The sequence below is a fragment of the Melospiza georgiana genome, unplaced genomic scaffold, assembly GCF_028018845.1.
Source record: "Melospiza georgiana isolate bMelGeo1 unplaced genomic scaffold, bMelGeo1.pri scaffold_29, whole genome shotgun sequence".
NCBI lineage: Eukaryota > Metazoa > Chordata > Aves > Passeriformes > Passerellidae > Melospiza > Melospiza georgiana.
The window spans coordinates 4662074-5800687 of record NW_026652215.1 but is presented as its reverse complement, the minus strand read 5'-3'; the positions used below and the strand labels follow the sequence as shown (position 1 = coordinate 5800687).

Genomic DNA, 1138614 nt, shown 5'->3' with positions numbered 1-1138614 from the left:
GGGGTCTCCCTCCCTCTCACCTTGTACCAGGGGTGCTCGGGGCAGTCTCTGTCCCTCTCAGCCCAGGGGATGCTCGGGGCAGTCTCTGTCCCCTCCCTCTGGGGGATGCTCGGGGGGTCTTCATCCCTCTGGCCTCAGGCAATGCCTGTGCAGGGCTGGGGACCAGGGGCTCTGTGTCCCTCTCACCGCTGAGGGTGCTCGGGGCTGGGGGGCTCTCCGACGTTCTCACGCCTGAGTGAAGGTGCAAATGACACCGTGAGAACGCAACCTGTCGATCTGCTCGAACTCGGATTGTACTGAACAAGAAATGGAAAGGAGCGAGGGAGAGAAAGAAATCAGAAATATTCTCAGAGCGAAAGGAAGAGGAAAAAGCCCCAACCCGGACTCCGCAGATCTCGGGGACACCCGCAGGGCGCAGCGCCTTTCAAAATTCCAGCCAATCAGAAGAGGCGCTAACCAATTTCCAGCCAACCAGAGCATTTCTCGCCGATGACTCACCGGTTGCCAGGCGGGCCCGCAGAGCCCGGCGGCCCCGGAGCGGAATTTGGGGCTCGGGCCGGGGGACGGATCCGCCCCGGGGGGGTCCCCGAGCCCCTGCCCAGCCCTGGGGCCGATCGGGGGCTCCCCCAGCCAGCAGCCGGTGCTGCGGGGCCGCGGGGCAGAGCGGTGGGAAAGGGGGGTCCGGGCTGGCAGCGGAGGAACTGCGGGAGGAAGAGGAGGGAGAGGAGGAGCGGGAGCGGGAGCGGGAGAATCGCGGCGCTCGCAGCGCCCGCACGCCGAGCCTGCAGCACCCCCTGCCCCGGGAGCATCGCCCCCAGCCCCGAGCCGCAGGGGAGGGCGGAGGCCGAGCTCGCCCCGGCTCCAGCCAGGGGTCTCCAGGAGGATTTTTTGGAGAGTGTTCGGAGCCGGCAGATCCCGGACTCGAGCCCCGGATATCCCCGGGCTCCCTAAGAGGAGCTTTTTCGGGGGCAGAGAAGCCGCGATCGCCCCTCGGGAGGGTTCCAGGGGTCCACGTGGGGATGGCCCGGTACCGACAGGGCGGGACATTGGTTTTGGGGATTCCCGTGAGAGCCGGGGCTGTGGAACGGGGGACCCCCGGGGCGGGGAGAGGCGATACCGGAGCTGGGGGACCCCCGGCAGCCCGGAGATGAGGCGGGGACGGGACCCCCTGACCCTGAGAGGGGTGTCCTGGGGTGACTTCATGATGCTCGTACCCCATGGGTCTGTTTAGCCCAGAAATGAGTTCTGCACCTTTAAGGCTGGTTCTGAGAGCGAAGGGGAGAAGGGAGAAGCAGCAGTTTGTTTTCATACACTGCACTCACTCCTCCACATTCCTGCTCCTGGACTGTTGTGATGCCTTAAGGAGCTGGAACAGTGGCCAGATGGAGCTGATAGGAATAAAGTGGATTTTTACTGAAATGCTTTCAAAGGCCACACCCTGGCAGTACCGGAGGCACAGCTGTGGCTCTTCCTGGATGGCTCCAAGATGGGAGCAAAAGAGGGCTTGGTCATGAGATCTCACATTTTTATGAGTTTTAGTCTATTTGCATATAGGAGTTAACTGCCCAATTAATAGCTTCAAATTATGAAGTTTAATCCTCCTTGCTTGCTTGCCCGCCCTCCTCTTTTCATGTTGTTTATGCTTTGGGCCTGAAGTTTGAAGAGATTGTCCTTGAGTCTCCAGCTAGAAGATGATTGTTTTGTCTTCAACACTCTGTGAAAAGATCCCAGTAACACTTAATATAAAGCTAAAAGCTGCACACCAAAACAGAACAGAAAAACTTAAAACCTAAGGTATCAGTTGTCTGCTGACAGACAGCAGGACAGAGCTCTCCTTTGCTTTTCATTAGTTTTAACTCTCTGAGGCAGAGAAGTTCCCTGGAGTATGGTTTTTCTTTTTCTTTGGAGCTGTTTAAACCTGCTCTGGACTGAACACCCAGAACACCGCTGGCAGCTCCCACCTGTGGCCCACCAGGCTGAGCCTGGGCCGCAGCATTTCCAGCAGTGGAAGGACTGACATGAGACTGATTAGAGACTGAGTGAGCAGAGCTACAGCCCACAGAAGGACTTTCTGAGATTGTCATCTCTTTTGTAGCGGCAAGAGGTTTTATTGTTTAATGTTGTTCATTTTTTGTGCTGATGAATGCTTTGCCTGTTAAATAAAGAGGTTTTTTCCCCTTTTCTCCGAGGAAGTCTTTTCCTGATCTGGTTGGGGGAGTGGCTGCTTGAATTTGCTTTTTAGAGAAAACCCCTTTGGAGGTTTTCTCCCAAATTTGCCCTAATCCAGGACAGGGTTGCGGGAAGAGAGAGGACCCCCAAGTGACTGGACTGGGGGGAGGCTGGAGTGGGGGACCCTGAAATCCCCCAGCATCCCTAAGCAGGACCCTGGAGAGAGGGATCCCCAGGACCCATGGGATCCCCAGCAGCCCTGAGACAGGGGACCACCAGAACCCCAGAGGGATGAGACTGGAAATGGGATGCTCCTGGTGGCTTTTTTTAATTCACTCTTGATTTTTGGAAATTTTTATGGGCACCAGATAACTTCTGGAGATGGATTTGGTTGGGAGGAATTCCCAATCCAAGGATTCACACCTTGTTTTACCCCAAACCAGGATTTCCCATTCCCAAACCTTCACCTGATGGAGGAGAAGGCTGCGAGGAAGAGGAAGATGCCCTGGGACAGCCAGGCAGGTGAGGAGGAAGTCAGTGCCCCTTTCCCCCTTTCTCCTGCTCCATCTCCCAGCCCAGCATGGCCCCCAGCTGCAGGACAACCCTGCTGCCAACGCCGTCCTGCCAGGGATGCACTGGGGGGATCTCCTTCCCCTTCCCTCTGGCATGGAGGCAAATCCCATCCTCTCCTTGTCCTTCCTTCCCCAGAGAAGGAGCTGAGGATGGAGACCAGGGAGGACAAATCCCTGCAGCAGAACCTCGTGGAAGAGGCTGTTTTTAGTGGTGCCACAGTGCAGAATTACAATGGGGAGGGAAAGTTCCACAGATCCCACAAGAGGAGGGGCTGCAAACCCAGCCCAGGCTGCTCTGAGAAGGAAAGAACCGCATTGAGCCAGGAAGGTGGACAGAGCTTCAGCCAGAGCTTGGAGCTGGTGGCTCATGAGCAACTTCATGATGGGGAGAAGCCCTACAAGTGCTTGGAGTGTGGGAAGAGCTTCAGGCGGAGCTCCCACCTGATCAGCCACCAGATAATCCACACCGGGGAATGGCCCCACAAGTGTGGGGAGTGTGGGAAGGGCTTCAGCTGCAGCTCCGCCCTCGTCACCCACCAACGCATCCACACTGGGGACAGGCCCTACGAGTGTCCCCAGTGTCAGAAGAGGTTTCACACCAGCTCCGATCTCCTCTGCCACCAGCAGATTCACACTGAGGAGAGGCCCTTCCTCTGCCCTGAGTGGAAGGGTTTCAAGCACAACTCCAACCTTGTTAGGCACCAGCGCATCCACACTGGGGAGAGGCTCTACGAGTGTCCCCAATGTGGGAAGAAGTTTCAGACCAGCTCCAATCTCCTCCTGCACCACCGCATTCACACAGAGGAGAGGCCCTTCTGCTGTCCTGACTGTGGGAAGGGCTTCAAGCACAACTTTACCCTCATCAGCCACCGGCGCATCCACACCGGGGAGAGGCCCTACAGTGCATCCAATGTTGGAAGAGCTTCTCAGACCGCTCGTTCTTTACCCGACACCAATGGAGTCATCGGTAAGGGCAGCCCTGTGAGTGCCCTAACTGCAGGAAGAGCTTTGTGCATTGCTCCAGCTTCATCCCCCATAGGAGCACCCATGTTGGTCAGAGCCCTGGCCATCTACTTTCCCTGTGATCCATGTTGGGAAGACACTGGGCTGGCTATTCTTTTGTTTTGGCCCTAATTTTCTTTGGATTCATCTTCATCCCTTTAAAACAGACAAAATTGTGGTAAAAAACAATAAATTCATCAAAGGCATGTAAAGCCTCACTTTTTACTTTTGTTTTGGGGGAATCTGGGATTCAGGGAGATAATTAGGAGAATTTGGGGGTTTCGGGGGTATTTGGTGTACTTGTTTCCCTTTCTTGGCACTGAAAGAGACAAGAGGGTTCAAGCTGTCACCTCAATGCCACTGAAAACTACTCAATCCCACCCCAAAATTCCTCGATTCCACAACTCTTTGGTGTGGAATGGGGTTGGAAGGGGATTGATCAAAGCGGGCTTCAAATCAGGTGGGTTGAGATGGGCATTAGGTGGGGCAGGATGGGTGGGATGGGGTTTGGGAGGTGGGAAATGGGGAAACATATGGTTTGGGAAGGGGGTCTTGATGTCCAGGAGAGGTGGGATGGGTTGAGGTTGGGACTGGGGAGGTGGGTTGGGGTCTGGAATGAGACAGCCAAAGTTTGGGGATGATGAAGGGAGGGGGAGCCCATTACGGAGTGAATTTTGTAAGAATCCACATTCCTGAAGAGAATTTGAGGCATCTCATGTTTCTGAGGCAGTTTTGGGGCACTCCCCAGCTCTTGGGGGTTTCCTGAGAGTAGCTCCATGGAGCCCCATTGCCAGGGGTGGTTGCCTTGGGCATGAGCTCAGAGCTGTAGCCAGAGTCCATTGCCTCAGCGCTGGAGAGTAGAGAAATGATGAATGGCCCCAGACATCTCCAGTGTGTGTTTGGGGCAGGGAGAGTTCTGCATAGGTGGGGTGGTCACTGCCCCACCCCAGCCACTGCAGCCTCTGGTGCAGCCCCAAAGTGGTTGCCAAGCTCCTGGCACCCCAAAAACCCCAATTGTTAGAGGGACCAGAGCAGGTCAGGCTGTGACACGGGTGTGACACTGACACGTCCCATGGCCCCGGAGCTCACAGCAGCTGAGATCCAAGACTGACTGTGGATCTCTGTCTCCCTCTCTCTCTTCTCCTGACTTCGTCTTCTCAAAATCTGGATAACTTCAAGTTGGACAGGTTAGAATTTGCTCAGTGAATGCTTTATGAAGTGATGTACTGTAATTCCGCATTGTTTCACATGTCCCAAGTACCTTATTCTCTTTGCAACTAAGTCTGCAACTAAAAGTTTGTTCTCCACCCTCCTGAGAAGTTTTTTGTTTTCTCCCCCTGGCCATCTGTCCTGCAGGCTGTGCCCCCTGTGCGTGCTGCTCCTCTGCCCTGGCCGGCTGCACTCGCCCATCTCGCTCTGCCCCAGCATTTCTCACCCAGCGTTTCTGTGCCCTCCCTGGGCTCCCTGCACCCAGCGCTGCTGGCTCCTGGCACACAGAGCCAGGGCAGGAGCCCACCCTGCCAAGGGGCTCTGGGGCAGGGCGGGGGCTGCGATGGCTTCTGAGCTCAGCAGCTGCTCCTGGCATGGTTCCATGGAGACCGAGCACAGCAGCGCTGCTGAGCATTGTCCCTGCTGAGGGTCACACACTGCCGGGGCACATTCCCTGCCTGCAGGATTGCTGAGCATTGTCCCTGCTGAGGGTCACACACTGCCGGGGCACATTCCCTGCCTGCAGGATTGCTGAGCATTGTCCCTGCTGAGGGTCACACACTGCCGGGGCACATTCCCTGCCTGCAGGATTGCTGAGCATTGTCCCTGCTGAGGGTCACACACTGCCAGGGCACATTCCCTGCCTGCAGGATTGCTGAGCATTGTCCCTGCTGAGGGTCACACACTGCCGGGGCACATTCCCTGCCTGCAGGATTCGTGCCCGACACAAGCGCTGCACTGATGGCTCCAGCATTGCTTTCCAACAAAAACAGGGGAAGACAAACTGTGCAGGTCATGGTATTTTAGTGTGTCTAAAACTCACTAAGTCATTGATCTTAGAGGTGAGATGCATTTAGAACTCATGGCATGGAGAAGTAGTGCAAGATTGAACAGGGGAGCATAGAAATAAACTGAGGAAAACATTTCAGATGGTTTCTTTCCATTTTCATTTCACTTCTAGAAAGCTGGTTCCGTTTTCCAGGAATCTTCTCCACAGTCCTGTCTGCTCTTCTCAAAAACCTTTCCTGGAAAACGAGGTCGAGCTCCTGTCACAAGATGTGCTACCTACTGCAGCTTCTCTTGGCTTTCCACACTGTGCATGCAGCAGGACTCTTGCAGCAAAGCAGACAAAGGTTTGGAGAACTTGACAACTTGTCCTTTCTTTTCCTGGTGGACTGGGGAGTTGTGCTATGGGTAAGCTTTTCATTGTTCCTGTTCCAGGCTAAGAAAACAGGAGGTGATACAAAGAATTGTTAGGGAATACAAGCCTGGCTGACTGCAGAGAAAGAATCTCCAGAGCCTGCAGCCACAAGTGCAGAGTTGCGTGATGATCATTCCAACCTGTTACTGGACATCTTGAAAATTATCTGGAATGTGAAAATGCTCTGACAGGGGGAGTTTGTTTCTGAATTCAGTGTGGATGATTCCACATCTGGTGCCTTGGTGCATAAATCAAGAGCACAATCAGTTCATGATAAGCACCAGAACAAGATGGACCTCTCAGAGTAGCTGACTGAAACAATCTGAAAAGGAGAAATGCAGGGAATGACCGGGTGAACCTTGCCTGGAAGAAGGGTAAATTTTTCTAATAATTACTAATCCATTCCCTCGTCTTTTGGCTTTCTTAGCAAGACCATTTGCATCCCAGATTCCCTATAAAATGAGAAGCGTGAGCTTGTGGAAGTGGCTGAAAGATGCCCTGTTCCTCTGCAGGGACACTCAGGCTGGAACAGGAGCTGGAGCCCTCTCTGGGGCAGCCTCCTCTGAGCTGGAATTTGTGCTGTGCTGGAAGAGGAGGAGGGGGAGAAGGCTGGCGCTGTGTGGCAGGAGCAGGAGGTTTAGGCCGCAGGACATTCCATCTGCGTCGCTGCCCCGCAATGGGCGGCCGTGCCCGGGGCTCTGGGCCTGGCCCCGTGTGCGCTGAGCTCCCTGGGCTGGGCTCAGGTTCCCGCTGGGACTGGGCAGAGCCTGGGCTCAAACTGGGGGCAGCAGCAGTGCAAAACGTCTCTGGGCATCTGCATTTCCTGCTGCTGGGAAGGAGCAATGAAGCAAGTCAAGAAGTTCTGGTTTCTGTTTCTCCTGGTGGATTTTTTGATTTAATTCCACATTGCGGAGGCAAATTCTGGGACAGCCTCTGTCAGCTTATTCTATTTCAACAACGCCAGCAACAGGGCTGTGTTTGAGCGCTGCAAATGTGGCCTGTGTGGCTTTAATTCCCCTCATCTTAGTGTTCAGGGGCTGGTGAGCATTCCAGTATCTGCTGATCTTTATGCCTGTGACAAAAATACTGACTTCACTGTCATGAAAGCACCGTGGGTAGCACCAACTGAAAGAGGCACTTGCATTTTTATGGATAAAATTCAGGTGGCAAGCAGAAGAGGGCCAAGAGCAGCCATGATCTACAATTCCCAAGGCAAAGGCACCAGCAGCCTCCTCCTGTCACCTCAGGGTGGAGAGGTGGAAACAGCGCTGGAATCCGATCCTTTCTTCCTCTGAGGGCTGGCTCAGGGCAGCACAGGCGGGCCCTGAGCAGTCAGGGCTGTGTGTGGGTGCTGGCTGCTCTGCTCCAGAACTGAGCTGGAAAAAGCCCTCGGGAGCCGAGGCAGGAGCAGGCGGGAAGGGGCCGGCGCTGCTGCTGCTCCTGGCCGGGAGCCCCGGCTGGGCCGGGCCGGCGCCCCCTGCGCTGCGGCTGCTGCTGCTGCCAGAGCCGGGCGGGACTCGGGGACAGGGAACGGACACGGGGGGACAGCAAAGGCCTGGCGGCTGCAGGGATGGTGGCGCTTGGGCCAACACCAGCACAGAGCTTCAGCCTGCAGTTAACCCTGAGGGAAACGCCGGGGAAAGGTTCCCTTTCAGCCTTTCTGCACTTGTGGCTGTGAAGGGACTGAAATGAAAGCAGAACAAGTAGGGCCCAACCTGTTCTCCTGCCTTGGGTGGAGCCCCAGGCCTGAGGCTGAGAGGGGCTGTGAGGGGCTGTGAGGGGCCATCAGTCGCGAGGTGCCATGAAGGGCCTTGAGAGGCCATGAGGGGCAATGGGGAACTCGGAGATGCCTTAAGGCCCTGTGAGGGGCTGTGGGAGCCCAGGCCCCTCATGGAACCAAGGGTCCATCATGTCCCAACAGGGCCTTGTGTAACCAAATGGACCATGGTGACACTATGGAGCCTCATGGTATCACAGGTCCATTGTTACACAGCAGCCACAGCAGGAATGCAGAACCAAGGAGATCATTGTGACACTGCACAACTGTGCAAACCTGTGAGCCTACCAGGGAAAAGCCAGCAGAAATGCCCTGGAGAGACACACTGTAGGCTCTGGGCATTCCTCACAACTCAGGGCGAGGAAAGAGGCTTCCCCATGGTGCTCTGCAGCACTATGTTAATTTGTCCCAGTTCTGTACTCTCCCTTGGCCTTCTCTACCCCTTTAACTCTTATATGTTCATGTTCTGGTGAGTTCTCCCTTCCCTGTTTTCCCACTGGTGTGTAACCCTGCCCATCCACACTGGCATTTACTATTGGTCCCTTCCATGTGTACCGCCCCTGAGCCCTCAGAGCATTGGATCCCCGGTGCTCTACTCTGCACCCTCTTTCCCTGTATTTGTACCCTGGACTCTCCTTTGTTTTTGTCTTTGGCCCCTGGACACTTTCAGCATTTCTCTGTGTGTGTGTGTCTGTGTGTATGTGTGTCTGTGTGTGTGTCTGTCTGTGTCTATGTGCTGGTGCTCTCGTGGTTCCTACCCATTGGCACAAGAAACTCTGGGGGAAGGTTGTGTGCAGACCACCTCAGACTGTAACAAAAACTCCCTTTTTTCATTTACTTTGTGGTGGGAATGAACCATTCTGTCTAATAATGATCAGAAAAAATCAGAGCTGTATTTATATAAATTTATCTGGTATTCAATCTTTAACCCTGGGGGGAAAATTGCATTAAAGTTCAATTCCACGTGTCTAATCTTTAACACCTTTGACAAAGTCTGGAGATGGGATTGGATGCAACTGCTCCCAGTCTCCTCTCTTAGAAGGAATTTTAGAAGTCTAGGGGCCCTGCAGGGGTTTGAGGATCCATGGTGGCTGCAGTATGTAATTTCTGCATCTCATGTCTCAGCAGGAGTTTCTCCAAAAAAGAATTAAAGGTTTTGCCTGAAGCTCCCACTGTGCCCATGACAGGAACCCCTGTGAGTTTCTGGGACACCCCAGCTCTTTGGCAGCCTGGAGACTCCTGGGATGTCACCGTGGAGCCCCCGTGAACGCCTGTGACAGATCGATGCCTTTGCATCACAAGGTCCCCTGGGATGTCACCATGGAATGGCTGTGACTGCCTCTGACCACAAGGCTCTTTACCATCCCAAGAAAGCCCAGGGAGGTCTCCATGGAGCCCCTGTCTGTGCCTGTGACATTCAAGCTCTGGAAGAGCCTGGAGACTCTTGGAAAGTCCCCACGGAACCCCTCTGAGTGCCTGTGACAAATGTGATCCTTAGCAGGCAACCATCACCAGCCCCCTGTTGCTATGGTCAGTTTCCATGGCAACCATCCCCACCCCCTGTTGCTATGATCAGTTTCCATGGCAACCATCACCAGCCCCCTGTTGCTATGGTCAGTCCCTTGGCAGCTCCATGGAGACCCCATGCCGGGGTGGTTGCCATGGATACCAGCTCAGGCCTGCAGCCAGAGCCCGTTGCCATGGCAACCACTGGCAGCCCCATCCCCAGGCTCATGGGATCCCAGAACCACAGAATTGGCTGAGCTGGGAGGGACCCATCAGGATCCTCCAGTCCAACTGCTGGCCCTGCACAGGACACCCCAACAATGCCAGCCTGGGCCTGGCAGCGCTGTCCAAACGCTGCTGGAGCTCAGAGAGCCCTGGAGCTGGGACCCTTCCCTGGGGAGCCTGGGCAGGGCCCCAGCAGCCTCTGGGCAAAAACCTTTTCCTGACATCCAACCTGAGCCTGCCCGGACTCAACTGCAGCCGTTCCCTCCACTCCTGTCCCTGGGTCCCAGAGGGAAGAGGTTCCCACAGCCCCAACCAGGGACCCGCTCCCAAGGCTGCTGCCATAGCCACCAGGGCTGGGACCAGCTGGGATGCTCGGTTTCCAGGGGCCAGGGTTCAGGAATGGGATTCCCCAATTTCCTGCTCTTGCTAAAACCGCGCTGCCCTCACTGCCCTCCCACCTCCCATGGAAACCACAAAGGCAAAGATCCCGGTCTGGGATAAGAACAATTTTTTGGGAACAACAATGATATAAGGAACGAATGGAACAGAAACAATATTGATAACAGAGTGTATAAATAAAACTGTTTACAGGGAAAACTAAAACACAACTTACTGGGTCTGCCTTGCCACGTATTTCCTCCTGCCTGGAAAGCACACCCTTCTCCTCAGGGACAGAGAGAGAGAGAGAGAGAGTGTCCCTTTCCTGTCCCTGGCAATTCTCTGAGGTGGGAGTGAATGTAATGACACAGTCATGGCAAGACCCTCATGTTCTTCCATCCCACATCATGTCATTGGCAGAGGCAGGAAAAGGGACAGGTGTCTTCCTAGCATGGATCCGAAGGAAAAATGGATCACCAGGGCTCTTCCCAACATGGATCCTCCAACTATGGATGAAGTTGGGGCAGTGCACAAAAGTCCTCCTGCATTGGGGCATTGGCAGAGCTTCCCTTCCAGGTGCCTCCGTTGGTGTCTGGTTAAGACAGAGATCTGGGTGAAGCTTTTCCCACACTGGGGACACTCGTAGGGCCTCTCCCCAGTGTGGATGTGCCGGTGCCTGATGAGGTTGGAGTTGTGCTTGAAGCCCTTCCCGCACTCAGGGCAGTGCAAGGGCCTCTCATCCGTGTGAATCCGCTTGTGCCGGAGAAGACTGGAGCTGCTCTGAAACCTCTTCTGACACTGGGGACACTCGTAGGGCCTCTCCCCAGTGTGGATGCGCCGGTGGCTGACAAGGGCAGAGCTGGAGCTGAAGCCCTTCCCACATTCCCCACACTCATAGGGCCATTCCCCAGCGTGGATCCTCTGGCTGATCAGGGTGCTGCTCTGCCTGAAGCTCTTCCCACACTCCAAGCACTTGTGGAGCATGTGCCCATCATGAAGCTGCCCCTGGACTACCAGCTCCGCGTTCTGGCTGAAGCTCTGTCCACCTTCCTGGCTCAGGGTGGGTCTTTCCTCCTCAGAGAACCCTGAGTTGGGTTTGGAGCACCTCCTCCTCATGGGGGATCTCCAGGGCTTTTCCTCCCCATTGGATTCTTTTCCCATGGAGCCACTCAAACCGGTCTCTTCCATGTGGTTCTGCTGTGGGGATTTGTCGTCCCTGATCTTGATCCTCAGCTCCTTCTCTGGTAGAGTAAGGACAAGCACAGGATGGGATTTCCCTCCGTGAAGAGGGATGGGGAAGGAGATCCCCACAGTGCATTCCCAGCAGGATGGCATTGGCAGCGGGGTTGTCCTACATAGAGGGGATTTTCTGGGCTGGGAGATGGAGCAGGAGAGAGGGGGAAAGGGGCACTGACTTCCTCCTCACCTGCCTGGGTGTCCTGGGGCATCCTCATCTGCCTTGAGATGTCTTCTGCCATCTGGCCAAGTTTTAGGAATGGGATATTCCTAAAACAAGGGAGGAAAACAAGGGATGAGCACAATGAGCTTTGTACTGGTTTAAAGGCAAACCGGAGGAAGAGTCTAAGCCAGAATTCAAATTCAGTAACAAAATAAGGATCAAGGCAATGATACAGAAACACTGCCTTAAACTGACAGAGTCAGGATATAACCTGACACCCTGTTGTTCAGGGTGGTGGCAGCAGTCCCAGTAAATGGTTGTGCAGTCCTGTTGGAGAGATGAACACGATTCTGTTGAAGCAGTGATCCTGTAGAAGGGTCTGGTCTTCCTCTGGAGGTCCAGTGGTGGTTAGGGAGTTCTTGTCCTCTGGGAATTAAGTAGGCAAGCTGCTCCTGGTGTAGCAAAGTGTCAGCTTATATCCAGGTAGGAATGCTTGGATCCTCCCCCTGGGTGGAGCATCCCACAATGGGAGGATGGAATTTTATCAGTCCTGCAGTGACACTCAATGGCCCATTCACAGGAGATATCTCCCCTGGATGGCGTTATCAGGGCTGAGTCATGGAAGAGATAAAGAACACTGCCCCACCTGTTTATAACAGTTGCTGAAGGTGGGGATTGAAAACATGCATTTGGTTACATCTTGCATGGCAACCTGAAACAGTGGGGTAATCCCTGCTCAGGGGGTGAACACCACCCCCCTTACCCAAACTGGCTCAGCTGTAAAACCCCCACCCCAAAAAGGCCACACACACAGGGGACAATGACACACTTGGCCCCCTCCAGGGGAGGTCTGTTTCACAGGCTGGGGGACTTTGCCAAATGTTAGAATAATTTTTCTCTTTGTCCCTGTCACCTTTGTGACAGCTACGCATAGCTTCCCCTTCCTTTTCATAATCCGTATTGGGCCTATTTTCCACTTTTCTTTTTTTAGAATGTGCCAGCAGCTGAGCTGGAGCTGTACAAGACCAAAGGAATTTGGATTTGCCACAAAACAGCTTCTATTATAAGCTTATAAAATTTTGGGATTTATTTGCCTTTCCATCACAAGTGACTTGTGGGAAAAATAAATTCAAGGCATTTTATCTACGGTCAATTTTGATTTCTGACAAGAAAAAACATTACTTTGTCTGGTGCCCAGAGGATGCTTGTGAAGCCTCTGTTTTTCTTGCCCTGGGAGATGCTTGGGGGGGGTTTTTCCCTGTCCCTGTCACCCCAGGCCATTCCCCAGAGGGTCTCCATCATTCTCACCCCAGAGAATGCCTGGGGGGTCTCCCTCCCTCTCACCCCTGTGCCAGGGGGTGCTCGGGGCAGTCTCTGTCCCTCTCAGCCCAGAGGATGCTCGGGGGTCTCTGTCCCCTCACCCTGGGGGATGCTCGGGGGGTCTCCATCCCTCTGGCCTCAGGCAATGCCTGTGCAGGGCTGGGGACCAGGGGCTCTGTGTCCCTCTCTCCGCTGAGGGTGCTCGGGGCTGGGGGGGCTCTCCGACCTTCTCACACCTGGGGAGGCCGGGGGGGGTCTCTGTCCCTCTCAGCCCTGCTGTGACCCCACCCAAACATCATCGGGCTCAGAGGGACAGAGACACCCCCAAACCCCCAGAAGGGCTGAACCTGGGATTTGGTTTGGGGCTGAGGATTTAGGAAGGGGCTGGAATTGGGGCTGGGATTGGAGTTGGGGTTGAGATTTGGATTTGTGCTGGGATTGGGGTTAAGGCTAGACATGGGATTGGCTTTAGGGCTGGGGTTGGGGTTGGGTCTTGGGATAGATGAGTCTGAAACTGGGATGAGAATAAATACAGAACTGTGAGTGTGTCTAAATGTGGAGTGAGACTGAGACCAGGATCAGGGTTTGGGATTGAGCTCACCCAGAGCCCAATGATGTTTGGGTGGGGTCACACCAGGGCTAAAAGGGACAGAGACCCCCCCGGCCTCCCCAGGTGTGAGAAGGTCGGAGAGCCCCCCCAGCCCCGAGCACTCTCAGCGGTGAGAGGGACACAGAGCCCCTGGTCCCCAGCCCTGCACAGGCATTGCCTGAGGCCAGAGGGATGGAGACCCCCCGAGCATCCCCCAGGGTGAGGGGACAGAGACCCCCGAGCATCCCCTGGGCTGAGAGGGACAGAGACTGCCCTGAGTACCCCCTGGCACAGGGGTGAGAGGGAGGGAGACCCTCCAGGCATTCTCTGGGGTGAGAATGATGGAGACCCCCTGGGGAATGGCCTGGGGTGACAGGGACAGGGACAACCCCCCCAAACCCCTGCCAAATATCCCCCATGGCGAGAGGCACAGGGACCCCTCGAGCATACCCTGGGCACTGGACAAAATAATTTGGCAGAAATCAAACTTGACTCTGCATAAATCACTTTGATGAATATTTGATTTTCCCACAAGTCAGATGTGATGAAAATGCAAACAAATCCCAAACATTAATAAACTGACAGTACAAGCCATTTTGTGGCAATTCCAAGTTCCACTGGTTCCTGCACAGCTCCAGCTCAGCTGCTAGCACGTTCTGATAAAAGTGTAAATTCAGCCCAATACAGATATCATTAAAAGGAAAGGAAACTCTTTGTAGCTGTCACAAAGGCGACAGGGATGAAGAGAAAAATGATTCTCACATTTCGCAAAGCACTCAAACCTGGGAATTCAGGAGTTATTTTGGAATTTAGCTACTTGAGCTGAGCTTCTTGTAGGACTTTTAGCAGCCTTGTGTTCCTCACCATGGGGTGAATGAACCTTGTCAGTCTCGCTGGTATCATTTGCTCCCTTTCCTCCTGTGATTTTAAAAAAACATTTCAAGGAAGGATGTCACAGACATTTTTTCATAAAATCCTCTCTTTTAGGATTTGTCCTTTCTGTGAAGCTGGGGCCCCAGAAGAAAAATGCAAACAATAATTATCTGCTGATTTGGAATGTAACAGGAGCATCTGTGATTGGTCTTCTGTGAGTGTTTGGATTTGCTGACCACTCACGGGAGAGTTGGTCCTTGCTTTCTGCTGGACACAGAACTTTGTTATTCATTCTCTTCTTTCTATTCTTAGCTTAGCAAGCCTCTGCAACTTTTCTCTTTATTCCTTTTAGTATAGTTATAATGTATTATATATCATATATCAATAAATCCAGCCTTCTGATCATGAACCAAGATTCTCATCCACTTCTCTCACCCTGAAGACCTTCATCAGGTCGCTGTAATAGAAGGACAACAAAATATTTTCTTTACTCTCCAGGCCCACAAAGGCGATTTACCTCATTGGTTCTCCCATAAGTCACTCAGAGAAATCTGCAGCCCAGTTTCAAAGAGTTCCTCCAGAGAGAACCACAACTTCCTCAGAGGAGGGAACCATGCTGTTGTCAAAGGCACTTGGGGTTAGAGAACAGTGCCTAAACTCACTGTGCAAAAATAATTTCACAGTCTGGTGAGTCTGGTTAAGAAAAGTGTTAGAGAGATTCCTCTGCCCCAATTAAGGTGATAATGAGACCAAACCCAAAATGAATTTTATTGAAAAGTAAATGGGATAGAAAAGGGGGGACAGGAAGGGAATGACAGGAAAAAGAGCCCTCCCCTCCCAAGTGTGACATTGTCCCCTGTATGCGTGGCATTCCCAGGGTGAGGGTTTTACAGCTGAGCCAGTTTGGGTAAGGGGGGTGGTGTTCACCCCCTGAGCAGGGATTACCCCACTGTTTCAGGTTGCCATGCAAGATGTAACCAAATGCATGTTTTCAATCCCCACCTTCAGCAACTGCTATAAACAGGTGGGGCAGTGTTCTTTATCTCTTCCATGACTCAGCCCTGATAACGCCATCCAGGGGAGATATCTCCTGTGAATGGGCCATTGAGTGTCACTGCAGGACTGATAAAATTCCATCCTCCCATTGTGGGATGCTCCACCCAGGGGGAGGATCCAAGCATTCCTACCTGGATATAAGCTGACACTTTGCTACACCAGGAGCAGTTTGCCTACTGGATTGCCAGAGGACAAGAACTCCCTAACCACCATTGGACCTCCATAGGAAGACCAGACCCTTCTACAGGATCACTGCTTCAACAGAATCACCTTCGTCTCTCCAACAGGACTGCACCACTATTTACTGGGACTGCTGCCACCACCCTGAACAACAGGGTGTCAGGTTATATCCTGACTCTGTCAGTTTAAGGCAGTGTTTCTGTATCATTGCCTTGATCTTCATTTTCTTTTAAATTGTAATTCTGGTTTTGACCCTCCCCAGGTTTGCCTTCAAACCAGTACAAAAGACAATGTGTGCACCCTTTGTTTTCTTCCCAGAACAGGATTTCCCATTCCCAAACCTTGATTGGATGGAGAAGGAGGCTGTGAGGAAGAGGAAGGATCCCCAGGACACCCAGAAAGGTGAGGAGGAAGTCAGTTCCTATTTCCCTCTCTCTCCTGCTCTATCTCCCAGCCCAGCACAGCCCCTGGCTGCAGGACAACCCTGCTGCCAACGCCATCCTGCCGGGGATGCACTGGGGGAATCTCCTTCCCCTTCCCTCTGGCATGGAGGCGAATCCCATCCTGTCCTTGTCCTTCCTTCCCCAGGGAAGGAACTGAGGATGGAGACCAGGGAGGAAAAATCTGCATGGCAGAACCTTGTGAAAGAGGCCGTTTTGAGTGATTCTAACGCACAGGAATCCAACAGGGAAGAAAAACCTCAGACATCCCCCATGAGGAGGGGCTCCAAACCCAGCCCAGGGTGCTCTGAAGAAGAAAGAGCCACCCTGAGCCAGGAAGGCGGGCAGAGCTTCAGCCAGAGTTCAGAGCTGGTGGTCCATGAGCAGCTTCATGATGGGGAGAAGCCCCACAAGTGCTTGGAGTGTGGGAAGAGCTTTAGGTGGAGCTCCCACCTGATCAGCCACCAGATGATCCACACCGGGGAATGGCCCTACGAGTGTGGGGAGTGTGGGAAGGGCTTCAGCTACAGATCCAACCTTGTGACCCACCAACGCATCCACACTGGGGAGAAGCTGTACGAGTGTCCCCAGTGTCAGAAGAGGTTTCCGAGCAGCTCCAATCTCCTCCAGCACCAGCGGATTCACACTGAGGAGAGGCCCTTCCTCTGCCCTGAGTGCGGGAAGGGCTTCAAGTGCAACTCCGACCTCATCAAGCACCGGCGCATCCACACTGGGGAGAGGCCCTACGAGTGTCCCCAGTGTGGGAAGAGCTTCACCACCAGCTCTGACTTGACCAGACACCAACGGAGCCACCAGTAAGGGATCCCTGCAAATGCCACAAATGCAGGAACAACTTCATCCACCACTCCAGCTTCATCCCCCATGGGAGAACCCACATTGGGAAGAGCCGTGTTGATCCATGTTCCCCATGATCCATGCTGGGAAGACACCTGTCCCTTTCCCTGCCCCTACCAGTGTCATGATGCAGCATTGAAAAACATGAGGGTCTTGCCATGGCTGTGTCATTACATTCACTCCCACCTCAGAGAATTTCCAGGTGCAGAACAGGGACTCTCTCTCTCCCTGAGAAGAAGGGTGTCCTTTCCAAACAGGGGAAATTGTGGCCAGGAAGACCCAGTGAGTTGTGTTTTAGTTTTCCCAGTATACTGTTTAATTTATCCCTTCTGTTATCAATATTGTTTCAGTTCTGTTTGTCCCTTATCTTGTTCCTGTTCCTAATAAATTGTTCTTATCCCAGACCGGGATCTTTGCCTTTGCGCTTTCCATGGGAGGCGGGAGGGCAGTGAGGGCAGCGCGGTTTTAGCAAGAGCAGGAAATTGGGGAATCCCATTCCTGAACCCCGGCCCCTGGAAACCGAGCATCCCAGCTGGTCCCAGCCCTGGTGGCCATGGCAACAGCCTTGGGAGCGGGTCCCTGGCTGGGGCTGTGGGAACCTCTTCCCTCTGGTGCCCAGGGACAGGAGTGGAGGGAACGGCTGCAGCTGAGTCGGGGCGGGCTCCGGTTGGATGTCAGGAAAAGGTTTTTGCCCAGAGGCTGCTGGGGCCCTGCCCAGGCTCCCCAGGGAAGGCTCCCAGCTCCAGGGCTCTCTGAGCTCCAGCAGCATTTGGACAGCGCTGCCAGGCCCAGGCTGGCATTGTTGGGGTGTTCTGGGCAGGGCCAGCAGTTGGACTGGAGGATCCTGATGGGTCCCTCCCAGCTCAGCCAATTCTGTGGTTCTGGGATCCCATGAGCCTGGGGATGGGGCTGCCAATGGTTGCCATGGCAACGGGCTGTGGCTGCAGGCCTGAGCTTGTGTCCATGGCAACCACCCCGGCATGGGGTCTCCATGGAGCTGCCAAGGGACTGACCATAGCAACAGGGGGCTGGTGATGGTTGCCATGGAAACTGATCACAGCAACAGGGGGCTGGTGATGGTTGCCACGGAAACATCCCATAGCAACAGGGGTCTGGTGATGGTTGCCATGGAAACTGACCATAGCAACAGGGGGCTGGTGATGGTTGCCACGGAAACATCCCATAGCAACAGGGGTCTGGTGATGGTTGCCATGGAAACTGACCATAGCAACAGGGGTCTGGTGATGGTTGCCACAAAATCTGCCCATAGCAACAGGGGGCTGGTGATCGTTTCCTGCTTAGGATCAGATTTGTCACAGGCCCTCAGAGGGGTTCCTTGGAGACCTTCCAAGAGTCTCCAGGCTGTTCCAGAGCTGGAATGTCACAGGCACAGACAGGGGCCCCATGGAGACTTCCCAGGGCTTTCTGGGGATGGTAAAGAGCCCTGTGGTCAGAGGCAGTCACAGCCATTCCATGGTGACATCCCAGGGGACCTTGTGCTGCAAAGGCAACGATCTGTCACAGGCACTCACAGGGACTCCACAGTGACTTCCCAGGAGTCCCCAGGATGCCAAAGAGCCGGGATGTCCCAGACACTCACAGGGGTTCCTGTCATGGGCAGATATATTTATATAAATATGTATTCTCTATTATGGTAATGATTAGACAAAATTTCCTTAATCAGAAATATTCATGCCAGGATGCAAGAGACGTAAAATATATTATACAGAGCACTAGGAAATTATTTCAAAGCAACTGTATTAAGGAAAATCTGTAATTAAGCAGAGATTCATGTCACTCCCCCAGACCAATGACCATGGGCAATTCCCTTTGGCTCAGCCTGGAGCAGTGACCTTCAGGGTGTCCCCACCACTGGGAGGAATCCCCACACCCCTCAAGAAGGGAAATGTCAGGAGATGCTGCCATTAAAATTTGGGATGGGGTTTTTCTCATCTGAGGTGCTGCCCTGTCAGTCAGATGTGCCCAGGCTGGGCCAGCTCAGCAGTGCTGCAGAAGCTCTCAGTGGTGTCACTTGGTTGTTCCTTTCTCTGGGGATTTTTCCAGCTCTTCCACAGCTTCAGCTCCCTCTGAGGATGTTGAACTTTGAGATGGAGGAGTCAGGCTGGTTTCAGCATTATTCACCCCCAAAGCAGTGTGACTCCCCTCCTTCATTGCTTACTGGGGGCTTTGCAAACAGGACCTTGCTGGAGTTGTTGGAGCCCATTGCAGGCAGAGCCTCCTGCTCCAGCAGGAACTGCCTTTCCTGTGCCATCAGCAGGGCAGGTCCCGCTGCAGGAAAAGCCCCAGGCCAGCCCCAGCATAGGGAAGGGCTCGGGCACAAGGGCAGAGTGCCGTGCTGGGAGCTGTGCCAGGGAGAGCCTGAGGCACCAAAGGCACCTTGGCAGCAGCAGCTGCTTGCAGGCCATGGCCAGAAGCCTCCCTTGGCAGCCCGACCTGGTGGCCACCACTGCAGAGCTGCTGCCTCAGGGCTCATTCCTGGCTGGACTCTGAAAAGCCACTTCTGCCCCAGGAGCCTGACTGGGAAGCCATTGGCCCCAGCACCTTGGGGACAAGATATTAATGACAAAACTCTTCATGGCAGCAGAGCCAAGGCAGGGGCAGAGGAAAGGGCAGAGCCAGGCCCAGGGGACAGGGCTACCATGGTGATGGCTTTGAGGTCACTGCCCCAGCAGCAGCCTGGCTGCCCTCAGCAGACATTCTGGCCAGAATCCTTGTGAGGGCACCCAGCACATCAGAGAACCCACAATGCAGGAATTCTGTCACTGGGGATGAGCGGGTTTCAATGGGAGAGGTTGCACAAAGCTCCTGCTCTTGGACAATTCCAGGGATGGGGAATCCACTTCTCTGGAAAAACAGCTGCAGTTTCCTGCCACTTTCTTAATTGTAAAATATTTCCTCCTTCTAACAAATGTTATTTTGTCCCCATTCAGTTTAAAGATACTGACCCATTTTCTGTCACGGTAGGATTTAGGAGAAAATAACTAAAAATGCTATTTTTCCCTTTTCACAGACCTTGGAGAGGACTCAAAAATCTCCCAGAATGGGGTTTGGAGGCCTCATCACAAAACCAGCAGGGAGAGTCTGCGGCCTCTGTGGTCAGTGGTGTAGAGACTGAGGATTGAAAGGGAATAGCCTGGGAGGGATGGATGGGTGGTTTCAGAGAGGCTGGAGCTTTTCTTCATAGTAGGAATAAGACTGAAGAAGACCTAATAGCACCAAGTGCAGCTTGGGAGGTCCAGACTGAACACCAGCAGAAAGGAATTTCCCTGTCAGGGCAGGGCTGTGGTGCAGCATGTCCCCAGCAGGAGCCTGGAGCAGCCCCAGGCTTTGTGTGGGCAGGCAGAGGCAGGCAGGAGGCAGAGCTGTGAGCAAAGGAAGGGCCCAGCCAGGTGGGGCAGCCGGGGATACCGACAGCCTGCAGGGACAGAGGCGAAGGTTTGCTCAGCAGCAGAGACACCTTTCCCTTGCTTGTCCCCTGCTGTCATCACTGCCACCAGTGTTCTTCTCTACCTGGAACCTGGGGACATTTTCTCAGTCCTGTCTCTCAGATGGATCTATTTAAAGTATGAGAAACTTCAGTGTTTCACCCTCTTTTTGAGTCCCTGAGAAGGTTTTTGGAGCACACTTTGAGGGACTGAGTCTGATGCAAAGAGCACCAAAGCCCCAGAGGCTCAATAAAGTCCCTGTGCTGTGTCTGTGCTGCTGAGCTGGGCCGGGCTCCTGGCCCAGAGGCAGCTCCTGGCAAGGGCAGCGCTGCAGAGAGACAGCTCTGGCCAGGAGCAGCTCCTGTGCACAGCCCAGCAGGGCTGGGGCACTGCCAGGGCCCCTCAGGGACACCAGCAGGGCACAGACAGAGCTGACAGGGGCTCAGCACTGGCAGGGGCTGTGGGATGGCCCAGATGGGGCTGTGTCACAGCAGCACCTCTGTGGCTGTGTCATAGAGGCACAGAGCAGCTGCGATGTCAGCAAGGGGCTGAGTGACAGCACAGAGTGGGCTGTGTGAGGTCACAGATTGGGCTGTGACATCACAGAATTTGTTGTGTGAGGTCACTGAGCAGCTACAGCGTCATAGAGGGGACTTTGTGACATCACAGAACAGGCTGTGAGATCATGGCATGGCTGCATGACATCATAGAGCTGGCATTGAGGTCAAAGTATGTGCTGTGACCTTACAGAGTGTCAGTATGACATCACAGAGAGGGTTTTGTGACATCACTGAGGGGGGTTGTTACATCACAGAGCTGGCTGTGACATAATAGAGTGTGAGGCCATAGAGCAGATCCTGCCATCATAGAAGGTGGCTCTGTGACATCAGGGAGTGGGCTGTGACAACACTGGGTGGCTGTGTAACATCACAGAGCAGGCTGTGACATCACAGTAGAGATTGTGAAATCATAGAGTGACTTTCTGACATCACAGAGACTTCTGTGACATCACAGAGCAGCTGTATCACATCATAGCGTGGAGTCTCAGAGTTGGCTCTGGGATATCACAGGGGCAGTGTGACATCACAGGGGCTGTGTGACATCACAGGGGCAGTGTGACATCACGGGGGCAGTGTGACATCACAGGGGCAGTGTGACATCACGGGGGTAGTGTGACATCACGGGGGTAGTGTGACATCCCAGGGGCTGTGTGACATCACAGGGGCTGTGTGATGTCCCTGGGGAGGTCACTCTGCCCCAGCCCCCCTCACAGTTCCCCCCAGAGCAGTCCAACCCTGTTCGTGCACAGCAGGGTCCCCTGTCCCCCCGGGTCCCCCCGCCCCCAGCCCCACAGCCTCCCCCAGAGGATGTTCCACGAGATCGACCCCAGAGCCTGACACTGGGACGGGGGGCCGGGGCCCTGGGGTGGAATGGAGGGACAGGGACCCCCCGGCAGCGTCCCCGTGTCCCCCAGGGCCAGAGCCTGGGCCAGGGCTCCTTCACCCTGTTACCAACGAGGCCTTGAGAGCGCTGAAAAAAACCCCAGCAAGGGAGCAGCAAAAACCAGACTGAATATTAAGGGACAGCAGCACAAAGTTCCTTGGCAAGAGTCACTCTGCTGGTGACTGGACACTTCAGGCACAACAAGGAAACAAAGCAACAACAAAACCAAACAGAATCCAAACAATCAAACCAGAAATTTACTGAGAACTGGGGCTTTCATTCCTAAGGAAAAGAACTGTCCTTCTTATCTAGGTGCCCATGGCCAGAATTGGGATTTCACCTCCAGTATTCCCTATTGTGACAGAGTGGAGGAGTTTCTTGGCTCAAGACATTTCCTGTGTGGGGAGTGTTGCAGTGTGTTGCAATTTCCTGTTTTAAACTTCCCAGCCCCTTCCCAGGTGTGGCGATATCTCTCTTCCCCTTCCCCCTCGCCCCCTGCGGGGCTGTCAATCAGTCTTAACATTCCAGCAAGGTGGTTGCTCAGGTTCAAAAGATGCCCCTGTGCCCAGAGGTCATTGGTCTGTCTGGGTGTCATCGTTGCCTGAGACCCTGCCCCTCCCCCCTGGTTGGTGGCTCACCTGTCCCTTCCCTCCCCCTTCCCCCGGAGCCTAAAAAGTCACTCAGGCCATGCGGTGAGGATTCTGTTGGAGATGTTACCTAAGATTCAGACGTCTGTGACCATGGAATAAACTCTTGATATTAACCCTCCGGCAGAATCTGTCTCCTTTCCTCCTCACCTTAGCCTGAAGCCTTCCTACCTGAGGCAAACTGAGTTTCTACAAGCCTGGACTTGTTTCGGTGCTCAGCTGCACCATCCAGCCAGCCAAAAGTGTCTCTGAGGTGAAACACCACAGTTGCCGCCTTTGGCCCAGGAGCAGGGGTCAGAGGAGCCCAGGCACAATCTACCTGGTAATATTGGATCTTATTCCAATAGGGGAGGAAGGGGCAGGTCCAGCCCTCCCCTGCCCTGGAACCCCAGCCCTGCCCTGCCCTGGAACCCCAATCCCCCCAGAGCCTCTATCCCAGCCCACCAGTGTCTGCCAGTCCCTGGCACAGCACAGGCAATGCTCCACAGCCACCTCTGCAGCCCCAGCCCAGCTCCTGAGGGACCAAATGAGCCCAAGGCCCACCTGGGGGAAGGGCCCAGCAAAACCAAGGGGTATTGAAGGCTGACCACAAGGCAAGCACACATCTTGACCCTACCTCCTCTTGGAATTTCCATCTGAACGCTACTGGAATCCAGGAGTTGGTACCTCTGTGTATGCTCCTCTGTATCCTTTTTGCCTCTCTCTGTCCTTTTCTTCTATTTTGTTCCTTTTGCAAATTTGAGAATTGTAAAATTCAAATAGCTCAGAGTTTGTGAAGTTGAAAGGGCCAAGTCATTGCTTTAAGAAGTGTTCTGTGTTGATTGAATGTCATATTAAATATTTTGCCAAAAATTCTCTGATTTTCCAAAGTTACCAGTAAAGACTGTTTTGTTGTTTTGAGCTCCTGAGGATCTCTTGTTGGTATTTCTCCAGGAAGTCCAATTCAGAATACAGAAACAATTGTAATTCCTTTTAAATATCTCCTTGACAGAGTTTTCTACTGGATGGAATTCAAGGCTTTTGTGCCCTGCTTGGCCCAACCCAGGCAGTGCTTTCCCAGCCCCATTCCACACTCCATTTCCCAGCTGGAGCCGCTGGTGCCTCTGAGTTGTGCTGCCCCAGCCCCAGGGACGCTCTCCTTGTCTGCCCATTCCCCCACGGTCTCTGGGCAGGGATGGCTTCAGTGGGGGCTGCTGACATCCTCAGCAACTTGAAGGCTGCTGCTGAATTTTCCTGCTCGAGAGGCTTGTTCAGCCTTCAGCTCTTCAGTGCAGGAATTCAGTGTCCCAGGGCTCATTAACATTCAGAACAGCTAAACAAGCTAAGCTTCTCGGAATAATTTGATTTCATTAATAATTTGTTCAAATCAAATGTGTGGTTAATTAGTCAGATTTCAGAAGCCAATTCAATGTGAATACCCTGAATTTAAAAAAACAGCAAGAAAATATTTTTTAGGTCCTGTAATTTTTTTTTTACTAGTAATTCATTGAAATGTGCAATCTCCAATTGACATTGAATCCAAGTACCTCCTCATGCAGTTTGACTGGGTATGAAAATCAGGACCTTTCATGGCTGACAATCAATCAGACTCTGTCCCTACCCCCACCCCACCATTTTCCCCATCCAAGGCTGGCACTCAGAGCAGCCTTGTGCAAATCTGAGCTCCCTCCAGCCCACACTGGACCTAGCCAACAGACCACAGCTGAACAGGATATAACTTAGTAAAAATTACTATATTAAAATAACAATCACACAATTACAAACTCTTCCCTGAACTATGTGCAATGTCCCAGCATGTCTGATGAGTCCACTGTTCACAACTGATTTGCATACTAAAATTAATTTTTGACTATTGTGGTTCTGTGATAGATATAAACACAATTAAGTTCTTGTATCAGGATTCTTGCCCTGGACTGAGGACAGAACAGCTCAAACAATTCCTGATTTGCAAATCTATCAGTGGTGGATGGAGAAGGGAGGTCAGGCTGCTCTTGGTGTTGAGGAAATGCTGAAAGCAGCCTGACTCATTTCATCTGCTCATGCCCTGGCTGATCTCCCCTCTTTCCCCTTCCACCCATTGGCTTTTGTCTCCCCCCAGCCCCCTGTGAAGAGCCTGGCTCTGTGTTCTCCATCCCCTCCTTGCTGGCACTGCCAGGCTGGGATGAGGAGCCCCTCAGCCTTCCCTGCTCTGGGCTGCACAAGCCCAGCTCCCTCAGCCTCTGCTCACAGCACAAGGGCTCCAGCCCCACCATGGAGGCCCTTCCCAGACCCTGCTCCAGCTGCCAGACAGCTTTCCTGTCCTGGGGAGCCCCACACAGGCCACAGTGACCTGGATAATCCACGTCCTTGATGTCCTGGTCACACAGCCCTGGCCCCTTGTCCCCTGTCAGGCTCTGGGGTGGATCCTGTGGAACATCCTTTGGTGGAGGCTGTGGCTCCAGGTGGGCCGGGGGGATCCCGGGGGACAGGGACCCTGCTGGGCATGAACAGCATTGGAGTTGTTGGGAGATATTGTGAGGGGGAGCTGGGGCAGAGTGACCAACCCAGTGACCTGACACAGCCCTGCTGGGATGTCACACAGCCCCTCTGCGAGGTCACAGCCTCCTCTGTGATGTCACAGCCCATTCTCCAATGTCACACAGCTGGTCTATGATGTCACACCAGAGTCTGTGATGTCATTGTCTGCACTGTGATGTCAGACCTCTGCCCTGTGATGTCAGAGCTGGATCTCTGATGTCACAGAGGCAGACTATGATGCCATGGCTGCTCGATGACCTCACATAACCCACTCTGTGATGTCATAGCCCACTCTGTGACCACATGGTACCAGATGATAAATTGTCTTCACCAGGTGAGCTCACACCTGGAGCTTGTTCTCCACAACCCCAGGCCTGTGGAAACCACACAGTGCCCATTGTGTGAGAAGGGGAACTGGAAGTTCAGCAGCCTCAGTGTCCTGCCAGCTCAGCCAGGCCCATGGGAACATTGGGGTCCACGACCACCAGGGACCACCAGGGAGACCCCCAGTACAGGAGAATGCCTGGGTAAAGGGGAGGGGAAATATATTAATGATTTCAGGGAAATGATTATCATATGTATTTTTAGTCCAGGACAATCAATGAATATGTATGCAAAATACAGAATATAAACAGAAACTTTCCTGTACTCAGCATGCACAGCTTTGGGAGGAGCTCTCCCCCATGCATCCAGCTGAATAAAGAATGCTGCTTCTTAATGCTACATTGGGGTTAAGGAATTTTCTGTTTTACTAAATTTTTGGTAACACTCCCACTGCCAAGGAAAGCTCTGTCTGCTGCTGTTCACAAACAGAGAAGGGCTGGTGGCAGATGTGTGGCTCAGAGTCTGCCTGGGGCACAGTGACCATGAAATAATGAAGTGTTCAATGTTCTGTGAAAGAGGGAGGGGCAGCAGCAAAACTTCTGCACTGGAAATAGGAAGGGCAGACTTTGGCCTGTTTAGGCTGCAGATTTGGGGAATACCTAATCAGGTACTGATTGCTTTAAGGGAAACAGCCCTTAAAAACAAAGGGATCCAGGAAGAATGGACACATTTCAAGAAAGTAATCATAAGGGGGAAGAAGCAGCCTGTCCCAGTGTGGCAGAAGATGAGCTAGTGAGGAAAATGACTGGCCTGGCTGCCCATGGAGCTTTTCTGGAGACTCAGGGGTGGAAAAAGGACCAGCAACTCAGGAAGTCTTTAAGGGTGTTGCTGGGTCATACAGAAAGAAAAGCTGAGAGTTGAAAACTCTAATAAAACTTAACCTGGAGGGTTCAGCAAAAAGAATAAAAATGTTTTCATAAAAAAAATAACAGCAAAAAGGAGGAGTAGGAGAACCTCTACTCTTTATTGGTTGCAGTAAAGAATATAGTAACAAAAGATAAGGAAAAGGCTGAGCTACTTTACCCCTAGTTTGTTTCAATTTTCAATATTAGGAAAGGATATCCTCAGGACAAGTGTTCTCCTGAGCTGGTAGATGGGCACAGGGAGCAGAACAGCCCCTGGAATCCAGGAGGAAGCAGTGGGTGACCTGCTGAGCCACTCAGATGCTCACAGGTGAATGGGAGCAGACAAGATCCATCCAAGGGCAATGTGGGAGCTGTGGATGATCTCCCCAAGCTGCTCTCCATCATTTACCATCAGTGCTGGCTCAGCAGGGAGCTCCCAGAGGACTGGAGGTGCCAGTGTGAGCCCATTCCCAAGAAGGGCTGGAAGGAGGATCTGGGGACCTCCAGGCCTGTCAGCCTGACCTGGGTGCCCAGCAAGGTTATGGAACAGATCACCTTGAGTGCCATCACAGGGCACCCACAGGATGGCACTTACAGGGCTCTCCCAGCTGATGGGAACAAACTTTCTGGCTGAGTGCAGAGGCCAGGACAAACCTGGGTGGTTTCCCTGCTATCCCCCAGCCCTTGCTGGCCCCAGGGGCTGATGGCATTTGTGCTCCCTCAGGTTCATGTCCCCACACCAACAGCATGGGGGTGCTCCCCCTGCTCTGTGCAATGCAAACAGGGGCTGCTGAGCCAGTGCTGCCGTGTCTGTGCCTGCAAGGATGGGGCACCTGTGTGAGCTGGGGGAGAGGCCAGGGCTGCAGAGGGGGGATGTTGTTGGCAGCTCCATCAGGACGCTCTGGGACACTGCCCTGGGCTGTCCAGCGCACTGGGGATGGATCAGCCCCTGCTCTGCTGCTCCTTCCCATCTCAACCAGGGCCCTTGCAGAGCACCAGCTGCTGCTGTGCTCAGATGCCAATGCAACCCTCAGGACAAAGCAGTGCCAGGGCTGTTCAAGGTACAATTGCAGTGACACTCGTTGGTGCCACCAGGTGCCATGGCAACGGCCACAGGGACCCGTTCCTTGGTTTGGTGCCATGGCAACCAGTGCCCGGAGCCATTGTGGTGGTTGGTGGCCATGGGAAGCTGCCCTGGGCCCTTGCTCAGGGCTGGTGTCAGTGCCCAGAGCCAGAGGGGATCCCTTGCTGGGGGCTGTGCCATGGCCACCTGCCCTGTGCCGCGCTGGCCGCTCAGGCACCAGGAACCAGCAGCCACCGGCACTGCCAGGGCCAAAGGCCAGGTCAGCCAGACAGAAAGGGGCAGGGCTGGGCACTGTTCCCATGGCAACCGGCACTGGGGGGGACACCTGGGTCACCTGGCCTGGCAGTTGCCATGGAAACCCCCGGCAGGGACTGAGGGCACAGCCCCTGGCACTGAGACACTGCTGGGCCGGGTGCTGAGCACAGGGCTGGGCACGCAGAGATGGTTTTGTTCTTGCTGAGCTGCAGCACAGCCAAGGCCTGTCCTGCCCCTCGTCAGCCACGCTGGGGAGGGGCTGGGGCTGCAGGGGAGCTGGGCAAGGGACACAGCCAGGACAGGGGACCCCAACTGACCCCGGGCATAGCCCAGACCAGAGCACATCATGCACAGGGTGTGAAGGGGGGAATTTTGGAGGGAGGGCTTTTGCCTTGCCAGGTAACACTTAAGCAAGAGGGCCCCTGTGTCCCCAGTGGGCAGGGTCACTGCCAAAGACACAGCCACCAACTGAAGGAAATGTGTCATTTATATCATGCACAGCTGCAAAGAATTACAAAAGGATAAGCTCAGAAAAGCACATCATCATTAGCAAAGATTTACAAAAGAATAAGTCAGCAATTCATCATAACCCATCATTACATTTTGATGACCAATCCCTTGGTGAAACACCAGAGGTGTTTGTGGCAGACAAAGATTCTGGCTGACTATCAAGGTACACCTTACAGACATCAGTAGTACTTTAGTGACACCGTTCTTCATTCTTTTTTCTCAATCCCATTGGAGTTAGGAACAAGAATTCTGTTGTCCATGGAGCTGGCACCTTTTTAATTCCAGAATCATGCCCCCAGGCCCTTTGCTATTCAGCTTTCCCATGCTGTCTGTGGCTAACAAGGCTTGGGGGGCCCTTTCCCCTCTGGCTGGAAGGGGCCGGGTCCCAGTCCCTGAGGGGCACCCAGGCTCCTGGATGGAATTCCTGTGCAAGTCCCTCAGTGTCACAGCAGCCTTCACATGGAGCCCCGTGGATCAGAGCATTTTCCACAGGGGCCCTTGGGGCAATCAGGGAGATTTGGTCTGGAAGGATGTGTAAAACAATCTCCTGTCAAATCTCCTTGTTCTCACACAGAATCCTTGGCTGCAGGGACACATTCCCATTGTTCCTGCCCAGGGTTCAGGACTCAGAGTTGTCTTTCCTAGGAGCTGCTCCTTCAGCTGCCTCGGGAGGGCCATTTGGCCTCTGGACCCACACTCTGGCTCCATTATTGGGACTGCTGCATCCAAACCCTTTATCTCCACAAACGGTGGTGATTGGAGCGGAATCTCCTTTTTTCAAAATTGTTCTTAAAATTGCAAGATCAGTAATTGTGCTACCCTGTCATGGGGTTGAATAATCCAATCCTGGTCACTATAGTTTAACAGAATTACTGTAATTTCTCCTTGATATTCTGCATCAGTTCCTCCTGCCATGACAGGAACACTTTGCAAGGCCAAGCTCCAAGGGAGCAGTCACTTAAGCAAAGTGTCCTGGAGGAATCTGAATTCCTGTTTCAGTGTTGATAGCTCTCATTTGCTTTGAATTTCTCCTCATTAATTCCAATACATGAAGGCCCAGCCCTGCAGCCTCTGGGCTGGCCCTGCCAGGGGCCATCACAGCCAGAACAATTTCCCAGGCAGCCCAAGTCTCACTGCCCATGGCTGGATTTGCAAACTGGGGGCAGCCGTGCACAGCCAGGGGGTTTCATTTCCCCAGTGGGCCATTGTGAAGGGCATGGAGCACATCTGGGAGATGGGTTCTCCATGGGCAAAGGTTCCATCTCCTCATTTTTTACACTGCTCTTTTAACAACCCATTCAACCAGTCCTGCAGCTTGTGCATAGTCTGGTACATGAAAAACCCTGCAGGCTTAATCACTGTATTTTTCATAGGAACAAACAAAGCACTCTGCATCACAGAATCAGCAAACCCTGTAAAAATAGCCAATTTCCTCCCTTCCTCCTTTTTCATTGTATACAATCTCACAAAGTTGGCCACTGACATGAGGGTCCTGGCCAATCCTGTTCTGTAGGGTATTTAGTGTTACATCCCTCAGCACCCAAAGCTACCAAATTAGCATTGTCAGCACTACTTCACATTATGATAATTTTACATGTAGACAGTGATAGAGAAATATAGATATAGATTGATATGGACATATATAAAAGATGAATATATATATTAAGGTGTTATTATCCTATAAATATATATATATAGTTATTTATTATATTAATATTTCACTTGCACAAATGCATCTGAGCTCCAGATTAGAACCTTCTTCTGTTGCTCCATGTGGGAGCATTCCAACAATCATTGTTCCTTCTGAAGGTGCTGTTTCCAATGGACTCTTAACAAATTCATCTTTGTCTGCCCAAACCCACAAGGTCTTTTCCTTTTCCATTTGCAATTTTTGGATGCATTTGAAGCCATCCAGGGGTGCAGCCTCTTTTACCCGACTGCCCCACTGCCCACACAGGGATCCAACCTCAGCCCACTCCAGAGCCAGGGAACTCCAGGGAAGGGCTTCCCAGCTGGCAATTTCTGATGGGACTGATTCCTCACACTGACACTGAACAAGTGACATTTTGTTGGGATCTGGCCAGACTGGGCCAGTTTTGTTTTACCAGTGGGCAAAGTCAGCACCAAAGACACAGACTCCAGCTGAAGGAATCAGTGTCATTCACTGCAGCTCAGAGCAGCAAAGAATCACAAAAGGAGCAGCTCAGCAATGCACCCAACCATCCCCACCACAGATTGCAGCAGTGATTAAGAAAGATCCAGCAGCATTTACCCTCAGCCTTTACCATCCCCAGACCCACACAGCAGCTGGGGAAGCTGTCACAGCCAAGGGCTGCAGAGCCACTCCTGGGCACTGGGAATTCCTGCAGGTGCCTCCAGCCCCAGGTGAGGCTCCAACCCCGCTGGGAGAGGGCCCAGCTCTGACAGTGCTGAATGAACAAACTGACAGCACTGCTAGGGTGGCAACATCTGCTTTCATCCTCCTCTTGGGTCCCTCCCAAAGCCTGGCCACAGCTCAAGGAGGAACCAAGGGAGGTGACTTTGACCATACAGCCTCAAATAAGGTCAGATGTCAGATTTCATGGCCTTGTCTGGCTTCTAAATACACAAAGGTTTCACTAATGAGTGGCTACATCTATCACAGTGCTAATCACCATGCATATTTCATCAGGGAGCAGATACAAAGATAACCTTTGCTTGGAAGGTTCATCCAGAGGCCACCTTTGGCTTAGGGCCTGCTGTCCAGGCCTCACTCAGGGCTGGTGTCCAGGCCTTGGCACTTCAGGGACGTGGTTTAGTGCTGGGCTTGGCACTGCTGGGTGAGCGGCTGCACTGGGTGAGCTCAGAGGGCTTTTCCAACAGAAAGGATTCTGTGATTCCATGATTCTATCCACTGCATTTAGCTGGGTCTATTTTAGCAGCATTCCTTTGCTCCAAAAGTTCCCTCTTGCCCAGCTCCTGTGGCCTGAGGCTTCAGCTCCTTCAGCTCCTGGTGCTGAGCTGCTCATGCTGAACGAGATGGCTCGGAGAGAAGAACACAGTCCATGCAATTCCTTCTGGGACACGGAGAGGGGAGGCTGTGCAAGCAGGAGCATTGTTTGCTGTGGCCTCCTCTCTGCCCTTCACGCCTTTCAGCGCTTTGAACCAGCCAAGAGTTTTCTCCAAGAGTGCAATGGAGCAGCTGTTCCTGCTCCCAGGCCTGGCTCTCTCCAGTCTCTGCCCTTGCCTGGTTCTGTCCCTCGTGCTGTGCCCTCTGTTCCCCCAGGGCTCGCTGGCTGCTGCCCAGGACTGTGGCACTGGCACAGATCCAGTGCTCCAGAGCCTCCTTTCTGTGCCCTTGCAGCTGCCTGGGCACAGCAGCCTTTTCCATCAGGAAGCTCCCCATGCACAGGGAGTGCCCAGCTCCGTTCCTTGCACAGCCTCCAGGAGCCCAGGGCTGCCATCTCCAGTTCCTGCTGGCACTGGGGGCTCCCAGGTGCCTCAGGCTGCTGTGACACCGCTGCACACGGGAGGGAAGAGGGGCAGGGGCTGTGCTCAAAGTCAGCTCCATCTGCTGCTGCTGCTGCTGCTGCTGCCGCCGCCGCCGTGGGGTCATTTGTGCAGCCCTGGCCCAGAGTCAGGGATCCGATCCTGCCAGTCTCTTCCAGCCCTGGCTGCTCAGAGTTTGGGCCTTGGAGCCTCAGGTGGCCAAAGGCAGCTGCTGCTGGTCCCTCTGTGTGCCCGAGTTCAGCAGTGCTGCTCCATCAGTCTGTGCCCAGCAACGGGGAAAAGCCTCAGCCCTGCAGGGCCAGGAGCTGCCGGGCTGTGCCTGAGCAGCTCAGCCAGCAGGAAGGGAGCTGCTCCACACAGGAACCAGGAGCAAAGCACATTGCTTTGACAGGACATGTTTTCTATTGAAAGGAAAAAAAATAAAAAGCAATAAAAAACTTTATAAAATGTGGAAGATAACAACAAAACCCAAGTCTGCAGTGGAAAATCTTCTCTAACTTTGATTTAAGAGGTAACTGATCTTTTGAAACAGTACTCAGTTATTTATTTTGTAAATGTGCTGATGGCATGGATCCATCTTTCTTACCTCAGCAATCATTATAAAAAGTTTTTGGGGATTGTTTCCAATATTGTTATTTTAAATTGTGGTCGAAGAAAGAGGAAATTGCTTTGTGCCATTCCAGCTCCAAGCAGGACTGAGAATGGAAACTGTGTCGAAGCACAAATCCTTTCCAAGATGATCTTCCTTCTCAGCCTGGGAATGAGCTACACATTCCTTTTGAAACTGTCATGGATTTCTTAGAGACACAAAGTCCCACTTACAGCTTTTTGCTCTTGTTTGGCAGTGCAGAAGGGCAATTCTCCATCCACCAGCTCCAGACTGCACTGCCTCAGGAGCACGGCCCACTCGCCAGCTTTGGCCCACTCGTGGCAGTTCTAGAGGAGGAAGAAAGTGCAATTGCACAATTCCAGCCAATCAAGAAGGAAGAATGGGACACACAAAACACCCTGTACAGATCCAGGAATTCAGCTGGGACTGTTGAGAGTTTGGGTCCTTGCCAATTGGATGTGTGTCCCCAGCTGCAATCTCTGGGCCTGCAGCACAGTCTCACTCACCTGCCAAAGCAGAAAGCTCAGGCGCTGTGCTCGCAAGGGGCTCGTCTGATGCAAAGCTGTCAGAGCAATGTGAGGGCAGAGCTAGCCCAGCAGGGCCCAGGGCTGAGCCCAGCAGAGCCCTGGCAGAGCCCAGAGCAGCCTCAGCACCTGCAGAGCCCGGCTGCAAGGAGAGAAAGCAGAAACCGCCCGTCAGCTGAGGGCTCCTGTGCCCTTGTGCCAAGGCCTGCGGTGCCCAGGCCATGCTGGCTGTGCCCAGAGCTGTGCCCAGAGCTGCCCATCCCTGCTGCCTTTGGCACAGAGCAGGAGGGCAGCACATGTGCCCAGCCTGCAGCCAGCCACGGCACATCCAGCCCTCAGCAGCTGCCCAGAGCAGGATGCTCCTGTGCTCGCTGCCAGCTCCCAAAAGCTCTGATCCCACCCTGCCAAGCACACAGGGACCCACCTCACGCCAGCCACGGCTGCAAGAAAAGCTGCTCCCAAACCATGGCCTCAGCCTTCTCCAAGGGCACGGCTCATCCACGCCACAGCTGCTCCCAAGCACTTCCCCATTCACACTGGACCACCTGGAACATTTCCTCTGGAAAAATAAACAACACATTCTTGAAAAGAGATTAGAGACAAAAAGGGAAAACAAGAAAAATAGTAAAAAGTCTTATCTCTGTCAGAGCCTTGAGGAAGGCTCCCTCTTGGGTGAGGGAAGCCCACACTTTCTCTCTTCCCCCCTGCACTGTCCCCCAAAATCACGGTGATCCCAAAGCAAACAAGGGCAGTGGAGCAGCCCAAGCCCTTCCTTGCCTGCACAGCAAAGCAGCTGTGCACAGGTTCTGAAGTCCCACCTCTGCTCCCACCATGGGGCTTTGTTTGTGTCGGGCTGGCTGCCCCAGCCCCAGCCCCAGCCCGGGGCACGGTGGGTGCTGGGGGCTGTTGGCAGGGCCAGGAGCCCACTCCCATTTTGTACCCACCCCAGCCCATCCTCCCAGCCCTGCCAAAAGCATCTGGGCAGCCACTGAAGAATGAGCTGCATCTGCCCCAACAAAGGGGGAGCCTTTGGTTCCCAGCCAGGCTGGGCCATGCCCAAATCTGGCAGAATTTCCTCAGGTGGGTACTCATCTGCAAATTCCCTGTGGAGTTTAGCTTTGAAGAAGGTGCCAAAATCAAAGTGCATCACCTTCAGCCTCCAGTGGCCAGGCTGAGGAAGAGCTTCTCATCCTTGGTGTCATCCTCACTCTCTCCAGCAGCAGCAGCAGCAGCAGCAGCAGCAGCAGCAGCATCCCCACCTGGTACAGCTTCTCCAGGGGCTCCTTCTCCTTCCCTGGGAGCAGACCAGGCTCTCAGGGCTCTGCCCAGGGCCCCAGCTGTCAGGGAACCAGGACAAGCAAAACCAGCTTGGATGGCGGCCACCAGTGCTGGGCAGAGCAGCTCAGCTCCAGCACAAGGGCTGTGTGTTCCCATCCCATGACCCCGGTGCAGTGACACAGGCAGCACAAAAAGCTCTGGGTTCCTTTGCTTCTCATTGCCAAGGCATGTGTGGAGCAGGAACTTACCAGGGCCCTGGATACTCCAGGGACCTGGAGAACCATTCCCAGCAATTGGGAAAATCCTAGGTGCTCCATCCACTCATAGATGAGGTCTCCGAAATTGCCCCAAAATTGGGTCCAGCTTTTAGAGGCCAAAAAGAGCAAGTCCAAGTGTCTTGATGATATTTTTAGCCCAGAAAGCCCTGCAGCTGATGGCACACTTCACAATCAGCAGGGGACACAGCTAGGCCAAAGCCCAGACCTCTGCTGGGAGCCTTTCTCCTCAAATACCCTTCAGGCAAACGTCCATGCAAGTCAGTTGGGAAAGTTTCTTCCAATGATCCGTTTCTGGCACATAACTGCACAAGGTTATGGGAAAGATTCTAAAGCAGCTGCTCTGGAGTCAAGAGCCAGCACTAAGAGTAGTCCTTGTCATCTCTTTGTAGCTAAATCCTACTTTGGGGGAGTCGAAGGACTTTGGAATGAGCTAGAAAACGGACCTCTGAGTTTTTTAGATGATGCCATTGCTTTTTCTTCTCTTCTACATAGACAGGAAGGGTGAGTTTGGCTCACATCTCCACCGCATGGCTCACAAGGCCACAAGACTTGTAGTTAAAAGAGCTTTGAAGGATTTCTTGGCCAAGAAGACACAGCCAACAAGGATACTTGTGTTTTGGAGCCTACCCTTCAATATTTCATCTTATGGACTCATGCTACAGTGTAAGCTTCCTTAGCCAATCATGTTATGACACACAAACTCACAGCACTGCATCCTAAACTTCTTGTTTACAATTGTAACTACTTTTAGTTTTTCTAGATCTTGGACTCTAAAACTCTAAACTTTCTTCCCCGTGTCTCTGCTATAATAAACTAGAAATCCTCGTTCTCGCTTCTAGCACCTAAGTTTGGAAGCCCTTTCCAAGGTCTCAGATCAAATCCTGTGTTTAATTCTAAGCTTTGCTGACAAGACCAAAGGTCTGAGATTTCCCCGCGTTTGGGTTTCCAACAACACTGATGCTGTTAGTTCCAGAGTGCCCAGGATCCCTCTTGCAAGTCAGCTCTGGCAGGAACAAGGCGGCTGCCAGGGGGCTGCTTGTGGCCTCTGACAGCCCATTGCTCAGGGCTTGCCAGCGCCCCAGCCCCTCAGGGGCTGCCCCAGCCCGGCCAAGCTGCCCGGCAGCAGCACCGCAGCCCCACAGCAGCTCCAGAGCAGCCCCATCCAGAGGCACCTGGGAGCCCTCAGCAAGGCAGCCAGCACCACACGGGCAGGAGGATACAGAGGGTGGTTCCTTCCTGGCACAGGGCTTGTGGCCATCTCCGGGCACCGCTCTCACAGGGATCCCCGCAGCCCCGGGCCCTGTCCAGCCACTCTGTGGGCAGCACAAAGGCTTCAGCAGAACCACCAAAGGCCAAGGGGCTTCTGGCCATTTCCCCTTGCCCGCTGCACGCCTGGGCAGCTGCCTGAGCACAAGCACCCTTCTCCCCCTTCAGGGCCTCAGGACCCCTCAGCCTGCTGTGCTGCTGAGCACAAGCTCCCTTTTCTCCCTTTCCTGCCTCTTGCCCTGCAGACCCTGAACAGCAAAGAAAAGCTCCTGGCAGTCTGTGTATCATAACACATTCTAAAATTATTTATAGTAATCTATAATATATAGCAATATATGTAATTATAATATACTCTAGAATTTATTTATTTACAATATAGATAAAAAATGGAAAGGAAGAAAAATCTTCAAGAAAAGGAAAATTACCCCTGGCTCAGGTTGCCCCAGCGAAGACAGCCTCCCAGATCAGCTCTCCTCCTCAGTCATCTGGCAGTGCAGCAGCCAAGCCCTGGCAGGCGAGGCCGAGTCCTCCATGCCCTGCGCAGCTGATCGTGCAGCCTCTGGATGGTGGAATATCGCCCACGTTGTAATGCCCGGAGGACATGCAGTGTTTCAAGTGCCAGCTGTGACACGGCAATGCTCCTGTCCTCCGTCAGGCGTTCCAGGGCTGCAAGAGAGAGGAAGAGAGGCACGGTCAGAGCCAGATCTGCGGGGACACCAGGACAGCCCCTTGCAAGGGCCATCCCAGCTGGCTCTTGCCATGGCCAGGAGGGAGCAGGGAGGAAGGGGATCAGCCCGAAGCTGCTGGCCACCAATGGCCCACGTGCCCTGAAATATCTGTGTGCTCTGCCCACAGGAGCAGAGCCCTCCGCAGCCGGGGCAGGGCTTGCAGCTGCCCCGGCAGCCCCCGCTGCCAGCCCGCTGCCCTCACTCACCAGTGCAGATCAGCTGCAGCTCTTGCTGCTGCCCCCTCAGGCGCCGCCCGGCCATGCCTGTGAACACAGAGCCTGTCACGGCCCCAGCGGCACAGCTCCCTGCCAGCGGCGCTGCCGGCGCTGTGGCCACACGGGCTGCTGGCCCGGCAGGGCTCAGCCCGGCCCTTGCCGCACGCTGCCGCCCCAGGGCACGGCTGCCAGAGGGCGGCAGCAGCAATGCCCAGGCCAGGCGGGGCTCCACGGCGCCCGAGGGCACGGCTGGCGCTGCCGGGGCAGCAGGCGGGGCTGGGGCCGAGCTGCGGCGGGCCGGGAAGGGGAGGGGCAGCTCGGGCACGTGGCTCACCCATGAACCTGATGGCCGCCTCTCGCAGGGGCTCCTGTGGGCTCTCCAGGTAGTGCAGGGCCCGGCACAGGTGCTCGGCCACTCGGCTCCTGTCCTCTGCCAGCTGCAGAGAGCGGCAGGAGGGAAGGGTTGGCGCGGGCTCAGCCCCTGGGCCCGGCGCTGCCTGCGCCCAGCCCCGGCCTCCCCTGCCCGCACAGCCCTGAGGCGCGGCCAGCAGCCGCTAGCCAAGGGCTCCCGAGAGGAGGGGGCAGAGGGCCGGCTGCTGCCCGCAGAACCGTGTTGCCGCGCCACAGCCCCGCCGGGCTGGGGCTCCATGGGCACCCGACTCAGGCCCACGGGAGCCTGGAGAAGAGCCTGCGCGGCCTCTGGGTGCAGCTGCGGGCACAGCTGCCAGCCCCGCACACCCCTGAGAGCACCTCCCTCAGGGGCCTTCTCCAGGCTGAGGCTGGGGCTTGCAGGCCCTCCTTACCAGGAACTCAGCGAACTTCCACACCTTCTTGTTCTTCAGCAGTCTTTCAAGATCCCTCCTCTTCAGGAACTCAGCCACACAAAGCAGCGTTTCCTGAGAAGCCTGGAGAGCAGTAGAGACATGGAGATGGCTCCACAGTGCAGGACACAGCACCCGCGTCCCTGTGCCAAGGCCTTGAGGAGGCTGCAGCCCGGCAGGCGCCAGGGCAGGATGCAGCCGAGTCCCCTGCCAGGGGAACAGCAGCAGCCCGCGAGTCCTCACCTCTGCCACACGCTGATTCTCATCATGGCAGTGGAAGAACAGTGGCAGCAGGCTCTTGCGCAGGGGTGTCTTCAGGTCCTTTTTTGCCTTTTCCTCTGGATGAGTCACCAATGTTTGGAAGAGCAGTATGGAGATCACCTGCACCTGGCTATTGTCCTGTATGAAAGGAAGAAAAAAAGATTTCAGCATTGGCTGCACGGAGCTCAGCTTGGCACAAGCCTGTAAATCCACAGGGCATAAAGTGTCTGGGCAGCACCCAGTGGCTGTGACTGGGAGCAGTGAGCCTTACGTGGTCAAAGAGTGGCAGCAGCGCCTCAAGGAGCTGCAGTGTGATGGGGCTGGGCAGCAGCATGTCACTGTCCAAGATGATAGAGTTGAGTAGCATGACTGTCATGATAACTATCTCTCCATCCCACAGGAGCTCCACAAGACTTTCAGTCAGGCTCTGCATGTTTTTGGTCTGTGCAGAACACAAGTTTATGAAATGCCATCCTGCTGCCGCAGGGCCTGGAGGCCAAAGGCCTGTCCTAAAGCACTTGGGCAGCTGAACCAGGAGGCAGGAGAGCTGGGAGCAGCTGCCCCAGCACCCAAAGCCCTGCCAAGCCCAAATGACCACATTCCCCAGCTCAGCCTCAGCTGCTGACCCCTTCTCACCATGCAGGGATCATCAGTGAGCTTGAGAAGGGCCCTGAGCGCCAGGCGATGCCTCTCCCTGCATTCACTCTGCAGCTGCCTTGACAAAATTTGCAGGACTCTGTTAACGCCGCGTTCACTTAAGTCCAGCCACTTGAGGACCTGAAAGGCACAGGGCAGTGACAGGGACCCGGCCGGCAGGAGCCCGGAGCCGCACAGGGCCGGGCCCAGGCAGCAGCACAGGCCGCGGGCACCGTGCCAGGCAGCTGCGGCTCCGAGAGGGCAGAGAGCTGGGAGGCAGCTCAGCCAGGTAGCGCTGGCCATCAGGCTCACCTCCACAAGGAACGCCAGGGCGGGCAGCTCCCAGCGTGGCTCCTGTGTTCTGAGCAGCCGGAGCAGGTAGCGAGCGATCCGGGAACACAAGGGGATGGAGACACAGCACATCTTCCTGGCAGGAGATAAAGTAACCAAGACTGTGGGACAGGGGGACCAACCTCTGCCAGGACTTACACACACAGGTCTGGTCTTTCCCCAGCATCCTGCAAGGGGCCCTGGGCTATTTGGGAGGCAGCTCCTGGTGGGCACCCTCTTCTCCCAGCCTTTTCCAATCTGCTTGGCCATCCCTCAGTGACAAGGCCCTCTGGCCCACGACCTCGGGGACCGTGTGGTGCTCCCTGGGCACAGAGCACAAATGTCAGAGGCAGTGGGGAGAAGAGGGTCTCACCTGGCCAGCAGACCCACGGCATAGTGGTGGGTGTCTGCACACAGCAGCGTGTCCCAGCCACGCTTGCCTTCCATTGACACCACCACATCCTCGTGCTGCATTCGGCAGAGCAGGGACTTCAGAGTCTGCACTGCAAACCTGCGTGCACAGCAAAGCCCAGGTCATGCTGGGAACACTGGCTCCTGCCCAGGGACGTGGCAGGGACAGGAGGAGTGGGATGGAGCACCTGTTGGGGCTGGTGGCAAGGCCATGCTCTTCCTGGCATCCCTTCCAGAAGGTATCCACCTCCTCTGCCATCTCTTCTGTGCTGAAGAACACTTGGAAGAGCAGATGCACAAATAGGCGAGGGAAATACAGCCTCACTACACGTGGGACACAGGGTACCTGGAGGATCTTCCACATCACCACAGTTGCCTGCAAAGGACAAAGCCCCCCGAGACAGCGCTCAGTGCCGAGGTGTCCCTGTGGCAGGGCCCAAGTGTGGCAGGGAGAGGCCCGGAGAGACCCTGGCAGGGGGAGCACGGGGCCTGGTGGGCCTGAAGCTGCCCCTGGGCCAGGTTTCAGGCCAGCGCCAGAGGCAGGGAGATGCAGTGGGGGAAGGAGGATGGAGAGCTGCTGGAGAGGCGGCCGGCCTTGGGGCCAGCAAAGGCCAGTGTCAGAAACTCACAGTCAGGCCAAAGACACCCGTTCTGTCCCCATCAGAGGTGCACGTGCTGTGCTCTGGCCAGCTCCCCAGCACATCCAGGAGTATTAGCAGCACTGGCTCTGCAGTCCGGGGCGAGCACATGATGCTCTTCCACATGGTCAAAGCAGCTCTGTGGGGTTAGAGCTCTGTCTCAGGGGGGTCTCAGACACAGCACTATGGCCTGGGCTGCAGCGGGGAACTGAGCTGACTGCCAGCTCTGCCTCTGCCCACTGGCCCTCAGCACACAGGCAGCCCAGCCCGTGGGGACTGGCCCCTGAGAAGCAGGGAGGGACTATGGCAGCATGCTGGGGGCTGGCAAAGGGGGGAGCATGAGGACCCTGGAATTCTCTGTGTGTCAGACCACTGGGACAGGCTGTACAGGGTGATGGGCTGCTGAGCCCTGAGCCTTGTGGGCACATGGGCCCTGTACCTGTCACATGATGGGGCCACACGCAGGAGAGCCATCACCACATCAGCGGGCTGTGCCTCTGTCAGATCCAGAAGGGGCCTGTGCAGGTTGTACTCAGGAAACTCACTGGCCACAAGCCACTGGTGGATGTACCTGACAATGGCAGGCACCTGGAGAAGGGAGAGGAGACTTGGAAAGCTGCCAGAGGGAGTCATGTGCCCAGCTGCCCCAGAAAAGTGCTTCCCTTGCCACCACACTGCCATGGCCTCAAGGCTTACAGTGAGCAGCAAGCGTGGTTTAGGAGGCCAAGCAATTGCTGGGAGGATGGATGCCAGGCCACAGGCTGCTTACTTGCTTTGGACTGGAAGGACCCTCCTCCACAAGCATATCCAGCAGGGCAGCACTGCTCTTGGTTTTGAAGATGGGAGGGTATGCTCTGACCACAGTGCCCATGACGCTGGTCTCTTCCTCTTGAATCCTCTTCATGAATTTGCCAGCCATCTGTAGCAGAAGGGCAAGAAGCCGGGGATGTTGCATGGAGTGCTGCACACACAGTGCTGGGCTGAGCAGGGACAGCAGGCCCAGGTCGGGGGGGCTGCAGGTACCTGCCCTGTACAGCGGAAACGGCCACGGCTGGACTCCTGCTCTTGTGTGCACTCCAGCGCTGCATCTGGCAAAGAGCGAGCGCAGCCAGAGCTGAGGGGCTGCAGGAGAGGCCGGAGAGCACAGCCCAGCCCTGCGCTCCCCAGGCAGGGACAGCCCCGGGATGCTCCAGGGGGATGGAGCACGGCCACTGCGGGGTGTCTGCCAGGCCCCTCTTCCGTCCTGTCCATGGGCATTTCCCCAGGGGATGGGATGGGATGGGATGGGATGGGATGGGATGGGATGGGATGGGATGGGATGGGATGGGATGGGGCCAAGTTGGCTACAGGCTCCAGCCCTGCAGCCCAGCTCTGCCACTCACCCTCCTGCGGTGGTTGGAACGGCACCACCTCTTCAGTCTCCTCTACTGGGGCAGCTCCAGGGCCTTCTTCCTCCTCCTCCTCCACCCAGGCCAGCTTGGGCACTCTCGGGGGTCTCTGCTCCATGGCTGTGCCTGGAGCGCGCCCCAGCAGCGATCCCAGCCGGTGCCGCTCCTGCAGGGCCTCCTGCGCCTCACCTGCGGGCGGGACGCGGCGGTCAGCGCTCGGCCCGGGGCCAGCAACGGCCCCCGAGCGCCCCTCACCCGCCCCGGGCCGGCCATGCCCCGGCGTTCCATCTTCGGAACGCGGCACGGGAGGCTCGGGGCCGGCGGCCGCGCTGCCGAGGGGGGGAGCTCGGGCCGGGGAAGCCGCAGCGGAGGCGGCGGGAGCGGCCGCGCCGCGTGTGTCCTCCGTGGGCCCCGGGAGGAGCTGGGGCCGGGACCGGGGCCGGGACTGGGGCCTGCCTCGGGGCCGGAGCCGGGCTCGGGCCAGGCGGAGCCGAAGGGCGGCGGTGCCGCCCCGGCCCCCGGCACCGATGCTCGCCCAGCAGCGCCACCGCCAGCACGGCCAGAGCCGGGCGGAGGCGAGACCGCGGCGGGACGGCCGGGGCCGGGCACGGGGCAGCCCCGCCCGGGGCCGGGGGCGGGCCGGGGGCATGGCCCGACCCGGCAGGGGAGAGGGAGGCGGGGAGAGGGGAGGGACGCCGGGCAAGTGACCCCGAGAAAAGGGTGCCGGACAGAGGCAAAGGGAGAGAAAGAGAAAGAAAGAGAATAAGAGAAAGAAAGAGAGAAAACTAATCTGGTTTTGCTGCTTCTTCCGCTGCTGCTGCCGCCGCTGCTGCTGCTGCTGCTGCTGCTGCCGCCGCTGCCGCTGCTGCAACTGAAGCACCGGGGCCGTTCGTCCCCGTGTCCGTTCCCCGCTCGCCCCACGAGCCCCACGTTCGAGCCCCGCGCGCCCCGGGGACAGCCCCTCCGTCTGCCCAAACACGGGAACTTTGCAGTGCTGAGCCCAGATGCAGAGCCCTGACTCCTGCACACTGGCACAGTGATCCCCTCGCTTGCTGCTGTGCATTGTCCTTGCTGAGCGTCAAACACTGTCGGGCCACCTTCCCTTGGGGTAGGATTCCTACCTGAGCCCAGCACTGCACTTACACCTCCAGTGTTGCTTTCCAGTAAAAACAGGGGAAGGAAAACTGTGTGTGGCTCATGGTATTTTAGAGTGCCTAAAAATCACTAAGTCACAGATCTTACAGGTGCTATGCATCTGGAATTACTGGGATGGAGAAGTAGTGCAACATGGAAAAGGGGAGCATAGAAATTAATAGAGGAAAACATCTTGGATTGTTTGTTTCATTTTCATTTCCCTTCTGGAAAGCTGTTTCAGTTTTCCAGGAATCTTCCCCTGTCTGCTCTTCCCAAGAATCTCTCATGGAGAGCAAGGTCGAGCTTCAGTCACAAGATTTTCCATCAGGAAATTATGCCACTGGTGAAATTTTCATTGTGACTGTTTGTGCTGGCTTAGGGCAAATTTTGGGAGGAAACCTCCAAAAGGGGTCCGCCTAGAAAGCAAGTTCAAGCGGCCTCTCCCCCTACTAGTTCAGGAAAAGACTTCCCTTGAGAAAAGTGAAAAAACCCCAGTTTATTTCACAAGTAAAGTATTCACAAGCATGAAAAATGAATAATATTAAATAAAACCTCGGACAGTGCTGAAGAGATGGCCAATTCAGAAAGTCCTTTTTGTGGGTTTTAGTTGGCTCACTCGGTCTCTCCTGAGTCCCTCTGGTGCTGGAATGCAGTGTCCCAGATCTCGGGGGGCCACAGGTGTGAGCTGCTGCCAGTGTTTGTCTGGGTTTTCAGTCCAGAGAAAGTTTAAACAATTTCAAGAAAAAGGAAAGTCACAGTCCGAGGGACTTCTCTGCCTAAGCTAGCTAAAACCAAATTGCTAGACCTGGGCTGTGAAGGCATCAGGAAATTTCCAAATCTGGGCACTGGCAGTCCCAGCAAACACCAGAGCTGGATGGTGCTGGAGCCAGAACGTGCAAATTTCAAAATTATGGCTTTCTGTGCCAGCAAATCACTGGACTTGGGCTCTGCTGGCACCAGGTATTTTCCAAATCTGGGTACTGGGGCAGCAAACACAAGATGTGGTCGGTGCCAGAGCCAGTAGCAGAAAGTTGCCGGGTTTTGGCTTTCTGTGCCAGCAAATTGCTGCACTTGGGCAATTTCCCAGCACTGGGAAATTTCCAGATCTGGGCACTTGCGCAGCAAACACCAGATCTGGGTGGTGCTGGTGGCAGCACTGGGAAGCTTCTGGGTTCTGGCTTTCTTTGCCAGAAAATTGCTGCATTTGGGTTGTGCTGGCACTGAGAAATTGCCAAATATTAACTTTCTGTGCCAGGAAATTGCTGGAATTATGCTGTGCAGGCATTTGAAAAATTCCGGATCTGGGCACTGACCGTGCCAGCAAACACAAGATCGGAGTAGTGTAGGCACCAGGTATTTGCCTGGTTTTGCTTTCTTTGCCAGCAAATTGCTGCACTTGGGCTGTGGCGGCACAGGGAAATATCAAGATCTGGGCATGGGCGGTGCCATCAAACACCAGGTCTGGGTGGTGACAGTCTTGGCACCAGGAAACTGCTGCCTTTTGTCTTCTTTTTCCAAAAAATTGTTGCACTTGGGCTGTGTTGGAATAAGAAATGTCCAGACTGGGGTACGGGCAGTGGCAGCAAACACCAGATCTTGGCATTGCCGGTGCCGGCAGCAGAAATTGCCAGATTTTGGCTTTCTTTACCAGAAAATTGCTAGACTTGGCTCTGCCAGAACAAGGGAATTTCCAGATCTGGGCACTGGTGGTGGCAGCAAACACCAGATCTGGGCGGTGCCAGGCCCAGTAATGTTGGAAATGAATTTGTAGAGAATTTTTAAGGTTTGATAGAAGGTTTCTATAGTATGTATACAAGTGTCACGATCCGTCCTTACAAACGCGTTTTGTGGTAGCTTGTGGGTTGATCTCACAGTGCAAAAAACACCGACACGGTAGAGAGAGTTGCTGCTATAACCAAAACTAATGTACCTTTATTGAATAACCACAGCAAAATGCATTGAGGAGGAACTGGGGGAAAAAGGAAAAATAAGGAAAAAGAGGGAGGAAGAGAAAGGAAGGTATAGAGCTACCAACTGTTTTACTAGGCCAGGACTAGACCCAGAGCTAAGCAAACACAGGCAGCCAGGTGACATTCTGTAACATCAGAAGCTGGCAACCTTGAGGACTTGGCTGCCAAAGGGTGACAGTTTGCACTGGGCCCAGAAGTGTTTTTCCCTAAGGCAAAGCAAATTGAAATGTGAAGTTTAAAAGCTTCAAATGACTATGAAAGGAAACTGCAGAATAATTTCTGGAAGGGCAGCATTGTCAATGATCATGCTGCCCACCAACAGCTGGAGCTGAATCCAGAATTGCTTCTTCCAGCTGTGCAGGAATTCATTCCACTGGCAAGCACTGGTCCATGGGAACAAATGATCCCCTAGCTCTGGGCTGAATGGTGCCCAGGCTGCAGTGCAGATTGGAGGAACCCTTGTCACTTGTTATTGGCCTCCCAGTGCACTCATCCTTCTGCAAACAAGGTGCAAACAACACAGCTGGACTGCTGTCCCGGGTAAATATACGTACAGGTGACTTTGCCAAAGCAGTGTATCATTTCCCAGTGAAATACACGACCTCTTCTTACCTATGGAATTGTGATTGAAGGCACCTGTGAGCCAGATCTGTGGGAGATTGCAAAAGAGCAAAGCTTTGGGATTTGGGCACACTTCTCTTGGTTTCTTTGCTCAGGCCTTTGGTGAGCACAGAACACACCTAGGTAAAAAACCTTTGACTAGACAGGATCTTTTGGATCTATTGTCCCCCAAACATGTCAATGTGTGGCCCTGTTACAATGACAAGTTGAAAACAGCAGCACAAATGACACAAAGAAACCATGGCCAAAGAGGAAGAGGAGAGGCCCAATGAGGAAAGGATGTGGTGAGACACTAGCACATGGAGTGAGCTGCACTTCCATAATCTCTAGGCTAGCAGGTCATGGTCTCACATTCTCCTCCTGATTTATTTGTTATTTATTTATTTTTGTTTTTCATCATCAAAATAAAATATATACCATTAAAAATATGTCATCAAAACTTAAAGACAGAATCAAAAGACATTAATTCAAAACTACATCTAAAGATCAGAACATATGTACAGCTGTAACTATCAAGCCTAACACATCAATCCTCTTCTTCAAACACTGTTCACACAGGCGGCAGCTTCTTCCTGAGCTTGGAGGAAAGAGAGCTCTTCTGGACGGGAGGCGAGGACTTTGTGGGTGAGGGAACATCGGAAGTGTCCGGAGAAAACTTCTCGGTAGGACTGTAACCAGCCAGATCTGCAAAATGGAGACACAAAGTTTAACAGAGGCCACCATGCAAACCTAAAGCATCTGAAGCTCCATATTTCATGGGACATATTTCCTGGAAATGTCCAAACAGGTGCACAGGGAAACATGCTCCTGCTGGCAGACACTGAGGCAGGCCAGGGCAAACCCTGAGCCACTTGCCCAGAGCTGGCACAGGCACAGCCTGGCCTCTGGGCTGCCCTGGGTCAGCAGGGAGCCCAGAGCCCTGTGCTCCCCAGGAATGGCTCAGCTCCACACGCACCCTCCTGCTCCTCTGCCTGCCCCACAGCTCAGCAGCCCCACAGCTCCAGGGGCACTGGCAGCAGCACAGCTCATTGCAGGGGCACGTGCAGGGCACAGCTGTTCCCTGGCAATGTGCACAGCCTCTCTGGGCTGCCACAAGACCCTTCCTGCCAGCAGAGATTGGCCCAGCTCCCCCCTCACCTCTGTGTGAGGCTCAGCCATGACTGCCCTTCATCTTGTCCTCCATCTGGAGTTGCTTCAGGCCCCCCATTACATGACTAGAAAATGTGATGGGGAGAGTGGGGACTAATGCACAACCATCCGTAGGATTTTGTCATTTTTGGCACAGCACAAAAGGCAAATCCAGAGGTGTCCAACTCAGCGCTTCCTCAGCTTTCTGGAGAACATCTCGCCTTCACCAGCCCAGCATTCTGGAGAGGTTTTCCCACACATGTGGAGGCTCGCTGGCAGCACATTCCTTCAGCTGGGTGCCCATCACCTTGCAGAGGGCAGAGGCGAGCTTGGTGGCCACGGTGCGGACGTTGGCGCTCCACACAGGCAGCGCCTTGTTCCCCAGGCAGGGCCAGAGCACGGGCAGGGCGTCGCGCTGGGTGACTTAAGGGCTCCTGGCATGAACCCCCTGCACAAGCACTGCCGGGACAGAGACACAGCTCCTTACCCACCAGCCTCAATGCAAACAAGGATCTGCCTCTGCTTCTGCTTCTTGCCAGCCTCTCTGGCCAAAAGCAGCAAAATAGCACCCAGAGCCCCTTGGCCCAGAAACGGGCAAAGCAGCTGAGCATCCTGGAAACAGAACCACCAACCCCTCAGCACTAATTGCTCCAACCAGAGCCCTTGTCTCTGTGGCAGACTTCCTACCTTTACTAAATTATTTCACAATGAACAAAATGTCCAACTGCCTTTGATTTCCATTAAGAAGTTGTCTAAACCCACACTCAAGATCTGGAAATGCACCATAGAGAGGAAATGGAGAGATTTCTAATAAAAGGGATGATTCCATTTTTGTAACTTTGATGTCAAGTGCCACATGTCTAATCTGGCTCTTCCCTTTGCTCAGTGGCCCACAGCAAAGGGCAGGATTAGAACACACCTCAAAACTCCAGCCCACCAGAGATGGCTGCTGCCTGACAGCTGGATGAGAAACATCAGTGACCAGCTGGGGTCTTTGGCAGAATGCTTTAGGGGCTTCCAACAAAGAGCTGTTTCAAACCTCAGGGCGTCTTAGATAATTACCCAGACCCCATTGCCCTGGCATTTGGGCATCTCCACATTTTAATGCCACTTCCCCTCTCAATGTTAATGGCATTTTTTCTTATAATGTCCACTTGAATAGGGGCATAGAGAAAGAAAAATGCTACACATGGAACTGAAATGTAACCAAAATTCGAGTCTTTTCTCATATTTTCTCTGAAACCTCTCTATCCATTTTCTGAACTGAATTTTATCAAACACAGACAAATATTTACTACCAACAGGCTTCTTTCATGGCAGATTTGGCTGAGAGATCAAAACCTGAAATGCTTTGGAAACCATTCTTATTTTCTGATCACACAAAATGTTATCTAGCAGCCATTTAATATCCTCTGGTGGAAGAGACTTCATTTTCTCTATGCTGTTAATCCACCAGCAGTCATCAACATTGAAAGAGCTCCTGCAAGTACCCAAAACCAATTCTGCTAAGCAAGAAAGGGTTATGGTACCCATTTTAAAATGGGAATGTATTTGAGTTTAAATGCAATTAAAGACATTGGTGACTACTGAACGTGAGGAACAGCTGTCTGTTCCTACTAGAGAGAACATCTGCTCTTTCTAAAGTACTCATAATTTATGGTTAATTCCTATATTTGAAAAAGAGATCAAAAGAACTGCTAAACTAAATTCCCTATTGCTGGAGATCTACTTTATTCAAATGGTCTTTAAGGCCCTTTGACATTCCCAATTGCTAAACATGCCCTTTTGAGATTCCTAATGAAGAGACAAAGTGTATTAAACCTTGCATTTAAAGATGTTGGCATAATTAGCAGTGGATTTAGCCCCAGTTAAAGCAAGGCTATCAGTAATCTTCTCCATTATATATTGAGATTATCCTTTTTCCATTCCTTGGCTATTGCTGACATAGCAAGCTCCGCTGAGGAATCAATTATCAGCTGCATTTGTAGCATTTTGGGCAGCGCTGACACAGGCAGACACTGTTTGCACCCCCTGAAAGGCTCAGTCCAAGGCCACTGTGACAGCACAGACAGGGAGCCTCAGCACTCTGCTTCTGTCCCTGTGCCCCAGAGGCTGCCTTGCACTAAACCTGTGCCTCTGGTACCTCTGTTGAGTTCTGACCTAAGCTGTGACCCCCAGGCTCTGCACGGTTCAGCCTCAAAACTTTCCAAGAGAAAAACAAGAATTCTGTGAGGACAAAACAAACTGATGCCCTGAAACAGCATTTGCCACCATTTCCCCTCAAAGATCACAGATGTCCCTGAGCTCCCCAGAGAGGAGCCAGCTGGGGCATTTTTAGCCCTCCCTTTGCTGGAGGTGGTTCTGAGATGCCCCAGTGAGAGCTCAGCCCCAGGCCGAGCGCTGCCCCCATCTCAGGTGCTGCCCAGCTCTGCAGCAGCCAGGGAAAACCTGCCAAACCCACCTGCCTTGGCCATGGGGCAGCAGGGACAAGCTCAGCACCTCCTGGTTTGGAGGAGCTGCTCTGCTGTCTGCTCACAGGCATTCCCTGAAAATGCTCCCTGGGAAGAGCTCTGGGCTCAGAAGGGGAGGCCATGCCTGTGATACGCTCGGTGACATCCAGCAGGGCTTGGCCACTCAGGTGATTCCATTGGTAGCTGAACTCTTTCAGCAGGGACACTTTATCTACAAGGGAAACACACGTTTCTGCTCACTTTTCTCTGGTCATAGGAGAAAGGGCAGGGCCAACCCCATTTTATAAAATCAAGCACATTTCCGCAGATGTTTGAATCCTATTCTTCTTTCCTTCCAGCATACTTGGCAGGGTTTTAAATTCCAAAAGAAAAGCTCTCCTTTCACATTTGTAAATCCAAACTTGTCTGCTGTAGCAGGAGCTGTGTTAAAACATTTCACATCAGGGACCTCAAGAGTTCAGTCACATGGAAGCAGTGAAAAGGTTTTGCATCTCAGAGCAAAAAGGAAGAGCCCCATACTTGGGACACAGAAAGGCACTGAGCCAGTGTGAGAGTCTGTCCGAATTTTCCCTCATCTCCGAATTTTCCTCAATTTTAAGAAAATTCAGTATTTATAGTTCAAATTCACCCCAAACCCCCAAAAAACACCCAAAAATCACCCAAAACAGCCCAAAAATCCCCCAAAACTCCCCCAAAACGGGGTCCCGGCACTTGTGGAGCCCCTTGGGGCAGCCCGATGCCAGGCTGGGGTGAAAAACGGTGATTTTGGGAAAATTCAGTATTTATAGTTCAAATTCACCCCAAAACCCCCAAAAAACACCCAAAAATCACCCAAAACATCCCCAAAATCCCCCAAAACTCCTCCTAAATGGGGTCCTGGCACTCCCGCAGCCCCTCGGGGCAGCCTGAGGCCAGGCTGGGGTGAAAAATGGTGATTTTGGGAAAATTCAGTATTTATAGTTCAAATTCACCCAAAACCCCCCAAAAAACTGCCCCAAAATCACCCAAAACAGCCCAAAAATCCCCCAAAACTCCCCCAAAACGGGGGTCCCGGCGCTTGCGGAGTCCCTCGGGGCAGCCCGACGCCAGGCTCGGGTGAAAAGCAGTGATTTTGGGAAAATTCAGTATTTATAGTACAAAATAACCCAAAAATCCCCCAAAAAACTGCCCCAAAATCACCCAAAACAGCCCAAAAATCACCCCAAAATCCCCTCAAAACCTTCCCCAAAATTCCCTCCAAAATCACCCAAAACTCCCCCAAAAATCTGCCCCAAAAACACCCAAAAATGACCCAAAAAATCACCCAAAAATCCCCCAAAAATGCCCAAAAATCACCTGAAAATTTCCCAAAATCTGCCCCAAAACCCACCCATTAAACCACCAAAAATCCCCCAGAAATTGCCCAAAATTCACCCAAAATCACCCAAAACCTCCCCAAACCATCACAAGACCCCCCAAATTTCGGGATTTCCCCCTGAATTTTGGGGGTTTTTTATGGGATTTTTTGGATTTTTGGGGTTTTTGTTAATTTGGGGAGGGGTCCCCACCCCCTCCCCTTTTTTTCCTCCTAAATTTTGATGTTTTTCCCCAGAATTTTTTTGTATTTTCCCTCCAAATTTTGATGCTTTTTCTCCAGGATTTTGGGGTATTTTTCCCCAAACTTCAGTTTCTTTGGGATTTTTTGATTTTTATGGTTTTTGGTAATTAGGGGAGGGGTCTCCGCCCTCCTTTACTGCCCTATCTGCTCCCCTTTCCTGAGTGTTTCCCCTCCATTTTTGATATTTTTCTTCAGAATTTTTTTATTTTCTCCGGGTTTTTCCCCCAAATTTCCGTTTTTTGGGTTTTTAGGGTTTTTGTTAATTTGGGGAGGGGTCTCTCCCCCCCTTTTACCTGCAGAGGATCCCCAGGCCGTGCTCGTGGGGCCCTCCCCTTTGCCCTTTCCTGCTCATTCTCCACCCAAATTTTGATGATTTTTCCCTGTTTTTTTTTTTTTTGTTTTTTTCCCCAAATTTCAGGTTTTTGGTATTTTTGGGTTTTTTGGGTTTTTGTTAATTTGAGGAGGGGTCTCTCCCCCCCTTTTACCTGCAGAGGACCCCCAGGCCGTGCTCGTGGGCCCCGTTGTGCTCGAAGCGCAGCAGCGCCGCCGCCCGCAGCACCAGGCCCTGCTGCACCAGGGGGGCTGCGGAAATTGGGGTGAAAAATGGGAAAATTGGGCAAATCCTGGAAACTGGGGGGAAATCTGGGGAGATTGGGGGGAAATTAAGGGGGATTTGGGGTGAAACCCAGGAAAATTGGGGTGAAATGTGGGGAACCCCGCGGCACCAGGCCCTGCTGCACCAGGGGGCTGTGGGAAAATTGGGGTGAAAAACGGGAAAATTGGGAAGTTCTGGGGAATTGGGGTGAAATTTGGGGATTTTGGGGCCATTTTGGGGGATTTTGGGGTAAAGTTTGGGATGATTTTTTTGGGAATTTATGGGATCTTTGGGGTTTCCCTGCTGGGCTGGTGCTAAGGGGATTACAGGGCTGGTTTTGGGGTGAGTTTTGGGCTTTTGGAGCTGGCTTTGGGGTGAATTTGGGGGTTTTTGGGGCTCTCACTGCTGGGCTGGTACCGAGGGCATTCCATGGCATTTTTTGGGGTGAATTTGGGGTTTTCTGGGGGGGATTTTGGGGTTATTTTGGGTATTTTTGGGGTCTCACTGCTGTGCTGGTACTGAGGGGATCCCAGGGCATTTTTTGGGGTGAATCTGGGTGATTCTGGGGGGATTTTTGTGGGAACTTTGGGGTTATTTCGGGGATTTTTGGGGTTTCCCTACCGGGGTGTTACTGAGGGGGTCCCAGGGCAGTTTTTGGGGTGAATCTGAGTGATTTTGGGGGGATTTTTTGTGGGAATTTCGGGGATTTTTGGGGTTTCCCTACCGGGGTGTTACTGAGGGGGTCCCAGGGCATTTTTGGGGGTGAATCTGGGCGATTTTGAAGAGATTTTTGTGGGAATTTCGGGGATTTTTGGGGTTTCCCTGCCGGGGTGTTACCGAGGGGTTCCCAGCGCAGTTTTTGGGGTGAATCTGGGCGGTTTTGGGCTGACCTTTGAGGCGGGGGTGCTCCCTGAGCAGGCAGTGCAGCAGGAAGGTGGCGTGAGCCCTCGGGGGGGGGGGTGGGGGCTCTGCAGGGCTCCCCCCAGCACCTCCAGCCCCCCCAGGGCCTTGAGCTGCTGCAAACCCTCGGGCTGGGCCCACACCAGGCCTGGGGAGGGGGAAAAACGGGGTTAAAACAATGAAAAATGGGCAAAATAGCACCAAAATTGATAAAAAAACCACCCCAAAAGCCCCTAAAAACTTCCCAAACCTCCCCCCAAAAACATCCCAAAAAACCTCCAAAAAATGCCCCAAAATCCCCTAAAATTTCCCCCAAAAAACCCAAAATCCCCCCAAAATCCCTAAAAAATCAAAAAACTAAAGAAAAAAAATCCAAAAAAGTCTCCCAAAAAATTCCTTAAAAAAATCTCCCCTCAAAAAAATCCCAAAATCCCCTAAAAATCCCCCAAAATCTCAAAAAATCCCTAAAAAATCCCTAAAAAGTCCCCCAAAAATCAAAAAAAAAATCACAAATAAATCACAAAAAAAAAAAATCTCAAAAAAATCTTCCTAAAAATCCCTAAAAAACCTAAAAAAATCCCCCAAAAATCCCAAATAAATCACAAAAAATCTCAAATAAATCTTCCTAAAATCCCTAAAGAATAATAAAAAAGTCCCTAAAAAATGAAAAAGATCCCCAAAAAAATCTCAAAAAAACACATAAGAAATCACAAAAAATTCACAAGAAAACCTGAAACAACCCTAAAAAATGGCAAAAAATCAGAAAAAAAAATTTAAAAATCCCAGAAAAACCCTAAAAAATCCCTAAAAAATCAGAAAAATTCCCTAAAAAATGCCTAAAAGATCCCAAAAAATACCCAAAAAATACCCCAAAAAAACCCCTAAAAATCAGAAAAATTCCCTAAAAAAATGCCTAAAAGATCCCAAAAAATACCCAAAAAATACCCAAAAAAAACCCTTTAAAAATCCCCCAAAAAATCTTTAAACCCCTCCCCAAAAAAACCCCTTAAAATCCTCCCCTAGAAAACCCAAAAAATCCTCAAAAAATCACAAATAAGTCACAAAAATTCACAAAAATATCACAAAAAAAGGCAAAAAAACCCGAAAAAAATCCCAAAAAAATCCCCAAATCCCTAAAAGATCCCTAAAAGACCTGAAAGTTCAGTGTTAAGCTATTGTTTTCACAGGAGTGTTTGCTTTATGCTAAGAAGAGGGCACCGTGCCCCGTTAGCAACAATAGCAGCTCTGGAAGCTGTCCCACCTCTCGGCCTGGCTGGACTTCTCCTGAGTTTCAGGTGGTCTCCCACCAAAGACCCTCACCTGTTTTACAACCACCGTGACAGACAGACTGAGATGTGAGAAGATTCTCCACCAAGGACTGAGACATGAAACTCCTAAAAGGCCCCTCTGCTCCTTCCAAGGATTGGGACTGAAACCCCCAGCCCGGGGGAGGTGTGTGGGGGAGGCAAGCTGACCAAAGCGAGATGTTTGCCTGCAGATTGTGACCACTGGGGAAAGAAAACAATGGCTCTCATTTACTGCTGAGAACATGGACTACCTGTTACATCTGTTCCCTATTGTATCTGTTCCCCCTCCCCTCGCAATTTTCAGTAATAAAATCCTCTGAGTTAGCTAGAGCCTTTGAGATCTCCCCAGCGTAGCAGGCGGATCCTCAGCTGGACTGGACCAAAGGACTTCGTCTCTGCGTTGGTAGCTATATCCCCTCTCTCTCTCTCTCTCACCCCCTCTTTCTCTCTTTCTCTATCTTTTTCTCTCCCTTAATCCCTCTATCGCATTTTTGCTGTGGTTATGTCAATAAAACTGCATTTGATTTGATTATCACTGCAAACCCTCTTGTACCGTGTTGGTGTTTTGCACTCTGAGATCATTCCTACGAACCATCAGGTCATCTGTCTACTAGGACAGACCCTGACATTGGAGAGACATTTCTATGAGTTTTTTCGATGGACAAAGTTCTTTGGGTTTTTCACAAATGTGCTCTTTGCCCTTGATACGTTCGTATGGGAATGCATGGAACCCATTTTCCAAGCCATTTTGAACCTTGGATTCGGGTACCCCCGCATTGATCCAGTGTTCAGGGCACTCTTTCCGGTTTTGAAAGAGAGAGCGGCTGCCTTTCCCTGGATTGCTGACTGCAGGAGGCAAGCCCTATTCCCCCGAATTCTCATGGGAGAAGTTCCTTTTGGGGGAGATGATCTGCTGCTTCCCAGCCTCCCTGGCTCGCAGCAGAGGGGTGAAGTCTTGCCCGCAGCCAAAGAAGTTTTTCCCCTGCATTTTCGGAGCATGCTCAAATGGAGCCACTTTTTCCCTCCTCCGTTGCTCTCAGAGGGGTTTGAGTGGGCTGAGCCGCCCCTGGAAGCTCTGCAGGCATCGCCCCGTCCGGCCTCTTGGACCCCGCATCGCTCAGACCTGGGGGTGGCATCGGTGCCCGAGGTCCCGCCTCCCGAGTTTGTGGGGCTTCCCCAACCCTCCCCACGGGTGCGGGCGCTTCCCCATGTGGCCTCTCCCGCGGCCGTCCCTCCTGCAGAGCCTGTGGGTGCAGCGGCCCCGCCTGGGCTTGCGAGCTCAGAAACACCGCTTCCCGCGGCTGCACCGGTGTTGCAAGGCAGCAGCGATCAGGCACCGCTTCCGCCGCTTCCCGCAGCTGCGCTGGTGTTGCCAGGCGATGCACTCAGTGACAATGGCGGTTGCCGCCAGCGTGTGTCCGAGGCTGCGCCGCCTGTGGATGCACCAAGAGCTGACCCCATGTGGGTCCCTGTAGCCCCGCTCGCGGTGGCCCTGCTTTCACCCTCAGTGCCGATGCCGGAGGTGTCATTTGAGACCAGCGACCCAGTGCTGCCGCTGTCAACCCCCTGCAGCCTGCTGCAACTGCATTCTCTCTGGCCTCGCCCCCGCCACCAGCCACCCCAGCAGTTCTGCCGCCTTCGGGGACTCCGTCCTCCATGTCTGCGTCAGAGGCTGCCCGGGAACTGGCAGCATATCCGAGCTCAGACTGTCCCATGCCGTTTGCCCTTGCAACAGCGGTTTCAGCAGCTGGCCTCTCCTTCCGTGGAGGAGGCATGGCTCAACAGCTGAGTGCGGGAGCAGCCCGGCCGCCTTCTTTCAAGCTCAGCGTTCTTGGCGGGTTGGGGGGTGTTTGGTCAGTTGTTTCCCCTTGGGGGGTGCGAATCTCCCTGCCGTCCCTCATGCGCCCCAGCCGCAAGGGGGAGGTGGGTCCTGAAAGTTCTGCCTTTGGTCCCCAGCCCAGAGGGGGTGGGGGTGGTACTGGGAGGCAGATGGGGGGAACACCTTTTGCATTTGCATTGCAGAGGCAGAGGGAATGGCGGAAAGCAATCATCGCTTGTTTTCTGTGGGGAACAAACATTCCCAGACCCGAGATGTACATTCTCAGGACAGCTTCTGTCCCCTCACTGCCACCATGCATCAGTGATTTTGGGGGGAAGGAAGCGTTTGGTCACTTGTTCTGCCATTGCACTGGCAGTGTGGAGCTGGGCTGTGACAACACAGAGCCCGCCTCGCAGACCGGGCCTGGGCTGTTTGGCTCGGTTCCCTGGGCCAGGGCCACCGCCCGGCCGGCTGCTGGGTTTGGGGGCTTTGCTTCTCCCATCAGGACCTGGACCACTGTTCTGTGGGGCAGGTCTGGGGTTCTTGATCCTTCCACGTGGGCCAGGGCCCACTCAGGGCCTCTCAGGCTCCTCTCTGCTGCTGCTGCTCTTTCCAGAAAAAAAAAAAAAAAAAAAAGTTGAAAGAGCTAGCAGCACCTCAAAAGCATTGAAGAGCCAAAAATTACAAGTAGTTCAATAAAGGAGTGTGGCCAAGGCATTAAAAATTTTTTCTCAAAATTGTTTTGTCGGCGGAAGGGAACCAGGACATCAATTTGATCATCACAGGCTCGATTTTATTGATCAGTACGGCGGGTTAAATACAGTTAATAATGAGCTTCATACATATTGCAAAAGTTGAGCTCAGGATTGGTCAGCTTACATATCAGCACCTACGCCTACTTCTACATTCCTATGGTTCTACTTTTGATACTTTCTACATATTCTTAGGATATATTCAGGACTAATCTCAACTCCCTATCCTCATGTTGCAGCAAGGTCGCTGCTGACTCTTCCTTTCAGCTTGCTGACTGCTGACTTTTCTCCTTCAGCTTAACCAGTGGCATTATATCAGTGTGGCCTTTCTCAGCTAACCAATTATTAATAATACTCTCCACATTTCCCCCGTTTTCTTCTTGAGCAAGGAGATTAGTTTGCCATGCTTTTGCTATTGTACGGCTGACCATGTTTTGAATACAGTTGAAGATACAAGGCAAAAAAAGCAAAAACAGTAAAATTACACCCAGCGGTCCTATAGCATAAATCACAAGGTTCCTCAGCCACGGTCAAAGTCCTAAGCCTTTAAGCCATTCGTCAATTCCTAAACCGTCTTCTTCCTTAAGTTTGTGAAGTCCCTGTTGCAGTTCTTTTATCTTAGTGTGAATGGACACTGAATGATCAGACAGATTCATGCAACACATTCCCTCGAACTCTTCACATCCATGCCCTTGTGCTAAGAGCAAAAAATCTACAGCAGCTCTATTTTGCAAAACAGCATGGTTAACACTTTGCACATCTGCAGTTAGCATGTCTAGAATTTGTGATGTCTTGTTCAGCTCATCCCTTGCCCAGCATCCTAATTGTTTTGCTAAATTCATGGCTTTATTGGCAGATCCTCCTGGTAAGATAGTTGAAACCACCACCTGTTTGAATGTGCCCCAAAACCGTGGATCTCCTATCTTGCTGCAGTCTAAGTCATGTATGCTACGTTTTCTCCTGTTTGAATTTTGACTCAGCTGCATTAGCAAGGACACATTAGGATGAAACAGTGACAATTTTCCCAAAAAACAGGGTCCACCCTGTGGTTTAGCTGGTATACCATTCCATGCCCTGTCTCCACAAATCAAAAATATTCCTGTGGGTAATTTCATTGGTGCTGTGATATTTGTGCCGTTACATTGACTGTAATGCTGTGGAGAGAATTCACTCACATTCAGGGATGAATCTAGGGTGGCCCATGTTTCTTTAGGTTGGTTTAAATTCTGAGCACCCAAAAGTTTGAAGCTAAACCATCCACCAGCTGTAGTGTTAGATATGCTGGCATTTGTACTTCCAAAAAGATCCAATTCTTCAGGAGGAGAATGCAAAGAGGTGTTAAGCGATTGGATTAGTAAGCATTGACGATAGCCATCACTCTGACCTGCGGTATACCCTTGTTGCACCGGCAATGTGATGTTTGACATGTTAGACATACATAAGGTTTGATTGTTTATCAAACTGCAAAATACTCCAGGAGACCACACCGGAAGTCCCACCAGGCATGTTCGAAATGGGTTAGTTACTCCTCCAAGACTAAGACAAAGTGATGATTGGTTAGTTTGATTAGCAAGTGTTACCCATAAATTTTCCCTTGGTTGACTAAAGTGTGTTACTCCTACTGCTTCACTTGCTACAGCATTGAGCAGTATTACAAAAACAAACCTCATTTTTCTTTCTGCTTGCTTTGCTTCTCCTTTTCTTCCTTCTGCTTACGTTGTTTTTCCTTTCTTCGCTGTCTTTTCCCTGGTTTGCTAGATTGTCTATTGTAAGGCTGAGTCAATTTTTGAATATACTGATCTAATTCTAAATCAACATCCTTGCTCACAGGTATAGCATGAGGTAAGTTTGAAGGCAAATCAGCTTTACAGCGAGCTGCTATGATGCGTGAGGCTTTAGTAATTTCAAATATTCTAAGGTTTTCCTGTAACTTCCACCTAAGATATGCTATAATCACTTGTTCTGCACTCTCAAAGAGCTGTAATCCTGTCCGTCCTGGCAGGCCAGTACTTTGTTCAAGAGCTCTAACCCAGATATGATTTCGAATCCACTTTCCAAAACAAGATGTACACCATAAATATCCCAATGACCTCTGTGAATACCAATAAACCTGATTACAATCTGCACAATGCAAAGCTACCCATGCATAGCATTTATCTTTATCCTTTTTGCAAACATAACAAGGAAGCGAATGTAAGTAAGGACCAGTATAAAATTCTGGTTCTTCAACCCAAAGCAACCAATTCAATGGTGGTGATCGCAAAGCCTCTTCAGCCTTTTTACTATATGAGGCTAACAGCTCAAGGTCTTTCTTTAACACAAGGTGTATCTTATTTCGTAATCGTAGTTCTTGTTCGTTATCCTCCTCAACAACTATATCCTCCCGAGGGTCTCACAACAGTAAAATTGTTCTAATCATAGAAAATTAATTAGCAATCACTGATACCCCTATTCAAATGAGACCGTTCCCTTTTTTGCCTTCTTTTTCTTATCTGTCTTCAGTCTTGCTGCTCCTAATCTCACTGGTCCTGCCACTTTCAAACTTAATTTTTGCAACTTATCAATGCAGCAATCTAATGCTCTATCAGGATCCCCTTGGAAGGGTCCTACAACTGAATGCTGTGTTAAAGGCACTAATTTCCTACACCTTATAGAAACTATATGTGATTTACTTTGAACCTTAATTCTATTTACAATACATTGTATTTCCCATCGATAATAAGCAAGAACCTTCTGTTCAGGAGACTCATAAAGATTTAGAGCTATATATGCGTTTTGCCCCGTTTGTTTCCTTAATTCATCTTGCCAGCTTTTTCCCCACGTGTGCTCGTGTTCACAAGTATGACACCACAAATCCTGTAATAATGATTGTTCTATCCAAAAAGTTCTTTTACAACCCCCACAACGTAGAGCTATCCAGGCAGCACAATGTGGATTGTGACAAGTCAAGGCAATGTAGTTTCGCTGGATCTGTTAAGTGAAAAGTTGATAATGAGTCAATGAAACCAATCAACTCCTGGACCGTCCGGTAGTGACGTGTCAGTGCTCTGTCCACTGCTTCCGAGTACCCCTTCAATTGTAACAGTAGTGGTTGTAGGACTAGAAGCAGTTTCTTCCCCAGTCGCTCCCTGTCCTCCTCCGTAAGGCGATCCACCAGAGGCTGCATCAAAAACAGGTTTAGTCCACTTAGCAGGCACCCACAAAGGCCCTGTAGGTGAGGAAACGCAAAGATACCCCCGACCCCAATATAATACTTTTGCAGGTTTTTCCCATAATCCTGTACTCGGGTTCTTATACTTAACCCAGACCTCTGTTTCCTTAGTATTTTCCTGACCTGACCTCGGATGATGTTTCATTGCAGGGGGGGTATCATCTTCCCCAAAAATGCATAAATGATTAATCACATACAAAACCTTAGCCAAACATGCTTGTGGATCTGTCAAATCTTGATGTTTTTCAATATACTGCTTAAGGGTACCGTTTGCTCTTTCCACTATTGCCTGTCCAGTAGAAGAGTGTGGAATACCTGTCACATGCTTAACAGACCACTGATTCAAAAATTTCCGGACCCTAGCACTTACATAACCTCGACCATTATCCGTTTTGATACTCTTTGGAACTCCCATAACAGCGAAACAACTTAACAGATGTCTGATAACCTGTATAGCTTTCTGTCCTGCCTGAGCCGTAGCCCATATGTAATGACTGTATGTATCTATGGTGACATGCACATGCTTGACTTTACCGAATATAGCTATGTGTGTAACATCCATTTGCCATATCTCATTTATTTTTAAACCTCGAGGATTAACTCCAATGCCTAGACCTATCCCACCATTATGATAACTACATGTTGGACATGCTCTGACAATGGCCTTGGCTTGTGACAAACTCAGCTCAAAGTGTTTTGCTAAACCTCTTGCGTTTTGATGATATCTACTATGTGCTTCTCTGGCCAATGTGTGCTTGTCAATAGGACAAGAATTATCAATGGGTAGGGTAACCAATTTATCTGCACATTCATTCCCTTCTCCTAAACCTTAAGTCTATTTATGGCTCCTAATATGAATCACAGAATATGCTGCATTTCTTTCTCGTAAAGCCTTCCTTAACTGTATCAGTAACTCATACAATCGTTTATTATTCACTTCCTTAATTGCTGCTTCCTCTATTCGTTTGACTACTCCTGCAACATACATAGAGTCTGTGACCACATTTAAAGGCTCCTGTAAGTTGGACACCGCCCATACTACTGCTAACAATTCCAAAGTTTGTAAGCTATCTGCAGGTGTGCTGTGAGGAGTTGATGCTTCCATTGTCCTTTTTCTTGCCAGGTAACAGCAGCACGCCTTGATTTCTTTCCTGCATCTGTAAAAACTGTAATAGCTCCTTCTATGGGGTTTTCTTCTCTCAAAGGTCGAGTAATCCAGTTCCATTCTGTCATCCATTGCAAAACTCTAAGCACTAATTTACTAGTCTCTGCTTTAGCAGGTGACATCAATAATGCTTCTTGTAAATTCTTTGAATTTATCAAGTACCAGTCCAAGGTTTCTTTTTCCATAGGCAATCTAATAGTAGCAGGTTCTCTACCATCCACTTCAAGAATTCTGAGACGCCCCTTTTTGATTAATGCAGCCAATTGTTCAATTTTTGAAGATATTGTTTTCTTATGCTGTAGTGGTGGTGATAACCATTCCAACACCCGTATCTCCCCCGTTTTCTTTTGCAACTGAGAGAGACCACCAAGCAAGTGGCAAGGGCTATTCCAGATAGTAAGGTCAATGGGGTGGTCGAGTTGTCGACGAGACACATACCCTTGCTGTACACAGTTACTAATTTGCTGCAAGGCAAGACGATGCTCCTTTGTCAGGTGTACAGGAGTAGTAGGGTCCACACCTTTTAACAAAGGCCGTAGGGCTTCTAATAAGTGATTTGGTATTCCCACAATAGGCTTCAGCCACTGTAAGTCTCCCAGCAACTTCTGTGCATCATGTAGAGTGTTAATGTCCAATTGTAATTCCAATTTTTGTGGTATCACTATTTGATCCGTCAAAGTCCATCCCAAATATTTCCAGGGCTTTGTAGTCTGAATTTTCTCTGCAGCAATAACAAGTGAATATGCAGCAAGAGTATTTATAATGGTGTTAATCTGTAAAGAGGAGAATGGCTGTTGCTGTGCAAACAAAATATCGTCCATGTAATGATATACTATAGTTGCTGGCCATTTACGACGTAGTGGCTGTAATGCAGCATCAACATAAAGCTGACATAAAGTGGGGGATTTGCGCATGCCCTGTGGAAGAGATGTCCATTCAAATCTTTTATCTGGTTCCCCACGATTTATTGCTGGTAAAGTAAAAGCAAATCTCTTCATGTCATCAGGATGCAGGCCAATAGTGAAAAAACAATCCTTTAGGTCAATAATTAAAAGTGGCCAGTGTTCTGGAATCATAGCTGGATTTGGAAGACCAGGCTGTAAGGCCCCCATTGGTTCCATTTGGTCATTTACAGCCCTCAAATCATGTATCAAACGATATTTCCCTGATTTCTTTTTGATTACAAAAATAGGTGTATTCCAAGGGCTTGTGGACAGTCGCAGGTGTCCCTTTTGCATATTGTTCCTGTACCAATTCATGGGCATGCATAAGACTCTCCCCTTTTAATGGCTATTGCTTAACCATCACCGGTGTATCCGTTTTCCAGGTGAGTGGAATGGGGAAAGTCCAAGCAATGGCAATTACCCCAAAGGGTGCTGATTAGTTAACTCCACTCCCAATTGTGTTAAAATGTCCCTTCCAATTAAACAGGAAACTGTAGGAGGCAGTTGAACAACTGAAAACACAGCAGATATTTGTTGATTCTCAATGCACACAGACAAAGACGGCGACCTGCTTGCCAATGTAAATCCTCCCACTCCTGTGAGCATGTTTGATGAGGGAAATAGAGGCCAATGTTGTGGCCATGCTTCTGGAGAAATGATGCTAGTATCTGCTCCTGTATCCATTACTCCATAAAGGGTTATGCTTTGATGCCCATAGGTAATTTCAACCTTTTGCTTTGGTCTATTTTGTAAATCCACAGTTAAAAGTGTAACACCAGTAGAGCCAAAACCTTTTTCATCCCGTGTTTGACCAGTAAATGATTGTATTCCTGATGTCATTTGTGACAGTGGTACCAATTGTGCAATGCGTTGTCCTTTTGTAATTTTAATCGGAGGATAAAGGATGTAAGCCATAATTTGTATTTCCCCTGTAAAGTCCGCATCGATAACACCAGGCAAAACAAATAATCCCAACATAGTTATAGAGGAACGTCCCAGCAATAATGCTCCACATGTTTGTCCATTTAATATAAGAGGACCCTTTACTCCAGTGGGTATCCTCTCAGGCCGGTTCGTCATTAGTGTGACGTCTACTGCTGCTGATAAGTCCAAGCCGAGGCTCCCGGTTGTTGCGGGTTGCAGACAGGTGGTGGCAGCGATGTCACGGCAGCAGCTGGTGTCTCCGATGTCACGGCGGCAACTTGTGTCTGAGCACGGCGCCCGAGATGCGCGCTCTGCGGATAGTTTCCCGACCGGCGCCTACAAGCCGTAGTGTTGTGGGAGCTGGATCGGCAGTGTTGGCACCATACGCCAGTTGCTCGGCACGTTCGGCGTGTATGTCCTTCGTTGCCGCATCGGTAACACTTGAGGAATGGCTTCGAACCTCCTTGAGTGAATGCCAGAGAGCCGTTTCGGAGAGGAGCAAGAGCAGCTAGCACCTGATTTTGAGTGGACTCTGCTTGCTTTTGCAACCCCAATCCTAATTCCTTTAAGGCTTCTGCTATAAATGCCTGTGAAGCTGTTGGCATTAATGCCATTCGCTCTAATGCTTCCTCAATAGTCCAATTTGCCCCTAAAGTAGCTAACACTCTCTGGGTTGCTGGATTGCTATTTTGCAAGGCACACTGCTTCAATAGCGCCCCCTTCATGTAGTCTGCCACACCAGCCCGATCTATAGCAGTAGCTGCTCTATCAATAAAATTTCCAAATGATTCTTCCCTTCCTTGCTTAATACCCATATAAGCCGGTAACCCTCCTGGCTCTTTAACCATGTCTATTGCAGCACGCACTAACCTCATAGACTCTCTAAGTTTATCAGCTCCTGATATCATCTGTGCCTCTGTACGCAAATATGCCCCTAAGCCCATCAGCTCCTCTACTGTCACCCCATGTAATGGGTCTCCCTGGGCTCGTTGTACAGCAACCGATTCATTTACCAACGCGTGCCAATGGGCGTTAAATAATAACTGCTGATGCTGAGTGAATATCAACCGAACTATTCCTCTTAAATCATTAGGACATAAAACCTGAGTATTAAAAAGATAATCTAACATTTGCTTAACAGGTTCACTTTTTACTCCAAACTGACTAACCGTAGAATGTAGCTGAGTTAACAGCTTCCAATCTAAGGGAGTATATTCTGCTATATTATGCGTAAGGTTCCCCTGTGCATCATACTGTGGTGTGTATGTAACTGGACATGCAAGACTAGAAGCTATTTCCACCGCCTCACCATCCCCCATTTGCATTACTTCTTTCGCCAAAGCAGCCCAAGCTTCCCTCCTCTGTTTAGCCATCTCCCCCCATGGATCACGGTGTGCCCCTGGGATGGGATCTGACTCTTTAAGGGTGCTATGCTGCTGGCGCTTCGGTACAGACACCGAGTTTTCACACGGGGAAGGCAGTGAAGCAGAAGCTGGCTCACGTGGGGGAAGCAGGGGCCCCCCCTCCCCGGCTGGAGCTGACAGTGAAACCGGAGCCGGCTCACACGGAGCCAGCCTGCGGGGAACAATCAGCCCCCCCGCTGGAGCCGGCTCGGGCAGGGGAAGTGACCCCCCCACCGAGGCTGTAACCGGAGCCGGCTCATTGAGGGGTAGCGGCGGAGGCAAGGCTGGCGGCGGAGGCGACGCTGGCTTGCTCCCACCCCCACCATCCGACCCGCCTGAAGCTGGTGGCGGAGGCAAAACTGGTTTGCTCTTACCTCCACCATCCGACTCACCCTCCCCCTCTGACAGGAAAGGTGCAGACGGTTCCACTGTGCCTGTAGGAAAATCCTCCACACCACTTTGCTGGGGACCCTTAGGCATAAGTACCTTAGTTACAGAAGGTGCCAGGGGATCATCCTCACGACCATACCCTATATTCCTCTTATGAGCTTCTGTTGCCCTTTCTGCTGCCTTTCTCTCAGAGACCTGCTGAAGTAACGTGTTATACACCACCCGCCATAACTTCCCGAATTTCTTTGCTGACTTATCATCCTCTAACACTGTATCCCACAGTATTTCCCCAAACTTCTTCCACTCTGCTAGCTCATGAACTGTATGAGGGTTAGAAAAGATACCTTTAGCATGGCCATAGGCTAATAACCCTGGTAATTACTTTTTTAAATCTATCCCTTTTATTCCTCGTCGCTCTAAATAGGCGGTAAATAAATCATATGCCGCTTGCCTATCCATACCTATTAATCAGCGCACCCTGTTGCAGCTCTCCAGGCTCCGGCGGCACGAATTGGCTTGAGTCACCTTTGTGATCCTCAAGGGTGCTTCAAATTCCGGCACCGTCCCAGCTGCAAGGACCCAAACCCAACTTCCGGACCGTGGCGTAATCCCTTTTTCTTTTAATCCGAGAAAAAAGGGCAGAGATTCGGCTCTGCCTGCATTCTCCACCATTTGTCAACGGAAGGAGACCAGGACATCAATTAGATCATCACAGGCCCAATTTTATTGATCAGTACGGCGGGTTAAATACAGTTCATAATGAGCTTCATACATATTGCAAAAGTTGAGCTCAGGATTGGTCAGTTACATATCAGCACCTACGCCTACTTCTGCATTCCTATGGTTCTACTTTTGATACTTTCTACATATTCTCAAGATATATTCAGGAATAATCTCTACTCCCTATCCTCATGTTGCAGCAAGGTCACTGCTGACCTCTCCTTTCAGCTTGCTGATTGCTGACTTTCCTCCTTCAGCTTAACCAGCGGCATTATGTCAGTATGGCCTTTCTCAGCTAACCAATTATTAATAAATGTCTCCACATATTACAATTTACTCATTTCAATAAAACCCACCCCAAGTTCCCAGATTCAGTCCTTCAATTTTCTGTCGATACGTTTTTGAGCCAGATGTCTTCTCTTCCAACCATCCTTGCTGGGAAAGCAGCCCCTGCATGCCTTGTTCCTGTACTGAAAGTTCACAGGAAGGGGAAAAATGGAATGAACCCTTTTGGTATCAGCCCCAGGCTTGTGTGGGCAGGCAGAGGCACGCAGGAAGCAGAGCTGCCAGCAAAGGAAGGGCCCAGCCAGGTGGGGCAGCCGGGGCATGCCGACAGCCTGCAGAGACAGAGGCGCAGGGCAGGGACACCGTGGGACAGCCTGGGCTGCACAGGGCACAGGGATGGGCAGCAGCTGCCAGACAGCCCTGCCAGAGCCAACTTGGGCAGCACTTTGGCCATGGCTGCTGGGCCTGGGCCTGAGGCCATGAGGGGACAAGTGACCCTTGCAGGCCTGGGGCCTCATTGCCCCCTGCTCAGCAGCCTGGCAGGGGCTGCCCCATGCTCCTGCCCTTGCCATTGCACATCCCCACATGGCAGTGCCCATCGCTGGGACTGGGCAGAACCTGGGCTCAAACTGGGGGAAGCAGCAAAACACCTCTGGGCATCTGCCTTTCCTGCTGCTGGGAAGGAGCAATGAAGTGAGTCGAGAAGTTTAGGTTTCTGTTTCTCCTGGTGGATTTTTCAATTTAATTCCACACTGCGGAGGCAATTTCTGTGATGGCTTCTGTCAGTTTATTCTATTTTAACAATGCCAGCAACAGGGCTCTGTTGGAGCACTGCAAATGTGGCCTGTGTGGCTTTAATTCCCCTCACTTTAGTGCTCAGGGCTGGTGGACATTCCAGTATCTGCTGATCTTTATGGCCGAGACAAAAATACTGACTTCACTGTCATGAAAGCACTGTGGGTAGCACCAACTGAAAGAGGCACTTGCATTTTTATGGATAAAATTCAGGTGGCAAGCAGAAGAGGGCCAAGAGCAGCCGTTATCTCCAATTGCGAAGGCAAAGGCACCAGCAGCCTCGTGCTGTCACCTCAGGGTGAGTCAAACAGAACTGAAAACAGCGCTGGAACCTGATCCTTTCTTCCTCTGAGGGCTGGCTCAGGGCAGCACAGGCAGGCCCTGAGCAGTCAGGGCTGTGTGTGGGTGCTGGCTGCTCTGCTCCAGAATTGAGCTGGAAAAAGCCCTTGGGAGCCGAGGCAGGAGCAGGCGGGAAGGGGCCGGCGCTGCTGCTGCTCCTGGCCGGGAGCACCGGCCGGGCCGGGCCGGCGCCCCCTGCGCTGCGGCTGCTGCTGCTGCCAGAGCCGGGCGGGACTCGGGGACAGGGAACAGACACGGGGGGACAGCAAAGGCCTGGCGGCTGCAGGGATGGTGGCGCTGGGGCCGGGGCCAGCACAGAGCTTCAGCCTACAGTTAACCCCGAGGGAAACGCCGGGGAAAGGCTCCATTTCAGCCTTTCTGCACTTGTGGCTGTGAAGGGACTGAAATGAAAGCAGAACAAGTAGGGCCCAACCTGTTCTCCTGCCTTGGGTGGAGCCCCAAGCCTGAGGCTGAGAGGGGCTGTGAGGGGCTGTGAGGGGCCATCAGTCATGAGGGGCCATGAAGGGCCTTGAGAGGCCATGAGGGGCAATGGGGAACTCGGAGAGGCCTGAGGGCCCTGTGAGGGGCTGTGGGAGCCCAGGCCCCTCATGGAACCAAGGGTCCATCATGTCCCAACAGGGCCTTGTGTAACCAAATGGACCATGGTGACACTGTGGAGCCTCATGGTATCACAGGTCCATTGTTACACAGCAGCCACAGCAGGAATGCAGAACCAAGGAGATCATTGTGACACTGCACAACTGTGCAAACCTGTGAGCCTACCAGGGAAAAGCCAGCAGAAGTGCCCTGGAGAGACACACTGTAGGCTCTGGGCATTCCTCACAACTCAGGGCGAGGAAAGAGGCTTCCCCATGGTGCTCTGCAGCACTATGTTAATTTGTCCCAGTTCTGTACTCTCCCTTGGCCTTCTCTACCCCTTTAACTCTTATATGTTCATGTTCTGGTGAGTTCTCCCTTCCCTGTTTTCCCACTGGTGTGTAACCCTGCCCATCCACACTGGCATTTACTATTGGTCCCTTCCATGTGTACCGCCCCTGAACCCTCAGAGCATTGGATCCCCGGTGCTCTACTCTGCACCCTCTTTCCCTGTATTTGTACCCTGGACTCTCCTTTGTTTTTGTCTTTGGCCCCTGGACACTTTCAGCATTTCTCTGTGTGTGTGTGTCTGTGTGTATGTGTGTCTGTGTGTGTGTCTGTCTGTGTCTATGTGCTGGTGCTCTCGTGGTTCCTACCCATTGGCACAAGAAACTCTGGGGGAAGGTTGTGTGCAGACCACCTCAGACTGTAACAAAAACTCCCTTTTTTCATTTACTTTGTGGTGGGAATGAACCATTCTGTCTAATAATGATCAGAAAAAATCAGAGCTGTATTTATATAAATTTATCTGGTATTCAATCTTTAACCCTGGGGGGGAAATTGCATTAAAGTTCAATTCCACGTGTCTAATCTTTAACACCTTTGACAAAGTCTGGAGATGGGATTGGATGCAACTGCTCCCAGTCTCCTCTCTTAGAAGGAATTTTAGAAGTCTAGGGGCCCTGCAGGGGTTTGAGGATCCATGGTGGCTGCAGTATGTAATTTCTCCATCTCATGTCTCAGCAGGAGTTTCTCCAAAAAAGAAATAAAGGTTTTGCCTGAAGCTCCCACTGTGCCCATGACAGGAACCCCTGTGAGTGTCTGGCACATCCCAGCTCTTTGGCAGCCTGGGGACTCCTGGGATGTCACCGTGGAGCCCCCGTGAACGCCTGTGACAGATCGATGCCTTTGCATCACAAGGTCCCCTGGGATGTCACCATGGAATGGCTGTGACTGCCTCTGACCACAAGGCTCTTTACCATCCCAAGAAAGCCCAGGGAGGTCTCCATGGAGCCCCTGTCTGTGCCTGTGACATTCCAGCTCTGGAACAGCCTGGAGACTCTTGGAAAGTCCCCACGGAACCCCTCTGAGTGCCTGTGACAAATGTGATCCTTAGCAGGCAACCATCACCAGGACCCTGTTGTTATGGTCAGTTTCCATGGCAACCATCCCCAGCCCCCTGTTGCTATGATCAGTTTCCGTGGCAACCATCCCCAGCCCCCTGTTGCTATGGTCAGTTTGCGTGGCAACCATCCCCAGCCCCCTGTTGCTATGCTCAGTCCCTTGGCAGTTCCATGGAGACCCCATGCTGGGGTGGTTGCCATGGACACCAGCTCAGGCCTGCAGCCAGAGCCCGTTGCCATGGCAACCATTGGCAGCCCCATCCCCAGGCTCATGGGATCCCAGAACCACAGAATTGGCTGAGCTGGGAGGGACCCATCAGGATCCTCCAGTCCAACTGCTGGCCCTGCACAGGACACCCCAACAATGCCAGCCTGGGCCTGGCAGCGCTGTCCAAACGCTGCTGCAGCTCAGAGAGCCCTGGAGCTGGGACCCTTCCCTGGGGAGCCTGGGCAGGGCCCCAGCAGCCTCTGGGCAAAAACCTTTTCCTGACATCCAACCTGAGCCTGCCCCGACTCAGCTGCAGCCGTTCCCTCCACTCCTGTCCCTGGGCACCAGAGGGAAGAGGTTCCCACAGCCCCAGCCAGGGACCCGCTCCTAAGGCTGTTGCCATGGCCACCAGGGCTGGGACCAGCTGGGATGCTCGGTTTCCAGGGGCCAGGGTTCAGGAATGGGATTCCCCAATTTCCTGCTCTTGCTAAAACCGCGCTGCCCTCACTGCCCTCCCACCTCCCATGGAAACCACAAAGGCAAAGAACCCGGTCTGGGATAAGAACAATTTTTTGGGAACAACAATGATATAAGGAACGAATGGAACAGAAACAATATTGATAACAGAGTGTATAAATAAAACTGTTTACAGGGAAAACTAAAACACAACTTACTGGGTCTGCCTTGCCACGTATTTCCTCCTGCCTGGAAAGCACACCCTTCTCCTCAGGGACAGAGAGAGAGAGAGAGAGTGTCCCTTACCTATCCCTGGCAATTCTCTGAGGTGGGAGTGAATGTAATGACACAGTCATGGCAAGACCCTCATGTTCTTCCATCCCAAATCATGTCATTGGCAGAGGCAGGAAAAGGGACAGGTGTCTTCCTAGCATGGATCCGAAGGAAAAATGGATCACCAGGGCTCTTCCCAACATGGATCCTCCAACTATGGATGAAGTTGGGGCAGTGCACAAAAGTCCTCCTGCATTGGGGCATTGGCAGAGCTTCCCTTCCAGGTGCCTCCGTTGGTGTCTGGTTAAGACAGAGATCTGGGTGAAGCTTTTCCCACACTGGGGACACTCGTAGGGCCTCTCCCTCTCCCCAGTGTGGATGTGCCGGTGCCTGATGAGGTTGGAGTTGTGCTTGAAGCCCTTCCCGCACTCAGGGCAGCGCAAGGGCCTCTCATCCGTGTGAATCCGCTTGTGCCGGAGAAGACTGGAGCTGCTCTGAAACCTCTTCTGACACTGGGGACACTCGTAGGGCCCCTTCCCAGTGTGGATGCGTTGATGTATGACAAGGGCAGAGCTGGAGCTGAAGCCCTTCCCACATTCCCCACACTCATAGGGCCATTCCCCAGCGTGGATCCTCTGGCTGATCAGAGTGCTGCTCTGCCTGAAGCTCTTCCCACACTCGAAGCACTTGTGGAGCTTGTGCCCATCATGAAGCTGCCCCTGGACTACCAGCTCCAAGTTCTGGCTGAAGCTCTGCCCACCTTCCTGGCTCAGGGTGGGTCTTTCCTCCTCAGAGAACCCTGGGTTGGGTTTGGAGCACCTCCTCCTCATGGGGGATCTCCAGGGCTTTTCCTCCCCATTGGATTCTTTTCCCATGGAGCCACTCAAACCGGTCTCTTCCATGTGGTTCTGCTGTGGGGATTTGTCGTCCCTGATCTTGATCCTCAGCTCCTTCTCTGGTAGAGGAAGGACAAGCACAGGATGGGATTTCCCTCCGTGAAGAGGGAAGGGGAAGGAGATCCCCACAGTGCATCCCCAGCAGGATGGCGTTGGCAGCGGGGTTGTCCTACATAGAGGGGATTTTCTGGGCTGGGAGATGGAGCAGGAGAGAGGGGGAAAGGGGCACTGACTTCCTCCTCACCTGCCTGGGTGTCCTGGGGCATCCTCATCTTCCTTGAGGTGTCTTCCGCCATCTGGCCAAGTTTTAGGAACGGGATATTCCTAAAACAAGGGAGGAAAACAAGGGATGAGTACAATCAGTTTTGTACTGATTTAAAGGCAAACCTGAGGAAGAGTCTAAGCCAGAATTACAATTCAGTAACAAAATAAGGATCAAGGCAATGATACAGAAACACTGCCTTAAACTGACAGAGTCAGGATATAACCTGACACCCTGTTGTTCAGGGTGGTGGCAGCAGTCCCAGTAAATGGTGGTTGCAGTCCTGTTGGAGAGATGAACACGATTCTGTCAAAGCAGTGATCCTGTAGAAGGGTCTGGTCTTCCTCTGGAGGTCCAGTGGTGGTTAGGGAGTTCTTGTCCTCTGGCAATCCAGTAGGCGAGCTGCTCCTGGTGTAGCAAAGTGTCAGCTTATATCCAGGTAGGAATGCTTGGATCCTCCCCCTGGGTGGAGCATCCCACAATGGGAGGATGGAATTTTATCAGTCCTGCAGTGACACTCAATGGCCCATTCACAGGAGATATCTCCCCTGGAGGGCGTTATCAGGGCTGAGTCATGGAAGAGATAAAGAACACTGCCCCACCTGTTTATAACAGTTGCTGAAGGTGGGGATTGAAAACATGCATTTGGTTACATCATGCATGGCAACCTGAAGCAGTGGGGTAATCCCTGCTCAGGGGGTGAACACCACCCCCCTTACCCAAACTGGCTTAGCTGTAAAATTCCCACCCTGGGAATGCCACGCATACAGGGGACAATGTCACACTTGGCCCCCTCCAGGGGAAGTCTGTTTCACAGGCTGGGGGACTTTTCCAAATGTTAGAATAATTTTTTCTCTTTGTCCCTGTCACCTTTGCGACAGCTACAGATAGCTTCCCCTTCCTTTTCATAATCCATATTGGGCCTATTTTCCACTTTTCTTTTTTTAGAATGTGCCAGCAGCTGAGCTGGAGCTGTGCAGGACCAAAGGAATTTGGATTTGCCACAAAATAGCTTCTATTGTAAGTTTATAAAATTTTGGGATTTATTTGCCTTTCCATCACAAGTGACTTGTGGGAAGAGTAAATTCAAGGCATTTTATCTACGGTCAATTTTGATTTCTGACAAGAAACAACATTACTTTGTCTGGTGCCCAGGGGATGCTTGTGAAGCCTCTGTTCCTCTCGCCCTGGGAGATGCCTGGGGGGGTTTTTCCCTGTCCCTGTCACCCTAGGCCATTCCCCAGGGGGTCTCCATCATTCTCACCCCAGGGAATGCCTGGAGGGTCTCCCTCCCTCTCACCCCTGTGCCAGGGGGTGCTCGGGGCAGTCTCTGTCCCTCTCAGCCCAGGGGATGCTCGGGGGTCTCTGTCCCCTCACCCTGGGGGATGCTCGGGGGGTCTCCATCCCTCTGGCCTCAGGCAATGCCTGTGCAGGGCTGGGGACCAGGGGCTCTGTGTCCCTCTCACCGCTGAGGGTGCTCGGGGCTGGGGGGGCTCTCCGACCTTCTCACACCTGGGGAGGCCGGGGGGGTCTCTGTCCCTCTCAGCCCTGCTGTGACCCCACCCGAACATCATCGGGCTCAGAGGGACAGAGACACCCCCAAACCCCCAGAAGGGCTGAACCTGGGATTTGGTTTGGGACTGAGGATTTAGCAAGGGGCTGGAATTGGGGCTGGGATTGGAGTTGGGGCTGAGATTTGGATTAGAGCTGGGATTGGGGTTAAAGCTGGACATGGGATTGGCTTTAGGGCTGGGGTTGGGATTGGGTCTTGGGATAGACGAGTCTGAAACTGGGATGAGATTAAATACAGAACTATAAGTGTGTCTAAATGTGGAGTGAGACTGAGACCAGGATCAGGTTTGGGTTTGAGCTCACCGAGAGTGGGACAGAGGGGATGTTAAGGTGGGAAGGTTTGGGGAAAATCCTGGTTTGGGGAAAGATAAGGTGTGAATGCCTTTGGTTGGGGATTCCTCCCACCCACGTCCATTTCTATAAGTCACCTGATGTCCCAAAATAAAGAGTAAATAAAAAAAGCCACCAGGAATTTCCCATTTCCAGTCTCATCCCTCTTGGGTTATGGTTGGTCCCCCATCTCAGGGCTTCTGGGGATCCCATGGGTCCTGGGGATCCCCCCTCTCCAGGGTCCTGCTTTTGGATTCTGGGAGGTTCTGGGGTCCCAAGGTTCCCCTCTCCAGCCTCCCCTCAGTCCAGCCACTTGGGGTTCCCCCTTCTTTCTACCACCCTGTCCTGGTTTAGGGCAAATTTGGTTGAAACCCTCCAAAAGGAGTTTCCTCTAGAATGCCGATTCAGCAGCCCCACCCTCAGCCAGTTTGGGAAAATATTTCCTTAGAGGAAAGTGGAAAAAAAAGTTACTTTACAGGCAAAGCATTTACCAGCACAAAAATTGAACAATATTAAGCAAAAAAAACTCTTGCTGCTCCAAAATATATGACAAACTCTGAAAGTTCCTCCTTGGGTGGTAGCTCCGCACACTCAGTGTCTTATCAGTGTCTTATCAGTCTGTTATCAGTCCTTCCAACACTGGAAATGCTGTGGCCCAGGCTCAGCCAGGTGGGCCACAGGTGCAAGCTGCCCGTGGTGTTCTGGCTGTTCAGTGCAGAGCAGATTTAAACAGCTCCAAAGAAAAAGAAAAACCACAGTCCAGGGAACTTCTCTGCCTCAGCGAGCTAAAAACTAACTAAAAGCAAAGGACAGCTCTGTCCTGCTGTCTGTCCATCCAGCAGCTGGAATGTAGAGGAATGCAGTGTATGAAAACAAACTGCTGCTTCTTCCTCCTCCCCTTCGCTCTCAGAACCAGCCTTAAAGGTGCAGAACTCATTTCTGGGCTAAACAGACCGATGGGGTACGAGCATCATGAAGTCACCCCAGGACACGCCCCTGTCAGGGTCAGGGGGTCCCGTCCCCGCCTCATCTCCGGGCTGCCGGGGGTCCCCCAGCTCCGGTATCGCCCCTTCCCCTCTCCCCGCCCCGGGGGTCCCCCGTTCCACAGCCCCGGCTCTCACGGGAATCCCCAAAACCAATGTCCCGCCCCGTCGGTACCGGGCCATCCCCACGTGGACCCCCGGGACCCTCTGAGGGGCGATCGCGGCTCCTCTCCCCCCGAAAAAGCTCCTCTTAGGGAGCCCGGAGATATCCGGGGCTCGAGTCCGGGATCTGCCGGCTCCGAACACTCTCCAAAAAATCCTCCTGGAGACCCCTGGCTGGAGCCGGGGCGAGCTCGGCCTCCGCCCTCCCCTGCGGCTCGGGGCTGGGGCGATGCTCCCGGGGCAGGGGGTGCTGCAGGCTCGGCGTGCGGGCGCTGCGAGCGCCGCGATTCTCCCGCTCCCGCTCCTCCTCTCCCTCCTCTTCCTCCCGCAGTTCCTCCGCTGCCAGCCCGGACCCCCCTTTCCCACCGCTCTGCCCCGCGGCCCCGAAGCACCGGCTGCTGGCTGGGGGAGCCCCCGATCGGCCCCAGGGCTGGGCAGGGGCTCGGGGACCCCCCCGGGGCGGATCCGTCCCCCGGCCCGAGCCCCAAATTCCGCTCCGGGGCCGCGGGGCTCTGGGTATTGAGGGGCAGCGTGGGAGCATGTTATGGTTTGACACTGGCACAATGCCAGTGCCCCCATGAAAATTCCCTCTCCCTGGCATCTGCTGTGAGGTGGTACCCGGGAATAAGCAAAGCAGGCTCCTGCTTAGGGAAAAAAAAGGGGGAAAAAAACTTTATTAACTAAACTACAAAAAACTAAACCACAAAAGAAAAAAAAAAAAAAAAACAGAAAACACAAGGCAAATGAAAACTACACAGAAACACTTCCCCCTCCTCCTCCAGATCCCCAGTAGAATTCCATTTCCCAAAATTATCCACACTCGGTCTGGCACCACCCTTTAGAAAATCAAATCTTCAGCTCATGAAGAGTAGACGGAGTCCTTCCTTGTGCCACGGACTTCTTGTCACAATTAGCACCGCCCGGAGTCCCGCTATCTCGTGACATCTTCTTTCAATGCCAGGGTGCTCTCACCACCAGGCATGGGATGGGGCAGAGGCCTGCTTTCAGGGTGGACCATTTAAGGATGCCTCGTCTCGTTCCAAGCAGAGCACACTCTCATCTCTGGGACCTTTGTGCCCCCCATTTCTTCTATACCCCCTGGGGCCGAGGGGTCTCCACACCAAACTCTCCTGGCTCCGAGCCTCTGCTTCCCCCTGCAATGCAGCCTCTGTATCACCAGGAGACAGTCCATGGATCTACAACAAAAGAGTCCAGCAAAATTGCCACTCCATCTTCCCCCATTCCTTCAACATCTCTCTTTCTCTTTGCCAGACCCCCTTACTGGCCAATTTCTTCCTTCATCCTCCACTCTTATCCCTTTTCTAGGAAAGGTAATGTTCTGTGAAGTTTTCATTATCCACAAGGGTTAAAAGCTCTCCCAAGCGGCTGGGCTGCTCGCTGCCCCCCCCTTCTCCTCCCAGCTGTGCTGCCAGCAAATGATATCAAGTTTCAAGGTAACAGTTCCAGCACAGGCTGCATTCTCTCTCCGTCTCCAAAAGGGGGGGGGGGATGTAAACAGGTCGCTCGGTGCCCCTCCACCCTTCCACCGAATCCGGGCCTACCGTAGATGGGCCACGTGGCTTTCCCCTCCCCCAGCCCAGCCAGCAACTGGGCCGGGGGAGAGACCCAACTCCTTCCTGCTGGAAATCCCAAGAGGGCTCTGAAGGACAAGAGCCCTGCTTTTAACTCCTTGGGTTTGTGGTCTCAAGAGGCGGATCCAATGCCCCACTGGTCAAACCAGGTGCTCATCTAAAAATCCAAACACCCATTGGTGACCACAGCAAAAACAACATATCCCAGATGTCCCATTTCCGGTCAAACCACGACAGAGTACCTGGATCTTGGGGCACCTAGCTGCTCCCCATGTTTGGAGGTGCCTGAGGAGGGCTGTGACAACGCCAGGGACATCCTGCAGTGACATCCCCCCTGTCCTGCCCTGGGTGAGCTCAGTCCCAAACCTGACCCTGATCCTGGTCTCAATCTCACTCCATGTTTAGACACACTCACAGTTCTGTATTTAATCTCATCCCAGTGCCAGACTTGTTTAGCCGCAGACCCAATCCCAACCCCAGCCCTAAAGCCAATCCCATGTCCAGCTTTAACCCCAATCCCAGCTCTAATCCAAATCTCAGCCCCAACTCCAATCCCAGCCCCAATTCCAGCCCCTTCCTAAATCCTCAGCCCCAAACCAAATCCCAGGTTCAGCCCTTCTGGGGGTTTGGGGGTGTCTCTGTCCCTCTGAGCCCAATGATGTTTGGGCGGGGTCACAGCAGGGCTGAGAGGGACAGAGACCCCCCCGGCCTCCCCAGGTGTGAGAAGGTCGGAGAGCCCCCCCAGCCCCGAGCACCCTCAGCGGTGAGAGGGACACAGAGCCCCTGGTCCCCAGCCCTGCACAGGCATTGCCTGAGGCCAGAGGGATGGAGACCCCCCGAGCATCCCCCAGGGTGAGGGGACAGAGACCCCCGAGCATCCCCTGGGCTGAGAGGGACAGAGACTGCCCTGAGTACCCCCTGGCACAGGGTGAGAGGGAGGGAGACCCTCCAGGGATTCTCTGGGGTGAGAATGATGGAGACCCCCTGGGGAATGGCCTGGGGTGACAGGGACAGGAAAAACCCCCCCAAACCCCTGCCAAGCCTCCTCCAGGGTGAGAGGCACAGAGACCCCTCAAACATCCCTTGGGCACTGGACAAAATAATTTGGCAGAAATCAAACTTGACTGTGCATAAATCACTTTGATGAATATTTGATTTTCCCACAAGTCAGATGTGATGAAAATGCAAACAAATCCCAAACATTAATAAACTGACAGTACAAGCCATTTTGTGGCAATTCCAAGTTCCACTGGTTCCTGCACAGCTCCAGCTCAGCTGCTAGCACGTTCTGATAAAAGTGTAAATTCAGCCCAATACAGATGTCATTAAAAGGAAAGTAAACTCTTTGTAGCTGTCACAAAGGCGACAGGGATGAAGAGAAAAATGATTCTCACATTTCGCAAAGCACTCAAGCCTGGGAATTCAGGAGTTATTTGGGAATTTAGCTACTTGAGCTGAGCTTCTTGTAGGACTTTTAGCATCCTTGTGTTCCTCACCATGGGGTGAATGAACCTTGTCAGTCTCGCTGGTATCATTTGCTCCCTTTCCTCCTGTGATTTAAAAAACATTTCAAGGAAAGATGTCGCAGACATTTTTTTCATAAAATCCTCTCTTTTAGGATTTGTCCTGTCTGGGAAGCTGGGGCCCCAGAAGAAAAATGCAAACAATAATTATCTGCTGATGTGGAATGTAACAGGAGCATCTGTGATTGGTCTTCTGTGAGTGTTTGGATTTGCTGACCACTCATGGGAGAGTTGGTCCTTGCTTTCTGCTGGACACAGAACTTTGTTATTCATTCTCTTCTTTCTATTCTTAGCTTAGCAAGCCTCTGCAACTTTTCTCTTTATTCCTTTTAGTATAGTTATAATGTATTATATATCATATATCAATAAATCCAGCCTTCTGATCATGAACCAAGATTCTCGTCCACTTCTCTCACCCTGAAGACCTTCATCAGGTCGCTGTAATAGAAGGACAACAAAATATTTTCTTTACACTCTGGACCCACAAAGGCGATTTACCTCATCGGTTCTCCCATAAGTCACTCAGAGGAATCTGCAGCCCAGTTTCAAAGAGTTCCTCAAGAGAGAACCACAACCTCCTCAGAGGAGGGCACCATGCTGTTGTCAAAGGAACTTGGGGTCAGAGAACAGTGCCTAAACTCACTGTGCCAAAATAATTTCACAGTCTGGTGAGTCTGGTTAAGAAAAGTGTTAGAGAGATTCCTCTGCCCCAATTAAGGTGATAATGAGACCAAATCCAAAATGAATTTTATTGAAAAGTAAATGGGATAGAAAAGGGGGGACAGGAAGGGAATGACAGGAAAAAGAGCCCTCCCCTGGGGCAGGGCAAGTGTGACATTGTCCTCTGTGTGTGCCCTTCCCAGGGTGGGGGTTTTACAGCTGAGCCAGTTTGGGTAAGGGGGGTGGTGTTCACCCCCTGAGCAGGGATTGCCCCACTGCTTCAGGTTGCCATGCAAGATGTAACCAAATGCATGTTTTCAATCACCATCTTCATCAACTGTTATAAACAGGTGGGGCAGTGTTCTTTATCTCTTCCATGACTCAGCCCTGATAACGCCCTCCAGGGGAGATATCTCCTGTGAATGGGCCATTGAGTGTCACTGCAGGACTGATAAAATTCCATCCTCCCATTGTGGGATGCTCCGCCCAGGGGGAGGATCCAAGCATTTCTACCTTGATATAAGCTGACACTTTGCTACACCAGGAGCAGTTTGCCTACTGAATTCCCAGAGGACAAGAACTCCCTAACCACCACTGGACATCCAGAGGAAGACCAGACCCTTCTACAGTATCACTGCTTTGACAGAATCGTGTTCATCTCTCCAACAGGACTGCACCACCATTTACTGTGACTGCTGCCACCACCCTGAACAACAGGCTGTCAGGTTATGTCCTGACTCTGTCAGTTTAAGGCAGTGTTTCTGTATCATCGCCTTGATCTTCATTTTCTTTTAAATTGTAATTCTGGTTTAGACCCTCCCCAGGTTTGCCTTCAAACCAGTACAAAAGACAATGTGCGCACCCTTTGTTTTCTTCCCAGAACAGGATTTCCCATTCCCAAACTTTGATTGGATGGAGAAGGAGGCTGTGAGGAAGAGGAAGGATCCCCAGGACACCCAGATAGGTGAGGAGGAAGTCAAATCCTATATCACTCTCTCTCCTGCTCCATCTCCCAGCCCAGCACAGCCCCTGGCTGCAGGACAACCCTGCTGCCAACGCCATCCTGCCGGGGATGCACTGGGGGAATCTCCTTCCCCTTCCCTCTGGCATGGAGGCAAATCCCATCCTGTCCTTGTCCTTCCTTCCCCAGGGAAGGAACTGAGGATGGAGACCAGGGAGGAAAAATCTGCAAGGCAGAACCTCGTGAAAGAGGCCGTTTTGAGTGATTCTAGCGCACAGGAATCCAACAGGGAAGAAAAACCTCAGACATCCCCCATGAGGAGGGGCTCCAAACCCAGCCCAGGGTGCTCTGAAGAAGAAAGACCCACCCTGAGCCAGGAAGGTGGGCAGAGCTTCAGCCAGAGTTCAGAGCTGGTGGTCCATGAGCAGCTTCATGATGGGGAGAAGCCCCACAAGTGCTTGGAGTGTGGGAAGAGCTTTAGGCGGAGCTCCCACCTGATCAGCCACCAGATGATCCACACCGGGGAATGGCCCCACAAGTGTGGGGAGTGTGGGAAGGGCTTCAGCTACAGATCCAACCTTGTGACCCACCAACGCATCCACACTGGGGAGAAGCCCTACGAGTGTCCCCAGTGTCAGAAGAGGTTTCCGAGCAGCTCCAATCTCCTCCTGCACCAGCGGATTCACACAGAGGAGAGGCCCTTCCGCTGCCCTGAGTGTGGGAAGGGCTTCAAGCACAACTTTACCCTCATCAGGCACCGACGCATCCACACTGGGGAGAGGCCCTACGAGTGTCCCCAGTGTGGCAAGAGCTTCACCACCAGCTCTCACTTGACCAGACACCAACGGAGCCACCAGTAAGGGATCCCTGCAAATGCCACAAATGCAGGAACAGCTTCATCCACCACTCCAGCTTCATCCCCCATGGGAGAACCCACATTGGGAAGAACCCTGGTGATCCATGTTCCCCATGATCCATGCTGGGAAGACACCTGTCCCTTTCCCTGCCCCTACCAGTGTCATGATGTGGCCTTGAAAAACATGAGGGTCTTGCCATGGCTGTGTCATTACATTCACTCCCACCTCAGAGAATTTCCAGATGCAGAAAAGGGACACTCTCTCTCTCTCTCCCTGAGAAGAAGGGTGTCATTTCCAAACAGGGGAAATTGTGGCTAGGAAGACCCAGTTAGTTGTGTTTTGGTTTTCCCAGTAAACTGTTTAATTTATCCCTTCTGTTATCAATATTGTTTCAGTTCTGTTTGTCCATTATCTTGTTTGTGTTCCTAATAAATTGTTCTTATCCTAGCCCGGACCTTTGCCTTTGTGCTTTCCATGGGAGGGCAGCGAGGGCAGCGCGGTTTTAGCAAGAGCAGAAAATTGGGGAATCCCATTCCTGAACCCCGGCCCCTGGAAACCGAGCATCCCAGCTGGTCCCAGCCCTGGTGGCCGTGGCAACAGCCTTGGGAGCGGGTCCCTGGCTGGGGCTGTGGGAACCTCTTCCCTCTGGGACCCAGGGACAGGAGTGGAGGGAACGGCTGCAGCTGAGACGGGGCAGGCTCCGGTTGGATGTCAGAACAAGGTTTTTGGCCAGAGGCTGCTGGGGCCCTGCCCAAACTCCCCAGGGAAGGGTCCCAGCTCCAGGGCTCTCTGAGCTGCAGCAGTGTTTGGACAGCGCTGCCAGGCCCAGGCTGGCATTGTTGGGGTGTCCTGTGCAGGGCCAGCAGTTGGACTGGAGGATCCTGATGGGTCCCTCCCAGCTCAGCCAATTCTGGGGTTCTGGGATCCCATGAGCCTGGGGATGGGGCTGCCAATGGTTGCCATGGCAACGGGCTGTGGCTGCAGGCCTGAGCTGGTGTCCATGGCAACCACCCCTGGCATGGGGTCTCCATGGAGCTGCCAAGGGACCGACCATAGCAACAGGGGGCTGTGAAGGTCCGCCCGAAATAAACGGGTGACGAATGATTTTTGGGTGCAAAAATAACCAACAAGAGGCACAGGGGTTTTGCAGTAACAAATCAACAAGGTGCAATTTATTGATTATAACCACAGCTAAATATGCATTTGGTTAAGGGATCCGGGGAAGAGAAGGGTAAGACAAGGAAAAAAAAAGGGAGGAAAGAAGGTCAGGGAATGGGGTATAGCTACCAAGACGTGATGTCTTCGGGGTCCCGCCGCCGAAACTCGCTGGTACATGTCTTGGGGAGATCTCAAAGGACAGTCGGGCCGAACCCCAATATATATACTGTTCTTGGTTGGGGGAAGGTAACTGAAATTAGGTTTCCATGGAGGGGAGAAGTCCATTGTTTTCATGGCTGAATGCTCACATGTACGTTAAGTTTTCCCCCTCCCTGAGTTGGGAGGGAGTACAGTCCCAGTCTCTGGAAGGAGGTTGCCAGGGGGGTGCCATGGGGGTGTCAATAGGGTGCCAGAGGGGTTCTTGGTTCCTTGATGAGGAGATTCGCATCTCTGTTGGTCCATCACGGTGGTTGAAGACAGGCAAGAGGGGTCTTCTCATGGAGCGGGGGGGAGCCACCCCAGAGCTCAGTCCAGCCAGGTCAGGAGTTTGGAAGAAAGTCCAGTTCAATTGTCCAGAAAAGGGCAGCATGCCCCCTTCGAGTACAGCATGGCGTGTTCTGCAAGCATCACTTGTGAGCACACTAGATAAGCAGGAGACTTTCTTTCCCAACCGGCTCAGCACTTTTAACTCTTCGGTAGTCTTTTCTCATGACAATTGTGAGGCAAAAAATGAAGGATTTTCGGATGGACTTCTACACGACTCCGTGACTCACGATTGTCTTGAGGAATCTTCATCAGCAGAGCTCTAGAGTGTCTTCGAAACTCGTTGCACGTTGGTAGCATAACCCCGGAAAAGTAGGGATGACAGGAGAGAGGGGATAAAAGGGGAAGAGAAGGAAAAGAAAAAGGGAAAAGGGGAACCAACAAACATAAACATAATTATTATTGATCATCATAACAACTTCACACATGGTTATTTTTTATAACGATTTCAAAAAATTATGATTAATTTTAACAATTTCAAAAAATATTCATCACTGAAAGCAATATCATTTGTTTAACAATTTCAAAATGATTAAAACAAATCACAAATAATCAAAACAACAAACAAATCATAATATTATCATCGTCTTTTAAAATTATTTTCTAAAAATTAAAGTAACTTTCTGCAAATCATACTTGATATTTAAGAAGTTGTTCTAAAGCACATATGCTTGATTCATAACCGTTTCGTATCAAGTGTTTTGGGAACATCTATTGTATTGAGTACATCAGCTAAGCGGTGTGCATTGACTACAGCTGACAGTCTCTTAAGCTTTTTCATCATTCTCCAATTCAAAATGAATAGGGCTGCTGACAAGATAAAGCCAAGCGTAACTAGGATCAAAAGAACAACAATTGGATGGCACACACTGTTCAGAATGCCTGTGGCAGTAGGTGACCACCCAAAGAGAGTATCCCACCACCTATGCTCAGCATCTTGCTTTACCCTCTCCATAACCCGGTGTATTTGTCTCACGTTGTGATGAACAGTCACCAGGTTCTTCTGTCCGCTCTCCTTGATTTTCTCGAGGATGTCAATCAGGTCTTGATGGAGCAATAGTTGTCTCACGAGGGTGAGGTTCATTCTAATAGGAGTGGGCATCAGCTTCTGGATCAGTGTGTAGTTCGATTGCAGTAGGTGGTGAGAAGTAACTGGAGCTTCATAAGAGAAATCGCATCCTACTATCTTAGTAAAGTTACAAGCACAAAAATTTGAATGATTCTTTGCATCTACTACAACATCTTCTACAAAGACAGAATCACATGTGGTTCTAAAGCATGCACAGCCATTGCCTATGTATATAAGAGCTGTCTGGGTATCCTCATGTGGACGAATTTTGAAATGACAGATATTTTGCTCTACGTCTAAACAAATATTTGATCTATGATCGCATTGCTTTCACAGATGAACTCTTGTTGTTCTCGGACAACACAAGTTTCCAGGTTAACAGTTTGCCATTTGTCATCAACCTGACGGGCCCATCCCCTATGTTCAGTAGGATAGAGATCAGCTCCATTATGGTTTAATCCTAATGCAATAACAGGGAAGACCAAATGTACAGAGGCATTGCGTGTAGTTAGGACAAAAGCAGTGGCTGTGTTTGAAATGGGATCATAGGTAAAGTTCACCAGGTTCCACCAGGATTGGAATTCTCTTTCAAATTCAGTGGCACTGTCCCAGATTATTTTCCGAATTTCTGTGGGGAAGGTGCCTTCCTCGCCCTCTCTTATAATTGCAGCAGAGACAGATTGCATCCACAATTGTGCCTGGATACAGCTGAGGGCTAAGGAAACATTGTTCTGTGTAGCACTAAGTGCATCAATTACCAATTTGTGATCATCCACATTCACTCTTTCCCAATTTGGTAATATGCTTGATAGCAGTCTCTGGTGTGTTCGCAAAAGCCAATAAGAATGACTGCAGTAGTTGCTGTAATTTGGTCAAATCTCTAATTGTGGCAGCCAATTTATTCAAGTTCAATTAATTTACATGTTATGTATAATATCATCACCTGGTGTTACCATAAGGGGAAGGAAAAACATTATTTCTGTTGTTCATCACTAGTGTTATCATGGTTTGTCAGGTCTTCATGTCCCTCGGAGTTCTTCTGAAAAAGTAAACACAACAGACTCTGCCACGAAGAGGCAGAAAAGGTTAGAACAATGGAATTGCCAGAGAGGTTTTGAACAGCAGTGGTACTTCCCCTACAGCAGCAGGGGGTCCACCAAAAACAGGTTGTCCAGGGTAATGCCCTGGGTTCTTGAAATCATCTGCTCCCTGTAGTGAAGGAATTGTGCTTGGAGCTGTCTGGCAAAAAGCAGTGATTTTGGAACACTCATTTACCCTCCATCTATAGTAAGAGGTATGAGAAGTCCATTTAATCTTTTCACCTTCTGCCCTATCCTGCACACTTTTGACAGTAAAGTGAGAAACATTACCAGATTGAATTTCCTGTGGGTTTAGGAAAATCCCAAACCATCCTTGCACTGCTTTAACAGTATTATCTCCTGTAGCTCTTTTAAAAGCATCAGCCTGGAGCAACCCAAATATAAACATAGCATAGGACTTGGTGTTAATACAGACAAGAAAGTAATTCTGTCCCTCACTTTGGAAAATACTCCAAACAGTTAACAGTTCCCCAATCTGGGCATTGTCCTGTTCCTCTCTGTTAGCAGAAGTGGGGGAGAGAGGAGGGGTAGCTTTAGTCACAGAGGCAGGTTTATTTTGGCTGCTACCCAAGCTCCCAGTTTCTTGGATTGCCCAGTTCTCCTTCACCTCCCTGGAAGCCAAGCCAACCACAAACACCCCTTCCCAGGTAGTGTACCTATTCTCAGCATCTTTGAAACCATAGGAATAAAACCCAACAGGCTTTGTCCGACCCTCGGGACCCTGCTGCCAAATGTCTACTGAAAGTTGTGAGGAGGCAAATCCCCACTCCACCTGAAAGGGGTCTGTAGGATAGATAGGGTCCAGTGCTTGGTGAGCTGTCACTTCAAGAATCAGCAATTGCAATGTTTCCTTCTGAGAAGAAGTCCAATCCCATTTTATTCTTTTTCTCAGCAAGTCATAAAGGGGAACAAAAGGGTCATTCTGGTTACTAAGAAGTTTATCTGGTCTTTCTATAGGAGACAGAGCTACTATGGTTTTCTGAAGGAGAATTGCTGTAGGTTTAAGTGTTCCCGGAAGCCTTTGAGTTAAAGAGGTCATAATTTCAGGCTTTACAGGTGATTGGATTGGAGATTCAAAACCAGGAATTAATTTCTTTTCATGAATCAATTGCAGGCAGCCGGATTTGTGAATGTTTTCCAGGAGTTGGTCAAGGGTACCAACCAAAAGGTCTCTCCTTTCCAAGGGGTTAAGCCCCTCAGCCCAATGAGCTGTGTGCTGATTTGGGGACCATGGGATGCGTCTGTCTGCTGTTGTTAGGAACACCCCATGTCTCCAGCACCCGCCGGCTTTTTGATCTGACAAAAGAATCTGATCTCCCCCAATGAGAGACATTTGACAAATCTGTTCTGTTTCAGATTTTTGAGGGAGAAGCCTGTACTGCTTTGCAAGTTTCGTTAATTCAGTAGTAGTGTACGGGATTTCTTTAGTGGTTTTGTGCGGGCTAAAATCTTCATTATTGATATAGTTGTATTCTGTTTTAATTAGAGGTTTTATGTTGTTACAGCAGTGTTTCCCACAATTTTTCATCAGGGTTAATTCTGTTTGAGAACAATTTTGACTAGTGTGAGGAGTTTCTTTCTCCTCTGTTTCTTTTGAGGAATCAGAGTTCTGTGAATTTTTAACATGTTCCTCTCTCAGGGCAGTCCGTAACAAGTTATTTACATTTCTTTCTTCATCCAATTGTTTTTGCAAAACTTCAACTAAGTTTTGGAGGGAGTCTATGATAGCATTTTCCTCACTTTTTCGCTTAAAGCGAGTTTCTATGGCTGCTGTGAGACAGGCACCCAAGACTGAGCAGAGGATGGTTTTATTTTTGCCCAGTTTAAATTTTGTTTCATGTTGCAAAGAAGATATTCTATCAATAACATTTTCTAAGTTAAACCAATTGCAGTTTGCCCATCCTTCTCCCTCCGGAGAAGGTGTGGCATTGTATTTAGCAAGCAGAGCATAAAATTCAGCTTTACCTTTTGCACTGAAGTTTTTAGTCATTTTGTGAGGGGACCAAAGCTACACCAGGGAGTTAACTTAAGTTACACAAATCACACAGCCTTTCCACTGTCCCCTTGCTTCCCTGGGTAGTTGAAGAGACAGAATCAGTCTGGGAGGCCCTGTGAGGTTGCTTCAAATTTGTCTCTTCCTTCCCAGACAGTACAGATACGCACTCACATGAACACATACACACAGAAATGTTTTCTTTGTGAGGGGACCAGAACCTAGAACAGGGAAAAAGCCACTCAGCCTTCGCTGGGCCACCCCTCGCTCCCTGTGTAGGTGAAGGGACAATATCTGTCTAAAAGGCACTGCTTAATTACTTCAAGTCTGCCCCTTCCCTTTTAGACAGTCCAGGTACAAAAAATACAGCAGTAAAAAACAGTAACAGGTTCAAATTCACCTCAAAAACAACAGTAACAGGTTCAGATTCAATTCAAATACAACAACAACAACAACAACATTATCAATATCAGTAACAGCATCAATATCAGGACCAGTAGATGTATCAGTGTCAGTGTCCGTGCCGGTAAAATCAGTAACAGAAGTGACAGTGACAATTTCCCCTGCTTTTGCACCGAAAAAATCTTTTGTGTCAATTCTGGAGCCTGTGTGCTCAATCGAGCGTGAGATTTGGCTTTGGCATGTGTAGTCTGCGAGAGGTTACAAACTACACAAAACCTGCAAAATCTCACTGGCTGCTGGAATCCTTGTCCGTGACGCCAATTATGTGAAGGTCCGCCCGAAATGAACGGGTGACGAATGATTTTTGGGTGCAAAAATAACCAACAAGAGGCACAGGGATTTTGCAGTAACAAATCAACAATGTACAATTTATTGATTATAACCACAGCTAAATATGCGTTTGGTTAAGGGATCCGGGGAAGAGAAGGGTAAGACAAGGAAAAAGGGAGGAAAGGAGGTCAGGGAATGGGGTATAGCTACCAAGACGTGATGTCTTCGGGGTCCCGCCGCCGAAACTCGCTGGTACACGTCTTGGGGAGTACTCAAAGGACCGAACCCCAATATATATACTGTTCTTGGTTGGGGGAAGGTAACTGAAATTAGGTTTCCATGGAGGGGAGAAGTCCATTGTTTTCATGGCCAAATGCTCACAGGCACGTTAGGTTTTTCCCCCTCCCTGAGTTGGGAGGGAGAACAGTCCCAGTCTCTGGAAGGAGGTTGCCATGGGGGTGCCATGGGGGTGTCAATAGGGTGACACCCAGCCAGAGGGGTTCTTGGTTCCTTGACGAGGGGATTCGCATCTCTGTTGGTCCATCACAGTGGTTGAAGACAGGCAAGAGGGGTCTTGCCTGAAGACAGGCAAGAGGGGTCTTCTCATGGAGCGGGGGGAGCCACCCCAGAGCTCAGTCCAGCCAGGTCAGGAGTTTGGAAGAAAGTCCAGTTCAATTGTCTAGAAAAGGGCAGCATGCCCCCTTCGAGTACAGCATGGCGTGTTCTGCAAGCATCACTTGTGAGCACACTAGATAAGCAGGAGACTTTCTTTCCCAACCGGCTCAGCAGCTTTAACCCTTCGGTAGTCTTTTCTCATGACAATTGTGAGGCAAAAAATGAAGGATTTTCTGATGGACTTCTACAACTGGGAACTTCACACCCCATACCGCCCCCAATCAAGCGGCCAGGTGGAGAAAATGAATCATTTGATTAAGCAGCAAATCATAAGACTGGGGCAGGAAGCTAATCTACTCTGGCCCCAAGCTCTTCCACTAGCACTATTGCGAATTCAAACAAAACCTCGAGCTAAAGAAAAGTTGAGCCCTTTTGAAATACTCTATAGAAGACCATATGGAATACAAAAGGGACTGTCCACCCATATTGGAGAGGTAACACTAGCCACCTACATGGTGGCCTTAAACCAACAGCTCAAGAAAATTGAGAAACATGTGGCTGGAACTCGGAGCCGGGGGTTAGATGGGCCAGTACATAACATACAACCTGGAGATTATGTATATCTTAAGTCTCTTACAGAAAAGACCTTGGAACCACAGTGGGAGGGACCATTCCAAGTGCTCCTCACCACCTTCACTGCAATCAGAATCAAGGAGCAGAACGCCTGGATTCATCGCTCTCGGGACAAGAAGGCCCAGAAACCCCTTGAGGAGTGACGCCAGGAGACAATGAACTGAGACTAAAACTTACTTGGGCAAAATGAGTATATTGCGGTCGGGAGTAGCTCATATTTTAGTTTGTAGAATTGTTTTGTGTGTAATCATAGCTGAAGTTTTAGAACTTGAGAGTACCTTTATTCAGAGCAATGCTGAATGGCCTTGGTCCCAGACGTCTAATCAGTATACTGGATCCATGGGAAAACCTTCTGAGATAAAGGATTTAAACCTATCCACTGTGGTAATTCATGGAGATCAGGTATATGAGGAGCAGGAATGGCAGGAACAGAAACTGTGGACACTTCAAGGGATAAGAGGGTAATTAATCAAGGTAGGGTGCCGGATGATAAATGGGACGGCTTATGAGAGACCAAATGAAATTAGTGTCTCAGCCTCTCCTGGTGCATATGAACACCAGGAAATCTGTGATAGCCTAAATGAATCAGACTGCTGGTGTAATTTCACCTTAATACAGCCTGTAGAAATAACTTGCCTTTGGGCACAAGATGATATCGGGCTTTCATTTAAATTCAAAGTAGACACTACACCTTTTACCACAGCAAGACCCTATACAGCCCACAGCAAGACTCAAATAGTTCAGACTCAACCCAAACTTGAACCTGAGGTGTATGGAATAGGCCCCTATGTAGTAAGGAATGTGGGTGAGCAACAACTATTATTCAATCCAGAATGGTCTCTCAAACGTGTGAAGTTGATAATGCAAATTAACATCTCAAAAATCCAACCAGCCTGCTCCTTCTTCCTAAAAACTTCCTTTGAGGGCTGGACAACATGGTGACAAAAACAGGCATATCTCAGGAGCAGAACAAGAAAGGATCTAACTGGCATATTAGGGACAGGATTAGGAGTTTTAAATGGAATTGATTCAGAAATACTGATGAATAAACTGGCTGCTGCAGCAGGTAGCCTAACAAAATTGAAGCAACCCTTGCAGTCATCTCTATTGGCATTAGGAACTAGCCAGTGGCAGATTTCAAAAGTACTGTCAAAGTGGGAAACGGCCGGGGACCAAGACCACAAGCTGATAGTAGAAGCACTTAGTACAGTTCAAGATAATGTGTCTTTAGCTTTCAGTTGTATACAAGCACAGTTATGGGTGCAGGCAACAGCAGCTTTGATCATACGGGAAGGGAGTGAAGGTAATTTTCCAGCTGAAATTCGGAAGGTTGTGTGGGATAATGCAATTGATTTTGAAAGGAAGTTTCAATCTTGGTGGACTATGGTGAATTTCACCTATGATCCTGCTTCTGATGTAGCAACTGCCTTTGTGCTTACCATACGTAATGCCACTGTTTATGTTATCCATCCCACCATTGCCCTAGGATTAAACCATGAAAAAACAATACTCTATCCCTCAGAACATAGAGTGTGGGCACGAAAGATGAATGGAAAGTGGCAGACAGTAAACTTGGAATCCTGCATTACTAGAGAACAGATGGGATTCATTTGCGAAAGCAATACTATTAATGCTCAGGATGTGTGTTTGGACACTGAACAGAGTATTTGTCACTTTGAAGTTCATCCAGTCACTGACCAGAAAACTGTGCTCGTATATACTGGAAAAGGGTGTGTGTCTGAGGACTGCCTGTGCTGCAGTAAAAATTGATAGCAATGATGTTATTCTGTCTAGTAGAAATCATTCTAACTTCTGTATTTGTAATTTTGTTAAGATTATTGGGTGTGGTTTTTCATACTTGGCCCCAGTGACATCCCACCAGCTGATTAAAGCTAATTACACGATGTATCACAGACTACCACCTACCCCTATTAGGATGAACCTTACATTAGGGAAAGAGTTAATTGAGCACCAAGACTTATTGGAAATCTTGAAGGAAATCCAAGAAAATGGAAAGAAAACCTTAATTACTGTCCAACACAATACAAAGGAGATAACCAGGGTTCTACAAAGAATGAAACAAAATACAGATCATCACTGGTGGGATGTGATCTTTGGGCAGTCACCAACTGCGAATGGAATCTTTAATAAGTTATGCCACCCCACTGTAGTTTTACTAATATTAGTTGGGATAAATTTAGGATTATCTATTACATGGTTAATTTGGAACTGTAGAATGCTACAACGAATAGCTGTACTAACCTCTTTGTCAAACGTACATGGTGAAGTGTTAAAAGACACTTATTGTCGTGGAGGTTTTCCTTAAGTAAAAGAACTTACTTATTTCCTAGGAAAGGGGGGAATGAGACAGAGTAGAGATCCATTCTGAATTAGGTGAAATGTCTGGAAAAGGTGAAAAGTCTGTGAGGCCAAAGCTGAAGGAAAAGCCACATTCCAGAGACAACAAGGAGACAGAGAAAGAAAAACAGAAAAGACCACAAGGTCAATTTGCCCCCGACCTAGAAATTCTTTGATAAAGAAGAGCTGGTGCTAAATGTCACACGGAATGAATCTGTATGAACTTATTGTGAAACTGTATGCATATGCATTTGGAAGGGGGATAAAAGAAGACCCGGGGTCTTCAGAGGCACGCATGCCTTGTTGGGGGGCTTGCGTCCGGCGCGCGTCGTAATAAAAGCACACTGAGCTTTACAACTTTTATAAAGTTGCGAAGTTTCTTCTTTTCTCCGCAAAACAGCTCCCTCTGTGGGAGACACGTCCCGAAACCTGGGAGCGGTTGCACGGGGTGCCCATGGTGGGGAAAGGACAGAGGGGGGCAGCTTCTTGGGCAGTTGCTGCTTGGAGGGACACGGGCCACACCCATCCCTGAGCAGCCACTGCCAGCCCTGACCCTCCCTGCCCCGTGACAGCTCCCCCAGCCCCAGGGCACAGAGTCAGGCCCTGTCAGGACCCAGTGCAGCCCCTGCCCAGTCGGGAGCCAAGGCTGGCTCTGGCCCTGGGCTCGCGGCAGGGCTCCCGCGCGGGGCTGCTCCTGTGCCTTGGGCCTCTGGGCACTCAGGGCCAGCTCCGGAGCAGCTGCAGCGGGAGGGACGTTGGTGCATGAGTCCACTTTCCCCGGGGCTGTGAACGAGCTCCAGATGCCTCAAGGCCTCCAGAGGTGCCTCCAGCTTTGGCTGCTGCTGGGCCGTGCAAGGGCAGGCCCTGGGGGAAGAGCTGCAGCCACACAGCCCTGCCAAGGGCTGAGCCCTGCTGAGCCCGGCACTGCAATTACCTTCTGAGCCTGTGCCCGTGCCTGTGTCTGTGTTTGGCTTGACCTTCCTTCCTGCAGCCGGGGCTGCCAATTGGCCTCTGCTTCGTTGGGAAAACACCTCCTTCTGTCCTGCCTTTTGGCCCATCACTTGAGAAACAAAAAGTACACCTTTAAAGACGGAACTGTTCTCCTTTACTTTGATGGCATTTTCAGGACGTCATGCTTATGCAAAAACGGTTGTAATCAACAAATCATCTGGTCTTTTTCAGCTGGGCCAGGGCCCACCTTCCTCCAAACAGCTGCCAGTGCTGAGCAGAAGTTGTGAGTGGATCGTGCAGGGCGTGGGCACACACATGCATGGCTCTGTTCTGGCACCTGCCACGATGCCCCCCGGCCGAGCTTTGGGCTCTGAGCTGGCAGCTCTCCCAGGGGAAAGGCCTTGACCTACCCTCACCATCTCCCAGAGGCTCAGTCCTGAACGTGGGCTGGGAGGCCAGATCACCTTTAGAAACAGGCTCAGCTGCAAAGAAAGGCAGGACACAACCGCTCCAATGGCACTGCTGAAGATTCTCCTTCAGGCCCGAGTGGCAGTGAGGGCACCTGGGTGATTGGTGCCCTCCAAGGCATTCCCTGGGCTCTGCCTTCCACTCAGGAGCAGGGCCTGGGGGATCTTGTGCCTGCAGTGGCCCCACACTGGGATGGAAGGAGCCCCATGCGGGGAAGTCGGGGCAGAAAGGACTCCCTGGAGCTGCCAGCAGCTCCAAACCCAGCCCCAGGCAGGGCCAGGGCTGGGCAGTGGCAGCAGGAGCAGCTCAGGCTCCCTGGGGGCAGCAAAGGAGCTGAGAAAGGCTCAGCCCCCAGGCACAGCCCTGGGCCCAGCCCCTTCCCTCTCTGCTCTTCTCTGTGGCTGCACAGAGCACACAGGAGGACACAGTCCCATTGCACACGGGAGGAGATTAGACAGCCAAATGCCCTTTTCTCCCGCTTACAGCGATCCTGTGGGATCCCTCAGGGCTCCAGAAGGGAGCAGGGCAAGGTTTCCAGAACTGATCAACCTTCAGAGGAACTTAAGGGAACTGGCTCATGAGTAAGCTCTTGCCACACTGACACGGATTAGTCTGTCAGGAAAGGTACATTCAAAACATGCCTACAACATCTGGCAAGGTCTTCAAAGCACCATTCACCAGCAGTTCCAACTAATCCAAGTCATGATCCCAGTCGAGAAGGGAGTACAGATGCTACAGAACCATTGCCATGGTGTGCTGGGATCCCCTTCTGCCTTGGGGAATTGGGCACTGCAGGGGGGTAGGGTAAGGCTGTGGGAGCCTGTGCCTCCTGGTCACTCTCCACGCCCTTTACAGGTGCTGTGCAACATGCCTGGAGGGGCAGCTGGAGCAGCCCAGGGCCCTGGGGCTCTCTCCCTCCCACACAGGAAACCCTCTCTAAATGCTTGGGGAAATCTGCAGGGCCACAGCTCTCACTCCCAACCTCCGTCCCTCCCTCCTGCTTGCCCACCTGCCCATGGAACAGGTCCCACAGCCCACGGGCACATAGCCAGGCCCTCTCAGGACACACTGGAGCCTTGCTCTCCCCCTCTGCCCTTTCCTCACCATGGGCACCCCGTGCAGCTGCTCCCAGGTTTCGGGACGTGTCTCCCACAGAGGGAGCCCAGCAGGACAGCTCAGTACCTGAGTGCCCTGAGCCTGCTCAGGATAATTCCTCTGGGCTGTGCCCATCTTGTCCGGGCTGTGCCCCAGTGCCAAGCAGCAGAGAGGGCAGCTCAAGCCTCAGCAGGGCTCAGGCCCAGAAGCAGAGCAATTACCTCCTGTGACTGTGCCTGGCATCGCCACCCTTCCTGCAGGAAATGCCACCTTCCATAGAGCCTCTCTGTCCATCCCTTGAGAAAGGAAGAGGCACAGCTGGATCAGATGGAATCATTGCACATCCAGGAGGTGGCCTCTTCAGGAGGCAATGCTTCTCCAAAACATGGATAAAGATCAGGAAAATCCTGATCCCCCCAGGCCTTTGGGGCTGGCTATGGCCCTCCCTCCTCCAAGCAGCCACACCTCAGGATGTGCCTGGGGACTGAGAAAATGCAGGGGATCCTTGGTGAGTTTGGGCTGTGTGGCAGCTGATGCCCAATGCCTTCCTGCAGAGGCTGGGGAGAAGCTGCAGCCAGGCCAGGCTGGGACACAGCCCTGCAGGGCATGGAAGCAGCAGCGGGGCAGCGAGGCTGCCATGGATCCCTTCCCACTGTTCCGGGCATGGTGTGTCCAGACGTGCAGCCAGAGCCCTTGGCTGCTGAGTCCCAGGACAAGGCTGAGGGAAATGCACCCACCATTCCCTTTGAGCAGTTCTCTCACAATGTGCTTCAGGATGTTGTTTGGCCCATGGTGGGGAAAGGGCAGAGGGGGTGTGAGGCTGCCATGGATCCCTTCATGATGTTCCAGGCTCTGCTCTGACATGGGGGACCCTGGCTCACTCTAGGATCTCTCCCAGGTCTCCTCCCAGAGCTTCATCCCACAGCTCAGCCCCAAGGGCCAGACAGGTATAAGGAATTTCACAGCCTACCATTGGTGACTCATAGTCAGAATGCACAGGAAATCTCTAGGTGTGTTTCAAAATACCAGATGCTGTGTGGTTTCCTTCCCACTGCAGGTTTTCCATTGCCCCAGGCTCAGCCCCTGGCAGCCTGCCTGGATGTTCTCCCCGTGCCGCTTCTGCAATCCCACTCATCCAGGTCCTCCTGGTTCTGTGGGCAGCTCTTCGGGCCACTGAGGCCCTGTTCCTCCTTTGTTTGTGAGCATGTCCGAGTGAGAGATGATTCAGGGGCTCAGCACCAAGGCCTCCAGCAGCAGTGGTCAGTTCCTGAGCGCGCTCGGGGGCTACAGGCAGCTGCCCATGGCTCTGGCAGGGATGTGAAGGGGAGGCCGTGCAGGGGAGCAGCCCCCACGGCACCGCCCTGCCCATGGGGGCCTGCAGCCCGTGGGGATGGAGCAGCAGTTTCTGGGGTGACAGAGCCAGCAGCTGGGCAGTGCAGCACACACTGCACACATCTACTGCAGGGATATGTTAGCAATATTGTGTATACATACACTCCAAATTGACAAAAATCAGGCTAAGCGTAGTTTAATTTCAGAGGCATTAGGGAAGAATTATTACCACTGCTTTCCTGGCTGAGTTTTGGAACATTGTACTTTTTTTTTAATACTTTATAAAAACAATCTCTGAGTCTGGAAAGGAAGTTTTTCAATCACAAGGGTTCTTGCTTCGCTCCAGGAAAAGTGTAATTCAGTGTACCAGGGAGATTTTCTCTTAACATATTGCTGAGTTCTCATGCTGCCACTCATTAGTAGAGATGAAATAATTTCTCACTGTTTATGTTTGATTTTTGTTTGGAAACAGTAGGGAAAAAATGTACCCACTTTCAAGATTTCATTCATGTGGATCAGTTATTATTTCAGCTGCCTAAGTTGAGGGAGGAATTCACAGAGGTTATCCCAGGCAGAATCTGGTGCTGATGCTTGTGCCATTGGAGTCTGGAGTGGGCTCTTTCCTAGCACAACTCACCACACTGAGCTGCTGGGCATATCTCATTTGTTTTCTGGTTTTTACTACTAAGAACAGCCAGCATCATTTAACAGTACCTAAAACAGATTTGTTGGTTCCTCTGAATCAACTGAAACTGTGAGTTTGAGTTTCTCCAGGTTTCAGCCTGGAGAAAAGGAGGCTCAGTGGGAGCCTCGTGGCTCTCCACGAGTCCCTGACAGGAGAGTGGAGCCAGGTGGGGCTCTGCTCCCATGGGAACAGGGACAGGACAAAAGGAAAAGGTCTCAACTTGCACCAGGAGAGGTTTAGATTGGAAATTAGGGAACATTTCTTCTTGGAAAAGGTTGTAAAGCATTGGAACAGGTTGCCCAGGGCACTGGTAGAATCACCATCCCTGGAAGAGCTCAAAAGACATGTTGATGCGGGACTTGGGATGTGGTTTAGTGGTGAACATAGTGATGGTGGTGCTTGATGGTTGGAATTGATTTTTGTGAAGGTCTTTCCCAACTTTAGGGATTCTCTGATTTTATGATTCTAAACAACCCAGTGATAACATAATCAAATCTCTCTTGGTGTAAATGACTTGGTTCACTCTCTGATGTTTTCTCCACATCCATGTACCAATGCATCTTCCAGCACATGGAAGGAACAAACCAGGTGTGAAGACTGGAGAAGGAAAAGGAGCCCACATCACTTCCTTGGGAAGAGAATATCCGGCAACTTCCAGAGGGGAGGAGAAATTGAAAAAAAAGGTTTGAAAAGCTGAAGTAGTGGCAGAGGTACCAGGGAGAAGAAATAAGAGGTGAGAGAAATGGTGGCTATGAACTGCAGGGCAGGCAGAGTGTCGACGGAAGGGAACCAGGACATCAGTTTGATCATCACAGGCTCAATTTTATTGATCAGTACGGCGGGTTAAATACAGTTAATAATGAGCTTCATACATATTGCAAAAGTTGAGCTCAGGATTGGTCAGCTTACATATCAGCACCTACGCCTACTTCTACATTCCTATGGTTCTACTTTTGATACTTTCTACATATTTTTAGGATGTATTCAGGACTAATCTCTACTCCCTATCCTCATGTCACTGCTGACTCTTCCTTTCAGCTTGCTGACTGCTGACTTTTCTCCTTCAGCTTAACCAGTGGCATTATATCAGTGTGGCCTTTCTCAGCTAACCAATTATTAATAATGCTCTCCACATTTCCCCCGTTTTCTTCTTGTGCAAGGAGATTAGTTTGCCATGTTTTTGCTATTGTACGGCTGACCATGTTTTGGATACAGTTAAAGATACAAGGCAAAATAAGCAAAAACAGTAAAATTACACCCAGCAATCCTATAGCATAGATCACAAGGTTCCTCAGCCACGGTCCGAGTCCCAAGCCTTTAAGCCATTCGTCAATTCCTAAACCGTCTTCTTCCTTAAGTTTGTGAAGTCCCTGTTGTAATTCTTTTATCTTAGTGTGAATGGACACTGAATGATCAGACAGATTCATGCAACACATTCCCTCGAACTCTTCACATCCATGTCCTTGTGCTAAGAGCAAAAAATCTACAGCAGCTCTATTTTGCAAATCAGCATGGTTAACACTTTGCACATCTGCAGTTAACATGTCTAGAATTTGTGATGTCTTGTTCAGCTCATTCTTTGCCCAGCATCCTAATTGTTTTGCTAAATTCATGGCTTTATTGGCAGATCCTCCTGGTAAGATAGTTGAAACCACCACCTGTTTGAATGTGCCCCAAAACCGTGGATCTCCTATCTTGCTGCAGTCTAAGTCATGTATGCTACGTTTTCTCCTGTTTGAATTTTGACTCAGCTGCATTAGCAAGGACACATTAGGATGAAACAGTGATAATTTTCCCAAAAAACAGGGTCCACCCTGTGGTTTAGCTGGTATACCATTCCATGCCCTGTCTCCACAAATCAAAAATATTCCTGTGGGTAACTTCATTGGTGCTGTGATATTTGTGCCATTACATTGACTGTAATGCTGTGGAGAGAATTCACTCACATTCAGGGATGAATCTAGGGTGGCCCATGTTTCTTTAGGTTGGTTTAAATTCTGAGCACCCAAAAGTTTGAAGCTAAACCATCTGCCAGCTGTAGTGTTAGATATGCTGGCATTTGTACTTCCAAAAAGATCCAATTCTTCAGGAGGAGAATGCAAAGAGGTGTTAAGTGATTGGATTAGTAAGCATTGACGATAGCCATCACTGACCTGCGGTATACCCTTGTTGCACCTGCAATGTGATGTTTGACATGTTAGACATACATAAGGTTTGATTGTTTATCAAACTGCAAAATTCTCCAGGAGACCACACCGGAAGTCCCACTAGGCATGTTCGAAATGCGTTAGTGACTCCTCCAAGACTAAGACAAAGTGATGATTGGTTAGTTTGATTAGCAAGTGTTACCCATAAATTTTCCCTTGGTTGACTAAAGTGTGTTACTCCTACTGCTTCACTTGCTACAGCATTGAGCAGTATAACAAAAACAAACCTCATTTTTCTTTCTGCTTGCTTTGCTTCTCCTTTTCTTCCTTCTGCTTATGTTGTTTTTCCTTTCTTCGCTGTCTTTTCCCTGGTTTTCTAGATTGTCTATTGTAAGGCTGAGTCAATTCTTGAATATACTGATCTAATTCTAAATCAGCATCCTTGCTCACAAGTATAGCACGAGGTAAGTTTGAAGGCAAATCAGCTTTGCAGCGAGCTGCTATGATGCGTGAGGCTTTAGTAATTTCAAATATTCTAAGGTTTTCCTGTAACTTCCACCTAAGATATGCTATAACCACTAGTTCTGCACTCTCAAAGAGCTGTAATCCTGTCCGTCCTGGCAGGCCAGTACTTTGTTCAAGAGCTCTAACCCAGATATGATTTCGAATCCACTTTCCAAAACAAGATGTACACCATAAATATCCCAATGACTTCTGTGAATACCAATAAACCTGATTACAATCTGCACAATGCAAAGCTACCCATATGATATGCATAGCATTTATCTTTATCCTTTTTGCAAACATAACAAGGAAGCGAATGTAAGTAAGGACCAGTATAAAATTGTGTATCTTCAACCCAATGCAACCAATTCAATGGTGGTGATTGCAAAGCCTCTTCAGCCTTTTTACTATATGAGGCTAACAGCTCAAGGTCTTTCTTTAACACAAGGCGTATCTTATTTCGTAATCGTAGTTCTTGTTCGTTATCCTCCTCAACAACTATATCCTCCCGAGGGTCCCACAACAGTAAAATTGTTCTAATCATATAAAATTAATTAGCAATCACTGATACCCCTATTCAAATGAGACCGTTCCCTTTTTGCCTTCCTTTTCTTATCTGTCTTCAATCTTGCTGCTCCTAATTTCACTGGTCCTGCCACTTTCAAACTTAATTTTTTCAACTTATCAATGCAGCAATCTAATGCTCTATCAGGATCCCCTTGGAAGGGTCCTACAACTGAATGCTGTGTTAAAGGCACTAATTTCCTACACCTTATAGAAACTATATGTGATTTACTTTGAACCTTAATTCTATTTACAATACATTGTATTTCCCATCGATAATAAGCAAGAACCTTCTGTTCAGGAGACTCATAAAGATTTAAAGCTATATATGCGTTTTGCCCCGTTTGTCTCCTTAATTCATCTTGCCAGCTTTTTCCCCACGTATGCTCGTGTTCACAAGTATGACACCACAAATCCCGTAATAATGATTGTTCTATCCAAAAAGTTCTTTTACAACCCCCACAACGTAGGGCTATCCAGGCAGCACAATGTGGATTGTGACAGTCAAGGCAATGTAGTTTCGCTGGATCTGTTAAATGAAAAGTTGATAATGAGTCAATAAAACCAATCAACTCCTGGGCCGTCCAGTAGTGCTGTGTCAGTGCTCTGTCCACCGCTTCCGAGTACCCCTTCAATTGAAACAGTAGTGGTTGTAGGACTAGAAGCAGTTTCTTCCCCAGTCGCTCCTTGTCCTCCTCCGTAAGGCAATCCACCAGAGGCTGCATCAAAAACAGGTTTAGTCCACTTAGCAGGCACCCACAAAGGCCCTGTAGGTGAGGAAACACAAAGATACCCCCGACCCCAATGTAATACTTTTGCAGGTTTTTCCCATAATCCTGTACTTGGGTTCTTTTACTTAACCCAGACCTCTGTTTCCTTAGTATTTTCCTGACCTGACCTCGGATGATGTTTCATTGCAGGGGGGGTATCATCTTCCCCAAAAATGCATAAATGATTAATCACATACAAAACCTTAGCCAAACATGCTTGTGGATCTGTCAAATCTTGATGTTTTTCAATATACTGCTTAAGGGTACCGTTTGCTCTTTCCACTATTGCCTGTCCAGTAGAAGAGTGTGGAATACCTGTCACGTGCTTAACAGACCACTGATTCAAAAACTTCCGGACCCTAGCACTTACATAACCTCGACCATTATCCGTTTTGATACTCTTTGGAACTCCCATAACAGCGAAACAACTTAACAGATATCTGATAACCTGTATAGCTTTCTGTCCTGCCTGAGCCGTAGCCCATATGTAATGACTGTATGTATCTATGGTGACGTGCACATGCTTGACTTTACCGAATCTAGCTATGTGTGTAACATCCATTTGCCATATCTCATTTATTTTTAAACCTCAAGGATTAACTCCAATGCCTAGACCTATCCCACCATTATGATAACTACATGTTGGACATGCTCTGACAATGGCCTTGGCTTCTGACAAACTCAGCTCAAAGTATTTTGCTAAACCTCTTGCATTTTGATGATATCTACTATGTGCTTCTCTGGCCAATGTGTGCTTGTCAATAGGACAAGAATTATCAATGGGTAGGGTAACCAATTTATCTGCACATTCATTCCCTTCTCCTAAACCTTCAGACCACTTATGGCTCCTAATATGAATCACAGAATATGCTGCCTTTCTTTCTCGTAAAGCCTTCCTTAACTGTATCAGTAACTCATACAATCGTCTATTATTCACTTCCTTAATTGCTGCTTCCTCTATTCGTTTGACTACTCCTGCAACATACATAGAGTCTGTGACCACATTTAAAGGCTCCTGTAAGTTGGACACCGCCCATACTACTGCTAACAATTCCAAAGTTTGTAAGCTATCTGCAGGGTCTGCTGTGAGGAGTTGATGCTTCCATTGTCCTTTTTCTTGCTAGGTAACAGCAGCACGCCTTGATTTCTTTCCTGCATCTTTAAAAACTGTAATAGCTCCTTCTATGGGGTTGTCTTCTCTCAAAGGTTGAGTAATCCAGTTCCATTCTGTCATCCATTGCAAAACTCTAGGCACTAATTTACTAGTCTCTACTTTAGCAGGTGACATCAATAATGCTTCTTGTAAATTCTTTGAATTTATCAAGTACCAGTCCAAGGTTTCTTTTTCCATAGGCAATCTAATAGTAGCAGGTTCTCTACCATCCACTTCAAGAATTCTGAGACGCCCCTTTTTGATTAATGCAGCCAATTGTTCAATTTTTGAAGATATTGTTTTCTTATGCTGTAGTGGTGGTGACAACCATTCCAACACCCGTATCTCCCCCGTTTTCTTTTGCAGCTGAGAGAGAGCACCAAGCAAGTGGCAAGGGCTATTCCAAATAGTAAGGTCAATGGGGTGGTCGAGTTGTCGACGAGACACATACACTTGCTGTATACAGTTACTAATTTGCTGCAAGGCAAGATGATGCTCCTTTGTCAGGTGTACAGGAGTAGTAGGGTCCACACCTTTTAACAAAGGCCGTAGGGCTTCTAATAAGTGATTTGGTATTCCCACAATAGGCTTCAGCCACTGTAAGTCTCCCAGCAACTTCTGTGCATCATGTAGAGTTTTAATGTCCAATTGTAATTCCAATTTTTGTGGTATCACTATTTGATCCGTCAAAGTCCATCCCAAATATTTCCAGGGCTTTGTAGTCTGAATTTTCTCTGCAGCAATAACAAGTGAATATGCAGCAAGAGTATTTATAATGGTGTTAATCTGTAAAGAGGAGAATGGCTGTTGCTGTGCAAACAAAATATCGTCCATGTAATGATATATTATAGTTGCTGGCCATTTACGACGTAGTGGCTGTAATGCAGCATCAACATAAAGCTGACATAAAGTGGGAGAGTTGCGCATGCCCTGCGGAAGAGATGTCCATTCAAATCTTTTATCTGGTTCCCCACGATTTATTGCTGGTAAAGTAAAAGCAAATCTCTTCATGTCATCAGGATGCAGGCCAATAGTGAAAAAACAATCCTTTAGGTCAATAATTAAAAGTGGCCAGTGTTCTGGAATCATAGCTGGATTTGGAAGACCAGGCTGTAAGGCCCCCATTGGTTCCATTTGGTCATTTACAGCCCTCAAATCATGTATCAAACGATATTTCCCTGATTTCTTTTTGATTACAAAAATAGGTGTATTCCAAGGGCTTGTGGACAGTCGCAGGTGTCCCTTTGTATATTGTTCCTGTACCAATTCATGGGCATGCATAAGACTCTCCCCTTTTAATGGCCATTGCTTAACCATCACTGGTGTATCCGTTTTCCAGGTGAGTGGAATGGGGAAAGTCCAAGCAATGGCAATTACCCCAAAGGGTGCTGATTAGTTAACACCACTCCCAATTGTGTTAAAATGTCCCTTCCAATTAAGCAGGAAACTGTAGGAGGCAGTTGAACAATTGAAAACACAGCAGATATTTGTTGATTCTCAATGCACACAGACAAAGACGGCGACCTGCTTGCCAATGTAAATCCTCCCACTCCTGTGACCATGTTTGATGAGGGAAATAGAGGCCAATGTTGTGGCCACGCTTCTGGAGAAGTGATGCTAGTATCTGCTCCTGTATCCAATAATCCATAAAGGGTTATGCTTTGATGCCCATAGGTAATTTCAACCTTTTGTTTTGGTCTATTTTGTAAATCCACAGTTAACAGTGTAACACCAGTAGAGCCAAAACCTTTTTCATCCCGTGCTTGCCCAGTAAATGATTGTATTCCTGATGTCATTTGTGACAGTGGTACCAATTGTGCAATGCGTTGTCCTTTTGTAATTTTAATCGGAGGATAAAGGGTGTAAGCCATAATTTGTATTTCCCCTGTAAAGTCCGCATCGATAACACCAGGCAAAACAAATAATCCCAACATAGTTATAGAGGAACGTCCCAGCAATAATGCTCCACATGTTTGTCCATTTAGTATAAGAGGACCCTTTATTCCAGTGGGTATCCTCTCAGGCCGGTTCGTCATTAGTGTGACGTCTACTGCTGCTGATAAGTCCAAGCCAAGGCTCCCGGTTGTTGCGGGTTGCAGACAGGAGGTGGCAGCGATGTCACGGCAGCTGCTGGTGTCTCCGATGTCACGGCGGCAACTTGTGTCTGGGCGCGGCCCCCGAGATGCGCGCTCTGCAAATGGTTTCCCGACCGGCGCCTACAAGCCGTAGTGTTGTGGGAGCTGGATCGGCAGTGTTGACACCATACGCCAGTTGCTCGGCACGTTCGGCGTGTATGGCCTTCGTTGCCGCATCGGTAACACTTGAGGAATGGCTTCGAACCTCCTTGAGTGAATGCCAGAGAGCCGTTTCGGAGAGGAGCAAGAGCAGCTAGCACCTGATTTTGAGTGGACTCTGCTTGCTTTTGCAACCCCAATCCTAATTCCTTTAAGGCTTCTGCTATAAATGCCTGTGAAGCTGTTGGCATTAATGCCATTCGCTCTAATGCTTCCTCAATAGTCCAATTTGCCCCTAAAGTAGCAAACATTCTCTGGGTTGCTGGATTGCTTTTTTGCAAGGCACACTGCTTCAATAGCGCCCCCTTCATGTAATCTGCCACACCAGCCCGATCTATAGCAGTAGCTGTTCTATCGATAAAATTTCCAAATGATTCTTCCCTTCCTTGCTTAATACCCATATAAGCCGGTAACCCTCCTGGCTCTTTAACCATATCTATTGCAGCACGCACTAACCACATAGACTCTCTAAGTTTATCAGCTCCCGATATCATCTGTGCCTCTGTACGCAAATATGCCCCTAAGCCCATCAGCTCCTCTACTGTCACCCCATGTAATGGGTCTCCCTGGGCTCGTTGTACAGCAACCGATTCATTTACCAACGCGTGCCAATGGGCATTAAATAATAACTGCTGATGCTGAGTGAATATCAACCGAACTATTCCTCTTAAATCATTAGGACATAAAACCTGAGTATTAAAAAGATAATCTAACATTTGCTTAACAGGTTCACTTTTTACTCCAAACTGACTAACCGTAGAACGTAGCTGAGTTAACAGCTTCCAATCTAAGGGAGTATATTCTGCTATATTATGCGTAAGGTTCCCCTGTCCATCATACTGTGGTGTGTATATAACTGGACATGCAAGACTAGAAGCTATTTCCACCGCCTCACCATCCCCCATTTGCATTACTTCTTTCGCCAAAGCAGCCCAAGCTTCCCTCCTCTGTTTAGCCATCTCCCCCCATGGATCACAGTGCGCCCCTGGGATGGGATCTGGCTCTTTAAGGGTGCTATGCTGCTGGCGCTTCGGTGCAGACACCGAGGTTTCGTGTGGGGGGGGCAGTGAGGCAGAGGCTGGCTCGTGCAGCAGGAAGCAGGAGCCCCCCCTCCCCCGCTGGAGCTGACAGTGAAACCGGAGCCGACTCAAGCGGAGCCGGCCTGCGGGGGGCAATCCGCCCCCCCGCTGGAGCCGGCTCTGGCGGGGAAATGGACCCTTCCCCCACCGAAGCTGTAACCGGAGCCGGCTCATTGAGGGGTAGCGGCGGAGGCAAGGCTGGCGGCGGAGGCGAAGCTGGCTTGCCCCTACCCCCACCATCCGACCCGCCTGAAGCTGGTGGCGGAGGCAAAGCTGGCTTGCTCCTACCCCCACCATCCGACTCACCCTCCCCCTCTGACAGGAAAGGTGCAGACGGTTCCACTGCACCTATAGAGAAATCCTCCACACCACTTTGCTGGGGACTCTTAGGCATAAGTACCTTAGTTACAGAAGGTGCCAGGGGATCATCTTCATGACCATACCCTATATTCCTCTTATGAGCTTCTGTTGCCCTTTCTGCTGCCTTTCTCTCAGAGACCTGCTGAAGTAACGTGTTATACACCACCCACCATAACTTCCCGAATTTCTTTGCTGACTTATCATCGTCTAGTACTGTATCCCACAATATTTCCCCAAACTTTCTCCACTCTGATAACTCATGAACTGTATGAGGATTAGAAAAGATACCCTTAGCATGGCCATAAGCTAATAACCCTGGTAACTCCTTTTTTAAATCTATACCTTTTATCCCACGCCGCTCTAAATAGGCGGTAAATAAATCATATGCCGCTTGCCTATCCATACCTATTAATCAGCGCGCGCTGTTGCAGCTCTCCTGGCTCCTGCGACACGTATTGGCTTAAGTCACAATTGTGAACCTTAAGGGTGCTTCAAATTCCGGCACCGTCCCGGCTGCTGGGACCCAAACCCAACTTCCGGACCGTGGCGTAATCCCTTTTTCTTTTAATCCGAGAAAAAGGGCAGAGATTCGGTTATGCCCGCATTCTCCACCATTTGTCGACGGAAGGGAACCAGGACATCAGTTTGATCATCACAGGCTCAATTTTATTGATCAGTACGGCGGGTTAAATACAGTTAATAATGAGCTTCATACATATTGCAAAAGTTGAGCTCAGGATTGGTCAGCTTACATATCAGCACCTACGCCTACTTCTACATTCCTATGGTTCTACTTTTGATACTTTCTACATATTCTTAGGATGTATTCAGGACTAATCTCAACTCCCTATCCTCATCATGCAGCAAGGTCACTGCTGACTCTTCCTTTCAGCTTGCTGACTGCTGACTTTTCTCCTTCAGCTTAACCAGTGGCATTATATCAGTGTGGCCTTTCTCAGCTAACCAATTATTAATAATGCTCTCCACAGCAGAGGACACCAGTGACCCAAACATTTTGGCACCTCCTGGCCATTAGGCAGCTGACCCCAAAAGTTCATCTCTGCTCAAAGGGCATGCACAGCCTCGCCCACCCAGTACAGGTGCAGGAACAGCATGAGGAAATGGGAGGGGAGTGTCATAAACAACCTAAATACTGTCATGCATTTCCAGCAGTTTTGCATCCTGTACTGCGCATCTCAGTCCTGGCTGCACTGTTCCCAGACACCAACACCATTAGATCAGAGGAAGCTGATTTAATCAGTTGTTAAAATTTCAATTTGAAGTCAAGTCATTTGACTGATAAGGACCATTTAAACCTTGCTACTCAGAAGGCAGAAGATTGGGCTGAAGCCCGAGCTTTGAGGAGCAGCCAGACAGGGACAGGTAGAGCCAGGCAATGATAACATGGCACCCACCTCAGTTTGGGAAGAATCATTTGCCCAGCAGGAGCCCAGCTCCACAGCAACATCCCTGGAAACTCTGCATCATAAATAGCAGGGAGTTCATTCATACAGCAAATGATTTCCTTATTTACCCTTCCACATTTGCTGCAGCTCTCCATTTCAAAAGCCATGTGAGTACCCTGTGCTGGAAGGCTTGTCCTTCCTTCCTTCCCCTGCTCCTGGCTCTGCACCAAGATGTTCCCTGTTCTGCTGCTGACCAATGCATCTCCTGGCTCCCTACCACTGAAGGAAAAGAAATCTATTTACAAGACACAAACAGCTTTGTGTAAATCACAGCCATGGGCTGCCAATTGTGTGCTCTCCCAGCCCAGCAGTGCCTCCTTCTCCCAGCACAGAGTGCTGCACTAGCGCAGCTCCAGGCACGTGCTGCTATTAGGTCATGTCACCAGAGACTGGAAAGCACCAGACTATGCTCTGTGTCTTAAAAATCCAGATGTGTGATGATTATCTCATGATAGCCATCATAGATCCTGTGGTAATGCTATTTCTAATAATTTAGCCTTCAGGAGTTCTTAGGCTGGGATGAGCCCATGCTCCGAGCTGGAGCAAACTGTGTGCTCCGGTCTACTGTGTGAAACAATCACTGTGGTCCTAGTGCTGCCTCCTCCCTGAAAAGATGGAGCTGTTACATTCTCCTGAGTCCACATGGTGGAACCAGATAATTTCTAGTTGGGAGGATGTACAGCAATGCTCAAACCACTAATATCGCTAAATATAGTTGCATGAAATTAAAGAAGAATACCCTTACTTTCAATTACACTCCCCTTTTTTACCACCTGATTACATGATAATATGTTGTTATCGTTCTTTCCCTATATCTCTTCTTTCTATATGTGGACCATCTCAGGGCTGCAGCAGGAGTGGAAGCACCCGGGCAAATGACTCATCTCCCTCAGGCCAGACGTGGATTTTGACCCAGCAAACAAGAGCAACACTGACATAAAGGTGGAGTTTTGTGTTATTCAGGGAACAAAACATCACAGCAAATGACTGCCTGGAGTTTGGTGTGTTTCCTAGAAGATTTGCAAAGTAAGTATGAAGGAAATGTCCTTACTGTTTATCACAAAAGGTCAAGTGTACAAACACCTGCAGCTGCAGACATCACAAAGATGCTGAGTTTACAGCAGGCACTGCCCCATTCTGCTTCTGGGAGTCTCTAGCCCCAAAGAGAGCTTGTTCAGGCTGGGGGAGATTTCAAGAGACAGTAGGAGGCTCCCTTTTTCTCTAAGTTCCCCTTTTCTTTATGCTCTTAAAAATCCCGCCCCTCTTCCCACTAACTGTGCAGGCACTGTTGGATGCAGCTTCCTGCAGCAGATTTCTTCTTCCTGTGATTGTGCCAAGCTCGCAGGGCCCTGCAGGAGGGACCTCTGTGAGCAGTGGGATTTACACTCTTTAACAGCAGCCATGTCCCAGTGAAGCGGTCAAGCTGGGCAAGGACTGTCCTTCTCGGACGGCCCGGCCAGCTATCCAGCACCGCTCGCAGCAGGGCAGCACTGTCCCGATCTCCGTGGCTCGGGACAGCGCCTGAGGCAAACACCCTGTGCTGTGACAGCAGCCACACCTTGCGGTGGGACGTGGCACGGCTTATGGCTGCAGCCAGCAGAAAAAAGAGAGCGCTGTCCAGCTGTGGGGAATCCAGGTTCACTGGGTCCCAGGGGAACCGACAGCCGGACAGGGAACGGGGGAGACGCTCGCAACAGCTTCTAAGGAGGGAGGGAGACAGGGGAGGAGTCGACCCTCTGGCGAATAGAGTTTCAGAGGGGAGCGGGATACAAAAGATTGACTTAGGGAGAAGCCCAATGGGGATAACTTGAGGGTGGGGCCCTGGTCCCTGAACCAATCACTCAACGCTCTAGCTGGAAGTTTCTAGAGAGAAGGGTGCGAGCACCGAGTGACGGACAGGGCACTGGGGAGGGATTTGAGAAAGGATACATTAGTGACCAAGGCAACTGGGAAGGAGTTGGGATAACTGGCATCACAAGGGAAGGAGAAGATAACCAGCGCAGAACCATTACATGATAGGGGGAACAGAAAAGTCCAACTTCTACAGAAACAACACAACATCCCGGGACAGTCCTGGCACTGCAAACATGTTTTCCCTCTGCAGTTTGCAGTAACAGTCAAGGAGCACCCAAACTCTTGCAAAGCAAAGCTTGTTTAAAGGATGGGTTTAGTGCCGGTGAGCTTCCAAGGACTCCTCCTTTGAAGCAGCCTATGCAGGGGGACTCTGAAGTGTCCCTGTACCCTCCGAGTTTCTCACAGAGCTGGGAAAACATGTGACCCTCCGCTCACCGTCCCCAAGAGCAGACAAGATGCCGTCCCCCTTTTCCCGGAGCTGGGCGATGGAAAGGATGCTGGAATGGCAGGGATGGGTGGGTTTGTGGCCGTCCCATTTCCAGCAGTCTCTGCCTTCCCCCACTGGCCTCGCGGGTGCTCTGCAGCTTCTCCCCGTGAGAATACCCTCTGCCTCTGTGCAGAATTCAGGAGTAATGCACAGTCTCTCCCCTTCCCAGAAATCAGGCTGTGTGAGTGTGTTTGCATATGGGGACATGCCAAGTTTTAGCCCAAAGAGAGTTTTAGAGCTGACTTACAACCCACTGAAATAATTTTATTATGGAAGCAGTGACATACCTTGATAGTAATGCACACGCACCACTCCAGTGCCGGGATTTATAGGGCATTTACGAGGTGTGTGTGCAGGAGGTGATGTCCCCAGCACACGCAGAGCTGGCAGTACCTGGCTGGAACCCTTCCAGCGAGGGGCTGGTGGCCCCAGGGTGTCTGGCAGCACTGTGGAGGTGGCTCCTCACACAGCAGACCTGGGAAAGGGACAAGGACATGAGTTCAAATAGCTCACGGCAATGGTTGGCAGGAGCTCCTGAGAAATTCTTCTCCTTAGTTCTGATGGGCAACAACAAAACAAATTTGGTGGTGCAGCTCTTGATCATCTTCAGGTGAGCTCAAAGCAGAACTCTTCCTCCAACCCCTGCTGGAGATTATCTGCTCTGTAGTGCGGCCCACTGGTCTCAGAGCCTTGTAGCAGTGTGTTTCTGCTGCCACGGGCCATGAAATGAGATGTCCTGGCTGATGCAGTTGTGTTTGGGGGAGCTGGGACACCTCTGAACAGCCAGCATACCCAGGAGCATCACTGGGGACCAAGTATTAATTAGAATGTAAAATTTCATCTGCAGTCATCTTGCATTAGTGCTGTTAAGAGGACAAATCTTCCATTGCCCTGTGATTTCTGAGGGTGCAGAGTCATGGCTAAAGCTGGGCTGGAGACAAGAAAGAGAAGTTTTGGCCAATTGGCCACTAATTCATGCCTGAGTGGTATTCAACACCCAATTGGCTTTGCAGAACCGGTAAAGGTGAGAGGCTATTGTAAACCTGAGAAAACATGTTTGTGCTACAGCACTTGATTCCAAAATTGTCCTAGAAAAGAACAAATACACCTTTGTAAAAAACATTGTGTGGTTTCTATTGCCCATCCCTCTACTGTGTCAGAAGCTGCCTGGAGAGCAATACTTGTTCAGCTGATGTTCTGAAGGGATTGATTCAGAAGCCATGACAAGAATGCAGAATGAGCAAAACACCAGCTTCAGTTTATAGAGTCAGGCATCACAAAAGCTGGAAAGAATCTCCAAGGCAAGTGAGTCCAGTCTTTGACCTGATATCTGCACTTAGCTAATCCGCAGGGATCTCTGTGATGCCATTTTTAGTGAGTTCACCTATGGAGTTTATGGGGTGAGCACAGGAAACAGAGCCCAGATTTGACACATGAACAAAATATGTGGGATTTCCAACTCCCCACAGACCTCGGGTCACCTGTGCAGCTGCTCACCTCTTGCCTGGCACCAGCTGCTGTGAGCACCACAGAGACACAGGATTTTAGCCTCCAAAGGCCTCTGTGGTTTGACTCCCTCGTCTGTGTGTCACAGGGCCCAGAAGATCAGCTCTCTGCTGCAGGGAGCTGGCAATTCATCTATTTAGCACTTTCCTGGCAGTGCAAGCGGTAAGAATGGGAGAGGTGGACAGCAAAGTACAGCTTCATCATTTCTGGTAAGATCAGATGAAAATACTGAGGAGTCATTTTAATGTGAGAATAGGGAATAGTCTTAATATTCAATATGATTAATTTACAACAAATTCTAAGTAGATTAGCTGTACATACACCATGTTTCTTTCCCCAGATGATCATTTATCCACATAACATTGCAAAACAACAATTAGAGCAGCATTCCCTGTGCTCTGATAATACTCTCTGGTGTTCCCAGGCTCAGGCTGCTCAAGTGAACAATGTGTGGGCTGTGCAGCAGCTGAGCGTGGCTGTAACAGCATCGTGGAGTCACGAAGCATCATGCAGGAAAGCCTGGGGCTCCTGTGCCAATGGAGTTTCAGGGCAAAACTTATAGTAAGCTGGTGTTTTCTTGCTTCCAGTCTTTTCCTCCTGGCTCTTAAATAGTGGCCAGAGGCTGAGGTTGGTTGTGGCCTGGCTTATCTGCAGTTGCAAAGCAATGCATCACTCTGCAGTCCTGTGAGGGAAGCCTTTGGTATCTTTCCAATCTTTAGTTTTCCTCAATTATTCATCTGAGGGTTGCTTAATTGCTAAGTCTCCTACTTTTAGATAATATGGGGAGGCGTGAAGGAATGCTGTTCAGACACAAACTGGTCCCTTCTCAGCTTCAAAGGGCAAATAGAAATTCTCTCCCTGATCTGTCTCTCGGGCTGCGGTGACACCGATGGCTCTTGCTGAGCTCTTGCCAAGGCTGTAGCCAGGGCACAGCCCTTTCCCATCTCCTCCTGGGCAGCAGGAGCACTCTGGGACTGGTTGTGAGAGCTGTGTCCTGAGAGGAGTGCAGGCAATGCGTGCAGGCGGAACCTGGGGTGGATTCTGTGCATCATATTTCAGCAGACATTGACTACAGCCTGCTGCAGAGCGAGACAGTTCCTGGTGTCTGTGTAACCAGGTACTTGGTCAGATGTTGAGAAGAAATTCCTCCCTGTGAGGGTGGGCAGGCCCTGGCACAGGGTGCCCAGAGCAGCTGTGGCTGCCCCTGGATCCCTGGCGGTGCCCAAGGCCAGGCTGGACACCGGGGCTTGGAGCAGCCTGGGACAGTGGGAGGTGTCCCTGCCATGACAGGGGTGGCACTGGGTGGGCTTTGAGGTCCCTCCAGCCCAAACCAGCCTGGGATTCTGTGATTATTCTGTCTTTATTTTCACTTGTGAATCGATTCCAAGTTTACAGTGGTTTCAATGCCTGAAACCACTCACTGGGGCTGCTGCTCCGTCCCTGTGTGCACCTGGAGGAGGAGACGGTGAGCACGCAGCTTACAGTCCTGCTGCCCTTTCTCCCAAAACTATAAACACCAGGCCTTTCTCAAGTTTTCTGTTTTCATTCCACTCTCACCCCTCAAAGTCTTGCCTATTTGTCAGTCCTTGAATAAGCCCCATTTCTCTTTGGCATGGTGGGAATGTGCAGGATTTCTGCTGGCTGCCTTGATGCCTGTAGGTTTTGGGGTCAATGAGCTTATGCAGAGCTGTGCTCATGCTGGAAGTTAAACCTTGTCTTTAAAGAGTCTGGAAGAGCAGTAAGGAGGATTTTAAGTTCCTCACAGCAGAAGCTGTGTCCACTTGGCACCTACAGCCATTCCAAGGCAGACTGTGCAGTCTCCAGAACAGTTTGATGATGCAGTGTTAAAACAACTTTCTGCCAGTGCTGGTAAACTGCCATGGCTTGGCTGAACTACCTATAGCTAAAGAAGCACATATGAATTTGCATTTTCAGAGGGAATTTCCCGTGAAGTTTGAATGCGCTTTTTTAGTGACAGCAGCCTATTCAACACTGCCTTGGCTCACCTGAAGCACTCTTGGCTTTCACTGAGTGTCCATGTTCACATTGTGGCTGTTGAATGATCAGAGAAGCTGTTCCTTGTTTTCCAAGAAACTGTTCTGAATTCTCCACTAAATGCTAAGCAGAGCTCTCTTGTGCTGCCATTTTTGGTGAGGTTTCAAATGGTTTATTTTTGTGCTATGATGAATTTTGATAATTGCTATAAGTATGCTATTAGTCAAAATGAGGGAGAAAGAAATGCAATTATTAAACTAGACTGCTGTGACTGGAATCTACAGCTGATACATTAAAGCCCAACTGTCATGCTTAATAAATAACTCAACCCGCGGGCAATACTGGAAGAGAAAATTAACATTAATAATGAGATAACTGATCATTATTTCTTTCTCCTCCTACCATTCGAAAAATATGTTGCAGTATATCAATAAAACAATAATTTTACATCATATACACTGCGTGCTTTCAGCAGTGCTTTGCTATCTCCTGCTTTCCCAACACCACTTTTATGGAATTAATGCTTTTTTCCAAGTCTTCCTTTGCTGCCTCGGGCTTTGTAAGGCCTGAGAGAGCCAGTGCAGGCTGCAAATGTTACTCAAAATGCCCTGTTTGCACCTGAACCCAAGAGGAATGATCCATATCCCCACTGAAAGGTACCTATTTGTGAGGACTTTCTGAGCACTCTGAAGCTTCTGATTCAGCTTCTCACTCAGCACAGCTCCTCCTCCTGCTGCAGCCGAAATCTTGGCATTGTGGTAGAGTAAATGCCCCTCAGGCCCAGTGGGTTGGGAGACAGTTCTCTGCACAGTAAGGCACCTGCCCGCCCTGAAAGGTGTGCTGATATCACCTGGAAAGCCCCACCTTTGGTGGAGAAGCTTCATGACCAAGCTTCTCTCCAAATTATTTCAGAAAATGGTGTCTTTCAGTGACAAATGTTTTTGCAGACAGGATGGATAGGTTCTGCTTAAGCAGTGCCCTCAGTCACATGTGGGAGCAACGTCACAGGCTGTGCCACCCAACCAAGCCCAGCAGGCCGGGAGGAGAGCCCGGGGGCAGCAGGAAGCTGAGAGAAGGCCCTGCTCTAGAACTGAGGGAGTTCCACCAGAAGCAAACAAAGATGGTAACTTAATAGGATTCCCTCTGTGCTCAAAGTTTGTCTGAGAAGACTAAGATGTGAGCTTGTCAAAAATCCCAGGAAATATCTGGGAAAGGGTTTTATGTATGTTGGTTGTGACTAGGTACAAAGCTGCTGCGGGAAAAGAGCCTCTGCAGCAGGCTGGCTGGCTGAAGGGGTCTTGCTTCTTCCTAGAATAAAGATTACCACTGAAATGCAATTTTATTTTTTATTGTAAAAGGGGGAAATATTTTTCAGAACTCTAAAACTAGCTTCAAAAATAGAGATGTGTTGTGGAAACATAAACGAAACATTTGGGGATTTCTCTCTACAAAAGATATTTCTAAATATTTCTAAGAATGAAAAGTGAAGACAAAATGTGGTCACTTGTTCTCTCAGTTCTAAAACTACTTACAAAAATCTTTCAACACTATAGTAATTGGGAAGATATATTTGGGGATGTCTCTCTACAGAAAATATATTTTGAAATATTTCTACAAATTTCTAATCTCTAAAACTGAAAAACTAAGCAAATGGGGTTTCTTTTTCTTGGGGGTCCCATGCTGCTGCCTGCCCCCTGGGCTCCCCCAGCCCTCGGGACCCCGCCTCTGGTCACAGCAGCCCCTGCCTGGCTCCTGCCTGCCCACACCATGGGCCTCCATGGCTGCTCCTGGCCATGGAGCTCAGCCCGTGCTGCTGCCAGCTGGGCTTTGCTGCTGCTGCCACCCAAACACTGGGGTGACGGCACCTTCCCTGTAGTGCAACTAAAGAAAGGGCCATCACCTAGCCTGGCAGAGAGCAGGGTTAACTTCAGTGTTTTTTAGAGGGCAGGACCAGGGGGTTCAGGGGCAGAGGAAACAACATGTTAGTCTCAGAAGGGGCTGTAGGGTGCTGGGCTGCTCCTGGGGTCTATAGAAGAAGTCGGGACGGGACAGAAGAGGATTAAAAAGGAGATGGAAGTAGCTTGGGGATATACATGGAGAGAGGAGGTGTCAGTGGGATCTCCAGGAGAATAGGAGATTTCCTTGTCGATGGCTGTTCTGCAGTCTTCTTCTCAGAACTCTTGACAGGGCTGCGCAGGCCCTTCTAACTGCTGGAGGAGCTGCTCCTGCTGTTTGGGTGTGAGGTGCAGCCACTGTCTGACAACTCTTCTCCAGAGGTGGAACTGTGGGAAGAGGAGGTGGCTGAGGCCCCAGCTGCCAGTGGCACACAGGGAGCCTCCTGCACAGCCGGGCCCAGAGCTGGCAAGGCTCCCCAGCATGGCTGGAGCTGCTGGCACAGCTTGGCCCAGCTGCACAGCTGTCCCTCAAGGCCCCGGCGAGCAGGGCACAGCTCTGGGCAGGCTCCCTGGCCAGGAGCGGGCCCCAGAGCGCCTCTGCCTTTCAAGGGCAATCTGGTCCCTGCTCTTTCTCCTCCCCACCATGCTTTGCCTCTGCCCTGTGCCCCTGGGGCTGCTCTTGGCCAGGCAGCCTCAGTGGGAGCCAGCACTGGCTGCAGCCCCAGCGGGCCCCCCAGGACAAGGCCCAGCAATTAGGAGGCCAATGAAAGCTCTGGGCAGCAGCAGAACCCTCAGCAGAGTTCTTTGGACAATCAAGGACTGGCCACCCCTACACTGCAGCCTCCCTGGCAATGTTTGCTATGTACAGTAGACTTTCAAAAGAAGCTGTTTGAGAGAAAGGTCAACTAAACACTCACCCTTTTCTCTTCCAGCAAGTCCATATTCGGACACAGCACAAGATGAAGATCAGCTCCAAGAGAAGCAGGCCTGCCAGTAACCCTAACCAGAAGCCTGTTCCCTCACAGAAACCCTTTCCAAGGCTCTTCTAGGCATCAGGAACAAGTGCTGTGGTTCCAGCTGCACCTGTGGGAGCAATGGGGAATGTCAGCCCGTGCTGTGCTGCACTGCTGAGCTGGCAGCACGGTGGATGCGGGCAGGACGTTCTCCGTTTCCCCCAGAGCTGGGGCCTGCAGGCACCTTGCGCCCCTTGGCACAGGCTGTGCCACCCAACAAAGCCCAGCAGGCTGGGAGGAGGGAGGAGAGCCCGGGGGCAGCGCAGCTTCTTGGGCAGTCGCTGCTTGGAGGGACACGGGCCACACCCATCCCTGAGCAGCCCCTGCCAGCCCTGGCCCTCCCTGCCCCATGACAGCTCCCTCAGCCCCGGGGCACAGTCAGGCCCTGTCAGGACCCAGTGCAGCCCCTGCCCAGTTGGGAGCCAAGGCTGGCTCTGGCCCTGGGCTCGCGGCAGGGCTCCTGCGCGGGGCTGCTCCTGTGCCTTGGGCCTCTGGGCACTCAGGGCCAGCTCCGGAGCAGCTGCAGCAGGAGGGACGTTGGTGCATGAGTCCCCTTTCCCCGGGGCTGTGAACAAGCTCCAAAGGCACCTCCAGCTTTGGCTGCTGCTGGGCCATGCAAGGGCAGGCCCTGGGGGAAGAGCTGCAGCCACGCAGCCCTGCCAAGGGCTGAGCCCTGCTGAGCCCGGCACTGCAATTACCTTCTGAGCCTGTGCCCATGCCCATGCCTGTGTTTGGCTTGGCCTTCCATCCTGCAGCAGGAGCTGCCAATCGGCCTCTGCTTCTTTGGGGAAACACCTCCTTCTGTCCTGCCTTTTGGCCCATCACTTGAGAAACAAAAAGTACAACTTAACAGAATGAAAAATTCTCAATTTCTTTAATGGCATATTCAGGATGTCATGCTTCTGCAAAATCGGGTGAAATCAAAAAATCATCTGGACTTTTTCAGCTGGGCCAGGGCCCACCTTCCTCCAAACAGCTGCCAGTGCTTAGCAGAAGTTGTGAGTGGATCGTGCAGGGCATGGGCACACACATGCATGGCTCTGTTCTGGCACCTGCCACGATGCCCCCCGGCCGAGCTTTGGGCTCTGAGCTGGCAGCTCTCCCAGGGGAAAGGCCTTGACCTACCCTCACCATCTCCCAGAGGCTCAATCCTGAACGTGGGCTGGGAAGCCAGATCATCTTTAGAAACAGGCTCAGCTGCAAAGAAAGGCAGGACACAACAGCTCCAATGGCACTGCTGAAGATTCTCCTTCAGGCCTGAGTGGCAGTGAGGGCACCTGGGTGATTGGTGCCCTCCAAGGCATTCCCTGGGCTCTGCCTTCCACTCAGGAGCAGGGCCAGGGGGACCTCCTGCCTGAAGTGGCCCCACACTGGGATGGAAGGAGCCCCATGCGGGGCAGTCAGGGCAGAAAGGACTCCCTGGAGCTGCCAGCAGATCCAAACCCAGCCCCAGGCAGGGCCAGGGCTGGGCAGTGGCCACAGAAGCAGCTCAGGCTCCCTGGGGGCAGCAAAGGAGCTGAGAAAGGCTCCGCCCCGGGGCACAGCCCTGGGCCCAGCCCCTTCCCTCTCTGCTCTTCTCTGTGGCTGCACAGAGCACACAGAAGGACACAGTCCCATTGCACACGGGAGGAGATTAGACAGCCAAATGCCCCTTCCTCCCACTGACAGCGATCCTGTGGGATCCCTCAGGGCTCCAGAAGGGAGCAGGGCAAGGTTTCCAGAACTGATCAACCTTCAGTGAAATTTAAGGGAAATGGCACAAGTGAGATCTTGCCACACTGACACGGATTATTCTGGCAGGAAAGGTACATTGCAAACGTGCATTCAACATCTGGCAAGGTCTTCAAAGTACCATTCACCAGCATTTCCAACTACTCCAAGTCACATGCCAGTCGAAAAGGGAGCACAGATGCTACAGAACCATTGCCATGGTGTGCTGGGATCCCCTTCTGCCTTGGGGAATTGGGCACTGCAGGGGGGTAGGGTAAGGCTGTGGGAGCCTGTGCTGTGCTTCCTGGTCACTCTCCACGCTCTTTGCAGGTGCTGTGCAACATGCCTGGAGGGGCAGCTGGAGCAGCCCAGGGCCCTGGGGCTCTCTCCCTCCCACACAGGAAACCCTCTCTAAATGCTTGGGGAAATCTGCAGTGCCACAGCAGTCGCTCCCAACCTTCGTCCCTCCCTCCTGCTTGCCCACCTGCCCATGGAACAGCTTCCACAGCCCACAGGCACATAGCCAGGCCCTCTCAGGACACACTGGAGCCTTGCTCTCCCCCTCTGCCCTTTCCCCACCATGGGCACCCCGTGCAGCCACTCCCAGGTTTCGGGACGTGTCTCCCACAGAGGGAGCCCAGCAGGACAGCTCAGTACCCGCATGCCCTGAGCCTGCTCGGGACAATTCCTCTGGGCCGTGCTGATCTTGTGTGGGCTGTGCCCGCAGTGCCAAGCAGCGGAGAGGGCAGCTCAAGCCTCAGCAGGGCTCAGGCCCAGAGGCAGAGCAATAACCTCCTGTGGCTGTGCCTGGCATCGCCTCCCTTCCTGCAGGAAATGCCACCTTCAATAGAGCCCCTCTGTCCACCCCTTGAGAAAGGAAGAGGCACAGCTGGATCAGATGGAATCATTGCACATCCAGGAGGTGGCCTCTTCAGGAGGCAATACTTGTCCAAAACATGGATACGGATCAGGAAAATTGATCTTGGAAGGGCATTAAACCAAGAAACAAGTACTTCAAAACCCCTGGAGGTGGCTGCCATGGTGAGTTCCCTGAGGTGTCAAAGGCCAAGCCACACCCATGGCTGCTTTCCCTGAGGTGTCACAGCCGCAGCCCCAGCCCCATTGCTGGTTTCCTGAGGTGTCACAGCCCCAGTCCCACTCCATGGCCGGTTTCCCTGAGGGCTGACAGCCCCAGTCCCGCTCCATGGCCGGTTTCCCTGAGGTGTCACAGCCCCAGTCCCACTCCATTGCCAGTTTCCCTGAGGTGTCACAGCCCCAGTCCCGCTCCATGGCCGGTTTCCTGAGGTGTCACAGCCCCAGCCCCACTCCATGGCCGCTTTCCCTGAGGTGTCTCAGCCTCAGCCCCGTTCCATTGCCAGTTTCCCTGAGGGCTGACAGCCCCAGTCCCGCTCCGTGTCCGGTTTCCCTGAGGTGTCACAGCCCCAGCCTCGCTCTGTGGCCGGGTTTCCTGGTCGCTTTGAGGTGCTGTTCCTCTCTCTCTGTGGAGAAAGTAGAGGCCAAGGAGCTTGCAGAGCAAGCCCAGAGCCACGAGGGCTCTACTGCCTGCTCAGCCCTGTGTGAGCTCTGCTCCTTCATGCCTTCTCCTCCCGTTGTCAGGTCACACTGACACTCGGCCTGAGCCCAGTGTTCCCTTTTGGGGTCAAGGGAAATCTCTGCTCCTGCCTCTGGCACAGGGTGCTCTGCCAGCAGGTCAGGGAAGGAGACAGCCCTGGAGAGAGACATGAGCAGTGGAGGAAAGACAACATCACTGCAGTCTTGCAAAAGGGCACCAAGAAAGAGCCAGGAAACGGCAGGGCCATCAGCCTCAGCTCCATCCCCAGAAAAGTGACAGAACAGCTCCTCTTGGATGCCATCTCTAAGCCTGTGGAATAACAGGAATGGAAACCATGCTTGACCAATCCCATAGCCACCTGTGCTGCAGTGACTGGCTGGGCTTGTGAGGGGAGAGCAGTGGTTGTTGCCAGCTGGGACTTCAGCAAGGCTTTGTCCCTGCCTCCCATAACAGGCCCCTGAGGCAGCTCAGGGACAGTGGGGCAGAGAAGTGGACAGGGGAGCTCCAAACTCAGGTAGCTGTGAGCTCAGGGCGCCGTGCTGGGCCCAGCCCTGTTTGCCTTATTCCCCAGTGACCTGGCAGAAGGGACAGAGTGTTCCCTCAGTGTTTGCTGATGGGACAGAACTGGGAGCAGGGCCTGAAGCACCACAAGGCTCTGCTGCCCTTCAGTGAGACCTGGAGAGGCTCGAGAGTTGGGCAGAGAGGAACCTAATGAAGTTGCACTGGGAAAAGCCTCTAGAAGAGCTTCAGGCTTTGTAATTACCAGGCAACAGAAGTGTTTTAGTATAGTGGAATCTATAACGTTGTCTTGTAATGTCCAGTCAGGGAAACCACTGCGTCTCTGTATGTCATAGGACCAGTCACTTGTATGTATGTCAAGAAAGTCTTTGGGAGAAACATGAATGAATTCAGAAACTTCCCCTGATATTATTTTGGATTTTCACGATTTTCTGGAATGCTGGATGAAGTGTAAGGATGCCAAAAGGAAAGTGAAAGCAAACCAATAAATCTTTAAAAACTCAGAAGCCTCTCCTGTCTGTTCCTTGAAGAAGTTGCCAAACAATGTCACTTTTGCAATCCTTTGAAAGATCTTATAGGAAAAAGCATTGGCCAAAAGTGCTGCCCTGTGTTTCTGAACAGCAACATGCATTTTGTGTTGATGCAAGGTTTGTACCAGGGTTTGGGGTTTTTGTGTGTGCTTTGAATGTGAGTCTTTGCAGGACTATTAATAATTAGACCATGTACTGAAGAGAACATGTTACTGTGTTGTGCTGTTCAGTGCTGAAGAGGGTTGAGACAGAGCAGGTAGCTCTGTGTCTGTGTGTAACTTGCATGAGCAGCACGGGAGCAGTGCCCAGGGCCTGGAGAAGCAAACGGGTTCCCGGTGCTGAGGACAAGGTGTCCAGAGCTCGGGATTGTCCGGCCAAGCTCTTCTGGCTCCTTGTGCTTCGAGACCTAGCCGGGAGCCCTGCAGAGCCCCAGGTTCAGCTTCCTAACTTCCCCCCTCTTCCTCTGCCTCCTCCCTGCCTCCAGGGTAAAGGCACTCCCTGGCATTGCACTGGCTGTGCCTCCCTCCTAGACCAGTGAAGGGATCGTTTCCCAGCCAAGGTGGCTCTCCCATGGAGACAGGAAAATGGGCAAACTCCTGCTGCCCCAGCATCAGGCAGGTGCAGTGTGTCCTTGCCTGTCAGTCCCTGCCCTGCTTCCCAGAGATGCCACTGATTGTTCCAGAAGTCATGGATCTGCATTTCCAGGAGCATGTTTGCAAAGACACGAAAGAGAAAAATTGACAAGAATTGTTTGTGCTTCTCTTCCTAATTTTTTCCTATGTATTTTCTAGTAGGAAAGCATGGACCAAACTGGCAAAGTTCCTATAATGTAGGAAAAGCATCCTCCTCTATTTGACTTGAGTTGAGGACAGTTGCAAGCTCTCCTGTCAAATGTACACAGAAAATTCTCAGTGAATTTTCTGTCTTTCTGCTGAGTCAGTATAAAAGATGACGTTTCTCAGAAGCTTAATACTAATTTTTCCATTTATATGGAAAGTCAAAGTTGTTAGTTCATATGATGGCAGGATAACGGAGGCAGCTGTGGTGGTGTCCAGGTTTATCTCCTGTACCCAATGGTGATCAGCAGCAGCATCAAATCAGGTTCATCTTAGTTTTCTGCAGACAGGTCTTGATGAAAACATCAGTTCACCTAGAGCAGGGTTTGAATCCCTGTAGTGCAGTTGACTCCGCACGGGCTCTATGGGCCACCACCTGCCAGGGGCAGGAGCAGAAATTTCCCTTGGCCGGGGCCGGAGCCCTAGTGTGGCAGTGCCTGAACAGCACCTCCCTGCCTACAGTGCCACCCTGGATGGCTGCCCCAGGGCCTGGCATTTGACCCTGCACTTGCTGCAGGAGTCCTGGCCCTGCTTCCACCCTGAGCAAACGCTCGGACCATTTTAGAAGCCCGGGCCGCCACAAGTGGTTGCCAGGGACCTGGGGCCATGGCTGCCCCGATTCTGGGTACACGGTGCTGATGTCAGAGTGGCCATTGTGACCTGTGCCACCAAGGCCACAAAAGGGAACGCGGGGCTCAAGCCGAGTGTCAGTGCGACCTGACAACGGGAGGAGAAGGTAGGGCGGGGATGTGGCTGCCCAGGGACCAGAGGGGCCCCACACCACGGGGCTCTGGGCCTGTGCTGCAGGCTCACCTGCCTCTCCCTTCCCAAAATCACAGAATCAGCAGAGGAACAGCCGGAGGACACTGCAGTGTTACTCAAGGCGACGACGGGAGGAGAAAGCGGACAGGAGCAGGGCTCACGCAGGGCTGAGCAGGGAGTAGAGCCTCGTGGCTCTGGGCCTGTTCTGCAAACTCCCCCCCCCCCCTTCTTTCTCCCATAGACAGAGAGGAACAGCACCTCGAAGTGACCACATCCCTCGAGGAGATAGACTCAGCGTAGACAGCCGCCATGTCTGACAGAAAGCAGGAGGGTCCTGGTGGCAGGGAGCCAGGTGAGGGCAAAGCAGCTCTCTGATAGCTTGGCCCAGGGGCTCTTGTGGTAGCAGGCAGCGTGGGGATCAGAGCAGAAGCAGGGGGAAGGAGGAGCTTCTCGGCCATGCCAGGACTGGGAGCCTCCTTCCTGCCCAAGTGGGGCCCAGCTGGGCCAGGGGGCAGCTCCTGGGACAGCCGTGCCCACAATGGCCCCTGCTCTGCAAGGCCTCCAGCACTGCCCATCAGCCAGGCAGGGACAGAGCAGCCTTGGGGCCGATGCTGCTGCAGGCTCAGAGCCCCGCAGAGCTGCTCATGCCCGGTGCCATTGGCTCTGTCCCCTGCAGCCTGCATGCTGTGTCGCCGTGCCGAGGCTGACCCGGACATGTGCGGTGACAAACTGCAGAAGGGTGGGCTCTGTGCCCACGTGTTCTGCATGGTGAGTGGCTCCGGGCGCTCCCTCCACCTTTGCAATGGGCAGCTCCTCCTGCCCTCTCCTCATCAGCTTCTCCCCTTGGCTGCAGTTCTTCGCCACTCTACTATTTCAGCAAGAGACGGACCGCAGGGGACTCATGGACTTTGTCCCTCGAGATCTCCTAATTGCAGTGCGGCGGGCGGCACAGAAGGTGAGAGCCTGACAAGAGCAGGGAGATTTGTGCCAGGCGAGGTTTGCCAGAGCTTAGCCCAGATTGCAGGAAAGAAAGGCCGGCCCAACAGTCGGGACAAAGTCTGGCTCCCCGCAGCTGTGGCACAGAGGCCCTGGCACAGCAGCCTCCCTCCTCCAGCTGGCGGCTCCGTGGGCTGGGAGCCGGCAGCGGCCACATCCTGCGCCCTGCCCTTAGCCCTGGGGCTGCCTGGGGAGGCCTCGAGGCTGCTGCTGCTGATGCTGCTGCTGCTGATGGGGCTGCTTGGCTCTTTCCAGCGCTGCTGCGTCTGCGGCCAGAGCGGGGCAACCATCATGTGCTGCATGGAGAACTGTGACAGATGGTTCCACTTGCCCTGTTCCAAGGAGGGCGGCTGTGTCAATCTATACGTTACTCCGTTCAGGTACCTCATCTCTCTTTATAGCCACCCCTGGGGAATGATCCAGCATTTCTCACTTTCCTCATCCCTTTGCCCCCAGCTCTTTCTGCCCTGAGCACCGTCCAGAGCAGGAGGTGGAGGCGACTCCTGAGCCGGACACCATTTGCCCCATCTGCATGGAACCTGTGGAGGACAGAAAGACCTTCACAACATTGGTGTGCCCAACGTGCAAAAAGGCCTGGTTCCACAGGGACTGCATCCAGGTAGGAGCCCTCCCCTGAGCCCTGGGGCACAGCAGATGCTCAGCAGCAGCAGCAGCAGCAGCAGGGCCTCGCTCACCCTGCCTGTGTTTGCCCTGCAGGGACAGGCCTTGCGCACTGGTGCTTTCTATTTCCAGTGCCCCCTGTGCAGAGACAGTGGGGAATTCCCTGTTGAAATGTTCATCTTGGGGATCCGAGTCCCCTTCAGGTTGGTGTCCTTCTGCCTGGCCCACCAGCCAGGAGGGTGCAAGTGCTGTGCTGTGCCAGGCCCTGCCCCAGGAGCCCTGGCCCTGTCCTGTCCTGTGAGTCTGGGCTTCAGCTTCACCCCCAACTTGGAAAAGCGCTGGAGAAAGAGCTGGGACACCCTGGACCTCCGTGAGGGAGAGCAGCAGAAATTCATCATCTCTTCCTTTCTCCATCAGACAGCCAACGTGGGAGGACAACGATGCCTTCGCAGATCTAGGAGTGAGGCACGGCCAATGCAATGCCAGGGATTGCCTTTACCCTGGGGGCAGGGAGGAGGCAGAGGAACAGGGGTAAGTTGGGAAGCTGCACCTGGGGCTCTGCAGGGAACCTGTGTCTCGACAAGGGCTCAAAGCAGGAAGAAGCAGAAACGCTTGGCTAGACAACCACGTGCTGGTACACTTTTTGTTCTCAGTGCTATGAGCTTGTTTGCCTCCCCAGGCCCTGGCAATTGCTCCTGTGCTCCTCCTGTGCTGCTGAGGGCACCCACAGGCGCTGCTCTGGCCTGAGGAACAGCACACAGAGATGGGAGTGTGACAGCTGTGCTGGGCTCGGAACATGTATGAGTCAAAGTCCCCAGTGTCCCTGGGCTGGGGGCAGTGCCCAGGCCGGGCTTGGCAGAGCGCAGCATCCACTGCTGGAGGGCTGGAGGCACTGCTCTGGCCTGGCCTGGCTGGGGCCTGGGTGATCTTTGACATTCCTGCTTGCCCTTACAGCCTCCAGGGATGAGACAGAGCTCAATGGCCCCAGGCCGGCCAGACAGTCAGGACTACAATCTGCTCGTGGCTGGTCAGAATCTGAGGCCATCAGCCCCAGCTCCCACAGCCCTGTGCCATTGGTGCTGGTTTTCCCACCTCCATCTCCGGAGACGGGCAGCCACAGCAGGCCCCAACACGCAGCATGGCAGCAGGCGCTGCCATCTTCCTCACTGGACACCAGCAGCATCAGCAGATCAAGGGCAACACGCAGCACATCCCCTGACCCTGAGGACAGGGTCCATTCCAGACGTGCTGGGCCCAGCCGCAGGCGAAGCTACTCTCGCCAGCAAAGTCACGCCCAGAGTCCACCTGTCCGGTCCAGGAGTCGCCGTGACAGGAACAGTAGGACAGGGCCAAGGGCTGAGAGGCCCAAGCAAAGGGAGACACCATCACGGACATCCCCCAGACGCAGGTGCTCCCGCCAGCAAGGTCGCGCCCAGAGTCCACCTGTCCGCTCCAGGAGTTGCCATGACAGGAACAGAGGGACAGGGCCAAGGACTGAGAGGCCCAGGCGAAGGGAGACATGGTCAGGGCCATCCCCCAGACGCAGGCGCTCCCGCCAGCAAGGCTGGGCCCGGAGTCCACCTGTCCGCTCCAGGAGCTGCTATGACAGGAGCAGTGGGACAGGGACAAGGGCTGAGAGGCCCAGGCGAAGGGAGACATGGTCAGGGCCATCCCCCAGACGCAGGCGCTCCCGCCAGCAAGGCTGGGCCCAGAGTCCACCTGTCTGCTCCAGGAGTCGCCGTGGCAGCAGCAGTGGGACAAGGCCAAGGGCTGAGAGGCCCAGGCGAAGGGAGACATGGTCAGGGCCATTCCCCAGACGCAGCCACTCCCGCCAGCAGCGCCGGGCCTCGACTCAAACTGTGCGGTCCAGGAGTTGCCAGGACAGGAGCAGGAGGACAGCAGCGAGTGCTGAGAGGCCCAGGCGTAGGGGGACATGGTCGGGGACATCCCGCAGGAGCAGCCGCTCCCACCAGCGACGTCGGACCTCAACTGGGACCTCCAACAGCAGCACGTAGCGCCGTCATCTTTTCTTTCTAGGCCATGTGTTCCTTGCCGGAAGTGAAGGTGAGAACGGTCAGTGCAGGGACCCTGAGATGTGCAGCTCTGTGGGCAAACCCTATTAGCTCTTGATGTTTCTACTGGCAGGAAGAAGTCTGGGCTAAATACCTTGATTTCTGTGTAACTGTGTATTCAGTGAAAAGTCACTTAAGGATGTGGCTAATTAAAAAGGATTCTTGTTCCTGCCTTTAGACTTCAACCTCAGATGTTTCCCCACTGCTTACCCTTGATAATGAACCACTCCTTAATGGGCTTGGATATGCTTAGGGAGACATTCAGAGCAAGGTGGCTCTTAGGGAAGCTGTGTCCGAAAAGGACGTGTGCTGTGTTGCTATCCTTGAACAATCTCATTTCAGTAAAGCCAAAAAAGGAAGAAGGAGAGTGAGACACTGCCTCACTGTCTGAAGACAACTCCTACACCATTGCTGCGGATTTGAAAGAGGCCTTTCAAAGAACAAACCAGAATAGACGGTATTTCCTCTGTCTATTCTGGTTTATTCTTTGAAAGACCTTCAAAGAGCAAACCAGAATAGACTGAGGAAATACCCTGGGACAAAGAGGATGCACAGGACTCTGCCCCAGATGACCATTTGGGACCTTTGCCTGAGGATGATGCAGCTCAGGAGACGAGTTACTTCAAGTTTTCTTTCTTTGGAGGCACAGAGGAGTTGGGCATCAAAGAAGGTAACAGCAGAACCCTTCTAACAGTGCCATTGCTAAGGAAGAGCTTCTGGCAGGCACTGTAGGGCAATATGGTGTAAAAAAGGTCAGGATGCAGGGGATTTTCAGCAACAGAAGTCAGTAATTAGGCAGAAGCATTTTGATCTTCATTTCTGCTTGCTAGGGTTGTGGTAGATTATTGAGAGGTGCCTCATGCTTGCATCTCAGGAATTCTGAAAGGCATGCTTTGAGAAGGCATTGGGGGTTTTTGCTGAGTGGTGGAAAAGCTTGTTCTCATGCCCTGAATTCCTCAAACAGGGAAAAAGGTGACACACCAGTCATATCAAGTTTCATAGGAACTCACAATGCTTTTAAGGAAATGTGCATTAATGTAGAGGGAGGAGCAAAGTCCGAGAGCTGGCCCCAAGATCCATGAACATTCTGTTTGTTACTGAATTCTACTCTTGGACCTTTAGAAAAAGGAAATGGAATGACACATGATCATTGGGGTGTCCTAACCTTAGATAAAATGAGGCCATCTGAAATGAAGATGAAACAACATTAACTCAAGTCCCAGTCATGTAGGAGAGAAAAGAAACCCCATGAAGTTATCCCAAATATTAAAAAACCCAATGCAACAGCACAAAGCAATGAGCCCCCCAGACTTGTGCTGAACTGAAAAGGTATTCAGTGTCTTCTGAATGCAATGAGAAATGTTTAAGAATACATAAGGGATCCCTGGAACAAAGTGGAAAATACTGGAGCAGAAATGTAGCTTAGAAAATCTGGCAGGGGCAGACTCTGTCCTTCCTAAATCTCTCTTCTCCACTGTAAGTATTTCACTTGAAAGGAGGAATTTTTCCTGATGATTAGAGGAATAATCTGGTTTTGGCTTTTTTTCTCTATTGGTGCTGTCATTGCAGAGCCTCACGCGCTTGGGACAATAAAGCCAGTAAAAGCCACATGGCAAGAGGATCCACGTTTCCAGGACAGCAGTTCTGAGGGTGACGATGAGCCTGAGATGACAGAAATGGAACAGGACCAAGAAATGCAAGTTGCATTTCTCTTTGTTGTCTACTTGGCTGTAGTAGTTGGATGCTGTGGGAATATTAATAGCAGCACTCAGGGAATGGGAAACTGACATTGCACACCTCTGAGCAATGAAAGTCATCTTAGAAAACCGTTTGTGCTGCACAGAGTCAAAACTCCCAGCAGCCCATTGGATGTGAATGTGAATATGGAAAGAAAGAGCAGAGCACAGGAAATTAACTAGGTCATTTTGGTTTGACCAACTCCAAACTGAGTTTGGCCAAAAGCCAAAGACACAGTCAGTTTTCTCTTTAAAAGAGGATTTGGAAAATAAAAAGATTTATTTGGTTTCTAGGGAATAAAGCTTTTCAATGTATGGCATTTCTCTGAAGCACTACAGGATTAACTTGTGTTCATGAAATTTGATAGTACAATTTAGGATGCTCAAATCCCTTTGTCCTTTTCTAGGTTTCTTTCTTTACCATGCACAGGAAGTGCTAGAGTTTGTTTTTTTTTTTGTTCTCCAAAGATGATTAATGCCTAAGAGGTATGATCGAATTTCTTTACGCTCTTTTATTTTTTTTTTCCTTTTAAACCCTTCCTGTAATTCAGTGAGGAGGAAAAAATGCTGCCTAGTTATCAAAGTTTTCTAGTCAAAATTTGCCACCCTCACTTGTGATCCAAGTTGTGGTAGAATCCCGTGAGAAAGTCCTGGCAAAATAAAGGTTAACCAGATTTTCTGGCTTTCTTTTCTTTCAGACAATTACCAAAAAGGAATCTGGACTTTTAGAGTTTACCAAAAACTTAGTCACTTGACAGCTTATGTAGACATTTCGGATCCTTTCAGGTATTTAAATCATCTTTATCTTTTTCCTCTCTTTCTGGTGTTACCGTTAGAAATGAGGAGTGTTCTTGTCAGCCACATATGTCCCTGTGGTTCTTTGTTCTAATGAATCTGGGGTTTCGCTTCTGAATCCAGTGAATTTTGTATTTAGAAACAAAGAAAACAACATCCAAAGGAAACATGCAGAGTCCCCAGAACCTGCACAGGCCACCAAAACAATTGCTGGCTAGATTTTGTAGAATAGAGTCTTAAGCTTAAAGGATGTGCCTTCCATGAGACTGATTCCATAACTCTGCTGAAATGCACTGCTGTGTTCACACAGTTACCGGCCTGCAATCTTCCAGGCAGCCTGATTTACAGGGTGTGTTGAAATGGAGAGCTCAGGCCTCAGCAGGCCTCAGTTCTGGGGGAAGATGTGGGGTGCTGGTGCTGAGCTTCTAATGCAACAGCTGCAATTTCACTGCAATTCAGATTGCAGCATGTTGAGGAAAAGTGCTGCTGCCTTTGATTGTTCTTAGCACACCAGGCTGCAGTAGGGAACATTTCTGCTGGAGCCAAGGCGTGGTGGGGGCAGGAGAACAGGAAGGATGTGAAGAATTGATTTCTGATTTTAGTGCTGTGGTGGTCAAGATTGTTAGAAGTAGCAGCACAATCACAAGTGTTTAAGGCTATTAATTGGATGTTTCTTTTGTGCAGAGGGTCCACAGTTATTTTGTAGATTAGTAGAAGTCAGTGAAGAAAAAGAGGGTTAGGAAGACAGACGTAGATTATTGCTTGAGGTGAGTATGGAACATCTGTTCCCTGGTAAGTCTAGGTGAAAACTGAGCATGGGGAGGGATTGCAGGTATGAATGTGCATGCAAAATTAAGTCAGGACCTCGAGAGGAGCTTTAAATTTGTGATGAACAGGGAAGAGAAGTTTTTTAGTGTAGCGGTGTGTATAACATCCTGTTGTGTGGTCCAGTCAGGTAAACCACTACATCTTTGTGTGTTACAGGAGCAGCTACTTAAGTGTATGTAAGGATAGTGAATGTAGAGACTTCTCCTCATAGTGGATTCAAGAACTTCTCTTTAGAATTTGTTAGATTTTCATTATTTTCTGGAACGCCAAAGGAAGCATTAGGATACCCTATAGGAAGTGCAAGCAAACCAATAAAGTTTTTACTGATTAGAAGCGAATCACGTTTGTTCCTTGAAGGAGTTGCCAAACAAGGTTACTTTCAAAATGCTTTCAAAGCTCTGACAGGGATCAATATCATCAAACCCTGTTAGGCCATGTTTGGGAGCTGGGGCTGAGGCTCTCGTGCCCTGGGGAGCCATGGGAAGGCTCCAGGCCTGAGTCTGCGGCCAGGCCAGGGCCATTGAGCTGCAGCCCATCCCTGGTGGATGCAAGGGCAAGCAGGAATGCCAAGGGACCCCAGGGCCGGGCCAGGCCAGGCCAGAGCAGTGCCCCCAGCCCTCCAGGAGCGGATGGGCTCTGCCAAGCCCAGCCTGGGCACTGCCCCCAGCCCAGGGACAGGTGGGTGCTTTGCCCAAGGGCTGGGCCCAGAGCAGCAGAGCTGTCACAGCCCCAGCTGGTTCTGGTCTGCGTGCGGCCCAAGCAGGGCCCGTGGGTGCCCTGGGCAGTGCAAGAGCAGCACAGGAACAGTTCCCAGGGCCAGGGGAGGCACAGGGCTCAGCCTCTGCACGGTGACACAGCATGCAGGCTGCAGGGGACAGAGCCAATTGCACCGGGCATGAGCAGCTGTGCGGGGCTCTGAGCCTGCAGCAGCATCGGCCCCAAGGCTGCTCTGTCCCTGCCTGGCTGATGGGCAGCGCTGGAGGCCTTGCAGAGCAGGGGCCATTGCAGGCACGGCTGTCCCAGGAGCTGTCCCCTGGCCCAGCTGGGCCCCACTTGGGCAGGAAGGAGGCTCTCAGCCCTGGCATGGCCGAGCAGCTCCTGCCTCCCCCTGCCTCTGTTCTGATCCCCACGCTGCCTGCTACCACAAGAGCCCCTGGGCCAGGCTGTCACAGGGCTGCTTTGCCCTCACTTGGCTCCCTGGCACCAGCGCCGTCCTGCTTGCTGCCAGACATTGCAACTGTAAGCAGATAGCCCCTTTCCAGGAATGACGCAGTCACCTCCAGGTGCTGATCCTCTCTTTCTGTGGGATAAACAAGAGCTTGGGGCGCTGCCATGGCAGGGCTTCCCTCAGCTGTCGGCACTTCCAGCCCGGCTCTGCCAGGGCCTCTGGCAGTGCCACGGCACACGGCAGCTCTGGCATAGCAGCTCTGCACTGCAGCCTCGGCCAGCAGCCAGATCTGCGGGCTGGGACTCCGCAGCGGCCGCACGCTTCTCCCAGAGCCCGAGCAGCGGCGGCTCGCTCCCAACACCGAGCCGGGAAGGCGCCGAGGTACAGCGCGGGCTCGGCTCTAGGCACGAACCGCCCCGCCCCTCACACCCGCCCGCCCTTTCCCGCCCTCTGGCCCCGCCGCGCGGCGCCCGCGCTGTCGAGGCGACTCTTGCCCACAAGGAGGCGCCCTGAGCCCTGCAATGGCGCCGCGAACCTTCTGGCGCTCTGGAAGGCGCAGGCCTGGACCTGTGTTGCAAGCTGGGCCCTACGTCCCATTTCCTGAAGAAAACATATCCTGTCATGCCTGGGCTGTCCACACTTCCAAGCCTGATCAACAGGAAGAGACATTTAACCTGTGACACACATAGCAGCCTACAAGCTCGAAGTGATGGCCAGGTATTAGAAAAGCAAAGTAGTTGTTGCTAGAATTGTCTTTAAGACTCAGGGCTGGGCCCGTTTCACTGATCTCAGACCCAGAGGGAGGTTGACAAAGCTTGGGAAGAAGGATGCCCATTGATAGTGGACACAAAGGATGCAGAATTTAGGGGCCATAAGGACATCTGCTAGAACTGCCAAGTTAAGGAAAACAGTCCTAAAGTCGTCTCAGCAAATATGCTGAGCTGAGCACCAGCTGGGTAAAAAAGTGTGATGTTTGCAGGCAATGGGACTTTGGCACCCAAATTATCCTGGGCCTGGCCATGGGATGGTTCTGGTCACCAGAACACATGAAAAGACAGCATAATGCAAGCACTGGGCATTGTGCTTCATAGAACCCAGACAAAAAAGCTGGGAAGACTCTGCTGGATTCTTGTGTGGTATCTACCCCTTCTGTTCCTTCTTCTTCTCAAAATATATTGTAAGCCTGATTAAAAAAACTTACTTAGAGCCATGGTCAGTGCCATATTCTGAAAACTTACAGCTGACTTACAGGTTTAGTATCTCACAGAGCAGGTTTGAGGCCCTGGAATTGGAGGGACAGACAAGTGATGAAGTGGGCAAAAGTCCTTCTGGAATAGAGGAGCACCTAGGGCAGGTCAGGCAACACCATGCATGGTGACCACCTCTGTTCCAAGGAAAGGCAGGGTCCCTTCAGGCCTTCCTAAAAGCATCTCAAGGGAAGGTTTCCATCTCCCCTGCCCTCTTTCCTTGACTTTAGCTGAATCTTTCTCTCACTGAAAGACAGGAAGCTCAAGTGTGTTAGGAGAATACTGTGAGCATTGGAAGCGGTGAACAGTCAGTGTGAAAAACGCCAATCACTTGTTTTTAAAATTTTAAAAAGTTTCATAGTAATAAAATATTTATAAAAATAGTAACACAATTAGAGTAATAACAATTTGGATAAATTGAATTAAGACAATATGAGACAATAAAAACAAAGAGTTACGGATGTCCGGGTACCTTTTTCTGGGCATCAGGAGCCTGAAAAAGGACACCCATTAACAAAGGATTAACCCTTAAGAACAATAGCCTGTTGCATATTCATATACTTCATACATGATGCATAAATTCCATTCAAATACAGGATTCTGTCTGGTCATTGTCAACTTCTTTCCTTCTAATCCTAAAAGTGCCTCCAAGGTGAGAAGAAGTTCATTTTTTCTGATAAGAAGGCAATAAATTCCCTTTCTCTGAAAGATTTAGATGTCCTGTGGCTGCTATCTCACTGCAAGCCCTTTCTGTTAAACAAAGCATCTTACATAGCATAGTTTCTGTTTTTATAACCTAAAACTATATTTAACACAGTGCTTAAGAAAATAAATACAGCATTGCTTTCTAACACAACACATATAATATTCATTTTAATATTTGCGAAAAGCCAATCATAAAATACATGCATTTTTCACAATCCCCACTCTTATTCTTTGTAAATCATTTGGCTTGAGCAATATTTTTTTTCTGCTTATATCTTCTGGACTATGCTAGTAAAATAAAACATGGGATTACACAAGAAAGAAATATAAAAACAGTTGTAACACAAATGAAAGATCTTAATTTCTTCTAATACATTACCCCACCAGCTAGATTTTAACATTGTTTTCTAATTTTTGGACTGGTACCTGGGTTGTTATATGCATATATATTTTTCTTTTTGATTTCTTTTGCTTTTGCTAGAATGACTTTTCTGTGGTCATCAATTTTCAACGATCTGATATATTGAACTTTCCACAAACACCCCCTTCTTTGGCCAATAAATAGTCTAAAGCGAACCTTTCTGATACCCTACAGTTTTTGTTTGGCTTAGCTGACTTAATATTAACTCTAATGCCTGGGCAGCCTTATTTGCTATCATTTCTATAAGTGCTTGGAGTCTTGTAATACAATTCAACAGATAATTTGGAGTCAATACAGAGTTAGATTGTTGTGCTGGTTTTACCTTTTCCTTTATTATTTGGGGTTTTTTTTCCAAATCTTGAACCGCATCTTCAAGATTAAATTTAAAACAAATCCATCTCTCTCCTTTTGGACATTCAGTTCTAAATCTATTGCCACTTTTTCTTAAGTTTCTTGTAATCTAATAATTTACTCTGTTTTGCCTTCAAGTTCTTAATTTGGATGGGTTATAACAGTGGCTGTTGACATAGGTGTGTGTAATAAAGGAGGAACTTTGGTTTCTTTCTATGTGATGCTTTCTGTAGCATTTGTGACACAATCCTGCAGGTATCCCGAAAGGGAAAAGACAACAAATGAGTGCCAGAAACAGGAATAACAGAGGTCCAGTATGGCTTATACTCCCACCTCCCATGCCTGTGAGGTTGCAACCCACAGCAGGTTTATTTGATCTTCTTGGTGGTGAAATACAGAGGCCAATCTGGTCTTGCCCTCTATTTTCTTGTCACTTTCTCTTAACTAATTGCTAGGCAAATTGTTTTTGACACTCTTTAACTGTGGTCTCTTACTGTTCCTCAGGTATCTCTCATTTAACAGGCACTAATAATTCCCATCCACAAAACCAAGTCAGTACTTTAACACTTTTTGCAATAAGAGCATAAATTTTGCGAATCACAACACTAATTACTCTTACAATTTAAGCATTTACTTATAACCCACCTAGCATGTCCAGTATTGGAATGAATCAAGTAAAGTTTACTAATGGAAATAGTAATTCCCCTTCTCCCTTGTACAATTCTAGGGCTAAGGTCAGAATACAAAAACGTTCTTGATCTTTCTATCTGAGGTATTCCTCCCCCAAGGAGATGTTTTATTCAGGCAGTGCTCAAATCCAGTGATATAAGCATTATCTTATTTCTTAATTCAGTGTTATTCTTTGTACATTTCTTGGATCATTTGGGTTTTCTCAAACCATTACCACTCAGTCCCCATTGGAAAGTCAGTTCAGTATCACCCGGTTTAAATATGATAGTCCGTTCCTCAAGTTTCTTCACAAGTCCTTTGATTCTGCTGGCATGAATTCACTCTCTCTCCATGATTTTGATTGTTGCTTCAGTAGTACCTGGAAAGGACTTCTTAATAGCATAGATAATAAAAGAAAGATAATACTGCATTAACTTTTACGATTCGCTTTCCTTCTAAACTTTCTGGGTTTAGCTAAAAGCTTTCTCTACAGCAGCCTCTTCTTCAGGAAAAAAGCCTTCTCGTTAACGGCAAACAAAACACACAAAAGAAAAAAAAAACCAAAAAACTTCTTACTTAAGAAAAACAAACCGCTTTGTGAGGTTTGGAGAGTCAGCAATCTCTGCTTTGATTTTATCTTTTAGTGCTAGTCCCCCCTGCCCCTCTTTTCACAGCCCTGCTGTCAGTGCTGTTCTTGGCCCTTCCCCCGGTGCTGCCCCTTGGCTGCAGGGCCGGAGCAGGGGAGAGCAGCCCCGGGCATGGGGACCCTGGGGGCTGCCCTGGGTCTCTTTTGCCCTCTCCCTCTCTCTCTCTCTCTCTCTCTCCCCTTCTCTCTCTCGGCCTACTTCCCAGGCTGACGCTGCCATCCTGGGCTCCGCACCCCGACAGTCTGGGAGCTCCCCGGCAGCTCTGCCCCGGAGCCAGCCCGCTCCTGGCCGCAAACCTGAGTCCTCTGCTGCCAGCACCGCCCGGGGCACCTCCATGGATCGGTCCCTGCCGCAGCCCCCGAGACCCCGCCGCTCGTAGGGAGCGCTCAGACACTTCCCAGCCTTGACAACTCCAAACCTGGCGTGCCCAGGTGCTCCTGATATTCTTTCTCTTTCTCTCATCAACTTATCCTCTTTTCTCTTCAAGGAGGGCCCGTTCTGCTAAGGCTTTTCTGGACCCCAGTGTGGCATTGAATAACCTCCTAACAACCATGTGTTAAGATACTTCTCTGCCTTTCATGCAAAAAACTTGCATTCACACTTCTGCTCTCTTCTAGCACCAAGATGTCATCACTTCACATTCTAACATGTCAGAGTTTCCTAACTACTTCTCTACTTCAACTTCTCTCTTTCTCCTCTCTCAGTTGTAACCCTTATGGGGTCGATATTTATTCTTCCCCTATTTCTTTCTCCAGCCCAAACTTCTTTGTTGATTTTTTTTTCTTCATCCTCTTGGCTTAATTTCAAAACTCTACCTGTCATTTTCTTATTTTCTGATATAACTCTTACTCTTAATTGCACTTGTAAGACTCTTCCCAATAAATTGCTACCTGCCCCTGGGACCAATAACACATCTCCCATCTAAATTTTAGTTTCCTTAATTACCACATCTTTAATGACCAGAAATGTAAAACTTCCTCTTTTTGCCCCTGTTACTTTCACTATATGTTTGCTCACACTATAACCTTTTGGAACGTTTAACAGGCAGGTTTTCTCTGCCCCTGTGTCTATAACAAATTCCAATTCTTCTTCTTGGGGACCCACTTTTAAAGTTATCACAGGCTCCTGATGGTATTTGTTTGTTCCCCCCCAAAAAAATTAAAGCCTATGACTTTTTTTTTTTTTTATGGGCCCATTTCTTTAAAGATTTTCAGATCTTCTGCTTACTTAGGACCATTTTCCTTTTTCTCTAAAGTTTGTTTATCTATTTAGTTGGAGTTTTTTCTTTCCCCTCTAAAAGCTGTCTCTCAAAAATCTTTTGTTTTCACATTTCGCCTTTGATATGCTGTCTGATTTATTCTCTTGGTTATGTAATTACAATAACTGTTCATGTGTTTACTCCCCTCCTCATTATTTTAACCCCATTCAGGAGGTACAGTTGGCATTTTGTCTTCTCTGGGGGTCCCTGCAGATTATCTTTTTCTTAAGCTTTTATTTCAGTTGCTCTGATTAATTGCTTTTCTTCCTGAGAAAAATATTATTTTCATTACCAACCTCATCTGTTCTCAAGTATACATGTTTGAACCTAAAAGTTGGTCTAATTGTTCAGCTATGCCTATGGGATTCTCCAAATATCTCTTTTATTTATTTCTTAAAATTTCAGACCTCAGACAAAGTCAAAGAAGCATTTACAAACTCTGATCCATCACCCCCTTTGAGAACCTCTCTTAATGGAAATAGACCAATCTCTTTATCCCAGTCTTTTTGGATTTTTATCTTCTACAGCCTTTCTCACGTATTTTTAGGAAGAATCAGGAGAGGGCTTTCTTCTAACTGATTTTTTAGTGTTTCAATAAAGCGATTCCTTTAGAGAGTTTCCTTAAGCAGCCGGAGCTGTGGTTACCAAGGGAATGGAGCTCAGGGCAGGACGGGGAGGCTCGGCACAGCTCAGGGTCTGGGTGCTCCAAAGGCGGGGTCTGCAGCCGGGATGGCCCGAGGGGATCGGCACAGCTCAGGGTCTGGGTGCTCCAAAGGCGGGGTCTGCAGCCGGGATGGCCCGAGGGGATCGGCACAGCTCAGGGTCTGGATGCTCCAAAGGCGGGGTCTGCAGCCGGGATGGCCCGAGGGGATCGGCACAGCTCAGGGTCTGTGTGCTCCAGAGGCGGGGTCTGTGGTTGGGATGGCCCGAGGGGATCGGCACAGCTCAGGGTCTGGGGGCTCCAAAGGCGGGGTCTGTGGCTGGGATCGCCCGAGGGGATCGGCACAGCTCAGGGTCTGGGTGCTCCAAAGGCGGGGTCTGCAGCCGGGATGGCCCAAGGGGATCGGCACAGCTCAGGGTCTGGGGGCTCCAAAGGCGGGGTCTGCAGCCGGGATGGCCCGAGGGGATCGGCACAGCTCAGGGTCTGGGGGCTCCAAAGGCGGGGTCTGCAGCCGGGATGGCCCAAGGGGATCGGCACAGCTCAGGATCTGGGGGCTCCAAAGGCGGGGTCTGTGGCTGGGATCGCCCGAGGGGCTGTTCCGGTGCAGGCCGAGCTGGAGCGGGGATCGCCCTCACTCGGCTCACGGTGGCTGATCCGGCACAGACAAAGCCGGGACTGACCCCGGCTGCAGCGGCGGGAGCCGACAGAGTCAGGGCAAACGGGGATGGGACAGACGGGACCCCCCCTCGGTGCGATCAGCGCGGTGACCACGGTGCACACGGCAGGACAGACCCCCACCCCCGGCAAGAACGCGGGCCAGGCGGCCCGACTGGGACAGACGGACCGGGACAGACGGACCGGGACAGACGGACTGTGCCGGAGCCGGCACAGGGGCTGGGAGGGCTGGTGCGAACGAGTGGGGGAACGAACGGGAATGGATGAGGTAATTTGTTCTCAGCTCTATACTTTCCCCGTTTTGCTTTTTGGATGCTTTGAAATGGTCGACGATCTAACTGACGACCTTCTCATATTGTTTTTCTCATCACCCTTTTATTTATCTTTTGGCAAATTATACATGTTTCAGGTACTTGTTTTTTTACTCTAAAAGTCTCAATGCACCCATAGTTCTTTTAAAAAAATGATCACACCTAGCCTGTGTATCCCACCGGGCTTTTTGATACACGTCCTCTGCTATTCCCTCGTAAGCGTTTTATTATCTAATTGTCTTCCATATCAAGATGTTTCTATTTCCCCGATTTATCTTGTTCGCCACAATCTTGTTTTAATTCCCCCCCCCCTTTTTTTTTCTTCATTTGGAGTTAATATTAACTCTTTCAGCTCTATTTTCTGCTGCATCTTTAGCTTCTTGATCTGCCAATTATTTATTTTATTTCTTCTTATTTCTAGGTCTTTACCTTTTGGTGTCCTTTAATATGTACTATTGCTATCTCTCTTAGGTAATTGTAATGCCTCTAAAACCTCGAAAATAAGTTTCTCATGTACTAATCTTTTTCTTCTTTAATTAAGCAATCTCCCTTTTAAAATTTTTCTTAAGGTATGTGCTACTCTAAAGGCATACCTTGAATCAATATATAACTCTTTTGTGTTAAATTTTCTAATGCTGTTTTTAAGTATATAATTCACAAGTTTGCATGTTTTTTCTCATCAACTTCTGCATACCCTGTATTTTGCAATGAGTTGTATTTCTGTTTATTAACATAACTCCCAAAGTGCTGTCTTGGGGTATTTCTGTTGGTATTTTTTTTCTGCTTTTCTTTTCCTGTATCCACCTTACTGAATTTCTGTCTCATTTTTCAGTTTTCTATCTATTCGTCCCCTGCTTCTGTTTTTCACTTTTTACTAACAACTTAAATACCACTTTTCTTTCAACTACTTACACCCAAAAAAAACCCTTTTTCTCACACTGCTTTTCAATACAATCCAACTCCCTCCAAGGAGATATGGTAAGGCTTAAAATGCACAATCGACATTACCTATACTTTCATTCATCTACATTCACTCACTTTTATTTCTCATTCACTTTCACACATTCCTTCACACTCTCAAGACACAAAGTGAATCCTTATTGCTAGGAAATCACAGGTCTTTGTGGCCCCCTCTTTCGCTTTGGGGTTTACAAACTCCAGGTCTCAGTGTCACCAGGCCCCCTAGAAGGGCCCTGACTCTGGCTGCCTCTGGTGTCCGTTCACCTGTGAGGCTGTCTGCGTGTCTTTCACACTCTTCAGCTACGGCCCTCACACGCCCAGGGAACGCTAGCTTGGTTCGCAGGTCACTCACTCCTCTTCGGCCCAGAAGCCCCCACCCACCCGGGAGCTGCAGCCTGGTGTGCAGGTCACTCGCTCTTTCCACACCTCCCCCTTCCCACCTGCCCGGGAAGTTGAGGCTGGCTCTGTGTGTGTCTCACTCTCACACATCACAAAACAACAATAAGGTACCTTTTACTTTCACATCACCTATTACAAGTTTAGGTGTTACTGGCCAGTCCCGGTGCTATTGGATATCCCTCAACCCAGCTGTGTTATCCAACCCCAAATGCTCTTGGGCAATTTTTCCCTCAATCCTGTCGTGTTGTCCAACCCCAGATGCTCTCGGGTAATTTTCCTTCAATCCAGCTGTGTTGTTCAACTTCAGATGCTCTTGGGCATTTTCTGTCCCTCAACCCAGCGGTGTGGTACAACTACAGATGCTCTTTGGCATTTAATTTGTTCTGCTGTGTTGTCCAACCCTGGATGTTCTTGGGCATTTTTTTATCCCCCAATCTAGCTGTGTTGTCCCACCCTGAGTGTTCCCGGGCATATCCTCACTCGGACAGAATTCTGCTCAACCCTGCTCTTGGATGCTCTTGGAATATAAATCCCTCAACCCAGCAGGTTTTAGGAGCCCCTCCTGTCCTGTTTCCTAGTGGATTGGGCTAGGAAACCTTGCTCCCCACCACCGAGGGGTCCAACTCCTCCCTGAGACCCAGTCCCAGTCACCCCGGGGGATTCTTTCACTGTCTTATCACTCGCTTTGTCTCTTTACTGGCCGCTTTTCCAGCGAAAAGTCGGAAATGCAGCGTGGGAGAGTCCGCACTCACTTGGCAGGTCTGGGACAACCAGCCCGCCTCTCATTCACACGCATTCATCCCCCCATACCTGCCCCCCGAGAAATACTTACCAATCCTTTTTCCTTCCCGGGTTCTTCGTGCGCACTACTACTCTTAGGGGGCAAATTACAGCAGTTGTAAGGACCCTTTTCCCGTTCTCTTTGTTTTATTGTCTCCTTTTGTCCACAGATCATAACCTGTGTCTGTCAGTCACTTCAGGGGAAGCAGAGCGAGGCTGCCAAAGAGGGCAGGGCGCGCCTTCCCCACTCTGACTCTCCCAAAGCACCGGCAGCGAGGAGTTAGTAACCATCCTCTGCTACCAAATTGTGAAAAACGCCAATCACTTGTTTTTAAAATTTTTAAAGTTTAATAGTAATAAGATGGTTATATAGTAACACAATTAGAGTAATAACAATTTGGACAACTTGAATTAAGACAATATGAGACAATAAAAACAAAGAGTTATGGACGTCCAGGTACCTTTTTCTGGGCATCACGGGCCCAAAAAAGGAGCCCTGGTAACAAAGGATTAACCCTTAAAAACAACAGCCCGTTGCATATTCATACACTTCATACATGATGCATAAATTCCATTCAAACACAGGATTCTGTCTGACCAGTGTCAACTTCTTCCCTCTAATCCTAATAGCACCTCCAAGGTGGGAAGAAGTTTGTTTCTTCTGATAAGAAGGCCATAAATTCTTTTTCTCTGAAAGATCTAGGTGTCCTGTGGCTGCAAGTTATCTCGCTGCAAGTCCTTTCTTTTAAACAAAGCATCTTACATAGCATAGTTCTATTTAACAATTTTTATAACCTAAAACTATATTTAACACAGTACTTAAGAAAATTAATACAGCATTGCTTTCTAATACAACACATATAATATTCATTTTAATATTTGTGAAAAGCCAATCATAAAATACATGCATTTTTCACACCCCATTCCTGGACATCAGGGCTCTCTGCTCCCCTTTTCCCAACCATCCCATGGCTCCCAGCCTCCAGACTGGCCATTGGCTTGACCCTGGGATGCCCTGGAATGCCTTGGTCCCCCATTCCTGCCTTTCCCAGTCCCCAGCCCCAGCTGTGTGCAAAACCAGAGACCCCCTGAACTCCTCGTTCTCGAACATCCCTGGTGTCCCCACCCTTGTCCCCCCTTTTTGGGAAACCCTGGACCCCCCTTTCCTGGGCTCAAGGACCCCCTGGAACTCCCTTCTACCTCTCCACCTCCCTGCCCCTGTCTCCTGTCCCTTGGTTCTGTGGGGCCCAGGGTGGCAGCAGGAGCCAGGGCAGCCCTGGGGGAGAACAACCCTGAGCCCCAGCCGGGCCAGTTCCCCCCAGGTCACTCCCAGCATGGGCCCTGTGGCTCCCAGTCACCCCCAGGATGGTCCTAGTCACTTCCAGTTACACTCAGTGTGATCCCAGTATCATCCCAGTCACTCCCAGTATGATCCCAGGTGTTCCCATTCAGCCCTACTATAGTTCCAGACACTCCCAGTATGGTTCCAGTCCTTCCCAGTATGATTCCAGGATGAACCCAGTCACTCTCAGTACAGTGCCATTTGCCCCCAGTATGGTTCCAGTCACTCCAAGTCACCCAGTAGGATTCCAGTCACGCCCAGTAGGATTCCAGTCAATCCCAGATACTCCCAGTATTATTCCAGTGACTTCCTTTATGGTTCTTTTGTGATTCCAGTCACTCCTGGTCTCTCCCAGTACATCCCAGTTGTCCCTAATGTGTTTCCACTCACTCCCAGTTGCTCCCAGTAGCTTCCGGTATGATTCCATTTGCTCACAGCCACTCCCAGTCACCTCCAGCATGATTCCTGTCATTTCCTGTATATCCCAGTTGCCCCAACATGGTCCCAATTGCCCTCAGCCTGCCCCTAGTCACTTCCAGTATGATTCCAGAAGGATCCCAGTCACCCTCAGTGTGGTGCCAGTTGCTCCCAGTATGATCCCATTGGTCCCCAGCATGTTTCCATTTCCTCCCAATGTGATCCCAGTTGCCTCTAGCACAGACCCAGTCCCTCCCAGTATGATCCTACTCTGATGCCATGATGATCCCAGTTGCTCCCAGCTTGGTCCTAGCTGCTCCCAGTTGCTCCCAGTCTGATCCCAGTTGTTCCCAGTGGCCCCTGTGTTATGTTTGGGAATGGGAGGAAATGTAGGGAAGTGATGCAAAGTTTTTTGTGTATCTGACAGTCTGTTGAGCTGCTGAAAAGCTCGACACGCTTTTGTGAAACACACATGGTAAAGACCAAAAAATTCAGAAACTTTTCTTTTCTTTGTTGGTCGGCAGGGAGGTGCTGGGTTTCGGTTTGGGCTTCAGCTCTGTGTCTGGGCTGGGCTGGCAGTCTTGCTGCAGGCTGTGCAGTCTTGCTGCAGGCTGGGCTTCTTTTCTATTTTCTGGGCTGCTTGCTGGCTTCTCTCTCCATGGGCTCTGGTTTGGCCAGGCTGGGCTTCAGTAGCTGCTGGGCAAGGAGACAGGGGAGGCTGCGGAGCTTTAGCCAGAGCAGGGCTGGCTGTGGCTGTGAAGATCTCGCTGTCAGGCTGCTGCTTCTTCTTCTTCTTCTTAGTGTGGCTGAGACCAGAGACTTCTGTGGCTGGTGTAGAAAACTAAACACTAACTATAAAGATGATCTGAACACAACTGAGCCACAGCTTTCTGTTAGTAGTTATTGGTGGATTAGGTAGGCTTCAGGCGTGGTGTTAACTTTTTCAGTGCTTCAGTCTTCTTCTGAGTGAGAGAAAAGAACAACATGCAAGTATATTAAAAACAAGATGAAGATATTAAAGGTAATAAAGAAGAAGGTAAGTAAGTCCCAGATGGGAGGGGGAGAAGATGCTTTGTTTTTAGAGCTGAAATCCTCTTGTAAGCTATAAAGAAAAGACTCTTTTCCCTTATAACACATAAAACTATAAGGAAATGAAAGTGTTTGAATTGATATTAGGTAAAGGCTTCTATGGTACAGTAAGCAGATGTTGAAATAGCTGTAATCTCATGAGAAGTTTGCACAAAGAAAGAGCACAGTCTTGTGCTTCTAAAAATGAAGATCTGTGCTCCCAGAGATGAAGATGATTTTAGAGATAGATAATGAGAACTTTTGCCTTTGAACAGCTCATCTTTAAAACAATACCCCATCAATCAACATAGCCCATCTCCAAGCTGTGGGAAGGTTTGTAGAAATAAGAAAGATTTTACGATAGCAAGGTTCCCCTGGCAGTTGTTATTCATGACAAAATTGAGAACCACGAGAAAACTGGTTTTTTTCCTTTTGTAGAAAAGTCTCCATAACTTTATCAAGAGGGACTTCTCTCCCTAAGTGAACTAAAAAAAGACTCTTTGAGAGGTAGTAAACTGACTAGAAATCTTAAGTTTAGTTTCTTTACATTGTCAGTGAGAAAGAAAAAGTTGTGGGTAGAAGTATTCTAAAAAGTTTGCTTTGATTCTTACTACCTTTTTTTTTTCTTTTTACTTACTATTATTAAAATTTTTCTTTCTACCCTTTTAAAGTTTTGAGCCTGCTTTACCTTTCTCCTAATCCTATCTCACAACCAAAAATAAGTGTATTAGTAATTAACCAACACCAAGCCCACCACATTCTTTAGTGCATTAGCCAAAAAAAATCTCAAAATTAAAGAGATCTTATATTAGCAAACCAAAACCACGACACCCTAGCACAGACCCAGTCACTCCCAGTATGATCCCAGTATGAATCCTTTGAGATCCCAGTCTTCCCCAGCATAGTCCCAGTCAATCCCAGTTGCCCCCAATGTAGCCTCAGTTACTCCAGTCGCTCTCAGTGTGTTCCCAGTCATCCCCAGTATGGTTGCAGTCACTCCCAGTATATCCCAGTGGGTCCCACTATGATCCCTGTTGCCCCAGTTCTGGCCCTGCTGAGTCCCAGTGTGCTCTGATCCTGCATCCAGTGGGTCCTAGTGCTGGGCGCGGTGTATCCCAGTGTATCCTTGTGTATCCTGCTGTATCCCAGTATGACCCGGTGTATCCCAGTGTGACCCGGTGTATCTCAGTTTATCCTGGTGTATCCCAGCCTGTCCCAGTCTGTCCCGGTCCCCTCCCTTCACTGGGAGTGACTGGGATCATACTGGTGGAAAGTGGAACCTTACTGGGCCAAGCGGATGTGACTGGGAATGACTGTGAGTATGCTGAAGGCAACTGGGACATACTGGGAGTGTCTGTAACCATGCTGGGGGTGTCTGGGAATACACTGAGAGTCTCAGCAGGTCCAAGGACACCGTGGTGACACTATGGAACCTCATGGAACCAAGGGGATCATGGTGGCACCACTGGAGCCCATGGAACCGAGGGGCCGTGGTGACACAGCAGGGCTTCATGGAATCCAGAGACCATTATGGTTCTGTGGGGCCTGATGGAACCATGGAGACCATTGGGACCCTTCAGGGCCTGGTGTCACCAAGGGGGCATTATGACACCTCAGGGACACATGGAAGCAAGGGACCATTGGGTCTCATGGAACTGAGGGAACATGGAACAGGCCTGGCTGGCTTGTCCTCCCAGGGGCACCGGACAGCTCTGGCTGATGTTGGGATGTCAAAGGCTGCCTTTCATCAGCTCCTGGAGCACTGCGGCTCTGTGCTTTCCTTGCTAGGAAAGGAACTGTCAATCTCTTCTAATTACTCATGGCCAGAACTGGGATTTCAACTCCAAATTTTTCCCATAGGAATATTGCCAGGACAAGTGTGGCAGGCAATGGTTTCAGGAGAGTCACCTCCCATCTGTCCCCAAAACACTGGGGAAGGCTCCGTGCTTTCCTCCCTATGAGAAAGAACTGTCCTACTTCTCCAGGCACGCATGGCTGAGATTGGTCTTCCACCTCCAGAATTCCCTAAATCCAAAGACTGCTCCCAAAAAAAATCTGCCATTCCTGACAAGTCTGGCTGGCCTTGGCCTAGTGAGACTCTCACCTGCCTTCCAAACACTGAGGCTCTGTGCTTTCCTTCCTATGGAACAAAACTGTCCTTCTCAGCCAGGTGCCCATGGCCACAACTGGGATTTCACTTCCAGCATTGCCTGTTGTGACAGACTGGAGGAGATTGTTGGCTGGAAACATTTTGTGTGGGGGGGAGGAAGGGGCAGGTCCAGCCCTGCCCTGTGAGCCCAGCACTGCCATGCCCTGGAACCCCAATCCCCCCAGAGCCTCTATCCCAGCCCAGCAGTGTCTGCCAGTCCCTGGCACAGCACAGGCAATGCTCCACAGCCACCTCTGCAGCCCCAGCCCAGCTCCTGAGGGACCAAATGAGCCCAAGGCCCACCTGGGGGAAGGGCCCAGCAAGACCAAGGGGTATTGAAGGCTGACCACAAGGCAAGCACACATCTTGACCCTACCTCCTGTTGTAATTTCTATCTGAACACTGCTGGAATCTAGGAGTTGGTAACTCTGTGTGTGCTCCTCTGTATCTTTTCAGCCAACAAACCCAAGGGAAGGCACAGCTCCATCAAATGCAAAAGTCATTCCTCTGCTGGATATTAAATCCACTTTCCACAGCAGACAGTCTCAGAGCAATGGAAAACACCTTCTGTGCCCAGCACAGATCCCAAGGTCTCCCCAAACCCTCCCTGCCCCGATTCTGCCCAGATTTGCTCTTTGCACACACGAGTCACACACTGAAGTCAGGAGCTCCCTCCATGCCCAGAAGGAGGAAAAGAGAGAAAGGGGATGAAGAGCTCTCCTGTGCAGAGCCAAGGTCCAAGTGCTCTGGGATGTCCCAGCAGAATCTGACATGTCCACCATCCCCCAGAGATTTCCGTACAGCAACAGTTTTAGACAAAGGCAAAAGAAAAGGCAATTCTGTGAGATATAAACACAATTAAGATGTTGACTAATATGATATTTATTTCAGCTTCAGAAAGATTGGGCAATTCCCTGAAGCTCAAAGCATGAAACCAGTCAGCTGAAGGGCACTTCAATGACCAGAAAGCACCGGGAGGAGTGCTGAGGGTTTTTTGGAGGACAATGGACATATGTAACATGTTCACAATCCAGCCTTCATAGAAACTGCCTAAGGTCACCATGCCCTTGAAGGACACAAAAGAAGGAGAACACGCTCAGCAGCAGATGGTTCAGGATGCAAAGCCAGACAAGAAAACCACAGCGAGATGCATGAAGAAGAAAGACTAACTAAAATTAACTGAAATATCAAAATGCGTGCGTAAAAAGTATTTAACCAATCATGTATTAGCTTGAGGTGTGAACAAGAGAGAACAGTATAAATATGGCTTGCTTTTTGTAATAAATTGGTTTCCCTTATCATATTAATCATGGTGTGATGTCCCATTAATGATCCTCTGCACCTAGGGACCAGAAATGCATGCAAGCCTCCACCCCAAGAGACATTATGAATTCAAAAAACATGGCCATTAACTGCTTTATACCAACACATAGTAATGGCAACCAAAATGCAGTCAGACCAGGGTTTTTTCCACTCTCTCTCAAGCCCCACACGTTGGGCACCAAATTTTGTCCTGGTTTAGGGCAAATTTGGGAGAAAACCTCCAAAGGGGCTCCTCCAGAAAGCAAACCCACATTGCCCCTCCCCACAACTGGGTCAGGAAGGATTCCCCGGAGAGAAGTGGAAAGAACCTGTTCATTTAACAGGCAAAACACTCCCCAGCACACAAAATGAACAATACCAGGTGGCAACACTCTTTCACCACTCTGAAAAAGATGACAAGTTCAGAAAGTCTCTCTTGGGAGTGGTCGCTCTGTTATCAGTCCCTCCGGTGCTGGGGCAGCTGCTGCAGCCACAAGGTGCAAACTCTCAGTGTTTCCCAGGTCCCAGTCCAGAGCAGGTTTGAGTGGTTCCAAAAAAGAGAAAGGAAAAACAGTCCAGGGAAAAATTCGGAGTGCTTAGCTAAACTAAGTAATGAGCAGAAAAAAAAGCAAGAGCAAAGCAAAAAGCCAAGCAAAAAGCAAAAGCAGCACCATGTACTGCCCTGTCTCTGTGTCCCGCCAGCCGTGGGGGAGCGGCTGATAACAAAACCAAAACAAAACTTTGCTCTTCAGAGCCAGTCTTGAAGGCACAGAACATAATATCCAGCATAAACAGAACACATGGATGGAGATACAGGCATCATAACGTCACCATAGGACAGTCCTGCACCCAAAATTCTGTCCTGCACCCACTGCTGCATCCTGAGTCCTGTCCTGCACCCCGAGCCCCGTCCTGTACCCAAATTCTGTACTGTCCCATACCCCAAACTCAAAGCTGCCCCCAAACCCCAACCCCACCCCTCATTTATCACCACATTCCTGTTCCACACCTTCTCTTCAACTCCTCCCCCTCTCCCACCCCTGTCCCACCCCCAAATTTATCCCCTGTCCCTGATCCCCTCCCTGTTCCCTCCCCAACCCAGCCCTTCCCCGCAGGCCAAGTGGGCGGCAGCAGCAGTGGCAGCTGGTGGGGGCTGGTGGGGGCCGATGGAGTTGGAGGTGCTGCAGCCCCTGAGCCTCCTCACCCTGGACACGCTCCAGAAGTGCATCTTCAGCTATGAGACCCACGGCCAGGAGTGATTGACACCTGTCCCCGCTGATCATCTGTAAGAGACACTCTGAGGTTTCCCTCAGCTGCCTCACGACCGCTGTGACGGAGACTGAAGCCCCCTCCCAAGGGCTGAGACTGAGACCCCTATAACTCTAACACAGGGGGCTGGCCGAACTGAAGCCAGATGTTTGCCAAGTGTTGCCTGCAGGTGTGCTCCCTGGACCAAGAAAACAATTGGTCTCACTCACTGCTGAGAACATGGACTGTCTGTAAACTTACCTGTTCCCTCTCGGTGGTTCCAATAGACTTACCTGTTCCCCCCCTTGGTGGAGGACTATAACAGAACCAAGACTTTGAGATTCTCCCTGACGTGACAAGACGGATCTATTGGCTGGACCGTGAGGGTTTCATCTCTCCATTGGCAGCTATTCCTCCCCTCTTTCTCTCTCTCTCTCTCTCTCTCTCTCCTTTATTCTCCTTTCTAATCCTTCCATCACATCTGCTGTGGGCACTCAACAAGAGGTGCATTTGTTTTGATTAATATCAAAATCCCTTTCCGTGTTGCTTTTGCACTCAGATCAGTTAACAAACCATCATGACCCTCACTTGTACGAGCGGATCATGACACCATCCTGGTGGCCCTACCATTGTCCCTGCTGGCCATCCTGGTGGCTGTGCTGGCTCTGCCATGGTCCCCACTGGCCATCCTGTCCAATCACTGTCCCTGTTGGCCATTCTGGTGGCCCCAATGGTCCTGCTATCATCCATGCTGGTGGCCACAGTGTCCCCACATCGTCCCTGGTACAGGCAGCCCAGCAAGTAAATCCTGCTGCTCACCAAGGTGGGGCTGGGGTGGTGGCCATTACACATGGAAGTGATCAAGAGGGTGGTGGTAGCCATGGGGAGATGATGGTGACCATTAGAGGAAGGTGGTCAAGGGGATCGTAGTTGCCATGGAAGGGTTGGCCATAGAGGCCAGTACCATGGTGGTGGCCGTGGGGGGTTGGGCATAGACAGGTGGCCACAGGGGAACAGTGGTGGCTATGGGCAGCATTGACCATAGAGCTGGTGGCCAGTGGGATGGTGGTGCCATAGGGTGGTGGCCATGGATGGGATTTGGCCCCAGGTGGCCCACAGACTGGTGGCCCCAGTGGCCCATGGCTCATCTTGCCTCTGCAGGACGAGAATGGCCACACCCTGTCGGACAAGGACATCACAGCTGAGGCTGACACCTTCATGTTTGAGGGTGAGCACGAGCTCCCAGGTGCCATTGGGGAGGAGCCACTCCAGTGTCCCCTCACTCACCCAGTGTCCCCACAGGCCATGACACCACGGCCTGGCATGGCTCTTCTACAACCTGGCTGGCCACCCTGAGCACCAGGAGCGATGCCGCCAGCAGGTACAGGAGCTCCTGGCTGGCCGGGACACTGCAGACATTGAATGGTGAGATGTCCCCAGGGCCACCCCGGTCATGTGGCTCGGGGACATAGTGCCACCCCCACTTGTCCCCAGGGAGGACCTGTCCCAGCTGCCCTTCACCACCATGTGCATCAAGGAGAGCCTGTGGCTGCACCCTCCTGTCACTGCTGTGTCCTGGCGCTGCACCGAGGACATCCCCCTGTGTGATGGCCGTGTCATCCCCAAGGGTATGGCATGGCCAGGTGTCCCCAGTGTCACCACCCACCCTCATCTGCTGTCCCTAAAGTGGCCATTCCCATCCCACCAGGGGTCATCTTCCTGATGAGCATCTATGGGACCCACCACAACCCAGACCTCTGGCCCAAGCCTGAGGTAGGGCTATTCTATGAGGCGTCCCTGTCACCATGGTGGTGACAGCTGTGTCCCCTCGGTGTGACTGTGTCGGTGTCACCCCAGGTGTTCAGTCCTCTGAGGTTCAGTCTGGAGAACAGCAAGGGACGGTCCCCGTCGTCCTTCATCCCCTTCTCTGCTGGCCCCAGGTATGTGCTGGAGTGGGAACAGGAGTGTTCCCAAGTGCCACCCCTGTCCCTGGCTGGTTCACAGTAGGGTGACAGTGGGGAGGAGCAGGGAATAAATGGTAGCATGAAAGGGACAGTATCGTGGTGGTGGTGGGGATGTGTTGTCCTTGGCCATGGGACACCACATGGCATGGACATGTCAACCCATGGACTTGTCTTCTTGTGTCACCATCCATGGCCACGTCCCCAGTGTCCTCATCCATGGCCATATAGCCCCATGTCACCATCTCTATCTGTGACACCCCCCATGCCCAATATCGCCATCCACACCCATGTCCTTGTCCCCATCCCCACCCAGGTCCTTGTCCCCATCCCCACCATGTCCCCACCCATGTCCCACAATGTCACCATCTGTGTGTTAATTAAATGTCTTTATATTTACCCCAATGTTGGGTGAAGGATAATGAAAAATGAAAGAAAATAAAGGCCAAAATAAAAGCATTTACGTGTCCATGCTGGCTAAGTATCCATGTGCTTGGGTGGGTAGAAAGGACCTTTTTTAAGAGGAGTGTCCACTCCATTGTCTCCAAAATCCTGGTTTTTTGCCCCACTCCATCACCATTTGGCTGTGGAAGATGCCGGTGGGCCAGAGAGAATTAGAATCATGGAATGATTCAGGTTGGAAAAGACCTCCAACACCATTTGGAGTTCCTGGATGCCACCCGAAGAATGATAGGATGCAAAAGGTGAGACTTTTTTGGTGTCAAAAGTAAAAAACTGTGCTGTCCCCTATGAAATTCTGATGTTGGTTTGCATTCCAATGAATTTTTATCTGGCTGCGTCAAAGTGCCCAAGGGGAGCCAGGAAGATGTGGGGACCACCAGTCAGGTGTCTTCCCAACATGGATCACCAGGACCATGGATGACCAAGTCTCTGTCCAGCGAGGGTCACTGTGGACCATCCAGTGGGGGTCCCCAATGGGGGATGGAGTTGAAGCAGCGCTCAAAGCTCTTCCTGTCACTGTAGGACACAAAACAACATGAGCGCACGCACTGCTGCTCTCAAGGGGAAGAAAAGGGAAGTTTATTTCCTGACTCCAACATTTGTAATTTTCTAAAAGTGACAGTGGATTGGAGGGTGAAAGTGCCACCTCTCCAATGACACTGAACAAACTAACAGTCCATCAAATTTTTCTTCTTCTATAAAAGAATGCAAAACAAGAAGTTACTTACAGAAAGTGTTTGAGAAAGTTTGCTACAAGAATGTAGACATCAGAAGGCTCAAAAGAGCTTAAAAAATAAAGGCAACACTCTTCCTGCACACAGGACACTTGTAGGGTATCCCTTACTGCTGCCTCCCTTGGTGTTGGGTCACGGCAGAGTTCTGGGAGAAGTTCTTCCCACACTTGGGACACTGTCAGGGCCTCTCCCCAGTGTGGATCCGCCGATGGGTGACGAGGGTGGAGTTTTTCTTAAAGCCCTTCCTGCAGTCAGGGCAGCAGAAGGGCCTCTATTCTGTGTGAATCTGCTGATGCTTGAGGAGATGGTATTGGCTCTGAAACCTCTCCCCACACTCAGAACACTCATAGGGTCTCTCCCCAGTGTGGATCCTCTGGTTGGCAATCAGCCTAGAGTTCTGCCTGAAGCATTTCCCACATTCCCCACACCTGTAAGGCCTCTCCCTGGTGTGGATCGTCTGGTGCAGAATCAGCCTAGAGTTCTGCCTGAAGCTTTTCCCACATTCCCCACACTTGTAGGGCCTCTCCCTGGTGTGGATCTCCTGGTGCAGAATCAGCCTAGTGCTCTGACTGAAGCTTTTCTCACATTCCCCGCACTTGTAGGGCCTCTCCCCAGTGTGGATCTTCTGGTGGACACTCAGGCCGGAGGGGTCGATGAAGCTTTTCCCACACTCCCTGCACTTGTAGGGCCTCTCCCCAGTGTGGATCCTCTGGTGCAGAATCAGGCTGGAGTTCTCAATGAAGCTTTTCCCACACTCTGAGCACGTGTAGGGGCATTCCCCAGTGTGCATTGTCTGGTGGATGATCAGGCGGGAGCTGTCACGGAAGCCCTTCCCACATTCCCCACACACAAAGGGTCGTATCCCAGTGTGGATCATCTGGTGGAGTTTCAGGCTGGAGCTCCTCCTGAAGCCCTTCCCACATTCTCCACATTTATAAGGCCGTTCATTGGTGTGGATCCTCTGGTGGACAATGAGGTGGAAGCTGAACTTGAAGCTCTTCCCACATTCCCCACACTCATAGGGCCGTTCCCCGGTGTGGGTCCTCTGGTGGATGAGCAGGTGGTGGCTCCTGCCGAAACTCTTCCCACATTCCAAGCACTGGTGGGGCTTCTTGCCATCATCAAGCTGCTCATGGACCACCACTTCAGCGCTCTGGCCAGATCTCTGGCTGCCTTCCAGGCACAGGCTGAGTCTCTCCTCCTCGGAGCACCCTGGGCTGGGTTTGCAGCCCCTCCTCTCCAGGGCTTTTCCTCCTCGGTGGATTCCTGTGCCCTGGAGCCGCTCAAAATGGCCTCTTCCACCAGGTTCTGCTGTGAGGATTTGTCCTCCCTGGTCTCCATCCTCAGCTCCTTCCCTGGGGGAGGAAGGACAAGGAGAGGCTGGGATTTGCCTCCGTGCCACAGGGAAGGGGAAGGAGATCCCCCAGAGCATCCCTGGCTGGACAGCATCAGCAGTGGGGCTGTGCTGCAGCTGGAGCCGTGCTGGGCTGGGAGACGGAGCAGGACAGAGGGGAAAGGGGCACTGACTTCCTCCTCACCTGCCTGAGTGCCCTGGGGCATCTTCCTCTTCCTCACAGCCTTCTCCATCCAGATGAGGTTTGGGAATGGGAAATCCTGATTTGGGGGAAAAACAAGATGTGAGTGCATTGCCTTCGGAGGTCCCACTGGCCAAGTCCATCTCTAGAAGTCACCGGACGTCTGGTGGCCAGAAATACCTCCAAAAATCAAGGAGTCCAAAAACCTCTCCCAGGAGTTCCCTGTTTCCAGTGTCCTCACTTTGGGCTTATGGGGGTCCCTCTTCTCAGAGCTGCTGGGGGGGCTGTGGGGCCTGGGCATTCCCCCTCTCCCGGGTCCTGCTTACACAGGCTGAGGGTCTTTTGGGGGTCCCAGGGGTGAAATTATGATGCTCGTATCCCCATTTGTCTGAAATAAGCTTTGCACCTTTAACACTGGTTCTGAGAGCAGAGAGGGAGGAAGAAGAAGCACGGAGTTTGTTTTCAGAACCTCTCTCACTCTTCCACATTCCTGCTCCTCTCTTGTCTGCAGATGGACAGACAGCGGGACAGAGCCCTCCTTTGCTGTTAGTCAGTTTGAGCTAGCAGAGGAAGAGAAGCTCCCTGGACTGTGGTTTTTGGTTTATCCTTTTCTTTGGACCTGTCTAAACCTGCTCTGGATTGAACACCCAGAAGAGCACCAGGTGCTCACACCTGTGCCCCACCGGGGCTGGGCCACGGCATTTCCAGCACCAGAGAGACTGATAAGAGACTGATAAGAGACTGAGCAAGCCATGCTACAGCTCACGGAGGGACTTTGTGAGTTTGTCATCTCTTTTGGAGCAGCAAGAGATTTTATTGTTTAATACTGTTCATTTTTGGGGCTGGTGAGTGCTTTGCCTGTTCAATAAACAGTTTTTTCCACTTCTCTCAAAAAAAAAGCTTTTCCAGAACCAGCTGGAGGAGGGGCCACTTGACTTTGCTCTTCTACAGGAAACACCTTTAGAGTTTTTCCTCCCAAAATTGCCCTAAGCCAGGACATTGGCTTTGAAGGTCCCACTGGCCAAGTCCATCTCTAGAAGTCACTGAGTGTCTGGTGGCCAGAAATACCTCCAAAAATCAGGAATTCCAAAAACCTCTCCCAGGAGTGCCCCGTTTCCAGTGTCCTTATTTTGGGCTTATGGGGGGTCCCTCTTCTCACAGCTGATGGGGGGCCTGTGGATCCTGGGCATTTCCCCTCTCCCGGGTCCTGCTCAGGCATGCTGAGGGGGTTTTGGGGGTCCCAGGGCTCACCCTCCCCTGATTCTGTGGAAATTGTGTTTGTGACACGTGCCGATTGGGAATGGAATCAGCAAATGCTTCTATCTGCTGTGTCCAAAACAAGACACAAAGAAAGGTTTTGAAACTTTCTGACCAAATAGACAAATAAAGCATCAAAATCAAAGAAGTATAGTAGAGCAAAAGAGATGAGGCAGCAAGACGACTGATGCTTAGAATAAAATAGAGGAAGTTGGGGTAAAGCTAAGAGATATTGCAACAAAGCAATTAAAAGCTTATGTATAATAAAAAGCTTGATGCACTTGACAAATCATGTAGCAGACACCAGTGCAAGGCCTCCCTCCAGACAATCACAAGAAGGATAGCAATCAATGACCACCTAGAAATATTGTGAAATTACTGCTCCCAGCTTATTGATATTTGCTAATTTGGACTAACCAAGCACATTGGAAAATGCTTTGTAGGCTTAAAAACAGTATATTTACTTTACTGAACTGTGTGTGTTGTGAATGGAGCAGTGACTCCCCAGCCACCCAGCGCTGCGTGCTTGCTTTAAAATAAAAGATATAGAAGTAAAATTCATATTCGCTACTGAAATTTTACATCAGGTGTTCCAGGGTCCCCTTTCTCCAGCATCCCCCCACTCTAGGCACTCAGCGCTTCCCCTGCTCCCCTTTGCACTCCTGAGAGATCCAAAAGTATCCCCTTCATCAAATAAATTAAAAATACCTCTCTCAGCGACACCAAAATATATTTGGGACTCAACTCCTGTGAAAAACGCCAATCACTTGTTTTTAAAATTTTAAAAGTTTAATAGTAATAAAATGTTTCTAAAAACAGTAATACAATTAGAGTAATAATAATTTGGACAATTTGAATTAGGACAATACGAGACAACAAATACAAAGAATTATGGATGTCCGGGTACCTTTTTCTGGGCAGCACGAGCCTGAAAAAGGGCACCAGTTAACAAAGATTAACCCTTAAAAACAATAACCCGTTGCACATTCATACACCTCATACATGATGCATAAATTCCATTCAAACACAGGATTCTGGCTGGCCATCATCAACTTCTTCCTTCTAATCCTAACAGCCCCTTTGAGGCGGGAAGAAGTTAGTTTCTTCTGGTAAGAGAGCAAAAAATTCTTTTTTCTGAAAGATTCAGGTGTCCTGTGGCTGCTATCTGATGCGAGTGCCTCATTCCTTTCTTTAAAAAAACCTCACTGACATAGTTCTTCTTTTAACTACAAAAGTTACCTTTTAATTACAAGACTACATTTATTATTAAACTGTTAATACAGCACTACTAATCAATACACCAAAATACATATGGTATACATATGGTAAATGTGAAAATGCCTGTATTTTATGATTGGCTTTTCGCAAATATTAAATGAATATTATATGTGTTGTGTTAGAAAGTAATGCTGTATTAATTCTCTTAAGTACCATGTTAAATATAGTTTTAGGTTATAAAAATTGTTAAAATAGAAACGATGCCACGTAGGATACTTTTTTAAAGAAAGGACTTCCAGCGAGATAGCAGCCACAGGACACCTGAATCTTTCAGAGAAAAATAATTTATTGCTCTCTTACCAGAAGAAACGAACTTTTTCCTGCCTCGAAGGTGCTGTTAGGATTCAGAAGAAGAAGCTGACACTGACCAGACAGAATCCTGTGTTTGAATGGAATTTATGCATCATGTATGAAGTGCATGAATATGCAATGGGCTATTGTTTTTAAGGGTTAATCTTTGTTAGCGGGGGTCCTTTTTCGGGCTCATGCTGCCCAGAAAAAGGTACCCAGAGGTCCGTAACTCTTTGTATTTGTTGTCTCGTATTTTCCTAATTCAAATTGTCCAAATTATTATTACTCTAATTGTATTACTATTTTTAGAACCATTTTATTACTACTAAACTTTTACAATTTTTCACACACCATAAGCACACGTACCTTTGCTTAAAACAATGCTTGCTTATTTCGAATACAATACCTGCTTGTAAGCCTTAAAACACAACACACAGAGCTCCATTCTTAAGCTTTAACCTTCCTAATATCTTGCTAGATAAACTTCCTGCAGCTTAGAGAGCTATTCAGACAAGCATTAATACACAGGCCATTGTTCTATTTGCCCTTGCTTTTTCTACAGTTTAAACAATTTTTCTGATGACCTATCTCATGGCTGCGCTCTACCCACAGTTCTGCTGTCTCTGAGGCCTACCTTTTGCAGCTTTCCCAAACCCCTCTGATTCTATGGATTCCCACAGTAAATATCTGCATAGAGCCATATAATACGCACTTTTCATAACTCCGGAATCGGCAAGGTCCAAATCCCAGCCAAATCCCCCTCTTCCCCCCAAAAACCCTCCCGGAGCTGCCGCTTCCCCTCGGCGCTCACCTGCGGGACGCGGGGCAATGCGACGCTGCCGGGCCCAGCCGAGCTGCGGGCTCGCCGTGGAACCCCCCAACGCTCCTTCCCCGGCTGCTGCTCCTCCTCGGGCTGCTCCCTCCGTGCTGCTCCTGTTCCTGCTCCTCCGCTTCTCCTCTCCCTCCCCTTCCTCCCGCTCCAAGGCCGGATCCCCCTTTCGCACCCCCTCTGCCCCACAGCCGCAGCGGCGCCAGCTCTGGGGTGTTGGGGAAGATGAAACAGGAAAGCCTTACAAATATGATTGTCTGGCAAAAGATTTTGAGAATATGGAAACTATAAGTGAGATTGAAATGAAAGCAAGCTATGAGATCCCTTAGTTACTGAACAACGGGAAAATAATGGTGAGGCCGCTGAAAGTAATCCCCTTTTGATGGAACAATTCCTTCTGCCTGCAGGCAGGTCCCAGGGTCAGAGCAGCCCCTACTGAAGGGGACCACAGAGGAGTTTTTAGGGTTTAAAATGTAGCACAGTATGGTAATGTAATGATTCTTATAGGTGGTATGAAAATGCTGTAGGATTTGTATCTTGTACTAGATTGGTTAGTGAGAATCAGAATATTCAACACAGAAGAAGATTTATTATATTGTAATGGGAACTTTGCTGTTTTAGCTCTTACCTCTCTTACTCTTGCTCTTACCTCTTGTCTCCTAGCTTTTGCCTTTGATGCTCTTACCCCTTTTACACTCTTACGCTTTTACTCTCTTACCTTCTCATCCTCTCTCCCCCTCTCTTCTCTCGGGCCTGCTCCGAGCTGTGGCTGCAGCTCCAAGCAGGGCCCTGCACCCAGGCCTTTGCAATAAACCCCAATCCCAGCAGGGCCCTGCAGCCAGGCCCTCTGGAATAAACCCCAAATCCCAGTAGGGCCCTGCAGCCAGGCCCTTTGCAATAAACCCCAAGTTCCACGACCTGGCTGCAGAGATCTCTCATCTCCGTCCATCCCGACCGTGCTACCCCCATCAATCCTGCACTGGGGCACGGGGGGAAACCCCCAGAGTCCCCAGCGATGGGCAGGGGGCTCAGGGCTCGGGGATTAAGATGTACTTGTGTGATAAATAGGTATGATTCGTGCTGATAAAAATTGAAACAGTAGTCAATATTGATACAGTAATTAATATTTGAGAATAATAAAATAGTTAATAGCTAAAAGTTGTAATGCCGAAGAAGAGAGGGAAAGGAGGGGCTCCACCCACCCCCCCTTTCCCAGCAGATGTTCTCAAGGACCACAGGAAAGAAGCTGAAGATACAGTTGCTAAAAATGACCAAGAACCTGGTTGGGTCCAAGAAAATGCTAATTATAAGGGACTTATTTCTTTGATATGTAGATGCAGTGATACGTTAGTCTTGGCTTACATTGTACTGGCTTGGTGCGCATGTGTAACCCAAAGGTGAATTAAAGGAAAACATAGAAGACTACAGGGCCTTCATCAGTGACGACCCCCAAAGACTTGTGCGACCACCAAACCGAGTGGTGGCGCATGCGTGGTAAAGGTGGTAATGAAGGCGGAGATAGAGATATGATGAACCGAAAATAAGAGGAGATGGCATTGACACATGGCATATAAGGGGTGACTTTCACTTGGCAAGCTTGTACGTGAAGTGGCAAGGGTCATTGAACCCTGCCCTCCGTACCCCGTGGTTGTTTTTGCTTATGCGCTATTATTTGAACCAAATTATCCCTTGTTTATACATTTTTTAAACTATTTAATTAAAATTGTTACTATTTTTCATATTTTTTGGCCTTTTTATGATGGGATAATTGGGCAAACATAACACTTGTAATTTTGTTGTTATGTCTAGGCTCTGAAGCAGGATTTGTCATTGTTGTGGAACCAAGATTAGTCAGGACCCAGGACATCCCTCTGGCTGTCCTGAGCAGCCCAGACCCCTGCCAGGGGGCTCAGAGACCTTGACACAGAGCCCAAAATGCCCCTGTGGTTTTGATTATGACCCATGGAGCATATTACCAATCCGGTATGAAGATCAGCAAGCCACAACACTTTAGGTAGCATATTGGTGAAGTTATTACAGGATGGAAAAGTAGATTTTAGGGTTTTTGGTATGGGGGTTCAGTAGGGAAGATGGTGGGAACTGGATGTGTCCAGCTTTCTCCTTCTTCTTCTTGGCCTTCATCTTCTGCTGTGGTGTTGGCACTTACAGATTGGTTTAGAGTAGAAGCTCACTGTCTAACATAGGTGATAGATATTGGAAAGTAATTGTAAACATTGTATGTGTCGTTTTTAGTATAAAGACATAACACAGCCCTGGGGGAGGCAGAGTGCCTGGAACTGTCTTGCTGAGCTCACCTTGGCAGGACAGGAGAAAATTTTTTATAGATAAGATAAAATAAACAACCTTGAGACTGAGAAATGAAGAGCCCTGACTCCTTCTTCAAGCACCAGACTGCGAAAAGAGACTTTGGAACTTTTCTCAGGGTCACTCTGACCAGCCAGAGATCCTGACAAAGATTAACCAAGGATTAATACAGAAATAGATGTTCTAATCTATCCTTGCAGTTCTGCTGGTCCCTAGGAAGGCTGGTGGGTGATTTATGTCCGTGTTCAAATATTTAAAGCAACAACAAATAGTCCCACACTTTATATTTCAGATAAACAATTTAATGGCATCTTAACATTGGTTTCACAATCTTATAACGTGCATATTTTACTCCTTGTGAAGCTGAAATCTTTTTAAATACAAGTAATTCTACTGAAATTTTAACATACTGAAAACAAAACAGTCTAAAAAGACAGGTCTAACAGCCATTAAAATGCAGGAAAAAGCAAGAGGACTTCAGGTAAAAGAACATTCATTTAACAGCTACATTTCTTCCACTAAGTAGTTATATGTTAAGGAAAACAGAGTAAATGTAAAAGAACAGAAGTTCTTTGAAACCAGAATTTCTAATTTCTAAGCCAGAAACAGCTTTGAAACAACTTTCTATGTAGTTCTATTTATTTCCAAATTTAAAATTGGCTAATTTGTGTCCCAACATTTTGAAGCACAAGGGAGGAAAGGTGGAAGATGCTCTGCAGGGGTTGCAGTTATAGATCTATAAAGTTTATATGTGTAAAGGAATGAACACAGTATTAAATACACTGAGTATGACAGAAAAATGCAACAAAGCACCAACTCTGAGAGAAAAACAACCCTGCAAGCAATGCCAGGGCACTGGGCATTTCTGGATTTTAAGCAAAGAGCATCTTTACAGCATCTTTAATTTTCCTTTTCCTATCCATTTTGGAGAGCACAGTCCAGCCCGCCTCGCGCATCCTCCTCATGGTTCTGAGTTTCAGAGCAGAGCCTGGAGATTTCACACTGCATGGAGCTGGGCTCTAGGAAGGAAAATAAAGCCATCCTTTAGTTTCTGTAAACAATCTGATTAACTGCTTGGTTTAATCTTAGGAAAGGCTAACATACCTTTTTTGGTGCTGTGGAATGTAACTGTGAAGCTTGTGGAAAATCTTTGTACAAATTTTTAAACATTTCTTCTTCCGAGACTATGCTCTAATAAATTAAAAAGTTACTTAGTCACACTATATTAAAAATACTTTTTCTTTCCCCCTAAGGATATTAGACTATGAAAAAAAAGATGTAATTATGAGGCATAACAGTTCAATAAAAAGAATGTTAATTATACACATACAATGACAATTCCAGAAAGAACCAATAAATTAAAAATATACACATAAATATTGGCTGGAATGTGGAAGCCCAAACTCTTTATTTCCATTCTCAGCCCCAGCAGTGAGAGCTGCTCAGAGCTGCTCAGCACATGATTTGTTCTCTGGCTCTTGCCAGGAGGTCAGTGTGCTCAGAGCTGTCTGACTCAGTGTCCAGCTGCACAAGCACTTTCTGCTTTTTCCTGCTGCTCTGCCCTGCAGGCAGGTTTGTGCTTCTTCCACTCTGCATTTTATCCATTGGAGGAGTCTTTATAACACATGTCTGGGAAAGAAAATGTTTCTCTTTTTAGATTATATTTTATGGGGTAAGTATGGAATCTAAAGCCAAACTCAGGACCCAGTTTACAGTCTGAGTGTCCCAGAATTCACCTGAGAGAAATGGTGGAACTCTGATCTTTCCATCCAAACATGAAGCAAAGACCCAAACAAAGTGGGGTGGGGTGGAAATATCATTTTTTATATTATTTTTGTTGCCAAATGAGGAGAATGAAGGGGAAGCTATGGAAGAGCTGAGTTTCATGGCACATACTATTTAAGTTCTCCGTGCTTATCTGCAGAAATTCAGGTTATTCTGAACTGTAGCCACTACGTTGGACTCTATCAAACATCAAAGAAAATGGGAACAAACAAAACTGCAGGAAAAGGCTTCCAGAGAAAGCTTGACAGCTACATCAAGATTGGTGTTATTTAAAATAGTCTTTTCACTAGAAGTGAAACAGAGAAGCATTGAATGGTCCAGTGCAGTCCTTTTTTAGACAGATAACATCAAAATGGTGCTGGATTCCATTGTTCCAATATGAAAACCACAAGTGAACTCCTGACAGGGAAGAAGGGTGAGTTCTGCAGTCAGGACTACTTTGATACTTTGACCATTTTTACAGCTGTATCAGCTTTTTTCTCTTTCATAGAGGAAAAGTGCCTTTACAAATGGACACTTTTAAGACTAAGTAAATCAGTTCTAGAGACATTAAAAAATCAACAACTGAGCAAGAAAAATTACACACTGGGACAGCCCTTCCAGAAACTGCTGTCTAATATCTCCATGGAATGGTGTGACCCTTTAAAATCCCTTCTTATCCCAGGGGGAAAAAAATCATCTACAGAGAAGTAAGAAATATAGGCAGAAAAATGCAACAAGAAAAACTCACTGTTAGGAGTTACAAAACTTCAATGTTGGACTGCCCAAGAGGCTTCCTGTACTGAAGAAGGCATTTTTTTTTTTTTTTTTTTTTTTTTTTAATTTCAGGAATATAATTTGGAGATTTTCTATTTTTACACGAATAGATTCACTGTAAAGATCTAAACAAGGTTTAGGAGTCAGGAACATAAATTTGTATTTTCTATAATTTTAAAAGACTGAAGTCAAAAGCATTCCAATGTCTTTTGTTGAATGCAAATAAATTCTCATGGCACTTCAATTGATTCTACAAATATAAATATTACCAAATTGTAGAAGCAATTAAAAAGTTAAAGTTACCTTGTGTTTCTTTTCACTGTCAGGAATCACACTGCCAGAGTGCTCTTTTACAAGATTCTCCTACAAAAGAGTTATGTGACAGCAAGGAAATATTGATTTGAATTCAGTTGTTAAAAATCTTCTTGGTGTAATTACAGAGCACAGTCTACAATCGCAGACTGCTACAAAGTTCACACAAAAATATGACCAGGTTTGGTACAACCCCAGCAATCAAAAGTCACTGAAAAACTTTACAGTTTAGGGAACGTTTTTGCTTTAGCTAGTTAAAATTAACTAAAAGAGAGTTTTGCTTTGTTGTTTGTTTATTTGTATGTAATCTATAATCACAGACTGTTACAAAGTTCACACAAATACATGACCAGATTTAGCACAACCCCAGCATTCCAAAGTCACTGTTTTTCCGTTCAGTTTCATTTCTCACCCAACTCCTCCCACAGCACAAGCCCAGGCCACACCTCTCACCCCCACTGCTCAGTGAAAAAAAAACTCCACCTTTTCTTCCATTTCTGCTCTCAGTTGTTCCTTAAGGGAGGACAGTTCCCGTTTCAAACATGACAGCTCATTTTCCTACAAACCATTAAATAAAGGACAGGGTTAACTCTGCACAGCCCAGAAAAAGGAAAACAGTCCCAAGTGAGGCAGTAATTAACAGGGACACTCATTAGATACACAAGGTAATTCTATTTGCTTTTCAGCCCTATACTTGAAGCTTTGCTTTAGCTTGTTTAACAAAGACTGAAGCACTGTAAGAAACAGGTACTTGATCAGAAGTGTTCAAGGTAATACCTTAAAACCCTTGGGAGAGCAGGGGTGAGAGGGCACAATCTAAATATTTAAAATAAAAGTTTCCTATTCAAAGTGGGAAGTCAGAACATGACACACTACCTGGAGGAGCAGACAAAACCACACTGCTACTGCAGTTTATTTTTAGAAACATTTTGAGTTTTTAGTGCCCAGAATAAGATCTGTTGCAGCAGGTTGGGTGGCACTGCTACTGGTAAAAATTAAAAGCACACTGGAAGAGTTCCCAGAGAATGTCTCTGGTGGGAAGACCCCAGAGCACAGCAGGAAAAAGAAACTCTCTAAGCAAACTGAAAAAAGATTTTTAGAAGTCACAAACTGACTGAAGATCATATCTTTTGTCTCTCTGTGCTGTTGGTGGGCAAGAGGGAGGGATTGGAAAAAAAGGTGTTTTAAGGATTTTTTAAAATTCTTATTACTCACTTTTAATTCTATTAATAATTTTTATACTATTTATTTTGAATCTGCTTTACGTTCAAAGTGTTTTTCTTCTAATCCTTATCTCAACTCAGTCCTTGAATTTTTCTTTCCCCTCCTCTGCTCAACAATAGCAGAGAAAAATGAGTAAATGTTTTTTGTGTGTGTGCCTGCACTTAGCCAGTATAAAACCCCTACACAAGGACATCAGCCCCTTCACTGAATTATTGACTGTTATAAATGGAACTCTGCAACGAGTTAAGTTGCCCGATTGGAATTTATTAATTACAGCAAGCATAGGTAATAAGCAAAGCAGCGCTGGGCAACAGGGGAGTTGTGGGGAGTCCAACTCCACCAACTGCCGCACCCAGTATCTCACAAGTTCCCTTTTTATATTAGTCCATTTCCATAGACGTGTTCTTCCCTTGGCGCATGCTCCAATTGTTGCTAGGGGGTCGTCTTCTACCCTCTGGTGGTCGCTGGATGAAGGCTTGAAGTCTTCCTCAGGCCTGTACTCTTGACCTCGGAGCTCTTGCCTTCCTTATATGGGGTGGTGTTTGGCTGGTTTCTGTTTCTCGGCTAGCTCTTCTTAGTTCCTAAAACCTTAGCCTTTCGCATGGTTAGTATTTGCGCAATACATGGTTGAATTTAGCAAACAATAGTAACTTGATATATATTATTTTTAGGTTATGCGGTTATGCATTTCTTAATCATATGGTTGACCATGTATCTCTTAATCACAATCTTATGGGGCTGACCATGTATTTCTCAATCACATGATTGTCTATATCGGGGTTTAGTGAACAGGGCTATCTGTTACAATCCCCCCTTTTTCTATTTATCATTCTGTTCACTAAACCTTTGAAGTTGTTTCCTATTTAAGTCCAAATAGTCCTCTCCTTCTACGGCACCTAGAGATTTATACTCTGTTTTCATCATCTTCAAATGGGCTGCTTCAGATTGGGAGTTCACTAAGCTAACTATTTTATTGAATATTCATGGCCCAAAGGGCAACCCTAACAACAGAAAGATTACCAGTCTGGCAATGGTGGACAACAAGGTGGTAAGCCATGGAGAATAGTTGAATAAAGATTAATACCTAATTTTGTTGCGATTTTCTCTCTTTCTCTCTCTTTTCTATTTGTTTGCGTAATTCGGCCATAGTGTCTACTGCTATTCCAGTAGTATCTACATATGTGCAGCATTCCTCCCGAAGGGCTACACAAAGGCCACCTTGTTGTAAAAACAGTAAATCTAACCCCCTTCGGTTTTGTAAAACTACTTCCGAAAGTGATCGGAGCGAGTTTACCAATTCATTAATAGATTTATCAATTTTCTCAAGATCCTCATCTACAGCGGCTCTTAAAGCCTTAAACCCCTGTTGTTGATGTATAAGAGTTGCCGCGCCTGTTCCTATCCCAGCTCCCCCAATGGTTAATAATGCCGCAACCGTGAGGGCTGTAAAGGGTTCTCGTTTTTGCAAATGATGTTTTGAAATATGGCTTTGGGAGTACACGTATTCCCTGGGATGATAGATAATCCGGGGGACTATTATTATCTGTATGCAAAATTCATGGCTTTCATTAAAGGCTGTTATAGAGATACAGGGGGTCACGCCTAGGGTATTATATACCCATTTGGTATTAGCTGCCAGAATTAACCACTCAGCTGGTCTTAAGGTATCCTGCACCAATTTAGTTATTTGACACAAATGTTTCTTATTCCCTGGAACAGTTCCAATACATCTCCCTTTTCCGGTTACTTGTGATAGGGTAATTCCCGGAGTCTTATCCTGCCCTTTTTCCACAAACATCGTGCAAGATTAATCTCATTTTCAAAGTATGTTACCTCCCTCGTCAGCTGAAGTCACTTCTACCTGTTCTACCTGCGTCTTGTTATTTTCTATTTCATTCTCTACCCTTCCTAAGCTATTACCTGAGTTTGCTATCACATGGTTGGGTCCAACAGGTTCGGGGTCATAGGGAACAACTTCCTTTTTAATGAGTATCATCCCTCCTTGATCTCTTCCTGGTTGCCATATTTGGATTCCCCAGGTTTTTCCTATTAGCCAGCCTGGGTCATCTGACTGAGTGACATTCATATATATATATATAAACTTGCACGATCCTGAGTATCCCCTCCCAAAATTGATCTGTCATATGCATATTGTGGAGGGGCACACCCCGGAGGGCCTCTTCCAACCTGTAAAAATCTGTCAGGTCCTTCCCCTGGGGTGAATCCCTGAGCTATTGTTTCACAGCCCCAATACTTGCAATAATTATACCCTGGGTAATTGCAATAGGCTTTACCAGGGTTAGAGGCTGGGCACGTGTAAAAACTGATGTAGGAACCGACACTTGGGAGCGTAGTTCCCCAGGAGATGATTAACTGCGTTAGGTTTACTTTAAATGAAGGGGGTCCCGTTAGTGTGATGTTACTGATCACAACCTGATCTTCCCACATAATTAATGACCATTTAAAGGGCTCGTGTGTTTGAGAGTTACAATTCCCAATCGTTAACATTATTAAAAGTATTCTAAAAATTCCAAGGTAGTTTTTCCAATTGTCATAGTGGCTGCCATAATTTCCCTGTTCCAAATTTTGTTGTTTCCAATATTGTTGCTTTTGCTTAGAGTGGTCCCGAGTTTGTTCAGGTCTTATTCTAGGGCCCTCTCCCCCACAGTTATCAACCCCTCTGCCTCGCCCATCAACTCGGTTGCTGCGAGCTATGGGGTGATCTATCTTCTCGGCAGCAAGGGTAGTCTTCAGGAGGATTTTTGTGCCCCTTTCTCCTAGTTCGTTGGAGGTATCTAGATCACTTTGTGTCTTTCACCTGAGGAGCTAGACAGCTCAGATCAGGGATCCACCTCAGGCAAACCCCTGCAACAATTCTCGTTACGAATGGTGTTGGTTCGTTTGAGTGGTAACAATAATACTGGGGGTTTATTCCCTTAGCATAAATGTTCCATCAATTTTTAGAGCCCACTTTAAGTGTCTCAGATATTACTCAAAGTGCCAATGTCTGTTCAGTTAATTTTTGCTGTGTATAATAACAATTATAACATGTTACCCTAGGGGGATAGCTGCTGTGACAATGGGTCCACCACCTTTCGTTACATATTACGCAAACAATACAGACAAATGGATTACAATTTCCCAACACCCTTGAGCATTACATATAACCCTTATTTTTGAGTTCGGTGATCCTTCCCCTTCTTCAATTATTTTTCCCGACTTCCTATCTATCAACAGAAAAGTCCGATACACCCAATCCCAACATTCATACATACACCCAAGGTCACTTATTACTTTTGAATTTGTTACAGGTATTCCTCCTTCTCATCACAGGGATCGTCTTTCTTGACTTCTGTACAATCTGTATTGCTTAAAAGGGGAATTTGTATCAGAGTCTCCATTCTCATGTTTTCCATTTACCAGTTTCACTTCAGTTATCCTCAACAGCTCCTCTTTAACCTTATAGACAGCTTTAAGTTGTTGCCGATCACTTACTCTCATGGTTTTTCGTGCTTTAAAGACTTTTTTCTGAGGTTCCTCTGTGCTATCCATCTTAGCCCTTGAGGTCTCCCGGTACTTCACTCACTTCCCTCTCAGAGTTTTTTGTGTTTTGGCCCACTGGTCGGGGTGGTTCTATTGATCCTTTTATTTGGCTTGCATGGATCCAGCCTTTTTTTGTGGTTCTAATTGCAGTGTCTGTTGTTAGTAAGGCTTGGTGGGGTCCCTCCCACTTTGATGTGAGGGGGCTCTTTTTCCAGCTGCGGACCAGGACCCAATCTCTATGTTCTACCTGATGTAATGCAAGATCCAAAGGAGGTCTTTGAGCAATCATTCCCTTTTCCCATAGGGCTCTCCTGAATTTCATTAATGTTATTATTATGAGTTGCTCCTTCTTTTATTTGTGCTATAGCCAATATAGCAGGAACCAATTGATCTAAATTCCCTATTAATCCAATTGCTGCTGGAAGGGTCCTGTCTCCCAATCTCAAAAAGTATCCAAAAAAAATCACTAGCAATATGTTCTATAATTAGCTGAGTAAATACATAACCATAGCAAAACAAACAAATTAATTGTCTCTCCTTCTCTTCTCCCTGAGTTACTCTCCACCATGAATTAAAGCAAAGTGTACAAACAATACATATCCATAGATGACACCCTAAACCGTGTTTACCGCACTCCCAACATTTTACTTGTCTCTGAGCTCTTTTAACAACAAGTGTTATCAATTCCAGTTTCTGGAATTGCAGTTTTGTAATCAGTTGCTGGTGGGTGACCCTGGAGGAGATCTTCGATCTTTTTAGGCTGTTCCCACCGATTTAGAAAGTCCTTTATTCTTTTTCCACTAGCATTCTTCTGTTTCCGAGCTCAAGGGAATTGCGGTCCACAGCCACTCCAGGATGCTTAGTTCCTTCTTAATAAATCAGGGTTAATATAAATCATGTTTCAACAATATTTTAGCTACTGTTTGAACTGTACCTCAAGCTGCTGGAAATGCTTTTAACTCACTGAGTAATTGATTTATTATAACTAATAAATATTTCTACCGACCCACTTTAAACAATTCTATAAAATCAACCTGGATCTTTTCAAATAGCCGGTAGGCTGTTTTGCATCCTCCAAAGGGAGAGCTTCTTAACACCTTCTTAGTTACCTTTAACAGGTAAGACACCCCTGGGTAATTTATTTTCCAATTCCAAATATCCCTATACACCCATGAAATTTTTAAAAAGTGATCACAAAACGCCCTTGTTTCCCAGTGTGTCTGTCTATACAAGTTATCTAAAATCTAATGTGACACTGGTTTTTGGCATCATAATCCTGCCATCAGGAAAACTCACTTTTCTTCCTTAAATGTTGCTCTTCATTTCCTTGTAGCTGCCAATTAAGGTCACTCTTTTTGCTTCTTTATCAGCCAAATTATTTCTCTGACTCTAATATCCCTCCCTCTCTGGTGTTCCTTTACATGAACTACTGCTATTTTCTTTAAGCCTTTTAAAGCTTCAAGTATCTGAATTATTAATCTCCCGTGTATTAACTCTTTCCTTTGAATGTTTATAAGTCCCCTTCCAAGTTTTTCTAAAAATATGTACTACACTAAAAGCATATTTGGAGTCTGTATAAATAGTCCCTTCTTGCCTTTTTAGTATTAATAATGCACAGAATGATATATAAAATTCACAGGCTTGTGCTGGCCAGGAGGGACTAAGGGGGCCAGACTCCTTAATCCTAAATTTTTCCCACTTCACCTGAATGCCCACCTGTGTCATTAATTTCAGGATTATCTTCTTCAGTTAAAGAATGAATTTTAAGTTTTCCTTCACAGGGTTTTATCTGTAATTTTAAGGCTATTATTAGATCTCTGCCTAACATATTATTCTCAGCCTCTGGTATTACCAACAAATAATTTACTTCAAATTTGTTATCTATTTCAATTTGCACTCCTTTTATTACAGGAACAGGGAAAGCCTCTCCCGTAATCCCGATTACTGAAACTCGCTCACTACTTATCTCACATCCCTGGGGTAATTTTGCCACTGACGACTGAGAAACTCCTGTATTTACCAAGAATGCAAGTTTTTCGCTCTAAGGACCTACTCTTAGCTTTATTATCAAGGCCTCTTCTGGGTGTAATTCGGTCCTCTTCGTTAGCTCCCGCCCTCTCGGATTCTCCTGAGAAGTTTTCTCATCCCGGATCCTGACCCTACACACTCGTTTAAAATGTCCCTTCCTTCCGCAGTAAAAGCAGGCTTTAGGCTCCTTCATCTCAGCGTCCTGACTATTCCCTTTCATCTCAGTGTCCTGACTATTCCCTTATCTTCGCTTTCCAAACTCATTCCTTTCTAACTCCTTGTTTGTTTCCCTTACGGTTGCAACCATAAGTTGTTGCTTCTGGGCGACCTTATCTCTCCGTACAAACACGCACTGTACCTCCCACAGCAATTTATTCTCCGTCTTGCCAATTATCTACCATCTCTAACCTTCGTCTACTTTCTCTAACTTTCGTCTAATATCTTCCCATGCCTGTGCTACAGAATGCGTTTGCAGCAGTGCCTGCCCAAGCTGTGAGTCTGGGTCTTATTAAGGGGTCCTCCTCAGGAGAGTCCCTCTTCTTCCTCTTCTTCTCATGTTTCTTTTGTTCTACCAATTTAAACACCAATGTACCTGGCTGCTTGACCCATATTGCTGCATAATCACTTTCTTCTTGACTAAAGGGAATTTTACTGATTACTCAAGTGTCAAGATCCTGACGAACCCAGTCCTCACTGGATCCCTTCTCCTTAGTGCCCGGAAAATGTCTCCAATTTTCTAACATAAACCCCAACAAACTATCTTTTGGCACTGGAGGATACCTAATGGAAATAAGGTTGCTTGCTTTTTCCCTATCCCATTCTTCTGGAGTGCCTTTCACACAAATCACCACTCGCTTCCCCTTGTTTGTGGCCCACGTCCTCGCGGACTAGTGGGAACCGCACTACTGAGGGTCCACATTCACTTGGGGAATCCGACTGTCAGTTCCCCTCTCATACACACTTCACTTGCTCGCACTCCAGGATCTCCACCCTCCACGGGCTCATCTGGAGCATCTTTCTCCAGGATCTCAACCCCAACCAGATGGATCTCGTTTCTTCCAGAGTGCCTTTGCACTTCGGGACCCCAAACTTACGTGTCCTGCGTCTTCGTCCGGACCCTGTGCACAGAAGATTAAGGGGTTCACCCTTTGCTTATTACCTAAAGTTTTAGGTTCATCGGTGGACGTATGGCAGGAAGGTCGGATGTTGGGCCACCCGAAAATGGGGTGGGGCGCCTCCCAAACACCGTCGCTTCCTCACCTATGACCATCCGAGTCACGGCACCAATTTGTTATAAATGGAACTCCGCAACGAGTTAAGTTGCCCGATTGGAATTTATTAATTACAGCAAGCATAGGTAATAAGCAAAGCAGCGCTGGGCGACAGGGGAGTTGTGGGGAGTCCAACTCTGCCAACTGCCGCACCCAGTATCTCACAAGTTCCCTTTTTATACTAGTCCATTTCCATAGACGTGTTCTTCCCTTGGCGCATGCTCCAATTGTTGCTAGGGGGTCGTCTTCTACCCTCTGGTGGTCGCTGGATGAAGGCTTGAAGTCTTCCTCAGGCCTGTACTCTTGACCTCGGAGCTCTTGCCTTCCTTATATGGGGTGGTGTTTGGCTGGTTTCTGTTTCTCGGCTGGCTCTTCTTAGTTCCTAAAACCTTAGCCTTTCACATGGTTAGTATTTGCGCAATACATGGTTGAATTTAGCAAACAATAGTAACTTGATATATATTATTTTTAGGTTATGCGGTTATGCATTTCTTAATCATATGGTTGACCATGTATCTCTTAATCACAATCTTATGGGGCTGACCATGTATTTCTCAATCACATGATTGTCTATATCGGGGTTTAGTGAACAGGGCTATCCGTTACATTGACCATTACAAAGTGCTCTTTACCAGTGCTCTTTCTGATGATAACTGCTTTTGCTGTTTCATTTTATATACTTTTAACTCTGCATCTTTTTCTTCAACCATTTTATCATATTCATTCTGTGGTAAAAAAAAACCAAACCAACAACAAACTCAAAACATGTGACTAAATATTGCAATTATAGAGTTATCCAGTCTTTAAACATCATTTTTTCAAACCAGGCCCTTAAGATTCAGAAAGAAAAGATTCATTGATGCTTCTGCAGAAACTGTAAAACAGGAAATGCTCAATTCAAGTATTATTTTGTGGACTGGCAGAGAGTGCTTTATTTCTGTGCAGCAATATGTGCTCAACACTAAGCCAGCTGTGCTATCTTTATTAATGTATCTGCTAAAGATATTGCAAAATGAGGAATAGAAAGGTAAAGTAAAATGTGCCAGGCTAAACTGCTGACGGTCACTAAGTAATCTCAGAGAGAGCCAAACTAATACTGAAAAATATTGCATTCACATGGTATCAAAGGAAGCCTGAATTTTAAAAAATCTAAAAATCCCAGAAGTTTAGATGAATGGAATTTATCTGCCCATAGGAATGTGTTCATAATCTTCAAATGAATTTGATTTTAGATGATGCAAAGTGCAGCATGTGTTCAGCGTCCTTTTCCCAGACTCAGACCTGTTTCTGCTTTTGAAAGGTCATTAACATGGTGTCACAAGTTATAAACATGGTATTGACATGGTATCACCCATTGCAAACCACACCAAGCAGGAAAATCTCTGACCTTGTGCTTTTCCATCAGTGCCACCATCTCAGTTATCTTGTGCTGACAAGATATCTGGCATCAGTTTCTCTCTGTATCATTGCAGTTTCATCACAAAGCAACCTCATCTTTTCTACCTGTCAGTAATAAATTGCATCTCATTCATCAACATAACAATATAAATTTTTTTAAATCTTAATTTCTTCTTCCCCCTGTGGGTGCAAAGTTTGCAGTCCCACTTGGGCTTCATTTGCTTTTAAGATCCCTTTCAAATCCCTCATCTTTTCTGCAGATTGTTAACATGGGCAAGATCAAAGGTACAGCCATGGCAGGCAAGCTCACTGCAAACCAAAAGTACATTTCAACCCCTCTGCCCTAAACTTTTCTTAGCATTGCCATCAAAAAAGTGTGAGCGGAAAAGTCCTAATGTGGGAGACGTTATAATCTAATTTAATTGTGCTGACTTTATACCAAGGGTGGAATTTCTTTGCACTATATCTTGAAAGAAAGAATTTTTAATGGAGTTCTTATTTTAAAGATATTTTCAAATACTCCAACATAAGAACCAAATGTACTAAAGCTTTGCTCACAGCCCAACACAACAAGTTCCATTTATATCTGAAATGTAAGAACAAGGACTCCTGCCAATAAAGCTTCATAAAAACATTTTAAATTTAAAAAAAATTAGATTGTAAAAATTAACACCTCTCACCTCTTCACGAAGTTTATTTTAATTTACTTTTCTTGTTTCTATGTCTTTTTGATAGATGTCAACTTCTTCTTCATGTTGCTTGTTCATATTTTCCTTGTCTAACTGCAATTTATTCACCTTTTGAGAATGCAGAATTGCTGCTGTTATTTGTTTAGGAATTACTATGTTGATGATTTTTCTTACCTCTTATTTTTCAGCACAAACACTCTGTTATTTTTCAGGCATATGATTAAAGTGTTTGCTATTTAGAAGTTCACCTTTTTTTTTAATAAAGAGTTGAACTTTGGCCTGAAGTGAGTTAGAAAATACTCAAAGGAACAATGGCAACAGCACATTGGGGAAGACTGCCCTAAGCAGTCACCCTAAATGCTGTGAATGCCTCAGAAAAAAACAAATACAGATGGAGATTTTATTCCCTCTCTTGTAAATCTGTATCAGATTTTCACAGGTTTTATGGTACATTTTCTCCCAGCTGTGCATTTTGATTACAGTTTTTCCCTTTTAAGTTTATCATATGAATATCCTCAAAAAAGTCCACTTTTCTTCAAGTGCAGTACCCAAAGCTGGACACAATATTCCCATCAGAGGGATTGCCACTGCAGAACACATTTAAAGAACAGACTAAAAAGAGTAATATATATATATATATGTCTTTTAAATGCTTTTCTGTTACAATGAGGTTGCTAAACCCTGTTCAGTCCACTATCAACAAAAGAAAAAAAAAGGAACAGATTGGAAACATCATTAATTGCAATGTGAATCCATCTCTTAAATGTCCAATAGTCAGTGTCCAATGATTACAAATGGAAGCATCTTCTAAAAACTATGAGCTCATTCCTGCAAAGTCTGTATCCCAGATCCAAAAACCAGCTCAGAATGTATTTAACAAGTATTATCATTATTTACAGTGGGACTTAAAAACACTCACCTCATCTTCTACATGATGTTATTTAAACCTACCTTCTCTTCATAAGTATTGCTTTTCTTGCTTTCTGCAATAATTTTCTTCTTCAGCACCTTATTCTGTTGAAATAAAACAAAACAAGCATTATACCTTAATAAATTAATAGAATTATGTCATGGTTTAACTGCATCAAGAAATTCCAGCTTTCATCAGGCAAATAACTCTCTGTTGTGCAGCTCAGGTTCCAGAACAATTCTTCAAACAAATGAATGTTCAGCTAATTTCTGTGATAATTACTGTTTCTTCATGACCTTAAGAAAGGCTCCTCCTGAGCAACAGCAGGGAATAACAAATGAGGTGCAGAATGGGAATTAAAACTAAGATGCTGCTGACAGAAGGTATGAAGAAGTCATGACCAAAAATACAAGTTATTTATTTTTACAATGAAGTTACTACAGTTTGTGCCAGTGCAGAATTCTTTTCTACTAGTGGTAACTGAGATACTCATACAAGTACATAAATAACACTATGCACTAAATGAAAAAGAGTAGAAGTTTATTAAAGATATTATTTTTGTAATTGCTCTTTTCAAATTAAGGCTCATTTAACAAATCAAGTGATTCCAAAGCTGACTCCCTAGTTTGCTCAGGGTTAGGATAAGAAAGGAGAATTTTTAAATTAATATGGTGTATCTAAAGACATCACAGCAGACACAAACCTGCTGAAAAGGCAACCCAAAGTATAATGTATTTATGTATTTGTGACATTTAAAATCTCTACACACCTCCTGCTGCAACTCTTCAATGCATTTGGTTTTATTTTCCATCTGTGTCTTTAAAGTATTCATCTGAAAGAGATATTTCAGACATGAATTAGTAAGCTCTACAAATGACTCCCTATGTGAGCAATTCCTGTAAATGTTCTCAAACCTGCCCTTGCACCAGTCTGGTTTGTTCCAATGGGACTGAAACACCAGCTGACATGTTAGAATAATCAGAGTTTTAGCCATAAAGTACCACAAGATGTTAATTAATAGCAGTGAACCAGTTCCTTAGTGGTTATAGAGTTAAGAAAGAAGAAAAAAAACCCAGTATCTTCACAATTTAATAAATGCACTTGTATGAAGTTCCCTACATCCATGAAAAAATGAATTTTACCAATTATTCTCTAGAATCTTCAATGGCTTTTCCTCTCTTGAACTTTCATTTTCAATACTCTTAACCTGAAATGACAATTGTAAATCTTTTGACTTTTACAATGAAATTGACTTTTACAATGAAATTTTGAAATTTGCTAAAAACCCCATGTTGCTTTGAACCAATAGAAAGAAAAGTAAAAATGTTTGAATCTATTTAAGCTCAAACTCACACTACATATAAAAAGCTAATCCAGAGCCCATCCATCACTGAGTGGGTATATGAAAAAACAGAAAAGCGTTTGTCTGAAAACAAACAAATCTTTAATATTAAACTTCCAGCACAGAGTGAACATCCCAGTGACTGTGCTTGTCTTTTGAAATACCAGGGCTCACATGGGGACACACAAGGGCACAGCTGGCAGCAGCTGGGAAAGAAGAAACCTCTGGCAGAGATCACATCCCCCAGGCAGGACTTTGCAGGAAAAAACCCAACAAAGATCTTACATTGAATGCTGTCCTCCAGGTTCTGTAAGATATTTTCATGACACAGGACATACATTTTCTTCTCTTTCATCCAGTGTACTTTTCATCTCTTCACCTGTCTTTGCCATTTTCTCCTGCAAAGACTCCAGTTCATTTCTAAGTGCCAAATTAACAAGCATTAGTAAATATTTATTTATTGTCTTTAACTTATTTTCAGTACTTTTAATAAACCCATATTTTATTTTCTAAAAAGAGCTGCTAATGTTGATGGGAACTTCATAAGCTGCTCAATGAAAATGTTCTTAAAATGCAGCAACATGCCCAGTAAGTCAATATGTGAACTGTCCATACTTCTTTTAAGTAGGAAAAGATGTTCCAGGAACCCAAGGAAAATACATCCTGACCTGGAATATTGCAATGCAGCTGTGAAACATGGGAGCTGCCTATTGAACTGGGGATACAGAGAGTAACTCTGATCCAGTTTTGCCTTGTCACATTTAATCCATAACCTTCAGCTTCCATTTCAATTTCCTTCTCACCTGAGATGTCTAATGCAAAACAAGACAGCTCCTACCGTGTAATACAAAATGATGGCAAACATTGTTCCTGTAGCAATTGGTATTTCTAATCTCAGAAAATTTCTACTTGGCCAACAGCAATTCTGAATAGTTTCTGTTTAGCTATGTAATCTAGAAAAACATTAATCAAAAAATCCCAGAAAGCAGCATATGAACACAACCAATTATTTGAGTCTACTTCCTTTAACAATATCAAATATTATTAATATTTGTTTTTACTTGCCTTAGCTGGCTATTTGCCTCTTCTAGGTTTTCAACTAACTGCTTTGTATTTTCTTCTTTTTTCTTACTATCCTAAATAAAGACCCATGTGTCAGCAAAGAAATAAAATTCAAAGTGACTTCTTAAAAACCTCAAAGACATCCAAAGCACACTGACCTGCCTTGTTCACAAGTGTAAATACGCTTCCTTTCCAATTCAAACACAAAAAATAGCTCAGGTACTCTACAGACCCAAGTCACGTTGCAGCTCATCATCTAATTTGTAAAACTTAGTAATTTGTCAAATTGAGTGTTGTCCTTTCAAGAAAGCTGGAAGTTTACAACTGGCCTCTTGTTGTTCTTGCAGCTTCTGGAGTTCTGCAGCCACAGCATTTTTCTCTTGTGCTGTTTGTTCTTTCTCTAGTGAAAGCTTACTGAGATACACTGTTAGCTGTTCATTCTTTAACCTAATTTCAAACAAATGGCCAAGAGGAATAAGAAGATGCATTTTGAAATTTCCTTTTAAATTAAACATACACATTATCAAGTGTTGTTCCATGATGAAAGAAGTTCAGACCTTTATCTACAAATATAAGCTTTGCAGCATAGTCAGAGAGATGTAAAAAGGTGGCAGAAGAAGGAAAGAGAATCAGAGTCAACTTTTATATAAATATAATGGTTAGTGAAGGTGATGTAGTTCAAAGCAAGATTAAGAATGAATTCAGAAACTTGCTCTTCTTGTTAAGTAAGTCAGAGAGATATGGAACAACTACATATGCCATAGAATATATACAAATAGAGAAAGTGGAATTTAGAAATGTAAGTATATAATTAATGTCACATATATGGTTCAAAACTTTCATTAGAAAACAATCATAGTTCATTTCACTGTGGATTAAAGCAACTTCTATATTACACCAAAACTAATTCAATATTATATTTTCAAAATGGTCATACCCCTCTTGTTCAAGATCTGTTTTCAGAGTCACAAGCTGCTTTAAACATTCTTGCTCCTTTTCAGCTGTACTTGTCAGCTGTGCTTTCAAATCCTGGAATTCTTTCTGCAAAATGAAAAGGAAGAGTTCTGAGTATCCATGTGCAAACTCCAACTGCTGGAGGTTTTTAGACGTGAGCTAAGAGCACAAGGCTTTCAGAAGAACCAAACAACATCCATGCCATGGATTATCCAGATTGGATCTTTCCAGTCTCTGCTGGGATCTGGAAGTGGTGTGAGACAGTGAACTGCGACACCAGTGCTGTTCATGTCTGTCCCCTGCTGTGAGTTTCATTACCTGGGCTGCAAAATTAGGGTGGGACCCTGCTCTGGGTGCTGTTTCTTATGTATAAACTTGAATCCAAGTCATGATGTGTACCTTCACTGTTTCTAAAAACAAGTTACTATTGCCCTGCTTCAGACCTCTCTCATTTGGAGAGCATTCTCATTTCCACATTTTTCTCTCTCTGCATATTTTCTACAGTAGCCTCAAGATTCTTGTTCAGTAAAAGTCCTCCAATTTGCCCATTTTAGAAAATGAGTGAAACTCAGTTCAGAACACTCAATGCACAGATTATAACAAGCAGACACAGTAAAACGCACACCTGATTTCACACTCTCTTAACTTTAGTTGATATGGATTCTTGTTAGGTTTGTAAATGTAAGATCATAATGAAAATAAATCTCTGTTAAGAGTGTATTTCATATAGCTTAGATTTCTGTGACAGAAAATGGGCCTGTGTCACAGCACAGCAGGGTTCACAGAGGGAGTGGCATTTATATCCAGAGGGAGTGGCATTTGAATGGGCATGTACAAAGAAGGAAATAACCAAAAACCTTGAGAAGGAAAAACAAAACATGGGAGACAAGAAAAACCAAAAGCACAGGAGACAAGAAAAAACAGAGGCAATAAAGAAGTTCTTAAAAGAAAACACTGAAATTGTGTGTGAGAAGGTTTAATAGAAATGTTAAGGTAGAGTAGATGGAGTTTATTTATGGCATTTAAGATAATTACAAAGCAAGAGGAATTTCATATGAAGAGCATGCCATGAGATGATTAAAATGAACATTTACCAGAGTTTCTGACAGCTCTTCAAGTTGCACTTCTTTATCACATTTTACTTTAGTCATCTCTTCTACAGCACATGGAATGTAAAATGAATGGAACAGAAATGATTTTTCATATTTAGCAGGCAGTATAAAACATTTACCCTTTTGCAATACCCAGTTCTCAAAACTTGTTGGATTAAGTTAAGAAACTGAAAAGCTCATTTATGACCTAATCTAAATGTAGACTTGAAAAAATGATTCAGACATTAGCAAATCTATATCTGAAGAGAAACTAAATATTTATCTTAAATAAAATTTACAGCCTATTATGTTTTCCACAATTATAACTTCAAATAAACCATGGACTGTAAGACCAGAGTATTCTCCAAGTATTGATGCACCTGCATTGTTCCAGTAAAAAACCCTGAACTGCTGAAGGTATCAGATGGATATGCTGAGAAGGGAAACTAGTTGTTACTAACTTCCACATGGTTTCTATGTGCACTTGTACAATTCTGGGATTTTTTACAAGTTCTCAACAGCAAGGCAGAGCGCTTACTCTGGGGACTAAGGAGCACATCCCTAGAAACCACAGGATATCAAATTGATGATATTTAAAGACAACCCCTGCCAGCATCATTCCACTTCCAGCATGGGGAGGGTCACAGAAACCTCCATGGGAGGGTTTTATCTCTGCTGCAGAAGTCACTCTTGGCACCTGCAGTGCTGCTGCTCTGAGCTGCAAACCAAAATTACCTCCAGAGGAATTTATGCATGAATGGTCTGACTATTGGAGCTGTGCACAGCACTGCCCTGTGGCTGCTGCCAGCACCTATGAGCCCCAAAGAAAAGGGATCAGCTGAGTAAAAATAAATCCAGGCATTCCTGACAGGTGCAGGCACTGTAAAATCATTTCTCCAACTACCAGAGACAGTCAATTTCCAGAAAAGAGCAGAAAACATTTTTATTACTGCCCAGCTCATTTTCTGGCTTTCTACAAGCCTTACCCAGTTCAGCAGATTTATTCTGGAGCTCCAAGGTAAGCAGCTTTGAATCATCTTCAGATTTCTTTAATCTAAGGAAATGGTAAATTAAAAACCCCAAATGTAGAGTACAAAGCACTGCATTTGAAACTTCAAGGACAATAAGACAAAGTCTTAGCACAAGCACTTTAAGAACATTTGCCTTTCAACAGACAGGTGATAGATCTGCCTGCAACACACATCAAATTTCACTTGTACAACCTCAGAACAGCAGACATAAAAGTAAACAAATATATACGTACAGAAATCTGTATTTCTTAAAGAGAGAATTGTGAAAATTGGAGGGGGCAAAAATTTACTTTTTATACAGTATCAACTATCACAAACAAAAAAAAATTACATTAAACTCTCTGCATTTAGACCACTGTGGGGAAAAAACCTCCAAATTTCAGCTTCATTTCCAATTGTTCTTGGTTTTGTCATAGACTGCAACCTGTAAGATCGCTCTTGGAATTTAAACTCAATCATTTACCTGTTTTGCTCTTCTTGCAGCAAGCTTTTCAAATTGGCAACAGAAGTCTCAAACTCCTCTGTCAGGGCTGCAAGCAAAGCCTTCAGTTTTTTACATTCTTCCTCCTGCTCTTCCTTTTCTCCAGTGACCTGAATTAATGTTTTCACTGTAGTCTGGAATTCAGTTTCCAAGTTCTTCTGAGCAACCTTCAAGACATGATATCGTTTCTAAACATGCTTTGCAACAAACAGCTACAGCTGTTTCATGTCTAAAGTATCCATAATTATTTATGCAAATACTCATCCAATCTATTTCTACTGTAAAACTATAAGCAAGGGGTACCTCTGCCTTTTGCAATGAAATTTTACCCTCTTCCAGCTCTGCCCTCAAATGTTCTTTTCTGCCCTGGGATTCCTTTAACATTTCTTCATTATGTACTAAACAAAAAAAGATGTTTATATTTTTAAAATAGGATATTTACTAAAAAATGCTGCTAAAAATGGAAAATTACATACATTTAAAGAATTTAACAGAGACCAATGGTACTGACATCATATACTATGAAGTAATATATCAAATTTGAATATGGATGGCTTAAAAATATTGAAAATCAAGTTCTGAAAAGTAAGTTTCCTCAGTGACATCTGCCTGACTGTACATTTGCAAAACTGAAGCAACATATTTTCCCCTTGCAATTTTCAAAAGCTCTCACTGCTTGACTCCCCCTAAAAACTGCCCTGCCAGTCCTGCTCCCACATGAGCAGCTCCTGCTCCAAACAAAAATAAGGCCTTCAAGGCCCCAAAATTCTGCTGCCAATCAGCAACAGAATAAGACTATCATGGCCCTGTTTCCTATGCTTCTATAAACAATCACGTATAATAAATAAACAATCATAAACAATTACATTTCAATTCTAGAAACAATTCCATTTAAACACAGCAGGCAGAACTCTTACATTTTGCTTCCATTAAGTCAGCAATCTTATTTTGTGACGTCTGCAGCTGAGCTTTGATGTCTTTTATGACATCATCTTTTTCATCTCTCTGTATGGTAAGAGCTGAAATCTAGAAAAATGCAAGAAATATCATAATGAAGTCTGGAAAATGGACAGATATTAATTTTCATTTGTACTCTAGGTATGGTAAGCAGCCATTTTGCTGTCATTCAAGTTAGATTAGATAGATAGATTAGATTAGATAGGTAGATAGATAGATAGATAGATAGATAGATAGATAGATAGATAGATAGATAGATAGATAGATAGATAATATTTGGCTAGATATAATCTTAGCCAAATATTGATCAAGTCACATAACTCTAAACAAAAAAGTTCTCCAATTCAAAATCAAACCATAAATTCCAGGAGACTAAAGGTACTGAAACACCACTAAACTTAGCAGAATTTGACTTAAATGCAGCTTCAGATGTTATTTTGTCTTTTTTACTAATACCCAGAAACACTTCTTGGCTCTTGCATTGCCCCTTTAGGCACAAATAAAGCTCTACATCTTAGATGGTAAAATGAGCAAACTTGCTTTTCCTTTTGACTGACTTCCAGTTTGCATTCTTTCTCAAACTTGTCCACTTTTTCTGCTTCTTCTTTTACTTTGGAGATACATAACATCCATAGTTAACATTCTAGCTGAAATATACTCCAAGTTCAATATAACTTCCACTTTAAGACTGCTTGGAATTGTACAGCTGTACCATTTGTTTCCCAAGAGTAATTGCTGAGGCAATGTTTGATTTTATAATCAAAATACAAACAGAAAAGAGCATGTGAGAATGAAACAGGAACATACCAGACTATACATACAGAGAGAGAGCATTTAGCTAAAGTTTCTGTAGCTATACACTAGTGCATTGTCATTTAAATAAACAAACTATGGGAAGTAAGTATTGATCTTTAGACTGTACTTCACAGACAAAACTTCAATTTTGAGTGACTGTTTGAGAAATAAAGTTCCAGCTTTGGCCCAGTGGAACAGCAAGAGAAAGGGCCAGGCAGTGACCAAAGGCAGCATGAATAAAAGAAGGGTCCCAGTGTCTCAGTGTGAGCTGCTCACCATTCCAGCACTTCACATCCTGCTGCCCTGACACTGCATGTGTAACACAAGCTATGAAGTACAAAACTGAGCCAGCTGCATAAACACAATAAACAGAATTCTCACATTTGAAACTCATTTCCAATCTGTCGTTCTCTGCTTGCACACGAAGCTCTTCAAATGCCACTGTCATTCTCTAAAAACAAAATTTAATATTTGAAATTCAATACTGGAAACCCTGGAACTTCCCCAGGGGATGCTGCCCACCTCAGCCATTCTGAGGAACCAGCAGGGAGATGAAACAGAGCCCAGAAAGAAGCCAGAAGTTGTGGCAGTGACCCAGCACTAAGCACACATCACCCAGATCACAGGATCTACATCCCACACACTGCTGCACCTTCTCCATTGAATGTGTTTGATAGAACACAAAAATAATTCTTGAAAAGGGATTGAAAACCCAACTTCCTGCATCACACATGACATGATACCCACACAGGATGGATAAAAACAGTATCCCAACATAAACATGGAACTCAGCTCAGCTCACATAACTCACATTCCTTTCATCGAGCTTGGTAACTTACTTCTGTGTTGCTGTGAAGTTCCTCATACAATTGTATTGTTGCTTCCTTTTCCTGTTCATCTATCAAAGCAAGAACATATGAGAAAGTTTTTCTTTTGAACGAGAATGCCAGCTGCCCAAGTCATTATACTTAATCAGCAAAATGAATTCAAAATGGAATTCTCAGCTCCATTCTTATTAAATAAGTCATTATGAAACATGGTGCCAGAAGTTACAGAATCTAGGGAAAATGTGTATTTCATTGAAACACTGAGCAAGCTCAGCTTTTAAATTTCCTTCCTAAGATATTTTTTTCTGTGAAAAGTGTAATTCTAGATCAGTTTACGTGACCATATTAATTATTATAGTATTAATGCTGTTTAATAATAATGTATCATAACTGTTAGTATTGATAAACTGTAATCTAGGGTTTAGCACTGAATTTCTTCCTATCAGCAGATACCTATAACCACAGAGCTGTCATTATAAAATTGCAACAACACTCCAGGTCCATATTTTCCTTCTTTCCTTTCACTTTTGTAATTGATACTATTTTTTCCTAAGAAAACAATTAAAAAGAGAACAGTAACAGAAACAGCTATCAAAAAAGAACAATACATCTATATACAAGTGTTTCTAGAATTAAGGCTAAAAAGAAACAGACATTTAAGTATCCAGGATCAAGTTAGTAAAATTCTAATTATTATAATAACGATTCTAAATTGCATATAAAGTAGGATTTCCAATCAAGAACATATTTTAAAACCTCAAGAATTTAAACTTCAATAAGTTATCCAACTGTCTTGGCTTGTTCAGTTTCATGAGAAGAATTCCAGTTACTCATTACACCTTGGGGTTCAGACCTTTTTTGCCCATAAATGTGTGATGGCTGAAAACAGGAAATGTCAGCTCTGGAAATTTGTTCCAGAGTGCTGGGAATTCAGAGTAGATTCTACTGCCTAAAACCAGGCATGAAGTGTCACTTCTCATGTCTGAATACATTCGCAGAGTGTGGCTGGGACTGCAAAGCTTCAATGGGCTGAGCAGCCTTGGGGAGCCCTGCCCTGCCCTGCAGTGGCTCCAGTGCCAGTCGGGGCTATGGGCACTGCCTCAAACCTGGAGCACTGTTTGGGCACCCAAAGAGCTCCCAGGCTGGCAACCTTGCAGCAAACAGTTTCACAGCCTTCAAAAGCCCTCTGCATTTAGCACTACAAACCACAAGTCTGTTAGACCTGGGGCTTCACTTCCAATTTTGTGAGCCACTTAAAATTCACTTCTCATTCTGAGAGCCACATCCAGTCGATCTCAGCTGGAGAACTTTTCTGAACAGCACGAGAAGTTTCTTCTTCTTTCTTCTGTTTGTGAATTTAGAGCAAGCTAGAAGTACATTTACTCTGATAAATAAAAGCTAAAAAAGCATTTACATTTGCTGGTCTTCTCTGTGAAGCAAGTACAGGTTTCCTTGAGCAGATTACACAGATGCCTTGAAGCAGCAGCTCTAAGGGAGGGAAAAATATCATGTTTGCACAGGAGTGCACAGTGCTTTGTGCACCTAAGGAGTAACAATGGAAATGACCTTCAAAATTTAACAGCTACATAAAACTGCCCACATGGAAACTGATTATTTCCACCACAAATGTATATACTTGGTGCTATTACTTACTCTTTCAAGAGATCTTTATTTTCACATATCTCACCTTCCAGTTTCAAATGGAGTTTCTCATTTTCAAACTGATTTCATAGGGAACAAATGCAAAAAGACACTGTTATTGAAAAATATATTAGAAATGCACTTGAACTTCTCAAATCCCTCATGAAAAATCATTTGGGGCATCAGTAGACAGAAGTCTGCTTTATCTGTATTACACGCTGAGTCATCTTTTGCATGAAAGATGTAATAATTAATGAACAATAATTTACCAGCAACTGAGACATTTACAGGTGTATTCTTCATACACACCCTCACACAGGACAGGTGCCTGCAACTTCTCAAAATAATCATTTTCTCAAGGCACAAACCAAACTGCAACAGTCTTTAATATTTAATTGTATCAATAATAGTGTCATACTGAATCAGGAAGCACTGAACTTCATTTATTCAATGTACTCTATACAATACTGGCCTGCAGTTCTTGAATGGCTTTCTTCTGTGCTCCAAAAATCTTTCTATTCTCTTGGAGTTTTCTTTCTTTCTGGTTTAGTTCAGTTTCCACAGTCAGTTTCCACTGCTTGATCTTTTCAGCCTCTTTGTAGAGTTTTGAGAACAATTCATTCATTGTTTCTGGATTTTATTAAAACAGGTTCACCAATTTAATCTCCAATATTATCCAATTAATAGTATATAATATCTAATTAATACTGTTGTAGATAATGTATTTATCTCTTAGAAACATCACAAGAGTTTATATATGATCAGGAGCCCAAGTTTAAATCTTTGTGCATCCTCTGTGTATGTATCAAAAGGCATTACAGAGCACACAGGAGAAACAAATACAATGAAATATCCCAAACCCCCTTCAGACATCACCAAATAGAAGGGTTTAAAGACATGGATAACTGCAGTCCACCAAAATCAATAAAAGCTTTGCCAGAATTATCAGTGAAGCCAAAATTCCTTCTAGCAGGTTCTTCACCCCATTTCTGTCCTCTCCTTCTGACAGACACTGCTGAGTTAAGTAAAAGTTCAGAGACTTTGCCCAGGAGTACCTGTGATATTGCCATGGACACGAATCACAGAATCACAGAATCACAGAATAATGAGGTTGGAAGAGACCTCTCAGATCATCGAGTCCAACCTATGCCCTGACACCTCAACTACAGCACCAAGTGCCGTGTCCAGGCTTTTTAAATCACATCCAGAGATGGTGATTCTACCACCTCCCTGGGAAGAGCATTCCAGTGCTTCATTATTCTTTTGCTGAAAATTTTTTCCTAATATCCAACCTATCCCTTCCCTGCTGTAGCTTGAGACTGTGTCCTCTGGTTCTGTCAGTGCTGCCCTGTGGAAGAGACCAACCCCACCTGGCTCCAACCTCCCTGCAGGAAGCTGCAGAGAGCCATAAGGTCACCCCTGAGCCTCCTCTTCTCCAGGCTAAACAGCCCCAGCTCCTTCAAACGTTCCTCACAGGGCTTGTGTTCCAAACCCCTTACCAGCCTTGCTGCCCTCCTCTGGATGTGCTCCAGCATCTCAACGCCCTTCCTAAACTGAGGGCCCAGAACTGGACACAGCACTCAAGGTGCAGCCTCAGCAGTGCCCATACAGGGGCAGAATGAGCTCCCTGCTCCTGCTGGCCACACCATTCCTGATCCAGGCTAGGATGCCATTGGCCTTCTTGGCCACCAGGGCACACTGCTGGCTCATGTTCAACCGGCTGTCCCCAGCACCCCCAGGGCCCTTTCTGCCTGAGCACTGCCCAGCCACACTGTCCCCAGCTTGGAACGTTGTAGGGGACTTCTGTGGCCAAAATGTGGAACTCAGCACTTGGACTGATTAAACTTCATGCTGCTGGACTCTGCCCATCCATCCAACTGATCTAAGTCTGTCTGCAGAGCCCTCCTTCCTTCCAATAGATCAACACAAGCTCCCTGCTTAGTGTCCTCTGCAAATTTACTGATGAAGGACTCGATGCTCTCATCCATGTCGTCTGTAAAAATATTGAACAGAACTGGTCCCAGTACAGCCCTGAGGGACAGCACTGGTGCCTGGCTGCCAGCTGGATGCAGCACCATTCACCATCACTCTCTGGCCCAGCCATGCAGCCAGTTCTGAGCCCAGCACAGAGTGCTCCTGTACCAGCCATGGCTGCAGCTCCAGGAGTGTGCTGTGGGAGACAGTGACAAAGGCCTTGCTGGAGCCCAGATACACAACACCCACAGCCTTTCCTGCATGCACCAGGCAGTCACCTGTTCACAGAAGGAGCCCAGATTGGTCAGACATGACCCACCCTTGGTAAAGCCCTGCTGCCTAGGTCTGATAGCCTGGCCATGCTGGGAGTGCTGTGTGATAGCACTCAGTATGAACTGCTCCATTATCTCACCTGCTACTGAGGCCAGGCTGACTGGCCTGGAATTACCAGGATCCTCCTTCCTACCTTTTCTGTACATGGGTGTCACACTGGCCAGTGTCCAATCATCTGGAACCTCACAGTGAGCCACAACTCCTGATAAATGATGGAGAGAGGCTTGGCAAGCTCATCTGCCAGCTCCCTCATCACCCTGGCATGGATCCCATCTGGACCCAGTAGATTTATAAATATCCAAGTGTCCCAGCAGTTCTTTGCTCACACACGGAGCAGGGAGGAAAACTACCACCCCTGTGCCCTTAGAACACCCTGAAAGTGCCCTACAAGCAGTGCTGGGCCAGTGGTCGAGGCAGGGAGAGCAACACAGGAGCCCCAAGGGCCCTTTGGTTCACTTACAACAGCCCCAAACAACATCTTTGTTTTGGCTGCATCACAGTTTTGTTACAGTCCTGATGGTACTTTAATAGCTTAGGATTAAAAAAGTCTAAAAAGTTGACAGGGATATGAAAATCAGCAGGGAGAGCACAAGAAATGTGCTTTATTTTGTGGTAGCAAACAGTGTTCTGTAGCTGCAAAGTACAGAAGCTATTGCAAAAAAAATGAGCTGTACTGAATTGTGTTACAGCAGAGATCTGCTGGTAAATACACTGTGAAAAGAATCCAGTATTTGAGGAAACCACTGAATTCATTGTTTTACAGATAAAATAAAGCCAGAATAAAGGCAATTGGGATAATCCACTTCAGTTTTCCAAAGAATACTCTGACTTCAACCCTTCTGCCCCTCAACAGAATATTCAGAACCAGTTCCACAAGGATAGTTAAGTGTTTAAATCTTACTCTAATTAAAGCTCATAGGCTTTGCAGACACTTCAAACAAAGAAAAAAACAACAACAATATTGCAATCACCTTAATTTTTAAAGATTAATTTCCAGGCATGATCACTAAATCACAAGTATCTCCTCTAAGTGATTCAGCTTTAAACAGGAGACAGAAAACATTATTCCCTTCTGACTACTTCCTTTAGCCCTCAAATATCTACTGAATAATGCTTTAGGCACTGTTTGGGAACAAATTCAAAAGACCCCAAGGAATGAGATGTGCAGAGCTGATACTTAGCTGATCTCTTCATCTACTTCAGAGCAAAATTTCACTTCCTGTGAAATTGTATCTGAAACATGAAGAGATTTTGATCACTGTATTTCTAAAAAAAGTAACAGTGAAACTGTATTTAACAGTTACAGATAGGAAACTGTGGGACTACTCATGAAAATTAAAACTTGACAATATATACAAATCTAAAGAAGGTGCATGGCAAATATTCCAATCGTACTTGAATCAGTGATTTCGCCACGGCTCAACACATCGAATGGCAATTTAAAGTCATCATCTGAGCGCCTGTTAAAACCCTGCACAAATTTAAGAATTTTTAGTTTCTTAGTTTCTTATGGGTAAATTTGTAAAGAGGAATTATAAAATCCTGGGGAAAAAAATCCCTACAGATGATGTGAAAATAGAATTGTCGTTAATAAAACAGCTGCCTACAATTTTCAAAGCCCAAGGGATTGGTAATGGCTTTGGAACTCACTTCTTACTTCCCAGTGGTTGATCAAACTGTTGGTGTCCTGCAGTTTGATTTACAGACTGTGGCCAAAGGGGAGCTTTCAATGCAGGGAACTCAGCAGCTCCTGCCTGTCTGGGCACTGCTGCATGGCAAAGGACTCAAGGAGACAAATTACTTTTCTGAAGACCAGTAGTTGATATTTCTTTGCTTTACTTCCAAGGGCACTTCTAAACCATATCTGATTATGTTTCAGCATGAAAATACCCTTTTACAAGGTTTTTAAGTCACAGAAGTTCATCCTGTAAACAGCTAACTCATCTGCTGTCAGAATATCTCATCCCTAATCTCAAAATATTTCATTAGGAGCTTTGACATGAAAAAATAACTTGTTGAATTCCCATAACTCAGCATGGGGACAGAACATTTTAACTGCACACCTGATCCGATGAGACCAAGACACCAATGCCAGTGCGAGCATCTGAGTGGGGCCTGTGGGAATCCATAAAATCAGAAGGGTTTGGGAAAGCTGCAAAGGGCAGGCCTCAGAGAGAGCAGAACTGTGATTAGAGCCAAGCAGCAGCCATGAGATAGGTCAGCAGAAAAATTATGTAAAAAGTAGAAAAGCAAGGACAAATAGAACAATGGTCTGTGTATTAACGCTTGGCTAGAACAACTCCCTAAGTTACGGAAAAGTTCATCTAGCAAGGTATTAGGAAGTTCTAAGCTTAATAATGGAGCTCTGTGCATTGTGTTTTAAGGCTTACAAGCAGGTATTGTATTCAAAATAAGCAAGCATTGTTTTAACCAAAGGTATGTGTGCTTATTGTGGTTGGATAGAACTACTGTCAGTGTGCTTTTGCTTTGTGTGATTGGTCAAAAAACTTTTCAAGTAAGTTGTACCATTAAGTTCTTGGTCGGCTGCCTGGGATGTGAGCTGCTGGCATCTTCCCATTGTCATAACCATGTAATAAGACTGATGCTGGAAAATAAAACAGCTCAAGGCAGTTCCTCAGCAGTCCTGTCCCGTTGGTGATTTGTTAAGAGACCCCGGCCAGCGATAGAGCCCTGCTCGCTCTCTGGGCTGAATTACCCACAGCAAACGTAGACTTACAGCACAGAGCAGATGCTCCAGAAGATTATTCCCTTCAGTTTTGATAGAAAACAACAACAAAAGTCTTTAAAATTCAAACCGAAGATGTCTGTGCATGTGCCACTCTAGGCACACGCAGAGAAATGAGTCCAGTGCAGGAGCCGTCCCAACCCATGCAGGGGCAGGTGTGTGCTGATGCCCGGGGCAAGGGGCAGGTGTGTGTGTTGTGGTAGCTAGGGAAGAGGCGCTGCGGAAGATTTCGCGATGTCACGGGAAGCTAGGACCTTCGGTTCCCCATAGATAAGACCCTCAGGTACTCGTAGATAAGAAATTAACATAGGAATGTGGTCCCACTAACAATAGGAATGTTGCCCCACTGAAGCCAGTAACTTTCCATCCCTTACCCAGTACTTTTCCATCCCCTACTAACCATAGGTAAGAAGGACAAACCCCTTTTTGACGTAGAGACCCCTAAGACTATAAGACCCCATGAGAAGAAGTAATAAAGGCCTTTGACCGTCCACCACATTGGTGTCTGCGTATGTCATTGGCCCGAACGGCCCTAGAGAGAGGGCTGTCGAGCTGTACCTCAGAACCAGGTCGCCTGCCTTGATCCAAAAGGCAACATTTGGTGCCGGAACCCGGGACAGCGGCTTGCGCCCGGGGAACGGGGAACACTCCTGGAAAGAGGACGGCGGCTGCGACAGCAGGACTGATCGCAGCGGGGGGGGACGCCTCCCGGACCAGCTTGGACCATGGAATCCACAGCGAAGGTCGTAAGTCAGGCTCATGAGCAATGGGGAATTAGAGGTGAGCTCAGGAACTCTACTCTTGCTATTGCAAGGCTCCTAGAGCTGGGGACGATCGAACGTCCGGTAAATATATTATATTGGGAAGCGCGGGAGAAGTGCACTGCCGCCTCAGCAGAGGACTCAAAGTCCGCAGGCAGTGGTAAAAACCTGAAAGCGTGGAGGAAAGTAGAAAAGGCCCTACGCAAGACGTTAGAAGAACAGGAGACGCGGGAAGCCGTGCGTATACGTTTATTAGCTACACCAAAGCCGGGGGTGGGGGCCGCGACGCAAACCGCCTCTGAGAGCAATCGGATTGAAGGCGGGAATACTCGGGGGCCGGGCGCGTTCCACCCCTTCCCGAGCCCGAGCCCAGACCCCCCAGAGCCCCCAGGAGACCCCCCGGAACCCCCAGGGGACCCCCCGACCTTCCCGCGGAGCCCGCCGGGTCCTAGCCCCCCCGCGGAACCGTCCGAAAAAGCCGCGGTTTCTCTATCCGTCTCTTCCCCGCCGGCCGCCGGTCCGGCGCAAGAAGCAGAGCAGCGCGCGCGATGCTTCTGGCAGGGACTCGCGGAGGAGGCGCGGAACGAGGCCGGATTGTCGGACCCCGCTGGGATCGGTAAAAACTCGCCCCCGCCATGTGCGTTTAAAAATGGCGCCGAACCACATGGCGAGGGCGGAAGGGAGGAGGCGGGGGGCGGAAACGGAGTCAGCCTGCTTAACAACGCATGCGCGGGCGAGCGGGGAGACGGGGCGGCCCCCGCGGAGGAGCGGAAGACCAATCAGAGCGCTTTATTCAAATTAGGTCCTTATGGGGTAAGGACCTCCCCCGGCAGGAGGCGGGGGGACCCCAGGGGGAGGGAGCAGCACCACCCCCGAAGGGAGGAGCGAGGTCGAAGCCGCACAAAACGGCACGGAGCGCCGGAAGTGTACCGGCAGTCAGCTTCCGGCTCAGAGTCAAGTAACAGCTGCTCAGACAGCTTGGAAGAGCCGACCGAGTCCGACTGGGACTCGGAAACCGAGAGAGTAGAATTAATGCGGTTTCGAGCGAAACCGAATAAAGATTTAAACAATATCGAGAAACAATTGCAACACAAACTCAGCGATTGGGGAAAAATAAAAGCAGCCTGTGGGGACCGGGCACCGGCAGCCTCCATGCACACTTTCCCGGGGGGGGGTTGCCGGAGCGCGGGGGAACCAACAAAGGGCATATACTCCGGTTAACCCAAAAGAAGCCAAAGCGATTTCAGAAATAGGGATCAACTCAGCTGTAGTACCCACTCTCGAGGATGACCTTTCTAGCAATAACGATCTGCTCACTTTTGATACTATGCAAATAAGCCGCATGCTTTTTGATGGGGCGGGGCGGACTGTATTTAAGCAGGAATGGCAGGACGACCGCGTTAGCCCAGGCTTCCGAGGAAGGGCAGCAACTCAGCGAGCTGTCCCCAGCCGGCACAGCTTTCCCTGCCAGCACCCTCACTCCAAGCATCCCGGCCCCGGGGAAACGGGACGTCCTTTCCATGCTCGGATTTCGGATTACAAACCTATCCTGAAGGCCACTGCCGTGCACCCCCTGCTGCCAATCAAATTGACTTGGAAATCATCAGACCCTGTATGGGTTGAGCAGTGGCCCCTGACAGAGCCTCGAATGGCAGCCTTGCTGGAACTGGTCGACCGCGAACTGCAAAAGGGTCACATAGAACCCTCCACCAGCCCATGGAACACCCCTGTATTCGTGATCCCCAAGAGGTCCGGACAAGGCTATCGTCTCGTCCACGACCTGAGAGAGGTGAACAAGACAATCCGACCCCTGGGTCCAGTCCAGACACTGCTACCCGCGAATTCAGCCATCCCCGAAGGGCAGCCGTGCGCAGTACTGGACATCAAGGACTGCTTCTTTTCAATACCCCTGCACCCTGAGGACAGAGAACGATTTGCCTTTTCCGTGGCGTTTCGGAACGGCGAGCGACCCAACGTTCGCTTCCAATGGAGAGTGCTTCCACAAGGCCTAGTCGACAGCCCGACCATATGCCAGATCACCGTGGACAAAGCACTGACGCCGGTCCGACACTCCAATCCCACCGCAACCATCATCCAGTACATGGACGACATCCTAGTTGCAGCACCATCAACAAGCCAAGTAGATGACCTGGTGACCACAATCACAGAGACCCTTCAGGCCAACGGCTTCGAGATCGCGAGCGCAAAGATCAAGAGAGGACCCTGCGTGACCTTCCTGGGAGTAGGAATCACAAGCTCCTACGTGACACCCCCCGAGATGAAGGTCAACCGAGACGTCAAGACGCTCCACGACGTGCAACGCCTGGTGGGATCGCTGCAGTGGCTTCGCAACGTTGTCCTGATTCCTCCCGAGGTCATGGACCCTCTGTACGAACTCCTGAAAGGGAAGAACCCCTGGGATCCCAAGGAGCTGACACCACAAGCAACGAGCTCCCTCGACTTCATCGAAAACCAGATGTCCACTGGCACGCTTGCCAGGTGGAACCCAGCCATGCCACTGGACCTGTACGTCCACTTTACACCGAAGGGGGGAGTGGGAGCACTGGCCCAAGGACTTGCTGAAAAAGCCCGACCAATCCAATGGGTGGTCCTCGGAAGACCCGCTCGTGCATTTTCCCCGGGAATCGAATGCATCGCCAGTCTCATCATGAAAGGCAGGAGACTCGCCTTGAAACACCTAGGGACAGAGCCGACAAGCATCCACCTTCCGTTTCGCAAGCAGCCGACCTCGGAGTCAGCCACAATATCAGAGTACCCAGTCAAAGGCTACTTCCAGACCGGCAACGATAAAGCGGACGCCGCAGCGAAAGGCGTTTGGACCCTGCAAAGAGCTCGTCAACTGCACGAGTCGCTCCACATCGGAGTCAAAGCACTGGCGAAGAGATGCGGAATCCCGACAGCGGACGCGAAACATGTGGTAGCCACTTGCCCTTACTGCCAGAAGTCACCCCTTTGGACCTACGGAGTCAACCCGAGAGGTCTCAAGCCCTCAGAAATCTGGCAGTCAGACTTCACCTGGTGCGAACTGATGAAGCCCCGAGCATGGCTTGCAGTGACAGTAGACACTTATAGCAGAACGATCATAGCCACACAGCACCCCAAAACCAACTCCAAAAACACAATTCAGCACTGGCTGATAGCCATGGCCTGGCTTGGTATCCCCAAGCAGATCAAAACGGACAATGGCTCCAATTTCATCTCTAAACAAGTACAGGAATTCGCTGCAAAATGGGGCATCACGTTAGTGCAAGGCATCCCATATAACAGTACCAGGCAGGCCATAGTTGAGAGAGCAAACCAGACCCTGAAAACCAAGATAGAAGTATTGGCAAAAGCAGAGGGCTTTGCCAATGCCATTCCCCCAGGAGATCAGGCACGTATGCTGGCAACTGCTTTGCTGGCACTGAATCAATTCCCTAGGGGAGATGAAACAAACAGTCCCGTCCAAAAACACTGGGCCACTCGAGTGCTAGAAGAGGGCCCACAGGTGGTAATCAGAAACGAACTAGGCGAGTGGGAACGGGGTTGGAGGCTGATGCTCACGGGGAGAGGGTACGCAGCTGTCAAAAAGGACGGCAAAATCAGGTGGTGTCCACTTAAGTCGATTAAACCGGACCTTCATAGCGAGCAGAATGAGACTGACAAGAATTGCGAGTCTTTGTTTACAGGACCTGCTCGTGGGACGTCCTCGTGACGCGTACATCCCGGTTCCAGACGAAAGTGACAGACCACCAAGCCGTCAGGCAGCACCCGAGAGACCTGCACGGGTGAGACCCAAGCACCAAGGGTGTTTCTGTGTGATTTTGCTGTTGGGGCTTGTCACCAGAGGGCAAGCCAGCCCAGACCACTACCCCCATCAGCCCTTCAGGTGGGTCATGCGACACCTTGGTAGTGGCAAAGCACTCAGAGAAATCACCACACCGAACACTCCATCCTTCGTGCTCCGCATCACCGACCTGTTTCCAGGACAGCCAAGGGCAAACCCCTATTCCCTACACGCCAAACACTCGTACCTATCCTACTGGTGCCCAGCTTCAAACCCTGGGAAAAGCTACTGCAATCACCCAGGGTGGGGATATTGTGGGCACTGGGGCTGCGAAACCATAGTTACAGATGCCAGACCGTCGGGGCCTGGGTGGGATCCACAAGAGCCAGACAAATTCTTACAGTTCACCTGGGCACCCATCGGCTGCAAAATACCCTTCTTCTTTCGCGAAAACCCCCATCGAAACCAAATTAAAATCCCTAACTTTCGGGCATGCACTGATTACAACATGACGGTCCTGCAGCCAGACCACCCTAGCTGGGCCACAGGCAGAACGTGGACAGTGGTCCTTCAAGGGTCAAAAGAGAGGGTGAACGTGCAAATTATCAGGCTCCAGCCGTCAGCACCCCGAGCAGTCGGACCCAACAAAGCGATTAAAAGCGTGCCGAAAGGAAGAAACATAACCTACCCCAAAACCTTACCCACAGGAGTCAGCAATGTCCCGACCGGTCAAGCGGAAACCTTCCAGATGAGTCGCTTAACCGGGTCAGACGCAGACCCAATCCTTCGTATGTTAGAGGCTACCTTTGTATCCCTGAACGAATCCAACCCTAACCTAACCGAATCCTGCTGGCTTTGTTACGATGTCGAACCCCCCTTTTACGAGGGAGTCGCTTTAGACACTCCCTTCAGTTATTCCACAGCCGACGCCCCTCACCAGTGCAGATGGGACACCCCTCGCAAAGGAATCACCCTGAGTCAAGTCACAGGCCGAGGCAGATGCTTTGGCAATTCAACCCTAGCTAAGCGGGGAGGTAACATCTGCACCAAAATTGGCAGGCTGAACAGGAAAAACAATAAGTGGGCAATCCCATCCGCATCGGGGATGTGGGTTTGCCAGCGATCCGGAGTGAGTCCTTGTGTGTTCCTTCCCAAATTCAATGATTCTAACGACTTCTGTGTCCAAGTTCTGATTGTTCCTAGGGTCTTGTACCACTCAGACGAAGAGATGTACCATCTTCTTGAGGGACCCAGCCGGATCCACAAAAGAGAAATAATGACAGGTATAACTATTGCAATGCTGCTCGGCCTGGGAGCAGCAGTAACGGCCACGGGTGTCTCAGCCCTAGCGACACAGCACCAAGGACTGTCACAACTGCAGGCAACGATTGACGAAGACCTGCAGAGGATTGAGAAATCCATCTCCTATCTAGAGAAGTCAGTCTCCTCACTCTCAGAAGTGGTCTTGCAGAACAGGCGAGGCCTGGACCTCCTGTTCATGCAGCAAGGGGGCCTGTGTGCCGCCTTGAAAGAAGAGTGCTGTTTCTATGCAGACCACACGGGAGTCGTGAGAGACTCCATGGCAGAACTCCGGAACCGACCGGCCCAGAGGCAGAAAGACAGGGAGGCCCAACAGAGCTGGTACGAGTCCTGGTTCAATCAATCACCTTGGCTAACCACTCTGATTTCTGCCCTGATAGGTCCATTGGCGATGCTGTTTCTAACAGTCACCTTCGGACCATGCCTGCTGAACAAGCTGGTCTCATTCGTTCAGAGCCGCCTGGAACGGACCAACATCCTGTTCATAGGGCGACGACAAATGCTGTGAATTCAACCAGGGAATTCAACCAAAGAACACTGCCAGTCACAAGATTTTCAAAACTTGTCTGGCAAAAGCTTACTCAGGTTTCCCAAAATCCCTTTCCCTTGTCAAGTCACAACTTTATACCTCAATTCAGTATCCATGTACACGACTACCTCATTCATTTGTGAAAAGGGAGGGGGAGATGTGGTAGCTAGGGAAGAGGCGCTGCGGAAGATTTCGCGATGTCACGGGAAGCTAGGACCTTCGGTTCCCCATAGATAAGACCCTCAGGTACTCGTAGATAAGAAATTAACATAGGAATGTGGTCCCACTAACAATAGGAATGTTGCCCCACTGAAGCCAGTAACTTTCCATCCCTTACCCAGTACTTTTCCATCCCCTACTAACCATAGGTAAGAAGGACAAACCCCTTTTTGACGTAGAGACCCCTAAGACTATAAGACCCCATGAGAAGAAGTAATAAAGGCCTTTGACCATCCACCACATTGGTGTCTGCGTATGTCATTGGCCCGAACGGCCCTAGAGAGAGGGCTGTCGAGCTGTACCTCAGAACCAGGTCGCCTGCCTTGATCCAAAAGGCAACAGTGTGTGCTCCAGCCCGGGGCTGTGCCCATGCAAGGGGCAGGTGTGTGTGTGCTCCAGCTCGGGACAAGGGGCAGGTGTGTGTGTGCTCCAGCTCGGGAGAAGGGGCAGGTGTGTGTGTGCTCCAGCTCGGGGCTGTGCCGGGACAAGGGGCAGGTGTGTGTGTGTGCTCCAGCCCGGGGCTGGGCCATGCAAGGGGCAGGTGTGTGTGTGCTCCAGCCCGGGGCTCTGCCGGGGCACTCCCCGGGCCCAGCACTGTCCCCGTGTCCCCGGGGAAGGGCCCCTGCCCTTTCCCCCCGTCCCCTCCTCAGCCGCGGCCTCCAGAGCAGCACAGCCCGAGGGGGCGGCCGGGGGGGAGGGTGTGGTATGGGCCGCCCTCAGCGGCCCCGCGGCAGAGCACTCACCTGGGATCTGCCCGCAGACACCTGCCCAGCACTCAGGTGCGGCGGCATGAACAATTGAAAGTGGTTTTCCTTCTCCATGGCTCCGATAAAAGAGCGGGCGGGGCGGCCCCAGCGCCCGGCGGCCGCTGAGGGCGGGCGCGAAGGGCGGGAAGCGGCAGCGGCCCCTCAGCGCGGGAGAGCTCTGAGGGGAAGGGGGGTCCCGCCTGCACAGGGAATAACTGGGGGAGCCCAGTCCTGCTGTGGGAAAAATGCGCGTTTTATGATTGCCTTTTCGCAAATATTAAAATGAATATTACATGTATTACATGTGTTGTGTCAGAAAGTTATGCTGTATAACTGTATAAAATAATTTTCTTAAGTAGTGTGTTAAATCTAGTTTTAGGGTCTAACATAATGTTAAAATCGAAACTAGAGATACTTTTTTTAAAGAAAGGACTTGCAGCGAGATAGCCGCCACAGGACATCAAAAACAGGCTATTGTTTTTAAGGGTTAATCCTCTGTAAAGTGTGTCCTTTTTCAGGCTTATGCTGCCCAGAAGAAGTTATCCAGACGTCCATAACTCTTTGTTTCTATTATCTCCTATTGTCCTTATCCATATTGTCCAAATTATTAATACTCTAATTATAAAAGTATCTTACATTGCATAGTTTCTATTTTAACATTATGGTATAACCTAAAACTAGATTTAACGCACTACTTAAGAAAATTGGTACAACACAACTTTCTGACACAACACATATAATATTCATTTTAATATTTGTGAAAAGCCAGTCATACAATATGCATTTTTCACAAAGGTCATGCAGGCCCTGGAGGCATCTCCTGAAGCTGGCACAGCCCCAGCAGACGGCATTGGTGAGGAGGGGCTGCTGGGTGGCAGTTTGGAATAACTTTGCTGTCCTAGGGTGACGTTATGATGCTTGTATCCCCATTCATGTGTTCTCTTTATGCTGGATATTTTTTTCTGTGCCTTCAAGACTGGCTCTGAAGAGCAAAGTTTTGTTTTGGTTTTGTTACCAGCCACTCCCCCAGGGCTGGCAGGACACAGAGGCGGGGCAGTACATGGTGCTGCTTTTGCTTTTTGCTTGACTTTTTGCTTTGTTTTTGCTCTTGCTTCTGCTTTGCTCCAGCTTTGCTCTTGCTTTTGCTTCTGCTCATTAGTTAGTTTAGCTAAGCAGTCCGACTTTTTCCTGGAATGTTTTTCCTTCCCCTTTTTTGGAACCACTCAAACCTGCTCCGAACTGGGACCTGGGAAACACTGAGAGTTTGCACCTTGTGGCTGCAGCAGCTGCCCCAGCACCGGAGGGACTGATAACAGAGCGACCACCCCCAAGAGAGCCTTTCTGAATTTGTCATCTTTTTCAGAGTGGTGAAAGAGTGTTGTCACCTGGTGTTGTTCATTTTGTGTTCTAGGGGATGTTTTCCCTGTTAAATAAACAGGTTCTTTCCACTCCTCTCCGAGGAATCCTTCCCAAACTGGCTGGGGGGAGAGGCCATGTGGGTTTGCTTTCTGGAGGGGCCCCTTTGGAGGTTTTCTCCCAAATTTGCCCTAAACCAGGACAAAATTTGGTGCCCAACGCATGGGGCTTGAGAGAGAGTGGAAAAAACCCTGGTCTGAGTGCATTTTGGTTGCCATTACTCTGTGTTGGTATAAAGCAGTTAATGGCCATGTTTTTGAATTCATAATGTCTCTTGGGGTGGAGGCTTGCATGCATTTCTGGTCCCTAGGTGCGGAGGCTCATTAATGGGACATCACACCATGATCAATATGATCAAGCCAATTTATTACATAGAGCAAGCCATTTTTATACTGTTCTCTATTGTTCACACTTCAAGCTAATACATGATTGGTAAATACTTTTTACACACACATTTTGATATTTTAGTTAGTCTTTCTTCTTCATGCATCTCGCTACAGTTTTCTTATCTGCCTTTGCATCCTGAACCATCTGCTGCTGAGCGTGTTCTTCTTCTTTTGTGTCCTTCAAGGGCATGGTGACCTTACTCAGTTTCTATGAAGGCTGGATTGTGCATATGTTGCATATGTCCATTGTCCTGCAAAAAACCCTCAACACTCCTCTCAATGCTTTCTGGTCATTCAAGTGCCCTTCAGCTGACTGGTTTCATGCTTTGAGCTTCAGGGAATTGCTCAATATTTCTGAAGCTCAAATAGATATCATATTAGTCAGCATCTTAATTGTGTTTATATCTCACAGAATTGCCTTTTCTTTTGTCTTTGTCTAAAACTGTTACTGTACAGAAATCTCTGGGGGATGGTGGACATGTCAGACGCTGCTGGGACTTCCCAGAGCACTTGGACCTTGGCTCTGCACAGGAGAGCTCTTCATCCCCTTTCTCTCTTTTCCTCCCTCTGGGCATGGAGGGAGCTCCTGGCTTCAGTGTGTGACTCGTGTGTGCAAAGAGCAAATCTGGGCAGAATTGGGGCAGGGAGGGTTTGGGGTGATCTTGGGATCTGTGCTGGGCACAGAAGGTGTTTTCCATTGCTCTGAGGCTGTCTGCTGTGGAAAGTGGATTTAATATCCAGCAGAGGAATGACTTTTGCATTTGATGGAGCTGTGCCTTCCCTTGGGTTTGTTGGCTGAAAAGATACAGAGCAGCACACACAGAGCTACCAACTCCTAGATTCCAGCAGTGTTCAGATAGAAATTCCAAGAGGAGGTAGGGTGAAGATGAGTGCTTGTCTTGTGGTCAGCCTTCAATACCCCTTGGTCTTGCTGGGCCCTTCCCCCAGGTGGGCCTTGGGCTCATTTGGTCCCTCAGGAGCTGGGCTGGGGCTGCAGAGGTGGCTGTGGAGCATTGCCTGTGCTGTGCCAGGGACTGGCAGCCACTGCTGGGCTGGGATAGAGGCTCTGGGGGGATTGGGGTCACAGGGCAGGGCAAGGCTGGGCTCACAGGGCAGGGCTGGACCTGCCCCTTCCACTCCCCCACAAAATGTTTAGAGCCAACAATCTCCTCCAGTCTGTCACAACAGGCAATGCTGGAAGTGAAATCCCAATTGTGGCCGTGGGCACCTGGCTGAGAAGGACAATTCTTTTCCATAGGAAGGAAAGCACAGAGCCTCAGTGTTTGGGAGGCAGGTGAGAGTCTCACTAGGCCAAGGCCAGCCAGACTTTTCAGGAATGGCAGATTTTGTCTGGGAGCAGTCTTTGGATATAGGGAATTCTGGAGGTGGAAGTCCAATCTCAGCCATGCGTGCCTGGAGAAGTAGGACAGTTCTTTCTCATAGGGAGGAAAGCACGGAGCCTTCCCCAGTGTTTTGGGGACAGATGGGAGGCGACTCTCCTGAAACCACTGCCAGCCACACTTGTCCTGGCAATATTCCTATGGGAAAAATTTGGAGTTGAAATCCCAGTTCTGGCCATGGGTATTTAGAAGAGATTGACAGTTCCTTTCCTAGCAAGGAAAGCACAGAGCCGCAGTGCTCCAGGAGCTGATGAGAGACAGCCCTTGACATCCCAACATCAGCCAGAGCTGTCCAGTGGCCCCTGGGAGGCCAAGCCAGCCAGGCCTGTTCCATGTTCCCTCAGTTCCATGGGACCCAATGGTCCCTTGCTTCCATGTGTCCCTGAGGTGCCATAATGCCCCCTTGGTGACATGAGGCCTTGAAGGGTGCCAATAGTCTCCATGGTTCCATCAGGCCCCACAGAGCCATAATGGTCTCTGGGTCCATGAAGCCCTTCTATGTCACCAAGGCCCCTTGGTTCCTTGGGCTCCAGTGGTGCCACAATGATTCCCTTGGTTCCATGGGCTCCAGTGGTGCCACAATGATCCCCTTGGTTCCATGGGCTCCAGTGGTGCCACCGTGATCCCCTTGGTTCCATGAGGTTCCATAGTGTCACCACGGTGTCCTTGGACCCTCTGGGACTCTCAGTGTGTTCCCAGTCACCCCCAGCATGGTTACAGACACTCCTAGTATATCCCAGTTGCCCTCAGCACACTCACAGTCATTCCCAGTCACATCCACTTGGCTCAGTAAGGTTCCACTTTCCACCAGTATGATCCCAGTCACTCCCAGTGAAGGGAAGGGATTGGGACAGGCTGGGATGGACTGGGACACTGGGATACACCAGGATACACCGGGACACACTGGGATACACCGGGATACACTGGGACACTCTGGGATACACTGGGACACTCTGGGATACACTGCGCCCAGCACTGGGAGCCACTGGGAGCAGGATCAGAGCACACTGGGACTCAGCAGGGCCAGAACTGGGGCAACAGGGATCATAGTGGGATATACTGGGAGTGACTGTAACCGTACTGGGGGTGACTGGGAACACACTGAGAGTGACTAAGTCACTGAGTCTACATTGGGGGCAACTGGGATTGACTGGGACGGTGCTGGGGTAGACTGGGATCACAGTGGACTCATAATGGGATCATACTGGGAGTGACTGGGTCTGTGCTAGGGTGTCGTGGTTTTGGTTTGCTAATTTAGGATCTCTTTAATTTTGAGATTTTTTTGGCTAATGCACTAAAGAATGTGGTGGGTTTGGTGTTGGTTAATTACTAATACACTTATTTTTTGTTGTGAGTTAGGATTAGGAGAGAAGTAAAGCAGTCTCAAAACTTTAAAAGTGTATAAAGAAAAATTTTATTAATAGTAACTAAAAGGGAAAAAAAAATGTAGTAAGAATCAAAGCAAACTTTTTAGATTACTTCTCCCCACAACTTTTTCTTTCTCACTGACAATGTAAAGAAACTAAACTTAAGATTTCTAGTCAGTTTACTACCTATAAAAGAGTCTTTTTTTAGTTCACTTAGGGAGAGAAGTCCCTCTTGTTAAAGTTATGGAGACTTTTCTACAAAAGGAAAAAACAGTTTTCTCGTGGTTCTCAATTTTGTCATGAATAACAACCGCCAGGGGAACCTGGCTATTGTAAAATCTTTCTTATTTCTACAAGCCTTTCCCACAGCTTGGCGATGGGATATATTGGTTTATGGGGTATTATTTTAAAGATGAGCTGTTTAAAGGCAAAAGTTCTCATTATCTATCTCTAAAATCACCTTCATCTCTGGGAGCAGAGATCTTCATTTTTAGAAGCACAAGACTGTGCTCTTTCTTTGTACAAACTTCTCATGAGATTACAGCTATTTCGACATCTGCTTACTTTACCATAGAAGCCTTTACCTAATATCAATTCAAACACTTTCATTTCCTTATAGTTTTATGTGTTATAAGGGAAAAAAGTCTATTCTTTATAGTTTACAAGAGGATTTCAGCTCTAAAAACAAATCATTTTCTCACCCGTCCCATCTGGGACTTACTTACCTTCTTCTTTATTACCTTGAATGTCATCATCTTGTTTTTAATAGACTTGCATTTTGTTCTTTTCTCTCACTCAAAAGAAGATTGAAGTACTGAAAAAGTTAATATCACGCCTGAAGCCTACCTAAGCCACCAATAACTTGTAACAGAAAGCTGTGGCTCAGTTGTGTTCAGATCAGCCTTATAGTTAGTGTTTAGTTTTCTACACCAGCCACAGAAGTCTCTGTAAATGAGCCTTGCTTGGTCTTATCCTATGCAAGCTGTTACAGCTCCAGAGCTCAGTCCCCAAGGGGACTGGGTGCCAGAAGCCAGCTCGCTCTCAGACCAAGGCCGCAGGACAGCCTTAGCAAGCAGGGAATATTCAGCTCTTAGTGATTAGGCAGCTCTTATGATTTCAAGCTCTTTGCTTGCTAGGCAGCTTTTCCCTTGGCCTAAGGCTCCAGCAGACGGTAGAGAGAGGAGAAGTAGAAGACACCGGCTGTTCCACGTGTATGGCTTTATTGCAGGGCTCCGTGAAGGGTCTCAGCTCTTCTTCTTCCGAGTTAGTAGGGGTACAGTATGCTACTTTTATACCCTTGGCCCGGATCCAATACTGACCAATGGCAAAGGTGTTAGAGTGACCATAAGTGACCAATAGTAGAGTTAACACAATATTGCCTTACATGGTATAGGGATAAGGTGGATATCCCTGGAGACAGGAAGCTTCTTTGCCGCTGTGTCAGCATTCTATTCTCCAAGGGGCCCTGGCTAAACCTGAGGGGTTTACTACATCTCTGGTCTCAGCCACGCTAAGAAGAAGCAGCAGCCTGACAGCGAGATCTTCACAGCCACAGCCAGCCCTGCTCTGGCTAAAGCTCCGCAGCCTCCCCTGTCTCCTTGCCCAGCAGCTGCTGAAGCCCAGCCTGGCCAAACCAGAGCCCATGGAGAGAGAAGCCAGCAAGCAGCCTAGGAAATAGAAAAGAAGCCCAGCCGGCAGCAAGACGGCCCAGCCCAGCCCAGACACAGAGCTGAAGCCCAAACCGAAACCCAGCACCTCCCTGCCGACCAACAAAGAAAAGTTTCTGAATTTTTTGGTCTTTACCATGTGGGTTTCACAAAAGCGTGTCTAGCTTTTCAGCAGCTCAACAGACTGTCAGATACACAAAAAACTTTGCATCGCTTCCCTACATTTCCTCCCATTCCCAAACATAACACAGGGGCCACTGGGAACAACTGGGATCAGACTGGGAGCAACTGGGAGCAGCTAGGACCAAGCTGGGAGCAACTGGGATCATCATGGCATCAGAGTAGGATCATACTGGGAGGGACTGGGTCTGTGCTAGAGGCAACTGGGATCACACTGGGAGGAAATGGAAACATGCTGGGGACCAATGGGATCATACTGGGAGCAACTGGCACCACACTGAGGGTGACTGGGATCCTTCTGGAATCATACTGGAAGTGACTAGGGGCAGGCTGAGGGCAATTGGGACCATGTTGGGGCAACTGGGATATACAGGAAATGACAGGAATCATGCTGGAGGTGACTGGGAGTGGCTGTGAGCAAATGGAATCATACCGGAAGCTACTGGGAGCAACTGGGAGTGAGTGGAAACACATTAGGGACAACTGGGATGTACTGGGAGAGACCAGGAGTGACTGGAATCACAAAAGAACCATAAAGGAAGTCACTGGAATAATACTGGGAGTATCTGGGATTGACTGGAATCCTACTGGGCGTGACTGGAATCCTACTGGGTGACTTGGAGTGACTGGGACCATACTGGGGGCAAATGGCACTGTACTGAGAGTCACTGGGTTCATACTGGAATTATACTGGGAAGGACTGGAACCATACTGGGAGTGTCTGGAACTATAGTAGGGGTGAATGGGAACACCTGGGATCATACTGGGAGTGACTGGGATGATACTGGGATCACACTGAGTGTAACTGGAAGTGACTGGGACCATCCTGGGGGTGACTGGGAGCCACAGAGCCCATGCTGGGAGTGACTTGGGGGAAACTGGGGGAACTGGCCTGGCTGGGGCTCAGGGTTGTTCTCCCCCAGGGCTGCCCCGGGTCCTGCTGCCACCCTGGGCCCCACAGAACCAAGGGACAGGGGACAGGGACAGGGGACAGCTGAGGGACAGGAGACAGGGGCAGGGACGTGGAGAGGTAGAAGGGAGTGCCAGGGGGTCCTTGAGCCCAGGAAATAGGAGTCCAGGGTTTCCCAAAAAGGGGGGACCAGGGTGGGGACACTCGGGATGTTCGGGAAGGGAGAGTTCAGGGGGTCTCTGGTTTTGCACACAGCTGGGGCTGGGGACTGGGAAAGGCAGGAATGGGGGACCAAGGCATTCCAGGGCATCCCAGGGTCAAGCCAATGGCCAGTCTGGAGGCTGGGAGCCATGGGATGGCCGGGAAAAGGGGAGCAGAGAGCCCTGATGTCCAGGAATGGGGTGTGAAAAATGCATGTATTTTATGATTGGCTTTTCACAAATATTAAAATGAATATTATATGTGTTGTATTAGAAAGCAATGCTGTATTAATTTTCTTAAGTACTGTGTTAAATATAGTTTTAGGTTATAAAAATTGTTAAAATAGAACTATGCTATGTAAGATGCTTTGTTTGAAAGAAAGGACTTGCAGCGAGATAACTTGCAGCCACAGGACACCTAGATCTTTCAGAGAAAAAGAATTTATGGCCTTCTTATCAGAAGAAACAAACTTCTTCCCACCTTGGAGGTGCTATTAGGATTAGAGGGAAGAAGTTGACACTGGTCAGACAGAATCCTGTGTTTGAATGGAATTTATGCATCATGTATGAAGTGTATGAATATGCAACGGGCTGTTGTTTTTAAGGGTTAATCCTTTGTTACCAGGGGTCCTTTTTTGGGCCCGTGATGCCCAGAAAAAGGTACCTGGACGTCCATAACTCTTTGTTTTTATTGTCTCATATTGTCTTAATTCAATTTGTCCAAATTGTTATTACTCTAATTGTGTTACTATATAACCATCTTATTACTATTAAACTTTAAAAATTTTAAAAACAAGTGATTGGCGTTTTTCACAATTTGGTAGCAGAGGATGGTTACTAACTCCTCACTGCCGGTGTTTTAGGAGAGTCAGAGTGGGGAAGGCGCGCCCTGCCCTCTTTGGCAGCCTCGCTCTGCTTCCCCTGAAGTGACCGACAGACACAGGTTACGATCTGTGGACAAAAGGAGACAATAAAACAAAGAGAACAGGAAAAGGCTCCCTACAACTGCTGTAATTTGCCCCCTAAGAGTAGTAGTGCACACGAAGAACCCGGGAAGGAAAAAGGATTGGTAAGTATTTCTCGGGGGGCAGGTACGGGGGGATGAATGCGTGTGAATGAGAGGCGGGCTGGTTGTCCCAGACCTGCCAAGTGAGTGCGGAGTCTCCCACGCTGCGTTTCCGACTTTTCGCTGGAAAAGCGGCCAGTAAAGAGACAAAGTGACTCATAAGAGAGTGAAAGAATCCCCGGGGGTGACTGGGACTGGGTCTCAGAGAGGGGTTGGACCCATCGGTGGTGGGGAGCAAGGTGTCCTTGCCCAATCCACTAGGAAACAGGACAGGAGGGGCTCCTAAAACCTGCTGGGTTGAGGGATTTTATTCCAAGAGCATCCAAGAGCAGGGTTGAGCAGAATTCTGTCCGAGTGAGGATATGCCCGAGAACACTCAGGGTGGGACAACACAGCTAGATTGGGGGATAAAAAAATGCCCAAGAACATCCAGGGTTGGACAACACAGCAGAACAAATTAAATGCCAAAGAGCATCTGTAGTTGTACCACACCGCTGGGTTGAGGGACAGAAAATGATCAAGAGCATCTGAGGTTGAACAACACAGCTGGATTGAAGGAAAATTACCCGAGAGCATCTGGGGTTGGACAACACGACAGGATTGAGGGAAAAATTGCCCAAGAGCATTTGGGGTTGGATAACACAGCTGGGTTGAGGGATATCCAATAGCACCGGGACTGGCCAGTAACACCTAAACTTGTAATAGGTGATGTGAAAGTAAAAGGTACCTTATTGTTGTTTTGTGGTGTGTGAGAGTGACACACACACAGAGCCAGCCTCAACTTCCTGGGCAGGTGGGAAGGGGGAGGTGTGGAAAGAGCGAGTGACCTGCACACCAGGCTGCAGCTCCCGGGTGGGTGGGGGCTTCTGGGCCGAAGAGGAGTGAGTGACCTGCGAACCAAGCTAGCGTTCCCTGGGCGTGTGAGGGCCGTAGCTGAAGAGTGTGAAAGACACGCAGACAGCCTCACAGGGGAACGGACACCAGAGGCAGCCAGAGTCAGGGCCCTTCTAGGGGGCCTGGTGACACTGAGACCTGGAGTTTGTAAACCCCAAAGCGAAAGAGGGGGCCACAAGGACCTGTGATTTCCTAGCAATAAGGATCCACTCTGTGTCTTGAGAGTGTGAAGGAATGTGTGAAAGTGAATGAGAAATAAAAGTGAGTGAATGTAGATGAATGAAAGTATAGGTAATGTCAATTGTGCATTTTAAGCCTTACCATATCTCCTTGGAGGGAGTTGGATTGTATTGAAAAGCAGTGTGAGAAAAAGGGGGTTTTTTGGGTGTAAGTAGTTGAAAGAAAAGTGGTATTTAAGTTGTTAGTAAAAAGTGAAAAACGGAAGCAGGGGACGAATAGATAGAATATTGAAAAATGAGACAGAAATCCAGTAATGTGAATACAGGAAAAGAAAAACAGGAAAAAAATTACCAACAGAAATACCCCAAGATAGCACTTTGGGAGTTATGTTAACAAACAGAAATACAACTCCTTGCAAAATACAGGGTATGCAGAAGTTGATGAGAAAAAACATGCAAACTTGTGAATTATATACTTAAAAAGAGCATTAGAAAATTTAACACAAAAGAAAGGAGTTATATATTGATTCAAGGTGTGCCTTTATAGTAGCACATACCTTAAGAAAAATTTTAAAAGGGAGATTACCTTATTAAAGAAGAAAAAGATTAGTACATGAGAAACTTTTTTTCGAGGTTTTAGAGGCATTAAAACTATCTAAGGGAGATAGCAATAGTACATAATAAAGGACACCAAAAGGTAAAGAACCAGAAATAAGAAGAAATAATTTGGCAGATCAGGAAGCTAAAGATGCAGCAGAAAATAGAGCTGAAAGAGTTAATATCTACTCCAAATGAAGAAAAACTGGAAATTCCAAAGTTTAGAGAAGCAAAAAAAGGGAATTAAAACAAGATAGGTGGCGAACAATATGAATCGGGGAAATTGAAGCATCTTGATGGAAGACAATTAGATAATAAAACGCTCACTAGGGAATAACAGAGGACATGTATCAAAAAAAGCCCGGTGGGATACTCAGGCTTTGTGTGTTCATTTTTTTAAAGAACTATGGGTGCACTGAGACTTTTAGAGTAGAAAAACAAGTACCTGAAACATGTATAATTTGCCAAAAGATAAATAAAAGGGTGATAAGAAAAACAATATGAGAAGGTCGTGAGTTAGCTCGTCGACCATTTCAAAGTATCCAAGCAGAAGTTTAGATTTGTTAAGCTCTGGATTTATTAGTAAAAACCGTTTAATCCAGAAGAAAAAGAGTACACCACATGCTGGGGAGGGGGGAGGCTGTAAGAAAATAACATTTTTGAAAGTCAATAAAAGCAAAACGGGGAAAGTATAGAGCTGAGAACAAATTACCTCATCCATTCCCATTCGTTCCCCCACTCATTCGCACCAGCCCTCCCAGCCCCTGTGCCGGCTCCGGCACACTCCGTGTGTCCCAGTCCGTGTGTCCCAGTCCGTCTGTCCCAGTCCCACTCCGCAATTCGTGCCGGGGCTGGGGGTCTGTCTGCCCTGTGCACCATGGTCACCGCGCTGACCGCACCGAGGGGAGTCCCGTCTGTCCCATCCCCGGCTGCCTTGACTCTGTCGGCTCCCGGGGTCAGTCCTGGCTTTTTCTGTGCCGGATCAGCCACCGTGAGCCGTGTGGGAGCGATCCATGCTCCAGCTCGGCCTGCATCACCCTCGGGCGATCCAAACCATAGACCCGGCCTTTGGAGCCCCCAGACCCTGAGCTGGGCCGATCCCCTCGGGCCATCCCGGCTGCAGACCCCGCCTTTGGAGCCCCCAGACCCTGAGCTGTGCCGAGTTCCCCCGTCCTGCCCTGAGCTCCGTTCCCTTGGTAACCACAGCTCCGGCTGCTTAGGGGATCTTTCTAAAAGAATCACTTTATCGAAACACTAAAAGTTCAGTTAGAAGAAAGCCCTCTCCTGATTCTTCCTAAAAATACGGGAGAAAGGCTATAGAAGATAAAAATCCAAAAAGAATGAGATAAAGAGATTGGTCTATTTCCATTAAAAGAGGCTCTCATAGGAGGGGACGGATCAGAGTTTGTAAATGCTCCTGTGACTTCATCTGAGGTCTGAAATTTTAAGAAATAAATAAAAGGGATATTTGGAGAATCCCATAGGCATAGCTGAACAATTAGACCAACTTTTAGGTCCAAACATTTATCCTTGAGAAGAGATGCGGTTGGTAATGAAAATAATATTTTTCTCAGGAAGAAAAGCAATCAGAGCAACTGAAATAAAAGCTTAAGAAAAAAATAATCTGCGGAGACCCCCAGAGAAGACAAAATGCCAACTGTACCTCCTGAGTGGGGTTAAAATAATGAGGAGGGGAGTAAACACATGAATTGTTATCGTAATTACATAACCAAGAGAATAAATGAGACAGCATATCAAAGGCGAAATGCCAAAAGAAAAGGTTTTTGAAGGGCAGCATTTAAAGGGGAAAGAAGAAACTCCAACTAAATAGATAAACAAACCTGAGAGAAAAAGGAAAATGGTCCTAAGTAAGTGGAAGATCTGAAAATCTTTAAAGAAATGTGCACATAAAAAAAATAAAGTAATAGGTTCTAATTTTTTTTTTGAGACAAATACCATCTGGAGCCTGTGATAACTTTAAAAGTTGGAGAACTGGAATTTGTAATAGACACAGGGGCAAAGAGAACCTGCCTGTTAAATGTCTCAAAAGGTTATAGTGTAAGCAAACATATAGTGAAAGTAACAGGGGCAAAAAGAGAAAGTTTTAAATTTCTAGTCATTAAAGATGTGGTAATTGAAGGAAGAAACTAAAATTTAGATGGGAGATGTGTTATTGGTCCCAGGGGCAGGTAGCAATTTATTGGGAAGAGTCTTACAAGTGCAATTAAGAATAATAGTTATATCAGAAAATAGGAAAATGACAGCTAGAGTTTTGAAATTAGGCCAAAAGGATGAAGAAAAAAAAAAACAACAAAGAAGTTTGGGCAGAAGAAAGAAATAGGGGAAGATAAAAAATATCGACCCCATAAGGGTTACAATTGAGAGAGAAGAGAGAAGTTGAAGTAGAGAGGTAGTTGAGAAACTCTGAGATGTTAGAATGAAGTGATGACATCTTGGTGCTAGAAGAGAGTAGAAGTGTGAATGAAGGTTTTTGCATGAAAGGCAGAGAAGTATCTTAACACATGGTTGTTAGGAGGTTATTCAATGCCACACTGGGGTCCGGAAAAGCCTTAGCAGAACGGGCCCTGCTTGAAAGGATGTCGACGGAAGGGAACCAGGACATCATTTTGATCATCACAGGCTCGATTTTATTGATCAGTACGGCGGGTTAAATACAGTTAATAATGAGCTTCATACATATTGCAAAAGTTGAGCTCAGGATTGGTCAGCTTGCATATCAGCACCTACGCCTACTTCTGCATTCCTATGGTTCTACTTTTGATACTTTCTACATATTCTTAGGATGTATTCAGGACTAATCTCAACTCCCTATCCTCATGTTGCAGCAAGGTCACTGCTGACTTTTCCTTTCAGCTTGCTGACTGCTGACTTTTCTCCTTCAGTTTAAGCAGTGGCATTATATCAGTGTGGCCTTTCTCAGCTAACCAATTATTAATAATGCTCTCCACATTTCCCCCGTTTTCTTCTTGTGCAAGGAGATTAGTTTGCCATGTTTTTGCTATTGTACGGCTGACCATGTTTTGGATACAGTTAAAGATACAAGGCAAAATAAGCAAAAACAGTAAAATTACACCCAGCAATCCTATAGCATAGATCACAAGGTTCCTCAGCCACGGTCCGAGTCCCAGGCCTTTAAGCCATTCGTCAATTCCTAAACCGTCTTCTTCTTTAAGTTTGTGAAGTCCCTGTTGTAACTCTTTTATCTTAGTGTGAATGGACACTGAATGATCAGACAGATTCATGCAACACATTCCCTCGAACTCTTCCCATCCATGCCCTTGTGCTAAGAGCAAAAAATCTACAGCAGCTCTATTTTGCAAAACAGCATGGTTAACACTTTGCACATCTGCAGTTAACATGTCTAGAATTTGTGATGTCTTGTTCAGCTCATCCCTTGCCCAGCATCCTAATTGTTTTGCCAAATTCATGGCTTTATTGGCAGATCCTCCTGGTAAGATAGTTGAAACCACCACCTGTTTGAACGTGCCCCAAAATCGTGGATCTCCTATCTTGCTGCAGTCTAAGTCATGTATGCTACGTTTTCTCCTGTTTGAATTTTGACTCAGCTGCATTAGCAAGGACACGTTAGGGTGAAACAGCGACAATTTTCCCAAAAAACAGGGTCCACCCTGTGGTTTAGCTGGTATACCATTCCACGCCCTGTCTCCACAAATCAAAAATATTCCTGTGGGTAATTTCATTGGTGCTGTGATATTTGTGCCGTTACATTGACTGTAATGCTGTGGAGAGAATTCACTCACATTCAGGGATGAATCTAGGGTGGCCCATGTTTCTTTAGGTTGGTTTAAATTCTGAGCACCCGAAAGTTTGAAGCTAAACCATCCACCAGCTGTAGTGTTAGATATGCTGGCATTTGTACTTCCAAAAAGATCCAATTCCTCAGGAGGAGAGTGCAAAGAGGTGTTAAGTGATTGGATTAGTAAGCATTGACGATAGCCATCACTCTGACCTGCAGTATACCCTTGTTGCACCGGCAATGTGATGTTTGACATGTTAGACATACATAAGGTTTGATTGTTTATCAAACTGCAAAATTCTCCAGGAGACCACACCGGAAGTCCCACCAGGCATGTTCGAAATGGGTTAGTGACTCCTCCAAGACTAAGACAAAGTGATGATTGGTTAGTTTGATTAGCAAGTGTTACCCATAAATTTTCCCTTGGTTGACTAAAGTGTGTTACTCCTACTGCTTCACTTGCTACAGCATTGAGCAGTATTACAAAAACTAACCTCATTTCTCATTTTTCTTTCTGCTTACTTTGCTTCTCCTTTTCTTCCTTCTGCTTACGTTGTTTTTCCTTTCTTCACTGTCTTTTCCCTGGTTTGCTAGATTGTCTATTGTAAGGCTGAGTCAATTCTTGAATATACTGATCTAATTCTAAATCAGCATCCTTGCTCACAAGTATAGCACGAGGTAAGTTTGAAGGCAAATCAGCTTTGCAGCGAGCTGCTATGATACGTGAGGCTTTAGTAATTTCAAATATTCTAAGGTTTTCCTGTAACTTCCACCTAAGATATGCTATAACCACTTGTTCTGCACTCTCAAAGAGCTGTAATCCTGTCCGTCCTGGCAGGCCAGTACTTTGTTCAAGAGCTCTAACCCAGATATGATTTCGAATCCACTTTCCAAAACAAGATGTACACCATAAATATCCCAATGACTTCTGTGAATACCAATAAACCTGATTACAATCTGCACAATGCAAAGCTACCCATGCATAGCATTTATCTTTATCCTTTTTGCAAACATAACAAGGAAGCGAATGTAAGTAAGGACCAGTATAAAATTCTGTATCTTCAACCCAAAGCAACCAATTCAATGGTGGTGATCGCAAAGCCTCTTCAGCCTTTTTACTATATGAGGCTAACAGCTCAAGGTCCTTCTTTAACACAAGGTGTATCTTATTTCGTAATCGTAGTTCTTGTTCGTTATCCTCCTCAACAACTATATCCTCCCGAGGGTCCCACAACAGTAAAATTGTTCTAATCATAGAAAATTAATTAGCAATCACTGATACCCCTATTCAAATGAGTTCCCTTTTTTGCCTTCTTTTTCTTATCTGTCTTCAATCTTGCTGCTCCTAATTTCACTGGTCCTGCCACTTTCAAACTTAATTTTTGCAACTTATCAATGCAGTAATCTAATGCTCTATCAGGATCCCCTTGGAAGGGTCCTACAACTGAATGCTGTGTTAAAGGCACTAATTTCCTACACCTTATAGAAACTATACGTGATTTACTTTGAACCTTAATTCTATTTACAATACATTGTATTTCGCATCGATAATAAGCAAGAACCTTCTGTTCAGGAGACTCATAAAGATTTAAAGCTATATATGCGTTTTGCCCCGTTTGTCTCCTTAATTCATCTTGCCAGCTTTTTCCCACGTATGCTCGTGTTCACAAGTATGACACCACAAATCCCGTAATAATGATTGTTCTATCCAAAAAGTTCTTTTACAACCCCCACAACGTAGAGCTATCCAGGCAGCACAATGTGGATTGTGACAGTCAAGGCAATGTAGTTTCGCTGGATCTGTTAAATGAAAAGTTGATAATGAGTCAATGAAACCAATCAACTCCTGGGCCGTCCGATAGTGACGTGTCAGTGCTCTGTCCACCGCTTCCAAGTACCCCTTCAATTGTTACAGTAGTGGTTGTAGGACTAGAAGCAGTTTCTTCCCCAGTCGCTCCCTGTCCTCCTCCGTAAGGCGATCCACCAGAGGCTGCATCAAAAACAGGTTTAGTCCACTTAGCAGGCACCCACAAAGGCCCTGTAGGTGAGGAAACACAAAGATACCCCCGACCCCAATATAATACTTTTGCAGGTTTTTCCCATAATCCTGTACTTGGGTTCTTATACTTAACCCAGACCTCTGTTTCCTTAGTATTTTCCTGACCTGACCTTGGATGATGTTTCATTGCAGGGGGGGTATCATCTTCCCCAAAAATGCATAAATGATTAATCACATACAAAACCTTAGCCAAACATGCTTGTGGATCTGTCAAATCTTGATGTTTTTCAATATACTGCTTAAGGGTACCGTTTGCTCTTTCCCATAAAGCTTTCCCTAACTGTATCAGTAACTCTTACAGTCGTTTATTATTCACTTCCTTAATTGCTGCTTCCTCTATTCGTTTGACTACTCCTGCAACATACATAGAGTCTGTGACCACATTTAAAGGCTCCTGTAAGTTGGACACCGCCCATACTACTGCTAATAATTCCAAAGTTTGTAAGCTATCTGCAGGGTCTGCTGTGAGGAGTTGATGCTTCCATTGTCCTTTTTCTTGCCAGGTAACAACAGCACGCCTTGATTTCTTTCCTGCATCTGTAAAAAACTGTAATAGCTCCTTCTATGGGGTTTTCTTCTCTTAAAGGTCGAGTAATCCAGTTCCATTCTGTCATCCATTGCAAAACTCTAGGCACTAATTTACTAGTCTCTACTTTAGCAGGTGACATCAATAATGCTTCTTGTAAATTCTTTGAATTTATCAAGTACCAGTCCAAGGTTTCTTTTTCCATAGGCAATCTAATAGTAGCAGGTTCTCTACCATCCACTTCAAGAATTCTGAGACGCCCCTTTTTGATTAATGCAGCCAATTGTTCAATTTTTGAAAATATTGTTTTCTTATGCTGTAGTGGCGGTGATAACCATTCCAACACCCGTATCTCCCCCGTTTTCTTTTGCAACTCAGAGAGAGCACCAAGCAAGTGGCAAGGGCTATTCCAAATAGTAAGGTCAATGGGGTGGTCGAGTTGTCGACGAGACACATACCCTTGCTGTACACAGTTACTAATTTGCTGCAAGGCAAGATGATGCTCCTTTGTCAGGTGTACAGGAGTAGTAGGGTCCACACCTTTTAACAAAGGCCGTAGGGCTTCTAATAAATGATTTGGTATTCCCACAATAGGCTTCAGCCACTGTAAGTCTCCCAGCAACTTCTGTGCATCATGTAGAGTTTTAATGTCCAATTGTAAGTCCAATTTTTGTGGTATCACTATTTGATCCGTCAGAGTCCATCCCAAATATTTCCAGGGCTTTGTAGTCTGAATTTTCTCTGCAGCAATAACAAGTGAATATGCAGCAAGAGTATTTATAATGGTGTTAATCTGTAAAGAGGAGAATGGCTGTTGCTGTGCAAACAAAATATCGTCCATGTAATGATATATTATAGTTGCTGGCCATTTACGACGTAGTGGCTGTAATGCTGCATCAACATAAAGCTGACATAAAGTGGGAGAGTTGCGCATGCCCTGCGGAAGAGATGTCCATTCAAATCTTTTATCTGGTTCCCCACGATTTATTGCTGGTAAAGTAAAAGCAAATCTCTTCATGTCATCAGGATGCAGGCCAATAGTGAAAAAACAATCCTTTAGGTCAATAATTAAAAGTGGCCAGTGTTCTGGAATCATAGCTGGATTTGGAAGACCAGGCTGTAAGGCCCCCATTGGTTCCATTTGGTCATTTACAGCCCTCAAATCATGTATCAAACGATATTTCCCTGATTTCTTTTTGATTACAAAAATAGGTGTATTCCAAGGGCTTGTGGACAGTCGCAGGTGTCCCTTTGTATATTGTTCCTGTACCAATTCATGGGCATGCATAAGACTCTCCCCTTTTAATGGCCATTGCTTAACCATCACCGGTGTATCCGTTTTCCAGGTGAGTGGAATGGGGAAAGTCCAAGCAATGGCAATTACCCCAAAGGGTGCTGATTAGTTAACACCACTCCCAATTGTGTTAAAATGTCCCTTCCAATTAAGCAGGAAACTGTAGGAGGCAGTTGAACAATTGAAAACACAGCAGATATTTGTTGATTCTCAATGCACACAGACAAAGACGGCGACCTGCTTGCCAATGTAAATCCTCCCACTCCTGTGAGCATGTTTGATGAGGGAAATAGAGGCCAATGTTGTGGCCATGCTTCTGGAGAAATGATGCTAGTATCTGCTCCTGTATCCAATAATCCATAAAGGGTTATGCTTTGATGCCCATAGGTAATTTCAACCTTTTGTTTTGGTCTATTTTGTAAATCCACAGTTAAAAGTGTAACACCAGTAGAGCCAAAACCTTTTTCATCCCGTGCTTGACCAGTAAATGATTGTATTCCTGATGTCATTTGTGACAGTGGTACAAATTGTGCAATGCGTTGTCCTTTTGTAATTTTAATCGGAGGATAAAGGGTGTAAGCCATAATTTGTATTTCCCCTGTAAAGTCCGCATCGATAACACCAGGCAAAACAAATAATCCCAACATAGTTATAGAGGAACGTCCCAGCAATAATGCTCCACATGTTTGTCCATTTAATATAAGAGGACCCTTTACTCCAGTTGGTATCCTCTCAGGCCGGTTCGTCATTAGTGTGACGTCTACTGCTGCTGATAAGTCCAAGCCGAGGCTCCGTGTTGTTGCGGGTTGCAGACAGGAGGTAGCAGCGATGTCACGGCAGCAGCTGGTGTCTCCGATGTCACGGCAGTAACTTGTGTCTGTCCCTCATTGCCGCATCGGGAGCACTTGATGAATGGTCTCCAGCCTCTTTACATGACTGCCAGTGAGCCGCTTTGGAGAGGAGCAAGAGCAGCTAACACCTGATTTTGAGTAGACTATGCTTTTGCAACCCTAGTCCTAATTCCTTTAAGGCTTCTGCTATAAATGTCTGTGAAGCTGTTGGCATTAATGCCATTCGCTCTAATGCTTCCTCAATAGTCTAATTTGGCCCTAAAGTAGCTAACACTCTTTGGGTTGCTGGATTGCTATTTTGCAAGGCACACTGCTTCAATAGCGCCCTGCAACACCAGCCCGATCTATAGCAGTAGCTGTTCTATCGATAAAATTTCCAGATAATTCTTCTCTACCTTGTTTAATGCCCATATAAGCCGGTAACCCTCCTGGCTCTTTAACCATGTCTATTGCAGCACGCACTAACCACATAGACTCTGTAAGTTTATCTTCTCCCGATATCATCTGTGCCTCTGTACGTAAAAATGCCTCTAAGCCCGTCAGCTCCTTTACTATTACTCCATGTAATGGGTCATGTGCATTAAACAATAACTGCTGATGCTGAGTGAATATCAACCAAACTATTCCTCTTAAATCATTAGGACATAAAACCTGAGTATTAAATAGATAATCTAACTTTTGCTTAACAGGTTCACTTTTTACTCCAAACTGACTAACCGTAGAACGTAGCTGAGTTAACAGCTTCCAATCTAAGGGAGTATATTCTGCTATATTATGCGTAAGGTTCCCCTGTGCATCATACTGTGGTGTGTATGTAACTGGACATGCAAGACTAGAAGCTATTTCCACCGCCTCACCATCCCCCATTTGCATTACTTCTTTCGCCAAAGCAGCCCAAGCTTCCCTCCTCTGTTTAGCCATCTCCCCCCATGGATCACTGTGTGCCCCTGGGATGGGATCTGGCCCTTTAAGGGTGCTATGCTGCTGGCGCTTCGGTGCAGACACCGAGTTTTCGCGCGGGGGGGGCAGTGAAGCAGGGGCTGGCTTGCGCGGGGGAAGCCCCGCTGGAGCTGACAGTGAAACCGGAGCCGACTCATGCGGAGCCGGCCTGCAGGGGGCAATCCACCCCCCCGCTGGAGCCGGCTCGGGCGGGTGAGGTGACCCCCCCACCGAAGCTGTAACCGGAGCCGGCTCACTGAGGGGAAGCGGCGGAGGCAAGGCCGGCGGCGGAGGCGAAGCTGGCTTGCCCCTACTCCCACCATCCGACCCGCCTGAAGCTGGTGGCGGAGGCAAAGCTGGCTTGCTCCTACCCCCACCATCCGACTCGCCCTCCCCCTCTGACAGGAAAGGTGCAGACGGTTCCACTGCGCCTATAGAGAAATCCTCCACACCACTTTGCTGGGGACTCTTAGGCATAAGTACCTTAGTTACAGAAGGTGCCAGGGGATCATCTTCACGACCATACCCTATATTCCTCTTATGAGCTTCTGTCGCCCTTTCTGCTGCCTTTCTCTCAGAGACCTGCTGAAGTAACGTGTTATACACCACCCGCCATAACTTCCCGAATTTCTTTGCTGACTTATCATCGTCTAGTACTGTATCCCACAATATTTCCCCAAACTTTCTCCACTCTGATAACTCATGAACTGTTTGAGGATTAGAAAAGATACCCTTAGCATGGCCATAAGCTAATAACCCTGGTAACTCCTTTTTTAAATCTATCCCTTTTATCCCACGCCTCCTTAAATAGGCGGTAAATAAATCATATGCCGCTTGCCTATCCATACCTATTTATCAGCGCGCGCTGTTGCAGCTCTCCAGGCTCCGGCGGACACGTATTGGCTTAAGTCACAGTTGTGAACCTTAAGGGTGCTTCAAATTCCGGCACCGTCCCGGCTGCTGGAACCCAAACCCAACTTCCAGACCGTGGCGTAATACCTTTTTCTTTTAATTCGAGAAAAAGGGCAGAGATTCGGTTATGCCCGCATTCTCCACCATTTGTCGACGGAAGGGAACCAGGACATCAGTTTGATCATCACAGGCTCAATTTTATTGATCAGTACGGCGGGTTAAATACAGTTAATAATGAGCTTCATACATATTGCAAAAGTTGAGCTCAGGATTGGTCAGCTTACATATCAGCACCTACGCCTACTTCTACATTCCTATGGTTATACTTTTGATACTTTCTACATATTCTTAGGATGTATTCAGGACTAATCTCAACTCCCTATCCTCATGTTGCAGCAAGGTCGCTGCTGACTCTTCCTTTTAGCTTGCTGACTGCTGACTTTTCTCCTTCAGTTTAACCAGTGGCATTATATCAGTGTGGCCTTTCTCAGCTAACCAATTATTAATAATGCTCTCCACACCAAGGTATCTCTGGGGTGATACACCGCAGTTGCTGCCTTTGGCCCTAGCAGCGAGGGTCAGACTGGCCCATTCTACTTTCAGTAAAAGCCAAAAAGAAGCTCTGAAGGGCTTCTTCGTAGATACAGATAAAATGCTCTGGTGATCTTATCACACCCTGTTCTCAAACTTTTTGGCACCAGCTTCTACTCTGGAACACCATGACTTCCTTGTAATCTGAAAGAGGGAACAAATCAAACCTCAAGAACAAGTCCTACCTTTAAAACCAGTGTCCCTCCCACCAGAAACTTCTTTTCCTGTGATAGATGAGTCATATGATGATTGACTCTCACAATTAATAGACAAATATAATGTATGTGAAAAGCGCATATTATATGGCTCTATGCAGATATTTACCGTATGTATTTTGATGTATTGAGTAGTAGTGCTGTATTAACATTTTAATAATATGAAAAATGTAGTCTTGTAATTGAAAGGTAACTTTTGTAGTTAAAATAAGAACTATGTCAGTGGGATTTTTTTAAGAAAGGAATGAGGCACTCGCACCAGATAGCAGCCACAGGACACCTGAATCATTCAGAGAAAAAGAATTTATTGCTCTCTTATCAGAAGAAACGAACTTCTTCCTGCCTCGAAGGCACTGTTAGGATTAGAAGGAAGAAGTTGATGATGACCAGACAGAATCCTGTGTTTGAATGGAATTTATGCATCATGTATGAAGTGTATGAATATGCAATGGGCTATTTTTAAGGGTTAATCCTTCGTTAATGGGTGTCCTTTTTCAGGCTTGTGCTGCCCAGAAAAAGGTACCTGGACATCCGTAACTCTTTGTATTTGTTGTCTTATATTGTCCTAATTCAACTTGTCCAAATTATTCTAATTGCATTACTGTGTTTATAACCATTTTATTACTATTAAACTTTTAAAATTTTTAAAACAAGTGATTGGCGTTTTTCATCATGTATATAGGTTAAGAAAAGTTTATAGATTTATAGTTGTGCTGTACCGCTCACGTGGTTATCAAGGGACAGCTGGGGTTGGGACATCTGGGAGGGCTGGCTTGGCACTATGGCCACACCTGACCCCCAATCAGGATTTGAGGAAGAGATCTCCACCAGTGGACAGTCAAGAAAGGGTTGATGGACAGAACTTCGGGAGAGGTTAAATGGGTAAAAAGGGAAAACCTCCATTGTGAGGGGGCTGAGCACATGGTGAGGAAAATCTTTTGCTCCTGGTGCTGTAATCTTTCTTCTTCATTCAATCTTTCTGTTGTATTTTTGATAAGGTTTAATAGACCTTCCTAAACTATGAAAAGTGGGTAGCTATTTCTCACACTGTGGTCTGCAACCCTCACTCTTTATTACAATAAAATGCTTCTTTTTTTAGGTTTACATCAGTTCCATATGCTTTTATGAGTTTTTATGCCTTTTTATCTATATATGTTTAATACCACTTTCTGCTTATTGCAACATTCCAGGAATCCCTTTTGACTCTTCCTGCAGAAGGTCAGGTCACTGTGGGTTTTACACCAATAAAAATCCAGGTTGTTCAGATCCTAGGTGTGACGCAGGCAGGCACAATTTGCCTGCTGACATAGGGACTGAAGACAAACCCCTCTGTTGTCACTGAAAACAAAAGAAAGGAGGAAGTTTCTGCCCATTGGAAAGTCCCCATTTGCCCTGAAGGACTCTGCCTCTTCTTTCTCAGCAGCAGCTCAGCAGCCGGACGTCGAGGACAAGAGAGGGAGGGGTGGTTGATTTGTGTGACAATTTAACAGCCCTTGCAAACAAGAGCTGAGTCTGTCAGTAACATCTCTGCAGAGGCAAGTCCTTGCTGAGGATGCAGAGCTGTGTCACTTGTGTTTAGTTTGCACTGAGTTAGTGGCACAGTGGGTTTTCATGCTGCAGATGTGGCCCCTGTGACAGCAGCCTGTTCATCCTTCAGGGGGTTTGCACCCACAGGCACAGTGCTGCTCCTGCCAGCACACCACAGTTTGTCCTCATGCCAAAAAGTCTGGGCAGAACTTCTTAAAGGAACATTTTCCTTTTGCTCTCAAACCAAAGATTTAGATGTAATGGTATAATAGAAACAAATCTTTTCCCCTGTTGTCTGTTGGGACAGGAGGAAAATCCTATCACATCCAGATAGCAAGGCACTGATTTCACTTCTACGCTGGAAATGACTTGCAGGAGCAAGTAAAGTAAATTCTCTGCTAGAACATTGAAGTCCTGCCACTCTAAATCAGTGTGGTGCCTGAAGGGTTTTGTAGCAGGGTTGCACCTAAGTTGATGCTCAAGAAGTTTATGAGGTCCAACACAGACCTAAGGTTTGCACAGCAGAGTTTAGGCTGACAGCTAAGGGAGTGTAAATTAAATGGTCTTTCCAACCCAGAAGGCTGATGAGAATTGTTGGTATTTGTGCTGTCCTTCCTTGTTTAAAGGATAGCAACATATTTGATGAGATTTTGGAATTGCAGCTAAAAGCCATGGCCAGATAAAGTCACGGCCAGATAAAGTCACCTAAGCGGTTGTTGTGCATTTCTACTTGTGGAGGTCAATATCAGTGTAACTGCTTCTGGAAATACAAAAAGCCCTTTCAAGACACTTCTTAAGAGAAATGTCTTTTTCCTTTTCACTCTTAACTGCAAAGCCCCTCCAGGATGTACAGCAAAGAGGTTATCTAGATTGTCCTTTCACAATAACATAAAACTTCCCCTTTAATCAGCCTGAATTGCACAATTCTCATCTGTATGAAGGAATTTCATTTAGTCTCTGCTGTAAAGAAGTGATTTCGATGCAACAGGGCTGATAAAGGGCAGACCCAAATTAACAAGAGGGGTATTTGTAAGAGCTGCCATTACTCATCACACACTTTAAACAACCCATACCACCAAGCCCAAAGCTAATATGGCTCCATGTTAAACATTTCTGATGGATTACACATCCTTGTGTGAAGATGGAATTAGGATGTAAAGCCAGTATTTTTGTATATACAAGCATTGTGCAAGAACATTGCATCTTCAAAATGGAAACCAAATATCACCTGTACAGGGTAAATGCTGCAATAACATGAATACACTTCTCCCATCAGTTTCACAGGCAGCTTAACCAATTCTGTGCTTGCAGATAATCTGTTCTGGCATCTTTTGGGGCCCTGAACCAGGAAAGTCACACTGAAATACTGTGAGACCATGAAAATGTCTCCAGATCCAAACCAGTCTCCAGGTGACACAAGTGACTGCAGCAACCTCCAATAATGCAGTGGAGGCCAGGTTTGCTGTGTTCTCTTTGTCATTGTGGGTTTGTAATTCAGACTCACAGAAAGGCTTGAGTTGGAAGGGGCCTTAAAGACCCTCTAGATCCAACCCCTCTGCCATGGGCAGGGACACCTTCCACTAGACCAGGTGGCTCAGTGCCCCTGCGAGGTTTGGCAAATACCCAAGGACACCTTTTCCTCTGTTTTGCAAGGTCAGATTTCCATGCTCACTTTCACAGATGGCTCCAGTCTGACACAGAACATTGCTGGTTGGTCACTCTTATCTCCACAGCCCAGCAGAGATCCTGTTTTGGATGGCTCTCACTGCTCCCAAGTCTCCAGGGACCAGCCACTGCCTCTCCTCCTTCTGCTTTCCCTTCCAGGATCAGAGATTTCCTGCTGCTTCCTTCACATCTGAGACAACTGGAGGAGATGAGGGGCTGAGGATGTGGCTTCTGACAGAGAGTTGATAACACTCAGCTGAGTATTTTATTCTCCTGCCACTAAGCTGTCAGGCCGCTGCTGAAATTCCTCCTGCTTGGAAAGGGCTGGTGTGAGCAGCAGGAATTGTTGCTGGCTGGAACTTTTCCAAGAGCTGGACAAAAGAAGCATTTTGTGGAAGGCCACCAGCTGCCCTTGGTCAGCAGCACAAGGTGTGAGGTCCCCTTTGAAGGCCATCCCTGCACAAGGACAGCCTGGCCTTCTCCAGTGCCCAGAGCACCTTCCAGGCTTTCGGGCTGGCCTCGTCCCTCACCCCGGAGAAGCAGGTTGCTGTTGGAACTCTCATATCCACAGTTTCTGGCTGGATTGCCATGTCTTACCACAGACAGCCCTGGACACACCAGCACAGGCTCCATCTGCAATACAAGGGGACTTTGTTCCAGCTTTTCCCTTGGACCAGCGTGCAGCAAGCCCACCTGGGCCTCATTCAGGTCTGTGTGGGCTGGTAGTCAGCTTCTGCTGGGAATTTAAAGCTTTTACCCTACTTTCCACAGCAAATAGTGGAGCAAACCCAGCTGCACCAACCCCCAAATTTCACTCTAAAAACCACAATTTTCATTTTCCTCTATTCAAGCCTTGAAGAAAACAAACTTTACTTGAGTGAGCTGGAGGCACAGTGTCCTCCAAGATCATTCTTGAATAGGACAATATTGCAGGGGAAGACTGGCAAACCCAGAGTTTACTGGGGCTTAGGAAGCTTTGCAAAACCTTCCCACGTGCAGTGCTCTTGCACCTCCTGAGCTCCTGGAGCCCTCACTCAGCTCAGGCACAGTTTGGACAGAAGGAGATGGTTCCGTCTGTCACATGTGGGGACAGGAGGAGGGAAGACTTTGCAAACACTGCCACGAGGGCAGGGCTGTTTTCATTGATGGTGCCAAGTGGTAGTACATCATCTGTGATTAAATGTGAGGTGCTGAAGGGCAAAAATTCTCAGTGATGAGGAGAGAGTGTCTCCACTCACACAGCAAGGTAAGTGAAGGGGAAAGAGCAATCTGTATTTTATGGGAGGTGTTCAGTTTTTAATAAAACCTTTTTGCAGAAGACGTGCCTAGGCAGGGGTGATTCAGAGCATTTTATCAGCCTCACAGAGTATCCCCACATCTGCTTTGCCACATTTTCTCTCTTTTTTTCATTGTGAATGATTTCTCCTGCCAGGGTTGCTCCTGCTTGGAGTTCTACTCTCAGTGGAGCCCCGGAGTTTTCTCAGCTGCCTCTGCAGCGAGTTCTGAGCCAACGTGGGGCTCTGCTGCCAGCCCAAATCTGCCCTTCCGCTGCCCAGCCTGAGTGCAGGTGGGGCATGTGCTGGGCATGGCAGGAGATTTGCATGGCCAAAATCCTCCAGCATTTACATCTGCCCATGGCTTTGGGTAGCACAAATCAGAGAACACCCATCGCAGCTGACAAATGGCATTTCTTGCAGATTGCTACACTAGCACTGCTGATCCACAAATACACGAGAATCAATTTCAGTTGCAAAATGTCATTTATTACAAAGTGCTACACCCACACCGACAATGCAGAACTATACAAATCTCAATTTAGGTTAAAAACAGGAATTTATTATATTATTACAACCTATCTATGTAATAATATATAAATACCAACTTCAGTTAATTTATTGCCAACCTCCACAACAACTCACTATACACAAATATCAATAAGGTGTTTAACAACTTAATTTATTACCTATTACTACAAGGATTAGGCCCATCGAGGAATACAAAAATATCTCCATAGATATGTAAATAGAATTATATCTAGAAACAGATAAATATACATATAAAAATAGACATATACCTATACAAATACCAATATTCCTATTTTAAAAGCCATATAACAAAAATTATATCAAAAGAGATACCTACACAAGTTTACCCACAGGAAATAGGAATTAACACAGATATAACAATATCCATGTATACACAGATAAATTTATAAACATATATGTAATTTCAAAACAAATATATATACATAGCATACATTAATAACAAAAAAATATACATAAATACAAGAATATACACATGGAAATAAATCCATACAAATAGCAACCCATATACAGAAATACAGATGTAATAATCCCTGTCTATGTTCAAGTCCATCTATCTGTAAAAAACACTCAAAGCAGAGGGATCCCAGCTGCCCCATCCTCAAAGCCTCTCGCTCGGTCTCCTCCTCCCGTGCAGAGCAGCTCTCCTGGACAGGGACAGGGACAGCAGATGGAATATCTGGGAAGCAAAGGGAACACTGAGTGAGTATGGGGACGTTTCCCTTGGCAGCAGCTGCACTTCCATCAGGGCAGAGGAAATGTCAGAGCCTCCCCAGGGGGTCAGAAAGAGAAAGCAGCTGGGCGGGCTGGGCTGTGGTGAGCGCAGCCGCGGCGGGACTGTCCCGCAGCCCCGGCAGCCCGGCAGAGCCGGCACAGCTCCCGGGCCCTGCGGCACAGCTGCCTTGCCCAAGGACAGCCCCTGTGCCAGCCGGGGCAGCTGCGCTGAGCAGCCCCAGCACGGGCAGGGCCCGCTCCTGCCCTGCCGGGCAGTGCCCACGGCCACAGCCCACGGCAGCCTCAGCCCCACCTGCCTCCCCGGGCCTGTGGCCTCAGCCGGGCTCTCTCCAGGCTGGCAGCAGCAGGGCCCCGTTCACTGCTCTCACTGCTGGCCTTCAGATCCTCCCTGCTGGCTCCCGTCAGTCTCCGGCTGTCCTCAAGGTCTTCATGGCAGCTGTGGCAAAAGCAGAGCCTCTGGAATTGCTTCCAAGGCCTGGCAGAGCTGCAGCCCTGGAGCCCTCTGTGCTCCCTGCTGGCCCCCTCCATCCCCTCAGCCCCGCCATGCTCTCGGTGAAGCCCCATCCCCCTTCAGTTTCTTCAGCCCCTCACAGTCCTCTCACGCCCCTCAGTCCCTTCTGAGCCATCCCGTCCCCTGAGACCCACCACCCTGCCAGCCTGTGCCACTTCCCTGTCCCCTCAGTGCCACCATGGCCCTCGGCTGCCCTACAGCCCTCAGCCCCAGCAGCAGCTCAGGGTCACTGTCCCTTCAGCGCCACAGCCCCCTCAGCCCCCTCAGTCTCACCGTCCTTCAGCAGCTCCTCAGGGACAGTGCCTGGGGCCAGCGGCAGCTCCCACCGCTCCAGGGACAGCCGGGGCTGGAAGTGCTGCTCCGCCCGGCCCGGGCGCCAGCTCGGACCCAGCACAGGGACAGGGGACACAGGGGGCACCGGGGGAAAAGCAAGAGGTGAAAAAGGCAGCCGAGGAGGGAAAGAGCTACAAATGCAGCCTAGGCTTGCACAAACAGCAATCCTTCCATCAATGTCTCCATCTAAACATTCCTATTCCTCTTACTATACAACTATACACACTTATAAATCCAACTTCATACATATATATATTTTTTACTCTACACATATAAAAATCTAACTCTGAAAATCTATAAATGTAAATATATAATAAAATATAATTATATCACATCTATAACTATATACACATCAATATATGCCCATATAAATCAAACACTATCATCTATAAATGGAATTATAACCACTAATAAATAGAACCACAGAAATTTATAAACATATCTACAAACAGAGGAGCTCTACCTGCCCGATGGTCACAGGCTCTCCCCTGTCTCTTCCTGCCATGCAGGGCAGCCCTCCTGGAGATGTTGGTCAGATGGCATCTGGGAAGCAAAGGGAATGCTCAGTCAATATTGGCCCTGTCCTTCTACCAGGGGCTGTCAAAGATGGCCTGACAGGCAGACTCTCACTTGGCAATTCGAAGCAATCTGTCCTTAAAAGAACAGGGACCATTCCAAGGGTTCAAAAGTGTGTTTCAAAACACTGAAGTATCTTGATAAAGTCTCAGCCCCCACAGTGCAAAGGGCACCCAGGAGAGCTTGAAACACAGACAGTCCCAGCTGCCACAAGGAAGCCCAGCCTTGTTCTTTCTCTGAGCTGACAGAGAGACCTCAGTCCTCACTGAAATGGCTGAAGCTGAAGCTGCTGGGAGCTGAGTCCTGAACCAGCTCCATTACCTGCCATCTACAAACTGCCCTCTGCAGGGAGCAGCAGCTGCTCCAACTCGACCATCAGCTCTGGCAGCAAGGGCTGGGAGGGACAGAGCTCCCTACGAGGCCTGCAGGCTGCACCAGCTTGGCTAAGGGATGGATGCAAAGTGCTCCCTCTCTCCTCTTAGGCCTCCCTAATCAGGGGTCATTCAAGCTTTTCCTTCTGATACTGGAGTTACCGTGATTTTTCAATTGGTTGGCCTCTGATGTTGCACTCCTTGTTTTTCGTGTGGGTCAGGACCAATACCAGCAGACTGGTACTACATTTAGTCAGTGATTTGGACTTCTACCCTGACTTTTTGCTCTTTTTTTCCCCTGTTCCTTCAAGAGTCGCTCAGCCTAGCCTCCCCTGGCACCCTGCAGTAAATTTAACCACCAGCTTCAGCACAAAACTGGGACACCCGGCTTGGTGACACAGTTCCCACAAGGTCAGGTTTATTCCCTGCTCTCTGCCCCAGCAGAGGACTCCGTGTCAGAGCCTCTGGAGAAGCGTGGAGGGCAGGGCTCAGGGAGGTTGTGCCAGCGCAGGATTTGAACTCAAGGCACCAGGAAGCACCAACCCTGCTCAGAGCACCAGGAAGCACCAACCCTCCTCAGGGCAGCCATCTCACAGCTCTCTAAACCAGTGGGGGCTCTGTCCTTACCAGGCTCCTCGGGCTCCTGGGAACTGTTCCTGCAGCTCTCGGTGCCAGATGAAGCTTCCTCTGCTGCAGCTCTGTTCACAGGCTCCCCTCCTGAAGAATCAGGGGCAACACCAACATTGTCCTGAGCAGAAAAACAGAAAGAAAGGAACCCAAAGATCACTCACTATTTTGCTGGAATCATATCAGGGATACAATAACTGTCCTTCTCTACTCCCAAAGGACATGGAGCACAGAGGAGGGAACACTGCCCACACGGTTCACATGACAAGCCTTTTAAACTCAGGATTTAGGGGGCCAAGGTGAAACTGAAGCTCTTACAAAAAACGACCTTTGAGACAAAACACAGAAGAACACAGAAAACCAGAAGACACCAAGTAAGGGGACGTGCCCCCACGCTCTGACCCTGCCTTATCCCAGAGCTGTGAGAGATCAGCCAGCACAAAGCCAGGGGCTCTCCTTGCTGCCAGCATGGCTCCCAGCCCTGCTCAGGGCTGTGTGCTGCAAACCCACAGGCAAAGCACACATTTCTGCCTGGCAGTCTCAGCACCCCCAGCCAAGCGCTCACACAGCCCATCACAAGGTGCTGCTTCTCCGAGCCCTCTGCTGCTGCCCCGCGTGTGTCATCCAGGCAAACATTGATGCACCCAGGCTATTTCCAGGATCACATTTGTGATCAGTGGCAAAAATTGGTAAATCATTAGGGTAGGGAAAAAAACCAACCCAAAAGACAGGAAAAGCCAGACAACCAAGTAGTGTTTCTATTCCACTGAGGAAGCAAATGTCCACAATTAAGCAAATTACCTCTGGACACAAAGATATTCTCCCTATGACCAGTTTCAGAACATTCATCTCTTCTGCCATAGCCCGTCCATCAGAACCCTAAAGATTCTAAAGATGGTTCCAAGCCTGCAATGTTTCCTTTTATTATGGAATAAAATGCTTCTGTAAACTGCTATGTGTGACTTTACAGAAGACAAAAGTCATGCCACTTGAGAATAAGGTATTGGTAAATCCAAAAAATCCCACTCTCCCCCTTGAGTCATAATCACAAATGTACTGCAGGCAATGGGTCAGCACATCAACAGAAAGACAGACATTCTTTGGCCAACAGTGTAATAATCTGCAAAGGACAGAGAGGTGCAGCTGCAGCCCAGCCCCAGCCACGGCTCTGGGAGCGCCCACACGCTCGGCAGGGCTCACACAGCAGCAGCAGCTGCAGCCCAGCCCTTGCTTTGCCTTGGCCTTCCCACCCAAAAGAGGCACAGCCCACATCTGCTGCAGCTGCAACAGAGGCATCTCTGGCATGCCCCTCCCTGCACGGGACACTTGGCCTTCAGTGCCACTTTTCCAAACACTCTTCTTCTCTTTCCCAGCAAGTAAAACCTCTTCTTCATTTCTTCTTCATCCCCTCTTTTAGAAAGCTTTATTTACCAAGAATAATTCAATAACTAAATAATAATGAAATAAGTTCAATTCAAGAAGCCTTTGCTTCTCAACCGTGTAACAAGGTTCAAAAGCTCTCAGTCCAGCCCTTTTATCCCTATCCAATGGAATTACCTGCACAGAGGGAGATCTTTCAGACAGGGACCTCCTGATCTCCCGAATCATTTTCTCTACGGCAAGGCCCAGATCTGCTGGTGGCCATTTCTTCTCCCCAGGTGCGTTCTGTGCTGAGCTGGAGGCCGTCCATGCTGCACAGGCTGCGCTGCCGGGTGGAGCGCTGGGCTCTGAAGTGCCCGGGGTGGCTGCAAGAATCCAAACACATTGGTCAGGCTCCACAACGTGGCTGTGGGACACAGAGCTCTAGTGCTGCTGTGGAGCAAACATCACGGGAAGCACACAGCAAAACCAGGCAGAGAATCTTTTGGCCTCCTAGGTGCCCCTTCCTAGTAGGCTTGACAGCTTCTGGCCGAGAATGACAGAGCCTTGTGGGAAAATACTTCAAACGGTCACTTTTCAGGACCTTTTGGAAAAACAAGGCTACAACTCTTTTTCTACCTCGTGCGTCGTCAGCTGGGGGCTGCTGCTCCCTGTGGAGCTGCTGGAAGCTGCAGGGCTGGATGGCGAGCACCTCCCGCTCGGCCGGAGGCAGCTGTTCCCCGTAGAGCTCCTGCGAGCGGCTGCGGGGCCCCTCCCGCCCGAGCGGCAGCGGCCGCTCCCCGTGGAGCCCGAGCAAGTGGCAGGGCGGGATGCCGAGCACCGCCCGCTCGGCGGGCGGCGGCCGCTCCCCGTAGAGCTCCTGGAAGCGGCTCGGCCCCTCCCGCCGGGCCGGCAGCGGCCGCTCCCTGTGCAGCAGGTGGAAGCCGCAGGGCGGGCGCCGGGCGAGCAGCGGCCGCTCCCCGGGGTGCTGCTGGAGGCGGCCGGGCCGGGGGCTGCGCAGCTCCCGCCCGTCCGGCAGCGCCCGCTCCCTGTGCAGCAGGAGGAAGCCGCTGGGCGGGCGCCCGGCCGGCAGCGGCGGCCGCTCCCTGGGCAGCGGCGTGAAGCGACCGCGCCCGTGCCGCCCGTCCGGCAGCGGCCGCGCCCCAGGGAGCTGCTGGGAGCCGCGGGGGAGGCGCCTGCGGCCATCCCGGCCCGCCGCCGGCCGCTGCCTGTTGGCCGCGCTCCGGCGCTTGATGCGGAGCAGGAGGTCGGGGCGGTCGCGGCGAAAGCAGGGGTTGCTGTAGTGGAGCCAGGCCCCGGCATCGCCCGGCGCAGCCGAGCCGAGCCAGCCCGGCACCTTGCGGAAGCCGTAGCGGTAGAGCTGCCGCACGAAGCTGCGGAACTGCGTGGCCCTGAAGGTGAGCGGCACCGGGGCCGGCCCATGGCCACGGCCCCTGTGGGCGCGGCCCGAGCTGAGCAGCTCTCGCTCCAAGAGGGAGCGGTCGATGAGCAGCCCCTGGGCGCGGCTGTCCCAGCGCACGGAGCGGACGCGGGGGCTGTTCACCAGGCGCCACAGCTTGGCGGGGAAGGTGCGGGCGCTGAGCCCGGCGGGCAGCGGCAGCTCCGCCATGGCATCGATCGCCGACTGTGGCCACAACGCCCGCAGCGCAACGGCCGCGGCTGCGCCGGCGGCGCGCGGCCTGAGGGGAGCACTGCGCTCGGGCCCGCGGGGACGCGCGCGGCAGAGCCGGGGCTGCGGGCACAGCGCGGGCGGGGCGGCTCCGGGGCTGGCCGGGCTCGGCTCGGCTCGGCTCGGCTCGGCTCGGCACGGCACGGCATGGCATCGCACGGCACAGCAGGTTATCCCCACTCTGCATCCCGTGCCTGGGTCACCATCGGTGACAGAGAGGAAGGACATTGCTCTGTTTTGGCTGGGAAAAGGATGAAAAGGGGTGATTAGAAAACATTCATTTGGTCTCCTTTTCCACAGACTAGCTGGTTTTATTTCACTATGTCTGCCTGTCTTTGGCAGAGTTGGCACATTTCTCGTGATTCAGAGTCAGCTACAGCAGCAGGAATGGGAAGCAATTTTGTTAGCATTGATATCAAAGCCAAAGTGCTGCCCCATGGATGGATGTTGCTTTCTTCAAGGGATTTTTGGCCTAGAGCTGTAGCAAACTCATATTGGTGTCTTCCCAAGCAGCGTTGCCTTTGTATTTCCACAGGAATCACCTCTTCCTTTTTTTCCCCCCATTTGGGGAGAGCTCCAATGCAAATGCCTCCTGCAGCCAACTCTTGTCACTGTAGACTGACAAAGGAGATCTTGCAATGGAGAGACTCCCTAGAGCTGCTGTGGAGAGCTGAAGGGGGAAGCTTGTCCCTTAGTCTTGAAGTCTTGTTGGGGAGCTGCTCGTGCTCTGGGGGATGGACACCAGTGGTGTTTATCCAAGCCTTGCAAGTTCATTCCTGTAAAGAAAGAAAGTATACGGATGCCAGATAGAGAAACAAGGTGTATGGGAGAGAGACGGGGAAAAGGAGAGGGGTAATAGAGAAAGGAGCCCTCCGCAGGCAGAGATCAAACTTCATGGAGGTAATGATCAATGCTCAGTTTATTGCAAATCTAAGGGTAAATTTATATGCAATGCAGGGTTCAGCAACGGGAGAATACTTATAAGTGGTTACAAAGTGTTACGTGTAGGACAAAGAGCTAACATATCTTTGGTCAGGTACACAGATTGGCAAAAGTGTCAGCAGAACATTCTGCCCCATATCTTCTCTTCACATCCCTAGAACATCTTGCTTCACATCTCTTTTCCTGGGGTACATCTTGGCAAACTTCTTTATATTGTTTGCCCAAGGGCAGCATGCTTCTGGTCTAAGGCAACCTATGCAGGGTTGTGCACCTTGCTTCTATCCAGTGTCTGCTGAAAATGCTCTCTACATTCCTGAGCTTCCTGACGCACCACAGAGACTTTGGGGTTGGTGTATTAGCAAACAAATTTCAGTCTGGGAACTTTTTGAAGTTCCCAGTTCTTTTTATTTTTTTCCCTTTCCTCCAGAAATACTGTCACAATCTAATGCTTCCAGAGAATCTTTTCCTACTTTTTGGGGAATTCCTTTTGCTGCCCTCCCAGACCAAGCCAATTCCCAGGGCTCCTTCCCAAAGTGAGGTGCAGCCCGTGGCCTCCACTCTCCAGCTGGAACAGAAGGAAGCACAGAGTTTGCTGTTGTGGGAGAGGAGCTTCTCTTTCCTGCCTGCTTTCCCTTTGGGACAGGTTGGTGTGTGCTCATTTGATAAAGGCAGGTTTAAACTCTGAAGCAGCTGTGTTTCAAACTGCTCCCTTCTCCAGCTCTTCTGTGGGTATCCTTGGACAAAAGGCCTTTTGGTGGGAGCTCTCTGTGGCAGGTTAAGGAAGGAGGTTGATACTTCAGGGTTGTGACTGCTGAAAGCAGCTGGTTTCTGGAGGTGTCCAGAACTGGGAGTGGCTCCTTTTCTCACCTGCCTGAAGAAAAGGAAGTTGCAAAGTGGGAATTTCATTTGTGGAGATGGCCACCAGGGGTGTTTGCCAAGAGATGGGCTGGCAGAGAGTTAGATCTCATGCTAAACCTATCGAGACTGTGGCCCCCAAATCAATCAGCATTTATGTCTCCAGCTGCTTGCACCAATGACAGGGAATGTCCTCTAACAGTGCTGGGGCACAAAGTTACCTTGCACAGGTCATCTGACAGGGCCTTGTTCTTTCTCTGCTTCCTGTGTTTCTCCCTACCTTCCACTTGGAATTGTTACAGCATTTCTTTTCCTTTCCCCTTGATCCCTGCTGAAATGCGTGTTTCTCTTCCAAGTTTCAGTTTGTTCAGTGATCCTGTCAAGCTTTTTCTCAGAAGCTTTTATCATGGAATTGTGTGTTAATTTCAGAAATGTTGGTGATTTTCTGTGAGATTTATGCAAGTGTCCTGTTCACTGGGCACCATTTAGGAAGGTACAAAAGAGAAAAAGGATGCTCTGTAGGTCAGTTCACTAGTGGAACATTCATGGACAGAGAGAGTGATTGGCTGAATTTTACATCTACTCCTAACCTGAAAGTGCAACAGGTAATTTGGGGAGAAATTTAAGCCCGATTTCTGCTTCTACCAGCCTGTATTCAAATGTAAAGTAAATAGAGCAGGGTGAGAATGTCAGTGTTCAGTTCCTGAAGTGCCTTATTAAGGTGTTCTTAAAGTAATGGAGATAAAATCTGGGTGGGCATTCCTAATTTCCAACCACTCATTGTCAATTTCACTGACTCTGAAAACAGCAGAGATGTGCACATCATACCTGATCAATCCATTTGGGGATGTTGTAGGTTCAGATTCTCTGAGGCTTTAGATTTTTAGGTCTCTAGACAATGCTTCCAGCAGTCTAAATTTTCAGAAATTAAACTTTCAGAAATCTAAGCTTTCAGAAATTAAGCTTTTCTCCTTTTTTTCTCAGTCTTTGCACTCATGTGCACCAGAGACCTTCAGTGAATGGATTCCACTCTAATCCATCTCCAAGCTGGATCTCCCAGCTGTGTTCACACTGGTGGTTCGTGTGTCTCTTCTGCACAGTGCAATTTTAAAATCTTCGTTCCTTATTATCTCTGCCCTTCTTTTTCTGTTTTAGCTTGCAAATGCATGCAGATGTATCAGAAATGATACATCTAATTTCTGATGCATCAGTTCCTGTCTAGCAATTTCATTTTATCCTGTTCTGATGTTCTGCTAGCCTTATATGTTTTATTCTAAGTGGACTCCTGTTTTCTTGCATGTGGAAGTTTTACAATGCAATGGTCTCATTCACCTGCTTTCATGAAACCCTTCATTAACTTTAGCACAAGTAACTGTGTGATTCCCTTCTGCTTTGTAGAAGATTTGGGAAACTCAAGTCCTGCTCAGCTACAGAAAAACATACATGGTGCTTGGTCATTCCTTTAAGAGCTTAAGCTAATGGTAAACAACTGCAGCTTATTCATTTCACAGAAATTGGGAGAAAAGACATTGCAAATATTGAGGAATGTATGCAATATTGATGGGCATCCCTCAGTTATCCAGACAGACTGATGTCACTGGCAAAATTCCCTCATTTCCAAAGGTTTTCATTTGCTTTGGCTGTGCTTCGTATGGCTGCAGGTCACATTTCCCTTGGTTTAAGAAAGTACCTTGGCAGTTACTCTTGGTGATATATCTTGCTAATTCTGCCCTTGAAGGAATTACTCAGTTCTGCAGTCCTTATTACACGCCCTGTTCTAAAAGATTTTTATGCTCTTTTCCCTCTCTCTGTGTTTTCACACTTGTACAACAAGGTTTTCTTTCTAAGAATTTTAATCACAATATCCCAAAGGATTAAAAAATGCTTAGGTATTTTTCCCTAAGTATTTACTAAAGAAAAATAATAATTAAAAAAACCTGTATGCATGCTGGATGTAAAATCCAAACAGAAATAAACTTGAGAGTTCTCCCAAAAACCTTAAGAAAAAAACCCCATGTATTCTATAAAACCCAGAGTATTCATTTACAGCATACAAAAATGGGCATGTTCTAGAAGAGAAAATTTGTGCAACAGTTCTGCACAGAATTCTCTGCTTTCAAGCTTTTTGCCCTTCAGGGGCAGTGCCATTCTCTGAACTGTAATGCTCCGAGCATGTTCTGCTCACCATGGCAGCTTTCTGCTCTGCCCTGGTACAGATCATCCTCCCAGCAAAGGGGGAGTGCAGCCACCACAACTCGCAGCACCTTCCCACACAGCAAGAACCGGAAGGAGAGAGATGGCTTTCACCAGCTGCTGCGGGTTCTAACACTGCCACCTCTCAGCTGCTGAAAGCCTGAATTTCTGTGTTGCAGTGTGTTAGTTTATTGAGTCAAATGTTCTGTTATATAGTGGTATGTTCAAGTGTTCCCCGAGTTATTACAGTTAGTTTCTCCCCTATGTTGTGCCCTCCTACCCAAGTGTCCCTCAAGGAATCCCCTCCCTCCTCACCAGATTTTTCCCTGTCTATCAAGACAACCCAGCCCCTTTGCCCCATCCATCAGCCCAAACCCTTCCCTTTGTTCCAGAAAGTTCCCTGTCCCTCACCCTAAGATCCAATCCCTATCCCAACGCTCTCTCTTCCCCTTGTTCTGATTTGTTGTAGCCCTCAAAACCACACCCCAAGAGTCGTTTATTGGTTACTATATGGTGTCCACCCCCTGTTTTGAAAGATTTTAAAAACCCATGCACAGAGGTGCTGGGGCTGCTTTGAACGTCTGTTCCCGTTGGGCATTTTCACCTGTGAAACTACCCCCCGCCTCTCCTGATGAATTTGCTGCACTTTACACCGCAGAAGAGCTTCCTCTGCTTCCTTCACTCGGCCCTCCAGGGGTCTCTACTGCTGGTATTTGGCCTAGAGGTTCTGGCTCAGGCAAAACTGTTACCTAGCCAGTTCCCCACTCTTGCCATTGTCCCTGGAGCATCACAGAGCTAGCCAGGGCTGTGGAGGGCAGTGACAGTGACCCATGCCCTGGCATGTCACAGCCCCCAGAGCCACACCTGCCAGGCCACAAGCCCCAGCCCTGGTCCCCACTGCGGCCTCAGGGGCTCGTGGGCATCCTCACCCTGAGTGCAAAGGCAGCCTCAGGAGCCCCCAGGGCACTCTGGATCCAGGCTGCAGACACCCTAAAGCCAGCACTGAAAGGGACATGGATGGGGACTGCAGCTGGATCTTCCAGTGCTCACCAGCCCTGACTACTCTCTAAGTGAACCCAAACCTCATTGGCATCACCTTGAGCACATTGACCCTGCTCGCCTCTCCTGGAACGTGGTGTTCCCACATCATACAGCAGCCCTTTGCAAGGAGTGACCAGCTCCCAGCTGCTCTGCTACCCTGGCCTTACTTTCTGTTTGCCAGCAATGAACTTAACAGATACACTCCTGAGAAACCTAGCACAACATTTGCTTCTCAGGAGCTCTTTGGCAAAAAAACTCCACTAATCCCTAGTTTATGCACAGAGAAGGAGGTCCTGACAAAGCGTAAGGCACAGGCAGGGGTCTGGCATACGAATTCCTGAGCCGCAGGATACTACCCATTGTTGTTCCTAGCTGCTTTGCTGATATTTTATAGCCAGTTCTAAAATATCAGGGGCTGCTGCTGACAGGGTAGGAGAATTTGGAGAAAAAAAGGTGCAGAAGACAACCAAAAAAAAACCAAGGGGGAAAACCCTTAGAAATACAGAGCACAACAGAAGTCCTTGGAGGTGGGTCAATAGAAAATGCCACCAGCAGTGAGCAGAGCCCGAGGTTGCTCACTGCCACCCCAGGGGCTCCTCAGTCCCCGGCTGGTTTGTGTCTGATGCAGCCCTGCCTGGAAAGGGCTCCAGGCTCTGGTGATCCCAGCTCGCTCCAGGCTACATTCTTAGCAGCACTGAAAGAAGAGGTGAAACACAGAGCCATGTTCTGTGCTGCCTGCAAACTCTTCTCCTTCAGTGCCACTGCCAGAGATCATCCCTCTGTCAGCTTGGCACTGTGCCTGCTGCATCCTCTTCCCTGTCCCTTGCATCAGCTCCTGCACCTCATCAGGACTCACTGTCCCACATCATGAACAGAGAGAGCTATGTCAGAAGAGCAATGAGTGCATTTTCTTGGCTGTGAGATGCAAAGTTGTGTTTCGTGTCAGGTACAAACAGGCGATGTCTGTATTTGTGAATGCAAAATGTGTGGACCCCGACAATGGGAGAGCTGTGAATTCTAATAATAACTGCAGAAATTAAAGCATGGGAAAAGGCCTTTGAACCTATCTTTTGTTTGCAAATTAACCTTAGTTGATTTAGGAGCATTGGAATTAAAGTGTTAAAGATGTTGCTTTTTACTTGCATTTAATCCATAAAAAGCTCTGCAATAAGAACCTTTTGAAGTATAATTTTAGATTATTACTTGTATCCTTGAAACTGTAGCTTTGGAATATATATAAAGGAAATATTCTTATCTCACACCTTATTGAAGCAGAGAAAAACAGCTTGAGAAAGGAAGACGAACATCACCTCAAGGATTTATGGTTTCAACCAAAGGGAAGCTGGACATCACTGTTACGAGATTTAGAGTCTCTGCAATTAAAAGGTGGACCCACATCTGGAGAGCTGGACCCCACCAGATGGGAGTCGTCTTTCTTCTTTCGGAAACTGGACCGTCACCATCTGGGGATACTCCTTTGAGATACATCCTGAGAAATTAAAATCACAGTAGTGTATAGAATTGTGATGTAATAATTTGGAATAAAAATTGCTGATGAGTAAAAGATTGGAAATAGAAACTGCTGAAAAAAACTGCTGAGTACCCCTATAAATAACTGTAACCCTCAATTATCAGTGTGCAGTTGGAGGGAAAACTTCCCCCACTGTACCCAGCGCTGTATTGCTCATACTTTACCACATTAAATAATAAATTGATTGCTGCTTGAATATTGGCCTAGTCAAGCTTCTTATTCATAACACTGTTAGCTGGGCTCTTCTATGGGCTGGCCATGGCACTTGGTAATTAATATGCTGTCATGCTGTGAACTGAATTCACACCTTATAGGGCTGTGTTTACTGGGCCTGCTGGATCAGTGCCCACTTCCTTCCTCTGCTCCTCCTCACTCCAGGACTGTGAGAGACCAGCATGGGGCCAAAGACCCTGCAGTATCATTACCCTCTGGTAATGCTCAGAGGTCCTCTAAGGGCTGGGTAATGCACAGCATCTGGGTGTGGGGCCTGTGCTAAGGCAAAAGAAAGAGTCTGTGAGAAAGCTGAGCTGCTCGTACATGGGACTGAAAAAACGACAGGAACTTTTGGCATATAAAGCTTTCCTTCCAGGCCAGGGACCAGGGAAGGCCTAATCAGCTGTGGCCCTACAGGGCAAGTCTGAGCTAACTCCCAGCACCAAGTGGGAGTTGGCTGTGGGACAGGGCTCCTACAACAACAGCACAGCTCTGTGGAAGAGCCCAGCCTTGCATCTGGGTTCCTGCCTGCTTCCCCTTTAGAGACAGCTGTGGCCCGAGGATTTGTGTCTGAGGGAGAGCTCCATCCTTGGACCTCCTGATCTTTCCCAAGTGGCCAAATGGGGATGCACCAGCAGCACTGCTGGGAAGGTGCTGGCTCAGTGGCTGTTTGTTGAGACTGTGCCCCCCATATCAGCTTTATGTGTGTGTGTGGGGGGGTGCTCTGGTGGGTGTGGTTACACACTCACTGGCCTTGGCAGAGCACAAGTCAGAACCTTTGAAGGTTCCAGCTGCTGTAAGGCTCAGGAGGCAGAGCTGGTGCTAGGCACAGTGTGGTACTGTGCTGAGGGAAAGGTGAAAATAGTTAATAATCCACCCTTGGCTAATCACTGAGGGCTGATGGGAGGCACAGGCTTGGTGGAGCTGCTTTGTACAGGCCAAGGTGCTTATCAGCTGTGCAGTGTCCCCAGCAGCCCCTGGCAATGCTGGTGCAGCTGAAGGACAGGCTTGATGGGTCTGGTGCAGCCCCACAGCCTCAGACACTGCAGCTCCACCGTGCAAAGCATCATGGCTGAGCTGGTTGTTGGTCAGGTGAGGGCTCAAATATATTTCCTGCAACTTGTTCCAGCACAGTTCAGCCTGGAAAAAAGGCATTTTTCCAAGTGTAGGGGAGTCAAGCTCCAATAAATGTCAGCTGAGCCCTGGTGCTTGCTCCCCTGCATGAAGCCTCAGTGAGGCACCAGGGCCTCCTGTCAGCAGGAGGGGAAGGGAGATCAGAGTTGTTGGAGGAATACGTGACTGAAGGCTGAGCACAGTGTTGGTGGTGCTTTGCGTGGCTCTTGCATGACACCCAGGCTGGCTGTGGCAGTGTAAGCCAACCTTTTGTTTTGCAGTAGGCTTTATGCCAGAGCCAGCCCCTTTCCAGCCCTTGGGGTGATTACAGCTGTTGCTCTATATTTCCCTCCCTCCTTTTTTTTCCAACAGCTATTCTACTCCAGCACCATAGGCAGGCAGTGATGGCTGCCTGTAGCTAACAAGACAAACTGAGATCTGCCTGCAGAGCCATAGGAAGGTGTCCCTGGGCTTGTGAGACAGGCCAGGACAACACAAACTGAGGCCACAGCCATGCTGTGCTTTCAGTTGAGCCTGTGGTGGAGCTGCTGTGCTTGTAGTCAGCATCTAGATGGGGCAGGTGACATATCTATCTTAGCTGGGACAGAAACAGAAGTACAGCCCTTGCACAGCATCCTTCTGCTAGGCTGTGCTAAGCTCAGGGGCCTGTAAACTGGCCCTTAAGACCTAGGTCTCCACTCCTTGCCCAGATCCCCAGCCTCAGGGAGAAGGACTTGGGTTTAGGAGCCATGGCTTTTTCTTCCATCAGACTCCATTAAGAAAAAGTCAAGTTAAGCAGTTCATTAACATTTAAAATACTGCACAGTGTGTAAACCAAATATCCCCCTCCCCACAACAATCCCGTGCTCTCAGCGGACGCTCTGGTGAAGAATACTGCTTTTGGCACTGTTTGCCTTCTGTTTCTCCTTCTTCTTTATGGAATCCATCTCAAAACAGCTCCAGACCTGCACTGTTTCATCAGCAGCTGCTGAGGTCACTGCTGTACCATTAGGGCTCATGGTCAGGTTCAAGATTGTATCAGTATCACCTGAGGAGGAGAAGGAATGTGCAATCAGGGCTGAGCTGATCAGCACATGCACATTTACTCCTGTATGTTCCCATGAGCCCTGCCAGCTTGCATAGCTGTCTCCCCAGTGGCTGTGGCAGCATGATTTCAGACCCCAAGCATACACTTGGATCAATGGTATCTCTTCCACAGCCCCGTGGGCATGCTTTACTCCTAGCAGCATGGCCCCAGATACTGTCCTGTATCAGTGATGCTGCAGGCTCAAACCAAGGAGTGCAGCTGTCTTCAACCTCTAACAGCCCCCCCACCCAGGCCCTGTCCACCTACCTTGCAGCTCTGCAACCTTGTTCATTCTTGGATACTTCCATATAACCAGCTGATTCTGTGCAAAGCCATGGCCTGAAATGAGCTCCTTGTAGTTTGTGGACCATAGGATAGAAGAGACCTGCAAAGAGGCAGTGACACAGGTGAGACAAGGTGCTTGTGCTGATGCTCACCACTCGGAGGCGAGCATGGTCCCCCTCCTTCCCCGTGCCTCTGGGCCTGAGGAGCCAGCAGCTCTGTGTAGGTGTGCTGCCAGAAGGTGTTTGTCTCCAAGCTGATGTTCATCTCTCACCTGGGAAAGGGTATCAACAGCACTGAGGCGGGTGCCAGAACACACGTTCCAGATGCGGATATGTCTGTCTCTAGTGCCACCTCCAGTGGCTAGAACATTCATCTGCCATGGGCACCACGCCACAGCCTGAGAGAGGAGAGTTCATTTTAAAACATACAAGAGGCAACCTGCACCCAGCCCGTGTTGCATGCCTGCCTTGCACACACATATCCACCCATGGCAGCTCTGTGCTCACCTTGACAGCATCCTGGTGCTGAGTGAAGGTCTGTAGAGGAGCAAAGTTACCACCCCCACATTGGGTGCATGGCCAGACATTCGCCAGATTGTCACTGCCACCACTGGCCAGGTAGCGGCCATCCAGAGACCATCTGAGTCCGCACACCTCGTGTGTGTGGCCAGCAAGGGTGGCCACGTGATGCTCAGCCACTCGGACATTGTGGTGATGGATGTGCCCAGTCCGTGCACCACTGCGGAGAGAAGAGAAGAGAAGAGAAGAGAAGAGAAGAGAAGAGAAGAGAAGAGAAGAGAAGAGAAGAGAAGAGAAGAGAAGAGAAGAGAAGAGAAGAGAAGAGAAGAGAAGAGAAGAGAAGAGAAGAGAAGAGAGAAGAGAAGAGAAGAGAAGAGAAGAGAAGAGAAGAGAAGAGAAGAGAGAAGAGAAGAGAAGAGAAGAGAAGAGAAGAGAAGAGAAGAGAAGAGAAGAGAAGAGAAGAGAAGAGAAGAGAAGAGAAGAGAAGAGAAGAGAAGAGAAGAGAAGAGAAGAGAAGAGAAGAGAAGAGAAGAGAAGAGAAGAGAAGAGAAGAGAAGAGAAGAGAAGAGAAGAGAAGGCTTGCAGGGTCAGGCTGCACATTTTCACCTAAATCCATTTTTGTTTTTGCAAGACTGCTATACCTGCCACTGGGTTTCAACCAGTGTTACCAGCAACACAGGTCTGTTGGTGTGAGTGAAACGCCCACACAAGCTCTTTACAACTTCAGCACAAATTGCAATACAGGAAAGAGGCCTTCTCCTCACAGCCCCAACAGATAAGGCTGAGTAAGAATCCCAAGCCAGGACAAACTTCTCTCTGCCATCCGTAACCCATGCCACACATAGACTGATGGATAGGAGTTTGCAACAACTGGAAACTGCCCTTGACCCACTGCTTTACCTGGAGAGGATGCAGCTGCTCCAGCTGAGGGTTCCCACACAGACACAATGGCTGGTCATGGTTTGGAGATGTTTCTGCTGCTCAGCGTCCCATAGCTGGAGAGGCAAAGCAAAAAGTTCTTCAGAAGAAACCCAATCCTGTTTCTATGCCCTAGGAAACTCACTGCACAGGCTCTGGCATTCAGCTTTCTCAGTAAGGGAACAGAGAAAATGTGTATCTCATGACTATAGCACAGAAGGTAACGCTGCTTATCAGAAAACCCCCAAACCAAACCCTGCCTTGCACACTGGGCAGTTCCACCCCACACCAGGGAAGACAAGTCAGGTGCATGGCATCCTTCCTCTGCCAGCCAAGGTTTTGTCCCCAGTTCTGTCAATCCCTAGAAAACACCTCTAGTTTTACTCTTGCATTCACCTGAACCTCAGCACTACTTGTGCCAACAGCAAGGTAGTCTCCATCTTTAATCCATGACACAGAGGAAATGTAAACATCTGGGTGCTCTGTCTGCAGCAGGGGGATAATCTCCCTAGTACCGTAATTCCACAGATAAACAGTGTCATCCAGAACCACTGCCAGGAAGTTCTGGGAGCTCCAGTCTATGAGATTCAGATCTACAATTTGAAAGAGCAATGCAGGTCACACCATGCTTGGCTAGAGAGCCCTGCCCTTCACCCGTGCTGCTGCAGCAGGTGTGGGTGCACATGTGCACACACACACGTGCAGGTGAGGGACAGCCTTCTGAGTGTCACTATGCCCAGCTGCTGGGGCCAGGTACCCTGCTCCAAGGAACCTACACAGTGCCCTAGACCACTGTCCCGGTAAGGCCACACAGGGACACTCCAGAAGGGGTCTGTGCTAGCCTGGCTACACCAAATAATACAGACAGCCCAGTTACACTGTCCTAGGAACAGCAATCCAGTGCAGAATGTTCTGGATGCCCAGCACTCAACCCTGTAGCCTACTTACAGTAGTCGTTGAACATCTCTGGTGCATCCAAGACCCGTTCTGGCTTTGAGGGAATATTTCTGCTATTCTTCCTGCTGAATCCAGGTGCCATTTTCTGACTGTAGAGCACTTTCAGGTTATTCTGATAGCCTGTGTGCAGGGGAACAGGTTTCTTAACCTGAGTTAGTTTCCTCCCAGCTGAGTGCTGCTCACCCAACTAGGAATCCCTTGGAGTGAAAATGAAGTATAAGAGAAACACTCACAAGCCTGAAGTGCACTAAAATTACTGGCAGAATGAACTGCTGAACAGGAGTGAGCTACAGTTTCCTCATTCATGGAAACAAATTTAACAAACACTCGGGTTTTTGAATCCCATTATATTTAGTTGCAGTTTAAGCTAGAAAGTGCACAGCAGAGGGTTTGATGCTCTTACAGACTTCATGAAGGTTTGGAACCTGCAGTATAGGTGAAATGTCACTGACATCTTTTCATAAAAGTCCTTTCTTTAGGATTTTTCTCCCTTCTGAGAAGCTGTGGCCTCAGCAACAAAATGTAAACAATGGTTATCTGCTGCTGTGGAATGCAACAGGTGGATGTGTGATTGGTCTCGGGTGGATGTTTGGATTTACTGACCACTCACGGAAGAGCTGGGTCTCACCCTCTGCTGAGACACAGCCCTTTGTTTATTCATTCATTTTCTATTCTTAGCTTAGCTAGCTTCTGAGAACTTTCCTTCTATTTCTTTTAGTATAGTAATAATGTAATATATATCATAAAATAATAAATCCAGCCTTCTGAACATGAGGTCAAGATTCTCATCTCTCTCTTCACCCTGAAGACCCTTGCAAGCCCTGTAACAGGTGACCAACTGGCAGTCATAGCAACTCTCCTAAATAAATTCACTGTAACTGTTATGCCCTCTCTCGACCTCAGGAACCTTAAGAAAGGAGACTCCAGCCTGTACAGCTCTCAGAAACCAGTTGATTTCTCCTGTGACCACACACAGAGCCTCTGTGTTGCTGTTCCCCTGACCTGATCTCTCCTGCTGATTCAGCTCACACAGAGCCTGTATCACACCTTCTGGAGCATTCTGTGATTTTCCTCTGAGGTGGAGGATCTTTGCCTCTTCTACATCAAAACCATTCAGATTCACTGCACAGGCTTTCTGTTGCTCCTACAGAGACAAATCACCCTCAGTGCAATGCATTGAAAACAATTCCCACACTGCAATTTAAACAGACACCTAAGTCCCCTTTTCTTAGAATCTGAAGATGTTTGCCTGTGCTGCAAGGGTCAGTCACACAGAGGCAGGTCAAAGCAGTTTTTCCTCAGACTTTCATACATCATCCTGCTCACATTTTCACACAATGGCAAATTCAGTGTCATTGCCAGTGGGAAAAGCCACAGCCACAAAGCGACCAAATGCTTCACAAACAGATTTCAGAAGACAGTGTAAAACATTCCAGAAGTGTTCCCTGTGGAGACATTGTCCTAGAATAGCTACCACCAGCAGTTCCACTTTGCATAGGCTTACAACTTTGTGTTTGTGTTGCCTGCTACATTTTAAAGCCTCATTAGTCAAAAGCTAAATTTTGCTTCCAGAAGCAGCATAGGCTTAGAGTGCATGGCAGTCTCTACAGCTTCAGTCTCATCCTAGGCTCCTGAAGCCCAGAGCTGCAAGTAGTGATGGCTGGGACTTGTCAGTCCCGTCTGCCCACTTGATAGAACCTATTGTTCACTGCTCTGTAAAGGGGCAGGAAGGAGTAGCGGTTGTTGAAGCAATTGTAACTTAGCAACATGCTCACCTTCTTGGTAGGGGAATCCTCAGCAGGGTCATACTCTTTGGTTAGGAGGAAATTTGCCATCTCCATCTGCAAGGTGCTGCGTTTGGGAATGTAGCGATCTCCCCCGGCCTTTGTGGGGTAGCTTTGAATTTTGGATCCAGATTTACCTGCATTCACGTATGAAAATATTGTCTTACAGCTATTTAACAGCCTGTATTAGAGCTTTCACGGGAGCAAACCCAACACTCTTCCACATCACACCCACCAGAGAAGTAGGACTCTGAGGTCTCATGCCACACAGTCACAACTAACTTATATTTTCCTCCCTGCCACCAAGTTGGTTAGGGACAGTGTGGTGCACCTCCTTGGGTCTAGTGCAACAATTCCAGAGTCCAGAGATAAGGGGAAGATACAGAAACGCTCACAGGATGTAAAGCTGTCAGCTGACAGTCCCGCCCACACTCATCCTAGCATACAGCTGTGTGCCAGCAAGGCTCAGCTGGGCGAACAGCAGCTCGCCAGCCCCAGTGCTCAGAGCTCTGCCCCTCATGCTGGCAAGGAGGTGGGTGGCTGTCAGGAGCACAGCCCACCTCCTCCTGCCTGAGCAGCAGACGGTAGGGCAGCGTGGCAGGGAGCCCAGAGCCCCATGGCTATGGACAAGCAGCCTGGGCAAGGCTCCCGCACTCAACCTCTGCCACTGGTGGCCGGCGCTCACTGGGTATCTTGGACGGCGTCTTGCTGGGGCTGTGGGAGCGATTGGCCGGCTTCATGGGCGACACGCTGACGGGGCTGGGCCCGGGGCCGCTCTCCTTGGCCTTGAGCTGCCATCGCGCAGGCGGCGCGTTCGGGATCAGCGTGTCCAGCTTCAGCAGCCCGTGCAGGTCTGCCTCCAACAGGAACTCCGCCGTGGTCCTGCGGGCGGGCGGCGTTGGCCGTGCCCACCGGCCGGGCTGAGCCTACTCCGACAGCCCCGCCGGCCTCCCCACCACCGGACCGTGCAAGCGCTCCGGCCGCTCCTCCCCGCCAACGCACACCCCCACTCTCCCCAGCCGCTCCTCGGGACACTCCGTCAGCCGATACGCCCTCCCTCCGCTCCTCGGGGGTCCTTTATTAGCCAGCACCCCTTCCAGCCGCTCTTTGGGGCTCCCTCTGATAAGCGACATTCTCCCTTCCCCTACCGTTCAAGGGCAATCTCGTCCCTGCTCTTTCTCCTCCCCACCGTGCTTTGCCTCTGCCCTGAGCCCCTGGGGCTGCTCTTGGCCAGGCAGCCTCAGTGGGAGCCAGCACTGGCTGCAGCCCCAGCGGGCCCCCAGGACAAGGCCCAGCAATTAGGAGGCCAATGAAAGCTCTGGGCAGCAGCAGAACCCTCAGCAGAGTTCTTTGGACAATCATGGACTGGCCACACCTACACTGCAGCCTCACTGGGAATGTTTCCTATATAAAGTAGACTTTCAAAAGAAGCTGTTTGAGGGAAAGGTGAACTAAACACTCACTGTCTCCTCTTCAAGTAAGTCCAAATTCGGACAGAGCATAGGATGAAGATCAGCTCCAAAACAAGCAGGCCTGCCAGTAACCCTACCAGCAGCCTGTTCCCTTACAGAAACCCCGTCCAAGGCCCTTCTGGGCATCAGGAACATGTGCTGTGGTTCCAGCTGCACCTGTGGGAGCAATGGGGAGCGTCAGCCCATGCTGTGCTGCACTGCTGACCTGGCAGCACGGTGGATGCGGGCAGGATGTTCTCCTTTCCCCCAGAGCTGGGGCCAGCAGGCACCTTGCTGCCCCTTGGCACAGGCTGTGCCACCCAAAAAAGCCCCGCAGCCTGGGAGGAGAGCCCAAGGCTGTTCAGCTTCTTGGGCAGTCGCTGCTTGGAGGGACATGGGCCAAACCCGTGGCATTGCACACGGGAGGAGGATGGAGAGCTAAATGCTCCTTCCTCCCACTGACAGTGATCCTGTGGGATCCCTCAGGGCTCCAGAAGGGAGCAGGGCAAGGTTTCCAGAACTGATCAACCTTCAGAGGAACTTAAGGGAACTGGCTCATGAGTAAGCTCCTGCCACACCAACACGGATTATTCTGTCAGGAAAGGTACATTCAAAACATGCCTCCAACATCTGGCAAGGTCTTCAAAGTACCTTTCACCAGCATTTCCAACTAATCCAAGTCATGATCCCAGTCGAGAAGGGAGCACAGATGCTACAGAACCATTTCCATGATGTGCTGGGATCCCCTTCTGCCTTGGGGAATTGGGCACTGCAAGGGGGTGGGGTAAGGCTGTGGGAGCCTGTGCCTCCTGGTCACTCTCCACGCTCTTTGCAGGTGCTGTGCAACATGCCTGGAGGGGCAGCTGGAGCAGCCCAGGGCCCTGGGGCTCTCTCCCTCCCACACAGGAAACCCTGACTAAATGCTTGGGGAAATCTGCAGTGCCACAGCTGTCACTCCCAACCTCCGTCCCTCCCTCCTGCTTGCCCACCTGCCCATGGAACAGCTCCCACAGCCCACGGGCACATATCCAGGCCCTCTCAGGACACACTGGAGCCTTGCTCTCCCCCTCTGCCCTTTCCCCACCATGGGCACCCCGTGCAGCTGCTCCCAGGTTTCGGGACGTGTCTCCCACGGAGGGAGCCCAGCAGGACAGCTCAGTACCTGAGTGCCCTGAGCCTGCTCGGGATAATTCCTCTGAGCTGTGCCCGTCTTGTCTGGGCTGTGCCCGCAGTGCCAAGCAGCGGAGAGGGCAGCTCAAGCCTCAGCAGGGCTCAGGCCCAGAGGCAGAGCAATAACCTCCTGTGGCTGTGCCTGGCATCGCCTCCCTTCCTGCAGGAAATGCCACCTTCCATAGAGCCTCTCTGTCCATCCCTTGAGAAAGGAGGAGGCACAGCTGGATCAGATGGAATCATTGCACATCCACGAGGTGGCTTCTTCAGGACACAATACTTGTCCAAGACATGGGTAAGGATCAGGAAAATCCTGCTCCCCTCCTAACCCCCCTAACCATTGGGGCTGGCTATGGCCCTCCCTCATCGACGCAGCCACACCTCAGGATGTGCCTGGGGACTGGGAAAATGCAGGGGATCCTTGGTGAGTTTGGGCTATGTGTCAGCTGATGCCCAATGCCTTCCTGCAGAGGCTGGGGAGAAGCTGCAGCCAGGCCAGGCTGGGAAACAGCCCTGCAGGGCATGGAAGCAGCAGCGGGGCAGCGAGGCTGCCATGGATCCCTTCCCACTGTTCCGGACACGGCGTGTCTAGACATGCAGCCAGAGCCCTCGGCTGCTGAGCCCCAGGACAAGGCTGTGGGAATGCACCCACCATTCCCTTTGAGCAGTTCTCTCACAATGTGCTTCAGGATGTATTTTGGCCAATTTTGGGGAAAGGGCAGAGGGGGAGCGAGGCTGCCATGGATCCCTTCCCGCTGTTCTGGGCTCTGCTCTGACATGGGGGACCCTGGCTCACTCTAGGATCTCTCCCAGGTCTCCCTCCAGAGCTTCATCCCACAGCTCAGCCCCAAGGGCCAGACAGGTATTAGGAATTTCACAGCCTACCATTGGTGACTCATAGTCAGAATGCACAGGAAAACTCTAGCTGTGTTTCAAAATACCAGATGCTGTGTGGTTTCCTTCCCACTGCAGATTTCCCATTGCCCCAGGCTCAGCCCCTGGCAGCCTGCCTGGATGTTCTCCCCGTGCCGCTTCTGCAATCCCACTCGTCCAGGTCCTCCTGGTTCTGTGGGCAGCTCTTCGGGCCACTGAGGTCCTGTTCCTCCTTTGTTTGTGAGCATGTCCGAGTGAGAGATGATTCAGGGGCTCAGCACCAAGGCCTCCAGCAGCAGTGGTCAGTTCCTGAGCGCGCTCGGGGGCTACAGGCAGCTGCCCATGGCTCTGGCAGGGATGTGAAGGGGAGGCCGTGCAGGGGAGCAGCCCCCACGGCACCGCCCTGCCCATGGGGGCCCGCAGCCCATGGGGATGGAGCAGCAGTTTCTGGGGTGACAGAGCCAGCAGCTGGGCACTGCAGCACACACTGCACACATCTACTGCAGGGATATGTTAGCAATATTGTGTATACATACACTCCAAATTGACAAAAATCAAGCTAAGTGTAGCTTAATTTCAGAGGCATTAGGGAAGAATTATTACAGCTGCTTTCCTGGCTGAATTTTGGAACATTATACTTTTTTTTTAATACTTTGTAAAAACAGTCTCTGAGTGTGGAAAGTGAGGTTTTCAATCACAGGGGTTCTTGCTTCGCTCCAGGAAAAGTGTAATTCAGTGTACCAGGGAGATTTTCTCTTAACATATTGCTGAGTTCTCATGCTGCCACTCATTAGGAGAGATGAAATAATTTCTCACTGTTTATGTTTGATTTTTGTTTGGAAACAGTAGGGAAAAAATGCACCCGCTGTCAAGATTTGGTTCATGTGGATCAGGTATTATTTCAGCTGCATAAGTTGAGGGAGGAATTCACAGAGGTTATCCCAGGCAGAATCTGGTGCTGATGCTTTTGCCATTGGAGTCTGGAGTGGGCTCTTTCCTAGCAAAACTCACCACACTGAGCTGCTGGGCATATCTCATTTGTTTTCTGGTTTTTGCTACTAAGAGCAGCCAGCATCATTTAACAGTACTTAAAACAGATTTGTTGGTTCCTCTGAATCAACTCAAACTGTGAGTTTGAGTTTCTCCAGGTTTCAGCCTGGAGAAAAGGAGGCTCAGGAGGAGCCTCGTGGCTCTCCACAAGTCCCTGACATGAGGGTAGAGCCAGCTGGGGCTCTGCTCCCATGGGAACAGGGACAGGACAAAAGGAAAAGGTCTCAACTTGCAGCAGGAGAGGTTTAGATTGGAAATTAGGGAACGTTTCTTCTTGGAAAAGGTTGTAAAGCATTGGAACAGGTTGCCCAGGGCACTGGTAGAATCACCATCCCTGGAAGAGCTCAAAAGACATATTGATGCGGGACTTGGGATGTGGTTTAGTGGTGAACATAGTGATGGTGGTGCTTGATGGTTGGAATTGATTTTTGTGAAGGTCTTTCCCAACTTTAAGGATTCTCTGATTCCATGATTGTAAACAACCCAGTGATAACATAATCTAATCTCTCTTGGTGTAAATGACTTGGTTCACTCTCTGATGTTTTCTCCACATCCATCTGCCAGCACATGGAAGGAACATACCAGGTGTGAAGACTGGAGAAGGAAAATGAGCCCACATCACTTCCCTGGGAAGAGAAGAGAAGACCCAACAACTTCCAGAGGGGAGGAGAAACAGAAATAAAGGTTTGAGAAGCTGAAGTAGTGGCAGAGGTACCAGGGAGAAGAAGTAAGAGGTGAGAGAAATGGTGGCTATGAATTGCAGGGCAGGCAGAGGACACCAGCGACCCAAACAGTTTGGCACCTCCTGGCAATTAGGCAGCTGACCCCAAAAGTTCATCTCTGCTCAAAGGGCATGCACAGCCTCGCCCACCCAGTACAGGGCAGGAACAGCATGAGGAAATGGGAGGGGAGTGTCATAAACAACCTAAATACTGTCATGCATTTCCAGCAGGTTTTGCAGCCTGTACTGAGCATCTCAGTCCTGTCTGCACGGTTCCCAGACACCAACACCATTAGATCAGAGGGAGCTGATTTAATCAGTTGTTAAAATTTCAATTTGAAGTCAAGTCTTTTGAATGATAAGGACCATTTAAATTTTGCTGCTGAGAAGGCAGAAGATTGGGCTGAAGCCAGAGCTTTGAGGAGCAGCCAGATAGGGACAGGTAGAGCCAGGGAATGATAACATGGCACCCATCTCATTTTGGAAAGAATAATTTGCCCAGCAGGAGCCCAGCTCCAAAGCAACATCCCTGGAAACTCTGCATCATAAATAGCAGGGAGTTCATTCATACAGCAAAAGATTTCCTGGCCTTATTTACCCTTCCACATTTGCTGCAGCTCTCCATTTCAAAAGCCATGTGAGTACCCTGTGCTGGAAGGCTTGTCCTTCCCCTGCTCCTGGCTCTGCACCAAGACGTTCTCTGTTCTGCTGCTGACCAATGCATCTCCTGGCTCCCTACCACTGAAGGAAAAGAAATCTATTTACAAGACACAAACAGCTTTGTGTAAAATCACAGCCATGGGCTGCCAATTGTGTGCTCTCCCAGCCCAGCAGTGCCTCCTTCCCCCAGCACAGAGTGCTGCACTAGTGCAGCTCCAGGCGCTTGTTGCTATTAGGTCATGTCACCAGGGACTGGAAAGCACCGGACTATGCTCTGTGTCTTAAAAATCCAGATGTGCGATGATTATCTCATGATAGCCATCGTAGATCCTGTGGTAATGCTATTTCTAATCATTTAGCCTTCAGGAGTTCTTAGGCTGGGATGAGCCCATGCTCCGAGCTGGAGCAAACTGTGTGCTCAGGTCTACTGTGTGAAACAATCACTGTGGTCCTACTGCTGCCTCCTCCCTGAAAAGATGGAGCTGTTACATTCTCCTGAGTCCACATGGTGGAACCAGATAATTTCTAGTTGGGAGGATGTACAGCAATGCTCAAACCACTAATATCACTAAATATAGTTGCATGAAATTAAAGAATACGCTTACTTTCAATTACACTCCCCTTTTTTTACCACCTGAATACATGATAATATGTTGTTACAGTTCTTTCCCAGAACTGTAGCAGTTCTCAGTTCTCAGGGATGCAGCAGGAGTGGAAGCACCCAGGCAAATGACTCATCTCCCTCAGGCCAGAGATGGATTTTGACCCAGCAAACCCGAGCAACACTGACATAAAGGTGGAGTTTAGTGTCATTCAGGGAACAAAACATCACAGCAAATGACTGCCTGGAGTTTGGTGTGTTTCCTAGAAGACTTGCAAAGTAAGTAGGAAGGAAATGTCCTTACTGTTTATCACAAAAGGTCAAGTGTACAAACACCTGCAGCTGCAGACATCACAAGGATGCTGTGTTTACAGCAGGCACTGCCCCATTCTGCTTCTGGGAGTCTCTAGCCCCAAAGAGAGCTTGTTCAGGCTGGGGGAGATTTCAAGAGACAGCAGGAGGCTCCCTTTTTCTCTATGCTCCCCTTTTCTTTATGCTTCTTAAAAATCCCTCCCCTCTTCCCACTAACTGTGCACGCACTGTTGGATGCAGCTTCCTGCAGCAGATTTCTTCTTGCTGTGACCGTGCCAAGCTCGCAGGGCCCTGCAGGAGGGACCTCTGTGAGCAGTGGGATTTACACTCTTTAACAGCAGCCATGTCCCAGTGAAGCAGTCAAGCTGGGCAAGGATTGTCCTTCTCGGACGGCCCGGCCAGCTATCCAGCACCGCCAGCAGCAGGGCAGCACTGTCCCGATCTCCGTGCCTGGGGACAGCGCCTGAGGCAAACGCCCTGTGCTGTGACAGCAGCCACACCTTGCGGCGGGACGTGGCACGGCTTATGGCTGCAGCCAGCAGAAAAAAGAGAGCGCTGTCCAACTGTGGGGAATCCAGGCTCACTGGGTCCCAGTGGAATCGACAGCCGGACAGGGAAAAGGAGAGACGCTTGCAACAGCTTCTAAGGAGGGAGGGAGACAGGGGAGGAGTCGATCCTCTGGCGAATAGAGTTTCAGAGGGGAGCGGGATACAAAAGATTGACTTAGGGAGAAGCCCAATGGGGATAACTTGAGGGTGGGGCCCTGGTCCCTGAACCAATCACTCAATGCTCTGGCTGGAAGTTTCTAGAGAGAAGGGTGCAAGCGCCGAGTGACGGACAGGGCACCGGGGAGGGATTTGAGAAAGGATACATTAGTGACCAAGGCAACTGGGAAGGAGTTGGGATAACTGGCAGCACAAGGGAAGGAGAATTTAACCAGCGCAGAACCATTACATGTTAGGGGGAACAGAAAGTCCAACTTCTACAGAAACAACACAACATCCCGGGACAGTCCTGGCACTGCAAACATGTTTTCCCTCTGCAGTTTGCAGTAACAGTCAAGGACCATCCAAACTCTTGCAAAGCAAAGCTTGTTTAAAGGATGGGTTTAGTGCCGGTGAGCTTCCAAGGACTCCTCCTTTGAAGCAGCCTATGCAGGGGGACTCTGAAGTGTCCCTGTACCCTCTGAGTTTCTCACAGAGCTGGGAAAACATGTGACCCTCCGCTCACCGTCCCCAAGAGCAGACAAGATGCCGTCCCCCTTTCCCGGAGCTGGGCGATGGAAAGGAGGCTGGAATGGCAGGGATGGGTGGGTTTGTGGCCGTCCCATTTCCAGCAGTCTCTGCCTTCCCCCACTGGCCTCGCGGGTGCTCTGCAGCTTCTCCCCGTGAGAATACCCTCTGCCCCTGTGCAGAATTCAGGAGTAATGCACAGTCTCTCCCCTTCCCAGAAATCAGGCTGTGTGAGTGTGTTTGCATATGTGGACATGCCAAGTTTTAGCCCAAAGAGAATTTTATAGCTGACTTACAACCCCCTGAAATAATTTTATTATGGAAGCAGTGACATACCTTGATAGTAATGCACACGCACCACTCCAGTGCCGGGGGTTTATGGGGCGTTTACGAGGTGTGTGTGCAGGAGGTGACATCCCCAGCACACGCAGAGCTGGCAGTACCTGGCTGGAACCCTTCCAGCGAGGGGCTGGTGGCCCCAGGGTGTCTGGCAGCACTGTGGAGGTGGCTCCTCACACAGCAGACCTGGGAAAGGGACAAGGACATGAGTTCAAATAGCTCACGGCAATGGTTGGCAGGAGCTCCTGAGAAATTCTTCTCCTTAGTTCTGATGGGCAACAACAAAACAAATTTGGTGGGTGCAGCTATTGATCATCTTCAGGTGAGCTCAAAGCAGAACTCTTCCTCCAACCCCTGCTGGAGATTATCTGCTCTGTAGTGCGGCCCACTGGTCTCAGAGCCTTGTAGCAGTGCATTTCTGCTGCCACGGGCCATGAAATGAGATGTCCTGGCTGGTGCAGTTGTGTTTGGGGGAGCTGGGACACCTCTGAACAGCCAGGACACTCAGGAGCATCACTGGAGACCAAGTATTAATTAGAATGTAAAATTTCATCTGCAGTCATCTTGCATTACTGCTGTTAAGAGGACAAATCTTCCATTGCCCTGTGATTTCTGAGTGTGCAGAGTCATGGCTAAAGCTGGGCTGGAGACAAGAAAGAGAAGTTTTGGCCAATTGGCCACTAATTCATGTGTGAGTGGTATTCAGCCCCCAATTGGCTTTGCAGAACCAGTAAAGGTGAGAGGCTATTGTAAACCTTAAAAAACATGTTTGTGCTACAGCACTTGATTCCAAAATTGTCCTAGAAAAGAACAAATACACCTTTGTGAAAAACATTGTGTGGTTTCTATTGCCCATCCCTCTACTGTGTCAGAAGCTGCCTGGAGAGCAATACTTGTTCAGCTGATGTTCTGAAGGGATTGATTCAGAAGCTATGACAAAAATGCAGAATGAGCAAAAGACCAGCTTCACTTTATAGAGTCAGGCATCACGAAAGCTGGAAAGAATCTCCAAGGTAAGTGAGTCCAGTCTTTGACCTGATATCTGCACTTAGCTGATCCGCAGGGATCTCTGTGATGCCATTTTTAGTGAGTTCACCTATGGAGTTTATGGGGTAAGCACAGGAAACAGAGCCCAGATTTGACACATGAACAAAATATGTGGGACTTCCAACTCCCCACAGACCTCGGGTCACCTGTGCAACTGCTCACCTCTTGCCTGGCACCAGCTGCTGTGAGCACCACAGAGACACAGGATTTTAGCCTCCAAAGGCCTCTGTGGTTTGACTCCCTCGTCTGTGTGTCACAGGGCCCAGAAGATCAGCTCTCTGCTGCAGGGAGCTGGCAATTCATCTATTTAGCACTTTCCTGGCAGTGCAAGCGGTAAGAATGGGAGAGGTGGACAGCAAAGTACAGCTTCATCGTTTCTGGTAAGATCAGATGAAAATACTGAGGAGTCATTTTAACGTGAGAATAGGGAATAGTCTTAATATTCAATATGATTAATTTACAACAAATTCTAAGTAGATTAGCTGTACATACACCATGTTTCTTTCCCCAGATGATCATTTATCCACATAACATTGCAAAACAACAATTAGAGCAGCATTCCCTGTGCTCTGATAATACTCTCTGGTGTTCCCAGGCTCAGGCTGCTCAAGTGAACGATGCATGGGCTGTGCAGCAGCTGAGCGTGGCTGTAACAGCATCGTGGAGTCACGAAGCATCATGCAGGAAAGCCTGGGGCTCCTGTGCCAATAGAGTTTCAGGGCAAAACTTGTAGTAAGCTGGTGTTTTCTTGCTTCCAGTCTTTTCCTCCTGGCTCTTAAATAGTGGCCAGAGGCTGAGGTTGGTTGTGGCCTGGCTTATCTGCAGTTGCAAAGCAATGCATCACTCTGCAGTCCTGTGAGGGAAGCCTTTGGTATCTTTCCAATCTTTAGTTTTCCTCAATTGTTCATCTGAGGGTTGCTTAATTGCTAAGTCTCCTACTTTTAGATAATATGGGGAGGCGTGAAGGAATGCTGTTCAGACACAAACTGGTCCCTTCTCAGCTTCAAAGGGCAAATAGAAATTCTCTCCCTGATCTGTCTCTCGGGCTGCGGTGACACCAATGGCTCTTGCTGAGCTCTTGCCAAGGCTGTAGCCAGAACACAGCCCTTTCCCATCTCCTCCTGGGCAGCAGGAGCACTCTGGGACTGGTTGTGAGAGCTGTGTCCTGAGAGGAGTGCAGGCAATGCGTGCAGGCGGAACCTGGGGTGGATTCTGTGCATCATATTTCAGCAGACATTGACTACAGCCTGCTGCAGAGTGAGACAGTTCCTGGTGTCTGTGTAACCAGGTACTTGGTCAGATGTTAAGAAGAAATTCCTCCCTGTGAGGGTGGGCAGGCCCTGGCACAGGGTGCCCAGAGCAGCTGTGGCTGCCCCTGGATCCCTGGCGGTGCCCCAGGCCAGGCTGGACACCGGAGCTTGGAGCAGCCTGGGACAGTGGGAGGTGTCCCTGCAATGGCAGGGGTGGCACTGGGTGGGCTTTGAGGTCCCTCCAGCCCAAACCAGTCTGGGATTCTGTGATTATTCTGTCTTTATTTTCACTTGTGAATCAATTCCAAGTTTACAGTGGTTTCAATGCCTGAAACCACTCACTGGGGCTGCTCCGTCCCTGTGTGCACCTGGAGGAGGAGATGGTGAGCACGCAGCTAACAGTCCTGCTGCCCTTTCTCCCAAAACTGTAAACACCAGGCTTTTCTCAAGTTTTCTATTTTCATTCCACTCTCACCCCTCAAAGTCTTGCCTATTTGTCAGTCCTTGAATAAGCCCCATTTCTCTTTGGCATGGTGGGAATGTGCAGGATTTCTGCTGGCTGCCTTGATGCCTATAGGTTTTGGGGTAAATGAGCTTATGCAGAGCTGTGCTCATGCTGGAAGTTAAACCTTGTCTTTAAAGAGTCTGGAAGAGCAGTAAGGAGGATTTTAAGTTCCTCACAGCAGAAGCTGTGTCCACTTGGCACCTACAGCCATTCCAAGGCAGACTGTGAAATCTCCAGAACAGTTTGATGATGCAGTGTTAAAACAACTTTCTGCCAGTGCTGGTAAACTGCCATGGCTTGGCTGAACTACCTATAGCTAAAGAACCACATAGGAATGTGCATTTTCAGAGGGAATTTCCCGTGAAGTCTGAATGCGCGTTTTTAGTGACAGCAGCCTATTCAACACTGCCTTGGCTCACCTGAAGCACTCTTGGCTTTCACTGAGTGTCCATGTTCACATTGTGGCTGTTGAATGATCAGAGAAGCTGTTCCTTGTTTTCCAAGAAACTGTTCTGAATTCTCCACTAAATGCTAAGCAGAGCTCTCTTGTGCTGCCATTTTTGGTGAGGTTTCAAATGGTTTATTTTTGTGCTATGATGAATTTTGGTAATTGCTATAAGCATGCTATTAGTCAAAATGAGGGAGAAAGAAATGCAATTATTAAACTAGACTGCTGTGACTGGAATCTACAGCTGATACATTAAAGCCCAACTGTCATGCTTAATAAATAACTCAACCCGCGGGCAATACTGGAAGAGAAAATTAACATTAATAATGAGATAACTGATCATTATTTCTTTCTCCTCCTATCATTCGAAAAATATGTTGCAGTATATCAATAAAACAATAATTTTACATCATATCCACTGCGTGCTTTCAGCAGTGCTTTGCTATCTCCTGCTTTCCCAACACCACTTTTATGGAATTAATGCTTTTTTCCAAGTCTTCCTTTGCTGCCTCGGGCTGTGTAAGGCCTGAGAGAGCCAGTACAGGCTGCAAATGTTACTCAAAATGCCCTGTTTGCACCTGAACCCAAGAGGAATGATCCACATCCCCACTGACAGGTACGTATTTGTGAGGACTTTCTGAGCACTCTGAAGCTTCTGATTCAGCTTCTCACTCAGCACAGCTCCTCCTCCTGCTGCAGCCGAAATCTTGGAATTGTGGTAGAGTAAATGCCCCTCAGGCCCAGTGGGTTGGGAGACAGTTCTCTGCGCAGTAAGGCACCTGCCCACCCTGAAAGGTGTGCTGATATCACCTGGAAAGCCCCACCTTTGGTGGAGAAGCTTCATGACCAAGCTTTTCCCCAAATTATTTCAGAAAATGGTGTCTTTCAGTGATAAATGTTTTTGCAGAGGATGGATAGGTTCTGCTTAAGCAGTGCCCTCAGTCACATGTGGGAGCAACGTCACAGGCTGTGCCACCCAACCAAGCCCAGCAGGCCGGGAGGAGAGCCCGGGGTCAGCAGGAAGCTGAGAGAAGGCCCTGCTCTAGAACTGAGGGAGTTCCACCAGAAGCAAAGAAAGATGGTAACTTGAAGGGATTCCCACTGTGCTCAAAGTTTGTCTGAGAAGACTAAGATGTGAGCTTGTCAAAAATCCCAGGAAATATCTGGGAAAGGGTTTTATGTATGTTGGTTATGACTAGGTACAAAGCTGCTGCGGGAAAAGAGCCTCTGCAGCAGGCTGGCTGGCTGAAGGGGTCTTACTTCTTTCTAGAATAAAGATTACCACTGAAATGCAATTTTATTTTTTATTGTAAAAGGGGGAAATATTTTCCAGAACTCTAAAACTAGTTTCAAAAATAGAGATGTGTTGTGGAAACATAAACGAAACATTTGAGGATTTCTCTCTACAAAAGATATTTCTAAATATTTCTAAGAATGAAAAGTGAAGACAAAATGTGGTCACTTGTTCTCTCAATTCTAAAACTACTTACAAAAATCTTTCAACACTATAGTAATTGGGAAGATATATTTGGGGATGTCTCTCTACAGAAAATATATTTTGAAATATTTCTACAAATTTCTAATTTCTAAAACTGAAAAACTAAGCAAATGGGGTTGCTTTTTCTCGGGAGCCCCATGCTGCTGCCTGCCCCCTGGGCTCCCCCAGCCCTCGGGACCCCGCCGCTGGTCACAGCAGCCCCTGCCTGGCTCCTGCCTGCCCACACCGTGGGCATCCACGGCTGCTTCTGGCCATGGAGCTCAGCCAGTGCTGCTGCCAGCTGGGCTTTGCTGCTGCTGCCACCCAAACACTGGGGTGATGGCACCTTCCCTGTAGTGCAACTAAAGAAAGGGCCATCACCCAGACTGGCAGTGAGCGGGGATAACTTCAGTGTTTTTTAGAGGGCAGGACCAGGGGGTTCAGGGGCAGAGGAAACAACATGTTAGTCTCAGAAGGGGCTGTAGGGTGCTGGGCTGCTCCTGGGGTCTATAGAAGAAGTCGGGACGGGACAGAAGAGGATTAAAAAGGAGATGGAAGTAGCTTGGGGATATACATGGAGAGAGGAGGTGTCAGTGGGATCTCCAGGAGAATAGGAGATTTCCTTGTCGATGGCTGTTCTGCAGTCTTCTCCTCAGAACTCTTGACAGGGCTGCGCAGGCCCTTCTAACTGCTGGAGGAGCTGCTCCTGCTGTTTGGGTGTGAGGTGCAGCCACTGTCTTACAACTCTTCTCCAGAGGTGGAACTGTGGAAAGAGGAGGTGGCTGAGGCCTCAGCTGCCAGTGGCACACAGGGACCCTCCTGCACAGCTGGCCCAGAGCTGGCAAGGCTCCCCAGCATGGCTGGAGCTGCTGGCACAGCTTGGCCCAGCTGCACAGCTGTCCCTCAAGGCCCCGGCCAGCAGGGCACGGCTCTGGGCAGGCTCCCGGGCCAGAAGTGGGCCCCAGAGCGCCTCTGCCTTTCAAGGGCAATCTGGTCCCTGCTCTTTCTCCTCCCCACCATGCTTTGCCTCTGCCCTGTGCCCCTGGGGCTGCTCTTGGCCAGGCAGCCTCAGTGGGAGCCAGCACTGGCTGAAGCCCCAGCGGGCCCCCCAGAACAAGGCCCAGCAATTAGGAGGCCAATGAAAGCTTTGAGCAGCAGCAGAACCCTCAGCAGAGTTCTTTGGACAATCATGGACTGGCCACACCTAGGCTGCAGCCTCACTGGGAATGTTTTCTGTCTGAAGTAAAATTTCAAAAGAAGTTGTTTGAGGGAAAGGTGAACTAAGCACTCACCCATTTCTCTTCCAGCAAGTCCATATTCGGACACAGCATAAGATGAAGATCAGCTCCAAAACAAGCAGGCCTGCCAGTAACCCTAACCAGAAGCCTGTTCCCTTACAGAAACCCTTTCCAAGGCTCTTCTGGGCATCAGGAACATGTTCTGTGGTTCCAGCTGCACCTGTGGGAGCAATGGGGAATGTCAGCCCGTGCTGTGCTGCACTGCTGAGCTGGCAGCACGGTGGATGCGGGCAGGACGTTCTCCGTTTCCCCCAGAGCTGGGGCCTGCAGGCACCTTGCGCCCCTTGGCACAGGCTGTGCCACCCAACAAAGCCCCGCAGCCTGGGAGGAGAGCCCGGGGCCAGCGCAGCTTCTTGGGCAGTCGCTGCTTGGAGGGACACGGGCCAAACCCATCCCTGGGCAGCCACTGCCAGCCCTGACCCTCCCTGCCCCGTGACAGCTCCCCCAGCCCCAGGGCACAGAGTCAGGCCCTGTCAGGACCCAGTGCAGCCCCTGCCCAGTCGGGAGCCAAGGCTGGCTCTGGCCCTGGGCTCGCGGCAGGGCTCCCGCTCGGGGCTGCTCCTGTGCCTTGGGCCTCTGGGCACTCAGGGCCAGCTCCGGAGCAGCTGCAGTGGGAGGGACGTTGGTGCACGAGTCCACTTTCCCCAGGGCTGTGAACAAGCTCCAGATGCCTCAAGGCCTCCAGAGGTGCCTCCAGCTTTGGCTGCTGCCGGGCCGTGCAAGGGCAGGCCCTGGGGGAAGAGCTGCTGTCACACAGCCCTGCCAAGGGCTGAGCCCTGCTGAGCCCTGCACAGCAATTACCTTCTGAGCCTGTGCCCATGCCCATGTCTGTGTTTGGCTTGGCCTTCTGTCCTGCAGAAGGGGCTGCCAATCGGCCTCTGCTTCGTTGGGAAAACACCTCCTTCTGTCCTGCCTTTTGGCCCATCACTTGAGAAACAAAAAGTACACCTTAAAAGATGGAAGTGTTCTCCATTACTTTGATGGCATGTTCAGGACGTCATGCGTATGCAAAATCTGGTAAAATCAACAAATCATCTAGGCTTTTTCAGCTGGGCCAGGGCCCACCTTCCTCCAAACAGCTGCCAGTGCTGAGCAGAAGTTGTGAGTGGATCGTGCAGGGGGAGGGCACACACAGCCATGGCTCTGTCCTGGCACCCGCAGCGATGCCCCCCTGGCCGAGCTTTGGGCTCTCAGCTGGCAGCTCTCCCAGGGGAAAGGCCTTGACCTACCCTCACCATCTCCCAGAGGCTCAATCCTGAACACAGGCTGGGAAGCCAGATCATCTTTAGAAACAGGCTCAGCTGCAAAGAAAGGCAGGACAGAACAGCTCCAATGGCACTGCTGAAGATTCTCCTTCAGGCCCGAGTGGCAGTGAGGGCACCTGGGTGATTGGTGCCCTCCAAGGCATTCCCTTGTCTCTGCCTTCCACTCAGGAGCAGGGCCAGGGGGACCTCCTGCCTGAAGTGGCCCCACACTGGGATGGAAGGAGCCCCTTGCGGGGCAGAAAGGACTCCCTGGAGCAGCCAGCAGCTTGAAACCCAGCCCCAGGCAGGGCCAGGGCTTGGCAGTGGCCACAGAAGCAGCTCGGGCTCCCTGGGGGCTGCAAAGGAGCTGAGAAAGGCTCAGCCCCCAGGCACAGCCCTGGGCCCAGCCCCTTCCCTCTCTGCTCTTCTCTGTGGCTGCACAGAGCACACGGAAGGACACAGTGGCATTGCACATGGGAGGAGGATGGACAGCTAAACGCTCCTTCCTCCCACTGACAGTGATCCTGTGGGTTCCCTCAAGGCTCCAGAAGGGAGCAGGGTAAGGTTTCCAGAACTGATCTACCTTCAGTGAAATTTAAGGGAACTGGCTCATGGTAAGCTCTTGGCATACTGACACAGATTATTCTGTCAGGAAAGGTACATTCAGAACATGCCTCCAACATCTGACAAGGTCTTCAAAGCACCATTCACCAGCATTTCCAACTAATCCAAGTCATGATCCCAGTCGAGGAGGGATCACAGATGCTACAGAACCATTTCCATGGTGTGTTGGGATCCCCTTCTCCCTTGGGGAATTGGGGACTGCAAGGGGGTGGGGTAAGGCTGTGGAAGCCTGTGGCTCCTGGTCGCTCTCCACGCTCTTTGCCAGTGCTGTGCAACATGCCTGGAGGGGCAGCTGGAGCAGCCCAGGGCCCTGGGGCTCTTTCCCTCCCACACAGGAAACCCTCACTAAATGCTTGGGGAAATCTGCAGTGCCACAGCTGTCACTCCCAACCTCCGTCCCTCCCTCCTGCTTGCCCACCTGCCCATGGAACAGCTCCCACATCACATGGGCACATAGCCAGGCCCTCTCAGGACACACTGGAGCCTTGCTCTCCCCCTCTGCCCTTTCCCCACCACGGGCACCCCGTGCAGCCGCTCCCAGGTTTTGGGACATGTCTCCCACGGAAGGAAGCCCAGCAGGACAGCTCAGTACCCGTGTGCCCTGAGCCTGCTCGGGACAATTCCTCTGGGCTGTGCCCATCTTATCCGGGCTGTGCCCGCAGTGCCAAGCAGCAGAGAGGGCAGCTCAAGCCTCAGCAGGGCTCAGGCCCAGAAGCAGAGCAATTACCTCCTGTGGCTGTGTCTGGCATCGCCTCCCTTCCTGCAGGAAATGCCACCTTCAATAGAGCCCCTCTGTCCATCCCTTGAGAAAGGAAGAGGCACAGCTGGATCAGATGGAATCATTGCACATCCAGGAGGTGGCCTGTTCAGGAGGCAATACTTGTCCAAAACATGGATAATGATCAGGAAAATTGATCTTGGAAGGGCATTAAACCAAGAAACAAGTACTTCAAAACCCCTGGAGGTGGCTGCCATGGTGAGTTCCCTGAGGTGTCAAAGGCCAAGCCACACCCATGGCTGCTTTCCCTGAGGTGTCACAGCCGCAGCCCCAGCCCCATGGCCGGGTTTCCTTAGGGCTGGCAGTCCCAGTCTTGCTCCATGGCCGGTTTCCTGAGGTGTCACAGCCCCAGTCCCACTCCATGGCCGGTTTCCCTGAGGGCTGACAGCCCCAGTCCCGCTCCATGGCCAGTTTCCCTGAGGTGTCACAGTCTCAGTCCCGCTCCATGGCCGGTTTCCTGAGGTGTCACAGCCCCAGCCCCGCTCCATGGCCGCTTTCCCTGAGGTGTCTCAGCCCCAGCCCCACTCCATGGCCTGTTTCCCTGAGGTGTCTCAGCCCCAGCCCCACTCCATGGCCCATTTCCCTGAGGTGTCTCAGCCCCAGCCCCACTCCATTGCCAGTTTCCCTGAGGGCTGACAGCCCCAGTCCCGCTCCGTGTCCGGTTTCCCTGAGGTGTCACAGCCCCAGCCTCGCTCCATGGCAGGGTTTTCTGGTCGCTTTGAGGTGCTGTTCCTCTCTCTCTGTGGAGAAAGTAGAGGCCAAGGAGCTTGCAGAGCAAGCCCAGAGCCACGAGGGCTCTACCGCCTGCTCAGCCCTGTGTGAGCTCTGCTCCTTCATGCCTTCTCCTCCCGTTGTCAGGTCACACTGACACTCGGCCTGAGCCCAGTGTTCCCTTTTGGGGTCAAGGGAAATCTCTGCTCCTGCCTCTGGCACAGGGTGCTCTGCCAGCAGGTCAGGGAAGGAGACAGCCCTGGAGAGTGGCATGAGCAGTGGAGGAAAGCCAACATCACTTTGCAGTCTTGCAAAAGGGCACCAAGAAAGAGCCAGGAAACTGCAGGGCCATCAGCCTCAGCTCCATCCCCAGAAAGGTGACAGAACAGCTCCTCTTGGATGCCATCTCTAAGCCTGTGGAATAACAGGAATGGAAACCATGCTTGACCAATCCCATAGCCACCTGTGCTGCAGTGACTGGCTGGGCTTGTGAGGGGAGAGCAGTGGTTGTTGCCAGCTGGGACTTCAGCAAGGCTTTGTCCCTGCCTCCCATAACAGGCCCCTGAGGCAGCTCAGGGACAGTGGGGCAGAGAAGTGGACAGGGGAGCTCCAAACTCAGGTAGCTGCGAGCTCAGGGTGCCGTGCTGGGCCCAGCCTTGTTTGCCTTATTCCCCAGTGACCTGGCAGAAGGGACAGAGTGTTCCCTCAGTGTTTGCTGATGGGACAGAATTGGGAGCAGGGCCTGAGGCACCACAAGGCTCTGCTGCCCTTCAGTGAGACCTGGAGAGGCTCGAGAGTTGGGCAGAGAGGAACCTAATTGAAGTTGCACTGGGAAAAGCCTCTAGAAGAGCTTCAGGCTTTGGAATTACCAGGCAACAGAAGTGTTTTAGTATAGTGGAGTCTATAACGTTGTCTTGTAATGTCCAGTCAGGGAAACCACTGTGTCTCTGTATGTCATAGGACCAGTCACTTGTATGTATGTCAAGAAAGTCTTTGGGAGAAACATGAATGAATTCAGAAACTTCCCCTGATATTATTTTGGATTTTCACGATTTTCTGGAATGCTGGGTGAAGTGTAAGGATGCCAAAAGGAAAGTGAAAGCAAACCAATAAATCTTTAAAAACTCAGAAGCCTCTCCTGTCTGTTCCTTGAAGAAGTTGCCAAACAATGTCACTTTTGCAATCCTTTGAAAGATCTTATAAAGCATTGGCCAAAAGTGCTGCCCTGTGTTTCTGAACAGCAACATGCATTTTGTGTTGATGCAAGGTTTGTACCAGGGTTTGGGGTTTTTGTGTGTGCTTTGAATGTGAGTCTTTGCAGGACTATTAATAATTAGACCATGTACTGAAGAGAACATGTTACTGTGTTGTGCTGTTCAGTGCTGAAGAGGGTTGAGACAGAGCAGGTAGCTCTGTGTCTGTGTGTAACTTGCATGAGCAGCACGGGAGCAGTGCCCAGGGCCTGGAGAAGCAAACGGGTTCCCGGTGCTGAGGACAAGGTGTCCAGAGCTCGGGATTGTCCGGCCAAGCTCTTCTGGCTCCTTGTGCTTCGAGACCTAGCCGGGAGCCCTGCAGAGCCCCGGGTGCAGCTTCCTAACTTCCCCCCTCTTCCTCTGCCTCCTCCCTGCCTCCAGGGTAAAGGCACTCCCTGGCATTGCACTGGCTGTGCCTCCCTCCTAGACCAGTGAAGGGATCGTTTCCCAGCCAAGGTGGCTCTCCCATGGAGACAGGAAAATGGGCAAACTCCTGCTGCCCCAGCATCAGGCAGGTGCAGTGTGTCCTTGCCTGTCAGTCCCTGCCCTGCTTCCCAGAGATGCCACTGATTGTTCCAGAAGTCATGGATCTGCATTTCCAGGAGCATGTTTGCAAAGACACGAAAGAGAAAAATTGACAAGAATTGTTTGTGCTTCTCTTCCTAATTTTTCCAATGTATTTTCTAGTAGGAAAGCATGGACCAAACTGGCAAAGTTCCTATAATGTAGGAAAAGCATCCTCCTGTATTTGACTTGAGTTGAGGACAGTTGCAAGCTCTCCTGTCAAATGTACACAGAAAATTCTCAGTGAATTTTCTGTCTTTCTGCTGAGTCAGTATAAAAGATGACGTTTCTCAGAAGCTTAATACTAATTTTTCCATTTATATGGAAAGTCAAAGTTGTTAGTTCATATGATGGCAGGATAATGGAGGCAGCTGTGGTGGTGTCCAGGTTTATCTCCTGTACCCAATGGTGATCAGCAGCAGCATCAAATCAGGTTCATCTTAGTTTTCTGCAGACAGGTCTTGATGAAAACATCAGTTCACCTAGAGCAGGGTTTGAATCCCTGTAGTGCAGTTGACTCCGCACGGGCTCTATGGGCCACCACCTGCCAGGGGCAGGAGCAGAAATTTCCCTTGGCCGGGGCCGGAGCCCTAGTGTGGCAGTGCCTGAACAGCACCTCCCTGCCTACAGTGCCACCCTGGATGGCTGCCCCAGGGCCTGGCATTTGACCCTGCACTTGCTGCAGGAGTTCTGGCCCTGCTTCCACCCTGAGCAAACGCTCGGACCATTTTAGAAGCTCGGTGCCCAAGGGGGCCGCCACAAGTGGTTGCCAGGGACCTGGGGCCATGGCTGCCCCGATTCTGGGTACACGGTGCTGATGTCAGAGTGGCCATTGTGACCTGTGCCACCAAGGCCACAAAAGGGAACGCGGGGCTCAAGCCGAGTGTCAGTGCGACCTGACAACGGGAGGAGAAGGTAGGGCGGGGATATGGCTGCCCAGGGACCAGAGGGGCCCCACACCTCAGGGCTCTGGGCCTGTGCTGCAGGCTCACCTGCCTCTCCCTTCCCAAAATCACAGAATCAGCAGAGGAACAGCCGGAGGACACTGCAGTGTTACTCAAGGCGACGACGGGAGGAGAAACAGACAGGAGCAGGGCTCACGCAGGGCTGAGCAGGGAGTAGAGCCTCGTGGCTCTGGGCCTGTTCTGCAAACTCCCCCCCCCCCCCCCTTCTTTCTCCCATAGACAGAGAGGAACAGCACCTCGAAGTGACCACGTCCCTCGAGGAGATAGACTCAGCGTAGACAGCCGCCATGTCTGACAGAAAGCAGGAGGGTCCTGGTGGCAGGGAGCCAGGTGAGGGCAAAGCAGCTCTCTGATAGCTTGGCCCAGGGGCTCTTGTGGCAGCAGGCAGCGTGGGGATCAGAGCAGAAGCAGGGGGAAGGAGGAGCTTCTCGGCCATGCCAGGGCTGGGAGCCTCCTTCCTGCCCAAGTGGGGCCCAGCTGGGCCAGGGGGCAGCTCCTGGGACAGCCGTGCCCACAATGGCCCCTGCTCTGCAAGGCCTCCAGCACTGCCCATCAGCCAGGCAGGGACAGAGCAGCCTTGGGGCCGATGCTGCTGCAGGCTCAGAGCCCCGCAGAGCTGCTCATGCCCGGTGCCATTGGCTCTGTCCCCTGCAGCCTGCATGTTGTGTCGCCGTGCCGAGGCTGACCCGGACATGTGCGGTGACAAACTGCAGAAGGGTGGGCTCTGTTCCCACGTGTTCTGCATGGTGAGTGGCTCCGGGCGCTCCCTCCACCTTTGCAATGGGCAGCTCCTCCTGCCCTCTCCTCATCAGCTTCTCCCCTTGGCTGCAGTTCTTCGCCAGTCTACTATTTCAGCAAGAGACAGACCACGGGGGACTCATGAACTTTCTCCCTCGAGATCTCCTAATTGCAGTGCGGCGGGCGGCACAGAAGGTGAGAGCCTGACAAGAGCAGGGAGATTTGTGCCAGGCGAGGTTTGCCAGAGCTTAGCCCAGATTGCAGGAAAGAAAGGCCGGCCCAACAGTCGGGACAAAGTCTGGCTCCCCGCAGCTCTGGCACAGAGGCCCTGGCACAGCAGCCTCCCTCCTCCAGCTGGCGGCTCTGTGGGCTGGGAGCCGGCAGCGGCCACGTCCTGCGCCCTGCCCTTAGCCCTGGGGCTGCCTGGGGAGGCCTCGAGGCTGCTGCTGCTGATGCTGCTGCTGCTGATGGGGCTGCTTGGCTCTTTCCAGCGCTGCTGTGTCTGCGGCCAGAGCGGGGCAACCATCATGTGCTGCATGGAGAACTGTGACAGATGGTTCCACTTGCCCTGTTCCAAGGAGGGCGGCTGTGTCAATCTATACGTTACTCCGTTCAGGTACCTCATCTCTCTTTATAGCCACCCCTGGGGAATGATCCAGCATTTTTCACTTTCCCCATCCCTTTGCCCCCAGCTCTTTCTGCCCTGAGCACCGTCCAGAGCAGGAGGTGGAGGCGACTCCTGAGCCGGACACCATTTGCCCCATCTGCATGGAACCTGTGGAGGACAGAAAGACCTTCACAACATTGGTGTGCCCAACGTGCAAAAAGGCCTGGTTCCACAGGGACTGCATCCAGGTAGGAGCCCTGCCCTGAGCCCTGGGGCACAGCAGGTGCTCAGCAGCAGCAGCAGCAGCAGCAGGGCCTCGCTCACCCTGCCTGTGTTTGCCCTGCAGGGACAGGCCTTGCGCACTGGTGCTTTCTATTTCCAGTGCCCCCTGTGCAGAGACAGTGGGGAATTCCCTGTTGAAATGTTCATCTTGGGGATCCGAGTCCCCTTCAGGTTGGTGTCCTTCTGCCTGGCCCACCAGCCAGGAGGGTGCAAGTGCTGTGCTGTGCCAGGCCCTGCCCCAGGAGCCCTGGCCCTGCCCTGTCCTGTGAGTCTGGGCTTCAGCTTCGCCCCCAACTTGAAAAAGCGCTGGAGAAAGAGCTGGGACACCCTGGACCTCCGTGAGGGAGAGCAGCAGAAATTCATCATCTCTTCCTTTCTCCATCAGACAGCCAACGTGGGAGGACAACGATGCCTTCGCAGATCTAGGAGTGAGGCATGGCCAATGCAATGCCAGGGATTGCCTTTACCCTGGGGGCAGGGAGGAGGCAGAGGAACAGGGGTAAGTTGGGAAGCTGAACCTGGGACTCTGCAGGGAACCTGTGTCTCGACAAGGGCTCAAAGCAGGAAGAAGCAGAAGCGCTTGGCTAGACAACCACGTGCTGGTACACTTTTTGTTCTCAGTGCTATGAGCTTGTTTGCCTCCCCAGGCCCTGGCAATTGCTCCTGTGCTCCTCCTGTGCTGCTGAGGGCACCCACAGGCGCTGCTCTGGCCTGAGGAACAGCACACAGAGATGGGAGTGTGACAGCTGTGCTGGGCTCGGAACATGTATGAGTCAAAGTCCCCGGTGTCCCTGGGCTGGGGACAGTGCCCAGGCCGGGCTTGGCAGAGCGCAGCATCCACTGCTGGAGGGCTGGAGGCACTGCTCTGGCCTGGCCTGGCCGGGGCCTGGGTGATCTTTGACATTCCTGCTTGCCCTTACAGCCTCCAGGGATGAGACAGAGCTCAATGGCCCCAGGCCGGCCAGACAGTCAGGACTACAATCTGCTCGTGGCTGGTCAGAATCTGAGGCCATCAGCCCCAGCTCCCACAGCCCTGTGCCATTGGTGCTGGTTTCCCCACCTCCATCTCCGGAGACGGGCAGCCACAGCAGGCCCCAACACGCAGCATGGCAGCAGGCGCTGCCATCTTCCTCACTGGACACCAGCAGCATCAGCAGATCAAGGGCAACACGCAGCACGTCCCCTGACCCTGAGGACAGGGTCTATTCCAGACGTGCTGGGCCCAGCCGCAGGCGAAGCTACTCTCGCCGGCAAAGTCGCGCCCAGAGTCCACCTGTCCGGTCCAGGAGTCGCCGTGACAGGAACAGTAGGACAGGGCCAAGGGCTGAGAGGCCCAAGCAAAGGGAGACACCATCACGGACATCCCCCAGACGCAGGTGCTCCCGCCAGCAAGGTCGTGCCCAGAGTCCACCTGTCCGCTCCAGGAGTCGCCGTGGCAGCAGCAGTGGGACAGGGCCAAGGACTGAGAGGCCCAGGCGAAGGGAGACATGGTCAGGGCCATCCACCAGACGCAGGCGCTTCCGCCAGCAAGGCTGGGCCCGGAGTCCACCTGTCCGCTCCAGGAGCTGCTGTGACAGGAGCAGTGGGACAGGGACAAGGGCTGAGAGGCCCAGGCGAAGGGAGACATGGTCAGGGCCATCCCCCAGACGCAGGCGCTCCCACCAGCAAGGCTGGGCCCGGAGTCCACCTGTCCGCTCCAGGAGCTGCTATGACAGGAGCAGTGGGACAGGGACAAGGGCTGAGAGGCCCAGGCGAAGGGAGACATGGTCAGGGCCATTCCCCAGACGCAGCCGCTCCCGCCAGCAGCGCTGGGCCTCGACTCAAACTGTGCGGTCCAGGAGTTGCCAGGACAGGAGCAGGAGGACAGCAGCGAGTGCTGAGAGGCCCAGGCATAGGGGGACATGGTCGGGGACATCCCGCAGGAGCAGCCGCTCCCACCAGTGACGTCGGACCTCAACTGGGACCTCCAACAGCAGCATGTAGCGCCGTCATCTTTTCTTTCTAGGCCATGTGTTCCTTGCCGGAAGTGAAGGTGAGAACGGTCAGTGCAGGGACCCTGAGATGTGCAGCTCTGTGGGCAAACCCTATTAGCTCTTGATGTTTCTACTGGCAGGAAGAAGTCTGGGCTAAATACCTTGATTTCTGTGTAACTGTGTATTCAGTGAAAAGTCACTTAAGGATGTGGCTAATTAAAAAGGACTCTTGTTCCTGCCTTTAGACTTCAACCTCAGATGTTTCCCCACTGCTTACCCTTGATAATGAACCACTCCTTAATGGGCTTGGATATGCTTAGGGAGACATTCAGAGCAAGGTGGCTCTTAGGGAAGCTGTGTCTGAAAAGGACGTGTGCTGTGTTGCTATCCTTGAACAATCTCATTTCAGTAAAGCCAAAAAAGGAAGAAGGAGAGTGAGACACTGCCTCACTGTCTGAAGACAACTCCTACACCATTGCTGCGGATTTGAAAGAGGCCTTTCAAAGAACAAACCAGAATAGACGGTATTTCCTCTGTCTATTCTGGTTTATTCTTTGAAAGACCTTCAAAGAGCAAACCAGAATAGACTGAGGAAATACCCTGGGACAAAGAAGATGCACAGGACTCTGCCCCAGATGACCATTTGGGACCTTTGCCTGAGGATGATGCAGCTCAGGAGACGAGTTACTTCAAGTTTTCTTTCTTTGGAGGCACAGAGGAGTTGGGTATCAAAGAAGGTAACAGCAGAACCCTTCTAACAGTGCCATTGCTAAGGAAGAGCTTCTGGCAGGCACTGTAGGGCAATATGGTGTAAAAAAGGTCAGGATGCAGGGGATTTTCAGCAACAGAAGTCAGTAATTAGGCAGAAGCATTTTGATCTTCATTTCTGCTTGCTAGGGTTGTGGTAGATTATTGAGAGGTGCCTCATGCTTGCATCTCAGGAATTCTGAAAGGCATGCTTTGAGAAGGCATTGGGGGTTTTTGCTGAGTGGTGGAAAAGCTTGTTCTCATGCCCTGAATTCCTCAAACAGGGAAAAAGGTGACACACCAGTCATATCAAGTTTCATAGGAACTCACAATGCTTTTAAGGAAATGTGCATTAATGTAGAGGGAGGAGCAAAGTCCGAGAGCTGGCCCCAAGATCCATGAACATTCTGTTTGTTACTGAATTCTACTCTTGGACCTTTAGAAAAAGGAAATGGAATGACACATGATCATTGGGGTGTCCTAACCTTAGATAAAATTAGACCATCTGAAATGAAGATGAAACAACATTAACTCAAGTCCCAGTCATGTAGGAGAGAAAAGAAACCCCATGAAGTTATCCCAAATATTAAAAAACCCAATGCAACAGCACAAAGCAATGAGCCCCCCAGACTTGTGCTGAACTGAAAAGGTATTCAGTGTCTTCTGAATGCAATGAGAAATGTTTAAGAATACATAAGGGATCCATGGAACAAAGTGGAAAATACTGGAGCAGAAATGTAGCTTAGAAAATCTGGCAGGGGCAGACTCTGTCCTTCCTAAATCTCTCTTCTCCACTGTAAGTATTTCACTTGAAAGGAGGAATTTTTCCTGATGATTAGAGGAATAATCTGGTTTTGGCTTTTTTTCTCTATTGGTGCTGTCATTGCAGAGCCTCACGCGCTTGGGACAATAAAGCCAGTAAAAGCCACATGGCAAGAGGATCCACGTTTCCAGGACAGCAGTTCTGAGGGTGACGATGAGCCTGAGATGACAGAAATGGAACAGGACCAAGAAATGCAAGTTGCATTTCTCTTTGTTGTCTACTTGGCTGTAGTAGTTGGATGCTGTGGGAATATTAATAGCAGCACTCAGGGAATGGGAAACTGACATTGCACACCTCTGAGCAATGAAAGTCATCTTAGAAAACCATTTGTGCTGCACAGAGTCAAAACTCCCAGCAGCCCATTGGACGTGAATGTGAATATGGAACGAAAGAGCAGAGCACAGGAAATTAACTGGGTCATTTTGGTTTGACCAACTCCAAACTGAGTTTGGCCAAAAGCCAAAGACACAGTCAGTTTTCTCTTTAAAAGAGGATTTGGAAAATAAAAAGATTTATTTGGTTTCTAGGGAATAAAGCTTTTCAATGTATGGCATTTCTCTGAAGCACTACAGGATTAACTTGTGTTCATGAAATTTGATAGTACAATTTAGGATGCTCAAATCCCTTTGTCCTTTTCTAGGTTTCTTTCTTTACCATGCACAGGAAGTGCTAGAGTTTTTTTTTTTTTTTTTTTGTTCTCCAAAGATGATGAATGCCTAAGAGGTATGATAGAATTTCTTTACGCTCTTTTATTTTTTTTTTTCCTTTTAAACCCTTCCTGTAATTCAGTGAGGAGGAAAAAATGCTGCCTAGTTATCAAAGTTTTCTAGTCAAAATTTGCCACCCTCACTTGTGATCCAAGTTGTGGTAGAATCCCGTGAGAAAGTCCTGGCAAAATAAAGGTCAACCAGATTTCTGGCTTTCTTTTCTTTCAGACAATTACCGAATAGGAATCTGGACTTTTAGAGTTTACCAAAAACTTTGTCACTTGACAGCTTATGTAGACATTTCGGATCCTTTCAGGTATTTAAATCATCTTTATCTTTTTCCTCTCTTTCTGGTGTTACCGTTAGAAATGAGGAGTGTTCTTGTCAGCCACATATGTCCCTGTGGTTCTTTGTTCTAATGAATCTGGGGTTTCGCTTCTGAATGCAGTGAATTTTGTATTTAGAAACAAAGAAAACAACATCCAAAGGAAACATGCACAGTCCCCAAAACCTGCACAGGCCACCAAAACAATTGCTGGCTAGATTTTGTAGAATAGAGTCTTAAGCTTAAAGGATGTGCCTTCCATGAGACTGATTCCATAACTCTGCTGAAATGCACTGCTGTGTTCACACAGTTACCAGCCTGCAATCTTCCAGGCAGCCTGATTTACAGGGTGTGTTGAAATGGAGAGCTCAGGCCTCAGCAGGCCTCAGTTCTGGGGGAAGATGTGGGGTGCTGGTGCTGAGCTTCTAATGCAACAGCTGCAATTTCACTGCAATTCAGATTGCAGCATGTTGAGGAAAAGTGCTGCTGCCTTTGATTGTTCTTAGCACACCAGGCTGCAGTAGGGAACATTTCTGCTGGAGCCAAGGCGTGGTGGGGGCAGGAGAACAGGAAGGATGTGAAGAATTGATTTCTGATTTTAGTGCTGTGGTGGTCAAGATTGTTAGAAGTAGCAGCACAATCACAAGTGTTTAAGGCTATTAATTGGATGTTTCTTTTGTGCAGAGGGTCCACAGTTATTTTGTAGATTAGTAGAAGTCAGTGAAGAAAAAGAGGGTTAGGAAGACAGACGTAGATTATTGCTTGAGGTGAGTATGGAACATCTGTTCCCCGGTAAGTCTAGGTGAAAACTGAGCATGGGGAGGGATTGCAGGTATGAATGTGCATGCAAAATTAAGTCAGGACCTCGAGAAGGGCTTTAAATTTGTGATGAACAGGGAAGAGAAGTTTTTTAGTGTAGCGGTGTGTATAACATCCTGTTGTGTGGTCCAGTCAGGTAAACCACTACATCTTTGTGTGTTACAGGAGCAGCTACTTAAGTGTATGTAAGGATAGTGAATGTAGAGACTTCTCCTCATAGTGGATTCAAGAACTTCTCTTTAGAATTTGTTAGATTTTCATTATTTTCTGGAACGCCAAAGGAAGCATTAGGATACCCTATAGGAAGTGCAAGCAAACCAATAAAGTTTTTACTGATTAGAAGCGAATCACGTTTGTTCCTTGAAGGAGTTGCCAAACAAGGTTACTTTCAAAATGCTTTCAAAGGTCTAACAGGGATCAATATCATCAAACCCTGTTAGGCCGTGTTTGGGAGCTGGGGCTGAGGCTCTCGTGCCCTGGGGAGCCATGGGAAGGCTCCAGGCCTGAGTGTGCGGCCAGGCCGGGGCCATTGAGCTGCAGCCAATCCCTGGTGGATGCAAGGGCAAGCAGGAATGCCAAGGGACCCCAGGGCCGGGCCAGGCCAGGCCAGAGCAGTGCCCCCAGCCCTCCAGGAGCGGATGGGCTCTGCCAAGCCCAGCCTGGGCACTGCCCCCAGCCCAGGGACAGGCGGGTGCTTTGCCCAAGGGCTGGGCCCAGAGCAGCAGAGCTGTCACAGCCCCAGCTGGTTCTGGTCTGCGTGCGGCCCAAGCAGGGCCCGTGGGTGCCCTGGGCAGTGCAGGAGCAGCACAGGAACAGTTGCCAGGGCCAGGGGAGGCACAGGGCTCAGCCTCTGCACGGTGACACAGCATGCAGGCTGCAGGGGACAGAGCCAATTGCACTGGGCATGAGCAGCTCTGCGGGGCTCTGAGCCTGCAGCAGCATCGGCCCCAAGGCTGCTCTGTCCCTGCCTGGCTGATGGGCAGGGCTGGAGGCCTTGCAGAGCAGGGGCCATTGCGGGCACGGCTGTCCCAGGAGCTGCCCCCTGGCCCAGCTGGGCCCCACTTGGGCAGGAAGGAGGCTCCCAGCCCTGGCATGGCCGAGCAGCTCCTGCCTCCCCCTGCCTCTGTTCTGATCCCCACGCTGCCTGCTACCACAAGAGCCCCTGGGCCAGGCTGTCACAGGGCTGCTTTGCCCTCACTTGGCTCCCTGGCACCAGCGCCATCCTGCTTGCTGCCAGACAGCGCAACTGTAAGCAGATAGTCCCTTTCCAGGAATGACGCAGTCACCTCCAGGTGCTGATCCTCTCTTTCTGTGGGATAAACAAGAGCTTGGGGCGCTGCCATGGCAGGGCTTCCCTCAGCTGTCGGCACTTCCAGCCCGGCTCTGCCAGGGGCTCTGGCAGTGCCACGGCGCACGGCAGCTCTGGCATGGCAGCTCTGCACTGCAGCCTCGGCCAGCAGCCAGATCTGCGGGCTGGGACTCCGCAGCGGTCGCACGCTTCTCCCAGAGCCCGAGCAGCGGCGGCTCGCTCCCAACACCGAGCCGGGAAGGCGCCGAGGTACAGCGCGGGCTCGGCTCTAGGCACGAACCGCCCCGCCCCTCACACCCGCCCGCCCTTTCCCGCCCTCTGGCCCCGCCGCGCGCCGCCCGCGCTGTCGAGGCGACTCTTGCCCACAAGGAGGCGCCCTGAGCCCTGCAATGGCGCCGCGAACCTTCTGGCGCTCTGGAAGGCGCGAGCCTGGACCTGTGTTGCAAGCTGGGCCCTACGTCCCATTTCCTGAAGAAAACATATCCTGTCATGCCTGGGCTGTCCACGCTTCCAAGCCTGATCAACAGGAAGAGACATTTAACCTGTGACACACATAGCAGCCTACAAGCTCGAAGTGATGGCCAGGTATTAGAAAAGCAAAGTAGTTGTTGCTAGAATTGTCTTTAAGACTCAGGGCTGGGCCCGTTTCACTGATCTCAGACCCAGAGGGAGGTTGACAAAGCTTGGGAAGAAGGATGCCCATTGATAGTGGACACAAAGGATGCAGAATTTAGGGGCCATAAGGACATCTGCTAGAACTGCCAAGTTAAGGAAAACAGTCCTAAAGTCGTCTCAGCAAATATGCTGAGCTGAGCACCAGCTGGGTAAAAGAGTGTGATGTTTGCAGGCAATGGGACTTTGGCACCCAAATTATCCTGGGCCTGGCCATGGGATGGTTCTGGTCACCAGAACACATGAAAAGACAGCATAATGCAAGCACTGGGCATAGTGCTTCATAGAACCCAGACAAAAAAGCTGGGAAGACTCTGCTGGATTCTTGTGTGGTATCTACCCCTTCTGTTCCTTCTTCTTCTCAAAATATATTGTAAGCCTGATTAAAAAAACTTACTTAGAGCCATGGTCAGTGCCATATTCTGAAAACTTACAGCTGACTTACAGGTTTAGTATCTCACAGAGCAGGTTTGAGGCCCTGGAATTGGAGGGACAGACAAGTGATGAAGTGAGCAAAAGTCCTTCTGGAATAGAGGAGCACCTAGGGCAGGTCAGGCAACACCATGCATGGTGACCACCTCTGTTCCAAGGGAAGGCAGGGTCCCTTCAGGCCTTCCTAAAAGCATCTCAAGGGAAGGTTTCCATCTCCCCTGCCCTCTTTCCTTGACTTTAGCTGAATCTTTCTCTCACTGAAAGACAGGAAGCTCAAGTGTGTTAGGAGAATACTGTGAGCATTGGCAGCGGTGAACAGTCAGTGTGAAAAACGCCAATCACTTGTTTTTAAAATTTTAAAAAGTTTCATAGTAATAAAATAGTTATAAAAATAGTAACACAATTAGAATAATAACAATTTGGATAAATTGAATTAAGACAATATGAGACAATAAAAACAAAGAGTTACGGATGTCCGGGTACCTTTTTCTGGGCATCAGGAGCCTGAAAAAGGACACCCATTAACAAAGGATTAACCCTTAAGAACAATAGCCTGTTGCATATTCATATACTTCATACATGATGCATAAATTCCATTCAAATACAGGATTCTGTCTGGTCAACTTCTTTCCTTCTAATCCTAACAGTGCCTCCAAGGTGAGAAGAAGTTCATTTTTTCTGATAAGAAGGCAATAAATTTTCTTTCTCTGAAAGATTTAGATGTCCTGTGGCTGCTATCTCGCTGCAAGCCCTTTCTGTTAAACAAAGCATCTTACATAGCATAGTTTCTATTTTAACAATTTTTATAACCTAAAACTATATTTAACGCAGTACTTAAGAAAATTAATTCAGCATTGCTTTCTAACACAACACATATAACATTCATTTTAATATTTGCAAAAAGCCAGTCATAAAATACATGCATTTTTCACAATTCCCACTCTTATTCTTTGTAAATCATTTGGCTTGAGCAATATTTCTTATCTATTTGTATCTTCTGGACTATGGCAAAATAAAACAGGGGATTACACAAGGAAGAAATACAAAAACAGTTGTAACACAAAATGAAAGATCTTAATTTCTTCTAATACATTACCCCACCAGCTACATTTTAACATTGTTTTCTAATTTTTGGACTGGTACCTGGAATAATATATGCATATATATTTTTCTTCTTTGATTTCTTTTGCTTTTTCTAGAATGACTTTTCTGTGGTCATCAATTTTCAACAATCTGATATATTGAACTTTCCACAAACACCCCCTTCTTTGGCCAATAAATAGTCCAAAGCCAACCTATTTTGATACCCTACAATTTTTGTTTCGCTTAGCTGACTTAATATTAACTCTAATGCTTGGGCAGCCTTATTTGCTACCATTTCTGTAACTGCTTGGAGTCTTGTAATACGACTCAACAGATAATTTGGAGTCAATACAGAGTTAGATTGTTGTGCTGATTTTACCTTTTTGTTTATTATTTGTTTTTTTACCAAATCTTGAACCGTATCTTCAAGATTAAATTTAAAACAAACCCATCTCTCTCCTTTTGGACATTCAGTTCTAAATCTATTACCAATTTTTCTTAAATTTCTTGTAATCCAATAATTTACTCTGTTTTGCCTACAGGTTTCTAATTTGGATGGGTTAGAACAGTCGCTGTTGACATAGGTGTGTGTAATAAAAGAGGAACTTTGATTACTTTCCATGTGATGCTTTCTGTAGCATTTTTGACACAATCTTGCTCGTATCCCAAAAGGGAAAAGACAACAAATGAGTGCCAGAAACAGGAATAACAGAGGTCCAGTATGGCTTATACTCCCACCTCCCATGCCTGTGAGGTTGCAACCCACAGCAGGTGTATTTGATCTTCTCAGTGGCAAAATACAGAGGCCAATCTGGTCTTGCCCTCTCTTTCCTTATCACTTTGTCTTAACTAATTTCTAAGCAAATTTTTTTGACACTCTTTAACTTTTGTCTGAAATAAACAGGGCCAGGAGACTTCTTCTCCTTTTTAATGCCTTTGTTAAAAGTGATCAGCTCAGGATTGGGCAGCTCGGTGGGGCTGCAGTCTCCCGTCCTCTCTCCCAGGGCAACTCAGAGGAGGAAGATAAGCACACCTCTGTCCTCTAGGGGCAGAGCTGGGGAATCACGTCCTTTAGGATTTAGGGCGTGGTGATCCCATCCAATGTCAGTTTTCTCTGTTCCTTCCTCCCTGCTCCTGGTTTCAGGATGACTCCCGTGCTCAGGGCGAGAGGGGCTCCGAAGGTGTTCAGCATCTCTGCATGCTCAGCACTCGGCTCCTCACGTCCAGACATCGCTCCAGTCTCTCAACTCTTATTTGGCTCATTGTTTTTGGGTTTTTCTCTATGCGTTTGGAGCCGTAGTCCCCCACAGCATGCTGGTCCTGGAGTCACTTTGCATAAACCACCCCCCCCCCCCCCCAGGTCTCTTCTCCTCACTGTTTGGGAAGGTCCCCACCCGTTGCTGTCTCGGAGAAGGGCCATTACCTCGCCCCAGCCAGGGCTTTTACTAATACAAAAACAACCATTAACAACAACGACCCGTAATTACCATACACAGGCAGCAGCCCAGCAGTAGTGGTAACTTTTTTTCTCACAGAAAAAAATCAACTGAATTTTTGTTCATAACAGTCCCCCCTCTTTTTCTTTGATCGAGCTTAAATTTTAAGCTCACATCAACTCACAATTTTTTTGTTTTGAATCTACTATAAATTTCTTGTGCACTTTGGTAATCATGGTTACTTAACCTTGTTACTTTCCTTGGTTTCTTTAGGTTGGTCTGCACGGCAAATACTATTTTACTGAAACAGATGAATAAACATAGTAAAAAGAGCAATCTTCCAAGTACACACACAGCGAGAAAAACTACCTTTTCCCATACATCTTTTCTGAAAATCTCCAGGTTCTCCCACCCACTGGGATCAAGTGTAGGAGTTTGATCTCGATTATTTACACATGCTAATCTTTTTATTTCGTTTGGTTCCTAATAATTGAATTCTTTATTTTTAATACTGCCTGGAGCCAGATTACTTTGTTTAACACAGATATTGGGATCTGAACTTGGCTTTTACAATTTTGGATTTTCTCAATTTCTATTTCACTTTCCCTGTTCTGTTTAATTTCTCCCAAAACATTATATATAGGAACTCCCAAACTCAATCCAGTTTCTTTGGGTAATAAGAAGAAAATTGGTTTTATCACTCTAGCAATGCAGCTGCCAGACCAGTCTCCTGACAATTTGGTGTGTGTTGCGTTATCAGAGATCAAACCTAGGGGTTTAGAGCTCCCTTGAAATGTGTTCCAAAAGGGGTTTATCTCTTTTTCAGTACACTCATAACATTCATAAACTTCATGGTGAGTACACTTGTCTCTTTCTTTTTTCTCAACAGACTCTAATTTGTTTGGATCTCTTGGGATCCACTGGGTGACTGAATACTCCACTGCTAAATACTTGTTACAAACAATTATTACCATTTTCATCATTTCTTTTCTTTTTACTAGATCTGCTGAGCTTGTTTCAGCAGCATCACATTCAAAACACAACCAGGCTTCTCCTATAGGGCACTCTCCTAGGAGTGGCTGCCTAAAAGTGGCAGTATTGTGTGCTATCCAATACATTATCTTATTTTTCTGATAAAGGACCAATTGGAAGAGGTTAACACAATCAGGGTTAGAACTGATGTGGACTCTCGACAAGGAGCTCACTTCCTCCTCATAGAGGGGTTGGTAGCATTCATTGCACGGCTCAGCTGGGCTTCCCAGAGCACCACCAGCAATCAGAGCCATCATTACTACCCTTCCCAAGCGTCTGGTATGGGTCATCTTTCACAGCCTGCCCACCCGGCCTTGCCTCTTGGGGAATTTTACTGAGAAGAAGCTTCCAAGCTCTTTAGAGTCCCTTCCACCCACTTCTCTGGTTAAACCTCTCTTGGTCTGTTCCCTGCCAATTTTGGTTTCTCCTAGGGGAGTGTTCTGTAGAGGATTAACCTGGAGTCTTTAGAATTAAATTGGGGAACTTAATCAGAATTACTTATTTACAGTCTTAAACTTTTTACCAACATAGTTTACACAGAACAGTCTTGAAACATTTTAATCAATGTTAGAACTCTTGATACCAATTTTTTCCCACAAAGTTCAGTCTTTTTGACTCTTCCTTCTGAGAGTCAACTTTAAATCACAGTATACTCAGGTGAATTGACTTCTGATGTGGATGAATCCTTATCCAGTGCCCGGAGGTGAGAGTGGTATGGACTCTGGCCCAATGCCAGAGGGAAAAACTGGGAGTTTGGCCCAATGCCAGATGGAGAATGGGGTGGAGTCTGGTGCAATGCCAGAATGCCAGAGGAAAAAAAACTGGTGTTGAATCCTGGTCCAATGCCATGGGGTGAGAGTGATGTGAGTCCAACCTTTTTCCTTTGATCTGCACAATTGAATTAGTAATGAAGGGTACCTGAAATGGGCTTTCAAACACAGGCATTAATGGTCTTCTATTTAATGATTTTATCAAAACTCAGTTTCTCTGTTTAATGTTATTGGTTAATTTCTCTTTTTCCATAGCTTGCATGTTTCTCTCATCAACTTCTACATACTCTGTATCTTTCAAGGAGTTGTATTTCTGTTAGCTAACTTAACTCCAAAAGTACTTTTATTCCCCTATTTTTCTGTGTATTTAATTCACTGGTTTTCTGTTCTATTTTTCAAGATCTTATCTATTTATCTCTTGCTTCTGTTTCTTACTTTCACTTAGAGCCTAAATACTTCTTTCAACCCCTTACACTTAAATTTTTTTTTTCTTTTTTTCTTACACCATTCTTCTACACAATACACTTCCCTCTAAGGAGATGTGGTAAAACTTGTAATGCACAATCTACATTACCTCTATTCTAATTTGTCTATATTCACTCTCACACATTCCTTCAGACCCTCAAGACACAAACTGAATCCTTATTGCTAGAAAATCACGGGTCCCTATAGCCCACCCCTCACCTTGGGGTTGGCCCACAGGTCTCAGCATCTCTGGGCCTCCTGGAAGGGCCCTGGCTCTGGTTGCCTCTGGTGCACATTCACCTGTGAGGCTGTCTGCGTGTCACTCACGCTCTTACAGCTACAGCTCCCTCACACACCTGAGGAGCACTAGTCTCGTTTGCAGGTCACACACACTCTTTGGCCACAGCCCCCACCCGCCTGGGGGACACAAGCCTGGTTTGCAGGTCACACACACACTTCCACTGCCCCCTTCCCACCTGCCCGGGAAGCTGAGGCTGACTTTGCTTGTGACTCACTCTCACACACACAACAAGACAACAAAAAGGTACCTTTTACTTTCACATCACTTATTACAAGTTTAGTTTTACTGGCCAGTTTTGGTGCTATTGGATATCCTTTCTACCTAGCTGTTTGTCTAACTTCAGATGTTTTTTCACTATACTATACTTTTTAGTACTTCGTTGAGACAGGACTTATCTGCTCCTGTATCAACCAAAATTTCTGCCTGATGCTCAGGACTTTATACTGACACAACTGCCCAATCTCTTGATTGCCCAACTTTCCCAACGTCAGGTCTTACATCTATCGAGACTTGAACACATGAAACCTCGGCCTAAGAATCCGGGTCGTGCCTGACTCCCTAAGTCAGGAAAAACAACTGCCTGATTTTAGTTTGCCTAACCCACCAATTTTTAGGCTTCACCATATCAGGACTTAAAAGCAAACCACAGCCTCCTTCACTGGGGTTTGTGCCTGACTCCTTTGTCAGGACTTACGTTGCCTGCAGGGCTTGTGAGCTACCCGAATCCTTCTTGGGACTGACAAATCTGCCTGACTTCCCTCTGTCAGGACTTACTTTGGGTGCGTGCCATTCATACAAATATTCTCTCTGCACGCCCGGCGGGGTTGGGGGGGCCTTTTTTCCCCCTTAGGAGACGACTCACTCACACTAATTCCAAGCACCCAAGCACTGCCCCATGTTCCTGGCCGGCTTTCTCGCGAAAGACCGAAAACGCAGCACTAAGGGGCCCACTCTCAGGTCGAAGGTCCGGCTGCCGGCCCTCGTCTCATTCACACACACCCGTGCTCATCTCCCACTCCCGCCACCAGATTTCTCACCAGTCCAGTGCTCCGGTGCTCCTCTGCGTCGCTGCTCCTGAGCTGATCCCTCTGGTCCTTGTAGCCAGCTGTCCTTGAGGTCCAAGATGGCCAGTCTTGAGTCCTCTTGCAGCGTGGCTATCCCGGACGAGCTCCCAGCTGAAATAAACAGGGCCAGGAGACTTCTTCTCCTTTTTAATGCCTTTGTTAAAAGTGATCAGCTCAGGATTGGGCAGCTCGGCGGGGCTGCAGTCTCCTCTCCTCTCTCCCAGGGCAACTCAGAGGAGGAGGATAAGCACAGCTCTATCCACTAGGGGCAGAGCTGAGGAATCACGTCCTCGTGGGAGCCTTTAGGGCGTGGTGATCCCGTCCAATGTCAGTTTTCTCTGTTCCTTCCTGCCTGCTCCCGGTTTCGGGACGACTCCCGTGCTCAGGGCGAGAGGGGCTCCGAAGGTGTTCAGCATCTCTGCATGCTCAGCACTCGGCTCCTCACGTCCAGACATCACTCCAGTCTCAACACTCTTATTTGGCTCGTTGTTTTTGGGTTTATCTCTATGTGTTTGGAGCCGTAGTCCCCCACAGCATGCTGATCCTGGAGTCACTTTGCATAAACCACCCCCCCAGGTCTCTTCTCCTCACTGTTTGGGAAGGTCCCCACCCGTTGCTGTCTCGGAGAAGGGCCATTACCTCGCCCCAGCCAGGGCTTTTACTAATACAAAAACAACCATTAACAACAACGACCTGTAATTACCATAACACAGGCAGCAGCCCAGCAGTAGTGGTAACTTTTTTTCTCACAGAAAAAAATCAACTGAATTTTTGTTCATAACATGGTCTCTTACTGTTCTTCAGGTATCTCTCATTCAACAGGCACTAATAATTCCCATCCACAAAACCAAGTCAGTTCTTTAACACTTTTTGCAATAAGAGCATAAATTTTGTGAACTACAACACTAATTACTCTCACAATTTTTACTTATAACCCAGCTAGCATGTCTAGTATTGGAATGAATCAAATAAAGTTTACTAATGGAAATGGTAATTCCCCTTCTCCTCTGTACAATTTTCAGGCTAAGGTCAGAATACAAAAACATTCTTGATCCTTCTATCTGAAGTTTTCCTCCCCCAAGGAGATGTTTTATTCACGTAGTGCTCAAAACTAGTGATATAAGCGTTATCTTATTTCTTAATTCAGTGTTATTCTTTGAACATTTCTTGGATCATTTGGGTTTTCTCAAACTCTTGCCACTCAGTCCCCATTGGAAAGTCAGTTCGGTATCACACAGTCTAAATGCGATAGTCTGTTCCTCAGGTTTCTTCACAAGTCCTTTGATTCTGCTGGCATGAATTCACTCTCTTTCCATGATTTTGATTGTTGCTTCAGTAGTACGTGGAAAGGACTTCTTAATAGCATAGTAATAAAAGAAAGATAATACTGCATTAACTTTTACTATTCGCTTTCCTTCTAAACTTTCTGGGTTTAGCTAAAAGCTTTCTCTACAGCAGCCTCTTCTTCAGGAAAAAATCCTTCTCGTTAACAACAAACAAAACAACCACAAAAAAAAAAAGAAACCAAAAAACGTTCTTACTTAAGAAAAACAAACCGCTTTGTGAGGTTTGGAGAGTCATCAATCTCTGCTTTGATTTTATCTTTTAGTGCTAGTCCCCCTCCCCCTCTCTTTCTCTTCACGGCCTTGCTATCAGTGCTGTTCTTGGCCCTTCCCCTGCTGCTGCCATTTCGCTGCAGAGCAGGAGCAGGGGAGAGCAGCCCCGGGCATGGGGACCCTGGGGGCATGCCTTGGATCTCTTTTACCCTCTCTCTCTCTTCTCTCCTTTTCTCTTCTCTCTCTCAGCCCACTTCCTGGGCAAATGCTGCCATCCTGGACTCGGGACCCCGACAGTCTGGGAGCCCCCCCGGCAGTTCTGCCACAGAGCCAGCCTGCTCCTAGCCGGCAAAACATCCTCTGCTACCAAATTGTGAAAAACGCCAATCACTTGTTTTTAAAATTTTTAAAAGTTTAATAGTAATAAAATGGTTAAAAAGAATAGTGACACAATTAGAGTAATAAAAATTTAGACAAATTAAATTAGGACAATATGAGATAATAAAAGCAAAGAGTTACGGGTGTTCGGGTACCTTTTTCTGGGCAGCACGAGCCCGAAAAAGGACACCTGTTAACAAAGGACTAACCCTTAAAAACAATAGCCCGTTGCATATTCATACATGATGCATAAATTCCATTCAAACACAGGATTCTGTCTGGTCAGTGTCAACTTCTTCCCTCTAATCCTAACCATGCCTTCGAGGTGGGAAGAAGTTTGTTTCTTCTGATAAGAAGGCAATAAATTCTTCTTCTCTGAAAGACTTCAGTGTCCTGTGGCTGCTATCTCACTGCAAGTCCTTTCTTTAAAAAAAGTATCTCACATAGCATAGTTTCTATTTTAACAATTTTTATAACCTAAAACTATATGTAACGCAGTACTTAAGAAAATTAATTCAGCATTGCTTTCTAACACAACACATATAATATTGATTTTAATATTTGCAAAAAGCCAATCATAAAATACATCTATTTTTCACACCATGTGAGCAGGGACACCAGAGATGCCATGCCCGGGATGTTGTGCCCATGTGAGCAGACACACCAGAGATGCCGTGACTGGGATGTTGTGCCCATGTGAGCAGAGATAACAGAGATGCCATGACCTTAATGTTGTGCCTGGCTGGAGCCCGCAGTGCCCGACTGGAGGGAGCTGCGCTGGAGCCGCAGGTTGTGCCGGGGGCGGGCAGGGGCCGCAGCCCTGGGCAGGGCCCGGCCATGGACACTGACCCTGGGCTGGGCAGGGGCTCGGGGCCCTGTGGCACCGGGCGCTCGGGGCCTGCTCCCAGTAGGGCCGTGGGGGAGCTGGAGCAGTGAGAGAGCCCAGGCCGAGCATCAGCCCCGGGGCGGGCATGGCTGGGAGGGGGCCCGGCCCGGGGGTCCCGCAGAGCCTCCCTGCTCCAGAGCCGCGGCTGCGGCAGCACCGGGGGCAGCACCGGCAGCTTTGGGGCGCGGAGGAGCCACGGGCGGGCTTTCCAAGGTCTCCTTCAGGCGGGTTTTTGTCCCGGTGCGGGGCAATGCCCGGGCCTGGGCAGGCTGGGGCCGCTGCCGAGCGCCGCTGCCTTTGCCCGGAGCCCCCAGGCAGAGCTCTCTGCTCGGGGCTGGGAGAAACACGGTAACTCTACTGGGAAAATTCAGAGTTTAATAAAGGACACGGGGAGACAAGGAGCATGGAGCAAAGGTTATTACGGCCGGGTGCATCTTGGCACTGAACCAAGACCACCCTGTTATCTTCGGGATATCCCTTAAATACCTTTTCCTTCCATCAGCCTGTTGCATATTCATGGACCCTCATGCATAGTAAACTTTTTTCCCAAACTAGTTTCCATATTCCAAGAACTGTTTAGCATGGCTCCTCCTCGGTTCCACCTTTTTAGAGCATGCACATGCCTTGGTTGTGGTTTTGGTCCTTTTTTGTCATCATCTTCAGTTTTGGCCAATGCCCACACTGCCTTCAGACAGTGAGTGCTGATGGCTGGCACATCTGCACCAGGTGTCTTCATCTCATGTTCATTGGATGTTATCCCATTCGAGCAGGCAACTAAAGACAAGCATAATTATATCAGCTATTTCACGATTATGTCTAAGCTTATAATTAACAACAGAAATAAAAACTGTATCTTTATAACAAATGTTGTAATGCATTTTATACTTTGTAATACTTGGAAGTAGTTTTGTTTTGTATCCCCATATTTTTCCCAAATGGTTTATTCCAGACTGTACCCCCCTCCCTTTACCTGTGTAATCCCTTCCCCTTGCTGAGATCATCCCCAAATCCCCACCCTGGCTCTCTGTCAATCACTCAGCATCCCATCCCCTCCATCTAGAAGCTTTAGTCCAGGATGTCGAGTGATCAGCCAGAGGCCAGGGGTCAGCCCCCAAGCCTTGCCCCATATGCTGTCCTAAATGTCCATCCCTCAGTACCCATCCCTTAGGGTCACTTATTGGTCAGTAAAATGTTATCTACTTTGGGTTTCCACCTCCCTTTAAATGTAACCTTGGCACATCTCCCGGGGCTCTTAGCAGGAGCCCCCTGAGGTGTAGGGGCTTCTTTGGGACTCCTAGAATAAAACCTTGGATTAACCCCTGCTAAGAGTTGGTCATTTATCTCCTACCAATGTCTCTGGTGTCTCTTGTGCTGCAAAGCCACCCAGCCCAGGTGCCCTCAGTACCCTCGGGGCACAGAGAGCGTCTCCCCGCTGTCGGCCATGCCGGGGTTGCCCCCTGGTGTCTGCGGACTCGAGACTGGCCGGGGATCCTGAGGGGCTCCCAGAGAGACACAGACAGTGCTGCTGGTGGCAGCACCAGGAAGCTGCTGGGCTTGGGCTTTCCTTGCCAGCAAATTGCGGCACTTGGGCTGTGGTGGCACAGGGAAATTTCCAGATCTGGGCATGGGCGGTACCATCAAACACCAGGTCTGAGTGGTGACAGTCTTGGCACCAGGAAATTGCTGCATTTTGTCCTCTTTTTCCAAAAAATTGCTGCACTTGGCTGTGTTGGAACTGAGAAATGTCCAGATTGGGGTACGGGCAGTGGCAGCAAACACCAGATCTTGGCATTGCCAATGCCGGAAGCGGAAATTGCCAGATTTTGTCCTTCTTTACCAGAAAATTGCTGGACTTGGCTCTGCTGGAACAAGGGAATTTCCAGATCTGGGCACTAGTGGTGGCAGCAAACACCAGATCTGGGCAGTGCCAGACCCAGTAATGTTGGAAATGAATTTGTAGAGAATTTTTAAGGCTTGACAGAAGGGTTCTATAGTATGTATGCAAGTGTCGTGATCTGTCCTTACGAATGGGTTTCGTGATGGTTTGTGGGTTGATCTCAGAGTGCAAAAAACACTGACACGGTATGGGGGGTTGCAGTGATAATCAAAACAAATGTACCATTATTGAATAACCACAACAAAATGCGTTGGGGAGGAACTGGCGAAAAGGGAAAAAGAGGGAGGAAGGGAAAGGAAGGTATAGAGCTACCAAACATAGAAACTGTGAAGTTCTTCAATGTCCAGCCAATGGAGTTCACCAGGTCACGTCCGGGAAGATCTCAGGGTTGCAGTTCATCCGAACTCTATTATACTCTTTTTTTTTGATGGGGGAAGGGGTAAAACTTGAAACCAAATCAAAGGTAGTCTATTGTATTTTGGGGGGAAAAAATGGTATTTAGAGAAAGGTACACACAATCCATGTTCTCAGCAGTGGGCGAGAGCCATTGTCTTCTTGGTCCACTGCTCACACCTGCAACATCCATCTTGCTTTGGTCAGCTTGCCTCCCCCACACACCTCCCCCAGGTAAGGGGCCTCAGTCCCAGTCCTTGGAAAGAGTTGGGGGGGGGCCTTTTCATGTAGGGATTTCATGTCTCGGTCTTTGATGGAGAGGCTTCTTACATCTCAGTCTGTCTGTCACGGCAGTTGTAAGACAAGTGAGGGGTTTTCTGTGGGGACCACCCAAAACTCAGAAGTCCAGCCAGGCTGAGAGGTGGGACAACTTCCAAGGTTATTGTTGCAAAAAGGCAAGGTGCCCCCTTCTTCCTTTCATTGGGTTTGGTGTAGCATACAGCAAACATACCTGTGAACAATAGCTTAGCAATGCCAGGAGCTGTGCTCAGGTCTCGGGGCCCTTGGCATGTAACTTTCTCCAACAGGGCCAGAAACTTCAGACAAGGGTCTTTTCTTCAGTGGTCCCCAATGACGATCATGAGGCAGATGAGAGAAACTTCGGACAAAGTCTCAAACCTACATTGTATGGACGATGTACGAATCTGTGCTTCCACCAAGTCTCACTTAGACACAGCACTTTCCAAGAGTGTCGCAGCTGTTGAAAGCGCTGGGTTTCAGATAGCTCAGGAAAAAATCCAGCTATTGAACCCACAGAAGTACCTCGGCTTTTTATTCACAGGAAGGACCATTGTGCCTCAAACTCTATCCATCAATGAGCACTCCCAGACATTAAGAGACATGCAACAGCTGTGCGGCGTCATCACATGGATCTGACCTCTCCTGGGCCTCACCACAGAAGAACTGGTACCGCTCTTCAACCTTCTACGAGGAAACAGCGACCTGACTTCCCCACGCTCGTTAACACCAGAAGCCTGTGAGACTTTGGAGAGAGTCGCCAACGCCATCAAACACCGCCAGGCACATCGGACAGACCGGCCCCTTCCCCTCAGCCTCGGTATTTTTGGTAAGTGCCCAAACTCCCATGCATTGCTCTTTCAGTGGGATGATACTGCAAAAAAGCCACTCATCATCATCGAGTGGCTTTTTCTGCAGCACCAACCACAACAAACAGTTACCACCCCACCAGAACTTGTAGCCAAACATATTATTAAAGGCCGACAATGCCTCTGGACCCTCGCGGCTTGCGATCTGGCATGCATTTCCCTCTTTTATACTTTGGAACAATTGGATTCTCTATTACAAACAAATGAACATCCGCAAATTTCATTAGACAGATATCCCAGAAAAATTTCAATTCATTATCCTAAACACAGACTTTTTAAAGATTCACTGATTTTGTCCTCAAAATCATATAAAAGTAAAACTCCACTCAAAAACGCTATCACAGAGTTCACTGACGGCTCAGGCAAATCTCACAAGTCAGTGTTCACCTTGAGGGACCCTGACACTCAGAAGGAGGAGTCTGATATCCAGGTTGTTGAAGGTTCCTCCCAGACTGCAGAACTTGCTGCAGCAGTGAGGGCATTTTGAACATTCCAACAGCCCTTCAATTTAATCACAGATTCTGCATTTGTCACTGGGATAGCAGAGCAGGCAGAGTGTGCCCTGCTCAAGAAAGTCCAAAATAAAAAATTATACAGCTTGCTCTCTGAATTAATTTGGTTCATTTCCCACAGAGAGCAACCTTATCACATCCTGCACATCCGGTCGCACACAGAGCTGCCAAGATACATCACTGAGGGCAACCAGAGAGCACACTTGTTAGCAATGGCAGCAAGTGCCACCCACATTTCCTCTGCTGCACCGCGTCTTTCAACAGGCTCGTCTAAGCCATGCAATCTTCCATCAGAATGCTCACGCTTTGGTATGTCAATTTAAGATTTCCAGAGACCAAGCCATGGCAATTGTCTCCACCTGCCCCAATTGCCAATCCCTCGCCCTCCCTTCCATAGGGACAAAACAAAGAAAATTACAGTGACAACTGACTTTACCATTCATGTTTTTATCAGTGCTCGAACAGTTGATAACTGATTCACTTGAGGACCAGATGGCCACTCCCAGGACACCCCGAAATACCTTAACAGCTGCTGCCACTGTCATTGTTTCCATCTTTCTACCATGGGTTGCAGCTGCGAAGGCCCTCAGTGAGCTTTCTCACCTTGGGTGCTGGCTTAGTAAGCCAACCAATGCTACATCCGCTGCCTTATCAGACCTTCTAGCGAACGAGGAAACCACCAGACATGCCACCCTTCAGAACAGAGCGGCCATCGCCTTCCTGCTGCTCTCCCATGGCCATGGTTGTGAAGATTTCAAAGGACTTTGTTATTTTAACCTGCCATAGAAAAGCACATCGATCCAGGCCAACATCAAACAAATGCAAGAGCAAATAAAAACTCTTCTTACTGAAAACAAAGTTGTGGACATGATGGACAAAACGCTCATGCAGTGGGGCATTCCTGTGTGGGTGGCCCCATTCTTAACAGTTTGTTGTGGGTCCTTCTCATAGTTATTATCCTTCCAGCAGCACTGATGTGTTTTAAGAAAACAATTGACAAAACACTGGGAAATGTTTATTTAATAAATAAAAAAGGGGGAGATGTGGAAGACAGCCACGGAGAAGAGGAACCTGGAATGCCATGGGAGGACACCACTGTTTCAGTTAAGGTGAGGGACTGGTGCAATTCCCCATGGTTCTTTGCCTGTTAATGTTAATGTGCTGCTGTCAATCGACTGCTGTTCGGCCCCCAGTTCCAGAAAGTTCTGTACTCCCTGTTCCTCCATTGGCTTTCCCTGAGAGACCCCTCCCACTCTGCTCCCCCATTGGTGAGTCCCGTGTCACCCCACCTTAACTCCACCCCTGGCTCCCTCCCCCATTGGAAAATTTGTGCCCTGACCCCTCCTGCCTTCTTCCAATTATATACCCTGGCCCCAGCCCTGCTCCTGGCTGTTCGTCTCTGGTTCCCTTCAGTAGAGGTTGCGTTCCTGCTTGCTCCTGTTTCCCTCTTCACCCTCACTTCACCTGGACCCTTGGATTTTCCCTTAATAAACCTGGCTGGATCTGCTCTGCGAGGAGTCCTCTCGTCCCTCTGCTGAGGCTTTGATTGCACCATCTGGGTTCAGGGTCTGCTGGGCTGGGGGAGTTGTCAAGGCAGCCCCAAGTGGAGACACTTTTGGTGCTGCAGGCACCTGACAGCACCTGCCTGGGGAAGCTGCTCTGGCCACCTGCTCAACCAATTCCTTTTCCCAAGCAGCAGCTCCCAGCGTCCTCCTCCGAAGCCCAGAGATGGAGGGAGCAGCTGCTCTCAGCCCTGTCCTTTACCGCATCCCCATTCTCATGGAATGTCCCCCCTCGGAAAGAAACTCCCAGAGAAGAGAAGTGTGATCAGATCCCCTCCTCCCCTGAGCTTGATCACTTCTTTTGTTTCTTAAGGACCCAGTCCATCAGAGCAGTGGTATTGCACTGACAGCTGGGACACCAGCAGGGGATCACCCCACACTGCCCAGTGTGCACCAGGCTCAACAAGGTCTGCTTCCCCCCTGATTCCACCAGGCCTCTTCCCTGGGCTGTGGTTTTGCTGGATAGTGGGTCAGGACAGTGAGAATCTCCTTCATCCATTCATTCACCATTTAGGACCCTGCAGACACTTCCTTAAATTTCTCTCCAAGGTGACCTCAGCCCACCAATGATGTCACAGCTCTTGTCCATCTGGTCAAGAATCTCCCATGAGGACACTCTGGTCTCTCCTCCAATGGCACAAAGCACCAAACCCCTGAGAAAAATCTTCTCCCTTGGGCCCTGTGCCTCCTTGGGTGAGTTCCAGAGCAAACAGTCAAGGCAGTGGCCTGAAATGCTTTCCCAGCTGGGTCATAACACTTCTCTGATGGATCCACTTTGTGCCTGGGGAAAGAGATGTGCAGAACCCTTCACTAATGCCCTGGAATGTCAAACAGGAATCACAGCCTTGGACAGCTTTCAGGAACCACCTCACTGTGGATTTTCCTTCCTGGAGGCCCAGGATGTCTAAATGTCCTCCTGGTGCCTCAGGGCCTGGGTAAATAGGCCCAGAGATGTCAGAGATGCTGGCAGGGCACCAACACCCCTCCTCCTCACAGGGCACCTCTGTTACCCCAGTTAGCTCTGAGTGGCTACCTGGGGACAGGTGCCCACTTCCCCATGTCCCTGGGATGGGCACATCCTGCTCAGGGCCAGTGCTGGCCTGGGCCCAGAGCCAGGGCCATGACCCAGGTGCTCTGGGAGGGCTCTGTGGCTGCAGGTGTGACTGGATGAGGGGCAGGGCAGGGCATATTCCCCTCTGGACAATGCTCTGGGCATGGAGCTTGGTCAGGTTTGGCATCTGCAGGGAAAGGGATATCGGGTTGTGTGGATGTGGGAATTGTCACTGCTGAGCCATTCCCCAGCCCTCAGCCTTGTCTGCAGGTGATCAGCATTGCCCAGTACTCCCCAGGGTCTGCAGTGCCTGAGATGCCCATCAGCCACCTGATCACATGTCCCTTGTTCCCCTTGTTCTCCCACATGTTGGGTTTGGGGCCAGGCTCAGCTCTGGGGTATCCCCCAGGGAAAGCTCTGGGAGGGGAGGGGCAGCAGGAGATGGGGGATCTGGCACTGGGGCTGTTGGAGGATGGATTGTGTTGGATTGTCCCCACAGGGTCCCCAAGGGCTGTTGTCTCCCTGGCTGCCCCCCTTGGCCCCCCAGGTGCCTGGGCCCTTCCAGGGGCAGCTGCCCCGTGCAGGAAGCTGGGGGGATGCCGGGCAAGGGGGCTGGATCTGTGCCTCAGATGGGGTGGGATGGACTCTGTGCCAGGGCTGGGCTTGTGGCCAGGGCTGGGGCTGTGCCAAGCCGGGCTCTGGCCTGGGGGCTGGCAGGGAGGGTGCGGGGAGGAGTCCCGGCAGGGATAAAGGTGCTTCTCGCCTGCTGCAGCCTCAGGCAGTGCTGCCCAGAGCCAGAGGAATATGAATGTGGTTGTGCTCAGCGTGGCCCTGCTCTTCTCCATCCTGCTGTGCCCCCCCGCACAGGCCAAGGTGAGGCACCAGCCAAACACTGTCCCCACATCCTGCCCTTTCTGGCCTCCCATCCCACCCTTTTGGTCCCTCCCCTGTGTCCCATTCAGGGTGCCCAGGTGCCTTCCCACTGACCATTCCTGAGGCCTTTCTTTCCATGTCCCCTCTTAATCCTTTGCCTTTTTTCCTGGCCATGCAGAGGGGTCTCCCTGTACAATTCCCTGACTCACCCCCCACTCCCAGAGCATCTCCCAGTACTGTTGGTTTTGTCTCCACCCGTCCTCGTCCTTGCTCTTCTGTCCCCACGAAGCCCATCCCTTGCCCACCCATGTCCCTACACCTCAATTCCTTTCTCCTCCCCCATACCTCACACCCTGCTCCTTCCATACCCCCAGCCCTGTCCCCTGGACTCTCCATTGACCCCAGATCAGTGTCTTTGGGTCTCCCCCCACCTCAAACAGATCTCCTTGGAGGCCCTGAATGCCCATCCCTCTGCCTGTTCCCTGCTCCCTGCACCCGTGTCCCCTCACAGCCCCACAAGGTCCAGTCCAGACCCAGCCTTTGTTCTCCTTTCCAGGCACTCCTGGAAGGAACCCAAGATGATCTCCAAGAGGTGAGTGGGCTGCTGGCATTGCAGGGCATCCCCTCAGGGAATTGGGGGGGCAGTGGTGTTCCTCCATCCTTTGCTGGCACTGGGGACATCCCAGTGACCAGTGAGGTCTCCTGGTCTCTCTGCAGTTGGATTTAGAATTGGATTTAGACAATGTCGCGGTCCTGGAGATGCCTCTGGTAGGTACCACGAGTTCTGCTGGTGTCAGACCCTCCCCTTGCATGGCTACCACAGCCCAGGCCATCCCAGTGTGTCCCAGCACAGCCCTCCTGACAGCCCAGACAATGGCCTGCCCCAGGGCTCCTCCCCAGGGAATCCTTTGCCCAGGGCCCTGCTGCATTCCAGCCCTGTCACCCCAGGGCCCCCTGGATGAGCCAGGACGCAGCCCCTGCCCCAGCTGTGGCTCATGGCCAGGAGCCCAGTGCTTCTGGGCAGCAGCACAGCAGCTCCTGCACCCCATTGCTGCCACAGCCCCTTCCCCAAGGCCCCCCTGCTCTCCCCTGCCTCCCAGTGCAGCCCGGTGCCCCCAGTGTGTCTCTAACGCTGCCTTTGTCCCCAGCCCCCTGTGGCTGAAGAGCTGCGGGCTCTCCTGCAGCAGAAGCGCCTGGCTGCCTCTCTGGATGCCTAGGTGAGCCGTGCCTGCAGGGACAGGGCTGGAGACAAAGCCCAGCCACGGCCCAGTGGGCTCCAGAGGTCACCTTCTGGGGTTGGTCTTTTAGGGTTGGAAGGACCAGTGTACTTTTTCCTCTCCAGTGGCATGAGGAGATGATCATCACTGGAAGAAACCCCTGAACCCTTTGAGCCCTGGGCCATTTCCCCTGAAGAATCAGTCATACAAATCAATAAACCCTTTGAACAAAGCTTTACTCTGTGTCCATGTGTGTCCATGGATCTGGATTTCCTCCTTTCCAGTGGTCCAGGGAAGTCAGGCCAGGTCTGGGCTTTGCTGCCTTTACACAGTCTGTGCCTTCCCCCAGACAAATGGTGTGTTGGGAGTTGTTGGAGCAGATTCCAGGGGGAGTGGGTTGACTGGAGGGTGGGTGTCCAAGTGGTGAGAAAGGTGGTGGTTCACTGTCAGCGTGGTAGGAATGGCCTGGGTTTAAAAGAAAAAGGAATAATTTCAAAGAAACTTTCTTTTACAACTTTTTCTGCCTGTGAGAAATCACCGTTTACTTCTCAATATTTTGAAAGGTCTGTTAAAAACTTAATAAAACTTACAACAAAAGGACTAAATAAGGAAAAAATTATGGCGCTGGGAGCCTCCCCCACTTTGTGGCTGGTAACCACGTGGCTGGCTCATCCACACAATGGCTGCTCTCCCTTTTATATCCTTGCTGTTTCAACAGGCAGCCCTAGCTCCTCCCAAAGGCTGTCTGTTGACTCTCGGTCACTGTCCATTGGTGTAGACTGCTTTCTTGGAACTGGATTGGAGGACAGCTGGTGCTAAGCCTTGCCCCTTAGGAACAATTTGCCCCTCCCCAAATGCTGGACTACCAAGATCATCCTGGGATAACAATGCTGGGCGGGGGGGACACATTGCAGTAACAGAACTATACATCTGTACAACTTTTCTTAACATACTTATCATGTTCACCCTTTAGTTGGGAGAGCCAAACATCTCATTACTCATCTCTAACACTGTGGCATTCACATTCTCTGAAAAAATCCCTTTGCCCAGGATTTTTCTCCTGGGAAGCTGAGACACCTCAGAGAAAAAGGAAAACAAATCTTATCTCATTTGCTTCTCCTGTGTTGTGCTCATGTGCAGAATGTGTTTGGAGATTGTTTACCCACAGGTGATTTGTTTGATTGGATTCTGGTGTGAGTTATTTTGACTCATTGGCCAATTATGGCCAAGCTGTGTCGAGACTCTGGAAAGAGTCAGGAGTTTTCATTATTATCTTTTGAACATTCACTAAGTATCCTTTCTGCATTCTTTAGTATAGTATAATATAGTATAGTGTTCTTTAATAAAATATAATATTGTAAAGTAATAATTTAGCCTTCTGAGAACATGGAGTCAAATGCAATATTGCTGCCTTCGTTGGGCATCCCTGCAAATACAATATAACACCCCCAAAATTCTTGATTTAATCAAAAAAATTTAAATGCCAGAAAAAATCTTCATATGTCAAAAGTATGTTGAAATTATTTATTGGTCTGGAAATTTGGTACCCTGGCAGGATGGGACTGCTGGGTCTACCTGTCTACAGGGCCTTGTGGGGCTGTGGGGTTTCCTGGGTGAGGGGCCCTACACGGTCGCCTGTAATGCCTGGCCATGGTGGGGTAGAGCCACCACGGTGTCCTGGGAAAGGGTGAGTGGTTCTACCTGGCTCTGGGGTTGTTCTTGGCCGCTGGGTCCATCGGCTCCAGCAGGACTTGGGTGAATTTTGGGGTGGGCCAGGTGGATCAGTTGTCCCCGGCCATCCTGAGAGCTCACCAGGGCTCAGTCATGTTGGCTGACTCCAGTTCCAATACTGAAGGAACCACTGGTGCTGGCACTGCCCCAGGGAAGCCTCACAGCAGAGCTGGCACAGGGCATTGCCCTGGCAGAAGGGCAGGGAAATTGTCTTGGCCATGAGCAGCAGAATGGCGAGAAAGCCGCTGGTGCAGGAGTTTCCCACCCCAGCAGGTTGAAGGCAGGTTTGGGTTGCATTCCTGCTGTCCTGGCAGTGAAATTCTGAGCAGAGGGCACAGAGGTGTCTTCTCCACGGGGCTCACAGGTGACACCAAGATGCTGTGGGGGAGTTGAGCCCTGCCTGAGGGCAGACTCAGCCCAGCAGGAGCCCCGGGCTGACACTGCACTGGAGTCCACAGCTGGCTCAGGGGCACCGCGGTGCCATGAGCGGGGAACAGCTTCCCCTGAAACAGCGAGAGCTGAACCTTGGAGCCACCTGCTCCACAGCTGGAATGGTGTCAGCATCAGGGAGCAGACTAAAGAGGAGTGGGAGGCCTTCGGTGTGAGATTCTGAGAAAGACTTACTCTTCAAAGGAAACAGGCACCAAAGATTCCCGAGCACCAGTGTGCTCAGGATTTTATACAGCACTAGAACTGCAGGTGGGCACGATCGCTGAGCCAATAGGGAACCAGGGAGGGAGGAGCAAAAGGAGGGGAATACATCTCAGGGACCAATGGGATAAGGGGGGTGGAGAGGGAAGGTCACATGGGCCAATGGGGCATCATCCATGAGGGGAATTCCTGAGGGGCGGAACCTGCAGGGGAGGGGTTTACAGGAGACTGACAGGGAAGGGTCCAGAACAGGGGCAGAGTTTACAGGGATGGATAGGGAAGGCACTGGAATACAGGGTGGGGATTATAATGATTGAAGGGTAAAAGGGGAGGGATATAACCTGGGAATAATCCAGCTTGGGGAAAGACAACATACCGGGGGTGAACTGGAACAGACCCTCCAAAAAGCTATGAAGTAAAAGGGCACTGCAACAGCACCCGATAAAGAGGGATGCAGGACATATTTTATGGTGCAAAAAGAAAGGACCAATCCTGTGCTATTTTTATACGGTCTTTTTATAGGCCTTTTTGTCGGGTTTTTTAAGAACATCCCCTGTCTATCCCCAGTTGGTCAGCAACAAGTTGTTACCCTGTATTGTTTGGTTACTCAAACCCCTGGTGTGTATGTGCAGCAAAAGTTGTTTGTGAGATAGTCGTCATTTTTCTATCTAAGAGGGAAAATACAGTTTATACAGGTGGCTGGTGTTTATCACAGTCTTACAGCTCTTTTTCAGGGAAAGTAGGTTGTTTTCCACAGTCCTAGAGCTCTGTCTCAGTAAAAACAAGTTGTTTTTCACTGCTCCACAACTCTGTTCTCACAAAGAGTTGTCAGCTTTCTCATGGCTTCTGCCTCTTGCTGGGATTTATTAAAAGGCCTTCAAAGGATTCACCTTGAGCAGGTCAAGAGCCCAGCCGAGGCTACACTCAAAATGGATGGCTGGTCAGGAGTTTTCACACTTTCATAAGGTTTGGTCGGTTTAAATATTGGGGTTAGTTGTCCAATTACAGCCTCAGGTTATGCAGTCCCATCCTCCCGGTTTGCTCTCCTCAATTCGCTGTTGTTTGCACTTTATGTGCCTGAAGCTGCAACAGTGTCCGGTTCTGGGGCTGGAAAAGGATTTTTTTGTCTGACTACACTGTGAAGAGAACTTGCTAACACTGTGTATGAAGTCCAGAGTTACAGACTAATGCAGTAGAGAATCTGGAAATATGACAGCTAAAACTGAAGGCATCAGCCTGTTCCATGTTCCTTTGGTTCCATGGGGATCCACAGCATCATAAGGGCCACTTGTTCCCACGAGGTTCCCTTATGTCACCGTGGTGTCCTTGGACCCACCTGGTCACAACTGACCCATGGTTCCATGAAGTTCCCCAGTGTCACCATAGTCGCTATCAGAGGATGGATGAGATCAGTGTCCTGAGACAGCCTGGGATGAGCTGTCAATCAGTCACACAGTGGGGACAGTGCTAACCCAGCCCTGATTGCCTGAGCAATCAGAAATCCCACCTGGGGGGAGGCCCACAAAGGCCCGGAGGCTTGAAAACACGGAGCGCAGGGTCAGCCCCTGGTATGGACTCTGCCCTCTCCTGGGGTTTGTGTCTCACCCACACTGGAACCCTAGGAGCTGTTAGTCATATGTGTGTCTTTCTATAGAGCTTCTGTTTTTCTGTCTCTCTCTCTTTCTTCTCCTTCTAATGCTCTTTATATGGAACATTTTTGGGTACCTCAACAGCTTACATGTTCAATGATTTCTACGTCAAATGAACTAGTTAATGAAGTTACTGCTATGATAAGTATTTTCTTTGTAATTGGATGTTGCATGAAATCTTCTTCCAAAGTTTCTTGGTTTTTTGTACTTTGCCTGTAAAATTTTGTGTAATTCCTGACCTCTTGCAGATATCTGGCTGGTGTTTTTCCTGTGCACCAAACTCGAGTAAAGGTGGCAGATGAATTGGTGAGTTGGCACGCAAACCCCGAACGGAGCTCCGGGTGCGTGGAGGATCGGGGCAGTGTGAGTCGCGCACAATCCCTGCAGTGGGGGGACACGGGTCCCTAGCGGGGTTTAGGGTGCCCCGAGTACAGCAGCAGCACTGAGTAGAGCCAAGAGGGCCCCAGTGCCCTGGGTGGAACAGCGGTGCTGGGGGTTCAGTGTGCCGCGGTTCAGGTAGAAACCATAAACCCACTGGAGGCCCCTGGGGGGACTGGGGTCACAGGGCAGGGCAAGGCTGGACCTGCCCCTTCCTCCCCCACACACAAAATGTTTAGAGCCAACAATCTCCTCTGGTCTGTCACAACAGGCAATGCTGGAGGTTAAATCCCAATTCTGGCCAGGGGCACCTGGCTGAGAAGGACGGTTCTTTTCCATAGGAAGGAAAGCACAGAGCCTCAAGGTTTGGAAGGCAGGTGAGAGCCTCAGTAGGCCAAGGCCAGCCTTGGATAGCTGAGTCAGTCAGGCCTGTAGGGAAGGTTAAATCACATGTCAGTAATAGCAGATTTTGGATTTAGGGAATTTTGGAGGTGGAAACCCAATCTCGGCCATGGGCACCTGGAGAAGCAGGACCGTTCTTTCCCATGGGAAGGAGAGCATGGAGCCTCCCCCAGTGTTTTGGGGACAGATGAGAGGTGACCCTTGTGAAACTACTGCCAGCCAGACTTGTCCTGGCAATATTTCTATGGGAACAATCCCTGGATATAAGGAACTTTGGAGGTGAAATCCCAATTGTGGCCATGGGTGTCTGGAGCAGAAGGACAGTTCTTTTCCATTGGGAAGGAAAGCACAGAGCCCCAGTGTTTCAGCAGCAGATGAGAAGTGACCCTGAACATGCAAAGGTCAATTGGACCAGTCAGGCAGTCTATGGGAAGCCAAACCAGCCAGACCTGTTCTGTTTTCCCCTGGTTTTATGGGGCTCCATAGTGTCACAATGGTGCCTTGGATCCATGGAGCCCCGCAGTGTCATCATGGTGATTTGATTCCATGGGTTCCAGCAATGTCACAATGGCCACTTGATTACAAGAAGACCTGCAGTGTCGCTGGCCCCCAGGTTCAATGGAGTCCCACAATGTCACAGTGGCCCCCAGGTGTCATAGGGCCCTGCAGTGTCACAATGGTCCCAAGGATTCCATGAGCCCTTGCAGTGTCACAATGGTCTCCGTGGTTCCCCAGGCCCCAAAATGTCACGTGACTCCTCTGTTCCATGAGCACTGCAATGTCTCAATGGACCTTTGGACCCTGGGGGTTTGCAGTGTCACAATGCTCTCCTTTGACTCCACATTGTCACAATGGACCATTGATTACAGGAGGCCACTCTGTGTCGCCCTGGAGCTTTGGTTCCATGCAGCCCTGGAGTGTCAAAAAGGCCTCTTGGTTTCATGAGGCCCCACAATATCACAATGGTCCTCCCAGGGTCACAATGGTCTCACTGGTTCCATGAGGCGTCACAGTCTCACAATGCTTTCCTTATTCCATGGGACCTCATAGTGTCACAATGGTCTCCATGAGTCCCCTGAGTGCCACAATGGTCTCTGTGATTCCATGGGCCCCTCAGTGTCACAATAGCCCTTTGGTTCTATGAGGCTGTAAAGTGTCTCAATTGTCTTTCCATGGTTCCACGAGGCCTTACAATGTCACAAGGAACCTTTGGTTCCATGGAGTCCCACAGTGTCACAATGGTCGCTTGGTTCCATCACACCCCAAAGTGTCATAATGGTCTCCATGGTTCCATGAGGCCCTGTGGTGTCATAATGGACCCTTGGTTCGATGGGGCCTCACAGTGTCACAATGATCCCTACATTCCATGGAGCCACACAGTGTCAGTACAGTCCCCTTGGTTCCATGAGGCCCAGCAATGTCACAGTGCTCTCCATGATTCCATGAGGCCCCACAGTGTCACAATGTTCCCTTGGTCTCACAGGGCCCCACAGTGTCACAATAGTCCCTTTTGGTTCCATGGGCTCTGTGCTGTTGCATTCCCCCCTCCCCTTCTCAGGCCGCCCTGCCAGCTGAGAAATGCTCCTTGGGCCTCGGCCTTGGCCAACAGCCCCTGGGCTCAGCTCCTCTGCAGCTCATCACAAACACTGTCTGCTCCAGGCACTGCTGCTGCCCAACCAGCTCCTGGTTCCTTTAGCAACAGTCCTGGGAACAGTTTCTGTTCCCTCAGTGGCACAACATCCCTGTTCTCACACTGCCAAAGAAAGCTGCTGATGCCAAGTGCGGCCAGGATGAACCATTGCTGGGACTGAAGCCCCTCTCTTGGGGCCCTGCAAACAGCGCTCCAAAAGGAGCCCTTGGAGCTCTCCTGGGCCAGCGACTCCCTCTGAGTGGGGCCTCTCCCAGCTGGGAACTCTCCCGTTTGCTGCACTCGGGGATCCTGAACAACGACGGAACCTAGGCCGATCCCCCCACTCCTCCAGGCTCAACCCTTCACCCGCTGGGGAGATGCCAAAGAATCAGCACTGAGCATTCCCTGCCCTCAGGGGAATTGCTCACAGGTGCCTTGCACTGACTCTTGGTGTCTGTGTGCACACAGGAGTGCCTGTGCTGGGGAAATGTGGCAGAAATGCTGCTCTCTGAGGGGTTTGAGTGCCTTGGATAGCTGAGTCAGTCAGGCCTGTAGGGAAGGTTAAATCACAAGGCCTAAGTGAAGTTAAATGCTGCTGAGAGGTTTTCTTTTGCTAAGCGGTTACCTTTAGTATAAGTTATATGTTAAGTTCAATATTGTTAAGTGTTATTCCTCTGTTAAATTGCGAAGTCATAGGTTTAAGTTAGGTTACATGCTGTTATAATCTGCTCTTTTGCTAAATTGTGACGTTGAAAGTATCAGTTAAGGTTAATGTATAAGTATAGTCCTGTTAAGTTTGAGCTCTGTTAAGCTTTCAGGCCATGTTCTTTTTATCCTTGCCCTTGCTGTCCTTGTGTCACACACACACACACATACACACACACACAGAGGGACAGTTCTAGGTTAATTTCTGGTTTTATTGCCTGGATTCTGTTTGGTTTTCTTGATGCTTTGTTTCCTTGGAGTGCCTGAAGTGCCCAGTCAGGAGCAGAGTGACTCTTGCCAAGGAACTTTGTGCTGCTGTCCCTTAATATTAAATCTGGCTTTGGCTGATCCCTTGCTGGGGATTTTTTCAGCACTCTCAAGCCCTCGTTTGTAACAGGGTGAAGGAGCCCTGACCCAGGCTCTGGCCCTGGGGGACACGGGGACGCTGCTGCCGGGGGGTCCCTGTCCCCCTGTGCCACCCCCAGGGCCCCGGCCCCCCGTCCCTGTGTCAGGCTCTGGGGTCAATCTCGTGGAACATCCTCTGGGGGAGGCTGCAGGGCCGGGGGCGGGGGGACCCGGGGGGACAGGGGACCCCGCTGTGCACGAGCAGGGTTGGACTGCTCTGGGGGGAGCTGTGAGGGGGGCCGGGGCAGAGTGACCTCCCCAGTGACCTCACACTGCCCCTGTGATGTCACACAGCCATCTGTGATGTCACTCTGCCCATGTGATGTCACACAGCCTCTGTGATGTCACACTGACCCTGTGATATCACACTGACCCTGTGATGTCACAGAGCCAACTCTATGTCACCCTGTGATTTCATACAGCAGGGCTGTGACATCACAGAAGACTGATGTCACAAAGTCACCCTGTGATGTCACAATCTGTTCTGTGATGTCACAGCTTCCTCTATGATGTTACACAGCCACCAGGTGGTGTCACAACCCTCTCTCTGATGCCTCAGAGCCACCCGCTATGATGGCAGACACTGCTCTATGACCTTACACCCTGCTCTGTGATGTCACAGCGAGCTCTGTGATGTCACAGCCAGCTCTGTGATGTCACACAACCCTCAAGAACTCAGTTCTATTGAAACACTGAAGTTTCTTGTACTTTGAAGAGATCCCTGTTAGGGACACGACAGAGAAAGTTTCCCCAGGCCCCAGAAAGAGCAGAGAGCTGCAGGCCCTGATGGCAGCTGGGGACAATGAGAAGCCAGTTCTTGGTGCCCTGGAGCACAGCAGCAGGGTCTGTGCCACCAAGGGCTGTGAGGAGACACCTTTTCCTGAGGCCCTGGGGCCTCCTGGCACAGCCCCAGCCAGGCTGGGCACTGTCAGCCCCTTGTCCTGCCCTCAGCATCCCCCCCTAGCCCACATCCCAGTGGCCTCAAGGATCTGCTGGAAGGAGTCCCTGGGGAGCCTTGCTCAGGAATGGCCCTGGGGGCTCCTCAATGCTCCCAGGGCCTGCCGGTTTTTCAAAGGACTTTTGGTTTTGCTTTTGCCTTGGAGTCTCTGAGAGCTTTGTGCAGTCATGGCCTCCAATTATGTGTTGTAATTAGTCCCTGCAGAGGCCTTCTCAGTAATACCACTCAGTGGGGCTCATTAATGCTTCAAGTTACTTCAGTTCTTTTAAGGTACTTGGTGTTTCCCTTTGGATACAGACTCTGTGACAGGTTTGTGCAATCATGGCCCCAATTATCTGCATTAATTAGTCCCTGGAGAGCTTTGTACTGACACAAAATGGGGCTCATTAATGCTTTGAGACTCAAGGTGTTGAAGGTGCTTTGGATTTTCCTTTCCACACTGTCTGAGAGGTTTTTGTGCCATCCTGGCCACCAATTCTCTCCTCCAAGGAGTCCATGAGGAGCCTGTTTTGGAGAGGGACCTCAAGGGAGCCATGAATGCCTGGAGACACTTTGGGTGTTTCCTCTGCCTTTGACTCCTGGCAAGGTTTGTGCAATCTCCTCCCAGGCCCTGAGGTTCAAGGGCTCAGCTCCAAATGCACAGTGAGGCTCATGAGGATCAAGCAAGTCCTGACAAACCCTGGCTCTGCCTTGATTTCCCTCTGCTCCAGTGTAGTTCATTAGGAGGTTTTCCTTTGACAGTTATGGACTAATAGTTCAAAGAGCTTCCAGGAAATATGTAGTCCTATTTTAAAGGGTGTCTTTTATTGCTGTTCCTATTACACAAGAGGTGATTGCAGCATTCAGTGACTGATATTGATGCAGGGACTCTCCTAAGGAGGTCTGGCCTGCTCAGAGAAGCAGTGCCTTGAGCTCTGAGCCAGTGTGGACAACCTTGCTCCACTTTCCCCAAGCCCATTGTGTCTCTCCTCACTCACCTGGAACCTGCTTTGCTTGGAGAAGTGGCTGCACACAGCCAAAGAGGGATTTGCCTTCTTTGATTTTTGAAGCAATCTAAAACTCCTGAGTTTCCCCATTGCAAACAGACATCCTCCTCAAGTGTGGGCCAAGCCCGAGGTGCCACCCAGAGCACTCCAGGCCTGCCCTGGGCCAGCTGTGAGGGTGGATCATCATCCCAACACACAGTGGTGCCATTGCAAGGGACTGTTGCCATGGACACTGCAATGACCCCACTGCTGGGTTTGGGTCCCATGGCAACCCCTATCAGTTCAGGTTTCCCTGGAAACCAGCCCAAGGAGCCATTTCTGAAGCCAGGTTCCATGGCCAATTGCCTGCCGAGCTGTTGCTGTCCTCAGCGGCCATGGCAACCCTGGGACAAAGCGGTGCCAGGGCTGTTCCAGGTACAATTGCTGTGACACTCGTTGGTGCCACCAGGTGCCATGGCAACGGCCACTGGGACCCGGTCCTTGGTTTGGTGCCATGGCAACCAATGCCCGGCCCTGTTGTGATGGTTGGTGGCCATGGGAAGCTGCCCTGGGCCCTTGCTCAGGGCTGGTGTCAGTGCCCAGAGCCAGAGGGGATCCCTTGCTGGGGGCTGTGCCATGGCCACCTGCCCTGTGCCGCGCTGGCTGCTCTGGCACCAGGAACCAGCAGCCACCGGCACTGCCAGGGCCAAAGGCCAGGTCAGCCAGACAGAAAGGGGCGGGGCTGGGCACTGTTTCCATGGCAACCAGCACTGGGGGGACACCTGGGTCACCTGGCCTGGCAGTTGCCATGGAAACCCCTGGCAGGGACTGAGGGCACAGCCCCTGGCACTGAGACACTGCTGGGCCGGGTGCTGAGCACAGGGCTGGGCACGCAGAGATGGTTTTGTTCTTGCTGAGCTGCAGCACAGCCAAGGCCTGTCCTGCCCCTCGTCCAGCCACGCTGGGGAGGGGCTGGGGCTGCGGGGGAGCTGGGCAGGGGACACAGCCAGGACAGGGGACCCCAACTGACCCCGGGCATAGCCCAGACCAGAGCACATCATGCTCAGGGTGTGAAGGGGGGAACAAGGAGGAAGGGGGGAATTTTGGAGAGAGGGCTTTTGCCTTCCCAGGGAACACTTAGGCAAGAAGGGGCCCTGTTTCTCCAGTGGGCAGGGTCACGACCAAAGACACAGACATCAGCTTAAGGAATTGTGTCATTTATATCATGCACAGCTGCAGAGATTTACAAAAGGATAAGCTCAGCAAAGTACATCATCATTAGCAAAGAATTACAAAAGAGGCTCAGCAATCCATCATAACCCATCATTACATTTTGATGACCAATCCCTTGGTCAAACACTAGAGGTGTTTGTGGCAGACAAAGATTCTGGCTGACTATCAAGGTACACCTTATAGACATCAGTAGTACTTTAGTGACACTGTTCTTCATTCTTTTTTTTTCAATCTCATTCCAATTAGGAACAAGAATTCTGTTGTGCATGGAGCTGGCACCTTTTTAATTCCAGAATCATGCCCCCAGGCCCTTTGCTCTTCAGCTTTACCATGCTGTCTGTGGCTAACAAGGCTTGGGGGGCCCTTTCCCCTCTGGCTGGAAGGGGCTGGGTCCCAGTCCCTGAGGGGCACCCAGGCTCCTGGATGGAATTCCTGTGCAAGTCCCTCAGTGTCACAGCAGCCTTCACATGGAGCCCTGTGGATCAGAGCATGTTCCAAAGGGGCCCTTGGGGCAATCAGGGAGATCTGATCTGGAAGGATGTGTAAAACAATCTCCTGTCAGATCTGCTTGTTCTCACACAGAATCCTTGGCTGCAGGGACACATTCCCATTGTTCCTGCCCAGGGTTCAGGACTCTGAGTTGTCTCTCCTAGGAGCTGCTCCTTCAGCTGCCTCAGGAGGGCCTTTTGGCCTCCGGACCCACACTCTGGCTCCATTATTAGGGCTGCTGGATCCAAACCCTTTATCTCCACAAACTGTGGTGACTGGAGGTGGATCTCCTGTTTTCACAATCGTTCTTAAAATTGCAAAATCAATAATTGTGCTACCCTGTCATGGGGTTGAATAATCCAATCTTGTTTGTTATTGTTTACAGAATTACTGTAATTTCTCCTTGATATTCTGCATCATTTCCTCCTGCCATGACAGGAACACTTTGCAAGGCCAAGCTCCAAGGGAGCAGTTACCAAAGCAAAGTGTCCTGGAGGAATCTGAATTCCTGTTTCAGTACTGATAGCTCTCATTTGCCTTGAATTTCTCCACATTAATTCCAATGCATGAAGGCCCAGCCCTGCAGCCTCTGGGCTGGCCCTGCCAGGGGCCATCGCAGCCAGAACAATTTCCCAGGCAGCCCAAGTCTCACTGCCCATGGCTGGATTTGCAAACTGGGGGCAGCCGTGCACAGCCAGGGGGTTCCATTTCCCCAGTGGGCCATTGTGAAGGGCATGGAGCACATCTGGGAGATGGGTTCTCCATGGACAAAGGTTCCCATCTCCTCATTTTTCCAGCTGCTCTTTTAACAACCCTTTCACCCGTGCAACCAATCCTGCAGCTTGTGCATAATCTTGTACGTGAAAAACCCTGCAGGCAAGATCACTGTATTTTTCACAGGAACAGACAAAGCACTCTGCATCACAGTATCAGCAAACCCTGCAAAAATAGCCAATTTCCTCCCTTTCGCCCTTTTTCATTGTATACAATCTCACAAAGTTGACCACTGACATGAGGGTCCTGGCCAATCCTGTTCTGTAGGGTATTTAGTGTTACATCCCTGAGCAGGCAAAGCTACAAAATTAGTATTGTTAGCACTATTTCACATTATTATATAATTTTATACATAGATAGTGATATAGAAATATAGATAGATACAGACATAAATAAATATATATAAATAGATATATTGAGGTCTTATTATACTATAAATACATATATAATTGTTATGTATATAGATATTTCAGTTGCACAAATGCATTTGAGCTCAGGATTAAAACGTTGTTCTCTTGCTCCATGTGGAAGCATTCCAACCATAATTGTTTCTTCTGAAGGTGCTGTTCCCAATGTACTCTCAACAAATTCATCTTTGTCTGCCCAAACCCACAAGGTCTTTTCCTTTTCCATTAGCAATTTTTGGATGCATTTGAAGCCATCCAGGGGTGCAGCTTCTTTTACCCGACTGCCCCACTGCTCACACAGGGATCCAACCTCAGCCCACTCCAGAGCCAGGGAACTCCAGGGAAGGGCTTCCCAGCTGGGAATTTCTGATGGCACTGATTCCTCACACTGACACTGAACAAGTGACATTTTGTTGGCATCTGGCCAGACTGTGCCAGTTTTGTTTTACCAGTGGGCAGGGTCAGCACCAAAGACACAGACTCCAACTGAAGGAATCAGTGTCATTTCCTGCAGTTCAGGGAAGCAAAGAATCACAAAAGGAGCAGCTCAGCAATGCACCCAACCATCCCCACCAAAGATTGCCTGCAGTGATTAAGAAAGATCCTGCAGCATTTACCCTCAGCCTTTACCATCCCCCAGACCCACACAGCAGCTGGGGAAGCTGTCACAGCCAAGGGCTGCAGAGCCACTCCTGGGCACTGGGAATTCCTGCAGGTGCCTCCAGCCCCAGGTGAGGCTCCAACCCGGCTGGGAGAGGGCCCAGTTCTGACAGTGCTGAATGAACAAACTGACAGCACTGCTAGGGTGGCAACATCTGCTTTCACCCTCCTCTTGGGTCCCTCCCAAAGCCTGGCCAGGGCTCAAGGAGGAACCAAGGGAGGTGACTTTGATCCTTCAGCCCCAAACAAGGCCAGATGTCAGATTTCATGGCCTTGTCTGGCTTCTAAATACACAAAGGTCAATACATGTTTCACTAAAGAGTGGCTACATCTATCACACTGCTAATGACCATGCATATTTCATCAGGGAGCAGATACAAAGATAACCTTTGCTTGGAAGGTTCATCCAGAGGCCACCTTTGGCTCAGGGCCTGCTGTCCAGGCCTCACTCAGGGCTGGTGTCCAGGCCTTGGCACTTCAGGGACGTGGTTTAGTGCTGGGCTTGGCACTGCTGGGTGACCGGCTGCGCTGGGTGAGCTCAGAGGGCTTTTCCAACAGAAAGGATTCTGTGATTCCATGATTCTATCCACTGCATTCAGCTGGGGCTATTTTAGCAGCATTCCTTTGCTCCAAAAGTTCCCTCTTGCCCAGCTCCTGTGGCCTGAGGCTTCAGCTCCTTCAGCTCCTGGTGCTGAGCTGCTCATGCTGAACGAGACGGCTCAGAGAGAAGAACACAGTCCATGCAATCCCTTCTGGAACACGGAGAGGGGAGGCTGTGCAAACAGGAGCATTGTTTGCTGTGGCCTCCTCTCTGCCCTTCACACCTTTCAGCGCTTTGAACCAGCCAAGAGCTTTCTCCAAGAGTGCAACGGAGCAGCTGTTCCTGCTCCCGGGCCTGGCTCTCTCCAGTCTCTGCCCGTGCCTGGTTCTGTCCCTCCTGCTGTGCCCTCTGTTCCCCCAGGGCTCGCTGGCTGCTGCCCAGGACTGTGGCACTGGCACAGATCCAGTGCTCCAGAGCCTCCTTTCTGTGCCCTTGCAGCTGCCTGGGCACAGCAGCCTTTTCCATCTGGAACCTCCCCATGGACAGGGAGTGCCCAGCTCCGTTCCTTGCACAGCCTCCAGGAGCCCAGGGCTGCCATCTCCAGTCCCTGCTGGCACTGGGGGCTCCCAGGTGCCTCAGGCTGCTGTGACACCGCTGCACACGGGAGGGAAGAGGGGCAGGGGCTGTGCTCAAAGTCAGCTCCATCTGCTGCTGCTGCTGCTGCTGCTGCTGTGGGGTCATTTGTGCAGCCCTGGCCCAGAGTCAGGGATCCGATCCTGCCAGTCTCTTCCAGCCCTGGCTGCTCAGAGTTTGGGCCTTGGAGCCTCAGGTGGCCAAAGGCAGCTGCTGCTGGTCCCTCTGTGTGCCCGTGTTCAGCAGTGCTGCTCCATCAGTCTGTGCCCAGCAACGGGGAAAAGCCTCAGCCCTGCAGGGCCAGGAGCTGCCGGGCTCTGCCTGAGCAGCTCAGCCAGCAGGAAGGGAGCTGCTCCACACGGGAACCAGGAGCAAAGAACATTCCTTCTGTAGGACATGTTTTCTATTTAGAGGGGAAAAAAAGGAAAAAGGAAGAAAATAGGTAAATTGTAAAAGATAAGAATAAAATCCAAGTGTTAGTGAAAAAACATAACACAATGTTAGTGAAAAAACCAAAACATAAATGAAAATATACATTCTTTCCATTAAGAGGTAAATGATCTTTTTCAAAAGAGAACTCAGTTCTTTACATTGTAAATGTGCTGATGGCATGGATCCATCTTACTGACCTCAGCAACCTCTTAAAAGATTTTGGGCTTTGCTCCCAACACTGGTATTTGAAATTGTGCTCGAAGCAAGAGGAAATTGCTTTGTGCCCTTCCAGCTCCAAGCAGGACTGGGAATGGAAACTCTGTCAAAGCCCAAATCCTTTAGAAGATGACCTTCCTTCTCACCCTGCTAATGAGCTGCACATTCCCTTTGAAACTGCCAAGAGTTTCTTAGAGTCACAAAGTCCCACTTACGGCTTTTTGCTCTGGCTTGGCACTGCAGAAGGGTAATTCTCCATCCACCAGCTCCAGACTGCACTGCCTCAGGAGCACGGCCCACTCGCCAGCTTTGGCCCACTCGTGGCACTGCTAGAGGAGGAACAAAGTGCAATTGCACAATTCCAGCCAGTCAAGAAGGAAGAATGGGACAGACAAAACACCCTGTACAGATCCAGGCACTCAGCTGGGACTGTGGAGAGTTTGGGTCCTTGCCAGTTGGATGTGTGTCCCCAGCTGCAATCTCTGGGCTTGCAGCAGAGTCTCACTCACCTGCCAAAGCAGAAAGCTCAGGCGCTGTGCTCGAATTGGGCTCGTCTGATGCAGAGCTGTGAGAGCAATGTGAGGGCAGAGCCAGCCCAGCTGGGCCCAGGGCTGAGCCCAGCAGAGCCCTGGCAGAGCCCAGAGCAGCCTCAGCACCCGCAGAGCCCGGCTGCAAGGAGAGAAAGCAGAAACCGCCCGTCAGCTGAGGGCTCCTGTGCCCTTGTGCCAAGGCCTGTGGTGCCCAGGCCATGCCAGCTGTGCCCAGAGCTGTGCCCAGAGCTGCCCATCCCTGCTGCCTTTGGCACAGAGCAGGAGGGCAGCACATGTGCCCAGCCTGCAGCCAGCCACGGCCCATCCAGCCCTCAGCAGCTGCCCAGAGCAGGATGCTCCTGTGCTTGCTGCCAGCTCCCAAAAGCTCTGATCCCACCCTGCCAAGCACACAGGGACCCACCTCACGCCAGCCACGGCTGCAAGAAAAGCTGCTCCCAAACCATGGCCTCAGCCTTCTCCAAGGGCACGGCCCATCCACGCCACAGCTGCTCCCAAGCACTTCCCTATCCACACTGGACCACCTCGAATGCTTCCTCTGGAAAAACAAACAACACATTATTGAAAAGAGATTAGAGACAAAAAGGGAAAACAAGAAAAATGCTATAAACTCTTATCTCTGTCAGGGCCTTGAGGAAGGCCCAACCCCTACATGGTAGGGAAAAACCCAGCCATGGCTGTGAGAAACCCACGCTTTCTCTCTTCCCCCTGCACTGTCCCCCAAAATCACGGTGATCCCAAAGCAAACAAGGGCAGTGGAGCAGCCCAGCCCTTCCTTGCCTGCACAGCAAAGCAGCTGTGCACAGGTTCTGAAGTCCCACCTCTGCTCCCACCATGGTGCTTTGTTTGTGTTGGGCTGGCTGCCCCAGCCCCAGCCCCAGCCCGGGGCACGGTGGGTGCTGGGGGCTGTTGGCAGAGCCAGGAGCCCACTCCCATTTCGTACCCACCCCAGCCCATCCTCCCAGCCCTGCCAAAAGCAGCTGAGCAGCCACTGAAGAATGAGTTGCATCTGCCCCAGAAAAGGGGGAGCCTTTGGCTCCCAGCCAGGCTGGGCAATGCCCAAATCTGGCAGAATTTCCCTGGGTGGGGACTCATCTGCAAATTCCCTGTGGAGTTTGGCTTTGAAGAAGGTGCCAGAATCAAAGTGCATCACCTTCAGCCTCCCCTGGCCAGGCTGAGGAAGAGCTTGTCATCCCTGATGTCACCCTCGCTGTCTCCAGCAGCAGCAGCAGCAGCAGCAGCAGCAGCATCCCCACCCGGTACAGCTTCTCCAGGGGCTCCTTCTCCTTCCCTGGGTGCAGACCAGGCTCTCAGGGCTCTGCCCAGGGCCCCAGCTGTCAGGGAACCAGGACAAGCAAAATCAGCTGGGATGGCAGCCACCAGTGCTGGGCAGAGCAGCTCAGCTCCAGCACAAGGGCTGTGTGTTCCCATCCCATGAGCCCGGTGCAGTGACACTGGCAGCACAAAAAGGGCTGGGTTCCTTTGCTTCTCATTGCCAAGGCATATGTGGAGCAGGAACTTACCAGGGCTCTGGATCAAAGTGTGCCTGTGGCTCTCTCCCTTCTTCTATGGCAGAGGAATATCCTGCATCCAAGGATCACAGAACAGGTCTTCCAGTGCGGGTCTGTCCAAGGAGTTCACAGATAAACACCACCTGATCAGGTCTTTGCACTCTGGGGAGAGAAAGCAGAAAGTGACGGTCAGCCAGAGAAGGCTCCTGTCTGATTTAGCCCACTATTCCCATGCCCAGGCCGTGCTGGATGTGCTCAGAGCTGGGCCTAAACTTTCCCATCAATTCCCTGTTTTGGAGGAGAGCAGGACATGTGCCACCCCCTCAGCAGCTGCCAGAGCGGGATGCCCACGACCCCGCTGCTGTCTCCCAGCACTGGGATTCCCCCCGTGCCCAGAGAAGAGGATCCACCTTGAGAGAGCCGTTGTGGCAGTGGGAGCTGGCCCCAGCTGAGGTTCCGGCCCCTCTTGAATGGGTGCTCCCCGCAGACCATCTGGTGCAGCAGGATGCCCAGGGACCAGACCGTTGCTGCCTCGCCATGGTACCAGCCAAAGTCGTTCCATTCCGGGGGGCTGTAGGACAGTGTTCCTATGGAATACAGATGGAGTTCATCAGGGGGATGCTGCTGCTCCCAGAGCCTGGCCCCAGCATCCCTGCGCCTGCAGGGGCTGCATCAGGGGCACACAGGGTGACCACTGCCCTCTCGCCAGCACCTGGGACTTGTGCACGAAGTTAGAGTTGGAAAAGAAGCCTCTGGTGCTGGAAGAGGGCAGCCCTGGCTAGGCCCGACCATGACATGCAAAGGAAAAATCCATGCTGGGGAAAAAACATGCCCATATCCTCCCTGCCTGCATTTCCCCAAAAATATTATGAAGCCAAGGGAAACAGGGTGAGTGGAGCATCCCAAGCCCTTCCTCTCATCTGCACAACAAAGTGGCTGGGGCACAGGTTCCACCCTCCCTCTCTGCTACCCCACCCACGGGGGTTTTGGTCGGGCTGGCTGCCCCAGCACAGCCCCAGTCCTGGGCAGAGTGGCTGGCAAAAGCTGCCAGCAGGGCTGGAAGATCGCTGCCCACCCAGCCCCGCTCTAAAGCAACTCAGCTGAAGACTCAGTGCCCTGACTGGCAGCAAAAGGGAGAATCCCCGCTGCCACAGCCAGCTTGGACTGGGAGATGTTGGGCCATGAGATGTCAGCAGCAGGAGCACAGCCCTGGGTAGGCTCACCTGCAAAGTGAGTGTAGACTGTGTCCTGCAGGTAGGCGCCACAGCCAAAGTCGATGAGTTTGGCCTGCCCGGTGTCCAGGTCAACCAGGATGTTCTCTGGTTTGATGTCCCGGTGCAGGACCCCGCAGCTGGTGCAGTGCCACACGGCCTCCAGCACCTGGCGGAACAGCTCCCGCGCCTCCTCCTCGGGCAGGAACCGCCGTGCCCGAATGAAACGCTGCAGGTCCTGACACTGCTCTGGCCGCTCCAGCACCATCACGATGCAGCTGGGGAGCTCGAGCCACTCCAGCAGCTGGACCACACCGGGGAAGCCAGTGGACACCTTGGCCAGCAGCACGACCTCCAGGGGTGCGCTGGTGCCGTCGGGCTGCGGGAGGAGCACGATGCCGTCAGTGGGGCCGATGCCGTGCCAGGCCTGGGGAAGCCCTCAGCCAGCCCGGGATGCTCTGAGCCCTGCGCTGGCCCCACGCCCGCTCTCCCTCGGGGCATCCTGGCGGCTCCCACCGTGCCGGGCCCCGGCTCATCCCCGGCCGGCAGCCCCGGCTGCTGGCCCCGCTCACTCACCAGCTCGCCCCAGTGCCGGACGCGGTTCCGTGGCACCCTTTTGATGGCCACCTGCAAGCCAAGGGCAGCAGCGGGGTGAGCTCGCCGCCCGCACTGCGAGCCCCATCCTCCGCCCTCCGCCCTCCTCCTCCTTCATCCCCTCCTCCTGCGCCCGCCGCCGGCCCCGCCGCTCACCGGGGCGCCGTCCGAGATCCTCGTGGCCGCGAAGACTCTGCCGAAGCCGCCGCGCCCCAGCAGCGATCCCAGCCGGTACCGCTCCAGCAGGGCCTCCTGCGCCGTCCCTGCGGGCGGGACGCGGCTGTCAGCGCTTGGCCCGGGGCCAGCAACGACCCCCGAGTGCCCCTCACCCGCCCTGGGCCGGCCATGCCCAGGCGTTCGCTCCCGGGAACGCGGCACGGGAGGCTCGGGGCCGGCGGCCGCGCTGCCGAGCGGCGGAGCTCGGGCCGGGGAAGCCGCAGCGGAGGCGGCGGGAGCGGCCGCGCCGCCTGTGTCCTCCACGGGCCCCGGGAGGAGCCGGGGCCGGGACCGGGGCCGAGGCCGGGGCCGGGGCCGGGGCCGGGGCCGGGGCCGGGGCCGGGGCCGGGGCCGGGGCCGGAGACGGGACCGGGGCCGGGGCCGGAGACGGGACTGGAGCCTGCGTCGGGTCGGGAGCCAGGCTCGGGCCAGGCGGAGCCGAAGGGCGGCGATGCCGCCCCCGCCCCAGGCACTGATGCCCGCCCAGCAGCGCCACCGCCAGCACGGCCAGAGCCGGGCGGAGGCGAGACCGCGGCGGGACGGCCGGGGCCGGGCACGGGGCAGCCCCGCCCGGGGCCGGGGGCGGGCCGGGGGCATGGCCCGGCCCGGCAGGGGAGAGGGAGGCGGGGAGAGGAGAGGGACGCCGGGCAAGGGACCGCGGGAGAAGGGTGCCCGACAGTGGGAAAGGGAGAGAAAGAGAAAGAAAGGAGAGAAGAGAAAGAAAGAGAGTATTCAAAATATCTCTTTTCTGCCGCCGCTGCTGCTGCCGCCGCTGCTGCTGCCGCCGCTGCCGCCGCTGCAACTGAGGCACCGGGGCCGTTCGTCCCCGTGTCCGTTCCCCGCTCGCCCCACGAGCCCCACGTTCGAGCCCCGCGCGCCCCGGGGACAGCCCCTCTGTCTGTCCAAACACGGGAACTTTGCAATGCTGAGCCCGGATGCAGAGCCCTGACTCCTGCACTCTGGCAAAGCGATGCCCTTGCTTGGTGCTGTGCATTGTCCTTGCTGAGCGTCAAATACTGTCGGGCCACCTTTCCTTGGGGTAGGATTCCTACCTGAGCCCAGCACTGCACTGCACTTACATCTCCAGTGTTGCTTTCCTGTAAAAACAGGGGAAGGAAAATTCTGTGTGGCTCATGGTATTTTAGTGCCTAAAAATCACTAAGTCACCGATCTTAGAGGTGCTGTGCATCTGGAATTACTGGGATGCAACATAGAAAAGGGGAACATAGAAATAAATAGAGGAAAAGATCTTGGATTGTTTCTTTTATTTTCATTTCACTTCTGGAAAGCTGTTTCAGTTTTCCAGGAATCTTCTCCTGTCTGCTCTTCCCAAGAATCTCTCATGGAGAACAAGGTCAAGCTTCTGTCACAAGATTTGCCTCCGGGAAATTATGCCACTGGTGAAATTTTCATTGTGACTGTTTGTGCTGGCTTAGGGCAAATTTTGGGAGGAAATCTCCAGAAGGGGTCCGTCTAGAAAGCAAGTTCAAATGGCCCCTCCCCCTACTAGTTCAGGAAAAGACTTCCCTTGAGAAAAGTGAAAAAAAACCCAGTTTTTTTAACGAGTAAAGTATTCACAAACATGAAAAATGAATAATATTAAATCAAACCTCTGACAGTGGTGAAGAGATGGCAAATTCAGGAAGTCCTTTTTGTGGGTTGTAGTTTGCTCACTCGGTCTCTTCTAAGTCCCTCTGGCGCTGGAATGCAGCATCCCAGAGCTTGGTGGACCACAGGTGTGAGCTGCCGGTGTTTGTCTGGGCTTTCAGTCCAGAACAGGTTTAAACAGTTCCAAGAAAAAGGAAAGCCACAGTCCAAGGAACTTCGCTTCCTAAGCTAGCTAAAACCAAATTGCTAGACCTGGGCTGTGAAGGCATCGGGAAATTTCCAAATCTGGGCACTGGCGGTCCCAGCAAACACATGAGCTGGATGATGCTGGTGCCAGAACCTGCAGATTTCCAAATTTTGGCTTTCTGTGCCAGCAAATCCCCAGACTTGGGCTGTGCCAGCACCAGGAAGTTTTCAGATCTGGGCGCTGGCACTGCCAGCCAACACCAGATCTGGGTGGTGTCATTTCCAACGACAGAAATCTGCCAGATGTGGGCTCTGCTGGCACTGAGAAATTTCCAAATCTGGGTTCTGGTTACATGAAACACAAGATGTGGGGGCAGTGCCAGACCTAGTAGCAGGAAGCTGCCACAGGTTTTGGATTTCTGTGCCAGCAAATTGCTGCACTTGGGCTGTGTCAGAATAGGGAAATTTCCAGATCTGGGCACTGGCAGTGGCAGCAAACACCAGGTCTGGGCACCTGTATTGGCATCAGGAAATTGCCAGATTTTGGCTTTCTGTGCCAGCAAATTGCTGGACTTGGGCTGTGCCAGCACTGGGAAATTTCCAGATCTGGGCACTTGCCCAGCAAACACCAGACCTGGGCGGTGCTGGTGGCAGGGCCGGGAAGCTTCTGGGTTCTGGCTTTCTTTCCAGAAAATTGCTGCATTTTTTTCAGCCAGGTTTTGCTGGCACTGAGAAATTGCCAGATTCTAATTTCCTGTGCCAGCAAACTGCTGGAATTAGGCTGTGCAGGCATCTGAAACATTCCCGATCTGGGTACTGGCAGTGTCACCAAACATGAGATCGGGTTGCTGTAGGTACCAGGTCTTTGCTTGGTTTTGACTTTCTTTGCCAGCAAGTTGCTACACTTGGGCTGTGCCAGAATAGGGAAATATCAAAATCTGGGAACTGGCAGTGCCAGCAAACACCACATTTCAGGAAGGACTGGATCTGGACCTGTTCCCTCCCTGCCCACCTCCCTCAACAAGGTGCCAGAGGGGCTGGAGAGCAGCCAGGCAGAAAGGGACCTGCAGGGACTGATGGACAGCAGGCTGGGCATGAGCCAGCAGTGTGCCCAGGTGGCCAAGGAGGCCAATGGCTCCTGGCCTGCATCAGGAATGGTGTGGCCAGCAGGATCAGGGCAGGGATTCTTCCCCTGCACTCAGCACTGCTTGGGCAGCGCCTCAAGTGCTGTTTGTAGTTCTGGTGCCCCCAATTTAGGAAGGACATGGAAGGGCTGGAGCGTGTCCAGAGAAGGGCAACAAGGCTGGAGAGGGGTCTGGAGCACAAGGGCTTTGAGGAGTGGCTGAGGGAGCTGCTGAGGTTGTTTATCCTGGAGGAGAGGAGGCTCAGGGGAGACAAGGTGGTGTCAGGGCACAGGTTGGACTTGATGATCTCCATGGCCTGTTCCACCCTTGCTGATTCTGGGATTCTCTGAAACCACCCTTGGAGCAGTTGCAGGAGGAGCCCTGGGCCTCCTCTTCAGAAGCTCCAGCAGCCCAGGTCCCTCAGCTTCTCCTGCCAGCCCCAAAGCCCCTCCTGTCAGTCCTGCAGAGCCTCTGCAGCTCCTCCTCACTGCCCAGAACAGGGAGCCCCAGAGCCAGACACAGGAGCCCAGATGTGTCCCCCTGGCCTGGGGTGCCGCTGGCAAGGGAGCACCAGGAGGCACTGCAGGAGCCTGCAGACAATTGATCTGAAGGCCAAACCTCCTTAGCTCCTTCTGAAAGAGCAGGAACAGTTCCTCATTGCAATGAGGTGGAATGCTGGGCACCACAGCTCCAGGTGAGGACTGGACACAAGTTTGCTCCCACTGAGTGCTGGGATGGGTTCTGCAGGAGCTCTGGGCTCCTGTGCTTGCCAGCCACAATGAGGAGAGAAGGAGCCAAGTGCACTGATGTGGGAAATGGATATCTAGAAATCTTTTAGGGCCTAGTAGAATGCCCACAGAGTATGAATCTGTATATAAACCTTGAGACAAGAAATGCTAACTTAAAAATGCCATGGAATAGGACAGATATTGTTGAGAGAGAAATGGACGTGAAAAAAAGTTCCAAAAGATGGCCTTGCAAATAAGATTTTGGAAAAACAGAGCTATGAAAGATGCATTGTAGTGAGACCCACGAGGGGCAGTTTTAATAATTGGCTTTAAGGCATTCACAACGTGGCATGGCAAAAGGCTGATAGACCAAAAAAACTAATTATAATGTATTATAATTAGGAAATAGTTGGCTTCTGATTGTGATGGCGTGAATTATAACATCTGTATTGTCTCACCCTTCTCATAAGACTGAAAATTGAATAAAAGTTTTTAAAACACCTCTCAGTGTCCCCATCTCTAGGTCAAGAAAAGAGTATTATCCAACACACTGAAACACATTTGCCTCGAGCATAACCCAGCCTGGATCAAACACACTGCAAGGTTTCCCCTGTGGCCCATGTCTCGAAACATCAGGTCTGCTGTTTGACAGCTCAGGTTGGTTTGGTGTCAAGGAGTTCCCTCAGAAATACTGGGTTTGTCTTCCTCTGTGCCTTCCCCTCAGCAGCCTTGGGGATGCTCCTGTGTGAAGCCATCTGTCTCACACAGTCTCAGACAACTTCAAACAGGATATTGTGCAATAAATCATTTCCTCTGAAGTGTTCCAACAACCCCTTTCCAGCAATAGGAAATTATTACTGATAGATGAAAGTGGAAAACCCCCAACAGTTTATTAACAAACAGAATCCCCCCATGACATGCATTCCAAGAAGGCGCCGGGGTCTCTCTCGGAAGAACAGGAGCTGTCACGGAGCAGTTCCAGCAGCTGATGGAAGCTCGGGGACTCATCCGGCGTCGGCTTTCTCCCATGGCAGAGCTCCATGGAGCGGGCAGGGCAGTGAAGCAGCTGGGCTGGAGCCCCTCGCTGCCTTTTCTCCCCGGCATGGCTCAGCTCACAGACTCTCGGGCTGGGAGCGGGGCCGCTCCGCTCCTGCCGGCACTGTGTCCCTGGGCTGGGACAAACAGTTTCCTGCCAGGAGAGCCCTGCACACTGCTCCACAGATCTTTCATAAAGGCCCAAACCAACTCCAAACACTCTGTCAGCTGCAGCTTTTCACAAAGGGCTGCAGCAATCCAGGACAGCTGCAAGTGAGTGTCGGAAGGCTCTTGTCTTGTTCCTGACAGCAGAATTCTTGATGATCTTGTGCAGTTTTATTCAGTAGTAACATGAGAGCTGAGGTTTTTTTGTTAAAATATTTAATGCTGAGTAACAAGCCTTGGGAGCATGAGGTACAGGACTGATGTGTGAAAGCATGAGCATATCCTCCAAAGTGGCCAGTTAATTTGTCCATTTTATTACTCTTGTATTTACTCCACACTAATAAGGAAAACCAAGCTCTGCTTGGAGGTAAAACAGGCATGGGATACACTCTGGTCCCTCGCAGGCTCCGCAGGGCTGGCAGTGACACAGCAGGCAGTCTGCTTCATTGTGAACCACTACAGAGCTGCATCCCAATCTGGTTTAAGTAGTGTGGTATTATTAAGAGCTCCTTTTCTGCATGAGATACAAAAAGGAGATCCCAAATGATCTTCATGCAAGCATGCAGTAAAGAACTGCTCCTGCTATCCTAATGAAGCTTTTGCTTTGGCAATTACACTCTTCCCATTCATCTTTTGATGCAGACACCTCAGGTTTTCCCCTACACCCTTGCAGGGCTGGCAGTCGCTGTTTCCCAGTTCCTGTTCTTCCCTAGAGATGGTGCAGTGGCTGCTTTGAAACAAAAAGCCCTGGGATCTGGGCAGCTTGAAGGAGCATGAAATGCTAACTAAGTGCTCATATTGGTAACACCCAGGTCTGCACTGCCCAGTCCTCTGCAGCAGCAGCAGCAGGACCATGCATCATTCCTGTTGGTGGATGTTCATGTTTCTCATGTGAAAGAGCAATGACTTTGAGGAGGGACAAAAATGCCCCTCTCCAAACAGTGGGTGTGCAAGGAGATGTGAAGTTTCACAGCCTTTTCTAGGATATTTTAGAAAGATCTAAGAGAATATTGTGGCATGGGGTAGGTCCCTAATTTTGTCTCCAGAGGAATCCCCACAGGGCACATTCACTCTGCTGCTGATGGCAACCCCAGAAGCTCCTGGACCAGTTTTCCCTGCACTGTGCCACCCTGCCTGGGCTTTACTAGGCCGGGACTAGATCCAGAGCCAAGCAAGCACGGGCAGCCGGGTGATATTGTGTAACATCAGAAGCTGGCAACCACGAGGACTTTGCTGCCAAAAGGTTACAGTTTGCACCGGGCCCAGAAGTCTTTTTCCCTAAGGCAAAGCAAATTGAAATGTGACGTTTCAAAGCTTCCAATGACTATGAAAGGAAACTGCAGAATAATTTCTGGAAGGGCAGCATTGTCAATGATCATGCCACCCACCAATAGCTGGAGCTGAATCCAGAATTGCTTCTTCCAGCTGTGCAGGAATTCATTCCACTGGCAAGCACTGGTCCATGGGAACAAATGATCCCCTAGCTCTGGGCTGAATGGCAGCCAGGCTGCAGTGCAGATCTGAGGAACCCTTGTCACTTGTTATTGGCATCCCAGTGCACTCATCCTTCTGCAACCAAGGGGCAAACAACACAGCTGCACTGCTGTCCCGGGTAAATATATATACGGGTGATTTTGCGAAAACAGTGCATCATTTACCAGTGAAATACATGACCTCTTCTTTCTTCTTACCTATGGAATTGTGATTGAAGGCACCTGTGAGCCAGATCTGTGGGAGATTGCAAAGGAGCAAAGCTTTGGGATTTGGGCACACTTCTCTTGGTTTCTTTGCTCGAGCCTTTGGTGAGCACGGAACACACCATGGTAGAAAACCTTTGACTAGACAGGATCTTTTGGATCCATTGTCCCCCAGACAGGTCAATGTGTGGCCCTGTTACAATGACAAGTTGAAAACAGCAGCACAAATGACACAAAGAAAAGATGGCCAAAGAGGAAGAGGAGAGGCCCATTGAGGAAAGGATGTGGTGAGACACTGGCACACCGAGTGAGCTGCACTCCCATAATCTCTAGGCTGGCAGGTCCTGGTCTCACATTCTCCTCTTGGTTTTTTCAATTTTGTTTATTTATTTACTTTTTTTCATCATCAAAATGAAATATATAGAATTAAAAACATGTCATCAAAACTTACAGACAGAATCAAAACACATTAGTTCAAAACTACATCTAAAGATCAGAACATATGTACATCTGTAACTATCAAGCCTAACGCATCAATCCTATTCTTCAAACACTCTCCATACAGGCGGCAACTTCTTCTTGAGCTTGGAGGAAAGAGAGCTCTTCTGGATGGGAGGCGAGGACTTTGTGGGTGAGAGAAGTGTCCCAAGGAAACTTCTCGGTAAGACAGTAACCAGTCAGATCTGCAAAATGGAGACACAAAGTTTAACAGAGGCCACCATGCAAACCTAAAGCATCTGAAGCTCCATATTTCATGGGACACATTTCCTGGAGATGTGTAAACAGCTGCACAGGGAAACATGCTCCTGCTGGCAGACACTGAGGCAGGCCGGGGCAAACCCTGAGCCACTTGCCCAGAGCTGGCACAGGCCCAGCCTGGCCTCGGGGCTGCCCTGGGACAGCAGGGAGCCCAGAGCCCTGTGCTCCCCAGGAATGGCTCAGCTGCACATGCACCCTCCTGCTCCTCTGCCTGCCCCACAGCTCAGCAGCCCCACAGCTCCAGGGGCACTGGCAGCAGCACAGCTCATTGCAGGGGCACGTGCAGGGCACAGCTGTTCCCTGGCAATGTGCACAGCCTCTCTGGGCTGCCACAAGACCCTTCCTGCCAGCAGAGATTGGCCCAGCTCCCCCCTCACCTCTGCGTGAGGCTGAGCCATGATTGCCTTCACCTTGTCCTCAACCTGGAGCTGCTTCAGGCCCCCCATGCCATGAGTAGGAAGGGCAATGGAGAGACCAGGGGCAGATGCACACCACAGAGACCTGCAGCAGGATTGAGGCTCTTTTCACCCATGTATCCCCAAATCTGCAGAACTTTGGAAAACAACAAATGCAGGGAAAACACGTTGTGGGCTATGAAATTGCAGAATATCCAGCAATGCAGCCTGTTTCTTCTGTGGGGCTTGGCAATGGATCCATCTGAATGTTTTACCCTATTGCAAAGCTGAGGAAAGGGTGGCAGGCAGTTTAGCCAGGCTGTCCTGTTCTAGAGAGTGTCTCTTGGGAACTATCAGGCCCAGCACCAACATTTAAGGCAGCATTTGCTTCAACTGTCCCATGGCAGTCAGCCTGTGAAGGTGCCTGTAAAGTGATTCATCATCTCAAGGCTAAGATGAAACATCAGTTTGGATAGAAAGTAGAGCTCTAAGGCCATGACAGTCATACAAGACTCCTTTGGCAGGAGCTGCACCTGCTGTGCAGGCTGTGCCACACCCAGCAGATTGTCCCCCATGTGCTCCATGGGGGCAAGGGCCCTCTTCATTTCTCAAGTTAGTGGCATCATGAGGAGACGTGGTTTTCCCAGGGCCTCTGTGGTTAGCACTGTGAAATACCAAACACTGCTCACAGCTGCAATTGCAATTGTCCCTCTGCCCACAAAACACAAGGCTCTATCCTTGGCCTTTGCAGGCACTTTCCCTTCCCCATCAGTCACCACATCCAGGAAAATCTGAGAGACTGGGAGAACTCCAGGGAGCAGCAGGAAGCTGAGTGAGAGGAGCTTTAGTTTGGATATCAGGAAAAAGGGTTTTTCACCCAGAGGGTGGTTGGGCACTGGAACAGGCTTCCCAGGGCAGTGGTCACAGCACCAAGCCTGACAGGGCTGAAGGAGCATTTGGACAGCAATCTCAGGCACTTGGTGTGACCCTTGGGCTGTTCTGGGCAAGGCCAGGAGCTGGACTCGATGGTCCTGATGGGCCCCTTCCAACTCCCCATATTCTGCACTTCTGTGATTCTGAGAAGTAATGGGCTGCAGGAGGGCAGAAATAGGTGACAAGAGGACAGAAGTGAGGTTGGTTGGAGAATCAAGTCACTGAGTTCAGAGAAGATGCAGGATACAGGACCCTTCCCTCCCAGCATTCCCATTCTCTCTCTCATCCCTTCTCCCTCCCACACACACAAAGGTGAAGAACATCACTAAAAGAAGAAGAACCTACTTGACTCCCATGTCCATGAGAGCAGTCACTGCTCCTGCAGGAGTCACATTCTCCACCATGATCCCCAGGCTCTGACTGGCTGCTTTCTGAACAAATTCTGGGGAGTTGGACACCATCTGGAGAAGGACCCGAGCGACCTCATCCACCTCAGAGTCCATGTCCTTCTTCAAGGTCACAGAGAGCTCTCCCAGAGTGACAATGGCAGAGCAGGACACCTTGGAACCGAGGTTGGTCACCTGGGGAAGCCATGAGGGGAAACATAAGAATCACCTTGAAAAGAAAACCAGTTGCCTTCAACAGAAGTCCCAGGAAATGACAACACATCCCACTGTGTCCAGAGGAGCATACAAGGACAGGAAGAGCAGGAGAGCACAAGCACAGAAAGGCACTTACTCTGGCACCAATTTCTGGCTTCAGACCTGCTCACTGCAGGCGTAAATAAAAATTTCATTAAGTGTTCTACTTAACCCTTCTTAAATGTCCACATCTTTGTTTTTAGGCCCTTTTACTAGAAAATAAATAAAGAGCTGCTTCCAAATCATGAAGGCAAAAGTCATAAAGATAAAAGAGTCAGGTGCTCCTGTTCAAAAAAGCAACACCAGCAGCTGAAGCACTATGCCAGGAAACAGAAAACACAGGCTCAGGTCTACAGAATAATTTGCAGTGTTGAATTATAGCTTGGGCAGAGACTGGGACTCTGACAAATAACATCATTGGTATCTCAGTTTCTGCATTTGCACATTGCATTATGAAGGCACCACACTCAAAGATGAGTGTCAGATACCCGACCTGCCAGCAAATACAGCTGCATGTGCCCACAGATCCTACAGACAGCTGACAGACATTGGAAATATCAGGTCTAAAACCAGAAATGAAGGCAGACCCTGAGCACACATGGAGATGAACAAGCACATACCTACTCTACACACTGTGTATGAAGTATGGGGGACAATTCAGAACAATGTTCTCACCTCGCTGGTAACTGCCAAGCAAACCTCACCAAGTCTACAAAGCAGGACCTCTGAATGGGACCCAGCCAGGTGTTGGATGGTGAAGAGTCCCTCCTCCTTCAGCTCCCTGAAAGGCAGAAGACTGATTTTTCTCTCCACCGAGGCAGCACCCTCTGAAATGACCAGGCTGGCAGCTCAGTTGAACAATGGGAGGTGCTTTTCAAGAAGTGCTTAATGAAATCGTGGAACGCGTTGCCCCAGGATGCTGTGGCTGTCAAAAGCATTCACAAACCCAAGAGGCAAAGAGAGGGGTTTGCCAGACAAGCTCATGTACATCCCATCCAGCTATATTGGTAATTATTTCAGTGGTAAATATAGTTTTAGGTTATAACATTGTGTAAAACAGGAGCTATGTGATGTAAGATACTTTTTTAACTAGCTCAAGAAAGGGATGGGGTAATCAAGAAATTCTTTGCCCAGAGATGACAGCAACAGGACACCTAAAGCCACAAGAGAAGAATTCTTGCATCCTTATTGGAAAAGACCAACTTTCTTCCACCTCCTTCCCAGCTTTGAGGAGCCAACAGGATTAACGGGGAGAACTTGACAATAGGCAGAGAACACCCTTTTTTGAAAAGAATTTATGCATCATGTGTGAGATATATGAATATGCAACAGGCTATTGCTTTTAAGGGCTAATCCTTTGCTAGCCTGTGTGCTTTCGGGGCATAATTGCGCAGGAGGCACCAGGACTGTCCATATGCGTTTGTTTTTATTGTCCTTTACTGTTCTGACTCTGATTGTCCAAATTCTTATTATTCTAACTTCTATTACTATCTTAATAACCATTTTATTGCTACTAAACTGTTCAAATTTAAAAAGAAGGGATTGTTGTTTTTCTCAATGTGCTTTGAAAGTTGGGAAGACTCTTCATTCATCATCTCCAGAGCACACTGCCTTTGGCCAGCACACTGGCCCGTTTTGGTACATCTGTGACACTTCTAGTTGAGGCAGAAAGGGCAATGGCATTTGAAGGCAAAACCAAAGGAAGAATGAGGCAGCCCAAACATCTTGCGCAGATGCAGGCCTTCAGCTGTGACTGGAGAGCATTGGGGTTCCTACCACTTGGATTTTTATCCCTAGGTGCAATGTCTTTGCCTGGAGGAGAGCCTTGCTCAAGTGAGAAAGCAGAAAGGTCAGAGAGGGTGCTTGGGAAGGTCTCCTGTGGTGCAGACCTGTCAGCGCCTCTGAGGTGAGAGCGGGCCCGGCCTTGCCCAGGCTGGAGCCCCAGCAGAGCCCTGGCAGAGGCCGGAGCAGCCTGAGCCCCGGCAGAGGCAGGCTGGAAGGAGGCCCTTGGAGCTGCAAGAGGCAGCAGCCGGGCCCTGGGTGCCTCTTGCTGGGAGCGGGCGAATCCTCCGCCCTCAGAGCCCAGGTGGCAGCTGGCTGCTGCCGAGGGGAAGCGCAGCCGTGCTGGGCACAGCCCAGCCTGGAGGCCATGGCCGTCTGGAGTGTGCCCAGGAGCAGGGAAAGGCCAAGGGCAGCCGCGGGCCGCTGGGCTGGCTCAGGATTCCTCCTCTTCTGCCGGCTGCCCTGCACCTCCTGGCAAAGGCCTGCAGTGTGTGCAGCACTCTGGGCACCGGGGCAGGGAGCCGGGCTGCTCGGCAGGCTGGAGCACAGGGCAGCTCCTTCAGGCCCGGCACTTGTGCCAGGGGAAGCGAGGCCAGCGTGAGGCAGGGACAGCTTGGCAGGGCCCATCTGCAGGAGCCAGCGCCTCACGCAGCTCTGGGAGGAAGCGCCTGCAATCCTGCAGTTCTGCACTGAGCCAGAGCAAAGGTTTGAGGTGCAGAGTGTTTGGCAAAAATATTCAGGCCCACCAGGCCAGCCTGCTTTGTGCTCTGTGGTGCACAGCAAGCGCTGTGCAATGCAGCTCTGAGCTGCTGGGAGAGAGGCAGTCGGGGATGTGCCTGAGGTGAGTCTAGGAGTTAGCTGAAAATGGAATTAGGATAATTGAAAAGCACAGATGAGTCAAGGGGCCACCTGGGAATAGAATTGGGATAGTAGGAGACTGCATGTTTTAGTTAAGATTTTAAAATGAGGTAAGAAGCTAAGTTAGTAATACAGCTAGCAGCAATCATGCCCCTTAGTTAAAGAGTACCAAATATATTAGGAACGTAAAGCTAGGAGTGACAGGGATAGAGGAAGCAATTGTGAAGAAGCAGAGATCATAGAAATACCTTGCCTTAAGAATAATTGAACTGTTAGGAGAGGCTTGGACCATGAGCAGCAGGTCAAAAGGTCTTGCCAACTGGCCATGGGAGAAGAGTTCACCATGAGGAAGACTGCTTTCTTCCTCCCATACAACCACTCCCTCATTTCAAAATCCCACCGATCCAGTTAAGGGAATACAATTGCACAGCTGTAATAGATATTCAGCTGAAAAAAATGTGAAGCAGGCAGATAAGAATTATGTATTATGGGTCCTTAGAAACCCAATGTAAAACCTTTTCTGTAGAAATAGAGAGCAGGAGTCTGCAACTCCTTGCACGTGTCTTTGGAAACTAGTTCACATGTGTCCAGGGCTGAGATAAATACCCTTCTTTTCTACTATAATTAGTTGAAGAGTTGTTTGTCCATGCTTCAAGGGTTATGGTAGAGTAGTGAACTGATTTGGAAGGGAGCAGAAGAGTTTCAGCAGGCAATTTTTGGAAGAGATGGAAGGCTCTTGTGACTGAAGGGAAAGCTATTTGGAATGGAGTAATGATCCCAAAGTCCATACAATTGTATCTTTGTGTCTGAATTTAAATCAGAATGCTTATAGATAGCTTCATGCAATTTGTCTACAAATTTATCAAAGTCTTCATTCTTCTTTGGTGAATTTGTGTAAAAGACATAGTGTGTAACCCTTCTGGAAGTGCAAGAATAGCATTATATGCTAGTTGTTGGCTCATCTGCAAGACTTGATCAATGCTCTTAGCCTGGGCAGTGGCAGTAGCCCAGGGCCCTTTGCCAAGTAACTGTTGTGTTGTTAAACCATACAGAGGATCACCCTGCACTCTAGGTCTTGCTGCTTCTTGAGCACACTTTTCCTCCCAGCTTTTATGAAACATCACCTGCTGATAGGGTGGCATTATAAGTCATATCATGGTATGCACATCAGCTGGAATTAATGTGTTAGATGGAAAAATATACTGCAGAAGTGACTGTGCAAGTTGAGATTTTCAACCAAATTGTGAAATTACAGCTCTCAACTTTTCTAAAATCTTCCAATCAAAAGGTTTTCAAACTCTACTTGCAGCATTAGTTACTACAGGAAAGCTTTCTACATCATTTGAGGGAAAAGTCCCTTCTACAATAGCTTCTGGAATAACTTTTTTCTACTTTATTTTCTGAGCTGCTTCTATTTCAGGGTCACATTCCAACTCTAATTCCACATTCTTTACAGTGTGAGAGGGAGGATTTTGTTTAACTGTCTCGAATGTTGGCTCAGAGACAGAATGGAGGAGTTTTTGCAAGAGAGTGGCCATATTCAGCCAATGCACAATCCAGCCTGCTTGTAATAATGGACAATGAACACATTCACAAAGAATGAATTATGGACATATTCAGAAATGGGCTCAGTATATCCTTGAAAAAGATACAAGAAGAAGAGTCATCAGGACTCAGCAAGTTTGTCAGCAAGTTTAGGAAAGTGAGCCATCGGTGGGCCAGACAACCCCAGCCAGACGTGTGAAAAATTAGATGATCCAATCAGCAATCTATTTTAGACGTGTGAACAGCTAGGATTAACCAATCGTGTATTAGCTAGAGACACGTGGACAGTAAAGATTTATTATAAATAGAGTCTTTTTAGGAATAATAAATTTAGCTTCACTGGATCATATTGGTTATGTTGTGATGTCCCTGAACCTCCGCACCACGCACTTAAGGGTGGGTTGGTGTTGCCCATGAAATGTACACACCTGGGGAAGTGCCCCTGGCAGAGAGGGGCTGGATTGCCAAGGGAACTGCTTCCCCAGGAGCCCCCACTGAGACAGGTGCAAATGTCTCCATTTGACTCCCTGTGTTTCCTTCAGTCCTTGAGGCCCCTTGCCCTTGGCAGAGGGGCATGCAAAGGGAGAAGGCTGTGAAAAAGTACGAATTATGTTCTCTTGATGCAGAGTGTGATTTTATACACTCTCTCCTATGGTGCAGGCATTCTTCCCATAGAAAAGCTTTCCTTGTGTATTTGATTTATGTCTGCAAATGTTGATACGTAACTTTAGGTACCTGAATTTAGCCCATTTCTCCTATCACTTTAATTTCAGAAAATGTCAGAATTACAGATGTACGCATTAAAGTTTCCAAGATTTCTGTGCAACAGAAAGATGAGTAAGCAGTAGTACAGCTTAATCTACATTACCTTTAGCAGTTACCAAAGCAAGAAGGTATTTAGAAAAGTGTGCCTTCTTTCGGCAATATTACAAATAGATTCTTATATAAAAATTATAATATTAGAATACTGGCTTTACAGAAATATTAAAATGGATTCTATATGTGTGATGTTAAAGTTGTGATCTTTACAACTTTGTTATAAAGATATAGTTTTTATTTCTGTTGTTAATTAAGCTTAGAGAGCTCCCAAGGCCTTGAACATACTTGAGACTGATTTTGTAATAAACTATCTTTCAAAACTCTCTTTGGAAAGCAGAAGGTAGGAACATCAGTCATCTGTTGTGTTTGACTTTATTGTTATTTGAGATTGTAGTAAATACTGAGCATGAGCTGGGATGCAGATTGTAATTGCTCATCTTTCCAAAGATAGATATGGATACTATTAACATGTGCCCTGTTTATTGTTCCTAACTGACTAATTTACTGCAGTAGTTTTATAGAGCATTTTTATTGTTGTAATGTCTAAATGTAGTGGGACAATATATATTTGACTTGGGGTACTTTGGCTTTTGTTTTTCAAATAATAAAACCACTCTCTTCAGCCTGGTGAAGAAGAAATCTGCTTCTGTCCTTGTGTACAGCTATGGGTTTGTTTACATAGCTTCTCCTTCCCTTTTCTGCCTAGGCTTTCTCACCTGCAATTTTCAGTAGAAAAGCAACAAACCTTTGAAAGGCTAAACCTCAACATAACTGTGACCTTCAATCAATACTTCCTTCTTCCAATTTCTTAAGATCTCTTTGTCCTGGGCACTCAGTATGGCCTTTTTCCTCAAAGTTCTTTAGCTGTCTTGAATGCTTACAGCGTAAAAGGTAAGCCCTGATCTATTTTCAACTCCCTGCTCAGATGCACACTGCTGGAAGGGAGCTAGGACTGGTACTGGAGACCTGGCAGCTTGTCCAGGAAGGAAAATTTTTGAAATAATGAAAATGTAGAGAAGCATGCAAGTCCAGGTGGTGAACTCAAATATGCAAGTACTTGCAGTTTCCTGACAGCACTTTACAGTTCAAGGGTATGGTCTCTTCTTATTTCTGTCCCTTAATGCTCAATCCTTGCCACATTTCTTCAACTTCTTTTGCATTGTCATCTTCTCTGTTTTCTTCCTCTCTTCTTCTCTCTGTGACTTTCTATGCAGGACAGATAACCTGTCATACAGTGTCAGCTTGCTCAGTGACCTGAATAGTGATATGATGGTGTAGAAATTGTAGGTGCACAGTAGGCAGATGTGTCATGCTTCTGTGTGCCCTCTGCCGGCAGACCTGCTTCCCAAACCTTCAGTCAGACTTGGAAAAAAGGCTTGTCACCACTATTTTGTTGTGGTTTATGCATTGATGAAGAAACATTTCCATCTCAGCCCACTTAAGCCACTGCAGAGCAGGAGTTGTTGCTTTGGTAGCAGATGTGCTGGCAGGGTCCTTACAGCTCCACAAGATGTGCCTCTTCTAGAACAGATTTTTGCATTTTTGCACAATAAAAGCTATGCTTTAAATTGCACCAGTGTAAGTCATGCACTCCTGTAGATGTGCTTTCAGACATAGATATTTACATATATATGCCTAGTGAATGGCCTCCTGGGGAGCAGGAACAAATGAGGAAGGAAACTGGGCTGATAAAACATGCTTCTGCTTCAAGAAAAAACCCCCAGTCTTCCCTTTCCAGAGAAGGCTATAAACTTTTTCTTGATTGGCCTAAAGGGGATAAACAAGTCCCTCCATGTCCTGATCTTTTACTAGTCTCAAATTATTTAGAAAAGTTTTAATTTCTTTATTTGGTGGGGGAGTGGTGGTGTTGGGGTCTGCACTTCAGACCTGTTCTCCCAGCAGCCAGGGACCTACAGCTGCTGTGGGTGGGGCAGGTGCTCAGGTAATTACCAACAGGTGCTTGGTAATTGCTAACAGCATGTGAGGTGAGAAGTTGGCTTGTGCCTGGCTGAGGGCTTGAGGACTGTGCTGAGAGGAGAGATAGGGAGTGGAGTGGAAAATATCAGTTACACAAGCAAATCTGAGGTGTAGGTGGGATTTAACTGGATTAGGTACTGCATTTCATGGACTTGATCACATGAAGAACTGAACATTTAACTATGAGATAGGACTATTTAGTTGTTATTCTAAATGCTGCATTTACTAATATGTAATGTAGTTTCTTTGTATTTGTTCAGAAGCTGTCCCAAAAACATTGAAGTTCAACTAAAGTCTTCATAAACACAAGTTAATAGCTTACTTTTGTTAAAAACAGAAGCTGAAAGGGCCAATGGCTCTTGCATTCAGTAATTCACACATTTTAAAGGAAGTGGCTCTCTCTTGTTCCTGTGGCTAGCTTGTCTCTTCAGGCTAGAAAACATTTCTGGGAGCATTTCCTTGCTGCTCCTATATCTCTATGCCCTTGGAATCTGATGCTAATACTATATTTTTCTAAAATTAGAAAATTTTAAATGTCCGTAGGCCCTTTCATTTTGTAATCTGCACCTGTCACTCGGAGGGGAAAAAAGTCTGGTAAGTTTTTTTTCTTGTAGGCCCCTCAAATTGCAGCCCATTGCATTTAGCTGCAAAATCCTAAGTCATGCTAACAGGATGCCTGAAATGGACACTGGTAGAGAGTAAAAAAAATTGCCTGATACAGATGCTATCAACTATTTTTAGCTCCTGACAGTCCAGTATTTCCCTTACCCAAGGACTGTTCATATTTCTTTCTCTTTTTCTTGCAGCTCTCAGTTCTGTGATGACTGAGAAACAAAAATACAAAGTAAGCATATGCAGAGTAGATGGACTTTATGAGAATTAGGGGGCAATTTGACCATACACTGATCTGTATGATTGCCTTCTTCTGTGAGATTGTAGAGGTGTTGTAATATATGTTGGGAAATAATCAATGCTATGAAAGCATGTATTTCATATAAAGATTGCAAAATCCAACCAAGTCTCTGATCACAAGCAACCTGAGAGGCGGGCATCTATTCAAATTCCGAAATTCCTGAAGGTGGTCGGATAACGATCGGAACTTTAGCCCAAGAATAGACACACCCAGCGCAATGATCACCGTTATCCCGAGTCATGGGAAGACCCCTAAAAGCGATCATTGCCCTGTTGATAACATCGATCAAGATAGCCAAAGTCGCCAGAAAGATACCTGTGAATACCTGACTTCCCTGAATCTGACCAGCACTGGCTATCAACAAGGAAATGGCGATTGTCCAGCTCTGCACACTGAAAGATCCAACTATGAATATGCAGAGTTACAAAAGAAACTGGGACTTCTTAGCTCAGGCATAATAAACTATATAAAGCATCCCTACAAGAAGCAGCTCTCGTGAATGGTGGAGGCTCCGATGCAATAGAGGTGGGATCCAGGTTCACCCAGCACCGAACCTGGGCTCGATACTGTCTCTTTGGCTGTGGTGGTTTTGAAGACCATATTTTAGTCGCGGAAAAAGATAAAGAAATCTTTTCGCGTGTTTTATAATTTGGCTTTCGACTGATCATTCATAACACTTCCATATAGATGATTCCACATTTGGTGTCTTGCTGCGTAAATCAAGAGCACAATCAGTCCATGATAAGCACCAGTACAAGCTGGACTTCCCAGAGTAGCCAACTGAAAGAATCTGAAAAGAAGAAATGCAGGAAATGACTTGGTAAACCTTGCCTGAAAGATGGGTGACTTTTTTTTCAGTAATCTATAATCCATTCCCTTGGCTTTTGGCTTTCTTAGCAAGGCCATCTGCATCCCAGATTCCCAATGAAGTGAGAAGCCTGAGCTTGTGCAAGTGCCTGAAAGATGCCCTGTTCCTCTGCAGGGACATTCAGGCTGGAACAGGAGCTGAAGCCCTCTCTGGTGCAGCCTCCTCCAAGCTGGAATTTGTGCCGTGCTGGGAGAGGAGGAGGAGGGGAAGAAGGCTGGTGCTGTGTGGCAGGAGCAGGAGGTTTGGCCGCAGGACATTCCGTCTGCGCCGCTGCCCCACAATGGGCGGCCGTGCCCGGGGCTCTGGGCCTGGCCCCACGTGCGCTGAGCTCCCTGGGCTGGGCTCAGGTTCCCGCTGGGACTGGGCAGAGCCTGGGCTCAAACTGGGGGCAGCAGCAGTGCAAAACACCTCTGGGCATCTGCATTTCCTGCTGCTGGGAAGGAGCAATGAAGTGAGTCAAGAAATTCTGGTTTCTGTTTCTCCTGGTGGATTTTTCAATTTAATTCCACACTGCGGAGGCAATTTCTGTGATGGCCTCTGTCAGTTTATTCTGTTTCAGCAGTGCCAGCAACAGGACTCTGTTTGAGCACTGCAAATGTGGCCTGTGTGGCTTTAATTCCCCTCACTTTAGTGCTCAGGGGCTGGTGGACATTCCAGTATCTGCTGATCTTTATGCCTGTGACAAAAATACTGACTTCACTGTCATGAAAGCACCATGGGTAGCACCAACTGAAAGAGGCACTTGCAGTTTTATGGATAAAATTCAGGTGGCAAGCAGAAGAGGGCCAAGAGCAGTCATGATCCCCAATTCCCAAGGCAAAGGCGCCAGCAGCCTCCTGCTGTCACCTCAGGGTGAGTCAAACAGAGCTGAAAACAGCGCTGGAACCCAATCCTTTCTTCCTCTGAGGGCTGGCTCAGGGCAGCACAGGTGGGCCCTGAGCAGTCAGGGCTGTGTGTGGGTGCTGGTTGCTCTGCTCCAGAGTTCAGCTGGGAAAAGCCCTTGGGAGCCGAGGCAGGAGCAGGCGGGAAGGGGCCGGCGCTGCTGCTGCTCCTGGCCGGGAGCCCCGGCTGGGCCGGGCCGGCGCCCCCTGCGCTGCGGCTGCTGCTGCTGCCAGAGCCGGGCGGGACTCGGGGACAGGGAACGGACACGGGGGGACAGCAAAGGCCTGGCGGCTGCAGGGATGGTGGCGCTGGGGCCGGGGCCAGCACAGAGCTTCAGCCTGCAGTTAACCCTGAGGGAAACGCTGGGGAAAGGCTCCATTTCAGCCCTTCTGCACTCGCGGCTGTGAAGGGACTGAAATGAAAGGAGAACAAGCAGGGCCCGACCCCTTCTCCTTTTGGAGGAGCCCTGCGCCTGGGGCTGTGAAGGGCCATGAGGGGCTCTGAGGGGCCATCAGTCATGAAGCACCATTAAGGGCCTTGAGAGGCCATGAGGGGCCATGGGGAACTCTGAGAGGCCATAGGGGTCTGTGAGGGGCTGTGGGAGCCCAGGCACCTCATGCAACCAAGGGTCCATCATGTCCCAGCAGGGCCTTGTGCAACCAAAGGGACCATGGTGACACTATGGAGCCTCATGGTATCACAGGCACATTGTTACACAGCAGCCACAGCAGGGCCTGCAGAACCAAGGAGATCATTGTGACACTGCACAACTGTGCAAACCTGTGAGCCTACCAGGGAAAAGGCAGTAGCAATGCCCTGGAAAGACACACCAGAGGCTCCGGGCACTCCTCACAGCTCAAGGTGAGAAAAAAGGCTTCCCCATGGTGCTCTGCAGCATTATGTTAATTTGTCCCAGTTCTGTCCTCTCCATTGGCCTTCTCTACCCCTTTTACACTTACATGTTCATGTTCTGACGAGTTCTCCCTTCCCATTGGTGTGTAACCCTGTCCATCTACCCTGGCATTCCCTACTGGTCCCTTCCCAGTGTACCACCCCTGAGCCCTCAGACCATTGGATACCTGGTGCCCTCCATTGCACCCTCTTTCCCTCCATTTATGCCCTGGAAAATCCTTTGTCTTTGGCCTCTGGACACTTACAGCGTTTCTCTTTCTTTCTCTCTCTGTATGTGTGTGTGTGTGTGTGTGTGTGTGTGTGTGTGTATCTGTGTGTCTGTGTGCTGGTGCTCTCGTGGTTCCTACCCATTTCCACAAGACACTCTCGGGGAAGATTTTGTCCTGACCACCTAAGACTACAGCAATAACTCATTTTTTTCATTTAATCTGTGGTGTAAATAAACCATTCTGTCTAATCATGATCAGAAAAAAAATCAGAACTGTATTTATATAAATTTATCTGCTATTCTATGATTAATCCTGTGGGACAAATAGCATTAAAGTCCAATTCCAATGTCCAATCTTTTACACCTTTGAGAATTTTCTGGGGCTGGGTCTGGATCCAGCCACTCCCAGTCTCCTCTCTTAGAAGGAATTTTAGAAGTCTAGGGGCCCTGCACAAGTTTGAGGAACCATGGTGGCTATTGAATGTAATTTTTCCACCTCACGTCGTGGCAGGAGTTTCTCCAATAAAGAAATAAAGCTTTTGCCTGAAGCTCCCCATGTGCCCATGACAGGAACCCCTGTGAGTGTCTGGGACATCCTGGCCCTTTGGCAGCCTGGGGACTCCTGGGATGTCCCCATGGAGCCCCTGTGAGTGCCTGTGACAGATCGGTGCCTTTGCAGCCCAAGGTCCCCTGGGATGTCACCATGGAATGGCTGAGACTGCCTCTGACCACAGGGCTCTTTACCATTCCCAGAAAGCCGTGGGAGGTCTCCATGGGGCCCCTGTCTGTGCCTGTGACATTCCAGCTCTGGAACAGCCTGGAGACTGCTGGAAAGTCCCCATGGAACCCCTCTGAGGGCCTGTGAAAAACCTGATCCTTAGCAGGAAACCATCAGAAGCCCCCTGTTGCTATGGGCAGTTTCCGTGGCAACCATCACCAGCTCCCTGTTGCTATGGGCAGTTTCCATGGCAACCATCACCAGCTCCCTGCTGCTATGGTCAGTTTCCATGGTAACCATCACCAGCCCCCCTGTTGCTATGCTCAGTCCCTTGGCAGCTCCATGGAGACCCCATGCCAGGGATGGTTGCCATGGACACCAGCTCAGGCCTGCAGCCACAGCCCGTTGCCATGGCAACCATTGGCAGCCCCATCCCCAGGCTCATGGGATCCCAGAACCACAGAATTGGCTGAGCTGGGAGGGACCCATCAGGATCCTCCAGTCCAACTGCTGGCCCTGCACAGGACACCCCAACAATGCCAGCCTGGGCCTGGCAGTGCTGTCCAAACACTGCTGGAGCTCAGAGAGCCCTGGAGCTGGGACCCTTCCCTGGGGAGCCTGGGCAGGGCCCCAGCAGCCTCTGGGCAAAAACCTTTTCCTGACATCCAACCTGAGCCTGCCCCAACTCAGCTGCAGCCGTTCCCTTCACTCCTGTCCCTGGGCACCAGAGGGAAGAGGTTCCCACAGCCCCAGCCAGGGACCTGCTCCCAATGCTGTTGCCATGTGTTGTATTCATATTGTTGCATAATTATATTTCCTGAGTCTCATAGTTTCTTGGTGGTTTTCTCATGGCAGATCTTCACAGCAGTGGTGTTGTTGCTTCTCGGTCAGGACTCCTCTCCCAGGCTCTCCCTGACCACCCCGCCCCCTTTTATCTCAGCTACCTCCATGGGCTACAGCTGCTGCCCAATCAAGGACATCACAGCTGCAGCCCATTTACAATAACTAGAATCAGGGCAGGGTCACTAATACAATACAAAGATCTTTCACTGCCATACATATATTTACAATACATAAGTTAACTCAGGCCCCTACATTTCCCCCTTTTCTTTTAGCAACTTTACAATTACAATATACATATCTGTCCCAGCTCTCAGGCTGCCACAGCTCTCAGCTGTCTAGTCCCAGCTCTCAGGCTGCCACAGCTCTCAGCTGTCTTTTCTTCTATAGTCCCAGCTCTCAGGCTGCCACAGCTCTCGGCTGTCTTTAAACACACACACAAATCCCTAGATGTTCCCAGGCTCTTCTCCTCAAAGGCCATAATCTTACAGCTCTCTGAAAAGCCATAATCCTATAGCTTTCTGCTGTTACAGCTCCTTGATTTAAAGGCCTTACTATATTCCAGAGTCCCAGCTCTCAGCTGCCACAGCTCTCAGCTGTCTAGTCCCAGCTCTCAGGCTGCCACAGCTCTCAGCTGTCCTTTCTTCTAGAGTCCCAGCTCTCAGGCTGCCACAGCTCTCAGCTGTCCTATCTTCTGTCCCAGCTCTCTGGCTGCCACAGCTCTCGGCTGTCCTATCTTCTGTCCCAGCTCTCTGGCTGCCACAGCTCTCGGCTGTCCGGGGGATTCCATACCTTCTTTAGATGTTCGTTGTGGCTGCAGATCTTTATCACGTCGGGGTCACCAGATGTTGTATTCATATTGTTGCATAATTATATTTCCTGAGTCTCATAGCTTCTTGGTGGTTTTCTCATGGCAGATCTTCACAGCAGTGGTGTTGTTGCTTCTCGGTCAGGACTCCTCTCCCAGGCTCTCCCTGACCACCCCGCCCCCTTTTATCTCAGCTACCTCCATGGGCTACAGCTGCTGCCCAATCAAGGACATCACAGCTGCAGCCCATTTACAATAACTAGAATCAGGGCAGGGTCACTAATACAATACAAAGATCTTTCACTGCCATACATATATTTACAATACATAAGTTAACTCAGGCCCCTACAGCCATGGCCACCAGGGCTGGGACCAGCTGGGATGCTCGGTTTCCACCGGCTGAGGTTCAGGAATGGGATTCCTCAATTTCCTGCTCCTGCTAAATCCGCACTGCCCTCGCTGCCCTCCTGCCTCCCATGGAAAGCACGAAAGGCAAAGATCCTGGGCTGGGATAAGAACAATTTATTGGGAACAACAATGAGATAAGGAAGGAATGGAACAGAAACAATATTGATAACAGAGTGTATAAATAAAACTGTTTACAGGGAAAACTAAAACACAACTTACTGGGTCTGCCTGGCCGCGTATTTCCTCCTGCCTGGAAAGGACACCCTTCTCCTCAGGGACAGAGAGAGAGAGAGAGAGAGAGTCCCTTTCCTGTCCCTGGCAATGACCTGAGGTGGGAGTGAATGTAATGACACAGTCATTGCCAGACCCTCATGTTCTTCCATCGCACATCATGTCATTGGCAGAGGCAGGAAAAGGGACAGGTGTCTTCCTAGCATGGATCAGAAGGAAAAATGGATCACCAGGGCTCTTCCCAACATGGATCCTCCAACTATGGATGAAGTTGGGGCAGTGCACAAAAGTCCACCTACATTGGGGCATTGGCAGAGCTTCCCTTACAGGTGCCTCCATTGGTGTCTGGTTAAGACAGAGATCTGGGATCTGGGTGAAGCTTTTCCCACTCTGGGGACACTCGTAGGGCCTCTCCCCCATGTGGATGCGTTAGTGTATGACAAGGGCAGAGCTGGAGCTGAAGCCCTTCCCACATTCCCCACACTCATAGGTCCATTCCCCAACGTGGATCCTCTGGTGGCTGATCAGGGTGCTGCTCTGCCTGAAGCTCTTCCCACACTCCAAGCACTTGTGGGGCTTCTGCCCATCATGAAGCTGCCCATGGACTACCAGCTCCAAGTTCTGGCTGAAGCTCTGTCCACCTTCCTGGCTCAGGGTGGGTCTTTCCTCCGCAGAGAACCCTGGGTTTGGTTTTGGAGCCCCTCCTCCTCCTGCGGGATCTCCGGGCTTTTCCTCCCCATTGGATCCTTTTCCCATGGAGCCACTCAAACCGGCCTCTTCCATGTAGTTCTGCTGTGGGGATTTGTCGTCCCTGATCTTGATCCTCAGCTCCTTCTCTGGTAGAGGAAGGACAAGCACAGGATGGGATTTCCCTCCATGCCAGAGGGAAGGGGAAGGAGATCCCCCCAGTGCATCCCCAGCAGGATGGTGTTGGCAGCAGGGTTGTCCTGCAGCGAGGGGATTTTCTGGGCTGGGAGATGGAGCAGGAGAGAGGGGGAAAGGGGCACTGACTTCCTCCTCACCTGCCTGGGTGTCCTGGGGCATCCTCATCTTCCTTGAGGTGTCTTCCGCCATCTGACCAAGTTTTAGGAATGGGCTATTCCTAAAACAAGGGAGGAAAACAAGGGTTGAGCACAATGAGCTTTGTACTGGTTTTAAGGCAAACCTGAGGAAGAGTCTAAGCCAAAATTCCAATTCAGTAACAAAATAAGGATCCAGGAAATGATACAGAAACACTGCCTTAAACTGACAGAGTCAGGATATAACCTGACACCCTGTTGTTCAGGGTGGTGGCAGCAGTCCCAGTAAATGGTGGCTGCAGTCCTGTTGGAGTGATGAAGGTGATTCTGTCCAAGCGGTGATGCTGTAGAAGGGTCTGGTCTTCCTCTGGAGGTCCAGTGGTGGTTCTGGAGTTCTTGTCCTTTGGCAATCCAGTAGGTAAGCTGCTCCTGGTGTGGCAAGTCTCAGCTTATATCCAGGTAGGAATGCTTGGATCCTCCCCCTGGGCGGAGCATCCCACAATGGGAGGATGGAATTTTATCAGTCCTGCAGTGACACTCAATGGCCCATTCACAGGAGATATCTCCCCTGGAGGGCGTTATCAGGGCTGAGTCATGGAAGAGATAAAGAACACTGCCCCACCTGTTTATAACAGTTGATGAAGATGGGGATTGAAAACATGCATTTGGTTAGATCTTCCATGGCAACCTGAAACAGTGGGGTAATCTCTGCTCAGGGGGTGAACACCACCCCCCTTACCCAAACTGGCTCAGCTGTAAAACCCCCACCCCAAAAAGGCCACACACACAGGGGACAATGACACACTTGGCCCCCTCCAGGGGAGGTCTGTTTCACAGGCTGGGGGCTTTGCCAAATGTTAGAATAATTTTTCTCTTTGTCCCTGTCACCTTTGTGACAGCTACGCATAGCTTCCCCTTCCTTTTCATAATCCATATTGGGCCTATTTTCCACTTTTCTTTTTTTAGAATGTGCCAGCAGCTGAGCTGGAGCTGTGCAGGACCAAAGGAATTTGGATTTGCCACAAAATAGCTTCTATTGTAAGTTTATAAAATTTTGGGATTTATTTGCCTTTCCATCACAAGTGACTTGTGGGAAGAATAAATTCAAGGCATTTTATCTACGGTCAATTTTGATTTCTGACAAGAAACAACATTACTTTGTCTGGTGCCCAGGGGATTCTTGGGGAGGATTTTCCCTGTCCCTCTCACCCCAGGCCATTCCCCAGGGGGTCTCCATCATTCTCATCCCAGACAATGCCTGGAGGGTCTCCCTCCCTCTCATACCCTGTGCCAGGGGGTGTTCGGGGCAGTCTCTGTCCCTCTCAGCCCAGGGGATGCTCGGGGGTCTCTGTCCCCTCACCCTGGGGGATGCTCAGGGGGTCTCCATCCCTCTGGCCTCAGGCAATGCCTGTGCAGGGCTGGGCACCAGGGGCTCTGTGTCCCTCTCTCCGCTGAGGGTGCTCGGGCCTGGGGGGGCTCTCCGACCTTCTCACACCTGGGGAGGCCAGGGGGGTCTCTGTCCCTCTCAGCCCTGCTGTGACCCCACCCAAACATCATCGGGCTCAGAGGGACAGAGACACCCCCAAAGCCCCAGAAGGGCTGAACCTGGGATTTGGTTTGGGGCTGAGGATTTAGGAAGGGGCTGGAATTGGGGCTGGGATTGGAGTTGGGGCTGAGATTTGGATTAGAGCTGGGATTGGGGTTAAGGCTGGACATGGGATTGGCATTAGGGCTGGGGTTGGGATTGGGTATTGGGCTAGACAAGTCCGGCACTGGGATGAGAATAAATACAGAACTGTGAGTGTGTCTAAACGTGGAGTGAGATTGAGACCAGGATCAGGGTTTGGGTTTGAGCTCACCCAGAGTGGGACAGAGGGGATGTTATGGTGGGAAGGTTTGGGGAAAATCCTGGTTTGGGGAAAAACAAGGTGTGAATGCCTTTGGTTGGGGATTCCTCCCACCCACGTCCATTTCTATAAGTCACCTGATGTCCCAAAATAAAGAGTAAATAAAAAAAAGCCACCAGGAGTTTCCCATTTCCAGTCTCATCCCTCTTGGGTTATGGTTGGTCCCCCATCTCAGGGCTTGTGGGGATCCCATGGGGCCTGGGGATCCCTCCTCTCCAGGGTCCTGCTTTTGGATTCTGGGAGGTTCTGGGGTCCCAAGGTTCCCCTCTCCAGCCTCCCCTCAGTCCAGCCACTTGGGGTTCCCCCTTCTTTCTACCACCTTGTCCTGCTTTAGGGCAAAATCGGTTGAAACCCTCCAAAAGGAGTTTCCTCTAGAATGCTGATTCAGCAGCCCCACCCTCAGCCAGTTTGGGAAAATATTTCCTTAGAGGAAAGTGGAAAAAAAAGTTACTTTACAGGCAAAGCATTTACCAGCACAAAAATTGAACAATATTAAGCAAAAAAACCTCTTGCTGCTCCAAAATATATGACAAACTCTGAAAGTCCCTCCTTGGGTTGTAGCTCAGCGCACTCAGTGTCTTACCAGTGCCTTATCAGTCTCTTATCAGTCTATTATCCGTCTCTTATTAGTCCGTCCAGCGCTGGAAATGCCTCCTCGGCCCTTGCCCATCCCAGTGGGCCACAGGTGCGAGCTGCCAGTGGTATTGTGGCTTTTCAGTCCAGAGAAGGTTTAAACAGCTCCATGAAAAAGAAAAACCACAGTCCAGGGAACTTCTCTGCCTCAGCGAGCTAAAAACTAACTAAAAGCAAAGGAGAGCTCTGTCCTGCTGTCTGTCCATCCAGCAGCTGGAATGTGGAGGAGTGAGTGCAGTGTATGAAAACAAACTGCAGCTTCTTCCTCCTCCCCTTCGCTCTCAGAACCAGCCTTAAAGGTGCAGAACTCATTTCTGGGCTAAACAGACCGATGGGGGTACGAGCATCATGAAGTCACCCCAGGACACCCCTCTCAGGGTCAGGGGGTCCCGTCCCCGCCTCATCTCCGGGCTGCCGGGGGTCCCCCAGCTCCGGTATCGCCCCTTCCCCTCTCCCCACCCCGGGGGTCCCCCGTTCCACAGCCCCGGCTCTCATGGGGATCCCCAAAACCAATGTCCCGCCCCGTCGGTACCGGGCCATCCCCACGTGGACCCCCGGGACCCTCCGAGGGGCGATCGCGGCTCCTCTCCCCCCGAAAAAGCTCCTCTTAGGGAGCCCGGAGGTATCCGGGGCTCGAGTCCGGGATCTGCCGGCTCCGAACACTCTCCAAAAAATCCTCCCTGAGACCCCTGGCTGGAGCCGGGGCGAGCTCGGCCTCCGCCCTCACCTGCGGCTCGGGGCTGGGGGCGCTGCTCCCGGGGCAGGGGGTGCTGCAGGCTCGGCGTGCGGGCGCTGCGAGCGCCGCGATTCTCCCGCTCCTGCTCCTCCTCTCCCTCCTCTTCCTCCCGCAGTTCCTCCGCTGCCAGCCCGGACCCCCCTTTCCCACCGCTCTGCCCCGCGGCCCCGCAGCACCGGCTGCTGGCTGGGGGAGCCCCCGATCGGCCCCAGGGCTGGGCAGGGGCTCGGGGACCCCCCCGGGGCGGATCCGTTCCCCGGCCCGAGCCCCAAATTCCGCTCCGGGGCCGCGGAGCTCTGCGGGCCCGCCTGGCAACCGGTGAGTCATCGGCGAGAAAAGCTCTGGTTGGCTGGAAATTGTTTACCGCGTCCTCTGATTGGCTGGAATTGTAAAAGGCGCTACGCCCTGCGGGTGTTCCTGGGAGCTGCGGAGTCCGGGCGGGAGCCTTTTCCTGTTTCTTTCTGTTCTCTGAGACCTCTTTCCTTTTTCTTTCTCTCTTTGAGACCTCTTCCTGATTTCTTTCTCTCCCTTTCTCCTCCCCATTTCTTGTTCCGTTCAGTCCACGCTCAGTAATCGTCGGTTGCTTTCCCACGCTCTCATTCCCTCCTTCAGTGCGGCAGAGGCGTCTCTCCCTCGCGGGGTCGTAATCCATGGACAGGGTCCCTTCCCACCCCAGTCCCTGGAAAATGTCCTTCAAAGCCACCTTTGCAGTGTGCTCTGGGAGCCCACAGAGCTGCTGAATCTACTCCCCTTGGGAGGCACGGCAGGAGCAGCACCCTGGGAGCCTCGGGAATGCCCCTCTGGGATCCACGGCACACACTGCCAGGGTCTGGAATTCCAGTTCTCAGTTATGAAAAGATGTTCCTGCCCTTGAGGGCAAAGCTGCCAAGAAGGAGCCAAAAGCCAAGTGGAACAAGATCTTACAGTGGCATTTCACTGCGAGCCTTCATAACTTCCCCCATGGTTGTTGTAGCTTTTGAATTGGGAATTAAATCTGGGCACGGTCTTTGGTGTGAGCTGCCCTGGGTCAAGGGAGACACTGAGAGAGAAACAGAGCAGGCAAAGAGAGGCAGGAGAGAAAAGAGGGCACGAACACAGTCAGCTGAGAAGGTGGCACTCTGAAAACAGACCAGAACTGACTGAAAAGGAATATAACAGAAAGCAATAATTTTGCACCTTTTATTTACTATCAAAATACAATTTCTTCCCATTCTCACAAACCTCTTGCCAGTGTCATTCAGCAGGGCTGTCAGAAAGTCCTTCATTCTGGGTGGATGTTCCAGGCTGCAGCCACAAGCAAACAGGGAATGGGGATTTTCCTGCTCCTGGGGAGTTTGACATCCTCAGCTGAGGAGAGGAGGAGGCACCAGAAGAAAAGGGCAGCTGGGCTTCACCCTTCCACAGGAAAAACGGGGTGGGGGAATCTCTCATCCTGTCTGCTGCTGCTCCCACAGGGATGTGAGGGCTGATCCCAGAGCCCCAGTGGTCACAGTCAGGGCTGCCCTCAGGGAATGCTCGCCTGGTACTGAGGGGCAGTGTGGGAGCACCTGGATCTTGGAGCACCCAGCTGCTCCCCATGTTTGGAGGTGCCTGAGGAGGGCTGGGACAACGCCAGGGACATCCTGCAGCGACATCCCCCCTGTCCTGCCCTGGGTGATCTCAGTCCCAAACCTGGCCCTGATCCTGGTCTCAATCTCACTCCATGTTTAGACACACTCACAGTTCTGTATTTAATCACATCCCAGTGCCAGACTTGTCTAGCCCCAGACCCAATCCCAACCCCAGCCCTAAAGCCAATCCCATGTCCAGCCTTAACCCCAAGGCCAGCTCTAATCCAAACCTCAGCCCCAACTCCAATCCCAGCCCCAATTCCAGCCCCTTCCTAAACCCTCAGCCCCAAACCAAATCCCAGGTTCAGCCCTTCTGGGGGTTTGGGGGTGTCTCTGTCCCTCTGACCCCGATGATGTTTGGGTGGGGTCACAGCAGGGCTGAGAGGGACAGAGACCCCCCCGGCCTCCCCAGGTGTGAGAAGGTCGGAGAGCCCCCCCAGCCCCGAGCACCCTCAGCGGTGAGAGGGACACAGAGCCCTTGGTCCCCAGCCCTGCACAGGCATTGCCTGAGGCCAGAGGGATGGAGACCCCCTGAGCATCCCCCAGGGTGAGGGGACAGAGACCCCCGAGCATCCCCTGGGCTGAGAGGGACAGAGACTGCCCTGGGTACCCCCTGGCACAGGGGTGAGAGGGAGGGAGACCCTCCAGGCATTCTCTGGGGTGAGAATGATGGAGACCCCCTGGGGAATGGCCTGGGGTGACAGGGACAGGAAAAACCCCCCCAAACCCCTGCCAAGCATCCTCCAGGGTGAGAGGCACAGAGACCCCTCAAACATCCCTTGGGCACTGGACAAAATAATTTGGCAGAAATCAAACTTGACTGTGCATAAATCACTTTGATGAATATTTGATTTTCCCACAAGTCAGATGTGATGAAAACGCAAACAAATCCCAAACATTAATAAACTGACAGTACAAACCATTTTGTGGCAATTCCAAGTTCCACTGGTTCCTGCACAGCTCCAGCTCAGCTTCTAGCACATTCTGATAAAAGTGTAAATTCAGCCCAATACAGATATCATAAAAAGGAAAGGAAACTCTTTGTAGCTGTCACAAAGGTGACAGGGATGAAGAGAAAAATGATTCTCACATTTCGCAAAGCACTCAAGCCTGGGAATTCAGGAGTTATTTGGGAATTTAGCTACTTGAGCTGAGCTTCTTGTAGGACTTTTAGCAGCCTTGTGTTCCTCACCATGGGGTGAATGAACCTTGTCAGTCTCGCTGGTATCATTTGCTCCCTTTCCTCCTGTGATTTTAAAAAACATTTCAAGGAAGGATGTCGCAGACATTTTTTTCATAAAATCCTCTCTTTTAGGATTTGTCCTTTCTGGGAAGCTGGGGCCCCAGAAGAAAAATGCAAACAATAATTATCTGCTGATTTGGAATGTAACAGGAGCATCTGTGATTGGCCTTCTGTGAGTGTTTGGATTTGCTGACCACTCACGGGAGAGTTGGTCCTTGCTTTCTGCTGGACACAGAACTTTGTTATTCATTCTCTTCTTTCTATTCTTAGCTTAGCAAGCCTTTGCAACTTTTCTCTTTATTCCTTTTAGTATAGTTATAATGTATTATATATCATATATCAATAAATCCAGCCTTCTGATCATGAACCAAGATTCTCGTCCACTTCTCTCACCCTGAAGACCTTCATCAGGTCGCTGTAATAGAAGGACAACAAAATATTTTCTTTACACTCCGGGCCCACAAAGGCGATTTACCTCATTGGTTCTCCCATAAGTCACTCAGAGGAAGCTGCAGCCCAGTTTCAAAGAGTTCCTCCAGAGAGAACCACAACTTCCTCAGAGGAGGGAACCATGCTGTTGTCAAAGGAACTTGGAGTCAGAGAACAGCGCCTAAACTCACTGTGCCAAAATAATTTCTCAGTCTGGTGAGTCCGGTTAAGAAAAGTGTTAGAGAGATTCCTCTGCCCCAATTAAGGTGATAATGAGACCAAACCCAAAATGAATTTTCTTGAAAAGCAAATGGGATAGAAAAGGGGTGAAGCCCCAAAACAGATAGCGTTCAAGAAATAATGAGTTAAAACATAGAATGTGAGGCATTTGAAGAAAGCATAGCATTTAGGAAACACATAGAGCAATAAATCGGCTAAAGCATGGAACACAATGACAAGAAAGAGAGATAGGGATAGGGGAACTGATGGGCTAAGCATGTTCAGAGCCAACAATGTCAAACTGACCCTAGGAGCCTTGCCAAGCCATGGGGACCAAGCCAAGTACACCGGGAAATGGCCAAATTAGGAAAGGAGTTCAAAAGTTTAAGGAGGAAGACTCATCAGGAGACCCCAGCCCATGATGAAGGCAACCGGAAGGACCACCAAGATGATCCTCGAAAGAGGGGTCCCCGCCCACGCTCCGCCTACACCACGCCCCATATGAATATTCATGCAAAGATATGATTATGTATATGATCTGATGTAATCCTATATCTAAAAACTGTATAAAAGGCTTGCCTTTGTTACGGGAAACTCAGAAATCCATTTTGTGATTTCTCCGACGCGTCGCAATAAAATACCTCCTGCTTATTTGACTTAAGCTGAGTCTCTTAAGCAGTTATTCTTGCCTTTTGGGGCAAAATTCGGCATCAGGGGGGACAGGAAGGGAATGTCAGGAAAAAGAGCCCAACCCCTGGGGCAGGGTTAAGTGTGACATTGTCCCCTGTGTGTGTGGCATTTCCAGGGTGGGGGTTTTACAGCTGAGCCAGTTTGGGTAAGGGGGGTGGTGTTCACCCCCTGAGCAGGGATTACCCCACTGCTTCAGGTTGCCATGCAAGATGTAACCAAATGCATGTTTTCAATCCCCACCTTCAGCAACTGCTATAAACAGGTGGGGCAGTGTTCTTTATCTCTTCCATTACTCAGCCCTGATAACGCCCTCCAGGGGAGATATCTTCTGTGAATGGGCCATTGAGTGTCACTGCAGGACTGATAAAATTCCATCCTCCCATTGTGGGATGCTCCGCCCAGGGGGAGGATCCAAGCATTCCTACCTGGATATAAGCTGACACTTTGCTACACCAGGAGCAGCTTGCTTACTGGATTGCCAGAGGACAAGAACTCCCTAACCACCACTGGACATCCAGAGGAAGACCAGACCCTTCTACAGTATCACTGCTTTGACAGAATCGTGTTCATTTCTCCAACAGGACTGCAACCACCATTTACTGTGACTGCTGCCACCACCCTGAATAACAGGGTGTCAGGTTATATCCTGACTCTGTCCGTTTAAGGCAGTGTTTCTGTATCATTGCCTTGATCTTCATTTTCTTTTAAATTGTAATTCTGGTTTAGACCCTCCCCAGGTTTGCCTTCAAACCAGTACAAAAGACAATGTGCGCACCCTTTGTTTTCTTCCCAGAACAGGATTTCCCATTCCCAAACTTTGATTGGATGGAGAAGGAGGCTGTGAGGAAGAGGAAGGATCCCCAGGACACCCAGATAGATGAGGAGGAAGTCAAATCCTATATCACTCTCTCTCCTGCTCCATCTCCCAGCCCAGCACAGCCCCTGGCTGCAGGACAACCCTGCTGCCAACACCATCCTGCCAGGGATGCACTGGGGGAATCTCCTTCCCCTTCCCTCTGGCATGGAGGCAAATCCCATCCTGTCCTTGTCCTTCCTTCCCCAGGGAAGGAACTGAGGATGGAGACCAGGGAGGAAAAATCTGCATGGCAGAACCTCGTGAAAGAGGCCGTTTTGAGTGATTCTAGCGCACAGGAATCCAACAGGGAAGAAAAACCTCAGACATCCCCCATGAGGAGGGGCTCCAAACCCAGCCCAGGGTGCTCTGAAGAAGAAAGAGCCACCCTGAGCCAGGAAGGTGGGCAGAGCTACAGCCAGAGTTCAGAGCTGGTGGTCCATGAGCAGCTTCATGATGGGGAGAAGCCCCACAAGTGCTTGCAGTGTGGGAAGAGCTTTAGGCGGAGCTCCCACCTGATCAGGCACCAGAGGATCCACACCAGGGAACGGCCCTACGAGTGTGGGGAGTGTGGGAAGGGCTTCAGCTACAGATCCAACCTTGTGACCCACCAACGCATCCACACTGGGGAGAAGCCCTACGAGTGTCCCCAGTGTCAGAAGAGGTTTCCGAGCAGCTCCAATCTCCTCCAGCACCAGCGGATGCACACTGAGGAGAGGCCCTTCCTCTGCCCTGAGTGCGGGAAGGGCTTCAAGCACAACTTTGACCTCATCAAGCACCGGCGCATCCACACAGGGGAGAGGCCCTACGAGTGTCCCCAGTGTGGGAAGAGCTTCACCACCAGCTCTAACTTGACCAGACACCAACGGAGCCACCAGTAAGGGATCCCTGCAAATGCCACAAATGCAGGAACAGCTTCATCCACCACTCCAGCTTCATCCCCCATGGGAGAACCCACATTGGGAAGAACCCTGGTGATCCATGTTCCCTATGATCCATGCTGGGAAGACACCTGTCCCTTTCCCTGCCCCTACCAGTGTCATGATGTGGCATTGAAAAACATGAGGGTCTTGCCATGGCTGTGTCATTACATTCACTCCCACCTCAGAGAATTTCCAGATGCAGAAAAGGGACACTCTCTCTCTCTCTCCCTGAGAAGAATGGTGTCATTTCCAAACAGGGGAAATTGTGGCCAGGAAGACCCAGTTAGTTGTGTTTTGGTTTTCCCAGTAAACTGTTTAATTTATCCCTTCTGTTATCAATATTGTTTCAGTTCTGTTTGTCCCTTATCTTGTTTGTGTTCCTAATAAATTGTTCTTATCCTAGCCCGGACCTTTGCCTTTGTGCTTTCCATGGGAGGGCAGCGAGGGCAGCGCGGTTTTAGCAAGAGCAGGAAATTGCGGAATCCCATTCTGGACCCCAGGCCCTGGAAACTGAGCATCCCAGCTGGTCCCAGCCCTGGTGGCCATGGCAACAGCCTTGGGAGCGGGTCCCTGGCTGGGGCTGTGGGAACCTCTTCCCTCTGGTGCCCAGGGACAGGAGTGGAGGGAACGGCTGCAGTTGAGTCGGGGCAGGCTCAGGTTGGATGTCAGGAAAAGGTTTTTGCCCAGAGGCTGCTGGGGCCCTGCCCAGGCTCCCCAGGGAAGGGTCCCAGCTCCAGGGCTCTCTGAGCTCCAGCAGCGTTTGGCCAGCGCTGCCAGGCCCAGGCTGGCATTGTTGGGGTGTCCTGTGCAGGGCCAGCAGTTGGACTGGAGGATCCTGATGGGTCCCTCCCAGCTCAGCCAATTCTGTGGTTCTGGGATCCCATGAGCCTGGGGATGGGGCTGCCAATGGTTGCCATGGCAACGGGCTGTGGCTGCAGGCCTGAGCTGGTGTCCATGGCAACCACCCCGGCATGGGGTCTCCATGGAGCTGCCAAGGGACCGACCATAGCAACAGGGGGCTGTGAAGGTCCGCCCGAAATAAACGGGTGACGAATGATTTTTGGGTGCAAAAATAACCAACAAGAGGCACAGGGGTTTTGCAGTAACAAATCAACAAGGTGCAATTTATTGATTATAACCACAGCTAAATATGCGTTTGGTTAAGGGATCCGGGGAAGAGAAGGGTAAGACAAGGAAAAAAAAAGGGAGGAAAGAAGGTCAGGGAATGGGGTATAGCTACCAAGACGTGATGTCTTCGGGGTCCCGCCGCCGAAACTCGCTGGTACACGTCTTGGGGAGATCTCAAAGGACAGTCGGGCCAAACCCCAATATATATACTGTTCTTGGTTGGGGGAAGGTAACTGAAATTAGGTTTCCATGGAGGGGAGAAGTCCATTGTTTTCATGGCTGAATGCTCACATGTACGTTAAGTTTTCCCCCTCCCTGAGTTGGGAGGGAGTACAGTCCCAGTCTCTGGAAGGAGGTTGCCAGGGGGGTGCCATGGGGGTGCCATGGGGGTGTCAATAGGGTGCCAGAGGGGTTCTTGGTTCCTTGATGAGGAGATTCGCATCTCTGTTGGTCTGTCACGGTGGTTGAAGACAGGCAAGAGGGGTCTTCTCATGGAGCGGGGGGGAGCCACCCCAGAGCTCAGTCCAGCCAGGTCAGGAGTTTGGAAGAAAGTCCAGTTCAATTGTCCAGAAAAGGGCAGCATGCCCCCTTCGAGTACAGCATGGCGTGTTCTGCAAGCATCACTTGTGAACACACTAGATAAGCAGGAGACTTTCTTTCCCAACCGGCTCAGCACTTTTAACTCTTCGGTAGTCTTTTCTCATGACAATTGTGAGGCAAAAAATGAAGGATTTTCGGATGGACTTCTACACGACCCCGTGACTTACGATTGTCTTGAGGAATCTTCATCAGCAGAGCTCTAGTGTGTCTTCGAAACTCGTTGCACGTTGGTAGCATAACCCCGGAAAAGTAGGGATGACAGGGGAGAGGGGATAAAAGGGGAAGAGAAGGAAAAGAAAAAGGGAAAAGGGGAACCAACAAACATAAACATAATTATTATTGATCATCATAACAACTTCACACGTGGTTATTTTTTATAATGATTTCAAAAAATTATGATTAATTTTAACAATTTCAAAAAATATTCATCACTGAAAGCAATATCATTTGTTTAACAATTTCAAAATGATTAAAACAAATCACAAATAATCAAAACAACAAACAAATCATAATATTATCATCGTCTTTTAAAATTATTTTCTAAAAATTAAAGTAACTTTCTGCAAATCATACTTGATATTTAAGAAGTTGTTCTAAAGCACATATGCTTGATTCATAACCGTTTCGTATCAAGTGTTTTGGGGACATCTATTGTATTGAGTACATCAGCTAAGCGGTGTGCATTGACTACAGCTGACAGTCTCTTAAGCTTTTTCATCATTCTCCAATTCAAAATGAATAGGGCTGCTGACAAGATAAAGCCAAGCGTAACTAGGATCAAAAGAACAACAATTGGATGGCACACACTGTTCAGAACACCTGTGGCAGTAGGTGACCACCCAAAGAGAGTATCCCACTACCTATGCTCAGCATCTTGCTTTACCCTCTCCATAACCCGGTGTATTTGTTTCACGTTGTGATGAACAGTCACCAGGTTCTTCTGTCCGCTCTCCTTGATTTTCTCGAGGATGTCAATCAGGTCTTGATGGAGCAATAGTTGTCTCACGAGGGTGAGGTTCATTCTAATAGGAGTGGGCATCAGCTTCTGGATCAGTGTGTAGTTCGATTGCAGTAGGTGGTGAGAAGTAACTGGAGCTTCATAAGAGAAATCGCATCCTACTATCTTAGTAAAGTTACAAGCACAAAAATTTGAATGATTCTTTGCATCTACTACAACATCTTCTACAAAGACAGAATCACATGTGGTTCTAAAGCATGCACAGCCATTGCCTATGTATCTAAGAGCTGTCTGGGTATCCTCATGTGGACGAATCTTGAAATGACAGATATTTTGCTCTACGTCTAAACAAATATTTGATCTATGATTGCATTGCTTTCACAGATGAACTCTTGTTGTTCTCGGACAACACAAGTTTCCAGGTTAACAGTTTGCCATTTGTCATCAACCTGACGGGCCCATCCCCTATGTTCAGCAGGATAGAGAACAGCTCCATCATGGTTTAATCCTAATGCAATAACAGGGAAGACCAAATGTACAGAGGCATTGCGTGTAGTTAGGACAAAAGCAGTGGCTGTGTTTGAAATGGGATCATAGGTAAAGTTCACCAGGTTCCACCAGGATTGGAATTCTCTTTCAAATTCAGTGGCATTGTCCCAGATTATTTTCCGAATTTCTGTGGGGAAGGTGCCTTCCTCGCCCTCTCTTATAATTGCAGCAGAGACAGATTGCATCCACAATTGTGCCTGGATACAGCTGAGGGCTAAGGAAACATTGTTCTGTGTAGCACTAAGTGCATCAATTACCAATTTGTGATCATCCACATTCACTCTTTCCCAATTTGGTAATATGCTTGATAGCAGTCTCTGGTGTGTTCGCAAAAGCCAATAAGAATGACTGCAGTAGTTGCTGTAATTTGGTCAAATCTCTAATTGTGACAGCCAATTTATTCAAGTTCAATTAATTTACATGTTATGTATAATATCATCACCTGGTGTTACCATAAGGGGAAGGAAAAACATTATTTCTGTTGTTCATCACTAGTGTTATCATGGTTTGTCAGGTCTTCATGTCCCTCGGAGTTCTTCTGAAAAAGTAAACACAACAGACTCTGCCACGAAGAGGCAGAAAAGGTTAGAACAATGGAATTGCCAGAGAGGTTTTGAACAGCAGTGGTACTTCCCCTACAGCAGCAGGGGGTCCACCAAAAACAGGTTGTCCAGGGTAATGCCCTGGGTTCTTGAAATCATCTGCTCCCTGTAGTGAAGGAATTGTGCTTGGAGCTGTCTGGCAAAAAGCAGTGATTTTGGAACACTCATTTACCCCCCATCTATAGTAAGAGGTGTGAGAAGTCCATTTAATCTTTTCACCTTCTGCCCTATCCTGCACACTTTTGACAGTAAAGTGAGAAACATTACCAGATTGAATTTCCTGTGGGTTTAGGAAAATCCCAAACCATCCCTGCATTGCTTTAACAGTATTATCTCCTGTAGCTCTTTTAAAAGCATCAGCCTGGAGCAACCCAAATATAAACATAGCATAGGACTTGGCGTTAATACAGACAAGAAAGCAATTCTGTCCCTCACTTTGGAAAATGCTCCAAACAGTTAACAGTTCCCCAACCTGGGCATTGTCCTGTTCCTCTCTGTTAGCAGAAGCGGTGGAGAGAGGAGGGGTTGCTTTAGTCACAGAGGCAGGTTTATTTTGTCTGCTACCCAAGCTCCCAGTTTCTTGGATTGCCCAGTTCTCCTCCATCTCCCTGGGAGCCAAGCCAACCACAAACAACCCCCCTTCCCAGGCAGTGTACCTTTTCTCAGCATCTTTGAAACCACAGGAATAAAAACCAACAGGCTTTGTCCGACCCTCGGGACCCTGCTGCCAAATGTGTACTGAAAGTTGTGAGGAGGCAAATCCCCACTCCACCTGAAAGGGGTCTGTAGGATGGATAGGGTCCAGTGCTTGGTGAGCTGTCGCTTCAAGAATCAGCAATTGCAATGTTTCCTTCTGTCCTTCTGAGAAGTCCATTCCCATTTTATTCTTTTTCTCAGCAAGTCATAAAGGGGAACAAAAGGGTCATTCTGGTTACTAAGAAGTTTATCTGGTCTTTCTATAGGAGACAGAGCTACTATGGTTTTCTGAAGGAGAATTGCTGTAGGTTTAAGTGTTCCCAGAAGCCTTTGAGTTAAAGAGGTCATAATTTCAGGCTTTACAGGTGATTGGATTGGAGATTCAAAACCAGGAATTAATTTCTTTTCATGAATCAATTGCAGGCAGCCGGATTTGTGAATGTTTTCCAGGAGTTGGTCGGGGGTACCAAACAAAGGGTCTCTCCTTTCCAAGGGGTTAAGCCCCCCTGCCCAATGAGCTGTGTGCTGATTTGGGGACCATGGGATGCATCTGTCTACTGTTGTTAGGAACACCCCATGTCGCCAGCACCCACCAGCTTCTTGTTCTGACAAAAGAATCTGATCTTCCCCAGTGAGAGACACTTGACAAATGTGTTCTGTTTCAGATTTTTGAGGGAGAAGCCCGTACTGCTTTGCAAGTTTTGTAAATTCAGTAGCAGTGTACAGGATTTCTTTAGTGGTTTTGTGCGGGTTAAGATCTTCGTTATTGATATAGTTGCATTCTGTTTTAATTAGAGGTTTTATGTTGTTACAGCAGTGTTTCCTGCAATTTTTCATCAGGGTTAATTCTGTTTGAGAACAATTTTGACTAGTGTGAGGAGTTTCTTTCTCCTCTGTTTCTTTTGAGGAGTCAAAGTTCTGTGAATTTTTAACATGTTCCTCTCTCAGGGCAGTCCATAACAAGTTATTTACATTTCTTTCTTCATCCAATTGTTTTTGCAAAACTTCAACTAGGTTTTGGAGGGAGTCTATGATAGCATTTTCCTCAATTTTTCACCTAAAGCGAGTTTCTATGGCTGCTGTTAGGCAGGCACCCAAGACTGAGCAGAGGATGGTTTTATTTTTGCCCAGTTTAAATTTTGTTTCATGTTGCAAAGAAAATATTCTACCAATAACATTTTCTAAGTTAAACCAATTGGAGTTTGCCCATTCTTCTCCCCCCGGAGAAGGTGTGCAAGCAGAGCATAAAATTCAGCTTTACCTTTTGCACTGAAGTTTTTAGTCATTTTGTGAGGGGACCAAAGCTACACCAGGGAGTTAACTAAGTTACACAAATCACACAGCCTTTCCACTGTCCCCTTGCTTCCCTGGGTAGTTGAAGAGACAGAATCAGTCTGGGAGGCTCTCTGAGGTTGCTTCAAATTTGTCTCTTCCTTCCCAGACAGTACAGATACGCACTCACATGAACACATACACACAGAAATGTTTTCTTTGTGAGGGGACCAGAAACCTAGAACAGGGAAAAAGCCACTCAGCCTTCGCTGGGCCACCCCTCGCTCCCTGTGTAGGTGAAGGGACAATATCTGTCTAAAAGGCACTGCTTAATTACTTCAAGTCTGCCCCTTCCCTTTTAGACAGTCCAGGTACACAAAATACAGCAGTAAAAAACAATAACAGGTTCAAACTCACCTCAAAAACAACAGTAACAGGTTCAGATTCAATTCAAATACAACAACAACAACAACAACAGTATCAATATCAGTATGAGCATCAATATCAGGACCAGTAGAAGTATCAGTGTCAGTGTCCGTGCCGGTAAAATCAGTAACAGAAGTGACAGTAACAATTTCCCCCGCTTTTGCACCGAAGAATCTTTTGTGTCAATTAAACCATGAAAAAACAATACTCTATCCTTCAGAACATAGAGTGTGGGCACGAAAGATGAATGGAAAGTGGCAGACAGTAAACTTGGAATCCTGCATTACTAGAGAACAGATGGGATTCATTTGCGAAAGCAATACTATTAATGCTCAGGATGTGTGTTTGGACACTGAACAGAGTATTTGTCACTTTGAAGTTCATCCAGTCACTGACCAGAAAACTGTGCTCGTATATACTGGAAAAGGGTGTGTGTGTCTGAGGACTGCTTGTGCTGCAGTAAAAATTGATAGCAATGATGTTATTCTGACTAGTAGAAATCATTCTAACTTCTGTATTTGTAATTTTGTTAAGATTATTGGGTGTGGTTTTTCATACTTGGCCCCAGTGACATCCCACCAGCTGATTAAAGCTAATTACACGATGTATCACAGACTACCACCTACCCCTATTGGGATGAACCTTACATTAGTGAAACAATTAATTAAGCACCAAGACCTACTGGAAATCCTGAAGGAAATCCAAGAAAGTGGAAAGAAAACCTTAATTACCGTCCAACACGATACAAAGGAGATAACCAGGGTTCTACAAAGAATGAAACAAAATACAGATCATCACTGGTGGGATGTGATCTTTGGGCAGTCACCAACTGCGAATGGAATCTTTCATAAGTTGTGCCACCCCATTGTAGTTTCACTAATATTAGTTGGGATAAATTTAGGATTATCTATTACATGGTTAATTTGGAACTGTAGAATACTACAACGAATAGCTGTACTAACCGCTTTGTCAAACGTACATGGTGAAGTGTTAAAAGACACTTATTGTCATGGAGGTTTTCCTTAAGTAAAAGAATTTACTTATTTCCTAGGAAAGGGGGGAATGAGACAGAGTAGGGATCCATTCTGAATTAGGTGAAATGTCTGGAAAGGGTGAAAAGTCTGTGAGGCCAAAGCTGAAGGAAAAGCCACATTCCAGAGACAACAAGGAGACAGAGAAAGAAAAACAGAAAAGACCACAAGGTCAATTTGCCCCCGACCTAGAAATTCTTTGATAAAGAAGAGCTGGTGCTAAATGTCACACGGAATGAATCTGTATGAACTTATTGCGAAACTGTATGCATATGCATTTGGAAGGGGGATAAAAGAAGACCCGGGGTCTTCAGAGGTACGCATGCCTTGTTGGGGGACTTGCGTCCGGCGCGCGTCGTAATAAAAGCATACTAAGCTTTACAACTTTTATAAAGTTGCGAGGTTTCTTCTTTTCTCCGCAAAACAGCTCCCTCTGTGGGAGACACGTCCCGAAACCTGGGAGCGGTTGCACGGGGTGCCCATGGTGGGGAAAGGGCAGAGGGGGGCAGCTTCTTGGGCAGTTGCTGCTTGGAGGGACACGGGCCAAAGCCATCCCTGAGCAGCCACTGCCAGCCCTGGCCCTCCCTGCCCCGTGACAGCTCCCCCAGCCCCAGGGCACAGAGTCAGGCCCTGTCAGGACCCAGTGCAGCCCCTGCCCAGTCGGGAGCCAAGGCTGGCTCTGGCCCTGGGCTCGCGGCAGGGCTCCCGCTCGGGGCTGCTCCTGTGCCTTGGGCCTCTGGGCACTCAGGGCCAGCTCCGGAGCAGCTGCAGTGGGAGGGACGGTGGTGCATGAGTCCCCCTTCCCCGGGGCTGTGAACGAGCTCCAAAGGCACCTCCAGCTTTGGCTGCTGCCGGGCCATGCAAGGGCAGGCCCCAGTGGAAGAGCTGCAGCCACGCAGCCCTGCCAATGGCTGAGCCCTGCTGAGCCCTGCACAGCAATTACCTTCTGAGCCTGTGCCCGTGCCCATGTCTGTGTTTGGCTTGGCCTTCCATCCTGCAGCAGGAGCTGCCAATTGGCCTCTGCTTCTTTGGGGAAACACCTCCTTCTGTCCTGCCTTTTGGCCCATCACTTGAGAAACAAAAAGTACACCTTTAAAGACGGAACTGTTCTCCTTTACATTGATGGCATTTTCAGGACGTCATGCTTATGCAAAAACGGTTGTAATCAACAAATCATCTGGTCTTTTTCAGCTGGGCCAGGGCCCAGCTGCCTTCAAAAACCTGCCACTGCTGAGCAGAAGTTGTGAGTGGATCGTGCAGGGCGTGGGCACACACGGCCATGGCTCTGTTCTGGCACCTGCTACGATGCCCCCCGGCCGAGCTATGGGCTCTCAGCTGGCAGCTGTCCCAGGGGAAAGGCCTTGACCTACCCTCACCATCTCCCAGAGGCTCAATCCTGAACGTGGGCTGGGAAGCCAGATCACCTTTAGAAACAGGCTCAGCTGCAAAGAAAGGCAGGACAGAACAGCTCCAATGGCACTGCTGAAGATTCTCCTTCAGGCCCGAGTGGCAGTGAGGGCACCTGGGTGATTGGTGCCCTCCAAGGCACTCCCTTGGCTCTGCCTTCCACTCAGGAGCAGGGCCAGGGGTACCTCCTGCCTGAAGTGGCCCCACACTGGGATGGAAGGAGCCCCATGCGGGGCAGTCAGGGCAGAATGGACTCCCTGGAGCTGCCAGCAGCTCCAAACCCAGCCCCAGGCAGGGCCAGGGCTGGGCAGTGGCAGCAGGAGCAGCTCGGGCTCCCTGGGGGTGGCAAAGGAGCTGAGAAAGGCTCAGCCCCGGGGCACATCCCTGGGCCCAGCCCCTTCCCTCTCTGCTCTTCTCTGTGGCTGCACAGAGCACACAGAAGGACACAGTGGCATTGCACACAGGAGGAGAATGGACAGCTAAATGCCCCTTCCTCCCACTGACAGTGATCCTGTGGGATCCCTCAGGGCTCCAGAAGGGAGCAGGGCAAGGTTTCCAGAACTGATCAACCTTCAGAGGAACTTAAGGGAACTGGCTCATGAGTAAGCTCTTGCCACACCGACACGGATTATTCTGTCAGGAAAGGTACATTCAAAACATGCCTACAACATCTGGCAAGGTCTTCAAAGCACCTTACACCAGCATTTCCAACTAATCCAAGTCATGATCCCAGTCGAGAGGGGAGCACAGATGCTACAGAACCATTTCCGTGGTGTGCTGGGATCCCCTTCTGCCTTGGGGAATTGGGCACTGCAGGGGGGTAGGGTAAGGCTGTGGGAGCCTGTGGCTCCTGGTCACTCTGCACGCTCTTTGCAGGTCCTGTGCAACATGCCTGGAGGGGCAGCTGGAGCAGCCCAGGGCCCTGGGGCTCTCTCCCTCCCACACAGGAAACCCTCTCTAAATGCTTGGGGAAATCTGCAGTGCCACAGCTGTCGCTCCCAACCTCCGTCCCTCCCTCCTGCTTGCCCACCTGCCCATGGAACAGCTCCCACAGCCCATGGGCACATAGCCAGGCCCTCTCAGGACACACTGGAGCCTTGATCTCCCCCTCTGCCCTTTCCCCACCACGGGCACCCTGTGCAGCCACTCCCAGGTTTCGGGACGTGTCTCCCACAGAGGGAGCCCAGCAGGACAGCTCAGTACCCGAGGGCCCTGAGCCTGCTCGGGACAATTCCTCTGGGCTGTGCCCATCTTGTCCGGGCTGTGCCCGCAGTGCCAAGCAGCGGAGAGGGCAGCTCAAGCCTCAGCAGGGCTCAGGCCCAGAGGCACAGCAATTACCTCCTGTGGCTTTGTCTGGCATCGCCTCCCTTCCTGCAGGAAATGCCACCTTCCATAGAGCCCCTCTGTCCATCCCTTGAGAAAGGAGGAGGCACAGCTGGATCAGATGGAATCATTGCACATCCAGGAAGTGGCCTCTTCAGGAGGCGATGCTTCTCCAAAACATGGATAAGGATCAGGAAAATCCTGATCCCCCCAGGCCTTTGGGGTTGGCTATGGCCCTCCCTCCTCCAAGCAGCCACACCTCAGGATGTGCCTGGGGACTGAGAAAATGCAGGGGATCCTTGGTGAGTTTGGGCTGTGTGGCAGCTGATGCCCAATGCCTTCCTGCAGAGGCTGGGGAGAAGCTGCATCCAGGCCAGGCTGGGACACAGCCCTGCAGGGCATGGAAGCAGCAGCGGGGCAGCGAGGCTGCCATGGATCCCTTCCCGCTGTTCCGGGCATGGTGTGTCCAGACATGCAGCCAGAGCCCTTGGCTGCTGAGTCCCAGGACAAGGCTGAGGGAAATGCACCCACCATTCCCTTTGAGCAGTTCTCTCACAATGTGCTTCAGGATGTTGTTTGGCCCATGGTGGGGAAAGGGCAGAGGGGGTGTGAGGCTGCCATGGATCCCTTCATGATGTTCCAGGCTCTGCTCTGACATGGGGGACCCTGGCTCACTCTAGGATCTCTCCCAGGTCTCCTCCCAGAGCTTCATCCCACAGCTCAGCCCCAAGGGCCAGACAGGTATAAGGAATTTCACAGCCTACCATTGGTGACCCATAGTCAGAATGCACAGGAAATCTCTCGCTGTGTTTCAAAATACCAGATGCTGTGTTGTTTCCATCCCACTGCAGGTTTTCCATTGCCCCAGGCTCAGCCCCTGGCAGCCTGCCTGGATGTTCTCCCCGTGCCGCTTCTGCAATCCCACTCGTCCAGGTCCTCCTGGTTCTGTGGGCAGCTCTTCGGGCCACTGAGGCCCTGTTCCTCCTTTGTTTGTGAGCATGTCCGAGTGAGAGATGATTCAGGGGCTCAGCACCAAGGCCTCCAGCAGCAGTGGTCAGTTCCTGAGCGCGCTCGGGGGCTACAGGCAGCTGCCCATGGCTCTGGCAGGGATGTGAAGGGGAGGCCGTGCAGGGGAGCAGCCCCCACGGCACCGCCCTGCCCATGGGGGCCTGCAGCCCGTGGGGATGGAGCAGCAGTTTCTGGGGTGACAGAGCCAGCAGCTGGGCAGTGCAGCACACACTGCACACATCTACTGCAGGGATATGTTAGCAATATTGTGTATACATACACTCCAAATTGACAAAAATCAGGCTAAGCGTAGTTTAATTTCAGAGGCATTAGGGAAGAATTATTACCACTGCTTTCCTGGCTGAGTTTTGGAACATTGTACTTTTTTTTTAATACTTTATAAAAACAATCTCTGAGTCTGGAAAGGAAGTTTTTCAATCACAAGGATTCTTGCTTCGCTCCAGGAAAAGTGTAATTCAGTGTACCAGGGAGATTTTCTCTTAACATATTGCTGAGTTCTCATGCTGCCACTCATTAGTAGAGATGAAATAATTTCTCACTGTTTATGTTTGATTTTTGTTTGGAAACAGTAGGGAAAAAATGTACCCACTTTCAAGATTTCATTCATGTGGATCAGTTATTATTTCAGCTGCCTAAGTTGAGGGAGGAATTCACAGAGGTTATCCCAGGCAGAATCTGGTGCTGATGCTTGTGCCATTGGAGTCTGGAGTGGGCTCTTTCCTAGCACAACTCACCACACTGAGCTGCTGGGCATATCTCATTTGTTTTCTGGTTTTTACTACTAAGAACAGCCAGCATCATTTAACAGTACCTAAAACAGATTTGTTGGTTCCTCTGAATCAACTGAAACTGTGAGTTTGAGTTTCTCCAGGTTTCAGCCTGGAGAAAAGGAGGCTCAGTGGGAGCCTCGTGGCTCTCCACGAGTCCCTGACAGGAGAGTGGAGCCAGGTGGGGCTCTGCTCCCATGGGAACAGGGACAGGACAAAAGGAAAAGGTCTCAACTTGCACCAGGAGAGGTTTAGATTGGAAATTAGGGAACATTTCTTCTTGGAAAAGGTTGTAAAGCATTGGAACAGGTTGCCCAGGGCACTGGTAGAATCACCATCCCTGGAAGAGCTCAAAAGACATGTTGATGCGGGACTTGGGATGTGGTTTAGTGGTGAACATAGTGATGGTGGTGCTTGATGGTTGGAATTGATTTTTGTGAAGGTCTTTCCCAACTTTAGGGATTCTCTGATTCCATGATTCTAAACAACCCAGTGATAACATAATCAAATCTCTCTTGGTGTAAATGACTTGGTTCACTCTCTGATGTTTTCTCCACATCCATGTACCAATGCATCTTCCAGCACATGGAAGGAACAAACCAGGTGTGAAGACTGGAGAAGGAAAAGGAGCCCACATCACTTCCTTGGGAAGAGAATATCCGGCAACTTCCAGAGGGGAGGAGAAATTGAAAAAAAAGGTTTGAAAAGCTGAAGTAGTGGCAGAGGTACCAGGGAGAAGAAATAAGAGGTGAGAGAAATGGTGGCTATGAACTGCAGGGCAGGCAGAGTGTCGACGGAAGGGAACCAGGACATCATTTTGATCATCACAGGCTCAATTTTATTGATCAGTATGGCGGGTTAAATACAGTTAATAATGAGCTTCATACATATTGCAAAAGTTGAGCTCAGGATTGGTCAGCTTACATATCAGCACCTACGCCTACTTCTACATTCCTATAGTTCTACTTTTGATACTTTCTACATATTCTTAGGATGTATTCAGGACTAATCTCAACTCCCTATCCTCATGTTGCAGCAAGGTCGCTGCTGACTCTTCCTTTTAGCTTGCTGACTGCTGACTTTTCTCCTTCAGTTTAACCAGTGGCATTATATCAGTGTGGCCTTTCTCAGCTAACCAATTATTAATAATGCTCTCCACAACTAGGTTCCACCAGGATTGGAATTCTATTTCAAAGTCAGTGGCACTGTCCCAAATTATTTTCCGAATTTCAGTGAGAAAAGTGCCTTCTTCACCTTCGCTTATAATTGAAGCAAAAATTGACTGCACCCACAATTGTGCCTGGATACAGCTGAGAGCCAAAGAAACATTGTTTTGTGTAGCACAAAGTGCATCAATTATCAATTTCTGATCATTTAATATGTTTGATAGAAGCCCCTGCTGTGTTCACAAAGCCAATAAGAACGACTGCAGTGGTTGCTGTAATTTGATCAAATCTCTAATTGTGACAGCCAATTCATTCAAATTCAGTTAATTTACATGTTATGTGTAATATCATCACCTGGTGTTACCATAAGGGGAAGGGAAAACATTATTTCTGTTGTCCATCACTAGTGTTATCATGATTTATCAGGTCTTCATGTCCCTCGGAGTTCTTCTGAAAAAGTAAACACAACAGACTCTGCCACGAATAGGCAGAAAAGGTTAGAACAATGGAATTGTCAGAGAGGTTTTGAACAGCAGTGGTACTTCCCCTACAGCAGCGGGGGGTCCACCAAAAACAGGTTGTCCAGGGTAATGTGCTGGGTTCTTGAAATCATCACCTGGTCTCTGTAGTGAAGGAATTATGCTTGGAGCTGTTGGGCAAAAAGCAGTGATTTTGGAACACTCATTTACCCCCCATCCATAGTGAGAGTTGTGAGAAATCCATTTAATCTTTTCACCTTCTGCCCAATCCTGCACACCTTTGACAGTAGAGTGAGAAATATTATCAGATTGAATTTCCTGTGGCTTTAGGAAAATTCCAAACCATCCCTGCATTGCTTTAACAGTATTATCTCCTGTATCTCTTTTAAAAGCATCAGCCTGGAGCAACCCAAATATAAACATAGCATAGGACTTGGTGTTATAACAAACAAGAAAGCAATTCTGTCCCTCACTTTGGAAAATGCTCCAAACAGTTAACAATTCCCCAGCCTGGGCATTGTCCTGTTCCTCTCTGTTAGCAGAAGCGGGGGAGAGAGGAGGGGTTGCTTTAGTCACAGAGGCAGGTTTATTTTGGCTGCTGCCCAAGCTCCCAGTTTCTTGGATTGCCCAGTTCTCCTCCACCTCCCTGGGAGCCAAGCCAACCACAAACACTCCCCCTTCCCAGGTAGTGTACCTTTTCTCAGCATCTTTGAAACCACAGGAATAAAAACCAACAGGCTTTTTCCAACCCTCAGGACCCTGCTGCCACATAGGAATGGAAAGCCGTGAGGAGGGCAATCCCCACTCCACCTGAAAGGGGTCTGTGGGATTGATAAGGTCCAGTGCTTGATGAGCTGTCACTTCAAGAATCAGTGATTGCAATGTTTCCTTCTGAGAAGTCCAATCCCATTTTATTCTTTTTCTCAGCAAGTCATAAAGGGGAACAAAAGGGTCATTCTGGTTACTAAGAAGTTTCTCTGGTCTTTCTATAGGAGACATAGCTACTATGGTTTTCTGGAGGAGAATTGCTGTAGGTTTAAGTGTTTCTGGAAGCCCTGGAGTTAAAGAGGTCATAATTTCAGGCTTTATAGGTGATAGGATTGGAGATTCAAAACCAGGAATTAATTTCTTTTCATGGATTGTTTGCAGGCAGCCGGCTTTGTGAATGTTTTCCCAGAGTTGGTCGGGGGTACCGACCAAAGGGTCTCTCCTTTCCAAGGGGTTGAGCCCTCCTGCCCAATGAGCTGTGTGCTGAGTTGGGGACCATGGGATGCGTCTGTCTGCTGTTGTTAGGAACACCCCATGTCCCCAGCACCCACCGGCTCCTTGTTCTGACAAAAGAATCTGATCTCCCACAGTGAGAGACACTTGACAAATGTGTTCTGTTTCAGATTTTTGAGGGGGAAGCCCGTACTGCTTTGCAAGTTTTGTTAATTCAGTAGCAGTGTACAGGATTTCTTTAGTGGTTTTGTGCGGGTTAAGATCTTCATTATTAATATAGTTGCATTCTGTTTTAATTAGAGGTTTTATGTTGTTACAGCAGTGTTTCCTGCAATTTATCATCAGGGTTAATTCTGTTTGAGAACAATTTTGACTAGTGTGAGGAGTTTCTTTCTCCTCTGTTTCTTTTGAGGAATCAGAGTTCTGTGAATTTTTAACATGTTCCTCTCTCAGGGCAGCCCGTAACAAGTTATTTACATTTCTTTCTTCATCCAATTGTTTTTGCAAAACTTCAACTAAGTTTTGGAGGGAGTCTATGATAGCATTTTCCTCACTTTTTCGCTTAAAGCGAGTTTCTATGGCTGCTGTGAGACAGGCACCCAAGACTGAGCAGAGGATGGTTTTATTTGTGCCCAGTTTAAATTTTGTTTCATGTTGCAAAGAAAATATTCTATCAATAACATTTTCTAAGTTAAACCAATTGCAGTTTGCCCATTCTTCTCCCCCCGGAGAAGGTGTAGCATTGTATTTAGCAAGCAGAGCAAAAATTCAGCTTTACCTTTTGCACTGAAGTTTTTAGTCATTTTGTGAGGGGACCAAAGCTACACCAGGGAGTTAACTTAAGTTACACAAATCACACAGCCTTTCCACTGTCCCCTTGCTTCCCTGGGTAGTTGAAGAGACAGAATCAGTCTGGGAGGCTCTGTGAGGTTGCTTCAAATTTGTCTCTTCCTTCCCAGACAGTACAGATACGCACTCACATGAACACACACACACACAAATGTTTTCTTTGTGAGGGGACCTGAACCTAGAACAGGGAAAAAACCACTCAGCCTTTGCTGGGCCGCCCCTCACTCCCCTGTGTAGGTGAAGGGACAATATCTGTCTAAAAGGCACAGCTTAATTTCTTCAGGTCTGTCCCTTCCTTTTTAGACAGTCCAGGTACACAAAATACAGCAGTAAAAAACAGTAACAGGTTCAAATTCAGCTCAAAAACAACAGTAACAGGTTCAGATTCAATTCAAATACAACAACAACAGTATAAATATCAGTATCAATATCAGTAACAGCATCAATATCAGGATTAGGAGAAGTATCAGTGTCAGTGTCCCTGCCGGTAAAATCAGTAACAGAAGTGACAGTAACAATTTTCCCTGCTTTTGCACCGAAAAATCTTTTGTGCCAATTCCGGAGCCTGTGTGCTCAATCGAGCGTGAGATTTGGCTTTGGCATGTGTAGTCTGCGAGAGGTTACAAACTACAAAAAACCTGCAAAATCTCACTGGCTGCTGGAATCCTTGTCCGTGACGCCAATTATGTGAAGGTCCGCCTGAAATAAACGGGTGACGAATGATTTTTGGGTGCAAAAATAACCAACAAGAGGCACAGGGGTTTTGCAGTAACAAATCAACAAGGTGCAATTTTATTGATTATAACCACAGCTAAATATGCGTTTGGTTAAGGGATCTGGGGAAGAGAAGGGTAAGACAAGGAAAAAAGGGAGGAAAGAAGGTCAGGGAATGGGGTATAGCTACCAAAACGTGATGTCTTTGGGGTCCCGCCGCCGAAACTCGCTGGTACATGTCTTGGGGAGTACTCAAAGGACAGTCGGGCCAAACCCCAATATATATACACTGTTCTTGGTTGGGGGAAGGTGACTGAAATTAGGTTTCCATGGAGGGGAGAAGTCCATTGTTTTCATGGCCGAATGCTCACAGGTACGTTAAGTTTTCCCCCTCCCTGAGTTGGGAGGGAGAACAGTCCCAGTCTCTGGAAGGAGGTTGCTGGGGGGGTGCCATGGGGGTGTCAATAGGGTGCCAGAGGGGTTCTTGGTTCCTTGATGAGGGGATTCGCATCTCAGTTGGTCCGTCACGGTGGTTGAAGACAGGCAAGAGGGGTCTTCTCATGGAGCGGGGGGGAGCCACCCCAGAGCTCAGTCCAGCCAGATCAGGAGTTTGGAAGTCCAGTTCAATTGTCCAGAAAATGGCAGCATGCCCCCTTCGAGTACAGCATGGCATGTTCTGCAATCACTTGTAAACACAGTAGATAAGCAGGAGACTTTCTTTCCCAACTGGTTCAGCAGTTTTAACCCTTCGGTAGTCTTTTCTCATGACAATTGTGAGGCAAAAAATGAAGGATTTTCGGATGGACTTCTACAGAGAGCAAGGGACCATTGTCACACTGTGGGGCCCTGTGAGAGCAAGGGACCATTGTGACACTCTGGGACCTCATGGAACCATGGAGACCACGGTGACATTGCTGGGCCCCATGGAACCAAGGGGACAGTACTGACACTCTGTGACTCCATGGAATGTAGGGATCATTGTGCCACTGAGGGGCCCCATCAAACCAAGGGTCTATTGTGACACCAAAGTGCCTCATGGAACGTGGAGACCATTATGGCACTTTGGGGTGTCATGGAAACAAGGGGCCATTGTGACACTGTGAGACCCCATGGAACCAAATGTCCACTGTGACATTGCAAGGCCTCATGCAACCATGGAACCATGGAAAGATCATTAAGTCACTTCACAGCCTCATGGAACCAGGGAGCCATTATGACACTGAGGGGACTCTTGGAATCCTGGAGACCATTGTGACACTACGAGGCCTCATGGAATAAGCAAAGCATTGTGACACTGTGGGGCACCACAGAACCAAGGAGACTATTGTGACACTGTGGGGTACCATGAAACAAGAGGCCTTTGTAACACTGCAGGGCTGCAGGGAACCAAGGGGCCATTGTGACATTGTCAGGCCTTCTGTCATCAGTGTTCCTGGGTCCCTGTGGTTCCATGAGGCCCCATGATGTCTCAAGGATCACTGGATACCACAAGGCCCTGAGGTATCCCAAAGGATCCTTGTTTCTAACTGGTCTCACTGAGTCAAAAGGGCCTCTGGATTCCATGAGAACCCACAGTGTCACAATGTCCCTTTGGTTCCATTTCGTCCTGTAGTGTCACGAGGATTCCTGGGAACCAGGAGGCCCTGAGGTATCACAATGGATGGCTCCATGAAGCCCCAGAGTTTCACAGTCTCCTCTTGGTTCCATGGAGGCCCATGGTCCCAAAGGAGTCTCTGGATTCTACAAGACCCTGGAGTGTCACACGGCCGCTATAGTCCCATGAGGGTTTGCAGTGTGACAATGTCCCCAGGAGACACTGCAGTGTGACAATGTCCCCAGGAGGCCCTGCAGTGTCACAGAGGAGCAGCACTGGAGTGGGCAAAGCACCAGGGGAGGTTTGGCAGTGTTCCCGTGTCTGTGACACAACAGTGGTGGCAACATCAACGTTCCCCTCTCTATGATACCACAGCGGTTCAAGACCGAGCATTGCCCTGTCTGTGACACCACAGGGGTGGCAGCCACAGTGTTCCCCACTCTGTGACACCACGGCTCTGGCAGGACCATGTCTCCCTCTATGTGACACCACAGAAGTGACAATTCCAACGGTCCCCTCTCTGTCCCACCACAAGGGACAATTCCTATGTTCTCCTCTCTGTGACACCATAGCTGTGGTAGCTCTAAAATTCCACTCTCTGTGACACCACAGCAGTGGCTGCCCTAAATTCCTTCTCTGTGACACCACAATAGTGAGAGCCACAATATTCTCCTCTCTGTGACACCACAGTGGTTGCAGCCCCTGTGTTCCTGTCTCTGTGACAACACAGCTGTGCCACCCCTCTTGCCCCTCTCTGTGACACCACAGAGGTGGCACCCCCAGCGTTCCCCTCTGTATGACACCAACACAGTGACAGATCAAATATTCCCCTCTCTATGAGAAAACAGTGCTGGCTGCACCAATGTTCCAATCTCTCTGACACCACATCGGTGGCACACCCAACATTGCCCTGTCTATGAAAACACAGTAGTAGCAGCCCCAACGTTCCCCTCTCTGTGACACCACAGCAGTTGAAGCCACAACTTCCTCCTCTTTGTGACACTGCAGCTGTGGAAGCCCCACGTCCCTCTCTCTCTGACACCACAGCAGTGGCTGCCCCAACTTTCCCCTGTCTGTGATACCTCAGTGGTGTCAGCCCCAAAGTTCTCCCAGTGACACCACCACTGTGGCAGTCCCAATGTCCCCTTCTCTCTGGCACCGCAGCAGTGGAAGCCCCAAAGTTCCCCTCTCTATGACACTGCAGGGATGGCTGTCCAAAGTTCTACTCTCTATGGCAGCGCCACACTGGCAGTTCCAACATTCCCCTCTCTGTGACTCCTCAACATTTGCAGCCCCAGTGTTTCCCTGTCAGTGACACCCCAGTGGTGGCAACCTCAAAGTTCCCCTGTTTGTGACATGACAGCAGTGGCAATACCAATGTCCCCCTGTCTATGACAGCAAAGCAATTGCAACCCCAGTGTTTCCCTAACAGTGACACCACAGAGGTGGCACCCACAGCATTCTCCTCTCTATGACAGCACCACAGTGGCAGCCCCAACATTCCCCTCTCTATGACACTGCAGGGGTGGCAGCCCCAAATGCTCCCCTGTCTGTGACACCACAGCGGTGATTCCCCCAACATTCCCCTCTCTGTGATACCACTGAGTTGGCAGTCCCAACATTGACTTCTGTATGACACCACAGCGGTGGCAGCCCCAAGATTACCCTCTCTATGTAAAACAGGGATATGACAAAACAGGGGTAGCAGCCCCAAGGTTCCCCTGTCTTTGAGCCCACACGGATGGCAACCCAAACACTCCCCTCTCTATGATACCACAGCAGTGGGAGCCCCAGCATCCCCTGCCTGTGACACCACAGCTTTGACAGCCCCAACATTGCCCTGTCTGTGATATCACAGTGGTGGGAGCTCCAGCATCCCCTGTCTGTGACACCTCAGCTTTGGCAGCCCCAACATTCTCCTCTCTATGACTCCACAGCAGAGGCAGCACCAATATTCTCCTCTCAATGACAAGACAGCACTGGAAGCCCCAGCGTTCCCATGTGTATGATACCACTGTGGTGTCAGCCATAAAGATCCCCTCACTATGGCACCACAGCAGTGGCAGCCCCAGTGTTCCCCTCTCTAAGAAACCACAGCTGTGCCAGTCCCATTTTCCCAATCTCTGTGACACCACAGTGGTGCTGCCCGAATGTTCCCCACTCTGTGACTCTGCAGCTGTGGCAGCAGCACTAGAACAGAAGCAGCATCTGTGGAACACCAGGGGTGCAGGGGAGGAGCAGAGAAGGAGCAGTGGAACAGTGGGAGATGAGCAGTGTTGGAGCAGCAGTGGAGCAGCCATGAAAGAGCAGAGGAACCGTGCTGAAACAGCACAGCACAGCTTCTGAGCAGCAGTGGAGTGAGCATAGAAAAGGAAGAACAGTGGTGGCACAGGAACTCCAGCCATGGAACAGTGGTGGCACAGGAACTGCAGCCATGGAACAGTGGTGGCACAGGAGCTACAGCCATGGAACAGTGGTGGCACAGGAGCTACAGCCATGGAATAGTGGTGGCACAGGAACTCCAGCCATGGAACAGTGGTGGCACAGCCCCACAGCTGTGGAGCGGCGCCTGAGATGCTGAAGCTGCGGGACACAGAGCGGCTCCCAGCGCTGTGTCCTGCAGGAGCCGGCCCCGCACACACCAGAGCGATGCCCCTCAGGCTGAGCCAGAGCTGGGGGCACAGGCAGGAATTGATGCCAGGCTGTGGAAGGCGTGGATCGAGTGCATTTAATGGTAACATGGGGATTTGATCCTGCTCATTGCAGCTGCTTTTGTGCTGTCGTGGCTGTTCCTGATCATCTGAAGTCATGAACTCAGGAGAAACTTGGGACAAAAGGAATCAAAGTGCCTTCTGTCCTGCTGTCTTGGTTTGGAAAGACAGGAGCCTGCTAAGGAAGGCAGGAGCCTCCCCTGAAATGGAGAATGTAAAATCCCCACCACCACCAAATTGCTAGAAAATTTAAATTAAGGGGAGCTCTCAGGCAAAAAATATGGGAAGAGGAAATAACAGTTCTTTCATAGAGAAGAAAATAAAAGGATAAAATAAACAACACAGTAAACTAAAACAGCACTTAGAGAGTCAGAACACAACCTGACACCCTGTTGGTCAGGGTGTTGGTAGCAATCCAATTGGAAATGTGGCTGCAGTCCTCCTGGAGTGTCAGGTTCTGTTGGAGCAGGGGGTCCTATAGAAAAGGGTGTAGATTTTTTCTGAGGATCCAGTGGAAGAAGAGGCAGCCGCTGTTCCTCTGGGAAATCCAGTGGAGAAGTTGTGCTGCTATTCCAGAATCTCCAGATTCTAGCTGGCTAGAATGCTTGGCTCTTCCCTTTCGGCAGAGCATCTCCCAATGGGATGCTGTAGTTCTTATCAGTCATGCAGTGACATTCAATAGCCTGTTAACAGCAGATGTCCCCCCAGGAGGGAGGAGTGGTTGTGGAAGAGATAAGGAAAACTGCCATACAGATGGCAAATAGAATGCATCTTGCCTTGCAATCCAGGACACCTGCAGAGAAAGACATCTTGGTAGAATTTGAATGATTTCTGATTTGGGAAATCATTAAAAAAAAAAGTGGGTCAGTTATTGGCCTGTGGTTTGTTCTCATCCAGAAAGATGTTCCAAAGTACTGCAATTTGGCATTAAAAACCAGGAACGTGCCTCTTCATCTGGATATTGCACATGGACTACAGAGCTATTTGTCATCATTATGATAGGAAAACAATTGGAGATCTTTTCCCAATTTAACTCTTTCTTCCTGTCTCTGGGATTAGGCCTCCAACACCCGCTGTTGGAGTCTTCTTTCCATAATCTGCTCCTTTGGAGTTGGGATGTGACAAATCAGTGGGAGGAGGGAGAGACCATTAAAACTGCAAATTCTGTTTTTATAGTCTCTGGATTTCCAGTGCTTAGAAATTGTCATGTTTTCAACTGTCTGAACAAATCCCACATTGCTTACTTTTTCTGTGGCAGGAAACCTTCCTTTGGCCCCATTTAGGAACTGACCCTGGGAAACACCTCATTGCAGATGCTTTTTTGTTGGTTTTGCTAAGAGATGACAAGAAAATCAGCACACAGGGCAGGGATGAGAGAAAGGGAAGAAACAATTCCTTTCTTTATCTTCCTTGTGGGAACTCTCCTCTAGAGATTGTGCTCCAGCCAGAGACTTCCCAGGCCAAGGGCTGAGGGGATCAATTCAGCTGAGGCAGTTGAGGCATCTCCTCCCTGGTCTGTAGCCCTGGGGCTGGCAGGGGACACGGGTGCCTCCCTTGCACCCCCTGGAATGGGGGATTCCTCCTGCCTCTGCCAGGTGCTTCTGATCCTGGCATTAGCCCTGGCCTGGCTGCTCCTGCTCTGAGCTCCCTGCCATGATCATTGCTGGTGCTGGAGGGCAGGAGGGAGAGATTCAGTGCAAACCTGGGAGGCGCCAGTGGGCTCAGAGATGTGTGGAGGTGACAGTGACAGAGTGACATAGGGAGGTGCAGATGGACACAGGGACAAGACAACACCCCTGGGAAAACTTCTTGGAAATTTGGGGGACTTTGAGTGTAAAATACACACGAACACAGAGACACAGACACAGAGTGCTGCTAAGCATTTCCCAGCTATCTTAAGTTGGACATGGGGCGTGTATTCTATTCCTATCTGATGGGGCAGTTACCTTCTGTTAATTGGGCAGTTTTCTTTATCTCTTCCAAAACCCATCCTCCCTCCCAGGAGATATCTTCTGTTAATGGGCCATTGAGTGCCACTGCATGACTGATAAAATTCCATCATCCCATTGTGAGAAGCTCTGCCCAGAGGGAGGAGCCTAGCGTTCCTACCTGGATATAATCAGAGGGCTGGAAGACCAGAGTCAGCCTTTTCCACAGGATTCCCATAGGAAGACCAGGCCAAACACCACCACCACTGGATCTTCAGAGGAAAACACCACCCTCCTACAGGATCCCTGCTTCAACAGAGCCACACCTGTCACTGCAGGCGGACTGTAGCCACCGTTTATTGGGACTGCCACCGCCACTGTGACCCACAAGGTGTCAGGTGTATTCTGAATCTGTCGGTGCTTTTTCTCTGTAGTATTGCATTTATATTTTAATTTTCTGGCTATATAACTGTTATTCCTAGTCCCATATCTGTTGCCTTAGAGCCCCATAATTTCAAAATTATGACAGTTTGGAAGGAGGTTGTTTAATTTTTTGCATTTCAAGGGAGGCTCTTGCCTTCCTTAGCAGACACCTGTCTATTTAAACTGAGACAATGCCCCCGGACACCCAGGCAGGTGAGGAGGAAGTCAGTGCCCCTTTCCCCCTCTCTCCTGCTCCACCTCCCGGCCCAGCATGGCCCCCGGCTGCAGGACAATGCCGCTGCCAATGCCATCCTGCCGGGAAAGCACTGGGGACATCTCCTTCTCCTTCCCTGTGGCACAGAGACAAATCCCATCCTGTCCTTGTCCTTCCTCCTGCAGGCAAGAAGCAGAGGATGGAGACCAGGGAGGACAAATCCCCACATCAGAACCTCATGGAAGAGGCCACTTTGAGCGGCTCTACTGCGCAGGAATCCAATGGAGAGGAAAAGTCCCAGAGGTCTGACAGGACGAGGGGCACCAAACCCAGCCTGGGTTGCTCTGAGGAGGAAAGACCCACCCTGGGCCAGAAGGTGGACAGAGCTTCAGCCAGGGCTCGGAGCTGGTGGCCCAGGAGCAGCTTCATGATGGGGAGAAGCCCTACAAGTGCTTGGAGTGTGGGAAGGGCTTCAGGTGCAGCTCTGAGCTCATCACCTACCAACACATCCACACCGGGGAACGGCCCTACGAGTACCTCGAGTGTCCAAAAATGTTTCACACCACTTCCACTCTCGTCAGGCACCAGCGGATTCACACAGAGGAGAGGCCCTTCCGCTGCCCTGAGTGCGGGAAGGGCTTTAGAGAAAACATCAGCCTTGTTACCCACTGGTGCATCCAAACCAGGGAGAGGCCCTACGAGTGTCCCAAGTGCGGGAAGAGCTTCACCCAGAGCTCTCATTTGACCAAACACCAACAGAGGCACCGGTAAGGGAAGCCCTGCAAATGCCCCCACTGCAGGAAAAGCTTCTTGCACTGCTCCAGCTTCATCCCCCATTGGAAGATCCCCTTTGGGAAGAGCCCTGGTGATCCATGTTCCCTGTCATCAATGCTGGGAAGACAGCTGTCCCTTTTCCTGTCCCTGCCAATGACATGATACGGGTCCAAGAACATGAGGGTCTGGCCATGGTTGTGTCATTATATTCACTCCCACATCAGGTTATTGCTAGGGGCAGGAAAGGGACTGTCTCTCTCCCTCCCCTGAGGAGAAGGGCATCCTTTCCAGGCAGGAGTGAATATGTGGCTGGAAAGAGACAGTCAGTGGTGTTGTAGTTTTCCCTGTAAATAGTTTTTCTGATCCTTTCTGTTACCAGTGTTGTTGCTGTTCCAGTATGTTCCTTATATGGTTACTGTTCCCAATAAATTGTTCTTATTCCATGCTGGGATCTTTGCCTTTTGTGCTTTCCATGGGAGGCGGGAGGGCAGCAAGGGCAGCGTGGTTTTAGCAGGAGCAGAAAATTGGGGAATCCCATTCCTGAACCCCGGCCCATGGAAATCGAGCATCCCAGCCGGTCCCAGCCCTGGTGGCCATGGCAACAGCCTTGGGAGCGGGTCCCTGGCTGGGGCTGTGGGAAATTCTTCCCTCTGGTGCCCAGGGACAGGAGTGGAGGGAACGGCTGCAGCTGAGTCGGGGCAGGCTCAGGTTGGATGTCAGGAAAAGGTTTTTGCCCAGAGGCTGCTGGGGCCCTGCCCAGGCTCCCCAGGGAAGGGTCCCAGCTCCAGGGCTCTCTGAGCTGCAGCAGCGTTTGGACAGTGCTGCCAGGCCCAGGCTGGCATTGTTGGGGTGTCCTGTGCAGGGCCAGCAGTTGGACTGGAGGATCCTGATGGGTCCCTCCCAGCTCAGCCAATTCTGTGGTTCTGGGATCCCATGAGCCTGGGGATGGGGCTGCCAATGGTTGCCATGGCAACGGGCTCTGGCTGCAGGCCTGAGCTGGTGTCCATGGCAACCACCCCAGCATGGGGTCTCCATGGAGCTGCCAAGGGACTGAGCATAGCAACAGGGGGCTGGTGATGGTTGCCATAGAAACTGACCATAGCAACACGGGGCTGGGGAGGGTTGCCATAGAAACTGTCCAGAGCAACAGGGGGCTGGGGAGGGTTGCCGTGGAAACTGTCCCGAGCAATGGATTCTGGTGATGGGTGCCTGCTAAGAACTGAGTTGCCACAGGCACTCAGAGCGGTTCCATGGGAGGTGCCCTGATTTTTTAAGATTTTCTAAGATATTGACATTCTTGTAGTGAACTTTCTCACACACTTGCTGTAAATAACTCATTGTTTTGCATTCCTTTATGGAGGAGGAGAAAGTTGATGGATTCTTAGTTTGTCCAGTGTCATTGGAGAGGTGGCACTGTCACCCTCCAATCCACTGTCACTCTTGGGAAACTATAAATGTTGGAGTCAGAAAATAAACTTCATTTTTTTTTCACCATGAGAACAGCGGTGTGCACTTGTGTTCTTTTGTGTCCTATAGCAACACATGGGGACATTCCAAGAGTCTCCAGCCTGTTTCAGAGCTGGAATGTCACACACAGAGACAGGGGCTCCATGGAGACCTCCCAGGGCTTTCTGGGGATGGTAAAGAGCCCTGTGGTCAGAGGCAGTCACAGCCATTCCATGGTGACATCCCAGGGGACCTTGTGCTGCAAAGGCACCGATCTGTCACAGGCACTCACGGGGGCTCCACGGTGACATCCCAGGAGTCCCGAGGCTGCCAAAGAGCTGGGATGTCCCAGAACACTCACAGGGGTTCCTGTCATGGGCCGAGTGGGAGATTCACGCAAAAGCTTTGTTTGTTCCTTGGAGAAACTCCTGCTGATTCATGGGGTGGAGAAATGGCACACAGCAGCCACCATAGAACTCATAAAACCCTCCAGAACCCCATGACTTTGATGCCGAATTTTGCCCCAAACAGGAAGAGTGACTGCCTAATCAGACTCAGCTTAAGTCAATTAAGCAGGAGGTATTTTTATTAGCGACGCGTTGGAGAAATCACAAAATGGATTTCTGAGTTCACATAGCAAAAGCAAGCCTTATATACATTTTTGGGTATAGGATTACATCAGATCAGATACATAATCATGCATATTCATATGGGGCGTGGTGTAGGCGGAGCGTGGGCGGAGCGTAGGTGGAGACATCTCTTTTGGGGAATTTTCAGGTGGTCGTTCCTGTTGCCTTCATCATAGACGGGGTCTTTCCGATGAGTCTTCCTCTTTAAACTTTTGAACTCCTTTCCTAATCTGGTCAATTCCCGGTGTACTTGGCTTAGATCCCGTGGCTTGGCAAAACCCTTAGGGTCGTTTCGACATTGCTGGCTCTAAACCTGCTTAGCCCATTAGTTTCTCCTATACTTATCTCTTCCCCTGTCATGATGCTCTACCTCTTATCTAATTTATTGCTCTGTTTTCCTAGTGCTGTGCTTTCTCCGTGTGTTCTAGTGCTAGGCCCTGCTTTACATGCCTCACATTCCATGTTTTAACCCATTACTTCTGGAAGGCTATCTGCTTTAGGGCTTCATTTCCCCCCTTTTCTTGTAACTTACGAATTCTTTCGTCAAGTTCTGGTCTCACAGGACGCTGATAGGCTCGTACCATTGCCCAAATCATTTGGGTCCTTTTCATTATGCTCCTTAGTCTCCACCACAAACAAATGTTTGTAAGAGTTAGTAATAACAAAGCTACAATTACTACTAGCATTGGGTGCACCAGGTAATGGAAGACCTGTGTAGCTGTTGGGGAATATCCTGTAAAGATGTCCCACCAGTGATGCTGGCCTACTTGTTCTACTTCGGTCAGGACATTCTTTATTCTTTCTGAATTGTGTTCTATCTGCCATACCATTCGTTTAGTTGTTTGATTCACCTTTTGCACCAATTTCTTTACTTCAGGGTGTGCAAGCATTGCTTTGAGAATCTTGACGTCCATCCCTATTTGTAATTTCGGTATCTCTTGGTATAGGTTGAAATTTGCGTTAATTAGCTGTTGGGTAGTTATTGGGACAGTGTAATGAAAATCACAACCTACGATCTTGGTAAAGTTGCATACACAAAAGTTAGTATTGTTAGTCTCTTCTTGGCAATTATCTATAGTGACGTTGTCACAAGCTGTCCTTACGCAAGCACACCCATTTCCTATATAGTAAACTTGTGATTGTGTTCTATCATGCGGAAGCATTTCTAAGGTACATACACTATTTTCAGCATCTAAGCATAAATCTTCGGCTTCTACCACAGCATTTTCGCAAACATAGCCTAATTGTCTTCTAGGGATACATGCTTCTGTGCTAACCGATTGCCACCTATTTTTGGTGTAATCATAACTGGCCCAGACGTTATGGTCTATTGGCCTGACAATGACATCTTGGTGTATTGTCCCTAGAGTGAGGATGGGAAAGATAGCTCTTTCCTCAGCCGCACTAATGGTGAGGACATAAGCTTCAATGTGTTCTTGTTGAGGCTCATAAGTGAAGTTCACTAATTGCCACCAAGCCTGATGGTCCCTCTCAAATTGTGTAGTATGATTGTCCTTTAATATTGTTTCCCTTATTTCTTGAGGTAATATACCTGACGTTCCTTCTCTCATTATTCCTGCCGCTACTGATTGTACCCATTGTTGCATCTGAGAGCATTGGATAGCGAGTGCAATGTCTCTGCTAAGTTCCCCTGTGTAGTCAGTGAGTTTTACAAAATCCTCTGCAGTATGGTTTGCTACCATGGTTAGTAATTTCACCACTAGCGATTGTGTTTCAGCTAATGTAAGCATGGATGAACTGAGGGGCATCTTAAGCTTTCCTAAGCTCGACGTGACGGTACTTAATTTGTTTACTAATACCTCTTGATCTATTGTGTTTACTATGCCAAATCCGGTGCCAATCCACCCACTTAGATCTCTTTTTGTTCTTCTGTGATGAGACCTTGTCGCTAGCCATGCATTCTATCCCTTAAGGCTTTGCTGTATAAATGGTCGGCAATCCTTTTGCAAATAAGTAATATCGGTGTGAATGTTCATTTGCACCTTCTTCAGGGAATAAGTGGGGTCTAACAATAATTTTAGTTCGTTAGATTTTCTTATCACCTGAGGCCCTATAAAGGTTAGGTTATGTACTGCTTTACATTCCACTGGTAGGGTGGTTTCTTGGGGCAAGTCTAGATCTGGATACAATGGGATCACGTCTCCTGGTAATTCTATCATATATTCGACAGCACGCCCGGGGAAGCTAAAACCCTGTCCCAGTGTTTTCAACTCCCTTTCACATGTGAATGTCATTGACTGATCCAATCTAAATGCCATCTCACACTGTGCTTTTCCTTCCTCAGGACCACTAGATGCTACAATTTCTCCCGGAGAATGGAGAAGGGGGTGAGGGTTATAGGTTATGTTTTGAGGGTGTAGCTCCCCAAGTGAATCTTCTCTATAAATCACCGAGTTTCGGGGTTGTGATCCAGGTGGATCTTCCCTGAAGTCGCTCCACTGACATGAAATTGGGCCCTTTTGCTGAGTCCAGGCAATAGGCTTGCCCATTTTCACTAGACTAAAGGTAATTAGGTTATGTTCAGAGGCTGGCATCGAGGGTTGAATTGTTAATACCAGCCGCCTTGTTTTTCCTTCTCTTCCTTCTGCTGGGTCAAGCTCTCGGCACCCAATTTGGATTTGGTCTCCCTTGTATGCTATCATGGAGGGCTGATCCCATACTTCACTTGCATATGGCTGATTATTACGTAAGGCATAAACCTCGAAATAGGGTCCGCTCATTCCCAATTCCGGGTGGATACACTGATGTGCATGAGACCATGGGTCTATTGGGGAAGAGTCTTGGGGAAGAGCTATACTTATCGAGAGTCCAATGATCAGAGTTGTAAAGGTTTGAGGTGGAGTCGGGGTCATGATGTCTGGCTGTCAATTTTGTTTCTTTTGGCGCTCTCGTTGCTTGATGTCAATTTGTTTTACCCGTAAAATAACTCTTTCTAGTTCAGTGTCTAAACCTCTTTGTTTTTTTAAAAGGTCCAATTTGGTCACTTGTTAGTGGATGTCGTGGGACAGAAGAATAGCAACGGGTCGATAAAACCTTAGAACGACTAAGTTTCAAACAATATTGTAACCAGCGGTGTACTTTCCAATGGCACCACTCTAATACAATTTGTTCGGGAGCTTCAAACAATTCCCTAGCCTCTAAAATGGGTCTGTTGGCGAATTTTTCTAAGGCCAAATAGTGGTCGTTTTCCCTTACTTCTTTGCAGCTACACTCATAGCATTGGAGGTCCTGTAAACAACTTTGTACGTTCCAAAATTTTCTATCACAACCTCCACAAAGAAATCCAATTAGTCTCACACAATTTCTTTCCCCACACCCAAAACACGGCTGATCGTGAATAGGGTCCTGTGGGTCAGGTCCTTGTTGACTGTATGTTCCAACCCACTCTGTCCACTCTATTGGCGTGCTACGCAATGCAGCTCTAGCTTCGGCATTAAATTCTGCTATGAGAGATAAAGGTTTTGGCAAAGTCAATGTTAGTTTATGTTGGATTCTCACGTGATCCTGCGGAGACAGCTGACTCAGAAGTCTGTACATCTAGGGCAGGTTTAAGCTCCTCTTGTTTGTTTTCCGGAGCTTTCTTGACCCGTGAATAGTGGATCCACGTAGGTCGTTCCTTGATCCGAACCGCGGTGAAGGTAGTCAGCAGCACTTGGAAAGGTCCCTCCCACTTTTCTTGTAGGGGTTTTCCTAAAAGATTCTTAACATACACCCAATCACCGGGGTTAAACGGATGCAATTTACAATCAGGTTGCTTAGGTTGGTGCTCGATCATCACAGTAGCATTCTTATCAAACTGTTTCCCCACCGCAATTACATAATCGTAAATGTATTGATTACCGATCTGGTCTATGACATCCCCATTTACAACTTGCATAGCATAAGGTCTACCATAGAGAATTTCAAAAGGACTTAACTTTTCCTTCGATCTTGGCTTGACTCTCAGTCTCAGCAGAGCAATAGGCAAAGCTTGATACTACTGCAAATTAGTCTCTTGGCATATTTTAGCAATTTGCTGTTTGATAAGATGATTCATCTTTTCCACTTGCCCACTGGCCTGTGGACGGTAGGGCGTGTGCAATTGCCATTTGATTTGTAATGCTTTGCTTATTGCTCTCACTACTTTTGCACAGAAATGTGTACCTCTATCCGAAGAAATGCTCTTCGGTACCCCAAACCGTGGAATAATTTCATTCAACAGTACTCTAGTTACCTCTCTTTCTTTATTTCTCCTACAGGGGAATGCTTCAGGCCACCCAGAAAATGTGTCAGTTAATACCAACAAGTACCGAAACCCCCCTTTTCTTGGGAGTTCAGAAAAATCAATTTGCCATACCTCACCTGGGAATTTACCTCGGTTTATGGCTCCTTGGTGTACTTTGGTTCCTGTATTCGGGTTGTTCTTCAGACACCGTTCACACTGGGACATAACGTGTTTTATAGTAGTAAATAATTTTGGTCCTGCTATTCTGGTCTGCAAATATTGGTAAAGCGAATCTAGGCCCCAATGGGCCTTCTCATGTTCTGCCTTCACAAACTGCCACATCACGTTTCCTGGTATCACTAACTGTCCTGTTTCTAATTGACCCCAACCATTTTCTAGTATTTTGCCCTTATTCCTTTGAATCCACCTATGATCTGATTCTTGGTAATCTGGCTGGATATTGATATCCAGCTCCCCTGGTATTAGGGCCGCTATTTCCGCTTCCCTATTTCTTGCGGCCGCCAATTTAGCTTCTGTATCTGCCTTCCTGTTCCCTATTTCTGGAATAGTATTGCCTTTCAAATGCCCCTTGCAATGCATTATGGCCACCTGTGTTGGGAGTTGGACCGCCTCCAGCAGTCGCAGAACCTCTTCTGCATGTTTGACTGTTTTTCCTTGTGTAGTCAGCAGTCCTCTTTCTCTCCAGATGGCTCCATGAGCATGTACGACAGAAAAGGCATATTTAGAGTCTGTCTGTATATTAATTTGCATGTTCTCTGCTAATTCCAGGGCTCGGGTCAGAGCTATCAGCTCTGCCTTTTGAGCTGAAGTCCCTGCAGGCAGGGGGTTTGACTCAATTACCCTTTCTGTACTGGTGACTGCATAGCCAGCCATTCTTACCCCTTGCTTCATGAAGCTGCTGCCATCCGAAAACCAGTTGTCCGCGTCTTCGAACGGCTCTTCTTTGAGATCTGGGCGACTGGAGTAGACGGCTTCAATTGTTTCCAGGCAGTCATGTTCGATGGGTTCTGCTGGGGCTCTTCCTTCTAAGAATGAAGCTGGGTTCACAATATTAGTTACCTGAATGGTTACATCATCTGATTCAGCCAGGATGGCCTGGTACTTTAAGAATCTGGAAGGCGACAACCAATGGTTGCCTTTCTGTTCCAGCACAGCTGACACAGTGTGGGATACTAACACAGTCACCTTTTGGCCCAGCGTGAGCTTCCTGGCCTCTTCTATGTTAATTATCACTGTGGCCACTGCCCTCAGACAGCCTGGCCATCCTTTACTTACTTCATCCAATCGCTTGGAGAAGTAGGCCACAGCTCTCTTGTGTGGTCCCAACTGCTGTGCTAGGACTCCTAGGGCCATTCATGGGAAAATAGCCAGAATGGTTTTGACACATCTGGGAGACCTAAGGCTGGTACTCTCATCAGCTCCCGCTTCAGCCTCTTGAAGGCCCCTTCCGCCTCGGGAGTCCAAACTAGGACATTCTTGGTTTCCTTCAGCAAATCATACAGTGGTTTAGCGAGTATCCCATACTGATAGATCCATAGCCGACACCAACATGTCATCCCCAGAAAGGCGCGCAGGGCAAAATACTAGAAAATGGTTGGGGTCAATTAGAAACAGGACAGTTAGTGATACCAGGAAATGTGATGTGGCAGTTTGTGAAGGCAGAACATGAGAAGGCCCATTGGGGCCTAGATTCGCTTTACCAATATTTGCAGACCAGAATAGCAGGACCAAAATTATTTACTACTATAAAACACGTTACGTCCCAGTGTGAACGGTGTCTGAAGAACAACCCAAATACAGGAACCAAAGTACACCAAGGAGCCATAAACCGAGGTAAATTCCCAGGTGAGGTATGGCAAATTGATTTTTCTGAACTCCCAAGAAAAGGGGGGTTTCGGTACTTGTTGGTATTAACTGACACATTTTCTGGGTGGCCTGAAGCATTCCCCTGTAGGACAAATAAGGAAAGAGAGGTAACTAGAGTACTGTTGAATGAAATTATTCCACGGTTTGGGGTACCGAAGAGTATTTCTTCGGATCGAGGTACACATTTCTGTGCAAAAGTAGTGAGAGCAATAAGCAAAGCATTACAAATCAAATGGCAATTGCACACGCCCTACCGTCCACAGGCCAGTGGGCAAGTGGAAAAGATGAATCATCTTATCAAACAGCAAATTGCTAAAATATGCCAAGAGACTAATTTGCAGGGGTATCAAGCTTTGCCTATTGCTCTGCTGAGACTGAGAGTCAAGCCAAGATCGAAGGAAAAGTTAAGTCCTTTTGAAATTCTCTATGGTAGACCTTATGCTATGCAAGTTGTAAATGGGGATGTCATAGACCAGATCGGTAATCAATACATTTACGATTATGTAATTGCGGTGGGGAAACAGTTTGATAAGAATGCTACTGTGATGATCGAGCACCAACCTAAGCAACCTGATTGTAAATTGCATCCGTTTAACCCCGGTGATTGGGTGTATGTTAAGAATCTTTTAGGAAAACCCCTACAAGAAAAGTGGGAGGGACCTTTCCAAGTGCTGCTGACTACCTTCACCGCGGTTCGGATCAAGGAACGACCTACGTGGATCCACTATTCACGGGTCAAAAGAGCTCCGTGAAACAAACAAGAGGAGCTTAAACCTGCCCTAGATGTACAGACTTCTGAGTCAGCTGTCTCCGCAGGATCACGTGAGAATCCAACATAAACTAACATTGACTTTGCCAAAACCTTTATCTCTCATAGCAGAATTTAATGCCGAAGCTAGAGCTGCATTGCGTAGCACGCCAATACAGTGGATAGGGTGGGTTGGAACATACAGTCAACAAGGACCTGACCCACAGGACCCTATTCACGATCAGCCGTGTTTTGGGTGTGGGGAAAGAAATTGTGTGGGACTAATTGGATTTCTTTGTGGAGGTTGTGATAGAAAATTTTGGAACGTACAAAGTTGTTTACTGGACCTCCAATGTTATGAGTGTAGCTGCAAAGAAGCAAGGGAAAATGAAGACTATTTAGCCTTAGAGAAATTCGCCAACAGACCCATTTTAGAGGCTAGGGAATTGTTTGAAGCTCCCGAACAAATTGTATTAGGGTGGTGCCATTGGAAAGTACACCGCTGGTTACAATATTGTTTGAAACTTAGTCGTTCTAAGGTTTTATCGACCCGTTGCTATTCTTCTGTCCAACGACATCCACTAACAAGTGACCAAATTGGACCCTTTAAAAAACAAAGAGGTTTAGACACTGAACTAGAAAAGGTTATTTTACGGGTAGAACAAATTCACATCAAGCAACGAGAGCGCCAAAAGAAACAAAATTGACAGCCAGACATCATGACCCCGACTCCACCTCAAACCTTTACAACTCTGACCATTGGACTCTCGATAAGTATAGCTCTTCCCCAAGACCCTTCCCCAACAGACCCATGGTCTCAGGCACACCAGTGTATCCATCCAGAATTGGGAATGAGGAAACTCTATTTCGAGGTTTATGCCTTACGTAACAACCAGCCATTTCCAAGTGAAACATGGGAGCGGCTCTCCATGGTAGCGAACAAGGGAGACCAGATTCAGGTTGGGTGTCAAGAGCTTGACCCGGTAGAAGGACCGGTAGAAGGAAAAACGAGGCGACTAGTATTAACCATTCAACCCTCGAACCCAGACTCTGAAAATGACATAATCACCTATAGTCCAGTGAAGATGGGCAAGCCCACTATTTGGACTCAGCATAAGGGCCCAATTTCATGTCAGTGGGCCGATTTCAGGGGAGATCCACCCGGGTCCCAACCCCGGACCTCGGTAATTTATAGAGAGGATTCGCTTGGGGAACTACGTCCCCAAAACATAACCTATAACCCTCACCCCCTTCTCCATCTTCTGGGAGAAATTGTAGCATCTAGTGGCCCGAAGGAAGGGAAAGCACAGTGTGAGATGGCATTCAGATTAGATCAGGCAATGATGTTCACGTGTGAAAGGGAATCGAAGACACTGAAACAGGGTTCTTTCTTCCCTAAGCGTAATGGTGCATATGAGGTGGGCGTGATCCCATCGGATCCGGATGTAAACTCGACCCAAGAAACCACCCTACCAGTGGAATGTAAAGCAGTACATAACCTAACCTTTATAGGGCCTCAGGTGATAAGAAAATCTAATGAACTAAAATTATTGTTAGACCCCACTTATTCCCTGAAAAAGGTGCAAATGAACATTCACGCCAATATTACTTATTTGCAAAAGGATTGCCGACCATTTATACAGCAAAGCCTTAAGGGATGGAATGCATGGCTAGTGACAAGGTCTCATCACAAAAGAACAAAAAGAGATCTAAGTGGGTGGATTGGCACCGGATTTGGCATAGTAAACACAATAGATCAAGAGGTATTAGTAAACAAATTAAGTACCGTCACATCAAGCTTAGGAAAGCTTAAGATGCCCCTCAGTTCATCCATGCTTACATTAGCTGAAACACAATCACTAGTGGTGAAATTACTAACCATGGTAGCAAACCATACTGCAGAGGATTTTGTAAAGCTCGCTGACTACACAGGGGAACTTAGCAGAGACATTGCACTCGCTATCCAATGCTCTCAGACGCAACAATGGGTGCAATCAGTAGCGGCAGGAATAATGAGAGAAGGAACGTCAGGTATATTACCTCAAGAAATAAGGGAAACAATATTAAAGGACAATCATACTACACAATTTGAGAGGGACCATCAGGCTTGGTGGCAATTAGTGAACTTCACTTATGAGCCTCAACAAGAACACATTGAAGCTTATGTCCTCACCATTAGTGCGGCTGAGGAAAGAGCTATCTTTCCCATCCTCACCCTAGAGACAATACACCAAGATGTCATTGTCAGGCCAATAGACCATAACGTCTGGGCCAGTTATGATTACACCAAAAATAGGTGGCAATCGGTTAGCACAGAAGCATGTATCCCTAGAGGACAATTAGGCTATGTTTGCGAAAATGCTGTGGTAGAAGCCGAAGATTTATTCTTAGATGCTGAAAATAGTGTATGTACCTTAGAAATGCTTCCGCATGATAGAACACAATCACAAGTTTACTATATAGGAAATGGGTGTGCTTGCGTAAGGACGGCTTGTGACATCGTCACTATAGATAATTGCCAAGAAGAGACTAACTTTTGTGTATGCAACTTTGCCAAGATCGTAGGTTGTGATTTTCATTACACTGTCCCAATAACTACCCAACAGCTAATTAACGCAAATTTCAACCTATATCAAGAGATACCGAAATTACAAATAGGGATGGACGTCAAGATTCTCAAAGCAATGCTTGCACACCCTGAAGTAAAGAAATTGGTGCAAAAGGTGAATCAAACAACTAAACGAATGGTATGGCAGATCGAACACAATTCAGAGAGAATAAAGAATGTCCTGACCGAAGTAGAACAAGTAGGCCAGCATCACTGGTGGGACATCTTTACAGGATATTCCCCAACAGCTACACAGGTCTTCCATTACCTGGTGCACCCAATGCTAGTAGTAATTGTAGCTTTGTTATTACTAACTCTTATAAACATTTGTTTGTGGTGGAGACTCAGGAGCATAATGGAAAGGACCCAAATGATTTGGGCAATGGTACGAGCCTATCAACGTCCTGTGGGACCAGAACTTGACGAAAGAATTCGTAAGTTACAAGAAAAAGGGGGGAAATGAAGCCCTAAAGCAGATAGCCTTCCAGAAGTAATGGGTTAAAACATGGAATGAGAGGCATGTAAAGAAGGGCCTAGCAGTAGAACACACGGAGAAAGCACAGCACTAGGAAAACAGAGCAACAAATTAGATAAGAGGTAGAGCATCATGACAGGGGAAGAGATAGGTATAGGAGAAACTAATGGGCTAAGCAGGTTTAGAGCCAGCAATGTCGAAACGACCCTAAGGGTTTTGCCAAGCCACGGGATCTAGGCCAAATACACCGGGAATTGACCAAATTAGGAAAGGAGTTCAAAAGTTTAAAGAGGAAGACTCATCGGAAAGACCCCGTCTATGATGAAGGCAACAGGAACGACCACCTGAAAATTCCCCAAAAGAGATGTCTCCACCTACGCTCCGCCCACACTCCGCCTACACCACGCCCCATATGAATATGCATGATTATGTATCTGATCTGATGTAATCCTATACCCAAAAATGTATATAAGGCTTGCTTTTGCTATGTGAACTCAGAAATCCATTTTGTGATTTCTCCAACACGTCGCTAATAAAAATACCTCCTGCTTAATTGACTTAAGCTGAGTCTGATTAGGCAGTCACTCTGCCTGTTTGGGGCAAAATTTGGCATCAATGGAAAAGAGCAGCAGACCTGTGGAGCTGGCCAGAGCAAGCTGGACTCTTTCAGAAGGTACTGTTCATTTTTCTATCCCTGAGGATTCAGCCCTTCGTAGTCTGTGGCTGTTCGTATGGCAGACACATGCCTTGCCAGAAGAGATTCAATTCTCCCCTTCAGAGGAGAAACTTATTGCCCTCTGGAAACACTGGTGTAGAGAAGATGGGTTTTTTTTGTCAGAAACAGATCTCTATGGGTTCTTTAGATGGGCAAAGCTTTTTGGTTTCTTTACCAATATCCTGTATGCTTTAGATGCTTTTGTCTGGGAGTGCATGGACTCCATTTTCCAGTTTGTCTGGAGGCAGGGACGTGTCCTGCCTTCTATCTACCCAGCATTTATAAAGCTTTTCCCAGTTCTGAAACGCAGAGCAGCTCTTTTTCCATGGATTTCTAACTGTTATGGGCAACTCCGTTTCCACCATCCCTGGCAGAAGACCCGGTGGGGGAGGACATTCTGCTTCCCAGCCCCTCCTGCTTCACGGCGGGGGGGGGGGTGAAACTTCGCCGGGCGAAGAAGTTTTTTTTACTCTTTCTCCGGAGCATGCTCAGATGGAGCCTTCTCCTTCCCCCCCTTCTCCCCTGCAGGGGGGATGGGAGTGGACGCCGCTCAAGCCAGCGCCGGCCTCTCAGACTCCGCCTCCTTCACACATGGGGGCGGCACCGGTCTCTGAGGCTTCCTCCACGCCCCTGCCAGCGTCGTCACTCCAGGAGATCCCATCTCTGCCTCTCCAGGCGGTCCCACCCGCGGTTTCACCGGCCTCCCTGTCCCTGCCAGTGCCTGTGTCCGAGACTGAAGAAGAGACAGCACTTCCGGTCCCGGTTGAGCTGTTGCTAAGCAACAGCGATGCTCCACCGTCGCTTCTCCCGGCTCCGCTGCTGCCTTTGTGCGCTGCGACGGAGACTGCGACTGCACCTCCGCAGTGGACCCCAGAGTCAGCGGCAGAAAACGGTGCTGAACCCGCGGGACCCTCGGAGCAGCCCGCAGCTGCGCCTACACTCAGCGTGATTCCCTCCCCAGTTCCGGCTCCCCCCCCCGCTGCTTCCGCTGGCCGTCCCAGCGTCTCTGCCGTTGTCGGGGGCTCAGCCCTCTGTGTCGGCGTCAGAGACTGCCTTGGAACCGGCGGTTTGTTCGAGCCCGGACCATCCCGGACCGGCTGCCCCAGCAGCTGCCCTGGTGGGGGGTCTCTCCTTCTGTGGAGCGGGGGCTGCCCGCCAGCTGACTCTGGGGGCAGCCTGCCTGCTTGCGTTCAAGATCAGCATTCTCGGCGGGTTGGGGAGTGTTTGGTCGGTTGCTGTCCCATGGGGGCTGGCATCTCTGCCGCCCCTCTTGTGCCCTAGTGGCGAGGGGCAGGTGGGTTCTGCCGAGAGCCCTGCCTCTGATCCCCAGCCCGAAAGGGGTGTGGATGATGAAGCCATGGGGCGGATGGAAAATAAATCCGATGCACTGCAGAGGGAGATGGCACAGCTGGAGGAGACAGCTGGTTTGCTGTGGGAAACAAACATTTCCAGACCCCAGATGGGATTGCTGGGGAAGACTTCTATTTCCTCACTGCTGGCATGCCTCAGTGGTTTTGTGGAAAGGAAGCATCTCACTACCTGTGCTGCCATTGTGCTGGCAGCAGGGTTCAGGCCTGTGGGAATGCAGAGCCTTCCTTATTGGTTTGGCCTGGGCCGTTGGGCTCAGATAGTTCCTGGCCTGGCCCCACTGCGTGGCCTCCTTATGTATTTGGGGATTCTGGTTTGTCCTACTGGACCTGGTCCCCCTTTCCCCCTTTGTGATCCAGTTTTGGGGTTCCTGGTCCAGCATGGGCCAGGGCCCCCAGGGCTTTTCCTTCGCTGGCACTGCTCTGCTCGGCTGCTGCTCTTTTGTTTTTCAATTTAAAAAAAAAAAAATTTAAATTAAATAAAAAAGATTGAAAATAGCAGGCAGCAGCTCTGAAGCATTGAAGGGCCAGAAAGGACATTCCAAAGTTGTCCAAATTGTTTGAAATTGTTTGAAAATTGTGTTAAGATTGTCAATGGTTTTTTGAAAACTATTGATGGAACTCTTGCAGAAGTTTGTTTTCAGGGCCAAAAAGGACTCTCAGATATTCCAAGGGAACAACTTCGGCTCTTGGACTGTTCCTGAAACTCAGCTGCATGAACTTGAATTTTCTTTGCATTGGTTTTTTGCATTTTTCTTAGACTGTAGGATTGTTGTAGTGATTTGTTAGTTATTGTATATTCTACAGGTGAAGAAATTTCCTGTTCATTCCACATCAGCATTTTTCTTTTATTTTATACAATTTAGAAAGGTGGGATGTCACAGACATTTCTTTACAGAAATCCTTTCTTTCAGATTTCTGTGTCTTCTGGAGGCCAGAGGCCTCAGAAGACAAGGTAAACAATTATTATCAGATGCTGTGGAATGTAACAGGGGTTTCTTGATTGGCTCATTTTCTATGTTTATAATTAAGGGCCAATCACCAGTGCAAGCTAGGGGACTGAGATCTTGGGCAAAACTTTGTTATAGATTCTTTTTCTATCTATTCTTAGCCTAGCCTAGCAGCTCTGCAAACCTCTCTCTTTATTCTCTTTATTTAGCATAGTCATAATGTATTATATATGATATATAAATAAATTCAGCCTTCTTATCAAGAAACAAGATTCACCGCCTCTCTCTCACCACCAGCGACCCACTCAGGCGCTGTAATAATGGGGAGTGATGGGGATAATACAAGAGACAATTGGGTTCAACTGGGATCACACTAGAAGGAACAGGGATCAACTGGAACCATGCTGGGTCATACTTGGAGCAACTGAGATTGCACTGAGGGTGACTAGGAGTGGCCGTGAGTAACTGGGATCAGGCTGGAAGCAACTGAGGACAACTGGGACTAACTGGGAACTTGCTGGGAGTAACTGGAATACGCTGGGACTGATTGAAACCCAGTGATTTATTCCCAACGTAGTGGGGATAAATTGGAGCAACTGGAACCACACTGGATGATAATGGGAGCAGCAGTGCCCATGCTGGCATCTTACTAGAACTGACTGCCATCATTCTGGGAGTGACTGGAAAAGTATTAGGAGTATCTGAGAATGACTGCCATCCTACTGGAACCAGACTGAGAGTGACTGGAAAGGTGCTGGCTGTGACTGGAACCATGCTGGAGGTGACTGGGGTCCACACAGGAAGTGACAGGGAGTCACTCTGGGCAGGAATGGAATCCTACTGGGAGTGACTGGGTGGAACTGGGACTATTCTGGGAGCCACTGGGATTACAGCAGATGAGAATGGATCCTGACTGGGGGGTACTGGGAGCTACTGGGCCCATGCTGGGAGGAAAATGTGGACACATTGGGAGCAACTGGGATCAACTGGAGGATACTGCAACCATGCTAAGAGGACTAAGAACACAACTGGGGTAACTGGGACCACACTTTGGGCCACTGCCAGAATCTGGGATCATGCTGGAGGCAAGTGGGAGTAAGTGGGAAAGACTGGGATCATTCTCAGGTAACCAGAACCTCACTGGGGCAACTGGGATATGCTGGGAGTGTCTGTGACCATACTAGGGGCACTGGAACCACACAGCAAACAGCTGGGACCATGCTGGGGCCAACTGGAAGTGAGTGGGACAATGCTAAGAGGGACTGGGACTATTCTAGAGAAAACTGGGATCATACTGGGAGGAACTGGGAACAACTGGAACTATTCTGGCAGCAGCTGGGATCATAAGTGGGAGCAGCTGGGTCCATGCTGGCTGAGACTGGGATAACACTGTGGGTGACTGGAATCATACTGGGATTGACTGGGAGGTGCTATGGGCAACTGGAATTATGCTGAAAGCAACTGGGAGGAAGTGGGAGTCACTGGGAGCATGCTGGGGGCAACAGGGATGTACTGGGAGAGACTCGGAGTCATGAGGATCATACTGGGCACTACTGGGGTCCTGCTGGCATTGACAGGGAGCAACTGAGATCACACTGGGGGCCGCTGGCATCATACTGGGAGTGACTGGGATCCTCCTGGGATTATAGTGGGTGTCAATAGACCCTGACTGGGGGTTACTGGGAGCTACTAGGCCCATGCTGGGAGCTCCCTGAACACACACTGGGAGGAACTGGGAGCAACTGGGAATGACAGGATGCGTGCTGGTGACAACTGGGATGTCCTGGCAGTGACTGGGATAAAACTGGGGGCAGCTGAACCACACTGAGGTAACTGGGAGTGCCTGACAATGACTATGAGAATGTTCAAGGCCACTGGGATATTCTGGGAGTGCCTGAGACCATGCAGGTGTTGACTGGAACCACACCGGGAGCCACTGGGAATGTGCCGGGAGCCACCGGGAGCTGGGGGAACTGGGACCATGCTGGGGATACTGGGGGCAAGTGTGAGTGACTGGGGCCCTGCTGGGAGAAACTGGCATCATACTGGGAGTTACTGGGACTATACTATGGGCAACTGGTAGAACAGGGAACACACTGGATGAAAGTGGGAGCAGGTGGGAGCAACTGGGACCATGTTGGGGACAAATTGCATCATCATAGGGAATGTCTGGGAGTGCCTGGCCTCATACTGGGAAGAAGAGGGATCCTGCCAGGAGTGAGGGGAAGTGGACCAGGATCATACTGGGAGTGGCAAGGAAACTAGAAGCACATAGGGGCAGCAACTGAGCTCATGCTGAGAGCAGGGCTCCTGGACTATATAGATGCAGGGGCCAAACCCAAAAACGTGAGGTTTAATAAGTCCAAGTGCCAGGTCCTGCACTTTGGCCACAACATCACCTGCAGCTCTACAGGCTGGGGACAGAGTGGGTGGACAGCAGCCAGGCAGAAAGGGACCTGCAGGGACTGATGGACGGCAGGCTGGGCATGAGCCAGCAGTGTGCCCAGGTGGGCAAGAAGGCCAATGGCTCCTGGCCTGGATCAGGAATGCTGTGGCCAGCAGAGGCAGGGCAGGGAATGTTTCCCTGTGCTCAGCACTGCTTGGGTAGCACCTCGAGTGCTGTGTCCAGTTCTGGGCCCCCAATTTAGGAAGGCCATGGAGGGGCTGGAGTGTGTCAAGAGAAAGGGCAACAAGGCTGAGGAGGGGTCTGGAACAAAACTGCTCTGAGGAGTGGCTGAGGGAGCTGAGGTTGTTTGTCCTGGAGAAGAGGAGGCTCAGAGGACAAAAGGCAGTGCCAGGGCACAGGTTAGACATGATGATCTCCATGGCCTGTTCCACCCTTGCTGATTCTGGGATTCTCTGGAACCACCCTTAGAGCAGCTGCAGGATGAGTCCTGGGCCTCCTCTTCAGGAGCTCCAGCAGCCCAGGTCCCTCAGCTTCTCCTGCCGGCCCCAAAGCCCATCCTGTCAGTCCTGCCGAGCCTCTGCAGCTCCTCCTCACTGCCCAGAACAGGGAGCCCCAGAGCCAGACACAGCAGCCCAGATGTGTCCCCCTGGCCTGGGGTGCCTCTGGCAAGGGAGCAGCACAAGGCACTGCAGGAGCCTGCAGACAATTCCTGCAGCACCTGTAGGATGATCCTGCTGCCCAAGGGACGTTCCCATGGGGCCAAGTCAGGAACTGCCATGGGGAGTGGAGCCAGAGAGGAAGGAGCAAACAGGGTTGGGCTGTTTGCAGGAGAGGGAACAGGGCTGGGCAACAGAAAGAAATTTCTAGCAGGGCAAAGTAAAGAAAGCAAAGGTGAAGCCAAGGAAATGCTCAGGGCAGTTTTGGGGTGGCTGCCAGGCAGCCCTGGCTCTGAGCAACAGTGTCTGCAGTGGCACAGGAAACTCCCAGCTGATGGGAACAAACTTTCTGGCTGACTGCAGAGGCCAGGACAAAGCTGAGTGGTTTCCCTGGTGTCCCCCAGTCCTTGCTGGCCCCAGGGGCTGATGGCATTTGTGCTCACTCAAGTTCATGTCCCCACAGCAACAGCATGGGGGTGATCCTGCCTGCTGTGTGCAATGCAAACAGGGGCTGCTGAGCCAGTGCTGCTGTGTCTGTGCCTGCAAGGATGGGGCACCTGTGTGAGCTGGGGGAGAGGCCAGGGCTGCAGAGGGAGGATGTTGTTGGCAGCTCCATGAGGACGCTCTGGGACCCTGCCCTGGGCTGTCCAGTGCACTGGGGATGGATCAGCCCCTGCTCTGCTGCTCCTTCCCATCTGCCCCAGGGCCCTTGCAGAGCCCCAGCCCTGCTGTTTGCTCCCAGCCTGCCCATGGCCAGCCTGGGGCTGCTCATGGGGCTTTTCTGTGCTGAGCAGTGGCCTGGGCGTGTTCTTGAGATAGCCTGGGCAAGAAGCCTGGAGCTCCTAGGGTCTGGCCTGAGGGGTCAGCGCTGCCCCAGCAGTGCCCATGGCCTGTCCCTGCTGCAGCCCCGGCACTGCCACCCCCAGGACTGTGCCAGGCCACGAGAGCACTCAGGCCCTGCAGCAACACCAGGGCCACCAGGGCAGCAGGGCACGGCCACAGCAGCAGCACTGGCAAGACCAAGTGCTGCTGCTGCTGCTGGGCCCAGCTGCTGGGCCAGCACTGATCTGCCCCCAGCTCTGCACACAGACATTGCTGCTGCAGATCCAGAGAAGGCAACAAAAGGGCATCACTGCAGAAGACTCGGCTGGAACATCCTTTAGTTCCTTTAAGGCCACCGGGAGCGCAGCCCCTCATTGACACAGTGTGTGGCCACAAGGAAGTTGGAGAGAAATAAAATGAGAAATGGCAGAAAAAATGACATTTCTCTGTGGAAAATATGAAAAAAACACAAAGAATAATAACCTCCAAAATGAAACCAAGAAGAAGTTTCAAAGATTACTTTTATTACAAGTGATTTGCAAAGACTGGCCAGCAGTTTAATGTTCCTGAAAGCATTCAGTCATCAGTCTCCACACTGCAGCCTTGAGCTCCTGGTTCCTCAGGCTGTAGATGAGGGGGTTCAGGGCTGGAGGCACCACTGAGTACAGAACTGACAGGGCCAGATCCAGGGATGGGGAGGACATGGAGGGGGGCTTCAGATAGGAAAATGTACCAGTGCTTATGAACAAGGAGACCACGGCCAGGTGAGGGAGGCAGGTGGAAAAGGCTTTGAGCCGACCCTGCTCAGAGGGGATCCTCAGCACGGCCCTCAAGATCTGCACATAAGAGAAAACAATGAACACAAAACAGCCAAAAAACAGGAAAGCACTACCCATAAGAGGACCAAATTCCCTGAGGTATGATTTTGAGCAGGAGAGCTTGAGGATGTGTGGGATTTCACAGAAGAACTGGCCCAGGGCATTGCCGTGGCACAGGGACAGGGAAAATGTATTGGCTGTTTGCAGCAGAGCATTGAGAAAGCCACTGGCCCAGGCAGCTGCTGCCATGTGGGCACAAGCTCTGCTGTCCAGAAGGGTCCCGTAGTGCAGGGGTTTGCAGATGGATATGAAGCGGTCGTAGCACATGATGGTCAGGAGGGAAAACTCTGTTGTTGCACAAGAAACAAACAAAAAGACCTGCGCAGCCCATCCTGTGTAGGAGATGTCCCTGGTGTCCCAGAGGGAATTGTGCATGGCTTTGGGGACAGTGGTGCAGATGGAGCCCAGTTCAGTGAGGGCCAGGTTGAGCAGGAAGAAGAACATGGGCATGTGCAGCTGGTGGCCGCAGGCTACGGCGCTGATGATGAGGCTGTTGCCCAGGAGGGCAGCCAGGGAGATGCCCAGCAAGAGGCAGAAGTGCAGGAGCTGCAGCTGCCGCGTGTCTGCCAATGGCAGCAGGAGGAAGTGGCTGATGGAGCTGCTGTTGGACATTTGCTCTGGCTGCACTTGGGGACCTGTTCATGGATAAAGGACAGGGAAGGGTTAGAGGACATACCTGTAACCAAAATCAAAGCTATTTCCCATGTACCCTCCTCTGTAATACACTGACACGACCTTTACTGTTTAACAGTTCTGAGATTTTCTTTATAAGCTCCCCCATCTCTTTGCTGGTATTCATGGATCTCAAACCCTCTGCAATGCTTCTGCACTCAGGGAGATCAGAACAAGTTCTATGAGGCGAGATGATGACTGAGGGAAGATGGTCTGATGTTCTGACCTATTCAGAGTTTCTCTGGGGTTTAACCTTTCTCAGGTGGATTGTGATCTCCTTCTTGTGCCTCCTCTAAAATGTCACCAGGCACTGCTGACAGCAGTTAGATTCACCACAGCCCAGATCCACATTTGTAGCCAAAGGACTCATGTTGCTCATTTCACCTGCCCAGCAGCATTTTTAGTGTCAGAACACCTCTGCCTTTCCCCATCAATCTTATAACTCAGAGATGCTCGAGGACAGGTTTTCACCCTATATTGAAGCTCCCAGCTTGGACTGAAATCTCAGGGACATTTCCAAGTGTCCTTATGATGGCACTGGATTGAGGGAGATGCAGTTCCTTCCCTGGCTGCATTGACAGCATTGCCCAGAGCCAGGCACTGGGGCCAGCGTCACCCTGAGCCAGTTGTGCCCCCTGCCAAACCTCCCAGTGCCGGGCAGCTGCTCCCAGCCCTGTGCTCTTCAGAGGGAACTGGGCCCGGGGCTGCAGAGCTGCCCCACGGCTCTGCTGCAGCTCTGCCTGCACAGGAGGGGCTGCACACCTTGGAGCCCCGGCCCTGAGGGCAGAGGCTTGGCTGGGGGCACAGGAGGGAGGGGGCTTGTTCAGAGAGAGGGGATGCACGGGAGGGGCTCCCGTGGACATATCTAAACTCTCCCTGCCACAGCATTTCTGGGTTTTGTTTTCTCTCATTGCCAGATTTTCTCTCTGCTTCCTGGAGATTTTCCTCCTGCAGGTGTTTCCCAGTGCCTGATGTCTCCCTGCCAGCACTCACAGACCCCAAATCTCTGTGCACTCTCCTTGGCCTGACAGAACCCCACCTGTTTGCAGGGCACTGGCTGGGGGCATGTTCTGTTTGCAACTTGGAGAAAGGATAACTCAGAGTGAACCTGATGGTTCCAGCAAAGCTGATGCTGGTGCTGTCCATGGGCAGAGTGGCTGAAAACACATTAGGGATCTCCTGTGAACCTATTGATCACTAAAAGTAACAGTTTGGATGCCTCAGACACTTGTCATAATTCATAATTATTATTCAACCTTTAATATTTATCCCCTTCTCCCTGCCATTCTCCACTAGTAAGAAACAGAATATTATGCTTTTGTAAAATTCATTGTTTTGGAAATATTCTATGACTGATCTGAACCCCTCACCATGCCAGACCTTAAGGAGCATTTCACCTTCCCTGCACCAGAAATACTCAAAGTTGTACTCACGGACTCTGTAGGCATTGGGATGTTCCAGCTTTAGGAGATCACTCCAGGAGCTGCAGCTGCATTGTCCTGCAGCCAGAGGTTCCTGTGCCAAGGGCTGGCAGTGATTCTGCCCCAGGCACTTCTCAGCACCTTCCCAGCCCTGACTGATTGAAGCTCTCTGTGCCTCTGTGCTGTGCCCAGGGTGGCTGCAGGCAGTGCCCCAGCCCTGCTGGGCTGGCAGAAGAGCTGCTCATCAAGAGAAATGTGCTTTTGAAGCTCTTCTTGGTTACCAGGAGCTGCCTCTGGGCCAGGAGCCCAGCCCAGCTCAGCAGCACAGACACAGCACCAGGACTTTAATGAGCCTCTGGGGCTTTGTGCTCAGGCCCTGAACATCAGTCCCTGAGAGGGAGCTGAAGAAACATCTCCAGAACTCCAAGGCAGAATCCAACTCCAAAGTTTCTTGGACTTTTAATGGGTCCCACTGAGGGACACAACTGAGAAAGTGTCCCCAGGCCCCAGGCAGAGCAGAGAACTGGAGGCAGTGATGACAGGTGGGGACAAAGAGAAGACAAGTCTTGGTGCCCTGGGGCACAGCAGGGTCTGTGCCACCAAGGGCTGTGAGGAGGCACCTTGTCCTGAGGCCCTGGGGCCTCCTGGCACAGCCCCAACCAGGCTGGGCACTGTCAGCCCCTTGTGCTGCCCTCAGCATCCCCCCCTAGCCCACATCCCTGGCCAGGAATTGCCCTGGGGGTTCCTTAATTCTCCCAGGGACTTCACGCTTTTCAAGGGACTTGGGGTTTGGTTTTGCCTTGGAGTCTCTGAGAGTTTTGTGCAATCATGGCCTCCAATTATCTGCTGAAATGAGTCCCTAGAGAGGCTTTGTCAGTAACAACACTCAGTGGGGTTCAATACTACAGGGTACTTCAGTTATTTGAAGGTACTTGGTGTTTCCCTTTTGATACTGACTCTGTGAGAAGTTTGTGCAATCATGGCCCCAGTTACCTGATTTAATGAGTCCCTTGAGAGTTTTGTACTGACACTCAGTGGGACTCATTAATACTTTGAGATACTCAAGGTTTTAAGGTACTCTATGTATTTAGGAATACTTTTAGGTACTTTTAAGTATTTTCCTGCCTACACTGAGTCTCTGAGAGGTTTTTGTTCCATCCTGGCCTCCAATTCTCTCTTCCAAGGAGTCCATGAGGATTCTGTGTTGGGTATCTTCCCCCTTTGTGTTTTACAACAAAGATAAATCTGAAAGAATGTTGTAAGTCTTTCTAAAAGTATCCAAACAAACATGGGACAATTCACAATGAACAACAACCACTAAGAGAATTAATAGTCTTTTTTTAGCTAGACATCATCCAACCCTTTTTTCCCCTGAATTGGAAGAGTTTATTGAACCAGTCTTTTTTTTCCACTTGAAGCTTCTTGAACCCTTCCTTAAGTACCTGAATGCTCTTGTGGATTGACTCGCTGTGGCTGAAGAGGTTCATGCAACATATTCCATAGAGTCTGCACAGCCATGCCAAGAGTAAAACTCTATCACTGTTCTGCAAGGTGGCATGCCTGATGGTCTCTACGTCTGAGAGCAGGCCACTCAATTTGAGGGAGGTAGCATTGGTTTGCTTGCTTACAGGCACCCAAGATGGTCTAATTGTCCTAAAGCTTTAGCTGCAGCCACCCAAGGTAGTCCAAATTGGAGGTGCTACCATCCGATACCTGGATTCAAGCTTCCAAAGCCATCTCTTTGATATCATCCCATACTTCTCAGGGATACCTGCTGCTTGATCAGCTGGTAGGCTGTGTTGTCCTTCTCCAACTAGATGGTTGATTGTCAATTCCGCCCTTGCCTCATTATTAGCATAGTCTGCTATTAATTGATTTAATAAACACTTCCATCTCCCTTCCCACAGGGTATATTCTGTAGGTGAGAATAACATGTTCATAATATATTTTAAATCATAGGAGGTTAAGACATGTGGTGTAAACATGGCCCTCATTAGGCCATTAAAACAAGGTGAGTCCTTTCCATGGTCTTTATCTGCCTTACAAAGATCCTTGATTTCCCCGTAAACCAATGGCTGATACCTGAGATTTTGCCCCCTTCTTTCATATGGGGCCAACAAGGACTTTCGAGAGTATTTGCAAGTCTCCTTCCTTAAGTGCTTCTTTCTGGATCCTTTCCTAGGGATCTTCTGGAGTTGAGGGGCAAGGTGGATCTGGGGAATCCAAACTGAGGAGGACGACTAACTTGGAGCAGAAACATTTTGATTACAAATAGTGTGACAATATAACCTCTTGATCAAAGATACTAAGCCCAAATATTTGGGCTTAGTATCTTTGATCATGGGGTTATATTGTTGCCAGAGGGTGAGGCAAAGGGCACTGCCATTTTGTCAGGTGTTGGGGAGGAAGTGCCTTGATTTAGGATGGCAGACATGTGGGGTGGAGTTCTGGAGGCATGGTCAAGGATGAGAGTGGAATGATTGACAGTGGGGCATGACCCGCAGTTGTGGGGGTGGAGTCTGGGGATTCATTCAGGGTGGAAGAAAAAGTTGTGGTAGCCAGAACTGGAGGAGCCAAGATGGAGGGAGGATGGTCAGGCTCAGGGGCATCTGGAAAATTTTTAATGATCCACCTCATGATTGATTTTAATTTGTTCTTTGAAGATATTTGGTCATGATCAGTGAGAATTAACTTAAAGCATCCATATACACAATTTTCTACTCTGGACATCCGGCTGCCCATTTTTCTCTTTCTCCCCCTTACATGGAACAGCCACTGGAACACCCAAAATCAGTTATGGGACGTGGGTGCGTATTGTAAAAACACAGTAGCAGAATGGGCAATAATTGTCCTGCATTTCCCCAAACCCACCTGCAATCCTATGCAGGTGAAACTGTCGTTGTCCCTGTGGATCCTGGCCGAGGTTCCTCGAAGCAATGATTAATCTGCCAGCCCGGCACAATCCAAAATCCCAGGGAACACTGGCCTATCCATCAGCTAACCCCAGATGACATGACTGAATGTCAGGGTCCGTGTTAGGGGGCAAAGGTTACAGTGAGTGTGGCTGTGACAAACCTTTCTGGTTCCCCAACTTCAGGGCAAGGTTGGTGAAAATGAAAAGGAGCAGATTCTGGAGAAGATGAAACAGGAAAGCCTTATAAATATGATTGCCTGGCAAAAGATTTTGAGAATATAGAAACTATAAGTGAGATTGAAATGAAAGCAATCTTTGAGACACCAAGCCTTAGTTACTGAACAACTGGAAAACAATGGTATGCCCAGCTGAAGGTAATCTTCTTTTGATGAAACAATACCCTCTGCTTGCAGACAGGTCCAAGGGTCAAAGCAGACCCTACTAACTAGGCAGAAGGGGTCCAAAGAAAATTTTTTAGGGTTTAAAATGCAACACAGTATGGTAATGTAATGATTCCTATAGGTTGTATGTAAATGCTATAGGGCTTGAATCTTGTATTAGATTGGTCAGTGAAAATTAGAATATGCAGCACAGAAGAAGATTTATTGTATTGTAATGGGGACTCCTCTCCTCTTTTGAGCATTCATTTTGGGCGCTTCTTTAAAGCTCCTCTTCTGGACCTGCTCTAAGCTGTGGCTGGCAGCTCCAAACAAGGCCCCTGCACCCACACCCTTTGCAATAAACCACAAGTTCCAAGACCTGGCTTCAGAAATCTGTCGTCTCTGTCCATCCCAACTGTCCTACTCCCCGATGCTCCTACAAGCAGGATCATTGGAGTTGCACAAAAAGAACTTTAGTAACAGGGTGAAAAGCAATAAACATGGAGAAGTCGAGCACAGTACAAGGAGTGGGATTCAAAGACCTGAAATAAAGGTGAAACAACAATATATACACTTGAGGGTAGAACACTCTGAAAGAATACCCACATAGGTGAAACAAGTAACCAATAGGGAAGGAGAACTTGGACAACTTAGCATAACAGCACTAAAGGCTTGTGAGGGAACTCTCAAACTTACCCTAAGTTAAACAAATCATTCCCAGGGCTTGAAACTCGTTCCCGGTTCTTCTGGGGTAAAATCTGTCTGACTCTGAGTTACAGCTGGACTAACTCCCATACTGCTGCTTTGCACTGGCCCCTTGGGACCATGTGGCCCAACAGAGCCACAATGATGTCCTTGGCTCAATGAGGCTCCACAGTGTCACAATGGTGCCTTGGATCCATGGTGCTCTGCAGAGTCATAATGTTCTGCTTTGTTCCTCAAGTTTCTACAGTGTACCAGGTTCCACAAGGGCCTGCAGTGTCATCGTGGTCCGTTGGTTCCACAATGCCCTGCAGTGTCACAATGGTCTCCATAAGAAAGGAAATAAGCACGCCCCAGTGGTACAGGGGCAGATGAGAAGCAGTCACCAGAGGCCAAGTCTAGCCAGACTTGACTGTACGGGCAGATTTTGTCTGGGAGTAACCCTTGAGTATAGAGAATTTTAGATGCAGAATCCTAATTTTGGCCCTGGGCAACTAGACAAGAAAGACAGTTCTTTCCCATAGGAATAAAAGCTCAGAGCCCCAGTGCTTCACGATCAGATGGGAAGTGGCCCTTGACATGACAAATTCAGGGGGACCTGTCAGACAGCCCCAAGTAGGCCAAACCAGGCAGACCTGTTCCATGTTCCATTGACTTCATGGGTTCTAACACTGTCACAATAGTCTCCTTGATTCCATGAGGTCTGGCAATGTCACAATGGCTTCTTGGTTTCACGAGCCCCAACAGAGGGTCCATTGGCCCCATGCATGCCCACTGTGAAACAATGGCTCCTTGTTTCTATTTTAAATCAATCACAGTCAATCCACAGTTTGATCATTGATCCTTGCTTCCATAGTGCCCATGATTTGCACAGTGGTCTCCTTGATTCCATGATTCCTAGATTCTACAGTCTCACCATCGTTTCCTTGGATCTCCATTGTCACAACTGACCCATGTTTCCATGAGGTTCCGTAGTGCCACCATCGCTGTCAGAGGCTGGATGAGATCAATGTCCCAAGACACCTTGGGATGCTCGGAATGCCCGTGTGGGGCCAGGGCCAGGTCAGGCCTTGGTTTGTGGTGGGACAGAGCCCTGCCCCCAGCCCTGGCCTGGCAGAGCTGTCAGTCACACAGCAGGGGGTGATGTTAACCCAGCTCTGATTAGCGAGGCTGTTAATCAATCAATCACACACTAGCAGCTGGTGCTGCTCTGGCTCTGATTGGACAAACAACCGGCAGTCCTACCCCAGGCGCGTGCCCATGAGTGCCCAGGGGGTTAAATGCTGGAGCACGAAGCCAGCCCAGTGTCTGGGTCCTGCCTTCTACTGGGGTTGCTCTGTTGGCAGTGCTGGGACACGAGCAGTTGGTACCCATGTGTGTGTCCTTCTATGGATCTTCTGTCTTTCTGTTGTTCTCGATTTCTTTCCTTTGAATCCTATTTACCTGGAACATTTTTGGGTAACTTCACTTGTTAAGGGTTAAAGGATTTTAGGTTGAAAATGCTGGAACCCAGGGCACAGGGAATATTTCTCTGTCTGCTCTGAGGGGGCCTGACCCCTGGAGAAGCACTGCCTTTAACCTTTGCCCATGGAGAGGACTTCCAGGACTTTCAGACAGATTAGAATTTAGCAAAGTGTGAAATAGGTAATAGAGAGTACTATACTATGTCCCTTGGGTGAGAAATTTAGGTTTTGGGATTTTTAGTATGGTGTAGATAGGAAGCAAGATGGAGGAATTTGGGTGTAGTCCCTGTCTTCTTCATCTACTCCATTTTCTGCGGTGTTGGTAGCACAGAGTGATTGTTCAAGGAAAGCACAGTGCAGAGGTTATGTGGACAGTCAAAGGATGAGTTAGTGGTAGATAAGTAGAAATAATGTATGTTTTAAGACTTTATTGGATGAGACAACTTTAAAAGACCTTGAAAACGTACATTTTAAGGCCATTTTGCAGTGCTTTTCCAGCGTGCTGAGCCTGGGGTGCACAGCAATGCAAAACTTTAGATAAGATAACAATAAACAAGAAGCTGAAGACTGAACAAGTCCCATGCATCTCCTTTTACCTGGCACAGAACTGCTACAGGAGGGTTCCCCCATCCAGGGAGCCCCCAGAAGGGCTCAAAATAAAACAAACATCAATAACTGGTGCCCTGACAATTTTGTAATAGGTTGGCTCTTTTCCATAAAGTAATTTGCTGAAGGGTGTTGTCTTAATTAGCCAATCATGCGAAATGTGTTGATTAAATGACCAATGAGGTCCACCTCCACATCTTGGGAGCAAACCAAGATATAAAAGAAAAGGATTGAAAAAACAGATGGCTTTTAGCCCTTAACCTTTTGATCTGAGTCTGTGTCATTTCTGATTCAACTGTGACATTTGGGGATCTGTGCGGGCTATTGGGGATCCTTTCTGCACCTCGTGACCCAAGAGGAGCTTCTGTAAGAAACTTGTCCTGAAGCTCCCACTGTGCCCATGACAGGAACCCCTGTGAGTATCTGGGACATCCCTGTTCTTTGGCAGCCTGGGGACTCCTGGGATGTCACCGTGGAGCCCCCATGAGTGCCTGTGACAGATCGGTGCCTTTGCAGCCCAAGGTGCCCTGGGATGTCACCATGGAATGGCTGAGACTGCCTCTGACCACAAGGCTCTTTACCATCCCCAGAAAGCCCAGGGAGGTCTCCATGGAGCCCCTGTCTGTGCCTGTGACATTCCAGCTCTGGAACAGCCTGGAGATTCTCGGAAAGTCCCCATGGAACACCTCTGAGGGCCTGTGAAAAATCTGATCCTTAGCAGGCAACCATCCGCAGCCCCCTGTTGCTATGGTCCGTTTCCATGGCAACCATCACCAGGCCCCTGTTGCTATGGTCAGTCCCTTGGCAGCTCCATGGAGACCCCATGCCAGAGGTGGTTGCCATGGACACCAGCTCAGGCCTGCAGCCAGAGCCGTTGCCATGGCAACCATTGGCAGCCCCATCCCCAGGCTCATGGGATCCCAGAACCACAGAATTGGCTGAGCTGGGAGGGACCCATCAGGATCCTCCAGTCCAACTGCTGGCCCTGCCCAGAACACCCCAACAATGCCAGCCTGGGCCTGGCAGCGCTGTCCAAACGCTGCTGGAGCTCAGAGAGCCCTGGAGCTGGGACCCTTCCCTGGGGAGCCTGGGCAGGGCCCCAGCAGCCTCTGGCAAAAACCTTTTCCTGACATCCAACCTGAGCCTGCCCCGACTCAGCTGCAGCCGTTCCCTCCACTCCTGTCCCTGGGCACCAGAGGGAAGAGGTTCCCACAGCCCCAGTCAGGGACCCGCTCCCAAGGCTGTTGCCATGGCCACCAGGGCTGGAACCAGCTGGGATGCTCGGTTTCCGTGAGCCAGGGTTCAGGAATGGGATTCCCCAATTTCCAGCTCCTGCTAAAACCGCGCTGCTCTCACTGCCCTCCCACCTCCCATGGAAAGCACAAAGGGCAAAGATCTCGGGCTGGGATGAGAACAATTTATGAGGAACAGCAACGAGATAAGGAACAAACAGGAACTGAGACAATATTGACAACAGAAGGGATAAGTAAAACAGTAAAACTATTTACAGAGAAAACTACAACATCAACGAGTGGCTCTTCCTGGCAATGCTAAAATCGCACTGCCCTTGCTGCCCTCCCGCCTCCCATGGAAAGCACAAAAGGCAAAGAGCCCGGGCTGGGATGAGAACAATTTATGGGGAACAGCAACGAGATAAGGAACAAACAGGAACTGAGACAATATTGACAACAGAAGAGATAAGTAAAACAGTAAAACTATTTACAGAGAAAACTACAACATCATCGAGTGGCTCTTCCTGGCAATGTATTTCCTCCTGTCTGGAAAGTACACACTTCTCCCTGGGGAGAGAGAGAGAGTCCCTTTCCTGCCCCTGGCAATGACCTGAGGTGAGAATGAATGTAATGACAGGGCCATGGCCAGACCCTCAAGTTCTTCAATGCCACATCACGTCATGGAGGAAGGAGGAGAAGCAATCAGATAATTATTATTTACATTTTTCTCTAAGGCTTCTTAACTTCTTCCCAGGAGAAATCCTGGCAAAAGAATTTTTCAGAAAATATCACAGTGACACTGTCCCAGCTGCAGGATCTGCTTCCCATCAGCACTGAGTCCAGCCTGGTGCTGAGCAAAGGGGCTGGGCTGGGGTCATCCCCTGATGGGGGCTGTGCACCCCCTCTGCCCCCTCCCCAAATTCCCTCTGGGGAGCAGGAGCTGGGGCAGGAGCCCTGTGGGGAGGGACAAGGGGGTGACACCCACATGGGGGGACACACAGAGCCCCTGGGGACCCCCCTCACCTTCTCCTGCAGCACCAGGAGGATGAACCCCAACACAGAGCCACAGGGCCCTGGCAGCATCTTGGGGAGTGGGGTCTGGTGGCTGCTTTGGGGGGTCACATCTGCCCTAAAACCCCACCCAGATCCCCCAAACTACCCCACAGCTCCTGGCCAGGACTCCCCTAAAGCACTCCCTCTGTGGTGGTGTTTGAGGGTCCCCAGGACGAGGGAAGAGATGAGAATCTTGACTCCATCTTTCAGAAGGATGATTTATTATTTTATGATATATATTACAAGAAAATGATATATTAAAGCTACACTAAAGAAAGAAAAAGGAGACATCAGAAGGCTAGCAAAGAAAGGAATAAAATCTTGTGACTGCTCAGAGTCCTGACACAGCTGGACCTATGATTGGTCATTAATTAAAAACAACCACATGAGACCAATCAAAGATGCACCTGTTGGTAAATCATCTCCAGATCACATTCCACAGCCATCAGATAGTTATTGTTTACATTTCTTTTCTGAGGCTTCTCAGCTCCTCAGGAGAAAAATCCTAGCAAAAGGATTTTTTAGAAAATATGTCCGTGACACTCCCTGCAATGTAAATGGCCCTAAGAGCCACCAAAGCCCCTTCCCATCTGCCCCAAAACCCACCCAAATTCTCTCCAAGCCACACAGCCCGGCCAGGACCTCAAACCCCCATCACAGTCTGCCACAAAAGCCTCCAACCCCCCCCCTCCAGCACCACAAACACCCCAAGAGCCACAGAAGCCTCTCCCCATTCCCCCAGGACCCCCCAAACCCCCTCCCACCCCCCTGGCACTGACCAGGAGAGGTTGGTGGGCAGGAACATCCCCAGCCAGGATCAGCCCAGGCACCTCAGCAGAGATTTGGGCACTTTGGGGGGACACCCCAAACGGGGAGAGCCAGGCCAGAGACTGGGACAGAACCAGAATTCCTGGAGAACAGACGGGCTCAGGGGGACAAACTCTGCCAGCACAGCTACAAGATTGTGGCCCCACAGCCCTACAACACCCACATCCTCCAGGATATTGCTCTGAACCCCAAATTCACCTCCAAATCCCAGTGAAATGGTGCAGCTTTAGATTTCTTTGTTTAATTTCTTTATTTTTACCTCAATTCTGGGTGTTTTGATGGGATAAAAATGGAAATTATTTAGGTTGGAAAAGACCTCCAAGGATCATCCAGCTATGCTCAATGGCACCAGAAGAAACAAATGGACAGAGCAGAATTTTTAGGCTGCAAAGATATGTTGGGGGTTCCTTTTATTCCTTTTTACTCAGAGAATTGCTAGGAAACACTAAGAACTGGATACTTAAGAAAACAAAAATGTCATCAAGCTCCAGGAGGAGGGCATCTGGCTGCACTTCTCTTATCTGGGAGCCCAGGCCAGAGCTGCTTCTCCAATTGTGGGTTGGAAATTTAACTCGGGTAGAAACCAATTTTAGATTTAGCTGAAGTCTGCTGTTTAATCTCCTGTAGTCTGTTAACTTGTGTGCTCCCAAAAAAGCCTGCAGAGAAAACAAAGGAGGTTCAAGGCTACCTAGAAAGGAATGCAAACATCCAAGCTGAAGAGAGATAAGGAGAGGGGGGCCCCCACCAACCTTGGGGCTGAAGCAGATGGAAAAACTGAATCTGGGTTACAACTACGTGACTGAACAACTGGCAGGCTCATAAAATTTTTAAGACAGTTTAATACGTGTGTGCCAGGAAAATGAATGCACAAACATCAGACGTTTATGTCCAAAAAGGAGACAGAGGAGTCCTTTGATTATATTTGAAAAAAGGGAGAGACCATGGGGCATTCCCCTGGGGTCTCTCAAAATTTTGAAGGATGCAGTGTCTTTTTTATCCCACTTTCCCTTCACTCTTTCCCCATTTCTAAGGTACTTGAGAGGTACAGATTTCCAAAAATGCCGGATACCAAAGATTTCCCTCTAACGTATAACCCCCCCCCTTTTAATTTTTAAATCTTATGGAATTTAGGCATTTCCCCCATTGTTTCTTTCATCTTTCAATGTACAGTTCAATTTATCAGCAATCCTAAAGTTTATTTGTAAAAGCAGATAACTTTTTCCATTGATCAGTGGAATACTTCCTGGTATGAACAAATATTCGGTTAATATTTTTTGTGAGAAAAAGTTACAAAAAGGCAGCCAGATCACTGTAGCTGCCAAAGTTCTGCGTGTTTTCTTATTGTAATCACGGGTTGTTGTGGCTAATCGCTCCTTTTGTATTAGCAGAGCCTTGCCCGAGGCTAAGTTGTACCTTTCCCAGAATAGTGAAGACACCTGAGAAGGTGGGGGGTTATGCAAAGTGACTCCAAGACCAGAATGCTGTGTGGGTCCCCTGCTCCGAATGTACTGAGAAGACCCCAAAAACAACGAGCCAAATAAGAGTTGAGAGACTGGAGTGATGTCTGGATGTGAGGAGCAGAGTGCTGGGCCTGCAGAGATGCTGGAAGCCTTCATCGTTCCTCACCCTGTCTTCGAGAGCCCCCGGGCCAGGTCTGGGAGGGAGCGAGACTCAGACCGAACCAACATCTGACGGGGACACCACGCCCTAAAGGCTCCCACGAGGACTGGATCCCCCAGCTCTGCCCTTAGTGGACAGAGCTGTGCATATCCTCCTCCTCCTCTGAGTCACGCTGGGAGGCACAATGGGAGACTGCAGCCCTGCCGAGCTGCCCAACCCTGAGCTGATCACTTTTAATAAAGGCATTACAAAGGAGAAGAAGTCTCCTGGCCCTGTTTATTTCAGCTGGGGCGCTCGTCAGGAATAGCCACGCCGCAAGAGGACTCAGGACAGGCCATCTTGGACCTCAAGGACAGCTGGCTATCAGGACCAGAGGGATCGGCTCAGGAGCAGCAACGCAGAGGAGCACCAGAGCACCGGACTGGTGAGAAATCCGGTGGTGGGAGTGGGAGACGTGCGCATGTGTGTGTGAGTGAGATGAAGGCCGGCAGCCGGACCCTCGACCTGAGAGTAGACCCCTTAGTACCGCGTTTCCGGACTCCTGCAAAGGGGCAGGCCGGAAACAGAGGGCGGTGCTTGGAATTTGTGTGAGTGAAGTCGTCTCCCAAGGGGGAATAAAGGGCCCCCCCCTCCGGGCGTGTGGAGGGAATATTTGTATGAGTGGTGCGCAGCCAAAGTAAGTCCTGACAGAGGGAAGTCAGGCAGATTTGTAAGTCCCGAGAAGGATTCGGGTAGCATTTGTAAGTCTCGAGAAGGATTCGAGTAAGATTTGTAAGTCCCGAGAAGGATTCGGGTAGCTCACAAGCCCTGCAGGCAAAGGAAGTCCTGACAAAGGAGTCAGGCACAAACCCCAGCGAAGGAGGCTGCGGTTTGCTTTTAAGTCCTGATACGGTGAGGCCTAAAAGTTGGCGGGTTAGGCAGACTAAAAATCAGGCAGTTGTTTTTCCTGACTGAGGGAGTCAGGCACGACCCAGATTCTTAGGCCGAGGCTTCGTGTGTTCAAGTCCTGATAGATGTAAGACCTGACGTTGGGAAAGTTGGGCAATCAAGAGATCGGACAGTTGTTTCAGTATAAAGTCCTGAGCATCAGGCAGTAAATTTGAAGTTCAGTGGAGGAGGCTGAAGCTCCTCAAACAAGGTTTTTTTGAAATTCCCAGTCAGTAGAGGCACCTTTGGGACTTTTTATTGAGACCTGAAAAATGGGAGGGTAAAAAGACCAGCAAGAGACTGAGGTATATACATCCCAATAGTCCCTTAGGAGAACTGTTAGTAAAATGGGATTCTATAGAGGCCACGGAGGGATTAGATAAAGTGAAAATGATCCATTATTGTATGGAAGTGTGGCCAGAATTAGAGGTGCAAGGAGGATGGCCTTGGTGTGGGACAAAGGACAAGTGGATGTGCCAACAACTAAATAATTATCTGACAGCTCGAGGAGATACTGATCCTGAGCAATTACTGTATGTATCTTGCTGGGTAAAGAGCGCTATTGAAGATGAAGGGCTGCGAATTTGTAAGGTACAGAAGAAGAAGGAGGGAAATGAAGGAGGGGATGATGGAACTAGTAAAAGATGGGACCCCTGGATTATTTGCCTCCTTCTGCCCCTCCACTTTATAATCCTCTTCTTCAAGCACCTCAAATGGCAGGTCTGGTTGTTCCCCCGGCTGCCATCTCATTACCACCTGCTCAAATTCCTCCTTCTACCTCTTCAGCTTCTGCTATGATAAACCCAGTATCTCCTCCAGTTCCTTCTGCATCACCACAAGTGCCTACTCCACCTGCTGCATTCTCCATCCCTTCTCCAGCTCCACTTAATATTCACTCAAGCTCTTCTCCCCCTCCTATTGCTGTCCCTTTACCTCCTCCTAGTTGGGACACAAATGCCTCCTCGCCCAGTAAACAGCTATCAGCAAAAACACCTGCTGATGGGCAGAACATTCAGGGTAACCCAGTGTAGAAGTCCATCCGAAAATCCTTCACTTTTTGCCTCACAATTGTCATGAGAAAAGACTACCGAAGAGTTAAAAGTGCTGAGCCGGTTGGGAAAGAAAGTCTCCTGCTTATCTACTGTGTTCACAAGTGATGTTTGTAGAACACGCCATGCTGTACTCGAAGGGGGCATGCTGCCCTTTTCTGGACAATTGAACTGGACTTTCTTCCAAACTCCTGGCCTGGCTGGACTGAGCTCTGGGGTGGCTCCCCCCCGCTCCATGAGAAGACCCCCTCTTGCCTGTCTTCAACCACCGTGACAGACCAACAGAGATGCGAATCCCCTCATCAAGGAACCAAGAACCCCTCTGGCACCCTATTGACACCCCCATGGCACCCCCATGGCACCCCCCTGGCAACCTCCTTCCAGAGACTGGGACTGTACTCCCTCCCAACTCAGGGAGGGGGAAAATTTAACGTACATGCGAGCATTCGGCCATGAAAACAATGGACTTCTCCCCTCCATGGAAACCTAATTTCAGTTACCTTCCCCCAACCAAGAACAGTATATATATTGGGGTTTGGCCCGACTGTCCTTCGAGTACTCCCCAAGACGTGTACCTGCGAGTTTCGGCGGTGGGACCCCAAAGACATCACGTTTTGGTAGCTATACCCCATTCCCTGACCTTCTTTCCTCCCTTTTTCCTTGTCTTACCCTTCTCTTCCCCGGATCCCTTAACCAAACGCATATTTAGCTGTGGTTATAATCAATAAATTGCACCTTGTTGATTTGTTACTGCAAAACCCCTGTGCCTCTTGTTGGTTATTTTTGCACCCAAAAATCATTCGTCACCCGTTCATTTCAGGCGGACCTTCACACCCAGATATCCCTCAAAGTAGTTTGGCATCTGAAGATGGGCCATACTGTAGCACCAAATCCAAGACCTCCAAGGCGGAGAGACTCTTTCCCCTCAGAGAGGTTCCTATGGGAGGAGTGGCGGGAGGTGTTGGCTTTGTGAATGCTCCCCTAACTGCTTCTGAGGTGAGAGGATTCAAGAAAGAGTTGGGGCATTTAGTTGAGGGCCCAGTGGGCATAGCCAACCAAGTGGATCAATTTCTAGGTCCAAATACCTACACTTGGGGGGGAGATTAATTCCATCCTGAGTATATTATTTTCCCCAGAAGAGGTCCAGATGATTAGGGCAGCTGGCATAAGAATTTGGGAGAAAGATAACAGTCCAGGACCCCAAGTGCCAACAGGTGAACAGAAATTGCCACTAATGGATCCCAGCTGGAACCCTAACCAGGAGGAGGGGAGGAAGGCCATGATGGAATATAGGTTTTTGAAAATACGGGGGATTAAAGAGTCAGTTCCCAAAGGAACTAATACCCAATTGGCATTTGAGGGTACACAGGAGAAAGATGAAGCTCCTGCTGCCTGGCCTAATCGCCTAAGGCAGAACTTCCAGTTGTACTCTAGAATAGACTCAGACACCCCAGAAGGTCAAATGCTACTAAAAGTTCAATTTGTTACCAAATCTTGGCCTGATATAAGGAGAAAATTGGAAAAGATTGAAGACTGGCAAGAGAAGTACATAAATGAGTTATTAGGAGAGGCATTGAAGGTGTATTTAAGGAGGAAGGAAGAAAAAGCAAAGGCCAAGGCTAAGATCATGGTTGCTGTAGCTAGAGAAAGTGCAGGGTGGGCGAGTCCACCACCAGGTGGAGGCAGAGGTAGGCCAGTACTGACCGGCGCACGAAGGATTGAGAGACCTAAAGTCCCTTTGAGAGGAAGACAGTGTTATTACTGTGGGGAGGCAGGACACATCAGGAGGTTTTGTAGAAAGCTCAGTCTTGATGAGGCAATAGCCAAGGAACAGGACAATTTAGGAAGGATTCTTAAGGGGGAGGACTAGGGGTGTCGGGGACTTTTTACTATAGGGGACCCGATAAAACATCTAGAAGAGCCCTTGGTAAATTTTGAAGTGGGACCCCTAAATGAAGAATTTGAATTTTTGGTTGATACAGGGGCAGATAAGTCCTGTCTCAACAAAATACCACAAGGTATGGAAATTGGGAGACAATTTTGTGAAGTATTGGGTGCGGAGGGGAAACCATTTAGAGCATCAGTGATTGAAGAAGAAGTGAAAATAATTGGAAACTCAAGGCAATGTAAAGCTAATTTTCTTTATCTGCCTAACTTAAAAAAACGTTTGTTAGGAATGGATCTGCAAGTTCATTTGGGGGTTGGGATTGTTCCAAGGGAAGGGAGGATGGTAGTACAAGTGATGAAGCTGTCTCAAGGAGATGTTGCAGAAATAAACCCTGAGGTATGGGCTGAGGGGGGAAAGAGAGGCTTATTAGACATTCCAGCGATAACAATAAAAATACAGGATGATACCTCACCCATATGGGTTAAACAGTATCCGATTTCCCTAGAAGGAAAGAAGGGGCTTGCTATAGTCATTGAGCAACTGTTGTAAGAGGGAATTTTAGAACCCTGCATGTCACCACATAATACCCCTATACTGGCAGTTAAAAAAGCTGAAAGGAAATATAGGCTGGTACAAGATTTGAGGGAAGTCAACAAAAGAACCATTGCCAGACATCCAGTTGTGCCCAACCCATATAGTCTCCTAAGCAGAATTCCAAGAGAACATGCTTGGTTCACTGTCATAGATTTGAAGGATGCTTTCTGGGCGTGTCCTCCGGCAACAGAATGTAGGGATTGGTTTGCCTTTGAATGGGAGGACCTGAGTACAAAAAGGAGACAACAGCTAAGGTGGACCTGATTACCACAGGGGTTCACTGAATCCCCCAATCTCTTTGGTCAAGCTTTAGAGAGTTTGTTGGAACAATTTGTCCCTGAAAAAGAAGTGCAGATCCTGCAGTATGTTGATGACCTGATGGTATCAGGAAAGGAAAAAGATCAGGTCAGACAAACTAGTATTAAGCTTTTGAATTTTCTGGGGGAGAAAGGACTAAAGGTTTCCCAAGAGAAACTACAATTTGTGCAATCAGAAGTAACATACTTGGGGCACATAATAGGGGGGGTGGGTATAAGAAACTAAGCCCTGACAGAATTTCAGGTATTTTAGCTCTCCCGGCCCCAAAAACGAAAAGAGATGTGAGAAAACTCCTGGGCTTGTTCGGGTATTGTAAGTTATGGTTAGATCAAGATGCACAGAGTGTGAAATTTCTGTACAATAAACTAGTGGATCCAGAACCCCTAATTTGGACAGCTGAAGATGATCAACAATTGGAAAACTTAAAAAACAAATTGTCTTCTGCCCCGGTCCTAAGCTTACCAGACCTCAGGAAGGGCTTTGACCTGTTTGTGAGTGCAGAAGGAGGTATAGCCTATGGAGTATTAACTCAAGAGTGGGGAGAGCGCAGGAAACCTGTGGCGTACATATCCAAATTGTTAGATCCAGTGGCTAGAGGCTGGCCAGTTTGTATACAGGCAGTAGCAGCAACCGCAATCCTGATAGAGGAGACTCAAAAATTGACCTTACAAGGAAAAATTAAAGTGCATACTCCTCATGATCTTAAGGCAGTACTGAGACAGAGGGCTCTGCAGTGGTTAACCGATGCTAGAATATTAAAATATGAGATAATACTAATGAATCCAGAGGACTTAGAGTTTATCACATCAAATGCCCTCAATCCAGCACAATTCCTAATGGGAGAGCCTATAGAGAATTTAGAACATGATTGTCTAGAATTGGTTTATCTCCAAACAAAAGTAAGAGAAGATTTGGAAGATCAGCCTCTAGCAACTGGAAGAAGCTTATTCATAGATGGCTCTTCGAGGGTAGTAAATGGAAAAAGAGCTTCAGGTTATGCCATTATAGATGGAGAAACATTACAAATTGCAGAAAAAGGAAAACTATCCCCAAACTGGTCAGCCCAAAGTTGCGAAATATATGCCCTGAAAAGGGGACTGGATTTACTGGAGAGGGACCGGGGAACCATTTATACGGACTCCCAATATGCATATGGGACAGTTCATACATTTGGGAAAATATGGGAGGAACGTGGGTATTTAAGTTCAAAGGGAAAGAGCTTAGCCCATGAGAACCTAGTTAGATCAGTATTAGAAGCTCTACAGAAACCTACAGAAATAGCAGTGGTCCATATAAAGGGGCACCAAAGAGGAGACAGTTTAGAAGTTAGAGGAAACCGACTGGCTGATCAGATAGCCAAAGAAGCAGCTCTAGAACCAGGGGACCCAGTAAAGATTTTAAAAGCAAAAATGACACCCGAAAAAGGGGAAGAACCTGTATTTAGTGAAGAAGAATTAGAAGCTATAAAAGATTTAAAGTTATATCAAGGACAACAGGGAAAGTGGTTAACCTCAGATGGACGGGGTTTTTGAATAAAGCACTGGCTCGGACAGTGCTAACAGAACTACATAAATTAACTCACTGGGGAGTCCAAGGACTATGTGATAATTTCTTAAGAAATAACCTATGCATCAGTGTCTATAGCCTGGCTAAAGCTGTTACAAGAGGGTGTGTCATTTGTCAAAAAGCGAAACAGAAAGTTATGAGAGGACCTGGAGGAAGGGAATTAGCCTTGAGACCCTTCCAAAGCATACAGATAGATTTCACTGAGATGCCCCCAGTGCAAGGGTACAGATATTTACTGGTTATAGTTAATCATCTCATACACTGGGTAGAAGCCTTCCCAACCAGAAGGGAAAGAGCTCAAGTCGTAGCAATCCTAGAGAACATTATCACCAGATATGGAATGGTGAACACCATAGACTCAGACCAAGGTCCACATTTTGTGTCCCAAACATTACAAAATATAGTTGGGGCTTTAGGAATGAAATGGAGGTTGCATACTCCGTGGCACCCCCAGAGTTCTGAGAGGGTGGAGCGAATTAACAAAACTCTCAAAAATGTGTTAACCAAATTGATTGAAGAAACAAAAATGAATTGGCTGAAGTGTTTACCCCTAGCGCTATTGCGCATCAGAACAAGACCTTGGTCTGACATAAGAATTTCACCTTATGAAATGATGTTTGGGCTGCCATTCTTGTTAACACCTTATAGCACAGGAGACTATCTGGAAGAGGAAGAAGCTACCAGAAAGTATTCAGAAATAATTGGAAGAACTCTGGAAGGACTTAGAAAGAAAGGATACCTTCCTCAAACTTCCCCTCTCGACACAAAAGTTCACAACATTAGTCCAGGAGATTGGGTTTTGATAAAATCATGGAATACGGGAACATTAATGCCTAAATTTGAAGGCCCCTTCCAGGTGCTCCTGATCACTAATTCAGCTGTGCGGACCAAAGAAAAAGGTTGGACTCATATTACAAGAATAAAAGGGCCAGTCTCATCCCCAGGTACGGGACCAGATCCAACATCAGCTTCCCCCTCTGGCATTGGACCAGAATCCACACCACTCTCACCCCCCGGCGCTGGACATGATTCATCTGCTTCACAAGCTAAATCACCTGAGTATACTGTGATAAAAGGACCAAAGGATTTAAAGTTGACTCTCCGAAGGAAGAGTCAAAAAGACTGAACTGTGTGGGAAAAAATTGGTATCAAGAGTTCTAATATTGCTTAAAATGTTTCAAAACTGTTCTGTGTAAACTATGTTGGTAAAAATTTAAGACTGTAAATAAGCAATTCTGGTTAAGTTCCCCAATTTAATTCTAAAGACTCCAGGTTAATCCTCTACAGAGCACTCCCCTGGGGGAAGCCAAAATTGGTAGGGAACAGACCAAGAGAGGTATAACCAGAGAAGCGGGTGGAAGGGACTCTAAAGAGCTTGGAAGCTTCTCCTCAGTAAAATTCCCCAAGAGGCAAGGCCGGGTGGGCAGGCTGTGCAAGATGACCCATACCGGACTCTTGGGAAGGGTAGTATTGATGGCTCTGATTGCTGGTGGTGCTCTGGGGAGCTCAGCTGAGCCGTGCAGTGAGTGCTACCAACCCCGCTATGAGGAGGAAGAAGTGAGCTCCTTGTCGAGAGCCCACATCAGTTCTAACCCTGATTGTGTTAACCTCTTCCAATTGGTCCTTCATCAGAGAAATAAGAGAGTGTATTGGATAGCATACAATACTGCCACTTTTAGGCAGCCACTCCTAGGAGAGTGCCCTATAGGGGAAGCCTGGTTGTGCTTTGAATGGGATACTGCTGAAACAAGCTCAGCAGATCTAGTAAAAAGCAAAGAAATGGTGAAAATGGTAAGAAAATTTGTTTGTTACAAGTATTTATATGAGTGTACTGGAAAAGAGATAAACCCCTTTTGGAACGCATTTCAGGGGAGCTCTAAACCCCTAGGTTTGATCTCTGATACCACAACACACACTGAATTGTTGGGAGACTGGCCTGGCAGCTGCATTGCTAGAGTGATAAAACCAATTTTCTTATTACCCAAAGAAACTGGATCAAGTTTGGGAGTTCCTATATATAATGATTTGGGAATTAAACAAAACAGGCAAAGTGAAATAGAAATTGAGAAAATCCAAAATTGTAAAAGCCAAATTCGGATCCCAATATCTATGTTAAACAAAGTTATCCGGCTCCAGGCAGTATTAAAAATAAAGAATTCAATTATTAGAAACATTTCAAATGAAATAAAAGCATTAGCATGTGTAAATAATGAAGATCAAACTCCTACACTTGATCCCAGTGGGTGGGAGAACCTGAAGATTTTCAAAAAGGATGTATGGGAAAAGGTAGTTCTTCTCGCTGTGTGTGTACTTGGAGGATTGCTCTTTTTACTATGCTTTTTTATCTGTTTTAGTAAAATAGTATTTGCTGTGCAGACCAACCTGAAGAAACCAAGGAAAGTAACAAGGTTAAGTAACCATGATTACCAAAGTGCACAAGAACTTTATAGTAGACTCAAAACAAAAAAATTGTGAGTTGATGCAAGCTTAAAATTTAAGCTCGATCGATGTAAAAGAGGGGGGACTGTTATGAACAAAAATTCGGTTAATATTTTTTTGTGAGAAAAAGTTACAAAGAGGCAGCCAGATCACTGTAGCTGCCAAAGTTCTGCGTGTTTTCTTATTGTAATCACGGGTTGTTGTGGCTAATCGCTCCTTTTGTATTAGCAGAGCCTTGCCCGAGGCTAAGTTGTACCTTTCCCAGAATAGTGAAGACACCTGAGAAGGTGGGGGGTTATGCAAAGTGACTCCAAGACCAGAATGCTGTGTGGGTCCCCTGCTCCGAATGTACTGAGAAGACCCCAAAAACAACGAGCCAAATAAGAGTTGAGAGACTGGAGTGATGTCTGGATGTGAGGAGCAGAGTGCTGGGCCTGCAGAGATGCTGGAAGCCTTCATTGTTCCTCACCCTGTCTTCGAGAGCCCCCGGGCCAGGTCTGGGAGGGAGCGAGACTCAGACCGAACCAACATCTGACATGGACACCACGCCCTAAAGGCTCCCACGAGGACCGGATCCCCCAGCTCTGCCTTTTGTGGACAGAGCTGTGCATATCCTCCTCCTCCTCTGAGTCACCCTGGGAGGCACAATGGGAGACTGCAGACCTGTCGAGCCGCCCAATCCCGAGCTGATCACTTTTAATAAAGGCATTAAAAAGGAGAAGTCTCCTGGCCCTGTTTATTTCACTTCCCATTGTTTCTTTCAGCTCTCAGTGCTAGTTTTATCTAGCAGCAGACCCACAGCTGGTTTGTAAAGACAAATCCCACATTCCTCTCATATGCATATGCAAGAAGTTAAGAGGTAAAATAGACTTGGGAATTTTCGGGGGTGCCCATGTCCTTAGGGCAGCACTGAAATAAATCATACTGGCTTTACAGCTTCTACAAATTGTGGGGTTTTTTCTGCAAATCAGGGTGAGCCTCTGCTTGTGAAACTGCACTGGGACCTTATTGTGAAAAATGCATGTATTTTATGATTGGCTTTCCACAAATATTCCAATGAATATTATATGTGTTGTGTTAGAAAGTAATGCTGTATTAATTTTCTTAAGTACTGTGTTAAATATAGTTTTAGGTTATAAAAAATGTTTAAATAGAAACTATGCTATGTAGGATACTCTTTTTAAAGAAAGGACTCACAGTGAGATAGCAGACACCTAAATCTTTCAGAGAAAAAGAATTTATTGCCTTATTATCAGAAGAATCTTCTTCCCACCTCCAAGGATTCAGAGGAAGAAGTTGACAATGACCAGACAAAATCCTCTGTTTGAATGGAATTTATGCATCATGTATGACGTGTATGAATATGCAACAGGCTGTTGTTTTTAAGGGTTAATCCTTTGTTATCCGGTGTCCTTTTTTGGGCTTGTGCTGCCCAGAAAAAGGTACCCGGACATCCGTAACTCTTTGTCTCTATGGTCTCATATTGTCCTAATTCAAATTGTCCAAATTGTTATTACTATAACCGTATTACTATTTTTTATAACCATTTTATTACAATTAAACTTTAAAAATTTTAAAAACAAGTGATTGGTGTTTTTCACACTTATTAACACCCACCTCCATAAAAGAGGAGCCCATCGCAGTCTTCCTGGCACCCTGAGCTCAGCTCTCCCTGCCCTGCAGCCACTCTTATAGATACATATTATAACACTGGCTTTTCACAAATGTAAAAATGGATTTTATATCTGTGGTGTTAAAATAACTTTGCTAAAAAGTTTCTATTTCTGTTGTTAATTAAGGTTAGACATAGTAGTGAAATAGCTGATATAATTATGCTTGTGCTAAAATACTTGCTTTGGTTGGGATAACATCCATTTGAGAGGAATAGCACATTTGTCTTTACAAACCAGCTGTGGGTCTGCTGGTAAATAAAACCAGCACTGAAAGATTACAGAAACAATGGGAAGGATTCCACTGATTGATAAATGGGTTAGGTTTGCTGATAAATGAAATTGGACATTAAAAGATGAAAGAAACAATGGGGGAACCCTTGAATTCTGTAAGAATTAAAAATTAAAAGGGAGGGTTATACATTAGAGGGAAATCTTTGGTATCAGGTATTTTGGGGAGTACATCTCAAGTACCTCAGCCAATGGGGAAAGAGAGAAGGGAAATACAGCTGGGAAATTGGGATAAAAAGGAGGCTGCATCCTCCAAAATTTTGAGAGACCCCAGGGGAATGCCCCACGGCCTCTCCCTTTATTCAAATGAGTAAAAGGACTCCTCTGTCTCCTTTCTGGACATAAATCTCTGATGTTTGTGGATTAATTTTCCTAACACAATGAACACAGGAAGAGGACTCCTGTGTTCTCTCTAGATCTGCCAACTATCAGCAACCACTGTCTGAAGGCAGAGTGGACCAGGCCCAAAACTGAAGATGATGATAAAAAAAGGACTAAAACCACAACCCAGGAATACTCATGCTCTAAAAAGGCAGATCCAAGGACAAGATATGCTAAACAGTTCTTGGAATATGTAAACTGGTTTGGGGGAAAAGTTTACTATGCATAAGGGTCTATAAATATGCAAAAGGTTGATGTAAGGGAAAAGGTATTTAAGGGGTATCCCCAGCTGAGTGCCAAGATGCACTTGGCTGTAATAACCTTTGCTCTATGGTCCTTGTTTCCTATTGTTCTTTTTTAAACTTTTTAAATTTTCACAGGAGACTGAAGGTGTTTTCACACCCCACACCCCCTGCCTGCTGATACATCTTGCCAGCCCAGCCTGGTGCTCCCCAAGCCCTGCTGGGGCACCATGATCATCAAACCCACCCCTGTGGGTTTGTGCAGCAGAGCCTCTGTCAATGCTGTAGTTGTTCTTTGTTTGCTTTATTATACACACCAGCGAAGAACTGTTATTCCTATGCCCATATCTTTGCCTGAGAGCCCCTTAATTTCACAATTCTAATAATTCAGAGGAAGGGGGTTTACATTTTCCATTCCAAGGAGGGTCCTGCCTTCCTTAGCAGACACCTGTCTTTCAAACCAAGACAAGGTAAAAAATCAGCTCTTTCCAAGGAGTTTCCAATATGGAGCTGAGACCCAATGGGTGTTCCTGCCCCAGCATTGAGTCAGGTGCTTACAGGGATCCAGGATGATGTGGAGACCACCAGCCAGGCGTCTTCCCAACTTGGGTTATTTGGAATGTGGATCAGCAGGGTTTTTCCAACTTGGATTATTGGGAATGCCCTCCCTGGGCACCTGCAGCTCTCTGCAGCAAGGGTTCTCTGATGGGGGAGGAAGTTGGAGCAGTGCATGAAGCCCCTCCTGCAGCAGGGGCACTTGCAGGGCTTCCCTTAGCGGTGCCTCCACTGGTGTTTTTTCAAGACTGAGCTGGTCCTGAACCTCTTCCCACACTCTGGGCACTCGTGGGGCCTCTCCCCGGTGTGGATGCGCCGGTGCCTGGTGAGGTGGGAATTGTGCTTGAAGCCCTTCCTGCAGACGGGGCCCTCCCTGTATGGTCCCAGTTGAACCCAGTTGTCCCTGCTCTACTCCCAATCACTCCCCATATGATCCCAGTCCCTCCCAGCATGGTCCCACTCACTCCCAGTTGCCCCCAGCGTGGTCCTGGTTGCTCCCAGTGTAGTTCCAGTCCCCCCAGTATGGTTCCAGACACTCCCAGTATATCCCAGTTGCCCCCAGCATGTCTGTAGTCATTTCCAGGCACTGCCAGTAGCCCCAGTAAGGTGTTAGTTATCCCAGTATGATCCCTCAGTTATGCCCAGTATATCCCAGTTGCCTCCAGCATGCAACCAGTCCTTCCCAGTTCCTCCAGTTTGCTTGCAACATCAAGGAGGAGGGAGGGAAGGGCAGGGATGGAAGAGGAGAAGGAGGAGGGGTTAGAGGGGAGGAGGAGGGGGGATGGTAGAGGAGGGGGAGGAAGAGGAGGGACAAAGGAGCATCAAGGAAAGAAGAGAACCACACGGTCGACCCTTCCCTGAATTCGCGGGCCCCACCCATGGGATCATTGACCCTGCAGGTAAACCGGGAGAGGGAGCTCAGCTGAGATATCCTGGGGGGTCCCTGGGTTGGGTTTTTCTGGGGGGATGTTTGGAGAATGAAGAAGTCCAAGGCTGAGCGGAAAAGGCCCCTCGGGGGGACCTCACGGGGTGCCGGTGGCGGCTGCCGGCAGAGGCAGCCTGGAGGAGCAGAGCCCTGTGTCCCCCAGGAGCCCAAAGTGCGGAGCCCAGAGAGGGGGGAGCGCTGCCATGGGCGGGAGCCTCAAGAGCCTGGAGAGGGGCAGGGAGGACTCCTTGGAGCCGCTGCAGCCCAGAGCAGAGAATGAGGGGAGAAGGGAGCCCGGGAGCCCAAACAGCCCCGGCATCCCGAAATGGGGAGAGAGAAAAAGGGGGAGCTTTTGACATTGCTGGGACTGCCAGCAGCCTGGGCAGGGCAGGCACCGAGGAGAAGGGGCACCCCCAATCCAAGCGTGACTCCAGCAGCTTGGACAGGGGGGAACCCCTGAACACCAGAGGGGAGGGACCAGGGACGGGGAACTCCTGGGAGGCTTTTTCAGGGCTGAATCTTGGTGTTTGGGAGGGTTTTCTGGAGCCCAGGTGGCTGGTGACTTGTAGAGATGGACTTGGGCAGAGGAATCTTCAAACTCAACGTGCTCATCCCTTGTTTTCCCCAGACCAGGATTTCCCATTGCCAACCCCTGGGAGGCTGTGAGGAAGAGGAAGAGGAAGATGCCCAGGGACACTGAGGCAGGTGAGGAGGAAGTCAGTGCCCCTTTCCCCTCTGTGATGCTCCATCTCCCAGCCCAGCACGTCCCCCGGCTGCAGCACAGCCCTGGGGGGATCTCCTTGCCCTTGCCTGTGGCACGGAGGCAAATCCCACCTTCTCCTTGTCCTTCCTCCCTCAGAGCAGGAGCTGAGCATGGAGAGCAGGGACGACAAATGCCCGTGGCAGAACCTGGGGGAAGAGGCCGTTTTGAGCGGCTCCATGGCACAGGAAGCCAATAGGGAGGAAAAGACCCGGAGATGCCACACAAGGAGGGGCTGCAAATGCAGCTGGCGGGGATCTGAGGGGGAAAGGGCCAGCCTGGGCCAGGAAGGCGGCCAGAGATGGAGCCAGAGCTTGGAGCTGGTGCTCCATGGGCAGGTTCATGATGGGAAGAAGCCTCACATATGCATGGAGTGTGGGAAGAGCTTCAGGAGGAGCTCCCACCTGATCCAGCACCAGAGGACCCACACTGGGCAATGGCCCTATGAGTGTGATCAATGCAGGAAGAGGTTGCAGACCAGCTCAAATCTCCTCCAGCACCAGCGCACACACACAGAGGAGAGGCCCTTCCACTGCCCCAAGTGCGGGCAGGGCTTCAGGTACAGCTCCTGTCTTGTTGTGCACCGACAAACCCATACTGGGGAGAGGCCTCACGAGTGTGAGGAATGTGGGAAGAGCTTCAGCCATAGCTCCTACTGATCCGCCACCAAAAGATCCACACGGGCGAGAGGCCCTACGAGTGTTCCAAGTGTGGGAAGGGTTTCGGATCAAGTCAGATCTCCTCCGGCACAATTGGATTCACACAGAGGAGAGGCCTTTCCAATGCCCCTGTTGTGGGAAGGGATTCCAGCACAACTACACAACTACACCCTCATCAAGCATCGGCACATCCACACTGGGGAGAGGCCCTGCGAGTGTCCCCAGTGTGGGAAGAGCTTCTCCAGCAGCTCTAACTTGACCCAACACCAATGGAGGCACCGGTAAGGGAAGCCCTGTGAGTGTCCTGAGTGCGAGAAGAGCTTCGTGCACTAATCCAGCTCCATCCCCCACTGAAGGAGGCACTTTGTGCACAGTCCTGGTCACTCACATTCCCTGTGATCTGTTTTGGGAACACACCTGGCTGCTTCTCCTTTTGGTTTGGCTTAAATTTTTTTCTCTTCTCCATGTCTTTGCACTCCAAAAGCCAAGAGGGATCAATCTGTCACCTCAAAACCACTCAAATCCCAATGAAAACAACTGCATTTTAACCCAACAGGGCTCAATCTCACCTCAAATTGCTGGTTCCCGCCTCACAAAAACTCAATCCTGTGCCAGACTCACTCCATTCCACAGCCACCAGGGTGAGTTGGGGTTGGGAGGTGATTGGTAGAAGTGGGATCCAAATTTGGAGCAGTGGGATGGGGATTGTGTGGGGGGGCTGGGTGGGATGTATTTGACAGCAAATAAAACTTTCAGAGTTACTGATTTCTGTCCCATTCATTTTCAGTCACTTCTGTGTGCAGAGTGCTGCCTTCTCAGCTGTTTCAATTCCTATAAAAATCTCATTTTTTAAATCATCTAACCCAAACAATTCAAAAACCAATATCCAAATAAAACCACGCACACGAAATTAGAATTTTGAAAAAAAAATTAATTTTTTAGAGTACTTAAGGATGTTGATAAAGTTTAATTGTTTGGTTCAAATGTGTGAGAAATTATAGTGGTGTTTGGTTTTGTTTTTAGTATATTTGTAATAGGAATCTTTTTTACTAAGGTGTGTTAGATTCTATGATAGTTTTTTAGATATTTTTTATCTAAAGTATATTGGCTACTGAGTTAGAACTTACAAAAGGTATTTCTTTGTATATAATTTGTTTATTTATATTTTTTGGTAATGTTATATTAATAGTTTACTGTTGTTTTGACTTGAGTCATTATTGGAGTATTGTAAGGAAGAGCTGAAATTATATTTCATTTTTATATTTCATTTTTATTCTGATGTATTTCATTTTAATTATACTTTCTTGATTTTTAATTTATTATAGTTTGCTGAGAGAATAGGAAGGAAGTTCAAGGGCAGGAACATTTTTTCCTGGCTGGGAACTGGAATTGCAGACCCTGGGATTGTGTGCTGGACCACACACACTGCAATCAAATATGGACTGGGATCAAATATGGACTGGGATCAAATATGGACTGGGATCCTATAGGTCAGGACAGCACAGAATGGGACCATAGGGATCAGGACCACACAACTTGGGATAAACTGGACTGGGATCAAATATGGGCTGGGACCATATGGAATGGGACCATAGAGATCAGGATGAGACAGACTGGGATAAGCTGGGTTGAGATTATACGGACTGGGCCATATGAACTGGGATTGCACAGCCTGGGATTGCACAGACTGGAATCACACGGACTGGGAAAAAGCTTTGGCTACCATAGGCTACCTTTGGCTGCCATGCAGGTCGGAAGGCAGCCACATCAAGTTGGCCATATCCTGTTTGGGGGTCCCATCCCTCTCTTTCCCCCGCTCTCCCGCCCCTTCCCCATCGTTCCCCCAGTCCCCAATCCCCTCCCCCGTGCTTGGTTTTGCGGGTTCCAGGCGCCTCCTGCTCCCTTTGGGGGTCCCGACCCCCCTTTGGGTTAATTTGGGGCCCTGCCCCCTTCTCACCGCGCCCTCCCCTCCCCCCGCGGCCGGGGGGGCTCCGAGCACCCCCAGTGCCACCAGTGCGGCCCCGGCTGCCCCCGCACGCCCCATCCCCATCGCCGGGGTCACCTCCCCCCGCCCCAAATCCCGCTCCTGGCAACTGATGAGTCATCAGCGACAAACGCTCTGATTGGCTGGAAATGGCCCCTGGAGCAGCGGGACAGGCGCCTTTGCAGCCTGAGCTGCCCTTGTTCCTCTCTGTCCGTGCCCGGAACACAGCAGGCAGGAGAAGAGGAGAAGGGCAGCAGGGCCCTGCGTGTCCCCGGGCTCAGGATTTGCGCCGCTTCAGCTCTACGGAGACGCGGGTCAAACGAAAAACACAAACAGTTTATTAAGGGAAAGCGAAGGTAAGGGGTGAGCTGGGAGGCAGAAAAGGGGATGGGCAGGGCCTGAGAGCTGCAGGGAGGGAGGTGCCAACAGGGAGAGAGATGGCAGGAGCTGCTGGAGCTTCGCACAGGCTCAGCTGTGAGCAGCCAGAGCCGTGCGTGGAGCTCCAGCTGGTCACTTCTGCTCTGCAGGTGCTCCCATCTGTAGTTTGCTCATGCATGATGGATTCTCATCTTCCTTCAGGGCTTGAGGAGCTGGAAGAGTGGAACAGAGCCAAGGTCAGAGGCCAGATTGAGGGAATCCAAGGAAAGCTTCCTGCCAGGGCCATCCCAGCCAGCTCTTGCCATGGCCAGGAGGGAGGAGGAGACAAGGGCTTCGGCCGGAAGGTGCTGGCCACGGATCCCCCATGTGTCCCCGAAAGCTCTCCGGTCTGTGCCCCTGCCACCCCTGGTCCGCACAGGCAGCAGAGCCCTGCGCAGCCCGGGCACGGATTGTAGCTGCAGGGCCAGCATTTGCAGCGGGCGTGGGCGGCCTCCCAGGCGGCTGCAGGTACCAGAGGCCCGAGAGCTGGGAGGCAGCTCAGCCAGGCAGCGCTGGCCCTCCGGCTCACCTCCACAAAGAACGCCAGGGCAGGCAGATGCCAGCGGGGCTGCTCCTGACGACCAGGCTGAGCAGGTGCGAGGCCATGAAGGGACACAAGGGGGTCAAGCCACAGCGCATCTCCCTGCCACGGGAAAAAGGCACCAAGGCCCTGAGCCGGGCGGGCAGACCTCTCCCAGGTGTGATCTCACAGAGGTCTGATCTTTCCCCAGCACTCTGCAAGGGCACATGGGCCCCTTGGGAGGTGGCTTCTGCTGGGCATCCTCCTCTCCCAGCCTGTTGCAGTCTGCTTGGCCCTCCCTCGCTGACAAGGCCCTCTTGCTTACAGCCCCAGGGACTGTGTGGGTCACTCTGGGCAGGGGGCACAAATGCTGGTGGTGGCAGCGGGGACTAGGAGATCTCACCTGGCCAGCAGACCCGCTGCATAGTGCTGGGTGTCAGCACAGAGCAGGCTGTCCCAGAGCTGCTTGTGCTCCAGAGCCACCAGCTTCTTGTCAAAGCCCAGGCCGGAGAGCGGAGCAGAGGTCTGCGCTGCAAACCTGTGTACCGAGCCAAGGCCAGGTCACTCTGGGAGCACTGGCCCTGGCCGCAAGGGCGTGGGAAGGACAGGGTGACTGGCACCTGTTGGGCTTGCTGGGAAGGTCGTGTTCCTCCCGGCACACTCTCCAGAAGCACTGGGTCTCCACGTCCTCTGGTCTCTGCTCCGTGGTGGTAAAAATTTGCAAGAACAGAGCCACGAGCAGGTGGGGAGAATGAAGGAGGATTGCGTAGTGCCACTAGGGCATGCTTGCAATCTTCCACAGCACCAGAGCTGCCTGCAAGAGACAAAGCAGCCCGAGGCAGGACTCAGTGCCGAGGTGTCCATGAGGCAGGGCCTGAGAGAAGAGGCAAGGGGAGCACCCGGCCTGCTGCCCCTAGCCCAGCTTTCAGCCCAGGCAGGGAGCTGCAGGCTAGGGAGAGCATGGAGAGCTTCTGAGAAGGTGACCTGGAGGGCGAGCATAGGCCAGCTCCAGAAACTCACAGCCAGGGCAAGGATGGCCTTCTTGTCCCCGCTGCAGAGGAAGCCGCCGTACGGTGGCTGCTCCTCTATCGCAGAAAGCAGCACTAGAAGCACCTCCTCCATGGCTGCTTCTGAGGTCCCCATGGCTCTCCAGATCAGTGCAGCAGCTCTGTGGGACCAGAGCTGTGCGTCAGTACCAAGCCCTGTGCAGCTGCATGGGGCCGCGAGGGAGCATGGCAGCAGGCTCAGCAAACAGAGGGGCCCAAGGGTGCCGGTGCTCTCCGCCTGTCTGGCAGAGCCCGCTGGACAGGCTGTACAGGGCGAGGGGCCCTATGGGCCGGTGAGCTCCGAGCTCTCGAGGCAGTTGTGCCCTGTACCTGTCACACGTTGGGGCACAGTGCAGGAGGCTCATCACCACGGGGGCAGGGTGCTCTTCAGTCAGGCTGACAATGGCCATTTGCAGCCCGGCATCCACAGACTCACGGGACGTGAGTCTCTGCAGCATGGCACTCACCACAGATGCACCTGGAGGAAGCAGCATGGGGAAGACTTGGAGTGCTGTCCAAGGCAGCAACTTGCCCAGCTTCCCCCAAGAAGTGCTTGCCTTCCCAGCACACTGGGATGGGGCTGAGGGGGCCCAGCGGACATGGCTTGAGGGGCCACGTTATCCTGGGAGGCCTTCAGCCCTGGCCCCAGGCTGCTGCAGAGAATAAAAACCCTTCTGGAATAACTCCAGGGGTCCAGCACTCACAGTGAGTGTGGGCATGGCCTCAGTCTCTGGGATGCCCTGTGGGATGGTGTTGGTGGTGGCCATGCCCTCCGTCAGGGCCATGTCAGACTCCTCCCAGCCCTCATCAGTTTCCCAGTCGGAGCTGGTAGCCAGGTCAGAGGAGGCTGTGCTGGCAGCAGCCTCTGCCTGCAGCTCGCTGGGCCTGGGGTCGGGCTCGGCCTTGCCCTTGGGTGCGGAGCCGCTGGCCTTTGTGTGCCGAAGGCGCAGGAGCCTCTGCAGTGTCTGCAGCAGAAGGAAGGGCGGGAAGAAAGGGATGTTCCATGGCCTGCTCCAAGCACGGGGCCCGGCCGAGCAGTGCCAGCAGGCCCAGCCCAGGGGGGATGGCTGCAGGTACCTGTGCTGCTCTGTGGAAGAGGCCACGGCTGGGCTCCTGCTCTTGAGTTGGGTCCCTGGCTGCATCTGTTAAAGAGCAAGCGCATCCAGAGCTAAGGGGCTGTGGGAGAGGCTGGAGAACACAGCCCAGCCCTGCGCTGCCCAGGCAGGGAGAGCTCCATGGGAGCCCAGGGGATGGAGCACGGCCATTCGGAGGAGCAGCCCCAGCTACTGTCCCATCCCATCCATGGGCATGTCCACAGGGATGGGATGGGATGGGATGGGATGGGATGGGATGGGATGGGATGGGATGGGATGGGATGGGATGGGATGGGATGGGATGGGATGGGATGGGATGGGATGAGATGGGATGGGATGAGATGGGATGGGGCAGGGCCAGGCCAGCTGCAGGCACCAGCCCAGCAGCCCAGCTCCACCACTCACCATCCTGCAGCATCTGCAACTGCTCTGGCTCTGCAGGCTTCTGCGCTGGGGCAGCTGCAGGGCCTTTGCTTTTCTTGCCCCCAAACCCCTTGAACAGACTGAGCAGTCTGCCCGCTATCCTGCTGTCTAACCTTTCAAATGCCTTGGCAAAGGCCCGAGTAACCAGGGGCTGCAGTCTTGCCTTGAAGGCATCTGCAACAGAGGAGCCTCAGGAAGGCTACAGGACAGCAAGTCCTGCACTCGAGGGCTCCTGCCACAATGATAGGAGACTTCTGGTGAACGATGGAGGTCACCAAGTCCCACGGCCTGGCCACGAGGGCACCAGCCGCAGGGACGGGAGATGCCTCGGAAAAGCTCCGAGTCACCAAATGCCGAGGTCTGGCCGTGAGGCCAGCCGCAGGAGGAATGCCTTGGAAAAGCTCCGGGTCAGCAGCCAACGAGCCGGCTGGGCGGGGACACCTCACAGCACCACTCTGTCACCTCCTGTCCCGTCGCGTGCACTGAGCACTGTGGCGTGGCCGTGTGGCTGCCAGCCCCTGTGTCAGCACGTGCCACAAAGGGCTGCTCAGACACGCTGTCCCTTTCGGTTCCACAGGGAACCTGCTACACCGTGTCACAAAGGGACATGCTGCCACGTGCCCCGGGGCCACCCCCTCCCCACCCAAAGTGCCCCCGCTTGGAAGGAATCCATGGCCCCGAGTGTCTAACACAGCCCTGGACACACCACAACCCGCCAAGTGCTCGGGGAAGGACTCTCCACGGTGCCCGCACAGCCCAGCTCGCTGCCGGCCCTGCAGCAGAGCAGCTTCCAGCAAGCAAGGGGCAAACGCATCTTGCCAAGAGTTAAAACACAGCAGATAGGAAAGATGGCATGAATGTGTGCATAACGGCCTTTGAATTCACAGCTCTCTGAGAGGCATTTCAGGCTCTCGGCTGGACAGAGATGATCCCTCTCTGTCCTGTGCTCAAAGCAGGGGACACACCCTGCCGCTGGTGCTTGCCTTGGGCTCTGCAGGCCCAGGCAGATGCCAAAGCTGTTCTTCACAGCCTTCTCCCTTGCCACGCCCCTCTGCCAAGTGCAAGGGGCCTCAAGGACAGAAAGGAGAGCAGGGAGCCAAAGGGAGACAGCTGCACCTACCTCACTGGGGGCTCCTGGGGAAGCACTTTGCTTGAGAAGCAAGCCCCTCTCTTCCAAAGGCATTTCCCCAAATGTGTCCATTTACCGGGGAACACCAACGCACACTTAAGAAACCCTGGCAAGGCTCTATTACTTCTGCACCTTGTAGCACAGGCACTCCAGCTCGAGCTCATCTTCCTTCTCCCGAGCCTGTTTCCTCGTGTCCATTGTGGCACGCAGCCATGGGCCCCCTAAAAACAAGAACTGCCCGCTGCCCCTTCAAGTGCCCAAGCTCCTGCCCATGCTCACGGCAGCAAAACCAGGCTGTTCCCAGGCAGGGAGTGGAGCCCTGTTCCCGCAGGAAGCTCTTGTGAGCCCCTTCCCCACTGTGCACGCAGCACTTCTGCCTGCCTGCCTGCCCAGAACGCTCTTGGCACAGCAGAGCACAAGCTGGCTGGCTCTGGGCTCAGCACAGCCCAAACACAGGCACAGGAAGACACAGCTGCGGCTGTTTTGCAGCCATGCCCCAGAGGGATGGGAAGGGGCCCCTGCCTCTGGTCTCACTGCCCTATTCCTGTCCCTGTGTAGGGATGGAGCATTGCTGTGCTTTCAGGAAGCTCTTTGTGGAAACTTCCACCATTGCAAGCTCCTTTGCCCTCCGTGGATGCCTGCACTGGAATCCCTCGTGGCTGGGTTCAGAGCACACTCAGTTGGCTCTTCTACAACTCAGGGTCCTTGTCCCCTTCAGCGTGCTCAGCACGCCCTTTAACTCCACGCTGCTGCGCAACTGGAGCAGCGAGACAGGCACCTTTGCAGCCTGAGCTGCCCTTGTTCCTCTCTGTCCGTGCCCGGAACACAGCAGGCAGGAGAAGGGCAGCAGGGCCCTGCGTGTCCCCGGGCTCAGGTTTTGCGCCGCTCCAGCTCCACGGAGACGCGGGTCAAGTGAAAAACACAAACTTGGGTTTATTAAGGGGAAGCAAAGGGAAGGGGCGAGCTGGGAGGTAAAATAGTGCATGGGCAGGGCCTGAGGGCTGCAGGGAAGGAGCTGCCAACAGGGAGAGAGATGGCAGGAGCTGCTGGAGCTTCACACAGGCTCAGCTGTGAGCAGCGAGAGCTGTGCCTGGAGCTGCAGCTGGTCCCTTCTGCTCTGTAGATTCTCCCATCTTCGATGGGAACTGGAAATCATCGAAGGAGGCTGATACAGGTATATCTGATGCAGGAGACAAATGAAGTTCTGCAGATCTTCCTTCGAATTTCATCTGAATCCATGTGTTCATGCAGGATGGGCTCTCGTCTTCCCTGAGGGCTTGAAGAGCTGGAAGAGAGAGGAACAGAGCCACGGTCAGAGGCCAGATTGAGGGAATCCAAGGAAAGCCTCCTGCCAGGGCCATCCCAGCCAGCTCTTGCCATGGCCAGGAGGGAGCAGGAGACAAGGGCTTCAGCCGGAAGGTGCTGGCCACGGATCCCCCATGTGTCCCCGAAAGCTCTCCGGGCTGTGCCCCTGCCAGCCCTGGTCCACACAGGCAGCAGAGCCCTGCGCAGCCCGGGCACGGATTGTAGCTGCGGAGCCAGGATGTGCAGCTGCCCCCGGCGGTGCTCGCTGCCACGCGGCTGCCCTGACTCACCCTCAGTGAGGACCCGGAGCTCCTCCTGCTGCCCCATCACGAGCACTCCGGCCACCCCTGGCAAGACAGAGCATGTGGCGGCGCCAGGCGGCACAGCTGCCCGACACGGGCTCTGCCAGCCCTGCAGCCGCACGCCCTCCTGGCGGGCAGGGCTGCTGCCGGGCCCTGCCGCGCGCTGCCGCCCCATCCAGAGGGCACGGCTGCGGGAGGGCGGCGGCAGCAATGCCCAGGGCGGGCGGGGCTGCAGCGGCCCGGGCGCAGCTCCCGCTGTAGCCGGGGCAGCAGCCGGGCCGGGGGCAGCGAGGGGCGCGGGGCTGCCGGCTCACCCATGGACCTGACGGCCGCCTCTCGTAGGGGCCTCTGTGGGCTCTGCAGGTGCGGCAGGGCCCAGCGCAGGTGCTCGGCCGCTCGGCTCTCATCCTGCAGCACTGCGGGGAGCGCCGGCAGGGCAGGCTCGGCGCGAGCTCTGCCCCTGGGCAGAGTACTATACAGTAAACAGTACTATAATGTTAGAAATGAGAAGCATGACTAGGTCATTATTCAAGCAGCAATCAATTTATTAATTATTTTGGTAAAGTATGAGCAATACAGCGCTGAGTACAGTGGGGGAAGTTTTCCCTCCAACTGCACACGGATAGTTGAGGCTTACCAGTATTTATAGGGTCACTCCTAAGCATTCTCAGCAGATTCTAGTCCAAATTTTTTGTCATCAGTAGTTTCTCTTCCCAATTTTTACATCACAATTCTATACAGTATTGTGATTATTTTTTCTCAGGATGTATCCCAGAAAAGGAACATCCCAGGTGGTGAGGGGTCCAACTTCTGAACGTAGAAAGAAGTCTCCCAGCTGTTCGGGGTCCAGATTCCAGACATGGCTTTACCTTTTGATTGCAAGGACTATAAATCTCACAACAGTGAAGTCCAGCTTCCCTTGGTCAAAATTGTTAGTCCTTGCATTGATATTCATATTCATTTCTCAAGCTGCTTTTCACTGTTTTGTCAAGGCGTAAGATAGGCATATTTCCTTTTCATATATTCTAAAGCTATAGTTTCAAAGATCCTTACTACAAGCAATATTCTGAAATTATACTTCAAAAGGTTATTATTGCAAAACTCTTTAAGGCTTAGCTACAAGCAGAAAATTCCTGTCAAAACGCAACATCCTCCAAGCTTTAATTCAAATGCTTCTAAATCAACTTAAGACTTATAAAAGCTAATTAGGAACAAAGGATAGGTTCAAAGGTCTTCTTGCATGCTTTACTTTCCTCAGTTATATTAGAATTCGTTTTTATAAGTGTCCCGTGGTTGGTTTCCACACATATCAAAATCACAAATACACACGTTGCCGGCATGTACCTGACACAAAATACAGCTTTGTATTTGACAAAAGGAGAGAAAGGAGAGCGATTTAGAAAGATGCATCACCAATTGCCTAAATTGTTTATCATCTTGCAGATCTGCACTTGCTTGGGAGCCTGATTTTACACCAAGGACCTGGGGAACCATTCCCAGCAATTGGGAAAATCCGAGGTCGTGCACCCACTCATAGATGAGGTCTCCAAATGTGCCCCGAAAGTGGGTCCAGCTTTTATAGGCCAAAAAGAGGAAGTACAAATGACTCAATTATATTTTCAGCCCAGAAAGCCCTGCAGCTGATGGCACACTTCACAATCAGCAGGGGACACAGCTAGGCCAAAGCCCAGACCTGTGCTGGGAGCCTTTCTCCTCAAACACCCTTCAGACAAACCTCCATGCAAGTCAATTGGGAAAGTTTCTTCCAATGATCCATTTCTGGCACATGACTACACAGGGTTATGGGAAAGATTCTAAAGCAGCCGCTCTGGAGTCAAAGAGCCAGCACTAAGAGTCCTTGTCATCTCTTTGTAGCTAAATCACAATTTCGGGAGTTGAAGGAGTTTTGAACAAGCTAGAAAGTGGACCTCTGAGTGTTTTAGATTATGCCGTTTATGTTTCTTGTCTTCTACACAGACAGGAAGGGTGAGTTTGGCTCACATCTCCACTGCATGGCTCAGAAGGTAACAAGACTTCAAGTTACAAGATCTTTAAATGATTTCTTAGCCAATAAACATTGCAACAAAGATATGTATGTTTCTGACCCAATCCTTCAGTATTTCAACCTATGGACTCATGCTACAGTGTAAGCTTTTTCAGCCAATCATGTTCTGACAAACAAACCTACAGCACTGCAGTCTAAACTAGGTGTTTATGGTTACAACTACTTTTATTTTCTCTATACCTTAAACTCTAAAATGCTAAACTTTCCTCCACTTAGCTTAAGGTGTCTCTGTTTTATACTATGAATCTGCATTCTCGCTTCTAGCACCTAAGTTTGGAAGCCCTTTCCAAGGTCTCCGATCAAATCCTGTGTTTCATTCTAAGCTTTGCTGACAAGACCAAAGGTCTGAGATTTCCCTGCATTTGGGTTTCCAACAACACTGATGCTGTTAGTTCCAGAGTGCCCAGGATCCCTCTTGCAAGTCAACTCTGGCAGGAACAAGGCGGCTGCCGGGGGGCTGCTTGTGGCCTCTGACAGCCCATTGCTCAGGGCTTGCCAGTGCCCCAGCCCCTCAGGGGCTGCCCCAGCCCGGCCAAGCCGCCCGGCAGCAGCGCCGCAGCCCCACAGCAGCTCCAGAGCAGCCCCATCCAGAGGCACCTGGGAGCCCTCAGCAAGGCAGCCAGCAGCACACGGGCAGGAGGATACAGAGGGTGGTTCCTGCCTGGCACAGGGCTTGTGGCCATCTCCAGGCACCGCTCTCACAGGGATCCCCGCAGCCCCGGGCCCTGCCCACCCGCTCTGTCACCAGCACAAAGGCTTCAGCAGTACCACCACAGGACAAGGGGCTTCTGGCCATTTTCCCTGCAGCACTGCACGCCTGGGCAGCTGGCTGAGCCAGGGTACCTTTCTCCCCCTCTTCCCCTATGCCCTGCAGATCCTGGGTAGCAAAAGAAAGCTCCTGGGAGTCTGTGTATTATAACACACTCTATATTCATATACTAAAGAAAAAAAACAAAAAGAAGAAAAGAACAATCTTGAAGAAATGGAAAATTCCCGCTGGCTCAGGTGGCCCCAGCAGACAGAGCCTCTGGCATCAGCTCTCTGCAGAGCTGCAGCAGCGCAGCCAGCCGAGCCCCGACAGACGAGGCCGTGTCCTCCATGTCCTGCGGAGCTGATCTTGCAGCCTCTGGAAGAGGGAATATCGCTCACTCTGCAGTGCCTGGAGGCCATACAGTGTTTCTAGTGCCACGTCCGACACGGCACTGCTGATGTCCTTGGTCAGAAGTTCAAGGGCTGCAAGAGAGGGGGACAGAGCCACGGTCAGATCCCGGATCTGCGGGGAGCCGAGGAGAGCCCCCTGCCAGGGCCATCCCAGCCGGCTCTAGCCACGGCCAGGAGGGACCAGGGACCAAGGGCACCGGCCCAAAGCTGCTGGCCACGGATCCCCAAGGTGGCCCTGAAATCTCTGTGTGCTCTGCCCACGCCGCCCCATGTCCGCACATGGGAGCAGAGCCCTCTGCAGCCGGGGCAGGGCTTGCAGCTCCCCCGGCAGCCCCCGCTGTCAGCCCGCTGCCCTCACTCACCAGTGCAGATCAGCTGCAGCTCTTGCTGCTGTCCCCTCAGGCGCCGCCCGGCCATGCCTGTGAACACAGAGCCTGTCACGGCCCCAGCGGCACAGCTCCCTGCCAGCGGCGCTGCCGGCGCTGTGGCCACACAGGCTGCTGGCCCGGCAGGGCTCAGCCTGGCCCTTGCCGCACGCTGCCGCCCCAGGGCACGGCTGCCAGAGGGCAGCAGCAGCAATGCCCAGGCCAGGCGGGGCTCCACGGACATTACAGAGTGGCAGTATGACATCACAGAGAGGGTTCTGTGATATTACTGAGGGGTTGTGACATCACAGAGGTTGCTGTGACATCACAGAGTAGGGTATTAGGCCATACTGCAGACTCTACTATCATGGAGGGTGGCTCTGCGACATCAGAGAGTGGGTTGTGACATCACTGCGTGTCTGAGTGACATCACAGAACAGGCTGTGACATCCCAGGACAGTGACATCATTGTGTTCCTTTGTGATATCACAGAGCTTTCTGTGACATCACAGCACGGCTGTATGACATCAAAGAGGGATATGCCAGTGTTGGCTCTGTGACACAGGATGGCTTTGTGACATTCCACAGTGGGCTGTGGACATCACAGGAGGCTGTGTGACATCACAGGGGCTGTGTGACATCACATATGGCTGTGTGACATCACAAGGGCAGTGTGACATCACAGGGCAGCTCTGCAACATCACAGGGGCAGTGTGACATCACAGGGGCAGTGTGACATCACAGGGGCAGTGTGAGGTCCCTGGGGAGGTCACTCTGCCCTGGCCCCCCTCACAGCTTCCCCCAGAGCAGTCCAACCCTGCTCGTGCAGCCTCCCCCAGAGGATGTTCCATGAGATCGACCCCAGAGCCTGACACGGGGACGGGGGGCCGGGGCCCTGGGGGTGGCACAGGGGGACAGGGACCCCCCGGCAGCATCCCCGTGTCCACCAGGGCCAGAGCCTGGGCCAGGGCTCCTTCACCCTGTTACCAACGAGGCCTTGAGAGTGATGAAAAAATCCCCAGCAAGGGAGCAGCAAAAACCAGACTGAATATTAAGGGACAGCAGCAAAGAGTTCCGTGGCAAGAATCACTCTGCTGGTGACTGGACACTTCAGGCACACCAAGGAAACAAAGCAACAACAAAACCAATCGAAATCCAGGCAATCAAACCAGAAATTCGAACTAAGAACTGTTGAAATTTGTGCACCTGAATGTGTGCCTAAAGGACAGTGAGGGCAAGGATAAAATGAATGCAGCCTAAAAGCTAAGCAGAACTCAAATTTAACAGGCCTTGATTGATACCTTAGACTTCAGTATTTAGCAAAATAACAGTACTTGACAGTACTTAACCTTACTTATAACCTAGGACTTAATGATTTTACAGTGGAAAAACACTTAACAATATTCAGCTTAGCTTATAACTTATGTTAAACTTCACTACTTAGCAAAAGAAAAACTCTTAGCAGCATTTAACTTAGCTTACAGTTTGTGACTCACCCTTACCTACAGGCCTGACTGGCTCAGCCATCCAAGGCACTCAGACCCCTCAGAGAGCAGCATTTCTGCCACATTTCCCCAGCACAGGCACTCCTGTGTGCACACAGACACCAAGAGTCAGTGCAAGGCACCTGTGAGCAATTCCCCTGAGGGCAAGCAATGCTCCCTGTGGATCCTTTGGAATCTCCCCAGCAAAGGGCAAAGGGCTGAGCATGGAGGAGTGGGGGGATTGGCCCAGGCTCCGAGAGTTCCCGGCTGGGAGAGGCCCCACTCAGAGGGAGTCGCTGGCCCAGGAGAGCTCCAAGGGCTCCTTTTGGAGCGCTGTTTGCAGGGCCCCAAGAGAGGGGCTTCAGTCCCAGCAATGGTTCATCCTGGCCACACTTGGCACCAACAGCTTTCTTTGGCACTGTGAGAACAGGGTGTGTTGTGCCACTGAGGGAACACAAACAGTTCCCAGGGCTGCTGCTAAAGGACCCAGGAGCTGGTTGGGCAGCAGCAGTGCCTTGGGCAGACAGTGTTTGTGATGAGCTGCAGAGGAGCTGAGCCCAGGGGCTGTTGGCCAAGGCTGAGGCCCAAGGAGCATTTCTCAGCTGGCAGGGCAGCCTGAGAAGGGGAGGGGGGAATGCAGCAGTACAGGGCCATGGAACCAAGGGACCATTGTGACACTGTGGGGCCCTGTGAGAACAAAGGACCATTGTGACACTCTGGGACCTCATGGAACCATGGAGACCACGGTGACATTGCTGGGCCCCATGGAACCAAGGGGACAGTACTGACACTGTGTGACTCCATGGAATGTAGGGATCATTGTGCCACTGAGGGGCCCCATAAACCAAGGGTCCATTGTGACACCAAGGGGCCTCATGGCACTGTGGAGACCATTATGGCACTTTGGGGTGTCATGGAAACAAGGGGCCATTGTGACACTGTGAGACCCCATGGAACCAAATGTCCACTGTGACATTGCAAGGCCTCATGCAACCATGGAACCATGGAAAGAACATTAAGTCACTTCACATTCTCATGGAACCAGGGAGCCATTATGACACTGAGGGGACTCTTGGAATCCTGGAGACCATTGTGACACTACGAGGCCTCATGGAATAAGCAAAGCATTGTGACACTGTGGGGCACCACAGAACCAAGGAGACTATTGTGACACTGTGGGGTACCATGAAACAAGAGGCCTTTGTGACACTGCAGGGCTGCATGGAACCAAGGGGCCATTGTGACATAGTCAGGCCTTCTGTCATCAGTGTTCCTGGGTCCCTGTGGTTCCATGAGGCCCCATGATGTCTCAAGGATCACTGGATACCACAAGGCCCTGAGGTATCCCAAAGGATCCTTGTTTCCAACTGGTCTCACTGAGTCAAAAGGGCCTCTGGATTCCATGAGAACCCACAGTGTCACAGTGTCCCTTTGGTTCCATTTCATCCTGTAGTGTCACGAGGATTCCTGGGAACCATGAGGCCCTGAAGTATCACAATGGATGGTTCCATGAAGCCCCAGAGTTTCATAGTCTCCTCTTGGTTCCATGGAGGCCAATGGTCCCAAAGGAGTCTCTGGATTCTACAAGACCCTGGAGTGTCACACGGCCACTATAGTCCCATGAGGGTTTGCAGTGTGACAATGTCCCCAGGAGACACTGCAGTGTGACAATGACCCCAGGAGGCCCTGCAGTGTCACAGAGGAGCAGCACTGGAGTGGGCAAAGCACCAGGGGAGGTTTGGCAGTGTTCCCGTGTCTGTGACACAACAGTGGTGGCAACATCAACGTTCCCCTCTCTATGATACCACAGCGGTTCAAGACCGAGCATTGCCCTGTCTGTGACACCACAGGGGTGGCAGCCACAGTGTTCCCCACTCTGTGACACCACGGCTCGGGCAGGACCATGTCCCCCTCTATGTGACACCACAGCAGTGACAATTGCAATGGTCCCCTCTCTGTCCCACCACAAGGGTGGCAATTCCTATGTTCTCCTCTCTGTGACCGTAGCTGTGGTAGCTCTAAAATTCCACTCTTTGTGACACCACAGCAGTGGCTGCCCTAAACTCCTTCTCTGTGACACCACAATAGTGAGAGCCACAATATTCTCCTCTCTATGACACCACAGTGGTTGCAGCCCCTGTGTTCCTGTCTCTGTGACAACACAGCTGTGCCACCCCTCTTGCCCCTCTCTGTGACACCACAGAGGTGGCACCCCCAGCGTTCCCCTCTGTATGACACCAACACAGTGACAGATCAAATATTCCCCTCTCTATGAGAAAACAGTGCTGGCAGCACCAATGTTCCCATCTCTCTGACACCACATCGGTGGCACACCCAACATTGCCCTGTCTATGAAAACACAGTAGTAGCAGCCCCAACGTTCCCCTCTCTGTGACACCACAGCAGCTGAAGCCACAACTTTCTCCTCTTTGTGACACTGCAGCTGTGGAAGCCCCACGTCCCTCTCTCTCTGACACCACAGCAGTGGCTGCCCCAACCTTCCCCTGTCTGTGATACCACAGTGGTGGCAGCCCCAAAGTTCTCCCAGTGACACCACTGCTGTGGCAGTCCCAATGTCCCCTTCTCTGTGGCACCACAGCAGTGGAAGCCCCAAAGTTCCCCTCTCTATGACACTGCAGGGATGGCCGTCCAAAGTTCTACTCTCTATGGCAGCGCCACAGTGGCAGTTCCAACATTCCCCTCTCTGTGACTCCTCAACATTTGCAGCCCCAGTGTTTCCCTGTCAATGACACCCCAGTGGTGGCAACCTCAAAGTTCCCCTGTTTGTGACATGACAGCAGTGGCAATACCAATGTCCCCCTGTCTATGACAGCAAAGCAATTGCAACCCCAGTGTTTCCCTGACAGTGACACCACAGAGGTGGCACCCACAGTGTTCTCGTGTCTATGACAGCACCACAGTGGCAGCCCCAACATTCCCCTCTCTAAGACACTGCAGGGGTGGCAGCCCAAAATGCTCCCCTGTCTGCGACACCACAGCGGTGACTCCCCCAAAATTCCCCTCTGTGATACCACTGAGTTGGCAGTCCCAACATTGACTTCTGTATGACACCACAGCAGTGGCAGCCCCAAGATTACCCTCTCTATGTAAAACAGGGATATGACAAAACAGGGGTAGCAGCCCAAAGGTTCCCCTGTCTTTGAGCCCACAAGGATGGCAGCCCAAACACTCCCCTCTCTATGATACCACAGCAGTGGGAGCCCCAGCATCCCCTGCCTGTGACACCACAGCTTTGACAGCCCCAACATTGCCCTGTCTGTGATATCACAGTGGTGGGAGCTCCAGCATCCCCTGTCTGTGACACCTCAGCTTTGGCAGCCCCAACATTCTCCTCTCTATGACTCCACAGCAGAGGCAGCACCAATATTCTCCTCTCAATGACAAGACAGCCCTGGAAGCCCCAGCGTTCCCATGTGTATGATACCACTGTGGTGTCAGCCATAAAGATCCCCTCACTATGGCACCACAGCAGTGGCAGCCCCAGTGTTCCCCTCTCTAAGAAACCACAGCTGTGCCAGTCCCATTTTCCCGGTCTCTGTGACACCACAGTGGTGCTGCCCGAATGTTCCCCACTCTGTGACTCTGCAGCTGTGGCAGCAGCACTAGAACAGAAGCAGCATCTGTGGAACACCAGGGGTGCAGGGGAGGAGCAGAGAAGGAGCAGTGGAACAGTGGGAGATGAGCAGTGTTGGAGCAGCAGTGGAGCAGCCGTGAAAGAGCAGAGGAACCGTGCTGAAACAGCACAGCACAGCTTCTGAGCAGCAGTGGAGTGAGCATAGAAAAGGAAGAACAGTGGTGGCACAGGAACTACAGCCATGGAACAGTGGTGGCACAGGAACTGCAGCCATGGAACAGTGGTGGCACAGGAGCTACAGCCATGGAACAGTGGTGGCACAGGAACTGCAGCTATGGAACAGTGGTGGAACAGGAGCTACAGCCATGGAATAGTGGTGGCACAGGAACTCCAGCCATGGAACAGTGGTGGCATAGGAACTCCAGCCATGGAACAGTGGTGGCACAGCCCCACAGCTGTGGAGCGGCGCCTGAGATGCCGAAGCTGCGGGACACAGAGCAGCTCCCAGCGCTGTGTCCTGCAGGGGCCGGCCCCGCACACACCAGAGCGATGCCCCTCAGGCTGAGCCAGAGCTGGGGGCACAGGCAGGAATTGCTGCTGGGCTGTGCAAGGTGTGGATCGAGTGCATTTAATGGTGACCTGGGGATTTGATCCTGCTCATTGCAGCTGCTTTTGTGCTGTCGTGGTTGTTCCTGATCATCTGAAGTCATGAACTCAGGAGAAACTTGGGACAAAAGGAATCAAAGTGCCTTCTGTCCTGCTGTCTTGGTTTGGAAAGATAGGTGCCTGCTAAGGAAGGCAGGAGCCTCCTCTGAAATGGAGAATGTAAAATCCCCACCACCACTGAATTGCTAGAAATTTTAAATTAAGGGGAGCTCTCAGGCAAAAAAATATGGGAGCAGGAAATAACAGTTCTTTCATAGAGAAGAAAATAAAAGGATAAAATAAACAATGCAGTAAACTAAAACAGCACTTAGAGAGTCAGAACACAACCTTGTGGAGAGTTTAGTTCAAGCATGGCTTAAAGAAAAAGGCCATGAAGCCATGCAATTGAGAGAAAAGTAAAAGGTAGTTGCAAAGCAGTTGCAAAGCAGTTCCAAAAGCAGTTCCCAGCCTGATTTCTATAAACAATTAGATTCTCTCAGGCATCACTTTATAAACAATAAGGTTCTCAGACAGTCTTCCCATAACAAGCGAATCACCCTCTCTGGGAAAAGATGGCACCCTGGGAACAGATGTGGAAGTTTTGGGAACCTTTCATATCACAGTGGGAACACTGGTTTTGTTTTCTATAAACAATTAATGGTATTGTAAAACAAAAGGAGTGGTTAGAGTTTTCTCTGTTAGCCTGTCATGAACCTTGATTTTGGAATATGCATGAAGTTCGTTAACACTATCATTTAAACTGGCTGATCGATCAATAAACTCGAGTTCGATGCATTATAGGATGGTCGTTCTCCCCTCCCTTCAACACAACCTGACACCCTGTTGGTTAGGGTGTTGGTAGCAATCCAATTGGAAATGTGGCTGCAGTCCTCCTGGAGTGTCAGGTTCTGTTGGAGCAGGGGGTCCTGTAGAAAAGGGTGTAGTCTTTCTCTGAGGATCCAGTGGAAGAAGAGGCAGCTGCTGTTCCTCTGGGAAATCCGGTGGAGAAGTTGTGCTGCTATTCCAGAATCTCCAGATTCTAGCTGGCTAGAATGCTTGGCTCTTCCCTTTCGGCAGAGCATCTCCCAATGGGATGCTGTAGTTCTTATCAGTCACGCAGGGACATTCAATAGCCTGTTATCAGAAGATGTCCCCCCAGGAGGGAGGAGTGGTTGTGGAATAGATAAGGAAAACTGCCATATAGATGGCAAATAGAATGCATTTTGCCTTGCAATCTGGGACACCTGCAGAGAAAGACATCTTGGTAGAATTTGAATGATTTCTGATTTGGGAAATCATTAAAAAAAAAGTGGGTCAGTTATTGGCCTGTGGTTTGTTCTCATCCAGAAAGATGTTCCAAAGTACTGGAATTTGGCATTAAAAACCAGGAACGTGCCTCTTCATCTGGATATTGCACATGGACTACAGAGCTATTTGTCGTCATTATGATAGGAAAACAATTGGAGATCTTTTCCCAATTTAACTCTTTCTTCCTGTCTCTGGGATTAGGCCTCCAACACCCGCTGTTGGAGACTGCTTTCCATAATCTGCTTCTTTGGAGTTGGGATGTGACAAATCAGTGGGAGGAGGGAGAGACCATTAAAACTGCAAACTCTGTTTTTATAGTCTCTGGATTTCCAGTGCTTAGAAATTGTCATGTTTTCAACTGTCTGAACAAATCCCACATTGCTTACTTTTTCTGTGGCAGGAAACCTTCCTTTGGCCCCATTTAGGAACTGACCCTGGGAAACACCTCATTGCAGATGCTTTTTTGTTGGTTTTGCTAAGAGATGACAAGAAAATCAGCACACGGGGCAGGGATGAGAGAAAGGGAAGAAACAATTCCTTTCTTTATCTTCCTTGTGGGAACTCTCCTCTAGAGATTGTGCTCCAGCCAGAGACTTCCCAGGCCAAGGGCTGAGGGGATCAATTCAGCTGAGGCAGTTGAGGCATCTCCTCCCTGGTCTGTAGCCCTGGGGCTGGCAGGGGACACGGGTGCCTCCCTTGCACCCCCTGGAATGGGGGATTCCTCCTGCCTCTGCCAGGTGCTCCTGATCCTGGCATTAGCCCTGGCCTGTGTGCTCCTGCTCTGAGCTCCCTGCCATGGTCATTGCTGGTGCTGGAGGGCAGGAGGGAGGGATTCAGTGCAAACCTGGGAGGCGCCAGTGGGCTCAGAGATGTGTGGAGGTGACAGTGACAGAGTGACATAGGGAGGTGCAGATGGACACAGGGACAACACCCCTGGGAAAACTTCTTGGAAATTTGGGGGACTTTGAGTGTAAAATACACACGAACACAGAGACACAGACACAGAATACTGCAAAGCATTTCCCAGCTGTCTTAAGTTGAACATGGGGCGTGTATTCTATTCCTATCTGATGGGGCAGTTACCTTCTGTTAATTGGGCAGTTTTCTTTATCTCTTCCAAAACCCATCCTCCCTCCCAGGGATACCTTCTGTTAATGGGCCATTGAGTGCCACTGCATGACTGATAAAATTCCATCATCCCATTGTGAGAAGCTCTGCCCAGAGGGAGGAGCCAAGCATTCCTACCTGGATATAATCAGAGGGCTGGAAGACCAGGGTCAGGCTTTTCCATAGGATTCCCATAGGAAGACCAGGCCAAACACCACCACCACTGGATCTTCAGAGGAAAACGCCACCCTCCTACAGGATCCCTGCTTCAACAGAGCCACACCTGTCACTGCAGGTGGACTGTAGCCACCGTTCATTGGGACTGCCACCGCCACTGTGACCCACAGGGTGTCAGGTCGTATTCTGAATCTCTCGGTGTTTTTTCTTTGTACTATTGCATTTATATTTTAATTTTCCGGCTACATAACTGTTATTCCTAGTCCCATATCTGTTGCCTTAGAGCCCCATAATTTCAAAATTATAACAGTTCGGAAGGAGGTTGTTTACTTTTTTCCATTTCAAGGGAGGCTCTTGCCTTCCTTAGCAGACACCTGTCTATTTAAACTGAGACAATGCCCCCGGACACCCAGGCAGGTGAGGAGGAAGTCAGTGCCTCTTTCCCCCTCTCTCCTGCTCCATCTCCTGGCCCAGCACGGCCCCCGGCTGCAGGACAACCCTGCTGCCAATGCCATCCTGCCGGGGAAGCACTGGGGACTTCTCCTCCCCTGTGACACAGAGGCAAATCCCATCCTGTCCTTGTCCTTCCTCCTGCAGGCAAGAAGCAGAGGATGGAGACCAGGGAGGGCAAATCCCCACATCAGAACCTCATGGAAGAGGCCACTTTGAGCGGCTCTACTGCGCAGGAATGCAATGGAGAGGAAAAGTCCCAGAGGTCCCACAGGATGAGGGGCACCAAACCCAGCCTGGGTTGCTCTGAGGAGGAAAGACCTACCCTGGGCCAGGAAGGTGGACAGGGCTTCAGCCAGGGCTCGGAGCTGGTGGCCCAGGAGCAGCTTCATGATGGGGAGAAGCCCTACAAGTGCTTGGAGTGTGGGAAGGGCTTCAGGTGCAGCTCTGAGCTCGTCACCTACCAACACATCCACACCAGGGAACGGCCCTACGAGTGCCTCGAGTGCCCAAAAATGTTTCACACCACTTCCACTCTCGTCAGGCACCAGCGGATTCACACAGAGGAGAGGCCCTTCCGCTGCCCTGAGTGCGGGAAGGGCTTTAGAGAAAACATCAGCCTTGTTACCCACTGGTGCATCCAAACCAGGGAGAGGCCCTACGAGTGTCCCAAGTGTGGGAAGAGCTTCACCCAGAGCTCTCATTTGACCAAACACCAAAAGAGGCACCGGTAAGGGAAGCCCTGCAAATGCCCCCACTGCAGGAAAAGCTTCTTGCACTGCTCCAGCTTCATCCCCCATTGGAAGATCCCCTTTAGGAAGAGCCCTGGTGATCCATGTTCCCTGTCATCAATGCTGGGAAGACAGCTGTCCCTTTTCCTGTCCCTGCCAATGACATGATATGGGTCCAAGAACATGAGGGTCTGGCCATGGTTGTGTCATTATATTCACTCCCACATCAGGTTATTGCTAGGGGCAGGAAAGGGACTGTCTCTCTCCCTCCCCTGAGGAGAAGGGCATCCTTTCCAGGCAGGAGTGAATATGTGGCTGGAAAGAGACAGTCAGTGGTGTTGTAGTTTTCCCTGTAAATAGTTTTTCTGATCCTTTCTGTTACCAGTGTTGTTGCTGTTCCAGTTTGTTCCTTATCTGGTTGCTGTTCCCAATAAATTGTTCTTATCCCATGCTGGGATCTTTGCCTTCTGCACTTTCCATGGGAGGCGGGAGGGCAGCGAGGGCAGCACAGTTTTAGCAAGAGCAGGAAATTGGGGAATCCCATTCCTGAACCCCAGCCCCTGGAAACCGAGCATCCCAGCTGGTCCCAGCCCTGGTGGCCATGGCAACAGCCTTGGGAGCGGGTCCCTGGCTGGGGCTGTGGGAACCTCTTCCCTCTGGTGCCCAGGGACAGCAGTGGAGGGAACGGCTGCAGCTGAGTCGGGGCAGGCTCAGGTTGGATGTCAGAAAAGGTTTTTGCCCAGAGGCTGCTGGGGCCCTGCCCAGGCTCCCCAGGGAAGGGTCCCAGCTCCAGGGCTCTCTGAGCTGCAGCAGCGTTAGGGCAGCGCTGCCAGGCCCAGGCTGGCATTGTTGGGGTGTCCTGTGCAGGGTCAGCAGTTGGACTGGAGGATCCTGATGGGTCCCTCCCAGCTCAGCCAATTCTGTGGTTCTGGGATCCCATGAGCCTGGGGATGGGGCTGCCAGTGGTTGCCATGGCAACGGGCTGTGGCTGCAGGCCTGAGCTGGTGTCCATGGCAACCACCCCAGCATGGGGTCTCCATGGAGCTGCCATGGGACTGAGCACAGCAACAGGGGGCTGGTGATGGTTGCCATGGAAACTGACCATAGCAACAGGGGGCTGGTGATTGTTGCCATGGAAACTGACCATAGCAACAGCAGACTAGTGATGGTTGCCATAGAAACTGACCATAGCAACAGGGGGCTGGGGAGGGTTGCCATAGAAACTGTCCAGAGCAACAGGGGGCTGGGGAGGGTTGCCGTGGAAACTGTCCAGAGCAATGGGTTCTGGTGATGGGTGCCTGCTAAGAACTGAGTTGCCACAGGCACTCAGAACGGTTCCATCGGAGGTGCCCTGATTTTTTAAGATTTTCTAAGATATTGACATTCTTGTAGTGAACTTTCTCACACACTTGCTGTAAATAACTCATTGTTTTGCATTTCTTTATGGAGGAGGAGAAAGTTGACGGATTCTTAGTTTGTCCAGTGTCATTGGAGAGGCGGCACTGTCACCCTCCAATCCACTGTCACTCTTGGGTAGCTATAAATGTTGGAGTCAGAAAATAAACTTCATTTTTTTTTTCACCGTGAGAACAGCGGTGTGCGCTTGTGTTCTTTTGTGTCCTACAGCAACACATGGGGACATTCCAAGAGTCTCCAGGCTGTTCCAGAGCTTGAATGTCACACACAGAGACAGGGGCTCCATGGAGACCTCCCAGGGCTTTCTGGGGATGGTAAAGAGCCCTGTGGTCAGAGGCAGTCACAGCCATTCCATGGTGACATCCCAGGGGACCTTGTGCTGCAAAGGCACCGATCTGTCACAGGCACTCACAGGGGCTCCATGGTGACATCCCAGGAGTCCCCAGGCTGCCAAAGAGCCGGGATGTCCCAGACACTCACAGGGGTTCCTGTCATGGGCACAGTGGGAGATTCAGGCAAAAGCTTTGTTTCTTCCTTGGAGAAACTCCTGCTGAGTCATGGGGTGGAGAAATGGCACACAGCAACTACCATAGAACCCATAAAACCCTCCAGAACCCCATGACTTCTAAAATTCCATCTCAGAGAGGAGACTGGGAGTGGCTGGATCCAATCCCAGCCCCAGACATTGACAAAGGTGGAAAAGATTGGACAGGGGGAATTGAACTTGTCCCACAGGATTAATGATGGTATACCAGACAGATTTCTAGAAATTCTAATCATGCTTAGACAGAAAGATTTTGATCAGAGTTATTTCCTCCACAGCACTGGAGCTCTAACAATTAGAATATTCTTCCCTGGAAAGAAATTTTGAAGTGAACAGGGCCTGTCTGGAGTTGTTGGAGCCCATGGCAGGCAGAGCCTCCTGCTCCAGCAGGAACTGCCTTTCCTGTGCCATCAGCAGGGCAGGTCCCGCTGCAGGAAAAGCCCCAGGCCAGCCCCAGCACAGGGAAGGGCTCGGGCACAAGGGCAGAGTGCTGTGCTGGGAGCTGTGCCAGGGAGAGCCTGAGGCACCAAAGGCACCTTGGCAGCAGCAGCTGCTTGCAGGCCATGGCCAGAAGCCTCCCTTGGCAGCCCAGCCTGGTGGCCACCACTGCAGAGCTGCTGCCTCAGGGCTCATTCCTGGCTGGGCTCTGAAAAGCCACTTCTGCCCCAGGAGCCTGACTGGGAAGCCACTGGCCCCAGCACCTTGGGGACAAGACATTAATGACAAAACTCTTCATGGCAGCAGAGCCAAGGCAGGGGCAGAGGAAAGGGCAGAGCCAGGCCCAGGGGACAGGGCTGCCATGGTGATGGCTGTGAGGTCACTGCCCCTGCAGCAGCCTGGCTGCCCTCAGCAGACATTCTGGCCAGAAGCCTTGTGAGGGCACCCAGCACATCAGAGAACCCACAATGCAGGAATACTGTCACTGGAGATGAGAGCGTTTCGATGGGCAAGGCTACACAAATCTCCTGCTCTTGGACAATTCCTGGGATGGGGAATCCACTTGTCTGAAAAAACGGTTGCCATGTTGTGCCACTCTCATAATTATAAAATATTTCCTCTTTCTAACAAATGTAAATCTACCCTCATTAAATTTAGAGATATTGAGCCTGTCACTGCAAGATTTGGGAGAAAATGCCTTTGACAACATTTTTCCGTTTTCACAGTCCATGGAGAGGAACCAAAAATCTCCCAAGATGGGATTTGGAGGCCTCATCACATAACCAGCAGAGATGGGCTGATGGCTCTGGGGTTGTTCCAGATTACAAGGCAAGATGTACTTTATTGCCATCTCTATGGCAGTTGTCTTGTCAAGTGGGCAGTTTTCCTTCTCTCTCTGACTGGACATCTGCTTATAATGGGCTATTGAATGTCACTGCATGACTGATAAGAACTACAGCATCCCATTGTGAGATGTGAGCCCAGAGGGAGGAGCCAAGCATTGCTACCCAGATATAATCTGGAGATTCTGGAATACCAGAACAGCTTTCTCCACTGGATTCCCCAGAGGAAGAGCAGCTGTCGCTTCTTCCACTGGATTTTCAGAGGAAGAATACATCCTTTTCTACAGGACCGCCTGCTCCAACAGAACCACACCTGACACTGCAGGAGGGCTGCAGCCACATTTACAATTGGACTGCCGCCAACACCCTGACCCTCAGGGTGTCAGGTTGAGTTGTGACTCTGTCAATGTTGTTCCAATGTACTGCATTGTTTATTTGTTTAATTTTCTTCCCTAATAAAGAACTGTTATTTCCTGCTCCCATATCTGTGCCTGAGAGCCCCCTTTATTTCAAAATTATAACAATGTGGAGGGAAGAGGGCTTACATTTTCCATTTCAGGGGAGGCTCCTGCCTTCATTAGCTGACACCTGTCTTTTCAAACATTAACAAGGGGAAAGTTTCAAAGCCTCAGTTATACAGCAAACAAAGTTTGGAGGAACAAATAAAATGGGAATTCGGGATGTTCTATTAGTTCCAGAAGCAGGATGAATTTTATTAGGACAGGATTTACAGGTGCATTTTGACATTCTCTGGAGTGCTCCCAGAGAAAGGGAAAATGGTAGTTAAGCTTCTCCAATTAAGGGAAGAAGTCAAGGAGAAAATTCAAGAGATGATTTGGGCAAAACCAAAAAACTGAGGTAAATTGAACATGAAACCTATAGTAATAAAAATAGTTAATGTGAACCATCCAGTTCAGCTATGACAATATCCACTCTCCCTGGAGGGGAGATAGGGACTGCAGCCACTGGTCCAAGACCTACTTGAGGACAGGATCTTAGAACCATGTATGTCCCCACATAATACACCCATATTACCAGTAAAGAAGTCAGATGGGACTTACAGGCTTGTCTAAGGTTGGAGAGAAGTGAACAAAAGAACAGTGAATCGGTACCCAGTAGTGCCTAAGCCCTATACACTCCTAAGTAACATCCCAGTGGTTTAGCGTGATAGACCTAAAAGATGCTTTTTGGGCATACCCACTGGCAGAGGAAAGTGGGTTGTATTTGCTTTTGAATGGGAGGACCCCGATTCTGGGAGAAAGCAACAGCTTCAGTGGACTGGGTTACTCCAAGGGTTTTCTCAACCCCCAAACTGTTGTTATCTTGTTGTATTTCATATTTCTAAAGTCCCATATTGTCACAAACATATTTCTAAAGTCTCGTACCTTCTCGGTGATATTTCTTGGGGGCAGTTCTTCACATCACAGACTTCATCTTCTTCTTGTTGCTGCTTCTTAGTCAGGGCTCCTTCCAGGCTCTCCCTGACTGGCCAAGCCCAGCCCCTTTTATCCCAGTTTTCTTCACTAGCTACAGCTGCAGCCCAATTAAGGACATCACAGCTGCAGCCCATCAAGAACAACTGGGGCTTATCGGGGCAAGGCCTATATACAGATATTCAAATACAATACAGATATTTTACTAGGCCTCCTACTATACCAAACCTCTTTGGTCAAGCCCTAGGAGAAGTAACGCAACTCTTCTCCATTAAACCTGAGATAAAGCTCATCCAATATGTAAATTATTTGCTTCTCTCAGGACGGGAAGAAAAAGAAGCTTGGGAATCCACCATAGTGTTGTTAAATTTTCTGGGGCGCCAAGGACTTCAGGTATCAAAAGGGAAACTCGAATTTGTAGAAAGGGAAGTGAAATATCCAGGACACATGATTTGTCAAGGGAGCTGGGGGCTGAACCCTGAGAGAATTACAGGAATAGTCTCACTCCCACGGCCAAAAACTAAGAAAGAGCTCAGAAGGTTTTAGGCCTGTTGGGATATTGTAGGCTATGGATTGGAGGATACATGCAGGCCATCCGGTTCTTGTGTGAAAAGTTAATTGGAGAGATTAGGTGGGAAAAAGACAATGAACAAACGTTTGAAGCTGTGAAGCAAAAATTAGTCAGTGCACCAGCCCTGAGTCTTCCTGCCTTAGACAAACCCTTCTATCTGTCTGTGGATATAGAAAAAGAGGTAACACATGAAGTGTTAGCCTAGGACTGAGGAGGATCCAGGAAACCAGTGGCCTATTTATCAAAATTACTAGAGCCTGTCAGCCAGGGGTGGCCAACCTGCATTCAGGTGCGGCAGTGACTTCCCTACTCATAGCAGAAAGCAAAAAATTAACCATTTAATTGAAAATTGAAGATATATGTCCCAGACTCAGTAACGAGTATCCTGAGGAATGGCTCACTGATTCCCAAATGCTAAAGTATGAAGCCATCTTAATAGATAATGTTTTAGAGCTAATCGTCAGTAACTAACTCAACCCTGCCCCGTTTTTGTATGGAGAACCAGATGAGGCACTAATACATAATTGCCTAGAGGTTATAAACTGTCAAACTAGAGTAAGAGAGGATGTAACAAATCAACCACTCCAAACTGAAAAACAATTGTACATCGATGGATCTTCACAAGTAATAAAGGGGCACAGGGTATTGGGGTACGCTATAGTGCATGAAGGGTTGGTAGCCATAGAAAAGATAAAGTTACTTTCCAACTGGTCAGCCCAGGCATTGAGTTGTATGCCCTAAAACAAGCTCTGGATATATTAGCACAGAAAAGGGGAACGATATATACAGACTGAAAATACACTTTTGGAATAGTGCATATATTTGGAAAAATTTGGGAAGATAGGGGGCTATTAAACTCAAAGGGAAAGGGATTGATTCACAAAAAATTTATTTTAGAAGAGTTAGAAACCTTACAATTACCAGAGGAAGTAGCAGTGGTGTATGTTAAAGGACATAAAAAAGGGGTAACTCAGGAGGAGCGAGGGAACAATTAGGCTGATCTAGAGGCTAAAAATGCAATTGAATCAGAGACAAAAACACTAATAATAGTATTAACACCCATGAGAGAAATGCAAAAAGTCCCTGTATTCAGTGGGACAGAAGAGGAAGAACTCCTTAAAAGAGGAGCCAAGAAAGATAGAAAAGAGAAGTGGAGATTAGCAGATGGAAGGCAAATGTTGAATAAACTCCTGGCCAGGAAAATGCTAGAAGGCATACATGGAACAACACATTTGGGTACACAAGCGCTAAGTGATCAATTTCTAATGGATTTGGGATGCAAAGGAATTTTCAGAATAGCTAAGCAAGTAACTGGAGGGTGTGTGATATGCCAACAAGTGAATAAGAAAATCATGAGGAAAACACCCAGAAGAGGGTGACAACTAGCCTTAGAGCCCTTCCAAAACATCCAAGTAGACTTTACTGAGCTTCCCCAGGTACAATGGTGGAAATTTTTGCCACTGATAGTAGATCACGTGACTCATTGGGTAGAGGTGGTACCCACTGTGAAAGCCAATGCCAATGTTGTGAGTAAAACGCTTCTAGAATCAATCATTCCCTGATATGGGATGGCAAACAGGATTGATTCAGACTGGGGAACTCATTTCACATTAAAGATATTGCAGAAAGTTGTTCAGGCCCTGGGAGTAAAATGGGAATTACACACTCCATGGCATCCACAGAGTTCTGGTCAGGTTGAGAGAATTAATCAAACTCTTAAAAGAGCTCTATTTAAGCTAATAATTGAAACCCAAGTGTCATGGATAAAATGTCTCCCTTTGGCCTTATTAAGAATTATTAAGAATTATTAAGAATTAGAACCCAACCCCAGTCAGATCTGGGGGTGTCACCCTATGAAATGATGTTTGAGTTTCCCTTTTGGACCTCACCCCAGAAGGCTGCCACCTATGAGGAAGGGGAAACCAATGCCAAGAAATTTGTTATGTCCATAGCACAAACCTTAGAAGGGCTAAGACATAAAGGGGCAATTACTTAATCTACCAGCCTGGATTGCAGAATCCATAATATTAATCCTGGGGATTGGGTGATGATCAAGCCACAGGGAGATCAGCCTCTAACTCCCCAGTGGGAAGGTCCCTTTCAGGAACTGCTCACCACCAAATGGGCCGTGTGAACTGCAGAGCAGGGATGGATTCATGGCAACAGAGTTAAAGGCCCAGTAGAAGAGCCCAAAGAGTGGACTGTAACATCCAGGCCAGGTGAAACAAGATTGACTCTCAAGCAGAGACTGAAAGACAACCAGAAAAACACCAAGACACCCAAAAAGTGGAGTCAAGCTTCCATCAACCAGCTTGAGAACTCTTCCTGTTTTAATGGATGAGAAATACCAGCATTTGTTGAGGAGAAGTACACAAGGGACTGTAAAAGGTAATGGGACAGCTTCTTTAAGAAAATAAGACAAAAGAAGGGAAGCAAGACTGGGTTGGCCCCTTTGTTTGCTACCAAGAAGGCTCCATACCCTTGCTGTGGGTAACAACCCCGTAGGCATGGTAAGGTAGGGACAAAAGGCCATACCAGACCTCTGTAATTCCTCAGTTGTCTTTTAATTCAACAGGGACTGGAGGGCAGGACTGAGTTGGCCTCTGTACTGACCTCTAAAATACACTGACTATTGATAGCAGCCACATAGGCACGGTAGATGGGAGTCAAAGCCATACAGGACCTCTGGGATGCCATTTTGTGCATTCCAAATAAATGTGTCTTAGGTAAACTGGAGATTTTTTTTCTCCTGTTCCCACTGTCCTTGGCCACATCAACAGATGCTGGTGTGACTCATTCAAGAGAGACAGAAATTTTTTTACTTAAATTGTTCGTGCAAAATGACTTCTACAAAAAGAAAAGGAGGTTTGTTATAGATGAGTAATTCTATGGTTGACTCTCACAGTTAAGGGGTGAATATTAAATATATGTTAAGAGAAGTTTTGTAGATGTATAGTTAACCTTCCCCTCCCCCTTGCATTGTTATCACAGGATGGCCTCAGTAGTTGGGGCATTTGGGAGGGTCAGCTTGTTACTATGGCAGCACCTGACCTCCAATCAAGGTGTAAGACAGTGATCTCCACCACTAGACAGAGAAAAAGGAGTCGGTTGACAAGACTTTGGGAGGGGCTAGAGGTGTAAAAGACAGAGCATCCATTTTGTAGATGAGCACATGGTGGCTGAATTCTTTGCTTCCGGCACTGTATTCTTTTCTTTATTCAGTCTTCTGTTGTATTTGAAAAGATATGAAAATCAAGAACCTTCTGTTGTATTTTGATAAGGACTTAATAAACCATTGAAAATATTGAAAGTGAAAATCATGTCTCACATGGGGTTGGGGAATCTGAGGCATGGCTGTCCACAATGGACTCCAGTTCCAATGTATAACTCTTCTGACATGGCCAGACCTCCTTAGGAGCAGCACTACAGCAATATCAGGAACGGAATGCTGCAATCACCTCTTCTCAAAAGAGAAAAGTAATAAAATACAGTCTTTAAAATAGGATTACATATTTCTTAGAAGCTCATTGAAACATTTCTCTGTAACTGTAAAGGGAAATCCTCCTGATGAACTGCTCCAGACCAGAGGGAAATCAAGGCAGAGCCATGGTTTGGCAGGACTTGCCTGATCCTAATGAGTTCTGAGGTGCATTTGAAGCTGAGCCCTTGAACCTCAGGGCCTGAGAGGAGATTGCACAAACCCTTCCAGGAGTCAAAGTCAGAGGAAAGACCCAAAGTGTCTCAAAGCATGAATGGGTCCCACTGAGGTCCCTCTCCAACACAGGATCCTCATGGACTCCTTGCAGGAGAGAATTGGAGGCCAGGATGGCACAAAAACCTCTCAGAGATGGAGAGTGGAGAAAGAAAAATCCAAAGTACCTTAAAACCTTGAGTACCTCAAAGCATTAATAAGCCCTACTGAATGTCAGTACAAAGCTCTCAAGGGACTCATTAAAATAGATAATTGGGGCCATGATTGCACAAACCTCTCACAGAGTCTGTATCCAAAGGGCAACACCAAGTACCTTAAAATAACTGAAGTACCTTGAAGCATTAATGACCCCCACTGAGTGTTGTTACTGACAAAGCCTCTCCAGGGACTTTAGTAGATAATTGGAAGCCATGAGTACACAAACCTCTCAGAGACTCCAAGGCAAAAGCCAAACCCAAAGTCCTTTGAAAAACCTGCAGTCCCTGCAGGGAGCATGAAGGAGGCCCTAGGGCCATTCCTGAGCAAGGCTCCCCAGGGACTCCCAGCAGATCCTTGAGGCCACTGGGATATGGGCTAGGGGGGATGCTGAGGGCAGGACAAGGGGCTGACAGTGCCCAGCCTGGCTGGGGCTGTGCCAGGGAGCCCCAGTGCCTCAGGACAAGGTGTCTCCTCACAGCCCTTGGTGGCACGGACCCTGCTGCGCCCCAGGGCACCAAAACTTGGCTTCTCTTTGTCCCCACCTGTCATCACTGCCTCCAGTTCTCTGCTCTGCCTGGGGCCTGGGGACACTTTCTCAGTCATGTCCCTCACTGGGACCCATTAAAAGTCTAAGACACTTTGGAGTTGGATTCTGACTTGGAGTTCTGGAGAGGTTTCTTCAGCTCCCTCTCAGGGACTGATATTCAGGGCCTGAGCACAAAGCCCCAGAGGCTCATTAAAGTCCTTGGGCTGTATCTGTGCTGCTGAGCTGGGCTGGGCTCCTGGCCCAGAGGCAGCTCCTGGTAACCAAGCAGAGCTTCAAAAGCACATTTCTCTTGATGAGCAGCTCTTCTGCCAGCCCAGCAGGGCTGGGGCACTGCCTGCAGCCACCCCAAGCACAGCTCAGAGGCACAGAGAGCTTCAATCAGTCAGGTCTGGGAAGGTGCTGAGAAGTGCCTGGGGCAGAATCACTGCCAGCCCTTGGCACAGGAACCTCTGGCTGCAAGACAATGCAGCTGCAGCTCCTTGAGCCATCCCCTCAAGCTGGAACATCCCAATGCCTAAAGACCCTGTGAGTACTTTCTCTGATTGTCTCTTGTGCAGAGCAGCCAGGGGTGCCCAGGGCTGTCCTGCAGAGCAGGGTCCTGCAGCCCAGGGCGCTGTGCTGGGGCAGGGACTCTGCTGCCAGCCAGGGAACGCTCTCAGCCAGCCCAGGCAGCTGCTCCCAGTGCTGGGGGATAAGATCTGGGTGGGAGGAGACTGCTGGTAAGGCTTGGAAGTGTTCTCCTTGTGTGGGGAGGATGCTGCATTGCTCAGGACTGCTCTTAGCATGGCATTTCACTGCAGCACATTTCCAAGTATATTATACAGGGAGCATAGCAAGGCAGGGGCTGCATAAAAGCGAAAATCCTGCTTTTTTAATGTGCTGCTCTGGGTTGCCTGGATGGAGCCTTTAGATTTTAATCTCTCAGTTCAGAATGGAATAATAAAAACATTTTGTCTCAGATCTGAATAAAGCAGGCAGTGACAGGTATCTGCACAGGGCCCCTTTGAGGCAGCATCAGTGTCTCTTTTCCAGCCTGCTCAAGGTTGCTCTGACATTCCTATCAGAGCCTGCAGAGCCAGAGCATCCCCTGGGCAGTGCCTGAGCTGGGAGGGGTCTTCAGGGCAGAGCTGAGCCCCCAGGGCTGGGCTGGGCTCTGGCAGCACTGGCAGGGCCCAGCCCTGGGCACAGGGAAGCAGCTGCTAGCAGGGACTGCTCCAGGCAGCAGAGCCCTAGGCAGGCAGTGGGGAGAAAGTGCCCCCAGGATGTGTTGGGATATTTAAAGTCCTCTCCAAACCCAACTATTCCATGATTATTTTCTTACAGATCCCCATGCCAAGACAGTTCAAATGTCCAACAGCAGCTCCATCAGCCACTTCCTCCTGCTGGCACTGGCAGACACGCGGCAGCTGCAGCTCCTTCACTTCTGCCTCTTGCTGGGCATCTCCCTGGCTGCCCTCCTGGGCAACGGCCTCATCATCAGCGCCGTAGCCTGCGGCCACCACCTGCACACACCCATGTTCTTCTTCCTGCTCAACCTGGCCCTCACTGACCTGGGCTGCATCTGCACCACTGTCCCCAAAGCCATGCACAATTCCCTCTGGGACACCAGGGACATCTCCTACACAGGATGTGCTACACAGCTCTTTTTCTTTCTCTTCTTTATTGTGGCAGAGTTTTATCTCCTGACCATCATGTGCTACGACCGCTATGTGTCCATTTGCAAACCCCTGCACTACGGGACCCTCCTGGGCAGGAGAGCTTGTGCCCACATGGCAGCAGCTGCCTGGGCCACTGCCTTTCTCTATTCGCTGCTGCAAACAGCCAATACATTTTCCCTGCCCCTGTGCCATGGCAATGTCCTGGGCCAGTTCTTCTGTGAAATCCCACAGATCCTCAAACTCTCCTGCTCAAATTCCTCACTCAGGGAACTGGGGCTGCTTGCAGTTAGTGCCTGCTTGCTATTTGGTTGTTTTGTTTTCATTGTTTTCTCCTATGTGCAGATCTTCAGGGTCGTGCTGAGGATCCCCTCTGAGCAGGGACGGCACAAAGCCTTTTCCACCTGCCTCCCTCACCTGGCTGTGGTCTCCCTGTTCCTCAGCACTGGTACATTTGCCTACCTGAAGCCCCCCTCCCTCTCCTCCCCATCCCTGGATCTGGCCCTGTCAGTTCTGTACTCAGTGGTGCCTCCAGCCCTGAACCCCCTCATCTACAGCCTGAGGAACCAGGAGCTCAAGGCTGCTGTGAGGAGACTGATGACTGGATGCTTTCAGGAACATTAAACTGCTGGTCAATTTCTGCAAATCACTTGTAATAAAACTAGTTTTCGATACTTCTTGTTGGTTTCATTTTGGAGATTTCTTTCCTTTGTTTTAGTTTTTCCATTCTGTCCACAAAGAAACATCATTGCTTGTGCCATTTCTCATTTTGTTTCTCTCCACCTTCCCTGTGGCCACAGACTGTGTCAATGGGGGACTGCACTCTTGGTGTATTTAAAGGAAGTAAAGGATGTCCCAGCAAAGTTTTCTGCAGAGATGCCCTTGTGTTGCCTTCTCTGGAGCTGCAGCAGCAATGTCTGTGTGCAGAGCTGGGGGCAGATCAGTGCTGGCCAAGCAGCCCTGCTCCTGCTGGCCACACCATTCCTGAGCCAGGCCAGGAGCCATTGGCCTTCTTGGCCACCTGGTCACACTGATGGCTCATGTCCAGCCTGCTGTCCATCAGTCCCTGCAGGTCCCTTTCTGCCTGGCTGCTGTTCAGCCACTCCATCCCCAGCCTACAGCACTGGGGCCAAATTGCAGGGCCTGGTACTTGGATTTTTTAAACCTGAAATTGCTGGATTCAGCCCCTCAATCCAGCCTGTCCAGGTCTCTCTGCAAAGCCCTTCTATGCTCCCACAGATCAACACTCACATCCAGCTTGGTGTCATCTGCAAAGATGTCCTAGGTTCCAGGGGGCCCCTCAGTGTCACAATGGCCTCTTGGTTACACAAGGCCCTGCACTGTCACACTGTTCTCCTTGGGTCCATGAGACCATGCAGAGCAACAATGGTCTCCTTGGTTCCGTGGGGCCCCAAAATGTGACAATGGACTCCTTGGTTCCATGGGGCTTCACATGTTCTTGTTTGTGCTGCAGTTTGACAGTGGCCCCTTGGTTCCATGAGGCCCCAGAGTGTCACAATGGCCCCATGGGTACATGAGGTCCCACACTGTCACCATGGTCTCTGTAGTTCCACAGTTACCCTCAGTGTCACAATGGACTCCTTGTTTCCACGAGGCCACACAGTGTCACAACATTCTTCCAGATCTCCTGAGGCCCCCTCGTGTCACAGTGGCCCCTTGGTGACACAGGATCCTGCACTGTCACAATGTCCCCTTAGTTCCATGAGGCCCTGCAGTGTCAGAATGGCCCCTTGGTTCCACTGGGCCCTGGAGTCTCCCAATGGTCTCCTTGGTGTTCTAGTGTCAAAATGGTGAAACCCCTTGGTTACACAAGGCCCTGCAGTATCACAATGGCCTCTGTGGTTCCACAAGGACCCAGAGTGTCACGGCGCACTGCCTGGTTCCATTTGGCCCCAGAGCACCACAGTGGACCCCTGGTTCTGTGGTGCCGCATGGTGTCACCATGGTCCTCTTAGTTCCATGAGGCCCTGCAGTGTCCCAATGGCCCCAGAGTGTCCCTATCATCACGGAATGACAGAATCAAATAGGCTAGAAAAGACCTTTGGGATCATCAAGTCCAACCAATGCCCTAATACTGCCTTGTCACACAGACCATGGCGCTAAGTGCCACTGAAGAGGGACAGGGGCTCTGCCACCTCCCCCTGGCCAGCCATTCCAATTCTCACTCACCCTTTCTGTGAAGAACTCCTTCCTATTTTCCAGCCTGAACCTCCCCTGGTGCCGCTTAAGGTTGTGTCTTCTTGTCCTGCTCTCCAGGAGATCCACACTCACACCCAGCTTGGTGCCATCTGCAATTTTTGAATGGTGGACTCGATCCCCTCACCCAGATCACCAGTGAAGATATTAAACAGGACTGGGCCCAACACAGATCCCTGGGGGACAGCACCAGTGCCTGGACACCAGCTGGGTGCAGCACCATCCCCACCACTCTCTGGGCCAAGCCTCCAGCCAGTTCTTAAATCTCCCAGCAAGGAGGGAACCTGCCCAAGCCGTGGCCTGCAGCTTTTCCAGGGACTGCTGTCAGAGACAGTGTCAAAGGCTTTGCTGAATTCCAGGCACACAACATCCACAGCCTTTCCTGCATCCACAGATGGGTCACCTGGTCATAAAAGGAGATCAGATCACTCAGGCAGGACCTGCCACTCCTAAATCCACGCTGGCTGGCTCTGACCCCTCGGCCATCCTGTGGGTGCCCTGTGATGGCACTCAGGGTGATCTGTTCCATAACCTTGCTGGGCACCCAGGTCAGGCTGACAGGCCTGGAGGTCCCCAGATCCTCCTTCCAGCCCTTCTTGGGGATGGGCTCACACTGGCACCTCCAGTCCTCTGGGTGCTCCCTGCTGAGCCAGCACTGATGGTAAATGATGGAGCGCAGCCTGGGGAGCTCATCCACAGCTCCCTCATTGCCCTGGGATGGATCCTGTCTGATCCCATACACCTGTGAGCATCTGAGTGGCTCAGCTGGTCACCCACTACTTCTTCCTGGATTCCAGGGGCTGTTCTGCCTGTGCCCATCTACCAGCTCAGGAGAACACTTGTCCTGAGGGCAACCTGTCTTAATATTGAAAATTGAGACAAACAAGGTATTAAGTAGTGTAGCCTTTTCCTTATCTTTGGTTACTATATTCTCCACTGCATCCAATAAAGAGTAGAGGTTCGCCTTATCCCATGTTTTGCTATTAGTTCATTTATAGAAACATTTCCTATTATTTTTCACACAAGTGGCCAGCTTAAGTTCTAATTGAGCTTTCACATCTCAGCTTTTCATTCTGCATGACCTTACAACACCCTTAAACACTTCCTAAGTTTCCTGAGCTTCTATCCAATGTTGATGCTTCCCGCTTAACATTACTTTCTTGAAATGTGTCCATCCTTCCTGGGCCCCATTTGTTTTTAAGGGCTGTTTCCCTTAAAAAAATCAGTACCTGATTTGGTATTCCCCAAATCTGCCTCCTAAACAGGCCAAAGTCTGCCCTTCCTAATTCCAATGTAGAAGTTTTGTTACTGCCCCTCCTTCTTTCATAGAATATTAAAAACTTCATTATTTCATGGTCACTCTGCCCCAGGCTGCCTCTGAGCCCCACATCTGCCACCAGCCCTTCTCTGTTTGTGAACAGCAGCAGACAGAGCTGTCCTTGGCAGTGGGAGTGTTACCAAAAATTCAGTAAAACAGAAAACTCCTTAACCCCAGTGTAGCATTAAGAAGCGGCATTCTTTATTCAGCTGGATGAACAGCGGATAGCTCCTCCCAAAGCCATGCATGCTGAGTACAGGAGAGTTTTTCTTTATTTTCTGTATTTTGCATACGTATTCATTGATTGTCCTGGACTAAACACACATGTGACAATTATTTCCCGAATATCATTACATATTTCCCCTCCCCTTCACCCATGTCCTGGGGTCTCTCTGCTGGTCCCTGGTGGTCGTGGACCCCAATGTTCCCGTGGGCCTGGCTGAGCTGACAGGACACTGAGGCTGCTGAACTTCCAGTTCCCCTTCTCACACAATGAGCGTTGTGTAGTTTCCATAGGCCTGGATTTTTGAGAACAAGCTCCAGGTGTCAGCTCAGCTGGCGGAGATAATTTATCATCTGGTAACAAGAGGTCACAGAGTGGGTTGTGACATCACAGAGTGGATTATGTGAGGTCATTGAGAGCTATGAAATCATACACTGCCTCTGTGACATAACAGAGCCAGCTGTGACATCACATGGCAGAGGTCTGACATCACAGTGCAGACTATGGAATCACAGACTCTGGTGTGACATCAGAGACCAGCTGTGTGACATTGGAGAATGGGCTGTGACATCCCAGCGCAGGCTGTGACATCCCAGAGGGGCTGTGTGACATCCCAGCAGGCTGTGTCAGGTCACTGGGTTGGTCACTCTGCCCCAGCTCCCCCTCACAGTTTCTCCCAACAACTCCAATGCTGTTCATGCCCAGCAGGGTCCCTGTCCCCCAGGATGCCCCTGGCCCACCTCGAGCCACAGCCTCCACCCAAGGATGTTCCACAGGATCCACCCCAGAGCCTGACAGGGGACAAGGGGCCAGGGCTGTGTGACCAGGACATCAAGGACTGGGATTATCCAGGTCATTGTGGCCTGGGTTGGGTTCCCCAGGGCAGGAAAGATGTCTGGCAGCTGGAGCAGGGTCTGGGAAGGGCCTCCATGGTGGGGCTGGAGCCCTTGGGCTGTGAGCAGAGGCTGAGGGAGCTGGGCTGGTCCAGCCTGGAGCAGGGAAGGCTGAGGGGCTCCTCATGCCAGCCTGGCAGTGCCAGCGAGGAGGGGATGGAGAACACAGAGCCAGGCTCTTCACCAGGGGCCTGGGGGGAGACAAAAGCCGATGGGTGGAAGGGGAAAGAGGGGAGATCAGCCAGGGCATGAGCAGATGAAATGAGTCAGGCTGCTTTCAGCATTTCCTTAACACCAAGAGCAGCCTGACCTCCCTTCTCCATCCACCACTGACAGATTTGCAAATCAGGAATTGTTTGAGCTGTTCTGTCCTCAGTCCAGGACAAGAATCCTGATACAAGAACTCAATTGTGTTTATATCTATCACAGAACCACATTAGTCAAAAATTAATTTTAGTATGCAAATCAGTTGTGAACAGTGGATTCATTAGACATGCTGGGACATTGCACATAGCTCAGGGGAGATTTTGTAATTGTGTGATTGTTATTTTAATGGTGTAATTTTTATTAAGTTATATCCTGTTCAACTGTGGTCTGTTGGCTAGGTCCAGTGTGGGCTGGAGGGAGCTCAGATTTGCGCAAGGCTGCTCTGAGTGCCAGCCTTGGATGGGGTGGGGGTAGGGACAGAGTCTGATTGATTGTCAGCCATGAAAGGTCTTGAGTTTCATATCCATTCAAACTGCATGAGGATGTACTTGGATTCAATGTCAACTGGAAATTGCACATATCAATTTATGAACAGGGGAAAAAAAATTAAAGAGGACTTAAAAGATGTTTTCTCACTGTCTTTTTAAATTGAACATATTCAGTTGAATGCACTTCTGAAATCTCTCTTATTAACCACACAAGATTTGGAAACTGAAATCAAATTATCCCCAGAGATTTGGCTTGTTAAGGTGTTCTGAATGTTAATGAGCCCTGGGACACTGAATTCCTGCACTGAAGAGCTGAAGGCTGAACAAGCCTCTGGAGCAGGAAAATTCAGCAGCAGCCTCCAAGTTGCTGAGGATGTCAGCAGCCCCCACTGAGGCCATCCCTGCCCAGAGACCCTGGGGGAATGGGCAGACAAGGAGAGCGTCCCTGGGGCTGGGGCAGCACAACTCAGAGGCACCAGCGGCTCCAGCTGGGAAATGGAGTGTGGAATGGGGCTGGGAAAGCACTGCCTGGGTTGGGCCAAGCAGGACACACAAGCCCTGACTTCCATCAAGTAGAAAAATCTGTCAAGGAGATATTTAAAAGGAATTACAATTGTTTCTGTATTCTGAATTGGACTTCCTGGAGAAATACCAACAAGAGATACTCAGGAGCTCAAAACAACAAAACAGTCTTTACTGGGAACTTCAGAAAATCAGAGTATTTTTGGCAAAAGATTTAATATGACATTCAATCAACACAGAACACTTCTTAAAGCACTGACCTGGCCCATTCAATTTAACAAACTCTAAGCTATTTGAATTTTACATTACTCAAATTTGCAAAAGGACTGAAATAGAAGAAAAGGACAGAGAGAGGCAAAAAGGATACAGAGGAGCATACACAGAGGTACCAACTCCTGGATTCCAGTAACGTTCAGATAGAAATTCCAGGAGGAGGTAGGGTCAAGATGTGTGCTTGCCTTGTGGTCAGCCTTCAATACCCCTTGGTCTTCCTGGGCCCTTCCCCCAGGTGGGACTTGGGCTCATTTGGGCCCTCAGGAGCTGGGCTGGGGCTGCAGAGGTGGCTGTGGAGCATTGCCTGTGCTGTGCCAGGGACTGGCAGACACTGCTGGGCTGGGATAGAGGCTCTGGGGGGATTGGGGTCACAGGGCAGGGCAGGGCTGGACCTGCCCCTTCCTCCCCTATTGGAATAAGATCCCAATATTACCAGGTAGATTGTGCCTGGGCTCCTCTGACCCCTGCTCCTGGGCCAAAGGCGGCAACTGTGGTGTTTCACCTCAGAGACACTTTTGGCTGGCTGGATGGGGCAGCTGAGTGCCGAAACAAGTCCAGGCTTGTGGAAACTCAGTTTGCCTCAGGTGGGAAGGCTTCAGGCTAAGGTGAGGAGGAAAAGGAGACAGATTCTGCCGGAGGGTTAATATCAAGAGTTTATTCCATGGTCACAGACGTCTGAATCTTAGGTAACATCTCCAACAGAATCCCGACCGCATGGCCTGAGTGACTTTTTAAGCTCCAGGGGGAGAGGGAGGGAAAGGACAGGTGAGCCACCAACCAGGTGGGAGGGGCAGGGTCTCAGTCAACGATGACACCCAGACAGACCAATGACCTCTGAGCACAGGGGCATCTTTTGAACCTGACCAACCAGACAATGGCCTTGCTGGAATGTTAAGACTGATTGACAGCCCAGCAGGGAGAGAGGGGGAAGGGGAAGAGAGATATTGCCACACCTGGGAAGGGGCTGGGAAGTTTAAAACTGGAAATTGCAACACACTGCAACACTCCCCACACATGAAATGTCTTGAGCCAAGAAACTCCTCCACTCTGTCACAATAGGGAATACTGGAGGTGAAATCCCAATTCTGGCCATGGGCACCTAGATAAGAAGGACAGTTCTTTCCTTAGGAACGAAAGCCCCATTTCTCAGTAAATTTCTGGTTTGATTGTTTGGATTCTGTTTGATTTTGTTGTTGCTTTGTTTCCTTGTTGTGCCTGAAGTGTCCAGTCACCAGCAGAGTGACTCTTGCCAAGGAACTTTGTGCTGCTGTCCCTTAATATTCAGTCTGGTTTTTGCTGCTCCCTTGCTGGGGATTTCTTCAGCGCTCTCAAGGCCTCGTTGGCAGCAGGGTGAAGGAGCCCTGGCCCAGGCTCTGGCCCTGGGGGACACGGAGACGCTGCTGGGGGGTCCCTGTCCCCCTGTGCCACCCCCAGGGCCCCGGCCCCCCGTCCCCGTGTCAGGCTCTGGGGTCGATCTCGTGGAACATCCTCTGGGGGAGGCTGCGGGGCTGGGGGCGGGGGGACCCGGGGGGACAGGGGACCCCACTGTGCACGAGCAGGGTTGGACTGCTCTGGGGGGAGCTGTGAGGGGGGCCGGGGCAGAGTGACCTCCCCAGGGACCTCACACTGCCCCTGTGATGTCACACAGCTCCTGTGATGTCACACAGCTCCTGTGATGTCACACAGTCCCTGTGATGTCACACTCCCCCTGTGATGTCCCAGAGCCAACTCTGAGACGCCACGCTATGCTGTGATACAGCTGCTCTGTGATGTCACAGAAGTCTCTGTGATGTCAGAAAGTCACTCTATGATTTCACAATCTCTACTGTGATGTCACAGCCTGCTATATGAGGTTACACAGCCACCCAGTGTTGTCACAGCCCACTCCCTGATGTCACAGAGCCACCTTCTATGATGGCAGGATCTGCTCTATGGCCTCACACCCTACTCTATGATGTCACAGCCAGCTCTGTGATGTAAGAGCCCCCCTGAGTGATGTCACAAAACCCTCTCTGTGATGTCATACTGACACTCTGTAAGGTCACAGCACATACTTTGACCTCACTGCCAGCTCTATGATATCATGCAGCCATGCCATGATCTCACAGCCTGTTCTGTGATGTCACAAAGTCCCCTCTATGACGCTGTACCTGCTCAGTGACCTCACACAACAAACTCTGTGATGTCACAACCCAATCTGTGACCTCACACAGCCCACTCTGTGCTGTCACTCAGCCCCTTGCTGACATCGCAGCTGCTCTGTGCCTCTATGACACAGCCACAGAGGTGCTGCTGTGACACAGCCCCCTCGGAGACATGCCACAGCCCCTGCCAGTGCTGAGCCCCTGTCAGCTCTGTCTGTGCCCTGCTGGTGTCCCTGAGGGGCCCTGGCAGTGCCCCAGCCCTGCTGGGCTGTGCACAGGAGCTGCTCCTGGCCATAGTTGTCTCTCTGCAGCGCTGCCCTTGCCAGGAGCTGCCTCTGGGCCAGGAGCCCGGCCCACCTCAGCAGCACAGACACAGCACAGGGACTTTAATGAGCCTCTGGGGCTTTGGTGCTCTTTGCATCAGACTCAGTCCCTCAAAGTGTGCTCAAAAAACCTTCTCAAGGACTCAAATAGAGGGTGAAACACTGAAGTTTCTCATACTTTAAATAGATCCATCTGAGGGACAGGACTGAGAAATTTTCCCCAGGTTCCAGGTAGAGCAGAACACTGATGGCAGTGATGACAGCTGGGGACAAGCGAGGGAAAGGTGTTTCTGCTGCTGAGCAAACCTGCGCCTCTGTCCCTGCAGGCTGTTGGCATCCCCGGCTGGCCCACCTGGCTGGGCCCTTCCTTTGCTGACAGTTCTGCCTCCTGCCTGCCTCTGCCTGCCCACACAAAGCCTGGGGCTGCTCCAGGCTCCTGCTGGGGACGTGCTGCACCACAGCCCTTCCCTGACAGGGAAATTCCTTTCTGCTGGTGTTCAGTCTGGACCTCCCAAGCTGCACTTGGTGCTATTAGGTCTTCTTCAGTCTTATTCCTACTATGAAGAAAAGCTCCAGCCTCTCTGAAACCACCCATCCATCCCTCCCAGGCTATTCCCTTTCAGTCCTCAGTCTCCACACCACTAACCACAGAGGCTGCAGACGCTCCCTGCTGGTTTTGTGATGAGGCCTCCAAACCCCATTCTGGGAGATTTTTGAGTCCTCTCCAAGGTCTGTGAAAAGGGAAAAATAGCATTCGAAGTTATTTTCTCCTAAATCCTACAGTGACAGAAAACGAGTCAGTATGTTTAAACTGAATGGGGACAAATTAACATTTGTTAGAAGAAGGAAATATTTTACAATTAAGAAAGTGGCAGGAAACTGCAGCTGTTTTTCCAGAGAAGTGGATTCCCCATCCCTGGAATTGTCCAAGAGCAGGAGATTTGTGTAGCCTTGCCCATTGAAACGCTCTCATCCCCAGTTACAGAATTCCTGCATTGTGGGTTCTCTGATGTGCTGGGTGCCCTCCCAACGCTTCTGGCCAGAATGTCTGCTGAGGGCAGCCAGGCTGCTGCAGGGGCAGTGACCTCAAAGCCATCACCATGGCAGCCCTGTCCCCTGGGCCTGGCTCTGCCCTTTCCTCTGCCCCTGCCTTGGCTCTGCTGCCATGAAGAGTCTTGTCATTAATATCTTGTCCCCAAGGTGCTGGGGCCAGTGGCTTCCCAGTCAGGCTCCTGGGGCAGAAGTGGCTTTTCAGAGCCCAGCCAGGAATGAGCCCTGAGGCAGCAGCTCTGCAGTGGTGGCCACCAGGCCGGGCTGCCAAGGGAGGCTTCTGGCCATGGCCTGCAAGCAGCTGCTGCTGCCAAGGTGCCTTTGGTGCCTCAGGCTCTCCCTGGCACAGCTCCCAGCACGGCACTCTGCCCTTGTGCCCGAGCCCTTCCCTGTGCTGGGGCTGGCCTGGGGCTTTTCCTGCAGCAGGACCTGCCCTGCTGATGGCACAGGAAAGGCAGTTCCTGCTGGAGCAGGAGGCTCTGCCTGCAATGGGCTCCAACAACTCCAGCAAGGTCCTGTTTGCAAAGCCCCCAGTGGGAAACGAAGGAGGGGAGTCACACTGCTTTGGGGGTGAATAATGCTGAAACCAGCCTGACTCCTCCATCTCAAAGTTCAACATCCTCAGAGGGAGCTGAAGCTGTGGCAGAGCTGGAAAAATCCCCAGAGAAAGGAACAACCAAGTGACACCACTGAGAGCTTCTGCAGAGCTGCTGAGCTGGCCCAGCCTGGGCACATCTGACTGACAGGGCAGCACCTCAGACGAGAAAAGCCCCATCCCAAATTTTAATGGCAGCATCTCCTGACATTTCCCTTCTTGAGGGGTGTGGGGATTCCTCCCAGCGCTGGGGACACCTCAAGGTCACTGCTCCAGGCTGAGCAAAAGGGAATTGCCCATGCTCATTGGTCTGGGGGAGTGATACCAATCTCTGCTTAATTACAAGTTTTGCTTAATACAGTTACTTTGAAATAATTTCCTAGTGCTCTGTATAATATATTTTACGTCTCTTACAACCTGGCATAAATATTTCTGATTAAGGCAATTTTGTCTAATCATTACCATAGTAGAGAATACATATTTATATAAATATATCTGCCAATGACAGGAACCCCTGTGAGTCTCTGGGACATCCCGGCTCTTTGGCAGCCTTAGGACTCCTGGGATGTCACCATGGAGCCCCCGTGAGTGTCTGTGACAGATCGGTGCCTTTGCAGCACAAGCTCCCCTGGGATGTCACCATGGAATGGCTGTGACTGCCTCTGACCACAGGGCTCTTTACCATCCCCAGAAATCCCTGGGAGGTCTCCATGGAGCCCCTGTCTGTGCCTGTGACATTCCACCTCTGGAACAGCCTGGAGACTCTTGGAAAGTCCCCAAGGAACCCCTCTGAGGGCCTGTGACAAATCTGATCTTAAGCAGGCAACCATCACCAGCCCCCTGTTGCTATGGTCAGTTTCTATGGTAACCATCAGCAGCCCCCTGTTGCTATGGTCAGTCCCTTGGCAGCTCCATGGAGACCCCATGCCAGGGGTAGTTGCCATGGACACCAGCTCAGGCCTGCAGCCACAGCCCGTTGCCATGGCAACCACTGGCAGCCCCATCCCCAGGCTCATGGGATCCCAGAACCACAGAATTGGCTGAGCTGGGAGGGACCCATCAGGATCCTCCAGTCCAACTGCTGGCCCTGCACAGGACACCCCAACAATGCCAGCCTGGGCCTGGCAGCGCTGTCCAAACACTGCTGGAGCTCAGAGAGCCCTGGAGCTGGGACCCTTCCCTGGGGAGCCTGGGCAGGGCCCCAACAGCCTCTGGGCAAAAACCTTTTCCTGACATCCAACCTGAGCCTGCCCCGACTCAGCTGTAGCCATTCCCTCCACTCCTGTCCCTGGGTACCAGAGGGAAGAGGTTCCCACAGCCCCAGCCAGGGACCCGCTCCCAAGGCTGTTGCCATGGCCACCAGGGCTGGGACCAGCTGGGATGCTCGGTTTCCATGGGCCAGGGTTCAAGAATGGGATTCCCAAATTTTCTGCTCTTGCTAAAACCGCGCTGCCCTTGCTGCCCTCCCGCCTCCCATGGAAAGCACAAAAGGCAAAGATCCCGGGCTGGGATAAGAACAATTTATTGGGAACAGGAACAAGATAAGGGACAAACAGAACTCAAACAATATTGATAACAGAAGGGATAAATGAAACAGTTTACTGGGAAAACTAAAACACAACTCACTGGGTCTTCCTGGCCACAATTTCCCCTGTCTGGAAAGGACACCCTTCTTCTCAGGGAGAGAGAGAGAGAGTGTCCCTTTTCTGCACCTGGAAATTCTCTGAGGTGGGAGTGAATGTAATGACACAGCCATGGCAAGACCCTCATGTTTTTCAATGCCTCATCATGACACTGGTAGGGGCAGGAAAAGGGACAGGTGTCTTCCCAGCATGGATCATGGGGAACATGGATCACCAGGGTTCTTCCCAATGTGGGTTCTCCCATGGGGGATGAAGCTGGAGTGGTGGATGAAGCTGTTCCTGCATTTGTGGCATTTGCAGGGATCCCTTACTGGTGGCTCCGTTGGTGTCTGGTCAAGTGAGAGCTGGTGGTGAAGCTCTTCCCACACTGGGGACACTCGTAGGGCCTCTCCCCTGTGTGGATGCGCCGGTGGATGATGAGGTTGGAGTTGTGCTTGAAGCCCTTCCCGCACTCAGGGCAGCTCCAGTCTCCTCAGTGTGCATCCGCTGGTGCTGGAGGAGACTGGAGCTGCTCTGAAACCTCTTCTGACACCTGTGCCCTGGAGTCACTCATAATGGCCTCTTCCAGGAGGTTCTGCTGTGGGGATTTGTTCTCCCTGGTTCCAATCCTCAGCTTCCTGTCTGGGGCAGGAAAGACAAGCAGAGGATGGGATTTGGCTCCGTGCCAGAGGGAAGGGGAAGGAGATCCCCCCAGTGCATCCCCAGCAGGATGGTGTTGGCAGCGGGGTTTTCTGGAAGCTGGGGGCCGTGCTGGGCTGGGAGATGGAGCAGGAGAGAGGGGGAAAGGGGCACTCACTTCCTCCTCACCTGCCTGGGTGTCCCAGGGATCCCTCCTGTTCCTCCCAGCCTCCTTATCCATCTGGCAAAGGCTTGGGACTGGGAAATTCTCTTTTGGGAGGAAAACAAGGAATGAGTACATTGAGTTATTTGTACTGGTTTTAAGGCAAACCTGGGGAGGGTCTTAACCAGAATTACAATTTAAAAGAAAACTAAGATCAAGGCAACGATATAGAAACACTACCTTAAACTGACAGAGTCAGGATATAACCTGTCACCCTATTGTTCAGGGTGGTGGCAGCAGTCCCAATAAATGGTGGTGCAGTCCTGTTGGAGTGATGAAGGTGATTCTGTCCAAGCAGTGATGCTGTAGAAGGGTCTGGTCTTCCTCTGGAGGTCCAGTGGTGGCTAGGGAGTTCTTGTCCTCTGGCAATCCAGTAGGTAAGCTGCTCCTGGTGTGGCAAGTCTCAGCTTATATCCAGGTAGGAATGCTTGGATCCTCCCCCTGGGCGGAGCATCCCACAATGGGAGGATGGAATTTTATCAGTCCTGCAGTGACACTCAATGGCCCATTCACAGAAGATATCTCCCCTGGAGGGCGTTATCAGGGCTGAGTCATGGAAGAGATAAAGAACATTGTCCCACCTGTTTATAGCAGTTGGTGAAGGTGAGGATTGAAAACATGCATTTGGTTACATCTTGCATTGCAACCTGAAACAGTGGGGCAATCCCTGCTCAGGGGGTGAACACCACCCCCCTTTCCCAAACTGGCTCAGGTGTAAAACCCCCACCCCGGGAAGGCCACACACACAGGGGACAATGTCACACTTGCCCTGCTCCAGGGGAGGTCTCTGTCCCTTGTCACTCCCTTGCTCTCTCATCTTTTCTCTTTCTTTCCATCTCTCTCTCTACCTCCCATTTACTGTTCAATAAAATCCATTTTGGATTTGGTCGCGTTAGCACCTTAATTGGGGCAGAGACACCTCTATAACAATTTTCTTGACCATATTGCCATATTATTTTGGCACAGTGAGTTTAGGCACTGTTCTCTGACCCCAAGTGCCTTTGACAACAGCATGGTTCCCTCCACTGAGGAGGTTGTGGCTCTTTCTGGAAGAACTCTTGCCAACTTGGACACAGTCCCTCCTTCCTCCTGGGGAGCTTATGGAGCTTATAAAAGCTTTATTTCTTTATGGGAGAAATGATGACGAAAATGGCTTTTATGGGTGGCCAGTGCAAAGAAAATACTTTGCTGTCTTTCCTTATAAAGTTGTTAAAATCACTGGAGGAAACGGAGTAAATGTTACCAGTGAGACTGACAAGGTTCATTCACCCCATGGTGAAGAACACAAGGTGGCTGAAAGTCCCACAAGAAGCCCAGCTCAAGTAGTTAAATTTCTGAATAAGTCCAGAATTCCCAGGCTTGGGGGCTTTACCAAATGTGACAATCATTTTTCTCCGTATCCCTGTCACCTTTGTGACAGCATCACAGAGCTTTCCCTTCCTTTTCATAATCTGTATTGGGCCAAATTTTCACTTTCCTTTTATCGGAACCTGCCAGCAGCTGAGCTGGAGCTGTGCAGGAAGCAATGAATATTGGAATTGCCACATCACTGCTTGGATTGCCAGTTTATTCATGTTTGGGATTTGTTTGCGCTTTCATCACAAGTTACTTGTTGGAAGAGGATATATTCATCAAAGTGATTTATGCAGAGTCAAGTTTGATTTCTGCCAAGTTTATTTTGTCCAGTGCCCAGAGGATGCTCAAGGGGTCTCTGTGCCTCTCGCCCTGGGGGATGCTTGGGAGGGTTGTCCCTGTCCCTGTCACCCCAGGCCATTCCCCAAGGGGTCTCCATCATTTTCATCCAGGGAATGCTTGGGGGTTCTCCCTCCCTCTCATACCCTGTGCCAGGGGATGTCTGGGGCAGTCTCTGTCCCTCTCAGCCCAGGGGATGCTCAGGGGTCTCTGTCCCCTCACTCTGGGGGATGCTCAGGGGGTCTCCATCCCTCTGGCCTCAGGCAATGCCTGTCCAGGGCTGGGGACCAGGGGCTCTGTGTCCCTCTCTCCGCTGAGGGTGCTCGGGCCTGGGGGGGGTCTCCGACCTTCTCACACCTGTGGAGGACAGGGGGGTCTCTGTCCCTCTCAGCCCTGCTGTGACCCCACCCAAACATCATCGGGCTCAGAGGGACAGACACACCCCTAAACCCCCAGAAGGGCTGAACCTGGGATTTGGTTTGGGGCTGAGGATTTAGGAAGGGGCTGGAATTGGGGCTGGGCTTGGAGTTGGGGCTGAGATTCGGATTAGAGCTGGGATTGGGGTTAAGGCTGGACATAGGATTGGCTTTAGGGCTGGGGTTGGGATTGGGTCTAGGGCTAGACAAGTCTGGCACTGGAATGAGATTAAATACAGAACTGTGAGTGTGTCTAAACATGGAGTGAGATTGAGACCAGGATCAGGGTGAGGTTTTGGACTGAGCTCACCCAGGGCAGGACAGGGGGGATGTCACTGCAGGATGTCCCTGGCATCATCCCAGCCCTCCTCAGGCACCTCCAAGCATGGGGGGCAGCTGGCTGCCCCAAGATCCAGGTGCTCCCATGCTGCCCCTCAATACCAGGCGAGCATTCCCTGAGGGCAGCCCTGACTGTGACCCTTGGGGCTCTGGGATCAGCCCTCACATCCCTGTGGAGCAGCAGCAGACAGGATGAGAGATTCCCCCGCCCAGTTTTTCCTGTGGAAGGGTGAAGCCCAGCTGCCCTTTTCTTCTGGTGCCTCCTCCTCTCCTCAGCTGAGGATGTCAAACTCCCCAGGAGCAGGAAAATCCCCATTCCCTCTTTCCTTGTGGCTGCAGCCTGGAACATCCACCCAGAATGAAGGATTTTCTGACAGCCCTGCTGAGTGACACTGGCAAGAGGTTTGTGAGAAGGGGAAGAAATTGTATTTTGATAGTAAATAAAAGGTGCAAAATTATTCCTTTCTGTTATATTCCTTTTCAGTCAGTTCTGGTCTGTTTTCAGAGTGCCACCTTCTCAGCTGACTGTGTTTGTGCCCTCTTTTCTCTCCTGCCTCTCTTTCCCTGCTCTGTTTCTCTCTCAGTGTCTCCCTTGACCCAGGGCAGCTCACACCAATGACCGTGCCCAGATTTAATTCCCAATTCAGGAGCTACAACAACCATGGGGGAAGTTATGAAGGCTCGCAGTGAAATGCCACTGTAAGATCCTGCTCCACTTTTGGCTCCTTCTTGACAGCTTTGCCCTCAAGGGCAGGAACATCTTTTCATAGCTGAGAACTGGAATTCCAGACCCTGGCAGTGTGTGCCGTGGATCCCAGAGGGGCATTCCCGAGGCTCCCAGGGTGGTGCTCCTGCCGTGCCTCCCAAGGAGCTTCTCTCCCAAGGGGAGTAGATTCAGCAGCTCTGTGGGCTCCCAGAGCACACAGCAAAGGTGGCTTTGATGGACATTTTCCAGCACCTTCCCCTCTGGAAGCAGAGGGAGGCAGGAAATAGAAGCGAGTCCTGGAAGGACTGGGGTGGGAAGGGACCCTGTCCATGGATTACGACCGCGCGAGGGAGAGACGCCTCTGCTCCAGTGAAGGAGCGAATGAGAGCGTGGGAAAGCAACCGGCGATTATTGAGCGTGGACTGAACGGAACAAGAAATGGGGAGGAGGAAGGGAGAGAAAGAAAGCGGGAAGAGGTCTCAAAGAGAGAAAGAAAAAGGAAAGAGGTCTCAGAGAACAGAAAGAAACAGGAAAAGGCTCCCGCCCGGCCTCCGCAGCTCCCAGCAACACCCGCAGGGCGTAGCGCCTTTTACAATTCCAGCCAATCAGAGGACGCGGTAAACAATTTCCAGCCAACCAGAGCCTTTCTCGCCGATGACTCACCGGTTGCCAGGCGGGCCCGCAGAGCCCGGCGGCCCCGGAGCGGAATTTGGGGCTCGGGCCGGGGGACGGATCCGCCCCGGGGGGGTCCCCGAGCCCCTGCCCAGCCCTGGGGCCGATCGGGGGCTCCCCCACCCAGCAGCCGGTGCTGCGGGGCCGCGGGGCAGAGCGGTGGGAAAGGGGGGTCCGGGCTGGGAGCGGAGGAAATGCGGGAGGGAGAGGAGGAGCAGGAGCGGGAGAATCGCGGCGCTCGCAGCGCCCGCACGCCGAGCCTGCAGCACCCCCTGCCCCGGGAGCATCGCCCCCAGCCCCGAGCCGCAGGGGAGGGCGGAGGCCGAGCTCGCCCCGGCTCCAGCCAGGGGTCTCAGGGAGGATTTTTTGGAGAGTGTTCGGAGCCGGCAGATCCCGGACTCGAGCCCCGGATATCTCCGGGCTCCCCAAGAGGAGCTTTTTCGGGGGGAGAGGAGCCGCGATCGCCCCTCGGGAGGGTCCCAGGGGTCCACGTGGGGATGGCCCGGTACCAACGGGGCGGGACATTGGTTTTGGGGATCCCCGTGAGAGCCGGGGCTGTGGAACGGGAGACCCCCGGGGCGGGGAGAGGGGAAGGGGCGATACCGGAGCTGGGGAACCCCCGGCAGCCCGGAGATGAGGCGGGGACGGGACCCCCTGACCCTTACAGGGGCGTGTCCTGGGGCGCCTTCATGATGCTCGTACCCCATCGGTCTGTTTAGCCCAGAAATGAGTTCTGCACCTTTAAGGCTGGTTCTGAGAGCGAAGGGGAGGAGGAAGTGCAGTAGTTTGTTTTCATACACTGCACTCACTCCTCTACATTCCAGCTGCTGGATGGACAGACAGCAGGACAGAGCTGTCCTTTGCTTTTAGTTAGTTTCTAGCTCGCTGAGGCAGAGAAGTTCCCTGGACTGTGGTTTTTCTTTTTCTTTGGAGCTGTTTAAATCTGCTCTGCACTGAACAGCCAGAACACCACCAGCAGCTCGCACCTGTGGCCCACCTGGCTGAGCGTGGGCCGAGGCAGTTCCAGTGCTGGAGGGACTGAAAAGAGACTGATAAGAGACTGATAAGACACTGAGTGCACGGAGCTACAACCCAAGGAGGGACTTTCGGAGTTTGTCATCTATTTTGGAGCAGCAGGAGATTTTATTGCTTAATATTGTTCAATTTTTGTGCTGGTGAATGCTTTGCCTGTAGAATAAAGTTTTTTTCCACTTTTCTCCCCGGAAATATTTTCCCAGACTGGCTGAGGGTGGGGCTGCTGAATCGGCATTCTAGAGGAAACTCCTTTTGGAGGGTTTCAACCGATTTTGCCTTAAACAAGGACAGGGTGGTGGAAAGAAAGGGGAACCCCAAGTGGCTGGATTGAGAGGAGGCTGGAGAGGGGGACCTTGGGACTCCAGAACCTCCCAAAATCCAAAAGCAGGACCCTGGAGAGGGGGGATCCCCAGGACCCATGGGATCCCCACTAGCCCTGAGATGGAGGACCAACCATAACCCAAGAGGGATGAGACTGGAAATGGGAAACTCCTGCTGGGTTTTTTGATTCACTCTTGATTTTTTACATCAGGTGACTTCTAGAAATTGACATGGGTGGGAGGAATCCCCAACGCAAGGCATTCACAGCTTGTTTTTCCCCAAACCAGGATTTTCCCCAAACCTTCCCACCGTAACATTCTCCCTGTCCCGCTCTGGGTGAGCTCAGTCCCAAACCTGACCCTGATCCTGGTCTCAATCTCAGACCATGTTTAGACACACTCATAGTTCTGTATTTAATCTCATTCCAGTGCCAGTCTCTCTAGCCCCAGACCCAATCCCAACCCCAGCCCTAAAGCCAAGCCCATGTCTCGCCTTAACCCCAATCCCATCGCTTATCCAAATCTCAGCCCCAACTCCAAGCCCAGCCCCAATTCCAGCCCCTTCCTAAATCCTCAACCCCAAACCAAATCCCAGGTTCAGCCCTTCTGGGGCTTTGGGGGTGTCTCTGTCCCTCTGAGCCCGATGATGTTTGGGTGGGGTCACAGCAGGGCTGAGAGGGACAGAGACCCCCCCGGCCTCCCCAGGTGTGAGAAGGTCGGAGAGCCCCCCCAGGCCCGAGCACCCTCAGCGGTGAGAGGGACACAGAGCCCCTGGTCCCCAGCCCTGGACAGGCATTGCCTGAGGCCAGAGGGATGGAGACCCCCCGAGCATCCCCCAGAGTGAGGGGACAGAGACCCCCGAGCATCCCCTGGGCTGAGAGGGACAGAGACTGCCCTGAGTACCCCCTGGCACAGGGTATGAGAGGGAGGGAGACCCCCCAGGCATTCCCTGGATGAAAATGATGGAGACCCCCTGGGGAATGCCCTGGGGTGACAGGGACAGGGACACTCCTGGGGGAATTCCCTGGGGTGACAGGGACAGGGACAAGCCCCCCAAACCCCTGCCAAGCATCCCCCAGGGCGAGAGGCACAGAGACCCCTCAAGCATCCCCTGGGCACTGGACAAAATAATTTCGCAGACATCAAACTTGACTCTGCATAAATCACTTTGATGAATATTTGATTTTCCCACAAGTCAGATGTGATGAAAATGCAAACAAATCCCACACATTAATAAACTGACTGTACAAGCAAGTTTTGACAATTCCAAGTTCCACTGGTTCCTGCACAGCTCCAGCTCAGCTGCTAGCACATTCTGATAAAAGTGTGAATTCAGCCCAATACAGATATCATAAAAAGGAAAGGAAACTCTTTGTAGCTGTCACAAAGGCGACAGGGATGAAGAGAAAAATGATTTTCACATTTCGCAAAGCACTCAAGCATGGGAATTCAGGAGTTATTTGCGAATTTAGCTACTTGATCTGAACTTCTTGTAGGACTTTTGGAGCGTTATGTTCCTCACCATGGGGTGAATGAACCTTGTCAGTCTCGCTGGTATCATTTGCTCCCTTTCCTCCTGTGATTTTAAAAAACATTTCAAGGAAGGATGTCGCAGACATTTTTTCATAAAATCCTCCCTTTTAGGATTTGTCCTTTCTGGGAAGCTGAGGCCCCAGAAGAAAAATGCAAACAATAATTATCTGCTGATGTGGAATGTAACAGGAGCATCTGTGATTGGTCTTCTGTGAGTGTTTGGATTTGCTGACCACTCACGGGAGAGTTGGTCCTTGCTTTCTGCTGGACACAGAACTTTGTTATTCATTCTTTTCTTTCTATTCTTAGCTTAGCAAGCCTCTGCAACTTTTCTCTTTATTCCTTTTAGTATAGTTATAATGTATTATATATCATATATCAATAAATCCAGCCTTCTGATCATGAACCAAGATTCTCGTCCACTTCTCTCACCCTGAAGACCTTCATCAGGTCGCTGTAATAGAAGGACAACAAAATATTTTCTTTACACTCCAGGCCCACAAAGGCGATTTACCTCATCAGTTCTCCCATAAGTCACTCAGAGGAAGCTGCAGCCCAGTTTCAAAGAGTTCCTCAAGAGAGAACCACAACCTCCTCAGAGGAGGGAACCATGCTGTTGTGAAAGGCACTTGGGATCAGAGAACAGTGCCTAAACTCACTGTGCCAAAATAATTTCACAGTCTGGTGAGTCTGGTTAAGAAAAGTGTTAGAGAGATTCCTCTGCCCCAATTAAGGTGATAATGAGACCAAACCCAAAATGAATTTTATTGAAAAGTAAATGGGAAGAAAAGGGGGGACAGGAAGGGAATGACATGAAAAAGAGCCCTCCCCTCCCAAGTGTGACATTGTCCCCTGTATGCGTGGCCTTCCCAGGGTGAAGGTTTTACAGCTGAGCCAGTTTGGGTAAGGGGGGTGGTGTTCACCCCCTGAGCAGGGATTACCCCACTGTTTCAGGTTGCCATGCAAGATGTAACCAAATGCATGTTTTCAATCCCCACCTTCAGCAACTGTTATAAACAGGTGGGGCAGTGTTCTTTATCTCTTCCATGACTCAGCCCTGATAACGCCCTCCAGGGGAGATATCTCCTGTGAATGTGCCATTGAGTGTCACTGCAGAATTGATAAAATTCCATCCTCCCATTGTGGGATGCTCCGCCCAGGGGGAGGAACCAAGCATTCCTATCTGGATATAAGCTGACACTTTGCTACACCAGGAGCAGTTTGCCTACTGGATTGCCAGAGGACAAGAACTCCCTAACCACCATTGGACCTCCATAGGAAGACCAGACCCTTCTACAGGATCACTGCTTCGACAGAATCACCTTCATCTCTCCAACAGGACTGCACAACCATTTACTGGGACTGCTGCCACCACCCTGAACAACAGGGTGTCAGGTTATATCCTGACTCTGTCCGTTTAAGGCAGTGTTTCTGTATCATTGCCTTGATCTTCATTTTCTTTTAAATTGTAATTCTGGTTTAGACCCTCCCCAGGTTTGCCTTCAAACCAGTACAAAAGACAATGTGCGCACCCTTTGTTTTCTTCCCAGAACAGGATTTCCCATTCCCAAACCTTGATTGGATGGAGAAGGAGGCTGTGAGGAAGAGGAAGGATCTCCAGGAAACCCAGATAGGTGAGGTGGAAGTCAGTTCCTATATCCCTCTCTCTCCTGCTCTATCTCCTAGCCCAGCACAGCCCCTGGCTGCAGGACAACCCTGCTGCCAACGCCATCCTGCCGGGGATGCACTGGGGGAATCTCCTTCCCCTTCCCTCTGGCATGGAGGCAAATCCCATCCTGTCCTTGTCCTTCCTTCCCCAGGGAAGGAACTGAGGATGGAGACCAGGGAGGAAAAATCTGCATGGAAGAACCTCGTGAAAGAGGCCGTTTTGAGTGATTCTAACGCACAGGAATCCAACAGGGAAGAAAAACCTTAGACATCCCCCATGAGGAGGGGCTCCAACCCAGCCCAGGGTGCTCTGAAGAAGAAAGAGCCACCCTGAGCCAGGAAGGTGGGCAGAGCTTCAGCCAGAGTTCAGAGCTGGTGGTCCATGAGCAGCTTCATGATGGGGAGAAGCCCCACAAGTGCTTGGAGTGTGGGAAGTGCTTTAGTCGGAGCTCCCACCTGATCAGCCACCAGATGATCCACACCGGCGAATGGCCCTACGAGTGTGGGGAGTGTGGGAAGGGCTTCAGCTACAGATCCAGCCTTGTGACCCACCAACGCATCCACACTGGGGAGAAGCCCTACGAGTGTCCCCAGTGTCAGAAGAGGTTTCAGACCAGCTTCAATCTCCTCCAGCACCAGCGGATTCACAATGAGGAGAGGCCCTTCCACTGCTCTGAGTGCGGGAAGGGCTTCAAGCACAACTTCACCCTCATCATCCACCATCGCATCCACACAGGGGAGAGGCCCTACGAATGTCCCCAGTGTGGGAAGAGCTTCACCACCAGCTCTCACTTGACCAGTCACCAACGGAGCCACCAGTAAGGGATCCCTGCAAATGCCACAAATGCAGGAACAGCTTCATCCACCACTCCAGCTTCATCCCCCATGGGAGAACCCACATTGGGAAGAGCCGTGGTGATCCATGTTCCCCATGATCCATGCTGGGAAGACACCAGTCCCTTTCCCTGCCCCTACCAGTGTCATGATGAGGCATTGAAAAACATGAGGGTCTTGCCATGGCTGTGTCATTACATTCACTCCGACCTCAGAGAATTTCCAGGTGCAGAACAGGGACACTCTCTCTTTCTCCCTGAGAAGAAGGGTGTCCTTTCCAAACAGGGGAAATTGTGGCCAGGAAGACCCAGTGAGTTGTGTTTTAGTTTTCCCAGTATACTATTTAATTTATCGCTTCTATTATCAATATTGTTTCAGTTCTGTTTGTCCCTCATCTTGTTCCTGTTCCCAATAAATTGTTCTTATCCCAGACCAGGATCTTTGCCTTTGTGCTTTCCATGGGAGGTGGGAGGGCAGTGAGGGCAGTGCAGTTTTAGCGGGGGCAGGAAATTGGGGAATCCCATTCCTGAACCCTGGCCCATGGAAACCGAGCATCCCAGCTGGTCCCAGCCCTGGTGGCCATGGCAACAGCCTTGGGAGCGGGTCCCTGGCTGGGGCTGTGGGAACCTCTTCCCTCTGGTGCCCAGGGACAGGAGTGGAGGGAATGGCTACAGCTGAGTCGGGGCAGGCTCAGGTTGGATGTCAGGAAAAGGTTTTTGCCCAGAGGCTGCTGGGGCCCTGCCCAGGCTCCCCAGGGAAGGGTCCCAGCTCCAGGGCTCTCTGAGCTCCAGCAGCGTTTGGACAGCGCTGCCAGGCCAAGGCTGGCATTGTTGGGGTGTCCTGTGCAGGGCCAGCAGTTGGACTGGAGGATCCTGATGGGTCCCTCCCAGCTCAGCCAATTCTGTGGTTCTGGGATCCCATGAGCCTGGGGATGGGGCTGCCAATGGTTGCCATGGCAACGGGCTGTGGCTGCAGGCCTGAGCTGGTGTCCATGGCAACCACCCCTGGCATGGGGTCTCCATGGAGCTGCCAAGGGACTGACCATAGCAACAGGGGGCTGCTGATGGTTGCCATAGAAACTGACCATAGCAACAGGGGGCTGGTGATGGTTGCCTGCTTAAGATCAGATTTGTCACAGGCCCTCAGAGGGGTTCCTTGGGGACTTTCCAAGAGTCTCCAGGCTGTTCCAGAGGTGGAATGTCACAGGCACAGACAGGGGCTCCATGGAGACCTCCCAGGGCTTTCTGGGGATGGTAAAGAGCTCTGTGGTCAGAGGCAGTCACAGCCATTCCATGGTGACACCCCAGGGGACCTTGGGCTGCAAAGGCACCGATCTGTCACAGACACTCATGGGGGCTCCATGGTGGCATCCCAGGTGTCCCCAGGTTGCCAAAGACCCAGGATGTCCCAGACACTCACAGGATTCCTGTCATGGGCAGATATATTTATATAAATATTTATTCTCTATTATGGTAATGATTAGACAAAACTGCCTTAATCAGAAATATTTATGCCAGGTTGTAAGAGACGTAAAATATATTATACAGAGCACTAGGAAATTATTTCAAAGTAACTGTATTAAGCAAAACTTGTAATTAAGCAGAGATTGGTATCACTCCCCCAGACCAATGATCATGGGCAATTCCCTTTGGCTCAGCCTGGAGCAGTGACCTTCAGGGTGTCCCCACCACTGGGAGGAATCCCCACACCACTCAAGAAGGGAAATGTCAGGAGATGCTGCCATTAAAATTTGGGATGGGGCTTTTCTCATCTGAGGTGCTGCCCTGTCAGTCAGATGTGCCCAGGCTGGGCCAGCTCAGCAGCGCTGCACAAGCTCTCAGTGGTGTCACTTGGTTGTTCCTTTCTCTGGGGATTTTTCCAGCTCTGCCACAGCTTCAGCTCCCTCTGAGGATGTTGAACTTTGAGATGGAGGAGTCAGGCCGGTTTCAGCATTATTCACCCCCAAAGCAGTGTGACTGCCCTCCTTCATTGCTTACTGGGGGCTTTGCAAACAGGACCTTGCTGGAGTTGTTGGAGCCCATTGCAGGCAGAGCCTCCTGCTCCAGCAGGAACTGCCTTTCCTGTGCCATCAGCAGGGCAGGTCCCGCTGCAGGAAAAGCCCCAGGCCAGCCCCAGCACAGGGAAGGGCTCGGGCACAAGGGCAGAGTGCCGTGCTGGGAGCTGTGCCAGGGAGAGCCTGAGGCACCAAAGGCACCTTGGCAGCAGCAGCTGCTTGCAGGCCATGGCCAGAAGCCTCCCTTGGCAGCCCGACCTGGTGGCCACCACTGCAGAGCTGCTGCCTCAGGGCTCATTCCTGGCTGGGCTTGAAAAGCCACTTCTGCTCCAGGAGCCTGACTGGGAAGCCATTGGCCCCAGCACCTTGGGGACAAGATATTAATGACAAAACTCTTCATGGCAGCAGAGCCAAGGCAGGGGCAGAGGAAGGGGCAGAGCCAGGCCAAGGGGACAGGGCTGCCATGGTGATGGCTGTGAGGTCACTGCCCCAGCAGCAGCCTGGCTGCCCTCAGCAGACATTCTGGCCAGAAGCCTTGTGAGGGCACCCAGCAAATCAGAGAACCCACAATGCAGGAATTCTGTCACTGGGCATGAGCGGGTTTCAATGGGAGAGGTTGCACAAAGCTCCTGCTCTTGGACAATTCCAGGGATGGGGAATCCAGTTCTCTGGAAAAACAGCTGCAGTTTCCTGCCACTTTCTTAATTGTAAAATATTTCCTCCTTCTAACAAATGTTATTTTGTCCCCATTCAGTTTAAAGATACTGACCCATTTTCTGTCACAGTAGGATTTAGGAGAAAATAACTTCGAATGCTATTTTTCCCTTTTCACAGACCTTGGAGAGGACTCAAAAATCTCCCAGAATGGGGTTTGGAGGCCTCATCACAAAACCAGCAGGGAGAGTCTGCGGCCTCTGTGGTCAGTGGTGTAGAGACTGAGGACTGAAAGGGAATAGCCTGGGAGGGATGGATGGGTGGTTTCAGAGAGGCTGGAGCTTTTCTTCATAGTAGGAATAAGACTGAAGAAGACCTAATAGCACCAAGTGCAGCTTGGGAGGTCCAGACTGAACACCAGCAGAAAGGAATTTCCCTGTCAGAGCAGGGCTGTGGTGCAGCACGTCCCCAGCAGGAGCCTGGAGCAGCCCCAGGCTTTGTGTGGGCAGGCAGAGGCAGGCAGGAGGCAAAGCTGTCAGCAAAGGAAGGGCCCAGCCAGGTGGGGCAGCCGGGGATACCGACAGCCTGCAGGGACAGAGGCGAAGGTTTGCTCAGCAGCAGAGACACCTTTCCCTTGCTTGTCCCCTGCTGTCATCACTGCCACCAGTGTTCTTCTCTACCTGGAACCTGGGGACATTTTCTCAGTCCTGTCTCTCAGATGGATATATTTAAAGTATGAGAAACTTCAGTGTTTCACCCTCTTTTTGAGTTCCTGAGAAGGTTTTTGGAGCACACTTTGAGGGACTGAGTCTGATGCAAAGAGCACCAAAGCCCCAGAGGCTAATTAAAGTCCCTGTGCTGTGTCTGTGCTGCTGAGCTGGGCCGGGCTCCTGGCCCAGAGGCAGCTCCTGGCAAGGGCAGCGCTGCAGAGAGACAACTCTGGCCAGGAGCAGCTCCTGAGCACAGCCCAGCAGGGCTGGGGCACTGCCAGGGCCCCTCAGGGACACCAGCAGGGCACAGACAGAGCTGACAGGGGCTCAGCACTGGCAGGGGCTGTGGGATGGTCCAGAGGGGGCTGTGTCACAGCAGCGCCTCTGTGGCTGTGTCATAGAGGCACAGAGCAGCTGTGGTGTCAGCAAGGGGCTGTGTGACAGCACAGAGTGCGCTGTGTAAGGTCACAGATTGGGCTGTGACATCACAGAGTTTGTTGTGTGAGGTCACTGAGCAGCTACAGCATCATAGAGGGGACTTTGTGATATCACAGAACAGGCTGTGAGATCATGGCATGGCTGCATGATGTCATAGAGCTGGCAGTGAGGTCAAAGTATGTGCTGTGACCTTACAGAGTGTCAGTATGACATCACAGAGAGGGTTTTGTGACATCACTGAGGGGGGTTTTTACATCACAGAGCTGGCAGTGACATCATAGAGTAGGGTGTGATGCCATAGAGCAGATCCTGCCATCATAGAAGGTGGCTCTATGACATCAGGGAGTGGGCTGTGACAACACTGGGTGGCTGTGTAACATCATAGAACAGGCTGTGACATCACAGTAGAGATTGTGAAATCATAAAGTGACTTTCTTACATCACAGAGACTTCTGTGACATCACAGAGCAGCTGTATCACATCATAGCGTGGCGTCTCAGAGTTGGCTCTGGAACATCACAGGGGCAGTGTGACATCACAGGGGATGTGTGACATCACAGGGATCTGTGTGACATCACAGGGGCAGTGTGACATCACAGGGGATGTGTGACATCACAGGGGCACTGTGACATCACTGGGGCTGTGTGACATCACGGGGGCAGTGTGATGTCCCTGGGGAGGTCACTCTGCCCCGGCCCTCCTCACAGCTCCCCCCAGAGCAGCTCCCCCCAGAGCACGTGCACAGCGGGGTCCCCTGTCCCCCTGGGTCCCTCCGCTCCCAGCCCCGCAGCCTCCCCCAGAGGATGTTCCACGAGATCGACCCCAGAGCCTGACATGGGGACGGGGGGCCAGGGCCCTGGGGGTGGCACAGGGGGACAGGGACCCCCCGGCAGCATCCCCGTGTCCCTCAGGGCCAGAGCCTGGGCCAGGGCTCCTTCATCCTGTTATGAACGAGGCCTTGAGAGCGCTGAAAAAATCCCCAGCAAGGGAGCAGCAAAAACCAGACTGAATATTAAGGGACAGCAGCACAAAGTTCCTTGGTAAGAGTCACTCTGCTCCTGACTGGACACTTCAGGCACAACAAGGAAACAAAGCAACAACAAAACCAAACAGAATCCAAACAATCAAACCAGAAATTTACTGAGAACTGGGGCTTTCATTCCTATGGAAAAGAACCGTCCTTCTTATCTAGGTGCCCATGGTCAGAATTGGGATTTCACCTCCAGTATTCCCTATTGTGACAGAGTGGAGGAGTTTCTTGGCTCAAGACATTTCATGTGTGGGGAGTGTTGCAGTGTGTTGCAATTTCCAGTTTTAAACTTCCCAGCCCCTTCCCAGGTGTGGTGATATCTCTCTTCCCCTTCCCCCTCGCCCCCTGCGGGGCTGTCAATCAGTCTTAACATTCCAGCAAGGCCATTGTGTGGTTGGTGAGGTTCAAAAGATGCCCCTGTGCCCAGAGGTCATTGGTCTGTCTGGGTGTCATCGTTGCCTGAGACCCTGCCCCTCCCACCTGGTTGGTGGCTCACCTGTCCCTTCCCTCCCCCTCCCCCTGGAGCTTAAAAAGTCACTCAGGCCATGCGGTCGGGATTCTGTTGGAGCTGTTACCTAAGATTCAGATGTCTGTGACCATGGAATAAACTCTTGATATTAACCCTCCGGCAGAATCTGTCTCCTTTTCCTCCTCACCTTAGCCTGAAGCCTTCCTACCTGAGGCAAACTGAGTTTCCACAAGCCTGGACTTGTTTTGGCGCTCAGCTGCACCCTCCAGCCAGCCAAAAGTGTCTCTGAGGTGAAACACCACAGTTGCCGCCTTTGGCCCAGGAGCAGGGGTCAGACGAGCCCAGGCACAATCTACCTGGTAATATTGGGATCTTATTCCAATAGGGGAGGAAGGGGCAGGTCCAGCCCTCCCCTGCCCTGGAACCCCAGCCTTGCCGTGCCCTGGAACCTCAATCCCCCCAGAGCCTCTATCCCAGCCCAGCAGTGGCTGCCAGTCCCTGGCACAGCACAGGCAATGCTCCTCAGCCACCTCTGCAGCCCCAGCCCAGCTCCTGAGGGACCAAATGACCCACAGTCCCACCTGGGGGAAGGGCCCAGGAAGACCAAGGGGTATTGAAGGCTGACCACAAGGCAAGCACACACCTTGACCCTACCTCCTCTTGGAATTTCCATCTGAACGCTACTGGAATCCAGGAGTTGGTACGTCTGTGTATGCTCCTCTGTATCCTTTTTGCCTCTCTCTCTTTCTGTCCTTTTCTTCTATTTCAGTCCTTTTGCAAATTTGAGTAATGTAAAATTCAAATAGCTTAGCGTTTGTGAAGTTGAATGGGCCAAGTCAGTGCTTTAAGAAGTGTTCTTTGTTGATTGAATGTCATATTAAAGCTTTTGCCAAAAATTCTCTGATTTTCCAAAGTTACCAGTAAAGACTGTTTTGTTGTTTTGAGCTCCTGAGGATCTCTTGTTGGTATTTCTCCAGGAAGTCCAATTCAGAATACAGAAACAATTGTAATTCCTTTTAAATATCTCCTTGACAGAGTTTTCTACTGGATGGAAGTCAGGGCTTGTGTGTCCTGCTTGGCCCAGCCCAGGCAGGGCTTTCCCAGCCCCATTCCACACTCCATTTCCCAGCTGGAGCCGCTGCTGCCTCTGAGTTGTGCTGCCCCAGCCCCAGGGACGCTCTCCTTGTCTGCCCATTCCCCCACGGTCTCTGGGCAGGGATGGCCTCAGTGGGGGCTGCTGACATCCTCAGCAACTTGGAGGCTGCTGCTGAATTTTCCTGCTGCAGAGGCTTGTTCAGCCTTCAGCTCTTCAGTGCAGGAATTCAGTGTCCCAGGGCTCATTAACATTCAGAACAGCTAAACAAGCTAAGCTTCTGGGAATAATTTGATTTAAGCGTTCAAATCAAATGTGTGGTTAATTAGTCAGATTTCAGAAGCCAATTCAATGTGAATTCCCTGAATTTAAAAAAACAGCAAGAAAATATTTTTTTAGGTCCTTTAATTTTTTTTTACTAGTAATTCATTGAAATGTGCAATCTCCAATTGACATTGAATCCAAGTACCTCCTCATGCAGTTTGACTGGGTATGAAAATCAGGACCTTTCATGGCTGACAATCAATCAGACTCTGTCCCTACCCCAACCCCACCATTTTCCCCATCCAAGGCTGGCACTCAGAGCAGCCTTGTTCAAATCTGAGCTCCCTCCAGCCCACACTGGACCTAGCCAACAGACCACAGCTGAACAGGATATAACTTAACAAAAATTACACCATTAAAATAACAATTACACAATTACAACCTCTTCCCTGAGCTATGTGCAATGTCCCAGTATGTCTAATGAGTCCACTGTTCACAACTGATTTGCATACTAAAATTAATTTTTGACTAATGTGGTTCTGTGATAGATATAAACACAATTACGTTCTTGTATCAGGATTCTTGTCCTGGACTGAGGACAGAACAGCTCAAACAATTCCTGATTTGCAAATCTATCAGTGGTGGATGGAGAAGGGAGGTCAGGCTGCTCTTGGTGTTGAGGAAATGCTGAAAGCAGCCTGACTCATTTCATCTGCTCATGCCCTGGCTGATCTCCCCTCTTTCCCCTTCCACCCATCGGCTTTTGTCTCCCCCCAGCCCCCTGTGAAGAGCCTGGCTCTGTGTTCTCCATCCCCTCCTCGCTGGCACTGCCAGGCTGGCATGAGGAGCCCCTCAGCCTTCCCTGCTCCAGGCTGGACAAGCCCAGCTCCCTCAGCCTCTGCTCACAGCCCAAGGGCTCCAGCCCCACCTTGGAGGCCCTTCCCAGACCCTGCTCCAGCTGCCAGACATCTTTCCTGCCCTGGGGAACCCAACCCAGGTCACAGTGATCTGGATAATCCTTGTCCTTGATGTCCTGGTCACACAGCCCTGGCCCCTTGTCCCCATGTCAGGCTCTGGGGTGGATCCTGTGGAACATCCTTTGGTGGAGGCTGTGGCTCCAGGTGGGCCAGGGGATCCCGGGGGACAGGGACCCTGCTGGGCATGAACAGCATTGGAGTTGTTGGGAGAAACTGTGAGGGGGAGCTGGGGCAGAGTGACCAACCCAGTGACCTGACACAGCCCTGCTGGGATGTCACACAGCCCTGCTGGGATGTCACACAGCCCCTCTGGGATGTCACAGCCCATTCTCCAGTGTCACAAAGCTGGTCTCTGATGTCACACCAGAGTCTGTGATGAAATAGTCTGCACTGTGATGTCAGACCTCTGCCCTGTGATGTCACAGCTGGATCTCTGATGTCACAAAGGCAGACTATGATGCCATGGCTGCTCGATGACCTCACCTAACCCACTCTGTGATGTCATAGCCCACTCTGTGACCTCATGTTATCAGATGATCAATTGTCTTCACCAGGTGAGCACACACAATGCTGGTTCTCCACAACCCCAGCCCTATGGAAACCACACAATGCCCATTGTGTGAGAAGGGAACTGGAAGTTCAGCAGCCTCACTGTCCTGCCAGCTCAGCCAGGCCCACTGGAACATTGGGGTCCACGACCACCAGGGACCACCAGAGAGACCCCCAGGACAGAAGAGCACATGGGTAAAGGGGAGGAGAAATATGTTAATGATTTTGGGGAAATTATTATCATATGCATATTTAGTCCAGGGCAATCAATGAATATGTGTGCAAAATACAGAATATAAACAGAAACTTTACTGTACTCAGCATGCACGGCTTTGAGAGGAGCTGTTCCCCGTGCATCCAGCTGAATAAATAATGGTGTTTCTAAATGCTACACTAGGGTTAAGGAATTTTCTGTTTTACAGAATTTAACATTCCCACTGCCAAGGAAAGCTCTGTCTGCTGCTGTTCACAAACAGAGAAGGGCTGGTGGCAGATGTGGGGCTCAGAGGCTGCCTGGGGCACAGTGACCATGAAATAATCAAGTTTTCAATGTTCTGTGAAAGAAGGAGGGGCAGCAACAAGACTTCTGCACTGGAATTAGGAAGGGCAGACTTTGGCCTATTTAGGATGCTGATTTGGGGAGTACCAAATCAGGTACTGATTCTTTAAAGGAAACAGCCCTTAAAAACCAAGGGATCCAGGAAGGATGGACACATTTCAATAAAGTAATCCTAAGTGGGAAGGAGCAGCCTCTGTCAGTGTGGCAAAAGATGACCTAGTGAGGAAAATGTTTAGCTTGGCTGCCCATTCAGGTTTTGTGGGAACTCCGGTGTAAAAAAGGACCAGCAACTCAGGAAGTGTTTAAGGATGTCATTATGTTATCCAAAAGAAAATTAGATACGTGAAGCTCAATCAGAACGTAACCTAAAAAAAAATTTTAAAAAAACTTTGTATAAAAAAGTGTATAGCAAAAGTGGGAACAAGGGAATGTCTACTCATTATTGGATGTAGTGGAGAATATAGAAACTAAAGAGAAAAAAAGCTGAGCTACTTAATACCTTGTTTGTCTCAATTTTCAATATTAGGACAGGCTGTTCTCAGGACAAGTGCTCTTCTGAGCTGGTAAATGGGCATAGGGAGCAGAACAGCCCCTGTAATCCAGGAGGAAGCAGCTGCTGACCTGCTGAGACACTCAGAATGCTCTCAGGTGCATGGGATTGAATGGGATCCATCCTAGGAGGATGAGGGAGCTGGGGCATGAGCTCCCCAAGCTGCTCTCCATCATTTACCATCAGTCCTGGCTCAGTGGAGATGTCCCAGAGGATTGGAGGTGCCAGTGTGAGCCCATCCCCAAGAAGGGCTGGAAGGAGGAGCTGGGGAACTCCAGGCCTGTCAGCCTGACCTGGGTGCCCAGCAAGGTTATGGTACAGATCACCTTGAGTGCCATAACAGGGCACCCACAGGATGGCTGAGGGATCAGAGCCAGCCAGCGTGGATTTAGGGGTGGCAGGTCCTGCCTGACCAACCTTGTCTCCTTTTATGACCAGGTGACCCACCTATGGATACAGGAAATGCTGTGGATGTTGTGTGCTTTGATTTCAGCAAAGCCTTTGACACTGTCTCTGACAGCATTCCCTGGAAAAGCTGCAGCCCACAGCTTGGGCAGGTTCCCTCCTCGCTGGGAGATTTAAGAGCTGGCTGGAGGCTCTTAAATCTCACAGCAGAGAGTGGTGGGGATGGTGCTGCACCCAGCTGGTGTCCAGGCACTGGTGCTGTCCCTCAGGGATCTGTGCTGGGCCCAGTCCTGTTTAATATCTTCACTGATGATCTGGCTGAGGGGATCGAGTCTACCGTGCACAAATTGCAGACGAACCAAGCTGGATGTGAGTGTGGATCTGCTGGAGGGCAGGACAAGAAGACACAGCCTTAAGCTACACCAGGCGAGGTTGGGGCTGGACAATAAGAAGTTCTTCACAGAAAGGGTGAGTGGGCATTGGAATGGGCTGGCCAGGGAGGGGGTGGCAGTGTCACTGTCCCTCTCCAGTGGCACTTAGTGGCATGGTCTGGGTGACAAGGCAGTATTATGGCATTGGTGGTATTGAATGATCCCAAAGGTCTTTTCCAGCCTATTTGGTTCTGTCATTCTGTGATGACTGGGGGACACTGGGGCCATTGTGACACTGCAGGGCCTTGTGGAACTAATAGGACCATGGTGACACCGTGCAGGCCCACAGAACCAGGGGTCCACTGTGGTGCTGTAGGGCCAAATGGAACCAGGGAGTGCACCGTGACACTCTGGGTCCTCATGGAACAACAGAGACCATTGTGACACTGCAGAGCCTTGTGTAACCAAGGAGTTTCACCATTTTGACACTGCAAAACCAAAGAGACCATTGGGGGACTCCAAAGCCCAGCAGAACCAAGGGGACATTGTGACACTGCAGGGCCTCATGAAACCAAGGGGATATTGTGACACTGCAGAATCCTGTGTAACCAAGGGACCACTGTGACACGATGGAGCCTCAAGGAATCTGCAAGAACATTGTGACACTGTGTGGCCTCGTGGAAACAACGAGTCCATTGTGACACTGAGGAGAGTTGTAGAACCACAGAGACCATGGTGACAGTGTGGGACCTCATGTGACCATGGGACCATTGTGACACTCTGGGGCCCCATGGAACCAAGGGGCCACTGTGAAATTGCAACACCAATGAGAACATTGTGACACTGTGAAGCCCCATGGAACCAAGGAGTCCATTGTCACATTTTGCACCCCCATGAAACCAAGGAGACCATTGTTTCTCTGCATGGTCTCATGGATCCAAGGAGACCAGTGTTACAGTGCAGGACCTGGGATAATCAAGAGGCCATTGTGACAATGAGGGGCCCCATGGAACCAAGGATATCTTTGCAGATTACACCAAGCTGGATGTGAGTGTTGATCTGCTGGAGGGTAGGATGGCTCTGCACAGGGCTCTGGACAGGCTGGATCCAGGGCCCAAATCAAACAAGGTGAGGTTGAACAAGACCAAGTGCTGGGTTCTGCACTTTGGCTACAACAACCCCTGCAGTGCTACAGGCTGGGGACAGAATGGCTGGAGAGGGGCCAGGCAGAAAGGGGCCTGCAGGGACTGATGGACAGCAGGCTGGGCATGAGCCAGCAGTGTGCCCAGGTGGCCAAGAAGGCCAATGGCTCCTGGCCTGGATCAGGAATGGTGTGGCCAGCAGGAGCAGGGCTGCTGTACTCAGCATTAATATGTCCCCAGCTCTGTACACAGACATTTCTGCTGCAGCTCCAGAGAAGGCAACAAAAGGGCATCTCTGCAGAAAACTCTGCTGGGAGATCCTTTAGTTGTACTAAAGCCATCAACAGTGCAGCTCCTCATTGACACAATCGGTGGCTCGAGGGAAGGTGGAGAAAAAAAAATGAGAGATGGAAAAACAATGCTTTTATTTTATGGACAATATTGAAAAACTAAAACACAGGGGAAAAAAAGAACAAAGCCAAAAGAACTATCAGAGATTATTTATATTACAAATTATTTATATTATGAAATAATTATATTACTTGGCCTGTCCCTGCTGCAGCCCCGGCACTGCCACCCCCAGGGCTGTGCCCGGCCCCGAGAGCACTCAGGCCCTGCAGCAACACCAGGGCCAGCAGGGCAGCAGGGCAGGGCCATGGCAGCAGCACTGGCAACACCAAGTGCTGCTGCTGCTGCTGGGCACAGCTGCTGGGCCAGCACTGATCTGCCCCCAGCTCTGCACACAGACATTGCTGCTGCAGCTCCAGAGAAGGCAACAAAAGGGCATGTCTGCAGAAAACTTTGCTGGGAGATCCTTTAGTTCATTTAAAGCCACCAACAGTACAGCCCCTCATTGACACAGTCTGTGGCCACAGGGAAAGTGGAGAGAAACAAAATGAGAAATGGCACAAGGAATGGCTTTACTTTGTTGACAATATGAAAATATTAAAACAAAGGAAACGGATCTCCAAAATGAAACCAACAAGAAGTATCAAAAATGAGTTTTATTACAAGTTATTTGCAGAAATTGACCAACAGTTAAATGTTTCTGAAAGCATCCAGTCATCAGTGTCCACACTGCAGCCTTGAGCTCCTGGTTCCTCAGGCTGTAGATGAGGGGGTTCAGGGCTGGAGGCATCACTGAGTACAGAACTGACAGGGCCAGATTAAGGGATGGGGAAGAGATGGAGGGGGGCTTCAGGTAAGCAAATGTGGAAGTGCTGACAAACAGGGAAACAACAGCCAAGTGAGGGAGGCAGGTGGAAAAAGCTTTGTACCGTCCCTGCTCAGAGGGGATCCTCAGCACAGCCCTGAAGATCTGCACATAGGAGAAAACCATGAACACAAAACAACCAAATACCAAACAAACACTAAATGCAATGAGCCCAAGTTCCCTGAGGTAGGATTTGGAGCAGGAGAGCTTGAGGATCTGTGGGATTTCACAGAAGAACTGGCCCAGGGCATTGCCATGGCACAGGGGCAGGGAAAATGTATTGGCCGTGTGCATGAGGGCATTGAGAAAGCCACTGGCCCAGGCAGCTGCTGCCATGTGGGCACAAGCTCTGCTGCCCAGGAGAGTCCCGTAGTGCAGGGGTTTGCAGATGGACACGTAGCGGTCATAGCACATGATGGTCAGGAGGGAAAGCTCTGCTGAGATGAAGAACACAAAGAAAAAGAGCTGTGCAGCACATCCTGAGTAGGAGATGTTCCTGGTGTCCCAGAGGGAATTGTGCATGGCTTTGGGGACAGTAGTGCAGATGGAGCCAAGGTCAGTGAGGGCCAGGTTGAGCAGGAAGAAGAACATGGGCGTGTGCAGGTGGTGGCTGCAGGCTACGGCGCTGATGATGAGGCCGTTGCCCAGGAGGGCAGCCAGGGAGATGCCCAGTAAGAGGCAGAAGTGCAGGAGCTGCAGCTGCTGCGTGTCTGCCAATGCCAGCAGGAGGAAGTGGCTGATGGAGCTGCTGTTGGACATTTTCTGTGTCTTGGCATGGGGATCTGTAAAAAAGTAATCATGGAATAATTGGGTTTGGAGAGCACTTTAAATATCCCAGCACAGCCTGTGGGCACTTTTCCTCCACTGCCTGCCCAGGGCTCTGCTGCCTGGAGCTGTGCCTGCCAGCAGCTGCTCCCTGTGCCAAGGGCTGGGCCCTGCCAGTGCTGCCAGAGCCCAGCCCAGCCCTGGGGGCTCAGCTCTGCCCTGCAGACCCCTCCCAGCTCTGGCAATGCCCAGGGTCAGCTCTGGTTCTCCAGGCTCTGATGGCTCTGTCAGAGCAACCCTGAGGAGGCAGAAAAAGCAAAACTGATGCAGCTTCTAGGGGGCCCTGTGCAGGTTTCTGTCACTGCCTGGCTTAGTACGATCTGAGAAAAAGCTATTTTCTTTTTCTGAACCTTAACTGAGAGATGAATATCAATGTGCAATTTTTCATCCTGGCAACAGAAAGCAGTAGATTAAGCAAGCAAGATTTTCCAATTTATGCAGCCCCAGCCTTGCTGTGCTCCCTGTAAAACCTACTTGGAAATATTCTACAATTAAATGTCATGCTGGGAGCAGTCCTGAACAATGCAGCATCCTCAACAGACAAAGAAAACATTTCCAAGCCTGACCAGCTGTCTCCTCCCACCCAGACCTTCCCCCCCCGTGCTGGGAGCAGCTGCCAGGGCTGGCTGAGAGCTGTCCCTGGCAGGCAGCAGAGTCCCTGCCCCAGCACAGCGCCCAGGGCTGCAGGACCCTGCTCTGCATGACAGCCCTGGCCAACCCTGGCTGCTCTGCACAAGAGACAATCAGAGAATGTACTCACAGGGTCTGCAGGCACTGCAATGTTCTAGCTTTGGGAGATGGGTCCAGGAGCTGCAGCTGCATTGTCCTGCAGCCAGAGGTTCCTGTGCCAAGGGCTGGCAGTGCTTCTGCCCCAGGCACTTCTCAGCACCTTCCCAGTCCTGACTGATTGAAGCTCTCTGTGCCTCTGTGCTGGGCCCAGCGTGGCTGCAGGCAGTGCCCCAGCCCTGCTGGGCTGGAGAAAAGCTGCTCATCGAGAGAAATGTGCTTTTTAAGCTCTTCTTGGTTACCAAGACCTGCCACTGTGCTACGAGCCCAGCCCAGCTCAGCAGCACAGACACAGCACAAGAACCTTAATGAGCCTCTGGGGCTTTGTGTTCAGGCCCTGAACATCATTCCCTAAAAGGGAGCTGAAGAAACCTCTCCAGATCTCCAAGTCAGAATCCAACTCCAAACTTTCTTGGACTTTTAATGCGTCCCACTGAGGGACACAACTGAGAAAGTGTCCCCAGGCCCCAGGCAGAGCAGAGAACTGGAGGCAGTGATGACAGGTGGGGACAAAGAGAAGCAAAGCCTTGGTGCCCTGGGGCACAGCAGGGTCTGTGCCATCAAGGGCTGTGAGGAGACACCTTGTCCCGAGGCCCTGGGGCCTCCTGGCACAGCCCCAGCCAGGCTGGACACTGTCAGCCCCTTGTCCTGCCCTCAGCATCCCCCCCCCACCACACATCCCAGTGGCCTCAAGGATTCGCTGGAAGGAGTCCCTGGGGAGCCTTGCTCAACAATGGCCCTGGGGAATCCTTAATGCTCCCTGTAGGGACTGCATGTTTTTGAAAGGACTTTGGGTTTGGCTTTTGCTTTGGAGTCTCTGAGAGGTTTGTGCAATCATGGCCTCCAATTATCTGCTTTAATTAGTCCCTGGAGAGGCTTTGTCAGTAACAACACTCATTGGGGCTCATCATTACTTTAGCCTACTTCAGTTCTTTTAAGGTACTTGGTGTTTCCCTTTTGATACAGACTCTGTGAGAGGTTTGTGCAATCATGGCCCCAATTATCTGCTTTAACAAGTCCCTGGAGAGCTTTGTATTGACACTCAGCGGGGCACATAATGGCTTTAAATACTTAAGGTTTTTAATGTACTTTATGGATTTAAGAATACTTTTAGGTAATTTTACGAAGTTCCTTGCCCACACTGAGTCTCTGAGAGGTTTTTGTGCCATCCTGACCTCCAGTTCTCTCATCCAAGGAGTCCATGAGGAGCCTGTGTTGGGTATCTTCCCCCTTTCTGTTTTACTACCAAGATGGAACTGAAAGAATTTTGTAAGGCTTTCTCAAAGCATCCAAACAAACATGAGACAATTTACAATTCAACAACAGCTAAGAAAATAAATGTCCTGTTTTAGATAGACATCATCCAACCCTTTAGTCCCTTAGATTGGAAGAGTTCCTTGACCCAGTCTTTGTTTTCCACTTGAAGCTTCTTGAACTCTTCATTCAGTACTTGAATGCTCTTGTGGATTGACTCGCTGTGGCTGGAGGGGTTCTTGCAACACATGCCCTCAGAGTCTACACAGCCACGCCCATGTGCCCAGAATAAAAATTCTATCGCTGTTCTGCAAGGTGGCATGTCTGATCGTCTCTATGTCTGAGAGCAGGCCACTCAGTGTGAGGGAGTAGCATTGGTTTGCTTACTTAACAGGATCGCAAGATGGTCTGATTTTCCTGAAGCTTTAGCTGCAGCCACCCAAGGTAGTCCAAATTGGGAGTACTACGATGCGATACCTGGATTAAAGCTTGCAAAACCATCTCTTTGATATCATCCAATACTTCTCTGGGGATACCTGCTGCTTGATCATCTGGTGGCTTTGCTGTCCTTCTCCAGCTAGATAGTTGATTGCCAATTCTGCCCTTGCCTCATTATTAGCATAGTCTGCTATTAATTATTTAGTAAACACTTCCATCCCCCTTTCCACAGGTTGTATTCTGTAGGTGACAACAACATGGTCCTAATACATTTTAAATCATAGGGAGTTATGATGTGCTGTAAACATGGGCCTCATTAGGCCATTAAAAAAAAGTAAGTCCTTCCTATGGTCTTTAGCTGCCCTACACAGATCCTTGATTTCCCTGTAAACCAATGGCTGATAGCTGGGATTCTGCCCCCTTCTTTCATAACATATGGGGGCAATGAGGGGTTTCGAGACTATTTGCCAGTCTCCTTCCTTAACTGCTTCTTTCCGAATCCTTTCCTAGGGACCTTCTGGGGCTGAGGGGAAAGGTGGCTCTGGGGAATCCCAACTGTCTTCCGGGGAGGAAGAATAACTTGGAGGAGAAACATTTGGATTAGAAATAGTGTGACAGTTGGGCTTAGTATCTGTGGCCATGGGGTTATATTGTTGCCGGAGGGTGAGGCAAAGGGCACTGCTATTTTGTCAGGTGTTGGGGAGGAAGGGCCTAGATTTACGATGGCAGACTTCTGGGGTAGAGTTCTGGAGGCATTGCCCAGGGTGAAAGTGGAATGATTGACAGTAGGGACATGACCCACAGTTGTGGGGATGGAGTCTGGAGGTTTGTTCAGGACGGAAGAGAAGGTTGTGGTAGCAGGAAGTGGAGGAGCCAAGATGGAGGGAGGATGATCTGGCTCCTAAGTCACATTCAGGCTCCTTCCATCTTGAGTCTCAAGGACATGATATTCCAAGACCACGTGGCGATTGCCATCTTGGACGTTTGTGGAAGGTCTGAGAAAGGCATGTTTGCGGGGAGGTCCTGAGTTAGGAGCGACCAACGGATTGAGTTTTTGAGACACTGCTTGCTGGTGAAGGGTCTCAGGGATGGTATGGAAGATGGGGAGCATGTGGGCTGCAATGGGCTCCCTTTTGATCGAAAGGTTGTACAGTTTAAGTCCCACTGAGTCCAAAAATTCAGTGGTATGGATTTCATCAGCAGAGGCATCTATGAAATTTTTAATGATCCACCTCATGATTGATTTTAATTTGTTCTTTGAAAATATTTTGTCACAATCTGTTAGAATTAACTTAAATCATCCATATATGCTCCTTTCTACTTTGGACATCTGGCTGCCCATTTTTCTCCTTCTCCACCTTAGGGGCAACAGCCAGCAGAGCACACCAAATAAATAATGGGACTTGGGTGCATATTGTAAAAACACAGTGGCAAAATGGGCAATAAATGTCTTGCATTTCCCCAAACCCATCTGCAATCCTATGCAGGTGAAACCGTTTTTTCCCCTGCCGATCCTGGGCCGAGGTCCCTCGAAGCAACAATGAATCCGCCAGGCCTGGCACAATCCAAAATCCCGGGGAGCACTGACCTATCCATCAGCTAACCCCAGCTGACGTGACTGACACAGGGAGCCCTGAATGTCATGGTGCCTTTTCGGGTGCCAAATGTCACAATGAGGGTGGCTGCGCCAAACCTCTCTGAGTCCCTGACTTCAGCAGGGCGAGGGTGGCAAAAATGAAAAGGAGTGGGTTCGATGGAGTTTCCCAAAAAGAACTTTAATTACAGGGTGAAAAACAATAAACATGAAGAAGTTGAGCACGGTACGAGGGGCAGTATCCTAAAACCTGAGACAAAGAGGAAGACACAACATAGACACTTGGGGCTAGAAAACTAGAACAATAACCATATAGAAGAAACAAGTAACCAATAAACCAATACAGGAGTAGAACTTGGAGAACTTAGCATAACAATACTAAAGGCTTATGGGAAAAGTCTCAAGCTCACCCTAAGTAAATGGAATGATTCCTAGAACTTGAAACTCACACCCAGTTCTTCCAGGGTAAAATCTGTCTGACTCTGAGTTACAGCTGGGCTAACTCCCACACCACTGCTTTGCTCTGGCCCCTGGGGACCATGCGGCCAAACAGAGCCACAATGCTGTCCTTGGTTCCACAAGGCTCTGCAGTGTCACAATGGCCCCTTCATTTCATAAGGCTCTCAAATGTCACATTGGTTTCCATAGGAAGGAAACCACAGAGCCCCAACGTTTCAGGAGCTGATGAACGGCAGCCATCAGGAGCCAAGGCAAGCCTGACTGGTCTGTCCTGTCAGGTTTGCTTGGAGCAACCCTTGGATATTTTAAATTACGAATGCGGAGTCCTAATTTAGAACATTTGTGCCTGGAAAAGAGGGATTTTTTTTTTCCATACAAATAAAAGTACAGAGGCCTTTCCAGTGTTTGGAAAATAGATGAGTGCTGCCACCCAGGAGTCAATGACCAGCCAGACTTGTCTGTCCTGGCAACTTTAGTCTGGCAGCAATCCTTGAATACACAGATATTTGGAGGTGGAATCGTAATTTTGGCCATGGATGTCTGGAAAAAATGGACAGTTCTTTTCCATAAAAAGAAAAGCCCAGAGCCCCAATGTTTAAGGGGCAGATGGGAATGGCCTTCACCATTCCAAGGTCAGGCAGACCTGTCAGGTGACCCCTGGGAAGCCAAGGCACCCACACCTATTTCATGTTCCCTTGGTTCCACAGGGCCCTGCAGTGTCACAATGGCTCCTTGCTTCCATGGTGCCCTCAGGTGTCATAACGGTCACTTGATTACACAAGTCCTTAAGGATCTTAATGGTCTCCATGGTTCCACAAGGCCCCACAGTGCCATAATGGTCTATAGGTTCCATGAAGTCCCGCTGTGTCCAATGGCCCCTTGTTTCCATTGGGGCCCAGTAGTGGAACAATGATTCCCTTGGTTCCACAACTTCCCATAGTGTCACAATGGCCCCTTCCTTCCATGAGACCCTGAAGGGTCACAATTGTCTCCCTGATTCCATGGGGCCTTGCAATGCCACAATGCTCTCCATAGATCCACAGTGCCCTGCAGGATCACAATGGCCCTTTGGCTCCACAAGGCCCTGAAATGCAGCAATAGCCTCTTGCTTCCACAAAGCCCTGCTGCTTCACACTGGCCCCTTGGGACTGTGAGGGCCAACTGGGCCACATGTTCTTGGTTCGAAGAGAACAGAATGATGTTCTTGCTTCCACGAGGCCCCAGAGTGTCACAGTAGCCCCTGGGATCCATGGTACCCTGCGGGGTCACAATGTTCCTCTTGGTTCCACAAGTCCCTAAGTGTCACCATGGCCCATTGGTTCCATAATGCTCCGCAGTGTCACAATGGTCTTCATAGGAAGGACACAAGTGAGCCTCAGTTGTGCAGGGGCAGTCACCAGAGAAGCAGTCACCAGAGGTCAAGTTTAGCCCAACTTGTGTCATCCTGGTTTTTTAAGATTTTCTAAGCCTTCTGATTTTGACATTCTTGTAGTGAACTTTCTCACACACTTTCTGTAAATAACTCGTTGTTTCGCATTCCTTTATGGAGGAGGAGAGGGCTGTTGGTTTGATCAGTGTCATTGGAGAGGTGGCACTGTCACCCTCTAATCCGCTGTCACTTTTGGAAAACTGTAAATGTTGGAGTCAGAATATAAACTTCACATTTTTTCTTCACCTTGAGAACAGCCATGTGTGCTTCTGTTCTTTCCTGTCCTCTAGTGACATCAGGGGAGTGCCAAAGTGTACTGCAGCTTAGGCTGAGACAAAGTCCGGATTGCTGGTGAGGTTTTATTGTCACCCCTCTTTGGTGCTTTGCCTGCTGTTCTTGGGGTAATGGCAACCACTGTGGGTTTCAAGGAGGATTCCCTCATTTTGGATTTCTGCAGGGGGGGCCCTGGAATGGAAACAGGTTTCTATTTCCTGGAATGAATTTGAATGATTGCTTCTGTGAGCCCGAGAGCGAGGGCTGTTTTTGGACTCTGCAAAGCCGTTCTCCAAGGAGGAGTGGTCTCTTGTGGGGGTACACCTCATGGAGGCCCTCTTTGATGATTGCACCGTAGACGTGGGATCACTGCTGGTGCAGTGGAAAAAGTGTGAGGATCTTTGGCGGGGGTCTGGTTCTTGTACCCCTCGGAGCTCCCAGTGGAGCCCTTCTGTCTCGGACACGGACGAGGGGAAGTTTGAGTTTCTGTGCAATGTGGAGCTCTCTCCCCACCCTGGGACGGTGTGCTGGGGGACGGGTCCAACACGGGGGATGGCGATGGTTCCCCTGGGGTGGATTTGGCTGTGCCAGGCTCCCTTGTGCTACTCTGCAGTGATGCGGCTCCACAGGCTGCACCTCTCTTGGCACCCCTCCCCTCCTCCATGTCGGAGACAGGGCCCTGTGCCGGTCTCGTCCTGTCACAGGCATCTTTTCATTAAAATCCTTTCATTAGGAGTTTTCCTCCCGAAGCTGAGACCTTTCAGCAACAAAGTGTAAACAATGGTTATCTGCTGCTGTGGAATGCAACAGGTGGATCCGTGATTGGACTCCTGTGGATGTTTGGATTTACTGACCACTCACGGCAGAGCTGCTCTTGCTCTCTGACAAGACACAGATCTTTGTTATTCATTCTTTTCGATTCTATTCTTAGCTTAGCATTACGAGAAACCTTTTCCTTTATATTACATTTTAGTACAGTTAAAATGTAGTATATATATATATAATAAAATAATAAATCAAACCTTCTGATCATGGAGTTAACATTCTTGTCTCTCTCTCACCCTGAAAACTCTTGTGACCACCATCACATCCTCCCAGTCCACACTGGGTTTGCAGGCCGTGCTGGCACCTGTGCCCGCCAAGGCGCCCCCTGCCAGAGCTGTGGCACGACAGGGCGCTGAGGTATTTACCTTTAGTGTGAATGCCAACACGGCTGGCGGGAGGCTGGTGGATGCCCGGGGCCGTGGCGCTTCCTCACAGAATTTGTGGACACTTTCCTCGTGCCAAGTGACCATGCGTCCGAGAAACCCCGAACGTTTATGGCAAGAAGCCACAACCAAGTCGGATGAGATGTCTGAGCCTGCCTCCTCCCGGCATCTGCTGGGTCATGGAGGGGGCTCCTCGGGCTGCAAGGGGTGCAGGGGCGAGTGGTGTTGACCTGGCTCCCAGTCAATCATCTCCTCTTGTCCCTGTGGGGCTCAAGGACTGGGACACAGCAGGTGCTGTGGCTTTGTCGAAAGGTCACCAGGCTTTCCCTATGCTCAGGGGTGTTACTCATAACACCCATGAACCGCTTTTGTATAAGCTGGAGAGGGAAGTCCATGATGCGGTTGCTCAGCATGGTTTGGGGTCTGCTGAGGTTACGCAGACTCTCGGGAGGGTTGTTATGCATGTGCTGACACCTCATGACCTCTGTCGTGTAGCACATTTGCTTTTTGACTTTGTGCAGTTTGATGTTTTTGAGACCAAGTGGGCTCGTTTGGCGGCCCAAGCGGTGGTGCAGAATGCTGCGCTGGCGCCGCAGGACCCCAGGCGTGTGGATGTCACTGACATGCTGCTGGGCACAGGGCTTTATGAAAATGCTCAGGGGCACGTTGGCTTTGATCCCCTTATGCTTGACCAGAGCCCCATACTGGGCATGGCAGCGATTGTTCAGACCCTGGAAATGGCTGCTCCGAGGCAGCCGTTTGTGACCATTGTCCAGGGGGATGATGAGCCTTTCATGGCATTTGCGGCAAGGCTGACTGCATCTGTGGAGAGGCAGGTGCCTGATCCTGTGGCAAAGAGGATTGTGATTGCAAACCATGTGAGGTGTAATTGGAATGATGCTTGTAGGAGGGTCATAGTGGCTCTGCCTGGTTTTCCTACTGTCTCTCAGATGGCGGAGACCTGTGCGGACATCATCCCCTCGGGTCAGAAGTTGGCTGCCGTGGCTGCCGCTGTGCAGCCAGTCTGGGCAGCACCGCAGGGCGGGCGGCCACAGCAGGGGACTGCGCAGGCTGGCAAGAAGCAGGGGAAGAAAGCACAGAAGGTCAAATTTCCCATGTTCTTATGTGGTCGGTGTGGAAGGTTGAATCACGTGTCCAATATCTGCAAGGGGACTGTTCATGTTAATGGCCAGGCTTTACCAGGCTCGGCAAATGTGAAGCGGAGCGCGCAGCAGGGACGTGCCCTCCAGATCTCCAGATCCCGGAGACGATGGAGGTCTTTTTGCCGGCTTGCAGCCAGCACCCGTGGATCAGCAGGTGTGGATGTCTGCACCACAGCAACAGTTGTCTTAGAATCTTGTAAAATACACAAAGTTCCGCTGGATTCCTTTGATCCCTTGGGGTGGGGGCATGAGTGCTCTCCTGATGGGGAGATCTAGTGCCACCCTTCAGGGCATCATTGTGCCCCTGGGGCTCATTGATGCAGATTTCACAGGGCAGATTTGTGCCATGGTCTCCACACCCACCCCCTCCCGTCACGATCCAGAAAGGGACGCGACTTGCTCAACTTGTGCCTTTTAAGTCCTCTGTTGGCAGGACAGCTGACCGGTTGCGTGTAGCTGGTGGCTTTGGATACACTGGACCGCCTCAAGTTCGCTGGACTGCTGTCCTGACCAAGGACTGTCCCGAGATGCTGTGTACCCTGTCTGTTCCTGGTGCGACGCCATTGGAAATCCACCTCTGCCGGCTTCTTGACAGCGGTGCTGACGTCATGGTTCTCTCCCTTTCAGCCTGGCCTCCAGAGTGGCCCCTGGATCCAGTGGGGACGTCTGTCGCGGGTCTGGGAGGGACAGCGCAATGCTACTTGAGCATGTGGCCCATGCTGGTGGTGAACCCACAGGGGCAGACAGCCTGGGTTAGGCCTCATGTTACTTCAACTCCTCCCGACCTCTGGGGGAGGGATCTTCTTCTGTCTGGGGGTGTCGTAGGAAGGGGACCAGGACACCAGGTGGTTCATCACAGGTCCAGTTTATTGAAGAAAGCATCAAACACTTATACAGCAAATAATAAGCTTATGAATATTCTGTAAGCCAAGCAATCTATTGGGTAAACTATACCATGAACTTTTCCTCATTCCTTAGGGGTTACATCTCTCTTTTCTCATGTCTCTTTTACTATTTGTTATCCTACTACAGCTAGGCCCAAGGACACACTATCTCACAGGTGCAGGACTTGGAATTAGCCACAGCTTTGTAATTTTCCAGTCTCTAGCAGCTAAATTCCCAACATCTCCCCTGTTTTTATTTTTTATGAAAAGCAAAATTCTATGGGCTAACTGTGTCACACTCTTTGCAACACAAAAATAGGCAATTCTAACAACTAAACAATATTCTCAACTAGCAAGGTTTCTCCCTTACAAGGGATCTAAGCCAGGGAAACAAACAGAAAAGGCTATCACTATTTATACGATATGCTATATAACAGATACAAAAAGGATTCTATGTGCTACAAGGCTCAAACAAAACTCAGGTGTGCTATTACAACCTACAAAAATAAGCTAAAGGAGTAACATGTGCGCAGGTTTCACCTGCATTGATTGTCTCATAAGTTTGCTTTCTATTCTCAAACAGCAGATATACTTCAAACAGGAACAGCTTTACTCTCAAATGCTTCTGATTGTCTCTTTCAACTGAAGTTTCTCTGATGTTCACACAAGAACACTTTGCACACAATTCATAAAATAAACATCTATTGTAAAAGCATAAATTGATCTAACATCACTTAAACTTTATAGTACCTAGAATTAAAATAATTAAAACATTTAAACTTAACAAAACTAAACCTTAACAATATTTACATTTAACGGCACTTAATAGATAATTTAACTTAAACTACTTAGTAACAAATAAAACTTACTATAGAAAGAGAATATAGCATTTACTATAACTTACTTACAGGCCTGATTCTAAAATACTAAACTAAAACAAGTTTCTTCACATATTTGCTGCAGCATTTTTATACTTAAAAGCACTTAAACATAAAAAGTTTTTTTTCAAGGTATACCTGTGGAGAAATTCGTTTGAATTCAGTGCTTGCTTTTACCTTTATCACATCTAAACAAAGCTTAAAAAATACAAAAGCACACTCATTACATCTTACTTCTACAACCACTTTAACCCATTTTTAACATTTTTAAATTTTTAAAAATATAATTTCAGAGTTTGATGTTCCACCGATTAAAGTCTGTGATTCTGATGTTTAAAGTCTCTGTTAATACAGGTGATTTTAAGACAGCATAACGGATGCTGAGCCAATTCGGCCCAAATTTGACTCCCGCATTCACTTCGCTGATTTGTCTTTCACAGTCTCTGCTAGGAAAAACAAAAGGGTTTTTCTAACTTAGGTGAGAAATGCTGGCGCAATGGTCCTTGGTGTCGTTTGTTTATTATCACTGGTCTCTTAATTGTAGTAGGAATCTTTCTTTTGTTGACAAGAGTCAGATTCATTACAGCTGTTAGATCTCAAACTGTAGCTTTTTCCCGCTGCGAGGCGGAGGGAGAAGCGCTCCCGCTTGAAAAAGCGCTCCAGTCCCGCGGCGGGTGTGTCGGAGAGGGCAAACCCCCCCAGCTGGGCTCTTTGTTTACTCGCCAGCAGGCTGACTCCGCTGCAGCCACCGCTGGTCGGGTCGTTCCCCCCGCGCCTGCCGCCGCTACCGCCGCTGCGACCATGCCGAGTTCGGAGCGGCACAGCCCTGCAGCCGCCCTGAGCCGCAGCTGCTGCTTTGCACTCAGAAACCTGCTGAAGTGTATTGTATATCACCCGCCATGGCTTGCTCGGTTTCTTTGCTGACTTATCATCTTCTAACACTGCTTCCCATAGTATATCCCCAAATTTTCTCAATTCCGAGAGTTCATAGACCGTATGTGGGTTAAGGAAATTTCTTCAGTGTATCCGTAGGCTAATAACAAATCTATCCCCTTTACCCCTCGCCATTCTACATACCCGGCGAATAACTTATATGCTGCTTGCCTTTTCGTACCTCTTTCGTGAGTGCTCTTGCAGCTTTCCAGGCTCCGGCAGCACGTAAATGGCTTGAGTCACCGATGTGAACCCCAAGGGTGCTTCAAAATTCCGGCACCGTCCCGGCTGTGAACAGGACCCAGCTCCAACTTCCTCGACCGTGGGACCTTTCCCCCTTTTTCTTTTAGTCGAGACGAGGGGTCAGCGTTAGGGGTCACCATGTGTCGTAGGAAGGAGACCAGGACACCAGCTGGTTCATCACTGGTCCAGTTTATTGAAGAAAGCATCAAACACTTATACAGCAAATAATAAGCTTATGAATATTCTGTAAGCCAAGCAATCTATTGGGTAAACTATACCATGAACTCCTCCTCATTCCTTAGGGGTTACATCCCTCTTTTCTCATGTCTCTTTCACTATTTGTTATCCTACTACAGCCAGGCCCAAGGACACACTATCTCACAGGTGCAGGACTTGGAATTAGCCACAGCTTTGTAATTTTCCAATCTCTAGCAGCTAAATTCCCAACACACCCCAAAATTACCCCCAAAAAATCCAAATTTCACCCCAAAATTTACCCCAAAATTATCTCCAAAAATCTCAAATTTACCCCAAAATTCACCCCAAAAATCCCAAATTCACCTCCCAGCGCTGACCATGCTGTGAGTGACCCAAAACCCCCAAAATTCACCCCAAAAACCTCCAAATTCACCCAAAAATGTCCCAAATTCACCCCCATAAAACCCCAAAATTTACCCAAAAATTCACCCCAAAAATGTCATAAAACATCCCAAAATTCACCCCAAAATATCTTAAAATTCACCCCAAAATTTACCCCAAAATATCCCAAATTCACCCCAAAATATCTGAAAATTCACCCCAAAATATCCCAAATTCACCCCCAATTCACCTCCTGATGCTGAACCTGCAGGGAGTGACCCAAAAATGTCCCCAAATGACCCCCAAAGCCCCAAGATTTACCCCAAAAAGTCCCAGAAATTCCCCCAAAATCCCAAATTGAACTCCTGGCACTGACCCTGCTGTGTGTGAACCCAAAAAAATCCCAAAATTCCCCCAAAAATCCCAAATGTCCCAAAATGACCCAAACTCACCCAAATTGCTCCAAATGACCCCAAAATGCCCCCAAGTTTCCCCAAAATCAACCCCAAAATGTCCCCAATGGACCCCAAAATATCCCAAAATTGCCCCTCAAATGTCCTCAGTTGTCCCCAAATGCCCCCAAATCCCCAAAACTGTCCCCAAAATTTCCCCAAATGTCCCCAAAATGACCCAAATTTGTCCCAAAATTGCCTCAAATTGACCCTCAATTGTCCCCAAATGTCCCAAAATGCCCCCAAAGTTGACCCCAGAATTGACCCCAAAATGTCCCAATTTTCCCCTAAATTTTACCCCAAAATTGACCCCAAATGTCCCCAAGTGTCCCAAAATTGTCCCCAGATGTCCCCAAAATGTCCAAAATGTCCCAAATTTGCCCCAAAAATGCCCCAAATTGACCCCAACAGTCCCAGAATTGGCCCCAAATTTTCCCCCAAATGGCCCCAAAATGCCCCAAATTTGTCCCCAGAATTGACCCCAAAATGTCCCAAAATTGTCCCCAAATGTCCCCAAATATTCTGAAAACTGACCCCAAATTTTCCCCCAAATAACCAAGAATTGTCCCCAAAATTGTCCCCAAATTTGCTAAAAATTCAACTCCAAAATTTTCCCCAAAATGTCCCCAAATATCCTGAAAATGTCCCCAAATTGTCCCCAAAATTGTCCCTAAAACGTCCCCAAATTGTCCCCAAAGGGCCCCAAAATTTCCTCAATTCGTTCCCAGAATTGTTCCTGAAATATCCCAAAAATGTCCCCAAAATTCGGACCCCAAAATTGTCCCCAAAGTGTCCCCAAACCCCCCAAATTTCCCCCAAATTTTACCCAAAAATGTCCCAAAAATGTCCCAAAATTGTCCCCAAATGTCCCCGGATTGTCCTCAAATGTTCCCCCAAATTTCCCCAATTTGTCCCCAAAATTGTCCCCAAAATTGTCCCTAAAATGTCCCAAAATTGTCCCCAAATTTTCCTCAAATTCCCCCAATTTGTCCCCAAAATGTCCCAAAAATTGTCCCCAAACGTCCCCAAATCCCCCAACTTATACCGCAAAATGTCACAAAACATCCCCAAATGTCCCCAAAGTGTCTGAAATTGTCCCCAAATTTGCCCCAAAATTTCACTCCCGAATGCCCAAAATTTGCCTCAAATTGACCCCAAAATGTCCCAAAATTGTCCCCAAAATGTCCCGAACTGTCCCAAAATTGTCCCAAAATTGTCCCCAAAATGTCCCAAATTGTCCCTAAAATGTCCCAAACTGTCCCCAAATTTTCCCCAATAAAACCAAGAATTGTCCCCAAAATTGTCCCCAAATTGTCCCCAAATTCTGCTCCAAAACTGTCCCCAAAATGTCCGCAAATATCCTGAAAATGTCCCCAAATTGTCCCTAAAATTTGGCGGCCATTTTGGGACATTTGGGGACACATTGGGGACATTGGGGGGACATTGGGGGGACATTGGGGACATTGGGGGGTTGGTGCCACTCTGGTGCCACCTGGTGCCACTTTTTGTCACTTTTGTGCCACTTGGTGCCACTTAGTGCCACTTGGGTGCCATTTGGTGCCATTTTTTGGCACTCTGATGCCATTTGGTGCCACTTTGATGCCATCTGGCACCCCCGGGTGACACTTTGGTGACATTTGGTGCCACTTTTTGCTGATTTGATGCCAATGGGTGCCACTTCAATGCAAATTTTTGCCACTTTGGTGCCACTTTGGCGCCCCCTGGTGACATTTGGTGCCACTTGATGTCCCTTTAGTGCCACCTGATGCCATTTGGTGCCATTTTTGTCACTTTGGTGCCACTCAGTGCCACTCTGGTGCCATTTGGTGCCACCTGGTGCCACTTGACGCCCGTTCAGTGCCACTTTTGGCCACTTTGGTGTCACTTGGTTCCACTTTTTGCTGATTTGATGCCAATCGGTGCCACTTTAATGCCACTTTTTGCCACTTTGGTGCCACCTGGTGCCCCCTGGTGCCATTTGGTGCCACTTTGGCGCCATTTTGGTGCCATTTGATGCCACTCAGTGCCATTCTGATGCCATTTGATGCCACCTGGTGCCACTTCATGTCCCTTTAGTGCCACTTTTGGCCACTTTGGTGCCATTTGGTGCCACTTTTTTGTCACTCTGGTGCCACTCAGTGCCACTTTAATGCCATGCAGTGACACCTGGTGCCACTTTTGTGCCACCTGGTGCCATTTTTTGTCACTTTGATGCCATTTGGTGCCACTTTGGTGCCACCTGGTGCCATTTGATGCCCCTTTAGTGCCACTTTGGTGCCATTTTGATGCCATTTTTTGTCACTTTAGTGCCACTTTGGTGCCACCTGGTGCCATCTGGTGCCATTTTTTTCACTTTGGTGCCACTCTGGTGCCACCTGGTGCCATTTTTGCCCCTTTAGTGCCACTCAGCGCCACCTGGCGCCACTTTGGTGCTACTCTGGTGCCATTTGGTGCCACTCTCTGCCATTTTTTGTCACTTAGTGCCCCTCTGGTGCCACTTAATGCCACTTTGGTGCCATTTGGTGCCACTTTGGTGCCACTTTGGTGCCATTTGGTGCCATGTCGCCCCCGTTTGGTGCCCCTCCCCCAGCTGGGTGTGGCCCTGGGGAGGCCCCGCCCCCCCGCGGCTCCAGTGCGCAGGCGCGGGGACTGGGAGTGACTGGGAGGGACTGGGATGGACTGGGGGGAAAAAATCCGGGGATTTTTGGAAAATAAAAATGGGAATTTCAGGGTTAAAAATGGCGATTTTAGGGTAAAATGGGGATTTTGGGGTTAATAATTGGGGCCTTAGATGGGAAAACGGGACTGGGTTATACTGGTTTATACTGGGAGGGACTGGGACAAACTGGGAGGGACTGGGGGGAAAAATCTGGGGATTTTTGGGAAAAAAACCGGGAATTTAAGGGTTAAAAGTGGGAATTTCAGTTTTAAAAATGGCATTTTTTTCGGGTTAATATTGTGGATTTAGGGGTTAAAAATGGGACTGGTTTGTACTGGGAGGCACTGGGAGGGACTGGGTTATACTGGTTTGTACTGGGAGGGACTCGGGGAAATAACCCAGGGATTTAAGGGTTAAAAAATGGGGATTTTAGGGTTAATAATGGAGATTTAGGGGTTAAAAATCGGGGGTTTAGAGGGGAAAACGGGACTGGGTTGTACTGGGAGGGACTGGGACAAACTGGGATGGGCTGGGAGGGAAAAAATCCGGGGTTTTAAGGGTTAAAAATTGGGCATTTTAGGGTTAAAAATGGGGATTTTAGAGGGGAAAAAATTGGGATTGAAGGGTTAAAAATGGGGATTTTTTAGGGGAAAATGGGACTGGGTTATACTGGGAGTGACTGGGACAAACTGGGAGGTGAAAATTTGGTGGTTTTAGGAAAAAACTGGGGATTTAAGGGTTAAAAATTCGGGGTTTTATAGGGGAAAATGGGCCTGGGAGGGAACTGGGTTATACTGGGACAAACTGGGATGGACTGGGATGGACTGGGAGGGACTGGGAGAGACTAAAGGGAAAAAATCCGGGGATTTTGGGGTTAAAAATGGGGATTTTAGAGGGGAAAATGGGACTGGGATGGAACTGGGTTATACTGGGAGGGAACTGGGAAATGAAAATTTGGTGGTTTTAGGTCAAAAAATGGGGAAAATGGGACTGGGTTATACTGGTTTGTACTGGGAGGGACTGGGGGGAAAAAACCGGGGATTTTAGGGCTAAAAATGGGGATTTAAGGGTTAAAATGGGGATTTTATAGAGGAAAACGGGACTGGGTTGTACTGGGAGATACTGGGACACACTGGGAGGGACTGGGAAAATTTGGTGCTTTTAGGTCAAAATTTGGGGATTTTTGGGTTAAAAATGGGGATTTTATAGGGGAAAATAAGACTGGGGTTATACTGGTTTGTACTGGGAGGGACTGGGGGGAAAAATCCGGGCATTTTAGGGTTAAAAATTGGGGATTTTAGGGTTAATAATGGAGATTTAAGGGTCAATTATCGGGGCCTTAGAGGGGAAAACGGGACTGGGTTATACTGGCAGGGACTGGCACAAACTGGGACAAACTGGGATGGACTGGTTTGGACTGGGAGGCACTGGGAGGGACTGGGTTATACTGGGTTATACTGGGAGGGACTGGGGGGAGAATATCCGGGCATTTTAGGGTTAAAAATTGGGGATTTTCGGGTTAAAAATGGAGATTTAAGGGTTAAAAATTGGGGCCTTAGAGGGGAAAATGGGACTGGGTTATACTGGGAGGGACTGGGGCAAACTGGGAGGGGCTGGGGGGAAAAAATCCAGGGATTTTAGGGTTTAAATTTGGGCATTTTAGGGTTAAAAATGGGGATTTTACAGGGAAACAAATGGGGATTGAATGGTTAAAAATGGGGATTTTATAGGGGGAATAGGACTGGGTTATACTGGTTTGTACTGGGAGGGACTGAGGGGAAAAACCGGGTATTTAAGGGTTAAAATTGGGCATTTTAGGGTTAAAAACGGGGATTTTATGGGGAAAATGGAGATTTAAGGGTTAAAAATTGGGGTTTCAGAGGGGAAAACGGGACTGGGTTGTACTGGGAGGGACTGGGAGGTGAAAATTTGGTGGTTTTAGGTCAAAATTGGGGGATTTAAGGGTTAAAAATTGGTGTTTTAGGGGTGGAAACGGGACTGGGTTATACTGGGAGGGACTGGGACAAACTGGGAGGGACTTGGAGGTGAAAATTTGGTGGTTTTAGGAAAAAACTGGGGGACTTAAGGGTTAAAAATTGGGATTTTAGAGGGGAAAATGGGCCTGGGAGGGAACTGGGTTATACTGGGAGAAACTGGGTTATACTGGTTTGTACTGGGAGGGACTAAAGGGAAAAAATCCGGGGATTTTAGGGTTAAAAATTGGAGATTTTAGGGTTAAAAATCGGGGCTTTAGAGGGGAAAATGGGATTGGTTTGTACTGGGATGGACTGGGGAATGAAAATTTGGTGGTTTTAGGTCAAAAAATGGGGATTTTCGGGTTAAAAATTGGGGATTTTAGAGGGGAAAATGGGCCTGGGAGGTAACGGGATTATACTGGGACAAACTGGTTTGTACTGGGATGGACTGGGAGGGACTGGGAGGGACTAAAGGGAAAAAATCCGGGGATTTTGGGGTTAAAAATGGGGAATTTAGGGGGAAAATGGGACTGGGAGGGAATTGGGTTATACTGGGAGGGAACTGGGAGGTGAAAATTTGGTGGTTTTAGGTCAAAAAATGGGGATTTTAGGGTTAAAAATGGGGATTGAAGGGTTAAAATGGGACTGGGTTATACTGGGATGGACTGGGGGGAACTGGGAGGGACTAAAGGGAAAAAATCCGGGGATTTTGGGGGTAAAAATGGGGATTTAAGGATTAAAATTGGGGATTTAAGGGTTAAAAATCAGGGTGATAGAGGGGAAAACGGGACTGGGTTATACTGGGAGGGACTGGGACAAACTGGGACAAACTGGGATGGACTGGGGTGGACTGGGATGGACTGGGGGGAAAAATCCGGGGATTTTTGGGGAAAAAACCGGGAATTTAAGGGTTAAAAGGGGGAATTTTAGGGTTAAAAATGGCGATTTTAGGGTTAAGATGGGGATTTTGGGGTTAATAATTGGGGCCTTAGAGGGGAAAACGGGACTGGGTTTTACTGGTTTATACTGGGACAAACTTGGATGGACTGGGAGGGACTGGGGGAAAAAATCCGGGGATTTTTGGGAAAAAAAAGGGAATTTAAGGGTTAAAAGTGGGAATTTTGGGATTAAAAATGGCGGGGGATTTTATAGGGTTAATAACGTGGATTTGGGGGTTAAAAATGGGACTGGTTTGGACTGGGAGGCACTGGGAGGGACTGGGTTATACTGGTTTGTACTGGGGGGGAAAAATCCGGGGATTGAAGGGATAAAAATGGGGATTTTACAGGGATAAAAATGGGGATTTTATTAGGGGGAAAAATGGGACTGGGAGGGACTGGGTTATACTGGTTTATACTGGAAGGGACTGGGAGGGACTGGGGGGAGAAAATCCGGGGATTTAAGGGTTAAAAATTGGGGATTTTAGGGTTAAAATGGGGATTTTGGGGTTAATAATCGGGGCCTTAGAAGGGAAAGAGGGACTGGGTTATACTGGTTTATACTGGGAGGGACTGGGACAAACTGGGAGGAACTAAAGGGAAAAAAATCCGGGGATTTTAGGGTTAAAATTTGGGGATTTTACGGGGAAAAAAATGGGGATTTTCGGGTTAAAAATGGGGATTTTATAGGGGAAAATAGGACTGGGTTATACTGGTTTGTACTGGGAGTGACTGGGGGAAAAAATCCGGGGATTTAAGGGTTAAAAAATGGGGATTTTTAAGGCTAATAATGGAGATTTAAGGGTTAAAAATTGGGGTTTTAGAGGGGAAAACGGGACTGGGACAAACTGGGAGGGACTGGGAGGGAAAAACTCCGGGGATTTTAGGGTTAAAATGGGGATTTTAGAGGGGGAAAAATGGGGATTGAAGGGTTAAAAATGGGGATTTTAGGGGTGGAAATGGGACTGGTTTGTACTGGTTTGTACTGGGAGGGACTGGGGGGAAAATCCGGAGATTTTAGGGTTAAAAAATGGGGATTGAAGGGTTAAAAATGGGGATTTTATAGGGGAAAATAGGACTGGGTTATACTGGGAGGGACTGGGACGGACTGGGGGGGGAAACCCCGGGGATTTTAGGGTTAAAAATTGGGATTTCAGAGGGGGAAATGGGACTGGGTTATACTGGGACAAACTGGTTTGTACGGGGTTGGGCTGGGAGGGACTGGGAGGGACTGAAGGGAAAATGTCCGGGGATTTTAGGGTTAAAAATTGGAGATTTAAGGGTCAAAAATGGGGATTTTAGAGGGGAAATGGGAGGAAAAAACAGGAAAAAATGTAGGAAAAATGGGGGGAAATAGGGAAAAAATAGGAAAAACCCAGGGAATAGTGGGGAAAAAATAGGAAAAAACCGAGGGAAAATGTGGGGAAAATGTGAGGAAAAAATGTGAGGAAATGTGGGAAAAATGTGGGAAAAAAATAGGAAAAAATGGGGGAAAAATAGGAAAAATATGGGAAAAATGGGGGGAAAATGGGGAAAAATAGGAAAGAAAACAGGAAAAAATGTGGGGAAAATGGGGAAAAAATAGGAAAAAATGTGGGGAAAATGGGGTGGAAATGGGGAAAAATAGGAAAAATGTGGGAAAAATGGGAAAAATAGGAAAAAACAGGGACAAATGGGAGGAAAAATAGGAAAAAAACAGGAAAAATGTGGGGAAAAATGGGGGGGGAAATGGGGAAAAAAAGGAAAAAACCAGGGAAAAATGGAAGGGAAAATAGGAAAAAAGCAGGAAAAATTGTGGGAAAATGGGCAGAAATGGGAAAAAAAAAAAAAAAAGAAAAAAAACAGGGGAAAATGGAGGGAAATGGGGAAAAAATGGAAAAAAGAGAGGGAAAAATGGGGGGAAAATGGGAGGGAAAAACAGGAAAAAATGTGGGAAAAATGAGGAAAAAATAGGAAAAACCCAGGGAAAAATGGGGGAAAATGGAGGGAAATTGGAAAAAATGGTGAAGAAATGGAAAGAACTGCAGAAAAATGGGGAAATTGGGGGAAACAGGGAAAAATGGGGGAAACCAGGGAAAATCCGGGGGGGAAATGGAAAAATTGGGGAAATGGGAAGAAATAGGGAGAAATGAGAAAAAAAATTAGGGGAAAAAATGGGGGAAAAAGGGAGGGGAAAAGAGGGGAAAATAGGAAAAAATGGTGAAAATGGAAAAATAGTGAAAAAATGGGGAAAATTGGGTGGAAAGTGGTGAAAATATTGGGGGGAAATGGTGAAAAATGGGTTAAAAATGGTGAAAATGGGTGGAAATGGTGAAAAATGGGTGGGAAATGGTGAAAATGGGTGAAAAATGGGTTAAAATGGTGAAAATTGGGTTAAAAATGGTGAAAAATGGGTGAAAATGGGTTAAAAATGGTGAAAATGGGTGAGGGACATCAAGATGGAGCCCGAGGACACCGAGGGTGACAATGCCAGCCCAGGAACGGCCTTGGGGACACCAGGATGGGCTGAGGGACACCAAAGTGGCCTCGGGGAGAACGATGGCCCCGAGGTCTCCTCAGATGTCCCCAAGGTCTGCAAGGTCCCCAATGTCCCCAGATGTCCCCAAGGTCCTCAGATTTCCCCAAGGTCCCATCACCGCAACATCTCCAATGTCCCCAAGGTGCCCTCACCCCAACATCTCCAATGTCCCCAGTGTCCAATCACCCCAACATCTCCAGGGTCCCCGATGTCCCCAATGTCCAAACATCTCCAATGCCCCCAGGTTTTCCAATGTCCCCAGTATCCCATCACCCCAACGACTCCAATGTCCCCAACGGCCCCATCACCCCAACATCTCCAATGTCCAAACATCTCCAAGGTCCCCAAGGTTTCCAATGTCCCCAAGGTCCCCATCACCCCAACATCTCCAAGGTCCCCAATGTCCCCAACGGCCCCAACACCCTCCATGTTCACAAGGTCCCCAAGGTCTCCAAGGTCCCAAACATCTCCAATGTCCCCAAGGTCTCCAAGGTCCCCAACATCTCCAATGTCCCCAAGGTCTCCAATGTCCCCAGTATCCCCAAGGTCCCATCACCCCAACATCTCCAGTGTCCCCAACGTTCTCCAATGTCCCCAAGGTCCCCAAGGCCCCATCACCCCAGTGCACCTGATGTCCCCAGTGCCCCCAATGTCCCCAAGGTCCCAAAGGTCTCCAACATCTCCAATGTCCCCAAGGTCCCAAAGGTCTCCAACATCTCCAATGTCCCCAGTGTTTTCCAATGGCTCCAATGTCCCATCACCCCAACATCTCCAGTGTGCCCAAGGTCCCCATCATCCCAATGTCCCCAAGGTCTCCAATGTCCCCATCACCCCAACATCTCCAATGTCCCCAACATCTCCAATGTCCCCAAGGTCCCAAAGGTCCCCAACATCTCCAATGTGCCCAACAACCTCCATATTCCCAAAGTCCCCAACGTCCTCAAGATTCCCAAGGTCTCCAACATCTCCAACATCTCCAAGGTCCCCAGTGTCCCCAGTGTCCCCAAGGTCCCCAAGATCCCCATCACCCCAACATCTCCAACATCTCCAAGGTCTCCAAGGTCTCCTCACTCGTGTCCCCTCTCCCCCAGGCTCGTCCCCGGTGTCCTGCTACCCCGTCCTGGCAGGTGACGCACTGCTCCTGGTGGTGGCCCAGCTGCCCCGGGTGTTCCTGTGGGGGGCCGGTGGCTTCGCACCGCACGCAGACATCCCGCACAGGGACATCCCACACAGGGACATCCCACACAGGGACATCCCGCACAGGGACATCCCGCACACGGACATCCCGCACAGGGACATCCCGCACATCCCACATGGGGACATCCCGCACAGGGACATGTGGTTATGGGGGTCCATCAGGGTTATGGGGTCATGTGGTTATGGGGGTCCATCAAGATCATGGCAGTAACCAGGGTCATGGTGTTATGGGGTTCCATCAGGGCCATGGGGTCATGGAGCTCCATCAAGGTCATGTGGTTATGAAGGTCTATCAGGGTCATGGGGTTATGGGGGTCCATCATGGTTATGGGCTTATGGACGTCCATCAAAGTAATGGGGTTACGGACGTCCATCAAGGCCATGTGGTTATGGGGGTCCATCATGGTTATGGGGTTATGAAGGTCTTTCAGGGTCATGTGGTTATGGAGGTCCATCAAGGTCATGGGGATTTATTGTGGTTATGGGGGTCCATCATGATTATGGGGTTATGGAGTTCCATCACGGTCATGTGGTTATGAAGGTCTATCAGGGTCATGGGGTTCCATCATGGTTATGGGATGGATCATGGGGTTATGGAGGTCCATCAAGGTCATGGGGATTTATTGGGGTTATGGGGGTCCATCATGATTATGGGGTTATGGAGTTCCATCACGGTCATGTGGTTATGAAGGTCTATCAGGGTCTTGGGGTTCCATCATGGTTGTGGGATGGATCATGGGGTTATGGGGGTCCATCAGGGTTATGAGGTTATGGAGGCCCATCAAGGCTATGGGGTTATGGGGGTCCATCAGGGTCATGGGGGTCCATCAGGGTCATGAGGGTCCATCAAGATCATGGTGGGTCAGCAGGATCATGGGGTTATGGAGTTCCATCAGGGTCATGGGGTTATGGGGATCCATCAAGGTTATGTGGTTATGGGGGTCAATCAGGGTCATGGGGGTCCATCAAGGTCCTCGGGGTCCATCAAGGTCATGGGGTTATGGGGTTCCATCAAGGCCATGTGGTTATGGGGGTCCATCAGGGTGATGTGGTTATGGAGGTCCATCAAGGTTATGGGGTTATGGAGGTCCATCACGGTCATGTAGTTATGGGGTTCTGTTGTAGGAAGGAGACCAGGACACCAGATGGTTCATCACTGGTCCAGTTTAATGAAAAAAGCATCAAACACTTACAAAGCAAATAATAAGCTTATGAATATTCTGTAAGCCAGGCAATCTATTGGTTAAACTGTACCATGAACTCCTCCTCATTCCTTAGGGGTTACATCTCTCTTTTCTCATGTCTCTTTCACTATTTGTTATCCTACTGCAGCTAGGCCCAAGGACACGCTATCTCACAGGTGCAGGACTTGGAATTAGCCACGGTTTTGTACTTTTCCATTCTCCAGCCTCCTAAATCTCCCAACACTTCCCCTGTTTTTATTTTTTATGAAAAGCAAAATTCTATGGGCTAACTGTGTCACACTCTTTGCAACACAAAAACAGGCAATTCTAACAACTAAACAGTATTTCAAACAGTATTCTCAGCTAGCAAGGTTTCTCCCTTACAAGGGATCTAAGCCAGGGAAACAAACCAAAAAGGCTGTCACTTTTTATAGGATATGCTATATAACAGATACAAAAAGAATTCTATGTGCTACAAGGCTCAAACCAAACTCAGGTGTGCCAATACAACCTACAAAAATAAGCTAAAGGAGTAACATGTGTGCAGGTTTCACCCATGTCAGTTGTCTGGTCAGTTTGCTTTCTATTCTCAAACAGCAGATATACTTCAAACAGGAATGGCTCTACTCACAAATGCTTCTGATTGTCCTTTTTTAACTAGAGTTTCTCTGATGTTCACAACAACACTTTACACACAAGTCATAAAATAAACGCCTATCATAAAAGGATAAATCTATCTAACATCACTTAAACTTAATAGTACCTAGACTTAAAATACTTAAACTTAAAACATTTAAACTTAATAGAACTTAACATTACTTAAACTTATCTTTACTTAAACTTAACAGATTTTTAAATCAACAGAACTTACATGTAAAATCACTTAAATCTAACAAAACTTTAACAAAACTTAACTGACTTTAAATTCTACATAACTTAAACCTAATATAATTTAAACAGAATCTAGCTTTACTTAAACTTAACAGGAGATAAACTTAACAAAACTAAACCTTAACAGTATTTAACATTTAATGGCACTTAATAGATAATTTAACTTAAACTACTTAGCAACAGATAATACTTACTATAGAAATAAAATATAGCATTTACTATAACTTACTTACAGGCCTGATTCTAAAACACTAAACTAAAACAAGTTTCTTCACGTATTTGCTGCAGCATTTTTATACTTGAATGCACTTAAACATAAGAAGTTTGTTCAAGGTATACCTGTGGAAAAATTCTTTTAAATTCAGTGCTTGCTTTTACTTTTATCACATCTAAACAAAGCTTAAAAAAAACAAAAAACACACTCATTACATCTTACTTCTACAACCACTTTAATACATTTTTAACATTTTTAAATTTTTTCAAAATATAATTTCAGAGTTTAATGTCCTACTGACTGAGTTAGTTTGGCTTCTGATATTTAAAGTCTCTTTTACAGTCTCTGCTAGGAAAACCAAAAAGTCCTTTAACTTAGGTGAAAAACGTCTTGACCGTAATGGTCCTCGGTGTCCTTTGTTTATTATCACTGGCTTCTTAATTGCAGTAGAAAACTTTCTTTTGTTGACAAGAGTCACATTTATTATGCTGTGAGGTCTCACACTGAAGCTTTTGCCGGCTGCGGGGCAGAGGGAGAGCGCTCCCGCTGGAAGAAGCGCTCCGGTCCCGCGGCGCTTGTGTCGGAGGGGGCAACCCCCCGCGGCTGCCGCCGCTGCCACCACTACAGCGCAGCATTTCAGGCGGCCGCTCACCGCGGCTGCTCCCCATGGCGGAGCGCCCATGCCGAATTCGGAGCAGCACAGCCTCGCAGGCGTCCCGAGCCGCAGCTGCTGCTGTGCACTCAGAGACATGCTGAAGTGTATTGTATATCACCCGCCATGGCTTGCTCGGTTTCTTTGCTGACTTATCATCTTCTAACACTGCTTCCCACAGTATATCCCCAGATTTTCTCCATTCCAAAAGTTCATGTGGGTTAAGGAAAGTTTCTTCGGCGTATCCGTAGGCTAATAACAAATCTATCCCCTTTATCCCTCGCCATTCTAGATACGTGGCAGATAACTTATATGCTGCTTGCCTTTTCATACCTCTTTCGTGAGCGCTCTTGCAGCTTTTCAGGCTTCCGGCAGCACGTATGGCTCAGGTCACCGATGTGAACCCCGAGGGTGCCTCAAAATTCTGGCACCTATGATTTAAAATATATTATGTTGTTGTCATTTACAGAATACACCCTGTGGAAAGAGGGATGGAAGTGTTTATTATGCTAATAGCAATGAGTATGCTAATAATGAGGCAAGGGCGGAACAGACAATCAACCATCTAGCTGGAGAAGGACAACACAGCCTACCAGATGACCAAGCAGCAGGTATCCTCACAGAAGTATTGGATGATATCAAACAGATTGCTTTGAAAGCTTTAATCCAGGTATTGGATGGTAAAACCCCCCATTTGGACTACCTTGGGTGGCTGCAGCTAAAGCTTTAGGACAATGAGACCATCTTGGGTGCCTGTTAAGTAAGCAAACCAATGCTACTCCCTCACACTGAGTGGCCTGCTCTCAGACATAGAGACCATCAGACATGCTACCTTGCAGAACAGCGATAGAGTTTTTATTCTGCGCACATGGGCATGGCTGTGTAGACTCTGAGGGCATGTGTTGCATGAACCTCTCCAGCTGCAGCGAGTCAATCCACAAGAGCATTCAAGTACTGAATGAAGAGTTCAAGAAGCTTCAAGTGGAAAGCAAAGACTGGTTCAATAAACTCTTCCAATCCAAGGGACAAAAGGGTTGGATGATGTCTAGCTAAAACAGGACATTTAATTTTCCTAGTTGTTGTTGTATTGTTAATTGTCTCATGTTTGTTTAGATGCTTTTAGAAATTCTTACAAAATTCTTTCAGTTTTGTCTTTGTTGTAAAACAGAAAGAGGGAAGATACCCAACACAGGCTCCTCATGGACTCCTTGGAGGAGAGAACTGGAGGTCCGGAAGGCACAAAAACCTCTCAGACACTCAATTTTGGAAGGAAATTCCTTATAATTACCTAAAAGTATTCTTAAATCCATAAAGTACCTTAAAAACCTTGAGTATCTCAAGGCATTAATGAGCCCCACTGAGTGTCAGTACAAAGGTCCCCAGGGACTCATTAAAGCAGATAATTGGGGCCATGATTGTAAAACCTCTCACACAGTGTGTATCAAACGGGAAACACCAAGTACCTTAAAATAACTGAAGTACCCTGTAGTATTAATGAGCCCACTGAGTGTTGTTACTGACAAAGCCTCTCCAGGGAATAATTACTGCAGATAATTGGAGGCCATGCTTGCACAAACCTCTCAGAGACTCCAAGGCAAAAGCCAAACCCAAAGTTCTTTCAAAAACCTGCAGACCCTACAGGGAGCATGAAGGATTCCCCAGGGCCATTCCTGAGCAAGGCTCCCCAGGGACTCCTTGAGGCCACTGGGATATGGGCTAGGGGAGCCTGCTGAGGGCAGGACAAGGGGCTGACAGTGCCCAGCCTGGCTGGGGCTGTGGCAGGAGGCCCCACTGCCTCAGGACAAGGTGTCTCCTCACAGCCCTTGGTGGCACAGACTCTGCTGTGCCCCAGGGCACCAAGACTTGGCATCTCTTTGTCCCCTCCTGTCATCACTGCCTCCAGTTCTCTGCTCTGCCTGGGGCCTGGGGACACTTTCTCAGTTCTGTCCCTCAGTGGGACCCATTAAAAGTCCAAGAAACTTTGCAGTTGGATTCTGCCTTGGATTTCTGGAGAGGTTTCTTCAGCTCCCTCTCAGGGACTGATGTTCAGGGCCTGAGCACAAAGCCCCAGAGGCTCATTAAGGTTCTTGTGCTGTGTCTGTGCTGCTGAGTTGGGCTGGGCTCCTGGCACAGAGGCAGCTCCTGGTAACCAAGAAGAGCTTCAAAAGCACATTTCTCTTGATGAGCAGCTCTTCTGCCAGCCCAGCAGGGCTGGGGCACTGCCTGCAGCCCCCCCCCGGGCACAGCACAGAGGCAGAGAGAGCTTCAATCAGTCAGGGCTGGGAAGGTGCTGAGAAGTGCCTGGGGCAGAATCACTGCCAGCCCTTGGCACAGGAACCTCTGACTGCAGGACAATGCAGCTGCAGCTCCTGGAGCCATCTCCCAAAGCTGGAACATCACAATGCCTACAGACTCTGTGAGTACATTCTCTGATTGTCTCTTGTGCAGAGCAGCCTGGGGTGCCCAGGGCTGTCCTGCGGAGCAGGGTCCTGCAGCCCAGGGCGCTGTGCTGGGGCAGGGACTCTGCTGCCTGCCAGCACAGCAGAGTGCTGTGAGCCCCTGGCAGTTGCTCCCAGCGCTGGGGGACAAGATATAGGGGCAGGAGACAGCTGGTCAGGCTTGGAAGTTTTCTCCTTGTGTGGGGTGGATGCTGCATTGTTCAGGACTGCTTCCAGGATGGCATTTAATGTCAGAACAAATAGATTATACAGGGAGCACAGCAAGGCAGGGGCTGCATGAAAGGGAATTTCCTGCTTTTTGAATATACTGTTCTGGGTTGCCTGGATAGGAAAGTGCACATAGATATTCATCTCAGGGTTCAGGTTGAGAAAAAAAAAACCCCAAAAAACCCCCAAAATACTTTCAGATGTTAATAAACCAGGCAGTGACAGAAATCCTTGCAGGGCCCCTTAGAGGCAGCATTAGTGTTGCTTTCCCAGTCTCCTCAGGGTTCCTGTGATGTTGCCATCAGAGCCTGCAGAGCCAGAGCTGCCCCTGGGCAGTGTCAGAGCTGGGAGGGGTCTGCAAGGCAGAGCTAAGCCCCCAGAGCTGGGCTGGGCTCTGACAGCTCTGGCAGGGCCCATCCCTGGGCACAGGGAAGCAGCTGCTGGCAGGGAAAAGTCCAGGCAGCGGAGCCCTGGGCAGGCAGTGGGGGGAAAGTGCCCCCAGGCTGTGCTGGGATATTTGAAGTCCTCTCTTAAACCCAACTATTCCATGATTACCTTTTTACAGATCCCCATGCCAAGGCACAGCAAATATCCAACAGCAGCTCCATCAGGCACTTCCTCCTGCTGGCATTGGCAGACACGCGGCAGCTGCAGCTCCTGCACTTCTGCCTCTTGCTGGCCATCTCCCTGGCTGCCCTCCTGGGCAACGGCCTCATCATCAGCGCTGTAGCCTGCGGCCACCACCTGCACACGCCCATGTTCTTCTTCCTGCTCAACCTGGCCCTCAGCGACCTGGGCTGCATCTGCACCACTGTCCCCAAAGCCATGCACAATTCCCTCTGGGACACCAGGGACATCTCCTACACTGGATGTGCTGAACAGGTGTTTTTCTTTGTGTTCTTCATCTCAGCAGAGCATTTCCTCCTGACCATCATGTGCTACGACCGCTACGTGTCCATCTGCAAACCCCTGCACTACGGGACCCTCCTGGGCAGCAGAGCTTGTGCCCACATGGCAGCAGCTGCCTGGGCCAGTGGCTTTCTCAATGCTCTCATGCACACAGCCAATACGTTTTCCCTGCCCCTCTGCAAGGGCAATGCTATGGGCAGGTTCTTCTGTGAAATCCCACAGATCCTCAAGCTCTCCTGCTCACACTCAAACCTCAGGGAACTGGGACTTCTTGCTGTTGGTGCCTGTTTAAGTTTTGGCTGTTTTGTGTTCATGGTTTTCTCCTATGTGCAGATCTTCAGGGCTGTGCTGAGGATCCCCTCTGAGCAGGGACGGCACAAAGCCTTTTCCACCTGCCTCCCTCACCTGGCTGTGATCTCCCTGTTCATCAGCACAGCCACATTTGCCTACCTGAAGCCCCCCTCCATGTCCTCCCCATCCCTGGATCTGGCCCTGTCAGTTCTGTACTCGGTGGTGCCTCCAGTCCTTAACCCTCTCATCTACAGCCTGAGGAACCAGGAGCTCAAGGCTGCAGTGTGGAGACTGATGACTGCATGCTTTCAGGAACATTAAACTGCTGAGTAATTTATGCAAAGTGCTTGTAATAAAACTAATCTTTGATACTTCTTGTTGGTTTCCTTCTGGAGGTTCTGTTTCTTTCTTTTAACTTTTTCGTATTGTCTACAAAAAATGCCATTTTTTATACCATTTCTCATTTTGTTTCTCTATTCCTTCACTGTAACCACAGACTGTGTCAATGAGGGGCTGCACTCTCTGTGGCTTTAAAAGAACTAAAGGATCTCCCAGAAAAGTTTTCTGCAGAGATGACCTTTTGTTGCCTCTCTGGAGCTGCAACAGCAATGTGTGTGCAGAGATGGGGCAGATCAGGGCTGGCCCAGCAGCTGTGCCCAGCAGCAGCAGCACTTGGTGTTGCCAGTGCTGCTGCCGTGGCCCTGCCCCGCTGCCCTGGTGGCCCTGGTGTTGCTGCAGGGCCTGAGTGCTCTCGGGGCCGGGCACAGCCCTGGGGGTGGCAGTGCCGGGGCTGCAGCAGGGACAGGCTATGGGCACTGCTGGGGCAGCGCTGACGCCTCAGCCCAGGGCCTGGGGGCTCCAGGCTCCTTGCCCAGGCTCTCTCAAGAACACACCCAGGCCAGTGCTCAGCACAGAAAAGCCCCGTGAGCAGCCCCAGGCTGGCCGTGGGCAGGCTGGGGGCAAACAGCATGGCTGGGGCTCTGCAAGGGCCATGGGGCAGACGGGAAGGAGCAGCAGAGCAGGGACTGATCCATCCCCAGTGTGCTGGACAGCCCAGGGCAGCGTCCCAGAGCATCCTCATGGAGCTGCCAACAACATCCCCCCTCTGCAGCCCTGGCCTCTCACCCAGCTCACACAGGTGCCCCATCCTTGCAGGCACAGACACAGCAGCACTGGCTCAGGAGCCCCTGTTTGCATTGCACAGAGCAGGGGAGGCACCCCCATGCTGTAGCTATGGGGACATGAACCTGAGAGAGCACAAATGCCATCAGCCCCTGGGGCCAGCAAGGCCTGGGGGACACCAAGGAAACCACTCAGCTTTTTCCTGGCCTCTGCAGTCAGCCAGAAAGTTTGTTCCCATCAGCTGGGAGTTTGCTGTCCCACAGCAGATGCTGTTGCTCAGAGCCAGAGCCACCCCTAAACTGCCCTCAGCCTTTCCTTTGCTTCATCTTTGGTTTCTCTACTCTTCCTGATTCAAATTTCTTCCTATTGCCCACCCCTGTTCCCTGCCCTGCAAACATCCCATCCCTGTTTGCCCTTTCCTCTCTGGCCCCACTCCCCATTGCAGTTCCTGACTTGGCACCATGGGAACGTCCCTTGGGCAGCAGGATCATCCTACAAGTGCTGCAGGAATTGTCTGCAGGCTCCTGCAGTGCCTGGTGCTGCTCCCTTGCCAGAGGCACCCCAGGCCAGGGGGGCACATCTGGGCTGCTGTGTCTGGCTCTGGGGCTCCCTGCTCTGGGCAGTGAGGAGGAGCTGCAGAGGCTCTGCAGGACTGACAGGATGGGCTTTGGGGCTGGCAGGAGAAGCTGAGGGACCTGGGCTGCTGGAGCTGCTGAAGAGGAGGCCCAGGGCTCCTCCTGCAACTACTCCAAGTGCTCTTTCAGAGAATCCCAGAATCAGCGAGGTTGGAACAGGCCATGGAGATCATCAAATTTAACCTGTGCCCTGGCACTGCCTTGTGGTACCTCTGAGCCTTCTCTTCTCCTGGATAAATAACCCCAGCTCCCTCAGCCACTCCTCACAGGACTTATGTTCCAGACCCCTCACCAGCCTTGTTGCCCTTCTCTGGACACACTCCAGCCCCTCCATGTCCTTCCTAAACTGATGGCCCAGAACTGCAAACAGCACTTGAGGTGCTGCCCAGCCAATGCTGAGCACAGGGGAAGAATCCCTGCCCTGGCTCCTGCTGGCCACACCATTCCTGATCTGGGCCAGGAGCCATTGGCCTTCTTGCCCACCTGGGCACATTGCTGGCTCATGTCCAGCCTGCTGTCCATCAGTCCCTGCAGGTCCCTTTCTGCCTGGCTGCTCTCCAGCCACTCTGTCCCCAGCCTGTAGCACTGCAGGTGTTGTTGTGGCCAAAGTACAGGACCTGGCACTTGGAGTTGTTAAACCTCACTATGTTGAGTTTGGCCCCTGCCTCTATCCTGTCCAGGAGCCCTGCTCCCAGCATGAGCCCAGGTGCTGCCCCTGTGTCCTTCCAGTTTCCTTGTCACTCCCAGGATGTTCCTGGTCACTTCCCCTCACTCCTGGCAGGATCCCTCCTCTTCCCAGTATGAGCCCAGGCACTCACAGTCATTCCCCTTTATGCAATTTGTCCCCAACATGGTCCCAGTTGCTCCCAGTTGCTCCCACTTTCATCCAGTGTGTTCCCAGTTCCACCAGTTGCCCCTAGTATAGTCCCAGTACCTCCCAGTATGATCCCAGTCTCTCCCAGCAGGGCCCCAGTCACTCACACTTGCCCCCAGTTGCCCCCAGCATGGTCCCAGTTCCCCCAGCACATTCCCAGTGGCTCCTAGTGTGGTTCCAGTCACCACCTGCATGGTCGCAGACACTCCCAGTATATCCCAGTTGCCCTGAACATTCTCGTACTCATAGCCAGGCACTCCCAGTTACCTGAGTGTGGTTCAGCTGCCCCCAGTTTTATCCCAGTCACTGCCAGGACATCCCAGTTGTCACCAGCATGCATCCTGTCATTCCCAGTTGTTCCCAGTTCCTCCCAGTGTGTGTGCAGGCAGCTCCCAGCATGGGCCTGGTAGGTCCCAGTAACCCCAGTCGGGGTCTATTGACACCCACTATAGTCCCAGTAGGATCCCAGTCACTCCCAGTATAATGCCAGTGGCCCCCAGTGGGATCCCAGTTGCTCCCTGTCAATGCCAGCAGGACCCCAGTAGTGTCCAGTATGATCATCATGCCTCCCAGTGTCTCCCAGTATATCCCAGTCACCCCCAGCATGCTCCCAGTCACTCCCACTTCCTCCCAGTTGCCTTCAGCCTGATTCCAGTTGCCCACAGCCCCTCCCAGTCAATCCCAGTATAATTCCAGTCACCCACAGTGTGATCCCAGTCTCAGCCAGCATGGACCCAGCTGCTCCCACTGTGATCCCAGTATGACCCCAGCTGCTGCCAGAATAGTTCCAGTTGTTCCCAGTTCCTGCCAGTATGATCCCAGTTGTCCCTAGAATAGTCCCAGTCCCTCTCAGCATGGTCCCACTCACTCCCAGTTGGCCCCAGCATGGTCCCAGCTGTTTGCTGTGTGGTTCCAGTGCCCCCAGTATGGTCACAGACACTCCCAGCATATCCCAGTTGCCCCAGTGAGGTTCTGGTTTCCTGAAAATGATCCCAGTCTTTCCCACTTACTCCCACTTGCCTCTAGCATGATCCCAGTTTCTGGCACTTGCCCAAAGTGTGGTCCCAGTTACCCCAGTTGTGTCCTTAGGTCCCCTTAGCATGGTTGCAGTATCCTCCAGTTGATCCCAGTTGCTCCCAATGTGTCCACATTTTCCTGCCAGCATGGGCCCAGTAGCTCCCAGTAACCCCCAGTCAGGATCCATTCTCATCTGCTGTAATCCCAGTGGCTCCCAGGATGATCCCAGTTGCACCCAGTCACTCCCAGTATGGTTACAACCACCCCCAGTATGATCCCAGTCACTCGCAGATCCTCCCAGTATGATTCCAGTCATGCTCAGAGTGACTCCCTGTCACTCCCAGTGTGGGCCCAGTTGCTCCCAGTCACCTCCAGCATGGTTCCAGTCAGAGCCAGCACCTTTCCAGTAACTCCCACTCTGGTTCCAGTAGGATCCCAGTCACTCTCAGATACTCCCAGTACTATTCCTGTCAATCCCAGTATGATGCCAACCAGTTCCAGTATGACCCCAGCATGGGCACAGCTGCCCCCACTATCATCCAGAGGGGTTCCAGTTGCTCCCATTTACCCCCACTGTGGTTTCAATCGCTCCCAGCATATTCCAATTACTCCCAGCATGTTCCCAGTTAGTCCCAGTTGTCCTCAGTTGCTTCCAGCCTGATCCCAGTTGCTCACATCCACTCCCAGTCACCCTCAGTGCAGTCCCAGTTGCTCCAAGTATGACCCAGTATGATCCCAGTTGCCCCCAGCATGGTTCCAGTTGCTCCCTGTTCCTCCCAGTGTGATCCCAGTTGAACCCTGTTGTCCCTTCTATAGACCCAGTCACTCCCCATTTGACCCAGTCCCTGTCAGCATGATCCCAGTCATGCCCAGTTGCCCCCAGTGTAGACCCAGTCACTCCCACTCACTCCCAGTTGCCCCTACCATGGTCCCAGTTCTCCCTAGCATGGTCCCTCTTGTTCCCAGTCATTCCCAGTAGGATTACAAACACTCCCAGTACATCCCAGTTTCCCTCAGCATGTCCATGGTTCTTCCCAGACACTCACAGTGATCCCAGTAAGGTGCTTGTTATCCCAGTATGTTCTCAGTCATGCCCAGCATATCCCAGTTGCCTCCAGCCTGCATCCAGTAATTCCCAGTTCCTCCAGTTTGCTTGCAGCATGATCCCAGTTTCTCTCAGTTGCTCCCAGTGGCCCAAAGTGTGATCCCAGTTGCTCCCTTTCAATACCAATAGGAGCCTAGGAAGCTCCAGTATGATCCTTGTCACATGCCAGCACTCCCAGTATGGTCCCAGTATAATCCCAGTAACTTCCAATCACTCCCAGTATGGTCCCAGTTGCCTCCAGCTAGATCAATTCAGTCAGTCCCAGTATGATGCCGTTTGCTCCCAGTTGCTCCCAGTTGCTCCCAGTCGCCCCCAGTATGAGGGATGATGTGCATGGTGTGTTCCCAGTCACTCTCAGACACTCCCAGTATTAGTCCAGTCCCTCCCAGTATGACCCAAAGATGAGCCCAGTGTGCTCCCAGTCCCTGCCATTATGAACCAGTTGTGCTCCACATGGTTCCAGTTGCTCTCTTTCACCCTCACTTTTGTTCCAGTCTCTCCCAGTGTACCCCAGTTCGTTCCAGCACATTCCCAGTCACTCCCAGTTCCTTCCAGCATGATCCCATTTGCTCACAACCACTCCCAGTCAGCCTCAGTGTAGTGGCACTCACTGCCAGTATGATCCCAGTCACCTCCAGCATGACCCCAGTTCATCCCAGTATAAACCCAGTGGCCCAGCACGCACCCAGTCGCTACCAGTTCCTCCTTGCATGATCCCTGTTGCTCGGAGCTGCTCCTGGTAACCCTCAGAATGATCCCAGTCACTCCCAGTATATCCCATCTGTCCCCAATATGGTCTCAATTGCCCCCTGCAGGCTCCTACTCCATCTCAGTGTGATCCCAGTGTGATACCAGTCTTCCTCAGTGTGATCGCAGTCTACACCAGCATGGGCCCAGCTGCTCCCAGTATGATCCCCATAGTATCCCAGTACAATCCCAGTCATTGGAGATGTTGATCTTTGACATCCCTGAATGATCCCTTTTGGTCCTGAAACAGTCTTGCAGAATCCTGAAACAAAGAACTGCTAAAGAAAAATCACTAATAACTATTTTTAAAAATCCATTGATAATTATCAAACAATATTGAGAAAATTTCTGGAATGCTCTGGCCAGGGTCCTTAATTGAATCACTTGGGCTGACTCTGACTCGTGGCTTTCCAGTACTTTGAGCTGGTAGCTCTGTTCACCTTTTTTTTTTTTTATTTTTCCCCAGAAAGATCAGCAACAGCAGCAGGAGAGGGTTTTTTGGACCTGCACCACTGGGTGGGACAGAGTCCCTGGCCCCAGTCCGAGTGGGCGGACCAAGGACCCCAGACCTGGCCCACAGAACGGTGCCCCGGGCCCGGGTAGTGGGATCACAGCCTCAAAACTTGGCGGTGGGCAGGCCAAACAGCCCAGACCTGGCCTGCAGGGCAGGGTCTTTGTTCTCACAGCCCACCCTCACCGTGCTGCCAGTGCTTCGGCAGCAGGAGTGACCGAACGCTTTTTCCCCTCTCCCCGCAGAACCACCAGTGCACGCCGGCAGCTGGGAAGGAGAAGCTTTCCCAGGGATCTCCATCCCAGATCTGCAGGTCTTCTTTCCCTAGAAAAAGTGAGCGATGCTCGCTGTCCACCCCCCCACCAAACCCAACGATTCAAATTCCCGTGTTCCTGTTTTCTGTTCCTCAATATCACCCCCATCCCCTCCGGGCTTGTGGACAGAGGCAGCGCCTCTGGGAGCCACATCCTCCACGCCGCTGGTGCACGTGAGGGGAGTCAGGCACCCCAAATCCCAGCGAAAAGCCCCTGACCAAACGTGAATCAGCCTGTGAAAAATGTTGTGTCCCAGAAAAACACTGAGTTTGAAAGTTTTCAGCTAGGAGGCACGGGCAGTTAGAAAATGAGCCGCGCCTCCCCTGAGGGACAGGCCAGCATCCCCTTCTTCTCTCCCAGCTCCCACAACAGGGGTGTTATGAGAAGCTTGACTAGGCCAATATTCAAGCAGCAATTAATTAATTAATTAATAATTAATTAATTAATATGGTAAAGTAAGAGCAGTACAGCACTGGGTACAGTAGGGGATGTTTTCCCTCCAACTGCACACTGATAGTTGAGGCTTACAGGTATTTATAGGGGTACTCAGCTTTCTCAGCAATTTCTATTCCCAATTTTTATGTCACAATTCTATACCTATTGTGATGTATTTTTTCTCAGGATGTATCCCAGAAAGGAGTATCCCCAGATGGTGGTGGTTCGATTTCCAAAAGAAGGAACAGATCTCCCAGATGGTGAGGTCCAGCTCTCCAGATGTGGGCCCACCTTTTAATTGCAGAGACTATAAATCTCAAAACAGTGATGTCCAGCTTCCCTTGGTCGAAACTATAAATCCTTGAGTTGATGTTCATCTTCCTTTCTCAAGCTGCTTTTCACTGTTTTGTTAAGATGTGAGATAAGCATGTTTCCTTTCATATATTCTAAAGCTATAGTTTCAAAGACCCTTACTACAAGCAATATTCTAAAATTATACTTCAAAAGGTTATTATTGTAAAACTCTTAAAGCCTTAGCTACAAGCAGAAAGTTTCTGTCAAAAAGCAACATCCTTAACACTTTAATTCAAACGCTCTTAAATCAACTTAAGACTTATAAAGGCTAATTACGAACAAAAGATAGGCTCAAAGGCCTTCTTCCATGCTTTATTTTCCTCAGTAATTATTAGAATTTGTCTTTATAACTGTCCCATGGTCGGTTTCCACCCATATTACAATCACAAATACCATGTTGCCTGTATGTACCTGACACGAAACACAGCTTTGTATTTCACAGGGGGGGCACAGGGATGGCTCCTGTGAGAAGCTTCTGGAAGCTTCCACCGTGCCTGGCACAGCCAATTCCTGATGGCTTCAAAGATGGAGTTGCTGCTGGCAAAGGCTGGGCCAGTTACAAATGGTGGCAATGCCTCCATTTGTGATAACAGATTTAAAAAGAAATCAAAATAGAGATTGTGGCACAGTTTTAATTCCAGTCAGAGGAGAGCAGAGGGAGAACCTGTGAGAAGAACAACTCTGCAGGCATCCAGGTCAGTGCAGAAGGAGGGGCAGGAGGTGCTCCAGGCACTGCAGACCCAGGCACCCTTCAGGAGAGCCATGGAGAGAGGGGCCCTGCTCCCAGGCTGGAGCAGCCTGTCCCTGGAGGAATGCACCCCCTGGAAGAGTGACCCATGCTGCAGCAGTTTGGGAAGGACTGTTGTCCCTGGCATGGACTCACACTGCAGCAGTTTGCAGAGGGCTGTTGCCCCTGAAATGGACTCACATGGGAGAAGCTCCTGCAGAATTGTCTCCCTTGGGAGGGACCCACGGTGCAGCAGGGGAACCACTCCTCTCCCTGAGCAGGGGCAGAAGCCATGGGTGATGAACTGACCATAACCCCCATTCCCTGTCTCCCTGCACTGCTGGGGTAGGAGGCAGAGCTGGAGGGAGGGAGGTGAGGGGCTTGTTTTATTTCCCCTTTTCCTGCTCTGACTTTGTTAGTAATAAATGAATTTCACATCTCTAAGCTAAGCCTGTTTTTCCCAGGACATTATTTGATGAGTTATCTCGCTCAGTCCTTATCTCAACCCAAGAACCCTTTATTAAATTCTCTTTGTCCAGCTGCAGAAGGGAGTGAGTGAGAAGCCCACATGGATGCCTGGCATTTGGCCTGGGTCAACCCACGACACCTTGGTACCACAGGGTCACAATGGACCCTTGGTTCTATGGGGTCTCATTGGCTCCATCAGGCCCTGCAGGGCCACTTAATTCAACAAGGCCCCAAAGTTTCAAAGTGGTCTCCAGGATTCCATGAGGCCCTGCAATGTCAAAATGGACCTTTGGATCCATGGGGGCCCACAGTGTCACAATGGGCTCTTTTGGTTCTACAGCTTCACAGTGGCCCCTCCGTTCCATGTGTCCTGCACTGTTCCATGAATCCTTAGTTCCATGGGGTCCTGTAGGGTCGCAGTGGTCTCCGTGGTTTCACGGTGCCACAGTTGCCATGATTTCCATGGTATCACAACTGCCTTTGGATCCCAAGAGGCCCTAGAGTGTGACAATGGCCCCTTGCTTCCATGTCGCCCTGTAGTGTCACAATGGTACCCATGATTCCATCAGGCCCTGCAGTGTCACCATGGGCAGTTGGTTCAATGACATTCCACAATGTCACCATGGCCCCATGGTTCCACAGAGCCCCACTGTGTCACTGTGGTCCCTTTGCCTCCAAGGCTCAGAAGTGCCAGAGTGACCCTTTGGTTCCACCAAGCCTTGAAGTTTCAAAATGGTCTCCATGGTTTCATGAGTACCCCCTGTGTCACAAGAGACCCTTCGTTCCCTGAAGTTCTTCAGTGTCACAATGTGCCCTTGGTTCCATGAGGTTTGGTAGAATCCCAATTGACTCCTTGGTTCCATGAAGCTCTGCTGTGTCACAATGCCCATGGTTCCATGAGTGTCCATGGTGTCACCACGGTCTCCTTGGACCCCCAGTATCACCATGGTCTCCTTGGCACCATCCAGGCCTTGTAACAAGAGACAGTGAGCCATTTAGTGCCTTAGATGAAAGGTTGCAGAACCCATGGTTGTGAGGCTGTGTCACTGATACGAAACAAAAACCACCTGAATCTGAACACCAAAGATCGTCTCAAGTACCTTGAATCCCATCCTCGACAGAGGTAGAAAATTCAGAGATCCCACAGTAAATCAAAAACAGGGACCATATTTTGAATGCAGGCAAAATGCATTCAAGTGCATTCAAATGCACTCGCTATGATGGGGAGGTGATAATCCCCTATTCCAACAGTGAACTTAGGAAGGGCTGACTATTGAAGGAACTGCAGGGAACCACAATATAAGAAAATTTCGCAGGTGGCATAGGTGATTCTGGGATAGGGACACCAGAAAGCAAGAGCAGATGAACCAGCGCAGTCGCCACCAAGAAGATCACGTTCACATGCTGTGGGCAGCCACCCCATCAGGCCGTGCCACCATCCCCTGGTACAAGGGGGGTCACGATGGTTCGTTTCACTGATCTCAGGGTGCAGAGACACACAGCAGGGGACTTTCAGTATTACCAAAACAAATGCACTTTTTATTGAGTGCCCACAGCAGATGCAACACAAGGATTAGAAAGGAGATAAGGATAGAGACGGAGAAAAGGAGGGGGGGGGAATAGCTGCCAACAGAGAGATGAAATCCTTGTGGTCTGTCCAATAGATCTGTCTGGTCATGTCGGGGAGAGTCTCAAAGCCTTTTGTTAACTCAGGGCTCTTTTATAATCTACCGCCGGGAGGGGAACAGGACGGCACATGGAGGGAACAGTGGAGAATAAATCCATTGGGAACAGTGTGGTAGATAGGGACAGGCGATTGGAAGATCACGTGATGTGTGACAGACAGCGGCAAGATTCCTTTTCCCCTAATCCCCTGAGATAAGAGATCACCCTAGGAATGTAACTAGGAATGTAGCCCCCCTAATGACAGTAATGCTGGTAACTTTCCACTCCTTACTAACCATAGATAGTACTGCAGAACCCCTCTGACGTAGAGAAGCCCCTTAGACTATAAAACCCCACGAGATGAGACAAAAAAGGCCTTTGAACGTCTACCACATTGGTATCTGCATGCTCTTTGGCCCGAGCGACCCTGGTGAGTTTGGGTCGCCGTGCTGCTCCTTGAAACCAGGTCGCTTTGCTTTATATCAGAAGGCAACAACTGGTGCCGCACCCAGGAGGCAGCTCGGGTAACGGGATTCGCCTGGATGAGAGAAAGCGGCTGCAGCGCCGGGACCATCTGCAGTGGGGGGGATGCCCCTGGACCCGTGTGGACCGTGGAAGCCATAGCGAAGGTCGGAAGTCAGATGCATGCGCAATGGGGTATTGAGTGTCAACTTAAAGATCTATGTCTTGCATTACCGAGACTGATTAAGCTTGGGGCCACAGAAAGCCCAATAGACATCCTCCATCCAGAGGCTTGGGATAATTGTACAAAGGCTCTGGCCAAGGAAACCATGTCCTCAGGCTCAGGGAAAGCCCTAAAATCGTGGGGCAGAGTTATCCAGGCTCTGCAAAAAGCTCGACAAGAGCAAGAAACCTGGAAAGCTGCGCAAACTTGTTTATTAGCCACGCCGCAGCTGAGGGTAGGCGTGGCAACGCAGACCGCGGAAGATTTTGATCAGATCGGCGGCGCGGAACCGTGAACGCCGGATTCCCCCGAGCAGACCGACTTACCATCGGGGGGGGGGACACGCGTGGGCATTTTGGCAGGGGCTCGTGGAGGAGGCACGAGAAGCGTCCAGACTCTCGGACCCTGTAAGGATCGATAAAAAAGCCCCCCCACCCTATGCATTTGAAAATGGTGCCGAACCGCGTGTTCAGGGCGGAAAGGAAGACGCGGAGGGCAGAAATGCAGACAGCCTGCTTAACAACGCATGCGTGGGCGAGCAGGGAGAAGGGGCGGCCCTCGCAGAGGAGCGTAAGACCAATCAGAGCGCTCAGTTCACATTAGGTCCTTATAAGGCAAGGACCTCCCCCAGCAGGAGGTGGTGGGACCCCAGGGGGAGGGAACGGCCAGACCCCCGCAAGAAGGGGCGGGGTCGGAGTCCGAGAAAACGGCAGAGCAGCCCGGAAACGTCCGGCCAGTCGACTTCCGGCTCGGACTCGGACTCGAGTTCCGAGCTCGAGAGGGGATCGGGGGGGTACCGACTCGGATTCTAGTTTTAACAGAAAGAGAGCAGCGGCATATAAGGTCACTAGCCACAGCGCTCCCACATGGGTGAAGGGGTTATCAGAGAAAGACCGAACCCCGCTTACAGACTGGTGGAAAATAAAAATAGCGTGTGCAGAATGGGCTCTGTCGGCGACAATGGTGTTCCCGGTCTGGGTGGGGGGAGCAGGCGGAAACCAAGGGACCTATTCCCTGGTAAACCCGAGAGATGTACAGGCAATTATTAAAGCGATTGCAGACAGGGGAATCAATTCTGCCATGGTTTCCACACTCATTGACAGCGTTTTTTGGAGGGGATGACATGCTACCTTTTGATATTAAGCAGACTTGCAGGATGATTTTCGATGGGGCAGGGATGATTGTTTTTAAACAGGAATGGGAGGACAACTGTATAAAGCAGCTAGCCTTGGTAATGGGAGCAGACCTGCACTGCAGCGGCAGTATGGCAGTCAGGAGAACAGTGGCAATGTGTCAAGGCAACCGACCCCATGCTTTCAGTCCAACAGCTTGAAGCAGCAGCCATAGTGCTAGCGTGCGGACTGTTCCCAGAAGAACACCTTAACATTGTGACTGACTCCATATTTGTGGCCAAGCTCTGCCTAGCCATGTCCGGACCAGGTGTGTCAGTGTCTACAGTGGCAACGATGCTGGAGGAAGCACTCTATTCACGGAAAGGCACCATATCAGTCATCCACGTCAACAGCCATGACCTAATCAAAGGATTCTACCAAATAGGCAATGACAAGGCTGCCGCCGCCGCAAAGGGTGTATGGACACTGAAAGAAGCTCGTCAGTTGCACGAATCCCTTCACATCGAAGCTAAAGCACTTGAGAAAAGGTGCGGGATTTCTACCACAGACGCAAAGCACGTCATTGCCAAGTGCCCTCACTGCCAGAAGTTGCCACTGTGGTCGAGTGGCGTCAACCCCAGAGGCCTCAAAGCCTCAGAAATATGGCAAACAGACTTTACACAATGCCAGCTGTTGAAACCCCGAGCGTGGCTTGCAGTTACCGTAGATACGTACAGCGGCATGATCGTGGCCACACAGCATCTCAAGACTGATTCCAAAGCGACCATCCAACATTGGCTAACAGCCATGGCATGGATTGGAGTTCCAAAACAAATCAAAACAGACAACGGCACAAACTTCGTCTCAAAGATGGTCCAAGCATTCGTCTCAAAATGGAACATTGCCTTGGTACATGGCATCCCATACAACAGCACCGGACAAGCCATCGTCGAAAGAGCAAACCAGACTCTGAAAACTAAGCTGGAAGTACTAGCAAAGACAGAAGGCTTCACCAATGCCATTCCCCCGAGTGACCAGGTGCGCATACTAGCAACCGCGCTGCTAGCGTTAAATCAATTCCCTAGGGGGGATGAAACAAACAGTCCAGCCCAGAGACACTGGGCCACTCGAGCACTAGAGAAAGGCCCACGGGTTGTGATCAAAAACGAACTAGGGGAGTGGGAACAGGGCTGGAGACTAGTGCTCACAGGACGGGGGTATGCGGCCATTAAAAAGGATGTGGACATTAAATGGTGTCCACTCAAATCTATTAAACCAAACCTTCAAAGAGAAACTCATGAGAATTGTGAGACTTTGTTTGCAGGACTGGATCTTTGGACGCCCCCGCAACCCATATGCCGCGCCCCACTACCGGGAAAGAGAGAGAGGCCATCGAGCCACCAGACATCCCCTGAGAAGCACGCACCATCAAAATCAAAGCAGTAACGGTATCTCTGTGTGATCTTGTTTCTAGGGTTAGTAGGTGGAGGACAGGCAGACACAAAATATTACCCTCACCGGCCTTTCAGGTGGGTCCTACGCCATCTTTCAGGTGAGGGGGCCATCAAAGAAACTGTTACAGCCGACAGGGAACCCCAGATTTCAGGTCAGACAATCCAGGCCAATGCAGATGGGACACCCCCCAGAGAGGCATTACCCTAAGTCAGGTTACGGGCCAGGGCAGATGCTTTGGCAATGCAACCCTAGCTAGGCGGAAAGGCAACATCTTCACCAAAGTTGTCAAGCCTGACAGGAACAACAATAAGTGGGTAGTCCCATCCGCATCTGGGATGTGGGTTTGCCAGCGATCTGGAGTGAGTCCCTGTGTGTTCCTTGCCAAATTCAGTGACTCTAACGACTTTTGTGTCCAAGTTCTGATTGTTCCTATGGTCCTGTACCACTCAGACGAAGAAGTGTACCACCTTTTTGAGGAACCCAGCCGGCTCCACAAAAGAGAAATAATAACAGGTATAACTATCGCAATGCTACTCGGCCTAGGAGCAGCCGGAATGGCCATGGGTGTCTCAGCCCTAGCGACCCAACACCAAGGACTGTCCCAGCTGGAAATGACCATCGATGAGGACCTGCAAAGGATTGAGAAATCCATTTCCTTTCTAGAGAAGTCAGTCTCCTCACTCTCAGAAGTGGTCTTGCAGAACCGGCGAGGACTGGACCTCCTGTTCATGCAGCAAGGGGGCCTGTGTGCCGCCTTGAAAGAGGAATGCTGCTTTTATGCGGACCACATCAGAGTCGTTGAAGACTCCATGGCCGAACTGAGAAATCGGCTAAACCTAAGAAAAGTGGATAGAGAAGCTCAACAGGGCCGGTTCGAGTCGTGGTTCAACCGGTCCCCATGGCTCACCACCCTGATTTCTACCCTAATAGGCCCACTCACTATAATCTTACTAACCCTAATCTTCGGGTCTTGCATATTAAACAAACTGGTGCTATTCATTAAATGGCATTTAGAAACGGCTAACATTTTGTTTCTCGAGCGCTGACAATTACTTTAAGGCGTGCCAGTTACTAACACACTTGCAAATTTACACTAATTCTACTAACACATGAAATTTTGTAGCCTCTACATTTTATAACTTTATACGATTTTTACTAATCATGGGGGGGTGGGGGGGGGAATGTGGAGAGTCAGGGACAAGCGTGCGGAAGAATTCGGGCTGTGTGGTTAGATAGGACACCCCCCACCCTGAAGTCAGACCCTTGCTCCGTACCTGGCGGCACCCAGCCGGACGTGAGCAGAAGGAAATGACACTGACTGCCCAAGCTATAAAAACCCTTGTGACCCCTCAATAAACGCCATTTGCTGTCCACCACATTGGTGTCAGGAGCATATGGACCGAGTGACCCTGGGCTTTGGGCCACCATGCCGGACTTAAAACCAGGTCGCCACACCTTGAAGGCAACACAGCTGGAGAAGGACAACATAGCCTACCAGATGATCAAGCAGCAGGTATGCCCAGAGAAGTATCGGATGATATCAAAGAGATGGCTTGGCAAGCTTTACTCCAGGTATCGGATGGTAGCACCCCCAATTTGTACTACCCTGAGTGGCTGCAGCTAAAGCTTTAGGACAATTAGACCATCTTGGGTGCCAGTTAAGTAAGCAAACCAATGCTACCTCCCTCACACTGAGTGGCCTGCTCCCAGATATAGAGACCATCAGACATGCCACCTTGCTGAACAGCGATAGAGTTTTTACTCTGGGTACATGGTCATGGCTGTGTAGACTCTGAGGGCACGTGTTGCATGAACCTCTAGAGCCACAGAAAGTCAATCCACAAGAACATTCACGTACTGAAGGAAGGTTTCAAGAAGCTTCAAGTGGAAAAAAAAGACTGGGTCAATGGGCTCTTCCAATCTAAGGGACTAAAGGGTTGTATGATGTTGAGCTAAAACAGGACTATGAATTCCCTTACCGGTTGTTGTTGTATTGTTAATATTTCCATGGTTGTTTGGATGCTTTTAGAAAATCTTACAAAATTCTTTCGGTGCCATCTTTGTTGTAAAACAGAAGGGGGAACATACTCAACACAGGATCCTCATGGACTCCTTGGAGGAGAGAATTGGAGGCTGGGATGGCACAAAATCCTCTCAGAGACTCAGTGTGGGAAGGAAAATCCTTAAAAGTACCTAAAAGTATTCTTAAATCCATAAAGTACCTTGAAAACCTTGAGTAGCTCAAGGTGTTAATGAGCCCTACTGAGTGTCAGTACAAAGTTCTCCAGGGATTCATTAAAGCAGATAATTCGGGCAATGATTGTACAAACTTCTCACAGAGTCTCTATCAAAAGGGAAATACTAAGTACCTTAAAATAACTGAAGTACCTTGAAGTAGTAATGAGCCCTACTGAGTGTTGTTACTGACAAAGCCTCTCCAGGGACTAATTACAGCAGATAATTGGAGGCCATCATTGCAGAAAGCTCTCAGAGACTCCAAGGCCAAAGCCAAACCCAAAGTCCTTTGAAAAACCTGCAGTCCCTACAGGGAGCATGAAGGAGCCCCAGGGCCATTCCTGAGCAAGGTTCCCCAGGGACTCCTTCCAGCAGATCCTTGATTCCACTGGGATGTGGGCTAGGGGGGGATGCTGAGGGCAGGACAAGGGGCTGACAGTGCCCAGCCTGGCTGGGGCTGTGCCAGGAGGCCCCAGTGCCTCAGGACAAGGTGTCTCATCACAGCCCTTATTGGCACAGACACTGCTGTGCCCCAGGGCACCAAGACTTGCCTTCTCTTTGTCCCCATCTGTCATCACTGCCTCCAGTTCTCTGCTCTGCCTGGGGCCTGGGGACACTTTCTCACTTGTGCTCCTCAGTGGGACCCATTAAAAGTCCAAGAAACTTTGGATTTGGATTCTGACTTGGAGTTCTGGAGAAGTTTCTTCAGCTTCCTCTCAGGGACTGATATTCAGGGCCTTAGCACAAAGCCTCAAAGGCTCATTAAAGTCCTTGTGCTGTGTCTGTGCTGCTGAGCTAGGCTGGGCTCCTGGCACAGAGGAAGGTCCTGGTAACCAAGAAGAGCTTCAAAAGCACATTTCTTTTGATGAGCAGCTCTTCTGCCAGCCCAGCAGGGCTGGGGCACTGCCTGCAGCCACCCTGGGCACAGCACAGAGGCACAGAGAGCTTCAATCAGTCAGGGCTGGGAAGGTGCTGAGAAATTCCTGGGGCACAGTCACTGCCAGCCCTTGGCACAGGAACCTCTGGCTGCAGGACAATGCAGCTGCAGCTCCTGGAATGATCTCCTAAAGCTGGAACATCACAATGCCTACAGACGCTGTGAGTACAACTCTGAGTATTTCTGGTGCAGGGGAGGTGAAATGCTCATTAAGGTCTGATATGCTGAGGGGTTCTCATCAGTCATAGAATATTTCCAAAATAATGAATTTTATAAAAAGGAGGACATTTACAATAACTAAGTATGTATTCAGTTTCCTACTATTGGAGAATGGCAGCCAAGAGAAGATAAATATTAAAGCTTGCTTATGAATTATTATTATTAATTTTGAAAACTGTCAGAAGCATCTGAAGTGTTACTTTTACTGATCAATAGGTTCACAGGAGATCCCTAATGTGCTTTCAGCCACTGTGCCCGTGGACAGCATCAGCATCACCTTTGATGGAGTCATCAGGCTCAGTCTGAGCTGTCCTTTCTCCAAGCTGCAAACAGAACCTGCCCAGGCAGTGCCCTGCAAACAGGCAGGGTTCCGTACGGCCAAGGAGAGGGCACAGAGAATTGGGGTCTGTGAGTGCTGGCATGGAGAGATCAGGCACTGGGAAACACCTGCAGGAGGAAAATCTGCAGGAGGCAGAGAGACGATCAGGCAATGAGGGAGGCAAAAGAAAGCCCAGAGATGCTGTGGCAGGGAGAGTTTAGAGATGCCCACAGGATCCCCTCCAGTGCAGCCCCTCCCTCTGAACAAGCCCCCTCCCTCCTGTGCCCTCAGCCCAGCCTCTGCCCTCAGGGCCTGGGGCTTCAAGGCGTGCAGCCCCTCCTGTGCAGGCAGAGCTGCAGCAGAGCCGTGGGGCAGCTCTGCAGCCCTAGGCCCAGTTCCCTCTGCAGAGCACAGGGCTGGGAGCAGCTGCCCAGCACTGGGGGCTCTGGCAGGGGGCACAGTTGGCTCAGGGTGACGCTGCCCCAAAGGCCCGGCTCTGAGCAATGCTGTCAGTGCAGCCAGGGAAGGACCTGCATCTCCCTTCATCCAATGCCATCATAAGGACACTTGGGAGTCTCCCTGAGATTTCAGGCCAAGCCGGGAGATTCAATCCTGGGTGCAAACCTGTCCTAGAGCATCTCTGAGTTGTAAGATTGATGGGGAAAGGCAGAGGTGCTCTGACATTGAAAATATTGCTGGGTTGGTGAAATGAGCAAAGTGAGTCTTTGGCTACAGATGTAGAGGTGGGCTGTGGTGGATCCATCTGCTCTCAGTAGCTGGGGCTTTCTAAGGAAAACATGGGAGGGTGAACATCTTACATTTGAGAAAAGAGAAAGCCCAGAGAAACTCCAAACCGAATGAAGGGAAAAACCATCTCCCGTCAGTCACCACTCGTCATCTTGTCTCAGGGAACTCTCTAAATTCTACCAGAGGGCAAGAAAAATTCTGTGGGTTTCTGATATCCAGCAGCAACAGTTGAGATATGGGGGAACTTTATAAAGAAAACCTCAAAACCCAAAAAAACTGAAGACCATGTACCATGTCTGTGTGTTACAGAGGAGGGTGTATGGGAAATGTTTTCGGTTACAGGTCTAACACTTCACCGTCCTTTCCTCGATGAACAGGGCCCCATGCCCAGATGCAGCAAATGTCCCACAGCAGCTCCATCAGCCACTTCCTCCTGCTGGCATTGGCAGACACGCGGCAGCTGCAGCTCCTGCACTTCTGCCTCTTGCTGGCCATCTCCCTGGCTGCCCTCCTGGGCAACGGCCTCATCATCAGCGCCGTAGCCTGCGGCCACCACCTGCACACGCCCATGTTCTTCTTCCTGCTCAACCTGGCCCTCACTGACCTGGGCTCCATCTGCACCACTGTCCCCAAAGCCATGCACAATTCCCTCTGGGACACCAGAACCATCTCCTACTCAGGATGTGCAGCCCAAGTCTTTCTGATTTTCTTCTTTCTTACAACAGAGATTTATCTCCTTACCATCATCTGCTACGACCGCTACGTGTCCATCTGCAAACCCCTTCACTACGGGACCCTCCTGGGCAGCAGAGCTTGTGCCCACATGGCAGCAGCTGCCTGGGCCAGTGCCTTTCTCCATGCTCTCATGCACACAGCCAATACATTTTCCCTGCCCCTGTGCCATGGCAATGCCCTGGGCCAGTTCTTCTGTGAGGTGCCCCAGATCCTCAAGCTCTCCTGCTCACACTTAAACATCAGGGAACTTGGGCTTATTGTTATTAGTGCCTTTTTAGCATTTGGCTGTTTTGTGTTCATTGTTTTCTCCTATGTGCAGATCTTCAGGGCCGTGCTGAGGATCCCCTCTGAGCAGGGACGGCACAAAGCCTTTTCCACCTGCCTCCCTCACCTGGCCGTGCTCTCCCTGTTTGTCAGCACTGGGTTTTTTGCCTACCTGAAGCCCTCCTCCATGTCCACCCCATCCCTTGATCTGGCAGTTTCAATTCTGTACTCGGTGGTGCCTCCAGACCTGAACCCCCTCATCTACAGCCAGAGGAACCAGGAGCTCAAGGCTGCAGTTTGCAGACTGACAACTGGATGCTTTCAGGAACATTAAACTGATGGCCACTTTCTGAAAATTTATTGTAATAAAAGTAATCTTTATTACTTATTCCTGGTTTCATTGATGAGGTTTTATGCCTTTGTTTTACGTTGTTCATATTTTCCACAAAGAAATGTCATTGTTTGAGCCATTTCTCATTTTGATTCTTTCTACCTTCCTTATGACCACAGACTCTGTCAATGAGAGGCTGCGCACTTGGTGGCATTAAAGGAACTAAAGGATCACCCAGCAAAGTTTTCTGCAGAGATGCCCTTTTGTTGCCTTCTTTGGAGCTGCAGCAGCAATGTCTGTGTGCAGAGATATGGCAGATCAGGGCTGGCACAGCAGCTGTGCCCAGCAGCAGCAGCACTTGGTGTTGCCAGTGCTGCTGCCGTGGCCCTGCCCCACTGCCCTGGTGGCCCTGGTGTTGCTGCAGGGCCTGAGTGCTCTCAGGGCCGGGCACAGCCCTGGGGGTGGGAGTGCTGGGGCTGCAGCAGGGACAGGCCATGGGCACTGCTGGGGCAGCGCTGACGCCTCAGCCCAGGGCCTGAGGGCTCCAGGCTCCTTGCCCAGGCTCTCTCAAGAACACAGCCAGGCCAATTCTCAGCACAGAAAAGCCCTGTGAGCACCTGGCCGTGGGCAGGCTGGGGGCAAACAGCATGGCTGGGGCTCTGCAAGGGCCCTGGGGCAGATGGGAAGGAGCAGCAGAGCAGGGGCTGATCCATCCCCAGTGCGCTGCACAGCCCAGGGCAGCGTCCCAGAGCGTCCTCATGGAGCTGCCAAAAACATCCCCCCTCTGCAGCCCTGGCCTCTCCCCCAGCTCAGACAGGTGCCCCATCCTTGCAGGCACAGACACAGCAGCACTGGCTCAGCAGCCCCTGTTTGCATTGCACACAGCAGAGGGAGCACCCCCATGCTGTTGGTGTGGGGACATGAACCTGAGGGAGCACAAATGCCATCAGCCCCTGGGGCCAGCAAGGGCTGGGGGACACCAGGGAAACCACTCAGCTTTGTCCTGGCCTCTGCACTCAGCCAGAAAGTTTGTTCCCATCAGCAGGGAACTTCCTGTCCCACTGCAGACGCTGTTGCTGAGAACCCGGGCTGCCTGGCAGCCACCCCCAAACAGCCCCAAACATCTCCTTGGCTTCATCTTTGCTTTATTTCCTCTTTCTTGTTCCACATTTCTTCCTCTTGCCCCTCCCTGTTTGCCCTTTCCTCTCTGGCCCCACTCCTCATTGCAGTTCCTTACTTGGCCCCATGGGATCGTCCCTTGGGCAGCAGGATCATCCTACAAGTGCTGCAGGAATTGTCTGCAGGCTCCTGCAGTGCCTCCTGGTGCTCCCTTGCCAGAGGCACCCCAGGCCAGGGGGGCACATCTGGGCTGCTGTGTCTGGTTCTGGGGCTCCCTGTTCTGGGCAGTGAGGAGGAGCTGCAGAGGCTCTGCAGGACTGACAGGATGGGCTTCAGGGCTGGGAGGAGACGTTGAGGGACCTGGGCTGCTGGAGCTTCTGAAGAGGAGGCCCAGGGCTCATCCTGCAACTGCTCTTAGGGTGGTTTCAGAGAATCCCAGAATCAGGAAGGATGGAAAAGACCTTTGAGATCATCAAGTCCAACCTGTGTCCCGACACTGCTTGTCTTTCCTGAGCCTCTTCTTCTCCAGGAAAAACAACCCCAGCTGCCTCAGCCACTCCTCAAAGCTCTTGTGTTCCAGACCCCTCCACAACCTTGTTGCCCTTCCCTGGAAATGCTGCAGCCCCTCCATGTCCTTCCTAAATTGGGGAGCCCAGAACTGGACACAGCACTCAAGGTGCTGCCCAAGCAGTGCTGAGTGCAGGGGAAGAATTCCTGCCCTGCTCCTCTGGCCACACCATTCCTGAACCAGGCCAGGAGCCATTGGCCCTCTTGCCCACCTAGGCACATTGCTGCCTCATGTCCAGCCTGCTGTCCATCACTCCCTGAAGGTCCCTTTCTGCCTGGCTGCTGTCCAGCCACTCTGTCCCCAGCCTGTAATGCTACAGGGGTTGTTGTGGCCAAAGTGCAGGACCCAGCACTTGGACTTGTTAAACCTCACCTTGTTGGATTTGGGCCCTGGATCCAGCCTGTCCAGGCCCCTGTGCAGAGCCCTCCTACCCTCCAGCAGATCCACATTCCCAGCCAACTTGGTGTCACCACGGTTCCATGAGGCCCGAGAGTGTCCCAATGCTCTCCATGATTCCATGAGGCCTCCCAGTGTCACAATGTTCCTTTTGGTTCCCTGGCATCCCTTGGTGTCACAATTTCACCATGTCCCCCGAGGCCCTGCAGTGTCACAATGGACCCTTGGTTCCACGACGTCTGGCAGTGCAGCAATGCTCTCCTTGGTTCCACAGTGTCACAATGGCCTCTTGGTCCCAAGGGCCACCACGGTGTCAAACATGTTTCCTTCATTGCAGGAGTCCCTGAGGAGCTGCACTGGCCCCTTGGTTCCATGGGGCCCTGCAGTTTCACAATGGCCCCATCATGACACCAGGTCCTGCTCTGTCACAAAGCTCTGCATGGTTCCACAAGGCCCTGCAGGGTAACATCACAGTGGCCTCTTGGTTCCATGAGGCCTCAGAGTGCCACAATGAATTCCTTAGTGCTGCAGTGTCGAGATGGAGCCCTAGCGACACAAGATCCTGCAGTATCACCAGGGACGCTTTCGTTCCACGGGGCACCACAGTGTCACAATTGTTCCCTCAGTTCCCAGAGTCCTTGCAATGCTGCAATGCCCACTTGATTCCATTGTCCCCACGCTCTCCCAAAGGTCTCCTTGGTTCCACAGTGGCACAATGGCCCCTTGGTTCCACAAGGCCCCGCAGGATCACAGTGGTCTCTGTGGTTCCAGCAGGACCCAGACTGTCTTTCACCATGGACTCCTTGCTTCCATTCAGCCCCACACTGTCACAGTGGCCCCTTGGCTCTGTGCTGCCATGTCACACACAGTGTCACCATTGTTCCCTTAGTGCTACCAGGCCCCTTGCTTAGTGTCACAATGGCCCCTTGCTTCCCCAGGGCCTTGCAGTGTCACAATCATCAGAGAATCAACCAGGCTGCAAAAGACCTTGGAGAGCATCAAGTCCAACCTGGAACCCAACATCATCTTGTCACCCAGACCATGGCACTGAGTGCCACATCCAGTCTTTCCTTAAACACTTCCAGGGATGGTGTCTTACCTGTTCCTGATCCATAGGGTTCCCAGGGTTTGGATGAGGGAAATGGTGGGTAAGTTGTGGGGACAAAGCGTTACTGATCATCAGCTTTAAAGCTCTTGATTTTAATATTTATTCAGACTGCATTAGAAGGTGCTAGGGTCAATATCAATTGGATATTGCTGATATCAGTCCATAAACAGGAAAAGAAAACTTAACAGGATAAATCAATTCTCTCTTCATTGTTTTCAATACAGTATGTTCAGTTTGAATATACTTCAGAAATGTGTCTAATTAACCACGAAAGAATTGAAAACCTAAAGTATTCCCTGTGGCTTTTCTTTTTCAGGTGTTGTGAAAAAATGTTTATGAGCCTTTTCCCATGAATTCCTGAACTGAAGAGCTCAAGAAAGAAGAGGCCTCTGCAGTAGGAAAATTCATCATCAAACGCCAAGAAGCTGAGAACCAATCCCCATCAGAGCAGCAATGAAAAGAAATGGGCACAGCTTTGTGGCTCCCCCAGCTTTGGCATGGGCCCTGGGCCTGGAGCAGGAGCAGCTCTTGGGGGCCCCAAGGCCGCGGCTCTTGTGCTGCCTTGGGCAGATGGGATGGCAGCAGGGGCTGCACAGCTCTCAGCACCTCAGGCAGAGGGGAGCAGGGGCAGCCAGGGAGCCTCCTTTGGCCTTGGCCAAGCACCTTTCCTCATGGCTGGGGCTGAGTCCTGTGGCAGCTGCAGCTGCTGCTGTGCCCTTGCCAGGGCCTGAGGCCGTGGGGCAGTGCCCAGAGCAGCCTGGCCTGAGCAGAGCTGTGAGGCCAGAGCTGGCTGGGCTGGGCTGGGGAGAGGCCCTTGGTGCTGTCCAGAGCTCAGGGCAGCAGGCAGAGCTTGCAGGGAGCTGGGCCGGGCTCAGAGAGCCTGGCCCAGAAACCATCAGTGTCCATCTCAGCCTGGCTGAGCGTGCAGGGGCAGGACTCAGGCCAGGCCTTGTGGGGCAGGGCCAGCGCCTGTGCAAGGCATTGCAAACAGGCAAGTGGCCCAGAGAGGAGGCTGCTCTGTGCCCTTGGTGGCATGGACAGAGCAGGGAGGGGGCCCAGGATATTTGCCAGCACCAGCCTCTGTGCCCATGCATTGGCAGGCCTGGCTGCTGAGCCCAGCTTTGGCCTAGGCTGAGTTTGGCTGTGGCCCAGCTCCATACTCCTGCGGGGCTCAGGGCCTGTTCCCAGCCATGGCCAGCCCTGGCTGCCTCTCTGCTGGCCCAGAGGCTGGCAGAGCCCAGGGCAGGGCTGTCTGTGCAGCCTCACATCACAGGTGCCAGGGTCTGTGCAAGAGCTGGCAGAGGCTGCCCAGCAGGGAGGCCATGGGGCACAGAGCCCCAAGGCTGCTGTGGGCACCACGGCACAGGGGCCGTTCCCAGCCGCAATGCTCCTGGCCTGGGCTGGGCCTGTACAGGGGCTGGGCCACCATGGCTGGGCCAGCACAGGGCCACAAAGGGGCTACGCAGCCGCTGCCAGGGCTGACAGCAAGGCCCACACAAGCAATTGCTGAGCATGGCCTGCGCTGGCCAGGCCTGACTGTGCCAGAGGCAGAGCTCAGCTGCCCTTGGGGCTGCAGCAACAGTCCAGATCCCAAAGAGCCTCCATGGCTGTGCTGGAGACCAAGGCTGCAGGAGGGAAATGCAGGGCTGCTGCAGGATGGGGAGGGCATTGAATTCCAGCACACACCTCAGCTCTCTGATGATCCCAGCACCATGCTGGGCCCTGTTTCAGACTGGAGCAGAGCAGATGTTGATGGGCCAGTGTGGAGAGCATTATTAATAATTGGTGTGGAGAGCATTATTAATAATTGGTTAGCTGAGAAAGGCCACACTGATATAATGCCACTGGTTAAACTGAAGGAGAAAAGTCAGCAGTCAGCAAGCTAAAAGGAAGAGTCAGCAGCGACCTTGCTGCAACATGAGGATAGGGAGTTGAGATTAGTCCTGAATACATCCTAAGAATATGTAGAAAGTATCAAAAGTAGAACCATAGGAATGTAGAAGTAGGCGTAGGTGCTGATATGCAAGCTGACCAATCCTGAGCTCAACTTTTGCAATATGTATGAAGCTCATTATTAACTGTATTTAACCCGCCGTACTGATCAATAAAATTGAGCCTGTGATGATCAAACTGATGTCCTGGTTCCCTTCCGTCGACAAATGGTGGAGAATGCGGGCATAACCGAATCTCTGCCCTTTTTCTCGGATTAAAAGTAAAAGGGATTACGCCACGGTCCAGAAGTTGGGTTTGGGTCCCAGCAGCCGGGACGGTGCCGGAATTTGAAGCACCCTAAAGGTTCACAACTGTGACTTAAGCCAATACGTGTCCGCCGGAGCCTGGAGAGCTGCAACAGCGCGCGGTGATTAATAGGTATGGATAGGCAAGCGGCATATGATTTATTTACCGCCTATTTAGAGCGGCGTGGGATAAAAGGGATAGATTTAAAAAAGGAGTTACCAGGGTTATTAGCTTATGGCCATGCTAAGGGTATCTTTTCTAATCCTCATACAGTTCATGAGTTATCAGAGTGGAGAAAGTTTGGGGAAATATTGTGGGATACAGTACTAGACGATGATAAGTCAGCAAAGAAATTCGGGAAGTTATGGCGGGTGGTGTATAACACGTTACTTCAGCAGGTCTCTGAGAGAAAGGCAGCAGAAAGGGCGACAGAAGCTCATAAGAGGAATATAGGGTATGGTCGTGAAGATGATCCCCTGGCACCTTCTGTAACTAAGGTACTTATGCCTAAGAGTCCCCAGCAAAGTGGTGTGGAGGATTTCTCTATAGGCGCAGTGGAACCGTCTGCACCTTTCCTGTCAGAGGGGGAGGGCGAGTCGGATGGTGGGGGTAAGAGCTTCTAGTCTTGCATGTCCAGTCACATACACACCACAGTATGATGCACAGGGGAACCTTACGCATAATATAGCAGAATATACTCCCTTAGACTGGAAGCTGTTAACTCAGCTACGTTCTACGGTTAGTCAGTTTGGAGTAAAAAGTGAACCTGTTAAGCAAATGTTAGATTATCTTTTTAATACTCAGGTTTTATGTCCTAATGATTTAAGAGGAATAGTTCGGTTGATATTCACTCAGCATCAGCAGTTATTATTTAATGCCCATTGGCAGGCGTTGGTAAATGAATCGGTTGCTGTACAACGAGCCCAGGGAGACCCATTACATGGGGTGACGGTAGAGGAGCTGATGGGCTTAGGGGCATATTTACGAACAGAGGCACAGATGATATCGGGAGCTGATAAACTTAGAGAGTCTATGTGGTTAGTGCGTGCTGCAATAGACATGGTTAAAGAGCCAGGAGGGTTACCGGCTTATATGGGTATTAAGCAAGGAAGGGAAGAATCATTTGGAAATTTTATTGATAGAGCAGCTATTGCTATAGATCGGGCTGGTGTTGCAGGGCGCTATTGAAGCAGGTGTGCCTTGCAAAATAGCAATCCAGCAACCCAAAGAGTGTTAGCTACTTTAGGGGCAAACTGGACTATTGAGGAAGCATTAGAGTGAATGGCATTAATGCCAACAGCTTCACAGACATTTATAGCAGAAGCCTTAAAGGAATTAGGATTAGGGTTGCAAAAGCATAGTCTACTCAAAATCAGGTGTTAGTTGCTCTTGCTCCTCTCCAAAGCGGCTCACTGGCAGTCACGTAAAGAGGCTCGAGACCATTCATCAAGTGCTACCGATGCGGCAATGAGGGACAGACACAAGTTACTGCCGTGACATCGGAGACACCAGCAGCTGCCGTGACATCGCTGCTACCTCCTGTCTGCAACCCGCAACAACCGGGAGCCTCGGCTTGGACTTATCAGCAGCAGTAGACGTCACACTAATGACAACCCAGCCTGAGAGGATACCCACTGGAGTAAAGGGTCCTCTTATACTAAATGGACAAACATGTGGAGCATTATTGCTGGGACGTTCCTCTATAACTATGTTGGGATTATTTGTTTTGCCTGGTGTTATCGATGCGGACTTTACAGGGGAAATACAAATTATGGCTTACACCCTTTATCCTCCGATTAAAATTACAAAAGGACAACGCATTGCACAATTGGTACCACTGTCACAAATGACATCAGGAATACAATCATTTACTGGGCAAGCACGGGATGAAAAAGGTTTTGGCTCTACTGGTGTTACACTTTTAACTGTGGATTTACAAAATAGACCAAAACAAAAAGTTGAAATTACCTATGGGCATCAAAGCATAACCCTTTATGGATTATTGGATACAGGAGCAGATACTAGCATCATTTCTCCAGAAGCCTGGCCACAACATTGGCCTCTATTTCCTTCATCAAACATGCTCACAGGAGTGGGAGGATTTACATTGGCAAGCAGGTCGCCGTCTTTGTCTGTGTGCATTGAGAATCAACAAATATCTGCTGTGTTTTCAATTGTTCAACTGCCTCCTACAGTTTCCTGCTTAATTGGAAGGGACATTTTAACACAATTGGGAGTGGTGTTAACTAATCAGCACCCTTTGGGGTAATTGCCATTGCTTGGACTTTCCCCATTCCACTCACCTGGAAAACGGATACACCGGTGATGGTTAAGCAATGGCCATTAAAAGGGGAGAGTCTTATGCATGCCCATGAATTGGTACAGGAACAATATACAAAAGGGCACCTACGACTGTCCACAAGCCCTTGGAATACACCTATTTTTGTAATCAAAAAGAAATCAGGGAAATATCGTTTGATACATGATTTGAGGGCTGTAAATGACCAAATGGAACCTATGGGGGCCTTACAGCCTGGTCTTCCAAATCCAGCTATGATTCCAGAACACTGGCCACTTTTAATTATTGACCTAAAGGATTGTTTTTTCACTATTGGCCTGCATCCTGATGACATGAAGAGATTTGCTTTTACTTTACCAGCAATAAACCGTGGGGAACCAGATTAAATATTTGAATGGACATCTCTTCCGCAGGGCATGCGCAACTCTCCCACTTTATGTCAGCTTTATGTTGATGCAGCATTACAGCCACTACGTCGAAAATGGCCAGCAACTATAATATATCATTACATGGATGATATTTTGTTTGCACAGCAACAGCCATTCTCCTCTTTACAGATTAACACCATTAAAAATACTCTTGCTGCATATTCACTTGTTATTGCTGCAGAGAAAATTCAGACTACAAAGCCCTGGAAATATTTGGGATGGACTTTGATGGATCAAATAGTGATACCACAAAAATTGGAATTACAATTGGACATTAAAACTCTACATGATGCACAGAAGTTGCTGGGAGACTTACAGTGGCTGAAGCCTATTGTGGGAATACCAAATCACTTATTAGAAGCCCTACGGCCTTTGTTAAAAGGTGTGGACCCTACTACTCCTGTACACCTGACAAAGGAGCATCATCTTGCCTTGCAGCAAATTAGTAACTGTGTACAGCAAGGGTATGTGTCTCGTCGACAACTCGACCACCCCATTGACCTTACTATTTGGAATAGCCCTTGCCACTTGCTTGGTGCTCTCTCTCAGTTGCAAAAGAAAACGGGGGAGATACAGGTGTTGGAATGGTTGTCACCACCACTACAGCATAAGAAAACAATATCTTCAAAAATTGAACAATTGGCTGCATTAATCAAAAAGGGGCGTCTCAGAATTCTTGAAGTGGATGGTAGAGAACCTGCTACTATTAGATTACCTATGGAAAAAGAAACTTTGGACTGGTACTTGATAAATTCAAAGAATTTACAAGAAGCATTATTGATGTCACCTGCTAAAGTAGAGACTAGTAAATTAGTGCCTAGAGTTTTGCAATGGATGACAGAATGGAACTGGATTACTCGACCTTTGAGAGAAGAAAACCCCATAGAAGGAGCTATTACAGTTTTTAAAGATGCAGGAAAGAAATCAAGGCGTGCTGCTGTTACCTAGCAAGAAAAAGGACAATGGAAGCATCAACTCCTCACAGCAGACCCTGCAGATAGCTTACAAACTTTGGAATTGTTAGCAGTAGTATGGGCGGTGTCCAACTTACAGGAGCCTTTAAATGTGGTCACAGACTCTATGTATGTTGAAGGAGTAGTCAAACGAATAGAGGAAGCAACAATTAAGGAAGTGAATAATAAACGATTGTATGAGTTACTGATACAGTTAAGGAAAGCTTTACGGGAAAGAGCAAACGGTACCCTTAAGCAGTATATTGAAAAACATCAAGATTTGACAGATCCACAAGCATGTTTGGCTAAGGTTTTGTATGTGATTAATCATTTATGCATTTTTGGGGAAGATGATACCCCCCCTGCAATGAAACATCATCCAAGGTCAGGTCAGGAAAATACTAAGGAAACAGAGGTCTGGGTTAAGTATAAGAACCCAAGCACAGGATTATGGGAAAAACCTGCAAAAGTATTATATTGGGGTCGGGGGTATCTTTGTGTTTCCTCACCTACAGGGCCTTTGTGGGTGCCTGCTAAGTGGACTAAACCTGTTTTTGATGCCGCCTCTGGTGGATCGCCTTACGGAGGAGGACAAGGAGCGACTGGGGAAGAAACTGCTTCTAGTCCTACAACCACTACTGTTTCAATTGAAGGGGTACTCGGAAGCGGTGGACAGAGCACTGACACGTCACTATCGGACGGTCCAGGAGTTGATTGGTTTCATTGACTCATTACCAACTTTTCATTTAACAGATCCAGCGAAACTACATTGCCTTGACTGTCACAATTCACATTGTGCTGCCTGGATAGCTCTACGTTGTGGGGGTTGTAAAAGAACTTTTTGGATAGAACAATCATTATTACGGGATTTGTGGTGTCATACTTGTGAACACGAGCACACGTGGGGAAAAAGCTGGCAAGATGAATTAAGGAGACAAACGGGGCAAAACGCCTATATAGCTTTAAATCTTTATGAGTCTCCTGAACAGAAGGTTCTTGCTTATTATCGATGGGAAATACAATGTATTGTAAATAGAATTAAGGTTCAAAGTAAATCACGTATAGTTTCTATAAGGTGTAGGAAATTAGTGCCTTTAACACAGCATTCAGTTGTAGGACCCTTCCAAGGGGATCCTGATAGAGCATTAGATTGCTGCATTGATAAGTTGCAAAAATTAAGTTTGAAAGAGGCAGGACCAGTGAAATTAGGAGCAGCAAGATTGAAGACAGATAAGAGAAAGAAGGCAAAAAAGGGAACGGTCTCATTTGAATAGGGGTATCAGTGATTGCTAATTAATTTTCTATGATTAGAACAATTTTACTGTTGTGGGACCCTCGGGAGGATATAGTTGTTGAGGAGGATAACGAACAAGAACTACGATTACGAAATAAGATACACCTTGTGTTAAAGAAAGACCTTGAGCTGTTAGCCTCATATAGTAAAAAGGCTGAAGAGGCTTTGCGATCACCACCATTGAATTGGTTGCTTTGGGTTGAAGATACAGAATTTTATACTGGTCCTTACTTACATTCGCTTCCTTGTTATGTTTGCAAAAAGGATAAAGATAAATGCTATGCATGGGTAGCTTTGCATTGTGCAGATTGTAATCAGGTTTATTGGTACTCACAGAAGTCATTGGGATATTTATGGTGTACATCTTGTTTTGGAAAGTGGATTCGAAATCATATCTGGGTTAGAGCTCTTGAACAAAGTACTGGCTTGCCAGGACGGACAGGATTACAGCTCTTTGAGAGTGCAGAACAAGTGGTTATAGCATATCTTAGGTGGAAGTTACAGGAAAACCTTAGAATATTTGAAATTACTAAAGCCTCACGCATCATAGCAGCTCGCTGCAAAGCTGATTTGCCTTCAAACTTATCTTGTGCTATACCTGTGAGCAAGGATGCTGATTTAGAATTAGATCAGTATATCCAAGAATTGACTCAGCCTTACAATAGACAATCTAGCAAACCAGGGAAAAGACAGCGAAGAAAGGAAAAACAACGTAAGCAGAGGGAAGAAAAGGAGAAGCAAAGCAAGCAGAAAGAAAAATGAGGTTTGTTTTTGTAATACTGCTCAATGCTGTAGCAAGTGAAGCAGTAGGAGTAACACACTTTAGTCAACCAAGGGAAAATTTATGGGTAACGCTTGCTAATCAAACTAACCAATCATCACTTTGTCTTAGTCTTGGAGGAGTCACTAACCCATTTCGAACATGCCTGGTGGGACTTCCGGTGTGGTCTCCTGGAGAATTTTGTAGTTTGATAAACAATCAAACCTTATGTATGTCTAACATGTCAAACATCACATTGCCGGTGCAACAAGGGTATACTGCAGGTCAGAGTGATGGCTATCGTCAATGCTTACTAATCCAATCACTTAACACCTCTTTGCATTCTCCTCCTGAAGAGTTGGATCTTTTTGGAAGTACAAATGCCAGCATATCTAACACTACAGCTGGTGGATGGTTTAGCTTCAAACTTTCAGGTGCTCAGAATTTAAACCAACCTAAAGAAACATGGGCTACCCTAGATTCATCCCTGAATGTGAGTGAATTCTCTCCACAGCATTACAGTCAATGTAACGGCACAAATATCACAGCACCAATGAAATTACCCACAGGAATATTTTTGATTTGTGGAGACAGGGCATGGAATGGTATACCAGCTAAACCACAAGGTAGACCCTGTTTTTTGGGAAAATTGTCACTGTTTCATCCTAATGTCTCCTTGCTAATGCAGCTGAGTCAAAATTCAAACAGGAGAAAATGTAGCATACATGACTTAGACTGCAGCAAGATAGGAGATCCACGATTTTGGGGCACATTCAAACAGGTGGTGGTTTCAACTATCTTACCAGGAGGATCTGCCAATAAAGCCATGAATTTGGCAAAACAATTAGGATGCTGGGCAAAGAATGAGCTGAACAAGACATCACAAATTCTAGACATGCTAACTGCAGATGTGCAAAGTGTTAACCATGCTGTTTTGCAAAATAGAGCTGCTGTAGATTTTTTGCTCTTAGCACAAGGGCATGGAGGTGAAGAGTTCGAGGGAATGTGTTGCATGAATCTCTCTGATCATTCAGTGTCCATTCACACTAAGATAAAAGAGTTACAACAGGGACTTCACAAACTTAAGGAAGAAGACGGTTTAGGAATTGACGAATGGCTTAAAGGCTTAGGACTCGGACCGTGGCTGAGGAACCTTGTGATCTATGCTATAGGACTGCTGGGTGTAATTTTACTGTTTTTGCTTATTTTGCCTTGTATCTTTAACTGTATCCAAAACATGGTCAGCCGTACAATAGCAAAAACATGGCAAACTAATCTCCTTGCACAAGAAGAAAACGGGGGAAATGTGGAGAGCATTATTAATAATTGGTGTGGAGAGCATTATTAATAATTGGTTAGCTGAGAAAGGCCACACTGATATAATGCCACTGGTTAAACTGAAGGAGAAAAGTCAGCAGTCAGCAAGCTAAAAGGAAGAGTCAGCAGCGACCTTGCTGCAACATGAGGATAGGGAGTTGAGATTAGTCCTGAATACATCCTAAGAATATGTAGAAAGTAGTCCTGAATACATCCTAAAAATATGTAGAAAGTATCAAAAGTAGAACCATAGGAATGTAGAAGTAGGCGTAGGTGCTGATATGCAAGCTGACCAATCCTGAGCTCAACTTTTGCAATATGTATGAAGCTCATTATTAACTGTATTTAACCCGCCGTACTGATCAATAAAATTGAGCCTGTGATGATCAAAATTATGTCCTGGTTCCCTTCCGTCGACAGGCCAGGAGCCCTGTGTGGCTGTCAGGGATCTGCAGCCTGCAAGGTGCTCTGCTCTCCCTCAGGTGCTCTCAGAGAGATCCAGTTCCAGCTGGGCACCTCAGGGCACAAGTGGCGCTGCGTGTTCATGGGCACACAGCTGATGTCTGCCTGGAAAGTGGCGCAGGTTTTAATACCTGTTAGTTTCCTAATATACAAATGGATCTTTGTTACCTGGGTCATTTGAGTACTTTTAAGCCATGACAAATTTTTCCCACCAGGAACAGGAACTTCCTGGAAGTGTAATGATGGCAGAAGAACAAGTACTGATCTTCCTGTGGACTTGTGTCACCAATATCCAGTGTATTACTTCCTCTCAATCTTCCTTCATGTGTTTCCAGCTCTCCTGGTTAGATGGCCATGTCTAAGGATGCCCCTTCACTAGAGCAGCTGGACCGATGTCCACCTTGTTGTTTTTTGATTTCCTCCTCCAGATGCTCTCTGGTCTTTCAAGTGCCTGTCAAATGACTGGTTTCATGCTTTTAGGTGCAGAGAGTTGCCCCATATTTCTGAAGTTCAAATAAATATCATGTTAGTCAACATCTTAATTGTGTTTATATCTATCACTTAATTTTTCCTATGTCTTTGCCTAAAACTGTTATGTACAGAAATCCCTTGGGGATGGGGGACATTTCAGATGCTGCTGGTACATCACAGAGAGCTGAGGAAAGAGCTGTGAGGAATATTAAACTGTTCAAATGTTCAACTGTATCATTGTGTGTGTTTTATATGGGTTTATTGTAAAGTTGGTTCTTTTTTATAAGTTAATAATTTGATTTGACCCTCTGTTCCCTCCATGTTCTCCCTCCTAATGGTTTGTTCCTCCCACCTGTTGCCTGTCAATCATTGTAACCGTCACCTCTCATGTCGAGAATCTTCTATGTCAATCATCCCTTACCTAGAATATGATTTTTCCCTTCAGCCTTTTCTCTCCCCTGGGCCCTTCCTATTGGTTCAGTTGTGTCCCTCGCTGCTCCCCTGGGTTTTGCTCATTGGCCCCTCGTGTCTCTTCTGTTGCCCCCATCCCCTTTTTAAGTGCCTCCCTAACGGTTTTTACCTGACACCGTCACTGGCCCCACCCGGGCTAAAAAAGCGCCTTGGCATCCACACACTTGTCCACTCCTTCATTCCATTACCTCAGTTCTTCACAGTCCTGCTCTCGCCTGCATCACCACACCGCAGACGGAGTCACTACTCAGGGGTTCTTGCCGAGAACCTGGGAGTGGTGGGATTCATAGTCTCCACCGGTCACTCCAGGAGCGGCTAGCCAGCCGGTCAGCTCCAGTGGCTGTGGAAGTGAGACTGCATTCAACGTGTGTTTGTTGGCAAGAAACCTTTCTGTGCCTCTGAGTGCCACCACTCCCTGAGCCCAAAGGACACAAACCTGATGAGTTGTGGTTCCCACTGCAGGGGCTGCACGTGGACCTTGGCTCTGCACAGGAGAGCTCTTCATCCCCTTTCTCTCTTTTCCTCCCTCTGGGCATGGAGGGAGCTCCTGGCTTCAGTGTGTGACTCGTGTGTGCAAAGAGCAAATCTGGGCAGAATCGGGGCAGGGGGGGTTTGGGGGGACCTTGGGATCTGTGCTGGGTTCGGAAGGTTTTCCATTGCTCTGAGACTGTCTGCTGTGGAAAGTGGATTCAATATCCCACAGAGTAATGACTTTTGCATTGATGGAGCTGTGCTTTCCCTTGGCTTTGTTGGTTGACAATTAATGAACATCCCTCTGTGTCTCGGGCAGCTCCTTCTCCAAGGAAAGCAGGTGGGAGCTGGAGCCAAGGAGCTGAAAGCTGCAGGTGCAGCCTGGGCTGGAGGGAGCTCAGATTTGCACAAGGCTGCTCTGAGTGCCAGGGCTTGGATGGGGAAATGGTGGGGTGGGGGTAGGGACAGAGTCTGATTGATTGTCAGCCGTGGAGGGTCTTGATTTTCATATCCATTCAAACTGCATGAGGAGGTACTTGGATTCAATGTCAATTGGAGATTGCACATATCAATGAATTAACAGGAAAACAAATCTAAACAGGACCTAAAAAATGTTTTCTCACTGTCTTTTTAAATATCATGTATTCACTTTGAATACACTACTGGGATCTACGTAACTACAAATTATTTGGAAACTGAAATCAAATTATTTCGCAGAGGCTTGGCTTGTAAGGTGTTGGAGTGTTATTGAGCCCTGGGACACTGAATTTCTGCACTGAAGACCTGAAGGCTGAACAAGCCCCTGGAGCAGTGAAATTCAGCAGCAGCCTCCAGGTTGCTGAGGATGTCAGCAGCCCCCACTGAGGCCATCCTGCCCAGAGACCGTGGGGGAATGGGCAGACAAGGAGAGCGTCCCTGGGGCTGGGGCAGCACAACTCAGAGGCAGCAGCGGCTCCAGCTGGGAAATGGAGTGTGGAATGTGGCTGGGAAAGCCCTGCCTGGGCTGGGCCAAGCAGGACACACAAGCCCTGACTCCCCCCAAAAAGCTCACTCAAAGAGACATTTAAAAGGAATTACAATTGTTTGTGTCCTCTGAGTTAAACTGGAGAAATACCAGCAAGAGATTCTCAGGGGCTCAAAACAAAAAAACAGCCTTTACTGAGAACTTTAGACAATGAGAGAAAATTTGGCAAATGGTTTATTATGACATTATAGTGATTTTGTTTTGGTTAATTTAACATTTTTCTAATCTTGAGATTTCTTAATTAATGTACTGATGAATGTAATGGGTTTTAGTGTCAGTTTGTTATTTATGTATTTATTTTGTTGTGAGATAGGATTAGGAGAAAGGTAAAGTAGGCCTAACATTTTAAAAGGCTATCAAGAAATTTTTCTTAAAAGTAAATTCAAAAAGAAATAAGTAGTAAAAATTTAAATAAATTCTTTAGAACACTGTTTTTTCTTTTTAAAGTTTTCTTTTTACTGCCAATGTAAAGTAAACTTAAAATTTCTAGGTATTTACTATTTCTAGAATAGTCTTTTTTAAATTTACTTTGGGAGAGAAGTTTTTCTTGCAAATGTTATTGAGATTTTTTTACAAGAAGAAAAAATTTTTTTTTTTTTTGATTCTTAATTCTGACATGGATAACATTTGTCTGAGAACTCTGTTATTGTGAAGTTTTTCTTGCTACAAGCCTTTTTACAGCTTATAGATGGGCCATGTTGACTTATGGGGTATTTTTTTAAAGATGAGTTCTTTAAGTGTAAAAGTTTTTATTTTTTACTTTTTAAATTATTTTTATCTCTGCAAATAGAGATCTTCTCTTGGGGATACTGGATAACTTTTTTTTTGTTTTCCCCCCTGTTTAAATGTACTATGAAAATACTGCTATTTTAACATTTGTTTAATTTTAGCATGCAGGTTTCTGATTGATATTAAATTTTTTAATGGTTTTTTGTACTAGAAAAAAAAGTTGTTTTTCTTTATAGTTTATAAAAGGATTTTAGTTTTATGATTAAGGTATTTTTTTCTCCTTTTTTATTTGGGATTTAATTTCTTCATTACTGACTTGGATGGTTTTTTATTGTTTTTTTTTTAATATGCATGTATTTTGTTGTTTTTTTTTTTCTTTTACTTGAAGGAGGATTGAAGCACTGAAAGGACTAACACCTGACCTGCCGGTAACTTGTGGTGGAAGTTGTGGTTGGGTTGTGTTAGGATTGGTTTTATGGTTGGTTTTTGGCTTTTTTTATGTTTAAGTTTTTAGTTGTAAGGTTATTTTGTATGGGTTGTAGGTTCTAGGGGTTTTTTGTTTTAGTTGTATTGGGGGGAGGGGACTTGGTAAGATTTCAATGGCTGTGTCTTGCTTTGTTCTGGTTGGGGTTTTGTAGCCTCTTGTTTTCCTATTTGGTAGTTGTTGGGGTTTGATTTGGTTAGAATGGGGCCAATGTGGAGAGGGGCAGCCTGGGGAGGGGATAAGGGGCTCAGCCCACAGCAGGGTTGCTTGGTTTGGTTGGTTTGGTTTGGTTTGGTTTGGTTTGGTTTGGTTTGGTTTGGTTGAGATGGGGGCAGGGGCCAGGGCCAGGGCTTCTTTGTTGACTGGAAAAGAAAGAGGAGGTTCCTGGACTTTTTCATCTTTAACATTTGTGTTTCACAGAGACGTGTTCAGTATCTCAGTGGTATAACAGATTGTCACTTACACGAAAATGTTTTACTTTTAAAAATTCTTCTCATCTCAAATCACAACAGACATTAAGTCAACATAAAACACTTCTCAAAGCATAGACTTGAGCCATTCAACTTCACAAATTCTAAGCCTGTTCCATTTAATATTAATCAAAATTTGCAGGAGCACAGAAACAGAAGAAGACACAGAAAGAGAGCAAGGCAAAAAGATGCAGAGAAGCACACACACAGTTACCAACTCCTGGGTTCCAGCACTGTTCAGGTGGAAATTCCAAGAAGAGGTAGGGTCAAGATGTGTCCTTGCCTTGTGGTCAGTCTTCAATACCCCTTGGTTTCCCTGGGCCCTTCCTCCAGGTGGGCCTTGGGCTCATTTGGTCCCTCAGGAGCTGGGCTGGGGCTGCAGAGGTGGCTGTGGAGCATTGCCTGTGCTGTGCCAGGGACTGGCAGACACTGCTGGGCTGGGATAGAGGCTCTGGGGGGATTGGGGTTCCAGGGCAGGGCAAGGCTGGACCTGCCCCTTCCTCCCTCACACATGAAATGTTTTGAGCCAAAAATCTCCTCCAGTCTGTCACAACAGGCAATGTTGGAGGTGGAACCCCAGTTCTGGCCATGGGCGCCTGAAAGAGAACGGCAGTTCTTTTCCATAGGAAGGAAAGCACAGAGCCCCAGTGTTTGGAAGGCTGGCGAGAGCCTCACTGGGCCAAGGCCAGCCAGACTTGTCAGCAATGGTAGATTTTGTCTGGGAGCAGTCTTTGGATTTAGGGAATTTTGGAGGTCAAAACACAATCTCGGCCATGGACACCTGGAGAAGCAGGACAATCCTTTCCCAGAGCAAGGGAAGCGCAGAGATTTCCCCAATGTTTTGGGGACTGATGGGAAGTGAGCCTTGTGAAACCACTGCCAGATTTGTACTGGCAATGTTCCTAAGGGAACAATCCCTGGATATAAGGAAATTCGGAGGAGAAATCCCAAATCTGACCATGGGTTCCTGGAGGAGAAGGAGAGTTCTTTTCCATAGGAAGGAAAGCATGGAGTCCCTGTGCTTCAGCAGCAGATGAGAAGAGATCCTCAACATGCCAGGGTCAGCTGGACCAGTCAGGTGGCCCTTGGAAGGCCAAACCAACTAGACCTGTTCTTTGTTCCTTTGGTTTTATGGGGTCCCACAATGTTACAATGGTGCCTTGGATCTATGAGGCCCCACAGTGCCATAATGTTGACCTGTTTCTATGGGGTCCAGCAGTGTCACAATGGTCCCTTGATTACAAGAAGACCTGCAGTGTCACAATAGACCCTTGGTTCAATGGAGTCCCACAGTGTCACAATGGCCGCTAGGTTCCAGAAGGCCCCACAGTGTCACAATGGTCCCACTGATTCCATCAGCCCTTGCAGTGTCACAATGGTCTCCGTGGTTCCCCAGGTCCCACAATGTCATGTGACTCTTCTTTTCCATGAGCCTTGCAATGTCACAAAGGACCTTTGGACCCTGGGGGTTTGCAGTGTCACAATGGTCTCTTTGGTTCCACTGTGTCACAATGGACCATTGATGACAGGAGGCCACTCTGTGTCACCCTGGAGCTTTGGTTCCATGCAGCCCTGCAGTGTCACAATGAACCCTTGGTTCAATAGAGTTCCACAATGTCACCATGGCCTCGAGGTTCCGTGAAGCCCTGCAGTGTCACAATGGTCCCCTTTGGTGGCCCAGTGTCACAATGGACCACTGATGACACGAGGCCCTGCAATGTCACAATGGACCTTTGGTTCCATGCATCCCTGCAGTGTCACAAAGGACGTTTGGTTTCACAAGGCCCCACAGTATCACAGTGGTGCTCTTGGTTTATGGGGACCCCCAGGGTCACAATGGTCTCACTGCTTCCATGAGGCTTCATAGTGTCACAATGCTTTCCTTATTCCATGGGGCCTCAGAGTGTCACAATGATCTCCATGATTTCATGAGTCCCCTCAGTGTCACAATGGCCCCTTGGTTCCATGAGGCTGTCAAGTGTCTAAGTGAAGTTAAATGCTGCTAAGAGTTGGTTTCTTGCTAAGTTTTTAAGTTTAATAGAAGTTATAAGCGAAGTTAAATATTGTTAAGTGTTAGTACTCTTTTAAATTGCTAAGTCATAGGTTATAATTGAAGTTAAATACTATTTAGCAGCATTTAACTTCACTTAGACCTTGTGACTTAACCTTACCTACAGGCCTGACTGATTCAGCTATCCAAGGCACTCCAACCCCTCAGAGAGCAGCATTTCTGCCACATTTCCCCAGCACAGGCACTCCTGTGTGCACACAGACACAAAGAGTCAGTGCAAGGCACCTGTGAGCAATTCCCCTGAGGGCAGGGAATGCTCCCTGTGGATCCTTTGCCATCTCCCCAGGGGGTGAAGGGCTGAGCCTGGAGGAGTGAGGGGATCAGCCCAGGCTCTGTTGTTGTTCGGGATCCCTGAGTGCAGCAAATGGGAGAGTTCCCGGCTGGGAGAGGCCCCACTCAGAGGGAGTCGCTGCCCCAGGAGTGTCATTATAGGACACAAAAGAACACAAGCTCACATCGTTGTTCTCAAGGTGAAGAAAAAAGGGGAAGTTTATTTTCTGACTCCAACATTTACAGTTTTCCAAAAGTGACAGTGGATTGGAGGGTGACAGTGACACCTCTCCAATGACACTGAACAAACCAACAGTCCATCAACTGTCTCCTCCTCCATAAAGGAATGCAAAACAATGAGTTATTTATAGAAAGTGTGTGAGAAAGTTCACTACAAGAATGTCAACATCAGAAGGCTTAGAAAATCTCAAAAAACCAGGGCAACATCTCACTGTTTTCCTTTAAAAAAGAAAAGAAAGAAAATGAACAATATGGTAAAGAAAACATGAACACTGTTCAGTGTCCACTTGCAGAGGAATCATCAGAGTGATCACTCTCATCATCTGCATCCGAATCATCACTCAATGATTCCCCCGCTTGATGCCTTCCAGGTTGGTCATGGTTTCCATCTTGCTCATCAGCTGGATTCTGTCTCTGCGGTTGCAGGTCAGGGTGAACACACGTCAAAGGTACCCAGCGTACCCCAGTGTGTGTGGATACACAAGCATACCCGTGCCCCGAAGCGATAAGGTCATAAGGACATTCCCACTGTTTGGTGACTAAATTCTGTACCCAAACCTTCACTCAAGGCTGATGTGCCTTGTCCGCAGCCTGCAATGAGAGATGGTGATTCAAAATGACAGGGTTATTTGAGTTCTGCGGCACAGTGAGATGATTGATTGTGCACAAAGCTTTTGCCAACCGACTGTGCGTGGTTTCACCCTGCATTCCCCGTTTTTGTTTTTGAGGAACCCGCTCCAGAGTACCATGAGCGCCTTCTACAATATCTTGACCAGTCGGAGAATGAGGGATACCAAACTTGTGCGAGACACCCCACAACTGCAGGAACTGCCGCACTTTTGCAATGCGTAAGCAGGAGCATGGTCGGTTTTCACAGCAGAAGGTATGCCCAGAACGGCAAAGGCCTGCCTCAAGTGGGCAAGGACATCACGGGCCTTCTCCCAAACGTGTGAGCCAAAGCCCACATCGCAGAGGAGAACGTGTTCACCGTGACATGCACATACTTCAGCCGGCCAAACTCAGCAATCTGGGTGACATAGGTCCGCCAAAGCTCCAAGGCCCTAAGGCCTCTGGGGTTTACCCCTGCCGGCAAAGGCGGAGCAAGTGCGTGGCAGTCATCACATGACTCAACAATGTCATGAGACTTAGTTGGCGTCAGCTGAAACTGCTTCTGCAAGGTATGTGCGTTTTGGTGGAAAAACCCATGCAATGCCTCGGCCTGCGCGAGTGTATCAGGCTGAGGCGCTACCCACGCTGGGTTAGCCAACTTGTCAGCCCTCGTGTTACCTTCCACTATAAAGCCTGGCAAATTGGTGTGACTCCTCACATGCAGAACATAGACTGGATGATTCCGGGCCTGAATGGCACACCACAAGGTCTTCAGTAAGTGAAACAAGGCAGGATTACTGACCTCCTTCAAAATGGAATGACCCAAACTTTGTGCGGTATTGGCCACATAGGCGGAATCCATGACCAAGTTGAAAGGTTCCTGGGAAAATTTCCCAGATGCCATGACAGCAGCCCTCAGTTACAACCAATTAGGCTGACCCATCCTCATGAGCTTCCAGAACCTGCCACTCAGATCGATCCCTCCAAGTAACAATGGCCTTTCCTGTTTTCCCTGAACCATCAGTGAAGACGGCGGGTCCTTGCACAGGTTCCTTGGTAGTTTTGGGCTGCAAAGGGATTTGTGTGAATTTTGCCATATGCAGTAACCTAAGACTGGGCAGATGATAAATGATCTGCCCTGAAAAATTTTCCAGAGCACTCTGCAGGGACACACTGTTTGCAAAGCTCCAGTCAAAATCCCCTGTTGCACCGGGAGTATGATCTTTGCGGGATCCACACCCATCAATTGCAAACACCATTGCCGGCATTTGATTATCAAACGAGCAATCAGCTCAAACAATGCAGTTGCCATCTTCTGTGGCAGATGGGGCAGGAAAACCCATTCCAACACATGCAAGGAATCGGACCATTTGTCACTCCATTGGCCAATGATGCCTGTGGGATACAATCTGGAGTGCTGATGAACACAGTGACATCAACGGAGGGATCAATGCGATAAACTTGGCAAGCCGAAACAGCTTGCTGAACCACCTGCAACGCCTTACGTGCCGCAGGGGTCAGTGTGCGAGGTGACTTTAGATCAGAGTCTTGTTTCAACAGATCATACAGAAGAGATGGCTGTGCATCGGTTAGCCCCAAGTACGGACGTAACCAAGTGATGACACCTAACAATTTCTGAGCATCGTTCAGTGTCTTCACAGAATGCACAAATTGCACCTCCTGGTGACAGATCATCCCTTCCAGAATTTTGACCCCCAAGTACTTCCAAGGTGGTTGTTGTTGAACCTTTTCTGGAGCCACCTGCAGTCCATGAGCATGCAAAGCATTGAGCAACCGAGGCTGAATCCTCAGCAGCTCATCCTGGGTGGGCATAGCCACCAGAATGTTCTCCATATAATGATACAGACATGCATCAGGAAACTTCTTGTGAACTCCAGACAAGGCAGGAGAATTCTGCATGCCTCGGGCAACGTCCTCCATTGATATCTCTGTGCGGGCTCAGCCTCGATAATCGCTGGCACTGAGAAGGCAAACTTCGGTCTGTCATCGGGATGCAAAGGAATCGTAAAGAAACAATCCTTCAGATCCACAATGAGGACCGGCCAGTCTGAGGGAAGCATGGTAGGCGATGGTATGCCCACCTGCAATGTCCCCATGCTTTCCATCACGGCATTAACCTTTCGGGGGTCTTGCAACAACCTCCACTTCCCAGATTTCTTTTTGATGCAGAAGACAGGAGTATTCCAGAGACTGGTAGAAGGCTCCAGATGACCCTGTGTGGGAATCCACAAAATTAGAGAATTTTGGGAAAGCTTCAAGATGCAGGCCTCAGACACAGCAGAACTGTGAGCAGAGTTATGCAGCAGCCATGAGATAGGTCAGCAGAAAAATTATTTAAACTGTAGAAAAGCAAGTGCAAATAGAACAATGGTCTGTGTATTAACACTTGTCTAGAATAGCTCTGTAAGCTACAGAAAGTTTATCTAGCAAGATATTAGGAAGATTAAAGCTTTATAATGGAGCTCTGTGCATTGTGTTTTAAGGCTTACAAGCAGGTATTTTATTCCAAATAAGAAAGCATTGTTTTAGCCAAAGGTATGTGTGCTTATGGTGATTGGCTAGAACTGCTGTAAATGTGCTTTTGCTTTGTGTGATTGGTCTAGAAACTTATAAAGTAAGTTGTACCATTAAGTTCCTTGTCTGCTGCCTGGAATGTGAGCTGCTGGCATCTTCCCATTGTCATAACCATGTAATGAGACTGATGCTGAAAATTAAAGCAGCTCGAGGCACGTTCTACAGCAGCCCTGTCTGGTTCGTGGTTTGTACAAAGCCCCCCTGCCAGCTTCACCCTGATCCAAGTGCTGCTGCACCAGGTTCTGAAGGGCGACCAATTTGTCCTGAGGAGAAGTCACTGCTTCTCCCAGACAGATTTGTCCACCAGACACCGAATAGGAGGCGTAAGACACTCTGCGCCCTTCACTGCAGTGGGCCCCATAAAAATCCGTCCCGATGTGCACCCCCAGACAGAAGAAGATCCCTCCCCCAGAGGTTGGGAGGAGCTGAAGTAACATGAGGCCTAACCCAGGCTGTCTGTCCCTCTGGGTTCGCAAGCAGCATGGGCCGCAGGCTCAAGTAGCATTGCGCTGTCCCTCCCAGACCTGCGTCAGACTTCCACATGGGATCCAGGGGCCACTCTCCGGGCCAGGCAGCAAGGGAGAGAACCATGATGTCAGCACCACTGTCGAGAAGCCCACGGAGGTGGATTTCCGATGGCATCGCACCAGGAACAGACAGGGTACACAGCATCTCGGGACGGTCCTTGGTCAGGACAGCAGTCCAGCGAACTTGAGGCGGCCCAGTGGATCCAAAGCCACCAGCTACACGCAACCGGTCAGCTGTCCTGCTAACAGAAGTCTTAAAAGGCACAAGTTGAGCAAGTTGCGTCCCTTTCGGGATCGTGACGGGACGGGGTGGGTGTGGAGACCATGGCACAAATCTGCCCTGTGAAATCTGCATCAATGAGCCCCAGGTGCACAATGATGCCCTGAAGGGTGGCACTAGACCTCCCCATCAGGAGAGCACTCATGCCCCCACCCAAGGGATCAAAGGCATCCAGGGGAACTTTGTGTATTTTACAAGATTCTAAGACAACTGTTGCTGTGGTGCAGACATCCACACCTGCTGATCCGCGGGTGCTGGCTGCAAGCCAGCAAAGGAGACCTCCATCGGTTCCTGGGTATGGAGAGAAGCTTGTGTCTGGGCACGTCCCTTCTGCGTGCTCCGCTTCACGTTTCCCGAGCCCGGTAAAGCCTGGCCATTAACATGAACAGTCGCCTTGCAGATATTGGACATGTGATTCAGCCTACCACACTGACCACATAAGAACATGGGAAATCTGAACTTCTGATTTTTATTCCTCTGCTTCTTGCCAGCCTGCACAGTCCCCTGCTGTGGCCACCCGCCCTGTGGTGCTGCCCAGACAGGCTGCACAGCGGCAGCTACGGCAGCCAACTTCCAACCAAGGGGATGATGTCCGCACAGGCCTCCGCCATCTGAGAAACAGTAGGAAAACCAGGCAGAGCCACTATGACCCTCCTACAAGCATCATTCCAATTACACCTCACATGGTTTGCAATCACAATCCTCTTTGCCACAGGATCAGGCACCTGCCTCTCCACAAACGCAGTCAGCATTGCTGCAAATGCCATGAAAGGCTCATCATCCCCCCGGCCAATGGTCACAAACGGCTGCCTCGGAGCAGCCATTTCCAGGGTCTGAACAATCACTGCCATGCCCAGTGTGTGGCACTGGTCAAGCACAAAGGGATCGAAGCCAATGTGCCCCTGAGCATTTTCATAAAGCCCTGTGCCCAGCAGCATGTCAGTGACATCCACGCGCCTGGGGTCCTGCGGCGCCAGCGCAGCATTCTGCACCACCGCTTGGGCCGCCAAACGAGCCCACTTGGTCTCAAAAACATCAAACTGCACAAAGTCAAAAAGCGAACGTGCTACACGACAGAAGTCATGAGATGTCAGCACATCCATAACAACCTTCGAGAGAGTCTGCATAACCTCAGCAGACTCCAAACCATGCGGAACAACCGCATCATGGACTTCCCTCTCCAGCTTATACAAAAGCGGTTCATGGGTGTTATGAGTAACACACCTGAGCATAGGGAAAGCCTGGGGACCTTCCGACAAAGCCACAGCACCTGCTGTGTCCCAGTCCTTGAGCCCCACAGGGACAAGAGGAGATGATTGACTGGGAGCCAACTCAACACCACTCGCCCCTCCACCCCTTGCAGCCGGAGGAGCCCCCTCAATGACCCTGCAGATGCCGTGAGGAGGCAGGCTCAGACATCTCATCACACTTGGTTTTGGCTTCTTGCCAGAAATGCTCAGGGTTCCTCAGACGCACGGTCACCTGGCACGAGGAAAGTGTCCACAAATTCGGTGAGGAAGCATCACGGCCCCCGGCACCCAACGGCCTCCTGCTGGCTGTGTCGGCATTCACACTAAAGGTAAATACCTCAGCGCCCTGTTGTGCCACAGCCCTGGCAGGGGGCGCCTTGGCGGGCACAGGTGCCAGCACGGCCTGCAAACTCAGTGTGGACTGGGAGGATGTGATGGTGGTCACAAGGGTTTTCAGGATGAGAGAGAGACAAGAATGTTGACTCCATGATCAGAAGGTTTGATTTATTATTTTTTATATATATATATACTACATTTTAACTGTACCAAAAAGTAATATAAAGGAAAAGGTTTCTCGGAAGGCTAAGCTAAGAATAGAATCAAAAGAATGAATAACAAAGATCTGTGTCTCATCAGAGAGCAAGAGCAGCTCTGCCGTGAGTGGTCAGTAAATCCAAACATCCACAGGAGACTAATCACGGATCCACCTGTTGCATTGCACAGCAGCAGATAACCATTGTTTACACTTTGTTGCTGAAAGGTCTCAGCTTCAGGAGGAAAAATCCTAATGAAAGGATTTTAATGAAAAGATGCCTGTGACAGGACGAGACCGGCGCGGGGCCCTGTCCCCAACATGGAGGAGGGGAGGGGTGCCAAGAGAGGTGCAGCCTGTGGAGCCGCATCACTGCAGAGCAGCACAAGGGAGCCTGGCACAGCCAAATCCACCCCAGGGAAACCATCGCCGTCCCCCGTGTTGGACCCATCCCCCAGCACACCGTCCCAGGGTGGGGAGAGAGCTCCACATCGCACAGAAACTCAAACTTCCCCTCGTCCATGTCCGAGACAGAAGGGCTCCACTGGGAACTCCGAGGGACCAGACCCCTGCCAAAGATCCTCACACTTTTTCCACTGCACCAGCAGTGATCCCACGTCTACGGTGCAATCATCAAAGAGGGCCTCCATGAGGTGTACCCCCACAAGTGACCACTTCTCTTTGGAGAACGGCTTTGCAGAGTCTGAAAAGAGCCCTCGCTCTCAGACCCACAGAAGCAATCGCTCAAAATCATTCCAGGAAATAGAAACCTGTTTCCACTCCAGGACCCCCCCTCCAGAGATCCAAAATGAGGGAATCCTCCTTGAAACCCACAGTGGTTGCCATTACCCCAAGAACAGCAGGCAAAGCACCAAAGAGAGGTGACAATAAAACCTCACTGGCAATCCAGACTTTGTCTCAGCCTAGGCTGCAGTACACTTTGGCACTCCCCTGATGTCACTAGAGGACAGGAAAGAACAGAAGCACACATGGCTGTTCTCAAGGTGAAGAAAAAATGTGAAGTCTATATTCTGACTCCAGCATTTATAGTTTTCCAAAAGTGACAGCGGATTGGAGGGTGACAGTGCCACCTCTCCAATGACACTGATCAAACCAACAGCCCTTCAACTCTCTCCTCCTCCATAAAAGGAATGCGAAACAATGAGTTATTTACAGAAAGTGTGTGAGAAAGTTCACTACAAGAATGTCAACATCAGAAGACTTAGAAAATCTTAAAAATCCAGGATGACACAAGTTGGGCTAAACTTGACCTCTGGTGACTGCTTCTCTGGTGACTGCCCCTGCACCACTGGGGCTCACTTGTTTCCTTCCTATGGAGACCATTGTGACACTGCGGAGCATAGTGGAACCAATGGGCCATGGTGACACTTAGGGACTTGTGGAACCAAGAGGAACATTGTGACCCCGCAGGGTACCATGGATCCCAGGGGCCACTGTGACACTCTGGGACCTTGTGGAACCAAGAACATCTTTCTGTTCTCTTCGAACCAAGAACATGTGGCCCAGTTGGGCCTCACGGTCCCAAGGGGCCAGTGTGAAGCAGCAGGACTTTGTGGAACCAAGAGGCTATTGCTGCATTTCAGGGCCTTGTGGAGCCAAAGGCCCGTTGTGATCCTGCAGGGCACTGTGGATCCATGGAGAGCATTGTGGCATTGCAAGGCCCCATGGAATCAGGGAGACAATTGTAACCCTGCAGGGGCTCATGGAAGGAAGGGGCCATTGTGACACTATGGGAAGTTGTGGAACCAAGGGAATCATTGTTGCACTACTGGGCCTCAATGGAACCAAGGGGCCATTGGACACAGCGGGACTTCATGGAACCTATAGACCATTATGGCACTGTGGGGCCTTGTGGAACCATGGAGACCATTAAGATCCTTAAGGACTTGTGTAATCAAGTGACCGTTATGACACCTGAGGGCACCATGTAAGCAAGGAGCCATTGTGACACTGCAGGGCCCTGTGGAATGAAGGGAACATGAAATAGGTGTGGCTGCCTTGGCTTCCCAGGGGTCTCCTGACAGGTCTGCCTGACCTTGGAATGCTGAAGGCCATTCCCATCTGCCCTGAAACATTTGGGCTCTGGGCTTTTTTTTTATGGAAAAGAACTGTCCATGTTTTCCAGGCATCCATGGCCAAAATTACGATTCCACCTCCCAATGTTTGTCTATCCAAGGATTGCTCCCAGACAGAAGCTGCCAGGACAAACAGGTCTGGCTTGTCTTTGACTTCTGTGTGGCAGCACTCATCTATTTTCCAAACACTGGAAAGGGCTCTGTGCTTTTCTTTGTATGGAAAAAAAAAAATCCCTCTTTTCCAGGCACAAATGTTCTAAATTAGGACTCCACATTCTTAATTTAAAATATCCAAGGGTTGCTCCAAGCAAACCTGCAAGGACAGACAGGTCAGGCTTGCCTTGGCTGCTGATGGCTGCTGCTCATCCGCTCCTGAAACATTGGGGCTCTGTGGTTTCCTTCCTATGGAGACCAATGTGACATTTGAGAGTCTTGTGAAATGAAGGGGCCATTGTGACACTGCAGAGCCTTGTGGAAACAAGGATAGCATTGTGGCTCTGTTTGGCCGCATGGTCCCAAGGGGTCAGTGCAAAGCAGCGGTGTGGGAGTTAGCCCAGATATAACTCAGAGTCAGACAGATTTTACCCTGGAAGAACTGGGCATGAGTTTCAAGTCCTAGGAATCATTCAATTTACTTAGGGTGAGCTTGAGACATTTCCCATAAGCCTTTAGTGTTGTTATGCTAAGTTGTCCAAGTTCTACTCCTGTATTGGTTTATTGGTTACTTATTTCTTCTACATGATTGTTGTTCTAGTTTTCTAGCCCCAAGTTGTTGCTGCTTGCCCTTTGTCTCAGGTTTTAGCATCCTGCCCCTTGTACTGTGCTGGATTTCTCCATGTTTATTATTTTTCACCCTGTTATTAAAGTTCCTTTTAAACAACTCCATTGATCCTGCTCCTTTTCATTTTCGCCACACTCACCCTGAACTCAGGGAGCCAGAGATGTTTGTCAGAGCCACCCTCATTGGGACATTTGGTGCCCAAACAGGGACCATGACATTCAGTCCATGACCTGTGTCAGTCACGTCAGCTGGGGTTAGCTGATGGATAGGCCAGTGCTCCCTGGGATTTTAGATTGTGCCGGGCCTGGCGGATTCATCGTTGCTTCAAGGGACCTTGCCCAGGATCGGCAGGGACAACGATGGTTTCACCTGCATAGGATTGCAGGTGGGTTTGGGGAAATGCAAGATATTTATTGCCCATTTTGCCATTGTGTTTTTACAGTATGCACCCATAATAATTTGAGGCGTTGCGGTGGCTCTTCTCCATAAGGAAAAGAAAGAAAAATGGCCAGCCAGATGTCCACAGTAGAAAGGAGTGTATATGAATGCTTTAATTGTCACTGGTCATGATGAAATATTTTCAAAGAACGAGTAAAAATCAATCACGAGGTGGATCATTAAAAAATTTCCAGACACCTCTGGTGTCAAAATCCATACCACTGAATTTTGAGACTAAGTGGAAGTTAAATTGTACAACCTTTTGATCAAAAGGGACTCCATTGCATCCCACATACTCCCCATCATCCACACCACCCTTGAGACCCTTCACCAGCCAGCAGTGTGTTGAAAACTCAATCCATTGGTCACTCCTAACTTGGGACCTCGCCCCAAACCTGCCTTTCTCAGACCTTCCACGATGGTCCAAGATGGTGATGGCCATGCTCTCTTGGAGTATCATGCCCTGGAGAGTTAAGATGGAAGGAGCCTGAACGTGGCTCGAGAGGCCAATCATCCTCCCTCCATCTTGGCTCCTCCATTTTCTGCTACCACAACCTTCTCTTCCGCCCTGAACGCACCTCCAGACACCACCCCCACAATTGTGGGTCACACCCCCACTGTCAATCATTCCACCTCCACCCTGGGACATGCCTCCAGAATGCCAGCCCAGTTGTTTGCCATCCTAAATCAAGGCCCTTCCTCCCCAACACCTGACAAAATGGCAGTGCCCTTTGCCTCAACCTCCAGCAACAATATAACCCCATGGTCAAAGATACTAAGGCCAACTGTCACACTATTTCTAATCCGAATGTTTCTCCTCCAAGTTATTCTTCCTCCTTAGAAAATAGTTTGGATTCCCCAGAGCCACCTCACCCCTTTAACCCCAGAAGATCCCTGGGAAATGATCTGGAAATAAGCAGGTAAGGAAAGAGATTGGCAAACAGTCTCAAAACCCCTCATTGCCCCCGTATGTTATGAAAGAACGTGCCAGAATCCCATGTATCAGCCATTGGTTTGAGGGGAAATCAAGGATCTGTGTAGGGCAGCTAAAGACCATAGGAGAGACTTCCCTTGTTTTAATGGCCTAATGAGGGCCATGTTTACAGCACATGTCTTAACTCCCTATGATTTAAAATATATTATGACCATGTTGTTGTCACCCACAGAATACACCCTGTGGGAAGGGGGATGGAAGTGTTTACTAAATTGTTTAATAGCGACTATGCTAATAATGACGCAAGAGTGGAATCAACCATCTAGCTGGAGAAGGACAACACAGCCTACCAGATGACCAAGCAGCAGCTATCCCTAGAGAAGTACTGGATGATATCAAAGAGATGGCTTTGCAAGCTTTAATCCAGGTATTGGATGGTAGCATCCCCAGTGTGGACTACCTTGGGTGGCTGCAGCTAAAACTTTAGGACAATGAGACCATCTTGGGTGCCTGTTAAGTAAGCAAACCAGTGCTACCTCCCTCACACTGAGTGGCCTGCTCTCAGACATAGAGACCATCAAACATGCCACCTTGCAGAACAGCGATAGAGTTTTTACTCTGGGCACATGGGCATGGCTGTGTAGACTCTGAGGGCATGTGTTGCATGGACCTCTCCATCCACAGCGAGTCAATCCACAAGAGCATTCAGGTACTTGAAGGATTCAAGAAGCTTCAAGTGGAAAAAAAAGACTGGTTCAATAAACTCTTCCAGTCCAAGGGACTAAAGGGTTGGATGATGTCTAGCTAAAGCAGGACTATTAATTCTCTTGGTGGTTGTTGTTGTATTGTTAATGTTCCCATGATTGTTTGAATGCTTTTAGAAAGTCTTACAAAATTTTTTAAGTTCCATCTTTGTTGTAAAACAGAAAGGGGAAAGATACACAACATAGGCTCCTCATGGACTCCTTGGAGGAGAGAATTGGAGGCCAGGATGGCACAAAAACCTCTCAGAGACTCAGTGAGGAAAGGAAAATCCGTAAAAGTACCTAAAAGGATTCTTAAATCCAGAAAGTACCTTAAAACCTTGAGTATCTCAAAGCATTAATGAGCCCTGCTAAGTTTCAGTACAAAGCTCTCAAGGGACTCGTTAAAGCAGATAATTGGGGCCATGATTGCACAAACCTCTCACAGATTCTGTATCAAAAGGGAAACATCAAGTACTTTGAAAAAACTCAAGTACCCTGAAGCATAAACGAGCTCCACTGAGTGTTGTTACTGACAAAGCCTCTTCAGGGACTAATTACAGCAGTAATTGGAGGCCATGATTGCACAAACCTTTCAGAGACTCCAAGGCAAAAGCCAAACCGAAAGTCCTTTCAAAAACCTGCAGAGAGGCTCCCGGCACAGAGGCAGCTCCTGGCAAGGGCAGCGCTGCAGAGAGACAGCTCTGGCCAGGAGCAGCTCCTGTGCACAGCCCAGCAGGGCTGGGCACTGCCTGCAGCCACGCCGGGCACAGCACAGGGCACAGAGGGGTTAAACTCAGCCTGGGCTGGGAGCACAGAGCAGAGCTCACTCGGGGCTCACTAGAGCAGAAATCAGCCCAGGTTTGAAACAGTCATTCCCTGGCTTTGGGAAGAGAAGCTGCCGTTCCTGCAGGGATCTCCTGGAGCTGGCACATCCCACAGCTTTGAGGACCTTTCAGGAGGACTCTCAGAGCTGCTCCAGGGCAGGGCTGTGGCCCTAGGGCAGGGCTGGCTTTCCCTGCTGCCCCAGCCCAGGCACAGCCCAAGGCAGCTCCTGTTGCCAGGCTCTGCTGCAGGGCTGAGCAGCCGGGGCTGCAGCCAGGGGTGCCCAGGGCTGTCCTGCAGAGCAGGGTCCTGCAGCCCAGGGCGCTGTGCTGGGGCAGGGACTCTGCTGCCTGCCAGGGACAGCTCTCAGCCGGCCCTGGCAGCTGCTCCCAGCGCTGGGGAGAAGCTGTGGGGGGAAGGAGCCACCCTGAGCAGGGCAGGGGCTGCTGCAGAGAGGGGCTGGGTGGGGCAGGGCTGCTCCCAGCTTCAGACCTGCCTGGGCACAGCTCCGGAGTACACTTCCCAAAGAAGGTAAGCCAGGGATTGCTGTAAAGGTCAGGAGCTTTCCTGAGAGTGTTTTCAATTTCCTACTTGGAGAAGGGGGAAAGGTGGGGTGATGACAAAAAGGTTTATACATTTTATACTTTTTTATATACTCAAAGCTCTGTTAATTATTACCATTATATAGTTATAAATCTACAATCCTTACATAACACTACTACATTTTTAATTAACAGTATTAAATTACTATTATATACTTACATAATTATAATCCTTATTTACCTCTAGTACAGTTCCTAACCTTTCTCTTAGATTTTAGAACAATAATCTCACTGTCTAAATACATTTCTGAAATACTGTCATATCAGTCTTACTATCCAATAATCTTATTATGAGGAAGAGAACCTACAAAAACATTTTTTTAATTGACCACGATGTGAACAATCAGAACAAAAAGTGAAGGTAAAGAAGCCTTTGGACCTACTCCAATTGGTTGTCCCAGGGGTGTGTAACCAGGGCAACTGAATCTCATATTGGATGCTCCTGTTAAATATCCTAATTTATCAACCTTGATAAATTGCTGAAATCAGGGGCCAGGATGTACTACATCCTCAAAGGGACACCTGAAAGCTTCCTATAAGTGTCTCTTTTCTTACTTTACTGTTCTAACATAGTTGGAAGGGTTTTTTTTTCTCTCTTGATTATAGACAACAGGGGGATGACAGAAGCAGAACAGGAATTGTAATCCCAGAATCACAGAATATTCTGAGTTGAAAGGGACACACAGGATCTTACAACGAATGTTTGAACATTTACAGGGACTGCAGAACTGTAAATTAAGCTGGTCAGTCTCTCTGCTGGGAGCCTCCCAAAGGGCCCTCAGCCACTCCTCAGCCGTGGACAGCAGCAGCATCAACTCTGCAGGGCCCAGCAGGGCTCTCCTGAGCTGCCCTTGCCCAGCTGCACACAGAGCCTGCCCCAGCCAGGGCCCTGCACACAGGCAGGTTTCTGTAGGGCCCCGGCCAGGGCACACAGGCTGGGATGGGCTCTGTGAGCACGGGCAGGGACAAGGCTCCTCTCAGGAGGGAATGTCCAGGCCCAGGGAGATGCTCAGGGAAGGAGAGGGGGCTGAAGAGAGCAGAGCTGGGGGCAGGATGAGGGCACTGTTGGTGTGTGGGAGGTGCCAGGCACAGGTGGGCATGGGAACATTGTCCTGAGTGCCCGGCTGTCTCTGCCCTGCCCTCTCAGGCACACAACATCTTCTCTTGGTTCTGCTGTGCCCTGATATTGTCACTGTTATCTGCTGCTCTCAGGGAGGCTCTGGCATTTGCAGCAGCTGAGTCAGGCACTGCCCTTGGCATTCCTGCCAGGCAGGGGTGTGTCCATGGGAATGAGGTGTCCAAGCTTCCCTGGCACCTGTGGGGCTGTGGGCAAAGCAGTCCATGGGAAAGGGGAATGAGCTGAGCCCCCTCCCTGAGATCTCATCATGGGCACAGCCAGGGATCTCCTTGCTGTGCCCTTCCAAGCTCTGAGCTGCCCTCCTGGGTGCAAATCTGTGCCAGAGCCTCTGGGAGTTTCCTGAATGTCACACGGGGAAGGGCAGAGTTGCCACAGCTGAGGAAATGCTGTTGGGTTTGCCCAGGGAGCCGTGAGTGTCCTTGGTACAAGGGGGGGCTGAGACCTTACCCAGACACCTTTAGAGAGGGTGAGACATTCAGGGATCCTCTGATCTGGGAAGGGTCTGGTTTATCCCAGGGTGACCTGGGAGTGTGACTGTGCTCTGATTGCAGACAAAGGTTCCCCCCAGAGCAGGAAGGGGGGTGAGTGAGTCCCAGCTATAGGGACTGTCTACAGGGAATGGACCAGGTTTGGCTCCAAGCAGCCTCTCCTGACTTGTCACTGTCCTTTCTCCATGAACAGGTCCCCAGAAGCCTCAGCAAATGTCCAACAGCAGCTCCATCAGCCACTTCCTCCTGCTGGCATTGGCAGACACCCAGCAGCTGCAGCTCCTGCACTTCTGCCTCTTGCTGGGCATCTCCCTGGCTGCCATCCTGGGTAACAGCCTCATCATCAGCGCCGTAGCCTGCGGCCACCACCTGCACACGCCCATGTTCTTCTTCCTGCTCAACCTGGCCCTCAGCGACCTGGGCATGATCTGCACCACTGTCCCCAAAGCCATGCACAATTCCCTCTGGGACACCAGGGACATCTCCTACACTGGATGTGCTGTACAGCTCTTTTTTTTTCTGTTCTTCATCTCAGCAGAGTTTTTCCTCCTTACCATCATGTGCTATGACCGCTACGTGTCCATCTGCAAACCCCTGCACTACGGGACCCTCCTGGGCAGCAGAGCTTGTGCCCACATGGCAGCAGCTGCCTGGGCCAGTGGCTTTCTCAATGCTCTGCTGCATACAGCCAATACATTTTCCCTGCCCCTGTGCCATGGCAATGCCCTGGGCCAGTTCTTCTGTGAAATCCCACAGATCCTCAAGCTCTCCTGCTCACAGTCTAAACTGAGGAAACTGGGGCTCATTGTTGGTAGTTCCTGTTTAGGTTTGGGTTGTTTTGTGTTCATTGTTTTCTCCTATGTGCAGATCTTCAGGGTTGTGCTGAGGATCCCCTCTGAGCAGGGACGGCACAAAGCCTTTTCCACCTGCCTCCCTCACCTGGCTGTGATCTCCATGTTCCTCAGCACTATTGTCTTTGCTCACCTGAAGCCCCCCTCAGTCTTGTCTCCATCCCTGGATCTGGCCCTGTCATTTCTGTACTCGGTGGTGCCTCCAGCCCTGAACCCCCTCATCTACAGCCTGAGGAACCAGGAGCTCAAGGCTGCAGTGTGGAGGCTGATGGCTGGATGCATTCAGGAACATTAAAACGCTGGCCAATTTCTGCCAATCACTTCTACTAAAAGACATCTTTCATACTTCTTGTTGCTTTGGTTGTGGTTTGTTCTTTTTTTCCTTTGTATTAGTTTTTCATATTGCCCACAAAGAAATGTCATTGTTTTTGCCATTTCTCATTTTGTTTCTCTCCAACTTCCCTGTGGCCAGAGACTGTGTCAATGAGGGGCCACGCACTTGTGGCTTTAAAGGAACTAAAGGATCTCCCAGCCAAGTTGTTTTGCATAGATGCCCTTTTGTTCCCTTCTCTGGAGCTGCAGCAGCAATGTCTGTGTGCAGAGCTGTGGGCAGATCAGTGTTGGCACAGCAGCTGTGCTGCTGCTGGCCCCACCATTCCTGATCCAGGCCAGGAGCCATTGGCCTTCTTGCCCACCTGGGCACACTGCTGCCTCATGCCCAGCCTGCTGTCCATCAGTCCCTGCAGGTCCCTTTCTGCCTGGCTACTGTCCAGCCATTCTGTCCCCAGCCTGTAGTGCTGCAGGTGTTGTTGTGGCCAAAGTGCAGGACTCGGCACTTGGTCTTCCTAAACCTCACCTTGTTGGATTCACCCCCTAGATCCACCTGTCCAGGTCCCTGTGCAGAGCCCTCCTATGCTCCCACAGAATCAACACTCACACTCAGCTTGGTGTCATCTGCAAAGATGTCCTTGGTTCCATGAGGCCTCTCATTGTCACAATGGCCTCCTTGTTACACCAGGCCCTGCACTGTCACACTGGTCTCCTGGGTTCCATAGGGCCCCAATATTTGACAGTGGACTCCTTGGTTCCATGGGGCTTCACAGTGTCACAATGTTTTCATTGGTGCCACAGTTTCACAGTGGCCCCTTGGTTCCATGGGGCCCCAGAGTGTCACAATGGCCCCATGGTTGTTTTGCAGAGAAAAGAAGAAACCTCACAACTTTGTAAAAGCTGTAAAGCCCGGAATGCTTTTATTACGACGGGTGCCGGACGCAAGTCCCCCAAAAAGGCATGCATACCTCTGAAGACTTTGGGTCTTCTTTTATCCCCCTTCCAAATGCATATGAATACAGTTTCTCAATAAGTTTATACATATTCATTCCGTGTGACATTTAGCACCAGTTCTTCTTTATCATAGGAATTTCTAAGTCGAGGGCAAATTGACCTTGTGGTGTTTTCTGTTTTTCTTTCTCTGTCTCCTTGCTGTCTCGGCATGCGAGTTTTTCCTTCAGCTTTGGCCTCACAGACTTTTCACCTTTCTTAGACACTTCACCTAATTCAGAATGGATCTTTACTCTGTCTCATTCCCCCCCCTTTCCTAGGAAATAAGTAAATTCTTTTACTTAATGAAAACCTTCACGACAGTAAGTGTCTTTTAGTGCTTCACCATGTACATTTGACACAGAGGTTAGTACAGCCATTCGTTGTAGCATTCTCCAGTTCCAAATTAACAATATAATAGATAATCCTAATCTTATCCCAACTAATATTAGTAAAACTACAATGGGGTGGCACAAGTTATTAAAGATTCCATTTGCAGTTGGTGACCACCCAAAGATCACATCTCACCAGTGATGATCTATATTTTGTTTTATTCTTTGTAGAACTCTGGTTATCTCCTTTGTATCATGTTGGACAGTAATTAAGGTTTTCTTTCCGCTTCCTTGGATTCCTTTCAAGCGTTCCAATAGGTCTTGGTGCTTAATTAATTGTTTTACCAATGTAAGGTTCATCCCACTAGGGGTAGGTGGTAGTCTGTGATACATTGTGTAATTGCCTTAAATCAGCTGGTGGGATATTACTGGTACCAAATACGAAAAATAACACCAAATAATCTTAACAAAATTACAAATACAGAGATTAGAATGGTTTCTACTAGACAGAATAACATCATTGCTATCAATTTGTACAGCAGCACAAGCAGTTCTCAAGCATTCACCCTTTTCCAGTATATACGAGCACAGTTCTCTGGTCAGTGACTGGATGAATTTCAAAGTGACAAATACTCTGTTCAGTGTCCAAACACACATCCTGAGCATTAATAGTATTGCTTTCACAAATGAATCCCATCTGTTCTCTAGTAATGCAGGATTCCAAGTTTACTGTCTGCCACTTTCCATTCATCTTTCGTGCCCACACTCTATGTTCTGGAGGATAGAGTATTGTTTTTTCATGGTTTAATCCTAGAGCAACGATGGGATGGATAACATAAACAGTGGCATTATGTACGGTAAGCACAAAGGCAGTTGCCTCATTAGAAACAGGATCATAGGTGAAATTCACCAAAGTCCACCAGGATTGAAACTTCCTTTCAATATCAATTGCATTATCCCACACAATTTCTTGAATTTCAGCTGGAAAATTACCTTCACCCCTTTCCCATATGATCAGAGCTGCTGTTGCTTGTATCCACAACTGTTATTGTATACAACTGAAAGCTAAAGACACATTATCTTGAACTATACTAAGTGCTTCTGCTATCAACTTGTGGTCTTGGTCCCTGGCCTTTTCATACTTCCTTACTTTGGCAGTACTTTTGAAATCTGTCACTGGCTAGTTCCTAATGCCAATAGAGATGACTATAAAGGCTGCTTCAATTTTGTTAGGCTACCTGCTGCAGTGGCCAGTTTATTCACCAGTATTTCTGAATCAATTCCATTTAAAACTCCTAATCTTGTCCCTAATATGCCAGTTAGATGTTTGTTATGGGGAACAGGAACTGCTTTCTGTCCATGACCATCCCTCCCTGCCAGAGGGATGTGCTGGGCTCACACTGCAAATTCAGACACACTTCACAAGTGTATCTGACAGAGGTTTAGGTCATACTTGAGGCAGATGTTTGTTCTGAAATGTAGAGACCTCAAGGAATCTCTTTCCCCTCCAAAGCACCTGATTTCCCAGATGTGTGGCAAGCAGGAATGTCTCTCCTGGTCTACAAAACCTCACCCACCTTGCCCCTAGCTTCAGGTCCAAGCCTCAAGTAAATAATGAAGGGTAAGTCTGAGAGAAGAGCCTAAATTCATTGCAGTGCCTCAGAAGAAACTGGGATCAGGTTTCTGCTACTTGAAACACTCCCCACAAAAGTGATGCACAAAATCCTACAGCCTGCTGCTGAGCTCTGAGGGGAGGGGGTCTCTCTCCACCTCTTTTAAGCAGAATCCAACTGCCTCAGACTGGGACAATCACTGATCCAGATCTCAGTAGGAAAAGGGATAGCTATAAATAAAGAAAATCACCTTCCTTGCTTGGGTTAATTTACCACCTGCAGTTCAGCACCCTTTACCAGCCATTGCCTGAATGTTCAGCCAACCAGCTTGGAAAATGACCTAGGGAAACTGATTTCTTGGTGTTCCTGGTTTTAGGCACCAGGAGAGCTGGCTCCTTCCTTTCTTGTCCTGAGATATGCCTGTTTTTGTAACCATGTTGTCCAGCCCTCAAAGGAAGTTTTTAGGGAGGAGGAGCAGGCTGGTTGGATTTTTGAGATGCTAATTTGCATTATCAACTCCACACATTTGAGAGACCATTCTGGATTGAATAATAGCTGTTGTTCAGTCGCATTCTTTACTACGTTAGGTTCTAGTTTGGAGTTTGGGTAGAGTCTGAACTAGTATGGGGTGTATAAGGCCCTGCTGTGGTAAAAAGTGCAGTGTCCACTTTGAATTCAAATGAAAGTCTGATAGTAATTCAAGCTCAAAGGCAGGTCACTTCTACAGGCTGTATCAAGGTGAAATTACACCAACAGTCTGATTCACTTAGGTTATCACAGACTTCCTGGTGTTCATATACACCAGGGGAGGTTCAGACACTAATTACATCTGGTCTCTCATAAGCTGCCCTATTGATGACCTGGCACCCTACTTTGATTTCTTCTCCTCTGATTCCTTGAAGTGTCCACAGTTCCTGTTCCTGCCATTCTTGCTCCTCATATACCTGATTCTCGTGGATGACTACAGTAGATATGTTTAAATCTTTTATCTCAGAAGGTTTTCCTATGGATCCAGTATACTGATTAAATGCCAGGGACCAAGGCCATTTAGCATTACTTTGAACAGAGGTACTCTCAAGTTCTAAAACTTCAGTTATGATTATACACAAAACAATTCTACAAACTAAAATATGAGCTACTCCCGACCGCAATATACTCATTTTGCCCGAGTAAGTTTTAGTCTCAGTTCATTGTCTCCTGGCGTCACTCCTCAAGGGGTTTCTGGGCCTTCTTCACCCGAGAGGGATGAATCCAGGTGTTCTGCTCCTTGATTTTGATTGCAGTGAAGGTGGTGAGAAGCACTTGGAATGGTCCCTCCCACTGTGGTTCCAAGGTCTTTTCTGCAAGAGACTTAACATATACATAATCTCCAGGTTGTATGTTATGTACTGGCCCATCTAACTCCCGGCTCTGAGTTCCAGCCACATGTTTCTCAATTTCCTTGAGCTGTTTGTTTAAGGCCACCATGTAGGTGGCTAGTGTTACCTCTCCAATGTGGGTGGACACTCCCTTTTGTATTCCATATGGTCTTCTATAGAGTATTTCAAAAGGGCTCAACTTTTCTTTAGCTCTAGGTTTCGTTCGAATTCGCAATAGTGCTAGTGGAAGACCTTGGGGCCAAGGTAGATTAGCTTCCTGCCCCAGTCTTATGATTTGCTGTTTAATCAAATGATTCATTTTCTCCACCTGGCCGCTTGATTGGGGGCAGTATGGGGTGTGAAGTTCCCAGTCTATGCCCAGGTGGCTACTAATCTGTTGCACTATTTTGGAAATGAAATGTGATCCTCTATCTGAGGATATTGTGGCTGGAACTCTGAAGTGTGGTATTATTTCTTGTAATAATACTCTGGTCACTTCTCTAGCTTTGACAGTTCTGGTGGGGAACACTTCTGGCAACCCTGAAAATGTATCTGTCAATACCAGCAAATATCGATACCCCCCTTTCCTTGGGAGTTCTGAAAAGTCAATTAATTTGCCACTGTTGTCCAGGCCCATGGCCTCTCCCAGTCTGACCGAGTTTCGGTCTGGGGTATTTTTGGAGTTAGTCTGGAGGCAAAGATCACACTGTCGGGTCACCTGAGTAATAGTGGCATATAAATTCCTAGCAACAATTCTTTCAATCAGGTATGTGTATAGGGCATTTATTCCCCAGTGCATTTTCTGGTGTTCTTCCCTTACTAGTGACCACAATAGATGGGAAGGGATTACCAGTTTCTTTTCAATGGTAGCCCACCCTTCTTGGTTATATGTCCCTTTTTGATCTTCAATTAATTTCCTATCTCTCTTGTATTCTGGTTTACCTTCAAGGGAGATTTGTCCATCTGGAATAGGGACTCCTTCAGTAGCTACCTCACCTTTTGCTGCTTCTTTTGCCTCTCTATCTGCCAGCTCATTTCCTTCTTCCAATTCTGAGCTCACATTTTGGTGTGCCTTAATGTGCATAATTGCTACCTTTTCAGGCAGCTGAACTGCTTCCAGCAGCTGTATTATCTCTTGAGCATGTTTGATGTTCTTTCCCTGTGAGGTAAGCAGTCCCCTCTCCTTCCAGATGGCCCCATGTGCATGTACAACTCCGAATGCATACCTCGAGTCTGTGTAGATGTTTATTCTCCTCCCTTTTGCCCTTTTCAAGGCATGGGTCAGGGCAATTATCTCAGCCTTCTGCACGGAGGTACCTGTTGGTAAGGGTCCAGACTCGATTACCTCTCTGCAGGTGGTCACTGCATACCCAGCATGTCGCTTCCCATTGGCAACGTAGCTGCTCCCGTCAGTGAACCAGGTCTCTGCGTCATCCAGAGGGGTATCCTTTAAGTCTGGGCGGCTGGAGTAGGTAGCTTCAATGGTCTCCAGGCAATCATGGTGTACTGCTTCTCCTTGATTTCCACTGAGAAAGGAAGCTGGGTTGACAATATTAGTCACCACGATCTCTACATCATCTTGCTCTACCCTGATGGCCTGGTATTTCAGAAATCTCTGTGGTGAAAGCCAGTAGTCACCCTTTACTTCCAGTACTGCAGATACTGTGTGGGACACTAGCACAGTCAATTTTTGTCCCAGGGTAAACTTGCATGCCTCTTGAATATTCAGCACAACTGCTGCTACAGCTCTAAGGCAACCTGGCCATCTTTTGGCTGTTGCATCTAGCTGCTTAGAGAGGTAAGCAACTGCCCTCCGGTATGGACCCAAGTCCTGAGCCAGTATTCCCAGGGCAATTCCCTGTTTCTCATGGGAAAACAGGAAGAATGGTTTACTCACATCTGGAAGTCCCAAAGCTGGAGCTGACATGAGAGCATTCTTCAGCTGGTGAAAGGCCCGTGTTGCTTCTTTTGTCCACTGGAGATCTCTGCTTCCATCGGCAATAAGAGCATAGAGGGGTCTGACAAGCAGTCCATAATTATAAACCCACAGCCGGCACCATCCTGCCATGCCTAAGAAGGTTCGGAGCTCTTTTATTGTCTGGGGTTTTGGGGTTTGGCATATGGCTTCCTTGCGAGCCTGCCCTAAAGTCCGTTGCCCAGCACTCACCTCGTACCCCAGGTAGATAACTTTCTGTTTCACTACCTGTGCCTTTTTCTTTGATACTCTGTATCCTTGGAGTCCTAGGAAATTCAAAAGGCTTACCGTCCAGGCCACACATGCTTCCCTCGTCCGAGTGGCCACTAGAAGGTCATCCACATACTGCAAAAGCCTCCCTCCTTCCTGTGGAGCTTCCCAGGACTCCAGATCCTTTGCAAGTTGCTCTCCGAACAAAGTAGGGGAATTTTTCCAGCCTTGGAGTAGTCTGGTCCATGTGAGCTGGGTTTTGCGCCCACTTTTAGGGCTTTCCCATTCGAATGCAAAGATTTTTTGCCTGGCTTCATGGATGGGGAGGCAAAAGAAGGCATCCTTTAAATCTAAAACAGTAAACCAGGTTAGATCAGGTGTTAGGCAAATTAATAAAGTGTATGGATTGGCTACCACCGGATACAGATCTTCTATTACTTTATTGACAGCCCTCAAATCCTGTACTATCCGGTATGACCCATCAGATTTCTGAACAGGTAAAATGGGAGTATTGAAATCAGATTGGCATTCTTTCAGTAATCCTAACCGCAGAAAATTTTCGATTATTGGGCTGATTCCTTCCCTTCCTTCCCTATCCTCTTTCTTTAGGAGGTACTGCTTGATTCTCACTGGTTGCGCCCCCTCCTTGAGTTTGATTACTATGGGGGAGGCATTTTTTGCCCTCCCTGGCACATCAGAGGCCCACACCCCAGGAAATACCTGACCTAGTATTTCTTCATCAGTTTCTTCCTTAATGCCAATAGCTGCCAGAGTTAAACTTAATACCTCTATGTACTTTTGATCATTCACCTCCATAGTAATTTCCCCATTTCTGAATGTAATGGTTGCTTGTAATTGTTCCATTAAATCTCTCCCTAAAAGTGCTTTTGGTGAATTAGGCATGTACAAGAATTTATGAATACTTTATTGTTTTCTCAATGTATACTTCAAAGGTTTACAAAAATATGCCCTTTCAGACTGGCTAGTTGCTCTTTGCATTACAACATAATCATTTTCTACATGTACTAAAGCTTTATTTAAGACTGAATATGTAGCTCATGTGTCAACTAAAAATCCTACTCTTTTCTTTTCTTCTCTTAGCTTCATTGTCATGGATCTACTGGGGTAGAATCCCCCAGTCCTCTTCAGTTGTTTTGTACGTGTGCAGCTATCTGTTGGTCACTCCTTCTTCATTCTGGGCATTGGCTTTTCTAGTGACTAATTCTTTTGCAGATTGCACACTGGTTCTTGCTCAGCTGAGGTGGTCTTTGTCTTGGCGGTCTCTGGTTGTATTTCTTCTGCTTTTCTTCTTGTACTACCGCCACTAACTTTTTCATTCTTTCTTTTTATCTTTCTTCTTGGTTACTAAATACTCTCCAGGTTTCTTCTAACAAGGCTTCAAGATTCTTCTCATCTGGTCTCTGAATTTTCTGAAGTTTATGCCTGATACCTCTGGCAGACTGCTTTAAAAATGAATTAACTAGTTGATTTGTCCCTATCTCAGACTCCGGATCTAATGATGTATGACGACGCATAGTATTCCTTAAACGCTCTAGAAATTCAGATGGAGTCTCAGAACGCTTCTGCTTAAAGGAATATAAGGCAGACCAGTTTATGGTTTTTGGAATAGCTCTTTCTACCCCTGTTGCTATCTACTCTTGATACTCTGCTAATTTCTTTACCTCTGCCGACACATTAGGATCTCGTTCTAGGTCTTGGAGGGGGAAATGTTCTTTCACATCTAGCTGTGTGGCTTTACAGTAATCTTCTGCCAAATTCTCTGCTGTCTTTAGGATCAGCAGTTTCTCTGTTTCAGTGAAAGCATCTAGTAGTAGCTGGATGTCAGCCCAGTCTGGATTGTGTTGTTTGATAACATATCGTAGGCATTTGGCAGTGAGTATCAGGTCAACACAATAATTCTTCGCAATCTTTTCTCATGCTTCTAAATCAAGGGTGGTAAATGGCACTTTAATCATTAATTTGGCTCCTTCTGGTCCCACTGCCTGTCGCAGAGGGGCCTGTAGCACTACTTGCTTCTTAGTTCTAGATGCAACTGGACTCCCACGGGTGGGGTGGGTTCTAGTAGATGTGCATTCTCTACTTGAGTCCTCCTCCTTTTTGGGGAAGTACTCTTTCTCTTCATCTTCAGTTTCAGCTTCAACTTCTCTAACCTCCCCGCCCCGGGGAGGAGGTGGAGGAGCTTTCACTCACTCAAATGTGTCTCGTTCTTGCTCCTCAGAACGATAGACCTTATCTGATCTCATACACCGTTGTCCTATACTGCATGCTGAACAACAGCGTTTGATTTGCATTCTCTTTGCCTTGTTATCTTTTTCAAGGGCTAAGACCAGTGGGTCTGAGGGTGATTTAATCTCACAGTTTTTTTGCTACTCTTGGTGATTTCTTAAAACAAAAAACTTATCAGCATACGAGACCTCATCTCATTTACTTTCTTGTCTTAAAAACAACATTAACTGCAGTAAAGTATTATAGTCTAGGGTTCCAGTGGGTGGCCACTTTGCTCTGTCTTCTAACTTGTATAAGGGTTATTAGTGTGTGCAATACTGGATTAGATTTTTTTTATTCTCAGAGCTCCCCCGGCTAGTGACTTCTTTCTAGTGGGCTAAGATGCACCCTAAGGGGTTGGCCTGTGGAACTTCTTTGCTCTGGTTAGTTCTCATTATTTCCTTCTTGCCCTATCTCGCTTCCACCCAAACCTCTTTTCAGAGGACTTCACAGTAGCTTCTCAATCTTCCTCCCACACACTCCAAGTGGCAGGTATCAGATGCGATTTCCCACACACAAGTTTTAAGATCTTAGACTCTGAATCAGCTTGATCAGAAACTTCTAATCCACACTTGAGGAACGTGCTCTGTCGTTTGTTAGAACAGCAATACCAGCGTTTCTCACAAACTATACACTGTAATAATACTTACACAGCGTGCCAGCCCCTTGATGTACCAAAGGCTACTCGAAATTTTTCGCAAAGGCAAGCTATTCTATTTATTACAGGGAGCTCTAAATCTTTTACAGCAAGTTGTTCTCAGTCCAGACTTACGAGAGTGCCAGCTGAAGTCTGATAGAGTTTTTTTAAATGAATTTATGAATTTGTTTGTCTCCCCTATCTATCCAATAATCTACCGGATTCACAAACTCTCAGGGGTCGAGTCTAAACCACTGAGGCAGAGGAACCCCTCGGGTTCGTCTAGCCACGGTGAAAGTATGCACAACTTACACTACAATTTACTACTTTTACTCAATAAACGTCTTCACCTACGCTTTTCTACAGTTTACTCTGTTTTCTCTGTCGGGCGCTCCCCGCCCCCACAGCCTGCCTTGGCTGGTGTTTACTCAGCTTCTTCAGCGGCGGGTAGGACTTCCACCCCCTGCACAGTAGAGCACTATGGATTTACTCTCTTTTATACAACATACACTTTATACACTTGCACAATTACAAATACAGCGCGCCGATCACTCAATGCAACATACAGCAACACAGTGTCCGGACACCACTCACACACACACAAACAAAGAAAACATACGCGGGTTCAGCTCTGCCCTATCAGAACAATGAACCTTAATACACGCATGCACAGGTTCACCCAGCTCACCCCCAGAGCTGCTGGCGGTTCCGCTCTATCAGAACGATGAACCTTGTCTCTAATGCAGCTGCTCTATCAGCTGAACCCAGACGTCTCTGGGTGGTTTACTCCTTTGCTCTCCTTCCTCTCCTCCAGGGGCACCTCAGTACATACCGTATCTTCCTCTGCAGGCCAGCAGGTCCTTGTCTGTCCCAGCAGGAGGCAAGTCGAGAGGAGCGGAGCCTCCTCCAGGAAAATCTTGGGGCGCGCCTAGGAGTCCATCGGTCCCCCCCCCACCCCTGCGGGGACAGAGATGGAGACGGAAAGTATCTCTTTCTCCTGCCTGGCTCACCAAGAATGTTTTGCAGAGAAAAGAAGAAACCTCACAACTTTGTAAAAGTTGTAAAGCCCGGTATGCTTTTATTACGACGCGCGCTGGACGCAAGCCCCCATAAAGGCAAGTGTACCTCTGAAGACCTCGGGTCTTCTTTTATCTCCCTTCTAAATGCATATGCATGCAGTTTCAAAATAAGTTCATACGTATTCATTCTGCGTGACATTTAGCACCAGTTCTTCTTTATCAAAAAAATTTCTAAGTCTAAAACAGATTAACTTTGTAGTCATTTCTGTTTTTCTTTCTCTATCTCTTTATTGTCTCTAAAATGCAGCTTTTCTTTCAACTTTAGCCCCACAGACCCCTCACCTCTTCCAAACACTTCACCTAATTCAAAATAAATTCCTACTCCGTCTCAATCTCACACCTTTGCTCTGGCTCAGTGCAGAACTGCAGGATTGCAGGCGCTTCCTCCCAGAGCTGCGTGAGGCGCTGGCTCCTGCAGATGGGCCCTGCCAAGCTGTCCCTGCCTCACGCTGGCCTCGTTTCCCCTGGCTCAAGTGCCAGGCCTGAAGGAGCTGCCCTGTGCTCCAGCCTGCCGAGCAGCCCGGCTCCCTGCCCCGGTGCCCAGAGTGCTGCACAAACTGCTGGCCTTTGCCAGGAGGTGCAGGGCAGCCGGCAGACGAGGAGGAATCCTCAGCCAGCCCAGCGGCCCGCAGCTGCCCTTGGCCTTTCTCTGCTCCTGGGCACACTCCAGATGGCCATGGCCTCCAGGCCGGGCTGTGCCCAGCATGGCTGCGCTTCCCCTCGGCAGCAGCCAGCTGCCACCTGGGCTCTGAGAGCGGAGAATTCGCCCGCTCCCAGCAAGAGGCACCCAGGGCCCGGCTGCTGCCTCTTGCAGCTCCAAGGGCCTCCTTCCAGCCTGACTCTGCCAGGGCTCAGGCTGCTCCGGCCTCTGCCGGGGCTCTGCTGGGGCTCCAGCCCGGGCAAGGCCGGGCCCGCTCTCACCTCACAGGCGCTGACAGCTCTGCACCACAGGAGACCTTCCCGAGCACCCTCTCTGATCTTTCTGCTTTCTCACTTGAGCAAGGCTTTCCTCCAGCCAAAGAGATTATTGCATTTAGGGATCCAAATCCAAGTGGCAGGAGCCCAAATGCTCTCCAGTCACAGCTGAAGGCCTGCATCTGCACAGGGTGTTTGGGCTGCCTCATTCTTCTTTTGGTTTTGCTTTCAAATGCCATTGCCCTTTCTGCCTCAAACAGAAGTACTAAAGCTGGCCAAAAACAGACCAGTGGGCCATATTCCAAAGGCAGTTTGGTCTGGAGAGGATGAATGAAGAACATCCTTCCCCACTTTCACACCATGCCAAAGACACTGTGTCACCTTTAAGAAACAACAGACAATTCAGAAAGAATTTTTGAGCTTATTCGCAGAGTGAGAAGGAAGGGAATTTTCAAGGTGACGTGTGGTTTTAGAAACTTTATTCATTTCCAATCCTACTCTGCAGTCCTATTAGACAATCCTACTCTAACTCTAACTCTAACCCTAACCCTAACCCTAACCCTAACCTGAACCCTAATCCTAATCCTAATCCTAATCCTAATCCTAATCCTAATCCTAATCCTAATCCTAATCCTAGTCCTAACATACAATCCTACTCTAAACTGATTGAGGAATAAATGGTCCTGATGTGATTGTCACGTTCTTGTCTCCCTCCTCTTCTTCACTGAAACAATCAGCGGCACCAGGCTGGACGCAGGCTCAGCAAATATTACAAATGGATGCTGCCCAAAGGGAAAAAAAACAAATCAACAAAAAACAATGGACCATGACTTTCCAAGCTCAGTGCTTCCAAGGATTCCTCTGGCTCCTAGAAGGATACAGGAAGAGGACCAATGGGACCATCTACACCTCCAACTTTATGTGCAGGACTTTGCCATCACAGGCAAACCTGGCCCAGAATCCCACTCATCCATTTATCCAGGTGTCCTCAACTTGCTGAGATTTTAGCCCTGCCAGTGCTCTAGAAATGGTGCTTTCTGTCCTTGGAGTTTCAACTTTTCAGGAAACTCCAAAGCCTCACACTGGTCCCTCTCTTTGAAAGACAGGCACTGTGCTGATTCCCACAGGGAGACAGAGCAGTGTCTACCATTCCATGCCCTGCCCCTCGTGTGCTGGATGGCTCCTTCCTTCCCAGCAGGGCCAGCCCAGTGGCACTGGGCCCTGCAGTTCCCTCTCTGCCACACAGCCTGGCAGTAACACTGGTACAGTTCCCGTCTGCTTGAGCGTGCCAGGCAGCAGATGGGGCTGGGACAAGTCCCTCCCAGCTGTCCCTGTTTGCATGGCAGAAACCTCTGAGGGTGGGCTGGGGGGCACAAACCAGGGCCCCTCAGAGGCTCACAGTGAGCCCCCCACAGCCCCTCCTGCCCACAGCCAAATCTCTGACCCCTAGGCTGGGACTGGCTTCCTTGGGTTCCTCCATCACCATTTCATGTCTCTGAACCCTGCATTGCTCTACTTCAATTCTTTTGCCATTAGATAAAACTGAGCACTCCACCAAATTACAAAAGAAGGTGACAGAAACAGCCAGAGGACCTCTCTGACTCAGGAAATGCAGAGAGATGTGGGGTTATTCAGTTTTGTGAAGAACAGGCCCCAGGGAGACTTTATTGCCACTTTCCAAGACTTCAGAGTGGCTTTGAAGAAAGTGGGCGACATCTTTTTTAACAGGGCCAGATACAATAGGATGGGGGTGAATATTTTTTAACACAAATAGGATCTAATCAGAATTTGTTTACTCCGAGCATGGTGTGACCCTGGCACAGCTTGCCCCAAGAGCTTGTAGGAGCCCCATCCCTGCAACCATTCCAGCTCCGGTGGCAAAGGGCTCTGAACAACCTGATCTCTATTTAAAGATGTCCCTGCTCATTGCAGGACACTTGCACCAGAGGACCTTTACAGGACCCTGCCAGCCCAGCCCAGTCTAGGATTCCTCACTGTTTTCATTTGAAGAGCAGCAAGAGTGGAGGTGAGGAGGAAGGGGGCTCATCTGATGCCTTGGGCTTGAGTGGAGGAGGAGCCCATCCCTCAGAGCCTGTTTCACCTGCAGCCCCTTCACATTTTACCTGCAGGAGCTCCTTGGCAGACCAGCGCCGCGCCTCGTCTCTCTGCAGGCAGCAGCTCAGGAAGTCACGCAGGCAGGATGAAAATAGGTTGGGCTGCTTCAGCTTTTGTCTTCCTCCTGTGGCTATCAGGAGTTGGGGCTGGGGAAAAAGGAGACACCAGGCTCCACCTGCTTCTTTCCCATCTGTCACTGCTCTCCCAGATCCCATTGATTAAGCTCCACTCTGCAGTGGCAGTTTCTGCCCTGGCAGAGACCCGGAGATGACTTTTCTTTACCAACCAAAACCCCAAACCCCGATGCAGCCACAGCCTCTCCAACATCCCACAGATCTTGCCTTGGCAGCTGATTTTGTTGACTGACCCAGTTAGTGGGAACTACATCAGCACAAGCACATTTCCTTCCCTGAGGATTCATACCAACTTGAGAGGCTTTTTGGAAGAAGGACTTTGCTATACTAACTCTACTCTATCCAAGGGTTAGTACATGAAAAGTATCTCTGCAGTGCTTCTTGTCCCTTAAGCACCGCTGCCATAAAACAAAACGAATCAATCTTTTTGCTTTGTTCTTGAAAAGAATGGGAATTGGAAGAAAAGAAAGGAAATCCACCGGGTATTCCTCAGGTAGGGAAACAAATCTTTGGAATCTCATCTTCAACACAGACACATTAAGATCCATGCACAAATGTACTGGGATGAAAATGCCTGCTTGGACACACAGGAGCCACCTGCAGCTCTGTCTCTCAGCAGCCTGAAAATTTCTGCTTTCCTTACATGGAAAAGAAAAAACCTTTCATGGTCAAATCAGAAGGAGAGGTTCCATCCCTATGGTCACCCTCTGCTCCTTTGGCTACTCAAGTCAATGCATGAATGGTAGGCCCATCCCAGAAAGTGCCAGGAAACAAATGGGAGGTTTTGGCAGGCTCTCCACATCACCAGGCTCTGGCTTGGTGACGGGCAGAATGTGGCTTGGGCTAGGAGAGAAACATGGTCACTGAGTGTTTCAGCAGCACTGCACAAGAAGCAGAAGAAACTCTGTGGCCTTTACACCCTCATGCCCAGGTTTCAGGAACGTTTCCCAGTGAGAAGAAACTGCACAGGGGGTTAAGTTCCTCTCTAAAAGCCAGTGCCTTAGCAACCTTCATGTGTTTGGCCTTCTTTTCTTCATTTCTGGAAATGTAACACCAGTTCTGAGAGGCTTGCCTTGTGGTTTTAGGGGCATCTTCACAGACAGACAAGTGGGAACAACTTGAAACCCAAAGCAAATGTTGCCTGAGAAGAGCTGAGGAGTGTTTGCCTGTGGTGAGGCTTGAGCTGTCTGGCAGTCCCCTTCCATGATGTGCAGAAACATCCAGCTGCTCCCCAGAACTCAGTCCCTCTGGGCACGCAGGCCTCTGGAAACACCTTACGATTCCAGCCTTTCTCCTGCTCAAGAGCATCTAACCTAAACTGAGCTCCAGTTTCTTCAGCAAGGCCAAGGATGCTCACTTCCATGCAGCTGACAGTGCCCATGGAGCTCAGCAGGTCTTTCTGATACTCCTCAGGCCAAGGAATTACAGTGTAGATTGGCAAGACATCGACTGATCATTATCCAGTGTGGTTCATGTGGAACCAAGCTCTAACACGCTGACAAGTCAGAGGGAGAGAGCTCATTCTGCTTTTGCAAGATGGTATTTAGAAACATAAGACACCAACTTGGAACTATTCAAACCTCAACTTGCAGAATCCATCTCAAATAGACAAAAATAACAATGGCAAGAGGCCTTGGAGTCTCCATAAAAATGCCCACCACTGTCATGATAACTCTGTGCTCGTGGCGCTGAAATAGATGGTGACCAAAGAGACTTTGCTATTATCCTCTTTAACCCAAAGGAGAATTTCAAAGCCAGAAATGGCAATGCACTCCCCTTGTGTACAAATAATTGATGCGGCTTTCTGTCCTTTTCCCACATCACCAGAGGTGACAAAGAGGGTTTTATCCTGACTCTCAGCTGAGCTCAGCCACTGGCCATGGTGGGGAGCTGGAGCCCTCCCTGTCATTAGAACTGTGCAGGCCAGGGATGGCCCTGCTCCTGTGGTAAAGAAACACAGCACCGGTGTCAACTGCCCACGGTGGATCCCTGCCCAGGCACCTGCCTGCAAGCTCATCAACTTGTTAAAGTACCCAGAAACAGCCAAGGGTTTGGCAACTGCAGTCGGAGAAAAAAACATCCTATACTTATCCAGGCCACCCACACACATGACTGAACGATGTACAGATGACTTGAAAGCCTGAAAGTTTTGAAGATCCACAGGATTTGGAAAAGATGCTACAGAATGGAAGAGAAGAGCTGTGTTTAAAAAATGAAAAAGCAAGCAGAACTGCTTGGGCATTGCTTTGGTAGTAGGTTTTTTTCTCTTTTTCTTTTTTGTTTACTTTTCTTTTTCCTTTTTTTCTTATGTTTTCTATAAAATTGAAACTGGGAAGGTCTAACCTCCATTGCTCAGGATGTTTATCACATGTCTACCCTCTCCACTGAAAAATTCTTGTCCTTCAGAAACAGACTTCCAACATTGTTCAAAAAACAAGTGGGAAATGTCAGGCATGGCTGGAGGCCAAAATGGCAGGTTTCTGAACTGGTTAGGTTTCTGAACTGCCACTTCCCTTTCTGATACAACCAAAGCTACAGCAGATGCTGATGTGTTGCAGGGGCATTTTTAGAAGGGGACCTTGGTGGAAGTGGTGCCAGCAGACGGCAATGGGATTTTGTCCAATGGCACACAGAACATGGGACAGGTGAGAAAGACAGTGGGATCAGTGAGTATTTGCACCTTACCAAGACAGGCGTTGCATTCCAGGAAGGAACTTCTCGTTCCACCATTTCGATGCCCACGATTCCCAAAGACCATATGTCCACTTTGGGGCCACATGGTTGACCTGTCACCACTTCAGGCACCAGCCAGCCAGCAGCGCCGGCCATGGAGCTCCGTCTGCTCTGCTCAGGGCTGAGCTGAGCAAAGAGGCCAAAGTCAGCTGTGGAGAAAACAACAAACCATGAAAGCCAGCTCCAGTTAGGAAACCAAGCAAAAGAATTCCCCACTTTCAGGCTAAGAATGTGCTGTTGGATCTCCTGGAGAACTGTCCACGCTTGATTTCCTTGGAGCTTTAGCCAAGGGAGTATGGAATTGGCCACCTCCAAAAAATCCCAGGTTTCTTAACGCTGCTCACAGCAGTGGACTTCATTCCCCTGAAGCTTTAGATTGTAGCTCCCTCTGTCTGGAAGGGACACACACAGAGCAAGGCCACTCTTGACTGCTTGTGGTTCCTTATACCTCTGTGCACATTGCAACTGTGCCCTCAGCTCGCAGCAGGGGTCCCTGCACTGCCACCAGCACCATTTTTGGGGAGCTGGCAGTCACTCCAAGCAGCCCCACACCCACATCCCTGGAACGCTGCACCTGACCAAGAATATACTGACCCAGCTTGACAGAACCGTCAGTTCTGAGAAGGATGTTGCTGCTCTTCACATCTTGGTGGATGATGTGGTTTGAATGAAGAAAATCCAGTCCTTGCAGGCACTGAGCGAGAAAACAGAAACAGGAGGGCAAAAATGAGTGATGTGATTTCATCACAAAAGAAAGGAAACAAAGAATCGAAAAGATTCCCTCTCCAGGGGAATGGGGAGCAATGGCAGAACAGTAATGGCCACTGAGAGGAAGAGCTTGCTGCTCCAACACTTGCAGAGCAGGACCTTTCTGAGGAAAGGCACGTCAGCTTTTGAAAGAGCAACAGCACCTGCTGTTGTAGGCTGTCCCCTGCAAACCAGCCAGGACAATTCCTGCTGCAGTGGACGTGCTTTTTCCATGCAGAGGACAAAGGAGGAGTTTTGAAAGGAAAAGTCCCTCCCTTTGGTGTTTAGTGGATCACTTTTGGGTGGGAGGCCGCATGGAAAAGATTTTCTTGCTGGCCTCAGCACAGGCGTGTAAGTATCACACCAGTCACTTTGTGGAAGCAAAGAGCATTTTGGCTGCACTACTGTCCTTTTCAGCTGAGGACTGGGAGAAATGAGTCTTTTTTCTTTGCTGGTCATTTCATATCCTGCCACCAGCTCCTTTGCTTTTACTGGCAAGGAATGCAGTGAAGACACACTCCAGGCAAATGTTTAGAGAGGCAAGGTGGAGAACAGCAAATACAAATACAAATACAAATACAAGAGACAGAGTGAGAATACAACAGCAGGAGATAAGAGCACTGGCACTGAGTACAGGGAGTGCAGGGGCACTGGCAGGCCTTTCCCTTGAGATGCTTTTACTTGCCCATAGCATACCAGCAACACAGAAACAAAGCTCGGCACAGGAAATCACTTCAGCTCTGAGCCCCTGTTTCCCAGACAATCCTGCCCAAGCCCCTGGAAACACAGATGGGATTGCTGACCTCCCGACTGATGGCTGCCATCTCATCTTCCGACAGGTAGGTCTGGCTGATGACATTGCTCAGAGTGCCTCCATCCATGTACTCCATAACCAGGGACAGTTCCTCACCCACAAGGTACCTGAAAGAAGGAAACAAGGGCATGGAGATGAATGTACATGGCTAGGTTCCTGTTTGGAAAACATGGGTTGATTCTTCTTTTCAGATCCCTTTGAGACAAAGACAAAAAAAAAGGAATAGACATTCCCTCTTGGCTGTGCATTGTTTGCCATCTGTGCAGTCTCAAGGAGAAAGGCACAGCTGCAAAAAAGGAGATGTCTTAGATGGGCAGTAAGCAAAATGTGCAGTTTAGAAACAGCCCAGATAAAAAACGTGTCATGCATGGTGTTTCTGGAAAAAAGCACCTAATCTTCCTGGCATGCATAGCAATGGAAAACAGTGGCAACAATCCAAAGGGAAATCCTTGTTAGTTTACCTGGACATAAGAAGACACTTGAAAAAAATCAAGCTCTAAAACGAAGTGGTGGCTGTGAGTATAGAGATCATTGATTTAGTAAGACACAAATCATCTGGGTTTTTGAACAATTTTCAAATACCATGTGCCAGTGAAGACTCATGCAGACAAAATGCAATCTCTTCCCATCCACCGGAGATGAAAAGAGCAATAATAATTAGCCAATAATTACAGCTCTATTTTCTGCCACTGACCAAAGTGGGATTTTACCTTGCATGTTTGCAATATGTAAACAAACAATCATGGGATAAAAGCACAACTCACCTGTCTAAACAGTTGACCAGGTTGGGATTTCTATTCACCTTCATGACCAGGAGTTTGTTGACTTTTAGTTCCTCCTTCCTCAGTCCTTGAAGCTGTATTTTCTTGATGGCCACCTAAAATGACATTGAAAATCAGTAATTTGAGAGGTTGGTGGCACGAGACCACAAGGCACGTGGAGCGAGTGATTTTGCAATGACACAGCTGAGCTGTGCCAAACTGCCTTGTGATTAGGCACTGCAGTAATTAGGAACTGACATTCCAACAGCCCATTTCTCTGCTCCCTTGGGAGCCATTTACAGGACATGTGGGGGCACTGACATTTTGCCTTGACCACTTGGTAACAGTGGTGTCTCAGTTATCATCCACAAACCTCTGACCACACTCTCTGCTGCTTGGTTTGGGATTCAGAAGAAGTAATCCATGTCTTAATGCTCTCTGAATACATCTTGTGATATGGGCAGGGCTTAGGGCTTTCAGGGACGCCTTGCAGATCTCTCCCTATGTGCAGTTCCCAAGTGCAGCACTGCAGGTGGCTAAGGATCTGCCAGTAACTTTCAGATGGATTTGCTGGCAGCCAGAAATGAGAATCCAGGACTCTGAAGCTGTAGCCCCAAAGAGCAGTGAGGTGCTCGAAGGCACCACCTGTGTTTTAGCAATGGAGTGCGAGTGAGCGCGTCCTTCTCTGAAAGGAGCCGCTGCCCTCCGTGCCTTCCTTCCGGCAGCTGAGGAGGACAAAGTCCCAAATGTGTTTTGTGGGCTGGCACCAGTCTGTGCTTCTTGTGCCTTTTCAGCACAGCTCTGGCCAAAGCTCCAGCCACAGCTCACACCAGAGGGGAAAGCCCTCAAGTGCAGCAGAGTCTGCAGGGGCTGTTGACATTTACCTCTCCTCCTGTGGCAGTGTCGAGCGCTCTATAAACGTCTCCAAAACTCCTAGAAACAAAACAGAAGCAGAGAAAGGAGAAGCCATTTAGATCTTGCAGTGAAAGCCAGCCCACACAGGAGATCTCTGCTGTAAATGCCTGCAGGACATTGGAAGCATGAAGATGTCTTTGACAATGCCTTCTGAGCACACCTAGAAATTCTGATCAGCACTGACAATCTAAGCCCAGTGCCTGAACACATTTGCAGTTTGTCTGACTTCACACTTGATACCTATTCCACCAGCAAAACACCTGATGCATAGTTTTGTACCATTAACATTGCTTGGACTCACCCACTGCCAATATTTTCCAGTTCAATGTATTTTAGAATAGGACTTTCCATCTTCACCATTCTTCCTGAGGGAAACAAAATGCAAGATGTTCACTTTAAAGCAGAGATCCCACCTTCTAGGAGATACAAAAGGCAGCCCCACTGTCTGGGGCTCTGAGCCCTCTCTTGTTGGACAGCTGGCTAACAACAACAGGAACAGCAACTGTAACACCAAGAAAAGAACAGCAGGCTCACAGCATAAGTGGCTGTCACAGAGACTGATTTCCAGCATCCTTTTAAGTGAGAGACCTCTTGACAGCAGGCACACAGGGAAGCACAGGGAGATACATTCAGAGGACACTGAGACCAGAAGAGAATACCTACCTAGGCAAGTAAGTTTGTCATCTAGAAACATTAAGGAGAGCTAGAACTAACAGTGCCTTTGTTTTCTTGGGAATAAACACTGTGAGATTTAGAAAAGGTTTCCTACTTGCTAAGATTAAATGCACCTGGACATGTAGAATCAATTCCTCTGAACAGATGTCAAGTCCAGAACAGGAGGAATATTGCCAAGTGTTCCCATCTTTTCCACCTTGCAGCAGTTTGCCAGAAGAATGCCTTTGTGTTTGTAAACCAGAGCAGCTCATGCTAGGACCAATCCCCACGGGGCTTTCAGCATCAGGACCCTCACCCTTTATGAGCAGGCTGAGCTCACAGACGCCCTTGCCCGTGCCCCGTGTGAAGAACCGCGCCGCTTCTCTTCACCCTGAGAGCACGGATCAGTCGCTCCCATTGCACTCGCCCTCTCGGCACCACACACGTCCCCATCTTCCCAACCCGGCACGGCGGGCACGGGCACAGAGGACAGCAGTGCTCCTCAGGCGTCCCTGTGACACAGAGAGCTGCCCAGAGGAGATGCTGACCCTCTTGTGAGTCCAGGCCGTGCGAGGCAGAAGCCGGCCCAGAGAAGGGGCTGCTGCCTCAGGCAGCTCCGCGCTGCAGCAGCCGGGCAGCAGCGGGACCCTCCCAGCTAAGGAAGGCTCCAGCCTCTGCATTCCCACAGCCCTCAGGGGCAGGGCAGCAACCACAACAAGGCTGGCAAAGCCCAAGCATGAGCACTGACAGGCACTGATGGGAAGAAGCCAGAGTGAGCCTTAGCCCCGGACAAGCTGTTGCCCCCATTCAGGACACAACAGGATGGGCTTTGAGATCAGCCACACCAAGGCGCAGATCAGTGCCCTTTTTGTCCCAACAGGTGATGGTAGACACAGAATCCACTGGGCTCCCTTCTCAACCCTACCAGATCTTATCTGAGAGCACAGCACTGGCAGCTGTTAAGGGCAAGAAGCAGATTCATTGGGTTGTGCTGCAGAATCACAAAGGGCTTGATGTGTTCTCCTAGAGACTGGTCTCAGCAGGGCTTCTGCCAGTGGCTGGGACTCACAGCCTTCTGCTGTCACAGGAACAATCCCTGCTTCTGCCTTCAGAAGAGAGAAGAGAAGCTCAGGCAAACTCCAGCCAGTCTAAGCTGCCCTCAGAGGCAGCAGGAACACCCAGAGCTCTCTCTTGCTGCCTCGGAGCACTGCCAGCACTTCTGTGACACTAAACTGATCAGAACCCTTGGGTACAGCTGTGCTGACACATGCACACAACTCACTGTCCCTCAGATAAGAAAGATACCAGACGTACTCTGTTGCTCCAGGGAGTCACCCGCCATCTCCTGTTGCTGAGCAGCAGCTGGGTCAGCACGGGAGGTGAACCAACGGCTCAGGCTCCACTTCTTCAGTTGGGGAGCAAAGGCTCCTTGGGATGGCACTGCGGCTTCTGCAGCAGCTTCAGTGTCAGAGTCGGTGTAGATCTGAGACAAGAAATGAGTTGATGTCAGGAAGGTGTGGCAGAGATTGCCCTGAAATGCAAGCGAGATTGCCATTTGAAATGCAAGCCCTTAGGAAGCTGCTGTCAGCCACATGCAGAGCTCCTCAACTGGATTGCTTTGGGTGTCCACTTGTGAAACCAAATGGTCAAAACCAAAGGCTGCTTTTACTTGAGTTCATAGCCAGTTTCTTGTTCTAAAGGATGACTGCAGCAATGACTGCTCCACTTCTCCCAAAGACTCCTTTCCCCCTCCTAGGTCTGCAGATACATTTGCAGCTCCTCATTCTAATGTTCTACCTCCTGCCATGAAATTCTCTTTTTCTGCACCTTCCTCGGGACGTGCTTATCCTGCAGCATCTCTGGATGGGTCAGTTCCTGGGCCTCATGCCAGCCTCGGGGCTCTTGGTTGCCCGTCATTTGCTGGAACTCTCTGCAGGCTGCCAGGTAGGATGGCGACACTTCCACCTCAAGTCAAACAGAACAAAGCAGTCAGAGACTACAGCTTGTCCCTGTCAGCCAGGAGTCATCGACTGGGAAGAAAGTAAAGAAAAGGACAGGAGCATTCACAAGGGATACAGACAGCTTGTAGCTCGTATTCCAAATCTATGTGAGTGACCATGTTCACCTGCAAAAACACCTCAAGAAACAAGGCCACCTGGAAGAAGCCAGCAGGAGTTCATTCAGATGACTGCTGGCTAAATGGCCAGAGGAGTAATGCCACTGCCTAGAGCATCATCTGAGATCCAGCAGAGAAGGAAGTGTCCTTGAGAGCAGCTCTGAGAGAGGCCTCATCAGGATGGCACTCAGAGGCATCACCCACCCCCTGCTGCTGCTCTGCACTGGAAAGGCAAGGAGGGCAGAAACCACCCTTGGGTGACTGCAGTGCTGATTGCTATTTCACTCGCTTGCTTTTCTAGAGCCTTTTGCTCCTGAAGGAGGCGATTAATTTTCTCTTTGATGATTTTAATTTTTTCGTCTAGCCTCGTCTTCCTTACCTTGATCCTAGCCTCAGTTTCCTGCAGCTGTGCCTCCAGCTGTTCAGCAATTTTCTGTAAACAACAACGGAAAGGACTCTCTTTCATGAGTGGAGTGGCTGCTATTCCTTCATTCACCTGTTTTTGTTGAGGGCCCCTCTGCATAGGGAGATTCTTCTCCTCTTGGATGTCTTCATTCCTCCTCTTCGCTGCCATGATGGCACTCTGAGCTTCAGGCAGCTCTGTTTGTGGCTCTGCCTTGATGTTCTGTGCACACAAATGCAGAGCAAGTGACTGAGAGCTGCCATCAGGCTCAGCTTTTCCCTCTTTTAGCCTCAAAATCACATCTATTCAGCCCCTTCTTTCTCCTTCCCTACCCAGCTCTGTTTCCACTGTAACCATCCTGTCCTGGTGCTGATCTCTGCAGATTCCAAGGCTCTGTGCTTCCACTGCCTGTGGGACTCCTGGCCTCCTCAGTCCCAGGAACTCTGGTTTATGCCCCTCTCCCTGCCCTTCCCTCTGTGCCCTGGCCAGTCAGGCTCACCTGGCCATTCTCCTGTGGCTCTTCCACCTGCTGCCTGAGCTGCTCTTCCTGCTCTCGGGCAGGGAACAGCTCTCCCTGAGTCTGGCCTGGCATCTCAGATGAGGCAGTGTGCTCCTGCTCTTTCTCTAGAAGCACCTGCACAGAAAGCAAGAGAAGATGGGTTTCAGCTTCCCATACGCCCTTTGTGGGCCAAGACTCAAAGACTGCTGGGCTCACACGTTCCCAGAGCACTGTGCTGCTGCTCTCCTGGGTCGTTCTCTGCCCGAGGGGAGCCACAGATTCCAAAGTGACCCTGGCCCTACAGTCAGGGGCCATCTGGGACTGAAGCTCCAACAGCCTCTCAGGCAGCTGACAGGGAAGGGGTGGCATTTCTCAAGGGTCTGGTGAGGGCCTCCCTCTGCTTCTGCCATGTCCTGTTTGTCTTTCAGTAGTGACTGACACCCCGCCCTGTCCCACAGCTCCATCCTGGCTCTGCAGGGGCTTCCTGGGTAAGCTCACTCCTTGTGAGAGACACTTCTGGAGTTCACCTTCTCTTCAGGCCTGCACCAGCATTCCTTCTTCCTGACATCCACACTCTTGTTAGAAAACCGGCTCATCCAGGAGATGAGGATGCATGCAAAGATCTCTGATGGAAGTCAGAGAACCTCTATGGCCATCTCAGTATATGGAGGAGGACCAAGGTGTTTCTTCTCCCTCTTTTGTCAACAGAGAATTCTGACCAGCACTAACAGAGTTTCTCATAAGGCCCCATTAATGAATGCACTCACACAGCCCTGGGGATGCCAGCAAAGGAAACCATGTGTCATGTAATGTAAACCATGTGTCATGTATGAGCAAAGTCACCAGACCCCAGTTACAGCATGGGATAGTTCCACTCCCTCAGGACATGCAAAAATTTAAAGGATAAAAAGAAGGCTTCAGGGCACAAGAGGCTGGAGGAGGAAAACATGAGGGGAAAAAACAACCATCTCTGGAGGGGGAAACATCTCTGCCTACTCAGCATCAGTCAATGGAACTTGTCTCTACTCCTCTCCTGAAGGGATGCCTTTAGGTGAGCTTTGCATCTTCCACTGGTTTGGAGCTGAGCCAGGAAGATTCAATAGAAAAATAGATAGACAGATCTCACTTTTTAAATCTCTCTTTACTGTGCTGTGGCATTTACATTCTTTGAATACAGAGAGATATAGTTCCTCTCTCTCTCCTAGGTTTTTTTAAGGGAAGGTAGTGAGAAACTTAGAGAAGAAGAGATAACAATTATCTCTACTGGCTGTTCTTTTTGTTTAGTACATGTAGAATGTGTTATAGTGATTGTTTACTGAAAGTGATTTGTTAATTGGATTTTAGTGGTAGTTGTTTAGCTTGATTAGCTAATTAGATAAAATCTGTGTTGTGACTGTCTGGAGACAGTCACGAATTTTTCTTTTGTAGCTTTTTAGTATAGTATCTCAATAGTTTTAATATAGTACTAGTGTAATATAACATAGCTTAAGAAAGCATTTGTTTAACCTTCTAAATCATAGAGCCAAAGCACATTATTCCCCACGTGGGGGTCACCCTGAATCAATACTGTCCTTTCTGTCGCTACACACATCACACTCGGTAGCAGTGCCACAATCAGCAGCCATCCTGAACTTGCTCTCCTGTTGCTTCAGTAACCCACACTCTTGGGGAATCTGGAGCATGTGGGTCCTTATGGAATGCAATCAGACCCAGAGCATTGCACTGGGAACTGCACTCTTTGTGCATCTGTGCTTGGGCAAGTTCTTCTCTTGGACTCGACCACGCTGATTGTGCTAAAGTGGCTGGAATCAGAAATGCAGCCCAGCCCCTCCCAGCTCCTCTAATCTCTGAGCACCAGCTGGAATGCCAGGGCATTGATTTCCTGCTCAATTCCCAAAAACACAACACACACTGATTCCCTGGGTTGCCAAAAGACACGGGAGTCATTAACCTGAAAGTGATGTGTTTCTGCCAGTGCTGGAAAAGGGCAGGAAAGATTGAGTAAAAGCTCCCTTGCTCCCTGGAGAAGGAGAAATTGCACAAGGCTTCTCCTTCTAGCAAACAAACAAATAAACAAAATATGAAAGTGTTACCCACACCAGTGTCTAAAGCACTTGGATGCAGTGAAGGGATGTTTGGCAGGGAAACAGCCCTTGTGCTGAGCATTGGCTCTATGGATCCAAGGCAGGGATCAATGGCAGTCTGCCTGAAGGTCCCTCATGAGCCCCCATTGTCCAGGCTAAAGCTCCCTCAGCCCCTCCTCCCTGGCCTTGTGCTGCACCCCTTGCCCAGCTCCCCTGTCCCTCTGTGCCCACGCTGCAGCCCCTCCATGACTTTCTGCTTCCCAGGGCCCACAGCTGCACACAGCACTCCAGCTGTGGCCGCAGCGCTGCCCAGCACAGGCCACGCTCCCTGCCCTGCTCCTGCTGCCCCACTGCTGCTGGCACAGCCACCGTGCCCTTGGCCTTCTGGGCCCCCTGGCCCCACGCTGCCTCATCTTCAGCTGCTCACGGCCGCCAGCCCTGCGTCCTTTGGGCCCACGCAGCTCCCCAGCCACAAATGTGCCCATTTCACTTCAGATACTGCAGGCACCATTGCAAGATGGCCTTCCTGTTCTACAACAATATCTTCTAAGTAGATATCATAAAGTTTGATAGGAATAGAATTCTAAGGGACTCTGACTAAATTAAAATGGTCTAATTCAACTGTACAGGAAATTGCTCCTAAGTAAATATTCCACCCTATCTGTCGTCAGCAAGCAAGGTTCTCTCTGCAACACTAGGTTTGTAGTTCTTCAAAGCTCTGATATAGAAATTTAAAATATCCATTTCGCACTTCGTTATTTTTCTTCAGGCATGAAAATGGATTTTCTTTCAGCCTTCCTAGCTGGCCCTCTACACTCTACTGCTACTGGCCCAGCTCACATCATGTTCTACAATTCTTAAACACCAGGAACTTGAAATGTTCCTTTCTCACTCACCTCAGGATCTTCAGCACTGCTGAATACACACTTCAGGTGACCTGTAGTGGGAAGGGAAAATGAACCAGATGCTGTCAGAAAACTGCCTGGGCTGCTGAATCCCACAGAACAAGTCAACCCAAACAGAGATGATTTCCCGTTTCACAACATCCCTCCAGCAGACACATTTCATTCACACATCCAGCAAGGGATCAGGACAATATTCTTGCTTGTGCCTATACTTCAGCCTGTTTTGCCAGTAAATGAATACAAATATGACCAAGAAAATGCAAATTGTTCTTTAAAACTCAATGATCCTGTTCTACCAAACACATAAAACAGCTTCTAAAATCCTCTCCTTCAGGTACTCTTTTTTTTTCTGGTCAGTTACACGCACGAATTCTGATTAACTTGCAGGAAACAGTTGCCCAGAAAAGCTTCCCAAAATTCCCCTGAGCTGTGGCAGTTCTATTGTGGAAGAGCATGGCAGCACCTCTAGGGTTCAGGAGCAGACACTCACTGCTTTAGAGTTTGAACTTCCTTTCAAAGGGAATAACTATTTTAGCACTCAGTAAAAGGTTATTAAGTTAGACAGTCAAATCCTTTCATGACAAAAGTTAAAAAGAAATAAGCTTTCTCTGAATTCTGGGAACAACTGCAGAGTTTTTAGAAGGCCTTCCAAGAAGCTCTGCCAGTCTACAATTTCAAAGGTGTCTTGCTTGTCCCAGCAACCTGAGGAAATGACAGACTCTGCTGCCACAGACTCTCCTGTGGAGGGAACGGAAGCCCTGCAGGTTCCCCTGCAAATGCTGCCCCTGTGGCTACAGACACCCCCTTTTTAGCTGAATGCCTTGACAGGAGCTTTACCAAACCACTGGCATCCTAATGCTCTTTCCCTTTCAAAAGCAGTAACTCAGCCACCAAGAAAGAGCAGGAAGACATACAAAAGCCAGGTTAGGTTACATCCTAACCTAAGTAGAAGGGAAACCTCTACTTACGGGTGAAGTGTGTCATGTAATACATGGAGAAAGAAATGCCATATACAGCAAAAGCTGCCATGGCCAGTTGGTGAAACATGGTCATTTTTGAAAATTAGGTAAATAATAGAAAAAACAATGATCTTGTCAGTGGGTAGCCATCCACTGACAAATTCCCCAACCAGAAAAGTTCGCAACTGAGCAAACACTAGGGCTGCTCTGACACTCAGGCCTTCCGTGCACCAAGGCAACCTTCTGATGTCACTACAACAAGGTGGCAACCATGCCCTGACATCACAAAGCAAATGCTCCATGTTGGTCTGTGAATTTATGCACAGCAATAACCAACCTTCCCTACAGCAAACACAAAAGAGCCATGGAAGTTCTTCTCTGTCACAAAGCAGCACAAATTCCCTTCATGGGCCAAACCCTGTTGTTCAGGGATCCAATAGGAACTCCAAGGGTGCCCCAAGCACCTACAGCCTGTACCCCAGCTGAGCACTCAGATGGGACACAAGCAAAGGAAACCAGACCAAGACAATGGCCCACAGCATTGCACATGTGAGAAATGACTCTCACTTTTAAAATTTTAAAGGCTTAGCAAACCTTAACAAAGGACTGAATAAGGAAAAATTGCAGCATTGGGAGTCTCTGTGACAAACAGCCATGTGCTCATCTACAAAAAGGATGCTCTGCCTTTTATACCCTTAGCCCCTCTAAAAGTTTTGTCAGTCAGCTCTTTCTCTGCTGTCCATTGGTGGAGATTACTTTCCTGCATCCTGACTGGAGGTCAGGTGTTGTTACACCCTGTCTGCTGGTCACAAGCCAGCCCTCCCCAAATGCCCTGACTACCAAGGCTGTTACAAGGGGGACGGGAAAGAGGACTATGGGAGGATATATTACAATACCATCACTACACATTTGAACATCCACATAACATCTGCTTCTTAATTGTCAGACCCAACCATTGCATTACTCGTCTAGAACACACAGAACCAGGAGAGAGGCCACTGTTGGCATCACAGCTGAAATGTTTCCTAAAAAATCTCCCCACATATTTGCACCTTTATTGGACATGCCCAGGGCTCCGGTGCGTGTACATCTCTGCCTTTCTTCCCCTTTGGCAGCAGTTGAAATGGCAGCATCTGCCCGCCAGCAGCAGCTACTCCAAGCTGGGAACGCCACTGGCCGTGCTGATTTCCAGAGGCTTCTGTGTGCCAGGGGAAGCCAAGGCAGGAGCGGGTTGAACGGTGCTGGCGCTGCTGCTGCTCTGTGCCAGAGAGCCCCGGCTGGGCAGGGCACGGTGCCCACTGCGCTGCGGGCTCCTTCTCCTGCCACAGCTGGGCACACCTGGCAACAAGGCATGACAACCTGTGGGCAAGCCAAGGGGTGTCTGGGGCTGCACTGTTCTGCACACACCCAGCACACCTGCAGCACAGAGTTTTAACCCTCAAACAGGTAAACCAAAGGGAAACAGCTGGAAAAGATTTCATTTCAACCATTCCTTATGCTTCAATAGAAATGACCAAAATGAACGTTACCGAGCAGGGCCCAATCCACACTGCCAGCTCAGTGTGAGAAAAGAGGCATTACTTTATTTCAGTGCTGGGTACGTGAGGAATCACTTCCCTGAAACATGCACACCCACGTGTTAGTATCCACGGAACCAAGACATTTCTTTCATTACTTTTATTCATTACTTTGCTCAAACTCACAGGCTAAACATTCTCACAAAGTGTTTGACATGTTTAAATCATTTCCCCAAAATTACTGACCTTTAGAGTAGGGGTCACTTGAGGGTCTCTGGTGGTCATGGGGTGAACATCCCATTCCTCAAATTCTCCTTCCATGGTTAAGAGCCTACTTCTGCTTGAATGCATTGCAGCTACCTCCTCAGTAGTCCCACTGTCTTTATTCTCAAGGCTAAGACATCCACTTGAACACATTAACCACTGATGTGAGGGAAGGTACAACTAAGCACTGCCTGTTAAAGCTTAACAAATTCACAATTTGTTGCAGGTCTACATTTCCCCAGCGTCTCTCGTTCCTTCTCTGGGAATCAAACACAAGCATTTTGTGGTCACTGAGCCCAAGGCCGCCTCCAACCCTCCTGTCACCCAGCAGCCCTTCTCTCCTCACAAACAGCAGGCCCAGCAGTGCCTTCCCTCACTGGCTCTGTCACCAGCTGTGTCAGGAGTTCTCTGTCACACACTCCAGGACCATCCTGGACTGTTTGCTCTCCGCTGCACTCTGTTGCCAGCAGACATCCCCCTGTTCCATGCCCCTTGCAGAACCCTGCACCTGCTGTCCATGGGCACCTGGCAAGGGGAGGCACTCACGGCAGAGATGCACCAGCTGCACTGGGCAGGAACCAAAACCCTCTGGCAGCACAGCTGCTGGCCTGGGTCTGGCACAGCTCTGCACGCCCCACTCCTCACGGGCTCTGGGCTGGAAATGCAATTTCACTTTCTGCCCCATGGAGAAACAGCAGGACTGCACAAACAACGGCCAGCAGGCCACATCCCAAAGGCACTGCAGCATGGAGCTGAGAAGGAAGAACACCCTTCCCCAGTTCCTAACCACACCAAAACCACCATCATTGGGACTTTTAATCTTCTGAATGTAGAATTGATTCACAGGGTGACAAGGGAATCTTCCAATGGAGTTGAAGTTTGGTAGAGTTTTTATTCTGAGTCCTACTCAGACTGTTGATTTGAAAATTTATTTTAAAATATTTTTAAAAGGCTGTGCAGTCATATGGTTTTGTTCTAATACCAAAATGGCTAGATGAAATGTACTGGCATTTTAATTACATCCAAACTGATTAGTCTGTAAAAGCTTTCCTGCAGAATAGCCACTAAACAAGAAATGAAAATCTGTGGACGGTTGACTTTTCAAATTTCTACTAAACTTATCAGACAATGAGGCATTTTCAGTCAGATCGTAGAGCAAATTAATTCCTATGGATAACTTGATTTGGATAAACCTGTTGATTTCAAATTAAAACTGCCAGCACATACTAAGTGGAAATCTGAATACTCACTTCTATGAGCTCTGAATTATTAGATAGTCATTGTCTGCCATATTAACAAAAATTATCATTCTGGCTATTTTTTTTACTTACAGCCAGCTCTTCAACACTCTTTGTAACACCAGAAAGAGAGTTTGTAGCAATGTGAACCATGGGTTGGTGGAGCATTGCAGAAGGCTCCTATGTCAGCACTAGATGTTCACATTTACCATGGCATCACTTCTTGCCTTTAATTCCAAGCTACAGTTCAGTTCCTGCAGTATAGATTCACACTTGTAGTCTGTATTTGCAGCTTGTTCTTACTTCCCTGTCCAGAAATAAATAATGCTTGGATCTCAAATCAAAATAAAATGAGGAGAGAGTCAGGTTCTGGATAGGTATAGCAAGAACTAAGAGATTTTTTTGCAAATATGTTGAAGAGTTGTTTGTACATGCTGCAAAACCAGCAGATTAAAGACTTGCACTCTAACTTGCAAGCTGAGCTTTGCCTGTTCTCTCTGGACTGATTTCTTGAGGGCAGACACTGAACCTAATCAGTAAGAAAATCAAAACCACAGGAGTAGTTTGGAGAATATTGTAAATTATTCTGTCATGATGCTTTTTGCCTAAAAGTTCTGGCCATCATCCAATTGGAGTAATTAGAGGAGATCGAGGCCATCATACTGTGCCTGTGCACACAATTCCTTCCCAGGAGTAATCCATGAAGCAACGCTGACAAATCCACGCCAGCAGCTGCTGCCACACAGCCATGAAGCAGAGAATATGTATTTCTGCTACACTTGGACAGCTGAAGATACCTCTGCTGAGCTAATTTTAGTGACTACCCACCACAGATGAGACCTTGTGGTCAGTCTCCAGCAAGTGAGAGCAGTTAATATTCTGCCTAGATGAAGTAAGTCTAGCAATACATAGACCATGGAGCCTGAGGAAAGCCAGCAGCTGTGGGAGATTTAATTTGTTTCCGTATCTTTTTTTTTAGTCATTAATTACAATCAATTATTTAAAGAATGGAAACTTTTGGCATACCATTGGCTGGAAGGTTGGTCAGTCTTCCATTGATGACTCCTCCGAAAGCATCACCCCAGTGTTTTTATCAGTAGCTCTTCCATCATCATGGCTCACACAGCATTTCCTGCAGCTCTTCCTGGAGCCAGGGGAAGGCACCAGGAGAAGGGGGAGGAAGCTGTGTGCAGAGACTATGTCAGCTGAGGAGACATTTGTTTCCTCTGATTTGACTGAATGGCTGCAGGAACCTTGCTAGCACTGCTGGCGGGGTGGCCTTTGGCAGGGCTGGGCAGAGTTTGGGGCCCAGGATCCCTCCTCTCGGTGGGACACCGGGGTGAGCAGCCCCTGTCCCAGCAAGGAGCAGAGGTTCTGTGGCTCTGCCCCAGGCACAGGGACCTTCCACTGCCACGAGCTCCGGCCGCGGCTCCTCTGGGGCAGCTCCTGCTCTGCAGCGATGATGGGCGCAGCTGGGGGTGGCTGCAATGGAGGGTGGCTTCCAGTGGGCTCTGCTGGTCTGCCACACTGGAGCCAGCAGAGCTTCTGGAAGGAGTCTCCTCTTGTGAGCTGCTGGAGCTGGAGCTGGCACTGGCCACAGAGCCGCTGTGTTCATCCCTGGCAGGCCCAGAGCACAGCAGCCTCTGGGCCTCCTTGCTGCACGATGGCAGTGAGGAGGCCATGGACCAGAGGTTCAGTATGGATGACTCAGCTTCCTGATAAACTGTGCTAAGAAAACCCTGCAGATCTAAGACACTCCAAGAAATCTGTTGGCACGTTGGGAACTCAGAATTGTTTGCATTTTGAACAATTGTCCTATGAGGGCTTTTGATGGTTCTTGTAATTTTGTGTTGATTCAGTTGATCCTTCAGAGAAGCTTTCTTAATAATATAAAACACCGGGAATTGTGGAGACCCTGTGGGGGACATTCCCTGGTCTAGGGAGACACAAGAAGCTTCCCCCAAAAAGCTGTTAGACCCCATTGGCTCCTTCCCCTGTTCCTATGTCTGTTCCTGTGTTCCTGAGCCACACCTTCCCTATTCCCTGATAGGCCCCCTTATCTTTGTACTGCCCCGAGATCAGGGTCAGCCCCCAGGCCCCTGCGGAGACAAAGTGAGACCCTCTGTGCGTGGGTGCTGGGAGCTGAACATCTCCCTGCACAGCTGAATAAAACATCTGTGGAGATTATGCAAAGGTCCTTTTTGCTTCTTTACCCTGGACTATGCTAGCAGCAATTCAGACTGCTACAGAGGAGAAGCTGCAGTACTGGCACCAAGGTTTTGGCAACTTGACCATAGGCACAGAGGGCGTGCAGGATGCTGCTCTATGAATTCCTTAACCAGCCATCTCTGGTGCTGGCATATTCCCTCCAGCTTCTGGTGCAGCCAAGGCAACCTTTGGTCCAGCAGATGACATTGTTATTTGAAAAATTCGGCCCACTCCTTGGGCAGGAGGCCATCCACAGGCTCTGGTCCTGCAGCCCCTGCTCAGCTGGGGACAGTGTTCCCTGTGGGGAAGATGGAGCAGCCATCACAGGGTCTGGGGGGCTGTTTTCAGCAAGGTGGCCAGGCTCTCTCCCTGCTGGACTCTAGCAATTGTTTGGGGGAGCTGATGGCAAATTGTATGTAGTCCTGTTCATCCTACTCAGAAAACGTGACAACTTATATCATTCTTCTGCAGAGTGGGCTGGATTTCTCTTTGCCCGCTGCAGGATGCAGCCCAGGCAGAACTGGTGGTGACAGGGCAGAGAAAAATTCACATCCTTCTTAGTGCCCTGGCAGATGGGGCAGCTCCATTCTGTCCCCATGGCCATGTCTGTCTGTCCCAGCAGCAGGGAAGAGCTGAGGACCATGAGCTGCTCTCATTGGCAATCTTGCTTGGCCAGAGCCCAAGCTCGAGCCAGAGTGGTCCAGGCTCTGTCAGTGCCCAAATAGAAGCAGAAAGGGATGTTGTATCACAACCCATTCCTTGGTGAAGGAGGTCCATAGCAGCCTCAAGAGGCGCCTCAGACACTCAACAGTCAAGGCAGTAACATATGGACAGGACACAGATGGCAGTTCATGGCTGGGAGAGCATTCGTAGGCATATCCAAGGACAAATTTCCCAGGAACTCTCCACAGCTCTGGGATCTGCCCATCAGCTCTGTCAGAAGCTTCAGCAGAACAACCAAAGTCCTAAAAAGCAGCTCCCAGACACTTTTCCTACCATCCTGCCTAAGTAGCCCAGTTGCTTGTTGCAAAACACTCTTTTTCTCCTCTTCCCCAATGCCCTGTGGACACTTGCAGCCAAAATAAAAAGCTCCTGACCCTCTGTGTGATGTGATAATACAGTTTTTATATTTCCATGCTGGGATGAAAGAAAGCTGTGCTGTGGGTCAGGAGAGGCCAGGACCCACTTGGCCTTCCTGCAGGCTGAGGTGGTCCCAGCAGACATCCTGCTGCTTTTTGGGGAATGTGTGAGGGGGAGTGGAGGGGGAGACAGAGAGGCTGAGATCATAGAGTGGAAACTCAGCTCCAGAGTGGCAGTGCAGACTCTCCCTGCTGAATGCCTGCTGGGGCTGGCAAAGAAGGAAAAATGCCCCGGTGGCACTGTGTCTCAGGGACACGTACAGGGAGGTGACAACAAACAGCAGCATGGCCCGGTCTCACAGCTCCTAGGAAGCAGTGACAGAGGAGCCTCATGTGCCAGAGATTTCAGAAAGGGTGTCTTCTCAAATGGCCACTCTTAAACTCCTCTCTTTGCCTCTTGGGTTTGTGAATGCTTTTGACAGCCACAGCATCCTGGGGCAACGCGTTCCATGATTTCATTAAGCACTCCTTGAAAAGCACCTCCCATTGTTCAACTGAGCTGCCAGCCTGGTCATTTCAGAGGGTGCTGCCTTGGTGGAGAGAAAAATCAATCTTCAGCCTTTCAGGGAGCTGAAGGAGGAGGGATTCTTCACCATCAGACACCTGGCTGGGTCCCATTCAGAGGTCCTGCTTTGTGGACTTGGTGAGGTTTGCTTGGCAATTGCCAGCGAGGTGAGAACATTGTTCTGAATTGTCCCACATACTTCATACACAGTGTGTAGAGGAGGTATGTGCTTGTTCATCTCCCTGTGTGCTCAGGGTCTGCCTTCATTTCTGGTTTTAGACCTGAGATTTCTAATGTCTGTCAGCTGTCTGTAGGATCTGTGGGTACATGCAGCTGTATTTACTGGCAGGTTGGGTATCTGACACTCATCTTTGAGTGTGGAGCCTTTATAATGCAATGTGCAAATGCAGAAACTGAGACACTAATGATGTTATTTGCCAGAGTCCCAGTCTCTGCCCAAGCTGTAATTCAACACTGCAAATTATTCTGTAGACCTGAGCCTGTGTTTTCTGTTTCCTGGCATAGTGCTTCAGCTGCTGGTGTTGCTTTTTTGAACAGGAGCACCTGACTCTTTTATCTTTATGACTTTTGCCTTCATGATTTGAAAGCAGCTCTTTATTTATTTTCTAGTAAAAGGGCCTAAAATCAAGGCTCTGGACATTTAAGAAGGGTTAAGTAGAACACTTAATGAAATTTTTATTTACGCCTGCAGTGAGCAGGTTTGAAGCCAGAAATTGGTGCCAGAGTAAGTGCCTTTCTGTGCTTGTGCTCTCCTGCTCTTCCTGTCCTTCTATGCTCCTCTGGACACAGTGGGATGTGTTGTGATTTCCTGGGACTTCTGTTGAAGGCAACTGGTTTTCTTTTCAAGGTGATTCTTATGTTTCCCCTCATGGCATCCCCAGGTGACCAACCTCCATTCCAAGGTGTCCTGCTCTGCCATTGTCACTCTGGGAGAGCTCTCTGTGACCTTGAAGAAGGACATGGACTCTGAGGTTGCTCGGGTCCTTCTCCAGATGGTGTCCAACTCCCCAGAATTTGTTCAGAAAGCAGCCAGTCAGAGCCTGGGGATCATGGTGGAGAAGGTGACTCCTGCACGAGCAATGACTGCTCTCATGGACATGGGAGTCAAATAGGTTCTTCTTCTTTTAGTGGTGTTCTTCACCTTTGTGTGTGTGGGAGGGAGAAGGGATGAGACAGAGAATGGGAATGGTGGGAAGGAAGGGTCCTGTATCCTGCATCTTCTGTGGACTCAGTGACTTGATTCTCCAACCAACCTCACTTCTTTCTTCTTGTCACCTATTTCTGCCCTCCTGCAGCCCATTACTTCTCAGAATCACAGAAGTGTAGAATGTGGGGAGTTGGAAGGGGCCCATCAGGACCATCGAGTCCAGCTCCTGGCCTTGCCCAGAACAGCCCAAGGGTCACACCAAGTGCCTGAGATTGTTGTTCAAATGCTCCTTCAGCCCTGTCAGGCTTGGTGCTGTGACCACTGCCCTGGGAAGCCTGTTCCAGTGCCCAACCACCCTCTGGGTGAAAAACCCTTTTTCCTGATATCCAAACTAAAGCTCCTCTAACGCAGCTTCCTGCTGCTCCCTGGAGTTCTCCCAGTCTGTCAGATTTTCCTAGATGTGGTGACTGATGGGGAAGGGAAAGGGCCTGCAAAGGCCAAGAATAGAGCCTTGTGCTTTTGTGGGCAGAGGGACAATTGCAATTGCAATTGCAGTGAGCAGTGTTTGGTATTTCACAGTGCTAACTACAGAGGCCCTGGGAAAACCACGTCACCTCATGATGCCATTAACTTGAGAAATGAGGAGGGTCCTTGCCCTCATGGAGCACATGGGGGACAATCTGCTGGGTGGGCACAGCCTGCACAGCAGGTGCAGCTCCTGCCAAAGGAGTCTTGTATGACTGTCATGGCCTTAGAGCTCTACTTTCAATTCAAAGTGATGTTTCATGTTAGCCTTGAGATGATGAATCACTTTACAGGCACCTTCACAGGCTGACTGCCATGGGACAGTTGAAGCAAATGCTGCCTTAAATGTTGGTGCTGGGCCTGATAGTTCCCAAGAGACACTCTCTAGAACAGGACAGCCTGGCTAAACTGCCTGCCGCCCTTTCCTCAGCTTTGCAATAGGGTAAAACATTCAGATGGATCCATTGCCAAGCCACACAGAGGAAACAGGCTGCATTGCTGGATATTCTGCAACTTCATAGCCCACAGCGTGTTTTCCCTGCATTTGTTGTTTTCCAAAAATCTGCAGATTTTGGGATACATGGGTGAAAAGAGCCTCAGTCCTGCTGCAGGTCCCTGTGGTGTGCATCTGTCCCTGGTCCCTCCACTGCCCTTCCTACTCATGGCATGGGGGGCCTGAAGCAGCTCCAGATTGAGGACAAGGTGAAGGCAATCACGGCTCAGCCTCACACAGAGGTGAGGGGGGAGCTGGGCCAATCTCTGCTGGGAGGAAGGGTCTTGTGGCAGCCCAGAGAGGCTGCGCACATTGACAGGGAACAGCTGTGCCCTGCATGTGCCCCTGCAATGAGCTGTGCTGCTGCCAGTGCCAATGGAGCTGTGGGGCTGCTGAGCTGTGGGGCAGGCAGAGGAGCAGGAGGGTGCATGTGCAGCTGAGCCATTCCTGGGGAGCACAGGGCTCTGGGCTCCCTGCTGTCCCAGGGCAGCCCCGAGGCCAGGCTGTGCCTGTGCCAGCTCTGGGCAAGTGGCTCAGGGTTTGCCCTGGCCTGCCTCAGTGTCTGCCAGCAGGAGCATGTTTCCCTGTGCAGCTGTTTGGACATTTCCAGGAAATGTGTCCCAGGAAATATGGAGCTTCAGATGCTTTAGGTTTGCATGGTGGCCTCTGTTAAACTTTGTGTCTCCGCTTTGCAGATCTGACTGGTTACAGTCTTACCGAGAAGTTTCCTTGGGACACTTCTCTCACCCACCAAGTCCTTGCCTCCCATCCAGAAGAACTCTCTTTCCTCGAAGCTCAGGAAGAAGCTGACGCCTGTATGAAGAGTGTTTGAAGAATAGGATTGACGCGTTAGGCTTGATAGTTACAGATGTACATATGTTCTGATCTTTAGATGTAGTTTTGAATTAATGTGTTTTGATTCTGTCTTTAAGTTTTGATGACATATTTTTAATCGTATATATTTTATTTTGATGATGAAAAAAAATAAATAAATAAACCAAGAGGAGAATGTCAGACCAGGACATGCCAGCCTAGAGATTATGGGAGTGCAGCTCACTCAATGTGCCAGTGTCTCACCAGATCCTTTCCTCATTGGGCCTCTCCTCTTCCTCTTTGGCCATCTTTTCTTTGTGTCATTTGTGCTGCTGTTTTCAACTTGTCATTGTAACAGGGCCACACATTGACACGTTTGGGGGACAATGGATCCAAAAGATCCTGTCTAGTCAAAGGTTTTCTACCTAGGTGTGTTCTGTGCTCACCAAAGGCCTGAGCAAAGAAACCAAGAGAAGTGTGCCCAAATCCCAAAGCTTTGCTCCTTTGCAATCTCCCACAGATCTGGCTCACAGGTGTCTTCAATCACAATTCCATAGGTAAGAAGAGGTCATGGATTTCACTGGGAAATGATGCACTGCTTTGGCAAAATCACCTGTATGTATATTTACCGGGGACAGCAGTCCAGCTGTGTTGTTTGCACCTTGTTTGCAGAAGGATGAGTGCACTGGGAGGCCAATAACAAGTGACAATGGTTCCTCAGATCTGCACTGCAGCCTGGGTGCCATTCAGCCCAGAGCTAGGGGATCATTTTTTCCCATGGACCAGTGCTTGCCAGTGGAATGAATTCCTGTGCAGCTGGAAGAAGCAATTCTGGATTCAGCTCCAGCTGTTGGTGGGCTGCATGATCGTTGACAATCCTGCCCTTCCAGAAATTATTCTGCAGTTTCCTTTCATAGTCATTTGAAGCTTTTAAACTTCACATTTCAATTTGCTTTGCCTTAGGGAAAAAGACTTCTGGGCCCGGTGCAAACTGTAACCTTTTGACAGCAAAGTCCTTATGGTTGCCAGCTTCTGATGTTACACAATATCACCTAGCTGCCTGTGTTTGCTTAGCTCTGGATCTAGTCCCGGCCTAGTAAAGCCCAGGCAGGGTGGCACATTGCAGGGAAAATTGGTCCATGAGCTTCTGGGGTTGCCATCAGCAGCAGAGTCAATGTGCCCTGTGGGGATTCCTCTGGAGACAAAATTAGGGACCTACCCCATGCCACAATATTCTCTTAGATCTTTCTAAAATATCCTAGAAAACGCTGTGAAACTTCACATCTCCTTGCACACCCACTGTTTGGAGAGGGGCATTTTTGTCCCTCCTCAAAGTCATTGCTCTTGCACATCAGAAACATGAACATCCACCAACAGGAATGATGCATGGTCCTGCTGCTGCTGCAGAGCTCTGGGCAGTGCAGACCTGGGTATTACCAATATGAGCACTTAGTTAGCATTTCATGCTCCTTCAAGCTGTCCAGATCTCAGGGCTTTTTGTTTCAAAGCAGCCACTGCACCATCTCTAGGGAAGAACAGGAAATGGGAAACAGCGACTGCCAGCCTTGCAGGGGTGTAGGAGAAAACCTGAGGTGTCTGCATCAAAAGATGAATGGGAAGAGTGTAATTGCCAAAGCAAACACTTCATTAGGATAGCAGGAGCAGTTCTTTACTGCATGCTTGCATGAAGATGATTTGGTATCTCCTTTTTGTATCTCATGCAGAAAAGGAGCTCTTAATAATACCACGCCACTTAAACCAGATTGGGATGTAGCTCTGTAGTGGTTCACAATGAAGCAGACTGCCTGCTGTGCCACTGCCAGCCTGCTGAGCCTGCGAGGGACCAGAGTGTATCCCATGCCTGTTTTGCCTCCAAGCAGAGCTTGGTTTTCCTTATTAGTGTGGAGTAAATACAAGTGTAATAAAATGGACAATTAGACTTTGGAGGATATGCTCATGCTTTCGCATGTCAGTCCTGCACCTCATGCTCCCAAGGCTTGTTACTCATCATAAAGTATTTTAACAAAAAAACCTCAGCTCTCATGTTACATCTGAAGAAAATTGCACAAGATCATGAAGAATTCTGCTGTCAGGAACAAGACAAGAGCCTTCCAACACTCACTTGCAGCTGTCCTGGATTGCTGCAGTCCTTTGTGAAAAGCTGCTGCAGCCAGAGTGTTTGGAGTTGGTTTGGGCCTGTATGAAAGATCTGTGGAGCAGTGTGCAGGGCTCTCCTGGCAGGAAACTGTTTGTCCAAGCCCAGGGACACGGTGCCGGCAGGAGCGGAGCGGCCCCGCTCCCAGCCCGAGAGTCTGTGGGCTGAGCCACGCCGGAAAAGGCAGCGAGGGGCTCCAGCCCAGCTGCTTCACTGCCCTGCCCGCCCCATGGAGCTCTGCTGTGGGAGAAAGCCGACATCGGACGAGCCCCCGAGCTTCCATCAGCTGCTGGAACTGCTCCGTGACAGCTCCTGTTCTTCTGAGAGAGACCCCGGCGCCTTCTTGTGACGCGTGTCATGGGGGGATTCTGTTTGTTAATAAACTGTTGGGGGTTTTCCACTTTCATCTATCAGTAATAATTTCCTATTGCTGGAAAGGGGTTGTTGGAACCCTTTAGAGGAGATGACTTATTGCACAATATCCTGTTTGAAGTTGTCTGAAACAGTGTGAGACAGATGGCTTCACACAGGAGCATCCCCAAGGCTGCTGAGGGGAAGGCACAGAGGAGGACAAACCCAGTATTTCTGAGGGAAACTCCTTGATACCAAACCAACCTGAGTTGTCAAACAGCAGACCTGATGTTTCGAGATATGGGCCAAAGGGGAAACCTTTCAGTGTGTTTGGTCCAGGCTGGGTTATGCTCGAGGCAAAGGTGTGTCAGTGTGTTGGATAATACTCTTTTCTTGACCTAGAGATGGGGACACTGGGAGGTGTTTTAAAAACTTTTATTCCATTTTCAGTCTCATGAGAAGGGTGAGACAATACAGATGTTATAATTCACGCCATCACAATCAGAAGCCAACTACTTCCTAATTATAATACATTATAGGCGTTTCATGGTCTATCAGCCTTTTTGCCATGCCATGTTGTAGATGCCTTAAAGCCAATTATTTGAAACTACTCCTCGTGGGTCCCACTACAATGCATCTTTCATAGCTCTGTTTTTCCAAAGTCTTATTTGCAAGGCCATCTTTAGAAACTTTTTTCTAGCTCCATTTCTCTCTCAACAATATCTGTCCTATTCCATGGAAATTTTAAAGTTACCATTTCTTGTCTCAAGATTTATATACATATTCATACTGTGTGGGCCTTCTATTAGGCTCTAAAAACTTCCTACAAAACCATTTCCCACATCAGTGCACTTGGCTCCTTCTCTCCACACTGTGCCTGGCAAGCACAGGAGCCCAGAGCTCCTGCAGAACCCATCACAGCACTCAGTGGGAGCAAACTTGTGTGCAGTCCTCACCTGGAGCTGTGGTGCCCAGCATTGCACCACACTGGAATGAGGAACTGTTCCTGCTCTTTCAGAAGGAGCTAAGGAGCTTTGGCCTTCAGATCAATTGTCTGCAGGCTCCTGCAGTGCCTGGTGCTGCTCCCTTGCCAACGGCACCCCAGGCCAGGGGGGCACATCTGGGCTGCTGTGTCTGCCTCTGGGGCTCCCTGTTCTGGGCAGTGAGGAGGAGCTGCAGAGGCTCTGCAGGACTGACAGGATGGGCTTTGGGGCTGCCAGGAGAAGCTGAGGGATGTGGGCTGCTGGAGCTTCTGAAGAGGAGAACTGCAACTGCTCCAAGGGTGGTTTCAGAGAATCCCAGGAACAGCAAGGGTGGAACAGGCCATGGAGATCAAGTCCAGTCCGTGCCCTGACACTACCTTGTCTCCCCTGAGCCTCCTCCAGGATAAACAACCTCAGCTCCCTCAGCTGCTCCTCACAGGACTTGTGCTCCAGACCCCTCCCCAGCCTTGTTGCCCTTCTCTGGACACGCTCCAGCCCCTCCATGTCCTTCCTAAATTGGGGGCACCAGAACTACAAACAGCAATCGAGGTGCTGCCCAACCAGTGCCCAGCACAGGGGAAGAATCCCTGCCCTGCTCCTGCTGGCCACACCATTCCTGATCCAGGCCAGGAGCCATTGGCCTTCTTGCCCACCTGGGCACACTGCTGGCTCATGCCCAGCCTGCTGTCCATCAGTCCCTGCAGGTCCCTTTCTGCCTGGCTGCTCTCCAGCCCCTCTGGCACCTTGTTGAGGGAGGGATGCAGGGAGGGAACAGGTCCAGATCCATTCCTTCCTGAAATGTGGTTTTTGCTGGCACTGCCAGTTCCCAGATTTTGATATTTCCCTATTCTGGCACAGCCCAAGTGTAGCAACTTGCTGGCAAAGAAAGTCAAAACAAAGCAAGGACCTGGTACCTACAGCAACCCGATCTCAGATTTGCTGACACCCCCAGTACCCAGATCGGGAATGTTTCAGATGTCTGCACAGCCTAATTCCAGCAATTTGCTGGCAGAGAAAATAAGCATCTGGCAATTTCTCAGTGCCGGCACATTCCACACCAAGATCTGGCAGTGCCCACATCTGGCAATTTCCCTCTTCTGGCACCACCCATATCCAGAATTTGCAGGCAAAGAAAGCTAAAACCTGGCAATTTCCCCTTGCCAGCACCGCCCAATCTGGAGTTTGTTGGCAGCAGGATCCCAAGAAAGATGGAAGGAAAGAAGGAAAGAAAAGAGGAAGGCATCCAGACCCAGTCCTTCCTGGAGCCTGGAGCCTGAAATGGGCTGTTTGCTGGCACTGCCAGTGCCCAGATCTGGAAATTTCCCTATTCTGGCACAGCCCAAGTGCAGCAATTTGCTGGCACAGAAATCCAAAACCTGTGGCAGCTTCCTGCTACTGGGTCGGGCACCACCCCCACATCTTGAGTTTCCTGCACCAGAACCCAGATTTGGAGATTTCTCAGTGCCAGCAGAGCCCAAATCTGGCAGATTTCTGTCGTTGGCAATGACACCACCCAGATCTGGTGTTGGCTGGCAGTGCCAGCGCCCAGATCTAAAAACTTCCTGGTGCCGGCACAGCCCAAGTCCAGTGATTTGCTGGCATAGAAAGCCAAAATTTGGAAATCTGCAGGTTCTGGCAGCAGCATCATCCAGCTCTGGTGTTTGCTGGGACCGCCAGTGCCCAGATTTGGAAATTTCCCGATGCCTTCACAGCCCAGGTCTAGCAATTTGGTTTTAGCTAGCTTAGGAAGAGAAGTTCCTTGGACTGTGGCTTTCCTTTTTCTTGGAACTGTTTAAACCTGCTCTGGACTGAAAACCCAGACAAACACCGGCAGCAGCTCACACCTGTGGCCCACCGAGGTCTGGGACACTGCATTCCAGCGCCAGAGGGACTCAGGAGAGACCGAGTGAGCCAACTACAACCCACAAAAAGGACTTTCTGAATTTGCCATCTCTTCACCACTGTCGGAGGTTTGATTTAATATTATTCATTTTTCATGTTTGTGAATACTTTACTTGTTAAATAAACTGGGTTTTTTTTCACTTTTCTTGAGGGAAATCTTTTCCTGAACTAGTAGGGGGAGGGGCCGCTTGAACTTTCTTTCTAGACGGACCCCTTTTGGAGATTTCCTCCCAAAATTTTCCCTAAGCCAGCACAAACAGTTAGCTCAGCTCACAATGAAAATTTCACCAGTGGCATCATTTCCTGGTGGCAAATCTTGTGACAGAAAATTGACCCTATTCTCCATGAGAGATTCTTGGGAAGAGCAGACAGGAGAAGATTCCTGGAAAATTGAAACAGCTTTCCAGAAGTGAAATGAAAATGAAAGAAACAATCCAAGATGCTTTCCTCTATTTATTTCTATGCTCCCCTTTTCCATGTTGCACTACTTCTCCCTCCCAGTAATTCCAGATGCACTGCACCTCTAAGATCGGTGACTTAGTGATTTTTAGACACTAAAATACCGTGAGCCACACACAGTTTTCCTTCCCCTGTTTTTACAGGAAAGCAACACTGGAGGTGTCAGTGCAGTGCTGGGCTCAGGTAGGAATCCTACCCCAAGGGAAGGTGGCCCGACAGTGTTTGACGCTCAGCAAGGACAATGCACAGCAGCAAGCGAGGGCATCGCTGTGCCCGTTTGCAGGAGTCAGGGCTCTGCATCCGGGCTCAGCGCTGCAAAGTTCCCGTGTTTGGGCAGACGGAGGGGCTGTCCCCGGGGCGCGCGGGGCTCGAACGTGGGGCTCGTGGGGCGAGCGGGGAACGGACACGGGGACGAACGGCCCCGGTGCTTCAGTTGCAGCGGCGGCAGCAGCAGCAGCAGCAGCGGCGACAGCAGCAAAAGGAGATAGACTAGAAAAATCGTTCTCTCTCTTTCTCTCGCTCTTTCTCTTTCTCTCCCTTTCCCGCTGTCGGGCACCCTTCTCTCGGGGTCCCTTGCCCGGCGTCCCTCTCCTCTCCCCGCCTCCCTCTCCCCTGCCGGGCCGGGCCATGCCCCCGGCCCGCCCCCGGCCCCGGGTGGGGCTGTCCCGTGCCCGGCCCCGGCCGTCCCGCCGCGGTCTCGCCTCCGCCCGGCTCTGGCCGTGCTGGCGGTGGCGCTGCTGGGCGGGCATCAGTGCCGGGGGCGGGGGCGGCATCGCCGCCTTTTGCCTCCGCCTGGCCCGACCCCGGCCCCAGACCCGACGCAGGGTCCAGTCCCGACCCCGGCCCCGGCGCCGGCCCCGGCCCCGGCCCTGGCCCCGGCCCCGACCCCAGCTCTGGCCCCGGCTCCTCCCGGGGCCCGCGGAGCACACACGCGGCGCGGCCGCTCCCGCCGCCTCCGCTGCGGCTTCCCCGGCCCGAGCTCCGCCGCTCGGCAGCGCGGCCGCCGGCCCCGAGCCTCCCGTGCCGCGTTCCCGGGAGCGAACGCCTGGGCATGGCCGGCCCGGGACGGGTGAGGGGCGCTCGGGGGTCGTTGCTGGCCCCGGGCCGAGCGCTGACAGCCGCGTCCCGCCCGCAGGGACGGCGCAGGAGGCCCTGCAGGAGCGGTACCGGCTGGGATCGCTGCTGGGGCGCGGCGGCTTCGGCAGAGTCTTCTCGGCCACGAGGCTCTCGGACGGCGCCCCGGTGAGCGGCGGGGCCGGCGGCGGGCGCAGGAGGAGGGGATGGAGGAGGAGGAGGGCGGAGGGCGGAGGATGGGGCTCGCAGTGCGGGCGGCGAGCTCACCCCGCTGCTGCCCTTGGCTTGCAGGTGGCCATCAAAAGGGTGCCACGGAACCGCGTCCGGCACTGGGGCGAGCTGGTGAGTGAGCAGGGCCAGCAGCCGGGGCTGCCGGCCGGGGATGAGCCGGGGCCCGGCACGGTGGGAGCTGCCAGGACGCCCCGAGGCAGAGCGGACGTGGGGCCAGCGCAGGGCGCAGAGCATCCCGGGCTGGCTGAGGGCTTCCCCAGGCCTGGCACGGCATCGGCCCCACTGACGGCATCGTGCTCCTCCCGCAGCCCGACGGCACCAGCGCACCCCTGGAGATCGTGCTGCTGGCCAAGGTGTCCACTGGCTTCCCCGGTGTGGTCCAGCTGCTGGAGTGGCTCGAGCTCCCCAACTGCATCATGATGGTGCTGGAGCGGCCAGAGCAGTGTCAGGACCTGCAGCGTTTCATTCGGGCACGGCGGTTCCTGCCCGAGGAGGAGGCGCGGGAGCTGTTCCGCCAGGTGCTGGAGGCCGTGCGGCACTGCACCAGCTGCGGGGTCCTGCACAGGGACATCAAGCCAGAGAACATCCTGGTTGACCTGGACACCGGGCAGGCCAAACTGATTGACTTTGGCTGTGGCACCTACCTGCAGGACACAGTCTACACTCACTTTGCAGGTGAGCCTACACAGGGCTGTGCTCCCGCTGATGAAATCTCATGGCCCAACATCTCCCAGCCCAAGCTGGCTGTGGCAGCGGGGATTCTCCCTTTTGCTGCCAGTCAGGGCACTGAATCTTCAGCTGAGTTGCTTTAGAGCAGGGCTGGGTGGGCAGCCATCTTCCAGCCCTGCTGGCAGCCTTTGCCAGCCACTCTGCCCAGGACTGGGGCTGGGCTGGGGCAGCCAGCCCGACCAAAACCCCCGTGGGTGGGGGTAGCAGAGAGGGAGGGCGGAACCTGTGCCCCAGCCACTTTGGTGTGCAGATGAGAGGAAGGGCTTGGACTGCTCCACTCGCCCTGTTTGCCTTGGCTTCATAATATTTTTGGGGCAATGCAGGCATGGAGGATAATGGCAGGTTTTTTCCCCAGCATGGAGTGGGTTTTTCCTTTGCATGTCATGGTCGGGCCTAGCCAGGGCTGCCCTCTTCCAACACCAGAGGCTTCTTTTCCAACCCTAACTTTGTGCACAAGTCCCAGGTGCTGGCGAGAGGGCAGTGGTCACCCTGTGTGCCCCTGATGCAGCCCCCGCAGGCGCAGGGATGCTGGGGCCAGGCTCTGGGAGCAGCAGCATCCCCCTGATGAACTCCATCTGTATTCCATAGGAACACTGTCCTACAGCCCCCTGGAATGGAACGACTTTGGCTGGTACCATGGCGAGGCAGCAACGGTCTGGTCCCTGGGCATCCTGCTGCACCAGATGGTCTGCGGGGAGCACCCTTTCAGGAGGGGCCAGAACCTCAGCTGGGGCCAGCTCCCGCTGCCACAAAGGCTCTCTCAAGGTGGATCCTCTTCTCTGGGCACGGGGGGAATGCCAGTGCTGGGAGCCAGCAGCGGGGTCGTGGGCATCCCGCTCTGGCAGCTGCTGAGGAGGTGGCACATGTCCTGCTCTCCTCCAAAACAGGGAATTGATGGGAAAGTTAAGGCCCAGCTCTGAGCACATCCAGCATGGCTGGGAAATGGGAATAGTGGGGTAAAGCAGACAGGAGCCTTCTCTGTCTGACCGTCAGTTTCTGCTTTCTCTCCCCAGAGTGCAAAGACCTGATCAGGTGGTGTTTATCCATGAACTCCTTGGACAGACCCGCACTGGAAGACCTGTTCTGTCATCCTTGGATGTGGGATATTCCTCTGCCATAGAAGAAGGGAGAGAGCCACAGGCACACTTTGATCCAGAGTCCTGGTAAGTTCCTGCTCCACATATGCCTTGGCAGTCAGAAGCAAAGGAACCCAGAGCTTTTTGTGCTGCCTGTGTCACTGCACCGGGGTCATGGGATGGGAACACACAGCCCTTGTGCTGGAGCTGAGCTGCTCTGCCCAGCACTGGTGGCCGCCATCCCAGCTGGTTTTGCTTGTCCTGGTTCCCTGACAGCTGGGGCCCTGGGCAGAGCCCTGAGAGCCTGGTCTGCCCCCAGGGAAGGAGAAGGAGCCCCTGGAGAAGCTGCACCAGGTGGGGATGCTGCTGCTGCTGCTGCTGCTGCTGCTGCTGGAGACAGCGAGGGTGACATCAGGGATGACAAGCTCTTCCTCAGCCTGGCCACGGGAGGCTGAAGGTGATGCACTTTGATTCTGGCACCTTCTTCAAAGCCAAACTCCACAGGGAATTTGCAGATGAGTCCCCACCCAGGGAAATTCTGCCAGATTTGGGCATTGCCCAGCATCGCGGGGAACCAAAGGCTCCCCCTTTGCTGGGGCAGATGCATCTCATTCTTCAGTTGCTGCCCAGCTGCTTTTGGCAGGGCTGGGAGGATGGGCTGGGGTGGGTACGAAATGGGAGTGGGGTCCTGGCTCTGCCAACAGCCCCCAGCACCCACTGTGCCCCGGGCTGGGGCTGGGGCTGGGGCAGCCAGCCCGACACAAACAAAGCACCATGGTGGGAGCAGAGGTGGGGCTCCAGAACCTGTGCACAGCTGCTTTGCTGTGCAGGCAAGGAAGGGCTGGGCTGCTCCACTGCCCTTGTTTGCTTCGGGGCTACTGTGATTTTGGGGGGCAGTGCAGGGGGGGAGATAGAAAGTGTGGGCTTCCCACAGCCATGGCTGGGTTTTTCCCTACCATGTAGGGGTTGGGCCTTCCTCAAGGCCCTGACAGACATAAGAGATTTACCGTTTTTCTTGTTTTCCCTTTTTGTCTCTAAACTTTTCAATAATGTGTTGTTTGTTATTCCAGAGGAAGCGTTCGAGGTGGTCCAGTGTGGATGGGGAAGTGCTGGGGAGCAGCTGTGGCGTGGATGGGCCGTGCCCTTGGAGAAGGCTGAGGCCATGGTTTGGGAGCAGCTTTTCTTGCAGCCGTGGGTGGCGTGAGGTGGGTCCCTGTGTGCCTGGCAGGGTGGGATCAGAGCTTTTGGGAGCTGGCAGCGAGCACAGGAGCATCCTGCTCTGGGCAGCTGCTGAGGGCTGGATGTGCCGTGGCTGGCTGCAGGCTGGGCACATGTCCTGCCCTCCTGCTCTGTGCCAAAGGCAGCAGGGACGGGCAGCTCTGGGCACAGCTCTGGGCACAGCCACCATGGCCTGGGCATTGCAGGCCTTGGCACAAGGGCACAGGAGCCCTCAGCTGACGGGCAGTTTCTGCTTTCTCTCCTTGCAGCCGGGCTCTGCGGGTGCTGAGGCTGCTCTGGGCTCTGCCAGGGCTCTGCTGGGCTCAGCCCTGGGCCCAGCTGGGCTGGCTCTGCCCTCACATTGCTCTGACAGCTTTGCATCAGACGAGCCCGTTGCGAGCACAGCGCCTAAGCTTTCTGCTTTGGCAGGTGAGTGAGACTCTGCTGCAGGTCCAGAGATTGCAGCTGGGGACACACATCCAACTGGCAAGGACCCAAACTCTCCACAGTCCCAGCTGAGCGCCTGGATCTGTACAGGGTGTTTTGTCTGTCCCATTCTTCCTTCTTGACTGGCTGGAATTGTGCAATTGCACTTTGTTCCTCCTCTAGAAGTGCCATGAGTGGGCCAAAGCTGGCAAGTGGGCCGTGTTCCTGAGGCAGTGCAGTCTGGAGCTGGTGGATGGAGAATTGCCCTTCTGCACTTCCAAACCAGAGCAAAAAGCCGTAAGTGGGACTTTGTGACTCTAAGAAACTCCTGACAGTTTCAAAGGGAATGTGCAGCTCATTCGCAGGGTGAGAAGGAAGGTCATCTTCTAAAGGATTTGGGCTTTGACAGAGTTTCCATTCCCAGTCCTGCTTGGAGCTGGAAGGGCACAAAGCAATTTCCTCTTGCTTCGAGCACAATTTCAAATACCAGTGTTGGGAACAAAGCCCCAAATCTTTTAAGAGGCTGCTGAGGTCAGTAAGATGGATCCATGCCATCAGCACATTTATAATGTAAATGACTGAGTTCTCTTTTTAAAAAGATCATTTACCTCTTAATGCAAAGAATGTATCTTTGCATTTATGTTTTGGTTTTTTCACTAACATTGTGTTATGTTTTTTCACTAACACTTGGATTTTATTCTTATCTTTTACAATTTACCTATTTTTTTCCTTTTTCCTTTTTTTCCCTCTAAATAGAAAACATCTCCTACAGAAGAAATGTCCTTTGCTCCTGGTTCCTGTGTGGAGCAGCTCCCTTCCTGCTGGCTGAGCTGCTCAGGCACAGCCTGGCAGCTCCTGGTCCTGCAGGGCTGAGGCTTTTCCCCATTGCTGGGCACAGACTGATGGAGCAGCACTGCTGAACACGGGCACACAGAGGGACCAGCAGCAGCTGCCTTTGGCCACCTGAGGCTCCAAGGCCCAAACTCTGAGCAGCCAGGGCTGGAAGAGACTTGCAGGATCTGATCCCTGACTCTGGGCAGACAGGACTGCACAAATGACCCCACAGCAGCAGCAGCAGCAGCAGCACATGGAGCTGACTTTGAGCACAGCCCCTGCCCCTCTTCCCTCCCGTGTGCAGCGGTGTCACAGCAGCCTGAGGCACCTGGGAGCCCCCAGTGGCAGCAGGGACTGGAGATGGCAGCCCTGGGCTCCTGGAGGCTGTGCAAGGAACGGAGCTGGGCACGCCCTGTGCATGGGGAGCTTCCAGATGGAAAAGGCTGCTGTGCCCAGGCAGCCCCAAGGGCAAAGAAAGGAGGCTCTGGAGAACTGGATCTGTGCCAGTGCTACAGTCCTGGGCAGCAGCCAGCGAGCCCTGGTGGAACAGAGGGCACAGCAAGAGGGACAGAACCAGGCAAGGGCAGAGACTGGAGAGAGCCAGGCCTGGGAGCAGGAACAGCTGCTCCATTGCACTCTTGGAGAAAGCTCTTGGCTGGTTCAAAGCAGTGAAAGGCGTGAAGGGCAGAGAGGAGGCCACAGCAAACAATGCTCCTGTTTGCACAGCCTCCCGTCTCCGTGTCCCAGAAGGAATTGCATGGACTGTGTTCTTCTCTCCGAGCCGTCTTGTTCAGCATGAGCAGCTCAGCACCAGGAGCTGAAGGAGCTGAAGCCTCAGGCCACAAGAGCTGGGCAAGAGGGAACTTTTGGAGCAAAGGAATGCTGCTAAAATAGCCCCAGCTGAATGCAGTGGATATAATCATGGAATCACGGAATCCTTTCTGTTAGAAAAGCCCTCTGAGCTCACCCAGTGCAGCCGCTCACCCAGCAGTGCCAAGCCCAGCACTAAACCACGTCCCTGAAGTGCCAAGGCCGGGACACCAGCCCTGAGTGAGGCCTGGACAGCAGGCCCTGAGCCAAAGGTGGCCTCTGGATGAACCTTCCAAGCAAAGGTTATCTTTGTATCTGCTCCCTAATGAAATGTGCATGGTTTTTAGCACTGAGATAGATGTAGCCACTCATTAGTGAAACATGTCTTGACCTTTGTGTATTTAGAAGCCAGGCAAGGCCATGAAATCTGACATCTGGCCTTGTTTGGGGCTGTATGGTCAAAGTCAGCTCCCTTGGTTCTTCCTTGAGCCCTTGCCAGGCTTTGGGAGGGACCCAAGAGGAGGATGAAAGCAGATGTTGCCACACTAGCAGTGCTGTCAGTTTGTTCATTCAGCACTGTCAGAGCTGGGCCCTCTCCCAGCGGGGTTGGAGCCTCACCTGGGGCTGGAGGCACCTGCAGGAATTCCCAGTGCCCAGGAGTGGCTCTGCAGCCCTTGGCTGTGACAGCTTCCCCAGCTGCTGTGTGGGTCTGGGGGATAGTAAAGGCTGAGTGTAAATGCTGCTGGATCTTTCTTAATCACTGCAGGCAATCTTTGGTGGGGATGGTTGGGTGCATTGCTGAGCTGCTCCTTTTGTGATTCTTTGCTGCTCTGAACTGCAGGAAATGACACTGATTCCTTCAGTTGGAGTCTGTGTCTCTGGTGCTGACTTTGCCCACTGGTAAAACAAAACTGGCCCAGTCTGGCCAGATCCCAACAAAATGTCACTTGTTCAGTGTCAATGTGAGGAATCAGTCCCATCACAAATTCCCAGCTGGGAAGCCCTTCCCTGGAGTTCCCTGGCTCTGGAGTGGGCTGAGGTTGGATCCCCGTGTGAGCAGTGGGGCAGTTGGGTAAAAGAAGCTGCACCCCTGGATGGCTTCAAATGCATCCAAAAATTGCACATGGAAAAGAAAAAGACCTTGTGGGTTTGGGTGGACAAAGATGAATTTGTTGAGAGTACATAGGAAACAGCACCTTCAGAAGGAACAGTTATGGTTGGAATGCTCCCACATGGAGCAAGAGAAGAAGGTTTTAATCTTGAGCTCAGATGCATTTGTGCAAGTGAAATATCTATATACATAACAATTATATATGTATTTATAGTATAATAAGACCTCAATATATCTATTTATATATATTTATTTATGTCTGTATCTATCTATATTTCTATATCACTATCTATGTATAAAATTATATAATAATGTGAAATAGTGCTGACAATACTAATTTGGTAGCTTTGGCTGCTCAGGGATGTAACACTAAATACCCTACAGAACAGGACTGGCCAGGACCCTAATGTCAGTGGTCAGCTTTTTGAGATTGTATACAATGAAAAAGGGAGGAAGGGAGGATATTGGCTATTTTTGCAGGGTTTGCTGATACTGTGATGCAGAGTGCTTTGTCTGTTCCTGTGAAAAATACAGTGATTTTGCCTGCAGGGTTTTTCATGTACCAGGTTATGCACAAGCTGCAGGACTGGTTAAAAGGGTGAAGGGGTCGTTAAAAGAGCAGTTGAAAAAATGAGGAGATGGGAACCTTTGTCCATGGAGAACCATCTCCCAGATGTGCTCCATGCCCTTCACAATGGCCCACTGGGGAAATGGAACCCCCTGGCTGTGCACGGCTGCCCCCAGTTTGTAAATCCAACCATGGGCAGTGAGACTTGGGCTGCCTGGGAAATTGTTCTGGCTGTGATGGCCCCTGGCAGGGCCAGCCCAGAGGCTGCAGGGCTGGGCCTTCATGCATTGGAATTCATTAGGAAAAATTCAAGGCAAATGAGAGCTATCAGTACAGAAACAGGAGTTCAGATTCCTCCAGGACACTTTGCTTTGGTAACTGCTCCCTTGGAGCTTGGCCTTGCAAAGTGTTTCTGTCATGGCAGGAGGAAATGATGCAGAATATCAAGGAGAAATTACAGTAATTCTGTAAACAATAACAAACAAGATTGGATTATTCAACCCCATGACAGACTAGCACAATTATTGATCTTGCAATTTTAAGAACGATTGTGAAAAAAGGAGATCCACCTCCAGTCACCACCATTTGTGGAGATAAAGGGTTTGGATGCAGCAGCCCTAATAATGGAGCCAGAGTGTGGGTCCAGAGGCCAAAAGGCCCTCCCGAGGCAGCTGAAGGAGCAGCTCCTAGGAGAGACAACTCTGAGTCCTGAAACCTGGGCAGGAACAATGGGAATGTGTCCCTGCAGCCAAGTATTGTGTGTGAGAACAAGTAGATCTGCCAGGATATGGTTTTACACATCCTGCCAGACCAGATCTCCCTGTTTGCCCCAAGGGCCCCTTTGGAACATGCTCTGATCCACAGGGCTCCATGTGAAGGCTGCTGTGACACTGAGGGACTTGCACAGGAATTCCATCCAGGAGCCTGGGTGCCCCTCAGGCACTGGGACCACGCCCCTTCCAGCCAGAGGGGAGAGGGCCCCCCAGGCCTTGTTAGCCACAGACAGCATGGGAAAGCTGAACAGCAAAGGGCCTGGGGGCATTATTCTGGAATTAAAAAGGTGCCAGCTCCATGCACAACAGAATTCTTGTTCCTAATTGGAATGAGATTGAGAAAAAAGAATGAAGAACAGTGTCACTAAAGTACTGCTGATGTCTGTAAGGTGTACCGTGATAGTCAGCCAGAATCTTTGTCTGCCACAAACACCTCTGGTGTTTCACCAAGGAATTGGTCATGAAAATGTAATGATAGGTTATGATGGATTGCTGAGCTTCTTTTGTAATTCTTTGCTAATGATGATGTGCTTTGCTGAGCATATCCTTTTGTAAATCTCTGCAGCTGTGCATGATATAAATGACACGATTCCTTGAGTTGGTGTCTGTGTCTTTGGTCGTGACCCTGCCCACTGGTGAAACAGGGCCCCCGCTTGCCTAAGTGTTCCCTGGGAAGGCAAAAGCCCTCACTGCAAAATTCCCCCCTTCCTCCCTGTTCGCCCCTTCACACCCTGAGCATGATGTGCTCTGGTCTGGGGTATGCCCAGGGTCAGTTGGGGTCCCCTGTCCTGGCTGTGCCCCCTGCCCAGCTCCCCCGCAGCCCCAGCCCCTCCCGAGCGTGGCTGGACGAGGGGCAGGACAGGCCTTGGCTGTGCTGCAGCTCAGCAAGAACAAAACCATCTCTGTGTGCCCAGCCCTGTGCTAAGCACCCGGCCCAGCAGTGTCTCAGTGCCAGGGGCTGTGCCCTCAGTCCCTGCCAGGGGTTTCCATGGCAACTGCCAGGCCAGGTGACCCAGGTGTTCCCCCCAGTGCCGGTTGCCGTGGAAACAGTGCCCAGCCCCGCCCCTTTCTGTCTGGCTGACCTGGCCTTTGGCCCTGGCAGTGCCGGTGGCTGCTGGTTGCTGGTGCCTGAGCGGCCAGCGCGGCACAGGGCAGGTGGCCATGGCACAGCCCCCAGCAAGGTATCCCCTCTGGCTCTGGGCACTGACACCAGCCCTGAGCAAGGGCCCAGGGCAGCTTCCCATGGCCACCAACCATCACAACGTCTCTGGGCATTGGTTGCCATGGCACCAAACCAAGGAATGGGTCCCCGTGGACGTTACCATGGCACCTGGTGGCACCAACGAGTGTCACTGCAATTGTAGCTGGAACAGCCCTGGCACCGCTTTGTCCTGAGGGTTGCCGTGGCAGCTGAGGACAGTAACAGCTGGTGCTCTGCAAGGGCCCTGGGGCAGACGGGAAGGAGCAGCAGAGCAGGGGCTGATCCATCCCCAGTGTGCTGCACAGCCCAGGGCAGCGTCCCAGAGCATCCTCATGGAGCTGCCAACAACATCCCCCCTCTGCAGCCCTGGCCTCTCCCCCAGCTCACACAGGTGCCCCATCCTTGCAGGCACAGACACGGCAGCACTGGCTCAGCAGCCCCTGTTTGCATTGCACACAGCAGGGGGAGCACCCCCATGCTGTTGGTGTGGGGACATGAACCTGAGGGAGCACAAATGCCATCAGCGCCTGGGGCCAGCAAGGGCTGGGGGACACCAGGGAAACCACTCATCTTTGTCCTGGCCTCTGCATTCAGCCAGAAAGTTTGTTCCCTTCAGCTGGGAGTTTCCTGTGCCACAGCAGATGCTGTTGCTCAGAGCCAGGGCTGCCTGGCAGCCACTCCCAAAATGCCTTGAGCATTTCCCTTGCTTCACCTTGGCTTTCTTTACTCTTCCTGATACAAATGTCTTCTAATTCCCCACCCCAGGAGACCCAGAACTAGACACAGCACTCGAGGTGCTGCCCAACCAGTGCCCAGCAAAGGGAAAGAATCCCTGCCCTGCTCCTGCTGGCCACACCATTCCTGATCCAGCCCAGGAGCCATTGGCCTTCTTGCCCACCTGGGCACACTGCTGCCTCATGCCCAGCCTGCTGTCCATCAGTCCCTGCAGGTCCCTTTCTGCCTGGCTGCTCTCCAGCCACTCTGTCCCCAGCCTGTAGTGCTGCAGGGGTTGTTGTGGCCAAATTGCAGGACCCGGCACTTGGGCTTGTTAAACCTCACCTTGCTGGATTTGGGCCCTGGATCCAGCCTGTCCAGGGCCCTGTGCAGAGCCCTCCTACTTCCATCCTCTATCAGATCCAAACTCACACCAGTTTGGTGTCATCGGCAAATTTGCTGATGTTGGACACAATCCCCTCATCCAGACCATTCCATGAAGACATTGGAATCCACGCTGGCTGGCTCTGATCCCTCGGCCATCCTGTGGGTGCCCTGTGATGGCACTCAAGGTGATCTGTTCCATAACCTTGCTGGGCACCCAGGTCAGGCTGACAGGCCTGGAGTTCCCCAGATCCTCCTTCCAGCCCTTCTTGGGGATGGGCTCACACTGGCACCTCCAGCCCTCTGGGCCCTCCCTGCTGAGCCAGCACTGATGGTAAATGATGGAGAGCAGCTTGGGAAGCTCATCCGCCAGCTCCCTCATCCCCCTGGGATGGATCCCATCTGATCCCACACGCCTGTGAGCATCTGAGTGGCTCAGCAGGTCACCCACTGCTTCCTCCTGGATTCCAGAGGGGCTGTTCTGCTCCCTGTGCCCATCTACCAGCTCAGCAGAGCACTTGTTCTCAGGACAGCCTGTCCTAATATCGAAAATTGAGAGAAACAAGATGTTAAGTAGCTCTGCCTTCTCCTCATCTTTAGTTACTATATTCCCCACCGCATCCAATAAAGAGTAGAAGTTTTCCTTACCCCATGTTTTGCTATTAATATCATTGTGGAAACATTGTCTATATTTTTTCACAGAAGTGGTCAGGTTAAACTCTAATTGAGCTTTCACCTCTTAACTTTTTTTCTGCACAACTTCACAACATCCATAAACATTTCCTAAGCTGCTTGACCTTCTGCCTAAAGTTGAAGGGCCTCTTGTTACCCTTGATTTGCCACAAAATCTCCATGGCCATCCAGGCCAGTCATTTTCCGCACTAGCTCATCTTTTGCCACACTGCGACAGGCTGCTCCCTCCCCCTTAGGATTACTATCTTGAAATGTGTCCATCCTTCCTGGACCCCTTTGTTTTTAAGGGATGTTTTCCTTAAAAAAAATCAGGACCTGATTTGGTACTCCCAAAATCAGCATCCTAAACAGGCCAAAGTCTGCCGTTCCTATTTCCAGTGTAGAAGTTTTGTTGCTGCCCCCGCTTCTTTCCCAGAACATTGAAAACTTAATTATTTCATGGTCACTGTGCCCCAGCCAACCTCTGAGCCCCACATCTGCCACCAGCCCTTCTCTGTTTGTGAACAGCAGCAGACAGAACTTTCCTTGGCAGTGGGAGTGTTACCAAAAATTCAGTAAAAGAGAGAACTCCTTAAAACCAATGCAGCATTAAAAAGCAGCATTATTTATTCAGGGGGATGCACAGGGGACAGCTCCTCCCAAAGCCCTGCAGGCTGAGTAAAGGAAAGTTTCTGTTTATATTCTGTATATTGCACACATATTCATTGATTGTCCCAGACTAAACATAAATATGATAATGGTTTCCCCAAAATCATTCATATATTTCCCGTCCCCTTCACCCATGTGTTGTTCAGTCTTGGGGTCTCTCTGGTGGTCCCTGGTGGTCGTGGACCCCAATGTTCCAGAGGGCCTGGCTGAGCTGGGAGGACACTGAGGCTGCTGAACTTCCAGTTCCCTTTCTCACACAATGGGCATTGTGTGGTTTCCATAGGACTGGGGTTTTGGAGAACAAGGTCCAGGTGTCAGCTCACCTGATGGAGACAATTGATCATCTGGTACCATGAGGTCACAGAGTTGGCTTTGACATCACAGAGTGGGTTATGTGATGTGTTTGAGCAGTATGACATCATATACTGCCCCTGTGACATCACAGAGCCATCTTTGACATCAGAGGGCAGAGGTCTGACATCACAGAGCAGACTGTGACATCACAGAGTTGGCTGTGACCATCTGTTACCAACCATCAGAGATCAGCTGTGTGACATTGGAGAATGGGCTGTGACATCACAGAGCAGGCTTTGACGTCACAGACGAGCTGTGTGACATCCCAGAGGGGCTGTGTGACATCCCAGCAGGGCTGTGTCAGGTCACTGGGTTGGTCACTCTGCCCCAGCTCCCCCTCTTACAGTTTCTCCCAACAAGTCCAATGCTGTTCATACCCAGCTGGGTCCCTGTCCCCCGGGATCCCCCTGGCCCACCTGGAGCCACAGCCTCCACCAAAGGATGTTCCACAGGATCCACCCCAGAGCCTGACATGGGGACAAGGGGCCAGGGTTGTGTGACCAGGACATCAAGGACGTGGGTTCTCCAGTCACTGTGGCCTGGATTGGGTTGGCCAGGGCAGGAAAGATGTCTGGCAGCTGGAGCAGGGTCGGGGAAGGGCCTCCAAGGTGGGGCTGGAGCCCTTGGGCTGTGAGCAGAGGCTGAGGGAGCTGGGCTTGTCCAGCCCAGAGTAGGGAAGGCTGAGGGGCTCCTCATCCCAGCCACGCAGTGCCAGCCAGGAGGGGATGGAGAACACAGAGCCAGGCTCTTCACCAGGGGGCCTGGGGGGAGACAAAAGCCAATGGGTGGAAGGGGAAAGAGCGGAGATCAGCCAGGGCATGAGGAGATGAAATGAGTCAGGCTGCTTTCAGCTTTTCCTCAACACCAAGAGCAGCCTGACCTCCCATCTCCATCCACCACTGACAGCTTGGCAAATCAGGAATTGTTGGAGCTATTTTGCACCCGCTCCAGGACGAGCATCCTGATACAAGAACTTAATTGTTCTTTTTTCAGAAATTAATTTTGATATGGAAATCACCTGTGAATGGTGGACTCATCAGATGCTGCTGGGACGTTGCACATATCTCAGGGAGGATTGTGATTGGTTTGAAATGGTGTCCTGTTCAACTGGGGCCTGTTTGCCATGAAGAGAAATTTTCTGTGCCTCTGAGTCTCACAAGTTCCTGGTCACCAGTTCCACACCCCCCAAAAGACACAAACGTGATGAGTTGTGGTTCCCACTCCAGTGGTAGCACTTGGACCTCCCTCTATAGCCAGAGCAGAGCTCCCTTATCCCAAAAAGTCCCTGGCAATGCAGGGATGAAGGAAACAGGACAGGCTGTGGGGATCAGGGGCAGGGTAGGGCCAGGGATTTGGGGTGGTTGTGTAAGCCCAGGGTAGGACCCGGCCCTTGGCTGTGGTGAACCTCATCCGATTGTCCTGGGCCCATGGCTCCATCCTGTCCAGATCTATCTGCAGAGCTTCCTTTCTTTAAGATTTTTCCTCCTGAGAAGCTGAGAGACCTCAGGAACCAATTGGAAACAATGATTATCTGCTGCTGTGGAAGGCAACATATAGATCTGTGATTAGTCTCCTGTAGTTGTTTGTAATTAATGGCCAATCACAGCCCTGCTGGCTTGGACATGGAGCTCGAGCCAGAAACCTTTGTTATAATTTCTTTCTTTTCTCTTCTTACCTAAGCCTTCTGATGAAACATTTTCTGCTATTCTTTTAGTATAGTTTTAATGAATTATATATCATAATATAATAAATCAAGCCTTCTGAAATGTGGAGTCAGATCCTCATCTCCTCCCTCATCCAAGAACCCCTGTGGAAAACGTCACAGTCTTGATTTTCATATCTGTTCCAACTACATGAGGAGGTACTTGGATTCAAAGTCAATTGGAGATTGCTATTAACAGGGAAAAAAAAAAAGAACTAAACAGGACCTAAAAAATGTTTTCTCACTGTCTTTTTAAATAGAACATATTCAGTTGAATGCACTTCTGAAATCTCTCTTTGTTAGCCACACAAGATTTGGAAACTGAAATAAAATTATCCCCAGAGGCTTGGCTTGTTAAGGTGTTCTGAATGTTAATGAGCCCCGGGACACTAAATTCCTGCACTGAAGAGCTGAAGGCTGAACAAGCCTCTGGAGCAGTACTTGGTGTCAGTGTAAATTGGAGATTGCACATTTTAATGAATTAACAGGAAAAAATATTACAAGACCTAAAAAGTATGTTTTGTCACTCATTTTAAAATATATTGCATTCAGTTTGGATATACTACTGAGATCTGTTGAATTAACCACAAATGATTTGAAAACTGAAATCAGATTATTCCCAGAGGCTTGGCTTGTTCAGGTGTTCTGAATGTCAATGAGCCCTGGGACAGTGAATTCCTGCACTGAAGAGCTGAAGGCTGAACAAGCCTCTGGAGCAGGAAAATTCAGCAGCAGCCTCCAAGTTGCTGAGGATGTCAGCAGCCCCCACTGAGGCCATCCCTGCCCAGAGACCGTGGGGGAATGGGCAGACAAGGAGAGCGTCCCTGGGGCCGGGGCAGCACAACTCAGAGGCACCAGCGGCTCCAGCTGGGAAATGGAGTGTGGAATGTGGCTGGGAAAGCCCTGCCTGGGCTGTGCCAAGCAGGACACACAAGCCCTGACCCCCATCCACTAAAAACTCTTTATAGGAGACATTTCAAAGGAATTACAGTTATGTGCTCTGAGTTGAACTCACTGGAGAAGTACCATCAAGACATTCTTAGGAGCTCAAAACTATTAAACAGCCTTTACTGGGAACTTGACAAAATCAGAGAAACTTTGGCAAAATGTTTATTATGACATTGTTGTTGGTTTGTTCATTCAAGATTTTTCTAATCTTGAGATTTCTTAATTAGCGTATTGAGTTGGGTTGTATTGTCAATTAATATTTATTGTTTTTTTTTTGTTGTTGTGAGATAGGATTGTGAGAAAAGTAAAGTAGGCTTAAGATTTTTAAATGGTAGAAAGAAAATGTTATTAAAAGTAACTAAAAGAAAAAATGTAGTAATAATTAAAATAAACTCTTAAGAACACTTTTTTTTACAACTTTATTTTTACTGACAATGTAAAGAAACTAAACTTAAAATTTCTAGCTATTTACTATTTCTAGAATAGTCTTTTTTTAGTTTACTTTGGGAGAGAAGTTTTTCTTGTTAAGGTTATGGAGATTCTTTTACAAGAGGAAAAAATAGCTTTTTTTCTGGTTCCTAATTTTGTCATGGATAACAGTGGTCTGGGGGACTTTGTTATTGTGAAGTTATTTTTATTGCCAGAAGGTTTTTTACAGCTTGTTGATGGGCCATGTTGACTTATGGGGTATTGTTTTAAAAATATCTCTTTAAAGGTAAAATTGTTCATAATTCACTTTTAAAATTATTTTTATCTCTTGGAATACAGATCTTCTCTTGGGAATACTGAATTACTTTTTTCCTGCCTGTTTAAACTTTTTATGTAATTACAGTTATTTTAACAGTTCCTTTTTTTTAGCATGGAGGCTTTTCTTTGATATTAATTTGAATTTTTAATTAGTTTTATGTATTTCAATGAAAAATAGATTTTTTAGGATTTAATTTCTTCTTTACTGACTTTGATGGTTTTATGTTTGTTTTTTATATGCTTGCATTTTGTTTTTCTTTTACTCGAGGGAGGACTGAAGTATTGAAAAGATTAACACCTGACCTGCCAGTAGCTTGTGGTTGAAGTTGTGGTTGGGTTAGGATTGGTTTTATGGTTCATTTTTGTGGGGTTTTTTGTTTAACTTTAGTTCTAGGGTTGAATTTGTGTGTGTTGTAGGTTGTAGGAGTTTTTTGTTTTAATTGTCTTGTGGGGAGGGGACTTGATGGTAAGATTTTAATAGCTGTGGCTGGCTTTGTTCTGGTTAGGGGTTTGTAGCCTCTCTTGTTTTCCTGTTTGGTAGTTGTGTATGTTTGGTTTGGTTAGAATGGGGCCGATGGGGGGGGCAGCCTGGGGAGGTGGGAAGGGGCTCAGCCCGTGGCAGAGTTGCTTGATTTGGTTTGGTTTGGTTTGGTTTGGTGGGGTTGGGTTGGTTTGGTTTGGTTTGGTTTGGTTTGGTTTGGTTGGTTTGGTTTGGTTTGGGTTGGTTTGGTTTGGTTTGGTTTGGTTTGGTTTGGTTTGGTTGAGATGGGGGCTGGGGCCAGGGCCTGCTGCTTCTTTGTTGACTGGGAACAAAAGAGGAGGTTCCTGGGTTTTTTCGTCTTTAACATTTGTGTTTCACAGAGGCGTGTTATGTATCTTGGTGGTTTAACAGATTTTCAGTTACACAAAAATTTTGTATTACTTTTTAAAATTCTTCTCATGTCAAACTACAACAGACATTCAACCAACAAAAAACTCTTCTCAAATCATTGACTTGGCCCATTCAACTTCACAAACTCTATGCCTGTTCAATTTAATGTTAATCAAAATTTGCAAGAGAAACAGAAGAATAAGACACAGAAAGACAGAAAGACAAAAAAGATACAGAGAGGCAGAAACAGAGCTACCAACTCCTGGATTCCAGTGGTGTTCAGATGGAAATTCCAAGAGGAGGTAGGGTCAAGATGGGTGCTTGCCTTGTGGTCAGCCTTCAATACCCCTTGATCTTCCTGGGCCCTTCCCCCAGGTGGGCCTTGGGCTCATTTGGTCCCTCGGGAGCTGGGCTGGGGGCTGCAGAGGTGGCTGTGGAGCATTGCCTGTGCTGTGCCAGGGACTGGCAGCCACTGCTGGGCTGGGAGAGAGGCTCTGGGGGAATTGGGGTTCCAGGGCAGGGCAGCGCTGGGGTCACAGGGCAGGGCAAGACTGGACCTACCCCTTCTTCCTCCCCCACACATGAAATATTTCCAGCCAACAATCTCCTCCAGTCTGTCACAACAGGCAGTGTTGGAGGTGGAATCCCAATTCTGGGCATGGGCACCTGGCCAAGAAGTACAGTTCTTTCCCATAGGAAGGAAAGCACAGAGCCCCAGTGTTTGGAAGGCAGGTGAGAGCCTCAGTAGGCCAAGGCCATCCAGACTTTTCAGAAATGACATATTTTGTCTGGGAGCTATCTTTGGATGTAGGGAATTTTGGAGGTGGAAGTCCAATCTCAGCCATGGGCACCTGGAGAAGCAGGACAATTCTTTTCCATGGGAAGGAAAGTGCAGAGCCTTCCCCAATGTTTTGGAGACAGATGGGAGGTGACCCTTGTAAAACCAATGCAAGACAGACTTGTCCTGGCAATATTCCTATGGGAACAATCCCTGGATATAGGGAAATTTGGAGGTGAAATCTCAATTCTGGCCATGGCCTGGAAGAGAAGGACAGTTCTTTTCCATTGGGAAGGAAAGCATGGAGCCCCAGGGTTTCATTAGCAGATGAGAAGCAAGCCTCAACATGCCAAGGTCAGTTGGACCAGTCAGGCAGTCCATGGGAAGCCAAACCAGTCAGACATGCTCTGTGTCTCCTTGTTTTTAAGAGGCCCCATAATGTCACAATGGTGCCTTGGTTCCATGGGGTCCAGTACTGTCATAATGGACCCTTGGTTAAGTGGAGTCGCACAATGTCAAAGTGGCCCCCAGGTTCCAGAGGGCCCCAAGTGTCAGAATGGTCCAAAGGATTCCATGAGGCCTCGCAGTGTCACAATGGTCTCTGTGGTTCCCCAGGCCCCACAGTAACATGTGACTCTTCTGTTCCATGAGCCCTGAATGTCACAATGGACCTTTGGACCTTGGGGGTTTGTGGAGTCACAATGGTCTCCTTTGACTCAAGAGTGTCACAATGATCAATTGATGATAGGAGGCCCCTCTGTGTCACCCTGGAGCTTTGGTTCCACGCAGCCCTGCAGCATCACAATGAACCCTAGTTTCAATGGGGTTCAACAATGTCGCTATGGCCCCAAGGTTCCATGCATCCCTGCAGTGTCACAATGGTCTCCTTTGGTTGTCCAGTGTCACAATGGAGCACTGATGACACAAGGCCCTGCAGTGTCACAATGCACCTTTTGTTCCATGCAGCCCTGCAGTGTCACAAAGGCCTCTTGGTTTCATGAGGCCCCACAGTATCATAATGGTCCTCTTGGTTCTGTGGGGACCCGCGGGGTCACAATGGCTCACTGGTTCCATGAGGCCTCACAGTGTCACAATGCTTTGCTTATTCCATGAGGCCTCATAGTGTCACAATGGTCTCCATGATCCCATGAGTACCCTCAGTGTCACAATGGCCCTTGCTTCCATGAGGCCTTGTAATGTCACAATGGACCTTTGGATCCATGGGGTCTCACAGTGTCACAATGATCTCTTGGTTCCATGACACCCCAAAGTGTCACCATGGTCTCCACAGTTGCATGAGGCCCCACGGTGTCACAATGGACCCTTGGTTTTGTGGGGCCTCTCAGTGTCACAATGATCTCTACATTCCAAGGACCCACAGTGTCAGTACAGCCCTCTTGGTTCCATGAGGCCCAGCAATGTCACAGTGCTCTCCATGATTCCATGAGGCCCCACAGTGTCAAAATGGTCTCTTGGTCTCACAGGGCCCCACAGTGTCACACTGGTCCCTTGCTGTCACAGGGCCCCACATGTCACAATGGTCCCTTGGTTCCATGGCCCCTGCACTGCTGCATTCCCCCCTCCCCTTCTCAGGCAGCCCTGCCAGCTGAGAAATGCTCATTGGGCCTTGGCCTTGGCCAACAGCCCCTGGGCTCAGCTCCTCTGCAGCTCATCACAAACACTGTCAGCTCCAGGCACTGCTGCTGCCCAGCCAGCTCCTGGGTTCTGTAGGAGCAGCCCTGGGAGGTGTTTTTGTTCCCTCTGTGGCACAACATCCCTGTTCTCACCCTGCCAAAGAAAGCTGTTGGTGCCAAGTGCGGCCAGGATGAGCCATTGCTGGGACTGAAGCCCCTCCTTTGGGGCCCTACAAACAGCGCTCCAAAAGGAGCCCTTGGAGCTCTCCTGGGCCAGCGACTCCCTCTGAGTGGGGCCTCTCCCAGCCAGGAACTCTCCCGTTTGCTGCACTCGGGGATCCCAAACAATGATGGAGCCTGGGCCGATCCGCTCCCCCTCCTCCAGGCTCAACCCTTTGCCTGCTGGGGAGATGCCAAAGGATCCACAGGGAGCATTTCCTGCCCTCAGGGGAATTGCTCACAGGTGCCTGGCACTGACTCTTTGTGTCTGTGTGCACACAGGAGTGCCTGTGCTGGGGAAATGTTGCCGAAATGCTGCTCTCTGAGGGGTTGGAGTGCCTTGGATAGCTGAGTCAGTCAGGCCTGTAAGTGAGGTTAAGTCACGAAGTCTAAGCTAAGCTAAATGCTGCTAAGAGTTTTTCTTTTGCTAAGTTTTTATGTTGAATATAAGTTAAGTTGAATATCGTTGAGTGTTATTCCTCTGTTAGATTGCTAAGTCATAGGTTGTAAGTAAGGTTAAATACTGTTAAGCTCTGTTCTTTTGCTAAATTGTGAAGTTGAAGGTATCAGTTAAGGTTGAGTCCTGTTAAGTTTGAGCTCTGTTAACCTTTTGGACCCTATTCCTTTCATCCTTGCCCTCACTGCCCTTGTGTCACACACACATAGGGACAGTTCTCTGATGATTTCTGGTTTGATTGCTTGGATTTGGTTTGGTTTTGTTGTTGCTTTGTTTCCTTGGTGTGCCTGAAGTGTCCAGTCAGGAGCAGAGTGACTCTTGCCAAGGAACTTTGTGCTGCTGTCCCTTAATATTCAGTCTGGTTTTTGCTGCTCCCTTGCTGGGGATTTTTTCAGCGCTCTCAAGCCATTGTTCGTAACAGGAAGAAGGAGCCCTGGCCCAGGCTCTGACACGGGGACACTGCCGGGGGGTCCCTGTCCCCCTGTGCCACCCCAGGGCCCCGGCCCCCCGTCCCTGTGTCAGGCTCTGGGGTTGATCTCGTGGAACATCCTCTGGGGGAGGCTGAGGGGCTGGAGGCAGGGGGACCGGGGGGGACCGGGGACCGCTGTGCACGAGCAGGGTTGGACTGCCCTGGGGGGAACTGTGAGGGGGGCCGGGGTAGAGTGACCTCCCCAGTGACCTCACACAGGCCCTGTGATGTCACACTGCCCCTGTGATGTCACACAGCATCCTGTGATTTCACAGAGCCCCCAGTGATCCCACACAGCTTTTTTGCAATGTCACACTGCCACTTTTGATGTCAGAGCCCACTCGAGCATGTCACAGAGCACCTTTGTGATGTCACAGAGCCAACTCTGGGATGTCAGCCTGGAATGTCAGGCAGTTGCACTGTGATGTCACAAAAGACTCTGTGATGTCAGAAAGCCACAATATGATGTCAGAATCTGTTCTGTGATGTCACCACCTGCTCTATCATGTTACACAGCCACACAGTGATGTCACAACCCAGTCTCTGATGTCAGTGAGCCACCCTCTATGATGGCAGGATCTCCTCTATGGCCACACACCCTACTCTATGATGTCACAGAAGCTCTGTGATAGCACAACTCCCTCAGTGATGTCCCAAAACACTCTCTGTGATGTCATACTGTTATGAGTAGAAAAGTTGGCCATTTTTTTCAAAGGTTGCAGAGTTCATAGGTTGGGCCAGTTGCTGCCAGGGTGGAGTTGTAACTGTTTGTTGTTGTAATCACCTGTTGTTAATAGTTTTTTGTTAACTACCTGTTGCTGATGGTTGGGATCCCCCGTTTTGTCGAGCAGCATCCTGCTGCTTCCAGGAGGATGGCACCCGGAACAGTTAAGAGAATGGGACAACCAAGTTGGCATGCAAATGACATTGGGGTTGGCATGCAAATGAGGAAGCCCTTCACCAAACTTAGCAAAAACCCCTAAAAAGAATGAACCAACACAGAATTGAGGGATCAAAGTGATGTCTAGACGTGAAGAACAGAATCCAGTGCCTGCTAAGACCCTTTTTAACCCTCACCCTAACCTAAAAACATGTTGCCTGGAAAGAGGACCTTGAATGTCAAACCAAAAAACTGGGAATCTCCTGGTGCTCTTGTGAGGATGGAAGCCACAGCTTTGCCCGCAGACCAGTGGACACAGCTGCACTTTTCCTCCTACTGTGTGCCACCCCCAAAATACGCATGAGACATGTCAGTTCTTCCCATGCGAGCTGATTTTTAATAAAGGCATTAAAAGGAGAAAGATCTCCTGCCCTATTTATTTCAGCTGGGCGCTTTTCTGGGATAGCCGTGCCTGAAGAGGACATCAGGACTGGGATGGCCACCCACACTGGACCTCCAGGACAGCTGGCTATCAGGACCAGAGAAGATCGGCTTGGGACCAGTGACGCAGAGGAGCGCTGGACTGGCGAGAAATATCTGGTGGCGGGAGTAGGGGGCAAGCGAGTGTGTGTGAGTGAGATTAGGGCTGGCAGCTTGGATCCTCAGCCTGAGTGTGGACCCCTTAGTACCGCGGTTCCAAACCCCCGCGAGGGGGTCAGCCAGGAAAGGGGGGAAGCGAGTGGAATCAGCGTGAGTGAGTCGCCTCCTGAGGGGTAAAGAGGGCCCCCCACCGGGCATGTGGAGGAAATAGTGTATGAGTGGCACACACCCCAAAACTCCTGACAGGGGGATGTAATCACAAGTTGCGAGAAGGATTCGGGCAAGCCCACAAGTCCTGCAGGCAAATTAAGTCCTTACAAAGAAGATCAGGCACGAGTCTTGGCAGGGAAAGACAGGATCTCAAGTTTTTGAAGTCCTGATACATAAGTCCTAGCATTAGAGAAATTACGCAAACTAGAAATTAGACTTTTCTTTTCTTTTAAAGTCCTGAAGAAAGGGATCAGGCAAATCTGAAGTTCAGTGGAGGAAGCAGAGACTCCTCAAATAAGATTTTTCTTGAGTCACCTTTTAGTACATTCTTTTCGAGTAGAGGCACCTTTGTGATTTTTTTCTGTTGAGACCGAAAAAATGGGAGGATGTAATAGTAAGAAGAGAGGCAAAAGACTGAGGAATATACCCTCCTCATAGTCCCTTAGGTCAACTGCTAGAGAGATGAGATTCTAGGGAGGCCATGGAGGGATTAGATAAGGTCAAGATTATTCATTACTGTGTAGAAGTCTGGCCAGAGTTAGATATGCAAGGAGGATGGCCATGGTATAGGACAAAAGACAAGTGGATGTGTCAACAGCTGAGTCACTATCTGACAGCTCGAGGAGATACTGATCCCGAGCAATTATTGTATGTGGCTTGTCAGCTAAAGAGTGCTATTGGGGATGAAGGTGTGTGAATTTGTAGGGTGCAGAGGAAGAAAGAGGGGACTGAAAGAGGGGATGCTGGAGTTAGAGTAGTAAAAGGTGGGACCTCCTGGGCTACTGGCCTCCCGATTCCCCTCCACCTTATCATCCTCTTCCTCAGGCACCTCAATTGGCAGATCTGGCTTTTCCCTCGGCTGCCATCCCATTCTCGCCTCCTCTAATTCCTTCTTCTACCTCTTTGGCTTCCTCTGTGGTAGACCCAGTATTTCCCCTGGTGGCCACTCCCTCACCACCCCCTTTGGTTCCTCCAGTGGCTTCTGCACCACCACGAGTACATACTCCACCTGTTTCACTCTCCACCCCTTCTTCAGCTCCACTTAACATGCACTCAAGCTCTTCTCCCCCTCCTACTGCTGTCCCTTTACCTCCTCCTAATTGGGACACAAGTGTTCTCCCAGCTCCAAAACAAAGAGATGTGAGAAAACTCCTAGGCATGTTTGGATACTCCAAGTTATGGTTAGATCAATACACACAAAGTGTAAAATTTTTATACAATAAGTTAGTAGGTCCAGACCCCATAATCTGGAAAGCAGAAGACGATCAACAACTGGAGAGCTTAAAAGACAAGTCATCTTCTGCCCCGGTCCTAAGCTTACCAGACCTCAGGAAGTGCTTTGATCTGTTTGTAAGTGCTGAAGAGAGTATAGCCTATGGTGTACTAACTCAAGAGTGGGGAAGCTGCTGGAAACCTGTGGCTTACATCTCCAAGTTGTTGCATTCAGTGGCTAGAGGCTGGCCAGTTTGTATACAAGCAGCAGCAGCAACCACAATCCTGATTGAGGACACCCAAAAATTGACCTTATAAGGAAAAACTGAAGTACATACTCCTCACAATCTTAAAACAGTGCTGAACCAGAGAGCTCAGCAGTGGCTAACCAATGCAAGAATATTAAAATATTAAATAATACTAATGTACACAGATGATTTAGAATTCATCACATCAAATGCCCTCAATCCAGCACAATTCCTTATGGGAGAGCCTATAGAAAATTTAGAACATGATTGTCTTGAATTGATTAACCTTCAAACAAAAGTAAGAGAGGATTTAGAAGATCAGCCTCTAGCAACTGGAAGAATCTTGTTCATAGATGGCTCCTCAAGGGTAGTAGATGGAAAAAGAGCTTCAGGTTATGCCATCATAGATGGAGAAATTTTACAAATTGATGAAAAAGGGAAACTACCCCAAAACTGGTCAGCCCAAAGTTGTGAAACATATGCCCTGAAAAGAGGATTAGACTTACTGCAGGGAGACCAGAGAACCATTTATACAGATTCCCAGTAAGCATTTGGGATAGTTCACACATTTGGGAAAATACGGGAGGAGCCTGGATATCTAAGCTCAAAAGGAAAAAGCTTAGCCCATGGGAACCTGGTCAAGTCCGTATTAGAATCATTACAGAAACCAACAGAAACAGCAGTGGTCCATATGAAAGAGCACCAAAAAGGAGACAATTTTGAAGTTAGAGGAAACCAACTGGCTGATCAGATAGCAAAGGAAGAAGCTTTAGAACCAGGGGATCCAGTGAAAGTTTTTAAAGCAGAGACCACACCTGACAGGGGAGAAAGAAGAGAGGAACCCATATTTAGTGAAAAAGAACAGGAAGTTATAAAAGATTTAAAGTTACACCAAAGGCAACCAGGGGAGTAGTTAATCTCGGATGGATGAGTGTTTTTAAACAAAGCACTTGTTCAGATAGTGCTAACAGTATTACATAATTGACCCACTGGGGAGTCCAAAGACTATGTGATCATTTCCTAAGAAATAACCTAAGCATAAGTGTAAATGACTTAGCAAAATCAATTACAAAAGAGTGTTTAATTTGTCAAAAAATGGACCAGAATGTTATGAGAAAAGTAGCAGCCAGAGGGAGGGAATTAGCTCTGTTGAAGATTGCAATGCAAGATGTTTTCAATTACCATCTCTATGGCAGATTACCTTTTGTCAAGTGGGCAGTTTGTTTTATCTCTCTCTTTGAGTGACCACATTCACACCTCCCTTGGGAGGGGACGTCTGCTGATAACAGACTACTAAATGTCACTGCATGCCTGATAAGAATTATAACATCCCCTTGTGAGATGCTCTGCCCAGTGGGAGGAACCAAGCATTGCTACCCAGATATAATCCAGAAATTTTGAGACACCAGCACAGCTTTCTCCACGGGATTCCCAGAGGAACAGCAGCTGTCTCTTCTTCCACTGAATCTTCAGAGGAAGAATACATCCTTCTCTACAGATCCCCCTTGCTCCAACAGAACCACACCTGATAATTCAGGAGGACTGCAGCCACATTTCCAATTGGACTGCCACCAACACCCTGACCCACAGGGTGTCAGGTTGGGTTCTGGACTCTCAGTGTTGTTCTAGTGTACTGCATTGTTTATTTTATTCTTTTTCTTTCTTTTCCCTATTAAAGAACTGTTATTTCCTGCTCCCATATTTTTGCCTGAGAGCCCCTTATTTAAAATTTATAGCAATTCCGAGGGGTGGGGAGGGTTACATTCTCCATTTCAGGGAAGGTTCCTGCCTTCCTTAGCAGACTCCAGTCTTTCCAAACCAAGACAGATTTTGGCGCCCAACATGCAGCTAGAGGGCACAGAAACAAAAAGGGAATAACAGTTCTTGAATAATCTAATAATTTGTGTGTGCCGCGATAGAAACCTCATTAAGCGACACCATGTGGTCCAGTGTAGTAGAATAGGGTCAGGCGTTCGGAAAGTCTCGCGATGTTACGGAAAGCAGTAGAGCTCCTCTCCCCCTAACTCCTAGTGATAAAGGATCACCCAAGAATGTTGTCCCCCCTAACATTAGTAACTTTCTACTCCTTACTAACCAATTACAGTAAAGTAAAGCCCCCTGACGTAGGGAAAAAACTTTCCCGGTATAAAACCCGACGAAACGGGACAATAAAGGTCTTGAACCGTCCACCATAGTGGTGTCTGTGTGTGTTCTTGGCCCGAGTGACCCTGGGCAGTGGGTCGCCGTGCCGTTTCCTCGGAACCAGGTCACCTCGCTTTGCATCAGAAGGCGACAAGTGGTGCCGGAAACCCGGGATCGAACCAGTGCTCGGGGAACGGGTATCGCCTGGACAGAGGACGGCGGCTGCACAGCTGGCCTTGTGCAGCGGAGGGGACGCCCTCGAATCATGGAAGTGATTGCAAAGGTCGTAAGTGAAGTGTGCACACGATGGGGAATTGATTGTAAGCTTAAAGATACGACTCTCGCATTGTCGAGATTGATTAAGCTGGGGGCTATAGAGAGCCCCGGGGATATTTTACACCCGGAGGTGTGGGATAATTGTACGAAAACCCTGGCCGAGGATACCATGTCTTCGGGCTCGGGGAAAGCCCTAAAATCGTGGGGCAGAGTCATCCGGGCTCTGCAAAAAGCTCGAGAAGAGCAAGAAACCTGGAAAGCTGCCAGAAGCTGCTTAATAGCTACTCCGCAGCTAGGGGTGGGGGCAGCGACATAGACCACCCCGGAAAGTGATCAGATTGCAGACGGGGACGTGCGGGGGCTAGGCGCGTCCCACCTCCCCCCGAACCCCAGCCCAGAACCCCCGGGAGACCCTCCAACCCCCCCCGTGGAGCCCGCCAGATCCCAGTCCCCCCCCGGAGCCCCTCGACAAAACCGCGGCCCCTCTACCCGTCTCCCCCCCGCCGATTGCCGACCCGACGCAGGAGGCAGAGCAACGGGCGCAGTGTTTTTGGGGGGGGCTGGCGGAGGAGGCGCGGGAAGCGGCGGGACGGTCAGAAACCGCCCGGATCGATACGATCTCTCCGCCGCCGTATGGGCTCGAAAATGGCGACCGACCGCATGGTCAGGGCGGAAGAGAAGAGGGGGAAAAGGGCGGAAATGGAGTCAGCGCGCCTAACATCGCATGCGCGGGAGAGCGGGAAGGGGGGGCGTTCCCCGCGGTGGAGGGTGAGACCAATCAGAGCGCTCTATTCAAATTAAGCCCACATAAGGCAAGGACCTCCCCCAGCAGGAGGCGGGGAGACCCCAGGGGGAGGGAACGGTCCGCCCTCCGCAGGTGGGGGCGGGGTCGGAGCCCGAGAAAAAGGCAGAGCAGCCCAGAAGTGCTCGGCCAATCCACATCTGACTCCGACTCAGACCCGAGCCGGGACGAGTCCGAGAGGGAGTTGGGGAGCTCCGGTTCGGATACTAGCCTTAACAGAGGGAGAACAGCAGCATATAAAGTCTCCAGTCACAGCGCTCCCGCATGGGTGAAGGGGTCATCAGAGAAAGACCGGACCCCGCTTACAGACTGGCGAAAAATAAAGATAGCCTGCGCCGAGTACAACCCTTCAGCTAAGCTAGTGTTCCCTGTCCGTGTGGGGGGGGCAGGCGGAAACCAAAGGACCTATTCACCGGTCAATCCGAAAGATGTGCAGGCAATTGTTAAAGCGATTGCAGACAAGGGAATTAATTCTGCCATGGTTAGCACACTCATAGACGGGGTTTTTGGGGGGCATGACATGCTTCCCTTTGACATCAAACAGACGTGTAGGATGATTTTCGATGGGGCAGGAATGATTGTTTTTGAACAAGAGTGGGAGGATCAATGCACAAAGGAGCTAGCCCAGATAACGGGACCTGATCATCCACTACACGGCTCCAGTATACAGAGATTGATGGGTAAAGACCCCACTATGATCACCCCCCAGGCCCAGGCTGAGGGATTAAGGGCCCATGAAGTTATGACAACCACCCGGGCTGCCCGAGAGGCCATTCGTTCTGCTTCCAAAGTAGTGGCTAACCCCGTCCCGTGGTCCACCATAAGACAGAGTGAAAGTGAGAGCTTTACTCAGTTTGTGGACAGGCTGCAGGCAGCATTAGATTCCTCCTCATTACCCTCAGAGGCGAAGGGTCCCGTGCTGGCAGACTGCCTACGCCAGCAATGCAATTCAGCCACCAAGGACATCTTAAGATCACTGCCACCTGGGGCTAACATAGCCGACATGATCAGACACGTTGCAAAGGAGGAACACCTTGCTCCCATCCAAGCAGCGATCCACACTGCAATAACCAGTGCGATGGCATGCCTTGAGTGTGGCCAGGCAGGCCACGTGGCAGCAAACTGCCCCCAGCCAAGGTGCCTATCAGCAGCTGCTCCACCACGAGAAGGAGAACTTAGGGGACCGTGCTGGGCATGTGGGAAGAAGGGACATTTAGCTGAGGAATGCAGATCCGGGCTCCAGGGAAACGGGGGAGGGAGGGGGTGGCCGGGCCGTGTTCAGCCCCCTCCCATCTGGAATGTGCAGCGGCCCAGCTACAGCAACCCCCAGTGGGGCAGGGGACCCTCCTACCCCATGCCCCCACAGGGAGCAGTCAATTTTTCATCCCCACCTACAACGCAGTGCCAGAACTGCACACCACCGGTAATGCTTTCGCACCCCCCACCGCCACAAGCCGCGCCGGAGTCACAGGAACAGCAGGGGACACCCCAGCGTGGGATCCCTGGGTGGCCCTGGCCATGAGAATAGGGAAGGAACCCCTGATGGTGTGGGGGACATGCCGCCTTTACGGCAGTCAGCATCCCTACGTCATAGGGTTTCAGCTCTGGACAGACACGGGATCGGACTGCACGATTTTTCCCCAAGCGCATTGGCCCGGACGTTGGCAATTCAAAGAAGTCCCTCCAGTGAACGGAGTGGGAGGGCAGTCCCGGGCGTGGAAAAGCACTCAGTTGGTGGCTTTAACGCTCCACACAAAAAAGGGACCAGGAGTGTCAACATCAGCAGCAGCCCTAATGTTGGAAGAAGCAAAGGCAGAGCTGGAGGACGAGAGGGACCGCGGGAGAGACGTGGATGAGGAGCTGCAGCAGAGGAAGCAGAAGCTGCCGCAGCGAGCGACAAGGATGAAGCCGGAAGAGGAGGAAGATGTGTGGGAACTGAACGCGCTGTTCCTCAGTGCCAAGTCCGACATGATCTGGGACAAGCAAGTCCTGGAGAAGCAGATGATCCTCGAGAAACTGACGGAGGAAGAGAGGCGCCTGAACAAGATGATGGAAATAGAGCGAGAGAAGGACACGGAGGTCCAGGAGGAGCTGGAGCGCCAGAGGAAGCAGGAGCTGATGAGAGCCCGGCAGGGCATTGTGAAACAGACGGAGCAGAATGTAGAGGAGCGGGCATTGAGGGCTGAGGAGCTGTACCAGGAGGGCCAGAGGCAGCTGGAGCGACTGGAGCAGATGAAAAAGGGAGGATCAGAAGGCCTGGGAGCAGAAACAAGAGCGGAGGGCCCACAGGTGGTAATTAGAAACGGGCTAGGCGAATGGGAACGGGGCCGGAGGCCGATGCTCACGGGGAGGGGGTACGCAGCTGTCAAAAGGGACGGCAAATCAGGTGGTGTCCACTTAAGCCAATTAAGCCGGACCTCCATAGCGAGCAGAATGAGACTGACGAGAGTTGCGAGTTTCTGTTTACAGGACCTGCTCATGGGATGTCCTCGTGACGCGTACATCCCGGTTCCAGACGAAAGCGACCGACCACCAAGCCGTCAGGCAGCACCCGAGAGACCCGCACGGGTGAGACCCAAGCATCAATGGTGTTTCTGTGTGATCTTGCTGTTGGGGCTTGTCGCCAGAGGGCAAGCCAGCCCAGACCACTACCCCCATCGGCCATTCAGGTGGGTCATGCAAGACCTTAGTAGTGACAAGGTGCTCAGAGAAATCACCACACCGAACACCCCATCCTTCGTGCTCTGCATCACCGACCTGTTTCCAGGACGGCCAAAGGTAGACCCCAATTCCCCACACTCCACACACATGTCCTTTCGGGTAGACCATTTAGCCGAGTCAGACTTAGATCCAATCCTTCATATGTTAGAAGCTACCTTCCTATCCCTGAACGAATCTAACCCTAACCTAACCGAATCCTGCTGGCTCTGTTACAATGTCGACCCGCCATTTTACAAAGGAGTCACTTTAAACACTCCCTTCAGTTACCCCTCAGCAGATGCACCCAACCAGTGTAGATGGGACACCCCCCGCAAAGGAATCACCCTGAGTCAAGTCACAGGCCAGGGCAGATGCTTTGGCAATGCAACCCTAGCTAGGCGGAAAAGCAACGTCTGCACCAAAGTTGTCAAGCCCAACGGGAAAAACAGTAAGTGGGTAGTCCCATCTGCATCTGGGATGTGGGTTTGCCAGCAATCCAGAGTGAGTCCCTGTGCGTTCCTTGCCAAATTCAATGACTCTAACGACTTTTGTGTCCAAGTTCTGATTGTTCCTAGGGCCCTGTGCCGCGCAGATGAAGAGGTGTATCGCCATTTCGAGGAGCCAAGCCGGCTCCACAAAAGAGAAATAGCAACAGGTGTAGCTGTCGCAATGCTGCTGGGCCCAGGAGCAGCCGGAACGGCCACAGGAGTCTCAGCCCTAGTGACCCAGCACCAAGGACTGTCACAGCTGCAGACAACAATTGACGAGGACCCGCAGAGGATCGAGAAATCCATCTCCTTTTTAGAGAAGTCCATTGGCAACGCTGCTTTTGGCTGTCACCTTCGGACCATGCCTGCTGAACAAGCTGATCTCATTCATTCAGACCCGCCTAGAGCAGGCCAACATCCTGTTCATAGGCCAGCAATTCGCTGCTGTGAATTCGACCAGAGAACACTGCCAGTCACAAGATTTTCTACCCAGGTTCACCAAACCCCTTTCTCTGTTGACAACCCCATGCCTCAGCTCAGTACCCATGTATATGACTACTTTGTTCATTTGTAAAAAAGGGGGGGGAGATGTAGTAGAATAGGGTCAGGCGTTCGGAAAGTCTCGCGATGTTACGGAAAGCAGTAGAGCTCCTCTCCCCCTAACTCCTAGTGATAAAGGATCACCCAAGAATGTTGTCCCCCCTAACATTAGTAACTTTCTACTCCTTACTAACCAATTACAGTAAAGTAAAGCCCCCTGACGTAGGGAAAAAACTTTCCCGGTATAAAACCCGACGAAACGGGACAATAAAGGTCTTGAACCGTCCACCATAGTGGTGTCTGTGTGTGTTCTTGGCCCGAGTGACCCTGGGCAGTGGGTCGCCGTGCCGTTTCCTCGGAACCAGGTCACCTCGCTTTGCATCAGAAGGCGACAGTCCAGCTTGCCCTGGTTTGTGTGGCACGTGATTGTGGCTGTATTTCTCCCATTTGTAGGCCCTTATCTAAACATGGGTCCTATAACCAAGGCTACTGTGTCTGTTATCCAGTTTGTTTTATGGGTGAATAAGGTGAGGAATTCATGGATTTTTAACTTCCTCTGGAAAGCAGGCACATGGATTCACCGCTATCACACACTAACAGTATGGTTTTGGGGTTACTTTAATAATGGCACCTGCTGTAAGGAAATGACACTGGGCGAAATCTTCTCCCCACCCTTTAGCCATTTCTTTGGGTCCACCCCACCAGTTTTTGAAGGGTTCAGTTCCACTCTGAATATTAATGATATCATACAGTGGCTAGTGTTGCTGATAAGCCTGTTCTATTTAGCATTTAGAGAGAAGGGGTGACTAACCTGGATAACCACCCTGACACCAACTCCAGAACCTAACATGCCACCAGAATCTAGGGATGCTGCTGCCCCCAAGCCTGACCCTGCCCCACAGCTCACCCCAGATGTGAACTACCCAGAATGGGTGGGGGGTCTGGTGAAGGAGATACATGAGATGGGCCAGATGCTGAAGGAATACACTTCCCCAGCTGGTGAGGAAACCTCTCCCTGCCTTGAAGAGGGAAAGTCTAATAGTGCAGCAGTGGAACCCAAAGATGTTACAACTGTCCAGGTTCCAGCTGAATTGCAAAGGCAGTCACAGCCAGCAGCAGTTGCCCCTCTAGAAACATGGAGATCTAAGATGAAAGCAGAGCGCCCAGATAGGGGAGCACCCTCACAAGCCACCGGGGAGCCAGAGGTTGCAATCATCACCGAGTCCCTGATGTACGAAAGTCTCTGTAAGGGCATTTGGTGGATGAAGAGGAATGGAAATGGGTCCCTGTGAGGGGTGGTAAAAATGAAAAGACCTGCCCCCCTCCATCATCCAGCCAAGTACCACTACAGAACAGGTATGAGATATTGGATCCAGAGATACAACTAGATGGTTTAGGAGAGAATTGTCTGCCTAGTGAACCTCCTAATTATGTTTCACCTGCAACACGAATTATTACCTCTAGTACCAAGAAGAAAAGAAGGGTAATCGTCGTAGGTGATTCCCTCCTGAAAGGAACTGAAGGCCCTATATGTCGACCAGACCCATCCCACAGGGAAGTTTGTTGCCTCCCTGGGGCCCGGGTACAAACTATTACTGAGAGACTTCCTGGACTGATTCAGCCCTCTGATAATTACCCACTGCTGATACTTCAGGCTGGCAGTGATAAGATCGAGAAGAGGAGCATTAAGGCAATCAGGAAGGACTTTAAGATACTGGGTCAGGTAATTGACAAGGCAGGAGCACAGGTAGTGATGTGCTCAGTCCCTCTGGTGGCGGAGGATAATGATGAAAGAAATAGAAGAATCCGTATCATTAACAAGTGGCTTAAGGGTTGGTGTCATCGACATAATTTTGGATTTTATGATCATGGCAAAACTTTTACAGCATCTTCTTTGCTGGAATCAGATGGGGTACACCTCTCCATTAAGGGCAAAAGAATTTTAGCTCATGAACTGGCAGACCTCATTGAGCGAGCTTTAAACTGCTTTAAACTAAGCTTGAAGGGGGAAAGGGAACCAGCTGAGCTAACTGGAAATAGGCCCAAGAATTGCAAGCGTAAGATAGGGGTGAACTCAGTTGCCCAGATGAGGTGCATGTATACCAATGCACGCAGTTTGGGCAATAAACAAGAAGAGCTGGAGGCCATGGTACAACTGCAAAGCTATGATGTAGTTGCCATCACGGAAACGTGGTGGGATGACTCATATAACTGGAGTACTACATTGGCTGGATACAGACTCTTCAGGAGAGATAGAAAAGGAAGAAGAGGAAGTGGCGTAGCTCTTTATGTTATGCAAACCTTCAATGCCATTGAAATTGAAACAAAGGAAGAAGGTGTTGAAGGTTTATGGATAAGAATCAAGGGGAAGGCCAACAACGCCGACATCATATTGGGAGTCTGTTATCGTCGACCCGATCAAGAAGAAGAAGTAGACGATTTATTCTATAAGCAGTTGTGCAATGTTTCAAGATCATCAACCCTTGTTCTTGTTGGTGATTTTAATCTACCAGATATCTGCTGGGAACTTAATACAGCAGTAAAGGGGCAATCCAGAAAATTCTTAGAATCTATGGAGGATAACTTTTTGTTACAGCTGGTAGATGAACCCACCAGGGAAGGGACTACATTAGATTTGTTATTTACAAATAGGAATGGGCTGGTGGGGGATGTGATGGTTGGAGGTCGTTTGGGGCAGGGTGACCATGATATAATAGAGTTTTCAATACTTGGCGATATTAGGAAGAGCACCAGTAAAACTCGTACACTGGACTTCCAGAGGGCGGACTTTGGCCTGTTTAAGAGATTAATTCAGAGTGTCCCTTGGGAAGCCACCCTTAAAAATAAAGGAGTTCAGGAAGGGTGGGCTTACTTCAAGGCAGAGATCTTGAGGGTGCAGGAACAAACCATTCCTGTATCCCGAAAGATCAGTCAACGGGGCAAACGTCCAGCCTGGCTGGGAAAGGAGATCTTGGAGGAACTTAGGAATAAAAAGAGGACGTATCAGAGTTGGAAAAAGGGTCAGGTCTCCAAGGAAGTATTCAAGAGGGCTGCTAGAGTATGCAGGAAAAAAATTAGGGAGGCCAAAGCTCAGTTTGAACTCAGGATAGCGACTGCTGTTAAGGATAATAAAAAATGTTTTTATAAATATATTAATAGTAGGAAGAAAGGTAGGACCAGCCTTTGTTCTTTACTGGACAAAGGTGGGAAGTTAGTATTTGCAGACGAGGAGAAGGTAGAAGTGTTTAATGCCTATTTTGCCTCGGTTTTTAATGGGAAGATGACTTGCCCTCAAGACTCCCGTCTGTCTAGGCTGGTTGATGGTTTTAGGGAAAAGAATGGTCCCCACATTATCCAAGAGGAGGCTGTTATAGAACTATTGAAATGCTTGGACATTCATAAATCTATGGGACCAGACGGGATCCACCCCAGGGTAATGAGAGAGCTGGCAAATGAGATTGCAAAGACACTCTCTATCATTTACCAACAGTCATGGATTACTGGTGAGGTTCTGGATGACTGGAAGCTGGCCAATGTGATACCCATTCACAAAAAGGGTGCAAAGGAAGATCCTGGCAAGTATAGACCAGTCAGCCTGACCTCCATACCTGGCAAAATAATGGAACAGTTTATATTACGTGCCATCATGTAAAATTTGCAGGATGGCCAGGGTATCAGACCCAGCCAGCACGGATTTAGGAGGGGTAGATCATGTCTGACTAACCTGATCACCTTTTATGACCAGGTAACCCGGATAGTGGACGCAGGGAAGGCTGTAGATGTTGTTTTTCTGGATTTCAGCAAGGCCTTCGACACTGTTTCCCATAGCGTACTCCTAGACAAACTCGCAGGCCGTGGTCTGGACAGGAATACCCTTTGCTGGGTTCAGAACTGGCTGGATGGCCGGGCCCAGAGAGTGGTGGTGAATGGTGTCACATCCAGCTGGCGACCAGTCACCAGTGGTGTCCCTCAGGAGTCTGTGCTGGGGCCAGTTCTGTTCAATATTTTTATTGACGATATGGATGAGGGTTTAGAGACTTTTATTAGTAAATTTGCAGATGACACTAAATTGGGAACGTGTGTAGATCTGCTAGAGGGACGTAGGGCTCTGCAGAGAGATTTGGAACGGTTGGATGGATAGGCAGAATCAAATGGGATGAACTTCAATAAGTCCAAGTGCCGAGTACTGCACTTCGGCCACAATAACCCCCTGCATCGATATAAGCTGGGGACGGTGTGTCTGGACAGTGCTCAGGTGGAAAGGGACCTGGGGGTGCTGGTTGACAGTCGATTGAATATGAGCCAGCAGTGTGCCCAGGTGGCCAAGAGGGCCAATGGCATCCTGGCCAGTATCAGGAATGGTGTGGCCAGCAGGAGCAGGGAGGTCATTTTTCCCCTGTACTCGGCACTGGTGAGGCCTCACCTGGAGTATTGCATCCAGTTCTGGGCCCCTGACTTTAGGAGGGACGTTGAGTTGCTTGAGCGTGTCCAGAGGAGAGCAACGAGGCTGGTGAGGGGCTTGGAGCACAAGCCATATGAAGAATGACTGAGGGAGCTGGGGTTGTTTAGCCTGGAGAAAAGGAGACTAAGGGGTGACCTCATCACTCTCTACAACTTCCTGAAGGGTGGCTGTAGTGAGCTGGGGGTCGGTCTCTTTCTCCGGGCGACAACAGATAGAACAAGAGGACACAGTCTCAAGATGCAAGTTAGAATTAAGAAGGAAGTATTTTACAGAAAGAGTGGTCAGATACTGGAATCATCTACCCAGTGAGGTGGTGGAGTCATCATCCCTCGAAGAGTTCAAAAAAAGACTGGATGTGGCACTTGCTGCCATGATCTAGTTGAATTGTTAGAACATGGGTTGGACTTGATGATCTTACAGGTCTCTTCCAGCCTTGAATTTCTGTGATTCTGTAATCACTGGGTGGCTATGTAACATCATAGGATGGGCTGTGACATCACATAGTGACTTTCTGACACCACAGAGTCTTCTGTGAAATCACAGTGCAGGTGCATGACATTCCAGGGTGACATCCCAGAGCTGGCTCTGTGATATCACAAGGGTGCTGCGTGATGTCCCAGAGTGGGCAGTGACATCACAGATGACTGTGTGACATTGCAAAAGGGCTGTGTGGCATCATAGGGGGCTGTGGAATCACAGATGGCTGTGTGAGGTCCCTGGGGAGGTCACTCTGCCCCGGCCCCCCTCACAGTTCCCCCAGGAGCAGTCAGTCCCTGCTCGTGCACAGTGGGGTCCCCTGTCCCCCCGGGTCCCCCCGCCCCCAGCCCTGCAGCCTCCCCCAGAGGATGTTCCACGAGATCGACCCCAGAGCCTGACACAGGGACAGGGGGCCGGGGCCCTGGGCGTGGCACAGGGGGACAGGGACCCCCCGGCAGCATCCCCGTGTCCCCCAGGGCCAAGGCCTGGGCCAGGGCTCCTTCACCCCGTTACGAACAAGGCCTTGAGAGTGCTGAAAAAATCCCCAGCAAGGGAGCAGCAAAAACCAGATTTAATATTAAGGGACAGCAGCACAAAGTTCCTTGGCAAGAGTCACTCTACTCCTGACTGGGCACTTCAGGCACACCAAGGAAACAAAGCAACAGCAAAACCAAGCAAAATCCAGTCAATCAAACCAGAAGTCAGGCAAGAACTCTTCCTGGGTATGTGTGAGACACAAGGACAGTGAGGGCAAAGATAAAAGGAATATGGGCCAAAAGCTTAACAGAGCTCAAACTTAACAGGACTTTACTTATACCTTAACTTTAACTGGTACCTTCAACTCCCCAATTTAGCAAAAGAACAGCACTTAGCACTATTTAATCTAACTTAAAACCTATGAGTTAGAAATTTAACAGAGGAATTACACTTAACAATCCTTAACTTAGCTAATAAATTAAATGTAACAACTTAGAAAAAGAGCAACTCTTAGCAGCATTTAACTTTGTTTAGACCTCATGACTTATACTTACTTACTGATATCTGGATATCTGACTCACTCAGGTATCCAAGGCACTCCAACCCCTCAGAGAGCAGCATTTCTGCCACATTTCTCCAGCACAGGCACTCCTGTGTGCACGCAGACACCAAGAGTCAGTGCAAGGCACCTGGGAACAATTCCCCTGAGGGCAGGAAATGCTCCCTGTGGACGCTTTGGCATCTCCCCAGGGGGTGAAGGGTTGAGCCTGGAGGAGGGGGAGCGGATCGGCCCAGGCTACATCATTGTTTGGGATCCCCGAATGCAGCAAATGGGAGAGTCCCCGGCTGGGAGAGGCCCCACTCAGAGGGAATCACTGGCCCAGGAGAGCTCCAAGGGCTCCTTTTGGAGCGCAGTTTGCAGGGCCCCAAGAGAGGAGCTGCAGTCCCAGCAATGGTTCATCCTGGCCGCACTTTGCATCAACAGCTTTCTTTGGCAGTGTGAGAACAGGGATGTTGTGTTACTGAGAGAACAAAAATAGTTCCCACGGCTGCTCCTCCAGAAAGCAGGAGCTGGTTGGGCAGCAGCAGTGCCTGGAGCAGACAGTGTTTGTGATGAGCTGCGGAGGGGCTGAGCCCAGGGGCTGTTGGCCAAGGCCGAGCCCCAAGGAGCTGGCAGGGCGGCCTGAGAAGGGGAGGGGGGAATGCAGCAGTTCAGGGCCATGGAACCAAGGGACCATTGTGACACTGTGGGGCCCTGTGAGACCAAGGGACCAGTGTGACACTGTGGGGCCTCATGGAATCATGGAGAGCACTGCGACATTGCTGGGCCTCATGGAACCAAAGGGACAGTACTGACACTGTGTGGCTCCATAGAATGTAGGGATCATTGTGACACTGAGAGGTGCCATCAAACCAAGGGGCCATTGTGACACTGCAAGACCCCATGGAGCCAAAGGTCCCTTGTGACATTGCAAGACCTCATAGAACCTAATGGAGAGACCATTTGGGCACTGCAGAGCCTCATGGAACCAAGGTCCATTTTGACACTGAGGGAATCCATAGAATCATTGGGACACTGTGAGGCCCTATGGAATAAGGAAAGCATTGTGACACTATGAAGCCTCATTGAACCAGTGAGACCATTGTGACCCTGGGGATCCTCACAGAACCAAGAAGACCATTGTGATACTGTGGGGCCTTGTGAAAACAAGAGGCCTTTGTGACACTTCAGGGCTGCATGGAACCAAAGGTCCAGGGTGATATTGCAAAGCCTCATGACCTCAGTGGTCCATTGTGACACTGGGCAACCAAAGGAGACCATTGTGACACTGCAGGCTGCATAGAACCGAGGGGCCATGGTGACATTGTGGAACTCCATTGAACCAAGGGTTCATTTGTGACACTGCAGGCTTCATGGAACCAAAGCTCCAGGGTGACACACAGTGGCCTCCTGTTATCAATTGTCCATTGGGACACTGTGCAGCCAAAGGGAGACCATTGTGACACCACAAACCCCCAGGATCCAAAGGTCTATTGTAACATTGCAGGCTGCTTGGAACCGAGGAATCGTGTGTCATTGTAGGGCCTGGGGAACTGTCGGGATCATTAGCTTATCAGAGTGACCCTGAGAAAAGTTTAAAAGTCTCTTTTCCCAGCCCGGTGCTTAAAGAAGTACTCAGGGCTCTTAATTTCTCAGTCTCAGGGTTGTTTATTTTATCTTATCTATTAAAAATTTTCTAGTGCCCTGCCGAGTTCAGCTCACAAAGACAGTCCGAGGCATTCTGCCTGCCCACAGGGCGGTGTTATGTTTTTATACAAAAACTATGTATACAATGTTTACAATTACTTTCCAAAACCTATCACCTATGTTAGACCTTGAGCTTCTACTCTAAACCAATCTGTAAGTGCCAACACCACAGCAGAAGGAGGCCAAGAAGAAGGAGAAAGGCTGGACACACTTAGTTCCCTCCATCTTGCCTCCTGAACCCCCATACCAAAAACGCAAAAATCTACTTTTCCACCCTGTGATAACTTCACTAATATTCTATTTAAACTGTTGTGGCTTGCTGATCTTCATACAAGGTTGGTAATTTGCTCCACGGGTCATATACAAAACCACAGGGGCATTTTGGGCTCTGTGCCAGGGTCTCAGAGACCCCTGACAGGGGCCTTGGCTGCTCAGGACAGCCAGAGGGATGTCCTGGGTCCTGAAAGGGAACCACAGAGACAATTGTGACACTGCAGGGACTCATGGAATCATTGGGACCACTGTGACACTGTGGGGCCTTATGGAACCAAGGCGCCATTGTGACACTAGGGAGCACCATAAAGCCAAGGGAACACAGAACAGGTCTGGCTGGTTTTGCCTCCCATGGACTGCCTGACTGGTCCAACTGATCTTGGCATGTGGAAGGTTGCTTCTCATCTGCTGCTGAAATACTGGGGCTCTGTGCTTTCTTTCGGATGGAAAAGAACTGTCCTTCTTCTCCAGGCACCCATGGCCTGAATTGAGATTTCACCTCCAAACTTCCTTTTATCCAGGGATTGTTCCCATAGGAATATTGCCAGGACAAGTTTTTCTGGCAGTGGTTTTGCAAGGGTCACCTCCCATCTTTCCCCAAAACACTGGGGAAGGCCCTGTGTTTTTCTTTCCACAGGAAAGAATTGTGCTGCTTCTCCAGGTGTCCGTGGCAGAGATTGGTGCTTCACCTCCACAACTCCCCAGATCCAAAGACTGCTTCCCCACAAAATCTGCCATTCCTGACAAGCCTGGCTGGCCTTGGCCTAGTGAGCCTTTCAGCTGCTTTCCAAACACTGGGTCTCTGTGCTTTCCTTCCTATGGAACTGTCCTTCTCAGCCAGGTGCCCATGGCCAGAATTGGGGTTCCACTTCCTACATTGCCTGTTGTGACAGACTGGAGGAGATTTTTGGCTCAAAACATTTCATGTGTGAGGGAGGAAGGGGCAGGTCCAGCCTTGACCTGCCCTGGAACCCCAATCCCCCCAGAGCCTCTATCCCAGCCCAGCAGTGGCTGCCATTCCCTGGCACAGCACAGGCAATGCTCCACAGCCACCTCTGCAGCCCCAGCCCAGCTCCTGAGGGACCAAATGAGCCCAAGGCCCACGTGGGGGAAGGGCCCAGCAAGATCAAGGGGAATTGAAGACTGGCCACAAGGCAAGCACACATCTTGACCCTACCTCCCCTTGGAATTTCTATCTGTTCAGTGCTGGAATCCAGGAGTTGGTATCTGTGTTTGTGCTTCTCTGGATCTTTTTTTCTTTCTCTCCTTCTGTTTCTTCTTCTTCTGTTTCTGTACACCTGCAAATTTTGATTAACATTAATTTGGACGGGCTTAGAGTTTGTGAAGTCAAATGGCCAAAGCTCAATGCTTTGAGATGTGTTTTTTGTTGATTGAATGTCTGTTGTAGTTTGACATGAGATGAATTTAAAAAAGTAATACAAAAATTTTGTGTAACTGACAATCTGTTAAACCACAAAGACACTGAACACGCCTCTGTTAAACACATATGTTAAAGATGAAAAAGCCCAGGAACCTCCTCTTTCTTTTCCAGTCAACAAAGAAGCAGCGGGCCCTGGCCCCAGCCCCCATCTCAACCAAGCCAAACCAAACCAAACCAAACCAAACCAAACCAAACCAAACCAAACCAAACCAAACCAAACCAAACCAAACCAAACCAAACCAAACCATGCAACCCTGCCATGGGCTGAGCCCCTTCCCCCCTCCCCAGACCGCCCCCCTCCATTGGCGCCATTCTAACCAAACCAAACGCCAACAACTCCCAAACAGGAAAACAAAAGAGGCTACAAAACCCCAACCAGAACAAACCTGGCCACAGCAATTAAAATCTTACCATCAAGTCCCCTCCCCCAAGACAATTAAAACTAAAACCCCCAGAACCTACAACTCACACAAAATAACCCTACAACTAATATTAAACACAATAAAAAGCCCCAAACCAGTCATAAAAGCAATCCTAATACAACTCACCAACAACTTCCCCCACAAGTTATCAGCGGGTCAGGTGTAAATCCTTTCAATACTTCAATCCTCCCTCAACTAAAAAAAAAAAAAAATAAACCAAAAAAAAAAAAAACCCATAAAACCATAAAAGTCAGTAAAAAGTTAAATCCCTCCCCCAAAAAAGAAGAAAAAATACCTTTATCTTAAAACTGAAGTCTTCTTATAAACTATAAAGAAAAAACTCTTTTTCTTAATAACACATAAAACTAAAAAAGAATTCTAATTATTCAAAATATTTGAAATTAATCTAAGAAAAACCTGCATGTTAAATAAATAAATGTTAAAATAACTGTAATTTTACAAAAAGTTTAAACAGGGGGAAAAAAAGTAATCCAGTATCCCCAAGAGAAGATCTCCATTGTCAGAGATAAAAATAATTTTAAAAGAAAATAATAAAAAAATTACCTTTAAACAACTCAGCTTTAAAACAATACCCCTTAATTTGACATGACCCATCAAAAAGCTGTAAAAAAGCTTGTAGTAATAAAAACAACATCACAATAACAAAGATCCCCAGACAACTGTTATCCATGACAAAACTAAGAACAAAAAACAACCTATTTTTTCCTCTTGTAAAAAAATCTCCTTAACCTTAACAAGAAAAACTTCTCCCCACAGTAAACTAAAAAAGTCAATTCTAGAAATAATGAACTGACTAGAAATTTCTAGTTTACTTTCTTTACAATTTCAGTAAAATGAAAACGATGTAAAGAAAAAAAATATTCTAAAAATTTATTTTAATTCTTGCTACCTTTTATTTAATTTTACTTTTACTAAATTTTTATTCATACCCTTTTAAAATTTTAAGCCTACTATACCTTTCTTGTAATCCTATCTCAAAATAAGATAAATACATAAATAATTAACCAGCAATAAACCCCAACATACTCATCAGTACATTAATTAGGAAATCTCAAGATTAGAAAAATCTATAATTAACATACGAAAAGCACTACAGCGCCATAAAAAACATTTTGCCAAAGCTTCTCTGATTTTCCAAAGTTGCCAGTAAAGGCTGTTTTGTTGTTTTGAGTTCCTGAGAATCTCCAGTTCATATATCTCTAGGGAGTCCAACTCACAGTACAAAAGCAATTGTAATTCTTTTCAAATGTCTCCTTGAGAGAATTGTTTGGCGTTTAGGGGTCAGGGCTTGTGTGTCCTGCTTGGCACAGCCCAGGCAGGGCTTTCCCAGCCACATTCCACACTCCATTTCCCAGCTGGAGCCGCTGCTGCCCCTGAGTTGTGCTGCCCCAGCCCCAGGGACGCTCTCCTTGTCTGCCCTTTCCCCCACAGTCTCTGGGCAGGGATGGCCTCAGTGGGGGCTGCTGACATCCTCAGCACCTTGGAGCCTGCTGCTGAATTTTCCTGCTCCAGAGGCTTGTTCAGCCTTCAGCTCTTCAGTGCAGGAATTCAGTGTCCCAGGGCTCATTAACATTCAGAACATATTAACAAGCCAAGCCTCTGGGAATAATCTGATTTCAGTTTTCAAATCTTGTGTGGTTAAAAAGAGAGATTTCAGAAGTGCATTCAACTGAATATGTTCTATTTAAAAATACTGTGAGAAAACATTTTTTTAGACCTGTTTAGTTTTTGTTTTTTTTTTTTTTCTTGTTAATAGCAATCTCCACTTGACATTGAAACCAAGTACCTCCTCATGCAGTTTGAAGATATAAAAATCAACACCATTCATGTCTGACAATCAATCAGACTCTCTCCCTATCCCCACCCCACCATTTCCCCCATTCAAGCCCTGGCACTCAGAGCAGCCTTGTGCAAATCTGAGCTCCCTCCAGCCCAGGCTGCACCTGCAGCTTTCAGCTCTTTGGCTCCAACTCCCACCTGCTTTCCTTGGAGAAGGAGCTGCCCGAGACACAGAGGGATGTTCATTTATTGTCAGCCAACAAAGCCAGGGGAAGGCACAGCTCCATCAAATGCAAAAGTCATTCTTCTCCCTGGCTCTGCCCTGCCCCTGATCCCCACAGCCTGTCCTGTCTCCTTTATTCCTCCTTTGCCAAGGACTTTCTGGGACAAGGGAGCTCTGCTCTGGCTATGGAGGGAGGTGCCAGTGCAGCCCCTGCAGTGGGAACCACAACTCATCAGCTTTGTGTCCTTTGAGGGACCAGGAACTTGTGAGACTCAGAGGCACAGAAAGTTTCTTTTCATGGCCAACAGACCACAGTTGTACAGGACACAATTTAATAACAATCACGCTCTTCCCTGAGCCATGTGCAACATCCCAGCAGCATCTGATGAGTCCATCATACACAAGTGATTTCCATACTAAAATTACTTTCAGACAAATGTGGTTCTGTGATAGATATAAACACAATTAAGTTCTTGTATCAGGATGATTGTCCTGGAGTTGGGGAAAAACAGCTCAAACAATTCCTGATTTGCAAAGCTGTCAGTGGTGGATGGAGAAGGGAGGTCAGGCTGCTCTTGGTGTTGCGGAAATGCTGAAACCAGCCTGACTCATTTCATGTCCTCATGCCCTGGCTGATCTCCCCTCTTTCCCCTTCCACCCATTGGCTTTTGTCTCCCCTCAGCCCTGTGTGAAGAGCCTGGCTCTGTGTTCTCCTTCCCTCCTCGCTGGCACTGCCAGGCTGGGATGAGGAGCCCCTCAGCCTTCCCTGCTCTGGGCTGGACAAGCCCAGCTCCCTCAGCCTCTGCTCACAGCCCAAGGGCTCCAGCCCCACCTTGGAGGCCCTTCCCAGACCCTGCTCCATCTGTCAGACATCTTTCCAGTCCTGGGGAACCCAAACCAGGCCACAGTGACCTGGTGTCATGATCCATCTTTATGAACAGGTTTCATGATGGTTCATGATCTCAGAGTGCATAAGAACCGACATGGTACAAGGGGGTTTGCAGTGACAATCAAAACAAATGCACCTCTATTGAAATAACCCCAGGAAAAATGCATTGGGGAGGAATCGGGGAAAAAAGGAAAAAATAAGGGAAAAGAGGGAGGAAAAAGAATGGGTATATGGCTACCAAACGCAGAATGGCGAAGTCCCTCGATGTCCAGCCAATGGAATTCACCAGGTCACGTCCAGGGAGATCTCAGACGTGCAGTCCATTTGGACTCTAGCTACACTCTTTTTTGATGGGGGAAGGGGAATAGAACTTTAAACTGGATCAAAGGTAGTCTATTGTATCTTTGGGGGAAAGAATGGTATTTAGAGAAGGGTACACACAGTCCATGTTCTCAGCAGTGGGCGAGAGCCATTGTCTTTGTGGTCCAGTGCTCACACGTGCAACATCCATCTTGCTTTGGTTAGCTTGCCTTTCCCACACACCTCCCCTGGGTTAGGGGTCTCAGTCCCAGTCCTTGGAAAGTGTGAGAGGGGGGCTTCTCAAATAGGCATTTCTCTGGTGAAGAAGCTTCTTACATCTCAGTTTGTCTTTCACGGTGATTGCAAACGCATGAGAGGGGTCTTCTTTGGAGGACCACCCAAAACTCAGGAGAAGTCTGGCCAGGCCGAGTGGTGGGGGAAAAATCCCAGAGCTATTGTTGCAAAAAGGGCAGAATGTCTTTCTCTTCTTTTCATTGAGCTCAGTGTAGCATACAGTAAACACACCTGTGAAACAATAGCTTAGCAATGCTCTCAGGTCTCCGGGCCCTTAGCATGTGACTTTCTCCTACAGGGCTAGAGATTTAAGACAAGAGGGTCTTTTCTTCAGTGGCCCCCAATGACAATCGTGAGGCAGATGAGGGAAATTTTGGACAGTCTCACACTCAGTTGCACCAGTTGTGTCCTTAGTCCCCTTAGCATGGTTCCAGTACCTTCCAGTTGATCCCAGTTGCTCCCAATGTGCCACATTTTCTTCTCAACATGGGCCCAGTAGCTTCCAGTACCCCCTGATCAGGATCCATTCACAAGCATTGCAATCACAGTGGCTCCTAGGATGATCCCAGTTGCACCCAGTCACTCCCAGTATGGTTACAACCACCCCCAGTATGATCCCAGTCACTCCCAGATCCTCCCAGTATGATTCCAGTCATGCTCAGAGTGACTCCCTGTCACTCCCAGTGTGGGCCCAGTTGCTCCCAGTCACCTCCAGCATGGTTCCAGTCAGAGCCAGCGCCTTTCCAGTAACTCCCAGTCTGGTTCCAGTAGGATTCCAGTCACTCTCAGATACTCCTAATGCTTTTCCAGTCACTCCCAGTATGATGCCTGTCAGTTCCAGTATGACCCCAGCATGGGCACAGCTGCTCCCATTATCATCCAGTGGGGTTCCAGTTGCCCCCATTTACCCCCACTGTGGTTTCAATCACTCCCAGCGTATCCCAGTAACTCCCAGGAGGTTCCCATGTAGTCCCAGTTGTCCTCAGTTGCTTCCAGCCTGATCCCAGTTGCTCACAGCCACTCCCAGTCACCCTCAGTGCAGTCCCAGTTGCTCCAAGTATGATCCAGTATGATCCCAGTTGCCCCCAGCATGGTTCCAGTTGCTCCCTGTTCCTCCCAGTGTGATCCCAGTTGAACCCTGTTGTCCCTTCTATAGTCCCAGTCACTCCCCATGTGACCCAGTCCCTGCCAGCATGATCCCAGTCATGCCCAGTTGCCCCCAGTGTAGACCCAGTCACTCTCACTCACTCCCAGTTGCCACTACCGTGGTCCCAGCTCTCCCTAGCATGGTCCCTCTTGTTCCCAGTCATTCCCAGTATGATTACAAACACTCCCAGTACATCCCAATTTCCCTCAGCATTTCCATGGTTCTTCCCAGACACTCACAGTGATCCCAGTAAGGTGCTTGTTATCCCAGTATGTTCTCTGTCATGCCCAGCATATCCCAGTTGCCTCCATCATGCATCCAGTAATTCCCAGTTCCTCCAGTTTGCTTGCAGCATGACCCCAGTTTCTCTTAGTTGCTCCCAGTGGCCCAAAGTGTGATCCCAGTTGCTCCCTTTCAATACCAATAAGAGCCTAGGAAGCTCCAGTATGATCCTTGTCACATGCCAGCACTCCCAGTATGGTCCCAGTATAATCCCAGTAACTTTCAATCTCTCCCAGTATGGTCACAGTTGCCTCCAGCTAGATCAACCCAGTCAGTCCCGGTATGATACCATTTGCTGCCAGCGTGCTCCCAGTTGCTCCCAGTCAACCCCAGTATGGGGGATGATGTGCAGGGTGTGTTCCCAGTCACTCTCAGACGCTTCCAGTATTAGTCCAGTCCCTCCCAGTAGAATCCAGGGATGATCCCAGTGTGCTCCCAGTCCCTGCCAGTATGAACCAGTTGTGCCCTACATGGTTCCAGTTGTTCCCTTTCAGCCTCACTTTTGTTCCAGTCACTCCCAGTCTCTCCCAGTGTACTCCAGTTACTTCCAGCACATTCCCAGTCACTCCCAGTTCCTTCCAGCATGATCCCATTTGCTCACAAACACTCCAAGTCAGCCTCAGTGTAGTGGCACTCACTGCCAGTATGATCCCAGTCACCTCCAGCATGACCCCAGTTCATCCCAGTATAAACCCAGTGGCTTCCAATCACCCCAGCACGCACCCAGTCTCTACCAGTTCCTCCCAGTTGCTCCTTGCATGATCCCAGTTGCTCAGAGCTGTTCCTGGTCACCCTCAGAATGATCCCAGTCACTCCCAGTATATCCCATCTGTCCCCAATATGGTCTCAATTGCCCCCTGCAGGCTCCAACTCCATCCCAGTATGATCCCAGTATGATCCCAGTATGATCCCAGTCTCCCTTCGTGTGATCGTAGTCTACCACAGCATGGGCCCAGCTGCTCCCAGTATGATCCCCATAGTATCCCAGTACAGTCCCAGTCATTGCAGATGTTGATCTTTGAAATCCTTGAATGATTCCTTTTGGTCCTGAAACAGTCTTGCAGAATCCTGAAACAAAGAACTGCTAAAGAAAAACCACTAATAACTATTTTTAAAAATCCATTGATAGTTATCAAACAATATTGAGAAAATTTCTGGAATGCTCTGGCCAGTGTCCTTAATTGAATCACTTGGGCTGAGTCTGACTCGTGGCTTTCCAGTACTTTGAGCTGGTAGCTCTGGCCACCATTTTTTTTTTTTACCTGCACCACTGGGTGGGACAGAGTCCCTGGCCCCAGTCCAAGTGGGCGGACCAAGGACCCCAGACCTGGCCCACAGAACAGAGCCCCAGGCCTGAGTAGGGGGATCAAAGCCCCCAGACCTGGTGGTGGGACGGCCAAACAGCCCAGACCTGGCCTGCAGGGCAGGGTCTTTGTTCTCACAGCCCACCCCCACCGTGCTGCCAGTGCCTCGGCAGCAGGAGTGACCGAACGCTTTTTCCCTCTCCCCCAGAACCACCAGTGCACACTGGTGGCTGGGAAGGAGAAGCTTTCTCTGGGATCTCCATCCCGGATCTGCAGGTCTTCTTTCCCCAGAACAAGTGAGCGATGCTCGCTGTCCACCCCCCCACTGAACCCCACGATTCACATTCCAGTGTTCCTGTTTTCTGCTCCTCAACATCATCCCCATCCCCTCCGGGCTTGTGGCCAGAGGCAGCACCTCTGGGAGCCACATCCCCCACGCCACTGGTGCACGTGAGGGGAGTCAGGCACCCCAAATCCCAGCGAGAAGCCCCTGACCAAACGTGGATCAGCCTGTGAAAAATGTTGTGTCCCAGAAAAACACTGAGTTTGAAAGTTTTCAGCTGGGAGGCACCGGCTGTCAGCAAATGAGCTGCGCCTCCCCTGAGGGACAGGCCAGCGTCCCTTTCTTCTCTCCCAGCTCCCACCACAGGGGTGTTATGAGAAGCTTGATTAGGCCAATATTCAAGCAGCAATCAAGTCATTAATTACTATGATAAAGTATGAGCGATACAGCGCTGGGTACAGTGGGGGAAGTTTTCCCTCCAACTGCACACTGATAGTTGAGGCTTACATGTATTTATAGGGGTACTCATCAGCTTTCTCAGAAGTTTCTGTTCCCAAGTTTTCTATTCCCAATTCCACACCTATTGTGATCTAGTTTTTCTCAGGATGTATCCAGAAAGCAGTATCCCCAGATGGTGGTGGTTCGATTTCTGAAAGAAGGAAGAAATATCCCAGATGGTGTGGTCCAGATTCCAGATGTGGGTCCACCTTTTAATTGCAGAGACTATAAATCTCATAACAGTGATGTCCAGCTTCCCTTGGTGGAAACTATTAATCCTTGAGTTGATGTTCATCTTCCTTTCTCAAGCTGCTTTTCACTGTTTTGTTAAGATGTGAGATAAGCATGTTTCCTTTTATATATTCTAAAGCTATAGTTTCAAAGACCCTTACTAAAACCACTATTCTAAAATTATACTTCAAAAGGTTATTACTGCAAAACTCTTTAAGCCTTAGATACAAGCAGAAAGTTCCTGTCAAAAAGCAGCATCCTTAAGGCTTTAATTCAAATGCTCCTAAATCAAATTAAGACTTATAAAGGGTAATTACAAACAAAAGATAGGCTCAAAGGCCTTCTTCCATGCTTTACTTTCCTCAGTAATTATTAGAATTTGTCTTTATAACTGTCCCATGGTCGGTTTCCACCCATATTACAATCACAAATACCACGTTGCCTGTATGTACCTGACACGAAACACAGCTTTGTGTATTTCACAGGGAGGCACAGGGACGGCTCCTGTGAGAAGCTGCTGGAAGCTTCCACCGTGTCTGGCACAGCCAATTCCTGGTGGTTTCAAAGATGGACCTGCTGCTCGCAAAGGCCGGGCCAGTTACAAATGGTGGAAATGCCTCTGAGATAACAGATTTAAAAAGAAATCAAAATAGAGATTGTGGCGCAGTTTTAACTCCAGTCAGAGGAGAGCAGAGGGAGAACATGTGAGAAGAACAACCCTGCAGACATCAAGGTCGGTGCAGAAGGAGAGGCAGGAGGTGCTCCAGGCACTGCAGACCCAGGCACCCTTCAGGAGAGCCATGGAGAGAGGGGCCCTGCTCCCAGGCTGGAGCAGCCTGTCCCTGGAGGAATGCACCCCCTGGAAGAGTGACCCATGCTGCAGCAGTTTGGGAAGGACTGTTGTCCCTGGCATGGACTCACACTGCAGCAGTTTGCAGAGGGCTGCTGCCCCTGAAATGGACTTACATGGGAGAAGCTCCTGCAGAATTGTCTCCCTTGGGAGGGACCCACGGTGCAGCAGGGGAACCACCCCTCTCCCTGAGCAGGGGCAGAAGCCATGGGTGATGAACTGACCATAACCCCCATTCCCTGTCTCCCTGCACTGCTGGGGTAGGAGGCAGAGCTGGAAGGAGAGAGGTGAGTGGCTTATTTTATTTCCCCTTTTCCTGCTCTGACTTTGTTAGTAATAAATGAATTTCACATCTCTAAGCTAAGCCTGTTTTTCCCAGGACAGTATTTGATGAGTGATCTCACCCAGTCCTTATCTCAACTCATGAACCCTTTATTAAATTTTCTTTGTCCAGCTGCAAAGAGGAGTGAGTGAGCAGCCCACATGGATGCCTGGCATTTGGCCTGGGTTAACCCACGACACCTTGGTACCACAGGGTCACAATGGACCCTTGGCTCTATGGGGTCTCATTGGTTCCATCAGGCCCTGCAGGGCCACTTCATTCAACAAGGCCCCAAAGTTTCACAGTGGTCTCCAGGATTCCATGGGGCGCTGCAAAGGCAAAATGGACCTTTGGATCCATGGGGGCCCACAGTGTCACAATGGGCTCTTTTGGTTCCACAGCTTCACAATGGCCCCTCGGTTCCATGTGTCATGCACTGTTCCATGAATCCTTAGTTCCATGGGTGTTGTGGTGTGCTGCAATGTCCCATTTTGGCCTTCCAGGTCACTTTCCCAGGTGTGCCTATACATCTCTCCCTTCCCCCTTGCCCCCATGTTGACTGAGTCCTGTCAATCAGGCTTAACATTTCAGCAAGGCGTCGTGTGGTTGGTCAAGTTCAAAGGATGCCCCTATGCCCAGAGGTCATTGGCCTGTCTGGGTGTCATCTTCCCCTGAGACCCTGCCCCTCTCACCTGGTTGGTGGCTCACCTGTACCTCCCCTCCCCCTGTCCCTGAGCTTAAAAGGTGAATCAGACCATGCAGCTGGGCTCTGTTGGAGCAGTTGCTCACATTCAGACCTCTGTAACCATGGAATAAACCTCTGGATATAAACCGTCCAGCAGAATCCATCTCCTTTTCCTCTTCACCATCGCCTGAAGCTATTCCTCCTGAGGTAAACGGGGTTCCTAACAAGCCTGGACTTGTTCAGTACCCAGCTGCAACCACCAGCAAGCCAAGGTATCTCTGGGGTGATACACCGCAGTTGCTGCCTTTGGCCCAGCAGCAAGGGTCAGACTGGCCCAGGCACAATCTAACTGGTAATACTGGGATTCATATTCCAATAAACAATTGTTTACATTCTACCTCTGGGGCCTCAGCTTCCCAGAAGAGGAAAAATCCCAAAAAAAGTATTTTTATGAAAAAATGTCAGTGACATATTGGTGTCTTGTTTCCATGGGGTCCAGCAGGGTCACAATGTCCCCTTGGCTCCACAAGGCCCTGAAGTCTCACAATGGTCCCACTGATTCCATGAGGCCTTGCAGTGTCACAATGCTCTCCATGGTTCCCCAGGCCCCACAATGTCTTGTGACTCCTCTGTTCCACGAGGCCTGCAATGTCACAATGGACCATAGGACCCTGGGGATTTGCAGTGTCACAATGGACAATTGATGACACGAGGCCCTGCAATGTCACACTGGACCTTTGGTTCCAGGCAGCCCTGCAATGTCACAAAGGCCTCTTGGTTTCACGAGGCCCCACAGTATCACAATGATCCTCTTGGTTCTCTGGTGACCTCCAGGGTCCCTGTGGTCTCACTGGTTCCATGAGGCCTCACAGTGACACAATGCTTTGGTTATTCCATGGGGCCTCAAAGTGTCACAATGGTCTCCATGATTCTATGGTGCCGCTCAGTGTCACAATGGTCTCCTTCATTCCATGAGGCTGTAAAGTGTCCTAATGATCTATCCACGGCTCCATGAGGCCCTGCAATGTCACAGTTTGGACCCTTGGCTCCGTGGAGTCTTGCAGTGTCACAACGGCCCCGTGGTTCCATGACACCCCTAAATGTCATAATGGTCTCCACAGTTTGAGGACTCCCTGCATTGTCACAATGGACCCTTGGTTTGATGGCACCTCTCAGTGTCACAATGAACCCTACATTCCATGGAGCCACAGAGTGTCAGCACAGTCCCCTTGGTTCCATGAGGCTCAGCAATGTCACAGTGCTCTCCATGATTCCATGAGGCCCCACAGTGTCACAATGGTCCCTTTGTCTCACAGGGCCCCAGTGTCACAATGGTCCCTTGGTTCCATGGCCCTGTGCTGCTGCATTCCCCCCTCCCCTTCTCAGGCCGCCCTGCCGGCTGAGAAATGCTCCTTGGGCCTTGGCCTTGGCCAACAGCCCCTGGGCTCAGCTCCTCTGCAGCTCATCACAAACACTGTCTGCTCCAGGCACTGCTGCTGCCCAACCAGCTCCTGGTTTCTGTAGGAGCTGCCGTGGGAGCTGTTTTTGTTGGAAAAGAAATGAAATTTAGCAAAATATTTAATTATAGTGAGTTGTGTGTGAACTGGTTTGTTAAAAAGCAGTTTTGTAGCCGTTGAAAAGTGTGTTGAGTTTTGTGTGTAACCTAGCAGGTAGTCTTAGGGATTTAATAAATAATTAAACTAGTGCAAGAAAGTAAGAATGCTAACCTGTCTAGAGGCAGCATACAATTCTCTTAGAATAAGATAAGCAGAGGATTAATGATCTTGTTTGTGAACCAAGGAATGTATCACAAGGGGTCTGTGACCAGGCAAGGGGAACGGGGAACTGTTTCTTGGAGGCTAGGCAAGGGGAACGGGGAAACTGTTCCTTGGAGACTTTGTTGTGAATCGCATGTATAAGAGGGAAGCACCCATACGTGAATTTGGGGGCTCGGACTTTAGGGACGTGAGTCCCCCAGTTCCCCGGGCCCTTAATAAAGCACCCACAAAACTTATCCGAGTTTTGTGTCATTTATCAATCGGGCAACAGTTTTCTGGCGACCGCGGCAGGACTCCGAGGGCTGCTGGGGCGGTTCGCGTCCCGATCCACTTCAAGCCGGCACCGAGCACTTCTCGGGGAGTCATCGGTCGTGCCCGACCCCCCGCGCCTGTCGGACAAACTGCATTAAGGTAAGCCCGAAGGTGCTTTATATTGGAAAAAAAGGTGATAATTGGATTTGGATTTGGTGGTTGGTAAAAAAGCCTAGGCTCCGGCCATAAGACGTCTAAGGACGCAGGACCGGAACTCGCCTCCTGTTTGTTTTAGGGAAGGACGGCGAGAAGGTATATTGGTTTAAGGTATATTGGTTTATTGGGATTAATAGTGGAATTAAACGTTGTAATATGATGTCTTTTAAAACTTTTAAAACCTTAGTGCAAGCCAATGGTAAAATACCTGGAAACACACCATTAGGTTGTATATTGAAACGGTGGAAAAGTGAGGGGTATTATCAAGAATTGGATAAAAGTAAAATGATAGATTATTGTAATCATTGGTGGCCTGAATATGAGATTGGGGAAGCGGGATGGCCGGTGAATGGTACACTGGAATTGGGGATAATGGAATCTTTGATGCAATTTTTAAGGAGGAATGAGAAATGGGATGAAATACCATATTTGGATTTGTTTTTCGTTTTATATCGGAAAGAGGAATGGCAAAAGGAATGTGGTATTTTGGTTTTAGAAGTGAATGATGAAAGGGAGTGTGTAGGATGTAAAGAAAGAAAGGAGCGTAATTTTTATCCTTCAATCGAGGAAGATTTGTCTTATTGTATAGCACCCTCAAGGGTTCCGGTTGCTCCTAATGTGCCCCCTGCTCCCCCTGCGGATACAGCTATAAAAACGGGATCTAGTGAGAGTGATAGTGATGGTGGTGATGGTGAAAAGAATGAGAGTGTTAAAAGAACTCCGTTAGCAGGGCGGACTCGCAAGGGAAGGAAGGGGCAGAAGGGGCCACATTTAATTGCGCCATTGAGGGAAGCTGTGGGACCACAGGGAGAAAGGATACTTATAAAGGTGCCTTTCTCCCCCGGGGATTTGGTAATATGGAAGCAATCAGCGGGGAGTTATCGGGAGGATCCTGAAAGGGTGGCAAGGGTGGTTAAAATGGTAATAAAGACTCAGAATCTGGACTGGAATGATTTACAGGTATTATTAGATACTATAATGGATTCCACGGAAAAGGAAATGGTTATTAGAGCCACTAGAGAAAAGGCTCGTGAGGAAATTCGGTTGAGACAACTAAATGAGACAGTTGATGAATTGGTACCAAGTGAGGAACCTAAGTGGGACCCAAACTCTACGGGAGGAATAAGGGCTGTAAAACGATATCAGGAATTGTTGGTGGAAGGAATTAGGACAGGAATACCTAAGACTATGAACTGGTCTAAGTTGTATTCGGTCAAGCAGGACAAGAATGAGTCTCCGTCTGCCTTTTTAGAGCGATTAAAAGACATGGCTCGGAAGTTTACTAATTTAGATGTAGAAGATCAATCAGGAAAACTTCAATTGGCATTGTTGTTTATGGGGCAATCACAAGAGGATATTAGGAAAAAGTTACAAAAGCTGGAAGGAGAGGATACTAGAAGTTTGGATAAAATGCTGGAGGTAGCATGGAAGGTATACAACAACAGGGAAAAAGAAACTGCAAAAAGACAACAAGCTAGTATTCTGGCTGTAATGCAACAGGCAGGGGCAGGAGGAAGACCCATTAGGGGTCGAGGTCGGGGAGGAGCTAATCACGGACAGAGGGGGTTGCCAAGAGGTCGGGGAGGATTTGGGTTTGCACCTAACATGGGGAGGTTGGATCCAAACCAGTGTGCGTTTTGCCGACAATTGGGACACTGGAAAAATGAATGCCCGGTTAGAGGAGGTATGGGCATGGGAAACATGGGATTAAGGACAGCCCCAGTGGGAAATGCCCCTGTGGGAGGATTCACAGGAGGACCAGCAGAAGTCGCTCAAGCACTAGTTTTGGGAAACTATCAGAATCAAAGCTGACTAGAAAAGGATTTAAGGGTAGTTTTAGAAATAGATGGAAAGGATCAAGAATTTATGGTAGACACTGGAGCTACTTATTCTGTACTCAATAGACGATTGGGACCTTTGAGTGACACAACGGTACAGGTGGTGGGGGCAACAGGGAAACTAGAGGAACAACCATTTTTACAACCTTTAAATCTTAGGTTTGGGGGGAAGGAATTAGATCACCAATTTTTGTATATGCCAAACTGCCCCACACCCCTTCTTGGCAGAGATCTGTTGTCCCGACTTAATGTGAAAATAATATTTGAAGGGGGAAGGGTGAAATTGGAAATACCTGAGGAACAAATAGCAGGCATTTTTGTAATCAAGGAAGTGGATGCCTCTCCTATTCCAGAAGAAATTGAGCAGGCTGTAGTACCCTGGGTATGGGAGTCAGGGGTCCCCGGAAAATCTAAAGCTGCGCAGCCAGTAAAAGTGGAACTAAAGGAAGGGGCCCGACCAGTGAGGATAAAGCAATACCCCTTGAAGCTTGAGGCAAGGAGGGGAGCAGCCCCGTTAATTAAACAATTTTTGGCTCAAGGAATATTACAGGAATGTGAATCGGAGTATAATACTCCAATTTTTCCAGTAAAGAAACCTAATGGTAAGTACCGTTTGGTACAGGACTTAAGGGCTATTAATGAAATAGTGAAAGACATACATCCAGTTGTTGCTAATCCTTATACTTTGTTAACATCTGTATCAGAGGAGTTTAAATGGTTCTCAGTGATTGACCTTAAAGATGCCTTCTTCTGCATCCCACTGGCAGTAGAGAGTAGGAAATATTTTGCCTTCGAGTGGGAGAGTCCTGATTTTGGGAGAAAGAAGCAGCTTATGTGGACGAGACTCCCACAGGGATTTAAATGCTCCCCTACTATTTTTGGAAACCAACTGGCCAAGGAGCTGGAGGAATGGAAGATAACCCAGGTAACAATATCCCCATCCTTGTATGTAGTCCTGCAGTACGTGGACGACATTTTTCTGGCTACTAAGGAAAGGGAAATGTGCGTGGAATTAACAATTAAATTACTCAACATGCTTGGCCAAGCAGGGTATCGGGTTTCTAAGGAAAAAGCTCAATTGGTCAAAAATAGCGTTATTTACCTCGGTTGTGAGATCACACAAGGGCAGAGACGTTTGGGAGTAAACCGAATAGAGGCAATATGTGCTATTCCTTTGCCTCGTAACCATCAGGAATTGAGATCTTTTCTAGGAATGGTGGGATGGTGTCAACTGTGGATCATGAATTTCGGTCTCCTAGCCAAGCCACTATATGAGGCCTTGAAGCAGCATCGGTTGGAGTGGACGACACAGCAAAAGAAGGCCTTCCAGGAATTGAAGCAGGCACTAAAAGAGGCCCCAGCCCTAGGACTCCCTGACGTGACCAAGGAATTCCAGTTGTACGTGAATGAGAGGCAAAAACTGGCATTGGGGGTCCTCACCCAGAAGGTGGGATCCTGGAAGAGGCCAGTGGGATACTTCTCTAAACAACTGGATTCGGTAAGTTCCGGGTGGCCCTCGTGTTTACGAGCCATGGCGGCAACAATAATTCTTATTCAAGAGGCCCGGAAATTGACTTTGGGGGCAAAAATGAAAGTGTTTGTTCCCCATATGGTCATGGCCGTTTTGGAGCAAAAGGGGGGTCACTGGCTATCATCCAGTCGAATGTTGCAATACCAGGCCATCCTGAGAGAACAGGATGATATTGAAATAAGGACTACTAATCATGTTAATCCAGCAGAGTTTTTATGCAGTGACCAGGAAGCTGGGGGACTGGTGCATGATTGCGTAGAGGTAATTGAACAAGTATATGCCAGCAGACCCGACTTAAAGGATGAACCATTGGAAGAACCTGAATGGGAACTATACACTGATGGATCCAGTTTTGTCGAGAATGGGACTCGCTATGCCGGGTATGCAGTGGTAACATTGGATCGGGTAATAGAGGCAAAGGCTTTGTTACCCGGAACTTCGGCCCAGAAGGCAGAGGTGATTGGACTCACCAGAGCCCTGTATTTGAGCAAGGACAAAAGGGTTAATATCTGGACAGATTCTAAATATGCCTTTGGTGTGGTTCATGTACATGGGGCGTTATGGAAGGAAAGGGGGCTTTTGAATTCACAGGGAACCAACATCAAGCACCGGGAAGAAGTGCTACAGCTACTGGATGCGGTACACAGTCCCAAAGCAGTTGCAGTAATGCATGTTAGAGGACATCAGACTGCGGAAGGAGACGTTTACAGAGGAAATCGATTTGCTGATGTTACAGCTCGGCAAGTGGCACGGGAAGTATGGACTCAAATGGCATTGGTACCGGTAAGAACAAATCCGGCTACCCCATACCTGAATCAGGAGCCCAAATATTCAATAGAAGATGGAAAACTAATAAACTTGCTAGGGGCACAGAAGAATCAACTTGGGTGGTACGTTACACCAATGGGACAAATAGTGGTACCTACCCGCATAATGAAATTTATTTTGGAATCAGAACAGATTGATCCAAAGGAAAGGACTCAGAAAGAGGGAAGAATCCCTAGAGGAGCAGTGGCATGAACCTGGCTCAGGAGTGCAATTTGGATGGATATTGGAGTCATTATTCCCTCCGGTAGCGACATATCGAAACAGGGAAATGCTCAACAATTTGTTAGGACAGACAGAAAGGTTGGCAGCAGCTACTAAGAAGGGATTTAAGGATCTAAATTTGCAATTGCAAGCTACATCAAGAATGACCCTACAAAACAGAATGGCATTGGATTTGCTACTGTTAAAGGAACATGGAGTTTGTGGTTACCTGAGTACGAGAATAGATGATTGCTGTGTACACATTCCAAATGTTACACTTGAAGTTGAGAAAGATATTTCTCAACTGGCAGAAGTGGAAACAGAAACCAAGGAAATTGAAAGGGAAGCACAGCATAATTGGATAGGAGCAGTATTTGATTCTTTGGGGCTTCACCTGTCTGGCTGGATTACGTCTGCTATACAGTATGTAGTAATGTTTTTAGTATTTTTAGTGACTATATGGATTGTATATAGATGCCTCTTAGGTGTGATCGAAAAGGAAAAGAGGCGATCTCTCCGGTTGCTGAAGGCGGTGACCCGTGGGCGGCAGAATGAAGAACATTCCCCACCTCGTTATGAAGATGTTACTGTCAATACTGTTGATTGAGCATCCTTGCAGGAGGACGGAAGGATGCTCAAAAGGGGGGAAATGTTGGAAAATAAATGAAATTTAGCAAAATATTTAATTATAGTGAGTTGTGTGTGAACTGGTTTGTTAAAAAGCAGTTTTGTAGCCGTTGAAAAGTGTGTTGAGTTTTGTGTGTAACCTAGCAGGTAGTCTTAGGGATTTAATAAATAATTAAACTAGTGCAAGAAAGTAAGAATGCTAATCTGTCTAGAGGCAGCATACAATGCTCTTAGAATAAGATAAGCAGAGGATTAATGATCTTGTTTGTGAACCAAGGAATGTATCACAAGGGGTCTGTGACCAGGCAAGGGGAACGGGGAACTGTTTCTTGGAGGCTAGGCAAGGGGAACGGGGAAACTGTTCCTTGGAGACTTTGTTGTGAATCGCATGTATAAGAGGGAAGCACCCATACGTGAATTTGGGGGCTCGGACTTTAGGGACGTGAGTCCCCCAGTTCCCCGGGCCCTTAATAAAGCACCCACAAAACTTATCCGAGTTTTGTGTCATTTATCAATCGGGCAACATTTTTGTTCCCTCTGTGGCACAACATCCCTGTTCTCACCCTGCCAAAGAAAGCTGTTGGTGCCAAGTGCAGCCAGGATGAGCCATTGCTGGGATTGAAGCCCCTCCTTGGGGCCCTACAAACAGCGCTCCAAAAGGAGCCCTTGGAGCTCTCCTGGGCCAGCGACTCCCTCTGAGTGGGGCCTCTCCCAGCCAGGAACTCTCCCGTTTGCTGCACTCGGGGATCCTGAACAACGATGGAGCCTGGGCCGATTCTCCCACTCCTCCAGGCTCAACCCTTCACCCCCTGGGGAGATGGCAAAGGATCCACAGGGACCATTCCCTGCCCTCAGGGGAATTTCTCACAGGTGCCTTGCACTGACTCTTTGTGTCTGTGTGCACACAGGAGTGCCTGTGCTGGGGAAGCATGGCAGAAATGCTGCTCTCTGAGGGGTTGGAGTGCCTTGGATGGCTGAGTCAGTCAGGCCTGTAAGTGAGGTTAAGTCATGACGTCTAAGCTAAGTCAAATGCTTCTAAGAGTTGTTCTTTTGCTACATTATGTTAAATATAACTTATAAGCTTAGTTGAATATTGTTAAGTTTTATTCCTCTGGTAAATTTCTAACATAGGTTTTAAGTTAGGTTAAATACTGTTAAGTGCTGTTCTTTTGCTAAATTGTGTAGTTGACTGTATCAGTTAAAATTGAGGTATGAGATAAGTCCTGTTAAGTTTGAGCTCTGCTAAGCTTTTAGGCCGTATTCCTTTCATCCTTGCCCTCACTGCCCCTGTGTCACACACACACAGGGACAGTTCTCAGTTCATTTCTGGTTTGATTGCCTGGATTTTGTTTGGTTTTATTATTGCTTTGTTTCCTTGGTGTGTCTGAAGTGTCCAGCCAGGAGCAGAGTGACTCTTGCCAAGGAACTTTGTGCTGCTGTCCCTTAATATTAAATCTGGTTTTTGCTGCTCCCTTGCTGGGGATTTTTTTTCAGCAGTCTCAAGGCCTCGTTTATAACAGGGTGAAGGAGCCCTGGCCCAGGCTCTGGCCCTGGGGGACATGGGGACGCTGCCGGGGGGTCCCTGTCCCCCTGTGCCACCCCCAGGGCCCCAGCCCCCCGTCCCTGTGTCAGGCTCTGGGGTCGATCTCGTGGAACATCCTCTGGGGGAGGCTGCTGTGCTGGGGGTGGGGGGACCCAGGGGGACAGGGGACCCCGCTGTGCACGAGCAGGGCTGGACTGCTCTGGGGGGAACTGTGAGGGAGCCAGGGCAGAGTGACCTCCCCAGGGACCTCACACAGCCCCTGTGATGTCACACAGTCCCATGTGCTGTCACACAGCCATCTCTGATGGAACACACCCCCTGTGATGTCATACAACAGCCTGTGATGCCACACAGCCTTCCTGTGATGTCACACAGTCGTCTGAGACGTCACCCTGTGATGTGATACAGCCATCTCTGTGATGTCACAGACGACACTGTGATGTCATAAAGTCACCATGTGATATCACTGTCTTTTCTGTGATGTCACAGTCTGTTCTGTGAGGTCAAAGCCTGATCTCTGATGTTGCACACCCATCTGGTGATGTCACAAACCAATTTTTGATGCCACAGATTAACACTTTATGATGGCAGAGTTGGCTCTATTGCCTCACATCCTACTCTGTGATGTCACAGCCAGATCTGTGATGTCACAACTCCCTCAGTGATGTCACAAAACACTCAAGAACTCAGTTACATTGAAATGCTGAAGTTTCTTGCACTTTGAAGAGATTCCTGTCAGGGACACAACTGAGAAAGTGTCCCCAAGTTCCAGGCAGACCAGAACACTGAAGGCAGTGATGGCAGCTGGGGACAAACGGCAAAGGTGTCTCTGTGCTGAGCTAAGCTGGATATGTTTGAGGAATGCAAAGGGCCAAGGCCTGAGCCCCAGCCCCTGGCCAGGCAGATCCTGTCCCTCCCTCCTTGCTCAGGGCTCTTCCCGGGATGGGCACTGGCATGTGGGGCTGTGCAATGGCAAGGGCAGGAGCATGGGGCAGCCCCTTCCAGGCTGCTGAGCAGGGACAAGGAGGCAATGAGGCCCCAGCCCTGCAAGGGTCACTTGTCTCCTGCTCCTGCCTCAGGCCCAGGGCCAGCAGCCATGGCCAAAGTGCTGCCCAAGTTGGCTCTGTCAGGGCTGTCTTGCAGCTGCTGCCCATCCCTGTGCCCTGTGCAGACCAGGCTGTCCCATGGTGTCCCTGCCCTGTGTCTCTGTCCCTGCAGGCTGTTGTCCCTGGCACAGCACAGGCAATGCTCCATGGCCACCTCTGCAGCCCCCAGCCCAGCTCCTGAGGGACCAAATGAGCCCAAGGCCCACCTGGGGGAAGGGCTCATGAAGACCAAGGGATATTGAAGGCTGACCACAAGACAAGCACACATCTTGACCCTACCTCCTCTTGGAACTTCCATCTGAACACCACTGAAATCCAGGAGTTGGTAGCTCTGTGTGTGCCTCTCTGTATCTTTTTTGTTTTTCTCTCTTTCTGAGTTCTTCTTTTTCTGTGCTCCTGCAAATTTTGAATTACATTAAATTGAACAGGCTTAGAGTTTGTGAAGTTGAATGGGCCAAGTCAATGATTTGAGAAGTGGTTTTTTTTAATTGAAAATCTGTCATAGTTTGACATGAGAAGAATTTTAAAAAGCAATTCAAAACTTTTTGTGCAACTGACAATCTGTTAAACTACTAAGATACTGAACATGCTCTGGGAAACACATTTGTTAAAGATGAAAATTCCCAGGAACCTCCTCTTTCTTTTCCAGTCAATAAAAAAGCAGCGGGGCCTGGCCCTGGCTCCCATCTCAACCAAACCAAACAAAACCAAACCAAATTAACCCTGCCGTGGCCTGAGCCCCTTCCCCCCAACCCCCCAGGCTACCCCCCCATTGGCCCCATTCTAACCAAACTAAACCCCAACAACTACCAAACAGGAAAAAGAAAGGTTCTACAAAACCTTAACCACAACAAAGGTAGCCACACCTATTAAAGTCTTACCATCAAGTCCCCTTCCCCCAACACCTTTCAAATCATAAACCTCTACAACCTGCAACCCATACAAAACACCTCTACAACTAAAATTAAACACAAAAAACCCCAAAAACAAACCATAAAACCAATCCTAACAGAGTCCAACCACAACTTTCACCATAAGTTACTGGCAGGTGAGGTATTAGTCCTTTCAATACTTCAATCCTCCGTCAAGTATAAGAAAACCCCAAAATACAAGCATATAAAAACAAATATTAAATTATGAAAATCAGTAAAGAAGAAATTAACACTCAAATAAAAAAGAAGAAAAAATACCTTAATCTTAAAACTAAAAGCCTCTTATAAATTCTAAAGAAAAAACTCTTTTCTTTTATTACACATAAAGCTAAAAACAAGAATTCAAATTAACATCAAACAAAAACTACCATACTAAAGTAAACAAATGTTAAAATAACTGTAGTTTCATCAGATGATTAAGCAAGGGAAAAAAGTAATCCAGTATCCCCAAGAGAAGATATCTATTCCCAGAGATAAAAAAAAAAAAAAATTAGAAGTAAATAATAAAAACTGTTACCTTTAAACAACTCATCTTTACAACATTTTAAAATTAAACTAAAAAAAAGTATTCTACAAACAGTAAATTAAGTAGAAATTTTAATTTTACATTCTTTACATTGCCAGTAAAAAGAAAAAGTTGTAGAGAAAAAAAAAGGGCTCTAAAGAGTATATTTTAATTCTTACTACCTTTTGCTGTTAAATTTATTTTTAATAAAATTTTCCTTTAAACCCTTTTAAATTTTTCAGCATACTTTACCTTTCTCGTAATCCAATCTCACAACAAAATAAATACATAAATATTTAAATGACACTAAAACCCACCACACTCATCAATAAAATAATTAGGAAATCTCACAATTAGAAAAATCTTAAATTAACAAACCAAAACCACTACAATGTCATAATAAACCTTCTGCCAAAGTTTCTCTGATTTTCTAAAGTTCCCAGTAAAGGCTGTTTGGTTGTTTTGAGTGCCTGAGAACCTCTTGTTGGTATTTTCCAAGGAGTCCAACTCAGAGGAAACAAACAATTGTAATTCCTTTTAAAAGTCTCCTTGAGAGAGTCATCTAGGGGATGGGAGTCAGGGCTTGTGTGTCCTGCTTGGCACAGCCCAGGCAGGGCTTTCCCAGCCACATTCCACACTCCATTTCCCAGCTGGAGCCGCTGCTGCCTCTGAGTTGTGCTGCCCCAGCCCCAAGGACGTTCTCCTTGTCTGCCCATTCCCCCACGGTCTCTGGGCAGGGATGGCCTCAGTGGGGGCTGCTGACATCCTCAGCACCTTGGAGCCTGCTGCTGAATTTTCCTGCTCCAGAGGCTTGTTCAGCCTTCAGCTCTTCAGTGCAGGAATTCAGTGTCCCAGGGCTCATTAACATTTAGAACACCTTAAAAAGCCAAGCCTCTGGGAATCATTTGATTTCAGTTTCCTAATAATTTGTAGTATACAGATGTCAGAAGTGTATTCAAAGACATGATATTTAAAGAGACAGTGAGAAAAGATTTTTTAGGTCCAGTTTTGTTTTGTTTTCCTGTTAATTCATTGACATGGGCAATCTCCAATTGACACCGAATCCAAGTACCTCCTCATGCAGTTTGAATAGATGTGAAAATCAAGACCCTTTCTATCAGACCATCAATCAGACTCTGTCCCTACCCCCACCCCACCATTTCCCCCATTCAAGCCCTGGCACTCAGAGCAGCCTTGTGCAAATCTGAGCTCCCTCCAGCCCAGGCTGCACCTGCAGCTTTCAGCTCCTTGGCTCCAACTCTCACCAGCTGCCCTTGGAGAAGGAGCTGCCCGAGACACAGAGGGATGTGGAGAGTTTTGTCAAAGAGTGGCTTGAGGAGAGAGGACACAGCCGAATTAATTTGGTAGAGATGTCCTAACTAGGGCAGAGGCCTTTGTGCAGGCAGGGTGTCTGTTGGTAATGTAACTGACTAGAGAATGGAAAAGTACAAGACCGTGGTTAATTCCAAATCTTTCACCTGCAAAGATAACGTGTCCTTGGGACTAGCGGAGGATGATAAAGAAATGGACAGCGAGACGTGAGAAGTAGAGAACGTAGGCCCAAAGGAATGTGGATGAGTTAATGGTATAGTTTAACCAATAGATTGCTTAGCTTACAGAATATTCATAAGCCTATTATTTGCTGTATAAGTGTTTGATGCTTTCTTCAATAAACTGGACCTGTGATGAACCATCTGATGCATCTGGTGTCCGGGTCTCCTTCTCTCGACAGAGGGATGTTCATTTGTTGTCAGCCAACAAAGCCAAGGGAAGGCACAGCTCCATCAGATGCAAAAGTCATTCTTCTCCCTGGCTCTGCCTTGCACCTGATCCTCACAGCCTGTCCTGTTTCCTTCATCCCTCCTTTGTCAGGGACTTTGTGGTACAAGGGAGCTCTGCTGTGGCTATGGAGGGAGGTCCAGGTGCCACCACTGGGATGGGTGCCACAACTCATCATGTTTGTGTCCTTTTGGGGGTCAGGAACTGATGAGACTCAGAGGCACAGAAAGTTTCTCTTCATGGCCAACAGACCATAGTGGAACAGGACACAATTTAATGTCAATCACACTCTTCCCTGAGCTATGTACAACACCCCAGCAGTATCTGATGAGTCCACCATCCACAAGTGATTTCCGTACCAGAATTATTTAGACAAACATGGTTCTATGATTGATGTAAAGAGAATTAAGTTCTTGTATCAGTATGCTTGTCCTTGAGTGGGTGCAAAGCAGCTCAAACAATTCCTGATTTGCCAAGCTGTTAGTGGTGGATGGAGAAGGGAGGTCACGCTGCTTTTGGTGTTGAGGAAAAGCTGAAAGCAGCCTGACTGATTTCAACTCCTCCTGTCCTGGCTGATCTCCCCTCTTTCCCCTCCCACTCATTGGCTTTTGTCTCCCCCCAGCCCCCTGGTGAAGAGCCTGGCTCTGTGTTCTCCACCCCCTCCTCACTGGCACTGCCAGGCTGGCATGAGGAGCCCCTCAGCCTTCCCTGCTCCAGGCTGGACAAGCCCAGCTCCCTCAGCCTCTGCTCACAGCCCAACGGCTCCAGCCCCACCTTGGAGGCCCTTCCCCAACCCTGCTCCAGCTGCCAGACATCTTTCCTAGCCTGGGGAACCCAAACCAGGCCTCAGTGACCTGGATAATCCCCATCCTTGATGTCCTGGTCACACAGCCCTGGCCCCTTGTCCCCTGTCAGGCTCTGGGGTGGATCCTGTGGAACATCCTTTGGTGGAGGCTGTGGCTCCAGGTGGGCTGGGGGGATCCCGCGGGACAGTGACCCTGCTGGGCATGGACAGCATTGGACTTGTTGGGAGAAACTGTGAGGGGGAGCTGGGGCAGAGTGACCAACCCAGTGACCTGACACAGCCCTGCTGGGATGTCACACAGCCCCTCTGGGATGTCACAGCCTGCTCTGTGATGTCATTGTCTGCCCCGTGATGTCAGACCTCTGCTCTGTGATGTCACAGCCCATTTTCTAATGTCACACAGCTGGTCTCTGATGTCACAGCCAATTTTGTGATGTCATAGTTAAACCTGTGATGTCAGACCGCTGCCCTGTGAGGTCACAGTGGGCTGAGTGAAGTCACAGAGGCAGTCTATGATGCCATAGCTTTTCCATGACCTCACATAACCCACTCTGTGATGTCATAGCCCAGTCTGTGACCTCATGTTACCAGATGATAAATTGTCTACACCAGGTGAGCTGACACCTGGAGCTTGTTCTCCAAAACCCCAGGAGTATGGAAACCACATAATGCCCATTGTGTGAGAAGGGGAACAGCAAGTTCACCAGCCTAAGTGTCCTGCCAGCTCAGCCAGGCCCACTGGAACATTGGGGTCCACGACCACCAGGGACCACCAGAGAGAGCCCCAGGACAGAAGAACACATGGGTAATGGGGAGAGGAAATATGTTAATGATTTTGGGGAAACCATTATCATATATGTGTTTAGTCCAGGACAATCAATGAATATGTGTGCAATATACAGAATATAAACAGAAACTTTCCTGTGCTCAGCCTGCACGGCTTTGGGAGGAGCTCTCTCCTGTGCATCCAGCTGAATAAAGAATGCTGCTCCTTAATGCTGCATTGGGGTAAAGGAATTTTCTGTTTTACCGAATTTTTGGTAACACTCCCACTGCCAAGGAAAGCTCTGTCTGCTACTGCTGTTCACAGAGAAGGGCTGGTGGCAGATGTGGGGCTTGGAGGCTGCCTGGGGCACAGTGACCATGAAATAATCAAGGTTTCAATGTTCTGTGAAAGAAGGAGGGGCAGCAAGTAAACCTCTACACTAGAATTAGGAAGGGCAGACTTTGGCCTATTTAGGATGCCGATCTGGGGAGTAGCAAATCAGTTACTGATTTTTTTAAAGAGAAACAGCCCTTAAAAACAAAGGGGTCCAGGAAGGATGGACACATTTCAAGATAGTAATTTTAAGGGGGAAGGAGCAGCCTGTCCTAGTGTGGCAAAAGATGAGCGATTGAGGAAAATGACGTGCCTGGCTGGCCGTGGAGCTTTTGTAGGAACACAGGGGAAAAAAGAGAGAGTATCAACTTTGGACAGAAGGTCAGGCAATTTAAGAAATGTTTAAGGATCTTGCTAGGTTAAGCAGAAAGAAAAGCTGAGACATGAAAGCTCAATGAGAAGGTAAACTAGCAGCTGCTGTAAATAAATGCAAAATATTTTAATAAAATAATAAACAAAAGAGAGGGATAAGGAGAACCTCTACTCTTTATTGGATGCAGTGGAGAATATAGTAACTAAAGATAAGGAAAAGGCTGACCTACTTAACACCTTCTTTTTCTCAATTTTCAATATTAGGACAGGTTTACCTCAAGAAAAGTGTTCTCCTGAGCTGGTAGTTGGGCATAGGGACCAGAACAGCCACCCTGTAATCCAGGAGGAAGCAGCTGGGGACCTGCTGAGCCCCTCAGGTGCTCACAGGTGTCTCTGGGAGCAGATGGGATCCATCCCAGGGGGATGAGGGCGCTGGTGGATGAGCTCCCCAAGCTGCTCTCCATCATTTACCATCAGTGCTGGCTCACATGGGAGGTCCCAGAGGACTGGAGGTGCCAATGTGAGCCCATCCCCAAGAAGGGCTGGAAGGAGGAGCTGGGGAACTCCAGGCCTGTCTGCCTGACCTGGGTGCCCAGCAAGGTTATGGAACAGATCACCCTGAGTGCTGTCACAGGGCACCCACAGGATGGCCAAGGGATCAGAGCCAGCCAGCGTGGATTTCCATATCTGCACTGATGATCTGCATGAGGGGACTGAGTCCAGCATCAACAAATTCGCAGATGACACCGAGCTGGGTGTGAGTGTGGATCTGCTGGAGGGAAGGAGGCCTCTGCAGAGGGCCCTGGACAGGCTGAATCCAGGGCCCAAATCCAACAAGGTGAGGTTTAACACGTCCAAGTGCCGGATCTTAAACTTTGGCCACAACAACCCCTGCAGCACTACAGGCTGGGGACAGAGTGGCTGGACAGCAGACAGGCAGAAAAGGCACCTGCAGGGACTGACGGACAGCAGGCTGGACATGAGGCAGCAGAGTGCCCAGGTGGGCAAGAATGCCAATGGCTCCTGGCCTGCATCAGGAATGGTGTAGCCAGAAGAAGCAGGGCTGTGATCCTTCCCCTCTGCTCAGCATTGCTTGGGCAGCACCTCGAGTGCTGTGTCCAGTTGCGGCCCCCCAATTTAGGAAGGACATGGAGAGGCTGGAGCGTGTCCAGAGAAGGGCAACAGGGCTGGTGAGGGGCCTGCAGCAGAAGAGCTGTGAGGAGTGGCTGAGAGAGCTGGGGTTGTTTTTCCTGGAGAAGAGGAAGCTCAGGGGAGACAAGGCAGTGCAAGGGCACAGGTTGGACTGCATGATCTCCAAGGCCTTATCCGGCCTTACTGACTCTGGGGTTCTCTGAAGCTACCCCTGGAGCAGTTGCAGTGGGAGCCCTGGGCCTCCTCTTCAGAAGCTCCAGCAGCCCAGGTCCCTCAGCTTCTCCTGCCAGCCCCAAAGCCCATCCTGTCAGTCCTGCAGAGCCTCTGCAGCTCCTCCTCACAGCCCAGAACTGGGAGCCCCAGAGCCAGACAGAGCAGCCCAGATGTGTCCCCCTGGCCTGGGGTGCCTCTGGCAAGGGAGCAGCACCAGGCACTGCAGGAGCCTGCAGACAATTCCTGCAGCACTTGTAGGATGATCTTGCTCCTCCAGGGACATTCCCATGGTGCCAAGTCAGGAACTGCAATGGGGAGTCACGCCAGAGAGGAAAGGGCAAACTGGGATGGGCTGTTTGCCGGGGAGGGGACAGGGATGGGCAAGAGGAAGCAATTTGTACAAGCAAAGCGTACAAAAAGCAAAGGTGAAGCAAGGGAAATGGTCAGGGCACTTTGGGGGTGGCTGCCAGGCAGCCCTGGCTCAGAGCAACAGCGTCTGCAGTTAGACAGCAAACCCCCAGCTGATGGGAACAAATTTTCTGGCTGAATGCAGAGGCCAGGACAAAGCTGAGTGGTTTCCCTGGTGTCCCCCAGCCCTTGCTGGCCCCAGGGGCTGATGGCATTTGTGCTCCCTCAGGTTCATGTCCCCACACCAACAGCATGGGGGTGCTCCCCCTGCTGTGTGCAATGCAAACAGGGGCTGCTGAGCCAGTGCTGCTGTGTCTGTGCCTGCAAGGATGGGGCACCTGTGTGAGCTGGGGGAGAGGCCAGGGCTGCAGAGGGGGGGATGTTGCTGGCAGCTCCATGAGGACACTCTGGGACACTGCCCTGAGCTGTGCAGTGCACTGGGGATGGATCAGCCCCTGCTCTGCTGCTCCTTCCCGTCTGCCTCAGGGCCCTTGCAGAGCCCCAGCCATGCTGTTTGCCCCCAGCCTGCCCATGGCCAGCTTGGGGCTGCTCACGGGGCTTTTCTGTGCTGAGCATTGGCGTGGGTGAGTTCTTGAGAGAGCCTGGGCAAGGAGCCTGGAGTCTCCAGGCCCTGGTCTGAGGCATCAGCTCTGCCCCAGCAGTGCCCACGGCCTGTCCCTGCTGCAGCCCCAGCACTGCCACCCTCAGGGCTGTGCCCGGCCCCGAGAGCACTCAGGCCCTGCAGCAACACCAGGGCCACCAGGGCAGCAGGGCAGGGCCACGGCAGCATCACTTGCAACACCAAGTGCTGGTGCTGCTGGGTACAGCTTCTGGGGAAGCCATGATCTGCCCCATCTCTGCACACAGACATTGCTGCTGCAGCTCCAGAGAAGGCAACAAAAGCCATCTCTGCAGAAAACTTTGCTGGGACATCCTTTAGTTCATTTAAAGAAGCAAGGGCATAGCCCCTCATTGACACAGTCTGTGACCATAGGGATGGTAGAGAGAAACAAAATGGGAAATGGCATAAAAAGTGACCTTTATTTGTGGACAAGATTAAAAAAGTAAATAAAAGAAAAAACCCACAACCAAATGAACAAAAAGTATAAAATATTACTTTTATTACAAATGATTGGCAGAAATAGACCACCTCTTTAATATTTCCAAAACTATCCAGTCAGCAGTCTTCTCACAGCAGCCTTGAGCTCCTGGTTCCTCAGGCTGTAGATGAGGGGGTTCAGGGCTGGAGGCACCACCGAGTACAGAATTGACAGGGCCAGATCCAGGGATGGGGAGGACATGGAGGGGGGCTTCAGGTAGGCAAAAAACCCAGTGCTGAGAAACAGGGAGAGCACAGCCAGGTGAGGGAGGCAGGTGGAAAAAGCTTTGTGCCGTCCCTGCTCAGAGGGGATCCTCAGCACAGCCCTGAAGATCTGCACATAGGTAGCAACAATGAACACAAAACAACCAAATAGTAAAGAAATGGAAAACACAATGAGCCAAAATTCCCTGAGGTAGGATTTGGAGCAGGAGAGCTTGAGGATCTGCGGGATTTCACAGAAGAACTGGCCCAGGGCATTGCCATGGCACAGGGGCAGTGAAAATGTATTGGCTGTGTGCAGCAGTGAATAGAGAAAGGCACTGGTCCAGGCAGCTGCTGCCATGTGGGCACAAGCTCTGCTGCCCAGGAGGGTCCCGTAGTGCAGGGGTTTGCAGATGGACACGTAGCGGTCATAGCACATGATGGTCAGTACGGAAAGCTCTGATCCAATGAAGAACAGAAAGAAAAAGAGCTGAGCAGCACATCCTGTGTAGGATATGGTCCTGGTGTCCCAGAGGGAATTGTGCATGGCTTTGGGGACAGTGGTGCAGATGGAGCCCATGTCAGAGAGGGCCAGGTTGAGCAGGAAGAAGAACATGGGCGTGTGCAGGTGGTAGCTGCAGGCTACGGCGCTGATGATGAGGCCGTTGCCCAGGAGGGCAGCCAGGGAGACGCCCAGCAAGAGGCAGAAGTGCAGGAGCTGCAGCTGCCGTGTGTCTGCCAATGCCAGCAGGAGGAAGTGGCTGATGGAGCTGCTGTTGGACATTTTCTGTGTCTTGGCATGGGGATCTGTAAAAAAGTAACCATGGAATAGTTGGGTTTGGAGAGGACTTTAAATATCCCAGCACAGCCTGGGGGAATTTTCCCACCTCTGCCTGCTCAGGGCACTGCTGCCTGGAGCTGTCCCTGCCAGCAGCTGCTTCCCTGTGCCCAGGGCTGGGCCCTGCCAGTGCTGCCAAAGCCCAGCCCAGCCCTGGGGGCTCAGCTCTGCCTTGCAGACCCCTCCCTGCCCAGGGGCAGCTCTGGCTCTGCAGGCTCTGTTGGCAACATCAGTGCAACCCTGAGGAGGCTGGAGAAGTGATATTGACACTGCCTGTGAGTGGTCCTGTGCTGATTTCTGTCACTGTTTGCTTTATTCAGAGCTGAGATCAAATTATTTATTTTTTCTAAACATAAACCGAGAGATGAATATCTATGTGCAATTTTCCATCCCAGCAACCCAAAGCAGTAGATTAATAAATTTTTCCCTTTTATGCAGCCCCTGCCTTGCTGTGCTCCCTGTATGATCTACTTGGAAATGTTCTGCAGTTAAATGCCGGGATGGGAGCAGTCCTGAACAATGCAAAATCCACCCCACACATGGAGAAAACTTCCAAGCCTGACCAGCTGTCTCCTGCCCCTATATCTTGTCCCCCAGCGCTGGGAGCAACTGACAGGGCTGGCTGAGAGCAGTACCCTGGGCTGCAGGACCTGGGCAGCCCTGGCTGCTCTGCACAAGAGACAATCAGAGAATGTACTCACAGTGTCTGTAGGCATTGGGATGTTCCAGCTGCAGGAGATGGCTCCAGGATGGCATTGTCCTGCAGCCAGAGGTTCCTGTGCCAAGGGCTGGCAGTGATTCTGCCCCAGGCACTTCTCAGCACCTTCCCAGCCCTGACTGATTGAAGCTCTCTGTGCCTCTGTGCTGTGCCTGGGGTGGTTGCAGGCAGTGCCCCAGCCCTGCTGGGCTGGAGAAAAGCTGCTCATCAAGAGAAATGTGCTTTTGAAGCTCTTCTTGGTTACCAGGAGCTGCCTCTGTGCCAGGAGCCCAGCCCAGCTCAGCAGCACAGACACAGCACAAGAACTTTAATGAGCCTCTGGGGCTTTGTGCTGAGGTCCTGAATATCAGTCCCTGAGAGGGAGCTGAAGAAACTTCTCCAGAACTACAAGTCAGAATTCAACTCCAAAGTTTCTTGGACTTTTAATGGGTCCCACTGAAGGACACAACTGAGAAAGTGTCCCCAGGTCCCAGGAAGAGCAGAGAACTGCAGGCAGTGATCACAGGTGGGGATAAAGAGAAGCCAAGTCTTGGTGCCCTGGGGCACAGCAGTGTCTGTGCCACCAAGGGCTGTGAGGAGACACCTTGTCCTGAGGCACTGAGGCCTCCTGGCACAGCCCCAGCCAGGCTGGGCACTGTCAGCGCCTTGTCCTGCCCTCAGCATCCCCCTCAGCCCACATCCCAGTGGCCTCAAGGATCTGCTGGAAGGAGTCCCTGGGGAGCCTTCTTCAACAATGGCCCTGGGGAATCCTTAATGCTCCCTGTAGGGACTGCAGGTTTTTGAAAGGACTTTGGGTTGGGCTTTTGCCTTGGAGTCTCTGAGAGCTTTGTGCAATCATGGCCTCCAATTATCTGCTTTAATTAGTCCCTGGAGAGGCTTTGTCAGTAACAACACTCAGCGGAGCTCATTATTACTTCATGGTACTTCAGTTATTTTAAGGTACTTGGTTTTTCACTTTTGATACAGACTCTGTGAGAGTTTTTGCAATCATGGCCCTAATTATCTGCTTTAACGAGTCCCTTGAGAGCTTTGTACTGACACTCAGTGGGGCTCATTAATGCCTAAAGATACTCAAGATTTTTAAGGTACTTTATGGATTTAAGAATACTTTTACGTACTTTTAATGTGTTTCCTTTCCAAACTGAGTCTCTGAGAGGTTTTTGTGCCATCCTGGCTTCCAATTCTCTTTTCCAAGGAGTCCATGAGGAGCCAGTGTTGGGTATCTTCCCCGTTTCTGTCTTACAATAAAGATGTAACTGAAAGAATTTTGTAAGACTTTTTAACAGCATCCAAACAAACATGGGACAATTAACAATACAACAACAACCACTAAGAGAATGAATAGTCCTGTTTTAGCTAGACAGCATCGAACCCTTTAGTCCCTTGGATTGGAAGAGTTTATTGACCCAGTCATTGTTTTCCACTTGAAGCTTCTTGAACCCTTTCTTCAGTACCTTAATGCCCTTATGGATTGACTCGCTGTGGCTGGAGAGGTTCATGCAACACATGCCCTCAGAGTCTACACAGCCATGCCCCTGTGCCCAGAGTAAAAACTCTATCTCTCTTTTGCAAGGTGGCATGTCTGATGATCTCTGTCTCTGAGAGCAGGCCACTCAATGTGAGGGAGGTAGCATTGGTTTGCTTACTTAACAGGCACCCGGGATGGTCTAATTGTCCTAAAGCTTTAGCTGCAGCCACCCAAGGTAGTCCAAATTGGGAGTGCTACCATCTGATACCTGGATTAAAGCTTTCAAAGCCATCTCTTTGGTATCATTCAATACTTCTCTGGCGATACCTACTGGTTGATCGTCTCGTAGGCTGTATTGTCCTTCTCCAGCTAGATGGTTGATTGTCAATTCTGCCCTTGCCTCATTATTAGCATAGTCTGCTATTAATCGATTCAGCAAACACTTCCATCCCCCTTGCCATAGGGTGTATTCTGGAGGTGATAACAACATGGTCATAATATATTTTAAATCATAGGGAGTTAAGACATGTGCTTTAACCATGGCCCTCATCAGGCCATTAAAACAAGATAAGTCCTTCCTATGGTCTTTACGTGCCCTACACAGCTCCTTTATTTCCCCATAAACCAATGGCTGTTACCTGGGATTCTGCCCCCTTCTTTCATAACAAACAGGGGCCACAAGGAGTTTTGAGACTATTTGCCGGTCTCCTTCCTTAACTGCTTCTTTCCAGATCCTTTCCTAGGGATCTTCTGGGGGTGAGGGGCAAGGTGGCTCTGGGGAATCCAAACTGTCTTCTCGGGAGGAAGAATAACTTGGAGGAGAATTATTTGGATTAGAAATAGTGTGACAGTTGGGCTTAGTACCTTGAGCATAGGGTTATATTGTTGCCAGAGGGTGATGTAAATGGCGCTGCCATTTTGTCAGGTGTTGGGGAGGAAGGGCCTTGATTTAGGATGGCAGACTTCAGGGTTGGTCTTCTGGAGGCATGGCCCAGGGTGGAGGTGGAATGATTGAAAGTGGGGGCGTGACCTGCAGTCATGGGGGTGGAGTCTGGAGTACATTCAGGGCAGAATAGAAGGTTGTGGTAGCAGGAAGTAGAGGAGCCAAGGTGGAGGGAGGACGGTCAGGTTAACGGACATCTGGAAAATTTTTAATGTTCCACTTCACAATTGATTTTAATTTGTTCTTTGAAAATACTTGGTCATGATCAGTGAGAATGAACTTAAATCATCCATATGCACACCTTTCTACTTTGGACTTCCAGCTGCCGATTTTTCTCTTTCTCTGCCTTAGGTAGAAGAGCCACTGGAACACCCCAAATCAGTTGAGGGATGTGGATGCATATTGTAAAAACACAGTGGCAAAATGGGCAATAATTGTTCTGCCTTTCCCCAAACCCACCTGCAATCCTACGTAGGTGCAACCATCATTGTCCCTGGAGATCCTGGCCAAGGTCCCTCAAAGCAATGATGAATGTGCCAGCCCAGCACAATCCAAAATCCCGGGGAGCGCTGGCCTATCCATCAGCTAACCCCAGCTGACATGACTGAATGTCAGGGTCCCTGTTTAGGCGCCAAAGGTTGCAATGAGGGTGGCTGTGACAAACCTTTCTGGTACCCCAACTTCAGGGCAAGGGTAGTGAAAATGAAAAGAAGCAGATGCTGGGGAAGATGAAACAGGAAGGCCTTCTAAATATGATGGCCTGGCAAAAGATTTTGAGAATATGGAAACTATAAGTGAGATTGAAATGAAAGCAAGCTTTGAGATACCAAGCCTTAGTTACTGGACAACTGGAAAACAATGGTATGGCAGGCTGAAGGTAATATTCTTTTGATGAAACAATACCCTCTGCTTGAAGACAAGTCCAAGGGTCAGAGCAGACCCTACTAGCTTGTCAGAAGGAGTCCAAAGAGTAGTTTTCAGGGTTTAAAATGTAACACAGTATGGTAATGTAATGATTCTTATAGCCTGTATGTAAATGCTATAAAATTTGTATCTTGTACTATATTGGTTAGTGAAAATTAGAATATACAGCACAGAAGAAGATTTATTGTATAGTAATGGGAAGTCCCCTCCTCTTTTGGGCATCTATTTTGGGTGCCTCTTTCGATCTCCTCTTTCGGGCCTGCTCCGAGCTGTGGCTGGCAGCTCCAAAGAAGGGCCCTTCACCCACACCCTTTGCAATAATCCACAACTTCCAAGACCTGGCTTCAGACATCTCTTGTCTCCGTCTGTCCCAACTGTCTTACCCCATGATGATTCTACAAGCAGGATCAATGGAGTTGCCCTAAAAGATCTTTTAGTAACAGGGTGAAAAACAATTAACATGGAGAAGTCGAGCACAGTATGAGGGGTGGGATTCAAAGACCTGAGATAAAGGCAAAGCAACAATATATACACTTGAGGGTAGAACACACTAGAACAATAACCATATAGGGGAAACAAGTAACCAATAAGGGAGGAGAACTTTGACAACTTAGCATAAAAATACTAAAGGCTCATGGGGGAACTCTCAAGCTCAGCCTAAGTTAAACAAATGATCGTTAGGGCTTGAAACTCGGCCCCAGTTCCTCCAGGGTAAAATCTGGTTGACTCTGAGTTACAGCTGGGCTAGTTACTGCATCACTGCTTTGCACTGGTCCCTTGGGACCATATGGCCCAACAGAGCCACATGTCCTTGGTTCCATGAGGCTCCACAGTATCACAATGGTCCCTTGGATCCATGGTGCTCTGCAGTGTCACAATAGCTGCTTCATTTCATGAGGCTCCCAAATGTCACCTTGGTCTCCATAGGAAGCAAAACATGGAGCCCCCATGTTTCAGGAGCTGATGAACGGCAACCACCAGAGGCCAAGGCAAGCCTGACTTCTCTGTCCTGGCAGGTTTGCTTGGAGCAACTCCTGGATACTTGAAATTCTGAATGTGGAATCCTAATTTCAGACATTTGTGCCTGGAGAAGGATGATTTTTTCCATACAAAGAAAAGCACAGAGCCCTTTCCTGTGTTTGGAAAAAAAGTGAGTTCTAGCACTCAGGAGTCAAAGACCAGACAGACCTGTCTGTCCTGGCAGCTTTTGTCCGGCAGCAATCCTTGGATACACAGAAATTTGGAGGTAGAATCCAAATTTTGGCCTCTGGGTCTGACCGCTCGGGGTGCCAACGGTTGGAGCCTGATCATTTGCACGTTCACCCTCTCTTTTGACCCTTGAAGGACTACTGTCCTCGTTTTGCCTGTGGCCCAGCTAGGGTGATCTGACTGCAAGACCGTCATGTTGTAATCAGTGCAGGCCCGAAATCTAGGGATTTTATGTTGGTTTCGATGGAAGTTTCCATGAAAGAAGAAGGGTGTTTTGCAGCCGATGGGTGCCCAGGTGAACTGTAAGAATTTGTCTGGCTCTTGTGGTTCCCACCCAGACCCTGACGGTCTGGCATCTGTGACAATGGTTTTGCAGCCCCAGTGCCCACAATATCCCCACCCTGGGTGATTGCAGTAGCTTTTCCCAGGGTTTGAAGCTGGGCACCAGTAGGATAGGTACGAGTGTGTGACATGTGGGGAATAATGGTTTACCCTTGGCTGTCCTGGAAACAGGTCGGTGATGTGGAGCACGAAGGATGGGGTGTTTGGTGTGGTGATTTCTCTGAGTACTTTGCCACTACTAAGGTGTCGCATGACCCATCTGAAGGGCCGATGGGGGTAGTGGTCTGGGCTGGCTTGCCTTCTGGTGACATGCCCCAACAGCAAAATCACACAGAAACACCCTTGGTGCTTGGGTCTCACCCGTGCGGGTCTCTCAGGCACTGCCTGACGGCTTGGTGGTCTGTCGCTTTCATCTGGAACCGGGATGTACGCGTCACGAATACGTCCCACGAGCAGGTCCTGTAAACAAAGACTCGCAATTCTCGTCAGTCTCATTCTGCTCGCTATGAACGTCCGGTTTAATCGACTTAAGTGGACACCACCTGATTTTGCCGTCCTTTTTGACAGCTGCATACCCTCGCCCCGTGAGCATCAACTTCCAACCCCGTTCCCACTCGCCTAGCTCGTTTCTAATTACCACCTGTGGGCCCTCTTCTAGCGTTCAAGTGGCCCAGTGTTTTTGGACGGGACTGTTTGTTTCATCTCCCCTAGGGAATTGATTCAGTGCCAGCAAAGCAGTTGCCAGCATACGTGCCTGATCTCCTGGGGGAATGGAATTGGCAAAGCCCTCTGCTTTTGCCAACACTTCTAGCTTGGTTTTCAGGGTCTGGTTTGCTCTCTCAACTATGGCCTGCCCGGTACTGTTGTACCGGGATGCCATGCACTAACATGATGCCCCATTTTGAGGCGAATTGCTGTACTTGTTTGGAGGTGAAATTTGGGCCGTTGTCCGTTTTGATCTGCTTGGGGATACCAAGCCAAGCCATGGCTGTCAGCCAGTGCTGAATTGTGGCTCTGGAGTTAGATTTAGGGTGCTGTGTGGCTATGATCGTTCCGCTATAAGTGTCCGCTGTCACTGCAAGCCATGCTTGGGGCTTCAGCAGTTGACATAAGGTGAAGTCTGACTGCCAGATTTCTGAGGGCTTGAGACCTCTTGGGTTGACCCCGCAGGTCCAAAGGGGTGACTTCTGGCAATAAGGGCAGGTGGCTACCACATGTTTTGCGTCCGCCGTCGAGATTTCGTGTCTCTTTGCCAGTGCTTTGGCTTCGATGTGGAGCGACTTGTGCAGTTGACGAGCTCTTTGCAAGGTCCAAACGCCTTTTGCTGCGGCGTCCGCTTTGTCGTTGCCGATCTGGAAGTAACCTTTGTCTGGGTCATGGCTGTTGATGTGGATGACTGATACGGTGCCCTGTCATGAGGAGAGTGCTTCTTCCAGCATTAGGGCTGCTGCTGATGTTGACACTCCTGGTCCTGCCATGGCTAGGCAGAGCCTTGCCACGAATATAGAGTCCGTTACGATGTTGAGGTGTTCGTCTTGGAAGAGTCCGCATGCCAAAACCACTGCTGCTGCCTCCAGTTGTTGCACTGACAGTGTGGGGTCACACGCTTTGACGCAGTGCCATTGCTCTCCTGCCTGCCACACTGCTGCTGCGGTTGAAGTCATGGAGGAAGCATCTGTGAAGACCGTTGGTCCTGGCTGCGGTCTGTCCTTGACCTTCGGTGGCATATCCATGTAGACTACAGTCAGCAGCTGAGTCCAGGGTGGTCTGGAGGAGTAGGAGATTTCTCCTCCGAAGCCGGAGAGAGCAAGGGCTAGGTACTCCGATATTGTGGCTGACTCCGTCGTCGGCTGCTTGCAAAACGGAAGGTGGATGGTTGTCGGTTCTGTCCCTAGGTGTTACAAGGCGAGTCTCCTGCCTTTCATGATGAGGCTGGCGATGCATTCGATTCCTGGGGAAAATGCACGAGCGAGTCTTCCGAGGACCACCCATTGGATCGGTCGGGCCTTTTCAGAAGGTCCTTGGGCCAGTGCTCCCACTCCCCCCTTCGGTGTAAAGTGGATGTACAGGTCCAGTGGCACGGCTGGGTTCCACCTGGCAAGCATGCCAGTGGACATCTGGTTTTTGATGAAGTCGAGGGAGCTCGTTGCTTGCGGCGTCAGCTCCTTGGGTTCCCAGGGGTTCTTTCCTTTCAGGAGGTCGTATAGAGGGTCCATGACCTCGGGAGGAATCAGGACAATGTTGCGAAGCCACTGCAGCGATCCCACCAGGCGTTGCACGTCGTGGAGCGTCTTGATGTCTCGGTTGACCTTCGTCTCGGGGGGTGTCTCGTAGGAGCTTGTAATTCCTACTCCCAGGAAGGTCGCGCAGGGTCCTCTCTTGATCTTTGCGCTCACGATCTCGAAGCCGTTGGCCTGAAGGTCTCCATGATTGTGGACACCAGGTGATCTATTTGGCTTGTCGATGGTGCTGCGACGAGGATGTCGTCCATGTACTGGATGATGGTTGCGGTGGGATTGGAGTGTCGGACTGGCATCAGTGCTTTGTCCACGGTGATTTGGCATATGGTCGGGCTGTCGACCAGGCCTTGTGGAAGTACACTCCATTGGAAGCGAAGGTTGGGCCGCTCGCCGTTCCGAAACGCCACGGAAAAGGCGAATTGTTCTCTGTCCTCAGGGTGCAGGGGTATTGAAAAGAAACAGTCCTTGATATCCAGTACTGCGCACGGCTGCCCTGCGGGGATGGTGAGTTTGTGGGTAGCAGTGTCTGGACCGGACCCATGGGTCGGATCGTCTTGTTCACTTCTCTCAGGTCGTGGATGAGGCAATAGCCTTCTCCGGACCTTTTGGGGATCACAAATACAGGGGTGTTCCATTGGCTGGTGGAGGTTTCTATGTGACCTTTTTGCAGTTCGCGGTCGACCAGTTCCAGCAAGGCTGCCGCTCGAGGCTCTGTCAGGGGCCACTGCTCAACCCATACAGGGTCTGATGATTTCCAAGTCAATTTGATTGGCAGCGGGGGGTGTACGGCAGTGGCCCTCATGATAAATTTGTAATCTGAAATCCGAGAATGGAAAGGACGTCCCGTTTCCCCGAGGCCGGGATGCTTGGAGTGAGGGTGCTGCCAGGGAAAGCTGTGCCAGCTGGGGACAGCTCGCTGAGTCACTGCCCTTCCCTGGAAGCCTGGGCTAACGTGGTCGTCCTGCCATTCCTGCTTAAATACAATCCGCCCCGCCCCATCAAAAAGCATGCGGCTTATTTGCGTAATATCAAAAGTGAGCAGATTGTTATTGCTAGAAAGGTCGTCCTTGAGAGTGGGTACTACAGCTGAGTTGATCCCTATTTCTGAAATCGCTTTGGCTTCTTTTGGGTTAACTGGGGTATATGCCCTTTGTTGGTTCCCCCGCGGTCCGGCAACCCCCACCGGGAAAGCGTGCATGGAGGCTGCCGGTGCCCGGTCCCCACAGGCTGCTTTTATTTTTCCCCAATCGCTGAGTTTGTGTTGCGATTGTTTCCCGATATTGTTTAAAGCTTTATTCGGTTTCACTCGAAACCGCATTAATTCTGCTCTCTCGGTTTCCGAGTCCCAGCCGAACTCAGTCGGCTCTTCCAAGCTGTCTGAGCAGCTGTTACTTGACTCTGAGCCGGAAGCTGACTGCCAGTACACTTCCGGCACTCCGTGCCATTTTGTGCGGCTTCGACCTCGCTCCTCCCTTTGGGGGTGGTGCCGCTCCCTCCCCCTGGGGTCCCCCCGCCTCCTGCCGGGGGAGGTCCTTAACCTATAAGGACCTAATTTGAATAGAGTGCTCTGGTTGGTTTTACGCGCCTCCACGGGGGCCGCCCTGTCTCCCCGCTCGCCCGCGCATGCGTTGTTAAGCAGCCTGACTGCTTTTCCGTCCCCCGCCTCCTCCCTTCTGCCCTCGCCATGTGGTTCGGCGTCATTTTTAAACGCACATGGCGGGGGCGAGTTTTTACCGATCCCTATGGGGTCCGACAATCCGGCCTCATTCCGCGCCTCTTCTGCAAGCCCATGCCAGAAGCATTGCGCGCGCTGCTCTGCCTCCTGCGCCGGATCGGCGGCTGGCGGGGAAGAGACGGATAGAGAAACCGCAGATTTTTTGGACGGTTCCGTGGGGGCGGTAGGACCCGACGGGCTCCGTGGGAAGGTCAGGGGGTCCCCTGCGTGATCCGGGGGGTCTCCTGGGGGCTCCGGGGGGTCCGGGCCCAGGAAAGGGTGGAACGCGCCCAGGCCCCGCATGTTCCCGCCTTCAATCCGATCGCTCTCAGAGGCGGTCTGCGTCGCGGCCCCCACCTCCAGCTTTGGTGTAGCTAATAAATGTATACGCGTGACTTCCCGCGTCTCCTGTTCTTCTAACATCTTGCGTAGGGCCTCTTCTACTTTCCCCCACGCTTTGAGGTTTTTACCACTGCCTGCGGACTTAGAGTCCTCTGCTGAGGTGGCAGTGCACTTCTCCCGCGCTTCCGAATATAATATATTTACCGGACGTTCGATCGTCCCCAACTCTAGGAGCCTTGCAATAGCAAGATTAGAGTTCCTGAGCTCATCTTTAATTCCCCGTTGCTCATGAGCTTGACTTACGACCTTCCCTGTGGATTCCATGGTCCACACTGGTCCGGAGGCGTCCCTCCCGCTGCGGTCAGGCCTGCTGCCACAGCCGCTGTCCTCTGTCCAGGAGAATCCCCGTTCCCTGGGCGCAGATCGGCTCCCGGGTTTCGGGCACCAGATGTTGCCTTCTGGATCAAGGCAGGCGACCTGGTTCTGAGGATCAGCACGGCGACCCAACACTCTCCAGGGTCGCTCGGGCCAATGACACACGCAGACACCAATATGGTGGAAGGTCTAAAGGCGTTTATTACTTCTTCTCGTGGGGTTTTATAGTCTTAGGGGTTCTCTACGTCAAAAGGGGGTTTGTTCTTCTTATCTATGGTTAGCAAGGAATGGAAAAGTACTGGGTAAGGAATGGAAAGTTACTGGCACTACTGTTAGTGGGGCCACATTCCTAGGGTAATCTCTTATCTTAGAGGAACAAAGGGTCCTGGCTTTCCGTGACATCGCGTGATCTTCCGCAGCGCCTTTCCCTATCTACCACAAAATTCCCTCTCAGAACACCCAAATTCTCCCAAATCCTCCCCTCAGGACACCTAAAATCCCTCAAAATCCCCAAATTCCCCCCAAACTCCCCCTCAGAACATCCAAAATCGCCCAAATTCTCCCTCAGAACACCCAAACTCCCCAAAAATGCCCGAAATTTCCCAATCAGGATGCCCAAATTGCCCTCAAAATCCCCCAAATTCCCATAAACTCCACCAAATGTCCCTAAAATTCCCCCAATTTCCCCAAAATTTCCCAAATTCCTTCCTCAGGACAACCTGAATCCCACTAAAAAAACCCCTTAGGACACCCAAATTCCCTCAAATTCCCCCCAAAATTCCCCCTCAGGATGCCCCAAATCCCCCAAGTTTTCCCAAAATGCCCCAAATTCTTCCCCAAATTCCCCCCTCAAGACATCCAAATTCCCCCAAAATCCCCCTCAGGACACCCCAAAACCCCTCAAAATCCTCCAAAACCCTCCCAAATTCCCTCAAATTCCCCAAAATCCCCCGAATTATCCCTCAGGACACCCCAAATCCCCCCCAAAATCCTCCAAATTTCCTCCTCAGGACACCCAAATTCCCATGAATTCCTCCCAAATTCCCCCAAAATTCCCCTCTCAGGAAACCCAAACTTCCCCAAAATGCCTCAAACTCCCCCAAATCCCCCCTCAGGACACCCTAAATCCCCCCAATTCCCCAAAATCCCCCAAATTCCCCCCTTGGGACACCCAAAATCCCTCAAATTCCTATTTTTGACCCCAAACTTCCCACCTGAGCACCCAAATTCCCATTTTTAGTCCCAAACTTTCCCTTCCTTGACACAAATTCTCCTTTTTCAGTCCACAATTTCCCTTTTTGTCCCCAAATTCCCTTTCTTTGGTCCAATTTTTCCCTTTTGTAGACTAAAATTCCCCTTTTTTAGATCCAGACTTCTCACCTGAGCACCCAAATTCTCCTTTTTTGGTACAAATTTCCCTCTTTTGGACCCAAATTCTCTCATTTTCAGCCCAAATTCTCCATTCTTGGCCCCAAATTCCCCATTTTTTGAGCCCAAATTTCCCTTTTTAGTCGCAAATTTCAATTTTTTGGACCCAAATTCCCCCCCCTTTTTTTTTGTTACAAATTTCCCATTTTTGGACCCAAAACACTTGATTCCAGTTGGTAGGAGAACCTGGAGATTTTCAATAAGGATGTATGGGAAAGAGTACTTTTCCTCACTGTGTGTATACTTGGAGGATTGCTCTTTTTACTGTGCTTATTTATCTGTTTCACTAAAACAGCATTTGCCGTGCAGACCAACCTAAAGAAACCAAGGAAAGTGACAAAGTTAAGTAACCGTGATTACCAAAGTGCACAAGAAATTTACAGTCGATTCAAGAAATTAAATATGAAACCCACGAATCAAAAAATTGTAAGTTGATGCGAGCTTAAAATTTAAGCTCGATCAAAGAGAAAGAGGGGGGACTGTTATGAACAAAACTTCTCTTGATTTTTTCTGTGAGAAAAAGGTTACCACTGTTGCTGCTGGGGTTCTGCCTGTGTTATGGTAGTTACAGGTCGCTGTTGTTAATGGTTGTTTTTGTATCAGTGAAAGCCCTGGCTGGGGCGAGGTAATGGCCCCGCTCTGAGACAGTGAAGGGTGGGGACCTCCCGAACAGTTAGGAGAAGAGACTTTGGAGGGCAGGGATGTGCAAAATACTCCAAGGACCAGCATGCTGTGTGGGACCCCTGCTCCGAATGCGCTGAGAAAACCCCAAAAACAACGAGCCAGCTCAGAGTTGAGAGATTGGAGTGATGTCTGGATGAGAGGAGCGGAGTGCTGGGCCTGCAGAGATGCTGAAAACCTTCGTTGTTCCTCACCCTGCATTCGAGAGCCCCCGGGCCGGGTCTGGGAGGAAGTGAGACTGAGACCAATCCAACATCGGAGGGTCTTGATGCCCTAAAGGCTCCCACGAGGACTGGACCCCCAGCTCTGCCCCTGGTGGACAAAGCTGCACATGTCGCCCTCCTCTTCTGAGTCGCCCTGGGAGAGACGACGGGGACTGCAGCCCCGCCGAGCTGCCCAATCCTGAGCTGATCACTTATAGTAAAGGCATTAAAAAGGAGAAGAAGTCTCCTGGCCCTGTTTATTTAATGAGGAACGAGTGGTCATTGGTTCTAAGTACTACAATTCCTTTCATTCATTCGTTAATCTCCCTTGGCTGTTTATTTATTCCTTCTTATGGTAACTAGTAATATTTGAGTTTTTTTGAAATCTATTTTATCATCTTTTTCTCAGAAAAGGTCAAGGGAGGCACTTTGGGGTCCCTGGTGACATTTCTGGGGCACATTTGGGGCAGTTTTGGGTCTGGAGATGGAATTCAAAGGGAACTTGTGGGTCTGGAAGACACTTGGGGGAGACGGGTGGGCACTTGGAGGGGCACTCAGGGATTCTGAGGGAGAGTTCGGGGTCCGGGGCAGTACTTGAGGGTCCAGGGGGGCGCTTGGAGGTCAGGGAGGGGAATTTGGGGCCCTTCGGGGTCCGGGCGGGTCCTTGGGGGGCTCTGACGGGTCTCTCTGGGGCACGGGGAATGATGGAAGTTGTAGGCGCTGATCTAATATGGGTAGACGGCAGTTCGAGGCACAGCTGCAATAGGTCTCGGTGGAGGCGCGGGGCATGACGGGAGATGTAGTCCCGGCTAGAACCGCACTGGACGTGCGCCGCGGAGCATGATGGGAGCCGTAGTCCCGGAAGTGGCTCCAACGTTTTGTTTGGGAGTCTGGGAAGGCTCTTGGGGGAGAGTTCTGTGTCGGAGCCGCGAGTTGAGATCCTCGGGGAAACGTAAACGGTTCGGGAGCCCTTGTGGGGAGCTTGGGAAGCTCTAACCGGGCTCTTTAGAGCGCAGGGCACGGCAGGAGTTTTGGCCGTGGGACTGTTCTCAGGGGCTCTGGGGCTGCGGGGGATGAGAGGAGATGAATTTCCAGAAGCGGCTGTACGGGGCATCTGTGGGGTCGGGAGCACTCAGGGGGTCCGTGGACGCTTTTGGGGGGTCCCGAATGGGCGCTGAGGGGGCACTGAGGGATCCTGGAGGGTCTCAGGGACACTTAAGGGACAAAGGCGCGGCGGATCCCGGGGTTCTGTGGAGCGCAGGGCATGACGGGCGTTGTAGTCCCGGCTGCAATGGGGCTCAATCGGGCCGCGGGGCATGACGGGAGTTGTGGCTACCCTAGGCACCGTCCCCGAGTCTCTGATCTCTGGCGCTGATTGGCTGCTCGCGGTGATGGGCGGGAGTTTCGGCAAATGGGATGGGGTGGAGGCGGGAACAGCCCATTCAACTTCTCCAGTCCCTCCCAGTACAGCCCAGTTCATCCCCAGTACAGACCAGTACAACCCCGGTAGAGCTCAGTTCATCCCAAGTAGAACCCAGTACGAGCCCAGTGCCCATCCAATCCCTCCCAATACAGCCCAGTCCCTCCCAATACACCTGAGTTTATTCCCAGTCCCTCCCAGTTCATCCCAATGTCATCCACAGGATGCCCCAGTGTCCCCAGTCTTCTCCGCAATGGCCCCAGTGTCCCCACTTGTCCCAATATCCCTCCCAGTATGTCCCAGTCCTCCCCAGTGTCACTCCCAGTAGGTCCCAGTGTCTCCCACAGCATTCCCAGTGTTCCCAGTATGTCCCAGTCCTCCCCAGTGTTTCCAAGGACAGTTTCATTTCTCACAGTGGCCATGGCAGCCAAACCCAGCAGTGGGGTCAGTGCAGTGCCCATGGCCACAGCCCCTTGCAGGGCCCAGTGCAGCTTGGGCTGATGATCCACCCTCACAGCTGGCCCAGGGCAGCTCTGCAGTGCCTTTGGTAGCACCTGGGGCTGGCACACACCTGAGCAGTGTGTCTGTTTGCAGTGGGGAAACTCAGCAGTTTGAGATTGCTGCAAAAAGTACAAAAAGGGAAACCCCCTCTCAGGCTGGGTGCAGCCAGCTCTGCAAGCACAGCAGGGCCCAGGGCAGTGAGGACAGACAGGATGGGGCTGGGCAATGTGGAGCAACGTTATCCACACTGGGTCAGAGCTCCAGGCACAGCTTCTGTGAGCAGGCCAGAGCTGCTGAGGAGAGACCCTGGGCCAATATCAATCACAGAATGCTGCAATCACCTCTGCTCTAAAGAGAAATTTAATCAAAGACACCCTTTAAAATAGAATGTATATTTTATTACTGCTCTTTGAAATCTTTCTCCATGATTGGACTAGGAAAACTTTAATGACCCTCTCAGGCTTTGGTGTTGTTTACATCAGACTCAGTCCTTGAGAGTGTCTTGAAAAAACTTCTGAACAACTCAAATCAATGCATCATCAAACCATCAAATGCAAAAGTCATTCTTCTCCCTGGCTCTGCCCTGCCCCTGATCCCCACAGCCTGTCCGTTTTCCTTCATCCCTCCTTTGCCAGGCTTTTTCTGGGACAAAGGAGCTCTGCTCTGGCTATGGAGGGAGGTCCAAGTTCCACCACTGGAGTGGGAATCACAACTCATCATGTTTGTGTCCTTTTAGGGCCAGGAACTTGTGAGACTCAGAGCACAGAAAGTTTCTCTTCATGACCATCAGACCATAGTGGAACAGGACACAATTTAATATCAATCACACTCTTCCCTGAGCTATGTACAACACCCCAGCAGTATATGATGAGTCCACCATCCACAAGTGATTTCCGTACCAGAATTATTTAGACAAACATAGTTCTATGATTGATGTAAACACAATTAAGTTCTTCTATCAGGATGCTCACCTGGAGTGGGTGCAGAGCAGCTCGAACAATTCCTGATTTGCCAAGCTGTCAGTGGTGGATGGAGAAGGGAGGTCAGGCTGCTTTTGGTGTTGAGGAAATGCTGAAAGCCGCCTGACACATTTCATCTCCTCCTGTCCTGGCTGATGTCTCCTCTTTCCTCTTCCACCCATTGGCTCTTGTCTCCCACCAGGCCTCCCTGTGAAGAGCCTGGCTCTGTGTTCTCCATCCTCTCCTTGCTGGCACTGCCAGGCTGGGATGAGGAGCCCGTCAGCCTTCCCTGCTCCAGGCTGGACCAGCCCTCCGCCTCTGCTCACAGCCCAAGGGCTCCAGCCCCACCTTGGAGGCCCTTCCCAGACCCTGCTCCAGCTGCCAGACATCTTTCCTGCCCTTGGCAACCCAACCCAGGCCACAGTGACCTGGATAATCCCTGTTCTTGATGTCCTGGTCACACAGCCCTGGCCCCTCGTCACCTGTCAGGCTCTGGGGTGGATCCTGTGGAACATCCTTTGGTGGAGGCTGTGGCTCCAGGTGGGCTGGGGGCGTCCCGGGGGACAGGGACCCTGCTGGGCATGAACAGCATTGGACTTGTTGGGAGAAACTGTGAGGGGGAGCTGGGGCAGAGTGACCAACCCAGTGACCTGACACAGCCCTGCTGGGATGTCACACAGCCCCTCTGGGATGTCACAGCCTGCTCTGTGATGTCACACCCCATTCTCTAATGTCACACAGCTGGTCTCTGATGTCACAGCCAACTCTGTGATGTCATAGTCTGCCCTGTGATGTCAGACTGCTGCCCTGTGCTGTCACAGCTGGCTCTGTGATGTCATAAATGCAATCTATGATGCTGTAGCTTCTCCATGACCTCCTATCCTCCACTCTCTGATGTCAGAGCCCACTCTGTGACCTCATGGTACCAGATGATCAATTGTCTCCACCAGGTGAGCTGACACCTGGAGCTTGTTCTCCACAACCCCAGGCCTGTGGAAACCACACAATGCCCATTGTGTGAGAAGGGAACTGGAAGTTCAGCAGCCTCAGTGTCCTGCCAGCTCAGCCAGGCCCACTGGAACATTAGGGTCCACGACCACCAGGGACCACCAGAGAGACCCCCAGGGCAGAAGAACACATGGGTTAAGGGGAGGGGAAATATGTTAATGATTTTGGGGAAATGAGTATCATATTTGTGTTTAGTCCAGGATAATCAATGAATATGTGTGCAATATACAGAATAGAAACAGAAACTTTCCTGTACTCAGCCTGCATGGCTTTGGGAGGAGCTCTCTCCTGTGCATCCAGCTGAATAAAGAATGCTGCTCCTTAATGCTGCATTGGGGTAAAGGAATTTTCTGTTTTACCGAATTTTTGGTAACACTCCCACTGCCAAGGAAAGCTCTGTCTGCTGCTGTCCACAAAAAAAGAAGGGCTGGTGGCAGGTGTGGGGCTTGGAGGCTGCCTGGGGCACAGTGACCATGAAATAATCCAGTTTTCAATGTTCTGGGAAAGAAGGAGGGGCAGCAAGAAAACCTCTACACTGGAATTAGGAAGGGCAGACTTTGGCCTATTCAGGATGCAGATTTGGGGAGTACCAAATCAGGTCCTGATTTTTTGAAGGGAAACAGCCCTTAAAAACCAAGGGGTCCAGAAAGGATGGACACATTTCAAGAAAGTAATCTTAAGCGGGAAGGAGCTGCATGTCCCTGTGCGGCAAAAGATGAGCTAGAAAGGAAAATTACTGGCCTGGCTGGGAATGGAGCTTTTGTGGGAACTCAAGGGAAAAATGGACTGGCACTGCAAGAAGTGTTTAAGGATGTCTTAGGTTACCAGAAAGAACATTAGAGTGGTGAAAGCTCAATCAAAACTTAACCTGACCCATCCTGTAAAAAATAAAAAGGTTTGTATAAAAAAGTTTTAGCAAAAGGAGGGAGAAAGAGAACCTCTACTCTTTATTGGATGCAGTGCAGAAGATAGTAACTAAAGATGAGGAAAAGGCTGAGCTACTTAACACCTTGTTTATCTCAGTTTTAAACAGTAAGACAGGTTGTCCTCAGGACAAGTGTTCTCCTGAGCTGGTAGATGGGCACAGGGAGCAGAACAGACCCCTGGAATTCAGGAGGGAGTAGCTGCTGACCTGCTGAGCCACTCAGATGCTCACAGGTGTATGGGACCAGATGGAATCCATCCCAGGGGGATGAGGGAGCTGGTGGATGAGCTCCCCAAGCTGCTCTCCATCATTTACCATCAGTGCTGGCTCAGCAGGGAGGTCCCAGAGGACTGGAGGTGCCAGTGTGAGCCCATCCCCAAGAAGGGCTGGAAGGAGGATCTGGGGAAGTCCAGACCTGTCAGCCTGACCTGGGTGCCTGGCAAGGTTATGGAACAGATCACCTTGAATGCCATCACAGGGCACCCACAGGATGGCCGAGGGATCAGAGCCAGCCAGCGTGGATTTAGGGGTGGCAGGTCCTGCCTGACCAACCTGGTCTCCTTTATGACCAGGTGACCCACCTGTGGATGCAGGAAAGGCTGTGGACGTTGTGTGCCTGGACTTCAAAGCCTTTGACACTGTCTCTGACAGCATTCCCTGGAAAAGCTGCAGCCCACGGCTTGGGCAGGTTTAAGAGCTGGTTGGAGTCTGGGCCCAGAGAGTGGAGGCGATGGTGCTGCACCCAGCTGGTGTCCAGGCACTGGTGGTGTCCCCAGGGATCTGTGCTGGGCCCAGTCCTGTTTAATATCTTCACTGATGATCTGGCTGAGGGGATTGAGTCCACCGTGCACAAATTGCAGATGGCACCAAGCTGGGTGTGAGTGTGGATCTGCTGGAGGGCAGGACAAGAAGACACAGCCTTAAGCTGCATCAGGTGAGGTTCAGGCTGGACAATAGGAAGAAGTTCTTCACAGAAAGGGTGAGTGGGAATTGGAATGGGCTGGCCAGGGGGGATGTGGCAGAGTCACTGTCCCTCTCCAGTGGCACTTAGTGGCATGGTCTGGGTGACAAGGCAGTATGAGGGCATTGGTTGGACTTGATGATCCCAAAGGTCTTTTCCAGCCTATTTAATTCTGTTATTCTGTGATAATTGGGACACTCTGGGGCCATTGTGACACTGCAGGGCTTCATGGAACTAAGAGGACCATGGTGACACCGTGCAGGCCCACAGAACCAGGGGTCCACTGTGGTGCTCTGGGGCCTAATGGAACCAGGGAGTGCACCGTGACACTGGATCCTCGTGGAACCACAGAGGCCATTGTGACACTGCAGGGCCTTGTGTAACCAAGGGGTTTCACCATTTTGGCACTGCAAAATCAAGGAGACCATTGGGAGACTCCAGGGCCCAGTGGAACGAAGGGGCCTTTCTGACACTGCGGGGGCCCATGGAACCAAGGGGCTCCTGTGAAGCTGCAGCACCAACGAGAACATTGTGACACTGTGCAGCCAGCCCTACAGAACCAGGGGTCTGCTGTGGTGCTGTGGGGCCAGATGGAACCAGGGAGTGCACCGTGACACTCTGGGTACTCGTGGAACCACAGAGACCATTGTGACACTGCAGGGCCTCGTGTAACCAAGGGGTTTCACCATTTTGACACTGCAAAACCAAGGAGACCTTTGGGACACTCCAGGGCCCAGTGGAACCGAGGGGCCGTTCTGACACTGAGAGACCTCATGGAACCAAGGGGACATTGTGGAACTTCAGGATCCTGTGTGACGAAGAGACCACTGTGACACGATGGGGCCTCAAGGGATCTGGAAGAACATTGTGACAGTGTGGCTTTGGGGAAACAAGGAGTCCAATGTTACTCTGAGGGGAACTGTGGAACTCCAGAGACCATGGTGACAGTGTGGGACCTCATGTAACCATAGGGGCATTGTGACATTCTGGGGCCTCATGGAAACAAGGGGCCACTGTGAAGCTGCAGCACCAATGATAATATTGTGACACTGTGAAACCCCATGGAACCAAGCAGAACATTGTCACATTTTGGGGCCCCATGTAACCAAGGAGACCATTGTTGCTCAGCACGGTCTCATGGATCCAAGGACACCAATGCAACAGGTGTCCTTGTCAGGTGGACATCAGGTGCAGGGCCTGATGTTACAAAGAGGGCATTGTGACACTCAGGGGCCCCATGGAAACAAGGCCATCTTTGCAGATGACACCAAGCTGAGTGTGAGTGTGGATCTGCTGGAGGGCAGGAGGGCTCTGCACAGGGCTCTGCACAGGCTGGATCAAGGGCCCAGATCACACAAGGTGTGGTTTAACAAGTCCAGGTCGCGGGTCCTGCACTTTGGCCACAGCGCAACAGGCTGGGGACAGAGGGGCTGGAGAGCAGCCAGGCAGAAAGGGACCTGCAGGGACTGATGGACAGCAGGCTGGACAGGAGCCAGCAGTGTGCCCAGGTGGCCAAGAAGGCCAGTGGCTCCTGGCCTGGATCAGGAATGGTGCGGCCAGAAGGATCAGGGCAGGGATTCTTCCCCTGTGCTCAGAACTGGTTGGAAAGTACCTCGAGTGCTTTGTCCAGTTCTGGGCCCCCTGGGGTGGGCAAGACTAAGAAATATGAAGAAAGAGGAGTAAAGAAAGCAAAGGTAAAGAAAAGGAAATGCTCAGGGCAGTTTGGGGGTGGCTGCCAGGAAGCCCTGGCTCTGAGCAACAGCGTCTGCAGTGGCACAGGAAACTCCCAGCTGATGGGAACACACTTTCTGGCTGACTGCACAGGCCAAGACAAAGCTGAGTGGTTTCCCTGGTGTCCCCCAGCCCTTGCTGGCCCCAGGGGCTGATGGCATTTGTGCTCCCTCAGGTTCATGTCGCCACACCAACAGTATGGGGGTGCTGCCACCGGCTCTGTGCAATGCAAACGGGGGCTGCTGAGCCAGTGCTGCCGTGTCTGTGCCTGCAAGGATGGGGCACCTGTGTGAGCAGGGGGAGAGGGGGGATGTTGTTGGCAACTCCATGAGGACGGTCTGCAATGCTGCCTTGGGCTGTGCAGTGCACTGGGGATGGATCAGCCCCTGCTCTGCTGCTCCTTCCCATCTGCCCCAGGGCCCTTGCAGAGCCCCAGCCATGCTGTTTGCCCTCAGCCTGCCCATGGCCAGCTTGGGGCTGCTCATGGGTGTTTCTGTGCTGAGCATTGGCCTGGGTGTGTTCTAGAGTGAGCCTGGGCAAGGAGCCTGGAGCCCCCAAGGCCTGGCCATAGGCGTCAGCGCTGCCCCAGCCGTGCCCATGGCCTGTCCCTGCTGCAGCCCCAGCACTGCCACCCCCAGGGCTGTGCCCGGCCCCGAGAGCACTCAGGCCCTACAGCAACACCAGGGCCACCAGGGCAGCGGGGCAGGGCCACGGCAGCAGCACTGGCAACACCAAGTGCTGCTGCTGCTGCTGGGCAAGCCCTGATCTGCCCCCAGCTCTGCACACAGACATTGCTGCTGCAGCTCCAGAGAAGGCAAAAAAAGGGGGATCTCTGCAGAAAACTTTGCTGGGAGATCCTTTAGTTCCTTTAAAGGCACCAAGAGCGCAACCCCTCATTGACACAGTCTGTGGCCACAGGGAAGGTGGAGAGAAGCAAAATGAGAAATGGCACAACCATTGACATTTCTTTGTGGAGAAAATTAAGAAACTAAAACACAGAGAAAAATTGTCAAAATGAAAACAACAGGAATTATCAAAGATAACTTTTATTACAAGCGATTTGTAGAAATTGGCCTGCAGTTTAATGTTTCTGATACCATCCAATCATCAGTCTCCTCACTGCAGCATTGAGCTCCTGGTTCCTCAGGCTGTAGATGAGGGGGTTAAGGGCTGGAGGCACCACTGAGTACAGAACTGACAGGGCCAGATCCAGGGATGGGGAGAAGATGGAGGGGGGCTTCAGATGGGCAAATACGGCAGTGCTGACAAACGGGGAGACCACAGCCAGGTGAGGGAAGCAGGTGGAAAAGGCTTTGTGCCGTCCCTGCTCAGAGGGGATCCTCAGCATGACCCTGAAGATCTGCACATAGGAGAAAACAATGAACACAAAACAGCCAAATGATAAACAGGCACTGACAGCAATGAGCCAAAGTTCCTTGAGGTTGGAGTGTGAGCAGGAGAGCTTGAGGATCTGTGGGATTTCACAGAAGAACTGGCCCAGGGCATTGTCACGACATAGGGGCAGGGAAAATGTATTGGCTGTGTGTATGAGAGCAGTGAGAAAGCCACTGACCCAGGCAGCTGCTGCCATGTGGGCACAAGCTCTGCTGCCCAGGAGGGTCCCGTAGTGCAGGGGTTTGCAGACGGACACGTAGCGGTCGTAGCACACGATGGTCAGGAGGGAAAGCTCTGTTACAATAAAGAAGAGAATGAAAAAGAGCTGTGCAGCACATCCAGTGTAGGAGATGTTCCTGGTGTCCCAGAGGGAATTGTGCATGGCTTTGGGGACAGTGGTACAGATGAAGCCCAGGTCAGTGAGTGCCAGGTTGAGCAGGAAGAAGAACATGGGCGTGTGCAGGTGGTGGCCGCAGGCTACGGCGCTGATGATGAGGCCGTTGCCCAGGAGGGCAGCCAGGGAGATGCCCAGCAAGAGGCAGAAGTGCAGGAGCTGCAGCTGCCGCGTGTCTGCCAATGCCAGCAGGAGGAAGTGCCTGATGGAGCTTCTGTTGGACACTTGAGCTGTCTTGGCATGGGGATCTGTAAGAAAAGTAATCACGGACTGCTTGAGTTCGGAGAGGTCTTTAAATATCCCAGGACAACTTGGGGGCACTTTTCCCCACTGCCTGCCCAGGGCTCTGCTGCCTGGAGCTGTCCCTGCCAGCAGCTGCTTCCCTGTGCCCAAGGCTGGGCCCTGCCAGTGCTGCCAGAGCCCAGCCCAGCCCTGGGGGCTCAGCTCTGCCCTGCAGACCCCTCTCTGCTCTGGCACTGCCCAGGGGCACCTCTGGATCTGCAGGCTCTGATGGCAATGTCATAGCAACCCTGAGGAGGCTGAAAAACCAACAAAGATGCTGCCCTGTGAGGGGCCCTCTGCTGATCTCTCTCACTGCCTGGTTTATTCAGGTCTGTAGGATTTTTTTGTATTTATTCTCCACCTGAACTGAGAGAAGAATATCTATATGCAATTTCCCATTTAGACAAAACAGAAGAGTAGAATAAAAAAGCAGAATTTTCCCATTTATGAAACCCTGTCCTAGCTGTGCTCCCTGGATAATTTACTTGGAAATGTTCTGCAGTTAATTGATTTGGAAATGTTCTGCAGTTAATTGCCATGCTGGGAGCAGTCCTGAACAATGCAGAATCCTCACCACACAAGGAGAACACTCCCAAGCCTTACCAGCTGTCTCCTCCCACCCAGACCTTGTCCCCCAGTGCGGGGAGCAGCTGCCAGGGCTGGCTGAGAGCTGTCCCTGCAGGCAGCAGAGTCCCTGCCCCAGCACAGCACCCTGGGCTGCAGGACCCTGCTCTGCACGACAGCCCTGGGCACCCCTGGCTGCTCTGCACAAGAGACAATCAGAGAATGTATTCACAGAGTCTGCAGGCATTGGGATGTTCCAGCTTTAGTAGCTGCCGCTGCATTGTCCTGCAGCCAAAAGTTCCTGTGCCAAGGGCTGGCAGTGATTCTGCCTCAGGCACTTCTCAGCACCTTCCCAGCCCTGACTGATTGAAGCTCTCCGTGCCTCTGTGCTGTGCCTGGGGTGGCTGCAGGCAGTGCCCCAGCCCTGCTGGGCTGGCAGAAGAGCTGCTCCTCAAGAGAAATGTGCTTTTGAAGCTCTTCTTGGTTACCAGGAGCTACCTCTGTGCCAGGAGCCCAGCCCAGCTCAGCAGCACAGACACAGCACCAGGACTTTAATGAGCCTCAGGGGCTTTGTGCTCAGGCTCTGAACACCAGTCCCTGAGAGGGAGCTGAAGACACCTCTCAGGAACTCCAAGTCAGAATCCAACTCCAATGTTTCTTGGACTTTTAATGGGTCCCATTGAGGGACACAACTGAGAAAGTGTCCCCAGGCCCCAGGCAGAGCAGAGAACTGAAGGCGGTGATGGCCGATGGGAACTAAGACAAGCCAAGTCTTGGTGCCCTGGGGCACAGCAGTGTCTTTGCCACCAAGGGCTGGGAGGAGACACCTTTTCCTGAGGCCCTGGGGCCTCCTGGCACAGCCCCAGCCAGGCTGGGCACTGTCAGCCCCTTGTCCTGCCCTCAGCATCCCCCCCTAGCCCACATCCCAGTGGCCTCAAGGATCTGCTGGAAGGAGTCCCTGGGGAGCCTTGCTCAGGAATGGTCCTGGGGGCTCCTGAATGCTCCCTGCAGCAACTGCAGGTTTTTCAAAGGACTTTGGGTTTGGCTTTGGCCTTGGAGTCTCTGAGAGCTTTCTGCAATGATGGCCTCCAATTATCTGCTGTAATTAGTCCCTGGAGAGGCTTTGTGAGTAACAACACTCAGTGGGGCTCATTAATGCTTCAGGGTACTTCAGTTATTTGAAGGTACTTGGTGTTTCCCTTTTGATACAGACTCTGCGAGAGGTTTGTTCAATCGGGGCCCCAATTATCTGCTTTAATGAGTCCCTGGAAAGCTTTGTACAGACACTCAGTGGGGCTCATTAATGCTGTCAGATACTCAATTTTTTTAAGGTACTTTATGGATTTGGGAATACTTTTAGGTACTTTTAAGTTGTTTCCTTCCCAGACTGAGTCTCTGAGAGGTTTTTGTACCATCTTAACCTCCAGTTCTCTCATCCAAGGAGTCCATGAGGAGCCTGTGTTGGGTATCTTCCCCATTTCTGGTTTACAACAAAGACAAAACTGAAAGAATTTTGTACGACTTTCTAAAAGCATCAAAATAAACATGGACCAATTAACAATAAACCAACAACAACCACTAAGAGAATGAGTAGTCCTGTTTTAGCTAAACATCATCCAGCCCTTTAGTCCCTTGGATTGGAAGGGTTTTTTGACCCAGTCTTTGTTTTCCACTTGAAGCTTCTTGAACCCTTCCTTCAGTACATGAATGCTCTTGTGGATTGACTCGCTGTGGTTGGAGAGGTTCATGCAAATCATGCCCTCAGAGTCTACACAGCCATGCCCATGTGCCCAGAGTAAAAACTCTATCGCTGTTCTGCAAGGTGGCATGCCTGATGGTCTCTGTGTCTGAGAGCAGGCCGCTCAGTGTGAGGGAGGTAGCATTGGTTTGCTTACTTAACAGGCACCCGGGATGGTCTAATTGTCCTAAAGCTTTAGCTGCAGCCACACAAGGCAGTCCAAATTGGGGGTGCTACCAACCGATACCTGGATTAAAGCTTTCAAAGCCATCTCTTTGATATCATCCAATACTTTTCTGGGGATACCTGCTGCTTGATCATCTGGTAGGCTGTGTTGTCCTTCTCCAACTAGATGGTTGATTGTCAATTCCTCCCTTGCCTCATTATTACATAGTCTTCTATTATTTGACTTAGTAAATACTTCCATCCCCCTTCCCACAGGGTGTATTCTCTAGGTGACAACAACATGGTCATAATGTATATTAAATCATAGGGAGTTAAGACATGTGCTGTAAACATGGGCCTCATTAGGCCATTAAAACAAGTAAGTCCTTCCTATGGTCTTTAGCTGCCCTACATAGATCCCTGATATCCCCGTAAACCAATGGCTGATGGCTGGGATTCTGTCCCCTTCTTTCATAACATACCAGGGCAATGAGAAGTTTTGAGAATATTTGCCAGTCTCCTTCCTTAACTGCTTCTTTCCAGATCCTTTCCCAGGGATCTTCTGGGGTAGGGTGGTGAGGTGGCTCTGGGGAATCCAAACTGCCTTCTAGGGAGGAAGAATAACTTGGAGCAGAAACATTTGGATTAGAAATAGTGTGACTGTTGCCCTCAGTATCTTTGACCATGGGGGTTACATTTTTGCCGGAGGGTGATGCAAAGGGCACTGCCATTTTGTCAGGTTTTAGGGAGGAAGGGCCTTGATTTAGGATGGCAGACTTCTGGGGTGGAGTTCTGGAGGCATGGCCCAGGGTGGTGGTGGAATTATTGACAGTGGGGGTGTGACCTGCAGTTGTGGGGGTGGAGTCTGGAGGCTCGTTCATGGCAGGAGAGAAGGTTGTGGTAGCAGGAAGTGGAGGAGTCAAGATGGAGGGAGGATGGTCCGGCTCCCAAGCCACATTCAGGCTCCTCCCATGTTGACTCTCCACGGCATGATGCTCCAAGACAGCCTGTCCATTGCCATCTTGGACCATCGTGGAAGGTCTGAGAAAGGAGGTTTGAGGGGAGATCCAAGTTAGGAGTGACCAATGGATTGAGTTTTCAACACACTGCTTGCTGGTGAAGGGTCTCAGAGATGGTTTGGAAGATGGGGAACATGCAGATTTAAGGTGGCTCTGGTTGCAATGGGGTCCAGAGACTGTAAAATTTAACTCCCACTGAGTCCCAAAATTCAGTGGGTTTCAACCACAGAGGCATCTGGAAAACTTTTAATGATCCACCTCATGATTGATTTTAATTTGTTCTTTGAAAATATTTTGTCATGATCAGTGAGAAAAAAAGCATCCATATATGCTCCTTTCTACCTTGAACATCTGGCTGCCCATTTTTCTCTTTCTCTGCCATAAGGGGAAGAGCCATCGGAACACCCCAAATCAATTATGGGACATGGCTGCATATTGTAAAATCACAGTGGTAAAATGGGAAATAAATATCTTGCATTTCCCCAAACCCACCTGCAATCCTATGCAAGTGAAACCGTTGTTGTCCCTGCCGATCCTGGGCATGGTCCCTTGAAGCAACAATGAATCCATCAGGCCCAGCACAATCCAAAATCCCGGGAAGCACTGGCCTATCTATCAGCTAACCCCAGCTGACATGACTGACACAGGGAGCCCTGAATGTCATGGTCCCTGTTCAGGCAACAGATGTCCCAATGAGGGTGGCTGCGACAAACCTCTCTGGTTCCCTGACTTCAGGGCGAGGGTGGTGAAAATGAAAAGGAGCAGGATCAATGGAGTTGCTTAAAAGGAACTTTTATGATACAGGGTGAAAAACAATAAACATGGAGAAGTCGAGCACAGATCGAGGGGCAGGATCCTAAGACCTGAGACAAAGAGGAAGCAACAACATAGACACTTGGGGCTAGAAAACTAGAACAATAACCATACAGAAGAAATAAGTAACCAATAAACCAATAGGGGAGTAGAATTTGGACAACTTAGCATAACAACACTAAAGGCTTATGGGGGAACTCTCAAGCTCACCCTAAGTTAAACAAACGATTCCCAGGGCTTGAAACTCAGCCCAGTTCTTCCGGGGTAAAATCTGTCAACTCTGAGTTACAGTCGGGCTAACTCCCACATTGCTGATTTGCACTGGCCCCTGGGGACCATGCAGCCCAACAAAGCCACAAGAATGTCCTTGGTTCCACAAGGCTCTATAGTGTCACAATGGTCCCTTGGATCCATGGTGCTCTGCAGTGTCACAATGGCCCCTTCATTTCACAAGGCTCCCAAGTGTCACATTGGTCTCCATAGAAAGGAAACCACGGAGCCCCCATGTTTCAGGAGCTGATGAACGGCAACCACCAGAGGCCAAGGCAAGCCTGACCTGTCTGTTCTGGCAGGTTTGCTTGGAGCAACCCTTGGATATTTGAAATTATGAATGTGGAGTCCTACCTTCAGACATTTGTGCCTGGAGAGGAGGGATGTTTTTCTTCCATAAAAAGAAAAGCACAGACCCCTTTCAAGTGTTTGGAAAACAAGTGAGTTCTGGCACTCAGGAATCAAAGACCAGCCAGACCTGTATGTCCTGGCAGCTTTTGTCCGGCAGCAATCCTTGGATACACATAAATTTGGCGGTGGAATCCTAATTTTGGCCATGGATGCCTGGAAAAAATAGACAATTCTTTTCCATACAAAGGAAAGCCCTGAGCCCCAGTGTTTCAGGGGCAGATGAGAGTGGCCTTCCACATTCCAAGGTCAGCCAGACTTGTCAAGTGACCCCTGGGAGACCAAGGCAGCCACACCTATTTGGTGTTCCCTTGGTTCCACAGGGCCCTGCAGAGTCACAATGGCTCCTTGCTGCCATGATGCCCCCTAAGGGTGGCCCCTTGGTTACACAATTCCTTAAGGATCCTAATGGTCTCCATGGTTCCACAAGTCCCCACAGTGTCCTAAAGTTTTTTGGGTTGCATGAAGCCTTGCTGTGTCACCATGGCTCCTTGGTTCCATTGGGGCCCAGTAGTGCAATAATGATTCCCTTGTTTCCACAACTTCCCATAGTGTCACAATGACCCCTTCCCTCTATGAGACCCTGCAGTGTCACAATGGCCCTTTGCTTCCATGGGTCCCCGCAGTGTCACAATGATCTCCATGATTCCACGGGGCCTTGCAATACCACAATGCTGTCCATGGATCCACAGTGCCTCGCAGGATCACAACGGCCCTTTGGCTCCATGAGGCCCTGAAATGCAGCAATGGCCTCTTGGTTCCACAAAGCCCTGCTACTTCACACTGGCCCCTTTGTTGCCTTCTAGACCAAGGCAGGCGACCTGGTTCTGAGGTACAGCTCGACAGCCCTCTCTCTAGGGCCGTTCGGGCCAATGACATACGCAGACACCAATGTGGTGGACGGTCAAAAGGCGTTTATTACTTCTTCTCATGGGGTCTTATAGTCTTAGGGGTCTCTACGTCAAAAAAGGGGTTTGTCCTTCTTACCTAGGGTTAGTAGGGAATGGAAAAGTACTGGGTAAGGGATGGAAAGTTACTGGCTTCAGTGGGGCAACATTCCTATTGTTAGTGGGACCACATTCCTATGTTAATTTCTTATCTATGAGTACCTGAGGGTCTTATCTATGGGGAACCGAAGGTCCTAGCTTCCCGTGACATCGCGAAATCTTCCGCAGTGCCTCTTCCCTAGCTACCACACCCCTTGGGACCATGCGGCCCAACAGAGCCACAAAGATGTCCTTGGTTCCATGAGGCCCCACAGTGTCAGAACGGCCTCTTGGATCCATGGTCCTCTGCAGTGTCACAATGTCCCCTGCATTTCAGAAGACCCCAAAGTGTCACATTGGTCTCCATGGTTCCTCAAGACCCCACAATGTCACAATGGCGCCTTGGATCCATGGTACCCACAGCCCACAGTGTCACAATGACCCCTTTTGTTCCACAAGTTCCTATAATGTAACAATGCCCTTTGGCTCCACAACACCCCGCAGTGTCAAAGTGGTCTCCATTGGAAGGAAACAAGTGAGCCCCAGGGCAGATGAGAGCAGTCACCAGAGGCCAAGACTAGCCAGACTTGACTGTATTGGCAGATTTTGTTTAGGAGGAACCCTTGAATATAGGGAATTTTAGAGGTGGAATCCTAATTTCAGCCATGGGTGCCTTGACAAGAAAGACAGTTCGTTTCCATAGGAATAAAAGCACAGAGCCCCAGTGCTTCACAGTCAGATGGGAAGTGGCCCTTGGCATGTCAGATTCAGTGGGACCTGTCAAACAGCCCCTAGGAGTCCAAACCAGGCAGACCTGTTCCGTGTTCCCTTTATTTCACGGGTCCCCACACTGTCACAGTATTCTCCTTGATTCCATGCGGTCTTGCAATGTCACAATGGCTTCTTGGTTTCATGAGCCCCAACAGAGTCAAAAGGGTCCCTTGGCTCCATGCATCCCCGCTGGGCCCACTGTTTGATTACTGACCCTTGCATCCACAGGGCCTCTGAGCTGAACAATGGTCTCCTTGATTCCATGAGGTTCCATAGTGTCACCGTGGTGTCCTTGGACCTCCATTGTCACAACTGACCCATGGTTCCATGAGGTTCTGTAGTGTCACCGTGATTGCTGTCACAGGCTGGATGAGATTGATGTCCCGAGACACGGAGGGATACTCGAATGCCTGTGTGGGGCCAGGGCCGGGTCAGGCCTTGGTTTGTGGTGGGACAGAGCCCCACCCCCAGCTCTGCCCTGGCAGAGCTGTCAGTCACAGAGTAGGGGGTGATGTTAACCCAGCTCTGATTACCCAGCTGTTAATCAATCAATCACACACCCGCAACTGGTGCTACCCTGGCTCTGATTGGACAAGCAATTGCAGTCCCACCCCAGGGGGGGCCCCATGAAGGCCCAGGAGGTTAAAAGTCAGAGTACAAGGCCAGCCCCTGGTTTGGATCCTGCCTTTTCCTGGATATCCTTTGTTAGCAAGGCTGGAACCTGAGCAGTTGGTACCTATGTGTGTGTCTTTCTATAGATATTCTTCTTTCTGTTGTTCTCTATTTCTTCTCCTTCTAATCCTACTTACCTGGAAATTTTTTTGCTAACTTAACCTCTTAAGGGTTAACAGTTTTTAGGTTAAATGGGCAAAGTTTATGAAGTTAATGCTATGATAAGCATTTTCTGTTAAGTAGATGTTATATTAAACACTTTGCAAAAGTTTCTTGCTTGTCTATATTTTGTCAGTAAAATTTTGTGTCATTTGACCTCTTAGCTCAGTTGGTTAGAGCATGGTGCTGGTATCACTGAGGCTGTGGGTTCTATCCCTGTGTGGGCCATTCAATTAAGAGCTGGACTTGATGATCCTTGAGGGTCCCTTCCTACCAAGAATATTCTTTGCATCTGGCCATGTTGAGAATATCTGGTTGGTGATTCTCCTGTGCACCAAACTCAAGTCAAGGAAACTTTGGTTGCCCCCAGCATTTCAGTGTTTTGGGGTGTTCCAGCCCTGCAGGCTGACAATGGCCTATTGTTTTCATGAGGCCTCACAGTGTCACACTGGCCCCTTGGTTCCATGGACCCCAACATTGCCACAATGATCCCCTTGGTTCCACAACTTCCCACAGTGTCCACTGGCCCCTTGGTTTCATGGGGATCTGCAGTGTCACAAAGGTTTATGACATTTGTCCTTGCTGCCCCTCACATCCCAGTGCCCCACAAAGAGTCCTGAGCCACCCGTGAGGGACAGGCCCTGCTGTCCCAGGCTGGGCTCAGAGCTGGGCCTTTCTGCTTCCCCCAGCCAGCCCAGGCCTTGCTCAGCAGTGCAGTTCCCTGCTCAGAGCTTTGGCTCCCTGCAATCCTGGCCTCAAGGATCTGCTCTCAGCAGTCCCTGGGGAGCCTTTGGCATTCCCTGCCCTCGGTGGGGCCCAGTGATGCTCCAAGGGACTTGGAGTTTTGATTCTGACTTGTTGAACAGCTTCTTCAGCCTTCTCCCAGTGCCTAAGGGTCCTGGACTCAGCCTCAAACCCATGACAGGGCTGATTAAAATGCAGAAAACCCTCACAAGCTCCTTCTCTTCCTTCAATCATGTACAAGTCTCCAGGCCTTCAGCGCACTGAAGTCAGTTTAGAGCGCCTTTAAGGAAAAAGATTTCAAAGTGCACCTCATGACTTTGTTTCTTTAATCAAGTGAATATGTTTTTTTTTTATTTTCCAGTTCAGAGAAGAGCTTATAGAAGCATTCCCCAGGTGATCTTGATGCTGAATATCTCCCTGGGAGGTCTGGGCACAGAGAAGAATGAGCCCCTTGAGGGCTGACCCTTTTTGGACAAGCTGCTCCTCACCCTCAGCCTCACCATGTCTGACATGGCCCACCAGCCACTGACATCCCTGTGCCCGGCAGCAGAACCTTGTCCCCTGAGCTCTGCAGCTCCATGTCCCAGCCTAGTGCACCATGTCCCACCTACTCTCCTCAGAGCTCTGCCTGCACACGGGCCCAGGAGAAGTTTTCCTGTTGGGAAGGAAAGGCAAAGCCTGAGCAGGTTTTCTGAACAACGAACCCCACTCAGGAACCACCTGCTCAGTCCAGGCTGCCTTGAATGGCATCACCTTTCTACAAGGGACAGTGTGAGCAGAAATGATCTCTGGGAGCAGAATTCTGTGAATCTCCCAGCTGAATTCTCTGTCCCTGTCCTTTCCCTGGATCTCTGTTGCAGATGGAAGCTGCTGGTGCCATCCTCACCTTTAACCTCTCTTGAATGCAAACATATGTTCCCAGGTGTGTTAAGCAGAATTTGCTCAATGTTTCTACAAAACTTTTGTATTTTTCATGGAATGAAGGGACCATTTTGGGGTGACGTGGAAGCAAGGAGTCAGTTGTGATCCTGGGGTCCCATGGAACCAAAGGGGCCATGGTGACACAGCAGGGCCCAGTGGTCCATTTTGACACTGTGGATCCAAGGAGACCATGGAGACACCTCCAGAACCTCATAGAACCAAGGAGTCCATGGTGACCCAGTGGGGCTGCATGAGCCAATGTTCCATGGTGGCACTGCCCATCCAAGGAGTCCATTGTGACACTGAGGAAGCTCATGGAGCGAGGGAGGCCATTGTGACACTTAAGAACTTCATGGCACCAAATATCCACTGTGACACAACAGGGCCTCATGGGAACCAAGGAACCGCTGTTGGCAGTAGGGAAACTCATGGAACCAGGGGCTGTTGTTGTACTGCAGAACCAACAGAGCTTCTGGACCTTGTCCCCTGGCCCTGCACAGCTCCTTGGGAGGCACGGCAGGAGCAGCACCCTGGAGGCCTCAGGAATGCCTCCCTGGGATCCATGGCACACGCTCCCAGGGGCTGGAATTCCAGTTCTCAGCCAGAAAAAGATGCTCCCACCCTGGAGGGCAAAACTTTTAAGAAGGAGCCAAAAGCCAAGTGGAGCAAGCTCTTAGAGTGACATTTCACTGCCAGCCTTCATAACTTCACCCAAGGTTGTTGTAGCTCGTGGATTGGGAATTAAATCAGGGCAGGGTCTTTGGTGGGAGCTGCCCTGGGCCAAGAGAGACCCTGAGAGAGAAACAGGACAGGCAGAGAAAGGCAGGAGGGAAGGGAGGACACAAACACAATCAGCTGAGAAGGTGGCACTCCAGAAAACAGAACTAGAACTGGCTGAAAATGAATTAAACAGAAAGAAATAATTTTGTAACTTGATTTCCTATCACAACACATTTTCTGCCCTTTCTCACAAACCTGCTCCCAGGGTCATTCAGCAGGGCTGTCAGAAAGTTCTTGATGTTACAGGTTGCAGCCACAAGGAAACAGGGAATGGGGATTTTCCTGCTCCTGGGCTCCTGGGGAGTTTGACATTATCAGCTGAGGAGAGAAGGAGGCACCAGAAGAAAAGGGCAGCTGGGCTTCATCGTCCCACAGAAAACAGGGAGGGGAAAAACTCCCATCCTGTCAACTAGGAGGATGAGCACAAGGAGCACAAGGAGGATGAGGAGGAGGAAGAGGAGGACGAGGTGGAATAGGAAGAGGAAGCCATGGATGAGGAGGAGGAGGAAGATGAAGAGGACGAGGAAGAGGAGGAGGGGGAGGAAGACGATGAAGAGGAGAAGGAGGAAGTAGAGGAGGTGGAGAGGGAGGAGGAAGTAAGGACGAGGATGAGGACGAGGACAAGGAGGATGAGGAGAACAAGGAAGCGGAGGAGGAGGATGAAGACGTGGATAAGGGAGAAGGAGGAGGAGGAGGAGGAGGATGTGGAGGAGGAGGAGGAGGCAGAAAAGGACGAGAAGGGCGAGGATGAGAAGGACAAGGACGAGGATGAGGAAAAGGAAGAGGAGGAGGAGAACGAGGAGAATAAGGAGAAGGATTAGGACAAGGACCTGGAAGAGGCGGAGGAGGAGGAGGAGGAGGAGGAGGAGGAGACAAGGAGGACAAGGAGGAGGACAAGGAGGAAGAAGATGAAAACAAGGAGGAGGATGAGGATGATGCTGAGTGGGAGGAGAAGGAGGAGGAGGGAGAGGATGAGGATGTGGAGGATGAGGAAAAGGAGGAGGACAGGAGAAGGAGGACGAGGAGGATGAGGAGGAGGATGAAGAGAAGGAAGAAAACAAGGAGGAGGGGAGGACGATGAGGAGGAGGACGACAACGAGGACAAGGAGGATGTGGAGGAGGAGGAGGACAAGGATGAGGAAGAGGAGGAGACAAGGATGGGGAGGATGAAAATGAGGAGGATGAGGGTGACACTGAGTGGGAGGAGAAGGAGGATGAGGGAGAGGATGAGGATGCGGAGGACGAGGAAAAGGAGGAGGACAGGAGGAGGAGGAGGAGGAGAAGGAGGAGGACGAAGAGAAGGAGGACAACAAGGAGGAGGAGGAGGAGAAGGAGGAGGAGGAGGACGACAAGGACGATGAGGAGGACGATGAGGATGAGGAGGAAGAGGAGGAGGATGAGGACATGGAGGTGGAGGACAAGGTCAAGGAGGAGGAGGGTGAGGACAAGAAGGACAAGGACAAGGAGGAGGAAGAGGAGGAGGATGAGGAAAAGGATGAGGAAGAGGAGGATGCAGAGGAGGAGGACAATGAGGGAGAGGACAAGGAGGATGAGGAGGACCAGGACATGGGGGTGGAGGACGAGGACGAGGAGGAGGAAGATGAGGAGGAGGAGGAGGATGAGGAGGACATGGAGGTAGATGAGGAGGTGGAGGAGGAGGACGAAGAGGAGGAGGATGAGGACGGGGATGTGGAGGAGGAGGAGGGCAAGGATTTGGAGGAGGAGGAGGGCGAGGCCAAATGTAGAGGAGGAGGAGGAGGAGGCCAAGGGGGAGGAATAGAACAAGAACAAGGAGGAGGACCAGGAGATGGATGAGGACAAGAACAAGGATGTGGAGGAGGTGCAGTAGGAGAAGGCCCTGGATAAGGAGGATCATGAGGAGGAGTATGAGGAGGAGGAGGAGGACGGGGTGTAGAAGGGCGAGGAGGAGGAGGATGATGAGAAGGAGGCCAAGGGGGAGGAATAGGATGAGGAGGAGAACAAGGACAAGAATGAGGACGTGGAGGATGTGGAGTTGGAGGAGGCCCTGGACAAGGAGGAAGACGAGGAGGAGTACGAGGAGGAGGAGGAGGAGGAGGAGGAGGACAAGGTGTAGAAGGACAAGGAGGAGGACGACGACAAAGAGGAGAAGGACAAGGAAGAGGAAGAGGAGCAGGAGCAGCAGAATCCCACCGCTCACACCGCCTGCACGGTGATTCTGCAGCACCCCCTGCCCCACAAGCATCACCTGAAATAAATAAGGCAGGAGATCTTTCTCCTTCTAATGCCTTTATCAAAAATCAGCTCGGGTGGGAAAAACCATCGGGTTGTGCTCACACCGCTGCTGGTTCCAGGAGTGGCGCAGAGGAGGAGGAAAAAGTGCAGCTTTGTCCGCTGGTCTGCAGGTAGAGCTGGGGCTTCTGTCCTCATGAGAGCATCGAGAGATTCCTGCTTTTTTGGTTTGACATTTGGGGTCCTCTTTCTAGCCGACATCTTTTTAGGTTAGGGTGAAGGGCAAAAAGGGTCTTAGTGGACACTGGATTCTGTTCCTCACATTTTGACATCACTTTGATCCCTTAATTCCATGTTGGCTCGTTGTTTTTAGGGGTTTTTGCTAGGTTTGGTGAGGGATTTCTTCATTTGCATGCCAACTCTGATGTCCTCTCCTCTTCACCGTCTCGGATGCCATCCTCCAGGAAGCAGCAGGGTGTTACTTGACAAAAAGGGGAACTCTCAGCCATCAACAACAGGTAGTTAATGAAAACCTATTAACAACAGGGTAACTATTAACAAGGTTCTAACAAGCAGTTAGAACTCCACCTTTGCAGCAACTGGCCCAAACTGTGAACTCTGCAACCTTTTAAAAAATGGGCAACTTTTCTACTCATAACAGTCCCCCCTCTTTTTCTTTGATCAGGCTTAAACTTAAGCTCTCATCAACTTGCGATTTCTGACTCATTAATTTCTTTAAATTTTTTTATTGATTCTAAATGTCTTGAGCACTCTAGTAATCGTGGTTACTTAACTTCATTACTTTTTCTGGTTCCTTCAGGTTAATTTCTTCAGAGATCTCTAGGTTGGCCTGCACAGCAGATGTTACCAATTTAATTAAGCAGGGAAGTAAGCATTGTAAAAAGAGCAAACCAGCAAGTGTACACACAGTGAAGAAAGCTACTTTTTCCCACCAATTTCCTTTGAAAGCCCATAGTTTATCCCCCCAACTGGAATCAAGTGCAGGAGTCTGTTCTTGGTTACTTACATATGCTGTTTTTTTTATTTCATTTGAGATGTTTCTAATGATTGCTCTCTTCATCTCTAATACTGCCTGAAGCCTGATGATTCTTTTTAACATAGATATCAGGGTCCGATAACCCCAGGACCTATCTTGAGCCCAGGTGGCTGGGCCATAAGTCTTGATAATTTTACTTGGGGTCCAAACCTGGCTCTTACAATTTTGGATTCTTGCAGATTTTATTGCACTTCGCCTCCTCAATTTGTTTTTTCTTAAATCATCATATGTAGGAACTCCTTAACTTGTTCCAGATTCTATGGGTAATAAAAAGAAAGCTGGGTTTATCATTCTAATGGTACAACTGCCAGACCAGTCTCCTGGCAATTTAGTGTATGCTGTAGTACTACCAGATAAAAACCAGGTGTTTAGGGCTCTCCTAAAATGTGTTATCAGTTTCTGTTGGGCATTCCTAATATTTACACAGTTTTTTCATTTTCCAAAAGGGGTTTATCCCTTTTCCGGTACAGTCATAAAATTCATATACTTCATGGTAGATACACTCATCTCTTTCTTTTCTCTCAACAGACTCTGATTTATTTGGATCTCTTGGGATCCACCGGGTAGCTGAATTCTTTACTGCTAAATACCTTTTACAAACCATCTTTTTTACTTCTTTTGCCATTCTTTTCTTTTGACTAGATCTACTAAGCTTGCTTCAGCAGCATCACATTCAAAGCACAACCAGGCTTCTCCTACAGGGCACTCTCCCAGGAGTTGCTGCCTAAAAGTGGCAGTATTGTGTGATATCCAATACACTCTCTTATTTTTCTGATAAAGGACCAATTGGGAGAGGTTAACACAATTTGGGTTAGAATTGATGTAGACTCTAGACAAGGAGCTCACTTGCTCCTCATTAAGAGGTTGGTAGCATTCACTGCATGGCTCTCCTGGGCTCCCCAGAGCACCACCAGCAATCAGAGCCATCATTACTACCCTTCCCAAGAGTCTGGTATGGGTCATCTTGTACAGCCTGCCCACCCGGCCTTGCCTCTTGGGGAATTTTACTGAGAAGAAGCTTCCAAGCTCTTCAGAGTCCCTTCTACCCTCTTCTCTGGTTAAACCTCTCTTGGTCTGTTCCCTACCAATTTTGGTTTCTCCTAGGGGAGTGCTCTGTAGAGGATTACCTGGAGTCTTTAGAACTAAATTGGGGAACTTAACCAGAATTACTTATTTATGGTCCTAAACTTTTTACCAACATAGTTTACACAGAACTGTCTTGAAACATTTTAAGCAATGTTAGAGCTCTGATACCAGTTTTCCCACACAGTTCAGTCTTTTTGACTCTTCCTTCTGAGAGTCAACTTTAAATCTTTTGGTCCTTTTATCACAGTATACTCAGGTGATTTAGCTTGTGATGTGGATGAAACTTGTCCAGTGCCCAGAGGTGAGAGTGGTGTGGAATCTGGCCCAATGCCAAAGGGAAAAACTGGGACTCTGGTCCAATGCCAGAGGGAAAATGGAGTGCAGTCCGGTCCAATGCCAGAATGCCAGAGGGAAAAAACTGATGTTGAATCCTGGTCCAATGCCAGGGGGTGAGAGTGATGTGGGTCCAACCTTTTTCCTTTGGTCTGCACAGTCAAATTAGTAATATAGATACCTGAAATGGGCTTTCAAACACAGGCATTAATGGTCTGCTATTTTATGATTCTATCAAACTCAGTTTCTCTGTTTAATGTTATTGGGTAATTTCTCTTTTTCCATAGCTTGCATGTTTCTCTCATCAACTTCTGCATACTCTGTATTTTGCAAGGAGTTGTATTTCTGTTAGCTAACTAAACTCCCAGAGTGCTTTTATTCTCCTATTTTTCTGTGTATTTAATTCACTGGTTTTCTCTTCTATTTTTCAAGATCTTATCTGTTTATCTCTTGCTTCTGTTTCTTACTTTCACTTACAGCTTAAATACTAGTTTTCTTTCAACCTCTTACGCTTAATTTTTTTTTTCTCACACTATTCTTCTACACAATACACTTCCCTCTAAGGAGATGTCGTAACACTTATAATGCACAATCTACATTACCTCTATTCTAATTCATCTATATTCACTGTCTTTTATTTCTCATTCACTATCACCCATTCCTTCACACCCTCAAGACAAAAACTGGATCATTATTGCTAGATAATCACGGGTCCCTGTGGCTCCCCTCACCTTTGGGTTGCCCCACAGGTCTCAGTATCTCTGGGCCTCTTGGAAGGGCCCTGACTCTGGTTGCCTCTGGTGCACATTCACCTGTGAGGCTGTCTGCGTGTCACTCACGCTCTTACAGCTATGGTTCCCTCACACATCTGGGGAGCACTAGTCTGGTTTGCAGGTCACACACACACACACTTTGGTCACAGCCCCCACCTGCCCAGGGAACAGTATCCTGATTTTGCAGGTCACACACACTCCCTCCACTGCCCCCTTCCCACCTACCCGGGAAGTTGAGGCTGACTTTGCTTGTGACTCACTCTCAAACACACAGCAAGACAACAAAAAGGTACCTTTTACTTTCACATCACTTATTACAAGTTTAGTATTACTGGCCAGTTTTGGGGCTATTGGATATCCTTTCTACCTGGCTGGTTTTGTCTAACTTCAGATGTTACTTTGTTGAGACAGGACTTATCTGCTCCTGTATCTACTCAAAAATTCTAATTCTTCATTTAGAGGTCCCACCTCAAAGTTTACCAAGGGCTCTTCTAGATGTTGCATTGGGTCCCCTATAGTGTAAAGCCCCTGACCCTCTAATCGTCACCTCTAAGGATCTTCCCTAAATTATCTTGTTCCCTGGCTATTGCCTCATCGAGACTGAGCTTTCTACAAAACCTCCTGACGTGTCCTGCTTCTCCACGGTAATAGCAATGTCGTTCTCTCAAATGGACTTGAGGTCTCTCCATCCCTCTTGCACCTGACAGTACAAGAGGCCTATCCCTGCCTCCTCCTGGTGGTGGACCCGCCCACCCTGCACTTTCTCTAGCTACAGCAACCATTATCTTAGCCTTGGCCTTTGCTTTTTCTTCGTCCCTCCTTAAATACACCTTCAGTGCCTCTCTTAATAACTCATTGACGTCCTTCTCTTGCCAATCTTCCATCTTTTCCAATTTTCTCCTTATATCAGGCCAAGATTTGGTAACAAGTTGGACTTTTAGTAGCATTTGACCTTCTAGGGTGTCTGGGTCTATTCTAGAGTACAACTGGAAGTTCCGCTTTAGGCGGTTAAGCCAGGCAGCAGGAGCTGTGCACCCTCAAATGCCAATTGGGTGTCCTTTGGGAACTGACTCCTTAATCCCCGTATGATCAAAGATCTATATTCCATCATGGCCTTCCTCCCTTCCTCCTGATTAGGGTTCCAGCTGGGATCCGTTAGTGGCAATTTCTGTTCACCTGATGGCACCTGGGGTCCTGGATGGTTATCTTTCTCCCATATTCTTATGCCAGCCACCCTAATCATCTGGACCTCTTCTGGGGAAAATAATATACTCAGGATGGAATTAATCTCCCCCCAAGTGTGGATATTTGGACATAAAAATTGATCCACTTGGTTGGCTATGCCCACTGGGTCCTCAACTAAATGCTCCAACTCTTTCTTGAATCCTCTCACCTCAGAAGCAGTTAGGCGAGCATTCACAAAGCCAACACCTCCTGCTACTCCTCCCATAGGAACTTCTCTGAGGGGAAAGAGTTTCTCTGCCTTGGAGATCTTGGATCTGGTACTACTGTACGGCCCATCTTCAGAGGCCAAACTACTAGTTTGAGGGACATCTGGGTTACCCTGAACTTCCTGCACATCAGCAGGTGTATTTGCTGATAGCTGTTTACTGGGCAAGGAGATATTTGTGTCCCAACTAGGAGGACGTAAAGGAACAGCAATAGGAAGGGGAGAAGAGCCTGAGTGGATATTAAGTGGAGCTGGAGAAGGGGTGGAGAATGCAGCAGGTGGAGTAGGCACTTGTGGTGATGTAGAAGGAACTGGAGGAGCTGAAGGTGGTGAAGGAGTGGTTACTGGAGGAGATACTGGGTTTATCATAGGGGAAGCTGAAAAGGTAGAAGGAGGAATTTGAGCAGGTGGTAATTGAGCAGCAGATGACAGCTGGGGGAAGAACCGGACCTGCCGTTTGAGGTGCTTGAAGAAGAGGATTATAAGGTGGAGGGGCAGAAGGAGGCAAATGATCCAGGGGGTCCCATCTTTTACTAGTCCTATCATCCCCTCCTTCATTCCCCTCCTTTTTCTTCTCTGCCTTACAAATTCGCACCCCTTCATCCTCGACAGTGCTCTTTAACCAGCAAGCTACATACAATAATTGCTCAGGATCAGTATCTCCTCGAGCTGTCAGATAATGTCTCAGTTTTTTGCACATCCACTTATTCTTTGTCCCACACCAGGGCCATCCTCCTTGCACCTCTAATTCTGGCCAGACTTCTACACAGTTGTGGATCATTTTCACTTTATCTAATCCCTCCGTGGCCTCTATAGAATCCCATTTCTCTAACATTTTTCCTAAGGGACTATTGGGAGGTATATTCCTCAGTCTCTTGCCAGTCTTTTTACTATTACACCCTCCCATTTTACAGGTCTCAATAGTAAAAAGTCCCAAAGGTGCCTCTACTGACTGGGAATTTCAAAAAAAACCTTGTTTTGAGGAGCTTCAGCCTCCTCCACTGAACTTCAAATTTCTGCCTGATGCTCAGGACTTTATACTGAAACAACTGCCCGATCTCTTGATTGCCCAACATTCCCAATGTCAGGTCTTACATCTATCAGAACTTGAACACAGGAAACTTCATCCTAAGAATCTGGGTCATGCCTGACTCCCTCAGTCAGGAAAAACAACTACCTGATTTTTAGTTTACCTAACCTGCCAATTTTTAGGCTTCATCGTATCAGGACTTAAAAGCAAACCGCAGCCTCCTTCGCTGGGATTTGTGCCTTACTCCTTGGTCAGGACTTACTTTGCCTGCAGGGCTTGAGCTTACCCAAATCTTTCTTGGGACTTACAAATCTTACCCGAATCCTTCTCGGGACTTACAATCTGCCTGACTTCCCTCTGTCAGGAATTACTTCGGGTGCGTGCCACTCATACAACTATTCCCTCCGCATGCCTGGAGGGAGGGGGCCCTTTTATCCCCCTTAGGAGACGACTCACTCACACTAATTCCATGCACTTACCCCTGTTCCCGGCCGGCTTTCTCACGAATGTTCGGAAACGCTGTACTGAGGGGACCGCTCTCACTTTGAAGGTCCAGCTGCCAGCCCTCGTCTCACTCACACACACACGTGCACGTCTCCCACTCCCGCCACTGGATTTCTCACCAGTCCGGTGCTCCGGTGCTCCTCTGTGTTGCTTGCTCCTGAGCTGATCCCTCTGGTCCTGGTAGCCAGCTGTCCTGGAGGTCCAAGATAGCCAGTCCTGATGTCCTCTTCTGGCGTGGCTATTCCGGACGAGTACCCCAGCTGAAATAAACAGGGCAGGAGACTTTCTCTCCTTTTAATGCCTTTATTAAAAGTGAACAGCTCAGGATTGGGCAGCTCGGACAGGTCTCCCGTCGTGTCTCCCAGGGCAACTCAGAGGAGGAGGATATGCGCAGCTTTGTCCACTAGGGGCAGAGCTGGGGATCCGATCCTTGTGGGAGCCTTTAGGGCGTGGTGACCCCTTCCGATGTTGCTTTTCCCCATTCCTTCCTGTCCATTCTTGGCATCTGGACGACTCCCGTGCTCAGGGTGAGAGGGACTCCGAAGGTGTTCTGCATCTCTGCAGGCTCAGCACTCCGCTCCTCACGTCCAGACATCACTCCAATCTCCCAACTCTTAGGTGGTTTGTTGTTTTTGGGGTTTTCTCAGTCTGTTTGGAGCAGTAGTCCCTCACAGCATGCTGGTCTTAGAGTCACTTTGCATACCCCCCCCCCCCCCCCCCCCCCAGGTCTCTTTGCCATTCTGGGGAAAAGTCCAACTTAGCCTCGGGCAAGGCTCTGCTAATACAAAAGGAGCAATTAGCCGCAACGACCCGTGATTACAATAACAAAACAAGCAGAACTTTGGCAGCAACAGTAATCTGGCTGATTTTTGTAACCTTTTCTCACAAAAAAAATTAGCAGAAATTTTGTTCATAACAGCCATGGCTGGGAACAGGCCCTGAGCAGGAGGGCTCTATCTGCAGGAGGATAGAGCTTGGCCACAGCCAAACTCAGCCCAGGCCAAAGCTGGGCTCAGCAGAAAGGGTTGTCAAGGGCTGGGGACAGAAGCTGGCTCTGACAAATGTCCTGGGCCCCCTCCCTGCTCTGTCCGTGCCACCAAAGGCACAAAGCAGCCTCCTCTCTGGGCCACTTGCCTGTTTGCAATGCCTTGACCAGGCACTGGCCCTGCCCCACAAGGCCTGGCCTGAGTCCTGCCCCTGCACACTCAGCCAGGCTGAGATGGACACTGATGGTTTCTGGGCCAGGCTCTCTGAGCCCAGCCCAGCTCCCTGCAAGCTCTGCCTGCTGCCCTGAGCTCTGGGCAGCACCAAGGGCCTCTCCCCAGCCAGCCGGCTCTGGCCCCACAGCTCTGCTCAGGCCAGGCTGCTCTGGGCACTGCCCCATGGCCTCAGCCCCTGGCAAGGGCACAGCAGCAGCTGCAGCTGCCACAGGACTCAGCCCCAGCCATGGGGAAAGGTGCTTGGCCAAGGCCAAAGGAGGCTCCCTGGCTGCCCTGCTCCCCTCTGGCTGAGGTGCTGAGAGCTGTGCAGCCCCTGCTGCCATCCCATCTGCCCAGGGCAGCACAAGAGCTGCGGCCTTGGGGCCCTCAAGAGCTGCTCCTGCTCCAGGCCCAGGGCCCATCCCAGAGTTGGGGCAGCCACAAAGCTGTGCCCATTTCTGTTCATTGCTGCTCTGATGGGGGTGGATCCTCAGCCACTTGGAGATTGCTGATGGAATTTCCTCCTCCAGAGGCCTCTTCTTTCTTGAGCTCTTCAGTTCATGAATTCAGTGGAAAAGCCTCATAATCATTTGTTCAAAACACCCAAACAAGAAAAACCCCTCGGTATAATTCAAATTTTCAATTCTTCTGTGGTTAATTAGTCAGATTTCAGAAATGTATTTAAAGTGAATATACTGTATTGAAAACAATGAAGAGGGAACTGTTTTGTCTTGTGTTCTTTTCCTGTTTATATGTTGATGTCAGCAATCCCCACTTGATATTTACCCCCAGCACCTCCTAATGCAGTTTGTATAGATATGAACTCAAAACACTTCATCTCTGACAATCAATCACACTTTGTCCCCACACCCACCCCACAATTTCCCTCATCCAAGCCCTGGCACTCAGAGCAGCTGAGGAATGGAGTCACATCCAGGGGTGTCCCCTGGGCTCAGGATTGAGGCCAGGTCAGTGAAATCTCTTTATTGCTGATCTGGATGAGGCCATCGAGGGCACCCTCATTCAGTTCCCAGGTGAGCCCAAGCTGGGTGGGACTGTGGCTGTGCTGGAGGGCAGGAAGCTCTGGGTCCTGCCCTGGGCTCACAACCACCTCAAATCCCTGGCCCTGCCCTGCCCCTGATCCCCACAGCCTATCCTGTTTCCTTCATCCCTGCATTGCCAGGGACTTTCTGGGACAAGGGAGCTCTGCTGTGGGGATGGAGGGAGGTGCAGGTGCCACCACTGGAATGGGAACCACATTATAAGGTTTGTGTCCTTTGGGGGTCAGGAACTGGTGAGACTCAGAGGCACAGAAAGTTTCTCTTCATGGCCAACAGACCACAGTTGAACAGGACACAATTTAATAACAATCACGCTCTTCCCTGAGCCATGTGCAACATCCCAGCAGCGTCTGATAAGTCCACCATCCACAGTGATTTCCATACTAAAATTAATTTCACACAAATGTGATTCTGTGATAGATATAAACACAATTAAGTTCTTGTGTCAGGATGGTCATCCTGGAGTGCGGGCAAAACAGTTTCAACAATTCCTGATTTGCAAAGCTCTCAGTGGTGGATGGAGAAGGGGGTCAAGCTGCTTTTGGTGTTGAGGAAATGCTGAAACCAACCTGACTCATTTCATCTCCTCATGCCCTGGCTGATCTCTCCTCTTTCCCCTTCCACCCATCGGCTTTTGTCTGCCCCTCAGACCGCCCTGTGAAGAGCCTGGCTCTGTGTTCTCCATCCCCTCCTCGCTGGCACTGCCAGGCTGGGATGAGGAGCCCCTCAGCCTTCCCTGCTCCGGGCTGGACAAGCCCAGCTCCTTCAGCCTCTGCTCACAGCCAAGGGCTCCAGCCCCATCTTGGAGGCCCTTCCCAGACCCTGCTCCAGCTGCCAGACATCTTTCCTGTCCTGGGCAACCTAACCCAGGCCACAGTGACCTGGATAATCCCCGTCCTTGATGTCCTGGTCACACAGCCCAGCCCCCTGTCCCTGTGTCAGGTTTTGGGGTTGATCTTGTGGAACATCCTTGGGGGAGGCTGCAGCTCCATGTGGACCAGGGGGATACCAGGGGATAGGGACTCTGCTCCGCATGAACAGCATTGAACTTCTGGGGGAAAACTGTGAGGGAGGCTAAGGCAGAGTGACCAACCCAGTGACCTCACACAGCCCTCCTGTGCTATCACAGCCTGCTCTGTGATGTCATATCCTGCTCTGGGAGTCACAGCTGATGTCAGCCTGCTTTGTGATGTCACACAGCTTCACTGTGATGTCACATCCCACTCCCTGATGTCATGGCCCACTCTGTGATGTCACTCTGCCACTCTCTATGATGCCAGAATCTCCCCTGTGATGTCACAGCCTGCTCTGTAATGTCTCAACTTACCCTGTGATGTCACAGTCCACCCTGTGATGTCACAAATCTGTCCTGTGATGTCAAAGCTTGCGCTCTGATGTCACAGCTGGCTTTGTGATGTTACACAGTCCCATCTATTATGTCTTACCTGATCAATGACTCCACAGAACCTACTCTGTGATGTCATAACCCACTCTGTGATGTCACTGCCCACTCCGTGACCTAACTCAACCCATTCTGTGATGTCACACAGCCCCTTGCTGGCATCACAGCTGCTCTGTGCCTCTCTCATCACAGCCACAGTGGTGCCTCGATGACACAGCCCCTCTGTGACACCACAGCCGTTCCCTGAGGTCACTGTCCCCTCTCTGGGATATCCCCCAGTGTCACTTTGGGGCAGGGGGGACAGGTGACCTTCAGGCACATTTGGGCTCCTGTGCCTGAAGCCCCCAGTGCCGGAGGTTCCCAGCAGCTCCCACAGGCTGCAGAACCTCTGTGCCACCCCCGACAGCCACGAGTGTCCATCCTGATCCTGGCAGAGCTAGCACCACTTGGAATCCTGGCCAGAGCGTGGCTGTGGAGCGGCCGTCAGGCTCAGCAGGGTGGGGACCCCCAGGAGCCCCCAGACCCACCTGCCCCACGGGTGACCGCAGCAGCCCCAGGGCTGTGTCCGTGCCCGTGTCACCATCCCCCAAGTGCCCACAGCAGCCCCAGGGCTGTGCCCATGCCCGTGCCCGTGTCACCGTCCCCCGGGTGACCGTGGCAGCCCCAGGGCTGTGCCCGTGCCCATGTCACCGTCCCCTCAAGTGTCCGTGGCAGCCCCAGTGCTGTGCCCGTGCCTGAGTCACCGTCCCCCGGGTGACCACGGCAGCACCAGGGCTGTGCCCCTGTCACCGTTCCCCGGGTGCCGGGGCTGCACTTCCCTCCTGGTGACAGAGCCCTGCACAGTCCCGGCCCCCCAAACCTTCGGGGGTGCTGTGGGGGTCTCACCTGGATGCAGACGCTCAGCAGGGCCCCCCTGTGCCCACTCCTGTGCCCATCCCTATGCCCACCCCTGTACCCATCCCTCACCACGGTGTCCCCAAGCGTTGCAGATCCCGAGGTGCCCAGGGGGAGGGATGGGGACCTGCCCCTCCTGGGGGGATTGTGTCCCTTCCCTTCCCCTGTCACCTCCGGTCAGGGCTGCTCAGGGCGTCCCAGCTCTGGTTTGCCACGGCCCTGGGAGCCGGGCAGGGGCCACCTCCCTGCGGAAGGAGCGCTGAGCATTCGCTCTCAGCCGGGGCTGGTCATGGAGGAGAGCCACGGAGGAATGAGCCTCCCGCAGCTGGGGAACTCCCCCTCCTGTGCTGGGCCGGGGGGCAGCCCCACGTTCCCCCGAGCCCTGCTCAGGCTGCTCTGGGCACTGCCCCACGGCCTCAGCACCTGCAAGCGCATAGCAGCAGCTGCAGCTCCCAATGGGGCCATTGTGGTACTCCGCACAGTCCCATGGTCTCGGAGTGTTGAGGAGTAGGACGGTCGGGACAGATGGAGACAAAAGATTTCTGAAGCCAGGTCACGGAACTTGCAGTTTATTGCAGAGGGTCTGCGTGCCAGGGCCCTACTTGGAGCTGCCAGCCACAGCTCAGAGCAGGCCCAAGAGAAGAGAGGGGTAGATAGAATGAGAGGGTAAGAGAGTAAAAGGGTAAGAAAGCAAAAGCATAAGAGAGTGAGGTTCCTGTTACAATACAATGAATCTTCTGTGTTGAATATTCTATTTCTCACTAACCAATCTAGTACAATATACAAATCCTATAGCGCTTAGATACAGCCTATAAGAATCATTACATTACCATACTGTGTTACATTTTAAACCCTAAATACTCCTCTTTGGGCCCATTCTCCCAAGCTGGAAGGGTCTGTTCTTACCCTTGGACCTGACTGCAAGCAGAGGGTATTGTTTCATCAAAAGGGGATTACCTTCAGTCTGGCCACACTTATTGTTTCCAGTTTTTTAGTAACTAAGGTATCTCAAAGCCTGTTTTCATATTGATCTCTCTTATAGTTTCTATATTCTTTTACCAGACAATAATATTTATAAGCCATTCCTGTTTCATCTTCCCCAACACCATGGAACCAAGGAAACCATTTTGACACTGCAAGGCCTCATGGAAGCAAGGGGCCATTGTGCCAAATGGGACCCAGAGAGACCACTGTGATATCACTGGACTTGGGGAAACAAAGATCTGTTGTGATACTACGGGCCCTCATGGAACCACGGGGCCATTGTGATGCTGCAGGGCCCCAAGGATCCAAGAACATGGAAAAGTTCTGGTTGGCTTGGCTTGACTGGTCCAGCTGAACTTGGCACGTTGAGGGTTGCTTCTCATCTGCCCCTAAAACCCTGGAGTTCTGTGCTTTCCTTCCTGTGGGAAAGACCTCTCCTTTTCCTCCAGGGGTTCATGGCTGAAAGTGGGATTCTACATCCAAATTCAGTTATATTGAAGGATGATTCCTGTATGAAACCTGCTAGAACAGACAGCTCTGGGCGACCTTGATGTCACAGACATCTTTTCATTAAAATCCTTTCATTAGGATTTTTCCTGCTGAAGCTGAGAAGTTTCAGCAACAAAGTGTAAACAATGGTTATCTGCTGCTGTGGAATGCAACACGTGGATCCGTGATTAGCCTCCTTTAGATGTTTAGATTTACTGACCACTCACGGCAGAGCTGGGTCTCGCTCTCTGCTGAGACACAGCCCTTTGTTATTCATTCCTTTTCTATTCTTAGCTTAGCTAGCCTTCTGAGAATTTTTCCTTCTATTTCTTTTTAGTATAGTCATAATGTAATATATATCATAAAATACTAAATCAAGCCTTCTGAACATGAGGTCAACATTCTCACCTCTCTCTTCATCCTGCAACCCTTGTGACCACTGTGACACCTTGATATCTTGGGGGCCACCTTTCATCTGCCTTAAAAACAATGGGGGGCCAAGCTTGTCTTTCCATGGAAAAATCATCTTTCAAGTGCAGGTGTCCATAGCCAAAATTGGGAATCCGCCTCCAAAATTCTTTATTTCCTAGGATAGCTCCCAGACAAAAGCTGCCAGGACTGTCTAGGTTCCCTTGGCTTCCTGAGGGCCAGCTCTCATCTGCCTGTGAAACTCTGGGGCTCTGTACTTTCCTTCCTATGGAAAAGAACTGTCCTTCTTGTCCAGGTGCCCATGGACAAAACTGGGATTTGGCGTCCCAAAGTTCATCTATCCAAGGACTGCTCCCAAACAAAAGCTGCCAAGACAAACAGGTCTGGCTGGCCTTGGCCTCCTTGGGGCTGCCTCTAATCAGCCTTTGAAACAGTGGGGCTCTGCCCTTTCCTTCCGGTGGAGAAGAACTGCCATTCTGTTCCAAGCAATCCGGGCTTAAATGGAATTCCACATCCAAAACTCCACAACTATCCAAAGGTAGCTTTCAGACAAAAGCTGCAAGGACAGACAGGTCTGGCTTGCCTTGGCCTCTGGTGACTGCCTCTGATCTGTCTTCAAAACCCCGGGGCTCGGGGGTTCCTTCCTGTAGAAAAGAACTGTCCTTCTTGTCCAGGTACCTATGGCCTCAGGCACATGAGCACTGTACAGGGAGAGAGGAGCTCTGTGCTCAGTGGGGTGGGGACTGAGGACAGCAGAGGAGAGCCCTGGGAGGGACTGAAGGGCGCTTTCCGAGATGGTGGATCCTTTTAACATAATAGTAAACCGGGAGAAAAAAGGAAAAAATTAATGTAAAATGCCACTGGGGAGATCTGGACTGGACACAAGGACAAAGGAATTTCCCTTGCAGGGCAGGGCTGTGGTGCAAGACATCCTCCAGAAGGAGTCTGGGTCAGCCCAAGGCTTTGTGTGGGCAGGCAGAGGCAGGCAGGAGGCAGAGCTGTCAGCAAAGGAAGGGTCCAGCCAGGTGGGGCAGCCAGGGGATGACGACAGCCTGCAGGGACAGAGGCGCAGGGCAGGGACACCGTAGGACAGCCTGGCCTGCACAGGGCACAGGGGTGGGCAGCAGCTGCAAGACAGCCCTGCCAGAGCCAACTTGGGCATCACTTTGCCATGGCTGCTGGGCCTGGGCCTGAGGCAGGAGCAGGAGACAAGTGACCCTTGCAGGCCTGGGGCCTCATTGCCTCCTTGTCCCTGCTCAGCAGCCTGGCAGGGGCCGCCCCATGCTCCTGCCCTTGCCATTGCACATCCCCACATGACAGTGCCCATCCCGGGAAGAGCCCTGAGCAAGGAGGGAGGGACAGGATCTGCCTGCCCAGGGGCTGGGGCTCAGGCCTTGGCCCTTTTCATTCCTCAAACACATCCAGGTTTGCTCAGTACCAGAGACACCTTTGCCTTGTTTGTCTCCAGCTGTTATCACTGCCTCCAGTGTTCTCTAACTGGAATCTGGGGACACTTTCTGAGTTGTGTACTTCAGTGGGACCCATTAAAACTTGAAGAAACTTTGGAGTCTAAATTTAATTTTGAGTTCTTGAGAAGTTTTTGAAGATGCTCTCAGGGACCGAGTCTGATGTAAACAACACCAAATCCCCAAGAGGCTCATTAAGGTCCTTGTGCTGTGTCTGTGCTGCTGAGCTTTAAAGGAACAGCTGTTCCCAGGACCTGCTCCTCTCCCAGCCCAGCAGGGCTGAGGGCTCTGCCTGCAGGCACTGAGGGGACAGGAGCCAGGCAGAGACAGGCTGAAGGAAACCAGGATTTGGAAGGCATTGAGCTGAGACTTCACCTGGGGAAACATTTTCACAGCCCTGTGCATGGTGAGTGTGTGGGGGCAGGGCAATGTCCCCTGTTCTCTGGGAGGGATCTCCTGAAGCCAGCACACCCCACAGCCTGGTGGATGTGTCAGGAGGACTCTCCCAGTTTCTCTGTGGCACAGGAGCAGGAGGAGGAGGATGTCCTGCAGAGCAGGGCTGCCCTGGGCACCATCAGAGGGACAGGGCAGGATGGCTCCTGCTGCCAGGGACGGCTGCAGGGGGTGAAGCTGGAGCTCAGAGCTCCGGCTCATGCCCAGCTCATTTCTGAGGGGAATTTTCATGAACTCATTCAGGGCTGGGGATTCCTGCTTGGGTCTCTGCTTTGCTGAATCTGTGCTCCCACTTTTCCTGGGCTCAGCTTGGTCGCAATGGAAACTCAGCTGGGCAGGGCAGAGCAGGGCCTGAGGCTCCTAAACCATCACAGTGAGGATTCCTGGAGCCCTCAGCAATTGCCTGCACCTGCCCAGCCTCAAGATCCATGCAGCATCAGCTTTCCATGGTGCCCAGGCTGGGGGAGCTGTTCTTTAATCCCTGCAGGGCTGAGCAGCTGCAGGGCAGGGCTGGCCCAGGGGCTGGGCTGGGCTCTGGCAGCTCTGGCAGGGAAGGAGCCCGGGGCCACAGGAACAGCTGGGGCTGGGGCAGCTCCAGCAGCAGAGCCGTGGGCAGGCAGGGAGGGAGGCAGTGCTGAGGGAAGCCCTGCTGCAAGGCAGATGTGGCACCTGCTGGGCCTGCCCTGCAGGGCAGACACTGCCCTGAGCAGCACAGCTCTTGTGTCCCCTCGCAGCCAGCACAGCCCTCAGCCCGGGGGCTCGGGGCCCTCAGTCCCTCCTGGGCCAGCAGAGCAGCCCCAGAGATGAAGGGCATCTCTGCGGCCATGTGCTCATTCCCTGCTGACCAGGGCCTGAGGGCCACTGTCCTGCCCTGCTGCTGCCTGGCAGGGGCTGGGCAGGGCAGGCCAGGGAAAGGCTTTTCCTCACGCCCGGCTCTCTCTCTCTCCTTGCCTTGCCCAGGTGCTGCTGGCATTGCTGAGGGGCTCTGTGCAATGGCAGTTCCAGCTGCAGGGCCAGGCCCAGCCCTTGGGCTCCTCCTGTGCAGGCTGAGCACAGCAATGGGGTGTCCCAGCTCCCTGTGCCCGGGCAGCTCTGGGCAGGGCAGCCTGGGAGGCTGGCAATGAGCCCACTGTCCTGACTCTGGGAAAGGCAGGAGCCCCTTTGTGTGCCAGGGATCCCTCTGCTCTCAGCTGTGTCTCCTGGCTGTCGAGGGAAACACGGGAATGGATCGCAGAAATGTGCAAGTCCAGGGCAGCTGGAACAGGAGAGAGGGACAGAGCAGCTCCCCTCAGTCTGCACTAAGCCTCAGACAATCCTCCTGCCTCACTGGACTCTCTGTTCTTCCACAGCACAGCAGAATCTCTCATTCTGCCTCCTGTCATCCCCAGCCCTTCACCCAGGCAGCTCCTCTGCCTTAGCTGAACATTCTTTATCCAAGTCCCAACACCAGGCCTGGGCCTTGTTCCCCTGCACTGACTGGGGGTCAGGACTGACTCCCAGCCATCCTGCAGGTGAAGGTCCAACTCCTCACACAGCATTGGCCAGCAGCAATCAGAGCTCCAGTAACAGAGCTGAAGGAAGATCTCTGAGACATGGAAAGGGGGGAGGTGTTCAGTGACAGAAAAGACTCTATGAGAAAGAGCTTTGACTTTTCTGTGAGAAAACTCCCCCCCCCCCCCCCACCCATTACCCTGTCTTTCCTCCTTCTGCAGGTTGAAATGCTCAGACACAGCAAATGTCCAACAGCAGCTCTATCAGGCACTTCCGCCTGCTGGCACTGGCAGACATGCGGCAGCTGCAGCTCCTGCACTTCTGCCTCTTGTTGGGCATCTCCCTGGCTGCCCTCCTGGGCAATGGCCTCATCATCAGCACCGTAGCCTGCGGCAACCACCTGCACACGCCCATGTTCTTCTTCCTGCTCAACCTGGCCATCAGTGACATGGGCTCCATCTGCACCACTGTCCCCAAAGCCATGCACAATTCCCTCTGGGACACCAGGGACATCTCCTACACTGGATGTGCTGCACAGCTGTTTCTGTTTTTGTTTTTCTTCTCAGCAGAGGTTTCCCTCCTGACCATCATGTGCTACGACCGCTATGTGTCCATCTGTAAACCCCTGCACTACGGGACCCGCTTGGCTAGCAGAGCTTGTGTCCACATGGCAGCAGCTGCCTGGACCAGTGGCTTTCTAAATGCTCTCATGAACACAGCCAATACATTTTCCCTGCCCCTGTGCCATGGAAATGCCCTGGGTCAATTCTTCTGTGAAATCCCCCAGATCCTCAAGCTCTCCTGCTCATACTCCTATCTCAGGGAACTTGGGCTCATTGTGATTGGTGCCAGTTTAGCCTTTGGTTGTTTTGTGTTCATTGTTTTCTCCTATGTGCAGATCTTCAGGGCTGTGCTGAGGATCCCCTCTGAGCAGGGACGGCACAAAGCCTTTTCCACCTGCCTCCCTCACCTGGCCGTGGTCTCCCTGTTCCTCAGCACTGGCTTTTTTGCCTACCTTAAACCCTCCTCCATTTCCTCCCCATCCCAGGATCTGGCCCTGTCAGTTCTGTACTCGATGGTGCCTCCAGCCCTGAACCCCCTCATCTAGAGCCTGAGGAACCAGGAGCTCAAGGCTGCAGTGTGGAGATTGATGACTAGACAATGTAAGAAACATTGAAATGCTGGACAATTTCTGAGAATAATTTGTAATAAAAGTTGTCTTTGATATTTCTTGTTGGCTTCATTTTGGAGCTTCTTTTTCGTTGTTTACCATTTTTAATGTTGTCCCTAAACGAATATATTTTGCCATATATCATTTTGTTTCTCCACACGTCCACTGTGACCTGCAGACTGTGTCAGTGAGGACCTGTGCTCTTGATACCTTTAAATGAAATAAAGGATTTATTTCATATGAAGCTATGAAGAACATAGCTCCTCACTGCCACAGTCCAGCAAAGTTTGTGCTGGAGCTCCCCCTTTTGTTGCCTTCTCTGCACAGTGCAGCAATGTCTGCGTGCAGAGCTGGGGGCAGATCAGTGCTGGCACAGCAGCAGTGCCCAGCAACAGCAGCACTTGGTGTTGCCAGTGCTGCTGCCATGGCCCTGCCCTGCTGCCCTGGTGGCCCTGGTGTTGCTGCAGGGCCTGAGTGCTCTCGGGGCCGGGCACAGCCCTGGGGGTGGCAGTGCTGGGGCTGCAGCAGGGACAGGCCTTGGGCACTGCTGGGGCAACGCTGATGCCTCAGGCCAGGGCCTGGGGGCTCCAGGCTCCTTGCCCAGGCTCTCTCAAGAACACGGCCAGGCCAATGCTCAGCACTGAAAAGCCCCGTGAACAGCCCATTGCTGTTGGTGTGGGGACATGGTCCAGAGGCACAAATGCCATCAGCCCCTGGGGCCAGCAAGGGCTGGGGGACACCAAGGAAACCACTCAGCTTTGTCCTGGCCTCTGCAGTCAGCCAGAAAGTTTGTTCCCATCTGCTGGGAGTTTCCTGTCCCACTGCAGAATCTGTTGCTAAGAGCTAGGGCTGCGTGGCAGCCACTCCCAAACTGCCCTGAGCATTTCCTTTGCTTCACCCTGGCTTTCTTTACTCTGTCTGGCACAAATCTCTTCCTGTTGCCCACCCCTGTTTCCTGCCCTGCTAACAGCCCATCCCTGTTTGCCTTTTCCTCTCTGGCCCCACTCCCCATTGCAGTTCCTGACTTGGCACCATGGGAACGTCCCTTGGGCAGCAGGATCATCCTACAAGTGCTGAAGAATTGTCTGCAGGCTCCTGCCGTGTCTCCTGGTGCTCCCTTGCCAGAGGCACCCCAGGCCAGGGGGGCACATCTGGGCTGCTGTGTCTGGCTCTGGGGCTCCCTGTTCTGGGCAGTGAGGAGGAGCTGCAGAGGCTCTGCAGGACTGACAGGATGGGCTTTGGGGCTGGCAGGAGAAGCTGAGGGACCTGGGCTGCTGGAGCTTCCGAAGAGGAGGCCCAGGGCTCCTCCTGCAACTGCTCCAAGGGTGGTTTCAGAGAATCCCAGATTCAGCAAGGTTGGAAAAGACCTTGGAGATCATCAAGTCCAACCTGTGTCCCGACACTGCTTGTCTTCCCTGAGCCTCTTCTTCTCCAGGAAAAACAACCCCAGCTGCCTCAGCCACTCCTCAAAGCTCTTGTGTTCCAGACCCCTCCACAACCTTGTTGCCCTTTCCCTGGAAATGCTGGAGCCCCTCCATGTCCTTCCTAAATTGGGGAGCCCAGAACTGGACACAGCACTCAAGGTGCTGCCCAAGCAGTGCTGAGCAGAGGGGAAGAATCCCTGCCCTGGTCCTGCTGGCCACACCATTCCTGAAGCAGGCCAGGAGCCATTGGCCTTCTTGCCCAGCTAGGCACATTGCTGGCTCATGTCCAGCCTGCTGTCCATCAGTCCCTGCAGGTGCCTTTCTGCCTGGCTGCTGTCCAGCCACTCTGTGCCCTGCCTGTAGTGCTACAGGGGTTGTTGTGGCCAAAGTGCAGGACCCAGCACTTGGACTTGTTAAACCTCACCTTGTTGGATTTGGGCCCTGGATCCAGCCTGTCCAGGCCCCTGTGCAGAACCCTCCTACCCTCCAGCAGATCCACATTCCCAGCCAACTTGGTGTCACCACGGTTCCATGAGGCCCGAGAGTGTCCCAATGCTCTCCATGATTCCATGAGGCCTCCCAGTGTCACAATGTTCCTTTTGGTTCCCTCGAATCCCTTGGTGTCACAATCTCACCATGTCCCCCAAGGCCCTGCAGTGTCACAATGGACCCTTGGTTCCACGATGTCTGGCAGTGCAGCAATCATCTCCTTGGTTCCACAGTGTCACAATGGCCTCTTGGTCCCAAGGGCCACCACGGTGTCAAACATGTTTCCTTCATTGCAGGAGTCCCTGAGGAGCTGCACTGGCCCCTTGGTTCCATGGGGCCCTGCAGTTTCACAATGGCCCCATCATGACACCAGGTCCTGCTCTGTCACAAAGCTCTGCATGGTTCCACAAGGCCCTGCAGGGTAACATCACAGTGGCCTCTTGGTTCCATGAGGCCTCAGAGTGCCACAATGAATTCCTTAGTGCTGCAGTGTCGAGATGGAGCCCTAGTGACACAAGATCCTGCAGTATCACCAGGGACGCTTTCGTTCCACGGGGCACCACAGTGTCACAATTGTTCCCTCAGTTCCCAGAGTCCTTGCAATGCTGCAATGCCCACTTGATTCCATTGTCCCCACGCTCTCCCAAGGGTCTCCTTGGTTCCACAGTGGCACAATGGCCCCTTGGTTCCACAAGGCCCCGCAGGATCACAGTGGTCTCTGTGGTTCCAGCAGGACCCAGACTGTCTTTCACCATGGACTCCTTGCTTCCATTCAGCCCCACACTGTCACAGTGGCCCCTTGGCTCTGTGCTGCCATGTCACACACAGTGTCACCATTGTTCCCTTAGTGCTACCAGGCCCCTTGCTTAGTGTCACAATGGCCCCTTGCTTCCCCAGGGCCTTGCAGTGTCACAATCATCAGAGAATCAACCAGGCTGCAAAAGACCTTGGAGAGCATCAAGTCCAACCTGGAACCCAACATCATCTTGTCACCCAGACCATGGCACTGAGTGCCACATCCAGTCTTTCCTTAAACACTTCCAGGGATGGTGTCTTACCTGTTCCTGATCCATAGGGTTCCCAGGGTTTGGATGAGGGAAATGGTGGGTAAGTTGTGGGGACAAAGCGTTACTGATCATCAGCTTTAAAGCTCTTGATTTTAATATTTATTCAGACTGCATTAGAAGGTGCTAGGGTCAATATCAATTGGATATTGCTGATATCAGTCCATAAACAGGAAAAGAAAACTTAACAGGATAAATCAATTCTCTCTTCATTGTTTTCAATACAGTATGTTCAGTTTGAATATACTTCAGAAATGTGTCTAATTAACCACGAAAGAATTGAAAACCTAAAGTATTCCCTGTGGCTTTTCTTTTTCAGGCGTTGTGAAAAAATGTTTATGAGCCTTTTCCCATGAATTCCTGAACTGAAGAGCTCAAGAAAGAAGAGGCCTCTGCAGTAGGAAAATTCATCATCAAACGCCAAGAAGCTGAGAACCAATCCCCATCAGAGCAGCAATGAAAAGAAATGGGCACAGCTTTGTGGCTGCCCCAGCTTTGGCATGGGCCCTGGGCCTGGAGCAGGAGCAGCTCTTGGGGCCCCAAGGCCGCGGCTCTTGTGCTGCCTTGGGCAGATGGGATGGCAGCAGGGGCTGCACAGCTCTCAGCACCTCAGGCAGAGGGGAGCAGGGCAGCCAGGGAGCCTCCTTTGGCCTTGGCCAAGCACCTTTCCCCATGGCTGGGGCTGAGTCCTGTGGCAGCTGCAGCTGCTGCTGTGCCCTTGCCAGGGCCTGAGGCCGTGGGGCAGTGCCCAGAGCAGCCTGGCCTGAGCAGAGCTGTGAGGCCAGAGCTGGCTGGGCTGGGCTGGGGAGAGGCCCTTGGTGCTGTCCAGAGCTCAGGGCAGCAGGCAGAGCTTGCAGGGAGCTGGGCTGGGCTCAGAGAGCCTGGCCCAGAAACCATCAGGGTCCATCTCAGCCTGGCTGAGCGTGCAGGGGCAGGACTCAGGCCAGGTCTTGTGGGGCAGGGCCAGCGCCTGTGCAAGGCATTGCAAACAGGCAAGTGGCCCAGAGAGGAGGCTGCTCTGTGCCCTTGGTGGCATGGACAGAGCAGGGAGGGGGCCCAGGATATTTGCCAGCACCAGCCTCTGTGCCCATGCATTGGCAGGCCTGGCTGCTGAGCCCAGCTTTGGCCTAGGCTGAGTTTTGCTGTGGCCCAGCTCCATCCTCCTGCGGGGCTCAGGGCCTGTTCCCAGCCATGGCCAGCCCTGGCTGCCTCTCTGCTGGCCCAGAGGCCTGCAGAGCCCAGGGCAGGGCTGTCTGTGCAGCCTCACAGGTGCCAGGGTCTGTGCAAGAGCTGGCAGAGGCTGCCCAGCAGGGAGGCCATGGGGCACAGAGCCCCAAGGCTGCTGTGGGCACCATGGCACAGGGGCCGTTCCCAGCCGCAATGCTCCTGGCCTGGGCTGGGCCTGCACAGGGGCTGGGCCACCATGGCTGGGCCAGTACAGGGCCACAAAGGGGCCACGCAGCCGCTACCGGGGCTGACAGCAAGGCCAGGCACACACAAGCAATTGCTGAGCATGGCCTGCGCTGGCCAGGCCTGACTGTGCCAGAGGCAGAGCTCAGCTGCCCTTGGGGCTGCAGCAACAGTCCAGATCCCAAAGAGCCTCCATGGCTGTGCTGGAGAGGAAATGCAGGGCTGCAGGAGGGAAATGCAGGGCTGCTGCAGGATGGGGAGGGCATTGAATTCCAGCACACACCTCAACTCTCTGATGATCCCAGCACCATGCTGGGCCCTGTTTCAGACTGGAGCAGAGCAGATGTTGATGGGCCAGGAGCCCTGTGTGGCTGTCAGGGACCTGCAGCCTGCAAGGTGCTCTGCTCTCCCTCAGGTGCTCTCAGAGAGATCCAGTTCCAGCTGGGCACCTCAGGGCACAAGTGGCGCTGCGTGTTCATGGGCACACAGCTGATGTCTGCCTGGAAAGTGGCGCAGGTTTTAATACCTGTTAGTTTCCTAATATACAAATGGATCTTTGTTACCTGGGTCATTTGAGTACTTTTAAGCCATGACAAATTTTTCCCACCAGGAACAGGAACTTCCTGGAAGTGTAATGATGGCAGAAGAACAAGTACTGATCTTCCTGTGGACTTGTGTCACCAATATCCAGTGTATTACTTCCTCTCAATCTTCCTTCATGTGTTTCCAGCTCTCCTGGTTAGATGGCCATGTCTAAGGATGCCCCTTCACTAGAGCAGCTGGACCGATGTCCACCTTGTTGTTTTTTGATTTCCTCCTCCAGATGCTCTCTGGTCTTTCAAGTGCCTGTCAAATGACTGGTTTCATGCTTTTAGGTGCAGAGAGTTGCCCCATATTTCTGAAGTTCAAATAAATATCATGTTAGTCAACATCTTAATTGTGTTTATATCTATCACTTAATTTTTCCTATGTCTTTGCCTAAAACTGTTATGTACAGAAATCCCTTGGGGATGGGGGACATTTCAGATGCTGCTGGTACATCACAGAGAGCTGAGGAAAGAGCTGTGAGGAATATTAAACTGTTCAAATGTTCAACTGTATCATTGTGTGTGTTTTATATGGGTTTATTGTAAAGTTGGTTCTTTTTTATAAGTTAATAATTTGATTTGACCCTCTGTTCCCTCCATGTTCTCCCTCCTAATGGTTTGTTCCTCCCACCTGTTGCCTGTCAATCATTGTAACCGTCACCTCTCATGTCGAGAATCTTCTATGTCAATCATCCCTTACCTAGAATATGATTTTTCCCTTCAGCCTTTTCTCTCCCCTGGGCCCTTCCTATTGGTTCAGTTGTGTCCCTCGCTGCTCCCCTGGGTTTTGCTCATTGGCCCCTTGTGTCTCTTCTGTTGCCCCCATCCCCTTTTTAAGTGCCTCCCTAACGGTTTTTACCTGACACCGTCACTGGCCCCACCCGGGCTAAAAAAGCGCCTTGGCATCCACACACTTGTCCACTCCTTCATTCCATTACCTCAGTTCTTCACAGTCCTGCTCTCGCCTGCATCACCACACCGCAGACGGAGTCACTACTCAAGGGTTCTTGCCGAGAACCTGGGAGTGGTGGGATTCATAGTCTCCACCGGTCACTCCAGGAGCGGCTAGCCAGCCGGTCAGCTCCAGTGGCTGTGGAAGTGAGACTGCATTCAACGTGTGTTTGTTGGCAAGAAACCTTTCTGTGCCTCTGAGTGCCACCACTCCCTGAGCCCAAAGGACACAAACCTGATGAGTTGTGGTTCCCACTGCAGGGGCTGCACGTGGACCTTGGCTCTGCACAGGAGAGCTCTTCATCCCCTTTCTCTCTTTTCCTCCCTCTGGGCATGGAGGGAGCTCCTGGCTTCAGTGTGTGACTCGTGTGTGCAAAGAGCGAATCTGGGCAGAATCGGGGCAGGGAGGGTTTGGGGGGACCTTGGGATCTGTGCTGGGTTCAGAAGGTTTTCCATTGCTCTGAGACTGTCTGCTGTGGAAAGTGGATTCAATATCCCACAGAGTAATGACTTTTGCATTGATGGAGCTGTGCTTTCCCTTGGCTTTGTTGGTTGACAATTAATGAACATCCCTCTGTGTCTCGGGCAGCTCCTTCTCCAAGGAAAGCAGGTGGGAGCTGGAGCCAAGGAGCTGAAAGCTGCAGGTGCAGCCTGGGCTGGAGGGAGCTCAGATTTGCACAAGGCTGCTCTGAGTGCCAGGGCTTGGATGGGGAAATGGTGGGGTGGGGGTAGGGACAGAGTCTGATTGATTGTCAGCCGTGGAGGGTCTTGATTTTCATATCCATTCAAACTGCATGAGGAGGTACTTGGATTCAATGTCAATTGGAGATTGCACATATCAATGAATTAACAGGAAAACAAATCTAAACAGGACCTAAAAAATGTTTTCTCACTGTCTTTTTAAATATCATGTATTCACTTTGAATACACTACTGGGATCTACGTAACTACAAATTATTTGGAAACTGAAATCAAATTATTTCGCAGAGGCTTGGCTTGTAAGGTGTTGGAGTGTTATTGAGCCCTGGGACACTGAATTGCTGCACTGAAGAGCTGAAGGCTGAACAAGCCTCTGGAGCAGGCAAATTCAGCAGCAGCCTCCAAGGTGCTGAGGATGTCAGCAGCCCCCACTGAGGCCATCCCTGCCCAGAGACCGTGGGGGAATGGGCAGACAAGGAGAGCGTCCCTGGGGCTGGGGCAGCACAACTCAGAGGCAGCAGCGGCTCCAGCTGGGAAATGGAGTGTGGAATGTGGCTGGGAAAGCCCTGCCTGGGCTGGGCCAAGCAGGACACACAAGCCCTGACTCCCCCCAAAAAGCTCACTCAAAGAGACATTTAAAAGGAATTACAATTGTTTGTGTCCTCTGAGTTAAACTCACTGGAGAAATACCAGCAAGAGATTCTCAGGCGCTCAAAACAAAAAAACAGCCTTTACTGAGAACTTTAGACAATGAGAGAAAATTTGGCAAATGGTTTATTATGACATTATAGTGATTTTGGTTTGGTTAATTTAACATTTTTCTAATCTTGAGATTTCTTAATTAATGTACTGATGAATGTAATGGGTTTTAGTGTCAGTTTGTTATTTATGTATTTATTTTGTTGTGAGATAGGATTAGGAGAAAGGTAAAGTAGGCCTAACATTTTAAAAGGCTATCAAGAAATTTTTCTTAAAAGTAAATTCAAAAAGAAATAAGTAGTAAAAATTTAAATAAATTCTTTAGAACACTGTTTTTTCTTTTTAAAGTTTTCTTTTTACTGCCAATGTAAAGTAAACTTAAAATTTCTAGGTATTTACTATTTCTAGAATAGTCTTTTTTAAATTTACTTTGGGAGAGAAGTTTTTCTTGCAAATGTTATTGAGATTTTTTTACAAGAAGAAAAAAATTTTTTTTTTTTTGATTCTTAATTCTGACATGGATAACATTTGTCTGAGGAACTCTGTTATTGTGAAGTTTTTCTTGCTACAAGCCTTTTTACAGCTTATAGATGGGCCATGTTAACTTATGGGGTATTTTTTTAAAGATGAGTTCTTTAAGTGTAAAAGTTTTTATTTTTTACTTTTTAAATTATTTTTATCTCTGCAAATAGAGATCTTCTCTTGGGGATACTGGATAACTTTTTTTTTGTTTTCCCCCCTGTTTAAATGTACTATGAAAATACTGCTATTTTAACATTTGTTTAATTTTAGCATGCAGGTTTCTGATTGATATTAAATTTTTTAATGGTTTTTTGTACTAGAAAAAAAAAGTTGTTTTTCTTTATAGTTTATAAAAGGATTTTAGTTTTATGATTAAGGTATTTTTTTCTCCTTTTTTATTTGGGATTTAATTTCTTCATTACTGACTTGGATGAATTTTTATTGTTTTTTTTTTAATATGCATGTATTTTGTTGTTTTTTTTTTTCTTTTACTTGAAGGAGGATTGAAGCACTGAAAGGACTAACACCTGACCTGCCGGTAACTTGTGGTGGAAGTTGTGGTTGGGTTGTGTTAGGATTGGTTTTATGGTTGGTTTTTGGCTTTTTTTATGTTTAAGTTTTTAGTTGTAAGGTTATTTTGTATGGGTTGTAGGTTCTAGGGGTTTTTTGTTTTAGTTGTATTGGGGGGAGGGGACTTGGTAAGATTTCAATAGCTGTGTCTTGCTTTGTTCTGGTTGGGGTTTTGTAGCCTCTTGTTTTCCTATTTGGTAGTTGTTGGGGTTTGGTTTGGTTAGAATGGGGCCAATGTGGAGAGGGGCAGCCTGGGGAGGGGATAAGGGTCTCAGCCCACAGCAGGGTTGCTTGGTTTGGTTGGTTTGGGTTGGGTTTGGTTTGGTTTGGTTTGGTTTGGTTTGGTTTGGTTTGGTTTGGTTTGGTTGAGATGGGGGCAGGGGCCAGGGCCAGGGCTTCTTTGTTGACTGGAAAAGAAAGAGGAGGTTCCTGGACTTTTTCATCTTTAACATTTGTGTTTCACAGAGACGTGTTCAGTATCTCAGTGGTATAACAGATTGTCACTTACACGAAAAAGTTTTACTTTTTAAAATTCTTCTCATCTCAAATCACAACAGACATTAAGTCAACATAAAACACTTCTCAAAGCATTGACTTGAGCCATTCAACTTCACTAATTGTAAGCCTGTTCCATTTAATATTAATCAAAATTTGCAGGAGCACAGAAACAGAAGAAGACACAGAAAGAGAGCAAGGCAAAAAGATGCAGAGAAGCACACACACAGTTACCAACTCCTGGGTTCCAGCACTGTTCAGGTGGAAATTCCAAGAAGAGGTAGGGTCAAGATGTGTGCTTGCCTTGTGGTCAGTCTTCAATACCACTTGGTCTTCCTGGGCCCTTCCTCCAGGTGGGCCTTGGGCTCATTTGGTCCCTCAGGAGCTGGGCTGGGGGCTGCAGAGGTGGCTGTGGAGCATTGCCTGTGCTGTGCCAGGGACTGGCAGACACTGCTGGGCTGGGATAGAGGCTCTGGGGGGATTGGGGTTCCAGGGCAGGGCAAGGCTGGACCTGCCCCTTCCTCCCTCACAAATGAAATGTTTTGAGCCAAAAATCTCCTCCAGTCTGTCACAACAGGCAATGTTGGAGGTGGAACCCCAGTTCTGGGCATGGGCGCCTGAAAGAGAACGGCAGTTCTTTTCCATAGGAAGGAAAGCACAGAGCCCCAGTGTTTGGAAGGCTGGCGAGAGCCTCACTGGGCCAAGGCCAGCCAGACTTGTCAGCAATGGTAGATTTTGTCTGGGAGCAGTCTTTGGATTTAGGGAATTTTGGAGGTGAAAACACAATCTCGGCCATGGACACCTGGAGAAGCAGGACAATCCTTTCCCAGAGCAAGGGAAGCGCAGAGATTTCCCCAATGTTTTGGGGACTGATGGGAAGTGAGCCTTGTGAAACCACTGCCAGATTTGTACTGGCAATGTTCCTAAGGGAACAATCCCTGGATATAAGGAAATTCGGAGGAGAAATCCCAAATCTGACCATGGGTTCCTGGAGGAGAAGGAGAGTTCTTTTCCATAGGAAGGAAAGCATGGAGTCCCTGTGCTTCAGCAGCAGATGAGAAGAGATCCTCAACATGCCAGGGTCAGCTGGACCAGTCAGGTGGCCCCTGGAAGGCCAAACCAACTAGACCTGTTCTTTGTTCCTTTGGTTTTATGGGGTCCCACACTGTTACAATGGTGTCTTGGATCTATGAGGCCCCACAGTGCCATAATGCTGACCTGTTTCTATGGGGTCCAGCAGTGTCACAATGGTCCCTTGATTACAAGAAGACCTGCAGTGTCACAATAGACCCTTGGTTCAATGGAGTCCCACAGTGTCACAATGGCCAGTAGGTTCCAGAAGGCCCCACAGTGTCACAATGGTCCCACTGATTCCATCAGCCCTTGCAGTGTCACAATGGTCTCCGTGGTTCCTCAGGTCCCACAATGTCCTGTGACTCTTCTTTTCCATGAGCCTTGCAATGTCACAAAGGACCTTTGGACCCTGGGGGTTTGCAGTGTCACAATGGTCTCTTTGGTTCCACAGTGTCACAATGGACCATTGATGACAGGAGGCCACTCTGTGTCACCCTGGAGCTTTGGTTCCATGCAGCCCTGCAGTGTTACAATGAACCCTTGGTTCAATAGAGTTCCACAATGTCACCATGGCCTCGAGGTTCCGTGAAGCCCTGCAGTGTCACAATGGTCCCCTTTGGTGGCCCAGTGTCACAATGGACCACTGATGACACGAGGCCCTGCAATGTCACAATGGACCTTTGGTTCCATGCATCCCTGCAGTGTCACAAAGGACGTTTGGTTTCACAAGGCCCCACAGTATCACAGTGGTGCTCTTGGTTTATGGGGACCCCCAGGGTCACAATGGTCTCACTGGTTCCATGAGGCCCTGCAGTGTCACAATGCTTTGCTTATTCCATGGGGCCTCAGAGTGTCACAATGATCTCCATGATTTCATGAGTCCCCTCAGTGTCACAATGGCCCCTTGGTTCCATGAGGCTGTCAAGTGTCTAAGTGAAGTTAAATGCTGCTAAGAGTTGGTTTCTTGCTAAGTTTTTAAGTTTAATAGAAGTTATAAGCGAAGTTAAATATTGTTAAGTGTTAGTACTCTTTTAAATTGCTAAGTCATAGGTTATAATTGAAGTTAAATACTGTTTAGCAGCATTTAACTTCACTTAGACCTTGTGACTTAACCTTACCTACAGGCCTGACTGATTCAGCTATCCAAGGCACTCCAACCCCTCAGAGAGCAGCATTTCTGCCACATTTCCCCAGTACAGGCACTCCTGTGTGCACACAGACACAAAGAGTCAGTGCAAGGCACCTGTGAGCAATTCCCCTGAGGGCAGGGAATGCTCCCTGTGGATCCTTTGCCATCTCCCCAGGGGGTGAAGGGCTGAGCCTGGAGGAGTGAGGGGATCAGCCCAGGCTCTGTTGTTGTTCGGGATCCCCGAGTGCAGCAAATGGGAGAGTTCCCGGCTGGGAGAGGCCCCACTCAGAGGGAGTCGCTGCCCCAGGAGTGTCATTATAGGACACAAAAGAACACAAGCTCACATCGTTGTTCTCAAGGTGAAGAAAAAAGGGGAAGTTTATTTTCTGACTCCAACATTTACAGTTTTCCAAAAGTGACAGTGGATTGGAGGGTGACAGTGACACCTCTTCAATGACACTGGACAAACCAACAGTCCATCAACTTTCTCCTCCTCCATAAAGGAATGCAAAACAATGAGGTATTTATAGAAAGTGTGTGAGAAAGTTCACTACAAGAATGTCAACATCAGAAGGCTTAGAAAATCTCAAAAAACCAGGGCAACATCTCACTGTTTTCCTTTAAAAAAGAAAAGAAAGAAAATGAACAATATGGTAAAGAAAACATGAACACTGTTCAGTGTCCACTTGCAGAGGAATCATCAGAGTGATCACTCTCATCATCTGCATCCGAATCATCACTCAATGATTCCCCCACTTGATGCCTTCCAGGTTGGTCATGGTTTCCATCTTGCTCATCAGCTGGATTCTGTCTCTGCGGTTGCAGGTCAGGGTGAACACACGTCAAAGGTACCCAGCGTACCCCAGTGTGTGTGGATACACAAGCATACCCGTGCCCCGAAGCGATAAGGTCATAGGGACCTTCCCACTGTTTGGTGACTAAATTCTGTACCCAAACCTTCACTCAAGGCTGATGTGCCTTGTCCGCAGCCTGCAATGAGAGATGGTGATTCAAAATGACTGGGTTATTTGAGTTCTGCGGCACAGTGAGATGATTGATTGTGCACAAAGCTTTTGCCAACCGACTGTGCGGGGTTTCACCCTGCATTCCCCGTTTTTGTTTATGAGGAACCCGCTCCAGAGTACCATGAGCGCCTTCTACAATATCTTGACCAGTCGGAGAATGAGGGATACCAAACTTGTGCGAGACACCCCACAACTGCAGGAACTGCCACACCTTTTGCAATGCGTAAGCAGGATCAATGTCAGTTTTCACAGCAGAAGGTATGCCCAGAATGGCAAAGGCCTGCCTCCAGAGGGCAAGGACATCACGGGCCTTCTCCCAAACGTGTGAGCCAAAGCCCACATCGCAGAGGAGAACGTGTTCACCGTGACATGCACATACTTCAGCCGGCCAAACTCAGCAATCTGGGTGACATCGGTCTGCCAAAGCTCCAAGGCCCTAAGGCCTCTGGGATTTACCCCTGCCGGCAAAGATGGAGCAAGTGCATGGCAGTCATCACACGACCCAGCAATGTCACGAGCCTTAGTTGGCATCAGCTGAAACTGCTTCTGCAGGGTATGTGCGTTTTGGTGGAAAAACCCATGCAATGCCTCGGCCTGTGCGAGTGTATCAGGCTGAGGCGCTACCCACGCTGTGTTAGCCAACTTGTCAGCCCTTGCGTTACCTTCCACTATAAAGCCTGGCAAATTGGTGTGACTCCTCACATGCAGAACATAGAATGGATGAACCCGGGCCTGAATGGCACACCACAAGGTCTTCAGCAAATGAAACAAGGCAGGATTACTGAACTCCTTCAAAACGGAATGACCCAAACTCTGTGCGGTATTGGCCACATAGGCGGAATCCATGACCAAGTTGAAAGATTCCTGGGAAAATTTCCCAAATGCCATGACAGCAGCCTCAGTTACAACCAATTGGGCTGACCCATCCTCATGAGCTTCCAGAACCTGCCACTCAGATCCATCCCTCCAGGTAATAATGGCCTTTCCTGTTTTCCCTGAACCGTCAGTGAAGACGGTGGGTCCTTGCACAGGTTCCTGGGTAGTTTTGGGTTGCAAAGGGATTTGTGTGAATTTTGCCATATGCAGTAACCTATGACTTGGCAGATGATAAATGATCTGCCCTGAAAAATTTTCCAGAGCACTCTGCAGGGACACACTGTTTGCAAAGCGCCAGTCAAAATCCCCCGTTGCACCGGGAGTATGATCTTTGCGGGATCCACACCCATCAATTGCAAACACCATTGCCGGCATTTGATTATCCAGCGAGCAATCAGCTCAAACAATGCAGTTGCCGTCTTCTGCGGCTGATGGGGCAGGAAAACCCATTCCAACACATGCAAGGAATCGAACAATTTGTCACTCCATTGGCCAATGATGCCTGTGGGATACAAATCTGGAGTGCTGATGAACACAGTGACATCAACGGAGGGATCAATGCGATAAACTTGGCAAGACGAAACAGCTTGCTGAAACACCTGCAACGCCTTACATGCCTCAGGGGTCAGTGCGTGAGGTGACTTTAGATCAGAGTCTCATTTCAACAGATCATACAGAAGAGATGGCTGTGCATCGGTTAGCCCCAAGTACGGACGTAACCAAGTGATGACGCCTATCAATTTCTGAGCATTATTCAGTGTCTTCACAGAATGCACAAATTGCACCTCCAGGTGACAGATCATCCCTTCCAGAATTTTGATCCCCAAGTACTTCCAAGGTGGTTGTTGTTGAACCTATTCTGGAGCCACCTGCAGTCCATGAGCATGCAAAGCATTGAGGCTGAATCCTCAGCAGCTCATCCTGGGTGGGCATAGCCACCAGAATGTTGTCCATATAATGATACAGACATGCATCAGGAAACTGCTTGCCAACTCCAGACAAGGCAGGAGAATTCTGCATGCCTCAGGCAACGTCCTCCATTGATATCTCTGTGCAGGCTCAGCCTCGATAATCGCTGGCACTGAGAAGGCAAACTTCAGTCTGTCATCGAGATGCAAAGGAATCGTAAAGAAACAATCCTTCAGATCCACAATGAGGACCGGCCAGTCTGCGGGAAGCATGGTAAGCAATGGCATGCCCACCTGCAATGTCCCCATGCTTCGATCACGGCATTAACCTTTCGAAGGTCTTGCAACAGCCTCCACTTCCCAGATTTCTTTTTGATGCAGAAGACAGGAGTGTTCCAGAGACTAGTAGAAGGCTCCAGATGACCCTGTGTAGGAATCCACAAAATCAGAGGATTTTGGGAAAGCTTCAAGATGAAGGCCTCAGACACAGCAGAACTGTGAGCAGAGCTATGCAGCAGCCATGAGATAGGTCAGCAGAAAAATTATTTAAACCGTAGAAAAGCAAGGGCAAATAGAACAATGGTCTGTGTATTAACACTTGTCTAGAATAGCTCTGTAAGCTACAGAAAGTTTATCTAGCAAGATATTAGGAAAATTAAAGCTTAATAATGGAGCTCTGTGCATTGTGTTTTAAGGCTTACAAGCAGGTATTGTATTCAAAATAAGAAAGCATTGTTTTAACCAAAGGTACGTGTACTTATGGTAATTGGCTAGAACTACTGTAAATGTGCTTTTGCTTTGTATGATTGGTCAAGAAAATTATAAAGTATGTTGTAACATTAAGTTCCTGGTCTGCTGCCTGGAATGTGAGCTGCTGGCATCTTCCCATTGTCATAACCATGTAATGAGACTGATGCTGAAAATTAAAGCAGCTCGAGGCACGTTCTACAGCAGCCCTGTCTGGTTCGTGGTTTGTACAAAGTCCCCCTGCTGGCTTCACCCTGGTCCAACTGCTCCTACACCAGGTTCTGAAGGGCGACCAATTTATCTTGAGGGAGGGGCCACTGCTTCTCCCAGACAGATTTGTCCACCAGACACAAATAGGAGGCGTAGGACACTCTGCGCCCTTCATCACAGCAGCCCCCATCAAAAATCCGTCCCGATGCACACCCCCCAGACAGAAGAAGGTCCCTCCCCCAGAGGTTGGGAGGAGTTGAAGTAACATGAGGCCTAACCCAGGCTGTCTGTGCCTCTGGGTTCGCAACCAGCATGGGCCGCAGGCCCAAGTAGCATTGCACTGTCCCTCTCAGGCCCGTGACAGATGTCCCCACCGGATCCAGGGGCCACTCTGGGGGCCAGGATGAAAGGGAGAGAACCACTATGTCAGCACCGCTGTCGAGAAACCCGCGGAGGTGGATTTCCGATGGCGTCGCACCAGGAACAGACAGGGTACACAGCATCTCAGGATGGTCCTTGGTCAGGACAGCAGTCCAGCAAACTTGAGGCGGCCCAGTGGATCCAAAGCCACCAGCTACTCGCAACCAGTCAGCTGTCCTGCGAACAGAAGACTTAAAAGGCACAAGTTGAGCAAGTTGCGTCCCTTTCGGGATCGTGACGGGAGGGGGTGGGTGTGGAGACCATGGCACAAATCTGCCCTGTGAAATCTGCATCAATGAGCCCCAGGTGCACAATGATGCCCTGAAGGGTGGCATTAGATCTCCCCATCAGGAGAGCACTCATGCCCCCACCCAAGGGATCAAAGGAATCCAGGGGAACCTTGTGTATTTTACAAGATTCTAAGACAACTGTTGCTGTGGTGCAGACACCCACATCTGCTGATCCGTGGGTGCTGGATGCAAGCCAGCAAAGGAGACCTCCATCGGTTCCTGGGTTAAGGAGAGCAGCTTGTATCTGGGTGCGTCCCTTCTGTGCACTCCGCTTCACATTTCCCGAGCCCGGTAAAGCCTGGCCATTAACATGAACAGTCGCCTTGCAGATATTGGACATGTGATTCAGCCTACCACACTGACCACATAAGAACATGGGAAATCTGAACTTCTGTGCTTTCTTCCTCTGCTTCTTTCCAGCCTGTGCAGTCCCCTGCTGTGGCCGCTCGCCCTGCGGTGCTGCCCAGACTGGCTGCACAGCGGCAGCCACGGCAACCAACTTCCAACCGAGGGGATGAATTCTGCACAGGCCTCCACCATCTGAGAGACAGTAGAAAAATCAGGCATAGCCACTATGACCCTCCTACAAGCATCATTCCAATTACACCTCACATGGTTAGCAATCACAATCCTCCTTGCCACAGGATCAGACACCTGCCTCTCCACAGATGCAGTCAGCCTTGCTGCAAATACCATGAAAGACTCATGAAATCAACCCCCTGGACAATAGTCACAAGCGGTTGCCTCAGAGCAGCCATTTTCAGGGTCTGAATAATCACTGCCATGCCCAATGTGTGGCACTGGTCAAGCACAAGGGGATCGAAGCCCTGAGCAACGTGCCCCTGAGCATTTTCATAAAGCCCAGTGCCCAGCAGCATGTAAGTGACATCCACATGCCTGGGGTCCTGCAGCGCCAGCGCAGCATTCTGCACCACCGCTTGGGCCGCCAAACGAGCCCACTTGGTCTCAAAAACATCAAACTGCACTAAGTCAAAAAGCGAATGTGCTACACGACAGAGGTCATGAGGTGTCAGCACATCGATAACAACCCTCCAGAGAGTCTGCATAACCTCAGCAGTCCCCAAACCATGCTGAGCAACCACATCATGGACTTCCCTCTCCAGCTTATGCAAAAGCGGTTCATGGGTGTTATGAGTAACACCCCTGAGCATAGGGAAAGCCTGGGGACCTTCCAACAAAGCCACATCACCTGCTGTGTCCCAGTCCTTGAGCCCCACAGGGACAGGAGGAGATGATTGACTGGAAGCCAACTCAACACCACTCGCCCCTGCACCCCTTACAGCCAGAGAAGCCCCCTCCATGACCCTGCAGATGCCATGAGGAGGCAGGCTCAGACATCTCATCGAACTTGGTTTTGGCTGCTTGCCAGAAACGTTCGGGGTTCCTCGGACGCACGGTCGCCTGGCACGAGGAAAGTGTTCACAAATTCGGTAAGGAAGCGCCACGGCCCCGGGCACCCACCGGTCTCCCGCTGGCCGTGTCGGCATTCAGACTAAAGGTAAATACCTCAGCGCCCTGTTGTGCCACAGCCCTGGCAGGGGGCGCCTTGGCGGGCACAGGTGCCAGCACGGCCTGCAAACCCAGTGTGGACTGGGACGATGTGATGGTGGTCACAAGGGTTTTCGGGATGAGAGAGAGACAAGAATGTTGACTCCATGATCAGAAGGTTTGATTTATTATTTTATTATATATATACTACATTATAACTGTACTAAAAAGTAATAGAAAGGAAAAGGTTTCTCAGAAGGCTAAGCTAAAAATAGAATCGAAAAGAATGAATAACAAAGATCTGTGTCTCGTCAGAGAGCAAGAGCAGCTCTGCCGTGAGTGGTCAGTAAATCCAAACATCCACATGAGACCAATCAGGGATCCACCTGTTGCATTGCACAGTGGCAGAAAACCATTGTTTACACTTTGTTGCTGAAAGGTCTCAGCTTCATCAGGAAAAATCCTAATGAAAGTATTTTAATGAAAAGATGTCTGCAACAGGATGAGACCGGCGCGGGGCCCTGTCCTCAACATGGAGGAGGGGAGGGGTGCTGAGAGAGGTGCAGCCCGTGGAGCCACATCAGTGCGGGGCAGCACAAGGGAGCCTGGCACAGCCAAAACCAGCCCGGAGGAACTATCGCCATCCCCCGTGTTGGACCCGTACCTCAGCACACCCTCCCAGGGTGGGGAGAGAGCTCCACATTGCACAGAAACTCAAACTTCCCCTCTTCCATGTCCAAGACAGAAGGGCTCCGCTGGGAACTCCGAGGGCTACAAGAACCAGAACCCTGCCAAAGATCCTCACCCATTGCACCAGCAGCGATCCCGCATCTACGGTGCAATCATCAAAGAGGGCCTCCATGAGGCGGACCCACACAATGGACCACTCCTCCTTGGAGAACGGCTTTGCAGAGTCCGAAAAGAGCCCTCGCTCTCGGGCCCAAAGAAACAATCGCTCAAAATCATTCCAGGAAATAGAAACCTGTTTCCACTCCAGGACCCTCCCTCCAGAGATCCAAAATGAGAGAATCCTCCTTGAAACACACAGCGGTTGCCATTACCCCAAGAACAGCAGGCAAAGCACCAAAGAGGGGTGACAATAAAACCTCACCGGCAATCCGGACTCTGTCTCAGCCTAGGCTGCAGTACACTTTGGCAGTCACCTGATGTCACTAGAGGACAGAAAAGAACAGAAGCGCACATGGCTGTTATCAAGGTGAAGGAAAAATGTGAAGTTTATATTCTGACTCCAACATTTATAGTTTTCCAAAAGTGACAGCGGATTGGAGGGTGACAGTGCCACCTCTCCAATGATACTGGTCAAACCAACAGCCCTTCAACTCTCTCCTCCTCCATAAAAGGAATGCGAAAAAAATGAATTATTTAAAGAAATTGTGTGAGAAAGTTCACTACAAGAATGTCAACATCAGAAGGCTTAAAAAATGTTAAAAAAACAGGATGACACAAGTTGGGCTAAACTTGACCTCTGGTGACTGCTTCTCTGGTGACTGCACCTGCACCACTGGGGCTCACTTGTTTCCTTCCTATGGAGACCATTGTGACACTGCGGAGCATTGTGGAACCAATGGGCCATGGAGACACTTAGGGACTTGTGGAACCAAGAGGAACATTGTGACTCCGCAGGGTACCATGGATCCCAGGGGCAACTGTGACACTCTGGGGCCTTGTGGAACCAAGAACATCTTTCTATTCTCTTCGAACCAAGAACATGTGGCCCAGTTGGGCCTCACAGTCCCAAGGGGCCAGTGTGAAGCAGCAGGGCTTTGTAGAACCAAGAGGCCATTGCTGCATTTCAGGGCCTCGTGGAGCCAAAGGGCCATTGTGATCCTGCAGGGCACCATGGATCCATGGAGACCATTGTGGCATTCCAAGACCCCGTGGAATCATTGAGACCATTGTGACCCTGCAGGGTCTCATGGAAGGAAGGGGCCATTGTGACACTATGGGAAGTTGTGGAACCAAGGGAATCATTGTTGCACTACTGGACCCCAATGGAACCAAGGGGCCATTGGACACAGCGAGGCTTCATGGAAACCAAAGTCCATTATGGCACTGTGGGGCCTTGTGCTTGTGGAACCATGGAGACCATTAGGATCCTTAAGGACTTGTGTAACCAAGGAGCTATTATGACACCTCAGGGTATCATGGAAGCAAGAGAATCCTTGCGGCACTGCAAGGCCTCATGGAAGCAAGGAGCCATTGTGACACCGCAGGGCCCTGTGGAACCAAGTGAACATGAATCGGTGTGGCTGCCTTGGTCTCCCAGGGGTCACCTGATAGGTCTGGCTCACCTCAGAATGTGGAAGGCCACTCCCATCTGCCCCGGAAACACTGAGGCTCTGTACTTTCTTTCTTATGGAAAAGAACTGTCCATCTTTTCCAGGCATCCATGGCCAAAATTAGTATTCCACCTCCAAATTTCTGTGTATCCAAGGATTGCTGCAAGACAAAAGCTGCCAGGACAGACAGGTCTGGCTGGTCTTTGACTCCTGAGGGGCAGCACTCACCTGTTTTCCAAACACTGGAAAGGGCTCTGTGCTTTTCTTTTTATGAAAAACCCCCCATCCCTCTTCTCCAGGCACAAATGTTTTAAATTAGGACTCCACATTCATCATTTCAAATATCCAAGGATTGCTCCAAGAAAACCTGCCAGGACAGACAGGTCAGTCTTGCCTTGGCCTCTGGTGATTGCTGTTCATCAGCTCCTGAAACATGAGGGCTCCGCGATTTCCTTCCTATGGAGACCAATGTGACATTTGGGGGCCTTGTGAAATGAAGGGGCCATTGTGACACTGCAGAGCACCATGTATCCAAGGGACCATTGTTACACTGTGAAACCCGGGATATCTTTGTGGCTCTGTTAGGCCAAATGGTCCCAAGGGACCAGAGCAAAGCAGCAGTGTGGGAGTTAGCCCAGCTGTAACTCAGTCAGACAGATTTTACCTCGGAAGTAGCGGGCTCGAGTTTCAAGCCCTGGGAATCATTTGTTTAACTTAAGGTGAGTTAGAGAGTTCCCCCATAAGCCTTTAGTGTATTATGCTAAGTTGTCCAAGTTCTCCTCCCCTACTGGTTACTTGTGTCCCCTATATGATTATTGTTCTAGAGTGTTCTACCCTCGAGTGTATATATTGTTGCTTCGCCTTTATCTCATGTCTTTGAATGCCACCCCTTGCACTGCGCATGACTTCTCCATGTTAGTTGTTTTTCACTCTGTTACTAAAGTTGTTTTTGGGCAACTCTATTGATCCTGCTTGTAGGATCATCGGAGGCTAGGACGGTTGGGACGGATGGAGACCAGAGATTTCTGAAGCCAGGTCTTGGAAGTTGTGGTTTATTGCAAAGGGTGTGGGTGCAGGGACCTTGTTTGGAGCTGCCAGCCACAGCTCAGAGGAGGCCCAAAAGAGGAGATCGAAAGAGACACCCAAAATGGATGCCCAAAAGAGGAGGGGAGTTCCCATTATTATACCATAAATATTCCTCTGTGCTGTATATTCTAATTTTCACTAACCAATATAGTACAAGATAAAAATCTTATAGCATTTACATACAGCCTATAAAGATCATTACATTACCATACTGTGCTACATTTTAAACCCTAAAAACTACTCTTTGGACTCCTTCTGCTGAGCTAGTAGGGTCTGCTCTGACCCTTGGATCTGTCTGCAAGCAGAGGGTATTGTTTCATCAAAGGAAGATTACTTTCAGCTGGCCATACCATTGTTTTCCAGCTGTTCAGTAACTAAGGCTTGGTGTCTCAAAGCTTGCTTTCATTTCAATCTCACTTATAGTTTCCATATTCTCAAAATCTTTTGCCAGGCAATCATATTTATAAGGCTTTCCTGTTTCATCTTCCCCAGCATCTGCTTCTTTTCGCTTTCACCACCCTTGCCCTGAAGCTGGGGAACCAGAAAGGTTTGTCACACCCACCCTCATTGCGACCTTTGCCGCCTGAAGAGGGACCATGACATTTAGTCACGTCAGAGTGGTTGGCTGATGGATAGACCAGTGCTCCCCGGGATTTTGGATTGTGTCAGGCTGGCAGATTCATCACTCTTTTGAGGGATCTCAGCCAGGATCCCCAGGGACAACGACAGTTTCACCTGTGTAGGATTGCAGGTGGGTTTAGGGAAACGCAGGACAATTATTGCCTATTTTGCCACTGTGTTTTTACAATATGCACCCATGTCCCATTATTGATTTGGGGTGTTCCAGTGGCTGTTCCACCTAAGGTGGAGAAAGAGAAAAATGGGCAGCCGGATCTCCAAAGTAGAAAGGTGCATATATGGATGCTCTAAGTTAATTCTCACTGATCATGACTATGTATCTTCAAAGAACAAATAAAAATCAATTGTGAAGTGGATCATTAAAGATTTTCCAGATGCCCCTGAGCCTGACTGTCCTCCCTCCATCTTGGCTCCTCCACTTCCTGCTACCACAACCTTCTCTTCCACCCTGAATGAACCTCCAGACTCCACCCCCAGAACTGCAGGTCATGCCCCCACTTTCAATCATTCAACCTTCAGCCTGGGCCATGCCTCCAGAATGCCAGCCCAGGGGTATGCCATCCTTAATCAAGACCATTCCTCCCCAACACCTGACAAAATGGCAGTGCCCTTTGCCTCACCCTCCGGCAACATTATAACCACATGGTCACAGATACTAAGCCCAACTGTCACACTATTACTAATCCAAATGTTTCTCCTCCAAGTTATTCTTCCTCCCGAGAAGACAGTTTGGATTCCCCAGAGCCACCTCACCCGTCAACCCCAGAAGATCCCTAGGAAACGATCTGGAAAGAATCAGTTGAGGAAGGAGACTGGCCAATAGTCTCGAAACTCCTCGTTGCCCCGGTATGTTATGAAAGAAGGGGGCAGAATCCCAGGTATCAGCCATTGGTTTGAGGGGAAATCAAGGATCTGTGCAGGGCAGCTAAAGACCATAGGAAGGACTTACCTTGTTTTAATGGACTAATGAGGGCCATGTTTACAGCACATGTCTCAACCTCATATTATTTAAAATATATTATGACCATGTTGTTGTCACCTACAGAATACACCCTGTGGGAAGGGGGATGGAAGTGTTTACTGAATCAATTAATAGCAGACTATGTTAATAATGAGGCAAGGGTGGAATTGACAAACAATCATCCAGCTGGAAAAGGACAACACAGCCTACCAGATGATCAAGCAGCAGGTGTCCTGAGAGAAGTATTGGATGATATCAAAGAGATGGCTTTGAAAGCTTTAATCCAGGTATCAGATGGTAGCACCCCCAATTTGGACTACCCTGGGTGGCTGCAGCTAAAGCTTTAGGACAATTAGACCATCTTGGGTGCCTGTTAAGTAAGCAAACCAATGCTACCTCCCGCACATTGAGTGGCCTGCTCTCAGACATAGAGACCATCAGACATGCCACCGTGCAGAACAGCAATAGAGTTTTTACTCTGGGCACATGGGCATGGCTGTGTAGACTCTGAGGGCATGTGTTGCATGAACCTCTCCATCCACAGCGAGTCAATCCACAAGAGCATTCATGTACTGAAGGAAGGGTTGAAGAAACTTCAAGTGGAAAACAAAGATTAGTTCAATAAACTCTTCCAGTCCTGAGGACTAAAGGGTTGGATGATGTCTACCTAAAAGAAGATTGCTAATTCTCTTTGTGGTTGTTGTTGTGTTGTTAATTGTCCCATGTTTGTTTGGATGCTTTTAGAAAGTCTTAAAAAATTCTTTCAGTTCCATCTTTGTTGTACAAGAGAAAATGGGAAAGATACCCAACACAGGATCGTCATGGACTCCTTGGATGAGAGAACTGGAGGCCAGGATGGCACAAAAACCTCTCAGAGACTCAGTATTGGAAGCAAAATCCATAAAAGTACCTAAAAGTATCCTTAAATCCATAAAGTACCATAAAAAACTTGAGTATCTCAAAGTGTTAATTAGCCCTACTGAGTGTCAGTGCAAAGCTCTCAAGGGACTCATTAAAGCACATAATTGGGGCCATGATTGCACAAACCTCTCACAGAGTCAGTATCAAAAGGGAAATACCAAGTACCTTAAAATAACTGAAGTACCTCTAATATTAATGCGTCCCACTGAGTGTTGTTACTGACAAAGCCTCTCCAGGGACTAAGTACAGCAGATAATTGGAGGCCAGGATGGCAGACACAACTCAGAGACTCCAACGCAAAAGCCAAACCCAAAGTCCTTTCAAAAACCTGCAGTCCCTACAGAGAGCATTAAGGAGCCCCCAGGGCCATTGCTGAGCAAGGCTCCCCAGGGACTCCTTCCAGCAGATCCTTGAGGCCACCGGGATGTGGGCTAGGGGGGCCTGCTGAGGGGAAGAAAAGGGGCTGACAGTGCCCAGCCTGGCTGGGGCTGTTCCAGGAGGCCCCAGTGCCTCAGGACAAGGTGTCTCCTCACAGCCCTTGGTGGCACAGACCCTGCTGTGCCCCAGGGCACCAAGACTTGGCTTCTCTTTGTCCCCACCTGCCATCACTGCCTGCAGTTCTCTGCTCTGCTTGGGGCCTGGGGACACTTTCTCAGTTGTGTCCTTCAGTGGGACCCATTAAAAGTCCAAGAAATTTTGGAGTTGGATTCTGACTTGGAGTTCTGGAGAAGTTTCTTCAGCTCCCTCTCAGGGAGTCATGTTCAGGACCTGAGCACAAAGCTCCAGAGGCTCATTAAAGTCCTTGTGCTGTGTCTGTGCTGCTGAGCTGGGCTGGGCTCCTGGCACAGAGGCAGCTCCTGGTAACCAAGAAGAGCTTCAAAAGCACATTTCTCTTGATGAGCAGCTCTTCTCCCAGCCCAGCAGGGCTGGGGCACTGCCTGCAGCCATCCCGGGCAAAGCACAGAGGCACAGAGAGCTTCAATCAGTCAGGGCTGGGTAGGCGCTGAGAAGTGCCTGGGGCAGAATCTCTGCCAGCCCTTGGCACAGGAACCTCTGGCTGCAGGACAATGCAGCTGCAGCTCCTGGAGCCATCTCCTAAAGCTGGAACATCCTAATGCCTAAAGACCCTGTGAGTACATCCTCTGATTGTCTCTTGTGCAGAGCAGCCAGGGGTGCCCAGGGCTGTCCTGCAGAGCAGGGTCCTGCAGCCCAGGGCGCTGTGCTGGGGCAGGGACTCTGCTGCCTGCCAGGGACAGCTCTCAGCCAGCCCTGGCAGCTGCTCCCAGCACTGGGTGACAAGATCTGGGTGGGAGGAGACAGCTGGTCAGGCTTGGAAGTGTTCTCCTTGTGTGGGGAGGATGCTGCATTGCTCAGGACTGCTCCCATCCCGGCATTTAACTGCAGAACATTTCCAAGTAGATAATAAAGGGAGCACAGCAAGGCAGGGGCTGCATAAAAGGGAAAAATTTATTAATCTACTGCTTTGGATTGCTGGGATGGAAAAATGCACGTAGATATTTATCTCTCAGTTCATGTTTAGAAAAAATAAATAATTTGATCTCAGCTCTGAATAAAGCAAGCAGTGACAGAAATCAGCACAGGACCCCTCACAGGCAGTGTCAATATCACTTCTCCAGCCTCCTCAGGGTTGCACTGATGTTACCATCAGAGCCTGCAGAGCCAGAGCTGCCCCTGGGCAGGGAGGGGTCTGCAGGGCAGAGCTGAGACACCAGGGCTGGGCTGGGCTTTGGCAGCACTGGCAGGGCCCAGCCCTTGGCACAGGGAAGCAGCTGCTGGCAGGGACAGCTCCAGGCAGAAGAGCCCTGAGCAGGCAGAGGGGGGAAAGTTCCCCCAGGCTGTGCTGGGATAGTTAAAGTCCTCTCCAAACCCAAATACTCCATGGTTACTTTTCTTACAGATCCCCATGCCAAGACACAGAAAATGTCTAACAGCAGCTCCATCAGCCACTTCCTCCTGCTGGCATTGGCAGACACGCGGCAGCTGCAGCTCCTGCACTTCTGCCTCTTGCTGGGCATCTCCCTGGCTGCCCTCCTGGGTAACGGCCTCATCATCAGCGCCGTAGCCTGCGGCCACCACCTGCACACGCCCATGTTCTTCTTCCTGCTCAACCTGGCCCTCACTGACCTGGGCTCCATCTGCACCACTGTCCCCAAAGCCATGCACAATTCCCTCTGGGACACCAGGGACATCTCCTACACTGGATGTGCTGCTCAGATCTTTTTCTTTATGTTCTTCATTGGATCAGAGCTTTCCCTTCTGACCATCATGTGCTGCGACCGCTACGTGTCCATCTGCAAACCCCTGCACTACGGGACCCTCCTGGGCAGCAGAGCTTGTGCCCACATGGCAGCAGCTGCCTGGGCCAGTGCCTTCCTCTATTCACTGATACACACAGCCAATACATTTTCCCTGCCCCTGTGCCATGGCAATGCCCTGAGCCAGTTCTTCTGTGAAATCCCGCAGATCCTCAAGCTCTCCTGCTCCAAATCCTACCACAGGGAATTTTGGCTCATTGTTTTTTCCATTTCTTTACTATTTGGTTGTTTTGTGTTCATTGTTGCTACCTATGTGCAGATCTTCAGGGCTGTGCTGAGGATCCCCTCTGAGCAGGGACGGCACAAAGCCTTTTCCACCTGCCTCCCTCACCTGGCTGTGGTCTCCCTGTTTCTCAGCACTGGGTTTTTTGCCTACCTGAAGCCCCCCTCCATGTCCTCCCCATCCCTGGATCTGGCCCTGTCAGTTCTGTACTCGGTGGTGCCTCCACTCCTGAACCCCCTCATCTACAGCCTGAGGAACCAGGAGCTCAAGGCTGCTGTGAGGAGGCTGCTGACTGGATGGTTTTGGAAATATTAAAGAGCTGGCCTATTTCTTCCAATCATTTGTAATAAAAGTAATTTTTTATACTTTTTGTTCATTTGGTTGTGGGTTTTTTCTTTTATTTACTTTTTTAATCTTGTCCACAAAGAAAGGTCACTTTTTATGCCATTTCCCATTTTGTTTCTCTCTACCATCCCTATGGTCACAGACTGTGTCAATGAGGGACTATGCCCTTGCTTCCTTTAAACGAACTAAAGGATGTCCCAGCAAAGGTTTCTGCAGAGATGGCCTTTTGTTGCCTTCTCTGGAGCTGCAGCAGCAATGTCTGTGTGCAGAGCTGGGGGCTGATCAGGGCTTCCCCAGCAGCTGTATGCAGCAGCACCAGCACTTCGTGTTGCCAGTGCTGCTGCCGTGGCCCTGCCCCGCTGCCCTGCTGGCTCTGGTGTTGCTGCAGAGCCTGAGTGCTCTCGGTGCCAGGCACAGCTCTGGGGGTGGCAGTGCCGGGGCTGCAGCAGGGACAGGCCATGGGCACTGCTGGGGCAGCGCTGACGCCTCAGGCCAGGGCCTGGGGACTCCAGGCCCCTTGCCCAGGCTCTCTCAAGAACATGGACAGGCCAATTCTCAGCACAGAAAATCCCCGCGAGCAGCCCCAGGCTGGCCATGGGCAGGCTGGTGGCAAACAGCATGGCTGGGGCTCTGCAAGGGCCCTAGGGCAGACGGGAAGGAGCAGCAGAGCAGGGGCTGATCCATCTCCAGTGTGCTGGACAGCCCAGGGCAGTGTCCCAGAGCGTCCTCATGGAGCTGCTAACAACATCCCCCCTCTGCAGCCCTGGCCTCTCCCCCAGCTCACACAGGTGCCCCATCCTTGCAGGCACAGACACGGCAGCACTGGCTCAGCAGCCCCTGTTTGCATTGCACACAGCAGGGGGAGCACCCCCATGGTGTTGGTGTGAGGACATGAACCTGAGGGAGCACAAATGCCATCAGCCCCTGGGGCCAGCAAGGGCTGGGGGACACCAGGGAAACCACTCAGCTTTGTCGTGGCCTCGGCAGTCAGCCAGAAAGTTTGTTCCCATCAGCTGGGAGTTTCCTGTCCCACTGCAGACACTGTTGCTCAGAGCCAGGGCTGCCTGGCAGCCACCCCCAAACTGCCCTGAGCATTTCCTTGGCTTCACCTTTACTTTCTTTACTCTTCCTACTACAAATCTCTTCCTATAACACAGCCTTGTTCCCTGCCCTGCAAACAGACCATCTCTGTTTGCCTTTCCCTCTCTGGCCCCACTCCCCATTGCAGTTCCTTACTTGGCACCATGGGAACGTCCCTTGGGCAGCAGGATCATCCTGCAAGTTCTGCAGCAATTGTCTGCAGGCTCCTGCAGTGCCTCCTGCTGCTCCCTTGCCAGAGGCACCCCAGGCCAGGGGGGCACATCTGGGCTGCTGTGTCTGGCTCTGGGGCTCCCTGTTCTGGGCAGTGAGAAGGAGCTGCAGAGGCTCTGCAGGACTGACAGGATGGGCTTTGGGGCTGGCAGGAGAAGCTGAGGGACCTGGGCTGCTGGAGCTTCTGAAGAGGAGGCCCAGGACTCATTCTGAGACTGCTCCAAGGGCGGTTCCAGTAAAATCCCAGAATCAGCAAGGCTGGAAAAGTCTTCGGAGATCATCAAGTCCAGCCTATGCCCTGACACCGCCTTGTCTGCCCTGGGCCTCCTCTTCTCCAGGATAAACAACCCCAGCTGCTCCCTCAGCCACTCCTCACAGGACTTGTGTTCCAGACTCCTTCCCAGCCTTGTTGTCCTTCTATGGACATGCTCCAGCCCCTCCATAGCCTTCCTAAATTGGGGGAGCCAGAACTGGACACAGCAGTCGAGGTGCTGTCCAACCAGTGCCCAGCACAGGTGAAGAATCACTGCCCTTCCCCTCCTGGCCACACCATTCCTGAGCCAGGCCAGGAGCCATTTGCCTTCTTTGCCACCTGGGCACACTGCTGGCTCATGTCCGGCCTGCTGTCCATCAGTCCCTTCAGGTTCCATTCTGCTTGGCTGGTGTCCAGTCACTCTGTCCACAGCCTGTAGCACTGCAGGGATTGTTGTGGTCAAAGTGCAGGACTTGACACTTGGATTTTTTAAACCTTACCTTGTTGGATTTGGGCCCTGGATCCAGCCTTTCCAGGGCCCTTTACAGAGCCCTCCTACCCTCCAGCTGATCCACACTCCCAGACATCTTGGTTTCACCACGGTTCCATTGGGCCCCAGAGTGTCCCAATTTTCTCCACGATTCCATGAGGCCTCCTGGTGTCACAATGTCCCTTTGGTTCCATGGGACCCCTTGGTGTCACAAAGTCCCTTGGATCCTTGAGCTCCACAGTGTCACAATTGCCCTTGGTCCCCCAAGGCCCTGCAGTGTCACAGTGGATCCTTGGTTCCACGACCTCTGGCAGTGCAGCAATGCTCTCCTTGGTTCCATAGTGTCACAATGGCCTCTTGGTCCCAAGGGCCACCATGGTGTCAAACATGTTTCTTTCATTCCAGGAGTCCCTGAGGAGCTGTACTGGCCCCTTGCTCCCATGGGGCCTGCAGTGTCACAACGGCCCCATCATGACACCAGGTCCAGCTCCGTCACAATGCTCTGCATGGTTCCACAAGGCCCTGCAGGGTCACAGTGGCCTCTTGGTTCCATGAGGCCTCAGATTGCCACAATGAATTCCTTGGTGCTGCAGTGTCACAATGGACCCCTGACGACACAAGATCCTGCTGTGTCACCAGGGATCCTTGGTTCCACGGGGCACCACAGTGTCACAATTGTTCCCTCAGTTCCCAGAGTCCTTGCAATGCTGCAATGTCTACTTGATTCCATTGTCCCCACGCTCTCCCAAGGGTCTCCTTGGTTCCACAGTGGCACAATGGCCCCTTGGTTCCACAAGGCCCTACAGTGTCCCAGTGGCCTCTGTGGTTCCAGCAGGACCCAGACTGTCTGTCACCATGGACTCCTTGCTTCCATTCAGCCCCACAGTGTCACAGTGGCCCCTTGGCTCTGTGCTGCCATGTCACACGCAGTGTCACCATTGTCCCCTTAGTGCTACCAGGCCCCTTGCTGAGTGTCACAATGGCCCCTTGCTTCCCCAGGGCCTTGCTTAGTGTCACAATCATCAGAGAATTAACCAGGCTGCAAAGGACCTTGGAGTGCATCAAGTCCAACCTGGAACCCAACATCATCATGTCACCCAGACCATGGCACTGAGTGCCACATCCAGTCTTTCCTTATACACTTCCAGGGATGGTATCTTACCTATTCCTGATCCATACGATTCTCAGGGCTTGGATGAGGGAAATTGTGGGTAAGTGGTGGGGACAAAGCGTTACTGATCGTCAGCTTTAAAGCTCTTGATTTTAATATTTATTCAAACTGCATTAGAAGGTTATGGGGTCAATATGAATTGGACTTTGCTGAAATCACTCTTTAAACAGGAAAAGAAAATTTAACAGGATAAATCAGTTCTCTCTTCATTGTTTTCAATAAAGTATATTCAGTTTGAATAGACTTCAGAAATGTGTCTAATTAACCACGAAAGAATTGAAAACCTGGAGTATTCCCTGTGGCTTTTCTTGTTCAGGTGTTTTGAACAAATGTTTATGAGCCTTTTCCCATGAATTCCTGAACTGAAGAGCTCAAGAAAGAAGAGGCCTCTGCAGGAGGAAAATTCATCAACAAACTCTGAGTGGCTGAGAAACAATCCCCATCAGAGCAGCAAGAAACAGAAATGGGCACAGCTTTGTAGCTGCCCCAGCTTTGGCATGGGCCCTGGGCCTGGAGCAGGAGCAGCTCTTGAGGGCCCCAAGGCCGGGGCTCTTGTACTGCCCTGGGCAGATAGGATGGCAGCAGGGGCTGCAGAGCTCTCAGCACCTCAGCCTGAGGGGAGCAGGGCAGCCAGGGAGCCTCCTTTGCCCTTGGCCCAGCACCTTCCCCCAGGGCTGGGGCTGAGTCCTGTGGCAACTGCAGCTGCTGCTGTGCCCTTGCCAGGGGCTGAGGCCGTGGGGCAGGGCCCAGAGCAGCCTGGCCTGAGCAGAGCTGTGGGGCCAGAGCCGGCAGGGCTGGGCTGGGGAGAGGCCCTTGGTGCTGCCCAGAGCTCAGGGCAGCTGGCAGAGCTTGCAGGGAGCTGGGCTGGGCTCAGAGAGCCTGGCCCAGAAACCATCAGTGTCCATCTCAGCCTGGCTGAGCGTGCAGGGGCAGGACTCAGGCCAGGCCTTGTGGGGCAGGGCCAGCACCTGTGCAAGGCATTGCAAACAGGCAAGTGGCCGAGAGAGGAGGCTTCTCTGTGCCCTTGGTGGCATGGACAGAGTAGGGAGGGGCCCAGGACATTTTTGAGCACCAGCTTCTGTCCCCATTCATTGGCAGCCCTGGCTGCTGAGCCCAGCTTTGGCCTGGGCTGAGTTTGGCTGTGGCCCAGCTCCATCCTCCTGCAGGGTTCAGGGCCTGTTCCTGGTCATGGCCGGCCCTGGCTGCCTCTCTGCTGGCCCAGAGGCCGGCAGAGCCCGGGGCAGGGCTGTCTGTGCAGCCCCACAGGTGCCCTGGGCTCTGCAGGAGCTGGCAGAGGCTGCCCAGCAGGGAGGCCATGGGGCACAGAGTCCCAAGGCTGCTGTGGGCACCACGGCACAGGGGCCGTTCCCAGCCGCAATGCTCCTGGCCTGGGCTGGGCCTGAACAGGGGCTGGGCCACCATGGCTGGGCCAGCACAGGGCCACAAAGGGGCCACGCAGCCGCTGCTGGGGCTGACAGCAAGGCCAGGCACACACAGGGAATTACTGAGCATGGCCTGTGCTGGCCAGACGTGACTGTGCCAAAGGCAGAGCTCAGCTGCCCTTGGGGGCTGCAGGAACAGTCCAGAGCCCAAAGAGCCTCCATGGCTGTGCTGGAGACCAAGGCTGCAGGAGGGAAATGCAGGGCTGCTGCAAGATGGGGAGGACATTGAATTCCAGCACACAGCTCTCTGAGGATCCCAGCACCATGCTGGGCCCTGTTTCAGACTGGAGCAGAGCAGATGTTGATGGGACAGGAGCCCTGCAGGGCTGTCAGGGACCTGCAGCTTGCAAAGTGCTCTGCTCTCCTTCAGGTGCTCTCTGAGAGATCTAATCCCAGCTGGGCACCTCAGGGCACAAGTGGCCCTGCGTGTTCATGGGCACACAACTGATGTCTGCCTGTAAAGGGGCAGAGGTTTTAATACCTGTTAGTTTCCTAATATACAAGCAAATCTTTATTATCTGACTCACTTGAGTACTTTTAGGAGATGGCATATTTTTCCACAAGGAACACGAATTTTCTGGATCTACTGGATTCTTGTACTGATTCCAGGAAAAAATATCAGTCTTCTTCTCTATGTTAGTCACCAACACTTAGTCTAATATTTCATGATCCTCTTCCTTCCAGTGTTTCCAGTTCTCATGTTTAAATGGCCATGTCTAAGGACATCTCTTCACTTGACCAGCCTGATCTATGACCTTCCCACTGATCCCAGATTTCCTTCTTCAGATGCTCTCTGGTCATTACAGCGCCTCTCAACTGAATGGCTTCATGCTTTGAACTTCAGGGAGTGTTCCAGACATTCTGATGTTCAAATATATATCACATTAGACAACAACCTAATTGTCATTATATCTATCACAGAATTATATTTTCTTATGTCTCTGTCGACGGAAGGGAACCAGGACATCAGTTTGATCATCACAGGCTTGATTTTATTGATCAGTACGGCGGGTTAAATACAGTTAATAATGAGCTTCATACATATTGCAAAAGTTGAGCTCAGGATTGGTCATCTTACATATCAGCACCTACGCCTACTTCTACATTCCTATGGTTCTACTTTTGATACTTTCTACATATTCTTAGGATATATTCAGGACTAATCTCAACTCCCTATCCTCATGTTGCAGCAAGGTCACCGCTGACTTTTCCTTTCAGCTTGCTGACTGCTGACTTTTCTCCTTCAGCTTAACCAGCGGCATTATGTCAGTATGGCCTTTCTCAGCTAACCAATTATTAATAATGCTCTCCACATTTCCCCTGTTTTCTTCTTGTGCAAGGAGATTAGTTTGTCATGTTTTTGCTATTGTACGGCTGACCATGTTTTGAATACAGTTAAAGATACAAGGCAAAATAAGCAAAAATAGTAAAATTACACCCAGCAGTCCTATAGCATAGATCACAAGGTTCCTCAGCCACGGTCCAAGTCCTAAGCCTTTAAGCCATTCGTCAATTCCTAAACCGTCTTCTTCTTTATGTTTGTGAAGTCCCTGTTGCAGTTCTTTTATCTTAGTGTGAATGGACACTGAATGATCAGACAGATTCATGCAACACATTCCCTCGAACTCTTCACATCCATGCCCTTGTGCTAAGAGCAAAAAATCTACAGCAGCTCTATTTTGCAAAACAGCATGGTTAACACTTTGCACATCTGCAGTTAACATGTCTAGAATTTGTGATGTCTTGTTCAGCTCATCCCTTGCCCAGCATCCAAATTGTTTTGCTAAATTCATGGCTTTATTGGCAGATCCTCCTGGCAAGATAGTTGAAACCACCACCTGTTTGAATGTGCCCCAAAACCGTGGATCTCCTATCTTGCTGCAGTCTAAATCATGTATGCTACATTTTCTCCTGTTTGAATTTTGACTCAGCTGCATTAGCAAGGACACATTAGAATGAAACAGTGACAATTTTCCCAAAAAACAGGGTCCACCCTGTGGTTTAGCTGGTATACCATTCCATGCCCTGTCTCCACAAATCAAAAATATTCCTGTGGGTAATTCCATTGGTGCTGTGATATTTGTGCCGTTACATTGGCTGTAATGCTGTGGAGAGAATTCACTCACATTCAGGGATGAATCTAGGGTGGCCCATGTTTCTTTAGGTTGGTTGAAATTCTGAGCACCCGAAAGTTTGAAGCTAAACCATCCACCAGCTGTAGTGTTAGATATGCTGGCATTTGTACTTCCAAAAAGATCCAACTCTTCAGGAGGAGAATGCAAAGAGGTGTTAAGTGATTGGATTAGTAAGCATTGACGATAGCCATCACTCTGACCTACAGTATACCCTTGTTGCACCTGCAATGTGATGTTTGACATGTTAGACATACATAAGGTTTGATTGTTTATCAAACTACAAAATTCTCCAGGAGACCACACCGGAAGTCCCACCAGGCATGTTCGAAATGGGTTAGTGACTCCTCCAAGACTAAGACAAAGTGATGATTGGTTAGTTTGATTAGCAAGTGTTACCCATAAATTTTCCCTTGGTTGACTAAAGTGTGTTACTCCTACTGCTTCACTTGCTACAGCATTGAGCAGTACAACAAAAACAAACCTCATTTTTCTTTCTGCTTGCTTTGCTTCTCCTTTTCTTCCTTCTGCTTGCGTTGTTTTTCTTTTCTTCGCTGTCTTTTCCCTGGTTTGCTAGATTGTCTATTGTAAGGCTGAGTCAATTTTTGAATATGCTGATCTAATTCTAAATCAGCATCCTTGCTCACAGGTATAGCATGAGGTAAGTTTGAAGGCAAATCAGCTTTACAGCGAGCTGCTATGATGCGTGAGGCTTTAGTAATTTCAAATATTCTAAGGTTTTCCTGCAACTTCCACCTAAGATATGCTATAACCACTTGTTCTGCACTCTCAAAAAGCTGTAATCCTGTCCGTCCCGGCAGGCCAGTACTTTGTTCAAGAGCTCTATCCCAGAAATAATTTCGAATCCACCTTCCAGATCAAGGGGCACACCATAAATATCCTAGTGACCTCTGTGAATACCAATAAACCTGATTACAATCTGCACAATGCAAAGCTATCCATGCATAGCACTTATCATTATCCCTTTTGCAAACATAACAAGGAAGTGAATATAAGTAAGGACCAGTATAAAAGTCTGGTTCTTCAATCCAAAGCAACCAATTCAATGGTGGTGATCGCAAAGCCTCTTCAGCTTTTTTACTATATGAGGCTAACAGCTCAAGGTCTTTCTTTAACACAAGGCGTATCTTATTTTGTAATCGTAGTTCTTGTTCGTTATCCTCCTCAACAACTATATCCTCCTGAGGATCCCACAACTGTAAAATTGTTCTAATCATAGAAAATTAATTAGCAATCACTGATATCCCTATTCAAATGAGACCGTTCCCTTTTTTGCCTTCTTTTTCTTATCTGTCTTCAATCTTGCTGCTCCTAATTTTACTGGTCCTGCCACTTGCAAACTTAATTTTTGCAACTTATCAATGCAGCAGTCTAATGCTCTATCAGGATCCCCTTGGAAGGGTCCTACAACTGAATGCTGTGTTAAAGGCACTAATTTCCTACACCTTATAGAAACTATACGTGATTTACTTTGAACCTTAATTCTATTTACAATATATTGTACTTCTCATCGATAATAAACAAGAACTTTCTGTTCAGGAGACTCATAAAGATTTAAAGCTATATATGCGTTTTGCCCTGTTTGTCTCCATAATTCATCTTGCCAGCTTTTTCCCCACGTATGCTCGTGTTCACAAGTATGACACCACAAATCCTGTAATAATGATTGCTCTATCCAAACAGTTATTTCACAACCCCCACAACGTAGGGCTATCCAGGCAGCACAATGTGGATTGTGACAGTCAAGGCAATGTTCTTTCGCTGGATTTGTTAAGCGAAAAGTTGACAATGAGTCAATAAAACCAATCAACTCCCGGGCTGTCCGATAGTGATGTGTCAGTGCTCTGTCCACCGCTTCCGAGTGCCCCTTCAATTGTAACAGTAGTGGTCGTAGGACTAGAAGCTGTTTCTTCCCCAGTCGCTCCTTGTCCTCCTCTGTAAGGTGATCCACCAGAGACTGCATCAAAAACAGGTTTAGTCCACTTAGCAGGCACCCACAAAGGTCCTGTAGGTGAGGAAACACAAAGATACCCCCGACCCCAATATAATACTTTTGCAAGTTTTTCCCATTATCCTGTACTTGGGTTCTTATACTTAACCCAGACCTCTGTTTCCTTAGTATTTTCCTGTCCTGACCTCGGATGATTCTTCATTGCAGGAGGGGTATCATCTTCCCCAAAAATGCATAAATGATTAATCACATACAAAACCTTAGCCAAACATGCTTGTGGATCTGTCATATCTTGATGTTTTTCAATATACTGCTTAAGGGTACCGTTTGCTCTTTCCACTATTGCCTGTCCAGTAGAAGAGTGTGGAATACCTGTCACGTGCTTAACAGACCACTGATTCAAAAATTTCCGAACCCTAGCACTTACATAAGCTCGACCATTGTCCGTTTTGATACTCTTTGGAACTCCCATAACAGCGAAACAACTTAACAGGTGTCTGATAACCTGTATAGCTTTCTCTCCTGCCTGAGCCGTAGCCCATATGTAATGACTATATGTATCTATGGTGACGTGCACATGCTTGACTTTACCGAATCTAGCTATGTGTGTAACATCCATTTGCCATATCTCATTTATTTTTAAACCTCGAGGATTAACCCCGATGCCTAGACCTATCCCACCATTATGATAACTACATGTTGGACATGCTCTGACAATGGCCTTGGCTTCTGACAAACTCAGCTCAAAGTGTTTTGCTAAACCTCTTGCATTTTGATGATATCTACTATGTGCTTCTCTGGCCAATGTGTGCTTGTCAATAGGACAAGAATTATCAATGGGTAGGGTAACCAATTTATCTGCACGTTCATTCCCTTCTCCTAAACCTTCAGACCATTTATGGCTCCTAATATGAATCACAGAATATGCTGCATTTCTTTCTCATAAAGCCTTCCTCAACTGTATCAGTAACTCATACAATCGTTTATTATTCACTTCCTTAATTGCTGCTTCCTCTATTCGTTTGACTACTCCTGCAACATACATAGAGTCTGTGACCACATTTAAAGGCTCCTGTAAGTTGGAAACCGCCCATACTACTGTTAACAATTCCAAAGTTCTTAAGCTATCTGCAGGGTCTGCTGTGAGGAGTTGATGCTTCCATTGTCCTTTTTCTTGCCAGGTAACAGCAGCATGCCTTGATTTCTTTCCTGCATCTGTAAAAACTGTAATAGCTCCTTCTATGGGGTTTTCTTCTCTCAAAGGTCGAGTAATCCAGTTCCATTCTGTCATCCATTGCAAAACTCTAGGCACTAATTTACTAGTCTCTACTTTAGCAGGTGACATCAATAATGCTTCTTGTAAATTCTTTGAATTTATCAAGTACCAGTCCAAGGTTTCTTTTTCCATAGGCAATCTAATAGTAGCAGGTTCTCTACCATCCACTTCAAGAATTCTGAAATGCCCCTTTTTGATTAATGCAGCCAATTGTTCAATTTTTGAAGATATTGTTTTCTTGTGCTGTAGTGGTGGTGATAACCATTCCAACACCCGTATCTCCCCCGTTTTCTTTTGCAACTGAGAGAGAGCACCAAGCAAGTGGTAAGGGCTATTCCAGATAGTAAGGTCAATGGGGTGGTCGAGTTGTCAACGAGACACATACCCTTGCTGTACACAGTTACTAATTTGCTGCAAGGCAAGACGATGCTCCTTTGTCAGGTGTACAGGAGTAGTAGGGTCCACGCCTTTTAACAAAGGCCGTAGGGCTTCTAATAAATGATTTGGTATTCCCACAATAGGCTTCAGCCACTGTAAGTCTCCCAGCAACTTCTGTGCATCATGTAGAGTTTTAATGTCCAATTGTAATTCCAATTTTTGTGGTATCACTATTTGATCCGTCAAAGTCCATCCCAAATATTTCCAGGGCTTTGTAGTCTGAATTTTCTCTGCAGCAATAACAAGTGAATATTCAGCAAGAGTATTTATAATGGTGTTAATCTGTAAAGAGGAGAATGGCTGTTGCTGTGCAAACAAAATATCGTCCATGCAACGATATATTATAGTTGCTGGCCATTTGTGACGTAGTGGCTGTAATGCAGCATCAACATAAAGCTGACATAAAGTAGGGGAGTTGCGCATGCCCTGCGGAAGAGATGTCCATTCAAATCTTTTATCTGGTTCCCCACGATTTATTGCTGCTAAAGTAAAAGCAAATCTCTTCATGTCATCAGGATGCAGGCCAATAGTGAAAAAACAATCCTTTAGGTCAATAATTAAAAGTGGCCAGTGTTCTGGAATCATAGCTGGATTTGGAAGACCAGGCTGTAAGGCCCCCATTGGTTCCATTTGGTCATTTACAGCCCTCAAATCATGTATCAAACGATATTTCCCTGATTTCTTTTTGATTACAAAAATAGGTGTATTCCAAGGGCTTGTGGACAGTCGTAGGTGCCCTTTTGTATATTGTTCCTGTACCAATTCATGGGCATGCATAAGACTCTCCCCTTTTAATGGCCATTGCTTAACCATCACCGGTGTATCTGTTTTCCAGGTGAGTGGAATGGGGAAAGTCCAAGCAATGGCAATTACCCCAAAGGGTGCTGATTAGTTAACACCACTCCCAATTGTGTTAAAATGTCCCTTCCAATTAAGCAGGAAACTGTAGGAGGCAGTTGAACAATTGAAAACACAGCAGATATTTGTTGATTCTCGATGCACACAGACAAAGACGGCGACCTGCTTGCCAATGTAAATCCTCCCACTCCTGTGAGCATGTTTGATGAGGGAAATAGAGGCCAATGTTGTGGCCATGCTTCTGGAGAAATGATACTAGTATCTGCTCCTGTATCCAATAATCCATAAAGGGTTATGCTTTGATGCCCATAGGTAATTTCAACCTTTTGTTTTGGTCTATTTTGTAAATCCACAGTTAACAGTGTAACACCAGTGGAGCCAAAACCTTTTTCATCCCGTGCGTGCCCAGTAAATGATTGTATTCCTGATGTCATTTGTGATAGTGGTACCAATTGTGCAACGCGTTGTCCTTTTGTAATTTTAATCGGAGGATAAAGGGTGTAAGCCATAATTTGTATTTCCCCTGTAAAGTCCGCATCGATAACACCAGGCAAAACAAATAATCCCAACATAGTTGTAGAAGAACGTTCCAGCAATAATGCTCCACATGTTTGTCCATTTAATATAAGAGGACCCTTTACTCCAGTGGGTATCCTCTCAGGCCGGTTTGTCATTAGTGTGATGTCTACTGCTGCTGATAAGTCCAAGCCGAGGCTCCCTGTTGTTGCGGGTTGCAGACAGGAGGTAGCAGCGATGTTATGGCAGCAGCTGGTGTCTCCGATGTCACGGCAGTAACTTGTATCTGTCCCTCATTGCCGCATCGGTAACACTTGATGAATGGTCTCGAGCCTCCTTGCGTGACTGCCAGTGAGCTGCTTTGGAGAGGAACAAGAGCAGCTAACACCTGATTTTGAGTAGACTATGCTTTTGCAACCCTAATCCTAATTCCTTTAAGGCTTCTGCTATAAATGCCTGTGAAGCTGTTGGCATTAATGCCATTCACTCTAATGCTTCCTCAATAGTCTAATTTGCCCCTAAAGTAGCTAACACTCTTTGGGTTGCTGGATTGCTATTTTGCAAGGCACACTGCTTCAATAGCGCCCTGCAACACCAGCCCGATCTATAGCAGTAGCTGTTCTATCAATAAAATTTCCAAATGATTCTTCCCTACCTTGTTTAATGCCCATATAAGCCGGTAACCCTCCTGGCTCTTTAACCATGTCTATTGCAGCACGCACTAACCACATAGACTGTCTAAGTTTATCTTCTCCCGATATCATCTGTGCCTCTGTACGTAAAAATGCCTCTAAGCCCATCAGCTCCTTTACAGTTACTCCATGTAATGGGTCATGTGCATTAAACAATAACTGCTGATGCTGAGTGAATATCAACCGAACTATTCCTCTTAAGTCATTAGGACATAAAACCTGAGTATTAAAAAGATAATCTAACATTTGCCTAACAGGTTCACTTTTTACTCCAAACTGACTAACCGTAGAACGTAGCTGAGTTAACAGCTTCCAATCTAAGGGAGTATATTCTGCTATATTATGCGTAAGGTTCCCCTGTGCATCATACTGTGGTGTGTATGTAACTGGACATGCAAGACTAGAAGCTATTTCCACCGCTTCACCATCCCCCATTTGCATTACTTCTTTTGCCAAAGCAGCCCAAGCTTCCCTCCTCTGTTTAGCCATCTCCCCCCATGGATCACGGTGCGCCCCTGGGACGGGATCAGACTCTTTAAGGGTGCTATGCTGCTGGCGCTTCGGTGCAGACACCGAGTTTTCGCGCGGGGAGGGCAGTGAAGCAGAGGCTGGCTCGCGCGGGGGAAGCCCCGCTGGAGCTGACAGTGAAACCGGAGCCGACTGAAGCAGAGCCAGCTCACGCGGGGGAAGCAACCCCCCTTCCTGAGCTGGCTCGCGCGGGGGAAACGCCCCCCCGCCGGAGCCGTAACCGGAGCCGGCTCGCTGAGGGGTAGCGGCGGAGGCGAAGCTGGCTTGCTCCCACCCCCACCTTCCAACCCGCCTGAAGCTGGTGGCGGAGGCAAAGCTGGTTTGCTCTTATCCCCACCATCCGACTCGCCCTCCCCCTCTGACAGGAAAGGTGCAGACGGTTCCACTGCGCCTATAGGAAAATCCTCCACACCACTTTTCTGGGGACTCTTAGGCATAAGTACCTTAGTTACAGAAGGTGCCAGGGGATCATCTTCATGACCATACCCTATATTCCTCTTATGAGCTTCTGTTGCCCTTTCTGCTGCCTTTCTCTCAGAGACCTGCTGAAGTAACATGTTATACACCACCCGCCATAACTTCCCGAATTTCTTTGCTGACTTATCATCGTCTAGTACTGTATCCCACAATATTTCCCCAAACTTCTTCCACTCTGCTAGCTCATGAACTGTATGAGGATTAGAAAAGATACCCTTAGCATGGCCATAAGCTAATAACCCTGGTAACTCCTTTTTTAAATCTATCCCTTTTATCCCACGCCGCTCTAAATAGGCGGTAAATAAATCATATGCCGCTTGCCTATCCATACCTATTAATCAGCGCGCGCTGTTGCAGCTCTCCAGGCTCCTGCGACACGTATTGGCTTGATTCACAGTTGTGACCATCAAGGGTGCTTCAAATTCCGGCACCGTCCCGGCTGCAGGGACCCAAACCCAACTTCCTCTATCGTGGCATAATCCCTTTTTCTTTTAATCCGAGAAAAAGGGAAGAGATTCGGTTATGCCCGCATTCTCCACCATTTGTTGACGGAAGGGAACCAGGACATCAATTTGATCATCACAGGCTCAATTTTATTGATCAGTACGGCGGGTTAAATACAGTTAATAATGAGCTTCATACATGTTGCAAAAGTTGAGCTCAGGATTGGTCAGCTTACATATCAGCACCTACGCCTACTTCTACATTCCTATGGTTCTACTTTTGATACTTTCTACATATTCTTAGGATATATTCAGGACTAATCTCAACTCCCTATCCTCATGTTGCAGCAAGGTCACCGCTGACTCTTCCTTTCAGCTTGCTGACTGCTGACTTTTCTCCTTCAGCTTAACCAGCGGCATTATGTCAGTATGGCCTTTCTCAGCTAACCAATTATTAATAATACTCTCCACAGTCTCCTTGGATCTGCAGTGTCACAGTGGCCCCTTGCCTCCACGAGGCCTAGCTGTGTCACAATGGACTTGTGGTTCCATGAGCTCTCACACTGCCAGCAGCAGTCTCCTTGGTTCTGCAGTGTCACCATGGACCCTTTGTTCCATGAGGTTCTGCAGTAGGACACGGTCACCTTGGTTCCGTGAGGTTCATCAGTGTCACAATGGACCCATGGTTCCACCAGGCCTTGCTGTGTCACAATGGCCCCTTGGTTCCAAGAGATTTCTCAGGTCACAATGGTCTCCTTGGATCCTCAGTATCACAACAGGCCATTGGGACAATGTGGCCCCAATGTGCCAAAATGGATTTTGGTTCCATGGGGTTCTGCTGTGTCACCATGGACCCTTTGTTCCATGAGTTTGCACAGTGTCACAGCTGATTCCTTGGTTCTATGAGGCCCCGCTGTCAGCAAATCTCTTAAATATCAGAATAAGGCTCCTTAACACTCATTTGCTATTTCAGAGGGTATCATTTATTCAGGCCTGAGGTCTAGGAGGCATAACCCTCAATCTCACATGGACATGTAATTCTACCAGTTGGCCCTGCCAGAGCCAACTTGGGCAGCACTTTGGCCATGGCTGCTGACCCTGGGCCTGAGGCAGGAGCAGGAGACAAGTGACCCTTGCAGGGCTGGGGCCTCATTGCCTCCTTGTCCCTGCTCAGCAGCCTGGCAGGGGCCACCCCATGCTCCTGCCCTTGCCATTGCACATCCCCACATGCCAGTCTTCATCCCGGGAAGAGCCCTGAGCAAGGAGGGAGGGACAGCATCTGCCTGGCCAGGGGCTGGGGCTCAGACCTTGGCCCTTTGCATTCCTCAAACACATCCAGCTTTGCTCAGCACCAAAGACACCTTTGCCTTGTTTGTCCCCAGCTGTCATCACCTCCTCCAGTGTTCTGCTCTAACTGGAACCTGGGGACCCTTTCTCAGTCGTTTCCTCAGTGGGAGCCATTAAAACTTCAAGAAATTTTGGAGTTTAAATTTAACTTTGAGTTCTTGAGAAGTTTTTTGAAGATGCTCTGAGGGACTGAGTCTGACGTAAACAACAGCAAAGCCCCGAGAGTGTCATTAAAATTTTCCAAGTCCTGTTATGAAGAAAGATTTCAAACACCTTGTAAAAAAATACACATTCCTATTTTAAAGGAAGTATGTTATTTTATTTCTCTTTGGAGCAGATCTGGTTGCAGCATTCTGTGATTGATATTGACCCAGGGTCTCCCCTCAGCAGCTCTGGCCTGCTCACAGAAGCTGTGCCTGGAGCTCTGACCCAGTATGGACAACCTTGCTCCTCATTGCCCAGCTCCATCCTGTCTGTCCTCACTGCCCTGGGCCCTGCTGTGCTTGGAGAGCTGGCTGCATCCAGCCTAAGAGGGGTTTTCACATTTTTGGGGGTTTTTTAAAGTAATCTGAAACTGCTGAGTTTCGCCAGTGCAAACAGACACACTGCTCAGGTGTGTGCCAGCCCCAGGTGCCACCGAAGGCACTGCAGAGCTGCCCTGGGCCAGCTGTGAGGGTGGATCATCAGCCCAAGCTGCACTGGGCCCCTGCAAGGGGCTGTGGCCATGGGCACTGCACTGACCCCACTGCTGGGTTTGGCTGCCACGGCCACCATGAGAAATGAAACTGACCTTGAAAACACTGGGGAGGACTGGGACATACTGGGGAACGCTGGGAACACTGTGGGAGACACTGGGACATACTGGGAGTGACACTGGGGAGGACTGGGGCAAACTGGGGACTCAAGGAATGCTGAGGGGGAATCTGGGTGGATTGGGATGGACACTGAGGGTACACTGGGACATACTGGAAGGTACCAGGATATACTGGGAGTGATACTTTGCGATACTGGGGACACTGGGGACATTGCGGGGAAGGCTGGGGACACTGGTGCATCCTGTGCATGACATTGGGGGGAAACTGAAAGGGACAGGGAAGAAACTCAGGCGTATTGGGAGGGACTGGGCTGTACCGGGAGGGATTGGAGGGGTACTGGGGTTGTACTGGGTTCTACTTGGGTTGAAATGGGCTGTACTGGGATGGAGTGGAGGCTGGTGCATGGGTTGTTCCCTCCTCCTCCCCAAACCATTTGCCGAGGCTCCCGCCCATCACTTCCAGTAGCCTATCAGTGCCAGAGATCTGGGCCTGGGGGCGGTACCTCGATGGACGCCATCTTTTATTATTGACTACAACTCCCATCATGCACCGCGGCCGGGTATAGCACCATTGCAGCTGGGACTACAAGCCCGTCAGGTCCCGCGCTCCACAGAACCCCGGGATCCGCCCCCATCTGTTTCCTAAGTGTCCGCCAGACCCTCCAGTGTCCTTCAGTGCCCCCTCAGCGCCCATTTCGGACAAAAGCGTCCCTGGATCCCCTGAGTGCTCCCAACCCCACAGATGCCCGGTACAGCCACTTCTGGGAATTCATCTCCTCTCATCTCCCGTGGCCCCAGAGCCCCTCAGAACACAGTCCCGTGCCAAAAAATCCTGCCGTGTCCCGCGCTCTAAGAACACCCAGAGATCCTTGCAAGTGCTCCCGAACCATTTAAGTTCCCCCAAGGTCGTCAAGTCGCGGCTTCGACACAAAAGTGTGCCCCAAGAGCCTTCCTGGACCCCCAAACATCGTGTTTGAACCACTTCTGGGACTACAGCTCCCATCATGCTCCGCGCCTCACCGAGAGCCATTGCAGCTGCGCCTAGAACTCCCGTGATGCTCCGTGACCCCGTTTAACCCTTCGATACCCGTGCTTACAATTCCCATCACCCCATGCTCCCCTGAGCGCCCCGTTGGAGTCCCCCAAGGGCCCGCCCGGACCCCGAGGGGCCCCAAATTCCCCTCCCTGACCTCCAAGGGCCCTCCTGGACCCCTAAGTGCTGCCCCGCACCCCGAACTGTCCCTCAGAATCCCTGAGTGCCCCTCCAAGTGCCCACCCGGCTCCCCCAAGTGTCCTCCAGACCCTCAAGTTCTCTCTGAATTCCCTCCCCAGACCCAAAACTGCCCCAATTGGGCCCCAGAAATGTCTCCATGGACCCCAAAGTGCCGCCCCTTGACCCTATTAGAGAAAAAGTTTATAAAAATGGTGCCAAAAGGACTACAAATATTATTAGTTACCATAAAGAGGAAGAAATAAATAGCCAATAAAGCTTAATTAATTAATGAACGGTATTGTGTTTACTTTGAACTAATGAGAAATAATTTTTTTGGTTGCTAAAATTGTATTGATTTTTAAATATAAAAATATAAAAATAAAAATTAGGTAGTAAAATATTGAATAATACTATCATAATTTGAATAATATAAATATAATTTTGTTACTTAATTAAATTTTATTTAGAAGGGAAAATGCTTAAATTTTTTTCATGTTTTGTGATGTGAGATATGGTGAGGTTTGGGGTGAGGAGCAGCTTGTCCAAACAGGCTCAGCCTGCAAGGGGCTCATTCTTCTACCTGCCCAGACCTCCTAAGGAGACATTCAGCATCAAGATCACCTGAGGAATGCTTCTGTCCCCTCTTCTCTGAAATAAAAATAAAAAAATATTTCCTTGACTAAAAGCAAAAATCCTGATGTGCACTTTGGAATCTCCCTCCTGAAGAGAACTCCAAACTGACTCCAATCCCTGCCACAAGCCCCGGAGACTGGAAGACAATGGAAGGGAGACAAAGAGCTCCTGAGAGCTTTCTGTATTTTAATCAGCCCCACGCTGGATTTGGGGCTGGCTCCAGGAGCCTCAGGCAGGCAGAGAAGGATGAAGAAGCTGATCAAGGAGTCAGCAGCAAAACTCCAAGTGCCTTGGAGCATGGCTGCGTCCCAGGGAGGGCAGGGAGTGCCAAAGGCTGCCCAGGGCCTGGTGAGAGCAGATCCTTGAGGGCAGGATTGCAGGGAGCCCAAGGCTCTGAGCAGGGAACTGCAATGCTGAGCAAGGCCTGGCTTGGCTGGGTTGTCTCTCCTTTCGAGAATCTCTGGGTAGGCACTGCTGGTTTCAGGTCCATGGTCCCTGTGCTGCTCTTGGCCTGCTCTGGTTAGGGTGACAAAGGCAAAAAGCTCTGACCATGGTCCTGATGTTATGTTTTCTCTGGTTAGAGGTGCTATTTTAATTCTTCATTTGCACGGTGGGTCATTGTTCTAGGGGTTTTTGTTAGGTCATTCTTTTCTTCCTGGTCTTATGGGATTTTCATATTTGGTTATTATGTGACACAGGCCTCTTCTTTATGGTGTCGGGTGGTTCAACATCTTAGATGAGAGTGGGAGTGATAGTATAAGGTTTTAAAATCATAAAATTCGGGGAAGTAGAAAGAAGTTAGACTAAGGAGGGCCCTATAAAAATGTGAAAAATATACTCTGAAAATGTTAGGCTTTGTGTTTGCCAGATCATGTGAAATTGCACCTGCGTAAGCAGTATATGATAAAAGATATAATTGTTCAATGTGATGATTGTTTAGTAATTAAATATAATTATTGTATAATCATAAGAAGAATCATGAGAAACTATGTTAAATGTTTGGGGGGGGGTCACGAGGAGCCATGCTTGGCTGAAATCTATGTATACAATAGAACAATATAAGTTTAATAATTAACATGAAAGTTATATAATGATAGAATATAAATACATGTTCATCCTGAATGCATGTCGGAGACAGATTTGGGTTTGTACCCCTGACACCCAGAGCTCTTCAATAAAAGCACCTGCATAGAATCATTCTCGTGATTATGTGCTTCTGTACACTGACAGGAGCAGTGGGGGAACACCTGACACTGAGGGGATTTACATAATTATAAATCCTTTAACTAGCATTGGAACTCGACATAACTATTAAACATTCAACAAACAATCTATAAATAACATTGGAACTTTATATTAACTCCTTTAACAATGAACTTTATATCAACTCCTTTACAATCGATTCTCTACTATTTCCCCCTCTAATTGTTCGATTGGGCTCAAGCCTGCATCAATTAGCAATTACTTCTTCTTGAAAGTACAGTTTTTAATATTGGTTGTAAATTTGCTTGGCGTCTTCACGTTCGTGATCATTCATTATCATGATTACTTTTACTTCTTTTTTATTAAGCTCTTTTGGTATCGTTGAACTTGCTTGTACAGCAGATGTTACAACTCAGATTATACAGGGGAGCATGCAAGGTAGGAGGATCAAACCAGCAATTTCACATATGATGAAAAAGGTTTTTTTTCCCACCAGTTTCCTTTTAATGACCAGAAATTGTCCCACCAGCTGGTATCGAATGTAGGGCTCCACTCTTGTGTTCCAACATAAGCTAACTTCCAGATTTCCTTTGAGATATTTCTAATTAATTCACTGCGGTAATCCATTTCTAATCAGCACTCAAGGAGTTAAATTTTCCACATGTGCTTCCTTCATGGGCTAGTAAATAATCTACTGCTAGTCTCATTTGATACACCACAGTTCTAGTCTGGGATAGTTGGTCATTTATGTGGTCTAAAGCTAGAGAGGCTCGGTTCGATACCATCTCGAGTACTGCCTGTAATCTCAGAATCTGATTTAACCCTGTATAAATTGGGGTCCGGTGTCCCCAGGACCCATCTTTAATCCGGGTCGCCGATCCATGAGTGCAAATTATTTCCTGGGGGGTCCATATTGTGTTTTTCCGTGTCTGTGTTCCTCCAATTTCAATTAAGTTTCTTTTTGGTCAGCTAGATTTGTTGAAATAATCACATACTGGGACCCCTTGGTTCAATCCAGACTCTTTTGGGAGTAAGAAAAATGACGGTTTGATAATTCCAATAGTGGAAGTGCTGCTCCACTCCCCGGGTAATTCAGTGTAAGCCACATTCCCACATACCCAAACCAGGTGTTCTGGAGCTTTCCAAGAAGCATCACTGATAGTCATTGGAAATTCCCAGTATTTGGATATTTCTCTCACTTCCCAGAATGGGTTTATTCTTTGATTTATTCCTTGATTTGTTCCTTGATTTATTCCTTTTCCTTCTCGGTAGGGACACACCGTTTCTTTCTTCCCAATGGATTTTCAGTATCTATTTTTTTAAAAATAATAATAGTAGTAGTAGTAGTAATAATAATAATAATAATAATATAGAAAATAATAACACAATATATATAATAAATTACAATATAATATATACTATTATATTCCTATATATTAGATTAAATAATATATCATATATATCATATAAACATAATAAATAATTTATAATAAATATTATATAGCATAAAATATATAATACATTATATATAATACATTACATATTATATATTATATATTATATATTATACATTATATATTATATATTATATATTATATATTATATATTATATATTATATATTATATATTATATATTACATATTATTTATTATATTACACCATATAATATCATAGAGCATATAATATATATTATATTCATTATTAATAATTATGTATTTTATTTTATTATATAAATTATTATTTTAATATAATAATATATAATATAATATTATAATGATATACTGTAATATTAATATATTAATTAATATATAATACAAATTATATACTATATTATATTTGTTATTATAATATATTTTATTAATATATTATGTAATATATAATATTATTCCATAAATAGTTTTTATTATTAAAATAATTATTGTTTTAATATGGTAATATTACTTTTTATTCTTTAATAAATAATAATTTAATAAATGAAAAATTTTATTTGTTCTAATTTAGTAAATTCTACTTCCAGTATATAAATAATAAATAATACTTCCCATATTTATTGGGTTCTCTAGGGACCTACCCAGCTACTGGATGTTTTATTTTTAAATATCTCTTACAGGACATTTCTCCTACTGGGGTTTTATAAATTTATACATTTTCCCTTTCCTTGATATACACTGCTCTTCTCCAATTATTTTAGACTTTAATTCCCAGCATTCTGTTCCTATTTGTCCAATAGCTGGTACTTTTTGTCTTGTTTTTGTCCATTTTAGGATATCTATTGGTCTTAAGCTGATTCCTTCCCAAGGCCAGACTTTGGCCATTTGTGTATTTCCACAGATCCAGCAATTAGTAACATTTAACTCTTTACTGATCTTTTCCACTAAATCTATGAACAAGTTTTTCCCATGAGATGTTTCTAGGCTTCTTTCTCATTTATTGATGTTGTTACTTCTTTCTCTTTTATTAAGTTTGCTGTGCCTTTTTGATTGGACTTATGTTCAAAGCAAAGCCAAGCATCTGCTTATAGGACACTCCCCAGGCTGTCCTTGCTGGTAAGTGGCTATATTTTGTGAAATCCAGTAAGTCTTGACTTCCCCTAGACAGTTTGCTAAGAGAGGTTGGCACAGTTTAAGTTTAAATTTGTATGTACTCATATTAAAGATCCGGTTTCTTCCCCTCTGTAAAGGAGGTAGTCACATTTAGCACATGGGCTCTTCTGACTTCCCAGCGTGATGTTAAACAAGTAAGATCAGTAAGAGCATTCCCAGGAGTCTGGTATGAGGCATTCCCCTAAACTCTACAACTACTGAGCTGCACCCAGTGATTGGAGTGGCTGGTTTTAGGCGGAATGTAGACTCACCCAGCCTTGCCTCCTGGTTATGCTTTTCTCCTACAGAAGAGCTCGTTGGTTTTAGTACAGTTTTTTATTCTCTCAGTGTCAACACATTTGACTTTTCTTTACTAATTTATTTTTGCCCTGAAGGATGTTTTATAGGAGATTGCTTTGTACACTAAGATTGGAGTTAACTGGGGTATTTAAACTTTTTCACACAAAAACATGACCTAAAAACCTTGAACTCAATGGTCAGATGACTTTAAGAATTATCGGTATCCAAAATGATAGAAAAAATACTCCAAACAAATAACGAGTTATTTACTCCTATCCCTAATCCTATAAAATCACAATATACGCTGAAACAAACAAAGGCTGCAACACAAACTAAAAACTGTACATTCATTTATAAACACTAACTAATAATAAATGCAACAGAAAAGTATCTACTTGTCAAACTCAAAAGTAAAATATAAATAACATTAACTGCAATTTTTAACAGTTCTTAACAAGTTTTGTTTATTTAAACAGTTCTTAACAAGTTTTTGACTATTAACACTCTCTAATAGTCTTTAGGTCTCCTCTGGAGGGTTAGTTTTAGATCGTCTGAGTGATTAGTCACCGTCCATTCATTAGGAGACTTAGTAGGAGATGTGGTTGGTTTTGACTCTTCAGTGGGAGGTGGTGCAGGTCCTTTAGTCTGGGTTATATGTGTCCACCCCTTCTCTTGGGTCGTATGGCTGTATTGATGGTGAGTAGGACCTGAAAAGGGCCTTCAAACTTAGAGGTTAAAGGTGCAGAGTTCCATGATTTAACTAACACCCAGTCCCCTGGATTGATGTTATGTCCCTTAGTGTCTAAGGGAGAGGTTTGAGGGAGATAGCCCTTTTTCCTCAGATCTTTGAATCTCCTTCCTATGACCTTTACCTATTTTTGGGTGGCTGTCTTTCCTTCTGGATAAATTCCCGTGCTATACGGGCTTGTCAAGAAGGGGAGTCCAAACATCATTTCATAAGGTGAGACTCTTATACATGTTCGAGGCCTTGTTCTAATTGTAACAGTGCTAAGGGTAGACATCTAAGCCAATTCATCTAGGTTTCTGTAACTAATTTAGTTAACGTGTTTTTGATGGTTTTATTAATCCTTTCTACACTTCCGGAGCTCTGGGGATGCCAATGGGCTGTTCAACCTCCATTTCATTCCCAGGGCTTCAACAACTTATTTTAAGACTTGGGCAGCAAAATGTGGACCTCGGTCAGAATCGACATTATTTATCAACCCATATTGGGGAATGATGTTTTCTAGGATTGCTTTTGTGGCTGCTTGGGCTGTCTCTGTTTTGGTCGGGAACGCCTCTACCCAATGGGTGAGGTGATCCACGGTCACTAATAAGTGTCTGTATCCCTGAACAGGGGACATTTCTGTGAAGTCTACCTGCACACTTTGGAACGGCCGCAAGGCCAACTCTCTTCCCCCAGATCAGACAGTACTCTTCTCATTAATTTCTGATTAATTTGTTGGCAAGTTAAACATCCCTTGGTAACTGCCTTTGCTATGGTATGTACTCCCATGAACATATGATCCCTTGGAAAGTGGCCACATAAGCCTTATATTCCGCAATGGGTCAACTCATAGAACTCTGTCATCACCTTTCGGGCTGGAGCTTTATTTAAAATTTGCCGTCCATCAGGGGTCCACCATTCTCCATTTTCTTTTTGCTGTCCTCTCATCTTTTCTAACTCTCTTAATTCTTTCTCTCCAAAGGTGGGTCTTTCCTCTGTTCTTTCCCCACTAGGTGTTCCTTCTATCTAAAGAATTTTAATTGGACTACCTTGTTCTAAGGCTACTTCTTTCACTACTTGATCAGCTAATCAATTTCCCTTTATTTCAAGGGTGTCCCCTTTTTGATGAGCATCTATGTGAACTTCGGCTATCTCTGTTGGTTTCCTCAGGGACTCTATTATTAATTTTCTTAGCTCTTCATGTATTAAATTTTTGCCTTTAGAATTAAGGTACCCCTGTTCTTCCCATGTTTTTCCAAATGTATGGGCAATCCCAAATGCGTACTGGGACTCAGTATAGATTGTTCTTTTGTCTTTTTCTAGTAAAGGGCACAGATTTCACAGCACCGGGCACACCAATTTGAGGGTAGCTTTCCCATTTCCTCAACTTACGTATTCTGCCCATCTATGATTGCATACCCTGAGACCTGTTTACTGGCTACCATTTGTGATGATCCATCTGTAAATAAAATTCTCCCATATGGGAGCGGCCCTTTTTCTAAATCTTCTCTCACTTTAGTCTGCATTTCAATAATTTCTAAACAATCATGTTCCAGGTCTGTTAACAGCTCTCCTGTGAGGAACTGGGCTGGATTTAAACATTTTGAAGTGACACATTCAAGGCCCTTGGTACTTATTTGGATGACTTCATACTTTAGTATTTGGGAGTCGGTTAGCCACTGAGAGGCCTTGTGACTTAAAACATCTTTGACATTGTGTGGGGTATGAACCCGAATCTTCCCCTTTCAGGTTAGTTTCTGTGTGTCTTCTGTTAGCGTGGCTGTTGCCTCTATCACTTGCACACAAGCTGGCCACCCTCTGGCTACTGCATCTGGTAACTTGGAGAGAGATGCGACCGGCTTCCTGCATCCTCCCCAGTCCCGTGTAAGGACTCCGCAAGCTGTCCCCTCTTCCATGTTTACCAATAGGTCAAAGATCTTTTTAAGGTCTGATAGGCTCAGTACAGGGGCAGGGGACAATTGAAGTTTCAGATTCCGAAGCTGTTCCTTGTCATTTGAGGTCCAGGTTACAGGCTCTGATTCATTCAATTTGCCATATGGAAATTTAACACTCTTATTATACTGATCAAGCCATAATCTGCAATACCCAAACAAACCTAGTAATTTTCTAACGTCTCTTTTGGTCTTTGGGGCAGGGATGGACAGAATTCCCAACATTCTCTTGGGGCTTCACCTTTTATACCCTTGGGTGATTATATGTCCTAGATCTGTTACTTCTTGTTTCACAAATTGCAGTTTCTTTTGTGATACTTTTAGGCTTTTTTCCCCTAAGAAATTTAGGAACTCTATGCTAGAACTTCTACCTTTGTCTTGTTCTCCCTCTGATGCAAGTAAATCATCAACATATTGTAAAATATTTACCCCATTCTCAGGTTTAAACTGTTCTAGGAGTTCTTCTAGAGCTTGCCAAAGAGATTCGAGGATTCTCTAAACCCCTGGGGAAGACCTGTCCACCTTAGTTGCTGTTTTCTTTTCTTTTCAATGTCCTCCCATTCAAAGGCAAACCAGTTCCGGCACTCTTCAGCCAGGGGACATGCCCAGAAGTCATCCTTTAAATCCACGACTGATAACCGTGCATGCTCCTCAGGTACTTGGCTTAAAAGGGTGTACGGGTTTTGTACTACCGGGTGCCTCACAAGCATTCTTTTATTAACTTCTCTTGAATCTTGTGCTAATCGTTAACTTCCATCAGCTTTTCTCAAAGCTAGTATGGGAGTATTATGTGGAGACATGCATGGTGCTAAAATCCTTCCTTTAATAGCTGGTCAGTTACTGGGGCTGGTCCTTTCTTTCCCTCTGGGGAAATTGGATACTGCCTTACCTGAATGGGGGAGATGTCTTTCTGTATCTCTGCTTTTATTCGTGGCATATTCAAACAACCAATTTTTCCCTCCCCCATCCATGTGTTTGGATTGATTTCATCTATGTCTCCCTTTGTTAAGACCATTACTTGTACTACCATTTTTCTTTCTTTTGGGATTACTCCAGTTCTCAATTTGATTTGTAAATCATGTCCTAATAAATAACAACCTAACTTGTGGATGTAAATGAAATTAGCTCAACACTTTCTTGAATTTCCTCTAATTTCTACATCTTCTATAATCTGGGCCTCCAATGGTTCTCCTTTGGCCCCTCGTACTTTGCAGACCTTTTTACCGACTGTGATTCCTGTTGTTATTTTAGTCACACATGACTTGTCTGCTCCGGTATCAACTAAAACTTCAAATTCATCATTCTGGGGACAATCTCGAAATTTACAAAGGGCTCTTCCAGATGATTCATTAAATTCCCCAGGGCATACAACCCTTGACACCCCTATTCTGCATACTTCTCGTTTCTTCTTAAGATGTTCTCTAGAGCTTCTTGCTCCCAGGCTATGGCTTCATCTAATTGGAGTTTCTTACAATTTCTCTTTAGATGTCCTTTCTCTCCACAGTAATAACAGTATTTGTCACTGGGTAGAGCCCTAGTCCCTTTTGGTCCAATGAAACCTTTGTCTCTTCTAAGTGGTTCTACTGGCCTGTATTTGTTGGCTCCTCCACTTTCTCTGACTATGGCTACCACAATTTTAGCTTTTCTTTTTGTCTTTTTTTCTTCTCTTCTCAGATATACTCTTATGGCTTCTCTCAGCAGTTCATTATACTTTTTTCCTGCCAGTCCTTTATTCTTTCTAACTTTCATCTGATAGCACGCCAGGATTTACTTATAAATTGTACCTTGAGAAGGACTTGGCCTTCTGGGCTATCTGGGTCAACATCAGAGTAAATCTGGAAGTTTTACTTTACCCTATTAAGCCATGGTGCTGAGGTCTCGTCTTTTTCCTGGGTGCTGTTAAATGCTAACCTGGTATTACTCCCTCTAGGGACTGATTCTTTTATCCCTCTGGTCATCAGGGACCTGTAATCTCTCATGTTCCTTCTCTCCTCTTCTTGATTAGAGTCCCAGCTAGGCTCCACTAAAGGCTTTTTTTTTTTGTCACCTGGGGGCCTGGGTTGGTTTTCTTGCTCCCAAATTTTCATTCCTGCAGTTCTTATTAATCGAGTCTTTTCTGGGGAAAATAGGATGTTAAAGGTGGAGTTCAATTCTCCCCATGTATAAATATTGGGGGCTAAAAATGGATTAATTTGATTTGCTATTCCTACTGGGTCTTCCACTAAATTTTGCAATTCTTTCTTAAAATTCCTTAATTTGGATGCAGTCAAGGGAGCATTTACAAATCCAATCTCTCTGGCCACCCTGCCCATGGGAACTTCTCTGAGGGGGAACAATTTTTCCACTTTACCCACTTTGGACCGGGTGTTACAACATCAGCTATGGAGGCTGACTGGGTAACTTCACTCTTGGGCATGAGATTCTGAGATGTTTTTTGGCTTCTCATTTGTGCTGTGGGAGGCAGAGCAGGAACTTGCTGGTGAATAAGGGGTGCATGAGATGGTTGAGGTAAGGGGACAGTAGTGAAGGGTAAAGAGAGTAAGGAGAGGGTAGAGGGGAAGGTGTTGGAGGTATAACTGGGTTAGGAGGTGGTAAAGGAATGACAGCTGGGAGGGGAGGAGGAATTGGGTCCACAGCAAGAAGAATTGGAGGAAGGATTTGAGGTACTGCAAGGGTAGGGTGAAGTAAGTGGTCAAGGAGGTCCCAATTTTTGTTAGCCTTCCCAGCCTCTTCTTCTTTTACTTTACTAGCTTGCTTTCCCTCTTTTAATTTATAGACTCTTGTATTTTCCTCCTCTGAGGCGTGATTTAGCCAACAGGTGACATTCTGTATGTGATGGGCCTTTTGCAGGAACTTGGGGCAAAACAGAACGTGCATCACCTTCGGACAGAGAGGTAGGTATCTCAGGATATGTTTAAGGATGTTGTTAGCTCATGCAAAATGAAAATTAGACAGGTGAAAGCTTAAGACTTAACCAGGCCACATCTGTGAAGAATAATAAAAATGTTTCTATAAGTACATTAATGGCAAAACAAGGTACAAGGACAATCTCCATTCATTATTAGGGGAGATGTGGTTACCAAATATGAGAGAAAGGCTGAGGTACTTAACCCCTTCTTTGCCTCAGTTTTCAAGAATAAGTCAAGTTGTCCTCAAGAAAAGTGTTCTCCTGAGCTGGTGGATGGGCACAGGGAGCAGAACAGCCCCTGTAATCCAGAAGGAAGCAGCTGGGGACCTGCTGAGCCACTCAGATGCTCACAGGTGTGTGGGATCAGATGGGATCCATCCCAGGGGGATGAGGGAGCAGGTGGATGAGCTCCCCAAGCTGCTCTCCATCATTTACCATCAGTGCTGGCTCAGCAGGGAGGGCCCAGAGGACTGGAGGTGCCAGTGTGAGCCCATCCCCAAGAAGGGCTGGAAGGAGGAGCTGGGGAACTCCAGGCCTGTCAGCCTGACCTGGGTGCCCGGCAAGGTTTTGGAACAGATCACCCTGAGTGCCATCCCAGGGCACCCACAGGATGGCCGAGGGATCAGAGCCAGCCAGCGTGGATTCCAATGTCTGCATGGAAAGGTCTGGATGAGGGGAATGTGTCCAACATCAGCAAATCTGCAGATGACACCAAACTGGGTGTGAGTGTGGATCTGATGGAGGATGGAGGTAGGAGGGCTCTGCACAGGGCCCTGGACAGGCTGGATCCAGGGCCGAAATCCAACAAGGTGAGGTTTAATAAGTCCAAGTGCTGGGTCCTGCACTTTGGGCACAACAACCCCTGCAGTGCTACAGGCTGGGGACAGAGTGGCTGGACAGCAGCCAGGCAGAAAGGGACCTGCAGGGACTGATGGACAGCAGGCTGGACATGAGCCAGCAATGTGGCCAGGTGGCCAAGAATGCCAATGGCTCCTGGCCTGGATCAGGAATGGTGTGGCCAGCAGGAGCAGGGCAGGAATTCTTCCCCTGTGCTCAGCACTGGTTGGGCAGCACCTCGAGTGCTATGTCGAGTTCTGGGTCCCCTGGGGTGGGGAATTAGAAGAAATTTGTATCAGGAAGAGTAAAGAAAGCAAATGTGAAGCAGAGGAAATGCTCAGGGCAGTTTGGGGGTGGCTGTCAGGCAGCACTGGCTCTGAGCAACAGCGTCTGCAGTGGGACAGGAAACTCCCAGCTGATGGGAACAAACTTTCTGGCTGACTGCAGAGGCCCGGACAAAGCTGAGTGGTTTCCCTGGTGTCCCCCAGCCCTTGCTGGCCCCAGGGGCTGATGGCATTTGTGCTCCCTCAGGTTCATGTCCCCACACCAAAAGCATGGGGGTGCTCCCCTTCTGTGTGGAATGCAAACAGGGGCTGCTGAGCCAGTGCTGCCGTGTCTGTGCCTGCAAGGATGGGTCACCTGTGTGAGCTGGGGGAGAGGCCAGGGCTGCAGAGGGGGGATGTTGTTGGCAGCTCCATGAGGATGCTCTGGGCCACTGCCCTGAGCTGTCCAGCACACTGGGGATGGATCAGCCCCTGCTCTGCTGCTCCTTCCCGTCTGCCCCAGGGCCCTTGCAGAGCCCCAGCCATGCTGTTTGCCCCCAGCCTGCCCACAGCCAGCCTGGGGCTGCTCACGGGGGTTTTCTGTGCTGAGCATTGGCCTGGGTGTGTTCTTGAGAGAGCCTGGGCAAGGAGCCTGGAGCCCCCAGGCCCTGGGCTGAGGCATCAGTGCTGCCTCAGCAGTGCCCATGGCCTGTCCCTGCTGCAGCCCCGGCACTGCCACCCCCAGGGCTGTGCCCGGCCCCGAGAGCACTCAGGCCCTGCAGCAACACCAGGGCCAGCAGGGCAGCGGGGCAGGGCCACGGCAGCAGCACTGGCAACACCAAGTGCTGCTGCTGCTGCTGGGCACAGCTGCTGGGCCAGCCCTGATCTGCCCCAACTCTGCACACAGACATTGCTGCTGCAGCTCCAGAGAAGGCAACACAAGGGCATCTCTGCAGAAAACTTGGCTGGGAGTTCCTTTATTTACTTTAAAGTCACCCAGAGTGCAGCCCCTCATTGACACAGTCTGTGGCCACAGGCAAGTTGGAGAGAAAAAAAAAAAAAGTAAATGGCAGAAACAATGACATTTTTTCTGGACTATATTTAAACATAAAACAAAGAAAAGAACCTCCACACTTAAGCAAAAAAGAAGTAGCAAAGATGACTTTGATTACAAGTTATATGTAGATATTGCCCAGCAGTTTAATGTTTCTGAAAGCATGCAGTCATCAGTGTCCACACTGCAGCCTTGAGCTCCTGGTTCCTCAGGCTGTAGATGAGGGGGTTCAGGGCTGGAGGCACCACTGAGTACAGAACTGACAGGGCCAGATCCAGGGATGGGGAGGAGATGTTGGGAGGTTTCAAATAGGCAAATGTGGCTGTGCTGATAAACATGGATAGCACGGCCAGGTGAGGGAGGCAGGTGGAAAAGGCTTTGTGCCGTCCCTGCTCAGAGGGGATCCTCAGCACAGCTCTGAAGATCTGCACATAGGAGAAAACAATGAACACAAAACAACTGAATACCAGACAGGCACTGACAGCAAGAAGTCCCACTTCCCTTAGTTGGGATTTGGAGCAGGAGAGCTTGAGGATCTGTGGGATTTCACAGAAGAACTGGCCCAGGGCATTGCCATGGCACAGGGGCAAGGAAAATGTATTGGCTGTGTGCAGCAGCGAATAGAGAAAGCCACTGGCCCAGGCAGCTGCTGCCATGTGGGCACAAGCTCTGGTGCCCAGGAGGGTCCCGTAGTGCAGGGGTTTGCAGATGGACACGTAACGGTCGTAGCACATGATGGTCAGCAGATAAAACTCTGCTCCAATGAAGAACAGAAAGAAAAAGGTCTGAGCAGCACATCCAGTGTAGGAGATGTCCCTGGTGTCCCAGAGGGAATTGTGCATGGCTTTGGGGACAGTGGTGCAGATGGAGCCCAGGTCACTGAGGGCCAGGTTGAGCAGGAAGAAGAACATGGGCGTGTGCAGGTGGTGGCCGCAGGCTACGGCGCTGATGATGAGGCCATTGCCCAGGAGGGCAGCCAGGGAGATGCCCAGCAAGAGACAGAAGTGCAGGAGCTGCAGCTGCCGCGTGTCTGCCAATGCCAGCAGGAGGAAGTGCCTGATGGAGCTGTTGTTGGACATTTGCTGGGGCTGCACATGGGGACCTGTTCATGGAGAAAGGACAGTAAAGACTTAGGGGAGGTACCTGTAAACAAAATCAAGGCCATTTCCCATACATCCTCCTCGGTAACACACAGACATTGTCTTTAATTTTTAAGAGTTCTGAGGTTTTCTTCATAAGCTCCCCCCATGTCTCTGCTGGTAGTTTTGGATATCAAACCATAAGCATGTCTGAGGCCCTCAGGGAGAACAGAGTGAGTTCCCTGGGTCAAGATGATGAATGCAGACTGAGGAGAGATGGTCTGTCATTCTGACCTGTTCAGTTTCTTTGGGCTTTGAACTTTCTCAGGTGGAAGGTGACCACCTTCTTATGCTTCCCTTAAAATGCCACCACCTACCGCTTAGAGCAGATGCATCCACCACAGCCCAGCTCCACATTTGTAGCCAAGGACTCACTTTGCTCATTTCACCAACCCAGCAGCATTTTCTGTGTCACAACACCTCTGCCTTTCCCCATCAATCTCATAACTCAGAAATGCTCCAGGACAGGTTTGCACCCTGGATTGAAGCCCCCAGCTTGGACTGAAATCTCAGGGACACTTCCAAGTGTCCTTATGATGGCATTGGATGGAGGAAGATGCAGCTCCTTCCCTGGCTGCACTGACAGCATTGCCCAGAGCCGGGCTCTGGGGACAGCGTCACCCTGAGCCAGCTGTGCCCCCTGCCAGAGCCCCCAGTGCCAAGCAGCTGCTCCCAGCCCTGTGCTCTGCAGAGGGAACTGGGCCCGGGGCTGCAGAGCTGCCCCACAGCTCTGCTGCAGCTCTGCCTGCACAGGAGGGGCTGCACGCCTTGAAGCCCTGGCCCTGAGGGCAAAGGCTTGGCTGGGGGCACAGGAGGGAGGGGGCTTGTTCAGAGGGAGGGGCTGCACTGCAGGGGATCCTGTGGGCATCTCTAAACTCTCCCTGCCACAGCATCTCTGGGTATTGTTTTCTCTCCTTGCCTGATCTTCCCTCTGCTTCCTGGAGATTTCCCTCCTGCAGGTGTTTCCCTGTGCCTGATCACTCCTTGCCAGCACTCACAGACCCCAAATCTCTGTGAACTTATTGATCACTTAAAGTAACAATTCAGATGTCTCAGGAATTTGTCAAAATTCATAATCAACCTTTAATATTTATCTCTCCTCCCTGCCATTCTCCACTAGTAGGAAACTGAGTACAAAGTATTAGGAAATGTCCTTTTTTTGCCAAAATATTTATCTTAGAAATATTGTATGACTGATCAGAACCCCTCAGCATTTTAGACCTTCACGAGCATTTCACCTCCCCTGCACCAGAAATACCCAGAGTAGTACTCACAGAGTCTGTAGGCAGTGGGATGTTCCAGCTTTAGGAGTTCACTGCAGGTGCTGCAGCTGCATTGTCCTGCAGCCAGAGTTCCTGTGCCAAGGGCTGGCAGTGATTCTGTCCCAGGCACTTCTCAGCACCTTCCCAGCCCTGAATGACTGAAGCTCTCTGTGCCTCTGTGCTGTGCCCGGGGTGGCTGCAGGCAGTGTCCCAGCCCTGCTGGGCTGGCAGAAGAGCTGCTCATCAAGAGAAATGTGCTTTTGAAGCTCCTCTTGGTTACCAGGAATTGCCTCTGTGCCAGGAGCCCAGCCCAGCTCAGCAGCACAGACAAAGCACCAGGACTTGAATGAGCCTCTGGGGCTTTGTGCTCAGGCCCTGAACATCAGTCCCTGAGAGGGAGCTGAAGAAACTTCTCCAGAACTCCAAGTCAGAATCCAACTGCAAAGTTTCTTGGACTTTTAATGGGTCCCACTGAGGGACACAACTGAGAAAGTGTCCCCAGGCCCCAAGCAGAGCAGAGAACTGGAGGCAGTGATGACAGGTGGGCACAAAGAGAAGCAAAGTCTTGGTGCCCTGGGGCACAGCAGTGTCTGTGCCACCAAGGCCTGGGAAGAGACACCTTGTCCTGAGGCCCTGAGGCCTCCTGGCACAGCCTCAGCCAGGCTGGGCACTGTCAGCCCCTTGTCCTGCCCTCAGCATCTCCCCCTAGCCCACATCCCAGTGGCCTCAAGGATCTGCTGGAAGGAGTCCCTGGGGAGCCTTGCTCAACAATGGCCCTGGGGGCTCCTGAATGCTCCCTGTAGGGACTGCAGGATTTTGAAAGAACTTTGGGTTTGGCTTTTGCCTTGAGTCTCTGAGATGTCTCTGCCATCCTGGCCTCCAATTATCTGCTGTACTTAGTCCCTGGAGAGGCTTTGTCAGTAACAACACTCAGTTGGGCTCATTAATACTACAGGGTACTTCAGTTATTTTAAGGTACTTGGTGTTTCCCTTTTAATACACATTGTGTGAGAGGTTTTACAATCATGGCCCCAATTATCTGCTTTAACAAGTCCCTTGAGAGCTTTGCACTGACACTCAGTAGGGCTCTTTAGCACTTTGAGATACTCAAGGTTTTTAAGGTACTTTATGGATTTAAGGATACTTTTAGGTACTTTTATGGATTTTTCTTCTGACACTGAGTCTCTGAGACCTTTTTGTGCCATCCTGGCCTCCAATTCTCTCGTCCAAGGAGTCCATGAGGATCCTGTGTTGGGTATCTTCCCCCTTTTCTCTTGTACAACAAAGATGGAACTGAAAGAATTTTCTAAGACTTTCTAAAAGCATCCCAACAAAAATGGGAAAATTAACAACACAACAACAACCACTAAGAGAATGAATAGTCCTGTTTTAGATAGACATCATCCAACCCTTTAGTCCTCAGGATTGGAAGAGTTTATTGAACCAATCTTTGTTTTCCACTTGAAGCTTCTTCAACCCTTCCTTCAGTACCTGAATGCTCTTGTGGATTGACTCGCTGTGGATGGAGACGTTCATGCAACACATACCCTCAGAGTCTACACAGCCATGCTTATGTGCACAGAGTAAAAACTCTATCGCTGTTCTGCAAGGTGGCATGTTTGATGGTCTCTATGTCTGAGAGCAGGCCACTCAATGTGAGGGAGTAGCATTGCTTTGCTTACTTAACAGGCACCCAAGATGGTCTGATTGTCCTAAAGCTTTAGCTGCAGCCACTCAAGGCAGTCCACATTGGGGGTGCTACCATCCGATATCTGGATTAAAGCTTGCAAAGCCATCTCTTTGATATCATCCAATACTTCTCTCAAGACACCTGCTGCATGATCATCTGGTAGGCTGTGTTGTCCTTCTCCAGCTGGATGATTGTTTGTCAATTCTGCCCTTGCCTCATTATTAGCATAGTCTGCTATTAATTGATTTAGTAAACACTTCCATCCCCCTTCCCAAAGGGTGTATTCTGTAGGTGACAACAACATGGTCATAATATATTTTAAATCATATGAGGTTGAGACATGTGCTGTAATTATGGGCCTCATTAGTCCATTAAAACAAGGCAAGTCCTTCCTATGGTCTTTAGCTGCCCTACACAGATCTTTGAGTTCCCCGTAAACCAATGGCTGATAGCTGGGATTCTGCCCCCTTCTTTCATAACATACCGGGGCAACGAGGAGTTTCGAGACTATTGGCCAGTCTCCTTCCTTTACTGCTTCTTTCTGGATCCTTTCCTGGGGATCTTCTGGGTTTGAGGGGCAAGGCGGCTCTGGGGAATCCAAACTGTTTTTTAAGGAGGAAGAATAACTTGGAGGAGAAACATTTGGATTAGAAATAGTATGACAGTTGGGCTTAGTATCTGTGACCATGGGGTTATATTTTTGCCGGAGGGTGAGGCAAAGGGCACTGCCATTTTGTCAGGTGCTGGGGAGGAAGGGCCTTGATTTAGGATGGCAAACAACTGGGCTGGCATTCTGGAGGCATGGCCCAGGCTGAAGGTGGAATGATTGAAAGTGGGGCCATGACCTGCAGTTCTGGGGGTGGAGTCTGGAGGTTCATTCAGGGCGGAAGAGAAGGTTGTGGTAGCAGGAAGTGGAGGAGCCAAGATGGAGGGAGGACAGTCAGGCTCAGGGGCATCTGGAAAATTTTTAATGATCTACTTCACAATTGATTTTTATTTGTTCTTTGAAGATATTTGGTCATGATCAGTGAGAATTAACTTAGAGCATCCATATATGCACTTTTCTACTTTGGAGATTTGGCTGCCCATTTTTCTCTTTCTCCACCTTAGGTGGAACAGCCACTGGAACACCCCAAATCAATAATGGCACTTGGGTGCATATTGTAAAAACACAGTGGTAAAATGGGCAATAATTGCCCTGCGTTTCCCTAAACCCACCTGCAATCCTATACAGGTGAAACTGTCGTTGTCCCTGGGGATCCTGGCCGAGATCCCTCAAAACAATGATGAATCTGCCAGCCTGACACAATCCAAAATCCTGGGGAGCACTGGTCTATCCATCAGCTAACCACTCTGATGAGACTAAATGTCACGGTCTCTGTTTGGGTGGCAAAGGTCGCAATGAGGGTGGCTGTGACAAACCTTTCTGGTTCCCCAGCTTCAGGGCAAGGGTGGTGAAAATGAAAAGAAGCAGATGCTGGGGAAGATGAGACAGGAAAGCCTTATAAATATGATTGCCTGGCAAAAGATTTTGAGAATATGGAAACTATAAGTGAGATTAAAATGAAATCAAGCTTTGAGACACCAAGCCTTAGTTACTGAACAACTGGAAAACAATGGTATGGCCAGCTGAAAGTAATCTTCCTTTGATGAAACAATACCCTCTGCTTGCAGACAGATCCAAGGGTCAGAGCAGACCCTACTAGCTTGGCAGAAGGAGTCCAAAGAGTAGTTTTAAGGGTTTAAAATGTAGCACAGTATGGTAATGTAACCATTCTTATAGACTGTATATAAATGCTATAAGATTTGTATCTTGTACTAGATTGGTTAGTGAAAATTAGAATATGCAGCACAGAAGAAGATTTATTGTATTGTAATGGGAACTCCCCTCCTCTTTTGGGCATCCATTTTGGGTGTCTCTTTCGATCTCCTCTTTCGGGCCTGCTCCGAGCTGTGGCTGGCAGCTTCAAACAAGGCCCCTGCACCCACACCCTTTGCAATAAACCACAAGTTCCAATACCTGGCTTCAGATATCTCTTGTCTCTGTCCTTCCCAACTGCCTTAGCCCCCAATGATCCTACAAGCAGGATCAATGGAGTTGCCCAAAAAGAACTTTAGTAACAGGGTGAAAAACAATTAACATGGAGAAGTCAAGCACAGTACAAGAGTTGGGATTCAAAGACCTGAGATAAAGGCGAAGCAACAATATAGTGACCAGTATCTTAATGGTCTATTGGTTCCATGAAGGCTCGCTGTGTCCAATGGCCCCTTGGTTCCATTGGGGCCCAGTAGTGCAACAATGATTCCCTTGGTTCCACAAGTACCCAAAGTGTCACAATGGCCCCTTCCTTCCATGAGGCCCTGCAGGGTCACAATGGTTTCCATGATTTCATGGGGCCTTGGAATGCCACAATGGTCTCCATGGGTCCATGGTGCCCTGCGGGATCACAATGGCCCTTTGACTCCATGAGGCCCTAAAATGCTACAATTGTCTTTTGGTTCCAGAAAGCCTCACGGCTTCACACTGGCCCCTTGGGACCATGCAGCTCAACAGAGCCACAATTATGCCCTTGGTTCCACAAGGCCCCACAGTGTCACAGTGGCCCCCTGGATCCATGGTACCCTGCAGGATCAAAATGTTCCCCTTGGTTCCAAAAATTCCTACAGTGTAACAGGTTCCACAAGGGCCTGCAGTGTCACCATGGCCCATTGGTTCCACAATCCTCCACAGTGTCACAACAATCAACAATCTCCATAGGAAGGAAACAAGTGAGTCCCAGTGGTGCAGGGGTAGATGAGAGGCAATCACCAGAGGCCAAGTCTAGCCAGGTTTGACTGTATGGGCAGATTTTGTCTGGGAGTAACCCTTGGATATAGAGAATTTTAGACATGGAATCCCAATTTTGGTGAAGGCGCCTAGACAAGAAAGGCAGTTCTTTCTCACAGGAAGGAAAGCACAGAGCCCCAGTGCTTCGCAGTCAGATGGGAAGTGGCCCTTGACATGTCAAATTCAGTGGGACCTGCCAGACAGCCTCCAGGAGGCCAAACCAGGCAGACTTGTTCCATGTTCCTTTGATTTCATGGAGCCCCATACTGTCACAATGGTCTCATTATTCCATGAGGTCTCGCAATGTCACAATGGCTTCTTTGTTTCATGAGCCCCAACAGAGTCACAAGGGTCCATTGTCTCCATGTAGCCCCGCTGTGTCACAATGGTTCCTTTTATATATTGGTCCCACAGTTTCATTATTGACCCTTCCTTCCACAGGGCCCCTTGAGTTGCACAACAGTACCCTTGATTCTTTGAGGTTCTGTAGTGTCACCGTGGTGTCCTTCGACCTGCATTGTCACAACTGACCCATGAGGTTCCGTAGTGCCACGGTGGTCGCTGTCAGAGGCTGGATGAGATCAATGTTCCGAGACACCTTCGGATGCTCGGAACACCCATGTGGGGCCAGGGCCGGGTCAGGCCTTGGTTTGTGGTGGGACAGAACCCACTCACAGCCCTGACCTGGCAGAGCTGTCAATCACATAGCAGATGCTGTGCCAACGCCACTTTGATTGGCTGAGCTGTCAATCAATCACACACTACCAGCTGGTGCCTACCCTTAATCTGATTGGACAAGCAACTGGCAGTCCCACCCCAGGGGCAGGCCCATGAAGGTCCACGGGGTTAAAAGCCAGAGCACGAGGCCAGCCCCTGGCCTGCATCCCAGTTTCTCCTGGGGTTCCTCTGTTGGTGTAGCTGGAATCTGAGTAGTTGGTACCTATGTGTGTGTCTTTCTATGGATCTTCTGTCTTTCTGATGTTCTCTATTTGTTCTCCTTCTAATCCTACTTACCTGGAACATTTTGGGTAACTAAACATCTTAAGGGTTGAAGGTCTTTAGGTTAAATGGGCTAAGTTAATGAAGTTAATGCTTTGGTAAGAGTTTTATGTTGAAGTGGATGTTGTAATAAACCCTTTGCCCAAGTTCCTTGACTGTCGATATTTTGCCAGTAAAATTTTGTGTCATTTGGACATTTTAGCTCAGCTGGTTTTTGCATGGTGCTTGTATCACTGAGGCGGTGGGTTCAATCCCTGTGTGGGCCATTCACTAAAGAGGTGGACTTGATGATTCTTGTGGGTCCCTTCCTACCAAGAATATTCTTTGCATCTGCCCATGTTGACAATATCTGGTTGGTGTTTCTCCTGTGCACCTAACACAAGTCAAGGAACCTTTGGTTACCCCCAGCATTTCAGTGTTCTGGGGTGTTCCAGCCTTGTAGGCTCACAATGGTCTCTTGTTCCCAATAGGCCCCACAGTGTCACACTGGCCCCTTGGTTCCACAGGCCCCAACAGTGCCACAATGATCCCCTTGGTTCCACAACTTCCCACAGTGTCCCACTGGTCCCTTGGTTCCATAAGGATCTGGAGTGTCACATAGTTTTATGACATTCGTCCTTGCTGCCCCTCACATCCCCCTGCCCCACAAACAGCCCCAAGCCACTCGTGAGGGACAGGCCCTGGTGTCCCAGGCTGGGCTCAGGGCTTGGCCTTTCTGCTTTCCCCAGGATGGTGCTAAAGTGGCTGGAATCAGAAATGCAGCCCAGCCCCTCCCAGCTCCTCTAATCTCTGAGCACCAGCTGGAATGCAAGGGCATTGATTTCCTGCTCAATTCCCAAACACAACACACACTGATTCCCTGGGGGCTGTTAACCTGAAACTGCCAGTGCTGGAAAAGGGCAGAAAAGACTGAGAAAAAGCTCCCTGGAGAAGGAGAAATTACACAAGGCTTCTCCTTCTAGCAAACAAACAAACAAACAAATAAACAAACAAAATATGAAAGTGTTACCCACTCCAGTGTCTAAAGCACTTGGATGCAGTGAGGGGATGTTTGGCAGGGAAACAGCCCTCGTGCTGAGCATTGGCTCTATGGATCCAAGGCAGGGATCTATGGCAGTCTGCCTGAAGGTCCCTCAAGAGCCCCCATGGTCCAGGCTAAAGCTCCCTCAGCCCCTCCTCCCTGGCCTTGTGCTGCACCCCTTGCCCAGCTCCCCTGTCCCTCTGTGCCCACGCTGCAGCCCCTCCATGACTTTCTGCTTCCCAGGGCCCACAGCTGCACACAGCACTCCAGCTGTGGCCGCAGCGCTGCCCAGCACAGGGCCACGCTCCCTGCCCTGCTCCTGCTGCCCCACTGCTGCTGGCACAGCCACCGTGCCCTTGGCCTTCTGGGCCCCCTGGCCCCACGCTGCCTCATCTTCAGCTGCTCACGGCCGCCAGCCCTGCGTCCTTTGGGCCCACACAGCTCCCCAGCCACAAAGGTGCCCATTGCGCTTCAGATACAGCAGGCACCATTGCAAGATGGCCTTCCTGTTCTACCACCTCATGTTCCAAGTAGATATCATAAAGTTTGATAGGAATAGGATTCTAAGTCCCTCTGTTTAAATTAAAATGATCTAATTCAACTGTACAGGAAATTGCTCTTAATTAAATTTTCCCTATCTGCTGTCAGCAAGCATCGTTCTCTTTTCAAAACTAGGTTTTTAGTTCTTCAAACTCTGAGAAGGAAATTTAAAAATATCTATCTCTGCCGTTACTATTTTTGTTCCAGGCATGAATATGGATTTTCTTTTGGCCTTCCTAGCTCGCCCTGTACAGTCTATTGCTACTGGCCCAGCTCACATCTTCCTCTACTATTCTTAAACACCAGGAACATGAAATGTTCCTTTCTCACTCACCTCAGGATCTTCAGCACTGCTGAATACACGCTTCAGGTGACCTGTAGTGGGAAGAGAAAATGAACCAGATGCTGTCAGAAAACTGCCTGGGCTGCTGAATCCCACAGAACAAGTCAACCCAAACAGAGATGATTTCCCGTTTTATAACATCCCTCCAGGAGACACATTTCATTCACACAGCTAGCAAGAGATCAGGACAATCTTCTTGCTTGTGCCTACACTTCGGCCTGTTTAGCCAGTAATTGAATACAAATATGATCAAGAAAATGCAAAGTGTTTTTCTTTAACACTCAATGCTCCTGTTCTACCAAACACATAAAACAGCTTCTGAAATTTTCTCCTTCAGGTACTCTTATATTTATCACTCAGTGTCATGCACTAATTCTGATTAACTTGCAGCAAACAGTTGCCCAGAAAAGCTTCCCCATAATCCCCCTGCAGGTCGTGCAGTTCTATTGTGGAAGAGCACAGCAGCACTTCCTTTCAAAGGGAACAACTATTTTAGCACTCAGTAAAAGGTCAAGTTAGTCAAATCCTTTCATGACAAAATTTAAAAAGAAAGAAGCTTTCTCTGAATTCTGGGAAAAACTGCAGAGTTTTAAGAAGGCCTTAAAGAAGGTCTGCCAGTCTACATTTTCAAAGGTGTCTTGCTTGTCCCAGCAACCTGAGGAAATGACAGACTCTGCTGCCACAGACTCTCCCGTGCAGGGAACGGAAGCCCTGCAGGTTCCCCTGCAAATGCTGCCCCTGTGGCTACAGACATCCCCTTTTAGCTGAACCTCTTGACAGGAGCTTTACCAAACCACTGGCATCCTAAAGCTCTTTCTGTTTCAAAATCAGAAACTCAGCCACCAAGAAAGAGCAGGAAGACATACAAAAGCCAGGTTAGGATACACCCTAACCTAAGCAGAAGGGAAGCCTCTACTTATGTGCGAAATCCGTAAAATAATAAATGGAATAAGTAATGCCATATGCAGCAAAAGCTGCAGTGGCCAGATGGTTAAATATTGGCATTTCTGCAATTTTTCTAAAAGCTAAAAAAACAAGCCTCTTGTCAGTGGGCAGCGGCCTACTGACAGATGCTTTGACCAGGAAGGTTCTCCTGATCTGAGCAAGGCCTGGGGCTGCTCTGACACTCAGGCCTTCTGTGCACCAAGGCAACCTTTTGATGTCACTATGACGAGGTGGCAACCATGCCCTGACATCACAAAGGAACAGCTCTGTGTTGGTCTGTGAGTTGATGCAAAGCAATAACCAACCTTCCCTACAGCAAACACAAAAGAGCCAGGGAAGTTCTTCTCTGTCACAAAGCAGTAAAAATCCCCCCCATGGGCCAAACCTCAGGGATCCAAGAGGAACTCCAGGAGTGCCCCAAGCACCTACAGCCTGTACCCCAGCTGAGCACTCAGATGGGAAACAAGCAAAGGAAACCAGACCAAGAAAATGGCCCACATCATTGCACATGTGAGAAATGACTCTCACTTTTAACATTTTAAAGCTTTAGTAAACCTTAACAAAGGACTGAATAAGGAAAAATTGCAGCATTGGGAGTCTCTGTGACTAGCAGCCACGTTCTCATCTACAAAAAGGATGCTCTGCCTTTTATACCCTTAGCCCCTCCAAAAGTTTTGTCAGTCAACTCTTTCTCTGCTTTCCACTGGAGGAGATTATTTTCTTGCATCCTGACTGGAGGTCAGGTGTTGTTACACCCTGCCTGCTGGTCACAAGCCAGCCCTCCCCAAATGCCCTGACTACCAAGGCTGTTACAAGGGGGACGGGAAAGAGGACTATGGGAGGATATATTACAATACCATCACTACACATTTGAACATCCACATAACATCTGCTTCTTAATTGTCAGAGCCAACCATTGCATTACTTGTCTAGAACACACAGAACCAGGAGAGAGGCCACTGTTGGCATCACAGCTGAAATCCTTCCTAACAAATCTCCCCACATATTTGCACCTTTATTGGACATGCCCAGGGCTCCGGTGCGTGTACATCTCTGCCTTTCTTCCCCTTTGGCAGCAGTCGAACTGGCAGCATCTGCCCGCCAGCAGCAGCTGCTCCAAGCTGGGAACGCCACTGGCCATGCTGATTTCCAGAGGCTTCTGTGTGCCAGGGGAAGCCAAGGCAGGAGCGGGTTGAACGGTGCTGGCGCTGCTGCTGCTCTGTGCCAGAGAGCCCCGGCTGGGCAGGGCACGGTGCCCACTGCGCTGCGGGCTCCTTCTCCTGCCACAGCTGGGCACACCTGGAAACAAGGCATGACAACCTGTGGGCAAGCCAAGGGGTTTCTGGGGCTGCACTGCTCTGCACACACCCAGCACACCTGCAGCACAGAATTTTAACCCTCAAACAGGTAAACCAAAGGGAAACAGCTGGAAAAGATTTCATTTCAACCATTCTTTATGCTTCAATAGAAATTACCAAAATGAAAGTCACCGAGCAGGGCCCAATTCACACTGCCAGCTCAGTGTGAGAAAAGAGGCATTACTTTATTTCAGTGCTGGGTGCATGAGGAATCACTTCCCTGAAACATGCACACCCACGGGTTAGTATCCACGGAACTAAGACATTACTTTCATTACTTTTATTTATTCCTTTGCTCAAACTCACAGGCTAAACATTCTCACAAAGTGTTTGACGTGTTTAAATCACTTCCCCAAAATTACTGACATTTAGAGTAGGGGTCTCTTGAGGGTCTCTGGTGGTCATGGGGTGAACATCCCGTTCCTCAAATTCTCCTTCCATGGTTAAGAGCCTTCTTCTCCTTGAATGCATTGCAGCTACCTCCTCAGTAGGCCCACTGTCTTTATTCTCAAGGCTAAGACATCCACTTGCACACATTAACCACTGGCGTGAGGGAAGGTACGACTAAGCACTGCCTGTTAAAGCTTAACAAATTCACAATTTGTTGCAGGTCAACACTTCCCCAACGTCTCTCATTCCTTCTCTGGGAGTCAAACACAAGCATTTTGTGATTCATGAGTCCAAGGCCGCCTCCAACCCTCCTGTCACCCAGCAGCCCTTCTCTCCTCACAAACAGCAGGCCCAGCAGTGCCTTCCCTCACTGGCTCAGTCCCCAGCTGTGTCAGGAGTTCTCTGTCACACACTGCAGGACCATCCTGGACTGTTTGCTCTCTGCTGCACTCTGTTGCCAGCAGACATCCCCACCCTGCTCCATGCCCCTTGCAGAACCCTGCACCTGCTGTCCATGGGCACCTGGCAAGGGAGGCACTCACGGCAGAGAGGCACCAGCTGCACTGGGCAGGAACCAAAACCCTCTGGTGGCACAGCTGCTGGCCTGTGTCTGGCACAGCTCTGCACGCCCCACTCCTCACGGACTCTGGTCTGGAAATGCAATTGCACTTTCTGCCCCATGGAGAAACACCGGGGCTGCACAAACAACGGCCAGCAGGCCACATCCCAAAGGCACTGCAGCATGGAGCTGAGAAGGAACAACACCCTTCCCCAATTCCTAACCATACCAAAATCACCATCATTGGGACTTTTAATCTTCTGAATGTAGAGTTGATTCACAGGGTGACAAGGGAATCTTCCAATGGAGTTGAAGTTTGGTAGAGTTTTTATTCTGAGTCCTACTCAGACTGTTTTGAAAGTTTATTTTAAAATATTTTTAAAAGGCTGTGCAGTCATATGGTTTTGTTCTAATACCAAAATGGCTGGATGAAATGTACTGGCATTTTAATTACATCCAAACTGATTAGTCTGTAAAAGCTTTCCGGCAGAATAGCCACTAAACAAGAAATGAAAACCTGTGGACTATTGACTTTGCAAATTTCTACTAAACTTATCAGACAATGAGGCATTTTCAGTCAGATCATAGAGCCAATTAATTCCTGTGGATAACTTGATTTGGATAAACTTGTTGATTTCAAATTAAAACTGCCAGCACATACTAAGTGGAAATCTGACTACTCACTTCTATGAGCTCTGAATTATTAGATAGCCATTGTCTGCCATATGAAGAAAAATTATCATTCTGGCTATTTTTTTCACTTACAGTCAGCTCTTCAACACTCTTTGTAACATCAGAATGAGAGTTTGTAGCAATGTGAATCATGGGTTGGTGGAGCATTGCAGAAGGCTCCTATGTCAGCACTAAACGTTCACATTTACCGTGGCATCACTTCCTGCCTTTAATTCCAAGCTACAGCTCAGTTCCTGCAGTATAGATGCACACTTGTAGTCTGTATTTTCAGCTCGTTCTTACTTCCCTGTCCAGAAATAAATCATGCTTGGATCTCAAATCAAAATAAAATGAGGAGAGAGTCAGGTTCTGGATAGGTATAGCAAGAACTAAGAGATTTTTTTGCAAATATGTTGAAAAGATGTTTGTACATGCTGCAAAAACGGCAGATTAAAGACTTGCACTCCAACTTGCAAGCTGAGGTTTGCCTGTTCTTTCTGGACTGATTTCTTGAGGCCAGACACTGAACCTAATCAGTAAGAAAATCAAAACCACAGGAGTAGTTTGGAGAATATTGTAAATTATTCTGTCATGATGCATTTTGCCTACAAGTTCTGGCCATCATCCGATTGGAGTAATTAGAGGAGATCGAAGCCATCATACTGTGCCTGTGCACACAATTCCTTCCCAGGAGTAATCCATGAAGCAACGCTGACAAACCCACACCAGCAGCTGCTGCCACACAGCCATGAAGCAGAGAATATGTATTTCTGCTACACTAGGACAGCTGAAGATGCCTCTGCTGAGCTAATTTTAGTGACTGCCCACCACAGATGAGACCTTGTGGTCAGTCTCCAGCAAGTCAGGACAGTTCATATTCTGCCTAAATGAAGTAAGTCTAGCAATACATAGACCATGGAGCCTGAGGAAAGCCAGCAGCTGTGGGAGATTTTTTTTTCCATATCTTTCTTTTTACTAATTTTTTGCAGTCAATTATTTAAAGAATGGAAACTTTTGGCATACCATTGGCTGGAAGGTTGGTCAATCTTCCATTCATGACTCCTCTGAAAGCATCACCCCAGTGTTTTTATCAGTAACTCTTCCATCATCATGGCTCACACAACATTTCCTGCAGCTCTTGCTGGAGTCAGGGAAAGGCACCAGGAGAAGGGGGAGAAAGCTGTGTGCAGAGGCTGTGTCAGCTACAGAGACATTTGTTTCCTCTGATTTGACTGAATGGCTGCAGGAACCTTGCTGGCACTTCTGGCGGGGTGGCCTTTGGCAGGGCTGGGCAGAGTTTGGGGCCCAGGATCCCTCCTCTCGGTGGGACACCAGGGTGAGCAGCCCCTGTCCCAGCCAGGAGCAGAGGTTCTGTGGCTCTGCCCTGGGCACAGGGACCTGCCACTGCCACGAGCTCCTGCCGCGGCTCCTCTGGGGCAGCTCCTGCTCTGCAGTGATGATAGGCGCAGCTGGGGGTGGCTGCAATGGAGGGTGGCTTCCAGTGGGCTCTGCTGGTCTGCCACGCTGGAGCCAGCCGAGCTTCTGGAAGGAGTCTCCTCTTGTGAGCTGCTGGAGCTGGAGCTGGCACTGGCCACAGAGCCGCTGTGCTCATCCCTGACAGGCCCAGAGCACAGCAGCCTCTGGGCCTCCTTGCTGCACGATGGCAGTGAGGAGGCCATGGAGCAGAGGTTCAGTATGTGTGACTCAGTTTCCTGATAAACTGTGCTAAGAAAACTCTGCATCCCTCCTGCCAGATCTAAGACACTCCAAGAAATCTGTTGGCACTTTGGGAGCTCAGAATTGTTTGCATTTTGAACAATTTTCCTATGAGCGCTTTTGATGGTTTTTGTCATTTTGTGTTGATTCAGTTGATCCTTCAGAGAAGCTTTCCTAATAATATAAAACAGGAGGAATTGTGGAGACCCTGGGGGGGCATTCCCTGGTCTAGGGAGACACAAGAAGCTTCCCTCAAAAAGCTGTTAGACCCCATTGGCTCCTTCCCCTGTTCCTATGTCTGTTCCTGTGTTCCTGAGCCACACCTTCCCTATTCCCTGATCGGCCCCCTTATCTTTGTACTGCCCTGAGATCAGGGTCAGCCCCCAGGCCCCTGTGGAGACAAAGTGAGACCCTCTGTGTGTGGGTGCTGGGACCTGAACATCTCCCTGCACAGCTGAATAAAACATCTGTGGAGATTATGCAAAGGTCCTTTTTGCTTCTTTACCCTGGACTATGCTAGCAGCAATTCAGACTGCTCCAGAGGAGAAGCTGCAGTACTGGCACCAAGAGTTTGGCAACTTGACCATAGGCACAGAGGGCGTGCAGGATGCTGCTCTATGAATTCCTTAACCAGCCATCTCTGGTGCTGGCATATTCCCTCCAGCTTCTGGCACAGCCAGGGCCACCTTTGGTTCAGTAGATGACATTGTTATTCGAAAAATTCGGCCCACTCCTTGGGCAGGAGGCCATCCACAGGCTCTGGCCCTGCAGCCCCTGCTCAGCTGGGGACAGTGTTCCCTGTGGGGAAGATGGAGCAGCCATCACAGGGTCTGGGGGGCTGCTTTCAGCAAGGTGGCCAGGCTCTCTCTCTGCTGGACTCTAGCAATTGTCTGGGGGAGCTGGTGGCAAATTGTATGTAGTCCTGTTCATCCTACTCAGAAAACCTGACAGCTTCTATCATTCTTCTGCAGAGTTGGCACGCTGGATTTCTCTTTGCCCACTGCAGGATGCAGCCCAGGCAGAACTGGTGGTGACAGGGCAGAGAAAAATTCACATCCTTCTTAGTGCCCTGGCAGATGGGGCAGCTCCATTCTGTCCCCATGGCCATGTCTGTGTGTCACAGCAGCAGGGAAGAGCTGAGGACCATGAGCTGCTCTCATTGGCAATCCTGCTTGGCCAGAGCCCAAGCTCGAGCCAGAGTGGTCCAGGCTCTGTCAGTGCCCAAACATGAGCAGAAAGGGATGTTGTATCACAATCTATTCCTTGGTGAAGGAGGTCCATAGCAGCCTCAAGAGGCACCTCAGACACTCAACAGTCAAGGCAGTAACATATGGACAGGACACAGATGGCAGTTCATGGCTGGGAGAGCATTCGTAGGCATATCCAAGGACCAGTTTCCCAGGAACTCTCCACAGCTCTGGGATCTGCCCATCAGCTCTGTCAGAAGCTTCAGCAGAACAACCAAAGTCCTAAAAAGCAGCTCCCAGACACTTTCCTACCATCCTGCCTGAGTAGCTGGGTTGCTTGCTGCAAAGCACTCTTTTTCTTCTCTTCCCCAATCCCCTTTGGACACTTGCAGCCAAAATAAAAAGCTCCTGGCCCTCTGTGTGATGTGATAATACAGTTTTTATATTTCCATGCTGGGATAAAAGAAAGCTGTGCTGTGGGTCAGGAGAGGCCAGGACCCACTTGGCCTTCCTGCAGGCTGAGGTGGTCCCAGCAGACATCCTGCTGCTTTTTGGGGAATGTGTGAGGGGGAGTGGAGGGGGTGACAGAGAGGCCAAGATCACAGAGTGGAAACTCAGCTCCAGAGTGGCAGTGCAGACTCTCCCTGCTGAATGCCTGCTGGGGCTGGCAAAGAAGGAAAATGCCCCAATAACAGCCCGGTGGCACTGTGTCTCAGGGACAGGTACAGGGAGGTGACAACAAACAGCAGCATGGCCCGGTCTCACAGCTTCTAGGAAGCAGGGACAGAGGGGCCTCATGTGCCAGAGGTTTCAGAAAGGCTGTCTTCTCAAATGGCCACTCTAAAACCCCTCTCTTTGCCTCTTGGGTCTGTGAATGCTTTTGACAGCCACAGCATCCTGGGGCAATGCATTCCATGATTTCATTAAGCACTCCTTGTAAAGCACCTCCCATTGTTCAACTGAGCTGCCAGCCTGGTCATTTCAGAGGGTGCTGCCTTGGTGGAGAGGAAAATCAAACTTCTGCCTTTCCGGGAGCTGAAGGAGGAGGGACTCTTCACCATCCAACACCTGGCTGGGTCCCATTCAGAGGTCCTGCTCTGTAGACTTGGTGAGGTTTGCTTGGCAGTTACCAGCGAGGTGAGAACATTGTTCTGAATTGTCCCCCATACTTCATACATGGTGTGTAGAGTAGGTATGTGCTTGTTCATCTCCATGTGTGCTCAGGGTCTGCCTTCATTTCTGGTTTTAGACCTGAGATTTCCAATGTCTGTCAGCTGTCTGTAGGATCTGTGGGCACATGCAGCTGTATTTACTGGCAGGTCGGGTATCTGACACTCATCTTTGAGTGTGGTGCCTTTATAATGCAATGTGCAAATGCAAAAACTGAGACACTAATGATGTTAGTTGCCAGAGTCCCAGTCTCTGCCCAAGCTGTAATTCAACACTGTAAATTATTCTGTAGACCTGAACCTGTGTTATCTGTTTCCTGCTGAGTGCTTCAACTGCTGGTGTTGCTTTTTGGAACAGGAGCACCTGACTCTTTTACCTTTATGACTTTTGCCTTCATGATTTGAAAGCAGCTCTTGCTTTAATTTTCTAGTAAAAGGGCCTAAAATCAAAGCTGTGGACATTTTAGAAGGGTTAAGTAGAACACTTAATGAAATTTTTTATTTACGCCTGCAGTGAGCAGGTCTGAAGCCAGAAATTGGTGCCAGAGTAAGTGCCTTTCTATGCTTGTACTCTCCTGCTCTTCCTGTACTTGTATGTTCCTCTGGACACAGTGGGATGTGTTGTCATTTCCTGGGACTTCTGTTGAAGGCAACTGATTTTCTTTTCAAGGTGATTCTTATGTTTCCCCTCATGGCTTCCCCAGGTGACCAACCTCGGTTCCAAGGTGTCCTGCTCTGCCATTGTCACTCTGGGAGAGCTCTTTGTGACCTTGAAGAAAGACATGGACTCTGAGGTGGATGAGGTTGCTTGGGTCCTTCTCCAGATGGTGTCCAACTCCCCAGAATTTGTTCAGAAAGCAGCCAGTCAGAGCCTGGGGATCATGGTGGAGAAGGTGACTCCTGCACGAGCAATGACTGCTCTCATGGACATGGGAGCCAAGTAGGTTCTTCTTCTTTTAGTGATGTTCTTCACCTTTGTGTGTGGGGGAGGGAGAAGGGATGAGACAGAGAATGGGAATGGTGGGAGGGAAGGGTCCTGTATCCTGCATTTTCTGTGGACTCAGTGATTTGATTCTCTGACCAACCTCACTTCTTTCCTCTTGTCACCTATTTCTGCCCTCTTGCAGCCCATCAGTTCTCAGAATTACAGAAGTGTAGAATATGGGGAGTTGGAAGGGGCCCATCAGGACCATGGAGTCCAGCTCCTGGCCTTGCCCAGAACAGCCCAAGGGTCACACCAAGTGCCTGAGATTGTTTTGCAAATGCTCCTTCAGCCCTGTCAGGCTTGGTGCTGTGACCACTGCCCTGGGAAGCCTGTTCCAGTGCCCAGCCACCCTCTGGGTGAAAAACCCTTTTTCCTGAGATCCAGACTAAAGCTCCTCTGACTCAGCTTCCTGCTGCTTCCTGGAGTTCTCCCAGCCTGTCAGATTTTCCTAGATGTGGTGACTGATGGGGAAGGGAAAGTGCCTGCAAAGGCCAAGGATAGAGCCTTGTGCTTTTGTGGGCAGAGGGACAATTGCAATTGCAGCTGTGAGCAGTGTTTGGTATTTCACAGTGCTAACCACAGAGGCCCTGGGAAAACCATGTCTCCTCATGATGCCACTAACTTGGGAAACGAAGAGCATCCTTGCCCTCATGGAGCACATGGGGGACAATCTGCTGGGTGTGGCACAGCCTGCACAGCAGGTGCAGCTCCTGCCAAAGGAGTCTTGTATGACTGTCATGGCCTTAGAGCTCTACTTTCTATTCAAAGTGATGTTTCATGTTAGCCTTGAGATGATAAATCATTTTACAGGCACCTTCACAGGCTGACTGCCATGGGACAGTTGGAGCAAATGCTGCCTTAAATGTTGGTGCTGGGCCTGATAGTTCCCAAGAGACACTCTCTAGAACAGGACAGCCTGGCTAAACTGCCTGCCACCCTTTCCTCAGCTTTCCAATAGGGTAAAACATTCAGATGGATCCATTGCCAAGCCTCACAGAAGAAACAGGCTGCATTGCTGGATATTCTGCAACTTCACAGCCCACCACGTGTTTTCCCTGCATTTGTTGTTTTCCAAAACTCTGCAGATTTCGGGATACATGGGTGAAAAGAGCCTCAGTCCTGCTGCAGGTCTCTGTGGTGTGCATCTGCCCCTGTTCTCTCCATTGCCCTTCCTACTCATGGCATGGGGGGCCTGAAGCTGCTCCAGATTGAGGACAAGGTGAAGGCAATCATGGCTAAGCCTCACACAGAGGTGAGCGGGGAGCTGGGCCAATCTCTGCCGGCAGGAAGGGTCTTGTGGCAGCCCAGAGAGGCTGCGCACATTGCCAGGGAACAGCTGTGCCCTGCATGTGCCCCTGCAATGAGCTGTGCTGCTGCCAGTGCCCCTGGAGCTGTGGGGCTGCTGAGCTGTGGGGCAGGCAGAGGAGCAGGAGGGTGCGTGTGCAGCTGAGCCATTCCTGGGGAGCACAGGGCTCTGGGCTCCCTGCTGTCCCAGGGCAGCCCCGAGGCCAGGCTGGGCCTGTGCCAGCTCTGGGCAAGTGGCTCAGGGTTTGCCCTGGCCTGCCTCAGTGTCTGCCAGCAGGAGCATGTTTCCCTGTGCACCTGTTTGGACATTTCCAGGAAATGTGTCCCATGAAATATGGAGCTTCAGATGCTTTAGGTTTGCATGGTGGCCTCTGTTAAACTTTGTGTCTCCGCTTTGCAGATCTCACTGGTTACAGTCTTACCGAGAAGTTTTCTCGGGACACTTCCAATGTTCCCTCACCCACAAAGTCCTCGCCTCCCGTCCAGAAGAGCTCTCTGTCCTCCAAGCTCAGGAAGAAGCTGCCGCCTGTATGGAGAGTGTTGGAAGAATAGGATTGCTGTGTTAGGCTTCATAGTTACAGCTGTACATATGTTGTGATCTTTAGATGTAGTTTTGAATTAATGTGTTTTGATTCTGTCTTTAAGTTTTAATGACATATTTTTAATTGTATATATTTTATTTTGATGATGAAAAAAGTAAATCAATTACAAAATTGAAAAAACCAAGAGGAGAATGTGAGGCCAGGACCTGCTAGTGTAGAGATTATGGGAGTACAGCTCACTCAACGTGCCAGTGTCTCACCACATCCTTTCCTCATTGGGCTTCTCCTCTTCCTCTTTGGCCATGTTTTCTTTGTGTCATTTGTGCTGCTCTTTGTTACTTAGCATTACAACAGAGTCACCTGTTGACCTGTTTGAGGGACAATGGATCCAAAAGATCCTATCTAGTCAAAGGTTTTCTACCTAGGTGTGTTCTGTGCTCACCAAAGGCCTGAGCAAAGAAACCAAGAGAAGTGTGCCCAAATCCCAAAGCTTTGCTCCTTTGCAATCTCCCACAGATCTGGCTCACAGGTGTCTTCAATCACAATTCCATAGGTAAGAAGAGGTCATGTGTTTCACTGGGAAATGATGCACTGCTATGGCAAAGTCACCTGTATGAATATTTACCCGGGACAGCAGTCCAGCTGTGTTGTTTGCCCCTTGTTTGCAGAAGGATGAGTGCACTGGGAGGCCAATAACAAGTGACAAGGGTTCCTCAGATCTGCACTGCAGCCTGGGTGCCATTCAGCCCAGAGCTAGGGGATCATTTGTTCCCATGGACCAGTGCTTGCCAGTGGAATGAATTCCTGCACAGCTGGAAGAAGCAATTCTGGATTCAGCTCCAGCTGTTGGTGGGCTGCATGATCATTGACAATGCTGCCCTTCCAGAAATTATTCTGCAGTTTCCTTTCATAGTCATTTGAAGCTTTTAAACTTCACATTTCAATTTGCTTTGCCTTAGCGAAAAACACTTCTGGGCCCGGTGCAAACTGAAACCTTTTGAAAGCAAAGTCCTCATGGTTGCCAGCTTCTGATGTTACACAATGTCACCTGGCCGCATGTGTTTGCTTAGCTCTGGGTCTAGTCCCAGCCTAGTAAAGCCCAGGCAGGGTGGCACGTAGCAGGGAAAACTGGTCCATGAGCTTATAGAGTTGCCATCAGCAGCAGAGTGAATGCGCCCTTTGGGGATTCCTCTGGAGACAAAATGAGGGACGTGCTCCATGCCACAATATTCTCTTAGATCTTTCTAAAATATCCTAGAAAAGGCTGTGAAACTTCACATCTCCTTGCACACCCACTGTTTGAAGAGGGGCATTTTTGTCCCTCCTCAAAGTCATTGCTCTTGCACATGAGAAACATGAACATCAACCAACAGGAATGATGCACGGTCCCGCTGCTGCTGCTGCAGAGCACTGGGCAGTGCAGACCTGGGTGTTACCAATATGAGCACTTAATTAGCATTTCATGCTCCTTCAAGCTGTCCAGATCTCAGGGCTTTTTGTTTCAAAGCAGCCACTGCACCATCTCTAGGGAAGAACAGGAACTGGGAAACAGCCACTGCCAGCCTTGCAGGGGTGTGGGGGAAAACCTGAGGTGTCTGCATCAAAAGATGAATGGGAAGAGTGTAATTGCCAAAGCAAACACTTCATTAGGATAGCAGCACCAGTTCTTTACTGCATGCTTGCATGAAGATCATTTGGGATCTCCGTTTTGTGTCTCATGCAGAAAAGGAGCTCTTAATAATACCACGCCACTTAAACCAGATTGGGATGCAGCTCTGTAGTGGTTCACAATGAAGCAGACTGCCTGCTTTGTCACTGCCAGCCCTGCTGAGCCTGCGAGGGACCAGAGTGTATCCCATGCCTGTTTTGCCTCCAAGCAGAGCTTGATTTTCCTCATTAGTGTGGAGTAAATACAAGAGTAACAAAATGGACAATTAGACTGGCCACTTTGGAGGATATGCTCATGCTTTCACACATCAGTCCTGTACCTCATGCTCCCACGGCTTGTTACTCATCATAAAGTATTTTAACAAAAAACCTCAGCTCTCATGTTACATCTGAATAAAACTGCATCAGATCATCAAGAATTCTGCTGTCAGGAACAAGACAAGAGCCTTCCAACACTCACCTGCAGCTGTCCTGGATTGCTAGAGCCCTTTGTGAAAAGATGCGGCAGACAGAGTGTTTGGAGTTGGTTTGGGCCTGTATGAAAGATCTGTGGAGCAGTGTGCAGGGCTCTCCTGGCAGGAAACTGTTTGTCCCAGCCCAGGGACACGGTGCCGGCAGGAGCGGAGCGGCCCCGCTCCCAGCCCGAGAGTCTGTGAGCTGAGCCACGCCGGGGAGACAAGGCAGCGAGGGGCTCCAGCCCAGCTGCTTCACTGCCCTGCCCGCTCCATGGAGCTCTGCCATGGGAGAAAGCCGATGCCGGACGAGCCCCCGAGCTTCCATCAGCTGCTGGAACTGCTCCGTGACAGCTCCTGTTCTTCCGAGAGAGACCCCGGCGCCTTCTTGTAACGCGTGTCATGGGGGGATTCTGTTTGTTAATAAACTGTTGGGGTTTTCCACTTTCATCTATCAGTAATAATTTCCTATTGCTGGAAAGGGGTTGTTGGAACCCTTTAGAGGAGATGACTTATTGCACAATATCCTGTTTGAAGTTGTCTCAAACTGTGTGAGACAGATGGCTTCACACAGGAGCATCCCCAAGGCTGCTGAGGGGAAGGCACAGAGGAAGACAAACCCAGTATTTCTGAGGGAACTCCTTGACACCAAACCAACCTGAGCTGTCAAACAGCAGACCTGATGTTTCAGGACATGGGCCAAAGGGGAAACCTTTCAGGGTGTTTGGTCCAGGCTGGGTTATGCTCAGGGCAAAGGTGTGTCAGTGTGTTGGATAATACTCTTTTCTTGACCTAGAGATGGGGCAACTGAGAGGTGTTTTAAAAACTTTTATTCCATTTTCAGTCTCGTGAGAAGGGTGAGACAATACAGATGTTATAATTCACGCCATCACAATCAGAAGCCAACTACTTCCTAATTATAATACATTATAAGTGTTCCTTGGTCTATCAGCCTTTTGTCATGCCATGTTGTAGATGCCTTAAAGCCAATTATTTAAAACTGCCCCTCGTGGGTCCCACTACAATGCATCTTTCATAGCTCTGTTTTTCCAAAATCTTATTTGCAAGGCTATCTTTTGAAACTTTTTTCTAGCTCCATTTCTCTCTCAACAATATCTGTCCTATTCTATGGCATTTTTAAGTTAGCATTTCTTGTCTCAAGATTTATATACAGATTCATACTATGTGGGCCTTCTATTAGGCCCTAAAATCTTTCTACAAATCCATTTCCCACGTCAGTGCACTTAGCTCCTTCTCTCCTCATTGTGCCTGGCAAGCACAGGAGCCCAGAGCTCCTGCAGAACCCATCACAGCACTCAGTGGGAGCAAACTTGTGTGCAGTCCTCACCTGGAGCTGCGGTGCCCAGCATTCCACCACTCTGGAATGAGGAACTGTTCCTGCTCTTTCAGAAGGAGCTAAGGAGCTTTGGCCTTCAGATCAATTGTCTGCAGGCTCCTGCAGTGCCTGGTGCTGCTCCCTTGCCAGCGGCACCCCAGGCCAGGGGGGCACATCTGGGCTGCTGTGTCTGGCTCTGGGGCTCCCTGTTCTGGGCAGTGAGGAGGAGCTGCAGAGGCTCTGCAGGACTGACAGGATGGGCTTTGGGGCTGCCAGGAGAAGCTGAGGGACCTGGGCTGCTGGAGCTTCTGAACAGGAGGCCCAGGGCTCATCCTGCAACTGCTCCAAGGGTGGTTTCAGAGAATCCCAGAATCAGCAAGGGTGGAACAGGCCATGGAGATCATCAAGTCCACCCTGTGCCCTGACACTGCCTTGTCTCCCCTGAGCCTCAGCTCCTCCAGGACAAAGAACCTCAGCTCCCTCAGCCACTTCTCAAAGCTCTTGTGCTGCAGACCCCTCCCCAGCCTTGTTGCCCTTCTCTGGACACGCTCCAGCCCCTCCATGTCCTTCCTAAATTGCGGGCACCAGAACTGGACACAGCACTCCAGGTGCTGCCCAAGCAGTGCCCAGCACAGGGGAAGAATCCCTGCCCTGATCCTGCTGGCCACACCACTCCTGATCCAGGCCAGGAGCCATTGGCCTTCTTGGCCACCTGGGCACACTGCTAGCTCATGTCCAGCCTGCTGTCCATCAGTCCCTGCAGGTCCCTTTCTGCCTGGCTGCTCTCCAGCCCCTCTGGCACTTTGTTGAGGGAGGGAGGCAGGGAGGGAATGGGTCCAGTTCCAATCCTTTCCGAAATGTGGTGTTTGCTGGCACTGCCAGTTCCCAAATCTTGATATTTCCCTATTCTTGCACAGCCCAAGTGCAGCAACTTGCTGGCAAAGACAGTCAAAACCAAGCAAAGACCTGGTACCTACAGCAACCCAATCTCGGGTTTGCTGACACCGCCAGTACCCAGATCGGGAATGTTTCAGATGCCTGCACAGCCTAATTCCAGCAGTTTGCTGGCACAGAAAATTAGCATCTGGAAATTTCTCAGTGCCAGCAAAACCTAAATGCAGCAATTTTCTGGCAAAGAAAGCCAGAACTCAGCAGCTTCCCGGCACTGCCACCAGCACCGCCCAGGTCTGGTGTTTGCTGCCACTGCCAGTGCTCAGATCTGGATATTTCCCTGTTCTGGCAGAGCCAAGTCCAGCAATTTTCTGGTAAAGAAAGCCACAATCTGGCAATTTCCTGATACTGTCATTTGCAATGCCAAGATCCGGTGTTTGTTGGCACCATCACTGCCCAGATGTGGGAATTTCCTGCTGCCAGCACAGCCAAAGTCTAGTACTGTCTGGCAAAGAAAGCCAAAACCTTGCAAATACCTGGTACCTACAGCAACCCAATCTTGTATTTGCTGACTCCGCAAGTGCGCAGATCCAGAATTTTTCAGGTTCCTGCATAGCATAATTCCAGCAATTTGCTGGCACTGAAAGTTCACATTTGGCAATTTCGTGGTGCTGGCACATTCGCCACCCAGACCTGATGTGCGCTGGCACTGCCAGTGCCCACATCTGGCAATTTCCAGCTTCTGGCAGCACCCATGTCCAGAATTTGCTGGCAAAGAAAGCTAAAACCTGCCAATTTCCCCTCGCCAGCATTGCCCAATCTGGAGTTTCCTGGCATCAGGATCCCAAGAAAGAAGGAAGGAAAGAAGGAAAGAAAAGAGGAAGGAGTCCAGATCCAGTCCTTCCTGGAGCCTGAAATGGCTCCAGGTCATGTGGCCTGCCAAGGAGCCAGTGCTGCCAGTGTGACCTGGGCTTTGCTCGGCACACAGTTTTGCAGTGCGCACCCTCAAGTCCCTGCTCTGCCTTCTCTGCTGCGAGGATGTGATGGTGGCAATGGAGCGCAGGTGTGCCTGGGACACGCTGCTCTCTCTTGACACTCACCACTTTGCCGTGGCTCTGCTTGCCAGGTGAGACCCCCTTCTCCCCACTGCCTCTGACATTGCTGCTCTGTGCCCAGGTGCCCCACAAAGTGTTTGTGGTTGCCATGGGCCAGAGGGCCTTGTCACTAAAGGAACGGTCAAGCACACTGGAAAAGGCTGGCAGAGGAGGGTGCCCATGAGCAACCAACTGCCAAATGGCCAATGCCCCCTTGCTGGAAGGGAGCTGTGGAAAGATGAGAACTGGATGAGTCACGCCTGGGAGAGGTTTGCCTCACTAGCTCAGGATCTTGTTTCCTTTTTCCCCTCTGGAAAAGGAAAATGAAAGCAATGTGATCAGGATGACCATTCTTCTACTGAGATATTTGCTGCTGGATAAGGGTGCCCCAATACCCACCCCCATCGCCCTGCAGCTGGCTGAGGTGCTCCTGCCACTCTTTGACTGCGTAAGGCTCTGTGCCCACAGCCACGGCCACTGGCTGCTGCCCTGACACTTGGTGCCCTGTGCAAATGCAGGCCTGTGCCCAGGGGGGCCTGAAGCAGCTGATGCTGAGGTCTTTTGCCTTTCCTTTCATACAGGATGATATCCAGGTGCAGCTGAGCTGCATGTGTGTCTTCCAAGAGATGATGGACTTGTTAACCAAAGATGGAAGAAAGGCCCTCAAGTCCCAGGTGCGCCAGAGCCTGGTCCCACTCTACTTCCACTGCCATGATGAGAATCAGATGGTTGCTGAGGTGAGGACTTGTGGCCAGCTGCAGTCCCCCTGGGAGGGGTCTGGGCTGCCTCCTGCCTGGGCGCCTTGCAGACTGCAGCCTCCTCCAGGCTTTAGAACTGGCATGCAGGTCCTTTGCCCTGGGTTATGTGGGCATTTCCACATGTTTGCTGTTCTCCAGGCTTCTGCGGAAACGCTGCATTGTGTGGCCAAATTCCTGAAGAGGAGGGGCCTTGACAAACTGTTGAAGAAGAAGAAGCTGTGCATGTTCGCAGACAGCCTGGTAAGGAGGGCCTGGAAGCCCCAGGCTCAGGCCCCTGAGGTTGGTGCTCAGTGTGCGGGGCTGGCAGCTGTACCCCTGCCCGCTGCTACACCCAGAGGCCGCGTGGGCTGTTCTCCAGGCTCCCGTGGGCCCGAGCCGGGTGCCCATGGAGCCCCGGCCCGGCGGGGCTGCGGGGCAAGGCCGGCACCGCGGCTCCCCGGGCAGCAGCCGGCCCTCTGCCCCCTCCCCTCGGGAGCCCTTGGCCAGCGGCTGCTGGCCACGCCTCAGGGCTGTGCAGGCAGGGGAGGCCGGGGCTGGGCGCAGGCAGCGCCCGGCCCAGGGCCCAGCCCTTCCCTCCTGCCGCTCTCTGCAGCTGGCAGAGGACAGGAGCCGAGCGGCCGAGCACCTGCGCCGGGCCCTGCGCTACCTGCGGAGCCCACAGGAGCCCCTGCGAGAGGCGGCCATCAGGTTCATGGGTGAGTCCCGAGCCCGGGCTGCCCCTCCCCTTCCCGGCCCGCCGCAGCTCGGCCCCAGCCCCGCCTGCTGCCCCGGCAGCGCCCGCCGGGCTCGGCGCCGTGGAGCCCCACCTGGCCTGGGCATTGCTGCGGCCGCCCTATGGCAGCCGTGCCCTTGGGCGGCAGCGTGCGGCAAGGGCCGGGCTGAGCTCTGCCGAGCCAGGAGCCCGTGTGGCCACAGCGCCGGCAGCGAACGCTGGCAGGGAGCTGTGCCGCTGGGGCCGTGACAGGCTCTGTGTTCACAGGCATGGCCGGGCGGCGCCTGAGGAGGCAGCAGCAAGAGCTGCAGCTGATCTGCACTGGTGAGTGAGTGAGGGCAGCGGGCTGACAGCGGGGGCTGCCAGGGGAGCTGCAAGCCCTGCCCCAGCTGCGGAGGGCTCTGCTCCCGTTGGCCGAGCACACGGAGATTTCAGGGCCACATGGGGGATTTGTGGCCAGCAGCTTTGGGCTGATCCCCTTTCTCCCTGCTCCCTCCAGGCCATGGCAAGAGCCGGCTGCGATGGCCCTTGCAGAGGGCTCTCCTCGGCTTCCCGAAGATCCTGGATCTGACCATGGCTCTATTCCTCTCTCTTGCAGCCCTTGAACGCCTGATGGAGAACATGAGCAGTGCCCTTTTCCGAGCTGGCATTTCAAACACTGCATATCCTCCGAGCAACACAGCATGGGCGATATTCCATCTTCCAGAGGCTGCACGATCAGCTGCGCAAGGCATGGAAGACTCGGCGTCGTCTGTCAGGGCTCGGCTGGCTGCACTGCATGAGGGCTGTAGATAGCTGATCCGGGAGGCTCTCTTTGCTGGGGCAACCTGGGCCAATTGGGAATTTTTAATTTCCATTAAGATTTTTCTTCCCTTCCCTTCAATTACATATCCTATGTAAATATAGAGTTTGTTACAAACACAGACTCTCAGGAGGTTTTCTTTGCATCCCAGGGTCTATACAGCAAAGGTAAAGAGGGGGAAAAGGTGCTTGTGCTCAGCCAGCTGCCCAGGCATGCAGTGCTGCAGGGGAAATGGCCAGAAGCCCCTTGGCCTTTGGTGGTTCTGCTGAAGCCTTTGTGCTGCCCACAGAGCAGCTGGGCAGGGGCCGGGGCTGCAGGGATCCCTGCCAGAGCGGTGCCTCTGGATGGCCACAAGCTCTGTGCCAGGCAGGAAGCGCCATCCGTGTCCTCCTGCCCGTGTGGTGCTGGCTGCCTTGCTGAGGGCTCCCAGGTGCCTCTGGATGGGGCTGCTCTGGAGCTGCTGCGGGGCTGCTGCCGGCAAGTTTGGCCGGGCTGGGGCAGCCCCTGAGGGGCTGGGGTGCTGGCAAGCCCTGAGCAGTGGGCTGTCAGAGGCCACAAGCAGCCCCCTGGCAGCTGCCTTGATCCTGACAGCAGGCTGCTCTGGCGCTCCCTCAATGGGACGTTGGAGGGACCCCCTGGAATCAGGCGTGGAACCCTGTTACCGGCCTTTCAGGCCTGTGAGGCCTGGAGTTGTGGGGCTTGGCGTGTGCCCTCCCTATGCACCAGACTGGAGCCCCCGGCCCCTCAGCCTTAGGCATTGAGCTCCACTGCCTGCTTGCTGAGTCTTGTTCGTGTTGCTGTGGGGGAGGCCAAGCTCTGTGGCTTTAGGCCCCATTGAGCCAGAAGAGCAGCAGCTTTGAGCCCAGAGGGGCCACAGAAAGACCCTCCCAGGGCAGGGACACATGAGAGTGTGGCAGGTACCTTCAGGGTGCCACGCTGCCTTTGCACTGGGCCACCTCCTCTGTGTGCAGGGCTGGCTCTTTGCTTTGTTGTCTTCGGCCTGTTGATATCATGCTCCTTTGACTGCCTGCAGCAAGAGGCAGCCCTATAAGGAGGGTGAAAGGCCCTGTCTCCAACATCACAAGGGGGAAATGGAGCTCCCCCAGCCCTCAGCCCACCCTGTAAGCAGAGCAGAGCTTTTTCTCCAGCTCTGATGGATTTCTGCCTGCGTCTGCCCCTGGCAACCATGACCCACTGCACCCGCTCTGAGTCATCTACAGGACAGCTGGTGCCTCTTGATTTGCTGACAGGATGTGAGGGTCACTGAGGGAAAGGTGGGTGTCCCAATGCTGAGGACTTGAGGCTTCCCCAGCAGGTTGCAGGTGCCTTCTGTGTCACTGAAGGGAAGGCATCTGCCCTGCATGCCACTGAGGCTAGCGAGAGTCCCTGAGGGGAGGCGAGTGTCTGTCGTGTCCCTCAGGGTACGGCGGTGTCACTGAGGGAACGGGAGCGTCACTTGAGGTGGACACGGCACGCCGCATGTGGCTGAGCGCACATGCCGCTGGCTGAAGGGACGCCAGGGCCGCTGAGGGGCCGTGGGCTCGCCCTGAGGGACACGGCAGGGCCGGGCCGATCCCCGCTGCGCCGCCGCCGCCCGCTCCTCTCAGCCGCGGGGAGCGTTTCCCGCCCAGGCGCGGGCGGCCCCGTCCCGCCCCGCCGCTCCCCTCAGCCGCGGGCGGCAACTGGAACCCGCTGGGGCCGCCCCGCGGGGCCGGGCGCCGGGCGGCCTTCCAGAAACCCTGGGGGAGCTGCCCCGGGTCTGCCCTGCGCTGATACTCACCGAGGAGCATGCGGCAGCGTTGGCACAGCGCCACGGAGTGTTTCACTTTGCCGGGGGTGAAGCTGCAGTAGCTTAGAGGGACAGAACTTCCTAGCACAGGAATGCTGGAATTACCTGGTGCCACCAGTAGGGCACAGAGTGAACATTTGGGCTTTAAAGTTCAGGCAATCACTGGTTTGTGAGAATAATGAAATCGGAGGTGATCAGTTGAGTAGTGGATATTTGAGCAGGAAGATTTGAGGTGATCTCTAGGGGAAAAAATTACTTTTGAGGCAAAGTATGAGTAATTTCTAGAGGTCACATAGAGATAATGTTGTGACAAAACCTGAAGTAAAAGTTAGGGGAAAGACGGAAAATGTTCTGTATTTCTAGGGGTAAAATCTCAGGTTCTCTGACTTTCCACTGTTATAAATAAGAAGCTTAACGAGGCCAATATTCAAGCAGCAATCAAATTATTAATTATTTTGGTAAAGTATGCACAATACAGCACTGGGTACAGTGGGGGAAGTTTTCCCTCCAGCTGCACACCGATAGTTGTGGCTTGTAGGTTTTCTGTTTCTCCCGGGTGATTTATGACCGGAGATAGCTCAGGGACGCTACTTGTCGGTTTCTCGGCTGTTTAGGTGGCCTGGAAAGGCCCAGGGTGGCCTTGGACAGCCCGGCGCTTCAAAGGACGAGAAGAGACTTCTGATCTTTTCTCAGTCTCGGTGTTTATTAATTGTTTGTCTAAAAGATTTTCTTTCAGCCAGACAGAGGTCTGCACAGCAAGCCAGCCATGAACACACACTGCGAGCCCCCGGGGCGGTCACTTATCTTTATACCCAAAGTTACATATACAATATTTATAATTTTTCCCCAATACCTTCTACCCTTATTAACCGGTGCACTTCTAGTAAAGACCAATCCCAAAGTGCCACCATCACCACAGAAGATGGAGGCCAAGAAGAAGAAGAAGAAGAAGGACAGGACATGCCCCAATTCCTCCATCTTACTTCTTTAGACCCCCCTGTACAGAAATCCTAAACCCTGTGTTTTACACTCTAATTAACTTATCCCTTCACCATTCACCCCAGTGAAATCCTCCCATCCTCATACAGGTGTCGTCTCCTGTGTAGGGTCAAAGTCCTGCCACCAGACACTTCTGGCAACATTCCAGGACTCCCGAGCCCCCCAAGGGTGGTCTCGGCCACTGTGCACCTCCGTCCTGAGGTGCTGAGATCCCACAGTGGCTTACAGGTATTTATAGGGGTACTCATAAGCTTTCTCAGCAGTTTCTATTCCAAATTTTTACTCATCAGCATTTTCTCTTCCCAATTTTTACATCACAATTCTATACTCTATTGTGATTTAGTTTTTCTTAGGATGTATCCTACAAAAGGAGTATCCCAGGTGGTGGAGGGTCCAACTTCTGACCAAAGAAAGAAGTCTCCCAGCTGGTGGGGTCCAGATTCCAGACATGGCTTTACCTTTTGATTGTGTTATGTTTGCCCAATTATCCCATCATTAAAAAAAACCCAAACAATATTAAAAGTAGTAACAATTTTAATTGAATAATTAAAATGAAAAATAAAATTGGATACAATATAATTCGATTAAAATAAGGGATAATTTGGTTCCAATAATAGCGCATAAGCAAGAGATACCGCAGGGTACGGAGTGCAGGGTTCAACGACCCTTGCCACTTCACGTACAAGCTTGCCAAGTGAAAATCACCCCTTATATGACATATGTCAATTCCATCTCCTCCTATTTTCCGTTCGTCACTTTTCTATCTCCGCCTTTATTACCACCTTTACCATGCATGCACCACCACTTGGTTTGGTGGTCGCACAAGTCTTTTGGGGTTGTCACTGATGAAGGCCCTGTAGTCTTCTTTGTTGTCCTTTAATTCACCTTTGGGTTACACATGCGTACCAAGCCAGTACAATGTAAGCCAAGACTGAAGTATCACTGCATCTACATATCAAAGCAATAAGTCCCTTATAATTAGCATTTTCTTGGACCCAACCAGGTTCTTGGTCATTTTTAGCAACTGTATCTTCAGCTTCTTTCCTGTAGTCCTTGAGAACATCTGCTGGAAAAAGGGGGGTGGAGCCCCTCCTCTCCCTCTCCTCTTTGGCATTACTATTTTTAACTTATTTTATTATTTCCAGATATTAGTTACTGTATCAATATTGATTACTGTTTCAATTTTTATCAGCACAAATCATACCTATTTACCACAATTGCAAGGACTATAAATCTCATAACACTGATGTGCAGGTTCCCTTGGTCGAAATTATTAGTCCTTGAGTTGATGTTCATATTCCTTTCTCGAGCTGCTTTTTACTGTCTGATCCAGGCGTGAGATAAGCATGTTTCCTTTTTATACATTCTAAAGCTATAGTTTCAAAGATCTGTACTACAAGCAATATTCTAAAATTATACTTCAAACGGTTATTATTGCAAAACTCTTAAAAAAAAAATCAGAAAGTTACTGTCAAAAAGCAACATCCTCAAAGCTTTAATTCAAAGGCTCCTAAATAAACTTAAGACTTATAAAAGTTAATTGCGAACAAAGGATAGGTTCAAAGGCCTTTTTCCAAGCTTTACTTTCCTCAGTTATTATTAGAATTCATCTTTATAAGTGTCCCATGGTCGGTTTCCACACATATCACAATCACAAATACACGCGTTCCCTGTATGTACCTGACACGAAACACAGCTTTGCATTTCACAAAAGGAGAGAAAGGAGAGCGATTTAGAAAGATGCATCATTAATTGTCTAAATTGTTTATCATCTTGCAGTTCTGCACTTCCTGGGGAGCCTGATTTTACACCAAGGACCTGGGGAACAATTCCCAGACACTGGGAAAATCCGAGGTCGTCCCGTCCATCCCCTCAGAGATGAGGTCTCCAAATTTGCCCCGAAAGTAAATCCAGCTTTTTATAGGCCAAAAAGAGCAAGTCCAAGTGTCCTGATGGTATTTTCAGCCCAGAAATCCCTGCAGATGATGGGCACACTTCACAATCAGCAGGGGACACAGCTAGGCTAAAGCCCAGACCTCTGCTGGGAGCCTTTCTCCTCAAATACCCTTCAAACAAACCTCCATGCAAGTCAGTTGGGAAAGTTTCTTCAAATGAGACATTGCTGGCACATGACTACACAGGGTAAAGTGAAAGATTCTAAAGCAGCTGCTCTGGAGTCAAAGAGCCAGCACTAAGAGTAGTCCTTGTCATCTCTTTGTAGCTTAATTCCACTTCGGGGGATTTGAAGGAGTTTGGAACAAGCTAGAGAGTGGACCTCTGAATTTTTTAGATGATGCCATTGCTTTTTCTTCTCTTCTACATAGACAGGAAGGGTGAGTTTGGCCCACATCTCCCCTGCAATGGCTCACAGGGCCGCAAGACTTGCAGTTACAAGAGCTTTGAAGGATTTCTTGGGCAAGAAGACACAGCCAACAAGGATATTTGTGGTTTGGACCCAATCTCCAATATTTCGTCTTACGGACTCATGCTCTCGGGGTCTCTAGCTGGTCAGAGTGACCCCAAGATAAGTTAGAAAGTCTCTTTTCCCAGCCCAGCGGTCGAAGAAGGAGTCAGAGCTCTTCATTTCTCAGTCTCCAGGTTGTTTATTGTATCTTATCTATAAAATTCTTTCTCCTGTCCTGCCAAGGTCCGCTCAGCAAGACAGTCTAAGGCACTCTGCCTCCCCCGGGGTGGTGTTATCTTTTTATACTAAAAACAACTACGTGTACAATATTTGCAGTTACTTTCCAGTACCTATCATCTACATTAGACAGTCAACTTCTACTCTAAACCAGCCTAAAAGTGCCAACATCAGAAGATGGAGGCCAAGAAGAAGACGGAGAAAGGCTGGACATGCACAGACTCCTCCATCTTCCCCCCTGAAGCCCCATTCTAAAACGCCCCAAAATGTATTTTTCCACTCTGTGATAAATTCACTATCATTCTGCTTAAACTTTTGTGGCTTGTCGTTCTTCCTACAAGGTTGGTAATTGTTTTTTCCAAGGGCTAAATCAAAGGCACAGGGATCTTGGGCTCTGTGCCAAGGCCTCTGAGCCCTCTGACAGGGTCTTGAGTCCTGCAGGGCAGCCAGAGGAATTTCCTGGGTTCCCACATCCCGCTACAGTGTAAGCCTCCTTAGCCAATCATGCTGTGACACACAAACCTACAGCATTGCATCCTAAACTTTTTGTTTACCATTGTAACTGATTTGATTTTTTCTGGATCCTGAACTCTAAAACTCTAAACTTTCCTCCACTTCAACTTTCCTCCCCGTGTCTCTGCTATAAACAAGAAATCTGCATTCTCGCTTCTAGCACCTAAGTTTGGAAGCCCTTTCCAAGGTCTCCGATCAAATCCTGTGTTTCATTCTAAGCTTTGCTGACAAGACCAAAGGTCTGAGATTTCCCTGCATTTGGGTTTCCAACAGCACTGATGCTGTTAGTTCCAGAGTGCCCAGGATCCCTCTTGCAAGTCAACTCTGGCAGGAACAAGGCGGCTGCCGGGGGGCTGCTTGTGGCCTCTGACAGCCCATTGCCCAGGGCTTGCCAGCGCCCCAGCCCCTCAGGGGCTGCCCCAGCCCGGCCAAGCTGCCCGGCAGCAGCGCCACAGCCCCACAGCAGCTCCAGAGCAGCCCCATCCAGAGGCACCTGGGAGCCCTCAGCAAGGCAGCCAGCAGCACACGGGCAGGAGGACACGGATGGCGCTTCCTGCCTGGCACAGAGCTTGTGGCCATCTCCAGGCACTGCTCTCACAGGGATCCCTGCAGCCCTGGCCCCTGCCCAGCTGCTCTGTGGGCAGCACAAAGGCCTCAGCAGAACCACCACAGGCCAAGGGGCTTCTGGCCATTTCTCCTGCAGCACTGCATGCCTGGGCAGCTGGCTGAGAACAAGCACCTTTTCCCCTCCTCCCCTATGCCTTGCAGACCCTAGTCAGCAAAGAAATCTCCTTAGAGACTGTATATTATAACACATTCTATATTTTTCTTATTTATCTCTATTATAACACATTCTATATTTATGTATACAAAGGATAAAAAATGCAACAAAAGGGAAAAAAAATCTTAAAGAAAAGGAAAATCCCCGCTGGCTCAGGTTGCCCCAGCAAAGAGAGCCTCCCGGATTAGCTCTCTACAGAGCTCCAGCAGTGCAGCCAGCTGAGCCGCGACAGACAAGGCTGAATCATTGTTATGAATAAGAAGCTTGACTAGGCCAATATTCAAGCAGCAATCAATTTATTGTTTAATATGGTAAAGTATGAGCAATACAGCGCCGGGTACAGTGGGAGATGTTTTCCCTCCAACTGCACAGCGATATTGATGGTTATAGGTATTCATAGGGGTACTCATCAGTTTTTTTCAGCAGTTTCTATTTCTAATCTGTTACTCATCAGCAATTTTTATTCGAAATTATTACATAACAATTCTATACACTATTGTGATTTTAATTTCTCAGGATGTATCTCAAAGGAGTATCCCCAGATGGTGACGGTCCAGTTTCCGAAAGAAGAAAGACGAATCCCATCTGGTGGGGTCCTCCTCCCCAGATGTGGGTCCACCTTTTAATTGCAAAGACTCTAAATCTCGTAACAGTGATGTACAGCTTCCCTTTGGTAGAAACTATAAATCCTTGAAGTGATGTTCATTTTCCTTTCTCAAGCTCTTTTTCTCTGCTTCAATAAGGCATGAGATAAGCATATTTCCTTTATAGATATTCAAAGCCATAGTTTCAAGGATACAAGTAATATTCTAAAATTATCCTTCAAAAGGTTATTATTGCAGAGCTCTTTATGGATTAAATGCAAGCAAAAAGCAACATCTTTAACACCTTAATTCCAATGCTCCTAAATCAACTGGGGTTAATTGCAAACAAAAGATAGGTTCAAAGGCCTTTTTCCTTGCTTTATTTTCCTCAGTTATTATTAGAATGCACAGCTCTCCCATTGTCGATGTCCACACATTTCGCATTCGCAAGTACGTACTTTGCCTGTTTGTACCTGACACGAAACACAGCTTTGCATCTCACATAATTGAAAGTAAGGGTATTCTTCTTTAATTTCATGCAACTATATTTAGTGATATTAGTGGTTTGAGCATTGCTGTACATCCTCCCAGCTAGAAATTATCTGGTTCCGCCATGTGGACTCAGGAGAATGTAACAGCTCCATCTTTTAAGGGAGGAGGCAGCACTAGGACCACAGTGATTGTTTCACACAGTAGACCGGAGCACACAGTTTGCTCCAGCTCGGAGCATGGGCTCATCCCAGCCTAAGAACTCCTGAAGGCTAAATGATTAGAAATAGCATTACCACAGGACCTATGATGGCTATCATGAGATAATCATCGCACATCTGGATTTTTAAGACACAGAGCATAGTCCGGTGCTTTCCAGTCTCTGGTGACATGACCTAATAGCAACAAGCGCCTGGAGCTGCGCTAGTGCAGCACTCTGTGCTGGGGGAAGGAGGCACTGCTGGGCTGGGAGAGCACACAATTGGCAGCCCATGGCTGTGATTTACACAAAGCTGTTTGTGTCTTGTAAATAGATTTCTTTTCCTTCAGTGGTAGGGAGCCAGGAGATGCACTGGTCAGCAGCAGAACAGAGAACATCCTGGTGCAGCGCCGGGAGCAGGGGAAGGACAAGCCTTCCAGCACAGGGTACTCACATGGCTTTTGAAATGAAGAGCTGCAGCAAATGTGGAAGGGTAAATAAAGCCAGGAAACCTTTTGCTCTATGAATGAACTCCCTGCTATTTATGATGCAGAGTTTCCAGGGATGTTGCTTTGGAGCTGGGCTCCTGCTGGGCAAATGATTCTTCCCAAACTGAGGTGGGTGCCATGTTATCATTCCCTGGCTCTACCTATCTGTCCCTATCTGGCTGCTCCTCAAAGCTCTGGCTTCAGCCCAGTCTTCTGCCTTCTGAGTAGCAAGGTTTAAATGGTCCTTATCATTCAAATGACTTGACTTCAAATTGAAATGATTTGATTATTTTAACAACTGATTAAATCAGCTCCCTCTGATCTAAGGTGTTGGTGTCTGGGAACAATGCAGCCAGGACTGAGATGCTCAGTACAGGCTGCAAAACCTGCTGGAAATGCATGACAGTATTTAGGTTGTTCATGACACTCCCCTCCCATTTCCTCATGCTGTTCCTGCCCTGTACTGGGTGGGCGAGGCTGTGCATGCCCTTTGAGATGAGATGAACTTTTGGGGTCAGCTGCCTAATTGCCAGGAGGTGCCAAACTGTTTGGGTCACTGGTGTCCTCTGCCTGCCCTGCAGTTCATAGCCACCATTTCTCTCACTTCTTATTTCTTCTCCCTGGTACCTCTGCCACTACTTCAGCATCTCAAACATTTTTTTCTGTTTCTCCTCCCCTCTGGAAGTTGTCGGATCTTCTCTTCTCTTCCCAGGGAAGTGATGTGGGCTCATTTTCCTTCTCCAGTCTTCACACCTGGTTTGTTCCTTCCATGTGCTGGAAGATGCATTGGCAGATGGATGTGGAGAAAACATCAGAGAGTGAACCAAGTCATGTACACCAAGAGAGATTAGATTATGTTATCACTGGGTTGTTTAGAATCATGGAATCAGAGAATCCTTAAAGTTGGGAAAGACCTTCAAAAAAATCAATTCCAACCATCAGCCACCACCATCACTATGTTCACCACTAAACCACATCCCAAGTCCCGCATCAACATGTCTTTTGAGCTCTTCCAGGGATGGTGATTCTACCAGTGCCCTGGGCAACATGTTCCAATGCTCTACAACCTTTTCCAAGAAGAAATGTTCCCTAATTTCCAATCTAATCCTCTCCTGGTGCAAATTGAGACAATTTCCTCTTGTCCTGTCCCTGTTCCCATGGGAGCAGAGCCCCACCTGGTTCCACCCTCCTGTCAGGGACTGAGCTGTCCTGCTGGGCTCCCTCTGTGGGAGACACGTCCCGAAACCTGGGAGCGGCTGCCAGTGGTGCCCATGGTGGGGAAAGGGCAGAGGGGGAGAGCAAGGCTCCAGTGTGTCCTGAGAGGGCCTGGCTATGTGCCCGTGGGCTGTGGGAGCTGTTCCATGGGCAGGTGGGCAAGCAGGAGGGAGGGACGGAAGTTGGGAGCGACAGCTGTGGCACTGCAGATTTCCCCAAGCATTTAGTGAGAGTTTCCTGTGTGGGAGGGAGAGAGCCCCAGGGCCCTGGGCTGCTCCAGCTGCCCCTCCAGGCATGTTGCACAGCACCTGCAAAGAGCGTGGAGAGTGACCAGGAGGCACAGGCTCCCACAGCCTTACCCTACCCCCCTGCAGTGCCCAATTCCCCAAGGCAGAAGGGGATCCCAGCACACCATGGCAATGGTTCTGTAGCATCTGTGCTCCCTTCTCGACTGGGATCATGACTTGGATTAGTTGGAAATGCTGGTGAATGGTACTTTGAAGACCTTGCCAGATGTTGGAGGCATGTTTTGAATGTACCTTTCCTTACAGAATAATCCGTGTCGGTGTGGCAAGAGCTTACTCATGAGCCAGTTCCCTTAAGTTCCTCTGAAGGTTGATCAGTTCTGGAAACCTTGCTCTGCTCCCTTCTGGAGCCCTGAGGGATCCCACAGGATCGCTGTCAGTGGGAGAAAGGGGCATTTGGCTGTCCATTCTCCTCCTGTGTGCAATGGCACTGTGTCCTTCTGTGTGCTCTGTGCAGCCACAGAGAAGAGCAGAGAGGGAAGGGGCTGGGCCCAGGGCTGTGCCTGGGGGCTGAGCCTTTCTCAGCTCCTTTGCTGCCCCCAGGGAGCCTGAGCTGCTCCTGCTGCCACTGCCAAGCCCTGGCCCTGCCTGGGGCTGTGTTTGGAGCTGCTGGCAGCTCCAGGGAGTCCTTTCTGCCCCGACTGCCCCGCATGGGGCTGCTTCCATCCCAGTGTGGGGCCACTGCAGGCAGGAGGTCCCCCTGGCCCTGCTCCTGAGTGGAAGGCAGAGCCCAGGGAATGCCTTGGAGGGCACCAATCATCCAGGTGCCCTCACTGCCACTTGGGCCTGAAGGAGAATCTTCAGCAGTGCCATTGGAGCTGTTGTGTCCTGCCTTTCTTTGCAGCTGAGCCTGTTGCTAAAGGTGATCTGGCTTCCCAGCCCACATTCAGGATTGAGCCTCTGGGAGATGGTGAGGGTATGTCAAGGCCTTTTTCATGGGAGAGCTGCCAGCTCAGATCCCAAAGCTTGGCCAGGGGGGCATCGCTGCAGGTTCCAGGACAGAGCCATGCACGTGTGTGCCCTCGCCCTGCACGATCCACTCACAACTTCTGCTCAGCACTGGCAGCTGTTTGGAGGAGGGTGGGCACTGGCCCAGCTGAAAAAGACCAGATGATTTTTTGATTACACCCGATTTTGCATAAGCATGATGTCCTGAACATGCCATCAAAGTAATGAAGAATTTTTCCATCTGTTAAGGTGTACTTTTTGTTTCTCAAGTGATGGGCCAAAAGGCAGGACAGAAGGAGGTGTTTTCCCAACGAAGCAGAGGCCGATTGGCAGCCCCGGCTGCAGGATGGAAGGCCAAGCCAAACACAGACACAGGCACGGGCACAGGCTCAGAAGGTAATTGCTGTGCCATGCTCAGCAGGGCTCAGCCCTTGGCAGGGCTGCGTGGCTGCAGCTTTTCCTCCAGGGCCTGCCCTTGCACGGCCCGGCAGCAGCCAAAGCTGGAGGCGCCTCTAGAGACCTTGAAAGCAGCACAGGGCGCGGGCACCGTGCCGGGCAGCTGTGGCTCCGAGAGGGCAGAGAGCTGGGAGGCAGCTCAGCCGGCAGCGCTGGCCATCAGGCTCACCTCCGCAAGGAACGCCAGGGTGGGCAGCTCCCAGCGTGGCTCCTGTGTGCTGAGCAGCCGGAGCAGGTAGCGAGCGATCCGGGAACACAAGGGGATGGAGACACAGCACATCTCCCTGGCAGGAGATAAAGGAGCCAAGACTCGGGCGCACGGGAGCCTGGAGAAGAGCCCGCGCGGCCTCTGCGTGCAGCACCGGGCCGGGGCCCAGCTGCCAGCCCCGCACACTGAGCACCGCGCTCGGGGGGCTTCTCCGGGCTGAGGCTGGAGCTCGCAGGGTGTTCTTACCAGACACTCGCTGAACTTCCACAGATTCTGCCTCTTCACAGCAGCAATGGCAGCACAGGGGGCGCTGGCCCGGCCCAGCCGGGGCTCCCGGCCAGGAGCAGCAGCGGCGCCGGCCCCTTCCCCCCTGCCCCTGCCTCGGCTCCCAAGGGCTTTTTCCAGCTTAATTCTGGAGCAGAGCAACCAGCACCCACACACAGCCCTGACTGCTCAGGGTCCACCTGTGCTGCCCTGAGCCAGCTCTCAGAGGAAGAAAGGATCGGGTTCCAGTGCGGTTTTCAGCGCTCTTTTACTCACCCTGAGCTGACAGCAGGAGGCTACTGCTGCCTCTGCCTTGGCAATTGGAGATCACGGCTGCTCTTGGCCCTCTTGTGCTTGCCCCCTGAATTTTATCAGTACAACGGCACTTCCCTCTTTCAATCACTGCTGCCCACTGTGCTTTTGTGATGGTGAACTCAGTGTTTTTCTCACAGGCATCATGATTAGCAGAGACTGAAATGCTCACAAGTCCTTGAGTATTAAGTCGAGGGGAATGAAAGCCTCACAGATCACATTTGCAGCACTCAAACACCACCCTGCTGCTGGTGCTGTTGAAATAGGATCAACCTACATAGACCATCACAGAAATTGCCTCTGGGATGGCAAATCAAATGAAAAAATCCACCAGGAGAACGAAAAAACAGAACTTGACTGCCTTCATTGCTTCCTTGGAGCAGCAGAAAATGGAGATGCCCAGAGGTATTTTGCACTGCTGCTGATCCCACTTGGAGCCCAGCCCTCTGCAGAGTCCCAGCGGGAACCCGAGCCCAGCCCAGGGAGCTCCCAGAGTGTCCTGGAGATTCTCTCTGCATTTGATCAGGCTTGCATTCCCCAGCAAGTCCCCAACAAAACCTACTGTTCTCTTGGGTTAGAACAGGCACAATGAAAAACTCAGCAATGGCACAACTGCCCAGCCCACAAGGAAAAGTAAGAACAAGTTGCCAAGGAATCCAAACATTTCTCTTGCTTTGCTGCAGAAGTCGTGCTTCACTCACAGTGTGGAAAGCCAAGAGAAGCTGCAGTTGGGGGCACATCTTGTGACAGAAGCTGCGCCTCGTTCTCCAGGAAAGGCTCTTGAAAAGGGCAGACAGGACTGTGGAGAAGATTCCTGGGGAATTGAAACAGCTTTCCAGAGGTGAAATGAAAATGGAAAGGAACAATCTGAGATGTTTTCCTCTATTTATTCTGTGCTCCCCCTTTCCATGTTGCACTGCTTCTCCATGCCATGAACTCCAAATGCATCTCACCTCTCAGATTGGTGACTTAGCGAGTTTTAGACACTGCAAAATACCATGAGCTACACCCAGTTTGCCTTGCCCTGGTTTTGTTGGAAAGCAATGCTGGAGCCATCAGTGCAGTGCTCGGGTCGGGCACGAATCCTGCAGGCAGGGAATGTGCCCGGCAGTGTCTGAGCCTCAGCAGGGACAGTGCACAGCAGCGAGCGGGGGATTTGCTGTGCCCTGTGCAGGAGTCAGGACTCTGGATCTGGGCTCAGCACGGCGAAGTTGACGTGTTTGGACAGACTCAGGGGCTGCCCCGAGGGCAGCGAACGGGAGAGTTCCTGGCTGGGAGAGGCCCCAGCAAAGGAGGGGATCTTGTCCCTCCTCGAGGCTCTTTAAGGGTCTCCAGGCCCCTTTGAAGTGGAGGTTTTATCTTTTGAGGGTTTTTTGGGGGGGATCCCACCACTCCAAGGGTGTTTTTTCCTTCCCATTTTAGGGTGTTTGTGGGGCCGCAGCCACACAAGCCCCTTTCAAGGGGGGATGATGACAGCTTTAATTGGCATTTTTATGAGGCCCCCACTCAAAGCCCCTGTAGGGGATGTTTTGCCTCCCAGGGTGGATTTTTGGGGTTCTCTCTACCATCGCCGCTTTAAGGGCCCCACTATGGTCGGGTCCCACTATAAGTCTCCTAGAAAGGGCAGCACTGCTCCCATTGATTCCGACAGTGGAGCCTGGGAGGGGGAGTTGGAGATCCTGGGAATGTTGGGGGTCCCAAGGGGGTTTGGGGGTCCCGGGAGGGTTTGAGAGTCCCTGGGTGATGGCAATGGGGACTCAGTGCTGGGTATAAACTGTTGTGAGGGGTTCCTGGGGAGGTTTTGTGTATACCAGGGATTTTGGGGGGTCATGGTGGATTTTTGGGGGTTCCCAAGGAGGGGTTTTTGGGCGTCCAAAGGGGGGATTAGGTGATGCCAGGGGGAACCCAAGGCTGTTTTGGGGTACCTGCCAGTGACAGAGATGGGGATCCCGTGCCAGGTATGAACTTTCTCAGGGGGATCTGGAGGGATGTTGGGGGACCTCCTGTGGGAATTTTGATGTCCTGGGAGGGTTTGGGGGGATCTTTATGGGGTTTTGTGGTGTTGGGGAGCTTTTAGAGAGCCCAGGGATGATTTTGGGGTGTTCCAGGGGGTTTGGGGGTCCCAGGAGGTTTTGGGGGTACCTAGGCAATGCTGGTGACAGAGCTGGGACCCCGTGCTGGAAATGAACCCCCTCACTGAGCACAGGCAGCATCAGCGTGTTCAGGGGGATCCTGGGGGCCCGGGGGGTCACCCCAACCCCCAGGGGACCCCAAATGCAAAGGGACCCCCGAACTGCCCTCAGCGCTGGATCTGCTGCAGGCAAGGGGCACCAGCACTCAGCCCCCAGCCCCCACCATCACAGTGGGGCTGTGGAAGAAATCTGGGGGGGCACGGACAGGTCGGGGGGGACCCCCCAAAATCCTGGGAACGGGGGAGCACAGGGGAACTCCCAGGAATCCCCATGTGCGGCTTATGGGGGACCCAGGAGGAGTTTGGGGGGGGCTGGCTGGGACATGGGGGACCCCCAGAAGTCTTGGGAGGGTGAACCCCAGGAAGGGTTTGGGGGGAAGCGGATTGGAGCCTCCAGACGCCGAATCCGATGAGGAGAACAACGCCGATGGCAGCGCGGACAGACCCAGGGAGCACCAGGGTGAGATTCCCGCTGGATTCCGGCTCTGGGAAGCACGGCATGGTGAGGCGGGGAGGGGAACCCCCATCGCGCTGCTCCACATTCCCAAAGGGAGGAATAGGGGTCGGGGGATCTCTGGGTGAAGGAAAATGGGGCTCTGGGGGCTGGGAGAGGGGGGATGGCCGGGAAGGGGGTGAGGGTTGTTGGTGCCGGATAAGGGGGCGCAGGGTGGAACCCATGCCCGGGAATGGGGGTGCGGGGGGATGGCGGCGCCAAGGAATGGGCATTCAGGGCCCCCTCGGTGCTCCGGAACGGGCGATCACAGAGTCCCGGTGCCGGGGGTCCCCCTCAGCTCTCGCCGCCCCCCGGGGCCCAGGAGCGCCCCCAGCCCCAGCGCTGGAGCCATCGCGCTGCTCTGCTGCGGCCCCGCCTCCTGAGCCGCCTCCGGCCCCGCCATTGGCGCCGCTCTTTGCTGCCCGCCAATGGCGGCCCGAGTCTTTGGTGGCGTCACCGGTCGCCGGGCAAAGGGAAGCCTGGGGGTGAGGGGCCCCCGACTGGCCGGGAATGGGGTCCGGGGGTCCCCGGGCTCATGCAAACGGGGGATCCAGGGGCTGCCAGAGGAGGATACCCGGGAAAGGGGGTGCAGGGGGTGTGGGGGCGGGATAAGGGGGTGCAGGGGGTTCTGCAGCTGTGGAAGGAGATGCGGGGGGTCCCAGTGCCCAGGAATGGGCATTCAAGGGGGTCCCCGGGAGGCTCCCCAAAGCCCCTCCCGGGGGGCAGCAGGAGCTGGCTCAGGAGCTTTGGGCAGAGAAAAGGGGGTGACCCCGGCTTGGGGGCACATTGGGGACTCACACACGCCCCCGGGGGTCGTGTCCCCCCCCCCTCACCTTGTCCCGCAGGGGAGGCCCAGCCCCAGCCCGGGCAGACGAAGCCCCCGAGCCCTGGCAGCATCTTGGGGGGCCGTGCTGGGCCGGGGGGGGCAGGATCCGGGAAACGGCGGCGGCTGCCGGGGCCGCGGGTGCCTGGGAACCGCGAACGGGGCGGCGGCGTCTGCGACAGCGGCGCGGCCTCAGCTGCCCGAGAACGCGGCCCTGGCTGGGTGTGCGCAGCCTGGGCTCCTGCAGGCGGCTTCCCTCGGCGATTCGCCAAGGGAATTGTTCGCGGAGCATTGGCCTGCGCAGAGAATTCCTACACCTGCAGAGCATTGGCCTCTGCAAAGTTCTTACACCTGCAGAGCATTGGCCTCTGTGAAGATTTCGTCAACGTGCAGAGCATTGGCTTCTGCAAAGTTCATCAACGTGCAGAGCACTGGCCTCTGCCAAAGGTTCCTGAATTTCCTTTGAAGGTAAAGATTGACTCAAGTTGAACTTTTTGGTTTTGTCTCATCTGCACTCTGAGAGAGAATGGCAAAGGGAAATATAGGATGGGATAGGGCCTGTCTTTTGGTGCAACAGTTTAGTGGTTTGCCCAGCTGAGTGGATGAACAATATATGCTCTACTGATTATGCTTTTTATTTGCAATGAAGAAATGCAACATTTTTTAAATGTAGTGGTCTATCCATTTTTTCCCCTATAGTGATTGCTTAACTGCTTAAATGTGAACAAGTTCTGTTCAAGTTTCAGTGGGTTGTTATCATCTGGTTATTAAAATTATTAGGGAGATGCCTCTGAATTGCTGCAGCAGCCTGGCTGCCCTCAGCTGACATTCTGACCAGAAGCTTGTGAGCTCACCCAGCACATCAGAGAACCCACACAACAGGAATTCCATCCTTGGGTAGGGGATGGGGTTTCACTATGTCAGGTTGCATAAAGCTCCTGCTCCTGGACAATTCCTGGGATGGCACATCCACTTCTCTGGAGAAACAGTTTCAGTTTTGTTCCACTCTCATCATTGCAAATTATTTCCTCCTTCTAGCAAATGTAAATCCAACCTCATTCACATTAGAGATATTGACCGTGTTCTGCCACTGCAAGATTTGCCTGAAAATAGCTTTGACCTCTATTTTCCCATTTTCACAGACCTTGGAGAGGACCCAAAAACCTCCCAAGATGGGGTTTTGAGGCCTCATTACAGCAGGTGGAGGCTGCAGGCTCTGGGCTCAGTGGGGTGGAGACTGAGGACAGAACAGGAGTAGCCTGGCAGGGACTGAAGGGTGGTTTCAGAGAGTCTGGAGCTTTTCTTCCTGGAGGATATAAGCATGAGAAGGAAATAATGGCAGCAAGGGCAGCTGGGGAGGTCCAGCCTGGGCAGCAGCAGAAAGGAATTTCCCTGCCAGAGCCTGGAGCAGCCCCAGGCTCTGTGTGGGCAGGCAGAGGCAGGCAGGAGGCAGAGCTGTCAGCAAAGGAAGGGCCCAGCCAGATGGGGCAGCCGGGGGATGCCGAGAGCCTGCAGGGACAGAAACGCAGGGCAGGGACACCGTGGGACAGCCTGGGCTGCACAGGGCACAGGGATGGGCAGCAGCTGCAAGACAGCCCTGACAGAGCCAACTTGGGCAGCACTTTGGCCATGGCTGCTGGCCCTGGGCCTGAGGCAGGAGCAGGAGACAAGTGACCCTTGAAGGCCTGGGGCCTCATTGACTCCTTGTCCCTGCTCAGCAGCCTGGCAGGGGCCGCCCCATGCTCCTGCCCTTGCCATTGCCCATCCCCACATGCCAGCGCCCATCCCGGGAAGAGCCCTGAGCAAGGAGGGAGGGACAGGATCTGCCTGGCCAGGGGCTGGGGCCCAGGCCTTGGCCCTTTGCATTCCTGAAACACATCAATCTTTGCTCAGCACCAGAGACACCTTTGCCTTGCTTGTCCCCAGCTGTCATCACTGCCTCCAGTGTTCTGCTCTACCTGGAATTTGGGGACACTTTCTCACTTGTGTCCCTGACAGGGATCTCTTCAAACTCCAAGAGACTTCAGGGTTTCAATGTAACTGATTTCTTGAGTGTTCTGTGAGATCACAGAGCTGGATGTGTCATCACATAGTAGGATGTGAGACCACAGAGCAGACTCTGCCATCATAGAGTGTGGCTCTGTGGCATCAGAGAGTGGGTTGTGACTTCACCGGGTGGCTGTGTAACATCATAGAGCAGGCTGTGACATCACAGAACAGACTGTGACATCACAGTCTTTTATGACATCACAGCACTGCTGTATGATGTTACAGGGTAACTGAGTTAGTTGTGTGACATCAGAGAAGCTGTGTGACATCACAGGTGATGTATGACATCACAGGGGCAGTGTGACATCACAAGGGGGCTATGTGACATCAAAGGAGCTGTGTGAAGTCACTGAGGATGTCAATCCTCCCCAGCTCCCCCTCAAAGTTTACTCCAGAGAAATCCAACCCTGTTCATGCACAGTGGGGTCTCCTGTCCCCCCGGGTCCCCCTCCGCCAGTGTCACAATGATCCCTACATTCCATGGAGCCACACACCTCTATTCCATGTGTGCAATGCCAGCTCTGTGGCCCCATGGAATGGAGGGATCATTGTGACACTGAGACGCCCCATGAAATCAAGGCTCCATTGTGACATTGCAGGGCCTCCTGTCATCAGTGGTCCATTGTGACGATTGGGAACCAAACAAGACCATTGTGACACTGCAAACCCCCTGTGCCCAAAGGTCCATTGTGACATTGCAGGGCTCATGGAATAGAAGAGTCACGTGACACTGTGGGGCCTGGGGAACCACGGAGACCATTGTGACACTGCAAGGCCTCATGGAATCCTTGGGACCATTGTGACACTGCAAGGCCTCATGGAATCCTTGGGACCATTATGACACTGCAAGGCCTCATGGAATCCTTGGGACCATTGTGACACTGCAAGGCCTCATGGAATCCTTGGGACCATTGTGACGCTGCAAGGGCTCATGGAATCCTTGGCGCCATTGTGACACTGCAAGGCCTCATGGAATCCTTGGCACCATTGTGATACTGCAAGGCCTCATGGAATGCAGTGCCCCTTGGTGCCAAGATCATCAAGAATTCAGTTGTCTCTTCTGCTAATAAAACACTGGGGCTCCGTGCTTTCCTTCCTATAGAAAAAGAACTCTTGCTTCTTCTCCAAGCATCCATGGCCAAAACTGGGATTTCACCTCCAAATTTCCTTATGTCCAGGTATTGTTCCAATAGGAATGTTGCCAGGACAAGTCTGGCTGGCAGTGGTTTCACAAGGGTCAGCTCTCATCTGTCTCCAAAACAGTGGGGAAGGCTCCGTACTCTCTTTCCTATGGGAAAAAAATGTCCTGATTCTCCAGGTGCCCATGGCTGAGATTGAGCTTCCACCTCCAAAATTCCCTAAATCCAAAGACTGCTCCCAGACAAAATCTGCCATTCCAGTCTGATTAGCCTTGGCCTAGTGAGGCTCTCGCCTGCCTTCTAAACACTGGGGCTCTGTGCTTTCCTTCCTATGGAAAAGAACTGTCCTTCTCAGCCAGGTGCCCATGGCTAGAATTGGGATTTCACTTCCAGCATTCCCTGTTGTGACAGACTGGAGGAGATTGTTGGCTGGAAACATTTTGTGTGTGGGGGAGGAAGGGGCAGGTCCAGCCTTGTCCTGCCCTGGAACCCCAATCCCCCCAGAGCCTCTATCCCAGCCCAGCAGTGTCTGCCAGTGCCTGGCACAGCACAGGCAATGCTCCACAGCCACCTCTGCAGCCCCAGACCAGCTCCTGAGGGACCAAATGACCCACAGTCCCACCTGGGGGAAGGGCCCAGGGAGACCAAGGGGTATTGAAGGCTGACCACAAGGCAAGCACATCTCTTGACCCTACCTCCTCCTGGAATTTCGATCTGAACATAGCTGGACTCCAGGGACTGGCAGCTGTGTGTGTGCTTCTCTAATATTTTTTGTTTCTTTCTCTCTTTCTGTGTCTTCTTCTAATTTCCTCTTCTTGCAAATTTCGATTAACTTAAAATTGAATAGGCTTAGAGTTCGTGAAGTTGAATGGACCAAGTCAATGTAATGAGAAGTGTTTCTTTTTGATTGAATGTCATATTAAAGATTTTGCCAAAGTTTCTATGATTTTCTAAAGTTCCCAGTAAAGACTGTTTTGTTGTTTTGAGCTCCTGAGTATCTCTTGTTGGTATTTCTCCAGGAAGTCCAATTCAGAATACAGAAACAATTGTAATTCCTTTTAAATATCTCCTTGAACAGAGTTTTCTACTGGATGGAAGTAAGGGCTTGTGTGCCCTGCTTGGCCCAGCCCAGGCAGGGCTTTCCCAGCCACATTCCACACTCCAGTTCCCAGCTGGAGCCCCTGTTGCCTCTGAGTTGTGCTGCCCCAGCCCCAGGGACGCTCTCCTTGTCTGCCCATTCCCCCACGGTCTCTGGGCAGGGACGGCCTCAGTGGGGGCTGCTGACATCCTCAGCACCTTGGAGGCTGCTGCTGAATTTTCCTGCTCCAGAAGCTTGTTCAGCCTTCATCTCTTCAGTGCAGGAATTCAGTGTCCCAGGGCTCATTAACATTCAGAACAGCTAAACAAGCCAAGCCTCTGGGGGTAATTTGATTTAAGCGTTCAAATCAAATGTATGGTTAATTAGTCAGATTTCAGAAGCCAATTCAATGTGAATACCCTGAATTTAAAAAAACAGCAAGAAAATATTTTTTTAGGTCCTGTAATTATTTTACTAGTAATTCATTGAAATGTGCAATCTCCAATTGACATTGAATCCAAGTACCTCCTCATGCAGTATAATGGATATGAAAATCAGGACCTTTCATGGCTGACAATCAATCAGACTCTGTCCCTACCCCCACCCCACCATTTTCCCCATCCAAGGCTGGAACTCAGAGCAGCCTTGTGCAAATCTGAGCTCCCTCCAGCCCACACTGGACCTAGCCAACAGACCACAGTTGAACAGGATATAACTTAATAAAAATTACACCATTAAAATAACTATCACACAATTCCAAACTCTTCCCTGAGCTATGTGCAATGTCCCAGTATGTCTAATGGGTCCACTGTTCACAACTGATTTGCATACTAAAATTAATTTTTGACTAGTGTGGTTCTGTGATAGATATAAACACAATTAAGTTCTTGTATCAGGATTCTTGTCCTGGACTGAGGACAGAACAGCTCAAACAATTCCTGATTTGCAAATCTATCAGTGGTGGATGGAGAAGGGAGGTCAGGCTGCTCTTGGTGTTGAGGAAATGCTGAAAGCAGCCTGACTCATTTCATTTCCTCACCCGTGGCTGATCTCCCCTCTTTCCCCTTCCACCCATTGGCTTTTGTCTCCCCCCAGCCCCCTGTGAAGAGCCTGGCTCTGTGTTCTCCATCCCCTCCTCGCTGGCACTGCCAGGCTGGCATGAGGAGCCCCTCAGCCTTCCCTGCTCCGGGCTGGACCAGCCCAGCTCCCTCAGCCTCTGCTCACAGCCCAAGGGCTCCAGCCCCACCTTGGAGGCCCTTCCCAGACCCTGCTCCAGCTGCCAGACATCTTTCCTGCCCTGAGCAACCCAACCCAGGCCACAGTGACCTGGATAATCCCCGTCCTTGATGTCCTGGTCACACAGCCCTGGCCCCTTGTCCCCTGTCAGGCTCTGGGGTGGATCCTGTGGAACATCCTTTGGTGGAGGCTGTGGCTCCAGGTGGCCCGGGGGGATCCCGGGGGACAGGGACCCTGCTGGGCATGAACAGCATTGGACTTGTTGGGAGAAACTGTGAGGGGGAGCTGGGGCAGAGTGACCAACCCAGTGACCTGACACAGCCCCTCTGGGATGTCACACAGCCACTCTGTGATGTCACAGCCTGCTCTGGAATGTCACAGCCCATTCTCTTATGTCACACAACTGGTCTCTGATGTCACACCAGAGTCTGTGATGTCATTGTCTGCACTGTGATGTCAGACCTCTGCCCTGTGATGTCACAGCTGGATCTCTGATGTCACAGAGGCAGACTATGATGCCATGGCTGCTCGATGACCTCACCTAACCCACTCTGTGATGTCATAGCCCACTCTGTGACCACCTGGTACTAGATGATAAATTGCCTACACCAGGTGAGCTCACACCTGGAGCTTGTTCTCCACAACCCCAGGCCTGTGGAAACCACACAGTGCCCATTGTGTGAGAAGGGGAACTGGAAGTTCGCAAGCCTCAGTGTCCTGCCAGCTCAGCCAGGCCAACGGGAACATTGGGGTCCATGACCACCAGGGACCACCAGGGAGACCCCCAGGACAGGAGAATGCATGGGTAAAGGGGAGGGGAAATATATTAATGATTTCAGGGAAATGATTATCATATGTATTTTTAGTCCAGGACAATCAATGAATATGTATGCAAAATACAGAATATAAACAGAAACTTTCCTGTACTCAGCATGCACAGCTTTGGGAGGAGCTCTCCCCCGTGCATCCAGCTGAATAAAGAATGCTGCTTCTTAATGCTACATTGGGGTTAAGGAGGTTTCTGTTTTACTAAATTTTTGGTAACACTCCCACTGCCAAGGAAAGCTCTGTCTGCTGCTGTTCACAAACAGAGAAGGGCTGGTGGCAGATGTGGGGCTCAGAGTCTGCCTGGGGCAGAGTGACCATGAAATAATCAAGTTTTCAATATTCTGTGAAAGAGGGAGGGGCAGCAACAAAACTTCTGCACTGGAAATAGGAAGGGCAGACTTTGGCCTGTTTAGGCTGCAGATTTGGGGAATACCTAATCAGGTACTGATTGCTTTAAGGGAAACAGCCCTTAACAACAAAGGGATCCAGGAAGGACGGACACATTTCAAGAAAGTAATCATAAGGGGGAAGAAGCAGCCTATCCCAGTGCGGCAGAAGATGAGCTAGTGAGGAAAATGACTGGCCTGGCTGCCAATGGAGCTTTTCTGGAGACTCAGGGGTGGAAAAAGGACCAGCAACTCAGGAAGTCTTTAAGGATGTTGCTGGGTCATACAGAAAGAAAAGCTGAGAGTTGAAAACTCTATTAAAACTTAACCTGGAGGGTTCTGCAATAAGAATAAAAATGTTTTTATAAAAAAATAACAGCAAAAAGGAGGAGTAGGAGAACCTCTACTCTTTATTGGTTGCAGAGGAGAATATACTAACACAAGATAAGGAAAAGGCTGAGCTACTTTACCCCTAGTTTGTTTCAATTTTCAATATTAGGGGAGGTTATCCTCAGGACAAATGTTCTCCTGAGCTGGTAGATGGACACAGGGAGCAGAACAGCCCCTGGAATCCAGGAGGGAGCAGTTGGTGACCTGCTGAGCCACTCAGATGCTCACAGGTGAATGGGAGCAGACAGGATCCATCCCAGGGCAATGAGGGAGCTGCGGATGAGCTCCCCAGGCTGCTCTCCATCATTTACCATCAGTGCTGGCTCAGCAGGGAGCTCCCAGAGGACTGGAGGTGCCAGATTGAGCCCATCCCCAAGAAGGGCTGGAAGGAGGATCTGGGGACCTCCAGGCCTGTCAGCCTGACCTGGGTGCCCAGCAAGGTTATGGAACAGATCACCCTGAGTGCCATCACAGGGCACCCACAGGATGGCACTCACAGGGCACTCCCAGCTGATGGGAAATAAACTTTCTGGCTGACTGCAGAGGCCAGAACAAAGCTGGGTGGTTTCCCTGCCATCCCCCAGCCCTTGCTGGCCCCAGGGGCTGATGGCATTTGTGCTCCCTCAGGTTCATGTCCCCACAGCAACAGCATGGGGGTGCTCCCCCTGCTGTGTGCAATGCAAACAGGGGCTGCTGAGCCAGTGCTGCCATGTCTGTGCCTGCAAGGATGGGGCACCTGTGTGAGCTGGGGGAGAGGCCAGGGCTGCAGAGGGAGGATGTTGTTGGCAGCTCCATGAGGATGCTCTGGGACGCTGCCCTGGGCTGTGCAGTGCACTGGGGATGGATCAGCCCCTGCTCTGCTGCTCCTTCCCATCTCCCCCAGGGCCCTTGCAGAGCACCAGCCATGCTGTCCTCAGCTCCAAGGCAACCCTGGGACAAAGCGGTGCCAGGGCTGTTCCAGGTACAATTGCAGTTACACTCGTTGGTGCCACCAGGTGCCATGGCAACAGCCACAGGGACCCGTTCCTTGGTTTGGTGCCATGGCAACCAATGCCCGGCCCCCTTGTGATGGTTGGTGGCCATGGAAAGCTGCCCTGGGCCCTTGCTCAGGGCTGGTGTCAGTGCCCAGAGCCAGAGGGGATCCCTTGCTGGGGGCTGTGCCATGGCCACCTGCCCTGTGCCGCGCTGGCCGCTCTGGCACCAGGAACCAGCAGCCACGGGCACTGCCAGGGCCAAAGGCCAGGTCAGCCAGACAGAAAGGGGCAGGGCTGGGCACTGTTTCCATGGCAACCGGCACTGGGGGGACACCTGGGTCACCTGGCCTGGCAGTTGCCATGGAAACCCCTGGCAGGGACTGAGGGCACAGCCCCTGGCACTGAGACACTGCTGGGCCGGGTGCTGAGCACAGGGCTGGGCACGCAGAGATGGTTTTGTTCTTGCTGAGCTGCAGCACAGCCAAGGCCTGTCCTGCCCCTCGTCCAGCCACGCTCGGGAGGGGCTGGGGCTGCGGGGGAGCTGGGCAGGGGACACAGCCAGGACAGGGGACCCCAACTGACCCTGGGCATAGCCGAGACCAGAGCACATCATGCTCAGGGTGTGAAGGGGGGAATTTTGGAGTGAGGGCTTTTGCCTTGCCAGGTAACACTTAAGCAAGAGGGCCCCTGTGTCCCCAGTGGGCAGGGTCACTACCAAAGACACAGACACCAACTGAAGGAATTGTGTCATTTATATCATGCACAGTTGCAAAGAATTACAAAAGGATAAGCTCAGCAATCCATCATAACTCATCATTACATTTTGATGACCAATCCCTTGGTGAAACACCAGAGGTGTTTGTGGCAGACAAAGATTCTGGCTGACTATCAAGGTACACCTTACAGACATCAGAAGTACTTTAGTGACACGCTTCTTCATTCTTTTTTCTGAATCCCATTGGTGTTAGGAACAAGAATTCTGTTGTGCCTGGAGGTGGCACCTTTTTAATTCCAGAATAATGCCCCCAGGCCCTTTGCTGTTCAGCTTTACCATGCTGTCTGTGGCTAACAAGGCTTGGGGGGCCCTTTCCCCTCTGGCTGGAAGGGGCCGGGTCCCAGTCCCTGAGGGGCACCCAGGCTCCTGGATGGAATTCCTGTGCAAGTCCCTCAGTGTCACAGCAGCCTTCCCATGGAGCCCTGTGGATCAGAGCATGTTCCAAAGGGCCCTTGGGGCAAACAGGGAGATTTGGTCTGGCAGGATGTGTAAAACAATCTCCTGTCAGATCTCCTTGTTCTCACAGAGAATCCTTGGCTGCAGGGAAACATTCCCATTGTTCCTGCCCAGGTTCCAGGACTCAGAGTTGTCTTTCCCAGGAGCTGCTCCTTCAGCTGCCTCGGGAGGGCCTTTTGGCCTCCAGACCCACATTCTGGCTCCATTATTAGAGCTGCTGGATCCAAAAACTTTTTCTCGAACAAAGGTGGTGACTGGAGCTGGATCTCCTTTTTTTATCAATTGCTCTTAAAGTTGCAATATCAATAAATATGCTACCCTGTCATGGGGTTGAATAATCCAATCCTGGTCACTATTGTTTAACAGAATAACTGTAATTTCTCCTTAACATTCTGCATCAATTCCTCCTGCCATGACATGAACACTTTGCAAGGCCAAGCTCCAAGGGAGCAGTTACCAAAGCAAAGTGTCCTGGAGGAATCTGAATTCCTGTTTCAGTACTGATAGCTCACATTTGCTTTGAATTTTTCCTAATAAATTCCAATGCATGAAGGCCCAGCCCTGCAGCCTCTGGGCTGGCCCTGCCAGGGGCCATCACAGCCAGAACAATTTCCCAGGCAGCCCAAGTCTCACTGCCCATGGTTGGATTTGCAAACTGGGGGCAGCCGTGCACAGCCAGGGGGTTTCCATTTCCCCAGTGGGCCATTGTAAGGGCATGGAGCACATCTGGGAGATGGGTTCTCCATGGACAAAGGTTCCCATCTCCTCATTTTCCCAACTGCTCTTTTAACAACCCCTTCACCCTTTCAACCATTCTTGCAGCTCGTGCATAGTCTGGTACATGAAGAACCCTGCAGGCAAAATCACTGTATTTTTCACAGGAACAGACAAAGCACTCTGCATCACAGTATCAGCAAACCCTGCAAAAATAGCCAATTTCCTCCCTTCCTCCTTTTTCATTGTATACAATCTCACAAAGTTGACCACTGACATGAGGGTCCTGGCCAATTCTGTTCTGTAGGGTATTTAGTGTTACATCCCTGAGCAGCCAAAGCTACAAAATTAGTATTGTCAGCACTATTTCACATTATTATTATTTTAAATATAGATACACATATTGATATACATATAGACAGATAGATACATATATATATAAATATATATATAAAGACATATATATTAATGCCTTCTTATTCTATAAATACATATATTGTTATTTATTATATTGATATTTCACTTGTACAAATGCATCTGAGCTCAAGATTAAAGCCTTTTTCTGTTGCTCCATGTGGGAGCATTCCAACAATAATTGCTCCTTCTGAAGGTGCTGTTTCCTATGTACTCACAACAAATTCATCTTTGTCTGCCCAAACCCACAAGGTTTTTTCCTTTTCCGTATGCAATTTTTGGATGCATTTGAAGCCATCCAGGGGTGCAGCTTCTTTTACCCGACTGCCCCACTGCTCCCATGGGGCTGCGACCTCAGCCCACTCCAGAGCTAGGGAACTCCAGGGAAGGGCTTCCCAGCTGGGAATTTCTGATGGCACTGATTCCTCACATTGACACTGAACAAGTGACATTTTATTGGCATCTGGCCAGACTGTGCCAATTTTGTTTCACCAGTGGGCAGGGTCAGCACCAAAGACACAGACTCCAACTGAAGGAATCAGTGTAATTTCCTGCAGTTCAGAGCAGCAAAGAATCACAAAAGGAGCAGCTCAGCAATGCACCCAACCATCCCCACCACAGACTGCCTGCAGTGATTAAGAAAGATCCAGCAGCATTTACCCTCAGCCTTTACCATCCCCCAGACCCACACAGCAGCTGGGGAAGCTGTCACAGCCAAGGGCTGCAGAGCCACTCCTGGGCACTGGGAATTCCTGCAGGTGCCTCCAGCCCCAGGTGAGGCTCCAACCCCGCTGGGAGAGGGCCCAGCTCTGACAGTGCTGAATGAACAAACTGACAGCACTGCTAGTGTGGCAACATCTGCTTTCATCCTCCTCTTGGGTCCCTCCCAAAGCCTGGCCAGGGCTCAAGGAGGAACCAAGGGAGCTGACTTTGATCCTTCAGCCCGAAACAAGGCCAGATGTCAGATTTCATGGCCTTGACTGGCTTCTAAATACACAAAGGTCAATACATGTTTCACTAATGAGTGGCTACATCTATCTCAGTGCTAAAATCCATGCCCATTTCATTAGGGAGCAGATACAAAGATAACGTTTGCTTGGAAGGTTCATCCAGAGGCCACCTTTGGCTCAGGGCCTGCTGTCCAGGCCTCACTCAGGGCTGGTGTCCAGGCCTTGGCACTTCAGGGACGTGCTTTAGTGCTGGGCTTGGCACTGCTGGGTGACCAGCTGCGCTGGGTGAGCTCAGAGGGCTTTTCCAACAGAGAGGATTCCGTGATTCCATGATTCTATCCACTGCATTCAGTAGGGGCTATTTTAGCAGCATTCCTTTGCTCCAAAAGTTCCCTCTTGCCCAGCTCCTGTGGCCTGAGGCTTCAGCTCCTTCAGCTCCTGGTGCCGAGTTGCTCATGCTGAACGAGACTCAGAGAGAAGAACACAGTCCATGCAATTCCTTCTGGAACATGAAGAGGGGAGGCTGTGCAAACAGGAGCATTGTTTGCTGTGGCCTCCTCTCTGCCCTTCACGCCTTTCAGCGCTTTGAACCAGCCAAGAGCTTTCTCCAAGAGTGCAATGGAGCAGCTGTTCGTGCTCCCAGGTCTGGCTCTTCCCAGTCTCTGCCCTTGCCTGGTTCTGTCCCTCGTGCTGTGCCCTCTGTTCCCCCAGGGCTCGCTGGCTGCTGCCCAGGACTGTGGCACTGGCACAGATCCAGTGCTCCAGAGCCTCCTTTCTGTGCCCTTGCAGCTGCCTGGGCACAGCAGCCTTTTCCATCTGGAAGATCCCCATGCACAGGGAGTGCCCAGCTCCGTTCCCTGCACAGCCTCCAGGAGCCCAGGGCTGCCATCTCCAGTCCCTGCTGGCACTGGGGGCTCCCAGGTGCCTCAGGCTGCTGTGACACCGCTGCACACGGGAGGCAAGAGGGGCAGGGGCTGTGCTCAAAGTCAGCTCCATGTGCTGCTGCTGCTGCTGCTGCTGCTGCTGTGGGGTCATTTGTGCAGCCCTGTATGCCCAGAGTCAGGGATCACATCCTGCCATTCTCTTCCAGCCCTGGCTGCTCAGAGTTTTGGCCTTGGAGCCTCAGGTGGCCAAAGGCAGCTGCTGCTGGTCCCTCTGTGTGCCCGTGTTCAGCAGTGCTGCTCCATCAGTCTGTGCCCAGCAACGGGGAAAAGCCTCAGCCCTGCAGGTGCAGGAGCTGCCGGGCTCTGCCTGAGCAGCTCAGCCAGCAGGAAGGGAGCTGCTCCACACGGGAACCAGGAGCAAAGGACATTCCTTTGATAGGACATGTTTTCTATTTAGAGGGAAAAAAAAGGAAAAAGGAAAAAAATAGGTAAATTGTAAAAGATAAGAATAAAATCCAAGTGTTAGTGAAAAAACATAACACAATGTTAGTGAAAAAACCAAAACATAAATGAAAATATACATTCTTTGCATTAAGAGGTAAATGATCTTTTTCAAAAGAGAACTCAGTTCTTTACATTGTAAATGTGCTGATGGCATGGATCCATCTTACTGACCTCAGCAGCCTCTTAAAAGATTTTGGGCTTTGCTCCCAACACTGGTATTTGAAATTGTGCTCGAAGCAAGAGGAAATTGCTTTGTGCCCTTCCAGCTCCAAGCAGGACTGGGAATGGAAACTCTGTCAAAGCCCAAATCCTTTAGAAGATGACCTTCCTTCTCACCCTGCTAATGAGCTGCACATTCCCTTTGAAACTGCCAAGAGTTTCTTAGAGTCACAAAGTCCCACTTACGGCTTTTTGCTCTGGCTTGGCCCTGCAGAAGGGCAATTCTCCATCCACCAGCTCCAGACTGCACTGCCTCAGGAGCACGGCCCACTCGTCAGCTTTGGCCCACTCGTGGCACTGCTAGAGGAGGAACAAACTGCAATTGCACAATTCCAGCCAGTCAAGAAGGAAGAATGGGACAGACAAAACACCCTGTGCAGATCCAGGCGCTCAGCTGGGACTGTGGAGAGTTTGGGTCCTTGCCAATTGGATGTGTGTCCCCAGCTGCAATCTCTGGGCCTGCAGCAGAGTCTCACTCACCGGCCAAAGCAGAAAGCTCAGGCGCTGTGCTCGCAATGGGCTCTTCTGATGCAGAGCTGTGAGAGCAATGTGAGGGCAGAGCCAGCCCAGCTGGGCCCAGGGCTGAGCCCAGCAGAGCCCTGGCAGAGCCCAGAGCAGCCTCAGCACCCGCAGAGCCCGGCTGCAAGGAGAGAAAGCAGAAAGTGCCCATCAGCTGAGGGCTCCTGTGCCCTTGTGCCAAGGCCTGCAGTGCCCAGGCCATGCTGGCTGTGCCCAGAGCTGTGCCCAGAGCTGCCCATCCCTGCTCTCTTTGGCACAGAGCAGGAGGGCAGCACATGTGTCCAGCCTGCAGCCAGCCACGGCACATCCAGCCCTCAGCAGCTGCCCAGAGCAGGATGCTCCTGTGCTTGCTGCCATCTCCCAAAAGCTCTGATCCCACCCTGCCAAGCACACAGGGACCCACCTCACACCAGCCACGGCTGCAAGAAAAGCTGCTCCCAAACCATGGCCTCAGCCTTCTCCAAGGGCACGGCCCATCCACGCCACAGCTGTTCCCCAGCACTTCCCCATTCACACTGGACCACCTGGAACATTTCCTCTGGAAAAATAAACAACACATTCTTGAAAAGAGATTAGAGACAAAAAGGGAAAACAAGAAAAATAGTAAAAAGTCTTATCTCTGTCAGAGCCTTGAGGAAGGCTCCCTCTTGGGTGAGGGAAGCCCACACTTTCTCTCTTCCCCCCTGCACTGCCCCCCAAAATCACGGTGACCCCAAAGCAAACAAGGGCAGTGGAGCAGCCCAGCCCTTCCTTGCCTGCAAAGCAAAGCAGCTGTGCACAGGTTCTGAAGTCCCACCTCTGCTCCCACCATGGGGTTGGTTTGTGTCGGGCTGGCTGCCCCAGCCCCAGCCCCAGCCCGGGGCACGGTGGGTGCTGGGGGCTGTTGGCAGGGCCAGGAGCCCACTCCCATTTTGTACCGACCCCAGCCCATCCTCCCAGCCCTGCCAAAAGCAGCTGGGCAGCGACTGAAGAATGAGTTGCATCTGCACCAGCAAAGGGGGAGCCTTTGGTTCCCAGCCAGGCTGGGCCATGCCCAAATCTGGCAGAATTTCCCCAGGTGGGGACTCATCTGCAAATTCCCTGTGGAGTTTAGCTTTGAAGAAGGTGCCAGAATCAAAGTCCATCACCTTCAGCCTCCCGTGGCCAGGCTGAGGAAGAGCTTCTCATCCTTGGTGTCATCCTCACTCTCTCCAGCAGCAGCAGCAGCAGCAGCAGCATCCCCACCCGGTACAGCTTCTCCAGGGGCTCCTTCTCCTTCTCTGGGGGGACACCAGGCTCTCAGGGCTCTGCCCAGGGCCCCAGCTGTCAGGGAACCAGGACAAGCAAAACCAGCTTGGATGGCGGCCACCAGTGCTGGGCAAAGCAGCTCAGCTCCAGCACAAGGGCTGCGTGTTCCCATCCCATGACCCCGGTGCAGTGACACAGGCAGCACAAAAAGCTCTGGGTTCCTTTGCTTCTCATTGCCAAGGCATGTGTGGAGCAGGAACTTACCAGGGCCCTGGATACTCCAGGGACCTGGAGAACCATTCCCAGCAATTGGGAAAATCCTAGGTGCTCCATCCACTCATAGATGAGGTCTCCGAAATTGCCCCAAAATTTGGTCCAGCTTTTAGAGGCCAAAAAGAGCAAGTCCAAGTGTCTTGATGATATTTTTAGCCCAGAAAGCCCTGCAGCTGATGGCACACTTCACAATCAGCAGGGGACACAGCTAGGCCAAAGCCCAGACCTCTGCTGGGAGCCTTTCTCCTCAAATACCCTTCAGGCAAACGTCCATGCAAGTCAGTTGGGAAAGTTTCTTCCAATGATCCGTTTCTGGCACATAACTGCACAGGGTTATGGGAAAGATTCTAAAGCAGCTGCTCTGGAGTCAAAGAGCCAGCACTAAGAGTAGTCCTTGTCATCTCTTTGTAGCTAAATCCTACTTTGGGGGAGTCGAAGGACTTTGGAATGAGCTAGAAAGCGGACCTCTGAGTTTTTTAGATGATGCCATTGCTTTTTCTTCTCTTCTACAAAGACAGGAAGGGTGAGTTTGGCTCACATCTCCACCGCATGGCTCACAAGGCCACAAGACTTGTAGTTAAAAGAGCTTTGAAGGATTTCTTGGCCAAGAAGACACGGCCAACAAGGATACTTGTGTTTTGGAGCCTACCCTTCAATATTTCATCTTATGGACTCATGCTACAGTGTAAGCTTCCTTAGCCAATCATGTTATGACACACAAACTCACAGCACTGCATCCTAAACTTCTTGTTTACAATTGTAACTACTTTTAGTTTTTCTAGATCTTGGACTCTAAAACTCTAAACTTTCCTCCCCGTGTCTCTGCTATAATAAACTAGAAATCCTCGTTCTCGCTTCTAGCACCTAAGTTTGGAAGCCCTTTCCAAGGTCTCCGATCAAATCCTGTGTTTAATTCTAAGCTTTGCTGACAAGACCAAAGGTCTGAGATTTCCCCGCATTTGGGTTTCCAACAACACTGATGCTTTTAGTTCCAGAGTGCCCAGGATCCCTCTTGCAAGTCAGCTCTGGCAGGAACAAGGCGGCTGCAGGGGGCTGCTTGTGGCCTCTGACAGCCCATTGCTCAGGGCTTGCCAGCGCCCCAGCCCCTCAGGGGCTGCCCCAGCCCGGCCAAGCTGCCCGGCAGCAGCACCGCAGCCCCACAGCAGCTCCAGAGCAGCCCCATCCAGAGGCACCTGGGAGCCCTCAGCAAGGCAGCCAGCAGCACACGGGCAGGAGGATACAGAGGGTGGTTCCTTCCTGGCACAGGGCTTGTGGCCATCTCCAGGCACCGCTCTCACAGGGATCCCCGCAGCCCCGGGCCCTGTCCAGCCACTCTGTGGGCAGCACAAAGGCTTCAGCAGAACCACCAAAGGCCAAGGGGCTTCTGGCCATTTCCCCTTGCCCGCTGCACGCCTGGGCAGCTGCCTGAGCACAAGCACCCTTCTCCCCCTTCAGGGCCTCAGGACCCCTCAGCCTGCTGTGCTGCTGAGCACAAGCTCCCTTTTTCCCCTTTCCTGCCTCTTGCCCTGCAGACCCTGAACAGCAAAGAAAAGCTCCTGGCAGTCTGTGTATCATAACACATTCTAAAATTATTTATAGTAATCTATAATATATAGCAATATATGTAATTATAATATACTCTAGAATTTATTTATTTACAATATAGATAAAAAATGGAAAGGAAGAAAAATCTTCAAGAAAAGGAAAATTACCCCTGGCTCAGGTTGCCCCAGCGAAGACAGCCTCCCAGATCAGCTCTCCTCCTCAGTCATCTGGCAGTGCAGCAGCCAAGCCCTGGCAGGCGAGGCCGAGTCCTCCATGCCCTGCGCAGCTGATCATGCAGCCTCCAGATGGTGGAATATCGCCCACGCTGTATTGCCCGGAGGACATGCAGTGTTTCAAGTGCCAGCTGTGACACGGCAATGCTCCTGTCCTCCGTCAGGCGTTCCAGGGCTGCAAGAGAGAGGAAGAGAGGCACGGTCAGAGCCAGATCTGCGGGGACACCAGGACAGCCCCTTGCAAGGGCCATCCCAGCTGGCTCTTGCCATGGCCAGTAGGGAGCAGGGAGAAAGGGGATCAGCCCGAAGCTGCTGGCCACCAATGGCCCACGTGCCCTGAAAGCTCCGCGTGCTCTGCCCACGGGAGCAGAGCCCTCCGCAGCCGGGGCAGGGCTTGCAGCTGCCCCGGCAGCCCCCGCTGTCAGCCCGCTGCCCTCACTCACCAGTGCAGATCAGCTGCAGCTCTTGCTGCTGCCCCCTCAGGCGCCGCCCGGCCATGCCTGTGAACACAGAGTCTGTCACGGCCCCAGCGGCACAGCTCCCTGCCAGCGGCGCTGCCGGCACTGTGGCCACACGGGCTGCTGGCCTGGCAGGGCTCAGCCCGGCCCTTGCCGCACGCTGCCGCCCCAGGACGCGGCTGCCAGAGGGCGGCAGCAGCAATGCCCGGGCCAGGCGGGGCTCCACGGCGCCCCAGGGCACGGCTGGCGCTGCCGGGGCAGCAGGCGGGGCTGGGGCCGAGCTGCGGCGGGCCGGGAAGGGGAGGGGCAGCTCGGGCACGTGGCTCACCCATGAACCTGATGGCCGCCTCTCGCAGGGGCTCCTGTGGGCTCTGCAGGTAGGGCAGGGCCCGGCGCAGGTGCTCGGCCACTCGGCTCCTGTCCTCTGCCAGCTGCAGAGAGCGACAGGAGGGAAGGGTTGGCGCGGGCTCAGCCCCTGGGCTGGGCGCTGCCTGCACCCATCCCCGGCCTTCCCTGCCCGCACAGTCCTGAGGCGCGGCCAGCAGCCGCTGGCCAAGGGCTCCCGAGGGCAGGGGGCAGAGGGCCGGCTGCTGCCCGCAGAACCGTGTTGCCGCCCCACAGCCCCGCCGGGCTGGGGCTCCATGGGCACCCGACTCAGGCCCACGGGAGCCTGGAGAAGAGCCCGCGCGGCCTCTGGGTGCAGCTCCGGGCACAGCTGCCAGCCCCGCACACCCCTGAGAGCACCTCCCTCAGGGGCCTTCTCCAGGCTGAGGCTGGGGCTTGCAGGCCCTCCTTACCAGGAACTCAGCGAACTTCCACACCTTCTTGTTCTTCAGCAGTCTTTCAAGATCCCTCCTCTTCAGGAACTCAGCCACACAAAGCAGCGTTTCCTGAGAAGCCTGGAGAGCAGTAGAGACATGGACATGGCTCCACAGTGCAGGACACAGCACCCGCGTCCCTGTGCCAAGGCCTTGAGGAGGCTGCAGTCCAGCAGGCACAGGGCAGGAGGCAGCCGAGTCCCCTGCCAGGGGGACAGCAGCAGCCCACGAGTCCTCACCTCTGCCACACGCTGATTCTCATCATGGCAGTGGAAGAACAGTGGCAGCAGGCTCTTGCGCAGGGGTGCCTTCAGGTCCTTTTTTGCCTTTTCCTCTGGATGAGTCACCAATGTTTGGAAGAGCAGTATGGAGATCACCTGCACCTGGCTATTGTCCTGTATGAAAGGAAGAAAAAAAGACCTCAGCATTGGCTGCACGGAGCTCAGCTTGGCGCAAGCCTGTAAATCCACAGGGCATAAAGTGTCTGGGCAGCACCCAGTGGCTGTGGCTGGGAGCAGTGAGCCTTACATGGTCAAAGAGTGGCAGCAGCGCCTCAAGGAGCTGCAGTGTGATGGGGCCGGGCAGCAGCCTGTCACTGTCCAAGATGATAGAGTTGAGTAGCATGACTGTCATGATAACTATCTCTCCATCCCACAGGAGCTCCACAAGACTTTCAGTCAGGCTCTGCATGTTTTTGGTCTGTGCAGAACACAAGTTTATGAAATGCCATCCTGCTGCCGCAGGGCCTGGAGGCCAAAGGCCTGTCCTAAAGCACTTGGGCAGCTGAACCAGGAGGCAGGAGAGCTGGGAGCAGCTGCCCCAGCACCCAAAGCCCTGCCAAGCCCAAGTGACCACATTCCCCAGCTCAGCCTCAGCTGCTGACCCCTTCTCACCATGCAGGGATCATCAGTGAGCTTGAGAAGGGCCCTGAGCGCCAGGCGATGCCTCTCCCTGCATTCACTCTGCAGCTGCCTTGACAAAATTTGCAGGACTCTGTTAACACCGCGTTCACTCAAGTCCAGCCACTTGAGGACCTGAAAGGCACAGGGCAGTGACAGGGACCCGGCTGTCAGGAGCCCGGAGCCGCACAGGGCCGGGCCTAGGCAGCAGCACAGGCCGCGGGCACCGTGCCAGGCAGCTGCGGCTCCGAGAGGGCAGAGAGCTGGGAGGCAGCTCAGCCAGGCAGCGCTGGCCATCAGGCTCACCTCCACAAGGAACGCCAGGGCGGGCAGCTCCCAGCGTGGCTCCTGTGTTCTGAGCAGCCGGAGCAGGTAGCGAGCGATCCGGGAACACAAGGGGATGGAGACACAGCACATCTTCCTGGCAGGAGATAAAGTAACCAAGACTGTGGGACAGGGGGACCAACCTCTGCCAGGACTTACACACACAGGTCTGGTCTTTCCCCAGCATCCTGCAAGGGGCCCTGGGCTATTTGGGAGGCAGCTCCTGGTGGGCACACTCTTCTCCCAGCCTTTTCCAATCTGCTTGGCCATCCCTCAGTGACAAGGCCCTCTGGCCCACGACCTCGGGGACCGTGTGGTGCTCCCTGGGCACAGAGCACAAATGTCAGAGGCAGTGGGGAGAAGAGGGTCTCACCTGGCCAGCAGACCCACGGCATAGTGGTGGGTGTCTGCACACAGCAGCGTGTCCCAGCCACGCTTGCCTTCCATTGACACCACCACATCCTCGTGCTGCATTCGGCAGAGCAGGGACTTCAGAGTCTGCACTGCAAACCTGCGTGCACAGCAAAGCCCAGGTCATGCTGGGAACACTGGCTCCTGCCCAGGGACGTGGCAGGGACAGGAGGAGTGGGATGGAGCACCTGTTGGGGCTGGTGGCAAGGCCGTGCTCTTCCTGGCATCCCTTCCAGAAGGTATCCACTTCCTCTGCCATCTCTTCTGTGCTGAAGAACACTTGGAAGAGCAGATGCACAAATAGGCGAGGGAAATACAGCCTCACTACACGTGGGACACAGGGTACCTGGAGGATCTTCCACATCACCACAGTTGCCTGCAAAGGACAAAGCCCCCCGAGACAGCACTCAGTGCCGAGGTGTCCCTGTGGCAGGGCCCAAGTGTGGCAGGGAGAGGCCCGGAGAGACCTTGGCAGGGGGAGCACGGGGCCTGGTGGGCCTGAAGCTGCCCCTGGGCCAGGTTTCAGGCCAGCGCCAGAGGCAGGGAGATGCAGTGGGGGAAGGAGGATGGAGAGCTGCTGGAGAGGCAGCCTTGGGGCCAGCAAAGGCCAGTTGCAGAAACTCACAGTCAGGCCAAAGACACCCGTTCTGTCCCCATCAGAGGTGCACGTGCTGTGCTCTGGCCAGCTCCCCAGCACATCCAGGAGTATTAGCAGCACTGGCTCTGCAGTCCGGGGCGAGCACATGATGCTCTTCCACATGGTCAAAGCAGCTCTGTGGGGTTAGAGCTCTGTCTCAGGGGGATCTCAGACACAGCACCATGGCCTGGGCTGCAGTGGGGAACTGAGCTGGCTGCCAGCTCTGCCTCTGCCCACTGGCCCTCAGCACACAGGCAGCCCAGCCCGTGGGGACTGGCCCCTGAGAAGCAGGGAGGGCCTATGGCAGCATGCTGGGGGCTGGCAAAGGGGGGAGCCAGAGGGCCCTGGAATTCTCTGTGTGTCAGACCACTGGGACAGGCTGTACAGGGTGATGGGCTGCTGAGCCCTGAGCCTTGTGGGCACATGGGCCCTGTACCTGTCACATGATGGGGCCACACGCAGGAGAGCCATCACCACATCAGCGGGCTGTGCCTCTGTCAGATCCAGAAGGGGCCTGTGCAGGTTGTACTCAGGAAACTCACTGGCCACAAGCCACTGGTGGATGTACCTGACAATGGCAGGCACCTGGAGAAGGGAGAGGAGACTTGGAAAGCTGCCAGAGGGAGTCATGTGCCCAGCTGCCCCAGAAAAGTGCTTCCCTTGCCACCACACTGCCATGGCCTCAAGGCTTACAGTGAGCAGCAAGCGTGGTTTAGGAGGCCAAGCAATTGCTGGGAGGATGGATGCCAGGCCACAGGCTGCTTACTTGCTTTGGACTGGAAGGACCCTCCTCCACAAGCATATCCAGCAGGGCAGCACTGCTCTTGGTTTTGAAGATGGGAGGGTATGCTCTGACCACAGTGCCCATGACGCTGGTCTCTTCCTCTTGAATCCTCTTCATGAATTTGCCAGCCATCTGTAGCAGAAGGGCAAGAAGCCGGGGATGTTGCATGGAGTGCTCCACACACAGTGCTGGGCTGAGCAGGGACAGCAGGCCCAGGTCGGGGGGGCTGCAGGTACCTGCCCTGTACAGCGGAAACGGCCACGGCTGGACTCCTGCTCTTGTGTGCACTCCAGCGCTGCATCTGGCAAAGAGCAAGCGCAGCCAGAGCTGAGGGGCTGCAGGAGAGGCCGGAGAGCACAGCCCAGCCCTGCGCTCCCCAGGCAGGGACAGCCCCGGGATGCTCCAGGGGGATGGAGCACGGCCACTGCGGGGTGTCTGCCAGGCCCCTCTTCCGTCCTGTCCATGGGCATTTCCCCAGGGGATGGGATGGGATGGGATGGGATGGGATGGGATGGGATGGGATGGGATGGGATGGGATGGGATGGGATGGGATGGGATGGGATGGGATGGGATGGGGTGGGATGGGATCGGATGGGATGGGATGGGATGGGATGGGGCCAAGTTGGCTGCAGGCTCCAGCCCTGCAACCCAGCTCTGCCCCTCACCCTCCTGCGGTGGTTGGAACGGCACCACCTCTTCAATCTCCTGCGCTGGGGTAGCTCCAGGGCCTTCTTCCTCCTCCTCCACCCAGGCCAGCTTGGGCACTCTCGGAGGTCTCTGCTCCATGGCTGTGCCTGGAGCGCGCCCCAGCAGCGAGCCCAGCCGGTGCCGCTCCTGCAGGGCCTCCTGCGCCTCACCTGCGGGCGGGACGCGGCGGTCAGCGCTCGGCCCGGGGCCAGCAACGGCCCCCGAGCGCCCCTCACCCGCCCCGGGCCGGCCATGCCCCGGCGTTCCATCTTCGGAACGCGGCACGGGAGGCTCGGGGCCGGCGGCCGCGCTGCCGAGCGGCGGAGCTCGGGCCGGGGAAGCCGCAGCGGAGGCGGCGGGAGCGGCCGCGCCGCGTGTGTCCTCCGCGGGCCCCGGGAGGAGCTGGGGCCGGGGCCGGGGCCGGGACTGGGGCCTGCCTCGGGGCCGGAGCCGGGCTCGGGCCAGGCGGAGCCGAAGGGCGGCGGTGCCGCCCCGGCCCCCGGCACCGATGCTCGCCCAGCAGCGCCACCGCCAGCACGGCCAGAGCCGGGCGGAGGCGAGACCGCGGCGGGACGGCCGGGGCCGGGCACGGGGCAGCCCCGCCCGGGGCCGGGGGCGGGCCGGGGGCATGGCCCGGCCCGGCAGGGGAGAGGGAGGCGGGGAGAGGGGAGGGACGCCGGGCAAGTGACCCCGAGAAAAGGGTGCCGGACAGAGGGAAAGGGAGAGAAAGAGAAAGAAAGAGAATAAGAGAAAGAAAGAGAGAAAACGAATCTGGTTTTGCTGCTTCTTCCGCTGCTGCTGCCGCTGCTGCCGCCGCTGCTGCTGCCGCTGCCGCCGCTGCCGCCGCTGCAACTGAAGCACCGGGGCCGTTCGTCCCCGTGTCCGTTCCCCGCTCGCCCCACGAGCCCCACGTTCGAGCCCCGCGCGCCCCGGGGACAGCCCCTCCGTCTGCCCAAACACGGGAACTTTGCAGTGCTGAGCCCAGATGCAGAGCCCTGACTCCTGCACACTGGCACAGTGATCCCCTCGCTTGCTGCTGTGCATTGTCCTTGCTGAGGGTCAAACACTGCCAGGCCGCCTTCCCTTGGGGTAGGATTCCTACCTGAGCCCAGCATTGCACTTACACCTCCAGTGTTGCTTTCCAGTAAAAACAGGGGAAGGAAAACTCTGTGTGGCTCATGGTGTTTTAGAGTGCCTAAAAATCACTAAGTCACAGATCTTACAGGTGCTATGCATCTGGAATTACTGGGATGGAGAAGTAGTGCAACATGGAAAAGGGGAGCATAGAAATTAATAGAGGAAAACATCTTGGATTGTTTGTTTCATTTTCATTTCCCTTCTGGAAAGCTGTTTCAGTTTTCCAGGAATCTTCTCCTGTCTGCTCTTCCCAAGAATCTCTCATGGAGAGCAAGGTCGAGCTTCAGTCACAAGATTTTCCATCAGGAAATTATGCCACTGGTGAAATTTTCATTGTGACTGTTTGTGCTGGCTTAGGGCAAATTTTGGGAGGAAACCTCCAAAAGGGGTCCGCCTAGAAAGCAAGTTCAAGCGGCCTCTCCCCCTACTAGTTCAGGAAAAGACTTCCCTTGAGAAAAGTGAAAAAACCCCAGTTTATTTCATAAGTAAAGTATTCACAAGCATGAAAAATGAATAATATTAAATAAAACCTCGGACAGTGCTGAAGAGATGGCCAATTCAGAAAGTCCTTTTTGTGGGTTTTAGTTGGCTCACTCGGTCTCTCCTGAGTCCCTCTGGTGCTGGAATGCAGTGTCCCAGATCTCGGGGGGCCACAGGTGTGAGCTGCTGCCGTTGGTTTTCTGGGTTTTCAGTCCAGAGAAAGTTTAAACAATTTCAAGAAAAAGGAAAGTCACAGTCCGAGGAACTTCTCTGCCTAAGCTAGCTAAAACCAAATTGCTAGACCTGGGCTGTGAAGGCATCAGGAAATTTCCAAATCTGGGCACTGGCAGTCCCAGCAAACACCAGAGCTGGATGGTGCTGGAGCCAGAACGTGCAAATTTCAAAATTATGGCTTTCTGTGCCAGCAAATCACTGGACTTGGGCTGTGCTGGCACCAGGTATTTTCCAAATCTGGGTACTGGGGCAGCAAACACAAGATGTGGTCGGTGCCAGAGCCAGTAGCAGAAAGTTGCCGGGTTTTGGGTTTCTGTGCCAGCAAATTGCTGCACTTGGGCAATTTCCCAGCACTGGGAAATTTCCAGATCTGGGCACTTGCACAGAAAACACCAGATCTGGGTGGTGCTGGTGGCAGCACTGGGAAGCTGCTGGATTCTGGCTTTCTTTGCCAGAAAATTGCTGCATTTGGGTTGTGCTGGCACTGAGAAATTGCCAAATATTAACTTTCTGTGCCAGGAAATTGCTGGAATTATGCTGTGCAGGCATTTGAAAAATTCCGGATCTGGGCACTGACCGTGCCAGCAAACACAAGATCGGAGTAGTGTAGGCACCAGGTATTTGCCTGGTTTTGCTTTCTTTGCCAGCAAATTGCTGCACTTGGGCTGTGGCGGCACAGGGAAATATCAAGATCTGGGCATGGGCGGTGCCATCAAACACCAGGTCTGGGTGGTGACAGTCTTGGCACCAGGAAACTGCTGCCTTTTGTCTTCTTTTTCCAAAAAATTGCTGCACTCGGGCTGTGTTGGAATAAGAAATGTCCAGACTGGGGTACGGGCAGTGGCAGCAAACACCAGATCTTGGCATTGCCGGTGCCGGCAGCAGAAATTGCCAGATTTTGGCTTTCTTTACCAGAAAATTGCTAGACTTGGCTCTGCCAGAACAAGGGAATTTCCAGATCTGGGCACTGGTGGTGGCAGCAAACACCAGATCTGGGCGGTGCCAGGCCCAGTAATGTTGGAAATGAATTTGTAGAGAATTTTTAAGGTTTGATAGAAGGTTTCTATAGTATGTATACAAGTGTCACGATCCGTCCTTACGAACGCGTTTTGTGGTAGCTTGTGGGTTGATCTCAGAGTGCAAAAAACACCGACACGGTAGAGAGAGTTGCTGCTATAACCAAAACAAATGTACCTTTATTGAATAACCACAGCAAAATGCATTGAGGAGGAACTGGGGGAAAAAGGAAAAATAAGGAAAAAGAGGGAGGAAGAGAAAGGAAGGTATAGAGCTACCAACTGTTTTACTAGGCCAGGACTAGACCCAGAGCTAAGCAAACTCATTCAGCCAGGCGACATTCTGTAACATCAGAAGCTGGCAACCTTGAGGACTTGGCTGCCAAAGGGTGACAGTTTGCACTGGGCCCAGAAGTGTTTTTCCCTAAGGCAAAGCAAATTGAAATGTGAAGTTTAAAAGCTTCAAATGACTATGAAAGGAAACTGCAGAATAATTTCTGGAAGGGCAGCATTGTCAATGATCATGCTGCCCACCAACAGCTGGAGCTGAATCCAGAATTGCTTCTTCCAGCTGTGCAGGAATTCATTCCACTGGCAAGCACTGGTCCATGGGAACAAATGATCCCCTAGCTCTGGGCTGAATGGTGCCCAGGCTGCAGTGCAGATTGGAGGAACCCTTGTCACTTGTTATTGGCCTCCCAGTGCACTCATCCTTCTGTAAACAAGGTGCAAACAACACAGCTGCACTGCTGTCCCGGGTAAATATACGTACAGGTGACTTTGCCAAAGCAGTGCATCATTTCCCAGTGAAATACACGACCTCTTCTTACCTATGGAATTGTGATTGAAGACACCTGTGAGCCAGATCTGTGGGAGATTGCAAAAGAGCAAAGCTTTGGGATTTGGGCACACTTCTCTTGGTTTCTTTGCTCAGGCCGTTGGTGAGCACAGAACACACCTAGGTAAAAAACCTTTGACTAGACAGGATCTTTTGGATCTATTGTCCCCCAAACATGTCAATGTGTGGCCCTGTTACAATGACAAGTTGAAAACAGCAGCACAAATGACACAAAGAAACCATGGCCAAAGAGGAAGAGGAGAGGCCCAATGAGGAAAGGATGTGGTGAGACACTAGCACATGGAGTGAGCTGCACTTCCATAATCTCTAGGCTAGCAGGTCATGGTCTCACATTCTCCTCCTGATTTATTTGTTATTTATTTATTTTTGTTTTTCATCATCAAAATAAAATATATACCATTAAAAATATGTCATCAAAACTTAAAGACAGAATCAAAAGACATTAATTCAAAACTACATCTAAAGATCAGAACATATGTACAGCTGTAACTATCAAGCCTAACACATCAATCCTATTCTTCAAACACTGTTCACACAGGCGGCAGCTTCTTCCTGAGCTTGGAGGAAAGAGAGCTCTTCTGGACGGGAGGCGAGGACTTTGTGGGTGAGGGAACATCGGAAGTGTCCGGAGAAAACTTCTCGGTAGGACTGTAACCAGCCAGATCTGCAAAATGGAGACACAAAGTTTAACACAGAGGCAAAGTTTAACAGAGGCCACCATGCAAACCTAAAGCATCTGAAGCTCCATATTTCATGGGACATATTTCCTGGAAATGTCCAAACAGCTGCACAGGGAAACATGCTCCTGCTGGCAGACACTGAGGCAGGCCAGGGCAAACCCTGAGCCACTTGCCCAGAGCTGGCACAGGCCCAGCCTGGCCTCTGGGCTGCCCTGGGACAGCAGGGAGCCCAGAGCCCTGTGCTCCCCAGGAATGGCTCAGCTCCACACGCACCCTCCTGCTCCTCTGCCTGCCCCACAGCTCAGCAGCCCCACAGCTCCAGGGGCACTGGCACAGCACAGCTCATTGCAGGGGCACATGCAGGGCACAGCTGTTCCCTGGCAATGTGCACAGCCTCTCTGGGCTGCCACAAGACCCTTCCTCCCAGCAGAGATTGGCCCAGGTCCCCCCTCACCTCTGTGTGAGGCTGAGCCATGACTGCCCTTCATCTTGTCCTCCATCTGGAGTTGCTTCAGGCCCCCCATTACATGACTAGAAAATGTGATGGAGAGAGTGGGGACTAATGCACAACCATCCGTAGGATTTTGTCATTTTTGGCACAGCTCAAAAGGCAAATCCAGAGGTGTCCAACTCAGCGCTTCCTCAGCTTTCTGGAGAACATCTCGCCTTCACCAGCCCAGCATTTTGGAGAGGTTTTCCCGCACGTGTGGAGGCTTGCTGGCAGCACATTCCTTCAGCGGGGTGCCCATCACCTTGCAGAGGGCAGAGGCCAGCTTGGTGGCCACGGTGCGCACGTTGGCGCTCCGCACAGGCAGCGCCTTGTTCCCCAGGCAGGGCCAGAGCACGGGCAGGGCGTCGCGCTGGGTGACTTCAGGGCTCATGGCATGAACCCCCTGCACAAGCACTGCCGGGACAGAGACACAGCTCCTTACCCACCAGCCTCAATGCAAACAAGGATCTGCCTCTGCTTCTGCTTCTTGCCAGCCTCTCTGGCCAAGAGCAGCAAAACAGCACCCAGGGCCCCTTGGTCCAGAAACGGGCAAAGCCACTGAGCATCCTGGAAACAGAACCACCAACCCCTCAGCACTAATTGCTCCAACCATAGCCTTGGCCCTGTGGCAGACTTCCTACCTTTACTAAATTATTTCACAATCTCTTTCTGCATGAACAATGAATGAAATGTCCAATTGCCTTTGATTCCCATTAAGAAGTTGTCTAAACCCACACTGAAGATTTGGAAATGCACCATAGAGAGGAAATGGAGAGATTTCTAATAAAAGGATGATTCCATTTTTGTAACTTTGATGTCAAGTGCCAAATGTCTAATCTGGCTCTTCCCTGTGCTCAGTGGCAAACAGCAAAGGGCAGGATTAGAACACACCTCAAAACTCCAGCCCACCAGAGATGGCTGCTGCCAGACAGCTGGATGAGAAACATCAGTTACCAGCTGGGGTCTTTGGCAGAATGCTTTTGGGGCTTCCAACAAAGAGCTGTTTCAAACCTCAGGGTGTCTTAGACAATTACCCAGAACTCATTGCTGCGGCATTTGGGCATCTCCACATTTTAATGCCATTTCCCCTCTCAATGTTAATGGCAATTTTTCTTATAATGTCAACTTGAATAAGGGCATAGAGAAAGAAAAATGCTACACAGGGAACTCAAATATAACCAAAACATGAGTGTTTTCTCATATTGTCTCTGAAATCTCTCTGCTCATTTTCTGAACTGAACTATATCAAACACAGACAAAAAGTTACTACCAACAGGCTTCTTGCATGGCAGATTTGGCTGAGAGATCAAAACCTGAAATGCTCTGGAGACCATTCTTATTTTCTGATCAGACAAAATGTTATCTAGCAGCCATTTAATATTCTGTGGTGGAAGAGACTTCATTTTCTCTATGCTGTTATTCCACCAGCAGTCAGCAAAAATGAAAGAGCTCCTGCAAGTACCCAAAACCAATTCTGCTAAGCAGGAAAGGGTTATGGTACCCATTTTAAAATGGAAATTCATTTGAGTTTAAATGCAATTAAAGACATCGGTGACTACTGAACAGGAGGAGCACCTGTCTGTTCCTACTAAATCGCAGAGAACATCTGCTCTTTCTAAAGTACTCCAAATTTATGGTTAAATCGTTTTTTTGAAAAAGATGACCTCTTTTTCAAAGAACAGCTAAACTAAATTCGCTGTTGCTGGAGATCTACTTTATTCAAATGCTCTTTAAAGGGCCTTTGACATTCCCAATCACTGAACATGCCCTTTTGAGATTCCTAATGAAGACACAAAGTGTATTAAACCTTGCATTTCAAGAAGTTGGCATAATTAGCAGTGGATTTAGCCCCAGTTGAAGCAAGGCTATCTATAATCTTCTCTGCTATATATTGAGATTATCCTTTTTCCATTCCTTGGCTATTGCTGACACAGCAAGCTCCTCTGAGGAATCAATTATCAGCTGCATTTGTAGCATTTTAGACAGCGCTGACACGGGCAGACACTGTTTGCACACCCTGAAAGTCTCAGTCCAAGGCCCCTCTGACAGCACAGGCAGGGAGCCTCAGCACTCTGCTTCTGTCCCTGTGCCCCAGAGGCTGCCTTGCACTAAACCTGTGCCTCTGACACTCCTGTTGAGTTCTGGCCTAAGCTGTGACCCCCAGGCTCTGCACAGTTCAGCCTCAAAACTTTACAAGAGAAAAACAAGAATTCTGTGAGGACAAAACAAACTGATGCCCTGAAACAGCATTTGCCACCATTTCCCCTCAAAGATCACAGATGTCCCTGTGCTTCCCAGAGAGGAGCCAGCTGGGGCATTTTTAGCCCTCCCTTTGCTGGAGGTGGTTCTGAGATGCCCCAGTGAGAGCTCAGCCCCAGGCCGAGCGCTGCCCCCATCTCAGGTGCTGCCCAGCTCTGCAGCAGCCAGGGAAAACCTGCCAAACCCACCTGCCTTGGCCATGGGGCAGCAGGGACAAGCTCAGCACCTCCTGGTTTGGAGGAGCTGCTCTGCTGTCTGCTCACAGGCATTCCCTGTAAATGCTCCCTGGGAAGAGCTCTGGGCTCAGAAGGGGAGGCCAAACCTGTGATACGCTCGGTGACATCCAGCAGGGCTTGGCCACTCAGGTGATTCCATTGGTAGCTGAACTCTTTCAGCAGGGACACTTTATCTACAAGGGAAACACACGTTTCTGCTCACTTTTCTCAGGTCATAGGAGAAAGGGCAGGGCCAACCCCATTTTATAAAATTAAGCACATTTCTGCAGATGTTTGAATCCTATTCTTATTTCCTTCCAGCATACTTGGCAGGGTTTTAAATTCCAAAAGAAAAGCTCTCCTTTCACATTTATAAATCCAAACTTGTCTGCTGTAGCAGGAGCTGTGTTAAAACATTTCACATCAGGGACCTCGAGAGTTCAGTCACATGGAATCAGTGAAAAGGTTTTGCATCTCAGAGCACAAAGGAAGAGCCCCATACTTGGGACACAGAAAGGCACTGAGTCAGGCAGTTCCTGAGATCACAGAGCAGCTGAGGAGGAGAAAGTGGAAACTCCTATTGAAGACCTGCCTCTTCAACACTCCTTTTTTCAGGCATATTCCACCAGTATGGAATTTTCAGAGCTGACACAAATGTGTGTGGCAAAGGAATTTAGAGCAGCCCTTGCCTATGTAGTTAATTGCTGTAGCCATCTTGTCCCATGCAAAACAACATGTGGAACAAGGCGTCATTGACAGCTGGGTTTATACCTGTTTGTTCTAAAGAAATGAACTTGGTGAATCACAAGTTCCCCTTTGAACATAGAAGACAAAGAAGAAAAGTGGAAAATAGGCAGCTAATGCCTCTAATGTAGAGCCTCCCAGGTGGCTGCTCTGCAGAAGCTCTGATGGCTCAGTGTCCCTTCATGCCAACAGCAAAGCTGTTCATTTGGGAAGTCAGACGGGGCCCAAACAAACTCCAAACCCCCTTTGCCTCTGAACTGTAGCAGAGCTGTTGCCCAGGACTTGCTCTTCAGACAAGCAGCACAGAGCCAAGGGCTCCTGGGACTGCTGGGAAATGCTGATCCCATTCCAGCCTGTTGGGGATGGTGCATAAGGACTGCACCTGCACAGCCTCTGGTGGGTGTCAGCTGCAGTGTTCCACAGACAAGAGCAGCTGTCAAGGCACTCAGCGCTCTCTTGTGCAGGAGAGACAGAGATGAAGCTGAGGAGAGTCCCTGCCAGGGCTCAGCCTTACCCAAAGGAGCAATGGATTCTCCCAGTGCTTTCACAGCTGCCCCACGAACCCGGGGATCCTTTGAGTTCAGGTTCTTTGTTATTCCTTCCACCAAACCAATGATCACCGGGTTCAAGGCATCTTTCAGGGCTCCTGTGATTTCAGCCAGCACATCCAGTGCCCTCTGCTTCACTTTCTTGTGGCTTTCAGATATTCTCAGGACAAAATATTCAAAAATCTGTGAAGAGAACAAGCAACGTGAAGGCTGGATTCAAATGTCCTTGTTTGAAGAGTGGATGTAGCAGTCAGCAATGTCAAAGATGAAAGTGATTCTTTCTGTCAGGTCAGCATTCGCTTGCACAATTTCACTGTTTCCTGGGGGCAACTCACTGGGATGGTGGCACAACCTCATGCTGGTTGAAAGATTTTCTGATGTTTTTAAGAGGTTTGGCTGGGGACAGAATAGTTCCTATGGTATTTCTCTCCATCTATAAATCATTAAATTAATTCCATTTATTAATGCTAAAGAGTACCTTTGCTTTGAATGGAAGCAGATGTTTACAATGCCCGGTTTTCTATACAGTTGCCTCAAGTACTGAGGGCAATTATGATTTTGCCAAAACTATGGCTGGAGGAGATCTAAGTTTTCTTTTGTTTTTCTCAGAGCCAGTGTCTGGAGAAGTGCAGGGCTCTGATCAACTCTTCCAGGATCCAGACCATTTCTCTAAGTAACAAGTAGACTTCTGAAATGTCATGGGCTGTACAGCTCTCATTAGAGCAGGTTCAGTCCCTTGAGAGCCTCATTATCAGGCACCTTTTGCTGGAAAAAGGGAAAAAGCAGCTAAAGGGAGGAGAAGGCAGAGATGAGTCCTTAGCTGTTTTCCTCCTTTTCCAAAGAGAAAAACAGACCCCCAAGAAGGGTGAGCACTGTCTTTACCAAGAGGAATAGGAACAAGGAGGGAAATGAGTAGCCAGAGCTGTGCTTGTGTAAGACAAGATGGAGTATACAGAAGTGTTCTTAAAAAAAACAACTGGGTTTAAACCAACCCAGCCTGATACTTCTCTTCCCTATGCAAACTCATTTTTGGTCTAGAGAACAACTGCCATGCTTTCAGGGGCTGGATTCCCTTCACTTCACCCAGCTGGGAGTAGGAGAGAGCAGCAGTTACACCAGCAGAAAATTCTGCCATCATCTGATGAACAGCAGCAATAGGCACCTGCCAGACAAATACAGCTGGACTGAAACAACTTGTCCTGAAGCCTGGACCTGAATTACATTTGTCTGGGTAAGAGGGACCAGAGTGTCTCAAACAGCCAGGACGGAGTGCCAAGACACACTGAATTAACTTTGCTGCTACAGGCTTAGGAAAGGAGCTAAAGGAAAGGAGCAGCGAAGATACCCTACATACTTGGGCAATGTTAGTGGAGATGAGCTGGGGGCTGGTTTTGCACAGGTCTAGGAGGACTTCCACTCCTTCCATCCTTGTCTGAAACCCCTTGGCTTCCAGGAGATGGTAAAGCTTCTGGAGCAGCTCCATTTCTTCCACAGCTGGAGGTGACGTGACCTGGGCTTTTGCACAGTGTAGGAGGTGTCCATCAGAGGGAGATTTCACCCTGGAAAATAAAACCAAATGAGGACCTGGTGGTTATAATTATCGTAGCATGGCATCCCCGTCGAGGAAATAATTAGCATTGACTCCATGATTCCAGAAGGCTGATCAATCACTATGCTATGCTATGCTATGCTATGCTATGCTAAAACTCATTGCCCTTAGAGACAGTCTGATACAGACAGACCAGATTGGTCAATTGAATCCAAAACACCATCACCAGTGGCCAATTAAGAAATTACCCTTTGGTAAACAAATCTCCATGTCACATTCCACATGTTCACAACAACGGGTGCAGCAAGTGAAGATAAGAATTGTTTCTCACTCTTTTCTCTGATCTTCTAACATCCTTCCCCAGAAAAATGCCTGGCAAAGTTTGCCTGCTGCTCTCTATGGAGAGAGCTGCAGCCACAGACAATACCTTCAGTTAATTGTGAGTAAAATATCTTGAGCAGCTTTCCTAATCATGTGATTTCAAGCTGGAAAATCATGAGGCTCTGAAGAACAACATGGACCTCAAGATAATCATTACGGCAGACAATCTGCAAGTGACATTCTCACCAGTGCTCACTCAGGAAAACCAAGGATGAGATGCATCTGATCTATCTTCAGATGGCTGCCAGGGCACACAGGTCACATTGCTTTGTGGAGAAAGAGAGACACTACTGCCAAGTTTAAATGCCTCCTCATATGGGACATGTGTGTCTTAGAATAAGGAAACTCATCACTCTGGAGAAGTGTCTCTACAACCAGGCATGACAATCTGGAAAAGTAGCTCAGGTGCATCTGAACAGATAAACGGGGCCGTATTTGAAGGATTCAGAAAATCAGTAAGAGATAAAAACCAAAGCCAGACATCCCAGAACTACACTCAAATTTCATTTGCTTCCCTAGAGACCAGATGCACAGCTTCACAACCCCACTGGGAACAATTCTCCTGATCAACCTGACTCTTCCAAGAGCACAGGAAGATGGTAGCTATGCTACTGAGGCATGTGGTCACTTTCCTGCCACTGCTGAGCAGGACAGAGCTAAATAAACCCCCTCTGCCATCAGAGGAGAACAGGTACAAGCAGCTCTGCAGCTGCCATGAAGAGACAGCAAGGAGCAAATTCCTGTCTTAAATGCTGATTGCAGCACAGGGGGCAATAAACCAAACATGCTGTCCATCAAGCAAATTATATGAAGGACAGGAATATCAAGGCATAAAGTCCACAGTCAGACACCCGTTGACTGAAGTTGTTCAGGAATTGCCTTGCTCCTTACTACTCAAACTTGGTACTGTTTAAAGGAAAGAACCGTGATTCAGCCAGACCAAAACTCACAGATGAGAACTGCATCTTTGTGGAACAGCATCCTGCTTCCAGACTGAGATTTCTCATCAAAACACCCATCTGAAAATTACTCCACTCAGATGAAAAAAAAGCCCTGTTTTATAGGGGCCTGAGTAAATATATGTATGGCAGTAAAAGATCTCTGTATTGTATAAGTGACCCTGCCCTGATTCTAGTTATTGTAAATGGGCTGCAGCTGTGATGTCCTTAATTGGGCAGCAGCTTTGGCCCGTGGAGGTAGCTGGGATAAAAGGGGGTGAGGCATTCAGGGAGGGCTGCAGAGGAGCCCTGGCTGGGAAGCCACCACAACACTGCTGTGAACAGCTGCTGTGAGAAAACCACCCAGAAGGTATGAGACTCTGGAAATATGATATACAACAATATGATTACAACACTGTTTGAATTTACTTGTCCCAAGTCAGGCAGCAGAAACTTGGCCCTCTCCCAGCCTCCACAACACTGCCCTTGCCACTGCACTGGATCGTCTGAGCTGCAGCCAATGGGTGTCTTTTTGTCTCTCCATTTTTGTGGACACTCCTCCAGAGAAGTTGTGTTCAGCACAATACAGAAGTAGACATTTTTTTTCCTAGAGCATTTGTAGGGAAAGGAAACAATCTGTGGCATTGGTCATCTCTGCCAGAAAGTTTTTCCTGAGGAAGAGACGTGTAAAGCCTGTCATGTGCTTTGTCACATCTAAGAAAAGTTCTCAGTACCGTTTGCTAGAAGACAATGTGGCCTGGGGCTTCTTTGAGCCATCGTTCCTCTCCTTCACCGGCTCCTTGACAGATGGGCCTTCAGCCTTGTTGGCGGAAGGGAACCAGGACATCAGTTTGATCATCACAGGCTCGATTTTATTGATCAGTACGGCGGGTTAAATACAGTTAATAATGAGCTTCATACATATTGCATAAGTTGAGCTCAGGATTGGTCAGTTACATATCAGCACCTACGCCTACTTCTACATTCCTATGGTTCTACTTTTGATACTTTCTACATATTCTTAGGATATATTCAGGACTAATCTCAACTCCCTATCCTCATGTTGCAGCAAGGTCGCTGCTGACTCTTCCTTTCAGCTTGCTGACTGCTGACTTTTCTCCTTCAGTTTAACCAGTGGCATTATATCAGTGTGGCCTTTCTCAGCTAACCAATTATTAATAATGCTCTCCACATTTCCCCCATTTTCTTCTTGTGCAAGGAAATTAGTTTGCCATGTTTTTGCTATTGTACGGCTGACCATGTTTTGAATACAGTTAAAGTTACAAGGCAAAATAAGCAAAAACAGTAAAATTACACCCAGCAGTCCTATAGCATAGATCACAAGGTTCCTCAGCCACGGTCCGAGTCCCAAGCCTTTAAGCCATTCGTCAATTCCTAAACCGTCTTCTTCCTTAAGTTTGTGAAGTCCCTGTTGTAATTCTTTTATCTTAGTGTGAATGGACACCGAATGATCAGACAGATTCATGCAACACATTCCCTCAAACTCTTCACATCCATGCCCTTGTGCTAAGAGCAAAAAATCTGCAGCAGCTCTATTCTGCAAAACAGCATGGTTAACACTTTGCACATCTGCAGTTAACATGTCTAGAATTTGTGATGTCTTGTTCAGCTCATCCCTTGCCCAGCATCCTAATTGTTTTGCTAAATTCATGGCTTTATTGGCAGATCCTCCTGGTAAGATAGTTGAAACCACCACCTGTTTGAATGTGCCCCAAAACCATGGATCTCCTATCTTGCTGCAGTCTAAGTCATGCATGCTACGTTTTCTCCTGTTTGAATTTTGACTCAGCTGCATTAGCAAGGACACATTAGGATGAAACAGTGACAATTTTCCCAAAAAACAGGGTCCACCCTGTGGTTTAGCTGGTATACCATTCCATGCCCTGTCTCCACAAATCAAAAATATTCCTGTGGGTAATTTCATTGGTGCTGTGATATTTGTGCCGTTACATTGACTGTAATGCTGTGGAGAGAATTCACTCACATTCAGGGATGAATCTAGGGTGGCCCATGTTTCTTTAGGTTGGTTTAAATTCTGAGCACCCAAAAGTTTGAAGCTAAACCATCCACCAGCTGTAGTGTTAGATATGCTGGCATTTGTACTTCCAAAAAGATCCAATTCTTCAGGAGGAGAATGCAAAGAGGTGTTAAGTGATTGGATTAGTAAGCATTGACGATAGCCATCACTCTGACCTGCAGTATACCCTTGTTGCACCGGCAATGTGATGTTTGACATGTTAGACATACATAAGGTTTGATTGTTTATCAAACTGCAAAATTCTCCAGGAGACCACACCGGAAGTCCCACCAGGCATGTTCGAAATGGGTTAGTGACTCCTCCAAGGCTAAGACAAAGTGATGATTGGTTAGTTTGATTAGCAAGTGTCACCCATAAATTTTCCCTTGGTTGACTAAAGTGTGTTATCCCTACTGCTTCACTTGCTAGAGCATTGAGCAGTATAACAAAAACAAACCTCATTTTTCTTTCTGCTTGCTTTGCTTCTCCTTTTCTTCCTTCTGCTTGCATTGTTTTTCCTTTCTTCGCTGTCTTTTCCCTGGTTTGCTAGATTGTCTATTGTAAGGCTGAGTCAATTTTTGAATATACTGATCTAATTCTAAATCAGCATCCTTGCTCACAGGTATAGCATGAGGTAAGTTTGAAGGCAAATCAGCTTTACAGCGAGCTGCTATGATGCGTGAGGCTTTAGTAATTTCAAATATTCTAAGGTTTTCCTGTAACTTCCACCTAAGTTATGCTATAATCACTTGTTCTGCACTCTCAAAGAGCTGTAATCCTGTCCGTCCTGGCAGGCCAGTACTTTGTTCAAGAGCTCTAACCCAGATATGATTTCGAATCCACTTTCCAAAACAAGATGTACACCATAAATATCCCAATGACCTCTGTGGATACCAATAAACCTGATTATAATCTGCACAATGCAAAGCTACCCATGCATAGCATTTATCTTTATCCTTTTTGCAAACATAACAAGGAAGCGAATGTAAGTAAGGACCAGTATAAAAGCATGGTTCTTCAATCCAAAGCAACCAATTCAATGGTGGTGATCGCAAAGCCTCTTCAGCCTTTTTACCATATGAGGCTAACAGCTCGAGGTCTTTCTTTAACACAAGGTGTATCTTATTTCGTAATCGTAGTTCTTGTTCGTTATCCTCCTCAACAACTATATCCTCCCGAGGGTCCCACAGCAGTAAAATTGTTCTAATCATAGAAAATTAATTAGCAATCACTGATACCCCTATTCAAATGAGACCGTTCCCTTTTTTGCCTTCTTTTTCTTATCTGTCTTCAAACTTGCTGCTCCTAATTTCACTGGTCTTGCCACTTTCAAACTTAATTTTTGCAACTTATCAATGCAGCAATCTAATGCTCTATCAGGATCCCCTTGGAAGGGTCCTACAACTGAATGCTGTGTTAAAGGCACTAATTTCCTACACCTTATAGAAACTATATGTGATTTACTTTGAACCTTAATTCTATTTACAATACATTGTATTTCCCATCGATAATAAGCAAGAACTTTCTGTTCAGGAGACTCATAAAGATTTAAAGCTATATATGCGTTTTGCCCCGTTTGTCTCCTTAATTCATCTTGCCAGCTTTTTCCCCACGTGTGCTCGTGTTCACAAGTGTGACACCACAAATCCCACAATAATGATTGTTCTATCCAAAAAGTTCTTTTACAACCCCCACAACGTAGAGCTATCCAGGCAGCACAATGTGGATTGTGACAGTCAAGGCAATGTAGTTTCGCTGGATCTGTTAAGTGAAAAGTTGATAATGAGTCAATGAAACGAATCAACTCCTGGTCCGTCCGGTAGTGACATGTCAGTGCTCTGTCCACCGCTTCCGAGTACCCCTTCAATTGTAACAGTAGTGGTTGTAGGACTAGAAGCAGTTTCTTCCCCAGTCGCTCCCTGTCCTCCTCCGTAAGGCGATCCACCAGAGGCTGCATCAAAAACAGGTTTAGTCCACTTAGCAGGCACCCACAAAGGCCCTGTAGGTGAGGAAACACAAAGATACCCCCGACCCCAATATAATACTTTTGCAGGTTTTTCCCATAATCCTGTACTTGGGTTCTTATACTTAACCCAGACCTCTGTTTCCTTAGTATTTTCCTGACCTGACCTCGGATGATGTTTCATTGCAGGAGGGGTATCATCTTCCCCAAAAATGCATAAATGGTTAATCACATACAAAACCTTAACCAAACATGCTTGTGGATCTGTCAAATCTTGATGTTTTTCAATATACTGCTTAAGGGTACCATTTGCTCTTTCCCGTAAAGCTTTCCTTAACTGTATCAGTAACTCATACAATCGTTTATTATTCACTTCCTTAATTGCTGCTTCCTCTATTCGTTTGACTACTCCTGCAACATACATAGAGTCTGTGACCACATTTAAAGGCTCCTGTAAGTTGGACACCGCCCATACTACTGCTAACAATTCCAAAGTTTGTAAGCTATCTGCAGGGTCTGCTGTGAGGAGTTGATGCTTCCATTGTCCTTTTTCTTGCCGGGTAACAGCAGCACGCTTTGATTTCTTTCCTGCATCTGTAAAAACTGTAATAGCTCCATCTATGGGGTTTTCTTCTCTCAAAGGTCGAGTAATCCAGTTCCATTCTGTCATCCATTGCAAAACTCTAGGCACTAATTTACTAGTCTCTACTTTAGCAGGTGACATCAATAATGCTTCTTGTAAATTCTTTGAATTTATCAAGTACCAGTCCAAGGTTTCTTTTTCCATAGGCAATCTAATAGTAGCAGGTTCTCTACCATCCACTTCAAGAATTCTGAGACGCCCCTTTTTGATTAATGCAGCCAATTGTTCAATTTTTGAAGATATTGTTTTCTTATGCTGTAGTGGTGGTGATAACCATTCCAACACCCGTATCTCCCCCGTTTTCTTTTGCAACTGAGAGAGAGCACCAAGCAAGTGGCAAGGGCTATTCCAGATAGTAAGGTCAATGGGGTGGTCGAGTTGTCGATGAGACACATACCCTTGCTGTACACAGTTACTAATTTGCTGCAAGGCAAGACAATGCTCCTTTGTCAGGTGTACAGGAGTAGTAGGGTCCACACCTTTTAACAAAGGCCGTAGGGCTTCTAATAAGTGATTTGGTATTCCCACAATAGGCTTCAGCCACTGTAAGTCTCCCAGCAACTTCTGTGCATCATGTAGAGTTTTAATGTCCAATTGTAATTCCAATTTTTGTGGTATCACTGTTTGATCCGTCAAAGTCCATCCCAAATATTTCCAGGGCTTTGTAGTCTGAATTTTCTCTGCAGCAATAACAAGTGAATATGCAGCAAGAGTATTTTTAATGGTGTTAATCTGTAAAGAGGAGAATGGCTGTTGCTGTGCAAACAAAATATCGTCCATGTAATGATATATTATAGTTGCTGGCCATTTACAACGTAGTGGCTGTAATGCTGCATCAACATAAAGCTGACATAAAGTGGGAGAGTTGCGCATGCCCTGCGGAAGAGATGTCCATTCAAATCTTTTATCTGGTTCCCCACGATTTATTGCTGGTAAAGTAAAAGCAAATCTCTTCATGTCATCAGGATGCAGGCCACTAGTGAAAAAACAATCCTTTAGGTCAATAATTAAAAGTGGCCCGTGTTCTGGAATCATAGCTGGATTTGGAAGACCAGGCTGTAAGGCCCCCATTGGTTCCATTTGGTCATTTACAGCCCTCAAATCATGTATCAAACGATATTTCCCTGATTTCTTTTTGATTACAAAAATAGGTGTATTCCAAGAGCTTGTGGACAGTCGCAGGTGTCCCTTTGTATATTGTTCCTGTACCAATTCATGGGCATGCATAAGACTCTCCCCTTTTAATGGCCATTGCTTAACCATCACCGGTGTATCCGTTTTCCAGGTGAGTGGAATGGGGAAAGTCCAAGCAATGGCAATTACCCCAAAGGGTGCTGATTAGTTAACACCACTCCCAATTGTGTTAAAATGTCCCTTCCAATTAAGCAGGAAACTGTAGGAGGCAGTTGAACAATTGAAAACACAGCAGATATTTGTTGATTCTCAATGCACACAGACAAAGACGGCGACCTGCTTGCCAATGTAAATCCTCCTACTCCTGTGAGCATGTTTGATGAGGGAAATAGAGGCCAATGTTGTGGCCAGGCTTCTGGAGAAATGATGCTAGTATCTGCTCCTGTATCCAATAATCCATAAAGTGTTATGCTTTGATGCCCATAGGTAATTTCAACCTTTTGTTTTGGTCTATTTTGTAAATCCACAGTTAACAGTGTAACACCAGTAGAGCCAAAACCTTTTTCATCCCATGCTTGACCAGTAAATGATTGTATTCCTGATGTCATTTGTGACAGTGGTACCAATTGTGCAATGCGTTGTCCTTTTGTAATTTTAATCGGAGGATAAAGGGTGTAAGCCATAATTTGTATTTCCCCTGTAAAGTCCGCATCGATAACACCAGGCAAAACAAATAATCCCAACATAATTATAGAGGAACGTCCCAGCAATAATGCTGCACATGTTTGTCCATTTAATATAAGAGGCCCCTTTATTCCAGTGGGTATCCTCTCAGGCTGGTTTGTCATTAGTGTGACGTCTACTGCTGCTGATAAGTCCAAGCCGAGGCTCCCGGTTGTTGCGGGTTGCAGACAGGAGGTAGCAGCGATGTTATGGCAGCAGCTGGTGTCTCCGATGTCACGGCTCCAACTTGTGTCTGTCCCTCATTGCCGCATCGGTAACACTTGATGAATGGTGTCGAGCCTCTTTACGTGACTGCCAGTGAGCCGCTTTGGAGAGGAGCAAGAGCAGCTAACACCTGATTTTGAGTAGACTATGCTTTTGCAACCCTAATCCTAATTCCTTTAAGGCTTCTGCTATAAATGCCTGTGAAGCTGTTGGCATTAATGCCATTCGCTCTAATGCTTCCTCAATAGTCTAATTTGCCCCTAAAGTAGCCAACACTCTTTGGGTTGCTGGATTGCTATTTTGCAAAGCACACCTTCTTCAACAGCGCCCTGCAACACCAGCCCGATCTATAGCAGTAGCTGCTCTATCAATAAAATTTCCAAATGATTCTTCCCTACCTTGTTTAATGCCCATATAAGCCGGTAACCCTCCTGGCTCTTTAACCATGTCTATTGCAGCACGCACCAACCTCATAGACTCTCTAAGTTTATCAGCTCCCGATATCATCTGTGCCTCTGTACGCAAATATGCCCCTAAGCCCATCAGCTCCTCTACTGTCACCCCATGTAATGGGTCTCCCTGGGCTCGTTGTACAGCAACTGATTCATTTACCAACGCGTGCCAATGGGCATTAAATAATAACTGCTGATGCTGAGTAAATATCAACCGAACTATTCCTCTTAAATCATTAGGACATAAAACCTGAGTATTAAAAAGATAATCTAACATTTGCTTAACAGGTTCACTTTTTACTCCAAACTGACTAACCGTAGAACGTAGCTGAGTTAACAGCTTCCAATCTAAGGGAGTATATTCTGCTATATTATGCGTAAGGTTCCCCTGTGCATCATACTGTGGTGTGTATGTAACTGGACATGCAAGACTAGAAGCTATTTCAACCGCCTCACCATCCCCCATTTGCATTACTTCTTTCGCCAAAGCAGCCCAAGCTTCCCTCCTCTGTTTAGCCATCTCCCCCCATGGATCACGGTGTGCCCCTGGGATGGGATCTGGCCCTTTAAGGGTGCTATGCTGCTGGCGCTTCGGTGCAGACACCGAGGTTTCGCGCGGGGGGGGCAGTGAAGCAGAGGCTGGCTCGTGCGGGGGAAGCGGGAGCCCCCCCTCCCCCGCTGGAGCTGGCAGTGAAACCGGAGCCGGCTCAAGCAGAGCCAGCCTGCGAGGGGGAACCAGCCCCCCGCTGGAGCCGGCTCGGGCGAGGGAGGTGACCCCCCCACCGAGGCTGTAAGCGGAGCCGGCTCATTGAGGGGTAGCGGCGGAGGCAAGGCTGGCGGTGGAGGCGAAGCTGGCTTGCCCCTACTCCCACCATCCGACCTGCCTGAAGCTGGTGGCGGAGGCAAAGCTGGTTTGCTCTTACCCCCACCATCCGAGTCGCCCTCCCTCTCTGACAGGAAAGGTGCAGACGGTTCCACTGCGCCTATAGAGAAATCCTCCACACCACTTTGCTGGGGACTCTTAGGCATAAGTACTTTAGTTACAGAGGGTGCCAGGGGATCATCTTCACGACCATACCCTATATTCCTCTTATGAGCTTCTGTTGCCCTTTCTGCTGCCTTTCTCTCAGAGACCTGCTGAAGTAACGTGTTATACACCACCCGCCATAACTTCCCGAATTTCTTTGCTGACTTATCATCATCTAGTACTGTATCCCACAATATTTCCCCAAACTTTCTCCACTCTGATAACTCATGAACTGTATGAGGATTAGAAAAGATACCCTTAGCATGGCCATAAGCTAATAACCCTGGTAACTCCTTTTTTAAATCTATCTCTTTTATCCCACGCCGCTCTAAATAGGCGGTAAATAAATCATATGCTGCTTGCCTATCCATACCTATTAATCAGCGCGCGCTGTTGCAGCTCTCCAGGCTCCGGCGGACACGTATTGGCTTAAGTCACAGTTGTGAACCTTAAGGGTGCTTCAAATTCCGGCACCGTCCCGGCTGCTGGGACCCAAACCCAACTTCCGGACCGTGGCGTAATCCCTTTTTCTTTTAATCCGAGAAAAAGGGCAGAGATTCGGTTATGCCCGCATTCTCCACCATTTGTCGACGGAAGGGAACCAGGACATCAGTTTGATCATCACAGGCTCAATTTTATTGATCAGTACGGCGGGTTAAATACAGTTAATAATGAGCTTCATACATATTGCAAAAGTTGAGCTCAGGATTGGTCAGCTTGCATATCAGCACCTATGCCTACTTCTACATTCCTATGGTTCTACTTTTGATACTTTCTACATATTCTTAGGATGTATTCAGGACTAATCTCAACTCCCTATCCTCATGTTGCAGCAAGGTCGCTGCTGACTCTTCCTTTTAGCTTGCTGACTGCTGACTTTTCTCCTTCAGCTTAACCAGTGGCATTATATCAGTGTGGCCTTTCTCAGCTAACCAATTATTAATAATGCTCTCCACAAACAGGTTTTTCCCCTTTTCTCCATGGAAATATTTTCTCGATCTGGTTGGGGGAGGGGCCGCTTGAATCTGCTTTCTAGAGGAAACGCTTTTGGAGATTTTCTCCCAAATTTGCCCTAAACCAGGACAGGGTGGTGGGAAGAGGGGAGAGCCCCTAGTGACAGAACTGGGGTGAGGCTGGAGAAGGGGACCCCAAAACCCCCCAGCATCCCTAAGCAGGACCCTGGAGAGGGGAGATCCCCAGTGCCCATGGGATCTCCAACAGCCCTGAGACAGAGGACCACCAGAACCCCAGAGACTGGAAATGGGAAAATCCTGGTGGCTTTTTGTGATTCACTCTTGATTTTTGAAGGATTTTATGGACACCAGATGACTTCTAGTGATGGACTTGAGTCGGAGGAATCCCCAACCCAAGGCATTCACACCTTGTTTTTCCCCAAACCAGGATTTCCCATTCCCAAACCTTGACAATATGGAGGAGGAGAAGGCTTGGAGGAAGAGGAAGATGCCTCAGGACACCCAGGCAGGTGAGGAGAAAGTCAGTGCCCCTTTGCCCCTCTCTCCTGCTCCATCTCCCAGCCCAGCACAGCCCCCAGCTGCAGGACAGCCTTGCTGCCAACCCTGTCCAGCTGGGGATGCACTGGGGGGATCTCCTTCCGCTTTCGGGTGGCCTGGAGACAAATCCCATCCTCTCCTTGTCCTTCCTCCCCCAGGGAAGGAGCTGAGGATGGAGACCAGGGAGGGAAAATCCCCACAGCAGAACCTCGTGGAAGAGGCTGTTTTGAGTGACTCCACAGTGCAGGAACGCAATGGGGAGGAAAAGCCCCGGCAATCCCGCACAAGGAGGGGCTGCAAATCCAGCCCAGGGTGTTCTGAGGAGAAAAGACCCACCCTGAACCAGGAAGGTGGACAGAGCTTCAGCCAGAACTCAGAGCTGGTGGCCCATGAGCAGCTTCATGCCAGCAAGAGGCCCTATGAGTGCTTGGAGTGTGGGAAGAGCTTCAGGAAGAGATTCAACCTGATCTGCCACCAGAGGATCCACACTGGGGAACGGCCCTACAAGTGCTTGGAATGTGGGATGAACTTCAGCCACAGGTCCAACCTGGTTGTCCACCAGAGGTTCCACACTGGGGAGAGGCCCTACGAGTGTCCCAAGTGTCAGAAGAGGTTTCACACCCACCTCCTCATACATGAGCGGATTCACACAGGGGAGAGGCCCTTCCACTACTCCAACTGTGGGATGGACTTCAGGCACAGATCCACCCTCGTCACCCACCGGCGCATCCACACCGGGGAGAGGCGCTGTGAGTGTCCCCAGTGTGGGAAGAGCTTCTCAGACCGCTCGTTCTTTACCCGACACCAACAGAGGCACCGGTAAGGGCAGCCCTGTGAATGCCCCAGCTGCAGGGGGAGCTTCATGCACTGCTCCAGCTTCATCCCCCATGGGAGGACCCACGTTGGTCAGAGCCCTGGCGATCCACATTCCTGGTGATCTGCATTGGGAAGGCAGCTGGACATTCTTTTGTTTTGACCCTAATTTTCTTTGGATTCATCTTCATCCCTTTAAAACAGAGAAAATTGGGGTAAAAATCAATAAATTCATCAAAGGCATCTATAGCCTCACTTTTTACATGTGCTTCAGAGGAATCTGGGATTCAGGGAAATTATTGGGGGAGTTTGGGGGTTTTGGGGGTGTTTGGTTTAGTTGTCTCCCTTTCTTGGCACTCAAAGAGACAATAGGGTTTTATCTGTCACCTCAATAGCACTGAAACTATGCACTCCAAACCCAAAATTCCTTGATTCCACAGCCACTTGGTGTGGAATGGGGTTGGAAAGGGATTGGGTGAAGTGGGTTGCAAATCAGGAGGGGTGAGATGGGCAATTGGTGGGGAGAATGGGTGGGATGGTGTTTGGGAGGTGGGAAATTGGGGAAGTACAGCTTGGGAGGGGGGGTCATGATGTCCAGAAGGGGTGGGATGGGTTGGGGTTGGGACTAGGGAGGTGGGCTGGGGTCTGGAATGAGACAGCCAAAGTTTGGGGATGATGAAGGGAGGGGGAGCCCATTACTGAGTGAGTTTTTTAATAATCCACATTCCTGAAGAGATTCTGGGGTATCTTATGTTTCTGAGGCAGTTTTGGGGCACTCCCCAGCTCTTGCGGGTTTCCTGAGAGCAGCTCCATGGAGTCCCATTGCCAGGGGTGGTTGCCTTGGGCACGAGCTCAGAACTGTAGCCAGAGTCCGTTGCCTTGGTGCTGGAGAGCAGAGAAATGAACGGCCCCAGACATCTCCAGTGTGTGTTTGGGGGCAGGGAGAGTTCTGCAGAGGTGGGGTGGTCACTGCCCCACCCCAGCCACTGCAGCCTCTGGTGCAGCCCCAAAGTGGCTGCCAAGCCCCTGGCACCCCGAAAACCCCACCTGGGAGAGGGACCAGAGCAGGTCAGGCTGTGACACAGATGTGACACTGACACGTCCCACGGCTCCAGAGCTCACAGCAGCTGAGATCCAAGACTGACTGTGGATCTCTGTCTCCCTCTCTCTCTTCTCCTGACTTCTTCTTCTCAAAATCTGCATAACTTGAAGTTGGACAGGTTAGGATTTGCTCAGTCAGTGCTTTGTCAAGTGATTTACTGTAATTCAATGCTTTTTCAGATTTCCCAAATACTTCATTCTCTGAAGTTTGCAACTAAAAGTTTGTTCTCCGCCCTCCTGAGAAGTTTGTTTTTTTCTCCCCTTGGCCATGTGTCCTGCAGGCTGTGCCCCCTGGGCATGCTGCTCCTCTGCCCTGGCCGGCTGCACTCGCCCATCTCGCTGTGCCCCAGCATTTCTCACCCAGCGTTTCTGTGCCCTCCCTGGGCTCCCTGCACCCAGCGCTGCTGGCTCCTGGCACACAGAGCCAGGGCAGGAGCCCACCCTGCCAAGGGGCTCTGGGCAGGGCGGGGGCTGCGATGGCTTCTGAGCTCAGCAGCTGCTCCTGGCATGGTTCCATGGAGACCGAGCACAGCAACGCTGCTGAGCATTGGCCCTGCTGAGGGTCACACACTGCCAGGGCACATTCCCCGCCTGCAGGATTGCTGAGCATTGTCCCTGCTGAGGGTCACACACTGCCGGGGCACATTCCCTGCCTGCAGGATTTGGACCTGACCCAAGCACTGCACAGATGGCTCCAGCACTGCTTTCCAACAAAAACAGGGGAAGGTAAACTGTGTGCAGCTCATGGTGTTTTAGAGTGTCTAAAACTCACTAAGTTAGCGATCTCAGAGGTGAGACCCATTTGGAATTAACTGGATGGGAAAGTAGTGCAAGATGGAAAAGGGAACACAGAAATAAATTGAGGAAAATATTTTGGATTGTTTCTTTCAATTTTCACTTCAAGCTGTTTCAGTTTTCCAGGAATCTTCTCTGCAATCCTGTCTGCTCATTTCAAGAACCTTTCCTGGAGAATGAAGTCGAGCTCCTGTTGCAAGATGTGCCACCACCTGCAGCTTCTCTTGGCTTTCCACACTGTGCCTGCAGCAGAACTCTTGCAGCAAAGCAGGACAAAGGTTTTGAGGACTTGAAAACTTGTCCTTTCTTTTCCTGGTGGAATGGGAAGTTTTGCCATGGGTAAGGTTTTCATTGTTACTGTTCTAGGCTAAGAAAACAGGAGGTGGTACCAGGAATTGTTAGGGAATACAAGCCTGGCTGAATGCAGGGAAAGAATCTCCAGAGCCTGCAGCTACAAGTGGAGAATTGTGTGATAATCATTCCAACCTGTCAGTGGAAATCTTGAAAATTATCTGGAATGTGAAAATGGTCTGACAGAGGGAGTTTGTTTCTGAGTTCAGTGTAGATGATTCCACATCTGGTGCTTGGTGCATAAATCAAGAACACAATCAGTTCATGATAAGCACCAGAACAAACCGGACTTCTCAGAGCAGCCAACTGAAAGAATCTGAAAAGGAGAAATGCAGGGAATGACTTGGTGAACCTTGCCTGGAAGAAAGGTGATCTTTTTCTAATATCTACTAATCCATTCCCTTGGCTTTCGTCTTTCTTAGCAAGGCCATTTGCATCCCAGGTTCACCATGAAGTGCAAAGCCTGAGCTTGTGGAAGTGCCTGAAAGATGCCCTGTTCCTCTGCAGGGACACTCAGGCTGGAACAGCAGCCGGAGCCCTGTCTGGGGAAGCCTCCTCTGAGCTGGAAATTGTGCCATGCTGGGAGAGGAGGAGGAGGGGGAGAAGGCTGGCGCTGTGTGGCAGGAGCAGGAGGTTTGGGCCACAGGACATTCCCTCTGCGCCGCTGCCCCACAATGGGCGGCCGTGCCCGGGGCTCTGGGCCTGGTTCTGTGTGTGCTGAGCTCCCTGAGCTGGGCTCAGGTTCCCGCTGGGACTGGGCAGCAGGCTGGGCTCCAGCTGGGATCAGCAGTGCAAAACACCTCTGTGCATCTCCATTTGCTGCTGCTGCTGCTCAGAAGAAGCAATGGAGGGAGTCAAGAAGTTTTGGTTTCTCTTTCTCCTGGTGGATTTTTTCATTTGATTTGACACTCCAGCGGCAATTTCTGTGATGGCCTCTGGTCAGTTGATTCTACTTTAGCAGCAGCAGCAGCAGCAACAGAGCTGTGTTTGAGCACTGCAAATGTGGCCTGTGTGGCTGCTTTAATTCTCCTTGACTTAGTGCTCAGGGACTTGAGAGCATTTCAAGATCTGCTAACCATGATGCCTGTGACCAAAACCCTGAGTTCACCTATTGCCGGCCAGGGACTATGTACAAATCACCAACGGGATGGGACTGCTGAGGAACGTGTCTCGAGCTATTTATTTTCCAGCATCAGTCTCATTACACGGTTATGAGAAATGGATGATGCCAGCAGCTCGTGTCCTCAACAGCAGACAACTCAATGTTACAACTTACTTTAAAAATTTTTTACCAATCCCACAAATCAAAAGCATATTGAGAGTAGCTCCATCCAACCACTACAAGCACAGGTACCTTTGGTTAAAACAATGCTTGCTTATTTCAAACACAATACCTGCTTGTATGCCTTAAAACACAATGCACAGAGCTCAAAATTAGAACTTTCTAATATCTCACTAGATATAGTTTTCTGTAGCTTACGGAGTTATTCTACCAAGGGTTAATACAAAAACCATTGTTTTAGTTGTCCTTGCTTTCTACTTCTAATATAACTTTTCTGTTAACAAATCTTATGGCTACTGCTTAACTGTAATCACAGTTCTGCTGTCTTTTAGATCCGCCTTTTGCAGCTTTCCAAAAAACCTCTGATCTAAAGGATTCCTAAATTCACTGTCACAAAAGCACTCTGGGTAGCACTGTTCAAAAAAGGCAATTGCAGTTTTATAGATAAATTTCAAGTGGAAAGCAGAGGAGTGGCAAGAGCAGCCAGGATCTCCAATTCCCAAAGCAAAGGCAGCAGCAGCAGCCTCCTGCAGTCACCTCAGGGTGAGTAAAACAGTGCTGAAAACAGCGCTGGAACCTGATCCTTTCTTCCTCTGAGGGCTGGCTCAGGGCAGCACAGGCGGGCCCTGAGCAGTCAGGGCTGTGTGTGGGTGCTGGCTGCTCTGCTCCTGAATTGAGCTGGGAAAAGCCCTTGGGAGCTGAGGCAGGAGCAGGCGGGAAGGGGCCGGCGCTGCTGCTGCTCCTGCCCGGGAGCCCCGGCTGGGCCGGGCCGGCGCCCCCTGCGCTGCGGCTGCTGCTGCTGCCAGAGCCGGGCGGGACTCGGGGACAGGGAACAGACACGAGGGGACAGCAAAGGCCTGGCGGCGCAGGGATGGTGGCGCTGGGGCCGGGGCCAGCACAGAGCTTCAGCCCGCAGTTAACCCCGAGGGAAACGCTGGGGAAAGGCTCCATTTCAGCCTTTCTGCACTCGTGGCTGTGAAGGGACTGAAATGAAAGGAGAATAAGCAGGGCCTGACCCCTCCTCCTTTGGGAGAAGCCCCGGGCCTGCGGCTGTGAGGGGCCATGAGGGGCCATGAGGGGCTGTGGGAGGCCAGGCCCCTCATGGAACCATGGGTCCATTGTGACACTGTGGAACCAAGGAGATCATTGTTGACAGTACGGAACCTTATTGGAACCAAGGGGCCATTGTGGCCCAGCAAGGCCTTGTGCAACCAAAGGGACCATGGTGACGCAGCATGGAACCTCATGGTACCACAGGTCCATTGTTACACAACAGCCACAGCAGGGCTGGAGAACCAAGGAGATCATTGTGACACTACACAACATCATGGAATCAAGGCATCCATGTTAAACTACTGAACCTCATGGAACCAAGGGTCCCTTGTGACACAGTGGATCCAAGGAGACTGTTGTTGGCAGTACGAAATCTCATTGTGACATTGTGGGGCCTCATGGAACCATGGAGACGATTAGGACACTTCAGGACCCACTGGAACCAAGGGGCCATTGGGACACTGCAGGGCCTTGTATAACCAAGGGACCACTGTAGCACAGCAGGGCCTCATGGAATCAAGGGGATCACAGTGACCCTGTGAGGCTCCATAAGGGGCCGTGGGGCTCTATAAGGGTCTGTGTGGCTCCACAAGACTACGGGGCCATCCTTGTGAAACCAAGGATACCATTGTTACACTACAGGGCATCATGGAACCAAGGAGGCCATTGTGAACCAGCAAGGGAACCCCATGAGACTGTTGTGACAGTTCAAGGGCCGTTGTGGATCTGCAGGGCCTCATGGAACCAGTGAGACCATTGTGACATGGCATTGCACAGTCCCATGGAAACAAGGAAGCCATTTTGACACTGCAAGGCCTCATGGAAGCAAGGGCCATTGTGCCACTGTGGAGCCAAAGAGACCATTGTTACATCACTGGACCTCATGGAAACAAAGATCTCTTGTGATCCTACAGGGCCTCATGGAACCAAGGGGGCATTGTGATGGTGCAGGTCCCCAAGGATCCAAGAACATTGAACAGGTCTGGCTGGCTGGGCCTCCTGGGGGCTGCCTGACAGATTCAGATGACCTTGGCATGTTGAGGGTCGCTTCTTATCAGCCCCTGAAACCCTGGAGTTCCATGCTTTCCTTCCTGTTGGAAAGAACTGTCCTTCTCCTCCAGGGGTTCATGGCTGAAATTGGGATTCCTCCTCCAGATTTGATTATATCCAAGGATTATTCCCATATGAAACTTGCCAGGATACACAGCTCTGGCTGGCCTTGGCCTCTTGGGGGCCACCTCTCATCTGCCTTCAAAACACTGGGGGGCTGTGCTTTTCTTCCCATGAAAAAAGCTGTCTTTCAAGTCCAGGCATCCATTGCCAAAATTGAGAATCAGCCTCTGAAATACTTTATATCCAAGGATAGATCCCAGACAAAAGCTTCCAGGACTGTCCAGGTTCCCTTGGCTTCCTGAGGGCCAGCTCTCATCTGCATTTAAAACTCTGGGGCTCCATATTTTCCTTCCTATGGAACTGTCCTCTCATCCAGATGCCCATAGACAAAAGTGGGTTTTGGCCTCCCAAATTCTGTCTCTCCAAGGATTCTTCCCTGACAACAGGTCTGGCTGGCTTTGGCTTCCTTGGGGCCACTTGTAATCAGCCTTTGAAACGCTGGGGCTCTGCCCTTTCCTTTCTATGGAGAACTGTCATTCCATTCCAGCAACCCATGGCTGAAATGGAATTCCACCCCCAAAACTCCCCATATATCCAAAGGTTGCTTTCAGACAAAAGCTGTAAGGACAGACAGGTCTGGCTGGCCTTGGCCTCTGGTGACTGCTTCTCATTGGCCTTCAAACCCTGGGGTTCTGTGGTTTCCTTCCTATAGAAAAGAACTGTCCCTCTTGTCCAGGTGCTCCTGGCATCAGGCAATTGACCACTGTATAGGGACAGAGGAGCTCTGTGCTCAGTGGGATGGAGACTGAGGACAGCAGAGGAGAGCCCAGGGAGGGATTGAAAGGTGGTATCAGAGATAGTGAATCCTTTTGACATAATAGTGAACATCTGGAGAAAGGAAGAATTATTGCCAAGTTGGGGAGGCCCAGACTGGACACCAAACAAAGGAATATCCCTGCCAGGGCAGGGCTGTGGTGCAGCAGGTCCCCCAGAAGGAGCCTGAAGCAGCCACAGGCCTTTTGTGGGCAGGCAGAGGCAGGCAGGAGGCAGAGCTGTCAGCAAAGGAAGGGCCCAGCCAGGTGGGGCAGCCGGGGGATGCCGACAGCCTGCAGGGACAGAGGCGCAGGGCAGGGACACCGTGGGACAGCCTGGGCTGCTCAGGGCACAGGGATGGGCAGCATCTAAGACAGCCCTGCCAGAGCCAACTTGGGCAGCACTTTGGCCATGGCTGCTGGGCCTGGGCCTGAGGCCATGAGGGGACAAGTAACCCTTGCAGGACTGGGGCTTCAATGCCTCCTTGTCCCTGCTCAGCAGCCTGGCAGGGGCCACCTCATGCTCCTGCCCTTGGCATTGCACATCCCCACATGCCAGTGCCCATCCCAGGAAGAGCCCTGAGCAATGAAGGAGAGAAAGGATCTGCCTGTCACAGTGTGACAGGAACACATCCACCAGCAGGAAAAGAGGCTGGCACTGACAAATGTCCTGGGCCCCCTCCCTGCGCTGTTCATGCCACCAAGGGCACAGAGCAGCCTTCTCTCTGGGCCACTTGCCTGTTTGCAATGCCTTGCACAGGTGCTGGCCCTGCCCCACAAGGCCTCGCCTGAGTCCTGTCCCTGCATGCTCAGCCAGGCCGAGATGGACACTGATGGTTTCTGGGCCAGGCTCTCAGAGCCCAGCCCAGCTCCCTGCAAGCTCTGCCAGCTGCCCTGAGCTCTGGGCAGCACCAAGGGCCTCTCCCCAGGCCAGCCCAGCTGGCTCTGGCCCCACAGCTCTGCTCAGGCCAGGCTGCTCTGGGCACTGGACCCATGGCCTCAGCCCCTGGCAAGGGAACAGCAGCAGCTGCAGCTGCCACAGGACTCAGGCCCAGCCATGGGGGAAGGTGTTCAAGTTCTCTATCCCTTGCTGGCCCCAGGGGCTGATGGCATTTGTGCTCCCTCAGGTTCATGTCCCCACACCAACAGCATGGGGATGCTCCTGCCTTCTGTGTGCAATGCAAACAGGGGCTGCTGAGCCAGTGCTGCCATGTCTGTGCCTGCAAGGATAGGGCACCTGTGTGAGCTGGGGAGAGGCCAGGGCTGCAGAGGGGGGATGTTGTTGGCAGCTCCATGAGGACACTCTGGCATGCTGCCCTGGGCTGTGAAGTGCACTGGGGATGGATCAGCCCCTGCTCTGCTGCTCCTTCCCATCTCCTCCAGGGCCCTTGCAGAGCCCCAGCCATGCTGCTTGCCCCAAGCCTGCCCATGACCAGCTTGGGGCTGCTCACGGGGCTTTTCTGTGCTGAGCATTGGCCTGGGTGTGTTCTTGAGAGAGCCTTCGCAAGGAGCCTGGAGCCCCCAGGCCCTTGGCTGAGGCGTCAGCACTGCCCCTGCAGTGCCCATGGCCTGTCCCTGCTGCAGCCCCGGCACTGCCACCCCCAGGGCTGTGCCCGGCCCCGAGAGCACTCAGGCCCTGCAGCAACACCAGGGCCACCAGGGCAGCGGGGCAGGGCCACGACAGCAGCACTGGCAACACCAAGTGCTGCTGCTGCTGGGCCAGCACTGATCTGCCCCCAGCTCTGCACACAGACATGGCTGCTGCAGCTCCAGAGAAGGCAACAAAAGGGCATCTCTGCAGAAAACTTTGCTGCAACATCCTTTAGTTCCTTCAAAGCCACCAAAAGCAGAGCCCCTCATTGACACACACAGTTTGTGGCCACAGGGAAGGTGGAGAGGAATACAATGAGAAATGACACAAACAAGGGATTGTCATTGTGCAAAATATTATTAAATTAAAACAGAGAGAAAAATAAACCACAACCAAACAAGCAAGAATTATCAAAGATGACTTTTATTACAAATTATTTGCATAAATTGGCCAACAGATTAATGTTCTTGAAACCATCTAGTCATCAGTCTCCACACTGCAGCCTTGAGCTCCTGGTTCCTCAGGCTGTAGATGAGGGGGTTCAGGACTGGAGGCACCACTGAGTACAGAACAGATAGTGCCAGACCCAGAGATGGGAAGGACATAGAGGAAGGCATTATGTAGGTAAGTATACCAGTGCTGACAAAAATGACAATAACAGCCAGGTGAGGGAGGCAGGTGGAAAAGGCTTTGTGCCGCCCCTGCTCAGATGGGATCCTCAGCACAGCCCTGAAGATCTGCACATAGGAGAAAACAATGAACACAAAACAACCAAATGTTACACAGATGGAAAACACAAGAAGCCAAAGTTCCCTGAGTGTGTTGGAGTGTGAGCAGGACAGCTTGAGGATCTGTGGGATTTCACAGAAGAACTGGCCCAGGGCATTGCCGTGGCACAGGGGCAAAGAAAATGTATTGGCTGTGTGCATGAGAGCATTCAAAAAGGCACTGGCCCAGGCAGCTGCTGCCATGTGGGCACAAACTCTGCTGCCCAGGAGGGTCCCGTAGTGCAGGGGTTTGCGGATGGAGACATAGCGGTCATAGCACATGATGGTAAGGAGATAAAACTCTGCTGAGACGAAGAACAAAAAGAAAAAGAGCTGTGCAGCACATCCTGTGTAGGAGATGGTCGTGGTGTCCCAGAGGGAATTGTGCATGGCTTTGGGGACAGTGGTGCAGATGGAGCCCAGGTCGCTGAGGGCCAGGTTGAGCAGGAAGAAGAACATGGGCGTGTGCAGGTGGTGGCCGCAGGCTACGGCGCTGATGATGAGGCCGTTGCCCAGGAGGGCAGCCAGGGAGATGCCCAGCAAGAGGCAGAAGTGCAGGAGCTGCAGCTGCCGCGTGTCTGCCAATGCCAGCAGGAGGAAGTGCCTGATGGAGCTGCTGTTGCACATTTGCTGTGATGCCTTGGCATAAGGATCTGTAAAAAATATTATCATGGAATAGTTGGGCTTGGAGAGGACTTTAAATATCCCAGCATAGCCTGGGGGCACTTTCTCCTTTCTGCCTGCCCAGGGCTCTGCTGGCTGGGGCTGTCCCTGCCAGCAGCTGCTTCCCTGTACCCAGAGCTGGGCCCTGCCAGTGCTGTCAGAGCCCAGCCCAGCCCTGGGGGCTCAAATCTGGCCTGCAGACCCCTCCCAGCTCTGGCACCGCCCAGGGGCAGCTCTGGCTCTGCAGGCTCTGATGGCGACGTCAGAGCAAACCTGAGGATGCTGGAAAAGTGACACTGATTTTGCCTCTAAAAGGTCCTTTAGTGATTTCCGTCACTGCCTGGTTTCCTATGATCTGAGAAAAAAAAAAATTCTGAACTGATCAATGAATATCTGTGTGTGATTTCCCATCCAAACAACACAGTGCAGTAGATTATAAATCAGGATTTTCCCTTTTATGCAGTCCCTGCCTTGCTGTGCTACATGTATAATCTACTTGGAAATGTTCTCCAGTTAAATGCCATGCTGTGAGCAGTCCTGAACAATGCAGCATCCTCCCCACACGAGGAGAACACTTCCAAGCCTTACCAGCTGTCTCCTCCCACCCAGACCTTGTTCCCCAGTGCTGGGAGCAGCTGCCAGGGCTGGCTGAGAGCTGTCCCTGGCAGGCAGCAGAGTCCCTGCCCCAGCACAGTGCCCTGGGCTGCTGGACCCTGCTCTGCAGGAAAGCCCTGGGCACCCCTGGCTGCTCTGCACAAGAGACAATCAGAGAATGTACTCACAGAGTCTGTAGGCATTGGGATGTTCCAGCTTTAGGAGATGGCTCCAGGAGCTGCAGCTGCATTGTCCTGCAGCCAGAGGTTCCTGTGCCACGGGCTGGCAGTGATTCTGCCCCAGGCACTTCTCAGCACCTTCCCAGCCCTGACTGATTGAAGCTCTCCGTGGCTCTGTGCTATGCCCAGGGTGGCTGCAGGCAGTGCCCCAGCCCTGCTGGGCTGGCAGAAGAGCTGCTCATCAAGACAAATGTGCTTTTGAAGCTCTTCTTGGTTACCAGGAGCTGCCTCTGTGCCAGGAGCCCAGCCCAGCTCAGCAGCACAGACACAGCACAAGGACTTTAATGAGCCTCTGGGGCTTTGTGCTCAGGCCCTGAACATCAGTCCCTGAGAAGGAGCTGAAGAAACCTCTCCAGAGCTCCAGTCAGAACCCAACTCCAAAGTTTCTTGGACTTTTAATGGGTCCCACCGAGGTTCACGACTGAGAAAGTGTCCCCAGGCCCCAGGCAGATCACATAACTGGAGGCAGTGATGACAGGTAGGGACAAAGAGAAGCTAAGTCTTGGTGTCTTGGGGCCTTGGTTCTGTGCCACCAAGGGCTATGAGGAGACACCTTGTCCTGAGGCACTGGGGCCTCCTGGCACAGCCCCAGCCAGGCTGAGCACTGTCCTGCCCTCAGCATCCCCCCCTAGCCCACATCCCTGTGGCCTCAAGGATCTGCTGTAAGGACTCCCTATGGAGCCTTCCTCGGGAAATGCCCTGGGGGCTCCTTCATGCTCCCTGCAGGGACTGCAGGTTTTTCAAAGGACTTTGAGTTTGGCTTTTGCCTTACAGTCTCTGAGAGGTCTGTGCTGTCATGGCCTTCAAATTTCTGCTGTAATTAGTCTCTGGAGAGGCTTTGTCAGTAACAACACTCAGTGGGGCTCATTAATGCTTCAGGGTATTTCAGTTATTTGAAGGTACTTTTTTCCCTTTTGGTACAGACTCTGTGAGAGGTTTGTGCAATCATGGCCCCAATTATCTGCTTTAATGAATCCCTTGAGAGCTTTGCACTGACACTCGGTAGGGCTCATTAATACTTTGAGAAACTTAGGGTTTTAAGGTACTTTATGGATTTAAGAATACTTTTAGGTACCTTTAAGGTTTTTCCTTCCCACACTGAGTCTCTGAGAGGTTTTTGTGCCATCTCGGCCTCCCATTCTCTCGTCCAAGGAGTCCATGAGGAGCCTGTGCTGGGTATCTTCCCCCTTTATGTTTTACAACAAAGATGGAACTGAAAGAATTTTGTAAGACTTTCTAAAATCATCCATACAAACATGGGACAGTTAACAATACAACAACAACCACTAAGAGAATTAATCATCCTGTTTTAGCTTGACATCATCCAACCCTTTAGTCCCTTGGATTGGAAGAGTTTATTGACCCAGTCTTTGTTTTCCACTTGAAGCTTCTGGAACCCTTCCTGCAGTACCTGAATTTATTTGTGGATTGACTCGCTGTGGCTGGAGAGGTTCATGCAACACATCCCTCAGAGTCTACACAGCCATGCCCATGTGCCCAGAGTAAAAACTCTATCGCTGTTCTGCAAGGTGGCATGTCTGATGGTCTCTATGTCTGAGAGCAGGCCACTCAGTGTGAGGGAGGTAGCATTGGTTTGCTTACTTAACAGGCATTTAAGATTGTCTAATTGTCCTAAAGCTTTAGCTGCAGCCACCTAAGCTAGTCCAAATTGGGGGTGCTACCATCCAACACCTGGATTAAAGCTTGCAAAGCCATCTCTTTGATATCATCCAATACTTCTCTGGGGATACCTGCTGCTTGATCATCTAGTAGGCTGTGCTGTCCTTCTCCAGCTAGATGGTTGATTGTCAATTCTGCCCTTGCCTCGTTATTAGCATAGTCTTCTATTAATTGATTTAGTAAACACTTCCATCCCCCTTCCCACAGGGTGTATTCTGTAGGTGACAACAACATGGTCATAATATTTTAAATCATAGGGAGTTAAGATTTGTGCTGTAAACATGGCCCTCATTAGGCTATTAAAAGAAGGAAAGTCCCTCCTATGGTCTTTAGCTGCCCTATATAGCTCCTTGATTTCCCCATAAACCAATGGCTGATACCTGGGATTCTGCCCCCTTCTTTCATAACATACGGGGCAATGAGGAATTTCGAGACTATTTGCCTGTCTTCTTCTTTTCCGAGGGATCTTCTGGGGTTGAGGGGTGAGGTGGCTCTGTGGAATCCAAACTGTCTTCTGGGGAGGAAGAATAACTTGGAGCAGAAACATTTGGGTTAGAAATAGTGTGACGGTTGGGCTTAGTATCTTTGACCATGGGGGTTATATTGTTGCCAGAGGGTGAGGCAAAGGGCACTGCCATTTTGTCAGGTGTTGGGGAGGAAGGGCCTTGATTTAGGATGGTGGACTTCCAGGGTGGAGTTCTGGAGGCATGACCCAGGGTGAAGATGGAACGGTTGACAGTGGGGCATGACCTGCATTTGTGGGCGTGGAGTCTGGAGGTTCGTTCAGGGCAGAAGAGAAGGTTGTGGGAGCAGGAAGTGGAGGAGCCAAGATGGAGGGAGGATGGTTGGGCTTCCAAGCCACATTCGGGCTCCTTCCATCTTAACTCTCCCGGGCATGATGCTCCAAGACAGCATGGCCATTGCCATCTTGGACCAATGGGGAAGATCTGAGAAAGGCAGGTTTGAGGGGAGGTCCTGAGTTAGGAGTGACCAACGGATTGAGTTTTCAACACACTGCTTGCTGGTGAAGGGTCTCAAAGATGGTGTGGAAGATGGGGAGCATGAGGGGTGCAATGGCGTCCCTTTTGATCAAAAGGTTGTACAACTTAACTCCCACTGACTCCCAAAATTCAGTGGCATGAATTTTGCCAGCAGAGGTGGGGGGAAAATATGTAATGATCCATCTCATTATTGATTTTATTTGAAAATCTTTGAAAATATTATGTCATGATCAGTGAGAATTAAAGCATCCATATATGCTCCTTTCTACTTTGGACATCTGGCTGCCCATTTTTCTCTTTCTCTGCCCTATGGGTAAGAGCCACCAGAACACACCAAATCAATTATGGGACGTGGGTGCATATTGTAAAAACACAGTGGCAAAATGGGCAATAAATATCTTGCATTTCCCCAAACCCACCTGCAATCCTATGCAGGTGAAACCGTTGCTGTTGCTGCAGATCCTGGCCAAGGTTCCTTGAAGCAATGATGAATCTGCCGGGCAGCACAATCCAGACTTCCGGGAAGCATTGGCCTATTCATCAGCTAACCCCAGCTGACATGACTGACACAGGGAGCCCTGAACATCAGGGTTACTTTTTGGGCACCAAATGTCACAGTGAGGGTGGCTGCAAAAAACCTCTCTGGTTCCCTGGCTTCAGGGTGAGGGTGGCAAAAATGAAAAGGAGTGGGTTTGATAGAGTTGCCCAAAAAGAACTTTAATAACAGGGTGAAAAACAATAAACATGGAGAAGTCAAGCACAGTACGAGGGGCAGGATCTCAAGACCTGAGACAAAGGGGAAGCAACAACATAGACACTTGGGGCTAGAAAACTAGAACAATAACCATATGGAAGAAACAAGTAGCCAATAAACCAATAGGGGAATAGAACTTGGACAACTTAGCATAACAACACTAAAGGCTTATGGGGGAACTCTCAAGCTCATCCTAAATTAAACAAATGATTCTTAGATAGAACCTCACTCCCAGTTCTTCCGGGGTAAAATCTGACTCACTCTGAGTTACAGCTGGGCTAACTCCCACATAGCTGATTTGCACTGGCCTCTTGGGACCATGCAGCCCAGCAGAGCCACAATGATGTCCTTGGTTCCATGAAGCTCTACAGTATCACAATGGTCCCTCGGATCCATGGTGCTGTTCGATGTCACAATGGCCCCTTCGTTTCACAAGGCTCCCAAATGTCACATTGGTCTCCATAGGAAGGAAACCATGGAGCCCCATGTTTCAGGAGCTGATGAACGGCAGCCAGGAGAGGTCAAGGCAAGCCTGACCTTTCTGTCCTGGCAGATTTGTTCTGAGCAACCCGTGGATATTCACAATTACGAATGTGGAATCCTAATTTCATACATTTGTGCCTGGAGAAGGATGATTTTTTTTCCATACAAGGAAAAGCACAGAGCCCTTTCCAGTGTTTTCAAAATAGGTGATTGCTGGCACTCAGGAGTTAAAGACCAGCCAGACCTGTCTGTCCTGGCAGCTTTTGTCTGGCAGCAATCTTTGGATACACACAAATTTGGAGGTGGAATCCAAATTTTGGCCAAGGATACCAGGAAAAGATGGACAGTTCTTTTCCATAAAAAGGAAAGCCCCGAGCCCGAATGTTTTAGGGGTGGATGAGAGTGGCCTTCCATATTCCAAGGTCAGCCAGACCTGTCAGGTGGGAGACCAAGGCAGCCAGACCTATTTTGTGTTCCCTTGTTTCCACAGGGCCCAGCAGTATCACAATGGCTCCTTCCTTCCATGAGGCAAAGTGCCACAATGGTTCTCTGGCCTCCATGATGCCCTCAGGTGTCATAATTGCTCCTTGGTTACACAAGTACTTAATGGTTACAAAAGGATCTTAATAGTCTCCATGGTTCCACAAGGCCCCACACTATCCTAATGGTCTTTGGGTTCCATGAAGCCCCTCTGTGTCAACATGGTCCCTGGATTCCCTTGAGGCCCAGTAGTGCAACAATAATTCCCTTGTTTCCACAACTTCCCATAGTGTCACAATGACTCCTTCCTTCCATGAGGCCCTGCGGGGTTACAATGGCCCTTTGGCTCCACGAGGCCCTGAAATGCAGCAATGGCCTCTTGGTTCCATAAAGCCCTGCTGCTTCACACTGGCCTTTTGGTACCATGCCACCCAACAGAGCCACAATGATATCCTTGGTTCCACGAGGCTCCACAGTGTCACAATGGTCCCTTGGTTCCATGAGGCCCCACAGTGTCACAATGATCCCTTGGATCCATGGTGTTCTACAGTGTCACTACGATGTCCTGCATTTCACAAGGCTCCAAAGTGTCCAAATGGTCTCCATGGTTCCTCAAACTCCACAGTGTCACAGAAGCCTCTTGGATCCATGGTGCCCTGCAGGGTCACAATGTTCCCCTTGGTTCCACAAGTTCCTACAGTGTAACAGGTTCCACAAGGGCCTGCAGTGTCACCATGGCCTGTTGGTTCCACAATCCTCTGCAGTGTCACAATGGTGTCCAAAGGAAGGAAACAACTGAGCCCCAGTGGTGCAGGGGCAGATTAGAGGCATTCATCAGAGGCCGAGTCTAGCCAGACTTGACTGTTCAAGCAGATTTGTTCTGGGAGTAACACTTGGATATACGGAATTTTAGATGCAGAATCCCACTTTTGGCCATGAGTGCCTAGACAAGAAAGACAATTCTTTCCCACAGAAATAAAAGCACAGAGCCCCAGTGGGTCATGGTCAGATGGGAAGTGGCCCTTGATATGTCAAATTCAGGGTTACCTGTCAGACAGCGCCCAGGAGGCCAAACCAGGCAGACCTGTTCCATGTTCCATTGACTTCATGGGTCCTAACACTGTCACAATGGTCTCCTTGATTCCATGAGGTCTGGCAATGTCACAATGGTTTCTTGGTTTCAGGAGCCCCAAGAGAGCCACAAGGGTCCATTGGCCCCATGCAGCCCCGCTGTGAAACAATGGCTCCTTTTATTTATGAGTCCCACAGTTTCATCATGGACCCTTCCTTCCATAGGGCCCCTGACTTGCACAACAGTACCCTTGATTCTTTGAGGTTCTGTAGTGTCACTGTGGTGTCCTTGGACCTGCATTGTCACAACTGACCTATGGTTCCATGAGGTTCCATTGTGTCACTGTGGTTGCTGTCAGAGGCTGGATGAGATCGATGTCCCGAGACACCTTGGGATTCTCAGAACGCCCGTGTGGGGCCAGGGCAGGGTCAGGCCTTGGTTTGTGGCGGGATAGAGCCCCGCCCCCCACCCTGGCCTGACAGACCTGTCAATCACAGAGCAAATGCTGTGCTCTCCCCACTCTGATTGGCTGAGCTGTCAATCAATCACACACTCGTATCTGGTGCTACCCTGTCTCTGATTGGACAAGCAACTGGCAGTCCCACCCCAGGGGTGGGCCCAGGAGGGCCCAGGGGGTTAAAAGCCAGAGCACGACACCAGCCCATGGTCTGGATCCTGTCTTTTCCTGGGGTTTCTCTGTTAGAGATGCTGGAACCCCAGTAGCTGGTACCTATGTGCGTGTCTTTCTGTAGATCTTCTGTCTTTCTGTTGTTCTCTATTTCTTCTCCTTCTAATCCTACTTACCTGGAAAATTTTTTGGTAACTTCACATGTTAAGGGCTAAAGGTTTTTAGGTTAAATGTGTCGGAATCCAGGGCACAAGGAATATTTCTCTGTCTGCTCTGAGGCATTCTGACCCCCAGAGAAACACTGCCTTTCACCTTTGCCTGTGGAAAGGACTTCCAAGACTTTGGATTAGATTAGAATTTACAAAAGTGTAAAATAAATAATAGATAACAGTATAGTATGTCACTTGGGTGAGAAATTCCGGTTTTGGGATTTTTAGTATGGTGTAGATAGGAAGCAAGATGGAGGAAATGGGGTGTAGTCCCTGTCTTCTTCTTCATCTACTCCATTTTCTACAGTGTTGGTGGAAGAGAGGGATTCGTCAAGGAAAGCACAGTGCAGAGATTATGTGGACAGTCAAGGGATGAGTTATTGGTAGATAACTCGAAATAACATATGTTTTAAGAGTTACTTGTATGAAACAACTTTAAAAGACCTTGAAACCGTACATTTTGGGGCAATTTTGGGGTTCTTTTCCAGCGTGCTGAGGCTGATGTGGACAGCAATGCAAAACTTTACATAAGCTAACAATAAAGAGGAAGATGAAGACTGAAAAAGTCCCGTGCATCTGCTTTTACCTGGCACAGAATTGCTGCTGGAGGGTTTCCCCTGCCCAGAAAGGGCCAACATAAAACAAACATCAATAACAAGTACCCTAAAAATATTTGTAATAAGTTATCTTTTTTCCGTAAAGTTGTTTACTGAATGGTGTTGTCTTAATTGGCCAATCATGTGAAATGTGTTGATTGAAGGGCCAATGAGGTACACCTGTAGCAAACCAAGGTATAAAAGAAGAGGATTGAAAAATGGGTGGCTTTTAGCCCTTGGCCTTCTGATCTGAGTCTGTGTCATCTCTGATTCAACAGTCACATTTGGGGATCTGTGGGGGCTATTGGGGATCCTTTCTGCACCTCGTGACCCAACAGGAGCTTCTCAAGTAAACATTGCCTGAAGCTCCCACTGTGCCCATGACAGGAACACCTGTGAGTGTCTTGGACATCCCAGCTCTTTGGCAGCCTGGGGACTCCTGGGATGTCACCATGGAGCCTCCATGAGTGCCTGTGACAGATCAGTGCCTTTGCAGCCCAAGGTCCCCTGGGATGTCACCATGGAATGGCTGTGACTGCCTCTGACCACACGGCCCTTTACAGTCCCCAGAAATGCCTGGCAGGTGTCCATGGAGCCCCTGTCTGTGCCTGTGACATTCCAGCTCTGGAACAGCCTGGAGACTCTTGGAAAGTCCCCAGGGAACACCTCTGAAGGCCTCTGACAAATCTGACCCTTAGCAGGCAACCATCACCAGGACCCTGTTGCTATGGTCAGTTTCCATGGCAACCATCACCAGCTCCCTGTTGCTATGGTCAGTCCCTTGGCAGCTCCATGGAGACCCCATGCCGGGGTGGTTGCCATGGACACCAGCTCAGGCCTGCAGCCAGGACCCGTTGCCACGGCAACCATTGGCAGCCCCATCCCCAGGCTCATGGGATCCCAGAACCCCAGAATTGGCTGAGCTGGGAGGGACCCATCAGGATCCTCCAGTCCAACTGCTGGCCCTGCACAGGACACCCCAACAATGCCAGCCTGGGCCTGGCAGCGCTGTCCAAACGCTGCTGGAGCTCAGAGAGCCCTGGAGCTGGGACCCTTCCCTGGGGAGCCTGGGCATGGCCCCAGCAGCCTCTGGGCAAAAACCTTTTCCAGACGTCCAACCTGACCCTGCCCCTCAGCTGCAGCCGTTCCCTCCACTCCTGTCCCTGAATATCCCTGTCGAAGGAGAGGAGGATGCACCAGAAGAAAAGGGCAGCTGGGCGTCATCCTTCCACAGGGAAGAGGGGGGGCAGAAATCTCTCGCCCTGCCTCTAGATGCTCCCACAGGGATGTGAGGGCTGATCCCAGAGCCCCAAGGGTCACAGTCAGGGCTGCCCTAGGGAATGCTCACCTGGTATTGAGGGGCAGTGTGGGAGCACCTGGATCTTGGAGCACCCAGCTGCCCCCCATGTTTGCAGGTGCCTGAGGAGGGCTGGGATGATGCCAGGGACATCCTGCAGTGACATCCCCCTTGTCCAGCTCTGGGTGATCTCAGTCCCAAACCTGACCCTGATCCTGGTCTCAATCTCACTCCATGTTGAGACACACTCACAGTTCTGTATTTAACCTCATCCCAGTCCCAGACTCGACTAGCCCCAGACCAAATCCCAACCCCAGCCCTGAACCAATCCCATGTCTCGCCTTAACCTCAATCCCAGCTCTAATCCAAATCTCAGCCCCAACTCCAACCCCAGCCCTAATTCCAGTCCCTTCCTAAATCCTCAGTCCCAAACCAAATCCCAGGTTCAGCCCTTCTGGGGCTTTGGGGGTGTCTCTGTCCCTCTGACCCCAATGATGTTTGAGTGGGGTCACAGCAGGGCTGAGAGGGACAGAGACCCCCCCGGCCTCCCCAGGTGTGAGAAGGTTGGAGAGCCCCCCCAGCCCCGAGCACCCTCAGCGGTGAGAGGGACACAGAGCCCCTGGTCCCCAGCCCTGCACAGGCATTGCCTGAGGCCAGAGGGATGGAGACCCCCCGAGCATCCCCCAGGGTGAGGGGACAGAGACCCCCGAGCATCCTCTGGGCTGAGAGGGACAGAGACTGCCCCGAGACACCCCTGGCACAGGGGTGAGAGGGAGGGAGACCCCCCAGGCATTCCCTGGGGTGAGAATGATGGGGGACCCCTGGGGAATGGTCTGGGGTGACAGGGACAGGGACACCCACTGGGGAATGGCCTGGGGTGACAGGGACAACCCCCCCAAACTCTTCCCAAGAATCCCCCAGTGTGAGAGGCACAGAGACCCTTGAGAATCCCCTGGGCACTGGGCAAAATAAACTTGGCAGCAATCAAACTTTACTCTGCATAAATCACTTCATGAATATTTGATTTTCCCACAAGTCACATATGATGTAAATGCAAACAAATCCCAAACATGATTACAGTGAAAATAGAAGCAATTCTGTGTCAATTACAAGTCAGATCAATTCTTGCACAGCTCCAACTCAGCTGCTTGCAGGTTCCAATTAAAGAATAGTGCAAATTTGGCCCAATACAGATTATTAAAAAGAAGGAGAAGTTCTGTGTAGCTGTCACAAAGGTGACAGGGACGAAGAGAATAATGACTCTCACATTTGGCAAAGCCCCCAAGGGCGTGAACTCAGGAGTTATTTGGGAATTGAGCTACTTGAGCTGGGCTTCTTGTGGGACTTCCAGCAGCCCCTTGTGTTCCTCACCTAGGGGTGAATGAACCTTGTCAGTCTCACTCGTATCACATGATCCCTTTCCTGCAGTGATTTTAGTGAAGTTTTCAAGGAAAGACAACAAAATATTTTCTTTTTCACTGGCCACCTTCAACAGCTGTTTTCCTCATCAGTTCTCCCATAAGTCTCTCTGAGGAAGCTGTGTCAAAGTTTCCAAAAGTTCCTCCAGAGAGAACCACAGCCTCCTCAGAGGAGGGAGCCATGTGGTTGTCAAAGGCACTTGGGGTCAGACAACAGTGCCCTGAACTCACTGTGCCAAAATAATGTCGCAATTTGGTTAAGAAAATTCTTAGAAAGATGCCTCTGCCCCAAGTAAGGTGCTAACAAGACCAAACCGAAAGTGGATTTTATTGAACAGTAAATGTGAGGTAGAGAGAGAGATGGAAAGAGAAAAGGGGGGAAGAGCAAGGGAGTGACAGGGACAGAGACCTCCCCTGAAGCAGGCAAAGTGTGACATTGTCCCCTGTGTGTGTGTGGCCATCCCAGGGTGGGGGTTTACACTTGAGCCTGTTTGGGTAAGGGGGGTGGTGTTCACCCCCTGAGCAGGGATTACCCCACTGCTTCAGGCTGCAATGTAAGATGTAACCAAATGCATGTTTTCAATTCCCATCTTCATCAACTGCTATAAGCAGGTGGGGCAGTGTTCTTTATCTCTTCCATGACTCACCCCTGATAACGCCCTCCAGTGGAGACATCTTCTGTGAATGGGCCATTGAGTGTCACTGCAGGACTGATAAAATTCCATCCTCCCGTTGTGGGATGCTCCGCCCAGGGGGAGGATCCAAGCATTCCTACCTGGATATAAGCTGACACTTTGCTGCACCAGGAGCAGCTTGCCTACTGGATTGCCAGAGGACAAGACCTCCATAACCACCACTGGACCTCGAGAGGAAGACTAGACCCTTCTACAGGATCACTGCTTCGACAGAATCACCTTCATCACTCCAACAGGACTGCACCACCATTATTGGGACTGCTGCCACCACCCTGAACAACAGGGTGTCAGGTTATATCCTGACTGTCGGTTTAAGGCAGTGTTTCTGTATCATTGCCTTGATCCTTATTTTGTTACTGAATTGGAATTCTGGCTTAGACTCTTTCCCAGGTTTGCCTTTAAATCAGTACAAAGCTCATTGTGCTCATCCCTTGTTTTCCTCCCTTGTTTTAGGAATATCCCATTCCTAAAACTTGGCCAGATGGCGGAAGACACCTCAAGGCAGATGAGGATGCCCCAGGACACCCAGGCAGGTGAGGAGGAAGTCAGTGCCCCTTTCCCCCTCTCTCCTGCTCCATCTCCCAGCCCAGAAAATACCCTTGCTGCAGGACAACCCTGCTGCCAACGCCATCCTGCTGGGGATGCACTGGGGGGATCTCCTTCCCCTTCCCTCTTGCACTGAGGGAAATCCCATCCTGTCCTTGTCCTTCCTCTACCAGAGAAGGAGCTGAGGATCAAGATCAGGGACAACAAATTCCCACAGCACAACCTCCTGGAAGAGGCCCGTTTGAGTGGCTCCATGGGAAAAGGATCCAATAGGGAGGAAAAGCCGTGGAGATCCCCCATGAGGAGGAGGGGCTCCAAACCCAGCCCAGGGTTCTCTGAGGAGGAAAGACCCACCCTGAGCCAGGAAGGTGGACAGAGCTTCAGCCAGAATTCGGAGCTGGTAGTCCATGGGCAGCTTCATGATGGGCAGAAGCCCCACAAGTACTTGGAGTGTGGGAAGAGCTTCAGGCAGAGCAGCACCCTGATCAGCCACCAGAGGATCCATGCTGGGGAATGGCCCTATGAGTGTGGGGAATGTGGGAAGGGCTTCAGCTCCAGCTCTGCCCTTGTCATACACCAACGCATCCACACAGGGGAGAGGCTCTACAAGTGTCCCCAGTGTCAGAAGAGGTTTCAGAGCAGCTCCAGTCTCCTCCGGCATAAGCGGATTCACACGGATGAGAGGCCCTTGCGCTGCCCTGAGTGCGGGAAGGGCTTCAAGCACAACTCCAACCTCATCAGGCACCGGCACATCCACACTGGGGAGAGGGAGAGGCCCTACGAGTGTCCCCAGTGTGAGAAGAGGTTTCACACCAGCTCCAGTCTCCTCCAGCACCAGCAGATTCACACCGATGAGAGGCCCTTCCAATGCCCTGACTGTGGAAAGGGCTTCAAGCGCAACTTCACCCTCATCACCCACCGGCACATCCACACCGGGGAGAGGCCCTACGAGTGTCCCCAGTGTGGGAAAAGCTTCACCCAGATCTCTTTCTTTACCAGACACCAACAGAGGCACCTGTAATGGAAGCTCTGCCAATGCCCCAATGCAGGAGGACTTTTGTGCACTGCCCTAGCTTCATCCATAGTTGGAGGATCCATGTTGGGAAGAGCCCTGGTGATCCATTTTTCTTTGGATCCATGCTAGGAAGACACCTGTCCCTTTTCCTGCCTCTGCCAATGACATGATGTGGGATGGAAGAACATGAGGGTCTTGCCATGACTGTGTCATTACATTCACTCCCACCTCAGGTCATTGCCAGGGACAGGAAAGGGACACTCTCTCTGTCTCTCTCTCTGTCCCTGAGGAGAAGGGTGTGCTTTCCAGGCAGGAGGAAATACGTGGCAAGGCAGACCCAGTAAGTTGTGTTTTAGTTTTCCCTGTAAACAGTTTTATTTATACACTCTGTTATCAATATTGTTTCTGTTCCATTCGTTCCTTATATCATTGTTGTTCCCAAAAAATTGTTCTTATCCCAGACCGGGATCTTTGCCTTTGTGGTTTCCATGGGAGGTGGGAGGGCAGTGAGGGCAGCGCGGTTTTAGCAAGAGCAGGAAATTGGGGAATCCCATTCCTGAACCCTGGCCCCTGGAAACCGAGCATCCCAGCTGGTCCCAGCCCTGGTGGCCATGGCAGCAGCCTTGGGAGCGGGTCCCTGGCTGGGGCTGTGGGAACCTCTTCCCTCTGGGACCCAGGGACAGGAGTGGAGGGAACGGCTGCAGCTGAGTCAGGGCAGGCTCCGGTTGGATGTCAGGAAAAGGTTTTTGCCCAGAGGCTGCTGGGGCCCTGCCCAGGCTCCCCAGGGAAGGGTCCCAGCTCCAGGGCTCTCTGAGCTCCAGCAGCGTTTGGACAGCGCTGCCAGGCCCAGGCTGGCATTGTTGGGGTGTTCTGGGCAGGGCCAGCAGTTGGACTGGAGGATCCTGATGGCTCCCTCCCAGCTCAGCCAATTCTGTGGTTCTGGGATCCCATGAGCCTGGGGATGGGACGGCCAATGGTTGCCATGGCAATGGGCTGTGGCTGCAGGCCTGAGCTGGTGTCCATGGCAACCACCCTTGGCATGGGGTCTCCATGGAGCTGCCGAGAGACTGAGCATAGCAACAGGGGGCTGGGGATGGTTGCCACGGAAACTGATCATAGCAACAGGGGGCTGAGGATGGTTGCCATGGAAACTGACCATAACAACAGGGTCCTGGTGATGGTTGCCTGCTAAGGATCACATTTGTCACAGGCCCTCAGAGGGTTTCCGTGGGGACTTTCCAAGAGTCTCCAGGCTCTTTCAGAGCTGGAATGTCACAGGCACAGACAGGGGCTCCATGGAGACCTCCCTGGGCTTTCTTGGGATGGTAAAGAGCCTTGTGGTCAGAGGCAGTCACAGCCATTCCATGGTGACATCCCAGGGGACCTTGTGATGCAAAGGCATCGATCTGTCACAGGCACTCATGGGCTCCACGGTGACATCCCAGGAGTCCCCAGGCTGCCAAAGAGCTGGGATGTCCCAGACACTCACAGGGGTTCCTGTCATGGGCACAGTGGGAGCTTCAGGCAAAACCTTTATTTCTTTTTTGGAGAAACTCCTGCTGAGACATGAGATGGAGAAATTACGTACTGCAGGCACCATGGATCCTCAAACCCCTGCAGGGCCCCTAGACTTCTCAAATTCCTTCTAAGAGAGGAGACTGGGAGCAGTTGCATCCAATCCCACCTCCAGACTTTGTCAAAGGTGTTAAAGATTAGACACGTGGAATTGAACTTTAATGCAATTTTCCCCCCAGGGTTAAAGATTGAATACCAGATAAATTTATATAAATACAGCTCTGATTTTTTCTGATCATTATTAGACAGAATGGTTCATTCCCACCACAAAGTAAATGAAAAAAGGGAGTTTTTGTTACAGTCTGAGGTGGTCTGCACACAACCTTCCCCCAGAGTTTCTTGTGCCAATGGGTAGGAACCACGAGAGCACCAGCACATAGACACAGACAGACACACACACAGACACACATACACACAGACACACACACACAGGGAAATGCTGAAAGTGTCCAGGGGCCAAAGACAAAAACAAAGGAGAGTCCAGGGTACAAATACAGGGAAAGAGGGTGCAGAGTAGAGCACCGGGGATCCAATGCTCTGAGGGTTCAGGGGCGGTACACATGGAAGGGACCAATAGTAAATACCAGTGTGGATGGGTAGGGTTACACACCAGTGGGAAAACAGGGAAGGGAGAACTCACCAGAACATGAACATATAAGAGTTAAAGGGGTAGAGAAGGCCAAGGGAGAGTACAGAACTGGGACAAATTAACATAGTGCTGCAGAGCACCATGGGGAAGCCTCTTTCCTCGCCCTGAGTTGTGAGGAATGCCCAGAGCCTACAGTGTGTCTCTCCAGGGCATTTCTGCTGGCTTTTCCCTGGTAGGCTCACAGGTTTGCACAGTTGTGCAGTGTCACAATGATCTCCTTGGTTCTGCATTCCTGCTGTGGCTGCTGTGTAACAATGCACCTGTGATACCATGAGGCTCCATAGTGTCACCATGGTCCATTTGATTACACAAGGCCCTGTTGGGACATGATGGACCCTTGGTTCCATGAGGGGCCTGGGCTCCCACAGCCCCTCACAGGGCCTTAAGGCCTCTCCGAGTTCCCCATTGCCCCTCATGGCCTCTCAAGGCCCTTCATGACACCTCGTGACTGATGGCCTCTCACAGCCCCTCACAGCCCCTCTCAGCCTCAGGCTTGGGGCTCCACCCAAGGCAGGAGAACAGGTTGGGCCCTACTTGTTCTGCTTTCATTTCAGTCCCTTCACAGCCACAAGTGCAGAAAGGCTGAAATGGAGCCTTTCCCCAGCGTTTCCCTCAGGGTTAACTGCGGGCTGAAGCTCTGTGCTGGCCCCGGCCCCAGCGCCACCATCCCTACAGCCGCCAGGCCTTTGCTGTTCCCCCGTGTCCGTTCCCTGTCCCCGAGTCCCGCCCGGCTCTGGCAGCAGCAGCAGCCGCAGCGCAGGGGGCGCCGGCCCGGCCCAGCTGGGGCTCCCGGCCAGGAGCAGCAGCAGCACCGGCCCCTTCCCGCCTGCTCCTGCCTCGGCTCCTGAGGGCTTTTTCCAGCTCAATTCTGGAGCAGAGCAACCAGCACCCACACACAGCCCTGACTGCTCAGGGCCCACCTGTGCTGCCCTGAGCCAGCCCTCAGAGGAAGAAAGGATCGGGTTCCAGCACTGTTTTCAGCGCTCTTTGACTCACCATGAGGTGACAGGAGGAGGCTGCTGGTGCCTTTGCCTTGGGAATTTGGGATCATGGCTGCTCTTGGCCCTCTTCTGCTTGCCACTTGAACTTTATCCATAAAAATGCAAGTGCCTCTTTCAGTTGGTTCTACCCACGGTGCTTTCATGACAGTGAAGTCAGTATTTTTGTCACAGGCATAAAGATCATCAGATACTGGAATGCCCACCAGCCCCTGAACACTAAGATGAAGGGAATTAAAGCCACACAGGCCACATTTGCAGAACTCAAACACAGCCCTGTTGCTGGCGTTGTTGAAATAGAATAAACTGACAGAGGCTGTCACAGAATTTGCCTCCATAATGTGGAATTAAATTTAAAAATCCATCAGGAGAAACAGAAATCAGAACTTCTCAACTCGCTTCATTTCTCCTTCCCAGCAGCAGGAAGCGGAGATGCCCAGAGGTGTTTTGCACTGCTGCTGCCCCCAGTTTGAGCCCAGGCTCTGCCCAGTCCCAGCGGGAACCTGAGCCCAGCCCAGGGAGCTCAGCGCACATGGGGCCAGGCCCAGAGCCCCGGGCACGGCCGCCCATTGCGGGGCAGCGGCGCAGATGGAATGTCCTGCGGCCAAACCTCCTGCTCCTGCCACACAGCGCCAGCCTTCTCCTCCTCCTCCTCCTCTCCCAGCATGGCACAATTTCCAGCTCGGAGGAGGCTGCCCCAGAGAGGGCTCCAGCTCCTGTTCCAGCCTGAATGTCCCTGCAGAGGAACAGGGCATCTTTCAGGCACTTCCACAAGCTCAGGCTTCTCACTTCATGGCGAATCTGGGATGCAAATGGCCTTGCTAAGAAAACCAAAAGCCAAAATGTATTAATAATTATTAGAAAAAATTCCCCTTTCTTCCAGGCAAAATTCACCAAGTCATTCTCTGCATTTCTCCTTTTCAGATTGTTTCAGTTGGCTGTTCTGACAGGTCCATCTTGTTCTGGTGCTTATCGTGAACTGATTGTGCTCTTGATTTATGCACCAAGGCACCAGATGTGGAATCATCCACACTGAATTCAGAAACAAACTCCCTCTGTCAGAGCATTTTCACATTCCAGGTAATTTTCAAGATGTCCAGTGACAGGTTGGAATGATCATCACAACACTCTCCACTTGTGGCTGCAGGCTCTGCAGATTCTTTCTCTGCATTCAGCCAGGCTTGTATTCCCTAACAATTCTTTGTACCACCTCCTGTTTTCTTAGCCTGGAACAGGAACAATGAAAACCTTACCCATAGCACAACTCCCCAGTCCACCAGGAAAAGAAAGGACAAGTTGTCAAGTTCTCCAAACCTTTGTCCTGCTTTGCTGCAATAGTCCTGCTGCAGGCACAGTGTGGAAAGCCAAGAGAAGCCACAGTTGGTGGCACATCTTGTGACAGGAGCTCGACCTCATTCTCCAGGAAATGTTTTTGAAAAGGGCAGACAGGACTATGGAGAAGATTCCTGGAAAACTGAAACAGCTTTCCAGAAGTGAAATGAAAATAGAAAGAAATCATCTGAAATGTTTTCCTCAGTTTATTTCTGTTTTCCCCTTTTCCATCTTGCACTACTTCTCCATGCCATGAGTTCTAAATGCATCTCACCTCTAAGATCAATGACTTAGCGAGTTTTAGACACTCTAAAATACCATGAGCTGCACGAGGTTTGCCTTCCCCTGTTTTTGTTGGAAAGCAATGCTGGAGCCACAAGTGCAGCGCTTGGGTCGGGCACGAATTCCAATTCAATAACAAAATAAGGATCAAGGCAATGATACAGAAACACTGCCTTAAACTGACAGAGTCAGGATATAACCTGACACCCTGCTGGGCAGGGTGGTGGAAGCAGTCTTATTAAATGGTGGCTGCAGTCCTGTTGGAGTGATCAACGTGATTCTGTCGAAGCAGTGATCCTGTAGAAGGGTCTGGTCCTCCTCTGAAGGTCCAATGGTGGCTATAGAGCTCTTGTCCTCTGGGAATCCAGTAGGCGAGCTGCTCCTGATGTTGAAAGCCTCAGCCTACATCCATGTAGGAATGCTTGGATCCTCCCCCTGGGCGGAGCATCCCACAATGGTATGATGGAATTTTATCAGTCCTGCAGTGACACTCAATGGCCCATTAGCAGAACGTATCTCACCTGGAGAGCATTATCAGGGATGAGTCATGGAAGCCATAAAGAACACTACCCCACCTGTTTATAGCAGTTGATGAAGATGGTGATTGAAAACATGCATTTGGTTACATCTTGCATTGCAACCTGAAACAGTGGGGTAATCCCTGCTTGGGTGGGTGAACACCACCCCCCTTACCCAAACTGGCTCAGGTGTAAAACCCCCACCCTGGGAAGGCCACACACACAGGGGACAATGTCACACTTTGCCCCCTCCAGGGGAGGTCTCGGTCCCTGTCACGCTTTTTCACAGGCTGGGCGACTTTGCCAAATGTTAGAATAAATTTTCTCTTTGTCCCTGTCACCTTTGCGACAGCTACACAGAGCTTCCCCTTCCTTTTCATATTCTGTATTGGGCCTAATTTCCACTTTTCTTTTATTGGAACCTGCCAGCAGCTGAGCTGGAGCTGTGCAGGACCAATAGAATTTAGATTTGCCACAAAACAGCTTCTATTGTCAGTTTATAAAATTTTGGGATTTGTTTGCGTTTTCATTACGTGACTTGTGGGAAAAGCAAATATTCATTGAAGTATTTTATGCAGAGTTAAGTTTGATTTCTGCAAAGTTTATTTTGTCCGGTGCCCAGGGGACGCTCTGTGCCTCTCACCCTGGGGGATGCTTGGAAGGGGCTGGGGAGGGTCCCTGTCCCTGTCACCCCAGGCCATTCCCCAGGCGTTTGTCCTTTTCACCCCAGGCCATTCCCCAGAGGGTCTCCATCATTCTCACCCCAGGGAATGCCTGGGGGGTCTCCCTCCCTCTCACCCGTGTGCCAGGGGGTGCTCGGGGCAGTCTCTGTCCCTCTCAGCCCAGGGGATGCTCGGGGCAGTCTCTGTCCCCTCCCTCTGGGGGATGCTCGGGGGGTCTCCATCCCTCTGGCCTCAGGAAATGCCTGTGCAGGGCTGGGGACCAGGGGCTCTGTGTCCCTCTCACCGCTGAGGGTGCTCGGGGCTGGGGGGCTCTCCGACGTTCTCACGCCTGAGTGAAGGTGCAAATGACACCGTGAGAACGCAACCTGTCGATCGGCTCGAACTCGGATTGTACTGAACAAGAAATGGAAAGGAGCGAGGGAGAGAAAGAAATCAGAAATGTTCTCAGAGCGAAAGGAAGAGGGAAAAGCCCCAACCCGGACTCCGCAGCTCTCGGGGACACCCGCAGGGCGCAGCGCCTTTCAAAATTCCAGCCAATCAGAAGAGGCGCTAACCAATTTCCAGCCAACCAGAGCATTTCTCGCCGATGACTCACCGGTTGCCAGGCGGGCCCGCAGAGCCCGGCGGCCCCGGAGCGGAATTTGGGGCTCGGGCCGGGGGACGGATCCGCCCCGGGGGGGTCCCCGAGCCCCTGCCCAGCCCTGGGGCCGATCGGGGGCTCCCCCAGCCAGCAGCCGGTGCTGCGGGGCCGCGGGGCAGAGCGGTGGGAAAGGGGGGTCCGGGCTGGCAGCGGAGGAACTGCGGGAGGAAGAGGAGGGAGAGGAGGAGCAGGAGCAGGAGCAGGAGGGGGAGAATCGCGGCGCTCGCAGCGCCCGCACGCCGAGCCTGCAGCACCCCCTGCCCCGGGAGCATCGCCCCCAGCCCCGAGCCGCAGGGGAGGGCGGAGGCCGAGCTCACCCCGGCTCCAGCCAGGGGTCTCAGGGAGGATTTTTTGGAGAGTGTTCGGAGCCGGCAGATCCCGGACTCGAGCCCCGGATATCCCCGGGCTCCCTAAGAGGAGCTTTTTCGGGGGCAGAGAAGCCGCGATCGCCCCTCGGGAGGGTTCCAGGGGTCCACGTGGGGATGGCCCGGTACCGACGGGGCGGGACATTGGTTTTGGGGATCCCCGTGAGAGCCGGGGCTGTGGAACGGGGGACCCCCGGGGCGGGGAGAGGGGAAGGGGCGATACCGGAGCTGGGGGACCCCCGGCAGCCCGGAGATGAGGCGGGGACGGGACCCCCTGACCCTGAGAGGGGTGTCCTGGGGTGACTTCATGATGCTCGTACCCCATCCGTCTGTTTAGCCCAGAAATGAGTTCTGCACCTTTAAGGCTGGTTCTGAGAGCGAAGGGGAGGAGGAAGAAGCAGTAGTTTGTTTTCATACACTGCACTCACTCCTCCGCATTCCGGCTCCTGGACTGTTGTGATGCCTTAAGGAGCTGGAACAGTGGCCAGATGGAGCTGATAGGAATAAAGTGGATTTTTACTGAAATGCTTTCAAAGGCCACACCCTGGCAGTACCGGAGGCACAGCTGTGGCTCTGCCTGGATGGCTCCAAGATGGGAGCAAAAGAGGGCTTGGTCATGAGATCTCACATTTTTATGAGTTTTAGTCTATTTGCATATAGGAGTTAACTGCCCAATTAATAGCTTCCAATTATGAAGTTTAATCCTCCTTGCTTGCTTGCCCGCCCTCCTCTTTTCATGTTGTTTATGCTTTGGGCCTGAAGTTTGAAGAGATTGTCCTTGAGTCTCCAGCTAGAAGATGATTGTTTTGTCTTCAACACTCTGTGAAAAGATCCCAGTAACACTTAATATAAAGCTAAAAGCTGCACACCAAAACAGAACAGAAAAACTTAAAACCTAAGGTATCAGTTGTCTGCTGACAGACAGCAGGACAGAGCTCTCCTTTGCTTTTCGTTAGTTTTAACTCTCTGAGGCAGAGAAGTTCCCTGGAGTATGGTTTTTCTTTATCTTTGGAGCTGTTTAAACCTGCTCTGGACTGAACACCCAGAACACCGCTGGCAGCTCCCACCTGTGGCCCACCAGGCTGAGCCTGGGCCGCAGCATTTCCAGCAGTGGAAGGACTGACATGAGACTGATTAGAGACTGAGTGAGCAGAGCTACAGCCCACAGAAGGACTTTCTGAGATTGTCATCTCTTTTGTAGCGGCAAGAGGTTTTATTGTTTAATGTTGTTCATTTTTTGTGCTGATGAATGCTTTGCCTGTTAAATAAAGAGGTTTTTTCCCCTTTTCTCCGAGGAAGTCTTTTCCTGATCTGGTTGGGGGAGTGGCTGCTTGAATTTGCTTTTTAGAGAAAACCCCTTTGGAGGTTTTCTCCCAAATTTGCCCTAATCCAGGACAGGGTTGCGGGAAGAGAGAGGACCCCCAAGTGACTGGACTGGGGGGAGGCTGGAGTGGGGGACCCTGAAATCCCCCAGCATCCCTAAGCAGGACCCTGGAGAGAGGGATCCCCAGGACCCATGGGATCCCCAGCAGCCCTGAGACAGGGGACCACCAGAACCCCAGAGGGATGAGACTGGAAATGGGATGCTCCTGGTGGCTTTTTTTAATTCACTCTTGATTTTTGGAAATTTTTATGGGCACCAGATAACTTCTGGAGATGGATTTGGTTGGGAGGAATTCCCAATCCAAGGATTCACACCTTGTTTTACCCCAAACCAGGATTTCCCATTCCCAAACCTTCACCTGATGGAGGAGAAGGCTGCGAGGAAGAGGAAGATGCCCCAGGATACCCAGGCAGGTGAGGAGGAAGTCAGTGCCCCTTTGCCCCTCTCTCCTGCTCCATCTCCCAGCCCAGAAAATCCCCTCTATGCAGGACAACCCCGCTGCCAACGCCATCCTGCTGGGAATGCACTGGGGGGATCTCCTTCCCCATCCCTCTTCACGGAGGGAAATCCCATCCTGTGCTTGTCCTTACTCTACCAGAGAAGGAGCTGAGGATCAAGATCAGGGACGACAAATCCCCACAGCAGAACCACATGGAAGAGACCGGTTTGAGTGGCTCCATGGGAAAAGAATCCAATGGGGAGGAAAAGCCCTGGAGATCCCCCATGAGGAGGAGGTGCTCCAAACCCAACCCAGGGTTCTCTGAGGAGGAAAGACCCACCCTGAGCCAGGAAGGTGGACAGAGCTTCAGCCAGAACTCAGAGCTGGTAGTCCAGGGGCAGCTTCATGATGGGCACAAGCTCCACAAGTGCTTGGAGTGTGGGAAGAGCTTCAGGCAGAGCAGCACTCTGATCAGCCAGAGGATCCAGCTGGAGATTGGCCTTATGAGTGTGGGGAATGTGGGAAGGGCTTCAGCTCCAGCTCTGCCCTTGTCATACATCAACGCATCCACACTGGGAAGGGGCCCTACGAGTGTCCCCAGTGTCAGAAGAGGTTTTAGAGCAGTTCCAGTCTTCTCCGGCACAAGCGGATTCACACGGATGAGAGGCCCTTGCGCTGCCCTGAGTGCGGGAAGGGCTTCAAGCACAACTCCAACCTCATCAGGCACCGGCACATCCACACTGGGGAGAGGGAGAGGCCCTACGAGTGTCCCCAGTGTGGGAAAAGCTTCACCCAGATCTCTGTCTTAACCAGACACCAACGGAGGCACCTGGAAGGGAAGCTCTGCCAATGCCCCAATGCAGGAGGACTTTTGTGCACTGCCCCAACTTCATCCATAGTTGGAGGATCCATGTTGGGAAGAGCCCTGGTGATCCATTTTTCCTTCGGATCCATGCTAGGAAGACACCTGTCCCTTTTCCTGCCTCTGCCAATGACATGATGTGGGATGGAAGAACATGAGGGTCTTGCCATGACTGTGTCATTACATTCACTCCCACCTCAGGTCATTGCCAGGGACAGGAAAGGGACACTCTCTCTGTCTCTCTCTCTGTCCCTGAGGAGAAGAGTGTGCTTTCCAGGCAGGAGGAAATACGTGGCAAGGCAGACCCAGTAAGTTGTGCTTTAGTTTTCCCTGTAAACAGTTTTATTTATACACTCTGTTATCAATATTGTTTCTGTTCCATTCGTTCCTTATATCATTGTTGTTCCCAATAAATTGTTCTTATCCCAGCCCAGGATCTTTGCCTTTGTGGTTTCCATGGGAGGTGGGAGGGCAGCGAGGGCAGCGCGGTTTTAGCAAGAGCAGGAAATTGGGGAATCCCATTCCTGAACCCTGGCCCCTGGAAACCGAGCATCCCAGCTGGTCCCAGCCCTGGTGGCCATGGCAACAGCCTTGGGAGCGGGTCCCTGGTTGGGGCTGTGGGAACCTCTTCCCTCTGGGACCCAGGGACAGGAGTGGAGGGAACGGCTGCAGCTGAGTCGGGGCAGGCTCCGGTTGGATGTCAGGAAAAGGTTTTTGCCCAGAGGCTGCTGGGGCCCTGCCCAGGCTCCCCAGGGAAGGGTCCCAGCTCCAGGGCTCTCTGAGCTCCAGCAGCGTTTGGACAGCGCTGCCAGGCCCAGGCTGGCATTGTTGGGGTGTCCTGTGCAGGGCCAGCAGTTGGACTGGAGGATCCTGATGGGTCCCTCCCAGCTCAGCCAATTCTGTGGTTCTGGGATCCCATGAGCCTGGGGATGGGGCTGCCAGTGGTTGCCATGGCAACGGGCTGTGGCTGCAGGCCTGAGCTGGTGTCCATGGCAACCACCCCGGCATGGGGTCTCCATGGAGCTGCCAAGGGACTGAGCACAGCAACAGGGGGCTGGGGATGGTTGCCATGGAAACTGACCATAGCAACAGGGAGCTGGTGATGGTTGCCATGGAAACTGACCATAGCAACAGGGGTTTGGTGATGGTTGCCACGGAAACATCCCATAGCAACAGGGGTCTGGTGATGGTTGCCATGGAAACTGACCATAGCAACAGGGGGCTGGGGATGGTTGCCATGGAAACTGACCATAGCAACAGAGGGCTGGGAATGGTTGCCATGGAAACTGACCATAGCAACAGGGGTCTGGTGATGGTTGCCACGGAAACATCCCATAGCAACAGGGGTCTGGTGATGGTTGCCATGGAAACATCCCATAGCAACAGGGGTCTGGTGATGGTTGCCATGGAAACTGACCATAGCAACAGGGGGCTGGTGATCGTTTCCTGCTTAGGATCAGATTTGTCACAGGTCCTCAGAGGGGTTCCTTGGGGACCTTCCAAGAGTCTCCAGGCTATTCCAGAGCTGGAATGTCACAGGCACAGACAGGGGCTCCATGGAGACTTCCCAGGGCTTTCTGGGGATGGTAAAGAGCCCTGTGCTCAGAGGCAGTCACAGCCATTCCATGGTGACATCCCAGGGGACCTTGTGCTGCAAAGGCAGCGATCTGTCACAGGCACTCATGGGGGCTCCACAGTGACATCCCAGGAGTCCCCAGGCTGCCAAAGGGCCAGGATGTCCCAGACACTCACAGGGGTTCCTGTCATGGGCAGATATATTTATATAAATATATTTTCTCTATTATGGTAATGATTAGACAAAATTTCCTTAATCAGAAATATTCATGCCAGGATGTAAGAGACGTAAAATATATTATACAGAGCACTAGGAAATTTTTTCAAGGCAACTGTATTAAGGAAAATCTGTAATTAAGCAGAGATTTATGTCACTCCCCCAGACCAATGACCATGGGCAATTCCCTTTGGCTCAGCCTGCAGCAGTGACCTTCAGGGTGTCCCCACCACTGGGAGGAATCCCTACACCCCTCAAGAAGGGAAATGTCAGGAGATGCTGCCATTAAAATTTGGGATGGGGCTTTTCTCATCTGAAGTGCTGCCCTGTCAGTCAGATGTGCCCAGGCTGGGCCAGCTCAGCAGCGCTGCACAAGCTCTCAGTGGTGTCACTTGGTTGTTCCTTTCTCTGGGGATTTTTCCAGCTCTGCCACAGCTTCAGCTCCCTCTGAGGATGTTGAACTTTGAGATGGAGGAGTCAGGCTGGTTTCAGCATTATTCACCCCCAAAGCAGTGTGACTGCCCTCCTTCATTGCTTACTGGGGGCTTTGCAAACAGGACCTTGCTGGAGTTGTTGGAGCCCATTGCAGGCAGAGCCTCCTGCTCCAGCAGGAACTGCCTTTCCTGTGCCATCAGCGGGGCAGGTCCCGCTGCAGGAAAAGCCCCAGGCCAGCCCCAGCACAGGGAAGGGCTCGGGCACAAGGGCAGAGTGCCGTGCTGGGAGCTGTGCCAGGGAGAGCCTGAGGCACCAAAGGCACCTTGGCAGCAGCAGCTGCTTGCAGGCCATGGCCAGAAGCCTCCCTTGGCAGCCCAGCCTGGTGGCCACCACTGCAGAGCTGCTGCCTCAGGGCTCATTCCTGGCTGGGCTCTGAAAAGCCACTTCTGCCCCAGGAGCCTGACTGGGAAGCCATTGGCCCCAGCACCTTGGGGACAAGATATTAATGACAAAACTCTTCATGGCAGCAGAGCCAAGGCAGGGGCAGAGGAAAGGGCAGAGCCAGGCCCAGGGGACAGGGCTACCATGGTGATGGCTTTGAGGTCACTGCCCCAGCAGCAGCCTGGCTGCCCTCAGCAGACATTCTGGCCAGAAGCCTTGTGAGGGCACCCAGCACATCAGAGAACCCACAATGCAGGAATTCTGTCACTGGGGATGAGCGGGTTTCAATGGGAGAGGTTGCACAAATCTCCTGCTCTTGGACAATTCCAGGGATGGGGAATCCACTTCTCTGGAAAAACAGCTGCAGTTTCCTGCCACTTTCTTAATTGTAAAATATTTCCTCCTTCTAACAAATGTTATTTTGTCCCCATTCAGTTTAAAGATACTGACCCATTTTCTGTCACGGTAGGATTTAGGAGAAAATAACTAAAAATGCTATTTTTCCCTTTTCACAGACCTTGGAGAGGACTCAAAAATCTCCCAGAATGGGGTTTGGAGGCCTCATCACAAAACCAGCAGGGAGAGTCTGCGGCCTCTGTGGTCAGTGGTGTAGAGACTGAGGATTGAAAGGGAATAGCCTGGGAGGGATGGATGGGTGGTTTCAGAGAGGCTGGAGCTTTTCTTCATAGTAGGAATAAGACTGAAGAAGACCTAATAGCACCAAGTGCAGCTTGGGAGGTCCAGACTGAACACCAGCAGAAAGGAATTTCCCTGTCAGGGCAGGGCTGTGGTGCAGCATGTCCCCAGCAGGAGCCTGGAGCAGCCCCAGGCTTTGTGTGGGCAGGCAGAGGCAGGCAGGAGGCAGAGCTGTCAGCAAAGGAAGGGCCCAGCCAGGTGGGGCAGCCGGGGATACCGACAGCCTGCAGGGACAGAGGCGAAGGTTTGCTCAGCAGCAGAGACACCTTTCCCTTGCTTGTCCCCTGCTGTCATCACTGCCACCAGTGTTCTTCTCTACCTAGGACCTGGGGACATTTTCTCAGTCCTGTCTCTCAGATGGATCTATTTAAAGTATGAGAAACTTCAGTGTTTCACCCTCTTTTTGAGTCCCTGAGAAGGTTTTTGGAGCACACTTTGAGGGACTGAGTCTGATGCAAAGAGCACCAAAGCCCCAGAGGCTCAATAAAGTCCCTGTGCTGTGTCTGTGCTGCTGAGCTGGGCCGCGCTCCTGGCCCAGAGGCAGCTCCTGGCAAGGGCAGCGCTGCAGAGAGACAGCTCTGGCCAGGAGCAGCTCCTGTGCACAGCCCAGCAGGGCTGGGGCACTGCCAGGGCCCCTCAGGGACACCAGCAGGGCACAGACAGAGCTCACAGGGGCTCAGCACTGGCAGGGGCTGTGGGATGGCCCAGAGGGGGCTGTGTCACAGCAGCACCTCTGTGGCTGTGTCATAGAGGCACAGAGCAGCTGCGATGTCAGCAAGGGGCTGAGTGACAGCACAGAGTGGGCTGTGTGAGGTCACAGATTGGGCTGTGACATCACAGAATTTGTTGTGTGAGGTCACTGAGCAGCTACAGCGTCATAGAGGGGACTTTGTGACATCACAGAACAGGCTGTGAGATCATGGCATGGCTGCATGACATAATAGAGCTGGCATTGAGGTCAAAGTATGTGCTGTGACCTTACAGAGTGTCAGTATGACATCACAGAGAGGGTTTTGTGACATCACTGAGGGGGGTTGTTACATCACAGAGCTGGCTGTGACATCATAGAGTGTGAGGCCATAGAGCAGATCCTGCCATCATAGAAGGTGGCTCTGTGACATCAGGGAGTGGGCTGTGACAACACTGGGTGGCTGTGTAACATCACAGAGCAGGCTGTGACATCACAGTAGAGATTGTGAAATCATAGAGTGACTTTCTGACATCACAGAGACTTCTGTGACATCACAGAGCAGCTGTATCACATCATAGCGTGGAGTCTCAGAGTTGGCTCTGGGATATCACAGGGGCAGTGTGACATCACAGGGGCTGTGTGACATCACAGGGGCAGTGTGACATCACAGGGGCAGTGTGACATCACGGGGGTAGTGTGACATCACGGGGGTAGTGTGACATCACAGGGGCAGTGTGACATCACAGGGGCTGTGTGAGGTCCCTGGGGAGGTCACTCTGCCCCAGCCCCCCTCACAGCTCCCCCCAGAGCAGTCCAACCCTGCTCATGCACAGCGGGGTCCCCTGTCCCTCCGGGTCCCCCCCCCCCAGTCCCACAGCCTCCCCCAGAGGATGCTCCACGAGATCGACCCCAGAGCCTGACACGGGGACAGGGGGCCGGGGCCCTGGGGTGGAATAGAGGGACAGGGACCCCCCGGCAGCGTCCCCATGTCCCCCAGGGCCAGAGCCTGGGCCAGGGCTCCTTCACCCTGTTACCAACGAGGCCTTGAGAGCGCTGAAAAAATCCCCAGCAAGGGAGCAGCAAAAACCAGACTGAATATTAAGGGACAGCAGCACAAAGTTCCTTGGCAAGAGTCACTCTGCTGGTGACTGGACACTTCAGGCACAACAAGGAAACAAAGCAACAACAAAACCAAACAGAATCCAAACAATCAAACCAGAAATTTACTGAGAACTGGGGCTTTCATTCCTAAGGAAAAGAACTGTCCTTCTTATCTAGGTGCCCATGGCCAGAATTGGGATTTCACCTCCAGTATTCCCTATTGTGACAGAGTGGAGGAGTTTCTTGGCTCAAGACATTTCCTGTGTGGGGAGTGTTGCAGTGTGTTGCAATTTCCTGTTTTAAACTTCCCAGCCCCTTCCCAGGTGTGGCAATATCTCTCTTCCCCTTCCCCCTCGCCCCCTGCGGGGCTGTCAATCAGTCTTAACATTCCAGCAAGGTGGTTGCTCAGGTTCAAAAGATGCCCCTGTGCCCAGAGGTCATTGGTCTGTCTGGGTGTCATCGTTGCCTGAGACCCTGCCCCTCCCCCCTGGTTGGTGGCTCACCTGTCCCTTCCCTCCCCCTTCCCCCGGAGCCTAAAAAGTCACTCAGGCCATGCGGTGAGGATTCTGTTGGAGATGTTACCTAAGATTCAGACGTCTGTGACCATGGAATAAACTCTTGATATTAACCCTCCGGCAGAATCTGTCTCCTTTTCCTCCTCACCTTAGCCTGAAGCCTTCTCACCCGAGGCAAACTGAGTTTCTACAAGCCAGGACTTGTTTCGGTGCTCAGCTGCACCATCCAGCCAGCCAAAAGTGTCTCTGAGGTGAAACACCACAGTTGCCGCCTTTGGCCCAGGAGCAGGGGTCAGAGGAGCCCAGGCACAATCTACCTGGTAATATTGGATCTTATTCCAATAGGGGAGGAAGGGGCAGGTCCAGCCCTCCCCTGCCCTGGAACCCCAGCCCTGCCCTGCCCTGGAACCCCAATCCCCCCAGAGCCTCTATCCCAGCCCAGCAGTGGCTGCCAGTCCCTGGCACAGCACAGGCAATGCTCCACAGCCACCTCTGCAGCCCCAGCCCAGCTCCTGAGGGACCAAATGACCCACAGTCCCACCTGGGGGAAGGGCCCAGGAAGACCAAGGGGTATTGCAGGCTGACCACAAGACAAGCACTCATCTTGACCCTACCTCCTCTTGGAATTTCCATCTGAACGCTACTGGAATCCAGGAGTTGGTACGTCTGTGTATGCTCCTCTGTATCCTTTTTGCCTCTCTCTCTTTCTGTCCTTTTCTTCTATTTTGGTCCTTTTGCAAATTTGTGTAATGTAAAATTCAAATAGCTTAGCGTTTGTGTAGTTGAATGGGCCAAGTCAGTGCTTTAAGAAGTGTTCTTTGTTGATTGAATGTCATATTAAACCTTTTGCCAAAAATTCTCTGATTTTCCAAAGTTACCAGTAAAGATTGTTTTGTTGTTTTGAGCTCCTGAGGATCTCTTGTTGGTATTTCTCCAGGAAGTCCAATTCAGAATACAGAAACAATTGTAATTCCTTTTAAATATCTCCTTGACAGAGTTTTCTATTGGATGGAAGTCAGGGCTTGAGTGCCCTGCTTGGCACAGCCCAGGCAGGGCTTTCCCAGCCACATTCCACACTCCATTGCCCAGCTGGAGCCGCTGCTGCCTCTGAGTTGTGCTGCCCCAGCCCCAGGGACGCTCTCCTTGTCTGCCCATTCCCCCACGGTCTCTGGGCAGGGATGGCCTCAGTGGGGGCTGCTGACATCCTCAGCACCTTGGAGGCTGCTGCTGAATTTTCCTGCTCCAGAGGCTTGTTCAGCCTTCAGCTCTTCAGTGCAGGAATTCAGTGTCCCAGGGCTCATTAACATTCAGAACAGCTAAAGAAGCTAAGCTTCTCGGAATAATTTGATTTAAGCGTTGAAATCAAATGTGTGGTTAATTAGTCAGATTTCAGAAGCCAATTCAATGTGAATACCCTGAATTTAAAAAAACAGGAAGAAAATATTTTTTTAGGTCCTGTAATTTTTTTTTACTAGTAATTCATTGAAATGTGCAATCTCCAATTGACATTGAATCCAAGTACCTCCTCATGCAGTTTGACTGGGTATGAAAATCAGGACCTTTCATGGCTGACAATATATCAGACTCTGTCCCTACCCCCACCCCACCATTTTCCCCATCCAAGGCTGGCACTCAGAGCAGCCTTGTGCAAATGTGAGCTCCCCCCAGCCCACACTGGACCTAGCCAACTGACCACAGTTGAACAGGATACTACGTAATAAAAATTACACAATTAAAATAACAATCACACAATTACAAACTCTTCCCTGATCTATGTGCAATGTCCCAGTATGTCTGATGAGTCCACTATTCACAACTGATATGCATACTAAAATTAATTTTTGACTAGTGTGGTTCTGTGATAGATATAAACACAATTACGTTCTTGTATCAGGATTCTTGTCCTGGACTGAGGACAGAACAGCTCAAACAATTCCTGATTTGCAAATCTATCAGTGGTGGATGGAGAAGGGAGGTCAGGCTGCTCTTGGTGTTGAGGAAATGCTGAAAGCAGCCTGACTCATTTCATTTCCTCATGCCCTGGCTGATCTCCCCTCTTTCCCCTTCCACCCATTGGCTTTTGTCTCCCCCCAGCCCCCTGTGAAGAGCCTGGCTCTGTGTTCTCCATCCCCTCCTGGCTGGCACTGCCAGGCTGGCATGAGGAGCCCCTCAGCCTTCCCTGCTCCAGGCTGGACAAGCCCAGCTCCCTCAGCCTCTGCTCACAGCCCAAGGGCTCCAGCCCCACCTTGGAGGCCCTTCCCAGACCCTGCTCCAGCTGCCAGACATCTTTCCTGTCCTGGGGAACCCAACCCAGGCCACAGTGACCTGGATAATCCCTGTCCTTGATGTCCTGGTCACACAGCCCTGGCCCCTTGTCCCCATGTCAGGCTCTGGGGTGGATCCTGTGGAACATCCTTTGGTGGAGGCTGTGGCTCCAGGTGGGCTGGGGGGATCCCGGGGGACAGGGACCCTGCTGGGCATGAACAGCATTGGACTTGTTGGGAGAAACTGTGAGGGGGAGCTAGGGCAGAGTGACCAACCCAGTGACCTGACACAGCCGTGCTGGGATGTCACACACCCCCCCCGGGGTGTCACACAGCCCCTCTGGGATGTCACAGCCTGCTCTGGGATGTCACAGCCCATTCTCCAATGTCACACAGCTGGTCTATGATGTCACACCAGAGTCTGTGATGTCATTGTCTGCACTGTGATGTCAGACCTCTGCCCTGTGATGTCACAGCTGGATCTCTGATGTCACAAAGGCAGACTATGATGCCATGGCTGCTCGATGACCTCACCTAACCCACTCTGTGATGTCATAGCCCACTCTGTGACCACATGGTACCAGATGATAAATTGTCTTCACCAGGTGAGCTCACACCTGGAGCTTGTTCTCCACAACCCCAGGCCTGTGGAAACCACACAGTGCCCATTGTGTGAGAAGGGAACTGGAAGTTCAGCAGCCTCAGGGTCCTGCCAGCTCAGCCAGGCCAATGGGAACATTGGGGTCCACGACCACCAGGGACCACCAGGGAGACCCCCAGGACAGGAGAATGCATGGGTAAAGGGGAGGGGAAATATATTAATGATTTTGGGGAAATGATTATCATATGTATTTTTAGTCCAGGACAATCAATTAATATGTATACAAAACACAGAATATAAACAGAAACTTTCCTGTACTCAGCATGCACATCTTTTGGAGGAGCTCTCCCCTGTGCATCCAGCTGAATAAAGAATGCTGCTTCTTAATGCTACATTGGGGTTAAGGAATTTTCTGTTTTATTAAATTTTTGGTAGCACTCCCACTGCCAAGGAAAGCTCTGTCTGCTGCTGTTCACAAACAGAGAAGGACTGGTGGCAGATGTGGGGCTCAGAGTCTGCCTGGGGCACAGTGACCATGAAATAATGAAGTGTTCAATGTTCTGTGAAAGAGGGAGGGGCAGCAGCAAAACTTCTGCACTGGAAATAGGAAGGGCAGACTTTGGCCTGTTTAGGCTGCAGATTTGGGGAATACATAATCAGGTACTGATTGCTTTAAGGGAAACAGCCCTTAACAACAAAGGGATCCAGGAAGGATGGACACATTTCAAGAAAGTAATCATAAGGGGGAAGAAGCAGCCTGTCCCAGTGCGGCAGAAGATGAGCTAGTGAGGAAAATGACTGTCCTGGCTGCCCATGGAGCTTTTCTGGAGACTCAGGGGTGGAAAAAGGACCAGCAACTCAGGAAGTCTTTAAGGATGTTGCTGGGTCATACAGAAAGAAAAGCTGAGAGTTGAAAACTCTATTAAAACTTAACCTGAAGGGTTCTGCAAAAAGAATAAAAATGTTTTTATAAAAAAATAATAGTAAAAAAAGGAGGAGTAGGAGAACCTCTACTCTTTATTGGTTGCAGAGGAGAATATACTAACACAAGATAAGGAAAAGGATGAGCTACTTTACCCCTAGTATTTTTCAATTTTCGATATTAGGGGAGGATATCCTCAGGACAAGTGTTCTCCTGAGCTGGTAGATGGGCACAGGGAGCAGAACAGCCCCTGGAATCCAGGAGGAAGCAGTGGGTGACCTGCTGAGCCACTCAGATGCTCACAGGTGAATGGGAGCAGACAGGATCCATCCTAGGGCAATGAGGGAGCTGTAGATGAGCTCCCCAGGCTGCGCTCCATCATTTACCATCAGTGCTGGCTCAGCAGGGAGCTCCTAGAGGACTGGAGGTGCCAGTGTGAGCCCATCCCCAAGAAGGGCTGGAAGGAGGATCTGGGGACCTCCAGGCCTGTCAGCCTGACCTGGGTGCCCAGCAAGGTTATGGAAGAGATCACCCTGAGTGCCATCACAGGGCACCCACAGGATGGCACTCACAGGCACTCCCAGCTGATGGGAACAAACTTTCTGGCTGAGTGCAGAGGCCAGGACAAACCCGGGTGGTTTCCTTGCCATCCCCCAGCCCTTGCTGGCCCCAGGGGCTGATGGCATTTGTGCTCCCTCAGGTTCATGTCCCCACACCAACAGCATGGGGGTGCTCCCCCTGCTGTTTGCAATGCAAACAGGGGCTGCTGAGCCAGTGCAGCTGTGTCTGTGCCTGCAAGGATGGGACACCTGTGTGAGCTGGGGGAGAGGCCAGGGCTGCAGAGGGGGGATGTTGTTGGCAGCTGCATGAGGACGCTCTGGGACGCTGCCCTGGGCTGTGCAGCGCACTGGGGATGGATCAGCCCCTGCTCTGCTGCTCCTTCCCATCTCCCCCAGGGCCCTTGCAGAGCACCAGCTGTGTCTGTCCTCAGCTCCATGGCAACCTGGGGACACAGCGATGCCAGGGCTGTTCCAGGTACAATTGCAGTGACACTCGTTGGTGCCACCAGGTGCCATGGCAACGGCCACAGGGACCCGTTCCTTGGTTTGGTGCCATGGCAACCAATGCCCGGCCCCGTTGTGGTGGTTGGTGGCCATGGAAAGCTGCCCTGGCCCCTTGCTCAGGGCTGGTGTCAATGCCCAGAGCCAGAGGGGATCCCTTGCTGGGGGCTGTGCCATGCCCACCTGCCCTGTGCCGTGCTGGCCGCTCAGGCACCAGGAACCAGCAGCCACCGGCACTGCCAGGGCCAAAGGCCAGGTCAGCCAGACAGAAAGGGGCAGGGCTGGGCACTGTTTTCATGGCAACTGGCACTGGGGGGACACCTGGGTCACCTGGCCTGGCAGTTGCCATGGAAACCCCTGGCAGGGACTGAGGGCACAGCCCCTGGCACTGAGACACTGCTGGGCCGGGTGCTGGGCACAGGGCTGGGCACGCAGAGATGGTTTTGTTCTTGCTGAGCTGCAGCACAGCCAAGGCCTGTCCTGCCCCTCGTCAGCCACGCTGGGGAGGGGCTGGGGCTGTGGGGGAGCTGGGCAGGGGACACAGCCAGGACAGGGGACCCCAACTGAACCCGGGCATAGCCCAGACCAGAGCACACCATGCTCAGGGTGTGAAGGGGGGAAAACAAGGAGGAAGGGGGGAATTTTGGAGTGAGGGCTTTTGCCTTCCCAGGGAACACTTAGGCAAGAGGGGGCCTTGTGTCCCCAGTGGGCAGGGTCACTACCAAAGATACAGAAACCAACTGAAGGAATTGTGTCATTTATATCATGCACAGCTGCAAAGAATTACAAAACGATAAGCTCAGCAATCCATCATAACTCATCATTACATTTTGATGACCAATCCCTTGGTGAAACACCAGAGGTTTTTGTGGCAGACAAAGATTCTGGCTGACTATCAAGGTACACCTTACAGACATCAGTAGTACTTTAGTGACACTGTTCTTCATTCTTTTTTCTCAATCTCATTTGAGTTAGGAACAAGAATTCTGTTGTCCATGGAGCTGGCACCTTTTTAATTCCAGAATAATGCCTCCAGGCTCTTTGCAGTTCAGGTTTACCATGCTGTCTGTGGCTGACAAGGCTTGGGGGGCCCTTTCCCCTCTGGCTGGAAGGGGTCAGGTCCCAGTCCCTGAGGGGCACTCAGGCTCCTGGATGGAATTCCTGTGCAAGTCCCTCAGTGTCACAGCAGCCTTCACATGGAGCCCCATGGATCAGAGCATTTTCCACAGGGGCCTTTGGGGCAAACAGGGAGATTTGATCTGGCAGGACGTGTAAAACAATCTCCTGGCAGATCTACTTGTTCTCACACAGAATCCTTGGCTGCAGGGACACATTCCCATTGTTCCTGCCCAGGTTTCAGGACTCAGAGTTGTCTTACCTAGGAGCTGCTCCTTCCGCTGCCTCGGGAGGGCCATTTGGCCTCTGGACCCACACTCTGGCTCCATTATTAGGGCTGCTGGATCCAAACCCTTTATCCCCACAAATGGTGGTGACTGGAGGTGGATCTCCCTTATTCAAAATCGTTCTTAAAATTGCAAGATCAGTAATTGTGCTACCCTGTCATGGGGTTGAATAATCCAATCCTGGTCACTATTGTTTACAGAATTACTGTAATTTCTCCTGGATATTCTGCATCAATTCCTCCTGCCATGACAGGAACACTTTGCAAGGCCAAGCTCCAAGGGAGCAGTTACCAAAGCAAAGTGTCCTGGAGGAATCTGAATTGCTGTTTCGGTATTGATAGCTCTCATTTGCTTTGAATTTCTCCTCATTAATTCAAATGTATGAAGGCCCAGCCTTGCAGCCTCTGGGCTGGCCCTGCCAGGGGCCATCACAGCCAGAACAATTTCCCAGGCAGCCCAAGTCTCACTGCCCATGGCTGGATTTGCAAATTGGGGGCAGCCGTGCACAGCCAGGGGGTTTCCATTTCCCCAGTGGGCCATTGTGAAGGGCATGGAGCACATCTGAGAGATGGGTTCTCCATGGGGAAAGGTTCCATCTCCTCATTTTTTACACTGCTCTTTTAAAAACCTGTTCAACCAGTCCTGCAGCTTGTGCATAGTCTGGTACATGAAAAACCCTGCAGGCTTAATCACTGTATTTTTCACAGGAACAGACAAAGCACTCTGCATCACAGTATCAGCAAACCCTGTAAAAATAGCCAATTTCCTCCCTTCCTCCTATTTCATTGTATACAATCTCACAAAGTTGGCCACTGACATTAAGGTCCTGGCCAATCCTGTTCTGTAGGGTATTTAGTGTTACATCCCTGAGCAGCTAAAGCTACCAAATTAGCATTGTCAGCACTACTTCACATTATGATAATTTTATATGTAGATAGTGATAGAGAAATATAGATATAGATAGATATGGATGTATATAAAAGATAAATGTATATATTCAGGTCTTATTATTCTATAAATATATATGTAGTTATTTATTATATTAATATTTCACTTGCACAAATTCATCTGAGCTCAAGATTAGAACCTTCTTCTGTTGCTCCATGTGGGAGCATTCCAACAATCATTGTTCCTTCTGAAGGTGCTGTTTCCTATGTACTCACAACAAATTCATCTTTGTCTGCCCAAACCCACAAGGTCTTTTCCTTTTCCATTTGCAATTTTTGGATGCATTTGAAGCCATCCAGGGGTGCAGCTTCTTTTACCCGACTGCCCCACTGCTCACACAGGGATCCAACCTCAGCCCATTCCAGAGCCAGGGAACTCCAGGGAAGGGCTTCCCATCTGGGAATTTCTGATGGGACTGATTCCTCACACTGACACTGAACAAGTGACAATTTGTTGGGATCTGGCCAGACTGTGCCAGTTTTGTTTTGCCAGTGGGCAAAGTCAGCACCAAAGACACAGACTCCAACTGAAGGAATCAGTGTCATTTCCTGCAGCTCAGAGCAGCAAAGAATCACAAAAGGAGCAGCTCAGCAATGCACCCAACCATCCCCACCAAAGATTGCAGCAGTGATTAAGAAAGATCCAGCAGCATTTAGCCTCAGCCTTTATCATCCCCCAGACCCACACAGCAGCTGGGGAAGCTGTCACAGCCAAGGGCTGCAGAGCCACTCCTGGGCACTGGGAATTCCTGCAGGTGCCTCCAGCCCCAGGTGAGGCTCCAACCCCGCTGGGAGAGGGCCCAGTTCTGACAGTGCTGAATGAACAAACTGACAGCACTGCTAGTGTGGCAACATCTGCTTTCATCCTCCTCTTGGGTCCCTCCCAAAGCCTGGCCACAGCTCAAGGAGGAACCAAGGGAGGTGACTTTGATCCTTCAGGCCCCAGACAAGGCCAGATGTCAGATTTCATGGCCTTGTCTGGCTTCTAAATACACAAAGGTCAATACATGTCTCACTAATGAGTGGCTACATCTATCACAGGGCTAATGACCATGCATATTTCTTCAGGGAGCAGATACAAAGATAACCTTTGCTTGGAAGGTTCATCCAGAGGCCACCTTTGGCTCAGGGCCTGCTGTCCAGGCCTCACTCAGGGCTGGTGTCCAGGCCTTGGCACTTCAGGGATGTAGTTTAGTGCTGGGCTTGGCACTGCTGGGTGACCGGCTGCACTGGGTGAGCTCAGAAGGCTTTTCCAACAGAAAGGATTCTGTGATTCCATGACTCTATCCACTGTATTCTGCTGGGTCTATTTTAGCAGCATTCCTTTGCTCCAAAAGTTCCCTCTTGCCCAGCTCCTCTGGCCTGAGGCTTCAGCTCCTTCAGCTCCTGGTGCTGAGCTGCTCATGCTGAACGAGATGACTCTGAGAGCAGAACACAGTCCATGCAATTCCTTCTGGGACACGGAGAGGGGAGGCTGTGCAAACAGGAGCATTGTTTGCTGTGGCCTCCTCTCTGCCCTTCACGCCTTTCAGCACTTCGAACCAGCCAAGAGCTTTCTCCAAGAGTGCAATGGAGCAGCTGTTCCTGCTCCCAGGCCTGGCTCTCTCCAGTCTCTGCCCTTGCCTGCTTCTGTCCCTCATGCTGTGCCCTCTGTTCCCCCAGGGCTCTCTGGCTGCTGCCCAGGACTGTGGCACTGGCACAGATCCAGTGCTCCAGAGCCTCCTTTCTGTGCCCTTGGGGCTGCCTGGGCACAGCAGCCTTTTCCATCTGGAAGCTCCCCATGGACAGGGAGTGCCCAGCTCCGTTCCCTGCACAGCCTCCATGAGTCTCGGCCTGCCATCTCCAGTCCCTGCTGGCACTGGGGGCTCCCAGGTGCCTCAGGCTGCTGTGACACCGCTGCACACGGGAGGGAAGAGGAGCAGGGGCTGTGCTCAAAGTCAGCTCCATGTGCTGCTGCTGCTGCTGCTGCTGCTGCTGCTGCTGCTGCTGCTGCTGCTGCTGCTGCTGCTGTGGGGTCATTTGTGCAGTCCTGTCTGCCCAGAGTCAGGGATCAGATCCTGCCAGTCTCTTCCAGCCCTGGCTGCTCAGAGTTTGGGCCTAGGAGCCTCAGGTGGCCAAAGGCAGCTGCTCCTGGTCCCTCTGTGTGCCCGTGTTCAGCAGTGCTGCTCCATCAGTCTGTGCCCAGCAACGGGGAAAAGCCTCAGCCCTGCAGGGCCAGGAGCTGCCGGGCTCTGCCTGAGCAGCTCAGCCAGCAGGAAGGGAGCTGCTCCACACGGGAACCAGGAGCAAAGGACATTTCTTCTGTAGGACATGTTTTCTATTTAGAGGGAAAAAAAAGGAAAAAGGAAAAAAATAGGTAAATTGTAAAAGATAAGAACAAAATCCAAGTGTTAGTGAAAAATCATAACACAATGTTAGTGAAAAAACCAAAACATAAATGCAAAGATATATTCTTTGCATTAAGAGGTAAATGATCTTTTTCAAAAGAGAACTCAGATCTTTACATTGTAAATGTGCTGATGGCATGGATCCATCTTACTGACCTCAGCAGCCTCTTAAAAGATTTGGGGCTTTGTTCCCAACACTGGTATTTGAAATTGTGCTCGAAGCAAGAGGAAATTGCTTTGTGCCCTTCCAGTTCCAAGCAGTACTGGGAATGGAAACTCTGTCAAAGCCCAAATCCTTTAGAAGATGACCTTCCTTCTCAGCCTGGGAATGAGCTGCACATTCCCTTTGAAACTGCCAAGAGTTTCTTAGAGTCACAAAGTCCCACTTACAGCTTTTTGCTCAGGTTTGGAAGTGCAGAAGAGCAATTCTCCATCCACCAGCTCCAGACTGCACTGCCTCAGGAACACGGCCCACTCGCCAGCTTTGGCCCACTCGTGGCACTGCTAGAGGAGGAACAAACTGCAATTGCACAATTCCAGCCAGTCAAGAAGGAAGAATGGGACAGACAAAACACCCTGTGCAGATCCAGGCATTCAGCCGGGACTGTGGAGAGTTTGGGTCCTTGACAATTGGATATGTGTCCCCAGCTGCAATCTCTGGGTCTCACTCACCTGCCAAAGCAGAAAGCTCAGGCGCTGTGCTTGCAATGGGTTCGTCTGATGCAGAGCTGTCAGAGCAATGTGAGGGCAGAGCCAGCCCAGCTGGGCCCAGGGCTGAGCCCAGCAGAGCCCTGGCAGAGCCCAGAGCAGCCTCAGCACCCGCAGAGCCCGGCTGCAAGGAGAGAAAGCAGAAACCGCCCGTCAGCTGAGGGCTCCTGTGCCCTTGTGCCAAGGCCTGCGGTGCCCAGGCCATGCTGGCTGTGCCCAGAGCTGTGCCCAGAGCTGCCCATCCCTGCTGCCTTTGGCACAGAGCAGGAGGGCAGCACATGTGCCCAGCCTGCAGCCAGCCACGGCACATCCAGCCCTCAGCAGCTGCCCAGAGCAGGATGCTCCTGTGCTCGCTGCCAGCTCCCAAAAGCTCTGATCCCACCCTGCCAAGCACACAGGGACCCACCTCACACCAGCCACGGCTGCAAGAAAAGCTGCTCCCAAACCATGGCCTCAGCCTTCTCCAAGGGCACGGCCCATCCATGCCACAGCTGCTCCCAAGCACTTCCCCATCCACACTGGACCACCTGGAACGCTTCCTCTGGAATAACAAACAACACATTATTGAAAAGAGTTTAGAGACAAAAAGGGAAAACAAGAAAAACAGTAAAAACTCTTATCTCTGTCAGGGCCTTGAGGAAGGCCCAACCCCTACATGGTTGGGAAAAACCCAGCCATGGCTGTGAGAAACCCACACTTTCTCTCTTCCCCCCTGCACTGCCCCCCAAAATCACGGTGATCCCAAAGCAAACAAGGGCAGTGGAGCAGCCCAAGCCCCTCCTTGCCTGCACAGCAAAGCAGCTGTGCACAGGTTCTGGAGCCCCACCTCTGCTCCCACCATGGGGCTTTGTTTGTGTCGGGCTGGCTGCCCCAGCCCCAGCCCGGGGCACGGTGGGTGCTGGGGGCTGTTGGCAGGGCCAGGAGCCCACTCCCATTTCGTACCTACCCCAGCCCATCCTCCCAGCCCTGCCAAAAGCAGCTGGGCAGCGACTGAAGAATGAGTTGCATCTGCCCCAGCAAAGGGGGAGCCTTTGGTTCCCAGCCAGGCTGGGCCATGCCCAAATCTGGCAGAATTTCCTCGGGTGGGGACTCATCTGCAAATTCCCTGTGGAGTTTGGCTTTGAAGAAGGTGCCAGAATCAAAGTGCATCACCTTCAGCCTCCCCTGGCCAGGCTGAGGAAGAGCTTGTCATCCCTGATGTCACCCTCGCTGTCTCCAGCAGCAGCAGCAGCAGCATCCCCACCCAGTACAGCTTCTCCAGGGGCTCCTTCTCCTTCCCTGGGGGCAGATCAGGCTCTCAGGGCTCTGCCCAGGGCCCCAGCTGTCAGGGAACCGGGACAAGCAAAACCAGCTTGGATGGCGGCCACCAGTGGTGGGCAGAGCAGCTCAGCTCCAGCACAAGGGCTGTGTGTTCCCATCCCATGACCCCGGTGCAGTGACACTGGCAGCACAAAAAGCTCTGGGTTCCTTTGCTTCTCATTGCCAAGGCATATGTGGACCAGGAACTTACCAGGGCTCTGGATCAAAGTGTGCCTGTGGCTCTCTCCCTTCTTCTATGGCAGAGGAATATCCCATATCCAAGGATCACAGAACAGGTCTTCCAGTGCGGGTCTGTCCAAGGAGTTCACGGATAAACACCACCTGATCAGGTTTTTGCACTCTGGGGAGAGAAAGCAGAAAGTGGCGGTCAGCCAGAGAAGGCTCCTGTCTGCTTTACCCCACTATTCCCGTGCCCAGGCCATGCTGGATGTGCTCAGAGCTGGGCCTAAACTTTCCCATCAATTCCCTGTTTTGGAGGAGAGCAGGACATGTGCCACCCCCTCAGCAGCTGCCAGAGTGGGATGCCCACGACCCCGCTGCTGGCTCCCAGCACTGGGATTCCCCTCGTGCCCAGAGAAGAGGATCCACGTTGAGAGAGCCGTTGTGGCAGCGGGAGCTGGCCCCAGCTGAGGTTCTGGCCCCTCCTGAAAGGGTGCTCCCCACAGACCATCTGGTGCAGCAGGATGCCCAGGGACCAGATGGTAGCTGGCTCGCCATGGTACCAGCCAAAGTCGTTCCATTCCGGGGGGCTGTAGGACAGTGTTCCTATGGAATACAGATGGAGTTCATCAGGGGGATGCTGCTGCTCCCAGAGCCTGGCCCCAGCAGCCCTGCGCCTGCGGGGGCTGCATCAGGGGCACACAGGGTGACCACTGCCCTCTCGCCAGCACCTGGGACTTGTGCACAAAGTTAGGGTTGGAAAAGAAGCCTCTGGTGCTGGAAGAGGGCAGCCCTGGCTAGGCCCGACCATGACATGCAAAGGAAAAACCCACTCCATGCTGGGGAAAAAACATGCCCTTATCCTCCCTGCCTGCATTGCCCCAAAAATATTATGAAGCCAAGGCAAACAGGGCGAGTGGAGCAGCCCAAGCCCTTCCTCTTTTCTGCACACCAAAGTGGCTGGGGCACAGGTTCCGCCCTCCCTCTCTGCTACCCCACCCACGGGGGTTTTGGTCGGGCTGGCTGCCCCAGCCCAGCCCCAGTCCTGGGCAGAGTGGCTGGCAAAGGCTGCCAGCAGGGCTGGAAGATGGCTGCCCACCCAACCCCGCTCTAAAGCAACTCAGCTGAAGATTCAGTGCCCTGACTGGCCGAAAAAGGGAGAATCCCCGCTGCCACAGCCAGCTTGGGCTGGGAGATGTTGGGCCATGAGATGTCAGCAGCGGGAGCACAGCCCTGTGTAGGCTCACCTGCAAAGTGAGTGTAGACTGCGTCCTGTAGGTAGGTGCCACAGCCAAAGTCAATCAGTTTGGCCTGCCCGGTGTCCAGGTCAACCAGGATGTTCTCTGGCTTGATGTCCCTGTGCAGGACCCCGCAGCTGGTGCAGTGCCGCACGGCCTCCAGCACCTGGCGGAACAGCTCCCGCGCCTCCTCCTCGGGCAGGAACCGCCGTGCCCGAATGAAACGCTGCAGGTCCTGACACTGCTCTGGCCGCTCCAGCACCATCACGATGCAGTTGGGGAGCTCGAGCCACTCCAGCAGCTGGACCACACCGGGGAAGCCAGTGGACACCTTGGCCAGCAGCACGACCTCCAGGGGTGCGCTGGTGCCGTCGGGCTGCGGGAGGAGCACGATGCCGTCAGTGGGGCCGATGCCGTGCCAGGCCTGGGGAAGCCCTCAGCCAGCCCGGGATGCTCTGAGCCCTGCGCTGGCCCCACGCCCGCTCTCCCTCGGGGCGTCCTGGCGGCTCCCACCGTGCCGGGCCCGGGCTCATCCCTGGCCGGCAGCCCCGGCTGCTGGCCCCGCTCACTCACCAGCTCGCCCCAGTGCCGGACGCAGTTCCGTGGCACCCTTTTGATGGCCACCTGCAAGCCAAGGGCAGCAGCGGGGTGAGCTCGCCGCCCGCACTGCGAGCCCCATCCTCCGCCCTCCGCCCTCCTCCTCCTCCTCCATCCCCTCCTCCTGCGCCCGCCGCCGGCCCCGCCGCTCACCGGGGCGCCGTCCGAGATCCTCGTGGCCGCGAAGACTCTGCCGAAGCCGCCGCGCCCCAGCAGCGATCCCAGCCGGTACCGCTCCAGCAGGGCCTCCTGCGCCGTCCCTGCGGGCGGGACGCGGCTGTCAGCGCTCGGCCCGGGGCCAGCAACGACCCCCGAGCGCCCCTCCCCCGCCCCGGGCCGGCCATGCCCAGGCGTTCGCTCCCGGGAACGCGGCACGGGAGGCTCGGGGCCGGCGGCCGCGCTGCCGAGCGGCGGAGCTCGGGCCGGGGAAGCCGCAGCGGAGGCGGCGGGAGCGGCCGCGCCGCGGGTGTGCTCCGCGGGCCCCGGGAGGAGCCGGGGCCGGGGCCGGGGCCGGGGCCGGGGCCGGGGCCGGGGCCGGGGCCGGGGCCGGGGCCGGGACTGGACCCTGCGTCGGGTCCGGGGCCGGGCTCGGGCCAGGCGGAGCCGAAGGGCGGCGATGCCGCCCCCGCCCCAGGCACTGATGCCCGCCCAGCAGCGCCACCGCCAGTACAGCCAGAGCCGGGCGGAGGCGAGACCGCGGCGGGACGGCCGGGGCCGGGCACGGGGCAGCCCGGCCCGGGGCCGGGGGCGGGCCGGGGGCATGGCCCGGCCCATCACGGGGAGAGGGAGGCGGGGAGAGGGGAGGGACGCCGGGCAAGGGACCCCGAGAGAAGGGTGCTCGACAGCGGGAAAGGGAGAGAGAGAGAAAGAAAGAGAGAAGAGAAAGAAAGAGACTATTCAAAATATCTCTTTGCTCTTTGCTGCCGCCGCCGCTGCCACTGCTGCAACTGAAGCACCGGGGCCGTTCGTCCCCGTGTCCGTTCCCCGCTCGCCCCACGAGCCCCACGTTCGAGCCCCGCGCGCCCCGGGGACAGCCCCTCCGTCTGCCCAAACACGGGAACTTTGCAGTGCTGAGCCCAGATGCAGAGCCCTGACTCCTGCACTCTGGTACAGCGATGCCCTCGCTCGCTGCTGTGCATTGTCCTTGCTGAGTGTCAAACACTGTCGGGCCACCTTCCCTTGGGGTAGGATTCCTACCTGAGCCCAACACTGCACTGACACCTCCAGTGTTGCTTTCCTGTAAAAACAGGGGAAGGAAAACTGTGTGTGGCTCATGGTATTTTAGAGGGTCTAAAAATCACTAAGTCACCGATCTTACAGGTGCGGTGCACCTGGAATTACTGGGATGGAGAAGTAGTGCAACATGGAAAAGGGGAGCATAGAAATTAATAGAGGAAAACATCTTGGATTGTTTCTTTCATTTTCATTTCACTTCTGGAAAGCTGTTTCAGTTTTCCAGGAATCTTCTCCTGTCTGCTCTTCCCAAGAATCTCTCATGGAGAACAAGGTCAAGCTTCTGTCACAAGATTTGCCACCGGGAAATTACGCCACTGGTGAAATTTTCATTGTGACTGTTTGTGCTGGCTTAGGGCAAATTTTGGGAGGAAATCTCCAAAAGGGGTCTGTCTAGAAAGCAAGTTCAAATGGCCCCTACCCCTACTAGTTCAGGAAAAGACTTCCCTTGAGAAAAGTGGAAAAACCCCAGTTTATTTAACAAGTAAAGTATTCACAAGCATGAAAAATGAGTAATATTAAATAAAACCTTGGACAGTGCTGAAGAGATGGCAAATTCAGAAAGTCCTTTCTGTGGGTTGTAGTTGGCTCACTCGGTCTCTTCTAAGTCCCTCTGGTTCTGGAATGCAGCATCCCAGAGCTTGGTGGGCCACAGGTGTGAGCTGCTGCCAGTGTTTGTCTGGGTTTTCAGTCCAGAGCAGGTTTAAACAGTTCCAAGAAAAAGGAAAGCCACAGTCCGAGGAACTTCGCTTCCTAAGATAGCTAAAATCAAATTGCTGGACCTTGGCTGTGAAGGCATCGGGAAATTTCCAAATCTGGGCACTGGCAGTCCCAGCAAACACATGAGCTGGATGATGCTGGTGCCAGAACCTGCAGATTTCCAAATTTTGACTTTCTGTGCCAGCAAATCACTGGACTTGGGCTGTACCAGCACCAGGAAGTTTTCAGATCTGGGTGCTGGCACTGCCAGCCAAAACCAGATCTGGGTGGTGTCATTGCCAATGACAGAAATTTGCCAGATTTGGGCTCTGCTGGCACTGAGAAATTTCCAAATCTGGCTTCTGGTGCAGGAAACACAAGATGTGGGGGCAGTTCCAGACCCAGTAGCAGGAAGCTGCCACAGGTTTTGGGTTTCTGTGCCAGCAAATTGCTGCACTTGGGCTGTGCCAGAATAGGGAAATTTCCAGATCTGGGCACTGGCAGTGCCAGCAAACAGTCCATTTCAGGCTCCAGGCTCCAGGAAGGACTGGGTCTGGATGCCTTCCTCTTTTCTTTCCTTCTTTCCTTCCATTTTTCTTGGGATCCTGCTGCCAACAAACTCCAGATTGGGCGGTGCTGGCAAGGGGAAATTGCCAGGTTTTAGCTTTCTTTGCCTGCAAATTCTGGATATGGGTGGTGCCAGAAGAGGGAAATTGCCAGATGTGGGCACTGGCAGTGCCAGCGCACACCAGATCTGGGTCAGGGATGAGCCGGCACTGAGAAATTGCCAGATTCTAATTTCCTGTGCCAGCAAATTGCTGGAATTAGGCTGTGCAGGCATCTGAAACATTCCCGATCTGGGTACTGGCGGTGTCAGCAAATCCGAGATCGGGTTGCTGCAGGTATCAGGTCCTTGCTTTGTTTTGACTTTCTTTGCCAGCAAGTTGCTGCACTTGGGCTGTGCAAGAATAGGGAAATATCAAATTCTGGGAAATGGCAGTGCCAGCAAACACCACATTTCAGGAAGGAATGGATCTGGACCCGTTCCATCCCTGCCCGCCTCCCTCAACAAGGTGCCAGAGTGGCTGGAGAGCAGCCAGGCAGAAAGGGACCTGCAGGGACTGATGGACAGCAGGCTGGACATGAGCCAGCAGTGTGCCCGGGTGGCCAAGGAGGCCAATGGCTCCTGGCCTGGATCAGGAATGGTGTGGCCAGAAGGAGCAGGGCAGGGATTCTTCCCCTGCACTCAGCACTGCTTGGGCAGCACCTCGAGTGCTGTTTGTAGTTCTGGTGCCCCCAATTTAGGAAGGACATGGAAGGGCTGGAGCGTGTCCAGAGAAGGGTAACAAGGCTGGGGAGGGGTCTGGAGCACAAGAGCTGTGGGGAGCGGCTGAGAGAGCTGAGGTTGTTTATCCTGGAGGAGAGGAGGCTCAGGGGAGACAAGGTGGTGTCAGGGCACAGGTTGGACTTGATGATCTCCATGGCCTGTTCCACCCTTGCTGATTCTGGGATTCTCTGAAACCACCCTTGGAGCAGTTGCAGGATGAGCCCTGGGCCTCCTCTTCAGCAGCTCCAGCAGCCCAGGTCCCTCAGCTTCTCCTGCCAGCCCCAAAGCCCATCCTGTCAGTCCTGCAGAGCCTCTGCAGCTCCTCCTCACTGCCCAGAACAGGGAGCCCCAGAGCCAGACACAGCAGCCCAGATGTGCCCCCCTGGCCTGGGGTGCCGCTGGCAAGGGAGCAGCACCAGGCACTGCAGGAGCCTGCAGACAATTGATCTGAAGGCCAAAGCTCCTTAGCTCCTTCTGAAAGAGCAGGAACAGTTCCTCATTGCAATGTGGTGGAATGCTGGGCACCACAGCTCCAGGCGAGGACTGGACACAAGTTTGCTCCCACTGAGTGCTGGGATGGGTTCTGCAGGAGCTCTGGGCTCCTGTGCTTGCCAGGCACAATGAGGAGAGAAGGAGCCAAGTGCACTGATGTGGGAAATGGATATCTAGAAATCTTTTAGGGCCTAGTAGAATGCCCACAGAGTATGAATCTGTATATAAACCTTGAGACAAGAAATGCTAACTTAAAAATGCCATGGAATAGGACAGATATTGTTGAGAGAGAAATGGACGTGAAAAAAAGTTCCAAAAGATGGCCTTGCAAATAAGATTTTGGAAAAACAGAGCTATGAAAGATGCATTGTAGTGAGACCCACGAGGGGCAGTTTTAATAATTGGCTTTAAGGCATTCACAACGTGGCATGGCAAAAGGCTGATAGACCAAAAAAACTAATTATAATGTATTATAATTAGGAAATAGTTGGCTTCTGATTGTGATGGAGTGAATTATAACATCTGTATTGTCTCACCCTTCTCATAAGACTGAAAATTGAATAAAAGTTTTTAAAACACCTCTCAGTTGCCCCATCTCTAGGTCAAGAAAAGAGTATTATCCAACACACTGAAACACATTTGCCTCGAGCATAACCCAGCCTGGACCAAACACACTGCAAGGTTTCCCCTGTGGCCCATGTCTCGAAACATCAGGTCTACTGTTTGACAGCTCAGGTTGGTTTGGTGTCAAGGAGTTCCCTCAGAAATACTGGGTTTGTCTTCCTCTGTGCCTTCCCCTCAGCAGCCTTGGGGATGCTCCTGTGTGAAGCCATCTGTCTCACACAGTCTCAGACAACTTCAAACAGGATATTGTGCAATAAATCATTTCCTCTGAAGTGTGCCAACAGTCCCTTTCCAGCAATAGGAAATTATTACTGATAGATGAAAGTGGAAAACCCCCAACAGTTTATTAACAAACAGAATCCCCCCATGACATGCGTCACAAGAAGGCGCTGGGGTCTCTCTCGGAAGAACAGGTGCTGTCACGGAGCAGTTCCAGCAGCTGATGGAAGCTCGGGGGCTCGTCCGGCGTCGGCTTTCTCCCACGGCAGAGCTCCATGGAGCGGGCAGGGCAGTGAAGCAGCTGGGCTGGAGCCCCTCGCTGCCTTTTCTCCCCGGCGTGGCTCAGCTCACAGACTCTCGGGCTGGGAGCGGGGCCGCTCCGCTCCTGCCGGCACCGTGTCCCTGGGCTTGGACAAACAGTTTCCTGCCAGGAGAGCCCTGCACACTGCTCCACAGATCTTTCATACAGGCCCAAACCAACTCCAAATACTCTGTCTGCAGCAGCTTTGCACAAAGGGCTGCAGCAATCCAGGACAGCTGCAAGTGAGTGTCGGAAGGCTCTTGACTTGTTCCTGACAGCAGAATTCTTGATGATCTTGTGCAGTTTTATTCAGATGTAACATGAGAGCTGAGGTTTTTTTGTTAAAATATTTAATGCTGAGTAACAAGCCTTGGGAGCATGAGGTACAGGACTGATGTGTGAAAGCATGAGCATATCCTCCAAAGTGGCCAGTTTAATTGTCCATTTTATTACTCTTGTATTTACTCCACACTAATAAGGAAAACCAAGCTCTGCTTGGAGGCAAAACAGGCATGGGATACACTCTGGTCCCTCGCAGGCTCAGCAGGGCTGGCAGTGACACAGCAGGCAGTCTGCTTCATTGTGAACCACTACAGAGCTGCATCCCAATCTGGTTTAAGTAGTGTGGTATTATTAAGAGCTCCTTTTCTGCATGAGATACAAAAAGGAGATCCCAAATGATCTTCATGCAAGCATGCAGTAAAGAACTGCTCCTGCTATCCTAATGAAGCGTTTGCTTTGGCAATTACACTCTTCCCATTCATCTTTCGATGCAGACACTTCAGGTTTTCCCCCACACCCCTGCAAGGCTGGCAGTGGCTGTTTCCCATTTCCTGTTCTTCCCTAGAGATGGTGCAGTGTCTGCTTTGAAACAAAGAGCCCTGAGATCTGAACAGCTTGAAGGAGCATGAAGTGCTAATTAAGTGCTCATATTGGTAACACCCAGGTCTGACCTTCCCAGAGCTCTGAAGCAGCAGCAGCAGGACCATGCATCATTCCTGTTGGTGGATGTTCATGTTTCTCATGTGCAAGAGCAATGACTTTGAGGAGGGACAAAAACGCCCCTCTTCAAAGAGTGGGTGTGCAAGGAGATGTGAAGTTTCACAGCCTTTCCTAGGATATTTTAGAAAGATCTAAGAGAATATTGTGGCATGGGGTAGGTCCCTAATTTTGTCTCCAGAGGAATCCCCACAGGGCACATTCACCCTGCTGCTGATGGCAACCCCATAAGCTCATGGAGCAGTTTTCCCTGCAACGTGCCACCCTGCCTGGGCTTTACTAGGCCGGGACTGGATCCAGAGCTAAGCAAACACAGGCAGCCAGGTGACATTGTGTAACATCAGAAGCTGGCAACCATGAGGACTTTGCTGTCAAAAGGTTACAGTTTGCACTGGGCCCAGAAGTGTTTTTCCCTAAGGCAAAGCAAATTGAAATGTGAAGTTTCAAAGCTTCAAATGACTATGAAAGGAAACTGCAGAATAATTTCTGGAAGGGCAGCATTGTCAATGATCATGCTGACCACCAACAGCTGGAGCTGAATCCAGAATTGCTTCTTCCAGCTGTGCAGGAATTCATTCCACTGGCAAGCACTGGTCCACGGGAACAAATGATCCCCTAGCTCTGGGCTGAATGGCAGCCAGGCTGCAGTGCAGATTTGAGGAACCCTTGTCACTTGTTATTGGCCTCCCAGTGCACTCATCCTTCTGCAAACAAGGGGCAAACAACACAGCTGGAGTGATGTCCCGGGTAAATATACCTACAGGTGACTTTGCCAAAGCAGTGCATCTTTTCCCGGTGAAATACACGACCACTTCTTACCTATGGAATTGTGATTGAAGACACCTGTGAGCCAGATCTGTGGGAGATGGCAAAGGAGCAAAGCTTTGGGATTTGGGCACACTTCTCTTGGTTTCTTTGCTCAGGCCTTTGGTGAGCACAGAACACACCTAGGTAGAAAACCTTTGACTAGACAAGATCTTTTGGATCCATTGTCCCTCAAACAGGTCAACAGGTGACTCTGTTGTAATGCTAAGTAACAAAGAGCAGCACAAATGACACAAAGAAAACATGGCCAAAGAGGAAGAGGAGAGGCCCAATGAGGAAAGGATGTGGTAAGACACTGGCACACTGAATGAGCTGCACTCCCATAATCTCTCGGCTGGCAGGTCCTGGTCTCACTTTCTCCTCTTGGTTTTTTCAATTTTGTTTATTTATTTACTTTTTTTCATCATCAAAATGAAATATATAGAATTAAAAACATGTCATCAAAACTTAAAGACAGAATCAAAACACATTAGTTCAAAACTACATCTAAAGATCAGAACATATGTACATCTGTAACTATCAAGCCTAACGCATCAATCCTATTCTTCAAACACTCTCCATACAGGCGGCAGCTTCTTCCTGAGCTTGGAGGACAGAGAGCTTTTCTGGACGGGAGGCAAGGACTTTGTGGGTGAGGGAACATGGAAAGTGTCCCGAGAAATCTTCTCGGTAAGACGGTAACCAGTCAGATCTGCAAAGCGGAGACACAAAGTTTAACAGAGGCCACCATGCAAACCTAAAGCAGCTGAAGCTCCATATTTCATGGGACACATTTCCTGGAAATGTCCAAACAGCTGCACAGGGAAACATGCTCCTGCTGGCAGACACTGAGGCAGTCCAGGGCAAACCCTGAGCCACTTGCCCAGAGCTGGCACAGGCCCAGCCTGGCCTCTGGGCTGCCCTGGGACAGCAGGGAGGCCAGAGCCCTGTGCTCCCCAGGAATGGCTCAGCTGCACATGCACCCTCCTGCTCCTCTGCCTGCCCCACAGCTCAGCAGCCCCACAGCTCCAGGGGCACTGGCAGCAGCACAGCTCATTGCAGGGGCACGTGCAGGGCACAGCTGTTCCCTGGCAATGTGCACAGCCTCTCTGGGCTGCCACAAGACCCTTCCTCCCAGGAGAGATTGGCCCAGCTCCCCCTCACCTCTGTGTGAGGCTGAGCCATGATTGCCTTCACCTTGTCCTCAATCTGGAGCAGCTTCAGGCCCCCCATGCCATGAGTAGGAAGGGCAATGGAGAGAACAGGGGCAGATGCACACCACAGAGACCTGCAGCAGGACTGAGGCTCTTTTCACCCATGTATCCCGAAATCTGCAGAGTTTTGGAAAACAACAAATGCAGGGAAAACACGTGGTGGGCTGTGAAGTTGCAGAATATCCAGCAATGCAGCCTGTTTCTTCTGTGGGGCTTGGCAATGGATCCATCTGAATGTTTTACCCTATTGGAAAGCTGAGGAAAGGGTGGCAGGCAGTTTAGCCAGGCTGTCCTGTTCTAGAGAGTGTCTTGGGAACTATCAGGCCCAGCACCAACATTTAAGGCAGCATTTGCTCCAACTGTCCCATGGCAGTCAGCCTGTGAAGGTGCCTGTAAAGTGATTTATCATCTCAAGGCTAACATGAAACATCACTTTGAATAGAAAGTAGAGCTCTAAGGCCATGACAGTCATACAAGACTCCTTTGGCAGGAGCTGCACCTGCTGTGCAGGCTGTGCCACACCCAGCAGATTGTCCCCCATGTGCTCCATGAGGGCAAGGATGCTCTTCGTTTCCCAAGTTAGTGGCATCATGAGGAGACGTGGTTTTCCCAGGGCCTCAGTGGTTAGCACTGTGAAATACCAAACACTGCTCACAGCTGCAATTGCAATTGCCCCTCTGCCCACAAAAGCACAAGGCTCTATCCTTGGCCTTTGCAGGCACTTTCCCTTCCCCACTGATCACCACATCTAGGAAAATCTGACAGGCTGGGAGAACTCCAGGAAGCAGCAGGAAGCTGAGTGAGAGGAGCTTTAGTTTGGACATCAGGAAAAAGGGTTTTTCACCCAGAGGGTGATTGGGCTCCCCAGGGCAGTGGTCACAGCACCAAGCCTGACAGAATTGAAGAAACATTTGGACAACAGTCTCAGGCACTTGGTGTGACCCTTGGGCTGTTCTGGGCAAGGCCAGGAGCTGGACTCGATGGTCCTGATGGGCCCCTTCCAACTCCCCATATTCTACACTTCTGTGATTCTGAGAAGTAATGGGCTGCAGGAGGGCAGAAATAGGTGACAAGAGGAAAGAAGTGAGGTAGGTTAGAGAATCAAGTCACTGAGTTCACAGAAGATGCAGGATACAGGACCCTTCCCTCCCACCATTCCCATTCTCTCTCTCATCCCTTCTCCCTCCCACACACACAAAGGTGAAGAATTTCTAAAAGAAGAAGAACCTGCTTGACTCTCATGTCCATGAGAGCAGTCATTGCTCGTGCAGGAGTCACATTCTCCACCATGATCCCCACGGTCTGACTGCCTGCCTTCTGAACAAATTCTGGGGAGCTGGACACCATCTGGAGTAGGACCCGAGCACCCTCATCCACCTCAGAGTCCATGTCCTTCTTCAAGGTCACAGAGAGCTCTCCCAGAGTGACAATGGCAGAGCAGGACACCTTGGAACCGAGGTTGGTCACCTGGGGAAGCCATGAGGGGAAACATAAGAATCGCCTTGAAAAGAAAACCAGTTGTCTTCAACAGAAGTCCCAGGAAATGACAACACATCCCACCGTGTCCAGAGGAACATAAAATTACAAGAAGAGCAGGAGAGCACAAGCACAGAAAGGCACTTACTCTGCCACCAATTTCTGGCCTCAGAACTTCTCACTGCAGGCCTAAAATAAAAGTTTCATTCAGTGTTCTACTTAACCCTTCTAAAATGTCCACAGCTTTGATTTTAGGCCCTTTTACTAGAAAATTAAAGCAAGGGCTGCTTTCAAATCATAAAGGGACAAGTGATAAAGATAAAAGAGTCAGGTGCTCCTTTTCAAAAAGCCAACACCAGCAGTTGAAGCACTCAGCCAGGAAACAGAAAACACAGGCTCAGGTCTACAGAATAATTTGCAGTGTTGAATCACAGCTTGGGCAGAGACTGGGACTCTGGCAAATAACGTCATTAGTGTCTCAGTTTCTGCATTTGCACATTGCATTATAAAGGCTCCACACTCAAAGATGAGTGTCAGATACCTGAGCTGCCAGTAAATACAGCTGCATGTACCCACAGATCCTACAGACGGCTGACAGACATTAGAAATATCAGGTCTAAAATCAGAAATGAAGGCAGACCCTGAGCACACAGGGAGATGAACAAGCACATACCTACTCTACACACTGTGTATGAAGTATGGGGGACAATTCAGAACAATGTTCTCACCTCGCTGGTAACTGCCAAGCAAACCTCACGAAGTCTACAAAGCAGGAGCTCTGAATGGGACCCAGCCAGGTGTTGGATGGTGAAGAGTCCCTTCTCCTTCAGCTCCCTGAAAGGCAGAAGATTGATTTTACTCTCCACCAAGGCAGCACCCTCTGGAATGACCAGGCTGGCAGCTCAGTTGAACAATGGGAGGTGCTTTTCAAGGAGCGCTTAATGAAATTGTGGAACGCGTTGCCCCAGGATGCTGTGGCTGTCAAAAGCATTCACAAACCCAAGAGGCAAAGAGAGGGGTTTTAGAGTGGCCATTTGAGAAGACAGCCTTTCTGAAATCTCTGGCACATGAGGCCCCTCTGTCACTGCTTCCTAGGAGCTGTGAGACCGGGCCATGCTGCTGTTTGTTGTCACCTCCCTGTACCTGTCCCTGAGACACAGTGCTACCGGGCTGTTATTGGGGCATTTTCCTTCTTTGCCAGCCCCAGCAGGCATTCAGCAGGGAGAGTCTGCACTGCCACTCTGGAGCTGAGTTTCCACTCTGTGATCTCGGCCTCTCTGTTACCCCCTCCACTCCCCCTCACACATTCCCCAAAAAAGCAGCAGGATGTCTGCTGGGACCACCTCAGCCTGCAGGAAGGACAAGTGGGTCCTGGCCTCTCCTGACCCACAGCACAGCTTTCTTTCATCCCAGCATGGAAATATAAAAACTGTATTATCACATCACACAGAGGGCCAGGAGCTTTTTATTTTGGCTGCAAGTGTCCACAGGGGATTGGGGAAGAGAAGAAAAAGAGTGCTTTGCAGCAAGCAACCCAGCTACTCAGGCAGGATGGTAGGAAAGTGTCTGGGAGCTGCTTTTTAGGACTTTGGTTGTTCTGCTGAAGCTTCTGACAGAGCTGATGGGCAGATCCCAGAGCTGTGGAGAGTTCCTGGGAAACTGGTCCTTGGATATGCCTATGAATGCTCTCCCAGCCATGAACTGCCATCTGTGTCCTGTCCATATGTTACTGCCTTGACTGTTGAGGGTCTGAGGTGCCTCTTGAGGCTGCTATGGACCTCCTTTACCAAGGAATGGATCGTGATAAAACATCCCTTCCTGCTTATGTTTGGGCACTGACAGAGCCTGGACCACTCTGCCTCGAGCTTGGGCTCTGGCCAAGCAAGATTGCCAATGAGAGCAGCTCATGGTCCTCAGCTCTTCCCTGCTGCTGGGACAGACAGACATGGCCATGGGGACAGAATGGAGCTGCCCCATCTGCCAGGGCACTAAGAAGGATGTGAATTTTTCTCTGCCCTGTCACCACCAGTTCTGCCTGGGCTGCATCCTGCAGTGGGCAAAGAGAAATCCAGCGTGCCAACTCTGCAGAAGAATGATAGAAGCTGTCATGTTTTCTGAGTAGGATGAACAGGACTACATAAAATTTGCCACCAGCTCCCCCAAACAATTGCTAGAGTCCAGCAGGGAGAGAGCCTGGCCACCTTGCTGAAAGCAGCCCTCCAGACCCTGTGATGGCTGCTCCATCTTCCCCACAGGGAACACTGTCCCCAGCTGAGCAGGGGGCTGCAGGACCAGAGCCTGTGGATGGGCTCCTGCCCAAGGAGTGGGCCGAATTTTTCAAATAACAATGTATCTACTGGACCAAAGGTGGTCCTGGCTGCACCAGAAGCTGGAGGGAATATGCCAGCACCAGAGATGGCTGGTTAAGGAATTCATAGAGCAGCATCCTGCACGCCCTCTGTGCCTATGGTCAAGTTGCCAAAACCTTGGTGCCAGTACTGCAGCTTCTCCTCTGGAGCAGTCTGAATTGCTGCTAGCATAGTCCAGGGTAAAGAAGCAAAAAGGACCTTTGCATAATCTCCACAGATGTTTTATTCAGCTGTGCAGGGAGATGTTCAGCTCCCAGCACCCACACACAGAGGGTCTCACTTTGTCTCCACAGGGGCCTGGGGGCTGACCCTGATCTCGGGGCAGTACAAAGATAAGGGGGCCAATCAGGGAATAGGGAAGGTGTGGCTCAGGAACACAGGAACAGACATAGGAACAGGGGAAGGAGCCAATGGGGTCTAACAGCTTTTTGGGGGAAGCTTCTTGTGTCTCCCTAGACCAGGGAATGCCCCCCCCAGGGTCTCAACAGTTCACCATGTTTTATATTATTAGGAAAGCTTCTCTGAAGGATCAACTGAATCAACACAAAATGACAAAAACCATCAAAAGAGCTCATAGGAAAATTGTTCAAAATGCAAACAATTCTGAGCTCCCAAAGTGCCAACAGATTTCTTGGAGTGTCTTAGATCTGGCAGGAGGGATGCAGGGTTTTCTTAGCACAGTTTATCAGGAAACTGAGTCACACATACTGAACCTCTGCTCCATGGCCTCCTCACTGCCATCGTGCAGCAAGGAGGCCCAGAGGCTGCTGTGCTCTGGGCCTGTCAGGGATGAACACAGCGGCTCTGTGGCCAGTGCCAGCTCCAGCTCCAGCAGCTCACAAGAGGAGACTCCTTCCAGAAGCTCTGCTGGCTCCAGTGTGGCAGACCAGCAGAGCCCACTGGAAGCCACCCTCCATTGCAGCCACCCCCAGCTGCGCCCATCATCGCTGCAGAGCAGGAGCTGCCCCAGAGGAGCCGCGGCAGGAGCTCATGGCAGTGGCAGGTCCCTGTGCCCAGGGCACAGCCACAGAACCTCTGCTCCTGGCTGGGACAGGGGCTGCTCACCCTGGTGTCCCACCGAGAGGAGGGATCCTGGGCCCCAAACTCTGCCCAGCCCTGCCAAAGGCCACCCCGCCAGCAGTGCCAGCAAGGTTCCTGCAGCCATTCAGTCAAATCAGAGGAAACAAATGTCTCTTCAGCTGACACAGTCTCTGCACACAGCTTTCTCCCCCTTCTCCTGGTGCCTTTCCCTGGCTCCAGCAAGAACTGCAGGAAATGCTGTGTGAGCCATGATGATGGAAGAGCTACTGATAAAAACACTGGGGTGATGCTTTCAGAGGAGTCATGAATGGAAGGTTGACCAACCTTCCAGCCAATGGTGTGCCATAAGTTTACATTCTTTAAATAATTGACTGCAATCTATTAGTAAAAAGAAAGATATGGAAACAAATTAAATCTCCCACAACTGCTGGCTTTCCTCAGGCTCCATGGTCTATGTATTGCTGGATTTACTTCATTTAGGCAGAATATTAACTGCCCTGACTTGTTGGAGACTGACCACAAGGTCTCATCTGTGGTGGGGAGTCACTAGAATTAGCTCAGCAGAGGCATCTTCAGCTGTCCAAGTATAGCAGAAATACATATTCTCTGCTTCATGGCTGTGTGGCAGCAGCTGCTGGTGTGGGTTTGTCAGCGTTGCTTCATGGATTACTCCTGGGAAGGAATTGTGTGCACAGGCACAGTATGATGGCTTCGATCTCCTCTAATTACTCCAATTGGATGATGGCCAGAACTTTTAGGCAAAAAGCATCATGACAGAATAATTTACAATATTCTCCAAACTACTCCTGTGGTTTTGATTTTCTTACTGATTAGGTTCAGTGTCTGGCCTCAAGAAATCAGTCCAGAGAGAACAGGCAAACCTCAGCTTGCAAGTTAGAGTGCAAGCCTTTAATCTGCCGTTTTTGCAGCATTTATAAACTGCTTTTCAACATATTTGCAAAAAAATCTCTCAGTTCTTTCTATACCTATCCAGAACCTGACTCTCTCCTCGTTTTATTTTGATTTGAGATCTCAGCATGATTTTTTTCTGGACAGGGAAGTAAGAACCAGCTGCAAATACAGACTACAAGTGTGAATCTGTACTGCAGGAACTGAGCTGTAGCTTGGAATTAAAGGCAAGAAGGGATGCCATGGTAAATGTGAACGTTTAGTGCTGGCATAGGAGCCTTCTGCAATGCTCCACAAACCCATGGTTCACATTGCTAAAAGCTCTCTTTCTGGTGTTACAAAGAGTGTTGAAGACCTGACTGTAAGTAAACAAAATAGCCAGAATGTTAATTTTTTTTAATATGGCAAACAATGACTATCTAATAATTCAGAGCTCATAGAAGTGAGTATTCAGATTTCCACTTAGTATGTGCTGGCAGTTTTAATTTGAAATCAACAGGTTTATCCAAATCAAGTTATCCATAGGCATTAATTTTCTCTATGATCTACCTAAAAATGCCTCATTGTCTGATAAGTTTAGTAGAAATTTGCAAAGTCAACAGTCCACAGATTTTCATTTCTTGTTTAGTGGCTATTCTGCAGGAAAGCTTTTACAGACTAATCAGTTTGGATGCAATTAAAATGCCAGTACATTTCATCTAGCCATTTTGGTATTAGAACAAATCCGTATGACTGCACAGCCTTTTAAAAAATATTTTAAAATAAATTTTCAAATCAACAGTCTGAGTAGGACTCAGAATAAAAACTCTACCAAACTTCAACTCCATTGGAAGATTCCCTTGTCACCCTGTGAATCAAATCTACATTCAGAAGATTAAAAGTCCCCATTATGGTGGTTTTGGTATGGTTAGGAACTGGGTCTTCTTCCTTCTCAGCTCCATGCTGCAGTGCCTTTGGGATGTGGCCTGCTGGCCGTTGTTTGTGCAGCCCTGGTGTTTCTCCCTGAGGCAGAAAGTGCAATTGCATTTCCAGCCCAGAGCCCGTGAGGAGTGGGGCGTGCAGAGCTGTGCCAGACCCAGGCCAGCAGCTGTGCTGCCAGAGGGTTTTGGTTCCTGCCCAGTGCAGCTGGTGCATCTCTGCCGTGAGTGCCTCCCCTTGCCAGGTGCCCATGGACAGCAGGTGCAGGGTTCTGCACGGGGCATGGAGCAGGGTGGGGATGTCTGCTGGCAACAGAGTGCAGCGGAGAGCAAAGCGGAGAGCAAACAGTCCAGGATGGTCCTGGAGTGTGTGACAGAGAACTCCTGACACAGCTGGTGACTGAGCCAGTGAGGGAAGGCACTGCTGGGCCTGCTGTTTGTGAGGAGAGAAGGGCTGCTGGGTGACAGGAGGGTTGGAGGCGGCCTTGGGCTCAGTGATCACAAAATGCTCGTGTTTGATTCCCAGAGAAGGAATGAGAGATGTTGGGGAAGTGTTGACCTGCAACAAATTGTGAATTTGTTAAGCTTTAACAGGCAGTGCTTGATCGTACCTTCCCTCACAGCAGTGGTTAATGTGTGCAAGTGGATGTCTTAGCCTTGAGAATAAAGACAGTGGGCCTGCTGAGGAGGTAGCTGCAATGCATTCAAGCAGAAGAAGGCTCTTAACCATGGAAGGAGAATTTGAGGAACGGGATGTTCACCACATGACCACCAGAGACCCGCAAGAGACCCCTACTCTAAATGTCAGTAATTTTGGGGAAGTGATTTAAACATGTCAAACACTTTGTGAGAATGTTTAGCCTGTGAGTTTGAGCAAAGTAATGAATAAAAATAATGAAAGTAATGTCTTAGTTCCATGGATACTAATATGTGGGTGTGCATGTTTCAGGGAAGTGATTCCTCACGCACCCAGCACTGAAATAAAGTAATGCCTCTTTTCTCACACTGAGCTGGCAGTGTGGATTGGGCCCTGCTCGGTAACGTTCATTTTGGTCATTCCTATTGAAGCATAAGGAATGGTTGAAATGAAATCTTTTCCAGCTGTTTCCCTTTGGTTTACCTGTTTGAGGGTTAAAATTCTGTGCTGCAGGTGTGCTGGGTGTGTGCAGAGCAGTGCAGCCCCAGAAACCCCTTGGCTTGCCCACAGGTTGTCATGCCTTGTTGCCAGGTGTGCCCGGCTGTGGCAGGAGAAGGAGCCCGCAGTGCAGTGGGCACCGTGCCCTGCCCAGCCGGGGCTCTCTGGCACAGAGCAGCAGCAGCGCCAGCACCGTTCAACCCGCTCCTGCCTTGGCTTCCCCTGGCACACAGAAGCCTCTGGAAATCAGCACGGCCAGCGGCGTTCCCAGCTGGGAGCAGCTGCTGCTGGCGGGCAAATGCTGCCATTTCAACTGCTGCCAAAGGGGAAGAAAGGCAGAGATGTACATGCACCAGAGCCCTGGCTTGTGACCAGCAGGCAGGGTGTAACAACACCTGACCTCCAGTCAGGATGCAGGAATGTAATCTCCACCAATGGACAGCAGAGAAAGAGTTGACTGACAAAACTTTTGGAGGAGCTGAGAGTATGAAAGGCAGAGCGTCCTTTTTGTAAATGACCAGGTGGCTGCTAGTCACAGAGTCTCCCATTGCCATAGTTTTTCTTATTCAGTCCTTTGTTAAGGTTTACTAAACCTTTAAAATTTTAAAAGTGAGAGTCATTTCTCACATGTGGAATGCTGTGGCCCATTTTCTTGGTCTGGTTTCCTTTGCTTGTGTCCCATCTGAGTGCTCAGCTGGGGTACAGGCTGTAGGTGCTTGAGACACTCTTGGAGTTCCTCTTGGATCCCCTGAACAATAGGGTTTGGCTCATGAGGGGAATTTGTGCTGCTTTGTGACAGAGAAGAACTTCCCAGGCTCTTTTGTGTTTGCTGTAGGGAAGGTTGGTTATTGCTGTGCATAAACTCACAGACCAACAAAGAGCTGTCCCTTTGTGATGTCAGGCCATGGTTGCCACGTTGTCATAGTGGCATCAGAAGGTTGCCTTGGTGCATGGAAGGCCTGAGTGTCAGAGCAGCCCAAGGCCTGCTGAGAGCAGGAGTCCCCTCCTGGTCTGGGTGTTTGTCAGTGGGAAGCTGCCCACTGACAAGAGGCTTGTTCTTTTAGTGTTGGGGCAAACTTGCACAACACTAATAGCATGATTCACCACCTTGCCAAAGCAGCTTTTGCTGCTTATGGCGTTTCCTTTTCTATTTATTATATAACGCACTTTGCACGTAAGTAGAGGTTTCCCTTCTGCTTGGTTAGGGTGTAAACTAACCTGGCTTTTGTATGTCTTCCTGCTCTTTCTTAGTGACTGAGTTTCTGATTTTGAAACAGAAAGAGCATCAGGATGCCACTGCTTTGGTAAAGCTCCTGTCAAGAGGTTCAGCTAAGAAGGGGGTGTCTGTAGCCACAGGGGCAGCATTTGCAGGGGAACCTGCAGGGCTTCCGTTCCCTGCACGGGAGAGTCTGTGGCAGCACAGTCTGTCATTTCCTCAGTTTGCTGGGACAAGCAAGACACCTTTGAAAATGCAGACTGGCAGACCTTCTTGGAATGCCTTTTAAAATCTCTGCAGTTGTTCCCAGAATTCAGGGAAAGCTTATTTCTGTTTAAATTTTGTCATGAAAGGATTTAACTGTCTAACTTGACCCTTTACCAAGTGCTTAACTAGTGATTCTCTTTGCAAGGAAATGCAAACTCTAAAGCAGTGAGTGTCTGCCACAGCTCAGGGGGATTTTGGGGAAGCATTTCTGGGCAAGCATTTCCAGCAAATAAAAGAGAATTAGTGCATGCAGTTGATTTAAAAAAACCAAAAACACAAAAACAACAAAAAAAAAGACCTGAAGGAGTGGATTTAAAAAGCTGTTTTATGTGTTTTCTAGAACAGGAGCATTGAGTGTTAAAGAACAATTTGGATTTTCTTGGTCATGTTTGTATTCATTTACTGGCTAAACAGGTTGAAGTATAGGCAAAAGCAAGAATACTGTCCTGATTCCTTGCTGGCTGTGTGAATGAAATATACCTCCTGGAGGGATGTTACAAAATGGGAAATCTTCTCTGTTTGGGTTGACTTTTCTGTTGGATTCAGCAGCCCAAGCAGTTTTCACACACCATCTGGTTCATTTTCCCTGCCCACTACAGGTCACCTGAAGCGTGTAATCAGCAGTGCTGACCCTGAGGTGAGTGAGAAAGGAACATTTCATGTTCCTGGTGTTTAAGAATTGTAGAGGAAGTTGAGAGCTTGGTCAGTAGCAATAGCGTGTAGAGGGCCAGCTAGGAAGGCTGAAAGAAAATCAATTTTCATGCCTGCAACAAAAATAACAAAGGCATAAGTGGATATTTTAAAATTTCTATCTCAGAGCTTTGAAGAACTACAAATCCAGTTTTGCAGAGAGAACCTTGCTTGCTGACGGCAGATAGAGTGGAATATTTACTTAAGAGCAATTTCCTGTACAGTTGAGTTAGACCATTTTGATTTAGTCAGAGTGCCTTACAATTCTATTCTTATCAAACTTTATGATATCTACTTAGAAGATGTCGTTGTAGAACAGGAAGGCCATCTTGCAATGGTGCCTGCAGTATCTGAAGTGCAGTGGGCACCTTTGTGGCTGGGGAGCTGCGTGGGCCCAAAGGACGCAGGGCTGGCGGCCGTGAGCAGCTGAAGATGAGGCAGCGTGGGGCCAGGGGGCCAAGAAGGCCAAGGGCACGGTGGCTGTGCCAGCAGCAGTGGGGCAGCAGGAGCAGGGCAGGGAGCGTGGCCCTGTGCTGGGCAGCGCTGCGGCCACAGCTGGAGTGCTGTGTGCAGCTGTGGGCCCTGGGAAGCAGAAAGTCATGGAGGGGCTGCAGCGTGGGCACAGAAGGACAGGGGAGCTGGGCAAGGGGTGCAGCACAAGGCCAGGGAGGAGGTGCTGAGGGAGCTTTAGCCTGGACGATGGGGGCTCATGAGGGACCTTCAGGCAGACTTCCATAGATCCCTGCCTTGGATCCATAGAGCCAGTGCTCAGCACGAGGGCTGTTTCCCTGCCAAACATCCCTTCACTGCATCCAAGTGCTTTAGACACTGGAGTAGGTAACACTTTCATATTTTGTTTATTTGTTTGTTTGCTAGAAGGACAAGCCTTGGGTAATTTCTTCTTCTCCAGGGAGCAAGGGAGCTTTTTCTCAATCTTTCCTGCCCTTTTCCAGCACTGACAGAAACACATCACTTTCAGGTTAATGACTCCTGTGTCTTTTGGCAGCCCAGGGAATCAGTGTGTGTTGTGTTTGGGAATTGAGCAGGAAATCAATGCCCTGGCATTCCAGCTGGTGCTCAGAGATTAGAGGAGCTGGGAGGGGCTGGGCTGCATTTCTGATTCCAGCCACTTTAGCACCATCAGTGTGGCCGAGTCCAAGAGAAGAACTTGCCCAAGCACAGATGCACAAAGAGTGCAGTTCCCAGTGCAATGCTCTGGGTCTGGTTGCATTCCATAAGGATCCACATGCTCCAGATTCCCCAAGAGTGTGGGTTACTGAAGCAACATGAGAGCAAGTTCAGGATGGCTGCTGAATGGGGCACTGCTACCGAGTGCTGATGTGTGTAGCGACAGAAAGGACAGAATTGATTCAGGGTGACCCCCACGTGGCGAAAAATGTGCTTTGACTCTATGATTTAGAAGGTTAAACAAATGCTTTCTTAAGCTATGTTATATTACACTAGTACTATATTAAAACTACACTATTGAGATACTATACTAAAAAGCTACTAAAGAAAAACTCGTGACTGTCTCCAGAAAGTCATGACACAGCTTTTATCTAATTAGCTAATCAAGCTAAACAACTATCACTAAAATCCAATTAACAAATCACTTTCAGTAAACAATCACTGTGACACATTCTACATGTACTAAACAAAAAGAACAGCCAGTAGAGATAATAATTGTTTTCGCTTCTTCTCTAAGTTTCTCACTACCTTCCCTTAAAAAAAACCTAGGAGAGGGAATTATATCTCTCTGTGTTCAAAGAATGTAAATACCACAGCACAGTAAAGAGAGATTATAAAAGTGAGATCTGTCTGTCTATCTATTTGAATCTTTCTGGCTCTGCTCCAAAGCAGTGGAAGATGCAAAGCTCACCTAAAGCCATCCCTTCAGGAGAGGAGTAGTGACATGTTCCACTGACTCATCCTGAGCAGGCAGAGATGTTTCCCCCTCCAGAGATGGTTGTTTTTTCCCCTAAAGCTTTCCTGCTCCAGCCTTTTCTGACCTGAAGCCTTCATTTGTCCTTTAAATTTTTGCATGTCCTAAGGGAACTATCCCCTGCTGTAACTGGGGTCTGGTGACTTTGCTCATACACGCATTACATGACACATGGTTTCCTTCGCTGGCATCCCCAGGGCTGTGTGAGTGCATTCATTAATGGGGCCTTATGAGAAACTCTGTTAGTGCTGGTCAGAATTCTCAGTTGACAAAAGAGGGAGAAGAAACACCTTGGTCCTCCTCCATATACTGAGATGGCCATAGAGGTTCTCTGACTTCCATCAGAGATCTTTGCATGCATCCTCATCTCCTGGATGACCCGGTTTTCTAACAAGAGTGTGGATGTCAGGAAGAAGGAATGCTGGTGCAGGCCTGAAGAGAAGGTGAACTCCAGAAGTGTCTCTCACAAGGAGTGAGCTCACCCAGGAAGCCCCTGCAGAGCCAGGATGGAGCTGTGGGACAGGGCGGGGTGTCAGTCACTACTGAAAGACAAACAGGACATGGCAGAAGCAGAGGGAGGCCCTCACCAGACCCTTGAGAAATGCCACCCCTTCCCTGTCAGCTGCCTGAGAGGCTGCTGGAGCTTCAGTCCCAGATGGTCCCTGATTGTAGGGCCAGGGTCACTTTGGAATCTGTGCCCGCCCTCGGGCAGAGAACGACCCAGGAGAGCAGCAGCACAGTGCTCTGGGAACGTGTGAGCCCAGCAGTCTGTGAGTCTTGGCCCACAAAGGGCGTATGGGAAGTTGAAACTCATCTTCTCTTGCTTTCTGTGCAGGTGCTTCTAGGGAAAGAGCAGGAGCACACTGCCTCATCTGAGCTGCCATGCCAGACTCAGGGAGAGCTGTTCCCAGCCCGAGAGCAGGAAGAGCAGCTCAGGCAGCAGGTGGAAGAGCCACAGGAGAATGGCCAGGTGAGCCTGACTGGCCAGGGGACAGAGGGAAGGGCAGGAAGAGGGGCATAAACCCGAGCTCTTGGGACTGAGGAGGCCAGGAGTCCCACAGGCAATGGAAGCACAGAGCCTTGGAATCTGCAGAGATCAGCCCTGGGACACGATGGTTACAGTGGAAGCAGAGCTGGGTAGGGAAGCAGAAAGAAGGGGCTGAATAAATGTGATTTTGAGGCTAAAAGAGGGAAAAGCTGAGCCTGATGGCAGCTCTCAGTCACTTGCTCTGCATTTGTGTGCACAGAACATCAAGGCAGAGCCACAAACAGAGCTGCCTGAAGCTCAGAGTGCCATCATGGCAGCGAAGAGGAGGAATGAAGACATCCAAGAGGAGAAGAATCTCCCTATGCAGAGGGGCAATCAACAAAAACAGGTGAATGAAGGAATGGCAGCCACTCCACTCATCAAAGAGAGTCCTTTCCGTTGTTGTTTACAGAAAATTGCTGAACAGCTGGAGGCCCAGCTGCAGGAAACTGAGGCTAGGATCAAGGTAAGGAAGACGAGGCTAGACGAAAAAATTAAAATCATCAAAGACAAAATTAATCGCCTCCTTCAGGAGCAAAAGGCTCTAGAAAAGCAAGTGAGGGAAATAGCAATCAGCACTGCAGTCACCCAAGGGTTGGTTTCTGCCTGCCCTGCCTTTCCAGTGCAGAGCAGCAGGGGTGGGTGATGCCTCTGAGTGCCATCCTGATGAGGCCTCTGTCAGAGCTGCTCTCAAGGACACTTCCTGCTCTGCTGGATCTCCGCTGATGCTCTGGACAGTGGCATTACTCCTCTGGCCATTTAGCCAGCAGTCATCTGAATGAACTCCTGCTGGCTTCTTCCAGGTGACCTTGTTTCTTGAGGTGTTTTTGCAGGTGAACATGGTCACTCACATAGATTTGGAATACGAGCTACAAGCTGTCTGTATCCCTTGTGAATGCTCCTGTCCTTTTCTTTACTTTCTTCCCAGTCGATGACTCCTGGCTGACAGGGACAAGCTGTAGTCTCTGACTGCTTTGTTCTGTTTGACTTGAGGTGGAAGTGTCACCATCCTACCCGGCAGCCTTCAGAGAGTTCCAGCAAATGACGGGCAGCCAAGAGCCCCGAGGCTGGCATGAGGCCCAGGAACTGAACCATCCAGAGATGCTGCAGGATAAGCTCGTCCCGAGGAAGGTGCAGAAAAAGAGAATTTCATGGCAGGAGGTAGAACATTAGAATGAGGAGCTGCAAATGTATCTGCAGACCTAGGAGGGGGAAAGGAGTCTTTGGGAGGAAGTGGAGCAGTCATTGCTGCAGTCATCCTTTAGAACAAGAAACTGGCTATGAACTCGAGTAAAAGCAGCCTTTGCTTTTGACCATTTGGTTTCACAAGTGGACATCCAAAGCAATCCAGTTGAGGAGCTCTGCATGTGGCTGGCAGCAGCTTCCTAAGGGCTTGCATTTCAAATGGCAATCTCTCTTGCATTTCAGGGCAATCTCTGCCACACCTTTCTGACATCAACTCATTTCTTGTCTCAGATCTACACCGACTTTGACACTGACCTGCTGCAGAAGCAGCAGTGCCATCCAAAGGAGCCTTTGCTCTCCAGCTGAAGAAGTGGAGCCTGAGCCCTTGGTTCACCTGCCGTGCTGACCCAGCTGCTGCTCAGCAACAGGAGATGGCGGGTGACTCCCTGGAGCAGCAGAGTACGTCTGCTATCTTTCTTATCTGAGGGACAGTGTGTTGTGTGCACGTGTCAGCACAGCTGTACCAAAGGGTTCTGCTCAGTTTAGTGTCACAGAAGTGCTGGCAGTGCTCCGAGGCAGCAAGAGAGAGCTCTGGGTGTTCCTGCTGCCTCTGAGGGCAGCTTAGACTGGCTGGAGTTTGCCTGGGCTTCCCTCTCTGCCGAAGGCAGAAGCAGGGATTGTTCCTGGATCAGCAGAAGGCTGTGACTGCTTGAGTCCTAGCCACTGGCAGAAGCCCTGCTGAAATCAGTCTCTAGGAGAACACATCAAGCCCTTTGTGATTCTGCAGCACAACTCAATGAATCTGCTTCTTGCCCTGAACAGCTGCCAGTGCTGTGCCCTCAGATAAGTTCTGGTAGGGTTGAGAAGGGAGCCCAGTGGATTCTGTGTCTACCATCACCAGTTGGGACAAAAAGGGCACTGATCTGTGCCTGGGTGTGGCTGATCTCAAAGCCCATCCTGTTGTGTCCTGAATGGGGGCAACAGCTTGTCCGGGGCTAAGGCTCACTCTGGCTTCTTCCCATCAGTGCCTGTCAGTGCTCGTGCTTGGGCTTTGCCAGCCTTGTTGTGGTCTCTGCCCTGCCCCTGAGGGCTGGTGGGACTGCAGAGGCTGGAGCCTTCCTTAGCTGGGAGGGTCCCACTGCTGCCCGGCTGCTGCAGTGCGGAGCTGCCTGAGGCCGCAGCCCCTGCTCTGGGCCGGCTTCTGCCTCGCACGGCCTGGACTCACAAGAGGGTCAGCATCTCCTCTGGGCAGCTCTCTGTGTCACAGGGGCGCCTGAGGAGCACTGCTGTCCTCTGTGCCCGTGCCCGCCGTGCCGAGTTGGGAAGATGGGGACGTGTGGGGTGCCGAGAGGGCGAGTGCAATGGGAGCGACTGATCCGCGCTGTCAGGGTGAAGAGAAGCAGCGCGGTTCTTCACGCAGGGCACGGGCAAGGGCGTCTGTGAGCTCAGCCTGCTCATAAAGGGTGAGGGTCCTGATGCTGAAAGCCCCGTGGGGATTGGTTCTAGCATGAGCTGCTCTGGTTTACAAACGCAGAGGCATTCTTCTGGCAAACTGCTGCAAGGTGGAAAAGATGGGAACACTTGGCAATATTCTGAACTTGGCATCTGTTCAGAGGAATTGATTCTAGATGTCCAGGTGCATTTAATCTTAGCAAGTAGGAAACCTTTTCTAAATCTCACAGTGTTTATTCCCAAGAAAACAAAGGCACTGTTAGTTCCAGCTCTCCTTAATATTTCTAGGTGACAAACTTACTTGCCTTGGTAGGTATTCTCTTCTGGTCTCAGTCTCCTCTGAATATATCTCCCTGTGCTTCCCTGTGTGCCTGCTTTCAAGAGGTCTCTCAATTCAAAGGATGCTGGAAATCAGTCTCTGTGTCAGCTACTTGTGCTGTGGGCCTGCTGTTCTTTTCTTGTTGTTCCAGTTGCTGTTCCTGTTGTTGTTAGCCAGCTGTCCACAAAGGGAGGGCTCAGAGCCCCAGACAGTGGGGCTGCCTTTTGTATCTCCTAGAAGGTGTGATCTCTGCTTTAAAGCGAACATCTTGCATTTTGTTTCCCTCAGGGAGAATGGTGAAGATGGAAAATCCTATTCTAAAATACATTGAACTGGAAAATATTGGCAGTGGGTGAGTCCAAGCAATGTTAATTGTACAAAACTATGCATCAGGTGTTTTGCTGGTGGAATAGGTATCAAGTGTGAAGTCAGACAAGCTGCAAATGTGTTCAGGCACTGAGCTTAGATTGTCAATGCTGATCAGAATTTCTAAGTGTGCTTAGAAGTCATTGTCAAAGACATCTCCATGCTTCCAGTATCCTGCAGGTCTTAGGCATTGGCAGCACAGATCTCCTGTGTGGGCTGGCTTTCACTGCAAGATCTAAATGGCCTCTCCTTTCTCTGCTTCTGTTTTGGTCCTAGGATTTTGGAGATGTTTGTAAAGCACTCGACACTGCCACAGGAGGAGAGGTAAATGTGAACAGCCCCTGCAGACTCTGCTGCACTTGAGGGCTTTCCCCTCTGGTGTGAGCTGTGGCTGGAGCTTTGGCCAGAGCTGTGCTGAAAAGGCACAAGAAGCACAGACTGGTGCCAGCCCACAGAACACATTTGGGACTTTGTCCTCCTCAGCTGCCGGAAGGAAGGCACGGAGGGCAGCAGTTCCTTTCAGAGAAGGACACGCTCACTCGCTCTCCATTGCTAAAACAAAGGTGGTGCCTTCGAGCACCTCACTGCTCTTTGGGGCTACAGCTTCAGAGTCCTGAATTCTCATTTCTGGCTGCCAGCAAATCCATCTCAAAGTTACTGGTAGTTCCTTAGCCACCTGCAGTTCTGCACTTGGGAACTGCACATAGGGAGAGATCTGCAAGGCGTCCCTGAAAGCCCTAAGCCCTGCCCATAGCCCAGGATGTATCCACAGAGTATTAAGGCATGGATTACTTCTTCTGAGTCCCAAACAAAGCAGCAGAGAGTGTGGTCAGAGGTTTGTGGGTGATAACTGAGACACCGCTGTTACCAAGTGGTCAAGGCAAAATGTCAGTGGCCCCATGTGTCCTGTAACTGGCTCTCAAGGGAGCAGAGAAATGGGCTGTTGGAATGTCAGTTCCTAATTACTGCAGTGCCTGATCACAAGGCAGTTTGGCACAGCTCAGCTGTGTCATTGCAAAATCACTCGCTCCACGTGCCTTGTGGTCTCGTGCCACCAACCTCTCAAGTTACTGATTTTCAATGTCATTTTAGGTGGCCATCAAGAAAATACGTCTTCAAGGACTGAGGAAGAAGGAACTAAAAGTCAATGAACTCATGGTCTTGAAGGTGAACAGAAATTCCAACCTGGTCAACTGTTTAGACAGGTGAGTTGTGCTTTTGTCCAATGAATGTTTGTTCACATATTGCAAACATGCAAGGTAAAATTCCACTTTGGTCACTGGCAGAAAATAGAGCTGTAATTATTGGCTAATTATTATTGCTCTTTTCATCTCAAGTGGGTGGTAAGAGATTGCATTTTGTCTGCATGAGTCTTTGCTGGCACATGGCATTTGAAAATTGTTCAAAAAATTGTTGTGAATATAGAGATCATTGATTTAGTAAGACACGATGAGTCGTGTCTTACTAAATCAATGATCTCTATATTCACAGCCACCACTTTGTTTTGGAGCTTGATTTTATTCAAGTGTCTTCTTACATCCAGGTAAACTAACAAGGATTTCCCTTGGATTGTTGCCACTGTTTTCCATTGCTATGCCTGCCAGGAAGACTAGGTGCTTTTTTCCAGATACACCATGCATGACAGGATTTTTATCTGGGCTGTTACTAAACTGCACATTTTGCTTGCTGCCCATCTAAGACATCTCCTTTTTTGCAGCTGCACCTTTCTCTTTGAGACTGCACAGATGGCAAACAATGCACAGCCAAGAGGGGATGTATATTCCTTTATTTTGTCTTTGTCTCAAAGGGATCTGAAAAAAGAGTCAACCTGTCTTTTCCAAACAGCAACCCAGCAATGTACATTCATCTCCACGCCCTTGTTTCCTTCTTTCAGCTACTTTTTGGGTGAGGAATTGTCCCTGGTTATGGAGTACATGGATGGAGGCACTCTGAGCAATGTCATCAGCCAGGTCTACCTGTCGGAAGATGAGATGGCAGCCATCAGTAGGGAGGTCAGCAATCCCATCTGTGTTTCCAGGGGCTTGGGCAGGATTGTCTGGGAAACAGGGACTCAGAGCTGGAGTGATTTCCTGTGCCAAGCTTTGTTTCTGTGTTGCTGCTATTCTATGGGCAAGTAAAAGCATCTCACGTGAAAGGCCTGCCAGTGCCCCTTCACTCCCTGTACTCAGTGCCAGTATTCTTATCTCCTGCTGTTGTATTCTCGCTCTGTCTCATGTATTTGTATTTGCTGTTCTCCACCTTGCCTCTCTAAATGTTTGCCTGGAGTCTGTCTTCACTGCATTCCTTGCCTGTGAAAGCAAAGGTGCTGGTGGAAGGATTTGAAATGATCAGCAAAGAAAAAAGACTCATTTCTCACAGTCCTCAGCTGAAAAAGATAGTAGTGCAGCCAAAATGCTCTTTGCTTCTGGAAAGTGACTGGTGTGATACATCCAAGCCTGTGCTGAGGCCAGCAAGAAAATCTTTGTCGTGCAGCCTCCCACCCAAAAGTGATCCACTAAAGACCAAAGGGAGGGACTTTTCCTTTCAAAACCCCTCCTTTGTCCTCTGCATGGGAAAAGCACATCCACTGCAGCAGGAGTCATCCTGGCTGGTTTGCAATGCACAGCCTACAACAGCAGGTGCTGTTGCTCTTTCAAAAGCTGATGTGCCTTTCCTCAGAAAGGTCCTGCTCTGCAAGTGTTGGAGCAGCAAGCTCTTCCTCTCAGTGGCCATTACTGTTCTGCCATTGCTCCCCATTCCCCTGGAGAGGGAATCTTTTAGATTCTTTGTTTCCTTACTTGTGTGATGAAATCAAAGCACTCATTTTTGCCCTCCTCTTTCTGTTTTCTCTCTCAGTGCCTGCAAGGACTGGATTTTCTTCATTCAAACCACATCATCCACCAAGATGTGAAAAGCAGCAACATCCTTCTCAGAACTGACGGTTCTGTCAAGCTGGGTCAGTATATTCTTGGTCAGGTGCAGCGTTCCAGGGATGTGGGTGTGGGGCTGCTTGGAGTGACTGCCAGCTCCCCAGAAATGGTGCTGGTGGCAGTGCAGGGACCCCTGCTGCGAGCTGAGGGCACAGTTGCAATGTGCACAGAGGTATAAGGAACCACAAGCAGTCAAGAGTGGCCTTGCTCTGTGTGTGTCCCTTCCAGACAGAGGGAGCTACAATCTAAAGCTTCAGGTGAAAGAAGTCCACTGCTGTGAGCAGCATTAAGAAACCTGGGTTTTTTTGGAAAGCCCCAAGGAAATCGAGCATGGACAGTTCTCCAGGAGATCCAACAGCACATTGTTAGCCTGAGAGTGGGGAATTCAGTTGCTTGGTTTCCAAATTGGAGCAGGGTTTCATGGTTTGTTGTTTTCTCCACAGCTGACTTTGGCCTCTTTGCTCAGCTCAGCCCTGAGCAGGGCAGACGGAGCTCCGTGGCCGGCGCTGCTGGGTGGCTGGCGCCTGAAGTGGTGACAGGTCAACCATGTGGCCCCAAAGTGGACATATGGTCTTTGGGAATCGTGGGCATCGAAATGGTGGAAGGAGAAGTTCCTTCCTGGAATGCAACTCCTGTCTTGGTAAGGTGCAAATACTCACTGATCCCACTGTCTTTCTCACCTGTCCCATGTTCTGTGTGCCATAGGACAAAATCCCATTGCCATCTGCTGGCACCACTTCCACCAAGGTCCCCTTCTAAAAATGCCCCTGCAGCACAGCAGCATCTGCTGTAGCTTTGGTTGTATCAGAAAGGGAAGTGGCAGTTCAGAAACCTAACCAGTTCAGAAACCTGCCATTTTGGCCTCCAGCCATGCCTGACATTTCCCACTTGTTTTTTGAACAATGTTGGAACTCTGTTTCTGAAGGACAAGAATTTTTCAGTGGACAAGGTAGACATGCGATAAATATCCCGAGAAATAGAGGTTAGACCTTTCCAGTTTAAATTTCATAGAAAACATAGGAAAAAAGGAAAAAGAAAACTAAACAAAAAGGAAAAGAGAAAAAAACCTACTACCAAAGCAATGCCCAAGCAGTTCTGCTTGCTTTTTCATTTTTTAAACACAGCTCTTCTCTTCCATTCTGTAGCATCTTTTCCAAATCCTGTGGTCGTTGAAACTTTCAGGCTTTCAAGTCATCTGTACATTGTTCAGTCACGTGTGTGGGTGGCCTGGATAAGTGTAGGATGTGTTTTTCTCCGACTGTAGTTAGAATTGTTTGCCAAACCCTTGGCTGTTTCTTGGTACTTTAACAAGTTGATGAGCTCGCAGGCAGGTGCCTGGGCAGGGATCCAGCGTGGGCAGTTGACACCGGTGCTGTGTTTCTTTACCACAGGAGCAGGGCCATCCCTGGCCTGCACAGTTCTAATGACAGGGAGGGCTCCAGCTCCCCACCATGGCCAGTGGCTGAGCTCAGCTGAGAGTCAGGATAAAACCCTCTTTGTCACCTCTGGTGATGTGGGAAAAGGACAGATAGCCGCATCAATTATTTGTACACAAGGGGAGTGCATTGCCATTTCTGGCTTTGAAATTCTCCTTTGGCTTAAAGAGGATAATAGCAAAGTCTCTTTGGTCACCATCTATTTCAGCGCCACGAGCACAGAGTTATCATGACAGTGGTGGGCATTTTTATGGAGACTCCAAGGCCTCTTGCCATTGTTATTTTTGTCTATTTGAGATGGATTCTGCAAGTTGAGGTTTGAATAGTTCCAAGTCGGTGTCTTATGTTTCTAAATACCATCTTGCAAAAGCAGAATGAGCTCTCTCCTTCTGACTTGTCAGCGTGTTAGAGCTTGGTTCCACATGAACCACACTGGATAATGATCAGTCGATGTCTTGCCAATCTACACTGTAATTCCTTGGCCTGAGGAGTATCAGAAAGACCTGCTGAGCTCCATGGACACTGTCAGCTGCATGGAAGTGAACATCCTTGGCCTTGCTGAAGAAACTGGAGCTCAGTTTAGGTTAGATGCTCTTGAGCAGGAGAAAGGCTGGAATCGTCAGGTGTTTCCAGAGGCCTGCGTGCCCAGAGGGACTGAGTTCTGGGGAGCAGCTGGATGTTTCTGCACATCATGGAAGGGGACTGACAGACAGCTCAAGCCTCACCACAGGCAAACACTCCCCAGCTCTTCTCAGGCAACATTTGCTTTGGGTTTCAAGTTGTTCCCACTTATCTGGCTGCGAAGATGCCCCTAAAACCACAAGGCAAGCCTCTCAGAACTGGTGTTACATTTCCAGAAATGAAGAAAAGAAGCCCAAACACAAGAAAGTTGCTAAGGCACTGGTTTTTAGGGAGGAACTTAACCCCCTGTGCAGTTTCTTCTCACTGGGAAACGTGCCTGAAACCTGGGCATGAGGGTGTAAAGGCCACAGAGTCTCTTCTGCTTCTTGTGCAGTGCTGCTGAAACACTCAGTGACCGTGTTTCTCTCCTAGCCCAAGCCACACCCTGCACGTCACCAAGCCAGAGCCTGGTGATGTGGAGAGCCTGCCAGAACCTCCCGTTTGTTTCCTGGCACTTTCTGGGATGGGCCTAGCATTCATGCATTGACTTGAGTAGCCAATTGAGCAGAGGGTGACCGTAGGGATGGAACCTCTCCTTCTGATTTGACCATGAAAGGTTTTTCTTTTCCATGTAAGGAAAGCAGAAGTTTTCAGACTTCTGAGAGTTAGAGTTGCAGGTGGCTCCTGTATGTCCAAGCAGGCGTTTTCATGCCAGTACATTTGTGCATGCATCTTAATGTGTCTGTGTTGAAGATGAGATTCCCAATGTTTGTTTCCTTACCTGAGGAATACCTGGTGCATTTCCTTTCTTTCCTTCCAATTCCCATTGTTTTCAAGAACAAAGCAAAAAGCTTGATTCATTTTGTTTTATGGCAGCTGTGCTTAAGGGACCAAGAAGCACTGCAGAAATACTTTTCGTATACTAACCCTTGGATAGAGTAGAGTTAGTATAGCAAAGTCCTTCTTCCAAAAAGCCTCTCAAGTTGGTATGAATCCTCAGGGAAGGAAATGTGATTGTGGTGATGTAGTTCCCACTAACTAGGTCAGTCAACGAAATCAGCTGCCAAGGCAAGATCTGTGGGATGTTGGAGAGGCTGTGGTGCATCGGGGTTTGGGGTTTTGGTTGGTAAAGAAAAGTCATCTCCGGGTCTCTGCCAGGGCAGAAACTGCCACTGCAGAGTGGAGCTTAATCAATGGGATCTGGGAAAGCAGTGACAGATGGGAAAGAAGCAGGTGGAGCCTGGTGTCTCCTTTTTCCCCAGCCCCAACTCCTGATAGCCACAAGAGGAAGACAAAAGCTGCAGCAGCCCAACCTATTTTCATCCTGCCTGCGTGACTTCCTGAGCTGCTGCCTGCAGAGAGACGAGGCGGGGCGCTGGTCTGCCAAGGAGCTCCTGCAGGTAAAATGTGAAGGGGCTGCAGGTGAAACAGGCTCTGAGGGATGGGCTCCTCCTCCACTCAAGTCCAAGGCATCAGATGAGCCCCCTTCCTCCTCACCTCCACTCTTGCTGCTCTTCAAATGAAAATGGTGAGGAATCCTAGACTGGGCTGGGCTGGCAGGGTCCTGTAAAGGTCCTCTGGTGCAAGTGTCCTGCAATGAGCAGGGACATCTTTAAATAGAGATCAGGTTGCTCAGAGCCCTTTGCCACCGGAGCTGGAATGGTTGCAGGGATGGGGCTCCTACAAGCTCTTGGGGCAAGCTGTGCCAGGGTCACACCATGCTCGGAGTAAACAAGTTCTGATTAGATCCTATTTGTGTTTAAAAATATTCACCCCCATCCTATTGTGTCTGGCCCTGTTAAAAAAGGTGTCGCCCACTTTCTTCAAAGCCACTCTGAAGTCTTGGAAAGTGGCAATAAAGTCTCCCTGGGGCCCGTTCTTCACAAAACTGAATAACTCCAGCTCCCTCTGCATTTCCTGAGTCAGAGAGGTCCTCTGGCTGTTTCTGTCACCTTCTTTTGTAATTTGGTGGGGTGTTCAGTTTTATCTAATGGCAAAATAATTGAAGTAGAGCAATGCAGGATTCAGAGACATGAAATGGTGGTGAAGGAACCCAAGGAAGCCAGTCCCAGCTGAGCAGTCAGAGATTTGGCTGTGGGAAGGAGGGGCTGTGGGGGGCTCACTGTGAGCCTCTGAGGGGCCCTGGTTGGTGCCCCCCAGCCCACCCTCAGAGGTTTCTGCCATGCAAACAGGGACAGCTGGGAGGGACTTGGCCCAGCCCCATCTGCTGCCTGGCATGCTCAAGCAGACGGGAACTGTGCCAGGGTTACTGCCAGGTTGTGTGGCAGAGAGGGAACTGCAGGGCCCAGTGCCACTGGGCTGGCCCTGCTGGGAAGGAAGGTGCCATCCAGCACATGAGGGGCAGGGCATGGAACGGTAGACACTGCTCTGTCTCCCTGTGGGAATCAGCACAGTGCCTGTCTTTCAAAGAGAGGGACCAGTGTGAGGCTTTGGAGTTTCCTGAAAAGTTGAAACTCCAAGGACAAAGAAAGCACCATTTCTAGAGCACTGGCAAGGCAAAAATCTCAGCAAGATGAAGACACCTGGATAAATGGATGAGTGGGATTCTGGACCAGGTTTGCCTGTGATGGCAAATTCCTGCACATAAAGTTGGAGGTGTAGATGGTCCCATTGGTCCTCCTCCTGTATCCTTCTAGGAGCCAGAGGAATCCTGTGAAGCACTGATCTTGGAAAGTCATGGTCCATTGTTTTTTGTTGATTTGTTTTTTTTTCCCTTTGGGCAGCATCCATTTGTAACATTTGCTGAGCCTGCGTCCAGCCTGGTGCCGCTGATTGTTTCAGTGAAGAAGAGGAGGGAGACAAGAACGTGACAATCACATCAGGACCATTTATTCCTCAACCAGTTTAGAGTAGGATTGTAGGTTAGGATTAGGATTGGGATTAGGATTAGGATTAGGATTAGGATTTGGGATAGGTTTAGGGTTAGGGTTAGAGTAGGATTGTCTAATAGGACTGCAGAGTAGGATTGGAAATGAATAAAGTTTCTGAAACCACACCTCACCTTGAAGATTCCCTTCCTTCTCACTCTGCGAATAAGCTCAAAAATTCCTTCTGAATTGTCTGTTGTTTCTTAAAGGTGGAAAGTGACACAGTGTCTTTGGCATGGTGTGAAAGTGGGGAAGGATGTTCTTCATTCATCCTCTCCAGACCACACTGCCTTTGGAATATGGACCACTGGTCTGTTTTTGGCCAGCTTTGGTACTTCTATTTGAGGCAGAAAGGGCAATGGCATTTGAAAGCAAAACCAAAAGAAGAATGAGGCAGCCCAAACACCCTGTGCAGATGCAGGCCTTCAGCTGTGACTGGAGAGCATTTGGGCTCCTGCCACTTGGATTTGGATCCCTAAATGCAATAATCTCTTTGGCTGGAGGAGAGCCTTGCTCAAGTGAGAAAGCAGAAAGATCAGAGAGGGTGCTCGGGAAGGTCTCCTGTGGTGCAGAGCTGTCAGCGCCTGTGAGGTGAGAGCGGGCCCAGCCTTGCCCGGGCTGGAGCCCCAGCAGAGCCCCGGCAGAGGCCGGAGCAGCCTGAGCCCCGGCAGAGGCAGGCTGGAAGGAGGCCCTTGGAGCTGCAAGAGGCAGCAGCCGGGCCCTGGGTGCCTCTTGCTGGGAGCGGGCGAATCCTCCGCTCTCAGAGCCCAGGTGGCAGCTGGCTGCTGCCGAGGGGAAGCGCAGCCGTGCTGGGCACAGCCCAGCCTGGAGGCATTGGCCGTCTGGAGTGTGCCCAGGAGCAGAGAAAGGCCAAGGGCAGCCACGGGCCGCTGGGCTGCCTGAGGATTCCTCCTCTTCTGCCGGCTGCTCTGCAACTCCTGGCAAAGGCCAGCAGTGTGTGCAGCACTCTGGGCACCGGGGCAGGGAGCCAGGCTGCTCGGCAGGCTGGAGCACAGGGCAGCTCCTTCAGGCCCAGCACTTGTGCCAGGGGAAGCGAGGTCAGCGTGAGGCAGGGACAGCTTGGCAGGGCCCATCTGCAGGAGCCAGCGCCTCACGCAGCTCTGGGAGGAAGCGCCTGCAATCCTGCAGTTCTGCACTGAGCCAGAGCAAAGGTGTGAGATGCAGAGTGTTTGGCAGAAATATTCAGGCACACAAGGCCAGCCTGCTTTGTGCTCTCTGGCGCACAGCAAGCGCTGTGCAATGCAGCTCTGAGCTGCTGGGAGAGAGGCAGTCGGGGATGGGCCTGAGGTGAGTCAAGGGGTTAGCTGAAAGTGTAATGAGGACAATTGAAATGTGCAGATGGGTCGAGGGCCCAGCTGGGAATAGAATTGGGATAGTAGAAGATTGCATATTTTAGTTAAGATTTTAAAATGAGGTAAGAAGCTAAGTTAGTAATACAGCTAGCAGAAATCATGTGCCTTAGTTAAAGAGTACCAAATATATTAGGAACATAAAGCTAGGCGTGACAGGGATAGAGGAAGCAATTGTGAAGAAGCAGAGACCATAGAAAGACCTTGCCTTAAGAATAATTGAACAGTTAGGAGAGGCTTGGACCATGAGCAGCAGGTCAAAAGGCCTTGCCAACTGGCCATGGGAGGAGAGTTCACCATGAGGAAGACTTCTTTCTTCCTCCCATACAACCACTCCCTCATTTCAAAATCCCACCAATCCAGTTAAGGGAATACAATTGCGCAGCTGTAATATATATTCAGCTGATAAAAATGTGAAGCAGGCAGGTAATAATTATGTATTATGGGTCCTTAGAAACCTAATGTAAAACCTTTTCTGTAGAAATAGAGAGCAGGAGTCTGCAACTCCTTGCACATGTCTTTGGAAACTAGTTCACATGTGACCAGGGCTGCAATAAATACCCTTCTTTTCTACTATAATTTGTTGAAGAGTTGTCTGTCCATGCTTCAAGGGTTATGCTGGAGTAGTGAACTGATTTGGATGGGAGAAAAAGAGTTTCAGCAGGCAATTTTTGGAAGAGATGGAAGGCTCTTGTGACTGAAGGGAAAGCCATTTGGAATGGAGAAATGATCCCAAAGTCCATCCAATTGTATCTTTGTGTCTGAATTTAAATCAGAATGATTATAGATAGCTTCATGCAATTTGTCTAAAAATTTATCAAAGTCTTCATTCTTCTTTGGTGAATTTGTGTAAAAGACATGGGGTGTAACTTATCTGGAAGTGCAAGGATAGCATTATATGCTAGTTGTTGGCTCATCTGTAAGACTTGATCAATGCTCCTAGCCTGGGCAGTGGCAGTAGCCCAGGGCCCTTTGCCAAGTAACTGTTGTGTTGTTAAACCATACAGAGGATCACCCTGCACTCTAGGTCTTGCTGCTTCTTGAGCACACTTTTCCTCCCAGCTTTTATGAAACATCACCTGCTGATGGGGTGGCATTATAAGTCTTATTAGGGTATGCACATCAGCTGGAATTAATGTGATAGTTGTAAAAATATACTGCAGAAGTGACTGTGCACATTGGGATTTTCAAGCAAATTGTGAAATTGCAGCTCTCAATTTTTCTAAAATCTTCCAGTTGAAAGGTTCTCAAACTCTACTTGCAGCATTAGTTACTACAGGAAAAGCCTCTACATCATTGGAGAGAAAAGTCCCTTCTACAATAGCTTCTGTAATAACTCCCTTTCACTTTTGTTTATGAGCTGCTTCAATTTCAGGGTCACATTCCAACTCTAATTCCACATTCTTTACAGCATGACAAGGAGGATTTCGTTTAACCGGTAAGAACGCTGGCTCAGAGACAAACTGAGAGGGTGGTAACCGCTTTCCTGGTTGTCTGTCTGAACCCACTGTCATTGACAAGTCCATTTTCTCAAAAGAATAGTCTCTTTTGGAGACAACTGAATCCTTTTGTTGAATTACCATTTTTTGCAAATTGTCCACTAAAGATTTTAAATCCTCTTCAATAGAAGCACTATTCATAATAACATCTCCTTCCTTATCCTTTTCCCTTACAGCATGTTTCGTTTCTGTGGTCAACAGCTGTTAAACTCTAAATACAACTGTCCTTTGGTCTGCAGGCTAACCCCCCCAAAGAGGCAGCAGCTTCCTTATTCCTGCTCTGAGCTGGAGGCGCAGTCGGTGTAATGCTCGATGCTGAGCTGAGGGGTTGTGGGCTGTGTGAGGGAATATCTAAGGTGGTAGAAAACAGTTGCTGAACTGAAGTTATGGAAATGTCTGAGGCTGTTCTGGCTCGGAGGCAAGGGCTCCGCAAGCCACAGCAGCAGCTTTCCTCTCTGCCTTTAAGGCTTGCAACACCTCTATGATAATTTTCCCCAAAATAGCATATTTAGACCCCTCTTTTGCCTCACTCCTGCCAGATGCAATGCTATCCCACAACATCCGCCCCACAGCTTCCCATGTCGAAATCTCAAAAGAAACTTGTGCTCCTGCTATGAGATTATGGTCCCAATCCCAGTGCAGTAGTCCCTTCAAATTGGAAGCATCATACTTTTGTTCTCTCTTAGAGAGGATATGTTGGAGGAGTTTCTGAACACCTTCCCTTTCATGTTCAGACCCCATCTCCTCCCCGGCCGCTCACCTTGATCAGAGTGAGATTCAAGTCATCTACGACCGGAGCTCCAGTAACCTTTCCCTCTCCCTGGGACAGTGAGGATTCTTTTGACCAGCTTCTCCACTCCTCGAGCGTTGGCTCCGATCCTCTGCACATCAGCAAAATTGCCGACCTTGAGTCCCTTTAGTGCTGTGACATTGGGCCTGCCTGCATTCTCACTAGAAATGTGCGGTGTGGAGGTTCAGGGACATCACACCATAACCAATATGATCCAGTGAAGCCAAATTTATTATCCCTAAAAAGACTATATTTATAATAAATCTCTACTGTCCATGCGTCTCTAGCTAATACATGATTGGTTAATCCTAGCTGCTCACGCGTCTAAATTAGAATGCTGTTTGGATCACCTAATTTTTCATGTGTCTTGCTGTGGTCATCTGGCCCAACCATGGCTCACTTTCTTCTTTCTTTCCCAAGCTCACTGACAAACCTTCTGAGTCTTAACAACTCTTCTTCTTGTATCTTCTTCAAGGATGTACCGGCCCCATTTCTGAATATGTCCATTATTCATTGTTTGTGGATGTGTCCATTGTCCATTAGTACAAGCTGGCTGGATTGTGCATTGGCTGAATATGGCCATTGTCTAGCAAGAACTCCTCAATCTGCAAAAAACTCTCAACAGTCCCCCATACTCAGTCTGATGCTGCACATGGAGCCACTGCCCACAAGTGCCCGGCTGCGTCCATCTGGCCAATGGCTCGTGCCCACTCTGCCAAGGCAGGGCTCTGAGGGTGCAGGTCAGGCTGTCAAGTAGGACCATGATACAGTGGGTGCACAGTGGGACTGTGGGAAGGGCCTGGGCACAGCAAGGGCTGCAAGTGCCCAAGGCCAGGGGCTTCTCCATGCAGCTTCCAGTGGGCTCAGCCGCTGAAGGGTTGCTGGGTGTGGCCCTTTGTCACACAGGGCCCTTGATGATGTAGGACAGGGTAGTGCCCAGAGACCATTGTGACATCAGAGAGCCCCACCGTGACTGAGGGTGTATATAAGGGGCGCAGAGCCCTGGGGTGCCCAGTCCCGTGACAGCTGCTCTCTTGGAAGGAAGCAGCTCCCGGGATCTGTCCGTGCTACAGGAGCTCCAAGATGGAAGAGAGCAAGACAAAGCTCAACTCCTTCCAGTCACCCAGCCCCCTGCCCAGCTGGGGGCAAGACCAGGCCCTCAGCGGGCACTTGGTGGGGGCAGTGGGTGCCTCAGCGTGGCCACGGTCAGACACTGAGGAGGAGGAGGAAGAGAAGAAACCTGAGAGAGATAACAAGTGGGGAGATGTTGGGGCCCGAGAGCTTGGCCTGAGGGAAGAGGCCACAAGCTATGAATTCTCCCAGTCGGTGCCAGCAATGGCAGCCAAGGAAGCGTCCCCATGCAGAGCAATGAGTGCCCATGAGTTGCAGCAGTGGAAGGTGGCTGTGAGGGTGCTGTGGGGAGATCGGGCACAGCAACAGCCCCGCCAGTGGCAACAAAGGGCAACAGTCCAGGAGCTGCCCCCAATGGAAAAGGAGGTGACTGAGCCAAAGCTGAGCCAGTGAGGGGAAGGAAGTGTGAACAGCCAGGAGAACCAGGCACATTCTCCTGCCCCCAGGGAGGAGGTGCCATCAGCAGGGACACAGAGCCCAGTTGCTCCTCCAGACAGCCCCTGCTTCCCTCCAGCCCCTCACCCAGTCCACTGGGAGTCCAAACCCCCAGGGAGCAGCTGGAAGAGGCAGAGCAGAGCTCAGTGCTGGCAGAGAAGGAGAGTGAGGAGGGCACCTCAGCTGGCAATGATGAAGACTGGGAATCCCACAGCCAGACTGAGCTGTCCCAAGACTGCCAAGGTGAGGCAGAGCCAGAGCTGTCCCAAGGAGAGTTCAGCAGCTCCCAAGACCTCTCCAGCTGGGAAGACTGCAGTGAACCAGAGCTCAGAGAACTCCGAGATGATTCCACGGAGGAAGAAAGCAGCAGCACAGACCTGCCACAGGACTGCTGTGAAGGTAACAGCATCTTCAGCTTCGGGCCCACTCCCTTGCTGTAGGAGGAGGAGGACAGTGACTGGGATGAAGTCAGCATCCACGAACTGTCCAAAGGAGAAGGCAGGGCCCAAAGGCTGGCAGATCTTGTGGCAGATGGGCTACCACTTCCCATCCCTCAGGAGGTCTGGGTTGGGGAGCAAGCAGCGGAGTCCCTGTGTGCCTCACTTCCCTCCCTGTGCAGCGAAGGCTCCGTGGGCCAGCAGGGGCCCAAGGCAGGGCCACAGAGCCAGGGACCTGCCCCGCAGAGCCCTGGCGGTGCCTCAGCTGGCCAGCCGGGAGCGCAGGCCCACAGGCAGCAGCGCTGCCCCGAGCAAAGGGCCCGGCCGCCTCAGGCGGGCACTGTGGGCGCTGCTCTGCTGGGCCTGCCTGGCGCAGCAGCTGCAGGAGCAGTGCCCATGGCCCTGCCCAGCCCAGGCCGGCCGATGGCGGCTACTCCCTGCGCGGGGCCCCAGGGAGCCACACGGGCAGCCTCGGCCTGGACATGGCCCTGCAGCCTCAGCTGCCCCGGCCAGCCTGGAGCATCTCCCCAGCACCCACAGTCACTGCTGGGGCTGGCCCTAAACAGCACGCGTGGGACACGATTGGTGACAGAGCGCTCAGCAGGGAATCCCAGAGTCATCGAGGTGGGAAGAGACCCTGATGCTCACCTAGTGCCACGGCACCCTGGCAGCACCATCATCACCGCAAAACCACGTCCCCAAGGGCTACCTGGAAGCAAGGGACCGTTGGGACACTGTGGGGCCCCATGGAACCCAGGGAACATGGAACAGGTCTGGCTGGCTTGGCCTCCCAGGGGCCACGTGATGACAGCTCTGGCTGATCTTGGGAAGTCAAGGGCTGCCTCTCATCAGCTCCTGGAGCACTGGGGCTCGTGCTTTCCTTGCTATGGAAAAGAACTATCTCACTTTTCAGATGCCCATTGCCAAAATTGGTACTCTCCCTAAAAAATTTCCTCTATGCAAGGGTATCTTGCAAAACAAAGCCTGCCAGCCCTGGCTGGCCTTGGCCTCTGGTGGTCACTTCTCATCTGCCCCTGAAACAGAGGGTCTCTGTTCCTTCATTCCTCTGGAAAAGAACCAGCCTTCTTGTCCAGGGACCATGGCCAAAATTAGAATTTGGCCTCCCAAATTCCATATATCCAAGGATTGCTCCCAGACAAAAGTAGCCAGGACAGACAGGTCAGGCTGGCCCTGTCCTCTGGTGATTTTTTTAGACTATGAACTGAATGTCTTCATTTGGAAACACCTTGGAGAGGGCCCAGAGGTGTCCCAAGGAGGGGTTTGGAGGCCTTGGGCACATGAGCACTGTATAGGGACAATGGAGCTCTGTGCTCAGTGGGTTGGAGACAGAGGACAGTGGAGCAGAGCCATGAGAGTGTTTAAAGAGCAACTTCAGGGATGGTGGATCCTTTTGATATAATGGAAAACACCCAGAGAGACGAAGAATTAATGCTAAGGGCAGCTGGGAAGGCCGAGACTGGCACCAGGAAAAAGGAATTTCCCTGACAGGGCAGGGCTGTGGTGCAGCACGTCCCCAGCAGGAGCCTGGAGCAGCCCAAGGCTCTGTGTGGGCAGGCAGGGGCAGGCAGGAGGCAGAGCTGTCAGCAAAGGAAGGGCCCAGCCAGGTGGGGCAGCCGGGGGATGCCGACAGCCTGCAGGGACAGAGGCGCAGGGCAGGGACACCGTGGGACAGCCTGGGCTGCACAGGGCACAGGGATGGGCAGCAGCTGCAAGACAGCCCTGCCAGAGCCAACTTGGGCAGCACTTTGGCCATGGCTGCTGGCCCTGGGCCTGAGGCCATGAGGGGACAAGTGACCCTTTCAGGGCTGGGGCCTCATTGCCTCCTTGTCCCTGCTCAGCAGCCTGGCAGGGGCCACCCCATGCTCCTGCCTTTGCCATTTCACATCCCCACATGCCAGTGCCCATCCCGGGAAGAGCCCTGAGCAAGGAGGGAGGGACAGGATCTGCCTGGCCAGGGGCTGGGGCTCAGGCCTTGGCCCTTTGCATTCCTGAAAAACATCCAGGTGTGCTCAGAACAGAGACACATTTCCCTTGCTTGTCCCCAGCTGTCATCACTGCCTCCAGTGTTCTGCTCTCCCTGGAACCTGGGAACACTTTCTCAGTCCTGTCCCTCAAAGGGATCTCTTTAAAGTACAAGAAACTTCAGTGCTTCAGTCTCACTTTGAGCTCTTGAGAAGTTCTTTGAGCACACTCTGAGGGACTGTGTCTGATGCAAAGAGCACCAAAGCCCCAGAGGGTCATTAAAGTCCCTGTGCTGTGTCTGTGCTGATGAGCTGGGCCAGGCTCCTGGCCCAGAGGCAGCTCCTGGCAAGGGCAGCCCTGCAGAGAGACAGCTCTGGCCAGGAGCAGCTCCTGTGCACAGCCCAGCAGGGCTGGGGCACTGCCAGGGCCCCTCAGGGACACCAGCAGGGCACAGACAGAGCTCACAGGGGCTCAGCACTGGCAGGGGCTGTGGCATGTCCCAGAGGGGGCTGTCTCACAGCAGCACCTCTGGGACTATGTCATGGGGCAACAGAGCAGCTGGGATGTCAGCAAGGGGCTGTATGACAGCACTGAGGGAGGTGTGACATCACAGAGCTAGCTGTGACATCATAGAAGGCGGCTCTGTGACATCACAGTGTGGGTTGTGACATGGAGTATGATATCACAGAGCAGCTGTGTGATGTTACAGAGAAGGCTGTGACATCACAGGGTGACTGACATCACAAAGCTGCTCTCTGACATCACACAGCAGCTGAATGCCATCATATGGAGACTGTGTGTGACATAACAGAGTGGTTGTGTGACATCACAGGTAGCAGTGTGACATCACAGGAGGCTGTGTGATATCACAGGGGCTGTGTGAGGTCACTGGGGAGGTCGCTCTGCCCCAGCCCCTCTCACAGCTCCCCCCAGAGCAGTCCAACCCTGCTTGTGCGCAGCGGGGTCCCCTGTCCCCACGGGTTCCCCAGCCCCGCAGCCTCCCCCAGAGGATGTTCCACAAGACCGACCCCAGAGCCTGACACAGGGACAGGGGGCCGGGGCCCTGGGAGTGGCACAGGGGGACAGGGACCCCCCAGCAGCGTCCCCGTGTCCCCCAGGGCCAGAGCCTGGGCCAGGGCTCCTTCACCCTGTTACCAACGAGGGGCTGAGAGTGCTGAAAATATCCCCAGCAAGGGATCATCAAAAAGCAGATTGAATATTAAGGGACAGCACCACAGAGTTCCTTGGCAAGAGTCACTCTGCTCCTGACTGGACACTTCAGGCACACCAAGGAAACAAAGCAACTACAAAACCAAACAAAATTCAGGCAATCAAACCAGAAATGAATCATGAAATGTCCATGTGTGTGTGCATGCATGTGTGTGTGGCTAAAGGACAGTGTGGGCAAGGAAAAAAGGAATGCAGCCAAAAAGCTAAACAGAGCCCAAACTTAACAGATCTTGACTGATACCTTAGACTTCAGCATTTAGCAAAAGAACAGCACTTGACAGTATTTAACCTTACTTATAACCTAGGACTTAATGATTTCACAGTTGAATAACACTTAACAATATTCAGCTTAGCTTATAACTTATACTAAACTTCATTACTTAGTAAAAGAACAACCCTTAGGAGCATTTAACATACCTTACAGCTTGTGACTCACCCTTACAGGCCTGAGTGGCTCAGCTATCCAAGCCACTCAAACCCCTCAGGGAACAGCATTTCTGCCACATTTCCCCAGCACAGGCACTCCTGTGTGCACACAGACACAAAGAGTCAGTGCAAGGCACCTGTGAGCAATTCCCTTGAGGGCAGAGAATGCTCACTGGGGATCCTTTGGCATCTCTCCAGTGGGTCAAGGATTGAGCCTGGAGGAGAGGGGGAAGCAGCCCAGGCTCTGTGGTTGTTCAGGACCCCTGAGTGCAGCAAACGGGAGAGTTCCCAGCTGGGAGAGGCCCCACTCAGAGGGAGTGGCTGGCCCAGGAGAGCTCCAAGGGCTCCTTTTGGAGCGCTGTTTGCAGGGCCCCAAGAGAGGGGCTTCAGTCCCAGCAATGGTTCATCCTGGCCACACTTGACATCAACAGATTTCTTTGGCAGTGTGAGAACAGGGATGTTGTGCCACTGAGGGAACACAAACACTTCCCAGGGCTGCTGCTAAGGAACCAGGAGCTGGTTGGGCAGCGGCAGTGCCTGGAGCAGACAGTGTTTGTGATGAGCTGCAGAGGAGCTGAGCCCAGGGGTTGTTGGCCAAGGCCCAGACCCAAGGAGCATTTCTCAGCTGGCAGGGTGGCCTGAGAAGGGGAAGGGGGAATGCAGCAGCACAGGGCAAATAGAACCAAGGGACCATTGTGACACTGTGGGGCCTGTGAGACCAAGGGACCACTGTGACACTGTGGGGCCTCATGGAATCATGGAGAGCACCGTGACATTGCTGGTCCTCATGGATCCAAGGGGATCGTGCTGACTCTGTGTGGCTCCATGGAATGTAGGGATCATTGTGATACAGCAAGACCCCATGGAGCCAAAGGTTCATTGAGACATTGCAAGTCCTTATGTAATCATGGAGAGGCCATTGTGACACTTCACAGTGTCATGGAACCCAGGGGCCATTGTGACACTGTGGGGCACCATGGAGCCAAGAAGATCATTGTTACACTGAGGGGACTCATGGAATCATGGAGATCATTGTGACACTATGAGGATCCATAAGCAAAGCATTGTGACACTGTGAGGCCTCATGGAACCAGTGAGACCATTGTGACCCTGGGGGTCACCACAAAACCAAGAGGACTATTTTGATACTATGGGGCCTGGTGAAACCAAGAGGCCTTTGTGACACTGCACGGCTGCATGGAGCCAAAGGTCTATTGTGACATTGCAGGTCCTCCTGTTATCAATGGACCATTGTGAGACTGTGGAACCAAAATGAGACCATTGTGACACTGCAAAACTCCAGGGTCTAAAGCTCCATTGTGACATTGCAGGGCTCATGGAACAGAGGAGTCCTGAGACATTGTGGGGCCTGGGGAACCATGGAGACCATTGTGACACTGCAAGGCCTCATGGAATCATTGGGACAATTTTGAAACCTGGGAGCCACTGTGACACTGTGGGATCCCATCAAACAAGGGGTCCATTGTGACATTTCAGATCTTCTTGTAATCAAGGAGCCATTGTGGCAGTGTGGAGCCCCACAGAACCAAGGCACCATTGTGGCACTTCAGGGCCCCATAAAAACAAAGGAATACAGTGCAGGTCTGGCTGGTTTGACCTCCCAAGAGGTCAGGCTGACCTTGGCATGTTGAGGGTCTCATCCACTATTGAAACAGTGGTGCTCCGTGCTTTCCTTCCTATGGAAAAGATCTGACATGCTGCTCCAGGCACGTATGCCAGAATTGCAGTTTCACCTCCAAATTTCCTTATATCCAGGGATTGTTCCCATAGGAATGTTGCCAGGAAAAGTCTGGCTGGCAGTGGTTTCATGAGGGTCACCTCTCATCTTGCAAAACACTTGGCAAGATTCTGTGCTTTCCTTCCTATGGAAAAGAGCTGTCCTTCTCGGCCAGGTGCCCATGACCAGAATACGGATTTCACGTCCAACATTGCCTTACTGTGGCAGACTGGAGAAGATTTTTTGGCTTGAAACTTTTAGTGTGTGGGGGAGGAAGGGGCAGGTCCAGCCTTGCCCTGCCCTGGAACCCCAGCCCTGCCCTGCCCTGGAACCCCAATCCCCCCAGAGCCTCTATCCCAGCCCAGCAGTGTCTGCCAGTCCCTGGCACAGCACAGGCAATGCTCCACAGCCACCTCTGCAGCCCCAGCCCAGCTCCTGAAGAACCAAATGACCCCAAGACCCACCTGGGGGAAGGGCCCAGCAAGATCAAGGGGTATTTTAGGCTGATGACAAGGCAAGCACACATCTTGATCCCACCTCCTCTTGGAATTTCCATTTGAACAGTGCTGGAATCCAGGAGGTGGCAGCTGTCTGTGTGCTTCTCAGTATCTTTTTGGTCTTTCTCATTCTATGTCTTCTTCTTCTGTTTCTGTGCTCATGCAAATTTTGATTAACATTAAGTTAATCAGGCTTAGAGTGTGAAGTTGAATGGGCCAAGTCAATGCTTTTGAGAAGTGTTTTTTGTTGATCAAATATCTGCCATAGTTTGACATAGAAGAGTTTTAAAAAGTAATAAAAGTAAATTGATAAATAATAAACTGAAACTAAAACCCAGAACGCTCATCAATAAATTAATTAAAAAATCTCAAGGTTAGAAAAATCTTAAATTAACAAACTAAAAACCACTACACTGTCATAATAAATCTTTTGGCAAAGCTTGTCTGATTTTCTAAAGTTGCCAGTAAAGGCTGATTTGTTGTTTTAAGCTCCTGAGAATATCTTGTTGGTATTTCTCACGAGAGTCCATCTCAGAGTACACAAACAATTGTAATTTCTTTTAAATATCTCATTGAGAGAGTTGTTTTTTAGTGGATGGGAGCAGGGCTTTTCTGTCCTGCTTGGCCCAGCCCAGGCAGGGCTTCCCCAGCCACATTCCACACTCCATTTTCCAGCTGGAGCCGCTGGTGCCTCTGAGTTGTGCTGCCCCAGCCCCAGGGACGCTCTCCTTGTCTGCCCATTCCCCCACGGTCTCTGGGCAGGGATGGCCTCAGTGGGGGCTGCTGACATCCTCAGCACCTTGGAGGCTGCTGTTGAATTTTCCTGATGCAGATGCTTGTTCAGCCTTCAGCTCTTCAGTGCAGGAATTCAGTGTCCCAAAGATCATTAACATTCAGAACACCTTAAGAACCCAAGCCTCTGGAGTTTGATTTAAGTGTTGATTTGATTTAAGTGTTCAAATGTTTGTGGTTAATTTGATAGATTTCAGTAGTGTGTTCTAAGTGAATGCCTTATATTTAAAAAGACAGTGAGAAAAGATTTTTAAGGTCCTGTTTGGGACATTTCCTGTTCACAAATCAGTCTGTGCAGTCTCTTATTGACAGTGAATCCAAGTAGTTCCTCATTCAGTTTGAATAGATATGAAAATCAAGACCCTTCATGGCTGACAATCAATCAGACTCTGTCCCTACCCCCACCCCACCATTTCCCCCATCCAAGCCCTGGCACTCAGAGCAGCCTTGTGAAAATCTGAGCTCCCTCCAGCCCAGGCTGCACCTGCAGCTTTCAGCTCCTTGGCTCCAGCTCCCACCTGCTTTCCTTGGAGAAGGAGCTGCCTGAGACACCGAGGGATGTGGAGAGTTTTGTCAAAGAGTGGCTTGAGGAGAGAGGACACAGCCAAATTAATTTGGTAGAGATGTCCTAACTAGAGCAGAGGCCTTTTTGCAGGCAGGGTGTCTGTTGGGAATGTAGCTGACTAGAGGATGGAAAAGTACAAGACGGTGGTTAATTCCAAATCTTGCACCTGCAAGATAAGGTGTCCTTGGGCCTAGTGGAGTATGATAAAGAAATGGACAGTGAGACTTGAGAAGTAGAGAACGTAGGCCCAAAGGAATGTGGATGAGTTAATGGTATAGTTTAACCAATAGATTGCTTGGCTTACAGAATATTCATAAGCCTATTATTTGCTGTATAAGTGTTTGATGCTTTCTTCAATAAACTGGACCTGTGATGAACCATCTGGTGTCCGGGTCTCCTTCTCTCGACAGAGGGATGTTAATTTGTTGTCAGCCAACAAAGCCAAGGGAAGGCACAGCTCCATCAGATGCAAAAGCCATTCTTCTCCCTGGCTCTGCCTTGCACCTGATCCTCACAGCCTGTCCTGTTTCCTTCATCCCTCCTTTGCCAGGGACTTTGTGGGACAAGGGAGCTCTGCTCTGGGGATAGAGGGAGATGCAAGTGCTACCGCTGGGATGGGAGCCAAAACTCATCAGGTTTGTGTCCTTTGGGGGTCAGGAACTGATGAGACTCAGAGGCACAGAAAGTTTCAATTCATGGCCAGCAGACCAAAGTTGAACAGGACACAGTTTAACAAAAATCACGCTCTTCCTTGAGCTAGGGGCAACATCCCAGCAGTGTCTGATGATTCTGCCATCCAGAGGTGATTTCCATAGTAAAATTACTTTCAGACAAACATGGTTTTATGATAGATAAAAACACGATTCAGTTCTTGCATCAGGATGCTCATCCTGGTGTGGTGCACAACAGCTCCAACAATTCCTGATTTGCAAAGTTGTCAGTGGTGGATGGAGAAGAGAGGTCAGGCTGCTTTTGGTGCTGAGGAAAAGCTGAAAGCAGCCTGACTCATTTCATCTCCTCCTGTCCTGGCTGATCTCTCCTTTCCCCTTCCACCCATTGGCTTTTGTCTCCCCCCATGCCCCCTGTGAAGAGCCTGGCTCTGTGTTCTCCATTCCCTCCTCGCTGGCACTGCCAGGCTGGGATGAGGAGCCCCTCAGCCTTCCCTGCTCCAGGCTGGACAAGCCCAGCTCCCTCAGCCTCTGCACACAGCCCAAGGGCTCCAGCCCCACCTTGGAGGCCCTTCCCAGACCCTGCTCCAGCTGCCAGACATCTTTCCTAACCTGGCCAACCCAACCCAGGCCACAGTGACCTGGATAATCCCCGTCCATGATGTCCTGGTCACACAGCCCTGGCCCCTTGTCCCCATGTCAGGCTCTGGGGTGGATCCTGTGGAACATCCTTTGGTGGAGGCTGTGGCTCCAGGTGGCTTGGGGGGATCCTGGGGGACAGGGACCCTGCTGGGCATGAATAGGATTGGACTTGTTGGGAGAAACTGTGAGGGGGAGCTGGGGCAGAGTGACCAACCCAGTGACCTGACACAGCCCTGCCGGGATGTCACACAGCCCCTCTGGGATGTCACAGCCCGTTCTCCAATGCCCCACAGATGGTCTGTGATGGAACAGCCTATCTGTGATGTCACAGCTGGCTGTGTAATGTCACAGAGGCAGTCTATGATGTCCTAGCCCACTCTGTGTCCTCCTGTAACCAGATGATAAATTGTCTCCGCTAGGTGAGCTCACACCTGGAGCTTGTTCTCCACAACCCCAGGCCTGTGGAAGCCACACAATGCCCATTGTGTGAGAAGGGGAACTGGAAGTTCAGCAGCCTCAGTGTCCTGCCAGCTCAGCCAGGCCCACAGGAACATTGGGGTCCACGACCACCAGGGACCACCAGAGAGACCCCCAGGGTCTGGAAGAACACATGGATAAAGGGGAGGGGAAATATGTTATTGATTTTGGGGAAATTATTATCATATGTATGTCTAGTCAGGGACAATCAATGAATATGTGTGCAAAATACGGAATAGAAACAGAAACTTTCCTGTGCTCAGCATGCACGGCTTTGGGAGGAGCTGTCCCCTGTGCATCCAGCTGAATAAATAATGCTGCTTCTTAATGCTACATTGGTGTTAAGGAGTTTTCTGTTTTACTAAAGTTTTGGTAACACTCCCACTGGCAAGGAAAGCTCTGTCTGCTGCTGTTCACAAACAGAGAAGGGCTGGTGGCAGATGTGGGGCTCAGAGGTTGCCTGGGGCACAGTGACCATGAAATAATCAAGTGTTCAATGTTCTGTGAAAGAAGGAGGGGCAGCAACAAAACTTCTGCACTGGAATTAGGAAGGGCAGACTTTGATCTATTTAGGATGCTGTTGTGTGGAGTACTAAATCTGGTACTGATCTTTTTAGGGGACACAGGCCTTAAAACCAAGGAATCCAGGAAGGATGGACACATTTCAAGAAAGCAATCTTAAGGGGGAAGGAGCAGCCTGTCCCAGTGTGGCAAAAGATGAGCTAGTGAAGAAAATAACTGGCCTGGCAGGGCATGGAGTTTTTGTAGGAACTCAGGGAAAAAGGGCCAGCAACTCAGGAAGTGTTTAAGGATACTGTTAGGTTATGCAGGAAGAAAAGTTGAGAGGTGAAAGTTCAATTAGAACTTAACCTGGTGGTTTCTATAAGAAGAATAAAAAATGTTTTTATAAAAAGTTTATAGCAAAAGGAGGGAGAAGGAGAACCACAACCCTTTATTGATTGAAGTTGAGAACAGAGTAACTGAAGATAAGTAAAAGACTAAGCTACTTAATATCTTGTGTCAATTTTCAATATTAGGACAGGCTGTCCTCAAGACAAGTGTTCTCCTGCGCTGGTAGATGGGCACAGGCAGCAGAACAGCCCCTGTAATCCAGGAGGAAGAACCTGGGGACCTGCTGAGCCAATCAGATGCTCACAGGTGTGTGGGATCAGATGGGATCCATCCCAGGGGGATGAGGGAGCTGTGGATGAGGTCCCCAAGCTGCTCTCCATCATTTACCATCAGTCCTGGCTCAGCAGGGAGGTCCCAGAGGACTGGAGGTGCCAGTGTGAGCCCATCCCCAAGAAGGGCTGGAAGGAGGATCTGGGGAACTCCAGACCTGTCAGCCTGCCCTGGGTGCCCCCCAAGGTTATGGAACAGATCACCCTGAGTGCCATCACAGGGCGCCCACGGGATGGCCGAGGGGTCAGAGCCAGCCAGCATGAATTTAGGGGTGGCAGGTCCTGCCTGACCAAACTTATCTCCTTTTATGATCAGGTGACCCACCTGTGGATGCAGGAAATGCTGTGGATGTTGTGTGCCTGGACTTCAAAGCCTTTAAAACCATGAGCCACAGCATTCCCTGGAAAAACTGCAGCCCATGGCTTGGACATGTTCACCCCTCCCAGGGTAAAGCGCTGACTGGAGGCTGGGCCCAGAGAGTGGTGGGGATGGTGCTGCACCCAGCTGGTGTCCAGGCACTGGTGGTGTCCCCCAGGGATCTGTGTTGGGCCCAGTCCTCTTTAATATCTTAACTGATGATCTGGCTGAGGGGATCGAGTCCACCATTCAAACTGCAGATGGCGCCAAGCTGGGTGTGAGTGTGGATCTGCTGGAGGGCAGGACAAGAAGACACAGCCTTAAGCTGCACCAGGGGAGGGTTAGGCTGGACAATAGGAAGAAGTTCTTCACAGAAAGGGTGAGTGGGCATTGGAATGGGCTGGCCAGGGGGGAGGTGACCCAGTCACTGTCCCTCTCCAGTGGCACTTAGTGCCATGATCTGGGTGACAAGGCAGTATTAGGCCAATGGTTAGACTTGATGATCCCAAAGGTCTTTTCCAGCCTATTTGATTCTGGCATTCTGTGCACTCTGGGGCCATTGTGACACTGCAGGGCCTCGTGGAACTGAGAGGACCATGGTGACACAGTGCAGCCCCATAGAACGAGGGGTCCATTGTGGTGCTCTGGGGCCAATAGAACCAGGGAGTGCACTGTGACACTCTGGGTCCTCGTGGAACCACAGAGGCCATTGTGACACTGCAGGGCCTTGTCTAACCAAGGGGTTTCACCATTTTGGGACTGCAAAACCAAGGATACCTTTGGGAGACTCCAGGGCCCAGTGGAATCAAGGGGCTGTTCTGACACTGCGGGGCCTCATGGAACCAAGAGGACATTGTGACAGTGCAGGATCCTGTGTAACCAAGGGGCCACGGTGACATGATGGGGCCTCCAGGAATCTGGAAGAACGTTGTGACACTGTGTGGCCTCGTGGAAACAAAGACTCCATTGTGACACTGAGGGGACTTGTGGAGCCACAGAGACCTTGGTGACAGTGTGGGACCTCATGTAACCATGGGGCCATTGTGACACTCTGGGGCCTCATGGAACCAAGGGCCCACTGTGGAACTGCAGCACCAACGAAAACATTGTGACACTGTGAAGCCCCATGGAACCAAGGAGTCCATTGTCAAATATTGGGGCCCTATGGAACCCAGGAGACCAGTGTGACAGTGCAGGGCCTAATGGAACAAGGAGGCCATTGTGACAATGAGAGGCCTCATGGAACCAAGGACATCTTTGCAGATGACACCAAGGTGGGTGTGAGTGTTGATTCAGTGGGAGCATAGGAGGGCTCTGCACAGGGACCTGGACAGGTGGATCTTGGGGGTGAATCCAACAAGGTGAGGTTTAACAAGACCAAGTGCCGGGTCCTGCACCAGGGCGACAACAACCCCTGCAGTGATACAGGCTGGGGACAGAGTGGCTGGACAGCAGCCAGGCAGAAAGGTACCTGCAGGGAGTGATGGACAGCAGGCTGGGCATGAGGCAGAATTGTGCCCAGGTGGCCAAGAAGGCCAATGGCTCCTGGCCTGGATCAGGAATGGTGTGGCCAGCAGGAGCAGAGCTGCTGTGCCAGCACTGATCTTGCCCCAGCTCTGCACACAGACATTGCTGCTTCAGCTCCAGAGAAGAGAACACAAGGGCATCTCTGGAAAAAAACTTGGCTGGGAGATCCTTTATTTCCTTTAAAGCCAAAAGAGTGTGGCCCCTCATTGACACAGTCTCTGGCCACAGGGAAGTTGGAGAGAAACAAAATGAGAAAAGGCAAAAACAATGACATTCCTTTGTGGACAATATAAAAAACTGATACAAAGGAAAAAAAAGAACAAACCACAACCAAAGCAACAAGAAGTATGAAAGATGTCTTTTACTAGAAGTGATTGGCAGGAACTGGCCAGCAGTTTAATGTCCCTGAAAGCATCCAGTGATCAGTCTCCACACTGCAGCCTTGAGCTCCTGGTTCCTCAGGCTGTAGATGAGGGGGTTCAGGGCTGGAGGCACCACCGAGTACAGAACTGTCACTGCCAGATCCAGGGATGGGGAGGACATGGAGGGGGGCTTCAGGTAGGCAAAAAACCCAGTGCTGATGAACAGGGTGACCACAGCCAGGTGAGGGAGGCATGTGGAAAAAGCTTTGTGCCGTCCCTGCTCAGAAGGGATCCTCAGCACCGCCCTGAAGATCTGCACATAGGAGAAAACAATGAACACAAAACAGCCAAAACCAAAACAGACACTAACTGCAATGAGCCCAAATTCCCTGAGATAGGATTTGTAGCAGGAAAGCTTGAGGATCTGGGGAATTTCACAGAAGAACTGGCCCAGGACATTGCCATGGCACAGGGGCAGGGAAAATGTATTGGCTGTGTGCAGCAGAGCATGGAGAAAGGCACTGGCCCAGGCAGCTGCTGCCACGTGGGCACAAGCTCTGCTGCCCAGGAGGGTCCCATAGTGCAGGGGTTTGCAGATGGACACGTAGCGGTCGTAGCACATGATGGTCAGGAGGAAAAGCTCTGCTGAAATGAAGAACATAAAGAAAAACACCTGTGCAGCACACCCTGTGTAGGAGATGTTCCTGGTGTCCCAGAGGGAATTGTGCATTGCTTTGGGGACAGTGGTGCAGATGGAGCCCAGGTCGCTGAGGGCCAGGTTGAGCAGGAAGAAGAACATGGGTGTGTGCAGGTGGTGGCCGCAGGCTACGGCGCTGATGATGAGGCCGTTGCCCAGGAGGGCAGCCAGGGAGATGCCCAGCAAGAGGCAGAAGTGCAGGAGCTGCAGCTGCCGCGTGTTTGCCAATGCCAGCAGGAGGAAGTGCCTGATGGAGCTGCTGTTGGACATTTGCTGTCTCCAGACATTGGAACCTTTTCAAGAAGTAATTACGGTGATAATTGAGGGGAGATTTCTCACAGAAAAGGCAAAGCCCTTTCTCATAGATCCTTTCCTGCCACTAAACAACTACCCCTGTCTATGTCTCAGAGATCTTCCTTCAACTCTGTTGCTGGACCCCTGATTGCTGCTGGCCAATGTTGTGTGAGGAGCTGGACCTTGGTCTGCAGGACACCTGGGAGTCAGCCCTGACCCCCAGTCAGTGCAGGGGCACATTAAGGGCAGAGGCCAGTCCTGGTTTTGGGATTTGTATAAAGAATGTTGAGTCAAGGCAGAGGAGCTGCCTGCATGAAGGGATGGGGATTGCAGGAGGCAGAACAAGAGATTCTGCTGCATCTAGGGAGAACAGAGAGTCCAGGGAGTCAGGCGGATTGTCTGAGGCTTAGTGCAGACTGAGGGGAGCTGCTCTGTCCCTCTCTCCTGTTCCAGCTGCCCTGCACTTGCACCTTTCTGAAATTCACTCCTGCGTTAGCCTCGGCAGCCAGGAGACACTGCTGAGAGCAGAGGGATCCCTGGCACACAAAGGGGCTCCTGCCTTTCCCAGAGTCAGGACAGTGGGCTCATTGCCAGCCTCCCAGGCTGCCCTGCCCAGAGCTGCCTGGGCACAGGGAGCTGGGACACCCCATTGCTGTGCTCAGCCTGCACAGGAGGAGACCAAGGGCTGGGCCTGGCCCTGCAGCTGGAACTGCCATTGCAGAGAGCCCCTCAGCAATGGCAGCAGCACCTGGGCAAGGCAAGGAGAGAGAGAGGGAGCCGGGCCCGAGGAAAAGCCTTTCCCTGGCCAGCCCTGCCCAGCCCCTGGCAGGCAGCAGCAGGGCGGGACAGTGGCCCTCAGGCCCTGGTCAGCAGGGAATGGACACATGGCCGCAGAGATGCCCTTCATCTCTGGGGCTGCTCTGCCTGCCCAGGAGGGACTGAGGGCCCTGAGCAGCCGGGCTGAGGGCTGTGCTGGCTGCGAGGGGACACAAGAGCTGTGCTGCTCAGGGCAGTGTGTGCCCTGCAGGGCAGGCCCAGCATGTGCCACATCTGGCCTGCAGCAGGGCTTCCCTCAGCACTGCCTCCCTCCCTGCCTGCCCACGGCTCTGCTACTGGAGCTGCCCCAGCCCCAGCTGCTCCTGTGGCCCCGGGCTCCTTCCCTGCCAGAGCTTCCAGAGCCCAGCCCAGCCCCTGGGCCAGCCCTGCCCTGCAGCTGCTGGGCCCTGCAGGGATTAAAGAACAGCTCCCCCAGCCTGGGCACCATGGAAAGCTGACGCTGAATGGATCTGGAGGCTGGGCAGGTGCAGGCACTTGCTGAGGTGCCAAGGAATCCTCAGGGTGATGATTTAAGAGTCCCAGCCCCTGCTCTGCCATGAACAGCTGAGTTTCCATTGCCCCCAAGCTGAGCCAGGGAAAAGTGGAAGCACAGATTCAGGAAAGCAGAGACCTAGGTAGGAAACTCCTGCCCTGAATGAGTTCATGACAGGTCCTCTCAGAAATGAGCAGGGCATGAGCTGGAGCTCTGGGCAGCCCTGGCTGCAGCCCCAGCTTCACCACCTGCAGCCGTCCCTGGCAGCAGGAGCCATCCTACCCTGTCCCTCTGATGGTGCCCAGGGCAGCCCTGCTCTGCAGCACATCCTCCTTCTCCTCCTTCTACTCCTCCTGTGCCGCAGAGAAACTGGGAGAGTCCTCCTGACACATCCCCCAGGCTGTGGGGTGTGCTGGCTTCAGGAGATCCCTCCAGGAGCACAGGGGACATTGCCCTGAACCCACACACTCACCATGCACAGGGCTGTGAAGATCTTTCCCCAAGTGAAGTCTCAGCTCAATGTCTTCCCAATCCTGATTGCCTTCAGCCTGTCTCTGCCTGGCTCCTGTCCCATCAGTGCCTGCAGGCAGAGAACTCAGCCCTGTTGGGCTGGGAGAGGAGCTGGTCCTGGGAGGAGCTGTTCCTTTAAAGCTCAGCAGCACAGACACAGCACAAGGACCTTAATGAGCCTCTTGGGACTTGGGTGTTGTTTACATCAGACTCAGTCCCTGAGAGAGCGTTCAAAGAACTTCTCAAGAACTCAAAATTAAATGAAACACTGAACTTAAAAAAAAGTTTTAATGGGTTCTGTGGAGAGACATGACTGAGAAAGTGTCCCCAGGTTCCACTTAGAGTAGGACACTGGAGGCAGTGATGACAGCTGGGGACAAACAAGGCAAAGGTGTCTCTGGTGCTGAGCAAAGCTGGATGTGTTTGAGGAATGCAAAGGGCCCAGGCCTGAGCCCCAGCCCCTGGCCAGGCAGATGCTGTCCCTCCCTCCTTGCTCAGGGCTCTTCCCGGGATGGGCACTGGCATGTGGGGATGTGCAATGGCAAGGGCAGGAGCATGGGGCGGCCCCTGCCAGGCTGCTGAGCAGGGACAAGGAGACAATGAGGCCCCAGGCCTGCAAGGGTCACTTGTCTCCTGCTCCTGCCTCAGGCCCAGGCCCAGCAGCCATGGCCAAAGTGCTGCCCAAGTTGGCTCTGGCAGGGCTGTCTTGCAGCTGCTGCCCATCCCTGTGCCCTGTGCAGCCCAGGCTGTCCCACGGTGTCCCTGCCCTGCACCTCTGTCCCTGCAGGCTGTTGGCATCCTCCGGCTGCCCCAGCTGGCTGAGCCCTTCCTTTGCTGACAGCTCTGCCTCCTGCCTGCCCACACAAAGCCTGGGGCTGACCCAGGCTCCTTCTGGGGGATGTGTTGCACCACAGCCCTGCCCTGCAAGGGAAATTCTCATCTCCTCATTTCCAGTCTTGGTCTCCCCTTCTGCATTTGTGGTATAATTTCTCTATCTGGCTGTTTCCCATTATGGAGAAAAAGCTCAACTGTTTCATAATCCACCCTTCCAGCCCTTCCAGGCCACTGCTGTTCTATCCTCAGTCTCTTCAAAGGTGAGCCCTGGTACATCAGCCTTCATACATGAGTTATGTTCTTGAGGCCTGCAAATCCCAGCCTGGGAGATATTTCCGCACACTCCAAGATGTTTTCAGATGAAAACATTCTGCTCATAGTCTTAGAATATCACCAGAGGCCAAGACCAGGCAGAGCTGTCTATCCGGCCAGCTTTTGTCTGGGAGCAATCCTGGGATAGATGGAATTTTGGCAACCAAATTCCAATTTTTGCCATGGCCACTGGGCAAGGCCAGTTCTTTTTCCATAGGAAGGCAGGCACAGAGCCCTGGTGCTTCCAAGGAAGATGAGATGTGACCACCAGAAGCCCAGGCCAGGCAGATCTGGCAGGTTTTTCTTCTGCGAATACCCTTGCATACAGGAAATTTTTAGTGGGGAATACCAATTTTGTCCATGGGGTTCTGAAAAGAGAGACAGTTCTTTCCATAGGAAGGAAAGCATGGAGCCCCAGTGTTTCATGGGCAGATGAGAGGCAGCCCTTGACATTCCAAGATCTGCCAGACCCAGGCCCCTGGGAGGCCAAATCAGGCAGAGTTGTTCCATGTTCCCCTGGTTCTATGAGGCCCCACAATGTCCCAGTGGCTCCGTTGCTTCCATGAGGCCCTGAGGTGTCACAATGGCCCCGTGGTTACATGAGGCCCTGAAGGGTCCTAATGGTCTCCATGGTTCCATGAGGCCCCACAGAGCCATGGTGGTCTCTTGGTTCCATGAAGCCCCACGGTGTCACCATGGTATCCCAAAGTGTCACAATGGTCTCCATGGTTCCACCAGGTCCTCACAGTGTCACCATGGTCTCCATAGGAAGGAAACAACCAAGCCCCAGTGTTCCAGGGGCAGATGAGGGGAAGCCACCAGAGGCCAAGGGCAGCCAGATTAGATGATGCTGGCAGATTTTGTCAGGGAGCAATCTCTGGATATAGGGAATTTTAGAGGTGGAATACCAGTTTTGGCCTGGAGAAGAAGGACGGTTCTTTCCCATAGGAAGCAAAGCACGGAACACTGGTGTTTCAGGGCCAGATGAAAGGCGGCCATCAGAGGCCAAGGCCAGCCAGAGCTCTCTGTCTTGGCAGCTTCGGTCTGAAAGCAGCCCTTGGATATAGGGAATTTTGCAGGCGGAATCCCAATTTTGGCCATTTCTGCACATATCTATGATATCTAGGATGGTTTTTTCCACAGGAAGGAAAGCACAGAGCCCAAGTGTTTCAGGGGCAGAAGCAGAGAGAGAAGGCTCCTGAGAGGCCAACTCAGCCAGACCTTTCTCTCCTGGCACCTTTCATCTGGGGGAAATCCTTCGATATAGGTAATTTTGAAGGTGGAATCTCAGATTTGGCCATGGGCACCAGGATAGGAAGAAGAGTTCTTTTCATTAAGATGGAAAGTACCGAGCCCCAGTGTTTCAAAGGCAGATGAGAGACAGCTCTTCAGAAACCAAGGCCAGCCAGACCTGTCTCTCCTGGCACCTTTTGTGTGGGAGAAATCCTTGGATATAGGGAATTCTGGAGGTGGATTCCCAACTTTGGTCATGGGTGCCTGGATGTGAAAGGTGCTTTTTTCCCATAAGAAAGAAAAGCACATTGATCCTGTTGCGTTCTCAAGGCGTGGCGACCTGGTTCTTAGTGCGGCACGGTGGCCCTAACCCCAGGGTCACTCAGTCCATATGCTCCTGACACCAACATGGTGGACACCAAATGGCGTTTATTGAGGGGTCACAAGGGTTTTTATAGCTTGGGCAGTCAGTGTCAATTCCTTCTGCCCACGTCTGGCTGGGTGTGGCCAGGTGTGGAGCAAAGGTCTGACTGCAGGGGGGGGATGTCCTGACTGACCGTACAGCCCGATTTCTTCCGCACGTAGATCTCTAACTCTCCACATTTCCCCCCTCCCTCATGATTAGTAAAAATCGTATAAAGTTATAAAATGTAGAGGTTACAAAATTTCATGGGTTAGTAAAATTAGTATAAAATTGTAAGTGTGTCAGTAACTGGCACGCCTTAAAGTAATTGTCGGCGCTCGACAAACATAATGTTAACCGTTTCTAAACGCTTTTTAACGAATAGCACCAGTTTGTTTAATATGCAAGGCCCGAAGATTAGGGTTAGTAAGATTATAGCAAGTGGGCCAATTAGGGTAGAAATCAGGGTGGTGAGCCATGGGGACCGGTTGAACCATGACTCGAGCCAGCCCTGTTGAGCTTCTCTGTCCATTTTTCTTAGGTTTAGCCAGTTTCTCAGTTCGGCCACGGAGTCTCTCACGACTCTGGTGTGGTTCGCATAAAAGCAGCATTCCTCTTTCAAGGTGGCACACAGGCCTCCTTGCTGCATGAACAAAAGGTCCAGTCCATGGCGATGGTCTGGCTATTACTTTGAAAGCAACACGAATGGCTTCTCGGGCAGCACGGGTTGTTGTCATAACCTCAGGGGCCCGCAGGCCCTCAGCTTCCGCCTGGGGGGTGATCATAGTGGGATCTGTGCCCATTAGCCTCTGTATGCTGGAGTTGTGCAGTGGATGGTCTGCCCCTGTTACTAAGGCTAGCTGCTTTACACAATTGTCCTCCCATTCCTGTTTAAAAACGATCATCCCCGCCCCATCGAAAATCATCCTGCAAGTCTGTTTGATATCAACAGGAAAGCATATAATTGCCTCCAAAAACGCTGTCAATGAGTGTGGAAACCATGGCAGAATTAATCCCCCTGTCTACAACCGCTTTAACAATTGCCTGCATGTCTTTCGGGTTTCCTGGGGACTAGGTTCTTTGATTTCTGTCTGCCCGCCTCCCCAAGGACTGGGAACACCAGTGTGGCAGACGGAACCCACTCCGCACAAGCCATTTTTATTTTCTGCCTGTCTGTAAGCAGGGTTTGATCTTTCTCTGATATCCCCTTAACCCACGCAGGAGCGCTGTAGCTAGTGATCTTGTATGCCGCTGCTCCCTTTTTGTTACAGCCCAAGTCGTTGTCGGAATCCTCTGACCAACTTTCGAGCCCATCTCAGCTTGAGTCACAGTCCAAGCCAGAAGTTGACTGGCCGGAAATTTCCGGGCTGCTCAGCCGTTTTCTCGGGCTCCGACCCCGCCCCTTCTTGTAGGGGTTGGGCCGTTCCCTCCCGCTGGGCTCCCCCTGCCTCCTGCTGGGGGAGGTCCTTGCCCTATAAGGACCTAATTTAAATTGAGCGCTTTGATTGGTCTTAGGCTCCTTCTCGGGGGCCGCCCCTCCTCCCCGCTCACCCACGCTTGCGCTGTTCAGCGAGTCTTCTGCATTTCTGCCCCCCGTGTCATCATTCCAGCCCTGGTCACTCGCTCCAGCGCCATTATCAAATGCATATGGCGGGGGTGCGTTTTTATCAACCGCTTCGGGGTCCGATACTATAGCAGCATTCCATGCCTCCTCTGCTAGCCCCTGCCAAAATGGCCACGCGTATTCCTCCCCCTCCGATGGTGAGTCCGGTCGCTGAGGGGGTTCTGGTGTTCGCGCCTCTGCGTGCCTGACCGGGTCAAAGTCCTCCGCCGTTTGCATCACTGCCCCTACCCCCAATTGTGGCGTGGCTAATGAACAAGTTCGCACGGCTTTCCAAGTTTCCTGCTCTTGCTGAGCTTTTTGCAGAGCCTGGATAACTCTGCCCCATGATTTGAGGGCTTTCCCTGAGCCTGAGGACATGGTTTCCTCGACAAAACCTTTGTGCAAATATCCCAAATCTCCGGATGGAGAATTTCTACTGGGCTTTCTATAGCCCCAAGCTTAATCAGTCTCGGCACTACGAGACATAAATCCTTAAGCTTACACTCGATACCCCACTGCATGTGGATCTGACTTATGACCTTCGTGATAGCGTCCATGCTCCTCGCTGGTCTGGGGGCGTCCCCCCCACTGCATGAGGCCAGCTGTGCAGCCACCGGTCCCTCGTCCAGGCGATCCCTGAATCCTGGGTGACGATCGTGTCCCGGGTTTAAGGCACCAGATGTTGCCTTCTCAAGGCGTGGCAACCTGGTTCTTAGTCCGGCACGGTGGCCCAAACCCCAGGGTCACTCGGTCCATAAGCTCCTGACACCAACGTGGTGGACAGCAAATGGTGTTTATTGAGGGCTCACAAGGGTTTTTATAGCTTTGGCAGTCAGTGTCATTTCCTTCTGCTCATGTCTGGCTGGGTGCGGCCAGGTACGGAGCAAAGGTCTGACTGCAGGGTGGGGGGGGGGGGGGTCCTGACTGACCGTACAGCCCGATTTCTTCCGCACGCAGATCCCTAACTCTCCACAGCATCCACACTGGAAAGAGGCCCTACGAGTGTCTCCAGTGTGGGAAGAGGTTTCACACAAGCTCCAATCTCCTCCAGCACCAGCGGATTCACACAGACGAGAGGCCCTTCCAATGCCCCGACTGCGGGAAGGGATTCAGAGACAACTCCACCCTCGTCACCCACTGGCACATCCACACTGGGCAGAGGCCCTACGAGTGTCCCCAGTGTGGGAAGAGCTTCAGCCACAGCTCTCACTTGACCAAACACCAACAGAGGCACTGGTAAGGGAAGCCCTGGAAATGCTCTAATTTCAGGAAGAGCTTCATGTACCACTCCAGCTTCATCCCCCATGGAAGGATCCACGTTGGGCAGAGCCCTGCTGACCCACATTCAGTGATCTGTGCTGGGAGGACACCTGGCTGGTTATCCTTTTGGTTTGGCCCCAATTTCCTCTTGATTTTTCTTTATCACTTCAAAACACCTGGAATAGGACTAAAAAGAAAGAAATTTATCAAAGATGCCTAAAGTTCCATCAGTTAACAGATACTTGAGCAGCAATTTATCATTTTGGGACATATTCTGGAAGATTTGTGGTCCTTGGGGGACTTCAGGAAGTGTTCTCCCTATCTTTGCACTCCAAAAGTCAAGATGGATTGATCTGTCACCTCAAAATGATTCAGTCCCACTGAAAACACCTCAATCTTACCCTCAAGGGGCTCAATCCCATTATAAATTGCCTTGTTCCCACCTCAAAAAAACTCAGTCCCATGCTAAAATTACTCAATTCCACAGCCTCCAGGCTGAGATGGGATTGGATACAGACTGGGAGAAGTGGCATCCAAATTTGAGGGTGTGGGATCGGGATTGTGGGGGACTGGGTGTGTGGGATGTATTTTGATAGTAAATAAAATTTTCAAAACTATTAGTTTCTGTCCCATTCATTTTCCATCAGTTCCAGTTCTGTTTTTCAGAGTGTCACCTTCTCAGCTGATTGTGTTTGTGTCCTCCTTTCTCTCCTGCCTTTCTCTGCCTGCTCTGTTTCAATCTCAGTGTCTCCCTTGAGCCAGGGCAGCTCCCACCAAACACCCTGCCCTGATTTAATTCCCAGTCCATGCGCTTCAACAGCCATGGGTGAAGTTATGAAGGCTGGCTGTGAAATGTCACTGTAAGATCTTGCTCCACTTGGCCTTTGGCTCCTTCTTAAGAGCTTTGCCTTCAGAGGCAGGAACATCTTTTCCTGGCTGGGAACTGGAATTCCAGCCCCTGGGAGTGTGTGCCATGGATCCCAGAGGGGCATTCCTAAGGCTCCAAGGGTGCTGCTCCTGCCGTGCCTCCCAAGGAGCTGTGCAGGGCCAGGGGACAAAGTCCAGCAGCTCTGTTGCTTCTGCAGTGCCACAAGGGCCCCTGGTTCCATGAGTTTCTGTACTGTCAACAGCAGTTCCTTGGTTCCCATGATGCCCTGCTGTGTCACCATAGATATTTGGTGTCATGAAGTTCTTCAGTGTCACAATGGCCTCCCTCACTCCATGAGCTTCCGCAGTGTCACAATGGCTTCCTTGGATGGGCAGTGTCACCATGTAGCCCTGCTGGGTCACCATGGACTCTTTGGTTCCATGAAGTTCTGGGAGGTGTGTCCATGGTCTTCTTGGATCCACAGTGTCACAATGGACCACTGGATCCACGTGGCCCTGCTGTGTCACCATGGCCCCTTAGTTCCATGGCAACGCAGTGTCACAATTGGCTCCTTGCTTCCATGTCACTTCCTCAGTGTCAAAATGGCCCCTTCATTCCATGAGGAACACAAAAGTTTCGTAGAAACATTGAGCAAATCTGCTGAAGACACCTGGAAACATCTGTTTGCATTCAAGAGAGAGGTTAAAGGTGAGGATGGCACCAGCAGCTTCCATCTGCAACAGAGATCCAGGGAAAGGACAGGGACAGAGAATTCAGCTGCAAGACTCAGAGAATTCTGCTTCCAGAGATCATTTCTGCTCACACTGTCCCTTGGATAAAGGTGACACCATTCCAGGCAGCCTGGACTGAGCAGGTGGTTCCTGAGTGGAGTTTGTTGTTTAGGAAACCTGCTCAGGCTTTTCCATGCTTTCCTTCCCAACAGGAAAACTTCTCCTGGGCCTGTGTGCAGGCAGAGCTCTGAGGAGAGCAGGTGGGACATGGTGCAATGGGCTGGACATGGAGCTGCAGAGGTCAGGGCACAAGGTTCTGCTGCAGGGCACAAGGATGCCAGTGCCAGGTGGGCCATGTCAGACATGGTGAGGCTGGGGTGAGGAGCAGCTTGTCCAAACAGGGTCAGCCCTCAAGGGGCTCATTCTTCTCTGGGCCCAGACCTCCTAAAGAGACATTCAGCATTAGGATCACTTGGGGAATACTTCTATCAGCTCTTCCCTGATCTGGAAAATAAAAAATACTCACTTGATTAAAGAAAAAAAGTATGAGGTGCATTTTGAAATCTTTCTCCTTAACAGAACTCCAAACTGACTCCAATCAGCTGCAAAAGGGAAGGAAGGAAGGAAGGAAGGAAGGAAGGAAGGAAGGAAGGAAGGAAGGAAGGAAGGAAGGAAGGAAGGAAGGAAGGAAGGAAGGAAGGAAGGAAGGAAGGAAGGAAGGAAGGAAGGAAGGAAGGAAGGAAGGAAGGAAGGAAGGAAGGAAGGAAGGAAGGAAGGAAGGAAGGAAGGAAGGAAGGAAGGAAGGAAGGAAGGAAGGAAGGAAGGAAGGAAGGAAGGAAGGAAGGAAGGAAGGAAGGAAGGAAGGAAGGAAGGAAGGAAGGAAAAGAGCTCCTGAGGGCTTTCTGTATTTTGATGATCCCCACAGAGGATTTGGGGCTTAGTCCAGGACACTTAGGCACTGAGAGAAGGATGAAGAAGCTGCTCAAGAAGTCAGAAGCAAAATTCCAAGTGCCTTGGAGCATCACTGGGTCCCACTGAGGGCAGGGAGTGCCAAAGGCTCCCCAGGGACTGCTGAGAGCAGATCCTTGAGGCCAGGATTGCAGGGAGCCAAAGGCTCTGAGAAGGGAACTGCAATGCTGAGCAAGGCCTGGGCTGGTTGCGGGAAGCGGAAAGGCCAAGCCCTGAGCCCAGCCTGGGACAGCAGGGCCTGTCCCTCATGGCTGCCTCGGGGCTGTTTGTGGGGCAGGGGGATGTGAGGGACAGCAAGGACAAATGTCCTAAACCTGTGTGACACTGCAGATCCTCATGGAACCAAGGGGCCAGTGGGACACTGTGAGGCCTCATGGAAACAAGAGGCCATTGTCAGTCTGCAGGGCTGGAACAGCCCAAAGCACTAAAATGCTGGGGATAACCAAAGCTTCCTTTCCTTGAGTTTGGTGCACAGGAGAAACACCAACCAGATATTCTCAGCATGGGCAGACGCAAAGAACATTCTTGGTAGGAAGGGACCCACGAGGACCATCAAGTCCAGCTCTTAAGTGAATGGCCCACACAGGGATTGAACCCACAGCTCCGGCGATACCAGCACCATGCTCTGATCAACTGAGCTAAGAGGTCAAAATGACACCAAATTTTACTGGCAAAATATGGACAGTCAAGGAAATTTGGCAAAGGGTTTAACCTAAAAACCTTTAACCCTTAAGATGCTTAGTTACCCAAAAATGTTCCAGGTAAGTAGGATCAGAAGGAGAAGAAATAGAGAACATCAGAAAGACAGAAGATCTATAGAAAGACACTCACATATGCACCAGCTGCTTGGGCTCCAGCGTCACCTAATGGAAGAACGCCAGGAGAAGGCAGGATCCAGACCATGGGCTCGTCTTGTGCTCTGGCTTTTAACACCCTGGACCTTCATGGGCCCACCCCTGGGGTGGGACTGCCAGTTGCTTGTCCAATCAGAGTCAGGCTAGGCACCAGCTGTTACTGTGTGATTGATTGGCAGCTCAGCCAATCAGAGTGGGGTTGGCACAGCATCTGCTGTGTGATTGACAGCTCTGCCAGGCCAGGACAAGGAGCGGGGCTCTGTCCCACCACGAACAAAAACCTGACCCGGCCCTGGCCACACACGGGTATTCCAAACATCCCAAGGTATCTCGGGACATCGATCTTATCCAGCCTATGACAGCGACCCGAGTGACAATATGGAACCTTGTGGAGAGCATTATTAATAATTGGTTAGCTGAGAAAGGCCACGCTGATATAATGCCACTGGTTAAACTGAAGGAGAAAAGTCAGCAGTCAGCAAGCTGAAAGGAAGAGTCAGCAGCGACCTTGCTGCAACATGAGGATAGGGAGTTGAGATTAGTCCTGAATATATCCTAAGAATATGTAGAAAGTATCAAAATAGAACCATAGGAATGTAGAAGTAGGCGTAGGTGCTGATATGCAAGCTGACCAATCCTGAGCTCAACTTTTGCAATATGTATGAAGCTCATTATTAACTGTATTTAACCCGCCGTACTGATCAATAAAATCGAGCCTGTGATGATCAAAATGATGTCCTGGTTCCCTTCCGCCGACAAATGGTGGAGAATGCGGGCATAACCGAATCTCTGCCCTTTTTCTCGGATTAAAAGAAAAAGGGATTACGCCACGGTCCGGAAGTTGGGTTTGGGTCCCAGCAGCCGGGACGGTGCCGGAATTTGAAGCACCCTTAAGGTTCACAACTGTGACTTAAGCCAATACGTGTCCACCGGAGCCTGGAGAGCTGCAACAGCGCGCGCTGATTAATAGGTATGGATAGGCAAGCGGCATATGATTTATTTACCGCCTATTTAGAGCGGCGTGGGATAAAAGGGATAGATTTAAAAAAGGAGTTACCAGGGTTATTAGCTTATGGCCATGCTAAGGGTATCTTTTCTAATCCTCATACAGTTCATGAGTTATCAGAGTGGAGAAAGTTTGGGGAAATATTGTGGGATACAGTACTAGACGATGATAAGTCAGCAAAGAAATTCGGGAAGTTATGGCGGGTGGTGTATAACACGTTACTTCAGCAGGTCTCTGAGAGAAAGGCAGCAGAAAGGGCAACAGAAGCTCATAAGAGGAATATAGGGTATGGTAGTGAAGATGATCCCCTGGCACCTTCTGTAACTAAGGTACTTATGCCTAAGAGTCCCCAGCAAAGTGGTGTGGAGGATTTTCCTATAGGCGCAGTGGAACCGTCTGCACCTTTTCTGTCAGAGGGGGAGGGCGAGTCGGATGGTGGGGGTAGGAGCAAGCCAGCTTTGCCTCCGCCACCAGCTTCAGGCGGGTCGGATGGTGGGGGTGGGAGAAAGCCAGCTTCGCCTCTGCCGCCAGCCTTGCCTCCGCCGCTACCCCTCAATGAGCCGGCTCAGGTTACAGCTTCGGTGGGGGAAGGGTCCATTTCTCCGCCAGAGCCGGCTCCAGCGGGGGGGCGGATTGCCCCCCGCAGGCTGGCTCCGCGTGAGCCGGCTCCGGTTTCACTGTCAGCTCCAGTGGGGGAGGGGGGGCTCCCGCTTCCCCCGCACGAGCCAGCCTCTGCTTCACTGCCCCCCCCCGCGCGAAACCTCGGTGTCTGCACTGAAGCGCCAGCAGCATAGCACCCTTAAAGGGCCAGATCCCATCCCAGGGGCACACCGTGATCCATGGGGGGAGATGGCTAAACAGAGGAGGGAAGCTTGGGCTGCTTTGGCGAAAGAAGTAATGCAAATGGGGGATGGTGAGGCGGTGGAAATAGCTTCTAGTCTTGCATGTCCAGTTACATACACACCACAATATGATGCACAGGGGAACCTTACGCATAATATAGCAGAATATACTCCCTTAGATTGGAAGCTGTTAACTCAGCTACGTTCTACGGTTAGTCAGTTTGGAGTAAAAAGTGAACCTGTTAAGCAAATGTTAGATTATCTTTTTAATACTCAGGTTTTATGTCCTAATGATTTAAGAGGAATAGTTCGGTTGATATTCACTCAGCATCAGCAGTTATTATTTAATGCCCATTGGCACGCGTTGGTAAATGAATCGGTTGCTGTACAACGAGCCCAGGGAGACCCATTACATGGGGTGACAGTAGAGGAGCTGATGGGCTTAGGGGCATATTTGCGTACAGAGGCACAGATGATATCGGGAGCTGATAAACTTAGAGAGTCTATGAGGTTGGTGCGTGCTGCAATAGATATGGTTAAAGAGCCAGGAGGGTTACCGGCTTATATGGGTATTAAGCAAGGAAGGGAGGAATCATTTGGAAATTTTATAGATAGAGCAGCTACTGCTATAGATCGGGCTGGTGTGGCAGATTACATGAAGGGGGCGCTATTGAAGCAGTGTGCCTTGCAAAATAGCAATCCAGCAACCCAGAGAGTGTTAGCTACTTTAGGGGCAAATTGGACTATTGAGGAAGCATTAGAGCGAATGGCATTAATGCCAACAGCTTCACAGGCATTTATAGCAGAAGCCTTAAAGGAATTAGGATTGGGGTTGCAAAAGCAAGCAGAGTCCACTCAAAATCAGGTGCTAGCTGCTCTTGCTCCTCTCCGAAATGGCTCTCTGGCATTCACTCAAGGAGGTTCGAAGCCATTCCTCAAGTGTTACCGATGCGGCAACGAAGGACATACACGCCGAACGTGCCGAGCAACTGGCGTATGGTGTCAACACTGCCGATCCAGCTCCCACAACACTACGGCTTGTAGGCGCCAGTCAGGAAACCATTTGCAGAGCGCGCATCTCGGGGGCCGCGCCCAGACACAAGTTGCCGCCGTGACATCGGAGACACCAGCAGCTGCCGTGACATCGCTGCCACCTCCTGTCTGCAACCCGCAACAACCGGGAGCCTCGGCTTGGACTTATCAGCAGCAGTAGACGAACCGGCCTGAGAGGATACCCACTGGAATAAAGGGTCCTCTTATACTAAATGGACAAACATGTGGAGCATTATTGCTGGGATGTTCCTCTATAACTATGTTGGGATTATTTGTTTTGCCTGGTGTTATCGATGCGGACTTTACAGGGGAAATACAAATTATGGCTTACACCCTTTATCCTCCGATTAAAATTACAAAAGGACAACGCATTGCACAATTGGTACCACTGTCACAAATGACATCAGGAATACAATCATTTACTGGGCAAGCACGGGATGAAAAAGGTTTTGGCTCTACTGGTGTTACACTTTTAACTGTGGATTTACAAAATAGACCAAAGCAAAAGGTTGAAATTACCTATGGGCATCAAAGCATAACCCTTTATGGATTATTGGATACAGGAGCAGATACTAGCATCATTTCTCCAGAAGCCTGGCCACAACATTCGCCTCTATTTCCTTCATCAAACATGCTCACAGGAGTGGGAGGATTTACATTGGCAAGCAGGTCGCCGTCTTTGTCTGTGTGCATTGAGAATCAACAAATATCTGCTGTGTTTTCAATTGTTCAACTGCCTCCTACAGTTTCCTGCTTAATTGGAAGGGACATTTTAACACAATTGGGAGTGGTGTTAACTAATCAGCACCCTTTGGGGTAATTGCCATTGCTTGGACTTTCCCCATTCCACTCACCTGGAAAACGGATACACCGGTGATGGTTAAGCAATGGCCATTAAAAGGGGAGAGTCTTATGCATGCCCATGAATTGGTACAGGAACAATATCCAAAGGGACACCTGCGACTATCCACAAGCCCTTGGAATACACCTATTTTTGTAATCAAAAAGAAATCAGGGAAATATCATTTAATACATGATTTGAGGGCTGTAAATGACCAAATGGAACCAATGGGGGCCTTACAGCCTGGTCTTCCAAATCCAGCTATGATTCCAGAACACTGGCCACTTTTAATTATTGACCTAAAGGATTGTTTTTTTCACTATTGGCCTGCATCCTGATGACATGAAGAGATTTGCTTTTACTTTACCAGCAATAAATCGTGGGGAACCAGATAAAAGATTTGAATGGACATCTCTTCCGCAGGGCATGCGCAACTCTCCCACTTTATGTCAGCTTTATGTTGATGCAGCATTACAGCCACTACGTCGTAAATGGCCAGCACTATAATATATCATTACATGGACGATATTTTGTTTGCACAGCAACAGCCATTCTCCTCTTTACAGATTAACACCATTAAAAATACTCTTGCTGCATATTCACTTGTTATTGCTGCAGAAAAAATTCAGACTACAAAGCCCTGGAAATATTTGGGATGGACTTTGACGGATCAAATAGTGATACCACAAAAATTGGAATTACAATTGGACATTAAAACTCTACATGATGCACAGAAGTTGCTGGGAGACTTACAGTGGCTGAAGCCTATTGTGGGAATACCAAATCACTTATTAGAAGCCCTACGGCCTTTGTTAAAAGGTGTGGACCCTACTACTCCTGTACACCTGACAAAGGAGCATCATCTTGCCTTGCAGCAAATTAGTAACTGTGTACAGCAAGGGTATGTGTCTCGTTGACAACTCGACCACCCCATTGACCTTACTATTTGGAATAGCCCTTGCCACTTGCTTGGTGCTCTCTCTCAGTTGCAAAAGAAAATGGGGGAGATACGGGTGTTGGAATGGTTATCACCACCACTACAGCATAAGAAAACAACATCTTCAAAAATTGAACAATTGGCTGCATTAATCAAAAAGGGGCGTCTCAGAATTCTTGAAGTGGATGGTAGAGAACCTGCTACTATTAGATTGCCTATGGAAAAAGAAACCTTGGACTGGTACTTGATAAATTCAAAGAATTTACAAGAAGCATTATTGATGTCACCTGCTAAAGTAGAGACTAGTAAATTAGTGCCTAGAGTTTTGCAATGGATGACAGAATGGAACTGGATTACTCGACCTTTAAGAGAAGAAAACCCCATAGAAGGAGCTATTACAGTTTTTACAGATGCAGGAAAGAAATCAAGGCGTGCTGCTGTTACCTGGCAAGAAAAAGGACAATGGAAGCATCAACTCCTCACAGCAGACCCTGCAGATAGCTTACAAACTTTGGAATTGTTAGCTTTGGAATAGTAGTATGGGCGGTGTCCAACTTACAGGAGCCTTTAAATGTGGTCACAGACTCTATGTATGTTGCAGGAGTAGTCAAACGAATAGAGGAAGCAGCAATTAAGGAAGTGAATAATAAACGATTGTATGAGTTACTGATACAGTTAAGGAAGGCTTTGCGAGAAAGAAAGGCAGCATATTCTGTGATTCATATTAGGAGCCGTAAGTGGTCTGAAGGTTTAGGAGAAGGGAACGAATGTGCAGATAAATTGGTTACCCTACCCATTGATAATTCTTGTCCTATTGACAAGCACACATTGGCCAGAGAAGCACATAGTAGATATCATCAAAATGCAAGAGGTTTAGCAAAACACTTTGAGCTGAGTTTGTCAGAAGCCAAGGCCATTGTCAGAGCATGTCCAACATGTAGTTATCATAATGGTGGGATAGGTCTAGGCATCGGGGTTAATCCTCGAGGTTTAAAAATAAATGAGATATGGCAAATGGATGTTACACACGTAGCTAGATTCGGTAAAGTCAAGCATGTGCACGTCACCATAGATACATATAGTCATTACATATGGGCTACGGCTCAGGCAGGACAGAAAGCTACACAGGTTATCAGACATCTGTTAAGTTGTTTCGCTGTTATGGGAGTTCCAAAGAGTATCAAAACAGATAATGGTCGAGGTTATGTAAGTGCTAGGGTCCGGAAATTTTTGAATCAGTGGTCTGTTAAGCACGTGACAGGTATTCCACACTCTTCTACTGGACAGGCAATAGTGGAAAGAGCAAACGGTACCCTTAAGCAGTATATTGAAAAACATCAAGATTTGACAGATCCCCAAGCATGTTTGGCTAAGGTTTTGTATGTGATTAATCATTTATGCATTTTTGGGGAAGATGATACCCCCCCTGCAATGAAACATCATCCAAGGTCAGGTCAGGAAAATACTAAGGAAACAGAGGTCTGGGTTAAGTATAAGAACCCAAGCACAGGATTATGGGAAAAACCTGCAAAAGTATTATATTGGGGTTGGGGGTATCTTTGTGTTTCCTCACCTACAGGGCCTTTGTGGGTGCCTGCTAAGTGGACTAAACCTGTTTTTGATGCAGCCTCTGGTGGATCGCCTTACGGAGGAGGACAAGGAGCGACTGGGGAAGAAACTGCTTCTAGTCCTACAACCACTACTGTTACAATTGAAGGGGTACTCGGAAGCGGTGGACAGAGCACTGACACGTCACTACCGGACGGCCCAGGAGTTGATTGGTTTCATTGACTCATTATCAACTTTTCATTTAACACATCCAGCGAAACTACATTGCCTTGACTGTCACAATCCACATTGTGCTGCCTGGATAGCTCTACGTTGTGGGGGTTGTAAAAGAACTTTTTGGATAGAACAATCATTATTACGGGATTTGTGGTGTCATACTTGTGAACACGAGCACACGTGGGGTAAAAGCTGGCAAGATGAATTAAGGAGACAAACGGGGCAAAACGCATATATAGCTTTAAATCTTTATGAGTCTCCTGAACAGAAGGTTCTTGCTTATTATCGATGGGAAATACAATGTATTGTAAATAGAATTAAGGTTCAAAGTAAATCACGTATAGTTTCTATAAGGTGTAGGAAATTAGTGCCTTTAACACAGCATTCAGTTGTAGGACCCTTCCAAGGGGATCCTGATAGAGCATTAGATTGCTGCATTGATAAGTTGAAAAAATTAAGTTTGAAAGTGGCAGGACCAGTGAAATTAGGAGCAGCAAGATTGAAGACAGATAAGAAAAAGAAGGCAAAAAAGGGAACGGTCTCATTTGAATAGGGGTATCAGTGATTGCTAATTGATTTTCTATGATTAGAACAATTTTACTGTTGTGGGACCCTCGGGAGGATATAGTTGTTGAGGAGGATAACGAACAAGAACTACGATTACGAAATAAGATACACCTTGTGTTAAAGAAAGACCTTGAGCTGTTAGCCTCATATAGTAAAAAGGCTGAAGAGGCTTTGCGATCACCACCATTGAATTGGTTGCTTTGGGTTGAAGATACACAATTTTATACTGGTCCTTACTTACATTCGCTTCCTTGTTATGTTTGCAAAAAGGATAAAGATAAATGCTATGCATGGGTAGCTTTGCATTGTGCAGATTGTAATCAAGTTTATTGGTATTCACAGAAGTCATTGGGATATTTATGGTGTACATCTTGTTTTGGAAAGTGGATTCGAAATCATATCTGGGTTAGAGCTCTTGAACAAAGTACTGGCCTGCCAGGACGGACAGGATTACAGCTCTTTGAGAGTGCAGAACAAGTGGTTATAGCATATCTTAGGTGGAAGTTACAGGAAAACCTTAGAATATTTGAAATTACTAAAGCCTCACGCATCATAGCAGCTCGCTGCAAAGCTGATTTGCCTTCAAACTTACCTCATGTTATACTTGTGAGCAAGGATGCTGATTTAGAATTAGATCAGTATATTCAAGAATTGACTCAGCCTTACAATAGACAATCTAGCAAACCAGGGAAAAGACAGCGAAGAAAGAAAAAACAATGTAAGCAGAAGGAAGAAAAGGAGGAGCAAAGCAAGCAGAAAGAAAAATGAGGTTTGTTTTTGTTATACTGCTCAATGCTGTAGCAAGTGAAGCAGTAGGAGTAACACACTTTAGTCAACCAAGGGAAAATTTATGGGTAACACTTGCTAATCAAACTAACCAATCATCACTTTGTCTTAGTCTTGGAGGAGTCACTAACCCATTTCGAACATGCCTGGTGGGACTTCCGGTGTGGTCTCCTGGAGAATTTTGCAGTTTGATAAACAATCAAACCTTATGTATGTCTAACATGTCAAACATCACATTGCCGATGCAACAAGGGTATACTGCAGGTCAGAGTGATGGCTATCGTCAATGCTTACTAATCCAATCACTTAACACCTCTTTGCATTCTCCTCCTGAAGAGTTGGATCTTTTTGGAAGTACAAATGCCAGCATATCTAACACTACAGCTGGTGGATGGTTTAGCTTCAAACTTTCGGGTGCTCAGAATTTAAACCAACCTAAAGAAACATGGGCCACCCTAGATTCATCCCTGAATGTGAGTGAATTCTCTCCACAGCATTACAGCCAATGTAACGGCACAAATATCACAGCACCAATGGAATTACCCACAGGAATATTTTTGATTTGTGGAGACGGGGCATGGAATGGTATACCAGCTAAACCACAGGGTGGACCCTGTTATTTGGGAAAATTGTCACTGTTTCATCCTAATGTGTCCTTGCTAATGCAGCTGAGTCAAAATTCAAACAGGAGAAAATGTAGCATACATGATTTAGACTGCAGCAAGATAGGAGATCCACGGTTTTGGGGCACATTCAAACAGGTGGTGGTTTCAACTATCTTGCCAGGAGGATCTGCCAATAAAGCCATGAATTTAGCAAAACAATTTGGATGCTGGGCAAGGGATGAGCTGAACAAGACATCACAAATTCTAGACATGTTAACTGCAGATGTGCAAAGTGTTAACCATGCTGTTTTGCAAAATAGAGCTGCTGTAGATTTTTTTGCTCTTAGCACAAGGGCATGGATGTGAAGAGTTCGAGGGAATGTGTTGCATGAATCTGTCTGATCATTCAGTGTCCATTCACACTAAGATAAAAGAACTGCAACAGGGACTTCACAAACATAAAGAAGAAGACGGTTTAGGAATTGACGAATGGCTTAAAGGCTTAGGACTTGGACCGTGGCTGAGGAACCTTGTGATCTATGCTATAGGACTGCTGGGTGTAATTTTACTATTTTTGCTTATTTTGCCTTGTATCTTTAACTGTATTCAAAACATGGTCAGCCGTACAATAGCAAAAACATGACAAACTAATCTCGTTGCACAAGAAGAAAACAGGGGAAATGTGGAGAGTATTATTAATAATTGGTTAGCTGAGAAAGGCCATACTGACATAATGCCGCTGGTTAAGCTGAAGGAGAAAAGTCAGCAGTCAGCAAGCTGAAAGGAAAAGTCAGCGGTGACCTTGCTGCAACATGAGGATAGGGAGTTGAGATTAGTCCTGAATATATCCTAAGAATATGTAGAAAGTATCAAAAGTAGAACCATAGGAATGTAGAAGTAGGCGTAGGTGCTGATATGTAACTGACCAATCCTGAGCTCAACTTTTGCAATATGTATGAAGCTCATTATTAACTGCATTTAACCCGCTGTACTGATCAATAAAATTGAGCCTGTGATGATCAAACTGATGTCCTGGTTCCCTTCCGTCGACAGAGACATAAGAAAATATAATTCTGTGATAGATATAATGACAATTAGGTTGTTGTCTAATGTGATATATATTTGAACATCAGAATGTCTGGACAACTCCCTGAAGTTCAAAGCATGAAGCCATTCAGTTGAGAGGCGCTGTAATGACCAGAGAGCATCTGAAGAAGGAAATCTGGGATCAGTGGGAAGGTCATTGATCAGGCTGGTCGAGTGAAGAGATGTCCTTAGACATGGCCATTTAAACATGAGAACTGGAAACACTGGAAGGAAGAGGATCATGAAATATTAGACTAAGTGTTGGTGACTAACATAGAGAAGAAGACTGATATTTTTTTCTGGAATCAGTACAAGAATCCAGTAGATCCAGAAAATTCGTGTTCCTTGTGGAAAAATATGCCATCTCCTAAAAGTACTCAAGTGAGTCAGATAATAAAGATTTGCTTGTATATTAGGAAACTAACAGGTATTAAAACCTCTGCCCCTTTACAGGCAGACATCAGTTGTGTGCCCATGAACACGCAGGGCCACTTGTGCCCTGAGGTGCCCAGCTGGGATTAGATCTCTCAGAGAGCACCTGAAGGAGAGCAGAGCACTTTGCAAGCTGCAGGTCCCTGAAAGCCCTGCAGGGCTCCTGTCCCATCAACATCTGCTCTGCTCCAGTCTGAAACAGGGCCCAGCATGGTGCTGGGATCCTCAGAGAGCTGTGTGCTGGAATTCAATGTCCTCCCCATCTCGCAGCAGCCCTGCATTTCCCTCCTGCAGCCTTGGTCTCCAGCACAGCCATGGAGGCTCTTTGGGCTCTGGATTGTTGCTGCAGCCCCCAAGGGCAGCTGAGCTCTGCCTTTGGCACAGTCAGGCCTGGCCAGCACAGGCCATGCTCAGTAATTCCCTGTGTGTGCCTGGCCTTGCTGTCAGCCCCAGCAGCGGCTGCGTGGCCCCTTTGTGGCCCTGTGCTGGCCCATCCATGGTGGCCCAGCCCCTGTGCAGGCCCAGCCCAGGCCAGGAGCATTGCGGCTGGGAACGGCCCCTGTGCCGTGGTGCCCACAGCAGCCTTGGGGCTCTGTGCCCCATGGCCTCCCTGCTGGGCAGCCTCTGCCAGCTCCTGCAGAGCCCAGGGCACCTGTGGGGCTGGCACAGACAGCCCTGCCCTGGGCTCTGCAGGCCTCTGGGCCAGCAGAGAGGCAGTCAGGGCCGGCCATGGCCGGGAAGAGGCCCTGAGCCCCGCAGGAGGATGGAGCTGGGCCACAGCCAAACTCAGCCCAGGCCAAAGCTGGGCTCAGCAGCCAGGGCTGCCAAGGGCTGGGCACACAGTCTGGTGCTGACAAATGTCCTGGGCCCCCTCCCTGCTCTGTCCATGCCAACAAGGGCGCAGAGCAGCCTCCTCTCTGGGCCACTTGCCTGTTTGCAATGCCTTGCACAGGCGCTGGCCCTGCCCCACAAGGCCTGACCTGAGTCCTGCCCCTGCACGCTCAGCCAGGCTGAGATGGACACTGATGGTTTCTGGGCCAGGCTCTCTGAGCCCAGCCCAGCTCCCTGCAAGCTCTGCCAGCTGCCCTGAGCTCTGGGCAGCACCAAGGGCCTCTCCCCAGCCCAGCCCAGCCGGCTCTGGCCCCACAGCTCTGCTCAGGCCAGGCTGCTCTGGCCACTGCCCCACGGCCTCAGCCCCTGGCAAGGGCACAGCAGCAGCTGCAGCTGCCACAGAACTCAGCCCCAGCCATGGGTGAAGGTGCTTGGCCAAGGCCAAAGGAGGGTCCCTGGCTGCCCTGCTCCCCTCTGGCTGAGGTGCTGAGAGCTCTGCAGCCCCTGCTGCCATCCCATCTGCCCAGGGCAGCACAAGAGCCCTGGCCCTGGGGCCCTCAAGAGGTGTTCCTGCCACAGGCCCAGGGCCCATGCCAAAGCAGGGGCAGCCACAAAGCTATGCCCATTTCTGTTCATTGCTGCTCTGATGGGGATGGATCCTCAGCCACTTGGAGGTTGCTGATTAATTTTAATCCTCCAGAGGTCTCTTCTTTCTTGAGCTCTTCAGTTAATGAATTCAGAGAGAAAAGCTCATAAACATTTGTTCAAAGCACTCAAACAAGAAAAGGCTCTGACAATTATGTAAATTTTCAATTCTTCTGTGGTTAATTGATTATTTTAGAAATGTATTCAAAATTAATGCACTGTACTGAAACAAAGAAAACCAGAGAGAACTGTTATCCAGTTTTTTTTTTCCTGTTTATAGTTTATATCAACAATGTCCAATAGATATTAACACCCAGCACCTTCTAATTCAGTCTCAATAGATATGAAAATCAAGTCTCTTTAAGGCTGACAATCAATAGTACTTTGTCCCCACCACCTCCTGACCATTTTCCTCATCCAACCCCTTGGACTCCTATGCATAAGGAACAAGGGAGTCGCTGTCCCTGGAAGTGTTTAAGCAAAGGCTGGATGTGGCACGCTGTGCCATGGTCTGGGTGAAAAAGTGGTGTTGGGTCCTAGGTTGGATTTGATGCTCTCCAAGGTCTTTTCTAGCCTGGTTGATTCTCTGATGATTGTGACACTGCAGGACCCTGGGGATGCAAGGGGCCATTATGACACTGCGGGGCCTGGTGGCACTAAGGGAACAATGGTGACACTGTGTATGACATGGCAGCACAGAGCCATGGGGCCATTGTGACACTGTGGGGCTGAATGGAAGCAAGGAGTCCATGGTGACAGTCTGGGTCCTCCTGGAACCACAGAGGCCACTGTGACACTGCGGGGCCTTGTGGAACCAAGGGGCCCTTGTGCCACTGTGGAACCAAGGAGACCCTTGGGAGAGCGTGGGGACAATGGAATCAAGTAGACATTGCAGCATTGCAAGGACTCTGGGAACTGAGGGAACAATTGTGACACTGTGGTGCCCCGTGGAACGAAAGCGTCCTTGGTGATACTGCAGGATTTTGTGTCGCCAGGGATCCATTGTGACACTGCAGCACCAAGGAATTCATTGTGGCAATCTGAGGCCTCATGGAACCAAGAGGCCACCGTGACCCTGCAGGGCCTTGTGGAACCATGCAGAGCATTGTGACGGAGCTGGACCTGGTGTCATGATGGGGCCATTGTGACACTGCAGGGCCCCATGGAAGCAAGGGGCCAGTGCAGCTCCTCAGGGACTCTTGGAATGAAGGAAACATGTTTGACACCGTGGTGGCCCTTGGGACCAAGAGGCCATTGTGACACTGTGGAACCAAGGAGAGCATTGCTGCACTGCCAGGCCTCATGGAACCAAGGATCCATTGTGACACTACAGGGCCTTGAGGGACATGGTGAGATTGTGACACCAAGGGATGCCAGGGAACCAAAAGGAACATTGTGACACTGGGAGGCCTCATGGAATCATGGAGTCCATTGGGACACTCTGGGGCCTCATGGAACTGTGGTGACACCAAGTTGTCTGGGAGTGCTGATCTGCTGGAGGGTAGGAGGGCTCTGCAGAGGACCCTGGACAGGCTGGATCCAGGGCCCAAATCCAACAAGGTAAGGTTTAAAAAGTCCAAGTCCTGCACTTTGGCCACAACAACCCCTGCAGTGCTGCAGGCTGGGGACAGAGTGGCTGGACAGCAGCCAAGCAGAAAGGGACCTGCAGGGACTGATGGACAGCAGGTTGGACATGAGGCAGCAATGTGCCCAGGTGGCCAAGAAGGCCAATGGCTCCTGGCCTGGATCAGGAATGGTGTGGCCAGCAGGAGCAGGGCAGGGATTCTTCCCCTGTGCTGGGCACTGGTTGAGCAGCTCCTTAAATGCTGTGTCCAGTTCTGGGCTCCCCAATTTAGGATGGACATGGAGGGGCTGGAGCATTTCCAGAGAAGGCCAACAAGGTTGGGAAGGGGTCTGGAACACAAGAGCTTTGAGGAGTGGCTAAGGGAGCTGGGGTTGTCATGGAGAAGAGGAGGTTCAGGGGAGACAAGGCAGTGTCAAGGCAAAGGTTGGACTTGATGGTCTCCAAGGTCTTTTCCCACCTTGCTGACTCTGGGATTCTCTGAAAGCACCCTTGGAGCAGTTTCAGGATGAGCCCTGGGCCTCCCCTTGAGAAGCTCCAGCAGCCCAGGTCCCTCAGCTTCTCCTGCCAGCCCCAAAGCCCATCCTGTCAGTCCTGTAGAGCCTCTGCAGCTCCTCCTCACTGCACAGAACAGGGAGCCCCAGAGCCAGACACAGCAGCCCAGATGGCCCTCCTGGCCTGGGGTGCCTCTGGCAAGGGAGCAGCACCAGGCACTGCAGGAGCCTGCAGACAATTCCTGCAGCACTTGTAGGATGATCCTGCTGCCCGAGGGACGTTCCCATGGTGTCAAGTGAGGAACTGCAATGGGGAGTGGGGCCAGAGAGGAAAGAGCAAACAGAGATGGGGTGTTTGCAGGGCGGGGAACAGGGCTGGGCAACAAGAAGAAATTTGTGCCAGACAGAGTAAAGAAAGCCAAGATGAAGCCAAGGAAATGCTCAGGGCAGTTTGGGGGTGGCTGCCAGGCAGCCCTGGCTCTGAGCAACAGCATCTGCAGTGGGACAGGAAACGCCCAGCTGATGGGAACAAACTTTCTGGCTGACTGCAGAGGCCAGGACAAAGCTGAGGGGTTTCCTTGGTGTCCCCCCAGCCCTTGCTGGCCTCAGGGGCTGATGGCATTTGTGCCTCTCGAGCATGTCCCCACACCAACAGCCTGGGGCTGCTCACGGGGCTTTTCTGTGCTGAGCATTGGCCTGGCTGTGTTCTTGAGACAGCCTGGGCAAGGAACCTGGAGCCCCGAGGCCCTGGCTGAGGCGTCAGCGCTGCCCCAGCAGTGCCCATGGCCTGTCCCTGCTGCAGCCCCGGCACTGCCACCCCCAGGGCTGTGCCCGGCCCTGAGAGCACTCAGGCCCTGCAGCAACACCAGGGACACCAGGGCAGCGGGGAAGGGCCACGGCAGCAGCACTGGCAACACCAAGTGCTGCTGCTGCTGGGCACAGCTGCTGTGCCAGCACTGATCTGCCCCCAGCTCTGCACACAGACATTGCTGCACTGTGCAGAGAAGGCAACAAAAGGGGGATCTCCAGGGAAATCTTTGCTGGACTGTGGCAGTGAGGAGCTATGTTCTTGATAGCTTCATATGAAATAAATCCTTTTTTTCATTTAAAGCTATCAAGAGCACAGCTCCTCACTGACACAGTCTACAGGTCACAGTGGACCTGTGGAGATACAAAAGGAGATATGGCAAAATTGATTGCTTTCATTTAGGGACAACATTAAAAAAGGTAAACAATGAAAAAGAAGCTCCAAAATGAAACCAACAAGAAGTATCAAAGACAACATTTATTCCAAATTATTTTCAGAAACTGTCCAGAAGTTTAATGTTTCTTACATTGTCTAGTCATCAGTCTCCAGACTGCAGCCTTCAGCTCCTGGTTCCTCAGGCTGTAGATGAGAGGGTTCAGGGCTGGAGGCACCACCGAGTACAGAACTGTCACTGCCACATCCAGGGATGGGGAGGAAATGGAGGGGGGCTTCAGGTAGGCAAAAAAACCAGTGCTGAGAAACAGGGAGAGCACAGCCAGGTGAGGGAGGCAGGTGGAAAAGGCTTTGTGCCGTCCCTGCTCAGAGGGGATCCTCAGCACAGCCCTGAAGATCTGCACATAGGAGAAAACAATGAACACAAAACAGCCAAAACTTAAACAGGCACCAACAGCAAGAAGACCAAGTTCCCTGAGATTAGAGTGTGAGCAGGAGAGCTTGAGGATCTGTGGGATTTCACAGAAGAACTGGCCCAGGGCATTCCCATGGCACAGGGGCAAGGAAAATGTATTTGCTGTGTGCAGCAGTGCATGGAGAAAGGCACTGGCCCAGGCAGCTGCTGCCATGTGGGCACAAGCTCTGCTGCCCAGGAGGGTCCCGTAGTGCAGGGGTTTGCAGATGGACACGTAGCGGTCGTAGCACATGACGGTCAGCAGATAAAACTCTGCTCCAATGAAGAACACAAAGAAAAAGAGCTGTGTGGCACATCCAGTGTAGGAGATGTTCCTGGTGTCCCAGAGGGAATTGTGCATGGCTTTGGGGACAGTGGTGCAGATGGAGCCCAGGTCGCTGAGGGCCAGGTTGAGCAGGAAGAAGAACATGGGCGTGTGCAGGTGGTGGCCGCAGGCTACGGCGCTGATGATGAGGCCGTTGCCCAGGAGGGCAGCCAGGGAGATGCCCAGGAAGAGGCAGAAGTGCAGGAGCTGCAGCTGCCGCGTGTCTGCCAATGCCAGCAGGAGGAACTGGCTGATGGAGCTGCTGTTGGACATTTGCTGTGGCTGCACATGGGGACCTGTTCATGGAGAAAGGACAGTGATAGGTCAGGAGAGGCTGCTTGGAGCCAAACCTGGGCCAGTCCCTGCAGACTGTCTTGCTGGGACTCACCCACCCTTGTTCCTTCTCTGGGAAAACCTTCACCTGGGTCCCCTGCCTGAGCTCCAGTTGTGCTGGATGAGTGTGCCAGGAGCAGCCAGGCCTGTGCATGGGGGCCCTCAAGGAGCCATCCCTGCCCCACTGCCCTGGGTTTGTGGCCATGGGGCAGAGGGACAAGGCTGGATAGTCAGGCTTTGTCAGAGGAACCACTCCTAATGCAGAAAGGCTTGGTAGTGTCTGCACTCCCATTTCTAAAGGAAATAGAGGGCAGGAGTTGGTTTTAGGAATTGTTTTCCTCCCCACACATCATTGCTGGCTCTCTGAGGTCAGAAATCCCCAGCATTTCGGCTGCACTCAGAGTTTCCCACTGAGAGATGTGAGAGGCAAAGTATTCCCTGTGGCTAAAGGAAGGTGAGGGGCTGGATGGGCTGGTTCCCAACTGCCCTGGCTTTGCACCTTTGGCTGCAATCAGAGCACAATCACACTCCTGGGTCTCCCGGGATAAACCAGACCCTGCCCAGAGCAGAGGGATCCCTGAATGTCTCACTCTCTCTCAAGGTCTCTGGGCAAGGTCTCAGAACCCCCTTGTGCCAAGGACGCTCACGGCTCTCTTGGCAAACCCAACAGCATTTCCTCAGCTCTGGCATCTCTGCCCTTCCCCGTGGGACATTAAGGGAACTCCCAGAGGCTCTGGCACAGATTTGCACCCAGGAGGGCAGCTGAGAGCTTGGAAGGGCACAGCAAGGAGATCCCTGGCTGTCCCCTTGATGGGATCTCAGGGAGGGGGCTCAGCTCATTCCCCTTTCCCATGGACTGCTTTGCCCACAACCCCACAGGTGCCAGGGAAGCTTGGACACCCCATTCCCATGAACAGCCCTGCCGGGCAGGAATGCCAAGGGCAGTGCCTGACTCAGCTGCTGCAAATGCCAGAGCCTCCATGAGAGCAGCAGAAAACAGTGACAATATCAGGGCAGGGCAGAACCAAGAGAAGATGTTGTGGTGCTGTGCCTGAGAGGGCAGGGCAGAGACAGCCGGGCACTCAGGACAATGTTCCCCTGCCCAGCTGTGCCTGGCACTAATCACACACCAACCGTGCCCTCATCCTGCCCCCAGCTCTGCTCTCTTCAGCCCCCTCTCCTTCCCTGAGCATCTCCCTGGGCCTGGACATTCCCTCCTGAGAGGAGCCTTGTCCTTGCCAGCGCTCACAGAGCCCATCCCAGCCTGTGTGCCCTGGCCAGGGCCCTACAGAAACCTGCCTGTGTGCAGAGCCCTGGCTGGGGCAGGCTCTGTGTGCAGCTGGGCAAGGGCAGCTCAGGAGAGCCCTGCTGGGCCCTGCAGAGGTGATGCTGCTGCTCTCCAGGGCTGAGGAGTGGCTGAGGGCCTTTGGGAGGCTCCCAGCAGAGAGACTGACCAGCTTAAGTCACAGTTCTGGAGTCCCCGTAAATGTTCAAACATTCCTTTGATGATCCTGTGTGTCCCTTTCAACTCAGAATGTCCTGGGATTCTGGGATTACAATTCCTGTTCTGCTTCTCTCATCCCCCTGTTGTCTATAATCCAAAGAGAAAAAAAAAAAAAAAACCCTTGCAGCAGTGTTAGAAGAGTAAAGTAAAGTCAAAGCCAGACACTTATTGGAAGCTTCCAGGTATCCCAGTGGGAAAGGGCACACTCACCTCCTGATTTCAACAATTTGTTAAGGTTGATAATTAGGATATTTAACAGGAGCATCCAAAAGGAGATTCAGTTTCCCTAGTTACACACCCTTGGGTCAACCCATTGGAGTAGGTCCAAAGGCTTCTTTGCCTTCACTTTTTATAATGACTGCTCATATTCTGCTCATTCTCAAAACCCAAAATGCTCCTATATGTCCAGTTCCTAGAAGACTATATAGTATTTCAGGACTATATAAAAGAATAGGACTATACAGCATTTTAGGAATATATTTAGACAGTCAGGTAATTAAGAGAAAGGTAAGGAAACATACTAGATTTAATTCAGGATTAAAGCTATATAAGAATATAATAGTGGTTTACTAGAGTTAAGAGTTTAATAGAGTTAAGTAAGGATTATAGTATTGTAACTATATGATAGTAATTTAGAGAGCTATGAATATATAAAATGTAAAAAATACAAAAATCTTTTTGTCACCACCCCAACATTCCCATCTTTCTCTAAGTAGGAAATTGAAAACACTCTCAGGAAAGCTCCTGACCTTTCCAGCAATCCCTGGCTTACCTTCTTTGAGAAGTGTCCTCCGGAGCTGTGCCCAGGCAGGTCTGGAGCTGGGAGCAGCCCTGCCCCACCCAGCCCCTCTCAGCAGCAGCCCCTGCCCTGCTCAGGGTGGCTCCTTCCCCCCACAGCTTCTCCCCAGTGCTGGGAGCAGCTCCCCGGGCCGGCTGAGAGCTGTCCCTGGCAGGCAGCAGAGTCCCTGCCCCAGCACAGCGCCCTGGGCTGCAGGACTCTGCTCTGCACGACAGCCCTGGGCACCCCTGGCTGCAGCCCCGGCTGCTCAGCCCTGCAGCAGAGCCTGGCAACAGGAGCTGCCTTGGGCTGTGCCTGGGCTGGGGCAGCAGGGAAAGCCAGCCCTGCCCTGGGGCCACAGCCCTGCCCTGGAGCAGCTCTGAGAGTCCTCCTGAAAGGTCCTCAAAGCTGTGGGATGTGCCAGCTCCAGGAGATCCCTGCAGGAACGGCAGCTTCTCTCCCACAGCCAGGGAATGACTGTTTCAAACCTGGGCTGATTTCTGTTCTGGTGAGCCCTGAGTGAGCTCTGCTCTGTGCTCCCAGCCCAGGCTGAGTTTAACCCCTCTGTGCCTCTGTGCTGTGCCCGGGGTGGCTGCAGGCAGTGCCCCAGCCCTGCTGCGCTGTGCACAGGAGCTGCTCCTGGGCAGAGCTGTCTCTCTGCAGCGCTGCCCTTGCCAGGAACTGCCTCTGGGCCAGGAGCCTCTCTGCAGGTTTTTCAAAGGACTTTGGGTTTGGCTTTTGCCTTGGAGTCTGAGTGGTTTGTTGAATCATGGCCTCCAATTATCTGCTGTAATTAGTCCCTGGAGGGGCTTTGTCAGTAACAACACTCAGTAGGGCTCATTAATACTTCAGGGTACTTCAGTTATTTTAAGGTACTTGGTGTTTTCCTTTTGGTACAGACTCTGTGAGAGGTTTGTGCAATCATGGCCCCAGTTATCTGCTTTAACGAGTCCCTTGAGAGCTTTGTACTGAAACATAGTGGTGCTCATTAATACTTTGAGGTACTCAAGGTTTTTAAAGGTATTTTAAGGATACCTTTAGGTACTTTTAAGGATTTTCCATTCCACACTGAGTATCTGAGAGGTTTTTGTGCCATCCTGGCCACCAAATCTCTCCTCCAAAGAGTCCATGAGGAGCCTGTGTTGAGGATGGACCTCAGTAGGACCCATTCATGCTTTGAGACACTTTGGGTGTTTCCTCTGACTTTTCCTCCTGGAAAGGTTTGTGCCATCTCCTCTCAGGCCATGAGGTTCCAGTGCTCAGGTCAAAATGCACCACGGGGCTCATGAGGATCAAGCAATTCCTGACAAACCATGGCTCTGCCTTGATTTTCCTCTGCTCTATTGCAGTTCATCAGGAAGGTTTCCTTTTATGTTTTGGTTCTCCATTTTGAGATTTCTTGGTGAATGCATCAATTATTGTGGTGTGTTCAGTTTTGGCTGATTACTAGTGCACTCACTAGAATATACTTACTCATTTCCTGGTGTGAGATAGGATTAGGAGAAAGGCAAAACAGGCTCAAAACTTTAAAAGGGTATAAAGAAAAGTTTATTAATAGCAACTAAAAGAAAGAGTAATAAGAATGTTGAGATCGGCGGGAGAAATGCGGCATGCAATATGAGTGATCAGCAAATCTCAAATCTTTATTGATAGGCACACATCTTTATGTCAGTGTTAATTAGGCTCATACATATCGCAAAGGTGAGCTCACTATTGCCTAGTAACTTATCAGCCAACTACGCCAACTTCTGCATTCTTGTGGATATTTTATTGAAACTTTTCTTCGTATTTCTGCCAAAGATGTTCTCCCCTATCCTGCTGTTTGCACCAAGGGCACAATGTCTTTGCCTGTTATTGGACACTGACTACTGGCTTCTATGCTTGTCCCCTTCAAGCTTAACCAGCTGCATTATGTCGACGTGACCTTTCTCATCTAACCAACTGTCCACAAAGCTCTCCACACTTCCCCTGTTTTCCTGTTGCACAAGCATAGTCTGATTAAATGCAGCAGATATCATCCTTTGCACCATGTTCTGTAAGCACATGCAAAAATATGGCAAAATTAACACTACTTACAGAACTATAATGCCCACTATAATGCTAACTTTAGCAACAAAACGTAACCATGATCCCAGGCCTAACGATGAGAGCCATCGATCAATACGGAAACCTGATTCTACCTGTAAGTTTCCAGTTAACCTTTGCAATTCTGCGAGGGGGGCATGGATGGAGACTGCGAATGGTCAGAAAGATTCATGCAACCCATGCCCTCAAATTCTTCACAGCCATGGCCTTGTGCAAGTAAAAGAAAGTCAATCGCAGCTCTATTTTGAAGCGTTGCATGACAAATAAAATCAACATCAAGCAAAAGGCTAGAAAGTGTCAAAGAGGTGGCATTGGTTTGCTTTGCAAGCCAGCATCCCAACTTATTTAGGGCACCATGGGCACCTGCAGCTGCCACCCCTGCAATTATTGCCCCTGGGGACCAAAATTTTACATCATCCCTACAGTCAGCAGTAAATGCATGAAACATTCTCTTATGTTGACGATGGTGGCAGCTCATGTTTAATATCATGGATGTATTGGGTGTAAGCAGAGACAGCTTACAGGGCCAATTGTACATGGCCCCCCCGTGCAGCATCGATGGGACACCAGGCCAAGCACATTCCCCACAGATTAAGAAGTAACCTGCTGGCAATTGGATACGGTCATTTGATGAGATCGACACTTTTCTTGTGGTATGTGGAGAGTCTGGTTCATGCATGGCTGAAAGAAAGAGGCCATGAAGGCATACAGTTGAGGGAAAAGTAAAAGGTAGTTGTAAAGCAATTCCCAGGCTTGATTCTATAAATAATTAGGCTCTCTCAAGCACCACTTTATAAACAATAAGATTCTCAGACAGTTTTCCCATGACAGGCAAACATTCTGTCCTTGGGCTCTCTGAGAACACTGATCCTGTTTTCAATAGACAAACCACAGGTATTATAAACAAAAGGAGGGGTTAGAGTTTTCTCTGTAACCTATTGTGAGCTCAAATTTTGCAATATGCATGAAGTTAATTAACACTGTTATATAAAGTGGCTGATTTGATCAATAAATCGGAGTTCGATGCTCATCAATTGGATGGTCGTCTCCCTTCACTTCAATAGTAGTATAATTGCACCAAGCTGTTGCATTACGATACACAGCCATGCTGGAAGTTACAATGGTGGAATGGTTCTTGGCTGAAAGCTGGCTTCTGTGGTTAAAATTAATACATGCATCTGCCATCACTGAACCTAACAGCTCCAATTCTTGGGGTTCCTGTGGTGCTATGGGGAAATGAGAAACCCATTGGTCCCAATTATCTACACTTGTCTTAGGATTGTCAGTTTTGCAGGTGGGTACACCTGAGGGACATGGCCAGGGATCTGCTGGCAGCCCAAACAAGCAAGTTGTAAATGAGTTACCAGGAGAAGATAACAACAGGCAAATGGCCTCCTGGTTAGTTAAGTTTGCGAGGGTGACCCAAATGTTAGTCTTAGGCTGAGGTGGGGCCCATGCATGATGAGTTTTCACTTTTCCGGCAGCATCTGCACTGTCTGCTAAGAGGGTGAGGATTAGCAAGGTAACAGCATAAATGTGCCACATCACCCTGGTCTCCCCAGGCACTGCTTTGAACAACCCAAACATTCGGGAGATAAACATGTTTCCCACAAGTCGTTAAGAATGTCTCTCCTTTCCCCTTCTTTCTCCTTGATCTGCTCAGATTTAACCTCTTTAGGTCTCTCAGACAATTGTCCCACGCTTGGTTGGGATCTTGATCTGCAGAAATTGGACCTATTATACTAGTTTGTACTCAACTCTCTTGGGTTAACTCCCAGACCTAACCCGCAGCCCCCATTATGATGACTACATATGGGACAGGCTTTGATTATTGCCCATGCCTCTTCCATAGATATCTGAAATTCTCTATGGAGGCCCTTTGCATTTTGGTGAAACATGGAATGTGCCTCTCTGGCCATAGTCTGCCTGGGAATTGGAGTAATTTGTGTGATTGAGACTAGTTTATCTGCTTGCACATTGCCCTCTCCTAGAGCAATATCCCACTTGTGACTTCTGATATGGATAACAGAAAAGGGATGTTTTCTCAGCTTAATTGCCCTCTGTAACTGAATAAACAGCTCATGTAACTTCTGATTTTGAACCTCTTTTATAGATGCATGCTCTATTCACTCACACACTCCTGCAACATACAAAGAATCTGTCACTATGTTGAGGGGCCCCAAAAAAGACATCATGGCCCATACAACAGCCAATAGCTCCATTGTTTGTAAAGTATCCAACTCGGAAGCCTGGAGAATTTGATGGTGCCATTATCCCTTTTCCTGCCAGGTCACTGCAGCAGTTCTTGACTTCCTTCCTGTGTCCGTGTAGGCTGTTATAGCATCCGACAGTGGCTTTCTGTGATCTTTTTGGGCATTGAATCCAACCCCACTGCCCTACCCAGTTCAATGGTATATTGGGAATATCATCAGTGGCAATCACACTTCCAGCTCCCAGCAGTGCCTCTTGTAATTCCATACTGTTTATCACGTACCAGGTCAACGTATCTTTCTTCATTGGTATCCATATCTGATCAGGCTCCTTTCCCGTAATCTGTAATGCCTGTTCACAACCCTTCTTTAGCAGGTCAGCCAAAATTTAGATTTTTTGAAGAAGGGTTTTATGCTGTTGAAGTGGAGGACCTTCCCCTTCTAAGGCCCACGCCTCCCCCGTTTTTCTGTTTTGCTGAATAAGTGCACCCAGTAAAAATTTAGTTCCACACCCAACTGTCAGCTGTATGGGGAGGTTAAGATCTCGTCTCGGGACACTGCCCTGTGTCACACTGCCCAATATCTGCTGAAGTGTCTTAACCTGCTCAGAGGTTATATGGACAGGTTATTCTGGGTCAGTCCCTTTTAGTAAAGGTTGAAGTTCATCTAACCACTCATTTGGGATGCCCACAATAGGGCGCAGCCATTGCAGATCACCAAGCATCGTGCAATGTATGTACTTTAATATTCAATTACAATTTCTGGGGGGTAACAACCTGATCAGTAATCTGCATTCTAAATATCTCCAGGGTGCAGATAATTGAATTTTTTCAGGAGCTGCAACCAAGCCATGTAGTTCCAGGGCCTTATGTATTTCTTGAATTTGTTGACCTGTAAAAGGTTGTGGCTGCACAAATAAAATATCATCCATGTAATTATAAATCGTTGTTTTGGCCCAGGCCTGTCGCAAAGGTTGTAAAGCATTGTCAACATACAGCTGACACAAGGGTCACTGTTGCGCATTCCCTGTGGGAGAGTAAGCCATTCAAATCTCTTGTCTGGTTCTTCCCTGTTTAAAGCCAGTAAGGTAAATGCAAACCTCCGAGTGTCTCGAGGGTGAAGAGCAATAGTAAAAAAACAGTCCTTAAGATCCACAATTAACAGTGGCCAGTCCTTTGGCAACATGGCTGGGTTAGGCAAACCTGGTTGTAAGGCTCCCATAGGCTCTATTTATTCATTTACCGCCCATAAATCTTGTAGCAAACGATATTTTCCCGACTTCTTTTAAATAACAAAAATAGGGGTATTCCATGGGCTTACTGACAACTGTAAATGACCCTGCTCATATTGTTCTTGTACTAGTACATGTGCTTGTTCCAGACTTTCCCTTTTTATCGGCCATTGCTTAACCCACACTGGTGTGTCCGTGTTCCAAATGAGTGGGATTGGGAAAGTCCACACAATGGCCATTAGCCCAAAGGGTACTCATTTGTCAGCACTACCCCCATTTGAGCCAAAATGTCCTGACCAATGAGGCACTGCACAGTAGGGGGCAAAGGCACAACAGAGAAAACACTCCGTAAAATTTTTCAATAGATAGTTACTGATAACATGGGTGATTTCCTTGCAAGTGTTAAGCCTCCAACCCCGGTAACTGCTGCTGTGGTTGGCTGTAACGGCCAGTTGTGGGGCCAGCAATCCAGGCTGATAATCCTGGAGTCTGCACCAATATCTAATAAACCTTCCAAGGTTTGCCTGTCACCCTGATACTCTATCAATACAGGACGTTTTAGCCGAACGTTTAAGTCCATTGTTAACTGAGTAAATCCTCCATTGGAGCCAAATCCCTCTTCCCCCGGGACTGTGATTGATGAGGGGGTAATGTTTTAGTCATTTGCTCCAGTAGAACTAATTGAGCTATCCTCTGTCCTTTCTCAACTCGTATAGGTGAAAAAGGACCAAAAGGGCCGCTCCTCCGTGTGAATCCTCTGGTGCCTGACAAGATGAGAGCTGGTCTGAAACCTCTTCCTGCATTTATCACACTCATAGGACTTCTCCCCAGTGTGGCCCCTCAGGTGGTAGATCAGGTGGGAGCGCTGGCAGAAGCTCTTCCCACACTCCCCACACTCGTAAGACCTCTCGCCAGTGTGGATCCTCTTGTGGACAATCAGGTTCGACTTGTGGGTGAAACTCTTCCCACACTCGGACACTCATAGGGCCTCTCCCGGGTGTGCATGTGCTGGTGGCTGACAAGGGAGGAGTTGTACTTGAAGCCTTTCCCACAGTCGGGGCAGAGGAAAGGCCTCTCCTCTGTGTGAGTGCGCTGGTGCCTGAGGAGATCAGAGCTGGTCTGAAACCCCTTTCTGCATTTATCACACTCGTAGGGTTTCTCCCCGGTGTGCCTCCTCATGTGGACAGTCAGGTGGGAGATCTGGCTGAAACTCTTCCCACACTCCTCACACTTGTAAGACCTCTCCTCGGTGTGGCTCCTCAAGTGGACCGTCAAGTTGGATCTCCGGCTGAAGCTTTTCCCACACTCCTCACATATATAGGGCCTCTCCCCCGTGTGGATTTTCATGTGGCAGATCAGGCTGGATTTCTGGCTGAAGCTCTTCCCACATTTCAAGCACTTCTGGGGCTTCTCCTTACCCTGAAGCTGCTCATAGACCACGAGCTCTGAGCTCCAGGTGCCTCCCTAGTCCAGGGTGGGCCTTTCCCCCCTCAGATGCCTGAGATCTGCGTTTGCAGCCCCTCCTCGTGCGGGATCTCTGGGGTTTTTCCTCCCTGTTGGATTCCTGTGCTGTGGAGCTGCTCAAAACAGCCTCTTCCACAAGGTTCTGCTGTGGGGATTTGTCCGCCCTGGTCTCCATCCTCAGCTCCTGGTCTGGGGGAGGAAGGACAAGGAGAGGATGGGATTTGCCTCCGTGCCACAGGGAAGGACAAGGAGATCCTCCCAGTGCGTCCCCAGCAGGACGGCTTTGGCAGCAGGGTTGTCCTGCAGCCGGGGGCCGTGCTGGGGCGGGAGATGGAGCAGGAGAGAGGGGGAAAGGGGCACTGAATTCCTCCTCACCTGCTTGGGGTTGCTGGGCCATCTTCCTCTTCCTCACGACCTCCTCCTCTTGCATCGGGCCAAGGTTTAGAAACAGGAAATCCTGGCTTGGGGGAAAACAAGGGCTGGGCGCGTTGGGTTTGATGGTCCCGCTGCCTGTCTTGGTGTCTGCTAAGGAAGGCAGAGCCTCCCTTAAAATTGAAAATGTAAACCCCCTCCCTCCAAAGTACTATAATTTTGAAATTAAGGGGCTCTCAGGGAAAGATATGGAAATAGGAATAACAGTTCTTTGCTAGGAAAAATAAAATGAAATATGTAATAGTAGAAAGAAAACCACTGACAGAGTCAGAATCCAAGCTGACACCCTGTTAGTCAGGGTGTTTGTTGCACTCCAATTAAATGGTGGCTGCAGTCCTCCTGGAGGGACAGATGTGGTTCTGTTGAAGCAGTGGTTCCTGCAGAAGGGTGTAGTTTTCCTCCAAAGGTCCAGTGGTGGTGTAGATAGGTCTGGTCTTCCTCGGCGAATCCAGGGGAGAAGAAAAGCTGCTCCTCTGGGAATCCAGTGGGAAAAGCCTGACTGTGGTGTTCCAAATCTCTGATTATATCCAGGTAGGAATGCCTGGCTCCTCCCCATGGGTGGAACATCTACCAATGGGGTGAGGTAATTTTATCAGTCCTGCAGTGAGGCTCAATGGCCCATTAACAGAAGATATCTCCCTGGAGGGCTTGTGGAAGAGATAAAGAAAACTGCCCAATTAACAGAAGATAACTGCCCCACCTCTAACAGATGGCAATAGAATACATACCTCCACTCACATCTTGCATTTCCAACCTCAGACACTCTCCGTTGCTCTCAGTAGCCCAAAGTGTGATCCCAGTTGCTCCCTTTTAACAGCAGTATGATCCCAGTAACTTCCAATATGATCCAAGTCATGTACCACCATTCCCAGTATGGTCCTAGTATAATCCTAGCTGCTTCCAATCCATCCCAGTATGGTCCAAGCTGCCTCCAGCTACATCAACACAATCAGTCCCAGTATGATGCCACTTGCTACCAGCGTGCTCCCAGTTGCTCACAGCATCTCCCACTCACTCTCAGAATGATCCCAGTCATTCCCAGTATATCACATTAGCCCCTAACATGGTCTCAATTGGCCCGGCAGGTTCCTACTCACTTCCAAAATGATCCCAGGATGATCCCAGTACAGCCCAGTCCCTCCCAGCGATGCCACTCCTGGCATCCCCCAGCCCTGTCTGTGTTCCCCCCTCCCAGACTGCATGATAGGAGCCCCAGGGGCTGGAAGGCCTCAACCAACATCCCCAGCAAGCCCCAGTGTGGATGTGCAGCGTCCAGTTTTCCCAGTTTGCCTCTCCTTCTCCCCAGGCAGGGTTCTCCTCCTCCTGCTCCTCCCGGCCCCAGCGGGTGGGAGCAGCTGAGAGCCCCGCACTGCCCATGCCGACCTGTCCCGGCTCCATCCCCGCTCCTGCCGCGGGCTGCAAGGGCTGCAGGACCGGGGCAGGAGGAATGGGATGGTGGAGCAGGGAGGGAGAAGCAGCAGGACAAGGGCTGGAGGGAACAAGAGAAGGAGGAGGAGGAGGAGGTGTGGAGGAGGAAGAGGAGGAGGACGGGTGGGAGGAAGAGCTGGGTGAGAGGAGGAGGATTGGGAAGTGGAAGCGGGGGGAACACAGGCTCCAGCCCTCGCTTTCTCTGCAGCACTCCCGGACCCTGGGGCATTTCCCCTCCATATCTCAGGTGATCACAGAGGGGGAGCTCAACCAAATATCCTGGGTGCTCCATAGGTGGGTATTTTTTTGGGGATGGGGGGATTTTTGGAGCTCAAAGGACTCCAAAGCTAAGCTGCAAATGCCCATTGGGGAGATTCTGGCGGTGTCCCAGGAGGTTGTTTCTTCGCGGGGGAGGGCAAGAGAGGGGAGAACACTGGGACACCGAAGCGTGTAGCCCAGAGAGAGGAGACCGCCAGGATTCAGCCCGGAGAGGGGAACACCCTTGCGAGGGGGAAACCCTGGAGCTCCCCACAGCCTGGAGCAGAGTCAGGGGAAACGGGAGCGCTGAGACACCAAGAGCCCCGGCATTGCTAAGAGGGAGCCCAGAGAGGGGGATCTAGGGAACCCCTGGGGGCTGCAGGGAACCCTCAGCAGCACAGAGAAGGGGGAGCCCCAGAAGCCCAAGGTCAGAAGAGCAGAGAGGGGGGACCCTGGGGATTCCCGTGGCAGCCTGGAGAGGGTATGGACCCCTGGAGAGGAGAACACTCAATAGATGCAGGACTCCAAGAAGTCCAAAGTGGAGAGACCAGAGAAGGGCAATTCATGGCGAGCTCTTTTTTGGAATAATCATGAGACATTCAAGTCTTGGCAGGCTTAAGGATGGTATTTCTCAGGGTTTTTCCAACTAAATTTTTTTGGTCTGGAGATTTTTATGGACACAAAATGTCTGGAGACTTCTAGAGATGGGTTGGGGCAGGAGGAATGCCCAACAAAATGCTCTCATACCTTGTTTTTCTCTTGGAAATAGGATTTCTCATTTCCAAACCTTAGCCCAGTCTGTGAGCTCCGTTTCTGGGAACACCCACTGTTGATTAATTTTATCAGTCACTCAGTGAATCTCAATGGCCTATTAACAGAAGATATCTCCCTGAAGGGATGATGGGTTATGGAAGAGATAAAAATAAACCTGCCTCACCTGGTTTTAACAGCTTGCCCATTAATAGAGAATATCTGCCCTGGTGTTAGGAGGGATGTGTCATGGAAGTGATAAAGAACACTGCTCCTCCTGGTTTCAACAGATGGTGATAAAATACATACTGCTGGTCACATCTTGCATTGCAACATAAGACAAGATGGACATGGACCAGGGGTTGATGCCAGGCACGGTGGACACTAGGAATGGGATGACACAGGGAACAGATCAGAGAGCGACACCAGGCAGCAGGGACAATGTACAGAGGTGACACCAGCGGGTGTTCCCAGAGACAGGGCAACAGACTTGGCTGAGGTTTGGAAATGAGAAAAACAATGTATGAGAGCATTTTGTTTGGCATTCCTCCTGCCCCAACCCATCTCTAGAAGTCTCCAGACATTTTGTGTCCATAAAAATCTCCAGACCACCAAGATCCTGCCCAAAAAAAAACTCCAGACCAAAAAAAATTAGTTGGAAAAACCCTGAGAAATACCATCCTTAAGCCTGCCAAGACTTGAATGTCTCATGATTATTCCAAAAAAGAGCTCGCCATGAATTGCCCTTCTCTGGTCTCTCCACTTTGGACTTCTTGGAGTCCTGCATCTATTGAGCGTTCTCCTCTCCAGGAGTCCACACCCTCTCCAGGCTGTCACGGGAATCCCCAGGGTCCCCCCTCTCTGCTCTTCTGACCTTGGGCTTCTGAGGCTCCCCCTTCTCTGTGCTGCTGGGGGTTCCCTGCAGCCCCCAGGGGTTCCCTAGATCCCCCTCTCTGGGCTCCCTCTTAGCAATGCCGGGGCTCTTGGTGTCTCAGCGCTCCCGTTTCCCCTGACTCTGCTCCAGGCTGTGGGGAGCTCCAGGGCTTCCCCCTCGCAAGGGTGTTCCCCTCTCCGGGCTGAATCCTGGCTGCAGGACAACCCTGCTGCCAAAGCCGTCCTGCTGGGGACGCACTGGGGGGATCTCCTTGTCCTTCCCTGTGGCACGGAGGCAAATCCCATCCTCTCCTTGTCCTTCCTCCCCCAGACCAGGAGCTGAGGATGGAGACCAGGGTGGACAAATCCCCACAGCAGAACCTTGTGGAAGAGGCTGTTTTGAGAAGCTCCACAGCACAGGAATCCAACAGGGAGGAAAAACCCCAGAGATCCCGCACGAGGAGGGGCTGCAAACGCAGATCTCGGGCATCTGAGGGGGAAAGGCCCACCCTGGACCGGGGAGGCGCCTGGAGCTCAGAGCTCGTGGTCCATGAGCAGCTTCAGGGTAAGGAGAAGCCCCAGAAGTGCTTGAAATGTGGGAAGAGCTTCAGCCAGAAATCCAGCCTGATCTGCCACATGAAAATCCACACGGGGGAGAGGCCCTATATATGTGAGGAGTGTGGGAAGAGCTTCAGCCGGAGATCCAACTTGACTGTCCACTTGAGGAGCCACACCGAGGAGAGGTCTTACAAGTGTGAGGAGTGTGGGAAGAGCTTCAGCTGGATCTCCTGCCTGATTGTCCACCTGAGGAGGCACACCGAGGAGAGGTCTTACAAGTGTGAGGAGTGTGGGAAGAGTTTCAGCCGGATCTCCCACCTGACTGTCCACATGAGGAGGCACACCGGGGAGAAACCCTACGAGTGTGATAAATGCAGAAAGGGGTTTCAGACCAGCTCTGATCTCCTCAGGCACCAGCGCACTCACACAGAGGAGAGGCCTTTCCTCTGCCCCGACTGCGGGAAAGGCTTCAAGTACAACTCCTCCCTTGTCAGCCACCAGCACATGCACACCCGGGAGAGGCCCTATGAGTGTCCCGAGTGTGGGAAGAGATTCACCCACAAGTCAAACCTGATTGTCCACAAGAGGATCCACACTGGCGAGAGGTCTTACGAGTGTGGGGAGTGTGGGAAGAGCTTCTGCCAGCGCTCCCACCTGATCTACCACCTGAGGGGCCACACTGAGGAGAAGCCCTATGAGTGTGATAAATGCAGGAAGAGGTTTCAGACCAGCTCTCATCTTGTCAGGCACCAGAGGATTCACACGGAGGAGCGGCCCTTTTGCTGCCCTGACTGCGGGAAGGGCTTCAGGGACAACTCCACCCTCGTGACCCACTGGCGCATCCACAGTGGGGAGAGGCCCTATGAGTGTCCTGAGTGTGGGAAGAGCTTCTCTCAGAGCTCTACCTTGAGCAGACACCAACAGAGCCAGCACTAAGGGCAGCCCAGTGAGTGCCCCAAATGCAGGAAGACCTTCCTGCGCTGCTCCAGCTCCAGCCACTACAGATGCATCCACCCTGGGTAATCCCCAGGGAACCGCGGTAAGCAGAGCCCAGGCCATTCCTGTTGCTGGTTATCCATTTTAGAAACCACCTGTCCAGCTGCTTCACATCTTCCTTGCACCCCGTGGCCTGGATTTTCCTTTCATTTCTGTTAGTCCCTTCAAAACACACAAAACTAGGGTAAAAAAAAAGACATTGGAATAAGCCATTGATGGGGACATGGGGGGATCTGCCAGGGGACGGGGGGACATGTTGGGTTTGAGAGAGGTGGGGGTTCCTGGGAGGGACTTGGGGGTTGCTCAGGGCTTTGGGCAGAACAGGCCCAGTAGCTGCAAAAGTGCTTGGGGACCCTGGTGAAAGTTATGGCGTGGCTGATCAAGGCCCCCCTGCCCTGGAACTGTCTCCATGTCCCTCTGTCCTGGTTGCCAGTGTCCCTGTTCAGGATCCCCCTCTCCCTGCTGTCACCCCCTCTCACCCACCCATTCCCATGTCACCCTGGTACCGTTCCACTGCCATCCCAGCCTGAATCTCATTCCAGTCTCATTCCCTATCCGTCTCCCATATTCCATGTCTCTGTTCCCCTTCTGTTATTCACGGTCCCGCTCCTGTTCCCATATTTCCATTTCAATATTCCCCGTCCCATACCCATATTCCAATTCCTGGTCCCTGTCCCCATTCTCTGTGCCATTCCAGTTCCGGGTGCCATTTCCGATCATGTCCCCATTCCCATGCCTCTTCCCTGTCCCCATACCCACTCCCTGTCCTCATTGCCGTCCCCATTCCCGCTCCCGGTCCCCATTCCCGCTCCCTGTCCCCTCTCACCGGACGCCGCCGCCATTGCTCCGGCCCCTCCCGGCCCTCACATAACCGAGCAAACCCCGCGCTGCTCCCGCCCACCAATCCCAGTGCGCGATCGCTCTCTTATTCTCATAACCAGGCCTTCTATCATGGCCCCACTAGCTGCTGGCTGCAGCCGCCTCCGAGTGCTGTTTGCTCCCAGTTCCCTCTCAGTTCTCCCAGTAAAAGCGGGACTGGCAGGGAAAGCGCTCCCAATTCCTTTCCGCTGCTCTCATGATCTTTCCCAATGCTCCCAGTTTCACTCCCCAGTTTTACTGCCATGCTGTTTCGGAACCCGCCCAGGGCAGAGCGCAGCTGCTTTTGGGTGTCAGCATTGCCTGGGCCGGTCTAGGAGTGAAAGAAAAGTGGAAGGAAGAGGAGGAACAGACGAGGAGTAAGTGGAGGAGCAGAAGGAAGAGGAGCAGCACAACCACGTTGGTTTCCCCGCCGCCTTCCCCTGCCGCTCAGGCTGAAGCTCCCCTGACTCCTGCTGCATTGCCCCCTCCAGATTACGCAGGTGAGTGGGGAGGGGGAGCTTGCACCAGATCCATCGGGGGGTCTCTGGGAGGGTTTTTTCATGGGGCAGGGGATCTTTGACTCTTGCAGGACCTCAAACCTGAACCGTGAATTTCCCATGGAGGGAACAGCCTCACGTTCGCCTGGTACCGATGGGCACAGGGGTGATCTCGGGCTGGGGGATGCCCAGGAGAGCAAAAGGGAGCTCGGGAGCCCTGGAGTGGGGAAGAGCGCAGAGGGGCGATCCCGGAGCTGGGAGACAAACTGGCTGCCTGGAGGGGTGGGGGAGGCTGGGGATGAGCGGGCTCCAGGCCCCTCATAGCTGAAAGGGGCATTGACTTCTCCAGCTGCACTTGGGCAACAGGACTATCAAACCCAACATGTTCAGCCCTTGTTTTCCCCCAAACCAGGATTTTCTTTTTCCAAACCTTGGCCCGATGAAGAAGGAGGACGCCGTGAGGAAGAAGATGGCCCAGGAGCCCCAGGCAGGTGAGGAGGAAGTCAGTGCCCCTTTCCCCCTCTCTCCTGCTCCATCTCTCACCCCAGCACAGCCCCCGGCTGCAGGACAACCCTGGTGCCAAAGCTGTCCTGCTGGGGACGCACTGGGAGGATCTCCTTGTCCTTCCCTGTGGCACAGAGGCAAATCCCATCTTCTCCTTGTCCTTCCTTCCCCAGACAAGAAGCTTAGGCCAGAGACTAGGGAGGTCAAATCCCCACAGGAGAACTTGTGGAAGAGGCTGTTTTGTGCAGCTCCACAGCACAGGAATCAAAGGGGAAAGAAAAGCCCCAGAGATCCCTTACGAGGAGGGGCTGCAAACGCCGATCATGGGGATCTGAGGGGGAAAGGCCCACCCTGGGCCAGGGATGGAGCTGCAGCTCAGAGCTGGGGATCCATGAGCAGCTCCAGGATGGGAGGAGTCTTGTAAGTCCTCAGAATGTGGGAAGAGCTTCTCCCTGAGATCCTCCCTGATCCGCCACATGAGAATCCACACAGAGGAACGTCCCGACGAGTGTGATAAATGCAGGAAGAGGTTTCAGATGAGTTCCTGTCTCATCAGGCATCAGCAGAGTCACAAAGGCGAGAGGCTCTTCTGCTGCCACCATTGTGCAAAAGGCTTCAGGTACAACTCCGGCCTCATCACTCCCTGCGTGTCCACAGCGGGGAGAGGCCCTACGAGTGTCCTGAGTTTGGAAAGAGCTTGACCCAGAACTCCACCCTGACTGCCCACCTGAGGATCCACACGGAGGAACAAAGCTATGAGTATGCAGAGGGTGGGCAGAGCTTCAGGACAACATCTGAACTGACCATCCACCAGAGAAACCACGCTGGGGAATGGCCTTTTGAGTGTGGGGAATGTGGGAATAGCTACCAGAGGAGAAGCCACCTGACCCACCACATGGAAGTCCACACAGGTCTGAAAGAGCGCTACAAATGTGGGCAGTGTGGGAAGAGCTTCATGTCAAAGTCCCACCTGATTGGCCACCAGAGGATCCACACTGGAGAGAGGCCCTATGAGTGTATTAAATGCAAGAAGAGGTTTCAGACCAGCTCCTTTCTCCTCCTGCACCAGCAGCTTCATACAGATGAGAGGCCCTTCAACTGCCCTGACTGCGGGAAGGGCTTCAAGCAGAACGCTGCTCTCATCAGCCACTGGTGCATCCCACCGGGGAGAGGCCCTACGAGTGTTCTGAGTGTAGGAAGAGCTTCTCTCAGAGCTCTATCTTGACCAGACACCAACAGAGCCACCCCTAAGGGCAGCCCTGGGAGTGCCCCAAGTGCAGGAAGAGCTTTGTTCCCGTGACACCCTTTGTCCTCTGAATTTGGGTCCTTTCCTCCCCCTTTGAGATGTTTTCCCCAGATTGGATCCTTTCCCCGTCTTTTGCTTCCTTTCTCCCTATTTTGTGTCTTTTCCTCCCTACTTTGGATCCTTTCTCTGTCATTTGGGTCCTCCCCCCATTTTGGGTCACTCTTCCCCTATTTGGGGTTCTTTTCCCCCTTTTTGGCTCCTTTCCCTATTTTTCATCCTTCCCCCCTCTAGTTTTGAACATCCTCCCCTTTGACTTGGTGAAGTTTTGGGGGCATCCTGCCCTCCAACCCTCTCCCCACCCCTTAACCCCCTTCACCCCCCACCCCCGTCCACCCAGGCATGTCCCCAGCTGTGTTCCTAATTGTCCCCCCATGCCCCATGGACTCAGTGCTCACTGTCCTGGATGCCCTTGAGTCCCCAGCCCAGGACTCTGGATCTCCTTTGCCAGGAATTCCGGAGCTGGCCTGGCTTCCAGGGAACACCAGTGGCACTGGGGCTCGGGGTGGGTGGCGTGGCAGGGTTGCTGGGACAGGGTTTGGGGTCATCTTGGCACTGACCGAGGGTCTTGTCCACTCTGCAGTGAGAAGTGGCCCTGGCTGGAGAGTATGGGATGGATGGGGGCAGGAGAGGTTGGACCCTGGTCCAGATGGACACCAGTCCATGGATCCCACTCTGGATGGACACTGGTCCAGATGGACATCCGAGCCATGGATCCCAGCTGGATTCTGATCTGGACAGCCCCTGGCCCTGCAGCCCCACAGCCTGGCCTGCCCCCAGCCCAGATGACCACCAGCCTGCCCACAGCCTGGCCCATCCCACTGTCCCACCAGTCCATCCCAGTAGCCCCCAACCCAAAATCCCCCCAAATAAACCCAATGCTATCACATCAGCTCCACATGGTCCCTGCAGAGGGAGAGGGAGACTGAGGCGAGGCCTGGGGAGGTGACTTTGTGGTGATGGGAGGGGATTTTGGGACCGACCCTGGAGAACCCCAAAAGGAGCACCCACCCCCCAAATTGTCACCACAGCATGGTGGGACCTCCAGCTGTCACTGCAGGAGCCACCAGCTGTCACTCCAGGAGCCACTGTGACCCTGCAGTCCCTTTGAGGGGTCCCCTCAGTGTCACGGTCCACGGTGTCCCCTCGGTGTCACTGGCACGTCCCCACTGGGAGCAGCGGCATCACCTCCTGGGGCACAGGTGAAGGAGGAGGAGGACGTAGGGGCGGGGGGGGCGGGGGCAGTGCAGAGTCACAGAGCATCCTTGAGGGGATGGAAGTGGTTAGGGAGACACCAAAAATGTTGCTGTCCCTTCTCCCCCACCATAGGATGTGGGCCACCCCCTGTTTTGGGGCACTGGTGACAAATTGGCGGGTGGTGGTGACAAAAAGCACAGGTGCCACCTCAGGGATGGCACAGAGAGGGGTCCTGCAGTGCCACCAAGTCCCCCACGCTGAGAGAGTGACAAAGGGGGGGTCAGCAGGGGGGATGGGGAAGTGTGGCAGGGGTGCCACGGAAATGCCCCCAATTCGCCTGTGCCCGGGATATAGGGGTGGTGGAGCTCCGGTCACGCTGTCTCCCTGGCAGCCTGTCACCGTGGCCGTGTTCACAGGGGTCTTAGCATGAGGGAATAGACGAGGATCTGACTCCATGTTTCAGAAGGCTTTATTTATTATTTAATTATATTTATTATATTGAAACTATACTGAAAGAATAAAAGAAAGGATTTCATCAGAAGGTTAGCTAAGAATAGAATAGCAAAGAATGATAACCAAGGCTTGTGGCTCAAACTCTCTGTCCAAGCCAGCTCACTGTGATTGGCCATTAATTAGAAACAACCAACATGGGCCAATCAGAGATCCACCTGTTGCATTCCACAGCAGCAGATAACCATTGTTTACATTTTGTTCCTGAGGCCTCTCAGCTTCTCAGGAGGAAAAATCCTAAGGAAAGGATTTTTCATAAAAGATGTCTGTGACATATCACCCTTTTTATTTTAGTTAAATTAAAAAGAAAAGTGTTTGTCATTTTGTCTGCTGTACCCATGCAGAAGAAAGAACAAACACTTGACGGGTTATCTGTTGCCAATGAAAAACCTCAATCAAGTGCTGATGTGGAATGATCAGGGAAATTCTTCACTTGTAGAACATAAAATGCTATCATATCACTAAAACAATCTTACAACATAAGAAAATGCTTAAACAATGCAAAGAAATTCATTGCTTCAACTCCAAACAGCTGAGTTACAGGAGAAAGTCCATCGACTGAAGATGTTCCTCTTTGACATTTCTGAAAGTCCCTTTGGGTCCTGAAACAGGCTTGCAGAATCCTGAAACAACAAATTGCTGAAGAAAAATCATCAATAATTATCAAAAATCCATTGACAGTTATCAAACAATTTTGAGAAAAAATTTTTAATGCCTTGGCCACACTCCTTTATTGAACTACTTGTAATTTTTGGCTCTTCAATGCTTTTGAGGTGCTACTAGCTCTTTCAACTTTTTTTTTTTTTTTTTTTTCCAGAAAGAGCAGCAGCAGCAGAGAGGAGCCTGAGAGGCCCTGAGTGGGCCCTGGCCCACGTGGAAGGATCAAGAACCCCAGACCTGTCCCACAGAACAGTGGTCCAGGTCCTGACGGGGGAAGCAAAGCCTCCAAACCCAGCAGCCGGCCGGGCGGTGGCCCTGGCCCAGGGAACCGAGCCAAACAGCCAGGCCCAGCCTGAGAGGCGGGCTCTGTGTTGTCACAGCCCAGCACCACACTGCCAGTGCAATGGCAGAACAAGTGACCAAACGCTTCCTTCCCCCCAAAATCACTGATGCATGTTGGTAGTGAGGGGACAGAAGCTGTCCTGAGAATCTCCATCTCGGGTCTGGGAATGTTTGTTCCCCACAGAAAACAAGCGATGATGGCTTTCCGCCATTCCCTCTGCCTCTGCAATGCAAATGCCAAAGGTGTTCCCCCCATCTGCCTCCCAGTACCACCCCCACCCCCTCTGGGCTGGGGACCAAAGGCAGAACTTTCAGGACCCCCCTCCCCCTTGCGGCTGGGGCGCATGAGGGACGGCAGGGAGATTCGCACCCCCCAAGGGGAAACAACTGACCAAACACCCCCCAACCCGCCAAGAACGCTGAGCTTGAAAGAAGGCGGCCGGGCTGCTCCCGCACTCAGCTGTTGAGCCATGCCTCCTCCACGGAAGGAGAGGCCAGCCACTGAAACCGCTGTTGCAAGGGCAAACGGCATGGGACGGTCTGAGCTCAGATATGCTGCCAGTTCCCGGGCAGCCTCTGACGCAGACATGGAGGACGGAGTCCCCGAAGGCGGCAGAACTGCTGGGGTGGCTGGTGGCGGGGGCGAGGCCAGAGAGAATGCAGTTGCAGCAGGCGGGCGGGGGTGACGGCGGCAGCACTGGGTCGCTGGTCTCAAATGACACCTCCGGCATCGGCGCTGAGGGTGAAAGCAGGGCCACCGCGAGTGGAGCTACAGGGACCCACATGGGGTCGGCTCTTGGTGCATCCACAGGCGGCGCAGCCTCGGACACACGCTGGCGGCAACCGCCATTGTCACTGAGTGCATCGCCTGGCAACACCAGCGCAGCTGCGGGAAGCGGCGGAAGCGGTGCCTGATCGCTGCTGCCTTGCAACACCGGTGCAGCCGCGGGAAGCGGTGTTTCTGAGCTCGCAAGCCCAGGCGGGGCCGCTGCACCCACAGGCTCTGCAGGAGGGACGGCCGCGGGAGAGGCCACATGGGGAAGCACCCGCACCCGTGGGGAGGGTTGGGGAAGCCCCACAAACTCGGGAGGCGGGACCTCAGGCACCGATGCCACCCCCAGGTCTGAGCGATGCGAGGTCCAAGAGGCCGGACGGGGCGATGCCTGCCGAGCTTCCAGGGGCGGCTCAGCCCACTCAAACCCCTCTGAGAGCAACGGAGGAGGGAAAATGTGGCTCCATTTGAGCATGCTCCGAAAATGCAGGGGAAAAACTTCTTTGGCTGCGGGCAAGACTTCACCCCTCTGCTGCGAGCCAGGGAGGCTGGGAAGCAGCAGATCATCTCCCCCAAAAGGAACTTCTCCCATGAGAATTCGGGGGAATAGGGCTTGCCTCCTGCAGTCAGCAATCCAGGGAAAGGCAGGCGCTCTCTCTTTCAAAACCGGAAAGAGTGCCCTGAACACTGGATAAATGCGGGGGAACCCGAATCCAAGGTTCAAAATGGCTTGGAAAATGGGTTCCATGCATTCCCATACAAACATATCAAGGGCAAAGAGCACATTCGTGAAAAACCCAAAGAACTTTGCCCATCGAAAAAGCTCATAGAAATGTCGCTCCAATGTCAGGGTCTGTCCTAGTAGACAGATGACCTGATGGTTCGTAGGAATGATCTCAGAGTGCAAAAACCAACACGGTACAAGAGGGTTTGCAGTGATAATCAAATCAAATGCAGTTTTATTGAAATAACCACAGCAAAAATGCGATAGAGGGATTAAGGCAGAGGAAAAGATAGAGAAAGAGAGAAAGAGGAGGGGAGAGGGGATATAGCTACCAACGCAGAGACGAAGTCCTTTGGTGCAGTCCAGCCGAGGATCCGCCTGCTACGCTGGTGAGATCTCAAAGGCTCTAGCTAACTCAGAGGATTTTATTACTGAAAATTGTGAGGGGGGGGGGAACAGATACAATAGGGAACAGATGTAACAGGTAGTCCATGTTCTCAGCAGTAAGTGAGAGCCATTGTTTTCTTTCTCCAGTGGTCACAATCTGCAGGCAAACATCTTGCTTTGGTCACTTGCCTCCCCCACACACCTTCCCCGGGCTGGGGGTTTCAGCTCCAGAGCTGCCCGCGGCTCCTGGCCGGGCCCTGTCCCGGGGAGGCGGCGCCCGAGCGGGGCCTGGGGGACACCGGGGAACACGAGGGGGCCCTGGAGGAGCTCTGCGACCTCTGCGAGAGCCTGGACAATGCCAATGGTGAGGTTAAAGGTCATTGGGGTCACTCTGGGGTCATTCAGGGGTCATTCAGGGTCTGGGATGGGCAGTCAGGGTCACTGGGGTCATTGAGAGGTGATTTGGGTCACTCAGGGTCACTGGGGTCACTCAGTGGTCACTCTGGGGTCACTCAGGGGTCATTTTGGTCACTCAGGGGTCATTTTGGTCACTCAGGGGTCACTCAGGGGTCATTGGGGTCACTCAGTGGTCACTCAGGGGTCACTCTGGGGTCACTCTGGGGTCATTTTGGTCACTCAGGGTCACTCAGGGGTCATTGGGGTCACTCATAGCTGGTTTGGAGATGGATTTTGTGCCATTTTTTCCCCATTTAGCCCCACGTTTTCCTGTTTTAACCCTGTTTTTTCCCATTTCTGTCCCATTTCTCCCCAGAATTCTGCTCTTTAGGGGGCCTGGAGGTGGTCCTGGACCTGCTGGGTCACCGCTGGCCCCCTCTCTGTGCCGGGGGTGCCAGGGGCTGAGTTTGGGGCCATTTGGGCCATTTGAACCCCGTTTTCTCCCACTTTCACCCATTTTAACCCATAATTTCCCATTTTAACCCAAAGTTTCCATTTTTCTCCCCAGAATTCTGCTCTTTAGGGGACCTGGAGGTGGTCCTGGGTCTCCTGGGTCACCGCTGGCCCCTCTGAGCCAGTGCCGCTGGGCTGGGGCTGAGTTTGGGGCCATTTGAAGCCCATTTTTTCCCATTTTAACCCAAATTCTCGGTGTTTCTCCCCAGAATTCTGCTCTTTAGGGGGCCTGGAGGTTGTCCTGGACCTGCTGGGTCACCACTGGCCCCCTCTCCGCGCCAGGGCCGCGCGGCTCCTGGGCTCGTGTGCCCAGAACCTTCCGGCAGCGCAGGGCCAGGCGCTGGCGCTGGGGGCTCTGCCCGCCCTGCTGGGGGCGCTCCGGGGGAACCCTGACCCGCGCATGGCCCCCGCCGCGCTCTTCGTCGTCTCCTGTGAGTCTGGGGAGAATTTGGGCATTTTGGGGTTTTTTTGGGATCTTTTAGGGATTTGGGGATTTTTTTCGGATTTTTTTCAGGTTTTTTTGCCTTTTTTGTGATATTTTTGTGAATTTTTGTGACTTTTTTGTGATTTTTTGTGTATTTTTGGGGTTTTTTAGGGGAGGATTTTAAGGGTTTTTTTTTGGGGGGAGTTTTAAAGATTTTTTGGGGGATTTTTAAAGGGTTTTTTTTTTTGGGTATTTTGGAATCTTTTAGGTATTTTTTAGGGAATTTTTCTGATTTTTTAGGGTTTTTCTGGGATTTTTAAATTTTTTTTTTCTGATTTTTTGGCGTTTTTTGGGTTGTTTCAGGTTTTCTTGTGATTTTTTTGTGATTTCTTATGTGTTTTTTTGAGATTTTTTGGGGGATCTTTTTCATTTTTTAGGGACTTTTTTATTATTCTTTAGGGATTTTAGGAAGATTTATTTGGGATTTTGGGGGAACTTTTTAGGGATTTTTTAGGGATTTTTTGAGATTTTGGGGGATTTTTAGGGGATTTTGGGATTTTTTTGAGGGGAGATTTTTGTAAGGAATTTTTTGGGAGACTTTTTTAGATTATTATTTTTTTTTTTTTAGTTTTTGGATTTTTTAGGGATTTTTGGGGGATTTTGGGTTTTTTGGGGGGAAATTTTAGGGGATTTTTGGGGCATTTTTTGAGGTTTTTTGGGATGTTTTTGGGGGGAGGTTTGGGAAGTTTTTTGGGGCTTTTGGGGTGGTTTTTTGTCAATTTTGGTGCTATTTTTCCCGGTTTTGGCTGTTTTAACGCCGTTTTTCCCCTCCCCAGGCCTGGTGTGGGCCCAGCCCGAGGGTTTGCAGCAGCTCGAGGCCCTGGGGGGGCTGGAGGTGCTGGGGGGAGCCCTGCAGAGCCCCTGTTGCCTTTTGGATCAAGGCAGGCGACCTGGTTCTGAGGTACAGCTCGACAGCCCTCTCTCTAGGGCCGTTCGGGCCAATGACATACGCAGACACCAATGTGGTGGACGGTCAAAAGGCGTTTATTACTTCTTCTCATGGGGTCTTATAGTCTTAGGGGTCTCTACGTCAAAAAGGGGTTTGTCCTTCTTACCTATGGTTAGTAGGGGATGGAAAAGTACTGGGTAAGGGATGGAAAGTTACTGGCTTCAGTGGGGCAACATTCCTATTGTTAGTCGGACCACATTCCTATGTTAATTTCTTATCTATGAGTACCTGAGGGTCTTATCTATGGGGAACCGAAGGTCCTAGCTTCCCGTGACATCGCGAAATCTTCCGCAGCGCCTCTTCCCTAGCTACCACATCTCCCCCTCCCTTTTCACAAATGAATGAGGTAGTCGTGTACATAGATACTGAATTGAGGTATAAAGTTGTGACTTGACAAGGGAAAGGGATTTTGGGAAACCTGAGTAAGCTTTTGCCAGACAAGTTTTGAAAATCTTGTGACTGGCAGTGTTCTTTGGTTGAATTCCCTGGTTGAATTCACAGCAGTTGTCGTCGCCCTATGAACAGGATGTTGGTCCGTTCCAGGCGGCTCTGAACGAATGAGACCAGCTTGTTCAGCAGGCATGGTCCGAAGGTGACTGTTAGAAACAGCATCGCCAATGGACCTATCAGGACAGAAATCAGAGTGGTTAGCCAAGGTGATTGATTGAACCAGGACTCGTACCAGCTCTGTTGGGCCTCCCTGTCTTTCTGCCTCTGGGCCAGTCTGTTCCAGAGTTCTGCCATGGAGTCTCTCACGACTCCCGTGTGGTCTGCATAGAAACCCTTTCAAGGCGGCACACAGGCCCCCTTGCTGCATGAACAGGAGGTCCAGGCCTCGCCTGTTCTGCAAGACCGCTTCGGAGAGTGAGGAGACCGACTTCTCTAGATAGGAGATGGACTTCTCGATCCTCTGCAGGTCCTCGTCAATCGTTGCCTGCAGTTGGGACAGTCCTTGATGCTGTGTCGCTAGGGCTGAGACACCCGTGGCCGTTCCTGCTGCTCCCAGGCCGAGCAGCATTGCGATAGTTATACCTGTCATTATTTCTCTTTTGTGGATCCAGCTGGGTCCCTCAAGAAGATGGTACATCTCTTCGTCTGAGTGGTACAAGACCCCAGGAACAATCAGAACTTGGACACAGAAGTCGTTAGAGTCATTGAATTTGGGAAGGAACACACAAGGACTCACTCCGGATTGCTGGCAAACCCACATCCCCGATGCGGATGGGACTGCCCACTTATTGTTTTTCCTGTTCAGCCTGCCAATTTTGGTGCAGATGTTACCTCCCCGCTTAGCTAGGGTTGAATTTCCAAAGCATCTGCCTCGGCCTGTGACTTGACTCAGGGTGATTCCTTTGCGAGGGGTGTCCCATCTGCACTGGTGAGGGGCGTCGGCTGTGGAATAACTGAAGGGAGTGTCTAAAGCGACTCCCTCGTAAAAGGGGGGTTTGACATCGTAACAAAGCCAGCAGGATTCAGTTAGGTTAGGGTTGGATTCGTTCAGGGATACAAAGGTAGCCTCTAACATACAAAGGATTGGGTCTGCATCTGACTCGGTTAAGCGACTCATCTGAAAGGTTTCCACTTGACCGGTCGGGACATTGCTGACCCCTGTGGGTAAGGTTTTGGGGTAGGTTATGTTTCTCCCTTTCGGCACACTTTTAATCACTTTGTTGGGTCCGACTGCTCGGGGTGCTGACGGCTGGAGCCTGATAATTTGCACGTTCACCCTCTCTTTTGACCCTTGAAGGACTACTGTCCACGTTCTGCCTGTGGCCCAGCTAGGGTGATCTGGCTGCAAGACCGTCATGTTGTAATCAGTGCATGCCCGAAAGTTAGGGATTTTAATTTGGTTTCGATGGGAGTTTTCGCGAAAGAAGACGGGTATTTTGCAGCCGATGGGTGCCCAGGTGAACTGTAAGAATTTGTCTGGTTCTTGTGGGTCCCACCCAGGCCCCGACGGTCTGGCATCTGTAACTATGGTTTCGCAGCCCCAGTGCCCACAATATCCCCACCCTGGGTGATTGCAGTAGCTTTTCCCAGGGTTTGAAGCTGGGCGCCAGTAGGATAGGTACGAGTGTTTGGCGTGTAGGGAATAGGGGTTTGCCCTAGGCTGTCCTGGAAACAGATCGGTGATGCGGAGCACAAAGGATGGGGTGTTCGGTGTGGTGATTTCTCTGAGTGCTCTGCCACTACCAAGGTGTCGCATGACCCACCTGAAGGGCCGATGGGGGTAGTGATCTGGGCTGGCTTGCCCTCTGGTGACAAGCCCCAACAGCAAAATCACACAGAAACACCCTTGGTGCTTGGGTCTCACCCACGCGGGTCTCTTGGGTGCTGCCTGACGGCTTGGTGGTCGGTCACTTTCGTCTGGAACCGGGATGTACGCGTCACGAGGACATCCCACGAGCAGGTCCTGTAAACAAAGACTCACAATTCTCGTCAGTCTCATTCTGCTCGCTATGAAGGTCCGGTTTAATTGACTTAAGTGGACACCACCTGATTTTGCCGTCCTTTTTGACAGCTGCGTACCCTCTCCCCGTGAGCATCAGCCTCCAACCCTGTTCCCACTCGCCTAGCTCGTTTCTGATTATCACCTGTGGGCCCTCTTCTAGCGCTCGAGTGGCCCAGTGTTTTTGGACGGGACTGTTTGTTTCATCTCCCCTAGGGAATTGATTCAGTGCCAGCAAAGCAGTTGCCAGCATACGTGCCTGATCTCCTGGGGGAATGGCATTGGCAAAGCCCTCTGCTTTTGCCAATACTTCTATCTTGGTTTTCAGGGTCTGGTTTGCTCTCTCAACTATGGCCTGCCCGGTACTGTTGTGTGGGATGCCTTGCACTAACGTGATGCCCCATTTCGCAGCGAATTCCTGTACTTGTTTAGAGATGAAATTGGAGCCATTGTCCGTTTTGATCTGCTTGGGGATACCAAGCCAAGCCATGGCTGTCAGCCAGTGCTGAATTGTGTTTTTGGAGTTGGTTTTGGGGTGCTGTGTGGCTATGATCGTCCCGCTATAAGTGTCTACTGTCACTGCAAGCCATGCTCGGGGCTTCATCAGTTCGCACCAGGTGAAGTCTGACTGCCAGATTTCTGAGGGCTTGAGACCTCTCTGGTTGACTCCGTAGGTCCAAAGGGGTGACTTCTGGCAGTAAGGGCAAGTGGCTACCACATGTTTCGCGTCCGCCGTCGGGATTCCGCATCTCTTCGCCAGTGCTTTGACTCCGATGTGGAGCGACTCGTGCAGTTGACGAGCTCTTTGCAGGGTCCAAACGCCTTTTGCTGCGGCGTCCGCTTTATCGTTGCCGGTCTGGAAGTAGCCTTTGACTGGGTCATGGCTGTTGATGTGGATGACTGACACGGTGCCCTGTCGCGAGGAAAGCGCTTCTTCCAGCATTAGGGCTGCTGCTGATGTCGACACTCCTGGTCCTGCCATGGCTAGGCAGAGCCTTGCCACGAATATAGAGTCCATTACGATGTTGAGGTGTTCGTCTTGGAAGAGTCCGCACGCCAAAACCACTGCTGCTGCCTCCAGCTGTTGCACTGACAGTGTGGGGTCACACGCTTTGACGCAGTGCCATTGCTCTCCTGCCTGCCACACTGCTGCTGCGGTTGAAGTCGTGGAGGAAGCGTCTGTGAAGACCATTGGTCCCGGCTGCGGTCTGTCCTTGACCTTCGGTGGCACGTCCATGTCGACTACGGTCAGCAGCTTTGTCCAGGGTGGTCTGGAGGAGTAGGAGATTTCTCCTCTGAAGCCGGAGAGAGCAAGGGCCAGGTACTCTGATATTGTGGCTGACTCCGAGGTCGGCTGCTTGCGAAACGGAAGGTGGATGCTTGTCGGCTCTGTCCCTAGGTGTTTCAAGGCGAGTCTCCTGCCTTTCATGATGAGACTGGCGATGCATTCGATTCCAGGGGAAAATGCACGAGCGGGTCTTCCAAGGACCACCCATTGGATTGGTCGGGCCTTTTCAGCAGGTCCTTGGGCCAGTGCTCCCACTCCCCCCTTCGGTGTAAAGTGGACGTACAGGTCCAGTGGCAGGGCTGGGTTCCACCTGGCAAGTGTGCCAGTGGACATCTGGTTTTCGATGAGGTCGAGGGAGCTCGTTGCCTGCGGCGTCAGTTCCTTGGGTTCCCAGGGGTTCTTTCTTTTCAGGAGGTCGTACAGAGGGTCCATGACCTCGGGGGGAATCAGGACAATGTTGCGAAGCCACTGCAGCGATCCCACCAGGCGTTGCACGTCGTGGAGCGTCTTGACGTCTCGGTTGACTTTCATCTCGGGGGGTGTCACGTAGGAGCTTGTGATTCCTACTCCCAGGAAGGTCACGCAGGGTCCTCTCTTGATCTTTGCGCTCGCGATCTCGAAGCCGTTGGCCTGAAGGGTCTCCGTGATTGTGGTCACCAGGTCATCTACTTGGCTTGTTGATGGTGCTGCAACCAGGATGTCGTCCATGTACTGGATGATGGTTGCGGTGGGATTGGAGTGTCGGACCGGCGTCAGTGCTTTGTCCACGGTGATCTGGCATATGGTCGGGCTGTCGACTAGGCCTTGTGGAAGCACTCTCCATTGGAAGCGAAGGTTGGGCCGCTCGCCGTTCCGAAACGCCACGGAAAAGGCAAATCGTTCTCTGTCCTCAGGGTGCAGGGGTATTGAAAAGAAGCAGTCCTTGATATCCAGTACTGCGCATGGCTGCCCTGTGGGGATGGCTGAGTTCGTGGGTAGCAGCGTCTGGACCAGACCCAGGGGTCGGATTGTCTTGTTCACCTCTCTCAGGTCGTGGACGAGATGATAGCCTTGTCCGGACCTCTTGGGGATCACGAATACAGGGGTGTTCCATGGGCTGGTGGAGGGTTCTATGTGACCCTTTTGCAGTTCGCGGTCGACCAGTTCCAGCAAGGCTGCCATTCGAGGCTCTGTCAGGGGCCACTGCTCAACCCATACAGGGTCTGATGATTTCCAAGTCAATTTGATTGGCAGCGGAGGGTCTACGGCAGTGGCCTTCAGGATAGGTTTGTAATCCGAAATCCGAGCATGGAAAGGACGTCCCGTTTCCCCGGGGCCGGGATGCTTGGAGTGAGGGTGCTGCCAGGGAAAGCTGTGCCGGCTGGGGACAGCTCGCTGAGTTGTTGCCCTTCCCCGGAAGCCTGGACTAACGCGGTCGTCCTGCCATTCCTGCTTAAATACAATCCGCCCCGCCCCATCAAAAAGCATGCGGCTTATTTGCATAATATCAAAAGTGAGCAGATCGTTATTGCTAGAAAGGTCATCCTCAAGAGTGGGTACTACAGCTGAGTTGATCCCTATTTCTGAAATCGCTTTGGCTTCTTTTGGGTTAACCGGGGTATATGCCCTTTGTTGGTTCCCCCGCACTCCGGCAAACTCCCCCGGGAAAGCGTGCATGGAGGCTGCCGGTGCCCGGTCCCCACAGGCTGCTTTCATTTTTCCCCAATCGGTGAGTTTGTGTTGCGATTGTTTCCCGATATTGTTTAAATCTTTATTCGGTTTCGCTCGAAACCGCATTAATTCTGCTCTCTCGGTTTCCAAGTCCCAGCCGGGCTCAGTCGGCTCTTCCGAGCTGTCTGAGCAGCTGTTACTTGACTCTGAGCCGGAACCTGACTGCCGGTACACTTCCGGCGCTCCGTGCCGTTTTGTGCGGCTTCGACCTCGCTCCTCCCTTCGGGGGTGGTGCTGCTCCCTCCCCCTGGGGTCCCCCCGCCTCCTGCCGGGGGAGGTCCTTACCCTACAAGGACCTAATTTGAATAGAGCGCTCTGGTTGTTCTTACGCTCCTCCGCGGGGGCCGCCCCGTCTCCCCGCTCGCCCGCGCATGCGTTGTTAAGCAGGCTGACTCCGTTTCCGCCCCCCGCCTCCTCCCTTCCGCCCTTGCCATGTGGTTCGGCGCCATTTTTAAAAGCACATGGCGGGGGCGAGTTTTTACCAATCCCAGCGGGGTCCGACAATCCAGCCTCGTTCCGCGCCTCCTCCGCGAGTCCCTGCCAGAAGCATCGCGCGCGCTGCTCTGCTTCTTGCGCCGGACTGGCGGCCGGCGGGGAAGAGACAGATAGAGAAACCGCGGCTTTTTCGGACAGTTCCATGGGGGGGGCTAGGACCCGGCGGGCTCCGCGGGAAGGTCGGGGGGTCCCCTGGGAGTTCCGGGGGGTCTCCTGGGGGCTCTGGGGGGTCTGGGCTCGGGCTCGGGAAGGGGTGGAACGCGCCCGACCCCCGAGTATTCCCGCCTTCAATCCGATCGCTCTCAGAGGCGGTCTGCGTTGCGGCCCCCACCCCCGGCTTTGGTGTAGCTAATAAACGTGTACACGCGGCTTTCTGCGTCTCCTGTTCTTCTAACGTCTTGCGTAGGGCCTTTTCTACTTTCCCCCACGCTGTCAGGTTTTTACCACTGCCTGCGGACTTAGAGTCCTCTGCTGAGGCGGCAGTGCACTTCTCCCGCGCTTCCCAATATAATATATTTACCGGACGTTCGATCGTCCCCAGCTCTAGGAGCCTTGCAATAGCAAGATTAGAGTTCCTGAGCTCACCTTTAATTCCCCATTGCTCATGAGCCTGACTTACGACCTTCGCTGTGGATTCCATTGTCCAAGCTGGTGCGGGGGGCGTCCCCCCCGCTGCGGTCATCCTGCTGCCGCAGCCGCCGTCCTCTTTCCAGGAGTGTTCCTGTTTCCCGGGCGCAAGCCGCTGTCCCGGGTTTCCGGCACCAAATGTTGCCTTTTGGATCAAGGCAGGCGACCTGGTTCTGAGGTACAGCTCGACAGCCCTCTCTCTAGGGCCGTTCGGGCCAATGACATACGCAGACACCAATGTGGTGGACGGTCAAAAGGCGTTTATTACTTCTTCTCATGGGGTCTTATAGTCTTAGGGGTCTCTACGTCAAAAAGGGGTTTGTCCTTCTTACCTATGGTTAGTAGGGGATGGAAAAGTACTGGGTAAGGGATGGAAAGTTACTGGCTTCAGTGGGGCAACATTCCTATTGTTAGTCGGACCACATTCCTATGTTAATTTCTTATCTATGAGTACCTGAGGGTCTTATCTATGGGGAACCGAAGGTCCTAGCTTCCCGTGACATCGCGAAATCTTCCGCAGCGCCTCTTCCCTAGCTACCACAAGCCCCCACCCCCCCGAGGGCCCGCGCCGCCTTCCTGCTGCACTGCCTGCTCAGGGAGCACCCCCGCCTCAAAGGTCAGCCCAAAACCGCCCAGATTCACCCCAAAAACTGCGCTGGGACCCCCTCGGTAACACCCCGGCAGGGAAACCCCAAAAATCCCCGAAATTCCCACAAAAATCCCCCCAAAATCGCCCAGATTCACCCCAAAAAATGCCCTGGGACCCCCTCAGTAACACCCCGGCAGGGAAACCCCAAAAATCCCCCCAAAATCACCCAGATTCACCCCAAAAAATGCCCTGGGATCCCCTCAGTACCAGCACAGCAGTGAGACCCCCAAAATCCCTGAAATTCCCACAAAAAATCCTCCCAAAATCACTCAGATTCACCCCAAAACTGCCCTGGGACCCCCTCGGTAGCACCCCGGCAAGGAAACCCCAAAAATCCCCGAAATAACCCCAAAGTTCCCGCAAAAATCCCCCCAGAATCACCCAGATTCACCCCAAAAAATGCCCTGGGATCCCCTCAGTACCAGCACAGCAGTGAGACCCCAAAAATACCCACAATAACCCCAAAATCCCTCCCAGAAAACCCCAAATTCACCCCAAAAAATGCCATGGAATGCCCTCGGTACCAGCCCAGCAGTGAGAGCCCCAAAAACCCCCAAATTCACCCCAAAGCCAGCCCCAAAAGCCCAAAACTCACCCCAAAACCAGCCCTGGAATCCCCTTAGCACAAGCCCAGCAGGGAAACCCCAAAGATCCCATAAATTCCCAAAAAAATCATCCCAAATTTTACCCCAAAATCCCCCAAAATGGCCCCAAAATCCCCGAATTTCACCCCAATTCCCCAGAACTTCCCAATTTTCCCGTTTTTCACCCCAATTTTCCCACAGCCCCCTGGTGCAGCAGGGCCCGGTGCCGGAGGGTTCCCCACATTTCACCCCAATTTTCCCGGGCTTCACCCCAAAGCCCCCTTAATTTCCCCCCAATCTCCCCAGATTTCCCCCCAGTTTCCAGGATTTGCCCAATTTTCCCGTTTTTCACCCCAATTTCCGCAGCCCCCCTGGTGCAGCAGGGCCTGGTGCTGCGGGCGGCGGCGCTGCTGCGCTTCGAGCACAACGGGGCCCACGAGCACGGCCTGGGGGTCCTCTGCAGGTAAAAGGGGGGGAGAGACCCCTCCTCAAATTAACAAAAACCCAAAAAACCCAAAAATACCAAAAACCTGAAATTTGGGGAAAAAAACAAAAAAAAAAAAAACAGGGAAAAATCATCAAAATTTGGGTGGAGAATGAGCAGGAAAGGGCAAAGGGGAGGGCCCCACGAGCACGGCCTGGGGATCCTCTGCAGGTAAAAGGGGGGGAGAGACCCCTCCCCAAATTAACAAAAACCCTAAAAACCCAAAAAACGGAAATTTGGGGGAAAAACCCGGAGAAAATAAAAAAATTCTGAAGAAAAATATCAAAAATGGAGGGGAAACACTCAGGAAAGGGGAGCAGATAGGGGCAGTAAAGGAGGGCGGAGACCCCTCCCCTAATTACCAAAAACCATAAAAATCAAAAAATCCCAAAGAAACTGAAGTTTGGGCAAAAATACCCCAAAATCCTGGAGAAAAAGCATCAAAATTTGGGGGGAAAATACAAAAAAATTCTGGGGAAAAACATCAAAATTTAGGAGGAAAAAAAGGGGAGGGGGTGGGGACCCCTCCCCAAATTAACAAAAACCCCAAAAATCCAAAAAATCCCATTAAAAACCCCCAAAATTCAGGGGGAAATCCCGAAATTTGGGGGGTCTTGTGATGGTTTGGGGAGGTTTTGGGTGATTTTGGGTGAATTTTGGGCAATTTCTGGGGGATTTTTGGTGGTTTAATGGGTGGGTTTTGGGGCAGATTTTGGGAAATTTTCAGGTGATTTTTGGGCATTTTTGGGGGATTTTTGGGTGATTTTTTGGGTCATTTTTGGGTGTTTTTGGGGCAGATTTTTGGGGGAGTTTTGGGTGATTTTGGAGGGAATTTTGGGGAAGGTTTTGAGGGGATTTTGGGGTGATTTTTGGGCTTTTTTGGGTGATTTTGGGGATGTTTTGGGTGATTTTTGGGTGTTTTTTGGGGGTTTTGGGGTGAATTTGAACTATAAATACTGAATTTTCCCAAAATCACCGTTTTTCACCCCAGCCTGGCATCGGGCTGCCCCAAGGGGCTCCACAAGTGCCGGGACCCCGTTTTGGGGGAGTTTTGGGGGATTTTTGGGCTGTTTTGGGTGATTTTGGGGCAGTTTTTTGGGGGGTTTTGGGTGAATTTGAACTATAAATACTGAATTTTCCCAAAATCACCATTTTTCACCCCAGCCTGGCCTCAGGCTGCCCCGAGGGGCTGCGGGAGTGCCAGGACCCCATTTAGGAGGAGTTTTGGGGGATTTTGGGTATGTTTTGGGTGATTTTTGGGTGTTTTTTGGGGGTTTTGGGGTGAATTTGAACTATAAATACTGAATTTTCCCAAAATCACCGTTTTTCACCCCAGCCTGGCATCGGGCTGCCCCAAGGGGCTCCACAAGTGCCGGGACCCCATTTTGGGGGAGTTTTGGGGGATTTTTGGGCTGTTTTGGGTGATTTTTGGGTGTTTTTTTGGGGTTTTGGGTGAATTTGAACTATAAATACTGAATTTTCTTAAAATTGAGGAAAATTCGGAGATGAGGGAAAATTCGGACAGACTCTCACACTGGCTCAGTGCCTTTCTGTGTCCCAAGTATGGGGCTCTTCCTTTTTGCTCTGAGATGCAAAACCTTTTCACTGCTTCCATGTGACTGAACTCTTGAGGTCCCTGATGTGAAATGTTTTAACACAGCTCCTGCTACAGCAGACAAGTTTGGATTTACAAATGTGAAAGGAGAGCTTTTCTTTTGGAATTTAAAACCCTGCCAAGTATGCTGGAAGGAAAGAAGAATAGGATTCAAACATCTGCGGAAATGTGCTTGATTTTATAAAATGGGGTTGGCCCTGCCCTTTCTCCTATGACCAGAGAAAAGTGAGCAGAAACATGTGTTTCCCTTGTAGATAAAGTGTCCCTGCTGAAACAGCTCAGCTACCAATGGAATCACCTGAGTGGCCAAGCCCTGCTGGATGTCACCGAGCGTGTCACAGGTTTGGCCTCCCCTTCTGAGCCAAGAGCTCTTCCCAGGGAGCATTTACAGGGAATGCCTGTGAGCAGACAGCAGAGCAGCTCCTCCAAACCAGGAGGTGCTGAGCGTGTCCCTGCTGCCCCATAGCCAAGGCAGGTGGGTTTGGCAGGTTTTCCCTGGCTGCTGCAGAGCTGGGCAGCACCTGAGATGGGGGCAGCGCTCGGCCTGGGGCTGAGCTCTCACTGGGGCATCTCAGAACCACCTCCAGCAAAGGGAGGGCTAAAAATGCCCCAGCTGGCTCCTCTCTGGGGAGCTCAGGGACATCTGTGATCTTTGAGGGGAAATGGTGGCCAATGCTGTTTCAGGGCATCAGTTTGTTTTGTCCTCACAGAATTCTTGTTTTTCTCTTGGAAAGTTTTGAGGCTGAACCGTGCAGAGCCTGGGGGTCACAGCTTAGGTCAGAACTCAACAGAGGTACCAGAGGCACGGGTTTAGTGCAAGGCAGCCTCTGGGGCACAGGGACAGAAGCAGAGTGCTGAGGCTCCCTGCCTGTGCTGTCAGAGGGGCCTTGGACTGAGCCTTTCAGGGTGTGCAAACAGTGTCTGCCTGTGTCAGCACTGCCCAAAATGCTACAAATGCAGCTGATAATTGATTCCTCAGAGGAGCTTGCTGTGTCAGCAATAGCCAAGGAATGGAAAAAGGATAATCTCAATATATAGCAGAGAAGATTGTTGATAGCCTTGCTTTAACTGGGGCTAAATCCACTGCTAATTATGCCAACATCTTGAAATGCAAGGTTTAATACACTTTGTGTCTTCATTAGGAATCTCAAAAGGGCATGTTCAGCGATTGGGAATGTCAAAGGCCCTTTAAAGAGCATTTGAATAAAGAAGATCTCCAGCAATAGGGCATTTAGTTTAGCACTTCTTTTGATCTCTTTTTCAAAAAAAGGAATTAACCATAAATTAGGACTACTTTAGAAAAAGCAGATGTTCTCTCTGAGATTTAGCAGGACCGGACAGCTGTTCCTCACATTCAGTAGTCACTGATGTCTTTAATTGCATTTAAATTCAAATGAATTCCCATTTTAAAATGGGTACCATAACCCTTTCTTGCTTAGCAGAATTGGTTTTGGGTACTTGCAGGAGCTCTTTCAATGTTGATGTCTGCTGGTGGATTAACAGCATAGAGAAAATGAAGTCTCTTCCGACGCAGAATATTAAATTGCTGCTGAATAACATTTTGTCCAATCAGAAAATAAGAATGGTCTCCAGAGCATTTCAGGTTTTCATCTCTTAGCCAAATCTGCCTATTGCAAGGAGCCTGTTGCTAGTAAACATTTGTCCGTGTTTGATACAGTTCAGTTCAGAAAACGGGCAGAGAGATTTCAGAGACAATATGAGAAAACACTCGTGTTTTGGTTACATTTCAGTCCCCTGTGTAGCATTTTTCTTTCTCCATGCCCCTATTTCAGTGGACATATAAGAAAAAGTGCCATTACCATTGGGAGGGGAAGTGGCATTAAAATGTGGAGATGCCCAAATGCCAAGGCAGTGGGGTCTGGGTAATTCTCTAGAGATGCCGTGAGGTTTGAAACAGCTCTTTGTTGGAAGCCCCATAAGCATTCTGCCAAAGACCCCAGCTGGTCACTGATGTTTCTCATCCAGCTGTCCGGCAGCAGCCATCTCTTGTGGGCTGGAGTTTTGAGGTGTGTTCTAATCCTGCCCTTTGCTGTGTGCCACTGAGAAAAGGGAAGAGCCAGATTAGGCATCTGGCACTTGACATCAAAGTTACAAAAATGGAATCATCCCTTTTATTAGAAATCTCTCCATTTCCTCTCTATGGTACATTTCCAAATCTTCAGTGCGGGTTTAGACAACTTCTTAATGGAAATCAAAGGCAATTGGACATTTCATTCATTGTTCATGCAGAGATTGTGAAATAATTTAGTAAAGGTAGGGAGTCTGCCACAGGGACAAGGCTCTGGTTGAAACAGTTAGTGCTGAGGCGTGGGTGGTTCTGTTTCCAGGATGATCAGCTGCTTTGCCCATTTCTGGATCAAGGGGCTCTGGGTGCTGTTTTGCTGCTCTTGGCCAGAGAGGCTGGCAAGAAGCAGAAGCAGAGGTAGATCCTTGTTTGCAGTGAGGCTGGTGGGTAAGGAGCTGTGTCTCTGTCCCGGCAGTGCTTGTGCAGGGGGTTCATGCCAGGAGCCCTGAAGTCGCCCAGCGCGACGCCCTGCCCGTGCTCTGGCCCTGCCTGGGGAACAAGGCGCTGCCTGTGCGGAGCGCCAACGTCCGCACCGTGGCCACCAAGCTGGCTTCTGCCCTCTGCAAGGTGATGGGCACCCAGCTGAAGGAATGTGCTGCCAGCAAGCCTCCACATGTGTGGGAAAACCTCTCCAGAATGCTGGGCTGGTGAAGGCGAGATGTTCTCCAGAAGGCTGAAGAAGCACTGAGTTGAACACCTCTGGATTTGCCTTTTGAGCTGTGCCAAAAATGACAAAATCCTAAGGAAGGGTGTGCATCTGCCCCCACTCTCTCCATAACATTTCCTAGTCATAGCATGGGGGGCCTGAAGCAACTCCAGATGGAGGACAAGGTGAAGGGCAGTCATGGCTCAGCCTCACACAGAGGTGAGGGGGTAGCTGGGCCAATCTCTGCTGGCAGGAAGGGTCTTGTGGCAGCCCAGAGAGGCTGTGCACATTGCCAGGGAAAAGCTGTGCCCTGCACATGCCCCTGCAATGAGCTGTGCTGCTGCCAGTGCCCCTGGAGCTGTGGGGCTGCTGAGCTGTGGGGCAGGCAGAGGAGCAGGAGGGTGCATGTGCAGCTGAGCCATTCCTGGGGAGCACAGGGCTCTGGGCTCCCTGCTGTCCCAGGGCAGCCCAGAGGCCAGGCTGGGCCTGTGCCAGCTCTGGGCAAGTGGCTCAGGGTTTGCCCTGGCCTGCCTCAGTGTCTGCCAGCAGGAGCATGTTTCCCTGTGCAGCTGTTTGGACATTTCCAGGAAATGTGTCCCAGGAAATATGGAGCTTCAGATGCTTTAGGTTTACATGGTGGCCTCTGTTAAACTTTGCCTCTCTGTTAAACTTTGTGTCTCCATTTTGCAGATCTGGCTGGTTACAGTCCTACCGAGAAGTTTTCTCCGGACACTTCCCATGTTCCCTCACCCACAAAGTCCTCGCCTCCCATCCAGAAGAGCTCTCTGTCCTCCAAGCTCAGGAAGAAGCTGCCGCCTGTGTGAAGAGTGTTTGAAGAATAGGATTGATGTGTTAGGCTTGATAGTTACAGCTGTACATATGTTCTGATCTTTAGATGTAGTTTTGAATTAATGTCTTTTGATTCTGTCTTTAAGTTTTGATGACATATTTTTAATCGTATATATTTTATTTTGATGATGAAAAACAAAAATAAATAAATAACATTTAAATAAACCAGGAGGAGAATGTGAGACCATGACCTGCTAGCCTAGAGATTATGGGAGTGCAGCTCATTCAGTGTGCCAGTGTCTCACCACATCCTTTCCTCATTGGGCCTCTCCTCTTCCTCTTTGGCCATGGTTTCTTTGTGTCATTTGTGCTGCTGTTTTCAACTTGTCATTGTAACAGGGCCACACATTGACATGTTTGGGGGACAATGGATCCAAAAGATCCTATCTAGTCAAAGGTTTTCTACCTAGGTGTGTTCTGTGCTCACCAAAGGGCTGAGCAAAGAAACCAAGAGAAGTGTGCCCAAATCCCAAAGCTTTGCTCCTTTGCAATCTCCCACAGATCTGGCTCACAGGTGTCTTCAATCACAATTCCATAGGTAAGAAGAGGTCATGGATTTCACTGGGAAATGATGCACTGCTTTGGCAAAGTCACCTGTACGTATATTTACCCAGGACAGCAGTCCAGCTGTGTTGTTTGCACCTTGTTTGCAGAAGGATGAGTGCACTGGGAGGCCAATAACAAGTGACAAGGGTTCCTCCAATCTGCACTGCAGCCTGGGTGCCATTCAGCCCAGAGCTAGGGGATCATTTGTTCCCATGGACCAGTGCTTGCCAGTGGAATGAATTCCTGCACAGCTGGAAGAAGCAATTCTGGATTCAGCTCCAGCTGTTGGTGGGCTGCATGATCATTGACAATGCTGCCCTTCCAGAAATTATTCTGCAGTTTCCTTTCATAGTCATTTGAAGCTTTGAAACTTCACATTTCAATTTGCTTTGCCTTAGGGAAAAACACTTCTGGGCCCAGTGCAAACTGAAACCTTTTGACAGCAAAGTCCTCATGGTTGCCAGCTTCTGATGTTACACAATGTCACCTGGCTGCATGTGTTTGCTTAGCTCTGGGTCTAGTCCCGGCCTAGTAAAGCCCAGGCAGGGTGGCACGTTGCAGGGAAAACTGGTCCATGAGCTTATGGGGTTGCCATCAGCAGCAGAGTGAATGTGCCCTTTGGGGATTCCTCTGGAGACAAAATTAGGGACCTACCCCATGCCACAATATTCTCTTAGATCTTTCTAAAATATCCTAGGAAAGGCTGTGAAACTTCACATCTCCTTGCACACCCACTGTTTGAAGAGGGGCATTTTTGTCCCTCCTCAAAGTCATTGCTCTTGCACATCAGAAACATGAACATCCACCAACAGGAATGATGCATGGTCCTGCTGCTGCTGCTTCAGAGCTCTGGGAAGGTCAGACCTGGGTGTTACCAATATGAGCACTTAATTAGCACTTCATGCTCCTTCAAGCTGTTCAGATCTCAGGGCTCTTTGTTTCAAAGCAGCCACTGCACCATCTCTAGGGAAGAACAGGAACTGGGAAACAGCCACTGCCAGCCTTGCAGGGGTGTGGGGGAAAACCTGAAGTGTCTGCATCGAAAGATGAATGGGAAGAGTGTAATTGCCAAAGCAAACGCTTCATTAGGATAGCAGGAGCAGTTCTTTACTGCATGCTTGCATGAAGATCATTTGGGATCTCCTTTTTGTATCTCATGCAGAAAAGGAGCTCTTAATAATACCACACTACTTAAACCAGATTGGGATGACGCTCTGTAGTGGTTCACAATGAAGCAGACTGCCTGCTGTGTCACTGCCAGCCCTGCGGAGCCTGCGAGGGACCAGAGTGTATCCCATGCCTGTTTTGCCTCCAAGCAGAGCTTGGTTTTCCTCATTAGTGTGGAGTAAATACAAGAGTAATAAAATGGACAATTAAACTGGCCACTTTGGAGGTTATGCTCATGCTTTCACACATCAGTCCTGTACCTCATGCTCCCAAGGCTTGTTACTCAGCATTAAATATTTTAACAAAAAAACATCAGCTCTCATGTTACATCTGAATAAAACTGCACAAGATCATCAAGAATTCTGCTGTCAGGAACAAGACAAGAGCCTGCCGACACTCACTTGCAGCTGTCCTGGATTGCTGCAGCCCTTTGTGAAAAGCTGCAGCTGACAGAGTGTTTGGAGTTGGTTTGGGCCTGTATGAAAGATCTGTGGAGCAGTGTGCAGGGCTCTCCTGGCAGGAAACTGTTTGTCCCAGCCCAGGGACACGGTGCCGGCAGGAGCGGAGCGGCCCCGCTCCCAGCCCGAGAGTCTGTGAGCTGAGCCACGCCGGGGAGAAAAGGCAGCGAGGGGCTCCAGCCCAGCTGCTTCGCTGCCCTGCCCGCTCCATGGAGCTCTGCCGTGGGAGAAAGCCGACATCGGATGAGTCCCCGAGCTTCCATCAACTGCTGGAACTGCTCCGTGACAGCACCTGTTCTTCCGAGAGAGACCCCAGCGCCTTCTTGTAACGCGTGTCATGGGGGGATTCTGTTTGTTAATAAACTGTTGGGGGTTTTCCACTTTCATCTATCAGTAATAATTTCCTATTGCTGGAAATGGACTGTTGGAACACTTCAGAGGAAATGATTTATTGCACAATATCCTGTTTGAAGTTGTCTGAAACTGTGTGAGACAGATGGCTTCACACAGGAGCATCCCCAAGGCTGCTGAGGGGAAGGCACAGAGGAAGACAAACCCAGTATTTCTGAGGGAACTCCTTGACACCAAACCAACCTGAGTTGTCAAACAGCAGACCTGATGTTTCGAGACATGGGCCACAGGGGAAACCTTGCAGTGTGTTTGGTCCAGGCTGGGTTATGCTCGAGGCAAATGTGTTTCAGTGTGTTGGATAATACTCTTTTCTTGACCTAGAGATGGGGACACTGAGAGGTGTTTTAAAAACTTTTATTCAATTTTCAGTCTTATGAGAAGGGTGAGACAATACAGATGTTATAATTCACGCCATCACAATCAGAAGCCAACTATTTCCTAATTATAATACATTATAATTAGTTTTTTTGGTCTATCAGTCTTTTGCCATGCCACGTTGTGAATGCCTTAAAGCCAATTATTAAAACTGCCCCTCGTGGGTCCCACTATAATGCATCTTTCATAGCTCTGTTTTTCCAAAATCTTATTTGCAAGGCCATCTTTTGGAACTTTTTTTCACCTCCATTTGTCTCTCAACAATATCTGTCCTATTCCATGGCATTTTTAAGTCAGCATTTCTTGTCTCAAGGTTTATATACAGATTCATACTCTGTGGGCATTCTACTAGGCCCTAAAAGATTTCTAGATATCCATTTCCCACATCAGTGCACTTGGCTCCTTCTCTCCTCATTGTGCCTGGCAAGCACAGGAGCCCAGAGCTCCTGCAGAACCCATCCCAGCACTCAGTGGGAGCAAACTTGTGTCCAGTCCTCGCCTGGAGCTGTGGTGCCCAGCATTCCACCACACTGGAATGAGGAACTGTTCCTGCTCTTTCAGAAGGAGCTAAGGAGGTTTGGCCTTCAGATCAATTGTCTGCAGGCTCCTGCAGTGCCTGGTGCTGCTCTCTTGCCAGAGGCACCTCAGGCCAGGGGGACACATCTGGGCTGCTGTGTCTGCCTCTGGGGCTCCCTGTTCTGGGCAGTGAGGAGGAGCTGCAGAGGCTCTGCAGGACTGACAGGATGGGCTTTGGGGCTGGCAGGAGAAGCTGAGGGACCTGGGCTGCTGGAGCTGCTGAAGAGGAGGCCCAGGGCTCCTCCTGCAACTGCTCCAAGGGTGGTTTCAGAGAATCCCAGAATCAGCAAGGCTGGAACAGGCCATGGAGATCATCAAGTCCAACCTGTGCCCTGACACCACTTTGTCTCCCCTGAGCCTCCTCTTCTCCAGGATAAACAACCCCAGCTCCCTCAGCCACTCCCCACAGCTCTTGTGCTCCAGACCCATCCTCAGCCTTGTTGCCCTTCTCTGGACACACTCCAGCCCCTCCATGTACTTCCTAAATTGGGGGCACCAGAACTGCAAACAGCACTTGAGGTGCTGCCCAAGCAGTGCCCAGCATAGGGGAACAATCCCTGCCCTGCTCCTGCTGGCCACACCATTCCTGATCCAGGCCAGGAGCCATTGGCCTCCTTGCCCACCTGGGCACACTGCTGGCTCATGCCCAGCCTGCTGTCCATCAGTCCCTGCAGGTCCCTTTCTGCCTGGCTGCTCTCCAGCCCCTCTGGCACCTTGTTGAGGGAGGGATGCAGGGAGGGAACGGGTCCAGATCCAGTCCTTCCTGAAATGTGGTGTTTGCTGGCACTGCCAGTTCCCAGATTTTGATATTTCCCTATTCTGGCACAGCCCAAGTGCAGCAACTTGCTGGCAAAGAAAGTCAAAACCAAGCAAAGACCTGGTACCTACAGCAACCCGATCTCGGGTTTGCTGACACCGCCAGTACCCAGATCGGGAATGTTTCAGATGTCTGCACAGCCTAATTCCAGCAGTTTGCTGGCACAGAAAATTAGCATCTGGCAATTTCTCAGTGCCGGCACGTTCCACACCAAGATCTGGCAGTGCCCACATCTGGCAATTTCCCTCTTCTGGCACCACCCATATCCAGAATTTGCAGGCAAAGAAAGCTAAAACCTGGCAATTTCCCCTTGCCAGCACCGCCCAATCTGGAGTTTGTTGGCAGCAGGATCCCAAGAAAAATGGAAGGAAAGAAGGAAAGAAAAGAGGAAGGCATCCAGACCCAGTCCTTCCTGGAGCCTGGAGCCTGAAATGGACTGTTTGCTGGCACTGCCAGTGCCCAGATCTGGAAATTTCCCTATTCTGGCACAGCCCAAGTGCAGCAATTTGCTGGCACAGAAACCCAAAACCTGTGGCAGCTTCCTGCTACTGGGTCTGGAACTGCCCCCACATCTTGTGTTTCCTGCACCAGAAGCCAGATTTGGAGATTTCTCAGTGCCAGCAGAGCCCAAATCTGGCAGATTTCTGTCGTTGGCAATGACACCACCCAGATCTGGTGTTGGCTGGCAGTGCCAGCGCCCAGGTGTGAAAACTTCCTGGTGTCGGCACAGCCCAAGTCCGGGGATTTGCTGGCACAGAAAGCCAGAGTTTGGAAATCTGCAGGTTCTGGCACCACCATCATCCAGCTCTGGTATTTGCTGGGACCGCCATTGCCCAGATTGGGAAATTTCCCGATGCCTTCACAGCCCAGGTCTAGCAATTTAGTTTTAGCTAGCTTAGGAAGAGAAGTTCCTTGGACTGTGGCTTTCCTTTTTCTTGGAACTGTTTAAACCTGCTCTGGACTGAAAACCCAGACAAACACCGGCAGCAGCTCACACCTGTGGCCCACCAAGCTCTGGGACGCTGCATTCCAGCACCAGAGGGACTTAGAAGAGACCGAGTGAGCAAACTACAACCCACAAAAAGGACTTTCTGAATTTGCCATCTCCACCACTGTCAGAGGTTTTATTTAATATTACTCATTTTTCATGCTTGTGAATACTTAACTTGTTAAATAAACTGGGGTTTTTTCACTTTTCTCGAGGGAAGTTTTTTCCTGAATTAGTAGGGGGAGGGGCCATTTGAACTTGCTTTCTAGACGGACCCCTTTTGGAGATTTCCTCCCAAAATTTGCCCTAAGCCAGCACAAACAGTCATCATGCAAATTTCACCAGTGGCGTAATTTCCCGGTGGCAAATCTTTTGACAGAAGCTTGACCTTGTTCTCCATGAGAGATTCTTGGGAAGAGCAGACAGGAGAAGATTCTTGGAAAACTGAAACAGCTTTCCAGAAGTGAAATAAAAATGAAAGAAACAATCCAAGATGTTTTCCTCTATTTATTTCTATGCTCCCCTTTTCTATGTTGCATCCCAGTAATTCCAGATGCACTGCACCTCTAAGATTGGTGACTTAGTGATTTTTAGACCCTCTAAAATACCATGAGCCACACACAGTTTTCCTTCCCCTGTTTTTACAGGAAAGCAACACTGGAGGTGTAAGTGCAGTGCTGGGGTCAGGTAGGAATCCTTCCCCAAGGGAAGGTGCCCCCACAGTGTTTGACGCTCAGCAAGGACAATGCACAGCAGCAAGCGAGGGGATCGCTGTGCCAGTGCGCAGGAGTCAGGGCTCTGCATCCGGGCTCAGCACTGCAAAGTTCCCGTGTTTGGGCAGACGGAGGGGCTGTCCCCGGGGCGCGCGGGGCTCGAACGTGGGGCTCGTGGGGCGAGCGGGGAACGGACACGGGGACGAACGGCCCCGGTGCTTCAGTTGCAGCGGCGGCAGCGGCGGCAGCAGTAGCGGCGGCAGCAGAAGCGGCGGCAGCAGCAAAGAGATATTTTGAATACTCTCTTTCTTTCTCTTCTCTCTTTCTTGCTCTCTCACTCCCTTTCCCGCTGTCGGGCACCCTTCTCTCGGGGTCCCTTGCCCGGCGTCCCTCTCCTCTCCCCGCCTCCCTCTCCCCTGCAGGGCCGGGCCATGCCCCCGGCCCGCCCCCGGCCCCGGGCGGGGCTGCCCCGTGCCCGGCCCCGGCCGTCCCGCCGCGGTCTCGCCTCCGCCCGGCTCTGGCCGTGCTGGCGGTGGCGCTGCTGGGCGGGCATCAGTGCCTGGTGCGGGGGCGGCATCGCCGCCTTTTGCCTCCGCCTGGCCCGAGCCCGGCCCCGGACCCGACGCAGGCTCCAGTCCCGACCCCGGCCCCGGCCCCGGCCCCGGCTCCTCCCGGGGCCCGCGGAGCACACACGCGGCGCGGCCGCTCCCGCCGCCTCCGCTGCGGCTTCCCCGGCCCGAGCTCCGCCGCTCGGCAGCGCGGCCGCCGGCCCCGAGCCTCCCGTGCCGCGTTCCCGGGAGCGAACGCCTGGGCATGGCCGGCCCAGGGCGGGTGAGGGGCACTCGGGGGTCGTTGCTGGCCCCGGGCCGAGCGCTGACAGCAGCGTCCCGCCCGCAGGGACGGCGCAGGAGGCCCTGCTGGAGCGGTACCGGCTGGGATCGCTGCTGGGGCGCGGCGGCTTCGGCAGAGTCTTCGCGGCCACGAGGCTCTCGGACGGCGCCCCGGTGAGCGGCGGGGCCGGCGGCGGGCGCAGGAGGAGGGCTCGGAGGAGGAGGAGGGCGGAGGGCGGAGGATGGGGCTCGCAGTGCGGGCGGCGAGCTCACCCCGCTGCTGCCCTTGGCTTGCAGGTGGCCATCAAAAGGGTGCCACGGAACCGCGTCCGGCACTGGGGCGAGCTGGTGAGTGAGCGGGGCCAGCAGCCGGGGCTGCCGGCCGGGGATGAGCCGGGGCCCGGCACGGTGGGAGCCGCCAGGACGCCCCCAGGGAGAGCGGGCGTGGGGCCAGCGCAGGGCTCAGAGCACCCCGGGCTGGCTGAGGGCTTCCCCAGGCCTGGCACGGCATCGGCCCCACTGACGGCATCGTGCTCCTCCCGCAGCCCGACGGCACCAGCGCACCCCTGGAGGTCGTGCTGCTGGCCAAGGTGTCCACTGGCTTCCCCGGTGTGGTCCAGCTGCTGGAGTGGCTCGAGCTCCCCAACTGCATCGTGATGGTGCTGGAGCGGCCAGAGCAGTGTCAGGACCTGCAGCACTTCATTGGGGCACGGCAGTTCCTGCCTGAGGAGGAGGCGCGGGAGCTGTTCCGCCAGGTGCTGGAGGCCGTGCGGCACTGCACCAGCTGCGGGGTCCTGCACAGGGACATCAAGCCAGAGAACATCCTGGTTGACCTGGACACCGGGCAGGCCAAACTGATTGACTTTGGCTGTGGCACCTACCTGCAGGACACAGTCTACACTCACTTTGCAGGTGAGCCTACACAGGGCTGTGCTCCTGCTGCTGACATCTCATGGCCCAACATCTCCCAGCCCAAGCTGGCTGTGGCAGCAGGAGTTCTCCCTTTTGCTGCCAGTCAGGGCACTGAATCTTCAGCTGAGTTGCTTTAGAGCAGGGCTGGGTGGGCAGCCATCTTCCAGCCCTGCTGGCAGCCTTTGCCAGCCACTCTGCCCAGGACTGGGGCTGTGCTGGAGCAGCCAGCCCGACCAAAACCCCCGTGGGTGGGGTAGCAGAGAGGGAGGGCGGAACCTGTGCCCCAGCCACTTTGGTGTGCAGATGAGAGGAAGGGCTTGGACTGCTCCACTCGCCCTGTTTGCCTTGGCTTCATAATATTTTTGGGGCAATGCAGGCAGGGAGGATATGGGCAGGTTTTTTCCCCAGCATGGAGTGGGTTTTTCCTTTGCATGTCATGGTCGGGCCTAGCCAGGGCTGCCCTCTTCCAGCACCAAAGGCTTCTTTTCCAACCCTAACTTTGTGTACAAGTCCCAGATGCTGGCGAGAGGGCAGTGGTCACCCTGTGTGCCCCTGATACAGCCCCCGCAGCCGCAGGGATGCTGGGGCCAGGCTCTGGGAGCAGCAGCATCCCCCTGATGAACTCCGTCTGTATTCCATAGGAACACTGTCCTACAGCCCCCCGGAATGGAACGACTTTGGCTGGTACCATGGTGAGCCAGCTACCATCTGGTCCCTGGGCATCCTGCTGCACCAGATGGTCTGTGGGGAGCACCCTTTCAGGAGGGGCCAGAACCTCAGCTGGGGCCAGCTCCCACTGCCACAACGGCTCTCTCAAGGTGGATCCTCTTCTCTGGGCACGGGGGGAATGCCAGTGCTGGGAGCCAGCAGCGGGGTCGTGGGCATCCCGCTCTGGCAGCTGCTGAGGAGGTGGCACATGTCCTGCTCTCCTCCAAAACAGGGAATTGATGGGAAAGTTTAGGCCCAGCTCTGAGTACATCCAGCACGGCCTGGGCACGGGAATAGTGGGCTAAATCAGACAGGAGCCTTCTCTGGCTGACCGTCACTTTCTGCTTTCTCTCCCCAGAGTGCAAAAACCTGATCAGGTGGTGTTTATCCGTGAACTCCTTGGACAGACCCGCACTGGAAGACCTGTTTTGTGATCCTTGGATATGGGATATTCCTCTGCCATAGAAGAAGGGAGAGAGCCACAGGCACACTTTGATCCAGAGCCCTGGTAAGTTCCTGCTCCTCATATGCCTTGGCAATGAGAAGCAAAGGAACCCAGAGCTTTTTGTGCTGCCTGTGTCACTGCACCGGGGTCATGGGATGGGAACACACAGCCCTTGTGCTGGAGCTGAGCTGCTCTGCCCAGCACTGGTGGCCGCCATCCCAGCTGGTTTTGCTTGTCCTGGTTCCCTGACAGCTTGGGCCCTGGGCAGAGCCCTGAGAGCCTGGTCTGCCCCCAGGGAAGGAGAAGGAACCCCTGGAGAATCAGTACCGGGTGGTGATGCTGCTGCTGCTGCTGCTGCTGGTGGAGACAGCGAGGGTGACATCAGGGATGACAAGCTCTTCCTCAGCCTGGCCACAGGAGGCTGAAGGTGATGCACTTTGATTCTGGCACCTTCTTCAAAGCCAAACTCCACAGGGAATTTGCAGATGAGTCCCCACCCGGGGAAATTCTGCCAGATGTGGGCATGACCCAGCCTGGCTGGGAACCAAAGGCTCCCCCTTTGCTGGTGCAGATGCAACTCATTCTTCAGTGGCTGCCCCGCTGCTTTTGGCAGGGCTGGGAGGATGGGCTGGGGTGGGTACGAAATGGGAGTGGGCTCCTGGCCCTGCCAACAGCCCCCAGCACCCACCGTGCCCCAGGCTGGGGCTGGGGCTGGGGCAGCCAGCCCGACACAAACAAAGCCCCATGGTGGGAGCAGAGGTGGGGCTCCAGAACCTGTGCACAGCTGCTTTGCTGTGCAGGCAAGGAAGGGCTGGGCTGCTCCACTGCCCTTGTTTGCTTCAGGGTCACGGTGATTTTGGGGGGCAGTGCAGGGGGGAAGAGAGAAAGTGTGGGTTTCTCACAGCCATGGCTGGGTTTTTCCCTACCATGTAGGGGTTGGGCCTTCCTCAAGGCCCTGACAGAGATAAGAGTTTTTACTGTTTTTCTTGTTTTCCCTTTTTGTCTCTAAACTCTTTTCAATAATGTGTTGTTTGTTATTCCAGAGGAAGCATTCGAGGTGGTCCAGTGTGGATGGGGAAGTGCTGGGGAGCAGCTGTGGCGTGGATGAGCCGTGCCCTTGGAGAAGGCTGAGGACATAATTTGGGACCAGCTTTTCTTCCAGCTGTGGCTGGTGTGAGGTGGGTCCCTGTGTGCTTGGCAGGGTGGGATCAGAGCTTTTGGGAGATGGCAGCGAGCACAGGAGCATCCTGCTCTGGGCAGCTGCTGAGGGCTGGATGTGCCGTGGCTGGCTGCAGGCTGGGCACATGTGCTGCCCTCCTGCTCTGTGCCAAAGGCAGCAGGGATGGGCAGCTCTGGGCACAGCTCTGGGCACAGCCAGCATGGCCTGGGCACCGCAGGCCTTGGCACAAGGGCACAGGAGCCCTCAGCTGACGGGCGCTTTCTGGTTTCTCTCCTTGCAGCCGGGCTCTGCGGGTGCTGAGGCTGCTCTGGGCTCTGCCAGGGCTCTGCTGGGCTCAGCCCAGGGCCCAGCTGGACTGGCTCTGCCCTCACATTGCTCTGACAGCTCTGCATCAGACGAACCCATTGCAAGCACAGTGCCTGAGCTTTCTGCTTTGGCAGGTGAGTGAGACCCTGCTGCAGGCCCAGAGATTGCAGCTGGGGACACACATCCAATTGGCAAGGACCCAAACTCTCCACAGTCCCGGCTGAACGCCTGGATCTGCACAGGGTGTTTTGTCTGTTCCATTCTTCCTTCTTTATTGGCTGGAATTGTGCAATTGCACTTTGTTCCTGCTCTAGCAGTACCACGAGTGGACCAAAGGCTGGCGAGTGGGCCGTGCTCCTGAGGCAGTGCAGTCTGGAGCTGGTGGATGGAGAATTGCCCTTCTGCACTGCCAAGCCAGAGCAAAAAGCCATAAGTGGGACTTTGTGACTCTAACAAACTCTTGGCAGTTTCAAAGGGAATGTGCAGCTCATTAGCAGGGTGAGAAGGAAGGTCATCTTCTAAAGGATTTGGGCTTTGACAGAGTTTCCATTCCCAGTCCTGCTTGGAGCTGGAAGGGCACAAAGCAATTTCCTATTGCTTCGAGCAAAATTTCAAATACCAGTGTTGGGAACAAAGCCCAAAATCTTTTAAGAGGCTGCTGAGGTCAGTAAGATGGATCCATGCCATCAGCACATTTACAATGTAAAGAACTGAGTTCTCTTTTGAAAAAGATCATTTACCTCTTAATGCAAAGAATGTGTCTTTGCATTTATGTTTTGGTTTTTTCACTAACATTGTGTTATGTTTTTTCACTAGCACTTGGATTTTATTCTTATCTTTTACAATTTACCTATTTTTTTCCTTTTTCCTTTTTTTTCTCTCTAAATAGAAAACATGTCCTAAAGAAGAAATGTCCTTTGCTCCTGGTTCCCGTGTGGAGCAGCAGCTCCCTTCCTACTGGCTGAGCTGCTCAGGCACAGCCCAGCAGCTCCTGGTCCTGCAGGGCTGAGGCTTTTCCCCGTTGCTGGGCACAGACTGATGGAGCAGCACTGCTGAACATGGGCACACAGAGGCACCAGCAGCAGCTGCCTTTGGCCACCTGAGGCTCCAAGGCCCAAACTCTGAGCAGCCAGGGCTGGAAGAGACTGGCAGGATCTGATCCCTGACTCTGGGCCAGGGCTGCACAAATGACCCCACAGCAGCAGCAGCAGCAGCACATGGAACTGACTTTGAGCACAGCCCCTGCCCCTCTTGCCTCCCGTGTGCAGCGGTGTCACAGCAGCCTGAGGCACCTGGGAGCCCCCAGTGCCAGCAGGGACTGGAGATGGCAGCCCTGGGCTCCTGAAGGCTGTGCAAGGAACGGAGCTGGGCACTCCCTGTGCATGGGGAGCTTCCAGATGGAAAAGGCTGCTGTGCCCAGGCAGCTGCAAGGGCACAGAAAGGAGGCTCTGGAGCACTGGATCTGTGCCAGTGCCACAGTCCTGGGCAGCAGCCAGCGAGCCCTGGGGGAACAGAGGGCACAGCAAGAGGGACAGAACCAGGCAAGGGCAGAGACAGGGAAGAGTCAGGCCCGGGAGCAGGAACAGCTGCTCCATTGCACTCTTGGAGAAAGCTCTTGGCTGGTTCAAAGCGCTGAAAGGCGTGAAGGGCAGAGAGGAGGCCACAGCAAACAATGCTCCTGTTTGCACAGCCTCCCCTCTCCGTGTCCCAGAAGGAATTGCATGGACTGTGTTCTTCACTCCGAGCCGACTCGTTCAGCATGAGCAGCTCAGCACCAGGAGCTGAAGGAGCTGAAGCCTCAGGCCACAGGAGCAGGGCAAGACGGAACTTTTGGAGCAAAGGAATGCTGCTAAAATAGCCCCAGCTGAATGCAGTGGATAGAATCATGGAATCACAGAATCCTTTCTGTTGGAAAAGCCCTCTGAGCTCGCCCAGTGCAGCCGCTCACCCAGCAGTGCCAAGCCCAGCAGTAAACCACGTCCCTGAAGTGCCAAGGCCTGGACACCAGGCCTGAGTGAGGCCTGGACAGCAGGCCCTGAGCCAAAGGTGGCCTCTGGATGAACCTTCCAAGCAAAGGTTATCTTTGTATCTGCTCCCTGATGAAATATGCATGGTTTTTAGCACTGAGATAGATGTAGCCACTCATTAGTGAAACATGTATTGACCTTTGTGTATTTAGAAGCCAGACAAGGCCATGAAATCTGACATCTGGCCTTGTTTGAGGCTGAAGGATCAAACTCAGCTCCCTTGGTTCCTCCTTGAGCCCTGGCCAGGCTTTGGGAGGGACCCAAGAGGAGGATGAAAGCAGATGTTGCCACACTAGCAGTGCTGTCAGTTTGTTCATTCAGCACTGTCAGAGCTGGGCCCTCTCCCAGCGGGGTTGGAGCCTCACCTGGGGCTGGAGGCACCTGCAGGAATTCCCAGTGCCCAGGAGTGGCTCTGCAGCCCTTGGCTGTGACAGCTTCCCCAGCTGCTGTGTGGGTCTGGGGGATGGTAAAGGCTGAGGGTAAATGCTGCTGGATCTTTCTTAATCACTGGTGCAATCTTTGGTGGGGATGGTTTGGTGCATTGCTGAGCTGCTCCTTTTGTGATTCTTTGCTACTTTGAACTGCAGTGAATGACACTGATTCCTTCAGTTGGAGTCAGTGTCTCTGGTGCTGACTTTGCCCACTGGTAAAACAAAACTGGCACAGTCTGGCCAGATCCCAACAAAATGTCACTTGTTCAGTGTCAATGTGAGGAATCAGTGCCATCAGAAATACCCTGATGGGAAGCCCTTCCCTGGAGTTCCCTGGCTCTGGAGTGGGCTGAGGTTGGATCCCTGTGTGGGCAGTGGGGCAGTCGGGTAAAAGAAGCTGCACCCCTGGATGGTTTCAAATGCACCCAAAAATTGCAAATGGAAAAGATCCTTTGGGTTTGGGCAGACAAAGATGAATTTGTTGAGAATACATTGGGGACAGCACCTTCAGAAGAAACAGTTATGGTTGGAATGCTTCCACATGGAGCAAGAGAAGAAGGTTTTTATCCTGAGCTCAAATGCATTTGTGCAAGTGAAATATCTATATACATAACAATTATATATGTATTTATAGTATAATAAGACCTCAATATATCTATTTATATATATTTATTTATGTCTGTATCTATCTATATTTCTATATCACTATCTATGTATAAAATTATATAATAATGTGAAATAGTGCTGACAATACTAATTTTGTAGCTTTACCTGCTCAGGGATGTAACACTAAATACCCTACAGAACAGGATTGGCCAGGACCCTCATGTCAGTGGTCAACTTTGTGAGATTGTATACAATGAAAAAAGGAGGAAGGGAGGAAATTGGCTATTTTTACAGGGTGTGCTGATACTGTGATGCAGAGTGCTTTGCCTGTTCCTGTGAAAAATACAATGATTTTGCCTGCAGGGTTTTTCATGTACCAGATTATGCACAAGCTGCAGGATTGGTTAAAAGGTTGAACGGGTTGTTAAAAGTGCAGTTGGAAAAATAAGGAGATTGGAACCTTTGCCCATGGAGAACCCATCCCCCAGATGTGTTCCATGCCCTTAACAATGGCCCACTGGGAAAATGGAAACCCCCTGGCTGTGCACGGCTGCCCCCAACTTGCAAATCCAACCATGGGCAGTGAGACTTGGGCTGCCTGGGAAATTGTTCTGGCTGTGATGGCCCCTGGCAGGGCCAGCCCAGAGGCTGCAGGGCTGGGCCTTCATGAATTTATTAGGAGAAATTCAAAGCAAATGAGAGCTGTCAATTCTGAAACAGGAATTCAGATTCCTCCAGGACACTTTGCTTTGGTAACTGCTCCCTTGGAGCTTGGCCTTGCAAAGTGTTCCTGTCATGGCAGGAGGAACTGATGCAGAATATCAAGGAGAAATTACAGTAATTCTGTAAACAATAATGAACAAGATTGGATTATTCAACCCCATGACAGGGTAGCACAGTTATTGATCTTGCAATTTTAAGAACAATTGTGAAAACAGGAGATCCATTTCCAGTCACCACCATTTGTGGAAATAAGGGGTTTGGATCCAGCAGCCCTAATAATGGAGCCAGAGTGTGGGTCCAGAGGCCAAAAGGCCCTCCCGAGGCAGCTGAAGGAGCAGCTCCTAGGAAAGACAACTCTGAGTCCTGAACCCTGGGCAGGAACAATGGGAATGTGTTCCTGCAGCCAAGGATTCTGTGTGAGAACAAGGAGATCTGCCAGGATACTGTTTTAAACATCCTGCCAAACCAAATCTTCCTGTTTGCCCGAAGGGCCCCTGTGGAAAATGCTCTGATCCACAGGGCTCCATGTGAATGAAGGCTGCTGTGACACTGAGGGACTTGCACAGGAATTCCATCCAGGAGCCTGGGTGCCCCTCAGGGACTGGGACCTGGCCCCTTCCAGCCAGAGGGGAAAGGGCCCCCCAAGCCTTGTTAGCCACAGACAGCATGGTAAAGCTGAACAGCAAAGGGCCTGGGGGCATTATTCAGGAATTAAAAAGGTGCCAGCTCCAGGCACAACAGAATTCTTGTTCCTAACTCGAATGAGATTGAGAAAAATGAATGAAGAATGGTGTCACTAAAGTACTACTGATGTCAGTAAGGTGTACCTTGATAGTCAGCCAGAATCTTTGTCTCCCACAAACACCTCCAGTGTTTCACCAAGGGGTTAGTCATCAAAATGTAATGATGGGTTATGATGGATTGCTGAGCTTGTCCTTTTGTAAATCTTTGCAGCTGTGCATGATATAAATGAAACAATTCCTTAAGTTGGTTTCTATGTCTTTGGTAGTGACCCTGCCTACTGGTGAAACAGGGCCCCCTCTTGCCTAGGTGTTCCCTGGGAAGGCAAAAACCCTCCCTCCAAAATTCCCCCCTTCCTCCTTGTCCCCCCCCTTCATACCCTGAGCATGATGTGCTCTGGTCTGGGGTACCTCGGGCTCAGTTGGGGTCCCCTGTCCTGGCTGTGTCCCCTGCCCAGCTCCCCCGCAGCCCCAGCCCCTCCCCAGCGTGGCTGGATGAGGGGCAGGACAGGCCTTGGCTGTGCTGCAGCTCAGCAAGAACAAAACCATCTCTGCGTGCCCAGCCCTGTGCTCAGCACCCGGCCCAGCAGTGTCTCAGTGCCAGGGCTGTGCCCTCAGTCCCTGCCAGGGGTTTCCATGGCAACTGCCAGGCCAGGTGACCCAGGTGTCCCCCCCCCCAGTGCCGGTTGCCATGGGAACAGTGGTTCCTGGTGCCTTAGCACCCAGCGCGGCACAGGGCAGGTGGCCATGGCACAGCCCCCAGCAAGGGATCCCCTCTGGCTCTGGGCACTGACACCAGCCCTGAGCAAGGGGCCAGGGCAGCTTTCCATGGCCACCAACCATCACAACAGGGCCGGGCATTGGTTGCCATGGCACCAAACCAAGGAACGGGTCCCCATGGCCATTTTACATGGCACCTGGTGGCACCAACGAGTGTCACTGCAATTGTACCTGGAACAGCCCTGGCACTGCTTTGTCCTGAGGATTGCCATGGCAGCCGAGGGCAGCAACAGCTCTGCAGGCAAGTGGCCATGGAATCTGGCTGCAAAAATGGCTCCTTGGGCTGGTTTCCAAGGAAACCTGAACTGATGGGGGTTGCCATGGCACCCAAACCCAGCAGTGGGGTCAGTGCAGTGTCCATGGCAACAATCCCTTGCAACAGCCCAGTGCAGGTTGGGATGATGGTCCACCTTCACAGCTGGCCCAGGGCAGGTCTGGAGTGCTCTGGGTGGCAGCTTGGGCTCGGCACACACTCGAGGAGGATGTCTGTTTGCAATGGGGAAACTCAGGAGTTTTAGATTGCTTCAAAATGAAAAGAAGGAAAATCCCTCTTTGGCTGAGTTTAGCCAGTTCTCCAAACAAAGCAGGTCCCAGGTGAGTGAGGAGAGACACGATGGGCTTGGGGAATGTGGAGCAAGGTTGTCCACACTGGCTCAGAGCTCAAGGCACAGCTTCTCTGAGCAGGCCAGACCTCCTTAGGAGAGTCCCTTCATCAATATCAGTCACTGAATGCTGCAATCACCTCTTGTGTAGTAAGAACAGCAACAAAAGACACCCTTTAAAATAGGAATGCATATTTCCTAGAAGCTCTTTGAATTATTTTTATAACTGTCAAAGGAAACCCTCCTAACAAACTGCACTGGAGCAGAGAGAAATCAAGGCAGAGCCAGGGTTTGTCAGGACAGGATTGATCCTCATGAGCCTCACTGTGCATTTGGAGCTGAGCCCTGAAACCTCAGGGCCTGGGAGGAGATTGCACAAACCTTTTCAGGAGTCAAAGTCAGAGAAAACACCCAAAGTGTCTCAGAGCACTAATGGGTCCCACTGAGATCCATCCCCAACACAGGCTCCTCATGGACTCCTTAAAGGAGAGAATTGGAGACCAGGATGGCACAAAAACCTCTCAAACACTCAGTGTCAGAACAAAAATCCCAAGTACCTTAAAACCTTGAGTATCTCAAGGCATTGATGAGCCCCACTGAGTGTCAGTACAAAGCTCTCAAGGGACTCCTTAAAGCAGATAATTGGGGCCATGATTGCAAAACATCTCCCAGAGTCTGTATCCAAAGGGAAACACCAAGTACCTTAAAATAACTGAAGTACCTTGAAGTATTAATGAACCCCAATGAGTGTTGTTACTGACAAAGCTTCTCCAGGGACTAATTAAAGCAGGTAATTGGAAGCCATGATTGCACAAACCTCTCAGAGCCTCCAAGGCAAAAGCCAAACCCAAAGTCCTTTAAAAAACTCTGTGAGAATTCAGGAGCCCCCAGGGCCATTGCTGAGCAAGACTCCCCAGGGACTCCTTCCAGCAGATCCTTGAGGCCACTGGGATGTGGGCTAGGGGGGGATGCTGAGGGCAGGACAAGGGGCTGACAGTGCCCAGCCTGGCTGGGGCTGTGCCAGGAGCTCCCAGGGCCTCATGACAAGGTGTCTTCTCCCAGCCCTTCGTGGCACAGACCCTGCTGTGCCCCAGAGCACCAACACTTGGCTTCTCTTTGCCCCACCTGTCATCACTGCCTCCAGTTCTCTGCTCTGCCTGGGGCCTGGGGACACTTTCTCAGTGGTGTCCCTCAGTGGGACCCATTACAAGTCCAAGAAACTTTGGAGTTGGATTCTGACTTGAAGTTCTGGAGAGGTTTCCTCAGCTCCCTCTCAGGGACTGATGTTCAGGGCCTGAGCACAAAGCCCCAGAGGCTCATTCATGTCCTTGTGCTGTGCCTGTGCTGCTGAGCTGGTAACCAAGAAGAGCTTCAAAAGCACATTTCTCTTGATGAGCAGCTCTTCTGCCAGCCCAGCAGGGCTGGGGCACTGCCTACAGCCACCCCAGGCACAGCAGAGAGGCACAGAGAGCTTCAGTCAGTCAGGGCTGGGAAGGTGCTGAGAAGTGCCTGGGGCAGAATCACTGCCAGCCCTTGGCACAGGAACCTCTGGCTGCAGGACAATGCAGCTGCATCTCCTGGAGTGATCTCCTGAAGCTGGAACATCCCAATGCCTGCAGACCCTGTGAGTACAACTCTGAGTATTTGTGGTGCAGGGGAGGTGAAATGCTCATGAAGCTCTGACTTGCTGAGGGGTTCTGATCAGTCATGGATTATTTCCAAGACAAAGATTTTGATAAAAATGAAGACAATTCCAGTGATTTTTTATTTATTTTCCTACTACTGGACAATGGCAGGGAAGGGGGGATAAATATTAAAGGCTGATTATGAATTTTGACAAGTGCCTGAGACATCCAAACTGTTGCTTTTAGTGATCAATAGGTGCACAGGAGTTCCCTAATGTACTTTCAGGCATTTTGCCCATGGACAACACCAGCAGCACTTTTGCTCTTAACAATCAGGCTCAGTCTGAGCTGTCCTTTTTCCAAGCTGCAAACAGAACCTGCCCCCAGCCAGTGCCCTGCAAGCAGGCAGGGTTCTGTAGGGCCAAGGAGGGTGCACAGGGATTTGGGGTCTGTGAGTGCTGGCAGGGAGAGATCAGGCACAGGGAAACAGCTGCAGGGGGAAAATCTCCAGGAAGCAGAGAGAAGATCAGGCAATGAGAGAAAACAAAACCCACCAATGCTGTGGCAGGGAGAGGTTAGAGATGTCCACAGGATCCCCTCCAGTGCAGCCTCTCCCTCTAAACAAGCCCCCTCCCTCCTGTGCCCCCAGCCAAGCCTCTGCCCTCAGGGCCGGGGCTCCAAGGCATGCAGCCCCTCCTGTGCAGGTAGAGCTGCAGCAGAGCCATGGGGCAGCTCTGCAGCCCCGGGCCCAGTTCCCTCTGCAGAGCACAGGACTGAGAGCAGCTGCCCAGCACTGGGGGCTCTGGCAGGGGGGCACAGCTGGCTCAGGGTGACGCTGTCCCCAGTGCCCGGCTCTGGGCAATGCTGTCAGTGCAGCCAGGGAAAGAGCTGCACCTCCCTTCATCCAATGCCATCATAAGGACACTTGGGAATCTCCTTGAGATTTCAGTCCAAGCTGGGAGCTTCAATCCAGGGTCAAACCTGTCCTAAAGCATCTCTGAGTTATACGATTGTTGGGGAAAGGCAGAGGTGTTGTGACACTGAAAATGCTGCTGGGTTGGTGAAATGAACAACATGAATCCCTGGTTACAAATGTGGAGCTGGGCTGTGGGTAATCCATCTGCTCTCAGCAGTGCCTGGTGACATTTCAGGGGAAGCATGAGAAGGTGATCACCCTCCACCTGACCAAGGTTAAAACACAGACAATTTCCAAACAGGTCAGAATGACAGACTATATCCTCTCAGTCTTGACTCATCACTTTGCCTCATAGAACTTGTCCTGTTCTCCCTGGGGGCAGCAGAAATGCTGAGGGTTTCTGATATCCAAGAATACCAGGATACACATGGGGAAGCTTATAAAGAAAACACCAGATCTTCAAAATACTAAACACCATGTCTGTGTGTTCCAAAGGAGGATGTATGGGAAATGGCTTTTATTTTGGTTGCAGGTATCTCATCTAACCTTCACTGTCTTTTTCTCCATGAAGAGAGCCCCATGGCCAGCCACAACAAATGTCCAACAGCAGCTCCATCAGGCACTTCCTCCTGCTGGCATTGGCAGACACACGGCAGCTGCAGCTCCTGCACTTCTGCCTCTTGCTCAGCATCTCCCTGGCTGCCCTCCTGGGCAACGGCCTCATCATCAGCGCCGTAGCCTGCGGCCACCACCTGCACACGCCCATGTTCTTCTTCCTGCTCAACCTGGCCCTCAGTGACCTGGGCTCCATCTGCACCACTGTCCCCAAAGCCATGCACAATTCCCTCTGGGACACCAGGGACATCTCCTACACTGGATGTGCTGCACAGGTTTTTCTGATTATCTTCTTCCTCGGATCACAGCTTGCCCTCCTGACTGTCATGTGCTACGACCGCTACGTGTCCATCTGCAAACCCCTGCACTACGGGACCCTCCTGGGCAGCAGAGCTTTTGCCCACATGGCAGCAACTGCATGGACCAGTGGCTTTCTCAATGCTCTGCTACTCACAGCCAACACATTTTCCCTGCCCCTGTGCCATGGCAAGGCCCTGGGCCAGTTCTTCTGTGAAATGCCCCAAATCCTCAAGCTCTCCTGCTCAAATTCCTACCTCAGGGAACTTTGGGTCATTGCTATCAGTGCCTCTTTAGGACTTGGCTGTTTTGTGTTCATTGTTTTCTCCTATGCACAGATCTTCAGGGTAGTGGTGAGGATCCCCTCTGAGCGAAGACGGCACAAAGCCTTTTCCACCTGCCTCCCTCACCTGGCCGTGGTTTCCTTGTTTGTCAGTACTGCCATATTTGCCAACTTTAAGCCCCCCTCCATCTCATCCGCATCTCTAGATCCGGCCCTGTCAGTTCTGTACTCGGTGGTGCCTCCAGCCCTGAACCCCCTCATCTACAGCCTGAGGAACCAGGAGCTCAAGGCTGCAGTGTGGAGACTGATGACTGGATGCTTTCAGAAACATTAAACTTCTGTTCAATTTCTGCAAATCCCTTGGAATAAAAGTTATCTTTGATAATTTTTCTTGGTTTGATTGTGGGTTTTTTTTTCAAATTTTTCAATATTGTCAAAAAAGAAATGTAGTTGGTTGTGCCATATCTCATTTTGTTTCTCTCCACATTCCCTGTGGCCAGAGACAGTGTCAGTGAGGGGCTCTGCTCTCAGTGCCTTTAAATGAAATAAAGGACCTCCCAGCTAAGTTTTCTGTATAGATGCCCTTTTGTTGCCTTCCTTGGACCTGCAGCAGCAATGTCTGTGTGCAGAGCTGGGGGCAGATCAGTGCTGGCACAGCAGCTGTGCCCAGCAGCAGCAGCACTTGGTGTTGCCAGTGCTGCTGCCATGGCCCTGCCCTGCTGCCCTGGTGGCCCTGGTGTTGCTGCAGGGCCTGAGTGCTCTCGGGGCTGGGCACAGCCCTGGAGGTGGCAGTGCCGGGGCTGCAGCAGGAACAGGCCATGGGCACTGCTGGGGCAGCACTGACGCCTCAGCCCAGGGCCTGGGGGCTCCAGGCTCCTTGCCCAGGCTCTCTCAAGAACACACCCAGGCCAATGCTCAGCACAGAAAACCCCTGTGAGCAACCCCTAGGCTGGACATGGACAGGCTGGGGGCAAACAGCATGGCTGGGGCTCTGCAAGGGCCCTGGGGCAGACTGGAAGGAGCAGCAGAGCAGGGGCTGATCCATCCCCAGTGCGCTGCACAGCCCAGGGCAGCGTCCCAGAGCGTCCTCATGGAGCTGCCAACAACATCACCCCTGTGCAGCCCTGGCCTCTCACCCAGCTCACACAGGTGCCCCATCCTTGCAGGCACAGACACAGCAGCACTGGCTCAGGAGCCCCTGTTTGCATTGCACACAGCAGGGGGAGCACCCCATGCTGTTGGTGTGGGGACATGAACCTGAGGGAGCACAAATGCCATCAGCCCCTGGGGCCAGCAAGGGCTGGGGGACACCAGGGAAACCACTCAGCTTTTTCCTGGCCTCTGCACTCAGGCAGAAAGTTTGTTCCCATCAGCTGGGAGTTTCCTGTGCCACTGCAGATGCTGTTGCTCAGAGCCAGCACTGCCTGGCAGCCACCCCCAAACTGCCCTGAGCATTTCCTCTGCTTCACCTTTGCTTTCTTTCCTCTTTCCTGATCCAGATTTTTTTCCTATTGCCATTGCTGTCCCTTCCCCTGCAAACAGCCCATCCCTGTTTGCCCTTTCCTCACTGGCCCCACTCCCCATTGCAGTTCCTGACTTGGCCCCATGGGAATGTCCCTTGGGCAACAGGATCATCCTACAAGTGCTGCAGGAATTGTCTGCAGGCTTCTGCAGTGCCTGGTGCTGCTCCCTTGCCAGAGGCACCCCAGGGCAGGGGGACACATCTGGGCTGCTGTGTCTGGCTCTGGGGCTCTCTGTTCTGGGCAGTGAGGAGTAGCTGCAGAGGCTCTGCAGGACTGACAGGATGGGCTTTGGGGCTGGCAGGAGAAGCTGAGGGACCTGGGCTGCTGGAGCTTCTGAATAGGAGGCCCAGGGCCCTTCCTGCAACTGCTCCATGGGTGGTTTCAGAGAATCCCAGAATCAGCAAAGGTGGAAAAGACCTTGGAGATCATTGAGTCCAACCTATGCCCTGACATTGCCTTGTCTCTCACGAGCCTCTTCTTCTCTGGGATAAACAACCCCGGCTCCCTTAGACTCTCCTCACAGGACTTGTTTTCCAGACCCCTCCCCAGCCTTGTTGCGATTCTCTGGACACGCTCCATCCCCTCCATGTCCTTCCTAAATTGGGGGGGCCCAGAACTGGACACAGCACTCAGGGTGTTGCCCAACCAGTGCTGAGCACAGGGGAGGAATCCCTGCCCTGCTCCTGCTGGCCACACCATTCCTGATCCATGGGAGTGCCAGGGGTTGTATGAGGGAAATGGTGGAGAGGGGTGGGTACAAAGTGTTATTGATTGTCAGCCATGGGGCGGCTTGATTTTCATATTCAGACTGCATTAGAAGGTGCTGCGGGTCAATACCAATTGGACATAGATGATATCAATCTATAAACAGGAAAATTACAGGACAAAACTGTTCTCTCTGCATTTTTATCAATATAGTGTATTCACTTAGAATATACTTCTGAAATCTGCATAATTAACCACAGATGAATTTAAAACTTGACTTATTCCATGGGGCTTTTCTTGTTCAGGCATTTTGAATAAATATTTATGAGCTTTTCTCTCTGAATTTCTGAACTGAAGAAATCAAGAAAGAAGAGGTCTGTGGAGTAATAAAATTCATCAGCAACCTCCAGGTGGCTGAGGATCCATCCCCATCAGAGCAGCAATGAATAGAAATGGGCACAGCTTTGTGGCTGCCCCAGTTTTGGCATGGGCCCTGGGCCTGGAGCAGGAGCAGCTCTTGAGGGCCCCAAGGCCGGGGCTCTTGTGCTGCCCTGGGCAGATGGGATGGCAGCAGGGGCTGCAGAGCTCTCAGCACCTCAGGCAGAGGGGAGCAGAGCAGCCAGGGAGCCTCCTGTGGTCTTGGCCAAGCACCTTCCCCCATGGCTGGGGCTGAGTCCTGAGCAGCTGCAGCTGCTGCTGTGCACTTGACAAGGGCTGAGGCCATGGGGCAGTGCCCAGAGCAGCCTGGCCTGAGCAGAGCTGTGGGGCCAGAGCTGGCTGGGCTGGGCTGGGGAGAGGCCCTTGGTGCTGCCCAGAGCTCAGGGCAGCTGGCAGAGCTTGCAGGGAGCTGGGCTGGGCTCAGAGAGCCTGGCCCAGAAACCATCAGTGTCCATCTCAGCCTGGCTGAGCGTGCAGGGGCAAGGACTCAGGCCAGGCCTTGTGGGGCAGGGCCAGAGCCTGTGCAAGGCATTGCAAACAGGCAAGTGGCCCAGAGAGAAGGCTGCTTTGTGCCCTTGGTGGCATGGACAGAGCAGGGAGGGGGCCCAGGACATTTGTCAGCGCCAGCCTCTGTCCCCATGCATTGGCAGCCCTGGCTGCTGAGCCCAGCTTTGGCCTGGGCTGAGGTTGGCTGTGGCCCAGCTCCATCCTCCTGTGGGGCTCAGGGCCTGTTCCCAGCCATGGCCAGCCCTGGCTGCCTCTCTGCTGGCCCAAAGGCCTGCAGAGCCCAGGGCAGGGCTGTCTGTGCAGCCCCACAGGTGCCACGGGCTCTGCAGGAGCTGGCAGAGGCTGCCCAGCAGGGAGGCCATGGGGCACAGAGCCCCAAGGCTGCTGTGGGCACCACGGCACAGGGGCCATTCCTACCCGCAATGCTCCTGGCCTGGGCTGGGCCTGCACAGGGGCTGGGCCTCTATGGCTGGGCCAGCACAGGGCCACAAAGAGGCTACGAAGCTGCTGCCGGGGCTGACAGCAAGGCCAGGCTCACACAAGCAATTGCTGAGCATGGCCTGCGCTGGCCAGGCCTGACGGTGCCAAAGGCAGAGCTCAGCTGCCCTTGGGGGCTGCAGCAACACTCCAGAGCACAAAGTGCCTCCATGGCTGTGCTGGAGACCACAGCTGCAGGAGGGAAATGCAGGGCTGCTGTGGAATGGGGAGGGCATTGAATTCCAGCACACATCTCAGCTCTCTGATGATCCCGGCACCATGCTGGGCCCTGTTTCACACTGGAGCAGAGCAGATGTTGATGGCACACAAGCTTTGTGGGGCTGTCAGGGACCTGCAGCTTGCAAAGTGCTCCGCTCTCCCTCGGGTGCTCTCGGACAGATCCAATCCCAGCTGGGCACCTCAGGGCACAAGTGGCCCTGCCTGTTTATGGGCACACAGCTGATGTCTGTCTGGAAAGGGGCACAGGTGTTAATAACAGTTAGTTTCATAATATACAAGCAAATCTTTATTATCTGGTTTATTTGAGTACTTTTAAGAAATGTCAAAGTTTTCCCACCAGGAACAGAAATTTCCTGGATCTACTAGATCCTTCTGCTTATGGCAGGAGAAGAAATACTGACCTTCCCCTCTCTCTTTTCCACCAGCATTCAGTCTAATATTTCATTACTCTGATATTTCATGACCCTCTTCCTTCAGGTGTTTCCAACTCTCCTTTTTAAATGGCCCTGTCTAAGGACATCTCTTCATTTGGAGCAGCTGGATCTATGTCCTTCCCATGGCTCCCAGATTTTCTCCTGCAGCTGTTCTCTGGTCATTCCAATGCATCTCCCTTGACTGGCTTCATGCTTTGAAATTCAGGAGGTTGCCCAATCTTTCAGAAGTTTTAGTAACTCTTTAGTCAGCATCTTAGTTGTAGTTTTATCTTCCTATGTCTTCCTATGTCTTTGTCTAAAATGCTTCTGGTATGGCAGTCTGTTGAGGATGGTGGACATGTCTGATGTTGCTGGGATGTCACAAGGAGCTTCGCGAAGTGTTTTGGTGTTTATTAAATTTTATCATTTCACTTTTTTTATGCTGCCCATGAACAGAAACCTTTCTGTGCCTCCTAGTCTCACTAGTTCCTGATCCCTCAAAGGATACAAACCTGATGAGTTGACAGACAGACATTGCTGGGCTGGGATAGAGGCTCTGGGGGGACTGGGGTTCCAGGCCAGGGCACTGCTGGGGTTCCAGGGCAGGGCAATGCTGGACCTGCCTCTTCATCCTCCCTCACACATGAAATGTTTCAAGCCAAGAATCTCCTCCAGTCTGTCACAACAGGCAATGTTGGAGGTGAAATCCCACTTCTGGCCATGGGCACCTGGAGGACAAGGACAGTTCTATTCCATAGGAAGGAAAGCAGAGACCCCCAGTGTTTGGAAGGCAGGTGAGAGCCTCACTAGGCCAAGGCCAGCCAGACTTGTCAGAAATGGCAGATTTTGTCTGGGAGCGGAGTTTGGATTTAAAGAATTTTTGAGGTGGAACCCCAATATCACCCATGGGTTCCTGGAGAAGCAGGACAGTTCCTTCCCATAGGAAGGAATGTACGGAGCCTTCCCCAATGTTTTGGGGACAGATGGGAGGTGACCCTTGTTAAACTACTGCAAGACAGTCTTGTCCTGGCGATATTCCTATATGAACAATCCCTGGATATAAGGAAATTTAGAGGTGAAGTCCTAATTCTGGGCATGGGTGCCTGGAGGGGAAGGAGAGGGTTTTTCCATAGCAAGGAAAGAATGGAGCCCCTGTGTTTCAATAGCCGATGAGAAGAGACCCTCAACATGCCAAGGTCAGCTAGACAAGTCAGGCAGCTAAAAGGAAGCCCAACCAGCCAGACCTGTTCTGTTTTCCCTTGGTTTTATGGGGCCCTGCAGTATCACCATGGTCCCCTTGGTTCCATGGGGCCATGCAGTGTCCTAATGGTGCTTTGATTCCATGGGGTCCAGCAGTGTCACAATGGACCCTTGGTTCAATGGAGTCCCACAATGTCACAATGGCCTCTAGGCTCCACAGGGCCCTGAACTGTCACAAAGTTCCCACTGATTGCATTATACCTTGCAGTGTCACAATTGTCTCTGTGGTTCCCCAGGCCACACAATGTCACATGACTCCTCTGTTCCATGAGCCCTGCAATGTCACAATGGTCTTCTGGACTCTGGGGCTTTGCAGTGCCACAATGGTCTCCTTTGGTTTCTCAGTGTCAAAGTGGTGTGCAGATGACATCAGGCCCTGCAGTGTCACAACGGACCTTTGGTTCCATGCTGCCCTGCAGTGTCACAAAGCCCTCTTGGTTTCACCAGGCCCCACAGTATCACAATGGTCCTCTTGGTTGTATGGGGACCCCCAGGGTCACAATGGTCTCACTGGTTCCGTGAGGCCTCACAGTGTCACAATGCTTTGCTTTTTCTATGGGACCTCATAGTATCACAATGGTCTCCATGATTCCACGGTGCCCCTCACTGTCACAATGGTCCCTTGACGCCATGAGGCTGTGAAGTGTCTTAATTGTCTTTGCATGGTTCCATGAGGCCTTGCAATGTCACAATAGACCTTTGGCTCCACGGGGTTTCGCAGTGTCACAATGGCCCCTTGGTTCCATGACACCCCAAAGTGTCACAATGGTCTCCACGGTTCCATGAGGCCCCACAGTGTCACAATGGACCCTTGGTTTGATGGGGCTTCTCAGTGTCACAATGATCCCTACATTCCATGGAGCTACACAGAGTCAGTACGGTCCCCTTGGTTCCATGAGGCCCAGCAATGTCACAGTGCTCTACAAGATTCCATGAGGCCCCAGAGTGTCACAATGGTCCCTTGGTTCCATGGGCCCTGTGCTGCTGCATTCCCCCTCCCCTTCCCAGGCCGCCCTGCCAGCTGAGAAATGCTCCTTGGGTGCCTCAGCCTTGGCCAACAGCCCCTGGGCTCAGCTCCTCTGCAGCTCATCACAAACACTGTCTGCTCCAGCCACTGCTGCTGCCCAACCAGCTTCTGGTTTCTGTAGGAGCAGCCCTGGGAACTGTTTGTGTTCCCTCAGTGGAACAACATCCCTGTTCTCACACTGCCAAAGAAAGCTGTTGATTCCAAGTGTGGCCAGGATGAAGCATTGCTGGGACTGAAGCCCCTCTCTTGGGGCCCTGCAAACAGCGCTCCAAAAGGAGCCCTTGGAGCTCTCCTGGGCCGGCCACTCCCTCTGAGTGGGGCCTCTCCCAGCCGGGAACTCTCCCATTTGCTGCACTCGGGGATCCTGAACAATGACAGAGCCTGGGCCAATCCCGCCACTTCTCCAGGCTCAGCCCTTCACCTGCTGGGGAGATGCCAAAGGATCCACAGGGAGCATTTCCTGCCCTCAGCGGAATTTCTCAGAGGTGTCTGGCTCTGACTCTTGGTGTCTGTGTGCACACAGGAGTGCCTGTGCTGGGGAAATGTGGCAGAAGTGCTGCTCTCTGAGGGGTATGCGTGCCTTGGATTGCTGCGTCAGTCAGATATCCAGATATCAGCAAGTAAGGTTAAGTCACGAAGTCTAAGCTAAGTTAAATGCTCCTAAGAGTTGTTCTTTTGCTAAGTTGCTACATTTAATTTAAGTTATTAGCTAAGTTAAAAATTGTTAAATGTTATTCCTCTGTTAAATTCCTAAGTCATAGGTTTTAAGATAGGTTAAATACTGTTAAGTGCTGTTTTTGGCTAAATTGTGTAATTTAAGGTATCAGTTAAGGTTAAGGTATAAGTTAAGTCCTGTTAAGCTTGAGCTCTGTTGATCTTTTAGGCCGTATACATTTTATCCTTGCTCTCACCTCTCACTGACCTGTTGTAACACACACACACACACACACACACACACACACACACGGACAGTTCTCGGTTCATTTCTGGTTTGATTGCCTGGATTTGGTTTAGTTTTGTTGTGGCTTTGTTTCCTTGGTGTGCCTCCAGTGTTCACTCAGGAGCAAAGTGATACTTGCAAAGGAACTTTGTGCTGCTGTCCCTTAATATTAAATCTGTTTTTTGCTGATCCCTTGCCAGGGATTTTTCAGCACTCTCAAGGCTTCATTTGTACCAGGGTGAAGGAACCCTGGCCCAGGCTCTGGCCCTGGGGGACACGGGGATGCTGCCGGAGGGTCCCTGTCCCCTGTCCCACCCCTAGGGCCCCGACCCCCCGTCCCCGTGTCAGGCTCTGGGGTCGATCTTGTGGAACATCCTCTGGGGGAAGCTGCGGGGCCGGGGGCGGGGGGACCCGGGGGGACAGGGGACCCTGCTGTGCACGAGCAGGGTTGGACTGCTCTGGGGGGAGCTGTGAGGGGGGCCGGGGCAGAATGACCTCCCCAGGGACCTCACACAGCCCCCACGATGTCACACAGCCCCCATGATGTCACACTGCCCCTGTGATGTCACAGAGCCCCTGTGATATCACACCCCCTGTAATGTCACACAGCCTCTGGTGGTGTCAAACAGTCCTTGTGATGTCACACAACCAACTCTATGATGTCACACAACTCTTGTGATGTCATCCAGCCACCTGTTATGTCACACACCCCCTGTGATGTCACAGAGCCAATTCTATGAAGTCACCCTGTGATGTCATACAGTAGTGCTGTGATGTCACAGAAGACAGTAATGTCGCAAAGTCACTCTGTGACATCACAATTGTGTTCTGTGATGTCACAACCTGCTCTATGATGTTTCACAGCCACCCAATGATGTCACAACCCATTCACTGATGCCACAGAGCCACCCTCTATGATGGCAGAGCCTGCTATATGGCCTCACATCTTGCTCTGTGATGTCACAGCCAGTTCTGTTATGTCACAAAACTCTCAAGAACTCAGTTACATTGAAACACTGAAGTTTCTTGTACTTTGAATAGATCCCTGTCAGGGACACAACTGAGAAAGTGTCCTCAGGTTCCAGTCAGAGAAGAACACTGGAGGCAGTGATGACAGATGGGGACAAAGAAGGCAAGGGTGTCTCTGGTGCTGAGCACACCTGGATGTGTTTCAGGAATGCACAGGGCCAAGGCCTGGGCCCCAGCCCCTGCCAAGGCAGATCCTGTCCCTCCCTCCTTGCTCAGGGCTCTTCCCGGGATGGGCACTGGCATGTGGGCATGTGCAATGCCAAGGGCAGGAGCATGGGGCAGCCTCTGCCAGGCTGCTGAGCAGGGACAAGGAGGCAATGAGGCCCCAGCCCTGCAAGGGTCACTTGTCTCCTGCTCCTGCCTCAGGCCCAGGCCCAGCAGCCATGGCCAAAGTGCTGCCCAAGTCGGCTCTGTCAGGGCTGTCTTGCAGCTGCTGCCCATCCCTGTGCCCTGTGCAGCCCAGGCTGTCCCACGGTGTCCCTGTCCTGCGCCTCTGTCCCTGCAGGCTGTCGGCATCCCCCGGCTGCTCCACCTGGCTGGGCCCTTCCTTTGCTGACAGCTCTGCCTCCTGCCTGCCTCTGCCTGCCCACACAAAGCCTTGGGCTGATACCAAAAGGGTTCATTCCATTTTTACCGTGCCTGTGAACTTTTAGCACAGGAACAGGGCATGCAGGGGCTGCTTTCCCAGCAAGGATGGTTGGAAGAGAAGACATCTGGCTCAAGAATGCAGTGATAGAAAAAAGAAGGACTGAATCTGGGAATTTGGGGTGAGTTTTATGGTATTGCATAAATTGTAATACACGTTTGTGGCGCTGGTAGAATTACATGTCCACATAAGTTTAGGAGTTATCCCTCATTAGACCTCAGGCCTGAATAAATGATCCCCTCTGAAATAGCAAAGTAGTGTTAAGGAGCCTTATTCTGATATTTCAGAGACTTGGTGACAGCAAGGCCTCACAGAATCAAGGAGTCAGCTGTGACACCGAGCAAACTCATGGAACAAGGGTCCATTGTGACACAGTGGAACCCCATGGAACCAAAATCCATTTTATCACATTGGGGCCACATTGAACCAATGATCATTGTGATACTGCAGATCCAAGGAGACCATTGTGACTTTGAGAAACCTCTTGGTGACCATTCTTACCCAGCAAGGCATTGTGGAACAAAGGGTCTGTTGGTAAACTGTGTGGCCTCATGGAACCATGAGCCATCGTGGCACAGCATGGCCACGTGGAGCCAAGGGGCCACTGTGACACTGTGGATCCAAGGAGACCATTGTGACTGAGGAACCTCATGGAACCAAGAGTCCATCGTCACACTAGGGGGCCAGTGGAACCAAGGGTACCACAGTGACTTTGTGGGGCCTCATGGAACCAAAGGTCTATTGTGACATAGCAGGGCCTCATGAAACCAAGGAGGCCATTTTTACACTTTGAGGCCTTGTGGAATAAAGGGTTCATTTCAGAGCCCTCTGGAGCCAAGGGGACTGGAGTGACACTTTGGGATTCAGTGAAACCAATGGTCTGTTGTGACACTGCAACACCTTATGGAATCATGGAGACCATTGTGACGCCTAAGGCCTCACTGATCCATGGGGCCATTGTGACACTACAAGGCCTCATGGAAGCAAGGAATCATTGTGGCACCATGGAGCGCTGGCAGGCCAAATGGCAGTTGTCACACTGTGTGGCACCAAGGAGTCCATTGTGACATTACAGGACCCCATGGAACTAATGATTTGTGGAACAGTGCTGGAACACATGGAACCAAAGGTCCATTGTGACATTAAGGGGCCTCATGGAATCCTGGAGGCCATTATGACACTTTGAGGCCTTCTTGAATCAAGGGGCTCTGCAGGGCCTCATGGAACCAAGGAGACCCTTCTGACATTGTAGGTCCCTATGGAACCAAGGGTCCAGTGTGACACCATGGAACCAAGGAGACTGTTGTTGGCTGTTGTTGGCAGTACAAAAGCTTATGGAACAAAAAGTCCATTGTGACATTGTGGGGCCTCATAGAACCATGGAGATTGATATGACAATTGGGGACCCACTGGAACCAAGGGGCCACTGTAACACCACAGGGTCTTGTATAACCGAAGCAGCCACTGTGACACTGCACAGCCACATGGAAGCAAAGGGCCATTGTGTCACTGTGGGCCCCCATAGAAGCAAGGGGCCAGTGTAACACATCCAGGCCTGGTGGAACCAAGGGGCCATTGTGATCCTGGGGAGCCCAAGAGAACCAAGTGGCCAATTTGAGACTCTGAGGCCTCATGGAACCAATCAGCCAATATGGCATTGCACAGTCCCATGGAAACAAGGAAACCATTTTGACACTGCAAGGCCTCATGGAAGCAAGGGGCCAGTGTGCCACTGTGGAGCCAAGGAGACCATTGTTATATCACTGGGCCTCATGGAAACAAAGATCTGTGGTAATCCTACAGGGCCTCATGGAACGAAGGGGTCATTGTGATGCTGCAGGGCCCCAAGGATCCAAGAACATGGAACAGGTCTGTTTGGCTGGGCCTCCTGGGGGCTGCTTGACTGGTCCAGCTGGCCTTGGCATATTGAAGGTCACTCTCCATCAGCCCCTGAAACCCTGGAGTTCTGTCCTTTTTTTCCTGTGGGAAAGAACCATCCTCCTCCAGGTGTTCATGGCTGAAATTGGGATTCCTCCTCCAAATTTGATTATATCCAAGGATTATTGCCATATGAAACCTGCCAGGATAGACAAGTCTGGCTGGCCTTGGCCTCTTGGGGGCCACCTCTCATCTGCCTTCAAAATACTGCAGGCCTGTGCTTTTCTTTCCCATTGAAAAAACATCTTTCAAGTCCAAGCATCCATGGCCAAAATTGAGAATCTGCCACTGAAATTCCTTATATCCAAGGATAGCTCCAAGACTAAAACTGCCAGGACTGTCCAGATTCTCTTGGCTTCCTGAGGCCCAGCTCTCATCTGCCTTTGGAACACTGGGGCGCCTTAACTTCCTTCCTATGGAAAACAACTGCCATTCTCATCCTGATGCCCATAGACAAAAGTGGGATTTGGTCTCCAAAATCTGTCCCTCCAAGGATTCCTCCCTGACAGCACATCTGGCTGGCCTTGGCCTCCTTCCGGCTGCCTCTAATCATCCTTTGAAACACTGGGGCTCTGCCCTTTCCTTCCTATGTAGAACTGTCATTCAAGTCCAGGAACCCACGGCTGAAATGGAATTCCACCTCTAAAACCCCCCATATATCCAAAGGCTGCTTTCAGACAAAAGATGCAAGGACAGACAGGTCTGGCTGGCTTTTGCCTCTGGTGGCTGCTTCTCATCTGCCTTCAAAACCCTGGGGTTCTGTGGTTTCCTTTCTATAGAAAAGAACTGTCCTTCTTGTCCAGGCACTCTTGGCCTCATGCACTTGAGGCCACTCTGTAGGGATGTTGGGAAGGATGAAAGTTTGACAAGAAAGTCTCACAGATATGTATGCTTGGCAGAAGAATTTTTCAATGTAGTATCTGAAGAAGGAATAGAAATTAAAGCAAGTTTTGATATAGAAGAAAAGAATTGCTGAACCCGTCTTACTGGATAACTAAGAAGGCAAAGGGTATGTTAGTTAGAAGGGGTTTTTATGGCTTAGAGCTAAGGATAAACCCACCTCAAACAAGATGTTTTTAGCAAGCAGAAAGATACCACAGGCAAACAAGACTGCCAATGCTGCAAATAGGAAAAAGGTCTAAGAATTTTCCTCTGCAAGAAAACTGAAAAACAACTTCTAGCTTAATTTATAATGTAGTAACTTTAATGTTTGGAGAATAGTAACATGAATATGGTAATTATGATAGTTATAATAAGCTATAGGTAAAAGTTAAGGTATAGATTGGTTCTTCTTCATGAAGATGCTCACCAAGAAAAGTATATAATGAATTTGTAACAAAAACGAAAGAGTCTCCAGGTCTGCCTGCAGCTGGAGCTGACAGCTGCAGGCACAGGTTCTGTCACACACGACCCTGGACTGCTATAACACCTTGGATGTAATAAATTGCTTTTTGAAGAGCCACCTGGAGTCCTGTGTTCCAGTTCTTACTCTACAGAAACTCGTGGAGCCATGGGTCAGTTGTGACAATACGGGTCGAAGGACCCCACTACAGAACCTCATGGAACCAAGGGGTCATCATGACACTATGGTGCCTCATGGAATCAAAGAGACCATTGTGAAACCCGAGGGCCCCAAGGAACCAAGGGTCCATGGTGGCATTGTGCAGCCCGTAGTGTCACAGAGGAGCCACTGTGACACAGCAAGGGCACATGGAGCCGAGGGGCCATGGTGACACATCAGGGCTTTGTGGAACCACAGATCCATTGTGACACTGCAGGCCCTCATGGAACCAAGGAGACCATTGTGACACTGTGGGGTCCCATGAAACCAAGGGAACATGGAACAGGTCTGGCTGGCTGGGCTTCCTGGGGACCACCTGACAGGTCTGGCTGACCTTGGCATGTCGAAGGCTGCTTCTCATCTGCCCCTGGAGCACTGGGGTTCTGGGCGAGAACTGTCCTCCACCAGGGGCCCATGGCCAAAATTGGTATTCCTCCTCCAAATTCCCTTACATGCAAAGCTTGTTCCCAGATGAAATCTGCCAGGACATACAGATCTGGCTGCCTTGGCCACCCAGGGGCAGCCTCTCATCTGCCTTTTAAACACTGGGACTATGTGCTTTTCTTGCTTAGGGGGAAAAAACATCCATCTCGACCAGGCACCCATGGCCAAAATTGGGCATCTGCCTCCAGAGTTCTCTATATCCAAGGACAGCTCCCAGACAAAAGCTGCCAGGACTGACAAGTCTGGCTGGCCTTGGCTTCCTGAGGGCTGGCACTCATCTGCCCCTGAAACACTGGGGCTCTGTGCTTTTCTTCTTAATAAAAATAGCTCTTCTTCCTATCCAGGTGCCTACTGCCAAAACTGAGATTCCACCTCCAAAATGCCCTATGTCCGAGGATCTCCCCCAGATGAAAGGTGTCAGGAGAGACAGGTCTGGCTTTCTTGGCCCATGGGAGGCCGCCTCTCATCTTCTTCCAAAACACTTGGACTTCATGTTTTTCTTTCCTATGGGAAAAACGACCCATCTTGATCAGGTGCCCATGGTCAAAATTGAGATTCCACCTCCCAAATTCTGTATGTACAAAGATTCCTCTGTGAAAAAAGCTGTCAGGACAAATAGGTCTGACTGGCTTGGCCTCTCAAGAGCCTTCCCTCTCTACTTCTGCCCTCGAAACACTTGGGCTCTGTGCTTTCCTTCCTATGGAAAAGAGACATCCTTCTTATCAATGCAGAAATGGCCAAAATTGGGATTCCACATGAATAAACCTATGTATCCAAGGGTTCATTTCAGACAAAAGCTGCCAGGACAGAGAGGTGTGGCTGCCCTTGACCTCTGGTGACTGCCCCTCATCTGCCCCTGGAACACTGGGGCTCTTTCCTTCCTATGGAGACCATGGTGACTCCATGAGGCCCATGGAACCAAGGGAAAATGGAACAGGTCTGGCTGATTTGGCCTCCCAAGGGCCAACTGACAGGTTTGGCTGATCTTGGAATGTCAAGGGCTGCCTCTCATCTGCACATGAACCACTGAGGCTCCTTGCTTTTCTTCCTATGGAAAAGAATTGTCTCTTTCCAGATGCCCATGGACAAATTTTGTACTCCTCTGAAAAAAATTCTGTAGGCAAGGGTATCTCCCAGAAAAAAACCTGCCAGCTCTGGCTGGCCTTGGCCTCTGGTGGTCATTTCTCATCTGCCTATCCAACTAGGGGAACTGGCCCCTCTATCCAAGCCTTGTCCCTGCCAGTGGTGCCAGAGCCCAGCCAAGCCCTGGGGGCTCAGCTCTGCCCTGCAGACCCCTCCCAGCACAGGGCACTGCCCAGGGGCATCTCCCTGGCAGCAGGGGCTGAAGGGTAGGCCAGAAAAACAGAGATGCTGCAAGCCAAGGGGCTGCTGCTGCTGTATGTATGGAGAGGAGGCTGAGGAGGCACTTTCTGAGGGAGATCTGAGGCCCATCTGCTGATGCCCAGGGTGACAGTGCAGGAGTCTCAGTGACACAGCCAAAGCTGACAGCCCCTTTCCCTTCCCTTGAGGAGAAAGCTGAGAGCAGCCCTGGCCATGCAGCACCATCTCCAGAGCAGGAGGAATCTGCCCTGATGGGGGGGGCTCCTTCCACCTCCAGCTTCTCCCCTGCAGCATCTATGGGGAGCTGCCAGGCAGGCTGAGAGCTGCCCCTGGCAGGTGGCACATGCCCTGGGCTGGCCAAGAGCCCTGAGAGCTGCAGGAGGTGCTCTGCAGGACAGCCCTGGGCAGCCCTGGCTGCAGCCTCAGCTTCACCCCCTGCAGTCGCCCCTGGCAGCAGGGGCCGTCCTGCCCTGTCCCTCTGCCAGTGCCCAGGGCAGCTCCACTCTGCAGCAGATCCTCGTCGTCATTGTCGTTGTCGTTGTCGTCATCATCGTTGTCGTCGTCCTCCTCCTCCTCCTCTTCCTCCTCCTCCTCCTGTGCCACAGAGAAACTGAGAGAGTCCCCCTGACGCATCCTCCAGGCTGTGTGGTGTGCTGGCTTCAGGAGATCCCTCCAGGAGCACAGGGGACATTGCCCTGCACCCACACACTCACCATGCACAGGGCTGTGAAGATCTTTCCCCATATGGCCCAAGTTTCTTGGAAGAACACAAGAGGTGACCACTCATGGGCTAAGGCAGCCAGAGCTGTCTCTCCTGAAACCTTTCATCTAGGGGAAATCCTTGGATATAGGGAATTTTGGAGGTAGAATCTCAGATTTGGCCATGGGCACCAGGACAGGAAGAAGAGATCTTTTCATTAGGAAGGAAAGGACAGAGCCCCAGTGTTTCAAAGGCAGATGAGAGACACCTCTTAAGAAACCAAGGACAGTCAGACTTGTCCCTCCTGACAGCTTTTGTCTGGAAGAAATCCCTGGACATAGGAAATTCTGGAGGTGTATTCCCAAACTCTTCACAGACTCCCCAATAAAACCATCGCTGTGGAATGCCCTGTGAGAAGTGGAAAGAACCTGTTTATTTAACAGGCACAGCACCCCCCAGCACACAAAAATAAAAAATACCAGATGACACCATTCTGAAAAAGATGACAAATTCAGAGAGTCTCTCTCTGGGGTGATCGCTCTATTATCAGTCCCTCTGGTGCTGGGGCAGCTGCTGCAGCCACAAGGTACAAACTCTTGGTGTTCCCAGGTCCCAGTCCAGAGCAGGTTCGAGGTGGTCGAAAAAAGGAAAGGAGAAACAGTCCAGGAAGAAATTTAGACTGTTTAGCTAAAGTAGCTAATGAGCAGAAGTGAGAGAAAGCAGAAGCAAAGCAGAAGCAAGCAAGAGAGAGAGAAAAGCGAAAAGTAAAAGCAGAAAAAACAAAAGCAGCTGTCTCTGTGTCACAGCCAAGCTGATAAGAAAACCAAAACAAAACTTTCACTCTTCAGAGCCAGTCTTAAAGGTAGAGAACATAATATCCAGCATTAACAGAACACATAAATGGGGATACAAGCATCATAACATCACCCTAGGACATTCCACCCCTTATCCCCATATCATCAGCATACTACCACACATCATGCATTATTCAAACAAAATTTCCATCTGTTCCCCTAAAACTTGCAAGCAATACCCATCATGCCCTCATCACATCCCCATACTGGACCTCTGAATCCAGGCCCTATATTACAGAGCTGCAGGATTCCCCCTTTCACCTTATTCACTCAAAGCTCCATCGATCACTTGTTCAGACCTTCAACACTTACACATTTCCTTCTATCTCATGTCTGTATGGTTTAAGGTACAGACAATGGCAGTAACATCCAATGAACAGTGATATTGCATATCATTCTCACCCCACAATCAGATCTCCCTGAGGTACACATCGTGTTGTTCCATCTCTTTGCATTATCCACCATGTGCAACCTGGTCCTTGAGCAAAGACAACCCCAAGAATGGGTTTGTCTGTACTCGAGGCAGAATTGATACACAAAGTCTTCCCTAACAAACCTCTGACATGTACCACTGGGACTTTATCTCCATCTATTACATTCAGGGACTCAGACTGGGCAGGACCAGCTCAGTTGGTGGAACTTTGGCAGGTAACTAACCAGGTGGCCTTTGCTAAATGCTGCTCCCAATTTTTGAAAGATCCCCCAACCAAAGCTTTCAAGTGGGTTTTTAGTAGTCCATTATACCTCTCCACTTTTCCTGCAGCTGCTAGATGGTAGGGGATATGGTACACCCACTCAATGCCATGTTCCCTAGCCCAGGTGTTCATAAGGCTGGTCTTGAAATGACAACCATTGTCTGACTCAATTATCTCAGGGGTACCACGTCTCCACAGGACTTGCTTTTCAAGGCCCACGATGGTGTTCCCGGCCGTAGCATGAGGCACAGGGTAGGTTTCCAACCATCCAGTGGTGGCTTCCACCATGGTCAGCACGTAGCGCTTGCCTTGGCATGTCTGGGGCAGTGTGATGTAGTCAATCTGCCAGGCCTCCCCATACTTGTACTTGGACCACTGCCCACCATACCACAGGGGCTTCACTCGCTCAGCCTGCTTGATGGCAGCACATGTCTCACAGTCATGGATAACCTGAGCAATACTGTCCATGGTTAAATCCACCCCTCGGTCTTGTGCCCACTTAGAGATGGCATCTCTGCCCTGATGGCCTGAGGCATCGTGGGCCCATTGAGCTAGGAATACCTCTCCCTTGTGTTCCCAATCTAGGTCTATTTTGGACACCCCTATCTTTGCAGCTTGGTCTACCTACTCATTGTTTTGGTGCTCCTCATTGGCCCTACTCTTGGGTACATGGGCGTCTACATGGCAGACTTTCACAGGTAGCCTCCCTACCCTGGTAGCAATGTCTTTCCACTCATCAGCAGCCCAAATTAGTTTTCCTCTACGCTACCAGTTAGCATCTCCACCTCTCCAGCCATCCCCACAGAGCATTGGCTACCATCCATGAATCAGTGTAAAGGTAGAGCTACCCTCTCTCATTCTGCAATGTCCAGGGCTAGTTAAACAGCTTTGAATTCTGCAAGTTGGCTTGATCCACCTTCTCCTTCGGTAGCTTGTGCAACCTGTCGTGTGGGGCTCCATACGGCTGCTTCCACTTCCGGTTCATCCCTACGATTGGACAGGAACCATCAGTGAAAAGACCGTAGCGTGTTTCCTCTGGGAAAACTTGGTTATATGGAGGAGCTTCTTCAGTCCATGTTGCTAGTCTTGTTCTTCATCTGTGACACCAAAATTTTCACCTTCAGGCCAATTTGTAATTACCTCCAAAATCCCAGGGCCATTCAGTTTACCTATATGGGCAGTGTCTCTGTCCCTCTGGGAGCCTCTCAGGAAGCCTCAGCCAGTCCCAAGTTGGCAGACACCAGGGGGCAACCCCGACACGGCCGACAGCGGGGAGACGCTCTCCCAAGCCCCGAGGGTATGGAGGACACGTGGTCATCTTTGCAGCAGGAGAGACACCAGAGACATGGGTACAAGATAAAGGGCTGACTCTTAGCAGGGGTTAATCCCAGGTTTTATTCTAGGAGTCCCAAAGAAGCCCCTAGACCTCAGGGGGCTCCTGCTGAGAGCCCTGGGAGATGTGCCAAGGTTACATTTAAAGGGAGGTGGAAACCAAAAGTAGATAACATTTTACTAACCAATAAGTGACCCTAAGGGATGGGTACTGGGGGATGGACATTTAGGACAGCATATAGGGCAAGGCTTGGGGTGCTGACCCCTGGCCTCTGGCTAATCACTCGACATCCTGGACCAAAGCTTCTAGATGGAGGGGATGGGATGCTGTGTGATTGACAGAGCCAGGGTGGGGATTTGGGGATGATCTCAGCAAGGGAAAGGGATTACACAGGTAAAGGGAGGGGGGTACCATCTGGGATGAACCATGTGGGAAAAATACGGGGATTCAAAAACAAAACTATTACAAAATATTATAAAGTACAAAAACACACTACGACACACCACCCAGACCTGGTGTTTGCTGCACAAGCGCCCAGATCCGGAAATTTTCCAGGGCTGACACAGCCCAAGTCCAGCAATTTGCTGGCACAGAAAGCCAAAATCTGGCAATGTCCTGATGCCAATACAGGTGCTCAGACCTGGTGTTTGCTACCACTGCCAGTGCTCAGATCTGAATATTTCCCTGTTGTGGCAGAGCCAAGACCAGAAATTTTCTGGCAAAGAAAGCCAAAATCTGGCAATTCCCTGCTACCATCATTGGCAATGCCAAGATCCAGTGTTTGCTGGCACCACCAGTGCCCAGATCCGGGAATTTCCCGGTGCCAGTACAGCCTGAGTCTAGTAATTTTCTGGCAAAGAAAGCCAAGACCTTGCAAATACCTGGTGCTGGCCCCACCCAGATCTGGTGTTTGCTTGCACTGCCAGTGCTCATATCCAGCAGTTTCCCAGTGGTAGCACAGCCCAAGTCCAGCAGTTTCCTGGCACAGAAAGACAAAACCCGGCAATTTTCTGGTGATAGCACCGGTACTACCCAGATCTGCGGTTAGCTGTCACCGCCAGTGCCCACATCTGGCAATTTCCCTGTGCCAGCACAACCCAAATGCAGGAATTGTCTGGCAAAGAAAGCCAAAGCACAGCACTGCCCAGATCTGGTGTGTTTGGGTTGATTTAAAAGAAGAGGGAGACCTCGGCTTAAGGCCATGGGAAAACTCTCTTTAGTTGGGGTCAGCAGGAGTTCCCACCCATAATCCTCTTGTTCAGTTATGCAGATTGTTGCTAGAAAGTTCTAAGCTCTCTTAGCTACCATTGGTTTAGACTGCAAAAATTGTAATATTCTTAATTGTTCCTTCCTCTTGGATCCTTCCCTCAGATCCCACCTTAACCCCTCCCCACATTAAATTATATTATATAAATGTATAAATATCCCTGCTATACCCTGGACCCAGGCTTCTTTCTGCTTCTCTCTCTGTACTGTGCACGCCGTCCTGTTTGTTGTGTTTGCCTGCATTAAAATTCTGTTTCCAGAGCACCAGATAAAAGCAGTCTCTTTCTGTAAGGTTGCCAGAGCTGGTTCTCAGGGAAACCACTGGTCAACAGTGCAGACGAGGACCAGAAGGTTTCACTGGTGTTTGCTGGCACTGCCAGTGCCCAGATCTGGAAATTTCCCTGTTCTGGCACAGCCCAAGTGCAGCAATTTACTGGCAAAGGAAGCTAAAACCTGGCAATTTCCCCTTGCCAGCACCCTCCAGTCTAGAGTTTGCTGGCAGCAGGACCCCAGGAAAGAAGGAAAGAAGGAAGGAAGGAAAAGAGGAAGGAGTCCAGATCCAGTCCTTCCTGGAGCCTGGAGCCTGAAATGAGCTGTTTGCTGGCACTGCCAGTGTCCAGATTGGGAAATTTCCCTATTCTGACACAGCCCAAGTGCAGAAATTTGCTGGCACAGAAATCTCAAACCCAGCAATTTCATGCTACTGTGTCTGGCACTGCCCACGCCTTGTGTTTGCTACACAGGAACCCAGATTTGGAAATTTCCCGATGCCTTCACAGCCCAGGTCTAGTAATTTGGTTTTAGCTAGCTTAGGCAGAGAAGTTCCTTGGACTGTGACTTTGCTTTTTCTTGGAACTGTTTAAACCCACTCTCGAGGGAAGTCTTTTCCTCAAGTAGTAGGGGGATGGGCTGCTGGAACTTGCTTCCTAGATGGACCCCTTTTGGAGGTTTCCTCCAAAAATTTGCCCGAAACCAGCACAAACAGTCACAATGAAAACTTCACCAGTTGCTCAACTCCCCAGTCCAGCAGGAAAAGAAAGGACATGTAAAGCTCTCCAAACATTTGTCCTGCTTTGCTGTAAAAGTCGTGCTGCACACCCTGCGCAGTGTGGAAAGCAAGAGAAGCTGCAGCTGATGGCAAATCTTGTGACAGAAGCTTGACCTTGTTCTCAAGGAGAGGTTCTTGAGAAGACAGGAGAAGATTCCTGGAAAACTGAAACTGCTTTCCAGAAGTGAAATGAAAATTAAAGAAACAGTCCAAGATATTTTCATCTATTTATTTTTATGCTCTCCTTTTCCATGTGGCACTACTTCTCCATCCCAGTAATTCCAGATGCACTGCACCTCTAAGATCGGTGACTTGGTGATTTTTAGACACTCTAAAATGAGCCACAAACAGTTTTCCTTCCCCTGTTTTTACTGGAAGGCAACATTGGAAATATAAGTGCCGTGCTGGGGTCAGGTAGGAATCCTACCCCAAGGGAAGGTGGCCCGACAGTGTTTGACCCTCAGCAAGGACAATGCCCAGCAGCAAGCGAGGGGAGTGCCAGTGTGCAGGAGTCAGGGCTCTGCATCCGGGCTCAAGGCTGCAAAGTTCCCGTGTTTGGGCAGACGGAGGGGCTGTCTCCGGGGCACGCGGGGCTCGTACGTGGGGCTCGTGGGGCGAGCGGGGAACGGGCAAGGGGACGAACGGCCCCGGTGCCTCAGTTGGAGCAGCGGCAGCGGCAGCAGCGGCAGCAGAAAAAGCAGATATTCTACAACACTCTCTTCCTTTCTCTCTCTCTCCCTTTCCCGCTGTCGGGCACCCTTCTCTTGGTGTCCGTTTCCCGGCGTCCTTCTCCTCTCCCTGCCTCCCTCTCCCCCGCCGGGCCGGGCCATGCCCCCGGCCCGCCCCCGGCCCCGGGCGGGGCTGCCCCGTGCCCGGCCCCGGCCGTCCCGCCGCGGTCTCGCCTCCGCCCGGCTCTGGCCGTTCTGGTGGTGGCGCTGCTGGGCGGGCATCAGTGCCTGGGGTTGGGGCGGCATCGCCCCCCTTTTCCTCCGCCTGCCCGAGCCCGGCCGCAAGGCAGGGTCCAGTCCCGACCCCGGCCCCGGCCCCGGCCCCGGCTCCTCCCGGGGCCAGCGGAGCACACACGCGGCGCGGCCGCTCCCGCCGCCTCCGCTGCGGCTTCCCCAGAGCGAGCTCCGCCGCTCGGCAACGCGGCCGCCGGCCCCGAGCCTCCCGTGCCGCGTTCCGAGGAGCGAACGCCTGGGCATGGCCGGCCCGGGGCGGGTGAAGGGCGCTCGGGGGCCCTGGCTGGCCCCGGGCCGAGCGCTGACAGCCGCGTCCCGCCCGCAGGGAAGACGCAGCCGGGCCTGAAGGAGCAGTACAGGCTGAGTTCGCTGCTGGGGCGCGGCGGCTTCGGCAGCTTCTTCGCGGCCATGCGGCTCTCGGACGGCGCCCTGGTGAGCGGCGGACGGGGAGGAGGGGGCGGAGGAGGAGGAGGAGGAGGGCAGAGAATGGGGCTGGGACGGGAAGGCGGCGAGCTGAGCCCGCTGCTCCCCTTGACTTGCAGGTGGCCATCAAAAGGGTGCCACGGAACCGCGTCCTGCACTGGGGCGAGCTGGTGAGTGAGCGGGGCCAGCGGCAGCAGCCGGGGCTGCCGGCCGGGGATGAGCCAGCGCCCGGCAGGATGGGAGCCGCCAGGACGCCTTGAGGGAGTGCGGGCGTGGGGCCAGCGCAGGGCGCAGAGCATCCCGGGCTGGCTGAGGGCTTCATGAGCCCCGGCACAGCATCAGCCCCACTGACGGCATCGTGCTCCTCCCGCAGCCCGACGGCCCCGCTGGAGATCGTGCTGCTGGCCAAGGTGTCCACTGGCTTCCCTGGTGTGGTCCAGCTGCTGGAGTGGCTTGAGCTCCCCAAGGACATCTTGATGGTGCTGGAGCGGCCAGAGCGGCGTCAGGACCTGCATCGTTTCATTCGGGCACGGCGGTTCCTGCCCGAGGAGGAGGCGCGGGAGCTGTTCCGCCAGGTGCTGGAGGCCGTGCGGCACTGCACCAGCTGTGGGGTCCTGCACCGCAACATCAAACCAGGGAACATCCTGGTTGACCTGGACACTGGGCAGGCCAAATTGATTGACTTTGGCTGTGGCACCTACCTGCAAGACACAGTCTACACTCACTTTGCAGGTGAGCCCACGCAGGATTCCTGGGCCCAGCATCTCATGACCCAACATCTCCCAGCCCAAGCTGGCTGTGGCAGCAGGGATTCTCTCTTTTGCAGCCCTTCGTGGCAGTGAGTCTTCAGCTGAGTTTCTTTTGAAACTCAGGGCTGAGTGGGTAGCCATCTTCCAGCCTTGCTGGCAGCCTTTGCCCCCCACTCTGCCCAGAACTGGTGCTGGGGCAGCCAGCCCAACAAAAACACCCATGGTGGGGGTAGCAGAGAGGGGGGACCAGAACCTGTGCCCAGCTGGTTTGCTGTGCAGGTGAGAAAGGGCTTGGACTGCTCCACTCACCTGGTCTGTTGGGGTTCATAATGTTTTTTGGGGCAATGCAGGCAGGGAGGGATGAGAGCATGGTTTTTCCCAGCACTGGGTGGGTTCTTCCTTGTTATGGTCAGGCCTTGCCAGGGCTTCCACTGCCCTCTTGAAACACCAGTGGCTTCTTTTCCAACCCCAAGTCTGTACACAAGTCACAGGTGCTGGTGAGAGGGCAATGATCACCCTGTGTGCCGCTGAGGCAGCCCCCACATGCCAGGGATGCTGGGGCCAGGCTCTGGGAGCAGCAGCATCCCCCTGATGAACTCCATCTGTATTCCATAGGAACACTGTCATACAGCCCCCAGGAATGGACCCGCTTTGGCCGGTACTATGGCAAGCCAGCTACCATCTGGTCCCTGGGCATCCTGCTGCACCAGATGGTCTGCGGGGAGCACCCTTTCAGGAGGGGCCAGAACATCAGCTGGGACCATCAGCTCTTGCTGCCACAAGGGCTCTCTCAAGGTGGATCCTCATCTCTGGGCATGGGGGGAATCCCAGTGCTGGGCGACAGCACCAGGCTCCTGAGCATCCTGCACTGGCAGCTGCTGAGGAGGTGGCACATGTCCTGCTTTCCTCCGAAACAGGGAATGGATGGGAAAGTTTAGGCCCAGCACTGGGCACATCCAGTAAAGCCTAGGCATGGGAATAATGGGGCAAAGCCAACAGGAGCCTTCTCCAACTGCCCAGTGGTTTCTGGTTTCTCTGCCCAGAGTGCCAAGATCTGATCAGGCAGTGTTTATCCATGCTGGACTTGGAAAGGCCCTCATTAGAAGAGCTGCTCTTTCATCCTTGGATGCAGTATATTCATGTGCCCTAGAAGAAGGGAGAGAGCCACAGGCACACTGTGATGCAGGGCCCTGGTAAGTTCCAGCTCCACACATGGCTTGGCAATCAGAAGCAAAGGAACCCAGACTTTTTTGTGCTGCCTGTGTCACTGCACGGGGGTCATAGGATGGGAACACACAGCCCTTGTGCTGGAGCTGAGCTGCTCTGCCCAGCACCAGCGGCTGCCATCCCAGCTGGTTTTGCTTGTCCTGGTTCCCTGACAGATGGGGCCCTGGGCAGAGCCCTGAGAGCCTGGTCTGCCCCCAGGGAAGGAGAAGGAGCCCCTGGAGAAGCTGTACCGGGTGGGGTTGCTGCTGCTGGGGACAGTGAGGATGACATCAAGGATGACAACCTCTTCCTGGACCTGGCCACTGGCCCGCTGAAGATGATGGACTTGGATTGTGGCACCTTCTTCAAAGCCAGGCTCCACAGCGAATTTGCAGATGAGTCCACATGCAGGGGGATGCTCTCAGATTTGTGCATTACACAGCCTGGCTGGGAACCAAAGGCTCCCCCTTTGCTGGGGGGGATGCAGCTGATCCTTCAGTCGGCTGCCCACCTGCTTTTGGCAGGGCTGGGGCATGGGCTGGGGTGGGTACGAAATGGGAGTGGGCTCCTGGCCCTGCCAACAGCCCCCAGCACCCACCGTGCCCGGGGCTGGGGCTGGGGCAGCCAGCCCAACACAAACAAACCTCCATGGTGGGAGCAGAGGTGGGACTCCAGAACCTGTGCTGGGGCTGCTTTGCTGTGCAGGCAAGGAAGGGCTTGGGCTGCTCAACTGCCCTTGTTTGCTTTGGGATCACCGTGATTTTGGGGGGCAGTGCAGAGGGGAAGAGAGAAAGTGTGGGCTTCCCTCACCCATGGCTGGGTTTTTCCCTGGCATGCAGGGGTTGGGCCTTCCTCAAGGCCCTGGCAGAGATAAGATTTTTTTACCTTTCTTCTTGTTTGCCCTTTTTGTCTGTAATCTATTTTCAATAATTTGTTGTTTATTTTTCTAGGGGAAGCATTCTGGGTGGCCTCCAGTCTGGATCAGGAAGTGCTTGGGAGCAGCTGTGGCATGGATGGGCCATGCCCTTAGAGAAGGCTGAGGCCATGGTTTGGGAGCAGCTTTTCTTCCAGCGGGGGAGGCCATGAGGTGGGTCCCCGTCTGCTTGGCATGGTGGGATCAGAGCTTTTGGGAGATGGCAGCGAGAACAGGAGCATCCTGCAGCTGCCAAGGGCTGGATGTGCCCTGGCTGGCTGCAGGCTGGGCACATGTCCTGCCCTCCTGCTCTGTGCCAAAGGCAGCAGGGATGGGCAGCTCTGGGCACCGCTCTGAGCACAGCCAGCATGGCCTGGGCACAGCGGGCAGCTGGGACAACGGCACAGGAGCCTTCAGCTGACGGGCGCTTTCTGCTTTCTCTCCTTGCAGCCAGGCTCTGCGGGTGCTGAGGCTGCTCTGGGCTCTGCCAGGGCTCTGCTGTAGCTCAGCACCGGGCTGGAATCAGCCAAAGAAGAAATGGTGCGACCTGCAGCACAAACTTGCTTGAGCATTTTGGCAGCAGAGCTCAAGTCTGCAAAGTGTACACCTCCAAGGGAAAACATAACACCCCTGAAAAAATAAACTTGTTCAATAATTTCTGAAATTAAATCAATCTGGGATGACCCCAAATGACATTTTTCAGCTTCCTGAAGCTGTAGCTCAGCCCCTCTTTGAACAGTTCTCTCCCATCCGAGCCTTTTACTTCCATACTGCTCCCTCTTTTCCCTCAGTGAGTTCCTAGCCCATTGCAGTGTCCATCACACTGTTGCCTTCCTTAATGCCCCTCACCCCAAGAAAGGCTGAGCCCCAGGTTTAGGGACTCATCCTGTCACTGGCTGAGGAGCAGCAATGTCTCAGAGGTCCAGTGGGATTTTAGTGTCATTCAGAGCCACTCTCCAGTCCTCAGCTCTCCTCGCTGCTGAGCTCCCACTCCCTTTTCCTCATCCTTGCAGCAGGATGAGCTCTGCGAATCCCCTTGAGCCTCCCCACCCTTCCCAACCCATGCACCCCCCTCAGTTAGGCTGAAGCTGAAGCTGAAGCTGAAGCTTCTCAGTCTCCTGTGGCACACCAGTCCAGTGCCCTGTGTGGGGAGCCCCAGTCCCAGAGCACAGCACACAACAGTGCAGTCCGGGCTGGAGCAGCTGCCCTGCCGCCCTGGCTTGGCTGTTTGTGGCAAGGCAATGCGCCCTGTTTCTAGCTGTCCCTGCAGGATGGCCCCAGGGCAGAGCCCAGCCGGGCTCCCACTGCAGGCCCCAGAGCTTGGGGCAGACAGTGCTCCCAGAGCTGAGGTTCCTGGGGAGCACCCGGAGCTGTGCCTTGCACTCTGTTGCCGTGTGTCACAGTGCAGGCTGGCTAGGGCTGTGTGAATGTACCAGCCCTGGTTTGACTGCCAGGGGCCTCGCCCAGTCACATCTCTCCCAGGGCTGCAGCATTTCACTGGCCAGAATCTGACAAGGCATAGAGATCAGAGCAATGAAATTATCCAGCCTGGGTTTTTAAAAGGCCCTTTAGAAGGAAGGGCTTGAGAATGAATGCTCTCTGTTTGCCACAAGAACACTGGGGTAAGTGCTCTCTCTGTCTCCAACTCACTCACCACAGCCAACGTTACAGTCACCCACTCCCTCACACAGCCCCATCACGCCTTCCTACTGCCATGTTCTGTCAGGGCCTCCCAGCCTCTCTTCCCCTCCTGGCCCTGTTCCCTCAGGCTCTGCCCCAGCCCAGCCAAGCTGCCCGGCAGCAGCGCTGCAGCCCCACAGCAGCTCCAGAGCAGCCCCATCCAGAGGCACCTGGGAGCCCTCAGCAAGGCAGCCAGCAGCACACGGGCAGGAGGACACGGATGGCACTTCCTGCCTGGCACAGGGCTTGTGGCCATCGCCAGGCACTGCTCTCACAGGGATCCCCACAGCCCCAGCCCCTGCCCACCCGCTCTGCCAGCAGCACAAAGGCTTCAGCAGAACCATCAAAGGCCAAGGGGCTTCTGGCCATTTTCCCTTGCCCAGTGCACGCCTGGGCAGCTTGCCGAGCCCAAGTACCCTTTTCCCCCTCTTCCCCTGTGCCCTGCAGACCCTGGGCAGCAAAAGAAAGCTCCTGGGAGTCTGTGTATTATAACACACTCTATATTCATATACTAAAGAAAAAACAAAAAGAAGAAAAGAAAAAGAACAATCTTAAGGAAATAGAAAATTCCCACTGGCTCAGGTGGCCTCAGCAGACAGAGCCTCTGGGATCAGCTCTCTGCAGAGCTCCAGCAGCGCAGCCAGCCGAGCCCCGACAGACGAGGCCGAGTCCTCCATGCCCTGCGGAGCTGATCTTGCAGCCTCTGGAAGACGGAATATCGCTCACTCTGCAGTGCCTGGAGGACAAACAATGTTTCAAGTGTCACATCTGACACGGCACTGCTGGTGTCCACTGTCAGGTGTTCAAGGGCTGAAAAAGAAAGGAACAGAGCCATGGTCAGATCCTGGATCTGCGGGGAGCCGAGGAGAGCCCCCTGCCAGGGCCATCCCAGTCGGCTCTAGCCATGGCCAGGAGGGAGCAGGGACCAACAGGAGCAGCCTGAAGCTTCTGGCCACGAATCGCCCAGGTGGCCCTGAAATCTCTGCGTGCTCTGCCCATGCCGCGCCTCGTCCGCACAGGGAGCAGAGCCCTCCGCAGCCGGGGCAGGGCTTGCAGCTCCTCCGGCAGCCCCCGCTGCCAGCTCGCTGCCCTCACTCACCGTTGCAGATGAGCCGGAGCTCTTCCTTCTTCCCCCTCAGGTGCTGTGCGGCCACGCCTGTGAACACAGAGCCTGTCACGGTGCCAGCGGCACAGCTCCCTGCCAGCGGCACTGCCGGCACTGTGGCCAGCGGCACAGCTCCCTGCCAGCGGCACTGCTGGCCCGGCAGGGCTCAGCCGGGCCCTTGCCACACGCTGCCGCCCCAGGGCACGGCTGCCAGAGGGCGGCAGCAGCAATGACCGGGCCAGACAGGGCTCCACGGCGCCAGGCCTGGCTGGCGCTGCCAGGGCAGCAGCCGGGGCTGGGGCCGAGCTGCGGCGGGTCGGGGACGGGAAGGGAGCCCGGGCTCAGGACTCACCCATGAACCTGATGGCCGCCTCTCGCAGGGGCTCCTGTGGGCTCTCCACATAGCGCAGGGCCCAGCGCAGGTGCTCGGCCGCTCTGCTCCTGTCCTCTGCCAGCTGGAGAGAGCGGCGGGAGGGCAGGGTTGGCGTGGGCTCAGCCCCTGGGCCGAGCGCTGCCCGCACTCAGTCCCGGCCTCCCTGCCTGCACAGTCCTGAGGCGTGGCCAGCAGCCGTCGGTGCCGGGCTCCCGAGGGCAGGGGGCAGAGGGCCGGCTGCTGCCCAGGGAGCCGCGCTGCCGGCCCGCAGCCCACCTGGGCCGGGGCTCCATGGGCACCCGACTCGAGCCCACGGGAGCCTGGAGAAGAGGCCGCACGGCCTCTGGGTGCAGCAGCGGGTAGGGGCACAGCTGCCCGCCATGCACACTGAGCGCCGCCCTCAGGGGCCTTCTCCCGTCTTTGGCTGGGGCTTGCAGGCCCTCCTTACCAGGAACTCAGCGAACTTCCACAGCTTCTTGTTCTTCAGCAGTCTTTCAAGATCCCTCCTCTTCAGGAACTCGGCCACAGAAAGCAGTGTTTCCTGAGAAGCCTGGAGAGCAGTAGAGACATGGACATGGCTCCACTGTGCAGGACACAGCACCCGCGTCCCTGTGCCAAGGCCTTGAGGAGGCTGCAGTCCGGCAGGCGCCAGGGCAGGAGGCAGCCGAGCCCCCTGCCGGGGGACAGCAGCAGCCCACGAGTCCTCACCTGTGCCACCCGCTGATTCTCATCATGGCAGTGGAAGAACAGTGGCAGCAGGCTCTTGCGCAGGGGTATCTTCAGGGCCTTTTTTGCCTTTTCCTCTGGATGAGTCACCAATGTTTGGAAGAGCAGTATGGACATCAGCTGTACCTGCCAATTGTCCTGTATGGAAGGAAGAAAAAAACACCTCAGCATTGGCTGCACGGAGCTCAGCTTGGCGCAGGCCTGTAAATCCACAGGGCATAAAGTGTCTGGGCAGCACCCAGTGGCTGTGGCTGGGAGCAGTGAGCCTTACGTGGTCAAAGAGTGGCAGGAGCACCTCAAGCAGCTGCAGTGTGATGGGGCTGGGCAGCAGCATGTCACTGTCCAAGATGATAGAGTTGAGTAGCATGACTGTCATCATAACTATCTCTCCATCCCACAGGAACTCCACAAGACTTTCAGTCAGGCTCTGCATGTTTTTGGTCTGTGCAGAATGCAAGTTTATGTAATGCCATCCTGCTGCCGCAGGGCCTGGAGGCCAAAGGCCTGTCCTAAAGCACTTGAGCAGCTGAACTGGGAGGCAGGAGAGCTGGGAGCCACTGCTCCATCACCCAAAGCCCAGCCAAGCCAAAGTGACTGCATTCCCCAGTTCAGGCTCAGCTGCTGCCCCTTTCTAAACATGGAGGGATCATCAGTGAGCTTGAGAAGGGCCCTGAGCGCCAGGCAACGCCTCTCCCTGCACTCGCTCTGCAGCTGCCTTGACAAGATTTTCAGTACTCTGTTAGCTTCGTGTTCATTCAAGTCCAGGAACTTGAGGACCTGAAAGGCACAGGGCAGTGACAGGGGAGCTGGCTGGCAGGAGCCCAGAGCAGCACAGGGCTGGGCCCAGGCAGCAGCACAGGGCGCGGGCACCGTGCCAGGCAGCTGCGGCTCTGAGAGGGCAGAGAGCTGGGAGGCAGCTCAGCCAGGCAGCGCTGGCCATCAGGCTCACCTCCACAAGGAACGCCAGGGTGGGCAGCTCCCAGCGTGGCTCCTGTGTGCTGAGCAGCCGGAGCAGGTAGCCAGCGATCCGGGAACACAAAGGGATGGACACACAGCACATCTCCCTGGCAGGAGATAAAGGAACCAAGACTGTGGGCAAGAGGGACAAACCTCTGCCAGGAGTGACTCACAGAGGTCTGGTCTTTCCCCAGCATCCTGCTAGGGGCCCTGGGCTATTGGGAGGTGGCTCCATGTGGGCACCCTCCTCTCCCAGCCTTTTCCAGTCTGCTTGGCCATCCCTCCATGACAAGGCCTTCTGGCCCACGACCTTGGGGACTGTGTGGAGATCCCTGGGCACAGAGCACGCTTGTCAAAAGGCAGTGAGGAGAAGGGGGTCTCACCTGGCCAGCAGACCCACAGCATAGTGGTAGGTGTCAGCGCACAGCAGCGTGTCCCAGCCACACCTGCGTTCCATTGCCAACACCACATCCTGGTGCTGCATTCGGCAGAGCAGGGACTTCAGGGTGCGCACTGCAAACCTGTGTGCAGAGCAAAGCCCAGGTCACGCTGGGAACACTGGCTCCTGCCCAGGGACATGGCAGGGACAGGAGGAGTGGGATGGAGCACCTGTTGGGGCTGGTGGCAAGGCTGTATTCCTCCTGGCATCCCTTCCAGAATGCATTGACCTCCTCTGGCATCTCTTCTGTGCTGAAGAGCACTTGGAAGAGCAGATGCACAAATAGATGGGGGAAATACGGCTCCACTACAGGTAGGACAGGGGGCTCCTGGAGGATCTTCCACATCACCACGGTTGCCTGCAAAGGACAAAGCCCCCCAAGACAGCACTCAGTGCCGAGGTGTCCGTGTGGCAGGGCCCGAGCGTGGCAGGGAGAGGCCCAGAGAGACCTTGGCAGGGGGAGCACGGGGCCTGGTGGGCCTGAAGCTGCCCCCAGGCCATTTTTCAGACCAGTGCCTGAGGCAGGGAGATGCAGTGGGGGAAGGACGATGGAGAGCTGCTGGAGAGGCAGGCTTGGGGCCAGCAAAGGCCAGTTGCGGAAACTCACAACCAGGGCAAAGACAGCCGTTTCATCCCCTTTGGAGGTGTACGTGCTATGCTCTGGCCAGCTCCCCAGCACATCCAGGAGGATCAGCTGCACTGGCTCTGCAGTCCTAGGCGAGCACATGATGCTCTTCCACATGGAGATGGCAGCTCTGCGGGGTTAGAGCTCTGTCTCAGGGCGGGTCTCAGACACGGCACCATGGCCTGGGCATCCCAACGGGCTCGGGCTGACCATGGACTCTGCCTCTGCCCACTGGCCCTCACCAGCACCACCCAGGCAGCCCTGCCTCGTGGGGGCAGAGCCCTGAGGGGCGGCAAGGGAGCATGGCAGCAGGCTTAGGGGCTGACGTGCCAGGGCTGGAAAAGGGAGCAGCCAGAGGGCCCTGGAACTCTCTGTTGGTCACACACCTGGGCCAGGCAGTACAGGCTGATGGGCTGGGGAGGCCTGAGCCCTGTGGGCAGGTGGGCGCCATACCTGTCACAGGACGGGGCCACACGCAGGAGCGTCATGACTACGTCATCTGGGTGTGCTTTGGTGAGATTCAGCAGGGCCTTGTCCAGCCTGTGCTCAGCAGAATCATTGGCCATGAGGCAACGGTGAATGTACCTCACCGTGGCGGGCACCTGGAGAAGGCACGGGGTGACTTGGAAAGCTGCCAGAGGGAGCAATGTCTCCAGGGTCCCCAGAGAAGTGCTTCCCTTGCCAGCGCACTGCCATGGCCTCAAAGGCTCCCAGGGACCAGCAGGCGTGGCTTGGGAAGCCACATGACTCATGGGGGAATTGAAGCCTGGCCCCAGCTGCTTACTGGTTCTGGCCTGGCAACACCCTTCTCCAGGAGCAAATCCAGCAGGGCAGCACTGGTCTCATGATGGAGGAGTGTGGAGAGTATTATTAATAATTGGTTAGCTGAGAAAGGCCACACTGACATAATGCCAGTGGTTAAGCTGAAGGAGAAAAGTCAGCAGTCAGCAAGCTGAAAGGAAGAGTCAGCAGTGACCTTGCTGCAACATGAGGATAGGGAGTTGAGATTAGTCCTGAATATATCCTAAGAATATGTAGAAAGTATCAAAAGTAGAACCATAGGAATGTAGAAGTAGGCGTAAGTGCTGATATGTAAGCTGACCAATCCTGAGCTCAACTTTTGCAATATGTATGAAGCTCATTATTAACTGTATTTAACCCGCCGTACTGATCAATAAAATTGAGCCTGTGATGATCAAACTGATGTCCTGGTTCCCTTCCGCCGACAAATGGTGGAGAATGCGGGCATAACCGAATCTCTGCCCTTTTTCTCGGATTAAAAGAAAAAGGGATTACGCCACGGTCGAGGAAGTTGGGTTTGGGTCCCTGCAGCTGGGACGGTGCCGGAATTTGAAGCACCCTTAAGGTTCACAACGGTGACTTAAGCCAATACGTGTCCGCTGGAGCCTGGAGAGATGCAACAGCGCGCGCTGATTAATAGGTATGGATAGGCAAGCGGCATATGATTTATTTACCGCCTATTTAGAGCGGCGTGGGATAAAAGGGATAGATTTAAAAAAGGAGTTTCCAGGGTTATTAGCTTATGGCCATGCTAAGGGTATCTTTTCTAATCCTCATACAGTTCATGAGTTATCAGAGTGGAGAAAGTTTGGGGAAATATTGTGGGATACAGTACTGGACGATGATAAGTCAGCAAAGAAATTCGGGAAGTTATGGCGGGTGGTGTACAACACGTTACTTCAGCAGGTCTCTGAGAGAAAGGCAGCAGAAAGGGCGACAGAAGCTCATAAGAGGAATATAGGGTATGGTCGTGAAGATGATCCCCTGGCACCTTCTGTAACTAAGGTACTTATGCCTAAGAGTCCCCAGCAAAGTGGTGTGGAGGATTTTTCTATAGGCGCAGTGGAACCGTCTGCACCTTTCCTGTCAGAGGGGGAGGGTGAGTCGGATGGTGGGGGTAGGAGCAAGCCAGCTTTGCCTCCGCCACCAGCTTCAGGCGGGTCGGATGGTGGGGGTAGGGGCAAGCCAGCTTCGCCTCCGCCGCCAGCCTTGCCTCCGCCGCTACCCCTCAATGAGCCGGCTCCGGTTACAGCTTCGGTGGGGGAAGGGTCCATTTCTCCGCCCGAGCCGGCTACAGCGGGGGGGCGGATTGCCCCCCGCAGGCTGGCTCTGCTTGAGTCGGCTCCGGTTTCACTGTCAGCTCCAGCGGGGGAGGGGGGGCTCTTGCTTCCCCCACGCGAGCCAGCCTCTGCCTCACTGCCCCCCCCACACGAAACCTCGGTGTCTGCACCGAAGCGCCAGCAGCATAGCACCCTTAAAGAGCCAGATCCCATCCCAGGGGCGCACTGTGATCCATGGGGGGAGATGGCTAAACAGAGGAGGGAAGCTTGGGCTGCTTTGGCGAAAGAAGTAATGCAAATGGGGGATGGTGAGGCGGTGGAAATAGCTTCTAGTCTTGCATGTCCAGTTACATACACACCACAGTATGATGGACAGGGGAACCTTACGCATAATATAGCAGAATATACTCCCTTAGATTGGAAGCTGTTAATTCAGATACGTTCTACGGTTAGTCAGTTTGGAGTAAAAAGTGAACCTGTTAAGCAAATGTTAGATTATCTTTTTAATACTCAGGTTTTATGTCCTAATGATTTAAGAGGAATAGTTCGGTTGATATTCACTCAGCATCAGCAGTTATTATTTAATGCCCATTGGCACGCGTTGGTAAATGAATCGGTTGCTGTACAACGAGCCCAGGGAGACCCATTACATGGGGTGACAGTAGAGGAGCTGATGGGCTTAGGGGCATATTTGCGTACAGAGGCACAGATGATATCGGGAGCTGATAAACTTAGAGAGTCTATGAGGTTGGTGCGTGCTGCAATAGATATGGTTAAAGAGCCAGGAGGGTTACCGGCTTATATGGGTATTAAGCAAGGAAGGGAAGAATCATTTGGAAATTTTATCGATAGAACAGCTACTGCTATAGATCGGGCTGGTGTGGCAGATTACATGAAGGGGGCGCTATTGAAGCAGTGTGCCTTGCAAAATAGCAATCCAGCAACCCAGAGAGTGTTAGCTACTTTAGGGGCAAATTGGACTATTGAGGAAGCATTAGAGCGAATGGCATTAATGCCAACAGCTTCACAGGCATTTATAGCAGAAGCCTTAAAGGAATTAGGATTGGGGTTGCAAAAGCAAGCAGAGTCCACTCAAAATCAGGTGCTAGCTGCTCTTGCTCCTCTCCGAAATGGCTCTCTGGCATTCACTCAAGGAGGTTCGAAGCCATTCCTCAAGTGTTACCGATGCGGCAACGAAGGCCATACACGCCGAACGTGCCGAGCAACTGGCGTATGGTGTCAACACTGCCGATCCAGCTCCCACAACACTACGGCTTGTAGGCGCCGGTCGGGAAACCATTTGCAGAGCGCGCATCTCGGGGGCCGCGCCCAGACACAAGTTGCCGCCGTGACATCGGAGACACCAGCAGCTGCCGTGACATCGCTGCCACCTCCTGTCTGCAACCCGCAACAACCGGGAGCCTTGGCTTGGACTTAGCAGCAGCAGTAGACGTCACACTAATGACGAACCGGCCTGAGAGGATACCCACTGGAATAAAGGGTCCTCTTATACTAAATGGACAAACATGTGGAGCATTATTGCTGGGATGTTCCTCTATAACTATGTTGGGATTATTTGTTTTGCCTGGTGTTATCGATGCGAACTTTACAGGGGAAATACAAATTATGGCTTACACCCTTTATCCTCCGATTAAAATTACAAAAGGACAACGCATTGCACAATTGGTACCACTGTCACAAATGACATCAGGAATACAATCATTTACTGGTCAAGCATGGGATGAAAAAGGTTTTGGCTCTACTGGTGTTACACTGTTAACTGTGGATTTACAAAATAGACCAAAACAAAAGGTTGAAATTACCTATGGGCATCAAAGCATAACACTTTATGGATTATTGGATACAGGAGCAGATACTAGCATCACTTCTCCAGAAGCGTGGCCACAACATTGGCCTCTATTTCCCTCATCAAACATGGTCACAGGAGTGGGACGATTTACATTGGCAAGCAGGTCGCCGTCTTTGTCTGTGTGCATTGAGAATCAACAAATATCTGCTGTGTTTTCAATTGTTCAACTGCCTCCTACAGTTTCCTGCTTAATTGGAAGGGACATTTTAACACAATTGGGAGTGGTGTTAACTAATCAGCACCCTTTGGGGTAATTGCCATTGCTTGGACTTTCCCCATTCCACTCACCTGGAAAACGGATACACCAGTGATGGTTAAGCAATGGCCATTAAAAGGGGAGAGTCTTATGCATGCCCATGAATTGGTACAGGAACAATATACAAAGGGACACCTGCGACTGTCCACAAGCCCTTGGAATACACCTATTTTTGTAATCAAAAAGAAATCAGGGAAATATCGTTTGATACATGATTTGAGGGCTGTAAATGACCAAATGGAACCAATGGGGGCCTTACAGCCTGGTCTTCCAAATCCAGCTATGATTCCAGAACACTGGCCACTTTTAATTATTGACCTAAAGGATTGTTTTTTCACTATTGGCCTGCATCCTGATGACATGAAGAGATTTGCTTTTACTTTACCAGCAATAAATCGTGGGGAACGAGATAAAAGATTTGAATGGACATCTCTTCCGCAGGGCATGCGCAACTCCCCCACTTTATGTCAGCTTTATGTTGATGCAGCATTACAGCCACTACGTCGTAAATGGCCAGCAACTATAATATATCATTACATGGACGATATTTTGTTTGCACAGCAACAGCCATTCTCCTCTTTACAGATTAACACCATTATAAATACTCTTGCTGCATATTCACTTGTTATTGCTGCAGAGAAAATTCAGACTACAAAGCCCTGGAAATATTTGGGATGGACTTTGACGGATCAAATAGTGATACCACAAAAATTGGAATTACAATTGGACATTAAAACTCTACATGATGCACAGAAGTTGCTGGGAGACTTACAGTGGCTGAAGCCTATTTTGGGAATACCAAATCACTTATTAGAAGCCCTACGGCCTTTGTTAAAAGGTGTGGACCCTACTACTCCTGTACACCTGACAAAGGAGCATCATCTTGCCTTGCAGCAAATTAGTAACTGTATACAGCAAGGGTATGTGTCTCGTCGACAACTCGACCACCCCATTGACCTTACTATCTGGAATAGCCCTTGCCACTTGCTTGGTGCTCTCTCTAAGCTGCAAAAGAAAACGGGGGAGATACGGGTGTTGGAATGGTTATCACCACCACTACAGCACAAGAAAACAATATCTTCAAAAATTGAACAATTGGCTGCATTAATCAAAAAGGGGCGTCTCAGAATTCTTGAAGTGGATGGTAGAGAACCTGCTACTATTAGATTGCCTATGGAAAAAGAAACCTTGGACTGGTACTTGATAAATTCAAAGAATTTACAAGAAGCATTATTGATGTCACCTGCTAAAGTAGAGACTAGTAAATTAGTGCCTAGAGTTTTGCAATGGATGACAGAATGGAACTGGATTACTCAACCTTTGAGAGAAGAAAACCCCATAGAAGGAGCTATTACAGTTTTTACAGATGCAGGAAAGAAATCAAGGCGTGCTGCTGTTACCTGGCAAGAAAAAGGACAATGGAAGCATCAACTCCTCACAGCAGACCCTGCAGATAGCTTACAAACTTTGGAATTGTTAGCAGTAGTATGGGCGGTGTCCAACTTACAGGAGCCTTTAAATGTGGTCACAGACTCTATGTATGTTGCAGGAGTAGTCAAACGAATAGAGGAAGCAGCAATTAAGGAAGTGAATAATAGACGATTGTATGAGTTACTGATAGTTAAGGAAGGCTTTACGAGAAAGAAAGGCAGCATATTCTGTGATTCATATTAGGAGCCATAAGTGGTCTGAAGGTTTAGGAGAAGGGAATGAATGTGCAGATAAATTGGTTACCCTACCCATTGATAATTCTTGTCCTATTGACAAGCACACATTGGCCAGAGAAGCACATAGTAGATATCATCAAAATGCAAGAGGTTTAGCAAAATACTTTGAGCTGAGTTTGTCAGAAGCCAAGGCCATTGTCAGAGCATGTCCAACATGTAGTTATCATAATGGTGGGATAGGTCTAGGCATTGGAGTTAATCCTCGAGGTTTAAAAATAAATGAGATATGGCAAATGGATGTTACACACATAGCTAGATTCGGTAAAGTCAAGCATGTGCACGTCACCATAGATACATACAGTCATTACATATGGGCTACGGCTCAGGCAGGACAGAAAGCTATACAGGTTATCAGATATCTGTTAAGTTGTTTCGCTGTTATGGGAGTTCCAAAGAGTATCAAAACGGATAATGGTCGAGGTTATGTAAGTGCTAGGGTCCGGAAATTTTTGAATCAGTGGTCTGTTAAGCACGTGACAGGTATTCCACACTCTTCTACTGGACAGGCAATAGTGGAAAGAGCAAACGGTACCCTTAAGCAGTATATTGAAAAACATCAAGATTTGACAGATCCACAAGCATGTTTGGCTAAGGTTTTGTATGTGATTAATCATTTATGCATCTTTGGGGAAGATGATACCCCTCCTGCAATGAAGCATCATCCAAGGTCAGGTCAGGAAAATACTAAGGAAACAGAGGTCTGGGTTAAGTATAAGAACCCAAGTACAGGATTATGGGAAAAACCTGCAAAAGTATTATATTGGGGTCGGGGGTATCTTTGTGTTTCCTCACCTACAGGACCTTTGTGGGTGCCTGCTAAGTGGACTAAACCTGTTTTTGATGCAGCCTCTGGTGGATCGCCTTACGGAGGAGGACAGGGAGCGACTGGGGAAGAAACTGCTTCTAGTCCTACAACCACTACTGTTACAATTGAAGGGGTACTCGGAAGCAGTGGACAGAGCATTGACACGTCACTACCAGACAGCCCAGGAGTTGATTGGTTTTATTGACTCATTGTCAACTTTTCGCTTAACAAATCCAGCGAAAGAACATTGCCATGACTGTCACAATCCACATTGTGCTGCCTGGATAGCCCTACATTGTGGGGGTTGTGAAAGAACTTTTTGGATAGAACAATCATTATTATGGGATTTGTGGTGTCACACTTGTGAACACGAGCACACGTGGGGTAAAAGCTGGCAAGATGAATTAAGGAGACAAACAGGGCAAAACGCATATATAGCTTTAAATCTTTATGAGTCTCCTGAACAGAAAATTCTTGATTATCGATGGGAGGTACAATGTATTGTGAATAGAATTAAGGTTCAAAATAAATCACGTATAGTTTCTATAAGGTGTAGGAAATTAGTGCCTTTACACAACATTCAATTGTAGGCCCCGTCAAAGGGAATCCTGATAAAGCATTAGATTGCTGCATTGACAAGTTACAAAAATTGAGTTTGCAAGTGGCAGGACCAGTAAAATCAGGAGCAGCAAGATTGAAGACAGATAAGAAAAAGAAGACAAAAAGGGGATGACCTCATTTGAACAAAGATATCAGTGATTGCTAATTAATTTTCTATGATTAGGACAATTTTAAAGTTGTGGGACCCTCAGGAGGATATAGTTGTTGAGGAAGATAACGAACAAGAACTACGGTTACGAAATAAGATACGTCTTGTGTTAAAGAAAGACCTTGAGCTGTTAGCCTCATATAGTAAAAAAGCTGAAGAGGCTTTGCAATCACCACCATTGAATTGGTTGCTTTAGATTGAAGAACCAGACTTTTATACTGGTCCTTACTTATATTCACTTCCTTGTTATGTTTGCAAAAGGGATAATGATAAGTGCTATGCATGAGTAGCTTTGCATTGTGCAGATTGTAATCAGGTTTATTGGTATTCACAGAGGTCACTAGGATATTTATGGTGTACACGTTGTTCTGGAAGGTGGATTCAAAATTTTATCTGGGTTAGAGCTCTTGAACAAAGTACTGGCCTGCCAGGACGGACAGGATTACAGCTCTTTGAGAGTGCAGAACAAGTGGTTATAGCATATCTTAGGTGGAAGTTGCAGGAAGAACTTAGAATATTTGAAATTAATAAAGCCTCACGCATCATAGCAGCTCGCTGTAAAGCTGATTTGGCTTCAAACTTATCTCATGCTATACCCGTGAGCAAAGATGCTGATTTAGAATTAGATCAGTATATTCAAAAATTGACTCAGCCTTACAATAGACAATCTAGCAAACCAGGGAAAAGACAGCGAAGAAAGGAGAAGCAAAGCAAGCAGAAAGAAAAATGAGGTTTGTTCTTGTTATACTGCTCAATGTGGTAGCAAGCGAAGCAGTAGGAATAACACACTTTAGTCAACCAAGAGAGAATTTATGGGTGACACTTGCTAATCAAACTAACCAATCATCACTCTGTCTTAGTCTTGGAGGAGTCACTAACCCATTTCGAACATGCCTGGTGGGACTTCCGGTGTGGTCTCCTGGAGAATTTTGCAGTTTGATAAACAATCAAACCTTATGTATGTCTAACATGTCAAACATCACATTGCCGGTGCAACAAGGGTATACTGCAGGTCAGAGTGATGGCTATCGTCAATGTTTACTAATCCAATCACTTAACACCTCTTTGCATTCTCCTCCTGAAGAATTGGATCTTTTTGGAAGTCCAAATGCCAGTATGTCTGACACTACAGCTGGCGGATGGTTTAGCTTCAAATTTTCGGATGCTCAGAATTTAAACCAACCTAAAGAGACATGGGCCACCCTAGATTCATCCCTGAATGTGAGTGAATTCTCTCCGCAGCATTACAATCAAATGTAATGGCACAAATATCACAGCACCAATGAAATTACCCACAGGAATATTTTTGATCTATGGAGACAGGGCGTGGAATGGTATACCAGCTAAACCACAGGGTGGACCCTGTTTTTTGGGAAAATTGTCATTGTTTCACCCTAATGTATCCTTGCTAATGCAGCTGAGTCAAAATTCAAACAGGAAAAAACACAGCATACATGACTTAGACTGCAGCCAGATAGGAGATCCACAGTTTTGGGGCACATTCAAACAAGTGGTGGTTTCAACTATCTTGCCAGGATGATCTGCCAACAAAGCCATGAATTTAGCAAAACAATTAGGATGCTGGGCAAAGGATGAGCTGAACAAGACATCACAAATTCTAGACATGTTAACTGCAGATGTGCATAGTATTAATCCTGCTGTTTTGCAAAATAGAGCTGCTGTAGATTTTTTACTCTTAGCACATGGGCATGGATGTGAAGAGTTTGAGGGAATGTGTTGCATGAATCTGTCTGATCATTCGGTGTCCATTCACACTAAGATAAAAGAACTGCAACAGGGACTTCACAAACTTAGAGAAGAAGACGGTTTAGGAATTGACGAATGGCCTAAAGGCTTAGGACTTGGACCGTGGCTGAGGAACCTTGTGATCTAGGCTATAGGACTTCTGGGTGTAATCTTACTGTTTTTGCTTATTTTGCCTTGTATCTTTAACTGTATTCAAAACATGGTTAGCCGTACAACAACAAAAACATGGCAAACTAATCTCCTTGCTCAAGAAGAAAACGGGGGAAATGTGGAGAGATTTATTAATAATTGGTTAGCTGAGAAAGGCCATACTGACATAATGCCGCTGGTTAAGCTGAGAGAGGGAAGTAAGCAGTCAGTAAGCTAAAAGGAGAAGTCAGCAGTCAGTGACCAATGACAGGCAAGGACAGAATGCCCTTGCCGCAACATGAGGATAGGGAAGAGAGATTCTTCCTGAGAATATGTAGAAAGTATCAAAAGTAGAACCATAGGAATGCAGAAGTAGGCGTAGTTGCTGATATGTAACTAACCAATCCTGAGCTCAACTTTTGCAATATGTATGAAGCTCATTATGAACTGTATTTAACCTGCTGTACTGATCAATAAAATTGGATCTGTGATGATCTAATTGATGTCCTGGTCTCCTTCCGTCGACAGATGTTCCTGCCCTCAAAGGCAAAGCTCTTAAGAAGGAGCCAAAAGCCAAGTGCAGCAAGATCTTACAATGACATTTCACTGCCAGCCTTCATAACTTCACCCATGGTTGTTGTAGCTCATGGATTGGGAAGTAAATCAGGGCAGGATCTTTGGTGGGAGCTGCCCTGGGTTAAGGGAGACACTGAGAGAGAAACAGAGCAGGCAAAGAGAGGCAGGAGAGAAAGGGGGACACCAATACAACCAGCTGAGAAGATGGCACTCTGAAAACAGAACTGGAACTGATGGAAAATGAATGGGACAGAAATCGATAGTTCTGAAAGTTTTATTTACTATCAAAATAGATCACACACACCCAGACCTACACAATCCTGATCCCATACCCTCAAATTTCGGTCTCACTTCTCCCAATCTCCTTCCAACACCATCTCACCCTGGAGATTGTAGAATCAACTAGATATGGCATGGGACTGAGCTTTTCTGAGGTGGGAACAAGGCAATTTGACATGAATTGAGCCATTGTGGGGTAAAATTGAGGTGTTTTCAGTGGGATTGAATAATTTTGAGGTGACAGACCAATTTATCTTGAATTCTGGAGTGCAAGGATATGGAGAATACTTCCTGAAATCCCCCAAGAACACACAAATCTTCCAGAATACGTTCCCAAACCATAAATTCCACCTCAAACACCTGTTAAATAGTAGGATTTTAGATATCCTTGATCAATTACTTTCTTTTTTGTCATATTTCAGGTGTTTTTAAGTGATAAAGAAAAATCAGAAGAAAATTAGGGCCAAACCAAAAGGATAACCAGCCAGATGTCCTCCCAACATGGATCACAGGAAATGTGGGTCACCAGGGCTCTGACCAATGTGGATCTTCCCATGGGGGATGAAGCTAGAGCGGTGCACGAAGCTCTTCGGCAGTTGGAGCACTTGCAGGACTTCCCTTACCGGTGCCTCCATTGGTGTCTGGTCAAGTCAGAGCTGCCAAAGAAACTCTTCCCACACTGGGGACACTCATAGGGCCTCTCCCCAGTGTGGATGTGCCGGTGGATGACGGGGATGGAGTTGTCCTTGAAGCCCTTCCCACAGTCAGGGCAGCAGAAGGGCCTCTCCTCAGTGTGAATCCACTGGTGGCCAAGGAGATTGGAGCTGGTCTGAAACCTCTTCTGACACTCGGGACACTCATAGGGCCTCTCCCCAGTGTGGATTATTTGGTTGATGATCAGCTGGGACCTACGGCTGAAGTTCCTCTCACATTCCCCATACTTGTAGGGAGGGCATTCCCTGGTGTGGATCCTCTGGTGGCAGCTAAGGCTGAAGCTCCAGCTGAAGCTCATCTCACATTCCCCACACTCACAGGGCCTCTCCCCAGTGTAGATACACTGGTGCCTGATGAGGTGGAGGTTTTGCTAGATACTCTTCCCGCAGTCAGGGCAGCGGAAGGGCCTCTCCTCTGTGGGAATATGCTAGTGGCTGAGGAGATGGGACCTGATGTGAAAACTCTTCTGACACTGGGGACACTCATAGGGACTCTCCCTAGTGTGGATGCATTGGTGGGTCATGAGGGTGGATCTGTAGCTGAAGCTCTTCCCACATTCCCCATACTCATAGGGCCATTCCCTGGTGTGGATCCCCTGGTGGCTGATCAGGCTGCTGCTCTGCCTGAAGTTTTTCCCACACTCCAAGAATTTGTAGGGCTTCTCCCCATCATGAATCTGCTCATGGACCACCAGCTCCAAACTCTGTCTGAAAATCTGTCCACCTTCCTGGCTCAGGGTGGGTCTTTCCTCCTCAGCCACCCTGGGCTGGCTTTGAAGCCCATCCTCCTGCAGGATCTCTGGGGATTTTCCTCCCCATTGGAATTCTGCACTGTGGAGTCACTCAAAATGACATCTTCAATGAGGTTCTGCCATGGAGATTTTTCCTCCACTGTCTCTGAGCTTTGGCTTAAGCTCTGTCCACCTTCCTGGCACAGGGTGGGTCTTTCATCCTCAGAGCACCCTGGGCTGGGTTTGCAGCCCCTCCTCCTGTTCTACCTCAGAGGCTTTTCCTCCCTGCTGGATTCCAGACCGTGGAGCTGCTCACAATGGCCTTTTCTACCATGTCCTGCCATAGGGATTTGTCCTCCCTCCTCAGCTCCTTGTCTGGGGGAAGAAGGACAAGGAGAGGATGGGATTTCCCTCCGTGCCAGAGGGAAGGAGAAGGAGATCCCCTCAATGCATCCCCAGCAGGATGTCACTGGCACCGGGGTTGTCCTGCAGCTGGGGGCCATGCTGGGAGATGGAGCGGGAGAGAAGGGGAAAGGGCACTGATTTTCTCCTCACCTGTCTAGGGGTCCTGGGGGATCCTCATTTTCCTTGCAGCCTTGTGTTCCATCTGGTGAAGGTTTGGGGATGGGAAATTCTGTTGTGGGAGGAAAACAAGGGATAAGCACATTGAATTTTGTACTGGTTTGAAGGCAGACCTGGGGGAGAGTCTAAACCAAAATTGCAATGATACAGAAACTGCGGCGAGGTGTATCTGGCCTGGGAGGTCAGTGTCTGGCTAGCAGAGGGTAGGCCGACACCCAGCTGCAATCCAAAGCAAGCACCCCTCGGCGTCTGAGGGCCTCGGGCTGTGCTCACCTGCGGACGGATCTCGCTGCACACACAATGGCAAATAAGGAGCTGGACTCTCGATGGGGTCAAGTCAGGTTTAAGATGAAGCCCAAGACGACAACCAGGGAGAGACCAGGAATGGAGGGTGGAACAAGGTTATAAAGGGAGTTGGTGTTTCAGGGAGGGGTTTACACAGAACCAATAGGGAAGGGTGAAGGGATGAACTTAACATAACGGGCATGAGGGAATACCAAAACAATACAAAGTAAGGAAGGGGCCCCGGGACCACAGCCAATCATAACCCCCCTAGGGAGGAAGATTCTGGAAAAATAGGAGGAGTAGGGGTGATTGACTGGGCCCAGGGAGGAGAAACAAATGTACATATAAGGGTATTAGGGGGAGGAGGAATTATATAACTTAAAGGACTGACAACCCCAGTGGCAGGAGTTGCCATGGGAACAACATAATAGACAGGCGAGAAAAACAGGGAGGGCAGAACCATTATCAAACGGGGGGGGGGGAGCAATACAGAAAATAGGGGAGCAAACAAAGAAACTTAACAAACACACTACAACAAGAAAACAGTGCCTTAAACTGACAGAGTCAGGACATAATCTGACTAGCTGTTAGTCAGGGTGGTGGCAGCAATCCCAATAAATGGTGGGTGCAGTCCTGTTGGAGTGATGAATGTGATTCTGTTGAAGCAGTGATCCTGTAGAAGGGTCTGGTCTTCCTCTGAAGGTCCCGTGATGGTTATGGAGCTGTTGTCCTCTGGGAATCCAGTAGGCAAGCTGCTCCTGGTGTTGAAAGACTCAGCTTATATCATGGTAGGAATGCTTGGATTCTCCCCCTGGGCAGAGCATCCCACAATGGGATGATGGAATTTTATCAGTCCTGCAGTAAAACTTAATGGCCCATTCACAGAAGATATCTCCCCTGGAGGGTGTTATCAGGGGTAAGCCATGGAAGAGATAAAGAACACTCCCCCACCTGTTTATAGCAGTTGATCAAGATGGGGATTGAAAACATGCATTTGGTTACATCTTACATTGCAGCCTGAAACAGTGGGGTAATCCCTGCTCAGGGGGTGAACACCACCCCCCTTACCCAAACTGGCTCAGGTGTAAAACCCCCACCCCGGGAAGGCCACACCCACAGGGGACAATGTCACACTTTGCCTGCTTCAGGGGAGGTCTCTGTCCCTGTCACTCCCTTGCTCTTCCCCCCTTTTCTCTTTCCATCTCTCTCTCTACCTCACATTTACTGTTCAATAAAATCCACTTTCGGTTTGGTCTTGTTAGCACCTTAATTGGGGCAGAGGCATCTTTCTAAGAATTTTCTTAACCAAATCGCGACATTATTTTGGCACGGTGAGTTCAGGGCACTGTTGTCTGACCCCAAGTGCCTTTGACAACCACATGGCTCCCTCCTCTGAGGAGGTTGTGGTTCTCTCTGGAGGAACTTTTGGAAACTTTGACACAGCTTCCTCAGAGAGACTTATGGGAGAACTGATGAGGAAAATGGCTGTTGTAGGTGGCCAGTGAAAAAGAAAATATTTTGTTTTCTTTCCTTGAAAACTTTACTAAAATCACTGCAGAAAAGGGATCATGTGATATGAGCGAGACTGACAAGGTTCATTCACCCCTAGGTGAGGAACACAAGGGGCTGCTGGAAGTCCCACAAGAAGCCCAGCTCAAGTAGCTAAATTCCCAAATAACTCCTGAGTTCACGCCCTTGGCGTGAACTCTCACATTTGCCAAATGTGAGAGTCATTATTCTCTTCGTCCCTGTCACCTTTGTGACAGCTACACAGAACTTCTCCTTCTTTTTAATAATCTGTATTGGGCCAAATTTGCACTTTTCTTTAATTGGAACCTGCAAGCAGCTGAGTTGGAGCTGTGCAAGAATTGATCTGACTTGTAATTGACACAGAATTGCTTCTATTTTCATTGTAATCATGTTTGGGATTTGTTTGCATTTACATCATATGTGACTTGTGGGAAAATCAAATATTCATCAAGTGATTTATGCAGAGTCAAGTTTGATTTCTGCCAAGTTTATTTTGCCCAGTGCCCAGGGGATTCTCAAGGGTCTCTGTGCCTCTCGCACTGGGGGATTCTTGGGAAGAGTTTGGGGGGGTTGTCCCTGTCCCTGTCACCCCAGACCATTCCCCAGGGGTCCCCCATCATTCTCACACCAGGGAAGGCCTGGGGGGTCTCCCTCCCTCTCACCCCTGTGCCAGGGGGTACTCAGGGCAGTCTCTGTCCCTCTCAGCCCAGAGGATGCTCGGGGGTCTCTGTCCCCTCACCCTGGGGGATGCTCGGGGGGTCTCCATCCCTCTGGCCTCAGGGAATGCCTGTGCAGGGCTGGGGACCAAGGACTCTGTGTCCCTCTCACCGCTGAGGGTGCTCGGGGCTGGGGGGGCTCTCTGACCTTCTCACACCTGGGGAGGCCAGGGGGGTCTCTGTCCCTCTCAGCCCTGCTGTGACCCCACTCAAACATCATTGGGGTCAGAGGGACAGAGACACCCCCAAACCCCCAGAAGGGCTGAACCTGGGATTTGGTTTGGGACTGAGGATTCAGGAAGGGACTGGAATTAGGGCTGAGGTTGGAGTTGGGGCTGAGATTTGGATTCGAGCTGGGATTGAGGTTAAGGCGAGACATGGGATTGGCTTCAGGGCTGGGGTTGGGATTTGGTCTGGGGCTAGTCGAGTCTGGGACTGGGATGAGGTTAAATACAGAACTGTGAGTGTAGTGTGTCTCAACATGGAGTGAGATTGAGACCAGGATCAGGGTCAGGTTTGGGACTGAGATCACCCTGATCTGGACAGGGGGGATGTCACTGCAGGATGTCCCTGGCATCGTCCCAGCCCTCCTCAAACACCTGCAAACATGGGGGGCAGCTGGGTGATCCAAGATCCAGGTGCTCCCACGCTGCCCCTCAATACCAGGTGAGCATTCCCTAGGGCAGCCCTGACTGTGAGCCTTGGGGCTCTGGGATCAGCCCTCACGTCCCTGTGGGAGCATCTAGAGGCAGGGCGAGAGATTTCTGCCCCCCCCCCCTTCCCTGTGGAAGGATGATGCCCAGCTGCCCTTTTCTTCTGGTGCATCCTCCTCTCCTTCGACATGGATATTCAGGGACAGGAGTGGAGGGAACGGCTGCAGCTGAGGGGCAGGCTCTGGTTGGACGTCAGGAAAAGGTTTTTGCCCAGAGGCTGCTGGGGCCCTGCCCAGGCTCCCCAGGGAAGGGTCCCAGCTCCAGGGCTCTCTGAGCTCCAGCAGCATTTGGACAGCGCTGCCAGGCCCAGGCTGGCATTGTTGGGGTGTCCTGGGCAGGGCCAGCAGTTGGACTGGAGGATCCTGATGGGTCCCTCCCAGCTCAGCCAATTCTGTGGTTCTGGGATCCCATGAGCCTGGGGATGGGGCTGCCAATGGTTGCCATGGCAACGGGCTCTGGCTGCAGGCCTGAGCTGGTGTCCATGGCAACCACCCCTGGCATGGGGTCTCCATGGAGCTGCCAAGGGACTGACCATAGCAACAGGGGGCTGGTGATGGTTGCCACGGAAACTGACCATAGCAACAGGGGCCTGGTGATGGTTGCCATGGAAACTGACCATAGCAACAGGGTCCTGGTGATGGTTGCCTGCTAAGGATCAGATTTGTCAGAGGCCTTCAGAGGGGTTCCCTGGGGACTTTCCAAGAGTCTCCAGGCTGTTCCAGAGCTGGAATGTCACAGGCACAGACAGGGGCTCCATGGAGACCTCTCAGGGCTTTCTGGGGACTGTAAAGGGCCGTGTGGTCAGAGGCAGTCACAGCCATTGCATGGTGACATCCAAGGGGACCTTGGGCTGCAAAGGAACCAATCTGTCACAGGCACTCACTGGGGCTCCATGGTGACATCCCAGGAGTCCTCCGGCTGCCAAAGAGCCGGGATGTCCCAGACACTCACAGGGGTTCATGTCATGGGCACAGTGAGACCTTCAGGCAAAACTTATTAGGGAAACTCCTGTTGGGTCACAACGTGCAGAAAGGATTCCCAATAGCCCCCATAGATGCCCAAACGTCACCATTGAATCAGAGATGACACAGACTCAGATCAGAAGGCTAAGGGCTAAAAGCCACTTGTTTTTTCAATCCTCTTCTTTTATACCTTGGTTTGCTACAGGTGGACTTCACTGGTCCTTTAATCAACACATTTCACATGATAGGCCAATTAAGAGAACACCCTTCAGTAAACAATTTTATGGAAAAAAGCCAACTTATTCCAAACATTGTCAGCCAAGTGTTTCCGCAAAAATCCACTCAGATAACACCATTTATTGATGTTCGTTTTATGTTGGGCCTTTCTTGGGGATCCCTGGATGGCGGAATCCCTCCTGTAGCAGTTCTATGCCAGGTAAAAAGAGATGCATGGGACTTTTTCAGTCTTCAGCTTCTTGTTTATTGTTATCTCATCTAAAGTTTTGCATTGCTGTCCACACCTGGCTCAGTGCACTGGAAAAGCACTGTAAAATGGCCCCAAAATGTACAGTTTCAAGCTCTTTTAACATTGTCTCATCCAATAAACACTTGAAAGGTGCATTATTTCTACTTATCTACCAATAACTCATCCCTTGACTGTCCACATAACTTCTGCACTGTGCTTTCCATGACTAATCACCCTGTGCTACCAACAGTGCAGAAAATAGAGCAGATGAAGAAGACAGGGACTACACCCCAATTCCTCCATCTTGCTTCCTATCTACACCATACTAACAACCCCAAAAACCTAAATTTCTCACCCAAGGAACATACTATAGTACTCTCTATTATCTATTTCACACTTTGGTAAATTCTAATCTATCTCAAAGTCTTGGAAATCCTCTCCATGGGGGAAGTTGAAAGGCACTGACACTGAGGGGTCAGGACCCCTCAGAGCAGACAGAGAAATATTCCCTGTGCCTTGGATTCCCACACATTTAACCTAAAATCCTTTAACCCTTAATATGTGAAGTTGCCCAAAAATGTTCCAGGTAAGTAGGATTAGAAGGAGGAGAAAGAGAGAACAACAGAAAGACAGAAGATCCATAGAACAACACGCACATAGGTACCAACTGCTGGGGTTCCAGCATTGCGAAGAGAGGAACCACAGGAGAAGGCAGGATCCAGACCCTGGACTGCCTTCAAGCCTCAGTTTTTAACCCCCTGCTCCTTCATGGGCCCGCCCCTGGGGTGAGACTGCCAGTTGCATGTCCAATCAGAGCCATGGTAGACACCAGCGGCTGGTGTGTGATTGATTGACAGCTCAGCCAATCAGAACTATGTTAGCACTGCCCGTACTGTGTGACTGACAGCTCTGCCAGGCCAGGGCTGGGAGCGGGGCCCTGTCCCACCACAAACCAAGGCCTGACCCGGCCCTGGCCCCACATGGGCATTCTGAGCATCCCAAGGTGTCTCGGGACATCAATCTCATCCAGTCTCTGACAGCAACCACAATGACAGTACAGAATCTCATGGAATCAAGGGTCAGTTGTGACCTCATGTTGCCTCATGGAATCAAGGAGACCACTGTGCAACTCAGGGGCAGTATGGATGCAAGGGTCAAAAATTAAACACTGGGGCCCATAGAAGCAAGGAACCATTGTGACACAGCGAGGCCGCATGGAGCCAAGGGAACCCTGTGACTCTGTTGGGGCTCATGAAACCAAGAAGCCACTGTGGCACTGCAAGACTTCATAGAATACAGGAGAATACTGTGACAGTGCTGGGACCCATGAAATCAAGGAACCATGGAACAGGTCTGCCTGCTTTGACCTCCTGGGGGCTGTTTGACAGGTCCCACTGAATTTGACATGTCAAGGGCCACTTCTCATCTGACTGTGAAGCACTGGGGCTCTGTGCTTTCCTTCCTATGGAAAAGAGCTCTCTTTCTTGTCTAGGCTTCTATGCCTGAAATTAGGATTCCACCTCTAAAATTCCCTATATGCAAGGGTTTCTCCCAAACAAAATCTGCCAATACAGTCAAGTGTGGCGAGACTCGGCCTCAGGTGAGTGCCTCTCATCTGCCCCAGTGCTCGGTTGTTTCCTTCCTATGGAGACCATTGTGACAATGTGGGGGGTTGTGGGCATCATTACACTGTAGGAACTTGTGGAACCAAGGGAATCATTGTGGCACTGTGAGTACCATGGATCCAAGGGGCCATTATGACACTGTGGAGTCTTGAGGAACTATGGGGGCCATTGTGACACTTTGGGGTCTTCTGAAATGCAGGGAACATTGTGACACTGCAGAGTACTACGAATCCAAGGGACCATTGAGACACTGTGGAGCCTCATGGAACCAAGGACATCACTGTGGTTCTGTTGGGCTGCATGGTCCCGAGAGGCCAATGTGAAGCCATGGGGCTTTGTGGAACCAAGAGACAATTGTAGCATTTCAGGGCCTCATGGAGCCAAAGGGTCATTGTGATCCGGCAGGGCACCGTCGATCCGTGGAGAAAATTGTGGCAATGCAAGGCCCCATGGAATCATGGAGACCATTGTGACCCTGCAGGGCCTCATGGAGGGAAGGGGCCATTGTGACACTATGGGAACTTGTGGAGCCAAGGGGATCATTGTGGTACCACTGGAGCCCATGGAACCAAGGGGCCATGGTGACACAGAGGAGCTTCATGGAACCAATAGATAATTATGATAGCCTGGGCTTTTGGAACCATGGAGACCATTTAGATCCTTAAAGACTTGTGTAACCAAGGGGCCATTATGACACCAGAGGGCATCATGGAAGCAAGAGAACCATTGTGACACTGCAGAGCCCTGTGGAACCAAGGGAACATGAAATAAGTGTGGCTGCCTTGGACTCCCAGGGTTCACCTGACAGGTCTGGCCGACCTTGGAATGTGGAAGGCCACTCCCATCTGCCCCTGAAACACTGGGGCTCTGGGCTTTCCTTTGTATAGAAAAGAACTGTCCATCTTTTCCAGGTATCCATGGCCAAAACTTGGATTCCACCTCCAAATTTCTGTGTATCCAAGGAATACTGCCAGACAAAAGTTGCCAGGACAGAGAGGTCTGGCTGGTCTTTGATTCCTGAGTGCCAGCACTTACCTGTTTTGCAAACACTGGAAAGTGCTCTGTGCTTTTCTTTTTATGGAAGAAAAACATCCGTCTTCTCCAGGCACAAATGTCTGAAATTAGGATTCCACATCCAAAATTTCAAATATCCAAGGGTTGGTCCAAGCAAACACGCCAGGACAGACAGGTCAGGTTTGCCTTGGCCTCTGGTGGTTGCCATGCATCAGCTCCTGAAACATGAGGGCTCCGTGGCTTTCTTCCTATGGAGACCAATGTGACATTTGGGAGCCTTGTGAAATGAAGGGGCCATTGTGACACTGCAGGGTGCCATGGATCCAAGGGACATTGTGACACTGTGGAGCCTCGTGGAACCAAGGACATCATTGTGGCTCTGTTGGGCTGCATGGTCCCAAGGGACCATTGCAAATCAGCAATGTGAGAATTAGCCCAGCTGTAACTCAGAGTCAGCCAGATTTTACCCCGGAAGAACTGGGCATGAGTATCAAGTCCTAGGAGTCATTCAAAGAACAAATTAAAATCAATCATGAGGTGGATCATTAACAATTTTCCAGATGCCTCTGCTGACGAAATCCATACCACTGAATTTTGCGGCTCAGTGGGAGTTGATCTGTATAATTTTTGATCAAAAGGGACCCCATTGCACCCTGCGTGCTCCCCATCTTCCACACCACACTTGACCAGCAAGCAGCGTGTTGAAAACTCAATCCGTTGGTTAACTCCTAACTCGGGAACTCCCCTCAAACCTGCCTTTCTCAAACCTTTAATGATGGTCCAAGATGGCAATGGCCATGCTGTCTTGGAGCATCATGCCCTGGAGACTCAAGACAGAATGAGCCAAAATATGGCTCAGGAGCCTGACCACCCTCCCTCTATCTTGGTTCCTCCACTTCCTGCTATCACAACTTTCGCCTCTGCCCTGAAAAAAGCTCCAGACTCCAACCACACAACTATGGGTCCTGCCCTCACTGTCAATCATTCCCTCTCCACACTGGACCATGCCTCCAGTTAAGGAAGGAGACTGGCACATAGCCTCGAAATTCCTCATTGCCCTGTTATGTTATGAAAAAAGGGGGCAGAATCCCAGGTATCAGCTACTGGTTTGCAGGGAAATCAAGGATCTTTGTATCTAAAGACCATAGGAAGGACTTACCTTGCTTTAATGACCTAATGAAGGCCATGTTTACAGCACGTCTCAACCACCTATGATATAAAATATATTATGTTGTTGTCACCTACAGAATACACCTGGTGGGAAGAGGGGTGGAAGTGTTTATTATGCTAATAGCAATGACTATGCAAATAATGAGGCAAGGGCGGAATTGACAAGCAATTATCTAGCTGGAGAAGGACAACACAGCCTACCAGATGATCAAGCAGTAGGTATCGCCAGAGAAGTATTGAATGATATAAAAGAGATGGCTTTGAAAGCTTTAATCCAGGTATCAGATGGTAGCACCCCCAATTTGAAATACTTTGGGTGGCTGCAGCTAAAGCTCCAGGAAAATCAGACCATCCTGGGTGCCTGTTAAGTAAGCAAACCAATGCTACCTCCCTCACACTGAGTGGCCTGCTCTCAGACATAGAGACCATCAGACATGCCACCTTGCAGAACAGCGATAGCGTTTTTACTCTGGGCACATGAGCATGGCTGTGTAGACTCTGAGGGCATGTGTTGCATGAACCTCTACATCCACAGCGAGTCAATCCACAAGAGCATTCAGGTACTGAATGAAGGGTTCAAGAAGCTTCAAGTGGAAAACAAAGACTAGTTCAATAAACTCTTCCAGTCCAAGGGACTAAAGCGTTGGATGATGTTTATCTAAAACAGGACTATTCATTCTCTTAGTGGTTGTTGCTGTATTGTTAATTGTCCCATGTTTGTTTGGATGCTTTTAGAAAGTCTTACAAAATTCTTTCATTTCCATCTTTGTTGTACAAGAGAAAAGGGGGAAGATACCCAACACAGGCTACTCATGGGCACCTTGGACAAGAGAATTGGAGGCCAGGATGGCACAAAAACCTCTCAGACACTAAATTTTGGAAGGAAATTCCTTAAAATTACCTAAAAGTATTCTTAAATCCATAAAGTACCTTAAAAACCTTGAGTATCTCAAAGTGTTAATGAGCCCTGCTAAGTTTCAGTACAAAGCTCTCCAGGGACTCATTAAAGTAGATAATTGGGGTCATGATTGCACAAACCTCTCACAGAGTCTGTATCAAAAGGGAAACACCAAGTACCTTAAAATAACTGAAGTACCCTGTAGTATTAATGAGCTCCACTGACTGTTGTTACTGAGGAAGCCTCTCCAGGGACTAAGAACAGCAGATAATTGGAGGCCATGATTGCACAAAGCTCTCAGAGACTCCAAGGGAAAAACCAAACCCAAAGTCCTTTGAAAAACTCTGTGAGCATGAAGGAGCCCCCAGGGCCATTCCTGAGCAAGGCTCCCCAGGGACTCCTTCCAGCAGATCCTTGAGGCCACTGGGATGTGGTCTGAGGGCAGGACAAGGGGCTGACAGTGCCCAGCCTGGCTGGGGCTGTGCCAGGAGCCCCCAGTGCCTCAGCACTAGGTGCCTCCTCATAGCCCTTGGTGGCACAGAGCCTGCTGTGCCCCAGAACACCAAGACTTGCCTTCTCTTTGTCCCCACCTGTCATCACTGTCTCCAGTTCTCTGCTCTGCCTGGGGCCTGGGGACACATTCCCAGTTGTGTCCCTCACTGGGACCCATTAAATGTCCAAGAAAGCTTGGAGTTGGATTCTGACTTGGAGTTCTGGAGAGGTTACCTCAGCTCCCTCTCAGGGACTGATGTTCAGGGCCTGAGCACAAAGCCCCAGAGGCTCATTAATGTCCTGGTGCTGTGTCTGTGCTGCTGAGCTGGGCTGGGCTCGTGGCACAGAGGCAGCTCCTGTAACCAAGCAGACCTTCAAAAGCACATTTCTCTTGATGAGCAGCTCTTCTGCCAGCCCAGCAGGGCAGGGGCACTGCCTGCAGCCACCCCGGGCACAGCACAGAGGCACAGAGGGCTTCAATCAGTCAGGGCTGGGAAGGTGCTGAGAAGTGCCTGGGGCAGAATCACTGCCAGCCCTTGGCACAGGAACCTCTGGCTGCAGGACAATGCAGCTGCAGCTCCTGGAGCCATCTCCTAAAGCTGGAACATCCCAATGCATACAGATTCCATGAGTACATTTTCTGATTGTCTCTTGTGCAGCGCAGCCAGGGGTACCCAGGGCTGTCGTGCAGAGCCGGGTCCTGCAGCCCAGGGTGCTGTGCTGGGGCAGGGACTCTGCTGACTGCCAGGGACAGCTCTCAGCCAGCCCTGGCAGCTGCTCCCAGCACTGGAGGTCAAGATCTTGGTGGGACAACAGCTGGTAAGGCTTGGAGGTGTTATCCTTGTGTGGTGGTGATGCTGCATTGTTCAGAACTAGTCCCAGCATGGCACTTAACTCCACAACATTTCTAAGTGGATTATACAGGGAGCACAGTGAGGAAGGGGTTGCAGAAAAGGGGAAAACCTGCATTATTAATCTACTGCTCTAGGTTGCCTGTATGTGAAATAGCACAAATATATTTTTAATATCAGAATGATACTAAAAAAAACCAAACAAAATCTCCCAGATATGAATAAACCAGGCAGTGCAGAAATCAGCCAAGTACCATTTAGAGGCAGCATCAGTGTTGCTTTTCCAGCATCCTCAGGGTTGCTCTGACGTTGCCATCAGAGCCTGGAGAGCCAGAGCTGCCCCTGGACAGTGCCTGAGCTGGGAGGGCTCTGCAGGGAGAGCTGAGTGCCCAGGGCTTGGCTGGGCTCTGGCAGCACTGGCAGGGCCCAGCCCTGGGCACAGAGAAGCAGCTGATGGCAGGGACAGCTCCAGGCAGCAGAGCCCTGGGCAGGCAGTGGGCGGAGGGTGCCCCCAGGCTGTGCTGGGATATTTAAAGTCCTCTCCAAACCCAGTGATTCCATGATTACTATTTTTACAGATCCCCATGCCAAGGCAGCACAAATGTCCAACAGCAGCTCCATCAGCCACTTCCTCCTGCTGGCATTGGCAGACACACGGCAGCTGCAGCTCCTGCACTTCTGCCTCTTGCTGGGCATCTCCCTGGCTGCCCTCCTGGGCAACAGCCTCATCATCAGCGCCGTAGCCTGCAGCCACCACCTGCACACACCCATGTTCTTCTTCCTGCTCAACCTGGCCCTCACTGACCTGGGCTCCATCTGCACCACTGTCCCCAAAGCCATGCACAATTCCCTCTGGGACACCAGGAACATCTCCTACTCAGGATGTGCTGCTCAAGTATTTTTTTTTGTTTTCTGGGCAGCAACAGAGTTTTATCTCTTGACTGTCATGTGCTACGACCGCTACGTGTCCATCTGCAAACCCCTGCACTACAGGACCCTCTTGGGCAGCAAAGCTTGTGCCCACATGGCAGCAGCTGCCTGGGCCAGTGGCTTTCTCACTGCTCTGCTTCTCACAGCCAATACATTTTCCCTGCCCCTGTGCCATGGCAATGCCCTGGGCCAATTCTTCTGTGAAATCCCACAGATCCTCAAGCTCTCCTGCTCCAAACATTACTTCAGGGAATTTGTCCCAATTGCTGTAAGTGTGTGTTTAAATTTTGGTTGTTTTGTGTTCATTGTTTTCTCCTATATTCAGATCTTCAAGGCCGTGCTGAGGATCCCCTCTGAGCAGGGACGGTACAAAGCTTTTTCTACCTGCCTCCCTCACCTGGCTGTGGTCTCCCTGTTTCTCAGCACTGCAGCGTTCGCTCATCTGAAGCCCCCCTCCATGTCCTCCCCATCCCTGGATCTGGCCCTGTCAGTTCTGTACTCGATGGTACCTCCAGCCCTGAACCCCCTCATCTACAGCCTGAGGAACCAGGAGCTCAAGGCTGCAGTGTGGAGACTGATGACTGGATGCTTCCAGGAACATTAAACTGCTGTCCAATTTCTACAAATCACTTGTAATAAAACTCATTTTTGATACGTTCTCTTGGTTTCATTTTGGAGGTTCCTTTTCTTTGTTTTACATTTTCAATCTTGTCTGATACTCTTAGATTGGATGTGACCAACATGTGTTCTCTAGTTTATATACTTTTAAGAAAGCATCATCGTAAAGTCATTAAGTACATCACAATAACTTATTATATTCATTAGAGCAAAGATCTTTGTATCAATATAATTAGCAAAAGTTTTACAGAAATTTAATAAGGTACGTATACACATTTACGCATGCACCTAGTCTAGCTTACAAAAATTTACATGTATCTTTTCAAATCTGTTCACATGCTGATGCTTTGTCTTCTTCCTTGCTATGGATACACTCTAAAATCATCAGTTGTTATTTCATCCATTACCACAGCTTTTTTGTAAGCTAGCTGTAAAGCCCTTCTGAATTTTCCACAGAGAAATGGCACTGAAAATGCAATTTGTCATTTTGTTTCTCTCCACACTCACTGTAGCACAGACTGTGTCAATGTGGGGCTGCACCCTCAGTGCTTTAAAGCAGCTAAAGGATGTCCCAGAAGAGTTTTCTGCAGAGATGCCCTTTTGTTGCCTTCTCTGGAGCTGCAACAGCAATGTCTGTGTGCAGAGCTGAAAGGCAGATCAGTGCTGGCCCAGCAGCTGTGCCCAGCAGCAGCAGCACTTGGTGTTGCCAGTGCTGCTGCCGTGGCCCTGCCCCGCTGCCTTGGTGGCCCTGGTGTTGCTGCAGGGCCTGAGTGCTCTCGGGGCCAGGCACAGCCCTGGGGGTGGCAGTGCCGGGGCTGCAGCAGGGACAGGCCATGGGCACTGCTGGGGCAGCACTGACGCCTCAGCCCAGGGCCTGGGGGCTCCAGGCTCCTTGCCCAGGCTCTCTCAAGAACACAGCCAGGCCAATGCTCAGCACAGAAAAGCCCCGTGAGCAGCCCCAGGCTGGCCATGGGCAGGCTGGGGGCAAACAGCATGGCTGGGGCTCTGCAAGGGCCCTGGGGGAGATGGGAAGGAACAGCAGAGCAGGGGCTGATCCATCCCCAGTGCGCTGCACAGCCCAGGGCAGTGTCCCAGAGCGTCCTCATGGATCTGCCAACAACATCCTCCCTCTGCAGCCCTGGCCTCTCCCCCAGCTCACACAGGTGCCCCATCCTTGCAGGCACAGACACGGCAGCACTGGCTCAGCAGCCCCTGTTTGCATTGCACACAGCAGGGGGAGCACCACCATGCTGTTGGTGTGGGGACATGAACCTGAGGAAGCACAAATGCCATCAGCCCTTGGGGCCAGCAAGGGCTGGGGGACACCAGGGAAACCACTCAGCTTTGTCCTGGCCTCTGCAGTCAGCCAGAAAGTTTGTTCCCATCAGCTGGGAGTTTCCTGTCCCACTGCAGACGCTGTTGCTCAGAGCCAGGGCTGCCCGGCAGCCACCCCCAAAATGCCCTGAGCATTTCCCTTACTTCACCTTTGCTTTCTGTACTCTTTGCTTGTACAAATTTGTTCCTCTTGCCCATCTCTGTCCCGTCCCCTGCAAACAGCCCATCCCTGTTTGCCCTTTCCTCTCTGGCCCCACTCTCCACTGCAGTTCCTGACCTGGCCCCATGAGAACGTCCCTTGGGCAGCAGGATCATCCTACAAGTGCTGCAGGAATTGTCTGCAGGCTCCTGCAGTGCCTCATGCTGCTCCCTTGCCAGAGGCACCCTAGGCCAGGGGGGCACATCTGGGCTGCTGTGTCTGGCTCTGGGGCTCTCTGTTCTGGGCAGTGAGGAGGAGCTGCAGAGGCTCTGCAGGACTGACAGGATGGGCTTTGGGGCTGGCAAGAGAAGCTGAGGGACCTGGGCTGCTGGAGCTGCTGAAGAGGAGGCCCAGGACTCATTGTGCAACTGCTCCAAGGGTGGTTTCAGAAAATCACAGAATCAGCAAGAATGGAATAGACCTTGGAGAACATCAAATCCAACCTGTGCCCTGACACCAGCTTGTGTCCCTGAGCCTCCTCTTTTCACCAATAAAAAACCCAAGCTCCCTCAACCACACCATACAGGACTTGTTCTCCAGACCCCTACCCAGCCTTGTTGCCCTTCTCTGGACATGCTCCAGCCCTTCCCTGTCCTTCCAAAATTGGGGGGCCCAGAACTGGACACAGCATTTAAGGGGCTGCCCAACCAGTCCTGAGCACAGGGGAAGAATCCCTTCCCTGCTCCTGCTGGCCACACCATTCCTAATCCAGCCAGGGGCCATTGGCCTTCTTGCCCACCTGGGCACACTGCTGGCTCATGTCCAGCCTGCTGTCCATCAGTCCCTGCAGGTCCCTTTCTGCCTGGCTGCTCTCCAGCCACTCTGTCCCCAGCCTGTAGCGCTGCAGGGGTTGTTGTGGCCAAAGTGCAGGACCCAGCACTTGGTCTTGTTGAACCTCACGTTGTTGGATTTGCTTCCTGGATCCAGCCTGTCCAGGGCCCTCTGCAGAACCCTCCTACCCTCCAGCAGATCCACACTCACACCCAGCTTGGTGTCATCTGCAAATTTGCTGATTCTGGACTCAGTCCCCTCATGCAGATCATCAGTGCAGATATTGAAATCCACACTGGCTGGCTCTGATCCCTCGGCCATCCTGTGGGTGCCCTGTGATGGCACTCAGGGTGATCTGTTCCATAACCTTGCTGGGCACCCAGGTCCGGCTGACAGGCCTGGAGTTCCCCAGATCCTCCTTCCAGCCCTTCTTGTGTATGGGCTCACACTGGCACCTCCAGTCCTCTGGGCCCTCCCTGCTGAGCCAGCACTGATGGTAAATAATGGAGAGCAGCTTGGGGACCTCATCCACAGCTCCCTCATCCCCCTGGGATGGATCCCATCTCCTCCCAGAGACACCTGTGAGCATCTGAGTGGCTCAGCAGGTCCCCAGCTGCTTCCTCCTGGATTACAGGGGCTGTTCTGCTCCCTGTGCCCATCCACATGCTCAGGAGAACTCTTGTTCTGAGGACAACCTGTCTGATTTTTCAAAATTAAGACAAGGAAGCGGTTAGGTACCTCAGCCTTTCCCTCATATTTGGAAACCATATGTCCCCCAATAATGAATGGATATTGGCCTTGTACCTCCTTTTGCTATTAATGTATTTATAGAAACATTTTTATTATCCTTCACAGAAATGGCCTGGTTAAGCCTTAAGCTTTCACCTCTCTAACTTTTTTTCTGCATGACCTAACAACATCCTTACACATTTCCTGAGTTACCTGCCTCTCTGTCCAAAGGTGATGCACCTTCTTTTTTTTTCCTCAAGTTCCTGCAAAAGGCCCATCACGTACAGAACGTCACCTGTTGCCTAAGGTACACCTCACACGAGAAAAATACAAGAGTCTATAAAGTAAAAGTGGGAAAGCAATCTAGTAAGGTAAAAGAAGAAGAAGAGGCTTAGAAGGCTGACAAAAACTGGGACCCCCTTGACCACTTACTTCACCCTACCCTTGCAGTACCTCAAATCCTTCCTCCAATTCCTCTTGCTGTGGATGCAGTTCCTTCTCCTCTCCCAGTGTCATTCCTTTACCACCTCCTAACCCAGTTATACCTCCACCACCTTCCCCTCTACCCTGTCCTTACTCTCTTTAACCTTCACTACTGTTCCCTTACCTCTACCATCTCATGCCCCCCTTATTCACCAGCAAGTTCCTGCTCTGCCTCCCACAGCACAAATGAGAAGCCAAACAACATCTCAGAATCTCATGTCCAAGAGTGAAGTTACCCAGTCAGCCTCCACAGCTGATGTTGTAACACCCAGTCCAAAGTGGGTAAAGTGGAAAAATTGTTCCCCCTCAGAGAAGTTCCCATGTGCAGGGTGGCCAGTGAGATTGGCCAGTAGGAATAGCAAATCAAATAATCCATTTTTAGCCCCCAATATTTATACATGGGGAGAATTGAACTCCACCTTTAACATCCTGTTTTCCCCAGAAAAGACTCGATTAATAAGAACTGCAGGAATGAAAATTTGGGAGCAAGACAACCAACCCAGGCCCCCAGGTGACAAAAAAAATGCCTTTACTGGAGCCTGACTGGGACCCTAATCAAGAAGAGGGGAGAAGGGACATGAGAGATCACAGGTCCCTGATGACCAGAGGGATAAAAGAATCAGTCCCTAGAGGGAGTAATACCAGGTTAGGGTTTGACGGCACCCAGGAAAAAGATGAGACCCCAGCACCATGGCTTAATAGGCTAAAGCAAAACTTCCAGATTTACTCTAATGTTGACCCAGACAGCCCAGAAGGCCAATCTTGGGTTCCCTGCAGTTGGGGATGACCCCGAGAATCCTTTTTTCTCAGCCTGATGTTTCCAAGAAGGAGTCTGAATTCTTCGGCTCTGGTTTCCAAGGTTGTTTATTGTTTCTTATCTATAACATTTTTTCTCTGGCCTGCCGAGATGTTTTTAGCAGGTCAGACAGAGGCACACTCCCTATCCCAGGGCTGGTGTCTACATTTTATACTATGAACTACGTATACTTTATTTATCATTATTTCCCAATACCTATCACCTATGTTAGACAGTCTACTTCTACTCTAAACCAATCCTAAAATGCCACCATCACCAAGAACATGGAGACTGAGAAGAAGAAGGAAGAAGAATAGGACAACACCCAAGTCCCTCCATCTTGCCTCCTAGACCTCTATATAAAAATCCCCAAAATACCATTTTATACCCTGTGACAGATTCATTATCATTCTACTTAAATTTTGTGACTTGTAATTCTTCATACAAAGGTGGTAATTTGCTCCATGGGTTAAGATCAAAATCCCAGGTGTCTTTGGCTTCCTGCCAGGACTCCCCAGCCCCCTGCCAGGGATCCCCAGCCCCCTGCCAGGGGCACATGTCCTCCAGGGCACCCAGAGGTGTGTCCTGGGTTCCGACAGGCCAACTCCTTCTCAAGGTACAATTTGTCACTACATCCTGGCAAGATATCAGATGAAAGTTAGAAAGAATAGAGGACTGGCAGGAAAAAAGTATTAATGAACTGCTGTGAGAAGCCATAAGAGTGTATATAGAAAGAGAAGAAGAAAAGACAAAAAATAAAAATTAAAATGATGGTAGCCCTAGCCAGAGAAAGTGTGGGAGCCAATGAATACAGGCCAGTAGAACCACTTAGAAGGGACAAAGGTTTTATTGGACCAAAATAATTGGAGAAGAGTACTGTATATCTAGGAAAGGGAAAATATAGAAAACACCAGTAGGAGAAATGTCCTGTAAGGTATTCAAAAGTAAAACATCCAGTAGCTAGATGGATCCCTAGGGAGCCCAATAAATGCTGGTCCATTAGGAGGAAAGAAATGGGGTGTATCTACCAGGAAGGATCTAAATTCCATGAGTGTACTGGAAAAGGAATAAACCCAGTCTAGGGAGTGAGAGAAGTACCCAGGTACTGGGAATTTCCAATGACTATCACTGATGCTTCCTGGAAAGCTCCAGAAAACCTGGTTTGGATATGTGGGAATGTGGCTTACACTGAATTACCCAGGGAGTGAAGCAGCACTTGCACTATCGGAATTATTAAACCGTCATTTTTCTTACTCCCAAAAGAGTCTGGATCGAACCTAGGGGTCCCAGTATGTGATGATTTGAACAAATCTAGCTGACCAAAAAGAAACAGAATTGAAATTGAAGGAACACGGACACGGAAAAACACAGTATGGACCCCCCAGGAAATAATTTGCACTTATGGACCAGTGACCAAGGCTCAAGATGGGTCCTGGGGACACCGGACCCCAATTTTTACGGGGTTAAATCGGATTCTGAGATTACAAGCAGTACTCGAGATGGTATCGAACTGAGCCTCTCTAGCTTTAGACCACATAAATGACCAACTATCCCAGACTAGAACTGTGGTGTATCAAATCAGACTAGCAGTAGATTATTTATTAGCTGATGATGGAAGCACATGTGGAAAATTTAACTCCTGTGAGTGCTGCTTAGAAATGGATGATTGCAGTGAAGTCATTAGAAATATCTCAAAGGAAATCTGGAAGTTAGCTTATGTTGGAACACAAGAGTGGACCCCTACATTCGATACCAGCTAGTGGGACAATTTCTGGTCATTAAAAGGAAACTGGTGGGAAAAAAAAACCTTTTTCATCCTATGTGAAATTGCTGGTTTGATCCTCCTACCTTGCATGCTCCCCTGTATAATCTGAGTTGTAACATCTGCTGTACAAGCAAGTTTAACGATACCAAAAGAGCTTAATAAAAAAGAAGTAAAAGTAATCATGATAATGAATGATCAAGAACGTGAAGATGCCAAGCAAATTTACAACCAGTATTAAAAATTGTACTTTCAAGAAGAAGTAATTGCTTCTTCTTGAAGAATGATGCAGGCTTGAGCCCAATCGAACAATTAGAGGGGGAAATAGTAGAGAATCGATTATAAAGGAGTTGATATAAAGTTCATTGTTAAAGGAGTTAATATAAAGTTCCAATGTTATTTATAGATTGTTTGTTGAATGTTTAATAGTTATGTCAAGTTCCAATGCTAGTTAAAGGATTTATAATTACGTTAATCCCCTCACTGTCAGGTGTTCCCCCCACTGCTCCTGTCAGCGTTCAGAAGCACATAATCATGAGAATGATTCTATGCAGGTGCTTTTATTGATAAGCTCAGGGTGTCAGGGGTACAAACCCAAATCTGTCTCCGACATGCATTCGGGATGAACATGTTTTTACATTCAATCCTTATATAACTTTCTTGTTAATTATTAAACTTATATTCTTCTATTGTATACATAGATTTCAGCCAAGCATGGCTCCTCGTGACACCCCCCCTCAAACATCTAACATAGTTTCTCATGATTTTTCTTATGATTATACAATAATTATATTTATTAATAAACAATCATCACATTGAACAATTATATCATTTATCATATATTGCTTAAGTAAATGCAATTTCACATGATCTGGCAAACACAAAGCCTAACATTTTCAGAGTCTATTTTTCACATTTTTCTAGGGCCCTCCTAAGTCTAACTTCTTTCTACTTCCCCGAATTTTATGATTTTAAAACCTTATACTATCACTCCCACTCTCATCTAAGATGTTGAACCACCCGACACCATAAAGAAGAGGACTTTGTCACATAATAACCAAATATGAAAATCCCATAAGACCAGGAAGAAAAGAATGACCTAACAAAAACCCCTAGAACAATGACCCACCATGCAAATGAAGAATTAAAATAGCACCTCTTACCAGAGAAAACATAACATCAGGACCGTGGTCAGAGCTTTTTGCCTTCGTCACCCTAACCAGAACAGGCCAAGAGCAGCACAGGGACCATGGACCTGAAACCAGCAGTGCCTACCCAGAGACTCTTGAAAGGAGAGAAAACCCAGCCAAGCCAGGCCTTGCTCAGCACTGCAGTTCCCTGCTCAGAGCCTTGGGCTCCCTGCAATCCTGCCCTCAAGGATCTGCTCTCACCAGGCCCTGGGCAGCCTTTGGCACTCCCTGCCCTCCCTTGGGCCCAGCCATGCTCCAAGGCACTTGGAGTTTTGCTGCTGACTCCTTGAGCAGCTTCTCCATCCTTCTCTGCGTGCCTGAGGCTCCTGGAGCCAGCCCCAAATCCAGCGTGGGGCTGATTAAAATACAGAAAGCCCTCAGGAGCTCTTTGTCCCCCTTCCATTGTCTTCCAGTCTCCAGGGCTTGTGCAGGGATTGGAGTCAGTTTGGAGTTCTCTTCAGGAGGGAGATTCCAAAGTGCACATCAGGATTTTTGGTTTTAGTCAAGGAATTTTTTTTTTTTTTTTTTTATTTCAGAGAAGAGGGGACAGAAGCCTTCCTCAGGTGATCTTGATGCTGAATGTCTCCTTAGGAGGTCTGGGCAGGGAGAAGAATGAGCCCCTTGCAGGCTGAGCCTGTTTGGACAAGCTGTTCCTCACCCCAAACCTCACCATATCTCACATCACAAAATATGAAAAAAATTTAAGCATTTTTCCTTCTAAATAAAATTTAATTAAGTAACAAAATTATATTTATATTATTCTAATTATGATAGTATTATTCAATATTTTACTACCTAATTTTTATATTTATATTTAAAAATCAATACAATTTTAGCAACCAAAAAAATTATTTCTCATTAGTTCAAAGTAAACACAATACCGTTCATTAATTAATTAAGCTTTATTGGCTATTTATTTCTTCCTCTTTATGGTAACTAATAATATTTGTAGTCCTTTTGGCACCATTTTTATAAACTTTTTCTCTAATAGGGTCAAGGGGCGGCACTTTGGGGTCCATGGAGACATTTCTGGGGCACATTTGGGGCAGTTTTGGGTCTGGGGAGGGAATTCAGAGAGAACTTTAGGGTCTGGAGGACACTTGGGGGAGCCGGGTGGGCACTTGGAGGGGCACTCAGGGATTCTGAGGGACAGTTCGGGGTGCGGGGCAGCACTTGGGGGTCCAGGGGGGCCCTTGGAGGTCAGGGAGGAGAATTTGGGGCCCTTCGGGGTCCGGGCGGGCCCTTGGGGGAAGCTCTCACGGGGCTCTCTGGGGCGCGGGGGTGATGGGAGTTGTAAGCGCAGGTATCATACGACTTAATACGGCCGCGGAGCATCACGGGAGTTCGAGGCGCAACTGAAATGGCTGTAGGTGGGGCGCGGGGCATGACGGGAGATGAAGTCCCAGCTGGAATAGCGCCGGACGTGCGCCGTGGAGCATGATGGGAGCTGAAGTCCCGGAAGTGGCTCCATCACGATGTTTGGGGGTCCGGGACGGCTGTTAGGGGACACTTTTGCGCCCGAGCCGCGACTTGAAACCCTCACGGGAACTTAAGGGGAGCTCTAACCGGACTCTTTGGGGCGCGGGGCACGGCAGGAGTTTTAGGCGCGGGACTGTGTTCTGAGGGGATCTGGGGCCGCAGGGGATGAGAGGAGATGAATTTTTCAAGTGGCTGTATCCAGCATCTGTGGGGTCAGGAGCACTCAGGGGGTCCGGGGCGCTTTCGGGGGCTCCCGAATGGGGGGTGAGGGGGCACTGAGGGATCGTGGAGGGTCTGGGGAACACTGATGGGACAGATGGGGGCGATCATAGGGTACTGTGGAGCGCGGGGCATGACGGGCGTTGTAGTCCTGGCTCCAATGGGGCTTAACGGGGCCACGGGGTGTGATGGGAGTTATATGCAAGGAGAAAATATGGCGCCTTTTTAGGCACGGCCCCTAGGCCCAGATTCCTAGTGATGATTGGCTGGGAACGGTGATGGGTGGGAGCCTCGGCAAATGGGATGTGGCGGAGGCGGGAACAGCCAAATCACCCTCCTACAGTCCTTCCAGGGACAGTCCAGTCCATTCCAGTACAGACCAATATAACCCCACTAAAGCCCATTTCATTCCAAGTAGAACTCAGTTCAACCCCAGTGTCCCTCCAATCCCTCCCAGTGCAGCCCTGTCCGTCCCAATACAGCTGAGTTCATTCCCAGTCGTTCCCAGTTCCTCCCAATGTGATCCACATGATGCCCCAGTGTCCCCAGTTTTCTCCGCAATGCCCCCATTGTCCTCAGGTTGTCCCAGTCCTCCCCAGTGTCACTCCCAGTATGTCTCAGTCTCTCCCACAGCATTCCCACTGTCCCTAGTATGTCCCAGTCCTCCCCAGTGTTTCCAAGGACAGTTTCATTTCTCTCAGTGGCCGTGGCAGCCAAACCCAGCAGTGGGGTCAGTGCAGTGCCCTTGGCCACAGCCCCTTGCAGGGCCCAGTGCAGCTTGGGCTGATGATCCACCCTCACAGCTGGCCCAGGGCAGCTCTGCAGTGCCTTTGGTGGCACCTGGGGCTGGCACACACCTGAGCAATGTGCTGTTTGCAGTGGGGAAACTCAGCAGTTTCAGATTGCTTCAAAAAACCCCAAAAATGTGAAAACCCCTCTGAGGCTGAGTGCAGCCAGCTCTGCAAGCACAGCAGGGCCCAGGGCAGTGAGGACAGAGAGGATGGGGCTGGGCATTGTGGAGCAAGGTTGTCCACACTGGGTCAGAGCTCCAGGCAGAGCTTCTGTGAGCAGGCCAGAGCTGCTGAGGGGAGACCCTGGGTCAATATCAATCACAGAATGCTGCAATCACCTCTGCTCTAAAGAGAAATGTAATCAAAGACACACTTTAAAATAGGAATGTATATTTTATTACTGCTCTTTGAAATCTTTCTCCATAACTGGACTAGGAAAACTTTAATGACCCTCTCAGGGCTTTGCTGTTGTTTACATCAGACTCAGTCTTTGAGAGTCAATAACACAAGGTTAAATTTAAACTCCAAATTTTCTTGAAGTTTTAATGGCTCCCACTGAGGGACACCACTGGAAAAGTGTCCCCAGGTTCCAGTTAGAACAGGACACTGGAGGCAGTGATGGCAGCTGGGGACAAACAAGGCAAAGGTGTCTCTGGTGCTGAGCAAATCTGGATGTGTTTGAGGAATACACAGGGCCCAGGCCTGAGCCCCAGCCCCTGGCCAGGCAGATCCTGTCCCTCCCTCCTTGCTCAGGGCTCTTCCCGGGATGGGCACTGGCATGTGGGGATGTGCAATGGCAAGGGCAGGAGCATGGGGCGGCCCCTGCCAGGCTGCTGAGCAGGGACAAGGAGGCAATGAGGCCCCAGCCCTGCAAGGGTTACTTGTCCCCTGCTCCTGCCTCAGGCCCAGGCCCAGCAGCCACGGCCAAAGTGCTGCCCAAGTTGGCTCTGTCAGGGCTGTCTTGCAGCTGCTGCCCATCCCTGTGCCCTGTGCAGCCCAGGCTGTCCCACGGTGTCCCTGCCCTGCGCCTCTGTCCCTGCAGGCAGTCGGCATCCCCCGGCTGCCCCACCTGGCTGGGCCCTTCCTGTGCTGACAGCTCTGCCTCCTGCCGGCCTCTGCCTGCCCACACAAAGCCTTAGCCTTGATATCAAAAGGATTAATTCAATTTTTACTGTGCCTGTGAACTTTTAGCACAGAAACAAGGCATGCAGGAGCTGCTTTCCCAGCAGGAATGGGTGGAAGAGATGATGAACACATCTGGCAAAAGGGTGCAGGGATAGAGAAAACAAGGACTGAATCTGGGAATTTGGGGTGGGTTTTATGGAAATGGGTAAATTGTAATTTACATTCAGTGACTGTATATAAGCAACACACTGGTAGAATTACATGTCGATGTGAGGTTGGGAGTTATCCTTAACTAGACCTCAGGCCTGAATAAATGAAACCCTCTGAAACAGGAAATTCATGTACAGGCACAAAGCAGCTCTGTGCTCAGTGGAGTGGAGACTGAGGACAGCAGAGGAGACCTGGGAGGGATTGAAGGGAGGTTTCAGAGATGCTGGATCCTTTTGGCTTAATAGAGAACAGCCAGAGAAAGAAAGAATTAATGAAAGGGGCAGACAGGGAGAGCCAGACAAGACCCAAAGAGAAAGGAATTTCCCTGCCAGGGCAGGGCTGTAGTGCAGCATGTGCCCCAGAAGGAGCCTTTGTGTGGGCAGGCAGAGGCAGGCAGGCAGTCGTGTCCCTTTGTGGGACCCATTAAACCTTCAAGAAAATTTGCAGTTTAAATTTACTTTGAGTTCTTGAGAAGTTTTTTGAAGACAATCTCAAGGACTGAGTCTGATGTAAACAACAGCAAAGCCCTGAGAGGGTCATTAAAGTTTTCCTAGTTCAGTTATGGAGAAAGATTTCAAAGAGCAGTAATAAAATATACATTCCTATTTTAAAGGGTGTCTTTGATTAAATTTCTCTTTAGAGCAGAGGTGATTGCAGCATTCTGTGATTGATATTGACCCAGGGTCTCTCCTCAGCAGCTTTGGCCTGCTCACAGAAGCTGTGCCTGGAGCTCTGACCCAGTGTGGACAACCTTGCTCCACATTGCCCAGCCCCATCCTGTCTGTCCTCACTGCCGGGGGCCCTGCTGTGCTTGCAGAGCTGGCTGCACCCAGCCTCAGAGGGGTTTTCACATTTTTGGGGTTTTTTGAAGCAATCTGAAACTGCTGAGTTTCCCACTGCAAACAGACACACTGCTCAGGTGTGTGCCAGCCCCAGGTGCCACCAAAGGCACTGCAGAGCTGCCCTGGGCCAGCTGTGAGGGTGGATCATCAGCCCAAGCTGTACTGGGCCCCTGCAAGGGGCTGTGGCCATGGGCACTGCACTGACCCTACTGCTGGGTTTGGCTGCCACGGCCACCGTGAGAAATGAAACTGTCCTTGGAAACACTGGGGAGGACTGGGACATACTGGGGAACACTGGAACGCTGTGGGAGACACTGGGACATACTGGGAGTGACACTGGGGGATACTGGGACATACTGGGGACACTGGGGCCATTTCAGAGAAGACTGGGGACACTGAGGCATGATGTGGACTACACTGGAGGGAACTGGGAGGGACTGGGTATAAACTCAGGTGTAATGGGAGGTACTGGGAGGGATTGGAGGGGCACATGGGTTGACCTGGGTTCTACTTGGGATGACCTTGGCTGTACTGGGGTTGTACTGGTCTGTACTGGGAGGGACTGGAGTGGTTGAATAGGTTGTTCCCGCCTCCACCGCATCCCATTTGCCGAGACTCCCGCCCATCACCCCCTGAAGCCAATCAGCGCCAGAAATCGGAGACTCGGGGACGGTGCCTAGGGTAGCCACAACTCCCGTCATGCCCCGCGGCCCGAATGAGCCCCATTGCAGCCGGGACTACAACGCCCATCATGCCCCGCGCTCGACAGAACTACGGGATCCGCCACACTTTTGTGCCTTAAGTGTCCCCGAGACCCTCCAGGATCCCTCAGTGCCCCCTCAGCGCCCATTCGGGACGCCCCAAAAGCGTCCCCGGACCCCCTGAGAGCTGCCAACCCCACAGATGCCCGGTACAGCCACTTCTGGGAATTCATCTCCTCTCATCCCTGCGGCCCGAGAACCCCTCAGAACACAGTCCGCGCCTAAAACTACTATTGTTTCCCGCGCCCTACTGAGCCCGGTTATATATCCCCGAGCTCCCCGCAAGTTCTCTCGAACCGTTTACGTTCCCCCGACGATCTCAAGTCGCGGCTCGGACGCAGAAGTGTCCGTCAGGAGCCCTCCCGGACCCCCAAACAAAGCGTTTGAGCCACTTCCGGGACTACGGCTCCCATCATGCTCTGCGGCGCATGCCCAGTGCTCTTCCAGCAAGGACTTCATCTCCCGTCATGCCTCGCGCCGCCCCTGAGAGCCCAGGTAGCTGCGTTTATGACTCCCGTGATGCTCCGCGGCCCCGTTTACCCTTATTAGACCAGCGCCTACAACTGCCGTCGCCCTCGCGCCCCAGAGAGACCCGCCAGACCCCCTCCCTCAAGGGCCCGCCCGGACCCCGAAGGGCCCCAAATTCTCCTCCCTGACCTCGAAGGGCCCCCCTGGACCCCCAAGTGCTGCCCCGGACCCCGAACTGTCCCTCGGAATCCCTGAGTGCCCCTCCAAGTGCCCACCCGGCTCCCCCAAGTGTCCTCCAGACCCTCAAGTTCTCTCTGAATTCCCTCCCCAGACCCAAAACTGCCCCAAATGTGCCCCAGAAACGTCTCCATGGACCCCAAAGCAGCCCCTTTTGCCGTGTGAAAATGATAAAAAAGATGACAAAAGGATTTAAAATAGGACTGATTAGCATAAAGAAGGAGAAATCAGTAGCCACACTTCTCAATGAATTAATGGTGGGAATTGCGTTACTTAATAACAATGACCAAAAAATTTTTTGCTTGCTAAAAAGGTATAGATTTTTTCATACATATATTAAGATTTGGTAATACAAATATAGAATAATTCTTTTATAAAGAATAAAAATAATTATAGTTTTATTAATTCAGTAATTTTTTTTAAGGAGAAATACATAATTTTTTTAATGTTTTGGGATGTCAGTCTGTAAGAGACGATCCAAAGATCCCTCATCTGCATCACCGCTGCCTTCAAGGAAAGAGATTGAGGCCCTCCCCAAGGACTGAGACCCTTCAAATTCTAACCCCGGGGTGCTGGCCTGACTGGAGCGGGATGTCTGCCATGGGAAGCGGGATGTTTCCCGTAGGAACCAGTCCTGAAACAACGGGCCCCGCTCACTGCTGGCACCGGTTTGTGCTGTTCAGAACTGGGCTGTCTGTACCTGTTCACAATGGATTTATTCTCCACTGTTCCTTGGAATGTGCCGTCCTGTTCCCCTCCCGGCGGTAGATTATAAAAGAGCCCTGAGTTAACCAAAAACTTTGAGATTCTCCCCAACGTGACCAGATGGATCTCTTGGCCAGACCACGAGGATTTCATCTCTCTGTTGGCAGCTTTTCCCCCCCTCCTTTTCTCCGTCTCTCTATCCTTTATCTCCTTTCTAATCTTTCTGTTGCCTCTGCTGCAGGCGCTCAATAAAAGGTGCATTTGTTTTGGTTAATTCTGAAAGTCCCCTGCTGTGTGTCTTTGCACCCTGAGATCAGTGAAACGAACCATTGTGACCCCCCTTGTACCAGGGGATGGTGGCACGGCCTGATGGGGTTGCTGCCCACAGCGTGTGAACGTGATCTTCTTGGTGGCGACTGCGCTGGTTCATCTGCTCTTGCTTTCTGGTTTCCCTATCCCAGAATTACCTGTGCCACCTGCCTTTCTTATATTGTGGTTCTCTGTAATTCCTTCAATAGTCAGCCCTTCCTAAAATCACTCTTGGAATAGGGAATTATCACCTCCCCATCGTATCGAGTGCATTCGAATGCACTTGAATGCATTTTGCCTGCATTCCTGTTTTTGATTTACTGTGGAATCCCTGTTTGTCTTTTCTACCTCTATCGAGGCTGGGATTGAAGGTACTTGAGATGATATTTGGCGTTCAGATTCAGGTGGTTTTTGTTTCGTATCAGTGACACAGCCTCACACCCATGAGTTCTGCAGCCTTTAATCCAAGGCCCAAAATGGCTCACTGTCTCTTGTTACAAGGCCTGGATGGTACCAAGGAGACCATGGTGATACTGGGGGTCCAAAGAGGCCGTGGTGACACCATGGACACTCGTGGAACCATGGGCATTGTGACACAGCAGGGATTCATGGAACCAAGGAGTCAATTGGGACTCTACCAAACCTCATGGAACCGAGGGCCCATTGTGACGCTGGAGAATTCAGGGAACCAAGAGTCTCTTGTGACACAGAGGGTACTCATGAAACCATGGAGACCATTTTGAAACTTCAAGGCTTGGTGGCACCAAAGGGTGACTCTGGCACTTCTGAGCCTTGGAACCAAAGGCACCACAGTGACACAGTGGGGCTCTGTGGAACCATGGGGCCGTGGTGACATTGTGGAGTGTCACTGAACCAACTGCCCATGGTGACACTGCAGGGCCTGATGGAATCATGGGCACCATTGTGACACTACAGGGCGACATGGAAGCAAGGGGCCATTGTCACACTCTGGGGCCTCTTGGGATCCAAGGGCAGATGTGATATCATGGAAATTATGGCAACTGTGGCACCATGAAACCAAGGAGACCATTGTGACACTACAGGACCCCATGGAACCAAGGATTCATGGAACAGTGCAGGACACATGGAACCGAGGGGCCATTGTGAAGCTGTGGAACCAAAAGAGCCCATTGTGACACTGTGGCCCCCATGAATCTAAAGGTCCATTTTGACATTGCAGGGCCTCATGGAATCCTGGAGACCACTGTGAAACTTTGTGGCCTTTTTGAATTAAGTGTCCCTGCAGGGCCTGATGGAACCAATGAGACCCCATAGAACCAAGGGTCCGTTGTGACCCTGTGGTACCAAGGTGTCGTGGGTTGACCCAGGCCAAATGTCAGGCATCCATGTGGGCTGTTCACTCACTTCCCTCTGCAGCTGGACAAAGAAAATTTAATAAAGGGTTTGTGGGTTGAGATAAGGACTGGGCGAGATCACTCATCAAATTCTGTCCTGGAAAAACCAGCTTAGCTTAGAGATGTGAAATTCACTTATTACTAACAAAGTCAGAGCAGGAAAAGGGGAAATAAAATAAGCCCCTTACCTCTCTCCAGCTCTGCCTCCCACCCCAGCAGTGCAGGGAGACAGGGAATGGGGGTTATGGTCAGTTCATCACCCATGGCTTCTGGCCCTGCTCAGGGAGAGGAGTGGTTCCCCTGCTGCACCGTGGGTCCCTCCCAAGGGAGACAGTTCTGCAGGAGCTTCTCCCATGTGAGTCCATTTCAGGAGGAGCAGCCCTCTGCAAACTGCTGCAGTGTGAGTCCATGCCAGGGACAACAGTCCTTCCCAAACTGCTGCAGCATGGGTCACTCTTCCAGGGGGTGCATTCCTCCAGGGACAGGCTGCTCCAGCCTGGGAGCAGGGCCCCTCTCTCCATGGCTCTCCTGCAGGGTGCCTGGGTCTCCAGGGCCTGGAGCACCTCCTGCCCCTCCTTCTGCACCGACCTGAATGTCTGCAGAGTTGTTCTTCTCACATGTTCTCCCTCTGCTCTCCTCTGGCTGGAGTTAAAACTGCGCCACAATCTCCATTTTGATTTCTTTTTCAATCTGTTATCACAGAGGCATTGCCACCATTTGTAACTGGCCCAGCCTTTGCCAGCAGCAGGTCCATCTTTGAAGCCACCAGGAATTGGCTGTGCCAGACACGGTGGAAGCTTCCAGCAGCTTCTCACAGGAGCCGTCCCTGTGCCCCCCTGTGAAATACAAAGCTGTGTTTCGTGTCAGGTACATACTGGCAACATGGTATTTGTGATTGTAATATGGGTGGAAACCGACCATGGGGTGAAATAAACATGGCCAGGAGACTTCTCCTGTGTAATGCCTTTATTAAAAAGTGATCAGCTCAGGATTGGGCGGCTCGACGGGTCTGCAGCGTCTGTCGTCTCCCAGGGCGACTCAGAAGAGGAGGATATGCGCAGCTTTGTCCACCAGGGGCAGAGCTGGGGATCAGATCCTCTTGGGAGCCTTCAGGGCTTGATCCCATAAGATGTTGCCTCGGTCCGGGTCTCCAGACGCCCCAGTCCTGGCCCGGGGGATCTCGAGGACAGGGTGAGGAACGATGAAGGTTTCCTGCATCTCTGCAGGCTCAGCACTTGGTTCCTCACGTCCAGACATCACTCCAGTCTCTCAACTCTTAGGTGGCTCGTTGTTTTTGGGATTTCTCCATGAGTTTGGAGATGGGGGTCCCACAAAGCATTCTGGTCTTGCGAGTCACTTTGCATAACCCCCCCCACCTTCTCAGGTGTCTTCCCTATTCTGAGAAAGGTAAAACTTAGCTTCGGGCAAGGTCCCCACCCAGGAGAAGGGCCATTACCTCGCCCCAGCCAGGGCTTTTACTAATACAAAAACAACCATTAACGACAACGACCCGTGATTACAATAACAAAACACACAGAACTTGGGCAGGGCCAGTGGTCTGGCTGCCTTTTTGAAACTTTTTCTCATAAAAAAATATTAACCGAGTTTTTGTTCATAACAGTCCCCCCTCTTTTTCTTTGATCGAGCTTAAACTCTAAGCTCGCATCAACTCCCGATTTTTGGTTTGAATCTACTATAAATCTCTTGTGCACTTTGGTAATCATGGTTACTTAACCTTGTTACTTTCCTTGGTTTCTTCAGGTTTGTCTTCACGGCAAACACTATTTTACTGAAACAGATAAATAAGCATAGTAAAAATAGCAATCCTCCAAGTGCACACACAGCGAGAAAAACTACTTTTTCCCACACATCCTTTTTGAAAATCTCCAGGTTCTCCCACCCACTGGGATCAAGTGTAGGAGTTTGATCTTCATTATTTACACATGCTAACCTTTTTATTTCGTTTGAAATGTTCCTAATAATTGAATTCTTAATTTTTAATACTGCCTGGAGCCGAATAACTTTGTTTAACATAGATATTGGGATCCGAATTTGGCTTTTACAATTTTGGATTTTCTCAATTTCTATTTCACTGTGCCTGTTCTGTTTAATTTCTCCCAAATCATTATATATAGGAACTCCCAAACTTGATCCAGTTTCTTTGGGTAATAAGAAAATTGGTTTTATCACTCTAGCGGTGCAGCTGCCAGACAAGATCAAATCTAGGGGTTTAAGGCTCCCCTGAAATGTGTTCCTAAAGGGGTTTATCTCTTTTCTAGTACACTCATATAAATACTTGTAACAAACAATTTTTCTTACCATTTTCACCATTTCTTTGCTTTTTACTAGATCTGCTGAGCTTGTTTCAGCAGCATCCCATTTAAAGCACAACCAGGCTTCCCCTATAGGGCACTCTCCTAGGAGTGGCTGCCTAAAAGTGGCAGTATTGTATGCTATCCAATACACTCTCTTATTTTTTTGATAAAAGACCAATTGGGAGAGGTTTACACAATCAGGGTTAGAACTGATGTGGACTCTTGACAAGGAGCTCACTTCCTCCTCACAGAGGGGTTGGTAGCATTCATTGCACGGCTCAGCTGGGCTCCCCTGAGCACCACCAGCAATCAGAGCCATCAGCACTACCCTTCCCAAGAGTCCGGTATGGGTCATCTCACACAGCCTGCCCACCCGGCCTTGCCTCTTGGGGAACTTTACTGAGGAAAAGCTTCCAAGCTCTTTAGAGTCCCTTCTACCCGTTTCTCTGGTTAAACCTCTCTTGGTCTGTTCCCTACCAATTTTGGTTTCCCCTCCCAGGGGAGTGTTCTGTAGAGGATTAACCTGGAGTCTTTAGAAATAAATTGGGGAACTTAACCAGAATTACTTATTTACAGTCCTAAACTTTTTACCAATATAATTTACACAGAACAGTCTTAAAACATTTTAAGCAATATTAGAACTCTTAACAATTTTTTTTTTTTTTCCCCACACAGTTCAGTCTTTTTGACTCTTCCTTCTGAGAGTCAACTTTAAATCCTTTGGTCCTTTTACCACAGTGTACTCAGGTGATTTAGCTTGTGAAGCAGATGAATCTTGTCCAGCGCCGGGGGGTGAGAGTGGTGTAGACTCTGGTCCAATGCCAGAGGGGGAAGCTGATGTTGGATCCAGTCCCGTACCTGGGGGTAGAATGGCCCTTTTATTCTTGTGATATGAGTCCAACCTTTTTCTTTGGTCCGCACAGCTGAATTTGTGATCAGGAGCACCTGGAAGGGGCCTTCAAATTTAGGCATTAATGTTCCCGTAGTCCATGATTTTATCAAAACCCAATCTCCTGGACTAATGTTGTGAACTTTTGTGTCGAGAGGGGAAGTTTGAGGAAGGTATCCTTTCTTTCTAAGTCCCTCCAGAGTTCTTCCAATTATTTCTAAATACTTTCTGGTAGCTTCTTTCCCTTCCAGATAGTCTCCTGTGCTATAAGGTGTTAACAAGAATGGCAGCCCAAACATCATTTCATAAGGTGAAATTCTTATGTCAGCCCGAGGTCTTGTTCTGATGCGCAATAGCGCTAGGGGCAAACACTTCAGCCAATTCATCTTTGTTTCTTCAAAATTTTTACTGGGTCCCCTGGTTCTAGAGCTGCTTCTTTGGCTATCTGATCAGCCAGTCGGTTTCCTTTAACTTCTAAACTGTCTCCTCTTTGGTGTCCCTTTATATGGACCACTGCTATTTCTATAGGTTTTTGTAGGGCTTCTAGTAGTGATCGGACTAGGTTCTCATGGGCTAAGCTCTTTCCCTTTGAACTTAGATACCCACATTCCTCCCATATTTTCCCAAATGTATGAACTGTCCCATATGCATATTGGGAGTCTGTATAAATGGTTCCCCGGTCCCCCTCCAGTAAGTCCAGTCCCCTTTTCAGGGCATATATTTCACAACTTTGGGCTGACCAGCTTGGGGATAGTTTCCCTTTTTCTGCAATTTGTAATGTTTCTCCGTCTATAATGGCATAACCTGAAGCTCTTTTTCCATTTACTACCCTCGAAGAGCCATCTATGAATAAGCTTCTTCCAGTTGCTAGAGGCTGATCTTGTAAATCTTCTCTTACTTTTGTTTGGAGATAAACCAATTCTAGACAATCATGTTCTAAATTCTCTATAGGCTCTCCCATTAGGAATTGTGCTGGATTGAGGGCATTTGATGTGATAAATTCTAAGTCCTCTGTATTCATTAGTATTATCTCATATTTTAATATTCTAGCATCGGTTAACCACTGTGGAGCTCTCTGTCTCAGTACTGCCTTAAGATCATGAGGAGTATGCACTTTAATTTTTCCCTGTAAGGTCAATTTTTGAGTCTCTTCTATCAGGATTGCAGTTGCTGCTACTGCCTGTATACAAACTGGCCAGCCTCTAGCCACTGGATCTAACAATTTGGATATGTAAGCCATGGGTTTCCTGCACCCTCCCCACTCTTGAGTTAATACTCCATAGGCTATACCTCCTTCTGCACTCACAAACAGATCAAAGCCCTTCCTGAGGTCTGGTAAGCTTAGGACCGGGGCAGAAGACAATTTGTTTTTTAAGTTTTCCAATTGTTGATCATCTTCAGCTGTCCAAATTAGGGGTTCTGGATCTACTAGTTTATTATACAGAAATTTCACACTCTGTGTGTATTGATCCAACCATAACTTACAATACCCGAACAAGCCCAGGAGTTTTCTCACATCTCTTTTCGTTTTTGGGGCTGGGAGAGCTAAAATACCTGAAATCCTGTCAGGGCTTAGTTTCTTATACCCTCCCCCTATTATGTGCCCCAAGTATGTTACTTCTGATTGCACAAATTGTAGTTTCCCTTGGGAAACTTTTAGTCCTTTCTCCCCCAGAAAATTCAAAAGTTTAATACTAGTTTGTCTGACCTGATCTTTTTCCTTTCCTGATACCATCAGGTCATCAACATACTGCAAGATCTGCACTTCTTGTTCAGGGACAAATTGTTCCAACAAACTCTCTAAAGCTTGTCCAAAGAGATTGGGGGATTCAGTGAACCCCTGTGGTAATCAGGTCCACCTTAGCTGTTGTCTCCTTTTCGTACTCGGGTCCTCCCATTCAAAGGCAAACCAATCCCTACATTCTGTTGCCAGAGGACACGCCCAGAAAGCATCCTTCAAATCTATGACAGTGAACCAAGCATGTTCTCTTGGAATCCTGCTTAGGAGACTATATGGGTTGGGCACAACTGGATGTCTGGCAATGGTTCTTTTGTTGACTTCCCTCAAATCTTGTACCAGCCTATATTTCCCTTCAGCCTTTTTAACTGCCAGTATAGGGGTATTATGTGGTGACATGCAGGGTTCTAAAATTCCCTCCTGCAACAGTTGCTCGATAATTATAGCAAGCCCCTTCTTTCCTTCTAGGGAAATCGGATACTGTTTAACCCGTATGGGTGAGGTATCATCCTGCATTTTTATTGTTATCGGTGGAATGTGTAATAAACCTCTCTTTCCCCCCTCAGCCCATACCTCAGGGTTTATTTCTGCAACATCTCCTTGAGACAGCTTCATCACTTGTACTACCATCCTCCCTTCCCTTGGAACAATCCCAACCCCCAAATGGACTTGCAGATCCCTTCCTAACAAACTTTTTTCTAAGTTAGGCAGATAAAGAAAATTAGCTTTACATTGCCTTGAGTTTCCAATTATTTTCACTTCTTCAATCACCGATGCTCTAAATGGTCTCCCCAAAATTGTCTCCCAATTTCCATACCTTGTGGTATTTTGTTGAGACAGGACTTATCTGCCCCTGTATCAACCAAAAATTCAAATTCCTCATTTAGGGGTCCCACTTCAAAATTTACCAAGGGCTCTTCTAGATGTTTCATCGGGTCCCCTATAGTAAAAAGCCCTTGACACCCCTAGTCCTCCCCCTTAAGAATCCTTCCTAAATTGTCCTGTTCCTTGGCTATTGCCTCATCGAGACTGAGCTTTTTACAAAACCTCCTGGTGTGTCCTGCCTCCCCACAGTAATAACACTGTCGTCCTCTCAAAGGGACTTCTTGAGGTCTCTCAACCCTTCGTGCCCCGGTCAGTACTGGCCTACCTCTGCCTCCTCCTGGTGGTGGACCCGCCCACCCTGCACTTTCTCTAGCTACAGCAACCATGATCTTAGCCTTGGCCTTTACTTTTTCTTCCTCCCTCCTTAAATACACCTTCAATGCCTCCTTTAATAACTCATTAATGTCCTTCTCCTGCCAATCTTCCATCTTTTCCAGTTTTCTCCGTATATCAGGCCAAGATTTGGTAACAAATTGGACTTTTAGTAGCATTTGACCTTCTGGGGTGTCTGGGTCTATTCTAGAGTACAACTGAAAGTTCCGCCTTAGGTGATTAAGCCAGGCAGCAGGAGCTTCATCTTTCTCCTGTGCACCCTCAAATGCCAATTGGGTATTAGTTCCTTTGGGAACTGACTCTTTGATCCCCCGTATTATCAAAGACCTATATTCCCTCATGGCCTTCCTCCCCTCCTCCTGATTAGGGTTCCAGTTGGGCTCCGTTAGTGGCAATTTCTGTTCGCCTGTTGGCACCTGGGGTCCTGGACTGTTATCTTTCTCCCAAATTTTTATGCCAGCCACCCTTATCATCTGGACCTCTTCTGGGGAAAATAATATACTCAGGATGGAATTCATCTCCCCCCAAGTGTAGATATTTGGACCTAGAAATTGATCCACTTGTTTGGCTATGCCCACTGGGTCCTCAACTAAATGCCCCAACTCTTTCTTGAATCCTCTCACCTCAGAAGCAGTTAGGGGAGCATTCACAAAGCCAACACCTCCCGCTACTCCTCCCATAGGAACCTCTCTGAGGGGAAAGAGTCTCTCTGCCTTGGAGGTCTTGGATCTGGTGCTACAGTATGGTCCATCTTCAGATGCCAAACTACTTTGAGGGTTTTCTGGGTTACCCTGAATGTTCTGCCCATCAGCAGGTGTATTTGCTGATAGTTGTCTACCGGGCGAGGAGGCATTTGTGTCCCAGGTAGAAGGAGGTAAAGGGACAGCAATAGGAGGGGGAGAAGAGCCTGAGTAGATATTAAGCGGAGCTGGAGAAGGGGTGTAGAATGCAGCAGGTGGAGTATGCACTCGTGATGGTGCAGAAGGGACTGGAGGAGATACTGGGTTTATCATAGCAGAAGCTGAAGAGGTAGAAGGAGGAGTTTGAGCAGGTGGTAATGAGATGGCAGCCAGGGGAGGAACCGGACCTGCCATTTGAGGTGCTTGAAGAAGAGGATTATAAGGTGGAGGGGTAGAAGGAGGCAAATAATCCAGAGGGTCCCATCTTTTACTAGTTCTATCATCCCCTCCTTCATTCCCCTCTTTCTTCCTCTGTACCTTACAAATTCGCACCCCTTCATCCCCAACAGCGCTCTTTAACCAGCAAGCCACATACAATAATTGCTCAGGATCAGTATCCCCTCGAGCTGTCAGATAATTATTTAATTGTTGGCACATCCACTTATCCTTTGTCCCACACCAAGGCCATCCTCCTTGCAATTCTAATTCTGGCCACGCTTCCATACAATAATGGATCATTTTCACTTTATCTAATCCCTCCGTGGCCTCTATGGAATCTCATTTTACTAACAGTTCTCGTAAGGGACTACTAGGAGGTATATCTCTCAGTCTCTTGCCAGTCTACTACTACAACATCCCATTTTTCAAGTCTCAATAAAAATTCCCGAAGGTGCCTCTACTGACCGGGAATTTCAAAAAAAACCTTCCTTGAGGAGCTCCAGCCTCCTCCACTGAACTTCAAATTTACTGCCTGATGCTCAGGACTTTATACTGAACCAACTGCCCAATCTCTTGATTGCCCAACTTCCCAGCGTCAGGTCTTACATCTATCGGGACTTAAACACACGAAGCCACGGCCAAGAATCCGGGTCGTGCCTGACACCCTCAGTCAGGAGAAACAACTGCCTGATTTTTAGTTTGCCTAACCTGCCAATTTTTAGGCTTCACCATATCAGGACTTAAAAGCAAACCGCAGCCTCCTTCGCTGGGGTTTGTGCCTGACTCCTTTGTCAGGACTTACTTTGCCTGCAGGGCTTGTGAACCACCCGAATCCTTCTCGGGACTGACAAATCTTACTCGAATCCTTCTCGAGACTTACAAAAGTGCCTGACCTCCCTTTGTCAGGACTTTGGGGTGCGTGCCACTCATACACAGTAATTCACTCCGCACGCCCGGAGTGGGGGGGCCCTTTATTCCCCCTTGGGAGACGACTCACTCACACTAATTCCACTCACGTCCCCCTGTTCCTGGCCGCTTTTCTCACGAAAAGACGGAACCGCAGTACTGAGGGGTCCACTCTCGCTTCGAAGGTCCGGCTGCCAGCCCTCGTCTCACTCACACACACATGCGCACGTCTCCCGCTCCCGCCACCGAGTTTCTCACCAGTCCGGTGCTCCGGTGCTCCTCTGCGTCGCTGTCCTGAGCTGGTCCCTCTGGTCCTGGTAGCCAGCTGTCCTCTGAAGATCCAAGATGGTCGGTCCTGAGTCCTCTTGCGGCGTGGCTATCCCGGACGAGAGCCCCCAGCTGAAATAAACAGGGCCAGGAGACTTCTTCTCCTGTGTAATGCCTTTATTAAAAAGTGATCAGCTCAGGATTGGGCGGCTCGACGGGTCTGCAGCGTCCGTCGTCTCCCAGGGCGACTCAGAAGAGGAGGATATGCGCAGCTTTGTCCACCAGGGGCAGAGCTGGGGATCAGATCCTCTTGGGAGCCTTCAGGGCTTGATCCCATAAGATGTTGCCTCGGTCCGGGTCTCCAGACGCCCCAGTCCTGGCCCGGGGGATCTCGAGGACAGGGTGAGGAACGATGAAGGTTTCCTGCATCTCTGCAGGCTCAGCACTTGGTTCCTCACGTCCAGACATCACTCCAGTCTCTCAACTCTTAGGTGGCTCGTTGTTTTTGGGGTTTCTCCATGAGTTTGGAGATGGGGGTCCCACAAAGCATTCTGGTCTTGCGAGTCACTTTGCATAACCCCCCCCCACCTTCTCAGGTGTCTTCCCTATTCTGAGAAAGGCAAAATTTAGCTTCGGGCAAGGTCCCCACCCAGGAGAAGGGCCATTACCTCGCCCCAGCCAGGGCTTTTACTAATACAAAAACAACCATTAACGACAACGACCCGTGATTACAATAACAAAACACACAGAACTTGGGCAGGGCCAGTGGTCTGGCTGCCTTTTTGAAACTTTTTCTCATAAAAAAATATTAACCGAGTTTTTGTTCATAACATGGGGCAGTTATAAAGATGAATTCTAATAATTACTGAGGAAAGTAAAGCATGGAAAAAGGCCTTTGAGCCTATCTTTTGTTCGTAATTAACCTTTATAAGTCTTAATTTGATTTAGGAGCATTTGAATTAAAGCCTTAAGTTTGCTGCTTTTTGACAGGAACTTTCTGCTTGTAGCGGAGGCTTAAAGAGTTTTGCATTAATAACCTTTTGAAGTATAATTTTAGAATATTGCTCGTAGTAAGGGTCTTTGAAACTATAGCTTTAGAATACATGAAAGGAAACATGCTTATCTCACATCTTAACAAAACAGTGAAAAGCAGCTTGAGAAGGGAAGATGAACATCAACTCAAGGATTAATAGTTTCAACCAAGGGAAGCTGGACATCACTGTTTTGAGATTTATAGTCTCTGCAATTAAAAGGTGGACCCACATCTGGAATCTGGACCACACCATCTGGGAGATTTCTTCCTTCTTTCAGAAGCCGAACCAGCACCATCTGGGGATATTCCTTTCTGGATACATCCTGAGAAAAACTAGATCACAATAGGTGTGGAATTGGGAATAGAAAACTTGGGAACAGAAACTTCTGAGAAAGCTGATGAGTACCCTTATAAATACCTGTAAGCCTCAACTATCAGTGTGCAGTTGGAGGGAAAACTTCCCCCACTGTACCCAGTGCTGTATCGCTCTTACTTTACCATAGTAATTAATGACTTGATTGCTGCTTGAATATTGGCCTAGTCAAGCTTCTCATTTATAACACCCCTGTGGTGGGAGCTGGGAGAGAAGAAGGGGGCGCTGGCCTGTCCCTCAGGGGAGGAGCGGCTCATTTGCTAACAGCCGGTGCCTCCCAGCTGAAAACTTTCAAACTCAGTGTTTTTCTGGGACACAACATTTTTCACAGGCTGATCCACGTTTGGTCAGGGGCTTTTCGCTGGGATTTGGGGTGCCTGACTCCCCTCACGTGCACCAGTGGCGTGGGGGATGTGGCTCCCAGAGGTGCTGCCTCTGGCCACAAGCCCGGAGGGGATGGGGGTGATGTTGAGGAACAGAAAACAGGAACACTGGAATGTGAATCGTGGGGTTTGGTGGGGGGTGGACAGCGAGCATCGCTCACTTGTTCTGGGGAAAGAAGACCTGCAGATCCGGGATGGAGATCCCAGGGAAAGCTTCTCCTTCCCAGCCACCAGTGTGCACTGGTGGTTCTGGGGGGAGAGGGAAAAAGCGTTCGGTCACTCCTGCTGCCGAGGCATTGGCAGCACGGTGGGGGTGGGCTGTGAGAACAAAGACCCTGCCCTGCAGGCCAGGTCTGGGCTGTTTGGCCTGCCCACCACCAGGTTTGGGGGCTTTGATCCCCCTACTCAGGCCTGGGGCTCTGTTCTGTGGGCCAGGCCTGGGGTCCTTGGTCGGCCCGCTAGGACTGGGGCCAGGGACTCTGTCCCACCCAGTGGTGCAGGTAAAAAAAAAAAAAATGGTGGCCAGAGCTACCAGCTCAAAGTACTGGAAAGCCACAAGTCAGACTCAGCCCAAGTGATTCAATTAAGGACAGTGGCCAGAGCATTCCAGAAATTTTCTCAATATTGTTTGATAATTATCAATGGATTTTTTTAAATAGTTATTAATGATTTTTCTTTAGCAGTTCTTTGTTTCAGGATTCTGCAAGTCTGTTTCAGGACCAAAAGTGATCATTAAAGGATGTCAAAGATCAACATCTCCAATGACTGGGATTGTACTGGGATACTACAGGGATCATACTGGGAGCAGCTGGGCCCATGCTGGGGCAGACTGCGATCACACTGAGGGAGACTGGATCATACTGGGATCATACTGGGATGGAGTAGGAGCCTGTAGGGTGCAATTGAGACCATACTGGGGACAGATGGGATATACTGGGAGTGACTGGGATCATCCTGAGGGTGACCAGGAGCAGCTCTAAGCAACTGGGATCATGCAAGGAGCAACTGGGAGGAACTGGTAGTGACTGGGTGCATGATGGGCATGATTGGAAGCCACTGGGTTTATACTGGGATCAACTGGGGTCATGCTGGAAGTGACTGGGATCATACTGGCAGTGAGTGCCACTACACTGAGGCTGACTGGGAGTGGTTGTGAGCAAATGGGAACATGCTGGAAGGAACTGGGAGTGACTGGGAATGTGCTGGAAGGAACTGGGCTACACTGGGACATACTGGGAGTGTCTGCAATGAAAGTGAGGGTGAAAGAGAGCAACTGGAACCATGAGGAGCACAACTGGTTCATACTGGCAGGGACTGGGAGCACTCTGGGCTCATCTTTGGATCATACTGGGAGGGACTGGACTAATACTGGGAGTGTCTGAGAGTGACTGGGAACACACCCTGCACATCATCCCCCATGCTGGGGGCGACTGGGAACAGCTGGGAGCAAATGGCATCATACTGGGACTGACTGGATTGATCTAGCTGGAGGCAACTGGGACCATACTGGGAGCGATTGGAAGTTACTGGGATTATACTGGGACCATACTGGGAGTGCTGGCATGTGACAAGGATCAAACTGGAGCTTACTGGGCTCCTATTGGTATTGAAAGGGAGCAGCTGGGATCACACTTTGGGCCCCTGGGAGCAACTGAGAGAAACTGGGATCATGCTGCAAGCAAACTGGAGGAACTGGGAATTACTGGATGCAGGCTGGAGGCAACTGGGATATGCTGGGCATGACTGAGAACATACTGGGATAACAAGCACCTTACTGGGAACACTGTGAGTGTCTGGGAAGAGCCATGGACATGCTGAGGGAAATTGGGATGTACTGGGAGTGTTTGTAATCATACTGGCAATGACTGGGAACAAGAGGGACCATGCTAGGGAGAACTGGGACCATGGTAGGGGCAACTGGGAGTGAGTGAGAGTGACTGGGTCTACACTGGGGGCAACTGGGCATGACTGGGATCATGCTGGCAGGGACTGGGATCACATGGGGAGTGACTGGGACTATAGAAGGGACAACAGCGTTCAACTGGGATCACACTGGGAGGAACAGGGAGCAACTGGAACCATGCTGGGGGCAACTTGGATCAAACTGGATCTTACTTGGAGCAACTGGGAATGCACTGAGGGTGACTGGGAGTGGCTGTAAGCAACTGGGATCAGGCTGGAAGCAACTGAGGACAACTGGGACTAATTGGGAACCTGCTGGGAGTAATTGGAATATGCTGGGAGCAATTGAAACCACAGTGGGGGTAAATGGGAGCAACTGGAACCCCCCTAGATGATAATGGGAGCAGCTGGGCCCATGCTGGGGTCATACTGGAACTGGTTGGCATCATACTGGGATTGACAGGAATAGTACTGGGAGTATCTGAGAGTGACTGGGATCCTACTGGAACCAGACTGGGAGTGACTGGAAAGGTGCTGGCTGTGACTGGAACTATGCTGGAGGTGACTGGGAGCAACTGGGTCCACACAGGGAGTGACAGGGAGTCACTCTGAGCATGACTGGAATCATACTGGGAGGATCTGGGAGTGACTGGGATCATACCAGGGTGGTTGTAACCATACTGGTGTGGACTGGGTGACTCTGGGATCATCCCGGGGGCCACTGGGATTACAGCAGATGAGAATGGATCCTGACTGGGGGTTACTGGGAGCTACTGGGCCCATGCTGGGAGGAAAATGGGGAAATGTGGGAGCAACTGGGATCAACTGGAAGGTACTAGAACCATGCTGAGGGGACTGAGACTATAACTGGGATTATATTGGGAGCAACTAAGACATTATTTCAGGCATCTGCCAGAAATTGAAATCATGCTGGAGGCAACTGCGAGGAACTGGGAAAGACTGAGATCATTCTGAGCTAACCAGAACATTACTGGGCACAGTGGGATATACTGGGAGTGTCTGTGACCATACTGGGGGCACTGGAATCACACTGCAAACACACTGCAAACAGCTGGGACCATGCTGGGCGCAACTGGGAGTGAGTGGGACCATGCTGAGAGGGACTGGGACTATTCGAGGGACAACTGGGATCATACTGGGAGGAACTGGGAACAACTGGGACTATTCTGGCAGCAGCTGGGATCATACTGGGATCACAGTGGGAGCAGCTGGGTCCATGCTGACTGAGACTGGGATCACACTGTGGGTTACTGGAATCATACTGGGATTGACTGGGAGGGGCTGTGAGCAACTGGAATCAGGCTGAAAGGAACTGGGAGGAAGTGGCAGTGACTGGGAGCATGCTGGGGGTGACTGGGATATACTGGGAGAGACTCGGAGTCATGAGGATCATACTGGACACTACTGGGGTCCTGCTGGCATTGACAGGGAACAACTGGGATCCCACTGGGGGCCACTGGCATCATACTGGGAGTGACTGGGATCACACTGGGATTATAGTGGGTGTCAATAGACACTGACTGGGGTTCCTGGGAGCTACCAGGCCCATGTTGGGAGCTGACTGCGCACACACTGGGAGGAACTGGGAGCAACTGGGAATGACAGGATGCATGCTGGTGACAACTGGGATGTCCTGGCAGTGACTGGGATGAAACTGGGGGCAGCTGAACCACTCTGAGGTAACTGGGAGTGCCTGGCAATGACTATGAGAATGTTCAGGGCAACTGGGATATGTTTTGCGGAGAAAAGAAGAAACCTCACAACTTTGTAAAAGTTGTAAAGCCCGGTATGCTTTTATTACGACGCGCGCCGGACGCAAGTCCCCCAACAAGGCATGCGTACCTCTGAAGACCTCGGGTCTTTTTTTATCCCCCTTCCAAATGCATATGCATAAAGTTCCACAATAAGTTCATACATATTCATTCCGTGTGACATTTAGCACCAGTTCTTCTTTATCAAAGGAATTTCTAAGTCGGGGGCAAATCGACCTTGTGGTCTTTTCTGTTTTTCTTTCTCTGTCTCCTTGCTGTCTCGGCATGCGAGTTTTTCCTTCAGCTTCGGCCTCACAGACTTTTCACCTTCTTAGACAATTCACCTAATTCAGAATGGATCTTTACTCTGTCGCATTCCCCCCTTTCCTAGGAAATAAGTAAATTCTTTTACTTAATGAAAAGCTTCACAACAGTAAGTGTCTTTTAGTGCTTCACCATGTACGTTTGACAAAGATGTTAGTACAGCTATTCGTTGTAGCATTCTCCAGTCCCAAATTAACAATATATTCTTTGTAGAACTGTGGTTATCTACTTTGTATCGTGTTGGACAGTAATTAAGGTTTTCTTTCCTTTTTCTTGGATTTCTCTCAAGCCTTCCAATAGATCTTGGTGCTTAATTAATTGTTTCACTAATGTAAGGTTCATCCCAATAGAGGTAGGTGGTAGTCTGTGATACATTGTGTAATTGGCTTTAATCAGCTGGTGGGATGTTACTGGTACCAAATATGAAAAATCACACCCAATAATCTTAACAAAATTACAAATACAGAAATTAGAATGGTTTCTACTAGACAGAATAACATCATTGCTATCAATTTTTACTGCAGCACAGGCAGTCCTCAGACACACACACCCTTTTCCAGTATATACGAGCACAGTTTTCTGGTCAGTGACTGGATGAATTTCGAAGTGACAAATACTCTGTTCAGTGTCCAAACACACATCCTGAGCATTAACAGTATTGCTTTTACAAATGAATCCCATCTGTTCTCTAGTAATGCAGGATTCTAAGTTTACTGTCTGCCACTCTCCATTCATCTTTCGTGCCCACACTCCATGTTCTGAAGGATAGAGTATTGTTTTTTCATGGTTTAATCTTAGAGCAACGATGGGATGGATAACATAAACAGTGGCATTATGTATGGAAGCACAAAGGCAGTGGCTACATTAGAAACAGGATCATAGGTGAAATTCACCATAGTCCACCAAGACTGAAACTTCCTTTCAAAATCAATTGCATTATCCCACACAATTTCTTGAATTTCAGCTGGAAAATTACCTTCACCCCTTTCCCGTATGATCAGAGCTGCTGTTGCCTGCACCCATAACTGTGCTTGTATACAACTGAAAGCTAAAGACACATTATCTTGAACTGTACTAAGTGCTTCTACTATCAACTTGTGGTCTTGGTCCCCGGCCTTTTCATACTTCCTTACTTTGGCAGTACTTTTGAAATCTGTCACTGGCTAGTTCCTAATGCTAATAGAGATTACTATAAAGGCTGCTTCAATTTTGTTAGGCTACCTGCTGCAGTGGCCAGTTTAATCACCAGTATTTCTGAATCAATTCCATTTAAAACTCCTAATCTTGTCCCTAATATGCCAGTTAGATGTTTGTTATGGGGAACAGGAACTGCTTTCTGTCCATGACCATCCCTCCCTGCCAGAGGGATGTGCTGGGCTCACACTGCAAATTCAGACACACTTCACAAGTGTATCTGACAGAGGTTTAGGTCATATTTGAGGCAGATGTTTGTTCTGAAATGTAGAGACCTCAGGAATCTCCTTCCCTCTCCAAAGCACCTGATTTCCCAGATGTGTGGCAAGCAGGAATGTCTCTCCTGGTCTACGAAACCTCACCAACCTTGCCCTTAGCTTCAGGTCCAAGCCTCAAGTAAATAATGAAGGGGAAGTCTGAGAGAAGAGCCTAAATTCATTGCAGTGCCTCAGAAGAAACTGGGATCAGGTTTCTGTACTTGAAACACTCAGCACAAAAGTGATGCTCAAAATCCTACAGCCTGCTGCTGAGCTCTGAGGGGGAGTCTCTCTCTACCTCTTTTAAGCAGAATCTAACTGCCTCAGACTGGGACAATCACTGATCTAAATCTCAGTAGGAAAAGGGATAGCTATAAATAAAGAAAATCACCTTCTTTGCTTGGGTTAATAATGCTGCAGTTCAGCATCCTTTACCAGTCATTGCCTGGGTGTTCAGCCAACCGGCTTGGAAAATGACCTAAGGAAACTGATTTCTTGGTGTTCCTGGTTTTAGGCACCAGGAGAGCTGGCTCCTTCCTTTCTTGTTCTGCTCCTGAGATATGCCTGTTTTTGTAACCGTGTTGTCCAGCCCTCAAATTAAGTTTTTAGGAAGGATGGGCAGGCTGGTTGGATTTTTGAGATGTTAATTTGCATTATCAACTCTACA

At 50.2% G+C, this 1138614-nt stretch overlaps 17 protein-coding genes and 2 long non-coding RNA genes across 19 annotated transcripts; 10 read left to right on the top strand and 9 right to left on the bottom strand.

The window, feature by feature from the left end:
- Nucleotides 1-2891: 2891 nt before the first annotated feature.
- LOC131096399 (zinc finger protein 345-like) lies at nt 2892-359548 on the top strand. Its single transcript, XM_058044738.1, has 9 exons — nt 2892-3642; nt 11729-11732; nt 16229-16711; nt 54440-54444; nt 77461-77959; nt 79391-79397; nt 335232-335644; nt 358479-358531; nt 359130-359548. The coding sequence occupies exons 1-9, from the start codon at nt 2892-2894 to the stop codon at nt 359546-359548; spliced, it is 2634 nt and encodes an 877-aa protein (XP_057900721.1).
- On the bottom strand, nt 145861-146931 carry LOC131096490 (zinc finger protein 3-like). Its single transcript, XM_058044831.1, has one exon. It carries the CDS (start codon nt 146567-146569, stop codon nt 145964-145966), a length of 606 nt encoding a protein of 201 aa, XP_057900814.1. The 5' UTR covers nt 146570-146931; the 3' UTR covers nt 145861-145963.
- On the bottom strand, nt 146935-150989 carry LOC131096510 (uncharacterized). The gene is made up of 3 exons (XR_009115985.1): nt 150865-150989; nt 147231-147306; nt 146935-147047 (listed from the first exon to the last, which is right to left on the bottom strand). It is a non-coding gene; the product is annotated as an uncharacterized LOC131096510 (long non-coding RNA).
- Nucleotides 155279-181935, bottom strand: LOC131096314 (synaptonemal complex protein 1-like). The gene is given in 30 exon segments (XM_058044655.1): nt 155279-155320; nt 156052-156111; nt 156544-156618; nt 164759-164851; nt 165514-165564; nt 165567-165629; nt 166205-166321; nt 167165-167227; nt 167893-167957; nt 168270-168330; nt 168804-168885; nt 169531-169601; nt 169857-169974; nt 170465-170568; nt 170925-170951; nt 170954-170998; nt 171576-171637; nt 172559-172626; nt 173067-173251; nt 173388-173482; nt 174002-174110; nt 174578-174651; nt 175218-175287; nt 175676-175734; nt 177078-177151; nt 177317-177384; nt 177777-177943; nt 180800-180844; nt 181007-181082; nt 181924-181935. Coding segments are annotated over 30 exon segments (2301 nt in total).
- LOC131096487 (cell division cycle protein 20 homolog) lies at nt 231121-236675 on the bottom strand. The gene is made up of 10 exons (XM_058044827.1): nt 236486-236675; nt 235792-235937; nt 235064-235160; nt 234008-234136; nt 233456-233652; nt 233042-233136; nt 232130-232361; nt 231895-232020; nt 231606-231723; nt 231121-231299 (listed from the first exon to the last, which is right to left on the bottom strand). Exons 1-10 carry the CDS (start codon nt 236538-236540, stop codon nt 231121-231123), a joined length of 1374 nt encoding a protein of 457 aa, XP_057900810.1. The 5' UTR covers nt 236541-236675.
- Nucleotides 300423-302994, bottom strand: LOC131096492 (serine/threonine-protein kinase pim-1-like; the record flags this gene model as incomplete). Its single annotated transcript, XM_058044833.1, has 6 exons — nt 300423-300529; nt 300778-300954; nt 301591-301957; nt 302155-302205; nt 302329-302708; nt 302811-302994. Coding segments are annotated over 6 exons (1266 nt in total), but the record flags the coding sequence as incomplete, so codon positions are not given.
- Nucleotides 359549-374959: 15411 nt separating the features above from the next.
- Nucleotides 374960-379601, bottom strand: LOC131096398 (olfactory receptor 14J1-like; the record flags this gene model as incomplete). Its single annotated transcript, XM_058044737.1, has 2 exons — nt 374960-374974; nt 379143-379601. Coding segments are annotated over 2 exons (474 nt in total), but the record flags the coding sequence as incomplete, so codon positions are not given.
- A 47440-nt stretch (nt 379602-427041) lies between these two features.
- LOC131096396 (zinc finger protein 271-like) lies at nt 427042-886264 on the top strand. The gene is made up of 6 exons (XM_058044736.1): nt 427042-427074; nt 427501-427771; nt 460645-461064; nt 863561-863959; nt 874065-874078; nt 885695-886264. Exons 1-6 carry the CDS (start codon nt 427042-427044, stop codon nt 886262-886264), a joined length of 1707 nt encoding a protein of 568 aa, XP_057900719.1.
- On the top strand, nt 438851-439807 carry LOC131096497 (olfactory receptor 14A16-like). The gene has a single exon (XM_058044839.1). It carries the CDS (start codon nt 438875-438877, stop codon nt 439805-439807), a length of 933 nt encoding a protein of 310 aa, XP_057900822.1. The 5' UTR covers nt 438851-438874.
- LOC131096481 (olfactory receptor 14C36-like) lies at nt 555774-556706 on the top strand. The gene has a single exon (XM_058044820.1). The coding sequence runs from the start codon at nt 555774-555776 to the stop codon at nt 556704-556706; it is 933 nt and encodes a 310-aa protein (XP_057900803.1).
- Nucleotides 600314-602849, top strand: LOC131096493 (serine/threonine-protein kinase pim-1-like; the record flags this gene model as incomplete). The annotated part of the gene is made up of 6 exons (XM_058044834.1): nt 600314-600506; nt 600591-600937; nt 601061-601111; nt 601309-601675; nt 602318-602494; nt 602743-602849. Coding segments are annotated over 6 exons (1242 nt in total), but the record flags the coding sequence as incomplete, so codon positions are not given.
- On the bottom strand, nt 776240-777172 carry LOC131096470 (olfactory receptor 14J1-like). The gene has a single exon (XM_058044808.1). It carries the CDS (start codon nt 777170-777172, stop codon nt 776240-776242), a length of 933 nt encoding a protein of 310 aa, XP_057900791.1.
- A 7289-nt stretch (nt 886265-893553) lies between the features above and the next one.
- On the top strand, nt 893554-1010828 carry LOC131096395 (zinc finger protein 91-like). The gene is given in 7 exon segments (XM_058044735.1): nt 893554-893616; nt 895599-895948; nt 973640-973900; nt 975679-975682; nt 1006735-1007642; nt 1010223-1010725; nt 1010728-1010828. Coding segments are annotated over 7 exon segments (2190 nt in total).
- LOC131096505 (olfactory receptor 14A16-like) lies at nt 965504-966439 on the bottom strand. Its single transcript, XM_058044848.1, has one exon. It carries the CDS (start codon nt 966434-966436, stop codon nt 965504-965506), a length of 933 nt encoding a protein of 310 aa, XP_057900831.1. The 5' UTR covers nt 966437-966439.
- LOC131096468 (olfactory receptor 14A16-like) lies at nt 992159-993091 on the bottom strand. The gene has a single exon (XM_058044806.1). It carries the CDS (start codon nt 993089-993091, stop codon nt 992159-992161), a length of 933 nt encoding a protein of 310 aa, XP_057900789.1.
- Nucleotides 1010829-1024926: 14098 nt separating the features above from the next.
- On the top strand, nt 1024927-1027311 carry LOC131096509 (uncharacterized). Its single transcript, XR_009115984.1, has 3 exons — nt 1024927-1024999; nt 1025983-1026079; nt 1027265-1027311. It is a non-coding gene; the product is annotated as an uncharacterized LOC131096509 (long non-coding RNA).
- Nucleotides 1027312-1037379: 10068 nt separating this feature from the next.
- On the top strand, nt 1037380-1040262 carry LOC131096394 (serine/threonine-protein kinase pim-1-like). Its single transcript, XM_058044734.1, has 6 exons — nt 1037380-1037562; nt 1037770-1038351; nt 1038475-1038525; nt 1038723-1039089; nt 1039731-1039907; nt 1040156-1040262. The coding sequence occupies exons 1-6, from the start codon at nt 1037380-1037382 to the stop codon at nt 1040260-1040262; spliced, it is 1467 nt and encodes a 488-aa protein (XP_057900717.1).
- A 28089-nt stretch (nt 1040263-1068351) lies between these two features.
- Nucleotides 1068352-1075042, top strand: LOC131096393 (serine/threonine-protein kinase pim-1-like). Its single transcript, XM_058044733.1, has 9 exons — nt 1068352-1068363; nt 1068697-1068809; nt 1069321-1069408; nt 1072581-1072753; nt 1072789-1073152; nt 1073263-1073321; nt 1073517-1073875; nt 1074508-1074687; nt 1074936-1075042. The coding sequence occupies exons 1-9, from the start codon at nt 1068352-1068354 to the stop codon at nt 1075040-1075042; spliced, it is 1455 nt and encodes a 484-aa protein (XP_057900716.1).
- Nucleotides 1075043-1105524: 30482 nt separating this feature from the next.
- Nucleotides 1105525-1106427, top strand: LOC131096392 (olfactory receptor 14J1-like; the record flags this gene model as incomplete). Its single annotated transcript, XM_058044732.1, has 1 exon — nt 1105525-1106427. A coding segment is annotated over exon 1 (903 nt), but the record flags the coding sequence as incomplete, so codon positions are not given.
- Between the last annotated feature and the right edge of the window lie 32187 nt (nt 1106428-1138614).

Excerpts from the sequence above, each read along its gene's own strand:
- LOC131096490 (XM_058044831.1), bottom strand. The coding sequence starts at position 146,569 with ATGATCCACACTGGGATACGACCCTTTGTGTGTGGGGAATGTGGGAAG.
- LOC131096497 (XM_058044839.1), top strand. The coding sequence starts at position 438,875 with ATGTCCAACAGCAGCTCCATCAGCCACTTCCTCCTGCTGGCACTGGCA.
- LOC131096470 (XM_058044808.1), bottom strand. The coding sequence starts at position 777,172 with ATGTCCAACAACAGCTCCATCAGGCACTTCCTCCTGCTGGCATTGGCA.
- LOC131096399 (XM_058044738.1), top strand. The coding sequence starts at position 2,892 with ATGGAGACCAGGGAGGACAAATCCCTGCAGCAGAACCTCGTGGAAGAG. Across the intron at positions 335,645-358,478 it reads AGACACCAACGGAGCCACCA|GCGGACTGTAGCCACCGTTT; the intron begins GTAAGGGATCCC and ends CTGTCACTGCAG. Across the intron at positions 358,532-359,129 it reads CCGCCACTGTGACCCACAAG|GAAAGACCCACCCTGGGCCA; the intron begins GTGTCAGGTGTA and ends TGCTCTGAGGAG.
- LOC131096481 (XM_058044820.1), top strand. The coding sequence starts at position 555,774 with ATGTCCAACAGCAGCTCCATCAGCCACTTCCTCCTGCTGGCATTGGCA.
- LOC131096487 (XM_058044827.1), bottom strand. The coding sequence starts at position 236,540 with ATGAAGCCGGCCAATCGCTCCCACAGCCCCAGCAAGACGCCGTCCAAG. Across the intron at positions 235,161-235,791 it reads AGGATTCCCCTACCAAGAAG|GAGCAACAGAAAGCCTGTGC; the intron begins GTGAGCATGTTG and ends TTGTCTCTGTAG. Across the intron at positions 231,724-231,894 it reads CTGTTGATACCCTTTCCCAG|GTCTCTTCTATCCTATGGTC; the intron begins GTGAGAGATGAA and ends GCCTCTTTGCAG.
- LOC131096393 (XM_058044733.1), top strand. Across the intron at positions 1,073,322-1,073,516 it reads TGGGGCGAGCTGGTGAGTGA|CCCGACGGCCCCGCTGGAGA; the intron begins GCGGGGCCAGCG and ends CTCCTCCCGCAG. Across the intron at positions 1,073,876-1,074,507 it reads AGTCTACACTCACTTTGCAG|GAACACTGTCATACAGCCCC; the intron begins GTGAGCCCACGC and ends TGTATTCCATAG.
- LOC131096394 (XM_058044734.1), top strand. The coding sequence starts at position 1,037,380 with ATGCACAGCAGCAAGCGAGGGGATCGCTGTGCCAGTGCGCAGGAGTCA. Across the intron at positions 1,038,526-1,038,722 it reads TCCGGCACTGGGGCGAGCTG|CCCGACGGCACCAGCGCACC; the intron begins GTGAGTGAGCGG and ends CTCCTCCCGCAG. Across the intron at positions 1,039,090-1,039,730 it reads AGTCTACACTCACTTTGCAG|GAACACTGTCCTACAGCCCC; the intron begins GTGAGCCTACAC and ends TGTATTCCATAG.
- LOC131096468 (XM_058044806.1), bottom strand. The coding sequence starts at position 993,091 with ATGTCCAACAGCAGCTCCATCAGCCAGTTCCTCCTGCTGGCATTGGCA.
- LOC131096505 (XM_058044848.1), bottom strand. The coding sequence starts at position 966,436 with ATGTCCAACAGCAGCTCCATCAGGCACTTCCTCCTGCTGGCATTGGCA.
- LOC131096396 (XM_058044736.1), top strand. The coding sequence starts at position 427,042 with ATGCCCCCGGACACCCAGGCAGGTGAGGAGGAA. Across the intron at positions 427,075-427,500 it reads CCCAGGCAGGTGAGGAGGAA|CCCTACAAGTGCTTGGAGTG; the intron begins GTCAGTGCCTCT and ends GATGGGGAGAAG. Across the intron at positions 427,772-460,644 it reads GCCCTACGAGTGTCCCAAGT|GTGGGCAGAGCTTCAGCCAG; the intron begins GTGGGAAGAGCT and ends TGAGCCAGGAAG.